Source organism: Peromyscus leucopus, chromosome 23 (assembly GCF_004664715.2).
Source record: "Peromyscus leucopus breed LL Stock chromosome 23, UCI_PerLeu_2.1, whole genome shotgun sequence".
NCBI classification, from domain to species: Eukaryota; Metazoa; Chordata; class Mammalia; order Rodentia; family Cricetidae; genus Peromyscus; species Peromyscus leucopus.
In genome coordinates, this window is record NC_051082.1 from 18,786,388 (window position 1) to 19,763,887 (window position 977,500).

The 977,500-nt window shown below is 46.7% G+C and overlaps 4 protein-coding genes, 1 long non-coding RNA gene and 1 other non-coding gene across 7 annotated transcripts in view; 4 read left to right on the plus strand and 2 right to left on the minus strand.

Moving 5' to 3' along the window:
- The window catches only part of Tmem132c (transmembrane protein 132C), a 320,703-nt gene extending 310,568 nt beyond the window's left edge, over positions 1-10,135 (plus strand). Inside the window, exon 9 of the mRNA XM_037198265.1 lies at positions 8,598-10,135. Coding sequence (XP_037054160.1) covers positions 8,598-9,779 — 1,182 coding nt within the window. The 3' untranslated portion in view covers positions 9,780-10,135. The remainder of the gene's footprint in view (positions 1-8,597) is intronic.
- Positions 10,136-43,080: 32,945 nt separating this feature from the next.
- Positions 43,081-67,347, minus strand: Slc15a4 (solute carrier family 15 member 4). The gene is made up of 8 exons (XM_028870209.2): positions 66,772-67,347; positions 59,005-59,294; positions 54,947-55,115; positions 54,535-54,612; positions 54,098-54,266; positions 49,233-49,388; positions 47,944-48,102; positions 43,081-44,216 (listed from the first exon to the last, which is right to left on the minus strand). The coding sequence occupies exons 1-8, from the start codon at positions 67,327-67,329 to the stop codon at positions 44,068-44,070; spliced, it is 1,728 nt and encodes a 575-aa protein (XP_028726042.1). The 5' UTR covers positions 67,330-67,347; the 3' UTR covers positions 43,081-44,067.
- A 130-nt stretch (positions 67,348-67,477) lies between these two features.
- LOC119086516 lies at positions 67,478-71,342 on the plus strand. The gene is made up of 2 exons (XR_005089810.1): positions 67,478-67,608; positions 68,059-71,342. It is a non-coding gene; the product is annotated as an uncharacterized LOC119086516 (long non-coding RNA).
- Positions 71,343-84,774: 13,432 nt separating this feature from the next.
- Positions 84,775-156,701, plus strand: Glt1d1 (glycosyltransferase 1 domain containing 1). Of its 2 annotated transcripts, none has more exons than XM_028870207.2 (12): positions 84,775-85,030; positions 94,218-94,366; positions 102,411-102,516; positions 107,429-107,480; positions 114,540-114,576; positions 115,437-115,493; positions 126,106-126,201; positions 126,964-127,013; positions 138,178-138,221; positions 139,037-139,157; positions 142,787-142,885; positions 154,857-156,701. In XM_028870207.2, exons 1-12 carry the CDS (start codon positions 84,963-84,965, stop codon positions 155,016-155,018), a joined length of 1,041 nt encoding a protein of 346 aa, XP_028726040.1. In that variant the 5' UTR covers positions 84,775-84,962; the 3' UTR covers positions 155,019-156,701. The 2 variants fall into 2 exon arrangements, with proteins under 2 accessions (XP_028726040.1, XP_037054161.1); XM_037198266.1 differs by lacking the exon at positions 84,775-85,030 and adding an exon at positions 85,168-85,293.
- A 56,166-nt stretch (positions 156,702-212,867) lies between these two features.
- On the minus strand, positions 212,868-845,820 carry Tmem132d (transmembrane protein 132D). The gene is given in 11 exon segments (XM_028870206.2): positions 212,868-214,006; positions 214,009-214,053; positions 214,056-214,443; positions 218,645-218,836; positions 221,365-221,638; positions 224,593-224,798; positions 294,595-294,738; positions 402,314-402,497; positions 552,398-552,544; positions 686,440-687,325; positions 845,413-845,820. Coding segments are annotated over 11 exon segments (3,288 nt in total). The 5' UTR covers positions 845,492-845,820; the 3' UTR covers positions 212,868-213,263.
- Positions 845,821-889,612: 43,792 nt separating this feature from the next.
- On the plus strand, positions 889,613-889,731 carry LOC114693715. The gene has a single exon (XR_003734587.1). It is a non-coding gene; the product is annotated as a 5S ribosomal RNA (ribosomal RNA).
- Positions 889,732-977,500: the final 87,769 nt, after the last annotated feature.

The following is a 977,500-nucleotide window of genomic DNA, read 5'->3' on the forward strand; positions in this document are numbered from 1 at the left end:
GCATCCCACTTCCAACCCTCAACCCACTCCCACTCCCAACTTCCTCCGCCCCATTCCCACCTCACGCATCCCCACTCCCACCCCGCTCACTCCCACCTCCACACCCCTCCACCCACACTCCCACCCCTCACCCCCCCCACCCCTCACCCCACTCCCCACCTCTTCACCTCACCCACTCCCACCCCTCACCCCACCCACCCCCCCACTCCCACCCACCTCACCCCACTCCCACCCCTCCACCCCACTCCCACCCCTCACCCCACCCCACCCTCACCCCCCCCCCCCTCACCCCACTCCCCCCCCACCCCACTCCCACCCCCCCCCCCCCACCCTCACCCCACTCCCACCCCTCCACCCCACTCCCCACCCCTCACCCCACTCCCACCCCTCACCCCACTCCCACCCTCACCCCACTCCACCCCCCCCACTCCCCCCCCCCCCCCCCCCCCCCCCCTCCCACCCCCACCCCACTCCCACCCCTCACCCCACTCCCACCCCTCACCCCACTCCAACCCCTCACCCCACTCCCACCCTCACCCCACTTCCACCTCACCCTCATCCCACCCCTCACCCCATCATCCCACCCCTCACCCCACCTCCACCCCCACCCCACTCCCACCCCTCACCCCACTCCACCCTCACCCCACTCCCACCCCTCACCCCACTCCCACCCTCACCCCACTCCCACCCCCACCCACTCCAACCCCCACCCCCCCCCACCCCCACCTCCCACCCCTCACCCCACTCCACTCCCTCACCCCACTCCACCCCCCCCCCCCCCCCCCCCCCACTCCCACCCCTCACCCCACTCCCCCCCTCACCCCCCTCACCCCAACTCCACCCTCACCCCACTCCACCTCCCCCACCCCCCCCCCCCCCCCCCCCCCCCCCTCACCCCACTCCCCCCTCACCCCAGTCCAACCCCACCCCTCACCCCACTCCCCCACACCCTCCACCCCTCACCCCACTCCCACCCCTCACCCCACTTCCACCCCTCACCCACTCTCCCACCCCACTCACCCCACCTCCCACCCCTCACCCCACTCCCACCCCTCACCCCACTCCCACCCCTCACCCCACTTCCACCCCTCCCCTCTCTCCCACCCCTCACCCCACTCCCACCCTCACCCCACTCCCACCCCTCACCCCACTCCCACTCCCACCCCTCACCACTCTCCCACCCCTCACCCCACTCCCACCCCCACCCCACTCCCACCCCTCACCCCACTCCACCCCTCACCTCACTCCAACCCCCACCCCTCACCCCACTCCACCCTCACCCCACTCCAACCCCCACCCTATCCCACTCCCACTCCTCACTCCACTCCCACCCATCACCCCACCCCCACAGCATCCCTCCACTCCCCCCTCAATGTCCTCTTCTGAGCTGAGGATGCACTGTGCAGACCACATCAACTGCTCCCTCTCCTGTCCCTAAAGATCCCCATTCCTTCCAGGTCCCTCATACCCCAGCAGGGGCAGCCCAGCCTGCTCTCTGTCCCCAACTCCCTGGCTCCATCTCTCTCAAACTCTCATGGTCCTTCACGTGCCCCCTTTCTACAAAGCCCTTCTGGGCTTCTACCCTTGCAGTCCTTCTGGTCTGAGATGTGTTCCCATGGGCGCACTCACCCTTGAACACTGCCCTGGCTCCTTTCCAGCCACAGTTTCAAGCCCCCCCACCCCTCGCTCACTAATGCTGTCCACACAGCCTTGTGGATCTCAGCCTCCTCCGTCAGGTCACTGCCATTATGCAGTCACTACATCGCTGAAGTTGCTGTTAACGTGTGCTCTGCTCCTGTTTGCTCTTGACCTTATGGGAAGGGGGCTGCGGGATAACTTTCCATGCAGGCAGTGCTTTGTAGAACTGATCCTTCGCTGTGCATGGTCGGTTCGCAGCAAATACCATTGCAAGAAAGGGGAGCCTGGGAGCTCGTAGGAAGGGGGAGGGAATGTGGAGTCCCACGTACTTCTGCACTGAAGATGATTCTGGAGGCAGAGCTCCGGGAGGACTCGACCTGGGTAGCCGCAGGACCTCATTCCGTAGAGGGAACCACTTCATTTCAGGTTTGAGAATTAAGTTAGAATCAACTATTGCGTGATAAAAAAAAAAAAAAAATGTCTCTGTCACCGTTCCCTCCATGAGTGACAGTCACTATCCATCACTGTTAAGAGCAGAAGCCGTGAGGACCTCGGGACTCCACCAGGGCAGGCCCCATGTTGGCTCGGGCATTTGGCTTTAAAGCTGGTTCCCATGGGTGCCGCACAGCTGGGAGAAGGTGGCGGGCTGCAGGGAAGCTCCTGTTAACCACCACTGCGGACAGGATATGCCAGGAGCTTGGCCTGCCGTGCCTGGGACAGGCGACAAGCTCTAGACCTGACAGGGGAGCCGTGGAGGCTACAGTTCTTCACATAATAGGAACAAAAACTGTCCGTGGGAGTAGACATGCTACTAAGACAGAACACAGTGACCATCAGTGGGCGGGCAGTGCAAAGCCAGGAAGGTTTGGTGCTCCTAGGGAAGACCAGAAAATCCCAGATGCCATGCAGGGTTGCATCACTGGCAGACACAAGCTGCCTATTCTTCTGTCTCTACGGCTGAGTTAGTGGCACAGACAGGTGACACAGGCTATGTGAAATCCACGTGACCACATCATCCCTGCTGTGGGCTCCAAGGACGACCCTGGGATGGTACGCTGCACGCATGGGTGTGTCAGCTGGCTACTGCCATGTAACCATCATGGCTGCTTAACAGCTTACTGCCACACTCTCCCAGTGCCGTGGAAGCTCAGCTGGGCCCTGCGTTCAAGGTGTCACAACGCTGACTTCTCATCCAAGGATCTGGATCTACATCCAGGGTCACTGCTGCTTGGGAGAAAGATTCTTGCTGTGGATGACTGAGGTCTCCATCTCTTGGGCTGTTATTGTAATTGTCTGGGTGCCTCCCTCAGGCTCTCGTGGCTATCAGCTCCTTCTTCCTCGACTTCTCCACCTCTCTCACCCACAACATAGTCTTCCCCAGGCTCTCACACCCTCTTCGCCCACCAGCAGCATGAGCTGGTGACTTTAAAGGAGACTGTAACTCCACCATCCGCTGGCTAGGTAGCCCAAGAAGCCATCTCTGCCCCACAAACAACTGCACCACGTGACACAGATAAAGACAGTGATACACGCTCGTCACCCCAGCTGTTGCAGAGGTGGGGGACAGCAGGATCCCATGGGGCTTGCTGGCCAGTGGACCTAGCTGAATCAGCAAACTTCGGGCTTAGTGAGACCCTGTATCAAAATCTAAGGTGGAGAGCCGTTAAGACACATCATATCAACTTCTAACCTTCATACATGCAAGACAAGAGAAAAAAAATGAGTCAAAGGAACAGAGGAAAAAGTCAAAATCTGGACGCTCCTTGCTAAGAATGGGCCGTGAATTAGAATGGACAGGCATTGTAGCCTCTAGGATATAGGTTAAAAAGCTACCACTGGGCTGGAGAGATGGCTCAGAGGTTAAGAGCACCAACTGCTCTTCCAGAGGTCCTGAGTTCAATTCCCAGCACCCACACGGTGGCTCACAACCATCTGTAATGAGATCTGGCACCCTCTTCTGTATAGATATAAATAAATAAATAAATAAATAAATAAATAAATAAATAAATAAATAAATAAATAATTCTTGGGCTGGAGAGATAGCTCAGAGGTTAAGAGCACTGACTGCTCTTCCAGAGGTCCTGAGTTCAATTCCCAGCACCCACATGGTGGCTCACAACCATCTGTAATGAGATCTGGCACCCTCTTCTGTATAGATAATAAATAAATAAATCTTTAAAAAAAAAAAAAAAAAAGCTACCACCTACATCCAACATGACCCATCTGTCTTCATCAACCAGCAGTAATTGGATGCCCAGCCCCAATGCAGGAGACTCGTAGATAGAGTGTCTTCAATTTGCAGGCATGACTCTCTAAAGAAGCAGGGTCTAAATCACCGGTGGCTATGTGTCATTTGAAGTCACTTGGCATTTGCCATCTTGGGAGAGATGTGTGTTGGATTCCCCAGTGAAGTTTCCAGCCTTGCGGTAATGAGACGATAGAAGGACCAGATCTCACTCCCAAGGCAGAGCTGATGGAATTTCAATCCAGCTGTTTGTCCTTCAAGCGGGGCTTGGTTTATATTAACTTCCTTCTCCATCCAGGTATGGGGAGAAAAATTAATTCATGATGAGAAGCCAGCCACAATGAATAGCATTTTATCTCCACCCTAAGAAAATATAGGCAGGGGTGTGTGTGTGTGTGTGTGTGTGTGTGTGTGTGTGTGTGTGTGTGTGTGTGTGATTAATAGCTTCCTTTCTAAAAATCCAGAAGAATATGAGCCTTGCTTGTTTTTAAGCTTGGGTAGAAGAATAAAAAATGAGTTACCTGGGATTCTGGTGGGTGGTGTAAGCGTGAGAAGGGGGCTTATTGGGTGACTCAGATGGAGCTCCAAGTGTAGAACTCAAAGGCGTAGAGCCGCATGGAGTCCACGTCAGTTTCCCCACAAGCTGAGGCTGAAGCAATGATTCCTGGCTCACAAGGACAATGAAGGCCCCTCAGCCAGCAAAGCAGACAGTGTGCAAGGCAGGAAGGCTATGTCACCCACTCGGCCACTGATGAAGCCAAGTTCACCCACCGCAGCCACTGGAGAGACCATGCAGAAAAAGGCCAGGGACGTACCCCCCTTCAAAGGCCCAGGAGCCGGGCTCAGGATAACAACACCCATCCATTGTTCATCCAGGACTGTCCCCCCCTGGTGGGTGTTACCTCCTTGGCATTTCTGGCTTCACACAAGAACTCAGGTTCCCAAGCCAGAGGATGCCTTTGAGCACAGATGAATAAGATAAACGCAAAGCTGCTGGTGGGAAGCTGAGCTCTTGGCCGCTGAGTGGCAGGATAATTGTCCTATACCGTCGTGAGATTTCGAGTTAGCACAGACTCAAACTCTACCTCTAAAGCAGACCTCTTCCTCTTGACCCTTTTTTTCCTCATCTTTGGACAAAATCTGAAGTATGCCCAGCCCTCACACTCTGAGCTTTTTCTTCTTTTCCTGAAATCCCACACCCCACAGATAGCTGCTTGCAGACTTCCATGGTTGATGCTAACTCAAAAGATAAGCGGGTTTTCTCTCTTTCCCTTTTTTTTTTTCCTCCCTCTTTCTGGCAGCCGCCAAGTTTTACAACTTGCTTGCCCTGTATTTTTCTGTCAGGCTCTAATAAAATGGTCCTCGTGCTTTAAAATGGGTTGGGGGTGGGTAGCGGAGGCAAGTGCAGTCAGTCCTCTTGCTCTACAGAACTCAGCTCTGGGCTCTCTGCTCCAAACAGCAGAGACTCAGCCTCCATTGACCTCAACAGAATGGAGGAGTAGCCTGTGGGCAGGCACTCATGCCTTCAGGTCCAGCCAGATCCAGGAGCCCAAACAGCATCACCCGAAGTCATCTCTTCACAGTTGCCATTTGCCTTCATGTTGGATTGCAGTCACCTGTGGCGTGGCATAGAATGTTCTAGAACATTCTAGAACGTTGCCTTGCTCACTCCAATTTTCTCCTGAAACTTGTAGCTGGACCATTGGCTATTCTTGCTCCCCTTTCTTCATCCCCATCTGCCTGTCTTGTCTTTTCTTTCTTCCTGATCCTGAGTAAACACATTGGCTGTGTTGATGGTAAGCCAGCTCTCTCCTCAGTCATGTCTTGTCTGTTGTATAAAGCACCCCAAGTGATTTACTCACTTGCCATACCCCCCCATTCTTTTCTTTGAGTTGGGGGCCTCATGTAGCCCAGGCTGACCTCCAGCTCTTGATCCTCCTGCCTCCACCTCCTAAGTCCCAAGACTGCAGGCTTATGCCAACACACGCTGCTCAGTTTTCAATTTCTAGAAATTCTGTGTAGGTCTCCACACATCTGTGCCTTTCCCCCTCTGCTCACCCCTGGTCTCATAGTGTAGTTTCTGCTTTATTCCTCCTTTGCCCTTTTATTTCATTAGTGATTGGTTTTTCCTTGGCTTATTTTTAATCCAGTCTTTTCTGGTTGTTCCCACATCTCTAATATTAGCCTGATCATCTAGGTTTTTAAATTAGTAGTAGTAATAGTCAGTAATAGTAGTTGTGTGTGTGTGTGTGTGTGTGTGCGCGCGCGCGCGCGCACCATAGTAAACGCGTGGAGGTCAGAGGATAAATTTAAGGAGTCTGTTCTCTCTCATTTCACTTTGACATGGGTTTTTGAGATTGAATTCGTCTCATCAGGCTTGCACAGCCAGTACTTTCATCCAATGAGCCATCTCACACACCTCCTGTGTGTATTTTTAACAGCGGCTTTTACGATACCTGCTGCCTGTCCACAGATGGGGTTTTGCTTTTATCAGGGGAGCCTTGTGCAGCTGTTGGCTTACCTTGGGGCACATTCCCTGGGCCACACGGGTAGTGTCACACCAGCCCAGGACCGAATTTGGGTTTCTTCTTTCCACCAGTGGCAGAGAGGAAATAGATTTTTTTTTCAACCCATCATGTGTAAAGAGGCTCCCACTGCCTCCTCTTTCTGCAGCAATAGGGTCTAAGATGAGTGTGGCCGGGTGAGCAAGCAGAGATGCTCCCGCACTCAGGATTGGTCTGGTGATAAGGGAAGCAGTGAGCCTTTAGGGAAAGGCTGAGCATGGCTGTTCTAGGTACGGCTGACCACGAGGCTTTGGCCATGGCTGATCCCTGGGTCTCCAGCACAGCAGGGCTCTGCAGACTTCTTGCTAACCTGACAGCTGAGGGACACACTGCTTAAACTTGCTCTGGTGGCATCTGTTTTTGCAAGAGAGGCATCCCCTGAGCGGCAGCTGATCCCTAATATGCGTGCAGTGATTCCCGTTAGTATCTCAGGAGTTCCAGGTTTGTCCTGGGAACCCAGAAGGTAATTCTGTGTCCATGGTGCTGAAGGTGAGGAAAATGTCCTAGAGCGTCCCATCTAGGTGGATCTGTGCCCGCCACTGCACTGTATTGTCCCTGGGCTGTCCAGTGGGCAATGTCTGTGCTTACTGAGAACATAGCAGGCATATGATGATGAAGCCAGGGCATTTCCTGGCCAGGAACTCTAAAACTCCCTTCCCTGTTCTCCACAGTGGAAGAGTTTTTATGTCTGTTTGGACCTTGACTGAACAATTACAGGTCTTTTTAATGGCTCAGTCCATGACACTGGCCTGAGCTTTCTTGTTCTGCCCAAATGTAGCCGAGCTGAACTCACCAGGTGGCATGATCGTGTCACTGCTGCCCACCTGACAGTCCTTCAAAGAGTGTGCCACGTCTCATCAGGTCATGCGAAGAGAAGATAATCTTGCTTTTCTGTTTTTCCTAAGAAGCACAAGGCACCTTTAAGACCCTGGAAAAGAATCGGTAGGGAGGAGAGATGAATTAGCCAGGGTTCTCTAGGGGAACAGAACCAAAAGAATGAAGATCTGTATTAAAAGGGGATTTATAGCCAGGTGGTGGTGGCACACACCTTTAATCCCAGCACTCGGGAGGCAGAGAGAGGTAGGCAGATGTCTGTGAGTTCGAGGCCAGCCTGGTCTACAAAGCGAGATCCTGGACAGGCTCCAAAGCTACACAGAGAAACCCTGTCTTGAAAACAAAAACAAAAAAAGGAGGGGGTGTTTACTAGAGTGACTTACTGGCTGTGGTCCAGGTAGTCCAATAATGGTTGTCTCATGATGGAAAAGTGGAGAAGCTGGTAGTTGTTCAATGTGTGAGCTTGGATGTCTCTGTAGTCCCAATCCAGTTCAGGAGTTCTGGATGATTCCTGGAGAGCTGCTTGTTTTCAGTCCATGTAGGAAACCTGAAAATGGATTTAATATCAGCTGCAGAAACAAGATAGATGAACTTGCTAGCAAGAGTGAGGGCAAGCAGGCAAAAAGCAAAGCTTCCTTCCTCCGTGTTCTTTTATGTGGCCCAGGGTTAGGGTGGGTCTTCCTGCTTCAAATAAGCTGATGAAGAAAATCCCTCCCAAGAGTGCCCAGCAGGCTTCTGTTGATTCTGGATGTCTCGAGTTGACAAACAAGATTAGCCATCACAGGAGATAAGAGAAACTTCCTCTTTTGTGAGACGATGTCTCATATATCCCAGGATGGCCTTGAGCTCCTGATATTCCCACTTCCAACACCCTCCCAAGCACCAAAAACACCTAGTCTAGGCAGTACTAGGAATCAAACCCAGGACTTCATGGACTCTAGGCAAACATGTTACCAGTTTAACCACATTCCAAGCCCGTCGTTTCCAGTTTCAGGCCTTTGGTTCTGATAGAATTTCCTGCCTCAGTTTCCCACCTCTACAAATCCACATTGTCCTATGAGGCTAATGGAGCTCAGGAATAAGTGACTGGCAGATAACAAAAAGCTGGTCCAGGACCGTGTGTGTTTTCTGCACATGGCTTATGCTGGAGCTGTGTTAGGGTATCTCTCTGACGGAAAGCGTATTTGCTTCCCCAGGACATGGGCACCAGATCAGGACTCCATGTCACCTTTCCTGTTTCTTCGGTGGTGTTCTAGGATGGGTCCTGGGAGATAAGGCACCCCCCCAAGTGGTATTCATGGTCTCTGTCCCTGCAGGAAGCTATAGTCAGCACATGGCTCCAATTCAGTGACGGCTCAGTGACATCCCTGGACATCTATGACAACAAGGACTTCTCCTTGACTGCCACCTCTTTGGATGAGGCTGTCGTGTCCATCTCACAGCCCCTCTCACCTTGGTGGCCCACTGTGGTGGCTGAAGGAGAAGGCCAGGGCCCACTGCTCCGAGTGGACATGTCCATCGCTGAGGCCTGTCAGAAATCCAAACGCAAGAGCGTGCTGGCTGTGGGCATCGGCCACGTGGGTGTCAAGTTTGGATGGGACGATGCTGACTCCAGCCAGACCGGAGATAAGGATGAGGAGGGGATAAAGAACCACGCCAGTGATCGCCGGCAGAAGATTCAGGACCTGGAACGCCCAGGCCAGGATGAACGCTACCATGGCAACTCTCCTGGGGATCGCGAGGAAGGGGCCCTGATGAGTGCCACCACCACTGCCAAGTCCCTGCTGGATAACAAAGTGGGGAAAAGTGGTAGACTGGATGGAGCCAGGATACACAGCATCCCCATAGACTTCACCAACTTCCCAGCCCATGTGGACCTCCCCAAGGCTGGGAGCACATTGGAGGAGAATGGTCTGATGCAGACCACCCATGGCCTGAGTGACCTGGAGATTGGGATGTACGCCCTCCTGGGGGTCTTCTGCCTGGCCATCCTTGTCTTTCTCATTAACTGTGCCACCTTTGCCTTCAAGTATAGGCACAAGCAGGTGCCTCTAGAAGGCCAGGCATCCATGACCCACTCTCATGACTGGGTGTGGCTGGGCAATGAGGCGGAGCTCCTGGAGAACATTGGGGACGTGTCCCCACCCCAGGATGAGCACACGACCATCATAGACCGAGGGCTGGGAGGCTGCGAAGAGAACAACCACCTGCTCCTCAATGGTGGCTCCCAGAAGCACATGCAGAGCCAGGTCCACAGGCCGCCGGGCTCTGGGGGGCGGCAGGGCAGGGAGCTCAGGCAGGAACCTGCAAACTCACCCACCTCCAAGATGAAGAAGGTGAAGTTTGCCACCTTCGCCATCCCGCCCGAGGACAGCTGCCCCACAGTGAACTCCATCCTCGGGGCCGAAGACGACATCAAGTGGGTTTGCCAGGACCTAGAGGTGGGCGCGTCCAAGGAACTCAGAACCTACCTGGAGAAGTTCCAAGACAATGTGTAGTGTTCTGGCCACCTCTTCAACTTGGACAGTGTCCTCCTTTCTTCCTTCCCTCAGCAGAGTAGCTGGATGGAGGGCGCTCCCGGTGGGACTGAGTGAGGACGACCAGAGCCTACAAAATACCAGCTAGCAGTTTAGAAGTGGGGAAGGGGTGTTTTTATATTAAAGGGGTTTTTTAGCCATTGAGGATGGGTTCCAGAAGTATGAATCTGACTCCGCAGGGAGGCAGAGTGGATCCAAGACTTCTCTGCTCAGAGGTGAGAGGGTTATTTTATGAATCAAAGTACACTGCAGACAAGCTACCAAAAATATTTGTTAAAAAAAATACAAAAAAGACAAATAAAAAAGACACAAATGACTGTTGGTTTATATTTCTAATAAAGGAACAAAATGTAAAAAAAAAAAAAAAAATAGGGCTTGCTAAGAAGCAGCCTTCGTTTTAATTCAATCTTCGTGTTTCTGAGGACAGCCTTTGTCTATCAGCCTGGTGCCCAAGACAGGAAGTACATCTCAATACCAGTCACCTCTTAGGAAGAATGAAAATTTTACATTTGACTCCATATCTCTTCTTGCTTTCATACTTCCTTTTCTGTGTCCTAAGGCTTCCATTTGATTTAATTTCATGTTTATTTCTGAGGACCAAGTGGTATATTTTCCTAAATGAAATATAAATTATATTTCTATTCATTAGATAGGGGTTTGTTTTTTTTTCTCTTAGTGAGTTCAATCTTTTTTTTTTTTTTCTTGGAGCTGAGGACCAAACCCAGGGCCTTGCGCTTGCTAGGCAAGTGCTCTACCACTGAGCTAAATCCCCAACCCCGAGTTCAATCTTTATGTTGTAACATGAACCTGTTTTATCTCTCTCCTGCTTTCTTGACATTTTCTGACTTCTTTGTTAGTTAGTTAGTTTGTTTTTTAAACAATTTAGGAAGTGCTCAGTTCCTTCTATGGGGAGAGCAAGCCCCACAATCATCATCAGTTGGGGCAGGCCAGTGGGTGAAACTGTGTTCACAGCTGTCTGAAATAGGATGTGGCCAGGAGAACAAAGCACAGCCTGTGACACTCGGCCACTCCTTATGAAGTCAGAGACTCAGTGTCCCCATCAGTATGGACATAGGGATGCCTCTGTGTAGAGAGATGTGAGCCCAATCCATAAGTGCAGGGTGTTCAGAATCAGGCAGACAGGCCATGTTGACCACAAGGAACAGCCAACACTGTGCTGAACAAACAGAAAAGATATTTGGGGGTAGAGTTGAGTTGTCTGATTTTATTGGGCAGAGTGAATCAGCATCAACTCAAAATGATTTTAAAAAAAAAAATCTATGTTAGATTGTTAATCAAACTGTGGCTTTGAACAGCTGTGCAAGAGCACAGCATAGTATCACATCCACTCAAAGCAGAGTGTGCGCATGAGACAGGAGATCGCAGATGAACTCCTAGGATGTCCAGAGCCTGGCGCTCCCTGTCCATCGGCTGAGGGTGAGGACACCCAGTCCTGTGACCCTCAGCAGAGCAACCCTCATAGACATACCAGGGGAGGGCCATTGTTTTAATTTTTTTCTATTACTAATATCAGTAGCTAAGAAAAGGTCCTGGAAGCTAGTGACTTTGGTTGGACCTTTAACACCTCTGTTTGTAGCCTTTACAACAGATTTTCAAAAGCTATTTATTTATACCTGCGGTGGTAGTTGTCATTAAAACGCTTGCCATGGCTTCACAAGTCCGTGTCTCATGGGATTTTCTTGTTCCATCAACTTCCTGTCCTCCAGTCCTAACAGGTACAGGCCTGCTGAAGAATTCACCTGTTAAAGAAGAAACAACACACTTGCCCGCCCCCACCCCCACCCCGCTTCCTTTCTGGCCAGATCCAGAGTCATTCAGACGATGTACAAATTCTATCACCCACCCACTGTCACCTGCCTGTTCTCAGGGTCACAGCAGGGCAGCTTGAGGCAGCTAGTCACACCCAGTCGGGAAGCAGAGAGACGGGAACGTGGGTCTCGGCTCACTTTCTCCTCTGTATTCAGTCTGGGACCCAGCCCATGGGATGGCGCTGCCCACTTTCAAGGTGGGTCTTCCCTCCTCGGCTACTCCAGCCTAAACTCTCTCTCACAGACACGCCTGGAGATTTACCCCCAAGGTGATTCTAGAACCTGGTGAGGTCATCAATAGTAACCATGACAAACCGTATCCCAGGGAACCAATGAGTGACAACTGTCATTAAAGTCTCTCTAGAGAGATGGCTCAGTGGTTAAAACACTTACTTGTGTCAGCCTGAGGATCGGAGTTCAGATCCCCAGAGTCCGTGTAAATGCTGGGTAGGCATGGTGGCCCACCTGCAGTTCTAGCCTCAGAAGGCAGAGACACAGGATTCACTAAAGCAAGCTGGCTATGGAGACACACCTTATTAGTGAGCTCTGGTTTTGAGTGAGAGGCCTTGCCTCGATGAATAAGGTGAGGGGTGATTGGTGACATCATCCTACAGCTTCCGAGTGCACACGTGCATGCACACCCACAGACATGCAAACAAACAAGCACACACGTGTGCACCACACAACACTCATGAAAATAGAAAGAGACCAACCTTCCTGTTGGTTATTTCGGTTGTTGGGAAACTTTGCCCATATTCATCCATCTCTCTGAATGCAAACTTAAGACTCGAATGTGACCTCACTTAGAGAGTGAGGGTTTCTGGTGTCAGACCCTCAGTCATCATATCTGTCCTCAAGGATTCACTGACTTCTCCACCCAGCACCGGCTCAGCACAGCTTGCCTCTTGGTATATAGTCAGACCATCACCGAGTGCAAACACAGGACACTAACCCAAGGACGCATGTGTCAGCTCGCCTTTCAAAAGAATCTTTTTTTTTTTAATGCAGATGTTTTTCATCTGGTTCTAGTCATAGAATCTAACAGGAGCACCTTGTCTTGAGGCTGCTGGACCAGCAATCCACTTAGCACCAACTGACTGGCTGTTCCTTTGCTTGTAAACGGTGAGGTCATGAATGAGACTAGGAGGCTGTCAGTCAAAGGCAGAGGTGGAACACTGCAGACAGGCGCGGGCCACACATCTACTCTGGTGTTACCTCCTATTTCAAGCAGATTTACCCCCTCATCTCATGGTCTTTTAGATATGTGATGGGCTGGGCTGGGGTAATGACTCAGTTGGTAAATCACTTGCCAGGCAAGCATGAGGACCCAAGTTTGACTTCCCCATCCCAGAACTCACCATTTTATAAAGCTGGGAAGGTGGGCACATGCTCGTAGGCACAATGGAGGCAGGTGGAACTGTAAGCTTGATAGCCAGCAGGCCTAGCCTACTTGGCAAACTAGAGACCAGTGAGAGATTCTGTGTCAAAAGAAAATGGGGGGGGGGACTGGAGAAATGGCTCAGCAGTTAAGAGCATTGGCTGTTCTTCCAGAGGTCCTGAGTTCAATTCCCGGCAACCACATGGTGGCTTACAACCATCCGTAATGACATCTGGTGCCCTCTTCTGGCCTGCAGGCATGCATGTAGGCAGAACACTGCATACATAATAAATAAATCTTTAAAAAAGAAAGAAAATGTGGAAGCTCCTGAAGAACAACACTCAGTGTGCGTGCATGCACACACACACACACACACAGGATCAAAATGAATAGAATACTTCTCAAGTTAACATAGAGACCTTCACATCTTTATTAACACCAGTATTCACTACAGAAGAAGTAATAAGAGACTCTGTCCAGTGGGCTTGTATTCTATATTAAGTGTCAGACCTTGTCCAGTTATGGACCCAGCACAGAAGTGTGAGCCTTATTTCTGACAAGGAGTCCATCTCAAAGTGTCCTCTTTAAGGTCACAGCTGGAATGTAACAGAGCCAGGAATCAGTATCCAAAAAGGATGGTCTTAATTATCATGTGAATGCAAGCTTTACATATATTATCTTGGGTTAAAATGGAATTTGAATAATGGAAAAGAAATTCAGATCCACTACACAGCATTTAGGAGATGAAGAAAAGCCAGAGAAATAAAAGAGTCTGAAAAACCCCCCTCTCCTTGCACAAAGAGAAATGAATAATTTGCTTTATGAGGTGAGGATGTCCTCATCTTCAGCATTGTACATAATTTTGTGTGTGTGTGTTTGAATTCTCAGAGCTTATATTTATAAACAAGAGCCTCAGCTTAATTTCAAATTTTAAGGAGCCTATAAACATTGTTCTAAAAAAAAACAAAAAACAAAAAAAAAAAAAAAGCTTTTTGAGATAGAGTTGCATTCTGTGGTTCAGGCTAGACTCTTTGTTTGTTGTTTTGGGTTTTTTTGTTTGTTTGTTTTCCAGACAGGGATTCTCTGTATGGTTTTGGTGCCTGTCCTGGATCTCACTCTGTAGACCAGGCTGGCCTCGAACTCACAGAGATCCACCTGCCTCTGCCTCCCAAGGGCTGGGATTAAAGGCGTGCGCCACCACCATCCAGCCCAGGCTAGACTCTTAACTCAATGTAGCCCAGGCTGACCTCAAACTAGAAGCAATCCTCCAGCCACAGCACCCCCGAATCCAAGAATTACAAATACCTACCACACACCATGCTTTCATAGTTTCAGAAGGTGCTATGCAGGCTGCTGAGGAAGAAGAGTCATCAAAGGCCTTTGAATGCTACAATACTGACCTGCCCGGCAAGATAAGCCTGCTTGTGAACCAGTGGTAAGACGGTTGATAGGGTAACCAGTTGCTCTCCTGACTGGATTGAGGCCTGCTCCACAGGAGGTAATTCCTGCCTGGCACCATCAACATGGTCAAAAAACCATGACTAGGGAAGTCATAGGTCCTAGGGAGGAGCTACGGATAATGATTTTTTAAGGGTTCATATTGTCAAATTGCCTTCTAAATAGTTGTGTTTGTACCCTTAGATTTGTGCTGCTCCCAACCTCGCAGGGAAGAACTTATTGCAATGGGTAGTAGTTAATGCAGAGAGACAGGACTGAGGAGACTGAGTGCTCAGCCATAGACATTTACAGGCTCGGGGAACACGGAGGCAGAGCAGGCAGAAAGAATGTAGGAACAGAGGGCAGGGAGGAAGCTGTGAGATGCTGTCCTCTGGACATGATGTGAGTGTAGCTGTGATCACCTTCATGAGATCAAGCCAGTTAAAAACTCCAACAGGAGCGGAAAGGAATTCCTGGGGCCAGAGCTGCCGGTGAGGAACTGTTAGTAGTTGATTACTTCCGGGGGGTGGGTGTGTCGCTTTTCTTTCGGAGAATGGTTACTGGTAGGTCCCAGTGGATGACCCTGCGCCCGTGAATATATCAGCAGCACTAATTGATTCCATATATATAAAAGAAAGCCTGAAGTTAGAAAGGATTTGATATGGGTGATCATGGGAAAAGCTGAAGTGGGAAGTGAGTGTGAGCAAGTGTGAAGAGGGGTGAATGTGATCAAGATGGATTTTGTATATATGTATGAAAATCCCAAAAATATTAAGGAAAAAGAGGTCGATGGTGGTCAGAGGAGTTTCGATGAGGCTGAGAGCTGATCAAGGAGGTCCGTGAAAGCCATTTAGAAGAACACAGCTTGGCCTGAGCCTCTGGGGGGGGGGGGGGTCTGCGATAGGAGCCACAGGAGATGAAATGCAGAGGGAAGTCTGGGAGTGAAGACTGATCCAGACAGGTGTGAATGTGACATGGACCAGGACACAGCGGAACAAAAACTGAACACAATGGGGCTGCAGGGATGAGTTTCCTGTGTACACTGCACACAGAGCTGGGTCGCGTGCAAGATCCATTTACCGCTCCCTGCACAACCGTGGAAGACCGTGCCGTGAGAGAACAGAGGCCAGATGCCACCAGCACGTTGGCCTGCAAAGCGGGCACATTTCCTCCAGGTTGCACAGTGCCTGGTCATTTAGCTACAGCCCTGTTAGGTTGAGTTGGAGGATGCTGCATGGAGCTTCCAAAGAGTTTGCTGCCAGAGGTTTATCTGTTAACCTCTAGACAGCAAAAACTTAAGTGAACCTGGGGAACTCGGGGCTCTGAGAGCTGAATTCTACTCACAGGTGGACAGGCTCCCTAGACAAACTTGTGTCAAGAGAGACTCGAAGAAGACAGAGACAGAGGCCAATTTCCCTCAGCACCACTGTGCGTTTGGGTAGAACCTTAGATTACATTTCAGAAAATAAGACACAGGACGGCTTTTTTTTTTTTTCAATTTATTTTCTACCAGCCAAAATGTTTGTTGTTGTTGTTGTTGTTGTTGTTTTTGTTTTGTTTGTTTTTTTTTGTTTTTTGAGACAGGGTTTCTCTGTGTAGCTTTGCGCCTTTCCTAGGACTCACTTGGTAGCCCATGCTGGCCTCGAACTCACAGAGATCCGCCTGGCTCTGCCTCCCGAGTGCTGGGATTAAAGGCATGTGCCACCACCACTCGGCCAGCCAAAATGTTTTATCCAAAAGCCTTTTTCTTCCCCTGTCCAAAAAAAAAAAATCACTGGGTAGAAGGAAATAAGCAGACTGTGAAATTTCATTGATTTATTTTTTTAAGTCCAAGTTAAGCGGAGGGTCAAACTTTCCCTTTTCTCCTATCAGGTCTGCTCTCCTTTAAATGTCCTCGGAGGCGCTGGAAACTTGGTGTGTGGGGACACCAAAGAGGGCTGTGACTAACTGCCACAGAGAGAAGGGGCCACTGCACCAGTGGTGAAAGCGTGGGGGGGGGACACGGGGTGCACACAGACATAGCAAAGCCACGACACAGAAAGGTGATGTCAGTTGACAGCCAGCAAAGATGCCCTGTAAGCAAAGATGCCCTGTAAGCAGGCTGAATAACAAGAGACAGGAGACTCAGTGGGTTTGGGATTAATTGTATTTACAAGGCTCCGGATTCCAAACAGGGTCGCTGGCTGAGGCTCTGCGTGGACCTGAACTAGAGGAAGAGTAATATTCCGCCAGGTAGAGTACACACCAGGACTCTTCAGCAAGAGGGTTTTGCAAACCTAATTCCCTTCTCCCGGAGACTCCAGCAGGGATGGTTGCCCCTGTCTACAGCTACCACGTGTGCACACACATGCCCTGAGCAGACGTCCTACCTATATTAGTTATGTCTCTCATTAATGCAGCAAAATGCCTGACAAAAGCAATTGGAAGGGATTCATTGGGGCTCATGACTTCTGAGGTTCAGTTCATCCTGGTGGAGAAGGCAGAATACCGTGACTCTGCAGCAGCACCCAGCAGAGGCTGCTCCCACAGAGGTCCCATGAGGAAGGGACTGTGAGTAGGACCTTGCCCACCCTCCATGGTTTTTTTTTCTCTCCTGAGTGTTGAGATTAAAAGGTGTGCACCACACCGAGTCCACAGATGAGTTTTCGTGTGAACTCTCCATTCCCCATTCTTGACACATCCCTGTCTCCATTCCTGCCTGGAGACACACAGGCAAGGATCGAAAATCCAGATGCATTGCCTCTTCTAGATCCTTCCAGGCACAGCTGTCACCTGTGGCTCTAATGGCATCGGTGGTCTGAGGTTTAGAGACTCTACCTTTCTGGTCAGTACCCTGGTGCTATGGAAGTGCTTGGACCATAGACTACATCTGGGGTAAGACAGAGACAGGGGGAACTGAGTGAGAAACAGGAAAGTGGGGAGCCAGGGAGACCCCACTCCTGAAGACATCACAAGACGGTGGCAGCGGAAGCCACAACTGGCATACTCTGAGGGATCCCTGCCTCATGCTCCAACCTGGCTAGAGGTGGGTCACATGTCACCAGAGTCTTAGAAGGGATGGAGAAATAGAGGAGAGCTGGTCACCATGGCTACTTCGAAGATGGTAGGAATTTGCCTCGCTGAGTGTTTTTGCTTAATGCCATTGCTGACGGACTCCGCTAACTTGCCCCTCAGCACAGCTTCCACAGCTACATATATAGTCACTCTAAAGAACAGGAGTTCACACAAAAACTCTCATGTAACTGAGCGTGGTGCACACTTTAATCTCAACATTCAAGAGGGAAAAAAATCCATTAGGGTGGAGAAGATAAAGGTAACACTGTCACCTTTATCTTGCCACCAAGCCTGACAATCTGGGATGCACATGGTGGAAGGAGAGAACCCACTCCTGCAGAGCATCCTTAAGCATCCACATACATGTTGTGGCATGACCCCTCCATATACAAAATAAGTATAAAATGTTTTTTAACTTACATGCAACTTTTCTGGGCTCACCATAATAACCCCCAAAGTGGTCACAGCCTGAATGTCTATGGATGAACAAGCAAGGTGTGGTCTTGTCCCAAGATGGAATATTATTCAGCCACAAAAAAAACTATAAGCTAACATGTGCTATAATGTGAATAGATATTAGACATTATGGAGGATGAAAGAAAGCTCAGGAGAACCATGTATTGTAGGGCTGTTTATAGGGACCATCCAGGAGAACAAAAAGAGAAGTGTTCTAGCCTCCTTTCTGTTTGCTGTGTTTGGTCAGATAAAATGCTCTGACCAAAAGCAACTCATGGAAGGAAAGAGTTTATTTCAGCTTACACATTCAGGTCACAGTGCATCATTGAGGGAAGTCAGGGCAGAAACTCAAGGCAGGATCGTGAATGCAGGCCTGCTTACTGACCAAGGAACTCACACACAACCAAGGAAGTAAAGCAGGAACCATGAAGGACACACTGCTTGCTGGCTCATGCTTAGGTGGCTTTCTTAATAGCACAGGACCACCTGCCCAGGGGATGGTGCTGCCCACAGTGGGCTGGGCCCTCCTGAATCAATCAAGGCCATCTCCTACAGACATGCATGCACAGAGACCAATCTGATCTGGGCATTCTTCGATGGAGACTCCATTCTCAGATGACTCTAGGCCATGTCAAGTTGACAGATAAAGCTAGCTAGGACAAGAAGTAATCATTGCCTAATGTGAGTGACAGCAGGGACAACAGAAGTGACAGCTGAGTCTCTTTCTTCTTGGGTGATGAAACTGTTCTAAGATTGTGACAGTTCTTAGCTCTGGGGGTATGCTGCAGCAACTGAACTACACTTGAGAATAAAGCCTGGCTAGCTCAGGCTATGAGTATATCTTAGTTAGGGTTTCTAATGCTGTGAAAAAAACACCATGAGCACGGCAACTCTTATAAAGGAAAAACATTGAATTGGGGCTGGGTTACAGTTTCAGAGATTTGGTCCATGATCATCATGGTGGCATGCAGGCAGACATGGTGCTGGAGAAGGAGCTGAGAGTTCTACATCTTGATCCACGGGCAGCAGAAGCAACTGTGTCCCACACTGGGCATAGCTTGAGCAAAGGAGACCTCCACCCGCCTCCATGATGGCTCACTTCCTCCAACAAGGCCACACCTACTCCAGCAAGGCCACACCTCCTAGTAGTGCTACTCCCTATTGGCCAAGCATTCAAACACATGGGTCTGGGGGGGGCAGGTCATACCCACTCAAACCACCACAGAATGACAGTGGTCAAAGTCATTCATAACCCAGTTCTTCCCACTGGTAATTGGTAATGATGCTTGGCTTCACATATCATTGAGATTTTTTTTTTTAATTTGGTGGAAAGAAAACACTTCAGCAGGTCACACATGGCTCTCTGAATCTGTTCAGGGGAGAGTAAAATTGCTGGTCCCATTGCTAACTCCTCTGGTGAATAACCCCCCCAATCCTTCCTTGTTCTGTTGAGGCTGGATGTGAGACCCCAACAGTGGGCCAGGGAGGCACAGGTTGGCTCCTGTCTGGATACTGTGAGACAGCAAGGTCTCTTCCTGGGCAGAAAGATGAATTGAGACGTGACTCTGAAGGCACATGAGAGACCAGGGCACACTGACAAAGTCAGAGTGGATCTGAGCACCTGCATTTAAACTCACCCAGCGCCTCTAAGGAAATCAACTCCTTCCTAATGTTTTGTATCAGCAAAGGATCACACTCTGAGCTCTCTTGCTCTCTCCGGTCCTCCCTCCCTCCCTCCCCAGGGGGAGGAAAAATAGCAAGCTCCATTCAAGGCATCCTGGAAAGCAAACTGTGAACTCTTGACTCTGATCAATCTTGAAAAGCTTTTCCATTGAATGAGAGAGAGAGAGAGAGAGAGAGAGAGAGAGAGAGAGAGAGAGAGACTGACTTTGTTTTGCTTTCCTACATAGTCACAGGCTGAATTTCTTTTTCTTTAGTTCTGAATATGATTCATTGAGCAACAGGCACAGGGATTTTTTTTTTTATAGCTAACTACAATTGCCCCTATAGCCAAGTAATGTTGGCAAAACGCCTCTGGCTTTGGTATGGGGGCCCATGAAGAGGGCTTTATGCATTTTTTAAAAAAACCAAAGCTCATTGTGGAATTTGTGTGATGGGCAGGTATGACCATGTTCTGTGTCATAAAAGATCTGGGAGCATTCCTTGCATCGATAAGCTGAGAAAAGAGGTCACTAAAAGCAGGAGAGATCAGAGGTTTTTTTTTTTTTTTTTTTTTTTTTTCATGGTGCCCTCTACCTGGGCGAGATATGCACTTGCCTGGACCCTCATGTCAGAGGGTCTCACTCTGTTTTCCTTCAACTGTATAAGCTACCTGTGCTCCTCCCTGTGAAGGAGGCTGCTGTAGCTGGCTCATCCTCTCAAACACCCTGCCATAGAGTGAGGATGGGGATAGAGCTTTCGAGAGAGGAGATTACAGAAGAGCAAGGGTGTCCCTGTGGGCTCCTCTTGTGGTTTTAATGTCGTCAGTGAATGTCCTCCGAATCAAGCATCTACTATCTTCAGGAGTTCAGCTGCGTTCCTCTCCTTGCAGAAGGACCATCCCAGCTGGGCTTGGTGACTGTCCATGACCCCTATGGAGGGTTAGAGAGGAATATGAGACCCTCACTTGAGTACCCAGCAACTCCCAACCATATGTTGTATACAATGTTGTCTTGGGAAGGGGCTAGCCCAGGGAAGACTAGATGTGTGGGGTTGGGGGATAGGGGCGAGCTTTATCTGTGCAGATAGATGGGGAAAAAAACTTCATTCCTGCTAGGTAAGGCTTTCCAGATGTGACTTGTTGTGGGAAGAGCACCCACACCTCTGTAAGTAACTCCTCACCCACACTCTTGTAAGGAATTCAGCAACTCATTGGTTGCCGAGTGAACCTCAGCAGAATCATGCCTCAGTTTGTCATTGGGACCTTAGAAGAAGGGGTAGACATTGCACCGTCCTCCAGATGTCTGGCCCCAGAATCCTCTCTCTGAACAGTAGTGGTAAAAGGTCTATTCCCAGGCTGGCATGGGCCTCTTCTTTGAGGCCAACTCCCGAGAGTGGCGCATGAAGCCTATGCACCTGGCCTAGGAACAGAGAGGAACCTGGGACACGGATGTTTGCAGAGCAACTGAGGACATCTAACCGATCTGACCCAGGAAGTTGATGTAACTCTAAGAAGACAAAGTCTCCATTAGAACTCATCTTTCTGGGTTGTTATGGCAACTCAGGGTCAAGATTGCAATGTTTCCATTAGCCTATGCTGTAGCCATGTGCACACGTGAGCTGGGACCTCCATATGTTCACTTTGAGCCCCACAGACACTCATACAACCAATATGAAGGTTTATGGCTCTGCTATGAGGGCCACATGCTCATTTTGCTAATGTTGATGGTACACAAGGCTGCGAGACAGGAGCTGCAGAAAGTGCCAGCCACTTTTCACAGGGGCCTAAGCAGGAATGTCAACCCAACATGTCTAACCCTGGGAAGCCACGAGTGATGTTTATGAAGGCTGATCTAAAGAGGTGTTTGGAGATGTCCCATGCAGGAGCAAGGCAGCCAAAGGGGATTTCAGACAGGGAGGTGGGATGCCCTAAATGAGCAGATCTCCAATAGACGATGGCAGCCGTTAGGCTATATCGTTAGCCCGGTGCTGTTGCCATGGAAACCCTGTCTGCCTTTGAGGCCTACCCTCAGCCACTTCTCACCCAGTGATGTCCACTTCTGTATTTCATAAAAGTTGTAATGCGTCTTGATTACTGCAAAGTTGCAGCCTCTGTGACTCATGGATCACACAGAGTTCTCTCTCTCTCTCTCTCTCTCTCTCTCTCTCTCTCTCTCTCTCTCTGTGTGTGTGTGTGTGTGTGTGTGTGTGTGTGTGTGTGTGTGTGTGTGTGTGTGTGTGTGTGTGTTTCAAAATACCCTGGCATCCTTCTTGAAGGCAAATTCATGGGTATGCTTGTGACTTGACTCCCAACCAGAAGGCCAAACTTCTTCTTCCTCCTCTTAGGCAGATAGGAGGCACAGACAGGTACCAGCCAGTGGGTGCCAGGAGCAAGGCTGCAGCCTCAGGATCACTTCCTGGGTTTTGAATAGCCACAAGAGAGGAGAGAGAATAAACCAAGATGAAGCCTGAACTCTCCTCGGAGCACAATCCATGCTGTCTTTCAGTGGCATTTATGTCTCTTGTGGCTGGGGAAACAGCTTAGGGGGTAAAGGTGCTTGCCACCAAGTTTGACGACCTGAGTTCAATCCCTGGGACCTACATGATGAGAGAACAGACTTGGACAAATTGTCCTCTGACCTCCAGGCATGCACTGTGGCACACACACACACATATACTTTAACACACATATACACGAGTTCTTTTTTCTTACATTTGTTCTCTGGGGGAGCGGCGGGGGGGGGGGGGGTGCCGCATAGGGCTAGGGATGCATATAGAGATCAGAGGAAAATGTGCAAGAGTGATTTCTCTCAGCTCACCATCTGGGTCCTGGAGATGGAACTCGGGCCATCAGCTAGGCTTTAAGCACTTTTAGCTCCTGGGTCATCTCTCTGGCCCACATATCAGGTCTTGAAGCTTCGGGCATAGGTAGGTCCAGGTGCTCATCCAAGGTCCTGGTTCTGTATCTGTTAGCTCAGGCTTTCTCTGACCATCAAGAGACTTGATCACTCTTCAGTCCCTTTAACAGCAGGCCCAGTTTCTCCTCTGCCCACACAAAGCGTTTAGAATCAAATCTTTGGATCACTGTCTGGGTCCAACGTCAGCCTCGTGGACTCATTCCTCAAACACTAATGCTTTCTTCACCTCCAATCAGAGAGAATGGATTCAGGGCCGGGATAAAGGGAGAGAGAGGGAGGTGTGGCTTTTTCCAGATGTGTGCCCTGTGCAAATCCACACATCTGTTTGAAAATGCCTTTAGCTGCATATGGGGCGGGAGGGGGTTAAACATCTGTGTTCACCCATTCTGGTCCTTCTTTGCAAGAAGAGAGTGCTGTGGGTTTGGAAAGAGAGTTCATTCAGCAGCAGCTGGCCATAGCCGGCCATGTATTTTGACATTCATTAATATCTTTGTGGGCTTGACATCCTGTCTTTAAGAAACTGGCAAATTCCTTTTCCTTCCTCCCTTTCCTTCCCCTGACTTCCATGCTAGCCACAGGTGCTGGGAATAGATAAGATTTTAAGAGGACGTCAAGATGGACAGTTCTAGGATGTTGTCTGGTTGTCAGATCAGCGAGGTGGAAGGTCTGTGTGCTCTGGCCTGGAGTACTGAGGAATCTTAGAAAGCGGTGTTCCGCCACCCTCGTCAAAGCGGATAACAGCACTCCAGACAGAAAGCAGATCAATAGAGGTGATGTGGGGCTCCCCTTGGTTCGGAGGTGGCCGCTGTTAACACAACTCCTCTCAAGCCCTTATACATTTCTGCAGACACCGGGTTAGGAGAGCTCGAATGAGAAATGCTGTGCTCTGGAGATGAGCCAAACTGGCCGGCAGAGGCAGGTGTGGCTAAGAAGATTCTTTGGGGCTGGGCATGACACTCCACAGGACAGTGCTTGGTTACTGTTAGCGAGGCCCCAGGTTCCATCCCCAATACTGAGAGACAATTGAAAGGTAGGTACATAGATAGGTAGACAAGTGGATAGATGGATAGATAGACAGACAGACAGACAGAAAGACACAGATAGATAGATAGATAGATAGATAAATGATAGGCAGATAGATGATAGCCAGATAGATAATATAGATAGATGGATGGATAGATAGTAGATTGACAGGAAGATAGGAAATGGTCCTGGCTCTCGTCCCTCTCCCTCCTATGAGAAAATACTGGTGATAAGAGAGATTTTTTTTATTATTATTTTTAAGATTTATTTATTATGTATAGTGTCCTGCCTGCATGTGTCCTGCCTGCCAGAAGAGGGCACCAGAATTTATCATTACAGGTGGTGTGAGCCACCATGTGGGTGCTGGGAATTGAACTCAGGACCTCTGGAAGAGCAGCCGGTGCTCCTAACCTCTGAACCATCTCTCCAGCCCCCAAAGATATATATATATATATATATATAATATATATATATATAATATATTTATATATATTTATATTTTTTAAAGTAAGGCTGACGGAGAGAGGTGGCTCAGTGGATAAGAACACTTGCTGCTCTTGCAGAGGACCAAAGATCCAGTGTCGCCACCCACAGGTGTCTGACACCCTCTTCAGGCCTCTGAGGACACTGCCAAGACGTGGTGAAGGCAAAGCATTCTCACATATGAAATAAATACAAAAAAAAACATTTTAATGTAAGTAAGCGAGTAACATCGCAAAGATTATAATCCCGTTTTCATCGACCAGTAACAAGCTCTACACAATCGTCAGTCTCCACTGACAGACACAGACCAGGAAGACCCAGTCAGTCGTCCCACCCCCCACCCTAGCCCCCCAGCCCAAATGCACCCCCACACCCCCACCTGGTCATTCTAGATCTGCTATCGTGAGGATGAATTCCGCTTTACGTATCTCTGAATTGTCGAGTTTTACAGCAAGCAGGTGTCATGTGTCAACAAAACACAGGTGTAGGTAATTCTCCCTGGTGTAGTGGTGTACACCTGTCAGCCCAGCCCTGCCATGCAGAGCAAGGAGGGTCAGGAGTTCAAGGTCAACCTTGCTGCATAATGAGTTTGAGGAAAGCCTAAAAAAAAAAAAAAAAAAAAAAAGGAAATTCTTCTTATCCATCCTACAATTAAAGAGGAGCCATTTAGGGGCATTCTATCATAAAGCCAATGTCCTCAGCTGGACCACATATACTCCACCCAGAGGATGATGTGGGGGCAGGTTGAAGGACACTAGCACTGACCCTGAACCGGGAGGCTAGTCCACTCCACCTCCAAACCTTTTCTCTTCTCCTTCAAAAGGTCTTCTGCAGCTGGGGCTGACACCATTAGGGTGAATTATCAGCTCCTGGCCCACACAGCTTGCACGTGTCCTTTTTGCCTTGCCCCTGAGACTTCCTTAGAAGGCACGTGTTAGGCTCAGCGGTTACAAATCCTGCGTGCAAGCCCCCAGCAGGAGGATGTGTCCGGGCTTTAAATGGATCTCCCGGGGTCTGAAAATTATTACTCTCCCCAACGCACGCGCCCTTTGCCGGGCAAAACACTCCTTGGCAAGCCGACTCCGACTTCCAAAAGTTTTCCGGGCCTTCTGGAAGGAGTCTGGAACGAACGCCAGCCCCAAGTCTAGCTCTGATGTGATTACACCCTGTAGCCAAAGACTCGTCCAGGTGATTTGTGTCGGGCCCTCTTCGCCTGCCGAATAAAGCGATGCTGGTAATCACTTTTGCAATCTCACGGGAACAGACCGCCCGCCGAGAGGGAAACCGATTGCAGCCTGCGTCCACCGTTGCCGGCGGCGGCGAGCTTCAGAAATGAAGGGCATTTTGTTCTGTTTTGCTTTGCTTTTTTGCTTTGCTGTTGTTTTACTTTCGACAAAAGACTTTGTTTATGGTGAAAGTGGTTTAAATGACCTCGTAAGGCATTGCCGCTCAGAACCTGAGGATTAAAGGGGGGGGGGGGGCGAAGCGCACAGGGGCGTGGCCTCCGTCCCCCTTTGATTCTGCTCAGGGCTCCTTCAGACGGAAGTTGGAGTCTGGGAGAAGAGTTCACCTGGCGGGCCATGGCTCCAGGTAAGGAAATCTCTCTTGTCTTCCCTAGTCAGAGCTGTCAGTTTTGCTAGAAGCAAAAGGAGACATGCCTATGTCATTATGCAATCATGGGGGCGGGGATTTGAAAAAAAAAAAGAATTGTTCTGCTAAGCCCCGGACCCCTCGTGCACAGGACTGGAGCAAGTCACAGCTCCTTTGGGGGCCATTGTCACAACAGCATGGGGAGGTGGCTGATGTGGACCGGTCTTTGGCCTGCATGGTCGCGTGACTATGGAGTCCTGAGTCTCCCTGGCTCAGGTCAACTTTGTGACTCCATGCCTCTGTTTGTCATTTTTCTGATTGTAGTGACCCAACATCTGACGAAAGCCACTTTAAGGAAGGAGGAGTGTGTTCAGGGTGCAGTCCATCATGGCGGAGAAGGCACGGTGGCAGGAGTCTGAGACAGCTGGACACACGGCCTCCACAGTTAAGGAGAGAGAGAGACTGGTGGTGCACACCTTTAATCCCAGCACTCGGGAGGCAGAGCCAGGCAGATCTCTGTGAGTTCGAGGCCAGCCTGGTCTACAGAGTGACAGGCACCCAAACTACACGGAGAAACCCTGCCTCGAACCACAACCACCACCACCACCACCACCACCCAAAGCAGGGTAATCTGCCCAAGCCTTCTTCCACCAGGCTAGATGCTGAGAAATGTCAGGCATAGAAGGTTCTAGAGGCTTTAGGATTGGCAGAGCCACTTCCGTGCCCTCTTTCAGGCAAAGCAAGCTCTGACTAAAACAGTCTTGACTTTTAACTGCCCTGTCAAGATGTAATTCATACAGCGCCCGTTTGGTTCACTTCCGGTGTATAGATTAGTTATTCCTTGTAATGCATCTACAACGGTAGATTAATTTTTTTTGAGACAGAGACTCGAGTAGTCCAGGCTAGCCCTGAATTTGCTATATAGCTAAAATCTTCAACTTCCAAAGCTGTTTTCGCTTCCCCAGTGCTAAGATTACAGGCATGGCCACCGTGCTCAATGCATGCCCTGCTGAGTACTGAACAGAGGGCTTCATGCAAACGCCCTACCCACTGAGCCACATCCCCAGCCCCCACTACAACTACCTTGAGTGCTTTCTCCCTTGACCCTGACTCCCCAGTACTTCCTCCCCACTCACCTCCTTATTGTGGACTCACCTAGCAGTTCACATAAATGGAATCACATGGAGTGGGCACTTGTGCTGGCTTCTTTGGCTTTGAAACATTTTCATCCTTGTTGTAGCATGGATGGCTTGTCCGTCACTACCCCACGCCCCATTTCATGATCTCCATGCTTGGGAAGGGTATATGCTGAAGACAGAGCCCACCTCCTATGGAGGGACTTCAAGGTCATCTTGTCAGGAGCATGAGTACAGGGTGTGTGTGTGGGGGAACTGAGGCCATTTTTGCAAACAAGATGCCCAGCAAGGGAACGCTAATCAATTCTGCACTGGTGACAATGTGTCTCATACCAGCGGATGAACCAAACCTGGCTGTCCCCTTCCCAAAGCCAATGACTGGTTCACAGTAGGTATGCAGCACTGTTTCAGCCAGTGACACAAAACAGGAGTCCTGCTTGGGGGTGTGCCTGAACGTTTCTTCCCTCTGGGTAAGAATTGTACCATGAGACCTTTCATCTCTTCGATGGCGTGTAGTTTATCTAGATCACCATCTCCATCTGTATTGAGCTAGACAGTGACCCCAATCTCACATCCACTTAAAATCCAAGGATGCACACTTAGAAACAGGGTCCTTCCAGATATGCTGACAAGCAGACAGACTCATACTTGACGATGGATCCCCTCCTAACTTCTTAGCTGACGCCCCTCTAAGAAGGCAGTGAGGCGTGGATGAATGCCTAAGAAAGCAGAAGCTGGAGGTTTGAGTGGCATGTCTACCAGCCAAAGAGCAATAGCTGGATGTTGGTATCCGATCCTCAGCCTCCAGAACTGAGGATATATTCCTGCCGTCGCAGACTGTTTCCGGTCCTTTCTCTCACTGTAATCAGACCCTGAATAAGAAACAGTCTGGCTGGGCGGTGGTGGCACACGACTTTAATCCCAGCACTCGGGAGGCAGAGGCAGGCGGATCTCTGTGAGTTCGAGGCCAGCCTGGGCCACAGTGTGAGTTCCAGGAAAGGTGCAAAGCAATATGGCCCTCAGCCTAGCTGGGAAATGGGAAAATACTAAAGTCAATGGGGGCAAGTGTGAAGGGGGTGCACTTTCCAAGTGAAGTTGGAAAGTTGATTGTAAGACATTAGACTCCAGCCTGGCGGTGGTGGCGCATGTCTTTAATCCCAGCACTCGGGAGGCAGAGCCAGGCGGATCTCTGTGAGTTCAAGGCCAGCCTGGTCTACCAAGTGAGTTCCAGGAAAGGCCCAAAGCTACACAGAGAAACCCTATCTTGAAAAACCAAAAAAAAAAAAAAAAAAAAAAAAAAGACATTAGACTTCACCCACTGCAGGTCAAGGCTCAGGAAGTTCTCAGAGACTTGGATCAATCACTGAAGCCAGGCCTTTCCCGGCTAGAAACTCTTGGATTGCCCAACTAAACATGATAGGTTTGCAACTGAGGATTTCTGCTCGGCCAATGAAAGCCAGTCTTTGTGGCATCCCCTGTGTCTTAGTTAGGGTTTCTCTTGCTGTGATGAAACACCATGGCCAGAGCAACTTGGGGAGGAAAGGGCTTGTCTGGCTTCCACTTCCACATCATAGTCCATCACTGAAGCAGGACTGGAGTTCAAACAGAGCTGGAACCTCGAGGCTCTTGCCTCCTGATGCAGAGGCCATGGAGGGGAGCTGCTTACTGGCTTGCTCCTCATGGCTTGCCCAGCCTGCTTTCTTATGGAACCCAGGACCACCAGCCCAGGGATGGCACCGCCCACCATGGGCTGGGCCCTTCCCATCAATCAGTAGGAACATGCCCTCCAGCTGGATGTTATGGAGGCATTTCTCTCAGTTGAGGCTCCCTCCTTCAGATGACTCTAGCTTGTGTCAAGATGACATAAAACCAGCCAGCACACCCTGGAAAAACCCTTCTCACATCTGCCTCCCAGGACACTATCAGGATGGCCCCTCACTGTGCCAGAATGTGATTCTTAGTTTCCCAAGGCATTTCTCTGGCCAGGCCTTTTTTTTTTTTTTTTAATTAAAACCCGGTTTAAAAAAAAAAAAGACTATAAATAATATTTGGAGAGATTCATGGCCAAACCCCTGAACCTCACAATCATGGTCCCTCCTGTCTCCAGGCTTCACCCCTCCCCAGCCCCCCCTCCTTGAAGGGAAGTGACCTTCCCCAGAATGGCTAGAGGAAAGCAAGCAGCCATCCCTCTCCTCTCTCCTTGCAGAGTCAAGCCCTTTTATCATGAGGAAGAAAATATATGATTTCCCATTGTAAGGGATTATGGGCCATTGATGCCCGCTTTCCATACGTTAAAAGCATATAAAATTTTTTTGAGGGATGGAAGTGAATAACTCGAGGGCTGAATGCAATAAAGTAATTTTCATTTTTATCATGGAGCAGTTTTTTTGGGCTTGAGGTTCCAAAAAAAGGGGTGTTAATACTGGGGGAGAGGGTTTAACGCCTTTAGTCAAGGACGATAGATCTTGTTGGATCACGGGGAGTCATTCAATTACCACAGCTGAGGCTTTGGGTATGCTTCAGATAGGAGCTGAATGAGATTTTAAGTGAATGACTACACCCTGAGATTTGTGCAAGACACACACACACACACACACACACACACACAGAGACACAGAAGAGAGAGAGAGAGAGAGAGAGACAGAGAGAGAGAGACAGACAGACAGACAGACAGAGACAGACAGAGACAGAAATAAAAATAAAACCTTCTTTAAAAAATGAGATCCTTTCATCATCAGAGAATCCTAAGCCTCTGCAAAAATCTCAGGTTTAGCTTATTTTGTGAGTCCACTTTCACTGCTGTGAAAAAATAATTACCCAGGAAGAGAAGTGAGAAAAGGTGTATTTTGGCTCCTGGTTTCCAAGGTTTTATTCCGTTCTGTGGGCTCCACTGCTAGGCCTGTGGTGATGCTGATATTCTCGGCAGCAGGTGCCCAAGACAACCTGCCTGTCTTAGGGTAGACAGGAGGCAAAAGCAGAGAGGCAGGGTCCAAGGATCAGATATGTCTCTCAAGACACCACCCCATGTCATACTTCTTCCTTGTAGCCCATTCATTCAGCTCTGAGCTCATTGGGCTAACCCCTGATGATGCGGGCACCTTCGTGGGGCAATCGCCTCTCAACAGTGCCACCTGCTGGGAGCCAAGCCTTCAACACATGCATCTCTGGGATCCACTCCAGTTCCAAGCCATACATACCATCTAGGAAAGAGGGCCCAGAGCAGGCCTTTTCAGAATGATTTTGACCTAGTTTCCCTCAGTACTTGGGAGATGAGGGTATACAGAAAGTAGGTGATCCCATCCCCAAAGGATAATCCCACCATGGAGCCAGCATCCTTGGAGAATTAGCTCCTGGTGAGCCCTTTTGAGACTTGGTTTGTGAGACAGGGTCTCACTTGTGTAACCCTGCCTGACCTGGAACTCGCTGTGTAGACCGAGGTGGTCTGGAAGTCACTGAGATACACCTGCATCTGCCTCGGGTGTGCACACCGTGCCAGCCCCATGCTGAGACCTTTTTAGAGCCTCCTTAACCTTCTTCCCAACTGGAAAGTTCCAGTTACATTTCCTGGCCAACATCTCTAAATGTTTGGCTGTGGTCAGCACTTCGAGACTTTGATCAGATGTCCAGACTTCTCCATTACTTAGCTTAAGTACCCCGAAGGCAGCACTTTCTTATCTATTTGCGTCCTTAGTCGGGATGGGGAGCGTGTGAAACACACTGGATTTTCCATCAGCCTTGAGTTCCACCTTCGCTGCAACTGGTTCCCAGGGAGAGAAATCGATGGGAAAGTAATTAAGGACTGTGTAGTACTGAGGACGTAATGGGGGGGGGGCTCAGAAAGCAGTTCCCAGAAGTTGTGGCAAAAGGGTGGTGATTCATCAGCCGCAGAGGCCTGGGGGTTCCTTTGCAGGGATGGGGAGGGCGGGCTGCTGATAAGGTGATTGGTGGAATTAGATGCCAGGGTGGAGTACGTGGATCCAGTCCCCCACCCAGGGGATCTCTTTTTCTCAGCTGCCACCATGCAGAGCAGTAAAGGAGGCTTCCCAAGCAGAGTGCCCAGCCTCAGGCTGTGCTGACCGCTAATCTGCAGTCACACATTTGGGATGAGATAAATAGTCTTTGCTAGTGTCCTAGATGTGGGTGAGGGGTAGCTCAGAGCATTGCTTGGGTAGGCACCCCTCTGCCTGGCTCCAGCCCTTTATTTGGAAAGGCTGCTGTCAGGGAGTCAGATGAAGGGCAGTGTAGACTCCGTGTAGTGGACTCAGAGCTCCAGACGTTGCAGACTTTTGGGTCCCTTATTAGGTCCACTTCAAGTGATGAGCTGGCTCCTCAAAGGACAGAGTGGCCTGCCTCAAGCACTTAAAGCCATCTCATCAGCGAACTCCAAAGCTGCTTTTAGGTCTTTGCGAGGAAGTCCAGGCTGACTTCCCCAGCGGATCCCCACAGCAGTATGTAAGGGTCCCTGTTACCTCATCCTCACCAGCATCTGTCGTCTTGATGACAGTCCGTAGCCCTTCCAGCTGCGGTGAGATGGGATCTGACTGTGGATTTGCTTTTCCATACAGTCAGTTGTTTGGAGCTGGGACAGGCCACAGAAAGAACATCTTGGCGACCTGGCAGTCACATGGTCCCCACTGTTCCTGGACACCACACAGAGCGTGTGTCCCCTGCTCTGGCCTCAGCTGCTCCCATCTGCTTTCTAACTACACCCCATTCACGTTGTCCTCCAAACAGATCTAAGATGTTGGATCATCTCTCTGCCTGGTGAACTCTTTTTCCCTCAGTAACCAGTGCTTTGTGGGGGTGGGGGTGGGTATATGGCAGCTACCTGATACATGGCCAGACCAGAAGCAGACTGAAGGGGCTGAGTATAGGACCTGGCTGTTAGTCTTAAGCCCCACCCTGGCACTCCAAAGGTTCCAGTCTCCCTAACAGCACCATGTTTAAAACCATGAGCCTGTGGGGACACTTCACATGCAAACCATAACAATATGCAAATGAGTCTGCACCCAGCATCATCGGCCACTGCCTGGGATAATTCCTATCCACTGTCACCAGGCAAGAGCAGCAGGGGTTGTGATTTCAGCGCTGTAAGTTGGGGACACCATCAAGTGCAAAGCCTGGTGCATATCAGGAGCAAGTGAAGCTGGTGTTCCATCAGCTACCCCTCTGCCTCGGCACTGGCTCTGTCATTTCCTAATTCCTCCGAAAGAAAACTTTTCCCATAATGAATCCATCTTCTCTTATTCATTCAGAGCCACTTGAATGGGAAGGAACAGCAAGCCATACCGCCTCCCTGTGCAGATCCCTTCTGTATATTCAAAAATGGGTTCAGCCGCCCCCTCCCCATCCTTGAGTCCCCTGAGAATTGCCCATCAGACATAGGAACCCATCCCGCAATGTTCATCTCTTTCTTTCGGTCTTCGAGCTCTATACTTTCCAACAAAACATTTGCTCTCAGGGTTGGGGATTTAGCTCAATGGTAGAGTGCTTGCCTAGCAAGCGCAAGGCCCTGGGTTCAGTCCTCAGCTCTGAAAAAAAATTTTTGCTCTCCTTTGGGGCTTTCGTCAGCTGAAGTAATTTTAAAAACAAAGAAACCCGTGAAGGATATCCCAGTGCCTGCTGCTTCCAGAGAGTCAGTATTTTGACAGTGGTAAAAGAAAACACAAAGAGCCCAGGATCATGCATCTCCAGCTGGAGTGGGTGGGAAGCTTAGCAGGACTTTTGAAGCTTGGGGGCTGCAAGGTCCCAGTTTAAGCCAGGCAGCACAGAGCTGGACGAGAACCAGTGACTCGGGGAGATCTACCCCCATCAAGCTCTGTGCCTTTGCAGAAGCCTCAGGAAGAAAGAGATGCTGGCTTTTCTGCTACATGGAGCAGGAGGATGGGAGGAACCCGGCCAGTGGTTAGTCAGTGCGCTGTCACCGTGACCAAGTACTTGAAGTCTGCAGGAGGTGGTTTACTTGAGATCCCTTTGGCAAATTGCTCAGATCATGCCTGTGAAGCAGAGAGAGGACTCAGATTCCAGTGCTCCTTCAAGGGCGTGCCCCAGTGACGTAGGGCTCCCCCACCACCACCTAGGCCTCACCTCCTTAAGAATTTACCACCGCCCAAGAATATGCTGACATAAACACGTGCTTTCAAGGGACTGTCCAGATCCAAACCGAGGCACTGGGGGGTCACTTTGACAACACTAAGACTCCATAGAGGACGCACTGCTGGAGGGGAACAGAAACTAGGCCATCAGAAGTGTCCCGGAAGTCCTGAAAACTTGAGAATAGATTCACCCAGTGTCAGCCAGTGAATGCCATGTCTGTGTGACCTTGGCTTACAGAGCCGTAGAAAATGGACCTGGAGGTAAAAGGAGTTAGATAAGCCACTCAGTCTCAATGTGGGGCTTAGATGGGTCTTGACAGAAACAAGCATGGTGCAAAAGTAAGTTAGGAGCTGGGTGGCTCCGTGGATAGAGAAGTTGCCTGGTATGCACAAGGTTAGGGGTTCTATCCCCAAGGCGGCATAAACAGTGTGTGGTGGTACATGCTTGTGATTCCAGCACTCAAGAGATGAAGTCAAGTTCATGGTCATCCTCAGCTACATAGGATCCTGTCTCAAAGAAAAACCTACACAAAATACCTGAGTCAACTGCAAACTGGGATAGTCAGTGATTTTTTTTTTTAACAGCACTGTGAGACTAGCATGACTTATTCCAAAAGTGATGGTGGATGTCACGTGGTCTTTAGAGCACTCACCGTTTTTCTAAGATTTTATTTTATAGTATGTGTATTTGTGTGTGCATGCAATACTCCCAGAGGCCAGAAGAGGGCATCAGATCACCAGTAGCTGGAGTAACAGGAGTTTGTGCACTGTTACGTGGATGCTGGAAATTGAACTCAGATCTTCCACAGGAGCAGCCAGTGCTTTTAACTGCTGAGCCATCTCTCCAGCTCAGGATCTCACTTGATAGTCTAGACTGGTCTGGAACTCAGGGTAGTCCACACCAACCTGGACTTCCTGCAATCCTCCTGCCTTCCTAGTGTTGGGACCACAGGTGAGGAGATCGCCACACCCAGCTGCTTGCTTATCTCGAGGGAAAAGGTGAGTGCTTTGTTAGCACTCAGATTTCTCAGATTTATGACTTTCACACTCTCGTGCTTTGAATAGAGCATCAGGCATTACAATCAGGGTTAGAATTTGCTCAATTCATGAGACCAAAACATGGCTTTTGAAATGTTCAGTTGAATATGAAATCACTAGCACTGTTGTGAATGTGACTCCAAGTTTAAAAAAAAATCAGCACTGAATATATTTATTTGGTCTTTGGAGTAATATGAACACAAAATTTTTACATTTTTTGTGAATATGTATGGTACCCAGACAACTCATGAAGGAGCCTCAGGTCCCTTGGATCTGGAGTTACAGATGGCTGTGAGCCACCATGTGGGTGCTGGGAATTGAACCTGGAACCTGGATCCTCTACAAAAGCAGCCAGTGCTCCTAACCTCCCAGCCACCTCTCCAGCCCCAATACAAATTTTAATGTAACGTGGGTGATAGCAAAGGCTCTGCCTCTCACTGTCATCCATTTCCCCCTTTTCTTGCTGTGTCCCCCCAACCCCCAGCTCTGAGGCACTGTCAATCCAGGAGAGCCTGGGGGGTAGGGAGTGGAGGTGCTGGAGAACCACCTCTCTGCAGGAAACCAGACACAGTGGCCAATGTGATCTAACAACTCCCCAGGTCTACACAGTGTGTGTCTCCAGCCCACAGAAGGGGTCTAAGTGTGCGTGTGGTTCTCAGGTGCTGAACAACTTGGCAGCCATTACCCGGTGATGGATAAACAGCATCCTAGCCCAGAACCTTCGGGTGTCCCCAGACATGCAGAGCACCTGGAATTCGGAAGGCAGCACAGGTTTTTAGCTCTGTGTCAAAACTTCACCAAAGCAGTGTGCTCCTTTTGTTTTGGTGCCTTTATTTGATTGGGTTTCCGAACTGCTTGAGCCTTTGAAGAACTATTGTATGACTCTAAGTGCCCTACGTGGGACTGAATGAGTTTTTGAAAATGGAAGGTCTTACTGTTTCTGCTCAGTCAGATGGGAGTTTTTAATCAGATTATTTAGACAATGCATCTTCAGGAATCTTGGACTTCAGGAGCTTTTAGCAAATTGCAGTGGTTAACGTGTGTGTGTGTGTGTGTGTGTGTGTAAAAGTAGATTACAGAGTGGGCCGTACAGAAACTTTTCCACAGAGGCACAAGATGGGATGGGGATATTTATGGCAGTCCAGTGAAGCAATGGGTGAGAATTCCTTTTGACATCCTTTTTTGAACACTATAGCAAGAGTCTTTTGGCAGAGTTCCTATTTTTTTAATAATTTATTTAATTTTTATGTGATGTGCATTGGAGTGAGGGTGTCAGATCCCCTAGAACTGGAGTTACAGTTATCAGCTGCCCTGTGGGCGCTGGGAATTGAACCCTCTGTTAGGGCAGCCAATACTCTTAACCACTGAGCCATCTCCCCATTTCCTATTTTTAACTAGATAAATTTATTGTCTGTGTCAGAATGGACTGAGCTCACATGGCTTGCAATTTTGCTGGAGTTCAATTTGCTCACAGAGAGAGGTGATGGGCTTGGCAGGCTTTGCTGCACAAGAGTGACTTTTGAAAAAAAAGTAAAAAGAATTTACATGTAAAGATATTTGGACTGCACGCGTGGGTACACCTGTGCATGCTGCGGCGTCCCTTAGAGGCAGCTGCAAGCCGCCAAATGTGGGTGCTGGAAACAACTTAGGTCCTCTGCAAGAGCAGTATACACTCTTCATCGCTGAGCTCTCTCTCCAGTGCCCCAAACTTTTTCCTTCTGTTTGTTTTGAAGACGGTTTCTCTGTGTAGCACTGACTGTCCCAGAACTCACCCTGTAGAGAAGGCTGGCCTTAACTCAGAGACCCACCTGCCCCTGCCTCCCGGTGTAGGGACTAAAGGTGTGCACCACCACAGGTTAGCCAAACTGTTTTTTATAAAAACAGCAGTGGCACACGGTTATAGACACAACTGTGGAGCTAATGAGAGGACACACACACATATGCCAAAGGTAATAATTAGCCTGCTTTGGACCTGTAAAAACATATATACTACTTACATAAAATATGATACCAATAGAAAGAATTTAACATTTTGATGGCAATGGTAACATCAGCATAATGTGTACAGATGAGATTTGGGATTCAAATGTTTATTTTTGAAAATGTCTTTAAATAGGTCCTATCAGTCCGCCAAAGTCATAAGAGTAGATGTACTAGTCCTTAAAATACCAGGTATGGGGCTGGAGAGATGGCTCAGTGATTAAGTACACTTCCAGAGGACCTGGGTTCAACTCCCAGCACTCACATGACAATTTACAACTGTAACTCCAGTCCCAACACCCTCTTCTGGCCGTGCGGGCACTGTGTTCATGCGGTACACAGATCCACATGCAGGCTAAACACCCATACACATAGAATTTTAAAAAGAAAAAACAGATTGGGGGGGTGTGTGTGGCTGGAGAAACGGTTCAGCAATTAAAAGCACTGGCTGCTCTTGCAGAGGACCTGGGTTCAGTTCTCAGCACCCACATGGGTGACTCCCAACCACCTGTAACTCCAGTTCCAGGGGATCTGCCACCCCTCTTCTAGCCTCCATGGGCACTGCACAGGTGTTGTACAGACATACATGCAGGCGCACACAAATATACATACAAAATAAACAGCTGAGTGTAGCGGTACATTCAGGAGGCAGAAGCAGGTAGGTCTCTGAATTTGAGGTCAGCCTAGTCTACATAGGAGCTTCAGGCCAGCCAAATAGACATCTCAAAAAAAAAAAAAAATCCTAAGTAAAAAAAAAAATAGTTTTTAATGCCAGATATGGGTGGAACATAATGGCTCTTGCCTGTAATCCTTCACCTGGGAAGACTGAAGGAGTAGGCTGTCTGTCATTAGAGGCCAGCCCAGCCTACCTAGCAATCTCCTGGCCAGTCTGGATTACAGAGCAATACCCTCTTATTTTTTTTTTCTCATTAAGATTTATTTTATGTGTTTTATGTATGAGTGCTCTATCTACATGTGCATCCGCATGCCAGAAGAGGGCACTGGATGCCATGATAGATGGTTGTGAACCACTGTGGGGGCTGGGAATTGAACTCAGGACCTCTGGAAGACCAGTCCACACTCTTACCCACTGAAGCATCTTTCCAGCTCATCTCTTTGTCAAATAATGTGATTTGTTTATATAACCTACGCAATCCTGATTTCTTTTTTTTTTTTTTTTTTTTTTTTTGTTTTCCAGACAGGTTTCTCTGTGTAGCTTTGCGCTTTCCTGGAGCTCACTTGGTAGCCCAGGCTGCCTCGAACTCACAGAGATCCCTGGCTCTGCTCCGAGTGCTGGGATTAAAGCGTGCGCACACGCCGGCTACAATCCTGATTTCTTATAAGACTCTCTATATATAGTCATTAATAACTTTGGTACATGGGGAAAGTGTTAGGTCTCAGAAACCTGAATAAACGGCTAACTGAGGAGTCTACTAACATATCATCAGAGCGGACACTGGTCTGCTCTTGCAGCATCATCAGTACCTGTGCCTCCTCCCAGCACTTCTCATCCCACCCCCACCCTAAACCTCTCCCTCCCAGGGGCTGGGCTTCTGATTTCCCTCCCCCTATATAACTCAGCCAGTTTGGTTACACTGATCTCTAGGTCCCTTGACCCTGGCCACCTCTCTTGGTTGAGGGTCCTCTCTTGCTCTTCCTTCCCCTCTCTCTTCTCATGATCCTGTTCAGTTGGCCAGCCATGTTCAACCTGGACTCTTTCCTCTGCCTCTTTTTTTTTTTTTTTTTTTTTTTTTTTATCTATAATAAGCCGGGTGGCAGTGGCGGCACACGCCTTGAATCCCAGCACTCGGGAGGCAGAGCCAGGCAGATCTTTGTGAGTTCGAGGCAGCCTGGTCTACAGAGCGAGATTCAAGAAAGGTGCAAAGCTACACAAAGAAACCCTGTCTCGAAAAATACAAACACACACAAAAAAAAAACTATAAAAGAAATCTTCTCCATACTTTAGGAGAGGCCATGTCCTCTTCCTCTTTTTTTTTTCCCTGAACATAAAAACAGTTTATAATTTAAAACTCCAGGGTTATTTTAAACAGTAAAATATTTTCTCTGTAGAAAATACCCTGACTCTATTTAAATATATATATGCTGGGTATGGTGGTGCCCACCTATGACCCTACTACTTGGAGGCAGAACCAGGAAGATTGCTTCATGTTATAGGCCAGCCTGAGCTACCAATGAGGTCCAGGCCAGCTTGGGCTACAGAGAGAAACAAAAAACACACCACCACCACCCCAAAAAAAGTTTCTGAGATTGCTAGTAACTTTTTTCCCTCCTGGGTAAAACCTTTTTATTAACTGACCCAAGTGCTTTATTTTGTTTCTGATTTGAGGGAAAACCATTAAACACAACTCACAAGAAACTACAATGACTATTTAACTACAATTACAAGAGTTTGACACCTCACTAGTTGTCTATATAATACTTTCACAAATGTATACAACTATAGGGTCTACTTAAGCTAGAAGTCCAGTAACAAAATGAAAATTCGATGTTGGGCTTAGTTGGGACAAACACATTTCCTGTGCTTCTGGACTGATGTAACTGTCCTCGTCCTCAGGGGGACACTCTCAACACACAGTAATTGACAGTGGGGACTAAGACAGTATCTGAACAAGTAGAGCTTTGCAAAACGCAAACACCCTAAACACATGGTGAGCATGGCTCTGGCTTCCCAGTTGCTGCTTACAGCAAGCAGGGTAATGGTTATGTGGCTATTTGACCAAATGTGAAATTTGAGAGGAACCTACAGGGCAGTAACTATCCTATCCTAATTGCCAGTCACATCTAAGGTTCTAATTTATTTCAAAGCTCTTCCTTTCGAAGGTATCTTCCTTTAGACAATCAAACCAGACGTGTTTTACCCTTGGGGCAAAAAAATTTCTAGCACTTCAGACTAGGCTCAGTGCTGTGCTCCTGACCGTGGGGTGGGGGTGGGTAGTCCAAGTTCATTTTCTGAGCTCTGTCCAGTTTGGTGAGCTGGCTGTGTATTGTTGCTTCCATACCATGGAGGGAAGTGTATCCAGAAACGCTCTGGGGGCTGAGGCTCCCCTTCAGAGGCAGCACAACCCCTCCCAACTGCAGGGCTTCATGTTTTCAGTCTATTCTCGCTTTCAGTTTCCCCTTCGGCCAATAGGGGAAATTAACCTCAGCCAGATCACACTAGTCTTGGTCAATGCCACCCTGTGGGTCCCAGCCTACTTGAAATGTTCTAGAACTAGAACCTGGTGAGCCAGCTTCCTTCTGCCTCTCCTGGCTCTTTCTGCTTTGCCACATGGGCAGCGTGGGCTCCTGTCCTGTGAGTAGCTGGCAGCCACAGATGCAGACCATGCCAACATTTGGGATAAGAGGATGTATTTAGACTCTGCACTCCTGATTCTTCCTCCTCCTGCTGTGAGGTCACTGGGCGGGCTCCCTGATCTCAGTCTTTGGTCAGATCATCCACAGGGGACAGGGACAGACAAGATGAGGCCACTCTAAAATAAGGTCTTTTGGATGAACGTTCCACAGGGTTACAAGCCGTTGCTAATGGGTGTGGGATGGCATGGGTTTACTTGACTGGAGTGATATAGATTACTGTAATGTGAGGTGTCAGTCCAGGACAGAGAAACTCACGGTGTTGCTCTGTGGAGTCTTGCCAGCTGCTGGGTTTTTCAGTCTGGAAGTTCTGCTGTGAGGAGGCAGCTCCTCAGTACTCACCTGTCACCTACCAGCCACAACAGGTGATGGAAGTTAACAGCTGGGCAGACGAGGTCAAAGGTGGGGGTCACAGTCCAACCCAGCCACTTCACCAGGCCCCTGGAAGCCACCTTGGTGAATTTCCTGGGGTCTTCAGAAGGTTGCATTTTTTTAAAATGTAGAATGCCCTCACATCCAAAGTTCAAGTACACATAGAACCTTAAATGTGTTCTTGACCACATGATCTTGCTTAGAGACCCTACTGGCTGCTGCCCAGCACCTTCCCAGCATTACCATTTGAGGAGCAAGCTGTGCCCCAGGTCTCGCTTCTGCCTAGATGTCCCTCATGTCAAGATCTCTTTTAGAACGTCTGTGTATGTGTATTCTGCCTGCATTTTGTCTGTGCACCACATGCATGCAGCCCTTGGAGGCCAGAAGAGGGAGTCTGATTTCCTGGAAGTCAGAGAGGGTTGTGAACCACCATGCTGCTGTTGGGAATCCCCAGGACCCTCCTTTCACTTGGGACTGAAGGCAAAAAGTTGAGTTCCCATTTTGTGGTCAGGTGGTGTCAAATGAGTGAGCCATTTCAACAACCCCTGTTCTTAAAAAATAAGTCTGGGGGCCCAAGGCTACGAGCATTTGTTGCTCTTGCAGTAGACCCCATGGGAACCACTGTCATTCAAACTACCAAAGCCCCCTTTTTCTGGCTTTCCTCCAGTTGCCGCAACCTCTTCCCAGGGCCCCACATGACAGCAGCAAAATGTGCTGGGTACTGATGGATCGCTGAAGGATGGGTACCCAGGCCTATCTGCCAGAGCTGAAGATAAACTCTTCTCACACCTGTACATCATCATCAGGTAGGAGGTATCTCTTTTTTAGCCCTATGAAAACGTCTGAGAGAAGTTCAGGTCTGAGTTCTAGAGGGGAAATTAGATGACCTAAGGGTTGCAGGTGGGTTTTAACATATATAGTGTCCATATGATCAGTGAGGGCAGAGCAAGAGACAAGGTCTGGAGAAACCCTCTGCATCACAGTCCTGGGGCATAAAAAGGGCAAATGTGGCTCCCCTGGACATTAGCCATTGGTGCTTGTAGCATGGGCTGTTGGCACAGAGCCTGCTGGTCACCTGTCTGAGAGCTGTCTTTCATCTTAAGTTGGTTTGGAGACTCAAGAAAGCAGACAAGGGATGTAGTCCTGAGCCCAGAGTGCCTCCCTCTTGGATCCTGACAGTGCAGTGACTTGGAGATCAGCACATCTCTGGTAGACTGCAGACCCAGCTTTGTAGCTAGAGTTTTCCTGCCTGGCCCACAGTCAGGACAAATCTGTCACCCGCCAGTCCCACAGCCGCTCAGACCCAACCAAGTAAACACAGAGACTTATATTGCTTCAAACTGTATGGCTGTGGCAGGCTTCTTGCTAACTGTTCTTATAGCTTAAATTAATCCATTTCCATAAATCTATACCTTGCCACGTGGCTTGTGGCTTACCGGCATCTTCACATGCTGCTTGTCATGGTGGTGGCTGGCAGTGACTCTTTCTGCCTTCCTGTTCTTTCTTTTCTCCTCTGTTAGTCCCGCCTATACTTCCTGCCTAGCCACTGGCCAATCAGTGTTTTGTTTATTGACCAATCAGAATAATTTGACATACAGACCATCCCACAGCACAGCTTGGCATCATCTGCCTTCTCCTTCACCTCTCTTGCTCTCCTTCTGTGTGCCTGCCATGTTCTTGTTCAGCAAACCCCCTTTGTCTAGCATTCCTTTAAAAGACCCTAGTTCCAAAGAACAAGGTGTTAGACCTTCACACTTGAAAATACCGATGCAGGTGTTTTGTTCTTCGTGAGACTCCACTTAAGAGGTCTGGAACTTCAACAGCACAGATGTGTCATCACAGGTAACATGAAGGGCGCATTTGGTGCACGAGCTGTAGTGTGAAGATTCAGGCACTTTTATTGCCTCGGATTGAGGAGGGAGTGATGTTCTGGAAGGGTCTTCAAATCCTGCAGGCAGTGTTTGTTTGCCAACCCCATCCTGAGGCTACAGCAAGCAGTGGACATGAAGCCATGAGATACTCCATAGCCCTGCGTGTGTGAAGTCTTCTGCCTAGTGAAAGTGGACACAGGACCATGGCCTGCTCAAGTATCACCAACTGCAGCCTTGAGGGACTGAGCACCTTGAAGGAAGCTGGTTTGATTAAAACCTCTCTGCTTCTGCCTCAGGCTGTGGGGGCTTATGTAGCTCCCCACCTGCATCCTTGAAAAGCTGTTCTGTCTCCAGGGAGATTAGCTGAGGTAATTTAGCCAAGACCTCAGGGCAGACACAGCTTTGAACAGCCCAAACAGCAGAGCCCAGTTTGTTATTCAACTGCTTGTTTATAACTGTAGATCAAAGTGACTGCCCACGGTCTGTTCAGATGCAGATGTCACGGTTTAGGACTGACTACCAACTGCACCTCCAGTCAGGTCCACCGCAAGCAGATCTGCAGGCACACAGGACTGAAGGGGAGTCTGGTACCCGCCTTACTCTTTCCCCACTGTGGCTAACATGCCAGATCACTCCCGAATTTGGAACTTGAGCAGCTTGTTAATTCCAACAGACATGGAGGACAAGATGAGTGAAGGCCCTGGCTCTGCTTAGCACCAAGCATCCTGTGGGTGCTATGGAGACAGTACAGTCTCAGAGACGCCCATCACTGGCTGCTGCTGCCTCTCTCCGGTTGGAGGTGCCACTCACCGAGTGTCTTGGCACCAGCCCCCTTATGGCCTCATTAAAATGATGGATGTTCTTACCACTCAGCAAGTAGCAGAGGTTAAAACAAACCCCAGGAGCTTCGAGACAGCTCACACAGGACCTTTTCATCACACCCAGGTCCTTGCCAAGCTGCCATTCGTCTCCCAGAGGCTGCTTCCTGGGTGGTCACAGGGCTGGGAAGGCCATAGGTACCTGTGTCCGAAGCACTTACAAAGGGGAGGCCGAGTTCCCTCTCTGTGACCTTCTTTCATGTGAATACAAAGATCCTGTGAAGAAAACCTCCTTTAAAAAGTTACGTGCTTTACTTGGGGTCGAGGGCTGCATACAGTGGTATGTGTGTAGAGGCCACTAGTGAACACTGGTTCTTCAGTTGTGTCTGCGGGTCTCAGACTTGATGGCAAGTGCCTTCAGCTGCTGAGCAAGTCACCAGCCCTAGAAAGCCTACGTTGTGACAGGTGAAGACGTCAGCACCCAGCTTCTCCTAAGATGTGTGCTGAGCTGTGCAGAACTACCTCCCCCTTTAAAGCAAGGACGAGGGGGACGGTGGATGTTCTCATCCCCAAAGCCTTCCCACCTGGTGTGTGAGAGACAGAAATGAACTTTGAACACTGACTCTAGGGCTCGGCCAAGGGAATCAAAGGCTGAGCTGGGCTGAGCTGGCAGCAGCTTCTGCCACGAAATGAAACCTGTAGGGGGTGCCAAACTGAAACAGAATACGGAGAAATCACCCAGGAGGCTCGAGGTCATGTTTGAGAAGCTTTTATAAAATTATACAAAACAGCAACACACAGAACAAACCCCAGGTATGTCAGTAACAATATAAAGGTGGTGACCTGTCCACCAGCCCCCGGGCTTTCCCACTCACCCGCCTCCAGCCTTACCCCACCACTCACCCCTGCCTCCAGCCTTACTCGACAGAGTCAGGTTCTAGGAGAAGATCTGCCTGATGTGACTCCAGTCTCCTGTCAGCTGCTGTCTGGTTTCAGCGAGGACACAGTGTCCTCAGGCGGCACTGATGCTTGTACTTAAAAAAGCCGATCAGTAGCTGAAGAACTAAGTCCCGCTGACCACAGCGTCACACATCTGAGATCTCAGCACTCAGGTGGCAGACATGAGGTGGCCCAAGTCTGAAGCCAGGCTAGTCTAATAAAGAAACTTCCCTTACCTCACCAACAAAACCTCCTCTCAGGTGAGTCTGCACTACTGACCCCAAGGCCTTGGCATCAGCAAGACTGTGACAAGAAAGAGACTATGAATGGAGCTGGTGCTGCTCCTAGGGACCATCATGTCACCGACCATACTTTCATCTCCAAAGAGAACCCCTACCCCTTGATGGAAGTGCTTGCTAATCTTCAAGGAGATGCTATGAGGAAGAAGTACCAGTGTCTGTAAGGAGTAAGGATGCCAGTGGCGGAACAGTGGCTGCCCAGGACTCTGAAAGAGGAAGCATGGCTGGCTCAGGACGAGCAGAGAGAGACCTTCAGTGAGAGAAGCCACGTTCTCAGCTCCACGCTTCTCCCCTGGCAGGCCCAGTGCACAGGAGATGGATCACAGTAAGGCACTCACCACACTCATCTGGGCAAAGGAAGGGAAGCCAGTCCAGACAACATGCAAGGTCAGAAGTTGTGACCCCAAGGCTCCCTCAATGGGCCTGCTGGCAGTGCCCTGGCGGTTAGCAGGCGCCGAGGCCTTACAGTCTGCAGAACCTGTGAGCAGGCTGGCTGGCTGCATCAGGGCCTTGTGCTGGCCGGCCCCGCATCTGCCCTGGCCCGCTGGCGGTCATACTTCACCGAGATGATGAGGAAGAGCAGCAGTGTAGCTCCCTGGATGGCAGCCAGCAGGAAGAAGTAGTAATGCAGGTGGCAACTGTTGATGTTCCCTAGGAGTGAGCAGATGCCTCCTGGTGAGTGCACTCCGTGGACAGGGCACCTTCTCATGAGCTCTGGGCCACCTGAGAGAGCACTCTGCACTAGGCACCTCCCTCCTAGGGTTCTTCCATTCCGGAGAAGGGAAGGAGGGGAGGCAGCTGTCCTGGCCCCAGCTCTGACACTGGGAAGATCCCCCACAGGGCTGAGGAAGGCTTGTAAGGCTGGTGTCAGCTCAGGCCTCTTAGAGAAGGTTCATGACAGTAACTTGTATTCTGTCTCCTCCAAACAGCCAATCCAAAGAGAGAAGCTTCCTGTGCTTCTGCTCCTGACTGTGTCTGTCCTGGCACTCACTTCTGCCCCTCTGAGGTGCTCTCCCATCCCTCCACTTAAAGCCACTGTCTGCAATCAGCAGAGAGACACTTTTGAGGATAGACTGAGCCCATACCTCATTTCTCTCACCAAACGCTTCAGGGTGCCGAGCACAGCATGGTTATGGGGCTGCAGGCTCCCACGTGACTGGCAGCATGAGTACATACCCTCCCATTAGAGCAAGACAGATGCCTTTCCAAGTCTTAGCCTCTTCCACCTCGCTCACACTACCCAGCAGCCCTGACTGCTGTAAGGGACACACTGTGGTCTCACTGTAAGCAGTGTCACTCTTTTACAGCACCCAATGTTGCTGTAAGGCAGAGGAGGAGGATGGTGCAGGTCAGGACCACAGAGCACGAGCTCAACAGCCAGGCTGGAAGGTACGAGCCTATGGTCTCCACTGTGACTACCTGTGAGGACTCAGGCTTGGGTGAGGCGGTGTCAGCCGCAATGCTGCCCACCTGGCACGACTGCTTCTGTAAACCACTGTTCTCAAGACCCACCGAGAAGATCAGCACCACCACTACCAAGCATGGAGCCAGGATCAAACCACATGATAGAGTGGCAGGATCACCACCTGGCTCCTGTCCCCATGAGCCACAGGTATCATTCATGTCACCTGGGGGCTGCAAGAAGCACAGTCATACTCTACGTAAGTTGTCCTACAGAAGGGAACTAGCACAGCTAACACTGTGGCTAGAAGTTGCTGCACTTTGACACTTCAAAAGCATGTTCTAGTGTTTATACAGAAGGCGAGACTTCCTCCTCCTGACGTCTTTTTATGTTGGGTTATTCTATACACCGTTTTACTACCTGAGCAGATGCTCATTAGCATCAAATATCTATCAAGCAACATGAGCAAGTACAACACACGTGCTCCCACAGGAAACCCAGATACGTGCAAGATACTGATCCAGAGGGAAGGACAAAGGCCCTAAGTATGCCCAGAGTGGAAGAGATCTGTTACCCTGAACCTCACAAACCAAAGATTGATTCAGTCAGTAAATGACAAACTGTGTGCTCCCTCATGGTAAGTGACACACTCACCCTCCAGAACCTGTCTCCTCTGCAACTACAAGGGATGGGCACTTGATGCAACTTGATGCAAAAATTACATGTACCAATGATGTAATTTTATGTGCAGTGTTGGAGCTGGAAGGACAAGAGGACAGTGTGGTTATGTCCACACTGTCAGCCCAAGAGCAGAAAGCACAGCAGAGCTTACCAGGCCCAGAAACTTTGGGAACGTGCAGAGAAATCAAACATGTACCCACCACCCAAGAAGCGGCTGTCCTGGGCTGTCGCAGACAGCAGAGCACGAGGGGCAAAAACAAAGTGTTTCATCAGACTCCTGGTTCCCAGAGAAAGAAATGAGGGTGAATTTTGTCTCTGGAAGGCCTGAGCAAACAATGCCCACCAAAGCTCCTTCATAAAGCCAACACTGGAGACAGCAACATCTATCAGGGCAGAATGGACAACCCAATCCTTGTGAGGGAATGGCACTCGGGGAACCAGGAGCCTCTCAGAACATGAGGTGCTCGAGGCTGATTCTTTGGGAACAGAATGTGTCCTGTGCAGGGTCAGGTGGTCAGCAGACAAGCCAGGGTTCTGAGCTGGCCAGCACCGGGCTGCAGGAGTCTCCTTCCCACTTTCAGTGGTGAGACAGTATCCTAGGGCTAGAGTAAGAGAGACAGTGCAACCGAAGCCTGGGGAGCCCTGAACCCTCCCAAGGACTCCCTAGCCACCAGGGACATGACATGAGCTTTGGTCACCTCCTCTTCGAGAATCCTAACATAGGACAGGGGAGGGTGAGGGAATGGCCCGGTGGCTGTGCATCTGGTGGGAGAAGGGTGTGCTGACCTGGAGCTATCACCCTCTTTTGCAGGATGCGCTCTTCTGGAGAGACCCACTCCATCGGATCTCTCCCCAGGTTAGACCAGGGCCTTTGCACAGCACTGGCCCCATTCCCTAGTAGAAAGTGAGAGGCTGCTGGGCACTGCTAAGCGCTTCCTTGAACACTACAATCAAAAGAACTCTCCAAGGCTTAGGTGTAGCCTATCAGAAATGAACAGTGGGGGACGGTAAGCCACTAAATTAGTAAGTAAAGTAGGGAGGAATGGACTGGGAGAGGGAATAACCAAAGCAGTCGACTACACACAGAGACTGTGTCTAAAGAACTAGAGCCTCAGCCAAGCGAGGTGGCTCCCCTCTAATCCAGAACTTGGGAGGCAGAGCATCATGACTTCAGGAGAGGAGGTGGTCAGAGTTGGTGCAGTGTCCCTTGAAGGTTGAGGGGGAGTCCGTGTGAGGCTGCACTTTCCTTCTGCCTGGCCCTATGGACACTGTCACCACTGTCTCCTCAGGAGGAAGGGCACTCCTGCACTTGAAGGCCACCCCGGGCTAGCTAGAGCTTGACACCCTGTCTAAAAGGATTGTGGACTGACAGGATGGCTCAGCAAGCCTGAGGGCCTGAGCTTGATCCCCAGATCCTATAGGGAAGGAGACAAACGACTCCTGCAAGTTGTCTTCCCTGTGCGCACCACGGCAGCCACCTGCCTGTAACGTGTGCGCATGTAATAATAAATGTTTTAAACTAAACAGTAACTAGAATCTTGGTCTCTGACAACCATTTGGGAAAGTCTGCACCATGCAAGCGGACTCCACAGCACCCAGAACCAATGAGCCAGGGCTGTTAACCTTGTGGGGGGATGAGAGCAAGGGGAAGCCCCGAACCAACTAGCTGATTTTACAACTGACCTCACATAGCTAGAGTCAGTTATAGGCATCCGGGGGAGGGGGTTTCAGCCTTCTAGGCAATACTCCCGGACTTCTAAGGAATCTAACTTAAGGCTCTGGAATCACACAATTTCTAGAGAAAAATTCCCAACTTTCCCAAAGTTATGCAATTAAAGTGAGTAAGTGCTACCAAGCAGGGCAAGTGCTCACAGTGTGGCCATTTGCACAGGAAAACACGTACTTGTTTAAAAGGCAAAGGATGCTGCATCTCCTGGGTCACCCACAGCACTGCAGAGCTGCCCAGAAAAGCATCCAGCAGCAGCAGACTGAGAACAGTGTTCACTGACAAAGCCCCTAACTGTCCTCCTAGCATCTGAAAACCAAAACAGCCACGAACCGAAACTGAAGATCAGGTTGACACAGGAGCTGCCATGCAGTCTCACTACCTCACCCAGCTCTCCAGATTGATTGTGCTGAGCTGGACACACCAGCTGCTGACAATGCAGTGCTACTCAATGCAGTCTTCAAGAACAGGCTTTGGGCTAATGGTCTCTTGGGACAGACTGGATTCCTCACACTTCCCACAGCAGCAGAAAGCACCTTGCTATCCCATCCCAGACATCAGAATCTTACCAAAGTCTGTATGGCTGCTCATCCACCCAATGGCCTTAAGAGAGACCAGGGCTAACAGTCCTGAGCCCACAAAGGACCCAATGCCAGAGAAGAAGAAGAAGAGTCCCATGATGGCGCTCTGCATGGACTTGGGAGCAGCTGAGTATGCAAACTCCAAACCTAGAGAAAAGGAGGCGACACTGAAAAGATCACCTTGGTCACCATGAGGAGGCACCCTGAGCCAGCTTCCCAGCAGCACACACAGACTCCACTGAGGTCTGAGTACTCCCAGGAGGACTGTCTCCTGGTTGGAGAAGTCAGGGTTAGGTGCCAGTGACTCATCCACATGACAGCTCTTAAAACACAGCAAGGAAGAGTAGTATTCTCACTTAAGATCTTCGGACGCTGTTACAGTATGGACACATGTTGTTTCATACCTGAAATCCTAGCATTCAACAGGCTGCAGCAGGAGGATTGCTGCAAGTTTGAAGCCAGTGGGGCTGCAGCGTTCAAGCCTTTCATTTAAGTCAAGAGTTTAGGGGCTGGAGATGGCTAAGAGCACTGGCTGCTCCTGCAGAAGACAGATGTTCTGTTCCCAGCACCCACATGGAGGCTCACAACCATCTGTGACCCCAGTTCCAGGGGATCTGATGCCTTTTTCTGGCCTCTATGGGCACTAGATGCATGTGGTGTACATACATACATGCAGGCAACACACTCATACACATAAAATGAATAAATCTTAAGTCAAGACTTGAATGTTTTTTGGGGGAGGGGGTCTCTCTCTATACTGACCCTGCTTCACAATCAACACATCAGAATAGGGTCAAGCACCTGTAAACAGATTCCCAGTGACCAGGCGGAGCAAAGTCACAGAATTCTGCCAGGGTTTGAGAGGTGAGGCACCAGCATGCTCCTCTCCTCCCTCCCTCCCGAGACTGAGCATTAGCAGCTCCTCTCTGCCTTGTCCCTGCAGTCTCACTAGTGAGTGACAGAGGTCCACGAGAACAAGCTCTTTAAGTCTGCACCAGCAGCACAGCTGTGCTCTCCATAGAGTTTGGGGGGGCATAGGTCCAGAGGAAGCCTCCCACAGCCACTTCCCCCTCCTTCCTATGGCACGCACAGGGCAGGTCATGGAAATATCTTAGTGAACACCTCTTTTGCACAAGAAAGGGCAGCCTCAGCCTGAGGACTATTTACTGACTCATGCCGTAACCCGACAATCCCACCCCACAAGTACCATAGCCCTGCTCAGGACATTGCAGGGTGATACAGACAGGCCCAGACACCACCAGCATTCACAGTCTCACCTGCTATACTTGCAAATATCTCACTGATGCCAATGAGCACATACTGTGGGATCTGCCACCAGATGGGCAGGTCAGCAGCATGGTACACCACACCACCAATGGTCTGGTTGATGGTCTTCTCCTTCACCAGGTCCAGCCTTTTACTCTCCAGGATTCCTGGAATGGAGAAGCAGGTTAGTGGAGCACTAATGTTGCCATTCAGCTAAGTCTGCAGTATACTACAGGCATTTCTCAACAATTCTGATGAGTGACCACAACAGCTTCCTAGGCAAGTCAGTCATGTCATCCACCTCTTCCTCACAGGGAATTTTACAGTTACTCACTGTTTAGTTTAACCCTCGAGTGTCTGGACTACTTGTTCTGTTCATCTTTTTAAACTGGGAAGATGCATGAGCATCTGCATGTAGTCAATGGTCACTGGGGTGGCAGAGCTACTTCCTACATTTCAGAGCCACTGGGAAGTTACCCATGATCCTGTAAGCAACCCAAGTCCCCAAAGACACCACCACAGGCACAGAAACAAAAAGAAAATGCTGAATTAACCAATGTGCAGTCCTTCAAATAAATAGGCCCAATTGTCTAGACGAACTCAAAAACTTGTCCAGGTCCAAGAACATCAAACAGACTATGGGCAGAACCAAATGAAGTACCGCACGTTAGGGGCCGGAGGTACCAAGAGAAGGACAGCACTGCAGGAAGATGGAAAGGGAGACCTGGAAACAACCACTGGGAACCTCAGTAACAAGTGGGTGCTACTAAGGACTGTGCCATGGTAGTCCCCGTCCCCAACACAGGACTAATGGTCTCCCTCAACTCTACAAAATGAACCATCACTAACAAAAGCACAAATATAAACCTCAGCACCAATGTGGAAAGCTGAAAAGCCCCAAGTGACTTTCAGATCAAATGGAAATCAAATGGGCCAGTGAGACATGTCCGTGGGCGAAGGCGCTGCCGCCAAGCCAGATGATCTGAGTTTGATCCCCACAGCCCACACGGTGGAAAGGGAGAACTCATTTAGGCAAGTTGACCACTGATCTCCACACATGTACTGTGGCCTGCACACCTCTACCCCCACATGCACACAAAATAAAAAATTTAAAGTAATAAAAAGTAAGAACAGGGCCGGGCGTTGGTGGCGCAAGCCTTTAATCCCAGCACTCGGGAGGCAGAGCAGGCGGATCTCTGTGAGTTCGAGGCCAGCCTAGGCTACCAAGTGAGCTCTAGGAAAGGCACAAAGCTACACAGAGAAACCCTGTCTCGAAAAACCAAAAAAAAAAAAAAAAAAAAAAAAAAAAAAAAAAGTAAGAACAAAACAAAAACCTACAGTAAACATAGTTAACAAAGTATAGCTGTAACAACAGTTAAATTCTCCGCATCATTGTTTTTTCACCATTAAACAAGAAGGAGGGGCTGGGAAGATGGCTCCGCAGTTAAGAGCACTTGCTGCTCCTGCAGGGCCTAGAGCTCTGTCTCCAGGACCCATGAGACAGAGCTCATAATCCTGGTCACTCCAGCTCTAGGGATCCGCTGCCCTCCTCTAGCCTCTGCAGGCACTGCATGCACATGGATGAACACACACACACACACACACACACACACACACACACACACACACTTAAAAATAAGGGGCTGGAGAGGTAGCTCAGTGATTAAAAGCATTTACTCATCCTGCAGAGGACCTAACATCGGTTCCCAGAGCCCACATCAGGAAGCTCACAATTACCTGTCACTCCAACTCTAGAGATCAACACTTCTGGCTCCATGGGTGGCTGCACTCATGTTTACGTACACATAAATGAAATCTTTCAAACAAGTCTTAAGACCATCAGTGGTGGCGCACACCTTTAATCCCAGCCCTCGGGGGAGGCAGACAGGTAGATCTCAGAGTTTTGAGGCCAGCCTGGTCTATAAAGAGAGTTCCAGGATGGCTAGGGTTACACAGAGAAACCCTGTCTCCAGAAACCAAACAAGCAAACAAAAAACTTAAGAAAACATCTAAACTAGAGAACTATCAAGAAGTTAGTATGAGTAGGGAGAAAAAACTGTCAAACTTAGCCACCAAAGAAAGGGAACCTGAGGTCACAATTACTTGCTGCCAACACGTGTACAATGAAGCTCAGTTTGGGACATGACCACTGCCACTAACTGTAAATAAATAGCAGCTACCCTGACAGTGGCTCTTTGGGCCACTCTAGCCAGAGCCAGGCACAGACGAACCCAGAAGACATTTCCAGTAATTTCACCCAAACTGTTCAGCAAAAGCAGCATAAGCACACACAGGGGGAGGGGCAGCATCATCAGAAGACAAGGAAGAACTACTGTATTTGAAATAATCCACCAGAACCCACAGGATTTTGAAAAATCCCATACAAGTCACCAAAATATGCAGGGCAGTTAGGGACAAACTTAGCACACACATACAAGACAAAAATGAAGAAAATGTAAGTAACTACAAGACACCATAAGTAAAAGAAAACAGAAAACAAAGACTTGGATCAGTTACACACTAGAAAAACTGAACCCACAGGAAGAGAGACGGTAGGGAGTTGGAGGGGGATCTCAAGCATCAGTAACGAGATACAGAATAGTGATGAACTGTATTTTAACCCTTCGGGGAAAGAGAGGAAGGAGGACAAAATACAGAGCTGGGTGTGACAGTCACACTTGTAGGCCCAGCATTCAAAGGTAAGTCAGGAGGATATCACTCCCAGCTAAGTCTGGACTACACAACAACTTGTCTCAAAAACACAAATATTTTAAAGGAGAAATGTCACCAATTCTAACCGGTCTTAATAAAAACCTGAAGCCAGATATCAGGGTGAAAGCCGAAAGATCAGAGAAGCAGAGCAAGCTACAGCACCACCTCTTACCTCACCACCTCCTCAGCCTGCCAGAGCCTCTGCAGGACAGCAAATTCCTGTCTCCTCTACCTCATATTCCTCTCTCTGCCCAGCCATATCAATCCTGTCTCAACCTTCCTAGTGCTGGGATTAAAGATGTGTGATCCCAAGTACTAGAATAAAGGTGTGCCGCCACTGCCTGGCTGTTTCTCTTTTAGACTGGATTAATCTCATGTAGTCCAGTGTGGCCTTGAACTCACAGAAGTCCAGATGGATCTCTGCCTCCTGAGTGCTAGGATTAAAGGTGTGTGTCACCACTGCCTGATATAGAGATGGCTAACTGTGGCTGGCTCTGTCCTCTGATCTTCAGGCAGGCTTTATTTCTTAGATTACAAGTATCACCACAGGGAAAAGTGAAACCTAATATAGGAGACTCTTTTCCCTTAAGCCGTCTTGGAAACAAGCCTATGGCCTACCCAATCTGCACCTGAGGGCCTTTACAGCCGTTGCCACTGACAGGCACGGTGTAAGTGGAGTTGTGTCCTGTGTGGGAAGTACAAGGTGAAGTCTTAGGTTTCTACTCAGCCTGTGGACACTCCGCAGTCCACCGCCCTAGAACTGGGGCAGCCTGTGTTCAACAGCAATAGCTGTCTCCACTGAGCTTGCTGGGCTGTGCCTCTCAACTCCAGACAGGATAGCTCCCTCCTATGATCTGGCCACATAGCAAGGCAGTTTCTTGAGAAGATAGCTGCACACTATGTGGTCTCAACAGACAGGTCAGCAGGCTGCCTGGATGCAGTGAGTGCTGGACTCTATGAAACACGTACTTTCCTAGCACTTGTAAAAGACCTTAGAAGGGACGGAGCCTGCAGGGGAAATCTCACTTTTGAGACTGGCCTGATACCTGTTTCCTGCACAGATCTACCCAGAGTCCACAGGACAGCCCCCATAGCTCTGAGGGCAACCATCTCAAGAGCCTCAGCCATGAATGAAACTGAAAGAAAAGAGGCTGTATAGAAACCCTTCAGAGCTCTATGAGAATATGCCCCTGCAAACAAGGAAGGAAACAACCCCACCCACCCACCCCTGGCACTTAGCTGGCACAACTGCAGGATGCAGAGCCCCCACCCAGGAAGAGAAGCTGAGAACAAAGCTAAGCCACAGGCAGATGAGGCAGATGGATAGATACTCCTTCCAGCCCAGGACTCTCGAAGACAGCCCTGTGTCCCCCAGTTCATGTGCTATGCATATATCCCTGTAGACTTATAAAGCAATGTGTCACTCCGACAAACCTCACTTTAATTATGTATTTGATCAACAGAAAATGCAGTAGTTCTCTCAAGGGCCCACACGTGGAAGATGGACTGATTTCTTTAAGCCCGTGAAGCACCGTATCAGCAGCCTGTTTCTGTGATGGCAGAGGCACTTTTTTCAACATCTGCTCCCTTCAGCAGAGCTCAGCACCACCTTCCTCAGACCACAACTGTGTGGAAACCTTTTTGTTTTCCTGCCGCTGTATTGTTCCCACAGCTCAACATCTGCAAATATTAATGAAGGCAGAACACTCACACTGAAAAGGCGACCAGACCCAGCTCCGCCGCAAACACAATCAATGATGGGAACGAGTGTCTTAGGTGACCCGTGCTGAAGTGTGGTGCAGGACCTGAGGAACTAGCTCCTCAGCTGCTGAGACCTCTGTTGGGAGCTTCCCAGGAGCCCTGAACAAAACCTTTTTCTCGATGCTGGGACACCTGCAGGCTCCAACACCTGTGAGATTCAGACGCTTCACAGAAGCTCTTCATGCCCACTGTCAGCCTGCAGCCCGGGGCAGCAGTGCAGGGCAAGTCTACTCAGCCCTATAAGATGAAGATTTGTTCTCAAATGACACATGTCCAGAGCACATCAGAAGATGAAGACTCACCAGCTGCTCAGTGTCTTCAGCACAATACACTAGCAGCTGCACAGTGCAGAAGTGAGGCTGGGAAAGGGGAAGAAGAGAGGCCTAGAGAGATGGTGGCTTACCCGCAGCAAAGGCAGAGCACATGACAAAGAACATCCCCACAGCAATCCTCTTCAGGGAGGACGGGAGCAGGCCGTGTCTCCTGAGCACTGGGTCCACTAGCTTGTCCTTCAGCGGGATGAGGAGGAGGATGAGGACCGCATCGAACATGGTGAGCCAGGCTGCAGGCAGCTGCACAGAGCATGGCATTAGCTGTCAGTACAGCAGCTCCCCAACCACCCACACATGACCTCCGGGATGCTTCAACTAGAGACAATGACTCGCAATGCGTCATTGTCCTGAATGGAGAGACGCTCAATCCAACAGTACTAGTGTTTAATGGCTCTGGTCAACCCCATCTCAGCAGGCTCTAACCAATCAGGAACTAGTTCTAGTGCCAGTGTCCCAGCTACCTGCTCCAACTGCAGAAAGGAAGTCATGTCCCCTCCAGGTCTCTTACCGTGTGATGGGTGGTGGTGATACTTGAGATTTCTGGAATCTTCAGATGAAGACTCTGTAAAACGTACGTGGTCTGCATCTGGACAAAGAAAGCAGATGGTGCAGGTAAGCCAGCAGAGCCTCTCCAAGCGCGTGCGTGTGCACACACCCTCCCTCCTCTAGCTGAAGAGGTGTGGCACCACCTCTCAGAATCAGACACGGCAATTACTGGGTCACCGTAGAGTCTCTTTGAGAAGAGCTGCCAGGCAACCAAGTAAGAAGCTGGAGGGTCCAGAAAACCAGACACACCCCACTCTCTGCTGCTTCTTGGGGAAGGTTTTCCAACACCAAGCAGCCAATCTGAGCCCGTGACTGGAAACTGTGGCGCCTGGTGGCTCACCCCAGCCCTGTACTGCAGCCCCTGCAGCACTCACTTGGAAGTACACTGTCCAGTAAGGAATCAGAGCCAAGAACACGGGCACGATCTTGACCAGGGCTTTCACGTCTTCCACTTTGTCCTCTGTGAACGGCCCTCCACGCGACATCTTACATGAATCAAACAGACTGTGTTTAGAAGATTGCTGAAAGACTCCAAGGCCTTCACTTTGGGAAACAAAATGAAGGAATTAGTTCACTTCTACCCCCAGAGACAATGCTTGGTAACTAATCACTTCTGGGGTGGGAGAGCGGCTCTCTGCACTGCCCTGCTTTACAGCGTTCTGTGACCAACTGCAGACTGCACACACAGCTCCTGTGGCTGACTACAGGGCCTGTGGACAGGGCAGCTGTGTCTACTGCACCCACAGGGAGGGCATCTCAACCTCAGGCAGCTCCACAGGGCTGCAATGTGGCCTGGACTTCTAGCCAGCTGACAGCAAGCCATGTTTCTGGTGACTAAACTGGTTTATCACATGAGCAGACACTCGAGGGACCAGAGTGCCCTGATGGCAGAGAAAGCAACATCTCCCTCTGGGATGAAAGGGCAGTATAAAGAAAAGAACCATGATAGGCGCTATACCCGGGTGATGGAGAACAGGGCACTCACTTTATCACAAGCTTGGTAGTCCTACAAGGCTCTTTCTGGCCCATTTCAAAGAGGAAGTTAGGACACAGATGAGACCAGAGTTGTGTCAAGATCCCAATGCCTCAGAGTTGGGGTCAGGACTGGAGTGAGGCCTTCTTGGTTTACAGGTAAATGCCTGGACACCCACACCTCATTCATAGCTGTGAGTTACATTCCAGAATACAATGAACGCCCTTGCCTCCCTGGCTGCAGTTTTTACAAAATGAGTGAGGCCCTCCAGACAGCAACAGGGTCTTTCTCAGCTACATAATACCAATATGGACTGTAGAAAACTGTGCACGGCCAACCAAAACCAACAGGGAACACTCAACCCCACTGAGAGCCCCCCAATCCCAGACACTAGAATAGCAGCTGTCTGCACTGGAGTTTATGATCCTAGGCCCTATTTCACGAAATTGCCACGTTTAGTTTTTTTTCTTCTTTTAGATGTGTGGCTTTGTATGTTTTGTCTTTGGAGACAGGGTCTCATTATGGAACTCTGGCCATCCTGGAACTTGCTATGGAGACCCAGCTGACCTCGAACTTAGAGATTTGCCAGTCCCTACTATAATTAAAAGCATGTGCCAACACACCCAGCTTGCCTGCATATATGTAAAATGTACTGTGCATAGGCCTGGTGCCCTCAGAGTCTTGAAGACGGCAATGGATCCCCAGGAACTGGAGTTGTGGAAGACTATGGGTGGTGGGAACCAAACTGAGGTCCTTGACAAAAGTCAGCAAGTGCTCTTAACTGCTGAGCTCTCTCTACAGTCCCTTATTTTACCCTACAAAGCTAATGTTCTTAAATCTGTGTGTTCCAAGTTGGGGAAGATCAATAAACTAAAAAACATAACTTAGTATTTTAGCCAAATTCTGATGAAATAAATACCTACTCTCTGCCCAGTACCACAGGGACTAAGTGCGAGGGACACTTGCTTCATATCTATAGAAGTGATTCTCCTGCCTCAACTCCTTCAAATTCCTATTTCTCTCCAGTCCCCATGTGCCTGATACAGGCACTACCTGTATTAGTGATGAGCACATCCCACTAATGATGGCTCTGAAACATATCAATGCCAAGAACCAAACACCCTTGGCACCAGGGCTCGCATAGGTCACTCAGAGCCCCTCAGTGTTGTGTATCATTAAAATACTTTAAAGCTGATGAACCAGTGTATGTCTAAAGCAGTGGTTCTCAACCTGTGGGTCACAAACCCCTTGCAGGTTGAAGAACCTTTTCACAGGAGTCTCATATCAGATATCCTGCATATCAGATATTTACATTACAATTCATAACAGTATAAAAATTAGTTTTTGAATGAAGTAGCAGTGAAAATAATTTTATGGCTGGGGGTCACCACAACATGAGGAACTGGTCTAAAGCTCCCAATCACAAAGTGAGGTGGCACATGTGTCACCCCAGCACTAGGGAGGCTGAGGAAGAGAACCACTTCTATAGACATGAAGCAAGTACAAAGCCAGCCTGGGCTACGTGAGACCCTGTTTCAGAAAAAAAGAAGCTCTTAGTCCACCTGCATGGTTAGTGCTCTATGCTGTGACATAAAGGGCCTGCTGCTCCTCCCAGAGGATGTGACTCAGTTTCCCTGCACCTGTGTGTGTGCTCTGAAAGGCTAGGTGCACAGTGTGTTACCCTTGAACTTGTCACGAACCACACAAAGGCACTAAAAAAGCCCCTGAGCCAGCTCTTGTATCATGTGATGACATCATGGTGTGAACTCAGCCTATCAGGTCTAAAATCAGCACCACATCTCCCTCCAAACACATCAACCTAGACCACACACAGGGACAGGGCAAGTCAGACCCATGGGAAACAGGTGTGTGGCACTTCCTGGGCTCTTCACTCCCACTGCAGGCACCCTGGCAGCACAGTGAAGGGCCCCATCAGGACTAGGCTGCTGAGAGCCTTGCACACCTCACTGTATTGAGGCCTTACAACAATCCTAAGAGCTGACCAGCTCCCCTGGGCAAACTTTCAAGTCAGGCACTGGAATGCCTCTGAACCACCAGGGCCCACAGCAAGTTCACACCACTTAGCTGACTTCCAACCCTTTCTGCTTAGTTTGCCCCAAAGACTTCCAAAGCTGAAGCTCAGAGGAAGCCAGGCTGCTCAGTCTCACCCTTCCTGTGCCATGTGTGCACCGAAACCCCAAAGGTCCTGGAGTGATGCTGGACCCTGGCTGAAAGGTTCTCATCAGGACTATCTGCAGAAGGCTGTCTGTCCCGTGTCCATGGCCATCAATCTAGATTAGAAACAGCTAAAGTCTGCAACACGGCTTCTGTCTGGGTAAAGGAAGGCCCTAGCGAACACCAGGGTCTACTGGAGCTGGGTGACCTCCTCTAGCTTTGCAAGTTCCTCAGTGCTAGTCCCCCTCTGGGCAGGGTCTGAAAGCTGCCAGAGCAACAGCAGGTTCACAAGGGAGGTTGGGACAGTCAGATTTCACACAAGGGACTCAAGTGCCATCAGCAGAACCACAGGAGTCACTTGGTGTGGCTTCAGGTCTGCCACACAGAGGCTTCCAGTACAATAACAGACACAGACAAGCACAGGAGGGGTGTGTGTACATTAGCCTGCAGAACACTTTCACAACCATCCCACAGGAAACCCTAAGGGCAAGGAGTCCGTCTCTGCTCAGTAATTCCTGGAAACCCTTAGGCTCGGCCAATCACTGGGAGGGAGCTGACCACCAAGGTCCAGGAGCTTCCCTGAACCTTGGTTCTCTCTCTGCCTTGACTGCTCTGGTGGCTACAGTACTGTAGTCTGTCTTATTTCCCAACCACAGTCAAGGAACCAGTTTATACAGCAGCCTGCAGAAAACAGAACCATCTAAGTCCTCTTTAAACTGAGGACTTCATTCATCTGCACAGAGCAGAACCATGGTTCATCAGAAGCAGCAGCAGAAGGGAGGAGATCTCAGAACATAGCTGTTTCTAAAAGTCCCAGGCTTGGAGCATTCAGTACTGAGGCTGTGCAAGGCCCATTCATGTAAGGGTAAATGGGTCCCCAAGTGCTCCTCAAGCTATGCTTGTGTGCTCCTCCATCATAGCTGCCATGGCCCTGGATGAGGAACACTACGCTGACCAAAGTGAGAGAAGCAGCTTCCCTTAGAGATAAGGACTAATAACATACACCGCCTAAGTTCTCATTAACACTTCTGTGTCGAAAGCACATGATGTGTCGGTCTCCATGGTACCCTCTCAGATCCCTACTTTCAAAATCTGCCACTCAGCTTCAAGGCATCCTTACCCATGTTGGCAGTGAGGAAGTTGGGCATGGAGTACTGAACTCAAGGTTCTGCTAGCTGAATGGCAGGATTTACACAACTGGCTTGGAGACCAAACACACAAGCTGTACACCCCAAACTTTATATGGTATTTTATCTACAGGCAGCAAAAAGTCATGTCACTCACCCACTTCTCCGCTGCCCACCTCTGTGGGAGCAACAGCTGTAGGTCAAAATCCTGAACATGTCAGTGAAGGCGCTGCCATCAGGAGGCTTGGTGATGAAGACACTCTGGCCACAAAGGAAGACCAGGAAAGCGATGGCCACGCAGACAGTGGGAATCAGGTAACCCGTGAGAAAGCTTACATTCTGCTGAATATAGGCAATGCCTCCTAACGACAGGATCGCTCCCAAATTAATGCTCCAGTAAAACCAATTGAAAAATCTCCTAGTGGCTTCTGGACCACGATCTTTGACCTAGGGAAGAGAAATGCAGAAGAACATGTAATCCTCTACACTTTTCATTTACTCTCTAAACACAAGCTTTAGTGTTTTTAATAATAAAACTTAAATGACCACCCAACCACACACAGCACCTATAAGCCCTGCCATCACACCAAGCACCTGATCATCTGCATGTCAAGAGCAGATACGAAGTGCTCAAATCCCTGATCTCGGCAGACAGTAGAACACAATCCAAATGCTGTTTACATAGTCAGCCAGTCTCCTTACAAAAGCCATCTTGTACTCAATCACTTCAGAAGCTCGCAGCCTCTCCAAATGCCACCAAGTCCTAGTGTTCAAAGTAAGCTGACCACCTACCTTGAAGCCAGCAGGAATGATCCTTTAAACAGGTTCCAGAACCTACAGCCCAGCCAGACCTGCAGAATCATCATCTTGGAAGATCAGGAGCCTGCTTGCTACATTTCCATTCAATTTCCAGGTGACCACTAAGCACTATTATATGGAGCTCCAGGCCTCACTGAACTTAACACAAGTACTATGAGGGCCTGCCAAGTAGCTCTGGCCCCATGCACAGCAAGGCTCAGAGGCAAGGCACCACTCCTACTGCATGAGGCCCAAGCATCAGAGTCTTTGGTAAGCCTGCAACTAAACTATAAGCATAGTAAACAGCTACAACCACAAGCTAACTTTAGATTAGAAAGATTATCCAGTGGTGCACACCTGTAATCCCAGTGTTTGCGAGACAGAAGCAGGGGAATCGTGAGCTGGAGGCTGGCCTGAGTTACACAAAAGATCTCAACACATTCAAGATCAGCCCCAACCAACTCTCCCCTTCAAATGCAACACCTCCAGGCAAGCCTTCTGCAGATCCCACCTGGCTGGTAGCTGGGCAAAGGCAGGCCCAGTCTGGCTTCTTCCACCTGTGTTTTTTACATCTACATAAACACTCTAAGGACGGGCCCAGTCCCAGTCAGCATCATTCTGGATAGTTTAATTTCACAAACTGTCTTGAGCAAACCCACAGCCAAAGACTGACTTGAGCACATACAGACATACTTCACCAGTCTCATCCTTAATGGATGGAAAGGGTTAAAAACTGGCTCCACAGCACATCTTCTGGTCCACAGAGCAATCTCCTCTGCCTAGTACCAAGCTTTAAACAGGGGCAAAGCTGCCAAGTATACCATGCAGTAAGGCTTCTGCTTGGCACTCATGTTCCCAACAGAGTATTTAAGATGAAGGTGAGTGAGGGTGCAAACTATAGTCAAAACTGAGCATCCCTTGACAGTTATTAAACTCCAAATGATAGTTACCGCGTTGGCAAGTCCTATGTTTGAATTTAGTCAGATAGTTACAATCATGTCAAACTGAAAAATCCAAGCTATTGGTTTGATCTTTCCTTTTCTCAGGGCTAGGGACTGAACACAGGTCCTTGCACATATTAGATAAATCCTTTACCACTAAGCACCATCTCCAGCCCCCAAGTTAACCAACCAACCATAGGCATTTTGTTGTCCTACACACGTTAGTTCTGAACAAGGGTCCCACTCTAAAGGCAGGTATCACTGCAACAGTTCACATTCAATTTCCTACATCGGAGGCACAATGCCTTTAAATGCTACCCAACAGTGGTCATCAATGTCCATGACACAGTGGAGGTGGGCCAGAAGAAAGAAAAAGCATGAGCAGAGAAATAGAGAAAATACACACATACATACTTTTTATTTTGTTTTTCGAGACAGGGTTTCTCTGTGTAGCCCTGGCTGTCCTCAAACTCTGGCCTCTGTGCTCCCTGCTCCCACCCAATGCTAGGATAAAAGGTGTGCCACCACCGCCTGGCTCTTTATTGTTCATATATATATTACACTTTGTGTGTGTAAACACCACATATACATGTCATTGTCTTGACAACCCTAAAAGGGAAGAGGTCAGTTAAACAAAAAAGAAAAGCAAAAGCACCTCTTTGGAAATGTTGCCCAGCCTGGCCTCAAACTCCTGGGCTTTTGTGATCCCCCTGCTTCAACCTCTACAATAGCTGGAACTACAGACACGCACCACAATGCCCAGCACGAGACAGGAAACATTAGATACTAACTGAAATATCCCAAGCCCTTCCCTTATACATCATAGGACCAACACATCTTCCCACATTCATAGAAACAGCTCATCCTCCAAAACAGTAAGGAAATACTTGTTCAATTGGCCTGGCAGAACCCTAACCTTTGGAGGCCTTATGTCCTTTGTAAACTTGGTGACCAACTGACTTCACTGTTCAAGGTTTCTAGCCACAGCTGCCTCCAAATTGGAGGCCTACTTCCAGGGCCTCAGAAGCCACACGCCATCCATCAGCACACAAACGGAACTGCTGCTGACTGAGCTGTCACATGCCCCTCTCTGTCCTTGGCCAAAGGCCACAGCTTCCCCATATACCAGTCGCATGACATCACCACATGCCCTGCCAAGGCTGAGCCAGCTTCCCATATCCTCCTCACCCCCATGAAAACACTGTAGCCAAATGGAGAGGAGAGGCCAGCAGGCCAGAAGGGAGTACAGGTTTAAACCAGGGAATGTTATTAGACACAGGATCATAACCTCTCCTCACTGGGACAAACACTATCCTGGGTGTCCTAGCTCATGCTTCAGCATAATCCCAGCATTCAGAATCTCCGCTGGAGCAGAGAATGCCTACAGTCAATTTGAGTCTGACTCAAAACTGAAGCAAACCACAAAGGCAGTACTGTCTGCTTTATCTGCGTGGTAGCTTCTTCCTCTTTCAGCTATTTATATTTTTTTTCCGAATATTTTTTAGTTTAGGGTCTGAAGTAACCCAGGCCGGGCTCCAACTCCCTATGTAGCTGAGGCTGGCTTTGAACTCCTGATCCTCCTTCCCTGCCTTCCAAGTACTAGAATCATAGACAACAAGCACCTAGCTCACTGTTTCAAATATCACCAACCAAGAATGTTCTTGACCTTTGGCGATTGGTACACACTGGGAAAGGCAAAGGGCAGGAGAAATCTGCTTTAAAATGAACCACCTTTGAGAGTGACTTACAGATCTGCACTCACTTTGAAGTGACCTGGCACTCCTGCTCACAGCCACAGCCTGGCCCATCTCCCACATGGCAATGCTAGCCAGAGAAGCAGAAGCACCTTAAAGACAGCGGCACACTCCTCTAACCAGGCAAGACCAGCGAAAGAACTGACCCGGGCAGAAAACATTGGCACACACCCTTCTGGCCATCTGGCTTCTCCTGCAAAGCAGCTGACAGGTTAGGAACAAGGGAGGCCTTGAAATTTCCCTCAAAGCACAGTCGTGAGGCAGCAGAGAGCAAGTGCCTCCCTAAGGACCCAGCTACCTGCTAAGATGCGCGCGCGCGCGCACACACACACACACACACACACACACACACACACACACACACACACACATCATTGGCAGAATCTCCTAAAAACAAAACCACTTTTCTATGTAACAAAGGCACAACCACACCTAAGACCATCACCCCCACCATCTAATGTGCAGGCCATAGTCCAAGTGCCCTAAGCACCCAAAACAAGGGCTTTAAGAAAGGCAAGGGGGTGGGGTACATACACCTGAAATCCCAGCAGTCAGGAGGCAGAAGCCGGAGGATCATCATGAGTTTGATGCCAGCCTGGGCTATACATGGAACTCCAAGCCAGCCTGGTTACAGAGCAAGAAGGGAGATTAAAAACCAAACCAAAACAAAAATCAATGGAAGCCCAGCAAGATGGCACACACTCCTCACAGCAGCGTTCTGAGGCTAATACAGGTTGGAAAGCCCATCTGGGCTACTTAGTTTGAAGACAGCATGGGATACACAGAAAAATCCCAGGTCAAAGAAATAAAATGGCCAAGTATGGTGGGAGATGGACACAATTTGGGCAGAGGCAAGAATATCAGGAGTTCAAGGTCATCTTCAACTGGTGAATTACAGGCCAGCCTGAGCTACACTGAGACCCTGTCTCAAAAATTTAACAAAATAAAACAAAAACCCACAAACAGAAAACAAAACCAAACCACCAGAGAGCCAATCACTGACCACACCCAAAGTGGCTGTCCAGTTTCTCTAGGTCCTGGCATCCAGAAGGGTCTCTTCCCCAGATGGTGTTAAGTATGGAGATCAAACTGGAGACAATTCCAAGTACTTGGTGGAAAAGTGCCTATTCTTAGCTACAGTGAAGTGTGCACCCTGGGAGCCACTCACAGTGACCCTCGCAGGGGCCATTCCACAGGTCTGTTAGCAAGTGCTCATCAATGGTCTAGTGTCTACTGGAGAACACTGACTCGAAGAAACCCTGCATCCAATCTGCTCCCTCAGCACTAGCTGGGCCCTGAAAGACAGACAGACAGTCATGCCATGCATACCACAACCAAAGCTTCTCAAACTGTGTGCATGTGCATGTGAGAGAGAGAGAGAGAGAGAACTTGGCAACAGTAACAGGTTTCTGAATGCACAAGAACCAAATATTAATTCAGAATCAAATGGACCCGCGATGTTCCTGGCAGTGCTTGCCCATGTTGCATCCTGTGATGGCCTTCCGCCTTGACTCTGCACACATCACTCCTTGCACAGACACGCCTTATGACTACCACAAACTGCCTGGCACTCCCTGGCTAGATTTGAGGCTACTCCACACTATAGGCTGCACTGTTTCCACTGCACAGAGAACATTTTTCTGCTTTCACAAAAGCACATTGGCTTAATTTCAAATAGGCAAGACTTTGAATATTTCACTACCAGCCACCACACCTCAGCTTTCAAGGATGGAGCTATGGCTTTGGACTGTATCAAGTTGTATAAACACCCAACTCATTACTACTCAAAATGGATTTCATCCTTTTTTTTTTTTTTTTTTTTTTTGGTTTTTCGAGACATGGTTTTTCTCCGTTTAATTTTGGTGCTTGTCCTGGATCTTGCTCTGTAGACCAGGCTGGCCTCTGAACTCAGAGATCCACCTGGCTCTGCCTCCTGAGTGCTGAGATTAAAGGTGTGCACCACTGCCACCCAGCTGGATTTCATCTTTAATACACGGTAAGTTACACATGCAGCAAAGAACTGTTTTAAAACAAGTTTATGACTTGGTTGATATGAGTTAATGTTTGATCTGGATATCTATTTTTTCTCTCAGAGTCACACTAAGTTCTCAGGTGAAAAGGGGCTACGTGTGCAAAGTCTAAGAAGCCCTGTGTACACCATGAAGCTCAAGCCATCCCAGCATGGGGATGCATAGTCAGAGGGACGCCTTGTGTGCTACGGCCCAGTTGGTTGCTTACTTTGCTGTGGCTGTGACAAACACCACAATCAAGGCACCTTACAGAAGGAAGGGTTTATTTGGGGCTTACAGTTCCAGAGGGAGAAGAGTTCATCACGGCAGCAGACATGCTGGTCAGAGCAGCAGCTCCTGATCTCAAACAAAGTCCACCCCCCAGTAACATACTTCCTCCAGCAAGGTCACACCCAATCCTCCCCAGTCATCAACTAGGGACCATGCATCTAACTATATGAGACTTATGAGGGCCATTTCAGGCAAACCACCACACCTAGGCTTAAAGGACAGAGCTAATGTGCTTTTGCACCAGTGGAACAGAGGCCAAGGCCATGAGTCTGGGCTTGGAACTGCCCCTGTGTGATGTGCCTTTCAGAACTCTAAAGGAGCAACCACTTCTTTTGTTTATATTTTACTTTTATGACCCACAGTTTTGCTCTGTTGCCCATAATAGCCTAGGATTATACAGTCTGAGCTGGCCTTAAGCCTGTGGCAATCCTCCTGCCTCAAAATCTTGAGTACTGCGATTACTACTTCCGATACAGTTGAGATGTGTCCTCAATGAATTGGCCAACCTAAAACCCATGTTAAAAAAAAAAAAAAAGGCTTCTGAGCTAGGCCTAGTCCTATATTCATGGTGCTACTCTCTGGGCAAATCATTTCACCTTGGTGACTTAAATTCCAGGCATTCAAGGATCAGTTTAGTGCCAAGACCTGGGGCTCGCCTTCCCTACAGCTCACAAATATCCCTCTGCCCCTCCCTACTGCACTCCACCCACATCTGAGTCCATCCCTTTACTCCAGGCCGTCTCCACTCTAGACCACACCTGTCCCATCAGACCAGCTGCAGCCTGAGCTGTGCTCCCACCCACCTGCCACACAACCCACTCTATGGCAGCCACTTGCAATCTTTCTGCAACGGGACAACCAATGTGTGTTAGGTTTTAGGAGACCTCTAGCCTCTGTGACTACTCAGTTCTCCAAGTCTAGGGGAAGCAGGAGGGAATGAGTAAGCAGGAAGAAGCAGGAACTTAAAAAGCTTTATCCAGAGCCTGCACTCAAACCCCACATAATTTCCACTGCTTACAGAAATACTTGATTTGCATTTGACCGCTAGATCCATTCTTAGCCTGTGAGAGCCCTAAAAAAGGGAAGTTGAGCAGATGTGGTACCCAGGCACTAGCAGATCACTTCTGCTCTCCAAAAGCTCTGGCTCCTCCTCCATCTCTTGGTCTTGGTGGTCTGAGCAGCAGCATATTGGACTTTCCAAAACTTATTTAAAACAGTGAAGAGGGAAACTAAGTGCTTGCCCATACATTTGTAAAAGAGAAACCAGGGCAGTAACAGGACTTTGTACATGCCCATCCTCCAAATCTCTAACAACTTCAACCTTTTTTCTTGAAAACCGCCCTGGCTATCACACCATGAATAACCACCTCACTGGGTGAAGCCCTTCCTACCACCCGGATCACATCTGCTTTTGCAGCTTCCTTCTGTCTACTCAAGGGCTTTCTCACTAAAAGCAAGTTCCCCCAGAGCAAAGAGTTAATGTGATTCCCTCCACTCCCTCAGTCCCCTACCAAATGCAAGGGCAAATGTGAATAGTTTCCCACAGGAGAGTGGGAGGCTCGCTATCAGTCGTGAACCTCGTGTGAGATGTGGACTGGGTACTCATGGGCTTGCTTCTCACCTGGAGAAGAAGCCCTGCTCTCCCTTCTATCCATTCAGGAGGTTCTTGGACAAATGGGTTTCCTCCCCACCCTACAAGGAAGTCCCCCCTCCAGGACAGGTCTCCTTCCTCCCCACCGCAATGAGGGATCAGAGGCAGGTGACCTCCGAACTACGAGAGAGATTCCCCTGCCAGGAAGGCTCCATTCCATAGCCTTCATCTTTCTCTAGATGTGAGGTGATGGGAGGTGCAGGTGAACCAGTTGGGGAGCTGGGTGGGCAGCTCCCTGCTTTCCTATCGGTCGTGCAGTCAAGTAGGGGTGTAGGTTTAGGTATGTGGGGTGGCTCCTTCTTTCCATCCGTGGAGAACCCTGGGGCACGCGCAAGTACGCTGGGGGCTTGAACGGTCCCCGTGTCCTCAGCGTAGCTCACTTAGTGAAAAAAAATCAGGGACAGGTCCAGGTAGGCGTGGTGCACAGCAGGCGCAAAAAAAAAAGCAAAACAGGAAAGACAGGGGGCGGGTCCGGCTCACCTGGTCCGCGCCGAAGGGCGTGATGTTGGCCTTGACCGTGGCCACCCCGAGTCCCACGAGCACCAGCCCCGCGAAGGTGGCGGGAGCGCAGCGGCGCGCGGCGACATCGGGACACACCGCCGTCCCGTTGGGGAAGGGCGCCGAGCAATTGCGGACGAGCTCGGGGCGCGGGTCCCCGCAGAGCGCGGCGCGCGAGCGGGGCGCGGCCAGCAGCGGGAAGGCCAGCATGCCCAGCAAGTAGAGGGCCAGGCTGAGGAGGATGGCGCGCGCCCGGCCGAGCCGCGCGTCGGCGAGCCAGCCCCCGAACGGCGAGCCCAGGTAGGTGAGGCCCATGAAGAGCAGCAGCGCCTGGCTGGCCTGGGCGCCCTCCCAGTTGAACGGCGCGCCGTTCAGGAACAGCACCAAGTTGGCCGTGACGCCGTAAAAGGCGGCGCGCTCCAGCAGCTCGGCCAACAGCACCGCCCCGCACGCCGCGCGCCGCCCCGCAAACGCCCCGGCCGCCGCCGCCGCCGCCGCCACCCGCCGCGAACCGAGCAGCGGCGCCCGCTCGCCCTCCATGGCTCGCTCCCTGAAGGCCCGGTGGCCGAGCTCTCGCGAGAATGCGCGCCCCGCCGCCTCGCTATTGGGCGGGAGGGGGAACTTCCGGTCCCGCCCCGGAAGCGGGACAGAGCGTGGCTGCCGCGATGGTGTTGAGGCGCCTGGAGGTTGTTGCGGACCCGATCGCTGGACGAGTTCCACGGGGAAACACGAGCCCTGGGCTCCGAGGTTCCGGCACCAGGGTGGTGTCCTAATCCAGGTCACCCCGCGTCTAACTCTCCCCTCCTTCCATCTTCTTAGGTACCGAGGATCAAGTCTAAGCCTTGTTCTTCGGACAGCCCCGGCGTTCTCCCCATTATCCTCTATTCCCTCTTCACTGTTTCTGTTCAGCAGGAATCCCCAGCTCACCCCTGCTTGATCCAACCATTCCTCCCTCTCCAAACCTTGCTCTCTCAGAAAAATCACCAAAAGAAGTCCAGTTCCCTAGCAGTAGCAGTGTTGGTGGGGGGCTCCTCTCCTGGAAACTGCTAGCTGCTCAAGACCCTGTCTAAAAGCTACCATACCTAAAAGCTTACCATACTTGGCAGCTTGTGAAGGACACATCCTTACCCCTAGGCTTACAAGGTATTTAATCCCCTCCTTTAGACAGACCATGTGATTTTTCTCCTGACCCCACCCCCCAACTTATCCCTGGGCTGGAGGGTCACCGTGAGTGCATTGCCTAAATAAACCTGGTCCTTTTTAATTCAGCTTGATCTGGCTTACTGCATCGGCGGAGAAACCTATTATTGGGGTACAGAAGCCTTTCATGTTGGTGCCAGAAGCCCGGGAGTTGAGCCATCCTCTCTGGGAGGACCCAGTTCCCAGCCACGTCGGAGGCCACTCTTCAGATGGGATCAACTTCTGCCTTCCTATTTTTGACTCTGTATCGTTTGGAAGCAAAGACCCGTCTTCTATGGTCACATTGTTCTAATCTTCGGTCTCTGGCACAGGCTTGCAAATGGGCAGCTGCTGGTCTAAACCCGATCCTCAGACACCCCTGGGGTGTCTGCTGCAAAATTTATCCAAATTGGAGCTGTTTAACACCATATGCCCAGAAGGCTGACGTCCTTTTTGCTGTATGGCCTGGCCTCAGCACACTCTTGATAGCCAGTCAAGATGGCCACCAGAGGGAACTCTTGACTTTAACATCCTCCATGATCTTGAGACTTTCTGTCTGCGAATGGACAAAAGGTCTGAGCTCCCTTACATCCAGGGTTTGTGCTCTTGCCCTTCCCTCTGTAGTCAGTGCCCGACGGCCTAGGTTTTGGCTAGGGTTGCAGCTCCTCCAGGCCCCCGTTTATCTGGGGACTTGGACCCTGACCACGCTCCACCCTGACCCTGACACATGCACTGGCATCTCCACCCCTAACCCTACCACCCTTCCCCCTTCGACACTGCTACATGCTCCATTCAGTGGCCAAGAGCCAACCTTCTTCCCTTTACCTACCCTTTCCTCCATTCTACCCCCTCTGGGACAAATTCTTTCCTTTATCCACCCCTTCCCCCTTCTTCCTCCTCTAGGACAAAGGTCGAGGGCCAACTTCCTTCCCCTTACCCACCTTCCTCCCCCTCTCTCCTCCTTCCCTATCCCCTCCCCATTCTTCAATGACATAACCTGCATCCTGGTCCCCACCACACACTGGCCCACTCGCCCTGAATCCTCCCCGGTGCCTTCCCATACTCAGTCTCGGCAGACCCCTGCCCTCCTCTGTCCCCTCTAGGAGGTGGCTGGAACTGAGAGAATTGTTCAAGTCCATGTCCTTTTCTCTCTTCAGGACCTCTCACAGATAGGAAAGTGGTTGGGTTCCATCTCTGCTAATCCTTCTGTCTATATCAAGGAGTTCTGTTATCTTTCCCAGCCTATGACCTGACCTGGTATGACCTCTATGTCATCCAGGTCTTCACTTCTCACTCCAGAGGAGCAAGGTCAGATTCAGGTAGCAGCTAGACAATATGCAGACCAAACCCACCTAGTGGACAGTACGGCCCCTGAGGGTGACCTGGAGGTGCCAGCTGCAGAACCCTACTGGAGTTATGAGCCAGGTCAAAATGGCCGCCAGAGGAGGGACCTCTTGGTCCTCCACCTCCTTCAGGATATGGAGATGCTCTCAAACAAAGTTGTTAATTTTGATAAGCTCCAAGAGATTACACAGCAAGCCGACGAAAATCCAGCCATTTTTCTAAATCGGCTTAAAGAGACTGGTTCAATATACCCACCCTGACCCATCCTCCTTAGTGGGAGCCACAGTCCCGGCCATCTATTTCATTTTATCACCAGATATTAGAAAAATTTTTAAAAGGCTGAGGAAGGTCCCCCCCCAATACAGGAGTTGGTGAAAACGGCTTTTAAGATTTATAATGCCCGAGAGGAGGCAGCAGAGTCTTCCCAACAGGCTCGGCAGCAACAGAAGGCTACGCTCCACGCTCACACCTTGGCAGTTGCCCTGAGGCCATCGGCACCCCCACAAGGGGGACAAGGAAAGTCCACAGGGCCACATACCACTGGAGTACAGCCAAAGCCAACTCCACCAGGGGCCTGCTTCAAATGTGGCCAGGAAGACCACTGGTCCCAGTGCTACCCTGACCTTCAGCCTCCAACAAGGCCATGCCCCCATCTGCCAGCAGCCTGGCCACTGGAAATCAAAATGCCCCATGGGGGCTCGTCCTCTATGCCATGCCATGGAGGTCCAGCCTCACCAGCACAGGCATCTGAGACTCTTCCAGCCTCTGAGCTACTCAACTTGATAGAGGACTGATGCCACCCAGACTTGGAGGCTCCCATCACACTTGCCAAGCCTAGGGTAATGCTCCAGGTAGCAGATAAGTCCATCACCCTCCTGGTGGACAGGGGAGCTACCTATTCTGTCATGACCTCTCACTCAGGTACCACAGTTAACTCACCAATTTCTGTCAAAGGGGGTGGATGGGATCCCCTCCTTTCCACTGAAGACCCTGCCATTTCCCTGCATTCTTGCAGGGCAATTCTTCTCACCCTTTTCTAGCCATACCTGTTTGTCTGTGATATCCTCAGCTGCTTTGGGGCGACCCTCACCTTGGCCCACACACTCTTCTCCTGACTCTCATCTTCCCTTAATTTCCTCATAGGTCCTGTCCTGTCCCTGCCCTCCCGTATCCAGTCCACCCCCAAGCATGGGATATCTCCACCTCAGTGGTTACTACCACCACCAGCCAGTCCTAGTTTGCCTTAAGGACCCCTCCTCCTTCCCTTCCAGACCCCAGTTTCCTATTTCTGAAACCCATCACTGAGGCCTCAAACCCATTATTACTTGACTTTTATCTCAGGGACTTTTAATTCCTATCAACTTGCCCTGCAACACTCCCATTCTCGCCAAGCGTGAGCCCTTGCTTACAGTTTAGTTCAGGACCTCCGCCTCATTAATGAAGCAGTTATTTCAACCCACCCAGTGGTCAACAACCCATACACCCTTGTTTCTAACATTCCTCCTACAACTTCCCACTTTACCGGCCTGGACCCAAAAGATGCCTTTTTTACGGTCCCTCTACACCCTGACTCATATTTTCTCTTTGCCTTCACCTGGAGGACCCTCCAGACAGCTTACATGGACAGTTCTTCCTCAGGGTTTCCAGGACAGCCCCCATTACTTTGGCCAAGCCTTGGCCCTTGGGATCTTTCCACCATTGACCCCAGTCCTAGCACACTCCTCCAGTAGGTAGATGACCTTCTTCTCTGTAGTCCTTTCATGTTCCTCACTACCTCGTCTCCCTGGGATACTGTGTTTCCCCACCTAAGGCTCAGCTCTGCTCTCCCACTGTTGTGTATCTGCGAGTTCGGCTCAGCCCAGGTTCTAAACACCACCCCTTCAGTGGCCAGGCTCCTGGGACATGAGTGCTGGTACCACCTCTCCAGGCTCAAGCTGGCGCCTATGAAGGATAAATGGTCTGTCCAGCACCTGGGACCCTCCACCCTCCGGTTTTCCAAAACGTCCCAATGAAAGGCCTATCTGCTCTTGCGTCTGGCTCATTCATCTTTGTCTTTTGTACAACCAGGGCACATCTCCATAACATTCTTACTGGCAATCTCCGCTCCTACCATGACTAGCCCTATTCATAGGGCTGGTGATAATAATCTATTTTTTCTCCTAGCAACTTGCCTTCTCTGCCTCCTCAAGGAACAGATTTCTGAGGTCTCTAGGATGGCAATTAACTGAATGCTTCTTCACCCATACCTCCCGCTGAGCGTGAGTCCACCGACTCCTGACTCCCTCACTCCATGTCGTCCCAAGCCAGCAGGAAGTAGCCAGATTTGAACCACTGCCCATATACCCAAGAAGGTCAGGATGTTTGGCTGGAATCTCCAGCTCACCCCTGCTTGATCTGGCCATTCCACCCTCTCCATATGCTGCCTTCTCAGAAAAACTACCAAAAAAAGTTCAGTTCTGTGGTGGCAATGGCAGCTCCTCCCATGAAGCTGCTAGCTGCTCAATACCCCACCTAAAAGATGCCATACTTGGACACAAACCCAGCTTGTGGAGAACAAGTCACCACCCCTGCACCTACAGGGTATTTAAGTCCCACAGTTTTAGACAAGCCATGTGATTTTTCTCCTGCCTCCCCCCCACCCACCCAGCATCTCTGGGGGCTGGAGGGTCACCCAGAAATGCTGTGCCCAAATAAACCTGGTCCTTTATAATTTGGCTTGATCTGGCTTACTGCATCAGCAGAGAAACTTATTATTGGGGTATAGAAACCTATCAGTCTCTTAAAATTTTTTTTAATTTATTTCCTTTTTTTTTAAGTCTGGAGAAATAACTCTGCACTGGCTGCTCTTCCAGAGGTTCTGGGTTCAATTCTCAGCATGCATATGGTGGCTCCTAACCATTTATAACTCCAGTTCCAGAAGGATCTGACGCTATCTTCTGGCCTCCATGGGTACTGCACACAAATGGTGCACAGACCTACATGAGGATAAAACATCCACACATAAAATAGAACTAAATAAATCTTTGGTGGTGCACACCTTTAATCCCAGCTCTTGGGAGGCAGAGGTGCACAGATTTATATAGTGAGTTCCACTAAGGCTACATAAGTGAGGCCATGTCTAAAACACGAAACAAAAAAATAAAATCCCCTTTTAAAAGCATGTAACTGATTCTTATTCCTGCTGGTAAAGGAGGCTGAATCTTGGAGTGTTTGCTAAAAAGACTGCTAAGTCTGGGCCTGAGAGATGGCTTACCAAGTAAGGTGCTTGCTGCCAAGCCTGTTAGTAACCTGAGTTCTAATCCCCAGGGGAGCCCCACATGATGGAGAGATAGTAGATACTCTGCATGTGTGTCCACACGTGCACACACAGGCAATTTTAAAAAATAATAAGGGGGCTGCAGAGATGGCTCAGCAGTTAAGAGCACTGGCTGTTCTTCCAGAGGTCCTGAGTTCAATTCCCAGCACCTACATGGTGGCTCATAACCATCTGTAATGAGATGTGGTGCATACATGTAGGCAGAACACTGTGTTCATAATAAATAAATTTAATAATAATAATAATAAAACCACTAAGGGTGACATATGTGGGCAAAGACTAGTGGATTGATAGCCCATTTGGACTGATGGAGCTGGTGACTCACTACTTATTGTAAATGTGTAATTTGAATGGTACTAAACTAATCAAACGGGATTAAGGATTAAGGTGACTTCCTAAGGGAAATGCAAAACTAAGGAAGAATGGATTGGAAGGTCTGAGAGTAAACTGTGTGTCTGGAGGGATCTCTGACTTTGAACTTTTGAGGACGGAGACAAAGGCAGCACACAGAATGTTTAGTATGGTCACGTGTTGGGGGTGATGATGGGAGGGAGTGATCCAATGTCTTAGTTAGCTTCAGCTGTCAACTTGACCAATGGGAAGAGGAAATCTGACTTGAGGAATTGCCTTCATCAGATTGGTCTGTGGGGCATTTTCTTGATGGGTGGTTGATGTGGGAGGGCCCAGCCCACTGTGGTCGCCCCTGGGCAGGTGGTTCTGAGGTGTCTAATGAAAGTAGCTGAGCAAGTAAGCAGCGTCCCTCCATGGCTTCTGCTTCAGTTCCTGCCTTCAGCTTCCTGCCTTGAGTTCCTACCCTCACTTCCCTTGATGTAAGCTAAAATAAACCCTTTCCTCCCCAAGTTGTTTTTTGTCAGTCACAAAAAAATAAATAAAGAAATAAAAATAAAACCAGAACAAGTTTCCTACTTCCTTTAAAGAATATTTGGTTATCTTTAAGTTGTGTGTGTGTGTGTGTGTGTGTGTGTGTGTGTGTGTGTAATAGGCAAATATCAGTGCAGGTTAGTCAAGGGCTCCCAGACAATGTTAGGGGGATTGTATGACTAGAGAGTGACTGCTAGAATATAAGGTTGGGGGAGGGGCAGAGGCATGTCTTAAAATGGGTGGAATGGCTGGGTAGATAAAAGAAAGACTACTTTTTGTTCACTCTTGGTAGGTAAAGCGTATGATCTGCTGGTAGAGCTGGAAGTGAACCAATGATAGAAGAGGCTAAAGTTGGAGAGACGGCTCAGCAGTTAAAACTGCATACTGCTCTTGCAGAGGACCTGATTTGGGTTCCCAGCCCCCATAGAGTGTGGCTCACCACCACTTGTAACTCCAATTCCAGGGCATCTAACACTCGGTTCTGAGGGCACTACACTCAGGTGTACAATCCCACACTCAGACATATACACACAATTAAAAATAATTTTTTTTTTAATTTTTCTCTGTGTAACAGTCTTGGATGACCTGGAACTGGTCAGGCCTCCACCAGGCTGGGCCAGGTCTGAGCCTAGGACTTCAGAAGTTCTGGCAGCCTCCACTCCACCTAATAGGGTAGCTTTGGGTCCCTGAGGTACCCAATTAGGAATGCAGCTGCCATGCTGGAAAGGTCAGCCTTTGACACACTACACATGGTTTTTAAAATGATTACAACCAAAACATATAACAAAGATGCTATGAATTTGATGAGACTGGAGAGATGGCTCGGCAGTTAAGAGCACTGGCTGCTCTTCCAGAGAACCCGGGTTCAATTCCCAGCACCCACATGGCAGCTCACACCTGTCTGCAACTCCAGTTCCAGGGCTTCTGACATCTTTACACAGACATATGTGCAGGAAAACACTGATAACATAAAATAAAAATAAATAAAAAGACACCATGCATTTATTTGAAAGAGATCAAGATTAGGGGGAGTACATTGGAGGGATTGGCTATTGACAGTCCCTTGTAGTAGGAATGGGTGGGGAGGGTCAGTGACCTTCCCCCTCAGACTCCAGCCACTTCCCTCTGCACCTCCCAGATATCTGTGTGCAGTTCTGGCCTAGCTATGTGGCTGTGTGGTCTCAGGAGCTGCTAGAGTATACAGACAGTAGAAACCTCAGCAATGGGAAGTCACCCATATTGAGATAAGACTTTCCAGCGTGGCTGATTTGGCCAATAACCCCTCACACATGATCTGAATACTATGGAGTAATCCTTTTGTACAGCGTGAAGATGTGTTTCTCTCATTGTTATTAAAAAGCTGATTGGCCAATGACTAGGCAGGATTTTCAGGGCAGAGAGAATGCTGCAGAGAAGGGCAGAGTCAGAAGAGGTGCCATGAGACACAGACCGAGCAGGATGGGAAGTGAGTACAAGAGGTAAACAAGCCTCGGGCAGCACATAGGTTAATAGAAATGGGTTAATTTAAGTTATAAGAGCTAGCTAGAAACAAGCCTAAGCTATCAGCCAAGCATTTATAATTAATAATAAGTCTTCGTGTGGTCATTTGGTAACTGGCTGGCAGGACAGAAAAGTCCACCTACATCAGTAAGCAAACCCAATATTCTCATTGGTCCACCAGGTTGGACTTTGATGGAACCATTTTTTGGTTTGTCATTGGTGCCCTGTATAAGGGGAAGGCATTTAAGTTCTCCAGGTAAAGTGTTTTAGAAGCAGCATGTCATGGTTGCTCAGCATTGATGCTCAGGCCACTTCTGCCTTTCTGGACTTGTCTTTTTCCTCAGGGAATGATGCTGGCATGGCTTCTCAGCTCCCTACACCAGGCCACATCGTGACCACAGGCAGTGAGTGCTGTCTTCGGAGTCCTCTTAGGTGCGGACAGTTGTAAATTCTACTTATTCCAAATTAGTAGTATCAGCTAACCTGAACAGAAGCTAAAGACATTAAAAAAAAATCAGCCTGTGCTCCATGCTCTGATGTATTAATCCTGCTCTCAGGATGACGTTGGGTTCCTTTTAATAGAGGATGTGAGAGTGTCTACTTAGAGAAGTGAGCTACTTCAAGCTCTCATTTTATGTGATCCTCTGGGGAGAAATCTGTGCTTCTTTGGTGCTTTTTCCTCTTGTTCTTTAAAACCCACAAAACGTCTGTGAACATCAACCATTTCTCATTAGAAGGGGAAAGGTCAATGGGGAGACAAGGGCGTAAGTGAAAGAAAAGCAACTTCCACTTCTGTGTGTCATAAGATGTTCAGGATGGTAACAGTGCTGTCATGCCTACCCACCCTCTACTAACCATTGCTTTTGAGCATCATGTACACCAGGCTGGCCTCAAACTCATAGAGATCCACCTGCCTCTGCCTCCCAGTGCCAAGATCAAAGGAGGTCTTTAATTTCCCAACATCCAGCCTCACTTTCTTTTCTTTTCTTTTCTTTCTTTTTTTTTTTTTTTTTTTGGTGCGGTTTTTTCTTTTTGTTTTTGTTTTTCAAGACAGGGTTTCTCTGTGTAGCTTTGGAGTCTGTCCTGGAACTTGCTTTGTACACCAGGCTGGCCTTGAACTCACAGAGATCCACTTGCATATATATATATATACACACATTTGCGTTTGTTTGTGTAGATGCCCTTGGAGGCCAGAAGAGAATGTTGTCTCTGTTAAGTATTTTGAAAATCCCCCAGTCGTGGGTTACTCTGCCGATGCAATAAGCCAATTTAATGAGCAGAGCATCCCCAGGTGATCTCAGGGGAAAAGAAGAAACCATGTAGAAAGACTATGGACCAGACCTTAAATACCCTGTAGGCAGGTCTTGAGGAGCTCCAAGGGAGGAGCCACTGTTTGCCAGGCTTTCTTTGGGAAGGTCTGGAATGGGAGGAGTGGGACCAAGTTTCCAGCTGAACATCTGGGTGCCAACATCCCAACAGAGCTGGAGTCACAGGCAGCCTTAAGCAGCTGGTCTGAACACATGATCTAAGTAAGCTCTGCTGGGATCTGAACTCAGGTCCTCTGGAATAGCAGCAAGTGCTCCCATTGCTGAGCCATCTCTCCAGCCCCCTAACTGTTACTTTATAATTTGTTAAGCATAATCGTAGTCGTGACTGATGTGGTGGCACACGCCAGTAAATCTAGCTCTTGGAGGTTGGGGGAAGAAAAATCAAAACCATTCTTGATTCAAAGAGGGTTTGAGGCCATGCTAGGCCGTGTGAGATGTCTCAAATTTTTTTTTTATCACATTTCTATATTGGAATAAAAACCCAGATAAATTGCAGCTAAAATGTGTGCCTGTTTGGGGCTAGACTGTTAGGAAATATTAATGGGGACAAAGACAATGAAGAAAACTTGAAGCACTCATAAAAATAACTCAGCACATGCCAGCAAGATGACTCAGTTTGTAAAGGCACTTGCCACCAACCCTGCCCACCTGAGTTGGACCCCTGGGACCCACATAGTGGAGGGAGAGAACTGACTCCCACAAGTTGTTCTCTGAACTGTGGCACATGCATGCCTACACACACAATAAACAAATGAATGAATGATTTAAAAGTGAAATAAAAAAAACCTGAGCCCCAAGCAATAAAGAGATTTGCAACCCAGGGGGAAAAGGAACAATTATTCGATTAATTCTGTTGGGAAAGCTACTGAACATGGGGAAAGCAGCTTCACATTTTGTGCTGACCAAATTCCAGGTATAAGAAATATTAAAATGAAAGGACCAGAAATATATTTAAAAAAATAAAAGAAATTGGGAATGTAGTCTCAGAGAAAGATGCCAGCAGCAGCCACATTGCACAATTTCTTCTGAGGAGACATGAACAGGTCACCCCAGATAGAAAATTCCAGCAGTGTTAGCCGGGCAATGGTGGCACATCCATTTCTTTAAGAGGCAGGTGGATCTCTGTGAGTTTGAAGCCAGCCTGGTCTACAGAGCAAGTTCCAGGACAACCAGGGCTGTTAACAGAGAAACTCTGTCTTGAAAAACCAAAACCAATAAATAAATACATACATACATGCATACATGCATACATACATACATACATACATACATACATGATCCAGCCGTGCTTACTGGTGCATGCCTTTAATCCCAGCACTCAGAAGGCAGAGGCAGGTGGATCTCTGTGAGTTAGAGGCCAGCCTGGTCTACAGAGCTAGTTGCAGGACAGCCAGGGCTATACAGAGAAACCCTGTCTCACCTCTACCCACCCTGCAACAAAATTAAAATTCTAAAGAAGGGTACTTTTTGTAATTTCACCTAGAAAAACCCCTGGTGTTGGTGACACTTTGGCGGCTGGTGTGTTGAGTGGACAGGCTTGAGGTTGGAAACCTCCTGGGGAGAATTTGAGACAGGCCCTCTCTGCCCAATTACAGGTTGTGAACTGCAGACTTTGTTGGGAGATTGGGTTCTAAACCGTTCATTATAATGTTGCCAAAAAGCATCCCAAAAGCCTGGAAACAGCACTGGGGACAAGAAGGCACTGATACAATGAATTCTAGCCATGTGGATGCGGGGATACCCTGTAGTCAACTAATCTTGTAGAACTGAGATTGGTAGGTGGAAGCATTCTCTATATATGTTTTTAAGTTTCTTATCACTATGTAATAGACCGAGAAACCTCGGTTGCTCATAAACAAATGGGGTTTATCAACATACAGCTCTGTGGGTTGGAAGTCTGGGCACTGCCATGACAGGCTCAGGACCTAATATTACAGAAGGGTGGTGGATACCTCGCCTGGAACTCAGGGTACAATGTGGTTCCTTGATGTCCCTTTTCTTCCCAGCCTTCATTTAGAAGTTGCCCCCCCCATCCTAGAACCTGCTGGAGTTGCCCACCAAGTCAGGGAACGCTCATTTCTTTTAAGGGGACAGGCGTGAGTTGAGACTCACTCTTTATAACCCGTACAGACAAAAAGACCTAAAATAGGGCTGAAGAGATGGCTCAGAGGTTAAGAGGTCCTGAGTTCAATTCCCAGCCACCACATGGTGGCTCACAACCATCTGTAATGAGATCTGGTGCCCCCTTCTGGTCTGCAGGTGTACATGCGCACAGAACACTGTATGCATAATAAAATAAATAAATCTTGTTTTAAAAGACCTAAAATAAAATGTCAAATACTGCAATGTTTAGCAAATAGACCCCAAATGCTCGAAGCCTGACTCACGTGACACCTTTATTCAAATAATTAGAATCTAAGTCCTATGGTGGTATTTTATTTGTACTGAAATATGATTTTATTTGTATGTTAATAAATAAAGTTGCTTAGAGGTCAGAGCTAATAGCAAGCCATAGCAGAGCTGGGCATTTGTGGCGCACACCTTTAATCCCAACATTGGTAGAAGAGCTAGGTAGATCTCTGTGTGGTCAAGCATACAGCCAGCATTGGAGACACACGCCTTTAATCTCAATACCATAAAAGACCTGGAGGGCTGTACATACAGGCAGTGACCAGGCAGTCATGTGTTTGGGTTTACAACCAATAAAAAGACAAACAAAAAGATGATATAAAGACAAACACACAGGAAGTAGGCTCCCTTTTGGAGAGGTCTCTTGGTTAGCTGCAGCAGGCGGGTAAGGCTCTTAGCTCTGATCTCTTGGCTTTCTTCTTTGCATTGGTTCTGTGTTTCTTATTTAATAAGACAGTTGGTTACATCTACAAAGTCCTATAGCCCTTTGACCTCAACCCCCAAAAAATGTCCTATCCATGGGGACACGTGCCCTTATGAAATTTACTATCCCCTGATAGTGAACTGCACTCTTAAACTCTGTTCAAACACCACCCCGCACAAATGGCCTATGAGACAAAGTGAGGTTACTTCTCCCCACCACTACAAAAGGGCTCCATTCTCTTTCAGAAGGATCTCTCTCTCTCTCTCTCTCTCTCTCCTCCCCCATCTCCAGCTCAGAATTTGCCCACTGTGTTTCAGTCCACCTTGTCTAATTTTTATTATAACTTCAAAGATGTCTTTTTATTTTTAATTATGTTCGCCGGGCGGTGGTGGCGCATGCCTTTAATCCCAGCACTCGGGAGGCAGAGCCAGGCGGATCTCTGTGAGTTCGAGGCCAGCCTGGGCTACCAAGTGAGCTCCAGGAAAGGCGCAAAGCTACGCAGAGAAACCCTGTCTCGAAAAACAAAAAAACAAAAAAACAAAAAAAAAATTAAAAATTATGTTCATATGTCTGTGTGGGGTTATGTGCACGTGAATGTAGATGCCCGTGGAGGCCACAGGCATTGGATCTCTTGGAGCTGGAGTTGCTAGTGGTTGTGAGCCACCAACATGGATGCTGGGAACAGAACTCAGGTCTTCTGCAAAAGGGGTAAGTGCTCTTACCAGCTGAGCTCTCTCTAGCTTCTTTTTATTACAACACTTATACTAATTCTGGTCTGATAAATACTTTTCTCCCAGCCTTTGGCTTATTGTTCCCACCAGGACATTATCTTCCTCTTTTAAGGTGAAGAAACTGCATGCCTGCAATTCCTCCTCTTGGTAATTCATGGCATGGGACTTGCCTGAACCACCAGGAGAAGGCATGTGTCCATTGGGACCTGGTGTATAATTTTGCCTACCAAAATTATTATTTTAAATTTATTTAAATTTTTAATTTTATTATTGTTTATTATTATTATTATTATTGTGTGTGTATAAGTTTGTATATGTAAGTGCAGATGCTCACAGAGACCAGAGGTGTCAGATCCCCTGTAACTGGAGTTATAGGTAGTTGTGAACCACCTGACATGGGTGCTGGGAATTGAACTCAGATCCTCTGGAAGAACAGTATGTACTCTTAATTCCTGAGCCAGCTCCCTAGACCTAAAATTTTTTTAAAAGATTTTTAAAATTATATTTAATTATGTGCCTGCGTGTGGGTATGTACATGAGTGTGGGCGCCCCTGGAGGGCAAGGTTATCACATCCCCTTAAGCTGGATTTACTGGAAGTTGTGAGCCACCGAATGTGAGTGCTTGGAACTAAAGTTGGATCCTCTTCAAGAGCAGCAAGTACTTTTAACCACTGAGCCATCTCTCCAGCCCCTAGGACATGCACGAGGAGGTCAAAGGACAACTCACAGGAGTCAATCCTCTCCATCATGTGGATCCTGGGGATTGGATTCAGGTCATCAGGCTTGGTGGCCGATGCTTTTACCCACTGACACATTCCTACCTACCATGGTGACTAAATAAAAACAGAACATATTGCACACAAAAACATCTGAAAGGTTCCTGAAAGAATGATAATCGGCCCTGGTGGCGGCACTGATTGCAACGTGGAAAGGTCCTGGTCATGACAGAACACAGTATCAGTATTCAGAGCTTTATTAGGAGGAAAAAGGGTGGGGAAGAGGGGACCAGGCCAGGTGAGAGAGAAAGATGGTGGAGAGGGGGAAGAGGGAGCAGAGAGCAGAGAGCAGAGAGCAGAGAGAGCATGAGGTCTGCATCTCGGCTTTTAAGGCACAGATTGCATGACCATGCTGCCTATACGTAGTAGCCATCACCCCCTGATGACGTCGTAAGACACAAGATCCCGAGCTGCCTATGTGCAGGAGTGAGGGCAGGATCCTAACAGTTCCTCCTTCTATTGTAGTAAGAACTCAAAGCAGAACAAAGATCATCACAACGAAAAATGTTTTATCCTTGGGGCTGGGGATGTGGCTCAGTGTGTGCTAGTGTGCTCAAAGTCCCAGGTCCCATCTACAGCACCACAGAAAATCAGACATGGGGATACATACCCATAATCCTAGTACTTTGAAGGTGGATGGAGGAATAACACAAGTTCAAGGCCATCCTTGGATGCTTACTAAGTGCCCTTATTTGCTGTGCTGGCTAGTTTTATGTCAACTAGACTCAAGCTAGAGTCACTGGAGAGGAGAAAGCCCCAGTTAAGAAAAAAAACGCCTCAGTAAGATCAGGGTATAGGCAGGCCTGTGGGGCATTTTCTTAATTAGTGATTGATATGGGAGGACCTGGCCCATTGTGAGTGGTACCACCCTTGGGCAAGTGGTTCTATAAGAAAGCAGGCTGAGCAACTGATGAGGAGTAATCCAGTAAACAACAACCTCCCACCACCACTCCATGGCCTCTGCATCAGCTCCTACCTCCAGGTTCCTGCCTTGTTTGAGTTCCTATCCTGACTTCCTTCAATGATGGACTACCATGTGGAAGTGGAAGCCAAAAGAACCCTTTCCTACCCACTTATTTTGGTCACGGTATTTCACCACAGCAATAGAAACCCGAACAAAGACATTTGGTTGTTATTGCTGTTTTAAAACACCGGCCAAAAACAATTGGGGAAGGAAAAGGTTTCTTTGGCTTACACTTCCATGTCACAGTCCATCCTGTAGGGTAGTCAGGGCCGGACCCTGGAGGCAGGAACTGAAGCAGAGGCCATGGAGGGACAAGACTTGCTCTTCAGGGCTTGCTCAATCTGCTTTCTTATACAACCCAGGGCCACCAGCCCAAGGGTGACACTGTCCACAGTGGGCTGGACCCTCCACACATTAGTCATCAATCAAGAAAATGCCCTACATAGATTTGCCTACAGTCCAATTTGATGGAGGCATTTTCTCAGGTGAGGTTCTCTTCCTAGATGACCCTATCTTGTGTCAAGGTGACAAAAAACAAACAAACCAACCAAAAAAACTAACAAGTATAGTGAGCTTGAAGCCAACTTGGATTACATGAACACCTGTCTACAAAATACATGAACAAATACATGTTTTTATAATGAAGTCAAAGACAGAGTATAGAAGTTCACTGGATGAAATGGGAGGCTCCAAGACTTCCTGATTCTCAGTTTCTTGTGTAGAGGCTGCAAAGAGTAGAAACTACAGCTGAGGGCTGTGGGAGGATGGACAGAGCATAGCTCAGTACCTGGAACAAGGTTCACACAGTCATCCTCAACAGGAGGATGACTGTGTGAATTTGTTCTAAGATGGGGAAAACTTGCCAGGCGGTGGTGGTGCACACCTTTAATCTCAGGAGGCAGAGGCAGGCGGATCTCTGTGAGTTTGAGGCCAGCCTGGTCTACAGAGCGAGATCCAGGAAAGGTGCAAAGCTCCACAGAGAAACCCTGTCTGGAAAACCAAACCAAAACAAAAAGATCTGGAAAACTTGAAAACACCAACAGAGTTCTGGTCAATACTGTTCTGGTCATTGTGATTAAAAATACGCAGAACAACCAACATGAAGGAAGGAAGAACCCATCCTGACCAGGAAGGTGTGGCGGGGGAGGCACGGCCATGGGAGCCCGCTGATACATGGGCAGGTCAGGGAGCATAGACTGACAGGAAATAGGACCAGGCTATACACCTCAAGGCCCGCCCACCTTCTCACCCCTCAGAAGCCTACTTCCTCCATTGAGGCTCTATTTCAAACCAAATGTTCGGTAATCATACAAAACAGCAACAGCGCCACCAGCTGTGGATCAAGCATCCAACAAAGCCAGCCCGTGCAGGACCTTTCACATCCAAAACAACATGGTGGTTTTCTCAGAACCGTGGGATTTTATGTGGTTTTGACTCTTCTTTTATACAAACGTGTTCAAAATATTCCACCCCCTTTTTCTTCCCCCATTCCCCTCCCTCATCTTTTCTCTGTTTCTCTCTCCTTTTCTTCTTCTGTCATAATGCACACTACAGGCACCCAGCAACCCACACCCTGCAGCGTCATGGAGAAGAACAGTGACACAAAGTCTCGAAACTCTGATAGCAGCAGAGACGTGGCTCTCTGGCCTATTAGGAGCATAAAAGAAAGAAGAAAAAACAATTCAAGTGTTGATTCTGACAACAGAGCCATTTCTAAATGCAGCAGACCCTCGGAGCTCTCCTTAGAACATTCTATCATCTTTACTGAGGAGGCGATAAAAAGTTTTGTTCTCCCTGGTGCTAGGAACTAGGAAACAATCAGAGCAAACATTATTATCAAAGAAAAAAATCAGATTTTTCTTAGCATATGTTTGAAGCCCCTTATGTTAGAAGCAGCTGGAGCAATCTCAACAGTCTCCCTCCTCCCCAATAAGCATTTCTATATTTTCCACAATAACGTGTGTGCCCTTTTCTATTACCTGCTTGAGACAATCCTAAAAGACTCCATGAAAAATGAGCTCGTTGGCCACGATACTGTTTATAGATCTCCTCATTGTACAAGTGAATAAATTGAAACAGTGGGCCTGTCCAAGTTATGGGTCCCAAAAGATAGGCCAGCCTCTCGCACCTGATGGAACACTCATATTCCAGAAATATCCAATGTGAGCTTCAGCCTAGCCAACCATCCTATCAAAAAGGCATCTCCCCAGTGCGTTATGAGACACCATATGGAGGGAGGACCCAGGGACAGCCAGCAGAGACAGACAGTGGCCATACACCAGGTGGAGCCAGGGGAGGTGCAACCACAGAAGGAGGAATGTTGACAGCCACCAGCAGCAAGGAGCCAATAGGGATGTCCAGAGAAGCGGTTCTCAGCCTGGGGGTCTTGACCCCCAGCCTATCCAATATTTACATTACATTTCCTAACAGTAGCAAAATGACACTTATAAGAAAGCAACAAAATAATTGTATGGTTGCGGGGGGGGGGGGGGTCGGGGGGTCACCACAACACGAAGAACTGTATTAAGGGTCTCAGTGACAGGGATAATAGGCTAGCAAGCAAGAAATCCTGGACTGTTGGGGTCCTGCCTTTCTCCTCCCTTCCTCAGAATCTTGTGGCAGCAATCCTCCTGCCTCAGCCTCGGTATTGCTGAAACTACACACCTGCATCCTTGAACCAACCTGGCTCCATTCTCTTCCTCTGGAAGTTCACTGAACTTAGTTCAGGGATGCCAGGGTCTAAAAAAGGATGAACTGCTTGCCCTATGCCCTAAGGCTTCAGAGTCCAGGGTATCCTGGAATTCAGGGTCCCCTCGAAGTTAAGATTGTGCAGAGTGAGGCTCGAACCCCTTCTCTGCATGTGGGCTTGCACCTCACATCTCACCTGGTCCTGGTAAGGGGGGGGGTGGTGTCTCAGTTTCCTAGCCACCCAGGTTGCATTTGGGAGCCCACTCAAGGCCACCATGGGAGGAGACACAGGGCCAACTGTGTTCTGGGCCCCCAGAACAGTGGACACCCCTCCACTTCCTGAGCTCGTGGATGCCTGACACCTGGGCTCGTGACCCCTCCCCACCCGATAGTCTTCTTAGGTCCCCTCCAGTCCCCAGCCCTCCCTTTTCCCTCCCCTCCCCTCCTCCCTCCCTTTCCCTCCCCCTCCTCTCCCCTCCCTATCTTTCCCTCTTTCCTTCCCTCTTATCCTCCCTTTTCCCCTCCCTGCTCCTGAACCTGCGGCTCCGCCTAGGAGCGGCGGGCGGGACAAGAGTCCACTCGGACCCTGCCGCGGCCCGGGGCCTGGTGGCTCAGTCCTTGGCGGTAGCGACATGCGGCTCCTCTTCCTGGCGGTGCTGCGGCCACACACCGGCAACGCGGTCACAGCCGAGCGCCTGCGGTATGTTGTGGGGCCTGAGCATCCCTTGCCTGGGGATGCCGGGCTGGGCCGGGCGCCGGAGCCGCGCGTGCACAAACGGCTGGGCCGTGGGCGCAGGTGCGCGCGCGCGCGCGCGAGGTGGGCTGCAGCTTTGATCCCAGATGCCGCTACCCTATCTGGCGATTGTGAGTGCCCTAGGATGCGGCAGAGGGGCCGCCCGCCTGGGCCAGCGCTGGCGGGGTTGGGGGAAGACTCAGCGGCTCTGCAAAGGCCTCCATGCAGAGGTGAGGTTTGGGGGAGAGTGCCCTGGGATTCGAAGGGGGGGCCCCACGTGGCTGGAGAAAGGCAGAGAGTCCTAGTGAAAGGCAGACCTACATGGTTGGAGAAGGGCAGAATCCTGGTGGATGGTCCAGCACGTGCAGGGATCCAGGGTCTGCGTTCTGTAGCTGCTGTTCCCCGCCCGCACCTCCCATCTGGTTCTCTTCTGAACGCTCAGCTTATCTTGTTAGGTCTTTTTTGCTTTGTGTTTACCTGGGACGGAAGCCTGGTGCCAGGACAAGGCAGGGAAGGCGGGTCCATTCGCCTCTGGCCATCTGGTTGCCTGCCTGGATCAAGCAGGGCTGGGCTGTATCAATGGAAGGTAAATGCTATCAAGCCCACTCGGCCTAAAAGTTAGCTTGCTCTCCCCTCTTTTATCCCTCCCTCCCCCCCACTTCACTTGCTTCATGAAATTTCCCAATGGCTTTCCTCTCTGTGGGTCTGTTTCCTCATCATGGGAAAGAGCCGTTGAGGCTACTCCAGCCCTCACAGGCCACATTCAGCTAAAAAATATGACAGTTCCTCTCAAGATCGCAGTGAACAACCAAAGGGTGGATGCTTTCCTGAAATATACTGGCGAAGAGACAGTTTGGATTTTTAGCTTCCCCTCGATCTAGTTCAGTAACTCATCTGTCTCTCTGGGCTGGTTTAGACAGAGCTCTTTTCAGTGAAAGAGAGACAAGGAGAATAAACAGAGAGGTACATCATTCCAGAGGGTGATTGGTGCTGTCAAGCAACTGAAACCAGGCTGGGAGTGTGGCTAAGTTGGTAGAGTGTTTGCCAAACAAGCATACTTGAATCCCTGGGTTCTAGTCCCAGCACCGCATAAACCAGGTATGGTGGTACAAGACTATAACCCCAGCATTTGGGAGGTGACGGCAGAAAGGATCAGAAATTTGAGGTCATCCTCTGCCACTACCAAGTGGCAGGTCAGATTTGAGATCGTATCTCAAAAACGAAACAATATGACCTTTGTGTTGGAGGGGCTCCTTCAGGCAATAGGGTCCAGGTTGTGCTCTCTGTAGAAGGAGCATGCAAGCTAAGAACAGGGGAGAGGCATCCATCCAGACCTGGGAAGATAGGTCTGGAAGGGCTAACAATAACACAGGTCCAGAGGTTCTGTTCTGAGCTATTCAAGGTATAGAAGGTTGGTGAGAGTCATCCAGCTGTCTTGTACACATGGTGGGAAGAACAGATTTGTTTAAGATAAGCATTTAAACGTTAAGCACATGTTAGCTAACATTTGATTCCATGGGTGGGAACAGGTCCAAGGTTCTCTGGAACGGACTGATCACCGATTAACGAAACAGTAGAAAACATACCCAAATTTATGATAATGCGAGGAGTACAATTGCTCATTAACCCAAAAGTGTGCGTGCCCCTTTCTATGAGGGAAGAGGGCTTGGAGAATGTGTGCCATTCCTATGGGGACTAGTAAATAATTTGGGGGAGGCCTTGGTGGCCTCAGAGAAGCTCACATTACCCTGGGATGAAGTTGCAGACCCACAGAACAGTGAGTGGCTGTAAATGATTCCTAGTGATATTGGACAGTGCCAAACTCAGACACAACGGGATATGACAAAGGGCTCTTATGGGACTTGGGGATCACAGTGTGAACTCCCAGTAAGTGACAACCTGTCCTTAATAAGCCAATTAAAGGCGTCAGAACCACCAAGTTCTAATTACTCAGCCTCATAGAAACTTTAGCATGTGTTACTTTAGTGTGTGTGTGTGTGTGTGTGTGTGTGTGTGTGTGTGTGTGTGTGTGTGTGTGTGTGTGTGTGTGTTTTGTTTTTCAAGGCAGGTTTTTTCTGTGTAGCCCTAGCTATCCTGGAACTTGCTTTGTAGACCAGACTGGCTTTGAACTCAGAGATCCACCTGCTTCTGCCTCCTGAGTGCTAGGATTAAAGGTGCACTGTTCCTGGATAATAAATATATGTAAATATTTTTAATTGTGTGTACTTGTATGTGTCTGTAGGGATATGTGCATGTGAGTGTAGATTTGCAAAGTGGCCAGAAGGGGTCATTGGGTCCCCTGGATCTGATTTACAGGTGGCTGTGAACCTCCAGACATAGGTGCTGCAAAAACAGTTTGTGCTTGAACCTTTGAACCTTTCCTCCACACCTGAATCCCTCTTTTTAATGTGGGTGCGGGGGTCTATATGCTTATGCAACAAGGAGTCTTCATCCAAATCCACTGAACCATCTTTCTAGACGCCAAGGTGTGACTTTTGGCTTGGAACTTCAGTTTATATCCTGTAGCAGAGGATGTCTTTATGGCCAGTGAATGGGGGGGTGGGGGGGGTGGGGAGGATTTTCAGGTTTTATTATTGCTTTGGGGGTCTGGGAGAGCTCAGATTTCTACCATCACCCCGGGAAGGAGACATTCTCTCAGTATTTTGTTGTCCTTTGCTTGCTTTGCATGAGACAGGGAACAGGGGGCAGGAGAATAGGAGGTCAGCCTCAGAGGCCTTACATGGGGGTGTCATTTTCTGTGTCCCAACATCAAGGTGTCAGTAGTGCCAAGGCAACAACAAACTTGTTGTAGTCAGGGCTGGGGATGAGGCTGGAGATGTGGGCAGGACTCTGGTCACTAAAGGCCAAGAACAGCCACAAAAGGAAGGTAGTGATAGCTGCATGTATGATGGCAGGTAAGAGAGACTGAATCTGTGGGTCTCGTGTGTTTAACGATGGGGATGGCTGCAGACGTGGCTCATTTAGCAGAGTGCTTGTAGCTCTGATGGTAGAGTGCTTATGACTCGGTTGGTAGAGTGCTTGTGGCTCAGTTGGTAAGAGTGCTTGTGGCTCAGTTGGTAGAGTGCTTATGACTCAGTTGATAGAGTGCTCATGACTCAGTTGGTAGAGTGCTTGTTGGTTCAGCTTGCAGAATGCTGGCTTAGTATGCATTAGGCCTTGGGTTCTGTCCCCAGCCTTGCACCAGCTGGGTGGGGTGGTACTTATCTGTGATCTCAGCACTTTGAATGTGGAAACCTAAGAAGTTTATGGTAATTCTCTGCTATATAATGAGTTCAAGGCCAGTCGGGGCTACATGAGACCCTGCCTATAAACAACAAATAAGCTATGTGTGGAGGAAGGCAGATCTCTGTAAGTTCAAGGCCAGCTGGTTTACTTAAGTGAATTTCAGGCCAGCCAGGGCTACATAATGAGACTCTGTGGGAAAAAAAAAAAGTTAAAAAAAAGAAGCTGGAGATATGGTTGGGCAGTTAATAGCACTTGCCTCTCATTCAGAGGGCTGAGGTTCAGTACCCAACACCCACAACAGGAAGCTCACAATCAGCTGTAACTCCAGCTCTAGGGGATCTGATGCCAGGTTTTAGTCTCCTTGGGCGCCCACGAGTGCACACAGGTACATACACATAAATAAATATATAATATATTAATTATAATATAATTAAAACACAACTTTAAGCCGGGTGTTGGTGGTGGTGGCGGCGGCGGCGGCGGCGGCGGCGGTGCACGCCTTTATCCCTGCACTCGGGAGGCAGAGCCAGGCGGATCTCTGTGAGTTCAAGGCCAGCCTGGTCTACAGAGCGACATCCAGGACTGGCACCAAAACTACACAGAGAAACCCTGTCTCAGAAAACCAAAAGCAAACAAACAAACAAAAACCCCCACAACTTTTAAAAAAAAAAATCATACAGTCAGAAGCCTAGAACAGAGGCTCCTACTCTGGCCTCAGCATTTAGAAGACTGAGATAGGGGGATTTCAGTGAGTTCAAGGTTAGCCTGGGCTCCATAGACCTCAAAAATAAGTGTAATGCGGAGAACAGACCACTTCGTCGTCATGGTGGAGACAGTGACACAGGAAGTGGATGTGATGTGAGCAGTGTCCTCAGTCACTGTGTCCAGCTAGGACCGGGCCAAGCGCTTCAAAGAGCCCCTCCTCTCATGGGAAGGTGGCTGATTCTCAAAAATCTTTCGATAGTTCAAATTAATCTTAATACAGCCACCTGGATCAGTCCCTGCTTCTGTGGATAGCAGGAGTCTTCTTCCCCTCCCTCCATCTCTCCTCTCCCCTCTTTGGCAGTCTAAGAGACCAGGAATCCAGTGTCTCATGAGTGCTAGGCAAACAGTTTACCACTGAGCTACATCCCCAGCTGACCCCTTCTTTTATAATCAAACCCCAAAGTACGCCACTGTATGGGAAAGGCTTTCTCACGGCAGTACTTAAATTGAGTAGCTGAGGCAAAGACGACGGGCCAGAAACCCAAAGACATTTTGCTTTCCATTCTAGGCTTTTCTAGCATTTTAAAGTTTGTTATTATTTTTTATTTTTTTTATCTTCTGAGTATGGGTGTTTTGTCTGACTATGTCTATATGCATGTATGACCGTGCAGTACATGTGTGCCGGGTGCCCATGGAGGCAGGAAGAAGCCATCAGATCCCCTGGAGTTGGACTTACAGATGGTTGTGAGCCACTGTGTGGGTGATGGGAATCGAACCCAGGTCCTCTGCAAGAGCATCCATTTCTCTTAACCACTGAGCCATTTCTCCAGCCACCGCCACCAGCGTCATCATCAATTTTGAAACAGTTGGCCATGTAGCTGAGTGACTTTGAACACCTCCCCCACCCCACAGCGGGAACAGACCTGGCCCACGCTAGGCAAGACCTGGAACTTCTGATGATTCTCCCTCTACCTCCTGAGTGTGTGGATTGTAGGTGCGGGGCCACCACATCCCACCACAAAAAAGTTTCCTGACCTTTGCTTCGAATCATGCCATGCAGTACTCGCCCCACACCTGAGATCCCCACGGAGCACAGTGTTTGTGGCACTCCTGAGGGTTTCTGGGAAATGCTGCCAAGTGCCGAGTACTCTCACCTCTCAGGAGCACAACACTATTAGCGTCAGGTTGGCATAAGGCAGAGAGTATTACACCAGAATTGTCACGGGAAGAAGTGGACTTTGTGCAGGGGGTGGCAGCTGATCTTACATCACCCAGGGCAAGCTAGTGAGCAAACATTTTTTTTTTTTTTTTTTTTTTGCTAAACCTTGAGATGAGATACCTTAGGGAAAGGAGCAATCTGAAGCCTCCTGGGGAAGACATCATCTGCAGCCAGGAATCGCCCTCCCTTTCCTTACCACAGCTGTCTCTTCCCTCCTGAGTTCTGCTGCAATTGCCAGGCCTGTGGGTAGAAAACTTTTTTTCTTTTTGGTTGTTTTGAGACAGGGTTTCTCTGTGTAGCTTTGGAACCTGTCCTGGATCTCGCTCTGTAGACCAGGCTGGCCTCAAACTTACAGAGATCCACCTGCCTCTGCCTCCCAAGTGCTGGGATTAAAGGCATGAGCCACCACCACCTGGCTGGGTAGGAAAACTTTTTGAAGAATCCACAGGGGGAAGTTTTCAAGTTTTCTGCTCTAGAGGAATGTACTAAAATCTCTGTGACAAAACTCCTGAGAGAGGTAAGAAGAGGAAAGCAGAATTTTGAATGAAGGTTTCAGACCTCTTAGTGTCAAGGGCTTGGCCCTCCTCCAAACCCAATAAGCTATGATCCATAAATTGATCCATCAGCAACATTAGTGCCTTCATGAGTCAGTCACCACCCAAAGACTACACCTGCTGACACACACACACACACACACACACACACACACACACACACACACACCTTCAACTCTTGAACTTCTAGGGGGAAGATCTCATACCCAAACCATAACACAAGGACTCAGGAAATCATGGGTGCTTGGGAAGCACAGGGAAAGAGACTTATTTTTATCTTTCTGCCATAAGCAACAGGTGTTGGAAGGCAGTCAGCATTTAGACATTTGGCAAATGAGTATCAAAGGCAAGGTGGGTCCTCATGAAGCGGAGCTGATCCCTGCAGCTCTTGTACGCCTGAAGCCAGCAGCCAAGCAACCCGAGCTGTGCAGATCTGTCAGAACCAAGCATGGCCATTTGGAAGGAGGTTCTGGCGTGTTAATGCACAAAGCATTACCTAGTTATATGTGACCCTCTGACAGAAGTGCAGGGTGATGACAACCCGGGGAAGGGGGGTGACTTGTGCTACAGCAGCCGATGAGAAGGCTTCCTTGTAGAAATGCCCCATCCTGTCCCACCTGAGACACCTTTGTCACACCGTAAAACCCACCCTTTAAAAGTCTATCATTCATGGTGCTGGAGAGATAGATGATGGCAAAGAGCCCTGGTTGCTCTTGCAGAGGACCCAGGTTCAGTTCCCGGCGTCCACATAGTGGCTCACAACCACCTGTAGCTACAGTTCTAGTGAATCTGATGTCCTCTTCTGGACCTCTGTGGCTACTGCATGCACATGGCACACGTGCACACACATAGACATAATTTAAAAAAATCATATAAATAAGTCTAAAAAAATATAGGGCTGTTGTTGGGTTAGGGTAGATGGAGTGATTTCTAATCTTAAGTCATGAATATGCAAATTGGTTCCCTCTCTTCCTGGAAACGATGAACCATTTATTAAAGTTTCTCTCTCTCTCTCTCTCTCTCTCTCTCTCTCTCTCTCTCTCTCCATATATATATATATACTCGTTTCTTTAAAAACCTTTTGCTAGGAAAGAAAAACACAATCCCTTAGGCATAATAGGTACTTTGTGACTTTATTACTGAATTGAGTCATTATCTGACAGAAGGGATAAGGACAAAGCAGTTTAGAAGTGTGATAAGTCAGCTAGCCACCAGGGTAAAATCTCAGTCCACAGTGCATTAAGATTAAACATTATTATTTTTTTTTTAATTCAGAATGTTTATGAGATCATGCAGTGAGTGTCACGGTGCTGTTTAAAGGACGTTTAGTAGATGAAGAACAACTTGCTATCATGCCTCTCATTATCCATGACAAGGCTCCCTTTCCTTTCTTCCGTCCGGACTCAGCAGAGGTCATCGATCTCTCAGGCACTCATTCTCCAACAGAGGTTATACTCCTTGCCCTCTGTCAACAGCCTCTCATTTCCCACGGCTTTTGGCTCACTTCTGCTCAGGGCACGTAGCCTTCTGACTCTTAGGCTGAGGTGAGCAAGAGCTGCAGAGTCAGCAGGCTTCCTGGAGTGCTGGCCAGCGGCCCCCAGTGTTTCTGCCCTCCCCAGAGAGTAGAGGGTGGGGCGTGGGGTGAGGAGGGCAGTGCTATTGACCTACAGTGACCGGTCAAATTGAACAGTGAAAATGGTACGGCCAACTTGCACAACGTGAGCAGGGCAAAGTGACAGCAGGTTTGTCATCCGAGCCACTTGGGAGGCTGAGGCAGGAAGACTGCAGGTTCAAGGTCTGCCTGGGTTACGGAGTGAGTTCAAGGCCAGCCTAGCAACCTGGTGAGGCTCTGGGAATGAATGTAGTTCAATGATGACTGGATCTTGCCTAGCTTGTGCCAAGCCATAGGTTGAATCTCCCACACTAGAAAATAAATATAATAAATCAATAAAAAAAAAATAGAAATACAATATACTTTAGGAGCACTTAAGTCTTCAGACTCATGTTTTGATTTTATTTATTTTAGAAGAATTCTTTTTTAGAATAAAAAAATTATTGTATGCATACACACACACACACACACACACACAACACACACACACACACACATGTGCGCAATGCACTGTATGCATTGTATGTTTGCAGTTTCCACAGTGTCCGGAAGAGGGAATAAGATCCTCTGGAACTGGAGTTACAGACTGTTGTGAGCCACAGATAGGTGCTAGGATTTTAACCTGGGTTCTCCGCAAGAGGAGCCAGTGTTCTAACCTCTAAACCATCTTTCCAGCTCCAGAGTTGGCTTTATTTGCACAGTGCCATTAGCATGCTATGCATTTACCTTATACAAAGAGATGTTAGCTCAGGGGATGAGTCTCATCCCATTCCCCAGAGTGAGCATGGCACTGAGGCCTCCACCTGCTGCTTCTTCCCAAGGCCTTTTTGTTTTCACAGTGCATTTGGATAGCAGATGACCCATGCTAGGCCAGTCTTGCTTACGGTAACAAAATACCTGAGGCTGAGTAACTTTATAAAAAAAAAAAAAAGAGGCTTCATTGAGCTCCTATTTCTAGAGATTTAAGGTGGGGGCCCACACCGGGGGACAGTCTTTAAAATGTTTTAAATCATCTTTATTGATTTACTTACATATTTAATGTAGAGCAGGAAGTGTCGGGGGAAGCCTCACATGCCGTACATATGGAGGTAAGAGGACAACTTGGGACAGTTGGTTCTCGGCTTCCATCATGTGGATTGCAATGGGATCAAATTCAGGTTGTTAGACTTGGCAGCGAGTGCCTTTACACCATGGAGCCATCATGCCTGCCCCTCAAAATCTTTCTCCAAGAAGTGAGTGACAGAGGCTGGAGAGATGGCTCCATGGTTAAGATCATTGGTGGTTCTTGCAGAGGGCCTGGATTTGGCTCCCAGTACCCACATGGGAGCTCACCATCATCTAGAACTCTAGTTCTGCTGGATCTGACACCTTCTGGCCTCTGCAGGCACCAGGCATTATATGTGGGGCACAGACGCACAGGTAGGCAAAACCCTCAGAAGCCTCAAATGACATCAATGAATCTAAAAGAAATTTGAGTGACAGCAGCTAGAAGATGCCTCTCGGGCACCATCTAGAGTGAAGAGACGGTGGGCGAATGACACAGTGGAATTGGAGAAGTGCAGACAGAGCTTTGAGGTAGTCCAATGCCACTGAAGGTGGTGAGGGACTCGCTGTGTCCCAACGTTGTGATTACATCGGCCTCGATCCCAGCCGCAGTCCGAGGTCTCGCAGGCTGCGGAATGGATGGTGACCGTCACCACCCCTGGCTCCCATCTGTGTTTTCCCTACAGACCGTCTTGAAAGCCTTAACCATAATGGCAACTCCAACTTTTCCCTCTCTCTGTTTTTTTTTTTTTTTTTTTTTTTTTTTTAATGAAGGGACCACCTAGAAGCCGCAGGCCACCTGTGCGTTCTGAGAGATGCCTTTGACTTTGAAAGCCCGTCCGAAATTGCCAAGCTCATCGCGGCGGAGAACCTGGAAGCAGCCCTAGCCCTTCACCTCTACCGAGGAGGCCGACTTCTGCAAGGTACACCCCTTTCAAGCTTCCAAAGTCACACGGGGCGGGGCAGGGGGCGGGGATGCTGAAAAATACCGGATGTAGTGTCCTGTTCTCCAGAGACAAACTGAAGGCTTATATAAGGTCTCCATTTTTTTCTATTAAGCAAATTTTCTAAATTTGGTAACTTGGCCACTTCAGAACAGGTAGGTATTGATGATATCGTTACCGTAGAAATACCTGAGTGTCAGCCTGAGGCTAACCGTGGTGCTACCTGCGCGTATTCACAGCATGGGGTCTCTCTCACAACGCTGTGGTTGCCATGGGTCAGAGCGTCTGTGTCTAGAGTAGTTCACTCACTCAGCTGTGGCTAGGAGACTTCTTTCCTCCCTACCTGGGCTTCTCCATTGGGTGGGGTGTTGCAGTTTACTTCTTTGTTGCGATGATAACACACCCCAACAGATGCACCTTTAAGAGAGAAAAGGTTTGCTTTTGGGGGCTTACCGTTCCAGGTTACAGTCCATCACTGAGGAGGAAGTCAAGGCAGGAACTTGAAGCAGCCAGTCACATCACATACAAAGTCAGGAGAAATGAATGCATGCACATTTCCTGCCAATGCCCCTGTTCTATATTTATATCACTCAGGATTCCCTGCCTAGGGAATGGTAACACCGACAGTGGGCTGGGTCTTCCTACATCAATTAAACCAAGACAATCTCCACACAGACATGCCCACAGGCCAGTCTGACTCAGACAAACCCTTGCTGAGATTCTCTTCCTGGTAATTCTAGGTTGTGTCAAGTTGACAATTAAATGAACCATCGCAGGTAGTTTAAGTAGCTTTAGACATAGTGCCCAGCTTCTCTTGTAAAGAACATTCTCGCCGGGTGGTGGTGGCACATGCCTTTAATCCCAGCACTGGGAGGCAGAGCCAGGCGGATCTTTGTGAGTTCAAGGCCAGCCTGGTCTACAGAGCGAGATCCAGGACAGGCACCAAAACTATGCAGAGAAACCCTGTCTCGAAAACAAACAAACAAACAAACAAACAAAAAGAACAACATTCCAGGGAGACAAAATTAGAAGCCACTTTCCCTTCTATGACACAGCCTCTGAAATCACCTAACATGCCAGGCATAGGGGTAGGTACCTATAGTTTCCGGCACTTGGGAAGTAGAGGCAGGAGGATTCCAATTTTGAGGCCAGCTTAGGCAAGCACAAAGTAAGTTTTTTTTAGGACTCAAAAAAAAAAATGAAAAAAGTATGCTGTCATCATCTAGATCTAGGTGGGAGCTACAAAGCTGAGCCATCAGCATGAGGAGGTGACCACCCTGGAGTTTGACCATGACTAACACTCACTTCACGCACAGCTCCAACTGTACATGGCGTAACTGAGGGCATGCACATACATATTCTGCATCGTGATCGTAACACCCAGTAGATCTGAGGACTCCCTCCCATGACAGCACACGTACACATCACCCATCCTCTACTTTTTTTCCGTGTGTGTGTGTGTGTGTGTGTGTGTGTGTGTGTGTGTGGTGCACACATGAGCAGGTAGGTGTATTTTGGTGTCTCTGTGTAGGCCTGAGGTTGGCGTCTTTTCTCAATGGCTTCTCTACATTATTTTATTATTCTCTTACATTCATTTATATTTCTCTTTCGGGATGCTGGGAGTGGCACAGCACACATGCCACAGTGCATCCAGAGGCCTGAATGGCAACTTGTGGGAGTTGGTTCTCTCTTCCCACCATGTAGGTCTCATGGACTGAACTCAGGCCGTAAGGCAGGTAGGTGCCTTAACCTCTGCCAGCCCTCTTTTTTTTTTTTTTTTTTTTTTTTTTTTTTTTTTTTTTTTTTTTTTAAGACAGGGTTTTTCTGTGTAGCTTTGGTGCCTGTCCTGGATCTCACTCTGTTGATCAGGCTGGCCTCGAACTCACAGAGATCCGCCTGCCTCTGCGTCCCGAGTGCTGGGATTAAAGGCGTGTATCACCATGTGCCTCTCTTAACTGATCATAAAGGTCACCAAATTTGGTGAGGCTGACTAATCGGTGACTTTCAGGAATCTGCATCTTCCCACCCGAGCCTCCCTGCCAAGGCTGGGGTTGCAGGCATACATTGCCCCGCGTGGGTTGCGTGGATTTGGGTATCTGAGTTCAGGTCTACAGTCTTGCAGGGCAGGCACTTTGCCAACTGAGTCAACTCCTTAGCCTTCTTTTTTTGTCTTTTAGTCTTACATATCTCGGGCTGGCCTCATACCCACTAAGTAGTTGAGGATAGCCCTGAACTCTGCTCTCTTGTCTCCACCATGGGAGTGCTGGGGTCACATGTGCACATCACCAGGCCCAGTTCCTCAAAGTCATCTGGACTCTTCAATTAACAGACATTTAAGCTGGGCGGTGGTGGTGCACGCCTTTAATCCCAGCACTCGGGAGGCAGAGCCAGGCGGATCTCTGTGAGTTCGAGGCCAGCCTGGGCTACAAAGCGAGATCCAGGACAGGCACCAAAACTACATGGAGAAACCCTGTCTTGAAAAACAACAACAAACCCAGACATTTAAATTATCTTTCTTTTTTCCTTTATCACGGTGAGGTGTCTGCACAGACACTCGGCATATGCCTGACGATGAGTATAATCGCTGCCCAATCGTTGCGATCCTGCCTGACCAGAAACCACTGTTTCCAGACGTAAGGGCAGTGTTCCCGAAGGACTTATTCTGAGTGTCTCTGGCGATGGCTCGGCATACAAAACATTTCCCATGCAAGCCTGATGATCCAATTTAAGTCCCCAGTACCTCTGTAACACCAGGTGACCACGGTGGCCTGGCTGTAATCCCAGTGCAAGAGAGGCAGAGACCAGATCCTCGGATCAAGCTGGTTAGCTCCACTGGTTGAATGGGTGAGCTATGGATTAAGAGAGAGACCCTGCTTTGGTATATAAGATGGAGAATGATTGAATAAGACACTAGACTTGAGCTTCTGACCTCCACATGCATGTGAACCTGTTGTGAACAGGTGTGCAAGAGCACACACATCACATACACATAATTCAAAGGACATTTTTTTCCTGAGGCCTATAAAACAAGGCTGACTCTCAATTCCATTAGAAGTTCAGCAGCACACAGATATGTATGGTCTGAGGTTTTCCCAGAATGGAGAACATCATGGAGCCAAAATCAAGGGCACCGCCTGTCCCTCCTCTCTGGCTGCCCAGGGGCTTTGAGAGGGGACAGCAAAAGCCACACATGACAGTTATGGTGTTCCGTTCCTAGGTGGCAGATTCTGCCAACCATGAGATGTAGCCTTTGTGAAACAACGCTTGTTACTTCTCTTAGAGTGGCGCGCATGCACACACACACACAATGTATTTTATTCCCATGGTGGGGTTATAATATAGATTTCATTTTGTGTCTTTGCTCTCCTGTGTTTGCCTTCTCCCTTTCATGGTGTTATGGTACAAGCTGGGCATTTCTTTTCTGAAATGTCTGCAGCAGAAGGATTTTTATTTAAAAAACTTAAATTTGTGTGTGCGCGCGCGCATGCATGCATACATGATGTGCTAGCATGCCATAGCACTCACATGGAGAGCAAAGGATAACTTTGAGGAGTAGGTCCTCTCCTCTACCTTTAAGTGAATTTCAGAGATTGAATGTAAGTCATCAGGCTGTGGACAAGTGCTTTTAACCACTTAAACTATCTTTCCATCATCCTCGATTTTTTTTTTTTTTCAATTCTGTATCTTCCCATGGGTAGTGAGCTATTTGGAGAATACTAGGTTAAAATACAAAGTTCATTTATGTGCCTCATTCCCTTGTACACATGTCCTAGAGTCCTTTAGGTTTGTTTGTTATTTGAGGCAGTCTCATGTAGCCCAGGCTGGAACGCACTAAGTATCAGAGGATAGCCTTGACTTTCTCATCCTTCTGGCTTTACTTTCCAAGTGCAGGGATTACAGGCATGTGTTATGTTGAGTTATGTGGTGCTGGGGAATGAACAGGGGACCTCAGACAGGGTGGCAAGCTAAGAGGCATCCTCAGCTCCTGAAATGATTTCATACAGTATTTTCAACGTGCCACTCCATGACGCTGGGAGTGGAATTTTCCACTTGTGGTCTCTTTTCATCCTCAGAGACTTTCCAGTTTGGAATCGCCCCACATTTTGGAGTTTTGGATTAGGCAGGCTCCACCCATATCACACTGCAGGGCTCCTCTGTGCTCACAACCTTAACTTTAGGCTCTATGGCATGCCGCCCCATTTTTGATCATACCTTTCTGTTGTCGTTGTTTAGAGACAGGGTCTCACTAGGTAGCCTTGGCTGCTCTGAAATTCACTATGTAGGCCAGGCTGGTCTCACAGAGATCCTCCTGCTTCTGCCTCTCAAGTGCTGGGATTAAAGGCGTGCCCGCCACACCAGGAGGATTATATGTTCTTGAAGGCAGGGTGAGTGTCTGTGCTACCAGCCCCTCGGTTAGCCTGGAGGCCAAAGGGCTATGCAGGTTTTTGTTTTGATCAGCACTGACAAAATTGCCATCGAAGTTCAGGTGAGACTGGCAGGTCCTGCTGCACCTCACTCTGGTCCACTTGCTGGTTTTTTGTTTATTTGTTTGTTTGTTGGTTTTTGTTGTTGTTTGGATTTTTTTGTTTTTGTTTTATTTTGTTCTGTTTTTTTTCAGGCAGGGTTTCTCTGTGTAGCTCTAGCTGTCCTGGAACTCATTCTGTAGGCCAGGCTGGCCTTGAACTCACAGAGATCTAGCTACCAGCCTCTGCCCCCTAAGTGCTGTGATTAAAGACATGTGCCACCACCGCCTAGCTTGTTTTTGTTCTTTTAATTTATGTGCTTAATTCCACCACTCTTGACCTCTGCTTCAAATAAACATGAAGACGTCACAGTTCTGTTGCTTCTGAGTTGGGAGGAACTCTGAACTCACTCAAGGGATTTGTTCCTCCCTCCTGGGGATGGGTATAAAAGATTTTTTTTCCTGTGTACAAATCAATCAATTTTTCAAGTGTTTAAAGACAGAACTTTATAGTTGTCCTTATCTAAGAGAGACCATAGCTGGGGTACTTCGCAGGGTGCATTCTGGGAACTCTTCATATGCTTTAACTAGCATATAAAACAGACAACTTGCAAGTTAACTTGATGTTGGCTGCAGAGCTTTAATGAAGTCTTACGAATATGCCTTAGGCTGGAACCTAATATGGAAGCAGATAGGGTCAGGTGGCCAAGAACAAGATTAACCGGTCTATGATAACACCCCATGACTCATATGGATCCAATTCAAATGCCTTGCCCTATATAATTGCTCGTCAGTTTGTGTTGCTTTTAAAATCAAAATTATGTATGACTTATAGTTTAGTTGTCTTTAAGTTTTAAATGATATTGATCTATTTTGTAGGGTGTGTGTGCCACAGCCCACATATGGGGGTCAGGGGACAACTGTGTGGTGTCTTGTTCTCTCCTATCATGCTAGTCCCAAGAATCGAACTCAGGTCATCAGCCTTGGTGGCAAGCACCTTTACCCAATGAGCCACCTCACTGGCCACAGTTGTCTGTCATTTTTGTTGTTGTTTTAGGTTTTTGAGACAGGGTGTCATGTAGCCCAGGCTGGCCTTGAACTCACAATGTAGGTAAGGTTGACTTAACCTGCTGGTCCTCTTTCCTCCTCTTCCCAAATGCTTGGGTTACAGGAAGCACCAGTACACTCAGGCTTTTGAGACAAGGTCTTACATTTTACAGCCCAGGCTAGCCTAGAATCTGCTTATGTAGCTCAGGCTGGGGTTGAGCTCTTGCCTTGGCTCACAAGTGTGAGGCAGTCCACCTGCTTCAGTTTTCTCTTCTTACCTGAAATAAGATAAAAACATCCTCCATCTTTGCCAGGTCTCCCACAGCAATCAGTTATGAGTGATGACATCTTTTTTTTTTTTTTTTTTTTTAAAAAAAAATGTTTATTGCTTTTTTTAATTAAAAATTTTCACATGAGCTGGGCGGCGGTGGCACACGGCTTTAATTCCAGCACTTGGGAGGCAGGGGCAGGAGGATCTCTGTGAGTTCGAGGCCAGCCTGGTCTACAGAGCAAGCTCCAGGACATGCATCAAAACTACAGAGAAACCCTGTCTGGAAAAAACAAAAACAAAACAAAACAAAAAAATTCACATGTATGGATGCATTCATGTAGACGTGCACCACACGTATCCCAGGTGCCCACAGAATCCAGCCCCATTATTATTTTTATATGTGGGTGTTTGATCTGCATGTCTATGCATGTGTATGCTGGGCCTGCAGATAGATGCCAGAAGAGGTCATCGGTGCGCCTGGAACTGGAGCTACAGACTGTTGAGTTGCAAATAGGTGCTAGGAATCCTGGATCCTCTGGAAGAATGGCTGATACTCTTAACCACCGACCCATCTTTCCAGCCTGGAATGATGACATCTTATTTCCATATTTTGTCTCAGACACAGTGTGTGATGAACTGTTTTTGTTTTTGAGACAGGGTCTCACCATGTCGCCTTGGCTGACACCTGGAACTCAGTGGCCATGTAGATTAGTCTGGCCTGGGACTCAGAGAGAGTGCTGGGATTACAGACATGTGATGTGCCGCCACAGCCCATATGTGATGAACTGAATTCAAAGATATTTTTAGGCTGAACGTGACGGGGCAATCCAGAAGCAGAAGCAGGGCAGGCAGATCTCTGAGTTCTATACAAGCCAGGTCTACGCGGGAAGTTCAGTTCAGAATGTTGTGTTCACATCCAGGGCCAGGGATGCCTCTCAGGTCCTGTTCAGAGTTCCACAGTTTCAATGGCTGGCTTTAGAAGCTGGTGATCTTGAGGGAGGGGCCATGCCTGGTGACTTCCAGGTACCAGTGTTTATATAGCGATGCCCATTCCTCAAGGCATCTTGAGCTGCTGGCGGGAGGACGATAAACAGGTCCCTTTCCAGTCACCAGTTTTCTCTGAGCTCTTTGATTTCTTCCTAGGATTGGTGAGCTTGGCTTTGATAGATGGTGGTGAACGATACTTTCTGTGAATATAATTGAAAGCAAATTAATCTGAAAACTAGTTCCGAGGACCATGGGTGGGACTTGGCATGGTTTTTTTCTTTGTACATATATTTATTTGTATGTATGGGGTGGTGTTGGTGGGCGTGTTCGCGATGGTGGTGGGCGTGGTCACTGGATGGTGGTAGCGTTGGAGAGAGATACTTGTGAAAGTCAGAGAACAACTTAAAAGGAGTCGATTATCTCCTTCCACCATGTGGGTCCCAGAGATGGCACTCAGAGTGTCAGGCACGGTGGCATTTGCCTTTGTCTGCTCAACCATCTCACTGGCCCTCAGTGCAGGTTTCTAATAGTGATATCTACTATCGCTGTGGAGAGTTGAATGAAATGAAACTGACACCAAAACACACCACACCTAGGGGCCGGGGCGGGGCCGGGGCTGGAGCTCAGCTGGCTGACTGTGGAGCATGCGCAAAGCCTTGCTTTCAGTCTCTAGAGGGACATAAACCGGGTGTGGCCGTGCTTGTGGGAAATCGCAGCCCTCTGGCCCATCCTAGGTAGAAGCCTGAGGATCAAGAGTTCAGGGTCATCTTCAGGGAAATAAGCTCAGGTTCAACCTGCCCCCCAAAATAGCACTGGGCCAGTGACATGATTCCCCAGGTAAAGGCAATTGCTCTCCAAGCCAGGCCACTTCAGTTCAACTCACAGAACACACATAAAGGCAGAGAGAACTGACTCCACAAAGTTGTCCTCTGACCTCCACCCTAGCACTGTGGCAAATGCATTCCCCCACACATATCACACACACACACACACACACACACACACACACACACACACACACACACAAAATCTGGGAGTGGTGGTGCACACCTGTAATTCTAGCCCTGGCAATGCTGAGGCAGGAACACTGAGAGTTCCAGGCCAGCCTGGGCTATAGAGCTCTCTTTCAAAATAGACAAACAAGCCACACACTCCTGTATCATGGGAACTTCTGCTTTTTTGCTTCATGGCTGCGGGCCACTTGTCAAGGGACACCTCCTGATGTCCAGCCTGTCCCACTTGTCATCATTTTGCAGGTCATGGCATTCCTTTCGGGGTCATCTTTGGTGGAACTGATTTAAATGAAGATGCCAATCATAAAGAAAAAAATGAAGTCATGGGGAAAGTTCTGGAGGAGGCCAGGTAAGGTCAGGGGTGCTCTGCTTTGGGAGGACTTTCATCCTATCAGGGAGAGCAAATTCACACCATCAACATAAGACCCTTGCCAGGCGTGGTAGCTCATGCCTTTAATTCCAGAACTTTGGGAGACAGAGGCAGGTGGATATCTGAGAGTTAAGGCTAGCCTGGTCTACATAAGCAAGTTCCCTGTCTCAAAAAAACTGTCCTTCATTATAGTTTTATTTTGCTACAATTTCTCATTGTAAACCAAGTCAGTCATAGCTGGCTGAATGGTAATATCACACGAACATTCTAGAGGGTTATGTGTGGTAGGAAGACAGCTAGCATGTGCTTTTGGTGTGTGTGTGTGTGTGTGTGTGTGTGTGTGTATGTGTGTGTGTGTGTGTGTGTGTGTGTGTTTGTGTATGTGTATGCTGAAAGAGTCTTTTGTAGCCTAGGCTAGCCTTGACCACTATGGGTAGCTGAGGATGACCTTGAACTCTGCTCTTGCCTTCACCTTCCAAGCTCTGGGACTACAGGAATGGACCACAGTGTAGGTCTGAGTAGATGATTTAAAAGAACAAAGCAGGTTTGTTCTAGGTTTCCCAACCCGAGGGTCATCCTTGTAACCATTCTTTAGTATGGGTATTCATTATTCAGTATGGCTTCTGTCTATGTCGTCTTGTGAGTTCTGCAAACCATTTCGGAGTGCAGTTGCCAGCGGGGATTCTGTACCCTGGCTTAGTCCTCCATTTACATGTCACTCCCAGTCATCCAGGACCAGAGAGCCTCCCCAAGAGCATGGCTCTGTTGCCTGCAGGTGGTGCTTCTCCACGATGACACATTCATGAGTTCTGTGGGGAGAGTTCTGTGGGAACTCCTGCCCCAGATACTAGCTGTGGCCAGTACCTTCTGACCTGCATGGGCCATGTGTGAATATGGTGCACACGTACACACACACACACACACACACACACACACACACACACACACACGGGAAAAACACTCATACACAGAAAATCAAAATAAATACATCTTCAAAAACAAAAACACAGAGAGAAACCCTGTCTGGAAAACACACACACACACACACACACACACACACACACACACACACACACACCAAATACAATAATAACAAAAGCAATGGTTGCTTTTGCAGAGGACCTGAGTTTTCTACCCACATCAGGTAGTTCCTGATATAGCTAGAGTATAACTCAAGCTCCAGGCTATAAGCACCCTCTTCTGGTCTCTATGAGCACTGCACTCACACAGTGCAAACACCCCCCCCCCACCCCCCCATCTTTAAAAAAAGGTGACCTATTAGTGAATATTCCTTACTACTTCATGCACATTCTAAAAACGTATTACCTTTCTATTTACATGGTTCATGCTGCACAGTTCTATGGAAGAAAAGTAATTCTGTTTACTAGAAACACTATTGAACAAATCCATCTTTGCAGTATTATCTTTAGGGTTATTTATTGCATTGTTATTAAAACAAATATTGATTTTTTTTTAAATTTGGGCAGTTATTGATTGAGGCCAGTGGGCAAGAGAGAAACACAATTCATGGATTTCTTGCCTGACACCACACAGCTCATGTTTCTATAAACGAGATATTGGCCTTGACTGGCTTTATAATGAGCATTTCATTTTTGATCAAACACTTTTTAAATTGGCGTGTTTTTTTCCTATAGGGGTTGTGTGAACTTTCTCAGTATCTTAAACTTTCATCCCATGCAGTATAGTATTCAATTTTAATTTTGGATTAGATCTTTAGCTTCTAAGAATTATGATATAGTAAGTGCTTGGTAATTATATTATAAATATCAAAATTAAATGAAATGTATCTGAAATTCGGTATCATTTTGTTTCTGGCTATATTTTTGAAAAATAATACTTATCACTTGTTATTGTTTATTTAAAAATGCTTTTCCTTTACTCTTATTGCATGTGTTTGGGTGTTTTCCTGCATGTGTGTCTGTGCACCATGTGTGTGCAGTGTTCTCAAAGGCCAGAAGAGGGTGTCAGATCATCTGGAACTGGAGTTATGTAGATGGTTGTGAGCCACCATGTGGGTGCCGGGAATCGAACTCAGGTCCTCTGAAAGAGCAGCCAGTGCGCTTAGCCTCTGAGCCACCTCTTCAGGCAGCCCCAGTCTGTTATCATTATCACGTCTTTTCAGATATATCCTGCATAGGAAGGTAGGAACCTTTTCGATGCATTTAACCCATTCTCTGCCACCATTGTGTTGTATGAAGTTCTTGGATGTGTTTGGAGCCAGCGCCTGGCCTTGCGTTCACTTTTGATCTCCCATTCTTTTCCTCGTTGCCAATACAGTTTTAACCATTGTACTTTGGATATGGGTCAGTGTGGAATACGAGTCTCAGCTCTGCATTCTTTATCTGGAATGGTTGCTACTCAGTGGCATGCATATTTGATTCTGTCCCTGTCAGGGTTACTATTGCTGTGATGAAACGCCACGGCCAAGAAGCAAGTTGGGGGAAAAAGGGATTATCTGGCTTACACTTACATACTGCTGTTCATCATCAAAGGAAGTCAGGACAGGGTCCTTAAGCAGGGCAGGGTCCTGGAGGCAGGAGCTGATGCAGAGGCCATGGAGGGGTGCTGCTTACTGTCTTGCTTCTCTTGGCTTGTTCAGCCTGCTTTCTTGCAGAACCCAGGACCACCAGCCCAGGCATGACACCACCCACAAAGAGCTGTTCCCTCCCACATCCATCACTAATTAAGAAAATGCCCCATAGGCTTGCTGGATCTCATGGACGCATTGTCTCAACTGAGGCTTTCTCCTCTCTGACGACTCTAGCTTGTGTCAGGTTGACATGAAACTATCCAGGACAGTTTCTCTCAAATATTTTTGTCACTGCTGTGACAAAATCCTTGACAAAGGCAACTTAAGGAAGGACCTAGGTGTGGCGGCAGTACATACCTTTTATTCCATGAGGGTACCACTCAGTCTATACTGGTGCAGAAGGCGTGGTGGCAGGAATGTGAGGCAGCTGGTCATGTAGTGTCCCCAAGTCAGGAAGCAGAGAACAATGGATGCTGATGCCCAGCTCACTCCCTTTCCTTCAGCCCATGGCCCCAGCCCCTTAGCATGGTGCTGCCCACAGTTAGGGTGGGTTTCCCCAACTCCGTGTTCCTAATCTAGATACTCCCTTGCTGTGGGAGGATCCTTCTGTATGCTGTGCATGGGTGTTGCTCTCATTGGTTGATAAGAAAAGCTGATTTGGCCTATACATAGCCAGGAAGAATAAGGCTGGGCGGGAAAGCCAAATGGAGATACAGGGAGAAGAAGGGCGGAGCCATGGGAGTCACGAGCCAGACAGAGAACAAGCCAGATATACAAAATGGGACAGAGGTAAAGGCTATGAGCAGTACATGGGTTAATAGAAATGGGTTAAGTTGTAAGAGCTAGTTAGTAATAAGCCTGAGCTAACGGCTGAGCATTTATAATTAATATAATCCTCTGTGTGGTAATTTGGGAAGTGACTGCCTAGTGTAATCAGGCATATGGGAGAGAAAGCTCCACCTCTGATTACACTCTCTTATAGATATAGGTCCAGAGACCTGTCTCTTAGGATGATTCTATATCCTATCAGGATGGTGATTAAGAGTGACCAGGACACTTAGAGATATCCCAACTCTGAAATCATTCTTAAAATCTTTCTGTGTGACTGTCATAGAATTACACACATGACTAATCCTTAAAGCTACTGTCTGTCTGATGCCATGATAATTCAGTTGTTGGGATTTTCTCATCTGGTTTTGTAAAAAAAAAAAAAAAAAAAAAAAAAAAAAGGAACATCTTTATACAATTCCTGTGCAAGAAATGTTCTATACCATTCTGTTAAAAGGGATCTGTTAATGTTCTTTTCATGGCAAAGGCAATCTCTTTAAATATACTTATTTATTTATTTATTTATTTAGTGTGTGTGTGTGTGTGTGTGTGTGTGTGTGTGTGTGTGTGAGAGAGAGAGAGAGAGAGAGAGAGAGAGAGAGAGAGAGAGAGAGAGAGAGAGCATGAATGTGCTACAGCTCTCATGTGGGGGTCAGGGGAAAACTTGTGGGAACTGTTTTTTTCCTTCCACCATGTGAATTCCAGGGGATCAAACTCCAGTGACGAGGCTTGTCAGCAAGCCTCCTCCTGCTCAGCCATGTTTGCTGGCCTGGCAAACAGTCTTAAATAGAAGTTTCCCATTTTCTTAGCGCTGGAGCGCCTTAGGACTTACTGACTTTTTCTTCTATTGTTTTTTAAAATTTGTTTGTATATATGAACCTGAATATATGTGTGTGCACCCCATGGATTTAAGATGTAGGTATTCCCTTTATCATGCAGGCATCCTGGGCAGATAGAGGCCCTATAGCACACACAGCATTCCCTGGTCGAGTTCCTATGTCACGTGATCCTGGAGTGCTCATAGCATATTAACTATGTCACCTACTGAGTTTTGTTTTCCGACTTCTGACATTTTTTTTAAAAATGTAAATGTATGTTAGTGTGCATGAGGGTGTCAGGTCCCCTGGAGCTAGTTACAGGTGTCTGTGAGCCGCCGTACATGGTTGCTGGGGACTGAATCCAGGTCTTCTGGGAGAGCGGTAAATGTTAACTACTGAGCCATCTCCCCAGCTCCAGCCTTTGATTTTTCTTTTAAATCTCTGCTTTTTTTCCTAGCGTTAGTTGAAAGGAACAAGAGAAATAAGGGGTTTTGAGCTTCGTTGAGTTTATTTCCCTCACACAACTTTTTCTGGTGTGGGTGGAGATGGGGGCCTAATGGGCAGTGACCGGGAGTAATGACGGTGGATGGAACCTTGTCCTGCCCGTCTCTCATGGGCCGTTAGGAAGCGCCGCTTCAGAGTTGTGTTAATTGAATTCCAGCCTAATTGACTGTTATCTCTGTCCATGGACTAGGTTTGCCGTGGCTTTCACAGAGGCGATGAAGGACACAGCACAGGCGCAGTGGGTATGTGTTCTTCCGATGTCTTTTTAGAGGGGCCTAGGGATGGGGAAGAAGTCTATTAGGTCATGGCGGTATGGCACAGTTGTGAGCTGCCTTTCTCCACTGTGGCTACCCTAAAAAGTGTAGTGATGTTTATATTTTTTCTTTACTTCTTTGAGAATTTCATACAATGTATGAAAAAAAACTTTTTAAAATTAAAACTTGTGTATTCCCCCCCACCCCCCACCCCCGCATGTAATGTATATCTGTGTACTCCATGCTTGTCTGGTGCCTGAGCCTCCTGGAGCCAGAATTACAGATAGCTGTAAGCCATCATGTTGGTGCTGGGACTCAAACCCAGGTCCTTTGTAAGAACTTACTGTCTGTTGTGCTGGAGAGATGGCTCAGTGATTAAGAGCAGTAATTGCTCTTCCAGGGGTCCTGAGTTCAATTCCCAGCAACCACATGGTGGCTCACGACCATCTATGGTGGGATCTGATGTCCCCTGCTGGTAAAAAGTCAATAGAACACACATACATAAAATAAATAAATACAAATTCTTAAAAAAGAAAGAAAGAAATGTCTGTGTTCTTAGCCAGCGAGCCATCCCTCCAGCCCCATACAATGTTATTGCGCATGTTCATACCCCCAACTCTTTCTCCTACCCACACAACTTTGTGTTCTCTTTTGTTTTTTAAACCCCCTCAGTCCAGTTGGCCTCTACATATACTCTTTCATGTGGGAACTACCGTGAAGTGTGGTCAGCCTACCAGGGGCCACATGCAAAAAGAAAATGGACCCTTTCTCTCCCAGGAGTCATCAGCTAAGGATAAGACTTTGTGCCTTCCTCCCCCTCCGTTTATTTTTATTTTATGTGCATTGAGTTTTGCCTGCATGTATGTCTGTGGGAGGCTCTCAGATCCCCCTAGAACTGGAGTTACTGACAGTTGTGAGCTGCCATGTGGGTGCTGGGATTTGAACCTGGGTCCTCTGGAACAGCAGCCAGTGATCTTAACCACTGAGCCATCTCTCCAGTCCTCAAGCTGAGATCTTGTCTGGCTTTAGCATGCATGGGTCTTTTTTTTTTTTTTTTTTTTTTTTTTTTGGTTTTTCGAGACAGGGTTTCTCTGTGTAGCTTTGCGCCTTTCCTGGGACTCACTTGGTAGCCCAGGCTGGCCTCGAACTCACAGAGATCTGCCTGGCTCTGCCTCCCGAGTGCTGGGATTAAAGGCATGCGCCACCACTGCTCGGCCATGCATGGGTCTTACGCACATTGTCTCAACTGCTGTGAGTTAATATATGCGACTGCCCTGCTATGTAAGAAAATATTGTTTTCTTATAGTCAACCCCCTCCCCCCGCCTCTGGCTCTTACAGTCTTCCCACCCTCTCTTCTGCAATGATGCCTGAGCCTTAGGAAGAGGGAATGCGACACAGCTGTGCTCTTGAGGGCTGAGGATTCCACAGTCTCTCATTCTCTGCACTGTGACCACTTGTGGGTCTCTGTGTTCATTACCATCTACAGCAAAAAGATGCTTTTGTGGGAATTGAGAGGTGTACTAATGTATGGGTATAACCATGGTCCACTATGTAGACCAGGCTAGCCCAGAACTCGCAGAGAGCACACACCTCTGCTTATCATGTCCTGGGATTAAAAGCGTGTACTACTACAACTGCCTCAGATATGTATATGCTACTGAATAATATTTAAACACGGCCCTGGGTCAGCCAGCGCTGTGCGTGGACAGTCCTCTTCTGAGAATAGTTGGCATCTGAGCAAACCAACAAGCAAACACCTAGCGGCTAGAGAGACAGCTCAGTGGTTAAGAGCACTTATTCCACTTCCAGAAAACCCCAGGTTTGGTTCCCAGCACCCACCCACATGGCAGCTCACAACCATCTTTAACTCCAGTTCCAGGGGCTCTCATGCCCTCTTAGGACACCTGCAGGCCTCAAGCATGCATGTGGCACAAATACATCCCTACAGGCAAAGCAGTCATGCACATAAAATAAAATAAATAAATCTAAAACAAGTCTTTTTAAATTAAAAAACAAAATGAGGACTGCAAAGACGGCTTAGCAATGAAGAGCATATACTGCTCTCACAGAGGACCTGAGTTCAGATCCCAGCACCAACAATTAGCTCACAACTGCCTGTAAGTCCAGCTCTAGGAGATCTGATGCCCTCTTCTGGCCTCCATGGGCACCTGCACTCATGTACACATGTACACACACACACACACACACACACACACACACACACACACACCTCTTTACATGTACGTATAATTAAAAATAAAATCTTTATAAATTAAAAAAAGACCCACTAAGGAAGAAAAACACTGTGAGGTAGCTTCGATGGCCTTGTCTCGGATGAGGATGTCGGAGATACTGGCATAAACCTAATAAAAGATGAGACTAACTTGTTTTCATATCTTAAAGGCTGGGGGATAGTTATTAAATTTGAAAGCAAAGTTGTTTTTAATACACATTTTTGTACAGGATTGGTGGGTGGATTTTCCAATAAAGTTCAGCCCAATACCTTTATTTGATTCGATTTTTTTCAAGTACAAATATGTATAAATAATATAAAGGTTTCTGACTCAGCTGCATTTATAGAATTCTTTTTGATTTTGGAGGGGAGACTTTGATTCATGGACTGTGAACGGTGATAATGTGTTTTGAGCAGCGCAGTCTTAATCTTCCCGGAGGAAAAGCCAGCTTTGGTTTTTAATTTTATGTTCTCTGTTTTGGAGGCAGGCTTGACTCAGGCTGTAGTCTTGTTAATCTTGCCTAATTATTACCAAAGTGTGATCAAATATCAGTAATCCTAGATTAGAAAGATTACAGGACCTGCTTCTAATGCTCTTGTGGTTTCTTCCTTCTCTTCCTCCTCTTCGTTCTCCTCCCCCCCCCACCTTTTTTTTTTTTTTTTTTTTTTTTTCTGAAGGTCTCACCATATAGCCCTGGTTAGCTTGGAATTTACTATGTAGAACAGACTGACCTTGAACTCAAAGAGAAGGGCCTGCCTCTGCCTCCTGAGTGCTGGGATAGGTTTTGAAACCACTACCCTACCACTGTGCCTGACACTTTGTAGCTTTAAAAGAGAGAATATGGAGGCTGCAGAGATGGCTCAGTGGTTAAGAGCACTAGCTGATCTTGCAGAGGTTCCAGGTTCAATACCCATGTGGCAGCTTACAACCTTCTACCTCCAGTCTCAGGAGATCTGATGCCCTCTTCTGGCATCTTTGGGCACTGCATGCAGTCTCTCTCTCTCTCTCTCTCTCTCTCTCTCTCTCTCTCTCTCTCTCTCTCTCTCTCTCTCTCCCTCTCCCTCTCCCTCCCTCCCTCCCTCACACACTTTTAAAAAGGAGATAATAATATGTATGTACACAGAGATAATGTATTTAAATGTGGTTTTAAGCAGAGAATCCAGTTTAAACCTTAAACTTGCATTTTCTCCACCTTTATTTCTAGAGAGATAATTAAGTTGGGTGTAGTGACAGGCTAATCCCAGCACAATCTTGGTACGATTCTCATGAGAAATACACGTTCTAATACAAGTGTAAAAAGTCAAGATGACCCTTTCGGTTCCCCTTTCTACCCAAAATTAATTAAGCTGCCAAGTGAACTCTGTGGCGGGAAGAAATGGCCGTACCTAGAGACTTGTGACTGTGTCTGTTCACTCATCTCTCAGGGCTATTTCTCTGGGATCTAATGAAAAATCTAAAGGCTTTATGTGATATTTTAAGAGGAAGGGAGAGAATATTAAGATTCCATTTTTAATACTTGTGAGAACTTATTACTTCATATGACTAATTATTTGATATGAAAAGCCAGCATCCTTTTAGGCACATACTCTCAAATAGGCGTGTCTCTGTAAGAGGCCCATTTTTATAGAATAAAACGGAAAAAGGGGCAGGGAGGGGATGACAAGGTTCAGGGGTGGGCTCAGCTGTAGCGCACCTGCCTAGAATCCACCAAGGAGAGCCTGGGGCTTAGCTTGATGCTGTCACAGTACTTGATGAGGGGTGGAGGCATGGCTCAGTGGTACAGCACTTGATCTCCGACTGCGAGCATCACAAGATAAGGGAAAAGGCAAAGGAAAAGAAAGACCAGACCTCAGCTACAAAAAAGACCTCTTGTTCTTTGGTTAATATAATAAAAAGGCATCATACCTTCTGCACGTGGAAACCACATTAAATGTTCTTGTAGCGGATGCAGAATCCAGGGCTCCACGTTCGTTTTGAAATTACAAAAATGACTCCTGATTGTAGCTTTTTTAAAAGAACAGTAACGAATTGCTAAGAGGAAATCGCCACCCATGCACACAATGTTCACCCGTTGTATCAGGGCCGATCACACACAGATCGGCACTTCTCAGGGAGGTTATTTACCCTTTTCCTACTCTTTGTCATATAAAATCTCTTACCAATCAAGGAGGGAAAATAACACCGTTAAAACAAGGTGGGGTTTCGCCCTGAAAGCACACACGAGTGAGACACGGAAGGTGTTTATAACTGGGCTTGGATGTAATTCGGTGGGTAGCATGCCCCGTAGCACGTGCTCAACCCCGAGTTCCATCCCCAGCCCCACAAAACCTTGGTGCTCCTCCGCAATGCAAGCAGCCTGGGCTATAGGAGGTCCCATCTTTTTTTGGGGGGTGGGGGCGGTTTCGAGACAGGGTTTCTCTGTGTAGCTTTGGAGCCTTTCCTGGAACTCACTTGGTAGCCCAGGCTAGCCTCGAACTCACAGAGATCCGCCTGCCTCTGCCTCCCGAGTGCTGGGATTAAAGGAGTGTGCCACCACCACCCGGCTCCATTTTTTTTTTGTTTTGTTTTGTTTTTGTTTTTTGAGACAGGGTTTCTCTGTGTAGCTTTGCACCTTTCCTGGAACTCATTCTGTATTCCAAGCTGGCCTCAAACTCACAGAGATCCACCTGGCCTGACCTCCTGAGTGCTGGAATTAAAGGCGTGCGCCACCACTGCATGGCAGGAGGTCCCATCTTTTTTTTTTTTTTTTTTTTTTTCGAGACAGTGTTTCTCTGTGTAGCTTTGAGCTTTCTGGGACTCACTTGGTAGCCAGGCTGGCCTCGAACTCACAGAGATCCGCCTGGCTCTGCCTCCCGAATGCTGGGATTAAAGGTGTGCACCACCACCGCACGGCAGAAGGTCCCATCTTAAACCAACAAATAAACAGCCTGAGATAGAAATATGGTCCTCCATATGGAATCCCATATGGAGAGGCTCTGAGCCTGAAGATGAGAGGCCTGGGATCCTGGCAAGAGCCAGGTTCAGGGCATGGCACAGGTCTGTGGAGACAAGTCAGGTACGGAGGTTGTGGGCAGGAAGGTCAGTCTTGAGAAAGTCCCTGCTCTGAAGCACCAAGTCCCCAAGACCACAGCCTGCAATGTGGGTTCACCTAGCACACCTTTGAGCTTGTTATTATTTTCACATTTATGTGCTAGCGAGGGCTGGGGTGCCACAGGGTAACTTGCCTGTCTCCGCTCCTCATTCTATTTTATTTTTGTTTTGTGAAAGGTCTCTATTACCTTCTCTAAGTAGGAGATTTTCATTGTGTTTTGTTTTGCTTTGAGACAAGGCTATAGCCCAGGCTGGCCTCAAACTCGAGGTGACCCTCATGTTTTTAGTATCCAAAGTGATGAAATTACAGACAGGACACCACTGTGCCAAGCTGAGAGTGATTTTTTTTAACACTTCCTCTTTAAAGGCTTGGGATTTCAAGGGATCCCCTCAGGGATCCCCGTATCCTCTGTACAGTGTCTTGAGTGGGCCAGCGAAAGCTTTGGTGGGCCAGTGGCTCAAAGGGTTAAATTGGAGTGAACCTCAGTGTTCTAGAACAGAAACTGCTTTTCCTCAGACCTGCGGCTGGCTCCTTTCCACGGAATGTCTGCCTGGCCGGTCTGTATCACCACCGCACGCATGTTCCCCAAACTGGTAAATCAGTTTGAGGACCAGTATGTGTACCCCTTATAGTGCCAGGGCCTTGCTTCATTACCAGTAGCGCTGTGCCCCCGACATATATGTATATGTGTGCCTGTATGTGTGTGTGTCGTATGTACGTACACACACGACAGAAATGGTGACCTCCGGCTTCAGGTGTCCCTTCCCGCCTTCATCAGAATATTTCGGTTACAAGATAAAAAGTTACACGGTGTTGGTCCCCACAGCTCACCTCCAGGGAAATATTTTTGACCACGACCATGGGCATCTTCGAGTCCCCTCTTGCTATGGGACAGAGGATTTCCTGCCCCTCTCCAGCGCCCACCTCTGTGTTCAAATGTGTCACTTAACGATTATTAGCCCCCTGTCTCCAGGACCTGGAGACATGGACTCTTTGCCCTCCAGTGGCTTCGTGCCCTTTCATCAGGGAACGCCACAAAGAATGAGAAGTTGGCATCTTGGCACAAAGGGGGAAGAAGAGAAGGAAGAGGAGAAAGAATAGAACTGAAGGAGAGGAGGAGGGGAAGAGGACAGGAGGGGGGAGGGAGAGAAGGAGAGAGGGAGGGAGCAGAAGAGGGACCGGGCCTCTGCCTGGATTCTGGAAACACCGAGGGCATTGCTATGTCTTGAGGTCACCCTGTTCTTCTCACTGGCCACCACTGTGCTCTTTGGGTCTCTCCCTACCTCCTCCTCCTTTCCCCCCACCTGCCTCTCCTGCTTCCCCTTTCCTTTCCTCTCCCAGTCCTCTCTCCTTTTCTTCCTCCTCATCCTCCTCCTCGGTCCTGGGGGATGAGGTATACCTTTTTCCAGTTAGGGACATTTGGCTCAATGGCTCTTCCCCACCCTCCTCGGCCTCAGCCTCCACAGCAGCACTCCTGAACCTCAGAGACTCTCCTGCTGACAGCCCCCTTGAGGATGCATTAAGTGGGAGGATTTCTTTCTTTGCTCTTCTTAGAGACACAAAACCCATTTAGAGTGGAAGTAACTCTGTACCCCTAACAAGCCCTTGTGGGTGACTTCGAGACGGTTCCCAACGGGTATTTAATTATCTTGATCTCTAAAAAGCATAGAATGGTTGGATCATCAAACTAACCTTCCCCCCTTTTCTTTCCCTTTCAAAAGCCACATGCTACTGGGAAGATCTTTGTCCAGAGTCAAGGTAAGAATTTTAAAATATACATACATATATATGTGTATGTATGTGTATGTATAATTTATTAAAATGCATATGCAATACATATACAATTTATTGCATTTATTTCACTCATCTATGTTCATGTATACACCACTGCACACATGTGAAAGCTAGAGGACAACTTTCAGGACTCGGTTCTCCTCTCTTTTCTTTTTTTCTGTCTTTTTTCTTTTTCTCAAGACAGGGTTTCTCATTGTATCCCTGGCTATCCTGGAACTGACTCTGTAGGCCAGGCTGGCCTCGAACTCAGAGATCCACCTGCCTCTGCCTCCCCAGAGCTAGGATTACAGGCGTGCGCCACCACCTAACTTGGTTCTCTCTTTCAACCTTCCTCTCTCTGCCTCCCTTATTTCAGAGCCCTCTTCTGTACACCAGGCTTCCACTGGAACTTGATGCAATCCTCCTGCCTCCAGCCACCTAGGTGTTGGTTACAGGCATGAGCCATCACTCTTGGCTGAAATATTTGTGGTTTTTGTTTTCTTTTTAACAACAACAACAAAAAGTTTAACTTAAATCCATCTGAGGAGATGACAGAGTGCATGGTGAATTGAGAAATTGGAGGTGAAGGTGAGCCTTTACCCAGTATGGTAGAGTTCAAGTGCGGATGTTTCAGAAGACTTTCCTGAGTCTCTTCAAAGAGCTCAAGTCTGTACCGCCCAGTGGGATGGTGGTCCAGCAGCATGGGGCGTCCCTGGCATTCACATATGCACCCAGTCTCTTTGCTGAGGGACCCATGACACTCCATTGTAGTGCTCAGGAAGTTGAATGGATTCCTACGAACCAAAACTTCACTTTTTTTTTTCCTTTCATATTCCTTCCACCAGGAATTGCAACGATACCAAATGCCAACTTTAACTGGAACACCTTCCTCCAGCAATCAGGTAAGGTATGGCTCCCTTCCTGGATGCTTGCCATCTGCCATTTTGCTGGACCCTGCTTTTCTCTGTCTATAATGCTTTGATCCACAGTAATGGGGCTGGTGTGACCTCCTTTCTCCACACATTTGCCCAGATGTTTTCTTAGGAGGCAGTCCCAACAGCTGGTTTCTGGGAGAGACTGTACACTTGATCTGAGCTCCCCAGGCATCTTGCAAGACGGTCACCTGGTAGGGTGGCATCAGGACACAGCCGGATGGTGGTGTGGGGGAGGGGCTTTTCCCAGCCTCTGGTGGAATTCAGAGAAACTTAACCACTTGGGCTCCCACTCATGGTGTGAAACAAGCTCAGCAGTGATGCTTGAACAGAAGGCTACTGTGCAGAGTCTTTTAAATATAGGCTGTCCATAAACAAGGCCTGCAGTATGTGATTTTTTTTTTTTTTTTTTTTTTTTTTTTTTTGAGGATCAAAATTTGCAATTAGATTGCCACACCGGTTATTCTGGGTCATAAGTGCTATAAAAGGTAAAACTGTCTACTGACAATGAGATCTGAGGACAAGAATTTCTGTTTTAACCCAACATGTTTTCCCAGAGACGTCAACGCTGTTGAGTAGTGTTTAGAGTATACACATTTGGGTATGTGCGAAGCTCAGAGCGCAACCTCAGGTCATCCTGAGGACCCATCCACTTTGTTGTTTGAGACAGTATCCTCTCACTGGCCTGGAGCTCACCAAGTAGTGCAGGATGGCTGGCCAGTGAGTCCCAGGATTCATGTCTCCATCTCCCCAGCACTGGGATTAAAATCACACACCCCGCCGAGCGGCAGTGACACACACCTTTAATCCCAGCACTCGGGAGGCAGAGGCATGAGGAGCTCTGTGAGTTCGAGGCCAGCCTGGGCTACGGAGAGAGTTCCAGGACAGGCTCTAAAGCTACATGGAGAAACCTTGTCTCGGAAAAAACAACAAACATAAGTAAAGTCAAACAAACAAAAAAATCACACACCCCTATGCCTGGCATTTTTTTTTTCTACATGGGTTCTGGGGATGGAATGCAGGCCCTCATACTTACAAGTCAGTTCTTTACTGACTGAACATCCCCCCAGCCCCATATTTGATAGTGTTAACAGGGTCTAAACTGTGGGGTTCTGGAGGGGAAAGTTGAAGTTAGAGGCTTTGCTACAAACTTCCAAGACTCAAAATGTGAAACCAGCTCCCCATCCACAGCGGACATTAAGGACACCCCAAGCCCATTTCCACTCCCAAAGTCTCACCTAAAATCTCCACCACAGATTGCACGTCAGCTTCAGTTTCAGTTGAAAAGAAAAATCCCAAGCATTTTATTAGAAAAAAATTTCCGTAGCTCGTTCATCAATCCCTATGACAGCAGCGTGGCTGTTCTCGGCGTTACAAATGAACCCCTGAGACCCCACTGCTTCTTCATGTCAGCATGTGGGTGCAATTCTTCAGGACTTGGGGGGCGGCGGCTTTAAATTGCCTGCCTTAAGGTTATTTCAGTTTCGATATATTATAGGACACGATGGAGGCGTAACTGAGACCCATAATTCCCAAAAGCCGAGTGGCTTTTCATCAAACCCCTTAGTCTCGGGCTGATGGTTGGGCTTGCCATTGAGTGAGCAACAGAACAGCCAATAGATCTAAAATACTCCACTGAAGGCATTTCCCCACAGGCTGACTTGGCTACTGCTCCATCTCAATGTGAACCATTAGAAATTCTGCCCGCCGGTAATCTATGGGTGCAGGGAGACCCTGGCTGTGGCTGGGGTAGCTGATTACAGGAGGAAGACAGTGAACCAGGGGAGCTATTAGAATTCTTCTGTGGGTTTGACAATCAGGTGTGAGTTCCCACTTGTACCTGTGATCGTCTCTGTTGAGTTTTGGTCTTGGGGGCGATGGCCTGGCCTATTAGCCCTGCTCTGTCTCACTGGGCTTCTGGAGTTTGTGTGACCTCAGATTGTGACCTCCTTTGTGCCTCAGATGATGAGAACAGAAGATGTGGAGGATTTGATATGGGCTCTTAGTGATCAGTGCCCTCTAAGTTTTTTTTTTGTTTTGTTTTGTTTGTTTTTGAGACATGGTTTCTCTGTGTAGCTTTCGAGCTTGTCCTGGAACTTGCTCTGTAGACCAGGCTGGCCTGGAAATCACAGAAATCCACCTGCCTCTGCATCCTGAGTGCTGGGATTAAAAGGCGTACACTACTGTGCCTGGTCATCTGATGCTATTTATTTAAAAAAATTATTTTTATTTTACGTGCATGAATGCTTCATCTGCACATATGTCTATGTACCATGTGCATACAGTACATGTAGAATTCAGGGAAGAGAGCATCAGATCTCTGTTATTGGAGTTAGAGATGTTTGTGAGCCACCATATGGGTACTGGGAATTAAATCTGAGTCTGCCATAAGAACAGTCAGTGCTCCTAACCACTGAGCCATCTCTCTGGACCCTGATACCACTTTTGTTTTTGTTTGTTTTTGAGACAGGGTTTCTCTGTAGTTTTGGTGCCTGTCCTGGATCTCACTCTGTAGACCAGGCTGGCCTTGAACTCACAGAGATCCAACTGGCTCTGCCTCCCGAGTGCTGGGATTAAAGGCGTGCGCCACCATCACTGGACCTGATACCACTTTTATGGTGCTGTCCCTTACCCAGCATGCTGCAGTTTCTGACACTGCTCAGTCATGGATCTCCCAGCCCTAGCTCACAAATCAATGCTGCATCTGTTCAGAACATCAAGCCAGTTCTATGCCACCAAGACTCCATATTCAAACAGATCATCTGAGCACTAGCAGTTAGGTGGCTTAAGGGCCGTCCACAGAATTGCAGTGGTTTTCCCTGTGCTCCTTATGGCTGGCTCCTCTGATGAGGCTATGAGTGCCTATACCAAGCTCCTTGCGTGGTCAGTGAGGTTCCCTGTTCCTTTCCAAGTACATGTCCAGTGTGTTATGACACACTGTTCTGCATTTTTTGCTTATAACTGGCAAGAACCTACACATCGGCCGGGCGGTGGTGGCACACGCCTTTAATCCCAGCACTTGGGAGGCAGAGGCAGGTGGATCTCTGTGAGTTCGAGGCCAGCCTGATCTATAGAGTGAGTTCCAGGAAAGGCACAAAGCTACACAGAGAAACCCTGTCTTGAAAAAAACAAAAAACCAACCAACCAAACAAACAAAAGAACCTACACATCTGAAGGACCTCACCGGCCATCAAACCCAGAACCACAGAAAGAGGAAGGCTTATCCATGAGGCTACTCTCTCTAGATTTCAGTTTTCCACTGTCCTACCTTCATTTCCTGTTGTTGTGAGAAAACACCCAGAAAAACAAAACAAAACAAAACAAACAAACAAACAAAAACCCAGCAGCTTAGGAGAGAAAGGGCTTATTTCAGCTTACAATTCCAGGTGACAGCCCATCTTTGAGGTGGACATCATGGAAAAACTTGAAGCAGCTGGTCACACCACAGTCACCATCAAGAGCAGAGTGAAAAATGCCTGGCCACTTACATTCAGTTTACTTTCTCCTCTCTATACAGTCCAAGAGCCAAACCCAGGGAATGGTACTGCCCACAGTGGGCTGGGTCTTCCCGCCTCAACACAATTCCCCATGGATATATCTACAGGCCAGCCTCTACAATCCCCCACTGAGACTCTTCCCAAGATACATTCCGGAGTGTGTCAAGTTGCCAAACTAACCACCATCCATTTTATTTATTTCATTATATTACTTATTTATCTCATTTCTCCCCTCTCCAAACACACCCCCACAAACTCCTACATGTGTTGCTCACTGTCTGTCTTCCTCCTCCCCTCCCTATTCCTCTTCCTTTTCCTCTAGACAAGATCACAGGTAGCCCAAGGTGGCCTTGAATTTGCTATACAGTAGGGCTGGTCTTGAACTCCTGATTCTTCCCAAGTGCTGGGATGACAGATGTGTACCACCATGATTGACTCTTCTTCCACCCTCCCCCACCATGCCTGACTCCCCCCCCCCCACTCTCTCAACCCTATTTGTTTTTCTATGCGATGGAGACCCTAACATCCTAAAACCCATGCCCCATCTATTCCTAAGAAAAGCCACTTTGTTTTCCTATGGGGTGAAGGTGCTACCGGATCTCCATTCTTTATACAGCCATGAATCAAGATACTTTTTTTAAAATCTAGACTCCAGTCAGCATCCTGCCCTCAGCTGAAGTTCTTCAAGCCTTTCCTTCTCACCCATACAGTTGAGGGGTAGGAGATGTGCCAAGGCAGGGTATTCTGGAGTGATCTCGGCACTCCAGAAGCAAGGGCCGAAGGTTCTTCAAAAATTCGAGTCTACTCTGAGCTATATAGCTAGTTCCTGGCCAGCTAGGGCTACGTCAGACCCTGCTCAAGAAACAAAACAGAAAAATGATGCAAGAAGTGTTAACACGGAGGATAGGAAGCCCCAGCAACTGGCATTTCACTCTCCCAGCTGTTCTCAGGTGTGATCAGATAGCATCGTGTTTCGTCTGTCATTGGAAGCGGATGCTAGACCACCAAAAAAAAAAAAAAAAAAAAGATGTATTTTGTTTTAAAGCTAAAAATACCATTCTGCTGGCCACCGAGCTATATTAAATACACGCATGCCTGTGTACCTGCCAGGGCTGGGCTCACACCTGCCCTCAGCCTAACCCAGTGTGTGAGGATACAGGCAGGCTCTAGGCACAGGCTCTGACTTCAACAGTGAACAGAAGTCACTCAAGCCTTAGGTAGCACCTGCTTTACCCATGCCTCTGCAAGCCAATCTCTTTGTGCTCCCCTTGAAAAACTACGAACACACACAACACTTTCCCTTCAAGCCACCAAGGGCTAGGGGGTGCCCGCCAAGTCACTTAACTAGACCAGTGGTTCCCAAGCCTCCTGATGCTGCAACCTTTTAACACAGTTCCTCCTGCTGTGGTGACCCCCCCCACAACCTCAAGATTATTTCCGTTGCTACTTTATAACTGCAATTTTGCTACTGTTATGAATTGTAATGTAAATTCTTTTGGAGGGAGAGGCTTGCTTTTGGAGGGAGAGGTTTGGTTCTCAACTTGTGGGTCACGACCCACAAGTTGAGAACCACAGCACTGGAGTTCAAGTGTGTTGGACTCTAGCCCTTGGTTCCGGTTTTTTTTTTTTTTTTTTTTTTTTTAAGCATTCATCTGTCTGAAAATGAGCCTTCTATCTGTGGGCAGGACACAACCAGGTTCTTCTCTGAATTTCCTTTCTTTGTTCCTTCCCCCACATTTTTATTTCCTGAAGACGACCAGGCATGGAATGCCCTCGTCTGTCATTCTCTAATTTAGTTTCCTGAATTCTCATTACATTTAATCTCCAGCCCAGCAAAAAGATTTGAGAGGCGCAACGGATATAGGATTAACTCCGTCTCCCTCCAGGGTCTTCTGGGGCAGGAGGCTCGAAATCAATTTAGAGAGTTGGGGGGTGAGCACTTTACTGAATAGAAAACACCAAGGTACCTTGCCTGTCGTCAGTCTGAAGCACACAGTTTTATTTTATTTATTTTCATTTGAATAACTTATTTTTGAGACAGGGTCTCATGTAGCCCAGGATGGCCTTACACTTGCTATGTAGCTGAGGATGACCTTGAACTTCTAACCCCTCTGCCTCCACCTGAGTGCTAGCATTGTGGGCATACATCGTCGTACCTGGTTTATACTCCGCTGGCAAGTGGATGCAGGGCTTCCTCCAAGCTAGACAAGCCCTCTAATTGTTCTATAGTCCCACCTATTAGATTTTGGAGGCAGTTTAAAGAGACAGGAGACAGAAGGAGACAGGATTCTGACCTTTCAATAGGTGGGTCTGTGTTTATTGGTGCACACAGTGAGGGAGCAGACTCTTTCTCGCAGGGAAAAAAGAGCAGAAAGAATTGTATGGTGTAGCTCACATTTCCTTCCTAAAATTCCTGCCTCCCAGAGTTGCCTGCTCAAGGCAAGACAGGCTTTCCCAACAGATGACCAAGCAAGGTCCAACAAGATATCTGCGACCTTGTAGGAACCCTGTTTCTAGGCGAGGAATTCTATCATTATCCACCTGAAGTCTGAAGTGTGTGTGTGTGTGTGTGTGTGTGTGTGTGTGTGTGTTTAAATTTTTTTGTTTGCTTTTTGTTGTTTTTTTGAGACAGGGTTTCTCTGTGTAGTTTTGGTGCCTGTTCTGGATCTCACTCTATAGACCATGCTGGCCTCGTACTCACAGAGATCCACCTGCCTCTGCCTCCCAAGTGCTGGGATTAAAGGCGTGTGCCACCACCGCCCAGATATGTTTAAGTTTTTAAAATTTTATTTTTATTTATGTGTGTGTGTTTTTCTTTGTGTGAATAGGATATACCATGTGCATGCCTGGTGCCCATAGAGGCCAGAGGAGAGCATCAGATCCCCTGAACTGGAGTGTCAGGTGGTTGTAAGCAGCTATATGGGTAGTGGGAACTTATCCCCTGTCCTCTGTAGGAGCAATCAGTTCCCTTAACCACTGGGGTCTCTCCAGCCCCTACAGCATGTTTTTATTGGGTGTGAATACTGCATGTGACACACCGACATCATGGGTTCTCAGCTGTAAGATGGTGCATATCTTCCTCTAACTAACAGGCAGCATCCTGTGGAAATCAGAGATGAGGTCCATGGAGCAGCCTCTTTCCAGGGCTGTCTTTCCAAGCCATCTGGGTCATCTCAGAAGGTACAAGGCTAGATTTCCCCAGTACCTCCCAGCTGGGCCAAGAGGTGTTCAAGCAGTTGTTTCGAGCAGGTGACTCATGTGAACAGGAAGGAATTAATGTCCTCATCACCCATGTCACACAGGGACACAGAAGAGTCATTTTTACCAGGTGCCAGGTCTCCCCAACCTCCCAGAATGTCATCTTGGTACAGCATTTGGCGTACATATTTATATTTTTTCCCCATTTCTTTTTTAAAAATATTTATTTATGGGGTTGGAGATTTATCTCAGTGGTAGAGCGCTTGCTTAGCAAGTGCAAGGCCCTGGGTTTGGTCCTCAGCTCCGGAAGAAAAAAAAAAAGAAAAAAAAATTTATTTATGTATTTTTACATATATGAGTGCTCTAATTGCATGTATTTCTGCCTCACAGAAGACGCCATCTGGTCCTATTACAGATTGTTGTGAGCCACTATGCGGGTGTTGAGAATTGAACTCGGGACCTCTAGAAGAGCAACCAGTGCTCTTAACAGCCGAGCCATCTCTCCAGCCCCCTTTTTCCCCCATTTCAATGAGACCACTTTCCCATCTTGGGAGTCCTCATGGCTCTCCCGCTGCCTGCCTGCCTTGCCCTCTTCTTCCTCCCATGGATTTGAACACATTTCCCTACATCGAGAGTGTGAGCACATTGGAGCCATGTTTCACTCTGGATTGGATAGCTCGCTTGTCCTGTCGCTGATTGTTGTTTTTGAATATATTAACTCCTGTGTATGCCCACATGCTGTAGATGCGTCTATTGTAGCAATGGGGTTGTGTGTGCGAAAACACAGCCCCTGTGTGCTGGACTGAGACTTCCTGCTTTAGCGAAAAAGGATCCTCATTTCCACAATGTATAGAATTATATTTCCTCTGAAATTAATAAGCAAGTTTTTTTTTTTAAGGTGCTTTTGATCTCTGTCCCCAAGCAGACCTTCAGTCTGAGGCTCAGGCAGACATTAGCAGCTCTTCCCTGGGCATGAAGGCTTGGGCTGCTTTCTCATCCTGACCTCTCCTCCCCTTAGATTTTATTAAGGAGAATAGCTTATCATTTATTAAAGACAATCACTTGACTCCTGACCTTGGATTCCGGTGCCTGAATTCCAATTCTCCGACCTTGAGACTACATTCTATCCGTAGCTTCTGGCTCAGACTTTAGTCAAATATGCATTTGCTAAGGTTTATCTACTAAGATTAGGTAGGAAATCCAGAGTATTGGTGGAAAAATATAGAACCCTCAAAACAGCTTAGTGATATTATCAAATTTAATTCAACGACTGTAGTAACTTTTTAAACAATATATTAATTATGCATGAAATGTATGTATATGACATATGATGACATTTTCATACATAGATAATGTTTTATTATTTATTTATTTTGGTTTTTTGAGACAGGGTTTCTCTGTGTAACAGCTCTGGTGTCCTGGAACTCACTGTGTAGCCCAGGCTGGCCTTGAACTCAGAGCTCCATCTGCCTCTGCCATCTGAGTGCTGGCATTAAAGGCATGAACCACCACCACCCTGGCCATGTTTTATTATTTTTTCAAGCTTTTTATTTTAGTTTTAAATATGCATGTATATCTGTGTGTGGTTATGTGCACGTGTGTGCAATGCTCAAGGAGGCCAGCAGAGGGCATTGGATCCTCTGGAGCTGGAGTTGCAGACCCTTGCAAGTGGCCTCATGAGTGCTAAATTAAACTTGGGTCCTTTGCAAGAACAGTAAGAACTCTTAACCACCATGCCATCTCTCCTGCCCCAACATATAAAGTTTCTTGATCATATTCACCTAGAATTTTCCTTCTTCCTTTCCTTTCTTGAGGCAGGGTTTTGTTCTGTAGCCCATGCTGGTCCTGAATTCACTGTTTAGGCTAGGCTGACCTCAAACTTGATGTTATCCTTCTGATTTAGGCTACTAATTACCCGGACTGAAGGTATATGTTACCTCACCTGGCTTAGGATTTGTGTGGGTGTGTGTGTTGGGGGGGGGTGAGTGTGGGGGTAGCGCTAGTATCAATCCAAGGTGTTCAGGTGTGCAAGGCAAACACACTACCACTGAGCTGCATCCCCAGCCCCTGTGATTGCTTTTAAAGCTTTGCTGGAACAAGGCTCAGAGTCTTCACGGTCAATGTGATTCTGCCCAGAGTCACTCTTGCTGTCCTCTTTGCTGACCTGGGACCCTCATGCACTTAGTTAGCTACATGTATGACACATAAACCATTTTTATTCTCAAGACTCAGGTAAGCTCAGAAAATGGTTTGCAGAAAATGGTTTGCATAAAAAAAAAATCAGCAAATACTCATCCTCGGATGGATAGCCCTGCACATGCATAGTTTTATGGCCAATTACACAGGCTGTAAAAGCTTATGTTTTAGACCAGCTTTTTTTTTTCTTTCTGAGTCTATTAATAGTTGCTATTAAATCAATTATCCAGCAGTTGCCATAAAACACATCAAGATCTCCTGGTCTCAAACAACTATGGCCATTTCTCATGATTTTTGTAGGTGTGAACTGTTGTACTTTTGTGGCTCAGCTGGGCAGCCTCTGCCTGTCCCGGGCTCATCAATGCTGTTCCCTTCATGTTCTCATGTGTCTGATGCCCAGCCTCACCTCAGGTCTGGGACTTCACGCTGCCAGGATGAGCCTCATTATGAAGTCTTTTTTCCCAAGAAAGCTATGTGGCCAGATGACCGGGGAGTGATGAGGCCTCTCACAAGGAAGCATTTTGTTGGCCAGAAAGGTTCTCACTCCATCTAGAGGCCAGGGGTGAGGAAGTCAGCTTCACTTGTCATAAGAAGAGTCACCAAGACTGGTGCCCACCGCTGGTCCTACATCATAGATTTGGCACTCCTAGGCCTTCTCTGTATTGTTGTTGTTGTTGTTGTTGTTGTTATTCATATGTATGGGTATTTCGCCCATATGCATGTCTATGCACTACATTTATGCAGTACCCATGGAGGCCAGAAGGGGGCATCAGAGCATCACATCCCCTTGAAACTGGAGTTAGATGGTTGTAAGCCACCATGTGTGTGGTGGGAATTGGACTTGGGTCCTCTGCAAGAGCGGCCAGTGCTCTTAACTGCTGGATCACCTCTCCATCCTCTTTCCCTCCATGTCTTTTTCAAAGCTAACACAGACAGCTCCGTTGGTAGATCGCTTACCTAACACACAGGAAGGTCAGGGTTTGATCCCAGCCTAAACTAGGCATGGTGGTGTACGGCTGTAGTCCTAGACTTGAGAGGTGGAGTCAAGAGGGTCATAAGTTCAAGGTCCTCAGCTACCTAACAAGTTTGAGGCCCACCTGGTCTGTTATAGGTGACACTATCTCATATACTATCCATGAGAAACAAAATAGAAACAGATGAAAAAAAAAAAACCAAACCACTCTATAAACATATACATCTACTTTTAGAACTGTTACAATTTTCTGAGGTATAGTTGACAAATCCAACTGGCATATGCAGAAAAAACAACAGGATGGCAGCACGTATGTGTGTGTTTCCTGTTTCCAGGGACATATGCTCATACCTACCGTGCATCTGTGAATTCTTGAGGACACTCATCCAAACGCCACTTTTCTTGCTGCATCAAGAAAAGAACACTTTTCTCCACGGGAACTGTGCCCGAGTCCTTCCTGGGACTGCTGACTCCTATCCCCAGTGACTGGGTCAGCTCTCCCAGGCCCCATCCCTCCCTCTCTATGGCAGAGACCTTGCATTTCACGGGCAGAGTGAGGCTCAGGTCTACCCATGCTTGGAGAAGCTAATGCGTGGCAAGGCAGTCAGAGGACACGCAAGAAGTAGGAAGGCCAACGTGGGGACCTCTGGTCTGCATGTCATGGTGATGTCACTGCTGTTGCATAACTTTAGCTGTATCCTCCATTCTTACCTTGCAGAGATTGACCAAAGTGCAGACAACCTATATGTGTTCCTGGTAATATGCGGACTCAGGCCTGTAAAGGATCCTCTGTACTTGGTAGACGCGTTCTCAGGTATGTAGTCCAGTGTCCCCCTTCCTCCTGTGGATTTGTGAATAGAGATGTGTCTTGTTTGGTCTTGTGTTCTTACTGGCTGGCCCCAGCTGGCCTTGAACACCCAATCCTCCTGCTTCAGATTCTCAAGTTCTGGGATGACACTGTGAGCCACCTTGCCTGGTGGGATCATATTTCTTTTTTCTTTTTTTGCTCTTTGCATATAAGCAGAACCATTTCTAGATGATCACTTTGGAGACAGCTGGAAGGGTAATTTATTGGATTACTTTATTGTAGACTTGTAGCTTCAGGTATGAAGGATGGCAGAAAAATTGGAAATAATTATAAGGCTAAAAGAGTGTTTTAAAAATCCTATCACTTTTTTGTTATAAATATCCCCTTATTTTTATGTGTTTATGTATGAGTATGCAGTGCCTGTGGACACCCTATTCCAGAACTGGCATTCCAGGCAGTTGTGAGCTGCCGTGTGGGTGCTAGGTACCAAATTCTGATCCCACTGCAAGAGAAGCAAGTGCTTTTAACCATTGACCCATTGCTCCGGCCCCAAAAGAAACAAATCTTCAAGTAAGAGCATAAAATACCTCATATAGGCTAAAGAAATGAAATCGATCCTGTTTAGCATGGTTGAATGCTTAATGACCTAAGAGTACAACACATAGCCTGGAGTAATTTGTAGTTAAGCCGAATTGTTTTCTTAGCTGTGACTTGAAGCCATGTTAGGTCCATTCAACGTCTTTTTTCTTCTTTCTTTTTCTTCCCAAGAATGGCATCAAGAAGAGCCCAATGTTTACATGGTGATTGTAGGTCCTGAGGTGAGTCCATGTGCTGTGAATGCCTACCTGATGGCTGCTTTTTCCTACTGATTTTGTTTTCTTATTTGTGTGTGTGTGTGTGTGTGTGTGTGTGTGTGTGTGTGTGTGTGTGTGTGTGTATGCTTGTGTGTGAGTGCAGTTCCTACTGGGACCAGCAGAGGGCATTGAATCCCCTAGATCTGGATTCAAAGGTGGTTGTCAGGTGCCCAGAATGGAACTCAGGTTCTCTGTAAGGGCAGTACACACCCTAACTGTGAAATCATCTTTCCGGCCTCTCTTCTATTGACTTACAATGTATTTTCTAAAACTAGTTTATGCTTCTCTTCTATATATCTAGGTGTTTGTTCTCTTTGAGGGACTGAAGTAAGTTTGCCTTTTTATGACATTTTATTATTATGTTCTGTACAGGGGTGGTCTGTGTCTACAGCACACATGTAGAGGTCTGAGAACAACCTTAGGGAGTCTTTTTACCATGTGGGTCCCAACGATTGAACTCAGGTGTCAGGCTTTGTGGTAAACCCTTCTATTACTGAACTGTCTCCTTGGCCCATAATTTGCCTTTTTAAAAATGAAAAGCATGGGGCTGGAGAGATGGCTCAGCCATGAAAAGCACTGGCTACTATTCCAGAGGACCTGGGTTTGGTTCTTCGCACCCACATGGCAGCTCACAACGATTTGTAACTTCAGTTCCAAGGGGTCCAACATCCTCATCTGGCTCTTTGGGCATTGCACACATGCATACATACATGCAAAACAGGCATAAATGTAAAAATATTTTTTAAAAATGGAAGTAACCTGGGTCATCTCAGGGGTAGAGCACTTGTCAGACTTGCATGTGCAAGGCTCTGGATTCAGTTTCCAGAACCATGTGGATGAGAGAGAGAGAGAGAGAGAGAGAGAGAGAGAGAGAGAGAGAGAGAGAGAGACAGAGAGAGACAGAGAGACAGAGAGACAGAGAGACAGAGAGAGACAGAGAACTAAAGATTGTAGCTGCTGTTCACCTTTATGGCTGACTTACTGTAAAGATTACAACTAATTAAATTAATTGTTGCAAAGGATAATTGGATAATTCTTATGGGAAAACTGGTGGTTCATGTAAAGAGGAACGTATTTAAAAGTATATAAGCCAAACTCTATGAATGGTCTGATGTATTTTGAAACCCTTTAGCTGCTCAAACTGTGAACGCAGAACTGCTCTTGAACCCAGCATCAGATCCAGCCTCTGGCCTCTGTGGACTTTCATTTGCCCCAAGCAGTTTGAAAAACAGTGGACGCCATGCTCCTAGCCCGATGGGATCCGCATGGCCATGAGAACTCTGCCTTCATGTGGCCTTTGTTCCAGGCTTTCTACTATGCACCTTTCCCTCCAAATTCCTCTGCTGAAATCCTTTCTTTTTTTTTTTTTTTTTTTGATATATATATATTTTTATTTTACAATACCATTCAGTTCTACATATCAGCCATGGGTTCCCCTATTCTCCCCCCTCCCACGCCCTCCCCTTACCCCCAGCCCACCCTCCATTCCCACCTCCTCCAGGACAAGTCCTCCCCGAGGACTGTGGTCAACTTGGTAGACTCAGTCCAGGGAGGTCCAGTCCCTTCCTCCCAGACTAAGCCAAGTGTCCCTGCATAAGTTCCTGGTTTCAAACAGCCAACTCATGCAATGAGCACAGGACTTGGTCCCACTGCCTAGATGCCTCCCAAACTGATCAAGCCAATCAACTGTCTCACCTATTCAGAGGGCCTGATCCAGCTGGGAGCCCCTCAGCCTTTGGTTCATAGTTCATGTGTTTCCATTCATTTGGCTATTTTTTTCAATAATTGAGTAAAACTGAAATTTATTATATGCCACAGTCGTCCTAGGGACCTCCATGCTATATATATATAGCCTTTATGGTTCTATGGGTTGTGGTCTGATTGTTCATTTTATATCTAGAATCCACCAATGAGTGAGTACATACCATAATTGTCTTTCTGGGTTTGGGTTACCTCACTCAGGATGATTTTTTCTAGTTCCATCCATTTGCCTGCAAATTTCATGCTTTCATTGTTTTTCTCTGCTGAGTAGTACTCCATTGTGTATATGTACCACATTTTTTTCATCCATTCTTCCGTTGATGGGCATCTAGGTTGTTTCCAGGTTCTGGCTATTACAAATAGTGCTGCTATGAACATAGCTGAGCATGTATCTTTATGGTATATATCAGCATTCTTTGGGTATATGCCCAAGAGTGGGATGGCTGGGTCTTGAGGTAGTTCGATTCCTAATTTTCTGAGAAACCGCCATACTGATTTCCACAGTGGTTGTACAAGTTTACATTCCCACCAACAGTGGAGGAGTGTTCCCTTTGCTCCACATCCTCTCCAACATTGGTTGTCATTGGTGTTTTTGATCTTAGCCATTCTAACAGGTGTAAGGTGGTATCTCAGAGTCGTTTTGATTTGCATTTCTCTGATGATTAAGGATGTTGAGCATTTCTTTAAATGTCTTTCAGCCATTTGTAGTTCTTGTTTTGTGAATTCTCTGTTTAGCTCTTTAGCCCATTTTTTAATTGGACTGTTCAGTGCTTTGATGTCTAGTTTCTTGAGTTCTTTATATATTGTGGAGATCTGAAATCCTTTCTTGCAATGTGATGAGAGGAGGTCTCGGGGAGGTAACTGTATCAAGGGGATGGAGGGAGCCCTCAGCAGTGTGTTTAGTGCCCTTATAGAAGAAGTTCCGAGGGCGATGCCTTGACTTTTTCATTGTGTGTGGACACAGCAAGAGGCCACCACCTATGAACCAGGAAGCATACCTCATCAAATGCTCAGCCTGCTAATGCTTCTAGCCTCTGCGACTCTCTGCTAAGTTTGTTGGTCACCCAAGTTGTAGTACATCACAGCAGTAGCTTATCTGAGCTAAGACAGAGAGAAATCGTCTGTGGCGTTGAGTGAGGTTCTCATCTGTGCAGTGTGAGCCGCCTCTCCCACCACCTTGTTTTGTTTGGCCAGGTGGTGACAGGCAAGCTGGGAGGGCTTGCTAACTGACACCCTGATAGAGAAGGTATTCACAAACCGTGGAAACTAATGTATACACGTCCATCTTGGCCAACCAGTGAGATTATGGGCGTGATTGACAGGAACATGGGTGGCCCAAAGGCAGCTAGTTCCAACGCCAACAATCCCACCCAGTCTGGGTGATGATGCATCCCTGAGGCTTCCTGCCCCACTTGCAGACAACTCCTCCAAAGAGTCTTCTCTTCCCTGGCTACCGCTTCCCTGCTTCTGGGACCTCAGGAGGCCCAGTGAGACCAGTGACTCCCCTGTGTCTTTCCTAAGCCTCCCGCCTCCATCTAGGAGGAAGTGCTTTCATTGGAAGGAAACATTCTCCATTGTATTAAGCAAGTAGCTGGCCTCACTTTCACTCACTGGTTTAGAAACACACCCCCAGTGTCTAGTGACCACTATACACAACTTCTCAGAGCCTCATTTATTGGTCTTATTCTAGTGCCCCGCAGACCTTCCCAGCATGCACAGCTGTTCCTCGTGTTCTCACAGCCTTTGGAAATAATTGTGTTTACCCAGAATGAGGCCAGGGATGCTAATAAAGGCAAACGAGAGGGGGAGGGGCTGGTAAAATGGCTCCATGGGTAAAGGTGCTTGCTGCTAAAGCCAGTTGGCCTGAGTTCAATCCCAGGGAATCCACATAAATGGCAGGAGAGAAACAAATCCCAAATGTTGTCTGATGGTACACGTGCAGCCAAATTTACAGCAGACACACACACACACACACACACACACACACACACAATCAAGGACTAGGATCTGTATAGCCATGCCAGAGGCCACAGCGAGAAGAGATCTCATGTTCATCTCATGATATAATACACCGTGTAGCGTTAGAAGTCCCGCAGTCTTCAGAAAAATCTTAACATTTTTAAAAGTTCAGAGTCTCTTAACTGTGGCTTCCTATAAAATTCAAAATAAGTTACACACTTCTTATTTGAGGAGGGAAGAACCAGGGTACAGTTTGACCACAGCAAAACCGAACTCCAACAGTGTAAATAGTTCTGTGTCCGACCACCTGGGTCTCCATCATGAACCAGGCTCCAAAGGGCTTGGACAGTCCCAGCTCTTTGGTTCTGTCATTACAGGACACACTGCCTGTCCGTCATACTCCAGTCAGCTTCACCCCACACCTGCCACCGTCCCTAGTGGTCACTCCATCGTCTGGCAGCTCCAATATTCTGGGGTCTTCCTCGAAACTAAGGCTTCACCCTCACCGGTGATGTCTCTCATTGCCAAGCCTCGGCTTCTTTCCGTGAACCCCTCCATCCTGGGGTCACCACCCGCAACTGAGGCTGCACCTTCCCCAGCATCTTCTTTCTGGACTCCCTTTAGGGACCCTGCCTCTGCCCCCCCCCCCATGGCATCAAGCCTCAGATTCCCTCCATGACCCCTTCAAGCCTGAAGCCTCCATTACAGCTGACGCTATACCTCCATTAATGGCCTCCTGACCTCTCTGAAGGGACTCCAGCCCTGGCGGCCATAGGTTGCTGTCATGAGTCCGCTGCACCCTCAAACCAGGAACATGTGGGGGGATTTCTACACCTAAGTTTGACCGCCAGCTTGAGATGCAGCATTTGCCTTCTGAAACACTGCTTCTGTGCGCCAACTCCAAGGAAACACCTTCTAGAAGATTCCTCCTGAAAGGTGCTGGTCTCTTATTAATCATAGCTTACTTTTTTTTTTTTTTGTCTTTTTTTTTTTTTTTTTTCAGAGCTGAGGAACAAACCCAGGGCCTTGCGCTTGCTAGGCAAGCACTCTACCACTGAGCTAAATCCCCAACCCCATAGCTTACTTTTCAGTCCCCACAAACCAGAAACCAGACTTGCAATTTAAAACACCACATGAAAGGATGGTCCTGATAGCCGCTGAGAGACTCTCAGACTCCCCTCAGAGACCCATAAGCCAGGTCTCTATCATCTGCACCACCCCTCAGCATTGTCCTCCAATCTACAACCACAGCCCACCAAGCCCTGCAGACACAACAGCACCTTCACCCCAGAGCTCCCAAATCCTTCCATAACCACCCCCCACCCCCCACCCCCAAACAGCAGTCAGCTCCATCACATCAAGATCCCACTGTCTGATACTGACACCCACCTTAGTGTGTTTTCTTTCTGTTCCTGTGATAAACACCATAACAAAAATCAGCTTAGATGGGGGGCGGGTTCCTTTGATTTACAGCTCACAGTCCTGTCATGAAGGGGAGCCGGAGCAGGAACTCAAGTGGTACAGGAACCCGAAGGCAGGAACTGAAGTAGAGGAAGCCATGGAGGAATGCTGCTTACTGGCTTGCTCCTCACCGCTTGCTCAGTTGGCTTTCTTATATGACCCAGAACCACCTGCCCGGGTGTGATAACCACCCACAGTGGGCTGGACCCTGCCTACATCAATCACCAATCAAGAAAATATCCCTCAGACTTGCCCACGGGTCAGTGGCACGCCCTCCCGAAGCCTACATACACAGTTACCTCTCCTGAGATGAGATTCCTCAGTGCCAGGCCTGGCTCGGGTGGGACCCTTCTCAGATGTTCTTCTCTGACCTCTCTATACAAACTCAGCCTTTACCATTTCAAAAGCTCCACACGTCTGACACGGTCCCTCTCAAGCGCTCAATTTACCATCATCGCTCTGAATCTGGAACAGGAGGAGGAGACTTAAGCCATTTTGTACTTGACGCTGAGTATTTGCTGCGCGGTGTTAGGGCCTCCCATGCCGATGAGGTGGGTGGGTTTGCCGAGTGGCCAAGTATCTGCACGCATTAATATTCTTGTTTCGATGGCTGTAGCATACGTTAAGACTGCCCCTCCCCCTCGCCAAGCCTCCTGAATCTTCCTGTCTGGACACTGAAGCCAGTGCATTTTCCTTTGGTCCATTTCTGCCTTTGCTCTCTGCAGAATTCCTTGTCTCAATGAGCACTTGTGGTCCCGTTCCATGGCTCTTTGCAACATTGTGTCAACTTGGCTAGATCTTGGCCCATGAAGCAGAGCCAGGCAGCGACTGGGGAGTCCCTCCAGAGTTCAGCAGCGGACTACCTCTGCCGGTTCGCTCCTTGGAGACCCGTTCACGTAGAAGATTCTGGTGAAGATGCTGAGTAGGCTCATTCGCGTGCCTCAGCTGGCTGCAAGCACTACAAAAGGTTCCCGGCCCAAAGCCTGCCAGAGGACATCTTATGAGCTCAGTGGAGAAATCCCTGGAAAAATGAAGTGCCTAGAAATGAGCATAACAGGGCGGCTCATTGTGCCAACTCAAGGCCGAGTGCCTGGGGGAAAAAAAGAGCCCCTCCCACCTTAGACCTGGCTGCTGTTCCAGGCTCAGGGCTCAGGTGGGTGTCAGGCTGTCCTTTCATAGGGACAGGACCATGGTGTGAGGCCACTCACCCGATCCTGTTCAGTACAGGGTGGGGGAGTGAGGATGAGATGGGCGGGGCTGGACAGCAACTGTCACAACACAACAGAATTCAAAACTGTTTATGTATACACATCTTATTTTCTAGATTTACCTCATTTCCTATGCATGTGAGTGCTTGACCTGCATTATGTATGTGCAGCGAGCGTATGGGTGTCGGGTGCTTGGCGAGGTCGCACTGCTATTATCTGCTGTCTCTGTGTCGTGAGAAAAGCTGGACCATGTGACTGTATGGTGACTTTGGGAACAACTACCTGGCTGCTCCTGAGTTAACCACGTGCCTCAGTTTCCCCATCTGCAAAGCAGGAATGACTGAAGACAGTAGTACCTGCCTCCCAGTTTCCTATGGGTAAAAACTCATAAAAAAAAAAGCAGTTCCTGTCCTCAGGGTAGTGTCCTGTGGATACAGAAGGGACTGTTATAGCCAACATTCTCTTTCTGTTCTCACTGCCAGGATCCTCTGACTGCTGGGATGCTACAGGATGCTCTGAGCTCAGCTTGGGTTTTCTCTAATGCTCCTTTGATCTCTCAGTTCCCACATTTGAGAGGAGCATGTGTTCTGCTCACAAGGCATCTTGGCTGGTACCTTCCCCGGCTCTTTGATAAGGCGCGCTGGAGGCCGGAACGTTTGCTTTGGGCATGGCGGCTTAATGACTTTGCCCAGTAACTTCTTACAGCAGAGATTATTTCCCCTAAGCCCGAGAGTTGAAACAATATATTTTGTTAGGAAATAAACACCCTCGGAAGGAGGAAATGAGAATTTTTCTCTGTCGCTTTCAATGCATTTTTTTTTTCCCTTTAAAAATTTCATTAACAACAATCCCCTCTTCCTTTCCTCTTTACCTTGTGTTTTGTTCCACGCGGCTTCACTAAGAGATTTGAAAATGAACTGACGTGGAAAGTAAACCCAGAGAAAGCCAGAGCCAATTGAAGTTTCATCTTACGACGACTCGCTCCTGGCTCCTTAGCTACGCTCTAGCTTTGCATTTCAGCAAATGACTCAGAACACGACTTGTTTCTTTGACAAATTATCTTTCCCTCAAGTAGTCCATCACGAGAGCCAAGGCATGTTAACAGAGACAAAAAGAAGATGGCCTGGCTGAAGTAACTAACCCCACGTACAATAGTAACATGAAAATTGACGCATAGCGCGAAAGGCTTTTAGTTTTTACTTATTTTTGGTTGTGTGCGTATGTGTGTTTGTGCGTGTGCATGGCATGGCGCACGTGTCTAGAGGTCACAGGACAACTTTCCGGGGTGGGGGTGTCCCAGGGATCAAACTTAAGTTGCTGTGCTTGGGGGCAAGCACCCCGGCCATTGAGCCATCTGGCCAGTCTAGAAGGAGGCTCTCACTGGAGGGTTGTAATAGGGTCTAGTTGCTTAGGATAATTGGAGGATGAGGGTTCGGGGATGGGAAGTGGAAAGGGAATCCTCATGCACAGGACTAGGTTCTAGTCACTGTGTGGGATCCAGGCAAGGAGACAGGTGCAGAGGAAAGAGAGGCAGAGCTCTCCTAGACGGTGACCCTCGGTGGCAGGTAGCCGGATAGCTGGGGAGGAGGTGGTCCAGCCAGGACAGTCAGGGGGATTAAAAGCATTTCAGAGATATGGCACCAGTTGCATCCTGGAAGATGACTCCTGGAGACTGGGGCACAGGTTGGCCAGAGGGGGAACAGTAAGGAAGGTGGGCATGAATTTCAAGAGCCTTTATTGTGTGTGTGTGTGTGTGTGTGTGTGTGTGTGTGTGTGTGTGTTGTGTTTTGCTTCTTTGTCGTTTTGAGACAGAATCTTTCATTGTTCCGGGGGTTCACAGATCTGGCTAGGCAGACTCTCCGGGAAAGGGTCAGGTATCCTTCACTTCCCGCCCCCAAGCTAGGATTATGAGTATGGACACCCAGCTTTTTTTTTTTTTTATGGTTTACTTCTTTTTATTTTATATGCATTGGTGTTATGCCAGACTGCATGTCTGTGGGATCCCCTGGAACTGGAACTACAGACAGGTGTGATCTGCCATGTGGGTGCTGGGAATTGAACCTGGGTCCTCTGGAAGAGCAGCCAGTGCTCTTAACCACTGAGCCATCTCTCCAGCCCTGACACCTCGCTTTTTAAAATGTGGGTTCTGGGGAACCGAACTGAGGTCCTTATGGTTGCAAGGCAAACACTTATCAACTGAGCCATCTCTCCAGCCTCTGTCCCTCAACCTTTCTGGGAGTCATCTGGTGAAATCAAACAGAAAGAACCAAGAGAGCTTGGCTTCCAGTCTGCCCAGATGGGAACGCGGACCCAACGGCTTTCCTGCTCTGGCACTCTGGTGAAGTTACAGGACCCCGTCTCAGTCCTCCTGTATGGAAGTGTTCTGTAATAACATTGTTGCTAGAACTTAGTTAATGACTGTAAAAGGCTTAGCACATGTTCTTCTGGCTTAAGTGGCTACAGAGTATTAATTATTAAGAGCTGAAACAGCAGCAATTTGTTGTTCATAACTATGAGCCTCTCTCTCCACAGATCTTCCTCTGGAATAATTACAAATTCTTATGCATTCATATTTGATATCATGTAGCCCTTCAGACTCCCAACCATGTAGCAGTGCCAGAGATGTTAGTAAGCCTACCACCACCAGCCCTTTGGGATCTTGGGCAGGCATCTGAGCAGCGGGAAGGATTCAAGGTGCACCCTCCAGCCCTTACTCTCCCGAGAAAGTGAAACTGAGTTTCTAGAAGATGGCATTCTGTCGCCTGCCCTTATAAGCTCGCCGTTCCGGCATCTGCCTTCAGCGAGCCAGCGTGCTGTGCTTGTAATTCATGATGGCTATTGGCAATGTGTAAATGAGAACAGGAGTCTGCTTTCCTCACAGCCCCGCTGGAGCCAGTGGCAGGAGGGGCTGCTGGCACCCGGCATTTGTGAACTTGGTTCACACCCTTGCTGTGTCTTTAAAGCAATGTCTAGGATTTTCAAAAAAAAAAAAAAGTTTAAAAAATGTAATTTTATTTATGTGTTGCATGCAGATGCCATTGAGCCATCTTTTGACCTAAAATAAGTCAATAAGTCTCCCCCCCCCTCTCTCTCTCCTCTCTCTCTCTCTCTCTCTCTCTCTCTCTCTCTCTCTCTCTCTCTCTCTCTCTCTTGAGACTGGATCTCATTATGTAGCTCTGGATGACTCACTATGTTAGACCAGGCTTGCCTCTATCTCACAAGAGATCCACCTGCCTTTGCCTCCCCAAGTATTGGAATTAAAGGCCAGTGTCACTATTCCTGGCCCCTCATTTTTTTAAAAATCACATTTATTTACTTATTTGTTTTGGAGGAGGCCCATGTAACCACGGTGCATGAGTGTCCTGGAGATCCCACTCGGCCAGGCTAGCTGGCCAGCGTCTTGACCCTCAGAGCCGTCTTCAGCTTGCTGACTGGAGAATTTTGTGTTGAAGGAAGCTTTTTCAATTGTTTTTAAAATTGCATGCACTGTTGGTAATCGCAGTCAGGCGGGAGACACGGAGGGACCAGTCTGTCTGATGCAGTTTGTCAGATGTCTCGGTGAGGAGTTTGTGGAGAGTTTAAAGAGGCTTGATGAGTGAGTGACTCTGCAGCTCCGAGGCAGCACACTGACCTTCAACTCCGTTTGTAGCCAAGGATGACCTTGAACTTCTGATCCTCCTGCCTCCGCCCCTGTGGGCTGTATCACAGGTGTGCATCACCACGCCTGCCCTAGCATACTGTTCTCTGGCTTCATTTATGTTACTACATAATTTAGTCCTTTCTCTTTGTGTCTGAATAATACGCGTGTGGATAAACACAGTTTGTTATTCATCAGTTGAGGGGAGCGTCCTTGATTTTAAAGCTGTATTTCTGAGAGGGCTCCCCATTAAAAGCAAACTTTAATTCCACAAACTACTTTGTCAGAGGCTTACTAAGGCTGCCCACGCATCCTCTTGATTGCTTTTATGACAGATTCCATCTGCATCATTTAAGAAAGCAAGCCTTTCCCCTGCAGGATTGGACTGGTAAATTGTCCTGTGTGTAGGCATGATCCATCCAGTGTCCTTTGAAGCCCTGAGGCTCTCCTAGAAGGTGGTACACACAGTCCACAAGCTCACTGCTCTCTTCCACCCTTGTCTTCATTGTGTAACTGCTAGACTTGGGCTGTTCCTCTGTTTTTCCCCCCTATATTCTTCCTGTCTGAACTACTGGGTGGGCTTTCATCCTGTTACAATTCATGCTCTGGAGACTAAGATTTAGGTCAGGCTCACCCTGGCCCCAGGCACGGTCTTTCAAATATCCCAGTCTGCCCTGGAATCTGCCAATGCAGCAGAAGGTGAACTCCTGATCCTTTTGCCTCCTTCCAAGTGTTGAGATTACAGGCTTTGTCATCACACTTCGTTACGCAGCGTCGGGGATTGAACCCGGGGCTTTATGCATGCTAGTTAGTTGCTCCACCACCTGCCCCTACCTAAAGGGTCAGGATTAAAAAGTTTATTATGTGTGTGTGTGTGTGTGTGTGTGTGTGTGTGTGTGTGTGTGTACACATGTCATGGTGCATGTGTGGAAAGGAGAGGGCAACTTTGGGGAGTCTGTTATCTCCTCCAACCATGTGAGTTGCTGGGATCAAATCCAGGTCCTCGGGCTTTTGCAGCAAGGGCCTTGACCTGCTGAGCCATGGGCCAGCCCCCAGGGTCAGAGTTTCTAAGTGTTTCTTGTTCCTCTTTTTTTCCCCCCAGGTAGATCCAGCGTTTACAAGGGAAGTGAAAGACCGGGTAAGGAGGTAAGACTGGCAGACGGGTGGCATCTTGCACGCTAGGAATCCTGAGTGGCAGAGTGGTTCACGAGTCCCACCTTGCCCATCGCAGACTCTGCTCTAAGCAGGTTGCACGTATCGCGCCCTTTAGTGTTGCCTATGATCCCTCAAGGTCATGCCCTGGGCTCCAAGGCACGGGCAAATAAATGGATGCACTCAAAGTGTAAGATGCGGAAAGGCCAGAGCCAACCACTTTGTATGTCTCACTGCATACGTAGCCCAGGCCGGACTGGAATCAGAAGCCTCCTATATGGTGGGATTCTAGGTATGTGCCTCCCTGCTTGGCTTAGTGAAGACGGATTGCTTGAAGATGATACTTTTTACTGATGACCCCGGCAAATAAATGAAATGATTTAAAATAACAAAGATGTGGGGACTAGAGAGCACTGGCTGCTCTTGTAGAGGACCCAGGTTCAGTTCCCAACACCCACATGGTGGCTCACAATCACCTGTAATTCCAGTTCCAGGGGAATCTGATGCCCTCTTCTGGCCTCTGTGAGCACTGCAGTCACATGGTGCACATGCATCCATGCAGACAAACACTGATACACATAAAAATAAAAAGATCTGGAAGAACGAATGTGTTCAGCTGACATCGATAGCCTCTTTGGAGATAATTGATCAGTGTATCTGTTTAAATAGCATGTTTTTTTTCTCCTGCCAGGAACAAGAGACCCAACTTCACTGGCTGTACAAGTTGAGTCTCAGTTGTTCACATAAAATTTGATCGGGACTCTGAGAAGGGCTGAAACAGCCATGCCGTCCCTGCTCTGTTCTTTCAGGGCTGCAGGGGTGCGGCTGATCCGAGAGATGTGCCAGGAAGATCTGCACGCAGTGGTGAAGAGCTGCTTCGCGCTGGTCAACAGCTCAGTCTCCGAGGGCATGTCAGCCGCCATCCTGGAGGTAAGTGCCGCATGAATGTTGATAATGGGGGGCCTGGCTTGTTCTTCTCTCTCTTCTCTGGTTTTCTTTAAGATTTATTTAAGGATTTCAAGTTGTGTGTATGCACATGTGTCTGTGTGGGAGTATGTACAAGTGAGAGAGAGCAGTTGCGGGTGAAGACCAAAAGAGAGAGCATCCAGATACCCTGGACCTGGAGTGGCAGGAGTGTGGGAGCCCATTTTCAGGTTCCTCGTGGCTTTACCCCGCAGGTCTGCATAGAGAGAATGATCAGGACCACGGGCCTGAGTGCAGGTGTCTGAGATGGTCTGCACTTGGCTGTGCTGGGGGAGGAGGTCTTTTGCTCCACCCCTTGGCGTTTCATAAATACCCTAGGGTAGAGACAGACAGGGCTTGTTGGAATAGGTTCCAGGCTATCCTGTATTTTCTACCTGTTTATCTCTACATTCTAAATCCTTCTAATATTTTCTGCTGCTCGCACTCAAGAAAACTCTGGGGAACTGTGGGGTTGGAGGGTAAACGTCCCTTCCCACACAGGAGGTTGTAAGCCACCCCAGGTGGGTGTGAATTTGCATCAACTGTTTCGAAAGCACGTGACTTGGCTTTGTGTCAACTCTGTGTTTGGCAAAGCTCCACCTGTGCGCTGTGATAAGTGTCAGTCTTGGTTACCCACCCAGCCCCAGCCACTGGGGCACTCTGTCCCCTCAGCAACTAACTTTGAAAGCAGTGTAGAGCAGGTGCCCAATTGCTCTTCTGTATGTAAACACACTTTTTTTTTTTTTTTTAATTCCCGTTTCTTAAGAAGAGGTCATGAGCCTGGAGTCTGCTGAGTGGTTTTTATAAGCAGCACAGACAGCTTTTTTCTGCGGAGGAATTGCTCTCAGCCTTGGCTTGCTTCACAGAAAAGGCAGCTGTTAGCAATCCTGATGCCCTTGAAATGAATGTGGATGTGGCGGTCTTTTGAGACGTCAAAATAACCTTTGGGTGAAGGGCTCTGAATGAAGTTGATTTTAGGGGAGAGGGATTAGCGTGTCTTTCTCGTCAGAATCACTTCAGATGGCCAGGGCAGTTAATCACAGAGCACATGCCCATCATTGGTCAGGGAGGTGACTTTTTGACCTTTCTGAATCCGTTTTCCGGAGCAGGCAAGTACAGATGCCCATTGGCTAAAAACAGCTTCTCACTGAAAACGCCTCAAAAGCAAATCTTCAGCCAGACGCACAGCAACCGGATGATTATCGCTAAAAGCCTGCATTTCCCACTCAAATGTATTGTAGATTTGAGCCCCACATAGAATAACCTTAAAGGAAGGGGATGGGGAGATGGTTCAGTCAGTAAAATGTTCTCTCTCTCTCCCCTTCCTTCCCTCCCTCCTCTCACACACACTCTTGACACCAAAATGGCGTAAGTGTTTTGAAACACTCTTACAGGGTCCTTCGAGGTTCTCCAATCACTGCTCACTAAGGTCAATCCCCAGGACCCGCAGGAAAAGCCAGGCATGGATGCTTCTGAGTGTTATCCCAGGGCTAGCGACAGTGGAGAGGGGAGACAGGCAGATCTCTGGGGCTCGCTGGACAGTCAGCCTAATGGAATGTGAGCCCCAGGATAGTGAGAGACCCTGTCTTTAACACACACACACACACACACACACACACACACACACACACACTCACATGGTAGACAGTTGCCTCTGTCTTCCACACATCCCCACGGACCCCTCTAGACACAAAGGATATAAAGGACTGTCTTCATATCTGTTTTCCTATTTGGAGCTAGGACATAGGTGCAGTCACACACAGACGGACACCGGACCTTCTGGGTCAGGTTTTGACAACCTAGGTGGAAGGAGAGCTATGCTCTAAAGCTACGAGCAAGGAGAATGCTTGACCTGAGGAAATAGCACTGGCTATAGTGATGGGAGACCCTTGAAGGACCCTGTAAGAGCGTTTCAAAACACTTGTACCATTTTAGTGTCAGGGTATGTGAGAGAAGAAGAGGGAAGGGGGGAGGGAGAGAGAAAATTTTATGTGGGTCCATGGGGCAGGGCCATCACTTATTCTTTTGAAAAGCCAAAGCTATTACAAAATGTCAGACCTAGCCAGGCGGTGGTGGTGCAGGTCTTTAATCCCAGCACTCAGGAGGCAGAGGCAGGCGGATCTCTGTGAATTCGAGGTCAGCCTGGGCTACAGAGCGAGATCCAGGAAAGGCGCAAAGCTACACAGAGAAACCCTGTCTTGAAAAACTTAAAGAAAAGAAAACGTCAGGATGAGAAAGAGCTGCTCAGGGCATTTATTTGGGCCGTGGAAGCTGCAGGAGACGTGGACTTTTGCAAGGGGCTGTGTAGTAACCCGCCACAGGCCAGCCTCACCAGAAACCCCATCTGCTCAGTCTGCGCATCTGTATGGGCATCTTCAGATCAAGTCATTTCCCCCCGTACTAGCAGTGATCACTCAGAATGATCACCCATGCCACCCAAATCTAAGCAAAGCAAACCCCTCTTCAAGAACATCTACGTAGGGCCGTGTATAACCTCAGGGGTGTGACCCAAGACTGACTAGCAAGCTTCCTAAGCCACACACGCAGGGGAGCTGTGTATCTCCAAAGCCTGGGTGATGTTCTGGGGGTACAGTTCCAGCAGCTGAGTTTCTCCTGACTTCTCAGCCATGAAAAATCAAGACTGTTTCTAGAAACCCCAGGCAGCTCTGATAAGGGTATGGGAGGCTGGCTGCAGGGATTTTTAGAGAGCCATACAGGGAGGTTCTGTCCACCCCCACAAGAAGAAGCGGAGCTGGTCTAGGGAGGCCAGGTGGGCCTGTTTATGGAAGGGAGGCTGGCGTGTCTTGAGTTCTGACATCTCGTGTGTCGATCCTGAGCGCCACGCTCACCCCCTCCCTCCTCTGTCTTCCCCTGCTCCCTCGGCGGATTTGCTCTGAATGCGAGCACGCCTATTTCCAAACACGGTCTAGCGCGTGGCTTTGCCAGCCGCAGCGCTGCCGGGACCAGCTTCTCAGTGTGCTCTTGTTCTCGGAGCTTGTCTAACGCTTAGAATTTGCCATTTTTTTTAAAAGATGTATTTTTAATTTTAATTATGTATACTCATGTGTGTCTATGTGGGGATATGTACACCTGTGTGGGAGTGGCCATGGTGGCCTGAAGAGGGCGTTGGGTCCCCGAGACAGAGCTAGAGTCGCAGGTGCTTGGGAGCTGTCCAGCTTGGGTGCTGGGAGCCGAACTAGCAAACACACTTAAGCTCTGAGCCATCTCTTCAGTCCCATCCACCTTAGGTTTTTTTTTTTTTTTTTTTTTTTGAGAGAGAGAGAGTCTTTTACAACCTGGAGCCTGCCAATTAGGCTAGACTGGCTGACCAGTAAGCTCTGGGGATCCCCCTGTCTTTCCAGTAAGCTCCGGGGATCCCCCTGTCTTTCCCAACCCCATACCCAGTATTGGGATTACAGATCTGCACCGCCATGCCTGGCTTATGTTTTTGGTGTTAACACAAATCTCAGGGGACTGAACTCGGGTCCTTGTGCTCGCAGGACAAACACTTTGCCACCTTAGCCATCTGCCAGCCCCCCTTGTCTGACCCTTAAATGACACACCCCCCCCCATCGTCTCTCCTCTCACCTTCACAGGCCATGGATTTAGAAGTCCCCGTGTTGGCTAGGAACATCCCTGGGAACTCGGCTGTGGTGGAGCATGGAGTCACAGGACTGCTGTTTTCAAATCCTCAGGTAAAGAGAGTCCCTTTCCCGTGTGTGCCTCCTTGGTGTGATTTGCATCTGCCTGTATGAAGGAGGGCTGTAAATGTGGGTTCCTTGTAAACCTCCTGGCTCCGGGTGGAGGTAGAGCTGCCCAGCCAAGCTCCGTGGTTTCTGTTCTCCGTGGAGGGACATGCAGCGTTTTTAGAAATCCAGGGTTACTTCTGACCTGAGGATTTTAGCTCCGTTGGTTGAGCGGCTTGCTCGGCGTGCATTAACCAGGGATGGTAGTGCATGCCTGTCAAAGTGCATTCAGGAGGTAGAAGCAGGAGCATCAGAAGTTCTCGGTCAACCTCTGCTATGTAGCTAGTTCGAGTCCAGCCTGAGCTACATGACACTTTCTCTAAAAGAACCCAAACAAAACATAACTAACCTCACATAAACAAACAAAAACACACAAATGCACAGGTGTTCTCTTAAGTGGCTGTCTGGGGGCAGGGTGGAGCAGAAGAACAGGGGCTCTAGCCTCCTGGTAGGTACCTTGTGACATTGTGTGCATTCTGGGGTCTGGAGGCACAGCTCCCTGCCTTTCTCACGAGTCCTCTCAGGTCAGCACAAGCCACTAAGAACCACAGACACAGCCTCCCTCCACTCCCCGACACACACACACACACACCAGAACTTACTTGCACATGTGTTTCAACTCGGCATCTTCACATTGGCTTTACCAAGGATGTTTAGAACAGCAGGTCTTCCTGGTTCTATGCGGGGAGAGTTGTGATTCTTCACACTCTGAAATGGCGTGTGAGACACGGATGTCGCACATACTTCGTTGTCCTCATCATCTCCGTCAGACTTTATACCCAGTGCGTGGTGGGTACATGGCCTGAAAAACAAATGATGCACATTTTAAGGAACTCCAGGCTGGCGTTGTATTCATCTCAACCGCTGCAGAACTCAGATTTAACCACTCACTGGTCGGCTGCAGGGAGGGCAAACGTTTCAAATACGCATTCAAATATGTATGAGAATCAGCTTTTCATTTATTAAGAAGAACTGTCCTGTCAGACCACCAGCTTTGAGAGTTAAAATATGTATATGAAATGCATAGGACATAAATAATGTGTAAGCACAAATGCTCTCTGAATCCAAGCTAAATATAGTTACTCCTTCTGTATTAGCTGTTATTCCTTCATTGAGAACATAAAGAAACGTGATTTCCCCATGTAGGGATGAAGATAAAAGAATGAAGAGTTCAGAGAGATTGGGAAGGTCGGGTCTGTGTAAGGGCTTGTGTATGGCCAGGAAACCTTGGGCAGAGTCTGGGAGCTCAGAGTAGCTCCAATGCACAGGCAGCAGAAGAAAGGGGCCTTGGTGTGTGGAACATAAACACTGAATTTGGCCAGACACCATATAAGCTTGAGAGAGGAAGAGGGCACGAGAAACCCATGGACCATGCAGCACAGGGTGTGGAGATGGAAGAAGAACCTTGGCTGTACTGACCTCTAGAAAGAGGATCATTTTAGATGCTGGGATGTGGCTCGGTTGGTAGATTGCCAGCCTAGCATGCATGAAGCTCTGGATTTAGGTGCCAGCATAGTATGAAACTGGACATGGCGGTGTATATCTATAAACCGAGCATTTAGGAGGCTCAGAAGTTCATCCTTGGGCAACAGCTACTTGTGGAACTGGGTGCTCAGCCACTGGTTTTATTTTTGGCCACCTTTCTGTCTCCAGCCTTCTTCTCTGCCCCCTTTAGAGGGCTCAACCCTTCAGAGTGATTTCTGCCACTGAGAAATGAAGATCCCCATTCTCAGGATTTGATGCCCAGTTTTCAGAATTTGAGTCTCTACATTGTGTGGTTCTCTAGCCCCTGAGACAGCACCTGCCCCTAAGCCCTTGTTCCTTGACAATGAATGGTTAAAGCCAGACTCTGTACCAGCACCCCTCCACCCCACCCCCACCCCAACCCCAACCCTGTGACCGCTACTTGCAGGAACATAGAGAGGAATCTGGAAGGAAAGGACTGTATTTGTTTGTTTTCTATTGCTGTGGTAAACCGCCATGACCAAAAGCAACTTGGGGAGGTAAGGGTTTTATGTGGCTTACACATCCTGGTCACAGTCCACACTGAGGGAATTCAGGGCAGTAACTCAAGCAGGAGTAGAAACAGGAACCATAGAGGAGCATTGCTTACTGGCTTGCTCAGTCAGCTTTCTCCTCCTCCTCCTCCTTGTCCTCCTCCTTGTCTTCGTCCTCGTCCTCCTTTCCTCCTTTTTCTGAGATAGGGTTTCTCTGTGTAGCCCTGGCTGTCCTAGAACTCATTCTGTAGACCAGGCTGGTCTCGAACTCAGAGAACTCTTAGACATCCCACAGGCCAATCTGATGGAGAGAATTCCTCAATTGAGGTTCCCTCTTCCCAGGTGACTCTAGTTTGGGTCAAGGTGTCAAAAACTAAGTGCCACAGGGCTTTTGCTTAGGGAAACTTTATAAGGAGAGCCTATAGGATCATCTATATTTATCTGTCTGTGTCTATGTCTTTATCTATCTATATCTAATATCACTATCTAGCTATATGTCTACCTAATGTATGTGTATATTTCTGTATATGTAAATCTATCTATATGTATAACTATATATCTATCTATAGCTATATGTATCTATAACTAATATCTATCTCTATATTTACCTAATATCTATCTCTATCTCTATCTGTATCTATTTTTTTTAATCTAAAAACTTGATGACTAAACGTATTTCATGGTTGTAAGCACAGAATAATCTCTGTTTTTGTATACTTCACCTCTGGAAAATTTCAATTAAGCGAAGGTTTCCAAACCCGCTCAGCATTGATTTCTCATTACCTCAACAATCTGGTTATTTCTCCATTTAAGAAGAAATGAGGCTGGTGACTTTCCTTAGTGTTTTTTATAGCTTAGTTTTATAGCTTCAAAATTAAGATCCATACGACATTTAATAGAAACTGTGAATTCATATGCTGCCAGGGTTGGGCTCTTCAAGGGAAGTTTATGCTTATCCTCTAGAAGGTTTCTATTTGTTCTTTAGACAACTGTAGAGAAATAAATTTTGGAATATTAATGAGGGCAGTGGCTAATGTTTATAAAGGGCATGTTATACGCCAGCTCTTATCCTTAGTGGTTAACACGGCTTGTTTTCTTTTCTTCCCCCAAGACAGGGTTTCTCTGTGTAGCCCTTGGCTGTCCTGGAACTCACTCTGTAGACCAGGTTGGCCTCGAACTTAGAGAGATCCACCTGTTTCTGTCGCCCAAGTGCTGGGATTAAAGCCATGCACCACCACTGCCTGACCTGACCAGCTTATGTTTCTTTTTGAGGCAATGTCCATGTAGCCCAGGCTGTTCTCAAACTCTCTCTCTATAGCCATCGAGACTTTGAATGCCTGCTCCTCTTGCCCCCCTCCCCCAATCCCGGTCTCCCCGGTACAGAGATTATAGAAGGTCACCACTACACTGAGTGTAAGCAGTCCTGGGGATCAGATTCAGGGCAAGCAGGCACCTCTAGCCACTGAGCTACATCCCCATCTCAAGGCCTACGTCTTTCTTAAGGTCAATGCCTTCCTCTTTAAGCAGGGATTGCTTTGACTGTGTTTGGAGAGAGCAAGGTACTCTGGGAATTTGTCCAGGCTGGGAGGTGGTGGTGCTCAGGGGTCTTGTTCCCATCTGAAGCCCACCGTGGCTTTCTGTTGCATGCTGCTCCTTCATCTAGAAGATGGAGGCAAGACTCTCTGGAAGTACAAAATGCCATGCCAAGTGCTTCAAAAACTGATACTTTCTAGATTTGATTGTTCAAAGATCTTCAAATTTAATTGTAGATCCCTTAATGGTAAAACGGCACTTACCACCGAGCCTGAAGATTTGAGTGTTATCCCTGGGACCCAAAGGGTAGGAGAAGAGAACCGACCCGCAACTTGTCCTCTGACTTCTACATGCCTTAAAAAACAAACACACACACACACAAATAATCGGTGTACAAAAATAAATAGAAGTTAGTTGAATAGCCACTAAGCATCCAGATCCCAGTCCCTGTACATTTGGAGGCTCGGAGGCCCCAGTAAGAGTAGGCCAGGGCTCCAGTGTTGGACAGAGGGGCTCTGGGCAGGGAAGAGCTTTGGCTGGGCTTGTCAGAGGGGTTCGGCTCAGCCTCTCTGTGTGGTGCACAGGCACCATGCCCGGCTAGCCCTGTGAGTCTTAACAGTCACACCTACCATGAGAGGGGTTGGGAGAATGAATCTGTGCCCCAGGGACTGAGGTCCTGCAAAGAACCCAGCCTAGGTGAAAGATGCGGAAATGGACGCATGCAAGCACACTCCGCTCCGAACACTCCACTCCGAACACATGCAGATAGTTGCTCTCACCTCTCTCTATCACTGTGACTCTGTCCTCCATCTCTCCCTTTCTCCATCCCTTCATCCTCTCCTCCCTCCCTCCTTCCCTCCTTCCTTCCCTTTCTCCCTTCCTCCGCTTGTGCTTTCCTTTCGAGAGGCATTCTGGCACTGTCCCACCTAGCAGCCCCCCACAGTGGATTCCCTCTGCCTTTATTTACCCACGTTCATCAGGAGAAGGGACCGTTCCTGTCTGAGGCCCACCCCCACCCTTTTGCTGGAGACAGAGGGCACAGTCTGGCTGAAGGGAAAGCCCCTAGTGACCCATGGAGCCTGCCTGGGCTTGATGAGTGCGGCTGGGTGGCAAGAGCCACCAGATGGGGCTCACGCCTCAGGAAAACAGAAGCTGCACCTGGGGTTAGCTCAGGCCCGGACCTCAGCATCACCTGGGCTCAGTGCGGGCCTAGCTGTCAGGAGAGTGGGGGCACCATCAGGAGAACCCTATTAGCCAAGAATTCTCCCAAAATATGATTGCTCCAGTGAGCTCCGTGGTGACCGCCCCTCCCCCCACTGTCCCAGCTTCTGCACAGTCACCAGCCGACATGCAAAGCTTGCCTCCTCCGTATTCTCGCGCAAACAAAAAAATGAGTTGGACATGGGTCTGCCACCTGGGGAAGGGGCCAGTTGTGGCTCAGAGGGGGTGAAGGGAAGGGTTCTCTTTCCGCCCGTCCCTTACTCTTTCCATCGAAGGTGCTGGCTGCCGAGTACCCTGGGAGTCAGCAGGTGTCTGGGGTATCCGTTGGAGGAAGCCCTTGGGCTGTCACAGGCAGGGTAATGCTAGAGGGGAAAGGGGGAGCTGCAAGCAGGCTCAGGCACCCACCTGCTGCCTCTGCTTGCATTTCATTTCCCACTGTCCCCACTTCCTGTGGGCGTTATCTCCAAGACAGAGCCGAACCCAGTATCCACTGTGTCCCATCTCTGCCAGGCAGCAGCACCTGGTCCTACCTGGTCGATTTCAGCAGCCACCTCCATGACAGCATCTTTCCTGGTCCTGGGCAGCCAAAGGAACCTGTTTGAAATAGTGAAAATTCAGTTCCATCCACAACGTCTGAGAACTCTCTGTGCTTCCCATCACACATAGGGAGTGATGCACATGCTAGGCCAGGCTGGGGGTGCTGCATAGTGCCCACCGTGCCCTCCTCTGCCCAGATTCACTGGGTGTGGCCCACAGGGGCTGGTCTCGGAGCAGGATACCATTCCCATGCTAGCTTCTTGGTTGCTGAGCTCTCCTTGGCCGGGGTAACCGCTGGGTTCCCACCCCAGCACCAGATGCGAGGTTTTAATTTCCTCTTTTAACCATCTGTAAACAAGCCAGCTGCCTCCTCATCAGCCCCAAGCTCCTGGAGGGCAGGGCCAGGAGCTGAGGAGGAGAGCTGTGGAACGCTGTCTGCTGGGCAGGACATGGTTGTTACACCCAGGACTCAAGGGGATACACGTCTCACTTTTCTATTGCTGTGATAAAACACCATGACCAATTCAACTTATAGAAGAAAGAGGTAATTTTATTTTATTTTATTTTATTTTATTTTTTGACTCATAGCTCTAAAGGGTTTGAGTTCATAATGGCATGGACAGCGTGGTGCACAGGGCAGGAGCAGGAAGCCGAGGGCTCCCATCCTTGGCTGGATCGTGAGGCAGAGTGCAAATGAGTAGCGGTTGTGGAGCCCTTTTTATCTCAAAGCTCGCCCCCAGTAATCGACTTTCTCCAGCAAGCCGCATCACCTAAACCTCCCCAAACAGCATCACCCACCAGGGACCAAGTGTTCAAATGTCTAAGACGATGTGGAGGACATTTTTCATTCAAGCCACCGTACATGGTCACCGGCATAAGACCCACCCAAGATCAAGTCAATCAAAACTCCAGCACAGATTGGGTAGGCGTTTCCCAGGGCTGCAGCCTTAGCTGAGAATCCATTGGCAGTTGATGGGGGAGGGAGTATGTGGCTACTGGTAGATTGCTCATAGCCCAGTGGATGACCCTGAATCATGTGCTACTAATTTCAGTGAGTTCTTTTTGTTTTGTTTTTGTTTTTGAGACAGGGTTTCTCCATGTAGTTTTGGCGCCTGTCCTGGGTCCTGCTCTGTAGACCAGGCTGGCCTCGAACTCACAGAGATCCACCTGGCTCTGCCTCCCGAGTGCTGGGATTAAAGGTGTGCTGGGGGGGGGGGTTATTATTATTATTTTTTTAAAGTAGATGAAGCTGGAAAGATGTGTTGAGGGACCATAAGAGAGAGCTGGGGTGAGAGAGTAGATAGGATTGAGATACTTTGTATATGTAGATGAAATTTGCAAAGAATAAATTAAAAATGTTATTTTTTTTTTTTAAAGAAAGAAAGGATACAGTCTCTACCAGCAATAGAGGATGACATGGAAAGAAAGTGAACAGAAAACAGTTACTTAGCTGAAGACAAACAGTGGTTGTTTGTACCACTTAAAAAACAAGCAAACAAGGGCGTGGTGCCTACGCTTTAATCCAGCACTCGAGGCAGACCAGGCGGATCTCTGTGAGTCAGAGCCTGGGCTACCAAGTGAGTCCCAGGAAAGACGCAAAGCTACACAGAGAAACCCTGTCTCGAAAAAACCAAAAAAACCCAAAAAACCAAAAAAAACCCAAAAACAAGCAAACAAACACTTTATGCAGGTGTCTGAGCCAGGCTCCACACACCTGCAACCCTGGGGGCAGCTCTGGCCGGCAACCTTCATTTTATTTTGTTGGCTATGTTCTTTGTGTTTGAGTGACTCACTGCCTGTGCCCCTACTGGCTACTCCCTGGGGATGGGTGGCACATGGTTTTCCCAAGGCCGATTTGTAAGCATCCATGATCGCTCGCTTCTGAGCTCTCAGAGGAACCGGATTTCCGTACGTGGTTTTTTATTTTAATTGTCTCAGTGTGCGCACCTTCTCTGCCTCTTAGTGATCTCCGTTGGTGGCTTTCAAGATTGCATCCTTGGTCCTAGCGAAAGCATCTGCCTCAAAGCCACTTGACCTGGCTAAGTCAGCACTCTGGCGTGCTCTGGGGTGACAGCCGTGTGGAACCTGTGATTGCTGCAGGCTGACTGACTGCAAATCGGCTTCTGCCCCGATTTAATGTGCACACTCCACAGACCTCTTTCGGTGGCCGTTGCCCTGTGGTTCTTTGGGCTCTTTGCTGTGGTGGCCCCTGGTAGGTTTCAGAGAGGCAGTCTGATGTCGCACACATAGCCCGGACTCATGGGAGGCCATGGAGTGTGGACCAGTCAAAGGCATCCCAGCTCCTGACCTTTGCCATAGCTCCTGACCTTTGCCAGATTCTGCTGGTTGGGAGTGACTGCCGGGTTTCTCTGTCCTTGAGTCAAAGGAATGGGTTGGGCTCACCCCATGATGTGCTTGCCACGCACGGCGCCATAGTCACTGTGGACAGATACGGCTGGGCTTGAGTCTTCTCCCTGGACCACATTACATTAGAAACTGTTTTTTTCATCTGAGAGGAAGGAGGAAGTAAGTAAGGACTGGGCTGCAGGCTGGTGTGTTCATGGCTGATTAAGCAGCTGGGTCCCATGGAGGGCCTGCTGCTGGGCCAGCTGGGGCCAGCTGCCAGCCCAGTGAGTCCACTTGTGCTGTAGCCGATCAGGAGGCCGGGTGGTCCAGGATGGCGTCCCTCTTGAAGTGGCATTGCATCTCCGTCCTTGGTGTGCCTCACCCTCAGTGTGGCTGCCCCAAGCATCTTTCTGCATCATTTTCCAAGGAGACTTGAGAGAGAAAAGCAAAAACTAAAGCTAGATTTTACTTCTAAAGTCTACTGAAGTTCCCTCCTTCAAAGCGTTGCCTGCAAGTCAAAACAACATCACTTCTGACGCCCTATGCTGATGAAAGCAAGATCCCGGTCTTGTCCACTGGCAGTTACGGGAAGGGGAAATCGGACTTGACTCCAACAGGAGAAGACGACCCTTGCATGAGGGTTGGGCGCATGTGGCAGCTGACTTAGCAGACAGTCCTTGACCAAGAGCAAATGACTGAGTGGCAGGTAGCTCATCCACTCACAGGGATGATATCCTGGTTCAGGAAATGGTCACTGCAGAACCAGGGGTAAGATTCTCTCTCTCTCTCTCTCTTTTCTTTCTTTCTTCCTTCCTTCCTTCCTTCCTTCCTTCCTTCCTTCCTTCCTTCCTTCCTTCCTTCCTTCCTTCCTTCCTTTCTTTCTTTCTCTCTTTCTTTGGTCTGGCTATTTCTCTTCTTTCTTTCCACCCCTTTCCCTAGTTCTCATCAAGGCAGCCATCAGATACATCTGATTTCTACCTCTGATCTTTCTTGCTTCAAGCCCTCTTCCCAGATGTCATTGCTGAGGAAATAATAAACAAACAAACAAATAAATAAAGGGGTATTTTATCAGAGCCTATCCCCCACCATTCAGGATTTTGCTCTAAGATCACCCTGCATTTTGCAGCAGTAGTAAGCAAGGGCCCCAGCTTCAGCCCTAACCCTCCACATCAGATAAATCACAGATATGGCCGGCATCGTAAAGTAATATTCCCGAGTGCTAAGCCCCTCAAATAATTTTAATAAGAATGCTGTTCTGCTACGCAGTGAGAATAAATATGTTGTGTTTTTATGGTGAAAAGAGCACCAATTTACTAGAAAATGTGTAACATAATACATAAAAATAAAATCCCACCCACATAAATGTTGCTATTTATATTGCCAGCTATAAAAGGCATTCAACATTTAATTAACAATAATTTTGAGAATATGTGGATGTTCTTTCTTGACAGTAAAGTCTCAGGCACTGTCTCCTGGTTGGAATTTATTTGAGCTGAGGGAGTAAGAGAACAATAGTAATTAAGTGTGTATGAGTGCCTACATGAGAGCCTTTGTGTGTGTGTGTGTGTGTGTGTGTGTGTGTGTGTGTGTGTGTGTGTGTGTGTTGTGGGCACAAGTATGCATTCAGGTGGTGGGGTGCATGTGGAGGTCAGAAGATGACCTTCCCTGCTGTTCCCCAGGGGGACACTGCACCTGGTTGCTTGTTTGTTTTTAGTTATGGCCGGGTCTCTCATTGGCTTAGAATTCACAAGTAGGCTAGGCTGGCTGTCCCAGGATCCCCGGAGATCCACCTGTCGCTGCCTCCCTGGCACTGAGACTATAAAGTGTGTGCCGTCACATGGAGGTTCCTTCCCGTGGGATGCTGGGGATGGAACTCAGGCCCTCCTGTTGGCAAGGCAAGCCCTCTCAGCATGAGATTCTGTAGCAGTTGCTGCCACAACTGTGGCAGGCAGTTGAGCCCCATCTGCAAGCCTCCTCGCCTGCCTCGGGAAGGGGAGTTTGTGAAGTTAACCCAGGTCTCCTGGCTCAGCATTCCTGAGAACTCCGTGCAAGCAGAATAAATAACGAGTGCTCCCTTCTCCCTAAGCAAGCTTTGCTATCAGAATACATTTTAATTTTCTAATTCTGAAAGGCTTTGAAATGAAGGGCCGGTCAGCAGGAGCCTCTCAGGGTCTCAATTAATAACACCCACATGGTCTGAAGGGAAGCTTTGCAGGAGCCAAAACAAAAACCCAGGTCCTTCCCCGCGCTCTGCATTCTGCCTGCAGGGACAGTGGCCTTTGCTCCTTCCCAGGTGATCAGTGTGAGCTCAGGGGTGGTAAGTAGTGTGTTGGAAGCCACACATGGGAGTGAAGTTGTGCAGGACTCGAAGACTTGACCCTGAACCTGGGGCCTTCCTTCTTCTGCACCAGGCGTTGCCTGTGGTAGGAAGAGGTTCTCTGGGTCCAGTGTGTGAGGTGACGGTCTCTGGCTGTGGCCATAAAAAGAGGGAAGAAATCATGACTCCTGGGTCACTGCAAAGAATGAAGACAGGATTTTTTTAAATAAGTTCTTTCATTAGCATATATTAATTATATATAGTTAATACATTCGGACCGTACTCCCACTTACTCCCTCCTGTCCCCCTTAACTCCCGTTTGCTTCTCTTCCCAATGAGTCCCTTTTCTCTCCCTCTCTTCCCCTTCCTCCGTGTGACTCAGTGGTTATTCCCATGAGCATGGGTTCCTTACCAGTGGCGACACCATTAAGGACAATAGCTCTCTTTCTTATATTAACTTTCACTGCTGTGATAAAACACCATGAACCAAAAGCAGCTTGGGGGAGAAAGGATTCTTGTGGCTTCTAAATCTTGATCATAGTCCATCGCTGGGGGAAGCCAGGAACTCAAGCAGGGTAGGAACCTGGAGGCAAGAACTGAAACAGAGGCCATGGACGAAAGTTGCTTACAGGCTTGCTCCTTGTGCCTTGGCTGTCCTGGAACTCTCTCTGTAGACCAGGCTGGCCTCGAACTCACAGAAATCCACCTGCCTCTGCCTCCCTAGTGCTGGGATTAAAGGCATGAGCTGCCACCACCACCTGCTCTCAGCCTGCTTTCTTTCTTCTTTTTTTCTTTTTTCTTTTTTTTTTTTTTTTTGTTTGTATGTTTTTTCGAGACAGGGTTTCTCTGTGTAGCTTTGCGCCTTTCCTGGGACTCACTTGGTAGTCCAGGCTGGCCTCGAACTCACAGAGATCCGCCTGGCTCTGCCTCCCGAGTGCTGGGATTAAAGGCGTGCGCCACCACCACCCGGCCAGGTTGCTTTCTTATAGCAACTAGGACCATCTGCCCAGGGGTGGCACCACCCACAGTGAGCTGGACCCTCTCACATTAAGCAGTAATAATTTAGAAAATGCTCCACGACTGCAACATTTCACAGCACTGCACCCCTTCCTTCAGCTCTTACAATCTTAACACCCCACACAGTGTTCCCAGAGCCTGGAAGGTGTGATAAACACGTCCCGTCCGAGGGTGAGTCACTTATCCTTAGCGCTTTTGACCATGAGTGAGTCTCTGTGTTACCACCTCCCACTGCAGAAATAGGCTTAAGAGATAATTCTTGTTGGACTAGGTAGGGAAGACTGGAGAGAGACATGATTGACAGTTCTAGGGTTTTCCCTGGGCGTTCACGGCAGGTGTTTATGGGCACAAATTTGTATAGATGTGTGTGTGTGTGTGTGTGTGTGTGTGTGTTTGCATGCATGTTGCTTCTTGTAGTTACTGGTCACTGCAAAACTGCCAGAGCAGTGTAAGCATATGGTCATGGATATGGCATATGCATGTGTATGTCTGTGTGTATACACATATTTGTGTCTCTGTCCACACACACACACACACACACACACACACGCACACAAACACACAAACATTTTTATTTGTGTGTGTATGGGTGTGGGGGTGATCATGCCACAGCACACGCATGGAGACCAAATGACAACGTATGGCAGTCGGTTCTCTCTTTCCACCATGTGGGTCCTGGGGATTGAACTCGGGTTGTTAAGCTTGGTGGCAAGCGCCTTTACCTACTGAGCCATCCCTCCAGCCCGACCTATACAGTGTTTCTTAATCCCAGTGCTTGTACTGCTCTGGTCCTGCACTGAAGTATTGTTTCTCTAGGCTGTGAGTCTGACAGAGGGGATGGAGTGGCGGCGGATGGCCAGGAACTGGTGCAGACATAGGCTTTCAGACGGGTCCTCGGGTTCCCCTCCTCTCGTCACTCATGTGTGTTTCTCATCCACTTCCTGTCTTTCAGGAGTTCATTCAATTGGCAAAGAGACTGGTTAGCAATCCTGCACTGGAGAAGGAAATCGTGACCAACGGAAGGGAGTACGTGAGGACGCACCATTCCTGGCAGGTGGAAAGAGACACCTACCAGCGCCTCATCCGGAAGCTGGAGGCCAGCTTGGAGGATTAAATGATGGAAGTCTGTGCTCACCACATCTGTCCCAACAACCATCCGGTGCTCAGCTCTGGGTAGATGCCAAAAGATGGGACTTAGCCCTGGACCACTGGAATCCTAGAGTCCCCGGGAACATATCCACCCCCAACTCTCCTGTGTGGCAAACACAGTCCCAAAAGTACTTACAGCTTCATTTTCTGGATGGGCTTATGGCTCACTCCTGAAAGTGCTTAGGACTCAGTCCCAGAAGTGTTTGCAGCTCTGTGCAGGTGATGGGGGTGCATCTCAGGGGCCTCTGGGGAAGTGTTCCAAGAACTGCCTTTACAACTTACGGGAGTGAATTATTAAGCAACCACAGTGCAGACCCTTCTCCTGCCTTCGGGGTGAGCCTGACTATCCTTACCAGTTCACAAAGAAGAAACAGAAAGGCCAGACTGTCAACAGATCTTGACCTGCGGCCCATCACGGGGTGTGGGGCAGGTGGGGGCCCAGGCTGCGGCTGGCATGCTTATTAAAGCCCTGGAGAGGCTGTGAATGGGTTGTGTCAGAACACATCGCTCCTCACTGGTGCACCTGAGGGATGCTTTCCCAAAGAAGCCAGGTTGCCCTGCAGGTCCTGCCCACCTGTATCATGTCACAGGGAGCCTGGAAGATGATTGGATGGCCCCCATGGTGGAGGCTAGGACCTTGAATTCAGTGTGGCCATTCTTCCCTCTTAATTGCTAGGGAACTGAGGGCAAGCGCTGACTAAGTCACAAGACTCCGGACAACGGTGGCACCCGAGACTGTGACAGGAGGTCGCTGGGGTATGGGGAGGTCAACCTGGGGGGTCGGTAGGATCTCCCCACACCAGAACACCGTGCTTCCTGTGCCCTCTTGCTGAATTCCAGCAAGGCTGTGCTGCTTACTGTAAGCAGGACATGGAATGGCCGCCTGTGCTAAAGCAAACAGCTTGGAGGAGGAGAGAAGGAAAACGCAGCCGAGAGCCACACATGCAAAGAAAGTGTCAGGCTCTGGAGGGAATGGAAGAGGACTCAGCACCCATGTCGTCCCTGCTCCAACTTTGAAGGCACATCCTGGGCCTTTTGCTTTTCTACAAAAACATAGAAAGAAAAAAAAGAAAAAGAAAGGAAGAAAGAAAAAGACAGACAGAAAGAAAGAAACACTGTCAGCAACATCTCTTTTTAAGAGAAGCGGGCTAGAAGGAAGTCAACTGTGTAAGTCAGTACTTCAGGGATAAGAACAGAGCACCATTCCATAGGGTATCATTCGGCTTCCCATTTCCGTACCTCAGATCCAGCACAGCCACTTTCATGAAGGCTCCAGCCGAGGCAGCAGCAATCCCACAGTCCTTGAGCTCCTAGCATCTGGAGGCCGGCTGAGCCATGTGCCCATTTCCTTAACCCCTGGCTTGAGCTGGGGTCTTACCTCTCTGGGTACAAGGAGAGGGAGGGAGTAGTGAAGACTGAATCCTGAGGAGGTTCCTCTGAGCCCAGAGTTCAAACCCACCTCGGGAGAGGTATGCAGAGATCAGGTGTCATTGTTTACAAAGTGGGATGCTCTGGAATGCATGCCTCTCCTTGGCCTGGTGATGACATCACTGCCCGAGCCCCACATTGCCAGTGTCACATCTTCTGCAATGTGCACTTTGGGGGAGGGAGGGTTCTTAATTAATAAAGCGTGCCACCATCAGCCATACAGAAACAGCCGCTGTTTTTTTTTTTTTTTTTTTTTCATCCCAGGAGCACCTCTTGTGGTCCCCAAGACAACAAATACGATACTTGAGAGTCTGATCAGAGGGCTTTGACATGGTCTTAGACGAAAGTGTGATACTTTCCCCTTTCTGTAACAGGCACTGTAGTAAGCGGTAAAGAGAGGTTTATGCAGGCTCACATGTTGGAGTTTCTAATCCACTCCTGGTTGGCTCTATTGCTCTGGGCCTGTGGCGAAGAAGCCTCTTGACGGGCATGATTGGCAGAGCAAACCTGCTCCCTTCACAGCTGGGAAATCAAAGGGAAAGGAGAGGCAGTGGTCCTAGAACCCTACTCAAGGCTGATAATGACCTCAAGACCACATAGTAGGTCCTATCTTTTGAGGATCCCACCTCCTCAAACATTGCAGCCGTCCTTTCAAGGGGGCGTGTGGGGTGGCCTGCTGCAGGCCTGTGTGTGGGAGACATGCTCACCACACAGGCCCGGGAGGGAGGTTTGCAAATGTTGGAGCGCTTAGCGGGCACTTTGTACCGCTGGGCTCTTGTGAGCCTTATCCCTACTTCCCAGCACTCATGACAGTTCCATCATGTCAGCCCCTTTCCGTATCCGTTCTCTTTCTAGTCACCACAACAGAATCCCTAACAGAGGCAACAGAAGGTGAGACAGGTTTCCTTTGGCTCATCTGCCGGGCCATTCAGTCTGCCCTGGAGGCTGTGGTGACTCTGTGCGGCAGTGGGGGCTTTGACCTAGCTTGTTCACATTTTGGCTGATCGGAGAGCTGGGGTAGGAAGCTATGCCAGACCACTATCTTCTTTGAAGGCATGCTTCCAATGGCTCCCTCCATTGGCCAAGACTCCAACCCCAAGGTTCTACAGCCTCTCCAGAAAGCGCCATCAGCTGGGTTGCCCAACATAAGAGCCATTGTGGATAGCTTCTCATTTAACTGCAATACTCCCCAACCTCCATTCTGTCAACCCCAGCACTTCCCACCTCTTTCTCAACATTTGCAACTCTGCTTTACAGTCCAAACAACACATTATTTACTTATTTAGATTTACTCTTTTGAGTGAGAATTATCTTCATTATTTATTCATTTACAAGAAATAATCAAGAATAGGAATCATCCCTTATATACAACACACATTAGATCCCATATGGCTCTGCCAAGCCCTCTAGCACAAGGCAATGATGAAATTGATCAGTTATTGATAGGAAATGTGCTGGGGGCCCATAAAAATCTTGGGGAAGGAGAGGGCTTGTGTGACTGCTCAGTTTCAGGGTCTTCTTGAGACTTGTGAATTGCTTGCTTCTTGGTAGACTGTTTCCACTCAGAGGAAATTGCTATTTAATAGCCATATATGTCTATAAACACAGTGCTCTGGTGTCCTAGACAGAAGATCACTAGGGCTTACTGGCCACCACACTGGCTCTGGGCTCTCAGTAAGAGACTGTTTCAAAGAAATAATGCAGGGGCTGGAAAGATGGTTGAGTGGTAAATAGTATCGACTGTTCTTCTATAGGTCCTGGGTTCAATTCCCAGCACACACACACAGGTATGTACACAACACACACACACACACACACACACACACACACACACACACACTCCATAAAATCCACAAATGAGTAGTGGTTTAAACAACAGGGAAATTAATTCTCTCCCTCTCAAATAACAAGACTCCCTTGGGGATTCCAGTTTTCTATGGGTTAAGAGACCCACACTTTTTCCATCTGACTCTTCCTTCCCCCCTCACCAAGGGGGAGGTGGCCATTACTAGCTCATGGTATGAAGAGGCTGCCTATGTTCTTCCATTATGCCCGAATTCTAGGCAAGAACAAAAATACCTATCCTTCTCTTCAAGGTAATTCTTACTTTGGGTTCTATCCCATAGCCACATATAGCTGCAAGGGATGCTGAGATATACTAACTCCTGGGTCCAGTGGAAAAGTTGGAATCTAACTGGGGAAGAATAAGGTGGCCCTGCTGTAGTAGCAGCCATTGAGATACAGTGAATTGAGATCCTGGTTGTGGCTACAGGCAGCCTGCTTTGCATAATCGCTGAATAACTTTTAATGTCAAGAACAGTGTTTTTCTGGGCTTTAATTTAGCCTCTTAAGGTCACCACTCACCTTTTCTCCATCAGATGATCATTTATCGTCCAAGTTCTCTGCCAGCGCATCCTATCGATCAGCACCTCAGACTTTGCCGTTCCTAAATTAAAAACTCAGTGTAAGAGAGAATGAGACTTTTCGTGGCATGAAATGTCCCCTTGCTTCAGGTGAAGCATGGCCACAGGAAACAATAAATGAGATGTATTGATTACAAATACACACAGGCTCCTTCTGAAAGACCTCACAACAGTGTAGAAAGAGTCAGTGCTTTGTTATATGTGTTGGAGGGTTCTAGGACATTGAGATCTTTTCCAAAGAGATCTACCAGCCAATGTTTACTAAAGTCACTCTTATAGATTTTAAAAAAATGAGATGCATGGAGCTGGACAGATAGCTCATCAGTTAAGAGCCTTGGCTGCTCTTGTAGAGGACCCAGGTTTGATTCCCAGCACTTACATGGTGGCTCACAACTGTCTATAACTATAGTTCAGGAGATCTAACATCTGACTTCCTAGGGCACAGTCATACATGCAGGGAAAATACCCATACACATAATATAATTCTTAAAAAGTTATTTTTAATGAGATGCATGGGGCTGGGAAGATGGCTTGGGAGTGAAGGTCATGTAAGGAACTCTTACAGAAGAGTTGAGTTCATTCCCAGCACCCATATCCAGCAGCTTACAACCACTTGTAACTTTAGGGATTGATGCCCTCTTCTGGCCCCTGGGGACCACACACACACACACACACACACACACACACACACACACACACTGAAGTGCAACTTGCATAGTATAAGGACCATAGCCTGTTGAGAATATTATGGCAGGAATTCTGACAAATGAGTGTTAAATATAAGATTGGAATTCTTCTCTGGGCAGACCTCATAGGCTATCCTACTGTGTTACTGTATCCGTGAAAACAAAGGTTTACTTTTGAGGGCAGGATAATACATCAACATTAACCTGGGTACTTTTGCATCTGTGTACCCTCACACCTGAGTGTGGTTCACTGTGAAAAATTCAAATGCACAAGTTTTCGAAAGTTGAGAGCTGAAACGAGCAGCGTCCACTCTGATACCAGAGTCAGTTTCTATTTTTTTTAAAATTAATTTTATTACTTTTATTTATGTGTATGTGTGTGGGTATGTGCGTGAGTGTGCATTGCCTGTTGTGGCCAGAAGAGGGCGTCAGGTTCTTTGGAGCTGGAGTTCCAGGGGGTTGTGTGCACCCAGTGTGGGTGCTGAGAACTCAACCTAGGTCTTTTGCAAAAGCTGCACATGCTCTTCATCACTGAGCTGGGCTGTCTCTCCAGCCCCTGGAGTCGGGTTCCCGACTTTGGACTTCAGAAGAGGCTTTTGAATGTCAGCGGAAAGAGTAGCTATCCTGAACACCAAAGTCTGAGTGGCAAAGTAGGGCTGTGGGGAAGAAAGCTTTCGGCCTTCAAATGCAAGGTCTGGATGTGTCTCAGAAGCTGTCTGGAAGGCCTCAGGCATATCTGTGTTTTAATTGTCAGAATGGAGAGAAGGGAAACTGTGTGTGTGTGTGTGTGTGTGTGTGTGTGTGTGTGTGTGTGTGTGCGCGTGCGTGCGCGAACGCACGTGTATTATAAGACAAAGGGTTTTCTCTTTCTTACACATGAAAAGGTGGCTGGAGAAATTCACTCGCATACACTACCTTCAAATTGTCCTTGCTTGAGGTAATTTGAAAATAACCTAAGAATTTTGTAAATGAAAAAAAAAAAAACCTCCTGATTTTCATTAGAGAAAATGTTACAGCAAAAGCAGATTCTTGCCCCCCTGGGCCCCCATATAGAGGTAAGAGGCAGGATTCCATGTTCCTGCCATGCTTTTCTTTATCGTCTTCACACATCATCATCATGCATGTGCAGGCTGGGCATGATGTATCCTCCGGGCCTGTTGACTCACTGCCAGGCTGGGCCATTTGTCTCACCCACTACCCCCAATCAAAGGGTGAACAGTATGTCACACATAAAATTCCAGATTCTGGAATGGAGGAGATGGCTCAGTGGTTAAGAATGTGTGCTGCTTTTGCAGAGGACACCACTTGGGTGCCCAGCCCTCACATCAGGTGGTTCACAACCTCCTTTAACTCCAGCTCCAGAGTACCTGGCATCCTTCTCTGGCCTCCAGGGTACTAGTACTCATGTACACACAGAGAGACACATAAATTTAAAAAAAAAAATCTTTAAAACATTCCAAGAGGTATCAACATGTCATGCAAATGAAATGACTTGAGGTTTTTGCCTCACACATGAAGGAGGAAGCCAGTGGGAAATTCAGCAAATTCAAATACAGGTTCAAGACATGAAAGTCCCTGTCTTAGTCACCCTTCTATTGCTGTGAGGACACCAACTTATATAGAGAGGTTATTGGGGCTATAGTTTCTGAGGGTTGGTCCATAGCCATTATAGTAAGGAGCATGGCAGCATTCATAGAGGCATGCTGCTGGAGCAGTAGCTGAGAACTTGGATCTGATCTGATCCACAAGTAGTCAGCAGGATCTAATCTGATCCACAAGTAGTCAGCAGAGGAAGGGAAGAGAGAGAGGGAGAGAGGGGGGAGAGAGACAGAGAGAGAGACAGAGAGAGAGAGAGGTATTAAAAGCTTACCCAGGCCTAGGAGTTGGGGATCTATACATTTAATCGCAAGACTTAAGAGGCAGAGACAGGCTAGCCTGGTCTATACACAATGAGTTCTAGGATAGCCAGGGCTACATAGTAAGCATACTGAGACCCTATCTCAAAATAGATAGATAGACAGACAGATACATATATACATACATAGATGATAGATAGATACAGATACATAGATAGATAGATAATAGATACATACATAGATACATAGATGATAGATAGATGATAGATAGATAGATAGATAGATAGATAGATAGATAGATAGATAGACAGACAGACAGACAGACAGATAGATAGATAGATAGACAGATAGACAGACAGGGATTTCCATTTCTTAGATCTGGCAGTTCCTTCCAGTCTTATGCCTTGGCTCCCCATTACACCACCATCTTATCCCTAGAATAATTTACCTTTGTTGTTTCAGCCAGTTTGGGCTGGACTGTGGTGAGAGAGGCTAGCAGGCATGCCCAACCTCTGGGCTGCACAGAGCCAAGGATGGCTACCAGTGCAGCCGAACCCCAGATCACAAAGTTACTCAAAATATCTTGAGATTTCTTTTTCTTTCTGTGACTTGATTGTACGATTCTTGAGTATGAATTTTGTAGATGATGACGTGATGTGGAAATGTCAAAGGTTGGACACACTTGGTAGTAACTCAGTTGGGACAAGCTAGGCCATGAGAGTTGTAAAGTGCACTAGTATGACACAATCAGGTCACAGGTGATAGCTCTCCACTTGAGTTCCATCAAGCATGGAGCTTGACGAACTACATCAGGTCTCTAGGCTATGGCCTGACCATTGGCCCAGACTGTGTCCTGGACAGCAACTCAGCCAACTCATACAGCTTTCTCATCCTTGGTGAGACCTCTGTGCTTTAGACCTCACATGGTCCAAGACCTGTGAGAATGAGTTCTTGGTCATGGGGGAAGAATGCTATTTGCACATGGATGTCAAGTACTACTCTCTCTTTCTTTGTCAACATAAGTGAGGCTTTGCTCAGAGAGGCAGTGTGCCTAAATAACAATGCTGTGTATCTCTAGTCTGAGTTTCAAATAGAATCCCCTAGAATGACACTAGGAGAGACAGGAGGCATTCGTTTTTTGCCAGACAGAATTCAGGTGTGATGGCTGGTACTCCAGCAGCCACCTTGCAGGCATTAGGGCAGAGAGGTGATGGTTGGGATGTTCTCATAGACAGGTGATTTAGTGGTATATTTCCATGGCTGCTATAACCTTTCTGCTTCCAGGGAAAAGAAATTCGTTCTCATGTAATTTTTTTTTAGTTGTCTTAGAGACATTTGAGCATACCTAATAGCAAATGGAATAATACAACACTGTGTCCATGTAACTGTCACTCATCACCCACAAATGCCTGTCAGTCATAGCCCCATGGGAACAAGCGGCCCATCAATACTAAGGAGGGTGTTGTAAAAAGATTTCTTACATAGATGTGACTGCAGATAGGAAAGTCACAGCCAATTTCACGTGTCTAGTGTGGGGGAAACATGTACCTTCCACAGACCTGAAGACATAGCAGGGATGTGGATTGCCTGGAGGGGAGCTATGTGCAGGGGGCCCTTCATAGGAGCTGCAGCTTTTTCATATAGTGTGTGTGTGTGTGTGTGTGTGTGTGTGTGTGTGTGTGTGTGTGTGTATGCATGTGCAAGCATGCACAAGTCCTCTGGCTCCATGCAGAGACTCGCCCTCTCCTTCCCCATCCTGTTCTCTTTCTAGGCCACCACCAGTGAGACCTACTCAGAAGGCACAGCAAAGCAAGGCAGGTCCATCTGTGCTGGGAGCTCGTATGGGCAAATTGTGGGGTAGAAAGAGGGCTGTGTGAGCCTGGAATGAATGGAAGTCTTTCAGTTTAATTTATCCCTAAGACTCCCATGACTGGTGATGACATTTCTGGTGACTCCGAACAACAGACACTATCTGCTCACAGTCCTGGCAGTCAAGGCCTGGGATGAAGGTGCAGGCAGGGCTGTGTTCCATCCCAGGCTCTCGGGGAGGATATTCCAACCTCAGTCAGGTCATAGTGGCACAGGGCAATCCCTGGCGTGTGGCCCCGTTGTTCTGATATCTATCCCTGGCATCTTTCTCTGTGTGTCCCTGACTTGCCTATCCCTCTATCTGACAAGGACCTGTGTTGGGGTCCACCCTGCTCCAGGAGGATGCCACCTATGTGGCTTGTAGATATCTCCTTCCTAAATGTCACTGTGCACTGAAGTTTGGGACATGCATTTTGGGGACCATAGTTCAAGGCAGCTCCCATAATTTGTTAGTTGAGTTAATACTGTCTTTTCATGCGTCCATCAGACCCTGGATGTTTACAGGCCACATCAATGAACACAAGATCCAGGATTTTCTGCCATTTTGTGTACATGGAATACTGAATAAAATCTCAGGGGTTGTGGGGACAGGGACTTGTGGGCAGCAGGTGACATGGTATCCTTAATCCTAACAGACTAAGCTAAAACATTCACTTTCTGCCCTGTGGGACCAGAAGGGACATCACAGATGGATTTGTCCCCATGGCTTCCATGACAGATGGCCAGAACTTTAACAAATCAATATAATACTAAGGGTGTGAACATCACCAGCTCCCATGACCTCATGGGCTGTAATTTCCAATTTGGGGTGAATCACACATCAGAGCACAAGGCAGTGACTCTCCAAAGTAACACTGTGCCACTGACATGTTCCTGCTGTCAGTACGGTTGCAGGAATACACTGTACATATAGTATATATAGAGAAAATAGATGGACATTTAAATATTTATCTAAGTATATGTATAAATCTATATTTAATGCATACACTTATAGAATTTATAATGCAGAATTATAATGCAGAATTTATCTCAGCTTCCAAACTCATAACTATTTAACTGATATTTATAAAGTTGTAAACGATGGTTTTAAAATGCATAGCATAAATAGCAAAAAAAATAATGAAGGTAATAAAGACTTAAGCACATATATGTATAACCCAATCCACCCATCCTCAGAAGCCTTAAAAATATGAATTGTCTTCTGCCTAGCCATTTTGCTTGTAGGGACTTACCCAAAGGATGCAATCAGAGATGATTAGAGAGATTGATGGCCCCATCGCGATGTCAACTACAATGGTAGGAGATTTCCAACAATGCACATGGTCAGAAATAGATTCCTTAATTAAGCAATTGTGTGTTTATAAAATTGGATTGTGTGCAGCCTTTTTTTACTGTGTTATAAATGGCATTACCCAAAAAGGAGAAACATCACCAGGGTGTGTATGTGTGTGTGTGTGTGGTGGGACTGTCTCACGGTACATGACATTTTCTGCCCACGGATTAGAACTCACAGGGCCACCCTGGTTATGTAGGTGATGAGGCGTGGGATGGGGGGGGGTGTCTTAATTTCTTAAATATAGGCTTTTGAAATGAGGATATGTCAAGACCAGCTCTGGGTTTGATGAATAGATTTTTGACTTAAAAAATAAGATGGAAAAACCAAGAAGCGAGATTTCTGGCATCAACCTTAGGCCTCCACATACAGGTACATGTACATTCCAACATGCATCCATGGGAATGCATATACACATTCCAACAGGCATACACATGGGCAGGCATGCCATACACAGAAACACACAAAGAAAACAAGTTATATTAAGAAGAATAAGGAAATAACTGAGTGTGGTGGTACATTCCTGCTCTCCTAGCATATAGGATTATAAGTTCCTGACCTGCCTGGGCTAAGTAGCAAGACTCTGCCTCAAAAACAAACAAAAGCTGGGTGTAATGGTACACACCTTCCATCCTAGCACTAGGAAGGCAGAGATGGGAGAATTTCTGTGAGTTCGAGGCCAGCCTGGCCTATACAAATCAAGTTCTAGGACAGCCAGGGCTACACAGGGAAACACTGTCTTGAAAACCAAAACTAACACAAACCAAAAAACAAACAAAAAAACCCACAAATAATGAGCAGATAACAATAATAATAACAACAACAAATAAAAGAAGATAAATCTAGAAAAATAGTCACTAAGTGCCTATTGTCTTATTCCTCAGTGACTTTGACCCAAGGACACATGCCATTTATGGGATGAAGAAGCTGTAGGCATGGAAATGGAATACGACACCTACTTTGTAGGGGCCTCACTAGAGACAGTCTCTTCCCAGAGGTCTTGAGATCTTCACGGGAATTTAAAATTGAGTTTCCTTCGAGAATTTCATGGGTGGGACTAGGATGTAGCTCACTTTATAGGGTGCTTGCCTGGCACCCACATGGGTTTGATCCAAGCAGAAGCCCAGGCCCTCATTTCATAATAAGAGCCCTGGAGATTCAGAGTCTTGAAAGGAAGGCAATTTATTTTATATCCTTACAAAGTCCGCAGGAACTCTGGGGTAGACTGAGGCAGAGAACAGACTTTGTAACCCTAAGGCAGGCTGCTTCCTCTCTGTCCTCATTAGCTGAGTAACAAGGGTGGTACAACCCAGCATCAACTGAGTCTTTATCTTCCCCTCTCTTGCTCATTTATCCTTTTCCCCCCATCAACAAAAGCCCTGTGTCAGTCTCTCTACCTCTCTCGTACATCCTGTTTATTTTAAAACTTAACAGGTGTTCCAGTGCTGGGAGGGGAAGTGGATGCAAGTCCCCAACCCTAACCAAGAAGCTCTCTCCAATTGACACTCACTTGCAAAGGAAAACATAGTTTTCTCCAATGGAGTCTCACTTGGTATATAAATCACCCGTAAGAGCAGGCCACATGCCAGGCACTAGATGGCTGACACATAATGGACTCAGTGATACTTTCATAGACTTTTGGTCTCATATTGCTTTGTTTTGGCCTTTTTTGTCTTCCTGGTCTTTTGCTTGTAGTTTGTGTGGGGGGAGTGTGTGGGGGTGGGAGGGTGGACTAACTGAGGTTGTGTTGGGTTAGCTGGCTTCCCAGGATCCCAATGTTTTTTTTTTTTTTTTTGTCTGTAGCTAGACTAAGACAACTCAAGGTACATTTAATTTAAAATGAACCTTTTGATTTTATTTTTTACAGATTCCCCAACACCATACATAATCAGACATTGTGGCACCTGACTGTAACCCTAGCACTGAGGAAGCAGAGGCGGAAGGATCATGAGTTTAAGATTATCCTTGGCTACATGAGTTCCAGGCCAGCCTGAGCTATGCGAGACCTGTCTCAAACAGTAACAATAATTACACAAAAAGCAATAAAATTCCAGTAGCTTCTGGCTAAAGCCCGACCTTGGTCTTCTAGGATGTAGTTAATAAAATGGTGACAGTGCAGGAGTTGAGTCTGAAAGCTGAACACACCTCAGATACAGCAGCCTGAGATAATCGACTCACTCATTTCATGCCAGATGAGTACATGGCTTTAATCTTGAGGGAAATATAGAGCCAAGTCCCACTCAAATGTGGTGTGGGCCATTCTTAGACCAGCTGAAATCAGTGTCTCCATGGCTGATCAACACAGGAAGTGTGACATGGAGTCCTGACAGTTGGTAGCAAGCATGTTCAATAGGTTAACTGCAGACATTTAAGGTGCCAGCTTCAATCCGAGGTCAACCAGAGCGATGTAAAGTCTTGGTGGGCAGCTCAGGAGTTACTAACCACATATAGGTGATTTTCAATCTCTGGAGGCTAACGTTGTCTTTTTCTTCCCTTGCAATGTTAGCTATCGGGATGTAAAACTCTCTAAGCGGAGGCTTCATCTCTCTTGCTGGAAGGTGATCGTGGGGAACTCAGCTGGAAAGAGAAAAATAGCTCTCTTTCTGTATGAGTGGTTTATAATCCAAGCTAATGCCAAGCTGTGTAATTAATAGCTCATTATAATTGGAAGTGAGAGTGTAATCCATCTTGCACATTCTTGTCTCTCCACCCATTGCTGCGTCTCTGCTGGTGAGTGGTGAAGCCCGAAGACAAGGCTGTATTTTGGAGAAAATCTTTTGGCTAATCTTTGTCATTCTTCACATTTCCATGAAAAAAGAGAGAAAGAAATAGTTTATAATGGGTTTGTCACAGTTGATGGGGGCTTCCATGTGGAAATCAACTGTTTAATGTCTCAGCAGGAGCTGAGGAGTTTTCATTAAGTTGTCTGGTACAATTTCATCATGGTGGGAGCAGTTCTCTTTCCTAGGTTCTTTTGGGTTGGACAGAAAATCTTCAGAAAATCAACAGCTTTGAGTGGCTGGTGCATGGGTCTTGGAGGATGCTCCCAAGATCCACTCTCTATAAATTTGCATCTAATTGTCTCCTGGGTTTGTCTTTCTCATGGTTGGTGGTATCGTAGTTACTTTTCTATTGCTGTGAAGAGACACCAGGACCATGGCAACTCTTATAAAGGAAAGCATTTAATTGGGGCTTGTTTACAGTTTCAGAGATTAGTTCATTATCACCATGGTGGGGAGTGTGGCAGCACACAGGCAGGCAGGCAGGCATGCAGACATGCAGGCATGCAGGCAGACAGACAGGCAGGCAGGCAGGCAGACAGGCAGCAGGCAGGCAGGCAGGTAGGCATAGCATGAGAGCCTGGCTATTATACTTGTTGTTGCATTCATGTACTCATAGCAGCTGTGGTTATCTGCTCAGAATCAAGTCAGTCAATATTCTGACTGGCATACAAGGAGGTGGGGTAAAGGTGCTTTCCAAGGCCAACCCTTTACTGGTGGACCTATTGGCAGTTGGTAGTTACCAGGGGAGAGAGAATCACTCTTTATTGAGGGTATGGCCACTGGCAGGCTTCCCACTCTCCAGTGGGGGGTGGGGGGGCATACACACATGCACATATGTGTGTGCAACACCAATTGGACTTAGAAGGTTATAAAAATGTATTTTTATTATTTTTTAATTTAAATAACTTTTTTTCATTATAAAACAGTATGTTTTAATTTGAGAAGGAGTGCTCTTGGGGGAGGAACATGGAGAGTAGGGGTGAATGTTATCATATTATATGCATATGTATATGTGCATATATTATACATAAACTCATAAGAGGATAAAATTTTTAAATTTTTTTAAAGGTAGCAGCTCTCTTTGTTGGACTGGGTTCTAGTGGACAGAGTCAGTCTATTCAGCAGTCAACAAGTACATCAGACAATTTCAATGGTGGCTTAGTGTGGAAGAGAAGATGAACAGATCTGAGGAGTGCCTGGAGATGGACATAAAGAGACTGATACTCAGATCTTGGGTGATGGGAGGTGTTAGTGAGGAAAGACATCTGCACTGATACAGGACTCTCCAAAAAAACATGGTTCACAAATATCAGGTGACCATGGTGCCCAAATTGAGAAAAGTGTGAATGCAGAAGCCCTGTGGTGGAAAGGGGCCAGGGTATGGGAGGAATGGCATTCAACTGCTACTGAAGTTCAGGGGTAGGACATGAGCTCAGACTGAAGTCATAGAGTCTCAATTCAGGGGTGCACTGAGCTCAGGCATTCACTCCCAGTGTAAGGGACTGCTGTTGGGTCATATCAATCAGGAGAGTGGCAGAATCACGTTCTTCCACTGTGAAGGAAGTGGTGGAGGGCCAGCTGGGCACAGTGGTGGGCTGTTTAGAGTTGTGGAGGGGAATTCAGTGAAGACAGACAGATTCTGGATGCATTTGGAGGTGGAGCAGGTAGGACATGTTAAGTCAGGTATGGAACACAACATAGAAAATGAGCCTTGAGGTTTTGTAAGATAAGTAGCTGAATGGGGGTGGGGAAGTACTGTTGTCAAAGATTGAGGTGTAAAGAACATTTCCAAAGTCTCTTCTTCATTCTCAGGCACAAGTAGTATCAAATAATTAATATTGCTTGTCAGCTTGACAGGATCTAAAATTACTAAGGAGACAAATATCTGAGCATGTCTATGAGAAAGTTTCTAGTCTGAACTGATGAAGGAATACCCACCCTGAATGTGGGCAGTATCAGTGCATTGGGTGGAGTCCTGAACTGAATAAAAAGGAGAAAGAAAGGGAGCTGAGCACCAGCACCTATTTTTTTTTCTGATGATGGATGTCACGTGGCCAGCTGCCTCATGCTCCTGCAGCCATGCCTTCCCACCATGACAGACTGTAGCCCTTCAAACAAGCTCATTTCACCTTAAGTTGCTTCTTGTCAAGTATTTTGTCATAGTACTTAGATAAGTGACTAATAATACAGATGACAACTGCTCAGGTCTGCTTTGGTGGCTTCCCTTGCAGCTAGGTGTGAGTAGGTGATCAAGTTCTGGGCAGATCAGGGTAAGACCTCTTTGAAGGAGCTTCTAGGAAGCTCTGACTCAATTGACAGAGGCTGAGTTCTTTTCTCTGCCTTCTCCCTGTTGCTTGGAATGACCATGTGATTGCTTCAGAGGTCATCCTACAACCATGAGTGAGAAGTGACTTAGGTGTCTGAAGACTATTATTAAGTCATGATAGCAGAGCAAAGCTCATTTTGTTCATGTGACTGTCATTCTGAGATTTCTGTTCTATGCAGTTGACATTGTTCTGGAGGTGAGAGATGATGGTAGGAAAGAGGCTAATCATCTGTGTGCCTAAGGAAGAGTCAGACAGCCTTCTAAATGTCACTGTAGCATTGTCAAATGGGTCTCCCCACAGACATATAGAGATCATTAATGAATTATTTATCCCTGTGCTGCATATAAGAAATAAGTCTTTCCTATGCCCTGCAAGAAAATCAATTTCCTTATTAGCTTTCTGAAATTGGAGAATAGAAACTGGACACAGTGCTCTAAGCAAACATGTTTTACCATCCTGGCTGTTATAAATCAGCCAACTACCTTTTCTGCATATGCCCAGGGATTGGGCAATCTCTTTTAGGCAGAACTGGGCAGAATTCAAGTCAGAGAACAAGAGCAAAAGACCCAGTGGAAAAATAAGAGGACTCCTAGAGAGCCCTCCTTGCAGGCTTCAGAAAAAATTTCCACTTCTCTAGAGATACAGGTGGGCATCAATTAAGTGTAAAGGTGTGTTCACATGTAACTAGATTTGCAGGGGCTTTAGGGAGAAGAAAAACAATGCAGTATCTAGAGTGTCACATGACAATCTTTTTCTTGTGTGATATCATCTCTCTAGACCAAAGGGTGTTTGCTGCTCAAACTTAATCCATTCTAGCCTTAGTAGACATTCAGTGGGGTTGTCTGAACCATTTCTAAACACTCATACCATACACAGAGAAGTCCCTGCTGTCGCTGGTGTCTGGGGAGACTAAAGTAAGATGCAATAATTACTCTAACATAGAGATCCACTGAAGTGTGTGCATGCAAGCTGGCCCATGCACATACATAGTCACAGGAGTCTCTAAGGCTTATGCAAAGAGACTGCATGCACATAGGCTTATGCAAACCACTACTGTTTTCTTAAATTCACTAGACAATGGAAATATGGGATGTTAATATTTAGCTTGTGACTCCTAAAAATTGTGTGAAGGACCCTGGAGGTTCAGGGCACATTTCCTACATATATATTACTTAGTCATGTGTAGTGTGGGGAACCAGAAGCACAGTCCACATTTGAATTTGCTTGATCCTTCTGTGAACACCATGATGCAGGAATTATGAGCATGCACAGGTAGGTTACTGAAGTGTATGTTAAAAGAGTCCCCGCCCCCTGCCCCATCTGGCCCCTTCCTGTGTCTGTGATTCCTGGCTGTCATGAGTTAAGCAGCTTTGTTCTACTTGTTGCCTACATGATGCTTTCTCTTACCATGTCCCAGGAGCAACCGAGTCAGTGACACACGTTGAAGCTGCTGAAACTATGGGCCATTCTCCTTGGTTCCAGGCACTGGTCTCCAAGTGGTAGCACACTGCAGTACCATGGTTCCACACATTCCTGGAGGATGTGGGGCAAGCTCTCACAGAAGGTCTACGATGTTCATGAAGGCCGAACCATTTTTCGAGGTCTTTTCTCTTCCTGCATCCCATGTAGGGTATGAAGTCTGTAGAGCTAACTTCATGGTGGCATTGGAATCGAAAGCCCAGCGTCCTTGGGTCACTGGGGTGCAGGTGAACACTAGTGGTGACTAAGCGGTTCACTGATGTGTTCTTTTGTGAGTCCTTTTGCTCTCTTTCATACTTGGGGTTTCGGGGCTGCAGTCAGCAAAGTCTGAAGCATGGAGTCCGGGCAGAAAGGTGGTATAGCTGCCGGGTAAGCCACAGAGGTAGGAGTGTAGTCTTGTATCCTTCTCAGCCTGGGCATTGCTCTTGGTACTCGGGCCATGTGGAGTGAGAAAAGCTATACGGCCTCTAGACTTGCCTTGGAAAATGGGATGTAGTGAGAACAGTGTCCTAAGTTTTGTACTAAAACCCCCAGGTGAAAATGCAACCAAGGGAAGGAAAGGGTACATTTCAGCTTATAAATCGGGCAGAAACTCAAGCAGGCACCGAAGCCAAAACCATAGAGGATGCTGCTGGCTGGCTCACTCGCATGCACTTACACAGTTAGCTTTCTTATATACAGCCCAGGACCCTCTGCCTAGGGAATGCTGCCACCCACAGTGGGCTGAGTCCTCTTATATCAATTAGCAACCAAGACAATCCCCACAGACATGCCCATGGGTCAATATGATCTAGGCAATCCCTCAATTGAGACTTCCATCTCAGGTGACTCTTGGCTGTGTCAAATTGACAATCAAAGCTAAGGAGGACAAGCAGTGTCTCCAAGTTCCAGAATGAACCCGTGCTTCATTGTGGAGGAGCCCAGGATGGCTTGATGGAGGACAAGAATCCTTGTGGGGACACAGACTCCTCCACCTAAGGACAACCTAGGCCAGGCAGCTGACAGATCTCTGAGCAGGACCAGGCACCATCAACTAAGCCTGATTCAGCCTGCAAACTCATGAGCTATAATCATCATAAGCTATTACAATAAATTATAATTAGCCAACTCCAATATATAATCACAAATAACTTACAATAACAAATGATAATTTTAAGTCTTTGTTACCTGTTGCTATGACAAAATATGTTGCAAAAGCAACTTAAGGAAGGAAGGAAGGGTGTATTTTAACTCACAGTTTGAGGGCATAGTCCAGCGTAGTGAGGAAGGTATTAAAGGAAGCAGGCAAAAGGACTTTGGCCTGAGTACCGCCATTTTGACTCCAGACTCCATTTTACCTACAAGGGTGAAACAAAGTGCAAATTCCCAAGGCCTCGGGGAGCTGAGGACCTTCCAATAGCTGAGCAACTTTTTTTTAAACCACAGAAATAGTCGTTATGTTATCTTTAGTTCTCTAGAAACATGATGGCTGTTCCTAACCACAGAAGGAACAAATGAATCTGATTGGTTGGACTGGAAGGCTTGCACTGTATGTTGGTTGACAGTGATAAACACACAAGGAAAGTCCTAATCTTTAACTTCTGATTGATGGAAATTGTGACTGTAACTTGGTAACAATTTTTTTTGTGATTTTTTTTTGTAGTTATAAACCCCGCTTCTGCCCCTGCTTGGGGCTGTCAGGAGAAACAAGACTCATGAGTCCTTGTCCTGAAGCCCTGATCAATCCATGACCCACTTATGTGGTGAATTATTAAAATCTTTGGAACCCATAAGTAGTGTCTCTCTCCTTTCTTGTGGTGCATCACGGACATGGGTCTAACAGGTGCAAAGTAGGTCACATGACATCCACAGTCAGGAATCATGGAGAGATGGATGCTGGTGCTCAGCTCACTTTCCCCTTTTCTTTCAATCAGGGATTCCAGTTCTTCAGTTGGTTCCACCCACCTTCAGGATGGGTCTTTCCTTCTGTTTGCGAATGTCCTTACAGACACATCTCATGTGTTTTCTAGATGACTCTAAGTCCTATGAAGTTGACAGTCACGATTACCTGTCAACAGCAAGTGAATTAGTTCAGTCCATGTCTCTAGGACAGTGGTTCTCAACCTGGGGTTGTGACCCCCCAATAGGAGTCATCTAAGACTATCAGAAAATGTAGCATGAATCTTAAAGAGTCTTATTAATAAAAACAAACCTGGAGCCAGGTATTGGGGTGAACGCTGGAAGATCAGAGAAGCAGAACAAGCCACAGCCACCTCATCTGGCCTCGCCAATTCCTCAGCTGATCCTGTTTCCACAGACTAGAAGCCTGTCAGTCTTCATTCAGAATGAATCTCATCTGAACTGTTGCTCAAAAGCCTAAAAGCTTAACCAGCCAAAAGCTTCTAGTTTCTGGTCCTCACACCTTATATATCTTTCTGCTCCTGCCATCACTTCCTGGGATTAAAGGATCTTGTTACCATGCCTGGCTGTTTCCAGTGTGGCTTTGAAATCACAGAGATCCATACCGATCTCTGCCTCTGGAATGCTAGGATTAAAGGCATATATGCCACCATTTCCTGGCCTCTATATCTAGTGGTTGTTCTGTTCTCTGACCCCAGATAAGTTTATTAGGGTGCACAATATTTTGGGGAACACAATATCACAAGAAAACACTAATATCTATATTATGATTCAAAGCATAGCAAAATTACAGTCATGAAGTTCAATGAAAATAATTTTATAGTGTGTATGTAGGTGGGTGGGTGGGGGGTGTCACCAGAACTTGAGGAACTGTATTAAAGAATTGCAGCATTGGGAAGGTTGAGAACCACTGTTCTAGGATGTTGTATGGTTTGTTGTGCAATAACAGGTGAGGGAAAGATGGTTTCTTCCTGCACTTCAGCCAGATTCTGGAAGAAAAAAAAAAAGTCACATGCCATGCTGCTGTGGACATTTTCAAATGCAGTCACTCTGTCGACTTGTAATGCAGAACTTGAGCTAGGATCTATACGCTTATGAGAAACAAGCTGAGTCAATATTTTTAAATTGAGACATTCCATATAAGAAATCCCAGTTTCAACCTCTTTCAAGAAAGGAAAGATCTGTCAATGTATTCCCTGAGGGCAACCATGCGCAGAGCCGAGAACTGGCTGTGGAGTCTATATGGTGCTAGCTCTGGTCCTTGCCTCTGGGGTCAGGTACAGGGCTACAGAAGGACTATTGCAGGCACCCTACAGATGGTTCTTAATTCTCTCCTGAATATGTGAACCCAGCTCTGTGTTGTTAGGTTCCTTTGAGACCGGACGAACCATGGCACAAAGGGTTGGCTGGCCCATGCCTGATGCTTGGAACCCTCTCCGCTATTATTACCATGGCTGCTGTCTTTTTTGGAGCACACTGGGTCCCGCACTGAACAACAATGCAGGTTGCTCATTCCTGGGCTGAGAATACTTCCTTTTCCCACACCACCCCTCCCCCACTGTGAATGTGAATTCATAAAACAGTGAGCCGCTGGTAAGAACCCAGACCGGAGGAACCCATGAAACTGGCAGAGCCCTATATTTCTAGCACTGAGGTGGAGGTAAGAGGATCAGGAATTCAAGGTCATCCTTGGCTACAGAGAAAGTGCAGGGCCAGTATAGACTATAGGAGACCCTGTTTAAAGTATAATATACAAATAAAACTGGGTACAGTGGTTCATACCTGTAATCCCAGCATTTGGGGAGGCCGATGCCAGCCTGTACTAACTCAGTGAGTTTCAGATCCAGGATATCCTAGACAACAATGAGACCCCGTCTCAGCTATAGCTAGAGTTTTCCTGCCGGGCCCACAGTCAGGACAAATCTCTCTCACCTGCCACAGAGACTTATATTGCTTACAAACTGTATGGCCATGGCATGCTTCTTGCTAACTGTTCTTATATCTTAAATTAATCCATTTCTATAAATCTATACCTTGCCATGTGGCTCATGGCTTACCGGCATCTTCACATGTGGCTTGTCATGGTGGCGGCTGGCAGTGTCTCTTTCCACCTTCCTGTTCTTTCTTTTCTCCTCTCTGTTAGTCCTGTCTATACTTCCTGCCTAGCCACTTGCCAATCAGTGTTTTATTTATTGACCAATCAGAGTAATTTGACATACAGACCATTCCACAGCACTTCAGCAAAACAACTTAAGAAGGTATCAGGGCTAGAGAGATGGCTCAGCAGTTAAGATCACTGACTGCTCTTGCAGAGGACCGAGGTTCAATTCCCACTACCTACATGACAGCTCACAGCTGTCTATTAACTCCAGGTCTGGTGACAAAATGCTCTTTGGTCTCTGTGGGTACCTACATGTATTTGGTACACCTAAATTCATGGGGCTGGAGGCATGGTTCAGTAGTTATACTCTTCTAGAGGACCTGTGTTCAGTTCACTGCATCTATGTCTGATGACTCACAATGGCTGTAACTCCAGCTCCAGGGAATCCAACACCTTCTTCTGCCTTCTGTGGGTGTTACATACACATGCATCCCTGCCTCCACCTCAACACACACACACACATACACACACACACACACACACACACACACACACACACACACACACACACAGAGTTCTATGAACATACCACACACATTCTAACTTGTACTGTGATCAGGATTCCAGAAATTTCCATGCACTGTCCTTTGTCCCTGCTTCTTACCTCTGGTATTCCTCACCTGCTCTCCTTTAGTATAGATTTCAAGGGTTTTATTTTTTATTTATTTTATTTTATTTTATTTTTTTGGTTTTTCGAGACAGGGTTTCTCTGTGTAGCTTTGTGCCTTTCCTAGAGCTCACTTGGTAGCCCAGGCTGGCCTCGAACTCACAGAGATCCGCCTGACTCTGCCTCCCGAGTGCTGGGATTAAAGGCATGCGCCACCAACGCCCGGCCCAAGGGTTTTATTTTTAAAGGCCATTACAGATATGGAATCATGTGGTCGTCAAGCTTTGAGATTGGCTATGATTATTACTAATAGCGCAAAATTGGATCTAACTTAAAAGCACAGCAGTAGGAAAATTCTTAATAAATAGTTATTGGCACTCTGTGACCTGCCATGCAGATGCGGAAACACAACATATGCCGGAGCTGTCTTTGCTGGCAAAGACAGACATGTAGACCTTGGAAGATGCAGGCAGATATTCCGAGTCCACTGTCACTCATGTTTCCACCCCCATCTATAGGTTTGGTGTAGAGACAGAGGATGGAAGGGATGCATATGAGACAGATGACAGTGTCTACCCCACAAGGCTCAAGGGCGAACCTGTGTTCATTCCCACTCTGCACCCATCACCCTTCCTCCCTACTCTCATCCCACCCCTAGGCTAAGGCCGTATTTTTTTTTTAAAAGATTTGTTTATTTATTATGCATACAGTGTTCTGCCTGCATGTGTCCCTACAGGCCAGAAGAGGGCGCCAGATCTCATTACAGATGGTTGTGAGCCACCATGTGGTTGCTGGGAATTGAACTCAGGACCTTTGGAAGAACAGACACATGAGGACACACTCATCTCTAGCCCTAAGATACTTTTTTTAAAAAGATTTATTTATTTATTATGTATACAGCATTCTGTCTGCATGTATGTCTGCATGCCAGAAGAGGGCACCAGATCTCATTATCGATGGTTGTGAGCCACCATGTGGTTGCTGGGAATTGAACTCAGTACCTCTGGAGGAGCAGCCAGTGCTCTTAACCTCTGAGCCATCTCTCCAGCCCCTAAGGCCGTATTGAACTTCCGGCCTGTTACAGATGTTGCAAGGAAGTCTCCAATAAGGTACCGAAGGCTCTCAGTATCAGTATCCGCTCCACCAGCTGTGCCCTGATGTGTAGACTATCCCCAACTGTGTCATCAATATGTCATCATGTCAATGACAGCGTGAGAGTCTCAAATCCACACCAAGGTGATCTCTCGGGTCATTTGTTCTGGGAGAAGTCCACTGTCCTATTGAGAGGACCCCAGGTGACCTCAGGGACTGGTTCACTTGGTGGTGGATGGAGGATGGCCCTCGCCTGCAATTTGGATGGATCAAAGGCCTTCCAGCAGCTATGAGCATCTTCCAGCCCCCAGGCCATCAGACAACATGGACATACCTTGACTAAGGCCTTGTGAGAGACAAAGCCAGGCTTGGCTCCTGACCGTGGGAGCTGTCTGTGGTTTCAGGAGGCTGAACTTTGGGAATGCAGTTCTACAGATGTGTAGGTTACCTCTTGCTGTGTAACCAATGTCCTGGGTACAGCAGCTGGAAACCAGTACTAGGGGTCTATTCAGACATTGTGACGCAGGGTCACTTAGGAGGCTGCCACTGTGGTTGCTGATCCTACAGTCACTTCCATGCCTATGTGGAGACAGTGGTTTTCAGGGTCACACAGGCGGCTGCTGATCAACCTTGCTTTCTTGCTAGAGGGGCCTCCACAATGTTGCTTTGTGACAATGGCTCCTGGCTCCCTCTAGAGAACGAGAGTGAGAGAGAGTGAATTCTGTGTCCCTTTCTTCACAACTCTCCTAGATTGTGTAGCTTCAGTAACGTTCCGGAACCCCAAGGTCAGAGTATGTCTGGTTTAGGGTGTCTTACTAAAATTAGGATGGTTGTATTTTTGTCTCTTTACATGATGTAGGGAGAGAGGGAGGGTGTGGGCAGACATGGGGAGAAAGAGTCAGAGAAGAGGGATAGAGAGAGAGAGTAGAGAGAGTTAAGGGAGGAGACGGGGTAAAGGAAGAGAAAGGAGAGAGACGCACACAGAGGAGAAACAGAGGGGGATGGAAAGAGAGAGGAAGAGATGGAGAAGGGAGGGAGAGAACGAGAATGTTGTCTGAATGTCTCTTTCAGATCTCTGTCTTTTAGATTGATTTATTTTATACATGTTAGTGTTTTACCTATGTGTGTATATGCACCTCGTTTGTGCCTGGTGCCTGTGGAGGCCAGGACAGGGAATGAGATCCCCTGGAACTGGAGTTATGGATGGTTTTGAGCTACCAAGTATGCCCTGGCTAGCAAACCTGTATCCTCTAAAGGAGCAACAAGTACTCTTAACGGCTGAGCCATCTCTTCGGTTCCCTGATTTTCATCTAATAATGACAAGAATTATACAGATATAGTTAGGGCTTCTACTTAGGAATTTTGGTGCGTACTAAATCAAATACATAATGCTACCTAAGGGCTCATCTTTTTATACCCTAATATGGAAACAACACCCCATCACTTCTTTTTGTTGCTGATGTTGGTTTTTTTTGAGACAGGGTTTCTTTGTGTAGTTTTGGAGCTTGTCCTGTAACTTGCTCTGTAGACCAGGCTGGCCTCGAACTCACAGAGATCTGCCTGCCTCTGCCTTCCAAGTGCTGGGATTAAAGGCGTGTGCCATCACGCCCGGCCACCCCATCACTTCTGCTGCATTTAATTGCAGCTCCCCATGCAAAGAGGTATGGCCCCCTGTGTAAACAGTAGGTAGCAGGGGCCAGAGGGAGAATCCTAGAGACCAACTCCACAGCATGAACACCGTAGCACAAAACAGCTTTCTATGGCCAATTGCAGCCCACATCCTCAGGAGCATCAGCACATCCTGCCACTTACAGACAAGTCATTCTTAAAATGAATCCCTCAAGTGAATAACACACTCTCACCTGCATATGGCCTACTCCTTTTAATTCTAAGCCAGTCACGGCTTTTGACTCATTTTTTTTTTGTAGGTTGTAGAGTATCTTCACGCAGACAGGATCAAACACAAAATACATTCTTATTCCTCTACTTTTATTTACACACACAGTTGCCTGCTGTCTAAACTGTATTGTGACCTACGTCCCACTCTGAATTGCTTCTCTTTCTCCATCAGTTTGCGATCTTCTCACTCCCCCCCCCAACACCTTTTTTTCTAGATACTCAGCATGCCATTACATATTCCCGGGAATGGTTCAATGCACTTTACCCAAACAGTCTCTTATGGATGAGCATATGGTCTTTCTCCATCACTTGTTATTACAAGAAAACGCAGCAATTAAATATTCTCGTACGCGCGCCGCACATGTGCAGGGCTGCAGGTGAAGGAAACTCACAGGTGCGGGTGGAGGGTCAGAGGTGTGTACATCTGTAAGCGGATGGCTGTGGCCAAGTCTGTCCATATGGAGCTTGCATCGGTTTGTGTTTCCAGCAGCAACGTGCGAGGCCTTGCTTCCCACAGCTTCTCCAACGCAGCGTGTTCCCGTGCGTTGGGATGTGTGCCAATCTGCTGGGGAGGAAACACGCTGCCGCTGCCTACTTTTAATTTACACTTGGGACATTATGGAGCCTGCTTCAACCTCTTTTCATGTGTTTGGGATTTTTTTCTTTCTTTCTTTCTTCATACTGTCCTTGTGAAAACGACACTTCCAATTCTCTGTTTTTCCACAGCAGGTGTTTCCCTAGAAGGCCAGGGGGCCTCATCTTTCCCAGAATGCTCTGTCCTTATCTAACCCAGAATGCCCCAGTGCTCATCTTACCCAGAATGCCCTGGTCTTTATCTTAAAGAGAATGTCCTGATCCTCTCCTTACCCAGAATGCTCTAGTTTTCACCTTACCCCGAATACCTTGGTCCTCACCTTAACCACAATCCTCAAGACTACCCTGAGGAGAAGATTGCCACTAGGAAGACTCTCAGAATTCAGCAAGCTTTTACATTAGTGGTTATAGTTCACTGATGTGGGAGGGTCAGAGCAAAGGCAGCAGATGAGAGAGATGCTTTGGCAGGTCCAAGAGAATCAAGCTCTCCATAGAGTCAAGTGGACAGCCACAGCCAATGCACACAGACTGTTGCCAGCCTTTGTGTCTTCCCCAGAAAAAAACCCAAAAGTATCAAAAAGACCCAGCTTTGCTATCTAGAGGTTTCATTGGATATTATTAGACCTGCAGACACTGACAGTGATCACCATTGACAATGATCACACCAACCATACTCCCAGTTGCCAATGCCCACCACTGACCACACTTATGGCTGACCACATTCGCCAATGACCAAACTCATAGCTGACCAACCTCATGGGCTGACCATGTTCACATCTGTGCTTTCAAACCATGGTCATGGCCCTCTGTCACTAATGCTAGCATTTTCTCTTTAAAATTTATTTGGTGTGTGTGTGTGTGTGTGTGTGTGTGTGTGTATTCATGTGAGTGCAGTTACCAAAGAAGCCAGAAGAGAATGTCAGAGCCACCTGAAGCTGGAGTTAGAGATGACTGTGAGCCACCTGATATGGGTAGGTCCTGGGTAAACTCAGATCTTCTGTAAGAGCAGCAACAGCTCATAGCCGCTGAGCTATCTCTCCACGTCTGACACTGGCCCTTAATGCTGAGACATTCTGAAGGACCCATGATGAGGACTGTGTTGCAGATGTTTTTCTGGACTGCCCATCACTTTCTCCCTCACTGATCCTGCCTCCAATCTCACCGGCTTAGCTCCCTGTTCTTCAGCTCCAGCAAGGCCTTTTCTGTTTGTTTTGTTTTGTTTTATCAAGATAGGGTCTCATGTAGCCATGGCTACCCTTGAACTCTCTATAGATGTAGCTGATTTTCTGTCCTTTCTACCTCTGCCTTCCAAGTGCTAGGATTATAGGTGCCAGCACCCTGATTTATGTAGGGCTGGGATTAAACCCAGGACTTTGTGAGTACCCAGCAAACACACCCCCACCTGTGCTACATTCCTAGCCCTCCAGTTATCCTTCGGTGCTACATTCGATTAAGACCTCTCTGTTAGTCTCCCACCCTGGCGGGGAGGACAGCTGATTTTCAGTCCCTTCTTCCCTTTCCATGCTTCAACGCCATGGTCCCCAGCAGCCCTCCGCGCCGACACAAGTCACCCCAACTATTCATCTGCCTCACACCTGTATCCAGCTGCTGACAGAAACACACAACTTGCCCACGAGTCTTAGCTACCTACCTTTCTGATCGTTCTCTTTGATGGATCCTCAGGGCAGCCCAGAAGCCCCTTCTTGGTTCCCGAAGCCACCTGCTTTCCTGCTCAAGGAGAAAATCAGAAGCAGTGTGAAAAGGACCTTTGAAGCTCCAAGCCCCACATCTACAAACTTGCAGAGGGTCCATTCCATGGTTGGAATGAGTTTCTCCACTCTGACTGACAGTCAGCCTTCCTCTCCATCAGCTATGGGAGGATGTTCATCCCACAGGCTGCCCCGGGTCCTCCTGTTACTTTTTCCTCTTCTGCTGGCTGAGCCATGCAAATGTTGGGCAAAGAGTTGGCTTTTGAGGTACCCAGGCTACCTCTTTTTCTTTGCTCTCCTCTGCTTTGTCCTTCAGAAAGGTGTCCCCCGATGTTTCCCTCCTCCATCCCTTGACTGTACCTCTTTTGATGCCCCAGCCATTGCAACAGCACAGATCTTGTCCAGACTGCCAATGTCATCCACGCTGCTGAGTGTCACATTCAACTCTCCGTCTTCCTTGTAGTCCACCTTAACAGGCAAGGAAACAAACCGCTTATTTCTTTTCCCCTACCCCATTCCTTTTATGAGTATGTGTGCACATTGTGTGTGTGTGTTGGTATGCTTGCATATGAGAATGTTGAGGTCACAGGTTGATGCTGAGTACCTTTTTCAAGGGCTCTCCATATTATTATTATTATTATTATTATTATTATTATTATTATTATTATTATTATTATGAGACAGGATCTCTCACTGAATCCAGAGCTCATGGGTTTAGCTAGACTGGCTGGCCAGTGAGCCCCCTGTGATTTTCCTGTCTTTGCCTCTTCAATACTAGGATTAAAGTGAGGGCCACCAGCTGGCACAGAGTGTGCTCAAGAGTATGCCTGCCTCCCTTTCCTGTAAAAGTAAATCAAGTACAGGTGTGTGGAAGACGTTCCCCCCACATGGAGGCTTGAGGGCCAGTTTGTCTTCATTTTTCCCTCTCTCCCCGTCTCAGCTGTTGGGGGGCAGGGAGAGATTGCGGCTGGCAGATATTCTGGCACTGGAAATTTCTGCAGTCCAGTGGCCTGGTCTCAGCCTCCAGAACCCTGGGAGCTTGAGTTGAACTGTGTTCCCAAGAGAAGCCCATGGGATTGACCTCCCTCAGTCCTCCGTCAGCCATGAAACTCACTAGTTTCCGCTCCTTTCTGTTCTTTCCTGTCGGGCAGGACCAGGACCGGGACCAGGACCGGGACCAGGACCGGGACCGGGACCGGGACCGGGACCGGGACCGGGACCGGGACCGGGACCAGCTGTGAGACTGAGCACCGGTTTCGATGGATGAAAATGGCAGCGGCCAGGCCGCCAAGCGGTTCCCACCCATAACTTGCAGCCGCCAGCTCCGGGAGTTTTTACCAGATCACGCCTAAGCATCTTCCTCGCCTCAAACTGTTGCGCAGTATTTTTAGCAAGGCCGAAAGTTCCCTGAAGCATCGTAATTATCTCCACTGGAGCTGTCAGGAGCGTTTACCGTTAAAGACGAAGGCGGCCGGCCGCCGTTGTGATAATAGGGCGCAGCTGCGGAGCGGAGCTCCCGAGGCTGCTTTACATATGGACTGGGGCCGCGATTGTCCTTCGGGGAGCCGTCCAGGCGTAATTCCTCTTCAGCAGAATGGAGTAAGTTATTCTGACCCATACGGCTTGCACCTCGGGAGGGGAGAAAATAAATCCACTCAGTGGAGAAAGTCTTCCCTTAGTTAGTGAGTTCTTGAAGAGACTCCTCCTCCAGGGGTGCCGGGGCTGGTCTGAAGATGGCAGTAGTGGCCACAGCAGACTTACACAAGCCCTTGAAATGTTGGAGTTCTTTCAGAACCTCGAGGCTGCAGGAAGAAGGAAGGGAGCCAGAATCTCCTCAGGGTGGAAGATGTCGTCTTGGAAGAGGGTGGGGGCCCTGACGCAGGTGAGGGCTAATGTGATCGTCAAAACAGTGAGATCTCCCCAGTTGGAGGACAGAGTACCCCGGCACCCAGTTTTGCGACCCCACGCAAGTTTATGACCGTCTATCTCTGTGTTTTAGGGACCACAGGTATGAAATGGAGTCAGTCCAGGGCGCCTCAGCAGAGGCCCTTGGAATCAAGTGGGTTCTCTGTCCACTTATACCACAGAAGCCAAGGGCACTGATCTCAGCGACTTTGACAATTTGCTGGCTTACCTCACTCTGCTCTTGGGTTTGTTGTATCAAGATGTCGTGTCCCTCTGTCCTTCCCAGGTCTGTGTGAATCAGTAACTCTAGTCTGGATGGGGCCGGTCTTGAAGGAAAAGAAGGGCCATGCAATGTTTTTTTTTTTTTTTTTTTTTTTTTTTTTTTTTTTTTAAAGAAAAGAATTACTTAATCATTTTATGTATCTGTATGTGTTTCTGAGTACATGTATGTACACCATGTGCATGTGGTTTCCACAGAAGCCAGAAAAAGGTGTCAGGACACCTGGAACATGGCTGCTCACAACCACTGATAGGAATTCCAGCCAGGAATTCCAGCCACGCCCCTATGGTCCTGCATGCCCCGACAGGACACTTAGTCATTTCCAGGTCATATGTCCTACATAACCCATGCGCAGCGTGGTCACATAATCACACATGCAGTGTGACCACATGACCTGTGGGCATGCGTGGAGTAGCCATGTGGGCCTGTGTGCGCATGTGCGGGGGTGGCCCTTAAAATGATAGGTCCCATGGGTTATCCCCCGCCTTCTCCCACATGTGTTCTTTCAGCAGGCCTGATCACATCTGTCTTGTTCTCCTTATCTTAATAAAACTCTTGCTAGTGGATTCTGTTGTGTTTCATGACTTTCCTCGCAGGGTGAGAGCGCCACTAAAAACCATCAACCACCTGTAACTCTAGTTTTAAAGGATCTGATGCACTCTTCTGGTCTCCCTCGGCACACACATATGTATAGATACACATGCAGGCAATACACATTAAAATAAAAACAGCCATACACATTTAAAAATTAAAATAAATAAATCTTAAAAAATAGATTAAAAAAAAAAGCCGGTGTAATGGCACATGTTTGGAATCCCAGTGCTGGGTAGACAGAGGAGGGTAGACCCCTTAGGCTTCCAAATCAATGAGACCAGGGCCAATGAGAGACCCTGTCTGGAGTGCAGACCCTGTGAGTTGTGCAGGGGTGAGGAGAGGCATGTGTACGTGAAGACAAGAAAGCTGACGCTGTGTCTAAGAGTGGATTAACCCAACACGTGGAGAAATGTGTTTGGCTATAGATCCCTTTGATTTCTGGTGTTAGCTGTGCGTGCGTTTGCGCGTAAATGCGTTTGCCGTTTGCGCACACAGTGTGCCCTCACTCACTGTCAGGCGTGTGGAGGGACCGCATCAAAGACAAAGCCACAATGACGACTTTGAGGCTGTGTCTCGTGCTCTCCTCCTGCTCAGGTAGGAACCTAGGACACCCTCTCAGCCCTCAAGGCCTTTTCTTATCCACCCATGCAGCTGCAGACTTCTGGTGGTTACCTGGTCGACTGTAACAAGCCCTTTCTAAAAGAGGGAACCCATTTGAGGCTTCTCTTTCCTCCCTACTTCCCAAAGGGACAGGGAGAGGTTCCCAGACCTAGGGACGAGTATGTCGTGTCCCCCCCCCCCCCCCCCGGCACTGCACCCAGGGGGAGGGGCAGGGCAAACCCTTGTGCTCCGTGTTCCAAATGCAGCATCCTAACGCTGCACGCATTTCCCCAGTGCAGAAAGCCTCACAGCTACAGCGGCCAGCTGCCTGCTCCTACTAATGGCACTGCAGGCCGCTCACACAGAAGCGGACATGCTAATGAAGGACTGCAAATTTCAAATCCGGTGTGTAAAGAAAGACCTTCCCACCCTGCCCCTCCCTCCCATTCAGCAATCAGAAGCTGGCTTGGCTCATGTGTGGGCATCTAGAGTCACAGTGGAGGCTGGGAGTTCTTAGATGGGATCTGTGACTTTCATTGATGAGTTGGAGGGGTGACAGGTCCTGGCGGCAGATGCTGGAGAGCCATGGCTTCCGAGAGCTTTGCGGAGATCTCCCACCCAGCACTCATGTACCATTCATCTCCTCCTCCGCCCTTATTGTGGAGCGTGGGATGTCAGGCTTGGCGACCAGCGAAGATGCTCCTTTCAGTGGCTGAGAACTGGAAAGAGGCAGGGCCTTCCAGGAAGGGCAAGAGCCATCTTTGGCATAGCCTGGGCAGATGGCTGGCCAGCTTGCTGGAGGGTAGGTGTCCTGCCAGCATCAACACAAATGTGTTAGCCATGCCGGTTGGCCCAGGCTGGCTTCAATCAAGGAGAAACCTGTGAGGGACCAGAGCCCCACCCTAGTTGGTGAAACTGGGGGGAAGGGAGCTCAAGGTCATTGTGCTTCCGCCCCATAACTGCCGTAAGAATCAAAGTTTCACTACAATCACCCTGTGCCCACCCACCTTGCAAACCCAAGTGTTCACCACTGCTCTGGAGTACAGTGCTTACTCAGCGTGAACGAGGTCCTGGGTCCACCTCTAGCTAGTGCATGTGTGCACACTTGCATGCATGCACGTGCACACACACACACTTGCTCACACCATCAGGTATGAAGGAACCATGATAGGAGTTTGCAGAGATGGCTCAGTGGTTAGGAATGCATACTGCTCTTGCAGGGGATCTGGGTTCGGTCCTCAGCATCCCTGTTAGGCGCCTATAATCCCAGTTCCAGGGGACCTGATGCCATCTTCTGGCCTCTGCAGGCACTCATACACATCATTAAAAGTAAAAAATAAATCTTCAAAAGGAACTTCTTGGGCTGGAGTGGTGGCTCCGTGACTAGGAGCACTTGCTCCTCTTCTGCAAGACTTGGAGTTTGATTCCCAGCTCTCTCACATGGTGGTTTACAACCATCTGTAATCCCACTTCCAGGGGATCCAAATGTCTGCTTCTGATCTCTGAGAGACACCAGGTATGCAAGTGGTGTGCATACATACATGCAGGCAAAACACTCACACATAAAAGAAAATTGAGTAAATCTAATACAAAATTTAGTATGAGCAATGGTGGGACCATGACAGGCTGCATACAGAGACACAAATCTGTCAGGAGGACTAGTCTGTTGCTACCGTGTGCAGATGGGTCTGGTGATAATGGATTTTCTGACTTGAATATCGAAGAGGATGCAGAAGGTAGTCATTGACCCTCAAATCCTCACAGATCCTTGCCCTCATCCAGGAAATCCCAGACATCAGAGTGGGACACTCCCCTGTCCTGTGTTCTCATAGCACCTCCACATCCATCATTTACCTCTTAGCCCACACCCCCAACCTCTCACCAGGAGGAGATCCTGGCTCTACCTCCACCCCCAGTCACATCCACAAACCTCCCATGAGGGCCTAGGAGGAAACACAGGCCTTCCAGGACCCAGAGCAGCTATCCACAGGACAAGGGGACCTGACAGGGGTAAAGGGGGTGGTGCTGGGAGATGAGGACCCTGGGCAGACCATGTGACCAGAGCCTCATAACTGTGACAGGGGCTAGAATTTTATTGCAATGCAGCAATCAGCTCCAGGTTTGGCCAGGGGTTCGTCTATGGCCTTTACAGCTCTCTGAGTACCTTGTGGACCTCACAGGAGTGAATTCAGAGAGTTCAGCCAGGAGACGGGTTTCCTTCCCACAGTGTCTGGAAGGTACTGGTGCCCACAGAAGGAGACATAACAGAATGTTCTAGTAAAAGACTGGCACTAGCCTATCCCATGAAACCCCTTGACCTGACCAAAGGGCTGAGGGACACCTCTGGGCCATGACTCCAGGAAGTGGCCTGGGGCTGAGCATGCCAAATGTCAAACTCCACTCTACAAGGGTCTAAAACCCAAACAACGGTCACATGTGCCCTGTAACTGAACGCCTCAGACCTACACGCATCAGTTCCCCTTAAATGATCAAAAAAAAAGTCTGTTTTCTTAAACAAAGGTCATGTCTGGGTAGATTTTTCTGATTGTTCACAGGACAGTGAACTGTGAACAACCACTTCACTCCCTGGATTCCGAGGATGAAGGACTAGAAGACATTGACCAGAGCAAGGGGGCAAAGGTTCACCTTTGTTTCAAGCAATTTAAAAAAAAATAACATGTCTTAAAGGAATCTTAAAGGCAGAGAATTCTCCCCCTGGCCAATGCCTCCTGAAGGCATAGAGAGGCACTCATCTCATAGATAACCCACCCTTGCCAGGCTGTATTTACAGAGACATTTAGGGAAGCATTTCTGCACACAGCTGATTCCTTCTGCAGAGTGCCTCGGTGTTAATCTCCTGGGCTGACATATCATTTCTGGAAGATTAGCGGGGATTCATATTTTGAGGTTATCCAAAGTCCCCTGGTTGCCAGGGATTTTGACTAACCCAATGGGAATGCATGTTGTTAGGGGCTGTTGGGAATCTTAGAAAATAGAAAAGTTAGCTGAGACCTGGGCTAAAAGTGGCCAGGAAAGATCATGGCCTCGGAGCAGGTTAGATGACAGGGCCTGGCTGAGCCCACAGGGCACGGAGGTAGGATCCCCACCTCTCCCCTGAGTGGAAGGGGTGAAGTTATCACCCCACTAGGTTGCACCCCAGGGAAAGGAGCCTCCTCCTCCCTTCCCTGGACAGGTTTGGGAAGTTGCTGTGAAGAAAATGGGGGAAGAGTTGTAGGTGGCCCACAGTGGACAATGTGACTTGCCCTCTGGTGGAGGCTGTCTTGGCTGGCAGAGATTGAGTTCAAAGCACTTAGTAAGCAGAACGAACTTAGAACCATCAGAATGGACCTTTAAGGTAGAAGATGTGCCGTGGAGGGGGGACACTGAACCGGATTGTTGTGGGGCAAGAAGTTTATTAGACTGGCAATTAATGCAATGGACAAAGAGACCTGACAACCACGTGATGGGGACTTCGAGGAGGGCTGAGCCCACGGTGCCACAGACAAGCATGGTGGGTGCTGGGGGTAGGGTACTGAAGAAGAATCAGATCCATGAGAGGGGAGCACAAATCCATTCTCAAAGGTATCTGAGGAAGGAGGCTGGTTTCATAGCAGGAGTCAAACCCAAGGCCAGGTTCTCTAACAGAGAGCGGAGGGCATAGGGAGAGTGAGTGATCTGTGGCTCCAGTAGCCACTGGCAATCCTTTCTTGGGTCAGAACCTGCAAACCCAATCCTCCAAGTGAGAAATCCAGACACCTGGGAATCTGCTGGCTAGAGATTTATAGACAGCGCTCTCCACAGGGAACGGGACGGGGTCTGAGGGAGGGGAAGGGTTCCAAGTGGTGTGGCCTGAGCATCCCTCTGGTCTGGAGTGCAGCAGAGCTGACTGTGAGTCACTGGGTGGGCTCTGTAGGATCCCTGGCTAGGAACTGGGGAAGTAAAAACAAAATAAAGACCTTCACACTAGTGTCTTATTTATTACCCCACCACACACCCCATTTCTGGAATCTTTGTGACCAATGGGAAAGAGCACTGACTAGGAACTAGGGCACCATCATTTCTGTCAGTCTTCTCAGAAGGACGCCTGTTGTGTTATCTTGGTTGGTTTTTCTCATTGTTTTGAACCTCTGGACCCAACTGCATTTGATGGACCATGGTTGAGTTCTTATGGTCCTTTCTGCCCAGCCTCTTGGTGGTAATGAGTGATAAATTCATCAGCTGCAAACTAGTAAGACCATCCCTGATTACGACAGCCACTCATCCTGTGGTGGTTTGCCTCTGTGTGGGGGTGGGGCAGGATGCATGTTTTGTTTATTCCTATGTGCATGTGGGTGTCATTCCTCAAGGACAAACTCACCAAGTAGGCTTGACCGGCTCACCAGCAAAACCTTAACCATCTGTCTCTATCTCACCAGTGCTGGGATTATAAACATGTACTCACTACACCTGGCTTTTTTTTTTTTTTTTTTTTTTTTTTAAAATGTGTATTCTGGGGATTGAAGTCAGGTGCTGTTGCTTGCAAGGTAAACTACTGACTGAGGTATCTCCCCAATGTCTTAGTTAGGGTTTTATTGTTGTGAAGGGACGCCGTGACCACAGCAACTCTTACAAAGGAAAACAATTCATTGAGGCTGGCTTGCAGGTCCAAGGTTTAGTCCATTGTTGTCATGGCTGGAAGCATGGTGGCACACAGGCAGACATGGTGCTGGAGAAGGAGCTGAGAGTTCTACATCTGGATCCATAGGCAGCAGGAAGAGAGAGAGAGAGAGAGAGAGAGAGAGAGAGAGAGAGAGAGAGAGAGAGAGAGAGACGAGAGAGACAGAGAGAGAGACAGACAGAGAGACAGAGACAGAGACAGACAGACAGACAGAGACAGAGGGAGAAAGAGAGACTGGCCTGGCTTAAGCATTTGAAACCTTAAAACTCACCCCAGTGACACATTTCCTCCAACAAGGCCATACCTCCTAATAGTGCCATTCCCTGGTGACCAAGCATTCAAATCTATGAGCTTCTGAGGGCGATTCCTATTCAAACCACCACATGCACTCCTGGTTGTTTCTTAAGGCAGAAAAACAAAACCCCTGGAACTTGAAGACTTTATTTAAACATAGCCCAAAGCCCATCGCCAGGAGGTGGAACCAACTAGTGTTATTTTGCTTAATAGTCATGCTCTCCATTGGCATTCTAAATATTTACATTCATACTCACAGACCAGGGCTGCTCTCAAGTCTGGTTGGAGAAGCTGTTTTGTGCATTGGGCAGCAGTTAAGGCAAAGACTCCTGACTGGTCCAAGTGTGGAGAACAAGAGAGTGAGTGCTCAGATCTAAATGGGCGATCCATATCAATATCCCTCCATCATGGGTCAGGGGACATCATGGAAAAGGGATGATGGGAAGAATGTAGGACCCAGAGGATGGAGTGCTGTGTGATATTTTGTTTGTGTTCTGACAAATAAAGCTTGCCTGGAGATCAGAGGGCAGAGCTAGCCACTAGTTAACCATAAAGGCCAGACGGTGGTAGCTCACACCTTTAATCCCAGCACTTGCAGGGCTCACACTTTTGATCCCAGCATTTGGGAAGCTCACACCTTTAATCCCAGCACTTGGTGGAGACAAGAAAGAATATAAGGGTGGGTGAGCAGAGACAAGAATATAAGTTGGGTGGAGACAGGATCTCAGCTCCCCTTTTGGTCTGAGAATCTAGAGAGGTAAGAAGTCACCAGTGGCTGCTCCTTTGCTTCTCTAATCTTTCAGGTTATTACCCCAATATTGGACTCCTAGTTTTTATTGATAAGACTAATCAGCTGTAACAGGGATGGAGTGCGAGAGCAATGAAAGAGATACCATGATAGAGGGAGACATCATGGGAATAGGAAGAAACTGGGTGCTAGGGAAGTTCCCAGGAATCCTCAAGGATGACCCCAGCTTAGACTACTAGCAATAGTGGAGAGGTGCCTGAACTGGCTCACCCCAGTGATCAGATCGGTGAATACCCTAACTGTCATCACAGAGCCTTTCTCCAGTAACTGATGGAAGCAGACACAGAGATCCCAGCCAAACAGCAGGCTGAGCTCAAGGAATTCAGTTAAAGAGAGAGAAGAGGGATTCTATGAGCAAGGGGCATCAAGATCATGATGAGGAAACCTACGGAGACAACCAAACCAAACCAGTGGGAACTCATGAAATTTAGATCAACAGCTGTGGAGCCTCCATGGGACTGGACTAGGCCCTCTGCACAGCGAGACAGTGGTGTAGCTTGATCTGCTTAAGGGGCCCCCTGGCAGGAGGATCTGAATCCATTCCTGGTGAATGAGCAGGCCTTTTGGAACTCACTTCTATGATGGGACACCTCATACAGCCTTGAGACAGGAGAGGGGCTTGGACCTGCCTCTACTAAATGTACCTCCTCATGGGAGGCCTTACCTTCTTGTAGGAGGGAATGGGGGGGGTGGGTTGGGAGGGGGAGGCTGGAGGGGAAGGAGAAGGGAAGAGGGGAATCTTTGGTATGTAAAATGAATAAATTTTTTTTCTTAATTAAAAAAAAAAGACTAATCAGATTCACACTTCAGTGGAGAGCGGAGCTGTGAAATGCTGTCCCCAGACATGGCATGGCTCCTGCAGATATTCATATCTGCATATTCACAGCTGCTGTGGTTACCTGCATAAGACCGACTCGAGACCAAACCAGTCAAAAATCCCACCCAGATCGAGGAGGAACTCTTGAGGCCCCACACCTCTCTGAGGAGCTATTAGCAGTTAATGGCTGCTGCATGGCTCACACCCTTGCACAGGCGGGAAGCACTAATTGAACTCAGGGGGCTATTTAGAAAGACATGAAGTTAGGAGGGGTTAGTGTGGAGAGAGAGCCAAAGTGCAGCTAGTGGGAAATGTGTGTGTGTGTGTGTGTGTGTGTGTGTGTGTGTGTGTGTGTATACTATGACAATATTTCATTGTCCACGTGTGTGAATTTCTTAAAGATTAAAATTTTAAGAACTTGAAAACCTTTCTCACACTCATAAGCATTAAAAGTTCACACATCTTTGTCCCTGTTTAATGTTTTGGTTTTTTTGTTTTTGTTTTGTTAGAGCTCCTTATACATACCCCTGCCTGCCTAGCAAAGCTGAGCATCAGGTTTTTTGTTTTGCTTGCTTTTTTTTTTTTAAATAAAAAAATCATTTGTCTTTTGTGTATGGGTGTTTTGCCTGCATATTCTTCTGTGCACTTGTGCGCACGTGTGGTACCTGGGAGACCAGATCCCCTGGAACCGGAGTTACACATGGTTGTATGCATGTAATCAAACCCTGGTTCTCTGCAAGAGCAGCCAGTGTTCTTAACCACTGAGGCATCTTTCCAGTCCAACAATTTAAAAAACAAAAAACAATAGCTTAATGGCCGCCGCTGCTTAGTAATTTATGCATTTAAATATCCACTAATGAAATGGAGGGAAGAAGGGAGGGAGAGAGAAGAGAGGGGAGGAGGGAGGGAGAGAGACCAATCTATAACTCATATTAAATAATTTCTATTCCCTGAAACAGGAAACCCTCCTTTTTTTTTTTAATGCTGTGGTATATTATCTATGTGAAACAGATGCTGGCTGACGTTAAAAAAAAAAAAGACAGCGTGTTCTACACAAATCTAATGAAGCAGTTTCAACTCTTGCATTGAGGTGAATTCTGCAAGCAGTCATTCTGCATCCTGTTACAACAACAGCTCCTCTGTGACGTGCAGAGCGGATGCTCAGACAGTGGCTGGGCTTGAAGCTGCTGGGGTTGCTCATTTCATCCCAGGAAGCCACAGGTGGCCTCGATGCCTGTGTTTAGTGTCAGTGATTCTCTGAGTCTGGAAACTAGGAGGGAATGGAAAAGAGGAGAAAAAGGAAAAGATAACACCTGTCAGGTTCAAGGTTTGCTTAAAATTGCATGAGAGCGGCAGGTAAGGTCTGGGATTTCAACTCTCACGGGTTGGGCTGTGGTTCTCGTGAAAGACAAGTGCTGTTCACTTTCCCACCTTTGTGGATGTTAGCTTTGGCTCTTCAGATGTGTGTGTTTCGTTTGGAATACCCACGGAAGTCAGAGAATCAGTAAGGAGCCCGAGGAATGGGTCTCAAAGGAGGGCAGACAGAACAGAGTGGTATAAAGGGTTAAAAAGGAATAGTGGATCAGGAAGGGTTAAATGGGACAGGAGTGGGGTTGAAGTGGGAATCTACGGAGGAATTAAATAACATGCAAGTCCCCTTGAAAGAGTCCCGTGGGAAATGTCTATAGGAAGAACGTTGTTGGGAAGACATGTGTCACCTTGTGATGGTCAAGGCCAGGGATCCTGTCAGGAAAGTCATTACTATGTGCAGCTGTCTGCTATGGAAGTTGAAGACCGAGGACTCTTCCTTTCACAGCTGGGCATCAGTGCATAGCTTGGTCTTGTCTGACCGGAGGCTTTCTCTGGGAATTCTGATTCTTGAATAAGATGTGCAGGGAGCGGATGGGGAGATGGCTCAGTCAGCCAAGCACTGCCTTGCAAGCATAAGGCCCTGATTTTGATCCCCAGAACCCCCATGAGCAAAAAAGCTGGGTGTGCACACATACAGGATACATAAGAAGAGAGGTTCGGGGTTACATCTGTGGGAAGGAGAAAGATGGTTTCAGCTGTGTCAACCAGTATCTTGTTCTCTTTGGTCCACCTGGTCTCTGTTCACTTCCTTTATACTCAGTCCCAGTTATTTCCTAGAGACCCTGATGCTCTGATGAGGGGGAAATCCCTATTGATCGCAGCCAGGAATACTGACAATCTCCAACAAACTTTGCATCGTCAAATATTGTTTCTTTTGTCTTAGAAAAAAAAAAAAAAAAGAGGCAATGTGTTTTGCAAACATACTGGTCTGAGGATAAGAAAGCACTATTCAGCCAGTCCCCAGGGCTCTTCCTAAGTGCTAGGCACTGAAGAATTTGTATCTTTGAATTCAATCTTCGCCATTGTATTTTATTCCCAGAACAGAAAAGCTAAGACAGAAGTTTGGTAAATAATTCCTTGTTACGTAGACACCTAGAAAGTGGGAGGGTCTGGAATCGAACCCAGGGAGTTGGATTATAGCTTTTAACCCCTTAAACCCCACATTCGATGTCTTGTCCAAAGCCAACCAACTTTGATACTTAAAATTATCACAAGCCACCTGCAGATGGAGCTAACACTTTCTGTGTGGCTGCAGCATCCTAGTGGGTTGGCTAAAGGTGCTTTTTGTTGCTGTTGGAGCTCTTGTGGCATCTTCTCCCACACTGAGTACCTGAGAGCAATTCCATTTTCCTGCTGCCCACCTTGTCTACACCCCATGTTATCTCCTTACTCAGACAGCAATGTAGGCAAGGCATATTGTTTGTCTTGTGCAAAATGGAGAAGGTGTTGCTGGGATGCCTACCTGCTCTCAAGTCTCAAAGAATTTGGATTCTTTCTGCTCAAAGACATCTCATAATAGCTGAAGTGGGACTGCGTGCAGGCTTTGCTTTGTGATTTTCCTGTAATTTGTGAACCACGTGGGGAAAGATGAGTTTACTGAAGATGAAGTGTCACAGTTAGGAGCTGAGCTTACTAAAATTCACCGTCAAGGGATGGAGAGATGGATCAATGGTGAAGAGCACTTGCTAATCTTGCAGAGGACCTAAGTTTAGTTTCCTGAATCCCAAGACAGGCAGCTCACAACAGCCTGTAGCTCCAGAGTCAGGGGATCCAACACCCTCTTCTGGCCTCCCATGCCATAAATACATTGTGGTGGTTTGAATAGGAATGGCCCCCATAGGCTCCTATATTTAAATGGGTGATCATTAGGGAGTGACACTACTTGAGAGGGATTAGGAGGTGTGGCCTTGTTGGAGAAAGTGTATTACTGGGGGAAGGGGGTTGGAGTTTTTAAAAGCTCACTCCAGGCCCAGTGGCTCTCTTGCTGGTGCCTGTAGGATTCAGATGTAGATCTCTTAGCTACCACGTCTGCCTGTGTGTTGCCATGCTTCCCACCATGACCATAATGGACTAAACCTCTGAAGCTGTAAGCCAGCCCTGATTAAATGCTTTCCTTTATAAGAGCTACCATGGTCAGGGTGTCTCCTCACAGCAATAGAACACTGACTAAGACATACATAATAAAAATAATTTTTAAGCTGGGGCGGTGGTGGCACACGCCTTTAATCCCAGCACTTGGGAGGCAGAGGCAGGCGGATCTCTGTGAGTTCGAGGCCAGCCTGGGCTACCAAGTGAGCTCCAGGAAAGGTGCAAAACTACGCAGAGAAACCCTGTCTCGAAAAACCAAAAAAAAAAAAATAATAATAATAATTTTTAAGCAGTCATTATTGAAACCAGAAAAAGGGAATGTGATGGTTATATTGATTGTCACTCTGATGGGAACTAAAATCACCTAGAAGACAAACCTCTGGGCATGTCTGTGAGGCCGTTTCTAGATTGAGTTAATTAATGTGGGAAGACCCACAGTGAATATGGGCAGCACCATCCCATGGGGGAGAGTCTTAAACTCAGTATAAAGGAGAAAGAGAACTGAGTACCAGTGTCCGTTTTTCTTTGCTCTGACTGCAGATGCCATGTGACCAGCTGCCTCACGCTCCTGCCACCATGCCTTCCCCGCCATGATGGACAGTGCCTTTGAACTGTGAGGTGAAATAAACCCTGGCTTCTTCCATTGCTTCGGTCCCGTGTTTTGTTGTAGCAGCTACAAGTTGCTGATACAGAGGGTAAGAGGCAGAAACTTAGCCACCCAATCGCTCTTACAGAATAGCAGAGCTAGGAGCGGGTGTCCTAGTTTTCTTGGTGTTTTTCAGTGTTGCTGTGATAGACACCATGACCCAAAGCAAGTCAGGGAGGAAAGGGTTTCTCTCGTCATAGAGGTCACAGTCCATCATTGAAGGAAGTCAGGGCAGGGACTCAAGCAAGAACTTGAAGCAGAGGCCATGGAGGAATGCTGCTGAATGTCTCACTCACAGGCTCATCTTCAGCTAGCTTTCTTAGATAGCCCAGGACCACCTGCCCATGGATGGTATCCCATCACCCCACCCCCACATTGTTCTGAGTCCTCCTACACCAGTTAGCGATTAAGAAAACCTTGCCTACACATTCCAGTAGGCTAAACTGATGGAGGCCATTCTCCAACTGAAGTTCCTTCTTCCCAAATGTGTCAACCTGGCAACCCAAATTAGCTGTTACAAGTTTACCTCTTGTCAACTTAGAAACACATCACTGCTAAACTGTAACCTTGCCCAAAGGTATTACCAGAAGAACCAAGTCATCAGGCATGGCAGCAGGTATCTTTATCCACTGAGCCACCTCCTCATTGGGTTGCAACCAGAGTTCTGATCATCATTATAAGGTGTTTCTGCCTGTTTCTGATTTTCACATAAACCCAGCACACTTTTTGGGTGCCCGACTTCTATCTCTTCCTCCTCTTTTTTTTTTTTTTAAACACTGTGCTCATCAATGCCCAATTAATTAATTTTTTAAAAGATTTATTTTTATTTTAGGTGTATGAGAGTTTGCCTGCATGTATGTCTGTGTACCATGTGCATGCCTGGTGCACTCAGAGGCCCGAAGAAGACATCAGAGCTCCTGAAACTGGATTTATAGACAGTTGTGTACCATCATGTAGGTGCTGGGAATTGGACCCAGGTCCTCTGCAAGAGCAGCCAGTGTTGTTAACCATTGAGTCATCTCTCTAGGCCCTCCCTGTACTCTTTATTTCCTGAATTTTCAACATCTTTTATCCGTTAGCCTGAGACAAAGCACTGTCTATCTAGAAATTTCACTAAACCATGAAATTTAACTTTCATCTTCATCTGCTTCATGCCAGGGAATGTTCTCCCCTTAAAAAAAAAGTCCTCCTAATCCCTACCCCTCCTAGCACTGAGCCCAGCAATCAGTACTATAATATATTTGGAGGCATGCACACCTGTATTTCTTGCAGAAGAATCTGGAGCAATCCAGTCAGTTTTGTGTTCCAGGAACCATGGAAGTGAGGGCAATTCTCTATAAGTAACTACCCTGAACATCTGCCTAATACGCAACCGAACTACATCAATGCAAAAGGAGAGGCAGCCAAGCATGTTGGCTCACACATTTCATTACGTGCTTGACTTGTTTGAGTTTCTGTGCCATTGATGGTGTGGAGAGAGCAGAGTCAGCCAGAATCCAGTCCTTGCTGCCACATACCACCACCAGTGTAATCTGAAGACAGGGACTTTGACAACTCCAGTGAAAAACATGAGGATACAGTCATTATGCAACCTGCTTTGGGATGGAACCAGTGGCTTATCTCATTTAACTTGGATGCTGCAACCATGTAATTGTGTAAGGGTGCATGGCCGGTTGAAATGAGGGTCTTATGTGTACTGTGTTGTGCACTGTGGCCCTGGTAAGTCTCCCAGGGGCAATATCATGATCCCAACACTCTCACAAGACTCCATGTCTGCCAGGCACTTGTCATTAACTTGTGTATTTTCCTCCAATGACCCATTCAGGTGAATACAACTTTTTTCAAAGAAACCACTGGTGTGAAGGGGTTCATGTTGTATCTAACTGTTGAAGCAGCAGAGTGAGAATTCAAGCTGAGGCAGATGTGTTCCACGGCTCTATCTTCAATTACAACACTATACCTCTCCCATAGTGTGCCAATCAACCATAAGGCAGGCCACATAGATACGTCCAGGCAATTTAGATCCTGCCTTTGGTTCTTTGGTTATTTCTAGAGCATAATTATTAATGATTAGTGTGTTATCCCAGCACATAGATTTTTGACTGGGAAAGTCTGATCTCACATATCTACTTAGATTCATCTGTCAGAGAGTGTCCCATACCATGTGACGGAGTGTCCTGTTCCTTTCTATACACTCTCCCATTGGATGGATCTGCCCCTGGAGTAAGACATGGAGAGGGCACTTCTGCTAGAATGACATCATGTCTATGGATTTTTGCAAGAGGTGGGCAGCTCAGCTGATACTTATATTGATTTTTTTCCCAAAGCTAAGTGGAATGCTGACTGCTAGATGCCTCTGGTGGTGTAGGTGTCTCTGCTTTCTATCCTAGGGTCCATCACACAGCTGCAGTGATGATGACCATGCCTGCATCTTCTGCTCCTTGAGTGTTTCTGGGGCTCCTTGAGATCGATGACTTCCTACACAGAGAGACAACCTCAAGGACATCACAAAACCCCAGAGCCTGGAGGAGCCTGTGGACAATGACAAGAGAACCACATGGACTCTGAGAGATGCAGGCTCTATCTATAATGGCTTTAGCCAGGTATTTTAGCTAGCTGTCATTGCTACAGAACACAAAAGCACAAATCCCAGAGGCTAATCCGACTATTTTTTTTTAATCTCTTGGACATGTGCCTTGCCTGGACTCAACTGGATAGGACTCTTCCAGATCTGTCAGAGCTCATGGATGGATTCGTGATGAGTTGGTGTATTCATGGTCAGGTTTATGCTGCCGACTCTGGCCAGGCCTTTTCATGGGGCATTCAACAAAGGTACCCATTCCACGTGACTAACTTATCAGCAAGCTGGCCTGGGCTTGTGATTTAGAGGCAAGCTGTTCAAAGGATGAGCATGGCCATACAAATGTTCTTGGGTCTTTGAACTCTCACATATGACTTCCACCACGCTCTGAGGACTAGTTCATGTGGCAGAGCCATTGCAGATTCAAAGCCTGAGGGAATACATTCCACCCCATGAGAGGAGAAATGCAAAGTTATATACCAAACATACCATACATATTCATCATCACATCATAAGCATATAAATCAGTTCATCACACTGTCTGCCTTGCACATAGACAAGCTTTATTTGTCAGGGAAATATTTTGAGCTAAACAGAGAAAACAGTGTACACATGAAGAGGAGGATTAAATATCATTTGTGTCCTGTCCATCTTCCCTTGTGGGGTCTAGAGTCTACCCTGACCCAGATACTCCTGGACACACAGAAAGAAGGTCCCTGAACAGCCTGCAGAGCCCAGCCAGCCTTCAAGAGCCTTGTGCACCTGTGCTGAGAAGCTAGCCGTAACCCAGTTGTTTCCGGTACCTTGTTCATGCTGGAGTCTCTGGGCAAATAGTCTTATGCTGAGATCTGTCTTTTGCAGCTGCATTGATGGAGTGAACCACCTACTGGGTTCCGGAGAAGAAATCCCTTCTGTTTCTCTGTGGGTCACTTGGCTCAGCAGCTGTCTAAAGGCTCCACGAAGGAGTTGAGCTTTGCAAAAATTGCCCCGGAAACGGCACCATCACTGGTGGTGGGGTCTTGAACATTGGTGTCCTCTGTCCTGCGACCCTTGGCTCACTGCTCCTGGACATCTGTCACCAGTCTTCCTCAAAGCATTCCACTGAGATTACATTACCCTTCTGCACACAAGGCAAAGGGCGGGATCAACCACCTGTGGTGGGACGGTCCAGTAAGGCAGGACTGTACAGATCAATATTAAGAGAAGAACCCTGTCCACGCTTTAGCCCAGAAGTCCACTCAGTGCCCACAGAGGAAAGCCAAGAACTAAGAGGAGAGTTCTGGATCAGAATGACGGGGCATGGGGTGGGGGAGGTTGACTGAGAGTCATAAATGCTTATTAAAGTCCGGCTGGAGAAAGGGCTGAGGCTGGAATGGCTAACAGAAGACAAAAAGGACAAATCGAAAAGGGAGAAAACTGGAATACAGAATCCCAGACTCCGGAGGCCACTGCTCAACACCGTGACCCATCAGGATCAACCAGGGAAGGCTTCAAACATACAAACGACTGCACTTTGTCCCACATCTAGCTACTCAAAATTTCTTGGAGGTGAGTCTTTTTCCCTCTTCCCTTCTCATCATCTCTCTTTCTCTCCCTCACTTCTTCTCTACCTCCCTTCCTCCCTCTCTCCTCTCTCCTCCCCACACTTTGAGACAGAGTCTCACTATGTAGTTCAGGCTGTCCTTTGACTCAGAGAGATCCACTTCTCTCTGTCTCTCAAGTGCTGGGATTAAAGGCATGCACTACCACACCCAAGTTGCTTTTTAAAAAAATTTTTTTAGGCTATCATCTTCCTATGAAGCCTAGCTGACCTCGAACTTTCAGCAATCCTCCTGCCTCAATCTCTTGGCTGCTTGACTCACAGGTGAGGAATTGCTGATTATCTGTTTTTTGTTTGTTTTTTTGGGAGATGGACCTTTCACTCGGGACTTGGGGAATGCTCTCTGAGTGCACCACAAGAGCCCGTGGTATCCAGGATGTAGGCATTTTGCCATTATTCCCATCTCCAAACTCTGGGGTGGATGACACGTCTAGTCTTAGTTTGCATATAAAGGAACTGAGAATTATTGAGTAAATTAACAAAACCATGAGCTAGGAAGCAGCCAAGCATAGATTAAAGCCATAGACTGACCACTAAACCTCCACCGTGTATCCCGCATTGGCCTGGAACTCCTGATTCCTTAGCCTCAGTTTCCTGAGTGCTGGCCTAACAGGCTCACACTGTTTAGTTTCGACTCCCAGTTATTTCTTCTGTATAATGGGTTCAACAGCATCTGCTAGCTCAAAGGCCAATCCCTGTGACCCAGACTTGCCAGCAGCCCTGAAGAGCAGCCTTCTAAAGACCGTACCCTTGACTTTATCTACACCTTCTGTCTGCTCCGGGTGCTCATCCCTGAGGAACACCATAAATTCTATACATGTCACAATAAAATAGTGTGTATATGGACGTGCATATATGCTGCATTATGTTATTGGTCATGTATACTGCACGTGTGTGTACACACACAATTGTCACCATACATCCTACCACAGTGTCTGGAAAGCCACATTCCTTTCTGCTCTGCTTTTCTCCTAGCAAATCTTCTGTAGTGTTTTGTTAAGGATGGAGGCAGAGACTGCCCTGGTCCCCAGAATCTATTCTTCCCACCTCCTTTCACTAAAGGAGCCTCTGAGCATCAGCCAGGCACATGGACACTCAGGTGGAGACACTGCCCAGCCTCCCTGACAGCAGAGGGTAGGGCAAGGTCAAGTTTGTGCTAATGGTGTGTGAATGGAAGAGAGGTTGCACAGTATCAGGGTCACACCATTCTGAATGGAGACTCCTTAGGAGGGCATTTATCTCGTTCCTTTCACAAAGTGGGCTAAAAAGAGGATTTCGCGCACCAGAGGGGATTTCTATGGTAGCTAGTGACCAGAGGTCCAGGACACTGCTTTAAAGCCATACAAAGCAAAGTAAGGCCCCTCCCAACAAACAATCACCTAGCCCCCAAATGTTAGTAGCGCCAAAGTTGAGCGGGGTTGCAGATGAGGACAGCACTCCAGAAGAAAATTGAGGTCAAAGGAGCCATCCTAGGAGACCTCATGAGTCAGAAACAAAAGCCACCAACTAACCTTGGACCTTTGTCCTCTGAAATATTATTTCAGAATGAAATAAACACTTCTATTTTTTTTTTTCCTCCTTGGATGCTTAGTTTGTGGTGTGCCGTCTGATACGGGGCCATATCAGAAGCTTAGCCACAGAGACCTGCAGGTGATCACAGGCTATGTACGGCAGGAGAATAGGAATGCTATTTTGTTACTGGGAAGCATGTTCTAGAAGGCTGGCTTAATCTTGATAAGGTGTTTGCTTGCAAGCACGAAACCAACCGACTGCTACTCTGAGATATAATTTACTAGGAGGCCACTGGGTGGGAAGATTGGAGATGGACAGAGCAGCTTTGGAGGCTGGAAGTAGAAAGCCTGGAGGGATGGTCCATGGAGAGCTTCTGAGTGATAGTACATGTCATCTGCTCCTTTGACCCCGGTCATATGCTTCACAGTCAGTAACCTAAGCAGGAGCATCTATCTGGATCTGCAGATCTAGGCTGTGTGCCCACATGCCAGCCAGGCATCCAGGGGCACTAGGAAGGTTATGAGCAGAGTCTCCAGGTGCCACCTTCCTTTCTGTGACTACAGCTCCCCTCCTTGCTTCTACTGTCCCACTGGGACATACAGTGGGATGAGGTGACTCTCTGAGAAATTCCAGGCCTTATTTGGGGCTGGCTGCAATTGTGGTCTTAGCCCGTGATCAAGGTTCAGACCATGCTACTTGGCTATGCATGTGACTTTGAGGAAAATCCTTGGAACTTGGAAGACCTGAGGATCAAGACTGGACTCTGTGCGTGTACTGGGAGGCCAAAGGTCAAAGATTGGGTGTCTTCCTCCATTGCTTTCCACCTTTGAATTTACTTTTGTTGAGACAGCAGGATCTCAACACTGAGCCTGGAGCTCACCCGTGCACCAGCTGGCCCCATGAATCCTTCACTCCTCACCTCTCTAGGCATGGGATTACAAGTACGCACTGCTGTGCCTGGCTTTTTAAAGTAGATGCTGGGGAACGCTTGTCCTCACGCTTGCCCGAGATCACTTTACTGTCTGAGTGGTCTCCCCCGCCCTCAAGAATAGACTCTCTAATGACCCATCCCCTCCCTTGGAAAGCGACTGTAATCCAGATCCACTCAAGCAGGTTGATAATTTGATCAACACTCTCAGTAACACTATCCTTTTTTCCCAAGATCTATATAATCGACACGCGGCTCTTTGTCTATCCAATTTCATGTCAACAAATGGGAATTATTAATTGATTTTGGTTTTGTCTCAGTTATCTGAGAGGAAGGGGTTGTTTGCAAACCTCTTCATATACTTTGAAATATCTCAAAAGTTGGGAAGCAGGCCAGTGAGATGGCTCAGCAGATAGAGGAGACTGCCACCAAGCCTGACAATCTGAGTTCAATCCCCAGAACCCACATGGTAGAAGGAGAGAACTGACTCCCCTCTGATGTCCACACTAATACTGAGGCACACAAACACCACACCCCCTCATGTACACCACAACAAACACACACACACACAGAGAGAGAGAGAGAGAGAGAGAGAGAGAGAGAGAGAGAGAGAGAGAGAGATAAACAAATAAACGTAATTTCAAATAGTTGGGAAGGAACAAACAGAACTTACCATATCATGATAACCCATTTTATCCTAGAGAGGTGCTGATAGGAATCTCACAATGTGGTCCAGCCCACCCCCAACCCCCTGAGTTTTCATCGTGAAAACAGCCCGTTGGGTCTGACACTGAGTAACAGTGCCAAGAGGGCACGGGCTGACTTACCTCAGCTCATCTCTGATGGATCTCATGTCTAACTTCCGGGAAGACCTGTAGACAAACAGCCTTAATGCGGGCTCTGTTTGCCCAGCTGAGTTTGTCCTCTCTCTGGAGAGACTCAGGTGCCAAGGGAGTGACCGGAGTCTGTGACTGACCTTGACTGATCCTTCCTGCTCTTCCTCCCCCTTTTCTGTGGAAACAGGGAAGTCTAGACTTCTTATGGAGGAGTACTTTCTTTCCTACCTCAAGCTCTGTGAGGTGAGGATTTTACCCCGGGCTGGAGAGGTGAGCAGCCGAACGCTTGCTGAGAGCAGTCAGTGGAATCCGCTGTGTTTCCCGACTCCATTCGGAACACTGGAATTCGATTTCTTTGATTTTTATTAGAGACACTTAGAGGGTTATTGTTTCTCTAACAGTTTACTGAGCTCTTTGATGTCATCCGGGGAAGATCATTTTGTGGCTACTCAGAGAGTCACGGCACCCACCCTCAGAGTGGTTCCCATGATCCCCTCCTCCTCATTTTCAGGGTCTTCTGTGGTTCCCTCCCACAGTGATTAAGACTAGTCTGTGCAAACAATAGAATACAGTGGCAATTATAATGCATGAGTTCTGTAGTTGGATCCTTAGAGCCATGGCGGCACACTCCTCGTCCCTTCTCGGGTCACTCATGCTGGGAGAAGCTGACAGCCATGTCAGGAGGACATGCCATGCTATGAGACCTCGCTGAGATGCAGGTGGCAAGGCTTCCTTTGGACAACAAATTCTTATTTTTTCCTTTCCAGACTGGTCAGTGAGCTATCTTAGAGGCACAAATTTTAGTTCTAATTAAACTCTCAGATGATCATAGCCCCAGCTGGAATCTTTAAGACCACATCCCCAAGGGGACTCTGTGTGGAAATGGCCCAGCTGAGTCACTCTCGATGTAAAGAAGCCTGGCAGGAAACAGCAGCATCAATGGATAGCGCAAGCAAATTTACAGGACTGGCCCACACAACAGGGGATCACATGAGTTTAAAACATTGACCTAAACTTCAATCCAGCCATTAAGTTCTTCTCCGGACAGCCCTGCCTGGCTGGGTCTCCATCTCTGCCTCTATGAAGGAGAGGGGGCGAGGGGAAGAGAGCAAGAGGGAGAGGGAGAGAGAAGACTGAGGAGGGAGAGAGAGAGAGAGAGAGAGAGAGAACCTTGCTTTTCAAAAACAGGATTAAGATTTTATTTTAAGAAAAAGCCTAACTTGGGAAGTTTCTCACTTGTGGTGTCTGAACTGTACCTTGGGGCCCCTCCAGGTTCCACGGCTGTCTTCCCTGTGGGAAATCAGAGGTGATGGTCTTGGCTAACGAAACCACTCTTGGAAACAGAAAGAAGCAACCACAGGAAAAAGCTGTTGGGTTTGCCTCGTGTGATGTCTGAATAGAGACTCCTGGCAGGGCATGTGGAGAAGGTGGGTGGGAAGCTGCCAGCCTGTCCCAAGATTCTGAGGAAACCCCTTCTCGACAAGTTCTTGGTGGCCAATGGGAATTCTGGATCTCGGAGTCCACTCAGTGGGCTGTCTTTATCCAATGATGATGTTCTTGGGATTCTTCTTAGAAAATGGGAGCGAAGAATAGTAGGTGATGTCCACTCCAGGGCTTCTGCCTACTAGCAGGGCAAGGATAAGAACTGTGGTTACCTTGCTGCTCACCATTCTCCTGAGGTATAGTGGTTACCACCCTTCCTAAGGCTGAGAGACCATCTATGGCAGAAGTGATGAGGTGCATGCTGCTTCCTGGCTAGAGGCCATGAGCTATAGTTTCTCTATAGACTTTTTTTGAGCTAGAGCAGTGGTCTAAGATGGGACAAGGCTTTTAGCCATGCTCAGACATGGAGTCTGACATAAAGTTCCCAAGGGTCCCCCGGGTAAAGACCTGAGGATGACTGATTTTTCTCACCTTAATAACTCTTCTGGTATCTACACCAGGAAGAGGCTGCCCAGTGACTGTGCCCTGTGTGGTCACTAGTCATATCTGTGAGTTGGCCCGCTCTGCTCATGGGACGAGATTCACCTGATCTCTTAATTCTAGGCACATTGGAGCGGAGGCACGGGTTCAAATCTGGGGCTTAGTTGAAGTCAAGGAGGAGGGAGAAGCAAGAGGGAAGAGGGAGTTGAAGGATGAGAAGGAAAAGGATAAGAGGGAGGGGAGGGGAGGGATGAGGAACAGGGAGGAGGGAGAAGGAGAGGAAGGAGAAGAGGATGAAGGAGAAGCGTGAGGGCAGAGAGGGAGGGGAGAGAAGGAGGAGGAGCAGAGAGAAGGGAGAAGGAGAGGGAGAAGGAGGGAGGAGAAGAAGGAGAAAGAAGGAGGGAAGAGGAGGGAGGACACTTTGGACATACGGGTGAGTAAAGTGAGTATTAATGAGCACCAAGAGCTGCCAACCAAAATGTAGAGGTGGGATGGAGGAGAGCCTTTCGGCAGAGCGCTGTTAGCCTGCCAAAAACACGGTACAAGCTGCCATTTCCTATTCGCAGATCTAAGGTTGCCCAGGCCAAGAGAGAGACTTATATTGCAAGCGACAAACTTACAGGTCGGGAGGACTCAATGGCTTGTGCTGTTTTTTCCAGCATGACTGCAGAATCAGGCCTGGGCACTGGAGAGCACTTTCAGAGAAGCAGGGAGCCCGATGGGGCTCCGCTCACCATAGTTCTCCTCTGAGTCTCTGAAGCCCCATCCAGGCTCTAGTCTGGAGGGCTGCCCAGCCCTGCCATTCCGAGATGGACCATGCATTGAGGTGGGCTTCGCCCTGCTGTTTCCAGACCTTAAGCTGTGTGGAACGTCTAAAGGGGCCGGGGTAGGTGCGGAGAGGTTCCTGTTTCTCTAGAGCCAAGGTTCCAAGGGGCAGATGGGGGATGAAGGCCATCAGGGAGCTGGAGGAACTAGGCAGCCAGAGGTCTTTGGGGGAAAAGCCAGGCGCTTGGGCGGCGCTGGCACATACGTCCAAGTTCCAGCTGGCTAATGAGCCCTCTCGAGCCAGGAGAGAGGGACAGTCAAGTCTCATCATTCCTCATAATAAGAATCACAATTAAGCCTCTAGGGATCTCTCCACTCTCAAGACAGCCTGTGCGTTCTGCTCCTCCGGGCCAGGCCTGCATTGGCAAGCTGGGTCAGGCTGATCCTTAAAGGGAAAAAAAATAATAGATTGTGGCATGAATCTGGCCCCTGGCTGCACACCTCGGTTCTCACTCTGACACGAGGATGTGCTCTGGGGAATCCAACTGCATAATGAGCCAAGCAGCATCCTGATCAATAACTACGATAATTGGGCCACAGTGGGTGCTGCCAAGGTAAGCACCCAAAGTGCCAGTGGTGAGCAAGAGTCACCGAGGTCTGCGGTCTGCGTTGTCAAGGAGAGGCCTATGGGAGGTGCAATGGAGACCAGCCTCCTCCATAGGGTGACTCAGAGATCCATGTGTCAATGCCCACGTAGAAGCTCCGAAAAGGCTTCTCATAGGAAGTGACATCTGTCACCACTGTCCACAGCCGTTGCCCAGAACTAGTTAGGAAGCTCTGTCTGTGCAGAAACCAGGGAAAGTAAAAAGGAACCATGTGTGGAGGGGGAGAAGGAGCTTTGGAGAACGGGATAGAAGAACAGGTGCTGTAAAGGAGGGCACAGGAAAGGCCACCACCTTTGTCTGGGGAAAGGGGGAGGGAGGGAGGAGGGATGGATAACACTAAGGATGCAAGGATGATTGAAAAAGCCAAAGGGAAACATTATTTTATGTTCACTTAAAATACATATTTAATATATATGTAAGTGTGTATCATAAATAATTTAAATTAAGTTACGACACTTGGGGGTATACCACTTGCTCTCGCAAAGGGCCAGTGTTCAGTTCCCAGCATCCATGTTGAGCAGCTCACAACTGCCTGGAACTCCATTTTCAAGGGGATCTTAAGCCTCGGCAGGCACCTGCACCCAGGAAGCACATTTAACCTCTGAGCTATCACTTCAGCTCCTTTGTATTGTTCTAAATCACTTGTGTTAGAAGCATTCTGTTTTGTCTTGGTCTGAGACAGGGTCTCCCTTGGTAGCTCTGACTATCACTACGTAGACCAGGCTGTCCTGAACTCACAGAGATCCTCCTGTCTTCGCCGCTCAAGTGCTGAGATTAATGGCTTGTGCCACCATGCCTTGTGGAAAGATTAAAAACAAAAACAAAAACAAAAAAACCCACGAACTGTGGAGGCCCACAAAGGTTTTCTAGAGACTTCTGAGCTTGCTTTACCCAGAGAGCTGCATTAGAGGATTGCTTGACCATGTGCATCGTTTTTAGGTGATTGAAAGGGTCTGCAATCGGCTGAGCTAGGGGGAGGTCTTTTGCTTCACCCCTTGGCTTTCCTATAAATAGTCCTTTGGAAGAGACAGAAGGGGCTGGTGGATAAGAATCCAGGCCCTCCTGAGGCTATCCTGTGTTTCTGTCTGTTTCTCTCCCCTCTATCCTTCTATCTAAATCTCTTATACTTCACTCATTAAGAGCACCCTGGGGTAAAATGTGGGAGCTGGTCTCCCAGATGGCCCCCACAACCAATATAGGAATTCTTTCTTCCCAACAGGCATCTTTCTCTATGGGGTGGATAGAATTGTGTCCTCCTCAAGAACCATCAGAACCCTAATTTACCCTCAGTGCCTGTGAAGACAGGGTTTTTTATAGATGTAATGCAGGTAAGATGATGTCATACTAGAGTGGGACAAGTCTGCATCCTTATGAGAAGATGAAAAAATCCAGACACAGCAGAAGGCCGGGGCATGGCCCAGAGCCATCAGAGACCTCAGGAGGAACCTGGAGATGCCCTCATTTCAGACTCCAACACTGATAGGGAACAAGTCCCTGGTGTTCTAGGTCGGATGGTCAGTAGTGATTTGATACAACAGCCCTGCAGGCATGCACCCCTCCACACGCCCAGAAATGTGCCCCCTCCCCATCACACACTCCAAAGTGCAAGCCTTTCACTTCCCTGCAGGCAGAATCCTGCTAGAGCCTCACGTTTTCCACATAGACATGCGTCAAGTGGGCCCCCACAAAGTCTTCTCAGGGGACTCCCGTGAGTCAAGTCAATCTTGTATCTGGATCTCTGGCCAGCAACTCTGTTGTTTTCCATCACTCAGAATGCTCCTTGGATGTCAAGGGACCACCGGCCGGGAGGATGTGCCTCTCCTGGGACAGCATCCCTGGTCCACGCACTCTTCTTACTGAAGGTCTTGCTGCTTCGAAGGCAGAAGCAAGGTGGGAAGGAGCTAACGAGGGCTCTTTGGGAGGTGTCAAATGGGTGGTGAGCGCACAGTTCTGAGCTTCCCCAGAGGGAAACACACATATGTTTGCTGGTTCGCATTCCCAGCACAGCCTTATTTGTAAAGTGGGTGTGAAATGGAGAAATGAGGGTGAAGAAAGCTTTGGGGGAATGAAACATTCCTGGAAACCCCAAGGGACTGCCTGAGCCTGAGCCCCAAACCCAAGCCAGTCCTACTAATAGCTTCTAGAACTTTGGGACCAAAGGTTGGCGGCATGGGTTGAACTACAAATTTCATGAGAGGAAGGGTCTAATCCCAGTGATGGAATGTGATCCTTTTTTTTTTTTCAAAGCTAACTCTGTGCCCATGTACTCAGGTAGGCTGAGGGCACACTGGACTAGGTAAGACCCAATCCTACAAGCAGGTTTCTTTATAGGGACCTTTTGGCCACACTGAGAGAGAACTAACGGGAAGATAGAAGCAGATAAAGGGTGACGTTTTAGGAGGGAGATTCCGGGGATCAAATCCAGGGCCTTGTACATGCTAGGTAAGTGTTCTACCACTGGGCCACACTCCAGCCCCAAGGCACCGTTTCTGAGAGCAAGGGGCATCAAAGACCTCCAGCAAACTACAGAAGCCAGGGAATAGCCTCCTGCCTTGAAACTCTCAGTCAGGGTGGACTCCAACACCATTTTGACCTCAGAACTCCGCCCTCCAGAGGTGAGAGGCAGTGTCGTGTCCAAAGCTCCTTATGGCTGGACAGCTAGAAGAGACCTGGGAGGCAAAGAGCTGGCACCCCCTTCTGGATGAGATGCTGAGGAGATGGTAATGGCGCCTTCAGGGATGGTATTCCCAACATGTAGGAAGCTCTTTGCTCCCGGGCACACATGGTAGTATAATGTGCATATAGGTCGGGTATGAGAGAGAAGATATGGCTTTCTTTACACTTGAAAGATACCTGTAGGGATTTTTTTTTTCATCCAGACTTTGTGTTGTTGCTCAAATTCTAGGCACATAGATCATGTCAGAATGTGTGTTCTTTGTGGGTGTGTGTTTATACAGGTGCACCTGTGTGTATAGGTGCATATGGGTGTATATGGACACGTACACGTGTGTGCACCTGTGTGAGGAGGTCAGAGTTCAACTCTGGATGTCATTACCCTCATGCTGTTCACCTTGTTATTTTTTTATTGTTTATTTTGTTATCTGTCTTGAGTGTTTTGCCTGCGTATATGTGCAGCATGTCCATGCCTTGTGAGGCCAGAGGCCAGAAGAGGGTATTGGATCCCCTGGAGCTAGAGTTATGGGAGGTTGTGAGTCACCTTGTGGGTGCTGGGAACAAAACTTGGATCCTTTGCAAGAACAGCCTTAACCACAGAGCTATTGCTCCAGCCCCAACTTCATAATTTTAAAAAGTTTTGTTTATTATTATTATTATTATTAGTAGTAGTAGTACTAGAGTGTGGCATGTGTGTGTATGCCATTGGAATGTGTATGGAGGTCAGAGGACAACTTCATGAAGTCTGTTCTCTCCTTCCACCTTTATGCAGGTTCCAAGTTTGAACTCAGGGCATCAGGCTCGTGCAGCAAGCTCCTCTGGCTGCTGGGCCATCTCCCCAGCCCATATCCTGTTTTTGGAAACAGAGTCCCTCACTGCGACTTGGGGCTCACTGAGTAGGCCAGCCTAGCTGGCCACTGAGTCCCAGAGATCCATCGATCTCCACCTCCCAGCACAGGGATCCATGCCCAGCCTTTTGATGTGGGTGTCGAGGATCAAGTTCAGGCCTTTTTTCTTGTGTGGCAAGTACTTCAGCACAGAGCATTCATCTTCTCAGCCCTTACATGGTGCTCTTTAGGCACTCTGTGTTTGCTTGGGAGGTTCAGAAAAGAATAGTCTTCCTCACAGTAACACATCCTTTAGTAACTGTCTTAAAAACACAGTTTCTTCCTCTGTCGTTTTCTCCGTCTGGGGTGGAGATGGCTTCAAGAATCGCTTCTCTTGTAGGAAGACGTGGGCAGGTGGAAATGACGCTCTGTTACAAGTCCACTCTGGGGGCCGGGGGTTTCCACACTATCTGTTCCTCTAGCCATACTGACTATGCCCTTTTTCATGCTTTAATGCATTTGTAAGGAACAGTAGAGCCTGGATACTTTTAGGCAAAAGACTGGGTTTTAAATATTGCTCAATCTTTTCTTCTTCTGCTTCTTGTATTGCTTTTTGTGAAGCTTATGGCTATCCCCAAGTGATTTTCTCTTTGTTAATCTCTGTCCCCAGATAGAAGTGAGGTCTGTGAGAGTGGCATGTGCCTTGCCAGTGCCATTCCACTGGCAGAGTAGTTGCGCCATAAATGGTTGGATGGCTAGCACTCATCAGTGTGCATGCATCTCAGGGCTCTGCCATCTTTTCTCTATAAAGAACCATGCTGGGAACACAGTGAATAAAGTCTGAATCTCCAGGTCAGCGTGTATGTGTGTTCCTGCATTGGGAACATCGGACATCATCCTCAGTTGCTCTCCGTGCTAATTTTTGAGACAGGGTCTCTCGGTGAACCTGGGGCTCACAGATTGAGCTAGGCTAGCTGGCCAGTGAATTCCAAGGACCCCCCCTGTCTCTGCCTCCACAGCACTGGGTTTATAGACACACACCACTGTGTTTAGCTTTTTATGTGGGTTCTGGAGATCTGGACCACCTCTCTCAAGGTCAATTTTTGAACACAGCTGTGTGTAAATACCTAGGAGACCCAAGGAGAGGACAGAATGCCCTCATTGCTCCAGCACACAGGGAGGCTGGGCCCAGTGCCTGCCTCTGAGGCTCCCATCTACCATCTGTCAGCAGGCTTTTAGGAGAGAATTACACGTGTGATTTATTTTCAAATCCTTTCAGGTCCTGAAGGAGAGACACTCAGCACACGGTACACTCTGTCATCGTGTGTCAACATCCCCTCTATGCCGGGAGCAGCATTACAGGATGTCAGGGTGTAATTGGATTGCACTGGATCCTTAATCTACATTTTCATTTACCAAAAGCCATAGCATTGGGAGAGCCATTTGCAACTGATGCTGGGGGCCCTGGGAGCTGGGGGTGGGAGGGGGGTCAGCGTGTAGAAAGACAAAGGCCAGCCATAAAGCCGCAGAGTGCATGTTTTATATTTACAGTCAGTAAGTTTATAAATATATATTACATTCTTACAATCTACAATACATTCTACACGGGGAGGGATTTGAGAACAGGCGTCTGCTGCAGTATTCCAGGAAACGTCACACGGGTAAGGGCGGGAAGAAATCAGAAAGGAGGCAACTGAAAGCAAAGGATTATGGTGGCAAAGGGGTGAGAGTTTCATCGCCCACCCAAACAAGGGGAGTCAAGTTGACTGGGAGACAGGAGCTGGGTGGCTTGCTGGCTGTCAGAACAACAGGATTAGCACCACAATCAGAGGGGAGAGGGGCCGAGGGGAAGGGGAGGTGGGACTCACAGTCCTCCAGGGAGATTCTCTGATAGGGTGGGGATGAGAGTAAGAGGAAGAAGGGGGAGTTGGTAAGGAAAGAGACAGGGCAATCGGAAAGTAATGGGAAAGACAATGGAGAAATAGGTTCAGGGCAGACAGAGAGATCCAGAGAGAGGAGAAAAAAGTCGGAGAGAGCAGAACGATGAAGAAGAAATGATGGCAGTAGAAATACACAGAGAGACCAGCCTCCTTCGCCCTTCAAGGCCAGGGCCACTTTTCAGCCCTCCACCCTCACTTCACAGTGAGACCGGGATTGGGGTAGGGATCCCTTGATCACGCCTCCCCCTCCACCTTCAGAGGCTCAGCATCCGAGGGATCTTAGAGACATTGACCAATCATTGTGATTTTAAGCCATGTTTAATCCTTTCAGGGCTGACTTTGGGTCCAAGTGCTTACAACAGCATGTACCAACACATAAGCACCCACAGACATACGCATACTCTCAACATAGACACACATACCTCCTATATGCACACAGGTACACACAGTTGCAGACACAAGCACGTGTGTGCGCATGCACACACACACACACACACACACACACACACACACACACACACACACACCCCTACACATACCCTTCATCTCTCTCATCCTGTCCAAGCGTGCATAAGTCCACCTTCCCTACACACACTTCCTACAGCTCAGAATGGCCCACCCACTTTGAGCAAATGGATTTGTCTTAATGCCTTGATGGCAAATTCTTGGACAGGAGGGAGACCCACTCGCAAAACAGCCCTCTATGGTTTCTCGGAAAGCAGGGGATGGGGTGGGGTGGGGTGGGGAATTCACCCCAAGTCCTGTTCACACTCTGGAGTCCAGCCTCTTCAGAGGGATGTCTGTCCCTGGGACCTCCTCTATGGAATGCTGCCTGAAGTTGACACAATGCCCAGGGGAAAGAGGGCCAGGGAGAAAATTCTGGAAATTTTACCCTCCCTTCCTCACTTGCAAATAACCAATGGCTGCAGTATGGGAGTCAGTGGCGTGGAGAGATCAAGTTCAAATGTGGTGAACTTGATAAAGGAGCCACGTGGTTTGTGCCCAGTGTCCTACAGGCAGGAGGCTTCTCTGAGTTGCTCTAATGATGTGTGTGTGTGTGTGTGTGTGTGTGTGTGTGTGTGTGTGTGTGTGTGTTTCTTGGCACGTAGTTACAAAGGTGTTTGTGGGCTACTCATCTAACCAGTTCCTTTTTGCCCTGCTAATCTCTGCCTTGGCCTGTCGATAATCCCTGGCCAACTTTGACCCCATCTTTGGGAAATACCAGTTCACTACCCTGCTTCCTGCATCCAGCCTCAGCAGTAGGCTCTGCCTGTATGCACACTCATAGCCGGCCCCACGGGGCCACTCAGATGGCGTGCTTCTTCCCACGGATCCACGCATGCTCATTCTGAGCCTTGCTTTTTTTTTTTTTTTTTTTAATTTTTATTTTCATGGTCTGAAATACTGACTCTCAGAGCAGCATGGATCTCACCCAAAAACCAAATCGCTTAGATGAAAAGGGGGGGGGGAGTCCTTCCCTGCAAACCCTCCAACACGCTTCTTGGTTCCAGGTGTGAAAACATTTTGCCATGCACAGCAAACCTCTCAGGTGGCACCGGAACATTGTGCGCCACGGCACAGGCATGGGTGCCGACTCTGGGCCTCCCCGGCTCAGCGGGGATCATTTCCCAAGGCTCCATAGACAGTGTCACCCTTATGGTGTCCTCTTGTCTCATTTCCCCCTTGGCTGCATGTGTACTCTCCATACCCGGGCGGGTTAAAGGCTGAAAGGTAAGAGTAACATTGGAGTCTGTGTTACACATGCTCATGTAGCCTCTCCACGCAACCGTGAGGTTCAGGGCACTCCCCGGGGCCCAGGGCCTGGCAGACCCACTTAATGTCATCCTCATTACTCAACACCATGGTGTTCCCAGCAGAACACCCGTCATCTGAGGAGATGGCAGAGAATGTGGAAAATGTCACTCTTTTCCTTTTGGAGGTAGGGGATGTGGGGGGTTCGCTTTTCTGTTCCTTCCCATCTGTGAGCATGGCTCCTGCCGACCTGAACAGCTGTCCATTGATGCTGCTCTGGGAGTTTGAGCTGAGGAGGAGTTTGCTCTCCTCGAAGTCCAGACCCCTGTCAATGGCAGTGATCTGCTCCTCTTGGGAGGAGGCGAAGTTCAGGTGGTTCCCCAACAGCTCTGTCCGGTTGCTCAGCCCAACCCAGTCATGAGAGTGACTCAGACCTTCTTGCTCGGCGAAGGGAACCTGTTTGTGCCTGTACTTCAGGGCAAAGGTCACACAATTAATTAAGAACACCAAGATAGCCAGGCAGAAGACCCCCAGCAAAGCATACATCCCAATTTCCAGGTCACTCAAGCCCTTGGCTGCCTGATCGGGGTCATGCTCCTCAGAGGCTGTGTTGCTCCTGGGGAGGTCCACCTGGTCTGGGAAGCTGGTGAGGTCTGTGGCCATGGTCTGTGAGAGGATGATGTCATCTAACAGGCTTTCCTGGCCTTCCTTCTTCTGGAAAGTCGGCCTCTTGGTTGTACTCCCCATCCCTCCATGAGCCCCATGGATGAGCTGCTGTAGTACGGCCCTTCGGGCTGCCCCATTCCTGCAAAGGCCTTTTGGATCTCCTCTCGTTGATATTCTCCACATGAAGCCCGGCCCCAAGGTGTCCGCTCTCACTGCTGTTGGGGTTCCCATCATTCTGTCCAAATTTCACCTTGATGTTGGCTGTTCCCACGGCCAGCACGCTCTTCCGCTTAGATTTCTGGCAAGATTCGCTGATCAACATCTCCACCTTCACCAGAGCCCCCTGCCCTTCGTTTTCTGCAGCGATGATAGGCCACTTGAATTTGGGGTCCTGGAGAATGGAGACAACCTTCTCATCCAAGGAGGTGGCCATCAGGGAGAAATCCTTCTCATCGTAAATGTCCAACGGGGTGACAGAACCATCGCTGAACTGCACCCAACAGCTGATGGCCGCTTCCTGTGAAAGAAGAGAAGTGGGTCAACATGCGTCAAGAGACTCAGCAAGCCGGCACGTAGGATGAACTTTTCCTGGGGCTTCAAGGAAAAGCCAGTTGGACAATGTAGAGAAAGCCCTGAGCAGCTCTACCACAGAACATGGAGGGATGTGAATTCCTATAAAGAACCAAGAGGGGGCAGGCAAATGGGACCAGATTAAGCCTTCCAAAATAAGATTGGCTTTTGAGGTTGGGGACATAGTTCAGTTGGTGGAGTGCTTGCCTCGGAAGTGTGAAGCCTTGGTCTCCATCCCTAGCACCACATTAACCCAGGTACAGTGGCACACAACTCTAATCTCAGCACTCGGGAAATGGAGGCAGGAGCATAGGGATTCTAGGTCATCCTTGACTGTGTAATGCGTTCTGGGGTATCTTGTCTCAAAAAAAATTTAAGATTGACTTATTTTCTGAGCTGTTAACAGTCAAACAGGTTCAGAGCCTCCCCATGATCTACTCCTGCACAATTTTAAACTGCTTATCAGACAGTATGGCTGGTGAGCGGGCTCCTACACAAGGGTCTCAGGTGTAAATTCAATGTGGTACCCTGCCATCTGACACCATCTTAGCATCTGGTCGCATTATCACACATGACACAGATTGAGGACATTGATCTAGACAGAAAGAGAAACCCCTCAGGGTCACTGAAGGGCGTGGTGTCACTGGCTCGACCTTCTCCGGGATACAGCTGGCCTGTGCTCCCCTGGAGACAAAGCCTTGGCTTAAGTTAGCTGTGAACATGGCTAGAGACAGTAGGAGACTTTGCCTCTATTTCCCCCACCCTTCACTTCAACCAATGGGAAGAAACTTGGGGACACAAAGGCCGTCTATAGCCGAGGTCCCTGTGTGTCTCCATCTCTTGCCTTCTGCACTTTGTGTTCAGACATCTTCATCCATTCATGGCGTGAGCCAGTGGCTTCATTGATGTCTTCATTGCTCATTGATGTCTTCATTTTAACTAAGGCCTTTGATCTTGGCTTTGGGCACGCCGCCTGCTTTCTTCCTCATCCAGTTCTCTGGAAAGCCTACTCCACCCCAAGCCCTGTTTCTATTTCCCAGGACCTGCAAGTTCAAGGCCAGCCTGGGCAACAGTTCTTAGAGACCCATGCTTTACCTGCTGTCCTCAGCTAGTTAAAAAGGAGACCACCATGATAGCCCTGAAGCTGAGCATCACTGAGGGGGTCATGCCCCTCCCCTTTCTCTTAAGAAGGAAGACTCTGATAGTAGCACAAAAGATGAATGGAAGGAACTTATGTAAAATGAGGTAGTCAGGCCCCCTTGGGGGCCACCATGGTAGCTCACAAATAAGCAAAGATATGAGTGTGGTAATCATGTAAGACTTAAAAAATGACAAGATCTCAGGGAAGGGAGCATGGGAGCCAGATGACCTGGGTCTCTCAGCCAGGATCTGAGAGTTCCTTTGTCCTCTGCCTTCTTCCCTAGGATTGACTGGTATTCTTCCTTTCCCCCATCCCAACAGCCCTCACCAGTGACTGAAGTAAACATCCTGGGTGATGTTTACCCCGGAAGAGACAAAGCAAGATCCTCAAAGGTGGCTTCCACACCCTCTTTTGTTAGATGTTGGCTTAAGCCAGCCCCTCCATGGGAAATGGGCCAGGATGCAGTGCAAAAGCCACAGGACCCAGCACTGATCCGCCAGCTCAGCCAGCTCGCTCTGTTGTGCCAGGAGATCTCAGCAGGGGATGCATACGGACCGGGCGACTGGCTTTTTGAAGTCGACAGGTCATCGCCAAGCTGCACAAGGGGACTGAGGGCCATGCAACCTACCCCAGAGCTACCCTTAGGGGAGCAGGTGACACTCTGCATGTCAGGGATGGATTAGCTCTATTCTGGCTGTGTCTTATCACATTTTAAATTCTTAACTGGCTGTGGTCTGATTTTATCATCCACTGAGCTAGGAGGAAAGCTCATCTCTTGCTCTTCCTATCTGTACTTTGCAGGCTGCTGTCCATCCTTCTAGACAAAAAGAGGCTTGATTTTTTTGCCAAGAACTCATATCGGTTACTAGGAACATCAGCTCTCCAATGTTTTCTAACCCCAAATCCTCCATATAAGACTGTGCTATCAGGACTCAATGACTGGCTAGCACCTGAGAGGGGAATTTGAGGTGCAAGTCCAGCTGGAAGACAGAAGGGCTGGAGGAAGTGAGTTGGACTCTGTCTTCTTCCTGCTGTGAGCACGGTCAGGCTCTGCAGATGCCTGGTGCTGTGAGGGAGGCTGGGTCTGGCAACTCTCCCTGCTGTGGTGGAAGAAGGGTTTCTGATGGATAGGGAAGCTTCCAGAAAAGTCTCTCTGTGGGTTGGACGAGGATGATCCCATGCAGAGAGAACTCATTGTTGTCCTTTGCTGTATAGTTCATCTCCATCTCTATGTTTCATCTAAGAAATCATGTCTGTCAACATCTGAAGAGGAGTAAGCATATTCTATCTGCAGATCTACAGTGTACAAATCACTGAGTTGCGCACATACACACATACACACCACACCATACAGCTGCATGCATCAGAGTATATTCACACACCACACCATATAACTGCATGCATCAGAGTATATTCACACACACAATGCCCATACAACACAAGCAATACACATTATATTCACATCCATACACAGAGTACACAGTACACATGCAGACACATACACAAACATGCACACAACGCAGGATACACGAACAAGACCCACATGTACATACACCCAACACACAGTACGCTCACTCAGGCATATAGACATACACATAGGTACATGTACAACACAAACATGTACACAGCAGACAATACAATACACAAGATACATATAGACCCACATGCAGACACATACATGATCACATAGAAGACACACAGGTTGGCATATCTGTAAATGTGTCCTATATTGGTTGAACTTTTGTCAACCCGACACAAACCAGAGTCATCTGGGAAGAGGAAACTTCAATTGAGATGATGCCTCCATCAGATACACTTCTAGGCAAGTCTAAAGGGCTTTTCTTTAACATTTTGTTATGTTTTTCGAAACAGGGTTTCCCTGTGTAGTTTTGGTGCCTGTCCTGGATCTCACTCTGCAGGTCAGGCTGGCCTTGAACTCACAAAGATACATCTGGCTCTGCCTCTCGAGTGCTGGGATTAAAGGCATGTGCCACTGCCACCTAGCTTAAAGGGCATTTTCTTGGCTAATGATTGATGTAGGATAGTCTAGCTCACTGTGGGTGGTGCCACCTCTGGGAAGGTGGTCCTCAATGGTGTAAGAAAGCAGGCTGAGAGAGCCATGAGAAGCAAGCCAGTAAGTAGAATTCCTCCATGGCCTCTGCTTTAGTTCCTGCCTTGAATTCCTGCCCTGACTTTCCTCAGTGATGGACTGTCAATCAAATGAACCCTTCCCTATGCAAGCTGCTTTTAGACCTAGTGTGGATCGCAGCAAAAGAGACCTAAGACACGTCCATGTACATAACACGAATGCATAACACAGCCTGTTAGTACATTGGCTTTAAAGAGAAAAGGGAATATGACCTCACATCAGTTCCCTTCTTCTGCCTGAGCAATAAGGAGAGGCAGTATATGTTCTACATCAGCTTCCAAACCTGCTGGGACCTGGCTGCAGGCTGTGGTGATCCTCAGTCTGCCCATGCCTCCACCTCCCTCCCACTGCTGGGTGAGGCCCAGCATGCCAGTTAGGGAGGGCTATTTGGACAGGAGGAGAGTGTAACCTGCCCAGGTCCCCACCCCAGCACGCTTGAGTGTGGAGGACAGAGGAGCACCCTTTTGGTGCCTCTACCCTGAGTGGCTGATGGTCACCATCTATTTCAGGGAGCTAGAAGGCAAGAGGCTTTGCAATTACCTGTTAGCAGCTCCTTTGAAGTCAAGAAACGCAGGCCATGTGATGTCCGTTTGGAGTATGTGAATCTCCTGCTAAGAGTCGCCATTTGCCATGGGGTTCTCATGATGGGATACTCACCTGGTGTGAAGTCTACTTAATGTGTGACCACTCTAGTGTATGCTGACCTCAACTGGGGCATGTTGACCTCAGCTGGTGTATGGTGACCTCACCTAGTTGTGCTGACATCACCCTGGTGCATGTTGACCTCACCTAGCATGTGCTGACATCATCTGTAAGGTGAGACTCAGCTAACGTGTATCCAGAGCTTTCCCTCCTTACCTGTTTGGGCCTCTGCAGAAGTTCCTGAGCCACCGCAGTGGCAAAAATGGCTCTGTTGCTCCCGGGGCTGAGCTGCAGGGACAGGGAAAGCCCCGTGACCAGCTGGACCCCGAGGTCTGTGATGGTGACCTTCTCATCCAGCACAGTGATGGTCTTTTCGGCAAGGATGGCATCCGACAGAGGGGACAGGATCTGAAGGACAGAAGAGCATGTCAAGGGGGAGGCTCTCTCTGGTTACAGCACTTCATCCACTACCTGTCATGTGTGAGGGCATGCAGGGCAATGAGAGGCAAGGAGCCCGCATGAGCCCATTGGAGCAGAAGCAGTCTTCGTCTAAAACTAAACTTTGATCATGGGAATGCAATGGTGTGATGTACTTCTACACAACAGCATGGAGCAGATACGAGGGGTGTGCAGAGGGACACCCACAGACCAACTCTGATTGTCACTGCGGCCCACTCTTTTTTATTTTTATTTTTCCGAGACAGGGTTTTTCTGTGCAGTTTTGGTGCCTGTCCTGGATCTCTCTCTGTAGACCAGGCTGGCCTCAAACTCATAGAGATCTGCCTGGCTCTGCCTCCCGAGTGCTGGGATTAAAGGCATGCGCCACCACTGCCCAGCTCACTGTGACCCACTCTTATCCTTAGCCAGAGGAATTAATGTCATTGTTCTTTTGAGTGTGGTGATTCTTGTACACACCGTGGGCCATTTCTGCCGTTATCAGTGCACCCTTATTTAAAATCATTCAACTTCCCAAAAGCCTTCACATCCCCCAGAGAACCATGACTTGACACTCTAACTGTATTTATTTCTGTCTCACATGGGAAAGCCAGCGCTAACTATAAAGTAGGGCTTCTTGGGATTGGAGAAATGGCTGAGTGGTTAAGAGTGCTAGCTTCTCTTACAGAGGACCTGGGTTTAATTTCCAGCACCCACAGGGTTGATTACAACCATCTATTGCTCCAGCTTCTGGCCCCTGTGGTCACCAGGTATGTATGTGGTACACAGACATGAATACAGGGAAGATATTCATACACATAAAAATAAATAATATCTAAAAAAATGTAAGACTTCCTGATTCAAATACTATCTAATACTATCTAATCAAATACTATCTAATCAAATATTATCTAATCAAATACTGTCTAATACTATCAAATACTATCTAATACTATCTAATACCATCTACTCCTGTCCTGGGATGTTCAGTTCCATAATTTGACTTTTTCCTCAACAAGATCTCACTGTCTAACCCTAGCTGGCCCAGCACTTGCTCTATAGATCTCACTTCCCTGAGTGCTGGGGTTAAAGGCTTTCACCAGCACATCAGGCTTTGACTCCACACTTTGAGAAACTCTGAACCACGAGATCCAGTGGCATCTTGAAATCTTGTCTTGCCTCCCATGGCACCCACCCATACCCACACGGACCCTGCTTCTGAGTCCAGCCTGGTGTTGATGTTCCAATCTCGATTTCCTCTGCACACTTCTAGGGACCAGGGAACATGATTCTCCCATCCCAGCCCACAACGAAGAGCTGGCTTCCTCCCCTTTCTGTACATCCTCAGACCTCTGGGTGAATTAGGTCTGCATCCCAGTTCACCTGCTCTTTTGACCTTCGAGTTGTAGGGCAACATTTCAATAAACCAATTTTCACAGGCTCAAGTACCATCCAACCATCACCTTTGGTTTATCTGTCTGTGGCCATTTAAATGGCAGTGGGCATGAGATGACAGTCCTCAGAAGGAAGTGAATGGACAAGTTTATCACTCGGGAACTCAGTGGACCTGAGTGAAATGGTCTCAGGACTGGATGCCCTGCTGTGACAGTTCCTTTGATTTTTTTTAAAAAAAATTTTCGTTTGAGGACAGCCTGGTCTACAGAGCGAGATCCAGGAAAGGCGCAAAGCTACACAGAGAAACCCCTGTCTCACAAAACCAAAAAAAAAAAAATTTTTTTTTTTTTTCAGGCCGGGTGGTGGTGGTGGTGGTGGTGGCGGCGAGTTCGAGGCCAGCCTGGTCCACAGAGAGAGAGCCAGGACAGGCACCAAAACTACACAGAGAAACCCTGACTCAAAATTTTTTTTTTAAATTTATTATTATATTATTAGTCATCATTATTATTATTGTGTATATATAGGTCAGGGGACAACTCTTAGGAGTAGTGATGACTCTATTATTAATTCTGTTTTAGTTTTTCACTTTAAACATTTTTTTGGGATTATAATATAATTACATCATTTCTCCTGTCCCTTTCCTACCTCCAAACGCTTCTATGCTGCTTTCCCTGATTTACTAGGATGGCAGGTTCAAGAGACAATGGCCAGTATGGAAGAGCTGGCCAGGCCTGTAACCCAGGCAGGGTGAACTCTCTAGGGTTTTGCCTTTCAAGCTGGTAAGACCTGCCATGGTTTAGGGCACATGATCATGAAAAGGTGGAGCCTTGTGTCTCCACATATTGTGTTAGGGTTTTGCTTCTCAAGATAAGACCTGCCATTGCTTTGGAGACATGGCCAAAAAGAGGTAGAACCCTGTGTCTCCCATGTATCGTGAGACGGGTCTCAGGGTCCTTGTTGTATATCACACTCAAACTGTGTACATTGTGATTTCACTGAAGCATGCCTTATTAGGAGGCTCTGTTCTGAGCAATGGTAGACAGCTGAGTGTCCACCTGCCAGAGAAGTGGAATAGAAAGCCCTGCCCAACTCTGCAGATGCCTTACCTGGATGGTGGTCATGCCCAGTTCCTGGCCAATCAGGATCTGCCCTCCTTGCAGCTTGGCAATCCTGGGCTCCTCCACCTGCATGAAGTCAGTTATCAGCTCCGTGATATCCACTTGCCAGTCAGAGCCCAGCAGGTGGGCCAGGTGTCCCCCGGGATCAGGCGCCTCAGCCACAAACTGGGTCAAGACTCGCACCATGGCATGCTGGTACTGGAGGGTACAGCCTCGGCCCCTCTTCTCATCATCATCTTCCTCCTCACTGTCTCGAGCTGGCCTGTCAAAAGATATTTATTTATTAGGGCAACTGTCAGGGACTCCATGAGTCCACTTCCAAAGAGTCCAGCTTGCTTAGGGCTCAGGCACACACAGGAGATCCAGGGTGTTTAACCACTGGTGCGGCAAGAGTTCTAATTGGACAGATGGGGAGGTATGACAGGTGGTTAAGATCTCCCCAAAGATCCCCACTTCTGGCATTTACTCTGTACCACCCTCTCTCATCAAGTGCTGAATGGGTTTTATGACTCTATTCAAAAGGGATTGGACAGTCCCTCCCTTAATAAACATTTTCTCTTAACCTATACTAACAATGTATAATAATGGGTTTCATTATGACGTTTTCATATATGTCCACGATGTATTTTGATCATATTCCTCATCCCCATCGTTTTTCCTCTCTCATCCCCTCCCACTCTCGCTGATGGCCCTTCCTTTTACTAACCGACCCTTCTACTTTTGTGTCTTTTGTTGTTTTGAGGGGTTGGACCAAGGAGTTTCACTAGGGTTGCTTACAGGGACAAGTGTGAGAGACTATTTACAGGAGTATCGCTTTTACATTTACCTATGGCTGAACCACTGAAGACCATGTCTCTCTCTTCCCAGCAACCATTACCTGCCAATAGACATCAAGGGTCAAAGGCTCCTTGAAGATGTACACTCAAGTAATGGTTGCTGGGTAGGAGAATTCACAAGACCTTTTTATTCATTTCTTAATACAAGGTCCCACTATGTAGGCCAGGTGACAACTCTCCTGCCTCAGCTTCCTAGGATGTATTCCATCATGTCTGGCTACATGATTGGGTTTAAAGACAGTGACATCAGCCAGGTGGTGGTGGTGGTGGCGGCGGCGGCGGCGGCGGCGGCGGTGGTGGCGCACGCCTGTAATCCCAGCACTGGGAGGCAGAGGCAGGTGGATCTCTGTGAGTTCAAGACCAGCCTGGTCTACAGAGTCCAGGACAGCTCCGAAGCTACAGAGAAACCCTGTCTTGAAAAACCAAAAAAAAAAAAAAAAAAAAAAAAGACAGTGACATCAATGTAGTTTGTATTCTATGGTTTCTGTCACTAGCTCTCTCTGATGAAGCAAGATGCTGTGTTCTGAGCTGTCCTATGGAGACACCCATCTGGCAGGTCCCTTGTCTACTGATCAGTAGCTAGTGAGGAGCTGAGCCCTATGGACAATGCCTGAGTGAGCCTTCTCTGCAGGAGCCTCCAGATGGGGTACCAGCTTCACTGGTAGACCTCAACTTTCAGGACTTCATTAAGCCTCACCTGGCTGCTCCTGCACAGACTCTGAGAGACTGTGCATATAGTTCTTCAAGCCATACTGAATTTTAGATTAAGGCCCTGCATCATACAGTGTTCTGATTTCCTTTCTGATGCATTGATAAAATGCTCTGACCCAAAGCAACTTGGGATGGGGAGGGTTTATTTGGCTCACACTTCCTGGTCAGAATCCATCATCGAGGGAAGTTGGGGCAGGAACTCAAGCAAGAACTTGAAGATAAGAACCATGAAGGATGCTGTCTTTTGGCTTTATGGCTTATGTTTATCTAGCTTTCTTATACAGCCCACAATCACTTTTCTAGTAGATGGCGCTGCCCAGAGTGAATTGGCGCCCCCTGCATCAATGAATAATTAAGACAATTCTCTACACACATTCACATAGACCAACCTGATCTAGACAATTCCTCAATAGAGATATTCTGCCAGGATGACTCTTGGCTGTGTCAAGTTAACAATTTAGGATAACCAGGGCATACAGTAATATGTAGTTAATATGACAGAGCTGTAACGACTGGCAAAGTCCTCTAAACCAGCATCTAAAAGAGGTGAGTGTTTACCTTGAGCTTAGTGAGATGCCATAATCAAGGCAGACAGGGACAGATGGCTTCAAACAGACAGATGTTAGCCATTCCCTCACTGTCTGATACCTTGTATGCACTGGCCCCTTCCCGCTATCATCTCAGCCTTCATTCACATATCAGCTACCCGCTTCTCAGTGAGCTCATAGCCCTATGTGAGTCCATCAGCTTTGGTGGCATTGAGATGAGCATGCAGCAGACCTGGTTAATTCTCTGCCTGCATCATAATCATCATCATCATCATTAGCAGCAGCAGCAGCAGCAGTAGCAGCAGCAACAACAACAACAACAACAACATCCACTCACCATCTATCCCAGCCCCTGGAAACCCAGTTCTCCAAATAAATATCTCCAAGAACCATCTTCCCACTGTCCATGGCACCAACTTCCTCTTCAAGCTGTATCGTCTTCCAGATGTCACAGGACTAGAGGTGTGGACCTCAAAGGCGAAGACTATCCAAGTCCTCCCAGTGACAACCGATTCCCCACCCTCCACTGCATCACAGCCCGTGGAAGTCTTTCCTTGTCTGCTGGCATATGCTCACTCACTCAGACATTTGAAACGTCTCCAGTGCATGCATGTGTATGCATGGAGGTCCCTGCAGTGATGGCCAGAAAAGAGAGACTAAACTTCTATGACTCTGCCTCTCTGGTCCTCACCTGGATTTCTGATAGATGACCTCTCTACCAAATTCCACCCAAGTGTGCTACAGGTACACTAAGACAGACAAGCTTCAGACTTCTCACCAGGGCCGAGTGCTCAGAGCTCCTGTCCTGGGTTGTGGAGTGGCATCTTAAGCTCATCTTTCTCTAGCTGAAGTCTTGTGGCTGGAGTCCAGCTGCCCACGAGGCAGGTTCTAGGCACTTAGTTCCAGTAAGTCATCAAGTGAACCCTTGCATCTACTCTTTCTCTTGCCTACACAGGTGGTTAGTCACCTATGTGTTTCCCTCTTCAGCCTCAGTACAATGGACATGACTTTCTGCTCTGGATGCCCAATGTGCAACACACACACACACACACACACACACACACACACACACACACACACACACACACACACACGATACATACAAGCTCATACCCACCTACCTTTTGTTGGAGACAACAGGGACCCTCCAGCCCTTGATCTGGTTCAGCTCCATGTCTGAGACCTCAATCTGCAGGGGCAGCCGTGGCACCCACACTGTCATCTCCAGGGGGCTGCTCAGGTGCTGGTAGGTGAAGGTGACTGCCACGTTCACCTTGCCCTTCATTTCCTTCCCATTGACAAAGACGTAGTCACATCTGTCAGAAACCTGGTTGGGAGGAGGGAGAGAAAGAAGCAGGGAGGCAGGAGGTGAGCATCATCACAATCCACAGACCAGGGAACAGGGCAGTGGCCATGTCTGGGACTCATCATTGTGAAGTAGGGCAGGCACAGGCAGTTGCTCTGAATGAAACACCTGGTGACAGATCAGATCCTGCAGACGGGACTAAGGGTCTTTGATAGACTGTTTTGGTAAGTAAAGTTGTACACATTTGTCTGTTTTCCTATTGCTGTGGCATGCATTTGTGTTTGTATGCATGTGTGTGTACATACATGTGCAGGTGGAAACGGAGGTTGATGTTGGGAATCGGCCTTGGTCCACCTTCCACCTTATTCATCAAGGCAGGGTCTCTTAATCAAATCCGGAGCTCACCTATATGGCTATTCTCGCTAGGCAGCTTGCTATGGGTAGCCTGTGTGTCTGCCCTCCAAGGCTGGGATCACAGACAGGCTGCCATGCCCACCTGATATTTATTTGAATTCTGGAGGTCCAAACTGAGGTTCTTAGACTCTCAGGACAAACATTTTTTAACTCCTGAGCCATCTCTGCAGACACAAAGGGAAGGATCTTGATTGATGGAGATTAGCCCTGCTTATTTGGGTTGGTCCTGGGTGTGTTCCAGCTGTCCTTTTTGAGAGGGACACTGGCAATGTATAGGAAGGAGGCAGATACTGTGAACATGGGGACAGCAAGCAGTGCTGCCAGCATACAGGTCAGGGAGGGTTGGGAATGGGGAAAGTCAGTTTGGAAGCTGAAGAATCCCAGACTGATTCCTGATTCCAGATTCCAGACCCTTGACTTTCAGAACTACAAGGGAATAAACATATTCTTCCAAAAGACGGCTGGTTTGTGGCTTGTTGGTTCCAGTAGAGAGTGGACCCAGAGTGGAATAGAAGGATGGACTTTGGGGCAAGAATGAGTCCCCTCATCTGTGCCTTGCTTGTCCACACAAGGAGAGGAAGGCAGGTGTGAGGAACCTCTACTCATTGACCACCAGATATGATACAGGTCAGGGATGCCTGCTGAGCTCACCCAAAGTATCATCTCAGCCTCAGGACCACACAGGAGGCAGGCACCATTATCAGCAGCATCTCACATATGATGAACCCAAGGCCAAGGGACACCGATGACTCTAACCACCCCGGGACCATGTTGAAGAGTAAGAGACAGGGCTCGATGTCCCTCTGTCTGCCCTGTCCCCTTCCAGGTGCCGTTTCAGCCCCAGGGTTCTTACTTTCCACCTTAAAGGATGGAAAGCCTACTTTTAACACTTAAAGGGGTGTGAAAGAAAGCAGACCAAAATGAGTAGGTTGTGCAAAGATCACAAAGGCCTCTCCAGGGAAAGCGCTTTTGTCCACTTTAGAGACAGCGCGGATGCAGGATGCACAGGACAGGCTATTGTGAGGCTCAGCCTGTGTGGGGAGGCCAATCGATAAGCGCAAAGAGAAATGGGCACCCGGCTCCACTGAAGACGACTTTGTCATCTTCAATGTCTGCCAATAGCAAAAGTACTTAAATCTGATTGCATTGTCCAGCGGGACTAGCTACGGCTAGTTTATTATAATTTGTGGTCTGGCCAGAGCTTGCTTTGCTTCAGGGCCCAGGGAGTTTTTAATTTAAGACCTTTTCTCTTTCAGGATCTCCGCTTATATGCAGGTTGAGCATTCTCAGAGGCTCAGACTCCTTGAAAGAGAGAGGGGGGGGGAGGGAGGGAGGGAAAGATGGAGGGAGGGAAGAAAGAAGGAAAGGTTGAAGGAGGGAGAGACAAGAAGGAGGAAGAAGGAGATGGAGGAGGGAGGGAAGGGAAAGGAAGAAAGGAGAGGAGGGAAGGCTGGAGAGAGGAAGAAAAAGAAAAGGATACCATGAGAAACTGCTGTAAGAGTCATCTTTAGAGCAAACGAATCCTTCATGACCTTGACTCTCAGGGCCTTCCTGCCAAGCAGATGACCCATTTAAAGGAGCTTGGAGCTCATCCCAGGTGAGAGAACCACACAGCATGCCTTTGCACAGAACAAGGTGTGGGCCGGGGTACGCTAATCACTGCTTTGAGTGTAAAACTACCTTCATCATGGCTTTTTGACTGAACGTTGACTCCTTGAGGTGGCAAAACGCAGTGGCAAATGTTGGTGCAGACGAGATAGGACCTGGGGCTGTGAGGCAGAGCTGTGCACACAAGGTCAGGGGACATTGGAGCAGGGCTGTGCACAGGACCGATGATGTCCTGGGTCCGTGGGGCAAGGGCTGTGCACGGGACATCTTGTGTCCATAGATCAAGGCTGAACTCACATGTGGGTGTGGGAGGTATTATTTAAGCTAAGCGTATAGACAAGCTACCAAGAGTGAGGCTGGAGGCTTGAGAATCTGCCTCTGTGACTCTCTGAAGACACTCATGTGGTACAGTCCACATCCTGGACTCCGAGGGAGTCCAAAGAGCTGTTCAATTAGCGATCTCTGGTTCTCCAGGATGCCGGGGCTTGCCTTCTGCCTTTCCTGCTGTGGAGTGAGGATGTGACCATCATAGGCTGTGAGCTGTGAATACCAGTGACAGGCATCTCTTTCTTGCTGGGACTAACATTCTCCACATGAGTGACCAAGTTTACCTGTGGCCCTATAGCTGCTACCTGGCTGTTGGCAAGATGGTGGCTGATGCCAGGCCAAGATCTCAGAGTTGGAGCTACATGTTGCTGCTGGCACAAGCAGGGGTCAGTGACACAGTTGAGAAGAGCCCTTGCTTGGTGTGAGTCACCATAGCCATCACCCTGACGGTTTGCAATACAAAGGGGCCGTGTTCCAAGGGCTGTATTCGTAAGTCAGAACCTGCCAAATCAATGGCATCAGTAGGCTAAGCCTGGCTGACTGAGATGGATGAAGACAGACGAGCTCACACAGCTCTAATTATCAAAAACTCAGAATGAGCCAAGAATGTAATTGGGGTCCCCACAGAGCAGGGGTCTCTGTCTTAAGTGACCTCACACACTTCCAACCTCCAGGTTGCAGGAAGGGCTCTCTTAATGCAAAGGGCAGTCCATGAGAGAAAGTGGAGGCAAACAGGAAATACCAGTCACAGGGGAGCAATGTAGCCTAACAGCTTCCCACCAAGGGGATGGAGTGGGGAAGGAAGTGCCCGGGCAGGACACACAGATGGTAGTCTAGCCTCAAAGGGGGACTTCGGTGGTTGGTTCCTGGACACAGTTCTCCTAAGCCTGTGTTTGGGAGGTTTGGGATGCATCCTAGAGACATCAGTGGCTATGAATCATGCTTTTTATCCACTTAGAAAACATTTATATGTGCGTACACACACGTACATGCACATGTGTGTAGAGGCCAGGGGTCAATTTTAGCTGCCCTTCTCGGGAATGCAGTTCACCTCCTTTGAGATGGAGTCTTTCATTGCTCTGGAGTTCACCAACAAGTCTCAGCTTGCTGTCCAGCAAGCCCCTGGGACCCTCCTGTCTCTTCCTCCCACCACTTGTATTACCAGTGTGTGCTGCTGTACCTGACTTGGGGGCTGGAGAGATGGCTCAGCGGTTAAGAGCACTGGCTACTCTTCCAGAGGACCCGGGTTCAATTCCCAGCACCCACAAGGCAGCTCATAGTTGTCTGTAACTCCAATTCCAGGGGATCTGACACCCTCACATGGACATACATGGTGGCAAAATACCAGTGAACATAAAATAAAAACAAATTTTAAAAAAATGTGGGATTGGGGGATTACATTGAGGGCCTTACACTTTTCAGACAAATACTTTACCAACTGAGCCATCAATCCCAGGATTGATTCTTTTAAAATAACTTTTTTACAAATATATTTCATTGTGTCCATTTAAGGTTGATAAAATGATACTTTGGGGTTAACATGGATCCTGGAAACATTAATACAGTGAAGGAAAGTAATGTAGCCTCGTCTTGCATGGCAGCCAACATTTGTTTCTGTGGCTGGAATCTCCTTCACCAGGACTTCAGAGTCAAGCCTTCACAGCTGGCCTCTGCGTAAACCTCCTGAGAAGTGTGACTTCACAGAGAACATGTGTCCTGTGTCCGAAGTCACCAAGCTCATGGTCGTTACGCACGGTGGCTGTGGGGGACTCAAACTTCTTTCTGATTTTACCTCCTGCCTGATCTCTCCTGGTTCTTACCTTGCCTTAGATTCTCTCAAGTCTGCCCTCAGGAGGGCGCATACACATGATTGTCCTTTCCTAGCTCTGCCCCAAATAGCCTCCTCTATGCTCTCCCAGCTCCGGAAGACCTGCTGTACTTGGGCTGGCCTTCAGCTGTCAAAACATGAGTCTCAGTTCCTAAGTAGACAGGGCTCCCCGTACATGGGGGTGGGAGATAGGCACACACTAGGCTTGTTCTTAGGGGATCCACAGGAGCAGGTCCCCTCTCTCCATCTATCCATAGCACCAGGTGCTTAGACCTCAGACTCCCCCTTCTGAAAGACGAACCAGAGAGATTCGACCATCTAGGTGAGCTGTCAGACTTCATCACTTCTCCTTCAAGTATGACTAACGGGTACATGTCGAATAATTTATTAACTAGCCCTTTACCATGTTGGCGGCTTCAAGGAATGATCAAGTAACACTCTCGAGTCCCCTCTGTAATCCATTTCCAGCCAATCTCCCCTGCTCTGTGACGGAGACAAAGCTAATATTTCTGACTCTCGTGTGCATAATCCTGGCACTTATGTGAATTTAATGCTAGCTCTAGCGCTTCTGGTTAAATGCTGGCCGGATTTAAATCTTATCTAAATATCACATCTGTGGCAAAAATTTATGTCCTCTGGATGTTTTTCTCTCCCCTCTCCTTTCTTTCAAACGCTACAAGGAAGGATAATGAACTCTTATCTTTCCTGCCTCAAACTGAGCAAACAGTGACATTCCACAGGAGGCTGGCATCTGAGTCTTAGGCTGGTGGGACCCTCTTGTGGTTGGTCTTTATCTTGGGTGAAAAAAAAAAGTGTTCGTGATGATGGTAGAGGTAAATACCACAGCTGACATTTAAAGTTTGCTAATGCAATGCGCTGTGTGTAGCACTAAAGCCTTACTCCATCTATTCTTTGTGATAAATACACTAAATAATATGCTTTGGATGCTAAAGCCCCCACTCCCCACTCAGAGGCTCATGTGTTTTAACACTTGACTACCACCTGGTGGTGCTGTTTAAGGAGGTTGTGGGTTGCAGTCTGATTGTTCTTTGCTTTATATCTAGAATCCACTTATGAGTGAGTACATACTATGTTTGTCCTTCTGAGTTTGGGTTACCTCACTCAGGATGATATTTTCTAGTTCCACCCATTTGCCTGCAAATTTCATGCTGTCATTGTTTTTCTCTGCTGAGTAGTACTCCATTGTAGATATGTACCACCTTTTCTTAATCCATTCTTCAGTTGATGGGCATCTAGGTTGTTTCCAGGTTCTGGGTATTACAAATAGTGCTGCTATGAACATAGTTGAGCAAGTTTCTTTGTGGTATGATTGAGCATTCCTTGGGTATATGCCCAAGAGTGGTATGGATGGGTCTTGAGGTAGATCAATTCCCAATTTTCTGAGAAACCGCCATACTGTTTTCCACAGTGGTTGTACAAGTTTACATTCCCACCAACAGTGGAGGAGTGTTCCCTTTGCTCCACATCCTCTCCAACAGTGACTAATCCAGACTGCAACCCACAGAATCAGGGAGGCTATATGACAGGGAGGACCCTAGGATGACTGTGGCTTAGAATAAGTTTTGGGTTTACTCATAAATAAAAAAAATAAAATAAATAAAATAAATAAACTAATTAATTAATTAATAAAAAGTTGTAAAACAACAACAACAACAACAAAGGAGGTTGTGGAACCTTTAGGGCTATGGCCTTGCCAGCAGAAATGAATCATTGAGAGTAATGGGTCTTGAGGGTGGAATCCATTTCATGTTGTGGCCTGAGCTTTCTACATCTCTCTCTCTCTCTCTCTCTCTCTTCTCTCTCTCTCTCTCTCTCTTATGTATTAGTATGTATGTATGTCTTATATCTCTATTTCTCTATCTCTGTCTATCTATTTATCTATTTAATCTGTCTATCTATCTATTTCTATCTATCTCACTGTCTATATCTCTATTTATCTATCTATCTCTATCTGTTTGTCTATCATCTATCTATCTATCTATCTATCTATCTATCTAATCTGTCTATCTATTTCTATCTATCTCACTGTCTATATATCTATCTATCATCTATCTATATATCTCTACCTATCTGTCTATCTGTTTGTCTATCATCTATCTATCTATCTATCTATCTATCTATCTATCTATCTATCTATCATTAATTTGGACTAGGGAAATAGCTCAGTGTGTAAAGCACTTGCCTTGAAGGCATAGGAACCTGAGTTCAGACTCTCAGAATCCATGTAAACCTGGACACAGCAGCACAGCCCTACAGTGAGGTGGAAGGTGGAGACAGGAGACTCTCGGAAGCCTGAGGGCCAACTAGATCGGCATGCACAGCAGAGAACGAGAGACCTCATCTCGGGGTGGAAAGTGTGGACTGAACCCGAGGTTGTTCTTCAATCTCTTCGTGTCTGTTGTGGCACACTTGTGGTGTCTCTGTACTCACACACAAGAGCAGACAACACACACACACACACACACACACACACACACACACACACACATACACACACACACCCCATGAGAAGGAATTAAATGAAAATGGTGACTAGGCTATGTTCAGTTTGACAGGAATCTTTATAAGAAGGTCAGTCCAGACATAGGGGTGGAAGATGTGTATACAGTGGGAAGGCCAGATATGGCGAGTGAGGAGGTGGCCAAGGAGACAGAAATCAATTCTGCCTTCACCTTGATCTTGCTCCTATATGTATATATGGAAGTGAGGGAACAGATTTCTTCTACTTAAGCCACTCACCCCACCCCATGGCATTTTATTATAAATAGCCCCGGAAAACCATGCAGCTGACGGTACAGGTGAGCACAGTAATCTAAGAAGTCCCTGGAGGCCATTTTCCTATTTCAGGAGACAGTTACCAGCTTGAATGAAGAAGAGGCCATTAGGGACTCAGGGAAACTGGCCTCTTGAGTAAGCTCCATGCATCAGTGCAAGTGAAACCTGACTTCAGGGACGGCTGTCTTTCTAGAGCCTTCCCAAGGTCTCACCCATTTTGGCTTATTTTATTCTTATGGTATTCCAGTGAGGTGGCAAGCATTAAGAGCACCATTGTACCAAACAGGAGAGAGGCACCCAAGATGGAGCAGTGTCTCTAGTTCACCCGGTGTTCTGGTTCGCTTGAAAAGCTAATTTGCCACAACCTGGGAGGAGGGTCTCAACTGAGGAATTGTCTAGATGAGGTTGGCCTGTGGGTTTGTCCGTGTCCGTGTGTGTGTGTGTGTGTCGTGTGTGTGTGTGTGTGTGTGTGTGTGTGTGTGTGCTGTGAATTGTGGTGCTACCCTGAATATGGGTGGCACCATTTCCTAGGCTGGGCTCTGATCTGTCTAAGAGTGAAGAAAGCTAGCTGAGTATGAGCAGAAGCCAGCAGGCAACGAATCTATCTATCTATCTATCTATCTGTCTGTCTGTCTGTCTGTCTGTCTGTCTGTCTATCTATCTATCTATCTATCATCATCATCATCATATCTATCTATCTATCTATCATCTATCCATCATCTATTTATTTACTTATTCATTTATTGTTAATTTTTTAAAGTTATTTTACATACCAACCACCAGTTTCCCCTCCCTCCTCTTTCTCTGTTCCCTCCCTCCACCTCCTATCTACCTCCCCCATCCACTCCTCAGAAAAGGTAAGGCCTCCCATGGGAGTCAACAAAGCATGGCGCATCAAGTTGAGACATGAGTAAGCTCCACCCCCTGCTTCAAGGCTGAGTAAGGAATCCCACCACAGGGAATAGGTTCCAAAAAGCCAGCTTATATACTAGGGGCAGATCTTGGTCCCACTGCTAGGGGTCCCACAAACAGACCAAGCTACACAACTGTCTCCCACAAGCAGAGGACCTAGGTTGGTCCCAGGCAGGCTCCCTAGCTGTCGGTCCAGAGTCTGTGGGCTCCCATGAGCTTGGAGCAGTTGTCTCTGGGTTTCTCTGTCATGATCTTGACCCCCTGGCTCCTACAGTCCTTCCTCCCTCTCTTTAACAGGACTCTGGGAGCTCGGCCCTGTTTTTGGCTGTGGATTTCTACATCTTCCATCAGCTCCTGGGTGAAGGCTCTCTGATGACAATTAGGGTCTTCACCAATCTGATTACAGGAGAAGGTCAGCTCAGGCACATTCTCCACTATTGCTAGGTGTCTTAGCTGGGGTCGTCCTTGTGGATTCCTGGGAGTTTCCCTGGCACCAGGTTTCTTTAAAAAGAGAAAACAGAAGTCAAACTAGAATATATGACTGGGAATGTTTTAGAATTGAGGTGTTTGTGTTTAGGCTATTTCCTCCAGTGAGTGAGGCCATGGAAATACAAGTCAAGTAAGAGAGTATGTTGGGTAGAAATGCAGGACTAAGAAGGAATGGAGCCTGGAAATAAAGATCTGGCAGAAGGGATGTTATTAGAGGGGGTTCTCTCTGCTGGCTAGAGCCAAGCCCTAGTCCCCATGTCTTAGTTCCCAGCTACAGTCATCCTAAAGACCGCCTAGAACAGAGGGGTCCCCAAGAGTCACTTATTAGAGTCTATCTTTCTCAACACCCCCCAAGACCGAGTGAGACCCTTCATGAGGGAGTGTGGCAGCTTCATCTTTGTGTGCCACATCATGCCTCTGGGATTACAGATTTGCACCAACACGTCCGGCTTTTACATGGGTGCTGGGACTCGAACTCAGGTCCTCATGGTTGTGAGGCAAGCACTGCATTGATCCATCTCCCAAGCTCCATGTTCTTTGATTTACTCTGGTTTCTCATTCTTGAAAAAAAAAAAAAGTTCAGTGTTTGGCATTAATACGCCAATAACTGTGGCTCTCTCCTGATTTGGTGGGACTTGCAAGAGCTGTGAAGGACAGGGACAGTTCCTCATAGGGAGAAGCTGTCCGTGTGTGCACTGCCCACCAAGGCCCAGTTGTGATGAAGGATCTCACTCCTGTGGTAGATATGTTCCCAGCTAGGTCCGGGACTCTGAGCAGAAAGAACTCTCTCCCCAGATTTCCTCATACCACACACACATTATTCTGCCTGGGCTCAAAGAGGGCACAGGATGGTCATGGTCAAGGTCTTTTGCCTTGTCCCTGGCCTCACAGCAACCAAAGGAGGACAGAGGAAGAAGCAACAGCTTCCAGGACTCACTGAGATATGCTCATTGCTCAACCTGTCAGCATACGGTGAGCAGGCCGAGCATTACTGTGTTCTTCCAGCCCGGTGACTGGGAAAGAAGGAACTTGATCCTCTCTGGGAATGGAGAAGATAAACTTACTTTTCCTTCATTTGGGTGGTAATGGGTCAAAGCCTTCCTATCAGTAGCTCACCTCTCTCATCCGTCATCATGCTGACCTCTCTCTGGATGTGTTCAGCACAAAGCAACTTCACAACAGTCTATTCTTTAAAGAGGTCATCAGTGACCTCTCTTTAGCTGGCTGCATCCTATGTAACAGGAAGTGGTCTATGTCGGCCCTGTAGCAGCAGGACCTATGGGTAGTAAGTGCCCAAGGCTTGACCATATGGATGCTTCCGATCTTTCCTTGAAAGAGGAATGGGAGGTTTTCCTCTAGACTGGATAACCTGTGTGAATGGCCTTTGGGATGGTTTGAATAAGAATAGCCCCTGTAGGCTCATATGTCTGAATTCCTGGTTCCCAGTTAGTGAGAATTTGGCGGAAGGATTAGGAGCTATAACCTTGTTGGAGGAGGTGTGGCACTGGAGGGAGGGGGGCTTTGAAGTTCAAAAGACTCACACCATTCCCAGTGTCTCTCTGCCTGCCTCCTGCTTGCAGATCAAGATGTAAAGCTCTTAGATGTTCCCATCTCCATGCATTTGCTCAAGCCATCATGGACTCTGACCCTCCCAAACTGCAAGCCCCAAATTAAATGCTTCATTTTATAAGTAGCCTTGGTCATGTTGTTTTATCACAGCATCAGAAAATAACCAAGACAATCACCCTCCACTAGAGTTCTTCAGTGGTCATCCTGCTCGGTCACACACTGTCTTGGAAGGCAGTCCTTGTTAACAGTGGAAAACATTAAGTCATCCCCTATGGTCCTTCTTTGATGAATGCATCAGGGGCTCCTCTTGCTCACCTTCTCCAGGGATGATCTCCTCTCTGCTGTTGCAGCAGTCTGTACACGGTGCATTTCTATATCATCTTCTCTGCATCTGCTGGCAAACTGCCCATCCAGCTTACCTCCCTACTTGGTTCCTGGTGGTGGTCGGGAGAGATGACTCAAATCCTGCAGACTCTGAGGACACATGCCTGGTTCTGGTGGAGCAGCTGTGACCTCCAGCAGCAAGGTGGGAGGCCAAGGGGCTCGGGTTGACTTCTCTCTGCACACCCCAGACTGTGTAGATTCCCAGGAGCCCTGAGCTATCTTGTTTTCTCTGCCGCGTCTGGGAATTCACATCTTTTACGCGTGGTGCTTCCTGAATACCAGACACGCTCACCCTGCAGAATGAGCCATGTGCAAGCCCTGCCTGTCCCTGTTTCTACCTGACCTGTTTCTACCAACATTCTATTATGAAAAGCACTAATCAGGGGAAAATTGAAATTGTTCAGTAAGTACTCACGCCTACCGCCTAACTTTGATAATTAACGTCTTACAGTATTTGCTTTATCACAGATCTGTCCACCTCACAGCCCTCTGTCCATCTGCTTTTTGTAATCCATCTCAGAGGAAGTCACAAACACCCACTTCCCATGCCGCCAAAGGCTTCAGACCACATGCTATTAAGTGGAGTTTAACAATCACTAAAAAAAAAAAAAAAAAAATGTAACCAAACAAACCACTTTGTACTCTTATCAGGGGAGGACCCTGTTACCATTGGACATAAGTAAAGTTAACTCCCTTCAAGTAGGTGCAAAAGGAAGCACTATCAGGAGAAACAGGACATATATAGAGCGAGACCCTCCAGCTTGGCTGGGTCCCACTGGGTAGGTGTTCTGGTATATCTCTGGCTGTGTGACTGTGAACGGCTCACTTCTCTGCTTCAGTTCCCTATCTGTGAAATGGGGGATGGCCCCAGCTTTATCAGGCTGTTTGAAGACCCAGTAAGCTACTGTATGTAAAGTCCCTGGACCTTCTCCATGCAGTATTTACTCAGGAAAGCACACCGTCTGCATTAGGTTTCAGCCAATGAAGGCAGCCAGTGACAGAAGTGTGCTCGCCTCTCCTTTCAAGAGCCTGGGCTCCATCCTTAGGACCCACATGTTTGAAAAACAGAATGATTTCTACAAGTTACCCTCTGACCTCCAGATGCGAGCTGCAGCATCTATGCCTCCCCTTACATTAATAAAAATGTAATAAAAAATTAAAAAAATTAACTTTATTTTTTTAAATTATAAAAATAACAGAGCTGGAGAAATGGATCAGCATGTAAGAGCGCTTGCTGTTCTTTCACAGGACCCAGATTTGATTCCGAGCACCTACCAGGCAGCTCACAATCATCTGTAACTCTAGTTCCAGGGATCTGATGCCCTCACCTGGCTTCTGTGGGTACTGCATGCCTGTGATGCACAAACATACGTGCAGGCAAAACACTCACACACAGAAAATAAAAATAAGTAAGTCTTAAGCTAGGTAGTGGTGGGCACACATTTTTAATCCCAGCACTTGGGAGGCAGAGGCAGGAGCAGGAAAATCTCTGTGAGTTCGAGGCCAGCCTGGTCTATAGAGTGAGTTCCAGGACATCCAGGGCTACACAGAGAAACCCTGTCTCAAAACACAAAACAAACAAAAACAAGCAAACAAACAAAACACCAGTCTTAAAAAAAAATAACGTATACCAATAAACATTAAACATACATGGTAGTTATCTTTCTTATCAATATGCCCAAATACCTGACAAGGGGCAATGGAAAGGAGGAGTTAACACGGCTAACACATTGACAAGGGATACAGCCCATCATGGTGACAGGGAACAGTGGGGCAGAGCAGGGAAGAACATGGCTCAAGAAGGGGTTCAACACCCTCTTGTGGGCAGGGGCTCTCAGGCCACGGTGCAGTGTGGGCTGGTGGCTGTGTCTCTAGTCGCTGGGAGCTGGCCAGTATGCACAACATTGGGCTCCATGACTATACAGCCATGAATGGGATCAAGCAAGCGTTCTGCTCCCGATGTGGAGCGATCACAAGGATTCATCCTGAAGGGAGGAGGTTGGCGCATGACTCCCAGGCTAGGGCTTTCCAATTCTCTTTTATAGGACTAGTATGAACAGCCACCACCTTCAGGAGTCCATCTGGGCCTGTTGGTGATTGATGTTCCCTCTCGGAAGGAGAGGGTAGGGAGGGTCACAGAACTTTCATGAGTATCCAGCCGCCCTTCCCAACCAGTTGTAGCTAATTTTGCCCCAATTGTATGTGACCTCAGAGTTTCAAGGAGGGCTTAGCCCAGTGGTTCTCAACTTCCTAATGCTGTGACCCTTTAAATAGAGTTCCTCATGTTGTGGTGACCCCCCAACCACTGAATTATTTTCATTGCTACTTCAGAACTGTGATTCTGCTACTGTTATGGGTTGTAATGTAAATATCTGTGTTTTTCAATGGTCTTAGGTGACTCCTGGGAAAGGGTCATTTGACCCTCCCCCAAGGGGTCATGACTCATAGGTTGAGAACTGCTGAGCGAGAGGATAGAGGTGGAGAAGGATGAACAGAGGAGCTCTCCACAGCCATGGACCAACCATCATCCCTGCTGTGTGTGTAGTCTTCTACCGTGGCTGCCATGTTCCTGCCAATAACCCCTCACTCATGCTCTGGAAGGAAGCCTGCTAAAAATGATTAGTTTCCCAAAGTGAACCTCAGTGGATTCACCTCTCAGTTTGTCACTGAGGTCTTAGGAGGAAGGGAAGGTGTTGTTCATGGCTCCTCCAGGTAATGAATTTTAGCATCACATTCCCACCACAAAGGCCAAACTAATGGACAGAACAGCAGTCCTCAACCTGTGGGTCACAATCCCATTTTGGGGTCACATAGCAGATATCCTGAATATGTGATATTTACATTATGATTCCTAACTAGAAAAATTACAGTTATGAAGTAGCAATGAAATAATTTTACAGTGGAGTGTGAGTCACCACAACATGAGGAAGTGTGCTCAAGGGTTGCAGCCTTAGGAAGGTTGAGAACCACTGTGATAGAACATCACCAGTAACAGTGAAACTGACCATCAGAACATGCCTGTGAAAACCAAAGCTGGCAGCTGGGCATACCAGTCACAGCCAGGCAGGCCAGAGGTTTCCTCAGGGCTCCTGTGCAAAGAATTTCTGTGGTGGAGGAAAAAGAAAGACCATTTTCATATGTATATAAAACTTTTAGAAGGGCCCACAGGAGAAGCTACAGCATCCACAGGGAACAGGGAAGAAGGGACCATGGGCCTCAAGTCATGGAACACCTGGAGCCCCAGGAGCCAGAAGAGGCAGGAAGGCTCCACCTAATGAATGCTGTGGATACCTGGATGTCAATTTCCATCCATCATGGTGGTGACAGAGTGAATGTTGGTTTCAGAAGGTGATCCAGTTTAGTGGCAACTAAAGAAAACTAAACACCTGCTACATTAGCCTTCTCCACCAGGCTCGAAAGTCTGCCTGTGACACACCACTTGGCTGAATTGCCACTGAGTGCTGGGAGAGGCTGGGTCCCAAGCCCAGGCAGCTATTCTCTTATTCTTGCTGTCCACAAAGGGTATCTTTAAAAAAAAAAAAGAGCCTCATACAAAGTGAGATCACCCATCACTTCTGAGAGCTCCAGCTCAATCTCATCTTCTAAGGGAAAGAGAGCCACTTCTGGAAGTTTCCTCCCTCTCCATCTCTCCAAAGAAGCCTGACTTCTCCCATTGCGATGAGCTAGAGGGTTCTCTGTCAGTGCTGAGCAACTCGAGAGACAGACAGCCTTCTTGGGATGAAGGCAAGTTAGCACCAACTACACATGCACTTCAAGTGGAACTTGCTTGCCAGGCCACTGTTACCCGTGAACGGTGTGGTTGGTGTAGAGGTCCTCAGAGTAGTGCCCTTGCTGCCTCCACAGAAACCCCTATGGCTTGGCATAGGGGACAGGTTGGAGAGGGCCATAGCCAAGAGACACTTGCTCCATCCCTGACACACTGGCTCCTGCCTCCCCAGTAACCCAGTTATTCATTATCCTTTTTAATAAATTGCATAAACCAGCCAAGGTTGGATTCTATTATCTGCAAATAAGAATTCTGGGAAGTTGGAACAATGGCTCAGCAGATTAAAAACAGCCATACAGCAGCTTACCATTGCCTGTAACTTCAGTTCCAGGAGATCTGACACCTTGGCCTCTGTGGGCATTGCACACACATGATGCACAGACATACATACAGATGAAACATGCATGCACATAAAATAAGAACAAATAAACCTTTAAAAAATATTTCCAGCCTTGTGGAGATGATCACATTTGTAAAATAAAATAAAATAAAGTAAAATAAAATAAAATAAAATAAAATAAAATAAAATAAAATAAAATAAAAGGTGTGGATTGTTGTCAGCATAATTATTATGGCTTCTGTTTCATTTAATTGAGGTAGTAGTGACTTTCATAGACCTGAAGTGATTTTGGCCTGGGACTCATTATGGAGCCAAGGTTGGCTTCGAATTTGGGCAATCCATCTGCCTTGGCATCCTGAGTGCTGGGATTACTGGCATGAACACTCATGGGTTGGGACATTGACCAGCCATGGCAGGAAGTTCCTCTGGAGACACACAGTGCAAAGGGCCACCCTGCAATTTAGCTAGTGAGACAGGAGCTCTGTGGGGGAACGTTCCTGAGTCCCAGCTTACGGTGCCTAAGTCAAGCTCACTCGAGGTGTTTTGGTTTGACTGTCTCATGTGGTCCAAGCTGGCTTTGAACTGGCTATGTAGACAAGGATGACTTGAACCACTGACCCTCCTACCCCCACTTTACCACCAGCATGCACCACTACACCTGGTTTGTACAGTGTGGGGATCAAATCCAGGGCTTCATGTGTGCTAGGCAGCCACTTTGTCAATGGAGGCACATCCTTAAAATTAGCCCAGGTAAAACAGAGGGAAGTTACCCCCCCAATATTAATATCTATACTTCTATACATTTATGACTATATTTCCATATTTATATCTTGTCTGTGGCCTTTACTTGGTGGCATCTTCAGCCAATTAAGATGTCTCAGTGGCTGCACAGCATTGGGGTTACCACTGACCTCCTTTGGTCTCAGTTTCTTTTTCTGGCATAATGATGTTGGCATGTCCTACCTCCTTGGATATCTCCCCTGCCACTCCCTAGCACTGACTGCATAGAAGGCTGAATGAATGTGGCAGCCATGGGGGAGAAGCTACTTTTGTCCTGCTTCTCATTTAATTAGTGCGGATAACATATCTTGCATGTGAAGCCATTCAAGGCTGCAGCACCCCATCCACAGCTGAAGGGTTTGGCTAATTGGAGAACAAAACGATGCCAGCACTGTGGTAGGAGGGGAGCAGTGTGGGATAATGACTTTATAGTGTGCGTGTGTGTGTGTGTGCACTTGGCAGGGATTAGTGCTAAGTAGTGCCTACCCAGAGTTAGCACTGGGGCTTTCTTTTGAACAGATTTCAAGGATCTGATAGAATGAGCCGCATCGGACGGCTCTGTCCATCCTGGTAGCACAAAGGTCTTACATTCACAAGGAGCTCGTCTGCTCATGATTAGTATCAGGCAGTTACAAATGAGTAGCTAGTTTTACATGATGGAAGCGATATGCCATTAACGCTAACAGACCTGTCACTGGGAAAATGAAATGCTTGGGGCTAGAAGCCGGATGCCACATCTCCAGGAACACTGGGCATGTGATGGCCCACAACCAAGGGCCGTGTGAAGAAAAGAGTATGCAGTCCCTGTGACTTGTTCACTTCAGAGTGACTGTTGGAGAAAGACCAGTGGGCAGAGGACTCGTTCATCATCTGAATTTTGAAAGAGACAGGAAATAGTGAAATAAACAAGTGCAAATGCTCTGTGGCTTCCCGTGATATGGATACCAGGGAATACATTTCCTCAATTTGTGGTATCTCCATCATCCACACCAGCAAGCCTTTTTCTAGTCTGCCATGCTGTCTTTTGGAGGAAATGCAGCACATTTCTGCAGGATGATGAGCTCACCAAGCTTTCATTTTTCTGTGCACCAGATATCTCCTTGCCTCCTAATCTGAGGAAGCCCGGAATGGCCAGGGTTGATTTTATTGTAGCATCTAAGACTTAATAACAGAGCTTCCTGCAGGTCCCCAAGGTGTCTCGAGGGCCGCATTTCCATCCACACAACGTACTAACAATAGCAAACCAGCCAGATGCATGGGACACATCTGCCATGGGAAGGTCATGGGACCAAACCATCCTCTAGCGTTTGTTAAATGCTGGGGGATTTTAAAAGACACCTCCAGCTCTTCCCCAGGCTCCTGACAGGTTGAAGGGAGAGGGCCACACAAGCGCACATTAGAGCTAAGAACTGAGGAACGAACTGGGCAGAGTTATGGTGGGTATTTGACCAGATGAGGGCTCCTAAGTACCCTCTGAATATGTCTGGTTGACCAAGATGCTGACACAGACTGACATGTGTCTCTTACCTTCCCCGTCCATCTTCTAACTGCAGTGGTTATCAACAGCGCCAGCCATAGACAGATGAAGCATTTGTACCCCACCTTGTCCCATGGCTTTAGGGCATCAGTCACCTGGGCATTTGAAGGAAGGTGACATGAGGCCATGCCTAAGGTCCTGGGTAGCTTGGGCCTGCAGGGTTTCCTGGGTGGTGGAACTTCCAGTGTTCCATCTCACTCAGTCCTGGATGACTTATGACAGCTGGCTGCTTCCTGCTTAGCCATCTGAACGCATATGCACAGTGGAGGAGGAACGGGTAACAACCCTAAGAGGCCTGTGAACACCAGGCACAGGTGCTATTGGGCTGATCTGCCCTGGCCAAGTGCGTCTTGAGGAAATTCTAAGACATGTTCCGGCTGCATCCCTAGAGGGCTCTTGACAAGACAGAGTGTTAGCATCACATTTCTTCCCCCATGCCTCTCTTACTTGTCCCTATCCCCTAAGCCTGTCCCTTGCTGCCACTTTCCAAAATGAAAAAGGATCAGCTCGCAAGCTGCCAAGTCAAAGCTCTATTTCTTTTGGGTAGAAAAAAATCAAGAAACAAGTTGTCGGAGTCTATGCTCTGAAGGAACCTGCAGTCACATTCTTGAGATCAGCTGTGCCCATTTGCCTGAGCCCATTATGACAAGACCTGTGGACACTTGATATCCCTTATAGATAGAGGGGTGAGGAGGGTCACTGGGCCCTCACCTGATTACCCAGATCCCCTCCCAGCCATCTGTAAGGCAAATCTACTCTAATTACACGTGGTGTCTGTCTAGGGAAGGGGCTAGAACACATAGCTAAGGCAGACCGGGGAAGGAGATCCATCCATGCAGCTACAGGGAAGCCATCATCCCTGCTGGGTGGAGATGTTCCAGTGGGCTGCTCTGGGGTCACCTGTGCTCCCCCATGGTCTGAAAGCAAGCCTAATAAACTCATTGGTTCTCCAGGGTGAACTTGGTGGAATCCTACTTTCGTTTGTAGTTTGGATCTTGTAAGGAGGGGTAAATATTGTTTAGACCCACCCTCTGACTGGGGAGGAATTTCTGTGACCGACAGGCTTGCTGAGATTTTATTGTGTGCTGTATCAGTCATTACATGAGATCTCCAGCATTTTTGTCTCTAAGGGGGAGGTGGCATGCCCTATCTACAAGGAAAGGTGCCGGGAGACATCCATCCCCAGTGACAGCCCTCTTGAGCGACCTCAACCGAAGATCACTGTATCTTGGAATGGTTTTCTTCAGGGATCCTCCACCTAGCAGGGGATCAGAATGGGGGATGTGGAGGGTTGGTGCCGTCGTCCAGCTGAGGAGATCACTGAGGAGATGCCTGTGGGTCTCAAGCGCTGCCCTCGATGGCAGTCCTGCATGCTGTCAGGCTGCTTCCTGAAGAGTCTATCCAGCACAAACACCTTCTTCTAAGACCCTTCCAGGCACACGAGACAATACCAGATTAGAAGAAACTTGCATTCTAGGAAAAGAGATGAACCCCCCCCCTCCTACACACACCAAAGAAATAAACTCTTTAAAGTGTGAGGCCGACAGAAGAGGTGAAATGGGGTACAAGGTGGAGAGAGGGGCTGCTCCCTCATCTGAGGGCCAGGGTGCTTGCTGGGGATGCCACAGCCGTGAGAAGCAGCCCCAGGTAAAGATCATCCGTAAACAGACTGTGTGTTCTAGAAAGGAACAGAGCAGCGTCTGCATGCTACATGGTCTAGCTAAAGATGAGATTGCATAATAGCAGAGTTCGTAACACGTGGCTATCTGCCCAGCAAAATCACCCAGGGAGACGTCAACGGCCAGGGCCCATTCGGAGGCTTTTGGCTTGGTCTTACATTTTATTTCTTGTGTGTGTGAGGGTGCTGAGGCATGCATCTGGAGGCCAGAGGACAAACTACTGGAGTCAGTTCTCTCCCTCCCTGTGTGTGGGTCCCAGGGACGGAACTCAATTTGCCAGGCTTGGCAGCCAGTGACTTTACCATGGAGCCATCTCTTTGGCCCTCATGGGGAGATTTTTGATTCAGTTGGGCAATGGTGGCTGGGGCCGTACAAAAGACACGTTGAGTGAAAAAAAAATCTTAAAAATCAAATTGCAAGCACAAAGAACAGGCCAGCCTCCTACCTCACACCCAGTATGAGCTCTCTGGCCTCAGGATTTCAGTGGAAGCCATTAGGCCCTGGGAACTAATTCTAATAATTAAATTTCTACCAAAATAGACTTCTCAGCTCTTGGAAACATTAAATTAAAATAAAAATTAAAAGCAAATGCTTTCCTAATATCATCTTGAATTTTTCAGAACACATGTTTTTGTGTGCACACATACACATTCACACACACAGACACGCACACAAACACATGTGTACACACACATGCCGAATTTCGAGCTAGGCCTCTCCTGAGTGATTTTTAAAAATCTAGTCATCCTAAATTGTTGACACCGAGTCTATAGAAACACGCCGGGACTAAGCAATTATCTTCTGTTGACAGAGGAGTTGAGTTCAAAGTTTTATCCTACTGCTCATTGTCATGTTTTATTCATAATAAATAATTTAAAAACCATTTTAAAGGAAGGAAAAGACACTGCAGTCAATTGACATAATAAGGAAAAGGAGGTTTTCTGAAACTACTTTAAAGGTCAGTCTTTTTTTATTTAACAACAACCGACCATTATCACCATCAGCATTATCACCGTCTTTATCACTGTTATCATCTCTAACATCATCACCATCACCATCATGACCATCATCAGCAGCACCATCACCATCATGACCATCACCATCATCATCATTACCATCATCATAACCATTCTCATGACCATCACCATCACCATCAACACCATCATGACCATGACCATCACCATCATCATGGCCATCACCATCACCATTACCATCATCATCATGACCATCAGCATAACCATTCTCATGACCATCACCATCATCATCACCTTTATACATAAGGTTCTTCTACTGACCATTCCATTTACCAAGTAAGAAATTGAGATCAAGGAGGGCCAAGGCCCCACTGGTAACTTCGGTTAAGACAGAACCTAGTCTTTCTTACTGACTGTAGATCCTACAGTTGCTCATCCCTCTTTGAATCTAATGCTCAGCACAAGGATGGCTCTATATCTGCATACCCCCTAAGGTGGTTGGATCCATTGAGATGCAGTGGGAAAGAAGCTTGTGATTTCTGGGAATATTTTACTTTCCTATATATTCCCTATCCTTCTTTGATTCATTCATCTTGTTTAAAATGCGGACATGTTGCCGGAGCCATGGCAGCTGTCTTGCAACCATGAAGCAAGTGGCGTCAGCAAGAAAACATGATAAAAATGGTACTTCAGGGTGGGTGGTGGTGGCGCACACCTTTAATCCCAGTACTCGGGAGGCAGAGCCAGGAGGATCTCTGTGAGTTCGAGGCCAGCCTGGTCTACAGAGTGAGATCCAGAACAGGCATCAAAACTACACAGAGAAACCCTACCTAGAAACAAACAAACAAACAAACAAACAAAAAAGGTATTTCAGAGTGCAAGGAGAAGGCCATTTCTGTATAAACATCATTGAGCAGCCACAGCAGCCCTGTGTTCCTTGTCCTGTGTTACCAGTAAGCTCTCACTTGTTCTGTTTATGCTTATGTTGCTACTGTCAGATATTACAACTCTCCAACTATTTCCAGCCATGTGCAATCTTTTCTAAAAATTATTTTCATCTTGTGTGTATGTGAGCATGTACACATGTATGGGTGTACATGTGTCTGCAGAGGCCAGATGAAGATACTACCTGCCATCCTCTCTTGCTCTCTTCCTTATGCACTTCAGATAGAATCTCTTACTGAACCACTGGAGTAGGCTAGCCAGCCAGCAAGAGTTCCTTACTGTCCTGTGTCCAATCTCCATTGACAGGGTTACAGGCATGCATGGCCACACACAGCTTTTACATGGTTGTTGGGGATTCAAACTCAGGTCCTTACGCTTGTCCAGCAGGCATTCTTACCCACGGAGGCATGTATCCACCTCATGGGAGGTCCTAGTTGAGCTCCAAAAACAGAAAAAAAATCCCTTCTGCTTAAGATGAGGCTTTCTTATGTCTGAAGTTTTTCTAACATTTAACTTTAGTTTTGATTAGTCACAGCTATAATGATGACAGCAGGCAAAAGACCAAACAAATGAATTAGTGTGAACCAGATGAACCAGAACGGACCCTCCATGGCTGCTGGAGAGCACTGATAGATGACCCGGCTGTGACCTCATAAGAAAGGGCTCAGTCCTGCCAGACAAGTCAATTTCCAAAGAGAAGCTACATATCCGATTTTAACATGAATTTTAAATATAATGGTCTCCGATTTCTAAATACTGGTTACCACTCAAAGCCTTTAAAACCAGATGTGACCAAAAGACCTGTAATTTGTAACCTCTGACTTAGAAGAAAAAGCTAATCTCATGATATTTATTTATTGGGGGATACAGGAGAAGGAGCAGGTCACAAGAAAGCAGGCCAGGGCTGCTTTTGATCCTTGAACTGGTAATCAAAAGCCAACAACAAAAACAAGCCGAGAAATGGGGTCTCCTCACACCACCATTGATCACCAACACAGAGACAGGGGGCCATGAAATATGAGGGTGGGAGTCTGCCACACAACGTCTCTAATTCTGCCCCATGCCAACATTCCCTCCCGGCACTGCTGAAGGATGGTAAGTCCAGATTGCAACCTTGACCTCAGGACTTCCAGATCTGCCTAAGCATGAAAGTTCTTCCCAGCGTCCCACCTCCGACTTGGAAACAGGATTTGCAGTATCACCCGAGGCTCTTAGGGACCGAGGAATCCCATTACACAGATAGAAAAGGGAGGGGCCTCTAAGTCCCAAGCCTATAGTCTGATAGAAAGTGCCCAAGTTTAGAGACAGGAGAGCTGGCTCAGTGGGTAAAAGTGTTTGCTGTGCAAGTGCTAGGACCCGAGTTCAAGTCCCCGGGAAGCACATAAAGCAGGGTATGGCAGTGTGCTCGCTCCCATAAGTGTGATGAGAGAATTCATGGACATTCGTGGCCCAGCTGGTCAGGAGTATGCAGTAGTGAACTCCGACAAGGTGGAAGGCATGGGCTGACTCCCACGGTTGTCTTTGGACCTCCATGGGCAAGGTAAAGCCTACATGTGCCCACACCCGCACCCATGACAGTACATAGACACAATAACAAGAACCATAATAAATAAGACGAATGGTACTTGAGGTTGATCTTGGACCTCTACACACACACACACACACACACACACACACACACACACAAAGTTGGTGAGTTCAAAAAAAGGAAGTATGTGAGCAAGTATGTGTGTGTGTGTGTTGTTGTGTGTGTGTGTGTGTGTGTGTGTAGGCAAGTGGGGTGTGGTTGTGTGTGTATTCATCTGAGGGCATTTGAGTGTGTGTTCAGGCAGGACTGACTGGGCCTCACTCATCTAGCACAGCGGCAGAAGCAAGCCTCACCTTTTGCCTCTGTGGCAAAGGAAACTTGTATACGACATACAGTTTTGGGGTACCGTGTGATGTCCCTGTGTGTCCTAACACTGTGCTGCAGTTAAATCACACAGGTTTGTGACTCCATTATTCCACATGCTTATCACTTTCTCGGGGAGACATTTGAAATCTGTTCCATTAGCACTTTTGGAGTCTGTGGTAATTGCATATAGTTACAGGGTCTGATGTGATGTTTTGATATGTGTATGCATTATGGAAAGATTAAATCAAGATAATTAACGTATCTATTACTTCACACCCTTGTTTGGCGTGTGTGGCGGGAACATTGAGAATTTAATGTTGTAATTTTGAGACATGTATTGCTGCTAACTACAACTGGCACACTTATTTCATTACTTTTTTTTTTCATGTGTATGGACATGTGGTGTGCACAAAGTGTATGTGGGTCCACAGGCGTGCATATGAGTGGAGGCCAGAGGTTGATGCTGGGGGTCTTTTTTGGTTGCTCTCCACCTTATTTATTGAGACAGGGTCCCTCCCTGAACTCGGACCTCTCTGATCCAGTTAGTCTAGCTTACGAGCTTGCTCTGGTGATGTCAGCTCTGCCTCCCCGTTTTGGCGATAATGTGACAGGGGGCTGGCACACCATCCCCGTTTTTATATGGGTGATGGGGATATGAGCTCGGGTCCTCGCCTGCCACTGAGCCATCTCCCAGCTCCTATTTCAGCATCTTTAAAGTAGTCCAACCAGCCTTGAGTTTTCCTCCGTCTTGTTGATTAGGTTATTACTTGCACGTGGTAAGACTCGACCTTCCATGTACAGTTTGATTAATGTTGGAAACTGCACAGTCCCATAACCATCATCACCACAACAATCAGTTGCATCGGTATGAAAAGTGTTACCTGGATGATTTTAGTTGTGGCACACACGCGCGCGCACACACACACACACACACACACAAACACACATACAGACATAGATGCACACACACATACAGAGACACAGACACACTCATATGCATACACATACCACAGATACACGCACACATAGGGACACACACACAGAGACAGACACATACCACAGACACCCCCCACATACACACAGACACAGTCAGAGTAGCGCGCGCGCACATCACACACACACACACTCACACACTCACACAGATACACATGGAAGCTCTAGATTGTGATAGATATGAGTTTTTCTTGATAGTAGCTATCATTTCATGGTGTGTGTGTGTGTGTGTGTGTGTGTGTGTGTGTGTGAAAATATCCTGTTGGTTCCCCTAATATACAACCAAGAAAGATATGTGATCTTTTTCCCTTTCCAAAATTCCCTCACATCAGAATAGATACATGACACAGGAGGTGGGGGGGGGAGCTTAGAGGAAAGCTGTATGAAAAAGCCATATGGAAATTACTAGAACACGACCTGATTAAAAATATAATTAGAGGACAGTAGAATACACGCAATATGGAAGAAGAAGAGGCAGGGGCACCAGGGGTTCAAAGACTAAGCAGGGAAGAGAGCCAGCGTGAGGGAGAAGGTGGGCCAACCAAAACTAAGGACGGATGAAAAAGCCTTCCGGAAACCTTGAGTCTGAAGGCTAATTTTAAAATAAAATTGAAAAGCGTTCGAACAGTGGTGCCCTGCATGGGTGGACAATGTCGCTCCCAGAAGACACGGGCTATGAAAGGAAAATCTGTAGAAAAGGCCCACAGGGGTAGAACCCCACCGCAGTCTCTTTTAATGACTCCGTCGGCCTCCGGCATTGGGAATCATTCCTAACACCAAGGGTCTCCACCGCTCTTTGTTTTAGGTGGAGAAGGAGCATCCTTTTGCCTGACTGCACCTGGGTTTGTCCCTTTATCCAGCAGTTCTGAGACATTCAGGCCTCTCTCCGGTTTTGCTTTTTAAACAATATATTTTTATTTTATGTGTATAGATAGGGATTTTGCCTGCACTGTTTGAGCAAACATATGCTTGCAGTAATCCCAGCAGCCAGAAGAGGGCATTGTATCCCTTGAAACTGGAGCTACAGGTGGTTGGGAAGAGCCACGTGGGTGGTAGGATTCAAACCCAGAGCCTCTGCAAGAGCAATAAGTACTCTTAACCACTGAGCTATTTCTCCAGCTCTGGAGTTTGCTTTTTCTTGTTAGTTTTAGGACTATGCACCGTCTAGATGACTTTGAAGCAGCTGCCAGCTTGGCTGGCAGGGAACCTGCAGCAGCCACAAACAAGCTGTACCTCCAGCTCCTAGATCCTTCTCGAACTCCAAGTCGGTATGCACATCTGGAAAAACCATTCTGCAGATGTGCACTTCATCATTTTTTCATCCAGCCAATAGAAATCAGGTGGCCATTTTTTTGATTGATTCTTTGGGCATTTCACATCACACACCCTGATCCCATTCATCTCCCAGTCTCTCTGTATTTGCCTCCTTCTCTTGTAGTGCTCCCCAAAAGGAAAACTTAAAAAGAATAAAAGTAAGATAAAAATAAATGATAATTTTTAAAAAAGAAAAGAAAAACGCTTCCCTCTGTCTTTTCCAATTCTCCATCACCTCTTCATTCATCTCAGTGGCGTTGGGAGTTGTGGTGTATCATGAAGTATACCCTTTTGTCTACACAGCTTTACTTGCCAATGTTCATTGTGCAATGAGTTGTTGGTCAGGTTCAGGCTTTGGTACACCATCCCTCCTGGACCCCCACAGACATTCTTCTCAGACATCCTGCTGTTGCTCTGAGTCATGGCGATCCTGTGGCTATGGTTCTGCAGGACCAGTGCCTTCACACACTCCAGCAGGTCATAGATGGGGGAGATGTTGGGGTGTGCTTACTCTACACCTTGGATGTGTGCCTGGGTGGAGGCTGTTGGTCCGTCCAGGCCGCTAGGACCTCTCTCAGGTAAGGTTGGAACCAGCTCTCCCAGGCCCGTACTGAGAGGTGGGGTGAGTGTGTGTGTGTGTGTGTGTGTGTGTGTGTGTGTGTGTGTGTGTGTATGTCCTATTAGGAAGTGGGTCCAGATTACTTGTGCCAGGATTATTAGGGTCCATTATCCCAGGGCTAGAGAGGTTCAGAGTCAGATCTCCTATGAGGTGTGTGTGTAGGGGGGGCGGGGAGGCTGGTCACTCCAGGCCAGTGAGGGGTGGCAGCTCAGCAGGGCCCTTATACTTCAGCAAATGGTTCAACACATGATTTGCATGGGGCCCTGTGGTAACACGGGCAACAGATGTCCACACCGACCCCAGCAGCTGTAGACCACAGACCCAGATGTGGTCATCGGCAGCAACTTGGGGCTGGTTTTCACTATGGCCTTGGGTGGCATTGCAGGCCTCTCAGATCCAAATAAACCCAGCAGCAGCATGATCCCCAGGGTCTAACCTGGCCCCATGTGGTGCTTCAGACTCTGGGAAGTCATGTAGCCCGCCGATGGTAACAGGAGACATGGAGCTCAACACAGACTGGCTGAGGCAGGGTCACAGACCCAGAAATGGCCCCCAGGCACAGCTCAGGCTTGGGTATCAATATGGCTCTGGGTGTCAGCAAAGGCCACCTCAATCTGCAAGGTCCTTGTGACAGCGGTCACCTGCACTGCCTTTAGTGGTAACTGGAGCCTCGGACATTGTCACATTCCCTGGTTGCAGTGGGGTAACAGGAGCCATGGATATCAACACAGCCCCAGGCTGTGATAGGGCCATGGACCCAGACATGGCCCTTGGCAGCAGTCCAGGACCAGATGACACTATGTCCCTGGGCGGCAAGTGGTCCTCTCACATCAGCCTATTCAGATCTGCCTCTCTCTATAGTACATGGACCTATCTCTGCCTCCCTCTCCCTTCCATAGCCCACCATACATTTGCTCACCATAATGGTGCCCAACCACCCAGCACCACAAGGCACCAGGTGGGCCCATGGCTTCTTCTTGCCCACCCCGAGCAAACTGCTCTAGATGGGCATGCGTGTGTCTGTCTCCAGCAGCTGAGCAGACCTGTGGCTTTTTTTTTTTTAATGTCATGATCGGGTCTAGAATTTGGGGGCATGATTGTGAATTAGATGACAAGATCTTTTTCTAGTCTGCTAATGAAAATGCTGGGAACAGCCATGGGAAAGGAAGTGAGAGCATTGTGATCCAAGTAGATAAGGGGTGGGTGTGTATGAATGTGCATGTGTGTGCTCACTCGTGCGCCAGTGCACATGTGTTTGTGGGTGTGCATGCGTGTAAGAGCCAGATGACAACCTCGGATGTCTTCCTTAAATACCATCCTTCTTGTAATTAGTTATTATTAATTTGGTGTGCATGTCACAGTGTGTTTGTGGCAATCAGAGGGCAACTTGCAGGAATCAGTTTTCACCTCACACTATGTGTGGGTCCTGGGGATTGAACTCAGGTCATCAGGCTTTGTGCCAAATGCCTCTACCTACTGAGCCATTTTGGTGACTCCATCTTATCTTTGAGACAGAATTTATCATCAGTCCAGATGTCACCAATTAAGCCAGTCTTGGTAGCCAGTGCACAAAGTGATCCCCCTGCCTCAGCCTCCCCAGTGCTGGGATGACAAGTGTGCACGATCATGCTTGGAATATTCACATGGGTTCTGGGGATCAGACTCTGGTCCTCATGCTTACAAGACAAACACTTTTTTCTCCCCTGGGGAGCTATCTCCCAGACTGGCAAGTTGGCAAGATTTTTAGGCTAAAATTAGAACAAACCTTATCCAGAACAAGTGATTGAAAATTAGACTTATGTTGGCCTGCATGTAACAACATTCAAAACAAGTACCATTTTGATGGAAAATACAAGGTTATTAGACAAGTTGAAAAAGGATTTGCCGTGAGCCATGAATTCTACATTCTCTCATAGTGTTCAACTATAACTGTCTTAGTTTCTTTTCCCGATTCTGTGATGAAACACCCTGATAAAAGAAACCTAAGGAAAGGAGAGGAATTGTTTGTTTGTTTGTTTTTTGCTTGTTCAGCTCAGAGTTTGTCTGTTCAGGGGTACAGTCCATCATGGCAAGGAAATCAAGGCAACAGGGGCTTGAAGCAGTTGCTCACATCACATCCCTAATCAGGGACAGAGAGGGGTGAATGCATGCTGCTGCTCAGCTCCCTCTCTCTACTTACAGAGAGGTCCAAGATCCCAGCCAAGGAATGGTGCTGCCCACAGTGGGCAGGTCTTCCCACCTTCGTAACTACAATCAAGATAAGTCCCCAAAGGCACACCCCGAGGTCCATTTCCTCAATGATTCTAGAATCTGTCAAACTGACAGCACCATCTATCACGATAATTACACCACAAATCCTATCCAACCACTGGTGGATTTGTGTGGGATCCCTGGGAACCACACCCGAATTTTCTGCCATCCTGCTTTCTGTACTCCCCATTGGCTTAGTGGGTGTTTCCCACCTCCTGATGGCAACCCTGTTCCTCTAGTATAGAGGGACAATGTCACACCTCCCAGATGAGACAACAGAGGTGCTAGGGACGACTAGGAGATTCACTCCAGGAGAGTGGGGTTCATGCTGTTCTGTGGAGTTCATGGACTGGTTTAAATCCCTCTGCTTCCTGTGTGTTTTGCCAGCTCCTTAAAGCGTTTAAAGTCTCTATAAAGATAGATGAGGCTTGCGTTTTGAATTTCAGGCTTAGAAAATTATGATGAAGTTTGCAGTCAACATTTAAATCTAACCAATTGAACCTAAATCTGTGAAACGTGTTAAACTGAAAAGTTTTCCAGTTCCTGGTTGTGTGAGCAGTGCGCATTGGTTTGGAGAAGGGAAGCTGCTTGATAGTCCGGACAGCGAACAGTAGTTTAATGGTGACGACAGCGTTGAGACGCTGCCCCTGCTCTCGACTGCTTCAGAGGCTGAGCGGTGCCATTTCCTGACCTCACCTTTGGCAGCTGGGCATGGCTTGCTAGGTTGGCGGTGCGCCACTCAAGACTCAAGGGGTATCCTATGGACCCAGAGAGAGGAGAGGAAAAACAAGATCCATGTGCGGCATTATGATTCTGTGAGACAGACGGTGACATGGCAGGGACTAGAGCAGGACGGTAGCCCCAGGGTGGCTCACACCACTCACACCGAGGAGGGCAGCTCAGCTTCACTTTCAGGGGCTGTGAGGCTCCACACAAGCTTCCCAGAGCTGGAAAATTATAGTAGGGAGCTGGGTGCCACGACACTGATTTATTCATTACATCCACAAATATTGACTCCTGTGCACCCGGCATGATAATAAGATGTACAGGATTGGAGGGAAGATGTGCTCTCCTCTGGGGTCCCGTTGCCTTGACATTCAGCAGCTTAGAATCCTTTAATAGGATTTTGGTGATTGGATAGAAGTTCGTGAGTTTATAAATAAAACATAATAGTTGAGAACTTATTCTAATGATTCTTTTTTCCCCTAAGGATCATATTGTTGTGATATGTTCCATGGTGTCTATATCTGGCTTGAGAACAGATGGTAGGTACGATAAGCCATTTTTCTCATCTACTTGTCCTCTCACTTTCCCTCTCCCTCTCTCCCTCCCTCCCTTCCTCCCTCTCTCCCTCCCTCCCCTCCCCTTCTCTCTCTTCCCTCCCTCTCCCCTAGTTCTTTCTTTCCTTTCTTTCAGTCTGAACTTTCTGACTCACTAGAGACGACATCCGGGATTTGTTGGTATGAGTTCTGGGTGTTGTGAATGTCCACAGGCGAACGGCACTTGGGATGGGTTTCAATGGCTGCTTATATCCTTTTCTCATCACTGTGGGAACAAGTCCCCAGCAAGAAGTAGTTGAAAGGAGGAAGGGCTTATTGTGGCTCACAGTTTCAGGGTGCACAGTCCATCACAGCGGGGACTAGGAGGTAGCTGGCCATACCCTATCCAGTCAGGAAGCAGAGAGAGAGAAAGAGAAAGAGAGAGACAGACAGAGATAGAGAGACAAACAGAGACACAGAGGCAGAGAGAAACAGAGACACAGAGACAGGGAGAAAGACAGAGACAAAGGAATGAGAGACAGAGAGAGACAGAGAAAAAGAGGGAGACAGACAGACAGAGACAGTTAGAGAGCTAGAGAGAGAAATACATGGAGATAGAGAGACAAAGATAGAGACAGAGAGATGGAGAGAGACATAAAGAGACACAGAGAGACAGACATAGAAAAAGAGACAGAGACACAGAGACAGAGAGACAGACAAAGACAGATAGACAGAGATAGAAAGACAGAAAGAAACAGAGAGACCCGGACAGGGAGACAGAGAGACAGAGATGGGAAGACAGTCAGATAGAGAGAGACAGAGGAGACACACATAGATAGATAGATAGATAGATAGATAGATAGATAGATAGATAGATAGATAGATAGAAAAATAGATAGAACAAAAAGTGGGGCCTGGCTATAGAATCTCAAAGCCGGGCCCCAGTGTTCCACTTCCTCCAGGCAAGGCTTCATCTCCTGAAGGTTCCACAACCTCCCCAAACATTGCCACCATCTGGGGTCCAAATATTCCAACACATGGGCCTATGTGGGACATTTCACATTCAAAACAGAAGCACCAACTGGGTTCTGAGAGTTCTATGAGGGCTATCCATTTTTTGGTGTGCACCCCACTGAAACGATTTATTCTCATCTTGGCGTTGATTACATTTTCTCATTTCCAGCTTTTTCAGAATCAAGGAAGCAAATTGCTAGCCACAAATGAACAAGCAGACCGTGAGTTCCCCTAGGGTTTCCTCTTCAGAAACATGAAGCTTATACCCAGTGCCACTTCTTACGAAGCACACACAGTCATGGTTCCTTGCAACTGCTAACATAAAATATTTGCAAGAACACACAGATGCGGGGGTTGGAGAGATGGTTCAGTGGGAAAGCGTTTGCCGTGCAAGCGTGTGAACCTGAATTCACATCCCCAGCGCCCATGTAAAAAGCTGGCCATGGTGGCCTGTGGTTGTAATAGTAGCCCTGGAGGATGGAGGAAGGTAGAGACAGGAGGATCCCTAGGGCTCGTCGGCAAATCAGATTAGCCATTTGGTGAGCTCCAGGTTCAGTGAGAGACCCTGTCTCAAAAACCAAAGTGGAAACCCATCGAGGATGTCAGTTTCTGGCTTTTGCAAGCTTATATAATCATACACACACACACACACACACACACACACACACACACACACACACACACAGAGGCACATCTGGTATAACACACACAGGATACGTGAATGCAAGTAGTTGCTTTTCTACACCAAAGGCTTCACGGAGAACACAGCTTACCAATACCACATCCCATTTCTTTCTTACACGTACCATTCACTTTATACCTGACTGCAAGATGCTTAGGCTCTGGCCATTTGTACTCACTTTGTGATGTGAGGAAGCAATACACTTTCAATGGAGACGATGTGAGTTTTGTTTTCTCTGCCTTTAACCACATGATGCCTCAGGATAAAAAGCACCATTGTGTGCTTGCTGCTTTATCAGTGATACACCCTTGGAATGTTGCAAAGGTTTCCTTGGCTTCATGGAAACCTGATAAAATCCAATTTTCAGAACATGACTGACAGTCTACCTGGAGTCCCACATCCTCTCCTCATTTTTTATAGATTTCACTTTCCAAGGTGCATCTAGCTTCACGCTTGAGTTGTGTCTATTTATATTAATATCACCATTATGGATATAATGCTGATACGGCTGTCATAATCACCAATTTTACACATCAATTAATTTGCACCAGGCCATTGATTTATTTTTATGAATTGGGGCTGTGATGTCAAACACAATGCAAATAACAGCGATTGCAAAACTAATAAATGCAAAGCAAAACATGTAGATTTCATCAAGATGCATTAGCTGTTATCAGTCCTTCCCTGCTAACTGAATGCTAGCTCTAAATAAAACCCCAAACCATCTGGTCTCTGTAATGCCTACATAATTTTAAGATTGTAATGATTATTAAGAACATAATGTGGCTTCTCAGACGATCATAATTAATTGCTGTTTTCCTTGCATGATGTCTAGAATTTCGTTGCTTTCCCCCTAGCAGCTGTCACATTACTTATTAGAATATCTAGTGGGGAAGAGGGGCCCAGTGAGCAGAGTCAGAGCCACAGCAGTGCTTTGGACCTGGAGTCCATGTGGCTGGAAAAAGAGAATTCGAGAGAGCAGAGAAGTAAGATGCAGGCAGAGAGGCAGTAGGGCCCAACTCATAAAGTTCTTTTTAAAATAATTATCTATTTATTTACTTTTGTGTATATGCCTGTGTGTGCCAGTGTACTGTACCCATAGAGGGAGAGGAGAGGAGAGTTAGGTCCCCTAGAGTTGCAGGCAATTGTGAGCTGCCAAGTAGGTGCTGGGAACTGAACTTGGGTCCTTGAAAAGAGCAACCAGTGATCTTCACTACTGAGCCACCCCTCTAGCTCATTATCACAAAATTCTTTAAGACCAGGAGAGGGTAAAGTAAAGAATATATGTTTGGAAAAGGTTACTGAGTGGAGGGTGATCTGAAGATGGTAACATTAAGGACCAAAAGGCTACAGAAGGAGATGTAGAATTCAAGTAGGAGAAGATGATGGTCTAGAATAGTGATAAAAAAGGGAAGGGATTAAGGGATGTCTACTAGGGGTATAATTCAGTTTGTATAGTATATATCTATGATAGACAGGAGACCCTGGGTTCAACTTCCAGTATTATATAAAACTAGGCAAAGTGGCTCATGCTGTAATCCCAGCACTCAGGAGGTAGATGCAGGAGATTCAGAGAAGTTCAAAGTTATCTTTGGCTGTGCTGTGAGTTTGAACCAAGCCTGGGCTATGTTGAGACCCAGAGCTATAAAAAGACATCAGTGTTGAAGTGTAGCTCTGTAGTAAACCATTTGTCTGGTGTTGCAGAATATTTGATCACACTGTGAACCTTGAGTTTGCATTTGTATTAATTAAATAAAATCAACCTTGGGTCAGGAGGCCGAGTTAGTAACTAGTTGACAGAAAGTAATCATAAAGAGTCAGGGGGAGTCTGGAAGACAGATAGAGAGATGCACAGGAAGTAGTAGGGAGGGGCTTTGAGTGATGTGGGTTATTTTTGTTTGTTTGGTGGAGTGGAAGGACATTCTTTCGGAGATGCTGGCAAAGAGAGAAGATCAGCTAGTTGCTACTCAACCTCTCTGAGCTAGCAGGTTTTCACCCCAGCCTTTGATTCCTGAGTCTTATTGATAAATAGAATGATAGAGATTTAATTAAAAGCTATATTTGGTGGCAGCAACAGAGCTAGTGCCTGTGGGAACAGAATTCCCACCAGACCATGGCCCAAGTAAGTGGTCAGGCTGCTGCCAGAGAGACAGGTCAGTAACTGTGGAGCCCCAATTACTGGCTGAAACAGCAGTAGATTGAAAGTGCAGCTTCTGCACCAATGAAAACACAACAGTCTATCCCATGCAAAGCCCTGGGTCTAATTTCCAGTTCTTAAAAGACATGCAAAGGGAGAGAGGGAAAGAGAGGGAGAGAGAGAGAGAGAGAGAGAGAGAGAGAGAGAGAGAGAGAGAGATATGCAGAAAAAGGGAGGGGAGTTATACACAAGGAAATTATCTGTAGGAACTTATTTATTGATTCCATGTTCATACTCACACATGTGTAGGAGTCGAAATTAAAAAGAGGGAGGGACTGAGAATGGCTCCTTGTTTCTGAAGAAAACACAGGTTGGCAAATGGGATTCCTCCTCATTCTCCTCCTCCTCTTCTTTAATGACACATGTACTTTGAACATCTTTTTTTTTTTTTTTTTTTTTTTTTTTTTTGGTTTTTCGAGACAGGGTTTCTCTGTGTAGCTTTGTGCCTTTCCTGGAGCTCACTTGGTAGCCCAGGCTGGCCTCGAACTCACAGAGATCCTCCTGGCTCTGCCTCCCGAGTGCTGGGATTAAAGGCGTGCGCCACCACCGCCCGGCTTACTTTGAACATCTTGAATATACAGTGTGGACAATAAAAGCTCAGAACACACATGGCTTGGGGAGTTGTGAGTTGGCTCGGAGTTGCGTCAGTAGTGCACTGGCTCCATGCAAATGCACAAAATCCGGCAGGCGGAATGAGCATTGTTATGAGAGTGAGGACTTGGAGCTGGAAGTCTTGGGCATCTGTCAGCCATGCTGGGTCAGTGGAGGGAGAGCCGCTCAATGGAGCAGTGAGGGGACAGGATGCGAGAGTGCTGTGAAGCCCCAGGAAAGGGACTCTTCAAGAGGAGAGGGTGATGAGATTTGTGGAAGCTGCTGAGAGTTGGAGTGAGAGGTAGGTGGAAAACACATCTGTCGATTCTCACAGAGACTATGTGGCTTTGCTACCCGGTGTGAGTCACTCCAACTAGTAGTGACATTGACCCCTTTGGTCTGAGGTTATCTGTGAACATAGAGTGGAAGGCACTTCAGGAGCACAGATACAACATTCAAGAGGTTGGATTTTGATGATTTTTAAAAAAATTTTAATTATGTGTATGTGTGTGTATATGTGAGCACAGTGCCCACAGAGGCCAGAAGAAGGTGTCAGATCCCCTAAAGCTGGATTACACTCAGTTGTAAGCTGCCCAGTGTGGGTGCTGAGAACTGAACTCAGATTCTCTCTACATGAGCAATGAATGCTCTTAACCACCAACCCGGCTCTCCAGCCCCAATGGCTGAGCTTTGAAAAACCTGACCTTTGGAAGTAGTTGAAGGAATGTTTTATATAGGCCTTTCCATTCCTTTGAAGGAATCTGAACATACTTTCACCTGGAAGAGAAACTTATAAAGGGAGTGGATGATGCATACAGAATAGATAAGTGATAAGACAATGGAAGTTGAGAACCAAAAAAAAAAAAAAAAAAAAAAAAAAAAAAAAAGGCAGATGTTGCTCTGGTTCTAAGGTAGCAGGAGGGACCTCATCTATTGGGAGAGAGAAGAAAGGTGGGATAGTTGTGTACTGGTGGTGGGTGGCCATGTGTGGATCAGTTTTATTGTTGCTGCGATCAAATCCCTGATAGAAACAAACTACAGGAAAAGTTTATTTGGTTCATGACTTCAGGGGTGTTAGTCCATCATGGTGGGGAGGGTGTGGCAATGCAGCTCACACCATGATAATCAAGAAGTACAGGAGAGAAGGAACAAGAAGGGATCAGGGAAAGATATAACTCTCCAGGAAACATGCCCCATGGTGGTTTGAAAGAAAAATATCCCCCAGGGGCCTTAGGTGCTTGAACATGTGGTGCCCAGTAGGTGGCGCTGTTTGAGAAAGCTTATGAAACCTTCAGGAATGGCGTCTCCTTGAAGGAAGTACATCACTGGGGGCAGGGTTTGAGGGTTTGCAGCTTCATTCTACTTCCTGTCTCCTCTGGTCCCTGCATGCTGATGAAAACTGTGATCTCTCTGTTTCCCGCTTCTGCTTCCATTCCTTTCCCACCATGATGGATTTTGTACCTCTGATACTGTAAGCTAAATAAACACTTCTTTGAAGTCGCCTCTTTGGTCATGCTATATTTTTTCTTATCATAGCAACAAAATGTCACTAATACACCCGCAATAATCTCAGTAAGCCCTACTTTCCACAGTTTCACAGGCGTCCAGTGATCTGTTCACATTTTGCCTCCATCAGAGGAGTAAAGTGATCTTTAAGTTGGAGATCTCATGATCCAGCTCTATCTGGAAGGAGCTCAGAGATACCCAACAGTGAGCTTTCCTCATCTTCTAGGCATTTCTCAGTCCCATCAAGTTTACAGCCAAGGATTCACCATTACAACCCAGAATCTGTTTTTCCCCTACAGTGTCAAACTTTTCTATGACAGAAGAGCTGAGGTGGGATGGTAGACTAAATACACATGGAGAAGAATGAAACACTCATGGGTAGCCACTGGCAAAGAACACACTGAGCTCCAGCTGATAGCATGGGACTTTTATCAATTAAATAACAGACTACAGGGTGTTGTGTTGGAGGGAATCATCCTTTGCTGCTGCACCACCAGTTCCTGGCATTTGTCTGTTGGGGTCATGACTGCTCCATCCACATGGTATCTGTTGGAGAGCCCATATATGCACTGGGGGAGATTATCTCTATCCTGCTGTCAAGCCACATGACTCTAATAACTGGCTGAAGAGGTGGCATGTGGTTCAAGCCTAGCCAATCAGGAAGCCCCACTCATCTGTTTGCATTGCTTAGTTAGTAGACTGATCTAATCAGGACAGGACGTTACCTTAGTATTAGTATCTGTAAAGGCCTCTTTTTTTTTGCTTTAGATCTGTGACTATTTTTAAAAATATGTGTACATGTGTCTCTGTGGTTTTATGCATGTGAGTGCAGGTGCCCAGAGAGGTCAGAAGAGGGCATGGGATCTCGTGAGGCTGGAGTTAAATGTGGTTGTAAGCTGTCCAAAGTGGGTGCTGGGTGCTGAACTTGGGTCCTCTGCAAGACAAGTTAGTGCTTTTAAACTCTTCACCCCCAGTCTCTTTCTTTTGTACTGGGGCAGAGTGGCGTCTGCTGATGCACACTCTGAGCTGCCTTGATGAAGAGACACCAGCAGCAGGGTGGTGCCTTTGTGCAGAAGTCAGATGTAGCTTTGGACTTGGTCACCAAATTCTCTTTGTACTTATGTTCATTGCGTAATGGAGATATGTCTACTGGCCTTTGCACTATATAGCTTCTAGAATTCTCTTTCTCTCTCTTTTTTTTTTTTACCTTCCAGTTATTAATATCTAGCCTCCAAATTACTGTTATTTCCTCAAACATGACTCAGTTAGTGTCTCATTGCTGTGATAATACAGTTAACAAACACAACTAAGGATGGGATGAGTGTGGTGTTCTGAATGAAAATGACCCCCCATAGGCTCACAGGGAGTGGCACTATTGGGAGGTATGGCCTTTTTGTGAGAGTAGGTGTGGCCTTCTTGGAGGAAGTGTGTCACTGTGGGGGTGGGCTTTGAGGTTTCAGAGGCTCAAGCCAGGCCCAGTGGCTCATTGTCTCTTCCTGCTGCCTGCTGCTCCAGATGTCGAACTCAGCTCTTTCTCCAGCACTATGTCTGCCTGTGTGCCACCATGCTTCCCAACATGATGACAATGGACTAAACCTCTGAACTGTAAGCCAACCCCAGTGAAATGTTTTTCCTTTCTAAGAGTTGCCATGGTCATGGTGTCTCTACACAGCAATAGAAACCCTAAATAAGACAGAGGATTATTTGGGATCTTAGTTGGCCGGTGCAGTGCATCCTGGAGAGGAAGGCATGTGAGGCTAGTCACATTGAGTCCATGGTCAGGAAGCAGAGAGAGATGCAGCTGCTGTTCAGCTCGGTGTCTTTTTTCTGTTCAGTCCAGGACCCCAGCATATGCATAAAGTTCACAGTTAAGGTGATTCTTCCCACCTCAATGTACCCATCTTAGAAACTCCCTTACAGACACATCCAGAGTCTCATCTCTTAGGTGACTTTACATCCCAATAGGCTGGCAATCAACATTAGACATCACACTGAGTGTGGTACAGCATGGCTTAATTTTCTTCCTCTCTTTCCAGGCCCCGCTTCTCATTATTGTTGAAGATATCAGCAGTGGCAGAGGGCTGAGGCGTGGAGTGGGGCACGGGTTTGCTTTTTGTACTCATAACAACAATCCAAACATTTTTAAAAATAAATGTATCCATGCATTTCCCCTGAACCTGTCTTCTCTGATAAGGCTTCTGGCTTTCTCTGGGCCCCTCTGTTAGGCAGTGATTAAACTGATGAGCCATTTAAATGGGTCACAGGGGTATGACAGCCTCTCCCACATTCAGAGGTAGCAGCCATTACCCTGAAGTTGACCTACTTTGCCATGTCAGAATCACATAAGCCTAAAAATGTTGCATGACCAAGTGTCTGCTGTCCTGAGGGGAAGAACCAATGGGAACTTTGTGGTCTTCCGACACCAAGTTCTCGAGGGCTGGGACTATGGCTCCTAAGTAGGATACTTGCTAAATGGGCAAGACCCTTGGTCACTCCCTAATTGTAAGAGAAACAACCCTGTTGTCGAATATTATTTCAAGGTATGTTACTTTTGTTTGTGGTCTGGAACATTCCTTTAATGATGAAAAGATGTGTTTGATTAAAATAAAATTCACCTGTGGTCAGGAGGCTGAGTCAGCAACTAGCTGACAGGAAGTGGTAGGGAGGAGCCAGGTGAAAAAGAGTTGATAAGTAGGGGTGAGGAGGAGCACAAAGACTTTTTGGAGGACATGAGCAAGGAGAGGAGGTGAGCTGCTTGCTTTTTAGCCTCTCTGAAGAGCAGAATTCTACCTGAAACTTTGAATTTTGAGTTATTTAGAGAGACTGTGGTTTAGTTAAGTTCTCTTTGTAGCGGGAGGGAACTGAATTCCCTCTGGCTATGGCCCTCATGGCCTAACTGCTGGTGGTAGTGGCAGAGTTAGAGTTGCTGATTCAGACTACTGTGGCTTAAAAGGCAGAAACAATTTTAAAAAGGACAATTGTCGCCCAACTTGGGCCTAGAATATCCATCTAGAGCCTGAGAAAGCTGAACAACAACAAAAAACGGATACAGCTCCTTTAAGAGTTTCAGCTGGGCAGTTCTGCTGGTCAGTGAGCCCTTAAACAGCTAGTATGATAAGTAGGAACAAAAAACTAAGTAAAAATGCCTGCCATAGTGCAAGCATCGGCATTCTAGAGCTCTAGGAAGGTTGAGTGCAGCTTTCAGCATCCTGATTGTGAGCTTTCAGCTTGGCTTTCCAAGACCTGAGAAGTGGGCAAAAGCTGCCGGCAGAGTACCAGGGCACTTAGCAGTCTAACGTTTGCTCATGCAGTCAAAAAAGACTAGAGATATGCAGCAAAAGAGATCCAGACAGAAAAACCTCTAAACAGGTGATAGTGTGTTTAACAATGTGTGTAGGCTTAAAAAGAAAAAAGCTATAGTCATAGGAAAAAATGAATAGTTTATAAAAGAGTCTTTAAAGAAAGAAGTAAAGTAACATATAAAAAAAGAATAAACCACATAAGATGGGAAATACACAGAGGATCTGGATCCTACCTGTTATTGTGTTGATTTTGAATTTTTTAATTGCTGTTAAGCAAATAACAGCTGCTAACAGACATGGAATTGTGAACAGGACTGTTAAATTGAACCAATCTAGATACTTTAGAAAGACCTTAACTTTTAAAAAGTCAAAAAATATATTTGTCAAATGGAAATCAAAAATGCTTTGGAGTTTTGTTCCCACGAGAGATGAGAAGCTGTGGATCATGTTTTGATCAGGAGAGAACACCTGAAACTTGACAGGTAATATCTATCAGCAAAGGTTACTGCTGGTCTTCCCAGGACTTGGTCATTATCTGAAATTTTCTCTCTAGGACCCTAAAGATACTTTGTCCACAGACAGCAGGAAGCATGGAGAAAACTATGCCCACATTCCCAAGAATTGGTAGGTATGGGTGGTTTTTGGTTATTTGGTGGGTTATGGATGTTTGTTATCTTTTAGGGGAATATAGAATATTGAAACAAATTTAAAGTTATTTTTGTTGTACTGTATATATGTCTCTACTCTTATTTAAAGGATTTTTGTATGTTAATAAAAATTTAAGGTAATTTTTGTTACAACATATTATATATTTGTTTTTGCTCTTGTCTGTGGTATTGTACCTATGCAGTTATTATGTTAAATATGTGTAGAAGGCTCGGGGCCTGACTATTTAGATTCGCTCAGTTTTTTTGGAAAGCGTATATATATTGCAGACTATTTATGATAATCAAGAAACATAGGTTAGTGGTTAGTCATTTATAATAATCAAAATATAGATATGTTAGGTGTGCTTTCCAGATCATATAGAGATATATTTTAGATATATGGTCTTTAAACCTTTCAAAGATCTATAGAAGATGACATTTAAAATGCTTCATTACCCTAAAGTTTTTCATGACAATGAGAAACATCTGCTCCTGGCAGCACCAATTTACTTTAGAGAAGATGATGGGCATTGAAGAAACTCATTGGAGTTTGCTTTCATTGTGACAAGGTTAGCCACTGGGCAAGGAAACTGTTCTCTGCCTTTGACTGCTGACAATGTGCTGTGCAGACTGGACATGCAGTACACACAGGAAAAAGACTGTTGAACTTTGCCAAAGCAAGGCAGGGCAGTCTTTCAAAATTCCTGCTTTACAGAAGAGTCTGACAGATGTTCTGCAGGACACAGAGGAAAATGACTGGTGAATTTTGCCAATACAAAGCAGGACAGTCCTTCAAATTTCCTGCTTCACTGAAAAGTCTGCCAGATACTTTGGGCCTATAGACTGAAGATGGATGTCCCAGTGTTGCACAGGAACTCTGGGTGACTGTCCAGGCAGCCAAATGTTTCTGTTGTTAGTTAATATTACATCCTTCTGGGTCTTTGATGGAGTTGAAGATGAGATCATTATATTCTAGTTGCAGTTTTTCTTAGTTATGATAGATAGTGAAACTAAAGTTTTATACCTAATTTACTAAGATAGGATAGATAATGCATCATTTTCCTTGAATGTGCTAACTACAAATGGACTGAATATTGTAAATTAATTCTACTTGACAACTGTTTTTTATTGTATGTAGTTATACTATGTTAAAGTTAAAACCTCTAGTTTTATTTATACATAAGGGGGGAATGTAGTAGAAAATTATTTTAAAGCATGTTACTTTTGTTTATATTGCATTTGTTTAACTCTGTGAAACTATGTTACTGTGCCTGTCTAAAACACCTGATGGTCTAATAAAGAACTGGCCAATAGTGAGGCAGGAGAAAAGATAGGCAGGGCTGGCAGGCAGAGAAAATAAATAGAAGGAGAAATCTGGGAAAAGAGATTGAAGATCTAGGAGCCAGAGAAGGAGGAGGACACCAGAGGTCAGCCACTCAGCCACACAGAAAGCCATGGAATAAGAATAAGGTACAGAAGTAAGAGAACGGGAAAAGCCCAGAGGTAGACATGATAAGTTAAGTCAAGGAAAGGTGGCTAGAAACTAAGCCAAGCTAAGGCCAGGCATTCATAATTAAGACTAAGCTTCTGCCAGTAGTCTATAATGGAGGTATCTTTGTTGCCTTGGAGGAGGTGGGAATGGGAAGTGGATTGGGGGGAGTGGGAGGAGGGAGGACAGGGGAATCCATGGCTGATATGTAAAATTAAATTAATTATAAAATAAAAATATTAAAAAAAGACTAAGCCTCTGTGTGTGAATTTATTTGGGAGCTGGGTGGCGGGTCCCCCAAAAAGAGTAAGAACAAACAACAACAAAACCCAAACAGACTCCTCATAAAACATCATTGTTGATGGGGAAAGGAAGGTTTTGACTGTATGAAAGTATTAAGTGACCCACAGAGGGGGACTCACTGCATGTCTATACAGGGGACTCAGGCTTAGTACAAAGGTCTGAGGCATTTACTGGGCATGGAGCAAAAGGTTTGGCCTCTGCCATATGATAGGCTTTGGAGAAAATGGTTGTGTGTCACAGACTGAACTCTGACCCTACTGTGATGACTCATCCTCACTAGCAACAGGGATACGGTTAGAGTCACCCAGGGAACACACCTCTGGGTGGCTGTGAGGATGTTACCAGAGATAATCACCTGAGGAAGGAAGACAGACCCTGAGTGTGGAGGCACTGTCCCATGAACCGGGGACTCAGACTGAATCCAATGAGAAAAACGAGAAAGCCACCTGAGCACCTTGATCTACTCAGATGTGAGCAAGCAGCCCTACATCCCCGCCATCATGGCCGAGAGTGGCTCCTGCCTCCTCATGTCCCCACCATGATGGGCTGTCCCCTCAAGCTGTGAGCCAAAGTAACTTCCTGCAAGTTGTTTCTTTTCATGTAATTTGTCACAGTGACAGAACAGCCACAGAGAGACAGACCTTCCCCCTTGTGTGTTGATGCTGTAGGCCAGTGCAACCTAGTCAGAGGCTCCATCTTTAAGGAGAAAGAGGTAGCTGTGGATGAATGGAAGTCACAGGGTGGGGTCCTTAGAAAGAGAGAGAGGCCAGAGAGCTGCTGTCCCTAGACATAGAGGAAAGGTCACGTGAGCATGTACCAGCAAGGTGGTTGTCTGTAAGCCAGGAAGAGAGAGTCTCCCTAGACCTAGCCAACATAGGACCTGCAGGCTCCAGAGCTGTTGAACAAATGATGCTGTCACCCAGCCTGTGAGATCTTGTCAAGGAAATCAGAGCTGATAGACAGTAGACATACTATGGAGTGACTGTTCCTGTCAACACTCAGGACAAGCCATCACTGAGCCAATACCAACCAAGAGGTCACTGGGCTGCATAGCGTCACTCAGCAGCACCCCCTTGTGTCTCCAAGCTGCAACAGCAGCAGGGTGCTTTTTGCCATTATGTTCAACGACCTGGCCTCCTAACCTCACTCGCACGGTGCCGCAAAAGCCACTGGGATTTTTGGACAATGTAGAGAGTGGGATGGCAAGGATGGAAGGTTCTAGATGTTCTGATATCACACAAGGTATGTTCTTATAAGTTTCGAAGAATAGAAGACATGGTCGTATTTGACCCCAAGCCAATGAGAGCCTCTATAACAGTGAAGTGTTTTGAGTTGTGTGTTTCATTTCTTCATTCTACATTCAAAAGCAGCTATGGTGAGTTAAATGAGCTTTGGTATGGCTTCTTGCTCCCCTTCTGTCCCTGCACACTAAGGCTAGGTGCTCTTATTCCCGTTCTCTCCTAATGAAACTATCTGTATTAATGACGGCAAGCAATCTCCTTTTTCACTGGGTCCAGTAGGGTTTAGCTAATGGGAGGCCTTAGCAGGACGTGACACCAGGACGAGGGAGAGGCTGGGGCAATTCTGCCTCTACTTCTTCCCTGCTGGCTGTTGTTTCATGAATATTATTTTATTTTAATTTCCATAGCCAACATTCCAAATGGCTGTTATGTTAATAGTAGCTTCATGGGCCACAAAACCAAGTCCCGGGAGCACACAGAACAAATCCTCGAGAGGGAGCAGGTCCGTGGCATCTGGTCTGTGTTTTGAAAAATCAGGCCTCCTAAAGTCAGAAGCCCACAGCACATTGTCAGGGAACTATATGTGATATAATATGAGCTTTGTGCAAAAGGATTTGCCTGATGGCTGTCTTAACTCTCATTGATTTGGGACTTGGGAGAGCAAATGAGGATGGGTCGACTCTGTGGCTGAGTGGAGACCTCTGTTTGTCTAAAGAGCCAGGTGTATGTGGGTTCTAGCTGATACCTGGCATGCATAAATGGGGGTTGGGCCACAAGCTCAGCAGTGTCTCAAGTCGAGGACAAATGAACTATTTAGTTATTGGCAGTTGAGGATTAAAGCACTGTGTTTGGCTGATTTTATAGGATGATTAAAGATAGAAACAAACCCAGAATGATATTTTGAAATATACTGAGGCTTGGGACAAAACTGTGCAAGCTTCTGGGCCAGCCTAAAAACATTGGCTAACCCCACATACAACCCCTGTGTCCCAGGGTCACTCAGTATCCTGTATCCCGTTTCACTGCCTACGTGGGGAGCAAACTGGTTTCAGGGGGGCCCCATGTTGAAATCCTGAATATCAGGCTTGTTGAGACTAACAGGTTACCCAGAGGGCCACAGGAGGGATTGCCCTGGAGCTCGAATATTATGGGGTTATTGCTTTGGTCTCCCTCATAGTAGGGATGGAATTTTCTATTTATCCAACATCCCCAGCCAATGGGGATTAACTTTCTCAAACAAGTCCTACCAATCCTTGTCATTTAAAGCCTGACTGTGGGTACATGCACAGTCGCCTGTCTACCAAACTGGCAACCCAAGAGCCAGTTCTTGTCTGTCGTCATTGGCTGGTCTTAGCACATCTCTGATTCATAACTCTTCCATGAATTTCATAACTCTTCCATGTTCCTTTGCATGGACACAGGACACTGTAGGGTTTGATCTAAGCTACGTAAACACCAAGACATAACAGGTCTACAGGTTGTTGTCTCTTTAATACTCACACAGTCTAATTTTGAGTGCAGATGAGAGCTACCCAAGCCCCTGGATGAGACATTCCCTCCCCCAGACCAGTGAAAGGATGCTGAGGAGCACGGCAGTGTATAGCCAAGGCTCACCAAAGGTCTGGAAACTGATAGAGTGCATCTCTGGAAGAGAGATGCTGGAGGTGCGCCTTTCCCCTCTGGCTTTCACTTAGGGTCTCAAGACAATCTCAAAACACTCAAGATTTTTGTGACGGGTGAAGATTTTAAGATATTTACAAGAACAGTTCTCTCTTGCCTTAGGGTACAAACACAACGTGAGAAATTATTTTTTTTTGCTTATCTCTATTTCCAGCATCTGGAGGTGGCTGATGTAGATGGGGATTTAAGAAACAATGAATGAATAAGTGAACGACTGACTGAGTGAATGGGTGAACAAATGAATGAGTGAACAAATGAATGAGTAAATGAATGAATTTTTTTGTCTCAAGCCTTCTCCAGCTTCGTCATTTTTATGTACCATGCTTTGTTACATTTCTCAGTATCACTTTTACCATCAATATTTTTTTTTTCAAATTTTTCAAACGTTCTTAACCTTCTAAGCAAAATATTTACAACCCTATTTTTGTCCTGTTACTTATCTTTTTAACACCTCCCATAAAACAATTACATATTGCATTTCAAAAAAAGATTTGGGTACCACCTACAGTCCTCATCCTTGCTCTGGGGTGGTCACATGCAGGTGGCCACACTGGACCACAGCCAGTTCTTAATCAGGTCCATGATGTTCTGGCTTTTCATGAATAACCACGAATCCTTTAAACCTCTGTGTCCTTTAAAGCCATTCCCTGAAGGTCAGAGGTGAGGCACAGGGTGGAGACTGGTCCCCAGTGCTGTGACCAATGCAGACTGCAGATTAATAAAAGATGATGGGACTTGAGGCCAGGAGCAGCATCTAATTCTCCCCTACTCTTGTGTGTGTTGCAGTGTGTCCAGCAAACCAAGAAGCCCCCGCAAAGGTTGATGGGTATAAGATCAATAAGGCTTGGTGCCTCTGAGAGTCTCCCAAATGGAGCGTTTTTAAGAAAAACTCCTTTAGAGACGGAGGGCGTGATCCTCCATGCTCCCAGTCGATGTTTCTTTTATTGCCCCTAAAATTTATAAACCAGGATGCTCCCTAATGGTAGGCAATTTCTCATATTAGCTCAGCTAGCCTTCAGCTTAGCTGGATATTTTTTTTTTTTAAAAAAAATACAGAGCCTAGCTTTTTCTTTTTCCACCAATGATTTCCAGCCTAGGGAGCTCTCCTCTGAGGTGTGGAACATCTTTCAATGTCTGTTTCTGACAACTGCACCTTATTAGCCAATCTTCCTTGGTGATCTGTGTTTATGCCCATGTTCAATTCTACTAGCTTCTTTCTCAGCCTCAGCCTCCTCTCCATCCCTTTATCTTGGTAAGATTGTTTTGTAGCCAAGTCCCAGGCTGTTGCCTCCTGTTTATAAAGTACTACACAAAGCATACGGCTGTTTCTGTGAATGTCCACCATGGTTAATGCCTTGATTGGCTCCTTTGGGAGAAACTCTGTCCCTCAAGGACATCCCATCTCCCCCTGCATGCTCACTTGTATATACTGAAGAGGAGATAAAAGTCAGTAATCCACTTCCCACACACACATCCATATTTTCAGGAAGGCAAGACCAGCTTAAAATTGCTTGAATTCTTGGGGCATTTTAAGACATGGTTCAGAAGAAAAGAGGAGTGCATAACATACGTATTTTAGAAAAGTTCTACCAGGCCATCCTTAGCTACCAGTAGATTTTTGTTCAAAGTAATAATTAGACCACTGGAAGAACTGATTCAGCTGTCTTCATGGGAGGAAAAGAGCCAGGGGTTCAGATGCTACCATGCACTTGTATTTGATACTGACAATGGCATTTAATGTTGTGTGCCTCAACTCCCTCCTCTGTCTACAAATACTTTTATTTTAATCAATGTATTTGTTCTTAAGGTACAGGGGATTGAACCTAGACCCTCACACAGGGAGACAGGTAGACCCTACCATTGAACAGTGACTTCAGTCCCCTTTTTACATTTTAAACCTTTTGAGATGGGGGTCTCACTAAGTTGCCCAAGCTAGCCTTGAACTTACTGAAGGTAAGCCTTGAACTTGTCATCTTCTTGCCTATGCCAGTTTGAATGAGAAAGGCCCTCATAAACTCATATATCTGAATGGTTGGTCTCCAGCTAGAGGAACTGTTTGGGAAGGATTAGGAGGTGTGGCTTTGTCGGAAGAGGTGTGTCACTGTGGGCAGTTAGCTCTTTCTACCTCCTGCCTGTGGATCTGGATGGGAGCTCTTAGCCACTGCTCCAGCACCATGGCTGTTTGCTTCCCACAGTGATGATCATGGACTAACTTTGTGAGACTATAAGCATGCCCCCAATTAAATGCTTCCATGTTTAAGAGTTGCTTGGGTCATGGTGTCTCTTCACAGCAATAGAAGAGAAACTAAGACAGTGTCTCAGCCTCATGAATGGCTGGGACTACAGGCCTGTACCACTCTGCTCGTGTGTGTGTGTGTGTGTGTGTGTGTGTGTGTGTGTGTGTGTGTGTGTATGGTTGACACTGGGTGTCTTCCTCAATGACTCTCCAATTTAGTTTTTGAGACAAAGTCTCTCACTATACAAATGCCTCGCCAGTTTGGACAGATGGTCTGGCCAGCAAGCTCTAGGGATCTGCCTGTCTCCACGTTCCTGGCTCAGAGGTTGCAGGAGAATGTTGCCACCCCCAGCGTTTCACCTGGGTGTGGGGCACCTGAACTCAGTACCTCCTGCTTGTGTGGCAAGCACTTCACTGTCTGAGCCACGGCCTCAGCCCCACGCGTCTGGCTGGGGACAAGCATTTTTAAATGGAAAGAATCTATGAGAAGATTCTTCAGAAACCTGCACCATGCTGTGCAAATGAAGCCAGGACAGCAGGGCAAGACTACCCACTGCTGAGCCAATTTGGCATCCCACTGGGCACCAAGCATTCTTGTTTGCAACAGCGATGGTGTCTGTGCCACCAAACTTCTCATAATTAGTATCCATAGCTTCCTTTTTTTTTAAAGCTTCTTTTTTAAAATTAATTATCTTTTTGAACGGAAGCAAGTTGTGTATATTTATCACACACACAACATGATGTCTTGTTATGCATAGAGCCATATATATTATGATTATGTATATATTGCAGAATGGCTAAAGAAAACTGACTCTCTTGTATATTCTCTCACACTCTTATCAGTTGTGTCAGAACAGTTGATATTAACAATTTCCAAAAAGCTCTGCACAGACCCATAGCGTGTGTACTGGCTTCCTTTCTACTGCTGTGATAAAACACCCTGACCACAACCCAAGGGAGGAAAGGGGTCATTTCTGCTCATGAGTCACAGTCCGTCACTGAGCTCAAGCAGGAACTTGAAGCAGAAACTATGGCGGAACACTGTGTACTGTCTCTCTCTCTCTCTCTCTCTCTCTCTCTCCCTCCCTCCTCCCTCCCTCCCTCCTTCCCTCCCTCCCTCCCTCCCCCCTCGCCCTCTCTCTCTCACACACACAGGCTCATGCTCATCTAGCTTCCTTACACAACCCAGGTCCACCTGCCTAGGGGATGGTGGCACCCATAGTGGTCTGGGTTCTCCTTTCTCAACTGGCGACCAAGACTATCTCCCACAGACACCTCCATAGATGAGTCTGATCTAGGCCATCCCGAAACCGAGGTTCCCTTCTCAGATGACTATAGACTGTGCCAAGTTGACAGTTCAAGCTAAGTAGGAAACCCCATACACCTTTCTTCCTGTAGTCTGCCATGCCATCTATTTTGTTGCAGCTGCAGGAAGCTGACTATATAGAGTGACAGATCTCCTGTAGAATTCTTCACGGCTCTCACCAATCCCTCTGAGCAACACTATGTGGTGTCTGGGGATGGAGTCAGAACCCCCCCTACCCCACTGCCATGCTCCCTACTAGAAAGTTAGTTTGTGGTCATGGCTCCCCCAGTTGAACATTGGATTTATTGACAGAACTTAGGGACCACAGTGCATGGGAGGAGACATCTTTTGAAAGGCCATTGCAGTGAGATGGCCCCACTCCCAAAAGCACCTGGGAAGGAAGACTGGCAAGAGAGCTGATTGTGGTGCCTTCCACACCTTTGCCAGAGTGTAAGTCTCAGACTATGAATGGGGCCAAACCCTATCATTTGAGGGCTGTTTCTCTCTCTCCATTCATATTTTCCCTCTAGGCCTAGGCAAAGTGATAGGATTCCCACAAGGAGGTCACATGCTGTGTGATTCCCTAGAAAACTCAGGAGAAGGTGTGACTGTTTTGTAGTCACAAAAAGAATGAAAGAGAGGCAGCTACCACCTGTTCCCATTGCCAGCTCTTGGGAATATTCACATTGGCTCCTGGCAGCTAAGGGAATCTCCCCTTCATGTTGCCAAGGCCATGGAAGAAGCTGGGTGTCCTGGATGGGAAACCGGATTACCCAGATCACACAGTCTTGCCTCTCTGCCTCAGAGGGGGGATTTACTTCATATGATGAATAACAGTCAGCCCAGCCTATCTGCTGACTCCCCAACTTACAACCCCACACACATCGCAGGCCTTTTAATGACAGTGAGTTAAAATCCATCCCCAGGCACTTCTGCTGTGACTGCCAGAGAACAGGAGATACCTCACTGTACACTGTTATCTTCAGTGAAGGGCAGCCAACTTCTGAGGTCTGCCATAGCTTGGGATGAATGTAAGGACCGAGTTTGGTGACTATGTGTAGGAAATAGGACTAGTTCCCTTGACATATGTCCTGGGCATTCGCCTAGCCATGGTTGTTAGGAGGTGATGTGCCAGGGACCAAGGGGTGGTTAGCCCACCAAGTCCTATTAAAAACAACAGAAGGAAAGCTGTGGCAGGAAGGCCAGCCTTCAGTTGTTTTGATTAAACTTTGCAGTTAAAATCTCCCCATTAATGTAGCGTAGCTTGGGGATTTCTTCCCTACAGAGGCACTTGCATTCTTGAAAGTCAGAAGTTTGGTCAAATTAGAACTAGTGAGCTTAAAGTTTCAGGAAATGAGGAATTAATGGGACAGAAGAAAAATGACATTAAATACTTAAAGCTGGGTTATAAGGAAGAGTGTCTTGTTCCGACTCGTAAGTTCCTAAAGTTAGTGTACTCATCCATTAAAATCACCCAAGTATTTATTATGGGCCTGATGAGTTCTTACTAAGATGGATTCCCATTTGGGCCCTATCAGTCAATAAAACAAACAACATCGTTGTTCTCAGGAGACATGTATTCTCTGAGATGTATGAGCGACGGGGAAACCAACAGAATAATAAATAATTTACATCGTAGGGCAGAGGAGAGGAATGGGATGAGGGATTGGCTAGGGGCAAAGGGGTTGGGAGTGTTCCACGTTTAAAAGCAATTAAGATTTTTAAGTAAGATAAATGGTACCGGATGTTTTGAGGTGACGTTTGAGCAAAACTTGAAGAGGGTAAAAAATGGGTACAGTCAAAATTATAAATTATAGAACACGTGATTTGGCCCATGATGGAAACAGTTATGGATTCCTGCCACGCTGTGCACAGATTGATTGTGGATAATGGTTGAAGGGGTGGGTCTCCGTAGATCATCCTAACAGGGGGGAGATGGTGGATGTCTCCACTTTGAACACGGGCTTTAACCAGAGGACCATGAGTAAATGCAATACCTATACGAGGGGCTTTCCCTCTCACTCTGGAATGTTGAGCCCATCTTTGGAAAGTGTGAGCTAAGCCTTCTTGATGATAAAAGAAACATCTGAGCCTGCATGGTCTCAGCTGATGTTGAGCCAAACACTATATGTGTTGGGTGGACAAGGGGAGTCTCCTGGCCACTGGGGAGAGGAGAGGAGACAGGAGACAGGAGACAAGAAAACTCTGCAAACATCCTCTAGTCTGTCAGGAATTGACACAGAGTAGACACAGAAAGATCAGGATAGCCGGACTGTGGTGAGACACATGGTGAGACAGAACATGGAAGAGACCAAGGCTGGAAGGGACAGATGCCAGAAGCCTGGGAGAGAAATCCAGACCTTTAGTGAGTGGATGAAGAGACTCTAAAGAGCTTCAGTGGAGGGACCACATGGTGTGATGGAGGATATAGGGTGAGAGAAGAGACAGGGAGGCTGGACAGGAGGTAGTTGTGGTGATCGGTCACAGAGGTCCAAACGTGGACAGACACAGGCAGCAGGTAGGTGCATTCTACTCAGGTGCAACCTAGTAAGTTCTTCTTTCCCTTCAGAAATAACCTTTTCTTACTAAATTCTGTGTTTTCTTGCTATTTTTCATTATCGTCTCCAAGCCAGAATCCTGGATTGCTTCTGAACAACCCCCCTTTACTTCACTTCCAGCCCCCAAACACACCCTCTTCTCTACACCACCACTTCTCTACCTCCTATTACACTATCAGGTTGGACTACAGCCTCTTGGAGAGGGGGACATCTACTTGGCTGAAGCTATACTGATTTAAATGTGAATTACATTGAAAGAGAGACTACCCTAGAGACTTCTAGAATAATGTCTAACTAGTTGAGGACTGTGACCCAGCCAAGCTGACTCATAAAATTAGTCAGAATTCAAGAGAATTAGATTATCCTATGAGTTATTGAGACAAATCTCATTAAAGCTTAGGGGACTCCTAAGGAATTCTTCTGCTCTTAAAAAATTATAATTAGGTTTATTTACTTTATGTGTGTTTGGCCTGCATGTTTGTATGTAAGTATTTGCATGTGCACCACGGGCATGCATGGTGCCCTCAAAGGTCAGCACTGGATCCCCTGGTCAAAGAGAGCACTGGATCCCCCAGTACAGGAGTTACAGATGGTTGTCAGTCATCATGTGAATGCTGGGTATAGAACATGGATCCTCTGCAAAAACAAATGCTCTTCACCACTGTGCCATCTCTCTAGCTTAATAATCCTAGTCTTTATTTGTTTTTTTCAAGACAGGGTTTGTCTGTGTAGTTTTGGTGCCTATCCTGGATCTCGCTCTGTAGACCAGGCTGGCCTCGAACTCACTGAGATCTGCCTGGCTCTGCCTCCTGAGTGCTGGGATCAAAGGCGTGCGCCACCATCACCTGGCTATAATCCTATTCTTTTTTCATGATCTGTGTGGTGGTCTGAGACTGCCTCCATCCAAGCTGCTTATGGGACATGGCAGAGAAGAAGGAAGCAGGGGATGCTTTTGCTTTCACCTCAGAGCTAAACCAGCCCTCTTGACGTGTTAGGTGGGTTCAAAGAGCAGAAGCTCCAAGAGCAAGCCCAAGGCACTCACTTATCAAACCTCCTGTGAGCATTCTGTAATACAAAATAATGTATACAGAGAAAGCCAATGTCCAGCTGAGCCAGTATCCCTGTATCTAAGTGGCCTGTTATCAATGAACATCCAGGAATGTCTTGTTCCTGCCCAAAGGGGACCTCTTGTCTAACATTGCCTTTTCCCCAAAGCCAGCACTCTGTCCAAAATGCCATTTCCAAATGACCTTTTTCCTCAGGTGTATGTGGTGTATGTATGTGTGCATGTATATGCTCATGCATGCATGTGTTTATGTTTGTATGTATGTTCACGTATGTGTATATTCATGTGGTGTGTGTGTGTGTGTGTGTGTGTGTGTGTGTGTGTGTGTGTGTGTGTGTGTGAGCCTGAGGTTGATGTCAGGTGCTTTTCTCAATAATTATCTACCTTATTCACTGAGACAGGGTCTCTCAGCGGAGCCCAGAGCTCATCAATACTACTAGTCTTTCTAGCTGGGGACTCCGTGTCCTTGCCTTCTGATCGCTGGAATTCCAGGTGACTGACATACCTGCCTGGGATTTATGTGGGCTCTGGGGGTCCGAATCTCAGTCCTAACATTTGTATGGCAAGTGTTTTAACAAGTGAACCATCTCCCCAGCTCCTAAACCTTTTCCCACCCACCTCTCTCATTTTTGCGCTGTCGTGTCTGTCCACTCCTTCTAATTTGAACCCCAAATATAATTTAGTCCCCTGAGCATCTGTGCTCACAGGCTATAGGATTTTTAGCAGAGATTCCATTGTGTTTCATAATCTTGAGGCTGAACGCTGACAGCCTCTGAGTCAAGCATGCTCATGTGGTTTGTTTTATTTTCAATAGGCATCCATGTCCATCATTTAGAAGGTGGGAGAGTTTGTCAGAAAATCTGGGTTTCAGGTCTCTCTTGGGAGAGTCACCAGCTCTGACACGCAGCAGAGGGACAGAGACTGGCCTCGGGGATGATTCCCGGAGTTGAGTGGCTGGGCTGGTTCCCTTGGGTGGGAACCTTCTCTCAATGCAATAGCGACTCAGCTGTTCCTGTGTCTTTCTGAGACCAAGGCAATGTGTCCCTCATCCTTAGCCAATGGGGGTAATGCTATCCCCTTTCTTTCAGGAGAGACAATTTTCCCTGTGATCACATTTTATCAGAAGCGAGAAAACAAAGCCAGGCTTGGAGAACAGCCCGTTCTCTGCACACCCCGCTGAGTTCACTGATGTTCCCCGCTTGCTCCTGTTACCAGGGTCTGCCCCCCACAGAAAGCCAGACTCTAAATGAGGTCAGAAAACTGTGGGTCATGGCCATTAAAAATGAGTGCCAGGGAAGCTGGGATTCCCCCAGGTTCATCCTTATCTCACCCCTCCTCCTCGAATGCAGAATTCTCTGCCGCCCACAAACTACCAATATCGAGCCTGGAAAGTGGTTGAGTTTCCAGAGTGCCTGTCCCTGTGTGTGGATAAACAGAAGACGACAGGCTGTCCTGTGCATGGATTGGTGACAAGCATAGGAAAGGAGTACCTGACTATGGGGACTTTGCTGGTTTGGAGGTCCTACCATGGCTGGGCTATTTCATAGTCTCCCCATAACACCAGGAGTACAGGGCTGTGCACAGAGGTTGGGGATACACCTCACACTTAGGGCGAATGCCTTTTTGCACCCGTTCTGGGCAGAAGCTGAAGATCCCTCTATCTCACGCATGGCGATTCAAGGAGCCACCAGCAGCTGCGACCTTGCTCTCTCCTTTTAGCTGTGTGTTCCTGAATCTCTGGCTCCCTGAAGTCCAGGGGTGGTTTATCTAGCGGAGGCTCTGAGCTCATGTCTGACCCAGCAGACCCTCATCTTCTTCCACACCCTCTGTCTGTTCATCAGCAATGTGATATGGAAGAGACCGGGCTTGGGTAAGAGGAGGAGTGTTTGGGGTGCAAATAGGGTGGGTCTGTGTCTTTTTGCCTCGAGATCCAGGCTTGAGAATCCAAGAGATTTGAGCTAACCCACATAAGAGGAACTGGAACCGATTAGCGAAACCAACCAAATGACGCCCATGGGATTGACTGCATGGGAGGAACGGGGAAGCTAAAGCCAGTTAATGTGAGCCAGATTAAACTTGAGCTGAACCTATTTATTTCTCAAATTATAGAATGCGGTCTGAGTTGAACTCAAAGCTGAACTTTGTGGATCCGACTCCCTAGTTCTCCCTCCAGGGAGAACAGACCTGGGGCCCATCTGCTCCGCGCAAAGGCAGGGATGTGAGGGTGAACAGGTTGTCTGTGCCCAATGGAAAAAAGGTGTTTCTGAGCTTTCAGACAGATGGAGGCTCCTGTCTTCTGTGCAGTGCTGGATGGGGAGGATCCTCACATTCTCAGTTCAGAAGAAAGGAGAAGACAAAACAACAGCAAAATGAAGTAAGCAGAGACCAGTTAAATGTGTGATGCATTGTAAACCCAAATGGAATGTTTTGTTCCAGCTGTCCTCCCAGCTGTTGGTGACAGATAATAGAGTATGGCCAGTGTTCACAATGGTGCAGCTTTTCAATCATCAGTCTTACTTGTGTCTATCATCAATCCATCTATCTATCATCTCTCTATCTGTGAAACATCTATCTATCTATCTATCTATCTATCTATCTATCTATCTATCTATCTATCATCTATCATCTATCCTTTACATCATCATCTCTCTCTATCATCTATCTATCTATCTATCTATCTATCTATCTATCTATCTATCTATCTATCTATCATCTATTCCTCTGTCTCTTATCTACCCATTCATCACCATTATCTGTCTCCCTTTATCTGTTTATGAATCCATCTATCTGTGTTCTATGTATGTGTCTATGGTACACCTATCTTTTCATGCTTCAACCCATCTTCCTTCTCATCCCAGCATTTAGGCAGCTTTGCTTAGCTGGATCTTCTGACAGGACCTGGAGGCCCCGGACAGAGTCTTGTTTCCATGAAGCTCTTCCACCCCGACAACATTCTGGGAACGCTCTAAACTTAGCTGGCACCCCACAGTTCTGCAGACCTGCCAGAGGGCTTCATTGAAGAAGCAGAACACAGCCCTGAGCTGCTTTCTTCCTGCTGACTGCAGACCTCAGCGAGGTCTGAAATGTGCAGGACCCTGCTGCAGGTCCCCCAGGCTGTTCATGGGTGGGAAGAGTCTATCCACGGTCACCTCGGAGCAGACAGAAACCTTGCATAGTAACGGTTCAAGTGGGCAACACAGCCCACCAGGTGACTCTGCAGCGCAGGTCTTACCTCTGCAGCTGACCGCCATCAGACTCTGCCTGCTGCTCCCCTTTGCCTGCCCTCTGCAGGGCAGGGACTACGGCCCTCATAGCTCACAGGGCACTGCCCCCTTGAGCTCCAGTGCAAAGGGGCCCGGACACTTTCCACAGAGCCAGCCAGGCTTCCCTCTCCTGCTAACTTCTAGTCACATAGCATCCTTTCTGTCTCTGCAAATAGCCTGACTTCAAATGGTTCTCCTTTCTACTCTTTGCCTTCCTCTCCTGGTTCACTGAGAGAGACCTGTGTTTTCCTGTGATGGATAGGCTGCCTGGATGCCCACTATGGCTCCTCCTCAACCTCTTCCATGCCCCCATTTCTTCTGCAACCCAGAACCATGGGAGGACCAGCACGGTCTCCATAGGAGCGAGCATTCTTGTCATCACTTGCTAAATCATCATAGTGACCGCAAATCCAATACTAAAAGGAGGCTTTCATGTTCTCAGAACCGATTTTTGTACAATACTAATATTTTATGAATGTTCAGAATGCATTAAAGATTGACACTAAATTCACCACACATGCTAGACACAGCATTTTCAAGTATTCTAGAAATGTGAGCAAAGGACTGAGGATGGTCAACCCTACGTAGGGTGCCTTTATCACACCCCTCCACCCCCACAAGGCTCAGAGACTGTGCCTTTACCACCATGGTAGACTGTACCCTTGAACTCTGAGCTGGAACAAACTCAATTAAGTCAATTAAGTTGTTTCCCATTAGGTATTTTGTCGCAACAAGAAGGAAAATAGTGAACGCAGTGGGGTTTTCATTTTGGGTTCTGTATGGAGTTCCCACAATGTCGCTTGAACTTGGTGTCTACAGTCCTAATGTGGCTCCAGGAGGAAGAGCATCATGGAGCAGAGCATCTTTCAGAAAGTTTGGACATCTCTGCCCTTCTCTTCCCCCAAGAACTGTATCTTACCTCGGACAGGAGCCCCGCTGTTCCCTATTGCCTTGTCTTGCTAGTGACGCCTGCTGAGGTAGCTCTTGGGCCCACCTTCCTGGCTTATTGGTAGTATTCTAGTTTTGTTTCCATGGCTGTGACAAAACACCCTGACCAAAGGCAACTTAGGGGAGAAAAGGGTTTATTTGTCTTAGAATTCTAGTCTGTCATAGAAAGGCATGAAGGCAGAAACTCAAGCAGTTAACCGTCAAGAGCAGGGAGAAATGAATACATCTTTGCTTGCATGCTCTCACCTAGCTTTCTTATACATGCCAGGACTCTCTGCCTAGGGAATAGTGCCGCCCACAGTGGGCCGGGTCAATTAACAATGAAGACATCATTTCACAGATATGCATACAGGCCAACCTGATCTAGACAACACCTCAACTGAGACTCCCTTTTCTCATGACTCTAGGTTGTAACAACTTGCCAGTTAAAACCAACCAGCACAGGCAGTGATCAATGATACCTAGGATCACAGGGCTCCACCAAGGACTCTTGCCTAGGATTTAGAGTATATGGTTTCCTGTTGTCTAAAACCCCTTCCTTCAAAGTGCAGAATCTATCCTCTCTGCATTTCCTTGTGGGGACTTGAGAAGGTGTTTCCTTTCTGTTACTGGGATGAAACATTCTGACCGAAAGCAACTTAGGGAGGAGAGGGTTTGCTTGGTTTATACTTTCACGTCACATTCCATCATTGAGGGAAGTCAGGGCAGGAATTGGGAGCACAAACTATGGAGGACTGATGCTTTCAGGCTTGCTCACTGTCTTATGCTGCCCTGAGCTGGTTTTCTTAAACTGCCTAGGCCTATCTATCCAGGGAATGGTGCTACCACAATGGGCAGGGACCTTATACATCAATCATTAGTCAAGACAGTCTCTTAAAGACAACACTCACAAGCCAGCCTGATCCGGGGAATTCTTAAATTGAGGTTCTCTCTTCCCAGGCGACTGTAGGTTGTATCAAGTTGATGATAAAAAATCAACCTGCACAGCAGGATTCTGATCTCATTCTCAAACACTCATTAAGCCTCCTGGTACCTTTCTCTCTCTCTCTGGATCAAAGACCTTCCCCTGAGGGAAGATGGCAGAGTCTTCTCTGTGTCACCCTAAAATTAAAATCAAGATCCTGCAGCCATTCTATAAGAAAGATAGACCTGAAAGATCAACAGTGCAAAATGCCCCCATCACAATGGCAAAGCCTCTAATTCAGAGCTGCACACAAACACACACTTGTCATCATTTCCCTGATTAATTTTAGCTCCACCGTATCACAGGAAGGGAACATGCTTCTGGCTGCGTACTAATTATCCACCACTGTCTAATTAATGAGATTTTCTGCTGCACTCAGGGGCTTGAGTCACAGCAGGTATGATACACATAGGTATACTCTAAGTATGATGTGCAAGGTGGTAGCTCCAGGCCTCATCTCAGTACCAGTGAGGACTCAGTCCTAGGCCATCATGCCAAAAGCTTCTTTTCTAACATTGGATTTCCAAAGAAGAAACACACGGCAGTCCTGAACTGATCACAAGGTCTTTATCTATAATACGCAGCATCTTCCTTTCATGAACATTAAGTTGATACATCTCAGACAACGTATGGCTTAGAATGCCTGCTCTGGCATAGATCAGGTATATAGATTTTTTTTTCTTCTAGATTAGCAGCACCGCTTGCAGCTAATGGAATATGAAGTCCAATCCAATAGAGACTTTCCAGCCCAGAAATGGGGGAGAATTGGAAAGTTTCAACCTGAAGATGTTGGAAACCCAGAAGACATGACTCTGAGCTGTCAGCAGGGGGTGCTTGCCCATCAACACCTGTTCCATCAGGTATATCTCACTCACTGTGCCTCAGAACATTTGGTAAATGACAAATATGAGATAGAGTCTTAGGAAAGCAACCTGTTAAGCATCACACATGGGTGTGAGCCATGAGACTATGACCAGAACACCATGGAAAGAAGTGAGGGCTCTGATTCAGTATACGCCACGAGATGTTCAAGCTTTACTATTTGATTTTTTGATTTTTGTGTGTGCATATGAGGAGTACAAGTGTGTGTGTGTGTGTGTGTGTGTGTGTGTGTGTGTGTGTGTGTGTGTGTAATACATATGTGCCTTGCTGGACCCTCTTAGCTCTGCCTCCCATTTTGCCACAGGAGCACTGGGATTCTTGCACCCTTATGCGAATGTTGGTTGGGTTATTGACTTTTTAAGTCATCATCCCAGCCCAATACATTTAAAATTTATCCAAACCTGTGCTCATTTAGTCATTCATCACTCTCATTCACTCAACATATGACTATTATGAAGCAGCTGTCATGTCTCCAGTTGTCTAGCAGTGAGAGTATTTGAGTTAGACATGCTCGAGTACAGAATTCCACCAACTCATGCAGGTAGATCCATGTTTGACCCACCAAGGACAGGATATTCTATGCACAGCAAGGGCGTAGCCCATCTGATACCTAAGTCTCAGGAAAGGACCATTCCCTGAAAAATCTCAACTGAAGCTCTTGACGATGTCTATGACTTGATCATTTCAACTCTAACTTTGGGTAGCCGGGACTTTCCAGGGCTTGGAGGCAGATTTACAATCTGCCATAGCTTGGCCTTCTTACCTACCCAAGGCCTGTTCTTGTTCCATCCAAGCTGCCCAAGAACCCTAATTCACTGTCCTATTGGTTTCCATTCCCGGAGAAGAGAGAGAATTCGGGGGAGGCTTGAGGGTCATTTCTGTCTCCCCAAGAGAGCTCAGTTTTTTTGCTTTTAGGGCAGGGAGTCATCTCCATGGCCCTTCCCTTCCTGTTAACTGGGAGAAGCAGGAAGATATAGCACAGTTTTAAACATCACCCATCAATTCAGCTCTTGAACCTCTTATGTAATTTCCTACCAACCACCTCTGGAATAACTCTTCTTTTTATGGAGAGGCTTGGGGAAAATCTACTACGTAGGAGAAGGTGGCATGGTCTATGAAAAGCAGGGTTTCCCTCCATATAATCCTAGTCCTCTGCATGACAGCCTTCAGGGTTGGCTCTCCATATCCTCTTTCTCTGTGATTCCTTAGATATGACTCCTTTCTTAAGAAGTTGATAGCACTGAGCACACATAGCACGTGGCTCAGGGGAATCTGTAAAGAAAGGTGCTGGGAGGACTGGAGGCAGGAGCATTGCCTTGGAGGCTCCAGACTTATCAGGAAGGGCAGGGAGTCTGCAAAGAAGGCACAGGAAGGGATGTTAGAGAGGTACAGGACCAAGAAGAAGGGGTATGCGAAACAGGGTGAGTCCCAGTGGCAATTGCAAGCCATTTGCCTTCACTTATTAATACTATAATTTACTTTGAAGGAATTGGGAAGCCATGGAAGAACCAAATGGAGAACTAATATGAGCTGTGTTTTAATTAACTATTTAAAAATTCTCTATTACATATGTATGTATATGTGTATGTATGCTTATATATGTACATATGAAAGTTGGTCAGAGGACAGCTTGCAGGAGGCAGTCTTCTCACTCCACCACATAGGACCCAGGAATCAAACTAGAATCATCAGCCTTGACAGAAAATATCTCTGTCCACTTAGTCATCTCATCATCTCTTGACCCATGGTTTGAAAAGGATCCCATTGAGTCCTGGGTTGAGAACAGGTTTTGGAGCAGGGCACAAAGTCAAAAGCCACTACACCCGAGAGAAGGCTCATAGAAAATTTATGGGTCCATCTAACCTTGACCACATATATCCTAGTTCTAAATAATTAAACCTAGGAAGAATTTGTGCAGACATTCTTATAATTAAGAACACCGCTAAAGGCATGTTCCCACCTAGGAGTGAATTTACAAGCGATCGAAGTAACTAATGGATTCATTTCCCAACATGAGGCAAAATCTAAATTTGTTATGACAATCATATCCATGCTAAAGTGCAAGAAGTGAAGGCACAATGAGTTTAGAACACTAGTTATTTTCATTTAAAAATGACAGGGCCAACACTTCTTGTGTGTGTGTGTGTGTGTGTGTGTGTGTGTGTGTGTGTGTGTGTGTGTGTGTGTACGTGTTTGTGTTGGGCAGAGGGGCAGAGGTAGACACTGAGTGTCTTTCTTAATCACTCTCCACCTAATTTTTTAAAGACAGGCTCTCTCCCTGAACTTGGAGCTTACCAGTTCAGCTAGTCCAGCTGGCCAATAAGATCCAAGGAGTCTCCTGTCTCCATTCCCCCAGCTCTGGGATCACAGCCTGTTCCTCCAGGTAAGGTTTTCCACATGGGCACTAGGGAGATTGAACTCAGGCCCTTATGTTTGTACAGCAAATGCTTTACCAACTGAGTTATCTCTGTAGCCCCAGAGCCAGGATTTATATCCAAGCAACTCAACCGAAGAGCCCCCAGTCTTCAGTACTCTGTGTTTCTTTCACCTTGCGTGGTCCCATGGGATACAGTAGGGCTGCACTTCATACAAGGACACACTCTACAGTTTGCTGCAGTCTCTGCCACTTCCTTCCGTTTTAACTCATGTCCATGGTCATCTGATTTTGGTGGTCTTTTAACCTGATATCCCTGGCCTTACCATTCTCTGACATTCCTGTGATAAATTCTGTAGGTGATGTGATATGGGGAGGGGATGTGGCTTCTTCCCAGGTCCCAGATGACAGAAAGATTTCATCTCACAGGCTCATGGCTGGTAATGTTGAGGATTGTCAAATCTATGACTAAATACTACATAGAAAGTTGTTTTGTTGTTCATTCAACTGGTGATGTCTGCCATGAGTATGGAATTGGGAGGTATGCCTTGAGTGAAGCTTGTCTCTGTGGATGGCTGCTGGTCTAGGCTAATTTAGAATGTAGGGAAAGTTTAGGCCATTTATAACCCACTTTATCTTGTTTTCTATGCTTTCATATTTTTCAAGAAGGTGAAATCTCTGCTTGTCTTGATTTTGATATTTGAGGAGAAAAATATATTCCTAGGAATTGATATATTCAGTCTTACATTGGAACAAACTCACTTCAACAAAGAAATTTCAGGGGGAAATAAATACTTAACCCATTTTGTTGGTTGGTTCTTTCTTTTTCTTTTCCTTTCTTTCTTTTTTTTTTGTGAAGTTGACACAAGCTAGGTCATCTTGGAACCTCAGTTGAGGAATTGACATCATCAGGATAGCCTATGGGGCATTCTATTGATGTGGGAGGGCCCAGTTTACTGTGGGCAGTGCTACCCCTGGGCAGGTGGTCCTGGGTTATATAGGAAAGCAGGTTAAACAAACCATGGGGAGTAAGCCATTAAGAAAACATTTCTCCCTGGTCTCTGGTTCAGTTCCTGTCCTGGCTTCTCTCAATGGACTATGTAGGCCAAATAATTCCTTTCCTCCCCCAAGGTGCTTTTGGTCAGAGCGTTTTATCTCAGCAGTAGAACCCTAACTGGGACATCCATGGACCTGGGGCCTGATTGGGTGGGCTTCAGCATCTGTGGCAGAGCTCTGTTGGGTGAGGACTGGGGCCTCAGTGTGATGTGGAAATGAGCCCCCCACCTCCCAGGAGACAGCGTCTCCTCAGAGTCCTTGAGTAGGGATTTCCCTTGGAGAACTGGGTCAGAATTTATCTGATGGGATACAGTTTCTATTGTGGCTCCCCAGCTTTCTCTGGCATTGGTGGTGACCCAGGACATGTTTTTTAAGGCCAGTGAAGTTGGACTTCAAGCATGACTCACATCGACTCCACCATCACAGCAAACTGAGGACTGGATTATGTCCTTTCACACTCCAGTGACAATCAAATGTCTGACAAGAATCCGTTTTTTTAGGGAGTGGGGGTTCATTCGGGCTCACGGCTTGAGGAGATACATTCTGTCATGGTAGAGAAGGCATGGCGGCAGGCGTGGGAAGCAACCGGTCACTCTGCGTCCACAGAAGCAGAGAGTAACCAGGGAGTGGGGACGGCCTCTTTTTGCTTTGTTTTTTTGTTTTGTTTTTCCTTAGACATTTATTATTTACTTATGTGTAGGTATGTTTGTCTGACTGTGGATGCATGTGCATAGCACACAGGTGCTGTGGAGGTCAGAAGGGGGTGTCGGAACCCCTGGATCTGGGGTTGCAGGTGGTTACGGGCTGCCTGAGGTGCATGCTGGGAACTTAACGCTGGTCCTCTGCAAGATCAGCAAATGCTCATACCCACCGGGCCACTTTTTCAGGCCCCGGGTCTGGGCTCCAAAGACCTCCAAGTGTGTCCAAGTGACCCACTTCCCCCAGTGAGGCTCCGCCTTTGAAAGGTCCCACAACCTCCTAGGTGAGCATCCCACCATTTGTGAGACCACATGTTCAGTAGCATGACCCCACGTGGGAAAAGTTCATATTAAATGTACAAGAAGAACATGCCAGCTTTGTTCCATGACAGACATGGTTTCCCAATGTCCAGCTTGGGAATGGGGACTGTGAAGGTTGATACATCTCTGTGATGTATCACCACCCTCTGAGCCTCACTTTTCTCATAGGAAACATGAGAATAAGATATTTCATGGTGTGGTTGTGAGGGTAAAATAGGAGATTCTTAGTTTCTATGGAGTAAGTTTCCAGCAATTAAACAGCCGCTAAATCAGTTTTCATTATTTTATTGACATCTTTTCCTCCCTTTATTCTCCGTAAGCTCTGGGTCAAATGGTTAACTACCAGTTCTGAAATTGCACATGAAATTTAGAAACTGATGGACAGGTAGGTGCAGAATAAGGAGATTCTCAAATGGGTCACAACGTGGGGAGAAATGTGGTTTTCCAATGGAGAGATTAAAACAACCCGGTGTCACTAGCTCACTCCTGAAAAGGTATCTCCATTTAGTGTCCTCATGAAATGGCGGGATTCAAATGTGAATAAGAATCCAACTGTGTGCAAACCTGCATAGCCTAGCCTATGCTTTTCTTTGTCCTAACCCTCCACCTTGTGAATCTGCTGAGTCGGTCCTAGAGGGGAGGGAGACAAGTATGGTGGACTCCTGTGTTCAGCAGGTGGGGCGGTCCTCCCCACTCGGTAGCCACAGGTTGCACACTGGTGCTGGAGATGTATTTAAAAATGACCACTCTTTGTGGCTGGGGTCATAGCTCAGTGGGTAAAGCATTTGCCTTACAAACATGAGGCCCTGCATTTGATCCCCAGAACCTGTGTAAACGGCTATGTATGGCAGCTTGCACGTGCCATCTTATCATTGGGGAAATGAAGTCAGATGGGTCCCTGGGACTCACTGGCTAGCCTGCCTACCAAGTTTATAGTCTCTGGGTCCTAGCGAGTGAGGGTCTCTGTCTCAAGAAACAAGGAATGACATGGAAAGTTGACCTCTGTCTCCCACACAGATGTGTACACAGATACACGCGCACTTGCAAACGAAGGAACATACACACACACACACACACACACACACACATACACACACACAAATAATGAACAACTAGACTTAAGTGTATATAGCATCAAAGTGTCTCTAAATTCATATATTCTACCCATAGATTCACGCAAGTTCTCAGATCTCAGAGATGTCTCTTTGCACAGTGGGTGGTGGTTAGTGCAGAAACTCACGACTGGTCCAGGTGCAGAACATGAGTGTCAGCAGAGACATACATGGGACATCTGAGTCAATCAGCCACCCTCCAGGGTGCAGGGTCATCTTGGAAGAGGGAACAGATTGCAAGAGGCGGAAGTCAGGAGGGCCATAGCTAACTAGGGTCTTCTGGACATGACAGGGTCACTACACTCATGAACCACAGCAGCTGTGTTTGCTCACACAAGACCAAGCCAGTAAACATACCAATATGGAGGGAAAAGGGGTCATGATCCCTCACACCATAACAAAGGAGCCTTTCATAGTTGGTAGCTCCTGGGTCAGAGAGAGTCAGTTTTCTTTAAGGATGTGGTCCTGGACAGGTCAGCCAGGCTCCAGCAGATGGCCACATGCCCATGAGTAAGTACATATCACAAACTGGGCTTGAAGAACTGTTGAATTAAAAGAAAAAAAGAAGATGACAGGAAGTTGGGTGTAGGGAGGTGGATGTGGTCTGGGGGGAGCTAAGAAAAGGAACTGGGGAGAGATTTTGATCAAAATATATTATAAAGTTCTCCAGGAATTAATAAACACCCTTTGGCTAGATGGATGGAAGACTGTCTACAAGGATGTCAGACAAATTCATCACTTCTGCCAGGTGGAAGACTTCGAGAGAGACTCATCTTCTGCCATGATGTGGCGAGCATCACGTTGGAATGTAAAGGTGATCAGCCATCCCTCTAACCTGTTTCCCTGTGTTCCTTGCTGCTGATGACAGAGGAGATCTTCAAAAGGAGACAGCCGGCGCTCTTGGGAAGACACCAAACCCTACACAGCCCCATCCCTGCTTGGATAGTTAAGGAAGGGCATCAGTGGGGACAGCGGAGTACAGCGCCTTCCAACTGCGAAGAGACTAATGAGCTCTCTCCCTCCTGGTGGCATCTCTGTGGCTGCTCAGATGATTGGAAGTCTAGTTGGATGTTTGAGAGAGAGAATGAGCTGCTCAGCGGGCTGGTCCCCTCTTTTCTTCTCCCCAGGAACAAGGCTACTGTGCAGACAGGCTGGCTCTTTGAGCCCCAACTCCAAAGCACCCCACGGAGGGCACTGAGCACTCTCCTGAAAGCCCCACCCCCTTCTGATCCTCACAGGTGCATGGTTGGCATGTTAAGTGCCCCACTCCGGTCCCCAGCACCACGCTGCTCTTCTCACAGCAGGTCGTCCTTCTCGTGGGAAAAAAAGATGTCCACATAGGCCTGCTTTGGGAGAATATTACAGCTTTATTCCACAGTCTCCTGCTGGTGAACATCTCTGGGGAGGAGCCAGGGCGAGCCTGAAAACTCTGAGCTGTTCTGACATGACTGAGTGTGGTCTGTGCCCAGCCGGGACTGGCTGGAGCTGGTCCCCTTTGCTGCTACCAGGAGACACTGGTGAGCAAGGAGGTCCATACTGGAAATGGATACTTGAACTTATGAGCAGTGCGGGCTCTTGGAGGAGGTGAGGAGCTCCCATCGGCTGCCTTTCCACACATGGTTACCCTACTCTACTGCTTCCTAGATTCTGTCAAGATTCCCCCAGTCCCCAAATCCATGCCCCACTGAGTGACTACAGGGGACATTCTGATTATACTGCTTTACTTTAGGGGCTTCAGCTCAGAGATCTCCCCAGGAGACCCCACTCCAACTGCATCTTTGAGATGATGTGGGTCGGAACAGCTGGTGTTTGGGTGGGTTCTCTGGGATGTACTGAATTGCTCAGGGATAAGAGGTAACCTGAACGCTCATGATCAGAACCCACACATTTATATAGGAATGTTTTGGAAGGCACACTTCTTCCTGTTAGCTATGAGCTGGCTCAGAGGCACCCACAAGGGTGGGCAGCTTTTGTAAGAAGTCAGAGCCTGCAAGATCGCTCAGCCAGAAAAGACTCTTGTCACTGAACCTGGCACCTAGAGTTTGAAAATGTGAAAGGAGGGAGCCAGCACCTTCAAGCTGTCCCGACCACCCCAACATGTTCCATGATATAGGCATGACACCTCCACACACACACAACAAAATGGATATAGATGTAGTAAAATGTTTAAAAGAATGAAAACCATGTAGATGAAAGAGTAGAGAAGAAAATAATAAAAATAAGGGGGGATGGACGGAGGAGAGGGAGGGAGGAGAGAACTGTGGGAGTCGGAGGGAGGCAGGGAGAATGTATATCTGGTAATATATCTTTACGCTCTCATAGACCCCACTTCAGTAGGCCCAACTCTGACCTTTTCTATTGTCTATGTTGACGTGTGTGTGTGTGTGTGTGTGTGTGTGTGTGTGTGTGTGTGTGTGTGTGACTAAATTAGTGTGGGTGGGATTCTCCATGATTTCTAACCCCTGAGGATCACACTGGATGTTATTACTAATATCAGAGATAATTCTTCTGGGAAATCCATGATTTCTAAAACAATAAACCCCAGGCATCCTTGAAGGCCACAGCTGGGGAGATAACGGGGGGGGGATAATAACGGGGCCTTGTGTGATTTACAAAGCACTCTGAGTGAGTCTGCCTGTGCTTAAGAGGAGACGCTGGAGCTTATTGGGTCTGACTGAGGCTGGGAGGATGCTAATGAAGATAAAGGGTCTGAGGCATTAAAGGGAGAAGGTGTGTCTACCCAGAAGTTTCCAAGAGCCTGAACAGGTGGGTTGATGCTTCTCGAAGGATCCCAAATGACATCGAAGCACTGTGTGTTCCGGGTGACTGTCACCATCTGTGATGTGGAGAGTGGCACAGTGGCAGCTGGGGAGGCCAGGGGACTGGAGCATTGTGTCGTGCGCCGGTCGCAAAGAGCTGTTGATGGATGTGAAATAGAATTCAGAGTTTGCCATTTTTCCTTGTGTCCTCTGCATCTCTGAGAGTGGCTTAGGAGTCTTTCCCAAGAACAAAGGGATAGAAGCCCCATCCTTCTCTAGGCTCATCCCAGAACATCGAGGCTGCATCTCAGCCGCTCTGATTGGTTACTCTGTCTATCTCTGAGCCAGTGGCTGGACCAGGAGGACCCAGTACTGGCTGACCATCTGGACTCGCTCATGATTGTTGCAGGCTGCAGATGTGACCAGTGTGCCCTGAGCATCTTAATTCTGTGTCCTTTCTCTGCAATGCCTTTTGGTACCTAGTCTGTTTGGCAGACTGGTTAATACTGATTTTCAGATTGGTGAGATGTCTCAGCAGGTAAAGATGCTTGTCCCCAAGCCTGACAACCTGAGTTCTGTCTTAGTAACTCAAATGGTGGAAAGAGAGAACTAACTCCTGCAAGTTGTCCTCTGACCTCCACATATATGCACACATTTCATACACATACATACATACATACACAAATGATAAATACATGTAATACAAAATTTAAAATACCGATTGTCAACTTGATGGGATCTCGAGTTACCTAGATGGTAACTCTGGGCTTGTCCATGAAGGAGCTTCTAGACTGGGTTCATTACTGTGAGAAAACCCACTCTGGATGTGTGCATCACCATCCCATGGTACCGAGCACCAGCATTCATTTCTCTACTTCCTGACTGTGCATGCAATGTGACCAGCTGTCACCCTATCATCAAAGTTTTTCCACCATGACAGACTGTCCTTTCATGTTGTGATTCAAAATAAGCGCCCCGCCCCCTTAAGTTGCTTTTTGTCCTTGGCCACAATCACTAACACACCATCCTTTCTGTCTTAGTTTAAGCCCCTCCTCTGAGGACTGCTTTGTAACTTCATTAACTGTTTCTTGTTTGTTATTACAGATAGTCAAACTGAAGGATGCTCTGCCTAAGGATCTTTGACTATATAATAGTGGGCAAGTGATTACACACGCAATAGAAATATTACTTTAAGTGTTAATTTTGATTTTTTTTCCTGGGCTGGCAGTCTGTGACATGGTACTCTATTGATGCCATGTAGTTTCCTGTTCAGCTGTCACAGAGTATATAACTCATTTTTCCACAGGGCTCTGAATTTACTTTATAAGGTAGCCAATATGTTCTGTGAAATATTGAACACGCTTTTATAAGATAGATAGCGTTTGGGTTCCAAGGTTCTGCCCAACTGTGGATTGATGTGAATGCTCAGGTAGACAGGAGCAGGGCATGTTGTTTGGATCAAGTTTATTAAATATGTTTTAACTCACGATGTTCTTGACTTAACGATGGTGAGACAGATAAAATGAAGCCACTTCCCCAAGGATTCTTAGCTAAGAGTAGTGCGTTGTTGAAGATTGTCAAAGCACTGGTTAAATCAATCGCCCTCACGGTAAGAACCCTTTTCATGCTTATATTTCCTTTAAGGAAGCCAAGACATTGGAGGCTGTGTTAATTAGGCTCTTTGATTGACAGCTTCCAGGCCCCTTCTTGGTGTCCTGAATGGCTTGCTTTACCAGAGGACTATCAGTTGAGAGGCCAGCCAGGCTGCTTTGGACACTGCAAGATGTTCTTGAGGAAGCTACATAGCAACCACAGCTGCTTGCTGCCAATGCACAAACCCGGCTCCAGGGGGCGCTGCCCCGGGCACAACTGTGTAGTCAGCTTGAGCAAGAGCTTCCTGCTGTCACAAGCTTCAGTTAACCTCGGTAGCCATTCCCAACCAGGCCAGAGGAGTACCAGAGCGAGCACTCTCTGTGATTATGTAAGAAGGTTGGACTCCTTCATCCAGTCATTCGGAAGCCCCATTCCTGGGCTGTCCCCTGGTGTTGCAACATTAGGCTCAATCAAAGGCTTTTCGTAAGTGGTGTTTTCTTGCCTGTTTTCAGTCTTTAGTAGGGCAAAAGGAGCTGGTCACACAAAGTGAGATGGTGCAGTAGAGAGGCAGTACGAGGGAAAAGGTGGTGATAACAGTGGCTGCAGCAGCAACAACAACAACAACAATAACAACAACAACAACAACAACAACAACAACAAGAGAGTGATTTCAGAGTTCCAGAGAGCATCTGGGGTAGAAACGGTAGGAAGCAGAGGTGGTAGAGGCAACGAGGAATGGCCGAAGTAGAGAGAAGGGGAGAGGGGAGACAGCCAAGGCTGAAGGAAGGTAGGAAGGCTGTGGAGAGTCATAGAGGAGAAACAGTAGGTTCCGGTGGCCATGCAGATCCCAGAGAATTGGCAAGCCTTATGGGCCAGGGGTTTCAGACACACAGGATTCAAGAGCTCTCTCTGCAGGAGCTGAGCCTCCAGCTATTCAGGAATTATAACGTGAGCAGGCAGTGCCTTTTGCTGCTGCTGCTGCTGCTGCTGCTGCTGCTGCTGCAGCAGCAAGCTAAGGGTTCCACCAGCTGCCAACCGCTGGTGGTTAAAGTCTACAATAAGAAGCCTCCAAACCGAGTCCTGATAGTTTGAGTCTCTGACTTCTCCAGTCTAGAGCAACAGGTCTATCACTCTTGGGGCTTGGAGATGCAAGTGTCTGGGTCTGCCCTGGGCACTCAAGAGCCCAGGACAGCCAGCCCCCCAATCCTCCCTGAGCCACTCATGATTTCTGTCTGAGAACTATCCCAGCTGGCTGTTTGGAAGCAAGGGGTGGTCAGGAGGTAACTCCATCACCACTGGAGGGACAGCTGTGTGTCATTCACTCATTCACCTTACAAGTATTTGTGGATTATTCAGGTTGTGTTAGCTATCGCTAGTGCTGGGACTATAACAATGAATGGAATAAAGCAGAACATTCTCCCTCATGGAGCGGATATTCTGATGAGGAAAGTCAATGAACATAGTTGTGTGTGTGTATATGTGTGTGTGTGTGTGTGTGTATAACATTATATATAATGTAATATGTATGAATAACTAAACATGATATGTATCATATAGGTACACATTTCATTATGTACTGATACATGAATACAAATGTAAGCAGAGGGGTGGGGCAGGGGGAGGCAGTGCTGGGTATCCATGACAACTTCACAAATGCTGGAAAGCAAAGGACTCTGTGGGAAGCTAAGTGAGGGCACAGGGCACACAGTTATTGAGGGGAGTGATAGATATAGAGGTGGAAAGGGGGTTCTTGGCCTCACAAAACCCACAGAGACTCTGGGTGGCTGGAATGGTGGATGGCAAGGGTGCACGACAAGTCTGAGGCTGGTGTGAGGTGCACAGTCTGGGTACCGCTGAGCTGGAATGTGCTCAGTTGATGGGTGGTGCTGTTGGGGTGTCACCGACCATCCTGGCTGCTGCACTGAAGGAGAGGTGGGAAAGCACATGAGCATGGTTGAGTGTGGGGGTGAGAGGAGAGGGCCGCCCCTTGATCTAGAATCCACAGTATCCTGGCCCAGGATGAGACCCATCCTGGAGAAGAGCTGTTGAATGTGAATGCCTGGGAAGGGGTCCCCCGAAAGGTTTATAGAAGATTGGATGTGAGAGACAGAAAGAGAGAAATCAAGATGAGCTGAGGCATTGGCTAGAGACACTGAAGGACTGGCTGGCTGTATGTTGTAAAGAAGATTCTGGAAGAAGTAGGTTGGAGTGGCATGTTATGTAAAGTGCCACACTACTGTGCCATTCTCCTGCAGATCTGCCTTCTCTCAGGTCTGGCTAAGTGTGCCTGGCTTGGGTGGTCCTGGCCTCCTGAGAAGGAACTTGAACCAGGCACAGATTCTATTTGCATTTATTGATTGCCTCCTACGTTGCTAGAGATGGTCGTTCATTAGAGGTTCTCTTCAGAGAAGATAGGTTACAGTGACTCCTGTCCAGAAGCCCCGGGGCCCTGTGTGATATTCTTCCTGGATTTGGTAAGAAGGAAGCCCCAGGAATGTCTAGAAACTTCCCTCACCATTCTTGTTCACTCCCAGGATGTGGTGAGACATCTGTCACCATGGCTCTGACTGTGGACTGGGTCATGGCAGCTACAAAAATCCACTCCCTCCTGCTGTCTGGAACCTTGCTGAGAGATTCCTGCACAGCCAGACTGGAGTCCTTGGCCTCAGGCTTCTCCCAGTGTGCCTCTGCCTTGAATCATTTTTGCTTGCAATTTAAAAAGAGAAAGAAGAGCTTGGGAGGAAGGATGGAGTCAGGGAATGGAACAGAGGGATGGGCAGAGTGTGTGGCGTCCCTCCGTCCTGTAGAACTGTGTGGGAGGGCCAGGGCATGGGAGGCAACTCCTCTCTCCAGTGGCTGATTTTGTAAATCAAAGTTGGTGGTAATCATAAACTTTATTCCTTTATCGATTTCACACAAGCCTGTAAATGCATCATAGAGCATGGCTGCATGTCCACCAGTCTGGGTCCTGATTCTCCTTCCCATTCTTTTACAGTCCAAGTGGGTGGAAAGAAACCTCTGTTGTCAGTCTGCGGGGTGGCATGTGGGGTGTGTGTCTATGGGGGTGTGTATGGTCACTGCATCCCACTGCTACCTCCCAGGGTCTTGGAAAAGATCAATGTCAGGCAACGAAGACACATAAGAAAAGCCTCACAGCCCAGGCATGAGCTAGAGCAGTGTTTTGCCCTATTTGGCATTGGGCTGGGAGATACTCCTGATTTAAGTGGCAGGAAAACCAGAATGGGAGGAGCCCTGCAGATCCAGCTGGGGATAAACACCTATACCCGTGTTAACTATGGGTTTCCGCAGCGGAGAGGAACTGTCCACTTGCCTTAACCACGTCTTCGTCGGCTGACCTGCACTCCACCGAGTCCGACAGACCTTGCACTGTGCCGTCTTCCTCCACCGAGATCACCTTCACGGGGACAGCCACTGTCTTCCCAGTGAGGATGGCTGTGTTCAGTATCTCAGCCTCCTGGAAGAACGAACACATTGTCTGTTACCCAATCCTCAAATGACAAGACCCTGGCATGTGCCGATGCCTCTTCCTGCCTCCCTGCAAACAGCTCTCAGCCTTTCACCTGAGCACAGGAAGCCAAGTGCTTGGTACCAGCCAGATGCCATGCGGCCATGTCTGTCAACACCTGTATTTTGTAGGGAGGATGCGATGGGGATGGTGATTGAGTAAATCCAGAACTAAAATACTGTGTCTGGCAAACATATATGAATCTTTTTTGTTTGTTTGTTTTGAGACAGGGTTTCTCTGTGTAGTTTTGGTGCCTGTCCTGGATCTCACTCTGTAGACCAGGCTGGCCTTGAACTCACAGAGATCCACCTGGCTCTGCGCCACCACCAGCTGGCACATATATATGAATCTTACTCTGTATCCAGCACTCTCTTCAGAGCCTTGTAAGTATTGACCCAGCAACCTTGACATCACCAGAGGAGACAGGCAACACACCTGCTCCTTCGATAGCACAGAGAGGGGTTCTGATTTGCCCAAGGCCACAAGGCTAAGGAAGAAATGAAGGGGAGACTTCAGTTGGGAATTCCAGCTTCTCAATCCTTGCATTGGTGACATAAATCGCTCGAACCTTATATACAACAAATCCAACTTAGAGGAGCTTAGACTGGTGATGAGTGAACTTGCTCCTCTCTGTCCTCCTTTCACCTCCTTGCCATTGTCCAGGCTTCTCCTGGGCATTAGCCTCTGAATGCTATTATGGCTGAAACCACACCCCCACAGCCCCTCCCATGAGGCATGTGCACGTATAAAGCTAACACCCTCACTCCTGCAAACTCACGAAAAACACACATTTTTGCCACCAAACTCTTCTTTGAGGGATCAGGCCAGAGATTTGGCTTTAGCTCACCACATGGTCTAGTTGCAGGGTGCGGTGTAATTGGGTTGGAACTGGACTGAAAACCAGACTGGCTGTCCCTCATAGTGTTGGAAGGTGCTGTGCAGGCCACATGGCTTCAGGGGTTGACCTGACAGGGGTAGAGACGGCATGACGGAAAGATACACAGACACAGAGTAAAGCTGGGATCATGTGGACTGGGCTCTCTGATGGACAAGCTGCAGCACCCTGTTTATTATATATGCAATATACATGTTTATATAACGGTGAACAGGGAGGTGGGGTTGTTACATCTGAGCAAGGAGGCAGGTTTAGCTAATCTCGGTAGGATAAATCTCTGTAGGGGAGCAGTCTTAAGGACATAAATATTGGGGGGAAGCTATGGCAGACCTTTCTGCACACACTATCAACATCTGAACACGGACCAGAAGGATTTACAATTCCCTTGAGCCTCATCTTTGGAAAGCTGTGTCATTTTTCCTTGAGTCCAAGGCTCTGAGGTCCTTGACATGGCCCTGCGTATGTCAACAACACACATTGACTCAGGACTTCACTCACTCCTACACAGGACACGCCATTCTCCCATTCTGCACATCCATAGCCTCCACACCCTAGATCCTGGCATGTCTGTGTCGCTGCAGCTGATCCTTCTCTGACAAGGTCCCCATGGGTCCTTTCAGCAACAAGCCCCATTGCTGGCTTTCTTTAAAGTCAGAGCTGGCCTGGCCCTTCTTGATAGAATAACAGAGGATGGTTCACTACGGGCAGGGTCAGCCGGGTGTCACGTGACTCAGCCGCCATTATACTTTGACTTGCAGCCACTGGATCAGGGTGACCCTGCTCTAAACTCAAGCTCTGGAGAGCTGAGGCACCTTCCATGGGGACAAATCTTGTAAATAGTCTTGTGAATTTGATTTTCATGCCGAATCTGAACTGCCTGTGAGTAGCTTACCAGAAGACAGAGTAGCAGTTGTCCCCAAGTGACATCTCACCTCCCTGATGGCAAAACCTGCTTCTAATGTGCTACACGTCTTGCCTCCCTCACAAGGCTCACAGCATGTCGGCTCCTTTGGCTGAGATGTGATCTCTGCCATATGCTATTTTCATCCAAAAAGACAAGGCTCCACTTTGGAACGTTCCTGAACTCAATGCACAGGCCTCCCAAAACCCCGTTGGACACACTTTAATTTTTCAAGTGTACATTTATTTATTTGCATATACATGCATGCGTGCAGGTGTGTGTATGTGAATATGTGTGGAGTGGGCACATGTGCTATGGCGTGCATGTGAAGGTCAAGGGACGACTTCTGAGAAGCTGTTCTCTCCTTCTACTATGTGGAGCACAGGATTCAAACTCAAATTATCAGACTCAGCCATAAGCCCTGTGTGCAGAGCCATCTTGCCAGATCTACCCTACAGATATCTCTCTTGGGGTCAAGTGCCTTATTTTCAATTGTGAGAAATGATAGCTGTCTGCATTTTACTGGAGAATGACCAGGCTGCTCTCCACCTTGGTTAGGGAGGCTTCTCTCTGCAGTGGGCGCAGAGATGTATAAACTCAGAGTGCTGAGAGTGAGAGACTCTGAATGCTTAGCCCTAAATGGGACAGCAATATCAACCCCATAAGGCTCAGGGGATATTGAAAAGAGAGAAAGGAGGAATGTAAGAGCCAGAGGATGGAGAGAAGAGCTGTGAAATCCTGTCCTCTGGACAAGACGTGGCTGATGAACACATCGACTCCCAGAAGCTAGGGTAGCTTGCACAAGACCTGTACAAAAATCAAGCCAGACGACATTCCAGTTTAAATGGGAGAGGGAACCATGAGGTCCCCACTCCTAGCTGAGGAATTATTGGTTCTTGATGACTTCTGGAGGAGAGAGAGTTATTTTTCTTCAGGAGTATGGTCACTGGTAAAGTGCCCCATACTCATGAACATGTAGACAGCCTTCATTGAACACAGAGGGTCATTTTTTTAAAGGCCAGTGGGGACATACCGGGGGAGGAAAGGAACTGGGGTGGGGTGGATATGTTCAAGATAAATTTTATACATGTATGAAATTATCAAAGTGTTTACTGTGTCAAATCCACAAGGTTGAAGAATCAGGTTCCAGAGGACCACCCCCAAGATCACCGGAGTCACTGCGTGGAGAGGACCCTCCTGCTGACCTCGGCAGGCAAGAGGAGGAGTGGCCAGGTTTTTCCTGTCCTGTTGCAGTCTGATTTGGAAATGACTTGTTACTGCCATATAACCTGGTCTATTCTGAGGGATAGAATACCTAAACTAACCTCAGAATTAGCTCTATGCAGTGGTTGATGGCCTGCTGCCCTGGCTTCTTGGGTAGACCCAGCCTAAGTCATTTTGGTGGCCTGGTGTTCTCTGCTCTTCCTAAATGTGGGTGATTTCTTAAAACTTTTCATTTCCCATCAAAGATCAATAACCCAGCCAACCGGCAGCCTCGAACCAGGCCAATGACTCTTTGCAATGAACACTTGCAAGTAAAGATGTATAGATAAGAGGGTCTACTCACTAAGTCACACTACAGCTTCCATAACTAGATTGATATTTTTCCATTTTTTTGTCTTAAATTTTATTTTATTTTTTGAGGCGGGGGAGGTTGCAAGGGCAGAGGGTGGATACGAAGGGGCGGGGAAATGAATGGGTTGGAGATGCATGATATGAAAGACACAAAGAATAAATAAAAGAGGAGGGAAAATAACCTTACAAGCAGAGTGATCACTCACCACCCTGTCCTTGCCTTTTGTTTGTTTTCTGAAGCTCTCACCATCCTGGACTTGTACACCCCCGATAAACACTGTCAGGGCATTGAGTTGGGAGGTTTTCACGGATGCCACATTAAACACGGAGAGTTATTAGATGACCACGGAGATAGTAGATCTAATTAGCAATAAGACTGCGGGGCCATAAATAAGCCCCATGCCTCTTCCCGCCAGCGGGAAACATCACTCAGTCTGATGCCTGTGACACATACAGATTTACAAACCGCTCTCTGTTTCATCAAGTGCATGGGTGCCTGGGTTTAGTGGCAGGAGCATAGCGTAGAGAATTCTGCATTTTAGCAGTCACTCTGGAATAAGGCCATTCCTCTACCGCACAGGGAGCAACAGGAGTTTGACCAACAGAGCAGCCTGCTCATCAGCCTCCGACTCAGGCTGGCTTCTCTGTGTCAACAAGACACACCTGGCTATACTCTTTTTTTTTCCTTCTTCCTAATGTGAATGTAACTGTTTTATCAAAGCCGCACGTGTTCACTGTTAAAAATATCACACTTGCTCGATAGTCCACGAAAAGATATTTCACAAGCATCCCGTTTCCCATGCCCATTTCTGCCTCTTCAATCCCAACTTGCCTGCCCAGACTGTGAACATTCTATGGGTTGAAATAATGTGCTGTATAACCTGGTCTCCATGGAGCCACTTTAGATCTAATCTGCTGTTCTAGTTTCATTGCTGCTGCTGTAATAAATGCTCTGTGGAAAGAAACCTAGGGCTGGAAGGGTTTATTTGAGCTCACAATTTCTGGTTTTAGTCCATCATGGAGGCAGGATCTTAAGACGGAGGGTTAATTACATGACACCCACAGTCAAGGGTGGGGAGAGAATGCACACACTCACGCTTAGTGCTCAGCTCACTATTTCTACTCATACACAACCCAAGACTCAAACCTAGGGGATAGTACTGCCCATAGTGGGCTGAGTCTTGCATTCAACTCAATTAAGAAAAGTCAGTCCTTCACCACAAGACCAACCTCATCAAGGTAGTCCCTTATTCAGCCTTTCGAGGTGAGATTCTAGGTTGTGTCAAATTGATATTTGGAATTCATCATCACATAAATACCAACTGATGGTGTGATAGAGGAGATGCTGTTTCTACTGCACTTGGTTCTCTCTCTTTTAGTCACCTTACAGGTTCTTAGCTGGGTCTCTTTACTGGCTACACCTGTTATTTCAAGGAAACTGTTCCAATCAGGTACTGGGGAGATCTGAGAATGGAAGCTACAAACTGCAGTTTGGAGATGGTTATGCTCTGGAGATCTGATGTGCAGCAGGGGGACTGTGGTTGGTGAGAACATTCTAGATACTTGAAATTTGTCAAGGGAGTCGGGCTTAATGTCCTAACACCAGTAACAACATCAAACAAACTATGTGTGCTGACGGCTCTATCATCTACTCTGATGATGGCAACCATTTCAGAATGTAACCAAAACACCATCCTACACACTTCAGAGCATCTTCTTGTCAATGAAAACTCAATGAAGCTAGGAAGAAATGAGATAATGTATTGACCTCCGAATAGTTCTTTGGTATTGCCATAGAGAGCTTGAGTCTGACTTCCATCCATCCTTCAATGATATCTGGCTTCAGGAACAGATGGATGAAGTCTAGCACACTGTGACATCTGAGGGGAGGCCATACAAGCCAATGCAGGTCCCGCCTGGCTTTTTCTTTTGGGTACTTGCTTTTGGGACTTAGATGCCATGCCAAGGGGAATCCTGAGTCACATACAGAGGGATCTGGTTGGCAGGCTCAGTGGAAGCCCAATAGTAACCTATCAGATATGGGACTAATGAGCTCGCTGTAAGGATCCAAAAGTACCACCTCATTGTACCAGACAAGGGACCCTGGTCAGGAGCCACCTAGCCAGAACTAGGGAAGAAATGAAAATGGATGACTGGTGTTTTATGTGAGCATGTATAATGGTTCTCAAGGCTCTGCCCACCTTGAGAGATGAGAGTGCTTGGCCATCCCTCAGCCTGTCACCTGCTGATGCCCCAGCTTGCAGGGGCCAAATTTCCTGCTCCTGCTTCCTCTGTGACTCTTGGCAAATGAGTGGTAGCTTTGTGCCTCCGTTTCCTCATCTGTAGAACAAAGCTCACAAATGCTCCCAGTCACCGGGTTGAATTGAGGGCTGTGTATGTGAAGGTCCCTAGGATATAACATTGGTGATAGCCCAAAGTGTGCTGGTCTTTATTGCTTTCACCTACTCTACCTGACATCTAGACTTTCAGCCATGCCTGGTCTCTGAGAGCTAGTATGGAGGAAGGAATCCCAGCTTGGGGGGTTTATGAACAAAGTGCTAGCCAAATGACCTTGGCTGAGGTACTGTGAGCTCTTGGGAGCTAAGTTTCCTCGTTCTGAAAGTCAAGGACAGTCCAGTAGAGTCTGTTCATGTGTCAGTGTGCAGCCTCTGGGTTCCATTTCCTGTATTATATAGCCCCTGCTTTGCCCTTTCCTGAATGTCTGATTTTGTAAGTCTCTGAATCTCTCTGCACCTTGCTCTCATCAGCCTGGGCATCAGGTTTCCAGACTGCATCCATTGGAACGGGGTGAGTTAATGAGCTCAGCTCTTAAGAGTGATTGATGTTATTAAGTTTTCAATAAGGTTGGTTATTATTAACTGTATCATAATGTATGCAATGACTTATATGGATCCAGTATGTTCTTGGCAAAAGGAAAAGGCTAGAGAGATGAGGGAAGGAAGGAGAAAGAAGAGGAGGAGGAAGAAGAAAGGAGCCACGAAAGAGATAATCTATTGCAACATTCAGGAGGGTTCATGCTCCATGGGAACTTAGGCCAGGATGGGGATGGGACCTCCCTGTCCCCTTGGTGGCTCTCAGCATCCGTGGACACTGCTCAGGTAGATGTCAACTTTAGGATTAAAAACAAGCATTTCTTACTCACAGCTCCCATCCCCCCAAGCCATGGACTTGGTACTCAACCTGGGACAGATAATATCTCATCAGAGATGAGCAGCTGGAGGCTTCAGGCCCTGCAGGCTGCATTGCATGAGTGGCCTGGGATTTGTGAGTGTCCTCTCAGCTGTGTGCTACTGTGGCATCATGTGCTCAAGTTGGGAGACGGAATCTAGGCTCCCCAGCCATGCATGGTAAGTGCTGCTTCAGCATCTCGAGCATTAGTGGTCCCTAGTGAAGAAGGGTGAATGGCACACAAAGACATAACCTCCTGGCCTCTTTCATGCCCATCAAATCCACATTAGGCTTTTCTCAGGAGCATGCAGATGGGTATCTTCCTCAGCGGCTTCCACTCCTGGCCTCTCCATGGGGTACTCAGAGCCTCAAGGTCCCAGCCTGAGCATCTCAAAGGACTAGAACATTTTTATTTTTTTTTTGTCAGAGCTGAGGACTGAACCCAGGGCCTTGCGGGGGATGGAGGTGATCACGTCACTTGGTAAGGTGACTCTCACACCCGATTCCAAGGGGACAGGTTTTTGTTTTTGCTTTTCCGAGACAGGGTTTTTCTGTGTAGTCCTGGCTGTCCTGGATCTCATGTTGTAGACCAGGCTGGCCTCGAACTCACAGAGATCCACTTGCCTCTGCCTCTCAAGTGCTGGGATTAAAGGCGTGCGCCACTACCACCTGGCTTCAAGGGGACAGTTTCAGCTCCAGCCAATTGTGACGTTTTAGATATGAGGACAGTTTTGCTCATGTCTGGATTTCTGCAGAGGAGCTGAGAGTTAATTTTTTTTTTTTTTTTTTTTAATGCGGAAACCCTGACTTTGCTGTTTGGCCCACCTCCTGTGAAAACTAGAATAAAACAGATGCACAGTGACCTGCAGGTGCCACTGTGAGGCTCTCCCAGGTAGACTGTGCTCATGTCTGACAAGGACAGAGGTGCTAGGAACCCTTACCTAGCTGCCCAGCCTCAGCATAGGGAAGCAGACATTTCCCCCCAGGACCCTCTGGGTCCCTCAGCACCCTCGGCTCTCAGGGACTCAGGATCCTCTTATCCCGGTCTGCCTGACCACTCCTCCAGCATCACTATGGAAAGTCTTGGTTTTGCATAACTACGTTCAAATCTTAGCATCTAGTTTTGGAGTTAAGCAGTGGAGTGACAGCTGTTTAATTAGCTCCTTAAGTTGATTAGATAGTACTACCAAAATCCCTTCAGAAGGAATTTCTGACTTAGGGGAGAACCTGGGGGCACTAGGTTACTGCCATGGGGTGGGCTGAGCTTAGAAAGCTGTTAAACGGCCAGCTGGTGCATTTCTGCGGTCCTCAAGGGTGCGGTCAAGCATGTGTTTTTATTTATTGTATTAGCTGCTACAAGAGATGCAAAAATGAGGCTAATAAAAACAACCTCAGCTCTGCCAAGAAAGCATATTCTGAATAAAGCTATGGCACCAAGATGGGTTTTCCTCCCAACCCCTTGGCTTGTTAGTATGTTGTCTGAACATGTGTGCTTGCTTGTATTGGTCAGGATCAGCCTCCTCCCCGCACAGTGGGCATGCGCTTTCCTTTCCATGAGTAAGACAAAATCAAGTTAATGAGCTTAAGGATTTAAGTCAATTTCATGACCCACGGCACTACATGAGGAATAGATTCCTTCCTTTTTAAGTTTTAGTAGTCACCATGGAGTGCATGGCCCCCAAACTTGGTGGGAGGGATGAACAGGATGTCAAAAAGGAACATGGCAGTCAGGTACATTGGTGCCAGCTTGTCATCCCAGCATTTGGGAGGTAGAGGCAGGAGGATCAGAAGTTCAGGGCTATCTTTGGCTACAGAGGGATTCAAGGTCAGCCTGGGTTATATGAGGTCCTGTCTTACAAACAAAACAGCATTAAAAACAGCACAAAAACTAACCCAGTCAAACAACTGAATGAAAACAACAATGACAATATCTCCCTGGAGGTTCTGGGGGTGGGGGGATAGACATAAATTTGACTTTTGAATTGCGCTTTGCCAAGGTATTTTTCTCATACTTTGAGGATATACCATATCCCTGCACTTGGGGCCGGCTGATTTCAGCTCCATACAGATGATATGGGGATAGTTAGCTGGATGTCAAATGCGTATTGCATACAGTTCACTCATTTAAAGTGAACAGTTTATTGGCTTTTAACCTATGCACAGATCCGGGCAACACTGCCGCAATTTTAAAATAATTTTTATCATATCCAAAAGAAACAATGTATCTTTTGGCTATTGTCACACATCCCACCTCCAGCCTCAACTGGTCACCTAATCCTGCCCATGGATTTCTCCTTTATGACTGTGTCCTATGAACTGAATCACACTGTGGTCTTGTGTGTCTGGCTGGGTCCATGTAGCCTGATGCCTTCACATCCCTGCTGTGACAATGTGGGTATTTCTTGCCCATCTTGACTCTGTTGTGTTTTGGAATGTAGAAGAGAATTCTAGACTTCTGATGAACAAACCAGTTGTTTTTCCCCAATGCTGGCAAGCTCAGTTTATAAATAATGTATATTCTGTTTAGTGGATGTAGCCCATAGGCATGATTCCTTAACCCTTCAGTCTGAATTTCTTTTCAATGGACTGCTGTCCTGATTTGCTTTCTGTTGCTGTGATACAACATCATGACCAAAAGCAATTTGGAGAGGAAAGGTTTTGTTTCAGTTTCTAGTGTGCAGTCCATCATGAAGGAGTCAGGGCAGGAACTCAAGCAGGGTAAGAACTTGGAGGCAGGAGCTGATGCAGAGGACATGGAGGGGTGCTGCTTATTAGCTTGCTCCCCATGGCTTGTTCAGCCTGATTTCATATACAACCCAAGACCACCTGCCCAGGGGTTGCACTGCCCAGTTGGCTGGACCATGCCATATCATCATCAATCAAGAAAATACCCTACAGACTTGCCACAGGTCAACTTGATGAGTGAGAGACAATTCCTCAACTGAGGCTCCCCCTGACCACACGACTGTAGCTTGTATTAAGTTTACAAAACTTAATATACTTAAAAACCATATACTTAAAATCTGAGAAATGACCGCATAATAACTAGAACAATCTGATGAGACTAAATGAGCAAAAAAAAAAAAAAAAAAAAAAAAAAAAAAAAAAAAAAAAAAAAAAAAAAAAAAAAAAAAAAAAATCTGAGAAATGGGCAAAAATAGAAACTTCCATGCAGACATGCTGGGATTCAGGAATCCAGGCTTTGGTTCAGGTGGGGAAGCTCTCCATGAGCCTCATGGTTCTTTGCATGGGGAGATTCAAGGTTATCTAGGACGTTTTGAGTCTGGGATCCTGGTTTAGAAGCTTCTAGAATAGTACCATGTAAGTAGTGCACCAGGAGGCAAACCATACCCCAAACCAACAGCTAAGGCTGAAGCCTGTAAGAAACACAAAGGATAAGAGAATAAGAACTCAGTTTCCTTTATCTCTTCCTTTTAAACAGTTTTGACGTACGTGTGTGTGTCGTGTGTGTGTGTGTGTGTGTGTGTGTGTGTGTGTGTATACTCATGCACATGTGAGTGTGGTGCTCTTGGAGGCCAGAAGGGGGCATCGGACCTCCTGAAGCTGGAGTTACAGGGGGCTGTGAGCTGCCATGTGGGTGCTGGGAACAGAACTCTGGCCCTCTGTAAGAGCAACAAGCACGCTTACCTGCCAAACTGTCTCTCTGTCCCAATCTTGTTTTTAAGTAAGTTCTGCCCTTTGTGTCTGAAACACTAAGTGCAGTGGTTCCTAAGGAAACTGACAATGTGACTAATGGCTGTTAAGCATGCTGATACAGATCGGGGGCCGACAGCTGTGGATGTTGACAATGGTTCTTAAAGGAAGTCTCTACTTCACTCGCAAACAGCAGCACCACAAAACATGGCATGAGTACTTAATCTGTGTTGATAGGTCCTTCCTGATGGCGTGAAGCCTTACTCTTTGAAGCCAGGGGGAAGCTCTGCCTGCAGCCTTTAACCAAGCAGGGCTCTCATCCACTTTTCAATTGCTACAGAAAAAGGCATGTCAAATTGTCAAAGGCGACAGAATTTTCCGTACGCCCGGAGAAGCGTATCAGTTTTACGGTTCATGAGACTAAGGAATTAATTCAATTGGTTTGGGAAGGGCAGACAGAATTAATAAACATCAAAGGGTCGCTCCGAGGCTGTGCTTTTGCAAAAGCGGGGCCGTTTTGAAAGCGGGCCTTGCTGAGAGCTGCAGCCTTTTATGGGACCTGCCGGCCCCAAGGATTTCAGCGTGCCTGCCCCACGTTGGGGCCAGAACCACGGCCTGATCATCTATGCTAATGAGGGTGCCGAGGCGTGGCTAATCCCCGACAGTGCCAAGTGCAAAAGTCGTGTTCAGTTTGGCCCCCGAAGACATTATGTTCTTTATTTCCTCCTCTTCAGCAGACAACTTCTTAATTATGTTTTTCTTAGGCTAATGTAAAAATGAATTTGCATGTCTGCAGCCCACACTAATTGAGGGAGGGTGAATGCCACGAAGCTTACTCCAGCAGACACAGCTAAATCAATTCAGGGCTGAGTCAGCCATGTGGCACCCTGGGACACTGACCAAGGGAATGTGCTGTCAGCCATCTTGCCCTTCCTTGGCCTGGGATGACTGTGGAGGGAGAAGTCAACTTTCTTTGCAACTTCCTGAGCCTGAACTACCACTGTCCTCTCACCGGAGAAAGTAGAAGTCAGATGAAGGTCATAGGCTTTGAAGAAAAGGAAAAGAACCCTTAAACCCCTCTTCCTAATCAAGGTTTTGAGGCAGGCAATCTATAGCAGTTTAAGACTATTCCCCATAGGTTCATGTGTTCCAACACTTGGCCACCAGAAGGTGGTGCTGTTTGGGGAAAGTTATGGAACCTTTAAGAGGTGGAGCCTGACTAGAGGAAATACATCACTAGGGGGTGGGCTTTGAGGATTTATTGCCTCATCCCCTTCTAGTTTGCTCTTTCTGCTTCCTGTTTGTGGTGGAAGATGTGAGCTTTCAGCTTCTGGTTGCAGCTGCCAGCTGCCATGTCTCCCTCACTGTCATGGACTCCCCCTCTGGTACCATACGCTCAAACAAACTCTTTCATGTATAAGCTGCCTTGGCCATGGGGTTTTTTATCACAGCAGCAAAAAAAGGAACAAATACAAAACACAGACAAAGCTCAGCAACACAAGACTGCGCTCCATTTGAGCTATGCTTACAGCCCTTTCCTATGAATGGATGTGTCAACCTGGGACTCCCCCACCAGCATCACATTCCATGCGCATCCCACTCTAAGCCATGCAGCAAGTGACTCTACCCTTCAGGAACTCACAGTTTAGACTCAAACACATCTGGGAATTAGACACAGTGGGCCGATCCAGCCTGACCCAATTTTGGATGCTCGCACAGCAAGGTAAAGTATACACTACACTCTGTGTAAAGTTTTAGAGAAAGCCCTCTATTTACAGTATTATGCCTATGGATGATGGTATATGCCTATAATTACAAACAGATGCATCATGGGAAGGGACATATTCAGTTCATGGAGGTTTATGTAACCCAAGCCTGCCAATCAAAATCAAAATCACATATACCCCATCACAAGCAACTGATGCCTTCTCTTGGTCCCATAAAAAGAAGCTGGAAGCTGTACCAGGGACTCTTGAGTAATCTGGCTCTTTAACAATGGTTTCAATCAGTACTATCACTTTCCTTGTGAATAAAGTTCCTTACCAGTTTGCTCTCTGTATGAGCTGCTTCAGTTCTTTGGATGAGATGCTAAGAAGGTAGAACATCCAGTTCAGACACAGATCCCTGGTAGCGGTGGTGGAAGCTGGTCTTGCTCTAATTACAGATATGCCTGCCATGGCAAGGCAGCCATGCTTCCCAATTGTGTGTGGGCTGGGTAGGTGACCTTGCTGTGGGAGACAAGAGCTGGGAGGACCATCTCAGCCAACCTAGTGACACTGATGTTCTGGCTGGTTCCAGGCTTGGGACTCTCCTTAGATATCTCCTGTGAACTCCAGCGTTACATTCCACATCCTCAAATGCATCACAGCTTGGGTGTGTCATACTTTCTGGGTTCAAAGGCTTCTCCTAAAGCCATCTCTCTGTCAGCATGCCAAATGAAGAAAGTGGTACCCACAGTTCCTTGACTGAGAAAGCCCCAGACCTCAGAGTCGTCATCTATCTTTTCTTCCTTATGCAGGTCTCCCACCTATCAGAGTGCCTGCTGCCCCTATTGCCAACATGGACCACAGATGCAGCCACATCCCTGCAATCCATCCTAAGTACCAGGCCGCCACAAGAGGTGTAGCCACGTCACAGAAAAGCATTTGGAAAGCCCAGGTCTGGTTGACTTGTACCATAATATTTATTCCTCTCAGGATCATGCTAAAACAAAACAAGAACCATTCATTATTGCACCACTGCCTTTTACATCCATAGCCAAGCTTGAAAGTCAGAAAGAAAGATGAGAAACATTAAGGGGACATTGGAAGGGAGCAGAGCTCCTGACATCAGAGTCTGGTTGAAGCCTCCCAGAAGCTGAGTCAAGAATTCCAGTTGGATTTACATGCTACAAAGCCCACTGACATAGAGCTGTTCCTTAGAGAAAGATATTTTTAAATAAGAATATTAAGTGGCATGAATGTTATTGGAGTAACTGACCACTTTCTAATTAGATTTAAGCCATGCTCCGTAAGTTGAAACCAATTCCTGGCACTGTTATTGGAGGCAGGAAACTGTGGACAGGCAGGTCAGAGGCCCTTCCGGGGAGAACCTCTGGTAGCATCCTGCTAAATGGACCCAGTATCAAACCACTTGTAAAGATACATGGTTAGAGTCATCAGTTAACGCATCCCTCCACCTTCATCAGGAAGGCTTCTTTTTGCAATAGATGGTGCTTAACACAGAGACCAGCAAATGGCCAAGCTGCAGAGAATAAGAGACTACAGAATGCTCAGCCCTAAATAGAATATCTACATTGTATCTTTTCAAGGATGAGGCATCATGGCGGAAAGAGGGAGCAGAAAGATTGTAAGAGCCAGAGGCAGTGGATTAACTACAGGGAAACAGTATTCTTCTGGACCCAGCAGGGCAGCTACACATATGAACTCAGCACACACACAATTTTCATAATAAACTCCAACTCTGTCTCATGCTGGCTCATCCTCAAGCTATTTTCTGCAGGGAAGTCAAGAAGCCCAGCTTTACCTGAGTGAAAGATCCCTGCAAAGAGCACCCCACAGGCTGCTGCAAGGGGCATCGTGGATCTATCTCTCCGGCTCCTGCTTCACTGCTACGGTCAAGCCAAGGCAGGAGAGTCAAGCCTTCCTGGCCTGTCAGACTGAAGGACACGCCATGACTTAACTCAAGTTTCTTGAATCTTCTACCCTGAAGTCCCTTCTAATCAATTCCCATTTCTCAACAAATAATCTACACCATAGTCTTATTCTCAAGGAACTTTGTTCCACGTTGCAAACTATACCACTGGTAGATCCTCGTAGACAGCTCCAGATCCCCCATATTTCCTAGCTACATCAAGAAAGTCCCGTCAAATCCACAAGGCACTGTGTGCACAATGAGTCACTGATAGACAGTGATTAAACTCCTTCATGCTTTTGGCTCAGAACAGGAGCATCAGTGGCAGGATCTTCCTTCAGTGCGATGTCCACACCGTCACCACTTTCTGTTGCTGCTTTTATTTTTATTTTTTTCATTTAATTAAGCTGGACTCTATGGGAGGGCTGGAAGCCCGATGCATTCAACAAAGCATCTATGGCTGATTCTCTCAGCTGGATAGCCCAAGGTCATGGGTTCAGTCACACCAGGCTACAGGTTTGCTCTAATTTAGCAGGCTGGGGTGGTGACTCCAGTTCCATCCAAGAGCTTTGTCATTATATGAGAAACCACAGGCACATCAAAACCAAATCATCGTATCTTTCTGAGATCCTGGGACTCCTGAGGTTGGAGACTGTGGAATGATTTGAAACCCAGGCTGATGAAGCATCCGCCAGTCAGATGCGACTCCTGTCTGAGATATCAGAACCCCCCAGGAGGGAGACACAGGCAGCAATCAGTTTTCATGTCCTTGTAGTGGTCCCTCAAATACAGTGATAGGTTGAAATCACCCGAGGAGGTTAGACCTCAGTCCCAGGTTTAGATTGTGGATTGTTCATTATGGATTGCAATTCCGCAGGGTGGGTGTAGCTAGAGTTTTCCGGTCTTGCCCACAGTCAGGACAAATCTTTGTCACCCGCCAGTCCCACAGCCGCTCAGACCCAACCAAGTAAACACAGAGACTTATATTGCTTACAAACTGTATGGCCGTGGCAGGCTTCTTGCTAACTGTTCTTTTATCTTAAATTAATCCATTTCTATAAATCTATACCTTGCCACGCGGCTGGTGGCTTACCGGCATCTTCACATGCAGCTGGTCATGGTGGCGGTTGCAGTGTCTCTCCGCCTCAGCCTTCTGCTTCCCAGAATTCTCCTCTCTCCTTGTCCCACCTACTCCCTGCCTGGCCACTGGCCAATCAGTGTTTTATTTATTGACCAATCAGAGCAATTTGACATACAGACCATCCCACAGCAGGTGGGTATCTTCAAAGAAGATCCCAGTAGGCCTGTTTAGGCTTATAGACATATGCACTCACAAACATGGTCCAAGATAGATCAGTCGACGTACTGGCAAGCCAAGAAACTCAAGTCAGACAGAAAGATTGAATGGTGCTTGGTGCTTAAGGAGTATTAAAAGAGAGTGGTTATGGACTGGCAACACACACACACACACACACACACACACACACACACACACGTACACATAATCACGCACACACACACAGGCACACATGCATGTACACACAAGCACACACATACATGCATGTGCACACACACACAGGCACACACATGCATGTACACACAATCATGCACACACACACAGGCACACATGCATGTACACACAAGCACACACATGCATGCATGTGCACACACACACACACACACACACACACACACACATACACTTCATTTCAGGAAGCAGGAAGTTCCATAGGAACTGTGACTTACAGGGTCAACAACACAGTGGCTCATAGATTCTCAGCTGTGCCCCAAGTGAGACTCAATACCAGAATGACTTTTTAAAGTTCCTTGGTCACTTCTCAGCTTGCCGTCATGGTCTCTTGAGGTTTCTCTGACCACTGAGCATCACCACCAGTCTGCTGTAGCCCCCGGCCAACCACCTCTTCCTTCATTCCGATGCCTCTTCCACTTCCACAGGATGTGGAAACAGGTGTCAATGGTCTTCCTTTTCCATCCCCTTTGTCATTTTTAGATGTACTTATTTTTTATTTTATGTGTATGGGTGCTTTGCCTGCATGTATGTCTGTGCATCATATGCATGCAGTGCCCACGGAGACCAGAAGAGAGAACAGATCCCCTGGAGCCAGAGTTACAGGTGTTTGTGACCTGCTATGCATGTGCTGGGAATCGAACCTGGATCCCCTGGGTGAAAAGTCAGTGCCCTTAACCACTGAGGCATTTCTCCAACCCTTCACTTGTCCGTTTTAAAGGTAGCTGTTCCTCATTCCAGATCACAGATGGACAAGGGTGGACCACCGCAGACTTCCCTTATGGCATAGTGTGGCTGCTCATCACACCCCATAGCTCAGAAGCAGATGACCCCAGTTTTAGAAAAAGTTCTATTCTCTCCTTGACTTGTTCCCCCGGCTGATAAACTGCTCACGTTGGTCATTCAGGCCATGATGACAAAAAGCCACAAGTGCTCAGAATGCAAAGAATAACTGGCAGTGGGGTACCCAGCCTCAGTTGGTACATCTACAACACAGCCACCACACCTTAAGGCTCAGGCAACATTGCAGAAAAAGGCTACAAAGGACGGTAAGAGCCAGAAGTTCAGGACACCTGCTCTGAGATGGTGTTTTCCATATATGATAGCTAAGCTGTACCCATGAAACAATACCTGAGCAACAACACCACCAGCTGATGTGGCAATATGAATGTGGTGACTGTCACAAGGCTCCATGCCTAGCTGAAGAGCTACAAGCAGTTAATGGCTGCTGAGAGAGGGAGGGCCAGTCTTCTGCAGGGATGAGCCCCCTGATAGGTTATCTAAGACCAAGTGATCACCTCCATAGTTTGGGCAACACCAAATGGACTCAGTAGATTCAATACTAAAGAATAAGAGGCCATGGATTTGAGGGAGGGAGGGAAGGAGGGAGGGAGGGAGGGAGGGTAGGAGGAGTTGGAGGGAGGAGAGAGTGGGCAGAATGAAGTGAAAACAGCACAGATAATTTTGAAAATGAAAACAAGCAAACCTGTTCTGCCATGGACTCTTTGCATGCTCCTGTATTCCTATCTCATTACTGGATACATTTGCGTGTGTGTGTGTGTGTGTGTGTGTGTGTGTGTGTGTGTGTGAGAGAGAGAGAGAGAGAGAGAGAGAGAGAGAGAGAGAGAGAGAGAGAGAGAACTGAGTCTCTGTGTAGGACAAGAAACTCTATAATAAAGAAAAACATGAGTGGAAAGAGATGATTTGTTTAGATTTCATTTTTATTCATGCATGCATATCTCTCTATGTATGTTTGGGTATTATGTGCATGTGGGAACAGGTACCCATGGAGGCCAGAAGAAGGTGCTGGATCCCCTGGAACTGGGGTTACAGGCTGTTACGAACTACCAAATGTAGGCACTGGGAGCAGAGCTCAGGTCCTCTGTAAAAGCAACAAGTGCTCTTAATCACCGAGTCATCTCTCCAGTCTGTCAATACTATTTTTTACATAACCAAGTTTCTGTTTTCAGGGGATTCAATTAAAAACAGCAAAGTCTAGATTATAAGAACCACAACTTGTCCAACATGTGGAAAGAAGGTTCTAGATAAAACAGGAAAAAAAAAAAGAAATTGAATGAGAACATTTCAGACCAACCCCTTTTTTTTGTAAATGAGGTCTATAAAGACCACTTCATTTTCTTACCTACTGGATGGGGCATGTGACCAGACAAAGGGTCAGAAATGGAACTCTACATGGGCTTGCAGCAAAACCTAACTTAAGAATTAGGCCATTTCCAAAGACTTCATAAAAGTTATTCCAGAAGAGGAGCATGGAGCCAGGAGTACACGCCACAGCATCTATGATGCCATGTAGGAAGGGTGCTAATAAAATGAAAGCAAAGAAATTAAATAGAGCGAGGGGGGCAAGCCTGCCCATTGGCAGATCTAGGGAGGTTTGGAAAGGAGCAAATGGAGGCACTGGGGTGAAGAGACACGACCTGCCTGTTAGAATTTCCTTAGAAATCAGCGGCAAGTGTAGGACTGGAGTCCTCGCCTGTTAGAGGCTCAGCTGTAACTCTCATTTTCCCAGGCACCTATCAAGAGAATTTACACTAATGCCCAGTCTCCATTACTCCAGAAGATAAATCTCCTTTTGACTAAGGCTTTGCCTCCAAATGGCTACATTTCTGTAAAATCTCTTTTATAATGACCTGCAGGCTTGTTCCTGTCTGCCCCAAACACAAAGCTAGGATTTTTTCTCCTTGTTTCTTTTCTAAAATAAAGTAGGTTTCATAAAATGTCCTGCTTTGCCTAAATCTGTTTAAAATATTATAGTCACTCGGAATCACAAAATCCATATGTAATGTCAATAGTAATGACTTACGTATGTTAATAGGATAGGTTTTTAATAACTGTTAGAAATATAAGCACCATTATTGTAGGAGTATCTAATGATTTTTTTTCTTCTCAAAGACATCTATGTGGGATAAATCCATTATCTTAAGGGTATTTTGATAAGGAAAAATCTATGTAAAAAGCTCTATGCATCCGCATGCAATTGTTAAACCCCATTAAACATGCTTAATAATTAGCTGGCCAAAGAATCTCATTAGACGTACATTAAGTGTGCACTGAAGTCACATTTGAGACACTTCATTAAGGGCAACACGGTGGGTTTTCCTGCATAACTTAAATACACATTCCAGTCAAATTAAAACTTGGATTTATGTCCCTCCCACCTGATCTTGGAGAAGAAACCCTGCCACCACCAGGGACCAGCCTTGGTTGGGCTATGTCTCAGCTAGCTAACGGGTCCATTTAGATACGATTTACACACAATGATTGTGCCTATTTTAAAAGCACAGTTCAATGCCTTTTACTAGACATATGCAATTGCACAGTAATCACCACAATCTAGTTTGGGGAGAATCTTTCATGTCAAAGCTGGCTAATGTTCCTTTGTAGTTAATTCTTCCTTAATGCTTTATTACTTTTTCAGTCTAGGCTTGTATTTTTGATAATGTCGTACACACCTAATCATATAACATATGACAATATGTTTTCTGACTTGTTACTTTCTCTTAGCATGATGTTTGAAAATTTTAATGTTTTTATTCGTGAGTATGTGTGTCCTTCTCTCTGTATGTATGTGTATGTGAGTGAAGTTGCTCATGGAGGCCACAAGAGAGAATTGGATCCCCCTGGAACTGGATTTACAGATGGCAGTGAGCTGCTGTGTGGGTGCTTTGAACTGAATCCATGTCTTCTGAGCCATCTCTCCAGATCCTAACATGAAGGTTTTAAGGTTGACTCTCATGGCTTAATTATGTGGATATATCACAGCCAAATTGCATTTTCAATCACTTAATGGCATTTGGGCTGCCCCACTGTATTTGTTCTAAGAAGCACTGATTGTGTAAACTCGAGTTTAAACCCTTGTGTGGACATATGCCTTTGATTCTTTGGAGGGAGAAAATGTTGGCTCAGGTGAAATGCAATTGAAGAATCTACAAATGTCAGGGGATGCATGGTCTTTAGTTTTATTCTTTATATTCAATGGTTCCCTGGTTACCCGAGGTCCTCTTAGGTCCCACATGGATTTTAGAGTTGTTGTAAACATTTGGAGGAAACACTGTTGAAATTCTGGGTTACTGCAAACTTGTTGATTACTTTGGGTGACATGAATGTTTTAACTATGTTAAATTCTCTAATACATGAGCATGGGATACTTCCTATTTCTTTGCGTTACCTTAATTTTTTTCATTACTGTCTTCAAATTTTCAGTGCACAGAATTTTCATCTCCTTGGTTAAATATACCCCAAAATATTTTGCTTTAGATGTTACTGTAAATTTGGCTTTCTTTCCCCTATTTTCCCCAGATAACTCACTATTGGTGCTTGTTTTGAGCCCTGCCATATTTCTGAACTTATCTAACAGTCCCAGCAGTGAGATGTGCAGGGTTTCTCACACACCAGGCTATTTTGTTTGTTGGCAGAGACAATTTTCTTTCTTTCCTTCTGATTTTTTTCTTGAGTAGCTCTCTAGATATTTTCTGCTTCCCACCCCTCTTGCCACATCTTTATGGACCTGAGATGACATCTTTTTGTGGTTTTGACTTGCATTTTACCAATGATTCATGATGTTGAATTTTTTCACAACATTGTTGGCCATATTTCATATCATCTTTGAAGAAATACTGTGATGGTTTGAATGAGATTGGCCTCTATAGATTCATATATGTGCATGCTTAGTCCTCAGTTGGTAAGGTGTCTGAGAAGGATTAGGAAGTGTGGCCTTGTCAAAGGGGGTGTGGCCTTGTTAGAGGAAGTATGCCACTGGGAGTTGGCTTGAAAGTTTCAAAATTCCATGCCAGGTCCCAGTCTCTCCCCCCCCCTCTCTCTAAGTCTGCTATGTGTGGATCAGGATGTAGCTCTCATCTACTGCTCCAGCACCATGCCTGTCTGCCTGCCACCACCCTCCCCACCATAATGATAATGGACAAACCCTCTGAAACTGTAAGCAAGACCTCAGTTTCTTTGATAAGAGTTGCCTTGGTCATAGTGTCTCATCACAGCAATAGAACAGTTTTAGTACTAAGACAAATATCTTGTCAACTTTTAGTATAAGAGCGGGGCATTTAATTTCTTGATCTTACAGGATCTTTTATTTAGCCTTTCACCATAAGAAGTTAGCCATAGGCTTATTTTACACATACATGTATAAATATATCAAGATATATCATATAAGTTTATATATATTGTGTAATAAACCATTCCTATTTAAAGTATGTGACTTAAGTATTTATGTAAACACTAACAGAAACATGAGCATAACCAATGTAATTAGCACATCAATCAGCTATCACATTTTCCTTGTGGCCCTTGGTAAGTGACATCTCAGACCTCTCTGCTGATCTGTTTTATGTCATTAAATTAGTTTGAATTTTCTAGACTCATACATAACTAAAATAATTTTAGGAAACACCATTTTCATTGACTTTCAGTGATAAGAACTATTTAAAATTTCAGTTTGGGCTGGGCAGTGGTGGCACATGACTTTAATTCCAGCACTTAGGAGGCAGAAGTAGGCGGATCTCTGAGTATGAGGCCAGCCTGGTCTACTGAGCAGGTTCCAGGACAGTCAGGGATACACAGAGAAATCTGGTCTCAAACAATACAAAACAAGAGAAGAAAAAAAGTTCATCTTTGTTCCTGTGCGCATCAACACTTCTTTCTCTTTTATTCCTGAGTACTGTTCACTTTTGTGAACCAGACTTCCTTGCATTCCTTGGATGAATCTCAGTTGATCATGATGAATAATCTTTTTCATTATTATTAGATTTGGCTTGCTAGTATTTTCCCAAGAACTTATGCAACTGTATTCATCAGGGATATTGATTAAAAATTTAATTACCAAGATACACACAACACAAACTTATTTTCAAATGTATAATATGATGTACTATTATATTGTTGTGACTCAATCATTAGAAAACATTTGTCTTTCAAGACTAAAACTCTATATCCATTAATCAATAACTTGAATTTTCCCCTGGTGACCTTGGCTTTATGCTTTCTTCCCAGGAACTTGACTACTCTAGACACCCCATGAAGTTAGAAGGATGTAATATATATGTTTTGTGCAACTAGCTCATTCATTTTATTTAGTATACGATTCTCAAGGTTCATCTGTACTGCAGCAGGGACTCAAATTCACTTCCTTTAAAGTCTGCATAATATCCTATTGTATGGAGGACATATCCCATTTTGTCCATCATCTACTAATGTCCCAACCTGTCATTATAAATAAGATCCAAAGAATAGGGGCACATAAATATTTCTTTGAGACAGTGTTTTCAACTGTGTATCTAGGCTATGTGGTAGTTCTACTTTTATTTTTTTTTTTGAGAAATGGTTGTAAATTTCACAGAGATTGCTCAGTTAGATAGTCTCACATTGTACAAGTGTTCAGTATCTTCCCATCTTATTTCTTGGGTTTTTCCCCTACATTGTGATGGATATGAAGTGAGATCTCATTGTGTGTGTGTGTGTGTGTGTGTGTGTGTGTGTGTGTGTGTGTGTATGTGTGTGTGTGATTTTTAATTTTTTGCTTGTTTGTTTCTTAAGACAGGGTCTTGCTATGTAGCCCTGGCTGTCTGGGAACTCTGTTATATAGATAGGCTGGCCTCAAGCTTACAGGGATCAGCTCACTTCTGCCTCCTGAGTGATAGGATTATAGGTATGCCTCACCTCTTCCAAATTCATTATGGTTTTGTTGCATCTAATGATTAATGATGTTAGATATCACATGGTTGTTGGCCATCATTGGTATCTTCAAAGAAATATCTTTTCTATTCCTTTGCCCATGTTCATTGAGTTGTTTACTTTTATGTTAGAATTCTGGAACCTCTACCATTTTCAGAATTCTGCCTGGTTTCTAACACCTCATGGTGACAGGATGGCTGCTGGAGTCCCAGACACATCTTCATAGAACCACAAACACTCAAAAACCAAGGAGGGTATTTCCTACCTGAATCTGTCCTCTGTTGATAGAAAATTATTCAACTGATATATGCAGCACTTTTGTATATAGAAATTTTCTCCTAAGTAGACAAAGCTTATATAGAGCCACTATTGGTTGGCCAGAAGTGAGCATCAGTGTGTACATGAAAGAAGAACATTACATCCCCTCCTAAACCATGCAGCTCATGGTAAGAGTCTTTGCAGACACATACAACAACACTTGACTACCCTGAACAGCACCATATGCCTAACCCCACACATATCACTTATCAAGTACAGAGAGATAACTTCAAATGACCTAGACCACAGGTTCTCAAACATGTCCAGCCTCAACCAGAGTCACTACCTGTCCATCACTGAGGAAAACCTGAATAAAAAAAACCAGAGCCCAGGGGTGAGTTCCAGGGAAGAGTGGTTCTATAGACTTCCAGTTGACCAAGGTGAACAGTGGGGTCTTGCTCAGGATCACTAGCTCTCTGATCCAAGAAGCTACTGGTATTTAGATCTGGCTGCATGTCAGAGTCACCAGGAAGCTGAATTAGGCTTCATTCCTCATCTGCAGGTCCCCACCCATTTCTCTGGTGCATAGTGTGGTCTTGAGTTTGCCTAAAAGCCTTTGGGATGGTTGCAACACAACCAACTTTGATAACAACTTTGTGGCCCTACTTTGTTCCCCCAAAGATACGTGAAGCTTATCATCCAGTGCCCGTAAATATGACCTACTTCAAAATATAGTCTCCCTAGAATTCATCAAGGCCCTAACCCAGTGACTGCTCTTGTATTAGGAAAGAATCATTTAGACAGAGAGCACAGAGCATTCTGGGTGATCAGAAAGGCAGAGATTTCAGAGTGACCCATCTTCTATTCCAAGGAATCCTGCAGAGGGTGAGAATCCTGAAGCCAGGTGTGGTGGCTTGAATAAAAATGGCCCCATAGGCTCACAGGGAGTGGCGTTATTGAAAGGATTGGGACATGTGGCTTTATTGTAATATTTGTGGTCTTGTTGGAGGAAGTATGTTACGGGGGTGGGGGTGGGCTTTGAGGTTTCAGAAGCTTAAACCAGGCCCAGTAGATCACAGTTTCTTGTGCTGCCTGCCAAACCAGATGTAGAACTCCTGGCTCCTTCTCCAGCACCATGTCTGCCTGCATGCCGCCATGCTTCCCACCATGATGATAATGGACTAAACCTCTGAACCTGTAAGCCAGCCCCAGTTAGACATTTCCTCTTATAAGAAGTTGCCGTGGTCATGGTGTCTCTTCATAGCAATGGAAAACCCTAACTAAGACAAGCAAGGGGACACCAGGCACTGGCCTTCAGAGAGGGAGCATTGTCCTGCTGATGTGCTGACTCAGAACAGCAGAGAAAAGATGTTTCCAGGAGCCACCTCAGGTTATGGACATTTGCTCTAACATGTAGACTTTCCAGGGTGGGATTACGGTTCCGGAGTCTGGCTCCAGGTTTCAGGAACACATTTCCTCCCAATGTTAGGACAAAACTGGGTCTTCATCTATTGAGCCTTAGTCTATCTCTCTTTTTTTCCTTCCATTCCCCTCCCCCACTTTATCTGGTGTGTGTGTAGACAGAGGTGCTTGTAGAGGATGAAGTCCAACCTTGAGTCCTCAAGTGTTGTCCCTCAAGTGCCTCCCACTTTTTTTTTTTTTGAGTGGGAACAGGGTCCTTTACTGATCTGGAACTTGCCACATAGGCTAGTCTGTCTAGCTATAGAGCCCTGGGGCATTCTCTCATCTTTTCTCCCCAATGCTGGGATTGCAAGCATGTACCTACCAACCATGCATGACTTTTTGTATGGGTTCTGGGGATCAAACTCAGGTCCTCCAGCTTGCAGAGCAAGCATTTTGCTATACCCACCTCCCTAGCTCCCCAGCTCCGAAGCAGTTTCCTTTTAGTAAAGAAGAGGGAGACATGGCTGTTAGGTGGCAATTGATGTTTCCTTTCCAGTCCAAATAAACGAGCAGCTATTTTCTTGCATTAGGGATAAAAGATGAATTTGGCTTATTGTGGAACATTTAGAGGATTCATGGAAGCACCCAGAAGTAGGTGGCAACCCTGATACTCAGATAGAAACACTGTTAAAACCATGTTTTCTGCATTCTCTGGCTCTTTCCCAGCAGCATTTCTTTCTTTCTTTTTTTTTTAAGATATGAAATGACTCCTTGCTTTCCTTCCATGTCGCCATGGATACCTTCCATTTCCCATTCTGTTGATAATTTAAGTTTGTTCAATGCTAGTCTTGAGCTACAGTAAATTGGTTTGAATTTCCCCCAGGGTAGCAATTGTCATGATACCCAGGTAGATGATGCACCAAAGACAGACCCGGGTACTTGGAATACAGTCAATTCTCAGAAGAACTTTGTTGAATGAATTAAGAAACTCAAAATAGTCCTCTAAGATAATGCATCAACTTAGACTGTATATTGTTCACAAACTACAGTGCTGGAGAGCAGAAGAATGGGGGAAGTTACTGGAATCAGCACAGCGAATAATCTCTTTTTCTGTAATTTAAAAGCTATGAAAGTACTTTGCAATTTTGAATGTAAAATTCACCTGTCATGATCATTTTATGGATGTTTTCTTTTGCCAAATAGAACTCTCTCAGGTTGGGGAACTGGGATTTGTTGATCTGTATATTTAATATGTGATTTCTGTTTATTTTAATAATTTTTTGCATGTGTGTGTGTGGTATGGTGTGTGTATGCATGTTTGTATGCATGTGCATACATGTATGGACACGTGTGGAAGCAGACATTAGGAGTCTTCCTTGATCACCCTCCATCTTATTCTTTGAGGAAGGATCTCTCTCTTAAACTAATAGCTTTGCCAATATGGCTGGTCTTGCTAGCTAGCATGCTTTGGTGCTTCCCTGCCTAGCTTCTGAGCACTGGCATTACAGGTGGCTCACTATGCTCCCCTGAGCCAGTGGTGGTAGATGGCTTCAAGGAAACAGTGCTTTCCAGGCACAGGAGGGCAGCTGCACAAATGAGCTCACAGCCATTGTGACAACATCCACAAGACCTGCTCATGCTCAAGCCAGACAAATCCCAACACGGGGCTGGGGAGGCAGGAACAAAATCCTACCACTAACTGGGGAGCTACTGGCATTTCATTCCTGCGGAGGGAGGGAGCGTCAGTTTTCTTTAAAGGGGCGCCCTCCTGGTGGGTCAACCACATGTGGGGGCAGACCCCACTCCTATACTAGCTGGGTAACAAATAAGCTGGACTCAATGGGGGAAAGGAAAACCAAGAAATCTCAAAGTGGGGTGGGGAGGGTTAGAGAGGTGGTTATGGGGAAAGGCTTGGGGGAGGGGAGACGATGTTTAAAACTAATAAAAATATTGTTGAAAACTATGATGGATGGTTCCGGAGGACTAACACTCAAGGTTGGCATCTGTATGCACATGTACCTGCGTGGACATGTATCCCTCCATCCTGGGAGAAGGTTCTTCAGACTTCCTTTAGGGAGCCAACCCTTACTTCAGCTTTCTGCAGCTCTCCGCTCTTCATGTGCCTTCATGGCACTTGTCATACATAGTATTCTAGACTCACTTCTGTAATCATTTGATTAAAAGCTGTAAAAACAGGGACTGAGAGTACACATGACTTGTGTAGATTTTATCTTCAGCTCCCATCAAATACTTGGGAAAGGAGCACATGATCCAGATATATTAACCGAGTGGATGGAACACACATATCATGACATGCCTGGGCTTACCCTGGGCCCTTAGTTACCAGATGACTATGTAGAAAGGGAGCCCAAATATATTAAGCAGAAATAAAATGCACAAGCCCTACAGCCTGGCATTTTGAAGACTCTTGCAAGAAAAAAAAATACTGCTTGAAGGCCCACCCACTGCCCCTGGACTTTTGGCTAAGAGGGTCTTGAGTGAGATGCATGCCAAGTGTCTTCCAGGAGTTCAGTCAAGACCCAGAGTCCATCAATCAAGATGTTCTTCTGAATGGATGTTGAACTGTCTTTTAGGCTTCCCAAGAATAAGCTCCTATGGCCTCTCTCACCAGCCAGCTCTGTAGTTTAACTTCCTCCTTTCTGCCTAATGAAGTTATTTTTCAAGGAAGAAGAGGTTTGTGAAGCATATTGCTTCTGGTTAAATATTTATGCATGCCGAGTCCGGAGGATGCTCGTCTGCAGGCGGACAGCTCAGCAGTGGGACGGTGACCTCTTTATCTTCATGCAGACTTCTAGCATTAAAGCCTATTTTGTGTGATTGTTTCGCATCCATGCCAACCTCCTTTCGGCTAGGATTTGTTTCCTATATTTCTCAGTCTTTTCTTTCCAATCTTTTGGAGTCCTTACCTTTTAACGTTTTTATCCCCCCTTGATGATACAGGTCTTTTAACTGAAGAACTTAATTATCTTTCTTGGTTGTCAGATTTGTGCATTTCAGCTCATGCTTGTCTTGTTTTATGTGTTTTTGCTTTCTCTTTGCATTGGAAGTCTTTTTATTTCTTCGCTTTCTCGCCTTCGAAAACTCCGGATGAAAAATTTCCCCTCTTGTTCTCCCTTCTCCTTCTTTTTATGGAGGCTACAGAACCCTCACCCCTTCATTTTCCAGCAGTGTTAACCTCAACAGTTTCATTTTAAATGAGGTTCACCAATTAGTTCTTTAGTCATTCGGTGATCGTTGAGTCATCAGAAATTGTAGGGACGAGGCTCTGAAGGCAAAGCAAGGTGACTCGTGCTTCATCCACGGAGAGGAACATATTTCTAATCCAGGGGTCTGCAAGCTCATCCCCAGGGCGGCCTGCCCCTGTTCTAGTTCATGGAAGGACTGGTAATGGGTGCCATACTTTTGCTGTAACATCTAGACTTACCTTTGTAACCGTTAACAAACAATGGTTGGGAGCCTGGTGTGGCAGCTCACACCTATAATTCCAGCACTTGGAAGGCTGACATAGAGAGCACCCTGAGATTGAGCCGAGCCTGAGCTACATGGTGAGCTCTTGGCTAGCCTGGGCTACAGAGTGAGATTCTATTTCAAGATACGAAAACTTAATCCACCTCCCCCAAACGAAACCAAATATAATAGGCAAGGAAGTAGCTCACTTGTCTGATACTCGTAAGTCTTTGTTTGAACCTTGGCACCCACAAAACAAAACCTAACCGAAAACCAACCAACAAATCAGCTACTCAACAACAAAGGGGTAAGCCCTTTACTCCAACAGAGCAAAGCAATCCATGCACACCTCACACAAATGCGTACATAAATGCTTACACACAAACGAGCGTGCATACACTCACACATACACAGGTCAAGATAGAGTGACTACATAATACTCATCCATCCTTGCAGAGCTGATGTCAGCAAATGGAACCCTCTATGGCTGGGAATTAAAACCCTTCCCCTTTATTGCAACCATCTGTTGCATATCTGACCCCACTTATAGATGAGAGAACTTCTATTTATAATTAGAACAGGGATTTGAACCAGTTCAATATTGTCCGTACTACACTGCCAGTGTAAGCGGAGTGCAATTTGCATGAATTTGCATACACTGCATATGCAGGAGGACATCGTGTCAGAGTTGGAGGGATCAGGTGCTCTCAGGGCGGATGCCAGGGGACTCTAGTGCTACACTCTGGGTAAGCACGCATCCGCTGAATAAATACATCTTTGCCAAGCAGATGAGACGACCCGGAAGAGTCTGACCTTCCACCTTTTGCCTTCCTGACCTAAGGCTGTTCCTCCATCCTTAATTCTACAGTTTCTGTACTATTACCTGACAAGATTTGATTTCAATTCTTGTAAAGGTGAGTGTAATGTGAAGTAAATTAGATTCTTTAATGGAGTTTCCTTTAGTGTGAGCGAGGAATATAAAAGGCCCAATATTAAATAGCAAATTGTTCTTGATTAAAATTTTTTATGGGTTTAGCTAACAGCAGATGGAACACATCTCTTAGGTAATTGCTTCTATTAATGGCATACCTTGGGATGTTAATTAACCATTTGGATGTCCGCATTTTGATTGGCTTTGTTTTCTTGAATAAACAAAGTGGAACGCTGGCTCTGGGTTTCTACCTGGAATAAGAGCGCTCTCCCTTGTGAAGGAAAAGTAACTTTGCCCGGGGTTGGAGAGTAAGAAGGAGGAGCCAGAGACAGGGATAGGAGCCCAGGAAAGTGACCCACATGCACCGCCAGTCAGAGGGGGCTTGTTGCCTCGGTTCCTGAATCTTGAGGTAAGGATGGAGAAGATCAAACTAGAAGAGAAGAAAGACAGAGAAGTTGCTGCAGCTGGGTCTGCAGAACCATGCCGAAAATCAAACTTTAGGAGACCTTCATGGCAGGGGGTTAACGAGTGGGCCATCCATTCATTGGTTCTGCTGCTCCTGGGCACACACGAGGCCTCCACTCTGTCCAGCAGGACAGAAGGGGTTGGGGCCCTAACCATCAGTTCAAATGCCCAGTGAGAGTGGTCTGTGCTCACAAAACATGGTGCTCTTCCTTAGTGAGGTTCTGAGCCTCACAGGTTGGATGTGGCACACAGCTTTCTTTAGTTTGGGAGCCAGGATTAACACCTCATGAATATTAGTTAGAATTATCTTTAGATTGATTCAACACACACACACACACACACACACACACGCACACGCACACGCACACGCACACGCACACACATACATGCACACACACACATACATGCACACACACACGCACACACATACATGCACACACACACACATGTGCACACACACGCACACACATACATGCACACACACATACATGCACACACACATACACACACGCACACACACGCGCACACATACATGCACACACACATACATGCACACACACACACATGCACACGTGCACACATACATGCATACACACATACACACACACCCCAACCCCTCCCAACTTCAAAGTCCATTGTGCCCCATTCTTATTAATGGAAGCCCATAGTTGCTGATAAGGCTCACTGTCTGTCCTGCCAGGGTCTGTGCATCCAACAAATGCACCAAATCACAGACTTTCATCATAGCATCTTGCAGAACAACTCTACCATCCCCAAACCCTATACTCCAGATATCACTTCCTCCCAACCATTGCCGGTCACTGATGTTTTTATTGCCTTTGTTGTTTTATCTTTTACACAATGTCATGTAGTTGGAGTGACACAGCACACGGCCTTTTCAGACTGGCTTCTTTCCCTCAGCACTGTGTCTGTCAGGTTCTTCAATGTACGGTCATGCTAGACGGCTCATCCCTTTTTAGTGCTGTATATTATTTCATTGGCTGGATATACCACAGTCTATGTATTCACCATTGAGGGACATCTTGTTTGCTTCTGCAGTTTATTCACTTTGTGTAAGGCTGCTATAAATGTCTATGTGCAGGGACTATGCTTTTTATTACATCAGAATATTTCTTTACCAGACTTCGGATATCACCCAATGAATGAATAACTTCCTTCCCCCTTGTTTAAACGGGGTTGTGGTGTGATTGTAACATTGCAGAGGCCCTCAGTTCAACAGGAAGAAAGATGGTGGGAGAAAAAGAGAATAGATACTATAACATGAGGACCCATGGCTGGAATGCCAGGTCTGTCCTGCTCATGCTTTGAAAGGAAAAGAGAACTAGTTAAGAGCCTTCAAAAATCAAGACATTTCTCCTGAAATCCACAAATAAGGTTTTTGTTGAAAAGCTGCAGTGACTGTCACTCTGAGGTAAAGTTCTTATGAGATGTAATTTGAATTCAAAGGCAGTGTCCATTTGGATGCCATGGGGACTCCCTAGCTTGTGTTCTTCCAGAAAACCCACCTTATCAGATGCAACAGATCCCACAGGCTCTCCATCTCACATCTCAAGTCTCTCACCTTACACAGAGTCCAGGAGAAGTTGGTCTAATGTGAATTTGCAGAGTGGACCTTGTTAGTGCCTGCACTCACCATCATAGACCCATCTCCTAGTCACCAACATCAGTTATGCGCTAGCCTTTCCATTCTAAGGTAGGAGGGGAATGGAGTTTTCTGTGTTGAAGGGGTAGGCGGGAGGAGATGCTGGCATAATAATCCCTAGGACAATGTGGTGGCTCTTCCTTTGACCTAAGAAGGGCTGGGAGCCAGAAGACAGAAGAGCAGCTTTGAAATGTCATCTGTTAGGTATGTCACAGTCACTGCCATCACGACACCAAAGAAGCTGTCCTTTCTGGCCCCTACTGGTCAGCTATGGAGCGGGGAGGGGCTCATGAGACTCTGCCACTGAACTCTGAGTTATCAGTAGACAATGAACAGATTATGGGAGACAGGGAGGTATATCGCCTAGTTGTGTACTCACTGGTGAGTTCCCCAGGCTTTGATGGAGCCTTCCAAACTTAGAGTCACATGGACGGTTCTACTTAACCCCACGTGACACTATGTCACTTAGAAGCTAACAAGTAAAGGGAAGGGGTTTGTAAGGAAGAAGGATGGCTGGTGGGGTGGGAGGGAAGAAAGGAAGGGAGGAGTAACCGGCATACACAGTACACATGTATGAATTCATCAAAGGGCAAACTTCATGAAGAAAAACAGAAAAGAATAAATGAAATTGAGAGTAACAATGGGGGTGGGCAGGAGCTCAAGGAGGTCTCCAGCAGAAGGGAGCAGGAAGCCCCAGGACAAACAACCCCACCATCCAGTCCCTCACCAGCCCTGTTGATTTGATGGAACTGAAGGTGAAGAAATTCTATCGCCCTCCAGACAATGTCTTTCTGCTCATTAAGCTGCTATCAGAGAGAGAACCCCATACAAGCTAGAAAACGACTTTCTCACTGTATCATCCCTTCCTTGATCAAAAGGTGGATCTGAAGCCTTCTCCACAGGAGCTCATTGTATTTTATTTTTCTAAAAAATGTATGTTAGTAAATCACTATGAAGAAGAATCTAGAAGCCAGCCCACAGATTGCTGTGGATATTGCTCTGTATAAATAAAATGCTGATTGGCCAGTAGTCAGGCAGAAGTATAGTCAGGACAAGCAGAGAAGAGAATTCTAGGAACAGGAAGGCTGAGTCAGAGAGACGCTGCCAGCCGCCGCCATGACAAGGGAGATGTAAGGTACCGGTAAGCCACGAGCCACGTGGCAACTTATAGACTAATAGAAATGGGTTAATTTAAGATAGAAGAACTAGATAACAAGGAGCCTGCCATGGCCATACAATTTGTAAGTAATGTAAGTCTCTGTTTGTTTACTTGGTTGGGTCTAAGCAACTGCGTGACTGGCGGGTGAGAGAGATGTGTCCTGACTGTGGGCCAGGCAGGACTGGAGAAAACTCTAGCTACACACAGATTTTCTCTGTTAACTGTTCAGTGTGCTGTGGGTATGGTTTTAACCTCAAACATGGGGTTGGGGTGGTAGTTGTCTACATTTCAGGCCTCAAAGCAGAAATGAATGGACCTTGTGTCTGCAGTTGGTGTCAGGATCCATTTTTATTTTTAAAATTCATTTCATTTTATGTTTGCTTTGCCGGCATGTATGCCTGTGTACCATGTGTGTGTGATACTGACAGGGGCCAGAAGAAGGCATGAGATTCTGCCTGAAACCAGAGTTACAGACAGTTGTGAGCCACCCTGTGGGAACGGGAATTGAATCTGAGTCCCTTGCAAGAGCAGCAAGTGCTCTTCACCACTGATCCATCTCTCCAACCCCCAGAGTCTATTTTTAAATGATGACATTTATAAAGGATGCCTAGACCAAACTGCAATCCCACACCCCGCCCTGGCTTACGGAATTCTCAATGCATAGTGTTCCACCCGCCTTGAGGATAGCAAAATAATTCAGGCTCTGAACTTGACAGCTAAGTGACATTTTCTAGCATTTGCATGACCACAAAGGCCCGGTCTGCAACTGCCACCTCTCCTGGGATACTGGGCCCAGGTTGCTTATTCTATCTTCACAGAGACAGAGATGGGGAACCCAATTTTAATGCAAGTCACTCTGATAGGATGTGAACAGGTGAGGAATAAAGAGTGGTTACTGCACATACTTGGGAATGGGAAGACCGTTGTCTCATGCCCAGGAAAAGTCCTACACCCAAAGAACACTTCCCCTTGTACAATGGGTGTCTCTCAGTACCATCTGATGTCCAAGTGAGGAGCTAGCTACACAGGAACAGAATATGACACAGCCTACATACCTTAACTCTGCCTGGTGAACAATCATTCCCCAAAGAAGGAAGCTGCCAGCCCCAAAGAGTGACTATATTTTTGTTGATACAGGTTCTCAAGTAGCTTGGCCTAGCTTTAAACTTGCTATGTAGTGGTTGATGATCTTGAACTTCTGATCCTCCTGCCTCTACCTCCAGAGTGCTGGGATTACAGGTATATGCCACCACCATGCCTAGTTGTTCTGAGATGGATGGAATCCAGGTCTTAGTGCACACTAGGCAAGCACTCTCTACCAATTGAGCTACATCTCCAACCCCAAGAGTGGCCACTACATAGTGAGACACTCACAAGGGTGGACACTTGAGGACTTGGAAGCAACAAAAATCCAAGCTGGAGAAGTAGCTGAATGTAATTACACCGATGCTATTTATAAGCCCGCCATAAACATACAGTCGAAGCTAGGTCTAAACCTGTCCCCCATCTTGATGTCATAAAGCTGATTGCTTAAATCTTTTGCTGCCAAAAAATGGGGCAAATGACTTCTTCATGAAATTGAAATGTCACTTAACTCTAAACACTTTTGACCTTGCATTTTGGGGCTGAGAATTATCACGGAGAATCCGTATTTGTTGGAATATGTTTGCTGAAGGAAACCGTATTTGTTCTCATGATGCTGAAGCAGGGTCACAGGGAGCGGATCTGCCCATCAACTCGGTGATAATGAACTCGATGTGACCTGTTGCCCCTTCACTAATTAACTCAGCCACCAGGATGGGGCTGTATGTATTCTCAGAATTACAGCATGGTGTGGCCATTCCTCCTTCCAAAACTCCTCCTGCAAGTAAAACAGAGGCAGCTATAATGAATTCCTTTTCAGAACCAATGCAGACCCTCTGGGTGCCATAGCATAAAACTCACTTGAAATGCTGGAGAAGAACCAATAAATTGCTATTTAGTCTCACACAATGAGCCTGGGAATGAATAATATAGAACAGAGGTGGGTTTTCATTATGAGAATTCTTGTTTTAAGATTGATTTTTTGGAGAGCCATCAAAATAGAACCACCCTCCTTATGGTACCAGGATGCAGGGGCAGAGCTCAGAAAACTAAGATGAAATCAGCTGTGGGCTTTCTGGTGCCTGGTTGCAGGGTGTTCCATGATATTTGAGAATAATGAATGGAAACCAAATTAAAGGGGAAAAAAAATCCATGTTTACAATGAACACTTGCCTACAATTAGCAGTTTCATTATTCCCGGGGTGCGACTTAGCATGATTTAACAGCATAGCTCTCCAGGTTTCCCAAGAGTATGAGGGACATGCATGGGCTGGTGGCATGGCTCTTAGAAGATAAGAATGCACCCTGACTAGAGTACAACCTCCTCATGCTCTGACCCTGGGGTACTCTCCCCACCTTCCTTGACTCTTACACTGAAGAGCCTCTTATTCAGGCACCTTGCAGGCTTTGGACAAGATCCTGTTGGCTTTACTACCATCTACCATGGCCATGTATGATCACCCTGTGTTCTATCTTGCCCTACATGGGAGGCACACATGAGGAGGGGCTGTAGAATCTATATAAGAGTAGAAAGATATTGGTGGCCAAGACTGAAGTGAGTCATGGGGACCTAGAGAGGTTCTTTGTGACCGGGCAGTGGCTGTGGTTCTTGCTGCCCAACCTCCTTAGCTGCCATTTTTGGTTTTCCTTTTTCCAGGAAACATCCCACACTTGGGATCTTGCTGGTTGCTGTGGATTTGCCTGGACTACAGAGGGCACCTTGACCCATTAGTTTCTGGTTGGACTCTGATAATAAAAAGGGGCAATGAAGACAGAATGAAGGAAGAGAACATGGCTGGATGCTTGGCATCTGGTCTGCTCCTTCTAGGGTCTTCCATAGTGGCTCCATGTAGGGTGCTTGGCCTCCCCAGTCTACCCCAGAACAATTTCTTCCGGTTTTGCTCATTCCTTCAACGAACCATCGCTATCTCCACAAAGCATGCTTCTCTGTGCTGAGTCCTTCCCACGAGCTGTCCACTTTGGTGCCGCCATTACTGCCCTTCTCTTAATTCAAAGATGTTATCTGTTTTCTGCTGTCACTGACCTGGTTGACTCGGCATTTTTTTCAGACATGTTTCTCAGATGTTCTCTCCTGAGCACCTCTGATTCTGTGAGCCATTCTGTATCTTTTCAAATGGACTTGCTTAACATTACTTAGCTGCAACTCAAGAGTGTATGGGACATAGATGGGCTAGCAATAATGGCTAGCCTGAGGGAGGATGTCCATGCTCTCAGCAGATAAGAATCCAGCCTGACTGGAGGCCAACTCTCATACTCCCATCTTCTCGAGCTCTACTCATGTTCCCTATACCATGGGCCAGGAGAATACAGAAAGACATGAGGTTATGCTGTTAGTGTCCTATGTTGGTTAGTTTCAACTTGATACCACCCAGGAAGACACTCTATGAGAAATCACCTAGATTAAGTTAACCCTTGGGGATGTCTGGGGGCACTGTCTTGATTTGTTGACTGATGTAGGAAGACTCAGCCCATTATGGGCGGCACCATTACGTAGGCAGGAGTTCCAAATAGCATTCAGAGATGGGGAGGCTGGCTAAGAGCAAACAATGTCAGGTTCATGCTTTTGTTCTCTCTCTGATCTTAACTATGGATGTGACAGTTTAAGTTCCTGCCTTGACTTCCCCACAGTCACGGACCTGAGCCTGCCAGTCCAACAAACCCTTTCTTCCCTACGTTGATTTGTGTCAGAGTATTTGCTGCAGCCACCGAAATGAAACTAGAACATCTCCCCAGGATTTTCTTCTGTGGAGGAGGAGGAAGAATATTTTTTACTTAGGAGGCAGTTCATGTCAGCAGGAACTGAATCATGTAAGAATCAAAATTTGTTTGGGAAGTCTGCTTAATTGCCTATAAATTTCAGTGTACCTGTGAAGAGTCCTGCACAGAAACCAAATGCTAACATTAGAAGTCATGGAGATTTCAAAGGCTAAAGGAAGGAGGAAAAGGGGAAGGATCCCATTGATATACTTGGTCTTCATGATTCTCCAGTTTCTAAGCTAGCCTTCAAACTTCTTGCATGGATGAGGGCTGGATAGAGTACTCTAAGGTATTCTGTTTGCCTGTGGATTTTCTCTGTTCTATCTTATTTTAAGCCTATGAGCTATAAAACATATTCTTATTTCTTCTGAAACACCTTAGAGGACAGAGGCATAGCACATAGCATAGAATGAGGAGTTGGCATTTTGATAAAAACTATCTTTGTCACAGTTTGCCCCCTTTCCCCAAAACACAAAGCTAAATGATATTTCCCAGCTTCCTTTGCTGCTGAGTACAGCCATGTGACTAAAAACAGGCCTCCACTGGATCATGCAATTTCCTGGGACTATGCTTTTAAGAGAGCAAGTCTGACTACACTTGGTCTTTTTCTGTCTCTGATGATTGGATCTTGGACAAAAAGATTGTTGGGCCACCCAGACATTTATGGGGGTGCTGAGCTATAGTAGAAGAAACTGGGGCCCCTGCATCACTTTGGTACTCTAACCTTTCATTCATGTAAATAGTGAGTCTGTGTTCTGTTTGAGTCCCTGAGTCACTGGGCTTGTTGGGACTGTTGAATTGTTATCAATTTAGGAAACATATCAGATCATGAAACCATTCAAAGACTGTGTACAGGGACAGTAGCTGTTCAGAGCTCATGTTTGAAATTATGAAACCAATATGGACAGAGGCCTTGTCCAGAACCGGGAGACTGGATGTGGACTTTGAGACAGAGGAGGAATGTCTCTGGAGAAGGAAACAGAGAAGTGTGCATTTGTCCCTCTGGCTCCCTGGACACACTTAGGAGAATATATTTCAAGAAGGAACTGGCAGTGAAGGCGGATGGACAACAGCCTGCCTCCCTCACAGGAAGAGCCCAGGTCCTTCAGCATTGCCTGGAACCCCAAAGGTGCCCATGATCAAGGCAGTGGCCACCCCTCAGTCATCTAATGGGGTTGAGGCCTGAGAGTCAGACAGAATCACCTCACCCTGCACAGAGAGCTATGAGCTCATTCCCAAGACCTTCTCCCTGACCTTAGAAACAAACGGAGGGAAACTGGGGTTAATTACCCTGTCCACTCATAAAAAATGGGGTCTAGAAAAAGTAATTAGGTTGCAGAGAAACAAAGACATATTTCTAGATCAAGGGTGCCTGATGCTTGAGATTTATGTTCACCCCAACTAGACTAGGGATGCTTCACCGAAGAGAATTTAAATTGGTTGGCCTTCTGGTCTTGTCAAGCCAAGGAGAAGACTTCTAGGAGAGCTGGGTTACCTGCATCATGTCTACAGTGGGATTCAGGCTTCTGATTCAGTGGTTTGGTTTCCTGTGCCTTTGTTTGTAATCTCAAAGACGCCCACTTGAGCCAACACACTGTAGGTATATCTCAGATGATCTTAATCTCCCCGTGATAGCATTTGCACAGCCATGACAAAATGCCCGAGAGAAACAGCCTAAAGGAAGAAGGATTCATATTTGTTCATGGTTTCTAGTGGTGGGGAAAGTCTGGTGGGGCAGCTCAGCTCACGACGGGCCAGGATGTAAAGAGTAAGATAGGACGCGGTCAGACATAGGGCCTCAACCTGAACTGCGGTCGGGGACGAAATTGTTCCAGGCTAGCACTACCTCCCAGTTGTATAGAACATTCCAAAATAGCGTCACTACTGGGGCTAGTCACCCAAGTCGTGAGCTTATGGAGGAGGGAATAGTATACATTCAGACCTAGCACCTACTAAAGCCATTTGGATCAAAAAGCCTCTTTGAAGGAGGGGAGCATTAGCAGTGAAAGGGGACAGCAGAAAGGAAGAAAGGGGGGCTCTTGGAGAGCTAAGCATGATCATGCACAAGTACACTGTACATATGCACGAAGATGCCATGGCAAATTGCAATATTTTGCATAATATTATGTGTTGATAGAAAAAAGAACATAAGTGAAGGGAGTCACTTCATTGACCCATGGGAGTCAATAGATATCAGAAACCATTGGGTAGAGAGGTACAGACTTTTTCCTCTAAAACTTAAAGAGACATTGCCTACATTTCCTGTGGGAAGTGGGCAGCCCAGGGTCTTAGCAGTCTCCAGCCAAGGCATCCATTTCAGGGAAAGACAGAGAGAAGCCATGCATCAGGGGACTGTGCGCGGAAGAAGTGTTTGATGGTTGGAGCCTGTGCATCATGGTGCCCTTCTCCATGCAGAGGTGTTCAGTAGGAGGCTGAAGCTGCATGCCTGGGTTTAACCCCCAGCTTGCCACTTACTAGGTCATTGGCAAGCTGTTTTATCTTCTCTAAGCCCAAGATCCCTCTGTAATCAAATAGGGATAAACAAGAGTATCTAAAGTATAGATTTGGGGCAAGGATTGAATGAGATTAAGCCTTCAAAGAACTCAATGCAGTTTTTGACAGTCAAGGACTCATGGGTGTTTAAAACATGATTTTTCATGACAGGACATGTCAGAGACTCAGGATCCTCTGTCCACTTCTGGACTGGGAACTGACAAGGGACACGTCTCTCTTTTCTTTTTTTTTTCTTTTCTTTTCCATTCTCTCTCTTCTCTCTCTCTCTCTCTCTCTCTCTCTCTCTCTCTCTCTCTCTCTCTCTCCCTCCTCCCTCCTCCCTCCCTCTCTCTCTCTCTCTCTCTCTCTCTCTCTCTCTCTCTCCCTCCCTCCCTCCCTCCCTCCCTGTCCATTCTCCTCCTCTTCTTTTTTATATAGCAGAATAGTGGGCTGTACTGTGATCACAAGGGACATATCTTCAAGAGTCCAGCTTTTTTTCCATGACCACTCTATCTCCTTCTGGTTTCCAAACGTGTGTGTGTGTGTGTGTGTGTGTGTGTGTGTGTGTGTGTGTGTGTGTGTCTACAGCTGGAGTTATAGGTGGTTGTAATCTACCTGACATTGAAGGTGGGAATCAACCTCAGGTATCTGGAGGAGTCGAATGTGCTTTTAAGTACCAAGCCATCTCTCTCCAGCCCAACATCCCTGGTTTTTGGCAACTGTTCATCTTTTTTTTAATGCTAAAGACATCTAGATTTGCCAATGAGGAAATAACCCTCCTTATCTTTGTTGGTTTGGGTGGGAGCATAAGACTCATGTCTGGCCAATCAGAACTCTTACATTTTGGGGTTCTGGCCACTGATTAATTTATGAATGGAGCTGCGACTAACACAGATATAAGGAAAGAAGGGTTTCTAGGAATTCCAACTGCTATGAATCTAGGAGGAGGTGACCTTGACCTCTAGTGGACATCCTAACATCATAAGGGGAGAGCTGGCTAAGCACAGAGGCAGTTTGAGAAATGGAGAGAACACAGATCTTAACAGCATCATTTGGGCTCCTGGATCCAGTGGCACCTGAAGTTGGGCATGACTTGAACTGAAATGCATGGCCACATAATCCTTTTGCTGTTTAAGTTACTTTGGGTGAGGTCACCTTTCTGTTGCCATAAAAACAGTCTTAACTGTCAATAGTAATACTAAGTAAGAAGTGTAACCCCTGTATAGTGGGTAGCTCTTCCAGCTTTGACCTGGAAGTACCACCCCTAGCGAGACTTCCAGTAACTGCCACACCTACCTATGACCTGCCCCTGAGGTGGGGCCAAGACAGGAGCCCTTAAAACCCAAGATCTGAATGTGCCAGCTCTCTTGGTTCCTTGTGATTCTGGATGCTGGATGGTAGACCAAGCAGAGTTCTCCATAGAACACCACTGGACTGCACTGAACCTCTCCTGGATCCTGCAACCAACCCCTTTACTAGCTGTAAGTTACCCCCAAATAAACCTCCTTTTTAACTACGTGGAGTTGCCTTAATAACCCCCCCCCAATACTCCTCCAATCCCTGTCTAAAGACAGCACACTTGTTCAAAAAAAGAGACACACATGCTTGAATTACTGACTCAGTCCTTTCTGTCTGGCTGAACTTGGGCAAGCCATTCCAACTCCCTCTGCCTCTGTGCTCTCATTTGCAAAGCCTGGCTTGATGCCACTCATCTTACAGGGCTGGTTTAAGGATGAAATGAGAGAGCCCATGTGAAACAGAGAGCACAGATGTAAACCACAGCTAAGATGCTCTAGCAGGGGCATTATTATTCTTTCTCATGCACAGGAGAGCAGCAAGCACGCACATTTGTGTAATGGCACTAACCTTGATCATTTCTGCAAAAGAAGAACAGGAGGAGGAGGAGGAGGAGGAGGAGGAGGAGGAGGAGGAAGAGCAGAGGCAGCTGGTGAGATGGCTCAGCCAGTAAAGGTAATTTCCATGGCAGCCTGACCATTTGTGCTTGGTTCTTGGACCCTATGCAGTGGAAGGAAACGAACCAACTCCACTAAATTGCCCTCTGACCTACACACACACGCTGTGGCACACACGCCACGTGCATCATTGTCACACACACACACACACACACACACACAGAGAGAGAGAGAGAGAGATAGATAGATAGATAGAGAGAGAGAGAGAGAGAGAGAGAGAGAGATAATAGATTAAGAAAAAGCCGAAAGGACCCAGAAGTTCCATTTCTAAAACTTTCTCAGCCTCAAATTAATGAATAAATCATTCCCAGTATATATTGGATTATGCAAACCCATTGAGAGAACTCTATTTTTAAAATTTTTATTTCATGTGTATGGGTGTTTTTCCTCCATGTACGTCAGTGCACCATGTGCTTGCCTGGTGCCCATAGAGGCTAAAAGAGGGCATCAGACCCCCTGGAGCTAGAGTTACAGATGGTTGTGAGCTTCCATGTGGGTGTTAGGCATCGAACCCAGGTCCTCTGGAACAGCAATCAGTGCTTTTAATTGCTGAGCCATCTCTCGAGCCCCAGAGACATCTTTATTTTTTAAATGTCAAACTTATATAATTATCTTATACTAGGTCGAAGGTGACATCTGTGATGATGCCAGAGAAGAGTCATTTCACTCCTTAATTATGGAAGACACACTGCCTGCACTCAGTCACTCACTCACTCCTTCATTCGTTTATTCATTTTCTTGGGTAATAATTTTGGATTCCCAGCCTGGACCAAGTGTTATTCTGAGCCTGAAGGGCATCCAACATGAATCACAGATTTTTTTAAAAAGTAACTTACAATGGATGGACAGAAAATAAGCGACAGGTGAATTTACTAGATAGGTTTAGACAGCCCTAAGTGCTAGAAGTCCTAGGGCATAGGCTGTGTGGCATATGTACAGTTCCCCCAGAAGTGTGGTGGGGGGGTCTGAGGGAAGGATTTGGGTGCACTGGACAAACTGACCAAAGGCTGTGGTAAATTTGTTTAACTATGTTTCCAGGAATATGGCTTCAGCTAGAAGAAGAGGGATTCTTGAGTGGAAGGTATTGTTTTCATTTGTTGGATTTGTTATGTTTTTGAGAGAGAGAGAGAGAGAGAGAGAGAGAGAGAGAGAGAGAGAGAGAGAGAGAGAGAGACTGAGACTTGACAGGCTATTGTAGAAGTGCTTGAAGTCATTATATAGCCCAAGCTGGCCTCATGCTTATAATCCTCCTGCCTCTACTGCCTAAGTACTGAGGTTAGAGGTATGTGTGCCAGGCCTAATAAGGTTATTGATGTGTGTGTGTGTGTGTGTGTGTGTGTGTGTGTGTGTGTGTGTGTGTATGAATGCAGCGCTTACAGAGAGGCCAGAAGAGGGTTCCAGGAACTGGAGTTATAGGCAGAGTCATAAGACTTCCAATGTGGGTGCTGGGAACTGAACCCAGGTCCTCTGCAAGAACAGCCAGTGCTCTTAACCACTGAGCCATCTTTCCTTACAGGAGGCCCACGCTCGAGCCCACAAATGGGTGCAGGAAATATTTCCGTGATAACAGAGAGAGAGATGGATGGTGCCTGAGGAGAGAAGTGGTAATTCTAGGCAGGTGAGAGTCTGGGCTTTGGCACATCCGAAGATGAGCTGGTCTCCCATGGAGCCCTTACTGAAACTTTGTATTTGTGGCATCTGGCTCATGTGTCCCAGCCTGTCCCAGCTGCTCCTGTACTATTTGCCGAAAGGCAGAATATTGGCTAATTTCTTATGGTAATACCCTTGATCAAGACAAAAGCCTTTAATTGAATAAGCGATTATCTTTGAAATGATCAGTACACACAGAGGCATAACAAATGACTTTGCTGATGGCTCTTAGCTGGAACCATCCGCTGTCTTGGGCTTGAGTATGAAATCATTACCCTAATAGGTATATCATTAGCTCCCTGGTCACCTACTCAGTTTCTGGTTCCTATAAAAGTCTGGGCAGGGCTTCAAATTCAAGGGTCTGCTGAGCTGGGAAGGTAGGCGAATGAGAGACATGGTCATGGCCAAGGGGAGATGCAAGCTCAGGCCAGTCTGCCTGGTCTCTTTAGAGAGACTTAGATCTTCATTCTTTTTTTTTAAAGATTAACTTAATTTAATTATTTAATTTATTATGAATACAGTATTCTATCTGCATGTATGTCTGCACACCAGAAGAGGGCACCAGATCTCATTAGGTGGTGGTGAGCCACCATGTGGCTGCTGGGAATTGAACTCAGGTTCTCTGGAAGAGCAGTCAGTGCTCTTAACCTCTGAGCCATCTCTCCAGCCCTAGATCTTCATTCTTATGCGTTATATGCGGAGCTGTGCATATCTATCAGGAATTCAACTTTTGGGAAAGGCAAACGAAATACACCTGTCTCACTGTGGCATCCCCAGACTCTCTAATTTGCAGCCTCCGACCATGGGCTTCCCTGTTCCTCTCTCCCGGGTCAGTGTGGAGGAGGGTGGTGCAGAGCACATATGTGGGGAGCTCAGCCCCAGACCAAAGGCCAGCAGCAGCTAATGCTCAAGGGCTGGGCATCTTTTGGAGGCCATCTCATCCCTCCTCCTCCTGCTCTGTGATAGAGGCTGGGGCAGCACAGAGTATTCTTGCCTCCTCTGCCACTTCTATTTGGGTTTGGCCAATGGGGGACTCTAGCAATAGCAATAAGAGAAAAGAAGGTGTAAGGCATGAAGACACTCCCTGTAGTGTTACTCCAGGCTGAGGTATCCTTCATCCACACGACATTGATGCTGACCAGTGCCCCACTGTATGCCTGTCTCTCTGGCCAATGTATCATCCCTTCAGAGCTGACAGTGGAAAGATCTCCTCAGCTGATCCTCATGTCTATGTTGGGCTTGGTGACTTACTCATACCTCTCCATCATAATCTGTTTGAGAGACCCAATTCAGGTGTCTACTTACTTTTTTTTCTGGGACCTGGAAAGCATGCCTGGTTGGCCACGTCCTAAGAGTTCAACTCCCCTTCCCTATAGCATCTCCTCTCTGCCCTCCCATTTATTTCTTTCTCTCCTTTTCCCCTCGCTCCTTCTTCCCTCCTCCCTTTCCTCTTCTTCCTTGTCTTCCCATTAAGGGCTCCATCCATACTAAAGCTGTGATGTGACCATTCACCCAATGAGTCTAAAATCAATCCACTCCTGCCTCAGTTCCTAGAAGTCTCTGATTCCAACCCTCCCCACATCCAGATCACCCACTAGGCACCAAGATGGACCTCCTACTGTACCATGGACCCAACCACCCTGAAGTCAGCTCCTGCTCTACAATCAGCAACCGAGTCTCATCATAGCCCAACTCCATGAACCACCTAAAGCTCAGCTCTGCCTCTCCCTCCAGAAAACATCTTGTTCCTCTCTATGCTTCTCCAGGATCAGAAAGGTCTTCAAACTAGCCCTGTTCCCTGGATGACACCTTCCAGAGCTGTGGCCACACTACAGAACCCAGCTCAAGGCCGTAGAAGTCCTGATTTGGCCCCTGAGTCTTTGATCTTGTGTTGGCTCAGTGTTCTGTCTTCATTACATTCAATTACACATCAGCCTCGATTGCTTCAACTGTCATTTGCACTGAACAGCATTGGCATTTGCAGCCCATTCCTTCTTTCCTCCTCCCTCTTCCCCTTTCTCCTCCTCCTCTTCCTCCACCTCATCGTTGTTTTCCGTGACAAGGTCTCATGTACCCAGGGCTGTTCTCCAATTCAATATAGACCCACAGATGACCTTGAACTTTGTGCTTCTGCTTTACCTTCCCAGCTGGGATTAGACCATATTCCACCACCCCCAACTTCATGTAATGCAAGGGATCAAACCCGGGGATTTGTGCATGCTAGGCAAGCACTCTACCAACAAAGCTATAGCCACAGCCCCTTTTATTATTAAGCTGCTTTCTGACCTCTGCACCACTGGCTTTCTCCTTCACTCAGGCTCAGCTTATAGCTGAAGTTTTCTCCAGTCTTGCTCAGGCCCAAATAAACACACGGACGCTTATATTATTCAAACTGTTTGGCCTAATGGCTCAGGCTTCTTGCTATCTAGTTCTTATATCTTAAATTAACCCATTTCTATTAATCCATATTTTGCCATGTGGCTCATGGCTTACCAGTATCTTTACATGTTGTTTCTCATGGCGGCGGCTGGCAGCATCTCCTGACTCAGCCTTCCACCTCCCAGAATTCTCCTTTCTCCTTATCCCACCTACACTATACTTCCTGCCTGGCTACTGGACAATCAGCATTTTATTTATCAATCAGTTAGAGCAACACATTCACAGCATCCCCAGCACTTCCCCTTTTCTTTTTTTCAAAAAGGAAGGTTTTAACTATATTTTTGAGTCTAAGGTTTCATATCTCACTTATCTTTCATCATAACTAAGGAAATTATAACTCAGCTTGCATGCTATCTCTTGAGAGAACTTTGAGACCACCTAGTCTAAGCTGGTTCCCATCACTGTTACAATCCTTCTGTGACTTCCTGTATTTAGTATGACATTGCGTCCTCTTTTCTCCCTCCCAGTGTTTCTTCCTCCAGTGCTTCTTTCTTCTTTCCAATGGAGAAAGAATCAATCCTCCCTCTCTATCCGCCCCCTCCTTTCTATTGTCCCAGCCAGTATGTCACTCCCATGAGAGTGGGGATCTTGATTACTCTTGGCTCTGTTTTTCTCGGGCTTAGAATAATGCCTGTAGGTGATCACTATTGGATGTTGGGATAGACGGATTATGGAGTGAATGAATGAGTGGATTGTTGAGTGAGTGAATCCATCTGTTGGCCCTCCTGAGGCACAGCTAGAGAATAGAGAAGTGAAAACACGAACTGAGCAGTGGGCTTTCAAAATAGGGTAACAAAGAGCAGAGAAAGGTCAACCTGGAGACCTCTATATTTAATATGAAATATTAAGCTTCTCTAGTCCCTGTTGCCTGCCCTCGGGTCTGTTCTGCTGCAGCCCTCCCCTCCTAGACCCACTGTCTTGAGTACCCTTGTGCCTCATTATTCCATCTGAGTTAGCTGTAGCATTCCTTGGGGCAGAGGCTGGTCTAATTGTGCATGCTGGATGCAGAGCTAGCATCTTATTAGTAAAGATGCTGTGACAACAGGGCGCTGGGTACTGCCACTCAGTGATAGATGGAGATACCACCGGGGGCCCTGAAGGAAAGGTAGTGTTGTGAGCTGGAGGGCAGGGGCTGTGTCTGGTAAAAGCATTGACATTGATGGTCAACTCCAACTGGGAAAAATCCATCACCACTTGGGAAAAGACCCTGGGCTAAAGAGAATGGTCTCCTAGAAATCCAATAAGCCCTGGATTTTCAGAGTTATGGTCTGTTAAACATTGAGTCCATCTTTGGCTCCAATATCTGGTATGCAGATACGACAGCTAAGCATAGTTTCTTCCTCCACTTCATCAGCTATGATTTATCTCTGCTAGGAAAGTAAGTGTTGTCAGGAGCAGGCTCTTCTAACCAAAGCTAAATAGCTATATCCCATACCAGACATCCAGGCCTATAGGCTGGTCTGGTTGTCATGGAAACCTCTCATCACACTGGGTGTCACTTGAGTTTACACCGTCAAAACTCAGGATTCAAAGAGGACTCCTGGAAAATCAAACTACTTAGCTTTATCCTGGAACCACCTGAGTCATTAAGCACGTTGTAGAGGTCTCATCACATGTTCCCTTGGAAATTCACACTTCAATGTGCCATCTCAGATACCATCACCTCCACAAAGCTCCAACAAGTGACAGGTGGAATACAGTCGTGTGTTTGCAGGGTCTCACACTGGCCTTTAGGACAGTTTATCATGACACGCCTCATGGTCAAATCCCACACTTGGTGAGGATGTGTGTGTCTAGTGGTTGTGGGTAGCACACAACTCAAGTTACAACATGAAAACAGATATGTCTGACTCTCTCTGCACCTGGCCTCCTGAAATCTTCCATCAACAAAAGGCTGAGGTGCTTTCAAACGATTGTTCATCTTCAAATGTGATCACGTGTCAAAATATTATCATCCCTCTAGGATTCATCACAGATAATTACAGCCACGACAAAGCTGAATCTGGATTTTTTAAGAAATGACTGTTGTTGCGTATCTTGTGATGGTACCCACAGGCTCTGTTTTTTTTTTTTTTTTTTTTTTTTTTAGGCAGAGACATATTTGCCATTGGGGGTAGCTCTCTGTGACTGTTGCCTCAACACTTCTGAGTGTAGAGGAAAAAAAAACAACAACAGTGTTTTCTAATGTAGTAGACATGCACATAAAGATTTTTATCTTTTGGAGTGCATTCCCCTCGAAGCACTTAGCTTTTAAGTAATGCGTGTGAAACTGATTTGAAAGGAAAGATCAGTCAGTTGTTTTCCTGGGATTGAAAAGAAAAGACTCTCAGACAAGCTCCTGTGGGGAGACACGGAGGCTAGTTCCCTTCAACTACAGGTTTTACAGGAGAGTGTAACTCCTCCAGCTTTGTAACCAAAACCAGGAGGTTTTTGAACCCTTTCCTGGCTCCTGTCATGCTTTGGTAAAATGGGGACCGCGGCTGCACCAAGTCCATGTTGCCATTATCTGTGAGTATGTACATGAGACCCCCTAGAGACCAGGCTCACTAACATTCCTTCACAGAAGGGGCATATGTGAGGCTAATAAGGCTCTGTACCTTCCCTAGGATATATAAGCTGTTAACAATTGGAGGGATGGAGGGGGAATCTTCAGTTATGTATCTACCCCAAAATTGCCCATGCCCCTAGAGTAACCCCCTACTCATGTTCCTGTAAGTCACCCCAATAAGTTCATTGGTTCCCTAAGCCACACATCATTTGATTGGCTGATGGGTATCCTCTACATCTGGGAGGAACAGAAATAGACACTATAGGAAAAGTCACAAAGCAGGGGTGGCTGAATGCCAGGGTGTAACGCATCTCATGAATGATGACAGAAGGAAGGAATAATCACCCAGGCCACATGACACTTTGCTACATCACATATGACTCTAGACCATGCAAGGACCACTTCCCTGGGCCTGGCTGGCAATGCAGCATCCAGGCCGACCCTTGACCTGCTCAGTGGAAACTGTTTCAGCAGATCTCCAACAAGTCCACACGTATTCTGGGTCCAAGAATTCTGCCTGGGGCTGACCAGCATGTCAGGACATCAGTAAGTCCTAACTACAGTTCCAGAGGATCACATGCAAGCCTCATTAGATGAATTCACTGGAAACATGATTAATGAGGGTCATAATCCAAAACTACAGATTTTACAATGTGCTCCTGTGAGATGCTTAACAAATCAGAATTTCTTTATTCTGGAGACACAGCTTGCTTTTTCTTCTGTGGGTTGTTGTTACATAAAAAAGCATCCTGATCTTAGACCTGCCCTGCCTTCCTTCCCCAAGACTGAGAGAACACTTCTTCCCTCCATCGTGAGTCCCATGGCTGTGGAGGATGGACAGTGAACCGAGAATGGTTCAATGCCACCAAAACAAGGGCAGGTTTGTGGGCGCCTGTGTTTTAAAGCAGCTGAGATATCTCCCTCGGCCTCTGCATCCCACATAGACACCCCTCTTCCAAAGCTTCCAGCTCTGCTGGGATGTAGCAAAGTGCTACCACGCTTGCCTATCATGTGCAAGGTTCTGGGCCCCATCCCTAGCACAGCAAGGAAGCAGGATGCTGCTGGCCTTGCAAACTGATGGAAAGCTAGGCAGTGCTTGGACCTCGGAATGGTGTCTCTGCACCCAGATTCCAGTGTCTGGTATGTCTCAGATGGGGTGAGGAATAGGTACAGGTTGGTGCCGTGGTTTTCGACCTGTGGGTCATGACCCCTCTGGGGGTTTGAATGACCCTTTCACAGGGGTCGCCTAAGACCATCGGAAAGCACAGATAATAACATTATAAATGATAACAGGCCGGTTGTGGGGGGCAGGTAGGATTGCTGAGGGGCAGGGCAGGAGGATTGAGTCGAGGCCAGCCTGGATACACATTTTAAGCGGGCGTTGGTGGCGCGCTTATCAGCACTCGGGGCGAGCAGGCGGATCTCTGTGAGTTCGAGGCAGCCTGGCTAAAGTGAGCTCAGAAAGCGCAAAGCAACAGAGAAACTGTTCGAAAAAAAAAAAAAAAAAAAAAAAAATGATAACAGTAGCAAATTTGCAGTTATGGAGTAGCAACGAAAATAATCACTTCATGGTTGGGGGTCATCACCACATGAGGAACTGCATTAAAGGGCTGCAGTGTAAGGAAGGCTGAGAACCATTGGGTTAGTGCGTGGGTAACACTTTGAAATGACACGGGCAGCTTTCTCTTGTAAGAAGGTGCTCTGAGATTACGAGTACTTACAGTCCCTGTATCTATGAAGCTGAGGCAGGGGGACTGTTTTGATGTCAAGATAAGTCTGGACAACATACTGAGAATCTATTTCAAAGGTTAAAAGGAGGGGGGAGGGTGGCTGGAGAGCTGGCTCCATGATTAAGAGCATGTACGGCTCTTGTAGAAAACCTCCATTTGGTTCCCAGCACCCACATGGCAGGAACATGGGTTGCTATACATAAACTGCCCATGCTCCTCCTATAAGTAACCTCCTACCCATGTTCTTGTAACTCTAGTTCTGGGGGATCTGATTCCTCTTTTGACCTCTGTAGATACCTGAATGTACATGGTTCATATAAACTCAGACGGACGGACAGACAGACAGACAGACACACACACACACACACACACACACACACACACACCATTTTTTTTTTTCCGAGACAGGGTTTCTCTGTGTAGCTTTGCGCCCTTCCTGGAACTCACTCTGTAGCCCAGGCTGGCCTTGAACTCACAGAGATTTGCCTGCCTCTGCCTCCTGAGTGCTGGGATTAAAGGTGTGTGCCACCACCGGCCAGCACAAATCATCTTTTTTTTAAAAAAATGAAAAAAAAAGGTACCCTGGATTTTTTTTTTATCTTAAAGATCTTTTTTTTTTTTTTTTTTTTTGTATCTTATATTTCCTGAACAATAGTAGTAGTAAGAGCAGGGTAAAGTCTATTTATAAATGTATTTATTGACCAGGCTAAGTTCACTTCAATGAGACCATTAAGTTTATTACAGGAACAGCAAGAGAACAACGTCGAACATCAAGATGGCTTTACTTAAAAATATAAATTTGGGCCAGGTCACAGTGATAAAGCAGGAATAGATTTTTTACTGTCCAGCACTGGCAGAATTCTGTGTTGCCTTCTAACCCTGAAAAGGGACTTGAAACATAATTTATATGCTCAGAAAACTCCAGTCCTCCCCTGGAGCTGAGATCTACAAAATAAATCACTCTAGGTAGAGAGAGGGCAGCTCAAATGCTCCATGTCAGGGCCAGACGACCATGGAGTCAAGTCCATGTATATAAGTACTGCATGCTGGTCTGGCCATTTTCTGGCCTCTCCCAGGAGAGATGCAAATGCCTGGCTTGAAGGTGAATGTGCTGGATAGTTTTATGTCAACTTGACACAAGCTAGAGACATCTGGGACGAGGGACTCCCGATTGAGAGAATTCACCTATAAAATTTGCCTATGGGCAAGTCTGTAGAGCATTTTTCTCAATTTGTGATTGGTGCCTGGGTCGTATAAGAAAAAGGCTGAATAAGGCAGGAGAGCCAAGGCAGTGGTCAGTGTTCTTCCACGGCCTCTGCTTCAGTTCCTGCCTTCAGGTTCCTACCTTGTGTTTCCTCCTGACTCCCTTAGCGATCAACAATGACGTATAAGGTGTAAAGTGAAATAAACCCTTTCCTACCCAAGTTGCTTTATGTTGTGATATTTCATCCCAGCAACAGAAATCCTAAGAAGACATTTTATGTACTCTGAAGGATCAGCAACTTGAAATGGTGAAAGTAAGTCCAACAGAGACCCAAGAATAGGGCCACTTTATTTGGGGGGCATCCCTCTGCCCCATGAAGGGACACCTTCATGACCATCCTGCTAGAGACCCAAGTGGGCTCTAGTGGGGGGTAAATGTGACTTGAAAGTTGGTGAGGGATGTAGATGGCTTGTCCCCAGCTGCAGGCTGGCCTTCTTTATCAGGCAGCCAGCCTCTTAATGCACACCTTGCCCCCTTTCTTGAGGTACACAATTTTCTTTAGGAAACAGGGCTTGTCTTTTGATAATACCAGCTATCAAACAGCCAGATCCCATCCTCAGCCTAGACGACGCATACCCCTCCCCCGGCTCTAAAAGCAAGTTTCAAAGATGTGTCCACTCAAGAGAATGATATTGATGCAAACCATTGGCCGTTTTTCTATGTGGAATTTCTCCTGGTATTGTTACCCTAAAGATAAACCATTTGCCATCCAAAGCACAATTTTGTTGAAAAGCAGCCTTGGGAGAGGAGGGGAACACTTATCAAAGATTCTAAACACTATACTATCAAACACGCTTGCAGACCTTTTTTTTTTTTTTTTTTTTTTTAAGATAGATTTCAAGGGCGCTTATGATAAATCTATGAAAAGAGAGCTACTTACAAGCCAGGGATTTGTGGAGTTTGCTGGTTATTTGTGTCCCTTCTTTTGTCAACAGCATTAAGATCTGATGTTTGTGTGGGATTATCCACTGACCCGGATCTAGCGAGCTATCAAAATCTGCTTCTCAGATAAATTTGTGCAGGCCCGTGATACATTTATCAGCTCCAGGCACGCCGCCACTCTGTGGAGGAGGCTTTTTTTAATCGTCCCTGAACACCAGAGAGAAGGAGGGAGCAAACACGACCACAGTCCTTTTTTTTTTTTTTTTTTTTTTTTTTTTTTTTTTTTTTGTTGCCGGTTTGCAACAATTCCCAAGCGATGATAGTCTAAAAGAGCGCAGTGGCGAAGTCCCTGATTTCTTACAAACTTCTAAAGCGAAATGGCATACCATTGGCTTACCTAACGCACTGCGCTGTGATTTAACTATGAGGCCCAAATGATGCATTGTTCTCTATCGAACAACACACTCTGGAGAGACCATGCTTCATTATGCAAAATCAAAAGCGTCGTTATTCACCTGAATGCTTCTCCGTGTGTCAGCGCTAGCGCTAGGCGCCCTCCACGACTGACTGCAGGGCCGTCAGTGTCCCACTGTCTGAGACTTCAAAGCCAGAAAATGACTCCAGGAAGTGGTCTTGCAGGAAGAGAAGCTGATTCGGTCTAGGGGGTAGCGATTCTAAAGCCAGCAAGCAGACAAGCTCTTGAGAGAGGTCTGCCATGAAAACCGTAAATTCAGTGTCTTGTTCTAAGATAAGGCACAGCTGGGAGGAGGAGCAGGGGCGGGGGGTAGGGCTTTGGCAACAAGTCTGAAATCCTTTATATAAATTTTACTTTGGCTATAGCAGTATGCTGGTGTAGGCCCATGTGTCTTTTTAAAGATTTGGTTTTTTATTTATTTATTTATTTATTTATTTATTTATTTATTTATTTATTTATTTTATAATACTATTCAGTTCTACATAACAGCCACAGATTCCCTTGTTCTCCCCCTTCCTGCCCCCCTCCCCTTCCCCCCAGCCCACCCCCCATTCCCACCTCCTCCAGAGCAAAGCCTCCCCCAAGGACTGAGATCGACCTGATTAGACTCAGTCCAGACAGGTCCAGTCTCCTCCTCCCAGATTGAGCCAAGCATCCCTGCATAAGTCCCAGGTTTCAAACAGCCAACTCATGCAATGAGCCCAGGACCTGGTACCACTGCCTAGATGCCTCCCAAACAGATCAAGCCAATCGACTGTCTCACCTATTCAGAGGGCCTGATCCAGTTGGGGGCTTCTCAGACTTTGGTTCATAGTTCATGTGTTTCCATTCATTTGGCTATTTGTCCCTGTGCTTTATCCAACCTTGGTTTCAACAATTCTCTCTCATATAAACCCTCCTCTTTCTCGCTAATTAGACTCCTGATGCTCCACCTGGGGCCTAGCCGTGGATGTCTGCATCCAGATTCCTCAGTCCTTGGATGGGGTTTCTGGCACAACTATTAGGATGTTTGGCTATCCCATCACCAGAGTAGGTCAGTCCCGGCTGTCTCTCGGCCATTGCCAGCAGTCTTTTGTGGGGGTATCTTTGTGGATTTATGTGGGCCTCTTTAGCACTTTGTTTCTTCCTTTTCTCATGTGGTCTTCATTTACCATGGTCTCCTATTCCTTGTTCTCCCTCTCTGTTCTTGATCCAGCTGGGATCTCCCGCTCTCTTTCCCTCAACCCTCGCCCTTCATTGCTCCCACTCATGTCCAGGTTGTTCATGTAGATCTCAGCCATTTCTCCGTCATTGGGCGATCCTGCTACTCACATCACCAGTGAGGCTACTTGATTTTTATTTTTAATTATGTGCATGCGAGCATGTGTGTGAGAGTGCAGTTGCCCATGGAGGTCAGAAGAGGGCATCAGACACCCTAGAGCTGGTTGTCAGGCATGCATATGGATGCTGAGGACTAAGCGCGGGCCCTTTGCGGAAGGAATAGGAATAGTGCTCTCAACCACTCAGCCATCTCTCCAGTCACCCATGTGTCTACTTAAGATTTACCTTCCTTCACCACAAGATCCATTCTTAAGACACTTGCATCCATTTAAGCTTTTTACCGTTATTCTGAAATGTGAGATACGGAGTATTTCTATTTTATTACAAATCCTGTCTGTCATCACATGAAATTTCAGCACTACATTTGTCAAGGACAGAAAAGGACACAGCTCCAATGGTTGTCGTTTTGAATGCTTATAAAAATGATTTTAAAAACCCTTCCCCAGCCTATTTATTGATGCTATCAAGAATTTGAAAAGAGCATTTATAGAGATTTGATGCAGACATTTCAGGCACACAACCAGATATCTAAAAGTCGTGTTCAGGCATGTGAGCTCAGTTCTCATTTAGAACTTTTCTTTTTAAAAGAGATTGAATTTGGAAGTTATAAACAAATTTAGTATCTAATATACTTCTTCATTGCTGGCATTGGGTGTTTTCTTATTGTAATCATGTAATATTAAGATATATGGATAGACCTGGTGGTGCAGGCCAGTATTCCCAGATATTCAGAGGGCTGAGATGGCAAGTTCAAGGTCTGCCTAGGCTACAGAGTGAGTCCAAAGCCAGCCTGAGTACTTAGTTAAACCCTATCTAAAAGAGAGAGAGAACAGGGAGGAATGCTACATTTCTCTGCAGATGTATTTAGAATATAGTTCAAAATCACACACACACACACACACACACACACACACACACACACACACACACACACACACACACGAAAATGGCAGTAGTAGTTCATTTCTCATCCAGAGTCTATGACCTCCCCAGCTGTGGGTAGTTGGCTGTGTTTATGGTACTAGGCAAGGACTCCCTATGAATGAGCAGGCCTCAAGTCCAATCAGACAGCAGTTGGTTATCCCCAAGATACAAGTACCACTATTGCATCAATGTGGATAGCTTGCTAGACTGCTCATGTTGTGCCCTATAGGTCTTACAGCTGGGTAGGAGCATTGACTGCTTTTCTCCCAAGGCTTCTTCCAATGGTTGCCTAAACAAGACCAGCACAATGACAACACTGGTTAAAATGCCAATGCCCCTAGACGGAGAGCTTCAGGCCACCCGTAACTCTTTAGAGAGGGAGATCCATTTTTCTCCAAGGCCAAACACCCTGACAGGTTGTCCATTTTCAAGAGGTCATCCCTAAACACACAGTGCAACACTAAATGGACTCAGCATGTTATGCATGTATACACCTGTGTGTGTGTGTGTGTGTGTGTGTGTGTGTGTGTGTTGTATGTATGCAACAATAATAAGTAAAGAATAAATCATGAATTTGAAAAGGAGGGGGGACTCAAGAGGAGTCAAACTCGGGATGGGAGACGGGTAGGAATGATGTAAATGCAATACTCCCATGTGGAAATCTTAAAAAAACAAATTTAAATTAAAAAAAAAAAAGGTAAAGAGGCCTGGGGATGTAGCTCAGTAGTAGAGTACTTGCTTACACACACGAAGTCCTGAGCTGAATCCCTAGACAAAATTTTCATGAATCTCTCAAAGATGCTCTGCAATCCCATCTATTGCAAAACCACTCATGTTCAGACACATGAGAAAGTTTGTGAAGTATTGACCCAGTGTAAGGACTGCTCCTGTTGACATATCATCATCATCATCATCATCATCATCATCATCATCATCATCATGAATAGGCTCCAAGGACCATCAGTGCTCTCCCCATCCATTCCACCTGTGGGAGGAATCAGATGACAGGCCAGGGACAACAGGAGGGAGGCAGGTGTAGGAAAAAGTGTCTCCTCAAGATACACCTGGTCCTGGGCCAGCTTGAGTCAGGTCTCAGCCACTTCCCCTTTCTGCAGTCCCAAAGCTCCCAACCTTGGGGAAAACCACTGCAGGGCATTTTTGTGGGTTCTCTTATGTCTCAGTGATGGGCTTCTGAGGCAGAAGAACCAGGGGATGGTTGTCTCTTGGCCTGAGAATGATGCGTGAATGTGTCCCTGCCAGGTCTTCCCCAGGTCATGCTGATCTATCCCTGCTGGTTTAGCACAAGGTCAATGGAAACACTGGAGAGTGATTACTAACGGGAGGGGTTAGTTCAGAGTCAGGGGTGATGACCTTGCATGCTCTCCAGCATTGCCCTACCAGCCTTTCCTCTGAGTCACCTCAGGAGAGGATACAGCTCTTGACTGCCCAGGGTCAAGTGGTCACTCTGCCGCCTCTGATTTCCTCTGTAGGAAGCAGGAGCTCATGCTCTTTCAAGAGGCCCCTCTGTCATGAAGAGCTACTTAGGGCTTTGCCTCCAGGAGGAATGAAGAGAATTTGGCTGCAGAAAAAAAAAGGCGTGTAGATTTTATAATGAGATTTTAAAGTATGTCACGAGACAGTGACTTTATAAGTGGCAATTAGAAGTTAATTCTGCGAATTAGCCACTGTGATTCGTGTATATCTCATTAATTAAAATGTCTCCATATCCTTTTCTCTCCTTGTCCCCACTGTGTCTCTCATGAATATGAACAATGAAAAAAAGAAGTAAACACTTGCTCTTTGGGAAATCAAGAAAAACTATATTTGTTTTATAAAAACCAAAACCAAAATCAACTTAAGTAGTTCTGACAGCCAGCTCCAAACTGTCAAAAATTGGGACTTTAAAAAAAAAAAAGAGTACTGGGCTAGGGAGGAAGTTCAGTGGGTAAAGTCTGAGGACCTGAGTTTGATCTTCCAGCATCCATGCCAAAAGCCAGGCATGGTGTTGTGTGCATGTAATCTTAGTACTGAGGAGGCAGAGACAGGAGGATCCCCTAGCTCACTGGCCAGCCAGCTTAGCTTACTTAATGAATTCACATCAGTGAGAGATTCTGTCTCAAAAAAAAAAAAGGTAGGAGGTGGGTTACCTGAGGAATGACAGCTGAGGCTGGGTTCTCACCTCCCCATGCATGTGGATACAGGCACACAGATATGTATAAACATGCACGCATGCAGGCGCAAGCGCGCACACACACACACATGCATGCACACATGCATTAAAGGGTTAACAGAAAACAGGGGATGCACCCTGCACACGAGTCTGCAGAATCTGTGGCTGAATATTTGGCTGCATGGACGAGATGTCACTTTCTTGGTGCTGTTGACACCGGAGGCCACACACATATACCAGGGTAGGGAATCGGTGAAGACATACCAGTCTACATAGGAGGAGGGATCTGCCAACATGCCTTGAGGCTTCAACCATCTGTTGCTAAGCAGCACGTAACCTGTGCATCAATTTCCAGTTCGACAAGTGCGCCTGGAAATCCAGAACTTTATTAAATACCCAAATGTTAAACCTAGCAGTGAAATTTAATTGAAAGTCAAACGCAACACCCTGTGTAACCTAACTACAACCTGGGTCTTTTATTTAAAAGGAGGTGTCACCATAGCCTACAAGGGCTTAAGAAGGACCCGTGAGAAGCAGGACACTTGTGGATGATAAGTCTGTCCAGAATCCCATGGAGCACTGGTTCGGCAAGAGAAGCTCCCTGGGCCCAAGGGAAGGAATTAGTGCCCCACTTCCCTAGAAGCTTGAGAAATAAGGGCATTTTACTCGGGAGAAGGTGGAAAGCCGGCCCCCAGGGATGCTTGACAGGCCATGGCTGACACATAAACTTAGAATAGAAAGAAATGGAGCCTTGGCTCGGTTGTTAAGAGCCCTGGCTCCTCTTGCAGAAGACCTGGGTTCAGTTCCCAGAACCCACATGGAGGTTCACAACCATCTAACTCCAGTTCCAGGGAATCTGGTGCCCTCTTCTGGCCTCTGTGGGCACCTCACAAACACCATGCACAGACATACAGGCATGCAGAACACCAACAGGCATAAAACAAACTTTTAAAAGAATAGCAACAAGTGGAAAGCAGACTGCACACTGTCTAGAAAGGAGTTCTGATAAGCCCCTAATAACTATATTCTCTCTCTCTCTGTCTGTCTCTGTCTCTCTGTCTGTCTGTCTGTCTGTCTCTCTCTCTCTCTCTCTCTCTCTCTCTGTGTTTGTGTGTGTAAACAGGAGCACTTCAGCTGTCATTCTTTTTTTTTTTTTTTTTTTTTTTTTTTTTGTTTTTCGAGACAGGGGTTCTCTGTGTAGCTTTGCGCCTTTCCTGGAACTCACTTGGTAGCCCAGGCTGGCCTCGAACTCACAGAGATCCACCTGGCTCTGCCTCCCGAGTGCTGGGATTAAAGGCGTGCGCCACCACCGCTCGGCTTCAGCTGTCATTCTTTAAACATCCTCCTCCTTCCTGTTTGACGGGATCTCTCATTGGCCTGGAACACACTAAGTGGTCTCTGGGAACCCACATGGGCTGTCCCCCAGTGCCGGGATTGGAAGCTCACAGCACCAGACCCAAATATTTCATGGCTTCTGGGATGGAACTCAGGTCCTCATAACTTGTAAGGCATTTTGCCATCTGAACTGTCTCCCCGAACCCTAGCTATATGCAATGATAATTGGTAACAATTGTGTTATGTTTTTTATGGGTATGTGCATGTGTGGCCGTGCTCGTGTGTGTGTGTGTGTGTGTGTGTGTGTGTGTGTGTGTGTGTGTGTGTGTATACACATGGCATGGGTGTAGAGATCAGACAACAGCTTATAGTAATGACTTCTCTCTCTACTCCCTTTGGTCCAGGGGATTAAATTTAGGTGTTAGGCTTACCAGCAAGCACCTTTAACATCTTGCTGGCCCTACTTTCATTTTTTTTTTTGGGTGTATGTGTGGTTATAGAAAATTCAAAGCCTATGGCATTCTTTAATATGAGTTTTTAAAAGTATTAAGTGTATTTATTCATTTATGTGAGGGTATGTGCGCAAGCGGAGGTCAGAGGACAACTTGTGGGAATTGGTTCTCTCCTTCCACCATGTGGGTTCTGGGGATCGAACTCAGGTCATTTAGACTTAGCAGCAAGTGCCCTTACGTGCTGAGCCATCTTGGTGGCTCTAATGAAAATCCTCAAGAACAAGGAATCAGAGTTCTCAAAAGGCATCCACTCACGGGGACCTCACCATTCCTAAACACAGACCATTTCATCTCGACAGAAAACACTGAGAAATCGCGAGACCACATTTGGTTTCCTCTTTCCCCCAGAACTGCCTCAGGACGACTTAGATCGACGATGGCCAAGGGTCCAGTGACGATCTCATTTTCGTGTGGTCATGTGCGACTTGCTTCTGAATGACGTGACTTCATCGAAGACAGTCAGACAAGTCCATCGTATCTGAAGTTCAGCCCGCTAATGTGGCTTGAATTAATTTTCCCGGTGTTAAAGTGCAAACGAGGCTAATAAAAACGACACATTGACTTTTGCTGAGAATGATGTTCGGCTTATGAGGAATGGCGGCATAAATGAAAATTAGCCTAGAGACAATGTTAATTACACTCCATCAATTAGGAGGAGGTAATTGAATCACTCATTTCACAGCAAAGAAAACCCTGCTGGCTTCATAAAGGAAACTATAGTATTTAACGCTCTAATTAAGGCCTCTGACTAAAGCCGAGTTTAGGAGAACGTACAGTAGAGACAGGAACAATGAGTGCCTTCTCATCGATTCTCTGCTCCATGCTCAGCTGTCTGATTCGCACATAGATACAGGATAAGAGGCACTGCAGTTGAGTGGACTGTCTTCACATAAAAGCTCTGATCTATGTGGTACAGACGAAACTATGCTGGAAACACACAAAGCCGGCTTACAACTGCAGATGCTCTTCAAAACAAAGTGACTAATTGCGTTTGCGGTGGATCCAGGATGCAGGATTAATTCAGCGCGTACCCGAGCGTGCGCGCGCGCGCACACACACTCACACACATGAAGGAAAATAAGGTTATTCTTCTTTCTTGGGTCTGTAGAAAGCATGCTCTTTGCCCACTGCAGAAACCAGGGAGCCAGACGAGAGGGTTAATGGCATGGCTGCTATGTACATGGACACCCACTTCCCAGGGTTCTGAATGTTGGCGATGGGGTACCCTTTGCCCTGATCTCCTTGGGATTATGTGAGTGGTCTAGGATTGGCCCTCACTGAGGACAGACAGAGTCTTCTCAACACCCATGTGGTAGACAACAGTACTTATTCACAACTAGGCATCATTCCAAACAGGATGAACAAGGCTGTCACATTCTCTCCACCCAGTCTGCATGCATGGAGAGGTCTCAAAGTATAGATGTTTCTTCCTGTATAGATGTTTCTTCCTGGGTAACGTGATACCTGTGGTGGTTAACATTGACTGTGAACTTGACAGGACCAAGAACCACCTAGAAGACACACCTCTGGGCATGTCTATGAGAGAAGCGCTACATTAGGTTGATTGAGGTGGGAAGGCCCACTCCAAATGTGAATGACATAATCCCATGGACTAGGGTCCTGGACTGTATTTAAAAAAGGAGGCGAATTAGGCACCAACATTCATCTCTCTCTGCTTCCTGACTGTGGATGCCATGTGACCATGCTGCCCTACCTTCCCCATCATGATGGGCTGGACCCTTACCCTGTGAGGTGAAACAAACCTTTCTTTCCTTATTTCTTGTCAGGAATTTTGTCACGGCACTAAGGAGAGTAAACAATAGACCACGCATCACCACCATAGAGCAGAGACAACCATGGCCCCACAACCATGACAAGAAATAAGCAGAACCATTTGGTCATAGCCATGTCTACGGTAACTGTAATGGGGCTCTCGATACTCCCTATCAGGAGAGTAAGGAGGGTTGCAGGCTCTTCACTTGAGATTCCAACCTTTATTCTCTCCTGCTTTTAGCTACACGTGGTCCTGGGAGGGGCCACAGTATACAGGAAGTGAAGGGCAATTGAGGATGAGTCTCCATGATGCACTTCCCATGTGGTCATTATGATGAGGTGGGACTTAGAAATAATGCAGCTTTTTTTGACTCACGTTTATACTCCCAACAAACTCACCGGTTTTCCAACCTGGCCTACCTAAGAACTGTTCATTATTGGTGTCCTGTCTGGGGTGAGGAGAAGTGTGTCAATGTCTCCCCAAGGAAGGAAACACGAAAGAAATGTGGAAGCTCACAGATTGCCCATCTCTCAAGAACTGCCACTGGCCAGTGGAGGGGGCTCTGCTGGGATCATCAGGGGGTTATGTGGTCCTAAACTACCCTCATCAATGCCTGGGGGGTAGGGAGATCAGAAAGTTAATGCCAGTGTTTTGGGAGGGGGATCAACTCAGAAATGACATCCAGAGCATCAAGGGTTCAGCTGAACCTAGATGCCCCCTTTTGCCCTCTCCTCTCCTCTCCTTCCTCTCCTTCCTCTCCTCTCCTCTCCTCTCCTCTCCTCTCCTCTCCTCTCCTCTCCTCTCCTCTCCTCTCCTCTCCTTCCTCTTCTCTTCTTGCAGTATTCGGACATAAACCCATCAAGCAACCACCTACGCAAGAAGCTCAGCTTCTTCTACCAAACCCAGCCTAGGACACTGTTGGGGTTACTGGACCCACAGAACAGGGGTCAGACAACTGAGCCAAAGGCTGGGGACTATGGAAAGGCAGCTAGAGCAGGAGTCCCCCTCAGGCAGAATGCCAGCGGGAGTAAACACACAGCTGCAAGGGAGGCCGGGAGCAGGGACTGATCAGAGGACAGATGACTTTTCCTTGGGAGACTATTTCTACTCCCCCCAGACAGACAGGGCAGCGACAGGCCAAAGAAAGAATTCCATGAAAATCCAGGGAGATGAGCCGACGGAGTCACCTACAGGGACATGGGTGACTCAAAGAGAGCCGCATCATGGAGCCTCCACCCATCGTCCAGCATGGGTGATCAAAAGCTATGTTAGTGGAATTCCCTGGGCATGTTGAAGGCAGCTCCATCAAGGAGTTCTCTGCCTCCTTTAGAAACTGCTTACTGCTTATATAACTCAGGAAAGGGCGGTGTGTGTGTTTCCTAATCCTCAGTCTGTTATGTTTCTAGTGAGTTCCATGAGCCTCCTGGACCTCCCATCTTCTCCTATCATGAAATGTTTGGATTTGGGGGAAATAGCCACACAGCACAGGGAGTGTCCCCTTCCCCAGTTCCATTCCAGGTAAAGGCTCTGAACTGGCCAGGGTTCAAAGGACCCCCTGAGGTTAGCAGCTTAAGCACCTGCATGGAAAGTAGGTCTTAGGCACAGCCAGGATTTCCTGAAGCCAAGAGCGACATTTGTTGTAGGAAGGGCGCATACGCACGTGTCCCATCTAAAGATGCCAGTTACTTGGGTGGACAGAGGCTCAGCTGGGTGACTTATAACCAGTATCCAGGAATAAAGAACTATGTACCAGAGGGTTGGTGACCCGCCTCTGAACCTAGTGCAAGACTTGGCAATCAGGAAAGAATTTATGCAACCCTGGGGGATGTGTGAGTTCAGACTTGAGAGCATCAGGGGGAAAATGTAGGTGGGATGCAGGTGAAAGTGGAAACTGGGGTGAAAAATCAGAAAACGAGGGAAATTGACATTCCTGGCATATAGGAGTTACTGAGGTGGTGGATGTACTTGGGAGACCTCAGAAGCACGATAGAATATGATGTGTTGGGTAGATGGGCCCAAACCCACAGGTGATGGATGGGAAGCTACAGCTGGTGGTGGTCCTTCCTGCTTTGTGAGGCCAGTCTCCTCTCTATTTACAGCTCTTAGTGGCAGATCGTATGACTTCCTGGACGCAAGAGCATCAAGAGCCCATGGTACCCAAGTCTTCATGATGCTTTGTTTACAGAAAGTCCCTACTAGACAGGAACTACAGATCATTCATTCATTTAGTGTGGGAGCCCGTTCTTGGGTTCCTCATGGTTTTACCCAGCAGGTCCGCATAGAGGATGATTAGGACCACAGGCCTGAGTGCAGGGGTCTGAGATGGTCTGCACTTGGCTGTGCTGGGGGAGGAGGTCTTTTGCTCCACCCCTTGGCGTCTCTATAAAAACCCTGGGGCAGAGACAGTCGGGGCCCGTTGGAAAAGGTTCCAGGCCCTCTCGAGGCTATCCTTCATTTTCTATCTGTTTATCTCCGCAAGATTCTCTGCAATAAATCCTTCTATCTAATATTTCCTGCTGCTCACACTCAAGAAAACTCTGGGGAACTGTGGGGGTGGTGGGTAAATGCCCCACAATTTAGGAATCCAAAAACTCAAGTAACAAACACATACTTATCTATTGTATATATGTATATATTCCTGTATATAGGGGTGTGTGTGTGTGTGTGTGTGTGTGTGTGTGTGTGTAGTGCACATGCACGTGTGTGTACATTCATGTGCAGACTAGGAGGGCAGGGACAATCTTGGGTGTTGTTCCTCAGCAGCCATCCACCATTTAAAAGTCTATATATTTTTAATTACATATATGGGTGAGGAGGTATGTGTACATGAGTGCAAGCGCCCACAGAAGCCGGAAGAGGGTATCAGATCTCCTGGAGCTGGAGTTATAGATGGTTGTGGGCCACTTGACATGCGTGTTGGGAACTGAACCTGAGTCATAAGCAGTGAGTGCTCTTAACCATCCAGCCAACTCTCTAGTCCCAACCTCTGCTTTCTTCTGTTTTAGGGTCTCTCTTCCCACTCCACAGGGTCCCCTCCTTCCTCTACTTCTTTTCTCCATACAACCAGGTCAGCAAGGAGACTTCCATTCCAGCTCTTCCTTAGCCACATTTGTAGAAGCGACACCACTTTTGTGGGCAATTCTCTCAACCTCCCGTTTCCGGAGACTCATGTAAGATGCTGTAAAAAAATATGTTATTAAAGCCCATGATTTTCTTCTTGCTACCACGAAAGATTTATTTTAAATGAGCAGCTTATAGAAAGACGGCTGTGTCAGCCAACCTCCTTGGAGCCCGGTTCTGGAAAGGAAGCTTCTCTGGTGTTAGCTTCGTTAAGGAGAAAGTGGAACAACAAAAAAAGACAGAATCTGAGTTTCAGCTACACCAGCTCTCCACTGGGGCTTTTGATCATTATCCAGGAGGAACAGCTGCCAGCAAATCCAGGTAGAGCATGGACTTAAGCTACATGTGGGTATCAGAGTTTCATGTGCAATGTTTAATACAGTGTGGAAAACATCTCAGTGCTCCATTACCTGCGGCTCTTTCAATTTTCTTTTTTAAGAAAAAATCAGGTGTCATGCCTCAGATACTCCCCAACCTTGTTTTTGGAGACAGGGTCTTTTACTGGCCGGGGGCTTATGTATTCAGCTAGAATGATTGGTCACTGAGGCCCAGGGATCCACCCACCTCCACCTCCCCAGTGCCACACCCAGCTTTTTGTGTAGTGCAGAGGCTCCCACTCGGGTCCCAGTGCTGATGAGGGAAACACTTTGCACTGGGGGTACCCTTAGCCCCCATCCCAACCAGGTGATAGTTCATCAGGCATTACTCGGGACAATGAGCGTAAGCAGTCTGCCGCATATACGAACAGTGAGACAGGTTCAAGGTGTGTGCTGAAAAGTGACAGGTGGAAGGCAGAGTTCACGGCTGGATACCTGGAAAGCGATCCCACTACAGAAACCCTGTGTTTGTCACACTGCTTGCCTCTGCCTGAGTCCCTGAGAGGCGGGGTTTCTCAGCCTCCCTCAGTCTCACGTTGGGAACCTGTGTCATATGCAGACAAGCGGGGGTGTGGGGGGGGGGGGGGGGGGGGGTGGGGGGGGATGTCAGGAGTCCGGGAAGGGCTTGCTGCAGTATTTCTGCTTATAAGTGGGTAAGAGGGCCCCGAGAGATGGCTTAGCAGGTTGGAGCACTTGACGTTTTCCCCAAAGATCCAAATTTGGATCCTAATACTGTATCAGGTGGCTCACAACCACCTGTGACTCCAGCTCTGGGGTAGGGGTGGGAAGCATGGCTTCTGTGTCCTTGGACACATGCATTCATGTGCAGAAACCCACATGCAGACACACACCTACACACAATTAAAAATAATAATAAAAAAAATAAGTCTTTTTTTTTTAGAAGTACACAAGAGCCAATGCGTTCCCTGAGCATTCAGTGCTAAGAATCTAAATCATTCTCCACTGCAAGGTGCCCTGGGACCTTGGAGCATCAGCTCACTTCTGCCTTAGACAGACAGGCACTTGATGAGTGATATGTCAGAAAATGAGGGGCTCAGCGTGGATGTGGGTGGGGCTGGTCGAGCACTTTCCAAGCAAGCGTGAAGCCCTGGGTACTATGTGCAACACCCTCAGACAACAAACAAACAAACAAACAAACAACAGATGTATAGGACACACAGCCATCAACTTGAAATCTTGCAGGACGGCAAAGCAATCAGGCTTGGTAGCCTATGCCTATCGTCTCGGAACTCCAGGAACTGAGGCAGGAGGATCACAATGAATGTGGGGACAACCTGGGCTCTACGCTGAGTTCCAAACCAGCCCGAGCGACGGGACGAATCTCTGTCTCAAAACAAAACAATTCTATAAAAAAAAAAAAAAAAAAAAAAGAATCTGTAATACTTGGAATAAAGAAATGATGATGACAATAAGTTCTCATCTGTAAAATAAAAGAAAATAACGGGCAAGTCATAGCTAATGTGCAGACACAATTGAATCCATCAGTCAGTTTGAGTCAGTGGACGCTGGAGGAATGGCGGGAACAGTGGGACTGTAGGCAAACAGTACAGCGATGGATTTTAGGTTAGAGCCATGAGCAGACACTTCACTGTCTGGGTTAAGTGTGCCAAGCCAGAGGTGTGCAGCCTTAAGACACAGGGAAAGCAGAAGCCTCCCGGTGGAGAAATCTGGCCAATTGCTCAAAGCTTTGATGACCGGTGATAGGACATATCAGTGCTATCTAGCTCCTTTCATGACACCTCAAAAACACTGGCAGAGCTGTCAGGGACCCACATTCAAAGGGCATAACCTTCTGTGAGGATGCCTGGGTTTCCTAAGATTTGATGCTTCTCTGGTGTGTGTTTTGGACATCCTTGTAGAAGAGAAGTTGAATGTAAAATTGAGCGTTTATTTCAAGACTGCTAATATGTCTGTTTTTTTGCCAGGCCTACCCTGTGTGAATTTGTGTCGCTTTCAGATGCATTATACAACCAGAAGGATGCTTTGTTCTTCCTCAAGATGGTTCTGACTATTCACAGCCCTTTGTGGTTCCGTGTGACTTTTTAAAACCTAGATAGGCACCCACAGAAGAGTGAAATTGGGCTCTTATCTTACACTCTACAAAAAAAAAATCAACTCAAAATAGATTAAAGACTACTTAACCTAATACTGGAAGCCCTGTAATTCCCAGAAGAACACAAAGGGGAAATCTCCATGACAGTGGTCTAGACAGTGATTTCATGGATATGACCCCAAAACTCCAGCCAACAACAGCAAAATGTAGACGAGGGGATTATATCGAACAAAGAGCTCCTGCCCAGTAAGAGAATCAAATCAACAGTGACTGGGGTAGCCCATGAGGGGCGGTGGCGGTATTTGTTAATTGTGTATCAGATATGAAGTCAGTTCATGAAATATATGCAGGACTGCTCATGCTCAGTAGCCAGAACAGACAAGAAATAAAAGCTGCTCACCAATTCCCAATTTTAAAAATTCATCTGAATATTTAAATAGACATTCACCCACAAAAGACACACCAACAGCCAACAGGTACATGGGAAGGTGTTCATCACTGATGGGCAGGGGAAAGAAAATCAAAGCCATGGTGAGAAGCCGCCTTGCTCCTGCTGTTAGGATAGGTAAAGGAGGAAGTAGAGAAGTAAAAGTGGAGGAGAAGAGGTAGAAAGGAAAAGGAAGGGGGAGGAGAAAAAAGGGAGAGAAGAGAAAGAAAGGGAAGGAGGGGGTAAAAGGGGTGGGAAGGGTGGAAAGAAGGGGAGGGGTAGAAAGGGTGGGAAAGAGTGGAAGAGATGGGAAGGGAGATTACAGTAAGTATGGAAATGAGTTAGAAGGAAAGGAAAGGAAAGGGGGAAACAAATCATTAATGTCGGGATGTACAGAAAACAATTGTTAATCTTTCAAACCTCGTGCAGCCAATAATCAAAACAGAACGGAAACTCAAAAAATCTAAAAATAGAACTCTTGGGAATTGATGCCAGATCATTGACATTAACAACTGGGAAAAAGGTTGACACCCCACATTCCATCCACAATGGTCATAGTAGCCAAGATCTGAAATAGCAAGGGTCTCCACCAATGGGTCTGTGGATAAGCAAAGCGTGGTACAGCTATGCCATGGCATAGTATTTAGCCATGAAAGGAAGGAAAATCCTGCCACATGTGGGATCATGATGAACCTTGAGACACTGAGGCACGTGACATGCTAATCACAGAAGAACAAACAGTGTCTGAGTCCTTAGAGGAAGTGTCTGGAACTCATAGGCATCAGCAAGGAGGATGATAGCAGCCAGGGCTCCATAGGGGGAAATTAGGAGTGCTGGGATATGCACAAATTTCAGTCATGCAAGCTGAGTAAATCTTAGGAGCATGCTGCGATACTGAGCTTGTAGCTATGGCAACACAGGGTGCACAGGCTGAGGGTAAAGGGCACGTGCTTAGTTCTTGTTTCAGTGAGGAAAGGAAATAACAAGGAGCCCAATGTAGATTCAACCAAAGCCAAAGATGAGGGGCAATCTACAAAACACCTGGACGGTATTCATTAAGGAAAGCAATGCGGAAGGGTGTGAGAGAGAGCTCAGTGGTTAAGAGTCCTTGCTGATCTTGCAGAAGATCAAGGTTTGGTTCCCAGTATCCACAGGGTGGCTCACAACTTCCAGCACCAGGGGAATCTGATGCCTTTTTCTGGCCTCCATGTGTGGTGTACTCGTGTACATATACTCCTGACCCCTACAGAAAATTTAAAAATAATACATTCTAAAAATAAGAGGAAAAAATGTCCTTCAAAAACGAAGAATGCAAGGGCAGTTGGGACGATTCGGCACAATGGGGTAACCCTGAACCGTATCCTTCACATCAGAAAGGGTTGTTAGTGAATCATATTGGGGTTCAAATAGATGCCTACACATCTAAAGGTTAATATCAATGTATATGTATTTTCTGGTTTGTGGTTGTACCAAATAACAACATTAAAATAACCTAACATAAAATATTAATATAACATTCCTATTTAGGAAAACAGTAAAAAATGACTATGGAAAGTCCAACTATTATTTTGTGATGTATATACATATTAAGAAGATTTATTTATTTTTATTTTATGCATACAAGTGTTTTGTCTGCATGCATGTCTATGCACCACACGCATGCAGTGCCCACAGAAGCCAGAAGAGGGTGCATGATTCCCCTGAAACTGGAGTTGAGGAAGGTTGTGAGCTGCCATGTGGGTGGGTGCTGGGAATCAAACCCCATCTTCTGCAAGAGCAGCCTGGGCTCTTAACCACCAAGCCACATCTCCAGCCCTTATGATGTCCATGTAAGCCTCAGCTTCTTCAGAATGAAGAGTGAGCAAGCCGCAGAGTCAGGGTATCTTCTCCTCTCCATCTCCCTTCCAGGCTGGTCTTGGAAACCAGGTATTGAGACAGGACACCATGAGACAGGAAACCCTGAGCCTTTGAGTTATGGTAGCAACCAGTATCATAGCCAGCCTAGGACAAACATCACAGGAGTGAGAAGCTAAGATCTGGAAGGTCGGGCTATTCTGATGAGCACACCCCAGGGCAGCTAACAGCAAGAAGCTGGTTCCATGTGTTCAGACCTGAATGGGTTGGCAATTACTGTTGAAAAAAAAAAAAAAAAGCACATTGCAAAACAAAAAGCTGCAGAAAGAATCCATTTATGTTGAAATAAAAATCACATAATACAGGGTTTGTGCGCATATAGAGGTCAGAGGGCAACTGACATGAATTGGTTCTCTCCTTCTGCTATGTGTATTCCAGGGACTGAACTCAGGCCATCAGGCTTGGTGGAAGGCCCATTTAGTTGCTGATCCATCTCTCTGGCCCTCAAGCTGTATTTTGAGAAAGGATCTCACACTGAAGCTGGAACTCCCCGATTCCCTGTTTTTCCAGCAAGCCACTGGGATCCACCTGTCTCCACCTCCCCAGAGCTGGGGTTCCAGGTGCACACTATGAGACAGGTGGTTTGTGGGCATGGGTGTGCATTAAAGGGTGGGAGAAGACGGAAGAGTGTGTTCAACCTGAAATTATGCCATTTCTGGTGAGGTGGGGACTTAAAGAGGTGGCATAGAAGCCTCAACTGGATTACGTTAAACATGGTAATATATTCAGCAGTAATTTGTATAATTAAAATTCATAATAAAAGCAGGCAGCGTATTAAATCATTGACCTCTACTAAACGCTTTGTAAACCCAGGGCAAAAAAAAAAAAAGACATTTTCAATATAAACCTCTCTAATTTGGTAAGTCCCCATTTGCTACTCATTAGCTAATAAAGTTTCATTTCTCGGTAGATCTGAGGCCAGAGTCAGCGCTGAAGGTAGGAATTGAATAAAATTCATAACTCTTAACATTTCCCCTTAAATTGCACCCAAAGTGCAGTGCACATGGTTTAATGTGGTCAATGCAAAAAAAAAAAAATTGCTTTTCACAGACTTGAATGCTAACATGCCATTAGGCCGACGTAGAGAGAAACCAGACAGATGCAGACGTCAAGTTAAAAACCTTTGTGATGTCTGCCGGACTGTAAACTCTGGGCTAGTCAGTGTGCATGGTGGGAGACACATGCCCGCAGGGTTTGCTCTGTTTTCTTTGAAAATCATGCACCTCTGATTTTGGTTTGCACTGATAAGACCATGGGCCTCATGGGAGAAGGGGGAACATAACACCCCCAGCTTGAGGTTTTTTTTTTTTTAATGGATTTTTGTCCCCAGCAATAGGCAGTAAGTCTCCATCTCCTTGTGCTCTTTGTTCCCAGCATTAAGTTTCTCTTTTTCTGCAATGTAGCCCATTCTCACAAGTAGCGGTCTCTACACCCTGTTCCACCACAGAGAGCAGAGGAGGTTGGGGCACCCACTCTTACTCCAGACAGGGAACACGTGATGCATTTTCATTCTTGTGGACAGAGGCAGAGACCCAATCCCAGCGATGGGAAAGGTGCACGGGCACCTTTAGATCAGTGGGAAAGGGGAGTGTGGTGATCTCCTGGTGGGACACCCTAAAGCCCAATGAAATCCTAGACTCCTTAGGGCCCATGGCCTTCCCAGCTCTAGGGGCCTCTTCTCTACCAGGGAGCCTGTATCATTTGCCATTTGACACTGTGACCTCACCCGGTCCTGTTTGCCCATTTTCTAATTCTTTAACTGATGGAGAACAAGAAACCACCAGCTAAATGGTCTCCATAATGGATGTGTCCGTTACCAGAGTGTGAGATCAAAGAACCAAGGACCTTCTTCCGAGGGTTCCATTCTAAAAGCAGCTTGTGGGCTAAACATGACTATGACACACAGTGAGGCGTGTGTCAGACAAGTATGTACTGGCCCCCAGGCTTTCACACTACCCCAAGCACCAGTGACACATTTCCGAGTCTATGTGGGCATCCTGGCCCTTCTTTATTCGAAACTTCTACAGCTCCTGGACTTCCCTTCACCCAGCTTCCCATTTCTCTTTATAGCCCTGCTCTCCTGGGTCCTCTCTTTTGCACTCAGTCTCTTCATCTTCATCTTTTGCTCCCCATCTCCTTTTCTCTCTCTGCTCTGCTCCTGCTTCTCTTGTGATCAGATGTAGTCTGCTGGACATGTTCGGTCTACTACTTTCTCTCTGCTCTAGACTCTTCTAGATGCCTGTGGCTGTTCTCTCTGTCTATAATAAAAAATTTCCCCTTAACCATACCTTGGAGTGGTCATGTCGTCAGTTTATAGCCTGTGTCTGCTTAGAACATTTCTGTTTTGCTCTTCCTTGCAAAGACCTCTAGGACTACACTCCTCTCCACTCTGTCCTGTCCTGTCCTGGGTGGCTATGTGTCTCACTCTGAGTTACTAGGTTGCCACTGAAAACCCTCATACCCCCATCTTGGATGAGCCGATGTTCAATAGAAGCCTGTTGTATAGTAATTTCCTTTGATCTGGAACAGTCCCTCTGGAAAGATGGCTCAGAAGTTAAAGCACTTTCTGGGTAAACATGATGCCCCATCTAGAATTTTAGCCTAGAAAGATGACGGTGGTCGTGGTGGTGGTGATGGGGTCTTGTCCACAGAGCAAGCTGGCTAGAAAGTTTGGTCACTTCAGTGAGCTCTGGGTTTGACTGAGAGACATTTCAGTGAACATGGATGGAACGAACCATTGGGGATGATTCTTGAACACTAACCTTAGGTTTCCACAAGTACAAAACCATATGTGGACACGTGCCCCACCATACACACATGTACCCCATCCATGCAAAGAATATATATGCACACACAACACACACATGCACGCACACACACATACACACACACAAGGGGGGGCTTGGCGCCACTCAGAAGGTTCACAAGCCCAGGTGTATACGCTGTGAACAATCACTGGATGCAGGAGGCTGTCTCTGGTGGAATTGTCTGCAAGTTGCATAGTTGTTACCCATACCTGAGTGGGCTTGGTGGTAGGTCCCTAGGAAACTCACTGGGTCACCATGCTAGACCTGGGTGGAATCGTTTCTCTGGCTGTCACTGGTGCCCTATCTTGAGTGATGGATGTCTTCCCAGGAAAAGTCACACACGATGCCCATTCCTTTCGGAGCGGCATGGGGACTGTGGAAGTAGACGGCTGGACGCTCGAAGACACTGTCTGTGGAGTTAGAATCCAGACTCTCCAGAGTGGGTCACTTGGACCTTTGGTAGCACATGGTTCAGAGTTTCCTCCAGCCTCTGGGGTCCTCCTAGTTCCCTCCGGGTTGGGGTATCCTGATAGTGGGACTGGGAGCGGGGAAGCTTTCCCCGAACTGGTCTAAGCTGGTCTGAGGGTGACAACCAGACCACAGAAAGTCAATGAAATAAATCCTTAACCTTGATCTGAGTGGAAGCTAGGAAGTCAGAGAAGAAGGGCACAGCAGTCATTAAATTTACAGGTAGGAGACAAGAGGGCTTGCTATGAGGAATAAAACGACAAAGAGATTGTGGGTTTGAAGAGAGGCCACGACCCAAGCCAGAAGGTTACGGGAGGTGAAACGGGAGCTGGAACGGGAGCTGTTTAAGGTGAACGCACAGCGCCACCTATGGCAGAGGGGAGTACTGCAGCTGATGCGGCTGGGGAGGCCAACTTGTAAGATGAGGTCCATGAGGTCCTGCTGTAAGAACGTTTAATTAGCTTCCACTTTCATATGGACCTGCCCTTTTCATTGCCTCCTGATGACTTAACAAAATAAACTGACTCTCATCTGTAGGTGTGAATTAAATCTTCCTTCCTGCTGTGATGACAGAGAGCTTAGGATCTGTGGTGACTTCCACAGTACGGCATGTACGTGGCCTGCCGCCTGCCGAGAGGCAGTGGAGGAATCCCACCACTTCCCTCCCCACCAGCCTGCCTGGATCCTGGGTACTGGGGTAACCACAGGCCCTCTGAGGAGAGGGAACCAGGCCAGTCCCTCTTGCTAATCAAGGCATTCCTATGAGGCAAACAGATCAAATCAATCCTTTAAGGAAAATTATTTAACCACAGAGGAAAGAGACCAACATACCGCAACCACAGTCATGCGCATCTCAGCTCAGTCCCACATGAGTGAGTCAGATCTCTGGCTCCTGACCCATCGCCCATGCTGTGAGTGGATGGGCATGGATGTGTGTGTGTGTGTGTGTGTGTGTGTGTGTGGTGTGGTACCTGGAAAGTCTAAGAGATACTGTAAAGATATTTACACACATACACATACACACACACACACACACACACACACACACACACACACACACACACCAGCCATCCTGGAGACAGAACCTTGAGGAAAGAACTAGGGCCTTGAGCATGCTAAGCAAGCACCTTACCATACCCTTTAAAATAAAAGATTTATTTTTCTTTGTGTGTGTATGTCTATGTGTGTGTCTGTGTACATATGTCTGTGTCTGTGTGTGTGTGTGTAGCTGTATGTCTGTGTGCATATGTATGTGTGTCCATATGTATGTGTTTGTGTCTCTGTGTGTATGTAAGTGGGTGTGTCTGTGTGTCTCTGTGTGTGTATGCCACATGTGTGCAGATTTCCAAAGAGGCCAGAGAGGGCAAGGCCATCAAATACCCTGGAGCTGGAGTTAAAGGTCACTGTGAGCTGTCCTATGGGAGTGCTGGGATCTGAGCTCAGGTCCTCTGAGGAGCAGCAGCAAATGGATCCTAACTGCCGAGCCAACTCTCTATCCCTGAACTAGACTCCTCTTAAATTAACCTTTTACCCCCACTTAATTATTGTGTGTGTAAAGGGGTGTGCATACCACAGCAAACATGTGGAGGTCTGAAGACAACTTGCGCGAGTCAGTTCTCACCTGCTGTGTGGGTCACAGGGATCAAACTGAAGCCATCCGGGTAAGTGACATGCTTTTTCCATGGAGCTAACTCTCTGGCCCATCATCCCTTTTCAAATTTTTGTTTTTTTAATTTTTGGTTACTAAGTTTTCTAAGACGGCCTTGAACTTGTGATCATCCTGTCTCCAAGTAGCTGGGGTACAGGCATAGGCCATCACATAGGGCTAAGAAATAATTATTATTAATGAACTACAATAATCAGGAATGCAGACAAATACATAACTTGTCATTCCACTGCATGGGGGTGAGATATGAGGGTAAAAAGCAGAGAAGAAAGCAAAAAGGTTCTGTTGTGGAATGTGACTTTAACTAGGCAAAGACGTGTTACAGTTGTTTATGCTGCATTTGTTTAGTGGTGTAAAGATGTGCTGCATTTGTTTTACCTTGCCTGCCTAAGGCACCCTGATTGGTCTAATAAAAAACTGAACAACCAATAGCTAGGTAGGAGAGGGATAGGTGGGGCTGGCAGGCAGAGAGAATAAATAGGAGGAGAAATCTAGGCTGGAGGAGAGAGGAGAACAAGAGAGAAAGAGAGGGAGATGTCAGATAGACAGACAGACAGAAAGAAAGGTAAAAAGGCCCAAGGCAAAAGGTTGATGAAGAGAAACAGGTTAAATTAAGTTATAAGAGCTAGTGGGACAAACATGATAAGGCCGAGCAATCGTAACTAATAAGTCTCCATGTCATGATTTGGGAGCTGGTTCGTGGCCCAGGAGAAAGCCTACTACAAGGACCATTTCCTGGGTTTTGTTTCCAAAGATGGAGACTATAAGAGAAGAGAAAAGAAAAAGATCTGGGAATCATTGCTAGACCTGGGGATGACTCAGCAACAGTAGCAACTAACCAACTTGCTCCTTTGGTCCTCAAGCTCCAAGGAGACAGGAGGATGGGGCTGTGGGTATGGAGTGGAGTGGTCTGTCTCTCAGCACAAGCCTGGTAGAACCAAGATCTGCCAAGAGGACCCTGTTAACTGCTGCTTGAGAAGGTTCCTGGAGGTGTGGGAGGAGGGTCTCCTGGGAGCAGAGCTGAAGTCATGTGTGAAATGAACCATATGAAACATCTTTATCTCCTGCATCCCAGGCAAGTGAAGAGGCTGTGGGAAAGATGCTTGAGGGCCCCAGAGTCACTGGCAAGTAGCCAAGAAAGCCTGAGCCTAAAAGGAGACTCTACCACAGAGTATGCTCCACGTCTTCAGCCGAGGTGTGGAGAAGAGAGACCCAGTTGGATTCCTGCATTGGGATAAACAGGAGTCAGAGAGCATGATGGGAATCTCAGAAGCTGCTCATATGAGCACACTGTCTGTTGTCACATGTGTCCTCCAGCTCCACAGGTTGTAGGAGTGTGTTCCAGGGCTTCCCAGGACATAAATACACCTCAAAAAGAAAAAAAAAAGGGAGGTAGAATCTTGTAAGTCAGGGGTTTGAGGTGGGGTGGGCTGTGCCTCAGTTAGTAGAGCGCTTGCCAAGTGTATCTGAGGCCCTGGGTTCATATTCAGCACTACATAAACCAGGCATGATGGTAGATGCCACTAATCTTGGCACTGGGGAGGTGGAGGCAGTAGGATCAGAAGTTGAAGGTCATCTTCAGCTACGAAGTGAGTTGGAGGCTAGCCTGGGCTACTTGAGAGCTCAAATAAAAAAAATGCTAAGTTACTCGATACTAATAAAAAAAAATGTCTTCTTTTGTTTTTATGTTCATGGTGGCTCAGGATATGTATGGATCATGAACAGGTGATGTGTGTGGGGGTTTAGGGCGGCTGTGAAGCCTGGAAGAGAGCCAGTCAGCTGCCTGCCCTGGGGGCTGTGTGATGAGGGGTTTTTCCCACAAGGAGGTGCAGCAGAACCCCTCTACCCTGGGGAGGGGGGAACCTGCAGAAGTCCCAGGCTCAGATAAGGGAGCCCTATGCTACCCAGATGGCATCTGCTCACCTCTCCCTCCCACGGCAGCAAAACTTCAGTCTAATGACTGACTGATGATAAGGCCTGAAAGAGGGACTCAGCAACAGAGAAAGTTCTTGACGAGTTAAAACCAGTTTCCAGCTTCCCAGACCTACCTCACACTCCTGATTTCCAAGAGGCCTGGAGACCTGGGCCCCATTCTGTATGTGTGTGTGTGTGTGTGTGTGTGTGTGTGTGTGTGTGTGTGTGTGTGTGTGTGTAATATACCTGTGTGGAGACCCCCAAAGGTCACTCCCTGGTGCCATCCCTCCTGGGGCAATGTCTACCTTGATTTTTGAGACAAATGTCTCTCACTGGGACCTGAAAGTCACTTATTAGGCCAGATAGACCGGCTAGAGAGCCCCCAAGACGACTCCTGTCTCCTCCTCGCCAGTGCTGAGTTACTATACACTGGCTTTCATGTGGGGGCTGTGGGTAGAACTCTGGTCCTCACGGTTGCCCGACAAGCACTCTATGGACTGACCCTCTTTACTCGGTTTTTAAATCGCTGGATGCCACCACTCCTCTGCCTCGTGTATCCAGCCACCCAATAGAAATCTACTCTTAATGCCTGTGGAAATCTATTCTGTGATTGTTTCTTTTTCCCCCACTTCTGTTTGGTGGGATTTTGGGGGGAAAATAATCCACCCCTTACCACGGTGATGGTTCACCAAACTGTGTGCTCAAACATTCCTCGGATGTTTCTGTTGGATACTTTCAGCTGAGAGAAGCACTTAAAATGGTGAACTTTGAATAAAGAACATCCCAGTCATAATATGGATGGGGGATAGCTCTCCTTAGGCCAGTCGAGGTCCTAATTAGAAGGGGGAAAAAGCACCTCCAAAGCAGGATTCCCTGGCAGACCGTTTTCAGACTCATGTACAACATCAGCTCTCTCTGGTCTTTGGGAGGTGACTTTTGAACTCCGAACACCCGCCCCCAAGTCTGCAGCCTCCCAGCCCTCACTGCAAAGCCGGGGGTTGCCATAGCACCTGGGGTCAGGAGGGGTTCTAATTAGAAGCAGAAACACTGAACTGTGCCTCCAAAGCTCTGCAGACCCTGGAGTTGCCCCCTTCTATCGTGGTGAGAGCCAACTGCCCCTGCCCTCACCCCACACATTCTCCAGCTGCTTCTCTGGAGATCTCCGACAGAGCTGTAGTTGTTAATCTCCGTGACCTTCTCTCCTTAAACGCGACTCTATATCCAATAACAAGAATCCTCTCTCTCCATGGCTTTCCATGGTTCAGACATGTCTAGGAACTTACACTGGCCCATGGTGTTGCAGATATGCCAGGCATGGTGGGAAGATTGCAAAGGGCAAAGGTAGGCAGGGCAGGCTAAGGACAGATCTGTTTTTACGAGAGCTGACTCTCTGATCACATCCTGGCACCTTTGTGTTACACTCTCTACAACAGTGATTCTCAACCTGTGGGTCGTGACCTCTTTGGAGAGGAACGACCCTTTCACAGGGGTCACCCGAGACCATTAGAAAACACCGGCATTTACGTTATGATTCATAACAGTGGCAAATTATAGTCATGAAGTAGCAATGAAAATAATTTTTAGCCTGGAGGTGGTCACAACAACATGAGGAACTGTATTAAAGAGTAGCAACCTTAGGAAGGTTAAGAACCACTGTTCTAGAAGGAACGGGAGGTTTGGGGTATAATAAGAGACATCTGTGCTGGCCTTGGCATTTAAAAATGTATCTATTATTTGGGGGGTGGGGGTCAGTACATACATGTGTGCCCTGAGGCTCGTGTGGAGATCAGAGGACAACTTGTGGGAGTCGATTCTCTCCTTCCACTATGTCGGTTTCAGGGATTGAACTCAACATTGAGTTTGGTAGCAAGTGTTCTTACACACTGAACTACCTCACCTGGCCCACCATTTTTAATTTTTAAGACCAGCAGATAACATAGATGCCTCTGACTGTGGTTTCTATGTCTAAGTGGCTAAAGCCAGTTACCCTGCCCCTTCCTCAATATGGCCTAGAGGGTCTCTGCACACAAGGTGTGCAAGGCCCCTGCTTTTTCTAATGTGATCATACAAAGCAGCTCAACCTGTGCCCCCAAAGCAGAGCCTGGGGAAGAAGTCGAGTGCTCATCAAACATGTGGGGGGTGCTAGCCCTGGGGGAGGAAGAAGGAAAAGAAATGGGGCTTGCAGAGAAGCAACACATGTGTGGGATGCTGGACTCATTACCATGGGTGGAGAATGAGAGATGGACCGAGCTGGCTCTGTGTATGCAGTGCTGGGCTCATTGGCTGGTGAATCTTTCAGAGAACCAGGCCACATAGGCCCTGGGTGGGGCTGAGCCTAGCTTTTCCCTGCTTTTGAGAAGCATGTGTGCTTGGCTAGAAAAAGTTTTCTGTTGAGAATTAAAGCCCTTGGGCAGGAAGCATGGACAGAGGGGATACCTGCTTCAGGGTCCCAACGAAGTCGTTAGCATCAACGGGATGTAGTTTCCCTGGCAACAGCTGAAGATGGGAAGCTAGCCAAAGGCCCTGAAACCAAGTGTGGCTGAGAGGATAAGGATGGAGTAAATGGAATGTGAATTCCTCAGCCCCTTTTTCTCATAGGTCATCCTGGGTGACTTTAGCCTGGATGACTCTCACAGCAGGTTCAGGGCAAAGGTTCACAGCAAGCAGTAGAACGACACTTCAGGTAATTTAGCTGATGCAGGGATTTACAGGGAAGGTACGTGGAATACTCACTCCTGGATCAAAAGAATCTCACGGAAAGGAAGTCTCAAAAGGGCACGGGCAGTGCATGAAGAGCAATTGGGCAGCCTAAGCTCACGCCTCTCTGCCTTAGTGAGAATTAGCTTCAAAGGCTTCCTGGTGCAATGGTTTTCCCGTCAAGTTAAAAATTATCGGCAGCCTGAATAGTTCAACTCACATGACGAGTTTCCTAGCTGTGATGGTTCAGCTGAAGCTGGGGTGCAGGACGGTGGGAGGTAGATGATGTTTCCTTTAACATCCGGCATCAGCATGGGTAAGAGATGCTGTGCCGGAAACAAGCATCCCCATAGTCTTAGAGCTCAAGCGGAGGAGCATGTCCCTTGTACATCCCGGATTTCATCTACAGCCTCAGACCAGGACTACAGAAGCAGCCAGTACAGATGAGCATCTTTAGATTCTCAAATTTCCCTGCAGGATTCTGCCCAGGCAACCAAGTGTTCTTTCAGCAAGAACAAGTCAATTGACTCTAGTCAAACCAGAAAGCAAAAAGCAAAGGGAGTCTCCCAAGAACAACACAAATTCTGTCACTCACACCCAGGGCAGCGGGTCATTTCCCAGGGGATGACAAGGGACAAACCAGGCAGACACAGTGATCTATCATAACCAGTGTCTATTATAAGTAGTGCTCAACTCAAGGAGGACCAGAGTATCTCAGGCTTTTGGAGTTCAAGATCACCAATGACTCACTCAGGGACATTCCTAAAGAATTCTTTACATCTTGTTATATTTGAGAGTTAAGCCTTGTTTGTTTTTTTTTTTTTTAAATTTGTGTATTTTTTTTTTATTTACGTGTATTTGTTTGAGCATGCACCATGCTGGGTGCCTTCAGGGAGCAGAAGAGGCCATCAGACTCCTCTGAAGCTTGAGTGACAAGCAGTTGTGAGCTGCCTGACGTGGGTGCCAGGAATTGAACCTGAGTCCTCTGTATGGGCAGTGCCCATTTACCTTTGAGCCAGCTCTCCAGGCCCCACATCTGTACTGTTAGGAGGCCAACAGTGGTCCTCAGGAGGAGACTGGTCATATTTATTTATTTATTTTTGGTTTTTTGAGACAGGGTTTCTCTGTATAGCTTTGGAGCCTGTCCTGAATCTCGCTCTGTAAACCAGGCTGGCCTCGAACTCACAGAGATCCACCTGCCTCTGCCTCCTGAGTGCTGGGATTAAAGGAGGTCATTTTTTTAAAGTCAATTTCAGCTAGACCCTGGGTGACCCCAGTGAGAAAGTTTTTTTTTTACAGGGTGTCATTGTCAAGAGCATCTGTGGTAGGGCAAAGTCCTCCAGCATAACCCCAAAATGCCCATACCCTAAACCCAGGACCCTGGGAACATTGGCTTCCGTAGTAAAGGGCCACTGTGGTGGTGTTGGGGATGTGTGATGCCATACCCTTAATGCTGTATGTGTAAGAGCCTGTGTGCTCTCAGAGAAGAGAGTCACCGTGCTGGCTGCGGGGAGATTAGGGTAGGAGAAAGATTGACAAGATGTAAGGAAGGGACGGGAATGGATGGAAGCAGCCTCTAGATTTGGAAAAGACAAGAGGATTGCCAGAAGCAACAAGGCTCAGGCAACAAGTGTATTTCCTACTTCCCATCTCCAAGGTGTATACTGACTTGGTACAGTAGCCTTGGGACATACGGTGCTCATGTGTGAGCTCTTCATCTAGACAGGTGAGCACACTTCTGTCCCTGGTGGCAGCCACTGAGATGACATCAAATGTCTTTTTACCTTAACGCGTCAGTGGCAGCCCTGTTTTTATGACTCCCGGGATCTTTTCTTTTATGGGGTTAACTGTTCGACAGCTGGCCTGGCTGCCAGGTTAATAGCTTTTCTGCACATGAACTGGCATCTGGAGTTCCAGGCTTAGGCTGCACACTCCTCATGTATATTGTACAACGGGGCTGAAATTCTCAACATCTCCTCCAGAGGACACGACCCACCCCCCAGCACGTTTTGAAATCCTCGCACCCCGCCACGGAACAGCTGTCATTCTCCAAGTCCCTGTGCCCAAACTCCAAATGTGCAGACACTCACAAAAGATGAGGTGTGAAGTTTTATTTCTTTTTTCATTTTGCCACCTTTTCTGTCAACCTTTTAAGTACTAAAGATATCTTTGTCTGTCTGTGTGTGTGTGTGTGTGTGTGTGTGTGTGTGTGTGTGTCTAATTTCGCTTTTTGAAAAGCACAAGGAAAGTGTGTGAGGTTTGAAGTTTGCCTCTGAAAATGATTAAGCAGGCCGGGAAGCAGCTGGGTAAGATGGCTAACTGAAGACGTAGGCTCGGTTTTGTGGCATCAAAAACTCACAGAAAAGATTCACCTCTGCTGTTTCAGAGTGGCAGCAGCGGCGAGAACATTCTGGGAATGGCATTGTTGGCATTGTGTCCACTTCCTGTCCCTCTCAGCAGTGAGATAAACCTAGTGTCAGGAAAGAACTTAACATGATATTTTATTATTAATGTTATCTGCAGATTCCATGAAGCAGGGGTGGGGGGGAGAGGCATCGCTGTGGACTATCACCCACAGAATATTCTCTGAACTTCCCTAGTTCACTGTAAACAAGTCCTTAAATTGTTTGGGGACCAATGTGAACTCTGGAGAAAAATCAATCAATCCAATGTAAAACAGTTAAAACATACACACACACACACACACTCTCTCTCTCTCTCTCTCTGAGTGTGTGTGGTGTATGTGTGTGTGTGTGTGTGTGTGTACAGGTGTGCTTATTGCAGGTACATGTGCACGTGTGCACTTGTGTGTGAAGGCCAGAGAAGGGAGGACCATGGGGAACAGGGGGATATGCTCAAAGTACATTATATGGTTATATAAAAACAGCCTTATTATATAGTATACACACACACACACACACACACACACACACACACATATATATATACTTATCTATTATATATGTATGTATCAGAGAAAAATTAACACAAACTTAAAATTCACTCCAAAAAAAGTTGAAGAAAGAGATCCAAACCTGGAGAATTCTTCTGTAAGAATCAGTGATTCACAAAAGTCCTTCCCCCAACACTTGCCTCTGATTTGGGGGAAACGGAGGCTGGGCTGAGTTTCAAGGGTCCCTGTGCTGCTCTCTCTCTCTCTGAAGGTATCACAAGAGGGTCTTGGGCAACACTGGAGAGAGAGACCTCAGATCCTACGTTGGTTTCCATGGGGACATGGGGAGGGAAATGGGTGCAAGGGATGGACGAGGGCAAGGCCACGTGTGGAGACCTGAGTTCTGAGCCTAGAACCCACATAGAACAGCAGACGCAATAACACACACAATCCCAGCAATGAGGAGACTAGAGGCAGAGACAGGAGGAAAGCTGTGGCATGCTGGTCTACTTGGTGAAGTTCCAGGTCAATGAGAGACCCTGTCTCAAACAAAAAGTTCTGAGGAACAACATCCAGGAATGACCTCTGATACACAGAGGTGGCGAGGGGGAGGGAGGAGAGGAGAGAACGAGAGGGAGGAGAGCCATAGCATGTTAAGAGCTCAAGATCTAGCTCTAGATATCAGAGTTTCAGACTTGCTTCCAAACCTCTCTGAGCCTCAGTTTCCCCATCTTTAATATGGAGCCAATCACAGCAAAAGCCCTGGGGACTCTCCTGGGGACTCAGCAGGTCAGTTCCTGCAGAGCCCTGTGTGGGTGCAGTGTATAGTAAGAGTCCATCTGCCTTTGCTATTATTAGTATAAATAAATATTAATTTGCATCAAATTATAGATAGGCGAGAGATCATAATTAGAGGCATAAAAGAAGACGTGTTATAATTTCTCTGGAAAATATAGAGGCTTCTGGAAATAAAGCCTTCTACACATGCAGCTTCAGGAGCGTGGAGCTCAGCGACTCACCCACCCGCCAGCTGTCAGGCATGGGTTTAACTCGGGGAAGCGTTCTGAACAGCCGTTCTCTTTTCCCTGACAATCTTATCCCAGGGCCACCCAGCAGAGATGATGCCCTGCTTATTATAACTGTATTGTAAACAAGGCCTGGGGTTTACATAACACCCTAGCCACGGACAGAGAGAAAGCACCGCTAAGTGTTGTACTTAGGTCTGTTTGCACAAGGTCGGTGCAAAAAGCGGGAGGCTTTGGCAATAGTCTGTTTACAGACAAGAAGATTAGAAGAAAAGCAAGTGGTTCCTTCACGCGTCCCCGCCAGAGAAGTCCTGTCCACAAACAACAGGGCAGCCTGCACTATGCTGTCTGAATGAACAAGTTTGGGTTCTTTGCTTGGATTCCGTCTCCTTCTTCAACAGAACAGAATTGATATCAGGACTCCAGAGATGGGTCTGTTGGTAAAACACTTGTGGGATAAGCTGGAAGGTCCCAGCATCCAGGTAAAACCTGGGCATGGTAGAGCTTGTACCTATTACCCTTACCCTGGTATGGTGGGGAAGACAAACAAGCCCCAGGGGTTCCCTGGCTAGCCAAATTAGCTGGAGAAGTGACAGAGGAAGACACCTGGTGCTGAACTCTGGCCTCCACATGCACATTTAACATGCACGCACAAATGTGCATGCCCCTCCACCAAGGAACATGCACCAAAGCAACCAGTGGTACAATTCACAGGTTACGTGGCTTGTGTCAAAATGAATACCCTGAAATAACAGCAGACATTGGCTGTCACGCTTGGAAACTAAGAGCCTCACTGGAGACAGGAATCCACATCAAAGAAAGCCCGGGGTACATTCCTTCCCAGTTCCCCTCATGTGGAAAATGAGCATTATTTACAGTTCTGGACATGCCTGGAGCCGACAGCCTCTGAGGCTGGTTAACTTGGCATTTCATGTTCTCAAGCAGAATGGTTTTCAAACATAAACTCGTGCTGGGTTCCATAGCTCACCTGCCTGGGCGATGGCGTAAGGAAGAGAACAAGAAAGTTTCATGACAGTGGGGTCAGCCAGGGCTAAGCTGAGGCAGGCTGTGGACATGGCAATGGACACCCTCCTGACGAGGTGAAGGCCTGGTGGGAGCAGTGATGGAACCACGTGAGCCAGGAGTGCAGTTTTCAATGATTACACTTCCTTAGACATTAATATTTGACATGAAGAGTGGCGATATGGGACAATAATGAAAAGACTTATTTCTGAAAATATTTTTGGGCCCAGTGAATTTAGTAATACCAAACATAACTAGTGACGTTCTGAGAGGTGCTATCCAAGTGTGCTTTAAAATTAGGTTGCTGGGTTCTAGAGTCGTGTTTGCTCGTGCAGAGAGATTTTAGGCTTCGGAGAGGACTGCAAACTAGAACTTTCCATGGAAAGTGTGGTGGGCATGTGGTCTACAGAGGTCCTAAAAACATTGGGCTCACCCACAAACGAGAGTTTGGGTAACTACCACCACTTCTTGTCATGCCTACCACTCTTGTTGGCTTTACAGTGTTGTAGAAGCGTCTGCCACAATGTAAGGATCGTCAATGGTCTCCCATCCCAGTATTAACTAGGTCGGACACTCAGCACTGTTAGGGGCCATCTCATGCTCAGGACTATGCAGGCATTGCCACACTGTTCCCAGTAGTCAATCCAAGCCTGGAGATCTGGGGGAGGGGAGTCTGTGAAACTTCGATTTAAATGAAATTCGAGAGGACAGTTTTGCCCTTTGCACCCACCTTCATAGTCTGCAAGACATGATGTCAAGTGAAATGAGCCAGATATGGAAAGGGAGATTCCTGCGTAGTCTCATGCGCAGGAGTTCCATTTTGTAGCACACAAGAGCAGCGCAAACGAGGCTTGTGAGTTCAGGTATGGAGGCAACGGTCAAGGAGAATGCAATCTTTCAGCCACAGGAAATAGCACTAGGGAGGCTGAGGCAGGAGGATGGTTGTGAGTTTGAAGCCAGTCTGGGCTAGATACAGAGTAAGTTCTAGGCTAGCCTAGGCTAGGTAGCAAGAGCCTGTCTCAAAATATGATTTCACACATCCAAATGCAGATGCCTGGTCTCTTCTAGAACTCTCTGACCTGTCTTGTCATCCCAGGGTTAAGAGAATGAAGTGGGGTCAGCATCCTTGGAGGATCATCCAAAAGCAAGGCTCAGGAGTTCTCCCTTCTTCCCACTGTATATCACTTTCTCTCCTCATTCCCAGTGTCCCCAGTGGGTCATTCTGTGGTTTCTATCTGATCTGTCAATATAATCTCCACTCACAAAGAACTTCAAACTCATATTTCTTATTTTCTAGTCCACGTTTCCTATGTCCTAACTATCATCTCCAGAACAATCCCAGATGCTCCCCAAGCTCGTTCAAGGCATTTATCTGAGTTGCTCACATCCTTCTGGCTCCTTGGGATCTGTTCTCTTAGAACCTGGTAGAAGGTTCAATCCTCATCCCAGCCTATCACTTGACTGGCATTCCTGGAGCCTCAATACCCTCTCTGATCTTTCAAAACAAAAGGCTCCCTTCATCCCCAATCTTTAATGCTTTACCAAAAAATTCCATGGGGTGTCTTCATAATCTGTGGTCAGATCCCTGCCCTCTCTGGTTTATTTCTTCCCTTATGTGTTTAACTCTATCCCTGTTCCTTGTGTGCTTGCCAGTCTCCATGGGAGGCATGTTGCATAACTGTTTTACTTAACCAAACCCTAAACTTGATTCACGGAGTGTCAGCCAGGATGATTATAGAGAGCACACGCATGGTTGGGTGAGGAAAACTCTACAAAGCAGTCTTCATTAAGAAGCAACATAATTTTAATTTAGGATAAATTACATAAGTATCACACAAAACACCCACAGAATGCCAATTCATTCATTAATTTACTTCCATTTCTCTGCTACCAAATCCTCTTGGCTGACATATCAAAATGTAAACAGCGTTTGTTTACAATCCTTCATGTTTAAAATTATCAATGACCCATTGCCTTGTTTAGAAATCATAAATTGAATAGAGTAAGGAAACTAAATGATCCTTCTGACACAGCAGAACACCCCTTAGTTAATCCTGAAATGAATAACGGGGCACAACAAATCGTGCATGCAAGTTACGCAAGTTACGTTCACGTGGATTTATTAACTAGAGCTTGGGGAAGAAAGAGTTGTCTTAATTCGGTCACTCCTGCAAGGCAGTTTGGAAACACAGAAAGGGAGATGATCAGGCAGAAGGAAGACACACACTGGAAGCTCAGAGCTTTATCTGTCCAAGAAGAAAAAATAAGATGCTGTGGGAGGGGGGGGTTATTGACCAGCTCACAATTTTACTTAGATGTCCTGCTGCTAAAAGGGGAGCAGGTCACTTTTAGTTAATGTCTGCAAGAAGGGTTTCCCAAGGTAGGGCTGCTTATGTGGATGGGAAGCGTGAACCTTAATATTCAGGGCACATGGGGTCTAGTCACAGTCTCTGTTTACCCACTTATTTACAGAAAATCCAGTCCCCCACCCCCTCTCTTTGTCGCCTGCATATCCACCAGAACAAACACTCTTAAAAGGCACTTATCTGGCTAGAAACACACTGTTATCGATGTTATCTTCAGAGAAATAGCTCTCTTGACCCCCTGCAGTACACATCCCATTTCCTTTTGAAGTTTTAAGACCATAACACAGATCGCCCATTTTCTAGCTGACTTGTCCAGTGTTCTGACCACTGTGCTGCATATGGGTTTTTACCTAGTGCCTGGTCACCTTTGCTCTGTGCAATTATTGGTGGCTTTTGGATGTTATTAAATACAGAGGGAAGAGGCTTTCTCATCATTGATCTAATTACTAGTTCAGTAATTGCCTTATCACTACTTAGGCACCAAATTATCTAGATAGTTTCCGTTCCAGAATTCTCTTTACATTCCCCAAGGATGTGTCTCTTTAATACCGTCTTTTCTCACATTAACTTATCAGGGCACAGGTACAGGGTGGGTGCAATCCACAGTTAATAGAGGTTCTGTAGGATGGAATGAATTCTGTGCAGAAGCTGATCTAACAGCCCATTTTCACACATAACAGCCACCCCCTCCCCCCGCCACCCATTCATTGCCATTTAGGAGAGAAGTGATCTCTCTGCTTATCTGTGGGATGTATCCTTCTCCTTGCCCATTGCTGATATTGGCTAATCAGCCTGCAAATGTCAGGAGAGGTAGCCTGTCTTACAGACAGAGCAATTAAAACACGCTCAATGCTGGGAAGAGAAGCAGGAAACAGTTCAAACTCACTGAAGGTTAATAGGTGGTCAAGCCAGATAATGTTGGGAGGGGGGGAAGAAAATCGAGATCTTGAGGAAAAAGGAATATAAAATTGCCGACAACTAACCCATAAGAGCTATACCAGAGTCACTCTGTCCACTTGTAAGTCCCCCACCCCCACTCCCGTGGCCCAGCACTCTTGAGGGGAAAGTGGCCAGTAGAGAACAGTCATGTGTTACAAAGTGTGCTCACAGACAGAAGCCAGATTTCCGTCACAGCCGGACCAAGGTTTCTATGGCCAGAATAAATGGATGAGGCCAGACAGGCAGGGACACTAAAACTCAGATACTACATCGACGGAAGAGATGAAGTAGGAAGGGTCATCAGCAGTTTTGGATTCTCAAAACTGCTGGGGATGTCTCAGGGAGAATCCATGGGGGGGGGGTTGGGGCAGGATCAAGGTCCCCACAGAACAAAGGGGCTTCAGTAGCAAAGAAGGCCAGACTGTCTTTGGGGGGGCTGACTTGGCGGCCTCTTCACTCCATCTTTTCAACTAGGAAAAACATAAGTATTTGAGTTGAAAAAAAAAATAAGTCATATTAATATATTAATATTGACATAAAAACTAGTTAAGTTCATAATCTTATTGTAGTCCTCTCAAAAGTAAGGTGTGATTGCATAGACCTGTTATCCAGCACTATGGAAGCAGATGCAGGAGGATTGCTATGAGTTCTAGGCCAGTCTGAGATAAGAACAGATAAGACGAGGAAAGAGGAAAGGTTCAAGAACAGTTGTATTCCACCTACGTCCAGACTGTTGGCTGGAGCGCCAGGGTGGAGAAGGTGCCACTTGCTGGTATAGTGAAACCCAGGGCCAAAAAAAAAAAAAAAAAAATCATTTAGAAGTAAAGAATTGGCTTTTAGTATTTTGATATATCCAGAACATTAGTTGTGCAATGAAATGTGACGTGGCCTTGAACGAGGCCACTTCTGTTTGTCGTCCACTTGTGTGTTTATCTGAAGACACCACTGACATATCCCTGGGATGAAGAATTTGTTTACTTGGCCAGAGGGGCCTCTTTGTGGAGTGGACAGCAATGGGAAGATTCAAAATAAGGGGTCAATGTACTTGAGGATATGTGACTGCTGAGTGCTTAGCCCTCAGTGAAACAGTTGTATCAATATTCCCCACCAAGGCTCAGAGAACATCTTGGAAGAGGGGGTGGAAAGGATGTAAGAGCTGGAGGAGGGGGAAGGGAGCTGGGAAATGCTGTCTTCCGGGCATGGCTTGGATGCTGCACTCACGAGCTCACAGCAGCTGTTGGTACCCGCACAGGATCAAGTCAACAAGATCAGTCAATATCTCAGCAGGCAGCACTAAGTGTACTCAGTGGACTATTAGCAAACAAAGAGTGGACATGAAGGAGGGAGGAAGATACGTTAGGGCGCCTCAGGGTGGGAGGGAGGAGTTATGGGTCAATACGATCAAGATCCGTTGTTGACAGCTACAAAATCACTGAAGTATAATTAGATGTACTTTTTTTTTTAAAAAGAATTGTCTTAGATTTCTTTAGGAAACAAATATGGAAGTAAAATAGACAAACAGTTCACCTACTAATGTGTATTTTAGTTTAGCTGATACATACAGCGTCAGAAGACAGCTCCCATTGGGACATGAACCCGAAGAAGGGAGCCACTGAGAGCAAATGAGAAAGGGGATGTGAGGTCTGAACACACAGACGTTACAGTTTTGGTTTAAGCAATTGGAATGATGGAATATTTTGGCTGGGATGGGGAACGTTACCGGAAGAAATGTGTTTGGAATGTGAAGATCGTGATTTTTGGTTTAAGACGTGCTGGTTTGAATTGCCTACTATGCAGTCACAAGGCATGAGTGAGCCTGGAGTTCTGGGAGGAATTCCAGCGGGGAGACGCACATGTGGGGATTATCAACAAAGAGATGGTATTTAAAGTCACAAAAAAAGCATGAGATTGCCAACGAAATGAAAGTTAGCAAAAAATAAAAAATAAAAGAACCCCACAGCTCTTTCCTCAGAGCAGCACACTGTTCAAGGGACTGGTGGTGAGGGATGAGGAGAGAGAATGAAGTAGGAGCTGGCTGTGAGCAAGAAAGGAAATTCTAGGTGTGTGTTATCCCAGAGCCTTGAGTTCCAACAGGATGTCAGGCCCTGTTCCATTCAGACAGTCAGTCAATGAACCAACACTGATCATAGCTAATCTCAAGAACTATCATCAACATGTCCCATTAGAGCCTTGGGATTCTTAGGAATTCACTGGGTTGACATGGTGATGGAGTCTATACTCAGCTGTGGATGAATCATCCACATCAAAATTCTCCCCATCCAAGGCTGGCTCAGGGACCATCAAGGAAGAGTGGGTGGAAAGAAGGTAAGAGCCAGCAGGTGGAGAGGAGGAGGAGTTCTGTGAAATGTCGACTTCTGGATGTGACAGGGATGCTATACAACCTCAACTCATGGCAGCTGTGGTTGCCTGCTCAGGATGAAGCCAGTCAAAATTCTTTCATGAGTTGAGGAGGGGTCCCCATGGCCCCATCCTTAGCTGAGGAGTTACAGACAGTTGAAGGCTGCTGAGAGAGCATGAATCACTCTCATTTGGGGATGTGACTGCTGGAAGGCAGCTTATGTGTAAGTGGATGACCACACATACATGTGTACATGGGAAATGCGAATGGAATTCAGAGGGCTGTTATTTCAGCTAGACTTTCTATTGCTGTGAAGAGACACCATGACCACAGCAACTCTTATAAAGGAAAACATTTAATCAGGGCTGGCTCACAGCTCAGAGAGAGGTTTAGTCCATTCTTGTTATGAGCGGAAGCACAGTGGCACATAGGCAGCCACAGTGCTAGAGAGATAGCCAAGAGTTCTACATCCAGATCACCAGCTAGCAGGAAGAAAAGAGAGACACTGGGCCTGGCTTGAGCATTTGAAACCTCAAAGTCCACCCCCAGTGACAAACGTCCTCCCACAAGGCCACACCTTCTAATAGTGCCACTCTCTGGCGAGCAAGCCTTCAAATCTTTAAGCCTCGGCGGGGGTGGGGGGCATTCCTATTCAAACCACCAGTCACTAATAACAACCAATAGAGAGGATGTGAAGTTTGGGGGGAGTTGGGCGAGGACACTAAGGAAAGTTGGAGAAAGTAATGTGGATAGATATGATTAAAATAGTAACAACAATTAATAAAAAAAGAGGCCATGAATTTGAAAGACACAGGGGAGGGGTATATTAGAGGGAGATGGGGGAAGGGAGAAATGATATAATTATGTTTTACTCTCAAAAATGAAATAAATGTATTGTAAAATTGTACAAAACTTTCAAAGAATAAATCTGGGCTGGGGGTGCACATGCCTTTAACCCTAGCACCTATGAGGTGGAGGCAAGCGGATATCTAGGATTTCAAGGCCAATTTGGCCTATACAGTGAGTTCCAGGTCAGCCAAGGGTATTTATAGTGAAACCCTGTTTCAAGGAAACAAAACATAAACAATAATTAATTTTTTTTTTAATAAAACACACTGGTACAATGGACCAGTAGTGAAATTCCCATGAAGAGTTCCTATAAGCTGGTTGATCTTCATGAAAATGCAAGTCCAAAAAAACGAGACATTCAGGCTCAAAGCAACTCTTTTTTTTTTTTTTTTTTTTTTTTTTGGTCAGCCCTAACCCAGAACAGTTCTGTGGCTATGAATAAAGTTTGGGAGACTGACTCTGAACTGAGCACTGAGAAGATGGTGAGCCATCACTTCTGAGGGTGCTCAGCACTGGATATTTATACCCAGGAGGCTCGTGGAGAGGCACAGTGCTATGCTGGAGCTTTCTTAGTCCTTCTCAGCTGGTAACCCTGCTACCCAGTGTCTTACAGTGAGGAAGGGTTGAAACATGATCTTGGAAGAGGCCGGCGGGGGTGGGAGTAGGGCACACATAGCAAGACTTACTTAAATGCCTTGTTATGTGTCTCTATGTCTTGTGAAGATCCACAGGTAACAACTGTGAGGTTTCAATAGGAGATAATGACATCCAGAGTAAGTTTCTAAAAGGTCACCATCTTCAGTGGAGGGAAGAGGATGGTGAGGGTGGAGAGCAGTGAGATATGTGTGAGTGAGAATGTGGTGGGGCAGCTTGGATACAAGGGAAAGAAAGATGGTTTCACCATAGATGGCAGGCAAAATCAGCAAGGTGTGTACTTGGGTTAGAGATAAGGCCATGGGAAAGAAGATTCAAAGGGCAACTTGAGAGGGACAGCTGTCAATCATGTACTCAACACTGTTAATCTCTTCTATCACATATCTATCACCCATGTATTATCTACTATCTATATATCAATTAATCTGTTATTCTCTATTTATATATCATCTCTCTACTGTATCTTCTATCATCTTCCTATCAACTATCTATCTACCTGTATCTATCAATCGTGCATCTCCATCTATTTTTGGTCTAGCTACCTATATGTTATTCAGACTATCATCTACCAATCTATCTTTCATCTACCATCTACCATCTTTCTATTGTCTGCTTAGTTATCTATTTACCTTCCTATCATTTATTTCTATTTTTGGTCTATCCACCTATTCATCATTCAGTCTATGATCTAGAATCCATCCATCTATCTATCTATCTATTTGTCTATCTATCTATCTATCTATCTATCTATCTATCTATCTATCTATCATCTATCTATCTACCTATCAACTATTTATCTATAGTTCATATTATCTATCAATCATCTATCTATATATCCTTATCCTATTATCTATATCTATCCATTTGTCATCTATTCACATCTATACAGCATGTGTAGCTGTGTCGTCTTTCTCTTTCTCTGATCCACAGCCACAGCCTTCACAATCCTCTGCTTATCTGCTCTGTGTGTAGGGAGGCCTGGTTTACCCAACAGGCTGTGTATCACTTTCTTTCTTTCTTTTCTTTTTTTTTCTTTTGGACTTGTATCTTCTTTTTTTCCCCTTTTATTTTACAATACTATTCAATTCTACATAACAGCCACAGTTTCCCTTGTTTTCCCCCTTCCTGCCCCCCTCCCCTTCCCCCCAGCCCACCCCCCATTCCCACCTCCTCCAGAGCAAAGCCTCTCCCGAGGACTGAGATCGACCTGATTAGACTCAGTCCAGACAGGTCCAGTCTCCTCCTCCCAGATTGAGCCAAGCATCCCTGCATAAGTCCCAGGTTTCAAACAGCCAACTCATGCAATGAGCCCAGGACCTGGTACCACTGCCTAGATGCCTCCCAAACAGATCAAGCCAATCAACTGTCTCACCTATTCAGAGGGCCTGATCCAGTTGGGGGCCCCATAGCCTTTGGTTCATAGTTCATGTGTTTCCATTCGTTTGGCTATTTGTCCTTGTGCTTTATCCAACCTTGGTTTCAACAATTCTTGCTCATATAAACCCTCCTCTTTCTCGCTAAAGACACAAGGATCGCCCAATGACGGAGAAATGGCTGAGATCTACATGAACAACCTGGACATGAGTGGGAGCAATGAAGGGCGAGGGTCGAGGGAAAGAGAGTGGGAGATCCCAGCTGGATCAAGAACAGAGAGGGAGAACAAGGAATAGGAGACCATGGTAAATGAAGACCACATGAGAAAAGGAAGAAACAAAGTGCTAAAGAGGCCCACAGAAATCCACAAAGATACCCCACAAAAGACTGCTGGCAATGGCCGAGAGACAGCTGGGACTGACCTACTCTGGTGATGGGATGGCCAAACACGCTAACAGTTGTGCCAGAAACCCCATCCAAGGACTGAGGAATCTGGATGCAGACATCCATGGCTAGGCCCTGGGTGGAGCGCCGGGAGTCTAATCAGTGTGTATCATTTTCTGTCGCAAGAGAAGAGTAAAAGACTAGATGACCCCTACTAGAGGTCTTGTGGAGGGAATTGACCCAAAATATGGAAAATACGCCCAGAGTCTCAAAACACATCCTGGCTAATATTTTTAGCAAAATGTCAAGAATTCTATTAAACTGGTAGGGCTGGCATAGTGCTTTTTCATAGACAGGAAGAGGCAGAAACTTGCCATAGTTGCCACGCATGGAGATGTCAGAAGCATGGACTTTCCTTTCTGTGGGTCTCATGTATGTGGTCCCGCTATTCCAGAAGTTTCTGACATCATATATCTTCCACTGAGTTGATCTATGGCTTTGCTTTATCATCTTGCTTTGAGGAACAACATTTCCACAAGGATCAGCATCACCCAAAGGTGGGACCAGACGTCTGTGGCTTGTTTCTCCTGAGGCATACAGGCATGCTGTATCACACATGTATGTCTAGGGCTGTGGTGACTCTACAGCTGTACACAGACCTTAGTCCGGATGCTTTAGAAGTACAGTCTGGGAATCTGATAGGCTCCTTCTGGTCATGTGCTATTCAGTAACTCCTTTCCAGGAACCTCAGTTTTTCCATATGAAACGTGGTCATGGTACAAGTCATCTTGGCCCTTGTTAGGACTCTCCTCAGCTTATTTGATACTCACATCTTTTCTCAGTAGTTTCACTGTTCATTATTATTATGATTTCTCATTACTACAAAAGGAATTCCTTTAAACAAAGGATGGATTTTTTTTTTCTTAAAGATTATATTTTCATTTCTGTGTCTGAGTGTCAGTATGTGTATCATATGTGTGCAGTTCCTGGGGAGGCCAGAAGAGGGCACTGGATCACATAGAGTAGGAGTTGCAGGTGGCTGTGAACTGCCTGATGTGGGTGCTGGGATTCTTCAAGAACAACAGACATGCTTAAATGCTTAACTATCTCTCTAGTTAGATTAAAAAAAATACACTTATTTATTCATGTGATGTGGGCGGCAGGATGCATATGCCATAGTGCACACGTAGGGCATGGAGGACAACTTGAGAGAGTTGGTTTTCTCCATCTACCATGTGGGTTCTGGGGATTGAACTCCAGCTACCTATATTGGCAGCAAGTATCTTTATCTGCTTAGCCACCTCACTACCCTGCAAAAATGGAAATTTCTAGAAAGACAAAGGTCATGATGCCATCCTTATATCTAGAATGTTCCTTTCTTTCCATTTCTTCTTTTTTTCTTTTTTCAACATTGGGGATGGAACCCAGAATCTCCTACACAGGAGCTAATGTTTTCTCCCATGTTTGCTGCTGAAAGGTTGAGGATAAACTGAGATCTGTGAACTGTGACTTGGAAAGGTGCCTGCCATGTCCCTCAAGGGGTGGCTCCTGTGTATCCTCCCATAGGGCAACACTCTTCCTGTTTTAGAGTCCTGTTGTCCACAGGGCCTAAAGAAGTACTCCATCCCACCCCACCTCATGTCTCTCACGGTTTTGCTATTATTAAACCTTGAGTGGCAACTTTTCTATCTTTTGGTCTTTGTATGCACATATGTATAGGTGCATGCACATGTGGAGGTGAATGGTGGTTCCCCTATCACTCTTCACTTCATATTTTGAGACAGGGTCTCCAGGAACCTGGAGCTCACTGATAAAGCCAGGCTACCTGCCTGTGAGTATGAAGGATCTGCTGTCTCTGCCTTCCCAGTGCTGGGATTCCAGACATCCCTGGCTTTTTATGTGGATGCTGGGGGTTCTGAACTCAAGTCTTCATGAATATGTGGCCAGCACTCTGCCCAGCCACCCTTTTCTATCTTTTTTGATGGAGTCATAAACTTCCCTGACAGTCAGGATCATTCCATTAAACACTGGTTACGCAGTTATTCACATGGGCATTGGTCATCAACAACCCAGCGCCTTCCACGCATCCAAACAGAAAAACAGACAGATGAGAAACATCCTACATCAGAAGAATTAACAAGCTGGCGTGAAGCTAAGTGGTGAGCCAAAGAAAAATGAAATTGATTCTGAAATCTGGCGTGATTGTGGAGGAAGGCATGATTAGATGTCATTAGGACTTCGATTTAAGAAGATGTTCAGGTCACCCTGATGATGTTGGTTAAATCCTTTCTGAAGGGAAGGTCGCAGGTTACAAATAAATACATTTCGGAGCGTTAACTCCTGTCTGAAGCATAATCTTCACCATTTAATACCGCCATCCCAACTCTAATTTCGCTGCTGACAGCCGGCTTTGCCAGATGGACATGTCTGCCTCACCTGTGGTCACATCACAGTGGATGTGAAGGCTGAAGAGGGGAGTAATGTGTTCTAGCTACGCATGCGTGTGTGTGTGTGCGCTTTATTAACGAGGAGTGGTGGAAGGGCCCTGGCTTCACTTGTGTTTCCATTATCTTAGTTTTTCAAAGCATCTTTTCGGTAGGGAGTTTTCTCTTTTTTTTTTCTTTCTTTTTTACTATTTTTCTTTTGAAGGTTTTAGGGTTGATAAGTACATAAAATGGAAAGCAGTTGACTCCTTCACCCAAGGCTTCTGTACAGTCACACTCACCCTTGGTTTTTCTGTGAAGGATTTTCCAGGCCACCTTCTACCCTCTGTACCAGTAGCCTGCCTTTCTTCAGGTAGCCAAGTGCCCTGACAGCCTGAGGGTTCATGAGATGCTAGCAGTATCTCATGTTACTTGGCTTGTGGTGATCTCGTACTATTGGCTAGGATGAGCCCAGGAGACCTGCCCCTGAACTAGTCAGGGGTCTGTGTTTGTTAGTAATTATGGGAGCAGCCTGGCTTGTCGGCGGCGTCTGAATGAAGGGAAGGACTCCACCCCACAGCTGGGGAAGGGCTAGTCCTTAAGAGATGACCAAGCCATCAGTGGCTGGAGATGTATCTCAGACAGGGGAGGGAGCTTGAGCAGTGGGACAGCAGGACCCCACACATGGGGCCTGGTGCCCCGTGGAGACATCACCTCATCAGGTGGGAGGTCAGCTCTGCGTGTGAGTGTATTGAAGGGGCTCCTGCCTACAGAATTCTGAAGGTGTGGCAGCTGACCCCTGAGGCCTGGTGAGTATAAGAACCAGGTCTTAGGCTTGGGGGCTAGAGAGAGGCAACTAGCTGGGAGGAATTGGGGACCTAGGAGGGGGAAGAGATGGGAGCAGAGGAGGAACAAGAGGGTACTTTCCACCCTGTAAGGGGGAGGAGGAAGAAATGACTTCGATGTCCATATCCATGGTCTCTTTAAAGCAAAATAGAAATTGCTCTTGAGGAGATGGGAGATATGATGGAGGGGAGAAGCTGGGGAGAGCCAGAGGGAGGGACATGACCAAGATACATTGCATATATACATATGCATATAGATATTAATATATATATGAAAAAATTTTAAAAGGACATACAATCATTTCTGTTTAGGGTAAGTGTCACAGATAACTCTGAAAAACTCTTCAGGGGCTCAGAATTTCAATGTACAGCCCCTAGCTTGCTTCTCTGTATTGAAGGCTGTGGAGCCTTTCAGAGGTACAGCGTGGATGGTGAAAGCAACTCTGTATGGAGCCGATCTTTGAAGGTCATGCCTTCTAATAGCTGCCTCAGACACTTTCCACCTCCTGGTCCCGTCACTAGGTGAAGGGTTTCCACCTCACACTCCAAGCTGCCCACCAGCCATGCCCACCAGGGTGGACTGAAACTCATGAAACCCTGGACCCGAATAAACCCCTCTCTTCTTTAAAGTTGCGTCTGTCAGAAATTTTGCTACAGTAACAGTAATGAATGCAATGTTTTAGCCATTCATTGACTGACTTGTAAAAATACACAATCATTTACACACACCCCCCAACCTGTTTCTCCCAGGCTGGAATGTTAGGAGCACCAACTTCTAATCAAAGGCTAATAAAAAAGTTAGTCCAATTGTTACCCAACTAGACTTTGCTTTTGCTAATATATCCAAATTCAGACTTCGGCATCCATTGAAATTTTCAGTGTTCTTAGCCTTTACCGAGAAAAGCATACTTATTGGAAAAAACGTTGTGTGAGAGAAAAATTATTAAGGTCAACACGAGTAGACCAGTTGATAAACATGTGAGGCTGATGTTCTGCCCTCTGTGCTGATGGAGACATGGTTGGTAATATGCCTGTATTGGTGTCAAAGATATTTTGAAAGTGGTTATTTCTCTCACTAGGAAGCAGTTTCACTCTTGCATCAAGACACTGTTGCCAACACTATCACAGATGGAGGCTCTTACTATTTCAAGTTGAACTTGGGTGCTCTGTATTGTGATGTATTTTATAGCCTTTGACTAGGTGAGCAGTGAGTGACATCCAATATGTATCAAAGAAAAGCAAAGCTAACCATTGTTCTGATTGGGCGCTGGTCTTCATGTATTTCACAATGCCTTCAAAGACCTGATTCTTTCTTTAAAAAAATATTTTTATTTTTAATACTGTGTATAAGTGCTGTGTGTCTGAGTGTGGGTTCTCCATAATTTTGAATTTGAGTTTAGGTGCTATGGTTTGAATGAGGAATGTCCCTCACAGACCCTAGTGTTGGAGCATTAGGTAGCGCTGTTTGTGGAGGTTATGAAACCTTTAGGAAGTAGAGCCTTGCTGGGGGAAGTACATTACTGGGATTTGAGGGTTTATAGCCTTACCCTACTTCCTGTTTTCTCCCTGCTTCCTGAGTGTGGATGCAATGTGACCAGCCAGGCTTCTGCTCCTGCCACCAAGCTTTCCCTTCCTAATGCTATACGTTCCATGCCATGGACTCTCTCCTCCTGGAACCATAAGCTAAAGTAAACCCTTTCTTCATTAGGTTTCTTTTCTCAGGGTGTCTTACCACTGGGAAAGGAAAGTGACTCAGGCAGGTGGTCTCTGTTGCAAAATACAGATTTCATGGAGATGACATGGTCGTGAACTTGGCAGGCAATGTGAATGCCTGAAATGTACACAGGCTCTCCATGCAATGTGTCTGTTCTGAAAACAACCTCACCTTCTGGTGTTGGCTGCCAAGATCCTGGGCACTGGGGGCAGCTTTTACATAGTAATTCATGGATTGGCTCTGAGCAAATGGAATCTGGTATCTGAGCAAATGGAAACTGTATCTCAGTATCTGTAGGGAGGAGCTCCAGGCACTTACTCCAAGGGGCTCAAATCCACAGATACTCAAGTCCATTTTATAAACAGGTGCAATGTTTGCACCTAGCCTATGCATACCCTCTGAGCAGTTCTTCTCCGCTTATTTATGATACCCCATGGAAACCATGGCTCCCAAACAGAGAAACCAAGGGAGGAGGGAGATGAATCGCCATCTTTCTCTTCCCTGCCTGAAGTTCCTCTTTCCCTATTAAGTTTCCCTTTCTTGGTTATCACAACACCAAAAAGGCATAACATGGTGTCCACCCTTGTTAGTGACAAACTGCAACCAATCAACGGCTATTTCTGTGCTTGTTGACAGTAATAGGACATCCAATCCCAGCATTAGAAGGGTTGCTTGGGGACCTTAGAACCAATAGATAAGAGGAAGACAATTACAGGAATGGGTATTCAAACTCAAAAATAAAACCCAGACCCCTTAGAGTCAGTCAGAGGTTTCCCAGTTCTGGGGGTCCCTTGAGAAGTTTGTAACATTTGCCAATAGACATTTATGGATCGTGGGGATCACCTTTTTGTACACTGCGAAGATGTGTCTCTGCCTAAGAGGCCTTCTGATTGGTTAAATAAAGAGCTGAATGTCCAATAGCTGGGCAAGAGAGAATAGGCAGGACTTCTGGAGAGAGAGAGAGAGAAGAACTCAGGAAGAATCGGAGGCACACAGGATTTGCCAGCCAGACATGGAGGGAGTCAGATATACAGAATGGAGAAGAGGTAAAGAGCCACATGGCGGAACATAGATGAATAGAAATGGGTTAATTTAAGTTACAAGAGCTATTTGGGAACAAGCCTAAGCTAAGGCCGAGCTTTTATAATTAATAAGTCTCCATGTCATTATCTGGGGACTGGCAGTCAAAAGAATATTTCACAAGAAAGTTCGACTACATTAATGCCTTGGTTGGGGTGTTTTCTCTTCTTTTAATTCTTTAACTGATGGAGACAATGAATCCACCTGGCAGCCAGTACCATGTTGCAGAGCAGGTGCTAAGAGAGTCATTGTTACACATCAATGCATGGGGCACAACAGCATCAAAAGTTCCTTTGTTTTCATATACATGCAATGCTTTCCCCCTATATTTTGGATCCACAAACAGCTGGCTGTATCTGCAGATGGAGAACCTGCAGCCACTCACATTGGCCCTTAAGTCTGTTCACAGGTCTCTTTTCTCAACTACTATTGACTCTTTTGCAGCAAGGCTCATTCATTCAAGTTGAGTGGCTGTGATGGAGTAGGTAGGACCTGCAAGATGGAAAATATCTACTACCTACTGCTTTGCAGAGAGCAGGTGCCAACTAACTGCCCATATCTATCTCCTGAAAATGGGAAGTATGCGCCCCTAAAGACTCAGAAAATAAAGGAAACATACAAGGCCCAGGAAGTAAATAAAATGAGATTTACAAGGCACTGTTTCCAAGGTTACACACATAGTTACAGCTGCTAGGGAGAAAAGACAGACTGGTTCAGCTGCCTCCAGGTCAGGCAGAGAAAGCTCCAAGGATGGAGTATATACTGGTGACCCTATTGACTGGCTTTTTGGTGATATAGCTATCATTGAGTCACCCATGCTCTACAAGTAAGCCCTGTAAACTATGCTTTACCAGGCTGGACTTGGATGGAATCTTTGCTTTGGTCTGTCATCAGTACCCTCCCTGGGAGTAAGTGGACATTCATTCGTCTCTCCCAGAAAAGGTCACGCAATACCAACCCTACTGTGACAACCCTGTTTGAGCTAAACCTTCTTTTACAAAGCATTTTCTTAATATTTTAGTTTTATTTTTAATTGCGAATATGCATGGGGTTTGTGTCAGAATGTATACATAAGTGCAGGTGCTCTTAGTGGCCAGAAGTGTTGGATCCTCTGGAGCTGGAGTTATAGATGGTTGTGAGCCACCTGATATGGATGCTGAATACTGGACTCCAGCCTCCCCAATAAATATTTATGTAGGAAATAAAACAGGACTTACTTAATTACTCTGAAATAAGAACCATATTAAGGGCTATACCACAATCCACTGATGCATGTACTTAAAAATCAATATATGATTTTAACTGAATTATAAAGCAAATAATTTATAGGAAAATTGTACCTATCTGAATGCATCCATTAGGGGCAGAAATCACTCCTTTCGATCTCTGCACTGTGATGTGATGTGAATAGCAGGAGGTGACCGGGTGCTTGTATGGGAGTCACAAACATCACAGTTTGTATTTTCGGTTGTACTTAATTGATAGAGCGGCTGTCAGTAGCTGGCAGTCTTGACAGAGATCACAGCCATTGTGATAAATGGTGATCAGCAGCATTAAGACGTCTCTCTGCTCGCTGGTTAGTTTTTGTCCATTTGACACACGTTAGGGTCATCTGGGAAGAGGGAACCTCACTGGAGAAAATGCCTCCTTCAGGCTGGTCTGTGGACAAGTCTACTGGGGGCATTTTCTTGATGGATGGTGGGTGTGAAATGGTCCAGCCCATTGGGGGTGGCGCCACCCCTCAGCATATGTTCCTCTCAGAAAGCAAAATGAACAAACCATGGGAGGTAAGCCAACAGTATGTGTTTCTCCGTGGCCTCTGCTTCAGCCCCTGCTTGGCTTCCCTCACTGGTGGACCATGACTGGGATGTATAAGCCAAGTGAATCTTCTCCTTGCCACATTGTTTTGTTTGTTTGTTTGTTATCACAGAAACAGAGAGCAAACTGCAATGCCTACCAAGAGCTTCTGTCTGCTGAGATGCTGGTGGGCAACAAGCCTATCTGTAAACATCATAAAAGAAAGATTCCAGAGGTGTGGAACAGGGCAGGAAGACCAACAGTGGACGCACAGTGAAGAAGGAAATTAGTGACTGTCTCTGCAGAGAGCATGGTCTTGCCTTCTGCAGCCCCAAACTGAAACATCAGAGATGCAATGATTCAGATTGACATGAATCTTTCAAAGATCTGTCACTGTTCAATTCCACTCTTCCAGCATTCAGCACTTGATGTCATAGGCCACTGTTATGGCTGCCATATTGGATGGCTTAGGCTTCAGAACACTGATACCATTATATCAAAAAGCCCATTTCGTTTTCCTGTCAGGTCCAGAATCATGTTTGATCTTTGCTTCACACAAATACACACATCTTGTCCATTCTCCAAGCAAGTCTCAGTGGCTCTATAGGAAACATCTGAGACATTCCATTTGACGATACTAACCCCATCATCATCACTGTCTGAACTCTGTCATCCTTTCATGGATGAAGCAGTCTTTCTGTTTCAACCACTGGCCTCCCCTCCAAAAAAATACACAGTCTCATCCTGGCCTTCAGAGTGATAGGCAGGAGGACCTGAGTTTGTATCCCAAGCGCCGACATAAAGAGCCAGGCATGGCTGTGGGTCTTTGCAACTGCAATATTGACCCTGAGATCCTGAGAGCTCCCTGGCCATTGAGCCTATGAGATTGTGGCTCAGTGAGAGACTGTCTCAAAGCAACCAAGTGGAATGTGATAGAGGATGACACTGGTGCACATCTGCACACTCATATCATGCAACACACACATACGCACACACACACACACACACACACACACACACACACACACACACACACTACATATCCATATACAAATAGACAATGAGCCAGATAAGATTCAAGCATCCACAACCAGAAAACCCACTCCATAAACTGAAGCTGGTAAGGGCATACACCATTCAGCTCTTGCCAGCTCTGACCTCGACTCCTGGCCCTGTCCTTCCCAATTCACAACTCAGACACCTCAGATTTATGCTATTCAAAACACTCCATGTCTTTGCTGGGACACGGTATCTACTTTTCCTTTTTTTGTGGGCACCTAGCACTCCTCATGTCTTCATGCAAATATCCCCTGTACAGGTGCCTACCTCACTTGGCCCTTCATAGTGCACTTTCGGTATTTCCTCTGCAGCACACATATGTTGGCTCTGAAGTCATCTTGCTCGTTCATTCTTGACTTGTTTACCACCTGCTTCTGCTGGGCAGAACATGTGCTCTGCTATCTCTTTAAGGCCAACACCGGTGCCTGGCACTCAGCGGGGGACTCTGTAGATGTTCGCTGAGCAGTGTGCGTACGTGCGCTATTGTGGTGTCTACAAAATGAATCACATCATGAGCAGTTGTTGGTGGAGACCAACTGGTTATACAACAGCTGCGGCTGTAATAACTGCACGGCAGTCAGTAATCGCAATAGCCCTCCCGCGTTCATTTAGTATCACGTACCTACAAAGGCACTGTGGTTCAGCAACCGCCTTACTGTTAGTCACCTCTGGAGAGGACAGTTCATTAAGTAAGGAGCACCAGAGGCAGCTCATGGGGGCTGTGAAGAGAAAGCCGTGGCTCTGTGCATAACCAAGAATTCATTTTCAAAGGGCTTCTCCGAGTTCAGCCTGATTTCTCTGTCTCCTACTGCATTTGTGCGTCTCTGAATTTGCATTTTCCAAGGTCACTTTGAACAGTGCACTTATCACCCCCCTTGAACTAATCAACACCCTCCCCTTGTACAGATCAACATCTTCCCCTTGTACAAATCAATACCCCCTCACACTGATCAATACCCACCCTTCCACCTATCAATACCTTCCTCTTTTGCACCGACCAACACCCTTTTGCACACATCAACACTTGCCCCTTTCACCTATCACCACCTCTTCTTGTATCCATCTCCTTGTACCATTTGTGCACCACCCAACATCCTGTGGCACTGACTGATACTTCCACACCTGTCAACACCCCTTCTCTTGCACTGATTCACATCCCTCCTTGTACTAATCAACACCCCCTCCCTTGCACTGATCTACACGCGCCCCTCTGTTCTCACTATGGGTGAAGCATTGTAGCCGGTCATGAGCCTGGACTCTGGACTCCATCTATCTAGGATCTGACTTGGCTCTGCACTTTTAATTGTACATCTTGAAGGCAGGTTTGCAGGCTCTGTACATCCCCTTCCACCAGGGCAATGTGAGCAAGAAGCAGTGCCCACAGCTCTGAGCATGGCGGAAATCGCGTGAGCTGAAGTCTGTTCTGGAGAACGAAAGGCCACACCTGGTACCCAAGCAGCAGTTAAGTGCTGCCTCTAATTATCCAGGCCTGTTTGGGGAACAGCAGCACTCAACACACATAAAAAGAAATAAGGTGCCTTAGAGCAGCGGCTTTCCTCAAGGGCCACGGCAGCATCTTAATTTGCACTTGGTGGCAGAAGTATGAAAATGAAAGTGGCGGCGTGCTCTGCATTGTGACTGGATTTTCAAAAAGTCTGCGTAAAACAACGGAGGGGTGCTGGCGTGTTAATTAACAGGCCAACGCGGGGAAAGAACACCATGGAAAGTCAAACAGAAAGAGGCTGGAATCCGCTTTTATGCCCAAATAAAAGAAATTCTCATGATTGGAGCCAAGAAAGAAAGATTCCTTCTATCATCTAAGGCTCCTTCCCAAGTTCTGATCTCAGCAGTTGATGGCTACGGTGTGCTATGGAGACCAATTTCAGAACTCCTGAGAGATGATGATTGAGTTCTTCTGTCTGCAGACTGTCCACAGATGTGTGTGTGCAATGGGCGGTGGGACTCGTTTTATACACATGTCTTGGGTACCTATGTGGGTGGATGCTCTGCTGACTTCTGTTTGGTGTATAGATAAGAGAAGACCCTGGGCTGAGGGCCATGCTAATCCTTGGCAGAGAGACACAGCAAAGTGATGTACTAGACAGGATTCTGATGGTAAAGAGAGGACCAGTCGATATAAAGTTTTATTCACTTAAGTATAGAAATGTACTAGATAGAGTGAATTTTTTAAAAATGCATTTCCTGAGAAGTTTATGAGCTAAAATTACAATGTTCTGAAAGCCGGGGAGGTTTTGTCTGCTTGGCTCCATAGAAGGGGATTTCAGAGAGGGTTTAAGGACACACAAGTGTTAGAGAAGATGAGGACTTTCTCATAATCCAAAAATTATCCATAGGAGGAAATCACTTGGCATTCTAGAGGCTGGAGAGATGGCTCAGCAGTTAAGAGCACTGACTCTCTTCCAGAGGACCTGGGTTCCATTCCCAGCACCCACAGGGAGGATCATAACCATCCATAACTCCAGTTCCAGGGGATCTGATGCCCTTGGCTGGTCTCTGTGGTTGCTGTGCCTATGTGTGCTTGCACACATACATGCATATGTATACACACACACACACACACACACACACACACGCATATACACTTATACATGTTATTAAAAAAATACATCTCTAAAAATCCTCAGCATTCAGCAGTCCTCACGAAGTTTGTGTAGGGCTTGGCTGGACAGAGGTACTTGATGCCTACTTATGTAGGTTGTGGAACTCACTGCTTCCATTGTTCACTCCTGATGATGAAAGAAAAAGTATTTAGCTATGAAATCTGGTGTGCCAGATGCCTTGCACTGGAGTCTGGTAGCTTCTACTTTGAGAGAAAGGCTGGAGACTGAATGGGTTTAGGCAAGTTTTTAAAAGACTGAATGAAAGGACAAAGGACTAGAAGGTTCCATCAAAGTGATACTTAGGTCCTCCTAAAGCATCTCAAGTTTGTCTGCTGATACTTATAAGAACCCAACCAGCAGAAGCAAGGGCTTGCTTGCTGCCCTTCAATCTCAAGAAAATAGCAGCATCAACCAAGATCCTCTTGAGTGTAGACATGAAGGAAGATCCTTGTAATGAGGTAGCATGACAGGTGGGTTAGGAATCAATGATTCCTGCAGTTAACATTGGAAAAGTCAGAATGTGCTGTCAAGCTGCATTTCATAAAGGGTCTTAGGGTTTCTATTGCTGTGAAGAGACACCATGACTATGGCAACTCTTATAAAGGAAAACATTGAATTGAGGTGGCTCGCTTACAGTTTCAGAGGTTCAGTCCATTATCATCATGATGGGGAGCATGGCGGTGTGCAGGCAGATGTGGTGCTGGAGTAGTGGCTGAGAGTCCTATATCATGCAGGTAACAGGAAGTCAACTGAGACACTGGGCCGTATCATGAGCTTAGGGAACCTCAAAGCCCACCCCTCCCCACAGTGACACACTTCCTCCAACAAAGCCATGAGCACCCCAACAAAGCCATATCTCCTAACAGAGCCTAAGAGTGCCCTATGAGATTATGGGGGTCAATTAAATTCAAACTACCTCAGGGCACCTTTCACTCTTGATTCCTCGTCTCCATGGCACACCCTTCAGGACCTTCAAGCCTGGCAGTCACATCTATACCTTCATGTCACATGCAAGGCCTTGAGTCCCATTCCAGGACACACACACACACACACACACACACACACACACACACAAACAGGCAAAATCCTTTGCACCACCACTCACCACTACAACTATCATGAGACATCACCATACCAAACGTCATTGGAATTAGAGTCTCCTTCTGATTATTGTCAAGGATGATGTGCTGTCTGTTCTGACCGTTATCTCTGGATTGAGTTTTATCTCAAGCCCCAGATCAATAATAGTCAGTCTTAAAACTTTAGAGGTGAATCTGAGACAGGAAGCAAAACAAGAACCTGGTTAGGAAATGGTCTCGGGAGACTTGTTTTTTCCAGTCCCAAGAGTTGACAAAGCCCCTTACCCATGTGCTGAGCTGACAGCAATTCCCACAATGACGACACTCAGAACAGCCGCTGCCCCAAAGGAGTGGGAATAAGAGTTCATCGAATTTTGAAGAGCACTTATTAGTGAGTTTTTTAAGGACTCACTAGCGTTTCATTCCCAGCACGGAAGTGCAGTGTCTCTGTCTCTGAAGCCTGGGATAAGCTCAGAATTAGTTTTATGGCAAGTTCAAGAGGCAATGAGGAGAAGCCGCTACCATCTTGAAGCTATGTGCCATGAAGGAGCCTCCCAGCTCTTCTGAGAAATGCAAACAGCGTGCCTCATACCAGACCCTGCTGTGTGCTCACCATACACTTAACAGAAAGATGCATGCTTAATGAGCTTTTCTCTAAGAATGTCCCTCCTTAAGGAGTGGGGGGAACACACTTCACCTTCAATACAACAAAGCATGATTTCTTGCATAGCAAAAATTGAACTCATAGAAATGCGTGATTGGATTAAGAGAGTACAAAAGCTTTTGGAGCCTGGACATGGGGGAGACTTTGTCTCAGTTTAAAGATTTCCTGGAGGGGCAATTACAGAATTACTGAGAAGCAGGGGCGTGACCTTTGCCCTAAGCTGATCTTTAATCTTTCCTGGTGTCACAGAGGCACCTGCCTTCGGCACCATCTTGATTTTCTTTCTGCTTATCTGGATGTGCTGTGTTGGGCTTTTGTATTATTCACAGGCTTTGTAAGAACAAATAAAGCAGGTGTGCATTTTCCTCTTAGAATTCATTAGGAGAAGATGAGAGATTTTAATTATGGAAAAGACCGATCGATTTGACCACATTAAAAATTAAGCAAGGGCTAGGGGCATAGCTCAGCAGTAGAGAACCTGCCTAGAATCTCCCAGTGAGGGGCTGGGGTGTGGCTCAGTGGTAGAGCACCTGCCTAGAATCTCCCAGTGAGGGGCTGGGGTGTGGCTCAGTGATAAAGCTCCTGTCTAGAATCCCCTAGTGGGGGGCTGAGGTGTGGTTCAGAGGTAGAGCTCCTGCCTAGAATACCCCAGTCAGGGGCTGGGGTGTGACTCAGACACTGAGCGCTTGCTTAGCATCAGCAAGGCCTTGGGTCCTTCCCAGGATATATATATATATAAAAACAGGCAAAATTCTCTGCACCACCCCCTAATATGTGAAATTAGGAGGCAAAGAGTAAATTGGTAAGATCCATGTGACACCCCAACCAACAGATGGATGTCACTAATACTCAGGAGAAAGTGGATTTGGACTCAGTGACCCTAGGGATTCAATTCTGTTAAACAAGAACGTAAGAATAGCAAACCCTACCCTTAAAATCTGACTTTTCCCCCTCTTTGGACAACTTTTTAGCTTTAGAAAAAAAAATAAGATGCTGAAGTCCCAGTAGGACAATAAAATGGGCAAAGGACAAATATTTAATAATGAAATAAAAAAAAAATGTAACCCAAGTAGGGCAAATTAAGGAGACACCGAGATAAGATGTTTGCTTAATAAATTGTCTGTTTGAAAAAAAATTAATATTCTCTGTTGGAAAAGTTTGCAGGGAAATGGGTATCTTTACACACAGCAGGTAGGATTTGTAAATTAGTTAAAACTTCCCGAAGGCAATTCTATAGACATTACAAAAATGTATTACAAAATTACACATCCTCTGACTCACATCCTTGAATTAAAATTTATTTCTAAAAGTTTACCTCAGGGGATCGATGGGAGATAACGTGCGAAGATTTCTCTATCGGAACACACACCACAGTGTATTTTATAATAGAAAGCATCTTTATAGCGTTATGGAGTTATGGTAGGGATTTTTAGGCACGTGGTTTATTATTACTCGTCTTTCTTTCATTCCTATTTCTAATGCAGAGACATGTCTGAGGACCTGTGAGGAGCATGTGTCTCAGAATGGCTCAGCTGTCTGCTTTGCCACCACCGGAACAGCTCCCTGGGTTAGGGGCAGCCTTGGGCATTCCTTCCTTCTGCCGTTCCGTCCACCTAACCAGACAGACAGCGTCTGAGAAGGAACTCCACTGTCTTTGGCCTCCTTCGCCACAATGCTGAGTGCTTGGCTTAGAAGATGGGTGGAAAGTGTCAGGCTGGGTAAAAGATCACATTCTGTCTCTTGTCCCTAGGCCTGCTGGACACAAGGTGGACATGGTTTTGATAGAGTTAAAGGTTGTTGAGAACCCTGGTGGGTTTGAAGGGAACTTGACTCCAGTTCTCTGCAGGAGCGGTATGCATGCTTAATGGCTGAGCTATCTCTCCAGTCCCAACATGATTGTTACTAATTTGGGGGTCACTGGGATAATAATATGCTTGGGGTCACTCAGCTACCAGATGCAACATCAAAGGCACTGAGTCACCAGACAAGCTCCACTCTGGGCACACAAAGAGAGTAAATTTAGAGCAGAATCCAAGCCCAGCAAACCAGTATGACAAGGTCTTTTGAAGAGCAGACAGAGAACATGTACTAACCTTTTGTCTACCCTTTGCCTTACAATTCTTTCTACACCTATAGCCAGAATGTTTCTGAAAACAACAACAACAAATAATAATAATAATCCTAGGCAACTTCCCACAGCCATCCCTGCAGTGACTTCCCACAGCAACAGACCCCAACTCTTCAAGCCCCCTTCCGGTATGCGTGCCTCTAACTTCAAACCCTCACCCTAGTTTACAGATCTCTGTTTCTCTCTCAGATATCCCTGGGTGGGCATACAAATTAGCAGAAGCAAAGCCATTTCATAATGGTAAAAACCCCCATGGGGAATATTATTTTATCAACCGACAAAATTTCCTAGATACAAGACAGGGGTGTCAGAACTCAGAACTCTCTCTTGGGCTCAGAAGTGGCCTCTCAGACAGACTGCTGGGATCTCATCAAATCCAAAGTGCTTGAATCTGGTTAATTCAGTCCAGCTCAATGATCAGTGATGCCTACCTGCTGCCTGGCTTGCAGACTGTGAAGAAGCCCTTGCCTTAGAGAATGTACAGCCTTGTTGTAGAGCATACTTTGTACTCTGCTCTCAATAACAGAACAACCATAATAGTAGCTAATATTTATTATATGTCTGCAAGAGGCTGGAGTTCTGGTAAGAACCCATTGGTTACTTATTTATTTATTTAGCTTAAGTTTTGTTGGGCTGACGATTAATTTTTTTTTTTCTTTCGATACAGGGTTTCTCTGTGTAGCTTTGGAGCCTGTCCTGGAACTCACTCTGTAGCCCAGGCTGGCCTCGAACTCACAGAGATCCACCTGCCTCTGCCTCGCAAGTGCTGGGATTAAAGGCGTGCGCCACCACCGCCCGGCTATGGGCTAACGATTGAAATCTGCCCTGGCACATGCCAGGTAAGCATTCTACCACTGAGTTCCAGCCGTGGGCCCAGTGAATGTTTCATTCTCCCAACTAACTACTGGCTATGATTTTCATCTGCCCTCTTAAAGAAAACGGAGTTGAGGACCAAGTAATATATGTTTGTATGATGGGCTGGTTAGGTGGGTTTTTTTTTTGTTTTGTTTTGTTTTGTTTTTGTTTTTTTGTCAACTAGATGCAAGCTAGAGTCTTTGAGAAAAGGGAATCTCAACTGAGAAAATGCCTCCATCAGATTGGCCTGGTGGGCATGTCTGAGGGCCATTTTCTTGATTGATGATTGATGTAGGAGAGTCTATCCTACTATCCCAAGGTGGTGCTATCCCTGGGCGGGTGGTCCTGGATGATATAAAAAAGCAGGCTGAGCAAGCCATGAGGAATAAGAGAGTAAGAAATATTCCTCAATGGCCTTTGTTTCAGTTCCTGTCTCTGGGTTCCTGCCTTGAGTTCCTACCCTGAACTCCCTCAGTGATGGACTATAAGCTATAAGTAAAATAAACCCCTTTCCTTCCCAAGTTGCCTTTGGTCCTGGTATTTATCACAGGAATATAAAGCAAAATAGAAAGCCACATGAAATGGAGACCAGAACTGAGTTGTGTATTTCTACCTTACAGGAAGGTGGCTAATGCCAGTGGAAGACACCAGACCCTCAGAACCAAGAGGAGTAATTCCTTGAACCCCATTCTTCTCTCATGGAGATAAGGACTTCTTGCAGGGATACCCCATTACCTTTCCAAACCTGTTCTCTTGGTTCCTTGTGGCGGTGTCTAAGTCACTGTGATGTTGTTGAATAGAGAACCCAGCCTTCTTTGAATCTCAGGATGAGCACATGTACACTTAAACCAAGCACTCTGAACAGTTGCATACATTTGAAATCCTTAAGTAATCTACATTATATTATACACGTTCATCCCATCATCTATAATAGTCATATAAAGATGGGCGCATAACTACTAACTGGACTACATTTTATAAATGCAACTTAAGGAATATCAGTTAGCATATTTAAGGTAGGCTATTGGCAGTGAGCTTCATGCTTCCATTTTGTCCCCATCTTGACCCTTTCTGACTGACATCCTTGACCCCGAAGCTTGGATTGCAGCATGGAGCCTTCCCGTTCCCAGTTCCCCCGAGTGCTCTCTTACCATTGCCAGTGGTATGACGCCAATCAAGTCCTTCTGGCTCACATAGATCTTGGACACCCCCAAGTCAGACGTGATGTCTCCCGGGTATTCAACCTGCCATGTGACAAGCTGTGTGGTGGGTGGGTCACTGGGCCCTTCAATCTCGATGTCGATCTGCATGACTTCGTAGGAGGCACCATCCGCACTGTGGAGGAGGAACGAAGGAAGACAGAGGTGAGTGACGGAGAGGTGGAACTCACCCGGGTCGGTGTGGATTTTCACCGGCACCTGTGCTCGGGTGCTCCAAGCCTTGAGCAGTTTAAGGACAAGCCACCAACTGCATGCTTGCCAGCCCCCTGACATCATCATTTAAGGGTAGTTCCTTCTTTTAAGCTGTTCAGCGTCTCCAGGACAGTGGCTGTCCTAAACACTGTCTAAACACTCCCTGACCCATTTTTCCACCAAGAATGGCTCTTTCTCCAACTTCCAGAAACATCTACACTGTCTATGTTGGTCTTAGCTCAAAGCCACAGCCCATTCAGTCAGATGCACCGAATTTTAAGGGTGCCATGGCCTTGTATTCCACTGATGGTAGGGCAGCATTGCAGGAAAACAGAAGACAGGCAAGAGTGGGGGTTCAGGGATCAGCCCAGCAATGATAAACATGGAGACGTCATCAGCTATCACTTGGCCATGGGAGTGGCTGTGACAGATGCTAGTTCTACACATCTTAGTTCCCATAAGAACATGTCTGGCTGGGTGGTGATGGTGCATGCCTTTAATCCCAGCACTCAGGAGGCAGAGCCAGGCGGATCTCTGTGAGTTTGAGGCCAGCCTGGGCTACAAGTGAGTTCCAGGAAAGGCGCAAAGCTACACAGAGAAACCCTGTCTCGAAAAACCAAAAAAAAAAAAAAAAAGAACATCTCTGGAAATGGATCCAGGCTCAATGACCACAACTATTTTAACAGCCTTTGGCTACTTTCATTAACCGGCTCCTTTCGCCTTTTCAAAGTTTCTTTCAAGGACAATGTCTGCTCTTCGAGGTGGCAGGTGAGAAAGAAAATGGTTTCATGCCAGCCTTTCTTGAGGGGAAGATGAAAGAAGTGTAGGGGAGATCTCAGAGGGGTTATCTGAGAGGGGCTCTTAAAGAAACATTAGCCAACAGGTATGTATCTAGCGGCTCAAGTTTTACATCTTCCCAAAGGTGCCTCTGAACACCAACATTTGCTATTATCATCCAAGGTGCTTTTTCATAGAGGACCAATTTATGGAAACATGTCAATGACAGCACCCAACATGCAATCTCTCACTTGGAAAGAGCCACCGTAAACACACAAGGTTAAGATGGCTGATTGGAGATCACGAGACTGAACGAACAAAAGCCAAGATAAAAGCCACCAATACAGAAACAAGAGAAAGACCCACAGAGAACAGAAACAAGGGAGGCAGAGGAAGGTACCCCCACCCCCCCCACTCCATTCCATGCCAAGATACTCTCACTGTGTTGGGTCCTGCTCAAAGCATGTGTTCCAGAACAGTGGGTCCCAGCTATCACGAAAGCCTGGCAGTTTGGATGCAGGAAACTCAAATCAGAAGCTGAATTCAATGTTTCAGGGAGGGAAATGGGGAGGTGGGCAGAGCACAGTAGACTGTGGACATAGTACCAGAAGACAGATAGAGGAGTCTAAAGTAGGGAGATCCAAAGTGCGCAGCCCATCGCCTGGACAGGAAGGACACCAGGGTTGGTGGAAGTGTAAGCAGAACTTGGGGCAGAGTCCTGATGGACGCCATAGATGCTCAGTAGCACACACAGAGGTAACAGCACCAGGAAAGTGACCAGGGCGGTTTCCCCTTAACACCCTCCACCTCCCCAACACCCACCCTCATGAACTCTTACAGGAGCATGGGAAGTGTGTGGTGGGGTGTGCTACAGTTAATCTAATAGACGGGAAAGGACAAGCACAGTGGCTCTTCCACATTCCCTCAGAGCCTCAGGTACAGAAAGCCCTGCACTGCTCAGATCCTCCCCCACAAAAGCACCAGAGATGGGGTGTAGTTTGCAACCTGAGGAAATCAGACAGGGAATGATGGCCGGAGGTGGTCTCTGACTTAATGCCTGATACCCGCGGCCTCACTCTGTCAGCAGCTGAGAAAGTGCATCTCCCTAGCAGGAAGAGATACAGACTGAGGGTACACTATCTTCTGTTATAATTCCATATAGACAGGATCTTACTGTGCAGCCCTGAACAGCCTGGAACTCGCTATGTAGACCAGGCTGGCATCAAACCCAGAGATCCCGCTGCCTCTGCCTTCTGAATACTAGAAGTAAAGATGTGTACCACCAAGCCTAGCTATTTTATTATCCATTTAATTTTTATGGTTTGATTTTTGTCTGTTTACTTATTATATTTGCATGTATTTATTTGTGTGTGTGTGTGTGTGTATGTTCGTGTGTGCACACACGTACACTACCACATACATGTGGAAGTCAATGGAAGTGCAGGGGTTGGTTTCTCTCCTTCCATTAATCAGGTTGTAAACCTTGGTGGCAGGTGCTTTACCCACCAACCCCTCTCTCCAGCCCTATTATTTTAATTCAAACTAATTTTGGGGGTGTTCATAGAATGTCCACTTCTGTCTTTTGGTTGTTCGTTGTATTTTAATTTGTATCTCACTGGAAAAGCTTGTACTGTTTTCCCTTTCTTCCTCATCATCCAATACACAATATTCTTCCTGCTGCTCATTATGTACTTAACCACACACTGTCCTCTCATTCTGATTATACCTCTTCTTTCTCTCTTGCCCCATCCCTTTTTACTTCACTACTTAAATATTGAGACCATTAATACTTTAAAAAAAAACTCCAAAAAAAAAGAAACCAAGTTGTTATGGGTTTTTTGTTGTTGTTGTTTTGTTTGCAAGAGGAACCCCAGTGATACTGTATCTGAACATTCCAGAGGATGCAGACGGAGGTCGCACGTGTCTTCCCATGCTGCTATTATTCCTGGGACCACAGTCAACCCACTGTATGTGCTACTGCAGTCAGCTCCACCTCCAACCTAAATCCACACAAAGACAAGGTGACCCATCAGGAGACTCACAGAAAAGAAAACAAAAAGAAATGGGGCTTTGGCTCAGTGACAGAGTCCTCGCCTAGAAAGTGTAAGGCTCTGGGTTCAATCCCCACCATTGGAAAAAATAAAATAAAACAAAGAAAGAAGGACACAACTAATAAAAGATCAACTATGTCCTAAAGAACACACGTATCCTAACAACTGAGTAAATCATCCAAAGCAAACAAAAGCCAGGAACCAGCAATGCACATTGGCATCTCACTAGATGACATCTCAACACCAGAAAACAGAGATGATAAGATAGTTGAAATTCTAGGCAAAGATATCAGAGTCTTTCTTTAAAAACCAGAGAGGTCCCCAGAAATCCACAAAGATACCTCCACTATAGACTGGCAATGGTCGAGAGAGTGCCTGAGCTGACCTACTCTGGTGATTGGATGGCCAAACACCCTAACTGTCACGATAGAACTCTCATCCAGTGACTGATGGAAGCAGATGCAGAGATCCACGGCTAAGCCCCAGGTGGAGCCCAATCGGTGAGAGAGAGGAGGGATTATATGAGCAAGAGATATCGAAACCATGATTAGAAAAAGCACAGGGACAAATAGCCAAACTAGCAGAGACACATGAACTGTGAACTAATAGCTGAGGAGCCCCCATGGAACTGGACCAGGCCCTCTGGATAAGTGAAAGAGTTATTTAGCTTGAACTGTTTAGGAGGCCCCTAGGCAGGGGACCAAGACCTATCCTTGTTGCATGAGCTGGCTTTTTGGAACCTAGGGCCTATGGTGAGACACTTCGCTCAGCCTTGGTGTAGGGAGGAGGGGACTGGACCTGCCTCAACTGAATGTACCAGGCTGGTTTGACTCCCCAGGGGAGACCTTGCCCTGCAGGAAGTAGGAATGGGGGATGGATTGGGGGGAAGGCTGAGGGGGTATGAGGAGGGAAGATGGGGAATCTGTGGCTGATATGTAAAATTAAATTAATTATAAATTAAAAATATTAAAAATAATAATAAATGTACTGATCAAAAAAAAAAAACTATTTAAGGACCACCAGAAGACTCCAATGAGCACTGGAATGAAGTAAGAAAATCCACTCAGGACCCAGACGAGAAAGTGATCAGTATGGGTGAAATGATCAGTATCTTGGAGTGAGGATTTGAACACATAGAGGAAAAAGTCAGCCTGAAAATGGAGACACTGAAATAGAACCACACAAATTCTGGAAATGGAAGAATGGATCAATAAAATTAAAAGAAAAGACAATGGAAAGCATTGGACACAGACAAGCGCAGTCACAGGAATGGATTTCAGGACTGGTGGACAAGGCTGAGACAGTGCATAGACATATATAAGAAAGAAAAGTCAACACAAAGGACAAAAGTGTGCAAGAACTCTTAGAAACATTCAAGAAACCAAATTAAGAATCCCTGAGGTAGAGAAAGGATAGAAGAAAGTCTAAATGGCTTAGATAATTAATTTGATGAAATTAGAGCTGAGAGTTTCTGTGGTGATATTGTGTTCCCCAAAATATTGTGCACCCTAATAAACTTATCTGGGGTCAGAGAACAGAACAGCCACTAGATATAGAGGCCAGAAAATGGTGACACACACACCTTTAATCCTAGCATTCCAGAGGCAGAGATCCATCTGGATCTCTGTGAGTTCAAAGCCACACTGGAAACAGTCAGGCATGGTGACACATGCCTTTAATCCCAAGAAGTGATGGCAGAAAGCAGAAAGGTATATAAGGCATGAAAACCAGGAACTAGCCTGGTTAAGCTTTTAAGCTTTTGAGCAACAGTTTAGCTGAGATTCATTTTGGATGAAGACTCAGAGGCTTCCAGTCTGAGGAAATATAATCAGCTGAGGAACTAGCAAGGTGAGGTGGCTGTGGCTTGTTCTGTTTCTCTGATTGTTCAGCATTCACCCCGCTACCTGGCTCTGGGTTTGTTTATATTAATAACACCCTCTAAAAATTCGTGTTACGAGTTTCCCGAACTTTGAGGAAGAGATGGACAGGTAAGCACAGGAGATATTTGGAAGCCAAACAGATATGTTGAGAAGAACTGCTCCATGACACATCACAGTACAAAACAAACAAACAAAAAAAAAACCAACAGAAAACACAAACAGCACTGACAGCTGTGGTGGACAAATCACAACTCACATACAAAGGCAGAAACATTAGAATAATACCAGATGTCTCACCAACAACCTGAAAAGCCAGGAAAGCAAGGAATAAACAATATGTTTCAATCACTAATAAACCACTGTCAACCAAAGTAGCTATACCTTGTAAAATCGGGGGAGAAATATGACCATTTCAGGACAAGCAGAAGTCAGAGAAACTGATGACAAACAAGGAAGCATGGCAGATTATCCATAAAGGAATATTATAGACACAGGAAGGTGACAGTTTCTCTATGAGAACACAGGACATACTAGCATCTCCTGAGAGGAACAGATGGACAGAGGGGAGCTGGGAAGGTATCAATACAGCACTTCAAATTGCAAAGAGGAGGAAGGAAAAAACTATCAATAATCCAGCTGTCCTCATTTGCTTTTCTGTTGCTGAGATTGAACACTGTCTAAAAGCAATGCGAAGAGAAAAAAAGAAAAGAAAAGAAAAAGCAATGTGGAGAGTAAAGGCTTTATTTGGCTTACAGGCCACAGTCTATCACAGAGGGAAGTCAGAGCAAAAATTGAAGCAGAGGATATGGAGGAGTGCTGCTTGCTGGCTTGCTCCCGAAGGCTTGCTCAGCTTGCTTTCTTACCCAGCCAAGGGCAATCAGCCCGAGGGTAGTACACTCTAAGAGGGCTGGGCCCGTCTACAATCCACTTAAATTGATAAAATGCCTCCATAGACTTGCTCATGTGCAACTATGATGGAGGCAATTCCTCAAATGAGGTTTCTGCTTCCCTGGTGTGCCACGTTGACAATTGAAGCTATGTCATAGACCCTTCAAATACACTCCATGAGCCACAACACACACCAAACACACACACACACACACACACACACACACACACACACACACACACACAGAGAGAGAGAGAGAGAGAGAGAGAGAGAGAGAGAGAGAGAGAGAGAGAGAGAGAGAGAGAGAGAGAGTTGTTTCAAGACACTTTGAAATCAACTTTGCCTTCAGGGTCCTCTGCCAACTCTCTGAGTCCTGTGATGTTTCTGTAAATCAAAGTGGAGGCATGAAAACTGGAGCATGAGCCGTGAATGCTTTATCACACATTGCATTTGGAGAGATCAAACACCATATAGACATCGACCCTTGAGTGGGAGCAATGTGAATAGCTGAGAGCTCAAGTTACTAAGTCTCCCAGTCTCCTTTCTACTGTTCTGCTAAAACACTCTGAACAAAAGCAACTTGGGGAGGAAACGGTTTACTTTGCTCACACATCAAGGTCGCAGTCCATCACTGAGGGAAGTCAGGGCAGGAATTCAAACAGGAACTGAAGCAGAGCCCATGAAGGGATGTAGGTTGTAGGTTGCTGGCTTGCTCTTGAGATTATGTTCAGCTAGCAGTCTTTTTTTTTTTTTTAACAAGTCAAGTGTTTTATTGGTGAGTACTAGTCATCTTTGACACTATTCTTCAGTGACTTTATTCTGTTCAGTCTGTTTTTGAAGGTAAAGTTCTAAAGCATATTACAATTCTTCTGATATACAATAATACATATCTTTTTTATTAAGAATTTTTTATTCATTTTACATACCAATCAAAGATTCCCCCTCTTCCCTCCTCCCACCCCTTCAGTCTCCCTCTCCCAGCCTATCCTCCATTCCCTCCTACAAGAAGGTAAGGCCTCCCATGGGGAGGTACATTCAGTAGAGGCAGGTCCAAGCCCCTCCTACTGCCTCAAGGCTGTGCAAGGTGTCCCATCATAGGTCTTGGGTTCCAAAAAGCTTGCTCATGCACCAGGGATGGATTCTGATCCTACTGCCAGGGGGCCCCTTAAGCAGATCAAGCTACGGAATTGTCTCACTATGCAGAGGTCCTAGTCCAGTCCCATGCAGGTTCCACAGCTGTTGATTTAAATTTCATGAGTTCTCACTAGTTTGGTTTGGTTGTCTCTGTAGGTTTCCCCATCACGATCTTGATGCCCCTTGCTCATAGAATCCCTCTTCTCTCTCTTTAACTGGATTCCTTGAGCTCAGCCTGGTGTTTGGCTGTGGATCTCTGCATCTGCTTTCATCAGTTACTAGAGAAAGGCTCTATGATGACAGTTAGGGTATTCACCAATCTGATTACTGGGGTAGGCCAGTTCAAGCACCCTCTCAACTACTGCTAGTAGTCTAAGCTGGGATCATCCTTGTGGATTCCTGGAAAACTTGCCTAGCACCCAGTTTCTCCCTATTCCCATGATGTCTCCCTCTATCATGGTATCTCTTTCAGTGCTCTCCCACTCCATCCCTGTTACAGCTCGATCATCCTGTTCCCTTATGTTCTCACCCCCCATCCCCTACCCTCCATTGCCCACCCCCTCATCCCCAGTTTACTCACGGAGATCTCATCTATTTCCCCTTCCCGGACAATCCATGCGACCCTCTTTGGGCCCTCCTTCTTAGCTTCAGCTAGCATTCTTATACAGCCCAGGACCACTTCCCTAGGGATGGTGCCTCAACAGAGGGCGTGGCCATTCCACATCAATAATCAATCAATACAGTTTCACACAGACATGACCCAAGCCTAACCTGATGAAGACAATTCCTTAGTTTATGTTCCCTGCTCCCAGGTGACTCTAGGTGTGTCAAGCTATCAATTTAGCCAAGACATTAGTCAACACATCTTAATAATATCTGTATTTGCTTTTCTTTATTATGGATTAGAAACCAATATATTATGGTATGGCTTTAAGAAGCGTCCTGGTGAGCCAACGTCACTCTGCAGTCACCCCCACATGGGCGACCAGCTTACGGGGTGTGTGTGAGTGCTGTGGTAACATGGTGAAGTGGGTGGGGGAGACAGAGAGTGAAATTCCACTCTCAACTTAAGCTGCTCCAGATGGCTCTCTGCAGTATAAATTGATGAAATTTTAGGAAACAAAAATAAAGCCAGAGGTGAAGGAGGGGGACTGGTCTAGGACATGAGTGACTCTTTTCTTAGGAAACCCTTTGAGATAGATTCCCAGGACCCCTTTCCATTCACTTCCTAAAAGGTGCAAGAAGTGTGATATTAAGTTAGAAATGGTGGTTCACAGATTCCCCCATTCATTCCACTGTTGCCCTGTGTCTGAACCCTAGGCTCTAGGTGCTTTTATTGCTAATGATGTGTGTCTGGCTTTCCTTGGATAGTTCCTGTTATGGTTTGAATGTGTTTGAACATTTGGTCCTTAGCAAGTGGCACTGCCTAGGGAGGCTGTGGAAACTTCAGAGGTGTGGGCTAGGGACCGAAACTAGCCACGAGGGGTGGGCCTTGATGGTGATCTCTACTTCTGGCCTTTGCTTCTTGATTAGCCAGGATCTGGACCATTTAGAACACAGGCACCTGCCACAAGCCTTCCCCTCCATAACAGACTGTAGTCCCTGAGACAAGGAGCCATGATAAACTTCTCAGGAATGAGAAAAATAACTAGGATAATTCTTTGGGAGTTTTTAGAGCCAGTTTATAAGATGTGAATTGGGGGGGGGTATTTTCTGGGACCTCACCATTTAGCAGAGACTGTGGGTGCTGAGGTTGGATGATCTAGCCCTTATCCCTAGAGGAGTCAAAGAGAGGGCAACACTTACAGTCTAGCACTCCTTGTGGTAGCTACACTTCGTGGGAAGGGCCACTGTCTTGGGCTGGATCCTCCCACCTAAAGCCCTCAATGGATTGTTACAAACACTTCTTCACACATTTATACACTAATAAATCCTTATCTTATTGGCCCTCCTACGAAAAATGAAGGAATTTTCAAAATTAGGAGGATATCATCCTATTTAGGTGGTTTTTTTGTTTGTTTGTTTTGGGTTTTTTGTTTTGTTTTGTCAATTTGACACAGGCTAGGGCCATCTAGGAAGAAAGGACCTCAACTGAGAAAATGTCCCTACCAAATTGGCCTGTGGAAAAGCCTGTGGCATATTTTCTTTCTTTCTTTCTTTCTTTCTTTCTTTCTTTCTTTCTTTCTTTCTTTCTTTCTTTCCTTCCTTCCTTCCTTCCTTCCTTCCTTCCTTCTTTCTTTCTTTCTTTCTTTCTTTCTTTCTTTCTTTCTTTCTTCCTTCCTTCCTTCCTTCCTTCCTTCCTTCCTTTCTTTCTTTTTTTAAAGATTTAGTTATTTATTATGTATACAGTGTTCTGCCTGCATGTACACCTGCAGGTCAGAAGGGGGCACCAGATCTCATTACAGGCGGTTGAGAGCAGCCATGTGGTTGCTGGGAATTGAATTCAGGACCTCTGGAAGATCAGCGAGTGCTCTTAACCACTGAGCCATCTCTCCAGCCCCCCCCCCCATATTTTCTTGATATGAGAGGGCACAACCCACTGTGGGTGGTGACATCTCCAGGCTGGTGGTCCTGGACCTTGTAAGAAAGCAGGCTGAGTAAGCCATGAAGAGCAAGCCAGTAGGAAGCACTCCTCCATGGTCTCTGCTTCAGTTCTCACCTCCAGGTTCCTGCCCTGACTTCTCTCAGTGATGGTCTGTGATCAGAGGTGTAGCCTAGTAAAAATGCTTTCCTCTCCGGATTGCTTTTGGTCAATGTTTCTTGAAAACAAAACTGGACAGAAATCAGAGGCCATTAATCCATGTTCTGTAGAAACAGGCATGGGGAACAAGTGAAGGTACAGGGGGCCTCCCTTCAAGCTCAGCTCCACTTTAGAAGGACTCCCCACATCACTGTGGTTCTCACCTGCAGTGGCATTTGAAAAATTTGCATCTGAGGCAGACACTAGTGACCAGATGTCTCCCACATGGAAGGACCATTGTCCTCCTTTCCTGTATCCTCTTTAGTGTCTCCTTCTCAAGATTAAAATGGGGATATTACTCAAACAAATTGTTTCTCCTTAGACATTATCATGCTATTAAAGTTTTCCATTACTGGCACTTTTTTTTTCTAACTTCTTCATTACCATCTTCAGTACGAGACCTTTTATGAGTAAGTAAAATATGCACAACTCTTTTAATGTATGTACTTTATAATGAGATTTTTTTTGTCACTATAAATTTGTCGTCTCATGAACTCTCTTGTGATCAGAGTCATCCTGGGAGAGAGAGAGAGAGAGAGAGAGAGAGAGAGAGAGAGAGAGAGAGAGATTGAGATTCAGCCACAATGGACTGTTTCCCCAAGTCCTATTATGTCTCTCAGGTCTCTCAGTCTACCACTAGTCACTAGTCAGCAATTGCCATATTAGTTCTGAAATTCTCATTGTTGTTCTATTCTTCTGTTGTTGAGACTTAGATTCCAGAGTTATCAATGGAAGGGTATGATCAATTAGTGGCCTTATAGTAGCTCCTGAGCTGGGCTTGCACTGATTCCCAAACTTTATGCAGATGTAGCCCTTGCTAGTCCAACATTGGCCACAGTAGGAGTATCTATTAGTATTACCTCTACCCAGGGTATCAGCCACTAATCCAAAGGACTCACTGCAGAAGCAGAATCCACAGGCATTTAGCCTTTGTTGGAGGAAGACATCAAGTAAAACATCATCCTAATAAGCAGATCCCTACAGCTGTAAGAGTGGATGAAAAGCCTAAGGGATTGCTGAGACAACAGCCTCCCAGAGTGACAGTGTGTGGTCAGGGAGATCCAGGGCAGTCTCAAAAGGAAAAGCCTGGGCTGAGGTCTCTATGAAGCATAGATATAGAGGAGGAGAGATAGACGGACGGACGGACGGACAGGATGGATGGACAGACAGACAGACAGATAGATAACTTGCTCTTCAAAAAGGGGGAACTCATGGGCCAGGGTTTGTGTGTGCAGAGAACAAGATGGTACAGTGGAAACTGAGGCAACCTCTGAGGTGTGACTGGAATCCTCAAGAATCCTGGGATTAACTGGGGCATAAGGTGTGGGTGAGTGGTTGGTAGAAAGGCCATGCAAGTCTTTAAAATCACCCTCAAGCAGCCAACTATGGCTAGCCCGTCACCTACAAGTCATGGCTTGCTTATGCAACAGTGTTTCTGAGCTAAAAATGAAGCCTTAGATTGTTAATTTTTGAAAAAAACAAAGATTATGTAGCATAAAGCATGCATGGTCTACAAAGCTTGGCATATTGCTAATGCTATCTCACCCCTTACAGGAAAAGATTGCCAATTCCCGGTCTTTATCATGAAAAAAAAAATGACAAATTAATAACCTTTAAACATAATAAAATGGTATTTACTTCATTACACAGATACTTCTCTAGATGAGAACATGAAGTAGTCAAGTACTTCTCCCCACTGCTAATGAGCAAGTTCATATGTAAGAGTTGACCCGGGGCTATTCTGGATTGGAACAACAAGAGAACTGGAATGATAGAAGTTTGCATAGGCGGGCCCTATTATAAAGGCTGCCATTAGGGTGAGAATGCATGTACCAGGCTTTTTTTTTTTTTTTTAAGGTACTAAAAAGTACAAAATGATCTCAACTGAAATGGAGCAATAGACCAAGTTTCAGTAGAAAGGGGAAAAAAATAAAAGAAGAAAAAGGGACATCCTTTCAGATGAGTTACAGGTTTCACAAGAATCTCTGCAGAACCTTAGAATGTTATTCAGAGTGGGGGAATCTTTCTTAAGTGCAAGCATCCTTCATACATCTCTCATCTCAAGCCTTGTACTGGCATGCATAGCAACCCCCGTTAACCAGGATGGACAAAGACACAGCCAGACTTGATCTAGGATAGGACCAAGTCTCCAGATGAGGACTTGCCTCTATTTCATGACTGAGACACAAAATGACTGACAAGTAGGGATATGGCAGTGTTAAAAGGTGAAAATCAACACAAAGTTTGACCAGTTTGATCCTTTGCAACTCATGTCATCATCTCAAAGTAGGAAGCAGAAGTCCCAGAGAGAAATGTGACAGAGATGTATGCTGTGGGATGCTGTCTTCTGGATAGGACATGGTCCAGGCCTTCTTGAACCCTCAGCAGCTGTGGTTTCTTTGAGAAGACCCACACAAGATTTGGACCGTTGACATTTGGTCATGCAAGGGAGGGCTCACATGGACCAACACTTCATAGAGAATACACAAGCAGGGTAGCTATTGTTGGCGAGAGGAAGCTTTGTTTGGTGCAATAGCAGTCCATAAGTTGCCTGTGCTCCTGTGAGCAATCCTTCACCCATGCTCCTGTGAGTAACCCCTCCTCCATGCTTCTGTAAATAACTCCACTAATGTTCCTGTAAGTAACCCCTCACCCTTACTTGTGTGGGTTACCCCAGTTAAACTTCAGCTAGGCTTGAGGGCAGTTGCTTATTTGTTCTGTTTGGGGTTCCTTATCTAGAGTGTATAGATTTGTTCAAGTCTACCCAAGAAAAGTTTACCCAGCAACACTGTTACTCATTCAAAATGGTTCTAAATGGAAGGGGTTTTCTTTGCAAGAGCAAACCTCTCCCACTTAGGCAATAATCACATCAGTCTTTAAGAACAAGTGCAACATTCTAATTATATGATCAGTGTATTTGAGGTAAAATAACCTCACCTCCTAGGTTTTAAGTTTCATTTATTAAAAGGCAAGTTCTCAATCTGATCTTTTTTGTTCTTATTTTAATTGTATTTCCACCTCTGTTCTACCTGGATTGACTTAAGTAGTCTTTCATGGTGTACTTCACCTGTTAATACATAGTTCAAGAAGGCTTTCCCATGTTCTAAAGTGGAGAGAGAGAGAGAGAGAGAGAGAGAGAGAGAGAGAGAGAGAGAGAGAGAGAGAGAGAGCAAGCAAAGGGGGTGGGAAATCAGCTGTTTGCAAAAGGCAAAATTCTATCTAAAAGCAGTGAGTGCCTTTGACATCTTTGGGGAGCCCCCTCCACTCCCAATGGGAAGGCATTTTCCACTTGAACTGGAATCACTACAGCAGAAAAACAGAAAGAGAAAATAACACTAAATTCTTCATCTCCACTTCGTGACATTTTCTTAAATATATTCACTTGGAGATAGAGAGATATTTTATTTTTATACATTTCTTTTTGTTGGGAGGTTTTTTTCCCCCTAAAAAAGCAAGAAAGAAATCTAATCTGTTTGCCACAGACACATTAGCATCATTTCCAGAATGTTCGAGACCACATCTTGTCTGCAGAAACAGGGACTGTGGATACCCAGCATTTGGGATGAAGCTTTGGTCCTTGGTGGAAATTGTGCAGGAACCACAAACTCAGTGGAAGTGGCAAGAAGTGTAAGCAAGCCAATGACAAGCCATTAGTTCCTGAATGTCTGAGCCTCTCTTCTTGGGGATTTGAGGAGGGTCTGTGATGGCCCAACTTTGTGTGAAGACACTGTCAGCATTTTAGCAGGCATTTATGAATGTGTTCATTGAAAGATTTCCCATCACAAAATTTTAATTGGAACCATTTCTACTACTATGTCTGGGGACTCTGCTTCCTAGACCCCACAGCAAGTTATTTGTTGTTTTTAAGTTAAAATAAACGAGGCAGAATTTCTTCACACTCCATCGAAGCAGAATGTCTCCAGGCAGGTCAAAGGATGGCAGATGTGAAGGGAGGTTAAAGCATCTTTACAAGTATCTTGGTGCTTTGGATGTGGGAAAGCCTCACCATGGCTGTGTGACATCCTCAGCAGAAAAATCAAGATGTATCACACACATACATGCACCCATACATACACATATGCATGCACATGCACGCACGCGCGTGCGCGCGCGCGTGCGCACGCACACACACACACACACACACACACACACACACACCTGCACCCAATAGCCAAAGCATACCTGAAATATTGAAATACCTGGTATTTCAGGCCTTCAGGCATGTATACATTCTACAGCATCAGTGCCACACTGAAATAAAAGACCTACAGACATTATTGTTCTCTATCCACTATCTCTTTAAGCATGTCATTGAATTGAATTGCTGGACTGAAAAAGCTCTTATGTTCGCATGAAAATTCAAAAAGGGGTTATTAATTGATAGTGATGACCAGCGCTAAATCTACTAATGGTTTTTCTCAGCTCTCATCTGACATGACAAATGGCAGCGCTCACAGGCTCAGATGTTTTATTATCCTGTAATAAAATTAATTCAAATATGTATATAGGTAATTCCTCCTATAAAAGAAGGTTTCTGTTTCTTTAAACCTCCATGGGAGACTGTCATGCCACCGCCCATGATCAATACATTATTGTGCTTCAGGCTTCTAGTGCCCCTGGTCTGAGGCTGAAGAATTAATTTGCTGGTTGAGGTTAATGGAATGTCAATTAATTTCTTGGTATAAATGTCAATACATTCAGTTAGGCTTTGTGATTTAAATATAATTAAAGATAAACTTCAAGTCAACGTTGCCTTTTCGGTTTGGGATATGATGGGTGATTTACTAAAAATCCCATGAAGCCACCAGGGAGGGGAATTTGCTTTATCTCATCCAGCAAGTTATGTGTGTTCATTTCCAGTAGCATGAGAAGGAAACAGAAGTGTCCTTTCGTTTCTCTCCAGCCTCATGGCCCATCTTTGACATCTAGTTTATGTTGCTCAGTGTTGCAGTTGACAGAATGGACTTCAGAACAAAATGTACCCAGTAGAGAATCCTGATTATGGCACTAATCAGGGTGCATCAGACTTAACTCCTGCAATGGTTAGCTTTAATTATCAACTTAACACCACCTAGAATCACCGGGAAGGGAGTCTCAATGAGGGGCTGTTTATCCTGGGCTGGCTTATGGGCATGTCTGTGGGAGATTGTACTCATTAAGTTAATCAATGTGGGAAGATCCAGTCCATTGTGGGCAGCCCCATTCCCTAGGCATAGGGTCCTTAACTATATAAGAATGGAAAAATAGAGCGGAACACTAGTAAGCAAGCATGTGTGCATTCATTACTTTCTGCTTTTGACTTTGGATGCAATGTGCCTTTTTTAAGCTGCTGTCTTAACGTCCCCATAATGATGGGCTGTAAACCTGCAATTATAAGTTGAAATAATCCCTTTCTCCTCTAAGTTGCTTTCTGTAATATAGCAACTGGGAAGGAAAATAGAACTTTGAAGGCCCCAGATTTGCACACTATACAATGTCTCTTAATTAGGACTATATTTTGAGTGCCTGTCAGACCTCCAGATATGGCGTGCACAGGATACATTGAACTCTAGGTGGCAACAATCCTGTAGTGCAGTACCTGCTTGAACTGCAATGGTGACAGGCACAGCTGTATGAGGCTATCCTATCAGTGATTAATCAAGATCACTATGCCAAGGGTTTAAGGTTATATATACATGAAGCTATAGCCAAGACGTGGCGGGTGATAGCTTGCATTTGAAACTGGGTATCAAGCTTGACATAAACTCCATTTAGTGCCTGTGTGTGTCTGAGGGTGGAGGTTAAAAGTCAATTTCTCAATGTGTGACTTTGAATTCCGACCTCTTTCCCAACTGTGGGTCACAGACAAGAACCGGAGAAGCCGCCTGTGATCCACACTCTGTTGTGGATGCTGTCCATGGTGCCAACTCAGCACACTTGGAAAGGCTTCTGCTCCCAGGGACATCAGATTTCAAGAAAAACTGCCAGAAGGTGAATTCAACCTCCCTGGGCTGGTCATCTCTCCACTACTTCTCTTAATAAAGAATCAAGGGGCAGCAAAGTTGCCTATGTCCTTATCTGTAGAGTCTATCACTTTATCTGGCAAAAGGACTTTGTAGTAAATTGAAGGTCCTGAGATAAGATTATCCTGGACCACAGGTGTGACTCTAAATGCAATCCTGACAGTCATCATTAGATGAAGCCAGTGGAAGGTTCTACAGTGGGAGGAGCCCCACAAAGGGCAAAATGATTAGAACAATGTTCTTGGAAACAGGACAAAGAGCCGACTTCAACACTACTAAAGGGAATCATTCTAAGCACTTTCTTTAGCCATGTCCTTGCCTGGTGGACCAGAGGAATTTCCTCAATGGCCCAGATCCCCATCAACATGTTCTGCTCAGGAGTGTGGTCTGTGCTGTGGCCCATCTGTCCTGTCATTCCCGCTACAACAAGTTCAGCAGCAATTTACCACTTTATGTAAAAGAGAAGATTAATCCACATTATCTATATCATGCTCAGCCTTATAATAATCCAATCAATTATTCAGCACAGCAATCAGTAAATGTGGAACAGTTTACAAACAGCCCCATCATAAAGTATTCTGGCTTAAGATTAATGTATGGAGTTGTGTCTACGCCTCAGACAAACCTGGTGTTTCAGGAGACACTTTAGAAGACAAGCTATACATTGGCAACACCCAATGTTTCCAGACAAATACTGAGAGGGAGGGTCTTGTCTCCACAGATTGTAGGTTAGCTCTTCAGTCTGGGATATATGATGGATGGCCATGAACTCAGTGTTCAAAGCATTCCTCTCAAGATTCCACTGTAAAGCCACCATGGAGAAGAGCTAATTTTGAGCAGCAGAAAAACACTAGTATGGCGTAATGGATACTCCATCAGATGGGGAAAGATGTATGAAGAATGGGCCATTTGAGCCCATTGCCCTGTTCAAGTAAGGGGTAGTCACCTGAATCCTACCCACAAATTCTGGTCCACTAGCCCAAGGTTCTCCCCAGGCACTCAGATTCCAGGTATCCAGGGTATATGGTATGCAGAGAATACAGTGAACTCCAGGGGGGTATCATTCACATATTTACTGTAACACCCACTTAAAGTGCACAGTGGTGACAGGCACATCTGCATGAGGCCACCCTGTCACAAGCAGCACTAATTAAATGAGGTCAGTGTGCCAAGTGTTTAGGGTCATATATTGTGAGGGTGATCTAGACTTTGGGTGTGATAGCTTGCATTTGAAACCACATATCAGATTTCAAATAAGCTTCATTTAGTGCTGATGAAGGACCATGGGAAGGCTAAAGATTGACTTCTTCATGTGTGCCTTTGAATTCCGACCTCCTACCTAACTGTCGGACACAGACAAGAACTGGGCGTCGCCATTACCTCCTCCTCAGAGCTTCTGCCTGCATTCACATGGTGTTTTTGTTTGTTCAAAGCAGAGTCCTCTGCTCACTCACATGCCATAGTTACTCCAGGTCTTCAGAGTCTGAGAGGATCTGATTTTAAACCCACTTGATACGCACCCTTGCTAACAACTATCTTTACAACCTCCCAGGGTGTCCTATCAGCACTCATGGTTGGCACCCTGTGGTCTAAACTCAGGGTAGACACAGACACTTGGAGGGAAACCAGATAAAAGGGAGCCTCTTCACCGAGGTTCCTGGAGGAAAGGGGAACTTGGAACGTGTTAGATGCACTCTATGTCCCCCAACTTCACATACTGGAGAGCTCACGCTGAGCGCCTCGAAGTGGAGATGGACATAATCAAGGGTACACAGAGGAGGTTGGTTAGGTGCTTGGGGAAAATTATAGTCAAATTAAATCATACACCAGGCATGAAAGATTCCCCAAGTAGACAAAACCACTCATGCCTCCTAAGTGACCTTATTAATCTTGCTTGAGTTGTATCCTTGATTGTTTTTTATTGTCAACCTGACACAAACTAGAATCACCAGAGAAGATAGAATCTTGAAGATTTGCCACAGTGAGATTGGCCTGTGGGTAAGTCTATAAAAGACTGTCTTGACTGGTGATTGACATGGGAGGGCTCAGGTCACTATGGGCAGTGCCATTCTCTAGGCAGGTGTTCCTGTGCTATATAAAAAAGCTAGCTGAGCATATGCCTGTGAGTGAGCTAGTAAGCAGCATCCCTCTGTGGTCACGCCTTCAGTTCTGGCTTGAGTCTCTTTATGGATCCCCTCAATAATGACTGGTGACCCAGAAATGTATGCCAAATTAACCCTTTCCTGCCCAGTTTGCTTTTGGTCACGACGCTTATCATATTAACAGGAAAATAAACTAGAATGATTTGTAAACATAAGCAAAATTTGACTATTTCATGCAATGGATGTCTTAAGGAAGAGCTGAACTATCACCCATTGAATCAGAAACTACAAACAGAAAGATCATAATATGAATTAGGGATGTTCCAACAGGACAGACCAACAAGGGCAACTGGACAACTAAGCCACCAAGCACCTTCCTGTCCAATCACATACCTTTTTTTTGCTTCCGTGTGTTGCCTATGAACTCCTCCCCGCTGTGTCCTCTCTGCAGAGTCCCTCATGCAGTGCTGGCTATAGGGTTAAGAATGCATGATTCTGACAGCAGAGCTGTGGACAAACACATTTTTTTTTGACTCAACAGTCCAGCAAGGTGAGGCTGACTAGTATTTCCATGGCCTTAAAACACGAGCTGGATAAAGACAAAATACTTAGTATGACTCTGTTGACCTTTGAACCATGTCCTAGTGTGTTTGACTGGTAGATCTTTAAGAAGGGATGATACATTACTTTGCTTTTTATTGCCGTGATAAACACCATGACCAAAAGCAACTCAGGGAGGAAAGGGTTCATTTCACTTCAACAGCTAACAACCCACCATCCAGAGACCCAGGGCAGGAGCCTGGAGGCAGGAACTGATGCTTAAGCCATGAAGGATAGCTGCTTACTGGCTTGCTCTGCCTGGCTTGCTCATATAACCTAGGTCCACCAGACCAGGTGGAGCACCAACCCATAGTGGGCGGGGCCCTCCCACCTCAATAATAATTCATCACTAAAATGCCCAACAGACTTGCCTACAAGTCGATCTGATGGAGGTATTTTCTCAAACAACTTCATCTCGGTTCAAGTCAACAAACACTAACAAAGACAGATGAGAACACAGACACACACACAGAGTGGAAGCCATCAAAGGCAAGGAATGCCATGTTTCTGTCCACACTCACAGGCAAAGGAATTCCCTCCCTCCCGTTCTGCTGTGTGTCTGTTGGGTAACTGGTTTGTACAGACATGCAGGCATGGACGTACACACACATAAATATGGATAAAACTGGGAGACCCTGAATGGGGCCTGTACTGGGCGGTAATGGGCATGCATATACCACCTGTCATGGTACATGAATACATATATACCCACATACACACAGAGACATGCACACATGTTTGCATACCCATACACATATACACATACAAACATATGGGCACATGCAGACATTCATACACATATATACACCTACATGAGCACAAAAGCATGCCGACACATGTACAAACATACAGGCATAGACGTACACACACACACACACACACACACACACACACACACACACACACACACAAATATGGATAAAACTGGGAGACCCTGAATGGGGCCTGTACTGGGCCCACATCTACATTCCGTCTGGGAGTCACTCTGTGGAGAGGCACCACGTTGCATCAGGTGGTCCAGCCAAGGCTGGAGAGACTGTGCTTTGGTAACCACAAGGGAAATGGTAATCATCTTTGTCAAAGTTCTGATGAAAAGTCTTAATTATTGATCGGATGCCAGTGGAGGCTTCACTGACAGAGCTGCTAAGGCCATTTCCTGTAGGAAATGAGGAGTTTCCTGGAAAATCTGTTTGTTGGGTGAATGACCCCAGAGGTAATTTGTAACAATGATTCTTTAAAAGTCTTATTTTAAAAAAATGGAGCCAGATATTGGGGTGAAAGCTGAAACATCAGAGAAGCAGAACAAGCCACAGCCAACCTCACCTCACCAACTCCGCAGTCGATCCTGTTTCCATGAATCCTCAGACTGAAAGCCTTTGAGTCCTCACCCCTGAGGGTCTCAGTTGAACTGCTGCTTAGTTCCTGTCTCCTCAGGCCTTATATACCGTTCTCCACCCAGCCATGTCACTTCCTGGGATTAAAGGCGAGTGTGCTTTCCAAGCAAAGGCATGAGATCTCAAGTGCTGGGATTAAATTCGTGTGCCACCACTGCCTGGCTCTATTCCCAGTTTGGCTTTGAACTCACAGAGATCCAGATGGATCTCTGCCTCCCAAGTGATAGGATTAAGGGTGTGTGCTGCCACTATCTGGCCTCACTGAATTGTCTCATCACCATGTGGTTTTGTCTGGTAAGCATGAGGAAAGAGCAGTTGTCTACATTCGACAATTGTGCAGAACTACATAAGATGAAATCCCACTATGAAGCTCACCCATGTTCCCCCCTTTTCATCCCTATGATCCTTTTCATGTGACCTCCTTTAATGAGTCACTCTTATTTTCTAGGGGTTAAACATGGTAATTAAATCCATTAAGTCATCTTGGAATAAGCTAACAAACAAGTTATGAAATACTATCTGTAGTTTATTTTTCCTTTGTGTATGTGTAGTGTCCATAGATGTATGCACATTTGCATGTATGGGGGCATGTGTGTGTATGTGTGTGGTATGTTACAAGTATGTGGAAGTCTGAAGCTGGTGTAGAGAATCATCCTTGACCCATCTTCCACCTTATTCATTGACACAGGGTCTTTCAATCAAACTCTGAGCTCGCCAATATGGCTAGTCTTGCTAGCCTGCTTGTTCTGGGGATTCCCTGTCTCTGCCTTCTGAAGCTCGAACTACAGGTGGGCTGCCACATCCACTTGGCACTTACATGGTTTGGGGGACTCCAAACTCAGGTCCCATGTTTACATATCAAGTGCTTTAATCACAGATGCATCTCGAAGCCCCCGTTCTGTAGCAATTTTGATCAATGTCAATGTATCATTATTCTGCAATCTCGTTGTTCCATGCTGGTGTGCTGGACACATTCCTGACGAATAAGGCATCCCCTGAAAGATACTGAATGTCTATAGCCTGCTTTACAGCCTCATGGAAATATTCCTCCTAAGTGAAACTTTAAGATATACTTGGGGATAATTAGCGCTTTGGCTCTCAAAGAGACTATAATTAAAAGATGTTTTAAGGGTGAGAACATACCCAGGCCCAGCCTTTAAGGCTGACTTCTATGTCCAATATGACTATATCTCCTGTCTCTTCTGGCTTCCCAGCTGTCCAGGAGCAGTAGCTTCCGAGCACTCTTAAAAAGAATTGAAAGTTGTGAGGCTGCGCTCTGATGCCCAGATAACATTTAAAGTTCCACATAGCTGTGAGTAATTGTCTCAGGAGCTAATCAAAGGTTTTATAGGAAACCTGAGACACACCATTTCAAAAGGAGCCTTCACTAAAACAGGAAACTAAATAATGGGGTCTCATCCTGCGTCACCAGCCCCCTTTGAAGGCTGCCTACCCTAAGACAACTCTGGCCACAGTTCCTGGCTGCTGGCTTTAGATGGAAGCATGCCACCCCCATTTTCCACCCAGCTACTTGCAGGGCTCGATTTACTATTGAGAGAGGCTGCCAAACTGCAGCTTAGGAGGGGAGCTGTTTTAAAATGTGGCTACCAGCGCCATAATAGTCCTGCTGCTCTTTTTCAGTGGGGACTCCCAAGCCACTGGAATGTACAGTCAACACACATGGCTGGCTTTGATGGAATAAATTTTTAAAACCAATGTCTGATGCAGCTAAGTGTTATTTCCATCACAGCTTGCCTGGGGATGCCGGAGGGAGATAGGGAGATCACTGGGATGGGGGTTCAGTGAATCAGATGGGTCCCCTGAGAACATCCTCTTAATTCCATCCCTGGATTACTTTTAATGATGCTAATTATGGTGATATACCATGGAAATGTGTCTTTCAGGGACGGCTTTCATTCCATGTGAGTTATCACACTTACATTGTTGCTACTAGTCACTACTTCTTACTGGACTGTGAAGTCCAGGGCTCTGTACACACACACACACACACACACACACACACACACACACACACACACACATCACTCATGCACATGGGCATGCATGTACACACAAACACATTCTCAAACAGAAACACACAAAAATGCATATACACACAAATCACACACAAGCACACACATAAGTACACAAACACACATACAATCACAGAATCAGATACATGGCAAGTCCTGTTTGTGTACATTAAAGACAGAAAGAAGAAAAGGATCGGGGAGAGAATATGTCCAGGAATCCAGGGAGAGGTAGAGGAGGGAAGGGGGTACACATAATCCTGTGTCACTGTATAAAGGTATGGAATTCTTCAGAATATAGCTTTTTTTTTTTTTAAAGGATTATCTATTAGCTGATTCTTGTCATCTATTCAATGACATCAGTGAGAACAGCCACTAAGACAAAATGATTTAAAACCAGGGTCAGCAAGATAGCTCAGCAGGTAAAGGTCCTTATGGATACACCCTTAGTTGCCAAGCCTGATCACATGAATTCCATCTCCAGGACTCACATGGCGAAAAGAGAGGACCAACTCCTAAAGTTGTCCTCTGACCTCCATAGGTGCATGTGGCGTGTACACACATGTGTGCGTACACACATTAAATAACTGTAATTTTAAAAACCGATTCTAAAGGAGATCTGTCATTGAGTCTAAGAAAGTTCAGAGCCGGGTGGTAGTGGCGCATGCCTTTAATCCTAGCACTCAGGAGGCAGAGTCAGGTGGATCTCTGTGAGTTTGAGGCCAGCCTGGTCTACAGAGTGAGATCCAGGACAGGCACCAAAACTACACAGAGAGACCCTGTCTCGAAAAACAAACAAACAAAAAGTTCAGAAGGCATTTTCTTACAGGTAGTCAAAATGCACTTTATAATCTTTGCAATCTGGACCTAAGAGAAAATAATAACATATTTATATCAGACTAGGAGGAGTTAAGTGCATTTTAAAAAATCATACAAACAAGGAGCAAACCAATTACTGTGGTGATATATTGTGTACCCCAATAATAATGTACTCTAATAAACTTATCTGTGGATCAGAGGACAAAGCAGCCACTAGATTAGACATAGAGGCCAGACAGTGTGGCACACACACCCTTAATCCTATCACTTGGGAGGCAGAGATCCATCTGGATCTCTGTGAGTTCAAAGCCAAACTGGGAACAGAGCCAGGCAGTGGTGGCACACAAATTTAATCCTAGCACTTGAGATCTCATGCCTTTGCTTGGAAAGCACACTCGCCTTTAATCCCAGGAAGTGACATGGCTGGGTGGAGAACAGTATATAAGGCCTGAGGAGACAGGAACTAAGCAGCAGTTCAACTGAGACCCTCAGGGGTGAGGACTCAGAGGCTTTCAGTCTGAGGATTCATGGAAACAGGATCGACTGTGGAGTTGGTGAGGTGAGGTTGGCTGTGGCTTGTTCTTCCTCTCTGATGTTTCAGGTTTCACCCCAATATCTGGCTCCATTTTTTTAAATAAGACCTTTTAAGAATCATTGTTACAAATTACCTCTGGGGTCATTCACCCAACAAACAGATTTTCCAGGAAACTCCTCATTTCCTACAGGAAATGGCCTTAGCAGTTCTGTCAATGAAGCCTCCACTGGCATCCGATCAATAATTAAGACTTTTCATCAGAACTTTGACAAAGATGATTGCCATTTCCCTTGTGGTTACCAGAGCACAGTCTCTCCAGCCTTGGCTGGACCACCTGATGCAACGTGGTGCCTCTCCACAGAGTGACTCCCAGACGGAATGTAGATGTGGGCCCAGTACAGGCCCCATTCAGGGTCTCCCAGTTTTAGTCATATTTATGTGTGTGTGTGTGTGTACGTCTATGCCTGTATGTCTGTACATGTGTCAGCATGCTTTTGTGCTCATGTAGGTGTATACATGTGTATGAATGTCTGCATGTGCCCATATGTTTGTATGTGTATATGTGTATGGGTATGCAAACATGTGTGCATATCTCTGTGTGTATGTGGGTATATATGTATTCATGTACCATGACAGGTGGTATATGCATGCCCATTACCACTCTCCAGGCTTTTCATTTCTGTTTCTTCCTGTTCCCTTTCACAGCTGAACCCCATTTCCTTCAGCCCCAAACCCCTCATCCCTGGCAACCACTTTCCTCTCCTGCATATCCAAACCCTCATAATTTCAAATGTGACATGAATGGGATTGTACAGGATGTGATCTTCTAGAACTAGGTCTTTTTTTTTTTTTTTATTTTAACAAATGTAATTTTTTGGAGCACCCTCCAAGCTTCTGGATATATTCACAGTCCATTCCCTTTTATTCCCAGGTTGTTTTTTTTATTGTTTCTTTTCTTTTCTTTTGGTTTTTCGAGACAGGGTTTCTCTGTGTAGTTTTGGTGCCTGTCCTGGATCTTGCTCTGTAGACCAGGCTGGACTTGAACTCACAGAGATCTGCCTGGCTCATGCGCCACCGCCGCCACCTGGCTTGTTATTTTTATTTTTGAGATTATAATAAAATTGTATTTCACCCTTCCCTTTGCTCCCTTCAAGTCCTCCATATACCCCTCCCTGCCCCTTTTTCAAATTCATGGCCTCTTTTTTCATTAATTGCTGTTACATACATATATGTATTTGTATGTACATATCTACTCCTAAAAATAATCTGCTCAGTCTATATAACGTTGCTTATATGTATGTTCTTAGGGCTAACTGTTTGGTACTGGATAACCAGATGGCACTCTCTTCCTGAGAAGACCATTTCTCCCACTCCCAGCATTCCTTAGTGGATGGTAGTTCTTTGTGTATGGTTGAGGCTTTAAGAGCTTTCCCCAGTCCATGTCAGCATGTCTACGGCAGTTGTCCTTGATCAACTCATGTTTAGGCAGGTACATTGGTAAGGCTTCATGGGTGTGGTTTCTGGGAATGTCAGCTTTTAAATCGTTAAGAAACAAAATTGACACTGAATCACTTGGGAGTGGTTTGACTGGATCATCTAGTAAGGGTATAAAAGACATAGGTGCATTATGTCCATTTCAAAAGAGCCCCTTCAAGCCAGGAGAAGTCATAATCCACATGGTCTTGTGTTCACTCCGATAAACGAGGAAGAGGAGGGAGACACGGTTGACACACACAGAGGCAATTCCTGAAAGCCTGCTGCACTGGACATCTCAACATATTCCTCCCAGGCATCCTTTATTTTCAAGCCAGTGTAGCTACTAAGAGCAACCATGCCACAGGATGCTTCATTTCCTGCATCTTTCCTCCCACAGACACCTGGAACACTAAGGAACCTGATGATTGGTATTGATTGCTAACTTGATTTGGAATCATCTAGGAGACACATCTCTGGGTATGCCTACAAGGGGGTGGTCAAAGATCCATCCTGAATGTGGACAGCATCATTCTATGAGCTAGGGTCCTGAACTGAATAAAAAGGAGAAAGTGAGCTGAGCACCAGCATCCTTCTCTCTCTGTTTCCTGGCTGTGGATGCCATGGGACCAGCTGCCTCATGCTCCTGCCACTATGATGAACTGTATCCTTCAACTGTGAGTCAATGTAAACGCTTCCTGCCATAAGTTTTTTTTTTTTAATCACAGCAACAATAAAGTAACTAATATAAACAACAAAAACTTTTAACACTTTAACAGCATCCCTGAGGATCCCACCATAGTCTAGCAATGGCATCTTCTGTGTTCTCAGCATGAGTGAGTTTTGTCTGCATTGGCTTCTTATGTAAATTAATCTAGACTGCACCCTCCTGTCTCTGGCCCTTTTCATTGAACACAAGATACTGCCACACGCAGTTGTATACCATCATCAATCATTGCTGTATAGTACTCCATTGTGAGAATGTACCACAACAGAGGTCTGCACTTTCCTGTTGGTAGGCATGGCAGGGTTCCCCAGGTGGGTCTTTACTTGGGCATCCTAGAGGCAACTTTTGCTAACACATATGCACCTGTCTCTTCCCACCCTTACTTAGCAGTATAACTGCTCTACTCTGAAATACAAGGGTATTCTTTGGAAAGCTGTTGATAGCTGTGCATGCACTATGGAATCCTCTTAAATTTCAGGAGTGATTGAAGTTTCCATTCTGCTAAAATTCAAACAATCCATTTCTGCCCTCCCACGCCCATCTCGTAATCACACATCATCTCAGGAGCCAGTTTACAAGGCTCCTTCTCCGAATTTACCACCTTTCAAGTCCTAGCCATTTTAATCAAGACTAGAACACCCGATCACAGTTCTCTGAGCACTAAAATTCCTTCCAGTCCATTAAGTTGACAAGGGGTATTCAATTACCAAGTATTACTGTAATCACCACGGGAAAGTGTCTCCAGGCAATACTTACTGCTTGGAGGTTTGCTCCAGCAAAACACTAACCGCTGGTTGTCCATAGTTTTGAAAGATAAAGCTAGACAGACACTCCTCTATTAGGACGGCCCCCAGGTGACGGTACACTGTAAGAACCCAGCTCAACCATTGTGGCTGGGTGTTTGATGACAGACAACACAAAGGCGTGGATCTCCACTGTTAAATAAATATTGACTGGATGGAAGTGGTTGAAAGGAGAAGGGAGGGGGCGGGGAGGACTGACTCTCAGCCCTAGAATCTCAGGATAAGGAATATCTAGTGTATTCCACGAGCACATGCACCGTGTTTATGGTAAGCAAGTGACAAGCCCAGGGCAATTTTCACACCTCAACTTTGCCTGCCTTGTAAAGAATTGCAAAAGAGCTTTTGTAACCAGGTAGTTGTCATAGTGAACGTTAGCCGTTAACTTGAATGAACCTCCATCAGCTTGGTCTATGTCCATGGCTGTGTGGCATTTGCTTGATTAATGACTGATGTGGGAGGGCCCAGCTTACTGAAGTCAGTACCACTCTGGGCTGATGGTCCTGGGTGCTATAAGAAAGCAGACTGAGCAGCTATGGAGATCAAGCCACTAAGCAGCATTCTTCAATGGCCTCTGCTTCAGTTTCCTACTTTCAGGTTTCTGCCCTGACTTTCCTGGATGGACCTCAAGCTGTAAGTAACCTGTACCCCATTCTGCCCCAAGTTACTTTTTCAGTCATGGTGTTTACCACAGCAACAGAAACCCAATTAAAAGAATTGTTGTTTATCTTTCACAGACTTCATATAAACATGCTTCATCTGTTTCATGGTCCAAGTACCTTTCTGGAATGTTCAGAGACTGGCAATAGTCACTTCTATGTAGGATGTTGTAGCCCAGCACTTTTATAATCCACTCTGATGCTGATATGGTTTCCTTTCCATGTCAACTTGAAGGGATCTGGGATCAACTAAGAGATGTACCCTTGGGTGTGTCTGTGAGGACATTTCCAGAAAGGATTAATCGGGAGAGAAGACCCTCTCCCAGGGTGGAAGGTACCTTCCAGCAGCAGCCTGAACATGAAGAAGGATCTCCTACTTTGGGGACCCCACCTTTACATTTTGCTGCTGCTGTCCTCAGCAGACAATAGAACCCAACTTCTTTGGACTTCTAATGTGGGCTAAATATCAACCCCTCTCTAGGAATCCTCTAGGCCAGTGGTTCTCAACCTTCCTAATGCTGCAACCCTTTAATACAGTTCCTCATGTTGTGTGACCACCCCCACAACCATAAAATTATTTTCATTGCTACTTCATAACTGGAATTTTGCTACTGTTATGAATTGTAATGTAAATACATGATATGCAGAATACCTGATGCGTGACCCCTATGAAAAGGCGTTTCAGCCTCCAAAGGGGTTGCAACCCAAAGGCAGCTCTGGACCTTCAACACTAGATTAGGATGTGGAGGCACCCAGCCTCATGAACTGAGAAACTATTCAGCCTCTCCAACCTGCAGGTGGCCTTTGTAGGACTTCCCAGCCTGTAATATACAAGCCATTTGAGAGAATCCCTTCTGATATATTCATTCTGTTGGTTCTGTCCCTTCAGAGAACCATGGCTTACAGAGATGTTGTCCCCAAGTCTCTTGCTGAAAATTATCCATAGGATTTGAAGCAATAAAAATGAGAATCATGGTGAATGTATGCTCAGACATCACCCTCTGACCTCCCAAGAGCCACCCATGACTAGATGTTTGGATTTCTTCACAGCTGTCAGCACCAGGGCAATCTATTACCCTCTTGGGATTTTTGTATAACTTTTATTCGATCTGGTTTCTATTGGTCAAGGCTGAATTCCCAAGGGCTCCTCCATCTATTGCGGAGAATTAATAATGTTTGAGATTGCTGAAGTGACGAAACAGTAGACTTGAAGCTGAGTCACCAGCCTCTAGGAACAAAGGCTCAAACTACACTACAGACCTGCCCTGGTCTCAACTCAGAGCTGTGGAGTTCAGCAGGATATAAAATGACCAGGGACCATCCATGACATCCATCAGCTCTAGTCCGCACCAGCAATCCCAGGTGCCTATGTCCAGACGGATAACCCAAGTCCAGGTTTGCATGGGTGCATTTGATTAAGGCACCTCGACTCACACCTAGGCGCCTTCTCCATTGGGGGTTCTGGGAAGTGTGAGCTTCAGCTGTTCACAGAAAGGATGTAAGAATACCAACCCCACCATCCCATCCACATCACCTTGATAAACTGGGATAGTCTGGAAGGGTCTGACTCTACAAAGCATGTAAGCTCTCAGTACATGATCAACAAAACAGAATCACTTATTAACACTTGAAAACCCCTATTCTTTTAACATCATCAATTCTATACACACCCTTTGTTGAAGGTGAGATATTTTTCTCATTAGAATAATGATTCCCTGCATATTCATGCCCAGAACCTAAAACCACACACAGAGGGGCCTGAGGAAATGGTTCTATCAGTAGAAAGGAAAGATGGCTTGCTTTGTCTGCATGAGGATCTGAGGTCAAGGCCAGAATCTGTGTTTAAAAAAACTGAGCACAGTGGCTATATATATTTATATATAAAATCTCAGCTCTGTGTAGGAAGTGACAGATAGATGCTTGATGCTCTCTGGACTAGGTGAATCAGCACGTGCTGGATAAAGATGAGAGAGCCTGTCTCAAATGACAAGGTGGAAGACTCCTGAGACTCCAGCTGAAGTAGTCCTCCAACTTCCGCACAACAGGCACACACACCTACAATGCCCATCTGCACGCTGAAGAGACTGAGAACCTAGTTGCCGCTCAGTTCATGAGTTTGGGTGCCTCCAAGTCTGAATCTAGAGTTGAATGTCTAGGTCATTGGTTCTCAACCTGTGGGTGGCGACCCCTTTGGGGGGGCTGAATGACGTTTTCACAGGGGTCACATGTCAGATATCCTGCATATCAGATATTCCCAGTATGGTTCATAACAGTAGCAAAATTACCTATGTACACCGTAGGCTCTTGTATGGGAAATTCCTATTGAACCTAGCACCAAATTCCACATAGAAAGAGGGATCTGAGAACAGGTTCTCAAGTCTTATTCAACTTATTCCACAGGGGCAGAGGGAGGGCTGATAGGATTTATACTGAAAGTGCCCAGGGGATATTTTAATTAGCAAAACCTGATCTTAAATAAAGGAAAGCAGAGAGTTCTATATAAGAAATAAAAGTGCCTGGTCCGTGTTGGAAATTTAGAAGAGTTTGTTGGAAGTTTTAAGAGTTAATCAACCAAGCCAGGCATAGTGGTACACGCTTTTCATAACCAACACTCAGGAGGCAGAAGCTGGGGGAATCTCTGTGAGTTCAAGGCCAGCCTAGTCTATGTGGTGAGTTCCAGGAAAGCCAGGGTTATATAGTGAAACATTGTCTCAAGAAAAATGAATTAAAATGAATCCAACAAGTGGAAATAAAGACAGCTGGTAGCAAACCTCACCCCAATAAGATGGGATGAACTAGGAGAAGCTGACTCTAAGCTTCATCCATTCTCCCCAGACTCCCCCACCCCCTCAAAAAGCCACCCTGATTCTGGACAAATGAAATGACATCACTAATTTTTTTTTTTTTTTTTGGCTGTTTCTGGAGAGTAAGGGCTTCTGAGATTTTTTTTTTTCCCCTAACTTCCTCTTACTTAAGTACAAGATCCACCTGCTTCTTAAGCAAAGATAGAGGTCTTGGATTCGGGCTTGCTGGCCTGCCCTGGGCCTCCTGATGGAAGATGTGCATTTTGAGAGCATCTCCATCCAGCTGTGTTGTGTGTTCACTGAGGTCTCATAAGCCCCAGCCAGAGCCTCCCTGACTTCCTTGACCTGTAAGACCATCTGTGTGCATGCTGGCCTTTTTAAATGAAGTATCCTATTTAAGAATTATGTCACCGCTGTTGCTTGAGACGGGGGTCTCGTGTATCTTACATTGGCCTCAAACTCTCTATGCAGCTGAGGATGAACTGACCCTCTTGCCTTCATTTCTGGAGTATTGAGGGGATAGCCATGAGTCACGGTGCCTCGTTCCTATTTAAGATCCGGGGATATTAAAAAGAAATTAGCTCTCCAGCTTACTAGATTGGAGGTAATCAGGCTTCTTACAGGAGGACGCTCTGGTTATCCACAGTCTGAGGCAGATCTGTGCATATCAAATGCTCTCTAATAGGTAAACACCCTCCAACATACAGACTTGCCCACCCATCTTCCTAATGAGCACTTAAAATGCCGGGGTGCTTTGGAAGCATCCTGCACCATAGACTTATATGGACATGAAAGGAGAGTTTTGTACCTTTATTCCCAGTGACCTAAAAGCAAGCAGACTGCTCCTTTACCTCCCACCCACCTGCCAGCCCTGTAATTGCTATCTGACTGTTTGGTTGATTTTTTAAGAGAACAAGGCTTAAAAAACTCCTTTCTCTTTTAAATATGCAGCCGGAATTAGTTGGGAACACAAATCAAACCTCTGACGTTCTGACAGGACGGGAGGAAGACAAGATTAACTGCCGGGATGGCTCCCCATCTCATCTTTAGGTTCAATAATTTAGAGCTTGGGTTGTTTACACAGAAGGCAAACAATATCTTGTGCTGCATATTTTATGACCACGTTTCAGAGCGCAAGAAGCCACAGCCAACCGCCAGTGCATACTTAACCATTCTCCGGAGAGAGCTATTAGGGAAGAGGCGGGGGATCAACCCTGACACCCAAGACAGAGGCTCAGATGGAATCAGCACCTGAGGGTGAGCCTCAGACCCTCCCAATTAACTTTTCCTGGAGTCGGGGTACTCAGCAAGGAACAATTTCCAGGATGCCCTGGAATCTGCCTCTGGAGTCCTCTTCCAGACTGGCCAACTGGGAGGAGGCACATGACATTTCTCTTATTTTATTGTTTAAAGATTTATTTATTATTTTGTGTGCATGGGTATTTTTGCCTGCATGTATGTCTGTGCATCACATGCATACATTTGCCCTTGAAAATCAGAAGAGGTGGTGGTGGTTGGAGACAGCTCAGTGGTTAAGAGCACTGGCTACTTTTCCAGAGGACCTGAATTTCTATTCCTCTCAGCACAGCTCAAAACTGTCCAGCTCCAGGGGATCCAGCACCCTTTTCTGGCCTTTGAGGGCACCAGGCACACACATGGTGCACAGACGTGCATATGGTTGAAAGTCAGAAGAGGGTGTTGGATATCCCTGGAACTGGAGTTACAGATGATTGTGAGCTGCCATGTGAAGGCTGGGACTTGAACCTGGATCCTCTAGAAGAGTGGCTAGTGCTCTTAAGCACCGAGCTGTCTCTTCCCTCTCAAGGTACACTCTCTAGATAGCTTATTAGTATACAGGCCCGTGTGACCACCTGGCATATGGACGGCACACACATGTCAGTCTATTGACACTGGGATCCTTGATACTGGAATGAAACCAGGATGTTCCAACTCATTGGGGGAAGTGTCTGTTAGTAAAAAAGCACAGAGTGAAACATAGTGGCTGTGCTTCCCGGGCTCAGGGGAGTGTGAATACAGTGGCACTAACATGGTGGGGGTACCAACACAAACACCAGGACTGACGCTGTCTTCCTTCTTTTTCCATTGCTGTGGTAAAACAGCAAGACCGAAGGAACGGCTTATCTGGGCTTATGGTTCCAGAGGGACAAGAGTCCACTGCCATCAGGGTGGGGAAGTGTGGCAGCAGGCTGGTGGGGAGTAGCGGAGCGTTCACATAGTAAACATTAAGCAGGAAGGAGAGGGAGTGACTGGGAATGACACGGAGCTTTGAGACCCCAAACCCTGTCCCCAGTGACATCCATCCCTCAGCAAGGCTACATCTCTAGACCTCCTGAACAGTGCCAATGATTTCGGACTAAGTGTTTAAACGCCAGAGCCAACGGGGGATATCTCGTCCAAAACAACCACAGACACCAACACCACACCTGACCACAAGACTCACAGTAACACCAATGCCAGCACTGGAGTTACAGAGGGGTGTGAGGGGCCATGTGGATGCTTGGAATCGAGCTCGGGTCCTCTGCAAGAGCAGCCGATGATGCTTTTCACGACTGAACCATGGCTCCAGCCCCATAAGTAATCCTCTTGCCTCTGCTTGGAGAGAGGCTGAGGCAGCAGATGTGTGCCACTGTGCCAGCGTTTCTTGCTCTTTTCACGGTGACTTCTTCCCATTTTCTCTACCCATCATCGCCGAGAGGGTATCACCAATACACAATTCTCCTCAGGCATGCCCATTTATCCCCAGGGCCTCACGTCTACTGTCAGAGTGTCAACAATGATGTTATCGTAGTATGTGGTCCCTAGGAGATAACATCTCATCTCTGTGATATACCTATCCTAAACATTTTGGGTGCAGAACTGACTCAAGTCTCACATGCGCGGTGGGAGACCGAGCTGGAGTGTAGAGAGAGACACAGGACGCTGAGTGGGGACATCTCTAATTAGAGGGCTAGGAGGAGAGGAGACATTTGAAGACCAGGTTCCTGAACTTGATGAAATGCTCACACTCAGGTTGAGACTGAGAGTGATGGGAGTGGGTGGGTGGGTAGGAGGCTTCCTTCCTTCCTTAGCCAGCTTGTCTTACAGAGGCAGAAACAGGATTAGCCCCATGAGGGCTCAGCACCCAGTATTCTCCCTTGATCCTGTGGACTAAGGTTTTATCAAATCCGAGAAAGCAGCCACTCTAGGCGCGCACACACACACACACACACACACACACACACACACACACACACACACGAAGATGCTCAGGGTGGATTTTTCAGAGAGATTTAGATGACGTCATCCTGGGGTGGAGCTCTGGCAGTGGCACTTTGTAGAAGTCCCAGGTACCTAAAATTCAAGCTGTCAGGTGACGCATACCCGAGTCTCTTTCCTCCACCTCTGACAGTGTAGGCTTGCTGAGCAAGTGCTGTCTCCTGGCCAGCCTGGGAACTTGTAGAGCCATCCAAGCCCATGGCCTCTGCCTCATATATGAGCCAGAAACTCCAAGGAAACCACCCCTATCTGTGGTGTATGAGGGGAAGTCCTGCTACCCTAACCCTGGTGATTTGGGCGCCTATAGAGTTGAAGGTCCTTGGGAAGGGTACCCACACCCATTTAAGAACATCTCCCCTATACCCAATGTGAGAAAATTCAAACTCTATGAGGACCAGATAGGCAGAAAACCCAAGAAAAAAAGACTAGGTCAGATTAAAACAAACAAAACAAAAAATAATCTACAAGACAGTACCAACAATGAGTGCTACCTGTTACCCTTTGGTGTTGGAGAGATGAATGTAAGAGGAAGGGATGATGGTGGACTTTAGGGTGTGGTCCCCCTGAGGGGATAACTGCTAACCATCAATGATATGTTAGAGCGTTAGAGGTGGGAGCCCGTGGAGTGTAGAAGAAATGCATCATCTATAAACACACATGTATACGAACATTAATGTTTATATGTATACATACACATAAGTTTTTCAGAGATTTAGGGTGCTAGAAGCTCAGAGTTGTAAGCGATAGCCTGTTGTTTCCATAAGGCATGGAGCTTATGTTAACTTAAAGCTGGATCCATTGCATGTGGACCAATCTAACCTCTATCTAGCCAATAGACTCTGTCTCTGCCTACAGATTTATAATTTTATCTTAGAGCCATGGAGGTGAGGGTCATCTACTTTGCCCAACATGCCATGTGTGACTGTGGAGGCTTAGAACACACACACATGAAAGAATGAGTGAATGAATGAATGAATGGTACTTGGAAGCACCCCAGGTTTTCATTAGCAACATTGACACAGGGCAGAGCACGTGGTTCAGCTAGACAATCACTTTCCTAGCACTAATGAGGCTCTGGGTTCCAGAGAGATTTGAAAAGCCAATCTCTGGTAGGGTAACTGTTGAGTGGCCAAAATGCAGATACAGCAGCTTCTTGGAGACTTGTTCCTGCTTCCTTCTGGGACTGGGGAAGGGGGGTGCGGGGGGGGGGGGGAGGAGGGCTATGCTGAAGCAGGCCAGGAGAGTACTAAGTACTCTCATTCTTAGTTTGGACTGAGAGCACCAGATAACCCATAACTGTAGTAGGAGATTGTGAGCTGTCATGTGGGTTGCTGGAACTGAACCCAGATCCCCTGCAGGAGCCGTAAGTGCTCTTAACCACTGAGCTATCTCATCAGCCCCATGTCCTCCCTTTTCAATCCATTCAAAGTTTTGTTACTGCTTCCAGGAGCTTTGCTGAGCATCATTCACTTTCTCCTTCCCTAAAGACTATTCTGTCCCCTCCTAAAAGGCTTCAGCAGCTTCTGAAGAAGACAGAGACCAGGTGGCTAAAACCCAGAGGCAAGCAGCTCATACAGGCGGACACTGGTTCTCTCCTGGAGGTGACGGTCATCACTCCTAAACATCAACACAGCTTGCAACGCCATGGATAGAATGAGAACAGGGGATGCCACCAACACCCCATCACTGGGCCTCTTTCTTGTGGTATAAGTCCAGCACTCAGAGCCAACTTGCGAGGGCCCCCCAAAATGAAGTCTTCCACTTCCTGGGGGAATAGACATATTTTTCCTGGCAAGAGCCTCATTTACAATTTTAAAGAGCAACAGCGTCTTTCATGATCACCGTCTTCTCTGCAACGAGGCAAAAATCACAAATTGAATTAAATGACTCCACACTCGGAGGGGTTTTGCCGGCACTACACATTTTTTTTTTTTTTTCGGTAAGAAGCTGAGAATCCTAAGCCGTTGATCAAGCTGTGTGATTCTCCATGACAGGGGAAGAAAGGGAAAAGAAAGCAGCTTCTCAGCCAACGTTTGCAGCTATTACTGTCAATTACGGCTTCTGCTCAGAAACACTGGGGAGATCTCCCGGTCTGGTACCGCTTCTCCCGGCATGCTTCTGTGAGAACTGGGAAGACAAAGTTGGAGCATGGGAGATCACCTGCTCCTTCCTGTTGAATTATGACCCCACCCCAGACCTCCAGGGCCACACCCAGCTGGGGGATAAAATTACTGAGACCAGTCAGTGAAGAAATATTAAGTGCCCCCCCCCACACACACAAAGTTCTGCTAAGGAAGCAGCCATCTATGGATAGAACTCTTCTGACGAGGTTCCTCGGACCCATAAGATGAAGGATTCCCAAATACTGGCCAACTGGATATGAGAAGGCAGAAGGGGCATCACTAAGGAAGGGCTTTGGGATGCCCACGACAGATGTGTGTACTGACATTGGGCACCATGCCAGCCAAGCAAAGCTGAGAAGATATTCACATTAGATGTTTGCAGAAGGCTAAATCGAGAGAGAGAGAGAGAGAGAGAGAGAGAGAGAGAGAGAGAGAGAGAACTTGCTGTGGGCTAGTGGCAGGGACAGGCTTTGGGGTTAGAAGGGAACTTACTAGAATGTGGTGGTTTAAGTAAGAAATGTTTCCCATAAGCTCGTGTATTTGAGCACATGGTCCCTGGTTTGTGGTGCTGACTGAGGTTATGGAACCTCTAGGGGGTGGAGCCTTGCTCAAGAACCATGTGCTGCTGGGAATGGGCTTGGAGCGTTCACAGCCTCACCCCACTTCCCGTTCTTTCTCGGCATCCTCTGTAAGGTTAAAAATGTAGCCTCTCAGCTTCCTGTTGCCATGCCTCCCCAGCCATGATGGACCCTCTCTGGAACAGTAAGCCCAGATAAATTCTATTTTAGTCGCCTTGCTCATGATGTTTTACCAGAACAACAGAAAATGAGCTAATTCATAGGGGTAGGAATGTTCTGGTGATGGACGGTGGTGATGGTCACATGACTTGGTAAATACACCGGGTATTCTTCAGCTGTGCACAGAGGATGCGTGGGTTTTATGGACTCTCCTGGCATAAGGCTGCAATGGGTGGAAGTCAATGAGGAAACGCCTAACTGGCCAACATGCCGAGACTCGGTGGTGGTGGAATGCCTGGCCCTGAATGGGACAATTGTGTCACTCCCCTCAAGACTCAGGGAACATATGGAAGAGGAAGTAGACAGGATGTAAGAGCCAGAGGATGGCAAGATGTGCAGAAAAAAAGACATTGTCTGAAAGTGGTGGTCATCATACTCATGAACTTATCTGTGCAAGATCAGGTCCATGAACATTGTACCAATGGAAGAGACAGGGGCCCCGAAGCCCCACCACTCCTTGGAAGGACTACTGGCAGCTGATGGTTGTAGGAGGAGCAGGTGTCCTGTTCTTTAGTGGTCTAGGTACTGATGAGTTGCCTTTGATCTAGTAAACAACCTCACACCCATGCTCAGGCAGGGGACGTCTTAACTAAACTCAACAAGGCATGCACAACTATAAGACATGAAAGTAGACAGAAAGGCAGACTTGGTGAAGAGAAGGGTTAGAGCAGAAGAGGGATGGAGATGAGGGAAGAAAATGGGGGCGAAAACAACTGAAATTCGTTCTGTCAATGGATGACACCCCCCTCCATTCCACTGTGCCAGCCCCCAGGTGAGGGCGCCATGGCACACCTTAACCTCAGGAAGTTCTCTTCCAGGAAGAGTGAGTGGGAGATGCAAAATAGAAGTTTGTGTTGACTATGGAGTTTAAAGGAGGCTTGAGGTCAATGTATACCTAAGCACTCAGAAGTATCAAAGGAGGGGGAGGAAATGCTTGCATATAACTCTACATCTAAGGATGGAGCCTTTCGAGGTTACCCCACCCGATTTGTGTGGTCTTTGTTCAGGTCTTGTTCTGGTGACCACATTGTTTTGATCTCATGGTACAGCTTCCCCATCATACATAGAAAACATTGTCATGGAGCCAGCCTGGTCCTCTGGGTCTTACGATCTTTCCACCCCACCCCCGTTTCCCACTATGTTCCCTGAGCCCTAGGTGTCGGGGTTGTATTGTAGATGGATCAACTGGTGCTGGGCACTCCACGGCCGTTTGTTCTCTGCAGTTTAATCCAGCTGTGGCTTTCTTTCAAGGTCTCCATGGCATTCCATATGGTCAAGAGACGCAGTGGAAAATGAGAATAATTCATTTGTACAATTCCAAGATCACGTCCATAAGAGGAAGCTGCTTCTGTTTTGCCCCTTCTTCCATTTTCTGTGGCTTAGAGAGGGCTTGGTGGTATCTCCCAGGTCCTGGGAACAAGGTCCCCAGAAACTGTGAGCAGTAAGACACAAGAATGAGAATCTTCTGAAGAACACACACCTGCCTTGGGGTGCCTAGCAGTATGAACTTGCATGAGATGGGAAAATCCACTTGTCATCTTTATTTGTTGCTAATGGATTTTTGAAAGAACATTTGTCTTTTTTTTTCTTTGTGATATATATAAATGAAAGAACATTTGTCTTTTTTGTTTTGTGTGTATGTATGTATGTATGTGTGTCTGTATGTGCATGTGTGTGAAGTTCCTACAGCAGTCAGCAGAGGGCGACAGATTCCCCTAGCACTAGTGTTAAGAGTGATCCAGCATGTGGGTACTGGGAACTGAACTTAGGTCCAAGGCAGATGTGTGTTCTTCAGAAGATTCTCATTCTTGTGTCTTACTACTCACAACTTCTGGGGTCCTTGTTCCCAGGACCTGGGAGATACCAGCAAGCCCTCTCTAAGTCACAGAAAGTGGAAGAAGGGGCAACACAGAATTATATACCTTTAACTGCTGAGCCTCTCCCCAGCCCCATGGATTTTCCTTATAGTACATACATTGACATTCTGCTCAAAGATAGAAGAGTTTTAAAGATGACTTTAAATATGGACCTTTTAATTCTTAAAACAACATGCAAGGGCTAGTTGATAAATCATCTCTCTGGTTATTGTATGGAGCTGTCTGTATACTTACTTCTACATCATTTTTATATTTTCCTAAAACATAAATATATGCAAAAAATATGAAGATAGTCCCTAATTTGGATTTGCTCCTGCTGGACACACACCACATAAACATATTTATTGGTCTTTTTAATGTCTTCTATCTTCTACAGAGTTGCGAGCAGAAAGAAAAAGCCATCTTATCATTAAAGTGACATTAGCAATGTTGTCCCTGCCTCTGGTTCAAAGCTACAGAGTAGGTTTGCTGCTCTCAGTGCCCCACCCCCTTCACAGTGCATCTCAGAACAGGAATCTCAGCAGGTATTTACCCACCTCTCCAAATAAATGGCTGTCTACAAATCTCCTTTTACCCAGGAGCTCCCAGACTCATGCCCGTGTGGGAGATGGAGTATTCATCATCTGCCACTCACCAGGTGTGTAGCCATCACCTGGGGTCAGAAATCTGCCTTCATGGTGCTCTTGATTCGCAGGGTCTTGAAAACATGCCCATTCTAAATCACGGTGCGCACTTAACCTTTCCGACTCACTCCATAAAACTAAATGATATATAGTCCTGAGAGGTGATCCTAGGGGTGACTGTAGAAAACCAAACTCCCTCTCCTTTGGATGCACATGATTAACAAGAAATTCATCTTTGATTTCTGCAGAGCTGGGGATTAAGTCTAGGGCCTTGTGAACACTAGGTAAGCACTCTACCATTGGCCCCCAGCCCTTCCTTTTTATTTTGAGACACGCTTTCACCAAGTTGCCCAGACCAGCCTTGGATTTATTCTGTAGTCCAGGGTGGCTTTGAAATGGTAGTCCTCTTTCCCCAGGCTTCCAAGGAGCTGAGATGACACACCTGTGTCACCAGGGATGGTGAAACCCTATTTTAAGAATAAGATAAACAGCGAGGGCTGGGAGTTGGGGGTTCAGAAGGCTAAAGGCATTGTTATTCTCTTGACGCTTTCCCAGGGTGTAGGGAAGTGTCTGGTACAACCAGGGATTGCTATTGATTGCTGATTTCCACAGATAACACCACAGCCTGTTATTTTCCCATGATTTCCATCCACTAAACTGTGCAAACAAGGTAGGAAGCGGCACTCAGGGAGCATTTGGTTCCAAAAACTCACAGCAGCTTCACTGTTCTGAGGTCCATATTTGCTCCCCTCAGATTTGTGCAATCAGAGAGCCATCAGGAAGCCAAGAGCTACCAGGTAGATAAAACCAATGGGGGTGGGGGGTGGAAAACTCTGGGCTGCCATATGAGAAAGCCTGAGGTAGCAAGCAGGTGCATGCAGGACCCAGAAGTTTTGTGCATGTGCCTGCTCAATTGCCCCCGACCACTCCTGTGGCTTTTATGCTCCAACACTGAAAAGCACAATGGTGAGAAGAGGAGACACTCTTGTAGGCACACTGACAAGGACCCTGCCCGTATCTGACACTTAGGGTGCAAGCAAGACAAAGTCTGCAAATGAAGTTAAGGCTGAAAGATACCAGCTTTTCAAATGAGCCTGTGGGTAAATGGTCCTCAGCTCAGGGGGATCACTGGGGATGCTATCTATCTATCTATCTATCTATCTATCTATCTATCTATCTATCATCTATCATCCATTTATCTCTATCTATTATAATCATCTGTCATCATCTATCTGTCATCATCCTCAATCACCTATCATCTATTTATCTAATCTTATCATCTATCTTATCTACCACCTATCTCTCATCTTCCTAACATCTATCTACATATCTCCTCAACTTCCACCTGTTTATCCATCTTCTACCATGTTATGACCGATCTCCTTCCTGCCTCCTCTTCTTTCTGTCTGTCTCCCTCCCTCTCACCACCAGTGCATCCGTCTGTCTAGCAACGGATCAAACCTCTTATACAAAATTCTAGTACATTTCAATAAACAATGTATACAGTGTGATGATAAAGTTATATGTAAAAATTAAGGTGTAGTGACAGCTGATTAGGAAATAGAGCAAAGAGGGACTCACAACATCACAGATCAATCATAGGCAAAAATATGGCACAGAGGAACCGTCATGGGGATAAGGGGGAAAGGTATCAGATGTAGACACATGTGCATATCAAGAAGGGACCTAAAATCTATGGTAAAAATAATGAATGAACTTTGGTGATGGCAAATTATTATATGAAAATAAAGTTTTAGTCTTCTCAGGTCATAAACAATAACAACTCCAGATAGGGAATAATTATTTTCTGAGCACTAAGTTAGATGATGAGGGTGGGAGAGGTCTCAGGGCTCAAGCTGGTATTGCAGGAATTATGTCGGGTTCAAGATGAACCACAGCTGGGAGGTGAAGGAGAAAGATGCTGCGGTGGTTTGAGAGAAACATCCCCCACTGGCTTATGGGTTTGAACACTCAGTCCCCAGTAGGTGGCGCTGTTTAGGAGGTTAAGCCTTGCTGGAGGAAGTTAGTCACTAGAGGCAGACTCTGAGTGTCTGTAGCCCTACCCCACTTTCTGCCCCCCCCCCCCCGCCGGCCCAGCCCCAGTTTTCTGCATGGGGAGAAAGCTATGATCTCTTCACTTCCTCTGTCATGTTATTCCCACCACTGTTGATTCTCCCTCTAGAACCCCAAGTCAAAATAAACTCTTCCAGATGTTGGTTTTGGTCACTGTGTTTTTAATCACAGCAACAGAAAGCAATTAGACTAGATGTATATCATCAAACTTCAAAATTATCAGCCAGATGCCGAACCCAATGTCAGGAGGATGCACTGAGTGTAGAGTCAGAGCAGACCCCAGATTTTCCATCTATGTACACCTGTGGCCTGCCATCAGGCCCTTGTATTCAATTGTCCTCTTAAGGAGAGCCACCCTGGACTGTTTTGACAGCAGAAACCATTCCATCTGAACCTTGAAGAGCTGACAAATGGACCACAGGGTCCAATCTACACACTGATGTTTTCAACTCACCACGATGAAAGGGGAACTGTGTAATCTGTACTTTCTTGGGAAGAATGGTTCTTGGGGAAAATATATATAATCATAATGCCAAGTGAAATATATAATATTTTTCAAGATTAACTCTAAGCTGTTCCATGCGGGGTGGGAAAACTACCAATATCTCAGCGGGGAGTAAGTGAGTCACTAGGTTGGCCATTTCAGTGAACAAACTATGTCACATCATACGTCTGTGTCTGCATTCCCAACAGTAAAGACTTAGCCCTCACCCACCAAGATCTGGCAAGCATCTCCCCATCCTCGGACTTGAGCTGCTGTTCTACCTCCGGAACACCCCAAGGATTTCACCCAATGCCATTGTCAGCTATAGTGTTCAAAGCACGCCATCCCTGTTTGCTGCTTGACCACAATTTACCTGTTTTTTAAAGGCTTATTTTAGGGGCTGGAGAGATGGCTCAGTGATTAACAGCACCACGACTGCTTTTGCAGAGAATCTGAGTCTGATTCCTAGCACCCATGTCAGGTGGCTTACAATTGCCTGTAACTCCAGCTCCAAGGGATCCAGTCTATGGGGTACCACAATTTTTCTCTCTTCTCCAGCTCCCTGACAGTGAGTGCCTGAGTTTCAGAGTAATTGGAGAAGAAGAGGGAAGGAAACAGGTTTACAGGGAAGCCAGGTTCCCAGGCTATATTTATATCCACTCCACAGTTCCAGATTTTCAGAAGGCATTAGTCCCTCGCTTAGACTCTGGGGAGTGTGCTAGCTACAGGGTCAGGTTCTCCATCCATATATTGAAGAGGTGCCTTTAGCACACGAGTAGAGAATTACAGGGAGGGGAAGAGATAAATACTCCGGGGAGCATCAGTCGGCTTTGGGAGCTTTCCTAAAGCCCCATTCTCAAGGTTTTCAGGAGAAATCAAACTCTGAGTCTCACATTTGTTCCAGCCAGGCATGCCAGCATGCCCCTTCTATGCTCACCTGGCAGCATTACATAGGAAGTAGTCAACATACCGAGACCCTCTGCTGGCAGAGTGGCACCACAGAGCAGGGTCAATTTGCTAATTGAGAGGGAGGAGGAGTCTCTTTTGCTCAAAGGCACGATGCCAAGAGGTAGGCAGTCAGCAGGACACTGGCGCCTGAAGTGGTAAGCACCCACCTGAGATGAAGAGCTGAGACCTGGGGTATTGTCTGTGCACAGACAGCTGGCTTCACTACAGAACCTGATGTTACACTGAATTCTGCCTTGTTTTTCTCTCGGGGCTGTCCTCTGTCTTGGACACTAGAGGAGGCCCAGCTAGTTGGAATGTCCTGTAGGATTGTGCTTGGCACCTTATAAACTCAGACTCAGTGGTAGGGGCAAATTACCAGAGAGAGTCCCTTGCATGTAAACAGAAGGGTCTGCCCATAACAAACTTTACAAACCGGCTCAGTCCCTATAGGACAAAGGTCACATGACTTGATTCATTTCTGCTGCCTGTTACCAAAGGCTTGTCAAGCACGGATGTTGTCACAGGCCTGGTTGGGACATTTATCTGTAGAGCCAAGAAATGGCAAAGAGCCCAGGCACGATTCTCTAAGGATGATCAAGACCATCACTTCAAAACCCACACAAAACTCCCCAAAACAAGACAGCAGAATATGGACTAAATTCACAAACTAGATGTTGGGTAATGCAGAGCATCTGGGCAGAATGAGATATCTCAGGTAGAAAAGCAGATTTGTAATTTAAAAACGGGGTCTAAGGAGCAATGTCTGCTGTAGGCAGGGTAATGTGCTCCAGGGGATATGTAAATCAGACAAGGTGAGGACCATTCTGAGCCTTTGTCTGAGGCAGGCCAGGGTCCTGTTATGTGTACTGAGGGGAGAAAGGAGAGAGAGAGATATGAGCTCCTGTGATGGGTGCTGAGTTGTGGGGACAGGGTTATAAAGCTGACCAAAGCTAATTCATGCTGGTGGTGCTTGTACATAGTAGAGGGACTAATGAAGGGGCCCGGTGTACATCTGTGGAGGTGAATTTGAGCAAAGTCCTTGATGCAGTGGAAGGGTCACCTGAACAGCCAATGAGAAGCCAGTTTTAGGCAAAAGGAGTGACTGAAACAGTCACTTTGATCTTGGCACGTGTTTGACATGTTGAAGGACAGTGAAGACATCTGTGTAGGTGGAAAGTTGTAAGCAAAGATAACGTTGGTATCCGAGGGGACCAGAGAGTCATGGCCAAGAAACGGGGGAGTTCCTGATTAGTTTATTAAAGAGTGAGGATTTTATCCTGAGTGGGGAGTAACTAGAAGAGCCTTTAAGTTTCATGCTTAAGAGATCGATTAAGGGGCTGAAGTAATGGCTCTATGGTTAAGAGCACTGGCTGCTATTCCAGAGGACCTAGGTTCAATTCCCAGCACCCACATTGGTGGGTCACAACTCTTTGTAACTCCAGTTTAGGGCATTAGATGCCCATTTTGAGCCTTGTGAGTACTATACACATGTGATGCACAGATATACATGCATGCATACACACATACATATAATATAAAACAAATAAATCTAAAAAGATCATCTAGGAACTGGGGCTGTAGCTCAGGCAATGGTGTCTGCCTAGCACGCATAAACCCTGGGCTTCATTCTTCACACTACACAGACTGGCATGGCTGTAACTCCAGTTCTCGGAGGACAGAGACAGGGGATCCCCAGAGCAAGCGAGCTAGGTGGACTAGCCCAATTGGAAAGTTCCAGGTTCAGAAAGAGACAACCCTGCTTTGGTAAATGAAGGGAACAGCAACTGAAGAAGACATCCAGTGTCAACCTCTGATCACCATACACACACACACACACACACACACACACACACACACACACACACACACACTAACCTGCAGACACATACTCAGCCATACCACATATACATACACTTGCCAAAAAAACGGAAATAAGAACAAACTGAGAATGAGGTGGCAGGTGGGTGTGAATAAAATGGGAGCCACACACTTGCTCAGTGTACATCTGTTTAGGTTATCCTCATGGTCTTCAACATAAATGTATTCATATCTTACCCCAGGAAACTAGACCAACAATCCCAGACTCTGAGTACACTAAACAAAAGCAACTTATCCCTTGTGGTTGTGGGAACTTAAAACGTTCAAAAAAAAAAAAAAAGAATGCAAGATATTAATGCTTTTTAAAAAGTCATTTTCATTCCAGCAATAGAACCAAGGCAGTGAGGGATTTTCACCCTGTGGATGCTGAGGCTTGGAGAGTGAGCCCCTTACATGATTGATGAATGACTGCCACCAGTTTTATGAAAATCTCTGTGCTGGTTAGTCTTAACTATTGACTGAAAACAATGCACAATCACTGAGGAAGCAAGTGTTAATTATCTAGATAAGGTGGGCCTGTGGGCATGGCCGTGGATGATTAGCTTGACTGTTCATTGATGTGGGAAGATCCAGCCTGCTGTGGGAGGCACCATTCCCTAGGCAGGGCCCTGAATTACGTACAAATAAAGAAAGTGAGCTGAGCTCAAGCCGAAAGCAGGCAGCACAGCTGCATTTATTTCTCTGTGATCTTGACTATGGATATTAAGTGACTATTTGCCTTAAGTTCCCCCAAAGGGTGGTTTGAAACCTGGAAGAATAAGTCAAATAAAGCATTCCCCTGCCTTGTTATTTTGGTCGGGGTGCTTCCACCATACCATTAATTAAAATAGAACAGTGATAATGTTCTAACTCCTTGTAACCAAACCAAAGTTTATCTTTATATATGACTTGTAGAAAGAAACCTCAGACACCCACAAACAGCTGCTGTGCACATCTGCTTGGGGTCAGAACCTCGGACAGCACCAGCCTAAGCCGCCACCCCCCCCTCTCCCCCAAGCACACTTGGCTGGATGTTTAATTTCTCATCTCCCCACAAACCACTTGTTGCCCTAGGCTCACGGCTCTGTGTCTGCCTCGTGGATTATCTTTCATCACTTCTCTTCTAACTATTTTAGATATTTTAAGCATCTCTTCATGTAGCTGGATTTTAGGATTATTTTGTTACTTTTCTAAACACCTCTCTAGCATTTCTCCTTACATTATGGAGAGAACACTGAACTGTGAAAATTTCTATGAGTGCAATACTGCATTTGGAGTCCTCTGTGGTGGGGAGATGTTTGATTTTTATCTTTTCTGCTAATGCGATAGAAGATCAGTCTAATTGCTCCCATCCTTCCCCACCCCTCTGTAAAGCTTGGAACTTTTCTTCTATTGTTTTGATTGCCTCTTGAGTTTACTTTTGAGTGCGTGAGATGAGGCTGAGAGCAATCAGGCTGGGGCTTTAGACTCTTGGGTACTGGATGTTTACACAGTGCAGTGTGCATATAACACTGAGAGCTGGGAGAGATAACAGCATGTGCTCTGAGTCAGAGGCTCCAGAATTTCAAGGATAATGAGCCTTTGGGGATGTGATTGCTTGTGATAGTCATCAAAACTACATGAAGATAAGTGAATGCAGATATCTCTGCATATACACACGTGGATTCCTATAACCCTGTGTGCAGACCACACTGAGTCAGATCCATTGGTTCCAGCACTGCTCAATGGCCACAGGTTAGAAAAGCCTATTGAATACACTCAATGCCTAGTCTTACTTGTTTACCATTTATTTATTATTGATTTGTTTACCAATTCATTTTGCAGAGACGGAGCTCAAAGCTAATACCCAGTACATGCTAGGTAGCTGCTCCATAGTCAAATTATGAGCCAATTCTATGTACTCCAAAAGATCATCATGGCTGGTGAGATGACTCATCAGGTAGACACCTTTAGACAAGCCTGAAGTCCTGAATTGCATTTCCAGGATCCACATGATGGGAAGAGAGAAACTACAGCTGTAAGTTATCCTCTGATCTCCATACACTGAGCCCCACCGCAAAATCAATTAATAATTTTTAATGTAAAACAAAGATCATAAATGTACGTTTGCCTATGTTCCGATCTACTCTGCTAGACTGAGAGGAGAGCTAAGGTTGTTATGTAGCCCAGGCTGACCTCAAATTTGCTATGTAGCTGAGGAGGGCACTCACACAACATACCACTCATGCAACACTCCACTCACACTTCAGAGGACAATACAGCAAAGTGTGGGAACGTGAGTGTTCACAGATACTCTTGGAGAAGACTCCCGGTGTTGTATAAAACATTTTTATACTTTTGAGTCATTGCTATTTCAGCAATAAAACAAGTTGGGTGAAAAGGCACCCAGCCTGTGGATGCCTGACCTGGGAGTGAATCTCTGCATGAATCATTTCTACTCCTTGTGCCAACTAAGAAAGCTAATTCCTCGACAACCTTTTTACAAGCCTCCTGTGTTGCTCTTAACTCCTGGAAACAAACAGAAGTGTTTCTTTACATATGCAGTGTGAACATCAGGTGCCTTTAAACAGTAAACATGCATTCGTCTGTTATGGAGCAAAGACTGGGGAGCTTAATACCACCAATACAATAGGAAGCATCCTCGCTGATTAGAGATGAATGCAGAAATGCCACCCAAACACTGAGTGGCTCATACCGGAGATGTTGACACACACACAAACAAAACCTAGAAGAAGTAAGGTCTCTCATCCCTCTAATGCTGGGAAGAGATACACACAGACACACATACCGTATTTATGCATTTGTGTGTGTGTGTGTGTGTGTGTGTGTGTGTGTGTGTGTGTGTGTGTTTGCAGGGAGGGTTCTATGGAGTGTGCACCTTGTTCCTGCTCATATAAACCAGGGCCATGAATTCTTCTTTAAGAATTTATTTTACTCCAAACTTGTGCTTTTCTTACTTTACCACAAGGACAGAAGTCAGTTTGCAGCCTCCCATTTCTGCTCCATGCCCTGGTATAAGGCAGTCCCTCCTAGAACTCCAGCATCTTCACACTATAATACATATATAATTATATGTAACACACACACATGTATATGCTAATGAAAATTTCTTAAAAGAACAATAAAAAAAGAAAGAGCTCCCACTGCCCACAGGGCAAATTGCAAATTCTTCTGTTTGTCCTGCAAATCTATAGTAAGGAATAGTAAGATTTGTCTCATGTGCAAACCTAGCAAAGATTCCTGCCTCAAGAGTACCATTTAGTAACATAGGTGTTTAAATTCCAGCCTCTTAGGAAGTCATGTTCAGGTTCTTAGTCTTCCACCGGAGGATGTACCCTCTGGGTGTGGAGAGATGGCTCAGCGCTTAAGGACACTGGTTGCTTTTGCAGAAAGCCTGGGTTCAGTTCCCAGCACCCACAACCATCTGCCATTCCAGTTCCAGGGGATCTGATGCCCTCTTCTGGCTTCTGCAGGCACTGCATGCACATGGTGCCCAGACATGCAGGCACACTCTCATATTCATTAACCACAAGAAAGAACACTTCCAGACTAGAACTGTAGACTCAATTTTGTTTGCAACTGAAGAATGAATTTTGTGGGCAACTGAATGACACTATGTATCATCAGTTGATAGACATCAGGCTGTTTCCTTTTCCTGGCTATTGTGAACTGAGCACCAGTGAGCGTGGATGAGCAGTTATCTCTGTAACAGGCTGTAGAGACTTTGGGGATGGATAACCAGGAGTGGGAGAACTGGGTTGTATAGTAGACTTATTTACCACACAACAGTGTCCTCTGGATGTGGTATGGCTGTTATATTCATGAACTCCCAGCAAGTGTGGTTACCCACAGCAGCTCAAACTACTCAACATCCCAGCACAAATGGGGGAGGGGATCACAATCCCCACCCCCATGAGGAACTTTGGCAGTCGTCGCTTCTTGGTGAGGGAAGGTTTCTTCAGGTTTCTTCAGGAGCATGGCCCATGGTAGACTGCCCATGTTACAAGGGGATGGCCCCACACCCATGCACATAAAGATTGGGCACAATGGGTTTCAAAAAGAGGACATGCAGTCGGGAGGGGGATGTGGCCAGGGGTGTCTGGAAGGCCTTGGAGGGGGAAGGGGTGGTCATGGTCAAAATATATTGCAGACATGTGTGAAATTCTCAAAGAATTCGTGTTTTTAAAAAAGAACCATCTTTGAAAAGGATACTCAGACTGTGAGCCTCAGAGCTCATTACCCTGCAGAACTTTCCCAGGGACTGATGTCTATAGCATCTGTATGGTTCAGTGTGGATGGTGAATAGAGAGCACCGAGTGTGACCAGTGTATTGTCACTGCAATCACAGCCAGCCAGTGGTTTCGGCTTTGGTCACGCTAACAACAGAGTTTGCTTGTGTGCAACGGTGAATGATTAGTGAAGGGAGCCATGTGCATCTTGGACCTCTCAGTTTGTTAATACAGGTTATCAAGCTGATCTGCCTGTGGGGAAGGCTGAGAGTGGGCACCTTCCCCTGGGCATCTCCCAGGACACAGGCGCTCTTGTTCCCATCAGTTCATCTCTCGGAATCTTTCTGACCGGGTCTTACACGTTCTCCCCCAGCATGTCCCAACCTTCTCCTCAGCCCCCTTCCCAGGTGGCACGCTCCCTAATTTATTACACCATTCTCATAGAATTATGCCCCCTGTGAGTTCCTCGGCCCATGCAGGTAAAATAATCAGGGCTCAGCAAAGCTCAATTTGAGCCAGATTCCCATCTTCTGCTTGGTGAAACCCTGTGCATTTACAGCTCCTCTCTGTCTTGTGCCAACACAGATCTCAGTGATGGATACATTACAGTAGCATTAACACAATGAGGTATTGTATTGTGCAGAATGGTATGCTTACATATTCTTAAGTTGCCTAGGAAAACATAGTTTTGTTTGTTTTTATTAGTTCTTTGAAATTTCGGGCAGTACATTTTGATCATTTCAGCTCCTTCCTCCAGCTCTTCTTGCCCCCGCCCCCCGACCCAAATTTGTGTCCTCTTTTTCATTTTTAAACCCACTGAGTCCCATATGTGCTGCCCATCATGTGTGGCCTCCCAATGGAGTGTAGTGAACCTATCAGGGGTCCCATGCTTAAAGAAAACAGAAAATCCCAACAGCTATCAATAGCTCCTCAGCTAGGCGTGGGACTTCATGTCCACCTGCCCTCTCAATGCTGAGAATTCGTGTGGCCTGAGTTCATGCAGGCCTTGTATTTTAAACACTGGCTCTTTTCAATTTAGTAGAAGGGTCTTATACTGTAGCCCAGGCTAGCCCGAACTTCCTACTTACTCCCAGCTGGCCTTGAACTCGTGATAATACTCCTGCCTCAGGCTCCTGAGTTCTGCATTCACAAGCAGGCACTACCCCATCCAGTCCTAGATTTCCTACTCTCGTTATATTTTTCTCCTTTGATTCAGTTGCCTACAGATGAGTATTCTCCTTTAACATGGAGTTTAGGGAAAATATTGGTATTCAATCCTCATAAAAATAAGCTGGAGAGAGACAATATGTTGCACTGTCTGCATCCTACTCTCCTGACTTCAAACGTTCAGGGGCCGTGACAAAACAGATGGTATTAATTTCACAGAACGCAGATCTGATTTATAGGCATCGTAATGGAATAACCCAACTGACCTACAAGAGAGCATCCTCCAGTACCACTTTACGAAGGAAACTTGCAGTCTCTCTTCCCGCCGGTCCACAGAGCAATAACCACAGACAAATGCTTCATTATCTTCCTGTAAAAATATTCTTTTAATAAGCATCTTTAGTTAGATGCTGATGCTAACAATTAAAGAAAAGAAAAAAGAAGAAATTGGGTCTTTTTTTGTAGGCAGAAATAGAAAAGCCAATACTAGATGAAATGAATTTGAAGAATTTTTTTAAACTGCGAGTCCTAATCCTTATTGAAATATTTAACTATTTAAATTTGTTATTTTATCTTATGTGTATGGGTGTTTTGATAGCATGTATTTCTATGTACCACAGACCTGTCCTCCATGAAGGCCAGAATAAGACACTTGATTCCCCAGAACTGTGAGTCACCATGTGGGTACTGAGAATTGAACCTGGGTCTTCTGAAAGAGTAGCCAATGCTCTTAACTGCTGGGCCATTTCTCCAGGCCCACTATTTTACTTAACAAAGGATGAATATTTGTTATATTTCTATATGCATCTCTTTTTAGATTTTTATTAACTTTTAACAATTGCTTTCTTTTTAAATTAATGTATATTATTAACCTTTAATATAATTGGCATAGGCCATTATAAATCTCAACAAAAGGGAATGTGATGTCTTTTTCAGTTGCCAAAGAAAAATTAATATTCTTTGAAAAGATTTTTGGAATTATTTTAATCAATGTATGTGTGTGTGTGTGTGTGTGTGTGTGTGTGTGTGTGTGTGTGTGTGTGTGTTGTGTGTGTAGTGCCTGTGAAAACCAGGGTATCAGATGCCCTGGAGCAGGAATTACAGGAGGTTATAAGGCACCATGTGGGTGCTGGGAATCAAACTCTGGTTCTCTGCAAGAACAGCAAGAGTACATAAGCACTGAGTCATCTCTAGCCCTCAAAAAATTAAAATTGAGATTTTTTTTGGTACACAATTTGGGTTTCCTGCTGGAGGTAGAACTTGGGTTCTTGAGCACATGGACAGGTGCGCTGCCACTGAGTTATACTCCTAGCTACTCAGCTAAATTTTACTTCAAACATTTTACTAAGGAATTTCAGGTAAATGTTTAAGACATTAAATAATGCATAAAGGGATAAAATAATATGAAAACAACCCCTCCCTTCCTACAATTAATTCTGTTTCCTGACATTGGTCACAGTTACTTCCTTTTGCTGCTTTTTCACTTTTTAAAAATAGTTTCCTCGTGTTTGGAATAATATAAATAGTCCTTTCAAAACTCACTTTACCATGTTTTTTTTTTTTTTTTGCAAATTATTTATCTCTGGCCCTTTTCTCATAAGGTTATTGATCCATAACAGCTAATGGAGTGGGATCGGCTGCAGCTGTCTGATGGGCAAGACGTATTTCCCCAGCTTTTATGTGTTTTATGCCCTTGTAACATGGTTTTATTCAAGAACCATATTTGTTTATGTCACACATTGGTGCGATATTTTCTTTCTGAAACTCCGAGTCACAATTGACTGCATTTTCCTTACTTTCAGATAATAAAGGGATTTACTTTTTACCCGCTAGCTCTTGCATTTGTGAACACATTTTCTCTTATAAATACACTTAAGTCTTAGGAGTCACTTGCTTTCCAGAAATACATTCTCATCTTTTAGAAATTATTTAATTTTCATTTATGTGCTTGTGTATGTACATGTGAGTGCTGGGCCTGTGGAAGCCAGAAGTGGGCATCAGAAACACTGGACCATGAATAACAGGTGGTTGTGACCTCCATATATGGGTTTTACAAACTGGTCTTGTCCTCTTCAATAGTAGAAAACACTCTTCACCGCTAAGCAGTATCTCCAGCCTCAATATTAGGAATATTTATGATGGCTATTCTTGGTTATGAACTCGAATACATCTAGAATTAACTAAAATCCCCCAAATGGAGAGACACATCTGCAAGGGGTTTTTGCTTGATTTGGGGTGGGAAGATCCACTTCTAATCTGGATCTTTAAGATGGAAAGACAAACCTTTAATCTTGGCCACACCTTCTGCTGGAAGCCTCTATAAGGGCAAGGAAAAAGAAAGCTTCTGCTCTTTGCCTCTTCGCACTTGCCTCTCCAGCAAGTTCATTACTTCACTGGCATTTGAGTCTACTTCTTTTGGGATTCCAGTGTTGCTGAAGACCAGAATACTAAGCAGTTATTAGATTCTCGGGCCTTCCTTTCATAGGCAGCCATTGTTGGATTAGCTGGACCACAGCCTGTAAGTCATTCTAATAAACTCTGTGTGTGTGTGTGTGTGTGTGTAGAGAGAGAGAGAGAGAGAGAGAGAGAGAGAGAGAGAGATTCATTTTATAAGTTCTGTTACACTAGAGAACCTTGACTAGTACATTATTCAAGGGCATAGTAAGTCTTTCCTATTTAGCAATTTAGTGGAGTTATATTTAAGGGTGTTAAGTAATTTTCTATAATAAAAGTTTATACTTGAATCATTTTTTCTTTCTGATATTCTAAAGGTAATACATTGTTCTACTTTCACCAAAAAGCTATGAATTTTATGGTGGTTCATAAATCCATTATTTTGTTAAGTTTTTCTTTCTTCATTTCCCACATCAGTTCCTGGATTTGCCAGAGTACAGTTATGCCATCTGTAAGACAACACTGTAGATGAATTTCTAAATGGCCTTAATAAATAAAAAAAACATGGAGCCAGAAATTTGAGGTAAAGCCTGAGGGAAAGATCAGAGGACTAGGACAAACCATGAGCTAACCTCACCTCACCAACTCCACAGCTTCCAAAGAGAGCTTCTTCCTATAGACTCACATTTATATGACTTTTCTGTTCTGATCTCTCATTGGCTTTCATAGCCCAGCTACATCACTTCCTCTTCCTATACAGCTCTGTCACTTCCTGTCTGCTTGTACAGACCTCCAGACCTCTATGGTTGGTATTGGGATTAAAGGCGTGTGTCACTACGCTTGGCTCTGTTCCCTAGTGTGGCCTTGAACACACAGAGATCCTGCCTGCTAAGTGAGAGGATTAAGGGCATGTGCTACCACTGCCTGACTTCTTTGTTTACTTAAAATGGCTGGCTATTCTCTTTGATCTCCAGTCAAGCTTTATTTATTAAAGCACAAATAAAATATCAACACACCACCCCTCACTCCTTTCTCCCCAGATCTGTGCTCGTATTGCTCTCAATGGTCTAACTGTTGCCCTATCACTGTGCAGTGTAAGGCGGCTGTGGGCAACTGGACTCCTCTGTTTCCTTTATGACTCTGGCAGCTTCTTCTCCTTTAGTTCAGCAGTTCTTTTCCTTGCTACCTTCCAGCCAGATCAGCATTCTGAGGCTCTGGGAGTGACTGCATCTGCTCCATCCCAGGCTTTACCTGCTTGGCTCCCCTCTCATCAGCCACAGACCCCTCTGCCTTTTCCAGCTTTCCTCCCCCCACCAGTTGATTGTCTTTTTTATTTCTTTCCTGATGTGATGTGTCCACTTTGCAGAGTGGGATGTGAACACATGTGTTCAACCTTTCCGCTTAATCTAGAAACTACCCAATGTGCACTTCAACCAAATACAGTATCATGATCACTCAACATTTTGCTGTTGTTAACTTGTTTTTGAAAGCAGCCTATTTGAGACAGAACAATGCATCAAAATGTCAGAATATTTCTTTTCCTAGGCATTCAAAAGGAGCCAAGACAAAATCTATGTCATTAAAACTTACCCTCAACTCTCATTGCTAGTGTAGAGTCCAATTCCCCATGTTTCTTGGGCTCTAGCCATCACACCCAGATACAATGAATTGACTTGTTTATTCAGGAACTCTCCGGGAAGGACATGGTTACTTGTTTACCCAAAATCCATTATTCTCCGTTTCCCTCTTATGAAAAGAACTTTGGGGTGTTTGTTTGTTTGTTAGGGGTTGTTTTTTGTTTGTTTTTGGGTTTTTTTTTGGGGGGGTAGCAATGAACCAGAGGGTGGGGAGAAGCAGATAACAACTCCACCCATGTGTCTAAGAGTGGTCAGTACATGGCTCTGCTTAAGTTTTCAAATGCAGACATTTAGGGCTGGAGAGATGGCTCAGTAGTTAAGGGCACCTGCTGCTCTTACAGAAGACCTAGATTGGGTTTCAGCACCCACATGGTGACTCACAATCATTTGTAACTCCAGTTCCATGGGATTTGAAACCCTCTTCTGGCCTCCACCGACACAAGACACATATGTGGAACACAGACACACCTGTAGAGAAACTCATCCATATAAAATCAAAACAAATAAATAAAAATGTAGTGGAGTTTTCTGTGACTTCTGGAGATATTTGTGTGTTCCTGGTAATTGGGCATCTCTTCCTGCTCTTTCTAGAGGAGAGGGAACAAGTATCTTCATGCCCTGGGAAGGGAATTTGCATGTTTATGATACAAGACAAGAACAACACAGCCAGCTTCAGACACTGGTTGCAGATGCAGCCTGGTGTAGTCATGAGAACACAGTCTAAATGAGCACAAACTGTTACCATCCAGCTTCTACCACAGAGAACCAAAGGATATCCAGCCAATACACTCCTTGCCTCTCATTGTTGAAGATGGAAATTTTCTATAGAATTGCTCAAGGTCATTATTTTGAGATTGAAAATTCCTATAGAACCTAAGGTATCGAATTCCCCATTCCTTGGGCATGCAATTAGTTTGGAAATCTGGAACTCTTTTCTGGCTCTGGAGTAAAACATGCTGATGCTAGAGACGATTAAAACTGTCCTCCTTTCTAGTAGTCACAGTTCTTGGGGACAACTGTCTTCAGGGTAGTGATTCATTCCTCAAGGTTGTGAGTCTCACAAATATTTATTGCCTGCCAAGTATGTGGCTAAGTGCAAAGTGGGTAAGAAATCTTGACCTTGGAAAGCTTACCCACTCTAAGAAGCCGACATTGAAACAATATGGAAAAAAATCTATCATTGAGGTTTGGGCGGTGCATTGTTGAGACACACAGAAAAGAATAATTACTGCTTGCATAGAAAGCAGCCTGAGTTATCATAACTAACATCTTAGCCAGCCATGAATCCACCATGTCAGCCACTCCACAGTTATTCACACAAGAGCATCTAAATGAAATCAAAACACTTGATAGCACCCTTGAGCTGGAACACAACCCACACACACCTATAGGCACACCCCCACTGCTGTGCTTTATTATGAAGACAGAAGAAGTCTGGGGGAGGACTTTGCTTGCTGGGACGACTCCCACTGAGTCATCCCACTGAGTCATCCCCTCAACCTGAAGACCCTCTGAACATCTAGGCATAAGGCCAGACACCAGGGTACTCTACCTAATACCATATACCTTTCTTTTATTAATGTGTATTACATAGGCTTTGTGGTTATGGCCCTCATCATGTAGATGTCTTTGTGAAGGAAGAAATGGCCCCTGGATCATTATAATTTCAGAGTATCTAGCAGGTTGTAAGTTATCAGTTGCTCTGTTGTACATGAAGAAGGAACCTGTGAAGGCACCACAAGGCTGTGATGATCATTGCTAACTTCACTGCGGTCACTCCCTGGACAGCAACGAGGGTCTGATTCTCTGTAGTAGAAGCTGTGTCTTCCAGGGTTGCTGAAGTTTAGCTGACAAAAATGACATAGATTTAAAATGTGCAGTGTGTGTTCATATGCTCAAGTATAGGTGTTTGTAACAAAGAAGCTGGTTGCATCCGTGTGTGTGTGTGTGTGTGTGTGTGTGTGTGTGTGTGTGTGTGTGTACACTTAATAAGAATACCAGTGATCTACTCTTTCAGTAGTTTTCAAACAGACAGTGGGATTTGCGAAATGCAGTCACAGCAATGGACACACGAGGTCTAGAACTGACTCAGTTTGTGATTGCTATTTTAAACCATCATGGTTCCCCACCCTAGCTGCTTGGCAATAAGCACTCTACTCTCTTCTTCATGACATCAGTATTTTTAGGTCCCGAGTCTGCATGGAATGCTGTGGTATCTGCCTTTCTGCATCTGGCTTATTTCACTTAACATAATGTCCCTTGGGTTCAATTGAGCAGGAGGCAGGTCTTCCCCATTTCTTAAGGATGGAAAGTCTTTCATTTCATACAGTCACTTTTTTTTTGTATCCTTTCGTTCATTAATGTGCTCATAGGTAGCTTCTTTGTTCCGTGCCTGTAAATAATACACAAACCCTGAGTGTCTCCTCTTTGTGTGTTCTCCCCATGGGAACGGTGGAACCGTGAGGTAGTTCTACTGCTTCCAGTCTCACTAACAGAGTAGTTTTCCCGTTCCTACATACTTTCCAACAGTTAACTTCCATCCTCTTGACAACAGCCTTTGTGATGGCTGAGTCTCACTGTCAACTTGACTGGATTTAGAACTTGTCAACTTGACTGGATCACCATGGAGACACTCAACTGGTTATAACTGTGAGGGTTTCAGAAAGGTATCACTGAGGAGGGAATATGCTGTGGGATGTTCTGTATGGCAAATGTGTTGCTCTGATTGGTCAATAAATAAAACACTGATTGGCCAGTGGCTAGACAGGAAGTATAGGCGGGACTAACAGAGAGGAGAAAAGAAAGAACAGGAAGGCGGAAGGAGTCACTGCAGCTGCTGCCAGGACAAGCAGCATGTGAAGATGCCGGTAAGCCACAAGCCATGTGGCATGGTATAGATTTATAGAAATGGATTAATTTAAGCTATAAGAACAGTTAGCAAGAAGCCTGCCACGGCCATACAGTTTGTAAGCAATATAAGTCTCTGTGTTTACTTGGTTGGGTCTGAGCGGCTGTGGGACTGGCGGGTGACAGAGATTTGTCCTGACTATGGGCCAGGCAGGAAAACTCTAGCTACAGGAATTCCTCTCATGCATGGAGGTGGCACCATTCCATGGGCAGGTCCCCAGACTACATAAAAGAGAGAAAACAAGGGTGCCCATGGTCAGCCTCTCTGCAGTGACAGGCTCCAGTCAACGACCGAAGCTCAAGCCAGGAAGTGGTGGCACATGCCTTTAATCCTAGCACTCAGGAGGCACAGCCAGGCACTCCGCGAGTTCAAGGCCAGTCTGGTGTACAGAGTGAGATTCAGGACAGGCACCAGAACTACACAGAGAAACCCTTTCTTGGAAAAACAAACAAAACAAAACCAAGAACCGAAGCTCACTGGGATGGCAGGAGAAAGCTGTGTCCAGATACAGAACTACTCCTGTGAGATCTACTGACCAGACATTAAAGGGGTAGAGACAGTAGTGTCTACCACACCTTCATCTGTCTCAAGGACTTGAGGACCAGAAGGTCAGCCCTCTTGCCTTTGGCTAGCCACTGGCCACTCTCGGCTCAACAGTGGGATCTGCTTTGTTCAAGACCATGGTACCTCCCCCAGGCAATGTCCTCTGACAGTAACATTTGCTCAGACCCCAAGAAATGGCTTTTGTAATGGCAACTAGTATGGTTGTCTTAGGGTAGAGCCTATGGCAATGACTAACGTCTTTACAAAGCCTGCATGATATGAGAGAGATACAGTAAGATGGCCCCTGCTGATGGAGGCATATGGGGAGATCACGAAGGGATAGATGCACCTGTTGCCAGGGTGGGGCAGGGTTGAAGATGCTGGGAACCACTAGATGGCAGGAGCAATGAATACAGACGCCTTCCAGAGCTGTCAGGGGGATCATGGCCCTGCCACGTTAATTTTAGAATTATGAGAGACTAAATTCCCTGCTATGGCATTCAGTTATGGCAAACTAGGCTTAGGCAATGAATCCACCACCTTCCTTGTCTTGCCTTGATAATCCCACATCTCAAGTGGCTCCCCAGGATCAGAGGAGACAAAAAGCCACCCTCAGGCTCCTGGGACATAATGGGCTCTTCCTAGGCAGTCAGCACCTAGCACGAGATTAAGAAATGAGACGGGACCCAGGTTCAGCTGAGAGTGAATCTCGGTCACACCATGGGGCTCCTGCAGGAGCCTTTTCTCTCACACTCAGGTGCAGTGGCAACTGTTTACCACCATGAAGAAAACAAGTGGGAGAAGAGGGTGAGGGGAGATACAGTGTGCAGGGCAGGGCTTGGCGATCAGGCAAGGGGAAGATGCAGAAGGAGAGAGACTGCTTATGTTTCATGACCCAGGCCTCACCTGAGACCTGGAAGCCACTAGCCATTTCTGTCAGCCCACACTAATGCAATCTTTTCTGCGGAATCCGCCCGCCCTCCATGGTCACTTTCTGCTTCTTACGGCAGAGAGGCCCCGAGAGACGCTACCCTTTGCGTTAAGTTCCTTCTGTGTCTACAGTGAAATCCCACCCTGGGGAGGCAGCTGTCTATTTGATTAGGTGTAAAATACCAAGTCCGTGGCCTTCCAGCTTTAGAAGTGGAAGGTTGGGTTTTGAGATCTGATGTGTTCCCATCCCAGGTGATTTTTGTTTGTTTGTTTGTGTGTTTGTTTTCTTTGAGACAGGGTTTCTCTGTGTAGTTTTGGTGCTTTTCCTGGCTTGTAGACCAGGCTGGCCTCGAACTCACAGAGATCCACCTAGCTCTGCCTCCCGAGTGCTAGGATTAAAGGCGTGTGCCACCACGGCCCAGCCCCAGGTGATTTTAAAGTGAGCTAAGTTATGATGTATCGGGGTGGGGGTTGGAAACATTAGGAGGTAATTTATTTGGGGAGGCTATTTTTTTGGAGGTCCTAATTGATTATATCATACCATCTGACCAAAATGACCCACTGCATGAAATTAAAATTGTTATTTATACATACAAATTTAGGAAGTGTTGGGCAAATTAGTTTCAACTTCAAAGCCACACTGGCAACTCAATAGCAATATTCTGAGGTCTGTGCTAAGGAGAGCTGTGAATTAGATCAACTCAGAAAAAGGGGTAGCAGGGTTAGTTCTTTTTCTGAAATAAATAAAGGTGTATTTATTTTTGTTTTATATGTATGGGCATTTTTCCTATATGTCTGCTTGCCTGCCTGCCTGTCTGTCTCCCACATGCATGCAGTACTCGCAGAGACCAGAAGAAGGAGGTATCAGATTCCCCTGGAAATGGAGTTATAGATGTTGTTAACCACCATGAGGAAACAGAATCCAGAGCCTTTGCAAGAGCAGCCAGTATTCTTAACTAGTGAGTCATCCCTTCATTCTCCAGTCAGTTCTTTTTTTTTTTTCTTTTGTAGCTTTGGAGCCTTTCCTGGAACTCGCTCTGTAGATCAGGCTGACCTCGAACTCACAGAGATCTGCCTGGCTCTGCCTCCCAAGTGCTGGGATTAAAGGCGTGCGCCACCAGTACCTGGCTTCCAGTCAGTTCTTTTATTAAAATTAACTTATATTAGCTGGTACACAAAACCATAAAAATTATGCATATTAGTGGGGTCCCATGGGACATTTATATACACGTACATATTTTGTGATGTTTAAGTCAAATCTAATATCTCTATTTCTTTCAATGTCTCTTCTGTCTGTTGAAAACATCTCATAGTCTGCCTTCTGACCATTCTGGATGCACAGCACCTATCTGTGGTCATTCCTAGGCAGTTTACACCAAACCTCTGACCCTGGACCAGGTGCAGATCCTTGTCATAGATTCATCATTTCCATCCCTGCTCCAGTGCCCAGCCTCCGGAAGTGTGTTCTGGTTGCCTGCTCTGGCTTCAGTGGGATGTGTGGCGGTACCTCTGTAGTCTCTAGATAAAAGAGCAACATGGCGAAGGCACTAATGTGATGTGTTATGGTCTTTGGATGCTGCAATTGGGCTGGGGAGATGCCTCAGGCAGTAGAGCACTTGGTGTGTAAGCATGCACCTGAGTGCCATCCCCAGCACTCAATGTAAAAAGGTGGGTGTGCTGGCATGCACTTGTCATAACAGCAATGGGGAGGTAAGGGCAGGGGGGATCCCTAGAGCTTCTTGGCCAGACATCCCAACCTAACTAGCAAGCTCTATGTCCCACTGAAAGATCCTGTGTCAAAATACAAGGTGGACATCTCTTGAGGAACAGCACCTGAAGTCATGTGACCTCTACATGTGAATGCATATGTATGCACTTGCGCACACGCGCGGGTGCACACACACACACACATAGACACAGACATACACAGAGGTTGGTGGAGGAGATAAATAAGAACTGCAAGCAACATTCTCAAGCTCATCTCAGTTGCTCATGCTGTCTTTTATTTGGGGTTATCTTGGCCACTTACATTTTCAGGAATACTGGCCATATTCCATGCATAGCCCACTTCAGACAGCCTGACTACTGTTTAATAAATGTCTGTTTCCCATCCCCACCATCTGAGATCAGAGAAGCAGAGTTGTTGGCACGGAGCAGCATTGAAGACCTGTCGAGAAAATGTCATGTGTTATCCTAGCCACTGGGACAGCTTTGGTGAGTGAAGGAAGAGCCATGCCTGTTTTGCCAGACTGGTATGTCTTGACATCAATCAGAGGACTTGCAAGAAGCTATAAAGGAAAATGACCCCGCTTCCCGAGGATCTGTGAAGCACCATCATCATCCGGGAAAACACTGAGAGAAGTTCCCAGAAGGCACCTCACCTTCTGCCTCCTTAGAACCAACCAAAACTACTCAAGGGTACCATGTCCTCCTATATGCCCTTTGATATCAACAGAATAGCTAACGGGAAAGATCTCCCAGAAACATATATGTGAGTCCAGATCTAATACCCACATTTAACGAATACAGGGGCTTCTTCCATGGGGTTATCCACCAGTTCACACCTCCAATTCCATGTGTCTATCATCCAGAACAATCCAGATACCAATATAAGGATGAAGAAGCAGCATGGAACTGTAAGATGTTGTTTTAGCCAGCACTCACTGAGACTGCCATTTGTTTCTCCTTTTTTTCTGAAAATTAATTATATTATCTCAGTGAACCTGATCTTGGGGACAGCCCTGCTCTGGGAAATATCTGGCAATGTCTACAGACATTTCTAAATGTTGTATTGTATAGCAGGTGTGTGTGTGTGTGTGTGTGTGTGTGTGTGTGTGTGTGTGTGTGATAAAGTGAAACTCTCTGTGGCTCTCAGGATTCCAGAATAACCTGGCTACACTTCCCAGACTCCAGGATGATACTGGAGTTTCCAGAACTCCACCCTCCACAGTCTCCACCAACAATGGATTTCAAACCACAAGAGTGCCCAGGCTTCTTTGGAACCCGGATCTAAATGTTTGTTTGGTTTTGGCATTGACCCATATTTTCTATTGCTGAATACCAATTGGTTCTCTCTCTCTCTCTCTCTCTCTCTCTCTCTCTCTCTCTCTCTCTCTCTCTCTCTCTCTGTGTGTGTGTGTGTGTGTGTGTGTGTGTGAATTTTATATAAAATAGTCATCTAAGGAAGAAGCTCAATGAGAATGTACCTCCATCAGATTGACCCCTAGGGCATTTTCCTGATTGACAACTGATGTGGGAGGGCCCAGTTCATTTGGGCGGTACCACCCCTGGGCAGGTGGTCCTGGGTGCTAAAATAAAGGAGGATGAGTATACCATGAGGAACAAGCCAGTAAGCAGCACTCCTCCACGGCCTCTGCTTCAGTTCCTGCCTCCAGGTTCCTGCCTTGTGTTCCTGTCCTGATGTCCCTTCATGATGGGCTGTGGTCAGGACATGTACACCAAACAAACCCTTTCCTCCCCAAGTTGGGTTTGGTCATGGCATTTATGACAGCAGTAGAAAGCAAACCATGGCCAGGATATTCCAAGATAACTCAGGCCACCGTCTTTTTGATACACTCTCACATCTGACTTGCTAACTTTTTACATGTCATGTTTATATTTGTGTGTAGAATTGACTTAGCAAGTAATGTCATTTAATTTTGAGCTACTGTCAAGTGTGGAAAAGTTTCCTTTTTAAATACATTTTTAAATTACCATTTTTTTTTGCTATGCATATGTGTTTCACAAACACAATTATGTGGTCCAGACAGTGAAGACACAACAGATTTCCACTGCCCTCCCCATCACTTTGCCTACTCCTTCATGACCAATTACCCATCTTCTATGTTAAGCCATACTTTACTTATAAAATTAATTCATGCTAACTTCAGTGAACCAACCCACACAGGCAAGTCAAAAAATTTCTCCCCTACTTTTCTGTGCTTTAAGAGAAAATGTACCTATTTGGTTATGAGGAAATTCCACAAGTGGGAATCTAGAAAGCAATATCCATACAATTGAAATCACTTTTGTTGGTGGAAATTGCCATAAGCAAAACCAAAGATTTTATTTTAGGATGGGTGGTACTTTTGCAAGGATGGGAAGAGAGTCCTGAGGAAGAGACAGGTGACTCCACAAAACAAAGACTCAGGGGAGGTTGGAGACAGGCATGTCTCAGAAGAGGAGATGCTGGAGGGGGAAAAGTGCCTGAGAGATGCACAGTAGTTGTGAGTTGATGCCTGACTTCTGCAGGTAACTGCACACCCATGTGTGCATACACACACAGAGGCACACATGGGTACATGCATGTACATAATGAAATAAATTTATTTTAAAAAAACAGACTTTTTCTTTGTACTGTGAGTCTCACATGGATATCTATCCACATAAATAAAATCAATCACACATACAAAATAGTATGTGAGAATTATTTTAAGCTATAAAAATATTAGGAAGAAATAGCCTTTCCAATAGATGAATGGTTGAATGAATTATGGTAAAGCCTACATTGATGACTTCCATATAGAGTTTCTTTCTTCTTTTCTTTCTTTCTTTTTTTTTTTTTTTTGAAAAAATTCAGCCCATGCACACATCTGGAGGGATACACACACAAGATTTTTAAGCAACAAGATGAGTCAATCTCAATTTACTAAAATAAAGAATGCTCACCCTCATTTAGACAGATGTGAATGACATTTTCAGGCTGAAATACATCATTTGATAATTTCCTTCTTTTGTTTTTCATTTCCTGTACATCGACATAAACAGTGTTCTCAACAACTAGAATTAAAACCAAAGCTGGAGGGAGCGGCCATGAAATAAATAGCTGCCACCAAAACCATCCCTTGACCATGGCCAACATCTGCACCCACTGTGCCTTAGCATTATCTGCATGGGATTTTCATCTGGGTACCTGGTCCACAAGTATGTGGTCAGCAAGTGGGTGTCATTTCAAAAGCCAAACATGGCTGACTGCAACTGGCTGCCTGAAGCCATGTCAAGGCTGGGTGGAAAGAGACACTATCGGTGATTGCCAGTGTCTTCCACAGGTCACTCACTTGGTTCTAGATGCTACTTTGGATGTGTTCTGAGATTGGAAGTAGAGGTCTGTGACCACCAGTGTGGAGTTAGGGTACAATAACATGGTCAGACACTGACAGCATGTGAATGCCAGTCTCTGCCTTCACTCAGCATCATAGCCTTGGACAAGGACTCCAAATGCCTACTGCATCCTCATCTTTATGTATAAAAAATATCTTCTGGGGTTAGCGAGAGATGGCTCAGTCAATATGGTGTCTGTTGCTCAAATATGAGGACCCGAGTTCAGATCCCTAGAACCCACATAAGAAGCTGGGTGTGACAGTGTGTCTATAACCCAAGTCCTGGGATGGAGAGGTGGTGGAGAACTCCGGGGCTCACTAGCCAGCCACTATAGCCTATGTGGTGAACTCAGGCCAGAGAGAGACTATGACTCAAGGCATAAAGGTGGTAAGCAACTAAACTAGATACCTACTATCAACTCCTGGCTTCCACATACAGACACACACATGTGTATGTGTACCCATGCACATACACACATCCCACACTAATTAGTACATATACACATATATGTGAGTATATGCACATTTGGATGAGAGCCATTAAGATTACACTAGAAACAAATACTGTGAGCCCCAAATTCCTTTCCTCCATCAGATGCTGAGGGCAGATCTCCTGGGTGACTTTGGCTGAGAAGATAGTTAACATTTTCAGGGCTTTGCATAAAGTCATTCTGACCATTTGTTATAGTTTCCACAAAGACCCGTCCATCATTTTCATGAATATGTATGTATGCTAATGGGGCTTAGTATTATGAATGAAATAGTATTGTCCAGCATCATAACACTCAATCAAGACCTGCCACTCTAAGGAGATGCAGAAAGCATCTATGTGTGTAGATGGATCGCTCTCCAAAAAGCTCTTTGTAAATGGCATTGCTTGTAACTGAGGGAGATCATGACAAAAATCCCCTCAATAGGACACACTCCTTTACCACCACATTCTCCTTTGACTCATGAAGAAAACTGCTTCCTATTTCTGACTATGGAAAGACACTTCCTGTCTATTAGGCCATGAGTCTTTAACCTCTGAGATCTATTTCTTTTAGAGGTATTGGTCTCACAGCACAAGGAAAACAGGGATTCTTTACCCTTATTTTTTAAAGATTTATTATTTAAATTTTTTATGTGTATATGTGTGTTTGTATATGTACGTATGTATACCTCATGTGTCAAGTACCCACAGAAGCCAGAAGAGGGCACTGGATCTCCTGAAACTAGAGTTATAGATGGTTGTGAGCTTCCATGTGGGTGCTGGGAACCAGAGTCGGGTCCTCAAGAAGAGCAGCAATACTCTTAACCACTGAGCCATCTCTCTAGCAGGTACAACAGGTTTTAAAAACTTTCTACTACAATATATTTTGGCCATGATTTAACCCAATAGTGTCAAGTGTGTGTTAAAATGATTTTAAGTTAATTGATCAAACCATGAAGTCAGCTCATAGATGACTTTGAGGGACAGCCAGGCTCTGCCCACACCTATGACTCCCAGCAACTGCTTTCTGTCAGAAAGCAATGGAAAACCCAGCTTGTGTCTGGGATGCACCGTGTCCCTTTGTTGAGATGAATGTGCCCTGAGAAAGGCAGGCAGTGAGACACACCTCAGAGGATGATTTTGAGGAACAAAATAACCCCATGTCAGGGGCAGATATATGCTAATCCTTGCCCTATGGATGGGCAGGTTTGGTTATGGGGTGAGCATCCTACAAGGGCTTGTGTTTGAGTCCTGCATGGCATTGCTGAGAGGTGGTGAAAGTTCTGGGTAGTTAAGCCTAGTGGGAGGGCCATGCGTCACTGGAGGTGTATCCTTGAGGGAACCCAGGCTCTTAGGTTCCAGGCTCAAGATCATACCAGTTGTTCTAACTTACAAACTTGCTCTTCTTGCCTGCCCTTTGCCCTGAACCCATGTAGGCACCAAGATTTTGAACCTCTAAAATGTGAGTTAAGCTTTTATAACTGAGGCCCCTTTTCTTCCTAACTTCATCCACTTCAGATATCTTGTGGCAGTAATACTGTAACACCGACTAATATATATCAGTATGTAGATAAATTCTTGCTGTCTCATTGATTAGCTGTGTGGATTGAATTTTAGGGAAAGATCAAAGGTAAGTGAATACGCAAAGATAGGAAGACGGATAAAGAGAGGAGCTGAGGCATCATGGCAAAGAGACCAACAATGTTCTACTGTTTCTTGGCTTTCTCATACTATGGAACTCAGTATTGAGGAAGTGTCTGTAAAGGAATCATTGTGTTAGATCCTGACTATTTAGATGCAGTGTGCATTCCCACTTTTGTTGGAAAGCAGTAAAATTAAACTGTGGTTTGTTTGTTTTTTTAAGAAAAATCTAGTGTGCTTAGGAAAAGGTAAATCTTGTGAATTTCTCATGGGAGGGAAAAGAAAATAATGGGTTAAGACTTTGATTTTACTAAAAGGGACAGTTGGCTTTAATTGCTGCAGTAACAGAATTTTTAGGTATTAAGTTCCACCGAGAGGCCCCAAAGCTCGGTCTCTATAGCATGGCTTCTCTAGTTACACTGTTTCAGTCCTCTGCAGGATTAACTGAGATTGCTCAATAGGGCACTTACACCCCAGTAAAAGTACCTGTACATAATACCCATGATTTCACCTTCCCTACAAAACCACAAAAGTCCACCCAGACAAAAGTGAGAACAAAAACAAACGAATGAAATGAGATGATGGGGGGGTCAGGGGTGTGAGTGATGTAATCAGAGGAAAAGAAGCAATTTGTGAATTATTTACAAAGTGATTCTTTTCAGTTGATTGTTTTTAAATCATGGTCTAAATTGGATAATTCCATGTCCAGGTGAGGCTCTTCAGATACCTTGGGATGCAATAGAATCTTAATCACCAGAACATTCAAAAACACAGGAACAAATCAAGTATGTTCCTCTCTGCTCTGCAGTATTGTGGCTGACACAGACTCAGGAATGCTTGAGGGAGGTGGGGGGGGGGCTTAGGTTAGAGGTCACGGAGAGGGCTCAGTGTTTAAGAGGGCTTGTTGTTCTTGTATCAGCACCCGAGTTTGTTCCCAGCACCCATGTCAAGCAACTCACAACCATCTATAACTCCAGCTCCAGGAGATCTGATGCCCTCTTCTGGCCTCTGTGGGTATGACACTCATGTGCACACACACACACACACACACACACACACACATTTTAAATTGAAAATAAATCTTAACTGACTTTTAGGTAAACTTTGCTGAAGAGGACAACCATATTGCTGCTGGGGCTAACAAAAATACATAGGAACATCAGGAAGCCATTTTCCTGTGGCTGACTCAGAATCCACCTTTGTGCATCTTGTGAGTGCCTCTTCACTGTGGCTCTGCATAGCCACACCAACGTGAAGTTGCAAGAACACTTGATTCTTATCAACCCAGATCAAGTTGTCATGGTGTATGACTGCAAAGGGCTAGCAGATCCCCACTCCCATCTGGTCATGGGGTCATGTGACTAACAGATCCCCAATCCTTTAGAAAATCCTTAAGAAGATATGATTGACAGATCCTCAGTCTCAGCCCTGCAAGTGTAGTTGATGAGATGTGCACCAGCTGAGAGGGATGCTCCTGTGCACACAGCCATGGTCCAGGGAGCAGATGGAAAAACTCAGGAGAATTATGGAGATGTGCAGTCTTCAGACAAACTGATCAACATATGAATTCTACTCAGGCCTGGTGCAGGGAACCCCCTAAAACTAAATACCAATAGACCTAAGAAATTATCACCATGTCTCAGAAAAACATACAAAACGACCAACAGATATGTGAAAAGATGCTCAAAATCACCAAACCTCAGAGACCGTATAAAAACTCGCAGTGAGGCGTCATCTCTTTGTAGGGGGGACGGCGGCCATCTAAGAGTAAAGCTGACAGGTGCAGGCAGGGGTGCAGGAAAAGGGAACCCCCACTGTGTTGGGGGAGCGTGGATAACAGTACAGAGGCTCTTCAAAGCCCTGAGGTATAAACTCCCCGCAGACCTGCAAAGGTTGCAGGAGATCCGTGCAAACTCAAGCCAGACCAACTCTCCGCATGGAGAGGGGAGATGAGCAGGAAGTCCCACCCCTAGCTGAGTAGCTAATCACAACTAAGAGCTGCTGGAGGAGGGAGGGTCAGTTTTCTTTAAGGGTGTGGGCCCTGGTAGGCTGGGCACTCTCCAGGGAAGGCCCCACACCCAAGAATACGTGGACAGCACACACTGGACTCCATGAGCGTAGAAGGAAAAAAAAAGGACATGAAGTCGGATGGGTAGGGAGGTAGGAGTGAAACTGGAAGGAGTTGGAGTGGGTAGGATCAAAATTCACTATATGGAACTCTCAAAGAATTAATAATTAATAAAATTAATGAATAATCATATAATAATTAATAGAATTAATTAATAATTATGTGGTGTTACTAATAATTGATGAAATTTGTTAATAATTATGTGGTATTAATAATTGATGCAATTAATAATTAATAATATGATGATAATTTCTTATTAAATAAGAACACATACCAAGAGGGAAAAATAGAGCTGGGGTACAATGAGCAGCGCCCCCTGATGGGTCTATAGCCAAGTGAAGTAAAATCTTTCTGTTGAAATGATACCGACTCTCTGTGTTCACTACAGTACCATTCACAAGCAATGAGCAAGATACAGACTCAACCTACTTTACCACTGACTGACCTGATCAATGGGCAAAGACACTGTGGGATGCATTGTGTACAACCAAATACCACTCCGCCCCAGAAAGAATGGATCTTCCATTTGCAATGACATGGAATGAACTGGGTAACTCTTTAAAAGTAATCATCATCATAATAATAAAGAAGCCAGGCACAGGAAGACTATCCACAGGCTCTTACTTGAATGAGAAGGATGAAAATAGTTGATTTCATAAATGTTGGGAGTGGAGCAGTTACCTGAGGGTACAAGGAGGATGAGTGTTAGGAGAGACGGAGGAAGAAGCTGCATGGATGTGTTCTAAATTACAGACAAGAGCAAGGAGCACTGGGTGGTTATACTTAAGTATTGTGTATCAACTTCTTCTGTAGAGCCGTCACTAAATGCCTGATGGAACAATTCAAGGAGGGGAGATGTATTTGAGATCACAGTTATGGAAGCTTCAGCCACTGGAGGAGCACAGCAGTTCACTCCCTGGTGGCCAAGCTGCAGAAAGGAAGGCACACAGGAAGGGGTGAGGGGGAGATAAAGCCCCAAGGCAACCCCCCAGTAACACACTTTCCCTAACTGGGTCTGGCCTTTTTGCTGACAATTCCATCATATTATAAATCTATCAAGGGATTGGTCCATCCATAAGTCACAGTGCTTGGGATTCATCTCTAGAAACGCCCCCACGGACAAGTCCAGGGTGAGTGACGTTTCTCTACTACCTAACACACCATCAATCCAATCCAGTTCACACTTAAGATTAGCTGTCACATACTATATGTCTAAAGCAGCAGAGAAAGGGGTTTTGAAGGTTTTGTCATGAAGAATGACAGGTGAATAAGGAGGTGTGTGGTGTGTGTGTGCGTGTGTGTGTGTGTGTGTGTGTGTGTGTGTGTGTTTCTCAAATGTTCACTTATTTTTTCTCTCTTTAAATGTATTGTTTTTTGTTTTTTTAATTTTATGTGCATTGGTGTGAGAGTGCCAGATCCCCTGGAACTGGAGTTACAAACAGTTGTGAGCTGCCATGGGGACGCTGGGAATTGAACCCAGGTCCTCTGGAAGAGCAGTCAGTGCTCTTAACCACTGAGCCAGCTCTCCAGCCCCAAGTGCTCACTTAGTAAACATCAAAAGTTTCTATTTGGCACACTTTTGTTTTTTACATATATGTTTTCTTAGAAACACACACACACACACACACACACACACACACACACACACACACACACACACAATCAAATTTAATGAGAAGAAACGCATGCTATCCAAATTCTGAGCTATCCTCAGGCACTACATTAAGTATTTTTTGAGGAAGGTATTTCATCAGAAAATGGCAGAGTCAGTACTTGCCACCTGTAGGAGAAGAGACAAGAAGGTCACCTTCAGAGAGGGAGAAGTCATCAGTGATTGTCAGCCCTGATGAGGACAACCCCATACATAGCCCAGCCCTGCTGCCTCTCGTCTTAGGCCAGGAACTTCCAGGAAGGAGGCAAGAATGGAACTCTATCTATGGTAGAGACTGGGGTGATGTCATCTGGCTTGTCATTTAGTCCTTGGGTAGCTCCTGCCATGTCCCCATCACTGGTCAAGGACAGTCCTGTGGTGATATATTGTGTATCCTTATAAAGCTTGCCTGCGGATCAGAGGACAGAGCCAGCCACTAGTTTAGACATAGAGGTCAGGCAGTGGTGGCACACATCCTTAATCCTCTCACTTGGAGGCAGAGATTGGTCCAGATGTCTGTGAGTTCAAGGCCACACTAGAAACAAAGCCAGGCAGTGGTGACACACACCTTTAATCCCAGTACTGGGAAGCACACATGCCTTTAATTCCAGGAAGTGACGGCAGGGCGGAGAAAGGTATATAAGGAGTGAGGAAACAGGAACTAAGGCATTTCAGCTGGGACCCTTTCAGGTGAGGACTCAGAGGCTTTCAGTCTGAGGAAACAGGATGGGTGAGGTGAGGTTGGCTGTGGCTTGCTCTGCTTCTCTGATCTTTCAGCTTTCACCCCAATATCTGGCTCTGGTGTTTTGTTTTTCTTCTTTTTTTTTTATTGTAAGAACATTTAACATTCAAACAACAACTACCTTTCATTATAGCCAAGGATGTGTTCTACAGGGTCTCCTGAGCCTGGCACAGGCTCCTCCTAGAACATTGCCTGCCTCTCTCTCTCTCTCTTTAACCCCCACACCCAGCTCCTCTTCTGCAGATTCTCCCAAGGCCAGATGTTCTGTACTACCTCTCACAGCTGTCACGCCGGGGCTGAGCACAGAGGTGCCAGCTGCTGGATCAGCTCTTATCCTCGAGTGCCATAAACGCCAGATGCCTTGCGGGTAACTTTCATCGAGGGCTCTACTTGACAAAGTGGACCCAGGTCCGAAGACATGCCACCACCTTCTGTCGCCATCTGCCCCCTGGGTTTGTCAGTACCCAGTGGCCGGCCTGCTTCTGCTTCTGACCTCTATCATTCACCGCACACTCACCAGTCATATAGACTTGGATCATGCCGAGCATGCATCAGAAGCCTGCTGCTTTCCCTCTGGTTAAAAGCTTGGGTCCCTGTCACTTGCTTCAGCGACTGCTGTATGGTCTCGTCCTTGGCTACTTTTCTGGCCCATCTCCAATGCCGCCCTCTTTTTCTTCTGCTGAACCCACACTGGATTTTCCTTCCCATGAGCACACTATGTATAGCAAGAAATCCAAGAGTGTCTGCTTAAGGGGTATAATGAATTTATTAGGACGTAAATTGGAAAAGACAACCCTCAAAACAGAATAGGTGAATCGTCACAGGGTCCTGGAAGGCTGAGGTCCTGTCCCATGCTCTTCTGGTGCCTGAGTCAGTCTGTACCATCCAAGTCCATGAGGGACAGAAGAGAGCTGCCATACTGTCTCTCAGGTCTTAAGGGTAGCCCCAGGGCCACGCCCCAGGGGCTGGTACTTCAAGATCATAGGTTAAAAGGTATCCATTACACACCACGTACATTCCTGCCCCATGAATGTTGCCCTGGACATTCATTCCTTCTGTCTTCAGCTCTCTTCTTCCATATGTAAATCTCTTGGATCTCTGCTTGGGTCTATGTCAGAGTAAACTCCCTCTATCACTGGACAGAAAGTCATACCTTAACCACAACACCATCTCATAGCCGTAATGAGATGGGTAAAGCTAAGTTAACACATTACCTATAGAGGGAGGAAGGGAGATAAAAACTGAGTTAGGGAAGGGGGAGAGAGGGATGCAGGGACATGTGCATGAATGGGTGGGTGGATGGATGGATGGATGGATGGATGGATGGATGGATGGATGGATAGGCAGATGGATGGATGGATTGGTTCCTAGAAGCCTTAGTGCATGAATGGAAAGATGAATGGATGGATGGATGGATGGATGGATGGATGGATGGATGGATGGAAGCACAGATAAGTGGGTTTTATTTCTTCTCACTGTAATATGAACTTCATGTGGGCATCATTTTTCACATTTTTTTTTCATGCTATATTCACAAGTATTCTAGTTTTCTAAATTTTGGTACCAATCTAAATATTTAGAAGCATTTTGAGCAAATTACTAAATCTTACAATTAATAATCTTTTTTTTGTTTTTTATGAGACAGGGTTTCTCTGTGTAGCTTTGTGCCTTTCCTGGGACTCACTTGGTAGCCCAGGCTGGCCTCGAACTCACAGAGATCCACCTGGCTCTGCCTCCCGAGTGCTGGGATTAAAGGTGTGAGCCACCACCGCCCGGCCAAATTAATAATCTTTTTGATCAATTTTTGTTTTCTTCTGTTTCCTTCTTCTTCCTTTCATTCAAGCTATGCTCCCCTTGTGCATAGGGGGGTTGTAACGGGACAGAGAGGAAGGCAAGATTAAAAGTCCCCCTTACTTGTTTCTTCCACCTTGAGTTTTATAGAATGAACCACTATCAGAGACATCTAGATAAATTATAGTGTTTTTCAGAAATCTTAGGGCTGAGTGAGGAGAGAAGAGACTGCATCTCCAAAGACAAGGCAAGTGCATAACTTCCAGAAGTGCCAGGAGAGGCCACCCAGGGAGGGTAGTACTGAGGTGAAACCAGAGAGCAACTCAGGGAGGAATGGGTTTCCTAGTCTTGGGGAGTGAGTGCTCCTAGCAAGAACACATCTGAGTATCAGAGGGCATGGACTGACCGACATCCAAACAGATAGATAAATGGAGTTTGGAGTCACAATAATGAGGATTGTGAGAAGCAGAAACAGAAAAGGGGAAGTGCTGTGGGATGTCCTGTATGGTGTGAATATATGTTGCTATGATTGATTGATAAGTAAAATGCTGATTGGCCAGTAGCCAGGCAGGATGGATAGTGTAGTCAGGACAAGGGGAGAGGAGAATGCTGGGTGGAAGAAGGCTGAGTTAGGAGATGCTGCCAGCTGCCGCAATGAGTAGCAGGATGGAAGTTACCAGTAAGCCACAAGCCATGTGGCAAGGTATAGATTAATAAAAATGTGCTAAGTTTAAATGTAAGAGCTAGACAGTGGTAGGCCTGAGCTAATGGCCAAGCAGTTTAATTAATATGAGCTTCTGAGTAATTGTTTTATAAGTGGTTGTGGGCTCCGTGAGGCTGGGCAGGAAACTCCAGCTACAGAAAGTGATACTTCTTGCACACTTGAGTTTGGGGCATGATCCATCCTCTGTATCTAAAGAACAAGCTATCCTGAGGGAACAGACCATCTGTCCTCACTTCCTTCTGTTGCTGGGATAGACACCATGATCAAAAGTGACTTAACGGGAGGAAGAAAGGTTTTATTTCATCTTATACTTCCAGGTCACATCACTGAGAGAAATCAGGGCAGGAACCCAAGTAGGAACTAAAGCAGAAACCATGGAGGAATGATGCTTGCCGGGTTATGCCGAGCTAGCTTTCTTATACAGGGCCAATTACCTAGAGAATGGTGCTGCTCACAGTGGGCTGGGCCATCCCACATCCATCGTCAGCCAAGACAATTCTTATATGGCCATAGCCAATCTGATGGAGGGAGCTCTTTAGTTGAGGTTACCCCCTGCCAGGTGTGTTAAGTTGACAACCAGAACTGACTATCACATCATCTTTGCAGAACACTCCAAAGAAACCAGCACTCTGAGATTTCCTTTGTAACCCAATTGAGTTACCTAAGGAGGAGCCATATCTAGGAAGGTTGTAGGAGAAGATTCAGCAATAGGAGGTCAAGAGCCACAAATTCTCTCCCTTCTAAGATTCGTCCTCTTAACGTTGAGACAGTTACATAAACCTAGGTGCTCAGAGGAAGTATCAGGTGTTAAGTGAGGGGAGATAGCATTTTGACTCAGTCCCTTAGGTAGATGAACCTGGTCGCTTAAGTCCCTATGCCTCAGTTTACAGATATGTAAAGAAGAGTAAATGCGACCCTTCTCTGGGGTAGCTGTGGATATTTAATATGTTCTAAGGCAAACTTCATGACAGGTATTAGCTGTGAGTTTAGCAAGCAACACAAGCCATGGACTGTCCAGTGAGAGTGTGAGTGTTGCTTCTTTAAACATTGCTCTAGAGTCCTATAGCAAGGACTCCCAGGATGCTCCCACAGAAGAGGCAAGCCTAAATAATCAGGTTCATCACGAGAGTACACCTAACAGTGGCCAGTATGAGAAAGGGCCAAGACTCCATATTCAGTGTTTATCAGAGCACGACATGAAGTTACCCATGATGGTCAGAGAGCAGCCTGAGTGAATAATGTGGACCATACACGACACACTATTGTGCTGGTTAGCTTTGACTGTTAAAACTTGACACAACCTAGAATTACCTGAGAAGAGGGTCTCCATGGGGCAGGGGGATCATCTAAATCAGGCTGGCCTGTGCGTGTGTCTACCGGAGATTGTCTTAATACAGTTAATTGACATGGGAAGACTCAGCCCACTGTGGCATCACCATTCCCTAGACAGGAAACCCTGTCCTGTATAAAAGTGGCCAAATCAAGCTGAGCACAAGAAAGCAAGTGAGCGTGCATGTATTCATTTCTCCTGGCCTCCTGACTGTGGATGTGATGTGACCAGCTGTTTGAAGTTCCCGCCTTGACCTCCCTGCTATGATGGACTGTGACCGGAAACTGTGAGATGAAATAAAACTCCTTTTATCCCATAAGTTGCTTTGGAGCAGGGTTTTTTGTTTGTTTGTTTTGTTTTATCAAAGCCACAGAAATGAAACCAGAATCCCATGCTGTCTTATATGACAGACTTTCCTTGCTTTTGTAAAGGGCAAATAGTATTCCATTTTTCTTCCCTGGCTCACTGAGGAGCATTTGGATAGTTTCTGTACCCTGGCTATTGTGCTGCATAAACAGATTACTTCCAAGTGTTCATTTCATTTCCTTCTAGAAGGAGGATTCTGGGATTGAATAGCAAATTTATTTTTATTGTGAGTATATTCCATAAATATATGGAACCAATATATGTCACCATATTGGTGAAATTATTAAGGCCACTCCACATAGTTAAAAGGGAGATTTATTTAATGGCGTAACTTACAAGTGAAGGGATAGGTAGGTTGCAGGGTCTGGGAAAGGTGTGTCGCAGTCCGGTGGTATTCTCTGGAGAACTCTGTTCTGTCTACCTCTAGCATCCACGGTCCAAAAAGGAAGACAGCATGGCGCATCCCAGTCTCCGGTCTTCAGGGCCCTCCCTTCACCCTGCCTTGTAGGTGTGATTGTTACCAAAGCCTCAGTGGGGCTTGGAACTTCCAGACCAAAGCTGGAATGGCTACCCACTACCTCACCATCACTTTGCACCCAAGCCACTGTGTGCACAACTTTGGGTGTGTAACAGTTCAGCTGGTTTTAAATAAATATCCCTGAAATGCTGTTAGAAGTAAAGTCTAAATGAAAGGAATAGGGCCAGCATTCATGTCTCCTTTTATACTTCTTCATATTTCTTAAATTTTGATAACAAATATCACACAAGACTTTCTGATGACAATGGGCTTCTGTTGAAGAGATGGAAGAGAACAGAAGAATTCTCACACTCTGCCGGTAGAGTACTCCTACATGGGGTGTGTAACCACTTTGAAAAATGCCTGTCAGGAACAGAGTCAACAACAGACCTAGCATGGAGCACAGACACTGCTTTCCTGGGCTCACATGTTCAGAAAACAAGTTTTCAAGACCACCAAACATGGGCGCAGTAGTGATCTAAGGGGAGTTACACCTCAGAGTCCCAAACTGGAAACCACCTACCTAGTCTTTAAAGGGATGCATGCGTGACATTTGATGTGTCTGTATGATGGATGCCAAGGACAATATCCACTACATTTTAAATTTTTCTAGTATTTAGAAAACAAGTTGGTGAACATTCAAAGTAGAATGAACATACACACACAGAAGAGAGAAAGAGAGAGAGAGAGATTTTAAATTAAAATAGACCAGCGTATCTTATGCTTGCACAATAGAAGGTAAATGAGGAATGAAAGAGAAGAGTTGTTTGTATGATGGATGCCAAGAACAATGTCCCATGACTTCAGAGATGAGTCTCACTGGCATTAGTTTGGTAAAAAGAATTGAAAGTGATATGGCTTTATTCACATGGCATCTGGTCCAGGAAGCCCCAGCCTGTAGTTGTGAAGGACAGAGCGATTCTTTTCCTTGGGATGACTAAGCATGAGCAAGCAAGAGTGTGAGAACACATTTTAGGAAAGTTCTCTTGCTTACATCTGGCTAGTGGAGGCCTAGAGCAAGGATATGGGGAATTTGACTGGCATCCACTTTAGGCTTTTATATTTTTTTTCTCGTAACTAACTCAGTGGGGATTAGCTGTTAAGTATCCCTACATCACCAGTGAGGTATGAGAAGGAAAGAAACTGTAGTGCAGAGGAGAACAGGGCGGCAGGGTCGCTGGGTCATCAATCCATGGAGCCTGTCTACAGTACAGTATGTGGATTCTTCCTTGAACATCCTTGCCAGCCGGAACTTCCTCCTTCTAGAGCTAGGGATCTTATGCTCAGCTTGAATCATGAGCCACACGGTCCCTGCAGGGGTTCCTCAAATACATCATCTGCAGGAAGTTAGGGAGAGAGGAAATTGAGGCCTGGGAATGACTGCATCAATGAGGATTAAGGAGAAATATCCCAAACCAGAAATGCACAAGGGAAACAAATTTCCCGTTGGCTGCTGATTTCTTCTGTGGGGTTCTGGAACACAGTTAGAGCGCTGCTGTTTGGGCTGAAAGCCTCATCTGGTGGTGAGCAAATCTACCCAGGGTAATCCAGTTGGGCACTGGGTGGCTGCCCAGCTTTTCAGAGTGAGTCAGCAGTTTTTTTTTTTTTTCAATGCTAACCCAGGCACTGCCGTTCTCAGTGAGTCCATACTTCTAAATAATAGCTTAACTCCCGTTTGCAGTGCATAGCAAATTAATACACAAATATTAAATTAATTTCTTCCCCTTTTTACCTTGCTTACATTCTATCATGAAAGTATAGGCTAAGTTTCTTATTTTATTAAAATAAAATATCTTATTAAAATAAAAAATTAATTTTGAAGATTTATTCTCTTCTCTCTTTCTCATGTGTGTATGTGTGTGTGTGTATTTCTGTTCTGAATGCTCAGCAGGGTGTTTTCCAAATACTAAAATTTAGAATTTTAGAGTGTAGTGGATTGTACTATTTTCTTTTCAAATGCATTCTGGTCCCCTTTGGGGTGCATGGACTGTGTGTCCCTATTTATTAAATTCAGGTTAGGGCATGTGGTCTACTTTAGTGAACCTGTGGTACAAGACAAGTGAGATACGAGCCCATGAGCCAGGCACTTAGAGGATCATTGTGTGGTTCCAAGAAGCAGCCAGGGATGGATAGACTATGTGTGGACTAGGAGAGGACCAGTTCTGCCTCACTGAGCCTCAGGGAGAGGATGCCAGAGACCAAGGAGAGAGATAACAAGCTAGAATGCATTTCTTGAATAGGCAGGCAGTAGACTCCAGAGACTAGATGATTGTGCAGTGTGTCATGGCCAAGGAACACTTAGAGGAGTACAGATGTGGCCTCTTCCAAGCTCTGTGGTTTGTGAGTAAAATAAGATTCTTAATGTGATCTAAGAAAGCAAGGGGATGGCTAAGAGGTTGCTGACCTTCAAGGTGATATATAGAAAGACGTCTTGATACTGCAAAGGATCCTGTGCGGACCCACAGGTGAAGCCTCTGGTAGATTTCACTCAGGCAGGGGTTGTCAGTTGGCTCCATGATGTCCAGGCTTGGGGCCCCAATACCCTCCACTCAAACCTATGGCCCCTGCAAGCTACTTAGATTTGTAAATAATGGTGCAGAGAGGGTGTGATTTGATTGCATGCTGAGCATTCAGCCAGCAGAAAAGAGACGAATTAAAGAAGGAAGTCGTCCCTCCCTGTACTCGGCTCCTGTGGCTGTTAGGTCAGACTTGTATCAACAGTCGCTTCTCATCTTCAAAGTCTTTATCTATCCATCTTTGATTGGCACTTCTCCATTCTCAGTGGTACTGGTCAGAGTCCAGTTTCATCAGCATCAAGCTAGTTGAGAAGACATCAGATGCAGGCCAAGACGTTCAAAATGCCGACCGACTGTCCTTAAAGCAGTCACAGACACACTTCCTAAAGGTGTTGGTAGAACTGGAGACCACAGGGGGATTGCCAAGGTGAGGTATGGAGAGAGCATCCATCAGAGGAGGCCATCTGGAAAGGATACAGATACAGCAGCGAATCTCCCCAAGCCAGAGACTGCAGCCCTGGTAGAAGCTGAAATCTTGGGCACTGGATATATGGGGAGGCAACATCAGGGGTAGGGAGGAGGGTGGGAGAAAGAGATGAAGACAATGATGAGGGGGGAGAAAGAGAAAGGAAAGAGGTGATGTGGGGGAAGACAGGAGAATGGAAATGGGGAGAGAGAAATAACCTGGCATGGCTTTAGTCTCCCTCTCAAAATACCTGCATTTTTTTTTTCCTCCACTGGCTATGTCTTCCCAGATGCAGAGGAACAAGAAACCCCAAGGGGAGTTTGCAGTGATGCAGCCCCTGTGATTTAGAGCTTAGTTGGTGGATGGCAGTATGGAGAAGGGTGGTGTGTCTCTATCCTGCAGGGTAAGGGGTATAGGCATTCCAGGAGAAGGTTCCATGGTCATGTGTGACAGCCCGACATTGAGGGGGAGGTGTGCGGTTCTCGTAGTGTAATAATCATGACTCCCCCCACACATTCCTGCAAGAGCCCTCATTTGCCAAGGCATGAAATACAAGTTAAAGGGGGAAACTTTCTCCTTCTATCTGTAGACCAAGATGGAATGGATCCCAGGAATGCTCACAGTCTTAAAACCCAGGACAGCCAGGCGGCGGTAGCGCACGCCTTTAATCCCAGCACTCGGGAGGCAGAGGCAGGTGGATCTCTGTGAGTTCCAGGCCAACCTGATCTACAGAGTGAGTTCCAGGAAAGGCACAAAGCTACACAGAGAAACCCTGTCTCGAAAAACAAAACAAAACACCCAGGAGAAACACGAATATACACTTTCCTAACAGCAAATGTTTTAGTCATACCAACTTCACAGAAACATGTTTGAATAAGAGGCCAGAAGAGAATCTGCAAAGGGTCAAAACCACCACATGCATGACCCCAGGTCCCTCCAGCATTAAGCCTTGGCTCCTCCTACCAGGCATCTGTTGACATTGACATGGCCATTATCTATCTTCAGGATGGAGGCAAGCAGGGTCTTGGGGAGTCGGGGAGTTGGGGGTGGTAAACTCATGGAAATTTCCCTGGCTGAAGTGAGCCTCCCTCCCGGGGCTGTGTTCCCTCATCCAACACTGGTCAGCACACTGCTGAAGCAAGGTGCCTCCTCATAGCAGAGGAGTTAAGGGACGCCTGGAATCTAATGCTCTCCAGTCAACCCAGCCTCTGTTGGAACCACATAAGCACCATCCTCTCCTCTGCCCACTCCTACTTATTCCCCATGCTGCTCCTCAGAGTAGGATCCCAAAGCTTCCTCTATACACATTACCATCACAAAGCAGCTTCCAGGGTGCCCCTCCTCTAAGGTGAGGCTGCTGATTCCTAATGAGATTCCCAAGGTGAGCTGCCTCTGGCTGGGCTCGCCTCAAGGTCTGAGCCATCTGTGGGATCCACTGAACCATTCAGCCCTATTCTGGTATCATCAAAACCTGCTTTATATGCATTTTAATCTAATGATAAATGTGAGATCAATCCTTACAGTGGGTGCTGATGACTCATGTCAAGGATTCCATACTCAAGGGTGTCCGGGCAACAATCATTGCCAAACCTCCCCAGTGGCCTGCCCATCCTTAGCCCAGATCTGACCCCTCATGGTCTCCCTCTCTTTATCCCTTCTTCCAACGTTCCCTTATCTGGCTTTCTCTCTTCTCTCCCAAGCAGATGAAAGTCACTAGTTCCTGACTCTGTTCCCCTCAGGGTTCCTGCTTATGACCTCCAACCACCCTTTGGAAGGCCAGCTTCTCTCCACTCTATGCCTCCCTCCTTGAACTAGAAAAGAGCCCCCCAATCCAGCCCGGCACAGACAAGCTTCACATTCTTTGTCCACAGGGACAGACTGTAATTTCAACCTGAGTGATCTTAATCAGAATGTCTATAATTTAAAAAATATTTAGATGAACTCTGGCAATTTTATACAATATATTTTGATCACAGTCAGCCCCACCTTCTCCACATAATCCCTTCCACCTCTACCTCCCTACCCCCAATTCCATGTCCCTTAAAAGTTTTAACAACCTATTTATTCTAGTGCCCCCAACCCCAATATTCTCACAGGTGTGGGCCATTCACAGGAGCATGGTGAATCTGCTGGGATCTACATCCTTTAAAAAAACTGATTCTTCTTTCCCCCAGAGGAGTAAGGGACGCCTGGAATCTAATGTTCTCCAGTCAACCCAGCCATCAACTGTCCGTAGCTCCTTGGTTATGGGTTGGGGCTCATGAATCCCTTCCCACTCCATACTGGGATGCTGACTGGCTTGATCTTGGGGCAGACAACCACAGCCACTAAGAGTTCGTGAGTGCAGTGGTCCTGTCGTATCCCTAAGATACACTTTTGCTCTTATCTTCGCTGACTGCTGACTGCTGACTCTTACTGTCTTTCCATTGTTCCCTCTCCCTCAAAGGTCCATGATGTCCAGAATGTGATACAGATGTCCCAACTGCAGCTGAGCACTCCAATGACTCCTACTACCTGCACTTGGACCAGCTGTGTGTTCCTGCATTACCCACTGCCCTCTGCACAAAGAAATTTCTCTGCTGAGGTCCGAGAGCTGCACTGTTCTATGGGTCTAGAGATCTGAGTTTGGAAGCCCGTTTGATACTGTGTCCATTCGGCAGAATAATGGTAGGAGGGTCACCCTGGGGACTGTGAGCTCTCCAATTATGGGTTCTTGGTCAGATGTACAGCACCAGGCAAGTGTGGTGGGTCTTGCATTCGTTCAGTCAGAAAGTGGTTGGTTACACCCACATCACCCTTGTGCCGCAGTAACAATGTGAGCCAGTGCAGGTGCGAGTTTCTTGGGTAGATTTTGTAGGAGAATGTTTTCGGCATCAACCTTTCACTCTTTCCCCCTTCCCAGATGCCTGTTGACATCAGAAAGTCACTACATCTAGCCAGAGAATCTTTCTCTGGATTCCTTCTTCTTACTGTGCATGCCTCTCTATGGAAAGGCTAGTGACCTACCCTTGCTCCCTACACACACCTAGGAATGCGGCTGCCTCTGGTCCATCCCTCACACCCAGGAATGCAGAGCATCTCTACAACACACTGATGTGTAGTTATTACCCTGAAAATATGATGTCCCAGACCTAATGGGAAAGCTGTACATAAAACAGGCAAGATCGATGCCCTGTGGGGCCATGAAGACCTTCACCCAGCATGCCACAATTCCATCTTGACTCACTGACATCCCACATCTATTGTCTCCCTCCCCCCCCCCTCACACCTCTGCTCTGTAGAGCTCAGGGCTCCAGCATCCTGAGTGATGACACTGAATGAAAACAGTCACAGCATGATAGCATCTTGGGTCCCCGAGAAGGCAGGTGCAGCACAAAGCTGATTTAAAATGGAAAATTAAATGCCGCCGTTAATGATACATTTGAGGCGTCCCTGTTTTACAATTTCTTCTGCGACTTGAAGGGGGGGGTTGGCATGGTGGAAATGTCTTACAGGGAGCAGCAGTTGTGATGGCCAAGTTTTAATCAATATGCCTGGCTGTGAGACTCAGCTGGTGCCCACTGTCTTAAGGAAGTTAGCGGCAGTGAGTCCCCGAGTGGACAGCACTCAGCATCTTTTATCTACCACTTCAGGTCCAGGGTGGGCCCTTCTCATCCTGGTGCTGGCTGGTATCCCCCCCAAGCACAAAGCACCTGTTCTTCTTGAGGGGGGGGCCTGCCCCCCGCCCCGTGCCGCCACCCCCTTCCTCCTCTGAGGCCATCAAAGCGTGTGAGGAAGTTAGTGAATAGTCACAGTCTCAAAGGGCACAGGACTAGGGATGCCACTAGGGTTCTTGCCTAGCATGCATGAAGCCCTGGAGGTTCAATCCCCGGAATTGCATGGACCATAATCCCAGCACTTAGGTGGTGAAGGCAGGAGGATGAGGAGCTCAAGGTCATCCTCAGCTAGTTAGAGAGTTTGAGGCCATTATGGGCTACATGGGATACTGTCTCAACAATAACAGAAAAAGCACTAGTATTTTTATTCAGCAGTATTTTATTTAAGAGATTTCTATCTCACATACTAGAGTCCAAAGCTTCTAAGTCGTCCATCACCCTGCTCCAGCACAAGATTCCAGCTCTATTATGCAACGCCACACTGATTAAACATGCTTTCTTTCTTTACTTAAATACACCTTTTTGAAAGGAAGCTTTATTAACACAAACTGGTACCACTTGCTATCAACAGAAGGCAGCCACAAACACGCAGGAGGAGAAGGAAGCCACGCTGCTGAGTCCATCCACACCCTACTGCCTGCCAACGGTGCTGTTCTAGACTGGTGCTCGGGTGTGCAAAAATGATATGAGCAAACAATACTGTTTAAAGACATGATGGTATGAGTAGCCTTTCTCCTTGAGATTAGACTGCATTAGAAGTGTAAAATGAAACTTCCTTTGTAGAGATGCAAACTGGTAAGATAGTTCAGTGGTAGCTGTAAGTTTTCTCAGGTCCTGCCTGGCCCCACAGTCCCTCAGTCGCTTATAAAATAATCATTCAGAGGCTTAATATTAATTAACAATTGCATGGCCTTTGGCATGCTTCTTGCTAACTAGTTCTTATAACTTAATCCATTTCTATTAATCTATAAGTTGCCAAGTGGCCATGGCATTACCGGTCTGCTGGCACCTTGCTTCTCCTTCAGCAGCGGCTGGTGTCTTTCTCCCTCTCCTTTCTGCTCTCCGTATATCTGCTTGGATTTCCATAGGCCAATGCAGTTTTATTTATCAACCAATCAGAGCAAAAGTATTCACAGCATACAGAAAGACATCCCACAGGACTTCCCCTTTAAAGAGCTTGCCATGTGAGCCTAAGAACTGGAATTCAAATCCTCAGAACCCACATCAGTTACAGGGGAGTGTGACTCGCCACCCCTGTAATTCTAGCCTTAGAAGATGGAGACAGAGGATCCCCAGAGCAAGCAGGCTAGCAAGACTAGCCATGTGGGTGAGCTCTGGATTTGATTGGCACACCCTGACTCAATGAAAAAGGTGAAAGAAAAATGGAGGAATATTTCTGACATCAACCTCCAGCCTCCTCATGAATGTGCATACAAGTGCAAAAACACACATACACTCATACATGAACACCACATGTATCTATACACACACATGTACATTTCTACAAAATAAAAAAAGAAAACTAGAGAGAGGGATGGAATTGTATGACTGTGCTCCCTTTTGCACATGCTGGCTTGCTGCCTTTGGGGGACACTGGGTGACCAGACTTTCCTGGATACATAATACAATAAATGCAACTGAAACACTCCTATTTATCTTTGTGTGTATGTGTGTATGAGATGTGTGTACGTGTTTCTGTGTGCAGGTGTGTGGGTGCCAGGACCTGTGTATGGTGAATCTGAAGACAACCTGGATTATTGGTCCTCACCTTCCACCATATTTGGGACAGGATATCTGCTTTGCTACTTATCATTGAGTATGGAAGTCTCCCTGGTCATTGAGCTTCCAGAGAACCTCTGTCTTGTCTCTGTCTCCCATCATGCCATTGGATTTCTAAGGTTAAAGATGCATTCTACTGCTCCTGATTTTGCATGGACTACGGAGATACAAACTCTGGTCCTCACACTTGTATAACAAGTGCCTTGCTCACTGGGCCATCTCCCTGGCCCCTGAAGCAAATCTCTTTTTTTTTTTTTTTTAAACAAAAAGCAATGCTATTTGCAGACAGCATGGTACTCAGAGCACAGACGGCAGCTTTGGTGACATAACTGGGACTTGGTTGTTGGTGTGAGCCACCTGAACTCATCAGAACACTGCAGATGTGAATTGCAGCAACTAGAAGTTACCTGATTTCTTTCTAGGTTTCTCCTGAGCACTAGGAAAAACTTGGGCTCTGATGCCCCAAACCTCACAAGGTGGCTTAAGCATCTGAACCTTCAAAAAGGTTCCCTTCACAAGCTTTCCACAGCAAGGCTGAAGCATGCCCCAGTCAGCCTTGATCCTCTGATGCTGGACAGAAGGTTTTTATACACACCCACCAGAAAAGCCCGCCAAAACACAGATGACCATCAACCACCACTCTGGTAAGCGGTGTTCACCACTGCATTGCTAAAACTCAGACCCAGTGAGCTGAGACCCACTTAAGCATCTCATGTGAACTTTTGGCTGCCTATCTGACATGGACTGAGTGACAGCTACAGCTACTGTGTGCTTGGGTGGCATTGGGCTTAGGTAGCAAGCCTGCTGAAATCAATCATGTAAATGATCGACATGTTATGAAGGAGGCTGACCAGCACACTGTTGACTGTATAAAGTGGGGTTGATTAAAGTGTCATGGTCAGAAGCCTGTCCACAGAGGCATGCACATAGTGGGGCAGGTTTTGTGTAAGGAGGAATCCAGAAAAAGCTCCTACAGGCCAAGTGTAGGATGTAGACTTCCTGATGCTGGCAGGTACCCAGGAAGGGAGGAAGAGGCAAAGAATGAAACATTGATGCTGGTAACGTTCTCCTAGAACAACCATCCCGGAAAGTCCCACCTGCACCGTAAGATCTGGTCATGTTACTACTGCAGCACAAAGGCAGCTGAAGGGTGACTTGGAGTGTTGTTGACTCAAGCTGCTGGAACAGTTAATAAGAACAATGGAGATTAGAGAAGTTCACAGCCTCGTGTCATGGAATGGGGGCAGGGAGGGCATGATCTAGCTTGTGTCTGGCCTCCAAGGTCAGGCTAGGGAGATAGAGTGCAGTCTCTGAGATGCCATGCATTTGGACCGGTTCCTCCTTTCCTTCCAGACTCTGTTCGAGAAGCATGATGGATGATCCCTCCCTCTCATCCCATTCGGTCCACTTTCTAGACCTGTGCAGTTAATTACTAGATTTTGCCCGAGAAAGGGATATTGTGTAATGGCACCTGCCTTAAGGGAAACTATAAATAAACGGCATGCCGAATGTCAGGATAAAGGCGTGCCCCTGTTAGTGGTGACGGGAGCAGTAACCAAGCCTGGCATCAGCAGATTGAGAACCAGACCATCAAACTTGCTATGGAATTGGTCAGTTACACTCCAGGGCTATTTCTGGGGAGGCAGGGGCTGCATTGCCTTTGAAGCGATGCTGTTTGTACCCACTGCTCTTGCTTTTAGCAATGCCGCCTTGAGTTTTCCGCACATCTTAACCTCATCCAACCCTACTGAGAAACCAGGTATTGTTTGGTTGTTTTATTGACTGTTGGCTGCAGCATGCCTTCCTCAGGGACTTTATGGCTGGCAAGCATCCTCCAGTGAAAAACAATTAAATGTGAACCCAAGAAACCCATGGCACTGAGGACCATTCAGTTAGCCAAGTGTTTGATCCCAAGCATGAGAACCCAAGTTTGATCCCAAAAAAACATGTACAAAAGCTAGGCATGGTAGTGTATGCTTATAATTCTGCCACTGGGGAGGCAGAGAGAGATATCCTGGAGCTACAGGCCAGACAATCTATCCTACTTGGAGGGTTCTAGATCAGTGACAGATATCCTGGAGCTCACTGGGCAGCCAACCTATCCTACTTGGAGTGTTCCAGACCAGTGACAGATATCCTGGAGCTCAGTGGCCAGCCAACCTATCCTACTTAGAATGTTCTAGACCAGTGATAGAACCCAGCTTTTAAAAAAAGGTGAACATCTCATGAGTAATGACACCCAGGGTGGTCTACTCGTAACCCATGACCCCGCTCCAGTTCCCATTATGAAGAATTTGATGACAATGTATAAAAAGTTGAAAGAACATGAAAAGAGAAAAATAGTTTTGTTGGGGTTGTTGTCATCTATGAGAATACCATGTCATCAGGTGTTGAACTATTGGGCATTCCCCATGGAGAGGAAAGGGAGCAGGAGCAGGGGATGGAGGCAGAAGCCTTATCTACAAAAGCACATGGGTTAAGAAAATACTGTGCATTCTGGAAGCTTAGTGGACAGGAGAGCTTGTACAGCACGGAGCAGTATTAGTAGACAAGGCTGTAGACCAGCCATAAAGGACATTGTCCAGTCTGAACAATAGACAGAACTACGTTCTCCAGGGAGCTGAGAGTCAGCAATTTTAATGCAGGTGCACGTTGACTTGTTATGTTCTAAAGGATGATTTTCCCCTTCCTGTGTAGGATAAACCCTAGAGGAGGAGCTGTGGCAGTGGGGGGATTCTTTCCCAGGCTACTACAATAATCCAGATAAGAGCTGATGCTAGGAGAGCGGGAGTCAGCAGGTTAAACACCTGATGAGCAGACAGAACAGCTCATGATTGAAATCAAAGAGGATAACAGAGAAATTGAAAGCAAAGGCTTTTGGCCTGAAAGACCTGATAGCAGATCTCAACGCTGCTGCTTCCTAACTCTGCATTACCCTGTCCTCAGGCACGCCAGCACTGCTTTCTCACTGTAAACTGGAGATGATTTAAATGCCTTTCTTGGGACCATCATGAGGGCGAGCTAAAGGAACACTCAAAGACTCATGAGCAGAGTCATATATATATATATATATATATATATATATATATATATACACATACAACATATATATATATATACACATACACACACACACACACACACACACACACACAATATATATATATATATATATATATATATATATATATATATATATTCATCAAACAATATCTGTGGCTTCCCTGAGATGACTGCTGTTGTCCTTAATAAGATAGCGGTGACAGGACCACCGCCCCCCAGTCCTCCACCCCAAGTGCTTAATATATTTTTCTGGCTGAAGGTGGACCAACTTGAACCCCATACCTTGTCCTTTCTTTCCCATGTTGACATCTAGTGCCTTCCAGATTCTTCCACCAGAAAGGGACCTGGCTTTCTACACAGCTCTCTTGTCACGGTTGCAACACAAGCAATTTTCTTTATGAAATTAGCAACCTCTTTGTTCCTGAAGTATGATATGGATGAGCCTGTGGTGGTATTGTGTTCCCCAAAATATTGTCCACCCTAATAAGCTTATCTGGGGTCAGAGAACAGGACAGCCACAATATTAAACGTAGAAGATAGGCAATGGTAGCACACACCTTTAATCCCAGCATTCCAGAGGCAGAAATCCCTCTGAATCTCTGTGAGTTCAAGGCCACATTGGAAACAGCCAAGCATAGTGACTCACGCCTTTAATCCCAGGGAGTGATGGCAAAAACAGAAAGATATATAAGGCTTGGAGACCAGAAACTAGAAGCATTTGGCTGGTTAAGCTTTCAGGCTTTCGAGTTCAGCTGAGATTCATTCTGGATGAAGACTCAGAGACATCCAGAGGAAACAAGATCAGCTGAGGAATTGGCAAGGTGAGGTAGCTGTGACTTGTTCTGCTTCTCTGATCTTCCAGCATTCACCCCAATAACTGGCCTCGGGTTTGATTTTATTAATAAGACCTTCTAAGTTTCATGTTATATGAGCCATCAAATATTCCCTTCTGTTTGAAAAGATTTAGTTACTTATGTTTCATTTATGTGACTGTGTGTGTTCCTGCATGGTGTTCACCAGCAAGGAGCCCTTGGGAGCCAATAGAGGGCATTGAATCCCCTGAAACTAGTTACTGGTGGTTGTGAGCTTCCATACAGCTGCTGGGAACTGAGCCCAGATCCTCTGCAAGAACTGTATGTGCTCTTAACCACTGAGCCATCATTCCAGCTCCATAACATCCTTTTTTAAAGGTCATTATCTTCTTTCTTTAACAAGAAATGACCCAAGGATTTGTTGGTCCTGAATGCCCTTCCTGCTCCCACCCAATGACAATTCTAAATCAACTCTTACTTCCATGAACCCTATCTTTGGAGGCCCCTTATTTCTTTCCTGGGTTGGCTTGAGGCTAAGGGAGGTACCACCTGCATGGAGAAGGGGAGAGAAGGGAAGGAGGCAGGTGTCTTCTCTTTCTCCCTGATTACCTGGTCTGACATGAGTTGTATGGATGTTGTGTTTAGAGATCCTATCCACACCCCTTTCTGCAGGCACATGGTGCTCATGGGATACAGGATGCTGTTCCTTTTTCTCCTTGTCCTTTCAGATCTGGAGAGACAGTAGCAACAGTCTCAGCAGCCTCCTTAGACCTCCTACTCACACCTCTATAAACAGCCCCTCTCTGGCACTGCTTCCTGTCTCTTGGTTTCCAGGTGGTTCCATGGCTATAATAGCAAGGCCTGAGGCAGAATCTCAGCCAGGCTGCTGACCTTTTGACCCATCATATTCCTTCTCACGGCAATGGATAAGAAAAAGGGAGAAAAAAGAATGTTGGTGTTGGCGGATGTGGGGCTAGTGTCTACTTGCATCTGAGTGGGCAGAGAGTTTTGTCTCGTTAGACGAAGTTGGTGCCCACGGATAATGAGCGAGACATGAGACACAAGAGAAATCATGACAATTTGCAGTATTTTCTGTGAAAAGAGTCTCTGAAATGGCTTAATCAGATGCATCTGATAAGGATAATGACATAGGAAGATTCCAGGAATCACGCAGAGGGAGAGAACTAGATGGAAGGGAGCCGCTAACCTTCTAGCCAGGACTCAGCGAGAACAGGGAACCTGGGATGGGATCCACAGCAGGGCTCTGATGGGGTCCCTTACAGGTGCTAATGGCATCCCAGGCAGGCTGACACTACCCTTGGCATTCAGGAGGAGGTGCCATGGAAGGTAGGAATCTGCTTTCTGCTTCTTTAATTTATTTTAATTGTATGTGTACAGGTGTTTAGCCTGCACATAGGTTTGTGCACCACCTGTGTGTAGTGTCTGTGGAGGCCAGAAAAAGGGGGTCAGATCCCCTGAAACTGGAGTTAGAGCCATGTGATTGTGGTGGTTGTGAGTTGCCACGTGGGTGCTGGGAATTGAACCTGGGTCCTCAGCAAGAGCAACAAGTGCTCTTAACCACGGAGCTACCCCCTCCAGCCCCTGATCTCCACTTCTGGCATAGCTTCTCCAGGTAGAGATGAAAGAAAGAGGGTAGCCAGCTCAGAGGGGCATCTGAGACCCACAGAATCTTGGCGGAGCTGGGAGGAGTTTCCAACACCTCAGACTCTACTTTCTCTGATGTGCAGAAAACATTTTTTTTTTTTCCTTCAGTTACTCAGAAAGATCCCAAGGCTACTCCCTGCTGGCCTGGATCTGGTTGTCACATGCTTCCTGAATGAGCACACTGAATTCTGCCGGCTGGGTTATAATGGCAGCCATAACACTGCCCACATGCTCCCTGAAGGTCTTCATGACTTTCCTTGCCTTGGCTCACAGTGAGCCTAATGACAGTTCTGGGGCAGCAGCCCGGCAGGGCACCTAGGATGATGGCAGGCCAAGGCCCAGAAGCTTTCAGGCTTTTTTTTTCAGGCTGCTTCCTGCAGTCAAAAATCAAGAAAGGGTCTGCTTTGCTGAATAGCCACCTCAGCTCCGTCTTAAGACTTCCTGGAATGCTGTCTTTGAATGCTCTTAAGATTTCCTTGTTGATTCTCAGCCATTTAACCTTTAGAAGGCTAGTGAGGTGGGAAAGCCCTTGTTATCCAGGGTGTTGACCCTCCTGGGCAAGTAGAGAACAGCGTGTCTCTTCTGAGAAGGCAGGAGGGACACAAAGAAAAGCCTCTCCATTGCAGATGGAAACCACACTTTCAACAACAAGAGAAGGGACACCAAGTGTGTCCCAGGGAACAGCCACAGGTACAGAGAGTCTTCCTGGATTCTTCACATGCAGGAATATTTTGTGTTTGGGAAGAGAAATCCCCAAGGCTCCTCAAAGATTCTAAAAAGCAAAGGTTTTCTTAAAATAATTCTACATCCCTCATATCTTTTTACTAGCTGTGATGGATGATGTATAAAGCTAATTAGAAAGTAAGAAATACTGGTTTTGGTTGTATCCACAAGTTATGGAGAGCACATGACGCTCAAGAACTGCCAATCCCCTGCAAGCATTACTGGTTAGAGTCGTGGTAAAGTTGTATTAGGCTTTTGTGTCAGAACGGGCGGAAGTGGATGTGAGGGGGAATAAAACAGCCAATGGAAGGATTTAAACTTTGTTCAGGGGTACATTATCGTAAAAACACTCCTAGGACTTCTGTAGACTCTGATCATTGGAAATAACTCATGGCTGGCAGGAGACGGGGCCACCAGCAAACGTCACAACACAGTCAGGCTGCAAGTAAGGTGAGCTCATGGGAGCTCTGGCCCTGGCCTACTGTGCCAGCATCGCCAAATGCCTACTGGACCCTCAATGCCTTCCGTCATCTCTACCTTCATTCCCCCTGACTTCCATGGAGTCTTCACACCCTGGGCAATCTCTGCTTGGATTGAGCTTCATTTTTTCCCCCTTTAAATACCTTATGTTTATTCGTTGAAATATCATACAGGCAAACAATCTATCTTGGCCACACCCATCCCCACCTTCCTCCTCTGACTCCCCCAGATATCCTCCAACACATCCCCTTCCACCTTCATGCCCTCTCCTTTTTCTTTTTTTGTAACCCACGGAGTCCAGTTAGTGCCGTCTGCTGCAATGTTGACTGGTCTGGTTGACCTGATCCTGTGCAGGTGACCGTAACTGCATTGAGCTCATGAGTGCACTGCCCGGGCCTTGTCCAGAAGACAACATTTCACCGCTCTCTTCCCCATTCTCCAGCTCTTGCATTCTTCCCACCACAACGGTCCCTGAGCCTTGGCAGGGGAGGGGTGATAAAGACATCCCATTGAAGGTCTAGCACTCCATGGTTACTTATTCTTGGCACTCTGACTGATTCTGAGTCTCTGCATTGCGGAGAAGCTTTTTCTGTATACAAAACATAATCCCTCTCATGGAAATTGTACTATTTTATTTATTTATTTATCTTTGAGACATGGCCTCATTCTATAACCCTAGTTGTCCTTGAACTCTTGATGTAGACCAGGCTAGCTTGGAACTCACAGAGCTCCACCTGTCTCTGCCTTTCAAGTGCTGGGATTAAAGGCGTGTACCACCATGCCCAAGTGACTCCACTTTGTACTTCTTTTTTTCTGCACTGTTTTTTCACCTCTGCATTGGAGACTTTAAAAACAGGGGAAACTCTTGAGAAATGCCAGGGAGGAATCCTTCCCTGGGAACAGGGACCCACACTGCCCAGGTCTGAGCGGCAACCACAGATCTCACTGGCTATTCTACGATGCTAACACTAGCTGTCTGGTGAGCCCAGGGGAGGTGCCTAACTGCTTCATCATGCCATTTCCTTGCTTGGAAAGCAGCCCCAAGACTGAAATTTGAACCTGTAGCTAAGTAGCAGCTGTAGATCTACAGCTCCCATAAAGCAGTTCTCGGGGCTGGGGGGCTGGCTCAGATGTTTCCAGCATCCAGACTGAACAATTAATAAGTGCCTGTCACTTCAGCTCCACAGGATGTAACACCTGTGGCCTCCAAAGGCACCTGTACTCTTATGCACATGCCCACAGACACACACACACACACACACACACACACACACACACACACACACACATGCTTTAAAAACTAATAGTAAAGCCATTCTAACCTTCTAACAGGATTTGGTTACATTCAGAAGATACAAGCTCTTTTGTGAATTTTTTTGTTTGTTTCTTGGCTTTGTTTTGTGAACTTCAATTCCCCAAAGCCTATGATTATAGGCATGGACCACTCTACCCGGCAAGACTGGATCTTACAAAAAGGTGCCCCGGAGACATCTGAGTACCACACCCAGCGGCTGGGGATGGAGCTCGGCACAGCGCATGTGCTCTCTGAGCTGCCCTTGGTGTTTGCAGGAGTGTGATCAGTCTCTGTGTGATTAAGTGAGCTTGGGAAAAGAAAACAGGAGAGCCACCCAGAACAAGCCACAGAGTCACGATGCAATGATGAACTCTTTATCACCACTTAGAAATGACCAAGTGTAAATAGGCAAGCCTCACTGCCAGAGATACAGAAATAGGAGAAACTGAGGCGGTGTGAATCTCTACAGTGAGGCTGCACTAAGAGTTTCTTATCCTGAGCACCCCGCTGTCAATCACAGGATGGGGAGAGGAGGAGGAAAGAAATGCAGGGCAGACAAGCTCTTGGGACCGAGTGACACAGAGGAGGGACAGACGGAGGCACAGGGAGAAAACCAGCTAGACAGACATAGAACGAACCCAAAGACCAGGAAGGAAGCCTGTTCTCATCTCATGCTGGGCAGACTTTACACACTGCCATTGCACCACCAGCCACGATTTTAAAGTGTCCTACTTCTGCATTCTCATACTTCCAGGCTAGAAATAACACAGAGCCCTGGACAGTTTTATTACTGCCCTTGTAGAAGGAACTGTTGCGACAGCGCTATGGTTAATAAATACTGCACGTGTATCCACTCTCAGCCCTGTTACCATGGTGGGGCTCAGAGCATAACACACCCAATTAATTTTACAATGACACTAAATATTCTTCTTTGTTAAACAGAAATTGCCTGCACAAACAAGGCCTGGCAATTCTGTTTTGGCCACCCTTGGGATATGGTAATAAAGAGTTACTTTGTCCAATTAATGATTTCAAATTGATTGCAAGTGGGACCGTGTAAATGTGGGGTCAAGCCACCGGGGATTAACCCGTGAATTCCCAGCCCTCCATGCAGTGAGTCCAGGCAGATTCCAGACCACAGTCTAAGGGATTGGATGGTGTTGGACAAAACCACAGAGCGCAGGCAGCCAACCTGGAATGGAACTCTGGTTTTCTCTTTCTTAGATTCGGCAAAAAGGAGCTTGGTGAAACCGTGTGGTGCCCTTTAGCCTTAGACAGTCGATACAATGTATACAATAGCTCCTTAGACAGTCGATACAATGTACACAATAGCTTGGTGCAGACCATGGTAGACTGCTCTCGGTGAATACCATCACATTAGCATCCCTGTTGTTTTTCTGCAGTCTAAATCTTTTGAGTTCATAAAGAACTCAAAAATAAGTGGGTGTTGTGAGGAGGAGCTGACTGAAGGTAGCTGTCTGGATAGACCTTTCCTCCCCTCCTAACTTCTTCAATTTTTCATGCCTTTCAGTCAGCAATGACTCACATAGCCCAGGCTGGTCTCAAATTCACCAAGTACCCAAGGATGATTTTGAACTTCCGATCTTCCCATCTTCACCTCCTGGGTGATAGAATTACAATTACAAGGCACCAACTTTGTAACAAGCTTGAAGGAAATGAAGGTATTCTAAAGAGATACTTGTCTCTCAAACTACTGAAACAACAGCCCCCCAAAATGGGAATTCCCCCCAGGAGTCTTGTGCTGAGAGAAGAGAAAAGCACCAGCCGGAGAGGGGTAACTTGTCTTCCAGGAAGAGATTTTACACAGTTCTACCAAATTGTCAGAAACCTTGCAGGAAGGGACCGAAGCCCAGACCAGTGATGGCCCATGGTGGGCGGGACCACACCTTGGTGGGACGGCTTAGATATGCCCATCCATGGCCCCATATCTGAACTTCAACCTCATTTCAGAACCCCAAAGATGAACTTGGGGGCTTGGCTGGGTCTCTTTGTCCTGCTTCCAGTGTGGCCAAAATGAATTAATCTCCTTTTTCTGCTGTTACTATTAATATGATTTTTAATTGGCTCGTTGAAGATGGGTGGCCAGACCTGATTCAGGACACAGTTGTGCAAGGAATCCCAGGAACCCACAGGTGCTGGGCAAGCATCTAGCCACTGGGCGACAACCCAGGCTGCACTCTTCCTTGTTAGCTAGTGGTTCTTCTGTTCTGTCCCTGTCATTCTTTGTCACAACAACTGTCGTGTGGGTCATCTACTGCCTAGAATATTCACACCTTAGCATATTCACTAAATAGCTACAGGGTGTGTTCCCGCACGGTGCCCTGTCCTGTGCAGTAGGCCCTGGACAGTCTTTCAGCTATGACAAAATACTTGCCACCACCCCAGACCCACTGAGCTCACCCGCCACTGTTCTTACACTCTATTTCCTAAGATTTGGATTTTTCCTTGAAGCTGACATAGGAAGAACTCCATTTCCTCATTTACCACCCAACTCAAACGCCATCGTCTCTGAGATGCCTGCTCAGACAGATCCAAGGCTGCAAGAGCAGAGGAGGTTGGTTGTTCAAGGTGTACACTGAACTACTTTACTCCCTTTAGCATGGTAGGTACACACGGTAGGTGCTTAATGAACACACGCTTCAATAAATACATAGGAATAAAATTTTAAGCATGCACCCATAATTATAATTGCAAAAGGAAACATACTGTTTGGAAGAATAGAAAGGAACAGAATTTTTTTTTTCAAGACAAGGTTTCTCTGTGTAGCTTTGGCGCCTTTCTTGGAACTCACTCTATAGCCCAAGATGGCCTTGAACTCAGAATCACTTGCCTCTGCCTCCTGAATGCTGGGATTAAAAGCATGCACCCCCCCGGGGGGGGGGCTAGGAACAGAATTTTTGCACAGACCTAACAAATAATAATTCACTGGACAGCTTGCCAGGGAAATTCAGATGCTAGGTCTAAGCCCACCCACCCATTTGCATCTGGGGAGGGAACTCTATCTTCAGGACACATCCTTGGCCCTCCATCCAAATGTCAATGTCTCAGCTTTTTCTCCCACCACGTCCACAATGCCAACTCCCATGGTTTCCTGTATATTAAGCCACTTCCCAGGAAGCCCCGGTCTCCTCATTCCAGATGGAACCTCATTGGCTCCGCTTGACTCATGTGACCATCCTCAGCCAAGCATCACATCCCATTGGGCTGCATGTTCTGATGGGCCAGGCTGGGTTACATATACGCCTGTTTATATTTGCTCCTAGGGTAGGATGGGAACAATGAAGGCAAACCTCGGTGGGCAGCTTTCAACAGAGGAAGGAAGGCTGCCTGGAATGACAGCACAAGCATCTGACTTCAAAGCCCATGAGCCACGTGAGGCTGCCTCACAGGCAAATGAGTGACAGAGCAGCCTGCAGCATCTAGGGTCTTGGATTTGGTCTGGAAGCCCATGAAGAACTGAGCTATGGGCTGGGGACTGGGAAAGGTGCAGCGGGCTGACAATGGTCATCTGTGCTAGAGCAGTTACAGTGGGCTCCGTGTTTGGAAATATACCGGACATCCGGGCTGCAGGAGCCAAGTTTGGCCAAGAAGGAAGGAGACCTCTGATGCTCTCTCCCTGGGATGAAGCAGGATAACAATTGTGTTGCAGAAAGCCCAACCAGGAAGCCACGCATCACCCGAACGGGTCAGCAGTCTTGTTATAGAAATCCCAACCAGGCCGGGCGGCAGTGGCCCATGCTTTAATCCCAGCACTTGGAGGCAGAGGCAGGTGGATCTCTGTGAGTTTGAGGCCAGCCTGGTCTACAGAGTGAGATCCAGGATAGTCACCAAAACTACAGAGAGAAACCCTGTATCAGAAAAAAAGAAATCCCAATGATGGAGCTGTACATCACCCATGCTAGGTGCTAGAAAGAGGGTGGCGCTGTTGCTGAGCTGAGAGATGAGGAGCAGTGGCCGACCACTTCAGCCACCTGCATCTGCAGCTGCCATTTCTGAGATAAAGCAAAGACATTTAAATTTTTTCTTAAAAAAAGAAACTTTTTATTACACCTTTATTTAGCATGTGTGTGTGTGTGTGCGCGCACGCGCGCGCACACACACACATGTGCATGTACTTGCCCACTTGACTGTGTTTGTGCCATTGTGTATGTGGAGATGAAAGGACAACTTGCACAAGCTGGTTCTCGCCTTCCACCGTCAGGTCCTAGGGATCAAATCTCAGGTCATCAAGCTTGGCAGCAAGCGCCATTACCCATTGAACCATCTTGCTGGCCCCTGAAAAGAGGTTTTCAAGGTCTGTAATCACAAGGGCCTGGTTTCTGTTGCCTGGTTTCCGCCTTGGCTGGTCTTCTTCTCTTTTGTAGAAAGGAGGGCAGGGAGCATAGAGAGCTAGCCTCATGGCTCCCTGAACACTGAGCTCCGGTGAAGCCAACTGGTGGCCAATTCTTTTTGCAAGCCATGGTGACTACAGATAGTGAAGTCAGGAAAGCGCAGCCCTGACTGCCTTGCCAGCGCACACCTCTCCACATGGCGCTTGCGGGTCGGGAGACCTGGATGATATTCAGGCCAATGCCATTCAGCCATCCAACGATGGACAGTGAAACAGAAAGATCTAGTCCCCACATCTGGCCTTAGAGGAGGCTCCGCCAGGCTGCCAGTCATCAGAGAGCCTGGTCAAGGGGATTTTGTTTGTCTTAACCTCATTGAAAAGCATTAGAGATTAATCAAAACCACAAGTTGATACATAAATAATTCTGCACATTTATCTCTGTCTTTATACTTCTGGACAGCCACCCCAAGCAGCTGCTTCTCCACTCACACTTCATAAAACAATATTTTCCATAAAATATTTTATAAACTACTTTTTTCTCCCGACAACCATGTATTTCTAATTACCCCAAGCCAAGGGCGCTGGCTGCATTTTATTTCACTTGCTCTTTATGATAAGATAAATCAATTCTGATGTTTTCCCTTCTAAAATCTGGCTGCTCCCAAATGGAAGCAGCTGGCTTGCCCTCTCTGACGGGGCTTGTTTCATTCCGTGTGGCTTCTCTGACGGAAGCTGAAGTGGCAAGGAAAGGCTGCTTTATAGAATGCTCTCTCTTGGGCTGTGCCCCAAACCCACAATCACCTGAGACAGGAGCAGCTGCCAGAAAACAAAACAAAACAAAACTTGTTCTCTCCAGCTTGATAAAGATAACTGGCCCATAAACAAACAACTAACAGAGAACCGAAGAGAGAGCCCAGTTCTGTATCCTGAAGGTATCTCGAATCTGTCCTGCCCAGACACCAAGACAGCAGGGTCCTTCTTCTATCCATGGTGCTTTAAACCAAGAGACCAAGATGCTTCTCTTTTTCAGTCTCATTGCTCATTAGATTTCACTTTGGATTCCTCAGGCCCCAGACTAAGTAAAGCAAGGCCAGCTATATAATTACTGTTCTCAGGGTGAGGCCCTATCAGCACTAGAAACTTGTCTGGAATACAAATGGTTCACCCCATGCACGCGTCTCCCAGTTCTACCCCTCCTCAGAGTACACCAGGAGGACTCTGAAGTCCGCACACCACAGAGACGGGCACATCCATGTTCCCCGCAGCCCTTTTTGCAATAGCCCAGTTATAGAATCCATCCACCCATGTGCTATATGTACATACAGTGGAGATTTACTCAGATATAAGGAAAAATGAAATCATGACATCTGCAAGAAAATGGAAGGATCTGGGAATTATCGAGTGAAATTAGCCAGACTCAGAAAAGCAAGTGTTCTGGATTTGTCCTGTGGATGTAATAAACTCTGGTCCACTTAAGGGAGGACAGGTGTACTTTGCTAACACATCCAGGTCATAGTCTATTGTTGAGGGGATGTTGGGCTAGGAACTCAAAGTAGGCACCCGATGGCAGCTCTGCTTGCTAGTCTTTATGAGGAATTCATTTCACAGCCAGGGAAGTACAGCAGGAACCGTGGAGGATACTGCTTGCTGGCTCACAGGCTCATGCTCAGCGAGCTTTCTAACACAGCCCAGGACCACCCGCCCAGGGAATGGTGCTGCCCATAGTGGGCTGGGCCCCTCCTCCACCAATTAACCATCAAGATAATCCCCCTAGACCTTCCTCCACTCCAGTCTAATCTATACAATTCCTTGATGGAGGCTCTCCTTTCAGGTGACTCAAGGCTGTGTCAAGCTGACAGTTACAGACCAACCAGGACACCGAGTAGCATATGTTTTCTCCTATATATGGATCTGAGATTTTACATACATACACAGACACGTACACACACACAAACACACACACACATACACACACAGACACATGCACAGCTTGAAAGTTGGAGGGGGACCTTTTGGGAAGAAAACTAGCAAAAGAGGTAGAAAGGAGATAAGAAAGGCTAGTAGGGGGTTATGGTTAAAGAATAGGATATATTTGAGTGACAATGTTATTATGGTACCCATCACTTTGTACAATCAATATGTACTAATAATTATTTTTAATGTCCCAGGGGTGCCAGCAGTCTGTGTTTCAACCTGCTTTCCAAATGTTGGAAGACAATGTCAAACCCTAGGAGCTGCTTATGCAGGTAAATGGGAATGTAAAAATCTGGAAGTCTTTAAAAGAATAGAATGTTTCCTTCCAGCCAGGGCTCAAGCAACCACTGTGCACCTGCTCTGTCTGTCCCAAACACTGCATCCATCTGCCCCAAAGCCCTAAGAGGAAAGGCACTATTCAGCATGCCTGCCCTGGCATAGCTCTCCTTGTCTGGGACTCCAGAGCAGCCCTGGCATGCTTCTGAAGTGTAACACAAAGCTTTCAATTACAAAGAGCCGAAGGCTTGGCTTCCCACCTGGGCAATCAGGTGTAAGGAGGAAATGCGGTTTTCGAAAGCACAGTGGCAAACTTTGGCCAGCACGTCTACATCATTCAATGCTGTCATTTATTGTCCCTGTGGATGATCAAAGCGGCAGGCGCACCGCCAAAGTAGAGTCATGGGAAACATTTCGCATTGTGCTACCTAGAAGCTCAGAACTGTGACCCCAGGGTGTCTGCTGGATACAAAGCCAACCTCTGTGAACGGCTTGCCCCCTGGCGGTATTTTGACCAGGGTCATGTTCCCTTTCCTGAATTTTATAAGACACAGTGAGTGGAAAAGGTATTGACTATGTCATTTTGAAGAAGGATGGAGGATGGCTGCCCAGCCTGAGTCTAGTATGTGACTCAAGTCCAGATCTAAATGTGGACTGATATTAGAAAATCAATTGTTATTCCTAGGCAATCAAGCAAGGTACCTTCTCCAGTCTCTCTAGTGACAGCTCATAAGGAGGAACTATTGATTGAGGGGCCAAATTTTTAGTTTTGAGTATAAAAGCAATTTGTTTGTGGCTTGGGGTTCTTACCCCAATGACTAATGCTCATCATTATCCCCCCCCCCCGTGTGTGTGTGTGTGTGTGTGTATGTGTATGTGTGTGTGTGTGTGTGTATGTGTGTGTGTGTGTGTGTGTGTGTGTGTGTGCATGCACAATGTCCAAGGAACCCAGAAGAGGGCATCAGATCCTCTGGAGGTAGACTTAGAGTGGTTGTGATCTGTCTGATGTGGGTGCTGGGGACGGAACTCAGGTCCCATGGAAGATTAAAAAGAGCTCTTTACTGCTGAACTACCTCTCCAGCCATTATCAGGATCTTTATGACATAAGAAAGGAGAGGTAACTTTCTCCAGCTCATGATCAGATAGATGCCCACTGGAGATGGAGCCCTGATCGGTGACTGCAGAGAAGCTATAGCTCCTGTCCACTCAGCACTGTCCATTCCAAAGCAGCTCCTAAATAGAACTGTGACCCTGAATGGGCCATTTCCTCAGATATATGACAGTGACCCTGAGTAGATAAACCCCTCAGATACATGACAGTGACTCAGAGTGGGTCAGCCCCTCAGATATATGACAGTGACTCTGAGTGAGTAAACCCCTCAGATAGATTACAGTGACTCTGAGTGGGTCAGCCTCTCAGATATATGACAAGTGACCCTCAGTGGGTCAGCTCCTCAGATACATGACTGTGACATTGAGAGGGTCAAATGCCCCATGACCCTGAGTGGGTCAACCTGTTAGAGAAATAGCCCTAATACTGAAAGATTCAACCCCTTAGATAAACAACTATAATCCTGAGTGGTTCAATGCTAAAATGCATGACTACAATGGTGAGTGGGTCAACGTATTGGATACATGTTGAATCACACATCTGCACAAACAACCATTGAGCCAATGTTGGCCCATGAATTCTGCTTCCTCGGGGGGAACTCTGGGAAATCCAACAGTGGCATTTAGCCTTTAAAATTCATTGCTTGACAAGGTAGACCATCCTGTCTTATTTTCTTCTCTTAAAACAATTCTACTGAGTACTAAATGTAATTCACCAGTGTATGGCTTAGGTGTTTCTTAGATGCCAACTAATCTGTTTAAAATTTTATACAATTACCTAATTTGTATACACATACCATGACATATATACAGGTTAGAGGACATCTCTTCTTTTTCCTCTATCTCCCCCAAAATACACACTAAGAAATAAGGTTGACCAGTTGTCTAGGCTAGACTAGCCTCTACTTACCCTGGGCAGATAGTGAAGTCAATCACTTGTTTGTCTTCCTAACTTGGGCTACAATGAGACTCTTCATTCCTGTCCCCTCATCTCTCCTTCCACTATGTGGGTTCTGGAGATAAAACGAAGGTCATCGGACTTGGCCGCAAGAACCTTTACTGGGCTGAGCCATCTTGTTATCCTCTGAATAATGCTTTTTAAAAGCATTTGCATTGTGACAGAGTGCTTTGGGACAAAGAGTCTCCAGATATGTAGTAACAGTGTCACACTTTGATAGATGCCTGAATGCTTGTAGCCTCTCCTAAGACAGTGAATGTATCAACTGTGCAGTACTTGCTCTGGGCCATGAACAATGACACTATGAGCATGCTCAATATTTCAGATATTTTATTTCTCTTAGTCCTTACATCAGCCCATCAGTGGGGTGACCTGACTATAATCATTCTTAACGTAGGGTTGCACACAGTAAAACTCAGAGATAAGTATTATTCACAGACCAGCAGAGAAACTGGTGGTGGCAAACAAGGTCCCTGACACTGATGTCTGTAGAGCCGACTCCTTTAGTAGGGACTCAAGCTGAGATCTCTTGACCACTGTCAGGATCCAGAGCTTAGCCTGGCTCCTCATTATGTCAACTCAGATGTCCATAGCAATAACAATGGCCTGTAGAACATAGGTCAGGAGTGTTGGCTTTCCTCAATGCATAAGAGGGGAGGGCCATTGAGGGTGATTCTTAAGATCAACCTCAGACCTCCAATGCATGTGCACACACACTTCCACAAATGTGTGTGTGTCCACACAAATGCAAAAACACGATACACCACACACACACACACACACACACACACTCAAAAAACTGAAAAAAAGAGAAGAGCTTCTTCCCACAAATTATGCCCTCAATTTAGAGAAGACATGATGGATGTTTCTAAAGGGGAGAAAAGGAAGATAATGTGGTTGGAGCTTGAAGACAGTCATTGATTTTTCATCTTAAGCTAATTGGACCCAGGGCCACCCTTTTATAATAAAGATTCTGTTTTGACCTCTTTCATCTCTAAGACAAAACTCATAGATGACACAATTATCTGCATGCATAATGCAAAGGAAATATAATAATGTCTCATAATAAAGATGAAAAAACTGGAGGAAAGAGTCATAATAAGACAGCACAGATTTTGATATGCAGATGAACGTGTAACTGCTCTGAAAGATATAACAAGGCAATCAAGGATTTCTGCCATGCACAGAGCCAGGGATGTGATTTTGTGTGAACTGGTAGGATTTTCTGGAATGCTGGACAGTTGTTGAAACATCCAGAAAAGACCAAATGCAAACTTTTCTTCTTTTAAAAAAATCTTATTTTTAATTACATGAATGTGTGCATCTCTGTGTGGAAATGTACACATGAGTGTGGGTTCCCACAGAGACCTAAAGGGAGTGTCAGATCTCCCGGAGCTACAGAATTACAGGTAGTTGTGAGCCACTGGACATGAGGGCTGGGAAGCAAACTTAGTTCCTCAGGTCTTAACTGCTGGGCCACTTCTCCAGCCTGTACCTTTCCTTGACCTAACCAATGGTTGGAGTTCTTAAACGTTTTCATCTGTAGTAAAGCTATGTTGACATACTTCTGACTTAGGAGTGAAACAAAGTTGAGTTTGAGAAGCAGCTATCTATAGGTAGCTTTTCATCCTTCACCAGTTTCATGGCAGGATACTTGGAGAATGTGTGGGATGCACGACTGCTTTCTCTGCTGACTGAATCTGCCCTTAATATCACAGGGCATCTAACATCTCTGGTCTCCAACCCATGAATACTAACTGACACCTCTCAGTAAATGTGGGAAGCAAAGAGAATGATGTAGCTAGAGTTTTCCTGCCTGGTCCACAGTCAGGACAAATCTTTGTCACCTGCCAGTCCCACAGCCACTCAGACCCAACCAAGTAAACACAGAGACTTATATTGCTTACAAACTGTATGGCCATAGCAGGCTTCTTGCTAACTGTTCTTATATCTTAAATTAACCCATTTCTATAAATCTATACCTTGCCATGTGGCTCGTGGCTTACCAGCATCTTCACATGCTGCTTGTCATGGTGGTAGCTGGCAGTGACTTCTTCTGCCTTCCTGTTCTTTCTTTTCTCCTCTCTGTTAGTCCCACCTATACTTCCTGCCTAGCCACTGGCCAATCAGTGTTTTATTTATTGACCAATCAGAGCAACACATTTGTCATACAGAACATCCCACAGCAGAATGACTCTGTGTTAATAAAGCATCCCTAGATGATGACTGGATTTGCATATCTGCATGCATGCATGTCTAAACATGTCTATGTCACATGTATGCAGAATACTTTTGGAAATGTGTGTGCCAACTCTTTTTGTCAGGAATCATCATGGTGAGAAGTACTGTTGGTAGCAATCAAGGTGAAGGACACAGGACACTCCCAATCAAGTAATCAAGGCTATACTTAAATATAATCATAGGTCCCTTGCGCAAGTCCCATACAACTCCTCACAGGCTATCTCTCTCCTCTGTGTGTTCCACACCTTGCTTAGGTGACAGTCACTTGGGTGTTGTGCTCATGAGTTTTAAATGGCAACTTGCTACAATTTAGACTCACCTAAGATGACAGTCAGCAATTGTCTTGATCAGTTTGGCCTGTGGGAACATCTGGGGGGGACTGTCTTCATTGTTAATTGGTATAAGAAGAGACAACTGGGCCCACTGTGGGTGGCTCCATTCCCCCAGCAAGGAGGGCCTGATCTACACAAGACAGGAAACTGCTGTAAGAGAGTGAGCAAGCGAGGATCTATTTTTCTCTGCTGTGGATGTGACACGACTGACTGCTTGAGTTCCCACCTTCATCTACCCTCAATTATGGATAGCAGCCTGGAATTCTAAGCCCCAGACAATCTCTTTCCTCGCTAAGTTGCTTTTGGTCAGGGTGTTTTATCCCAGCAACAGAAATGAAAATGGAAGAAGTGAGTAGGACCCCGGGCTAGGCCACTCTGACTTGGTTGCCAGCATGACTTAGGACACTTTCTATTCAGTTCCAGGCTACAGTTAGCACTCTCTTGATTAGGAAGAGCACACGTCTAACTTTGCCACATTAATATCCCATGAGGAAGTTTTCAAGTTGGGCCTTCTAAATGACCATGGATGTCCCAACACAATTAAAGGGAGACCGGGCTTGGGAAACTCAGGCAAATACCATCCTTTAAGACAAGTGAATACAATCTAACCCATCTTATATCTCAGTTGCAAGGGAAACAAAATCAGCATCCCTCTTAAAAGCCTGATAACCATGAACAAAACTTAAACCGCCGTCTAAAGCCAGCATGAGCTGATTCGTCTAAACCAACTACCTTATCTAAAACACCTAATTGTGACAACCAATCACTACTAAGAATGAACAACTTCCAGATGTCAGATCTGCTGGAGACTGTTCCCTTTTTATTAAGAGGAACAAATGGGAAGGTTTAGCTTGTCTTTTTAAATTTTTGCTTTCATTCTAAGGCCATTAGCTACTGTAGAAGTATCTTGATTGCAGAATGCTAGAGATGGAGACTCTTGCTGGCTGAACACCTAGGAGTTAAGATCAGAATCTAGAATTCCAGGGAGGTGGGGTCCTGGTGGGACTTGCTAATGTCCTTAACCCAAATACTGACTGGGTTCCTGTCATATGATGGGTATTGAGGATGCTGGAGTATTTAGGATATATAATGAACAAAATAGAAAATACATACACGCGTACATATGTGACAATAATAATTAGAGGAGAGACCATAATTTGGGAGGAGTGGGAGGCATGGGTGGGGTTGCCTGGAGAGGGGGGGATGATGCAAATATTCAGTGTAGAATTCTCAAAAGGATAAAAAAATTAAATTAAAGAAGAAACACCGGGTCATTAATAAGGCACATTGTGTATGTATCTGTGAGAGCTTTTCCTGGGAGGATTAAGTAAAGAGGGAGATCTGCCTTGAATGTGGGTGGCATAATCCCAAGGGCTACGAGTCCAGATTGAATTAAAAGGGGAAAATGAGAAAGTGAATGTGAAGAGGAACACATCCTGGAACAGGGAGTGTGAGATACGAGGAGTGCCTGGTGTGGCGGATTTGAGACTGATCTGGAAAGTTCTCACTCTGTGCTCAGAGAGGGAGCATGATGCACCAGAGAGCTAAGCCCAAGAGGGAATGAGGGGGTCCACAAGAGGGAGCAGAGTTAGAGGGTGAGTGAGGAGCCACACTGAGGACGCCTCACAGGTTAATGAGTGTGACAGGTACAGAGGCATTGATAATTCTCTGACGTGAGGTAAGGGGCCACTAGAGCTTGGAAACATAGGTGTCACAGCATTTTACAGAGTACCTCCGCTGCTGAACTCCACTGAGAAGGAGCACGGATAGGAGGGAGATTGGCTATGCAGCCACCCAGGTCGGAGATACTCTGTGGACACCTGAATACTCGCCCAGCAAAGAGCCTCGCTGGAGGGAAGGAACTGTTATATGAGACATGGCCATCTGGTTCTGATTCACACCTTCCTGAAAAACACACAGTCAGTCATCTCCAGAGGGACAGTGGAAGAACATAGAACTCCCAGGGGCTGGGTATGCTAATCTGAGAAAAGTGAGCAAGCACAGCGGGGAAAGCCAGAACACGGAAAAGATGATGCTCCCTAGGATGCTGCAGCAGTCAGGAGGTGCTCACATCAAGGCTGCAAATCTCCCGGGGTCCCCAGAGTCACTTCTGAGATGGTACATTCTGGAAGTGTCCTCACGAAGGACCCCAGAGGCACATGGGCAATGATTGACCGTGTGTCATCATTTATATAGCAGGGTGCTGGGGGACACTACAGGAATCACAAGAAACAACTGGCCAGTGACACTCTGAAACATGGGTCAGCCTGCAAGTGGCAAGAGCAGAGGAGGCTGGCTGACAAAGGTGTAGGCCACATCCCACATCTGGAATTCCAGAGCAGGCGATGTTTATGGAAGCAGAAGTTAGGAGCAATTCACCATACAAAGAGACACTGGGAAACTAGGCAATGAGCTTGCCCCAAAACAGAAAAAATAATTAAAACAACACTGAAAAAAAAAAAAAGAAAAAGAAAAAGAATCAGAGCCAGGGCCGATGGCCTAGGTCTGTCTCCCCAGCTAAGCGGGAGGCTGAGGCAGGAGGATTGCAAGGCCAGCCTGGGCTACAACATAAGTTCAAGGAAGCTTGGTGAGACCATGTCTCAAAATAAAAAGCACAAAGCGGGCTGGATGTGCAGGTCAGCAGGAGACATTTGCCTAGCATATGTAAGATGCTGCGTCCGTCCTAATACTGAAAAAAAAATATAAAGACGATGAATTATGATTTGCCAAATGGATATAGGAAAAGATCTTTAGTCTTACTAGTGATGAAGGAAATGGGGATTTAAAAGACAGTTTTCAGCCATAATATTGTCAAGTTTATAAAATTAACATTTACTAGGGCATTGATTTGGGAAATGAGGTTTTGAATTTGTTAGCAGGGATAATGTTAATTGCTGCGGCTTCCAGGGAAATTAAATTGGTGTCGCCTATAAAAATCTGAACTTCACCTAGTCTTCCAACAGGGGAGCATTTCTCTTTGGAGGCTGCTGTGAAATACAACCCACTCTTGCGTAACCCTCCATCACACAGGGGAGCTGAACTTGGCCATGTAGTCATCTCTGGCCAATGGGAGGCTAGAGGTTTGCCGACTACCAGCCTGTTTTCCCCTTGACCCCCATGACCCTGCGACCCTAGCCACACGGGAGAACAGAGAGACCCAGGGGGTATCCAGAACCAAGTCCCAGGCACATGACCGTGGCTCAGTTGTTTTGGCCAGCTCCCAGTCGTGCAAGTCATCTCACCTGAGCGCCTTTCCATCGCGGAGCCATCTCCAGTGATAGTCTGTCACTGTGTGCCGAGTGAACAGCCAGAAGCAGCCAGAATGCCCACCCACCGAGAAATCATGGAATTCATAGCGCAGGTTTCATAGTAGAGCTATGCGTGAGGCGTGCCCTGAGGGGAGGGTTCTGTCCACCCAGATGGAAGAGCGGTCACGTGGCAGGAAGCGGAAGAGCAGGCAGAAGCATCATGTAGGCTTCCGAGTTCACAGAGACACAGTCAAATGCAGAGATGCGTGCAACGCACCTAACTAAGCGCCACTCAGAAACTAAAATACAGACTGCAATGGTTTTCGGGGGTGGGAGGAGTTGAGCTGATAGGAGGGGTCGGTGCAGATCGCTGACTTTTTATATGCACTTTGAAGGGAATCTCCCCAGCGCAGGCAATACTCTTGAAAACCAGATACAGTGAATGTCCAGCAAGACAAGAGAGATCAGTCGGGGAGCTCCCCGCCTGTTTCTGAGAACTCTGTGGTGCTCCCAGGGTTCTCTGACTCACTTTAAAATGCAACCTCAGATTTGCCATGTTAGACATAGTAAATTCTGTGAAAAGTTTCAGGGGCCTTCGCTATCTGCTATCCTTCATGTCTAAGACTGAATCTGGTTATGTGGCTCCTTCTCGGGCACATTTTACTGAGAGAACAGGCATCCGATCTTATCACTGAGAACAAATACACTGTGTATGCGTGTATATGTGTGTACACGTGTGTACGTGTGTCTGAGTGCATGTATGAGTGTAAATGAGAATGTATGCATATATGTGGGAGCACATGTGTGTGTGCGCATATATCTGAGTGTGTGGGAGTGCAAGTGAGGAGGTATGAATGTGTGTGTAAACATATACACATGTGCATTCATGCATATGCCTGGGAACACATTTGTATATGTGTGTGCATGCACGTTATGTATGTGTGTGCACATAAGTATGCATGTGTGTGAGCACATGTGGGTGCGTGAGTGCATTGATACATGTACATGCTTGTATATGACTATATATGTGTGTGCATGCATGTGTGTCTATACATGTATGTATATGTGTACTTGTATGAATGAATATTGTACAGGGTACCTCATATGTTCAAATTTCCAGAAATTCCCTTTACTCTGAGGTTCAAATAACCTGAAAACTTCAAAAAATGAATTCTCTCTTCATCCTCATTAAACAAAGGACAAAAAAAATGTTCTCAGGTACCATCATGACGTTTCCTCTTTGAAGGACAACTTCATCCCAATGTGCTCCACATCCTCTCTGTTACCTTACACTGGTATTGGTTGGAAAAATATCCAGATGCCTGGCTCCCACCCTAAGAATCCTATTTAATCTATATGGATCCTGGACAGAAGGATGGGGAACCTGCATGGATAAGAACCACTGATCCCTGAGGAGCAGAACTAATTGGAATTCTCAATGAACACGTACGATTCTCTGATCTTCTGACATCTGAATCAGTGACAAATTAAATTCTCCATCATTTGAATGTGAACTGCACTCTACTGAAGTTGAAACACTTGAAAATTGGTTTTAAAAATGCCATTTCATCTCAAACGTTCTGGTATGACACTTGAGATGAGTATAAACATGAAAACCGGGGGGCTTTGTATGAAAGCAGACATGTCTGTTTCCTGCCAAAACAGCCCTGTCAACACTCACGTCATGTTGATGAGGAACACTGGTGTAGGGCTGAGGCTGAAAGGAGCTGGTGCTCCAGGGCTAGGCTGGAAAACTTCAGATGATTTACCAAGGTCCATGGAAAAGCGTCCTTCCCTGGAGAAACCTTCCCTGAAGATATCGTCAATTCTCCATGCCTTAGCTCTAACTTGGCTCGCACATGCCGGTCCATATGCACACAAACTATTCACAACTCACACTTGTTCAGGACTGAGCCTCGCTCGGTATATCCTGTTCCCACGCATGCTCTCAGGAACCTGTGCATGAACTTCTCTGAAACCTGCAACAGGGCTCCACACAGGAGGTCCCCGTCTCCTCTTCTGATTCAAATTCTTGCTCTAAATTTGTTAGATCCATCCTCTCATGACCTCCCACTTCACAAAGTCCAAACTCCAATGTGTCTGAGAAGGCTCTGCCTTGTCCTCCAGGGATTTGAGCAGAGTCTATCACCTGGGTCCTGGGCAAAGTTGGTTCCAATTACTGCTTCTCTAAAGCATCCACCATGCTCTCTTCTAGCTCTAAGCTCAGAGAAAGAACATGACCATCCCTCTGCTCTCCCTTCTCCTCTGCTGCATTTCTGTTATTCAGAAGCGAGTATGGTGTTCACACCTCATCTATAATCATGTCTAAACACTGATTACTTTTGTTTGGGGGGAAAAAACCAGTTGCTGTACATAAGAAAGAATACTATGTAAAAATTCAAATTACCACACTTCTTATATGACACTAATCCAGGTATTACTTGTAGGGCTCTCGTTCAGTGGCAGGAGGTGCTGTCCTAGGCTAGACCCCACCGTTCAGAGGTCTGGTCCCATTTCTATTCCCACAGGGCAAAATGTCCATTGGGCCAGAGAGGCACAATCACCTGAAGCGCGTCACCCTTATGGACAGCACTCCAGTCATCTCGCAGGAACCACCCGAGAAGACAGGGAACTGACAGAGGAAGAGAGACGCGGATAAGTGGTACTTGGCTGAGCATGTGAATCACTGTGGACAGCTGGGAATTTCTCTCTTTGGAGACCTCAGAGGACGGTGTAGAAGAGGCTCCAGAAAACACAACGGTGGCTGTCATGGAATTCCCTGCTGACCCCTGTCAGGCATGCAGCTCTTTGGCAGGCTTGAACCCTGAGATCCCAACAACCAAAGCAACCCCAGGAAAAGCCACCCATTCTGGCCTTTGCTCATGGGGGGCCTCCCAGGGTACAATGGGTACTGTGAGGCTACCTCTGGGGGCCTTCAGTGTCTGTTGCAGCTGAGTCCCAAAACATGCGAAGTAGATGGGGCAAACCCAGCTCAGGTCTGTGTCTCTCCATCCCTTTTTCATCTTCCGAGGATGTCCACTGCTGGAACAGGTAAGGTCAGAGGGGGGCTGTGGCACACTCAGGGGACTCCCCTGGAAGAGCCCGTCTCCCACTGGCATATGTGGTCTCGTGGTCAGGGAGGAGTTGAGGGCAGAAAGAGACCAGGAGAGAAATTTCGGCCCAGGCTGGTTCTCACCGGGGTGGCAGCTGTCCAAGCCAAATCTTAGGTGTGTAGTCTGAGAATTCTGCACCCTTGCCTGGCATTCCAGATGCCTCGGAAGGTGTGTTTGTCACCATGGGAGACCAGAGCACTGCTCACTTAACAGCTGTGAGCTTTGTTTATAACTCTGGAACGTTCAGAAAAGGCCATGTGGAGCTGATGCTGCTGGCATCCATCTCATGGTCCTTGGTGTCACCCTTCTAAGCCCCTTCTATCCCCCACTGCGGTTTCCACCCTTCTTGGACTCTGGCCTTCTGGCTTCACCTGGCTATACCTTCACTTTGCCAGCTGGTGTGTACAGAGCCGGAGTCTCTCGGTTTAGGGTGGTATACACACACACACACACACACACACACCACACACACACACACACACACACACACACTGGGGGAGGAGGCAGGTCATTGAGAGAACTCTTGCTCGACAGGTGAAAAGCCCTGTGCTCAATCTCAGGACCATAAATAAATGTCCAAGAATGTTTACAGATGCGAAGCGGCACACGGTTACTGATTCCCCCACCCCTCCATGGCATTGACGGTTGAAGCTGTAAGCTGTGCCCTGGTCCTGGACTTTCAGATGATGCTGAATTTTACGTTCTTTATGCTCAGAAGGCCATTTGTTCTTTTTGAACCTTTCTAGGGACCCTAAACAGCAGCTCTGTTTGTAAATGTAGAGGGTAAGTCAGATTGAAAAATCACCATCCATATAGTCCCACCAAAGATAATCACACTGAAAGATGATAAAAGTCCTTCTGCGGAAAATATAATGGTTGAGTGAAGAGAGAGTGTGTGTGTGTGTGTGTGTGTGTGTGTGTGTGTGTGTGTGTGTGTGTGTCCAGGCACCAGGTCCTCTTAGAGACAGTTACTAAATCCATATGCCTCATGGAATAGTAATAATCATGCTATCTTAAAATGTTTAGGTATGACTATAAATCCTGGGTGCCTTTCCCAAATCATGCCCTAATTTCTGATGGCCACGTGACGGTCTGTTAACTATGACTACTACAGTTCATTGACTTAACTCTCTGTTTGTAGATATTTGAGCATTTCCAGTCCCAAACTATTACATATGATATTCTCAAAATAAATACCTTTCTACACACCTGAGTGCATTCATGTAGTTTGACAAACCAACCAATTTAGACCTGGCATATCTGCTTGGGTTTCTAACGCACACCAAGAATCAGCCACTCAAACACTGAGCTGGAGTTTGCAAATGGACCACTGGCAGGTGTGCCTGGTTTGATGTTTTAAATATTCAAGGTGATGTGGGTATCATAGCTCAGTGGTAAGTGGTAAGCATTGGCCGAGTGTTCATGAAGGTCTGGCTTGCTCCCACAACATTAACAACAACAATAACAAATAGATAACATTAATCGATCGCTGCCTGAACATTTTGCCTGAATTTCTTCATTCTGGTTAGAGAATTATGACAACCCTGGAGGGTCCAACACTTCCAAATGGCAACAATCAGTGGGATCTGAGACTCGGTTCACATTTAGTTGGCACCACTCTTTGCCATGGTCTCTCTTGCAATCCCCCAGGGGCTCAGTTCTGGGCTCCCATTCCACCTCTGCCTGTCTCACCTGAGTATCTCTGTGGGAGCCTTGCTGGTTTCTATGCATGCTTCCATCCACAGTGACGGACGTTTCAATTTTTGTACTGTAGGACTGGAGCCAAGGTGTGGAGTTCCCACTCTGAACTCAGCGGAAGTAAAACGTCAGGAAACTGAGTCTCTTGGAAACTGAATTTTCTTATCTAGTGCTATCATCTGCAGTTTGTAAATATCAAGTGCAATAATTCATGTTGAAAGTTCTACGAAAACTGAAAATCCTCCAATATGTGCCAGGCATTTACCAATACCCATTTCTTTTTTTTCATAGCATAGAGCCAGACCAAACATCCTGGGTGTCCTGCAATAGAGAGAACCTTGTATTCAGTCCAGCCAATTATATAAAATGATCCATGTCCCCTCCAGGTCTGTCAGCAAACAGGAGCCCATCATTGATCTCCTGTCCCCTCATTGGATGCCCATCACTTTGATTTCCTGGTGAGCTATGTGTTTGTTGCAGACAAGTGAACCACCATTGGAAGGAACTGGGGTCCCAAGCCTTCATGGAACGGTCAGTTATCAAGAGCAAAACCTTTGGAGTTGATCTGTAAAAAGGAACTTTCAATGGTGCAGAGCTGCCATCAACCTGGGACCCATCAGTGCACTCAGCATCATTTATAGTAACAGTTTATAACGTCCAAGAGAACACCAGACTGAAAAACTTCCTGGATTTATCTCAAGAATCTCTTTCTTAAAGTTAAAATTAGTGAAGAAAAGTACTGGGATTTCACTTTCAAGCCAATGGAGACGTCTGGTTACCCATGTGGCACTTGGAAACTGGGCAGTTACGAAATGCTTCCTGGGAGATGGCATCCGCTTGCTCACAGGATTTGCAGAAAAGCAATTAATACGAATTTTAAGAAAACAAGAGGGAGCTTTGCCTTACAGAGCGAGGACATCAAGGAAGAATTTTGTCTGTACAGTGTGGGGAACAGAAGTACTGTTAAACTCAGGGCGGAGAACATCTAATTATAGAACCCACCACCAAGTACGCCAGGAGCAAATGGTGGCCTTGAGTCTTGGGGACATAAAGCCAGCACACTACACACAGGTGTGGCCTTATCATATCTCATAATTTTATTTATCTGCTTTGCTGGTTAGCAATTCTGCTTTCTCAGAAGCCCGGAGAAGACGCAGCATGCATATACTCAACATTGACTTACAGTGTTTTGAGAGCCCTCCATCATGATTTCTGTGGCAGCTGGACTAAATTACACCACATCAACAATCTGTGAGTCCACGTCCTTCCCAGGATTTTTGTTACTTTTTTTCCCTTCTGAATGCTGTCATTCTGCAATATGACCTGGCTAATCACAAAAGACTCTGTGTTTGGTCAGTTTTATGTCAACTTGACAAAAGCTGAAGTCATTTGGGAAGAGGGAACCTTAGTTGAGAAAATATCCCCATCAGATTGGCCTGTGAAGAAGACTGTAGGGCGTTTTCTTGATGGAGGGTTAATGTGAGAGGGCCAAGTTCACCACCCCTGGGCAGGTGGACCTGGGTTCTATAAGAAATCAGGCTGAGCAAGCCAGTAAGCAGTGTTCCTCCATGGCTTCTGTTTCAGTTCCTGCCTCCAGGTTCCTGCCATGAGTTCCCTGGATATTGGACTATAAGCTGTATGATGAAATAAACACTTTCCTCCCCAAGTTGCTCTTGGTCATGATGTTTCATTATAGCAAAAAAACTCCAAGATAGATTTCAAGTGAATGCATCAGAGCTACACCTGCATGTCCATGTCCATTCCAATTCTAGGCACAGTAGGTGATCTATGAACCTAACCCAGGGGCAATCAACAGAGGAATGAATGGGGAAAGTGGTCTGTTTGTGTGTGTGTGTGTGTGTGTGTGTGTGTGTGTGTGTGTGTGTGTGTGTGTGTGTATAAAATGGAATTTTTCTCAGCCTTTAAAAAAAGAAATCATTTTATTTTCAGGAACATGGATGTAACTGGAGATAACCTTAGTAGGTGAATTAAACCTGATGCAGAATGACAAATACCAGATGTGCCTCTCATGTATGTACACACCACATGAAACTAGGAGAGAGACTGTCTTGTGGATATATGGGGAGATATGGTCAACACACAGATAAACTAATACGAAAATGTACAAAATAAACAAATTTCAAAAGGGAAAAGTTGAGGGGCCAGTGAGATGGCTTGGGGGTAAAACGTTCTTGCTAAGCAAAATGGCCTGAGGTCTGATTTCCCAGAACCCACATAAAGGTGGAAGAGAACCAGTTCCACAAAGCCATATTAGTTCTCGGAGCTCCACACGAAAGCTATGACACAGATACCCACTCCAACACACATGCACACACTATTAAGTAAAAAAGAAAATACCATGTTGCATTTATGTCAGACTCTGGCTAGTGTTGTCCTTTTTTTTTTTTTTTTAAATCCAACAACAGTACCTTTTCTCATTTTGGCAATACTGCTCTAAATATTTTGGGGAAGTATCTTTCCCACCCTCGTGTCAAGGTTTATGTGAAGGTGCCCCACTCCCAAGCAGATCTCCTACCAGCAAAGCTTAAAGGCTCAGCATGTCCCATGCTCCCAGGCTCAGAGCAGTCATGTGCCAAGCCAGCTTAGAGAACAGAACGGGAACTTCTAGGTCGCTGTGCAGGGCAATCCAATCCCCTTTTCCCCAGCTGTGCCCTTCAGCTGGACTCGGAAGCCAAAGATCCCCATGGACCTCCCGATCCTTAAGCCAATCAATCCAGCTTCTCCATCTCACTCTGTTCCTCTCCATGTCTTGTCTAATCTTGTTTGATTCTGTATCCGGCAACCAGGGTCCAAACTAATCCATCACTTAATGGGGAAAGCTTCACTTACAGCAATCTCTGTCTCATCTCTCACAGGCACCACACATAGTGAAGTCATTAATGCGACCAGCTTTAATATCCAAAGTAGCACTGGGGATAAAAATAGCATTTATTGGGTGATTACTATATATGAGGCTTTGATTAAGTGATTTGTATGGTAATAGTACATATGTACTATAAAAAATATATAAAAAAGCAGTACAAACAGTGTAAAATTAAACGTCTCGTTGCCATTCTGTATCTCATTTCCATCACTGATTACTGTGTTCTTTTGGAAATAGTCTACCAACATAAACACGCATTATTAAATGTGAAGATTCACACATTTGAGTGTGTGGGTTTTTTTTTAAAAGATTTATTTTTAATGATGTGTCTTGTGTGAGTATTTCTGTGTATGGGTATATATGTCTGTATTTCTATGTTTGTTTCTTTTTTTTTGTTATATTGCTGTGTATTGTTGTCTGGTATTATTTATGTATGATTCTTATGTATGGGTATGTCTGTGTATGGTGTGTCTGTATATGGGTGAGTCTGTGTATGGATATGCCTATGTATGGGTATGTCTGTGTATGGGTGTGTCTGTGTATTGGTGTGTCTGTGTATGGGTGTGTGCACTTGAGTGAAGTCCCTGTAGAGACCAGAAGAGGGAGACAGACTCCCAGAGCTGGAGTCACAGGTAGTTGTAAGCCATCTGAAGTAGGCGCTTGGAACTGAACTCAGGTCTTCTGGAAGAGTAATATGTGCTTTTAACTGCTGCACTATCCCTCCAGCCTCACTGAGTGCTTTTTTTTCTTTTTTTAAACACAAAGGCCAGAAGGCATGGTTCAACCGGTTATGATTCCATGTCATGATTCCATACAGTGCCTCTGTTGCCTTATCGGTCTTCACTGTACTCATGAGGTAGCTGGCCCTCTGAGGAAGCAGGGTGGGGAACACGATCACACTGAGACTCAAATCAGACAGCTGCCGTCAGAGCACACATCCTTAACAGCCACTCGGCTCCGTCGATATGCTGGACCGGGAATAGGTAACATCTCAACTCTCCGCTTGGGTTTGTAAGAAAATGAGACGCTGACATAAGAGTCAGAAAGTTGAAACCCCAAGTGTGCTACTGAAGAGCCTGGGGAGATGGCTCAGTGCTGAAAAGCACTGGCTGCTCTTGCAGAGGATCCAGGCTCAGTTCCCAGCACCCACCTGGTGGCTCACAACTGTCTTTAACTCCAGTTCCAGAGGATCTGATGCCCTCTTCTGGCCTCTGTGAGCCACTGCACTCATGTGCTGCGCAAACATGCCAGAAAACACACAGGCCCTATAGAGGTGTCCTCGCTTTCAGTGATAATCACCCCATATGTGCAAAACTTCTGGGAAGCACATGCTTCATGAAATGCAGCCCCAAGTCAAGATGCTGGAGCAGGAAGGATGTCCAGGCAGCAGCGGCAGGCTTGAGGGCAAAGCCCAGGCAACCTGGGGAGGGCAGACCGGCCAGAGGCTCTGCCCACCACCACTGCCTCGGCTGCCTGGTTAGGAGGAAAAGGAGGAGGAGGAGTCAGGAGAGGCAGGCTGGTGTCCTATCTGCAAAATTGCATTTCTTCAGAACTGAGTTCAACTCTCAGGTAAAAGAAAAAGCATTGGGATGCCCCGTCAGGTTCACTCAGGTATGAAGGCTGCAGTCCTAATTTCAAGGTTTGAAGGATCAATAGCCTGTTCATTTCAGCGCTGTTGGGCAGGAATCCAAGACTTCTCTGCTAACCTTGCAGAGTCCTGGACCAGGCTTCCCTGGAGGCCTGTGCCCAGAGTATACAGGGCAGGGAAGGAAGCTGTCACAGCCATCTACATCTCCATTTCCTAGGCAGGTACTAACAGAGCCAAGCTGCTTTTCCTGGGCGCCAGACCTACAAAAGCATGGATGGCGTACAGGCTTGTTTACCAAGGCTATCTCTATCAACCAGGTACAACCTGCTGGATGAGCGACCAAGACAGGGCACTGGGCCAACAGACACCAGACGTGAGCTAGAGAGACCCAGTCCTCTGTCCCCTTTCCTTCCCTGTCATGATGCCCCTCCATCCTCCTTGGATATTGTGCACAGTCTTTCCTTTGTTCATCTAAATGTGATAGAATGAAAGACTTTGAGAGGGAGGGGCGTGGGCTGGCACTGACTTCAGGGATGTATAGTCCTCCTGAGAAAGGGGACATTGTGGCTCTGTGGGCCGATGGCCATGTCTGGGCATCTTTCAATCCCACTCCGCCCGAGGTTGGAATGCAGTCTCCAATGAGCAGCTGTGGGAGCAACCATGAAGCTTGAGATCCATTTCCACTGTTACGGATTCATTAGAGAATAAATTAAGTAGCAAACTCAGGAGGAGGCTTCAGGGGTCAGCAAGCTAAGGTCAACACAAACAGAAGAATATACTTGCACACACATGGATATGGGCATCTGCACACACGCACATGCACACATACACATGCACAGGTACACTAATACACACGCACGCACGCACGCGCACGCACGCACGCACGCACCCATAGGCCTACACATGTCTGTGGTGAAATGGACAGAGACCATTGCCTCATATCTGCTAGGCAATGCTCTACCACTGGGCTGCACCCCAAACCCCAGATATTTCTCATTTTGAATGAGGAGGAAGGTGTCCAATTGGAAGTTGGTTCATGAAGACATCACTTCACTTGGTTAACCACAGTCTCTGACATAGTCTGTGTGAATAATTATATTTTGTTGAATAAATCTACTACTGAGTGAATGCCTGTAAATTTGAAAAGCCAAAGACCCGGGCTCAAAAGAGATGGACACCATTCCTAATGATGATGCCTGAGATTGTCCTCTGTCTTGTGTACACACACACACACACACACACACACACACACACACACACACACACACGGGGGGGGGGATTTATATAAAACACACACAGAAATTTATATAAAAGAAATTTTAAAAATATGAATACAATAAAGGGCCAGAAGAAATGAAGGTCAAATAAAACCTAAAAGATGTTGAAGGCATCCTCAGAGTAGACACTATTGATGAGCAAGCCTGAAGAGAAGACCCTTGAAAGTCAAGATCCAAGTCACTTGTCCCTTTCTTTGCCCAAAGATTCATCTTCTACCCATATCTTTCTAAAGTTATTTATTCTTTAAGGACTTCACACACGTACACAACATGGTCTGATCATATCCACACTCAATACCTGCTCCCCATGGATCCCCCACCCTGGGCCTCTCTTCCAATATCATCTCTTTTCATTCCTTGCATTGATACCTACTCAGCCCAAACTCAGAGCTGCTCAAGTGTGCATGGGTGTGAAGCCATCTACTGCAGCATGGCTAACCCACCCAAGGATCACACCACTGAAAAAAACTGATTCTCCCTCCTCTACCAGTCATCCAACTACATCAATAGCTCCTCAGGTAGGGGTAGAGCTCGGGAGCCCCGCCTTCATCCATGCTGGATGTTGATTGGCTTGAGTTTATGACAGCTATTATAACAGCCCTCCATGACTCTGGCTATTATAATCTTTTCCGCCTCCTCTTCTGTGATGTCCCCTAAGCCTTGGAGAGAGGGGGTGTGATATAGATAACCTGTATTAGGCCTGAAGACTCCATAGATGCTTATTCTCTGCAACTTGACAAATTGTGACCCACCATCTACTCACAAAAGAAGCTTCTCTGGTGAGGATTGAGAAGTGGTCTTACCAGATGGAGTTTCATGTAGCTCAGGCTAGCCTAGGACTTACTATGTAGCCATGGGTGACCTTGAACTTTCATACTCCCTACCTCTCCCAAGTGTTAGCATTAGAGGTGTACATCCCCACACCTGCCTTGGCACCCAGATAACCCATAAGGATAACCTCTTCCAGGTTCTCTTCCCTAGAGACCTGCCAAATGTTTAACCAGGATTAAACAGAAAATGACTGATTTCTAGAAAATGCATTAGAACAATCCTCTTCTTTGAAAAAAAATCTTTTTTTTTAAAATTTAACTACAGAATGACAAATTTCCAGTTTCAGTTGCTCCTCTTACTTTGAGCACTGAAAAATCAAAGATAAAAATAAGCTTCATCAATACCATTTGCCTGCGGCTCACCTTCCCTCATGCCCAGGGAGCAAGCAGGCTAGAGAAACGATAATAAAATGTTTCAATGACTTCTGGGGGATAAGCATCTCCAGGCACGGTCAGAATGAATAATGGCAGGGCTGCTCTACAAGCTTGGAGAAGGGGCGTAGCTGTCCAAAATCGCAATGAATACAAGCAAAGCTAATTGCAGCTCTCCATGTCTTTCTCCAAGGCTCTGCTGGCGGAGATGGGTCAGAATGAAGAGTTTCAGATTCGTGTATCTAACCCAGATGAACATGGAAGGAAATAGAATATTCTACTCAGCTGGGAGGGGTCACTGTATCCAGACCCTCCCGGGTGCTTTCGCCAGCTAAAAATCATGAAAGGCAAGTAAAAGAACTATGCTCAAAGTTGCTCAAGATTAAAAAAAAAAAAAGGCCAAGCTGGGAATTCAGGCCTAGCCTAAGGAATCTAAGAGGCGCCAGGAAGAACTAAAACCATCAGCCCCAAATGCCTGGGGCTCTTACTTTCTTCACCTCTGCTTCCCCAGGGAATTGCCTCCACCCCCTCGTGGTTTCCCTACCAACCCCTGGACCTTGGGATAATCTGTCTGGTGGATACTTTAAAGTGTAAGCTGCCTGCTAATTCCTCATCCATTCAGAAACATGCAGGGATTCTCTGTTGTGGGTATGTGGAGGTCACAGGGCCACTAGTGGGAGTCCGTTCTCTCTTTCCACCAAGGTGGGGGGGGGGGCAGGTAAGTACGTTCACGCACTGTATCATCTCACTAGCCCCAAGCTGCAAATTGTACTTGCCATCATATACACAGATAGCATAATAATAAAATAATTAGAGGGGGGTGTGCGCCGCACACTTTGTAAAAGTAGTTTAGAAAGAGGAGCTGGGGGCCAGACCAGAACAGGGGCAGTAATTAGCACACGGAATGAGAATATATGAAGATGTAATTGTGCTCTCAGATCTACCTGTTGATGTGGGTCAGCCGGGTGACTGGCGAGGGCAAACCCAGTTTCCCGCTTGTTGTAGCTCAGAGGACACCTGGACTGAGCACACACAGGGAGGGCAAGAGTCCCAAATCAGGTCCTCCCCCCACCCCCAAATGCTAGATATTGATTAGGGTGCTGCCCCATGCTGGTGACCTCACAAGGAACCGGAAACGAAATTCAGTAACGACTAGGTGTTACTGGATATGTGGTTTGCAGGGTTCCGCTTTAGGCAAACCGTGAGGGCAAGGATGAGGAAGGGGTTTGAGTTGAAAATAAAGGACAAAGGAAAGAATTCAGTCATAGCGGGTGGCAGCAGTGTGGTCTGCTGCCCCTTCTCTGGGATGCCATGGCAGAGAGCAACTCACAGAGCCTCACTGAGCCTCTATCCTCACTGAGCCCCTGAGTGTGGCTCAGAGGTGCCCCTCGTATCCAATCAACTGCTCTGTCTCTGGTTAGGGTTCAGGGGTGGCCCTGACAGCCTGCATTTGCAAATATCATCTCCACCTTCAGTTGCAAACACGGGGGGCGGGGGGGCGGGGTGACCTGCCCTGAGGGAGCAGGGTAAGGGTCTTCCCTGAACACAGTGGGATATGTCTGTACCTAGTCTTGACCAACAAAACACGCTGCCAGGTATGACTGGGCTCCACATGCATACAATGATCCACCACCTAACTGCCCTTCCTTTTACAAAGCAGAGGGAATGTTGGTTACAGGTCATCAAGAATGTACTGCTCTCGCTGGGCTGCGGTGGCGCACGCCTTTAATCCCAGCACTTGGGAGGCAGAGGCAGGTGAATCTCTGTGAGTTCAAGGCTAGCCTGGTCTACAAAGCGTGATCCAGGACAGGGACCAAAAACAACACAGAGAAACCCTGTTTCAAAAAAAAAAAAAAAAAGAAGAAGAAGAAGGAAGGAAGGAAGGAAGGAAGAAAGAAAGAAAGAAAGAAAGAAAGAAAGAAAGAAAGAAAGAAAGAAAGAAAGAAAGAAAGAAAGAGAGAAAGAGAGAAAGAGGAAGAAAAGTTTAAATCTACAGATTATGAGCAGTGGAAATGGCATGGCATGCTTAATTAATTGCATGTGTGCTGTTTCATATTTTTTTTTTTTTTGTCCCAAAGACCCCATATTTTGTGGGCATTTGCTAAATACCACCTAGAGTTGCAATAAACTTTTTTTTTTTAGACTGGATACCAGAGCTGAGAAAATTGGGCAGATAACAGGTGCGGGTGGGAAACATTACCACGTCAGGCACATCAGTGTCTGCATCTCTCCCGTGCTCTCTCATCTGCTCTCTCCTCCGTAAGCAAGGTTACTTACTGTCTGAGCGCCTCTTGTCTACCTCAAAGCAGAATACCATCCATAAAGAATGGAGCCTAGAAACTGCAGCATCAAGCCCAAATTCAATTCCCAGGCTATCTCAGAAGGCGAAAATGCAATAAAGCTGGCAGGAGTAGAGGAGAATACGTCCTTAAGATGACACACCAAGTGAGAAGCTTTTCACCGAGATGGAGGCACTCAAGATGTATGGACTCTGATTAGAAGGAAGAGGCAGGAGGGAAGAGCTGGGAGCTAACACAGGCAACCCTGAAATATAATCTTACACTGCATGGCTTCCAAGGCTGTTAAGAAAAGTGGCTTAGGGAGACACCCAGCAATTTTTCTTATTCAGAAAAAAAAAATCTGATTGTATCAGAAAGTCAAACTCATTTCTCATCTAAAACCTTTCAGATTTCTCAAAAATTGTCACAGAATACATGGAAAGCATGGTAAAAACTAGGGGCAGGTTCTATGTTGTAAGTCTTTTTTATTTATTAATTGATTTATGGTGATTGTGCTCATTAATGAAGTGGAGTAAGATGGAGACACTGGGTATGACCTCATCATGGTCGCTCATGTGGCCACCACAAATGTCAATCACTCACTCTTCTATGCTGAGTTCGTCCGCATGCCCATTTTAAGCACTGTAAAATTCACTGAGCCAGAGTCAACCAGAGTCTCCCTTTAGTGCTGCAGAGCATCAGAACCAAGGTATGAAGTCATCGTGGACAACTCAATGAATAAAGACAATGTGGTACGTCTACGCTGTGAAATACTATTCAGCCATGAAGAGTACCGAATTCAACATTTTATGGAAACACAGTTGAACTTGAAGGACAATGAATAAAATGTGTCTGTCACAGGAAGGCAATGCATGGTCTCAACAGTCTGGGGCACTGGCTCTCACAAGTCTAGAGTATAATTAGTAGTGTGAGCAGAGACTGGTTATAAACTCAACAAGGATCAGCTGACACCACGTGGGCACATGTGATTATCCCCACCTTGGCTGTCACACAATCTAACTTCTAATGATCTTGCTCAAAGCAAAAACCCCCCATAGGTCACAGATTCATCATTTTTCCCGGCTGTAAGCTGTACTGCATTTTAGACTTTGCAAGCACGTCTCTCTCCTTTCAGTATTTGTGATTTTTCTAAACATATATCACAGACACAGGGCCACCAGGGACATTCCTTAAGGGGACTGAGCTTGGGAAATGGCTCCGTCAGTCAAGTGCTTACTGAACAATTAAGGGGACCTGCAGTTCCTCAGCCCCTGCAATGCAATGGTTCCAGCCTGGAATCTCAGAGCTAAGGAGGCAGAGAGAAAAGCACCCCTGGGTCCTGCTGGTAGCCAGCCTAGCTCAATTAGCAAGCCCTAGATTCACTGAGAGTTTCCTTTTCAAAAAACAAAGTGGAAAGGCTGGAGAGATGGCTCAGTGGTTCAGAGTACTGGCTAATTTTGCAGAATACCTGGGTTCAGTTCCCAGCACCCACATGGCAGCTCACAACTATCTCTAAGTCCAGTTCCAAGGGATCTAACATTTTCTTGTGGCCTTCCAGGCACCAGGCATGCATGTAGCCCACATACATACATACGTGCAGATAAACACTCACATACAAAATAAAAATAAGTAAAGATTTAAAAAATGAAAAAAAAAGTGGTGATTAAGAAAATACTCAATGTGGAACTCTGGCCTCCATAGGTATATACACACACACACACACACACACACACACACACACACACACAGGAACATGCAGGCAAACAAAAACCCCACAGGACAAAATGGAGGGAAGGAAAATCAAAATAAAATGGAGAAATATAACCCCACTTGAAGACGTGGGTCAAGTGAAGAGACATCCAGAGGGAAGCCTTCCAAAGACCTACAGGAACCCATCCCCGAAGTCACAAACAACAGTCGACTCTCAGGGCCTAGGTATCCCAAGTTCTATTCACTTCCTGCTTCAGTGGCTGAAACCAGAGCCTCTATTGGCTGCCCCAAGTCTGCAATATCATAATATGGATTCTGAAATAAAATTGAAATTTTTATGCTATTTGCCTAGTTCAGAGTCAGAACTGTTTCCTGGAGATTACAGCAGGTATGCAAACAGAAGAAGTCCAGACTCAGCTGTTTTAAACAAATAGATACTATTAATTCACATGGAGGGCAAAGTCTTGACTCTAGATTTAGCTGGATCCCAAGTACACATGGTTACAATGATGCACCTGCTGGACTCTTTGTCCTGTGTGCCGTACACTCAGGTGGGGCCATGCCACTTCCCACAGTGTACCCAAGTTCACCTACACAGAAAGAAAAACAGCATCTTGTGGTACAAGTCCAGGCACAGACACTCATCAGACCTCCACACATCACCCTCTGGTCCATACATTAGTCTGTATGGCCAGGAGGATTAGCTAGATGGGGTCCTCCTTCCCCTTCCCATGGACCAGCAGGTAGAATGAATGCCAGTTTAAGCAAGGAATCTGAACATGGGGAAACAGTGGCTCCCAGGCTCTCCTTTATCAGCCAGTCTGTCTTTTTATGAAGGAATACACCATTCCAGAAGGCTTGCTCAATTCCTTGTTATTGACCTTGTAAGGTCAATTGACCTGACCATGTGTAGGGACCTGTAATTGCTTGTTCAATTTCTGATTCCTACAGTACTGAACCCTACATTACAGCTGCCCAGTAAATCCATGGCAAATGAAAGAAAAGGGGTGGGGGGGTGTTAACAGTCTTCCAAAGCAACAAGGCCTGGCTCCCTGGGACATTCATGTCACAACTTCAAAGGGTCTGTTTACATTTCATGGACATACACACCCTTCTCCATTAACCAAAGCTACATTAACAGGATCTCATATGGTTCCTGCTTCATGGCTGGAACCATATTATTTATTATTTATATGTCAAATGTAAAACAAAAAAACCTCTAAAGAGCCCAGGAACCTAGAGAGTGAGGAACAAAACAAAATAAACAAGGAAACCAGAGATAGGTCAGTGTAAGGAAAAAAACAGGGTTTCTTCATTGCTTACTCGTTGAAGGTGGAGATTTCCAGATAGAGGGTCATTTACACTAATTAATAAAATAATGAATGGATTGTGAGGGGGGCAGGAAGAGAAGGGCCCCACAGGAGAAGGGTACTTTATTTGCATATGCAAATGCAGAGGCACTCTTAGAAACCATCATCTTAGTGTTCTCTTGCAATGAAGATGCACCATGACCAAGGCAATATATAGAAGGAAGCATCTAATTGGGGGCTCGCTTACAGTTCTAGAGGGTTAGTTTATGATCACCATGGCAGGAAACCGGCATGCTGCTGAAGCAGTAACGGAGAGCTTTACATTCTGATCTGCAGGCAACAGGCAGAAAAAAGACAGTGGGACTGGTGTGGCTTTTGAAACCTACGTGCATTGCCCATGGAGGCCAGAAGAGGGCATCAGATACCCTGGAGATGGCATTATGGTTGTGGGCAGCCATGTGGATGCTGGGAACAGAACCCAGGTCCTCTGCAAGAACAGCCTGTGCTTTTAACTGCTAAGCCATCTCTTCAGCCCAAGACTTTAATTTTTATCATGTGACTTTTTGGTAATAAAAGGGTACAGACAGGAGTGGTGGGATTGATGGCTCAGTGGATAAACCACCAGTAACAAAGCATCTGGACCTAGGTTCAGCTCCCCAGCATTCATTTGTAAAATGCCAGACCTGGTGGCACAAACATACAACTCAAGGGCTAGGAGGCAGAGGCAGGCAGATCCTGGTGGCTCACTGACCAGCCAGCCTAGACTAATGGGTGAGCCACAGGTACAACGAGAGCTTGTCTCAAAAGCTAAGGTAAAAAGCCCAAGAGGAAGCCATCCAACATCGACTTCTGACCTCCACACAGGAACACACAGAGGCACACGCATGCACACACATACAAAATACAACAGAATAGAATGTGTTGACAATATAATACTTTGGACTCCCCCACCCCAGATATCATGGAGGGAATATTTAACTTTTTTTTTAAAAAAAAAAAAAAAAAAGAAAAAGAAACATAATATTTGAGGACAGAATGTATTTGGTTCAATAACAATAGCAACTAGGCAATAACCCTGCCAGCTGAAGCATTGGGAAATCCAAGGTTCGGGAGAACAAAGGAGCCAGACAATGATAATCAGCATGGCTTCTTCAGAATAATTGCTCTTCTCTCCCTCTATCCCCTCCTCTTCGCCCTCCTCCTCTCTTGTCCCTTCTTCCCTTGGTCCCCATCCCCTCTCTCCTTCCTCCTCCTCTTCATCATTAGGAAGAATTGCATAAGAAACTGCTTGGGTTCTAGCTGAGCATCCCTGGGGAAGTTGTTTCCTTTCTTTAACTTACATCCCCTTCCCTGGGAAAAGGCAATAAAGGCATTTGTGTTGCAGAACTTTTGTAAAAAAAAAAAAAAAAAAAAAAAAAATTAAAGAGATATTGCATAGGGTCATGGAGAGAGGGCTCTGCGGTTAAGAGCACTTGCTGAGCAGGACCTGGGTTTAGTTACCTGCATTCACACGGTGGCTCACAACCACCCATAACACCAGTTTAAGGAAATCTGATACCCTCCCCTGACCTCCATGGGGTTCAGGCATGCACCCAATCAACATACATACATGCAAGTAAAACATGGTCTTAGTTACTTTTCTACTTCATGACAAAAACACTATGACCAAGGCAACTTAGAAAAGAAAGCAGTTAATTTGGGGGCTCACAGTTTCAGTGGTCAATGATCATGATGGTGGGGAGCATGGCAGCATGCAGGCATAGCAGTGGATCAGTATATCCTGATGCTCAAGTTAGAGGCAGAGAAAGAAAACTAACTGAAACTTCAAAGCCCTCCTCCAGTGACACACCTCCTCCAACAAGGTCACACCCACCTAATCCTTCCCAAACAGTTCCACCAACTGGGTATCAAGTATTTAAATATGGCCTATAGGACCATTCTCATTCAAACCATCATACATATAAAGTAAACAAACATTCATACACATAAAGTAAAATAAATCTAAAAGAAATTTTAAAAGAGGTGCTGCATAGATCAAAACAGCTGTAAATAATTTTCCCCAAATACACTCACTCAAAGAACAGGTCTCCTAGACAACGAGCAGGGAGCCAGTGTTGATGATGAATGATACAGGTTGGGGGTGTGGCTTAGTATTTGCCAAGCATGCACAAAGCAATGTATTTGACTTCCAGCATTGTGGCACACACCTGTAATCCCAACATCCAGGAAATAGAAGCAGGAAGACCAGAAATTCAAGGTCATCCTTGGCTATAGAAGAAGTTGAGGTCAGCATGGGCTCCATGAAATCCTGTTGTATGTTATTTTGTTTGTGTTCTGACAAATCAAGCTTGCCTGCAGATCAGAGGGCAGAGCTAGCCACTAGTCAACCACAGAGGCCAGGCAGCACTTGGAGGAGGAAGCAGGAAGATCAGGAGTTCAAGGCCATCCTGGGCTATATGAACTTGAACCAGTCTAAAAGAGAAACAGAGCTGGGCGGTGGTGGTGCATACCTTTGAACCTAGTACATGGGAGGCTCAAGCCTTGTTCCCAGTATTTTGTAGTCTCAGGCCTTTAATTCCAGCACTAGGGAGGTAGAGACAGGAATATAAGGCAGGTGGAGACAGTGCCCATTCAGTCTGAGGATGCCTAGAGAAAGGATGCCTTTTTGGTTTGAGACTTTGTAGAGATAAGAAGTCTCTGGTAGCTAGCTGCTCTGCTTCTCTGATCTTTCAGCTTTCACCCTTGATATCCAGGATCTCACTTCAAAATCCTGTCTTCAAAAGAAAGTGAGTGACAGATGCTAGATGGAAGATGCAGAATGAAGTACAGTTCTCCCATGCAAAGGGTATCCATGACATTCCATGATCACTACCAGCCTGGCAGACCCAGGGTTGCAGACCTCATCATTTTGTGTGACAACCCAGACGTCAACACTGGGATGCAAAATGTCCCAATTTCAAACACCGTGTGGGGAAAATAAACCCTATCCACAGTCCACATCAAGACTGCAGCTTGCCATCTCACAAACCCTGATTACACTCATTATTTATGAACCAGCACTTTGGGCAATCAAGCCAATTGATGATTCAGAATGTCTGAGCTTGCTGTCTAGAAAGGCAGAGTGCCGTGCCAGCAGGAAACTTCTGAGGCCACTTTTAGAAGAACTCAGCCTCTTTCACCTCCTCTAAAGTGTCATTTTAAGTCCTTGGAAGGTCAACGAGGCTGTAGCTAAACATTTATTCTAGGGGCTAGTGAGATGATGGCTCAGTAGTGAAGAGCCTGCTTTGAATGAAGACTGCCTTTAGTTTCCAGCACCCACATGGCAGCTTACAATCTTCGGTAATGCCAGCTTGGTGGGACACAATGCCCTCTTCTGGCCTCTACAGATATTGCAAGCACCTGGTGCACAAACACACAAGCAGGCACACACATGTATAAAAATTAAAATATTAAAATTTATTTATAAATAAAATAGGTTGAATCACAACTCACCGGGTTGCACAGTTGGGTGACTTTTCACAAATGTCTACGCGATTAAAATATGGACTATGTCCACACACCCTGATGCTGTGACCCTCAAGCATCTGCATACTTAGATCCCAGCCCTCAGATGCCTGAGTTAGCTTTGCATAAGCTTTTCCTCACTATAGGTTAGCTTTATCTTCTATGGAATTTCATGTAACTATAACACTGCAGTTCAAACTCCTCTGTGCTAAGCTTCCTTGGTCCAGCATCTTCTTTCCTTGTCTGATTATTTGCATGGGAGCTTTGCTTGTATGCATGTACATGTGTGCACAGGTGCATGTGTGCTGATGTCACTCCTCAGGAGCCGCCCACGTTATTTTTTGATAGGGTCTCTTATGGGGACCTACAGTGTTCTATATTGTCCCCTTCCCCTATCTGAGCCATCTCCCAACAGCACCTTCTCTCTCATGGCTTTGTGATTCACCTCTGCACATTAACACTTCACTCCTTTGTACGTTTAAGTCTATCTCATGTAGTGTGGTCGTGCAGGGAAGTATGATTCAAACTGCTGTAACTGGGGCTCAAGAGATGGCTCAGCGGTTAAGAACACTGGCTGCTCTTCCAGAGGATCCGGGTTTGATCCAGCACCCACATGGTGACTCACAACTATCTGTAACTCTGGTTCCAGGGAATCGGATGCCCCCTGCTGGCTTCTGTTGGGATTCATGCTTGTAATGCGCACATACATGCAAGCAAACACTCATACACATGGAAGGAAGAGAGGGTAGAAGGAAGGGGAAAGGGGGAGGGAGGGGGAGGGTGGAAGGGAGGGAGGACTGCTGTGATCATGTCAATCTTGAGCTCCTGTTTACTCGTCTGCTATTGTTTGTTCATTAGCTTTGAGTCTTACTGAGTAGCGCCGGCTGCCTGGTCCTCACTGTGCAACTCAAGCTGGCCTTGGACTGAAAATGATCGGCCTCAGTCTCTCCAGTCCTGGGGTTACAGGTGCATGCCCACATGCCTGGCTTATGTTTGTTTTGCACTCAGCCCTGCTCCAGGTTGTAGCCTGGCATCTTCTATTGAAATTTATGTTTCTCCGACAGCTCTCGGTGCCAAGTGTCTGTCATGCCATTTACCATCTGCATATCTTCTTTGGGGAAATCTCTGTTCAAACACGCGGCCCATTCTTCTAAACTGGGTCATTTGTCTTCGGTTCTGAGCATCAGCCCTCTGTCAGAATGATGATTTGCACGTATTTCCTCTCGGTTTTAAGACTGAAAACAATAATATTGTGTGGTTTATGCGCCATTCACACATCAATCACCCCATTTTATCGGTAGGGGGGAAAACTTTCTGAAAAGAGGGAAGATATTTCATATCTTAATTTTTCAGATGAGAGAAATAAGACTTAGAAGAAAGTGTCCCAGTTAATGTCGGAGCTGTCGAATGAGCAGGGTAGTATTACCAGCTGCGCTTCTAATGTTTGCACTTTGTTTCTTTTCTTTTCTTTCTTTTTTTTTTAGATTTTTTTTTTTTTTTTTCGAGACAGGGTTTCTCTGTGTAGCTTTGCGCCTTTCCTGACTCATTGGTAGCCAGCTCCTCGAATCACAGAATCGCTGCTCTCTCCGAGTCTGGATTAAAGGCGTGCGCCACCACGCCCGGCTTTAGTTTTTTTTTATTCATTTTACATACCAATCATAGAGCCCCCTCTTCCCTCCTCCCAACCCTTCAGAATTCTCCCACCCATCTACCTCCCATTCCCTTCTTTTTCACCTTTTGGTTTTTGTTTTGCTTTGAGACAGGGTCTCATGTAGCTCACGCTGGCCTCGAACTCTCTCTGTCACCAAGGCTGACCTCAAGCTCCTAGCCCTCTTGATTCTATCACCCGAATGCTGGGATCCTGGCATGCGCCATCACAGTTGGCTTCATGCAACGCTGAGGATCAAGTCCAGGCCTCTGTGCATGCAAAGCAAGCACGCTACAGACTGAGCTCCAGGCCTTGGTCCCGCAGCGTTTGCACCATCCGAGTTCGCTCACTGGGATCTAAACCCTGCAAAGGCTCTCTCGCTGTCTCATTCCTGAAACCTTTAGGGTTTAGGTGTCAAGAGCAAAGTCCAAGTCACTGCACCATTACAAAGGGTTTAGGTCGGTGGTTCTCAACCTTCCTAACGCTATAACACTTTGATGTAGTCCCTCATGTTGTGGTGACCTCCCCAACCATAAAACTGTTCCATTGCTACTCCACGACTGTAATTTTGCTACTGTTAGGAATCGTAATGGAAATATCTAATATGCTGGATATCTGATATGTTACTCTCAAGGGATCACAAACCACAGGTAAAGAACCACTGGTTGAGGGTTTGGGGAAAAGTTTGTTGACTGTCCCCATGTCTCTGAAGACCTAGCACTTGGGAGCAGCTTTGGGGGGTAAGTAGCTTGGGCTCAGTGATTTCTTCTGATTGATCAAGACTATAGGCACCAGTCACACACACACACACACACACACACACACACACACACACACACACACACAGGCCATAGGATAGTCTCCTGTAGGAAAATCTGAGTCACAACATCATCGTGAACTGTTTCAGATTTGGGATTAAAAGGGAAGACAAGACAGATTGCCCTTTGCAATAAGAGATTTATTAGAAGTATTAGCACTATGGACAGACATGTGCGGCTCACGTGACCAAGCAGGGTTTCTTTTTACAGGTGTTGCAGGCAGGTTGGGTTCTCTCGTCATGTGATTGGTGAATTGTCCATAATTGCTCACAGTCAATCTCTGATTCCCGAGTGGTAGGAGGATGGAGGAGGTCTGGCAGCCTGCAGAATCAGCTCTGAGGATGGAGAGGGACATGGTGCAGGATGGGCATGACCTGAGAAGCCAGTGGTCCAGGATTTGACAGTTCTCAGATATAAACCCAGAGCTTACAACCACACCTGGACAGAGATAATAGCTCACTAAATGTCTCTCTCCCTTCCCAAGGAGACCATAGTCCTGTAAAACAAGAATGTGCCTCTTGCAAATCTCTTCCTGTGCCTTAGTGACCCTGACCTTACCCCTCCATCTCCAGCACTTAGACTCCATCTTGGCTGTGGGGTTGGTTCAATGGAAAGCTATGGGAAAGCACAGTGGTCCTGTGGTTCTAGAGGGACTGTAGGAGACAGGCTTTGTTGGGTGTTTTCAATTACACTTGAAAATGGCATGGGCTGACTCTGGGATTGTTGCTGTCCATTCATCACAAGGGAGCGGGGTACTTCCAAGAACCTAGTCAGCAGAGGGAGGAGGCAAGCCAGACAAACGGCAAATGTAGCCTACGTTGGACCTCTAAATCCATCCTTATCTGGCAGAGGAAAATCAGTTTGTTGGCTTGTCCCTGTGCCTCTGTAGTCCTGACACTTAGGAGCAGTTGGAGTTGGTAACTTGAGCTCCGAATCTCCCTTCTAATTGATCAGGACTTCAGGCATCAGTCACTTGGTATAGGCTGTAGGGAGGTCTCCGAGGAGGCGTCCTTACTAGTCTGGTAAGGCTTATATTCTCCAAATGTCCATGTGTCATAACAGCCACTAACTTCAGTGTTAGTCTCTAGAGAGATCGAAGCCAGAGTGGACAGACACCTTAGACGTTATTCCCACTGGCTACGCATTTGGTCTGTCCCATTCACTTCAGGCAAGTAGCCAATCCAGTCACATCTTATAGAAGTTTATTAGACTCTACCTGTCAACGGCAGGTGTTCAAAGACTCCATGAAGACATTTAAACCACTGCCAATCACTCACAAGGGGCTAGTTTTCTTTCATGAACCAATAACTTGAATACCACCACATCTCAATCAAACTTCTGCTCCTCTCTCCTCTTTCCCTTTGAATGAACAAGTTGGAGGCTTTCTGTCATTTTTAATAGATAGAATTGTGAATGATACAGAAATACAAAGCGAGACTTTCCACAGAGAACATCGTGTTCCTAGCGTATGTCTCTCTGCTGTCAAACTGTGGTCTCTCTCTCTCTCCTCTCTCTTTTTCGACACTGAAAGCCGAGCTTGTTATATGTAGAGTGTTGAAATGTCTCAGAAAATCAATAGCAAGCACTCACCTCTCATCACACCCATCTCAGAAGCATGAAACGGTTTCTGTGTGTGTGAGAGAGAGAGAGAGAGCGCTGCATGGGCACGCAGGACCTGCTTTATTTATCTCTGTATCTCAGCAGGAAATAAAGGGCCCCGTGTTGATTAGTCACCTCCTGTCATTAGCTGAATAGGACAGATCTGACGGATCCCTCCACTTGAAAGAATGGCTGGTGTTTGGGATTATGAGACATTTTGCTTTTAGGACACTTTCTTTTGATGGCTATGATTTGTTTGAACCTGCTCCCCACCCCCACAGACAGGAGTGTGACCCCCCCCAATCACAGTGCTGATCCTGACATTTCAGAATGCCTAGTGATGGGGAGTATAGACCTTGGTCATGTGGATTCCAACAGAGCCACCTAATTACTCTGATGTAGTTTTGGAAAGGACTTCACTCCTCAAATGGGTGTTAAATTCAGACTATGCCAGAGCTGGAGCTCTGGACTGTCTTCCTGGGGCATGAAACCCAGGTCTCCTAAGACAGCAGTAGGAGGAGCTGGGAAGGAGAGCTGCCTTCCTCTGGCTGCTAAAACACACTGCCACTAATACAGGGACCTAGAACCTCACATCTGGATTCTCCTGAGTTCTGGAGGTGCAAAAGGATGGAATCCACATGCTACAAAGACTGGAAACGTCGAGGGCAAACCTAGTACTTTGCTTCCTGCACCCCAAACAGCTGCTTCCTGCACCCCAAACAGCTGCTTCATGCTCTGGGACTAAGGTGGCACCCAGGATCATCTCCCATCCTAAGTATGCTCATTCATTCAGTCATTCATTCACCTGCTCTTTCATTCACCACCAAGGTCAGAACTTGCTCCTGTCTGCAAAGCCCTTTTACAATGTAAAGAAGAGACTCTCGGGTTGTAAGGTCAAGGGCAGAGGTCAAGGTCAAAGTAGGATAGGGACTATTACTCATTCTTCCATAGAAGTGATTTCAGCTTCCTGAATTTGAATTTATCCAACGTTAAAATTAGGAGGCTCCAATGAGTTAAATACAGAAGAAGGGGATGGGGGTGGGGAGATGGCTGTTGGAAAAGTGCTTGACACACAAGCATGAGGACCTGAGTTCGAACCTCCAGAACCCACATAGACATGCTGGGCATAGCAGCATGCTTCTGTAATCCCAGCACTGGAGAACTGGGAGCCAGGAAGATCTAACAGAAATGGTGAGTGCGTGGTTCAGTGAGAGATCCTACCTCAAAGAATAAAATGTCAAGCTGAGCAAGACACAGTCAATCTTTAGCTTCCAGACTGCACACAAGTGCTTGCATACCTCTGCACACACAGGAGAAATATAAGCAGCTAATTAATTTAAAATAGAGGAATAAGAAAAAAGACTTCGAAGAAGCTGGTAACAGATGTGAGATGTTTGTGTGAGTTCATAATCCTCCGGGTACCAGGACATCATGGTATCTGACATTAGCAAATGTGGGGGTATTCGTGTACACCCTAAGGAAAAGGTAACATTTGGAGATGGAGGAAAGGAGGACGAGGAAGAAGTCCTGGCCAGCAGGTGTGAAGTCATGCAGCTTTTTCTTCCCCTTGACTAGCAACAGGCCCTCTGAGGGAAGTGGGCAGGGGGACAGCAGTGTCAACAGTGTCCGGCCATCCCATCGCCTGGTGTTAGCATAGCACCGGACAATAAATGCTAAATGACATTTTCCCTTCCTCATGCAAAATCCAATTCGAGTCATCCCATAAATCCTGCCTGAGGCCACCACTGCAATTTCTCAGGCCCATAACCCCATCACAAGGTCACTCTGAAATTAGTTTGCAGGCCATCTGTGACGCGGCACCCACAGTTGACCAAGGGGCCGGAGGACCCATACATCGTTCTTTCTGGTGACATAGGTTCCTTTAAAGAAAACCCAGCTTCTAAGCAAGTTTGCTGCCTTTAGAATGTAGTGATTTTTCATTTTTCTTTCTTTGCATCATTTTAACACATCTGCTCAGATGATGGAATCCTAGGCTACAGTCACGCTAATTTTCGCTCCAGGTTGTTATCCCTAGCCATGCAACACCCCCACCCGGAGCTTGGCGGACACCTCTCACTCTTCACTCGGAGAGAAGTTGGTCCCATGTTCCCAAATGTTTCACATCTGCTGCTACAAGATCCTCAGACTGCAGGGCCTCTCGAAGAAAGTGCTTCGTCTGTATAGAAAGCCAACGATTTCGGCCTCACTATCTGGACGGCTCCCTTCCCATCAAGCCCCAAGCCCAATTTCACACTTGAAAGGAAGGCTTGCATCTTCCAGTGGTAAGTTTGTAGGGACAATCAAAGAATTAAAACCTCCACACGTGTTTTATTTTGTACTCGATAAAGCCGGCCGGGGTTTATGACAGGATGCATCACAGGACCGGAAATGAAAGAACAAGGTTCTACGATCAGGAGCACACTCAGGCCTTCTGTTTTTGCTTTCATTTTTTTTTTTTTCCATGCACAATACAGAGCCTGGCACACTATGGGCTCTCGAGAGGCCTCAAGGCTTGAATTGAGGAGAAAATATATATTACTCTAGTCTCTGTGTCATTCACATTGGGTTATTTCTCACTTTCACTCACATAACTATGTTGCGTGTGTACACATACATGTTTATATAACTTACAGTCATTTGGAAACGAGTTTGATAATCTACATGTTTTATTCTATGCTATTTTATTATGCTAGTAGATGAACATTTTTTGTTTGAGTTTTTAGCCTTTATTTCTTTTTTACTGAAAATATTTTTTTCATGCAATATATTCTGATTACAGCTTCCCCGTCTGCAACCCCTTCTAGATCCTTCCCACTGCTCCACCCACCCAAACGCATGCCTTTTCTCTCTTGCACTCTCTCTCTCTCTCTCTCTCTCTCTCTCTCTCTCTCTCTCTCTCTCTCTCTCTCACTAGAATACAAACACAAATCTAAAACAAAATAAAAACAAACAAGCTATCATAGGACAGAACAAACAGGAAGTAATAGAGCTAAAAGAAAAAGCATGAGACACACACATTCACACATACTGGAAACTGATAAAAACAAAGTCAGAGACCATAACATATATATAAGCAAAAGATCTGTCAGGCAAAAATGAAACAAAAATGCCTAGACAAAGCATTTTGTGACCAAAAAAAAAAAAAAAAACCACTTCAAAAATACTGTTGAGTTTGTTTTGGTTTGGCTGTCTACTGCTGGGTAGAGGGTCTGCCCTTAAGTGTGGTTCGGATACCCAGTGAGACCTCCATTGGCGATAACTACATTCTCCTTTGTGAGTGTTTATCACTCACAAAGCTTCCGGGTTAGTGACGGGGCTTGTATCTCCGTTCCCTCTCAGCACTGGGAATCCATCTGGCTCAGATCTGTGCGGGCCCTGGGCATGCAGCCACAGTCTCTGGGCTTATATGTGTCATTTCTGTTGCGTGTAAAGGCCTTGTTTCCTTGGCGTCCTCCATCCCCACTGGCTCCCACAAACTTTCTGCCTTCTCTTACCCAGAGCTCTCTGAGCCCTGGGGGGAGGAGTTTCATGGAGACATCCCATTCGAGATTAAGTGTTTCAAGGTCTTAGAGAGAATTTTTCATGTGCCAGTGATTATTTTTTATTTCCAAGATTTATATGCCTTATTTAATGTGTTTGAGTGTTTGCCTGTATTGATATATATGGGCCACATGCATTCAGTGCCTCCGGAAAGTCAGAAGAGGGTAACCTACTCTCTGGAATTGGAATTGCAGGTGGTTGTGAGCTGCCACGTGGGTGATGGGAATCGAACCCAGGTCCTCTGCAAGAGCATCCAGTGCTCTTAATCACTGAGCCATCTCTCCAATCCTCATGCCAGTAATTCTTTGCAACAGTTTTATTAGCCCTGTTATACTTTTCCATGCAAATACATTGAAGATATTTAATCATCCTCAACCCCAAGGGCTGAGAGTCCTCAGATGGTGTCAGTCCTGTGAACAGTGTGAAAACTGCGCTCATGTGTAATATCTATGTTTTGAAGATAAATCCCTGGAATAGAGGAGCGTGTTCCGTTCTTTATCGTGGCTGTGATAAAATACTGGACAGAAGTAACTTGTGGAAGGGAAGGTTTGATTTGGCTCCTGGCTTCAGAGATGTTTCAGCCTGTCATGATGAGGAAAGCATGGTGGGATTCATGCAGCTTGAATTTCTTCTATCACAGCCTCGTGCCAGAAGAAGGAGTAGGCTGTTTGATAACCAACGGCCATGACAGCGAGTGTGTGTTGGGTGCCGAATTCACTTTGGATGCTGAGCAGTATGGCACAGGAACTGGCGAGAAGTGCCCATCTCAGTGACTCTTCCATAGGAGACTGCTAAATTTCTGTCCAAAGCTGGGAAACTGAAGGATGCTTTTCCCCCCCTCCAATCCATGTTTATATCCCCTGAACTCTGAGTTCATAAACTTAAGACTGATAGCCCTTGCATTAAAGGTGGCTCAGGGCTCTTGAAATGGTAGGTGACCTGTTATTCAAAGGGAAAGAGTGTCCTAAAGCTAAAACTCTCCAATCACTTTACTTTGCAACTGGGGGCGGTAGCCTGTGCCAAGCTTTGGGTAATCATAAACAACAGAAAACCTGCAGGGAACTTTCTAGATAGAAGAGCAATGTGGTGGCAGGGGGAAGAAGCATCCTTTAACCGGTCAGTAACCCCTTGGTCCTCGTTATGCTCTTTATCTGAAATGCCCTCCCCCCAGGTCATGTCACCAAACATCTGTCCTCCAGTTGGTGGCGGTGTTTGGGCAAGGTTCAAGGGACCTTTGGGGTGCAGGGTCTGGCTCACAGGAGTACATGGGGGATGATGACCTTGAAGGTGACACCTGTGTGTGTTGCGGGCCTCTACTCCCTTCTTCTGGCCCGAGGCTGTGATAGAAGAAATTCAAGCTGCATGAATCCCACCATGCTTTCCTCATCATGACAGGCTGAAACATCTCTGAAGCAAGGAGCCAAATCAAACCTTCCCTTCCACAAGCTGCTTCTGTCTAGTATTTTATCACAGCCACGACAAAGAACGGAACACGCTCCTCTATTCCAGGGATTTATCTTCAAAACATAGATATTACACATGAGCGCAGTTTTCACACTGTTCACAGGACTGACGCCATCTGAGGACTCTCAGCCCTTAGGGGTTGAGGATGATTAAATATCTTCAACGTATTTGCATGGAAAAGTATAACAGGGCTAATAAAACTGTTGCAAAGAGGCTCAGTTTTCATGTTGTTATTAAGGAACACATAAGTGTCACTACAATCATATCCCTCAGTCTATGAATTTCATTTTGAGTAAATTAAAATAAATATCATTCTGAGGAAGCAGTCACAAGTATCACAGAACTGCCAAGTACCCATCACACTCAAAACAGATGCAGTGACAGGTCTTTAGAAGCCGTAACCAGAGGATGCGTGTTTCCCAGGTAGAAAGCACTTTGCACACTATGACAAATTCTAGAAACACAGGACATACGGATTGTGAATAAATGATAAAAAGCTGGGTGCAGTGGTGCATACTTGTAATCCCAGTGTAAAACCAACAGAGACAGATGCACCCCCGGTGCTCACTCAACAGCCAAGGAGCCTAGCAAAATTCAGTGAGTTTCCAACCTGTGAGAGACCCTGTCTAAATAAACAAGGCAGGTGGGTCATGAGAAAGAAATTCTAAGTTGGTCTCTGACCTCCATTCACAGACAACACATGTACACACTCATATATGCTTATATATATATACACACATATATATATGTATATGTATGTGTGTGTTTATGGGTATATCCATTTATATAATATATGTATATGCATATATATATATATATATTCCTTTCCCTTCATTATTATTTTGTTAGCACAAACCATGTGCCATAGTCACTATGCATGACTTCGGTGGTACCTAATGAGTTTTCGAGGGGTCCAACAGAACAGAGACTCACTAATGAAGCCACCAGCTCCCGGCTTTCATCCTTCGTCTTGGCTGAGGGAATGGTGGCTTGCCCGTTCTGTGACTGACTGGGTTGGCTGTGTGTTCTCCCTGCAAGCTTGGACCCAAGCCAGGGCAGGGAAGTCACCAGGGAACTTTCCACACAGTGATGAAGCTGTTTAGGTTGTTGTCCAAAATGCTGACAGATCAAACATGTTAAAACTGCAAAAACTCACCTTGGCCCTGAGCCACATTCTACAAGCCCTCCCTGTGGATACCCAGAGCCGTGGCTCTTGCCTGACTTTCTGCACTGCATCCGGTGCAATGCTCCTTAGAAATGCCTTGGATTGACCACGGGGCCTTCTTGCTTCTGTCTCTGGGACCCAACCTGTCCCATCTCAGGCTAGCACCTCAGGAGAGCTCCCATGATGTCATTTTCAGTGGACTCCAACTGTAATTTCACACGGAACCAATGGCACATAGCAAAACACTTCATCCCCACCACCAGGCTTTCTGTCCTTCAACTCTGGGAAATAATGAGGCTCAGGCCTGTACACACAAACTCCTACAGTCTTGAGTACCAGTTACCTCTGCTTCTGTAACACAAATACATAACACAACCTAATGGAGAGAGGGTGCCATAGGGTTCTGTCCATGACTGCTTGGCCATATATACTTGGAAAGGAACTTGGGCAGCAAGAGTGGACAGGGAGCAGAGAGAGAAAAGCCTGGAGTAATATACCTCCAGGTATTCACCCCAGGGACCTAGTTTCTCCATTTAGGCTTTGCTTTCTAAAGTCACTGGAGCCTTTCAAAATAGTGCCGCAAGCTGAGGACCAAGCACTAATATGTGAACTTGTGGTGGGCGTGAGGATGTCAGATGCAAGCCATTGCAGTCCTAAGAGGTTTGCTGACCATCTGCTCCCTCCCAGACATCACAGCCCTGCACTCAGAACACGCTACAGCAGCAGCCTCTTCCTGGGATTCAATCATACGGATGCTTTTATTGTTTGATTTATTTTTTTTTTAACGATTAACTTCTGAGTTCAGGGGACCCTAGTTCTTCTGTTTTGTGGTAAAATAAACTCTCTGGAGTTACATTGAAATGGAAAAACAATTAGAGGAATGAGTGACCTCACGGGCTAAGATGATGTATTCTGTGAAAGCATGGAGTTGCTATCAGAGCATAGGAATACTTGAACCCATCACGACCATTCTTGATACATAAGCCATTTCCTTAAGAAGTCAGGTAAATAATGACCTGCACATACAACTGCTTAGCTAGCTATGCTAAAAAAAAATTCTCTAAACACCAAGCCGTCCTCCCCACCTGGCCCCTTCAGATAAGTAAAACCATGGATCACTGTCTCTTGAGAGTGCCACATGGATTTTCATTTCTACCACCACCACTACCATGACACCGACCATGACCACGGCCACCACAACCACAACCACGACCACCACCACTACTGCCAAGTCAAGGTCCCTTGTAGCCCAGGCTGGTCTCAATATCTCTAGGTAGCTGAAAATGACCTTTATCTCTTGATCCTCATGCTTCTGCCTGCCAGAGGACAGGATGACAGACATGCCCCACCATGGAAGATTGCTGTGGTACTAGGGACCAGACTCAGGGTTTCATGGATGCTAGGCAAGGCACTCCATCAGTCAAGCTCCATCCTTAGACTTGTTAGACATCCACCTGGCTCCGCTCCATGTTAGAAGAACGACCCACAAATCAAACACAATGTTCCTTTATCCAGTGCTGTGTGTGTGCCTCTGTGAGGGATCAGCTGACCCACATTCACTGGTCCCCGTCCAGGAGCTGTCCAATCTCAATACTAAGTGACCATAGACAAAGCAATCCCAGAGACCATGCCTGAGGCCAACTGACCCCACAAAGTGGCTTCTCACACAGAGGAAGTCCCCCATCGATTTCCTCCGCACATTTTGAAATTGAGCCTGATGGGATTGTATTTCATATTGGTATTCTGCACACAAATGAGAAACCTGGTTTGCTCTGGAGCGTTTTAGAATTCAGACCATTGGAAAGGAAGTCCTTCACCTTGAGATGGAGACTGAGGTCATCGGGCATCTTATTACCATGGGAGGACAGTTGGTCCTACCTTTGAGACAAAGATTAAGCGCCCAGCAGCCACTAGCATTTATTTTGACCAAAGTTTAATTTAAAAGAAACAGACCTCATCAAAATAGTGGGATGAGAAAATTCTAGTGCTGCTGCGGTTAGGGTGGCGGGCTAGAGCAGGCTCTCTTCCAACTTTGCTCTCAAAGCATTTAAGTTGAGGCTAGGCTATAGCTCAGTTGATAGCACGTTTGCCTGGCACGCAGGAGTTGCCGGGTTCAAACCTTAGGACCCATACACTGATGTGATCACAGTCAGGTGATCAGGAGGGTCAGGAGTTCAAGGTCATTCTTACATATATAGGAAGTTTGAAGTCAGCTATGGTTACATGAGACTCTGTCTCAATAACAGCAACCCAGCCGGGTGGTGGTGGCAAAGTGCTTTAATCCCAGCACTTGGGAGGCAGAGCCAGGTGGATCTCTGTGTATTTGAGGCCAGCCTGGTCTACAGAGCAAGATCCAGGACAGGCACCAAAACTACACAGAGAAACCCTGTCTAAAACACCCCCTACCAAATAATAATAATAGCAACTCGTACTTGGTAACTCAGTGGGTCCAAATGAGAAATGAGTATCTATTCATTTAAAATGAGATCTAGAGGTTGAATTTAACTATAGTCGTGAGCTGTGTCTCCTCAAGGACCTGGCTTTTTTCAGCACACTTTGAAGTTAACCACGGCTTTTTAATGAAGTACTAGTTTGTTCCTTTTCTAGATCGTCACAGTCTGTTTATCCACTCACTGTTGCTAGACATTGGCTATGTTCACTTAAGCACTATTAAGGAAAAGGAAAATTTGTAGAGATAGAAAGAAACCCCTGGTTGCCTAGAATTGGGGTAAACACAGAGATTCGGTGCAGATAGACAGAAGGGGATTTCTTCAGTGAAATGTTATATAAAACTGTAGTCACAACAAGGATAGTGATTCATGACTGTAATTCCTAATGTCTGGGAGGCAGAGACAGAAGAATAAGAGTTTAAGGTCAGCTTGTGCTACCTAGTGAGTTCCAGGCTAGCCTGGACTATATAATGAAATCCTATCTTGAAAGAAAGAAAAAATATGGAAGAAAGAATCTCTGTCTCTCTCTGTTTCTTTCTCCCTCCCTCTCGGTTAAACAGAACAGTCAACTACATTTCCCCACACTGACTCATGGCTACAGACTTGAAGAGGGCTAGTGTCGTAGCATGTGATTTATACGTAGAGAATTGAAAGTAAAGATCTCAGCAGGAATGTAAAGTCTCATGCCCTCAGTGCCAACTTCTCCCCATACAAGCACAGATGTTACCCAGAGCATCCTTGGACCAGCTGGCACCCATCAGGAAAAAGAGAGTCCTAAACAAACAATTCCTCAGACTCCATCCTTGCCAGCAGTAAAGGAAGCCAGGCAGGAGAATGCCACCAGAGTGAGTTTTACAGAATGCTGGGACAAAGTGGGGCTTCCCATAGTGGGACTCTGAGTAAGCCTCTCTCAAAGGATCACATCACTTTTCTTTTAACTCTCAATATCCCTTTGAAGCACTGTTACATTCTAACTTGTTCCCCAGGCCCTCCAGAAGCAAAAGATCCAAATGTGTCATCCAGTTGAGCTCGCTGGAATCCTGGATCATGGGCTTTGTGAGGTGATGCTCACAGTGTGTGAGGTGATGCTTATGGTCTGGGGGGTGATGCTCACAGTGAGGGCTGCTGTAGGGTAACAAAATGCACTGAGCACTGAAGGGACCCAAAGGCAGCTGGGTCTGGCTGTGTTGAGGTAGCCTCCCCTCTCTGAGAGAGAGCTGGGCTCCTCAAAAGGAACGCAGAATACATTCTTCTCCACGACAGATGCATTTTAGGACCACCATAAGTCCAGACAGTATACATCAGGACCACAAGCATCAGGACCAACACACATCAGGACAGCACATATCAGAATCAATAGGCATCAGACCCAGTGGATGGCAAAAAGTTGCATTTACCAGCAAACAATGAACGCATCCTCTTCAATTCTGCAGTGAGAAAATATAAACAGACCACACAATAGCTGTAGATAAAAAGCAAATATGAGACTAGAGCCATAGCTATATAGAAATACAGACACAGGAGACAGACAGGGGCTAGGGGAAAGGATCCAGAATCCCAGATCTCGGAAGGCTGTGGCAAGAAGATTCTGAGCTCATACCCAGCCTACGAGACAGGGTGAGAACTTGTTCAAAAATCCAAAGAGGAGATGGGTCAGCCAGTCAAGTGCTTGGTGTTCAAACATAAGAACTTTATCTGAGCCCCAGGATTCACTTAAAACAAGCCAGGCATGGTAGTGTGCGCTTACAATCCCAGAACTGGGGAGGAAGAAGCAGGCAGATCCCAGGATCTTACTTGGTGGTCCCCCTTAGCTTACTTGGTGAGCTCCAGGCCACTGTTTTGTGACAGTGACTGAGGATTGCCCGAGGTTCATTTCTGGCTTCCACACATCTGTTCACACACATGCACCCCCCACCAAGCAACTTTCTAAAAATCCAAAGAGAAAATAGAAGGAAAAAAATGAAATAAGAGAAGAAATCAACATAGGCATAAATCTAGGCATTGATAATTTTTCTCGTAGGACATGCATGTACACACACATTTTGACAAAAGCATCCGGGGCTTTCAAACGTCACAGGAAAACAAACAGCAGCCTACAGTTTCCTAGGTGTCACACTGGTCGTGACAGAGACGGCAGGAGCTTCTAGCAAGTCAGACAGTGAAGAGTGTCATCTTTCCTTGGTACAAAGGCCAGTTGTCAGGCTTTCTGTGGAATCCTAACTTCAGAACACAATGTCAGCCATGATCCACAGCATGGAAATGTCCAGGAAAACATCTGATGAGCCGCATCATATAATTATGGTGGATATGAGGTTATCATTTATGCCACATTTACTATGTTATAGCTCCAGGGAAAAAATGGTATTTTCTGCCTAGGGCTCCCTGGAGAAGCCGTGAACCCTCAACAGTAGCTTCTGCCTGAACACAATAACTCACCACCATTACCCACCGAAAAAATGATATTAAATAATTTAGCTCTAAATATAGTTCCCTGCTTGGAAATGGGAGATATTAAACACCAAATATATGGATGTAATAAAAGGGCAATGCATGGGTAAATTAAGGCAAGGCATGAGTTCCCTCACAGCTGTAGAACAGGATTGAGCGAATGTCAGGGCGTGGTAACTGCGGCAGCCTGAGGCATTACTTCAAAGAGAGCTGGGATTATAATTCCCCTTAACTGTGGAAGCTATGTGTGCATGAATTCCTGATGGCTCCTTGCCTGGCCTGTTTCTCATAGGCCAATGCAGAAATGCTTGTATCTGCACGGCCAAAATAAGGGGCTGTGGTCACCAAATCCGAGGCCGTGTCCTTTACTGAACCCCAAATATTTCCCCACCTGAAGGTGCATCTATTAAACATGGGTATTTCCAGGAGTGGTATGACTCTATCTCATCTCTTCTCATAGACAGGGTATCTCTCGCTCTCAAATGACATCTGCATGTGGAGCTCTGTTCACAAGGCGACGATACACAACGAGGTAAGGGCTTGGGAAACAGCTCACTCAGGACAGCACTTGTCACCAGAGCATAAGGACCTGAGATTGAGCCCTAGAACCTATGTAAAAGATCTAAGGTGCATGCAGGTGGTGGGGGGGGTCAAGTGTCTCCCTGGGACTCACTGGCCAGGCAACCTAGTATACTGGGGGATCCAGGTTCTATGAGAGATTGGGTCTCAAAAATAAGGCAGATGGAGATGGAGCGGTCTCAGAGAGCACTTGCTATTCTTGCAGGGACCCAGGTTCAACTCCTAGCACCTACCTGATAGCTCACAACTGTCTGTAACTCCAGTTCCAGGTGATCCTACTACACCCTATTCTGGCCTTTGAAGACCCTGAATACATACATGGAGGAAACACTCATAGATGTGATTAAAACATAAGACAATGGGCCCCTGAGGAATGATACCTAAGGTTAACCTCTGATCTCTACCCCCACACATGTGTACATGCACCTGACAAACATGAACAGGCACATACATGTTGGTCTACTCACAGATATAAACACACAGAAGCAAAGAGTTAGTGTTTTTATATGACTGGGCTGGCCAGTTTTATATCAAGTTGAGTCAGACTCTCAATTGAGAAAATACCTCCAGAAGATTGGCCTGTCAACCAGTGTTTGGGGCATTTTCTTGGTTGATGATTGATGTGGAGTGGCCCATCTTGGGCTGGTGGTCCTGGGTGCTATAAGAAAACAGGTTGAACAAGCCATGAAGAGCAAGCCAGTGAGCAGCACTCTTCCATGGCCTCTGCATCTGCTCCTGCTTCCAGGTTCCTGCCTTGAGTTCCTGCTTTGGCTTCCCTGGTTAATGGATGATAAACTGTAAACTAAAACTTCTCTTCCCCAGGATGCTTTTTGTCCTGGTGCAAGCAGACTAAGATAATGTCATTATTCAAGATTTCTCTGCCTCAACATGTTCAGGTATTTCCTGGTGTTAATAAACAGGATGGGGCCACCCCTCTTAACTCTTAACTAATTACTCTCTGATGAACATGTCACTAGTCTTTAACTTTCTGCTATTTCCAAAATGCCCCCATGTCTCCTACCTACATCTGCAACAGACATGGCCCAGGGCCACCACTATGGGCTCTGTGACTTCAAGTCACAGGCCTCTACAACAGCATCCCCACACATACATCTTCAGTGGACAGACGCTCTTACAGCTCTCCAGCAATGTATGAGACAGCATCATTCCTGTCCTTATCCTAGGAAATCTCTTTTATTATATCCATGTCTTCTCTGCCAACACACCCAGGGATCATGCCATTCAGGAGCACAGGAAACAACTGATATGCTATGTTCCTAAAGAAGAATCTACTAAAAACACATTTGACTGGGAAGGCTCCTGGTGGACTCTAAGTTTAAACACATAGAGACAGTGCCGTCCATCCTCAACATAGATTTTGTGCATGACTAACATGCTTCAATGCTCATGTTGGAGAATTTAGATTCAGAGTAAAGAGACAAGATCTAGCCTAAAGGATCTGAGTATAAAACCCACACTCCCCTTGCAGGCATGCTCAATGCATGGTCCTCAGGGTTGCTTCTGTGTGTGTGTACACAGGTGATGTTTTTTGGTCTTGATACAATATGAAGAAGAGAACAGAGAATTCCTAAAGAGAGCCATGTAACAACAAGGGAAATAGACTCTCTGTATTTCCTGACTTGAATATTTCATGTGTCCCTTGCCCTTTCTTTCTCTCCCATCAAGTCCAATTTGTGCTTCTCATATACTCCTGGATGTGGGGTCATCTAGTAGAGCATGGTCAACCTACAAGGACCCAAACCCTTAAAAGAAAACTGACTCTCTCTTCCCACATCAGCCATCAAAAGCCAATAGCTCCTCAGTTGGGGGTGAGGGGTTCATGAAGCCCTCCCACTCCATGCTGGAATGTTGATTGGCCCAATTGTGCACAGAACCACAGCTACTGTGAGTTCATGTCTAAAGGCACTGCAAGTTTCTCCATTAACCACCTCCCTCTCCACAAATAAACTTCTCTGAGAGCATCACTGATCTATAGATAGAAGAGATGAATTTAGAGGAAATTTTAATACTACATCCATTTAGCAGAATAATTGTAGTAGGCTCACCTCTGGGGCCATGAGCGCCACAAATGCCACCATTTTAAAGTGCACACTTCAACTCATATAACATAATATTTCCAAGACCTGCCCAACTGTATCACATCCCAATCCTCTCTTTTCTCTACTGAATAATATTCCACTTCTGGATCTACTACATTCTATCCATCTCCTCTTTGGATTTTAGATCACTGAGTGATTTCCAGCTTCTGGTTAGCATAGTGCCTGGCTCTGCAAACATGCAAATGCACACATTTCTTGTGGGTGCTTGTTTTCTGTTCTGGGCATCTGTTTAATACAAGAATTATTGACCCTAATTGTCACTCTGTATCTGCCACATCATATTATTGCTGTCATTTTTCTTTTCTTTTTTACACTAATGTGTGATTTTCGCTTTCTTATTTTTATATATTTCTCATTCCGGTTCTTAGAGTTTCTATCTCCTGGTGCTCTTCATTCCACTACAATGGGTTTGCTTCCTGTAGAAGTGAGTCTAGTGAGTGATGTTTTTTTATCTTTTAACATCCTCCCAACCTCCAGAAGTTTCTTCTTCCTACAGGCTTGACTTGTCTTTGTGACATGGTGCTCAGTTTGAATCTGAGAACACTGACAGGCTCTGAGCTGTTTCATGTGGGGGAATCTGACTTGTTGGGGGTCTGTCTTTATTTCCTTGCAGGCATCGTAATTCCTCTGTATCTGTTTGCATGTGTACATGCTCCTGATATGTTCTGTTTATTGGTCTCTACTCACATTCTGTTACATTTTTTTTTTAAGGCACAACTGAGATTGGCTGACTCTTGTCTTCTCCAGTTTATCTTTTTTTTTTTTTTTTTTTTTTTTTTTTTTTTTTTTTGGACAGGTTTCTCTGTGTAGCTTTACGCTTTCTGAGCTCATTGTAGCCAGGCTGCTCAACTCACAGATCGCTGCTCTGCTCCAGTGCTGGATTAAAGCTGCGCACACGCCTGGCTTCCAGTTTGATCTTTTGAGAACATTCCCTGAGTTCCGAGTTCAGTGCTGATGTAGGTTTCCATGGAAATGTGGCAAGTGATGGTGGGGATGGTGAATGAGAGGCAGACATGCTCTCCTCATCTAAACATCCTCTGGAATTCCCACTAAGTTTCTTCTTTGTAAATTACTGAGATGTTTGTCAGTCACCATGCCACCCATATTGCTCTTGTTTGTGGGACAGAACACTGATTCTGACCTGGCACATGGTCTAAAATAAAATAACTAGTTCCTGACTTTTCTCAGCTGCCTGGCATAGCCATGCCATTCTCTTCTGACAAGGGAGAGAGGGTGGAGGTTGGCAGAAGTTTCCAGGAAGGTCACTTTTTAAAGTGATCCTTTCCTGTCACTTTTACTTGACCTGCCGTGTGGACGCCATGTTTGGCACTCCTGCAGCTATCTTAATCTATGAGGATATAAGCCGTGAGTTGACATGGTGTGCTAACATAGCAGATGCCTGGGAACCCAAAACAGTACCAGGAACGGCAGTGTCTCTCCCAGCTGGCCATCTTCATTGTTTCTGTCACATGACTAAGAAGTGAATGGCTATCACATTTCAAGCCATTTATTGACAACTTGACACAAACCTCTTCACCCAGGGAAGAGGGACTCTCAAGTGAAAATATGTGTTAATCCGATTGGCTGGTGGGCATGCTTGGGAGGGATTATATCAATTGATTGATATAGGTGCCACTGTGGATGGCACCATTCCCTAGGCAGGTGGGTTCTGGGCTACATGAGAAAGCTAGCTGCACATGAGCCAGAGAATGAACCAGCAAGCATCCTCCTCCAAGGTTTGGTTTCCATTTCAGGTTCCTGATTGAGTTCCTGCCCTGGATCCCCTCAATGATGGACTGTAACCTGAGAAGTGTAAGCCAAATAAGTATTTTCCTCCCCAAGTTGCTTTTGGTCATGGTGTTTATCACAGAAAACGAGAACATTAATCTTAACAAATATAGTTTGATATGTGTCTGTCAGGCCTCACTTTAGCATAGCTTCATGAATTCAAACACAGCTATCTATATCTAAAATACAAATTAAACATCAATTACCTCTTTTATGCAGCTCATTCTATCATTTTAAATATATTTGTTTTAAAATGAAACACATTATCTACACTAAGTGGAAAATCAGTTTGGCATGGAATAAATAGAAGATCATTATGAGCAAGATTGATTTCTTGTGATGCATGCCTGCCTATCTACAAGATATTGTCAAGAAACCAAGCTTCAAAGACACACAGTCTCCTAAGACCAGAAAGCTAGCTGAGCATGAGCCAGAGAGTGAGCCAATGGTAAGCTTTTCTCATAGTTTCTCTCTCTAAAGGAGGTGAACACCTCTCCAGGCTTCAGCCATGCTAGGGAACTCAGAAGTATCCAGGCTGGTATCGTTCAAGTGTATTCAGACTTAAGTCTGTGTGCCAAGAACATCATTTGCAGATTCACCATGGGAACCTCTGGGAAACCCCCATCCATGAGAGAATTTTACACATCAGGCTTTGTACATATTTATCTAAGTCAGTGCCATGGACAGCGAGTCTCTGAAAATGCAGAATGGGATCTGGGGGCAGAGAGCAATTAGCTATTCTGCTGTGGTTTCAGGATCCAAGAAGGCAAATCAAAGCAGATCTGATCGCCGAGATAACAGCATTAAGATGAGACTCTCGGCAAACAAACTTCTTCAAACAAGAAATATGAACTTGAAGCCGATAAGAGATCTTCACTAACTCCTGCTGAGTTCATTGCTGATATGAAAGTGGCTCCTTACCCATGAAATTGCACCTGTCACAGCGACTTCACTTCATTAAGGCGGCTTCCTGATCCGAGCAAGATTATCAGCAGCACACAATCTATGACTCTCCAGCTAATGAAGACTGCCTCTCCTGAGTTGCCAACAGCTGAGCTCCGAGTCCTAAGATAACTGAGAAACGGCCAGAGAGAAGGAAGGATTTATAAAGCCAAACAGCCCCTCAAGCCAAACCTACCAACATTATCAAAGCGTCCACTCAATGAAACCTTTTCCAATTATCCTCAAGAAAAAAAAGGACCTCGCCTCGCTTCAGCACCACCTGCAATAATGGACCAAGGTTTCCCCTGATTCCACTCTGTGAAGACAGAAGTATAAAATGAAAGGTTTTGAAGAGGGTTAGTTAGGGAGAACTATGGAAGATGCTAATAAATACGTGGTACGTAATAAAAATATCTATTTTCATTATGTACATTTTGCTAAGTAGAAAACAGACACAGAGTCACGGGGGTGGGGAAACCTCAGCCAAATGGTTCACTGTAGAAATTAATTCATATTCAACCTTTCCCAGATCCCCAGCTCTGCCTGCAGGAGTCTCAGGTGTCAAGCTCCTCTGGAGTTTTTTCTGGGACAGCATCTGCTCAGATAAATATCCTTCTCTGTTTTTCCTGAGTGGACGTCTTTGAACTCATAAACCAGAGACCACTCCATAAGTATGCATTTAGACTTGTATCCTAATGCATATGTGAACAGAGACAGTCTCATTCCAGACTTGATTAAAATTTATCGAGCAATTATAGGCATTCTCCCACATACCAGGCATTGCCACAGAAGCTGGGGACGTAGCTGTAAGCAAGACGTGATTCTGACACCAAAGGAGCCTTTGGTCTAGGCTTCTTTATGAAGCTCCATCTGCAGACCTGTCACATTAGGACCCTACACTGGTGTGTGTGTGTGTGTGTGTGTGTGTGTGTGTGTGTGTGTTGCCATCCTATAGAAGGTATACATTAACATGTTGCACAAGTATATCACCAGCATGTCATAGACATATGTTTAATATACTGTGTCCTCACACTTATATAGGGTACTTCATACACAGGGTCATGCATGCTTTTATTTCCATTATCTGTCCACATAAATATGAACCAAGTGTTGGATAAGAAAAGTTCTCCAAATGGGTGGCATCATGACGCTATATTCTTCAGAGAGAAATATGTGGGTAGTCTACCAGAGTCTTGTTTCTTAAAGGAGACATTGACAGAGGCACAGGACAGGAGCTGCTCCACACATTAGAGTGCTTAGAGATGGCCTGGAGATGCAATGCACTAGAAGGCTTAGTTTGTCAGAGCCAGAGCCAGGCAGCTTGTACAGTGCCTCCCTCAGAGCACTCTACTCTTCGCTTTTGTGCCCAAGATGAAGTTAGCCAATTTTAATGAAAAATACATAGCATAAAGACAATAAAAAAAAACTTATGGCAGTTCAAATCCCATTGTATCCATGGACAACATTACTGCTGCTATCAATGAGTCACGGTAGATTGCAAACAATGGCACAAGGGAAAATGGAAGTGCATTGGCTGGGATCCTTTCCCCTACTTGTCTCTCCTCTTGTGGTAGAGAATAAAAGTAATTATCTAGTAAAGCATCTAGCCATCCATTCTTCCATCATCCATCATCCATTCATGGTTTCACTCATTTACTCATTCATCTATCTATCTATCTATCTATCTATCTATCATTCATTCATCCTTTCACTCAGTCATCCATCCATCCATCATCATCATCACCAGCAGAGATATCTTACCAGCCAAGTCCATTCATCCATTATCCATCCATATATCCAGCTATCCATCCTTCATCCTTCCATCTATCATCCATTTATCTAAATATGTACCATTTACTTTTCTTGCAATTGAGGCCAAATACCTTATAAGAAACACCTTAAGGTGCAGTGAAATAATCTTTTTGTACACTGTGAATATGTATTACTCTCATTGGTTAATAAAGAAGCTGATTGGCCTATAGCAAGGCAGGAGAAAGTTAGGCGAGACAATCAAACTAAGGATGCTGGGATGAAGAAGGGCAGAGTCAGAGGAGTTACCAGCCAGAAGCAGAGGGAGCAGGAGATGAACATTTCAAACTAATAAAGGTACCGCCACATGGCAGAGCATAAATAGGAAATATGGGTTACTTTATGTATAAGAGTTAGCTAGTAACAAGCCTGAACTATGGATCATGCATTTATAATTAATATAAGCCTCTGTGTGGTAATTTGGAAGAAGCTCTTGGGATGGAAAAACTCTACTTACATTAAGGGAGGAAAGATTTTTTTTGACTCCTAACTTAAGTAGGGAAACAGTCCATTGCAGTAGAAAAGGCAAGAGTGTGAGGTGGGCTGGGCATGGTGGCACATGCCCTTAGTCCCAGAACTTGAGAGGCAGAGGGAGGCAGATATCTGAGTCTGAGGCCAGCCTGGTCTACAGAGTGAGTTCCAAGACAGCCAGGGCTACACAGAGAAACCCTGTCTTGAAAACAAACAAAAGTGTGAGGTAGGCAGTTACATTGCATCTGCAATGAGGAAGGAGAGAACAGACAGGAAACAGAGCCTCAAGGCCCACCTCTAGTGATCTACTTCCTCCAGAACTTCCCACAACCTCCCAAACAGGCCACCAGCTGAAGACTCACCTGTTCAAACAAATGAGCGAGCTTATGGCAGACATTTCACATTCAAACCACAATACCATCTATCTATTCATCGATAAGTCAATCCACACTTCCATATCCACCAATCACTCTGTCTACCGTTACCCATTTTGACACACATGTGCCTATCTATCCCCCGGATGACTATTGGCTACTTGACACAAAATCACTATACGTGACGATGGTGCTCATTTTGCAAACTGGATCTCTCGCACGGGCACACTGGGCCAAGATCACATGTAAGACCTACAAGTCCCTCTGTGTCACCCACTCCTACCACGCCAACATTCAGGGCAGAGCTCAAACACCGACTTCCTCTTTTCTTCTCATTTTCTTTTCCACTCAGGAAAAAAAAGAGAGGGACACAGACTGCTGTAGGTGACCTAGATTCCTCCAATTAACACCAGGTAAAGAAGCACAGAGACAGACTGAAGCCAAACGATCCCTGAATTGGCTTCAAGTGCTTTTGATAATGGGGGGAGGGGGCAGGGTAATAAAACAAAACAGTAATAGCCACAAAGTGAGATTCATCACCTCCGTGTCATGGGAAATAGATGTATTTTCCAAACACTGAGTTTTGAAACTGCACTCCAGGAACAATGGGCTACCTTGCTAGATTCATCCTTTGATTTTTTTTTTTTTTTTTTTTGCTCTATTTTTCAGTAATACGGAGATCCAGAAGAAATGTAAAAGTGACAAAGAAAATGTATGTGACCAGACTAGGAATTCTCCGAAGCCCCAAATGAGGTTCCGGGAGAAAGGAATAAATCAAGAACTCCTAAGTCGCCAAGCCGTTCTTTTCCCAGCTGTGAATTGCCTGTTTCTAATTTGGTGGCTATCAGAAGCAGATCCGGGTTTTAATTTCTCCCTAGAGTGATTCACGATTGCCTGTAATTCCACAGCAGGTGGCTCACTGTTCCATCAGAAAGTGCCTGTGCACAAATACAATCACATGCATTACGTTGACATCAGATCCGTAAAGGTGGGCTGCATGTACCCTGCCTGTAAGAGTGAACGCTACCTTGTTTAACACATGTGGAAATACGTTCAAAGAAACACCCCACAATTCTGACACCTCTGATGTGAACTAGAAAGAAGTGACAACTCCAATTAATGTTAGATGCCACTACATGGAGAGGTCCTTGCACATGATAAAGTTTCTATGGCCCTATATAGGTCCCCTATGAACAGGATGCCCCACCACCCCCATCTGGAAGACTTCACCTATTTTACCCAGAGACATTAATGGCAGATTGCACACACCACATACAAATCACAATGAAGTCAGCTAGCAATAGGAAGCCACCAAGGCAGAGAATCTGAGCATAGCACAGGCCAGGTAGGACTTACCTCTTTTCTGAGCCAGCAGCTAGCTTCTGACAAACGATGACAGCTGGTGCATACTTCCCAGTGTACTCCGAGCTCTGCTTGATATCCCAGATGGAAGGGCTACTGGCTCTCACCGCAATGATGCTCACTCCTTTCTTAACCTTGGCCCTGTGGGAGACAGGAAGTGAATGTTTCAGACAGCCCGGGGAAGTCCCCAGGTCCAGGTCAGCAGTGGTACCAGGGATGTGGTGAACATTTGCACACTGTAGCCTTGCAGGTATGAACTCATGGGGAATTAGATTTAAACACAAATTTGCAACCACCTTCTGATCCATCTGTCTAGTCCCCCATCCCATCCCTCAGTTATCGCTGCTTTTACAGAAGGAGCTAGCGAAATGTGCTGGCCTTCAGCAAACATCTGTTACATATGGAAACAGAATGTCTCTATTAATTAAAAGACAACACACAAAACAACAACAACAATAAAACCTACCTGAAATCCCTCATAGTGAAAAAAACTGAATGGGAAATGGAAGTAAGCCAAATTTACAGAGGTAACATTCATAATAAGGAAGCATCTGCAGCAGCAGGGTCCTGAGCAGCAGACCTTATGAACACTAAGCACTAGACCTGATTTTTCCCAGCAGTGTCTGAGTTCCACAGAGGAGAATGAGGCTCAGACAGGTGAGGGGATGTTCATGGGTCCCTGCACAGAGGTGCTAGGCTGAATAGAGCTAGCCAACTTTTACGTTTCTGTTCCTTCCTGACATTCTTCACATCTTGGTCATCATGAACCACAGCCTCCACCATCATCATCATAGATGCAACCCATCTTCATCATCACCACAACCTCCATCATCATCATCAACATCATCACCACAATCTCCATCATCATCATCATCATCATCTCTTCTTCTTCATTGCCACAACTCAATCATCATGATCATCATGACAAGCTTTCCTTCACCATCACATACTTCATCATTATCATCATCAATCACTACAATCCTAATCTTCGTCATCACACCACGACCTCTCTCTTCATCCCCATCCCCACAATGTCCATCTTGATCCTCATCACCACCACAATCCCTGTCTTCTTCATTGTCACAAAGCCCTCTTCAACATCATCAACAACACTACAGTATCTTCATTATCATCATCATCATCATCATCATCACTACATCCATCTTTATTACCATCACAACTACCATCTCTTTCATCATCACCACCATCTTCTTCATCATCATCATAATCCTCTGTCCTATGAATTACTTACCATCAGCTGGATGCTATTGTAAAGCCATTATGGCCCTATAACAGTTCATCCTCAAATACCCTGCTAGGTCCGTTGCCATGGGAAAGCTTATCTCTTTCATGGCTCCAGAGTAGAGGAACAGGTCTTGAGCTGCAGGACAACACTCTGGGCTCTCCCTGTATCACTGGGAACTTCTGCTATTAGAGCTGATAAAACTAAATGTAACCATTGTCTCTACTACTCGCTCAGCGTTGGTTGGCTTGCTACCCAATATCTACTCATGATTTAGCCAAGGTCATATTCACCAAGGCAGTTCACCTTCCATCTGAGACTCCATTTATCATCTCTCCCTCCCCTTTCCCTCCTCCATTATGGAAGGGGAACTCATGGTCCCATGGGCTATTCTGCAAAGTACAAATACCCCTGCCCTTGCCCAGAAGCTGGATGATGGAGGCCCTCTTTGCACGCATGCCCTTGTTTCTTTCTAAGAAATTTCAAAAGAAAAAAAGCCTACATGCGATGAGAAAAGGCAAAAGGACAACACAGTAATTTTCACAGTTTGATTTACAAACTGCCTTGTAGATCTGAAGAAAGCGTGTGTTTCCTTCCACTGTGTCTTCCCTTTCCTGTTCCTTGGGGAGAATATCAAGAGTTTAGAAGTTAAGGTCCCAAGGGATGTTTGGAGGCGTCTGTTCTCCTGGGGAGAAGATGGAGGTACTCGCAGCAGTCTGTGTCACATGCTCTGCCCAGTTCCTGTCTGCACCTCTGAAATCTTCAAGGAATGGGGCATAGAAGAAAATGGAGACATGCCTGTCCGTAACTATTTCTACTTCCACTGGGGACAATTTTACACACACTCTGCAGAAGAGGACATGGAGTCGCCATGCTCCAGGAAGGCCATCAGGAAGACTGGCAGTGGCACTGGGAACAGGATCCTGGGAGAGTTTCCAGCATTCCTTAGCTGAGAAGAGTGGGATGCCTGGGCTTACACTATGCAGACACCATGATTCACAGGCAGCACCGGGTAACCTAGAAGGGCCGGGAGTGTTAGCAACTTGCCAGGCAGAGGGCACCATGTGCCTAGTCTCCAGTAGAATCCTGCACTTCTGGGCTGAGGGACACCGCCCCCCTCGATGTTCAGCCCTGCACACAACATTGCACAGCCATTTGTTTGGGGGAGCTAGGGTCATGCTGTGTGGCTTCACAGGATGAGGATTCTGGAAAGTTGTGCCTGGCTTCCTCTGGACATGGTCCATGTCCTTTCCCCCTCTGTTGACTTTAGTATATGTGCTTTTCGAGACATCAAGCTGAGCAGCACACATAACTACAGGATAAGCCCTCTGAATCTTCCTAGTGACTTGTTGGACCTGGAGGTGGTTTTGAGAGCTGGTAGCTTCCTGCTGAAAGACTACACTTCCCAGATCCCCTTATGGTCTCTGTGAATCATTTCCTCCCTTATAAAGGTTACAACCAGCTTCTTTCTGTGGGAATTCTCTCTCATCGACCCACATGGCATGAGACTTACAGCCCTTCCATACATGTAGGTGAGATTGAGATGACCCGCACACTGTGTTTCAGTCAATAAACATAGTCCTGCCTAGAGGTCAGACTCAACTGTCCCCCGTATGGCCTTTTCCAGCTCCTTTAATCCTAATAATATAATGCCCCCCCCAGTACACACATTAGTCTATAACACAGGGGGGATTGACCACTTATGGATAGCCCTGGGTGCTAACACTAGTAGTTTTAGAAATGGATTGTAGTGTACAGCATTACTTCCATGGGGGAAACGAATGTGCTTTGTGGGAGTTTTGTTCCTTCTGGTATTGGAGGGGACCCAGTGCCTTAGGCATGCCTGACAAGCACTCTATCACCAGGTGACATCCCCAGCCCATGTTTTGTATTTCAAATGACTACACGAGCAGATGTTTTGGATACACCATTCATAAAGGTGAGGTGTTATGTACAAGACTATATGCTCAGGATAATCTTCTAGCTAAATAAGTTTTGGCTTCTGCTTTGTACAAACTCGACTTAAATTATAGGCAGTCAGGCATGCTGGTGAAGGGGCTGAGGAGATGGCTCAATGCAGAACGTACTTGCTGAGCAAGCGTGAGTTCGATCCACAGCCTTACATAAAAGCTGGGCACAGAGGAAACACTTGGAATTCCAGGGCTGGGGAAGAGGAGACAGGAAGATCACTGGGGCTTGCTTGCCAGCCAGTCTAAGCCAAATCAATGAGCTCCAGGTCTCTCTGCAATTTCAAAAGCAAGGTGAAACAGGTGAAGACCCCTGGGATCAGCGTGTGCCCTCCATGTGCTCCTGTACAGTGTTGCACACACGCACAGATCTACTAGTGTAAAATTTCATTCACCGTGGACAGCTATTCTTTCGAGATATGTTAGAATGGATTATAGAGGCTGTCCCAATTACTGTGCACTAGAATTCTATTGAACCAAATTTGCTTGAAATAAATAGGTCATCAGCCCGGCTTTGGCAATCTTTTTATTATCTGGAAGGTGCTGGTACCTAGGCCTTTGCTGACATATAATGGGCTTATATTTTGCTTAGATTTTATTCCTAAGTAGGTCATTTAGAATTTGGATGATTGTTTCTCGGTGAGTGGCTTTTCAAATGTACGGGGTTATTTATTTAACCCATGAATGACCTGAAGTTTCTATAGCTACTGTGGTTTGGAAGAGGAAATTCTTTCTAAGATTTACCGTAGAACACTGGATTTGCCTCTTTCAAGAACAGACTTTCCTGAGAAAACACACACACACACACACACACTACACACACACACACACACACCCCAAGAATCTGACACAGAGTGAGAAAGAGATGTTTGCGTGGTAGAGGACCACGCCATGTGTGAATATCACCTACAAACATCCGCAAGGTTGGCTCCCTGCTCCTTGGAGATGGATCCATAGTCTTTAGCGAACACGGTGAGCCTGCGTTAATCATTCTGACACAAGTGGCGGTATGTGGGAGTCCATGGCAGGCAGTTCTTAGAACCTCTGGAGATCGGCATCATTGGGTCTGAACCAAATGCTAGTTCCGTTTTTGTTTATGACAAGCGGGTTCCTTACAGTCATTAATGGAAGTTTATAACCCACTTGTGGTTCCATAAATACAGGTTACCCTGACAGCCTCATTACCAGAGATAAACACAGCACTTGATTTCCGAAGACACTTTATCGTAGATTTACATTTAATAACACATCCACCATGGTGAGAGCGGAAAAGCCATAATTTTCCCTAGAGTATGCCCATGCGGTGAAGGCTGATAGAGACAAAACCTGCTTGGGGTTAGGGGATGGTGTACTTTTAAAACGTACTAGAACAAGCTGTGAAGTCTAGACACATGCGTTATGAATGATGTTTATATTATGTACATGGCATATGCACAATGTATACCCACAGCCTCAAGCACAGGATTCAGGAACTTAACTGAAATAGCCAGGACTAGCTGGCAGCCTGGACACTGAACCCAGGGGCATAGTGGCTATGTTTGTGCCTCCACCTACCCCTCCACATCCCAGCCTCTGACTCTGGGTAATGCTTAGCAACCTGCCCTCTGGCAATGTTGGGCTCGATCCTAGATCCTTGTGAGGAGGTTGACAGTTAACCCAAGCCAACCTACCCAAAAGCTCTCTCCTGGGAATTTACGAAGCACTGTACCCTAGTAACCCATTTCTCTCCCTGCCTGCCACCTCGCTTCTTTCTCTCTAGTCTCTGACATTAACATATGTAAATGAGGCATTCATTATCATATGCAAATGATCATTTAGCCTCAAAGTATGCCAACGATCCAGGATCCAGTCCACTGAGGTCAACACATGCAAACAGTCTTCTAGTATTAACATATGCAAACTGTCCCCTAATAATAACATATGCAGGTTGTCCCTGGCATTAACATATGCAATTGAGCCTGTAGCATTGACATAGGCAAATGATCTCCTAGCACTACCATATGTGACAGGCCCCAGGCATTAACATATGCAAATGACCCTGCATTAATATGTAAATGATCCCCTAGCAACTATCATGTACAAATGGCCCCTGTCCTTCATATATACAAATTCACCTGATATTAGCTTATGCAAATATTTCTAAATCTAGCTCTCCCAGGCTGTCCTTTAGACACCAGCCTCCCATCCAGTGCCTTTTAAAATTGGACCAGAGGTGATTACTTCATCTGCCATAAGGCTGACTGAGCTGCTGTCTGAGACCCCTAAAATAGGCTTGCTTTGGAATAAGACATTGCATTTCTCTGCTGTAGCAGCTCACAGCTGGCCTTGTTGGTGATGGGTGGCTCTGATCCACTCACATACTCAAGGATCAGAGCAGATCCTGGTCCCGCTGTTTCCAGGCCATGGTTTGCAGCACCTCTGTCTTGAGCGCCCCAGCCATTGGGAGGAAAGGAGTGGCAAAGAATGGGCAGGACAGACGGACAGCACAAACTCGGGTGCACTCCTAGTTTACTGAAAGCAATTGACTGTCTTGGCCACATATGGTTACAGGTGCAAAGGCTTCTGGGAAGCCAGTCCCCACCTGGCTACTGAACCTGCCTGCAATGTTTCCCAAGGAGAGCTAGGATTCCCACCTCAGTTAAACGTGTCCCGCATCCTAGAGACCATGGGCAGAGCTAAATCCCCCTGCACCATCACACACAGGTCCACTACTACAGAGAAGTCCCACGTGAACAGCCACCAGTGAGCATCCAGTGAAGGCACATTTATGAATGGTTTGACACATGGGTTATTAAAAGTGCCTGCATGCTAAAAAAAAAAAAAGGAAGTTAAAAGAGATGAAAGAGAAATAAATTGGACTCAAAAGGAGAAATTTGAATATCTTTGCTCCTTGTGAAGTTTATTTAGAATTTGTGAGGGCACATATGTGTGACAGAGAGGAGAAGAGAAAAAATGGAAGGAGAAAACTGGGACAAAGAAGCATGAAGTGGGGCGAGACTTTGGCGGAAGTTTAGTGCATATAGAGTTCAGAGCATGAGAGGAAAACCTTGGGTGGTCAGTACAGTATATGTGTTCAGAGGAATGTTCTGGAACCATCACTTGCCAAGCAGAGATGAACAGCCTAATGTCTGTAATCCACAACCTGCTCTAGGATTCCCTGGAATCTGACAGTGGGAAGAAGGAATGAGCCTCCGGGATGCCTCCTGGTCAAGAGAGAAGGCTTGCTGGGAGCGTCCTTTCCTGAGTTCCAAAGGAGAAAAACTTTTCCAGAGCCTCATCTCCCAGGGCGCCAAGTCCTGCTAACCACCAACACCCATCACCCACAGCTGCCTGAGGCTCTCCTGTGTGCAAAGCTGCAGGAATGCTCACAGCTGGACACCAAACATGGGCATGGATGCTGCACAGACCTCCTGATCAATATAGGAGAGCACACATCCATTCCTCCGTTCAAAGGCCAGTCGATAGATACCATGCTGAATTTTTGGAAATGTTTCCTGTCCCTTGTTTTCTCTCATTAGCTATGGCCAAGAAGAAAATAATTCCCATTTTCTGGGGCATTGTAGCCAGGTACCCCGTTGATAATAAGTCTACTTCTAATTTCTGAGTGATCTGACTACACCGCTTCCCCTCAAGTCCATATGTCATATAATGTTCAGTCCTAGCTCTGTCTTGACACTGGTCAACAGGCATGAGCCTTCCCAGATACCACTGTTCATCCTGTGAAAGTAATGTCCCCATGTTCCCTTGGAGTGGCATAGACCTTAGGCTGCAGAGACAGTGTTTACTAAGCCTCTTCCATCCTGACTTTGAGACAGTGGTGGTTTGGATGAGAAATCTCCCCAACAGGCCCAGGTTTGAGGAGGCTAGGGAACCTTTAGAAGGCAGAGCCTTGTTGGGGAAAATACTTCACTGGGGTTGGGTTTTGAGAGCATCTAGCCTTCCAAGTCCATCTCTGCTTTCTGTGTGATTGAAGATAATGATCTGTCAGCTTTCTGCTCTGGCTGCCATGCCATCCTTGCCATTATGGAGACTCCCTTCACTGGAACCATAACCCACACAAAGTCTTTCTTCCGTCAGTTGGTTTTAGTCATGGTGTTTTATTACAGCAACAGAAAACCCACTAATATAAGGACTATGCCAGTTCGTGCAGGCAGCTAAGACAGACACAGACGGGAGAGCGAGAACAGAGTGTTCAACATCAGGCAGTTCCAACTTGATAGCATGTTCTCCAGCAGGAAACATATTTGAATGTGCCGTGTTGATGCCGACATATGTGTTGATGAAGCTGGCACTTTCACTATTGAAATACTGTGTGCGACACACAACACATCACAGGAGAAATGAAAAATAAATATGTCGAGAAGGAATGGCGATTCTCTCATTCCTATGAGCCCTTTGGCACCCCGCTCTCCACACCCGAGGATGCACACACATTGAGGGATGTTCCATTACATATGACACATGGGTATGTGCTGACATGGAGCTCAAACCCCACAGCAAGATCTATGTATTCCAATCTAAGCAAGCATGACAGGGGATGCGATAGTGTGAATGTGATGACCCCCATAATGTCATAGGGAGTGGCACTATTAGGAGGTGTGGCCTTGTTGGAGGAAGTGTGTGTCATGGAGGTGAGCTTTGAGGTCTCATATGTGCTCAAGCCACACCCAGTGTGGTACACAGTTCACATCCTCTCACCTATGGTTTAAGATGGAGCTTCTTCTCCACTCTCAGCTCCTTCTCCAGCACCGTGTCTGCCTGCATGCCACCATGTCACATCATGATGATAAGGGACTAAACCTCTGAAAATGTAAGCCACCCCAATTAAATGTTTTTCCTTTATAAGAGTTGCTGTGGTTATGGTGTCTCTTCACAGCAATAGAAACCCTAAGATACGGGGTTGTGGGGGGTAGGTGTCTCCAGAACAGCTGCCACCTGCTAGAGATTAAAAAGGGAAAAGCCAAAGACCTAGAAGGATTTGTTCACAAGGAAGGAGAGAGAGACCCTATGCCTCAGGGGGACGGAGCCAACAAAAGAGGCAGGTATGTCATCAGGGGAGGGTGTGGTCAGAAAAGGATGCTGGCTTCTGAAGGGGGTGTGGTCTTATGGTGGGTGTGGCTTTCACAAAGATATCTCCCTGGCTAAGTCCCATACTGCACAACTTGTGGGTAAAGCGTGGACTAACGAAACACAAAGAGACCATAAAGGCAGAGTCTGTGCTGTGAAATCCAGGGAGACATCACAGGCTGGAGCCCACCTACACCCTTATTCACAAGATGGTTGTACAGACATTCCCACTTCAGGCTACCACTTAAAGCTTTGCTTTGACCACCTTCGAATTATTTAAGGTACTGTGTTGCCATCCCAAAAATTTGCAAGCACAAATACACTCATACTGAGAGAATTAGCCTAATGTTATCGGTCACTTCTGAGACTCCATTAGTTAGTAGGACCTCAGTGTGTCAAATATGTGCCAGATGGGTGATGGAACCAGTTAATGAATGCACTGAGAAGCAAGAAAACAGCCAGATGTCCATGACTACACCCTCACTATCAACATTTTATCAACTATTCTCCTACGTGCTTCTTTATTCATGTACTATCTGTAATGCTATGTAAATAGGATAAAACCCAGGTCAGCCACATGGGCATCAACTGGAAAACTCACCATCCAGGGAGGTTCTGGTCAAAGTTAGTATAATATAAACGGGGCCTCCTTGAGTTAAGTGCTGCATACTTTGGACATCTACATGTGATGGCTATGTATGAGGCATGCTGCTGTGATCTCAGATGATTCGGGTTTCTTTATCAACTCCAAAGAAAACTCACCCAGCCTGATTCAGAAAGCTGGCTGTCGGGCTGCCAACCAACCTAGGCAATCAACACTTAGGAAAGGAGAGGCCCAGGCACAGAGCATGGCAGCCGGGCCTATGTGGTATGAAGTCTCCTCTCAGGCCTGCTGCCTGCTTGGAGGACCCCTGATGTCTTCTGGGTCTCAGAGCCTCTGCAGCCCCAGCACATGCTAAGTGGCTTCCTTTGCCAGTATAGCAACCATTGACTCTTTCAGGCTGCATCAGAGCCTAGAGATTCCTGCAGTCTTACAGCTCCGGGGCCCAGCTTTCTGCTTCACAACTCAGTGCAAATAAGACGGCCAAAGGCCTGTTTCCCTTCTGACCTTAGCTCAGGGGACATGTGACCGAGATGGATAGAGAAGGTTGTCAACTCCGCAATGTAGATGCTGGCAAGGGGTGACCCCATCTCCCAGCAGAACACACTGTCTCCAGAGGACAGTGGCATGTGGGAGCAGGGTCAGGAACCAAGCTGTGACTCTTCCGCCCGGTCACCCAGTGAGCATTCAACAGACACCTCCTGAGTCCCATCTGGCTTCCAAGGGCTTTCCACAGCACTGGGAATGCACAGAGAGGAAGCCATATGCCAACCATCCTAGAACTAGTGAAAGACAGACACACAGACACGTGTGCATGTATGTGCCTGCACAGGTGGGATGCTGATAAGTCCCCTGTAGGTTGTTGCTGGGAGCTGGGAGTGAAAGTACTATAGAGACCATCCTTAGCGTAAGGCTTACATTCCTGCCAAGCAGCAATTGGAAGCCATGGTGGGCAGAGGGAAACATGTAGACAGGTTCTCTTTCTCATTTGATTCGCTCTCTGTCTGGGGACTGGAGCAGGGAAAAACAAACAAACAAATTGCCCTGGTCCCTAAGGGAAACCACCCCCCAGCAGTTCAGGAGGCTATTTGCTATTGCTTGAAAGTAAAGCAGCCCCCACGGGCTCCTGTCTGGGGACCTTGATTGACAGCTTATGGGCTTGGGGAAGTAATCAGATCCTGAAGACCTGATTGATCAATTAACACACTGATATATCAATAATAGAAAGGCTTTACTGTGGTAAACGAGGCAGGAACTTGTTGGAGAGTGTAGGTCACAGGAGATGTGTGAGTAGGAGCTAAGTCTTGTTCCGTTCCCTTGCTGTCCACCATGACATGAGATGCTCCATCATGCCTTGCCTATTGAGGAACAGAACCCTCCAAGACCCTGAACCAAAAGTCAGTAATCCCTCTTTGTGTTTGTCCCAGTTAACTGAGTATAACAAAGATGACTGCCACACTGTTCAAATGGTCCACCACTACAGCTTTACATTTGATGTGTATGATGAACGGTATACATATGTGGGTAGACATGTAAACGCAGGCGTGTGTGATTATGGATGCACGTGGAGGAATCCGGGTTCACTTCTCTATTGCTCCCTGCTTTATTCCCTGAAGACGAGTTCTCTCACTGGGTTTTGGCCAAGCTGGGAGGCTAGCAAGCCCCAGCAAGCTTCCTGTCCCTGCCCCAGTGCTAGGGACACAAGGGCCCCAAGCCATACCTAGCTTTTGATATGAGTGCTGAGGATGTGGACTTAGGGCCCTGTGGTTGCACAGCAGGAGTTCTATCCCCCGAGCCATCTCCCAGCTCCTCACTAGGTCTTAAGTGAATATGCTGCTTATGGATTTACCAACATCATCAGCATCTCCCGGCAAACCACCTTCTCTAGGTGCAGAAAGGATGGAGCGGAGAGGATGGGGACCATCTACAACGGGGACAGTAAGGGATGAGAATGGAAGCAGAGAGAAGGTGAGACAGGACAGTCAAGGCAGAAGATGTGACAAATGCAAGAGACAGTCACTGGAGAGGTACAGGCGCTGCCAGGCCATGAGGTCCAAAGGTCCAATCCCTGTAGGCATGAGGGCTTTGACGCTAGCCACTAGGGAGTGAATGGCACATTGCACCACCAAAGCCCCTATTCAGTAGCTGTGGCTACAGCATCCTAATGCATTACACATCCGAATGCTGTTGCTGCTGGAGGCTGAAGATTCAACAGCTGCCACATGCCAGGTCATGAATGTCCAGTGCAATAATAAGTCACCAAGCTGAGTAGAGAGAGCCATGTGTCTGACTCTAAAGCCCAGAGCAGTAGGCCACTGACTCTCAAGGCCTGGAGCTGTGAATCTCTGGGTCTGCCAGTGTAGTTCCCAGGCCTGGGACACTCAGGGGCCTGGGACTGTCAACCCTAGCAAGATTTCTCATCTACTCATGATCCTCGTGTGACTACAGCAGAGGGACCTGAGGCTGATTGGATCCGAAACAAGGATTGCCTCGAGGAATCAATTCTCACTTTCTTCCTCGCTCATCTTGAAATAATTACAAACCAGTTCTGACCCCCTTTCCAACAAAAACAAAACCAAGTTAAGACCCAGGCTTGCACGCCGTCAGATATCAGACGCAGACTTGAAGTTGCAGTCTGTCGCAGAAGTTCCAAATTTAGCCAAGCCGATAATCTCCACGTAGAAAACGGGACAGATATTTACAGAGAAACAGCTCTGGGTGACAGTGCCAGCACCAGGATTTCATAACATGGCCTACCCTCCCAGATCTCAGAGCATCTCAGTGCACAGGGGGCTGAGATTCGCCTGCTGTTCAGGGTCTGGGGTAAGTCATAATTTCCTTGTCTGTGAAGAGTCGCAAACCTAATTTCACCGCGCACTTACTACAATGGCAGGTTGGTTTCTGCTGCTCTCGAGGTGTCCAATTTTTGAAGGGAATTGCTTAACCATACTTTAATTGAGGGACATTTTCCACATCAAAAGCAGGACTCCAGCCAGCAAAAACACATGTTCTAGGATGTCTTAGGGGGAGGTATAGTTTTTAATTAAGTATCTTCATAGTAAAAATAGTATCAGGATGTTGTAAATAGTAAAATCAGAATGAATGGGACTGTGAGAAACACTTCTTGTCCTGAAAATTTCTGTCCTTGACTTTCCTGTCCTTTGCTATGTGCATTCTGAGAGTCAGATATATGGATGTCTGGATTTGACGAGTAATAATCATGTGTATGTGCTAACTTGGTATCGAGAAATTAGAGCCAAGCCTACTCAATGGCCACCTTGCTGGAGAAATAGGTGATTTCCAATCCTGGATTCTGCCAAGTGCTTCAAGGATTCTTCATATGCACTTCACAAGTATTTTTTTAGGGTAGCCTGCTCTAACTTTAACTGTCAACTTGGTCTAGCCAAGAAGCACAGAGTGGGCTGCGTCCGTGGGCAGATTGCCTGGATTAGACTTGTCTGTGGGAACTGTCTTGGTTGCCAATTAATACAGGAGGGCCCAGCCCACTGTGGGTGGCACCATTCCTTAGGCAGGTTGCCCTGGCCTGTATAAGAAAGCTAGCTGACTATAAGTCTGGGAGCAATCAGTAAGCAGAGTTCTTCTGTGGTTCCTGCCGTGCTGGGAAGTGAGTCCCTTAGTTGGAGGTAATGCTGTATAGAAGAGCAAGCAGACCTGCAGTTCAAGTTCTTGCTCTGACTTCCTGCGCCTGACTTCCCTCAGTGATGGAACTTGATCTACAAGAGTAAGCCAATCCAGACAGTGGTGGCACACGCCTTTAATCCCAGTACTCGGGAGACAGAGGCAGGTAGATCTCTGTGAGTTTGAGCCCAGCCTGGTCTACAGAGTGAGATCCAGGACTGCCAGGGCTGTTACACAGAGAAACCTTGTCTCAGGGGTTTAAAAAAAAAAGAATTAAGCCAAATAAGTGTTTCTTCACTAAGTTGCCTTTGGTCAGGATGTCTTATCATGGAAACAGAAAGGAAACCCTAGTACAGAATGAACAGCAAGCAAAGGAACTACCATGTCAAAGAGATGCACAGGTCAATTGTACACGTGTGTGAAGGTGCCTTTTGCACATGTATGCATGCATGTATGTATGTGTGCACGTATGTGTGTGACTGACCTTGTATGTGCAATGGAGGAAGGTGTTCCTCAAGCATCATCTGCCTTTGCTCTGAAACAGCCTTCTCATTGGCCTGGAATCCATCAATTTGACCAGGTTCACTGGCCAGGGAGACTCAGGGATCTACCTGTTGCTACCTCCCCAGGGCTAGGATTATAATCTCGTGCCACCATACCAGGCTTCTTTTGATCTTTCTCAATTGTGTCCTTTCTTATAAGCATTTTTCCGACTGAAGTATCCCCCAGCCCCACAGGTTCACAGGTTCATTTTCGGTGGAATTTTGCTAGCTAAATGGCCACTGTTAGTAGTTTCATTTTGTTTCTGTGATAAAAACACTATGGTCCAAAGGGATGGATGGATAAAAAGAGTATATTTCGGCTTATGGTTCCAGAAGGAGAATCCATAATGGAGAGTGAGATACGGGAGCAGGCTGTCAGAGCAGAAAGCTGAGAGATCACATCCCAACCACATGCAGAAAGCAAAGGCAAGCAGGAAGTGGGGCAAGGCTATAAACTCTCAAAGCACCCCCCTTCCCCCACAGTGACATACTTCCTCCATCTCCTAAAGGTTCCATTCCCCCAAACAGCGCCACCTATACAGGGAAAACAAGTGTCCAAACAGCTGAACCAGTGGGGGACATTTCTCACTCCAACCATTACACACCTATTCAACAATATTCTGCTCATTTCCACATTTACTGGCATTAACATCATGCCTAAAGAGGGCTTCCTCAACCTTTCTGCATACTCTTATCTTTAATCTCTTTCTGGCCTTAAAAACCTTTCACAGCCTGTGTTTGTTTCTCTGTTATCACATTGGCTCGGGGGTTTATTGTGTATTAAAAATGCCACCATTTAGGGAAATCAGTCAATGGATCCTCCTAGAGTTCATTTCAGTGTAGGTGCAGCTTTATGTTTCTATTTGTCTCTTATCAGTATATTTACTAAATGATCTGTCCATCCAGCACCTATGACACAAAATCCCATCATTAAAAATATATTAAACCTGCCTGTGCTTTGTAGCTGATGGTTGGTCTTGCAACTCCCTGTTACTGGTCTGAGGACCTTCTCATACTCCGGATGCCTTGCGACACACTTTAGTGCCTTGCAGGGCCATTTTCTTCCTATGGCTTTTTCTTGGTGGTGGGGAGGGGGGGAGGTGCAGCTATTTTGATGTCTCACATTTCAATAGGAACCATTTCCGTTTGCATGTTTTCAAAGGCACTTTGAGTTTAGAAAAGAAGAAAGGAGATAGGAAAGAAGAAAGGATATAAATAGGGCACGGAATGTTATAAAAATCACTCCCAGGTTTGGGCCATGCCAACCTCCAGTCAAAAAGTAGCACACACAAGTCAATTATGGGGTGATGGCCCACAGCGGTCATTCTCCCAGGAAGGCAAGTGGTTAAGTGTGCTGTTGGAGGCCCCAGGGGATGCCTGGGGTTGACTGTCTTGGACACTCCACACACAGCAACCTTCAGAAAGAAGGTGATGCAGGGGCTTATGATATACACTGGTGGTTTTCCACACTTTTGGCAACACCCTTGCCCCAATGAGGATGAACACAGACATAAGCCTTTTTTCTCTTTCTAGTTCCAGGGTGGGGTGCAGTGGTTCTCAACCTTCCTCATGCTGCAACCCTTTAATACAGTTCCTCATGTTGTGGTGACCCCCCAACCCATCTATAAAATTATTTTGCTGCTAAATCTCTGTAACTGTAATTTTCCTACTCTTATGAATCATAATGTAAACATCTGTGTCTTAGGTGGCCCCTTGTGAAAGAATCGTTCTGCCACTGAAGGCATTATAACCCATAGATTGAGAAACATTGTCATAGATGAAGCTCAGGGATGTCCCCAGGAGCTAGAAATGAGGAAGAAGTCCTCTCTCCACCGCCTGCCTTTCTCTTCCAACCCCCTAAGCTATGTGAGGGCTTGGGACTTCAACACAAAGTAAAAAAAAAAAAAGCATCAAGTGAGCTTCTGTGAAGGGAGAACATTCTAGTTAGCTTTTCTGTTACCTTGGGAAAGTATTATAACCAAATGCAACTTGGAAAAAGAAAGGGCTTGTTTTAGATGAAGCTTCCAGGTCACGGTCCATCACTAAAGGAGGTCAGGGCAGGAACTCAAGCAAGAACTTGGGAGCAAAAACCATGGAGGCGTAGTACTTAATAGCTTGATGTCTGGCTCATGCTCAGCCTGTTTTCTTACACAGCCCAGGACCACCTGTCTTGGGGATGGCGCTGCCCACAGTGGGCTAGGCCCTCCCACATCCATCACCTATCCAGACAGTTCTTCACAGACATGGTCACAGGCCAATCTGATGTGGACAGATCCTCAGGTGAGATTCCCTCTTCCCCAGGACTCTTATTTCTGTCAAGTTGAAGGAACTAAGTCTTGCTGTCTGTTCTTAAGCTCTGGATCCAACCAAGATCCTGAAACAGGATCAGCAACTGTCTTTTAGGTTAGAGAAAGCATCTAACCTTTGTAAATTTCTTCATCATCTTGTATTCCTCTTGAATTTTTACCTTTTTATGTTATTGTGGTAAAAGCACTGCTCGGGCTTGAATGTGCTCTCAAATATCCCACAATAGGCACTTGATCCTTAATTCACTGGTGTTGAAACTGGGTCTTTTAAGAAATGATAAAGTCAGAGGCGCTCTGTCCTCAGGAGATAGTTTAGCAATCACAGGAGTGTTTCCTGGTAAGAAACCATGCCTTCAACCTTCTCCCATCTGTCCTCTGCCTACCCTTGTGTTTCCTGCAAGTTGCTGCAGGGCCTAGACCTTGGATCTCTCAGCCTCCAGAGCTGTAAGAAATTAACCTCTGTTCCTGATCACTTAACCAGTTCTATGCATTCTGTGATAGTCCCCCAAATTAAGAAAAACACTTAACACATGATTCCCACTTCTAACAAGGTCTAGTGCAGAGTCACTGTAGCCTCTGCAATGCCCAGAGGCTCTGTGAACTGTTCCACCTTGTGTAATTGAAAAATTGTGTCCACCTACCCATGATTCCCCTTTCCTGACCCCTGGCTAAGGTGACCATGCTTGTACTCTATTTCTGTGTGTTTGGTCATTTTATGTCCCATCTACTGTTGACATCTTTGGATGCACAGAGCTAATGCAATTTCTTTACATTTTTACAGCATCCACATCCTCACTTAAGCAGCTGGTGATGTTGAAGAACTGAGTGTTGGTCCAGCTGGGCGGCTCCATTCTGGTACAATGCTCTGCATGACCATTGAATGGTGACAGGCACTCAGCTGCCTCTGTGCCTTCCAATCCATCGAGAACATGAGAGCAGGAACAGGTACACTTAGGTGGCAAGCCAGGCAGACACACACAGAGTCCTGACCCCTTCACATCCACTCTGGGCTGGAGATCATACATCTGATCTGGCCATGAGCTCCTTTAGCACTGTGTGACAATGGATGTTCTAGAACCTTCTGTGAAGCCAGTGGCTGGGGCAATCTGGGGGATTCACAGAGTCCCAAACTGTGCTTAAGTCTCTCATTGGCCTGACTTCTCTCAGGCCCAGCAGTCAGCCCCGCAGTCTGCAACTATGCATTTATTTATTAATTTTACTTCATGAGCACTTAACATAGCTCTTCTCTCATCTACTTACGATTGTCTGATGAGCCAAGGAGCAACCTGAATTAATCCCTGACACTTCACTGCTAAGTGAAATGCTCTTAAATATACACATATATTTAAATACATATATTGATTAAAATATCATTATTTTAATGGAAAATTATGATTTCCATTCCAAGTAGGCAACTCTTTAGATGTCAAAAGGTTCATCAACATTTGTGTCCCGTTAAATGGTGTGTGTGTGTGTGTGTGTGTGTGTGTGTGTGTGTGTGTGTGTACTGAAAGTTGTAAGTCTCATCCATCATCAGGGCCAAGTAGACACCCACTGGTTCTCGCTCTTGCTCTTGGTTCTATGTTTATTTGTTGGCAGGAAAGGCAGGAGAAGGTTTCCCTAAGGCAGTACAGTGCAGGTTGTAGGTATTTGGCCCCGGGAACACATATATAAAGCCAAGCACAGTAGCAAATGCTTGTGATCCCAGCATTTGGGAGACAGAGACACGAGGAGCTTTGGGGCTCGGTGGTTGGGTAGCCAAAACTACTTGGCAAGTTCCAGACAGAGAGATCCTGATTTAACGAAATGTGTATTGCATGCATGCATGTGAATACATGTTTGTGGATATCTGAAGACATCCTCAAGTGGTATTCCTCAGGTAATGTCCACCTTGCCTTTTATTTTATTTTATTTTTAAAAAAGAGCCGATTGCTGTCAAAGTGAATTGTTATTCTCTACATATCAGTTTTCCCGTGCCTGTGTAAAACCTTTGACAGCCACCATCCCAGGGACTGGGGGACTGCATTATCTCTACCGCTTCAGGGACTAGAGAGAGGGCATCTCGGAAAAGGAATGGCTTCTCCATGATGACCCCTCTGGCAAGGCTTTCTCTCCCTGAGCTTCAGGCTCTTGACCGACACCAGAGCACAGCGCTTGCAGCTCCCTTCCAAGGCAACGTTCAATGGCCTCCACATCAGGGCACTTAGCAGACCCCTTGCCGGAAGCTCTGATTTGCCAGCTGCCAGCCGTTCCACGTCCCACACACTTAAGTAAAGATTTCACAGCCATTACCAGTCTCAGTAATGACACCTGCTGAAAGCTAAGTGCCCCGCCAGCTGTAAACCACAAAGAAAACACAGGCAGGTGAAGATGGACACTGTGATAAACAAGAAGGAATGCTGCGCTTTTAATTGATTGATTCGAGTCCCCATCCAGCTGTCGCCATCTCCTCCTCTAAGTCCCCTTACTGTTCGGCAGACAGGGCCAGTCTCATCCTTTGGTGTTGATGGTCAAGGAGGAGAAGGCATGCTGGATATGTGGCATGGTTCTCTCGGATGGAAGAATAAAGCCAGGACAGGTAGACCAGCCTCAGGGCTCCTCCTGTAACTCTTGCTTTGGTGTTTATAGAGCCCTAGGCTAAAGTCCAAGGTTACCATACCATGTGGAGTCTCTACTTCAGAGTGCAGGCACAGGCCAGTGTTCTGTGTAGTGACCATTTCTGTGGCTCCAGGTAAGAACCAGGACCAGCCACATGGAACATTTAGGGTCAGCCTTCAGAGGACTCAAGGTTTTTGGTTTTGGGTTTTTTTTTTGTTTTTTTTGTTTTTGTTTTGTTTTGTTTTGTTTGTTTTTTTTATCTTCCCACCTCCTTCAGCACTTCCTGACCAAGGCATAGTCATTCACAGGAATTAATTCACCTCTGGTATTGTTTTAAAAAACAGTCCAAAGGAACCCATGTATTTTTATCATTATAGTTATTTTCTGTTACTGTGATAAACATCATAAACCAAAAAGCAACTTGGGCAGGAAAGAATTTAATGTACAGCTAGTTCTCATCATGGAGAGAAGTCAAGGGAGGAACTCAAGACAGAAACCTCAGGCTAGGAACAAAGCTGAGACCACAGAGGAACACTGCTTACTAGCTTGCTCTTCGCGACTTGCTTGGTTTGCTTTGCTCCACAGCCCACTACCATCTTCCTAAGGGTGGGACCGCCCACAGTGGGCTGGGCCCTCCCACATCAATCATCAGTCAAGAAAATGCTCCTACAAGGTTGCCTACAGGTCAATCTGATGGACACAATTCCTCAGTTGAGGTTCCGTTTTCTGAGGTGACCCTAGCTTGTGTAAAGTTGACAAAAACAAATGCTTTTGTCACAACTCAGTTATCATCTGCTGGCATACAGAAATTAAGAGATGGACATGTACATACTCCAGCTAACTTCCAATCTTCTGTCTGATTCATGGTATGGACCTGGATACATGGTATGAACAGGACACAGATATCACGCAGATTCAAGTTCTACCTCTACACCTGAGAAATTTTTATAGGACCCTGGGCATGGAGGTCTATAATACAAGTGTACAAATCAAGCACATATTGATCATAAATCATAAAGAAATTCATTTTAAAACAATTCTTTGGACTGCATATAATTTTGCCATTTGTTAAAGCCAAGAGAAAATTTGAATATTCATGAGATGGATTGCTTGCTCATTTTGACACAAGTAAATAAATCTTGGGTGAATATCCAATACTGCAGGATGGAAAGCACCTTCGCTGTTTTCCAGAGCTGATCAATAATTTGATTTTATAATCATCCGTGCTGAGAATTCTGCTTCATACAAACGCCTAGCATAAAATGGAAGAAATGTTTAGAGCCATATCAGAAATTATTGGGAATTTTTTTTCCAATACAAAACCAAAATTATTTCATCATTTCTTATGAAGTTCAAGTCAGCAACTGAAACAGCAGGGTTTGTTTTTTTTTTTTTTTTCTAAATCAACCATCCTAACACTGCACAATCCAAAGATATACAAATTTGACACACCAAGGAACGAAGGTAGGAAAATATTAAAATATGAAAAAGTCTTTGTTTTCTATTATTAAACTCTTCTGTTTCCATAACAACGGAAAACTTTGTTCTAGAAAAACACCTCGAGTCACAGGGTACAGTGGCTCGCGTCTGAGCTGCAGAATTACAGGCAGCCCTCACTGGAGTCGGATGGTCTGACCACCTGCTTGGTGCAAAGCGTGGATGCTTTGTGCTGGGCACTGAGGCCACAGCGAAGTTGCAGAGGACAACACAGGTTAGCAATGCTGCAGAACACCTGGGATGCACTACGTGTTTGATTTTGAAAGAAATTTTGTCATTTGCGCTTTCAGAAATCTGATACTAGTGCCTGCCTTTACACACTGAGTTATACAACTCTCAATCTAGTCGTAACCCACAGCTTCTTCAGCTGGGGTACAGAGCATGGGATTCTTCTTAGCAGAAAAAGTCAACAACGCTATGTTAATGTGAAGTTGGAGGCCCCACCACCCAGCACAGGTTCAGTCAGTTTGGGAAGGTCTGTGTGCCCTCAGAAGCCATGAAGAAGCAGGCCATAAAAGGAAACTAATCCATGTTATTTTCTCTGACATAGTATTACTCCACTGCTGTGCGATGTTCTGTATGGCAAATGTGTTGCTCTGATTGGTCAATAAATAAAACACTGATTGGTCAATGGCTAGGCAGGAAATATAGGCAGGACTAACAGAGAGGAAAAAAGAAAGAACAGGAAGGCAGGAGTCACTGCCAGCTGCCACCAGGACAAGCAGCATGTGAAGATGCCAATAAGCCATGAGCTATGTGGCAAGGTATAGATTTATAGAAATGGATTAATTTAAGCTATAAGAATAGTTAACAAGAAGCCTGCCATGGCCATACAGTTTGTAAGCAATATAAGTCTCTGTGTTTACTTGGTTGGGTCTGAGTAGCTGTGGGACTGCAGGGTGAGAGAGATTTGTCCTGACTGTGGGCAAGGCAGGAGAACTCTAGCTACACTCCACTTTCACAATCTGATTCAATACTCAAAATGATGAGTTCTCTGTTTAAAAAAAAATGTAGATTTTTGGTTTGTCTAAAAGACAATATAATTCTTAGACCTCATGCCTTGATGATACCCCATCATGATGGACTGTATGCTCTAACACCATTGGACAAACTTAAACCTCTTCACTCACTTGTTTCTGTCAGGTCTTTAGTAGTGAGAGAAGAAGTTGACATAATGATCACTTTCTCTCTTATACTGAGAAAAGACTTGAGACTTTGGAGCGAACCCCAGAGCATAGGCAAGTGATGGATGTAGAGTGCTAGATACTACAACAATGGCTCAGACCAAGCTAAGGGCACCTGTAGGACACTCACTGGGGACACTGACAGGCTCTCAGCAGGAAGGACCACCTGAGGAATGCCATCTGGACACTGCAAGATGCAGACCAGGAAGTGTCTATTACCTCAGGTAAAGGAGACAGAAACTCAGTCCCAGAGACAAGGACTTCCACCAGGAGTGCAGGCCTATTGTCCTCCAGCTCATGACTATTCGATGCCTCCTCTCCTGTTTCCTCCTGTGCCTGATGGAGCGCCACTCATTTGAATGATTCTCTCCTCTCATCTCACTGTGGCCTGGAACCTTCACCCACCTCAACAGCTATTTCACTCTATGCTTCCAAGGCACCGAGTACCCTGCCAATCCCCAGGCTGTCAGTAAAGACAATGGCAATAATAGGAACGGCACAAATTGCAGAATCTCTTGCCAACGCTTCTTTTACAATGAGGAGTGAGAAGCTGATTTCACAGAACTTAGTCTCGTCTTTGGTTGGTGCCAACAGCCCGGGGGCATTCAGCACAGAGCTGGCTGCACATGGCTTGCCTGAATGGATGCCTGGGAAGAGAGCGAGCCTACCACAGAATGTATTTGAATTTGAGAATGCCCTAATGAAAAGGTAGGTCTGGTTTGGGCAATACCTTTCAAAGTTCAGGCTGTGACTGGGTATGTAGCCAGAGAATCACATCTTGGCACATCTTCCCGGTACTGTGGTGGCTTGAGCACGGTTTGATGGACAGAAAAGGAGAGGCTGGCTATACCTCATCACAGCAGCAAGAGAAGCAACGGTGTTCCTTCAAAGATGTTGATGGATCAAAAGCCACAAGACAGTCCTTAGAGGTAAAAAAAATTTTTTAGACGTCTTAAAACTTCTTCTGTGGTCCTTTCGTCTCTCTGCGTCTTCACTGGAGAGGCAATGTGACCAGCTGCAAGATGCTCCCACTGCCGTGTCTTCCTTGACATGATGGACTGAACACTTGAGCTAGGAGGTAAAAGAAGCCCTTCCTTCTGTAAGTCTTTTTCATGGGTAGCATGTCACAGCAGTGAGAATTTATGATGTCATCCAAGCCTCTCAATGCTCATGGTGTGAGCCTCATCATTCACTACAGCTCCCCAGAACCTGCACCCAATGGCAAGCAAACAGCAAAACTAATGAAAAAAAAAAATGGGCTGGCCAGGCAGTGGTAGTGCATGCCTTTCATCCCAGCACTCAGGAGGCAGAGAGGCAGGCAGATCTCTGAGTTCAAGGTCAACCTGGTCTACAGAGTGAGATCTGTCTCAAAAAAAAAAAAAAAAAAAAAAAAAAAAAAAGAAAGAAAAGAAAGAAAAGAAAAAATTGTTTCTCAAAGTGAACGGATCTTTGGACACATTTCTTCCATTGTTACTCCTCAATTATAGATGTCAGAAAAACACAATCTATGTAGGTATGAGAATACCGGATCAAAATGTGCTGGTTAATTCTCATGGGCGTGGATGACTTGTCTTCTATTTTCGCATTGCACACCAGTCTGTAGGAAACACACCTTCATTAGATCTATCCAGAGTTCAGAAGATGCCAGTAGAGTCCAATGCCCTCTGAGCCTCCTCCTCTGGCATATTGAAGTTGCCATCACCCGGTGTGTATGAAGGTATGGTCTCTCAGAAGAACATTCTCTCTCCTCTGTGACATCTTCATCCTCTAGTAGACACTCATGGCAGGCGGCCACCATACAGCAATCACTGTCCATTCACCAACCTCAAAGAAAAAGGTGACATTTCTGCCTTGGCCATTTCTCCTAACTACACGGACACCAGGACTGGCATGGGGCTTCCTCAACCCAAGCTCACCACAAACCCTGACAGGTCTTCCACTACACCAAAGTGCTCATCCTTCTTCTCCATCAATTCCATGAAACTCTGTCTTCCACAGGTTTTCTGGTAAAATGGATAGAGGCACTTCAGGATATCCCAAATTGGCAGAAAAATATTTCAAAACTGACAGCTAGGTTGACTTCCTTTTTAAACAGTGAGTGAAAACGATTTTTACAATGTTCCTTGGACCACTTTTATATTTAATGGTCTAATAACCCAGTGACCTTGCTCACATACAGCCTGGAAATGCACAGTCCAATCAGATAGGCCCTGGTCATGTGGCTCTATTTAAATTTAAATTAGTGAGACAAAATTGAATAAATTCAATTCCCTGGGTGCATACCAACAGTTCAAGAATACACAGGCCATATGAATGGGGACAGGAGATGGATAACCCCTGTGGATGAGGGCCACAGACGCCCAACCTATATGGATGAAGAACATGAATGCACACACTGTATGGATGAGGACCACTGGCACACAGCCCATGTGGGTGAGGACTACAGTTATACATCCCACATGGATAAGGGCCACAGTTATACATCCCACATGGATAAGGGCCACAGATGCACAGCCCATGTGGATGAGGGTCCTGACATTGGATAGCACAAATTTATCCTATTTCCAACATCTTAGGAAATTCCACTGGAAAGCAATGCTCTAGAGTAATTTTGACAAAACTCTGCATCCCCGGGCACATTTTGAAGTTGACATTTAAAATTTTCTCTCCTCAGCTACAAAGGTTGGAATTTTCAGTATATTGAAACTATTGACATTTCAAAATTAACTGTTACATCTTTCTTTTAAAAGTATTCACTAGACTCCAAATACCAGGGTGATTTGATACCCACCATTATTCACATATATAGTTTCTTCTTTACCAGAGTTAAATTCTCTATTTGTTTTCTTTCCCCCCTTCCGTTCTTGTTATCTTGTTCACAGACACTTCCCCTCAATTCTATGCTGATCTCTGAATGTCTTTTATCGATCAGTCTCATTGTCTGCAGTTAAAACACATAGAAAGATCTGTTTTTCTTGTGATCCTGAGCCTCCCAATAGTTACTCCCAAGAAATAAAAAGAAGAATGATTGCCAGAGACCTGAGCTGGGGACACAGAGTGTCAGAGTTAGCTTCAGCTGTCAACTGGACACACTTGGAAAGAAGGAGCCTCGACTGAGGAATTGCCTCCATCAGAGTGGCCCATGGGCACGTTTATGAGGATATTTTCTTACCTGCTAATTGACCTGGAAAGACCCTGCACACACACACACACACACACACACACACACACACACACACACACACACACACAAAGAACTCCAATGGATTAAGACCCTCAACAAAACTGAACCTTCTAGATGAAGAAGTAGGGAAGTACATGTCAAGATATAGATATGGGTAAGGACTTTCTGAACAGGACTCTGATCACTCAGGAAATGAGGCCAAAAATCAATAAATGTGTCTCATGAAGCTAAAAAGCTTTCACATAGCAAAGGAAACTTTCAATCAAATGAAGAAATGCATATGTAAGGGGAGATGTTTATCAGCCATAAATCCAACACCAAATATACAACAAATCAAAAGAAAAATTAGAGAAAACAACCCAGTTTTAAAAATAGGCCATGGGATTGAACTGTGTGTTCTCAAATAAAGAAATATAAAATGGCAGCAAGAATTTTTAAACGTGTTGAAAATCCTCGGCCATTGTGGAAATGCAAATGAAAGAGACTTTGAGATTGCATGTCACCCTAGTTGCAATGGTTAGCATCAAGAAAACAAACCACAATAAATGCTGTCGAGGGTGTGGAGAAAGTGAAACCCTTGTCTGCTCTTAGTGAGGATGTAAGTTGTTACAATCGCCATGAAAGTCAATGTGGAGGTTTCTCAAAAAGTTAAAAATAGAACTGTCACATGACCCAGCCATTGAAGGTCAAAGAACACATACACTGCGTAAAACACTGAAGGCAGACCTAAGGGAAGTCAGGACAGCCGGGCGGTGGTGGCGCACGCCTTTAGTCCCAGCACTCGGGAGGCAGAGCCAGGTGGATCTCTGTGAGTTCGAGGCCAGCCTGGGCTACCAAGTGAGCTCCAGGAAAGGCGCAAAGCTACACAGAGAAACCCTGTCTTGGGAAAAAAAAAAAAAAAAGAAGAAGTCAGGACAGTTTGTGCTATAATGCAGCAATGCACAGCCCCAACCCTTCCTGGCTTGAACAGAGGTTCCTTCTGTGCTCACACTCAATGTTCCCAGCGAGCAGGCAGAGTGTCGGCTGCTGGGACTGTGTATGGGAGTGCCATTGCTGTGCTGTAGTGGGTAGCCGTGCCAGCTTTGACCTGGAAGTACCACCCCCTTTGAGGCATCAGTAACTGTCACACATACAAGGCAGAGCCGTGAGAGGACCCCCGAAGACCCGAGATCTGGATGGGGAGCTCTCTTGGTTCCTGGACCCTGGACGCTAGAGGTCGACCAAGCAGAGCTCTCCAGAGAACACCGGCTAGACTACGCTACACCTTTCCCAGACCCTGTAACCTATCCCTTCACTTGTAAGTTACCCCACAAAATAAACCTCCCTTTTAACTACGTGGAGTTGCCTTAATATTTAAACCAATACTGTGCAGCACCTCAGCACTTCCAAACCAAAGAGTGAGATAGCAAGAAGGCTGCCATCTTGGCTCAGACATGTTTCCATAGAACTGACACATGTCATTTTGGCCTAAGGGAGTCACATGATCTGAGTTTACCATATAGGATCAAGGGAGCATAATAGTGCACTAGGGTCTATATTAGTTACTTTTCACATTGATGTGACAAAATACCTAAGAAAGGCAACTTAAGGAAGGAAGGAAAAGAGGGAGGGAGGGAGAGAAGGAGAGAGGGAGGAAGGGCTTATTATTATTATTATTATTATTATTATTATTATTACTATGTCAAGGGTGCAGTTCATCATGATGGGAAGCCATGGAGGCAGGTGTATGAGGCAGCTGTTCATATCAAGTCTACAGTCAGAAAGAGAGATATGAATGCTGGTGCTTAATTTGCCCCCCTCCTTCCCTCTCTCCCTCCCTGCCTCCCTCCCCTTCCCTCCTCTCCCCTATCACTCTTTCCGTGGGTTTTCAAGACAGAGTTTCTCTGTATAGTTAGTCCTAGTCCTGTCTTGATTTCCCCACAATGATGAACTGTAACCTTGAATTTTAATCGAAGAGAAATCCCTTTCTCTCCCAGGTTGCTTTTTTGTCAGAGTATTTTATCACAGCAAGAGAAACAAACTAGACAAGTAGGGACTGGCTTTATGATGCATAGGTGACATGCTCATGCTTAAGTTCAGGGCTGCTCTTCCTGGCTTGGACTTGGGTGGAGAAGAGGAAGAGGCCATTTTTGACATGGGGCAGCATGGATCAAATCCCTGGCTTCAAGTTATGGAAGGCGCTCTGAGAAATGCTCAGGGAGCATATGTTTTCATTGCAATGCCATTTAAGCCTTCAAACCCCATCCATAACAAAAATGACTTGTCACCAAAAGCAAAGATTGGGGATGTGACAGTTTGATTGGGTTCTGTTTCTGCATCAACGAAAGCAGATAATTAGACACTGTGTAGCCTGTGAGTGGGTTTGTATTCAGTCACACCATTCATCTGCTTTCTCAGACACCAGGATTAGCAGATGGCCCACGGGGTCGGCAGCTGCATAGGTCAGCATCAGTAGAAGAACCTCAGTAAGTGAGCAGGATGCTCCCATTTTGCTCTCTCCTCCCCATCTCCCTTTTAAAATAAAGTCAATGGGGTTGGAGAGATGGCTCAGTAGTTAAGAACACTGACTGCTTTTCCAAAGGACCCAGGTTCAACTCCCAGCTCCCACATAACAGCTCAAAACTGTCTGTAACTCCAGTTCCAGGGAACCTGACACCCTCACACAGACATACATGAAGGCAAAACACTAATGTTCAAAAAATAAAAAATTAATAAATTTAAAATAAAGTTGACATATGGACATGATGAAGGTGAAGATTTTGACACTAGGTATTTAATTATCTTTAATAAATAGAATATATATGTATATTCTATTTGTTTATATGTATTATTATTATATATAAAGGGAACTCAGAAAATGCATTCTATGAAATCCACTGATGGCTATGCACCTGCTGACTGGCTTTGCACCATGCAAAAGACCCTGCTCTAAACTAAAGATCTTTTAAAACCCAACCAGGGTCAAGAGGACATTGGTGGTCAGGTAGATATGTAGCCAGACCATAACCTAGTAGCCCGAGTCTAAAGACACCAGCTATCATTTTCAAACACTCATGAACACAGCCTGTCTTTCTTCTGTATGTACAATATCTCATACACCTAAAAGATCCCATATGGTAACTCCCAAGTCCAGAGACAGTAAGCTTCTATTCCAACCCCTCCACCCCGACCCCACTCCATCATTCTCTTTCTAGAACAGATGTCACGGCTTAACCTAGAATTAGTCTTACTCCCTAATTCAGAACTGATTATCAGAAATCTTTCCACTTTGGACTCTGTTCTGGAATGCACCCCTCAAAAAAAAAAAAAAAAAAAGTCAGCTTGATGGGATCGTTCATGTGGAAGTCACCTTCAAAGGCTTTTGATTTCTTCAGGGTATTTTTTGATGTGTGAAGAAGAAGCGCACCTTGGTACCTGCCGTGTGAATTGAATCGAAGCCCACGGACACAAGGAAGGTCCTCGTGCTGACTCTCTCCTGGTACAAATATGACAACAGGCGGGTGGTGCGGAACTGCTGCCTTCAAATGGGAAGGCTGCTAAGTGGAGAGGGGAACGGAGAGGCTGGTGCAGTGAAGGAACGTCCACAGAAGTGACATCTAGACATAGGGCACAGTGTGTAACGGCAGCCCACACGGAAGCTTGAGTTGGTACATGTACGAAGTGTACAGCAATTTTCATATTGCCAGGAATGGGAACATTGATGGACACCAGGCCTAGGAACTAGAGGGGTATCTAAAATAAGAATACATAGCCTGCATCCTCAGCAATGACTGCTCAGGAAAAAACAATGGACTCAGTGGTCCTGCTCACCCCTCTGCAAAATGAATGAGCTGAGCAGGTGAGGATGACTTAAACCCTGACAATCAAGAACAGCTAGAACATTAGCAGTGAGTATGCATTTCTCAGTGTCCTGTATCCTCTGACCTCTTTCCACAGCCAGAGTGCGGAAGAGTCACCCACTTGGAATGTCATCAACACTGCCACTGAAAGAGGAAGGTAGAACCCCACACCTAGTTCTCCTGTGTACACATGCAAGTGACAGACCCCGTGCCCTTATTTCTTTCAGCGGCAAAAGCTGTATGAACATGGCTGACCTCAAGTGAATGGGCAAACCCAACTTCACGGTGATGGGGAAACTCAAGTTTACTTTGATGGACTAGATGACTTCAAGGGCAATGGGGAAACCTGATTTCATGGTGACAAGGAAGTCCAACTTCAGGGTGTTGGGGAAACTCAGCCTCAAGGTGATAAGGAGGCCTTGCTTTTTGGGGATGGGGAACCCAAGCCAGTTCTCTTCTCTGAAGGCATTGGTGAATGGCTATAATGGCCACTGCATGGTGCAGACATCCAACAAGACTTCATAATGACAGACAGAGGCGAGTGTCCTGATATCAAAGTCCATGATACCATGAGAGAGTAAACAAGGCAGGCAGTGTGGGTTGAGGGGCTTGAAGGAGGCCATGCTTTTTTAGGATGTGACAGCTCATCAACAAGAAGCATTAGCCTTTCCATCTGACCCTAGCTCAGGATGAGCACGCCAAACAACCCATCCAACCATTATGTGAGCACCTGCTATGTGAGTTCCCGCTCAAGGCCCAGGTATGGAATCCTCCCTGGCAGTTGCCTTCCCTTGACAGTGGTGACTAAAGCTGGTTTTTCTAGAATGGGCCTTGTTTGTGAGCCGCCAGGCATAGAACTAACTCAGTGCCACAAAGGAAAGGGCTCAGGGTATCTTAGTGTCATGCTATAGATTTTCTGATTGAAAACCTGCTTCAGACAAGTACTGGGAGTCCCTTAGACACTGCTGGAGTTAGAATAATTCATGGAGAGTCGCTGAGCCCCACACACGCGCCATCTGAAGCTGCATAATATACCCACACAAGTTCTTATTAAGGACCACGGTTTTCAGTCCTGTGAGACAGAAACCAGTTATCATTATGCATCTCCAGGAATTCAGATTAAAATTAAATCAATTTGTTTATCTCTGGATTCTCTGACCAATTAACATTTCAGAAAGGAAAGCACTCTACCCCCCCACCCCCAGACATACACACGCGCACACACAAGGACAACCCTCATTCAAATGGAGATATTAAAAATATCAATCTCAGGAGGGGTTCGGGAATAAACTTAATTATCCAAAGGGCAGGAGACCAAGAGGGACTCCGCCAATGCCGGTGCTGTGAGCTAGCATGAGGCCTTCGCAGCACCAGCTACGGCGTTTGAGGAAGGTGACATTTCCTTGTAAATTCATTTGGAGCATCTGTGAATTTGTGTCCCTCTGGACGCTGTCACCTTACTTTTAAAGCTTCTGTATTTCTAAAGTATTCCTTAAGAAGTGTTTTGCAATTAAGTATTTTAAGTTTTTTTTTCTATATTTTTTCCTTTGTCTTTTAATTAGCATGCAGAATAGCAAGCATTCTTATGGTATTTTCATACATACTAAGTTTTGTTTGATCGCCACCCTGTTTCCCCCCCATCCTGGTGTACCTCCCCCCCCAAGTTTGCCCCATCCCTCCCCCTATTTGTCCCCTTCACTTCCAGTTTGCTCCCTTCCACTTTTATACATTTTGGGTTTTATTACCATTCCCATCTGTTAAACTTAAGGCCCCTTTTAACCCATCCCATGGACTCCTTTCCAGTTTCCTGGTCTCTGTCCACCTCACTCCCACATAAATACACATAAATAAAAATTAATTGCTAGAATCTGCAAATGAGACAGAAGACTCAGTATTTGATTTTCTAGATTTAGGCTACCTATGTCTTAGTTTCTTTTCTTTTTCTCCTTTCTCTCTCTTTCTTTCTTCTTCCCTCCCTCCCTCCCTCCCCCTCCTCCCTCCCTCCCTCCCTCCCTCCCTCCCTTCTTTCTCAGTTGCTGTGACAGAAGAAACAAAGATGGTTTATTTTGGTTTCCAGCTCCTGGTTAGAATGTCTCATGATGAGGGAGTCACAGTGGCAGGGATGTGGTGCGGCTGGTCACACTGCACCCACAGCAAGAAGCAGAGACAGGCAAACCCTGGTGCTCGGTTCACGGTCTCCATTTGTTTATCTGGAATCCCAGCCCAGGGAATGGCGCCACCCACAGTGGAGCTTCTGATGTCCGTTAACCTAATCAACACAATCTCAGAGGCAAACCTCTGATAATCCAGATTAATCCCTAGCAGATAAATTGGAGGCTGTCCCCTAGGTGATTTCAGACAGTGCCAAGTTGATAATAGACACAATCACAGCTCAGCTCTTTATAGAACACAATGGTATTTATTAATTCACAGATAATTTGGGCTCTGAAAAGATGAAAGGTTTTGACTAAAATCCCGGACATCTAGCCCAAGTGTACCCATGTCTGATTGGGTATAAAAGGCCTGAGACTGAGTGGCCACTGGGTGCTCCAGGTCCTTGCTAGGCTCAGCTTCTGAACCATGTACTAGAAAGTCGCCTTGCCAATACCAGGAAGGAAGAGATTGCTGCTGAGGCCAGTTTACCCAGGAAGAAGGCTGTGTCCTACCAGCAAGCAGGCTTACTTCCTGTGGAGATCGAACACATTCTGAATGGGTGGATCACCAACCACAGAGAGCAGAAGATGATAGAGGGCTGTGAACTGTCCTGAGTTATAGCATCAATTCTGGAAATTGCCTTCTCAAAGAGGAAGGCAACTCCCGCCTCACAGAAGAAAGGCCTCATTCCAGATCTATGTGCTCACTAGCTCTCTATCCCAGGGCCATGACACACCTGCACTGGTTTTTCTGACATGGAAAATGGTAACAACATGCCTGCCCACCTCCTGTGGGGCGTCACATGGATCAGCTGAGACTGTGAGTGTGAACTTCAGTCCTGTGCTCCCTGCCCCTCCCGTCATACCCACACCTTCACACACATCTACATCCCCTGCTCATGTGATTCCTTGGTCCAAAATGTCCTTAAACTCCTGCACACTTGGATACAACTTGTGGAGTTTCTTTGAGAATCCACTTGCGAGAGAAAGTCTGCTTGAGAAAACTGCTCTTATTTTGCTTTTCTTTTCCTAAATCAGATAAATGTTCCCTGTACCAAATGGGACACCTACCCCCAGCATGATCCTTTATCTCACTCGTGTGTGTGTGTGTGTGTGTGTGTGTGCGCGCGCGTGCGCGCGCGCGCGCGCACCAGCACGCATACACGCCAGGCACACACATACCATAGCACGCAATGTGGAAGTCAAAGGACCACCTCAGTGTCACAGTCCTTACCTTCCACTTTGTGAGACAGAGTCTGTGTGATGCTTGCCACTCTGTATGCTGACTAGGGGTCTGTGAGCTCCCAGGGGACTCTCCTGTCTCTGCCTCCTGTAGGAACACAGGGATTCTAGATGCATGCTACCAGATCTGGCTGAGTGTGGGTGCTGGGGTTTTTAACTCAGGTCCTGATGTCTGGCATGCACTTTACAAATGGAGTCATTTCCCTAGCCTTCGGCTCCCCCTCCTAACTACCTCCCAACTTCTATCAGAACTTGTAAACAGGAGGCGCTCAGCAGTCAAACCCAATGCCGTACAATAACTCATTATTGGAGGGGTGCCTCAGTTTGTCTGGCATTAATCAGCACTGTTGCAGAATATTGGTACACTGAATGAAGACGTGTTGCTGTGAGTGGTGCAATAAAAAGCTGAATGGCCCATAGCTAGGCAGAAGAGGATAGGCAGGGTTTCCAGGGAGAAAAAGGAAGAGGAAAACGAATCTAGGCATGCAAGAGACATCAGCAAGATGCCGAAAATATCAGACCTACCATACAGAGGAGAGATAACTGAGCCACGTGGCAAAACATAGATTAATAGGAGCAGGTTAAGTTGAGTTATAAGAGCTAGTTGGGAAAAGCCTAAGTGAAGGCCAAACTTGCATAATTAATAACAAATCTCCATGTTATTATTTGTGGGAGGGTGGTCCAAGAAAAGTCTGGCTACACAGCATGCTATAACCGCCAGATAGCATTCTCCAGAATAGCATTTCAGCACACAGTACTATCCTGTCCAATTGTTTCTGTGAGACCTCCAAGACCTAGTTTGACGGCCTGTGAGGCACAGCTTTCTGCCTTTCTGGAATGCACGCTTGTTCCTTGGCCTTTCATGTATTTTTGATGCTTTGTGGCTCTTGGTTTGGGGACATGTGCACCTGTGTGCAACCAAGAAGATCTCTGGATATCTTCTTTCATCCTCCTTCCTTTGATCCTCCTCTCGCTTCCTGGCGAGGCCACACAGGGACACACGGAGTGTCCTCGAAAGAACACAGCGTCAGGGTTAACGCACAAAGAAGGCAGCACCGGAGAGATCTATTTTTCTGGTTGACATTTTAGTCTGAAGAATTCCAACTACCAAAAGGCTCTTCCTACACTGAACATCTAAAGGTCAGTAAAGTTGTCCTTTCTGGAAGGATCCAGGTCCCTTGGGAAAGGACAGCCTGAGTGGAAAAGGGTGTAGGAGTGTGCAAAGAACGGGCACACGGCAGATCTGCAGCTTAGATTTTGCACCCAGGGATGACACTTAGATGTCACTCAGCAGGTGACAAGTGTAGGAGCCATCAGACAGCCGGGGACCCTGGCACAGTCACTCTGCTGTGCACTGGATGGATATGAGCCCTGTGTTCATGAGAACACAGGACAGTAGGAAGTGAGGCCAGGAAGGGACTCTATCCCACTGACAGGAAGTGAGTGCTATGTCTCCACTGACAAGCACACACTGGAAAGTCTTCAGAACACTATGCCTTCTCCCCAGATTGTCCCTCGAGTAACTGGCAATGTGACTGTCACCTGGTTTATTTTAGGCACGAGGAGAAGTAGGGGACAGGCCTGACGTCAAAACTCTGGTCCTCAGCAGCACTGGCCACGAAACCTAAGCTTCCTTGTCTGGTTGGGTTTCAGGAGAAAAGCGGATCTCTCCTGATGGGTCATGGGATGAAAGTCCTATAAAAGACACACAGAGTGCCGCAATGGGGTCATAAGGCCCATGGAAGTAATGAGCTAAAAGGAATGTGACGGAACAATGTAGGGCCTTCTAGCAAGCTCATCACTGAAGCCTCTGGGGTCAGGTCTTTGCTTTCTCCTCTTCCATAATGTGGTGGAAGGAAATACGAAGCCTCCTTGGACAGCTAGTGTAAGCACGGTGAATGTCATCTTTTGTTGATGATCTTGTTAGCAGATACCAGCTAAGTTCTCAAATTGGCTTCTGCATTTATCTGTGGCCATAACATTGATTTAGTAACTGATAGGCTATTCCATACACACATATAGCTGGACCACAGGGGGATATGTAATAGGCTTTCATAGTCTATATTCAATACGTAATAGCCACAAGATGCCAATCTCGTGCCATTCTTTAGAGATGCGGCTACTTCGCATCTCCCACTCACTCTCCTGACTTGTGTGCTGTGTGAACAGGACCCCACTCTAAGCCACATAGGTTCATGGTGGCTTATGTTAGGGATATTCCCAGGATCCTCTCTGAACCCCCTAGCTCATCCCCAAGGTCTTGCCTGCAAAGCCAAAACTGTTTTCACAAGTAAGCCAAATGTCATTCACACATATGTCTAAAATGGGTGATTGAAATACGTAGCCATTAGACCCGGCAACCCAGAACAGCTGCACAGCCCTGCTCTGTGTGTGCATTAATGGTGTAAAGTGGGGAATGGAGTGGGATAAACTTGCTCTCACCCCAGCATGAGTCAACATGAAAGTAAGCTGTGTTGGTCAGGAGTCCTTCAGGCACATGTCTGTGATGTGGAAATATCACGGTCCCTTAAGGGTGTCATTTATGAAGCAGCAAAAGGATTGTTTTTATTAAGCATCTGCCCTTGAGTGCACACCTCCTTCATCACTCCAGCAATGAAACACAAACAGCAACCAGGCAGCATGATATCCTCCACTGGAGGACTACAGGGAAAGTGTGCAGGATCCCCGAGTGACTGACTGTGCAGGTTAGTTTTAACTGTCAACTAAACATGACCTAGAATCACCTAGAAGAGAGTGTGAATGGAGAAATGGTGTAGATCAGGCCAACCTGTGGGCATCTAGGGGGGATTGGAGTGGGCATGTTTCTTGGTGGCTAATTGCATTGAGAAATCCTACTCTGAATTTGAGTGGCACAGTTTCAAAAGTTGGGCCCCAAACTATTGGAGAATGAAGAATAGCTGGGCACAGGCAGCAAGCAAGGATCTCTGATTGGCGCCATCTCTACCGTCCTCAAAATAGGGAATTTTGACATTGTATAATCAAATGGGTCAAGAACTGGTAGTCCTACATTGCTAACAAATAAATATACTCCAGATGACCAATTTACAATGTTATGTGATCAATCTGGGGTAAGAATGATTCAAGATATATTGAAATCTGATCAACGGGCTTTAGAGTTTGAATTGCAATACCATTGATACCACCACCACAGCCACATGACAATCTTTGATCATGCTAAAAGATTAAGTACAGCGCTCTGATATGCTATTACATAGCTCCCTGTGGTCCAGCTATGTGTGAGTGTGGAATAGTCTGTCAGTTAATAAATCAATGCTATGGCCACAGAGAAAAGCAGAAGCCAATTTGAGAACTCAGCAGGTATCTGCTACATCAGACTTCAAGAAATGTTTAAAAACGCAGATAGTACCATGATCACTTATTTTCACATTGTTCTAGAAAATACAGGATTTGGGTGAAAATTATATCATTCATGTTTAATACACAATGATAGCAAAGACTATTTTTTAAAAAAACTTCATAAAATCCTTAATGTTTTTCTCAGTTTGGGTTTCAAATGTAAGCATAAATAAGTAAAACTATACACAAAAATTCCAGTTCCTTTTTTTATTATGAGAACTCACAAGAACTTTTGAGACTTAAAGGAGCCATGGGCTAGCCAGGTGGTGGTGGTGGTGCACGCCTTTAATCACAGCACTCGGGAGGCAGAGCCAGGTGGATCTCTGTGAGTTCGAGGCCAGCCTGGTCTACAGAGTGAGTTCCAGGACAGGCTCCAAAGCTACAGAGAAACACTGTCTCAAAAAAAAAAAAAAAAAAGGAGCCGTGGGGCTAAAGAGATGGCGTAGTGGTTAAGAGCCCTGGATGCTCTTGCAAAGGACCTGGGGTTAATTGCACCTACAGGATGGCTCACAACCAACTGTAATTCCAGTTCTAGGGGACTTGATGTCCTCACCTCTTTGGGCACTGCACATCATGCATAGACGTACGTGCAGGCAAAACATATAAAACAAAAATAATAGAACAGAATCGGGTGGACTAGAATGGACTGGAGTGGAGTGGAATGGAATGGAATGGAATGGAATGGAATGGAATGGAGAATAGAATGAGTCACAGATCCCAGCCTGAGGATGACTAGTTAGGACAGTCAGCCTCTCCTAATGTGTGGCTGGAGTGCGTGGCCAAGGGACAAACCTGTGACTGGAACACAAGTGTTAAGGAGGTTTCTTGGAACATTTGAAAGAAAAGTAATTATGGCTTATTTCTTTCCATGTAGGATTTCAACGAGACCTCTGGTATAGAAACTCGGAGGAGAGACACGGGGCACGCTCAGAGTCGGGACAGGCTGCGGGGAAGCAGCTAAGCCCCAAGGCAGAGCGTTGGGAATTCAGCTTGAAGCACTAACCCCAGTCTCCCCACAAGCCCCAGCTCCGGGATGTCAGGTTCCGTGAGGCTCATGACCTCATGCTGTTAGGGCAGGGTCCTACTTCCTTCCCAGCTGCTAAAATGACAACACAGCCTGACAGAAACAGCTTAAGCGAGAAGATTTCTCTTGGCTTACAATTCCGGGCTACATTCCATCACTGTGGAGACGTCAAGGCCGGCACTTGAAGCCGCCAGTCAAAGCACGTGGCCAGTCAAGAGCAGAGAGAAAGGAAGGCATGCAGGCCCAAATGCTCAGTTTTTCTCTCTCTCCTCACACAATTCAGGAGCAAAACCAGAGAAAGAGGGCTATCTGCTTTCGGTGGGTCTTCTTACTCTAATTTACACAGTCAAGACTGTCCTCCACTGACACACCCATAGGCCACCTAATCCTAATCCAGGCAGTCTCTCACTGGGAATAGTCCCAGATGATCCTAGGTTTTATCAAGTTGACAATTAAAACCAACCAACACAGCCAGTGTATGTTTGCCTGAAACTTAGCCTAGACATTAGCCCTGGCTGAAATCCCTCCACTCTGCTGCCCACAACTCACTCGGTGAAGAAATGAATTCGCAGCGGACAGATACGACTTCATCATGTAATTTCTTCTGGTTTCTTCTCAGGCATTATCTGTTGACCATGTTGACAACTGTCACATGTGACTAGATGAGGGGTGGCTCAACTGGTAGGATCTTCCAGAAGCCTGGCACCCAATTCCCAGCACCCATGGTGGGTGGCTCACAATTACCTGTAATGCTGACTCCGGGGATCTGCTGCCCTCTTCTGGCCTCTGTGGGCATAGTACACATGAGGTGCACATAAAACACATAAATAAAATTAATAAAAAGAAATTCCAAATCTATCAGTTTTCTTCCATAAGATGTCCCTACCAAAGATCTGTGGAGAGGCAGCTAATTTCTTAGGGTATTTTTCTAAAACTTTTTTTTTTTTAAGTATCTGAAACATTAGTCAACAATGCAAATTCTTGTGTTTGATTCACAATATTATTATACTTTATTTTCTGCAGCCCACTTACATCTTTAATTTCTTATAGTATATTTGAAAGAATCTGGATTTTTAAAGATTTTTTCATTTTATGGTATGTGTATGAATTTTTGTATGCTTGTGTACCACATGTGTACCGTGCCCACGGAAGCCAGAAGAAGGTATCAAATCCCCTGGAACTGGAGTTACAGACAGTTGTGAGCCACCATGTAGGTGCTAGAAATTGAACCCAGGTCCTCTGGAAGAGCAGCCAGTGCTCTTAGCTACTGAACTGTCATTCCAGCCCAGGTAAATTTTACTTTCATTGTTTGGCTTAACAAAAATGCTGGTGGCCTGCACATGTACCTCACTACATCTTCCCGTGTTGGTGGGCACATGCGACAGGAGCTTTGTGACCTCAGTGCAAACACAAATACCACATCCTCTTTTAAAGCAATGGTGCTCCACCCCCAGCCCGGGTAAGGATCACCTAGAGGTCATGGTGTTACAGAACGTCGGGCCACTTCCAAGTTTCCCAGTTAATAGGTATAAAGGGTATGGAACATCACCCTGTCTACGAGGAACCTCTGAGCCAGGGTCCACAGTTTGACAATCACTGCCGGAGAAGTCTCGTAGAATGAGACACCATGGCCAGCTGTGAGTTGCTAAAACGCTTGCAAGCTAGGAGTGATCGGCATGATAAGAAGCTTTGACATGAGGGGATGGAGAGAAGACACTCCTAACTCCACACCCTGGCCGTCAGTCAAGAGTCCGAATGAATAATCTAGCTCACAAATTAATTGAGCTCTTCTGACCCTTGGGCTCAACTCATCTATCATTGTAGCCATAGGGAAGGTGAAAAGCACCATGGAGGGCTATGGGTAGAATCAAATTAGAGATTCAGTCTGGGCATGGGGGAGAATTCTAGCACAGAGATATGAATCATCCAAGAGGGTTCTCAGACTGCCCTGTCCCTGCACTGAAGTTCGGCTACTCTACAAATGTCATTGACTTTGGGGTTCAACCTGTTATTGGACTGTCCACACAGACCCTAGTAGGTGTTCAACATTATACAGAGTAAAAGATGCCAGAGAGGTTGCAGGGTGGGGAGGGGGGTGTATGAAAACCTCCCTCTGTGTCGTATGCAGAAGCAAGACAATTTTATAACATTTGACTGTAAAATTGTCAGTGCAAGTTAATTGGATTTTTATATTTGCAAACAGAATAAGCATGAAATGAAAAAGCATGGCTCCAGTTCACGGCTGCAGCTCTTACACCAGTGAAAGCAGACTAAGTGGACTTCATAAAGCCAACAGCCAGGAACCTATGCCTCCTTCTGAGAGATTCACTGCAGGAGGAGAGCTAAGAGTTGCCCGCAGTAGCTACCTGAGACTGCAGTGGATACGAGATGGAGGCTGTTCCTGTGGCATGCTGTCAAAGGATCGTTGTTCCTTATGGCCATGATTTTTAGTGGTTGCTCACTGTAGCCCTTGTTTGGTGGACCACCGCCTCCTTACAGGTATTTACTAATCAGGGCTCAAAATGTTTGAAACATAGTTCTTCAAACCCAGGAGCATCTAGCCAGGACCCAAGAGCTATTCTGGAGACTATGATCACCAAAGCCACGGTGGAGGGAGGAATCTAATGTAGGTTACTGCCAGCTACCTGCTAAGGAGCCCAGCCTGCCCCATACCCCACTGACTAACCTCTGGGCTTTCTCCTCTCTCATTCCACACAACTCCCTCCCTTGAAATGCCCAAATCCAAATGAAAGTAAGCTCTTTTCTCTGTGACCAGACAGTTTAAAATGGATCTCCTCATTTCTAACTGCTGGTTAAAATACCATACAGGATGCACTGCCCATGAGTGCCTCTAACTCTGACCTATTAAGTAGGACCTAGAAGTGGACAAAACAGACAGGTCGATAGACACAGAGATCAAACTGAACCTCAGGTTCAGGACTGGAGGGTGGCACAGACCACAGTCAAGAGTGAAAGGCACTGGTTATGAGATTACAAGAGTAAAATTTAAAAAAAAAAATTGAAAGACACACAGTGTGTACAATCAAAACACAAAACATTCTCAGGTCCTTCAGTTCCCCAAAGCCCTAGAAACTGTTTCACAGGCTGATGAGAAGAGCTGCTGTGCCCCTTGCTGGTTGGCTCTTTCTCGTGTCCCCCATTCCACAATGGTAACATCTATGTACATGGGTCTGTAGGAAGCCTTAGCTCAGTATCAATGATATTTATACAGGAAAGGGGGGAAATCCTAGAAAAGGGGACACAGAGAAGCTCAGTGATTTAGAGTACTAGCTGCTCTTTCAGGGGACCTGGGTTTCGCTGCCAGCACCCACATTTGGTTCACAAACATCTGTATCTTCTGTTCCAAGAAATCTGATGCCCCCTCTGGACTCCATGAGCACAGCACACACATAATGCACATACATATATGTCGATAAACACTTCTACACATAAAATACAGGGTTTTTTTTTAATGAAGTTTTTAAAAATTCCAAGAAACTTTTCATGTCACATGACCACAAACAAGCCATCTCTGAACACAGATCTATGGTTGGCTAAGATTGGTCCAGTAACCTGAGACTCTTACCCTTGAAGCTAGGGGAGGAAGTTGCTTTACCCACATATGACGACACTTAGAATTAACTCAGGAATGAAAATGCCTCCACATTGAACCAGGATGGTGTTAATGGGAGTTCATCCTTGCTTTATAATTAGGCCACACTGGGGAATATATGACCCTATGTGAGTGTAGCCAAAGGGGGCTGTGTTCTTTTCTGTCCCCAAAGAGGTATTGCTGGCTCGAATCTAATCTCCTTGCAGCAGAGTGACCACTGCCTGTCTGTAAATACCAGTGTTTATCTGCATGTTACTCTTCAGGATCTGATAAAACGTGGATTTGGAGTGTGCGTGAACAACACAAGGAGGTCAGGACCTAAGCAGATGAAGTGGCTGTGTGTGCTCTTGATGGTTGCTTTGAAAAATGACCATTGCCAAGGCCAGTGATTCTTCCCGGGTCTGTGGAGAAGCCAATCAGAAAGAACATGACACTATTTTTAATCTCCTGCTGTAGTGGGAAAGGGAAGAGAGACACTACCCATTATCTGATAAGAGGATGGTACACAGAGATAGATGTGTATGTGTGTGTGTGTGTGTGTGTGTGTGTGTGTGTGTGTGTGTGTACACACTGAGGTGCACATATGTAAGTGGGTATGCATGCATGTAGAGGCCAGGGGACAAATGTAGATGTTGTTTCTCAGATGCTGTCTACCTTGTCGTTTGAGATGGGGTCTTGTCGCCCTAGAGCTTAGCAAGTAGGCTAGGCTTGCCTGGCCTGCAAGCCCCAAGCACCCACCTGTCTTCACCTCCCCAGTGTTGGTTTTAGAAATGCAGGGCACCATGCTGAGCCTCTACATGCCTTCTGGGGCTCAAATTCGGGTCCTCGTGCTTGTGGGTAATCATTTTACTGACTCAGCTATCTCTGCAGCCTGAGTTTTCTTTTTTCAATTTTTATGTCCATGGGTGTTTGGCCTACATGTATGTCTATACACCACATACATTCCTGGAACTGCAGAGGCCAGAAGAGGGTATCTAGTTCTCTGGAATTGTAGTTACAAACAGTTGTAAGCCTCCATGTGGGTACTGGGAACTGAACCCAGGTCCTCTGTAAGAGCAGTAAGTGCTTTCAACAACTAAGCCATCTCTCTGACCCCAATTAATTTTTCCAAAAGCACCAAGGATAAGGAGAAGCTATGAATAAATGTCATCACTAAGGACAAACTTCAGGCAGTACAATCCCAGAGGTCAATCCTTGTCACTGAGACCTCAGGCAGATGTTCATTGGTCAAGTCCAGCAAGGGGAAGCAGCAAGGAGCTCGGGCCACACATGCTGCGGAGGTCACCAGGAGTAAGACAGGGAACCAGGCTGGGGCAGAGAAGAGCCAGCTCCTGGCTCCTGTCTCCTGGCCCCTGGCCCCTGGCCCCTGGCTCCTGGCTCCTGGCTCCTGGCTCCTGGCTCCTGGCTCCTGGCCCTGGCCCCTGGCCCTGGCTCCTGGCTCCTGGCTCCTGGCTCCTGAGATGCCCTTGAGTGGAATCAATACCGACTCAGATAAGACCCAGATACAAGTCATGCACATTTGAAACAGGACCAGAAATTCATACAGCCTCCACTTTATGCAGCCTCTTGGGAATAATTGACTTGAAATTTCTCATCATTCCTATCAGGAACACTGTCCCAAACAAATGCATGCCGAGTCTGACTCTGGAACCTGGAAGTGGAATCCGAAAGACCGGCTGCAATTGAGGGCAGGTGGGTAGGCTTCCGTAGCTGATGGGAACCAACCACTGGATGACCACTTTGAAGCAGAGTTGTCCATGGGTATCTGGGAGGAGCTGGTTCCTGGAGACTCCCCTTCCTCCTACACAAGTACCGGAATCTGTCAAGTTCAAGGCTTAGATATGTAACAGTAGACGCATGGCTCCCCCACTCCTACCCCATACACATCACGGCATGTCTAGATGACACATGGCTCCGTATAATACTACGGCGGTGTGCTGTGTAAATTACCGTTATTCCATATTGTTTAGGGAGTAATACAAAGAGAAAAGTCTGCATTTAGAGGAGAAAAAAAGTATTTTAAAATGCTTGAAAACACAGACAGGGACCCCACGGATACAGAGAACCAATTTATAATCACCCCCTAGATATTTGTGCTGGGACTCTAGGGAAAGCAATTTAGTGTTGGTGAAATATTTTCTCTTTTAAATTAGCCCAATGGAAAGTAAAATAAGATGGAGTCAAATTGATTTTTAAAAAGCAAATGTTTCTTGGCGCTCTTGCTTTTACACACGCTGCTTGAGAACAGGGTTATCTCAGCCAGCGGACATATCGGATGCTGCAAAGACTTTATAAACACATTGGTGGAAGCGGTTTCTTGGAATATTTATAATAGGCTATAAATACAAAAGTGAGTTAGTCTGATGGAACCCGGGTGTGTGGAGGAGGGACTGAGCGAACACAGCTCAGGGGTAGCTGTGAGCCATGGAGATGCAGCGCCTGGTGATGTCAGCCCTTGTCCTAAGGGATCCTAGTCCAGCCAGCTGGCCAGCTTTAGCACTGGGATGAGATGGTGCATTGGGGGAGAATGAAAGAGAAAAGGACAACAGAAAGAACCAAGCAGGACACAATTCCAGAGGCCCCTGAGACTAAAGCTTCCGGCACCTAACAGCACAGACAAGCAAGCCATAACCCTGACCTCTCTTAGAAGAATAGGAGCTTGGGATTTTGTTGCCCTGGTAACAGTTACTCACATCCACCAGGTTCTCTGACTACTGAGTTTCTAACAGGATGACTAGGAAGACCAAGAGACTCTCTGAGGGTGAACTATAGATTGTCAGAGACTTTTTCAATCTAAGCCTCAAGTTCAAATCCTCCACCGAGACATTCAAATTATAACTAGGGGAGCTGTGAGTGTGGCTTGAGTGCTTGCTTGGTACATACAAAGCCCCGAGGTCCATCCCCATCATCCCCCACACAGAACCTGGTGGTACAGGTCTGTAATCCTAGCACTCAGGAAGTTGAGGCACGAAGAGCAGAAGTTCAAGGTCACCCTTGTCTACAGAGTTAATTTAAGCCAGCCTGGACTACATGAAACCCTGCTTTCCCCCCCTACCCCTCCCCCCCAAATCAAGGTATAACTATGGATTGTGCTTATTTAGAGTTTATACTTGTTATTCATATGCAGATTTTATTCAAATATTCACAATGACTTTAATTGTAAAATCCCAAACCTTGGAAACAGCTCAGAGCTCTACAAAGAAAAACTGGCAAAGGATAGATGGTATGGCTTGAGGGATGATAAATTACCAAGAAGGAGCACAGAGGATTGACACAACACACATAACCACATGAATGAGTCCCCAACACCATTCCACAAAGAAGTGATGCACCAAAGAACATACATCCTGTGACACCCTCTATACAATGCTGCAGAAGCTGGGGTGTTGGCACACACCTGTCACCCCAGCACTTGATGGGGAAGGAGGGTTATCAAGAGTTTGGGACCAGAGTTGGAATGTAGAGAGACCCTGTCTCAAATCAACAGTAACAGCAACCACCAAAAGGACATTACAGACTGGTTTTGTGTCAACTTGACACAAGCTTGAGTCATCAGAGAGGAAGGAGCCTCAGCTGAGGAAATGCCTCCATGAGATCCAGCTGTAAGGCATTTTCTCAAGTAGTGATCAATGGGGAAAGGCCCTGCCCACTGTGGGTGGTGCCATCCCTGGGCTGGTGGTCCTGGGTTCTGTGAGAAAACAGACTGAGCAAGGCATAGGGAGCAAGCCAGTAAGCAGCACCCTCCATGGCCTCTGCATCAGGCCCTGCCTCCAGGTTCCTGTCCTGTTTGAGTTCCTGTCCTGACTTGCTTTGACAATGAATGGCAAAATGGAAGTGTAAGCCAGATAAACCCTTTTCTCCCCAACTTGCTTTTCAGTCATGGTGTTTCATTCCAGCATTAGAAACCCTAACTAAGACAGACATACTAAAAAAAGAAAAAGAAAAGAAAAAATCCATTCTGTGATTTTAAGAAAGAACAATGACATTGTGGAACAGAAGACAGAAAAAATGTAGAACCAGGGTGAAATGGTGTCTCTGGACATGGCAGGGCCACACCACTTAGGAATCCACAGCACCTATGGTGGCCTGCACAAGATCAGACCACTCCATTTCAGCATGGAGTGGTGAGGGGTGCATGAGCCCCACCCAAAAGTAAGGAGTCATGGAGAGTTGATGGCTTCTAATGAAAGGGGACTCAATTTTCTTTAAGTGTGTGACCCCTGACAAGTCAGCCACACTCTAGTGGCTAACCCACACCCAAGAGCACATGGGCAGCACCAATTGGATTTGAAGAGTTGTTTCAAAAAAAAGAAAAGAAAAGAAAAGAAAAGAGGACATCAAGTCAGGAGGGGTGGGCAATGGGGTAGGTGATGGGGGTGAATCTGAAAGATTTAGGAGGATGAGTTGGGGTAAATATGATCAAAACACATTGTATGTATGCATGAAATTCTCAAAGAATTAATAAAAGAATTATATTAACTTAAAAAGAACAATGATTTCCTTGGTGGCTATCAAAGGCATAGAAATTGATTGGGAAGGGACATAATGGGACCTCCTGAGGCTATGCAATGATCTGTCTCCAGATTTAAGGTTTCTGCATTCCATTCCATGGCCGTTTTACACTGGGAGCTACAGAGAAGGACTGAAGTCTAGTTAATGAGATGCACATTGCAGGCTTTGCCTCAAGTGCACTTACATTTGCAGGTTACTTTGAAGCCTATCAAAAGTAAACTGGATTAATAGATGCACAGAAGGGAGACTCGATTACCACATGATAGAGATGTGAGTGGAATGCGAGGTGCGGACACCAGCACTGGGCTGTGTGAGCCAAGAACACAATTTGATCAGCACGACTGCCTGTCCAAAGTTCTTAGAAGAAAACACCGAGGGAGGGCCGGTGAGATGGCTCAGCAGGTAAAGGAGCTTGCTGCTGAGTCTGATCGCTCTAGTTCAAACCCCGACCCCATGGAGTGGAAGGAGAGAACAGAGAGAGAGAGAGAGAGAGACAGACAGACAGACAGACACAGACAGAAAGAGAGAGGGGGGATGTAAAAAAAATTAAAAATAAGTAAGTTTAATATTGAGGGGTTAGGCTGTAGCCCAGTGGTAGACTATCCAGTGGTAAAATATTTGCCGTGTGTGTATAGCTTTGGGTTTCATCGCCAGCACTAAGAAAAATTTTTTTGAATTGAGAAAATATATAAGGGCTCTCTCCATTATGAAGTAGAGTACTCAAACACCCAATTTAAAAAAAAACACTAATGAAATTCAAACATTACCTAGGCCAGGATTTGCATTTCCATTTCCCGTAGAGGTAAGCCAGGGGACATCAGTGAAATCAGCAACTGTGCGCAGAAGGCACTTCATATATACGGGTTCTGAGTCCGTACTCATCACCCTGACCTGCAGTGGCCAGGGACAGGGGGTCAAAGGTCACACCCATCACCCTGTCTTGGAGTGGTCAGGGACAGAAGGTCAGCTGTTAGTCATGGCACTCCATGAGGCAGTAGAACCAAAGGAAAACTCCACCGTGACCAATCTGAGGTTGCCCTACTCCCTAAGGGATCTCACAGCACAAATAATGGGTGACAGAATACAACACAAAGAGGGGAGAACTTCCTAAGGGTGTGTATACAAAAACATTTAAAGCAGTCCCTCAAACAGCTTTTTGCCAGCCCAGCTTTTCTGTGGATTTTAAGGACCAAAGCTCTGATCTACACACTTGAGTGACAAGCGCTTTATCCTGAACCATCGCCCCAGCCCCTAGGGTGGTTTTAACTCACCCTCTCTGATCAATGGTTTGTTCAACAACTATAGAAAGTTGGGAAACAGAGAGCTGGTTCCCAATCCTTCAGGGGACAGAGAGAGGAAGAGAAGATTGAATAGATGAATGACAGCCTGAAGACAGTTCTAGAATGGTACAGCAATCATCTCTTGATGGATGTGGGCATTAGAGACCTGCACATCTGCAGAAACTCAACAACTACATACAAAAATAAAAAAAGCCTGGTGTCTGTTTCCTGTTTGTGAATTCTCTCCACCTATAACAATAGTGGGGGCTGTAATGAGCATACATCCTTGCAGGAACTGTGGACATAAAGCCTGGCCCATGGCTCCTACTGGACAGTTGGGACAGACCAGGCACCAAGTGACAAAGAAAATAAAGAGGATCGCAGGCTGGAGAAGGAACATCAGGGTGTGTGATGGCCTCAGGGAGAAGAGGATGGCAAGGGTCTCACATTGAGAGCACATATTTGTCACTGTATACTGTACTACGGGGCCACGGGACACAGGTCACCAGAGTCTCCAGGGTCTCAAACAAGGCTTATCTCTGTGATCACCCAACCTGCCATTTTGAGGTTGTTGTTTTTTTTTTTTTAATTTAAAATTTTAATTTCAACTGATTTAGGATGGGCAGCGGTTATGTACATGTATGAGGTCAGAGAAAAACTTGTGGCAGATGATTGTCTCCTACTAGTAGGCCCTGGGGATTGAACCCAGGTCCTCAGGTTCGACAGCAAGTGCCTTTACCTACTTATCCATATCGGTGGCCCCAGCCCTGCTCTAACTCTTATTCCCAGAGGCAGTCTGTGTTTCTAGCTGGTTATGAACATGAATTTTAATAAGTTTTCTCTCGTCTCTGTTGATTTTTTCCCCCACTTAGTAACGGAGTTTAATGTAGATCAGCTGACTTACATGGACTTCCGTTTACAACTGTACTCTCTGCGATGGTTTGGATCTTAAATGACCCCCCAGAGGCCCGTGTGCCAAAGCTTCACTCCCCTCCCAGTTTTGCTGCTGTTTGACAAACATCATCTCCCCTCCCCCACCCCCACCTCACCAAATAGCAACATAGGAGATAAAACAGTTTAATTCCAGGCCACAGTCCATGATAGCGGGGAAGGCAAGGCAGGAATTCAAGCATCCAGTCACATCACATCCACAGTCAAGAGCACAGAGAAAGGACTGAGGCCCTGTTGCCTGCCTGTTTTGTTGTGTGGCTTTCTCCTGTTCTAGAGATTTCAGGACGCCCTGTCTAGAGGATGGTGTCGCCTACGGTGAGCGGTGTCTTCCTATATGAATTAACAATCAGGACAGTTCTCAACAGACATGTCTGTTAAAAAAAACAATTCCTCAGTTGAGACTCTCTTCTCCAGTGACTGCTTCTAGGTTGTGGCAAATTGACACTTAATATTATCACAATCTTGGGGGACAGGAGAGGAGCACTGTAGGGAGATGGTAGAGATGAGCCAAGTGGGAAGGAAGTGAAGCCGTTGGGTGTGTCCTTGAACATGATATTTGGATCAAGGTTCTTTCTCCCCACTTTTTCCTACATAGATGCCATGAGCCAGTTTCCTCTGGAAGACATTCATGCCATGATATTCTGCCTCCATACAGACCCAAAGGGATGGGGCCAAGCAGCATAGACTCAGACTTTTAAAGCCATTGGCTAAAGCAAACATTTTCTTCTTTTAAGTTGATTATCTCGGGTGTTTTGTCAACGTGACGGAAATCCGACCCACACCGTTTTCCTGATACTTATTCTATGGGGGGGGGGACACCTCAGTTTTGGGCCGGAAAGACAGCTCAGTCATTCAAGGCTAGGCCTCACAGACAAAACATCAAGAAAATGAAGTTTTTGCCCCCTTGATGGTCTTTGAACATGGATGGCTATGGGGTTTTAATCATGGGATGGATGGGTAGCTATTACTTGACTCCTGATTCTAGGATTAGCCACATAGTTTTCTTTGGCCAATAAGATATGACCAGACATGAGCCAAGTCCTAAGTTATGACTGGTCTTCCTCTCTGCACTTCCACCATCCATGCAGAACACTTCTTGACTGGTCAATGACCCAGGGGAGGGTGGCCTGGCTGGATAAGGCCAGGAATGTTACTTCTTGTTATAAAACACCTGCAAAAGCAATTTAGGTAGGGAAGGTTATTTGGACTGATAGTTTGATGATAAAGCCCATCACGGTGGGGAAGGTATGGCAGATGGAACATGAAGCAGCTGGTCCCATGGCACCCACAGTCAGGAAACAGAGAGAGATGGATGCTGGTGCTCAGCTCACTTTCTCCTTTTTCCTCAGTCCAGGACACCAGCCCGTGGGATGGATATTCAGAGTAAGTCTTCTTACTACAACTAACCCAATCTAGATAATCTCCTGAAGATATTCTCAGAGGCGGGTTTGCTACATGAGTCTAGATGCTGCCAATGTGACAATCAAGACACACAGCTATCACACACAGCTCACTGGCACTTGCCTTCACACTGTGTGCTGGGACCTTGCATGGTTTGCAGGGACAGACATCACCTCAAACACTGAGATGTTACAGAGGAGAGAGAGAGAGAGAGCATTGAATGACTTCTCCAGATATCCAGCAAGGCCTGCAGAGTAGCTCACAGGGACAGAAAGAGCAGCTGGAAGTAGGGGCATAATCCATCCAAGGAGTGTCTCTGGGATCTGGTAACAAGCCCGTGTGATGCAAACAGAGCCACTCATGGGGGCTGCATCTGTTTAAAACCCAGAGCAAGCCTGGGAAGTCCACTGAGCTATCACATGGCTCCTTTCTTCAATGACAGCAAAGAAAGAGACATTGATAGTGACCACAGATTTGAAGGTTTGGTAAACGGCTACCAACACAGCGACTGGATCAATGTTGGCATAGATAGCAGCTCGATAAATAGTCAATTAATATGACTGCTACTAACTGAAGAGGAAACTGAGTGCCGTGAACACGTTAAACAAACAAAATCACCAGAGCAAGAAAAAAAAATTTAAGATACTCAGTTTCATGAAGTGTATATAAGCCACTACCATTACTTTCTGCCTTGTTTTTAATTAATTATTTGAGAACTTTGTACAATGAATTTTAATCATGTTTACTCAACCCCCCCCCCCTCCAACTACTATGATAAAGACCAGTACCAAAAGCAACTTAGGGAGGAAAATGTTTATTTGGTCTATGTGTTCCAACCACAATCCATTAGTGAGGGAAGTCAGAGCAGGAACCCAAAGGCAGGAACTAGAGCAGAGGCCATGGAGGAATGCTGTTTACTGGCTTGTTCCCCCTGTCTTGTTCAACCTGCCTTTTCATAAAACCCAGGACCACCCACTCAGGGATGGCACCACTCACAGTGGACTGGGCCCTCCCACATCAACCAGTTGTCAAGAAAAGGCTTCATAAATCTGCCTACAGGCAATCTCATGCAGGCATTTTTCTCAATGGAGAGTTCCTCTTTCCCAATGACCCTGGCTTGTGCTAAGTTGACAGGTAAGGAGCCAGCACACTACCCAAATTTCTGTCCTCTTCTTTAAAAGCCCATTGAATCTAATTTATCCTTCCCATTTACACTAGAATGTGTGGTCTTCCACTGGAACAGGGTTGACCTACCAGAGGCCATGCCCTTAAAGAAAACTGATTCCCTTTCTTAGCAGCTATCATGTGCCAGGAGCTCTTGGTGGGATTTCACAACCCTCCTCTCAAGGCTCAGGGATTATGTCAGAAGAGGGGTCAGAAAGATTGTAAGCACCAGAGTTGGCAGATGACATCATGGAACAGTGTTTTCTGGACACGGGAGATGGGGGGCGGGGAATACATGTATGTACTCATGGTGGTTGTAGCACTATTCATACGAACTACACAAGCTCAAGTCAAACAAAATATTGCCATCACTTTTAAATAAAAGTCATGGGCACACTAGAAGGGCAGGCCAGATGTACTTGTCCCCCCAACACATGGCCTCTCATGTTTACGAGGATGGAGTTTTACAAAGACAGGTAGGAGTATGTACTACTATTGGTTCCCTATAGGACCACAATTCACAATCTGCAAAAAAAAATAAATGAATGAATGAATGAATGATCCCCTCAAGTCAGCATTTTTCTAGACATTTGGAAATGGACCCATGGCACAGCCAGCAGTAGAGGTTGCTACCATTCTGCACACCTTGGCCCACATCCCTGGGTTTTATTAGCTGTAACTGACCCATTCCTCTGATTATGGATACATCAGCAGCCGGCTCCAGCAAGTCTTTTAAGTGCCCAAGTGGATTTGCTGATGTGAACTTCCAAGCTCGGCTCTTAAAAATAATTTCTTGATTTTAGTTTTTATTATCTATTGAATGTCCCCAGAATTACTAACATCAGCTTCTAATTGCGACCATGACCATGCTCTTGGTTTTCAGTGGGGAGGTGACTGGCAGAACAGAGGAATACATACAGATGTTGTCATTTATCCACAAGGAAGGTATAAATACAATGCATTGCTGGTCAAAATTCCACTGGGATTTGTGTGAGAGAGAAAGCGTATCTTTATAACTAAGGACTTTCAGAAAAAAAAATTTACATTAATTTAGTATATGTGCAGTTATATGTACCTGAGTATATATGTCTGTACCATGTGCATGCAGGTGCCCATGGAGCCTAGGAGAGGGCATCAGATCCTTTGGAACTAGTACAGGTAGTTGTGAGGCCAGAGGGGGGCGCATATCCCTTGAAAGTAGAGCTACAGATAGTTGTGAGCAGCAATGTGGGTGCTGGGATCCGAACTTGGGTCCTTTTAAAAAGCAGGCGGTGCTGTTAAGTACTTAGCCATCTCTCCACCCCAAACCCCACCCCAGCTTTGGGCTTTCTTGGATCTGCCCTTCTACCTGTGTTGTATTTTCATGCCTTTCAAGTCTACTTGCCCGAGAGAAGCCTTTTTACTTTCCTTCATCTCTCTGTGAATCGCTTCCTTCAGTTCTTCCCTAACACAGGGCTGGTTTTATTTTCCATTTCTGTCTTCCACCTCAAGCCCCTTCCACACAGTTTATGTCTCCTTACTAATGAGGCATCTGGGACAAAATGCACTTTTGTGGGTGCCGTGTCGTCTCGGAGTCTGGGAAGAGCAAGCCCTCCTCTTCCCAGCCACACCACAGTGTCCCTTGCACACAGGGTCAGCATGATCTGGCCTGAACCAGCCTCACTGGTGCAGGCTGTCTCTTCACACTTGCTTCCACGAAGCCCCTTTTGATTCAGCTGCCATGCAAGATCTCTCTTCCTACCAATTACCCATCATTTGTGCCCGTACACTGCTAAGCTGCAAATCCCTGCAATTGCTATTTCGCTCTCTGCCCTTCTTTCTCATAAATCTGGCGAGAGTCTGGCAGCCTGTCCAGAGCCCAGGATAACGAAGTCCTCTCCCATCCTTCTTCCCTCGCTGTGCGGGTGACAGGTAAGGAGTAGATCACTCAAGATGAAGTTTCGGCTGTTAGAGCACAGACGAAAAATAATAGTGGCTTAAATAAGACAGTAGTTTACTTTTCCGGAGTTGCCAAGGTACAGACAGCCTGGTGCTCACAGGTAGGTACCTTTAATTTTCTGTGGTTACTGGTTTGTGCTCACACATCCCCATGGTCCAGGAGGGCTCATTTCCATACACATGTGCTGCAGAGCCCAGAGGATGGAGAGTAGAGGGCCCTGGACCACTTTCATAGCCAGCACAGGTCCTATATACCCAGATTCTGCTGATCTGCATTCTAAATGGATCAAAATGTAAAGGAGAAATCCACGGAGACTCCCATATGATAGAAAGCTGTGGGACCTCTCCTGTCCATCCCAAGGAGGAGGAAATTCTTCTCATATTTAAAGTCTCTCATTGCAGGATAATTCAGCAGCCCCAAGCAATCAGATAATATATGTCTCACCCCTTACCCTAGCTATAAGCACCCATTAGGCCAAGATATGTTTCTAGTGCAAGAAAGAACATGGACACAAGGCTATATCTGGGGGGAGGTATAAACTAGCAAAGAATACCCTAGTCAGGGGACTGGTTAAAGAAATCATGGTGTGCTTACCCCTATACAACACTGTACACCTATTAAAAAAACAAAAACAAAAACTCTTCCTATTCTGATAAGGAACTCCATTGAATGTGAAATGTCCCCCACAGGCTCATGTGTTTGAACACTTGGTCCCCAGCTGGTGGCGCTGTTTTGAAGGTTGTAGAACCATTAGCAAGTACAGCCTTGACAGAAATAGGCTCCTCGAGGCAGACCTTAAGATCTGAAAGCTTGAATCCATTTCCTGTCTGCTCTCTCTGCTTCCTGCCTGTGATGCAATGTGATTAGTCACCTTGCATGCCTTCCCCACCATGATGGGCCACTCACGTCCCTTCTTCAAAGAGAGGTTCAATAAACCCTTTCTCCCTTAAGTGGCTTCGGCCCTGTCACAGCATTAACAGACTCAAAGCAAGAGAGCAAACCAATCTCTGGGTGTCACCTTAACGTGTGCGAAGGTGGGAGGACCATCTGGATCCAGCATGAGTCACAAATCTGAATAAACTTCCTGCTTTGCTTTTCTGCTGTTGTGATAAACACCATGACCAAAAGCAACTCGCTGAGGAAAGGGTTTATTTCAGCGTACACTTACAGGTCATACATAGTCCATCTCTGTGGGGAGCCAGGGAAGGAAGGCAAAGCCAAGAACTTGAAGCAGAAATCATGGAGACACACTGCTTACTGAAGATGCTGCCTCACTTCATCTTGCTCATTCTCAGCTAACTTTTTAAAAAATTATTTCACTTTTATGTGGATGAGTATTTTGCTTGCATGCATGTCTGTGTGCCACATGGGTACACAGAGGTCAAAAGAGAGCATTGAATCCCCCAGGAACGGGAGTTACAGATGACTGTGAGCTGATTTGTGGCTTCTGGGAACTGAAGCCAGATCCTTCACAAGAGCGAAAAGTGCTCTTAACCACTGACCCATCACTCTAGTACCATGAACTAGCTTTCACATATAATTTAGGAACCCTTGCCCAGGGGTAGCATTGACCACAATGGATTGGGTCTTCCCACTTGAATCAACCAACAACTAATTTGGGCTCTTCAGCTGAGACTCGAGTGTGGTGATATTTTGTTGTACCCTAATAAAATTTGCCTGAAGATCAGAGAACAGAACAAGCCACTAGATTAAGCATAGTAGCCAGGCAGTGGTGGCACACACCTTTAATCCCAATACTTGAGACACACACCTTTAATCCAGCATTTGAGATCTCACACCTTTAATCCTAGTATTTGGGAAGCACTCACATCATTAATTCCAGCACTAGGAAGGAAGTGATGGCTGGGCAGAGAAAGGTATATAAGGCGTGAGAAGACAGGAACTGAAGAATTTTCAGGCTGAGGAGTCCTAGAGGTAAGAGTTGGCTGTGGCTTGTTCCTTTGTCTCTCTAATCTTTCAGCAAATTTTATTAGGGTACACAATACATCATCACACTCGGGTGACTCTTCGTTGTGTCTAGTTAACAATGAAATTAACCAGGACAATATAGAAATGGAAAAGGGAATAGAGCTGGTTAAACCCCAAGAGGCTTATTGCCATAAAGACATCTTAAGTTCCTTTGGGGTTCAGATCTTCTCAAAGTCAAAGAACACATTGTATACAGCCACTACCAAGAGATAGACACCAAGGAAGTTAAACAATCAGAGAAGATCGGAGAAGGTCTCATTTGGCCTCACAAGTTGTAGCTACTGAAATCTGGGTGGCTTTTTTCTATGCAAAAAAAGTATGCAAAACTTTATCAACTCAATGAAATAAAATTGAAGACCCTAAACATTCTCTCTCTCTCTCTCTTTTTTATTCCATGGGTGAGAGAGAAGTGAAACTAATCCAATCCAGGTTTCTTTTATCAATGGGATAGATGAAGTTGAAATGCTCTGAAGCTGGTAAAGGTTTGGGGCCGATTTTTGATGTACTGGAAAGTAGGTGGGGAACAGACAGACAGGAAGATGTGAAGAACAGGTTTCCTACTTTGGTTTTCGTTGCTGTGAGAAAACCTTGATCCAAACCAACTGGGGAGGAAATGGCTTATTTGGCTTATACCTCCCAGTCACAGCCCATTACTGAGGAAAGCCAGGACAAGAAACCAAGACAGGAACCTGGAGACAAGAACTGAAGCAGAGGCCATGGAGGAACACTGCTTGCTGGCTCACTTTTCCATAGCTTGCTCAGCCTGCTTTCTTACAAAACCGAGGACCACATGCTCAGGGATGGCACTACCCGCCGTTGGCTGGGCCTTCCTACATCACTAATTAAGAAAACGCTCAGTGACATGCCCACAGGCCAATAAGATGGAGGCGATTCCTCACTGAGTCTTCCCAGATGACTCTAGTTTGTGTTGAGCTGACAAAAAGCCAGCCCAATGCGGCAGAGAGAACAGTGCTGGCGACAAATGTCCTTTGTCAAACACTGCTGATGTGTTAATTACTTTGTTCATTGCTAGGACCAAAATACCTGAAGAAGCAGCTTAAGGATGGGGAGGTTTAATTTGGCTCACAGTTTCAATGTACGCACTGTCATGGTGGACAAAGCGGATGACTCTCCGCCTTACCTCTTGATGGAGTTGGGGGGGGGGGCAGTGGCTAGTTGACTTCTCCCTTTTATTCACCCCAGGACTTTAGCCTATAGAATGGTGCCATCCACATTCAAAGTAGGTTTTCCCATCTCAACTAGACCTCTCTAGAGACACCATCACAGTCACGCCAACAGGTATGGCTGCACGGTGATTTGGTTCCGGTTCATAATGAGGATTAACTATTTGGTTTTTTTTTTTAAATTATGTGTATGATTATGTGTCTATATATTTACATGTCTGTAAACACGATTCCTTAAAGCTCCTTGGTTTGGGGAAGTCTGGGTGACTCCAATTGCAATCCACCCATGCTTTCTATTTCCTTCACCTTCCTAGGCATCACCACAGTGATTAGCAATCTTCTGTTAACATATTATTTATTGTAGGGCTCAGGTGAGTCTTCAGAGGTCCCACCTGGGCAGATTTCCAAGGCCTGTAACCAGTTCCCAACACCAATACAGGCTTGACTGTGGACCTCCTTGGTTCACGGTCAGGCCAGAAATATGTGAACATATGGCACACTGACCCCGGCAAGACAATGAGGGACAGAAAAATAAGTTCAGCCAATGAGACGCAGCCCTGCTGGCTCCTTCCCTCAGCATTCAGAATGGAGTTTAACAGCTGATTCAGCTTAGCAACCCCATAAGCCATGTGGCCTCATTTAAGACAATGATCTGCCCCTCTGTGGTTTGCACATTTAAATTAGTCCAGAGATTTTCTTGACAGTTGTCACACTCCCGTTCAGAGAAGGGGACGTCATTAGTGTCACATCAAAGCCTGGAAATTACTGTGCTGTTTCCATAGCCATCGGGAAGAGTGATTATCAAGAGGCCCTCCGCCAAGCGCTGCGAGTCACCTTTAGCGTCTCCTGAACCAATGTGAAAAAGGAAAGGCTGAGATGGCTTCACGGGTGTCTGAGCTCCTTTCCACCAGGCTGGGACAAAACACATGGCCAAAGCAACTGCTCCAGGTGGCTTTGCTGTTGGCTCGATAAAGACCTGGATCAAAAAGCAAATAAGGGGTCTATTTCAACTCAGCCTCCTGGCTCCCGGTCCATCTTTGAGGAAAGTCATGGCATGAACTTAAGGCAGGAACCATGGAGGAACGCTGCTTGCTAGCTTGCTCAAAGGCTTTTGCTCAGCCAGCTTTCTTAATACAGTCCAGGACTATCTGCCTAGGGTGGGACCAACTACCGTGAGCTGAGCCCTCCTACATCGGTAAGCAATCAAGAAAATGACCCACGGACCAACCTGAAAGAGGCAATTTTCGAACTGTGGCCCCCCTTCCCATGTGGCCCTCCATTGTATTAGGTTAGCCATAAAAACTAACCAGGGCAGCAACTTAAAAGACGCAAGATTTATTATGGCTTACTGTTGTAAGGGATACAGTCTATCCTGCAGGGAAGGCATGGCAGTAGGTGTATGAAGCGGGAAGGTCAACAGCATCAGGCAGTCAAGACACCAGAGGAAACAGCAAGTGATAAATCTCAAGTTCTCCCTCAGTGATGTACTTCCTCCAGCAAGGTTCCACCTCCTAAAGATTCCACAACCTTCCTACACAGCACCACCAGCCCGGGACCAATTGCCTTTTGAAGACATTTCCCATCTAAACCACACGGGGGGGGGGGAGAGTCCAAATGCTTGCCATATAATCACAAGGACCCAGGTTCAGCACCCACATAAAAAGCTGGTGCATTCCTGTAGCCCCAGATCTGGGAGCAGAGACCAGAGGATCCCTGAGGCTTGCTAGACAGCCAGTGTCAGGGACACGGTGAACTCCAGGGTTCACTGAGAGACCCTGACATAAGAAGTGAGGGTGAAAGCAATGGAGGTGATAGAAGATGGCCCCAGTGTTGACCTCTGGCCTCTACACACACACACACACACACACACACACACACACACACACACACACACACTATCAAACTTTAAGCACAAAAAAATCTTTCCCAGCGTGTTCCAAGCTTTGCTAAATCCTGAGCAAATCATGTCTCAAAAACTGTCTAGTTCCGCCTGAGGCTCCAGCCGTCACCTCTGCTCTTCTGTCAGCTCCCTGTGGCAGTGTCCCCGACTTCCTGCACAGCCTATCTGCCATGTCCATCTCTGACACAGCCTATGTACATAACAGACGCTTAATTGACACGTCCCTGAAAAGCGGCCCGTGCCTGGGAGTGTTGTAGGGTGTGTAGACAGATCGCTCCCCCTGGCACACAGGAATGAAAGCAATGCAAATTTACCTTGTTCGATGGACTCGGGTTTATCATCACAGACAGGCAGAGCCCAGAGCTAAGCATGAATCTATATAGGTTAATGGCTTTGTTTTACAGAGGCAGAGCCGAGGGGGAGAGCGAGAAGGAAACCACTCGGAGGCACAGATAATGTTACAACCAGATCCTGATCAGAAACCTGACCCGCTAATTAATTCTAAGTGAATCTGATAATATGCAAAAAAAAAAAAGTGAGTATGACAGAAGCTGGCATTTAAACTTAGCATTCATTCCCCTGCTTTATAGCGAGCGTCTACCTTGTACCTGCTTCAGATCCTGGATGGAGATTTATGGATCTTAGATGCTAGCATTGGGGAGGAACACAGAAAGTGTGTATGTAAATAGGTAATCTGAGAAATTGAATGCAGTGAAGTAACACAGATATCCTTGCTATGATGCTACTTTGGGGACTTGGGGAAAAACCCCTGGGGTGTCTCCAATGAGCCAAGGACTGCAGATAAGAATGAGCCAGTTCTGGTATGGATGCTATAAACGTTGGCTGGATGTTTCTGCCTCCCATAGTTACAATCTTCCTTATGTGACTGGGCAGTTCCTCCCACAAAGGAGGCGGGGGGGGGGGGTGTCTCCACCCTTTAACTATGAACAGAGCCTGAACCCTTGGGATATGGTCAGGTTCAAGAGTTGAATAGGTCTGGCATGCTGCTCTTGTGGAATCTATGCATGTGTACAGGAACATACCATAGAGCCGTTCCCAGGAGCGAGACAGAAGACTAGGTATATGGAATGGAGCTGGCCAGAAAGAAGCCAGCAGGCTACAAACGTCAGGTGAGCTTTAGTAAAGAGAGACCAGCCTGTACAACCTCATCCCCAGCCCCCCAGAGGAATGGGAGCCGTACAAATGTGCATGCCAGCTGGGCATGGTGGCTCGTGCCTGTAACCCCCGTCACTCAAGAGGCTGAGGCAGGAAGATTGCTGTGAGTTAAAGAGCATCTTGGATTACCCTGTAAGCTCCAGTCCAGCCTGGGCTCAAAACAACAACCGTAATAAAGCAAACACGCACAGCTTCATGTTCAGCAGTGTCTGTGCATGTTCCGAGCCGTAGTTCGCTGACAACCTTGAGGAGCAATCTGGAAACACGTGTTCCATAAAAGGAGATGGTAGGTGTGAAGGTCCAAAGAGATCTCAAGTGAGAGGTTAAGGAGCAGAAAGCCTGGCGTGAATGATGCCGGTTAGAGGCAGATGCCTAACTGGCTAGGTGATTGCAGACTGGTGCATAAGGAGCGGGGTGGGTGTGGTTCTAACGGTGCTCTTGGAGACTATATCAGGACATCAATGGACACTGGAATGTACGTAATAAACTGCCAGGCTCTGGTTACCTTGTGGACGGGTATTAAGGTAGGGGCAGACGAAAACAGAAGCTGGGATGTAGAAGTGGTGACTGGGAAACTCCTCAGCCCCAGAAGAGCCACAGCATACATGCATGCTACCCTCCCCCTGCAGGTGTGTGTACATCCGTGTACTTATATACACACATGAAAGTAGTTATACCATGTACATAAATGACTGATATACTAACCAAACGTTGTGCGGTTGCATGGGGAAATCCTCATAAGAGAGATTCTGCACTCTTGGTTCATCTCTATGCACACGCCAGTGACCAGAATATCATGAGATATTTTTTCCTGGTCCCAAAGTGCTCAGAATGCACTTACAAATAAAATATACCCTAATCTTCTGTAATGAACACCCGGTATTTGCATGAAGCAGAGCTGTGGTACTTCTCACCATGATAAGTAAAATGATTATATGGGAAAGGAGCCCCCCCTTCCACAGTCCACCACTTCCACAGGAGTCCCCAAAAGCAAACACTGTGTCTGCAGTACAAGCAGGGAGGGAGAGTCCCTGAGGAGGGAACATCATCTTTCCACACATCATGTAAGCACATCGCCTCAGGCAAGCTGAGGAGGAACATGCATTCTCCTAAATGGGACATAGAAGAAATCCTTTGAAAAATAGAAAAACAGAGGCAGGAATCCAAATGTAATATTCATGCTCACATTGGAATTTCAGGTATGGTAAGGAGCTTATGGGAGGGGGGTGGGAGCTTATGGGGGGTGACTACCTTTGCTGAGCCATTTTCTGCAGATTTAAAAACATTCCAAATATGGTCCTGAACATTGTCCATCACAGGTCATTTCCCATATAGGCTTGTTTGGACCACCTGTGGGGCCCGACAATTGTAGGTATTTCTGGACTCCAAATTGGGTTTTGTGTTCAGAAGTGCTTTATTGACGCAGAGGGTGGGTCCATTCGAATACGAGCTTTGAAAAAATGCCATTAGACTCAGACATGGAATTCAATCCAAAATATTGAATGGGGAAATAGGAAGAGAGAATGCAGCAACCTCACCATGGCATATCATACACACACACACACACACACACACACACACACACACACACACACACACACAACTAAAGAAAAGAGAGATGTGGGTGCTAGGGAAAGAATTCAGCCAAGTACTTACCATGCAAACATGCAGACCTGAGTATGGCTCTCCAGCACCCATGAAAAAACCAGGCACGATGGCATTTGTCTGTAATGCCAGCATTGGAGGGGCAGACAGGGAGATCCAGGGGCTGGCTAGCTGGACTAACCCACTCCACGAGCTTCTGACTCAAGATAAAGTGCAAAGGGATTGAAGAAGCCACCCAGTGTCAATCTAAGACCTCCATATACACATGTACCTGCGTGCATGTGTACCTGAACATCGTGTGTGTGTGCATGCATGCATGCATATCACAGCCATACACAGCCACACACACACACACACACACACACACACACACACACACACACACGATAGAAAATAAAAACTGAGGAAAGATAAAAAGAAAGCCTACAGGGGAATTCAACCACAAATACACAGTGCACACAGCTGCAAGGACAAAATATGCTAGCATGTTAAAAGTTAGAATCCTCAGGCAGATTCTTATACAATTTGGGAAAGTTTTCACATAATGCACTTCTGACATGAAAAGGTGCACAACAAAACATCCTCTGTTCTCTTCCAGCCTTTCAGGGTTTGCAGGGCATGACTGATTTTAATTCTGAGTGACCCAGGGTTCCCTTTCAAATAGCCAAGACAGGAGTAAGATTCCGGCCAAATCATATGCACACAGCAAGCCTGCCTCTGACAGAGGTGCCTGGCACCCAGCAGAGAATCCAAGCTCTCAGTTGTTTTTTTTTTTAAAGACAGAATCATTCCTCTTTCTAGCATTTGGCTCCTAGTTTGACTGCAAACTCCAGAGCTGGATTGTGTGTGCTTGTCTCTCCCATGATTGTGACTTCAGCTCCAAGTCCTTCTGCTGAGGGTGACAGAAACTGAGCAGGGCGTACTCTAATCACCGGAGAGAAGAAAAGAAAACACAGGTATGTAGAAGTCACGCCTCTGCCTAGGCATGCACTGCCTAGATTTCTAAAGCTCTAGGTTTGTGGCATTAGAAAACTGTCTTTCTGTGTGCCCACAGTCCATTCCTTCCTCTGCTGGTACTACAAGCTGTATTTATGCCTCTTCCTCACCCAGAGGGCAGCAGCTGTGTGGCTTCACTGATTCTAGCCTAAGCTAAGGTAGGCATGTGGCCAAGATGTGGCCAATCACCCCAGACTTGGAGATGGGCACTTGGCACAACCAATCACAGTTCCCCAGACTCATAGAGGTGACTTGGGACTCTATCCTTTACCTTAACACTGTGAAACGGCCAAGGGATAGAACGCAAGCCTTGAGTCCCTCAGTCACACATTCACCAAAAACAGAACTGAGCTGAGGGTACAAAGGGAAACAGCTGAGAGGTGGGCGAGGTTTACAGCCATGACTCAGTTTGAATCCAGTTGTGCTGGAGGGCAAAACCACCCTTGGAATGTCCATTTCTGTGAACCAAATACATTCTCCATTTTTAACGAGTGCTGCTTGAGTGGTGTTCTGTCACTCAGCATATTCACTTTTAATATATCCTTGGTAAGTAGATTACCAATACCTGTATTTCTTTAAATATTTATTTTGAAGTGTGTGTGTGTGTGTGTGTGTGTGTGTGTGTGTACACATGCATGTGAGTTCAAGTGCCTGTTATGGAGGCAAGAAGAGGGTATCAGATCCCCTGGATCTGTAGTTACAGGTAGCTGTGAGCTTCCCAGCATAGGTACTGGGAGCCAAACTCTAGTCCTCGGGAAGGGCAGCATGTACTCTTAACTCCTGAGCCATCTCTCCAGCCATAGATATGTTTGCTTTACAACGTAAGACCTAAATAATAACAAACATTGGGCCCTAAATCACAGAAGTTCTAAATACCTGTGGCTATGTAGTCAGCATACACAAATTCCCTTCAAGTCAAATAAAAATAGTGCTGTGCATATCGCTCTGTGTAAATAAAATGCTGCTGATTGGCCAGTAGCCAGGCAGGAAGTATAGGTGGGACAAGCAGAGAAGAGATGTGGGAACAGGAAGGCTGGGAGAGAAACACCAGCCTGCCATCCAGGGAGCAACATGTAAAGGCAACAGGTAAAGCCACGGAACACATGGTGACATATAGATAAACAAAAATGGGCCGAGTTTAAGTGTAAGAGCTAGTCGGTGGTAGGCGTGAGCTAATGGTCGAGCAGTTTAATTAATATAAACTTCTGAGTGATTATTTTATAAGCGGTTGCATGGTCCATGGGGCTGGGCAAGACTGGAGAAAACTTCAGCTACAAGATAGATTTAAGGGGCTGAAGAAATGGTTCAGTGGTTAGGAGCACTGACTGCTCTTCCAGAAGACCTGGGTTCAATTTCCAGCACCCACATGGCAGCTCACAACTGTCCAGGATCCAACACCCTCACACAGACATACATGCAGACAAAACACCAATGCACACAAAATAAAAATAAATTAATTTTTAAAAAGGCTAGGTTTAAGTTCAAAATGATCACTGACGCCACATACTTCTTTCATTTGTCATAATTTATAATTCCTCCCTTTGCATTTTAATCATAGTGGCATTGCCACAAAAATGCTCACATCACCAGCCAGTAGAGGTCATGGATTTTATAACTCCAGGATTTCAATGGCCTCCTGTCTTTGTGCTTCTGTTATTACCTGAGTTCGACCACACTTTCTTTGTTGGTGTCTACTCATTCCTTCTCTTGGTACAGAACACAGGATGGAGACCAACAGAGCTGGGACCCCAGTGGCAGAGCAACTGTTCACCCATGGGAAGTTTCTAGAAGCCGTCAGGTGGAAAAGCTAAAAGTGGAACAGGTTGCAGTGTGCCATTACAGCCACCTGTGTGCAGAGGGCGTGCAAAGCCCAAAGTGTGTGGTAATCACAACCGCTTGTGCTTGGAACACATGCAAACCTCACAGGATTGCAACGTGCGGAATTAAAGCCATGCACAGAGCCCGAGCATTTGCAAATCTCACAGGATGCCATGTGCAGCGATCACAGCCACCTGTGTGTGGAGGGCATGCAAGCATCAGCCCGCAGAGCAGCACAGTATAAGACTCACACAGATGCTAAGAGAAGCAATTATCAACACAGCCATGGAAGCTCTCTTCTGTGTTTCCTAAAGAGGGCAGAAGAGTTACCTGGGAAGCCACTGCCTGGACTGAACTGTGGGGAGGACACAATGGCGAAGGAAAGTAGGAGAGATGGGGGAAAGAGATGAAGAATGGAAAAGGGGGAGGGGGAAGGAAATCAAGGTAAAATGCATCCTGTGCCAACCACCATATGCCCCACGGCATAGACCTGTTGGCCAAATCATTATTGCCTCAGGATCTGCTGTTGGGTGAGTCACATGACCACTTGTTTGAAGATAATCTGTCTTTAGTACAGTCTGCAGCTCAATGGGATTATGCAACAGGTGTGGAGTGGAGATGGCTCACACACCTTCTTCCCAAACATGCACTGCCCACCTCATGAACACCCCACATGACGGGGGTACAAGTTGAACCCACAGAGACCTGCTATCATCAGTTAGAGTCCAGCCAGCCCTAGCCTCACTCTTTGTAATGTAAATCCTATGGGTTAAACACCACGGAAATCCCATCACTAGATAGCACAGAATATCTTCAGCATCCCCAAAGCCTCTGTGCTCTGCCCATTGAGCCCTCTCCCATCCTCAATCTCCAAGCACTGGCTTTTCTGGGCAATCTTTTCAGACCTGGTCCTTTCACATCACAGTGCCATATGCCTTGAAGTTTCCTTCTGTCCTTGATAGCTCTTTTCTTTCTAGTTCTGGATAATATTTAATGTTTGGATTCCCGGTGGTTTTATCCCTTCACCTACTGAAGGACAAGCTTCCAAGCTTTGGCCATCATGAATAAAGCTGATGTAAAAGGACACACGCAGGCCTCTCTGTGGACACACATTTAGCTTCTTTGGGTGGTGTGCTGGCCAGTTTATGTCAACTTGACACAAGCTAAATGTTGTATTTAAAAACAAGGCGGCTGAAGGCCTTGGCAGGTTAGAGCCAAGCCCCCACCCCCAGCCCCCACCACCGAGGGTGAGAGGCAGACACACCATGCAGACAGCACCCACACAGAGGATTTTATTAAGGGAAGGGAAGGGACTGCAGAGTGTGCCTCTGGAGATAAGAGAAGAATGGAGGAATAGAGAAGAAAAGACTGGAAAAGGGCAAGAGAGGAGGTGCAGTTGGGACCTCTTGGGAAGAGAGAGGGAGAGAGGGAAAGAGCGGGGGAAGAAAGGGGGGAGGGGGGAGGAAGGGGGTGTGAGAGACAGAGGGGGCGTGGCAGGGGCGGGGCCCACCCCTTAAAGGGGGCTACGCAAAGGGGGCTGCATCAGGACCCTGAGTGGGCAAAGGTATTGCCTGCTTACTAGCAAGGTTCTTAAGGGGCTGGCCAGGTAATGTTTAAATGCTAACACTAAAGTCATTTGAGAAGAGGGAACCTCAATGAAGAAAACACCTCCATACATAAGATCAGGCTGTGGCAAGTCTGTAAAGCATTTTCTTAGTTAGTGATTGAAGGAGGAGGGCCCAGCCTTTCTGGGTAGTGCTACCCCTGGGCTGATGGTCCTGGGTGCTGTAAGAAAGCAGGCTGAGCAAGCCATGGGAGCAAGCCAATCAGCAGCACTCCTCCATGGCCTCTGCATCAGCTCCTGCCTCCAGGAACCTGCCCTGCATGAGTTCCTGTTCTGGCTTCCTTCAATAATGGATTACAATGTGGAAATGTAAGCCAAATTAATCCTCTCCTCTCCAACTTGTGTTTTGGTCATGATGTTTTGTCGAAGCAACAGAAACCCTAACTAAGACCAGTGGGCTCCAAGGGGCCATCGGATGGACTAGAGACAACCTTGGGACATTTAAAAATGTTCAGAATATCACAGGTATCATCATCAGTTGTCTAACCTCCGGTCCTTGTTCTCAGTCGAAGAAGAGAGGAAAGATGCACTGGAATCATCGTAACACACCTAACTAGTCGGAAAATGGCAAAGTTGGGGAGCACCTCTCTCCCCCCCCCCCCCCCCCGCCTGAAGCGTCATCATCTTTAGATAGTGAAGCATGAGACTTAATGACCATTATCATTAGCTCAGCCTGACTAGCTGCAAATGAATTCTGGGTTCTAGGTACCCAGCCAAGACACAGAGATAAGAATGCTGTTTACTGACCTAATATTAGACAATACAAATGCCTGCCCTCCTAAGAAAACAGTCCTAATTAAAATAGCCTTACCCTCGGGGAAGATGAGGTGGTAAACAAGAGATGGGAGATATTAATTTAGAACAAGTATGTTACCTCTTTAGAGAGAACCGATCAGCATGTTAATTTGGATTTTTTTTTCCTCTCTCTCTCTACATCGTATATGTATAAAAATGAACCATTGTCATTAAAAATATCTGAGATGGCTCACTCCAAAATGCTCTGATCATGGCTTGGGTTTCAGGTTTTCTTGGCTTTTCATTTGTATTCTGGAACACTGGAAGCATGCCGACAGGTCACGGTGTATCTTTGAACATGGTGGGTGTGATTAGAAAAATAATGTACACTTGTAGGGAATTACTTTTTTATCACAGCATCATAGTTTTCCTAGTCTGCTGATTTATCTATAAAAGAATATAGGTTAAAAAGCAATTTACTCCCTCAAGAATAACACCCTAGCTTACATATCCAATAATACATGAAGGTTCTTGAATACAGGTGTGGGTTGGGGGAGAGAATACTTAGGGGTGTGGGGGGGATTCTGTAGGCTTTAATATTCTCCTGAAAACTCTTTGATCGACACTTGGATCTCAGCATCAGACAATCCTATTGACCCTGTGTAATTCTTCCTAAGCAGTTTTTAATTATACTGGGGACTTTGTGGTCCAGGCACACATGTAGGTGGGGAGAAAAAAAAAAAATGTGCTGATCGACAAGCATGCATTTGGAAGCCAGGACACTCAGTTCCTATTGTAAATTAAGAAGCCAGCCGTGAGGTTTTTAATATCCTATCTTTTATAAGTCAGAGGTCTTGGTTGTGGTCAGCAACAGCCATACTGAATCTGCAAGACAGTCAATAAATGAACGAGCTTTGATGATATGAAGCCAGCCAGAGAAATCACAGGCAGCAAACCAACTCTACCGTATGCCACCAAGCCATTGCTTAAAGCCATGACCTCTTGTGTAGCTGAACATGTGAGCTGGGGGAAAGGACCAGAGAGACACTTTAGACACATGCTGGATGGAACCCTCTTCTTTGTGAGGTCTTAAGAAGTGTGTCTGCATGACAGAATACCCATCATCCCTACCTGGGCTCTGGTGATGAGAGTCTTTAGGAAACAATGCTTCCCTTTCTTTCCTCTGAACTACAGAATGCTAAGAGGGGGCTAGGGTGGGTACTGATTGAGCCAAAGCACTGATCCCTCTGCAGGCTCCCTTGAGTGTGGCTCCATGAGAATTGGGGGATGGACAAGGAAGATAAAGCTGAACCCACAACTAAAACCTGGTGTACTCAGCTATATAGACTCCCAGGTAGCCTGAGAGCCACGGGGAAGCCATGTTCCCCTGCATTGCTTAGGCAGTGTGGATCAGCTCAGAGGTGACCCAGCCTTTGTATAGTGGATGATGGTGGAAGATCACGATGGACAAGGTGGACCAATGATGATGATACCAAAGGCACCCTCCATCACTTCAGCCCCAGTGCCAGTATGATAGACTTAGATGCTACTGGGGGGAGGGGGGAGATGAGGAAACAGAACTGACAATGTATGTCTAGGTAGTGACTGAGGAGAATTTTCTATCACTTGGGTAGAAAGAAGATGAGAAAAGACACTGAATTAAATAGGGAACAAAATTGCATTAATTGTATAACCTGTGCAGATCATCCACAGCAGCGCCCTCTACAGGAAAGTCTTGCTTTGTACAGAATGGGGGGGGGTACTTCCCGAAGGTACCTTGTCCCCGGGAATGCACCTGTCCACAGAAGGGAAGGGACGCTGTGGCAAGTGCAGCCTTGTGTACTGTGGTCTTTGGAGCATTAAATAGTGTTTATCCTCAAGTGTGAGTTTCCTTGTCTTAGAATTAGAGACATCATGTTCTCATCGCTCTGTGTGTCCATTATTCCCTTTATGAACAGTCTCTCCCTGGTTGCAGAAGGGGTCCCCAAAATGACTATTCCATTGCTTTGCTAGAGGGACACATACAGTACAGCAAAGTGGTGATATCACCACTGCTGGTGACCACAGAGACACAACCCAGACGAAAACCAACCGCAGGAAAAGGAAAATGAGATGATCCCATGGGGACCAGGTAAGAAGGTCGCCAGTAGAGTGACTGGATGATTCCCAGATGGTGAATATTCCTTCCAGCAAAATCCAGTGACCATCTGTGCACTATCAATACAAGAATGTCACCTGAAGCTCCTTATCCCCGTGCCTACTACAGTCCTGGAGTTCTGTGGGTCACCTGAGTGACATGGTGTCTGTGACTCACAGTGACCACCTGGGTGATGACCAGGTGTAACTGTTTTGATGACGACCCCCGGGAGGTGGTTCCATGTCCACAGTCACAGTGGCGATCTGGGTAGTGATTTGGTGACCTAGATAGTGAATGACTTGATGCTCTAGCTATGGTGACCGCTTAGGTGGTGACTTGGTGCCCAGTAGTAATTGTGACCCCTGAGTGACCCCTGAGTCACCTATAATCATGGTGACCTCTGGGTGGTAACTTGGTGTCTTGTAGTCATGGTAACCACTGGGTAGTATCTTGATGCCCTCTAGTCATGGTGACCCCTAGAGAGTGACTTGATGCCTCGTAGTCATGGTGACCCCCTAAATAGTGACTTGGTGTCCTATAGTCATAGTGACTCCCTGGGTGGTGGAATCATGTCCTGTAATTATTGTGACCCCTGAGGGTGACGTTGTGTACTGTTTCCATGGTGAACATGTGCTTGGCTAGCCTCCATCCCCAACCCTTCCAGAGAACCTGCTGACACTGTGTGAGTAGCAGCCCCTCCCACACATTGTAGAGTTAACATGGAATACTGGCACACGGGCCACATCCCCAGGAGAACAGAAACAATTTTACCAGGCAGGGCATTCAGAGGGCTCAGAAGTTTGCCTCCCAGGATCCAGGGACAAAGGGACAAAGCTTTCTTCTGTTTGGGCAAGGCTAATCCTGCACACAGCCAGGGCTCCTTGAGTGACTGCCACTGAATGGACAAGGGGCAAATGATTCCAAAATAAATTAACCACACATTCATATGTGTCCTTTTTCTGTGTTTGTAAGCACCTGTGGACAGCAGAAGTCCCCATCCCCCAAGCCCCAGCCCCCAGACATCAAAGCTGGGGAGGTGGCCTGCTGCTGGGTGTTCATGGCAGGGTTCCAGCTTTTGTTTCGCCAATCCGCATATGCTTTCCAGAGCAAGAATAGCGAATGCCCCGCGTCTCTGCAGCTCGGAATGACAGCCAGCCCCAGCGGACATGCTGATGGAGCTGAAAAGGAGCAGGAGATGTCTGGCCGTCTGTGCTGGAGTCTGTGAAATATTGTTTACTGTGAGGAAAAACGGATGGCACATCACTAGGGAAGAAAAAAAAAATCTACAAGTCCCTGGCTTTTAAACTACGATCACCATGAAGGATAAGTGCCGTGTGTTCTGGAGAGCTTTAACGCAGCCTCCTTCACACTAAAGCATTAAAAACAGGGGCGCCAATTTCATTCTCCTCTGTGCACAGGCTTCTCAATTAGCAGAGCGGGGAGACCTGCAAAGATCTTCAAAATACCAACTTCTCTACAGGGAGTGGGTGGCAAGGTCCAGGCATGGAGAGCCCGGCAGGCTCTTTGGCACAAGTCCATCTTAATGCTGTCCGGGCCTGGGATTTTGCTTTTCACCTGTGGGAGTACACAGGTAAGGGGAGCAGGTTCAGATGTTATCAGCAAGGCTAAGGAAGCCGAGAGGTAAGGTGGAAATTGGATGATGCAAGCTTGCACAGCCCCCTGACAGATGCTATGGATGAGGCCAGTTTTCTGTGGGTAGAAACATAGTCCAGTTTCCCTTTGGAACCTGAAAAGACATGCCTTCTTAGCCATTTTGTTTCTGGGGGGGGAAAAGTAGATGCCATTTACAAGGTAGAAGAAAGCCGTCGTAAGGATGAGTGACGAGGTTCAGTGGGTAAAGGCACTTGCTGAGTTTGTTCCAGATGACTGAGTTTGATCCAGAGAACCCACATGAAGGAAGAAGAGAAGCACCTCCCTCAAGCTGTCCTCTGACTGCCACATACAACACATACAAGCTGCACATGTGCACACACACACACACACACACACACACACACACACTTTAAAAATGTAATAAAAATTAAAAAAGGAATGCGCCTTGTAGAAGAACCTCTACTGACGAACACACTCATCTCTTCTCTGTCCCCTGTCATCTACACCAGCCTTAGTCCCTCTTATTTCACAGTTCTCCAACAAATCACCCACCTTGGCTTCAGATCCACGTGTGGGAGTATGGCTCTCAGTATCTGGGCTTAAATCAATAACCTGGCAGCTGTGCTAAAACAGACTGCCAGCACCAGCCTGATTAAGGTCCAGGCGGCCCCCGGTGTCTGTCACTAAGGATCCAGATGATGCTGAAGACTGGCAGTTTAGGAAGCAGTTTGCAAGTCAGTGGACAGAGCTTCCCAGTCAACCACTGGAAAGAACACTCTAGCCCTCTCAGAGTAGGACAGGCAAACAGGAAGAGGCAGGCGACCACTCTCAGTTCCGGCCCTGGGAAGCTTGGAGAAGGTTCTTCCCACTGCAATCTGCACAGTCAGCCTTTAAATGAAAGAACAACCTCCTAGAAAGTCACAGGATACCTGCCAATGGTGGCATGCTCATACCCATCAATCAAGATCAGGAATAGGCTTGAACTCGGCCTGGGGTACACCAGGGAGGGGGTGGGGCTCTAACCCCAAGCTCTGGCTGTGGAGGGATGGCACAAATCGAAAGACTGCACGTGGTGTTGTTTCTACTCTGTCCTTAGCTCATTCTCCACCGGGAACTGGCACTTCTTCACTCTCTTCCCAGGGTAGGCCTCTCCTCCTGGTTCTGCTCCCTACCGATCTCTCCATGCTCTCCTGGAGGCAATGGGTACCAGGCCCTATACCTGTCACAGCTGGGATCACCAGACACAGATAGGGAACAGCCCAAGGTCATAGGGTTCTTGCTCCACCTTGCTCTGGCCAAGAACTATAGCCATTGTTCATGGACATGACATGCCACCCTCCTCTAGGGACTTATCAAAGTGAGAGAGGGAGCCTCAGTGTATTTTAAAACTGACCTCATGCCCTGATCACACCTGAATGGCTGGCTCCAGAAACTTCATCTCAAAATACATTAGTGAGTTCATTTCCTGTTTCAGTAGGAATGACTTCTGGTCTACCTTCAATTCTTTAAGTCATCAAACAAATCGGGACATCTTGTTTCCTTTTATTGACTTGTGTGTGCTTGTTTGTGTACTAATGTACATGTGGAGGGGCGTGTGTGTGTGTGTGTGTGTGTGTGTGTGTGTGTATGTGTGTCTGTATGTGAAGGCTACCAGCCAACCTCACTCAGGTGTCTTTCCTGAGCTGTCATCCATGCTGTTTGAGGAGGGTCTCTCTCACTGGCTTGGAATTCAGTGAGGATTGGACAGGATGTGTTGGCCACAGAGCCCCAGGGACCTCCCTGTCTCTGTTCCCCAGCACTGGGATTACAAGTGAGGGCTGCCATGTCCAGCATTCCACACTGGTGCTGGGAATTGAACTCAGACCCTTGTGCTGGCACAGCAAACACTTTATAGGCTAAGCCATCTCCCAGCCCCGAGTTTTCTTTTTCTAGAAGCCTGACACTTCTCAGAGAGGTTGAGCCTTCTTTTCATTAGAGGCAATTTGCTATTTACTTCCTAATACATCCTTCGAACTGCTCGGCTACCCGGACACGAGAGAACAGAGCTGACCCTTCAGCCCACGGATATGAGTCTGTCATGTAAGTGTGAATTTTATGAATACGTGGACTGAGTCCCTCACGGTACAAACAGGTAAGTAAACGATGATGCTAACAGAAAATAACCATCAGAAAGCAGCTCTGCTCACCCATAAGTGAATTACACACTTGTTCCAAGGATGTCGTAGGAAGTAAACAGCATATAATCACAGGGATTTACAGGGCAATTAGGTTAAGTACCAACAAAAGTGCATTAGCCTGACATGGCGCAAACATCCTGATAACGAACGGACCAAGGCTCTGGTCCAAATTGTTCTCCTGGGAGTGCTGTGCAAACGCCTCCATCAGGAAGACCTGCCGTCCTCATAAAGTCCCAAACTCATGATCTCAGCTGCACCCTAGAGCTCCTAAGCATCCATGGAAGTCTTCTGTTCTAGTTCCATTTCTGACCAAAACCAACTTATGGATGGGGGGCGTATTTTAGCTGACAATTCCAGGGCACAGCCCATCACTGAAGGAAGTCAAGGCAGGAAATCAAGCAACTAGTCCCATCACATCCACAGTCAAGAGCAGAGAGAAATAAATTCACCCATGTTCCTGCCTGCACACTTCCAGCTCTCAGCCAGTCCCTTCCTTTCTAGGACTAGGACTAGCTGAGGACCCCTGCCCAGGGGAGTGGTGTCACCCATAGTGGGCTGGGTCAATTAACAATCAAGACTATCTATCTGCCACAGCTATGCCCACAGGCCAGCTTGATCTGGACAATTCTTCAACTGAGGTTCTCCATTTTTAGGTGATTCTAGGTTATGTCATGTTGGCAATTAGGAACTAAGCAATGCGATTTCCCGTTTGCCCTGGCCACAGCCAGAGACTACCCAGCAGTCTATTTTGGGAATGTATTTTGTTCCCACAAAATACATCTTCTCGCCCTCCCTGGAGCCTGCAAGGCGGGCTCTTCCCCTGTGGATATTTCAGTGTTGAAAACACAGAAGCTTGGATCGGTGACTGGCTTGTTGCCCAAGTACGCAGCGTGTGTAGGTTTCTGAGGGAAGCTGACACTAGCCGCTTGTAATGGTTTCTGTGTTAAAGGCTTCGTCCTCAGATGTTGCCTCCATCATGGAGAGGTGACTGGGATCCCACATGTTCTAGTGTCAGTCACCTACTGATGGATTCATAATTGGATGACGCTATAGGGAGGTGGCAGAAACATTTCTGAGGTGGGACTGAGTTGGGGGATGTAGGTCACTACTTCCTTGGGATCCATATTTGTAATAGAAATGAGTCAGTCCATCTAGGTGTTTTTCTCCTTCTCTCTCTCTCTCTCTCTCTCTCTCTCTCTCTCTCTCTCTCTCTCTGTGTGTGTGTGTGTGTGTGTGTGTGTATGTGTCTGTCTGTGTCCCCTCAATCCTCTCTTTCTCCTCCTCCCCCATGACATTCTTGTTTAACTCAGTCCAAAAGCAATGGAGCCAGGTGGGTGTGGACTCAAATATGACTATCCTCTTTTAAGTTGTTTTTATGGGGTATTGTTGTGACAATCTTTTTGTAAACTGTGTGAAGATGTGTCTCTGTTTAACCTCACCCACCTAAGGCACCTTCTGATTGGTTTAATAAAGAGCTGAATGGTCAATAGCTAGGCAGGAGAGGATAGGCGGGACTTCTGGGCAGAGATAGGAACTCTGAAAAAGAATCTGAGGCAGGGGATTCATCAGCCAGACACAGAGGAAATCAGACATACAGTACTAAGGAGAGGTAATGAGCCATGTGGCAGACTGCAGATGAATACAAACAGGTTAATTTAAGTTTTAAGAGGTAGTTGGGAACACGCCTACGCTAAGGCCAAGCTTTCATACTTAATAAGAAGTCTCTGTGTCATTATTCAGGAGCTGGTGGTCCAAAGAAAGACCGGCTACAGGGTATTCTGTCACAGTGATGTGAATCAGGCATCATAGTGCCCTTGGAGCAACATGAATCATACACACTGACTTCATAAGTCTTGTGCTGATTCTGCATCTGGGGGAATTCCTCACAGATGCCCCACTACAGTCCTTGGCTGTGACATTGGTATATCCCTCCCCTTCTTTTTCTTTTCTTTTTTTTTGGGGGGGGGGTGGGTGTGTGGGTTGGAGACAGGGTTTCTCTGTGTAGCTTTGGAGCCTTTCCTGGATCTCACTCTGTAGCCCAAGCTGGCCTCGAACTCACAGATCCACCTGCCTCTGCCTCCCAAGTGCTAGGATTAAAGGCGTGAGCCACCACTGCCCAGCATATTTTTCCCTTTCTGCATCCACATCTGAAGCAAGTGCTAAGGACTACAGGAGCATCACTTTCCCAGCCTATTCATCACTCTTGGAGGACCAGGAGGAGGAGGAGGGGGTTCCAAGGCTCATTTTTAAGTCTGGGTAGCTTTAGTACAAGACCTTCCTGCTCATAGGCAATCCAGTGTGCACCGACTTTGGCTCACCTCTGCTGGCAACAAAGGGATCCAAGATCCTTTACCTTACCTTGTGATGTCACCGGCTCAGCCTATACGAAGTTCACCCGTCAGAAAAGAGAATGATGAAGGAACATAGAGACACTGATGTCCCTGTACTGGAGGTGGCACATCCATAAAAACACTCCTAGCTACAAAAGCATGGCCCTGTAGTCCCAACCCAACTGTAAAAGAAGTTTCAAGATGTAGTGGAAGTACATCTACTGAGGAAAGATAAGCAGCATCAAGGCCTTTACTTTGATCCCTTATTCCCAAATGATGAGCAATGGTTTTTAGCAAGTCCATCCACCCCCAAGACTAAAACCCAAAAACGTCATCCATTCACTCCACCCAGAAGTGTGGGTGAGAACCAAGATATACAGGTACCTCTTCGGGTTTAAAGAGCAATGATCTAAAAAGGATAAATTTCAATAACTGTATCTAGTATGAAGTGGGGGGGGGGGGAAGCGGGCAGGACATGGACGATAGCATTATCTTCTCCCACGGTAGACCCAACATATAATTCGGGAGACGGCAAGGACAGAGTAGGGATACCCTCTTAATGTAATAGACCCCGCATGTGTGGCAGGCCAAAAACAGAATAGGGATTATTTCTCCCCATTTTAGACCCCATGTGTCATGGGGAGCCAAAGACAGAGAGGGACACTTTCTCCATGTGGCAGACCCAGCATTCAGTGGGGTCCAAGGACAGATTGAGGACACCGGTCTCCACATGATAGACCCAGCATGCAATGTGGAGCCAGGGACAGAGTGAGCTACATCACTCAGAACAGATGGGGAACACGGGAGAGTGTGTAAGAGCTACATCTGTAGCTCTGGTGGACAGACACAGTGAATCACCTTCTGTTGAGCACAGGAGAGGTGCTGTGTTCATTCACTGATTCTGATGCCTGGGAGGAATCCCTCGCCTCCATCACATCTGTCTATGACTCTGATTCTCCCAGGCCTCTCATCTTTCCTATGTCCCACCATCTCAGTATACACAATGAGGAACAACAGTGTTCACCTCAGCAGGATGCACAGATGCCTGGCCTGAGCAATGAAAGCCAGGACTGATTTCTCTCTCCGATAATCTAAAGTCTTGTCATACTGAGCTAATGACGTCTTCATCCCCTAGCTCTTTCCAATAAGCAGTGGGCTTGACCTCTGAAATGAACTTTGTCCCAGGCATGTCCTTCAAATATGTTTGGCCTGATCTTTGCCCCTGGCTTACTTTGAGCCTTAGTCACCCATCTATCCTAATCCTGAGGTTGAGATACAGTGAGTCTTCCCAATTTCACAAGGACCTGGATTCCATGAGGCTCAGCTCTTCTTCCAAACACAATTCTTTCCCAGACCCAGCTATCCTTTGGCTAACTTGCAGGGCGTAAAACATGGATGTCAAGATATTCGATTACTTCCCCTAGATCTATGGTTTGTTTAAGGGTCGATCACCAGTCACTAGTCACCTTGTGACTATGAAACTAAAGTCTTATGCTTATCTATTAGCTGTAAGGTCCCTGACACCTGACAGTTGGTCACCAAGCCACTGCTCTGGTTCAGGTTTCCGATGGGGCAACCCCTGACTTCTGGGACCAATTTCTGAATTAGGGTGATTCATTCTAAGTACCTAAGAGAAACCTCACAAAAAGTCTGATAGGATCTACTGACCCTGCACCATGACCCACCTCGTACTAAGAGTCCCAGTGGGCACTGCTGCCCTCAAAAGGGCATCTTCAGCTCTGCTGTGGCCAAATCACACAGGATCATCAAGAACACTCCTGTGCCTACATGTCCAGGAGTATGGTAAGATTTCTGTTCACTACACTGTTGGCAGGAACTGAGTCTTGTGCCCTAAACTTGGAGTTCAAAAGAAGCTTACAGGGGTGCCGTGGAAGGATGTGGGGGCACGTGGTATGTGGTATGAACCCTGTAACATCTGGGGAGAGCCAGCAGCAGAAGGCAAGCCACCTGGTTCCAGAACACTCTGCCAACGGGGAATAACTCTCACAACAAACACCAGGGACTAAGTGGTGGCTGAGCCAAAGGAACCAGACTAACTTTTCCCGGATGAGCTGTTTTCGAGATGGTTCCACCACTCGGGTGTCTTCCCAGCCAGAATGAGCCGTTCTCTGCTTGTAGAGAAGCTGGGGCAGCAGGCGGATGGCTACCTTGTCAATAGCCCAGGTTAGCCCGAGGCCCAATGTAAAGGAAGCCAATAATGGGCTGGCTGAGACCAGATGGGGACAGGGACTGACACTGCTCTCTGTTCCTTAATTCAAACAGGTCCGTTCCTGGAGCTTGAGTCCCAATTACATGTCGCTAAAAATCTCTCTGCCGTTGTGAGCTATTGTACAAGATTTGGCTTGGGGGGAGGGAGGGGAGGTGGTACACCTAACCCAGCAGTTATGAACTCAAATGCCTAAAATCCTTCATGTCCTGGAGAGAGAGACCTGGGTGAGGACAGGCTAATAGGGACTGGGCACAACTGAATTCTATACTTGGCAGATAGTTCTCAGGAATTCCACATACCCAGAGATAAAAAGAAGGAACAAGAAAGAAAGAAACCAAAACCCACACTGAATTCCAGGTTATCTCGGGGTGGGAAATAATCCTCCGCTAGTTAATTTTTCATATGTACATTAAACTAAACGCCCACCTGTTGTCCAAGAATCTTAAATATTTAACCTTAGTCCTAACCCATCTGTTCACTCTCAGGCCCTCCTCCTGGAGCTTGACTCTCCTGAGATTAAAATCACATATAAACCAATTTATTATGTGCCCGATGAAGATGTGCTTTGTTGAGTGTTTCCAGGTGATGTCTAAGGCTCGGCACATGATGATACAAGAGCCACAGTGAACACAGGGCTTCTGTCTGTGCTTAAAGCCACAAGGCAGAGAAATGAGGATTTTGTCTGGCTAGAAGACTGATTAACCCTTCTCAGGGAGCCACTTCTGCAGGTATCTGAATGGTGTGGATCACTGGAAAGATCCAGGTCATAAGTGGCAAAAGGGTTATATGTAGCTGACCAGTTGAGCATGGACACAGGTTCAGACCTGCCCATCATGCCTGTGGCACCCCATTGTCCATCTAGAAAGTGATATCTATGGTGGGTTGAATGAGAAATGTCCTCCATAGGTGCACATATTTGAACATGTGGTCCCCACTGGTGGCACTGTTGGGAGATATAGGAAACCTTTAGGAGGTAGAGCCTGTCTGGAGAAAATATATCCCTAGGGAATGAGTTGGAGGGTTCATAGCCTCCTCTTATTTCCAGCTTGTTCTCTCTGCTTTCTGTGTGTAGTTGAAGACAGGCTCTCCTACGCTGTGGGATGTTGTTCTGTATGCTGTGAATATGTGTTGCTCTGATTGGTTGATAAATAAAATGCTGATTGGCCACTAGCCAGGCAGAAAGTATAGGTGGAATAAGCAGATGAGGAGAATTCTGGGAATGGGAAGGGCTGAGTCAGGAGTCACCAGCCAGACACAGAGGAAGCAAGAAGACAAGGCAGAACTGAGAAAAGGTATCAAGCCACATGGCTAAACATAAATAAGAATTATGGGTTAATTTAAGTGTAAGATCTAGTCAGTAATAAGCCTGAGCTAATGGCTAAGCAGTTATAATTAATATATGCTTCTGAGTGATTATTTCATGAGCAGGCCACGGGACTGCAGAGACTTGGGGGGACCAGAGAAACTGTTCAACTATACCCCCGACTTCGTGCTCTGGCCACTTGCTATCATACCACCCCCACCCTTACAGATTCTCCCTCTGAAACCGTAAGTACAAATGAACCCTTCCTCCCTTAAGTCAGCTCAGCGTGGACACAGGCTTAGACCTGTCCATCACCCCCACTGCATCCATTGTCCATGAAAAGACAGCACCTCAGTCTATTTAGACTGCATTAACAAAATGTTATAGTTGGGTGTTATGGTTTGAATATGTAACATCCACCACAGGCTCATGAAGTCAAAATACCACCATTTCCTCCTGTGGTGGTATTAGCTTGGTACGTTCTGGAAGTGTCGGAGGTGGCAGTTAGCTGGAGAAAGTAGGTCATGTGGGTGGGCTCTGGGGTTGCTTATTCCTGGTTGCTTTGGGTCTCCCTCTCTGCTTCCTGGTTGGTCACAAAGAGAACAGCCTCCCCTACATGCTTCTGCTATAATGTTGCTCTGAAGCTCATAGGAACCAATGAGCATGGGCTAAGCCCTCAAAAACTGTGTGCAAAACCTCTAAATTGTCTATCCATGGTTTCCGTCACAGCGGTGAAAAGTTAACTAATACATAGCAGTAGATTATTCTACAACATGGTAGCTGAGATTATTTCTCATGGTTCCCGTCACAGTGATGGAAAGCTAACTAATACATAGCAGTAGATTATTCTACAACATGGTAGCTGAGATTATTTCTCATGGTTCTCAACATTGGAGGTCCAGGCTCAAGGTGGACCATTGAACATCTATCTAGTAAGCAGCCATTCTTGCTCATACATGGGACTTCTGCAGCATGGTCTTACATCATGAAAAAGACAAGCAGGGCCCTTGAATGAGGAGGACACTAACCTCATCCCTGAGGGCCCCACCCTCAGGACTTAATCACCTCCCAAAGCCACCCCTAAGGTAAACCTCCTGGGAGTTAGAATTTTTACATATGAACTGGGGGAGGGACATACGCACAATCTGGCTATAGGGGGTAGAGTGTGGCTTTGGAAGCCTCTAGGCTTCATGGCAGACAACATGCCTGCTTCTTCTGATCCTCCCAGCTGTCACGTCACTTCTCTGAGCCCCATCTTTCCCAAACAGCTGTGGTAACTGCTGTGAAGCCCAGGGACAACGTGGGAGCCTGCCAGTGAAGGCACCTGCGGGCTGCAAACTTTAAATCGCTCGAGGTAATGGGAACCCGCCGAGGTTGTGACGCAGCCTGTGGGTGGGAGGGCGTCTACACAATGCTTGCTCTCAGAAGGGGACACGCTGCTGCGGTCTCCAAGTCCACAGCTGCGAGAGCAGCGTTTTGTTGTTTGTCCCCTGAACACGATTTCTGAAAACATTTTTGATTTACAAAATCAGAGAGACAGAAAACAGTCGGAGAGCAGAATCATAATGTTTAGCGCGATGGCACGGCCAGCTGCCTGCACTCCTGCCCCAACAGAATGCCCCCAGTGCGTTTACTCAAAAGAGACCTGCGGACATGAATTGCGCCCGCACCAGGCAGTGCTCTGTCCTGCTGTCGAACAAACTCATTCTGTAAGGAGCCAGAGAGGAGGTGTAAGTGACTTTACACCCAACACAGCCATTTACATCTATCCAGCCCTACTCCAACTAAACTTCAATAAATTCAACTATTTGGGTGTGGCAGTATCTTTTTTTATCCCAGTAATTATGAGATGGGTGAGGTTTTTTTTGTTTTTTTGTTTTGTTTTGTTTTTTTTTTTTGGTTTGGTTTGGTTTGGTTTGGTTTTTTTTTTTTTTTTTTGGTTTTTCGAGACAGGGTTTCTCTGTGTAGCTTTGAGCCTTTTCTGGATCTCGCTCTGTAGTCCAGGCTGGCCTCGAACTCACAGAGATCCGCCTGCCTCTGCCTCCTGAGTGCTGGGATTAAAGGCATTTGTGCCACCACCGCCCAGCGAGATGGATGGTTTTTTGTGAGTTCAAGGCCAGCCTGGTGCACATAGTAAGTTTCAAGCCAGACATGGCTACACGCTGAGCCCTGTCTCAAAAACAACAAACACACAAAAATACCAATAGGCTCATATTGCCTTAAAATCCCTCTGGTAATTAAAGTCATCATGGATGCAAAATATATACATGCACACTTTCATAGGCACAGACACAGCTACAGGAAGGCATTTACACACACACAAATACCCATATATTCACGGTGCATGCATGGTCCCTCACACACACAAATTTACAGGCATATGCACATTCCCCATACACACATTCATTTGCATACATGCAAAAGCAAAATGGACCCACACCCCTGTGAAGTTTCCTCTGGAACGCCAAGGCCTATACATTCCATGTTTCTCCACCATGCTATCTAAACCTCTCCCAGCACAGCCTACCCCAGGAATCGAGTACTCATGTGTGATTCCACCAGTGGAGGGCTTGTCATCTGATTGTATATGAAAACACTTAGCCCATTTCCCCGCTTCTAACTCATTTTCCGGAGTGTTTCCACTCCAAAGGACTCCCCTCCCCCATCCCTTTGATTTTTCAACATCAGCCAAATTGCCTTCATTTAAACTCAATTAACTTCCGAATGCAGAGGTACCACCCTAGTCCCATTTGCTGAAGGAAGCTCTCCTAATGTGCCCATTATAAACTCTTGTCTTCGGTGTTTTCAATAGGAAGATCATCTGACATTTGCTTTAAAGGTCTGTCTGCAGTATCCTCCAAACTCATTAAACAACTTTCTTTGAACCAGACTGAGTTCCTGTAATCATTTACCTCTTAATTTAAATACCATAACATTTTTTTTTTGAAGGGCATTTCATTTCATAATGGAGTCGATTGCCCTAACGCCGTGAGAACAATTAACACACAGCAACCAGAGTCTTCTAGAAAGACACCAGATGCGGTTGTATTAGGTTACGGTGCCATAAGGAGAGCCCGGCCACCCTGCCACCCAAGCCAGCGGGACTGTGGGTCCAACAGCACATATCCAAACCACTTTGGGCCCAACCCTACTCACCCTACAAAAGTGGCCTGCTCTGGTTTCTGAGCCATGGGACTGGTTTGGGCTCTGTTTATCCTTTCAAACCCTAAGCCACTCAGGTTTAAGAGCAGGAGGCTCAGCCTTCCAAACTCAGCTACAGTATTATTTCCATTCCCACTGCTTCATAGGCAAGGATTTGGCCATGCCTCCTGCCCCCTCCCCCCTTTATCCCCCATCCCTCACCCCCACTCTACTCCTGCACCTTCTGGTGGTCCATGCTTTACAATAACTCAGAGGCATCTTTTAAAACATCAAGCCATGGCATTGACCCAGATTCACTCTGCCAAGTGACTCGAACATTGCAAAAAAGACCACATCCCCTTTGCTGGGCCCAGTGACCCTGATGTCCCTGCCACCCAGGCATCAACTATCTCCCCTTTTCCTAACTCACTCCTGCCCCCACTAGATGTCCGGCTCTAGAGGTGCCACTGCCAGGTTCACCGCCATGAACCTCAGCCATTGGCTGCTTCTGCCCAGTGTTTTCTTCCTACATTCTTGCTTCTACCATCAGAGAAGATGCCCCCAGCCCCTTCCCTGGTATCACCTGTTTATGCTACTACTGTCCAGTCTAAGTGCCCTGCACAGAGATGTGACATATGACCCTGCCCATGGTTTCCCTCTCTGGGAGAATTTACACATTAGCCGGAGATATGTCTGTACTCAGTGTGGAGGCCCATGGGGTCAAAGATGGGGCTGGGCTGAGTACCTCTTTACCTATCCCATGAGTGTTGTGTCAAAGCAGGCTCTGGGTACCACTTCCCTGTCCCATGAGTGTCTAATGCATGCGAACCTCCTCCTGTCCTCTGCTTTTGTATTCTACTGGAGGTGAGGTCCTGTAAGGGCTGCGCTGTGCGAGAGTGTGCCTACCCTGTTCTGTTTGGAGTACTTCCAAAGATGAGCATGGTAAGCCTTTCAAGGATGTGAAGCAGTGCGATCATGTATTCTCATTTTCTGAGGCACAGAGGGGCAAAGGAAAGCACCAGAGGACACACAGCCTCTTAGGAAAAGCATGCATGGAACCCTAGTGATCTGTGGCTAAGGAAGCTCTTGCCCCTGCTCTATTTATATTAAATTTCCTGATTCCTCCCTCCCTTCCTCTCCTTTCCTCCTCCCGTGCTTTTTAGAAGAGTACAAAGGTTTGCTCTCCTCTCTGAGGTACAGCCTCAAATGCTGCCCCCCTCAGGACAGCAGGTTCTCCTCCACCACAAACACACTTATTCCATGCATTCTTTTAAATGCATTCCCTGGATCCTCTACAGGAGTGAGTGGCTAGGTAACCCACAGCCTGCATCTCAAAGGGCTAAAGGGAGGTGTCAGGAGGGGTGCTATCGGATCCTGGGGTTCAGACTGCAATAGGGGGATGGAGGACCCTGGCTCTCAAAAGGCTTCCAGGCCATTGGGGAGACAGAAAACCACACAAGCATCATACAGGGCTGAGGTAGGGGGCCGGTATATGTGGAAGTGGGAGGGTTTCTATTCAGTGTGACTCCCAGGGAGTTTCTGCAGGCAGGTGGGGGGCGGGGCGCAGAAGGGAATCCCCCCACATCTACTGTGGTAAGAAGGTGAGATGTGAGTCTGGTGGTGGTGGAGCACACTTTTAATCCCAGCACTCGGGAGGCAGAGGCAGGCAGATCTGAGTTCGAGGCCAGCCTGTTCTACAGAGTGAGATCCAGGACAGTCAGGGCTACACAGAGAACCCTGTCTGGAAAAAGAAAGAAAAAAAAGAGGGGGGGAAAGAGGGAGGGAGGGAGGAGGGGAGGAAGGGAGGAGAGAAGGAAGGATAGAGAGAGAAAGAGATTAAAAGAAAGATATACTACTTAGGTAAAAGGTTAAATTTAGAAGCACTCTAACATGCCACATCATACCCTTATCCCAACCAAATCTCAAAATATAGAGAAATCTACCAATTATCTTATGGTGGTCAACTTGAACCAACACAGAATCACCTGGTACTGAAGTCTCTATGAAGGATTCTCTACATTGGGTTGTCTCATGCGCATGTCTGTGGGGAATTGTCTTCATAAGGTTAATTTGTGTGGGAAGACCCATCCCACTGTGACCAGTGGGCAGCATCATTCCCTAGGCAGGGGGACTTGAACTATTTAGAGCAGAGAAGCTGAGCTTAACACAAGCAAGCAAGTGGGCACATAGCATTCATTTCCCTCTGCTCTGGAGAGAAGGAAGAGGAAAAGGGGGGTGGAAAGGAAGAGGATAAGGAGGGTTACCTCATGACTTCATACTGAATTTATTTTAATATTGGTGGGTTCTTGTCTCTCTGGCTGAATTCAATGCATGGACAAACATGTGCGCATGTGTGTGTGCGCACACACATGTATGTGCTTATGTGTGCACAGGTGTATATATGTGTGTGAGGGTATGTGTATATGTGTCTGTTTGGGTGTGGATATATGTGTATGGGTGTGTGTGTGTGTGTGTGTGTGTGTGTGAGAGAGAGAGAGAGAGAGAGAGAGAGAGAGAGAGAGAGAGAGAGAGAAGATACATATGTGTGTTTGTGTTTACATGGTCACACATGCTTCTGGTCCTTGACTTCTTAAAAGACTAGACCCTAAGGCATACTTCTTTATCCCTGTCCTCTCCATCCCCACTGCAGAGTACAGTGCCCTCGGTACAGGACATTGCTGAATCAAATCTTTGGTTGACTGAGCCAATATGTGAAATGACCCAGTCATAACTCTGCCTTCATTGCCCGGGAAACTACACAGCAATGACTATGTCATTTTTGATTACACAAATACACCCTGCTCTGCCTTATCTAATCATCTCTCGATGGGCATGTAGCCTATTTACCACTTCTCACCATTCCCGTTGCTCGGGTGAATATCCTTATCCACGTCCTTCGGAGCCCAGTGCAAAGGCTTCTCCTCAAGTACAATAAACTCAAGGGGTGGGGGCTGCACCACTTCCAACTTTCCTGATGCACGAGTTTCCTTGGGCAGAGTGTGTGAGGTGAAGAAGGGTGGGAGAGCAGACAGGGACCCTCCCTAGTGCGGCAGGAGAGCGGGACTGGGGGAACATCAAGATGAACACATGACAGTGGTCAGGGGAAGGCTGGACACCCCTTCCCATCAAGAGTTCAGATGAGAAAACGGAGCAAGTTCAAGAAAAGCCCCATCTCTGGAAGCAAGAGGAGGAGGGTGTTATGCAAATGACTTGTAAAGGGCCACCAATGAGGGCCCAAAGCTTTAGAGCCGATCTGTCCCCATCCCCCTTGCCCACTTCTGTTCTCAATCTTCCATTCTCTTTCTAGACTGTCTCTACTTCTATCCAATTCTTTGCTCAGAGACACAAGCACCTAGAAATTTCAGCAGGTGTGCTCTGGACTCAGACAGATCCTATGACACCAGCTAGGAGTGGTATGGAGCCCAAGGGGATGTGGCCAGCAAGGTAAGACCACAGCAGATACCAGTTCTAGGGAGGAGGCAACCACGGGCACCCCGCTGCCAATCAAGGAGGGGGAAGGGAGCAGCCTGCCTTCTTGTCTACTCATAGTGGTCCACTGACTGAGGATACCAAAGGAAAAAGCAAATTCACGGCTGTGCTACAGTGAGAGCAGCCTCCCTAGGCATGGAGGAGAGGGGGGAAAGGATTAGATTGAGGATTACCATGGAAACGCACCTCTGGGTGAGCCTATGAAGGTGTTTCCAAAGAGGTTTAACTGAAGTAAGAGGAGCCACCCTGAATGTGGGCAGCACCATCCTATGGTCTGGGGTCCTGGGCTGAACAAAAAGAAGGAAATGAGCCAAAGACCAACATTCTTCTCTCTCTGCTTCCTTCCCGTGGATGCCGTCCTGCCTTCTCCAGCAAAATTAAACCTTCCTCCTTTAAGTTGCGTTTGCAGGGTAGTTTGCCACAGCAATGAAGAAACAAAACAACAAAAACAAACAAAAGGACCAACACGCTCCCAACCTCTGTGCTCTTTCCTCCCCCACGTGAGACACACTCACAATTGTGGACTGGCAGCCTCTTCATGGCTCCGGCAGACTGTTTCAGCCCACAGACTGGCAACCCATTGCTGCCTCTCCTACAGTGAATTCAGGGTTCCACAGAAACACTAGCCAGACATGAGATGTTTCAATGAACGCCCCACACAGTAGCTGCAGCATTTAAAAGGGGGGGGGGAGGGATTTATTACCATCAACACAATGAGTTATTTTACACACACCATAACTTTTCATCCCCTCAGATGCTCAGGGTGGGTACTCCAAGCCTCGATCTGTAATGTTCTGAGCTTGGTACTCTTGTGGAAAATCACACAAGTAATTCTAACTTGAAACAATTTAACTTGAAGCATTCTTCTTCCAATTAAGGTGGAGGAGGGAGCATCGGATTTATAGCAGTCGCAAGTGGGAAACGTGCACCTGCTTGCACATCCTGTCTCTTGGAACACTGGCTTCTAACCGGAGTTTAATCAGTGTTCAGCCCCAAACAGGGGAGCCCCAGGGTCTACTAACTTTGAAACACACTGGTTAAATGTATTCCATCCCTCTTCTCTGCAAACACTCTTAATACCATATAGGTGCAGGGCTCTGTGAGTCTGCCCTGGGGCAATGCAGACTGCGGGTTCTCTGGCTTAATTAATGATATAATCTGTTCCTGCTCCTGAAACATTCAGCACCCTGCAATGGTCTGTCTTCATGGCCACCTTGTTTGGATTGCAATACTAAAGCATACTCCTGGTGAGAGGCCACAGGAGTAATCTGATGGGCTTCTCCCCACCCTAGCCTCCACTAGGCCTGAGTTAAGTTTCAGTTTCTGTTTCAGTTTTGGTTTCTGATAAGGCAGATGGGGGAGATATTGCATACCAGGCATGATTTAGCACTTACAGCTCCAGCCAATCAAAAACATATTAATGTGGCTGCTGCCCGCTTGGCCAATCATATTTAGGATGACTTAATCCCCTCCTGGTTGTCCATAAAGGAGCCTTCGAGCTTCCCGGGGGAGGGGGGTTGTCATCATTTTGTTGTGTGGCAGACCCTTGCATGCAAGAATTCTTCTCTCAAGAAATAAACGCTCTTGCTTTTGCATATGTGAGTGGTGGTCTCTTGAGAGGTGAGCTGCACACCCTAACACTGGCTGTGTCTGAGGGAGCCTTTCAAGAGGAACAGATCATGAGCATAATCCAAGGATTAATTCTTTTGGTGGATTCACATTGGAGCAGATTGTTAGAAGGTACTAGCACCTGACTTTGGGTACTAAGTAACCCGCAAGAAGGTTGTGTGGCCCAACCAGAGAAGCTGAACCATGAGAGGAAAAGAAGGAAGACATGAAGCAGTTGTGAGATGTGCTGACTATCTTTGTGGACACATACAGTATGTGTCATAGTTTTTATCAACTTGACACAGACTTAGACATGCCTAGGAAGAGGATACCTTAATTGAAAAACACAGCCCATAAAACTGGCCTGTAGGGCAAGCCTGCAGGGGCATTTTCTTGATTGAAGATTAATGTGGGAGGGCCCAGGCCACTAGGGATGGTGCCACCCCTGAGCAGGTGGTTCTGGGTATATAAGAAAGCAAGTTAGGCAAGCTATGGGGAGCAAGGCAGTAAGCAGTGTTCTACTCTGGTCTCTGCTTCAGTTCCTGCCATCAGGCTTTTGCTTTCTTGCTTTTCTTGCTCTGACTTCCCTTAATAATGGACTCTACCCCATCATGTAATAATAAACCTTTCCCTCCCCAAGTTGCTCTTGGTCATCTGTTTACCACAGCAACATAAACCTAACAACAACAGTATGTGATCGCCAATGAACTTGCCAGCTGTGGCCCTGATTTCACCCAGTGCTGGGCCTTCTTCACCTCCTGGCCCTGGTAGGATGAAGTCACAGATCCTCAGCCCCCCATTATGAACAACAATGCCCCATGGGGTCAGCTCTCCTCCAGCATTTGCTTCCTGAGTCCTTCCCTCCCCGTTTCCCCTTCTCCCTCCATCACTGTGTCTATCTCTGTCTCTCGGTGTCTGCCTCTATCTATCCTTTCCAACCTTGGCCCACCCCATCCATAATGACTACGTAAGGTCTACATCCCTGGCCCTCATCTGTGTTTTTATCACAGGGCTTCTGTGCCTGCTCCTGGCTCACTCTTCCTCATTTTTTCCTTTCCCACTCTTCTGGCTTCTATATCCCTTTCTGAGCGGGTCCATGGCTACAACCACAGAGAAGCTCCTACTGGCTTCCATCTTCATATCCCACTGTATCTTCTTAGCACTTGGCGGCACTAACCAGAGTTGCAATTTTATGCTTATATGATGATCAACATTGACTAACGACTTGACAGGATCTAGAATCAATGAAGAAAAAAGTCTTTGAGCATAGACATGCCTCTACTTAGATACACTTATTCTCAGCCCTCTATTCAAACTTTAATCCCATTTCAGGACTCTGAAGATAAACTTGGGGTGGTCGTGGGGTCACTGGATGTCTTTGTACCTCTTCCCAAAGAGTGCCTAGAGTGAATCGTTCTACTCATTATACTTCCTCCTGTTGCTCTGACTCTTCTAACCAACTCACTGAGGACAGGTGGCTCACCTAGCTTCTGGGGTTGGGGTGGTGAGCACAGGCTGTGACCCCAAGTTTGGTAACAGCCCCTCTCAGCTTACTGACACTCTGTTGCTATGTCTTCCCCCTTTGTACAGACTGACGGTGGAATGTCTTTCGGTACACTGTGAATGTGTGATGCTCTGATTGGTTGATAAATAAAGCTGTTTGGCCTATGGCAAGGCAGCTTAGAAGCAGACAGGAAATTCAAAGAGAGAGGAAGAAGATGGGGAGAGACACCAGTGAGCTGCCCAAGGAACAACATGTAATGGGACGCAGGTAAAGCCATGGAACATGTGGTGACACATAGATTAGTAGTTATGGGCTAATTTAAGATATAAGAGATAGCTAGCAAAAGGCTTGAGCCATAGCCACACAGTTATGATGAATATAAGCCTCTGTGTGTTTACTTGGGATTGCAGGGCCGTGGGAAACAGGCAGGACCAGAAAAACTTTCAGCTACAAGGGACTGTACCCTGGAACCCTGAGTGAGACTATTTCCTCCTCTCCCTGTCTTTGTCAGACATTTTGTCACAGCAAGTAGAAAAGCAATAAGGACTGTGCACGTTTCTACTTACCATATCTGTTGTTCTGCACCTATCACAGCACAGAGCAGCTACACCGGATGGGTATGTGGTGACTGAGTCTTCCAACATCAAATTCAAGCGTTTTCTCTAGAAAATGTCCTCTGACCCCCACCCTAGATGGTCCTCCTTGCACCCCTGCCAGTTCACTCACTGTCTGCCTGCCATATCCTCCCAAGGAACAGTGGTGGCAGGAGGCACCTGCCCCATCAATTCCTTCAGTCCTGTGTTTTATAAGGATCAGGGCTGATAGCCATAGTTTGGACGAGAATACAATTTTGCCATCAAAACTCCTTCTCAGCCATCACCCAACGATCCAGCTGCTTAGCCCCCAAGATCCGATCCCAGACCAACCACTGCCACCAGGAGGGGTATGCTGCTGAGTTTAGGGTATACTCCATGAGGACACTCAGATGGCGCATTCTGTATCAAAGCTGCTGCAGCACAGGCAGTTAGTCTCAGTTATTGAGGTTGTGCGGCTGGTGGTTGCCCAAGCAAGCCTTGAAGGTCAGAGGTCACTCCTGAGATCTCTCTGGATATCCACAGCATCGGCAAAGGGCTTTGCACAAAGCAGGGCTTCAGGATGGATTTTCTGGGCATCTGCTTATCTGGTCTTTAAAGCACAGCATGTTTGGCCACAGATGCACCAAACACACCATCCTCTGCATAGGAATGCTCTGTGTGTCCCTCCCAGTAGCCAGGAATGTGAGACCAAAATGAGCCATCTTAGAAATAAGACCAAAATGCTTTCACCCTAAGATTAAGGCCTAAGATTTCTCCTTTTGGGAATAGGCCATTAGTTACTGAAACCAGTCAGTTCAGATTCCAGAAACCAGGAAGTGTAAAAGTACAGAGTCACAAGATAGTCACGAGGTAATGCCTGCCCGACTATGGAATGTCCTCTCCCTGGTTTCCAGGGTAACTAACCACAGAAATGCCCCCACCTGAGGGCAGCCAATGAGAAATGGTGGTGCGCACCTGAGAAGTAAGATTAAGCCATAATTTCTAGAAAGTCCTTAGAAGCAAGCCAATCAGAATTGTACCCGTACTAGCACCCCTAAATGATGTAACCTTGTGATTGTTCCCTTTAAAAACTGAGTTGGCACTTCTTCCAGCCTCTGCTTCGTTGGATGTATTGGACAAAGTCCCTGCCTAGGCTTGTATATTTAGAATTAAACCTTGCTTTTGCATTCCGGCATGCTCGTCTTTGGTGGTCTCTCTGGGGGTCATGATCTGGGCACAACAGGAGGACCATTTTGCTCTGGCTTCCATGATGCAGACTAGACACTATCCAGTTTTAATTTAAAAGTGCTTTTGTTTGGAATGTAAACTCTATGTGGTGTGGGTATGTCTAAGGAAGGGACAGATGAAACCAGCAGAACTGGATGGTTTCAGTTTTGAGTTTAAAGCAGGTGGGGGGGGGGAGTCCAGAAAGTCAGAGGACGCTTCACATCTGAGAACCACTGGCTATAAATGAATGAAGGGGGCAGGCCTTGTCCCATATCATACAGAGTATTCTAGAACATTTGAGGAAAAAGGATATGGGACACAGAGAGAAAGCAACAAGGATTCAAAATGGCCTGCCTGACCCTGCGGAGGCCATTACAGTACTTGTCTTAGTCACTGTTCTATTGCCGGGAAGAGACACCGTGACCAAGGTAACTCAATTAATAAAGCATTCAATGGGGGGCTGGCTTACAGTTTCAGAGGTTTAGTCTGTATCATCATGGAGGACAGCATGGCAGGCATGGTGCTGGAGAAGTAATTGAAAGCTACATGCTGTTTCATAGGCCAAGAAAAAGAAAGAGAAATGCTGTGTCGGGTGTGGGCTTTTGAAACCTCATAACTCACCCCCAGTGACACACTTCCTACAATAAGTCACACTTCCTAATCCTTGATTTATTTTGTTTTGGTGGTGGTGGTGGTGGTGGTGGTGGTGGTGGTGGTGGTGGTGGTGGTGATGGTGGTGGTATATGTGTTGTTTTTGTTTACTGTTATTGTTTGGTTTTTCTGTGTAGTCCTGGCTGTCCTGGAACTTGCAATGTAGACCAGGCTGTCCTTGAACTGAATGCAGAGATCCACCTGTCTCTGTCTCCTGAGTGCTGGGATTAAAAGGTGCCACCACTGCCCTGGCCAGTTGTGCGTCTTCTAAGGAGTCCACTCAAAAGGTCTGAAAAAAGAAGTTTGAAAGGACATTTAGGGAGGAAGGGGTTTGATTACAGATGAGAGGGTGAACTAGAGAGGGTGGGGATAGGAAAAAGGAATGTGATTAGGGATAGGAAGGGGACTCAAGAGGGCAGAGGATCCCAGTAATTACAATGTCCTCTATGCATGTATGAAATTGAATAAGAACGAACAAATTAAGTAAAGGTTAAAAGAAAAAATCCAGGAGTAAGAAGAGAGCCTTGGATGCTCACCACAGGGGGAGACTTGAATCAGGAAGCTCTGGAAACAAGGTGTTTGATGACCATGGTGCTAAGAATGACTGAGGGGACATCCCAACCCTCTGTAAGCCTTGGTTCATTTCCTCAAACACTTAGAAAGTCAGAGATGTTCTGGAGGGAGCAGAGGGAAGAGGTGGAAGAAAGTTGCATGGTTGATGATCCCTGGGAGGAAGGAACTCACACACTGTGCTGGGGAAAGACCACAGTAGGCAGAAGGAGATGTCAGCTCCCTGCATCCCCCTCCCAGTCAAAAGCAGTCCCCAGCCCACCCTGAAGTCATGCTAATCACTCCTGTCTTTTTGATTGACAATCAGAGGGACACAGATGGAGTGAGCCTTTTATTTACTGACTAGAAAAAAAAAAAAAAAAAAAAACTCTATTGGTGGGGGAGGGGCATGGCTTTCCTGTTCAAAAATTATTCAGTAAAAATTGACTGTTTATAATTTTATAGAACTATGGGATACAAAGATACTGTGATTTATGACAATAATGTGAATTTACACCAAGCCAGCTGCACACCCATCACCTCATATTTCGTAATGCAAATGTTTAAAAATTTGTCTTGGCATTCTGAAATGTGAAATACACCATTTATTGATCATTCACAAAGTACCATTCCCTCATACCTAAGCATCCCCCAACAGATGAGTAGGTCACGAACACGCAGTATATACACACAGTGGCGCATTATACGCCCTTTCAAGGGAAAGACACTCTATGAGCCCTCCACAGCATGGGTGAAGTGGAGAAGGAGGTTACGCTAAGTGAAACAAGCCAGGCCCAGAAGACACATTCCTAATTATATGTAAAATCTATAAAAAGGGAAGGGAGAGAAAAGGAGAAGGAGGGAGCCCAAGAGGAAGGGAAGGCTGAGAGGGGAACAAAAAGAAGAAAGAAAAGGGAAGAGGAAGAGTGATATGGGGAAGGAGAAGGAAGAAGAGGAGGAAGAAGAGAAGGGGTAAGAGGCACAGTCAGCCTTAATGGAATGTAAAGGCAATTATGACTCCTGTATCCAGGCAAGCTCAATAGATCTTCAAATTTATCATATTAGAACCTTATTAAAGAGCATTAATTCACACACACACACACACACACACACACACACACACACACACACACACCACATTCACCATTTCAAGGATCAGACAATGACAAACGAAGCCCCAGGAAGATGCACACAGCATTCTTCTCAATAATAAACCATCCCACACATCTTTTAAATCTGCTGACAGGAAGAGGGGGAACCTCCTGAAATGTTGTCTTAGGGTGTGCAGATCATCCTTAGGAACACCATTTAGCTCCCTGAGCAATGTTCACCCAGAAACGGAAAGGCCTAGGCTGTGCTTGGTCATAGCTGTAACTATATAAAAGTCTTCCCTGGATGCTGGAGCCTGAAAGAAGATCCACCTGCCTGGCTGGCTGGAAAGGCAGGATGGGGTTTCATTCCTTCTGAAGCTCTTGAGACAGTGAAAACCAGGATTATGAAGAGAGCACAGTAATTCATCCATTTCTGACTCAGTTTTCCTTCTTCCTGCAGAAGTTCCCTGCCACCAGCCATGTCTTAGCCACCGGCACACACAGGTCTTTCCAACTGGCATTCTGCTGGCCACCCCCCACCCCCACCCCCAATTATCCCCTCTGCTTTCTCCTTGGCTGTCAGATGTGTCAATCTCACCAAACTGTGCAGGATAATTTCAAGGCTAATCCCACTAACCAGGCCTGATCCCTCTTCTTTCAATCCCTCTCCACCACCTCCCACCTTCTAAGCATCAACCTGGGCTGCATTATGGATAGCGGATGTCATTATCCACATCTCAATCACTTGCGTTCATTCATTCAATCACTCTTCACTCATTCACAATCTAAGACAGTTTTCTCCTGCCCCTGACAGTCTACTGTTAACACAGTAACTAGCTCGGAAGATCACCCCAGGAACATGTCCACGCCCACTTCACTTTGGACCTCACACAGGCATAAGCGTGCACCCAAATGATAAACACTGCTCTGCATTTGACACTGTGAAAGTTTTCATTTCAGCCCAGCCCATCATCTGTCCTCCGACCTAGAAGACAAACTTCACTTGCCACAGCCCTCTTCAGACAACGGTGTACAGAGACAGGGACATCTTCCTGGAAAATCCCTGCTCACCTCCTCCGTACATTTCTGCAGAGATTCATAAGCCTTATGCATTATAGATGAATCACCTATAGGTAAGCAGAAACCCAGAAAGTCTGAAGTTTTCCAAAGTTATCTAGTTCCCAGTTCTTGCAAACAACTTTTATCCATCTAAATCCTGGGAGCAATATAAGCCCCCCTGGCATTACCTTTGTTCAAATCAGGTAAACATTGAAGAGAGGAGGGAAAAGCAGTTTGTGAGGATCCTGGCCAATGCCAGAGCAGGCAGAAAACTTGTTAGGGATTTAACGGCTGTCACCGGGGAGCAAGCAAGCCCCTGAGTGGAACTGGGATCCTTGGCAGCAGGCAGGAGGCACTTGCTAAGAATTTAGTGACGGTGGAGGTTCCTGGTTTGCCTTTCTCTGTCTGTGTTAATACCCTTTGAAGGCAAGGGAGCCTCAATTTGTGCCCCCAATTGCATTCATTTTACCGGTCCTCTGGGATTTGAAGTACATCAGAATGACATCTCCGCACCTGGAAGAAGTGTGATGGATGGCTGGGGAACTCCACCAACAGCCCAGCTCACGCGCTGTCGGGGCCCATCACGCTGCCCATCCATCTCCCGCTTGCAAGCCCAGGCTTGGCAGCCATCTTTCATATTGTTTCATTTTCTCATTACGATAGGAACCAGAGATGGGCTCTTCACAAACTTGGGAGCAACCAGGAAGAAACACTGGAGCTTTCAAAGCCTTTGCCCCAAAACTTAAAAATATTCAGTCGGAAGGGTTCAATCAATAACTCTTGAGGTTTTGTTTTCACGTAAGTTAATAGGACAAGTTATCTAATTTTTTTTTTTCTTCCCAAGTTATCTCTCTATGCCGCTAGACCAGGAAGAAATGGAGCTTGTCCATTAGGAATCATGGTCACCACTGCAGGAACACCAGTGAGTGTCCATCCTCTGTTCTGCCAGTTCAGTCCCTGGTACCAACTAGGGGTTTAAGAATCTGACCTGAGGGGACTGGGAGAATGGCTAAGTCTGAAAAGTACCCACTGTGCAAGCTTGAGGGCCTGGGTCTGATTTCCAGAAGCCAGGCGAGGGGTTGTATGCTTCCACTCGCAATGCTGAGGAGGAGAAGCCAAGAGACTCCCAGTTCAGTGGGCAGCTGCTGTGGGATGTCTTTCTGTGTGCTGTCAATATGGGTTGCTCTGATTGGTTGATAAATAAAGCTGCATTGGCCTATGGCAGGGCAGGATGGAGCCAGGTGGGGAAATCCAAGAAGATAGTGAAAGGAGGAAGGAGAGTCAGGGGAGATGCTGAACTGCTGACCAAGGAACAGCATGTAATGGGACTCAGATAAAGCCACAGAACACGTGATGATACATAGATTAATAGTCATAGGTTGAGTTAAGTTGTAAGACTTAGCTAACAAGAAGCCTGAGCCAATAGCCCATAGAATTTGCAATTAATATTAAGCCTCTGAGTGATTATTTTATAGGTGGCTGCTGGACCTTAGGGCCAAGCAGATCAGAGAAACTTCTGGCTACAACCAGCTTCATTGAAATGGTGAGTGTCCAGTTCAGTGTGAGACTTGGCTCAGAAACAGAATCTGAGGAGGAACCACACATGAGGTTGACCCATGGTCACCCTGGGTATTTGTCTGCTTACATACACACACAGAGAGACATACATGGTCACCCTGGGTACATGCCTGCTTGTATACACACACACACACACACACACACACACACACACACACATACACCCTAATGACTCTGAAGCTACAAATCGTCCACAGAGCTTTAATTTCAAGGAAGTCTTGAAAATAAACCTGAAGATGTCTATATCTTTTTTTGGACTATACTAAACTACGCATATCATGTAAATTAAAATGTCAGCTGCAGAGAAAACAGAATCCTGGCATGTCTGAGTCTGAACATTTTATTTGAACACGCATGCTGAAGCAGTTTGCTTTATACGAAGAGGAATATCATTTTGCCATCTCAGTATTCTCAGGGCTCCCGCTATCAAGTTTCAGAACAGGGCTTTGCCTCTTTTGAAATGTGTTTTACAGTTTCATTAACACCTAAGAGATTATACAAATAAATTATTTTAATCCATGAGTTTGGCTTTGTCACTTCCTTATTTAAAAACATAACACTGGTGGAGCTGGAGATATGGCTCAATGCGTAAGAACATCGAGAGCAACCGCTCCTGCAGAGGACTAGGGTTCGATTCCCAGCACCCACATGGGTGGATGGGGGTAATCTCGCAAGGCCCTACTCTTAAATGAAGAGCTACAGGCAATGAAAGGCTGCTGGGAGAGGAAGAATCAGTCTTCTCCAGAGACAAGCCCCCGCTAGGTTACCCAGTCCCAAATAGTGAGCCCTAAACACATGTACATATGAGCAACACTAAGTGGACCCAGCAGGTTGTATTTATATATCTATATATGTATATGTATACATATAAATATAAATATTGTCTATTACACCATAGTGTGTGTGTGTGTGTGTGTGTGTGTGTGTGTGTGTGTGTGTGTGTGTAAAACAACTAATTAAAGAAGAGGTCATGAATTTGAGAGAGAGTAAAGAGGACACTAGAGAAGTCAGATGGGAGGATGGAGGGAACATCATGTAAATACAGTACTCATGCATGAAATTCTCAAACATAACTTTAAAAAAGAAATAGGTCATAAATAATATTCAGTATAATTTTGTCAAAAGGGAATTTATGGGACCCTAGACTGCTGTCTGACTTCTTCTGTCACTTAAGAAGCCTTACCTTTAGAATATATTAACTTAGCAGACTCTTAGCTGCCACTGTGAAGGCAATATGAAGGCCTAGACTTGACTTTACAGACTCCAGCTTAGGTAAGGGTCACCACCTGGTGACCAGGGGCTGTACTCAGTTCCAAGAAGACTCTCAGGAATGTGCCATGATAATGAAACTTGAACCAATAACCTAGAAGCAGCCAATTGGTTTCAAATGTGGTTTCGCGCCAAAAGACTAAACCAACAGTTTCAAAACAATCATCCCAACCCATATCCCTTCACCCAATCTTAAAACGCCAAGGCATGTAATTCCAGCTGGTTGTTTTTCCCATTAAAAACTCTTCCTACCCCGGAGCCCGCCACCACTGCCATATTTCCCTCCACCCGCTGCGTTGGAGCACAGTGTGGCAGTCCAGATTTGAACCTGAAAATAAAATGATCCTTGTGTGTTTGCATCAGAAATTGGCTGCTTGGTGGTCTCAGGGGGATTCGCAACATGGCCACAACACCACCAACCCAGTAGCGAAGAATGCGAGCAGATAGGACCTGAGACCTCAAGCAGACTTTTCCCTGCTTTCCTGTAAGCCAGATGTTTCCACAGATGTGTTTGAAGTGCTTTGATTTATGACTTTGTTCTATAACTATAAAAATTTTACGAAGTTGTTTCCAGATGAGAACATGTTATTTGGGGCAAGTGAATCTATATTCCTGGGCTATGGTCACATATATTTGGCTCAAAAGTAAACTATCTCTTATTCCCTTTGAGGTTAAAGCTGTGTGTTGTGTAGCCAGAAATCTCACATCCACGTAGAGATTTTTCCAGTGTTTTCTTTTCTGGGCAGACTCCATCCCTAAGACAGCTTATCCTTGCCAAGTGCATTTTACCCGGAGCTGCCTGACAGTGATGGTCTGTGTATATAGTCCTCACTTAGAATCCCCTGAACTGGACCAAACAGTAGCCATGCCCCTGGCTGGAGGCCTGGACCTCCTCCCAATCTCACCTCACAGAACTCAATGCAGGAATCAAACCTCTCCCACCAAGCCTCCCTTCTAAGTGTCTCAACACTAGAAATTCCCCCTAGTAAGCTCTTGTCATGGTGCCTTTGAGATGCAAATCAGGTTAAAAGGCCTCTTTTCAACTCTACAACTCAGCTTTATAACCCAGGACACATTCTTAAGACCCCAGGGCCACCCAGCTGTGAGAGATCCACCAAGGAAGACAGAGCCCACCCAGTCTCCTCCCTGGGGAGAGCAGGAAGATAATTCAGAGGAATTTCCCTTTAAACTGTAAAATTGTCCATTTGCTGGGCAAGTGAGAACTTTTCCTTTGCTTAAGGAAACCATTAGCAAACAATGGTCCCTCTACACCTCCCTTTACCCCTGACTATAAACTGCACATAGTGGGTTCAGTGGTACCAGCTTCTGACCCCAGCACTAGGCAAGGATGGAGATAGCGAGATGGCTCAGTGGTTACCAGATCTCAATGTTCCTCTAAGAGGACTGGAGCTTGGTGCCCAGCACCCACCTGGCAGCTCACAACTGCCTGCAACTCCATTCCCAGGCATCTGATACCCTCTTCTGGCCTCCAGAGGCACCTGTACATATGCACACTAACACACATATTCACATAAGTCAAAATCATAATTTTAAAATCCAAAGCCATCTTCAGCTACATAGCTAATTCAGAATACTCCACCAAGAATAAACACAAAAGCAAGTAAAATCCCCTCCAAGGATCTTAAGGTCGGAGTTCTGGCTTTAGTCCCCGAATGCAGGAGCCTGAAGCAAAGTCTGTCTTCCTGTGTTCCAGGCAACATTCTTCTACTAACTGCCACAGGAACCTACAAGGGGAAGACTGTAATTGACCACTTTAGGGCAAGTAGAGTAATATGTGCCCAGGGTCCTTCTGATATACCAGCCTGCCTCCATCTTGGGCTTGAAAAACATCTCATTGTAAAGACAAACTAGATTCGTTCCTATTTATGTTTAAATCTGTTTCTCAAGAATCAGGCTATGTCTTACCTGTAACCTTAACTACAAATGGTTTCGGACTGCCTGTTTCAAGAAATGGCAACCATGTCTTTGTTTCAAAAAGTTGTTATGACCACCTTGCGAGCATGTCTTTATTTCAGGAGGTTGTTATGACCAACTTGTTATGCTTGTGTTCTGTTCCTGTCACCCCACCTATTTGCCTGCCAAATCCCCCATTTGGAAAACCCCTACTCCTGAACTATTAAATCCCTTATCTCACCCATGGCCAATGCTGATCTCTTGAACCCTAGCTTTAGGGGGAGACAGTCCATGTACATGAATTTAAAAAAAAAAAAAAGTTGCTTTAATTAGACAATGATTTGGGTCCATAGTCTTTCTCCTGGCATCTGTGGGATTAACACTACCCAGAGCAACAACTGAAGCTCACGCTGAGGTGAGGTACAAACTTGGCAATGCCCCCTCCTGGCTCACACAAACTAAAGGAGAGGAACGGGCTACTCTGCCCACACCCATCTTCCGAGCTTCTCGGCTCTCACACTCAGAGAACTCCCCCATTGACAATTGCACAGAAACTTTCCATCATCGAATTTGAGGTTAGAAATGTCAGCGTGTGCTATAGAACTTGCAAGGTCTTCATTTAAAGGCCCCAACATGGCTCCCTGTGCTCAATATGTCCCCGTGGGACTGAATGGTGTAGGAGGAGCCACCAGACTGGAAAGAAGAAGAATCTCAGGGACTAAAGAGAGAGACTATATGAAGCCACTTGTCTTTTCCTTGTCTGATTACCATCTTGATTTAAGCACCAAAGACACTTTGGCCCCAAACAGCTCATCTCTGATCTTAGTTTTCATTTATCCCCATCATGAACCCCACAAAGTTGTCCGCTGCTGCTAAGCAATCTAATCTCTCCTCTGGCTCTGAGGGAACAGCTCTTATGGCAGCAGACACATAAAAGAAAACACTCTCAGGTGGGAGTCCAGATTTAATGCCCAGTGGCTTGTAAAATGGTGCTGCCCTTTGGCCTTAGCCCTGGAACATACAAAAAAATGAAGTCTTAACAACAACACCAACAACAAAAAAGCATTCATGTTGAGAGGACTTTGAAATCAGGAAGCAATTATCTCACCAAGTCCTGGCTCTTTGCATGGCTACCTCCGTGGAATCTTGCCAAGTGCTCCTCTTTTCTTGTTTTCATGCTTTCTGGTGGTGGGGATGGAACCTGGGGCCCTGCGTGTGCTAAGAACACGCTTGACCACAGAGCAGTCCCCCAACCCCATTTTCCATCTGGATGTTCCTCTCAAGGTCTGCAGTGGCCCATCCTTGGATGACATCTCTCCCTTAGAGCTCAGCATCTGCATACACTGCACTGCAGAATTCATCTGTCCAACTCACAGCAAATGGTGCTTTAAAATCATGAGCCAGGCCCCATGTCTCCTCACTTAGGATTCCCTGTGAATTTTAATCCTGCTTTGAGACCTGTCCAAACCTCTGACAGTTTCACGGGCCTAGGGGATGGGAACTAAGGGAACTTAGGTCCACAAAGCTGGTTTAAACAGCCATAAGATGGAAAATTGCTAAGTGTCACTGCTATCAACCTGCTATATGACCATCCTCCACATTTACACAGTGAAAATGCTGTCACTTGTATTTCTCGCCATGAAATAAGAACACACACACACACACACACACACAAACTCTGGCACAGACACACACACACACATACACAGACACCCTCTGACAGACACACACATACACACACATACACATACACACACACACACACAAACTCTGGCGCACACACACACAGTCACACACAGTCATATACACACACACAAACTCTGGCACAGACACACACACACACACACAGTCACACACAGTCATACACACATATACACAGACACACTCTGACACAGACACACGCATATACACACACAGTTACACACACACACACACACACAAACACACACATGCATTGTGGTGGTTTGAAAGAAAATGGCTCACAAAGGGAGTGGCACTATTCTGAGATGTGGCCTTGTTAGAGGAAGTGTGTCCCTGGGGGCGGGACTTGGAGTCCTCTTTTGCTCAAGCTTCCCTCAGTGTGACAATCAGTCAACTCCCTGTTGCCTGCAAGATGTAGGACTCACTCTCAGCTATTCTTTCAACATCACATCTGCCTGCATGCCAAGCTGCCTGCCATGGTGACAATGGACTGAATTTCTGAAACTCTAAGTGAGCCCCCTCAATTAAATATTTTCTTTATAAGAGTTTCCATGGTCATGGTGTCTCTTCACAGTACTAAAAACCCAAACTAAGACATTAATTTACACACCTACACACACACAAACACACACACACACACACACATAGACATACACACACTCATACACATTGAGACAGACACACAAAGATAGACACATACAATACACACAGAGAGACATATACACACACTCATACACATAGAGACAGACACAGACACACATAGAAAGAGACACATACAAATACACACACACAGACATATACACACCCTGACAGACAGACAGACAGACAGACAGACAGACAGACAGACACAGACACACACACTTTTGAAAGCAAGGCACCTGAACTGCAGGGCAGAGCTTTCCGCCCACCCCCTGCTGCAGTCCACAGCCTTGGCCTCACCCCTGTCAGGGTCCTCAACCTTCCTGGGCTTCGAGCGCCCTGCTTCCTCCCCAACTTTCTGTGTGACTCCTATTATTACTCAGAGGAAAACTCAGTCACCTGTTTCATCCATATGGTCCCAACATAACCACCAGCGTGTCACTGTGAGCTTTGGGGGGTGGAGAATCTGAAAGTGCAATGAAGGCATGGATCCCCTTGGCCTTGGGAACCAGAAGAACTGGTCCCATCCTGAACAGCTGCACCCCTCACCCACCACCTATGGAGGCCCACAAAGGTTCCTAGTGACATCTGAGCTTGCCTCACCCAGCAGAGCTACACTAGAGGATTGCTTGACCACCAGATGTTTGGAAGGTCTGCACTTGGCTATGCTAGGGGGAAGGTCTTTTGCTCCATCCCTTGGCATTCCTCTAAAAAGAAAGACAGAAGGGCCTGGTGAATGATCCAGGCCCTCCCGGGGCTATCCTGCGTTTCTATCTAAATCTCTTATCCCTCACTCCTCCTCAAGAATACCCTGGGGGAAAAAGTGTTATTTGGGGACCCTTAAAGGTACAGCAGTAACTTGTGACTATGTCCTCTGTCAGGGACCAAACATGAACCATGGAAAAGTACCAGCTAGGCCAGAGAACAAGCCACAGACCCTAAACCAGATGCCCCCAAAGATAAAGAACAGGTCAAGTAGCCTAGCAACAGAACAATGGGCCCTGATCACCTAGCACAACACCCTGCAGCCTCCCGACCTGCACGTCTCCCTTCACCGTGCCATCCGTGCACCCCTTCCCTTCTTCCTGCCCCCTCCCCCTCTCATGCTATATAAGCCTTGCTGCGGAGAATAAAATTTGCAGCTTGATCAGAACCCTGTCTTGCTGTCTTCTTTCATGTCTCCTCATCCCTTTCATTCTCTCCCGCTGGTGGGTCGCCCCTGTTGACACCCCACTGGCCAGGGCAGTCCTCTTCTTTCCACCTTATCCCTCTTCTTCCCACCATGCCCCTCTTCCTCCCACCATGCCCCTCTTCTTCCCACCATGCCCCTCTTCCTCCCACCATACCCCCTTCCTCCCACCATGCCCCTCTTCCTCCCACCATGCCCCTTTTCTTCCCACCATGCCCCTCTTCGTTCCACCTTGTCCCTCTTCTTCCCACCATGCCCCTCTTCTTTCCACTTTGTCCCTCTTCTCCCACCATGTCCCTCTTCTTCCCACCATGCCCCTCTTCTTTCCACCTTGTCCCTCTTCTTCCCACCATGCCCCTCTTCCTCCCACCATGCCCCTCTTCCTCCCACCATGCCCCTCTTCTTCCCACCATGCCCCTCTTCTTTCCACCTTGTCCCTCTTCTTCCCACCATGCCCCTCTTCCTCCCACCATGCCCCTCTTCCTCCCACCATGCCCCTCTTCTTCCCACCATGCCCCTCTTCCTCCCACCATACCCCCTTCCTCCCACCATGCCCCTCTTCCTCCCACCATGCCCCTCTTCTTCCCACCATGCCCCTCTTCTTTCCACCTTGTCCCTTTTCTCCCACCATGACCCTCTTCCCCCCACCATGACCCTCTTCCTCCCACCATGCCACTCTTCTTTCCACCTTGTCCCTCTTCTTCCCACCATGTTCCTCTTCCTCTCACTAGGGCCTTCTTCTTCCCATTTGCATCATTCCTAGCAATGTGGGAGTCCAGCTCCCCAGAACAGTCTCCCATCCAGCTGACTCATCTTAATGTCTCCAGAAGCTTGAGTGCAAGGCTCCCAATGAACTTGGATGGGTGGATGGATGGATGCATGGATGGATGGATGGATGGGTGGATGGACGGGAGGATGGATGCATGGATGGATAGATGGATGCATAGATGCATGGATGCATGGATGCATGGATAGATAACTCTTAAAAGCAAGACTGGTCAGGAAGAGACCATAGGCATTCACTAAGGCATTCATCTGCATGACTCTCAGAGCCCAACCAGGTTATTTTCTACTTTTTCTGTGATCTCTGATTGGTCTCCCAGTATCCACATAGGAAAATGTCTCCAGTCACATCTGGATCCAGTTAGTTTCATTCAGATGATTCTAAAGTCGTGGTGCTCACCTGTGGGTCGCAATCCCTTTGGGGATTAAACAACCCTTTTGCAGGGGTTGCCTAAGACCATTGGAAAGCACAGATATTTACATTACAATCCATAACAGTTACAAAATGTAGTTATGATGTAGCAATGAAAATACTTTTATGGGTGGGGGTCACCAGAACATGAGGAACTATATTAAAGAGTCGTCAGGTCACAGCATTAGGAAGGTTGAAAACCAATGGTCTAGAGTAACCACTGATGGCCATCCTCTCTGTCAGTGTATCTGCCCTGCCAGGGCCCAGTGATTCAGTGTGGGACACACTCCTGGGGACCTGCCTGTGCTGTAGGGCAGGCTCTGATTGTAGTCTATTCCATCAGGCATCACCTCCAGATGAATTCTGTCAGGCCTGCTCAGAGAATGAGCTCCCTTCTTACAATGCAATGTCCTGCAGTGTGTGTCTTAAGGGGCTATTATGCTATTTTTGGATTTTCATGGTGCCAGCGTCTCATTGTGTCTCATTTTATGGCTTACTGAGCTGAGTTATCTCATGAAAATTCTCAGAGTACGAACTGCACATGCCTCAGAGACACTAACACTGCTCCATCCCACCTTAGGCCAGGCAGGAAAAAAAAAAAACAGGGGAAAGGTTTTTGTTTTTGTCTTTTAGGAGAATGAAGGTTAAGGAATTTGAAGAACACTGGACAAATGAGACAACTGAAGAAAAGGGACAAATCATCTATCCCAGGAAACAGAGTGAAATGGCGTATGGGTATATCATCTAAAAAATTTTATAAGTCTTCCTAAATGTTTGTTTCTGCTCTTCTCTAAAGATTTAACACTATTGGTCTTCTAATAGTTCCAATTCAATTAAAATTTAAAGCTGACTTTGGAGTTGGAGAATGGCTCTCTCCTTCTTTAAACTCAAGCATGTTGTTAAAAGAAAAATGCAAACTCCCTGTATCATGCCAGAAGAAAAGAGCCAGCTTCTGATATGGGACAGGAGAAAAACCAAATTAATTAAGGGACTATTCTATTACTAATCTCAACTCTTTGATTCTATTCTGATTCTTTAAACTTTTCTTAAAGTATGAATTTTATATCAAAATTTACAAGATTTATATGTATATGTGTATATATACACACACACAGACATATATATACACACACACATACATATATATATACATACACACACACACACACACACACACACACACACATTTTAAACTTTGTTAAGATGTGAATGGCCATATAGAGTACTAACTAATTCTAGAAAAAAGGCTTCAATTAGCTGCATATATATGTCTTTGTGTTCGAGTCTCCTATCAGTTTTCTGCAGGAAATCACGGCCAGGCATAACATCAACTGAAGTCTCCAGAAAGAAGATGGGGCCCCACAACAACAACAATTCCACGTGGACAATAATAATATCACTAAGCTGACAAACATCATCTACAGATCAGCGTTGAACTACGAAGTGCTCAGAGCAATTTTGAGAGGTCTAGCTGAGATGATCCAGTCTCAAAGACTACTTAAATAAGGACTTGAGATAAACCCTGAACTTTGGCATTATACACAGACTGGAAAGAAGGATATAGTTACCTTTCCTAGAATTTGACAATTAATCTAAAATTTTTCTTTTCAGGATAAAGATACCTTCACCCATACCCAGCAGGAAGCAATTTTAAGAATACGACGCCCACATTCCCAAAGAGGTAGTGTGGGGCGGGTGGTTTTTTGGTCTTTTTAATGGGTTTTGGGTCTGGGATAATTTTCATTGTTTATGGGGGTTGGTTACAAGTTGTTGTCAAGGGTAAGGAAAAGGGCTAAGCAAAGGAGATTAGATTTAAGGTTCTTGTTTAAAAAAAAGAAAGAAATAAAAAGAAAAAGACAATTACTAGTCTTAAATACTTTACATTGGATTGGATTGTTTTATATTATATACAAGTTATATATATTGAAATTGATATTGTTAGAAAATGCTATATGTATATTTCTAATTGTACTTATACCATTCATTTAATAAATAATGCAATTTTCTGATCCTTGAATGTTATTATTACCAACTATTAGGATAAAAAGAAATAGTAGTTAGACATTACAATAGAACTTGTAGTCATATTAGGTATGTTTTAAAAATTGAGCAGATATATTTTAGATTGACAGGTCATCTTCAAACCCTTCAGAGATCTACAGAATATGGCATTTAAAATGCTTTAATAACTTAGAAAATTTTTTCTTTTTGTTATGACTATGAGACATGTCGGCTCCTGGCAGTACCAATCTACTTCAGAGAGAATATGGGCATTAAAGAAACTGCATATGGAGTTAACTTTCATTGTGGCAAAAGTTAGCCACTGGACAACAAAGTATCCTTGAATCAACTGCTGACAAACAGGACAGACAGGACATGAAACAAAGGACTACCGATTCTTGCCAAAATAAGTGTTGTTATGGCTTTATTAAAAGGCATCATCTGAGGCCAGGACAATATGACACCATCCCTGAAGTGGCCTTCACAATCCAGAAAAGGTACAGTGCCCTTTTCTTCGAAGACAGCCGAACAGGCAATGGGCCGATGGCTTCTGATGTGCAATGGAACAGCAGCTGAAACAGTTATTCTTGAAGAGTAACTAACCTCATACCTCTCAATAGCAGACTGGCATTTAAAAGAGGGATGTGGAGAAGAATGGGATGCTGAGATGAAGCCATATATACACGGCCAAGAAGAATGGACAGCTGAATTCAAAAACCATCAACAATTTCCAGAATTTAAAATCCTGAATCATGACATGACACTAGTGGAATTCAGGTGTTTCTGGTACATGGACTGCTCTCACCCAATGTGAGGTTGAACTGTTGACCTTGTGTACATCCTACTTCACAAATGAGTCTGTCAGATACGCTAAGCCTATAGGCTGAAGATGATGCCCAACACTGCAGAGAAACCTCAGATGACTGTCCAGGCAGTTGGCTGTTTCTGTCAACTCACAAATTTTTTAGAAGTTGCTTACATGCACTTCCTGTTTTTATTTTTGTTAGGTAATATTATTTCCTTCTTGGGTCTCTGAGGGAGTTGAAGATTAGTTAGTTATAGTTGAAGATTAGTTAGTTATAATTGAAGCCTAGTTAGGATAGAAAGTGAATTAGGTACATTGTGGACTTACCAAAATAGGATAGATAATGGAATTATTTTATCTGAATTTGTCAAATACAAATGGACTAGACATTGTTTAGGTATTTGTTACTTGTACATATTGTATATAGTTATTGTACTTTTGTATATAGTTTTTCTTATGTTAGTTATAACCTTTTTCCTTTTTTCTTTTTATTAGAAAAGGGTAAATATTGTGATATTTTATTTGTACTGAAATGTGATTTTATTTGTATGTTAATAAATAAAGTTGCCTGGGGGTCAGAGCTAATAGTAAGCCATAGTGGAGCTGGGTGTTTGTTTGTGGTGCACACCTTTAATCCCAGCACTTGGTAGGCATAGCTAGGTAGATCTCTGTGTGGTCAAGGATACAGCCAGCATTGGAGACACATGCCTTTAATCTCAATACCAACCATAGAAGACCTGGAGGTCTGTACAGACAGGCAGTGACGAGGCGGTCACGTGGTTGGGTTTACAACCAATGAGAAGGCAGAACAGAAAGTCTATATAAAGATAAACACACAGGAAGTAAGTCTCTCTCTTGGCTGAAGAGGATTGCTGAAGCAGGAAGGGTAAGGCTCTTAGCTCTGACCTCTTGGGCTTTTATCTTTACATTGGCTCTGTGTTTCTTATTTAATAAGACGGTTACTTCTACAAGTTCTGTCTGTTCAGGGGCTATGGGGGTAGGGTGTACCTGAATACTGTCTGTCTGGGACAAAAGTACTGTAAGCATACTGTTGGTGCCAGCCAACAGGGGGCTACAGGAAAGCCAAACTGGGATGAACTGATTGACTAATTTCAGCTGCTCCCCTCCCCACACACCACCAGATGTTTCATGTATCCTAGCTTGTCCTTGAATTTGCTAGATAGCCAAGACGAACCTGGAACTCTCGATTCTCCTGCCTCCACCTTCTGAGTGCTGAAGTTCCAGGCACCACGTACCACCACATTCTGTTAATGTGGGGATTGACCCCAGAATCTCATGTGTGCTAGACAAGCATGCTACCAGTTGAGCTAGATCAGGCCAGATGAGACCTGAATTGATAGGGGTGGGGTGGGGGGTTGGTGGGAAGGGGGGATGGGGAAGAGGTTGGCAAGACAGAGAGAGGGAGAGAGAGGGGGAGAAGGAGAGGGAGGGAGAGAGAGAGAAAGCACTAGCTAATGGAGATTTGATTGTAGCCTTTGAACAATTTCAGGAGCAAAGCCATTAGTCCATCTTCACTAACCTCATAAAACACTCCTAAATTCTACTTTCTACAGTGGCCGAAACAAATCCCCAGGGATAAAAGGCAAAACAGCCTCTGGGGCAAGCAGGTGTTATTATCCTTGTTAGCCCTGAGAACGATACCAAGGCTGTTTAGGGTCCAACAGAGCCTGGGACATCAGATGCACAATCTGTCACCCTAAACATGCAGTTCCCCCCTGCAGCATTTCTATTAGTGATGATGCTGCGCCTGGCTTCCTGATGTTTCCTCTGCCTTCAAAATTCCTCAGCCCCACTTCCTTCCCGCAGGCTCACATGACCCACTGTGGACCTATGATGTGGGGCAAGCCCCCTTATCCTGAGCTTTCATTTCTTTGTTGTTGTTGTTGTTGTTGTTTTGTTTTGTTTTTTTGTTTTTTTGAGACAGGGTTTCTCTGTGTAGCTTTGTGCCTTTCCTGGATCTCATTCTGTAGACCAGGTTGACCTCGAACTCACAGAGATCAACCTGGCTCTGCCTCCCGAGTGCTGGGATTAAAGGCGTGCGCCACCACCACCCGGCTTAGCTTTCATTTCTTTATCCACCACAAAACATTGAAATTGGACAAGAACTATGTTTTCTACATCTCAGTTGTTCAAGGAGACCCTCCAGCACGTTCAGATCCATTCATTTTGAAAAGTAACTAAGCATCTTCACTATAAGTCTAAACACAACAGCACCGTATGGCAAGAGCTCTTTGGCAAACATCTGTTTGCCAAAGAATGTTTAAATACACTCTGATGACAAGGATGTCTCTAAAACATAACCCAAAGGGTTTACTGGAATGGAAAAAGGGGCACTTTCCTTACTTGGGGCTCTGGGATTATGCAGAGGCATTGTCTGATACCAAATTCCCTACATCTCACTTCACATGAGTGGGCAAGACAGAGCTCACAGACTGCCTTCTTTTGTGCACACATAGTGTGTGTGTGTGTGCTTGTGTACATAGGCAGCAGGTCTGCGTATAAATATGTGCATATATATATGGAGGTCAAGGTTAACCTTGGGTTTTATTACTTGGATGCTGCTAACCTCTACAGAGACATGGCCTTTCAGTAGCCATGGACTCACCCAGCAGGCTAGGTTAAGCTAGCTGAGCAATGAACCCCAGGGATCCACCCATTTCTATCTCCCCCGTGTTGGGATTACATGAGGAGGTTTACCATACCCAGATTTTTTTTTCCTACATGTACATCTGTGTGCCAACCATGTGGGTACAGTGACTGTGGAAGCCAGAAAAGGGCACCAGATCCCCCAGAACTAGAGTTATAGATGATTGTGAGCTGCCATGTGGGTGCTGGGAACTGAACCTCTGTCCTCTGGAGGAGCAGCCAGTACTCTTAACCACTGAGCCATCTCTCCAGCCCATATTTCCAGCTTTTTATATTAGTTCTGAGCATGGAACTCAGATTCCTTATGAGTCTATAGAAGCCACTTTACCATTTGAACCATTTCTGACCCTGCAACCATTTACTTTTATAAATAAATAAAGTTTTATTGAGACACAGCTATGTTTGTTTGCCTGTGATTTTTTTTTTCTGTCTCTAGAACCTACACATTAACTTCTAATTGCTTGTAACTTCTGGCATCTATGGGCTCCTGAACATAATTTTTTGATATAAACAGGTAAACACACAAACACATAAGTATAATAAATAAATAAGTAAGTAAGTAAATAAATAAATGAATGAATAAATAAATAATCTTTTTACAAAATCCTGAAAATTCATTGGTTGTAGCACAGAAATCAAACAGACAATCTCACAAGTCTCACAGTAAATACATCCCAAGTGGTTTAGTGATGGCTCTGGGACGAGGGGCAAAGGTTTGTGACTGACAGGTACCATTCTGGTCAGCTGTTGTTAGTGATGCCATTTAATCTTCATAAGAATCTTGAAATGTCGACACTATTTCTCAGGTTTTTCATTTAAATTATCCTATATAATAAAGGTCTATACACATTTTATTATCCACATATACTTGTACGTATCAATAAAATGAACACTCATATACCTAAGACCCAAATTAAATAAAGTTCAAAGTATTAAAAATCAAATGGAAGCCCCCATTTTCACTTTCATAAAAATTTTAGCCTAAAATTTTATTCATATGTATGTGTGTCTGTGTGTGGGTTTGTGCATGTGAGTGCATTACCTGAAGATGCCAGAAGAGGGTGTCTAATCCTCTACAGCTGAAGTTACAGGTGATTGTGAACAGCTAGTTGTAGGTGCTAGGAGCTGTACTCAGGTCCTCTGGAAGAGCAGCAAATGTTCTTAACCACTGAGCAATTTCTACATCCCCTCTCCAGGTATCTTCTAACATAAACTGTACATTGCCATTTGTGTAGCTATAATTATATTTTCAACACACATATTTGTATTTAGGTTTTACATATTGTTATTTTGCAAGTGAATATTTTTTCTTATACAAAAGATGGGGAGGTATCTTCCCATACCCTCAATCACATCATTTTGCTCAGTGTCAAGCTCCTGCTGGGGACATCTATTTATGTCTGCTGCGGAATGTATGTTGAGTGAGAGCCAAGAGTTCTGATCTTTACACGTTCCCTGTGGAGCACTGCATTGTTTCCAGTGTTTACTGTGAATGCTCAGGCTGTTTTGAGGGGCTTTACATTTAGCCCAAGCCTCCATTCCATGAATGAGCATAACCTCTGCAGTCAACAGCTGGAAGGAAACAGCTGAGTCACAGGCACCTCAGCTCTGCTGCAGATGCCCATTGCTGCTCAAGCTGAGAGTGACCTCCCTCTGCGGGGGATGACGGGGTGGGGGTGGGGGGGGGAATGGACGGACTGACCACAGGAGTCCTCCTTGCTTCTTTCATCACACATGGCTGCCAGGGCTGGAGTCTTTGTCACCTTGATGTGTGTGAAATGGACTTTCTGGGGCTAAACTCTGAAACTTGTATGACTTTTCCTCCTTTCTCTGTGGGACTTCAGCATCTTTCCTAACACCTCTGGCCGATAAGTCACCTCTTCTTGCATTCCGCCCATCATCTCATGTGAGTCTTTTTCACAACAACCCAGCAATGGTTGGCCTTTCACCCGTCAGTGCTCCCCTGCAGCCACTGACTGACCCATGCCTGATACACAGGGAAACACTCCGAGCTCTCAAAATGACAGCACCTTCACCAACTCGGAAGCCAGCCAGCATGCCCCACGCTGGAAGCACATGGCTGCCATTCCTCTGCACCCATACAGGGCGGGCACTGAGTGGGACTTTGGCTTCCTGTATTCCTCCTCTCTGAATGCGCCTGCATGCTTGTCATTATTCTGACTTTTGACCCCCCCCCTTTTCAGCTACAATGCCCAACACACAGATTCACTGGCTTTACCTGTAATTGCAGCACTTAGGAGCCCGAGGCAGGAGGATTGCCAAGGGTTCAAAGCCAGCATGGCTATAGAGTGAGACCCTGTCAAGAAGAAGAAGAAGAGGAGGAGGAGGAGGAGGAGGAGGAAGAGGGACAAGAAGAGGGAGAAGAGGTGGGGAAGAGCAGGGAAAGGAGGAAGTGGAAAGGGGGAAGAATAGGGAGAGGAGGAAGGGGAGGAGGGAGAAGAGAGAGGGAGGAATAGGAAAAGGAGGAGGAGGAGGAGGGAGAAGAGGCAGGGAGGAATAGGGAGAGGAGGAAGGGGAGGAGGAAGAAGAAGAGGAGGAAGGGAAAGGAAGGAGAAGGAAGAAAAAGGAATAAAGAAATAGCACATCACAGACTTAACCACTTCCCTCTCAAAGACCTATCACCCCTTAGAAACTGGACTTTCTCCGCCTTGCTTGATTTTATTGGGACCGAGGAGCAGAGCTGTGGCTCCTGGCTAATTCTGACCTTCGGATTCTTTTGGCCAAACAAAAGATCCATCTCTGAGCCTGTTTTCCAGCGACTTCCCACTCTCATTTGAGGAATACATTGAACTATTAATGGCACGTAGCAGGGGTTATACACAGATATAAAAAGTTACAAAACGCTGACATTAAAGCCACACATGCCCACAAGTGCAGGGGAAGGAAAGATGCAGGCCACTAAAGAACCTGTTTCTCTCAGCTCACAGTGAGTGCAGCATTAACTAGCACAACCAAAAGAAGACGGATGTAATCCTTCATCACATTGCAGATTTCAAGTCCCCGCAACATGTATTCAGCTTCCACAGGTTTTCAGGGTGGATTTTCATCATCCCTCTTTGCTGTAAAGTACAGATATGCTGGGTGACTGTGATGCAGTGGAAAGACACCTGCCTATCAGATGTAGGTAGGGGATCGGTATCTGTATATGTTCATGTGTATGTTCTGGTGCACCTGAAGGTCAGACGTTCAAGTCAGATGTCTTCCTCAATCACTCTCCACCTTATGTTTTGAGACAGAGTCTCTCACCAAAATAGGTACCCACCAATTCAACAAGATTAACTGGACTGCACACCCCAGGGAGTCTCCCATCTCTGCCACCCCCACCAGTGCTAGGATTATAGAAGGAGGCCACTATGCCTGTTTTTTTTTTTCTTTACTTGGGTACTGGGGATTGAACCTGGGTCCTCATGCTTGCATGGTGAGCACTTTACCTACTGAGCCATCTCCCCAGTCCCCTAAAAGGAGGTCTTTTTGGTATTACCTGCTTGTAGCCTCTGGCTTAGCCACACAAAGGTGCCATTCAGTCTCATGATGATACACAAATAGCCAATTTTGCCAGCCACCCTCATGAAGAATCTTCACTGGGTATCCATCTGCACTTTCACCAGGCTTCCAGCTAGGGACGACACATTGATTGTGCCTGTCCCTGATGCTTCCCTGTGTACACAGCCCTTGTAACCTTTACTGAACAGACAGCTGGCTCCAATATGTTCCACAACACTGGGACTGAATGGGCCTGGCTTCCCATTTCAAGCATCAGCAGGGAAGTAAAAGTGTAAGCGGCCTCATAACCATCATTTACACACTATTCCACTTAAATTAAATGTCAAAGGTCACTGGTTGAGAGGACAGCTTTCCCCCCCCTTGAAGCAAAACACCTTGTATGTTTAAGGCAAATGCAATGGACCATTTGCCTCTCTCATTTCAGGAAATAAGAATGTGTGGGGGAGTAATGATCTGCAGAAAAATAGCTGTGGCCAGAGGAGGGGAAACATGTCCGAGGGTGACCTTAAACCCAGATAGTCTACGCTCAACATGCTCCCCAAGAACGGGCTGTTTATGGAGCTTCTAGACAGCCGTCATCAGTTTCTGGGTGCCTACACTTAATCCTCTACCTTCAGCATCTCTGAACTTGACTTTGACCGTGACCTTGCAGGTCTACAGTGAGCACAGAGATGGGCTAAGGTTTGCACACAGACAGGAGTCAGACAGATCCCATGAGTAGAACCCACCAGCCAGCAGCTTGGGCCCAGCCATCACGGGCAGCAGACACTATAGCAAAGAGCATGCTCTCTCAGGTAGTGATGGATCCGGAAGGGGCAACCAGGGACTCTGAGTAGCCCACATGCGCATGCTCATGAGAAAGCTGAGACAGCAGAAAGCTGATGTTTGGGGAGGGGCAAAGGGGCATCAGGAAGGTAGAAACAGACTTATTGGTTGGGGGGGGGCACACTAGCATTAGGTCATTTGCATAAACATTAAGAACAACTGAAAGTGGCATGAAAATATCTTAGAATTTCTTTTCTCCATTTCTCCAGCATAGATTCCACAAGTTCCCATGATGCTCATGGTGGTTTTAGCCTTTGTCACCAGTACACAGCCCTGGTTCTGTTTAAGCCTCCTAGATGTCTTCCTCAGTCCCCAATGCTAACTGTGTAAACCAGCACTGCAGACGCACAGCAGGTGTGGTGGAGCCTCCCTCCCAGGCCCATAGATGCAATCCACCGGTTCAGACGGACACTCCATGGGCAGAGGTCACCATCCGCACCACCTAGAATAATGCAGAAGTTTCTAGGCTCCTATACTGCTCTCCCCCAGCATCTATTCTAAGCGGTTCATTTCTCCTGCCCTTCTGGCTTCACACCTCCCTGTGGCTGGGACAGGGGCATCTCCTAGAAAATGCGCTCTGCAGTTGCCTGACACAGGCCCCTTAACTGGAATTCTTCAACCTTTCTGAAAGCCACGGGCACACACAGGTTGGGTGGTTCTCTAATAGCCATTGAGTGCAAAGGGAAATTAAGTTATAAGCCGGTAGACATATCCTTCCCTTAGCTACTCAGGGTTTAGCAAACAGAGAGAAGTTTCCAGAAAACCTAATCTCCACAAATTGCAAAAACACATTTCAGAGATAGAGATTGGAAAGGCAGGGAGGTGATTTGGTGGTCTGAAAATGCGACGATTTGGTGGCATGCTAGCCCATTAGTCCCTGTAGCTCCATCAGATGAGAAAGCAGACAATGTCTTTATTATACCTCTGTAAAGGCCAAACTGTGGATGATGGGTGGATGGCCAAAGGGTGATTTGATGCAATGGATACACATAGCTCGAAGGCTAAGCTGGTGCATGGCTGTGCTTGCCCTAAAGTCATGCTCTCCAAGGTGACTCGACTCTTACCTACTTCCAATCTGAATGACACATAACTTCACTTGATGTGTGTCTATGCAGACACATAGCTACCCCCTTATTCCATCGACAGCCACCCCAGATCCCCAGTGAAGGCCAAGAGCAGACAGCACTGAGCCATGCATAGGCCCATAGATTCTCCCACACAGCCCTATGAAAAAGCTTCATTGAAATCAGACACTGTAAGAAATTAGGGACAACCACAAACAATCAATAGAATAATTATGGACAATAAATATGCTTTGACAAAATTTATGTTCATGTTTTTTTTTCTCAAAATATTTTATTGTAGCAAGGTGTGATGAGACATGCCTGTAATTCTAAGGCAGGAGGATCATGATGAGTTCAGAGAGGGACAGAGATACATAGTGAGTTTGAAGCTAGCCAGGGATATAACAACACCTTATCTCTAAAATAAAACAAAACAATAAATAGATAAAAACTTAATTGTATTTTTACTCTTTGCCCTTACTTTACAGCTTCTCTATGTTTATACACCAGGGTCATGATTGACAGTCAGAGCTGCCACACCCAGATAGCTATTCTGATAACTGAGATGGCTACTGTGTAGATAACAGGCAGGTAGCATATACCGTGTAGATTCAGTGGATAAAGAGATAGCCATAGTGAGGCCGAGCAGGATTTCATGAGACTTCATTAGTCTGATCAGAATGGCCTGTGCTTTGAAATTTAGGCACTGTTTATTCTGGAAGTTTCTGATCCATATTTTCAGGCTATGGTCGACCAGAGGTAAACAGAGCAAGTAAAAATGCAGGCGAGGGATTTCTTGTACACCTATGTTTGGTTTTTCTGCAATCCACACATTTCACTTGGCTCTGGTCAGATGGGTGCACATCTCTGAACATGAAGCTGGATGATGAGAAGTGTAAGAGACACTATGTAAAGACAAGGTAAGTATGCTGCTTGCTTGCTCCCTCCCCCCCTCCCTCCCCCTCCCTCTCTCCTTACCTCCCTTCACACTGCACACCTTTTCTGCTCAATCAGACAGATTTGGAGTCTCCAGATCTTCAGCTAAATATCCAGCGTCCTGTGGTCTAGGCTTTCTGCATGAATGTGGCTGTTCCTATCCTCACTCACGGGTTTTACACAACAGTAGGGTGCCTGTGGTTACATCTGACACAGGGGGGACAATCAAGGCTGAGCGTGTCTACAGATCAGAAGTGCATCAGAACTGTAGGCAGGAGGGTGCCTGCTTGGACGAGAGCAGGAGGAACAGTGAGAAACCTATCCTGGGCTTTCAGATGCAGTGTGAGCTGCACAAACTGAATGCAAGCTGAAGCTTTTGCTGTTTGCTGCCCAGAACACTTTCTCTCAAAGGCAGTGGGAAAATGCCTGACTCTGGGCTTGGATTCCAAGGTCTTTTGCAGGGCAGGGACAGCATCACCACCACCCTCTGCATCAGGCTGTGTCTCTGTATCCTCAGAGCTTTCCACCACCTGCTCTCCTTTTCCTGAAGGCTTTATTCACAAGCAGAAGTCAGGCTCAAGAAGGTCATCTTGTTACTTAGCAAGCTAAGGGACAGCAGACATACAGAACCCATAACCTTAGCTCTGAGGCGAGGCTCCCGTTGGCTACCACGAAGTGACAGATGACTACATGAGCTAGTCACAATCAGGCTTGCTCTTGGTTATAATTAATAGATAGAAATAGGGTTATTTAGTGACACGATGGCCCATTTATCTCATGTCAAAGAAATTCTAATATAGGAAAGATACAGAAGCCTAGAAATATAAAAAACAATCCATCAAAGCCCCAGATTCCTTCCATCTTCCTGCTCTGCCTCATTCAGATTTCAACCCTCAGTCTCCTGGCTCAAGGTCCGAGTCTGGGCTCAGGGACCAGGGATGTTGCATCAGGCAGGAAACAAGGAAAGTATTCGATGTGGCTTAGCTATCTGTGTTGGTTTTATGTGGCGGCGCAATGTTATTCATTAAACGACACTGTTACCTTACCATGCAAGAAAAGCCATGAGTCATGACAAAACTCACTATCAGAGTTTTATTAGGAGATGGGAGGGACAGAAGAGAATGTGATCAGGCCTGTAGGAGACATGTGCAAAGAGGGTGGGGGAGAAGAAGAAAGGGGAGGAGTCTGTGATCTGCTTTTTATACATTCCCCTGCACATGCACATATGGGCTTATAGAGCTATGCATATGCATAGATTTCACGATTACACTGTGCACAAATTACACAACCATGCAGCGCATGGATTAGGTAGGACGTAAAGCCCGGGAATGACTAAACATCTGAACAGCACATGTGTAGCCATGTAACTGGGGGAGTGGCCAGGAATTCCAACAATTTGTATTTTAAATGAGGGCCATCCAGAAACTTCTGCTTAAGCTTTCAACAGGACATACTGGGTTAAACAGCCAACCATGACCATAAAGGACTCAAGGGAGAGAAGAACTGAAATGGACCTGTTGACTCTAGGACAAGTCACAACTCTATTAGCAAGAAATGGGCAAGATGGACGTTGGCTAGGCAACTAGCAGTTTCTGGCAGCATGATCATGAATTAATTCTGAATAATTGATAGCAAAGCAACAGCAGTCCATCTGTGAAGACCCAGTAGGAGAAGAGTGATTTTCAATCCAAGGTAGTGACTGTCTCCATGGTTCACAAATGAATTCGCTTTGTGCCAGATACGGGAGAGGGAACCCATCCTCCATGTTACCAAGCTGAGCTACTAGAGATCTTATGGGGCTGGAAGATTCTCACTCAAGGAAACATCACTATTTGAAGGTCCTTACAAGAGGAGGAAGGCAGAGAGGAGAAGCATGATGCCCACACATCTTCTACCAGGGCTTGACTTGGGGAGTTTAAAAGGAGAAGGGCCTCAGAGATGGCTCTGATGAAGTGCTTGTTGTCAAGCATGGGGACTGAGTTCAAGTTTCCAGTATCTATGTTAAGAAGCCACCCACAGCTGTTTAAGTCTGGAGTCCTAGCACTGGGGTATAGACAGGAGGATCCCTGGAGCTCACTAGCAGTTCTAAGTTAGGTGGTAAAGCCTGGTTTAAAAAAATGATGTGGACAACCAGGCAGTGGTGGTGCACGCCTTTAGTCCCAGCCCTTGGGAGGCAGAGCCAGGCAGATCTCTGTAAGTTTGAGGCCAGCCTGGTCTACCGAGTGAGTTCCAGGAAAGGTGCAAAGCTACACAGAGAAACCCTGGCGGGGGGGGGGGGGGGAATGATGTGGACAGTGATTGAGGATGAGACTCACATATGAAGACATACTGTTGTGGAGTATTACTTTAACTAGGCAAAGATCTGTTGTAATTGCTTATGCTGAGGAATATTACTTTATGTGCAGGTGTGCTCCATGTGTTTATGCTGCCTTTGTTAACAATGTAAAGATGTGTTACATTTGTTTCACCTTGCCTACCTAAGGCACCTGATTGGTCTAATAAAAAGCTGGACAGCCAACAGTTAGGCAGGAGAGGGTAGGCGGGGCTGGCGGGCAGAGAGAATAAGGAGGAGGAGAGATCTAGGCTTGGATAAAGAAAGGAGGAAAGAACCAGAGAGAAAGAAAGGGAGATGCTCAGGGCCAGCCAGGCAGCTTTCAGTCAATAGACACAGAGTAGGACATACAGAAAGAAGGTAAAATGTCCGGAGGCAAAATGTAGATGTAGAGAAATAGGTTAAGTTAGAAGAGCTAGCAAGAAACAAGCCTAATCTAAGGCCAAGCCTTCATCACTAATAAGAAGTCTCTGTGATATGATTTGGGAGCTGGTTGGTGGACCAAAAGAAAGCCTGTTACAACATATATACACCAAACGCACACCCACAAATAAATAAAGACTGAAGAAATGGCTGCTCTCTGGCTTAAATGGAAGTGAGATGATATGATGACATCAAGACCCGTGATGGCCATCAGGGAAAATCAAGATGAGATCTTGCAGCACAGCTTTTCTCGGGATGCTGTTCTGACTTGTTCTCACTGCAGCTCCAGCCAAATGAGCCCTGGGCTTTTTGAAGGACAAAAAGCCTCAGCATAAGAGGGAATATTACCTGCCTGGCAGACAGCAGCAGTGTCTTAGAACCAGACTGACGGGACCATTAGGGGACCTGCAAATGGGGGAGAGTGAACTCCTCTGAGATGCACCCCTTCTTAGTGTTCGGTGATTTTCATTGAAAAAAAATCAAGTATATCCTAGAGAGCAGGCTTGCTCAGAAAGTATAAGAATGCTTAATTCTGGTCAATGAGGAAATAAGATTACCAGAGGGCTGAAGAGATGGCTCAGCAGTTGAGAGCACATGAAGACCCAGGTTCAATTCTCAGAGCCTACATGGTGCCTCGGAACCACCTGTAACTCCAGTTCCAGGGGATCCTACGCCCCCATCTGGTCTGGGTAGGCACTGCCTACCCACAGTGCACAGATGTACGGACAAACACTCATACGTACAAAATAAAATAAAATAAATAAATAAATTTTAAAAGTCACTCATTGTCAGTCCTCAGATATTGGTCCAACAATATCAACAGTGACAGCCATAAGTCATACTCCCTGAGCCACCACAACATGGAATTCTGTTCTAGGCAACTTGAACATGCGAACTCTCATAAGCTACAGACTCTGTTGTCATCCTTGTATGATGGAGAGGGCTCTGATGCAAAAGAATCGGGCAGCCTGTCCCCAGGGCCTACATTCTTAACTCTACAGCCTTATCACCTCTACACAGTAATGCAGATAGCACTCAGTACTGTATTAGGTGAGAGACCCTGCTGTTCTCCCACTCCAAGAGGTCAGCCCACACTCCTGCAGCTCTATCCAGAGAGTTAATAAGCAACACTTGCCAATCTTAAAAGAATGGCGTCCCCTCACTCCCTTTTGGCCGTTGCAAACAAGGCCCACCCTGCTAACTTCTACCTGGTGGTACAGCTAGACTTGCATCAGTGGATCCTGATATCTAGCAATAGGCTATGTCGTATGGTGTGTAACTTCCTTCTCTCCAGTCTACCCCTCCCCAAAATAACTTTAAGAACAAGAAATACCCCTTAGTTCTTTGGGCCTAAAGGTTTATGCTCTTTCCCTCCAGGGAACCGCCATGGCTGCTTATGTCCTTCATGCTACTGTTATTCTAATAAACCTTCTCTGTAGAGTAACTTTAATCTCAGCTTCCTTTCCATAGACATGTATGGTAGTTTGAATGTAACTGGCCCCCATAATCGCATAATCCCATCATCTCATAGGGAGTGACACTATTAGGAGGTGTGGCTTTGTTGGAGTGGGTGTGGCCTTGTTGGAGGAAGTGTGTCACGGGGGGGGGGGGCGGGGGGGGGCGCGTGCGGCGGTGGGGGCGGCTGGGCTTTGAGGTTTCATATACTCAGGATATGGCCCAGTGTGTCAGTCGACTTCCTGTTGCCTGCGAGATGTAGGACACTCAGTTATTTCTTCAGCATCATTCCTGCCTACATGCTGCCATGCTCCCTGCCATGATGGACTGAACCTCTGAACCATAAAGAAAGCCAACACAATGAAATGTTTCCTTTATAAGAGTTGCCGTGGTCATGGTGTCTCTTCACAGCAATAGAAACCCTAACTGAGGCAACATGCTTTATCTTTCGATAACAACTGCCCTATTAGCACTGAGTTAACACAGCCTGGAGTCATCTAAGAGGAAAGTCTCTCCACTGAGGGATTGCCAGATCAGACTGGCCCGTGGACATGTCTCTGGGGAATGGCTTAGATAGTTAACTGATGCAGGAGGGCCCAGCCACTGTGGGCAGTACCATTCCTAGGCAGGTAGTTCTGGGCTCTATAAGAAGACTAGCTAAGCATGAACCTGTGAAAGAGTCAGCAGGCAACATTCCTCCATGGTGTCTACTTCAAACTCCTTCCTGGGTTCCTGCCTTGACTTCTCCCAATGACCGGCTGTGGTCTGGGAATGTAAGCCCAATAAAACCTTTATTCCCCTAAGTCGCATTTAGTAAGAGCATTTTGTCACAGCAACAGGGACAAGGGCAGCGATCTGCAGACAGTGCCATCCTCTGCCTACAATGGCAAGTGTACTCTGCTTTATTGAGGTAGATTTCACTCTACCCTACCTCGACCCTAACGGTGTTGCCGTCAGCTAGGCAGAGAGGATAACTGTCCTGTGACAACTTGTTACCGCTCATTAAACGGCAGTGATATTCTATATTCTAGGAGAGCTGGCTCAGGACTGGGAGACAGTTCTGTCAGTCCACTGCTTGCCCTACAAACCTCAGAAGCTAAGTTTGAGCGGCAGCCTGTGGCTGTAACCCCAGTACCCATGAAACAGCCATGCGCAGAACTTGCTGGTCAGCGGGCCTGATTCACAAGAGACCCCGTCTCCAAAGAGGCGGTGAGCAAAGCTTGAATGTAAAGTTAGACTCGGGCTGCTGCTCAGAACACAACACCCCCAGCAGCCCTTCCTCCCTCACAGACACTGACAGGTACCTGCTATGAAACGGTCTGTGAATCCCTGGCAAACACACTTCCAGGTTCTGCACCTGGGAATGGGAGTTTACATCCCAGGGGGCATCAGTGGCTCCAAGCCTGCTCCCCAACCCTTTCCCTGCCTCCTGCCAGGGAATCCGAGAACCTGGTTTTAGGTTTGTGCTCTGAAACCAATATCCTCAGAGAGCTGTAAGAAAAGACCCCGAGTCTGCCATTTGGGCTCTCTTCAGAGCACCCAGCCACGCTCTCTTGTCTGTCTCTGGAACTGGGGCCTTAGCTCTCCTCAGAGCCCTTACCACGCTGTTGTTGGGCCATCTGTTCGTGGCATTAAGTATTCTTCTAATGAACTCCCTTCCCACAACAACCCATTTCAGTGACCTACTTCATCCCACATGCGAGACCTTTCAGAGGGTAACGGAGGAGGACATCTGATATTCAGTCCCCATCCATATATGTGCATATGTGCTCCCACACACTCACATGTACACAACACACACATATACACACACACTTAAAAGGGAAAGAAAGGAAGGAAGGGAGGGAGAGAGGGAGGGAGGGCGGGAGGGCGGGAGGGAGGGAGCTATGGAGTGTAGTTAGATCAGCATGGAGAGCCCCAGCCACCCATGGACTTTGCAGTCCTTAGGCTGTGCAAGCCGGGCTCAGGAGATGCAGGAAAGCAAAGAGCCAGAAGCCAAGGTATGGGTGAGATGAAATGGGGCGGGAGGAAGAGAAGAAAGCAGAAGGGTCTCGGACTCTTGCAGTCAGTGAGGGAAATTAGCATTTTAATTTCCTACTTAAAATGCCAACCTCTTCTATACAAGGGTTGCATAAGTTAGCATATCGTGGCCTGTCGAGATATTTGCAAACAGTTTCGAGAGAGTTTCTAGACTTTGCAAACTGAGTGATAAACATCTGGGTGGCTTAAAACTCATCACACCTTTGTCTACCTCTCACACGCACAGGGCATGGTGCTTTTTCTGCATATATAAAACATGCCTGCTGGGCGGCGATGGTGCTCACCTTTAATCCCAGCACTCAGGAGGAAGAGCCAGGTGGATCTCTGTGAGTTTGAGGCCAGCCTGGGCTACAGAGCAAGATCCAGGACAGGCACCAAAACTACATGTAAAAACCCTGTCTCAAAAAAAAACAGAAAAAATAAATGCCACTTTTGGGGTGCTAAAGACTAAACCCATGGCCTTGAGCATGCTAGGAAAGCACTCCAGCACTGAGCCATGTCCTCAGCCCCCATTTTACTTCTCATTTTGACACGGGGATTTGCTAAGTTGACCAGGCTAAACTTGAATGTGTGATTCCCCTAGCCTCAGCCTCTTTAGCAGGTGGGAGGACACACCTATCCCATTAGACTCAGCTAAAATAAGCATGTTACACACACTCTGATTTTTATCTTTTGCCTACTTTGATTTTATCTATTGCCTAATCATTAAAAACTTCAAAGTGACAGTATGTTTTAGCTCATTTTGAGAAAATGTGCCAATCTGAAATTCTGACTCCTTTCTATAATTAACAGCTGTCACGTTGCAGTGGAGGGTCTTGAGGGAAATTTAATCACTTTCTCGTTTTATATGAAATACATTCTATTTTAATTCTCCTGATGAGGCTCTATAAAGCGCAAAACTTCTTTGTTGTGGGTATGCTTTTGAAACAATAGTTTCAGCTGCCCCGAGCTCCAGCAGACATCACAGTAGGCTGCGAGCCCGAGGGAAGCCAGAGAGAGCTGAAGGATCCCGAGAACACACATATGTACAGTTGGCAGAATCTGTTTCCTACCTCTCCCCCGTTTGCAAAATGGAAGGGAGAAAGCATCTGAATCTGGAAGCATTCATGAAAAACTCTTGGAAATATTTCTGATGATTCCCTCACAGGGTTGTGGAGTCACTGAAAATGCCTGTTGGCAGGAGAACGAGAGAAAACAATGAATAGGTAAATATTGAGAGAATATATAAAAATATTGTTGTGTAACAGCCCTTCCAAATAGGAGAGAAAAGCAGAGATTCCTGGCCTCAAGTGAAACATGTTTCAACTCTGGGAGCCAGCATTAGTACTGAAGGAAGATGGCTGGCGTGTTCTTGCTTAGTGAACAAGACACGCTTCGGCAGTGTCGACTGGTCATTATAACATGCTTCTGATATGAAGGGTGAGTATTCTGCAGCAAGGAAGAAGTATATGTGGGCTCCCCTGGGTCACAGAAGCTGCCTTCAGCACCCCAGAGCACTGTTCATTGGAACCAAGTGAAGGGAAGTTGGATATTAGACAATTAAATTAGCAACGAGACGGTGGGAAATGAGAAGTCAGGTGAACTGAGGTATAAAGGGAAGACACAGTGAGGATGGGAGTTGGCTTCCCAATGGCACCATGCTGGATGCTCTTACTCACCAAGAGGCTGGGCTTAAGGTGAAGCGGAAGGAGAGACACCATTGCGGATATTATGATAAACAATAGCTAGTTTACATCCAGCAGACAAACCCAGCACAGCCCAGCACAGGGAGCTGGTTTGCCTTCTCAAGTTAATAGCAGGTCCCAGAGAGTGTGGAGCAGGGCAAGGACAGATCCCACAGGGTGAAGGGTTCCCCACACAGACATGCGGCAATAGCTTGGATCTTGAATGTCCCCTCAAGCTGTTGTGCTAAAGGCTTCCTCCCAGTTGGGGTGCTGTTGGGGGAAATGGTAGAAGCTTTAGGAGGAGGTAGAGTTTGGTAAAAGAGAAGTAGGTCACCAGGGTCATCCATCTTTTCCTCTCTCGTTTTGCTTCCCCGATCACTGTGATATGAGAAGTGGCCAATCCCATGTGCTCCACCATGATGCTCTGCCTTATCATAAGCTCCAAAGCAGCCAATACAATGAACCACAGATGGAAATCTCTGAAACAATGGGCCAAATATGTCCTTCCTCCATTTAAGTTGATTTTCATCCTATTACAGAGAAGGAAAGCTGAGCAACACACGTTATAAAGACCAGAAAGGTCTAAGTTGTGCCTCTGACTATGGGACCCCAGGCTGCCCCAGTGCATTCCCACCTAATAGTGACAGAATACGCATGAAAACATACATTTGAGGTGGCAATCAGTTAGGAGAAGATAGACCCTTTTGGTAAAGGGATCTGGAGCTGGGTGGAAGGGGCTTTCCTTTAAAGATTAAGTATCAATCAAGGAGGAAAGAAGAGCGATTTCCAGGCACCCTCAGCCAGACCTTGGTCTCCACAGCTGGCCACTTTCTCTAGCCAGGTGACCATGTGCAGGCCAAGGGCATTCAAGCCAAAGTGATTGCCACTCAGGGGATAACGCAGACTTCCGTCATGGTCCTCTGTCACTCACTCGCTATCTGCTGGCTAGATGTGAAGGATTTGAGTCCTATGGGATGGCAGATGCTCAGGAGCAACTGAGGTCCCTCCTCATGACAGTCTTCCCAGGGTCACTGACAGTATGGACGAGGGCATCCTGATTGTGCTAGGCACCTGAACTTAGGGCTGTGTGTTGCAGCAGCTTGTGTTGCCTTCTCCAACTGTTACAGAGGGAACAGCACAGTTTAGGGAACCAGAGTCAACCTAGGCGTGTTTGCTCGAGAAGAGGCAGGAATAGCGAGGTTGGCTTGTTATAGCAGACTGGCTCATGTACAGTGATCCAAGGTGGCGTTAAAACCCATGGCAATTCTTATAGTCACATGTTAAGAGTTTCTTGGGTCCTCTTATGAATCTATATAATCATGCAATCTACAGACAGACAGACAGACACACACACACATGGGTAGGTATGTGGGTATACAAATAAGTTAGTATATATTTTTAGGAGTCTTAAGACATGCAGAGATGCAGAGGTCCATGTAACCATCATTATTTGGGCAACAAATCACCCACTAAGGCTCCACAGAACACCTCTCTCCACATCATCCAGACACAAGTGACTCTCTATCACTATAGTGTGTTTATGAAAATCCCACCACACTGGAATAATGCCACCGGCACCCTTCTGTAGCTGGGACTTTTATTCAGTGTATCTCCTCTCAAGTTACTTTTCTTTCTTTCCTTTATTGTATATGTCTCAGTGTTTGGCCTGCATGAATGTCTGTGCGCTATGGCATGCAATACCGATAGAGGCCACAAGGGGCGGGGTTGGACTCCCTGGAAGCGGAGTTCCAAACAGTTGTGAGCTACTGTGTAAGTTCTGGGAATCGAACCCCGGTCCTCCACAAGCGCTGCCAGCACTCTTTAACTGCACAGCCATCTCTCTACCCCTCTAAAGTTAATTTTCAAAATCGGGGCAGTGGTCTGGAAGAAGTTAATTGATAATTGATAGTTGATAATTTGGGGGTAACCGGCTCATGGGCTATCAGGCCCCATTCTCTCTGCATCTGCAAGCTTGAAAAAAAAAATATCAGTCCCAAATAATAATTTTTAATTTGGGAAACATCTCTGTGGCCAGCAGTTTACAGACTAGGATGAAGCGGAGTTTGATGGCTTGCGAAGAATCTCAGGAAGCAGGGAGAAGGAAAACGGGCAGGCAGGGATGCAGGGCTAAGCAGCCCATCTAGGCTGGAAAGGGACACACTCATCTGTCGGCAAGAGCAGTAGCAGCCGGTCCAGCCTTTGTGTTGGTCTCAAGTGTGAGCCTCCAGGACCCAACAGCTTCCAGAGCTTTTCCATTAGGAGCCATTACTCAGCACCCTTCACCTCTGAGGGCCCCCATGGGCTGGATTCAAGATTTCAAAGGGCAGATGCAGGCTAGTGAGATAGAGAAACTGTGTCTTGCCCAACACAAGGGTACAAAAATGAGTCTTGCTCCTTTTAAGAAACGGACACAAGGGTTGGGGATTTAGCTCAGTGGCAGAGCACTTGCCTAGCAAGCACAAGGCCCTGAGTTAGGTCCTCAGCTCAAAAAAAAAAAAAAAGAAAAAGAAGAAAAAAGAAAAGAAAAGAAAGTGGATACAAGTCTGTGAGGGGAAGGGAGCTAATTCTAGGCCAGAAGACAGCCATGTGTGTCAGTGCTGTGAACACGGTTCTCATGTCCATGATTCACACATGGTGATGAAGACAGGAATGGCCTTTCATCTCCTACAGTGGTTCTGTTTGAACTTTGAAATGAAAACCCTTGAGCTTCCTTTGCTGTTAATGTTTAGAAATTTGGAAGAATGTAATCCTAGGGCTGGGGAGAGAGAGACAGGCAGATCCTCGGAGCTTACCAGCCAGGCAGCATAACCTTGGTGAGCTCCAAGCCACTGAGAGACCACGTCTTGACAGTATTCCAGAAGACGACACCTGAGATTGCTTTCGGACACCCCTACACACATGAACTCACATGCACCAGCACATACATGTGTGTCCATGTACACACACACACACACACACACACACACACACACAGTTTAAAAATCAGAATTATAATAAACATTCTCAGGTTCACGGAAAAAGTAGCAAGTGGAGAGTGGTAAGTTTGGATTCCCCAAGGCCCTGCAATAGGTTCTCTAAAGGACACAATTTTTCAACAGCATTTGGCAGGCTTCAAAAATGTCCCTCCTGACAAAGCTGACACTATGATTTTACTTAAAGAATGTCAGAAGCTTTGCTGTACAGATATGGTTAGGTTCACAAAAGCTATCCATCTCCAGACTCTGACCAAGAAATCATGTCCACTGTAGCAAATCCGGATATCTTGTTTGCATAGTTCTTGGTTTAAAGTATATTTCAGGGAGGAGGAGAGGTGGCCCAGCAGTTAAGAATGTAGACTACTCTTCCAGAGGACCCAAATTCAGTTCTCAGCATGTACATTGAACAGCTCACCACATCCCACCTGTAAATCCAGCTCCGTGGGAGCCAACGCCCTCTTCTGGCCTCTGTGGCTACTGCAGTCATGTGTGCATACCCCATACATAGACACATAGCTAAAAGTAGTAAAATGGATTGTCCTTTTTAAAGAAAGCACATGCCAGGACTAAATTGTTTCTGCATGTGCTGTAGGTCGTAACCCATAGCTACATTAGTCCAGAAGATTCTAAGCATGTATCTTATTAGACCAGAGCTGGCCCTGCTGGGTATACTAGTGGCTTTGAACATGTCAGGTTTAGCATCCTGGGAACCCTACACCCTCTGCTGTTTTCGCTTTCTCTCAATAGCCGCTGGACAGTGGGTAAATACGCCCACCTATTGAATACTCGTGACTCCCTCCAGCATGGAAGAGGAAATGAGAGACCCAGTGAGAGCACAGCACAGTTACTGAGAACTGCCAGCCCCAGTGGTGTCCTCCCAAGGTTAAAAAAGGAATCCAGAAGTTGGCGGGTAAGGTGTGACAGCTCCCCTGTGGTCTCTGCCAAGGATGACTGAGGCTGAGAGCGTATTTGGCAAAGAAAGGAGCCATTTGGGATTCTCACAGCTCAAGAGGGTAGTGGTAAAGAAAATTACAGCCAGCGGTGCCACTCGGTACCCTAGGATGGCGCTCCAAAGGAACACCTCGCGGGCAGGGTGGAGATCTGGAATTAGCCAGTTCACGCTGCCCCGTGTGTTGAGGGAGAGAAACTGTATCCAGGTGAGATTGCTGAAGGATGTGACCAGACAATCTCAGAGGCATCACCCCCCTTCAAAGATGACTCACTCTTCCCACCAGCAAAGTGGGACTCGGCTACACTGGGAGCCAGGCTGTGCCTTTATACATCTCGTGGCCTTTGGTTTTAACTATGCAAACCATTCCGTCAAGAGAGATGTTGGACTTCAGCTCCCAGCAGCCCCTGCTCTGCGGTGGAGGGTATCTGGGAAGAGAGCCCCATTCCACCACAGCTCACAGCAAAAGAGAGAAGCAGTTAGAGCAGAGAACAGCCAGCGAGCCAGCCTCCAGCGAGCCAGCCTCCAGCCATGGGAAGGTCCTTGGGAAAGAAGAAAGAGGAGGGACACACAGGAGTGGCTGGGACAGCAGTGCAGGGGCCTCCAGACCCTTACATGAGCACACAGCAGAGGTGACCCTGAACCCCCAGTTCTTCTAGCTGTTCTGGGTCTCTTCCACATACTAGGTTGTTCCAACGTACTTACGATCTTCTATTTGGCTAGGGTCAGTTCAAGCTGCTTATGGCCCTATCTCTCCTGGCTCCCAGCTAGGACTGAGAGATGACAACCCCCTCCTCCACCTGGTTCTGTTCTGTCTCTGCAATGCAGAGGAGATCAGGTCATGAGAGGACCATTGTTTCCATGGGCAAAAATTGTCTTCCCCATCGGAGATGGTTCAATTAACAGCAACGCTATCTAGAGACTAACCCAAGCCGGACATTTAGTGTGAGGACCATGACAAGGGTACAAAAACACCAGGGAGAGCACACAGTGTGTCTTGAGAAGGTCAGAGGGTCAAACAATGAGACCACTATCATCTGTGGAGAAGCCTGGACCAGTGGCTTGGGAACCCAAGACTAGCTGCTACCAGGGATGGCAGTGGCAGGCCAACTTTTTATGACAAGTCCCTGAGTTCAAAGTCAGCTCATCTGTACCATTCCTCCTAGGGGCCCAGGCAGAGATGAAAGAGGGGATCTGGCCCTATTTCTCATTTTCTCTGCACAAGACTATACAGGAAGGAGACACCATAGCTCTGATGAGAAGAAGAAAGACATGCAAACATCTATTTCCAATCCATTCCCAGTCTTTCTTTTTTCTTTCTTTCTTTCTTTCTTTCTTTCTTTCTTTCTTTCTTTCTTTCTTTCTTTCTTTCTTTCTTTCTTTCTTTCTTTCTTTCCTTCCTTCCTTCCTTTCTTTTTCTTTTTCTTTTTCTAATACTATGGCTTTTGTTGCATTTTAAAAATAAATCTGCAGAGCTGGGGGCTGCTCGGTAGCTAAAGCTTTTGCCTTGCAAGTGAGAGGACTGGAGTTTGGATTCCAGAAACTTGCATAAATGCCGGGGCAAGCATGGTAGCCCTTCTGTAATTCCAGCCTTGGAAGGCAGAGTCAGGGGATCCTTAGAGTAAGTTGGCAAGCTACTCTAGCCTTGCTGGGGAGCTCTGGGATTGAATACGTAGAAGTGCGATAGAGGATGATTCCTGACATCAGCCTTGGATCTCCACATACATGCACATGTATGTGCAACCATATACATGTCAACATGTGCCAAAAATCACGAACACACACGTGCATAACACACCCCCGAAAAGGGAAAAATGAAAATAAAATTGCATTTTGTATCTTCAGATGTAGGGAAGGGGAAGAGAGCCGAGGCTCCGCTCACTGCAGCATCTCGCCCTGAAATATGCTGGGTTGGATACCTCCGGAGTTATTATCAAAGAAAGTGCCTCCTAAGTGGCTTCCAGCATGTTCCTTTCTGTATTTGTTCTTTGAAGTTGAAGTTGGAGGAAACCTGCTACTTATGTACTTACCAGCGGACTCTCAAAAAAGAAATCAATGCTGGGAGTTCAAAGTGACCTTAAGTTGTCTGTTTGCATTTCCCCCGACGCCCTGCATTTCGTGGCCAGCTGCATTGATCTACTGAGCATTGAATCTATTGCCAACCTGTGTTTAAGGTTCCTTTTGCTCTTTGTTTATGCTCTATAGCACGTGAACAAGGAACGTGCCCACAAGGTGGGGCTGAGTGAGTCTCAAGGACCCTTCCAAGATGCACAGGAGGGGCAGCACTTAGGCAGGTGCCTACGATGCCCGACTCCATGAGCTGTGTCCTTTCTCTTAAGTGACCGGGGGGTTCCACTAGTAAACACAATGCTTTTTTATCTGAAAATGCTATTTTTTGGCAATGACTAATGTAACACCAGGCATCCTAGCAAAGGCCACTATATCTCATAAAGCTAACCCCCTTTAGCAACATTTGTTCCCACTACTCATGGTTTTTTTTTCTGCCCCCATTCCTGGTTAAATAAGAATTGAATAAACAAGGCTCATCCCCCCCAGAGGCCGCCCTGACTCACTTTCTAGGGTAACAAAGGGATTGTGGATCATGTGTTTGTTCCTCTTTGCTCTATCTAGCTGGTTCTCATTAGAAGGGTGCAGGGATTCTCCTCGTCAACCTCCTTCAACTTCCCTTAGAGGTAGTACAGACAGACAGGAGGAGTAACTTGCACCTTTCAAATGCATTTATCCCAAGTTCTTAGTAGGAGTCTTCTGAGTACATACTTCCCCCTTCCTGAAGGCCCTGGTGGATACAGACCACACGCAACTGGCTTCAGTACAGCATGAGGCTGAGTTTAGATAGGAAAAAAAGGCTCAGGCAACACTGTACACAGCAGGGAAAAGAATAATGGGGAGTCACATGTGTCCAAGGTCCACATCCATCATCATCGTCATCGATCATGGCAACCACCACCATCATCACCAATATCATCAGCATCACTATTACCACCATCACCATTATTGTTATCACCACCACACTTGTCACCAACATCACTATCATCTTCACCATCACTACCATCATTATCACCACCATCACCATTACCACCATCACCCTAGTTATCATTATCACCATCATCACCATGAACATTACCATCATCATTCACTGCTAATTCCTGTCTCCACATGCCTGCAATGGGAACAGCAACTCAGCCCTTTCTAGCAGACACCTTTCATGGGACCTAGTTCTAACTCCCTCTTCTGGAGAACTCCTGGGACTCCAGATCATAGTGGCCTCTGCCTATACTACCCTGAACGTGCCCAATCTCATCTGATCTCAGAAGCTAAGCAGGGTCGGGCCTGGTTAGTACTTGGATGGGATACCACCCTACAAGGACTCCAATTTGCAGTAAGGCTCGTTTAAGAAGGGAATGACTCAATTGCCTTTAGTCTCCTGGCTATGGGTAGGTTAGGACTTCTGTTGGTCTTTTCTGTGTCTGTCAGATTGCAAGCCCAGTGCCACTTTGAGATCTTTGGCAGCAGTTACTCTACACCTCACGTGGTTGAGTCTGTATGATAATGAGTATTCAGAGACCGGTAATACTTGGGGGGTGCTCACCAACCTAAGACAGAGCACTTGTGTGGCCTGGGCAGGTGTCTCCATGACGGGTAAGGTGACCTGCTGACGTCCCATGCAACCTAAGTCAGAAGCTCATTTTTTTTAATAAAAAGGGGGGGACCTGTGGGCCCTGGCCCCCCACTGTGAGTGGCTGCCGCCTTGCTTGCTGGCCTTGACCAGATGTCCTCCCTATTCAGATTCCCTGCAGTTTCTTTCTCACCTAAGATCACTGGAGAGATCACCGGAGGTTCTTTGTTCCTGTATCCTGCATTTGGTATAAACAGTTTAGATGCAAGAATGTAGAACATTCCCTAGCAAACTTCTGCCCTCCGGGGATCCTCCATTGTGCTGTAAGCCTGTATTTAAGGTTTCCTCCCTCTTTCAATAAACGGCATTTGGCATTTGGCATTTGGCATTCAGCTGTGGCAAATGGCTCGCTGTCTCTTGTCTCTTATTTTCTAATCCGCAGCCCCTTGCTCGGACATGGTGAACGGGTATCGGGGACGCGGGCATTGCCACAACATTTCTTCACCATGGCAAATGCAGAGGGTGCTTCCTACTGGGCCACTAAAGAGGGTAGACTGCTCTCCCTGCTCTGGCATGGCCAGGGGTACAGTGTGCCCTAGGCATGCACACATGCTCCCTCTTGGGATGTCGGAGTTTAACCAATGTCACTAGGCATTTACAGGGTCAGTCGAGGCACATCTCAAACCCCTCCTCTTCACCAGAGTCCTTCCCCCACCCCGCAATTTTACAAGCAGGAAGTGCCTTGTCCTTTATGAAGGTAATTTTAGGAGCTAGTTCTCCTCACAAAAGCCATGCCTGTCCCCACTCTGCAACTCACATCTGGCAAGGAATTATTCAAGGTCAAGGGGCTCAGCGAGGACCTGGGGAACTCATGATGACAGGTGGGAGAAGTGCATATCCGTGCCAGCCTCTGCTCCCCAGCCAGACTCTGCTCCGTCCATACCCCTCCTCAGTGATAAGTCTTTAAGGTCTCTTGAAGGCCTCTCTGCCATTGCAACAAACCGAATCAGACCGAATCAGGAAAAGCCCAGGTTTAATGGGTAAAGACCGGATGATTCCCCCGCCCCTGCAGAGAGGAGAAGGGGACGAAACTGGAAGAACCATGAGTCTGTTTTCTGGGATGCCACTTATATATCCCCTGTGGGAGATGTTCTGAGCCTCTCTGGGGGAGGAGCTGTGTTCGGTGGGCTTTGAAGGGGTGGGCTTGGTGGGGGGAGCTGTGTTTAGCGGGCTCTGAAGGGAGGGTTTAGGGAAAGATATGGGGAGGGGAACCGAGGTAGCTCTTCCACCAGACTTGGGAATAGCGATGCCAGGACACCAGGGGTTGAGGTGGAGCTCCCACCCAAACATTCCAGACTCTTTGGGTATAGGGATGCCAGGGCACCAGGGGTTGAGGTGGAGTTCCCGCCCAAACACTCAGTTTTTAATCCTTGAGTTACTTAGTAACCACCCAGGAAGCCATTTGTTAAGTTAGCCATGGTGGGAGGTGTAACCTACAACTAGAAATATTCTGTGATTCCAATTGGCTTCCTCCACCTCAACTAGAATGAGACATGTCCTGCTAGGTGGAGATCAACTCCCAGGAGCCCCAAGGGACTGAATGAAGCCCAAGGCCAGCTGCAGACCAACTCATCATTTTTGAATGCCCCAAGTCCTCTGCAAAGTTCCTTGCCACCTGTGATGGCTGACCTTGGTTGTCAACTTGACCACATCTGGAATTAACTAAAAAACCCAAGCAGCAGAGTAGACCTCAGAGGGATTTTTTTCTCTTTCCTTTCTTTCTTTTATTTTTCTTAATTAAATCATTTGAAGTGAGAAGACCCACTTTTAATCTGAATCTTCTGAAGTGGGAAGATCCACCTTTAATCTGAGGCACACCTTCTGCCGGCTGCCTGTATAAAGGACAGGGAAAAAGGAAGCTAGCTCTCTTTGCCTGCTTGCCCTTGATCCTGCTGGCACACTTCACTGGCATTAGAGCCTACTTCTTCAGGATTCCGGCACATAATGAAGACCAGCTGAGACAGTCAGCCTCATGGACTGAACAACTACTGGGTTCTTAGACCTTTTATTGGACTATCTGGACCACAGTCTGTAAGCAATTCTAATAAATCCCTTTCATATATATGTTCCTCTAGAGAACTCTGACTAATACACCACCCAAAAGGCATCCCCAGACCCATCTCAATCCTGTTTCTCCAATCACATGTCAAAATGTTTTTATACCCTTGCTTTCTCTTTTATAGGTCTTTTCTTAGAAAAACAAAAAAACCAAAAAACCCTGAAATGGCTTAAACCAAAGCAGCTTTGATATTTTAATTTTAATTAGCAGTTATGCATATGTGTGCATGCCTGCATGTTTGTGAGGGAGGGTAAGCATGCTTGTGAGTATCTGTGCACGCAAATGTGAGATGTTAGCCTCAGGTGTCATTCCTTGGGAGCCAACCGCCTTATTGAGACAGTCTCTCTCACTAAATGTGAAGTGTGCTGATTCAGGTAAATTAGCTAGCCACTGATGCACATCCCCCCATATATGGCATTTTTTGTGTGTGGGGGTGCCAGGGATCAAACTCAGTCCCTTGTCTTCACATGACACGCACTTACCTACCGGAGCCATCCCCCCAGTTCCCAAAGCATCTTACATCTGACAAAGTGGTGAACACAAGGCTGTCAAAGAGTACTTGGGCATCTGGTATTTAAAACACAGAGCCCTCTGCAAGCTCTAAGTGGTCTTTGATAACGCTCATTATTATCAAGAGGGATTTGTTCATTCAAGGAACTTAAGAATGGCCCTGACTTTGGAAAGAGCCCTAATTTGTCTTAGTTCAGTCTTTTATAGCTCCCGTCTCTGTCCTCCCCATGAGCTTCCTTGACATTGAATAAACATCTGACTCAAACCCCAGTCCAAGCTGAGGACTAGGGCTTCTCAGAAATTCAGTCTCTATAGCGGAAACATAAAGGAACAGCTGGTGTGGAGGGAGAGAATTGGTCCCCATGTTCATCTTCTCCAGCTGGGGCATTTGGGCAATTGAGTCACTGGTGGTTTCTGAACATCATGTCTGGTGGGGAGGGAGATGGGAAAGGGGATGGTGGGTGGAATCTCAGAGCAAAGGGCACACATGCTGCGGGTGCTTCAGTTCTTCATGGGAAGGAAAACGTTTTTCTGAGATTCAAAGGGACTTGGATGTCCATAAAATGAAAGCACTTTGCTCTTCTTCTGCAACATGGGCTTCAAGACTAGAGCAGCAGGGTTGGATAGATTGTATAAGTCAACAAGCTCTCTAACAGGGCTTTCTTGTTCTCAATGAGAACCACTCCTACACACACACACACACACACACACACACACACACACAAACACACACACACACACACACACACACACACACACACACACACACAGCTCCTTAAAATGGACTTATAATTTGGTACCCCAAATGGAAGCACCAGCCACCCATGCAATCTCTACAGTATCTCCCCTGAGGTCACAGGCACAAGCTCAATCCTAATCCTATATATGAAGATTCAAATGGCAGGCTCACCACATCACCAGGTCCAAGTTTATATTGTCTATTTATATAAACGGATTAGATCCATGCAACATTGGAACATGTTAAGTGTGTAGCGAGCATACACCGAAGCCCAGGGATCATCATAGAAGAGGAGGTAGGAAGGATGTAAGAACCAGAGGGTGGGGAGGAGAGCTGTGAAATGCTGTGTTCTGAACATGACATGGATGCTGCAACCATAAACTCAAGAAGCTATGGTTACCTATACACAACCCTGCTGTGGGATAGTTTGTATGTCAAATCTGTTGCTCTGATTGGTCAATAAATAAAACACTGATTGGCCAGTGGCCAGGCAGGAAGTACAGGCGGGACTAACAGAGAGGAGAATTAAGGGAACAGGAAGGGAAAGGGAGACACTGCCAGCCGCCACCATGACAAGCTGCATGTGAAGATGCTGGTAAGCCACAAGCACGTGGCAAGGTATAGATTTATAGAAATGGGTTAATTTAAGATATAAGAACAGTTAGCAAGAAGCCTGCCACGGCCATACAGTTTGTAAGCAATATAAGTCTCTGTGTTTACTTGGTTGGGTCTGAGGGCTGTGGGATTGGCGGTTGAGAGAGATTTGTTCTGACTATAGGCCAGGCAGGAAAACTCTAGCTACACAACCCATCTAGTTACAAGTCCCAGCATGGATGAGGGAGGGACTCGCCAGGGCCCACCTCTAACTGAGAAGTTGGTGGCAGTTGATAGCTGCTAGGGGAGGCAGAATCATTCTTTTTTTTTTTTTGAGGATAATCCTATTGGTAGGTTTCTCATCCTCTAGTGAATGACCCCCCCATCCCCCACCCCCATGCACATGCACACAGCATTAACTGGACTCAGTGGGTTATAAAGAAAAAAGACATGGAGTTGGGAGGGCATATATCGTGGGGATATGAGAGGGAGTTGAAGGGGGAAATGTAGAGTAGATATAGTTTATTGAATGTATTTCAGAAATTCTCAAAAATAAAGAAAAAATTATAACTAAATTCATACTGAATTGATTCTGAATAAATGTACATTTTTTGCTACAACCGAAACCACCCTATCTTTGACTTACAACCAGAGTCAGCAAATGTACAAGGGTGCAATGTGTTTCTTTCAGAATGTACAAAGGCCTAAGCCTAACCCCATGGGCTGTGTAGCCCAGCAAAGGGGGTGCCTTTTGGTTCTACTGGAGGGCTAAGACAGCTGATCTCACCCAGGCCTCCAGGGGACACATTTACTATATCACAGATGGTGACAGGATCTCCAGCCTTTGTGAAACACAAACATACATAGAGATGTTTCCAGAAAAGGCTAGATGAGCTCACTTCCTGAAGCCAAAGTCCAGGGGACAGCAAGATTCCACTCCTGCCCAGGAACCCAACCACCAGTCAGTGATCAGCGTGAACATCCAAGGGAGGATGATATGGATTATAGTAGGGGCCCACTTTTCCAATGGTGTCCAAGCAAAGCACTTCTCTCATAATCAGCCATCTTTAAAGATGTTATGGAGGGCTGTTGAATTTGGAAATTGAAGTACACACTAGTAGATCATAGAGAGGGCTTGTGGCCAGCTGCAGCAAAATCTGTTTGCCAGACAGACAAAATGAACACAAGTATGGCCATGGTTCACAGATGTCTTTCCATCACCCCTCCCCACCCCCTGCCTCTTTAGCTAATCCCCCAGATGCACAGAACATGAAGCCAAGGATTTTACCTCCCAGTTCAATCATTAGACAAATGCTGTTCGCTAATGTCTACTGCTTTTGTCCAAATTAAAAAGAAACCCAGATGCCAGATCAGAATCAACTCCACTTAAATTTGTGAGTTAAAACAATTGTGAGTTAGAACGATTTGTTTCCTTGAGCTCTTTACCCCTAAACAAAGCATAAGGAGAATGGAGTAGGGGGAGGAGGGGAGGAGCTACAAATCTGAGTGAGAAACTGAAACCAGATCGGTAGCTGATGAACTTGAAAATCCACAGGCAACATGGACCCCACGTGCAGTTACATTCATATTCTACAAGACTATGATAAAATTAATGTGCTGGGTGATGGAGAGAGGGATGGTTCAGCAGCTAAGAGCACTTGATGCCCTTGTAGAGGAGCAGAGTTCAGTTCCCAGCACCCACGTCAGGCAGCTCCAGGGGATACGATGCCCTCTTCTGGCCTCTGTGGGCGTTGCACTCATGTAGCATGCACACGCACACATACACCACGATACATATACATACATAAGTAAAAATTTAAAAAAACAGGTAATAATAATAATAAATAATAAATAGATAAAAATAACAATAAAGCAAGAAGAAAATAAGTAATGCGTTGTACAGCAGGCCAAGTCATGTCATGCTGTTGGGACACTACTGCGCGACCAACAATGCTTGTCCTAATTAATTATTAGGTTTATCTACATTTAACGCAAAGCTAAAGCCTGTAGTTACATCACAGTTGACACAAGGCAAGTTCCTCTCACATGTTATATTCCAAAGAAAATTCCAGAATGTTTTTTTCTAAAGTTCACAGTACTTCTTTTGAATGTCTCTTCTTTGCTACAACCTTACATAAGATATCCAAGATCCAACCATGTATTCTCCACCCTTTACGCTCTTTTAATTCTTTTTTAAACACCACACTCTATTTCTGGGGAGAAACAAAGTGATAACTTTGAGGCTGGTACCACTTTATACTTAGAGCCTGTCTGTCTGGAATAGCTCCTGAGTTGGCAGAACCATGCTCTCCATCCTCCCTGACAACTGTCGCCACCATTTGCACATTTGCTGAAACTGTGAGGTGTTTAAAGACCCGATTGTGAAGTGGCTGATTTGGGAACCCTCAGTGGCCTGAAGCATGTGGATAAACCCTCCATGAAAGCTAAAGGATCCCGACAACATCCCCGGCTCTTCTATGACAGTCTGGGAGTTTCATTAATATTAAAAAAGAATGTTTTATGGTCCTGGGGAGATGGCTCAGTAGTTATAGTCCTGGAGAGATGGCTTGCTCTTCCAGTGCAGCTTAATTCAGTTCCTAGAACCCACATCTGGTAGCTAAAAACCATCCATAACTCTAGCTCCAGGTTGATCTGATGCCCGCCCCCTCTGGCTTCTGTGGGTACTGCATTCACATGCACACACCTAGACATAGATATACACACACAGACACACAATTAAAATTAAAATAAATCTTAAAAAAATAAAGAACATTTTCTGGGAGATGTCTTAGTCAGTAAAGTGTTCACCATGAAAACACAGGGACCTGAGTTTGATTCCCAGAATCCATGTAAAACAGCTGGACATAGAGCAAGTGTGGTCTCTTGATCCAAATGCTAGAGGGTGGAGAGAGAAGGATTCTGGGATCTCATTGGTCAGCCAACTGGTCTAACCAGCAAGCTCCAGGATAGTAAGAGACCCTGTCCCAAAATAAAACCAAGGTAGGCATCACCTGAAGAAGAACACCTATAGTTGACCTACAGCCTGTATATTCATGGACATACACATGTACACCCACCCCACCACACACAAAATGTTCATAATTAAGTGGACAACCATAACCATCAAACTAGCCCTTATATTTCACAGTAAGAACACAGCATGTGAACATCTAAAAGGAGCTTCATGCTAGAGGCATAACAATAGCCAGGCTGGACCTCCAGGGCTGCTGTGGACAGATTTGGGAACCTGCTCACCTCAGAGTAAAGTGATCCTCTGTACAGTTCCTGGAGATGGAGATGGGGAAGGTGAGTACATCTCCTTGTCGCACAGTCTTGGGGACATAATGAACGGCCACGTTGCTATCTAAATGCAGTTCCCTCAGAGGTGGACTGCTGGGGGTTTCTCGAAGGAAGACACTCCCAATTCTGTGCAAAGGTGGGCTGGATTCATCAACGTCATTGTGGCCCATTGGAGTGCCACCTCCTTTCCTTGAGTCCTCCTTGGTACAGTCCCCTCGCTCATCCCCTGGCTGTACAGCATAATATAGTTCCACAGGGCTCCCCTCTGGCTGCTCTGTGGGCCTCCTGCGCCCAGAAACAACTGTAGGGGGACTGAACCAGCCAGGCAGCATCTCCAGCTGGGCCACACACAGCCCCAGGGCCCCACCCAGCCGGCAGCTGCCCCGAACCTCCCTGGTCTCTCTAAAAGCAAAGACCCGCAGGCAGGGCAGCTTCTCATCCCTGTGATCATCCCAGTCTCGGCCCACGATATGGAAGAGCACCTGCACTTTGGGATGGCCCAGGTAGACCTTCTCCTGCAAGATGTAGGCCTTCAGCCTCCAGTTGAGGGAGAATGTGTTCGTGAATCCAAACGGGTTGGAAGGTAGCATCAAGTCCTGGGGCACCACCTGCTCAAGTGAGAAGGGCCCGTAGCTGGCGTTGAGCACCGGCAGTCGCTTGGACTTGTAGATCAGAAAGGACTCAACCCGCGACTGCAGGCTGGAGTTGCGCATGATGTCCTGGTTGGCCTCCTTCAGGAAGAAGGACACATCGGCGTTGTTGATGTGGTAGGTCACCGGGAGGTAGGTAGGCAGCAATGAGAACCGCTGGATGCTCTCCAGGATCCCTCGGCCTTCTGTCACTGTTGGGAGGAACCGAGGGCAGGTGTTAGTGATCCTGGGACACCAGATTTGTAGATTCGGAGAGCACATTGGTGACCACCCACCACCCACCTTTGGACCCGTGATGCTGTTCCGAGTTATCCAGTGTTTCTTCTTTGAATCAACTCAGTGTATAGAAAATATATGCAAAGGGGCTGGGGGACATGGCTCAGTTGGCAAAGTGCTTGCCACAGAAGCGGGTGGGAAGGAATCCCAATCCCCAGAACTCATATTAAAAAGAAGCTGATCAGGCTGGGGGGGGGGGCGGCTCTTGGCAGTTAAAGGCTAGGCTCATAACCAAAAAGAAGCTGAACACAGTGGCACATGCCTATACGTCCAGGGCTGAAGAGATAGAGACAGGAGGGAGGATTCCTGGAGCTCACTGGACAGCCAGGCTAGCTTCATCAGTGAGAGACCCTGTCTCAAAAAATAACATGGGGAAAGATTGAGGAATACATGTGATATTGACCTCTGACCTCCACTTGCACATGCACACATGTGTGTGTGCACTAAGAAAACATGTCTTAAGTAAGTATGTATATACACATGCTTGTGCACACGATAGATAAAACAGATGTGTTGTGTAGGTATTTCCTCCAGACTGAAACGGTCCTTCCTAGGAGTCAGGATGCTCACGAAACTCACAAAGTATCATAAGAATTCAAGACACATCAGGACATGTCCAAGCTTCTTTAGCAGAAAACATTGCCTAGGAGAGAATATTATCAACCAAGTCTGGTGGTGCACACCTTTAATCCCAGCACTCAGGAGGCAGAGGCAGGTGGATCTATGAGTTAGAGGCCAGCCTGATCTACAGCGGGAGTTCCAGAAAAGCCAGGGATACAGAGAAACCCTGTCTTGGGAGAAAAAAAAAAAAAGAAAAAAAAAAGGAGAAGGAGAGACTATTATCTTTGATGGCGGTATCTGCAATTTGTGTCCAAAGTTCCAGGGACAGAGCTTTAGTGGATTGTTACCCATATGGTGACCACTCTGTAGTGATGAAATTGCCTTTTGGTCACCTGTGCTTCTAGAAGTAACCCTAATCAACTTGTGGGTTCACCAAGCTCAATTGGGTGGAAATTCTTTTTTCCTTTGGTTGCTGGTGTCCTACCTGGGGTGAAGAGACATTTGTTTACATCTCCACAGGGAAAGATACAGCACAATGTCGCTAGTGTTTGGAAAAAAAAAAAAAAAAAAAAAAAAAAAAAAAAAAAAAAAAAAAAAAAAAACCTTGTCACTTGACACCCATAAATGTTGAATGTGTAAGCAAGTAAAACTCAAACAAAATCATTTCCCCCCCTGGGGATAAGAATACCTTTAAGGGGCTTAAGCCTTAGAGTATAAATGAGCAGGAAGCCTGGAAGTCTAATTCCCCAAACTCACATTAAAAAGCAGCTGAGCATGGGGCTGGAGAGATGGCTCAGAGGCTAAGATGGCTGCTCTTCCAAAGGACCCGGGTTCAACTCTCAGTACCCACATGGCAGCTCACAACTGTAACTCCAATTCCAGAGGATCTGGCATCCTCACACTGACAACATGCAGGCAAAATACCAAGGTACATAATAAATAAATAAATCCTTTTTTTTTTTTAATAAAAGGAGCCGAGCACAGTGGTACATGCCTTAAGTCCAGGGTTGGAGAGATGGAGATAGGAAGATGGCTGGAGTTTGCTGGACAGCCAGTTGTAGGAGAATTTCTAAATGGTCTTATTAAATAAGAAACACAGAGCCAAATGCAGAGTTAAAGCCTAAGAGATCACAGCAAGACCATGACTCCCTTTAGCTTACCATTCACTAACATTCTGAGAGAGAGAGAGAGAGAGAGAGAGAGAGAGAGAGAGAGAGAGAGAGAGAGAGAATATACCTGCCTTGCTGTAGACCACAGCAGCAGCAGCCAGTGGAGCTCAATCAGTGAGCACCAGGATCAGTGAGAGATCCTGCCTCAAAAAATAAGGTGGAGAGAGATTGCAGAAAGTGCCTGATATGGATCTCTGGCTTCCATCCTTTTCATTTTTTGTTTGTTTTTGCTAGAGAAGATGCCAGCAAGGGTTGAAGGGGCACTAACATCTCATCAGATAAACAATGAGTTTTCCCTCAGCCAACTAGATAGAACAAAGTGGAACTGAAATGACCTTTTCACAACACAGTCTGACCCCCACATCTACATCATACCTGGTACTGTTTCTGATGCAACCTCACACCCCTCATGGAAGGACAATTGTCCAGAGATGACAAAGAATGAGGGACAAAGACACATACGATAAGTGATCACAGTCACACAAACACCATGCCCTCTCCTGGAGTGAAGCTAAGGGCGGAGAAGAGACTTGGAACCTGAGGTGGTGAGAGTCCTCCAGAAACAGGGAATGGACTGACCACAGAAGGTCTTGGTCCTTTGTGTAGCCTGGACCCTCAAGCCTACAATGAGAGGCAGCATCTACCTTTCACTACACCCACATCCTGTGAAGACCATCCTGTCACCAATAGACAAAAAATATTCTCTTTTTCTCTTTAGGGAACATATCCTTTTTGGGGGTGGGAGTAAAAAATCCAACATGTCATTTTTATTTTTTATTTTTGGTTTTTTTAAGACAAGGTTTCTCTGTGTAGTTTTGGTGCCTGATCTGGATCTCACTCTGTAGATCAGGCTGGCCTTGAACTCACAGAGATCTGCCTGGCTCTGCATCCCGAGTGCTGATATTAAAAGTGTGTGCGCCACTACCACCCAGCTCCAACATGTTATTTTTATAGTTGTCTTAATTTCTGTAATTAAAAACCCAGGCAAAGAAATTACACAACCCATAAAAGCCATTTAGAGAGCTTTGGAACAGGGAGCCACTGGCCTGAGTAACCCCTACTGTTCAGGCACCATTATACCTGCCTCACTGTAGACCACCACCAGCAGTTACATGATGAACCCTGGTTACCCTGGTTATTTGGAAATGTCACTGACATCCCTCCAATAACCTGCTTCAGCTTCAGTGACCCCACCCCCAGGAAAGCACTCCCCAAGCACAACACTCTCTCAAGTGTGGACCCGCATCTATCAGGAGCAGTAGTAGACAGCCAAGAACTCAGACAGTTCCTGGATTTGCCACATGTAGCTTGTGGGACAATCAGCAGGGCGCCAATCCTCCTTGCTTCTGAGAGTCAATCAAAACCGCAGTTCAGGTCAGAGAACACAGAAGTTAGGCTACATACAAGTTTATAGCTAGGTCGGATTGACAGACACCTGGATTCAGGCCTAGTTTGCACACCAGAATGACAAAATCTCCGTGTCTAGTGTCATTCATTACCAAGCTCAGGGCAGGGCAAGTCTCACATTTATGTTTAGACAAACTATCTGGAATTGTTAATACATGTGTATTTAGACTGACCCAGTCGGTAATTTTATAGGATACAGCCCAACGAATGTGACTTTCTTTTTCAAGTATCAAAATATGCGAACTGGGAAGATGGCTTGGGGAATAAGCTATTTAAAAGTGTAAAATCTGGAGTTCAGATGCCCCTGTACCCATCTGAAAATACCAGGTGGACAGAGTGGCCTGCCTGTAATCCCAGCACTTGGAAAATAGGGTCAGGAGATCTCTGGGGCAATCTGGTTAGCTAGAGTAGGCAAGTTGGTAAGGTCCCCCTTCACCAAGAAACCCAACCTCAATAAGGTGGGCAGCAATCAAGGAAGACACCAATATCAAGCCTGTGCACTCCCAAGCACATGTGCCCACATACATATCAACATGCATACATGTACACACACCACACACACATAAATATTTTTCTTAAAAATCAAGATACTATGAATGTTATAACTGTAACTCTCAACTTGATGGAGTTAGAATCATCATGGAAATAGAAATAGACATCTGGTAGACTTCTGGGCATGTCTATAAGGATGTTTCCAGAAAAGTTTAACAGAGGAGGGACCACCTACCCTAAATGTAGACAGCTCCATTCCATGGGCTTAGAAAGGAGAAGGCAAACTGAGCACCAGCATGCATCTGCTTCCTGGCTGCAGGTATGATGTGGCCAGCTCTGTCATGCTCCTGCCGCTGTGCCTTCCCACTGTGATGGACTGCACCTTCAAACTGTGTGCCCAAATAAATCTTTCCCCCCTTAAGTAGCTTTCGTCTGGCACTGTGTCACAGAAATGTGTAATATCACGAACACAGCCTAATAAGATGCCTTACCCGATGAAGCATTGTATGTTTTAATGTTCTAGAACTGGCATCTGATTTGTGTTTTCCCCAAACCCCATCTAAAGATCAGCACAAAGAGCAAGCAGGCATTTTCTGTGTGTTCTCTGAGAGGAGCTTCCTGCTTCCCCCCTCCTCTTGGGTGCCATCCCCACCCCCACCGTCCATCAGCCTGGTTACAATCCAAGCCAGGTCTGCTGTAAAACCTGTCTTTCTGGAGCACTCACTGACAGTGCATCTCTAGGCTATGTCCTCACATGTGTCCTATACAGCACCCACATCCCCCATCACTCGGGGCTTCCCTGTGAACCTCTACAGACCAGTAGGGTGTACACCATCTGATAGGCATCTTGTGTGGTCCCATAGTACGTGGGGTCTTTAGAACAGCATCCAGAGACTGTCAGACATTCGGTGAATATTTGATAAGCAAATGGGTGCACAAACGGATTATGCATTTTCTATCCTAAATAGCAGATTCTATTTTCCACCAGGATTTTGCAAGAACTCTTCTGTACAGCATGACTGTAATCGGGATTACCCAATGCTTTCATCCCACTGAGAGCACCACATAATCCCACTGACAGATTGGAGAGGAGAGAAAGGCCCCTCCCAGGATCTCTCCTTTAGGAGATTCTTAAAGGGACACCATTATGTTACAAGGTGCCCCTTGATTATTCAAGACCCTCCCAGGGCCTCTCCTTTAGGAGATTCCTAAAGGGACACCATTATGTTACAAGGTGCCCCTTGATTATTCAAAACACATCTAACGCTTCACAGAGCCACAGCCTTGAGCAGCCTCAAGCCAGCTTACCGTGCAGTCTAGAAACTGCCAAGGTCAAAAGTGCACAACAGAGCAGGGCAGGCATCAGCACTGGGCACCCAGGCCTCCTGAACCTCCCTTCTGAACATCTGACCCTGCTGCTCAGGGACACCAAACTTAATTGTGCAGCTAATTACACGGTGCCAGGTCAACCACACTGGGTCCTCTGATACTATTCAGGAAAATAGTAAAGCAAGAAAAGGTCAGGGCCGGCCATTGGAGGGGAAATAACTCCAGCTTTAGTCTGCAAACCATCTAGAGGTCTCTCACCCTGGTATCCAACCCAGGTGCTTATTGCCTACAAATGCCTCACCAAGACCTGAAGCTCCCAGGTAACTTTCTTTCCTTTCTGCCTCCATATCCCAGCACCACCTCACAGGTCTATGGGTAGAAAAGCTTAATTACATCCTATACTGCTCATAGTCCATCACTGAGGGAAGTCTAGGGAGAAACCTGGAAGCTGGAACTGAAGCAGAGGCCATGGAGCAATGTTCCTTATTGGCTTATTCTCCATAATTTGCTTAACCTGCTTTCTTGTACCATCCAGGACCATACGCCCAGGGGTGGCACCACCGGCAGTGGGCTGGTGTCATCAATCATTAATCACAAAAATGCTCCCAGACTTGTCTACAAGCGAATATGATGGAGGCATTCTTCAGCTGAGGTTCTGTCTTCCTCCTGTGTCAATTAAACAAAAACTAACCTCCCTTTTTCTTTTTCATTTTGCATGTATCTGTGTGTATATATGTATGGTGTGTGTGTGTGTGTGTGTGTGTGTGTGTGTGTGTGTGTGTGTGTGTGTAGGGGTATGCATTTATACACATGTGCAAAGGCCTGAGGCTGGCCTTGGGAGTCTCTTCAATCACTCTTTACGTTAGTCACTGAGGCAAGGCCTCTGGATTGAACCCAGAACTTGCTGACATGGTTAATCTAGCTATCCAGATTGCTCTGGGGATCCCTTGGCTCAGTCTTCTACACAGAAGACTTGCAGGCAGCCCCCCCCACCAACACTCGCACAGGAGCTGGGATCCCAACTCCCCTCTTCAAGCTTGAGTAGCAAATGATTTACTAACTGAGTCCGCAGGCCCCTCCATCCTTCCCTCCCTCCATCTTTCTCCTTCCTCCCATTCTTCTCCTTCCCTGTCTCTCTCCCTTCTTGCCTCTCTGCCTCCCCATGCCTTATAATTACAAAATGGCACCAATTCCATTCCACAGAGTGGCTGCTGTGACACCCACTGTATTTCTAATCCCCAGAAAGGCACCTTCTGTCGCCTAAGAACGCCATTTTATTTCAAATAAAAATGAGCTGAGTGTCAAATAGGAAGCTGAACCCAATAAAAGCAAAAGAGATGCCCATTGGGAAAAACAACTGGCTTTCATTTGGGCACCACGGCTATGATTTGGATGGAATGTGACCTGCTCACCAATGGACTCACAGACATTTTATATTAATCTTTACTTTTTTTTTTGAGTGCACACTGTTTTCTTAACCAATACATTTAAGAACCAAGATGGCCACCTAAACACAGAGCTCTATTCTTCCCTTTGTGTGGTCCAAAAAAGAACAACTTAGGAGAAATGACTGTAACAAAAAGACCAGCAAGGGTCGGCTAAAAGGTACAATCTGGGTCCTGCACACTGTGAATTCGCAAGAAGCCACCAGGACTCCCACATCCCATGTAGAGAATACACACGCGTGCGCGCGCGTGCACACATACACACACACACACACACACACACACACACGGACCCTGACACGCAGGGACTTGGTTCTGGTTTGGTTTCTAGTAAGTACAAATAACACACAAGACAATGCTGAGAAAAACAAATATATCACAAGATTATTTCTTCTGTCTCCTAAGACAAAGTGTAAATATGAGACACCTTGGAATGTTGGTTCTAAGTCTGGCAGCCCTCCTCTCGTTGTAGAGACGCCAACAGTCAACCTGGTGGAACTGTCTAGTCTTTGTCAGAACAAAGGCCTGAGCCATCTGGAGACCCTATTGGTAACCTAATCACCTCTGGTTTATAGAGGAAACTGGAGTGGTTTCAGATTTGGGACAGTGTAGGGCTCATAGACTCCATCCCTCCTAGATACTAGGGGAGAAAGTAACTCGCACGACGATCCGACAAGCTTGCCATCTATGGGGTCAGAGTCTAGAGGCCATGCTACTCAACCCAAACCCCAGGGATTATCCCTGGGTCATATCATTGTCAAAGATGATGGATGACCTAAGCTAGACATCTGCCACAGGTCATAATCCATCACTGAAGGAAGCCAGGGCAGGAGCTGTTGCAGAAACCACAGAAGAACACTGCTAGCTTGCCACCCTGTTCACCAGCTCATACTCAGATTTATTATCAGATGTCTAGGGATGGTGCCACCCACAGTGGGCTGGGCCCTCCTGAATCAATCATCAAGTAAGCAATACCCCCAATAGGCACAGACATGAGCCAATCTGACCTGGGCAACTCCTTGATGGATGTTAAAACTCCACAGGTGGCTGGCTCTACATTGTGTCAAGTTGACAGCTGAAGCTAACGAAGACACACAACAGGAAAAGTGTGACAGCGTCACCAACCCATAGCCAGCACTTCCCAGCCATAGCTCTCCTCTGCCAGGAACATCAGAACAGGGTGAACATCCTCACCCGTATACCCAGGCTGGGAGTCACTGATTCCGGGGATGGAAACAGCAATTGGTCCCTCCCTGGTGATCCTAACAGTGAACGGACAACACATGCAGCAGCCTAGGAGGTCCCCTAACCTGTGGGGTCCCAGCCCAGGAGCACAGAGGGTAAAACCCCAGCGGAGATCCAAATGGGTGCAGAAACAACTAGCATAGTGTTCCTCAGCTACAATCATTCCAATTCACCCCATCCTCCTTTCCCAACCCAGGGACTGTGCGATTCTACTGCCCAGGACCTTCCCTACTATCCTGCAGGTCATTCTACCCCACCAGGGACTCTTCTCTGATCAGACCTCAGGGATAAAACAGCTTCTAGGTCATTGCCATGTTAGGGGGCCCCTCCAGGGCTCCTCTCCAGTCATCTGCACCCAATAGGTCCTCCTCCATTGCCTCTGCCCAGCCAGACTTCCACCTTGATGCAGTATCTCCCATTGCTTTTCTGCTTGAGTGAGTCACGCTTTGACCTAAAGCTCACCTACAGAATTATCCCTACAGAATTACTCATATAGTGATAACACATTTGCTAACACCCAGTTCGGCAGCTCCTCAGTGATGAATGAAGGAGACAAGTCTCTGAAGCCCCACCCATGGCGCATTTCCCTTGTCCTCATTTCACAATAAGTAGGACCAGAGAGGGCAGGTGACTTGTCCAAAACCACCACACAGGTATGACGTCGTTGAGGTAGAATTCAAACTGCCCATCGCACCTACTGAGCCCTAAGCAATGTGACCCTCAATGACCCACAGAGTGATTTCATGCCCTGTGCATTTTCAATAGTGTTCTACCCATAGAGCACAAAGCCAGAGAATGCCCAACTAGATGAAAACACACACATACACACACACCACACACACACTATACTACACTCAAACTACACACACCACTCACATAAACACACATAATAACACACACACCATACCATACACACAACATAACACAAACTATATAGACCACATACATATACACACATCACACTACAATGTAAACACACATAGACTACATGCCACACACACCACACTACACAAACAAATGCAAACAAACTACACACACCACATTATATATACACACACATAATACTATACAACACACACACACACACACACACACACACACACACACACACACACGGCATCACGTTGCAGTGCCATGCAGAATAAACATATGCTCTCCCAACACAAGGACTGTGGGTTGGATACCCCTGGGTATATTTGACGTAAGTAATAGGTCGGCTGCCTCTGGGCCTTAGGCTAAGACTAAGGATGGCACTTCCTGATACCCTGCATCTACCACAGGCTGCTGTACCAATACAGAAGTGGTAGACACACTTAGGGTATGTTAGCACCCTTTAGCTGAGATAACATCAGCGCAGCAAGCCAGAGGCCGTCTTTAGAATCCCCAGAGCATAAAGGGAGAAAATACTCAGCACCTTCCCCATGGCCACCCTGGCCCTAATCAGAATGAGACTCGCAGATGGGGCATAGCGCGGTTATTGCCAACACTCTCCTAAGCCACTGGGTTCATGGCTCAGGTGTTAGTGAAGGGAGGTTGTCTTCACTTCTCAGACACGTCCATAGCCTGAATGACTGAGGAAGCCCACGCTTTACCTAAGCCTCTCAAAGTACACAGGGAGGAAGGTAACCATGCAGGACACAGGACCTGCCCATGAACATTTCAGTGCACAGAGCATATGAGCGTCACAGGTAATTTGCTAAGAGATGTGCATCTGGAGACTGTGAGGTTATATATAGCAAGACCAGGGACATTTCTGTCTCAATTAACCCACTGGGCCTTTCACAAGTGTCAGTGACATACCGTGCTGAGACTTGAGGACCCCACAGGAGCCATGTCTGTTTAGCCTCAGGAGGCTGAGGCTCTGGGAAAAAAGGGGGAACTAAAGATCAGACTAGGAAATGCATGCTTGCAAGATGCCTCCAAGCATTGGGAAGCACCATGAAGAACTCAGAACAGGTTGGGATGGGAAGGAAGGTGGCCAAACTTTTGGTGAGCCTCCTGTCTCCAGCTCCTACCCCACGACAGATGCTCTGAGATGTCAAACATGCGCTACTGTCTCCAATGTTCACGGGTTCTGAGGATCTGAACTCACGCCCTCATGCTTGCCCAGAAAGTGCTTTACCTGCCCAGGGTACCTTGTAAGTGTCAATGCCAATAACACCAAATCTCTGTCATGTCCATAGCCCCCAACACCATACAAAGCATCCATTCCTTGCATGAAAACCGTGGAAAGAGACACCGTGTGTTCTCATTGCTACCTCTAGCCACCACACCTGGGGAACAAAGACACTTGGGTTTGACAGCAAGTGCTCCGCCACTCTAATGCAGTTGGTGGCCGTATGTATGCAGGGGGACACTCAAGGGACAATAGTTCAAATGGTCATGTGGAGCTGGGGTTTAGTAGCTCAAAAGTAGAACACTTGCCTAGCAAGCAAGAGGCCCTCGGTTCAACCCCATAGGACCAAATCAAATGTGCAGAGTGAATGTGCTGACCATATAGGTCAGGGACCTACCAGAAAAGTGAGGATAGAACCAGGTTCCATTGCTAATCAAAATGAGTACACAACACTGTCTTTTTTTTGCCTATAGAACTCTGTTTCTGAATCACAGGGAAGAAGGATTCCAAGAGCCAGATGCAAAGGTCTCCCAGCAGAGTTCAAGGGACTCACAGAGAGTCGTCTGCTTCTGGGAAAGGATGATTCAACGACACACAAAATAGCTTACATGTCCCCTCCTACTTTCCTATTTATGTGACTCAGACCCTGTCCTGAGAAAATAAAATGCTTGGAGAATGTTCTGTGCAATGCCAGGCATAAAATGAAAAATTAGCAACTAGCCAAAGACCCCACGAGAAGTCTATGCAACCAACCTCACAGAGCCCCCAGACCTCTGCAAGAAAGGAACCTGGAGTTTTGTGTCATGAACGTGAAGACTTTGTGACTGAGGTTCCCAGAAAATCTCTACCTGTGTTAAACATTCCACAAGACTGGTTGACTTATTATAACATCAATGATTATTAGAGATAAGGAGCAAAGTTATCTTGAGCTATGTTAATCCCCAAAAGGCACTTATTGCCAACCTTGGTATGAGATAATATCTTTGTGACTATCAAGTAAATCCTTTGGCAGTCTGCAAACAGACCTCTACCTTGTCCCAACCCCAAAGCTAAGAATGCTGTCAGATATGTCTGAGGTCTATAGCAGAGATTTCCTCACCTACCCTAAGTTTCTCAAATGAACTTGAAAAGTATCTTGATTCGGGACTCCCTTCATTCTATTATTTTATAAACTTCATGAAATGGTTGCTAGAGTGTAGAATTTGGGGGAACCTTGTCCTAGTCTGAATTCAGTTTGTTTGTTTTTGTTTTTGAAGACAGGGTTTCTCTGTGTGTAACCCTGACCACCCTGGAACTTGCTCTGTAGATCAGGCTGGTCTCGAACTCACAGAGATCCACCTTCCTCCCAAGTGCTGGGATTAAAAGCATGCACCACCACCACGTGGCACAGTCTCAGGCCTGATGCTGTGATAAAACTCTATCCAAAACCAAATAGGGCATGAAAGAATTCATTTGGCTTATAGCTTCCTTATATAATCCAGGACCACACATGTAGGGATGGCACCACCCACAGTGGACTGGGTTCTTTCACATCAATTACTAACCAAGAAAATGACCCATAGACTGGCCCACAGGCCAATATAATGGAGGCAATTTTTTCAGTTAAGATTCCCTCTTCCCAGGTGACTCTGGCTTGTAGTGATATAAAAACTAACAAGCACAGATATGGCTCTGAATTTTAGGTCATGGTCACTCATATTTGACTCCAGAATAAACTCTCTCTTATTCCTCTTGAAATGAAAGCTCCACAGGTTCATTTTTGTTTCTTTGTTTTGTTCCTTACAGCTGCACCTTTGTCTAGCTTCTCAACTGGTAAAGAAATTTGTAAAAAAAAAAAAAAAAAAAAAAAAAGAAAGAAAGAAAGAAAGAAAGAAAGAAAGAAAAGAAAAAGAAAAAAAGAAATGGAGAAATAGAGGATTCTAGAGAAAATACTCAGAGGCTTTCCTAGGTCAGCTGTTAGGTACCCAAACTCACACCTAAGCTTCCTGCTGCAGAGCCATCAACAGAGCTGGGGACAGAGACTGGGCAAAGGACCCCATGCAGAAATTAAGTTAACTTGATTGCTGGTCTCTGATCCTCAGGGAACTGACCCTCACACCCAGCACTCCACTGAAACCTCTCAGCAAACCATAAATAAATAAATAAATAAATAAATAAATAAATAAATAAATAAATAAAGTCATTAAATGACTTTATATTAAAACTATCAGACTGTCACATCTCATCAGTGTTTAAATTGTTTATATTAATGTTTAATTTGTTCAGGGATTGAGCGGCTTAAAGAAATAAACACAAATAACTCTCTTCTCTGCTTGCTGAGGGCAAAATCATTTTGACTGATATAACCCATACACCATATTTTCTAAAAAGATAAGGGACAGAGCAGAGAGGAAAGGGGGAGGGGGTGGGGATGAAAAGGGGGGCAGTGGCATGCAGAAGGGAAATTCTTATCAGGAACAGGACAAAGGACCCTTCTCTATAGCAGGCGGAAGACCAGGCAGGTGTGCTTTTCAGCTTTCTCCAATGTGTTACTTTTATTATTTTTTTTCTTTTGAGACGGGGTGCCTGTACACAGCCCGACTGGCCTATACCCTCCATCCTTCCGCCTCAGCCTCCTGAATACCGGGATTGCAGATATGTACCGTATCTCTTGGCCCCAGCTCCTCCAGTTCTGAAGCAAAGGGAGCTGTGTTATACTTTGGAAGGTGACTGACAATAATACAACAGTAGCCTAATTTACCGACACACAAAACCATTCCATCAGAAAGGGGGACAGGTCTCCCCGCCCCCAACCTACACCCATACTATTCAACACCCCTACTCCCCAGAAAGTCTGCCTATCTGGCCTGTCCTTTGAAAAGGTCCTAACACTTATCTGGTAGGACCCATGTCTGCTCTATGTCTCCATACAAACCATGATTCTACCCTCTTATGAAAACTATCTTTAGCATCAAAGACTAAAGATACTAGGGTCTCTGAAGATGCAGGCCCGGGAGGATGCTGGGTTATAGGTATTTCTAGGCTTCTTGTGGTCACATCTGCACCCTGGCTATGTCTCTCATCTCTAGACAAGATTCTAGAGGAATCCAGTTAGGGACATGCCTACGATAGGGGATGAGTCACAAAGGAGAGGTGGAGGCAGAGAGACTGAGGAGAGAGAGAGACAGAGAGACAGAGAGAGACAGAGACAGAGAGACAGAGAGATAGAGAGACAGAGAGACAGAGAGCAAGAGAAGAGGAGGCAGGGCAGGGATGAGCATCATGGCATTCAACAAGGTGTGAGGCCAGACCTCAAATAAACACCAGAGCTTCTCGGAAGGGGGCTGTGTGCCCAGACTGACAGTGGCCACCTGTCACCTCGCTCACATTTTGACCTGGGCTGCAATGGTGTGTTCCTTTAACTTGATACAACCTAAAAATCAACTGGGAAGAGAGTCTCAGTGAGGGACTGTGTAGCTCAGGTTGGCCAGGGGGCTTGTCTGTGTGGAGGCTGTCTCGGAGGAATCCACTGATGTGGGAGGACCCAGCCAAAAGCAGATGGCACCAGGTTCTTGATCAGCGGTTTCTCAACCACTGTGGGGTCACGACCCTGGTGAAGGGGCTGCATATCCAATATCCTTCGTATCAGATATTCACATTATAATTCATAACAGTAGCAAAATTACAGTGATGAAGTAGCAATGAAATAATTGTATGGTTGGGGGAGTCACCACATGAGGAACTGTATTAAAGGGTGGTAGCATCTGGAAGGTTGAGAAGCACGGCTCTAGAGTATTTGGAAAAGGAGAAAGGGTTAAGCCTAAGCTCACATGCATGTATCACTCTGGCTTCTGAGTTCCTGCTACATTGACATCCTCACAATGAAGGGCCGTAACCAAGATCCTGAGCCAAATAAACCCTTTCTCTCAAGGTACCTTTGTTAGGGTGTTTACCATGGTGACAGAAGCCTAATAAACCAAGACACGCACTGTCCTGTGGCTTCCTCATTCCATATCTGGGGAGCTAGTGAGCAGACCCAGGCAGATGCAGCTTGCAGAAATGCTAAGTCCCTTCTGCACCCCTGCTGCTTCAGATGCGCAGTCTGAAGTGTTGAGTGCAATCTGAAAACTATAAAACTCATCCAGACCGAAAGCAGCAGTGGCTCTGGAAACAGCTTGTACCCTGCAGGGAAGGGGCATTCAGGGGCACACGGGATCCTTCCACACTGAGAACCTCAGTCTTGGTGCACAATGGTGGTTTAAATGAGATGTCGCCCATAGGTTTATGTATCTGGACACTTGATCCCCATTTGTGGCACTGTTTGGGGAGATGTAGGAGTTGTGTCCTTGTTGGAGGAAGTACATCACCAGAGGGACGCCTTGAGAGTTTGAAGAGTCAACCCATTTCCAGTTCACTCCCTCTGCTTCCTGCTTACAGAGAAAGATACGAGCTCTCGACTTCCTATTCCGTCTGCCATGCCTGCTCCTTGCAGCAAAGTGTCCCCACCATGACAGTCCCTTTTCCCTCTAGTATCAGAAGCTCAAATAAACTCTGTAAGTCACCTTGGTCATGGCGTTTTATCACAGCAACAAAAAAGTAACTGATACAATGCCCCAGCACCAAAGCCAATGTGGACGTTGTCTCATTCGTCTGGAGAGTAACAATAAGCACGAGAGAACCAGCTCCACTTGAGCAGATGTCCCTAGAGACCAGCCCTGAATAGCAAGGCATACTTAACTCAGGAATGCAAAACACCACCAGAGGGGATCCTAACTACAACTGGCCAATTGCCTAAGAATGGCATGCCACACAGAATGCAGCCACTCCACACACACCCATGACTTAGTTGCTTAATCTATGGATCTGTTATCTCATGGGGCCACAGGATTCCTAGATGTTATTAGGAGTTGAATACAGGAGGCTTCATCTGGATTACCCAGAAGAGAGGTTCAACCATCCAAGGTCCTTGACGCCGACCTTGGAGGCAGAGGTAGATGGAGCCTGAACAATGGAAAGGTGGTAAACCAACTTGTTGGACTATTGGGTGTGCAGTGACTTCTCACAAACCCAACAGAAAGCTAACAGTGACACCAGCTTGCAGAGACTCAGGATTTTTTTTTATATGAGCACGCTAGCATTACGGTTTAAGTGTGAAATATCCATCACAGGTGTACGCATTTGAGTGCTTGGTCTCTAGCTAGTGGTGCCGGTGGGGCTGGTGTTGTGGGATCATTAGAAAGCGGGGCCCAGATGGAGTAATTGTATCACTAGAAGTGGGTCGTGAGGTTCAGAGCCTGACGCTGCTTTCTATCCCACTGATGATTCCTGATCCCTCCAGATGTCAGCAAGCAGGCTCCTGCTCCTGATGCCACAGGCATTGAACACTCCTGTTGCCATGCTTTTCAGCCGTGATGGGCTGCACCCTTAAAATCTGAGACAAACGGAAATCTTCTTCCCTTAAGTTGCTCTTTGGCAGGTATCTGGTCACATGGATCAGATGAGTAACTAATACACCCTGTGCCTTGAGGTGGGAACAGAGCGGGCACACATGGTGGGTGGAGATTATTTTCTCAAAGCTCAACAAATATAACAGACCTTTTTGTGTCTGAAGTACTCTGCTTTCAAAGCTACTGTGGCCCCACTGTAACTAGCATAGATCACTGAGTGGAATAGTGACCTGTACTAACCCTATGAAGAGCGATTATGCAGTTCACAGATATGGCAGCCCCGAGAAGGAAAGATGCCTTTCCCTCTGTAAAGATGGGGAGAACTCTCAGCTTTGAAAGAGCAGCAGGTGCCTAGTTCCTCGTGCATATGAGACCCGGCACTGTATACCTCCTCCTGATAGATGGCAGACAGCTCTTCCCTATTTCACACATGTAGGCTTTACATTTCAATTTAAAAGTCTGCCCGTAAGTGAGAGACATCCCTAGAGAGCATTCCATATATATTGCCTTTGCAGTTCTGCATTTGAGCTCACCCAAAAGGCTGAGAAGCGATTGCTTGCCTGTTTGTGTTAAAAAAAAAAAAAAAAAGCTGTCAGAAAAATCCAAATGTAAGCAACTTAAACAAGGCAAGAAATTTATTGTTTCACAAAAACCTAAGGGCCCAGAGGGATCTGGGGCTTATGTTCTAGGCTTACCTCTCCCACAGTCAAGCAGCTCACTTATCTGGGCAAGGAGTTCATGCTAGAGGCCCCTGGAGGCCTGAGTATACCCCAACTCCTGGGAGGACCCAAGCCTGTCTACAGTGACTTCTATTCTTGACCTGAAGGTCAAGGGTGCTATACTAATCTGGGGCCATCACTAAATACAAGGAACAGAAAAATGGGCTGTGTCCATCACCAGTCCTGGACCCTTTCTCACCATGCTGGGGGCTATACCCAGGCCTTGACTAAGGGGGTGAAAAGGGAAGAGGCCTCTGAGTGTGTGGTGAGATGTAAATGCCGGGTACCCCGTGACTATGAGCGTTTCTTCCCAGTTAAGGCAAGAAGAACATCACAAGGGCCTATGGTCCTGCTTTATCTGTTGCTTCCTCTTCTTCTTCTTCTTCTTCTTCTTCTTCTTCTTCTTCTTCTTCTTCTTCTTCTTCTTCTTCTTCCTCCTCCTCCTCCTCCTCCTCCTCCTCCTCCTCCTCCTCCTCCTCCCTCTGCTTTCTCTTCCTCCTCCTTTTCTTCCTTTTCATAGGGTCTTATGCAGCCCAGGTCCTGAGTATCTGAGGATGCTTTAAATTTCTTATTTTCCTGCCTCCACCTCCCTCATGCTGGGTTGACAAGTATGCATGCCCCACACCTGTTCCATTTGGTGCTGAGGATGGAACCCAGGGATCTGTGCATGTGTGGCAAGCTCTCTGCAGCCTGAGCCACATCCCCAACTCTGTGTCCTACTCTTTCGGATACTGCTTCAGCATTTGCATTTTGGCTTTCCTTGGACATCTGTTTACTTCTAAGTGTGTTCAATAGGGACAATAAAGGAGAAAGGGAGGGAGTTATCTATTGTGTGTTTCCAATCACCTGATTCTATGACATCATCAAGTGTTCCCAGAGTGCTTTGTTCTGCATGTCAGTATCCCCACTGGACAGGTCAAGAAATCATCCCCTGGCACGCCATTGCGCTCGCTGGCATTTCTTCTTACTAACGCTGTGGCTTTGGACAAATGGCTCAAATGGACTTGTCCCCCAGTCTCTTCATCTGTAATATTAGATGATTCTCAAAGCTACTTCACTGTTACTGGGCAGATATGTGCGTTATCCCTGCAAGGACGAGTAGCCAGCACATAATCCACATTGCTACTTTCAGACATGGCAGTGTAAGCATCCTAATGAGAAGTCACCCAAGGCTGCCTGTGCCCTCTAAACAAAGACCTGAAGATAAAGGCAAAAATAAATCTACTAAAATAAATAATAAAAAGGATGGGTCTTTTCCAACAGGAAAATGAGCCCCCCCCCCGTATGTAAATATAACAAAACAAGAGGAGTGTTGTGATTGAAGTACTCAGTAACGGAAGTGATTAGCCTTTCCGTGGGTCCCTTCTAAGAGACTCTGAATACCTTCTACCTCTGCCCCCATCCGTGGGTAGCAGAAGCAAGAGAAGCTTTGTCATTTCATTTCCCAGCAGGTACTTGCACAGGGATCCTGATCTGAGCCTCAAGAACTACACGGAATTCCCAGATGGAGTGGTCTCCTTCACGTGCTGGGGTCTATCAACACCAGAGTCGCTCTGAAAATGTGAAGTAAATTACTTACTGTGCTAGAGAGCACTCACTTCAGAGCCTGCCTTTCTGCAGTAGAGAATTCGCTTAATCCGGCAACCATCATCATGAGAGGCTTCAATGTTAACACCTGTCTGCGATGAGTTTACTCCACTGTAGCAAGGGAAATACCTGGCTCTCGGATGACTGGAGTCCTCTAAACTAAGCTTTCTTGGCTTCCCCACCTGCTGCCTTCCTCCGGCTACTGGATGCCTGCTATTTAGCATTCAAATTTTATAACCAGTCACCTGGTGCCTCATCCAACTGCAAGAGGGGAAAAGATGTCTCAAGTGCACCAATAAAACAAAGCAAAGCAAAGCAAAGCAAAACAAAAACAGGAAAGCCTCCAGGGCATTCTAGGAGACAGCATTATGCCATTGACTTCACTCAGGGGTGGATTTCCATAGATACAGAGTACACCATCCAAGAGAAGACTCAGAGGTGATGTCCCCTGTGCCCAGCTAATAACAACAGAATTCTAAATTGAAATAAGATCTTGAAATGACTGTGTTCTGACTTCACTGGGAAGAGGCAGAGGTGTGCTGTCCTTAGTAAAACTGTCTGAGACTCATCAACCAGGAAGAGCATTGGAGAGGCATTAAGTCTGAATGCTGGTTAATTATAGCATACTGGCCAGGCAAATCTAGGGTTCTAGAACCTGCTTGGCATTGCTTTGCTGGGGTATTGTCTCTTTGGTGAAATGGATATAATTTTATACTCAATGGCTTGGCAATGTCTTTAAAAGCTGAAAAGTCTATCTGGCTGAATTGCTACCATTAAAGACATCCTGTCCATCAAATATACCTGTCCATCAAAGACAACTTTTGTCCAAAGATACCCTGCCCAACAAAGACATCTTGTCCATCAAAGACATCCTGTCCAATAAAGATAGCCTGTCCATCAAAGATATCCTGTCCATTGAAGATAGGCTGTCCATCAAAGACATCCTGTCCACCAAAGATAGCTTATCCATGACTTGGTGGTTGTTAAGGTACCAAAGATATCTTTGCTGATTCTAAAATGGTCAAAATGTAGCTTGAACCCTACCTATCAAATATGCAGTGTGTGTTGTCTGCTGTGGAATAATGCTTTTGTACATTGGTTTAATAAAATGCTGATTGGCCAGTAGCCAGGCAGGAAGTATAGGCGGGATAAGCAGAGAATGAGAATTCTGGGAAAAGGAAGGCTGAGAGAAGAGACGCCAGCCCAATGTCCAGGAAGTAGCATGTAATAGCACACAGGTAAAGCCACAGAATGTGTGGCGACATATAGAGTAACAGAAATGGGCTGAGTTTAAGTGTAAGAGCTAGTCAGTAGTTAGGCTGAGCTAATGGCCAAGCAGTTTTAATTAATATAAGTCTCTGTGTGTTTACTTGGGTCTGAGTGGCTGCGGACCTAGCGGGACACAGGAAAACTTTCAGCTACGGTGGTCCACTGCCTTGATATCACAGTACACATGCTGACAAAGCAGAAAGATACTCTGGGATGTAGATTTTGTCATGCTCTAGTGCAGTGGTTCTCAACCTTCCTAACACTGAGACCCTTTAATACAGTTCCCCATGTTGTGGTGACCCCAAACATAAAATTTTGTTGCTAATTCATTAACTGTAACTTTGCTACTGGTATGAATCATAATGTAAATATTTGATATGCAGAATATCTGATATGTGACCCCTGTGGTTGAGAACCCCTGCTCAGGTTGCTGACAAGTGACCAAATCTTCAGGAATGAGGGATAACCATGGCAGCAGACAGAGAGGTAGCATCACCAATGCCATGCCTCTGTGGTTAAAACCTCTGAAGTGGAAGGCTGCACAGAAGATCTGACATTGGAATTGGATGCTGGCAACTAGGTGAGGAACTGATAGCTGCTGGTGGGATATTTAGATGGGGGTGGGTAAGTGGGAATATGGGTTTGAGAACAAAAGATGAGAAGGGAATGTGGGCCTTATGGATACTCATGGTGACTCAGAAGTCTGAGTAAGGCTCCCACTCCTCCTTTCATGTCCCTCTCTCACGATCCACACCCAGGACAGCTCCGCCCACAGAAGGAGCTGAGGTCATATGGTCAGAGCTTGATTGACCTTTTGAACTGAATCTAAAATGAAAGTGATGGCCTTGATAATGTCAATTTCTCTTGGTGTTCAGGAGGGTCTGTAGCTAGAGTTTTCCTGCCTTGCCCACAGTCAGGACAAATTTTTGTCACCCGCCAGTCCCACAGCCGCTCAGACCCAATCAAGTAAACACAGAGACTTATATTGCTTACAAACTGTATGGCCATGGCAGGCTTCTTGCTAACTGTTCTTATAGCTTAAATTAATCCATTTCCATAAATCTATACCTTGCCACGTAGCTTGTGGCTTACCGGTGTCTTCACATGCTGCTTGTCATGGTGGCAGCTGGCAGACTCCTTCTGCCTTCCTGCTCTTTCTTTTCTCCTCTCTGTTAGTCCCACCTATACTTCCTGCCTAGCCATTGGTCAATCAGTGTTTTATTTATTGACCAATCAGAGCAACAGATTTGACATACAGACCATCCCACAGCAAAGGTCCATGCCATCATCAAAACTAGAGGTTGGTGAAGACCCTGCATAGAAAGCAGAGGGCTTCCCAGTGCCGGGGTGGAGTCTGACGGGGAGGAGTTTGGGGAGCAGAGAGCAGGGAGGGAGCTGATATTCATTGCAATTGGTTGGGTTCTGACTGGCTTCTGTCAAAATCAACTTCATCTGAGTGTGGGAGCCCACAGAGGTTTCCTAGGGAGAGCTGAGCTTGTTTACCCAGCAGGGCTGCATAAGGGGATGGATTGACCACTTGAGTGGTTATCAGGTGTTTGGAAGGGTCTGCATTTGGCTGTGCTGGGGGAAGGTCTTTTGCTCCACCCCTTGGCATTCCTTTAAAATGCCCTTTAGAAGAGCCAGAAGGAGCTCGCAGATAAGGATCCAGGCTCTCCTGAGGCTATCCTGTTTCTATCTGTCTTTCTCCTCTATATTTCTATCTAAATCTCTTATCCCTCACTCCTCAAGAGTACCCAGGGGGGAAAAAGTGGGGGCAGGTCCCTCCATATCTGAGACTAGCAACCCAGGACTGTCCGTGGAAGCCCCGTTAACAAATGAGCAATAGTAGAGGATGTCTTAGATCCTGGCCCAGCCTGAATCTGTGCAGACAGACACTGAGGAGAAGGTCCTTGTTGAAACACTGTTTTACACACACACACACACACACACACACACACACACACACACTCTACAGAAAAACCAGTAGTGTTTTGCATAGTAGCATGGATCCCAGCATTGGCCTCTCCCAGGATCTGCTTGGCTTACAGTCCTATTGGACAATTGAAGTGACAGCCACACGCCTGGGTATTTTGTCACAGGGCTTGGCTTCAGACATATATGTCCAACCTTCGGACCTGAAGGCGCATGCATCACAGGACGTCTGTGAATGCAGCCCAATACATACATGTGTAGATTCATTTGGAGACACTCTCTCTAAAAAAAAAAAAGAAAGAAAGAAAGAAAGAAAGGAAGGAAGGAAGGAAGGAAGGAAGGAAGGAAGGAAGGAAGGAAGAAAGAAAGAAAGAAAGAAAGAAAGAAAGAAAGAAAGAAAGAAAGAAAGAAAGAAAGAAAGAAAGAAAGAAAGAAAGAAAACAAATAGGAGAACAACTGAAGAAGACACCCTTACAATGACCTCTGGTCTCTGCATGTATGTGTACACACACGAGCACATACATACACAAGTATAAACAATATGCTGAAACCCCCCCAAAAAAACCTGTGACCCTGAAGACGTTGGGTGGAGGGAGAAGAGGGATTCTCCCTAGAGCAGTGGTTCTTCAACTTCCTAATGCTGCGAGCCTTTAATACAGTCCCCACCATAAAATTATTTTCATTGCTACTTCATAACTGTAATTTTGCTACTGTTATGAACGATAATGTAAATATCTGTGTTTTCCAACACAAGTCGTAGGCGACCCCCAAGGGTGTCTGTGACCCACAGGTTGAGAACCACTGCCCTGGAGTCTCCCATAGACTCCCTCAGGATAGAAGAACCCTCTGTTGTAGCATAATGGACAAGCTGGAGAATTCATCCGCGAGCCCAGAAAGCTCCTTAAAAACCAGGACAGAAATAAAGTGAGCTGTTTTATTTAAAGCAGCATCCATGTCAGAAACTCACAGATAACTCTCTCTTTTTTCTTTTCAGATGCCAACAAACCTTGTTTCTGAGCAAGAGAGTATTTTTACTCTTTAATAGGAGAAATTATAATTAATGGGCAGTCCACTCAGTGTCACTTGGAGATGTTTTTTCTTCTGGAACAATCAGGCGCTTTCTCCTGCATAGACTCCAAAGCCTGACAGCCTATAGCAGTACAGTTGGAGTAAAACGGAGGAAAGCTAAGAAATGGTCGGGAGCTGAGAGCTGGGATCTTTAGGTATCATCACCCAGAGCTAGTGGGTCTAGGGATGTGGTTCAATTGGTAGAGGGCTTGCCTAGCATGCAGGAGGCCCCGAGTTCAATCCCTAGCACTCTATAAACGAAGCCTGCGATCCCAGCCATTAGAGGTGGAGGCCAGAGGGTCAGAAGTTCGAGGTCATTGTCTTGCTGCATAGGGCGTTTGAGGCCAATGTGGGTTCCGTGGGGTGAGGTTGCAGGGAGTGGGGAAGATGGGTGGATTCCCCTGAGCTGAGCAGATCAACCCTTTCCACTTCCTTCCCATCCCCTCTCCTTCCTGCCTTCTCTTCCCCATCTCCTTTTCCTTCCTCCCCTCCCTCTTTTCTCCTTTCTGTCTTGGGCTTCTTTCTCCACCACTTGAAATACACCGACCAAGAGCATGCACGCTGCAGAGACTGCAATGTTCCAGACGCGTCACATAAGGTCTCTCTGAACATTCTCTCCAGTGGGGACAGGCAGATAACAAGGAAGCTAAATGCCTGGTCTCTCGGGTGGTAAGGGACTGTGGGTGGAAACAGAAAAGCTTTTGGCAGCTGAGCAGGGTGGGGCTGGGGAGGCGGGGAGGGTTAGCGCAGACCCTGTGCTCTTTGTCTCCAGCACCCTAGTGGACATGGTCAGCATTTGAGGAAAGGCAGGAATGTAAGGAGGAATGAGCCTTAGTCAGAAACACTGAGCTGTGGAAGCCCTGCTGGGTGTGTGAGAGGAACAGCAGGACCCCATGTAGCAGGAAGAATGTGGCCTTGGAAGGCACTGTGGGCTTTCTGAGAAACTGGGATGTTTTGAGACTCTATGCCAGTAGGGACTTTTGAGTGGAAGTCTGTGGTAATGTTAAGACAAGGCCACCCAGAGGCAGAGCCTGGCCACTCTCTCCTGCATGGGCCAGGATACAGAAGATGTAACTCTGCCTGGCTCCCAAAGTGAAGTTACAAAGGCGTCCCTCTCTGGTAGAGCAGCCTTACAGTGTCACCAGCCACTGGAAAGGGACCGGGCTGTCCCAGCAAGGCCGGCCATGATCACAAATTCATGAGCCTCAAACCCATGGTTAGCGGCGACAGGCACTGGGCTGGTGCGGGTCTGTTGTCGAACATTAAGTAGCTACACCAGAGAGGCTGGGACAAATTTTCAGGACAATCATGCCACTTACGGGATAGAAGGTGAAAAAGGAAGTGAGGGCAGGAAGCTGTCAGAATAATTCAAGCAAGACAGGACAGTGCCCTGGTCCAAAGTAGCCGAAGGACAAGTGATGAGTAGCTATAATATAAAGAGCCTCCATGTCTCTTTGCCGACAGGAGGGTTTGCGGACTGAGCGAGACCCACTCTTCACTTTGCTCCTCATCTTTCCTCAGCCCAATTTTACAGCCCTATATCTCAGAATGCAATGCAAGAATCAGAAGGTGAGCCAGCCAGATGGCTGGGAGGGGTAATGATGCTTGCTGCCCAGCCCAGGGGCCTGAGTTCAAATCCCTAGGACTCATAATGAAAAGAAAGAACTGACTCCCTTGTCCTCTGATCACCGACCACATGCCTGCTGAGGCATGTGCACACACGCACATGCATGAAAACAACAAACAAACAAACTAAATAAATAAAACACTGGATTTTTGTTTTTTGAGACTCAAGAGGGAAGTAGTGTAGGAGCTTTGCCTCTGTTCTCCATCACAGCTGTCAATCTGGTCGTGACTCCACAGAATAACTTAGAAGCAGTTTGGCACTTGGACTATTTGGCCAGTGTGGGATTGAGAGAGGACAATGCTGTCTAGCAGGGTGAGACCCAGGGCCAGTTCCTCATGAAGAGCTGGACAATTGAGGTACTTAATTGCCCTTAATGAGCTATGTTGTCCTTTCCATTCTAACTGCTTCAGCACCAGGATGTAACAAAAACCAACAATGCCAGCTTGTTTACAGAGGCCACCAGGCCATCCAGAGAGCCCTCCTCTATTGTCTCTTGTGGCCTGTCTCATGGAGCGTCTGGATCTTTCTCCCCTCCCACCAAAACACTATTCATCTCTTAAGGCTCAGGTCAGGCTCTGCCTCCTCATAGACATGCATTTTCTGACCACTTCGTCTTTGATCCCATTTCCCCTGAAAACTTTTTCAATAGTTATCTTGTGCTCCCCTCAGGGTGCAGGCAGCCACAGGGGTCACAGAACTGCCACACAGAGCATTAAATGCTACAAATAACACAATACTTTATCAACCCAGCAACTCCATAAATTCCACCAAAATTAAGTCCACTCAAACTTATCCTTTGCTAATTGAACACATCTGCAATAATCAAAGAAAAAAACTTCTGTGTGGTTAAAGTTTGGATCTGAAATGCCCAGTCCTCCAACTCATGGTTTGAATTATGTCCCCCCAATTGGTGTTGCTGTTTTGCCAAGTTGTAAACCATTAGGAGTCAGGGCTACTTGGGAGCATGCCTTGAGAACCTAACTTCCTTAGGTTCCTACCACACTTTCTACTTCCTGATTTGCTATGATGTGAACAGTTTCTGCCACACACTCTCAGACTGCCCATGCCTTTCCCCACTGAAACTGTGAGCTGAAATAAATCATCCCTCCCTTAAGGTGTGCCTGTCAGGAACTGTAGCCACAGCAGTGTGAAGCTAACTAACACCTCCTATTAACAAAATAATGGAAATTGTTCTGTTTAACTGAGATGCTAACTCCTGGTCCCACCAGTTTGTTTCAGGCAATCTATATCCATGAATGAAGGCTTGGACTCCAACGTGGTAGAGATGCAGGTTTCATTAAATGAAGAGTTAGTCTCATATTGAAAACATCAACTTAAATTTCTCAAACTAAGTATCCCATCTCTCAGGGTAGGCAATAAACAAAGATTAGTAGACAACCACATAACAGGCAAAGTGAATATGGGGCTGGAGAGATGGCTCAGGGGATTAACAGCCCTTATTGTTCTTGCAGATGACTTAAATTCAGTTCCCAGCACCCAATCTGGCAGCCCAAATCCACCTATAACTCCAATTTCAGTGTGATCCATTGCCCTCTTTTGGCCTCTGTGGGTACTGCACACACATATGCACATACACTCACATATATAAAATAAATATTTTTAAAGAAAGTTAATATATAAAACGTGATAATCTAACAATGATTATTTCTAAGGTGTTGAGATCAACATTTTCCATACATAGTCCATAATATATTAGATGCAGAAAGAATTTTGAAAATACCCATTGTTTCAACATAACATAGAAAACTGAAAGCTGAAGTCAAGTAGGTTAGAAAAGTTAAATAATTAAAATATTAAAATCGGGGGGGGGGACCCACAGATTGCATAGCAGTTGTGCACAGACTATTTCATTACAGAGAGATGAGAAATGAGCAAGTGAGATTGTGTCGTACTCCTCCTGGACATCTTTATCTTTATCCTGCCAACATTATCCCATGAAGCATGACCGCTGACTTCATCATCTGAGAACAGAACCTGGAGGGTCATGGCTGCATCACGCTCATGTTTAGTCCAGCCCAGTGTCTGGCATTTAGAAGTCCCCTGTGTGATATTAAATAGTTGAATAAGGCAGAATTGTTATATAAGGTTGGTAGCCCATTAAATATATCTTAGAATTCAACCATGAGATGGTTGGAAATATTTATGTGGCGTGTGCGCGTGCGTGCATGCGTGTGTGTAAAATGTAATGTTATATATTGAGATAATATAAAATTATTGTGTATATGTATCTAGACAATAATATTACATTTTTTTCTGGACTCTGCACACTTAGTCAAACATTCATGGCTGAAAGGATAAAATAATAGCATAATAGGAAAGCCAATAACAAATTAGGCAAATGATTTAAACACACACAGTAGCTAGATGAATGCCTTAGCATAAGGTGGAATGTTAGAAGCTATACAATAATGAGAGCAGAGCTGGAGAGATGGCTCGGCAGTTAGAAGCACGGGCTGCTCTTGCAGGGAGAGGACTCAAGTTTAGTTCCCAGTAACCATACCAGTGACTCACAACTCTCTAACTATAGTTCCAAGGAACTTGATGCCTTCTTCTGACTTCTAGGGATACAGAACAAATGTGGTAGATTTACACACACACACACACACACACACACACACACACACACACACTAAAATAACATTTTTTAAACTATTTACAAATGAGAGACCAGGCTGCAAGACTCTGCGTAAATAAAATTGAATGACTGGCAAGAGTAATGATAGTCAAGACCGTGGTCCTCTGTGGGAACAACTGGAATTGCTGGGACAAGAGGATTCTGGGATACAAGAACATTCCATCCATGAGTCGCATGATAACTCTCCACTCCTGCTATTTTCTTTGCAGGTATTATATTCCAAGAGAGACATACGGAGGCCAGTGAATGGTTCAGCGTGTTAAAGCACTTACCACAGGAGCCTGACCACCCAAGTTTAATGCACACACAAAGGTGGGAGGCGAGAACAGATCCCCAAATTGCCTCTGACCCCTATGTGTTCATTTTCCCATACACACCTCAGGCGCACACACAAAAACAATGAATAATTTTTAAAGGATCCAGTGAAACGCCACCTAAACTACATACACATACATTTTTTTAAAGTAAGCATAAAAAATAACATGTTTTCCTATGACCTTTTCAAACAGCCTTAGTGTTATTTATCCCTCCTCCATCCCTCTGTCTTACCCCCCCTCTCCCCAGGTAACCCATCCTTATCCCCATATCCCCCCCCATAGCACACATGTCCTACTATCCACCTATCTCAAGTTCCCTCTCCCCCCCCCTCCCATGATCCCTTTGTACTTTCTAAAGGATCCATAATGACCTAGGTGACAACTTCTGGGCATGTCTGCAGAAAGACTTTCTAAATGAATTGGAATACAATGCCCAGTCTTAACTGTGGGTGGCATCATCCCATGGCCTGAAGTCCTGGAGTAAGTAAAAAATGAGAGCTGAGCCCGAGCCTTCAATTCTCTCTGCTCCCTGCCTGTGGATACCACGTGACCAGCTGCCTCCCCCTCCCATCACACCTTTCCCACCTCGATGGACTGTGTCCTCTCCAACTGTGAGCCACACTCAACCCTTCTTTCCCTAAGTTGCTTTGGTCAGATATTTTGCCACATAAATGAAGTAATTAATACACGGTCATGTCTTGACTGCAAGCCATAAATCACTTCCATGAGTTCAGAGGCTCGAAGCAGGGAGAGCGTTAGCTATGGAGAGCAATGGGCAGCACCTGCCTGCTCCATTGCCCAACATTCCAAGCTCAAGAAGACTAGCATCGCACACTGGTCTCGCTTGCTCTCTGTCACTATGTATGTTTCTTTTTGTCTCTTCTCTGGATGCCCACTTCTCTCCAATATTTTTCTCTTTTCTTTCTGGTAACTGACATTCCTAACGACACATTGCATTTACTGTTATTTCTCCGAAGAGAAATGTGCCCTCCAGAAGTCACCTTCCTTGTATCTTTTCTTATTTCTAACAGTGTGATGCTTCCTCTTTATGAGACAGGAGAATTATTTCCTCCTGATGTGGGGTTCACATAAACTGAAGTAAATATTATTGCACTAGCTATAGAAAACAGCCCACATGGAGAAAAACATATTTTGTGCCCGAAATACTGATTTCCCGGAGTATTTTCATAAGAACTCTGAACGTAATATAAAATACTGGATAATTCCGAAACAAGTAGACTGCACTACATTCCAAGGAAGCAAAGAGAATAAAATGAAATGGACCAAGAACCGTGCTCCTCAGGAGCCACCGTCGGGTGAGCGAGACGGCAAAGAGACAGGCAGCCTCAGCAATTACATTTCAACTAAAACAAGGGCAACTTTTAGAGCCGAAAACTTTTCAACTTACCCCAGACAAACAACAAAGATAAAATGGTCCAGGGCTGGGGAGATGTCTCAATGGGTAAACTGCTTGCTGTATGAGCAGGAGGCCTGAGTTTGCATCCCCTACACCACGTCAAAGCTGGGTATGGAAGAGTGTATCTGTGTCTTAATTGCCTCTCTGTGTGTTGTGATCAAATAGCCAGACAGAACAACTAAGGGACAGAAGGGTTTACTGGGGCTCACAACTCCAGGTCACAGTCCATCACAGAAGGGAAGTCAAGGGGGCGAGTGTTTGGAGCAGCTGGTCACATCCACAGTCAGGAGCAGAGAGAATGAACGCATGCATGCTGGTCCTCAGCACACTTTCTACACACACACACACACACACACACACACACACACACACACACACACTCCAAACCCAATGAATGGCATCATCCACAGTGGGCCAGGTCCTCCCACATCAGTTAATGCAATCAAGACAATCCCCTTCATTCATGGACATAGCCAACCTAACCTAGACAATCTTTCACTGAGACTCCCTCCCAGGTGATGCTCTATTGTGTCAAGTTGACATCTAAAAGTAACTATCACAATGTTAAACCCCAGCACTGGTGGGGTAGAGACAGGTGGATTCAGGAGACTTGAATACTAGCCAGTCTACCTGTAAGAGTGAGCCCCAGGTTCAATGAGAGACCCTGTCTCAGGAAAAAAAAAAAAAAAAAAAATGATCCAGAAAGACACTCAACACTGACATCTGGCCTACACACACACACACACACACACACAAATAAAATGGTTTAGGAGAAAAAGAAATGCCCCCACTTCGTAAAAAAAAAAAAATGAAGCTTTAGGAGAATATAGTACAGTGTTAATATTTCTGTGGCATTAAATGGACCTAAAATATGATTCTCAGGACAGCATTTCCGACATTCTGGGCTAAGCTACTCCTTCATGGGAGTCACCAATCCATTTACACAACAGGACATTTAACCAGATCCAGCCTTAACTTGCCAGACTTCTTGAGAGGCATTCCGGATAGGATGACCAAAAGCATATCCACAGGGTGTCGGAGATTCCTTGGTGGACAGGTCTCCTCAGGGTGACAACTACTGACCTAAAAGAAGCCTCAGTCAGCCTTCCAGTGCTCAGCCATTGATGGTTTGCCCCTGACCAGTAGGTGACACCATTGAAATCTTGAGAGATTTCCATTGAACCCTGACTTTCTTACAGCTCCCGAGGTAAGCAGCCTCTACACCTCTTGGGACGTGATAGTAGCTGGCAGTGCGCACCTCAGGTTCTAAGCATCTTACCCTCTTCACACTGTCTCCTGGGATGGCAGTATCAGCCAGGTGTCCTAGTCTTAATTCACCTTTTTTGTGTCATGTGTTCCTTTCTGTTGTCATAAACACTATGACCAAAAGCAACCTGGAAAGGAAAAGGTTTACTTCAGCATAGGCTTCCAGGTCACAGTCCATCCGTGAGTGAAGTCAGAGCAGGAACTTGAATAGAAGCAGAGGCAAGAAACATGTAGGAAGACGCTTACTGGATCATTCTCGGACTCACGCCCAACTAGCTTTCTTATACAGCTCAGAACCGTCTGCCTAGGGGATGGTGCCACCAACAATGGGATGGGCCCTCCCAAAGTCAATCATCAATCAAAACAGTCTCTCATAGACATGGCCACAGGTCAGTCTGATGGGGACAATTCTCACCTGAGGTTCCCTCTTGCCAAGTAACTTTAGGTTGTTTCAGGTTGACAATAAAAACTAACCAGAGTTCCCTTCCTCTACCCATTTCATCACAGATATTTTGCCACATTGTTTTACTATAGATTTGTTACTATAACTGTGAAGAGATATCTGAGTTCATATGTATATTTCAACTCACCCTGCAGCACAGACTCCAGACGCGAATAACCTGGAAAGTCCTAGGACCAAGAAAAGCCACTTTGAAAAACAAAGCACAACAAAGAAAATTACCCCCAAACTCCACACTGACAGGATCAACATGGCCGCATGGAGGCCCAGGGCCACCTGATCTGTAGAGTGAAAACTGGCATCACACATTTGTTGGAGGTTCATCTCTCTAGTTTATAGCCATCGGGAGAATGTCACAAAGACTCATTTGGAACCGAGAAAACTAAAGAGAAAAGAGAGCTCCTTCTCCCTCTAAGAATCTCTAAGGGCATCCATCACACAGCAAGTCCTATAGCATTTCTGTAGCCCAAAAAAAAAAAAAATGCATGGTATTGATCGGCTATTACCGAACAAGCTAAGCAGATTAAATGGCTCCTCTACTCATTCCTCAGAATTGGATTTAATTTTCTCAGCTATAATATTCTACTGAATACCGGGGGTGGGGGGGGGGAATCAATGAGATTAGAGATCTCCCCACTAAGCCTAAGTGGCCATGTTGGTCCTTCCTCTGCTACGAAAGAAACCGGACCTCTTCATCTGCCTGGGGGGGTGGGGTGCACCTGTGCATGCCTCGCACCAAGCACAGAATAGACACGAGCACAGGAGAGGAGGGAAAGAGGGAGAAAGTGGCGGGGGGGGGGAGGAAGGAAAGGAGGGAGGGGAGGAAGAAAATGAAGGGGAGGAGGAAAGAGAAAAGAGAGAGAGGAGGGAGGGAGGGAGGGAGGGAAACAGAAGAAAAGATGAGTGAAAGAAATGAGAGTCCGCAGCTGCAGCTGACCACACCTGCACTACAAGCCCCCAATTCTAAGTACGTGGTCTCACACTAAAGACTCCACAGATCCACGAAGAAGAGAGCCCTACGCCTCTGAGGTGAGATGTGGAAGCATGCGCCCAGGCCAGAGTGTCCGTCTTCACCCAGACGCTCTACTTGGAGACAGCACTCTCCCAGTGAATGACTCCATCAACCCTGTTCTCACTCGTTTTCCGTGCCTCACAGGAGAAGCAGGTCCAGGGCGGGCACCAACTCCAGGCACACTGTGGGTACGCTCTAGGAAAGGAACCATGGATACCCTACAAGCGGGGCCATCTTCAGGAGCCATTGGCATAGACCCCATAGGCTTGTTCAGCTCAGCTGATTGGGGGAGGTGGGTAGAAGGGAAGGGTCGTTTCCCAAGTGGAGAGACCTATTTGTAATCTAAGCCCTCATGGCTGCCCCCTAAACTGTAAGCCATAGACAGCACTCATTGTACCTAGTCAGGATAGACACAGCTCTATAGACCTGCTCCCGTCTGAGACCAGGAATTCAAGCATGAGGCAGAACCAGGCCTGGCCTCCTCCCTCCGCACACCGTTGGGTGGTGGGGCAAGAGTCCCTGCCTCTTCCTGCTTCACCTTGCTCTGTGCTGCTTGCTCCTCAAGCTGGATTTTCAAAGCGATGATTGCTGTCACCCACATCCAAGTCCACACTAAGGGAGACAGGGGCAGATGGATCCTGGGGGTGGGGGATGGGGATTCCCAGGTCCGGATGGACTGCTGGGCTAGCCAAGAGCAGGACGGGAGCAGTGAACGGAAAGACGGTAGAGCTGCCAGCCATCCCTGTGAACCACCGGGCCTGAGAGGATCAAATGGACACATAGGGGCCATGGCAGCCTCTCTGACTGTGAAATGCAGGAAACACTAGAGAAGAGGCAGATGCAGCTTTTCCTGCAACACCTAGGTCACATGGAAACTCCGACACAGGAAGCTGGCCCTTGGGAGGAAACACAGCAGTTTCCACTGATGAGCGTGCCTGCCCCATGCATAAAGCGAATGTTCCGTGCACTCAGATTCAAGCCGGGAAGGTAGCCTCCAGGATAGCAGCAGCCTCAAGACCTTCCGGCTTCCGGCTGTAGAAGGTGCTAGAAAGGGATCAGAGAGGGGTGGGGTGTTTGCTGCTCATTCACTCCAGCTGTAGTCCAAGCCAACGTCCTCACCCCATAGCCCTGCAGTAGAGACCCGAACCCTCTCATTAAGTGTCAGAGTTATCCGGGTCCCGTAATCAGGGCTCCCTCCCTTCCACTTCAGGGAAACTTTAGTGACCTTTCCCCCACTGTTGCTACCACAGGGCTCGATTGTTTCATCACTAATTCCCTTCACCAAGATTTCTTCAGACATCCGTAAGAGACAGTGATCATGTCTCCCCAAGATTTGAGTTGCTCAGCACTGGGGAAGAACGCTGCTAACTTTAAGTTAATCAGGTCCTTCTTCAAAACCTACTATGATTCATTCACTGAACAATCACACTTTTGTTGTTGTTGTTGTTTTGTTTTGTTTTTTTTTTTTTTTGAGACAGGGTTTTTCTGTGTAGCTTTGCGCCTTTCCTGGATCTCACTCTGTAGACCAGGCTGGCCTCGAACTCACAAAGATGCGCCTGCCTCTGCCTCCCGAGTGCTGGGATTAAAGGCGTGCACCACCACCGCCTGGACAGGGTACTAATCACACTTTTAACATGTGTCCCGTGCTGACTCAGGACCTCTGCCAAGCCCTGGACATTCAATGAGGAAAGAGCAGGTAGCTGTTCACTACAGCGGTGTGCTCTTCTTCCCAGAGGTGTGTGCATCCTTCCATGGGAGTGCTGGTGTGAGCACCCTGAGCTGCTCTGGTACATACATACAGGTTCTAGTGACCAGCAGAGAATCCAACTAGTTAAGATGGACCACATCCCCCCAGGCTCTTCGGGAGCAGGACATATGAGCATCTTCATGCTGAAGTTGCCTCAGTCAGGCGTTTGGTCACAGCTAGGAGAAAAGTGACTAAGAGGGGACCAGCCAGCAGACAGGTGTGTGTGCAAATGGAACAGGGAGATATTGTGAGTTATTAAGATGACGCCCCAATGCCTGCAGATCGGCGGGATGCTTAGCGCTTAGCCTCCGTTGTCTTGAAAAATCAGTTTGCCATCTCATGTGGGAAGAATTGGGAAGGCACCACCCAGGGAGTTCCATCCCTGTGCTTCTAAACTGGCGGATTGGAGGCGTAATTGACAACAGAGCCGGACACATCTGATGTTGACAAGATGAGTTTGGAGGGCGGCCGGCTGCTCTGTACCATCAGGATGGTTGAAGTCACAGACACCCAGCACCCCCACCCTCGCCCCCCAATCCCTGCCCCCAGGGTCAGGTGTCTCTTTGTTTTTGTATCTGACAGTCTGCAGTAAGGTCTCAACACTAGTTCTACCCTCCTGGTGACTTCCAAGGTGCGCAGAACAGCACTGTCTCAGCTGTGGGTGGGGTGTGTTGAACAACGCTCTAGAGCAGTGGTTCTCAACCTTCCTAATGTCGCTATCCACCCCTTAGTGCGTTTCCTCATGTACTGGTACCTTCGACCAGAAAATTTTTTTCGTTGCTACTTTATAACTGTAGTTTTGTTACTGTTATGAATCGTGATGTAAATATTTTTGGAGATAGAGGGTTGCCAAAGGGGTCGTGACCCACAGGTTGAGAACCACTGATCTTGTTCATACTCCTCTCCGATCTCTGAAGCTTGGTAACCACTGAACACAGCTTCCCAGTCAGGGGACAGAGAGGAAGACATCGAGGCAGGAAAGAGGAACAGTGAACATGAAGCCGCTTCTGCATCCGGGACCTCCAAGGCAGCCAGTCAAAACCAACCCTCTTCCTTTAGAACTCGCCTGGTCCAGGGCCTTGTATGAGTGACAACAGAGAATGAACTGAGGACACTGGGAGATGATTCAGTTGGAAGCATAAGGACCTGATTTTACAGCCCAAATTTATGTTTAAAGCCAAAAAGTGGGGTTGGGGATTAAGCTCAGGGGTAGAGCGCTTGCCTAGCAAGCACAAGGCCCTGGGTTTGGTCCTCAGCTCTGGAAAAAGAAAATATATGTATATACATATTTTATATTATATATATATATTTTTTTTTTTTAAATGCCAGACATGGGTGGCACATGCCTTTAATCCCAGCACTCGGGAGACAGAGCCAGGTTGATCTCTGTGAGTTCGAGACCAGCCTGGTCTCCAAAGTGAGTTCCAGGAAAGGCACAAAGCTACACAGAGAAACCCAGTGCAGGGAGGTAAGCTTGTAATCCCATGACTGGCACTGTGGTCAACCTCATGGATCAGCCTTGCCTACTGCACAAGCCCCAGGTTAGTGAGAGACCCAGTCTCAAAATAAATATGCACAGCTCCTGAGGTTGGTGGTGCCATCCACCCACACAATACACATGCATGCATATACATACAAATATGACATAGATGGACATATATACACATTCACTCCTAAACATGCACACATTTATACACATACAAATGCATACATATATACATATACATACACACCTGCATATATGTGCATACATATATACACAAACATATGAACACACATGCATATACACATATTCATATACCTACATATACATACATGCACACATATACATATGTCTACAAAGATGCATGCACATGCATATATACAAATATAAGCACGTACATATACATATGTAAACAAATGTATAGAAACATGCATGCACATACATATACACATATACAAGCATATATATACACACATACATATGAATGCGCACATATATATATATATATACACTGTGTACACACATGCATATATACTCATGCATACACACACACACACACACACACACACACACACACACGTACACATGGGGGAAAAGAAATAGACCCAGGGAACAGTAAAACAATACAGGTCAGGCACTCACCTCTAGATACAGACAAACCACACTGAAAATTCCCCAGAATTGAGACAAAGCCTTGGGCACACGTTGAAGAAGCATGGGACTGACTGAGACCCTGTCCCTGACAGTCTGGGAGACAGTGACCAGGAGCGCATGCTGTGGACCCTCTGAGGCCACACTGCCCTGCTTCACCACACCACTTTTAAGGGCTCACTCTTCACCTCCCTCTTCACAGCCCACGTCTCACCTGTGGGTGTGAACAGTGACTGTTACTCCGGGTTAATGGTATTTGGTGGAAATTAGTGCCTGGCACTCATTAGTCTCCAACAAGTAGTTACTATTAAAGAAGAACACATTCATTAGCCACTTGCTACTCCTACGGAGAAAAAAAGAAGAGTGGGAAAAACAGCATCATGATGAGCAACTCTGGGACGGCATCAGAGGACATCAGGGTGAGCGAGAGTTGATCTTCTGCAGGGCAGGACAACACAAGGCTGGGAGCCTGCCTGGCTGTTGCTGGGCTGGCAAGTCCTTGCCATGACCCTGCAGGACCATGGGGACCACTGAGACAGCTGCTCCTGGAAGGACCGCAGAGTTGAGATTGAGTAAACACTACTTTAAGTCTCCCTTATGACTGAATGCTGTTGCCGCCTTCTGGGGCTTCTGGAGCCTATTTACAAATGGAAAATTGTCTTTGTGGTGCCATTTTTCTGTTCTCTGTGTCTGAGCTATTGCTTCCCTGAAGTTCTGTCCTTGAGAGGAAGAGCAAGTAGTTACAGCCAGACAGCTGTGGAAACATTGTAAGAGACACCCATACCAAGGGTGTGAAGGGATCCCAATTCATCCCCAAATTAACAGCATCTCCAATGCTAACACATAACAGGAGACAGGAAGTGAGAACTAGGAGAAAGGAATTTCCAGGGGCAACTGGCACTTTTGACCCTTTTCTTATGGGAGCGGGTGACCACCAATGAGAAAGGTTTTTAAGGTTCAATGCTGTGAAGTTTCAATAACGACCTCTAAGGGCAGCGGGCTGTCATCCACAGGCCTTCCAGGCCCATAAACTATTAAGGTTTGATTGTGGGAAATACAACTTAACGCTATAAACAGTGCTCAGTGCATGCCTGTCTCCTGGGGAGCCCTTGGTTGGCCCTCCCTCTGACCCTTTAAAAGAAATGGTTAGCTGCATGTACCTGACACAGACCCTCGCCTTCCAGCTCTGGCTGGCCCATCCCTAGAAGCTCTGCTCTTTGAAGCAACAGCATGCAAGAATGTCACAGATTTCGGTCACCTCCTGGCTTGCAAAATAGGAATCCACAGGGGGGGAGAGACCCTGTAGGCTGACCAGACAAGCCTGAGCAAACAAGCACGTGGCTTTTTGTCTCAGTCCCTGAAGCCCTGGGGAAGCCACACTGCAGAGCAGACACAGCCCAGAGAACCTTTTCAGGAAAGCTTCCCCAGTCCATGGATAAAATCTGTCCCTCTGGCTGATTCCTACCTAACCTGTTCTTAGTGGTTGTGACAGAGAGAACAATACCCTCCTTAAAGATACAGACAGTCCTGAGGATGTAGCTCAGTTGATAGGGTGCTCACAAAGCATGCGTGAAGTCCTAGGTTCCATCCTCAGCACCAGATGAACGGAGCATGGTGGTGTGTGCTTGTAATCCCAGCACTGGGGGGTAGAGACAGGAGGACCAGGAGTAGAAGGCTATTCTTATCTACACAGGAGTTCAAGGATAGCCTGAGCTACATGAGACTCAGTCTCAAACAAGCAAACAACAACAAAAAACACACAAAATCATATGTAAGCCCTAGGCCCAGAAAACCTTGTGTTTCAGCCTCCATGCTTGAAGGGACTTTGGGGTAGCCTTGAGATAGGGAGAGGCCCTGGGCATAGAGTCGGCTCAGTGGAGGCTATGAGGTCTTTCTGGGCAGACACGACAGAAGCTGAGGTGAGGAGGGTGCTCCTAGGGAATGTACCCCAGGGTCAAACAGCCCAGACACTTCTGGAAGCTGAGCAGGGCAAAGAAAAGAGACACCTTCTTCCCCCAGGCTGCTGGGAGGAAGGAGCCAGATTACAGACTTCAGCACAGTGAGTCCAGGTTACCCTCTGACTTGCAGAACCACCAGAGGGAGTGGGGAGAGGGAGGGAGGGAGGAGGAGGAGGAGGAGAAGGAAGAGAGAGAGAGAGAGAGAGAGAGAGAGAGAGAGAGAGAGAGAGAGAGAGAGAGAGACTGAGACTCTTGAAGCAGCTAGCCCCGTGGCAATTTGTAGCAGTGGCCACAGGACAGAGATGGGATCTTAGGGCCAAGTCCATGTTCCAAAGCATACAGGAGCAGATTCCAGCTGGTGAGTATAGTACTTCCTGTATGTGCTAGGGGGTGACTTAATTTTCCTAATCTGCAAAGTGGGTATACTAATTTGATGCCATGAGTGAGTTTATAATAAATAGTGTGTGTGTGTGTGTGTGTATGTGTGTGTGTGTGTGTGTGTGTGTGTGTGTGTGTGTGTCTGTGTCTGTGTGTGTGTCTGTGTGTGTGTGTGTAGGTCAGAGGTTAACCTCAGGTGTCAATCACTCTCCCCCTCATTTCCTGAAACAGGGTATCTCACTTTTTCCCTGGAACTAACTCATTCAGCTAGACTGCCTGGCTAGGGGGCCCGAGGGATCCACACATCTCATGTCCCCGGCCTCGGGGAATACAAGTAAATGCCAGTGTTTATTCTTCACGTGGCTTCTGGTGATCACACTTTGGACTTGGTGCTTACATTACAAATGTTTTACCAACTGAGTCATCTCCCCCGCCCACAAATCCTTCTTGGAAAAATTGAGGCCAGCTCACTATGTGGCCCCTGGCTAAGGGAGTGGGGGTAGCTCAAACTGATCATCTTCTGATGTCAGGCTCCCAAGCATGAGGATCACAGGTCTGCACCCCCACAGCAAGCCCACTAATCACCGTCACTGAAACTGTTTAGCTAGAGAGGCCATGCTGGCTAAGGCCACTGTACCTGTTCCAACTGCTTCATAAGGAAAGGCACCTGCTTAGCTTTACAAGAGGTATTTCTGTTCAAGATGAGGTTTCTGCCCCAGAATCACATGAGCCTGGCGGATTCCTGTGTAACTATTAAAGGTGAGAGAGGAAGGAGACTTTGTATTGCCTCTGGCTAGAGGAAACAGGATGGAATGGAACCTGGAATAGAGGCTTTAGTCTAGGTAATTGAAAGAAGCGGCCTTGAATGCCGAGGGCCTGTTTCATCCACATCTCCAAGCTCTCCACGCGTTCTAGTTTCTTTCTGTTGCTGTGACAAGCACCACAATGCAAAGCAACTTGGGGAGGAAAGGGGGGTGATATGAGGCTTCCAGTCGCAGTCCATCACTGAGGGAAGTTGGGGCAGGAACTCCAGCAGGAACGTTATTTGCTGGCTCACTTACCCATGCTTAGATACCTTTCTGTTTTACCCCAGGACCATCTGCAGAGGGAATGGTGCCTCCCACAGTGGGCTGGACCCTCCTACCTCTATCGCCAGTGAAGAAATCCCTCAAAGGTGTAGCCACAGATGAACCAGACAAAGACAGCTAGTTCTAACTGACACCAGGCTTCTGGGAAAGGGGTGCCCAGGATACTCTCAGGCACAGACGTTGGACTGCAGACCTAGACATGAGTGTCCCTAAGCTTCCATATGCGAGATGCCCTGTGGGTCTCACTGCAGCCAGATCCTGTACAGACAGGATCTCACAGATGAGTAGATAGCCCTCAGGATATAGAGTCAGTGTCTCCTATGGGGTTGGGGACCATAGCACCAAAGCAGAAAATCACAAGGGTTCATATCAGCTTTCTTCCAAACCAGCCCCAAGAGACCAAGTTCTACTTCACAGTATTTACTCATTTCTACACCCTTCCTTGTGACCGTCACTCTATCGGTGGCTTTTCTTATTGCTGTGACAAAGTCCCCAACAATAGCCACCTAGAGAAGGAAAGGTTCACTTGAGCACACTGTCTGAGGGACGGTCCATCATGGTGGGGAAGGCCCGGCGGCAGAAGCGTGAGGCAGCTGGTCACATGACATCCACAGTCAGGAAGCAGAGAGAGATATGAAGGTTGGTGCTCAACTTGATTTCTCATTTTTATTCAGTCCTGGACCCCAGGCCATGGGATGGTGCTGCTCACATTCAGGATGGGACCTCCCTTCCCAGCTCTCTGGAGAAACCCTGAATGACATGACAAGAGGTACGTCTCCTATGTGATTCTAAACCCAGGGGTCTGAGAGATGGCTTAGTGGCTAAGAACACTTGTGCACTTGCAAGAGACCTAAATTGGGTTCCCAGCACCCACATCAGGTGGCTCATAACTACATGTGACCCCTATCTCCAGGGGATCTGATTGTCCCCTTCCAGCCTCCACAGGCATCTGCACTTACGGACACATGTCTATACACAAACACACAGATACAAATAATTAAAAACAAAATAAATATTTTTGAAAGAGGATCATAACAACAGACATCTGGGGTCCTTGTTAGAAGCTCCCAGATGAACTCGGTTGCTTATCTTGGGGGCTTTCGGTAATTTGGCTGGCTATGGCTACCATCTAGTGCACCGACCTTCCAGCTGGCCACGTCCTTCACATTCTCTGGCCTTGCTAGCTTGAAGCTGAGACCGCAGGAACCCAAATGCACTCAAGTCCACACCCAAGTCCAGCTCTTGCCAATCCCTCCATCCCCCAATGTCTTCATTTCAGATGGAAGTCATCACAATAGCTAATCACTCAGGGTTGATAAGATTAAATGAGACAATGTCTGGGTCCTGTACATACACAGGTCAGGCTCATGAATAAGGGCTGTGAAATGTCACCCAGCAGTGTCACCATAAGGAATATTTGTTTTGTCCAGCCGAGAGGTTTCTCAGGATATAGAACCCAGCACGCACTTCGTATACAGGAACTGTGAAATATACAAACAAACAGAAAAAGCAAGCTAATGCACAAAATGAGCTGACTTTCAAAGGGTGAAACACTCAAATAATGAAGTGTTCCGGGTGGATCTGAGCTCTCTTAAACCCAGGCTTTCCACGTACAAACAGACTCATCCTACTCCTGTTGAATGAGGATTATAGTAGAGTTCTAAGCAACTGAGGGGCAGCTCCTAAGTGGGCCAGTTTCAGAGGGGGCACATCCAGCCAGTGACATGTTTTACTAGCTGAAACCAGAAGAGCTGGGGGTGGAACCCCAGGTAGGGATGGGCAAGACAAGCTCATGAGTCACCTGAGCACGTGGAGAGGCTGCATGCACAGAGGCCTGAGAGAAACCAAAGGCTCGAACTGATGAGAGAAAGCCTGGGCAGAGCTGAGAAGGAGAGAGGTGGGGATATAGGTCCCAAGCCAGCAAGATACTGCTGGTCAAGATCTCCATCTTGTCTCCACCTCAGTGAAAAGCCACCCTGGGATGTAGACAGGAGTGTTTCAATCTCATTTGTGTTTCAGATCACGGTGGCCCCTGGGCTGGGAATGACCTGCAAGGAGCCAAGAGCAGACCTGGCAGGACCCCGTTAAGACTAGAGTGAGGACACAGAGAACAATCTCTCAGACTGGGGTGGTGCAACTGGAGACGGGAAGACATCACCAGGTTCACGATACATCCAGGCAGCTGAGGGCTTGAAAAGAATTATTAAGAAGGAGGCGGGCGGGCAGTGGGCTGGTTTGCTTTGAACAAAGGTGGTTCTAGGCAACCCCTTCCCCCCAATAAAGAATTACCATTTCTAACATACAAACCACACTGGCAAGAGGAAAGTGATTTCAGTCTGAACTTAAATCACATGGGGGATGCTTCCCAAGGCTGAGGCACCTGGTGAAGATACGAAAACACCGCACACTTTACAGAAGAGAGTGGGAATGGACATGCAGAAGCAGCTCACACCTAGCTTAGTCTTCCTCTCATGAGGATGCGCCAGGATTCCTGACTTGGCAGTTGTATCTCTCTCTCTCTCTCTCTCTCTCTCTCTCTCTCTCTCTCTCTCTCTCTCTCTCTCTCTCTCTCTCTCAATGTGCTAGGGACCACCCATCACTCCCCTCTCTTTGTCCATCATCATCCAGTCTCTCCTGCTCCACCTTTACAAGACACCTGCATGCTACTTCTTCCTGTCTATGATGCGCAGGCATTGCTGACCTGCTTGTCTCAGGAGCTCCTGTGTAAGCTTATCTTCCGCTACATTTTCCTACCCATCCAGCAGCCAGAGGGCCTCTGCCCAGAAGTCAGTCATGAACACAGTCGCCTCTGCTTCCTCCAGAGCAGATGGGTCCTTACAACGGCCATCCGGGTCACCAGAGCTGGGTGACAGGTCTCCACACTCCACCCATCAGACCATACTGTCCCACTAACAGTGATGGTGACAGTCAAGCTGCCCACCAGCATGGGCTTCTGCCTCCCCTCTGCTGGGAGCTCTCACAGCTCCGTGACCCCCTTCAGGACATGCTCGGTTGACTAGTCGCTCCCCACTGTCATGTGTTGCACAGTTACACTGCACATATACACAGAGCCTGATTGTATTCTTGTGTCAGCATCCTCTGCTTCCCTCGTTAGCACGCTGTTTCCATGACTGCAAGAACGGGAGGGTTCCTGCGGGTCTGCGATGGGACAAGGTACATGGCACTCATGCCACTGTGAAAGGGTAGGGTCTAGAGTACTGGAGGATAAGTGGCTATCTATCCAGAAAGCTGCAGGTAGTGCCCAAGAAGTGTACAGGCACAGAGGCAGCCATGGCCATGCTCACCCTACATACTACTCAACCTCCTACATGATCCCCAGACCCACTAAGATTAAAGCATGGTGCAAATTCATATTAGGTCTAAGGAGTTTCAGGCCAGTGGAACAATAAGAGCCCCTGCCTTGAGAAAAACAAAGTTGATGGCACCTGGGGATTGGCAAATACATAGACTTTGAGCACTGCAGAGACCTGAAGGCCTTGGGAGAGGACTGGTTCAAACTGGAACTCTCAGCCTCTAGCTAGATTCAAAAGATGGGAGGAAACGTATCTTAGAGGAACGACCTATGAGGACAATTGAATGTGAAGTATCTGGGTGACATTACAACTGAAGTGTCCAATATGGACTTTGATAGAAGGTTCTGGAGTTGACTGCATGGCTGGGCCTTGTCATGGTTCACGCCTGAAATGCCCTTGTTCAGAGAAGGCTTGGTCTCCAGGTGGGTACTAGTGGGAGGAGATGGAGCTTGGGGAGGTGGGCCCTGGATAGAGGTCTTCAGGTCTTTTAGATCTGTTAGAGGAAATTGCACTCGAAGTAAAAGGTGGAGCCTGAACCCTCCATCCCTCTTTTTTGGATTCTGTGCCTGTGTGTATGCAGCCATGCTAGCACACACTTCCCACAATGAGGTGCAACCTCACCACTGGCCCAAAGCAAGAGACCAACTGACCATAGACTTCCCCTCTGGAGGGAGGAGAGAGATTCATAAGACTCAAGCAGATCATACAACTTACAAGTCCCAGGAAGTTCAGGAAGCTACTAGATTTACAAGACCCACCCTTCCCTACGCTGTACAAACAGCAAGCGGTCACTGGGAAGAGGTGACTTTCCCTGGTAAAGCTGCATGCAAGCTGGGCAGGAAGCTCCTAGGATACAGCTCTCATGAGTTGTCAATCATGTTAGGGTAGGATTTTTGGTGATGCAGCTGCCTTAGAGTTACCCAGGCACCTGTCAATAAATGCAATAAACTCCCAATAAATCCAATAAACTCACAATAAACTCATTCACCAAGCTAGACTTGGATGGAGTCATTTCTTTTGTCTGCTGTAGTTGGTTTTTGTTTCACATTGTTTTGTTTTTTAACTCTTTGGGGGCCCATCACCTAGCTCCCAAATAAATACACAAAGACTTATTCTTACTTATGAATGACTGGCCTTAGCTTGGCTTGTTTCTAGCCAGCTTTTCTAATTTAAATTATCCCATTTCTCTTTAACTATGTTTTGCCTCTGAGCTTTTTAACCTTCCTTTATTCAATATATCTTTCTTTCCTTCTTACTTCATGGCTGGCTGTGTGGCATCCTGTGTGACCCCTGGCATCTTCCTCTCCTCCTTTTCTTATTCCTCACTCTCTTCCCTAGATTTCTCCTCCTATTTATACTCTCTGCCCATCAGCCCCACCAGTTTCTCTCTCCTGCCTAGCTACTGGCTAGGCAATTTTTTATTAGACCAATCAGGTGTTTTAGTCAGGCAAAATAACACAGCGTTACAGAGTTAAACAAATGCAACATGAAAGAATGCAACACATCTTTGAATCATTAAACAAATATTCCACAGCATAAACAAATGTAACACATCTTAAATTAGTATTCCACAACAGTCTGTCATTGGTGCCCTACCTAGGGTGAACACATGTCTGTCATGAGATTAAGAAACAAGAGCAGGATCTCTGTGAGTTCAAGGCCAGCCTGGTTTACAAAGTGAGTTCCAGGATAGCCAGAGCTGTAACACAGAGGAAACTTGTCTTGAAAAACCAAAAAGGAAAAAAAAAAAAAGAAACAAGATCAGGTCCATGTCCATAAAGAGTCCAGAAACTGTTTATCAAACACTGGCTTCTTGCCGTAGTCACTTCAATGTCACCTGCCTACACTCTCTATTTGTGCTGATGATTCTGAGCTAAGAAAACATGAGCCAGTATAGGCTGATGACAGAGGGGGACAAGGAGTGGCCGTGGGAAGCAGCTGCAGACACATAGGCAAGACAAGGCTGGCCCATGGCCACAGATCTTAGGTTGTTAGTTGTTGCACAGTGGCTTTGCTATTGAATGTCAATTGATTCTATTTCTAAGAATGTTGACAAATTGATTTCATTATCTCTGTATGGATGCAAACAAATAACATAGAGTTTAAATCTAACTCTAAATCTGGTCTCAAATAGAAGGTAGCAGAGGACAAGATTCCACTGGAGTCTCCACTCCCACCCACAGTGCCAAGAAACGGGTGTGGCTCACAGAAGCTTACCCTTAGATGCTCTTCCTAATCTACCTGTTCCAGGCAGGTCCAGCCCATGTGTCCCTCCATTGGCCAAGCCCTTCTGAGAGTGCATTAGAAGCTTGAACTTCAGAACTTCTATTTACAAAGGAGTCTGCAAGAACCCCTCCTTTCGCCGGGTGGCAGTGGCACACTCCTTTAATCCCAGGACTCGGGAGGCAGAGCCAGGTGGATCTCTGGGAGTTCAAGGCCAGCTTGGTCTACAGAGCGAGATACAGGACAGGCACCAAAACTATACAAAGAAACCCTGTCTTGAAAAACCAAAAAAAAAAAAAAAAAAGAACCCCTCCTTTCGCAAACACATCAACCTTCTTCGGGACACACAAACAGCATGAAGACCCAGTGCATTCGGGGTTCGCTCTTCTGTCATCTGCTAATGAAGCCAGTTAATAGATCTTCACAATGGAGATGCAGCTCTCTCCTTCCTCTCTTCACTGTGTGGGCTATGGCTACCAGGCTCAGGCTAACTCAGCCAGAAGAAAGCCTGCTGGCATCTCTCCCCAACCTAGACGGAAAGTTCGCGGTCTGTCACCTTGAAGGCCCCCGGCAGCGGCTGTCAGAGGGTGCCCTTTAGAGAGTGGAGAGAGTCGTCTCCTCTCCCTGGCTGGCGGATCACGAGCAGAGCTACAGTTCAGTCTGGCCAGTGCCTGCTGTGGTTCGAATATGACCTGCCTCCCACCGGCTCATGTGCTTCAAAAAACACTGGGTCCCAAACTGGTGTTGCCATTCTGGAAGGTGGGGGAACCTCCTGGAGGTGGAGCCTTTGCTGGAGAAAGTGGAATGCTGGGAGCCAGCCTTGAGGTCTGAGGGCGTGGCTTCATTTTCCAATTCACCCTCTGCTGCCTGACTGCGGATAACCACGTGATCAGCCCTTCCCCTTGCACCACAGTAGTGGACTGTATTCCCCCTTATAATGTGAACGTTAGTAAACCCTTGGCCCTTCAAGTTGCTTCTTGCTAGGCCTTTGATCAGTGATGGGGGGGGGGGACTAATTCAGTGCCCTTCGTGCATCTCCATGGTTTTACACTCTGTGTTGAGATGGGATACCGGGACTACTCTGGGGGCTACAGTGTGCCCAGGCAGAGGTGAAGACCCACACTCCGAGGATACAGGACTGGACCACATTTAGGAAACAGAATTCATGGTGAGCTGGCAAAAGCTTCTGAAAGTTCCATCCATCTCTCCAGCTAGCCACCCCTTCATGCATCCATCCCCCTACACATCTATCCATCAATCTGAGGAGGGGCAGGGAACCCATTGCTCTCCTCGGATGGGTACCTATTCCCCACACCACTTCCTCCTGATCCACAGCCTCCAGGGTATTTAATTCTAACAGGCATCCACTGCGTGCGTACCTGCTCTTTAAACACTAGCGGGGCACCAAGGTCCCGTTGGAAGATGTTCACCCGGGGACTCCAAAGGTTAAGGTCACAGACCTCATGGCACTGTTCTGCCATGCCTGTCACAGAGAGCTGCTCGGTGTTTGTGCCTTGAACATATCACATCAGACAGGTGTAATTCCAGCTGCTTGGGAGGCCGAGGCAGGGTCACTATGAGTTCAAGGCCTGACTGGGCAACTTAGCAAGACCATATCTCTAGAGTCCTAGCTCAGTGGTAAAGAGCTTGCGTGAACGAGGTCCTGAATTAGATTCCTTGTGCCACTAGAAACAGCAACAAAACCACCCCCACCTCTGTGTCTCTAGGGGGGACCAGCAGCTTCTTGCCAACCCCTGGAGTGACTTTGACTCTGCTCAGGAAAATTCCTGGAGCTTGAGCAGCAATTCCCACGCAACACTGCTGGGAAGCAGGCTGGTTCAGCCAAGCTTCACTCTTTCCCATCACCACCCTCCTGATGGCTTCCCTTCCTGGGACCTTAATTAAAACTAAGCTCACCAGAGACGCCAACTCACACAGAATTAATCTCTTATAATGTCTTAACAAACTTTATTATTGACTCAGCAAAACCCTAATTCTTTCAAGTGATAATGAAAAGACATGTCAGTTTGCACTGCTCTGTCCCTCAAACAACTGGGAAGATTTTTTTTCCCCCAAGGGTTATGTCCCATCGTCTTAGAGGTGGGGGCAACCCAAGGGGATCTATATTTAATAAGTGATAAAACGTCAGAGAGTGGTGAAGTTTTGCTATATTTTTAATGCTTATATTCATAATTTTGCCTCCACCTTGATACATATATACTGTCACTGGATGGTAACACAAACTATCCAAGCACACGAGTCTCCGGGGCTGAGACACAGGTGAAACAGCTTCTGTAAATTCTCTTTCCCTCTCAAACTTGAATGAGAGGCCAAGTTATCGCAGGGTGGGCTGCTCCCAGAAGGTTGTGGGGTGGGTCACTGAAACAAACTATGGATGGATGGATGGATGGATGGATGGATGGATGGATGGATGGATGGATGGATATGTGAGTAGATAGGAGAATAGGTGGGTAGATGGATGGGTGGGGTAGATGGATGGGTAAGTGGGTAAGCGGAGGTACGAATGACTAAATAGATAGATGATTTGATGAATGAGTTGGTGGGTAGTCAGATGAGAAGGTAGATGGATGGGTAGGGTAAGTAGATGGAAAGGTATGTGGGTGAGTGAGTAGATGGATGATAGATGGGTGGACAGATGAATGGACTGGTGGATGGATGAGTTGGTGGGTGGGTGGGTGGATGGACAGATAGCTGTGTAGATGGGTACATGGTTGGATGGGTGGGTGGTCCAGGGAAGCTGTGGAATGCAGGAATATGAAGCAGGAACATATATCTTCAAGATTCCCTAGGTAGAGAAGTAAGGTCAACACTCGTTGGCATCTGTGTGTCACTCTCCTGTGGAATGGCATGGGCTGGTCCTGCCTGACTTACTGACCACCTTTCTAGATTCCTATCAAGGCTACACCCAGAGGAGGAAGGGCAGTGCCTCAAAACAAGATGGTAAGAAGTCACAGGAAAGCAGAGGTTTCAAGGATGAGTGTGCAAAAGTCACAGATGCCCTCTACCCTGTAAGAAAAAAGCTCCATAAACACGCAGGACTAAAGTGCCTGGTGATCAGGGCTTGCTCAGAGCAAGGGACGTTGAATGCAACCTTTTGAAAGACTGGAGATAGCCACTTAAATGTCACTTCTCTGTAAACCAGATGGACTCAGCACTTCTGACAGCTCAGCGAGTCTCAGAACACAAGAGTAATGCCCTCCCACAGTCCCTCTGACTCCTGCCTGGTAGTTCCATCCAAGCATCCCAGACTCACATCTGGAAGGTCTCACTTTCCAAAGTCTTTGTCAGAACAGTGTGCAAGATTAAAAAAAAAAAATCCAGAAAACAGACAACAGGGTTCCAAGTCATGCAAAGAGCTAAAAGGAATCGGAAGAGCCTTTTCCCCTAAATTCAAACCAATTTAGTCAATTAGGAGTTGTTTCAAATTATTGGACTTCCCAGTACCCTGGAGATGGAGGTTCTGGTAATAACACCCCAGACCACAATAGCCTCACTTCCATAGATCAGTAGGCATATTTATTTAACCAATTTACGATAATTGAAAATGATTTCCCTTTTCCTTGAAAAATACTGCCACAGTGACAAGTTAATTGAGAAAAGACACGCACACTCACGCACAATTACGGGACAGTAGGTGAGTGCTGAGACACTGAACATCCATCAACAACAGGAAATGGAAACGTGCACTTCCTGTGTTCCTATGACACCAGGCACACTGGTCCAGCTCTCAGCTACGCACGAACCTCTGTGTGCTGAGAAAACTCAGCTAGTTGCGGAGAGAATGTTTTTCAGGACTACTTGATATTTTCCCATAATTCTTTTCTTCTCTCTACGATAACCTTTTACTCAGTTCCTTCTACGGAAACCACACTATACTCAGGTATCTCCAGACCTCAAACAGCCCCTTTAAGTTGCCCAGCAAAGACAAGACTCTCAGTCTCTGATATTCGAAACCTGAGCTCAGTGGAGAAAGTGCTCGCTGAACACACACGAGGACCTGAGATGGGATTCCCCACCACCCACATAAAGAGCTGAGCGTTGGGGTGTGTTTGCAACCCCCGCAGTGCAGTGGTGCAAAACCATGCAGATAATAGGGGTGCTGTCTGGCCAGCCAGTCTAGCCAAATAGGTGAGCTCCAGGTTCAGTGAGAGATCCTATCTCAAAAAAATAAGGTGAAGCCGGACATTTTGGTGCATGCTTTTAACGCCAGTACTCGGGAAACAGAGGCAGGTAGAGCTCCGTGAGTTTGAAGCCAGCCTATTCCACACAGCAAATTCCAGAATGCAAGGGATACATAATGAGACACAGTCTCAATAACTAGGTAAATGCATAGGTAAGGTGGAGAGTGATGGAGGAAAACCGTAGGCATTGACCTCTGTCCTCCATACACACTTATACATACTTAAACACATATATGCAAACCAGCAAACCTCAAGGTCCATTTAGCCTTAAAGATGTTAGGTTTCCGAAACTCACGTGCTGTCTCTTTTCAGTTTGTGAGGCTACTGTCTGCCCTCCCCATTCTTGGGTTTTGCATCAGGAAATCCAACCAATTTTCTCCATGGACATTTGGAGAACAATGCTAGACATTTTCAGAAAGCCAAACATGAATTTTCCTCTCTCTCAAACATCACGAGTCCCTTTGGATGCAGGGGGAAAGAAAATGCCTAGAGTTGGCACCCCCCATGCAGTAGATCTCAGTTCCTCTCCAGCCTTGTTATTCTCACACGGTACGACGTCAGGCCAGCAATGTTGTAGCTGTGTGGAACACAGGAGGATGTCCCTCTGTGTTATATTTCCTCAGAAACACACTTATTTATGTACATTTGTATTATATTTGAGACTATAGGCAGCTAGAGAGAGTGGAAAGTACCCAGGAGGGAGTGTGTAGAGTGTATGTAAACACCATATGATTTTATATGACAAACTAGAGCACTGTAGATGTTGTTGCCGAAGGTGGCATCTGGAACCAATCTGCATAGACACCTGGGGACAAGGATAAGTGAAGGAAAATGCCAGAAAGAACCACTGAGAGAAGGAGCCTCTCCCACCTGCTCCTCTCAGCTACCTCCTGGGGAAGTCTTGGCAAAATATGGACAGACTCTCTCCCCGACACCCTTTCTGGATATGCTGGGAGTTCTCAAAGCAGAATCCATCCCCTACAAATTCCAGGTTAAACCCTGGGATTCAAAACACGTATGAGTCCCCACTCCATACTGGTAAAGAGACAGCTGGTACACCAGGAACTCTGAGACACTGAGGCAGCAGGCTAGATCTTGTGGCCTCAGGAAGATAGGAGGGCTGCCTCCCAAGAAGCCAGACTCCTCGAATGGAACTGGGGCATCCAGATGAAGAATGGGATCTGAACTGAGAAGGCAGGGCAGGATCAGAGCTGGAGGAGGGGATGGATCGGAGAGGCGGGCGGGTGGGTTAGTAGGTGAATGGCTGAGTGGGTGGGGGTGTGAATGGGTGAGTGGGTGGTTAAGTGGGTGGATATCTCCAGGCAGCCATACCTGCAGAACACAAAGAGAAAGGGAAAGGAGTGGGAGGCTTTGTGGTCCCTGAATCGGGGCTCAGACACCTCCCAAATGATGGGGAGAGGGGGCAGAAAGTTCTCTAAGTGTAAGCTTATGGATAAAAATGCTTCTATGTTTAATTAAGTTGCCTGAAAAACCAGAGCCAGCAGGAAATGAGAATTTTAAGAGAATGAGATGAGACTCTGCTTCCTATGGTCTCCCTGTGGTCCAGACAAAGGCTGAGAGATGCCCACTCCTTCACGACCAGAGCCATCCTGTAGGGTCTTACATGTATGGGTCTGAGGGTATGTACATGTCTGTATTGAGGGTGGACATGTGTAAATATACATGCATACACATACATGTGCTTGCCAGAGGACAACTTCAGGTGTCTTAGCTCAGACCCTCATCTCCTTGCTGTTCGGTTTTAGAAAATATTTTTATTTATTATGAGTATGTGTATATGACTATGACCTTGGAGTCCATGTCAGGGCCTCAGATCCCACCCTGGAGCTATAGTTACAGGCATTTGTGAGTTGCCCAGCGTGGGTGTTGGGAATCAAACTCAGGTCCTTTGCAAAGGCAGTATACGCTGTTAACCACTGAGCTATCATTTCTCCTGTCTCTCCACCTTGTTTTTTGAAGCAGGATGTTTCACTGGACCAGCAAACCCCAGAGATGCCCCTGTCCATTCCTTCTCAGTGCTGGGATTATTAGCCCAGGTCACCAGGTCTAGCTTATGTTGTTGTTGTAACATGGTTGCTGGGGATCGAACTCGGGTCCTCATGCTTGTGTGGTGAGCCTTTTACCAACTGACCCATCTCCTTATCCTCTCCTAGCATGTCTTCAAAACATTGAGCAGAAGTGGGGTTGGGAAATGTGACGACATGCTCACCCTCACATTGCAGTGACCTGAAGCATCTTCTTGTAACGAGGGCATCGGCAGGGAAACAATGTCCCAAACTGGGAACCACGGCCAGGTGTGATGCCCATCCTTCCCAGGTCATCTGAAGGGGACTGTCTGTCTCTGAGAATCACTTGAGGTTCCTGCACAGTCATTCATCCCTGGATGGGAGTCCCTCCCCCCCACAGTGCAGCCATGGACTTGACTGACCGTCATGGTGGTTTGTGGCCCCAACGAGGGACTAAACTCAGACAGGTCCCCAACAGGCTGAAGACAGAGAACAGGGACTCCAGGTAAATTCATGTACTTTTCAATTAAATGTTGAAGGTAGTCAACTTCCTGTTTCTTTTCCTTCATCAAGACAAAGACATAATGGGCATTGTTCCCATAGGGGATACCTACTCAGAGGAACTTCCAAACCTCCCACAGAGGGAAGTAGACTCTTGTGGTAGGAACCAATCAGATTCTCGCTCTTTGTCTGGATTATCCAATAGCCTATGATAGTTCAAACTAGTCAATTGTGAGGGGAAAAGGAAAGGAACTGATCACATCCCAAACACAGAAAAGTTTCATCCCTGCCAGACAAACTTAGACACCATTTCTGAGCTCCCGCCCACACTGGAGAATGTCTTTGTGGCCTTTGCTGTATGTACACTTCTGCTGTGGATAAAACATGGCTGAACACTGAGGACTTCCCTTTTCTACCTTCTTACTCTTTAAACTGGCAGAGGATTTCTTGAAACACCAGATGACATCACCCTGACAGCATCACTAAGGGATGTTGAGGGGTAGGTCACTAACCTCTCAAGTGCCACTGGGATGCTCCATATTTAATTTGCAGCTTACCACAGGCCCTTTAGGTCTATACCACCATATTCTCAGTTCCCTCATTTAAGTGGGGTACTTAAAGTCACCGAAGCACATATTTTTATAAAAAGCATATTATTCCACTTTTTCACTGTTGTATTTTATTTTGGACAATGTCTCGCTATGTACGTAACCCCGGGTGGCTTGGAACTAGTTAGTAACCCTCCTACACTGAGTTGCCATGCTTTTGAAAATGAGACTCTGGCTTAGCAGTGGAGACCTGGATTCAGATCGGCAGATGGTCACCGCAGTGGCTAGGGCAGCTGCTATCAGCCTCACAGGCCCCCACATGATCCAACCACAGTCATCAATTCTGCTGCCTGTCATGTCTTTTCTGTTTCTTCTGACCCCTCTCAGGTGGTAGTTGGGAATAGAAAGTGACTCTAGAATCCAGTCTTTATCTTATTAATTTGAACACGAACAAGAAGAGACTTAGACAGAGGCTGTTGCCCTCTAGACTCTGACCTGGCTACCCTCCCCCCCCCCAAAAAAAAAAAAAAACATGTAAGAGGAAATTCCCTGCCATGCTGGGGGCTCTCCAGTGACCTGAAGGCTTATGATTTTATTTTTGTCTGAGCCAGATGGTAAAGCATGTAGTACCAAGACTGGGGTTGAATGGACCCATCTGCCACAGGCTCCTTCCACTCTACATATGAGAGACCCAAGGGGGCAGACTCATAAGGGCAGAGAGAGGAAGGTGGTAGGTGGATGTGGGTAGCGGTGGGAAGGGAAGGGAGAGATACAGATGCCCTCTCAGGGATGAAGAGTCAGTTATGTGAGAGGACTTAGCTCTGAAGACCACGCTTCACCTGGCCACCCCTCAGCCACACTCTTGTATATGCAGAAATCAGCTGAGCATGAAGATCTCATATTATAAAGGTGAACACCAAATGGGGTACATCTATTCAACTGAACATGGTGTTTGAAAGGATAAAAGTCTGCCCTGTGCTGGAAAAGGGATGGAACTTGAGGATGGTGAGCACAGTGAGCAACTCTAGATCCAATAGACAAGTGTGGGATCGCCCTCCTGCTCAGCCCCATGAGATCACTAAGAAGTCCAGTCCCTACAGACAGGAAACTGTATTATGGGTTGGGACACAGCTCAGGGTAGTTGCCTAGCAAGCACAAGGCCCCGAGTTTGATCCCCTGCTTTGTATAAACTGGGTGTGGTGGCACACATCTGTGATTGCACTACTCAGGGAGTGGAGGCAGGAGGATCTGAAATTCAAAGTCCTCTTCAGCTACATTGTGAATTCCAGGCCAGCCTGGACTATAGACCCTGTTGGGGGGAAAAAGGGGAAAATAGGAAAGGAGATGGAGGAAGGAGAGAGGAGAAGAGACAGGGAGGAAGGGAGTGGGGGGGGAACGTCAGGGTTGGGACTGGGTACAGGGATATCTGTGGTAGAATATTACCTTAAGGTGTGTTACTTTTGTTTTCTGTTGCTTATGTTGCATTGGTTTAACTCTGTGAAGTTATGGTACTGTGCCTGTCTAACACACTTGATAGTCTAATAAAGAGTTGATGGCCAATATCGAGGCGGGAGAAAGAATAGGCAGGGCTGGCAGGCAGAGAGAATATATAGAGGGAGAAATCTGGGAGGAGAAGAAAGAGCAAGAAAACAAGGAGAGGAGGACATCAGGGCCAGCCACCCAGCTACACAGCCAGCCATGGAGTAAGAGTGAAAGTAAGATTTACAGAAGAAAGATCCCAGAGGCAAAGGTAGATGGGATAATTTAAGTTAACGAAAGCTGGCAAGAAACAAGCCAAGATAAGGCCGGGCATTTACAATTAAGAATAAGCCCCTGTGTGTGTGATTTACTCAAGAACTTGGTGGCAGGCACCCCCTTCCCAAAAGACCAAAGAGCCAAAAAGAGTAAAAAAAAAAAAAAAAAAAAAATCAGCAATAAAAACAGAAGTGGGTCATCCATTGGTTACTGGGATTTTCTGTTCTGCAAAAAGAAACCTCCACCCCCACGCCAGGCATGGTTGTGGTTGCCCAGCACCTGAAGCCAGCCTTACACATTGAGAAAAGGTCATGGAAGTGTATTTTACGACAAAGAATAAAACTTAAAGAAGATCACATGTTCCAAGGAGTCACTTTGTTCTGTGCCAGAAGCATTCAGATGGCGCTGGTTTGTCCCTTGCTGGCTTCCGGGGGGGGGGGGGGGAGCGCGAGCTGTCCTGGCACCTCCCCATTGCTCAGCTGCCCGCCTGTACCCTTCCCCTCCCTCTCTTCTTCTGTGTGTTGCAAAGTCAGGATCTAACCTTGCACTCCCGGTGAGGGTCACTGTCTCGCTCCCTCCTTGAGCCCCTACATTTATCTCCCCTTTGAAGGAGGCTACTCCTCCAGGGAGGCCTGGGCCTGCAGCTGCACATGTGTGTCGTGTGCAGTAAAAAAACAGAAGGAACGTGGCAGGAGTTATGAAGACAAATATCTAAGTGAAGGAGTCATGGGAAAAGAAAAGAAAACCTTCTTAGATCCGGCAATCCAATTTGTCTTTTATGAGCGTGAAACGCGTCTAAGAGTTTAGCATCAAAAAGGAGCTAAAGATGCAGCCTCAGAGGGTCGCGTACAGCACCTGTCATTTCAGAAATTAATAGTGTCTGTGGGACGATGGGACGCAGAGACTTACACACTGTAGTTGCCTGTTCCCTTTTTACTGGGTACTTCCTGCAGAGGACTCGCTGCTCAAAGGTTGCCAGTTCAGTTTGTTCTGACTAGGTGTTCGTCATTTCAAATACCAGCTATATGCCGATGACTCAAACACTCAGATTCCCCAGCCAAAATCCTGCCACAGAGCTCCGGACCCTCGGATCCTGCTGCCTACTCAGCAGCTCCCTCTTGATGTCTCCTGGCTCCCCCAAAGCCAGCCACGTGAGCCTGCCCACCCTGACTACCACCTTACATCCGAGGCAGGGATCTGGGGATACGTGCTGGTCATATCCTTTTTCGTTTTATCACAGGGATCATCCAATGTAAAGGCCTCCTCCCCCCATTCCTCTCCACAGTGGCTCAAGTCACTGCTCTGTGGTCCCTTCAAGTAATTGTGACACCACTCAGTGCCTTGAGAGTAACTTATTTTTATTTGTTTTTGTTTTGTTTTTTGTTTGTTTGTTTGTTTGTTTTTCTCATTGCAAACATGATCACGGCCTTGCCAAAAAGCTTTATGGATTTCTGACGTCTATCATTTGGGAAAGATGCAAAGCTGTCAGTCAACCTGAACCTCAACAGCCCGTCACCATGATCATGTCAACCCTCTTTGTAGCCTGCCATTTTTCCTCAACGACATCACCTTCCTTCCTGCCTCAGATCTTTGTCAAATGCTATTCCTTCACCCAACATGACACTTCTCCCTCGTCAACTTGCAGAACTACTTTATCTCCCTTAAAATGTGGTCTAGGGCTGGAGAGACAGCTGAAGCAGGGAAGTAAGTCCCTTGTCATGTAAGCATGAAGACCAAGTCTTCCTGGAAAACTCACATAAAAGCCAGGGGTGATGGTGTGCGCACCTGTAATCCCAGTGCTGGGGAAGCAGAGGCAGGTGGATCCCTGGGGCTCCCTGTAGTCTGTCTAGCCTAATTAGCATGTTCACAGTAAACAGGAAAGACTGTCTCAAAAAATCAAAGCGGACAGCACAGGGGGAATGGCCCGCCTGTCCTCAAAGGTTGACCTCAAATCAAGCCTCCACACAGAGGCCAACACATGTGCCTGAACACCTGCACACACCCATGCACGTGTGAACACAAAAAAAAAAAAAAAAAAACGCACCACAGTTCAATTGATTTAAGCAGAATTCACCCGGAGAGAGGGCTGATTTCCCTCAGGCCTCGAGCAGATTCTTCATAATCTCTCAAAGAAATCGTGTTTTCCTTTTAGTCAACTAAAGTCAATTATTAATGCAGTTCATTTTTTTTTAACTTGGTGCCTGTTTCTAATACTAGAATAAATAGTCTGAGGAATAATGCCTGTTTCCCTTAACTCTGTATTCCTAGGACGTCCAAAGTGCTTGGCAATCAATGTTCATAACGTGGATTTGTTTTGTCGGTGAGCAAAAACATGGATAGAATGTATTACAGGTGGTGCCAATTCCTCTAATAACAAAGATAAAATTTAATTTATCTGGCAGCATTTGCGCTTGTTTTAAAACCATTCCAGCCTAAATATTTTCTAGAAGAGCCCAGAATTAGAAATACTGGAATTTCTGCACTGGGTAATTATTATTATTATTATTATTATTATTATTTTTTGAGGACATTTCGGGAACATCAGAGCAGCGTTGCATAATGACCTAGCTTTGACTCCACTGAGGCGATGCACCAAGTTCATAGGCACAAGGAAAGCCAACAAAGCCATGCCACACCTGACTTCCTCCACTCTGCAGGATCACTGAACTCCTTAGCCGGGGCTAACAGATTTGGTAGAGGGTGGCCACAGTCACCTCCATACACTCAACAAAAGCAGAAATTAGCGCTGGAGTGCCAACGGCTTAAGAGGTTAAGAGCGCATACTGTTCTTGTATGGGACCTGAGTTCAGTTTTCAATACCCACACTGGGTGGTTCACAACTGCCTGTAATGTCAGCTCCAGAGGGACCCAGTGGGCTTCTCTGGGCCTTCACTGGCATCTGTACTCACCTGCATATAACCACACATAAATATAATTTACAGAAATAAAACAAGAATTCTAAAATACTTTAAATCCGAGCAACGATAGAGGAGTTGGCTGTCAGGCCCTATGACCTGCAGTACAGACAGGCTCTGCTCTCTGCACAAAGGCACTCAGATGCTGGTCCAGGCTCTCAGGATCTGTGGGAGGTGGGAGAGTCAGCCCCCTGCTCAGCCTTCCATTAAGGAGGGTTATTATAATTTCTTGTCCATCAAATGAGACAGCAGGGAACATCCCATTCATAATCACACACCATAATCCCAACATGTCCCTATTATTTTCATCTGCCCCATATCTCTAGGTCTATCCTATAAAGAGAATCAGAGACTGTCAATCTTGGATATCTGTCACCATGGTTACTGATACATATCCATGACAGCTACATCTTGGAGCAAAGTCCCTTTCAGAAGTTGACCTACTGTGAGAACCAAGGTGAACCACACCCATCAGGCTCCCAAAAGATGTTGGTGTGGTGCTGACCATAACACATCCACCCTTTGGAGCTTCCAGAAGCACCCCCTTTCTCTGTGGTCCTTGAAAAATAGATGAGATCTTGTGACTGAGTTTTCATCAATAAAATACATAAAAGTGACATGAGTTGCCTCCATATTGGCTTCTAAAACCATCTGTCTTAGGGCTGGAGCCATGGCTCAGTGGTTAAGAGTACTTGTTGCTCTTGCAGAGGACCCAGATTTGAATCCCAGCATTCATATCACAGTTCACAACCATTTAGAACCCCAGATTGAGGAGATCTGATACCCTCTTCTGGCTTCTGTGGGCACCAGGTATGCATGTGGCACACAGACATGCATGCAAGCAAAACACTCGTAAGTATAAACCAAAATAAATAGTAAACAATTTTTTTTTAAAAAAAAATTGTTTTGCATCATCACCCTCTCTTACTATTCATGTTGACCTTCAAAGATACATATTCTAGGAGCCTTAGACCAGGCCAAAGCTGAGGACTTCCTCTGAGGAAAGCCTTCAACTAGATACTCCCATGAAGAAGCCCACATGCCTACAAGATTAACAGCTGGTTAGTAAAAGAGCTAATATTGTAGAGTTTGTTCTCGCAACACGGCCAGTCCCATACTGACAGATACAGGTACACTAAAATACATCTAATAAAACAGCAAGCCTGCTGGGCAGTCTAGATTGTCAACTTGACAAGATCTAGAATCATCATGAAAACAAGTCATTGGGCATGCCTGTGAGGACTTTCTAGATTGGGATAAATTAGGAAAAAAAAAAATCCATGCTGAATATGGGCAGCACCATGCCATGGGCTAGGGTTCTGGACTGAATACAAAGACAGCGAGCTCAGCACCAGCATCCATCTCTCTCTCTGCTTCCTGACCATGGAGGCCCTGGAACCAGCTGCCTCATGCTCCTGCTGCCTTGCCTTCCCCGCCATGATGGAGTGTACCTTCAAAGTGTGAGCTGAAATAAACGCTTCCTTCCTTAGTTGCTTTTGCCAGGTACATTGTCATAGCAACAAGAAAAGCAAATGGTTGGGGCTGGATTGATGGCCCTTTGGTTAATAGCACTAACTGCTCTTGCAGAGAACCCAGATTCGGTTCCCAGCACCCACACAAGGAGGACACACAATCATCTGTAACTCTAGCTAAAATGGGATCTGCTGCCCTCTTCGGGCCTCTGAATACAACTGTACTCACATGCAACACACACAGACACACACAGGCACACACACAGACACACATATACACACACAATTAAAAGTAATACAAATAAATCTTACCGATAAAAGAAAAGTAACTGATAAAGCAAATAAATAAATAAGGATGGTCCCAAACAGTCATATTATACTGAAATATACATATACTTCAAAAAATCTGAAACAATGTGCGCCAAAATTTTAATAATTTTAACAGCTAATGAACTATAACCACATTTTATTTTTTTTCTGCATTTCATAATGATCGCCTCTAATGCAATCAGGAGCTTTTGTAAATATATCACATTTAATGTCTTAATAAAAGTTAAATACCATTAAAAAAAAAAGTGTCAAAGGAAATGGAGTCAAATTCACTCCAGGGTTAACATCCTGCATGGAGCTGGTCAGTTATGATGCTAGCACACATCCAGCGATTCTGCCATGCAAAGGTACCCTTTAAACAGAAGAGTCTGGGTGACAAGGCCAGTGCGCTGTCCCCAGCCCATGTACTGAAGTGGATCTGGTGCGTCTAGCACGGTACCTGTGCAGCGAGGGCTCCAGGAACCGCTACTTACTGGAAGCCCATGAGCCCTCTCCTTTAATCTGTTAGGAAATAAATGCTTCAGAAGCACCAAGAGAATGATTAAGGCAATGATTAATGATTAAGGCTGGAAGGTTTGACTGTACACTCTCTACTCGCTTGCTCTCTCTCTCTCTCTCTCTCTCTCTCTCTCTCTCTCTCTCTCTCTCTCTGTGTGTGTGTGTGTGTGTGTGTGTGTGTGTGTGTTACACATTCTGCTGCAACACTGCAAAAGAAAAATGGATTCCATCAGGAATAGCCATGGGACAGCACGCAGGAGGCAAGACCTTACTCAGGTTCCTCCTCAGCCTCAGACCCTGACAAACACGTCTTGATTTCAGCTCCACGCCTTGGCTACTGCCAACAGCCTCCAGTTCGGATGCTGGGCCGAGGCCCCAGGGCTGTAACCTGCAGGAACACGGGGAAAGATGCATTCTTCCACCAGGTAGAGCACCAGAGTGGAGCTGAGGGCTTCCTGGCTGCCCGCGAAGAGCTAGTGACATCCTGGAGCCGGATGGGAGTTGCTGCCCCTTAGGGTAGTCTGTCTCTTCGGGGCTGGCACCACCACCTCTCCCATCCTCCCTGCTGAACTGTTCCCACATGCCTGTGCTCTTCAAGCTTCTCTAGACATGACTCACAGAAGTGAGCCACTCTGGCCTTCCTCAGAAGTCACTCCCAACTCTGCCTCTCTGGTTTATCTTTCCTAGTCTCTGTCTCCCTTTTCTCCTCTGCTCACTCTTAGCTGCTGAAACTGGACATGTCTCCCCTCCGCAATAGAGATGCCAGGTATACATTTTTCTCTCGTGATCTACTTCTGTAGAACCCCCCCCCCAAGCGAAGATGAGTCCCAACCATCCATTTCCATCCTTTGCTTCCTTTTTTTTTTTTTTTTTTCAAACCCTAGCAAGTATGTCCCCTCTATATCACAACCCAGTGGACCTCCATGACCCAGGCACAGGTCACAGTCCTGCTCTCCTGATGGCATATAACCAAAATGGCACCTTCCACAGTGAATGCAGTGCTACTGTATTCAAACACTGGACTTAAAAAATGCTCACTACATCCCAGACCTGGAATCGCTGTGGCAGATTTTCTACCAAAAAGAAATAGCCCAGGACAGCCTTGATCATCCTGCCACCACCCCCTAAGTGCTGGGATTGCATAACGGCTGTCAGGACTGAAGGTGTGTGTGTGTGTGTGTGTGTGTGTGTGTGTGTGTGTGTGTGTGTGTGTGTAGGTCAGAAGTCAATTTCAGATGTCATCCATATGATTTTTAGAGGCAAGACCTTTCGCTGGCCTGCAGCTTGACAAGTAGGCTAGGCCGACCAGCCTGTGAGCAGCCCCCAGCCTCTCACTGGGGGATTCTAAGCAAGGACTCCGTGGCTGGACCACATACCCAGGCCATCTAAAAAAAAAACTGAGGTAAGATTTTGCTGTGTATTCATTCAGGCTGACCTTGAACTCTCTACATAGCCCAGGCTGGCTCTGAATTGTGATCTCCTCCTGGCTTCTGAAACTGAGATTATAGGTATATGCCACCAAACCTAATCTGACTTTTTTTTAATTTTGTATCTTATGTCAACTTCAAAAACTCGAGAAACTTTAACACTCAATGTCTGGCTTTTCTTCTGAAATACAAACTCAGCCACATGGAGGGTGGGAGCTAGAAGATCAATAGCTGATTGACCTTCAACCATAAGCCCCTTTGCCCTGACTCCATCTTACTAGCTTGCTTTACACATGCCTGGCCTGCTCTACTGGCCTGAGTGGACAATGCTTTCTTCTCATCCAAGCTCTGCAAGCACTTTTTTTGCCATAGGATTTTAGGTTTTGAGATATGTGTCCATCTGAAACATTCTTCCTGGTAAAGCATTAGAGAAAACTTTACAAATGCATAAAACACTTGCACATTTGTGCTGTGCGCTGTGATAACTCCATTGTGTCCTTTCATTTTGCCTTCCTTTGACTCAGAAGAATTAGAAGTTCATGGCGCATCTAACACAACCTGCCTTGAGTCCCCTAAGCCTGGAAAGGCATGAAATGAAATTACCGAGGCGCAGTGTGCCGCCTCTCCCCCTGGAAGTCTACCCAAATCCAAACAACAGCACCACTGGAGGGTCAAGAAAGGTTGAGAAGCAAAATTACTTCAACACAACAGGAAAAGAATTTAAAAAGAGCTGAGAAAATTGCAGGCTTTTCTCTCCCAGCTGTCTCACGTTACACACGGACAGGCTACAGAGAGTTTCCCCAACAACCAGGCTCAAAGAAATCAATGTCGTCTGACTGGTGGGAAAGAAGCCAGTGTGTGTTTGTGTGTGTGCATGAAGTGTGTGTGTCCATGTGTATGCATGCATGAATTGATGTGCCCACGTATGTGTGCGTGCATGTATGCACATGCGAGCACACATCTACATGTATCTATGTGTCTGTGCGTGCATGTATATATGTGTGTGGCTACATGTATGCACATATTTGTGTGTGTGTAAATAAATGTATGTGTGTGATCATGCAGGTGGAGGCCACAGTCCAATTATCATTCCTCAGGCGTAATCCATGTTGGCTTTTGAGACAGAGTCTCTCATTGGCCTGGCACTCATCAAGCAGGCAAGACTGAGTGGTCAAGGAGCCCTAGGGATCAGCCCGCATCCACTTCCTCAGTACTGAGATTACCAGTGCATGCCACCATGCCCAGCTTCTCTTCATGGTCTTGGAGATCAAGCTGGGAGTGCTCATGCTTGCGAGGCATGCACTCTATGATGGGAGCTATCAACCCAGGTCTGTTCTTAGCTTCTTCTTTTTTTTTTTTTTTTCAAGAAAGCCCGAACCATTCTCCATATCAGCTTCGCATGCTTCCAGTTTCTCCACACCCATGTCAGCATCCGTGATGTTCCGTTTCTTTGCGTGTGTGGCCATCCTGGCAAACAATGACTTTAGGTGAGCCACTAAGGCCTGCAAAAGGACAGAACAAAGATCACGGCAGCCCTAGGGGCAGAGCCTGGTGCCAGCTCCTAGTCACAACCTACCTAGACTAAGCCGGGAAACACAGCTGCCTTCAGTCCAGCCACGGACGAACGGGGCCGTGCATTGTTCTTAGCCCAATGCAGCCTTATACCCACAAGGCAATGCGGATCTATTGAGGATTTACCTCACGCCGAGGCTCAAGTGGCTTTCCTTTCTGCTTGGCAGCCTGTTTCTACCATTCCCAGGTAAGGAGAAGAATCACATTTGTTTCCAATTATCTCTGAGAAGCTCTCACACGTGCCTTGAGTATAGCACGGGCAGGGCATGGGGGCTGCTTGTGCAGCAGTGGCTGAGGAGAGAGAAAAAGCCTGCAGATTCACAGCCAGAAAAGAAGAGCTGGTGTTGTAAAAGATCAACGCTATAGGACTGAGTCAGGAACTCTCACAGGCCCCACCCTAGGTCTCCATCAGACAGACATTCCTTGAGACTTCCCAGTGCCCGAGAATGGAAGGCTCCCTTCCAAGATGGTTTTGTCCAAGGCATTGACAACTCTTTTGTCACATAGGATAAGATGATGAGGCCTTGAGTTAATGGTTCTTGGGGATCATTGAAAAGGGGTGCTGACCATACCCACTGGAGGAGGCCACACCAGCCAACCAGCAAGGCCTTTGAATCCCTGCCGGCTTTATCCTGGCAGTGCCCAGTGATCTGGAAAAGACTCACACACTGCAAGCTCATATTACAGAGCCTCCAGGGGTAGGAGGAAGGTTGCATTTCAGCTCCATCTGTGTGTACATATGCGTACATGTATATGTGTGTCTGTGTGTGCATGTTTATATGTGTGTAGTTCCATATGTGCACATGTTTACAGGTGTGTGGATGCGTGTGTGTGACCATGCAAGTAACATGTATGCACCATGCTCAGCACAATCTCTCAGTTGCTGGAATGATACGTGTCTTAGTTAGGGTTTCTATTGCTGTGAAGAGACACCATGACCACTGCAACTCTTACAAAGGAAACATTTAATTGGGTGGTGTACAGTTCAGCGGTTCAGTCCATTGTCGTCATGGTAGGACATGGCAGCGTGCAGGCAGACAATGGTGCTGGGGAAGGAGCTGAGAGTTCTACATCTTGCAGGCAACAGGAAGTCAACTGAGACACTGGGTGGTTTATTGAGCATATATGAGACCTCAAAGCCTGCTTCCATAGTGACACACTTCCTCCAACAAGAACAAATGTACTCCAAGAAGGCCACACCTCCTAATAGAGCCACTCACTTTAGGAGCCATTTTTTTTTTCCAAATCACCACAATACTGGAATGCCTTTCTAAGAACCAGGGAAGCCCTTGTAATGGGTTCAATAAAGTATCGATGGCTTCTTTTTACGTTCAACAGCATTGAGCTCCAAGGGACACATCCATTCCTGCCTCACATCTGTCTCTACTCTTTCCAGGGCTCTGTGGGCAGAAGCTGGTGCAGAGGCAGCCATGTTAAGGTGTGCCTTGCTCTCTCCCAAACACACACACACACACACACACACACACACACACACACACACAAAACCACTGTACTTCAATGCATTGATCTTGTGATGGACTGCTCCTCTCTACTAGGCATTTTGGGGTCCCTACACAGACAGGGTATTGTTTATTCCTGAGGGGCAGTACAGGACATGAGTTCAAATCCTAGCTTTGGCTTTTTACCATCTGGGTGGCTTTGATCATTGTACAGTGTGTGATATGATCAGCAGATAGCATAGACCAGTGCAGAAATTGATCATTCCCTACCCACTGAACTACCTGCAAAATCAGGCCACATGGATGCTCCCAAGCAGCCTTACACTCATGCATGCCACTAAATCACTAAATTCCTTAACACCAGAGGGTCTCAAAAACAATAAAGGAATACAAAATCCCCCTTGCACAACCAAAGTCACAGGATGCTGCCACAAGCAGAGAAATGTCTCCACAAGTTCTGAGCATAGGTTATCTGATGCTTAACAGTGGGGTATGCCAAACAGCCATGCCCACACAGTACACTATTGATATAAAAGTTTACTGCATTATTGAGCTTATTTTATTTATTCATTCATTTGTTCATGCACTTATTTTGGCATGTACAGGCAGGTGTGTGTAGGTAGGTGCATGCCTGTGGTGATCAGAAGTCAGTTCCAGATGTCTTCCTTGATGGCTCCCCTCATCTTTTGAGACAGAGTCTCTTGCTGAACTTGGAGCTCACTGATTCTTCAACACTGGCTATGCAGCAAACCCCAGGGATACATTCCTGTCTCCACCAGCCAGTGCTGGGGTTCCAGCTCACAGACACACTAGGTACAGAGGTGCTAGAGATGGCACTAGGTGTCTCATGCTTGTTCCACAATCCCTTCACCAGATGTCCAGTCCCTAGACAGAATCATATCCTCAGATTATCAGATAAGGAAACTGAGGCATGCGAAACCCAGAAGCACCTGCCTGTGATCCATGACATGATGACACAATGCTATCTCCCCCATAAAAGCCCAGCAGCATCCTGGGATACAGATTTCCCAAACCATGCTCTTTATGGCACAACCAGTACCACAGGATGACACAGACTTCTTTTTTTCCCTCAGTGAAGTTTATCACCATTTCTGTGTGAGATACTATCTATCTGTTACAGCCTCTTTCGAGGGGTGCACAGTGCACAGTACAAACCTAACGGAACCAGCTAAATCATTTCTTACCCAAAGAATTCAAATCTGTTACATATGCATGAGAGATTCAGTTCATATAATTTGAGGCTTTCACGGGGAAAAAAAAGAAAGAAAGAAAAGCATAACTTTTTGAGAAAACAACCTGTATTTGTTCTCAATGTAATGAAGTGGATTCCATATTTAGTAAGGAATTTCATCTTTTAATTTGGGGAATTCTCGGGCTGGGGTGTAGCTCAATTGGTAGAGTGCTTGCCTAGAATGTACAAAGACTCAGCCGGGCGGTGGTGGCACACGCCTTTAATCCCAGCACTTGGGAGGCAGAGGCAGGTGGATCTCTGTGAGTTCGAGGCCAGCCTGGTCTACAGAGCGAGCTCCAGGACAGGCACCAAAACTACACAGAGAAACCCTGCCTCGAAAAAACAAAACAAAAGAAAAGAAAAGACTATACAAAGACTCAGGTTCAATTCTCAGCATCACATAAACTAGGCATGGTGGGTGTGCCTATAATCCCAACGCTGGGGAGGTAGAGGCAGAAGAATCAGAAGTTTAATATCATCCTTGGCTACACAGCAAATCTGTGGCCAGACTAGGTCGCATTGAGACCCCTGCTCAAAAAAATAATAATCTGCAAAAAATCACTGATAGTATAAGAGGAAACCAAGTTATTTTGAAGAAAGTCATTGCACCCTCGGATCTCAGCCATCCAGATCCTGATGCTGATGCTGCCTGGGGAAAGAGTTTCCTACCCAGGGCACAGCCGTGTGAGTTTCCCATGAGCCACCAGTCTCGGGCTCTCTGCGGACACCTCTGGAAACACAACGGTCCAGCCACTCGTACGTGTGAGCCTGTGAGTTCGTGTCTGCCAACTGTCTCCATTTCTCCTCATAACAGACTCTCCACGTCTCTAAAAAGCAGGGCAGGAAGTGGAGGGATGCAGCCTGTCTGAAAGGAGACATTGAAAGCAGCCGAGACCGGGAGGGCCAGCTGCTCCTCTAGCTTTCCCAAGGCTGGCTGAGCCCGGGTCCTGGGACCCCCGTGAGGCGGAAGCTGGAGACATTCAAGCCGGGCCTGCTGTAGACATCTCTGCTCACCATTCCTCTTTCTCAGGGTCTTCGGGGAGTTGAGAAGTTGCAGGCGCTGACAGAGGGCACAAGATTCATTGCCGATGCACTGGGGGAGAGGAAGCCAGGGCAAACAGAACCCTTTTCATCCCAGTGCGGCAGAGCGGCTCAGAGAAGAAGTCAGGGGTTTGTTAGAGCCAGCGTGGGGGAACACAGGCCGCTTCTCTGGGCGGCAGCCACTTCTGATTACCCACGCATCCTGGATACAAATGGCCTTTGGGGAACACAAGCCCGTTCCCGGGGGAAATCTGTCCTCCTCGTGAAATAGCCTAATAAGGAAGGCACAGCCATCGCTTCATCTGATATCCAGAGCCAAGGACACAGTGAGCAGGTGACAGGGTGTGGCACAGAGTCGGACCATGACGGGTGAGCAGGCTTGACAACTCAGGGAGCTGTGTTTTGTGAAGGGGGAGCTGCAAGTCAGGGTGCAGTGCTGGTCTCAGGGGACCTGGGAAGACTTCTCCATGGAAGGACACACTGACTTGCCAGAAGGAGCTGGGTTGGGGAGGAAAGAGAAAAGGTGCCAGGTCCAGGAAGAGCCAGTGCAAAGGCCCTGAGGTAGGAGTTAAGTGTGACCTGTCCCCAGAACAGAGAGAAGGCTCATGTGGCAGGAGATAGGTGGTGAGCATCCTAATGATGGCCAGAGAGGATTATCTGGACCAAGGAAGACCTAGAACAAACTTAGCCTGTGGGCGTCAGGATGGTTCATATAACTTAGTGTAGCACCATGGAAATCAGCATGGAGGGTTCTCCAAACCCTGACAAAACAATTCTACCATATGACCCAGCCTTACCGCTTCTGAGCGTTGATCCAGCAGACACTCCCATGCATATATTTACTGCCGCATTATTCACAAGGGCTAAGTCACAGAAGCATGGGCGTCTACCAACAGAGGGATGCAAGAAGAAAAGGTGGTACATCACCACGATGGAACTTCATGCAGCCACGAAGAACAAGATTGGGTCATTGCTGGAAGATGGAGGCACCTGGAGAGGAGTGTATGATGCACATTAAGGCAGATCCTAGATGTTATGCCAAAGTGGATGTGTACATATGAAATGTGATTGGGGTGAAGCAGTCCAGGAAGGATGAATGGAGCCAACAAGGAAGAATGGGGGTGATATGGTAGGGTGGAAGATGTGAGGGATACAGGCTCTGAGGTCATTCCCTACCTGCATGAAAATACCCAGTACCATACACAAAAAAAAAAAACATACAACAATAAAACATAACTCTGCATGTGGTAGAGACTATTCCCACATTAGGATATACTGGATGGAACACAGAGTGCAATTTGTTCAAACAGCAGCCACACAACTTCCCAGCCTGGGTGGCTTGGTGTAGGTCTTATTGTCTCCATTTTTTTTTCTCAGCCTGTCACGGAGACGGCAAGGAACAAAGCATACGGTACAGTGGGTTACTGTGATTGGAAGATGTCCAGAGGTGGGGGAGGGGCTGGCTGCACCCTTACTGAGGGCTGGCCTCCTATGAGGTCGGTGATGCCAGGGCAAGGCAAAACCAGAAGGACATGAATCCGGTGTCCCGGGGGAATTGAAGTTTATCCCTGGCCATACAGGCCATGTTTCACCACGTCCACCATGGGATCTGTCTTCTGCCTCCTGCAGGGATGGCTCCATCCTTCTTTGCTCTTGGGTTTTAAGATGACTTTTGCACGAGAGACAGAGAGACAGAGAGAGACAGAAACAGAGAGACAGAGACAGACTGAAAGACAGAGACAGAGAGGTAAGAGAGCGGTGCCCTCAGAGGCATAAGATGGCATCAGATTTCCTGGCACTGGAGTTACAGATGGTTGTGAGTCGTTGTGTAGGTGCCAGGGAATGGGACCTCTGCAAGAGCAGCCAGTGTTCATAACTGCTGAGCCATCTCTCTGCTCTCCTCCTTTGTTCTTACACATATTTCTCCCTCTGCCTGATGGGTCTGTCTTGTAGCTCACAAGGTGACCTGCCTGGCGTGCAGCCTCACCAATATCTATTGTTTGGGCTCCAGCTCTATGCTCTCCTCAGAGATGGCCACGATGCCACCAAATCGGGTGTCAGTCTAAAGCGGGTTCCATCGGAGTCAGCAGGAAAGGATCCCACCGCCTCCAGCTGGCTGCAGGAAGAGGGGGAGATAACAGGGACCCAGGGACTAGTGGTCATAAGCAGGAATGAAACCTCACCCTGGGAAGGCACCAAATCTATGACTTCCATCCTTGCATGGTGGACTGTCAGAGGGCAGACGCCAGGGCAAAGTATGTGCTAAGACGTGACATGAACAGAAGCAAAGAACTCATACGTGCCACAGTATTGGCGAAGGCCAGCAGAGAAGGTGTGAAATGGGATGTGGTATTTACTAACACAGCTGTCAGCTGAGCCTCCGGAGTCGGAGTGCTGGGATCCTAACCAGTCAACTGCATTACGACAGCCCCAGTGCCACAGAACCATGAGGACACGGTTAATAAACAAGTGTGAGCGGAAGAAGACGAGAGCGGGTATGATGGTTAATTTCGACTGTCAACTTGGCAGGATTTGGAATCACCATGGAGACACACCTCAGGGCGACTCTCTGAGGATGCTTCAGGAGAGGTTTGACTGGGGAGAGGAGAGCCATCCTGAATGTGGGCAATAGCATCCCACGAGCTGGGGGCCTAGTCTGTATTCAAAGGAGAAAGTAAGAGTGGGCACAAGTGTTGGCAAAACCTTAGTCCCCGCCCTTGGGAGGTCGAGGCAGGTGGATCTCTGTGAGTTCCAGGACAGCCAGGGCTAGTGAGACCCTGTCTCAAAAAAGATGCCAGATAGATAGATAGATAGATAGATAGATAGATAGATAGATAGATAGATAGATAGATAGACAGACAGAAAGATAGCAAGCCAAGCGCCAGCATCCATCTCTCTCTGTTGCTGACTATGGATGCAGTGTGACCAGCTGTCTCACGTACCTGCCACCATCCTTCCTCTCCAGGATGGACTACTGAGAGCCAGAAGAAAGCCTTCCTTCCTTCAGATGCTTTTGTAGGTATTTCATCCCAGCCACAACAACAGTAACTAATCATTACGGATTCAGAAGATGCGGGGTACATGACAGATACTCTGACAGGAGCCACAGACTGGGCATGTAGCATGCTGTCTCCACATCTATTTCTGTCTATTTGATTGGTTGTTTCGAGACGGAATCTCACTGTAGCCCAAGCTGAGCCCTCCCTTACTGTATAGCCAAGGCTGCTTTTGAATTCCATATTCTCCTGCCTCATAAAAGGAGAAACCGTAATTCTGATAAACCTTTTGCTTAAGTTGCGCAACCGCAATCTGAAGCAGACAGATCGGTGTTCTTTGGCTGCTTTGGGAGTAAGGATGGCTGCAGGGATTTCAGAGCTGACATGTTTCTGCATCTCTTAGCATTTCTATGACAGAAGTGGAGGCCAATTAACAAAGGGATGGGAAGAAACCCATGTCTGCAGAGAGTCGACAGCAGATCGGCGCCAGCAGAAAGCAAAGGACTCTGCAGGGAAAGCCACCTCTGAGCCACAGGGAGGGGGAAGCCACACCTCCTACTCTGCCCCAGCCCATACCTGGGACGTGAAACCCAGAGGGGAAAATACACACCTAGCCAAGCTCCACAAGGCAGTGAGTCCATCACTATACGCTTAGGGCCACAAAGAGGGTTCAGCTGGTAAAGTGCCAGGCCTGAGTTGAATCCCCAGAACTCATACAAAAGCTGGGCATGGTGGCACACATCGGTAATCCCAGTACTGGGGAGGCAGAGACAGGCAGGTCCCTGGGGCTTGCAGACAAGTCCATCTAACCTAGTCCACAAGCTCCAGACCAATGAGAAACCCCCATTTCAAAAACAAAGTAGGTCATGTGAGGAACGACATCCAAAAATGACCGCTTGCCTCCACACATGTGCACACACATGTGCATGCATGAATGTACATATATATGCATACCAAGTAGATGCATATATACATAAGCAAACAAATAAATACGTTTTCTATCTATGTCTACAATGCATTTTTTTGTAGTCAACAAATGAGGCAGATCTACCTCTTTCTGGGGTACCAAGCCCAAGTCAAGCAGTATTGAGCACTGTGAAAAGTCATATTGATACTAACAACAAATTTATTATAAGCACCCATTCACATGCATATGTTCCTTTAAATAATCTAAGACATCAGGGGATGGGGAGATTTGGTTCCCTAATGGATAGCGCATGAGGCCATCCATGATGGCCAGGCTGCCTAGAGCAAAAGAACATCAATCAAACAGCCAAATGAACTTCCCTGGTGCCAGGAGCAGCCACCTGAACCCTCCACAGACATCTTGAGGAAGCTACACACAGTTGCAGCTGCTTACTGCCCAAGGGCTGTGACCAAAGAGGGTTCACCTGCTGCAGCCTACAGCTGTCTGCCGCTGCCATGTGCTGAGATGGATGACAGCCCAGGCTTACAAAGGCTGCCAAGAACCAGGTCTCAGAGTGCTTAACCCCGCCCACTTGCAATTCCTATCACGGTAGAGCAGGATGGCAGCCAGCGGTGAGGGATGCATCTGTGTGTCTCCAGTGAACTGCATGCTGGGAAATCAGTCCAGGAAGATGACCGTGACAGTCATACAGTGATGGTTCTGGGATGGACACTAAGGCTGAGTTTCTGGTTTAATGTGATTAGTAAGCAAAGAAAATGCCAGTCTATACACACAGCAGCTCACTCACGCACAGTGTTCTATTGTCGGCTTGCCTACCATCTATCTGAAAAGTACTTCATTATCTGCTATGAGGCGTTTAACCCAACTCCCCACCCCTGCCTGCCTATGTATCCATTTGGCACTTTGTAACCTGGGCTTCTCTGTTTCTCCTCTTCCTTGTCTAGACACCAAGACCCATCACCTAATGAGCTTGAGCTGTGTTGGTGGTTTGAAGAGAATGGGGTCTGCACTTAAACACTTGGGGTAGGGGGGCAAAGCACCATGAGGAACAAGCAGAGGAAGCTATGCCATGCTGTGTGTCTCAGACCCATCTAAAGAATCAGTGGGCCAGGCAGTGGTGGCGCATGCCTTTAATCCTGTCACTCGGGAGGCAGAGCCAAGTGGATCTCTGTGAGTTCAAGGCCAGCCTGGTCTACAGAGTGAGATCCAGGACAGGCACCAAAACTACACAGAGAAACCCTGTCTCGGAAAAAGAATCAGTGGTCCCAGAATCAGGTCTGCTCACCCCAGGGAAGTAGAAAGCTTGTTGGCTTAACAACCTAAGGGAGAGATTCCCAGGGTCACCACTTAAGAAATGGTAGTCAGCTACTTGCAAGGACTTCCAGAAGCCTGCAGGGAAGGGCTCGGCCTTCCAATTGTATTGGTCTAGGTTTGGAGGGGTTTTTTTTATATTTTTTTTTCATTTTTAATTACATGTGTGTTTGTGGGGTTATGACCACAGGAGTATAGTGCCTGATGAGGCCAGAAGAGAGTGTCAGATACCCCAGATCTGGTATGACACATGGTTATGAGATGTCATGTGGGTATTGGGAACCAACCCAGGTTCTCTGAAAGAGCGGCCAGTGTTTGTAACCACTGACCCATCTCTCCGGGCCCTGTTGTAGATTTTGTTAGTCTTTTTTTTGTTTTTTTTGTTTTTTGTTTTTTGTTTTTTGTTTTGTCTGTTTGGAGGTAGAGAGGTATTGTTTTGACACAGGGTGCTGTGGGATGGTCTGTATGTCAAATTACTCTGATTGGTCAATAAATAAAACACTGATTGGCCAGTGGCTAGGCAGGAAGTATAGGCAGGACTAACAGAGAGGAGAAAAGAAAGAACAGGAAGGTGGAAAGAGTCACTGCCAGCCGCCCCCATGACAAGCAGCATGTGAAGATGCAGGTAAGCCACAAGCCACATGGCAAGGTATGGATTTATGGAAATGGATTAATTTAAGATATAAGAACAGTTAGCAAGAAGCCTGCCACAGCTATACAGTTTGTAAGCAATATAAGTCTCTGTGTAATTACTTGGTTGGGTCTGAGCAGCTGTGGGACTGGTGGGTGAGAGAGATTTGTCCTGACTGTGGGCCAGGCAGGAAAACTCTAGCTACAGGGTCCTTGTTCACTTAAACATTTTAGATTGACATACGAAGTAATGGATTGTATCATGGGTATTGCTATTTAGACCAGCACACTAGTCTGGAATTTCCTCTCTAACCCTGGCTGGCCTTGAACTCATGATCTTTCTGCCTCTGCCTCCAGAATGATGCTATGAGCATGGACATGTGCCAACCCACCTAGTTCAATGTTGTCTTCTAGTCATCAAATATCGATAGTCCCTTCTTGTTCCAGTCTCCCATTGTGTCTCTTTACAGGATCCTTAGACCACTGACTAGCTACCAAAGCCCCCTTGAGATCCTTTCCAAACCCCCCATAGAGACTGAACAACGCCATACCCACTATGCCTTGCTGTGTAGCTACATTGACACTGTAGCTAACCTCAGTTCTCAACCTGCTGCCCCATCAGGTCACTGCCTATCACTTTGAAGTCACGGCAATTAATAAAACAAGTGATGACTTCAACCCCCAAACTTTGATAAGAGGATAAAGTGGATCTGCTCAAAGAGACAGCTCTTAAGTGACTGTCAAGGGAACTAACGGGAGGGCCCAATACACAGAGGAGACCCACTGCAGAGATGATACATATCCCACGCAGGATGATCTGGACCAGCACGATGTCATCACGCTACCCCAGAGACAGACAGTTTGAAATGCACACACGTGATTTATTTCTAGAATTCCCATTGTAATATTTTCACATGAATGTTGACTGCAGGGAGTTGAAACTACCTGAAGCAAAAATGGGAAAGAGTATTACTATCCCACAAAGGGATAAGAATGCATCAACCTTATTCCTGATAGACTGTAGGGGGAGGGGAGGGAAAAAAAGACACCCTCCAGCTTGCTGCTTAGATTTTCTTAGCTATTTTATGAAAACTGCTTAATCCATTTTTCTCCCAGCAGCAGCGTACCTAGCAGTAAATATATTTAAATTAGATACTTATGAAGCCAAAGAGCGCGTTCCTTAATTATTTATGCGAGTTCTCACTTCTTAACTAGCAGAGATGACTTAACTGCTCCAAGGCTCATGTACGAGACAATAGGCTTCAAAGAAAAATGCCCTTTGCACGGAGGAAGAAAGGCATCGTTTTTCTTATTAGGAAGCCTGTTCCCTCATTAGCTACTTTTAATCAACATCTTCTCCACTTTTGAACAGAAAAACAGATCTGTGCCTTTGCCCAGAGTTCCCGGCCGTCGCGCGGGGTTCTGTGATCTGGCCTTGTTTAGTAACAAAGGCACCCTTAAATATCTGTGCCATGTGCACTTGGGTTAATGGCTTCTGAAAGCCCTAGACGAGTGGGTCTCCATCTTCCTAGTGCTGCAACCCTTTAATACAGATCCTCGGGTCGTGGTGACCCCCAACCACACAATTATTTTCATTGCTACTTTGTAACTGTAATTTTGCTACTGTTATGAATCATAATGTAAATGTCTGTGTTTTTCGATGACCTTAGGGCCCCCTCCCAGAAGGGTCGCGACCCATAGGTTAAGAACAACTGCTTTAGGGAGAAAGCTTAGAGCCGTAACCAGTCTGGGCCATGAGATGCCCACGTCTCCCGGGGCAGGTGCTATTGGGAGACCCTTCTAATTGTTACTCTATGTGACATCAGTTTGGCAGGATGTAAAGGGCCTGTTCCCCAGACAGGAGACTGGAACTCACCTGACACTATATTTGGAAAAAGAGAGCTAGGCAGCAATCGCCATGATGATGCGACAGTCAGGCCCCACATCGGCCACTGCAAAACTATGGGCACTCTTTATACATCACCCAGAACTTAAAAATTATCCATAAATACCAGGTATGGACGGTGCACACCTTTAATCCCAGCACTTAGGAGACAGAGGCAGGTAGAGCTCTGAGTCTGAGGCTAGCCTCATCTACACAGTTGAGTTCCAGACCAGCCAAAGCTATATAAATGACATCTTGACTAAAAAAATAAAATAAAATAAAATAAAAAATAAAAATTTTTTAAATTAAAACATTGTAAATCAACTCATACCTTAAAAAACAAACAAACGAAAACAAAATCTCATGGGACAGAGAAGAGTGAGACTCTTCTGTGAATCCCACTTCTGAACTTTGACCTACTGTGTCTCAACAGATTTCAAGCTGTCTCCTCCTCCTCCCTTGGGTCACCAGAGAATCTCCTGTCCCACACTGGGACTGTGGCTCCAGGCATCACCCCGAGCTGTGGCATGCCTGTGCTCCCCCACCTTTCACAGAACACATACACCTCCACTAACTGCCAGGGACACCGGAACATCTAACTGAAAAATCTAAGACACCAGCACGCTTTAAATACGATCTCATGAAAAAAAAAAGCCAAAGAAGTAGGAATAACTGCCTAAAATATATCACTTTGTTTCACTCATAGCATTTTTAACAATGTAATAAAAAAATGGAATACGTTTTAAAAAAAGACAAACCTTCTCTTTCCCTCCTACCCTAAAGAAACATGATTAGCAGGAATTGCTCCTTTAAATGGCAAGTTTTCCTACCTGACTGCGTAAGTGGCTCCCACAGCCCTGATGATGCTCTTCGGAGCCCAAGGCTCAAACTGCTGACTGAGGAAAGCACCCCTGGGGCTTGCTTGGTGTTTATCTCCAGCTGTTTGCGGCTCCTGGGAGACTCATCTGAACACTCGGCACGATCTGGTTGGCACTGCTGCGACTCTGTGGCACCTCTGGGTGCAGTTACCCTAGGCACCAGCCTTTTCCAAAATCATCTGCAGGTTGCCATTGCATGGGGCTAGTTTTAGACAGTCAGAGACTGTTGAGCCAAATATACAGTTCAATCTGTTGACTATGAAAAGCAGAAACTTGAACTTTGAGCCTGACATAATTTCCTCTTTACTTAACTGATAGGACATTGCTAGAACCCCAGCATTGTGGAACTTCAATTCTGAATATTGTTTTGGGAAATGGGTGTTCCAGATGATCTGAATTAGCTGGATCTCTGTTATCACTAAAATGTATGATTGGTGTAAAGAGCTAAGTTCTGGATTTAAGAACTGAAGGACAATAATAAATGACCTAACTCTCCCTCCTTGCCCCCTTCCTCCTCTTCCTCCCTAATTCGTCCTCTACCTCTTGGTCCCTCCACTAATCCATCCTTTTCCTCAGGAAACACACTGATTTCCTCACTTTGGGTAGCAACAACCACGGTCTCTAGAATAACACTAAACCAGTGACCACCAGAGCCCAGAGCCCTGACCTCCTTTCCCCGGGCTCCCAGGTGAGCAGACAAGCCTCACAGGAGAAGCCCACACTTTCCTGTCCTTTGGCCTCCCATGGTTCAAAACCTTTCTGAAAAGCCAGGCGCTAGCCTGCAAAAGCAGAGGTATCTCACAGAAGTCTGGATGTCACCTGCCCTTAGGAGAGAGGAAGACACAGTGACTTGCTCCTAGTCCCCAGCACTAACCATCAGGAAGCAGCAGCCTCCTCACCCAGCATGCGTCTCCATGGAGACCCACTCACACCTGGCTTGGCCCTGGAGCTCACATCCCTGCCTGGTTCCAACAGCAGTTTGGGAGTTTGTGACCTGCCAACGGAAACATGGTAACACAGCCCCCTTGCTCTGCTCCTGCAAGAGTGTCCCTCCCACTCGAGATCCACTGAACAATAAATAGACAGATAATAAATAATAGGTGAATAACAGAAAGGACAGGACAGCAGGGCTGTTGATTCACCAACTTTCCATCCCTTCAATGGAGCCTGTGGCTGGGATCTGTCTTTGATCCACAGGGAGGGGACAGAAGTAACCACCTTTCTGGGGGAGGCATGCTGATTGACAGGAAACTCTACAGTGTTCCACTAACAGCCCCCAAGGCAGGCATTCACCTTGAGCAGAGTCCCACAGCCCTGGATTATGAAGGCTAGGAGGGAGTTGGATGTCATTGGCTCCTGGACCAAGGAGGCAGCTGGAGGTCTGGGGGTGCTGTGCATGCTTTAGGTTGCAAATAGAGTAACAGGTACAAAATGCAAACTAGGTTACAAAGTGAATTAACGTCACCGAAAGCTGTGTTATAACTTACATTCTTAACCTGTTAAATCCCGAGTGTGATGTCTGGTTTCCAGTCTCCTCCAGCCCTCCCCCCCCCGCCCCCCCAGACCCAACAACACAGAGATCCCCATGTACAAATGTGGGCGTGGTCAGCCGTCTTGATCTTTGAGTGTGTGACAATATTTCTGATATCCACATCATAGAAATAGTTCTAAACATCCAATGAAACAGTCCCCCATGAAGCAAACTGAGGTAATTTGCAGAAATGTCACCTTGGAGGCAGATTTCTCAGTGTGACAGCTTGCCATTTCCAAGTGTCTCTAACATATTTCAAAACCTACTGTTTTGCCCAATGCATAGCTAGAATGTTTATCAGTTCAAATTACTTTAAAAAGTGACCCCAAAGTACAATGGTTTATACAAGATCTAAGCCTCCCCTCATCCTGTGAGACCTATGCTGGTCTAGAAGGTCTGAAACTCAAACAAGTGGCTTCGATCTCAGGTTCCAAAGTGGATGCACCACTCCCCACCATCATCTCCACATTCCAGCTAGCAAAAAGCAAAGTCTTGGGAACATGCATGCGGTTGTCTTGACAGAAAGGCTAAAAGTTGTACAGATCACCCGGCAGTGGTGGTGCACGCCTTTAATCCCAGCACTCAGGAGGCAGAGGCAGGCGGATCTCTGTGAGTTCGAGGCCAGCCTGGTCTACAGAGTGAGTTCCAGGAAAGACACCAAAGCTACACAAGAGAAATCCTGTCTCAAAAAAAAAAAAAAAAACCCTGCACAGATCAGCTCCCCCATTGAGTTATATGGCAGCTGCGAGACAGAGCAGTGGCTGGTATCCCAGTGGCCAGTTCAGACTTGGGAGTTATCTCCTTTGAGAGCAAAGAGAAGAGTTCCAGGACCACAGCAGCTGCATCTCCTCAGCATGTTCAGGGTTTAACATAACACTGTAGATAATGATGCTCTCAACAAACCAAAGAGTGGGAGGCAAGAACATCACAAGGATACCTCCCCCTGAACCCCAGTGAAGAGTAAGTATGTGGAAACAAGACCAAGAGTTCTAGAATGGGATGCTTTTCTGGGCCTTTGTCCTTCCTTCCTTTCCTTCTTTCTGTTAGCTTTATTATCCATTTTTATTTTACATGTATGAGTATTTTGTCACCATAGTGGAGTGAGTGCTTGCAGAAGCAAAAAAAGAAAAGGGTGTCAGACCCCCTGGAACTGTAGTTATTGACAGTTGTGAGCTGCCATATGGTTGTTTGGAATCAAACCCAGGTCCTCTGAAATAGCAGCAAATGTTCTTAATTGCCAAGCCAGCTCTCCAGCCTCTAGGCCTTTTGATTTTTGCTTGCCTCCCCCGACAAAAAAGGCCACATTGTGGGAATGGTCCCTGGTGCAGGGGCATCGTGGAAATTAATTGGCAAAGATCATAAGGGAGTACCTGGTCCCCATATCCTGCCTGGGTGCCACCCACTGAGAAAGGGCCAGGCCAAGGAAATAGAGAGTCATTAGATGCCCATGTTCTCAACATCTCCATTCATATCACTGCCAAGAAGCTAGTCACTGAGCCTCATCTCTCTGCAGGGAGGCTCACGATGGCATCTGAGCTCCTCCTGATCCTGTGTGTGTGTGTGTGTGTGTGTGTGTGTGTGTGTGTGTGTGTGTGTCAGTGGAGCTCCTTAACTTTTTAGAGCCATAGGTGGGTCTTCCTGTCTAGAAAGTATTGCCCTGAGCTTGGAAGTAGCCCGGGTCTGTGGCTCTGAAGAGTCCCCTCCCCTCTAGGGTTCTGAAGCTGGAATTTAGGACTAAGAACAGTATTTTACTAGGAGAAGATTCATTCTACCTTCTATGAGGCAGCTACCAAGGTCAGCCCCAGGGGCCTGAATGGTCTGATGCATTCAGAATTTTAAAGTATAGGAGACCCTTCCCTACCTTCCCATATCACTGAGCCAGAGGCCAGAGAGTTCCTAATGCAGCAGAAAACGTTCCTATGTTCAGAAGCACAAGTATGACTAGAGTAGCCACTGACATCTTGACTACAAAGTATCCCTGTTAACAAATTGCCTTTCTGGAGTTACAGGTAGGTGAGCACCATGTGGGTCCTGGGAATCGAACCTTGGTCCTCTGAGAGAGCAACCAGTGCTTCATCAGTGAACTGTCCCTCCAGCCCTGGCCTTTGGGTCATAGTTCTTTACTCAGACCTAAAAAAAAAAAAAGCCACATTTCTTGTTGGATTGACTTGACAGGTGACCAAACTTATATTCCCAGTTCCCACTGGAGAGACCGTGTGTACAGAGTGTTGGCAGTAAACTGAGTTAGAAGAATGGGGATCATCCACACGAGGCCTGACAGTACTTCCCCTTACACCAATGTCTGGTGCATTCAGTTTGGAATTCTGTTGCATGAAAACCTCTGTATTTAGGGTCTGTGAAAAAATGAAGGCAGGGAACGGCCCAGGTGCTATCAACTGGAATGTCACACTGTGGAAAGGGGGGTTCTGCAAGGGCTCCCGCTATGATGTCCTCGCTCCATCAGCTGTGCCTGAGAAGCAAAAAAGGGTCTAGAGAGCCACTGAGAGGCCTCAGCAAAGCGGGGGCCGGAAGTGGGACCAGCTACTCCTGAGTCCAGGTTGTTCTGCAACCCACGCTCTTCCTACTTCCGCCCACACCACATCAGCTTCCTGTGCTGAAAGCCAGGGCTGGTTGCTGAGGGACTCCCCAGGTGGAACTACCTGGCCACGGGCACAATATTTCAAGAAGAAAACAAAAATCCCACCTGGAAATGCCAGCGTGGCCCTCCGAGGAAGCAGCTCGCTGCTTGCTTGCACAAGCAGGGTCAGGTGTTGGAAAGGTCTCATTTCTTAACATTATTTGTTTTGCCAATTTTTAAATTAACTTGTGAAAAATCCATTTTACTTTCCATTACATTTTTTGGGGGGAAGTTATGTCTTCTCATAAGGGTGGCCTATGAAATAGCAGCGGAGTCATGTATGGTCCTCGGGGCTGAGACCAGCTCTCCTCTGCAGGTGCTTGGCCACCCCGCCCATTGCAAACACCTCTCTCCTCCTCTGATTCTGTCTTGTCTCCCTCCTTACCTTGAAGCCATCCATGTAAGCCAGCTCAGCACCCAGACACATTCCCAGTGTGAGTGAAGACAATATAGAGAGCCAGCTGCAAAAACCTGGGCAGGGCGGGGGCTCGGTGGCAGAGAACTGGCCTAGCATGCACAAGTCCCTGGGTTCCATCACCAAGACACCATTGATTTTTCCCCCTACTATGTCATCAGCTTCTAATCCTAGCCCGTGCCAAGTAAAAGCAGAAAGACAGTGACTTTGAGGCCAGCCTGGAATACATAGCAAGAATCTGTCTCAAAAATTAATTAATTAAAATTAGAAACTGCCTGTGTGGATGTCATGAGGTCTGTAGCTCATCGTGGTTGAACCATACATGATCGCCCACTCCATGCCAGAATTATTTCTGTCCCCATCAGTACACCGGGGTTCCTACAATCTTGAGCCTTCGCATTTAAATCCAGATTCTTAACATCAAACTTTTGTAGACCAGAAAACCAGAGGGAAGCAGCAAAAGCCAGTGGGAACCAGCAGGAACCAGGGAAACCAGTGGGCTTTACTTGGGACACAATAGATATACACATACATACACACACACACACACACACACACACACACACACACACACACACACATATACACTTTCGTCCCTACCTCTTCTCAGACACCATCTTTGCCCCTCTAGGCTGAGGGTGGATGGGATACTAACTAGCTCAGTGTCCACTACACCTGTAACACAAGCCGCCTCAGCCCCAGGGCCCACACCACCCTACTGGACCCTAGGGGCTCTGCTGCCTCCAACTCAATCAAGACTATTCCAGGAGACCCTGACCATTCAGTCCCAGGACCCAGCAAATGTTCTTAACCAATGCCCCCTGACCCACCCCTCACCAAATTGCATTTTAACAGCTTCTCAAATAACCAGAATACCCACATTTATAAAATTCTAAATTTAGGACTAGCTAGATGGTTCAGTGGGTAAAGACCTCCGATCCCCTGAGTTTGATCCCCAGAAACAAGAGAGTGGGAGAAAAGAACTGATTTTTCCAAGTTGTTCTCTGATTTCCACACTATTCAGGCATAAACACACACACACACACACACACACACAAATAAATATAATTTAGAAATCTGAATTTATTTTCAATGGAAGGAGATTTTTCAGGCTAGTGATTGTCGTTGGAAGCCAGAAACACTGCGGTGTTTAATATTTCATCTCTGACATCTGTAGTCCCAGGACGTCTCCATTTCTTCTCTACTGGAGATGGAAGTGTAATGTAAATCACATGCATTTCTCTAATTTCAATAGCCTGCATAATACTGTTCACCAAGACACAATCAAATTAGAAGTGTCTTGCTCGGAGGAGGCAGAATGGACCAGAGGGCCAGATCAGCCAGGCTCAGCTCATCAGAATCACAAAAGCTTAGAGCTTAATATGAGTTGCTGGTGGAACCAAGATCTGAAAATAGATTGATCAAAAATAAAAATGAGAATATGAGTCCTGGAAAGAGACCTTGACTTTGCAGAGGGACATTTAATGTATGTCTGCACAGGACAGCCTGTACAGTTATGGGATCTGCCTTATCCCTTCAAAGATTAGACACTGATTCCAGAACCAAGTGGTGGGGAGGAAGAAAACCATTTATTCTGAGTCATTGTCAGGGAGGAGGTGGTGACGCATTTTCAATGACTTTCAATGACTGTCATTGCCTTGAACTCTTCCCACTTTAGAATACAAAAGAAACATTTTTTAATTTAGATCCCCCCCCTCCACTCCTCCAATCACATTCCTGGGAAGGAACCACCACAGTCACAGATCTGGGCTCCTGCACACATTTCCAAGAACCAAGGTTATGATGTCTCAAAATCTAATTACCAAGCGAATCTTCCCCATTTCAGCCCAGCTTTGGGGGATTTTAGTCACTGATGCTTGGAAACATGGCTGGGAGAAAAAAATCAATTTGTAAAGCAAATATTCTAACAGCCACCCTCAGAGTTAGACACTCTATAGATCCGTTTTTGGAAGCGTGCTCAACACACCCCTCGCCTTCCCTGAGCAGCAAGGGAGAAATCAGGAGCTGCAGAGTCAAATCCTCCCATGTCCTCCTTCCTTGTACCAGATGTAACCCATCTGTGGCTTTCAGAGCTATGCAAAAGTTAATAGGGATCCCGAGTTGAATTCTTGGGGTGCCACCCAAAGTCCAAAGTGAAGATTTGAGATACGTGAGCAGAAAGCTAAAGGAGGGTGCAGAGAGAAGCCTTGGTGGGTCAAGTGCTTGCCACACCAGCATGAGGACCTGAGTGTGAGCCCCAGAAGCCATGTGAAAGGGTCTGCCTGGTGGGGTACACTTGTAACCCCAATGCTGAGGAAGCAAGGATGGGAGCATCTAGACAGCCAGTCTAGTCTACTTGGTGAGCTCCAGGCCAGTGAGAGATGATGCCAGAAAGAAAGAGAGAGTGAGTGAAAGTGGGGCGGGGGGAGAGGAAGGGATGGAGGGAGGGAGGAGGGAGGGAGGGGAGAAGACAGGGTAACTAAAGAATGACACCCTAAGGTTCACCCCTGGATTCTACATGCATGTATACACACAGACACATACATCCACCCATGCCCAACACACACACACACACACACACACACACAAATACAAATTTTAAAAATGCACCTCAATGATTCTTTGATGGGCAAAACCTATCTCTATGCACCGGACGGTGTCCTAGACAAAGTCTGTCTCCATGTAGGGGGCTCTTGGGAGGGTGCAGCAGAAGCCCTGGATCTGGATGCCGTTCAAACCCTGACTGTACCACACTGCTTCCCTGTGCCAATCAGAACAAGTTGCTTAGTCTCTGAGCCTGGTCCGCTGCTCTGCAAGATGGTATAAATGGATGCAGGGCTGCGGAAGGGATGAGAAAGGACATGGCCGGCCAACAGCCATGGGAATAACTCCATGCATATGAATAATTCCTTTTCTGTTGCTGTAATAAAACACCATAACTAAAAGCAACAAGGAAAAGTGAGTTTATTTTGGTGCCGAGTACCGGAGGGATAGAGATTGCCCATCGTGGTGTGGAAGGCATGGCGGCAGGAACAGGAAGCTGGCTGATCACATCTCCATCCACACGGAGAACAGAAAATGGGACAAGGCTGTAAACCTTCTAAGCCTACCCACAGTGATGTGCTCCCTCTAAGAAGGCTCTACCTCTTAAAGGTTCTATAACCACCAACCCCAAACAGCGCCACCCACTGGGTACCAAGTGTTGAAACACATGAGCCTGTGGGGGATATTTCTCACTCAACATGTAAGCTATCCCTGCACATAATCATTCTTAAGCCCCTCTTCACCTACTATCAGAACCCCGAAAGTGTGCCGAGTATAAAATGAGAGCAGACAGGGTCCCAAATAGTAGTGTACAGTTAGGGAAAGGACAACTGACATTAGAAAATTCACAGCACCAGTAAACCCACAAACACTGCCAGTGAAAATAGTTATGAAGGAAATACACTTCCTAAAGAGACTTACAGAGGAATTTGACTGAATGTAGGTGCTCAAAAATACTTCAGTTAGTAAAGGTAAGACATTTTTTTAATGCTGAGTAGAACTCAAGAAGAAAGAGAAGGAAGAATCTGTTTGGGTATATATTTTCTGACTATAAGTTATTATATTTCAATTTTCATAGCAGGAGAAATACAGAAAAGTACAAAGAAAAAAATCACAATCACCATAATTCACTGCTAAGAGGGAAAATGGTACCCACATCCCTGGATATTTCCTTGTAGAATGATATATATTAAATTGTATTAAATATGTACACACAGGGCTAGAGATATGGCTTGGTGGTCATGTATTTCTGTGCACCACTGCTCTTGCAGAGGACCAGAGTTTGTTTCCCAGCACTCACATGGTGGCTCATAACTACCTGTAAATCCAGTTCCAGGGGATCTGACGCCCTCTTCTGGCTTCTACGGGTACTGCACACACATACCCACACACATACATATACATAAAAAATATACATGCCTTCCTAATTATGCATTTATACTTTAGAATGGACTTCAGAATTCTTCTGTTTATTAGTTCTTTTTTTTTTTTAAGAAGACCACTATTTGGATCAGAAAGGGAAAACTATAATTTCAGAATACTATATTATGAGGTATTGAGCCTCCCAATATTTTATGTGTGTTCTCTCTGGCTGTGTGTCTTATGGATTTTAATTCTGCTGCCCAGTTCTTTCAGCTATGCACATGTTCATTATATTATTTCTAAATCATTTATGGTTCTGTTATTCATGGATGAAATCTATTTCCCCTGCATTATTTGAAAAATAATTGTTGCCATCATTGGGGAAATTATTGTCATGACATTCTAGTAGATGTTGGATATTCCTCTAATTATCCAGAGAGAGAATCATATCCTCTCTAAATAATGATGTTCCTCTTATGTAAATAAAAAGTATGCACGCACTACAAGCATTTCTGGAAGATGCTGAATGCCATTAACCCGTGGGACACATGATAGGCAGGCTGCTGGGAAGTCACTCTGTCTTTTTGATGGCCAGGCAGAACACATCTGTTTGACTATTCTAACCAGTACACCCCTGTCATTTTTTGTTAGAGTTATCTATGGATAGTAAGTTACTATTTGATAATGTTCTTCTACATTAAAAAGCTTTACATTAAAAGCTTTAGTAGGGCTGGGGACATGGCTCAGTAGGTAACAGTGGTTACAGGGCAAGCATGAGGACCCGAGTTAGACTCTAGCACCCATGTAAAAAGTCGGGCACATATGAGCATGACGGTAACCTGGCATGGACGGGGGACAGAGACGGACAGATAACATGAGATCATAGAACAGAAAGCCTATGCAAATGGTGAACTTCTGGACTGGTGAGATACCCTGTCTCAAGGCAAGAAGGTGAAGAATAGAGAGAGAAACCTCATATCCTGCTCTGCCCTCTTCATGCATGCATATAGGACTGTGTACTTGCACACTCATGTGCATGCAACACATACACATACGTACACACACACACACACACAGCATCAGCAACCAAGTCTAAGCAGAATAGGTGAATTAGTCCCTCTTCCTTGCACTTACTAACCCTGAGCCTTCTCCAGATTGATTGCATTGCCTCTAAGGGTTTCTGGACCATCTTGGTTATTTCTTTTATCTATCTATCTATCTATCTATCTATCTATCTACCTATCTATCTATCTATCATCTATCTCTCTATCTACCTACCTACCTAATAACCTAACAACCAATCCATCTATCTACCTACCTACCTATCTACCTACCTACCTATCCATCTATCCATCTATCCATCTACCCATCTATCCATCTATCCATCTATCTAATCTGTATGGGTACTTTGCCTACATGTATGCCTGTGCACCACATTCATGCCTGATGTGCACAGAAGCCAGAAGAAAGTGTCAGGTCCTCTGGACCTGGAGTGGCAGCTAGTTTCCAGCCACCACATGGGTGCTCTGAACTGAACCTGGGTCCTCTGCAAGAGCATCCAGTGCTCTTCTGATGAGCTGTGTCTCCGGCCCTGTGTTCATTTGTTTTTGAGACAGGCTTTTGCTAGGTAGCTTAGACCACCCTGGATTTCTCCATCTTCCTGCCTCAGCCTCTGAACTGGAATTCTAGGACTATGTCCCTTCACCCAGGCCTGTTTGCCTTTCTCCTCAGAATTATACAAGAGGATGCTCATCTCACAGAGTGTGGTAGGCCTGTATCTCTGGATACAAGAGAGCTCCCGGGGCAAAACTACAAGGTCAACTGCTCCTGCCAGATCCCCTAGAGGAAGCTCTTCATGGACTTAGACCAAAAAAGGCATGCTGGTAAGAAAATATGCCCCCATCCTCCCCACAAAAAAGTACTTCACAACATGAGGCTGAGGGCTATATTCATAAAATGCGGCATAACATGGTACCAGCAATGGGCTTCCCCACTCCACAGAGGTGCACCTGTGTGTCCTCTGGATAGAAGAGAAGGTGCCAGAGACAGGGAAGGCTAAGCAGGGTAGCAGGGTTGAGGTTTCTACTTCCCAACATGAATTCCTGGTTTCTGACTCGGATGGACGTTGTAAATGGGTAACCTGAAGGTCAGATTAAGTCCCGTCCATTGCAATGTTGGAAATGGGTCTGTCACAGAAAACACACAGACATCAGTAGGGGAAGCATGGGTAAAGGAGCTACATCCAGGTGAGTGACTGAGCTAGAGACTCTGGGAAGAACAGACAGCCTGCAATGAGGCCTGGGGACCCCCACCCCTTCTGCGACTCCCGGCACAGGCAGCATCCGCTGCCTGCTGCCATCGATCAGCTGGGGAAACACATTGTATCCCCATCCCTCCCATTCCTAAGGCTCACACTCCTCTGTTCCTCAGAGGCTCATGTGTATTCCATCCTCTCCGATGAGGAGTCCTGGGACCTCAGCACCAAAGAGCGGATAACCAGCATGGCGCTGGCGCCATGCTCCTCTGAACTGGAGCACAGGTTGTTGAGGATGGCATTTGCCCTCCCTGGGACCCGCTTTCACACACTGGAGGGACTGGCACTTCCTGTAAGGCTCTTCCCATGAGCCTTTTTGAGCCCATTTCAGCCCAAGCTCAAGCCATTCTGAGATAGTGACCTAAAAATATTCTGGTCACAGGCCATGTTGCCTGGCCACAGTCAACATAGCCTCTACACAAGAATTAGAGCTGAGATCACCCTTGGCATGCCAACCCTCAGAAAGGTGTCAGTCGACCTGTCCAGCCCCAGCACCCAGCACAAGGCTCTACAGTGCCGGAGCCTTTTCCCTCAAAGTAAACCTCGCCAATATAATTTAACACGTGCCTGGATGGAATTTGTTTCACAGCTGAGACCTCAGGGGAACATAAATCTCATAATGCTCTCTCAATATTTTAAGGAGAAAACAATGGGAACAGGGTGTACTCAAGTTAAAAAAAAAAATCAAAGCCCTGCAATCCTGCATTAAGGCAGCTGGACCGGAAGATGTAAGAGGAGGGTGACATTCAAGAGCTGAACTGGGGCTGGGGAAACATCTCAGTCAGCGAGTACTTCCCTTGCGAACATGAGGATCTGAATTTCATCCCCAGAACCCATGTAGAACAGCCTGGGCATGATGATGCCCACTGGTACACGCTTGTAATCTCAGAGCTGGGGAGGTAGAGGTAATTGAGTTTCTACTGAGCCAGCCTGGTCCACGTGGCAAGCTCCAAGGCTGTCAGAGACCCCATGTCAAACAAAGTGGCATGTGAGGAATGGCACCCGGGGTTAACCTCTGTCTCTTCTAGCCTCCATACACACACACACACACACACACACACACACACACACACACACACACACACACAGTGTGGGGACATGAAGCCACAAGAAGGTATACAGTTTGTCCTTCAACACATGACATCATAGGCTCTGCATGGGCCTGGGGTCTTTGGGGGTCCTTGCCTTGTCTGCACTGATATACCAGATGTGAACTTGATAATAAACCTGGAGTTTCTATCTTTGTTCATATGACCAAGCAGAGAGCTTGTCCAGCACATGGTAAGTAGATAATATTATAGAGAAGTCTGAGCACTAAGACAGCCATGCATGTTGCCCTGTGGGCAACTGAAGCTCTGGGTTTATTTGTGCCAGGACTAAAGTGACTAGAAAACTATTTTTCCTTATGAGCAAAATTATGTGTGTACACAGGTTTTATTTTTGTTTGTTTTATTGCTTTTTTAAAATATTTGCTTGGTTTAATCTTTGCTATCACTATTGTTTTGGGCCTTATGTAACCTAGGGTGGCCTCAGACTCACGATGTAGCTGAAGATGACCTTGAACTCTGACCCTGCTGCCTCCACCTCCTCACCTGAATGCTGGGATGGCAGGTGGACAGCACCAGGCCCATTTCATACAGAACTATGGGATGGAATCCAGAGTTTCATGCTTACATGGCAAGCCCTCTTCCCAGCGGAGATACATCCCCGACCCACACACTGGTGTGCTGAGTCTCAGTTACACTGGACACCTGTTCAGATGTTATCATAAATAACTGTAGGGCTGAGACAGCTGCTCACAAAGCTAGAAGCAACCTGTCCCCAAGAACAGGCTAGCCCCCACTTGCCTGACTCCTTCCTCTGACCCCTCTGCCTTCTGCTGCCCTCTGGGCCAGCTTATGAAGCATCATAATGCCCCTCCCCCAGAGTCCTTCTCCAAAAAATGCCAAGGCACACCTCAGTCCTTCCATGGACTCTGTCAGGTGAACACATCTCCACCGACCCCACCATGTTAAAGTCCCTCACAGCTACTCTGCATGACAGCCTGTGGCCTGGGACTCTCCCCTGGTGCGCTCACACACTACTGCGGGAGTTGGCTTTCACGCTGTGTGTTCAGGATGTTCGGAGAGGAAGTGATTCCTGACAGTGCAAATCTGTCTGAAGACTATCCGGGACATCTGGCTACAGACAACTTGCAGGTCAGGAGCAGCAGCAGGCTGGACCCACTCAAGACGGGGCAAGGAGGAGCCAGATGACAATAGCTGCATTTAAGTGTCCCACTTTATTTCTGTGACGGTGATAAAAATAATCTGACTAAAACATCAATTTAGCAGGGAACAGGCCTTATTTCTGCATACAGTTCCAGGTTATGGCCCATCATTGTGGGGAAGTCAAGACAGGACCTTTGCACAGCTGGTCATATCACATCTACAGTCCAGAGCAGAGAGAAATGAGTAAGTCAATAAATGCACACTCACTGGCTTATGCTCAATTCCATTTCCCCACTCTGACACAGTCTAGGACCCCTAGGCTAGGGAATGGTGCCGCCCAGGGTGGGCTGGGTCTTCTCACGTCAACCAACTTAATGAAGATAATCATCCCCAGACCTACAGGCCAACCCGATCGAGAATCTAGACAGTCCCTCATTGAGACTTTCTTCCCAGGTGATCCCAGGCTATATCAAATTGACAAAAAAGAAAAAAAAAAAAAGAAAAAAGAAAACCCACCCCTAATTGAAGTTCAGCTGCAACTGGTCAGCAGCCCAGCCAGCACCATTTCCCTGAAACTCCCTCCCACTGTTCCCTTCTGGCTGTTTCTACAGCAGCCCAATGCTACCTTAGATACCACAAGCTCAGCACTCAGCACCAGGCAAGGGGCTCTCTGGAGGCCACAGAACAATGAACTCTCCAGAGCAGGATGAGGCCTTGAGAGTTAGCCTGAGAAAAAAAATGTACAGAATGTAATTACTTTTGCTAATACGACTCTGACTGATGGCCCCGACCTCTCATTTAATGTAATGTTATTAGTGAATATAGGACTCTATTTAGGAAACAGCAACTTAGATCCTCAGCCAAAGTGTAAGCTGACTATTACTGCTCGGGAGAGGGCTGAGTGTGGTCAAACCCTGCACACCCAGCTCATAGCCCTGTCTTCCTCTGCTCTCCACTCTGTCCGTGGAATCCACAGCCTCCAGAGCACTTAGACCAGGAGAAAAGATGCGGATAAGTTGAGGCAGGACCCCAAGCTGCCATGACAGAAATATGAAGGAACAGAAGGCTGGCTCCAAACAAAAGCCCCTTCTGAAAGCTCAGAAAGGGGGGGTAAGGACAGAGCACAGCTATGTCAGGAGCACACAGGGCACGGCAGTGACCCCAGAAGAGGCCCCTGGAGGTGGAGATAAGGAAAACCACAGAAGACCCAGAGGGGCAGATGAGGGAGACGAGACGGGTCCAGAGAAGGTCCTGGGGCCACACACTCCCACTGCGTCCTTGCTTTGCGTGCCAACAGTGAAGGGAAGGTGGGACAAGAGGAGGTGGGCCAGACACAGGGGAACAGAAAATACTGGACACACTGTAGGTCTGACAGATCGCGAACCAGCAAGGAGGAAGGAGAGCCGAAAGAGAGGAAGGGGAGGGAGGAGGGGGGAGGAGGGATGCAAGAAGGGAGGTGGGACAAGGGAAGGAAGGGGAGGAAGGGGAGGGAGGAGGAAGAAGGAGGGATGCAAGAATGGAGGAAGTGTGCGGAAGTAGGGAAGAAGAAGAGAGGGAGCAGAGAAGGAACTGGGGAGGGAGGATGGAGAAGGGGAGAAAGAAGGGAAGAGGGGGAGGGAGAGAAACAAAGGGAGAGGTGTGAATGAATGCAAAAGGGAAAAGCTGTGGAGAACTGGGATAATAAAGCAAAGCTAACAGCTTTCTCGAGACCACTTCCCAAAACGCGCACGGACAGCAAACTTGCTCAGATCTTCAAAGACAAGTCGAAATGGTCACAGGAAATATCAGTTAATTCCGAAGACTAAGACTGAAGAAATGCCTGGCCCCGACTCCAGCTATACTTTATTTTTAAAATAGAAAGGACGTAACGCCCTCAAGCCAGTTGCTTGGAAATTCACAGAGTCTTCAGGGACATCTTGGGTCACGTTATAAATAAAGCCGCCCTGTGGCTGGCTGGCACATCCTCACTCCGTGAAGGGGACCCGTGGGCATGCTGAAAGACCAACCGAAGAGCAGCCCACGAGGGCCTGGGGGTGGGGGTAGGGGGAGCTGAGATGCAAAAGCAAAAGTTCCAGGAAAAGGCGCAAAACTACACAGAGAAACCCTGTCTCAAAAAACCAAAAAAAAAAAAAAAAAAAAAAAGCAAAGAAGCAGGACCGGGTCCTGCTGACAGACAGGCTGAGGCTGCGCCACCCTCATGGAAAGGGAGGAGGGAGTCCTTTCCAGGGCTTCTTCAGCCCCCAAGGGGCCCACCTAGAACTCAGATTTGAATCCCTAGGGAGAGGTTTTTTAAAATGAATCTTCCAGAAAGGCCGGTGATAAAAAAGAAACAAGTTTCCCGCTAGCCTAATATAGGACGGACAAGCAGAAAATATAAAAGATCAAACTCCAACCGGAGCGAGGAGGGTGAGCAAAGAGCAGCACGGGAGTTTAACGGAACAACACGTGAGCAAGCAGGTCCATGCTAATACATTTGGAAATCTAGAGAAAAGGGGGAATGTTTCTAGGAAACTGTACATTCTAAAGCCACGCACCAGGAGAGAGGCAATTACAAAGAAGAGCAGAACTCACGAGCAAGGGGTCCAGTCTAAGGAAAAGCATTGGTACAAGAAGGGAAGAAAGGAAGTCCCCAGCTGACCCAGGCTGGAGCGGGTTGGAGTGGAGGTCAGCAGATAAGAGCCAGGCCCATCCTTAAGACTCAGAGGAGAGCCTCCACCAGCATCAGCCCCAGATCCCAGGTCTAGGGAGGGACATAGAGAAAACAAATGAGAGATATGGAGTCAGAAATAGCAGGGGCAAAGTATCATTGTCTGGGAACAAGAATGAGTCTTTACTTGTTGGTTGATTGAGACAGGGTGTCCATTAGTCCAGGCTAGACTGCCTTGAATTCCTGATCCTCCTGCATTATCTTACAAGTTCTGGGTTTACAAAGGTGCACCCCATGTTTGATTTTGAAGACAGTCTAAGAAACTTGAAATATTGTTTCCTTAAAAAAAAAAAAAAGAAAAGAAAAGAAAAATGCTAAGTGGCTGAAGAGATTGGCTCAGCAGTTAAAAGCACTCATTGCTCTTGGAGAAGAAGAGAGATTCCATTCCTGGAATGGACAGGGCAGCTCACAATGGGTTGTAACTCCAGTTCCAGGGGAGCCTTGATTCTGCAGATACCACTGAAGCTTGCGCACGCTAACACACACACACACACACACACACACACACACACACATACACACACACACACACACACACACTCACGACATTTTAAAAATCTTAAGATTTAATAAAAATGTGTCAAGACAGTGCATAGGTTATATTTTTTAAAACTTAAATAATATGATTTTGTGGGATTTTGACTAAGTAGTATCCTATGAACAATCAAACAAATTTAGAATATTGACTAGTTTTTCATTCACTATATTAATAAGTGGAAGAAAAATTTTATATATGTATGTATGTATACACACACACACACACACACACACATCTATACAATGATCTATGACCTTGGGTCATATCTAAAAATTCCGTTTAAAGCGAATCAAAATTATTCCTAAATAAAAATTCGGCCCAAGCAACATAGAAGAAACAGGAAGAGCAGAAGAAGGGTGTTAACATCGCTGTTGATGGCATGAAGATGCCACCTGAATTAATGGGAAGACTCGAGGAAAAAAAAGATCATTGCATCTAACAAGAAGGCTGGGGACAGAAACTCAAACCAATAATATCTTTTTATAAAGCCACAGCGGTTAAGACATGAGATGCAGAAAGATTTCATTTATAGTTCTCAGAAAGAAAAAAACAATCTTCAAGAGGAGACTCAACAATACCCTCCCCTCCCTCTCCGTCTAAGGAAGGTGCTTACACTTGGCCCAAGAGAATAAGTTGTTAGTCACTGGAAAAAATGACCTGTATGCAAAATCACACTGTCAAATACAAGCACCATCTCCTCCAGAGCAGTCAGGGGGATCCCTCCTCAATGTCACCTGAATCCTGCCTCATTTTCCTGCTCTGTTCATGCCCACACGTGCTGGCTTTGTATCCCTTGAGTTCTGGTGTTTCCCTGTACTCACATTGACCGGACTCTTGGTGACCAGCTTGCAAGTCCTTACAGTACTCAGTGCCTGACTATGACACCCACAAGGTGACCCTCTAAACACATGCTCCCTACCCTGCACTGTCTCTCTCCCATGACAACTCAAAGACTACCCTGTCATCATCCCAGAGTCCAGAGATGGTCAGTGTGTAGCAATCATCTCTGAAAATGTCACTTTACCAGCAAGGCTGACACTGTAAATGATTAAGGCTGTTTGGGATCTAATTGTGTTAGGGTCATTGACTTGAATTAGCAATGTAGACCCAAGATCACCATGGGAGAAAAAGACAGCCAGCCTAGGGGAGAGGAAGAGTTGTGTCTCCAGTTCCATGGGATCCTGGCACATCCGGCCTCTGTGGACACCATACACATGGTGCACAGGTATACATGCAAGTAAACACACACACACACACACACACACACACACACACACACACGCCATGAGTGTAGGAAATCAGGAAACAGGACCCCACTCCTACATCTCCATGAAACTGAATGCCTCCAACAGTCAGATGCATCCAGGAAGCACATTCTATCTTAGAAGAGCCCCATCTACATTGGCCTTGGGTCATCTGAGCGGAAAACACAGCCAAGGATACCTGAGCAGTCCAGCCCACAGAACGTGGAGTTTGTTAACACATGTCATCAGCAAAGGACATACACACTTATGAAGCAACCTACAGTTCCACCCCATAGGTGAATCCTAAGGGTGCCTCATCTTAAAAGTCCCCAATCACCAAGCTCGCCCCTCTATTCTCTCTACCCTATCCATGATGTTTTCTCCAAAGGAGCCCCTACGTGTTGATCAACAGCCCTTTCTGGAGGTAAAGATCCAACGCCTACTCTTCCAGTCCATACAGAGTTTCTCTAAACTACATGCTGTCTTTTCAGGAAAGCACTTTTGCTTTGTTTCTCTCTTAAACTGAGTGGGACAGATCATCCTATTATTATCTGAGAATCTGACTAACACAAAAATGTTTCTGGTATTTTGTATATTTAAAAATTAATACCCCAGGGCTGGAGAGATAGATCATCTGTTATGAGCACTGGCTGCACTTCCAGAGGACCTGGGTTCAATTCCCAGCACCCAAGCAGTGGCTCTCAGCTATCTGTTAACTCTAGTTCCAGGGGATCTGATGCCCTCTTCTGGCCTCCATTGGGCACTGCGCGCTTGTGGTGGCATAAACATACACATAGGCAAAACACTCATATACAAAAATATTATTTTTTTAACCTTGATTAATTTCCCTTTTCCCTACTGCTACTGTTCTGACCTCTTCTTCTAGCTTCCCCAAGGATTATTCTGTAAGCTATCTCTATATCCATCTTTCAGCCTTCTTAGTCTGCTCTGGGTCCACCACTGGCCTGGGGCTGCAGTCGCCAGGACCAGTCCCAGATGTCTCTGCATGATCATGCTCATCTGCTCCTAGCCTCTGCCTGGCATCCTGGTGAGTCTCCCTGTGCTGGCATACCCTTTGCTCTTGGAACCACGAGGCCACATGCAGTTGTTTTTCTCCTTTGTTGCCCATGCACCCCTTCCCAAGCTCTTCTCCTGGGTCACCCTCTGTTACAAGCAACCAAAATTGTCTCAGGCTGTCCCTTTTTGTCTCATTCCTGGTGGAAAAACTCCTTCAACTTTTGTGTGTGAGTGTATGAATTTGTCTGTCTGTCTGTGTGATTGTGTGTATCTGTGTATGTGTCTATGGGAGTGTGTCTATGGGGTGGGGGTATCTGTGTGTGTATTTGTCTGTGTGCATGGGTACACCTGTAGAAGTCAGAGCTCAACCTCAGATGTCTCTCCTCAAGAACCATCCACCTTGATTTTGAGACAGGGTCTCTCACTGGAACCTGGAGCTCACCAAGTAGTCAAGGCTGGTAGACCATCAAGCCCAAGGATTGCTCCTGTCCCTACAAGATTTTCAAGCAGGTGCCCCTATGCCCAGCTTTTTATATGGGTTCTGGAAATCAAATTTGGGAGCCTCATGCTTGCTTGGGAACCACGTTACCCACCAAGCTATTTTCTCAGCCTCCTGTCCCTCAGATCTCAATGTCATCCAGCTCACACCTCCGAAGCTGTCAGTGTAGATGTGAAAGAACAGAAGCGCGAGACCATCTCACTTCCCAGCATACAGTCCCTTGCCTCCCATCTCTCTGTGATTGATAACATCTAAAGTGCTTGGCACACGCACCCTATTGTGTACAGCAGAAATTCCCCCATCCCCCCAGCAGCTCCTTCGGCTTCACCGTTCTCTACTAACCAAACTCAACCTACTCTGGCTCATTATTTCCCCCTCACACAAGCTCCTGCCAAGCTTAGGACCAGAGTAATGATCCCAGCGGCTCGGATACCACCTTCTCACACCACCCCCAGCATATCGCAAACATCATCTTCGCAGACACAATTCCAAACAAGCCCATCCTGAGCTCCTCTGTCACCAGCTGTCTGCCACCAAATTTTTAGACTCCCTTCAATTTGTAAGGAATCTTTTTTTTTTTAACCTGTTTCCAAATGTGTCTACTGTTACCCCACCCTCCTCCACCAGCAGGCTGAGGCCCTACAAGACTGGAATCTTCTCCTGACACCACGAAGTGCTGGCGGATTTGTTGTGAAGATTTTTCAGATGTGCCGAAGGAAGTTAATTGCGGTGTAGTAATTAACCCCGTGCCATCTGCTAAACAAAGGTTAGTGCATACACTCGGAGGGTTAATACGCAGTCGGTGAAGGGAACAACCTAGCTCTCCGTGTTGCAAATTAGAAAAAGAAACTCCCAGAAAGTGAGGGACTCGGAAGGTTCCAGAGAGCGAAAACAGCAAGTTTCAACAGGGCGGATGCACCACTCCCCCAGGCACAATGGCATCATGAGTAAGTCAGTTGCTTGCAGACTGCCAGTGTATCTCAGAGATCTGTCCCCATGCACAGAAATCACACTCCCAAGCACCGCACACTCTCAAGATGACTGTTCCAGAAGCAAGCCTACCCCAAGGGGACCAAATGCTCTTCCAGAAGGACACAGAGCCCACGTTTTAAGTCAGCCTACTCTGGCTAGTGACATAAAAAAAGCTGCCAGGGATTATTTTTTCCCCCAAAACTGGTATATATTCATTGTACATGACACCGTGTTATATAACAACTTTAAAAAAAAGATTTCTTCTTATTTGTGTGTTTGTGTGTGTGTACCACATGCGTGTAGGTACCCCGGGGAGGCCAGAAGGGAGCATGGGATTGGAATCAGATCACCTAGAGGTAGAGTGATAGTGGCATCTATGAGCCACCCACCTGGGCACTGGGAAAGGAACCGGAGTCCTCTGAATGAGCAGCCAATGCTCTTAACCACTGAGTTCTCTCCAAACCCACATAAGGACAGTTTTCATACAAGTGCATATGGCATATTAAACCTGCCTTCTCCTTCCCCCCCCCCTCCTCTAACCTGTCCGTCCCCTTTATTTCCCTAGACAGTTTTGCTTACTTTCACCTCATCTGGCCACACAGGCTTTTATGTGTCTATATAAAATCTAGGCTCCACGATGAGAGAAAACATAACACTCCCCTTTCTGAGACTGACTGACTATGCTTAATATAATAATCATCTCTCATTGCCTCCATCCCCCTGCAGACACGGCAATTTAGTTCTTCTTCGTGGCTGAATAGAATTTCCCTGTGCATATGCCCCTCATTTTTACTCCTGACTTCTCTGTGGAGGTTGGCTCTACAGCTCGGCTGCTTCATACAATGCTGCAGTGAAGGTGAGCAGGTAGTTGTCTCCGAGATGTGGTGACTTGGGGGGGGGGTAGTGTCCATTAAGAAAATATCTATGAGAGCTGTACCTGAGTCACACAGTAGGTCTATTTTCAGGTTTTTGTTCATATTTTTGTTTTTTAACGTTGACCAGTCATGTCTTACAAATTCTACTTTTAAAAAATTTTTTATTTTATGTGTATGAGTGGTCTCATATGGGACATATGTCTGTGTACCATGTGCGTGCCAGGAGCCTGTGGAAGCCAGGGGAGGACATTGGGTCCCTTGGAAGTGGAGTTACAGATGATCATTGTGAGCCACCATGTGAGTTCTGGGAATTGAACCCAGGTCCTCTGGATGAGCAGCCAGTGCTCTTAACTACAGAGTCTTCTCTCCAAACCCTACTTTATGCTGCTTGCTTCCCATAGTGGCTGCACTGATGTACATTCCCTCCAGCAATAGACAAGGATTCTTTCTGTTCCCATCCTCACTAGCATACATTGTTACTGTTTTCTTAATTGGGGGGGGGGGAGCAGACTCTTATAGTGCTGCTCATCTGCATTCCCCAATAGCTGGTGAGTTGAACACATTTTAACGTGACCTCTTGTTTTCAAAGGTACGTGTGCGCATCTGTCTGTCTATCTGAGGAACTGAAAGAAGGTTTCCCCCAAGTTGGGTTTAACCAATTTACTGAGTCTTTCCTTTCTCTGCCTGATGGCATTCCGAACACCAGTTATTTTCTGCTTCTGGGACGTCTGTTGTTTGAATTGTCTTCAAGGACTTTGTTAACAATTAGAAATTAAAGCTATTTTTCTCTGGAAAAAAATATAGACAAAAGCTGTGATTAAGTAGCCGTGTTGATTCGGGATATGCCAGGCAAGACTTAGTTCTCATCTACAGCCAGACAACCCTAGAGATGTTCGGTCAGCAGCTGGAAGCCTGAGGGCACAGGGTGTGCCTTCTTCCTTTCTCCATTACCATGGTGGATGGTACCCACTGGTTATGATGACTCATGTCATCTTGAGACAATCTAGAATCACCTCAGAGATGAGCCTGGGAGGGGAGGTGCATTATCTTGATTCCATTAATTGATGTTGGAAGCCCTGCCCACTGTGGGCGGTGACATTCCCTAGCTGGGATCTTGGACTGTGTGAGTGGAGAAGGGGAGCTGAACAGCAGTATGCATTCATCCCTCTCTGTTCCTCAGTGTAGACCTGAGGTGGCAGCTAATTCAGGTTCCTGCCTGCTGTGGGATGGTCTGTATGTCAAATTGCTCTGATTGGTCAATAAATAAAACACTGCTTGGCCAGTGGCCAGGCAGGAAGTAGGTGGGACAAGGAGAGAAGAGAATTCTGGGAAGCGGAAGGCTGAGGCAGAGAGACAGTGCGAGCCGCTGCCATGACCAGCAGCATGTAAAGACACCGGTAAGTCACCAGCCACGTGGCAAGGTATAGATTTATGGAAATGGATTAATTTAAGCTATAAGAACAGTTAACAAGAAGCCTGCCACGGTCATACAGTTTGTATGCAATATAAGTCTCTGTGTTTACTTGGTTGGGTCTGAGCGGCTGTGGGACTGGCGGGTGACAAAGATTTGTCCTGACTGTGGGCAAGGCAGGAAAACTCTAGCTACACCTGCCTCCTTGACTCCCCCCAGCATGATGGACCATACCCTCAAACTATGAACCGAGATAAACCCATCCTTAAGTTGCATTTGTCGGAGTCTTTGATCACAGCAACAGGAAAAGGAACTGAGGCACAGGTAAAGGATGCTGCTGCATCGGGGATGTGCTACTAATCTGTTGATTACTTCTAGCAACACCTGCCTGCAGATAACCAGGACCGGGTGTGTTGCAAAAGCTTCCCATTTCAAAATTTCAAAATATATTTTTTAGGGCCATGTCTGTCTTTTGGGGACTGTAGCAAGAGACATTTCAGAATTCAAATGTAGATACCCACATGGCCATGATTAAAAACTCCAGCATCGATATTGTGATGCTGACTGACATCCATCAAAATGTCTAACATGGGTCATCAATTGGGGTGGAGTGGAACAAGAAGACGTATCATCAGTTCCATTCCAGATAGGGAAAGTGAGTCACTTGGCTCTTGAGCAAGCCACTCAAGGTCCCTGCTTCAACTCCACAGGGTATTTTGTGGCAAAAAGCCTGTTTGACTTTACCATCTTCACAGACCACACAAAGGCTCAATATTAGTTACAGGAAAGTAAGCGTCAAATAAAACACACAGATGTAGAAAAGCTGAAATCAAAAAGAAGTCAATTCTACCTCTGAGCCTATAAAAAGAAGATGAAAATGATAGAAGGCACAATTAAAATGGAATAGGAGAAAGGGCTATTTGTAAGCATGTCTTTCCAAGTCTCTGAGAAAAGGCTGATTTCTAAGGCAGGGGTCAAAGGCTGGCTTTGAATGCCCCCTGGCATCTCTGGAGCATCGATACTTTTTTTTGCTGGTATGAGGCTTCTGATCACAGCGTTTGCTCAAACAAAGTCAGATGACGTCCTAACATGTGAGTGAATTATTCTTCTAAAATACCAGCATAGTTCTATCGAAGACAGAAATTCTGTAATATAATCGCAAACAGGAACCTAAATAGATAGCATATTTCAAATAATGAGTCAGCTCTTACTGCAGCCATCCAATTTCATCCAAGAATAGCACTTGGCTAATTAGCCAGGAGTCAGCTTAATCGCAAGCTGACATTCATAAGAATAGAAATGGATTGTATGAAAAAATTGTTTACGGCTTGCAAAAGAATGGTTAAGGCTGGTAATGTAGGAAATTGGTGCAGTGGGCTTGCTTCTCATAAATATGCAAGGGCTGCAGTTAAAACGCCTTGCAGAAAAAAATCTCCACAGCACCTTCACATTTTCATGCAGTGTGTATGTGTGTGTGTGTGTGTGTGTGTGTGTGTATCAGACGACAACCCCAGCTGTCATTCTTCAGGTACCACGTATTATGTTTTTTAACTCGAGAGTATTCTGGGCTGGCTATCCCCTTCAAGCCCCAGAAGTCCACCTGCCTCCACCTTCCCAGAGCCAGGCTTACACAGCATGCTGCCAGCAGCTTTTTAAACATGAGTGCTGAGGATTGAACCCAGAGCCTCATGCTTGCAAGCAAACACTTTAGCGAATGAGCCAGCCTTGTTTAATACAGATGGACTGAAGACCCAGTAAGGGTCAGGTGTTGTGATAAGTTCTTCACAATGTGAGCTTCTGTTTTTAAGAGCACTGGGGAAATAAAGGCTGGTCTCGGGCCTGAAGTGCTGCTTTAACTGTGTGCAGGATGTCCGGCTGTCTATCCCAGTCTCCTTCGTTTACTGGCTGTGAACCCAATGGGGGTGAGAGAGAAAAATAATATAAGGTAAGAGCAAGCTGGTGAGTGTGTGACCCCTGCATACATGTTTTCCAAGACGGCAGGTGGCCTTCCCTCTAAGGTCCACAAGCCTGGCTGCCTCTGAACACTTCCTGGATTTGCGTGGTGACAGGAGAACAGAAGGTCCCCTTGCTGTCACTCCTAAGAAGTCACTGAAATTGGCATGACACCCCATCTCTTTCTTCCCCTCCTGCCAGGTATCACGACCCCTGGCTGGCTGGAGAACATGCTGAAAATGAATGAGAACCTGGGTTCTTGCTGTTAAACAACAGGACACCTTCTTGGGTGGTCAAGTCCTTTAAGACAAGAGACGGGTCTCACCCTTCTCACCCACCTTGCCCCACGTGGCCAACACTGTGCCTCCACCACAGGAAGAGAAAGTCAACAGATGAGAGCTGGCATCTGGCTTCACCTTTCTCTGTCTTAAAATAACCAGACAAAAGTGAGGGAGATTGCTGAGTTGGCAAAATGTTTGCCTTGTAAAAAGCCAAAGGAGCAGAGTTTGATCCCTAGGACCCATGTTTAAAAACAAATAAACAAATAAATAAGCAAATAAGTAAATAAATAAGCTCAATGCAGAGGCATGTGCTTATGATCTCAGCACTAGGGAGTTGGAGACAGGAAGAACCACTGACCAGTCAACCTAGCTGAATTAGTGCACTCCAGGCCAGTGAGAGACCCTGTCTCCAAAAACAAGGGGGATGGCATCTCACAATACACAGGGTTGTCCTCTGACCTCTGAATCCACCTGCACCTGCACATACATGCACATGAACATGCATTCACACACAGAGATATAAAATAACTGGACAAACAAAATATGGTTTTAAAAAATAGTATATTTAATTAACATGGATCTGAGCAAGGGAAATCTTCAGTATGATCAAATCAAGCCCTCTGTCACACGTGGAGGTATAAGTGGTGCCAAGTTTTTTCCATGACATGTAGGGAACTTGTATAAAAAGGAGACTATAGATTGTGATAGCAACAATCTCCTCATCTCTACATCACTCTGTCAACTTTCTCAGGCAAGGTTAAGGGATGTCTTGTGGTTACTGATAACTGTGACATGATACGAAGAGGGCCTGACACATCGCACGTGCTAAGCTAAAGATTGACTCAACCAGTTGCCACTAATCAACCTCATTTTTTTGTTCTGGGACCTGCAAGCAAAGAAGTTTAGTTAGAGGGTGATTATAGGAATTCATTGCCATGACTGGTACTAATGTTACTATCAGCACCATCAACCACCATAATCACCATCACTATCATCACCAATATTACCATTACCACCATTATCACCAATCAATATCACCATTATCACCATCATCATCACCATCATCACCCTCTCCAACAATACTACCAAGGTACACATTCTCTCCTCATTCACAGGTTTCTCACCATCTTCAATGACAGGAGAATACTCCCCACCCAAAGCATTGGATTGTGATGGATGATGCTATGGATTCTAGGCTGAGGTAAGAGGGGTTCAGGCTGCCCAAAGGGCTGATGTATCCACTAACCCCAAACAGCATTTGCTCTGGGGCATCTTTTCACAGCATCTGTACTTTCATCTGTCTATTTACAGAGAACCTAGTTCTGCCCACCACCCCCAGGTCATTGAACTTCCCACTCCATTCTCCATGAAGCAAACACAAACTCCTTCCCACCACGGGGCTGCTCAGCCTCCATCTCTCAGATCCCAACCATAGCTGAGATCAAGTTCTTCAGTTACCTGGATCCTCCCAGGGCATCTTTTCAAAGACTGTGGTCTCTGCACTAAATAAGGTCCAGCAGTTAAAATGCTACTCTTGTTCCCAGGTACAGCTCCTCAAAGTCCTGCCCATTGCTGTTCTTTCTGCACCCCCTGACTACACTATGAGAGCAGAAAGAGTCCCCAAGAGCCCTTGTGGAGCTGAAGGATAGAGACGTGGAACCAATGAGGCCATTCCAACATACAAAACCAACATACAAGCCAGGCGTGTGATGTGCAAGATACACACACCCAGTATGGGACTCCCCACATGCTCTAAACTCAGGATTAGCCCCAGGGTTATTTAAACACTGTCTTCTTCTTTAAATAGAAAGAGAGCAGAACCCCCATTCAATTCGGAATGCACCTACTCGGGTTTTTACACACAATACCTCCAACAGGACTTTGGGACTTCACTATAAAATACAATGACTCTAGCATAAATGAGCTCATGTTCTGAGTACAGAGATGCGATTACTATGCACACAGAACCTAGAGGAAAAGGCAAAGCTGAATTAGATGACCCCCCAATTTTCATTAATACACCCAAAGGAATTGAAGGAGGCCTGAACCAAGTTCCATTAAACCCGAGGACAGTGAATATAACTCCAGTTCTCTGGTCACCCCCATAACCTTCTCCTTCTCTCTCTTCCTCTTCTACCTATTCCTGGTTTTCTGTCCCATGCTTCTACCTAAACTGTTTGAAGAATAAATCTGAAATGAACCATTTATTCCATGATCAAAAAGTATCTGAGAGACACTGGACTCAAGGTATAGACACGGAATTTCCTCCCTTTGGAATCCCTCAGCCTTCATTATAAAGCTGCGTACTGTGAGCCTGCCTTTCCCAAATGTGTCCCAACAGACAGAGTGAATTGCATGGATAATTTCACATGTGAGATGTACACATAAACGGTCACCTTGGTTAGGGAGTGTTTGAAGTAGTTCAAAGAGCTGCTCTTCCATGGGATGTGGATCTAGGCTGGCCTCCAAGCCCTAATTTAGCCAAGGATGGCCTTGAACCAACCCCTGATCTTCCTGCCTCCGCCTCCTGCATGCTAGGATTAAAGGTGTGTCTTACCACATCTGGTTTCTGTGGTGCTGAAGATTAAACCCAGGGATTTGTGCATGTGAGGTGAACGCTCTACTAACTGAGCTACTGTCCCTGCCTCAGGGTTTGGATTTAACAGGGACAAATCTACCTCAACCTCCAGCCTGACTCTCAAGTAGACATCAAAGGCATTAATGGACCTTTTAGTTCACAACTCCAGATGATGGACATCTGCCCTCCTTTCCAAACTGCAAGATGACTGGGAAGGTGATCCCAGAACATTCCACAGCAGACATTGGTCTTTGTGTGTGTATACAGTCTATCTGGGCTAAAGAAATGTAAAGATTGGGGGGTTGGCAGGAGACTCAGTGGGTAAAGTGCTTACTGAGCAAGTATAAGGACTTGAGTTCAGATCCCCAACACCCACTTAAAAAGCCAACACCCCTTTAATCTCAGCACTTGAAAGGCAGAGGCAGGTAGATCTCTGTGAGTTGAAGGGCAGTCTGTTCTATGCAGTGAATTCTATGCCAATTAAAGCTACATTATAACTCTCTCTATCTCTCTCTCTCTCATACACACACACACACACACACACACACACACACACCAAGTAATGATGATGTATGCCTATAATCCTAGGTCTGGGAAGGCAGAACCTTTGGATACTTGGGGCTTGTTGGATAGCCAGACTAGCCAATAAGTCAGTACCAAGTTCAGTGAGAGAGCTTGTCTTGAAAAATAAAGTAGGAGATCGATAGAGCAAGACACCTGATATTGACCTCTGGTCTCCATACCTCCACACGGACATGAAAAGGCATATATACATATAACACACACACACACATACACACACACACGCACGCACGCACGCACGCACGCACGCACGCGTGTGCGTGCGCGCGTGCATACACTCCTATCCCCCAAAAGAATACTGGAAAAAAAAAGAAAAGAAAAAGAAAAAAATTTAAAACATCAAACAAGCTTTAGCTGAGGACAAAAATGGGAACGGGAACATAAAATGGCCTAAAAACACACCTGGGTTATTTGGAGTTGGGCTCCTCAAACCTTGATGCACAGGGTACCACCTTGGGTCAATTGCAGACTTCAGCCTCTAAGAAAGACATGAACTTGCATTTCCAGCCAACTCCCAGCGATGATGGTCACTGGCCACGTTTGAGCAGCAGAGATCTAGGCAACCCTGACACACACTGTTCTTTGGTATCACTATCATGACAGCCGCTTAATGAGCCAGAGTGGAGGCTTCCTTTATCGAAGGGATATTTCATCTCTTACTATGGCTCGGGCACCATGCTAGGTACTGAGGACATCACAGAGCCGAAGACAGATGTGGTCTTTGGACTCGTGGAGCCAGTTCAGTGGGGAGGCAGAAAACAGGTACATCAGACAGACAGTTAAGTGTGAGATAAAGACAAGCTTGAAGTTTGAACAGACAAGCAAGCGGCACATCAGAGGGCAGAAGTAGCGGGGTGAGTCATGCAGGTATGGCCAGGCTAGGGGATACTGGGGATGGACAACACGGATGCTGGAGGAAGGAGGGGCCGATTGGGAAAGGAGCTAAGAGAGTACTCAGGACCAGATCCTGTAGGAGGACCCGTGGGATGAAGCTGTTGATCCCACATAGACTACAAGGAAAAGACAAGCAAGATCAGACAAGCAAAATGAGGCAGAGTCCAGAAGACACCAGGCATGAGCCCCTGGGGTCATCTCCAGAGAGACCCTAGATACATCCAATGTCTCAAAAGGACCAGCAACCTCTTTAGAGAGAGACTCTCCACCTGGAGAGGAGAGGTCACACAGTTACCTCTCCTTGACATGGACTCAAATTCAAGATCTACTGCAAGAAGAGGTAATACAGCTAGCTTCTGGGAGCTGCAAGGGAACTTGGTAAGAAACCCAGAAAACAGAAGAGAAACCAATTTGACTACATATTTCAACCCATGGAGCAAGAAAGATCCCCTCCCCCCCAACCCCACTCCCACCCCCATTGTTAAAGGGCTTGCCTTATAAACATAAAGACCTGAGTTCGATCTGCAGAGCCCACACCAGAATCTCCAGCCCTGGGAGTGCACACTTGTGACTTCTGCTTTAGATAAATGGAGACAAGAGGATTCCCAGAGCTCACTAGCAATGAGAGACCCTGTCGCAAAAAATAAAACCAAGGCAAATGGTGCTTCCAGGGTGATAGCTGAGGTTGTTCACCGGCCTCCACCCACACTCAACTTTCAATTTATGAAATGGAGTCAGGCAGTAATTAGTTGTTTTCTGGGAAGATACTCTGGACCTTGCCCTGCCAAAGCTCTTCCGTCTACAGAACAGCCTCCATCAGCATCTCTGGCTAAGTCCTCACATGACTGTCCTAACACTTACTGGAGTTTTAAAAATGTTTATTACAGCTGTGAAGAGTTAGCCCTGTCTCTGAGGTTTTCTTTGTTGTTGTTTTTTGTTCGTTTGTTTTGTTTTGTTTTGTTTTGTTTTTTTAAATTCAACCATGTCCTAATCCATCACAGGGTAACACTAGCATGTGTTACAACTGGATAATTGAGTCACCAGAATTTGTTTGCTGAGGCCCTAGACCCCATGAGGGTGGTTATCAGGGCTGGTCATGTTCAGATGTGGTCACGAGGGTGGGGCCCCAGGATGGGATTAGTGCCATTCAGAGGAGATCAAGAGATACAACAGTACCCTCTCTCCACCACAAGCGTGCACAACTAGGGAGGGGCCACCTGTAAACTAATGACATCTTGATCTTGGTCATCCAACCCCAGGAACAATGAGACACGGGTCTGTGTCTAAGCTGACCATTGCACCATCTAAAGCAGCCAAGGATCCAGAGACCCAGGAGTCAGGTGTTGGGCCTGGGTCCGGCTGCCTCCAGCCCCTCCCTCCAACTTGATGAGGCATTTCCTCTACAGCTGAATAGAGAGGAGGAAGAAATCAAGCCTGTCTTTGAGGGATGGTCCCTGGGTAGCTCGCTGTTTCCTGTCGGTCATTTGTCGCTTTAACATGGCTTGTCACTCACTTCCTCTAGGCAGATAGCTGGCAGCTATTCTCCGGGCTCTTTAAAATGTCATAGGAGCCATATAACCTGCTCCCCTTTTTTGCTCCCCTCACGACCTCTTCCTCAGTCTCCTTTAACCTGGCAGTGCGACCCTCTCTCTCTCTCTTGCTGCTGGAGTCTCCCATTCATTCACTGATATGGGGATTCACTGACTATCCATGGGAATGCTGGAGAGAAGTTCAAGCCCAGGAACCTTCCACAGTGTCCTCTGGATCAATCCACAAAAAAACACATGCACCCTGCATCCTGGCACACCAGGAGACCCAGAAGTGTCCTTTCTGTCCCTCTTCACATTCCAGGAGCACCACATACTAAACTTGATGTATTCACTTACCACCTTCAGACCAGAGTCAGGTACACCATGGCATGACATAGCCTAGGTCATGTGACTCTGTATTATACTGTCTCCTCCAAAGGCCACGAATCCCATCCAATGGCCCCACTGACCTGCCCCAGGATGATGACTTTATCAAAAAAGCATTGCCCTCCTCCCAGACATGAACATCACACTGAGAGATTCTGGATGACAAGTATATCCAGGATGAATAAGCTAAGGAATTGGGAGCCATTTGGGGGTTAAAAAAAAAATCTCAGGAGTCTGCCTGTGGCTGTCCAGTGGTTAGAGCAGAACTTCTACTGCTTGAGTCTCTAAACAATCCTGGTGTGAGGGACCTGTGTTGCTGACCAGTGTTAGGATCGCAACTTAAGTGAGAACAGATATTCCCTGCAGGAAACTATTGAGAGACAGAGAGAGAGATGGAGGGGGAATGATTGACACAGCAAGACAGGAAGAGGTACAACAGCATCCCATCCCAGGGCCCCACTCAACGCTCCAGGATGGCGACTCCATCAAAAGCATTACCCTGTCTTGCACCAAATCCCAACTGCCATAACTACATCTAGCCGCAAACCACCATTTAGCTCTTGTAAACTGAAAGCCAAGCAAGCCCATCCTTTCTATAGTCTGCGCTCAGACATTGACTGCCCAGATAAGCAAATCCCTCATGGTGAAAGAGTAGGATGCAAAGGAACACATGCCTTCAGCACCAAGTAGCACTGAAGCCTCTGTGGACTTACACTCAAATAAACAGGAGCTTGGGGACCAGCAAGATGGCTCAGTGGGTAAAGGGGCCTGCCACCAAATCTGATGATCTGAGTTCAATCCCCAAGACCCATGCATGTGGTGGAAGAGAGAACTGACTCCTAAAAGCTGTCCTCTGACCTCCACAAGTGCACCGTGCTGTGTTCCCCTGAAACACATGTAAATGCATACATACATACATACATACATACATACATACATACATACATGTAATAAAGAAGGAGCTTGGTAAGAAAGGGGATGGGGCTTCAAGAACATGCAACCATTTGTGGCCATCCTCCATTCTATGGGTAACACCTAACAAGATCATTTTACTCATCAAGATAAACCCCAAAGATCACTTCTATGGGGTACTGGTGCTACCCCAGTTTGGTGGGCGAGGGCTAATTGTACATGTCTCTCTGACCTTGACTCAGCTCTTGTGAGCGGCTGAGGTCCCTGCATCAGGATGGTGATTCCAACAGGGGCACTCTCCGAGCCCCAACAAGAATGTGCAAAGGCTGGGGCAGTTGAAATAATAAATGTCTTCCACAGGCCCAGGTGTCTCACCACTTGGTCCCAGTAGATGGCGCTGGTCGGGGAGGTTGCTGGAGGAAGAATGTCAATGCAGGTAGGCTTTGAGGGTTTACTGCCTCACCCCACTTGCCTGCTTTCCCTTCCTGCTTCCTATGTGTGAACGCAATGTGACCAGCCCACTTCTGGCTCCTGCTGCCATTCCAAGCTGTGACGGACTCTATCTCCTTGGAACCATAAGCCAAAATAAACTGTTCTTTCCTCAAGTTGCTTTTGGTCATGCGTTTGTTTGTTTGTTTTTTCTTTTTTCTTTTTTTTTTTTTTATCACAGTGCCAGAAAAGCTACTGACATGAAGCCCAAATGTAATAATCTAACTTGATTTCCCAGGAGAGACAAATGTAGCCAAATATCATGGACTTAAAAAAAAAAATACATGGCCTGGGATGGAGAGCCCAGCCAGGCACTGCCAGGAATGGAAGTGTTCAGGGACAAGCTAGCAGTGAGCCAATGGCAGTGACAGAGGAAAGTATTACAGAGGAACAGAAGAGCTCTCACACAACCTGGCTGTCAAACAGGAGAGTTAGGAACAGTTTGGCAATGTCTTCCTTGAGGTGCCGAGTGATACTTCCACCATGAGCTGAGAGGCTGTGCTAATAACTCTATTGTAAAAATTAGAGTATGGTGAACTACACAATGCACAGAAGTATGGACCACTGTGAACTGTCCTCACAGGCTCCTGTGTTTGAGCACTTAGTTCCCAGCAGGTGGCGCTGTTTGTCGAGGCTGTAGAAGTCTGATGGACAGAGCCAGGTCACTGGGGCAGGCGTTGAAGGTTTGATCTGCTTCTTCTTCCAGTCTCTGCTGCCTACCAGCTGTGCTATGAGCAAGCAGCAACCCCACACTCTGGCTGCCACACATTCTACCACGGTGGACCGCAATCCCTCTGATGCCATGAGTCAACATAACCCTTCCTCCCTTAAGTTGCTTCTGATGGTGTTCTGTCGCATTGACAAAGAAAATAACTAATACAGAATTGTATTGAATCATCATTGATTGATGTTCAGAAGGCAATGCAACATTTGAAAACTCAAGACACTAAACAGAGTAATTATAACTGAGCCTTTCCTCTGGGGCTTCTCTGCCTGCTTAACCTCCTGAAACTCTACCTACAACCTCTGAAACAAGTGGTGCTCCCATCCCCATTCTAAAGATGAAGAAACTGAGGCATGAGGAAGCAAAGCAAGCAGCTCCAAAGCCCACAGAGACAATTAAGTGTAGGGCTTGGTCTCTATAAGGTGGTTCATGACCTCCAAGGGTCTAGAGCTTTCTCTGAGATAGCACGTGTCCATACAGCTCCTGGCTCACCCCTTCCATGCCTGGCTCTCTTTGTACAACATCTAGCAATGCTGGTTTGGCATTATGGTTTATTAGGCTCAGTCCCCAGTCGTTTCTGTCCTGCCTAATTATCAGTTGTTAGAACCTGTGTTCTGAGCAGGTGCAGCTGAAGAAGCCAGGCTCACTTTGTTTCCTGCTGTGACATTTCACTAAATTAAATCTTCAAACTTTCCCCCACCACGGACAGAGACAGACTTAACAGATTACAGAGAGCCTTGAGTGTAAAGAGGCAGCTGCAAAAGTTCTCGTTTTTCATTGGAAGAGAAAAGTTAATTTTTGATCCCCCCCACACCTCAATTAAGCGCCTTCCACACTAACAGATGCAAAGTGTGAGGACTGATGCCTTTAATGTGAGCACGAACCAGAAAGCAGATCCATTCGGAAATAAAATATGAAGAAGCAGCTTTTTGCATTCGCTAAGTGATTAAAAAAGTAATCTTCCTGAAGTGATGTGCCACGTATTTGTTTATATTAATGTTAATAACTTACAAACTAATGATAAATGTATGATAATTTATTCTAAGTGAAACGAAGTGTGCCCCGAAGACAGACTCCGTAAATGGAAGCTCATGCTCACCCGAGTTTGGGGCAGGAGCATTAATAACTGGATTCTCCTACTGCAGCAAAAATTATCATATGCAAATTACATGCAAATGTGCCCCCCAACAGCCATCTGGGGGCCCCAAGGGAGCCTGGGAAGCAGAAACCCTTGGCTGGGTTCTGCACAGTGACCTCGCCTTCTGTGGCAGGGCTCAGACGGCAGTTGCTCTCATGTCACAAGACTCCATTAACTTGCTCTTTGGGCATATTTAAGATTCAGGATTCTTCATCTCTCTTCTCTGTACATAAATAGAATTAATAAAAGCCACCTAATGTCCTATTACGTACATTTAAAAATCATTAAGCCAAACTATGCTTGTGAATTTAAAAATTATGTAATTATTATCTTCATAAATAATACAAACAATTCCAATTTATCCACACACATAGACCCAAACTCTATCGGCATCCATGTGCCCTCTCCCTCACCCACCGTTGTGACCATCCTCTGATGTGTGGGAGACCTGTGAGATAGCAGTCACCTGGATTAAGGAGGGGACCACTTGACACTCAGAATTCAAATGTCCTCTCTCCTCCCTTCATCTCTCCCCCTGCCTCCCTCTCTTACCCTACCTCTCCTCACTCTTCCTCTCTCTCCCATCAGCTCAGCCCTTGAGGTGTCTCTGCCAATGGGCCCCTTATTTCTTGCATTCCCACCCCACAGTTGAAATAGAGTCTGCTGGCCTGGTTTGTTCCCTGAACCCTCAGCCACACTCCATAGACAGGGATGCCCCCCGGCCAACCCTGGGTGACGCACTGCCTCTGGAATGAGAGTTGGTCCTTGCCCCACCCAACATCACTTGGCAGAGCTGGACAAAGCTGGTGATCCTGTACCGTGCCACAGGGTGAGAAAATGAGGCAGGCTGTGGACCCCGTTTACTGAGGTCACCTAGAATGACACTGTCCTTCCCACAAATCATTCAATCCAATGTGTAAGGCAAGGGTGCCTCATACTGTAAGTTGGAGTCTCATAGTAGGGGCAAGTTGGCTGGGTGTAACACTATCTAGCACTTTCTGGGACCCCATTCTACTATCGACCCTGGCTGGCCATTATCAGCATTATCAGCACCTGCCCCTAACATAGGAGATTCTTCACAGTAACATCCTTTGCTCTGGAAAATTCAGAGCCCTTCTGCCTAAAGCTGCTCCTGCTCAGGACAGAACATCTTGGTTTCAGGTGCATATTGCACAGTCAACTGAATTCAACTCCACCTAGACCTTTCAGACATTGTTCCAGGTGAATGGCCTTCATATTGTTTCGGGTGTTCAAAACTATATTGTATTTTAGTATGTGTGTAGGCATGTGTGCATGCTCATGTGTGTTCTGGTGTATGTGTGTGAACATGTGCATATGTACTTGCATATTCATGTGTATGGAGGCTATAAGACAACCTGACATGCCATTCCTTAGGAACCATCTACCTCTTCTGTGGCAACGACTCTCACTGGCCTGGAACTGACCAAATAGTTTAGACCAGCCTTGGTGCTCCAGGATCCCCTCCTACTTCTTCGGCCTCCCCGGCGCTGATACACAAGTGAGAGCCACCACACTCAATATTTTTACATGGTGCTTAAGACAAAAGCCAGGACCTTATGCTTGCAAGGCAAAGGCTTTACAACTGAGCCATCTCTCCAGCCCATAAGGGAGCTGCTTGTAACACAGACTGAGCACATCACACCCTCACATACGCCAACCTTGTCCCCTTCTCACCCCTTCCCTGCAGACACGTCCCCAACTGCAGCCCTGGTTCTGCTTTCTCTCCCCCACGAACTGCTTCTCAACCAAATTAGATAACTAGGTCTGGGGATGTTGGCTGTTGTCCCCAAATGCCTGCACACCTAAAAATAACGCTGTAGATCTACAGATGGAGCTGAGTCCACACAGAGGGGCTGAGGCCAGCACTGTGCTTAAAAACAGCCCACAGCTGACCACGGCGAATGGAAGCCACATGTTCTGCTCTGCAAAGGCTGCATACTGGGGCCATGTGATCCCTTGGGCATCTGAGCCAGAGGGTGGAGCCTGCAACTCTTGGGCATTCTACAGGCAGCCACTCAGGCTGGCAAGCATGGTACTATGGGAACTGAAATGTGATGGACAGGAGTGGAATGTCCAGGCCTTACATGCTGAAGATGAACACAGCTGAACTTCAACACTGGGCATGGAGAGAGGATTCCTGTGTTAAAGGATGCATTCACGTTTGAGGGTCATTGCTACATGTGTCACATAAAGCACCATGAGTGAAGAAAAACAGTACCAGCTTGAGGAGTTCAGGGGCAAGCAGAAAATAACACAAAACTGAGTTTGGCTGAGTTAACCACAGCTTGTCTTCAAATTGGTAGATTAACTCAATTGTTAGACTTATAATAGCCACCCCCAAATACTGCAATATGGGAGAGACTTGTGTTTTCTGGGAAAATGCAAAAACCCTGACATGTAGGGTTGTCTGATTAAATGTGTATTGCATGCCAGCTTCCTGATGTGAACACTCCCTTCAGAAAAGAGAGGAGAGGCTCATGAGACTAGAGGGATAAATAAACTTCGTGTGTCTAAGGGTTTTTTCACAGGGGCCTGGGTGAGGGGTTACCCACAAGAACATGGGTGAGGGGTTTCTCACAGGGCCTGGGTGAGGAGCTACCCACAGGAACATGGGTGAGGGGTTTCTCACAGGGCCTGGGTGAGGAGCTACCCACGGGAACATGGGTGAGGGGTTTCCTTGGATAACTTTGCAGTCTCCATTTCTCCAGGGTCCTTCTCTATTGTTATAGACACAATCTACAGTTGCTCAAGGAGGGCACTCTCTCTCCTGTGGAGCTGCCTGAAAGCTGCTCTTGGGTTGTAACTTTCTTTGTAGCCTTCACCCCTGTTAGTGTGGGCTTTTTTGGTGATGGAGCAGCTTTTGAGTCATCCATACCACTGAGTTAATCTACCAATTTGAAGACACCCATGCTCCTGTAGGTAATCCCCCACCCAGTCCCCCCCCCCCGAGAAACCCCTCACCCATGATCCTATAGGTAATCCCCCACCCAGTCCCCTGTGAGAAATCCCTCACCCCTGCTACAAAAATTTACTCCAAAGAAAGTAGCCTCTCACTCATGTTCCTCTAAGTTACTTCAATAAATCACTGGTTTACCAAGTTGGACTTTCATACAGTCATTACTTTGGTCTGTTGTCAGTTCTCTTCTGTGGTAAGTGGTTGTGTATGTTGCATCTCCCCCAGGAAGAGTCTCTCACACTATAACCCAGCAGGATGCTGGCCATGTACCAGATGTTCCTGTGATTGCTCATGTTTCCTCAGCGCCTTTGCTGTCAGATAATGGCAATGACAGCCAGCTGTGACCAAGGGCCGAAATGGCCAAGATCCCTGGTTGCCAACTCATTCCACAGTCCAGCAGTCCCCACCCTTACCCCAGGGCTAGCAGAGCCCTCTAGAACCAGAAGGCAAAACTACAATATGCCCGAGTTCCCATCAGTCAGATCCCTGAGCTCAGGACTCTACCATTCTACCCTAAATATGTAGCAGGTACAAAAAGGAAACCTGGAGTGTTTAGTCTGAGACATTACGGTACTCACAACTTAGCCAACTCTCCCAGGACAGCAATTGAATATCAAGTCAACTGTAGGACAATTTCCTATCCATCATATCTAATATAGAATGAGCACACAGCCCACATTTAATACCACTGCAGCAGAGCCTAGCTATAAAGAAGAGAGATTTATCTTTTATGAAGTCCTTAAAACAGTTCTCTCTCCCCTAACTGCCTCTTCACAGTTGGCTGAAGCCTCTGTCCTAAATGCCCCACTCCATCTCTGCAGGTATTTGGGGCCTGGGCCTTCATGAGCTTGGAGTCCTCGAGATACACATTCACGGGATCTCAATATCTTCACACTGTTTCCTACTAGCCATACAACTGTTGATTTTAATTAAGGAATCCTTATAAATGAGTGAATGGCTTGTGTCTCTGTGAATGGAGATGATGATGATGATGATAATGATGATGTGTGATATGTGTGTGTGCATGAGTAATCTTCAGACAATGTGAACTAACATAAGAACATTCCACATTTCATAAATGTAAAAATGTATAAATTGTCTCTTTATCTAGTAAATGTGGTATTTATATAAGAATACACCATCTCTGCTTTCCTTCTATGTGCATATAATAAACATTTCCCATGAACCATTAAAATCAGAAAAAGGCTCCCCAACCCAACAGAAAAAAGATGAATGACTGTGGTAAACTGGTAAACCACTCCCTAGATATGACTGATAGTTGCAAATTAACTAAAGCGATGTAACTATCCTTATATCTCTACAAAGGAAGTTTTTGGCAGCATGTTAAAAGATACTTTGAAGCTATAGCTCTTAACAGACCAATTAAGATAACCATTGTTGGATCTATCCTTCTAATTGATTGCAATTGTTGCAAAGTAAGAAAGACAAATCAGAGGAAAACAGAGTATGTTTCTGAAAGTCTGTTCTTAATTTACAGAAGGAAGAAATATGGTACAAAGACACCCTGACCCCAAAATCACAAATGTGGCCCTGATGTGTTTTTTTTTTAAATATCCCTCAATAGCTCAAATGTGTCTTGTAGCTTGAGTTTTTCTGCCTTGCCCACAGTCAGGACAAATCTCTGTCACCCGCCAGTCCCACAGCCGCTCAGACCCAACCAAGTAAACACAGAGACTTATATTGCTTACAAACTGTATGGCCGTGGCAGGCTACTTGTTAACTATTCCTATATCTTAAAGTAACGCATTTCTACAAATCTATACCTCGCCACGTGGCTGGTGGCTTATCGGCGTCTTCACATGCTGCTGGTCATGGCGGCGGCTGCAGCCAGTCCTTCTGCCTTCCTGTCCTTTTATTTCTCCTCTCTGTTAGTCCCGCCTATCCTTCCTGCCTAGCCACAGCCGATCAGGTTTTATTTATTGACCAATCAGAACAACTTGACATACAGACCATCCCCCAGCACAGCCAAATGCAGACCATCTCAAACACCTGCACTCAGGCCCATGGTCCTAATCATCCTCTATACGGACCTGCTGGGTAACGCCACAAGGAACCCAAGAAGGGCTCCCACAGGACATACAGATCATCCCACAGCAGTGTCTGCCAAATCTTTATGTTTTATTCTTGACAATTTTATATATGTATATTATGTATTTCTATTATTTTCATATACCCTGTAATTCTCTCTTCTCTTTTTTAAGAAGTTAATTTTATCTTGTATGCAAGAGTGTTTGCTTGCTTGTTTATGTGCACTCCATATGACTGTAGTACCCATGGAGGCCAGAAGAGGGCATCAGATCCACTGGAACTGGAGTGCTAGATGGTTATCAGTGGCCACATCAGGCACACTGAAAAGGAAATAGTGCTACCTAGATTCCACATGGACTTTCAAGGTACCACTGGCTGTATTCAGCAGCACATGCTTGCAGTTCTCTCTTCACTCTTGTAGCTGAGAACAGAACCCAGAGCCAGAAGTACGCTAACCACACAATATCCCACCCTAGCCTCTTAGGAAAATGCTTCCCAACAATAGTCACATTTAGTGTCCTCCTAAAAGAATTCATTCCCAAGTGGTGGTGGTGGTGGTGGTGGTGGTGGTGGTGGTGGTGGTGGTGTTTGGTTGTCTGGTTGTTTGGTTGGTTAATATTCAAGTAAAATTCACATCTGGGGTGTCACTGAAGAGGAGGAGGCAGCTCTAGATGGAATATCACAACTTGTACATGCAAATGGGCTTGTTAAGTCATTAACTTTACAAGTATACAAATGCCTTTTAATGGTTTCTGTAGTAAAATCAGGGTTTTTTCCTCTTTACAACAAAAGAGGAAGGAAGGAGGAGGAGAATGGGAAGGGGGGAAAGGAAGAGAATGGGGAAGGGAAGAGAAGAAGGAGGGGAGGAGAACACCACCTTTATTTGATCCTCTTCAACAAGGAAAGTCCTCAAATGGAAGCATTCAGGATTTCACAGGAGAAGGGGGAGTGGATAAATTTCTACTGTTGCCCAGACCTCACTCAGAGCGGAGTTTTCCCCACCAAATGTAAAGCTTCTGGCAGTTTTTGATTTGTTGCTAATATTTTTATCCCCAACTATAACTGCAGACAATTTATTTCACAGGCACATGCCCATGTCTCCTTCCAAATGAATGGACTGCAGCACAGGGTGGCTTCTCGGGCTCCCTGCCTCTTTGTGGTCCATGAAATATACATGAAACAGTTCCATGCCACCTACAAATGAAAAAGTCAAGTAAAATTTACAGTTGGGAGGCAGAGCTCCAAGGGGGCCTGGCAAGGCTAATTTAATACATCTGTCATGTACAATTACATACAAAATGCAATCCAAAACATCTTACCAACCCCCCCCCCATCCCTGCTTCAGATAAAAAAAAAGAGACCAACTGCCCAGACTTAGAAACAAACAGCCGTCTCGCCAAACAAAGATATTAACCTCGGACAGTTTTACTTGCCAGTAAAATCTGATCATTCAACAAGCCTTTCAAGAACATTTACTCTTCCCATTACAGAAATTGCTACACCAGCTTCCTGGTCTTAAATAAGGACCATAAATCAGAATTAAAAGCCAGGGTGAACTCTCCCTAAGTCAGGAGGTCAATACCATCATCCTTAAATCACTCACTGGCCTGGGGTGGGTCACTCCCCACTTCCAGTTGTGTGTGGGGGGGACCCTTATTGTCCAGAAAAGACTGAACACATGCACTATGGTGCACAGACTCATACACAATAAGTTTTTTTAAAGTTAATTAAAAGAATTTAAATGTGATAATGAGGACTAATCTTGACAAGGCTGTGAGCACTGACCCAGACCTTAGTCAGTCACTAGGAAGAGGAGAGAGCAGGGGCTTATGAGGGACAAGATGAGGCACTAGAGGATCGCTTGGCATTGGAGGCCAGCCTGGGCTACATGAGGAGTTCCAACCAGCCCAGACTGCAAAGTGAGACCCTGTCTCTAAAACACCAAACCAAAAGAACATGAATGATGTGTGCTGACTGGTTATCAAGCTGGGGGAAGGGGAGGTGTAAGGCTGCTCAGGTTTCTGCAAAGAACCCTTCACTCCATCCTCCTAAAAGCAACCCTAAAAAACCTCAGTGGGTCATCAAATAAACACAGAGGTCAGCAAAGGGGAAGGTAGATGAGAGAGTAATGGGTGACAATGATTAAAATCCATTACAAACACATATAAAAAGGTTAAAGAAAATGAAAAACCTCCTCAGACAGCACATGATGGCCCATGTGGTATTTCAGAAAAACTAACAAAAAAGCTTTATATGTTTACATACATATTTTAATTTTTTTTTTTCATTTTATGTGTATGGGTGTTTTGTCTGAATGCACGTTTATGTACCACATGTGAGCAGTGCCCTTGGAGGACAGAAGAAGGTGTTGGATGTCCTGGAACCAGAGTTACAGATAGTTGTAAGCTGACATATAGGTGCTGGGAATCAAACCTGGATCTTCTGGAAGAGCGACCAGTGAGTGCTCTTAACTCCTGACCCATCTCTTCTGTACACATTTTAAAGTCTCAATAAGAAAGTCACCCCAGTTTTCAAGGACAAAATCAAACTTGCTCTACTTGGGAAGTAGCAAACTTCCATACAAAGGAAGAAAGACTTCTCTACTTATGGAAGTCTATTTATAAAGATTAAAAACAGAAAGAAAGAAGGAGAAAAAGAAACCCACCACAGGTGGGAGGTTCAAAGCCCCGCTAGAGTTGCCTAATTAGATAGGACGATTTCTTATTTCACACACTCGGGGCTGGGAGATGCCGAAATCCCGGTTTAATCAACCCTTGGCCCCATCACTCCTCAGAGAAAACTTTTTCCTCAAAGCCATGAACTTCAGCTGAGGATTTGTTAATTTTACCTTCTGTGTGCCCTCCCCTCTGATACCGTAATAATGAAGTGCACGGAAATGGTAATGTTAGTTGGGATTTTCATTTCAACTCTTCCTCAAACTTTTGCCCTCGGATCTTTCCTTTTAATAGATGAAGTTGCAGAGAAGTACAGATAGAAAGAAAAGAAAGAGAACAGCAGAAGGAGTCAGAGGCAAACAGGCAAGTTCTTCAGTATTAAAACAGTAATTGTGTCTTGAGGAAAATCCCGGCCCCCAAAATGCACAAACAGCTGTCTTCAGCTCCAGTGGTGAAATTCATGCTTGGAGTCCCAACAGAGCCATGACACCTCCTTACTATTGTCTAAGGTTCATCAAGGAGAAATTGAATCCATCCTTAAATGACCAACAGCAACAGGAATCTGAGTTACAACACTTGCTATAAGTACATGGAAGAGTCACATTCCCACCATCCATCAAGGACAGATGTCATCTAATTGGCAGGAGAGAATGGTTTTAAGCCATGTGGCTACTATGCTGGGTCATCACCCAGTACCTCTACCTGCTACACAGAACAGAGCAAAGAGAGCCAATCTGAGACTCTAGCAATAGCTGGAGACATCATTGAGTTCCTGGCTTCCTGAGCTCTCTCCAAACAGGTTCAAAGTCACCTCTCAGGACAGTAAGAACTGAGGAGACCAGTCACCTCCTGCACTGATTTTATCTCAATATCTAAGAAGGAAAATATATGTAAATGAACCAAGGGAAATCAACACAAAATTGAAATGCATGCATATTGAAAATAATGCCTATAAAGGAAATATGTTCTGGGACTGGTAGTTCAGGGGTGGCTTTTAACATGGCCACCTCTTCCTTCTGAGGAGTTTAGACTTGGTTCTTGGCTGGTGATTAGCTGTGTGAGAGATTGCTCCCAACAACAGAAGATGTGACATCTGTATGGTCACAAGCATCATGTTATATGTTGGCCTGAAATAAATGGTGGATATTCTAGTTTCAGCTCTGTTGCTGTGATAAAATAATCTGTCAAAAAGCAACTTAGGGGAGAAAGAATTTGTTTCAGCTTACAAATCCAGCTGAAGTCACAATTCATCACTGAGGAGTGATCACAACAGAAGTTCCTTGGGACAGCTGGTCACATTATATTCATAGTCCAGAGCAAAGAGAAACAAATGCATGCATGCATTCTTGCTTGTGCTCAGCTCAATTACTCTAATCTTCCACAGTTCAGGACTCTTGCCTAGGAAATGGTGCCGCCCACAGTAGGCTTGCTCTTCCCACATAAATTAACAATCAAGACAATCCCCCACAGACATGCCCACAGCCCAAACCAATATAGACAATCCATCATTGAGACTTTCTTTCCAGGTGATTCAACTAAATTATTGTGTGTGTATGTGTGTGCGCTTTAAGTGTTTATCTGAAATTAGATGTTTCTGGTAGAGATGAAACATCTTCAATAACATATGACTTTTGACAGTCTGTAGACCGATCTCTTCTCCTATGAGGGCAACTGTTGTGGTTTGAATGGGAACAGTCCCCCGTAAGTTCATTCATAAACATGCAGTCTACAGCTGGTAGAGCTGTTTCAGAAGGTTGTGGAATCATTAGGAGGTGGGGCCTCACTAAAGGAAGTGAAACCCTAGGGGCAGAGTTTGAGATCTTGTTTTCTTTTCTGTTTTGTTTTGATTTTTGGTTTTTTGGTTTGTTTTGTTTTTTTTTTTCAAGACAAATTTTCTCTGTGTGGCTTTGGTGCCTGCCCTGGATCTCGCTCTGCAGACCAGGCTGGCCTCAAACTCACTGAAATCCACCTGCCTCTGCCTCCCAAGTGCTGGGATTAAAGGCATGCGCCACCACCACCTGGCCCAGTTAGAGATCTTATAACCCAACTTCCTGCCTACTGGCTCTTTATCATTCATTCTATGTGTTCTCATCTACCCAGATGGGCATCAAGGAGGTACCTCAGCTGCACACTCATGGCACCAAGGAGTCACCTGCTTGCCATGTCTTCTCCATGATAGAGAATTACAAGTCAAAGCAAACCCTTTTTTCCCTTAAATTGCTTCTTGACAATGAGAAATAACTAACACAACGGACAAGAGATCCAGCTGATCACCAACCCTCCGAGTTAGGAGTCTCCCTCTGAGCTCTGGGCCTGTCCTTTATATCTGACATGGGAAATGCCCCAAGATCATTCCCTCATGGTTCTGATGAACAAATTATCACAGAAACGGCATCGAGATTTCACTCAGAAGTGATGACCCCTGGAGGATTGTCCCTGAAAATCTGCAGGAGCTAGGACATAAGAGGGACTGATCTTGATAAACACAGGAACTGTGTCTGGGAACATAAGTACCGTAGCTTAGTCTTGAGAGAAAAAAATGGTGGGCTCTGTGAAAAGCTTGTTCTAGCTTTAAGATGCTCATCTCAGAAGGCTATTTTTATATGTTTTTACAATAGAAAAGAATAGAAAGAGATGTTATGAAGGTAAGGCAAGGTCTGGAGGAATGGCCCTGTGGTGAAGAGTGAGTGCTGCTCTTTTAAAAGAAATGAAATTCATCCCCCAGCGTGGATAGCTTATAACCACCTGTAACTCCAGCTCCAGATGATCTGATGCCCTCTTCTGGTATCTATGGGCACTGCATGCATGTGGTGCACATATGCAGAGGAGACAAATAATTTAAAAATTAAAACTGAAAAAAATTAAAGTTAATGCCATCTCTAACTGCTTAGTCAGAGCTATTGTATACCAGGTAGACATAGAGAATGTTCATTGGAGATTAAGTATCTTATTTTCAGGAAAATCTGAACTTATTTGTCTTTTCATTGAGCTTCACTTCTTTAATTAGTCACTTAAGATTCTCAAATGTCTCAAGATGAATCAAGAAGACTAAGGCTAATTTTGAGGGGCCATTTCAATCCTTACTAAGAAGCAATTGCCTCTCGAGGTTTCTCAAGCCTGAAAAGTGGAGGCCAAATCCTTTCGCGAGATGTGTGTCAGCATGTCCCTGAGGTGAGACGTGCATGGAGAAGTGAATTCTTACTCAGCACTCACCTGCCTCTTCACTCTCAAGTTTCCCGTTAACACCCTCTCTGTTGGCTGCCGGCCAAGTACTTCCCATTCCCGCCTCTCCCATAATTACAAATCATCATTTGGGGCTGACATATGCATTCTCACCCAGAATGGAGTATGGACCTGGTAATTAAAAGGAAATTGCTCCAGAAAAGAACTGCTCTACACAACTTGAAAAAAAAAAAAAAGCCACCACAAGGGCACCAGGCACCCTGAAAAACCAGGCTATACATCACATGTATGCATGTATGCACAAATGCATACATGTGTATACACAAGCATGTAGATGCCAGAGGAAAACATCAGCTTTGCTCCTCAAGTACTATCTGCCATTTCTTTGAACACAGGATCTCTTGCTGACCTTGACCTCACCAAGTAGACTAGGCTGGCTGGTCAGTGGGGTTCATGGATCCACCTGTCTCTCTCCCCAATACTGAGATTATGAGAGTCCACCACCATAGCCAGCATTTTTACCTGGGTTCTGTGGGTCAAACTCAGGTCTTTACACTTGGCAAAGTGAACACAATTTACAGCCTGAGCCATCTCACACTTCCACAGGCCAGGATCCCCAAGCCTTCACAGTGGCATGGTCATATTTGACCAATTACCATGTTCTCAACCCAGACGCATTCCATTCTTTCATTGTTCTATATGCATGTGCAGTTTTCCCAAACACTCTCCTTCAGAACAGGAGCAACCTCTTATCAATAACACTAAGCAAATATGAGCAATCATATCTCTGCTTTTCTAGGGAAAAGGCAAACTTGAGTTTGAGTCACCTACCTGAAAAGGGAACCAGAAGCCTTGGGGAGGCAGGTGGCTTTGACACCACAGAAAAGCAAATCCCCTAATTAAAAGGTGCAGTGACTGTGTTTGAACCTGCTAAGAGACCTGTGTGTAGGCAGCTACCCATGATGAGTACCTTACATACATTCCCTAGTGACTCATAGCACTATGGGTTACCTTCACACAGCTGCAGCTAAATGCCTTCCAGGAAACATCTTTAGGAAGGGAAGGATTTCTCTTGCTAATGATTTAGGAGAGTCTACAGTGGCGGCCATGGTGGCTCTGTCTGACGTGTACAATAGAGGAAGCATATGGTGGAGGAACCTGCTCACCTGGTGGCAGGCAGGAATCAGAGAGTCAGACAGAGACTAGGACCAGACAAGAGCTCCCAGGACACATCTCCAACTGGCCTGCTTCTTCCAGATGTGTCCCGTCTCCTAAAGTGTGCACTGCTTCCCAAAGTAACATCTGCACCTACGAACCATGCCTTCAGTGCATTAGCCCACAGGGGACACTCTAAAGACAGATGATAACCTCCAAACGGCAGGAAGTGTCTGCATCACTTAAAAAGTCCCTGTCATGTATCAGAAGCTGCTGAGGGACAAGAGCTGGAGAGATGGGTGAGAGGTTAAAAGCACTGGCTATTCTTCCAGAGGTCCCGAGTTCAATTCCCGACAACCACATGGTGGCTCACAACCATCTATTATAAGATCTGGTGCCCTCTTATGGCATGCAGGGATGCAGGCAGGTAGAATATTGTATACACAATAAATAAATCAATGAAGAAGAAGAGGAGGAGGAGGGAGTGGTCAAACCCTGTACCAGGTACCTCCTTGTAGGCACAATGCTAGGCATCTCTCATACATGTCATTGCACAAGATCTAATCTGTATTAGTGTACCTTGATATGCAGATAAGGAAACTGAGTCAGGCACCTTGGCTATGTGAGCACCTGCTCAAGCCCATGGCTTCCCACCTCACTGCCTACCTTGCCAAACAGTTCTCAACAGCAGCATGAGAAAAAAAAAGGCTCAGCTTTACAGCAATGGCCTCTGTCTCCTGCTGATAGGTGGCTCTGCTAAAACTCTATACTCCCATATGCAGCCACAGGAATGAAAACGGTGACCCTCCAGAATGAACTTCTAGGGTGCTAGTGTGAGAGCCAAGGGGCTGATGACCACAGTCTGAAGCAATGGTGGGCCCGCCTTTCTCTACTCAGGTTAACAGTGGTAGAGCCCATGCCTCGGGGTAGGGGAGAGAGTGTACATGTGACCCAGACAGCAGACAGAGAGTCTTGTAGTAGAGGATAGTCTAACATGCCCCTAGCAATTCTACCCTCCGCCTTTCCGCCCTATGCAGATAGAGTACTTTAAAGCTCATAGAACCATTCACCAAGCAAAGATGGGCCACTGAAAGGGATATAGGAGGAGCAGAACTAACTGCTGCTTCAGTCCACACACTATGTGGCCAGGGATAACCGTGAGCTTCTGATTCTAAACCTCCTGAGTGCCAGGTTACAGACATGCATTGCTGCATGCTGAGAATCAAACTAAGATGTTGGGAATCAGACCTAGGTCTCTGTGCATGCTGGGTGAGCTCTCTATCAAGTGGGCCACACCCCCCACCCCATCATTTATTTTTATTGTTTCTAGCACATCCCACAGGAAGAAAGGTCACCTTCCCTAGAAGTGATGGACACCCACTCACCTAAGGGAGGAAGTAAGGGGGATACTCGAGCTGACGCTGGCCTTGCGAGAGAAGCAGCCTTTCTGAGAACATGATAGAAAGTTCCTAAGCCAAATACTGAGCCCAGGTGAGCACAAAGAGGAAACGGGGCATAGGAAAGTTCTGGAACATAAGCCAGGGCAGATTTGCATGTGTCCCTAGTCCCAGCCCAGGAAAAGTTGAATAGTTTCTCCACCATTTGAAAATCCGTTGACTTGCTTTTCATGGGTAGAATGTCAAAATCTCCTGACTCATTATGAACTTTTTTTCCCCCAACCAGTAAAAACAGAATCTCTTCTCTCCGGCAGCCATCATAAACACTAAATTGAAAAATTGTTCATTTACCACAAGTCGCCACATTGTTCATTAAATTGCACACACGGCAGCATTAACACTGCTCTCAGTGGGAGATAATTGTGACTTTAGTCACAGCGAAATGACTGTGTGAGGGATTGGCAGTGGTGGCTGAAGCCTTATTTGCAATAGTAAAAAATTAGACGCAACCAAGCCTCAATAATTAGAGGGGTGTGTGTGTGTGTGTGTGTGTGTGTGTGTGTGTGTGTGTGTGTGTACATGCACAGGTACCTCACACGCTCACATTCATCTGTAGTCCTGCTTCTTTTCAGCTGTGTGTGTTGTACAGTGCGAAACTCTAGAGAGGACGCTCACATCCCAGCTAAACATTTCGGGAAAGGGTACGCAGTGAAGTTTTGTAAGCCCCCTGGTCTTTTCACAGCTATTCAGTGATTCCGCTTCAGTGAAAAGCAGCTCAACATGCTGGTGGAGGGAACTGGCTCCGCTTTAATAAGACTTCGTGTTTGGACGCTAAAAGTGAAAGGACATATAATTTTCTTTTCAGGAAAAGAAGTCATAACTGTATTTTAAATTTTTAAGTTTTTTTTTTTTTTTTTTTTTTTAAAAAGTAGTGGGTTTCCATAGTGTTGTGGTTATCCTGTTTGCCTAACACATGAAAGGTCCCAGTTTCAAAAATTCCTCGTTTTCAGGTCTGGGAGGTGACTCAGTGGTTAAGAGCATGTAGCTTGTCTTGTAAAGGACACAAATTCTATTCCAGAACCCACACTGGGCAGCTCACAACCAACTGTAACCCCAGCTCCAGGGAATCTGACCCCCTCTTCTGACCTCCACAGGCAATACATTCATGTGCATATACGCACATACATACACACACACACACACACACACACACACACACACACACACACACAATAAGCACATAATTTTACAAAGCAAACATGATTTCTACTCCTGGTCCAAAACCAAATACAGGGTAAAAGCTTTAAGATCTGCCCTCAGTGACGCACTTTGTCCTCCTAAAGATCCCCTTGCCCTGTCCAAAAAAAAAAAAAAAAAAAAAAAACACCTACCAAATGGGGACCAAGAGTTTAAACATATGAATTCCTGGTGACATTTCACACTCAAACCATAATAGTGTTTTTATAAAAGAAAACCAGAAACCATCTCACCTCCTTCACCATGTGACGCTACTGTACAAATCCACCAATAGTGAGCCAAGGAAAAGGTCCCACTGGGCACCAACTCTGCTTTACACTGATTTGGGCTAGCCAGCATCTAGCATTGTCAGCATTACCATCTGTAAGTCACCCCACTTACAAACGAACTAAGACAGTACTGTCTCCTTGCAATAAATTAGTATTTTCATTGTTGGAGACTTTTACATAAAAATCTGGATATATCCTTTCTCTGGGAAAACCTGAGGTTCTGGAAACAGTATTTCCCACACACCAGGGAACCAATGCTTGGCAATGAATGGCAGCTGCCCTTGGACAGAGCACACATCCCCTAGAACACACACTGACATCCCTGAAAGAATTTAGAAATCAATCTAATGGAGGATATTCTAGCACAAAGCCGTTTATCTGAATTCCATCAAAGGGACTCAAGTGAGGGATGCAGTCTGTGACTCAAAAGCACTCTGCTAGCTGTTTAAAATAAAACTACTCCACTTGAGGATATTGAGGACACATGGGGAGTCAGACCAGCCTTGGCTCCACACACAGAGATCAGTTTCGGTGGAAGAAATGAAAACAATCATGTTGGTGAGCTGCAAAAAACACACAGGGTGAGGGGGCTAAGCTGCGGGCCTGGGGCTTTCTTGCCAGGGGGTAACAGCGTGGAAGTGTTCTCGCGTGGATAGATGTGGGAACGTGCGGCCACTCGCCAGTTCATTTCAGAGAACCACAGAGAAATGTGGACTTGGGAATGGTGACGGACTTGCCTGACAAACGTCAGCAGTCACATGAAGATTGCCATCATGGTAGCTCGGGCGGAAGTGTGACTCGCGGATGACCAACCTTCAGATTGGTCTTACAGGGTTAGTTTCCAAGGTGATAGGAACACTGGAGGGCAATGTTGTGGCTCTGACCGAACAGGAAATGACAGTTGTGAGCTGTGGCTGAAAGAACATTCAGGCAACAGAAAAGTCCATTTTGTGGGTCTCAGATGAGAACCAGACTCTTCTGAAAAGGCCACAGGAACACCTGCCTTCCGGTGGAGCACAGCACTAAGCCTGCCATCATCAGTTGGCTTACGGCTTCCCCATGACAGGCCAGGCTCCCGGCTCTTCCCCTCCATCACCATACAAGTATGACACCATCTGCCAGCAGCTGGCGGGTGGGAGAATGGGAGAGATCCTGATCCAAAAGTTCAACATCTCAGTAATAGGGTAATTTATTTCCAGAAGTCACATGTGCACCCTGGGGACCACGGTTTATGATACCAGATTTTATTGTAGAAGTTTGTCAAGAATCAGGATTTTCATCATGGAAAAAAGTGAAGAAAGGATCACACAGAAGGTGGTGTATTCATCAGCTCGCTTTTTTATGATGGCCGTTCTACGGTGCGCAAATACTTCCAGCCACTGCGCTAACCACATCCAACAGACGGTATAATAACAGTATTTAGATTGCCACAAAGCTGGGGGAAGTTTAAAAATGGGGAAAAAAAAAATACATGCTTTTAAGGGACAGGCAAGTGAGCTGTGACGGTGAGCATTGACTGCCTGAGCCACCATGGGAATGGGATGACTGTAATGGGACAGAGGGCTTTGGGTGGGTGACGAGAAGGGTCTGTGTGTGATAGCGTTCACACAGCTCTGTGCACACTTGAGAGAAAAATAAAACAAACTTGTTTTTGAAGCCAATGACGACTTAAGCAAACAGGTTGGGGTGTTCATAAAATTTCACATCCACTTCCGACGAGAGACGTTATTTCTGTCTGTGTAAGCATAGCCCACACATACAATGAAAGGTCACCCCAGGTCCCAGCAGAACCTCCCAGAAGCCACAAGCAGGAGTCAAATCTTCCTGGGTCAGCACCGAAGAATGCTACATGCATGCCAACATCTATGAGTTACCCCACACCTCCATCTCCAGGTCTGCACTGGCCAGAGTGACTCAAGAGAGACTCAGTGAGGGAGTGGGGTGGGGGGGTTCAAAGGCCCAGGAATGAGCCAATCTCCCAGGGTTCCTCTGTCTAGCTGCTCAGGGGCAAGTGGTTCCCCTAACCCATCCTGCACCTTAGACTCTGGCTGTCATGTAGCAGAAGGCATAAAGGTCAGAGGTCAAGCCACTTTACAGGAAGATGTATACCAGCCACACATATCCACAAATCTGAGCCCCACTCTGGGGTGCAGATTACCGTGTTTCACCCTTGCAATTACTTCCTTGATGATCTTGATAATTAAATGTTTTTAATACTTAATTTTATGTATGTGTATGTGTGCATGCCACATGTGTGTGGGTGACCTCAGAGGTCAGAAGAAGGTGTGATATCCCCTGGAACTGGAGTTACAAGTAAGGTGGTAAGCTATTATGTGGGTGCGGTGCTGGGAACAGAACCTGGGTCCTGTGGAAGAGCAACAAGTTCTGCTGACACTGAGCCATCATCTCCAGCCCCTTGACTTTTGTTTTGTTTTGTTTTGGGGCGGGATGGGTAAGTACATTTCTAATGCAAATGTCCTCTCTCGGGACCCTGCTGAGGAGAGTGTAGCATTCAGCTCTGGATCTTATGTGGAGCTCTGCACATCCCTTTCTACTACAAGACCTCAGCCTACCTGTCTCTCTTCATTTGTGTGTTCCCAAGCTTTGAACTTGACTCTAGTGAGATCTGGGAGCCATTTAGGAAGTTATCAAACCTAATTGGGGTCACGGGAATGAAGTCCCAAATATACTAGCAGCCATGTTGAGGAATAAAGCCTTGGGCCTTGGGGTCTGCTCCAACTCTAGGCTTGGTATCTGGACTGACCAGGTGACAGAGATGTCACGGGACTAGGGACAGAGGGACATGGGCAGCACAAAGGCTTTCTTCTGAGACATACCCAATTCCACTCTGGAATTCATGAGTGTCTGTGGCTCTTCATCCCTCTGTGACTTCTACATGGGCCTCATCAGCTCCGCACAGGAGTAAACCTCACTACAAGGTCAACACTGAAGCCCCATTAATGCTGGTCTCCTATTCTAATTCCTTATGAGAGATGTACACAGGTCCAGAAGAGTGAATCCGGTTTGAACAGGAATGGAAAATGGCAGGTATTTCCAGTGCCAGGAGGTAAACTTTCTGATCAGGCAAACTTCTTGATTACTAATGGAGCTGGCCATCCACCACCTCAGGGATCCGGTGCAGAACGCAGCTGGCTGGATCCCCATCATACCAGCTGTGGAGGACTTTTCTCCTGACTAGGAACAGTTCACTGTAATGTCTTCAGACAAACCAGTCTTGCTTCTCTTTTTCTGGGGAGGAGGAGGATAAGTACTATATATGTCCCTTTTCCAAATGTGTGTTATTGTTGGTGAGTGTCTATCAAAAAGCCAGAAATGTGATATTTTCCCAACACAATCTACAAGCAGCTCTCAGCATCCCATTCCCAAATACCCTTTCCTCCATGAGGTGTGACCCAAGATTAAAGGCTCCAGATTAAATGAGGAGGAGGGTGTGGGCAGTCTCTCCTCAAACAGTCAAGGTAATGGTGATTACAGAGTCATTAATACAAGATGGTCTTTTAAGGCTTGGTTGCTTTGGAGCTGAAACAAGACCTTGGGAGTCCTGCTGTTCACACTTCGTTCTGCACAGGTGAAGGATGAGAGGGGCCCAAGTACCTTTCTCTGGAAATCAGAAATCCCTGTTGGGGCCCAAGTACCTTTCAGAAATCCCTGTTTAACGCTGAGGCATGTTCCTATGGTGAGAAGGAGTGAGCAGCTCTCCCAGGAAATCCCTCAATCTCAACTTCTTGAAAGACCTAAGACAGGGACAGGAAAGGCGACTGACTCAGCAGTTAAGAACAATGACTGCTCTTACAGAGGACTCAGGTTCAGTTCCCAGCACCCACACGGCAGCTCACAACCACCTGTCACTTCAGTTCTGGGTGGAATCCAATGCCCCCTTCTGGTGTCCCCGGGTACTCTACACATGTGGTGCACACACATATATACAGGCAAACAATTATAAACAAACAAACAAAAGGACAAAAATGTATCTAGAGAGAGAGAGAGAGAGAGAGAGAGAGAGACCCAGGTCCTGCCTGTATGAAAGGAGAAGGATGCCAGGAAACACGCTGTGCTCCAATCCCCTCTGTGGGAGAGATACTCCTTGTTCCTTCCATTCATGGCGTCAGACATGTACAGCTAAGACTTAACTTCAGAGCTCTCCCTCCACCTCTCATCTGAGACCTGATGGGCGAGGAAGCCTGGAGCAGAGCAGATGTGTTCCTCTCGTCATAATTAACAAAATGAAGGGAAAGATGGCCCACCAGGAGGGAGAGGGCTGGGAGGACTGTCCTGATCATCCCATTTTGCTGATTTACTGAATCTGGATGGGGGCAGAAACGCGGGCGATTAAAGGGAGCCAGTCTGCTGTCGCCTGTGTTATTACAAACACAAACAGTGGGGACCCTAAGCTGATTTGTCACAACTCAGCCACGGGAGTCTTCGAATCCCTGCTCTCTGCAGAAGTCACTTCAAGGGTCGGACCCTGGACCAGCCTGAAGCTCCCACAGAAGGAGGGGCCAGCCCGCTGAGAATCTTTACCGCCCAGTTTCACAGCCTTTGCAATGAGGCTGAGCGCCCACCCAGGTGGACTGTAGGATCGATTCTCTCAGAAGCAGCTGTCAATCGCCCAACTTCACTGTGCTTTTCACGTCATTTTCAAAAGTCTTGGCTGGCAAAACTCTTAATGAAGTAGAAGATTCTAAAACCAATCTGATTGGAGCACAGGCAGCCTGGTGGTGACCACACCACTGAAGAAAGTCACACCCCTCCCCCAGCCAATTACCAAGGGTCCCTCAGGGAGGGTGGGGCCTCAGAAGCGGTTCTCCTTCCATAGATTGGATCTTGTGGAAATCCCACACCTTCCCGGGCTCTGGTCACCACCTGTCACCTCGTGAGCTCCCACACATACATGGGAACATGGCATCTTCCACCTCTTAGGAGCCATTTCCCAACTCTGGGAACTTGCTAAGAACAGGAGTCAGCCTTCAGGCCCCACACTTCCTTTCTAGGGATAAAATAAGTCCCCATGGCACAGTTAATGCCATTGGAGCCTGGACTAGAGATTTGCTGAGAAGACAGATTTTCATATTGAATTCACCACACAAAGTGATAAATGCATGCAGAGAAACACATCAGCCTGATTCAACCAGTGGGCATAAATGCATGTATCAAAGTATTGGCCTCTAAACCATATGCAGAAATATTTTGGCAGGGCTGGATCGATGTCCCAGTAGGTTAAGAGCACTTGATGCTCTTCCAGAGGACCTGGGTTTGGCTCCCAACACCCACAGCAGGTGGGTCATGTTGGGTGTGTTTATGTGTGTGGTATAAATGGTGCATGTATGTGTGATATGTGTACAAGTATATATGTTTATATGAGTATATGGGTATGAGTGTATGTATGTATATGAGTTTGCATGCAAATATACATGTGTATATACATGCGCGCACGTGTGTGTGTGTGTGTGTGTGTGTGTGTGTGTGTGTGTGTGTGTAACTCCAGTTCCAGGGGATCTAATACCTCTGGCTTCCATGGCAACTATACTTTCATGTGCATAGCCAAAACATACATATAATTAAAAATGACAACAAACCTTTTCAAAAATTGTTGCAGAAAAAAATAATTTTACTTGTCAAGTAAAATCAAATAAAAGTTTTAAAATAATTATAAAGTGATGGGTGCGTGAGTTGCAGGGATCATTGCCCAACATACACAGGCATCTGACCCCATGTACACTCGAAGGACTGTGTTTCTATCAATTATACTTCAAGAAAACAGAGCAACCAAAGAACAAGGATTAGGAAGCCCTGATGCCCAGATCCCACCTACAAGAACCCCTGTGGCTACTGTGGAATGTTATTTTAACTAGTCGAAGATGTGTTACATTTATTTATGCTGCAGAACATTACTTTAACTGTGTAAAGGTGTGTTACTTTTAATTATGTAAAGATGTATTGCATTTGTTTTACCTTGCCTGCCTAAGGCACCTGATTGGTCTAAGAAAGAGCTGAATGGCCAATAGCTAGGCAGAAGAGGGATGGATGTGGATGGGGCTGGCAGGCAGAGAATACATAGGAGGAGAAATCTAAGCTCAAGATGAGAGGAAGGAGAGAGAAGAGAGGAAAGAACAAGGGAGAGTCTCAGGGCAAGAAGCCAGGCAGATGCCAGCAGACAGACAGACAGACATAGAGAAGCAGTACAAATAAGATACACAGCAGTAAGAAAGGGAATAAGCCCCGAGGCAAAAGGTAGATAAAGAGAAACAGGTTAATTGAAGTTAAAAGAGATAGCCAGAAACGTGCCTAAGCTAGGCTGAGCATTCAACACTTAACAGTAAGTCTCTGTGTCATGATTTGGGAGCTGGTTGATGGCCCCACAGAAGAAGCTGGTATATGCGGTACCTGCAACCTCAAAGGAAGAGCTTTGCTCACAGTTTCAAATAGCTGAAAACTCTAGAAATTCGTTCATGACCTTGGAAGCAAGTGAGCTCAGTGTCTGTGAGCACGCTGTTGGACAAGATGTGTCCGCCTGCGGGCCAACTGCTTTCACACAGGGTCAGAGTTGAGCAGCTAAATGGAGATGCTGCATTCCCCAAGCCAGGCCTTGTGCTGGGAACCTCTGGAGAAAGAATGCTAAGAGAGACCTGGATATGATGTGTCATATATATATATATATATATATATATATATATATATATATATATATATATATATATTCCAGAGAGCTCTTGGGCCCTTAGTCACGTAACCTGCTGTTCAGCATAAACTCAACAGGAGTTTGTGGAATCTGGCATCCCAGGTCCAGGTGAAGCACAGTCCATCCAGGGACAGACCCATGTCTGGGTTGTAGATACTTCTTTGGACACTTGTGCTTTTCCTACCTCTTTGGTGTGATTGCCCCCATCTCACACACAGGCAATCAGAGGGTTATAATTAAGGTCAGTGTGAGAGGGAGAAGCTGAGGGTGTGGTTCAGGTGGTAAAGCGCTTGACGCACACATCATGAAGACCTGAATTCTTTCTCCTCAGCACTCACATTTATAAAGCTGGGCACGACAGTGCACATCGCTAAGTCCCAACTCCGGGAAACAGAGACAGGAGGATCACTGAGACTCACTGGCCACTCAGTCTGGCCATATTGGTGAGGTCCGGGGTCTCAGTGAGAGATCCTGCTTCAAAAACTAAGGAAGAGAACAATTGAGGAAGACAGCAGACATCAACCTCTGGCCTCTACAAGCACGCATGTTTACACACACATGGCGGGGGAGTGGAGTTGGGGGGGGGACACACATAGGAACAATCAGTGGGTACAGCTGAGAAGACAGGTGGCCCTCAGTGGCTTTGCAGGCTAGGCTGCTATTCAGAGGACACATGAGCAAGCAAAGCTGTCTTGCTTGGCAGAGGGTGGATGAGACAGGGGGTAGCACAGACTTCCTCTAAAGCAAGCAGAAACCATCCAGGCCCCGATGAGCCTCGGAGATGCCAACTCTGCCACTGATTTTCAAAAGACACCAGAAGTCCAATTGTATGCCAGTTCTCTTGATTTGAAAATATTGACACTCCCGTTCAAAAAGCAATGGAGGCAGTCTACACTTAACCTAGTGCCCTGTGCCCACCGGCAACAGCTGAACTATCGCTGCCATTTTGTTCTCACCAGCCTCGGCAGTTCCAAGTTCCAGAGTAATCAACATCACAGCATCCTTCCATCCAGCATTCATTACTGACCGGAGGGTTCACGTATCCTCAGGCTCCATCCTCAGCATGGTCAAAATGCTCAGGCTCCCTTCAAGAGCGCTGGCACATACACTGCCTGGTCACAAATGATTCACCACCAGCTCCAGAAACAAGAGAGAAATAAGCCAAGCACATGAGCAGAAGGACCCGGAGGGAGGCCCTGAGATTACCCATGTGAACTCTACCAAAAGAAAAGAGACACTAGTAAGGTGGATAGATCCCATATCAGATCGTTACCTGCTGGTACAAATGTCATTCGTGACATCCTCACTGCCAGATCCAACCATTTTAGGGCAGGGACACCCAGGGTTTTAATGCACCAAAGCCCCACCAGGAGGAGAACAGTCCTTCATATCTGGAGCTCAGACACGGTGCCCTGGCTGGGAGCGTAATTGAGCTGGAGTGAAAAGGATGGCAGAAGGGTTAGGCAGTTGGCTCACACCTCGCCGTTCCTCTCATGATGTATCAGTCAGAACTCTTCTAACCACAAGTGAGGCAAACTTATCAGCTTAAATTTACAATGCATTGGTTCCTGTAGGTAAACAGCTTCGTGGTAAAGCTAACGTCAGGCACAGCTGGATCAAGCCTTATACAAGGCCTCTCTCGAAGTTCCCAGCAGCCTCAGCTTGTATCGTTTTTGTTTTGTTTTGTTTTGTTTTGTTTTTAAGATGGAGATTCATATAATTGAGACTGTCCTCTAACTCACTATGTAGCCAAGGATGATCTTGAATTTCTGATCTTTCCCCATCTCTACCTCCCAAATGCTAGAAGCATGCACTACCACATACTATTTAATTGGTGCTGGGAATCACACTCAGGGTTTTGTGCACACTAAGCACTCTACAACAGAGCTATAGCCCCAACTGTGATTTCATCATCTTTACGGCTACTGGTCTTCACAAAATGTGACCTTATCGCCTTTAGAGTCTCCAGCAAAAAGAACAAGCCTGTGTCTCCTCCCTCTGCTAGGACTGGATCCGATGCCAACCTCTGACTCACTGTGGTCAGGCACATGGAGATGGCCCATTGCCTGCCTCCTGCATCCCCTGAGCCTGACCTCACGTTGCAGTCTGCTAATGGGGAATGGCTCCCCAAAAAGAAATAATAATGCTGTGATGGGAAGCTGACGTGGAGGCTGAATGTCCAGATGAGATCAGTGTCCTTAACAGGGAAAACAAATCCCATCCAAAGCCCAGAACAAGCCTAACGGTTATGAAGCAACAAGCTCCCAAGCCACACAAGACAAAGTGCAGGCAAGAAACTATGAACTCTGCCCTAGAGTGGAAACAGAGGGGATAATCATAATAAATCCAGGACCTAAGCATGTTCGGAGGGCCACCCTATGAGCAAGAGACTTGTAAAGTGCCTGACTTGTGACTGTTCCTAAGTCCTACACACAGCAGGAACACACGTCACATCAGACATGCAGAAAAATGAGCAAAGGAAGAAGGGCCATCCTTTGGCTCAGCAGAGAAATATCCCAAGTGTGTAAGACAGGAAAGGGCATGAGACGTCCCTTTCTCTGCCTCCTCAGAGAGGCTGGCATGGCCGTGGGTCAGAATAGCAGGCACGGGGACCTGCTAAGAGCCTGGCGCTACCTGTTAAATGTGCACACAGCTGGGAGCCGGAGCATCATCTGCAGGCTCCCCATAGAGCTGTCCGCGTGGACAACCAACCCATAGGGTCTCACAATGTAGGCCTGGCTGGCCTGGAACTAACTATGTAGACCAGGCTACCTCAAACTCAGTGATCAGCGTGCCTCTGCCCCCTCCCAATCCCAAGTGCTGGGATTAAAGGCATGCACCACCATGCCTGGGATCCAACGATCCTTTTCTAAAAGCTGACTTCCCCGATGTCGGCACTTGGCACCGAGGTAAGCGGTTTGTCCTCCAAGAGCACCACAGTAAGCCACTCCAGCGTCCCCATAGTAACTGCTCTTTGTAACAGACGCTCAACCAGGTATAAAACCGAAACTGTGCAGAGAGACCACTGGAGTGGAGAATCTGTGTTACAGACTGCCTCCCTTTCTAGAAGTTTCTCCATGACAACCAAGACCACGTGTATCCACAAAGTTCAACAGACAAAACTGAAGCCTTAAGACCATCTTTATCAAAACGACTTTCACTGCCTATTCCAGAAAATTCCTGCTAGGAACATGAGGCTGAGAGTAGGAAAAGGTTCTCATTAGTTGCTTCAGGAAACTGCTCCAAATTAGTTGGCTTCAACAGGTAGTTTCTCAGCTGGGCTATACGCACATTTTTTTTTTAAAGACTGTATCAAGAGTCACCTCAGTCTCCCGTCTGGGCCATGTCTAGCTGACCCTCATGTTAAAGAATCAGCCTCAAGGCCACTTGGGCTCATACCCTTAAACTCTAAACAGACCTCCTGACCCCTGTCCCCTGACACCATGCTGAGGCTCAGGCAGCCCTGTCCTTTATTGTAAAATGTAACAGTTAGCTTTGCTTAATTAAGAAACTGTGCTCTGGCCATTGAGAGATGCACAGCTTTGCCTTACAGCATCTCCATCTTGTCTCTTCCCTTCCTCAGTGGGTCAACTGCAGCCACCCGCAGGAACCTGAAGCGGGCTCGGAAGGACACCACCAGACCTCTGCCCCACATCATATTATGGCAGTATCTCATACCCCAGCTCCCGTCTCTCTTGGAAGCTCCTTGTTTGGCCTCTGGGAACATCATCTCCTCCACTGTCCCATCATCCTAGAGACAGCAGCTGTCGACTATGTGGCTAATCCTTGAGCTTCTGCACCTCCTCTGTTCCATCATCAGCTCTTCCATCATTTCAAAACCAATGTATGGGATGGAGATGGTTCAGTGGTCAAGAGTGCTTACTGCTCTTGTGGAGGACTCAAGCCAGGTTCTCAGCATCCTACACGGACATCTCACAACAACCTGTCACTACCATTCCTGGGGATCGGACACCTTCTTCTGGTCTTGAAGGGGTACCTGCCTGCATGTGGTGCACATACACACACAGACAAAACAACCATACACATGAAATAAAATGAATTTTCAATTTAAAAAGCTGCCAGGGGGTGGTGGCACACACCTTTAATGCCAGCACTCAGGAGGCAGAAGCAGGCGTATCTCTGTGAGTTCAAGGCCAGCCTGGTCTACAGAGCAAGTTCCTGGACAGCCAGGGCTACACAGAGAAACCCTGTCTCAACCGCCCCCCACCAAATGGGGCTTGGGATGGCTCTGTGGTTAGGAGTACTTACTGCTCTTGCAGAGGACTTGGGTTTGATTCCAAGCACCCACATGGAAGTTCACAACCACCCATAGCATCAGTTCCATGGGATCCAACACCTTCTTTTGACCTCCAGGAGTACCAGGCATACAACATGGTACACAGCATTGTGTAGGCAAAACACACATAAAACAGATACATCTAATTCTCTTTTTATTTTAAACACACACACACAACCAGGTAGACAGTGTTCTCAGTCCAAGCTGTACCCAAATTACAATAAATGCAAACTGTTAAAACACTGGTTAGAACATAGAGCTTGTCAGGGTGTCAAACCCAGGCACAACCCCGAGATGGCAACTGGCTAAAATAAAACTGTGGGAAAATATCTACCATCCTCACATCAATTTTTAAAACTTCAGTGTTTATACTAACACGAGAATACATTTCTAAGTAAGCGGTAAAACCGGGGCAAAGGGTACAAAACATATTTATGAAAGAATCTGTTTACCCACAATGCATAGTAATGCTAAATATGTATGTAGCTAACATCAAAAGCCCACAGACTTCTGAGGAAAAACATTAAAATCTGTAGTAATAGTTAGAAATGCCAAAAAAAACCCTCTTGGTGATTTTGGTGTAGAAAATCCATACAATACCATGCAGCCTACCTGACACAGAGTATGCCACCCAGAAACAGCAATGGCATCCTTATTAAGAGCACAATGAGAATTTAGCAAGATAGACCATAGATAGGTAGATAGATAGATAGATAGATAGATAGATAGATAGATAGATAGATATAGATATCTCCAGATACTACAGATAGTACAGAGGAAGGATTGGGAGCTCAAGGCCAACCAGGCTACACAGTGAAATCCTATCATAAAAGGAGAACTCCTTAAATGTACACATTCATTAACAAAGTATACTATCTGAGCAACGTGGGATAAACCAGAAGTGTATAGCAGAAAAGAATCTGGTCCTAGCTAGCCAGGAGAATGAGGCAGGGGGATAGCAAGGGGAGGATTGCCTTGGCCACATGACAAGCTCAAGGTCAGCTGGGGCAACTTGGTGAGGTTCTACTTCAAAAAGAAAGAGATGGAAAGAGCTTGGGGATGCAACAAGACTCCACAGGAGGGTGTCTGCACAGAATGAGTAACCCTCCCCCCCAATTTCAATATGCAATACGCAACCAAACAGGGAGGTGGCCAGGAGCCCTCCAACACTTCAGTAGAAACTACAGCCACCTACATATGAGTCAAAAACAAGTCACAGTGGGCATTTGCAAAATAAGCACAAACTGCGAGCAATAAAATTATAACAAAGTCTGACAGACATAAGCTAAAACAGTGCCTACAGGAGATCGTGGAGGTTTGTACAGAAAAAAAACCTCAAATTATGTAAGTGTGCATAGGAAGGAACTAAGAGGAGAAAATTCAACACAAAGACAGAAAAAAGAAAATAATATTTGAACAGGAATCAATTAAAAAGATGACAAAAGAAAAATAGTGATAATCAAGAAAACTCAGTGGCAACAGAAAGCTGGCTCTCTGAAAAGACAGGCAGGATCCATAAACTCCAGACAGGCCAACCAAGAAAAAAGAGAATAGAAACATATTGTAAACGGCAGGCATGAAGTGGGTCCTGTCACCAAGGTCTGGAAGGCAGGAAAAGGCTCGCGAGAGCTCAGACAGCTGATTCCTATCTACTTGACCATTCATATGACACAGAACGAATTGTCACCAGTCGCTAACTACCAAAGTTCATCTTCACTCATTATAAAACAGACCCTTGGAACCATCCTAGAATGATCAAAGAAATTTAATTTACAATTTTTAGAGCTTGTGGGGAAAGGAAAAAAAAAAAGTCAAACCCAGATGGCTTCACCAGACTAGCCAAACATTTAAAGAACGATGAACTCCAAATGCAAACAGGGGTGAGTGGCGGATGCCTCACCTCACTCCAGGAAGCAAGCTTTACCCAGGTACCAAAAGCAAACGCAGACCCACAGAATGCAGAACCGAGTTAGTAAAGTGCTTGTCTTGGCAGCCCAGGGCCTGAGTTCAATCTCAGAACTCATGTTTAAAAAAAAAAAAAAAAAAAAAAAAAAAAAACACAAACAAACAAACAAAGAGCCCAGCCTGGCAGTGCATGCTTGGGACCCAGCATTGAGAAACTGGGGCTAGCTGGCCGGGCAGCCTAGTCTACTGGGTAAGTTCCCAGGCTAGTGAGAGATCCTGTCTCATAAAACAAGGTGGACAGTGTGACACTAGACGTCCATCTCTGGCCTCTGTGTGCACTCATACATATGTACCTGCTCTCTCTCTCTCTCTCTCTCTCTCTCTCTCTCTCTCTCTCTCTCTCTCTCTCTCTCTCTCAATCTCAATCTCAATCTCTCTCTCTAACTCTCAAGCACGCTTGTGCACACATATGAAACAAAGGAAATATCTGTCCTGAATTAAGACACAAATGCCTCTATACATCAAAAGATTAAGTAGAGCAAAATGTAAGTAATGTAACAACACAAGTCATTTGGGTTTCTAGAGGACTACACATTAGGTTAATATCTGAAGACAAATTAATGGAATCCACCATATCCAGAGAAGAACTTAGAAAAACCAATTAATCCAACAATTGGACCTGATGATGTTGAGTGCCTTGTATCATGAAGTCTCTTAGCTAGATGACATTGAGTACCTTGTATCCTGGAGCCTCTTAGCTAGATTATGTTGAGTACCTTATATCATGGAGCCTCATAGCTAGATGATGCTGAGCGCCTTGTATCCCAGAGCCTCTTAGCTAGATGATGCTAAGTACCTTGTATCATGAAGTCCCTTAGCTAGATAATGTTGAGTGCCGTATATCATGGAGCCTCTTAGTTAGATGATGTTGAGAGCCTTGTATCATAGAGCCTCTTAGCTAAGCGGGGAGGCACAGAATATTCTCATCTCCACAAAGAGCATCTACAAGAATCTAGAGCTAGCATCAGATTTAATGGCATGACATGGAGCACCCAACCTTGGGGACAGGGCAGGGAAGGACTGTTCTAACTTAATGTCACTCTAGAGGTCGTAGCCAGGGCAGCAGGTGAGAAAGAAGTTCAAGGATAAGGGAGCAAAGGCTGAAATGTCAACAGCAAAGGAATTCACAGATTAGCCAGGGACCACATTCCCAAATGCCTACCAGAAAAGTCAACTAAAAGTGAGCTCAATGGGTTTAGAGAGATGGCTCAGCAACTAAGAGCACTGGCTGCTCTTGTGAGGACCCAGGTTTGGTTCCCAGCATCCACAACCATCTGTAACTCCAGTTCCCGGGAATCTCATGAACTCTTCCGGCCTCCATGGGTACTGTACCCACATGGTGTACATGCATACAATCACTCATTTACATAAAAAATCTTTTCAAAAGACTAGAAACAACAGTCTTACAATAAATTACACTGGAGTAATTCATCATTCCTATAGAAAAAGTGTAAATCTTGACCCATTTTGCACCAAACACAAAACAATAACCAAACATGAGTCACAAACCTCAAAGTGACCTGTAGCCACAAAATTTCCAAAAGATGGCCTCTAGATACTCCAACAAAAGGAATTTTCTCAAAGAAGAGGAGTAGAAGGTTTTCAAAATAAAAAGGGTAATCCACTCTCCCATGAGTACGTTAAACAAGTTGCAGAAAGAAAAAAAAAACTATTTTTAAATCATATGTATGAAAAAAAGTATTATACACAAACAGTACCTAGGAAGATGGCCCAAATTAGTTGCCTGTTTTAAAAAAGTAAAAGGTTTGAACAGACATTTTTATGGAGATGGTCTGCAGATGGTAAATGACCACACTAAGGCCTGTGCCACCCCATTAGTGATTAGGGAAATGAAAATTAAACCACCACAAGGGGCTATTATACCCATGTTAAACCCGACATGGTAAAATTCCAGGGTGCAAACAACAAGTGTTGGCAGGCACACAGATCAGCAGGAGTTGCCAAATGGTCCCGCCGTTTGCAAAACAGTTTGGCGGTCCCTTTAATGTCAAACACATTTCCCATATGTCCTAGTTAGCGTTAATTGTCAACTTAACGCAGCCTGGAGTCATTTAAAAAGAAAGCCTCCATTGACGAATTGTCTAGATCAGACTGGTCTGTGGGCATGTCTGTGGGGATGTCTTGATTATTAATTCACATGGAAAAGCCCAGCCCACTGTGGGCAGCACCATTCCTAGGCAGGTGGGCCTGAGCTGTTTAAGGATGCTAACTGAGCCTGAGCAAACCAGCGGGTGTTGTTCCTCTACATAACCCACAATCCTATCCCTAAGTATTTACTTAGAGAGAAAAGAAAAAAGTATATTCATGCCAAAACCATACAGTGGCTTCAGGAGAAATAGCTGAGGCACTCATCATCTTGGGGAGGGCTAAGCAAAGTCTTGAGCCAGCCCACCCGGAAGTGTGAAGACCCACACTCACGTTCAGCCACCTGGAGAAATACCAGGAGCATTGTTGTATGAGGGTGGGTGGGGGAGGGGTGGTAAATAAGCGGGGCTCTGTGGGAAGACTATATTTTGCTTATGACGTGGTCATTAGATTATATACATTTATCAAAATTTACCCATTAAAAAGTGCATTTTAAGGCTAGAAAGATGGCTCGATTTATTAAGCACTTGCCCTGAGAGCACAAGAACCCGGGCTTGGCTCACCAGCACTCACATGAAAAGCTGGGCACAGCAGGACATGTCTCTCTAGTCTTGGTGATGAGAAAAGAGGAGGGCCCTAGGGCTGCCCTGACTAGCACACCTAGTCAAATCCTTGGGCTTCAGAGTCAATGAGAAACCTTTTGTCCAAAACCAGGGTGGACAGTGATTGAGGAAAATATTCCATGGCAACCTCTGGCTTTCACAAACATGTGCATCCATGTGAATGAATGCACAGGTCCATATACAAGTGCGCACACGATATGTGAGTTTTACTTCATTCAAACTATGTTCCGGTTCCTTCCAAATACCACACAGTTGTAGCGGGCAGCCGGAGCTCTGCATTGTACATTATAACAGTTCCACTCCATGATGGTTCTCCTCGGTGACTTGGCCTCCTGCTTCTCAGCCTTCAGCCTGTTTTAAACAAACCCCACCATCCCAGGTGGGGTTGGAGAGATGGCTCAGTGGTTTCAGAGCACTGACTGCTCTTCTGGAGGACCTGAGCTCAATTCCCAGCATCCATATGGCAGCTCACAACTGTCTGTAACTCTAGTTCCAGGGAATTCGACACTCTCACACAGACATACGTGAAGGCAAAACATCAACAAAATAAATAATTTTAAAAAGCATAGACTAGGTGATTTAAACACAGAAGTAATTTAAAATAAATAAATAAAACCTCCCAGGTGGATCTCTTCAAGCACATTGGGGCTCATGTCCCGGCATGTTGACTTTAATATGTAAGCCAGGCTGAGACTGTGACTCCAACAACAATGATTCTCCAGTATTTCTGGTTCTGCCAACTTCCCCCAAAAGCAAACTTCACAAACTCCAGCACCCACCTGCATTTTTCCAAAGTGATTTCTAATCGTCCCCACTGGAGTTTCAACAGTTGCTAGGGACGAGGTTTCTGGCGTATTGAAAAATCTTGACATTTGAAAGTTCAGCAGTTACATCATTCCTTTGAATGTATCTATTGGAATATAAATAACAGACACCCACCACCATCCATTATAAAATCAAGGAGAAAGTCTTCACTAACAATCAGAAATATTGCATTGTTCCATTTCCCCAAAAAATGCTTAGGAGCCTTCTCCGTTTTACCTTAACCCAAAAGATGCTTCTAACCTTGACAGTCAAGCATCCGTCATCCCATTGTGTCTTCCTAAAAGAAAAACCTATGCTTGCATATCCAACTCAAGCTTCTTAAAGCTGTTTCTCACTGTAAGCCTCTCATTATTCAAAAATCTCATTAAGGGGCTGGAAGGATGACTCAAGGGTTAAAAGCACTGCAGAGGCCCTGGGTTCTACTTCCAGCACCCACATGGGTGGCTCATAACCACCTGTAACCCTAGTTCCAGAGGTTCACATGCCTTTTTCTAGCCTCCACAGGCATTGTATATATTATGAACATACTAAGTTTGCAGACAAACTCATACACATTAAAATAAAAATTACATCAACTGTTCAATTTTTTCAATAAGTTGACATGGGAAGGGTAATCACAGTGCAATTCAAACCACAAACATAATACAATGTAATAAAGAGTAAATAGGAAAAAAAAAGGAAGTGGCTTCTCCATTGCCTACAGCCATGTAACTAATCTGTGTTAAGTAAAATAGATCATGAAGAAAATGCCAGAAGTTCCTTGAAATTAATAGGAAAGCAATGAGATGTGAGTAAGCTCAGGAGGCTTGCTCCTCCTCAAATCTACAGTCAATGATTGCTGGGTAATGAGATTTTCTTCAGTGGTGTGGACACTGGTAAGCTGCCTATGTTCCAGTGAATAATCCCTCACCCGTATCCTGAAAGCAACCGTCATGAAATTCAATGGGTCACTGTGGTGGTTTGAATAGGAACGGCCCCCACAGACTCATGTATTTGAATGCTTGGCTCATAGAGTAAGGCACTATTAGGAGGTGTGACCTTGTTGAAGTAGGCAAGGCCTTGTTGAAGTAGGCGAGGCCTTGTTGAGGCAAGTGTGTATCACTGTGGGGGTGGGCTTTGAGGTCTCCTATGCTCAAGCTACACTCAGAGTGGTAACTCAGTTGCCTCTGCTGCCTGCAGATCAAGATGTAGAACTCTCAGCTCCTTCTCCAGCACCACGTCTGCCTGCACGCCGCCATGCTCCCCGCCATGATGATAACAGACTAAACCTCTGAAACTGTAAGCCAGCCCCAGTTACATGTTTTCCTTTATAAGGGTTGCCATGGTCATGGTGTCTCTTCACAGCAATAGAAACCATGACTAAGACCGTCACCAAGAAAAGGCATGAAAGTAGAAAGGGGACAGAAGAGGGACAAGATGTAAAGTTAAAAGTGATCCACGGGACAAGACAAGAGTGGGCAACAGAGAATAAACATGATCAAAATACATTGTCTTAGTTAGGGTTACTATTGCTGTGATGAAACATCATGACCAAAAAGGCAACCTGGGAGGAAAGGGTGTATTTGGCTTACACTTCAGTATTGCTGTTCATCATTGAAGGAAGTCAGGACAGGAACTCAAACAAGGCAGGATCATAGAGGCAGGAGTTGACTCAGAGGTCACGGGGGAGTGCTGTGCTGTGGCTATCGCTGTATATAAAAAAGCACTGATTGGCCAGTGACCAGGCAGGAAGTATAGGCAGGACAAGGAGAGAGGAGAATTGAGGAAGGAGGAAGGAAAAAAGGGACCGCCTGGAGCCGCCGCCAGGACAAGGAAGATGTAAAGTACCAGGTAAGCCACGAGCCACGTGGCAAAGTAAAGTTTAATAGAAATGGGCTAAATATAAGAGTAAGAGCTAGACAATGATAGACTTGAGCTAATGGCCAAGCAGTTTAAATAATGTAAGAGTCTGTGTGTTTATTTTATAAGTGGGCTCTGGGATTGGCAGGACTTGGCGGAGGGAACTGGAGAGAAATTCTCCAGCAACAGTGCTGCTTACTGGCTTGCTCACCATGGCTTGCTCAGCCCACCTGCTTATGGAACCCAGGACCAGCAGCCCAGGGATGGCACCACCCACCATAGGCTGGGCCCTCCCCCACTGATCACTAAATAAGAAAATGCCTTACAGCTGGATCTCAAAGAGGCATTCCCTCAATTGAGACTCCTTCCTCTGATGACTCTGGCTTGTGTCAAGTCGACACATAAACCATCCAGTACATATATTATATGTATGAAATTCAAAGGAAACTGTATATATCAAAAGGAACTTCACTTCTGCACAGAGCCTGGGGCAGGAATTGAACCATGCACTCAGGATTCAAGAGCTCAGGGTACGCTTGTCTGTGTTTACTTTCCTTCTTTCTGAAAGAGACTAGATGCGGAAAACCATATCTTAACAGGGCACACAGCATCCCACACCCAGGATCATGCAATGAATGAAGGGAAAGACATGCTGTTCCTAAGAGGTGGTCCTGTATGGACCGCTGCCCTCCCCCACCTGGAGATGAACGCCCTTTATAGAAGAACCAACGTGAGATGGAAGACCAGCCAGTGTGCTCATAAATCTACAACAGCCGGAAAACACACATTTCTTGGACCCACTCCTTACCCACAAACACACTGACAGCAAGCCACCTGTCAATCCAAAAATCACACCTCTGACGTAACAAGAGTTCAAAGAGATCCAACAAGAGTCTGCCTATTGCTGGCCTGTCCCTGCACGGGTCCCCTCACCCCACTGCTTATCCGTTTCGCATCCCTTTCATTCACCGGGGCTTTTAAATTATAAAAGAGTAACTGAGGTTGAGGAGAAGGATCAGTGGGTAAAAGCTTGAGCAAGCCTACCGACCTAAGAACCTATGGGAAAAGTAGGATGCTATGAGAAGTAAGCATCAGTAACCTCAGCCTTCCTGCAGCGAGATGGGAGGCAGAGACCCAAGAATCACTCAGAAGCCTAGGGGTCAGTTATCATATGCCGTGGAGGAAGAAACAAGAGAGACCCTGCCTCAAAATGAGATGGAAGACAAAGACAGACAGGAAATTGTCCTCTGACTGCTACAGGCACCATGGCGTGCTCATGTGCACTACACAGGCACGCAGAAGTAAATAACAGCATCCTCTTCCTATGCAAAGTTGAGGTAACCCCACACACTCTAAATGGCAAAAAGATCTACAGCACTGAAGAAGGACCTGCCAAGCCATTCTGGGAAAACTAAGAGATCATCATCATGACCTTTGGCCCCACTGGGTACCGCAAGCTTTGTTCAAAGTTTGAGGATTCGGCTATCCATAACACCAATGTGTCTTCCAAGCCGGTTTTCCTCCTCATTTTGACATTACATTTATCTAAACTGCAGGCAAAAGCCCAGCTCCCTAATGCGTACTACCTAATTAGAGAAATCAAGCGAGACATGTTCATGGAGCAGATACACAGAATTCGGCACGATGAGGCAGGCTTCTTTGTAAACTGCATTTGAAAGTCTGTATGTCAAAACTGCTCCCCCCTCCCCACTGCACCCCTTGTTGACACAGTCCCACCCAGAATGTTAATCGCATTACTCAAACTGCTCTCTCTCCCCAAGAATCCTCTGCAGCTCCACAGATCCCGCGTCTCAGAACGCTGAATGCCTGTAAAACAAGCGATTGTGTGTTTTGATGCTTGCTTTTAAGGGAGCATAATGCAAATATTTATTCACCACAGTAATTTGCATTGTGCGTGTAGTTTCCACATCTAATTAAGGACTTGGAAAAATTACAGTCGTTGGAAACAAAAGCTTACATTGCATTTAAATACACATTCAAAGGATGGAGTAATTTCTCCGTGAGATTCCAGACTCGGACTCACCACTGAGGCTGAAACATGGAATCTCTTGGAAGTTTAAAAGCCAGTGAAAAGGCTGAATGTTTGGGTTGAAAACTGTTGAGGCGTAAGAACTGAATGCTGCTGTCCTGTTGGTCACTGGCCTCCATTCTCTCTGAGGCTGACAGCATCCCTCTGTGTTCCTGGGAGAGTCTTAGAACTCCGCTCTAGTCTAAGCATCAGCCCCTTCTGCCTTCACCCACCGCATCTCACTGAGTGTGGTCCTTGCTTCACAGAGCCCTCACAGAGCAAAAACTTGGCCTGAGACTCGGACAGAACCTTTAAGTAAAAAAAACTTTTTGTTTTGTCTGATTTGAGGGTAAGGAGATGTAACTCTGAACTAGGGCATCCTTTTGCCCAACGGATGGACAGACAGATGGTAGCGTTCATAGGACTAAAAGAAACTATCAAAGACCCGCTGGGTTCCTCAGGTCCCACTGAAGCTCTCAGATCAAGCCTTGCCTGAGAGCGGGTCTTGTTCCCAACATCTCAGCTATATGAACTGAAGAGGGTCCACCTGGGCTCTTTCGAACATGAAACTAAGTCCTCTCAAGCTGATCCACCCAGCTGTGGACTCACCTGATACACTCTTGGCTACTGTGGCCTTTCAACAAGTTCAGATTTTTCTAGAGCTCTTACCAAAATATTGTCAGGGGGGGAAAAAAAAAGTGTCTGCTTAATCAGTGAAGCCAGACAGAATTCTTCCATCCGATTCATCATTCTAGAGAGTTCCTTCACACGGTGCTTCAGATTCTGGAGGTGTACACAGTTGAAGATCTGCAATGATCCCTTTGAGGTGGCATCCCATAATGCTAAGCCAGGGCAGCAATATCAACTCCTCTAAGTTCATAAAACACCTGGCACTTCTTCCCCAAGGCTTCTAGGTCATGAGGAATGCTTCAAAGGCCTAGGCATGAGCAGCTACCTAGAAACAGCCACATGAAAACCACCAAAGACTAAGTGATCTCTACCAAACCAGGCCCAAGTAAGAGCCCTTGAATCTCCTCCCATAATCCTCTTGGGAAGCAAAATGTAACAGGAGACAGTCGCCATATGTTTCGTGACAGTAGGAATCTTCTGAATCTGAAATGTCTTCATTTTTATTAGCATATATCAACTACACATGATGGATTTCATTAGACATTTTCCTGTGTTATATACTTAGATCATCTCCACCCCCACCCCCCATTCCCATTCTCCTCCCACTCTGCTGCTCTCCTTCCTCTTCATACCTGGTCCTTCTTATACTTTTATACCCTCTCCTCCCCCCCCACCCCCACCCACATATATACCTTTATTCTGGTGAGCCAGTCAGTTTCCTGAGGGTTGCTTACCTGAATGGGTGTGACAGGTTATTAACAGAAGCATGGCCTCTTACCAATGGCTACACCACTAAAGAAAATGTCTCTCCCTCAGCAACCATCAGCTGCTTATGGATCCTCAGGAAAGGGAGGGGCCTCCCATGAACTCCTCACCCCAGCTCTGATTAACACCCTGGATTGGGGATAAACTCAAAAGCCCTTCTCCTCACCATGACAGGATGCTGACAGGCCCACTCTTGCTGAGATCATGCACGTCTGATCATCACAACTGCTGTAAGATCAGGGGTGTAATCACGACGGCCCCCAAGACTAGCATGTTGAAAGCTTCGTCTCCAGTGTGGTAAGAGTAAGAGGTAGAGACTTTGGGGGTGGGGGCAGTCACTGAATCATAAGGGCTTTGAACTCAGGAGGAGATGAAGCCATTGGTGGGATCGTAGCTGAATGGGAAGGGATGGGAACTATAGGAGACTTGGAATATTTGGAGGGAGAGGGATGTGCCCTTGAAATGTGTGTCTTGTCTCCGTTCCCTTCCTTTCTGGCTGCCTCTTGTCCACCACAGACCAAACCCTGAAACCACGAGTCACACGAGAGCTCCTCTTCCCTAAGTGGATTCTCTCGGGCATGTTGTCAGAGCAACAGAGAGAGCTAACTTGTGTCAATAATCCATTTGACCCAGAAGAACTCTCCTGTGGTCTCAACACTGGCACAGGGAGGGGCCAGGGCCCCTCCCTCGAGCTCAGAATGCCAAGATCCTGTGAGTGAGACATGCTCAAGTCTGAACTTTGGTCTGGTGGGTCCTCATGAGCAGCTGCCTCGGCTGAACTGAAGGCCAAGCAGGGAGACTGGCCCTGCATGAGTTCAGCCTCTGCTATGAATGCAAGGATGCAGTGTCTGTTGGTGTGGAGCAATCCTTCTCTATGGTGGAGGGTCCAGGCTCAGGGTTACAAGTCACCAGAGGTCCTGGGACTTGTGGCTAGGCATTTCCAATGACAGACAGTTTCCAATTGCTCCCAGTGTCCAGAAACCTGCACAACCTAATATGGTGCCTTCCGCCATAGTGGCCTTCCGCCATAGTGGCCTTCCGCCATAGTGGTCATCTGATTATAAGCTTGGCCTACAGTAAGCAAGGCCAACTGGTAGCAGAAGGAGTTTAGAAAAGTTTTAAGGGAACACAGGATGACAGCCTCCTTTACACATGAGGAAGCCATTTTTCTCTACTTGTATTACACAGCCTCACCAACATGAGGACCACCCATGGCTCAGTTTCCCCCACTTACTGGTAACCTCCTGAGAGGTGATTTCACCATGATATCTAATCACAGCCTGCTTTGCTGTGTTCGTAGTTGGTCCTCAAAAATAATCTGGGATTTCAATGAGAGTCTCTATTTTAGATAAAACCTTGAGCCAAGCAGATTTTGCAACTGAACATGGGTAGGTTATCCAACTATTTAGGTAGCCAGGGTGTGGGAGTAGGGATAAGGGCTTGCATCTGATACACGCTACAGGGAAAAACACTCATTCCAAGAAAGAATATCCACCTGTGGCGTTGAGTTAGGTGCCTGACATGGATGTCTGAAGGAAGCATGCCTGTGTGCACTTTTCTTTCTTTGTTTTTGTTTTTCGAGACAGGGTTTCTCTGTGTAGTTTGGGTGCCTGTTCTGGATCTCGCTCTGTAAACCAGGCTGGCCTCGAACTCACAGAGATCCACCTGGCTCTGCCTCCCGAGTGCTGGGATTAAAGGCGTGCGCCACCGCCACCCGGCAGGTGTGCACTTTCTATTCCACATGCAAATGCATCTTGTCTTCTCATAACCATGAAGCCAAAGTCTCTCTCTCTCTGCAGCCTGCCCACTGACATCGGCCCAATGCTCTCCCTGCAGACACTGGGGCCACAGTTATAAATAGATCTCCATGACACCCCAGGTTCTTTCCTGTTCCCCAACCCTTCCGCCCTCAAAAGTCAGCAGCCCGAGTGTAGGACCACATTCTGAGGGAAACGGAGCCCCATCGCTTGTGGGCACAGTTCTCTGTGTGTATTCAAGGCTAAACCATGCTCACAGGCCATCAAAGCGGTCAGCAAGGGTCACCGGTTAATGGCAAAAACTGACAATGGCCACAATTGAGGGTCATTCAGCAACTCAGATGCCCCCCCTTCACAGTTTGGGGTAGAGTCCAGTCTTTCAGGAAAGAGCTTTACAACAGTCTACAGTGACCAAGTAAGTATAACTCAAGAAAGTAACCAAACAAAAATCGTGCTGTACATGATAGCAAGAAGCTGCATTATATAACTGTCCAGCGAAGGCAGAAAGCCCTAAATTGTGGTAAGGCATTAAATTATATATATTCAGGATATATTTTTAAAATGTAAGGACATGCTTACATAAACATATGAACTCAAAAAAAAAACTTGAAAATAAATTTCATGTGCGCCCTATATATAAGTGGTTTAAGAACTCAGAAAAACAACCCGCAAGAAAAACCATAAAGATGCAAAGCCATCAGGATTAGCCAGTGAGACGACTTCTTTTTATCGCTCATTTTGAAATGACTTGAAGTAGCTTATCGCAGAAATTAATAAATAAAAATAACTGCAGGGCCATGAAAATATAAGCTAGCAGTTAAGACAGCCTAACGGCTCCTTCCAGAGGACCTGCATTGGAGTCCTCGCCCTTATGCCCACAGAGCTCACAATGGCCTATCACTCCAGCTTCAGTGGATCACATGCCCTCTTCTGGCCTCTGAGGGCACTGCACTCATGTGGCGTAGACACACTTACACATAGGGAAACAAAGTAACTGCAGTGGGGTAAAATAAGCAGACAAACAGAAAAAAAAAAAACAGAGTTTAAAAGGAAAGAAAGCTGAAGATTAATCTTATTCATAAGACCAAAAGCACAACTCGGGTGGCAGAGCCAGGCAGATCTCTGTGTGTTCGAGGCCAGCCTGGTCTACAGAGTGAGATCCAGGCAGGACAGGCACCGAAACTACACAGAGAAACCCTGTTGCTGTGGGACAGTCTGTATGTCAAATCTGTTGCTCTGATTGGTCAATAAATAAAACACTGGTTGGCCAGTGGCCAGGCAGGAAGTAGGTGGGACAAGGAGAGAGGAGAATACTGGGAAGCAGAAGGCTGAGGCAGAGACACTGCCAGCCGCAGCCATGACCAGCAGCATGTGAAGACGCCGGTAAGCCACCAGCCACGTGGCAAGGTATAGATTTATGGAAATGGAGTAATTTAAGCTATAAGAACAGTTAGCAAGAAGCCTGCCACCGCCATACAGTTTGTAAGCAATATAAGTCTCTGTGTTTACTTGGTTGGGTCTGAGCGGCTGTGGGACTGGCGGGTGACAAAGATTTGTCCTGACTGTGGGCAAGGCAGGAAAACTCAAGCTACACCCTGTCTCAGAAAAAAAAAAGGAAGGAAGGAAGGAAGGAAGAAAGGAAGAAAGGAAGAAAGGAAGAAAGGAAGAAAAAGAAAAAGAAAAAAAACCAAGAGTACAAGTAGCAAGTTCAGTCCTGAGAGGCCATAGGCAAAGAGAGACCAACCCTGGATCACACACACACACACACACACACACACACACACACACCAAAAAAAACCCCACCATGTTCACAGGGCAAGAAGTGCAAACCATGGCTTTTCCATGGTTCTGACACACAATGAAATGGACTTCCGTGCTGCAGACCATAGAAGGGATCTGAGTCCAAATGCATAGGGTCCTCAAAAAAACACAATATGGGTGTGTCCTAAATATCCAGAGACACTGACTGAAGAGAGTTACGGGGCTCAGTACGTATAGATGCTAGAAGCTAAGTACCCTCCCCTTTCCTTCTCCTTCTCCCCTCCTCTTCTCTCCTCCTCTTCTCCATCCCCCTCTTTTTCACTTCCTCCTCTCTGATTCCTTGTTCACCACCTTTTTTCTCTTTCCCTCCCCTTCCCTCTCTCCTTTCTCCTCCCTCAACTCCCCTTCCTCCCCATTCTCCATCACCCTCCTCTCCCTCTTCCCTTCCTCCTCTTTGTTATTGACCACCTTTAGATATCCATCCCCACAACCCCGCAGACTTCACTTTTATTCCTGTAAAAATCTGAACTAAGTTTTTCCCATTGACCATTGGAAAGGGCTTCATCAAAACTGCATACCCAACCTTCACATTTGGGCTCCACTTCTTCCCCCAACCTACACTGAATTTCAAGGGGCCCTTGGGGCTGTGAGTTGATCCTGGGATCCCAGAGGAGCCCTGGAAGCAGTCTTTCCCACCCTTAGCCTATCCTGAACTACAGCAACAGAACCTATACAGAAAGCCAGAGCCTTCTCTGGGAGACATTCAAAAGTAACAAGCTCATTAAATGGTCTCATTCATCTTCATAAAACTGTGGTTAGAAACAAAATTCCTCTTCTTGATGTCCTGGGCTAGGTATCTGCTATTGCAATTCCTGTACCCAGGTTCCCCTCTGTGGGATGGACAGGGTGATGAATCTGATGATGGTGAGGTTCTGAGCAGTAAATAAAGGTTGGATATCTGCCTGCCTCAAAGGGGCATTTGGCAAGCAGGAAGACCACTTTATATGTGACTAACACTCAGTAAGTGAGAAGACCACTCTAAATGTAACCTGTGTTTAGTAAACATTGGCCCTGCAACTTCCGGCCACTGGTGGAGCCCTCCTCTGGTGTCTGTCCACCTCCTCCCAACACCAAAGCCCTGGAGGCAGGCACATCCTTCCTGGCAGAGCCCATGCAGATCAAAGTGGGTGAGGTGGTCTGCCAAGTCAGCCCGACATACTTCCCACAACTGGCCGTGTTAAGAGACTGTAGCATCTCCTCCTCCTCAGACTACTGTGCCTCCCCAGCCCTGACCTTGCTCCTTTGCTGACACATGTTCACCTCCTCCGCCACCCAGCAAAGCAGCCTGCGGTGCCGGGCACCGTGCCAGGCACTTTCACAACACCTGCCCTGCTGTTTTAAGAGTCCAGGGCATGCTGGGCGGTGGTTGCACATGTCTTTAATCCCAGCACTTGGGAGGCAGAGGCAGGCGGATCTCTGTGAGTTCGAGGCCAGCCTGGGCTACAGAATGAGTCCCAGGAAAGGCTCAAAGCTACACAGAGAAACCCTGTCTTGACAAACCAAAAAAAAAAAAAAAAAAAAAAAAAAAAAAAAAAAGAGTCCAGGGCATATTCTCTCCACAGGCTAGGAAACACACCCTAGACCTCTCCACTGTGACACTGACCTGAAGGGACACTCTCTTAAAAGCACACCCACATCTGAGCCCTCTCTAAATTTCTACTCATCTTGACTCAATAAAGAAAGGAGACAGGAGCCCCAAAAGCCACATACCTGGGAACATATGTGTTTACCAGACTTTCTCTCTTCTGATGCATTTTGGCTTTTGAGTGTTCTAGCCTGAATTTTTGGTTCTAGTAAGAGGCTGCAGCTGCCAGGCTGTGCACCTGCCACACTGTGCACCTGCCGAAGAGGTGGCTGCAGGGAACACAGGGGTGTTTGTAAGACAAGAGAGGGCTTGCTTTGAAACCAAAATATTCTACTGCCAGGGTGACCTGAGATTGTCACATCATGCTTCCCATCTCTGTTGGAGACTTCCTTCTCCCCTCCCCCGCCCACTCCAGCCTACTTGCTGAAAGCAAGCCAACAAAAAATAGTGACACGTGGCCAACACCGGATGGGTGCAGAGTCCCATAAACATGACAATTTAATGTCACTGCCCACATGAGAAAACTCAACGCCAGTGAAAACCCTTTATAGCCACTGTGTGCTCTCAGGTGTATATCTGAGTCTACCCTCCAGTCCTGTGCTTGAGGTAAGAGAAAGAGACAAGAAATTAGGGGGGAGGGTTTGAACCCCTGCTGGGGGGTGGTCTATATGTCAAATTGCTCTGATTGGTCAATAAATAAAACACTGATTGGCCAGTGGACAGGCAGGAAGTATAGGCAAGACTAACAGAGAGGAGAAAGGAGAGAACAGGAGGAGAAAGGCAGAAGGAGTCACTGCCAGCCTCTGCCAGGACAAGCAGCATGTGAAGACGCTGGTAAGCCATGAGCCACGTGGCAAGGTATAGATTTATGGAAATGGATTAATTTAAGCTATAAGAACAGTTAGCAAGAAGCCTGCCACGGCCATACAGTTTGTAAGCAATATAAGTCTCTGTGTTTACTTGATTGGGTCTGAGTGGCTGTGGGACTGGTGGGTGACAGAGATTTGTCCTGACTGTGGGCCAGGCAGGAAAACTCTAGCTACAAACCTCCTCTTCCAAAAACTGTCTTTTCCATGGTGGCTTCCATCTTCCCTGTTCTGAACACATGCCCTTGATTCCATTCTCAAATGTCTGCCACAAGTGCGTTCACATTCACGTTCACATTTGGGGCTCTCCATCCTTAGGTTCTTAATTTCCAGAACTGAGGTCAGGTATGGGATGTCATGTTTTTATAGATTTTTTTTTAAGTCCCCTTTAAAAACTAACAATTTAAGGAGCTGGAGAAAAGGCTCAGTTGAGAGTGTTTGCTGCTCTTGCAGAGGACTCCAGTTCATTTGGTCTGGCAGCTCACAACCACCTGTAGCTCTAGCTCCAGGGGGGTCTAATGCCCTCTTCTGGTGTCTATGGGCACTGCACTCATGTGCATACACACACACACACACACACACACACACACACACACACACACACACACACAAATACACATATATTTTTTAAATACTTATTTTTTTTTTTTTTTACAAAAACCAGCACTTAAAACATGTGGCTTCTGTTTTACTTCTTGCTACAGCAGGTTTCATAAATAAATGGCACACTTGCAAGTGTGTCCTGAGTCTCAGGTCTCATTTCGTAACAGGTTGGCTCCCTGTTCTTTTTGCCTGAGCCCCCACAATATTATTTCCACAGCTCACCCAAGCTTGATTCTGGCATCCAAAGTCCAACTCTCAAATCCATATGCTCACAGGATCCCACGCCCACCTCTTGTGAACAGGAATACCATGTATCTGTCTTTTCCCCATGTGTTCCTCCCCCTTTCTTGTCAGCATCTCAGCAGTCAACTAAAGATCATCTATTCCCTAATCCTGGAAGAGTAGAGGCCACCTGTTGACCTTGTGTTACTGAGGAAGCCATGTGTACAAGTGCAGTAGACATACAAACATACCCATAAATCTCTGTTTTCATCATCAGATTACTATTATTATTTTGCTATGCATGTATACATCCTATGGGTGTGTACACACATTTCAAAGCCAGAGGAGCGCTTTGGATGTCATTCCTTAGGATGCCATCTACCTTGTTATCTGAGAAAGTCTTTCAAGAGCCCAGAATTCACCAACTCAGCGAGGCTGGCTGATGTCAAGCCTAAGGTGACCCACTCTTCTACATCTCTCCAGCATTGGAGAAAGCAAGCACATATAACCCGCACGCCCTTTACCTATGGGTGCTGGGGATCAAACTGGGAGCCTAATGTTTACACAGTAACAGACTGAGCCATCTCCCCAGCTCCATATTCTTCAAGTAGCTGTCCTAGGCAGGTGATATTTTATTTGTGCTGAAATGTGGTTTTATTTGTATGTTAATAAATAAAGCTGCCTGTGGGTCAGAGTTAAGAGCAAGCCATTTAGCAGAAGTCTGGCAGTGGTGGCACACGCCCTTAATCCGATCACATGACAGGCAGAGTTTGTGTGTTCAAGGACATAGCCAACTTGGAGACATGCTTTTAATCTCAATACCAACCATAAAGACTTGGAGGTCTGTATAGACAGGCAGTGATGAGGAGGTCATGTGGTTTGTTTTACAACCAATGAGAATGCAGAACAGAAAGTCAATAAAAATACAAACACACAGGAAGTAGGTCTCTTTCTCAGGGGAAGGACGACAGCGAGGGGTAAGAAGGAGGTCTTGGTCTTAGCTCGTGACTGCTGCTCGATCTCTGGGCTTTTAACTCTGCATTTGACTCTGTGTTTCTTATTTAATAAGACCGTTCAGAATTACATCTACAAGGCAGCCCACAAACACATCCCCTACCATCACATGACCTCCTCAATGGTCCTGGAATTCAACTCTTGATCTCAGTCAATAGGAGGTGTTATTCCTGATTGCCACTGACAAAAATAAAGCTTGAGAAAAACAAACAGCATGGTCCCTTTCTATTCATTTGCCCAACACATATTGAACATCTAGCAGGTCCTGGGCTCTGAGCTTACACTAAAGGGAGGCAGACTCTGCATTAAAACCTCAAGTCCCCTCCTGCTGGACAGATAGCTTAGCAATACAACTACATCCACACTCAGCATGGCTGAGAAAGTGGAGACATCAGAGTCAGACACTGTGGCTCTCCTTCATCAGATCCTGGGCCGGTTATCCAGCTTCCCGGAGCCTCAAACTCATCATCAACCTCTCTAGTTTGTCTGCAAGCTTTGCAAATATCACCTGGGTAAATCTCTCAGCGTGATTCCTGTCATCAATAATTGCTCACAAAATAAACCATTATGACTATTGACCAGTGCATCCCTTTAGCCGTTTGAATTACTGGAAAATACACTGAGCCTTTTACTGCCAGGCAAGGGTTCTTCTGGCAATATTTTATACTCTTAAGCACACTTACAAAATTTTATTGACCCTCTGCAATGTCCAAAATGCTAATGCTAAATACTGAAGAGAAGTCAAAGTTAGGGGGAAAAATAGGTATTTGTTACCCTAGGGGAACTTAAAGTTTCTAAGAAGGGCTACAAAATGGGTTTTGAATGTCATACCTATGGACACGTGGAAGGTGGGGGAAATGTCCCAACCTCTCAAAATTATTAGCATTCAAATCTCTGGGTCCTAAGAATTTGATAACCTCATTTGGAGATTAAAAACCAGGCTGGGAGTAAATGAAATCGCGGATCATCGGGTGGCCATAAAAGCAACTTCACGGACTCTAGCAAAAGGGGAGGGTGGAGAACAGTACACGAAGCAGGATGGAGGCCTGAGGTGGGAGCAGGGGGCGATGGGAGATGCTGCAAGAAAGGGAGCATAAAGAGAAAAGGAAGAGGGACCCCGGAACACAGAAGGAACCTGGTGTGTGCTACTTGGGTGGGGAAAAGCCCCAGTATGGCTGACTAGCAGCCAAAAAGAACCATGAGGGCCAGAGGTATCCTGTTCAGAGCTCCCTGAAGCTGGGCTTCCAGCCAACAGAGCTTCTGCCATCTGAATCCATAACATTGGGGAGCATTTGTTACCGCAGCCATAGGGAACTTATACTCACTTGTACTAAAATCCATCCTTGTCTCCTCCCTCAGTCTCTTCTTCCTGTTGATTTTGTTGCTGTTTGTTTGGTTTGGTTTTAACTCACTGTACAGTTGAGGATAACCTTGAATGCTTTTTAAAAAATTTTTTATTACATATATGTATATATATATATATGTATACATATACATATATATATGTATGTATGTATATGGGCATGAACATGCCACAGTTTGTGTGTAGAGGTCAAAGGACAACCTTTCACTGTGTGTATCCCAGCAATCACCTGCAGCAAATGTGTTTACTTACAGAGCCATCTCTGTTTGTCTGTCTGTCTGTCTGTCTGTCTGTTTGTTTGTTTGTTTGTTTGTTTGAACCAGTTGAGTCCCTCACACAGCACATGAAAAAGAGACCACAAGGTTTCCCATCCACTTGGACAATTTTGAGAGGTGATGCTGATGCCGTCCACCCAGTTCTCTCTGTCCCACTGCCCTCCCCCCTCCACGCAGCAATGTGACCTCCATCACCCCTTCTGTCCCACCTTATCCTGGTTTTCTTTAGCCCATGGTGCAGACTCTCACCTCTTTTGGCACCGATTCCCTCCCAGGCTGTGCCCACAGCTGAGGGCAACCCTCTGGTCCCTGCTGGTGCACAGACACCACTCCTGTCCCTGCAAGTCCCTGTCACAGTACTAACTCAGTTTCCTTTGGCCATGCTTTCTCTCACTGCTCCACATACCACAGGCTCTGCAAAGCCAGACCCAGCCTGCGCACAGCCTTTTTCTCACTATGACATCCCCTGTATCCAGTGTTCCAGGGGGAACAGTGCTACTGGGGGGAGGGGCATTATTGTCACAAATTAGAAAAGGGAGGGGATGAAGGAAGCCACAAGACAAAAGGAAAGAGGGGTTGCTAAATACAGAGCCGCTAAGGTTTACATCTGCCCCTTAACAAAGCGGCATGTGGCACTTTGAACGTGAGAGAAATGACTGCCATAAGCTTCTTCAGTGTGAGGACTCTTGAGGACCCAGCCCTGTGTCCCCAGAACACAGGGAATGGATGAACGGGTAGAGGATGGATGGATGGATGGATGGATGGATGGATGGATGGATGGATTAGATGGACAATAATCAGTTAAATAAATACATGGTAAATGGATGAATTAGAAATATTTCAGTGCCGGGCAGTGGTGGCACACGCCTTTAATCCCGGCACTCGGGAGGCAGAGCCAGGCAGATCTCTGTGAGTTCAAGGCCAGCCTGGTCTACAGAGTGAGATTCAGGATGGGGCACCAAAACTACACAGAGAAGCCCTGTCTCGAAAATCCAAATAAATAAATAAATAAATAAATAAATAAATAAATAAATAAATAAATATATTGCAGTGATGTATGTTTCCATAATAATATATTTTTAAGGTTTATTTATTATGCATACAGTGTTCTGCTTACATGCATACCTACATGCCAGAAGAGGGCACCAGATCTCATTACAGATGGTTGTGAGCCACCATGTGGTTGCTGGGAATTGAACTCAGGACCTCTGGAAGAGCTGCCAGTGCTCTTAACCTCTGAGCCATCTCTCCAGGCCCTATATTTTTAAATATATAGTTCAGTCCTTTTTCTTGGCTTTTTAAGAGTGGAACTCATGTAAACAGACCTTACAGCTCTTAAAACCTTAGGCATGTGAGTTGTTTTTTGTTTTCAAAACATATTCTTATTGTGTAGCCCAGGCTTGCCTGGCACTTAATGATCCCCCTACCTTGGCCTGAGGAGATTACAGGCATACCCCACACCTAACCAGCCATGTGAAAATGTTATTTTTAATAAAATCATATCCCATTACGTCATAAATTCAAACAAAAGAAAGCTTCCTGCCCCCCCCCCAGCCCCTCACCTTCTCATTTTGAAGAGAAGCCTTTGAACAGGAACAACAAAGCCAGTTTGCCTCTTTCTTTCTTTCTCCCCTCCCCCACATATAGACACACACTCCCTTGCCATCTCTCCTCCTAAGTTTTCCATACCCCAAACGGAGCCCCTTTTACGGGACAATCACTATAAACCCCATACACCAAGGTTCTCTCTCTACCATCCAAGGCTGCGGGAGCTCAACCTTCCCTTAGCAGGAGCTGCCCAGACAGAGGCCTGGTCTGAAACAGAAGGGGAGCTCTTGACACCCACCGAAGCAGACAATCCAGGACAAGCCTCAACCCCCTCCCCACCCCACCCCGCCCTGCTCCACCCCCAGGACCTCCCATGCACCCAGCAGGCAGCGCACACGGCATCATGGCCCAGGCACAAGCGTCAGGACACTGCATCTCTCCCAGCAACATGGGTATGTCTGCTTCCCACAGGCTTGTGGCCGAGACCAAAATGCAGAGTGACTAGCGCAAGAGAAGTTGGGGACAAGTGACCCAAAGGGGCAGCTTTCCAGCCCCTGCATTTTAAGCCCGCCTCAGTCTCTGGCGGTCTCCAGTCTGCCCGCAGATTTTTTTTTTCCCTTCTCAGCTAAGTGTCCTTATACCTGCTTCCCTCGGAAAGCTCAGAGCCATGTCCTCCCACATCTGCAGGCAGTAACATCAAGTTTCTAACCGCACCGACAGTGCGGACACAAGACATGAGCTTTCTGACGGCGGAAGGCCGTTCTCCAGAGAAGTTTGGAGCCACAAACCAAGGTCCACAGCAAATTGTGTGTTTCTTTTCATGGCCCCCTAGGTCCCGAGGAGACAGAAATACAAGGCAGAACATTTTATTTCTGTTTAAATTCCCAGAGCCATGTGAGAGTAAGTTTGCAGTATCTACTCATAAAACTAACACATATATAAAGTCCAAGGTCACTGGGCTGATTAGCCAAGGTCATTGGCACCAGAAAATATGTGTTCTATTGTATTCAAGGGTTCCTATTGAGTAAAAACAGTAACACAATGAAGTGGATATTTATATTTGATACTAACTCCACGTTTCATTTGGTCCCAGGCATTTACTTGATTGAAATTCTCTCCCTTATAGCCTATACTTGACTTCCAGTAAGTTAGAAGCCTCAGACTGAGCAGGGAGATGGCTCTGTGGATCAAGTGTCTGTCTTGCAAAGGCGAGGGCCTGAGTTCTAACCCCCAACACCCATGTAAACGCCTGGTAGGCATGGCAGCCACCACCTATAATCCCAGCAATGGACTCAGAGACAGAGGATCCCCTAAGTATGCTGGGTAGAGATGCTAGCCAGAGTGAGTGTTCTCTGGGGTCAGCGGGAGACCATGTCTCAACAAATAAAATGGAGAACAATTAAAGAAGTCACATCCAGTGTCCACTTCCAGCCTCCATGTGTATGTGCACACACAGTCACATCTGCACACACACACACACACACACACACACACACACACACACTCATATGCAAACTACATGCGCACATACTTGCTATACACATAGCAGTTAAGTGTTTAGGAAGAACTTACAAGCAGCCACACAAGTTGAGAGGGAAGTAGGAAAACACGGACCCACACTGGGCTGTCCTGGGGTTTATGTCATGTCTGCCCCCATGAAATCCCTTGTCACACAACTTGACACCATCCCGCCAACCTCACTCTTCCCAGCTGAGGACCAGGGCCGAGCGATCTCCCACGTGCTCAGCTCCACCCCCAGCTGCCCCCAGAAAGTTCCCCTCCTTCTGCTGAGTGGCTTCAGCAGTCTGACTGGAGCAAGGCTCAGTGTCCGAAGTCCACACACAGAACCTGCCCTGCATGACAGGCCAGGAACATGACTGACAAGCTGGGTTCTAGCCATTCAGAAAGGAAATGTCCCCCCCCACCACCACCACCCCCAACATACAGTATCTTGTTTAAGGACAAGTTCAAAAGCACCCAGGGAAAGGCAGCACCCTTCAACACAGTTGCTGCTCATAATGAAGAAATCAGTAAGGGCGGGAGGGAACGCCATTGTTGTTGTGGAGTCCAAAGCCACACTCTGCCTTGCTTAATAGAATCCCGTTGTTGCAGAATAGAAACAGAGACCTGTATTCTTATCAAACCAAGTGACAAGGATACAGCACAGCACGCCTCCCAGCCATGCTGGAGTGGCATCTCAGTCCTGGAGGCAAGTTTTTAACCCAGTGCCTGCCTATCTCACCAACCTCTTTGATGCCCAGTGTATTCCGCATCCCCAAAGCTGTGGCTCCCGGGGCGCGGGCGGGTGACTCCTCCTCATTAGCAGACCTGAGCCCCTTTCAACAGCACTGGAAAAGACAGTGGAGCAGATAAACACCGAATCCCCTCCCTCGCCAAACCGTTCCCACGCAAAAGCCCAGCAAGAGATCTGCCGAACTCTATGAGATCCAAAGCAATTAGATTCCCAGATACCAGAGAAGCCAGAAACCAAAATCAACATATCATTAAGAGATTGTGCTTGTCAACTGGGCTAGGAAGTTTCAAAGAGAGGCGTCGCCTGAAATATAGTCACAGAAAAATATGTTTACAGGATTTTTCCAGAACACGGGAGACAGCGAAGTGTCTTGACTTTCGCTGTAGAAAAAGGGGTGGGGGGGGGGAGGAAGCTACCTACAAATAGAAAGCACCTGATCAACCAGGACAAGTGCATAGAGTCCATCTACTGATATCCATTGCTCTGTAAGGCATCTCTGTCCCAAGCTTCCAAACTGCTTGTACCAGACAGGGAGTTGGAGATGGTAACAGAGCAGGTAAATGGGGGTGGGAGGGGCTTCCTGCCTCTACTCACAGCCTCAGGTCAGGACCCCACTGGAACAACTTGGGTCACTCAGACAGCAGAGCATCCTGCGGAGACACTGTCGCCACCACAACAGCTGCAGGAGGCGGACCCAGGAGACCCGGGGCTGAAAGGGACTCTGGCCAACTGCCGTTCTCAGCAGCCCCATGGTACACTAGCTGACATTCCCATACAGCAGAGCTGTTCGGGTTTATTTCCAAAAGGGTTTGGGCCAGTTGCGTAGCTCACTCCAAATTCCAGGAAGCTTCCAGGTCCAGGGCAGCATAGGCTTCCCCATTTCCCCTTGTCGCTTAGGCACACTCTCCTAGGGCATCCTACCAAGACTTCCAGGGAAATCACCTGCTGCCAGGGGCCTGTCCCGGACCTTGGCTCCGCAAGCCTCCTGCACACACACGTATGCATACACACACACACACACACACACACACACACACACACACACACACACGCCCACGTCTCTCCCAGACGCTCCACATTCTCTCTCTCTCTCTCTCTCTCTCTCTCTCTCTCTCTCTCTCTCTCTCTCTCTCTCTCTCTCTCTCTCTCTCTCTCTCTCTCTCTCTCTCTCTCCCTGCAAAGTTAAGTCCCAGGGCCCAGGTAGCCTCAGGGTCCTCACCTTTGGAGAAAAGGGCGGCCAGGCTGATGAGCACAGGAGACCAGAGGTGCCACAGCGTCCCCATCTCAGACGGGCACATCCTGGAGCGCGGGTCCTCTGCTCCTCCGTGGTGTCGTCTGGCTGAAGGAGGGATGTCGCCAGGTCCCCGGAGAAGAGAAGCTGAGCTAGATAGCCAACACGCATCTGGCTAGGGACCCGAGCAGCAGGGTTGCCCTGAGCCGGGTCCCCACAGGTCCATAGCCAGGCCTCTTGGGCTCCGGTGTCCCGCAGCGCAGGCCGAGCTCACCTCAGTGCTTCGACCGCGCTGAGAACTGGCTGGTGAATTGAATTTCACTCCACGAGGGGGGTCTCCGTTGCCGTGTCCCCAATCACGGAGAGCGTTCCTGGGGCTCCGGCTAGGCGGCTGGGGTGGGCTAGCGCGCGCGGGCGGCGGCGGGGTTGGGAAGCTGCGGGGCCCGGGGCGCGGGCAGAGGCGGCGCGGGGGTCCCCGGGCGGGTGGCCAGGCGCGCTTGGCGACCCGGGGCGCGCAGCCTCGCCGCCCCCATCCCGCGCCACAGGGCTCCCGCGCGCGCGTTCCGCAGCCCAAAGTTTGCGGGGCGCTGCGGCTCCACCCCAGCCCGGCCCGGCTCCCCACGCGCGCCGGGCGCACGGCCGGCTCCGGAGACGCGCGGCGCCCCGGGCGGAGGGCGAGCGGCGCGCGGACGAGGAGGCGCGGGCCCGGGGCGGCTGCATCCGAGCGCACCAAGCGCAGCGTGCCCAGGCGGGCTGGGGCTGTTGCTTCCTAATTTCTCTCTCCGCTCCCTCTCTCTCGCTCTCTCTCTCTCTCTCTCTCTCTCTCTCTCTTTTTAAGCCCCACCCTTCTGGAGTGACAGCTGTGAGCCCCAATCCACAAAGTAGGTCCCACCTTACTGGTTGCGGGGCGCCCAGCCTCCGTGTCGCCCTCTCTGTGTGCGCGAATGGGAGGGGGATGTTCAGAGGAGGAAATGGACACCCCGCCCACCCCCGGGAGCCCTCGTGAGGACCAGCATGGAAGTCCACGTTCACAACAGGTGTCGAAAGGCCATCTGCCCAGCCTTCTCAAGACTCGGGCTGCAGGAGGTCTTCAAGCAAGGACAGCTCAGGATCCTAACATAAGCCCAAGTGTCCCCAGTGATCTCTTGAAGGTAACCCTGGGTTCCCAAAATGACCCCCACATTTCTGTCCCTGGAAGAGTTCTATATTGGCTCCCCGCTGGCCTTTGGGCATCAGGGAATTGATCAGTTAGGGTAAGACATTGCATTCAGAACGTAACAGGCATGGCTCTCCACTTCTCGAGTCTCTAAGACAAACTCACACCAAGATATCTAATTCCCATGCTAGGGTTCTGAGCTCAAGCTCTCCTCTCTGCTCCGCTGAGCCTCGGAAACAAGTAGATTCTATGGGGATTCAGGGAGGAAGCGCAGCCTCATTCCAACAGGTGAATTCACTTCTTGCGGGTAAAAACGGATTGTATTCATTCTCTTGTTACAAAAGCAGCTCATGGGAAGAAGGGCCTGTTGGGACTCCAGTTTGAGAACACAGATTGTGTTTTCAAATACAGTCAGGGAAGGCGTGTGAGTTGGTTAGTTTTTTTGTCCAGTTGACATAGAAAATGCTTGCATCAGAATGGCCCGTAGGCAAGCCTGTGGGTATTTTCTTGATTAATGATTGATGTGGGAGGATCCGCTATGGGCAGTGCCAGCCCTGGGCAAATGGTCCTGGGTTGTATAAGACAGGCAGACTACAAAAGCCATGGAGAGCAAGTCGGTAAGCAGCACCCCTCCATGGCCTCTCTGCAAGTTCCTGCCTCCAGGTTCCTGCCTTGACTTCCCTCCATGATGGATTTAAACTGTAAAATGAAGCAAACCATTTCCTCCCCAAATTGCCTTTGATGTGTGTTTTATCACAGCAACAGATGCCAAACTAGGACAATGTGGCAGTAGGGGCATGAGGCAGCTGGTCACATGGCATCTACAGTCAGGAAACAGAGATGGATGGATGCTAGTGCCCGGTTTGCATTCTCCTTTGCATTCCGTCCAGACCATCCCTGGAAACACCCACATTCAGGTAAAAGTTGTGGGAACACCCAGAGGTGTGTCTCCATGGTGACTCTAAACTTATGACAAGATTGACAATCCCAGGATTTACAGAATCTGGCCAATCCATGTCTGGGAGCTAAAAAAAAAAAAAAAATCCCCTGCTTTAAGCGTTTTCAGTTTCCTGACTTCCAAGAAGATCAGAGGGGCCTGGCTGTTCTCCCAAAGTCTGTCTGTGCATCCTTGTCTTTGGGATGCCAGCTTCCCCTTGGTTCTGTATGTCTGTCTTAATTTTTGTCTTTCTAGTGTTCTTTAGTTCTTAAGTCTCTCTCTCTCTCTCTCTCTCTCTCTCTCTCTCTCTCTCTCTCTCTCTCTCTCTCTGTGTGTGTGTGTGTGTGTGTGTGTGTGTGTGTTTTCTAAACTTTAAGGATGCAAAGAACCTGGGAGTCTACCCACCCCAAACCTCTGACATGTGACCCATCCCCAGTGTCAGCTGGAAAGCCATGAAGTGACTGCTGTGCCCATCCCTGAGGCTGATGTGGCAGAGGCAGGTGGCACTCCAGGCTGCCTTACTGACAAAGTTCAGGGCACACTGAGGCCACCATGATAGAATGTATGCTAGGAGCCCTCAGTATGCATTACTTCTTTCTTTCCCTGACTGATGGGGGAAACTGAGGCTTCATCCCTGACACACATTCCTCTGAATGAGAGACCCCTCGTGTCTAACCAAGCTTCCCCCTTATTCCTCAGTGGCAGATCCAGTAGGTTATATTCAAGTATATTTTTTAAAGATTTATTTATTTTTATGTTATGTATGTGTCTGGCCAACACGTATGTATTCTGTGTGTATAGTATCCAGAGACCAGGAGAGGCCAAATCTCTCGGAACTGGAGTTACAGGCAATGGTGAGCCACCATGTGAGTGCTGGGGTGATGGAACTCAGGTCCTCTACAAGAGCAGCCAATGCTCTTAACCACTGAGCCATCTCTCCAGACCCCCAAGTCTATTTTTTTTTTTCATTTTAAATTTTTTGAGACAGGTGTTCCTCTGTGTAGCCCTGGCTGTTCTAGAACTTGCCCTGTAGACCAGGATGGCCTCAAACTCAAAGATTTGCACGCCCTCCCCCCCCCCCACCACCACCACTGAGTGCTGGGATTAAAGGCATGTGCCTTCACTGCCTGGCCTCAAGTCTATTTTTAAGACAATCCTCGAGTTCATTTCCTAGAAGTTAATGGCTTCTATTTTTTCTTTATTTTAAAAAAATATGGCTTTACCTTTTTTCCCCTAAATCATTTTTCCCCCGAATTGTAAGCAGCAGGTGACTCTTTTAGGCATATCACCACACATGGTTTCTCTATGTCCTTCAGATAAAAGCGTCTAACTATTGCCTGGAAATTCTTCATCATACCTAGTTATCTGGACAAATCTTTCCTCTCTTCAAACTGTGCAAACACGATGATTGGCTAAAATAAGAAGTAACAATGACTCCCCCTCCAACTCTCTTCTTAGAGCTGTTGGAACGTGTGTGCCCAGTCCCCCTGCCGGCTTATCAGCACAGCTCACGACGGGAGAGCCATTCCTTAGGAAGACCTACAGACATTCACAGCAGCCTGCCAGGTCCTCGGGTGCAGCCTGGTGCCAGGGGGACCCCTTCCTATCATGTCCACCGGCCCTGTCATTCCCAAATCAACTATCACAAGCATGCTTTCCTCCAAGAATATGTGTTTCCTCTGCAAAGCCATGAATCAAATTCTATGATGACTAAATAGCAAAGTTAAGGCTGGGTGTGTGAAGCTTGACACAAGGCAGGCTTGCCGTTCTAGAGAAAGACAACACTCTCCGGTCGGTTTAAAGAAATACTAGCTATGTACGTTCAAGAAACTGGTAAAGACAGCAAAGAGGCTGGATCCCCATGCCCCCTGGTGAATGTCCACGGTTGAGCAGACTTGTGCCATTTTGAGCAGGAAGACACTATAGATACTAGATACCACAACACCTAAGGCTGAATCCCACTCCCTCCATCCTCCCAATGACAAAGAGAAACTCAGGTGAGGACCACTGTGAAGCATCCTTTGAGCAATACCAGTATGGTTTCAAAACACCATAGCTCAGCGATAAATATTGTGCCGGCCTGTATGTGTGAGAGTTCAGTCCACAGCATGGAGGGACGGGGGTGGGGGGTGGGGAGGTGGGGGGTGGGGAGGTGGGGTGGGGGGATAGAGTAAAGTGCAGAGGGCTTGCCTTTCCATGCAAAGGGCAGTGTCTTGCTGGAATTCGCTCCCAGTTTTTACGTTATTAATATTTTTGCTTTCATAGACACCCCTTCCTTCAGCTGTGTCTCCTTTGAAATTACGTTCCCTTGGTTTCAGAAGCGTGGGAAATTCTAAATTGCAATTGGCACAAGGAGCCCTGAGAAGGGCGGCCCCACAGCCCTGAACTTCCCTTTTCTTTACGACTTCCCGAACTTCATGACGAAGTTATGAAAAGCAGTCGGGGACAGATCAGCCCTCTTTCGTGAGCAGACACAGCACCCAGGAGGCACACGGCAGAGAGATTGCCTATGTAGGTGGGGGCAGGTCCCGCCCATCAGTCACTCAGTCCTTCCCAGCACTCAGGCCACTGGGGCTATGATGACGGGGGGGGGGGGGGGGGGGGGGGGGGGGGGGGCGGGGGGGGGGCGGTGAAGATCTCCACTGAGCTGAGGCAGCCAACAGCCACCTGTAGCTTCCCATTCTGCACTTGCTAGGGAAGTCCTTGAAGAAGCCGTGGCTGTTATAGGCTGGTGGCGCCCCCTTGAGCCCGCAGCCCAGCACAGGTACGAGGGAAGCAAAGCTTTCTGCCATCTACAAGGGGATTTGGCAGGAAACCAAGGATCGTGTGGAGTCCCCCACAATCCTCCATTCTTCCCAGTGACCGTGCCCCGGTCTACACTGTTTTGGGCTTCTCCTTCAGTCCTTTCCACTCATATCTTCCCAGAGCTCCAGGGTGTTTGAGGTTTCTCACATGGCCCCGAAGTGAGCATAGCACGGGCCTCCATTCGCCATCAGGATCAGTGCGGGAAGTGAGATTCCAAACAGTCTCCCTGAGCTCCTGGGCCTACATAAATCCTGCTCCCTGCCACTGAAGGTCTGGCTGACAGCGTAAGGATTCTCCTGGGTAGTTGGCATGGCAAGACTGCTGTCCAAAATCCACTGGAGCTTTCCATATTTGTCCCTAAGTCTGTGACAGAAACTGTCTATGCCCCTCCCCCTGCCCCAAAACCAGCCGCTCCTACCTGCTAGAGAGCCAAGCCACACCACGGCCCTCCTAAGGTGACATGTGGCTAGGCCCCAAGCCTGCAGGTGGGAGGTGGTATGTGACTTTCCCATGGAGCTCAGGACACCGCAGGGTGACCCTCCCACCTTGCTGTTCTTCCCAAAGTCCCCAGCCGAAGGCAGGGAGACCACCTCCCCTTTCTGTTTTATCACAATGCATCTGTGTTTGCTTGGCACATATGTCGATCAATACGAGACGAATCCAACACGATCCCATTTGCCAACGGCCAAGTGGTGGCTCCCGGGATGGCGAGAAAGGAGATGGAATGTTCAGTTTGGAAGGCTGGGAGGGTAGTGTGTCACCACGGCGTACGCTATGCGCTACCCACACTAAGACAATCAGAGGGTCCGTGGCATCCTGTCAGAGTTCCATGACGGCAGACTTTACTGGCCCTAGCAGGGGAACTCGAATTCTTTTTATCCTTGAATTCTTACATTCTTGTTTACTCTCTCTGGTTTTTTGGTCTCTGTCCTTTCTGACATAAGCTCTCTTTAGACAGACAACCAATAAGTTGTAGCTAGAGTTTTCCTGCCTTGCCCACAGTCAGGACAAATCTCTGTCACCTGCCAGTCCCACAGCCGCTCAGACCCAACCAAGGAAACACAGAGACTTATATTGGTTACAAACTGTATGGCCGTGGCAGGCTTCTTGCTAACTGTTCTTATAGCTTAAATTAATCCATTTCCATAAATCTATACCTTGCCACGTGGCTCGTGGCTTACCAGCATCTTCACATGCTGCTTGTCATGGCGGTGGCTGGCAGTGACTCCCTCCACCTTCCTGTTTTCTCTGTTCTCCTCTCTGTTAGTCCTGCCTATACTTCCTGTCTGGCCAAAGGCCAATCAGTGTTTTATTTATTGACCAATCAGAGCAATTTGACATACAGACCATCCCACAGCACTAAGTGGCATGCTTTCCCGAGGGTCCCACACTGGCTACTGTTGTTTTCAAGGACCCGGGGAGATAGAAAGTGGGGCTGACAGGCTCAGGAGTCCAGCTGATACTGGGAAGTGTGTTTGATGGAGTGTCATTTCGAAGTCAGGAGCTAACAAGCCAGTTTGGAGTGTTTAACTCCTCCATGAGGCTGGAACAGATACTTTGCAAGCTGAGGGCTGGAGCTGGGCAGCCTTCTTGTGAAGCTCTCCATCAGCCTGGAGGAGCTAGGAGGTCAGCCAAAGCCTAGCCTTCCCAGAAGAAGACAGTAGCTGCCATTCATCCAGCCAGTGGGTCACAAGCACAGGCGAGCACCAGCACTGAGGAGGCCTGAGCCAGGATCCCGTAACAAGTCCAACATTGGACATGAGTTGGACGGATCAATTCGTTTCCCTCACTAAACATCCAAATGGCTTGGTTTCTTTTGTCCACTCAAAAATCGAATCTTCTAATGGGCCTGAGAGGCTACATGCTGTGGGGGAGATCTTGCGACTCGGCACGAATACAAACTTAACCACAATGCAAAATGCCCCCGCTCATTCCCATCCCCACATCAAAAAATCATTTATGAAATGGACATGCAAGGAGTTAATCCCACCTCGGAGCAAGGCTAAACGGCCACAAAGAGGGGAGTTCCAGCCACCAATTTGTGAGTTTCTGATATCAAAGGCAATGTAAACAATGCTATGCTGTGATCGCGGCCGTTCACCAGTGTGCTACTCTGAGGTATTTTCTATGGCCCAACTTGTAGTGACGGAAAGAGCTTCTGGGAAATAGATATATTGAAGTGATAAGGCTTGGGGGAATTCTCACTTAGAGGGACCCCACGTGTTACTAAATACAAGTCGTCCATCACCACCCAGTTAATACAGGGGCTCTCCAGCTTCCGTGCGGGACTGACTTCCTGTACAGGGTCAGTCTCCGTGTGAGATTTGGGGATGGAATGATAAGGATACACCTGGCTGGCCCCGTATTTGGCACCGACCTGTCGCTCAAAGTCAGGATGGCCCCACCCACACAGATATACACATCTTCAGGGAGGCTCTAGCAAGTCCACACCAGCTTTTCAGTTTATCACAGAGGTCTGCGTTTGCTTGGCACTTAAGCCGGTCAACATGGGATGCATCCACCGTGATTCCACACAGCCAGTCGCTCGTAAATTCCAGTTTGACTTGTCTGTCACATAAGCGACGTCAGTCTCAGCAAAAAGTGACTAGTGACTAATGACTCACTCGCGAGTGAGTTCTCTGTGTCTGGAAATAAAATAGACACAGTGACCAAGTGGTACTGCAACTGATGTGTGACTTCTCTTAAGGAGACAAGGACAAGGATCCGTTCACACCAGATCGGGTGCCAACAGTGACAGACCACAGGAATGATTCCATCCAGAACTGGCTTATGTGGGGATCGGCGCCTTTATTGGGATCGTGCTGGACTCAGGGAATTGCATCGCTACAAAGCACAAGCAACAACCCCCAAATCAGACTTTGTGAGAGTTTCCCATACACCTTGTAGACCAGCGAGTCTCCATCCCCTCCCCCACCCGCAGCAACTGTTCATCGCCGTCTGGAAAGACACCTCCTAGGTCTTGTAATGTTCTTGCAACTTGTGTGAGCTTTCTACTTCCTTCCAGGAGAGACTGCTTCAATCCGGAGGCAATAACGGCGCTACAGTTGCTTATGAGAGAGGAAATATAAGAGATAAATTAAACATTTCCCTACATTTAAAAGGGAGGGGGAGGGCAACATAAGGTCTGTGTCATTATCATTATTATTATTTTAATGGCTATAGCAGTGGCGAAGGGCCGAGGAGGAGTCACTATGTCAAGTATTTCGTTTTGCACAGCTGGAGAGCACAGATGTGCTTTCACTGTGGGTCCAGGGCACACAGATGGCTCGGGCAGAGCAGCAGGTGCAGCGCTGGGTACATCAGTGGGCCTGCAGTGACCCCTAGTGGTAGCGTGTGGCAGTTCGGACTGGCAGGAAACAAATGGATCAACATCTGTTCATAACCATCATATGCTCTGTAGCACTTACGTTGGTCAAGTGTTTATATATATATATAAACAGTAAAGGTTTCTTACCACCTCACCTGAGCAAATGCAGGTAACCAAGGCAATAAAGATCATGGAAGCCTCCTGTATCTGGGACTATGGAGGGACAGAAGGGTCTTTACCACTAAAAACCTGCAGTGGCACTCACTGCTCATGGGTATTTACCTCAAGGACCCTAAGTCATGGATGCTCGCACATCAGTCTCCTCTGCTGCGCCATTCGCAGTGGCTAAGATACAGAAGCAGGGTAGGTGTCCGCCAACAGAACGGATACAGAAAACGTTTATACACATGATGGAATTTTATTGGGCCACAAAGATTGAAATCCTACCGTCTGCCGGAAACGGAAGCAACTGGAGATAATCGAACTGAGTGACCTAAGCCAGTCTGGGACAAATGCCACACATTTCCTCTCTATGGTGGTGCCTAGATTTCACAGAGTCACATAAAGCCACGAGTGCATAAGTTAAATAGGGGTAAAAGTGAAATTGTCAGGAAACAAAAAGGATAGAGGGATCGCTGGAGGATAGGGAGGGGTATGTGAGAGAGAAGGTTGGAGATGAGTTCAAAATGCAGAAAATAGCCATAAGGATTGGTTTTTTGCTTTGTTTTGTTTTGTTGTTTGTTTGTTTGTTTGTTTGTTCTGATTTTTCGAGACAGGGTTTCTCTGTGTAGCTTTGCGCCTTTCCTGGGACTCACTTGGTAGCCCAGGCTGGCCTCGAACTCACAGAGATCCTCCTGCCTCTGCCTCCCGAGTGCTGGGATTAAAGGCGTGCGCCACCACCGCCCAGCCATAAGGATTGTTTTAAAGGGAAAAAAGGCACCATAGAAGTGATTTGATTATTTCTGTCAAGTTTATCTGCACCTGATTTGAAATGTAGTAGTTCTTTGAGATCTGCCAAGCAACTAATGACTTTCCAAGGGTGTGGGGCCCGCACCACTCTTCGTAACAGAGATTATTAGAATGAAGAAAGAGCTGGTCCCATGAGCCATCTGTTTACAGGACCCTCACAGATTGGTAGAGACTAGGGGGGTTCTGGGGGCGCGGGGGGGGTGTCTTTCACAAATATGTTAATCCCCCTGGTGAGGGCTTCTCCCCGTGATCTCACCACCTCCCAAAGGCCTCTCTTGATGCCCTCTCAATGGACGTGGTGATACCCACACATGAATTCTGGGGGAACACACATGAGGTCTATGGCACCTGCTCTCCAGCCTCCAATGGGTTCCCCTGTGAAGACGGGAAAGGGGTGGGAGCTGAAATCATGGCAGAAGAAGAACATGGGGAGCGGGGGAGGTGCTGCAGACTGCCCTGGGTTTGCGCGAGTTTGCCTGTGAGTTCCAGACCAGAGATTTGTCGGACGTGGAGGAGGGCTGAGGTTTCTGACAATGGCCAGTTAGAACAGAGAACCTTGGAGCTCCGGAGGTGGCTGAAGAACAGAAGGATGGGAGGCCTAGAGTTCCTTCCTGCCACCTTGGTAAAACACAGCCTTACAAGGTCGCATGGGGACTTCCTGTCAAAATTGGCCCTTCCCATTCATCATCTCCAGCTTGATCTGCAAGTAGCTACTTGTGTCTGGCTGTTATCCGACTGTATATTTTATGTGAACCGGAATCCAAGCTGTTGAGTTTTTCTTTTCTTTTTTTCTTTTGAATCTGGCATTCCTGGAGGGGAAACTACTTTGGAAATAATTTTGGAAAATTCCATTATGAGAAATCTGGGCTTCAAGTATACACATTTAGCAAATATTTTCAAAAATCAGCCTTCAGAAGTTTCCAGTCTGGCTGGAGTTTCTGGGTCAGCAAAACTAGAGTTAATCACACCTGCCCCGACCTGGAATACAGGCTGACTACCAGTGAGGAAAAGAGAAAGGGACTGTGCAGTCAGCATTTACAATGTGTGTGTGTGTGTGTGTGTGTGTGTGTGTGTGTGTGTGTGTGTGTGTGTGTGTGTTTTCTTTTTCGAGCTTCTATGAGTCCCCAGTGCTCTTATGATACAGATGTTTTTCACAAGGGACAGAAAGGTCTAGATGGAAAAAGGCTGGCAGCCACTGTCCTGTGTTACCTCATTCCCAGAGTGCTCCGAGTCCTCTCTGTCTCGACACACACCTCACTCGGAGAAATCTACAGTGAGTTGAGTCCTCAAAGCAGAAGATAAAGTACTCATTGTCTCTCTTCAGCGTTGGGCTTCTGTGTCCACTTTGGATAGAGTAGTTTGGGAAATATAAATCACGGGGGTGGTGGCTGAAGAGGGAGATCAGTTGGTAAAGTGTAGTGCATTCCTGCTGAGCTCCTGGCCTGGCTCGGGAGAGCAGCACCTAGCCCTAATCCTTCCTTTGTTTAACCACACCTTTTGTTTCTCTTACCGCCCTATGTGAATCTTGTCTGAGAGTCAAGGATCAGAGAATCTCCCAGGGATGAAAGGCCTATGCAAAACCTGGTTCAGGAACCCCAGAAAACCATGGTACCTGAGAAGTCAAGTAATTTGCACTTGGCATTTGGTCTCTGGGAGCTCCTTTTGGGTTGCTTTGAAGGTAGGGAAATTTACTGGCTAAACTGTAATTAGAGAGAAATAAAAAATGCCCTAGGGGAAGGGATAGTGCTTCAGTCCTTCCAGACTAGACTTCCCTGCAGCCATGAAAGGCTGTATTCATTCTTAAGATGTCTCTGAGTCTTCTTTCCACAGATCTGCGTGAACCCACACAGTTATAGTAAAGCGATTACCTTAAAAGCACAGGACCAGAGTTAAATCCCCAGAGTTTACACCAAAAACAACCTGGGTGTGATAGCATATGCTTGAAACCCCAATACTGGTAAGGGGGAGACAGGGAGGTCCTTAGGGGGTCCCTGGTCAGCCAGCCTGGCCTGTCTGGTCAGTCCCAGGCCAGCGAGAGACTCTGTCTCAATAAAGATGGAGGATGGTGCCTGACAACAGAGAGGACTCGCTCATCCCCATACACATGCGGACACCTGCACACATGAACACACACACTCGCCAAAGAAAAATATAAATCAGACTTGATAGTCCTCCTCATGAAAGCTTCCCCGTCTGCTCGTCCCTCTGCGTGAAAAGCTGGAGTTCTTGACATTGCTCTACAAGGCTGTGTGACCACCATCCACATCCCCGCTCACAGTCCCACTTCCAACCCAGCCGTATTCGCAACATGTGGCCTTTGCCTAGACAGTTTCTTCTGCAAGGACCACCACGGTTTGTTCATTTCCTTGAGGCCTCATTCCAAACACCTCCTGGCGACGTAATGTGTAAATAACTGCCCTCAATCTTGCACTGTCTAATCCTGGGTTGGATTTCCTAACAGGAACCAGCACTATTAATTCTGAGTGTGCATTTCCCCCGGTGATTTGTCTTTCTCATTGACAGCTCTGTTTTCTCTGCTCAGAGCTCTTCAGAACAATGCAGGCCTTCTAAGCACTTCTAAACTGAATTAAGGAATGGCTGGCCCCTCTTCCCCACTGCCACGGCTCTCTCAATCGGAGAGGGCAGGTTGTCTGTGCCAATGTTGTGTGTCTTCTGTTATTATGTAGCTACTGTCTCTTAGGAGGACAACTGTCCAACTTATTGAAGAGAATGATGCACCCAAGGCTGAGGTTGATTGAGTTCATCAACTCTCTTGTTTCTCTGAGGGGAAACTGAGGCAGGGAGGGTTTTTTTTTTTTTGTATGTGTTAATTACTTTCGATTACCTGTGACCAAAATCTGGAATGGAAAATTTTCAGGTTGAGATGATTTATTTTGGTTCCTGGATTCAGACGGTTCAGTTCACAGCCCTCAGCTCCTCTGAGGAGAAAGAAAGTCATGGTAACATTTCAGAGAATGAGAGATACGGCAGAGGGGACTCACCTAATGTCAGAGATGGAAGGCAGAGAGGAGAGGAATATAGGAAGGAATGATGACAAGGCACATATCCTGTCACTCAGGTTGGTCTGAAACTCATACGTAGCACAACCTGGATAGGCAATCCCCCTGCCTCAGCTACATTGGCACCAGGATGAAGTCCTGAGCTCCCAGGTCCAGCTCAGTAAGTCAGTTGCTAGATGGACTCAGAGGTGTATGGTTCCTAGTCCTCAATCTCAGCGGCCCTGGTCTTGAGTCCCCCTGACTGACATGAAGACAGAACCCACAGAGGCGTACCTGCAGAAGGACAGACAGCGGAGGAGAGGATAACGGGGTACACCTGTAGGGGGAGTCAAGATCTCCTCTGTGATTAGGAGTCACTTGACCCCAGGACTGTCGCCCTGTCTTCAATCACAGCCAGGTGAATCTGCCACACGGCAGTTATGCAGACACCCCAGCAACACTGTTTTAAAAACGGCACGTCTGGCACTCAACTTGAACTTGGGGGTGCAACGAGCAAACTCAAGTACAAACTCTGAGAAATGTGCGACAGAGAGGCTCACAGCCCAGTCAGCATTTTCCTTCTCCTCAAGGAAATGAAGACTCAGCAGCCGACCCACACCTGCCGCCCCTCATCACGGAGAAGATGCAAAAACCAAAGGTGTCTGTTCCTTTTCCAAATCTTAGCATCCTTTAGGCAGAAAGAGAGAGCGGAACTTTAATAGCAGCAAAAACGACAACAAAAATTAAGGTTCTTATTTCCAACTTCAGGATGAGTTCCTGAATGGGTTGGGACCGGTGCTCTGGCTTCCCGGATGAGCACCACGATTTCATGGCTGCTCACTTCCCAGCCCATTCCCCACAGAAACAATTTAAAACCGCTATGAAAACCTATGTTAGCTTTGACCTTGCACAAGCCCGGTAAGCTATGCGCAGAGTCAGACAGGGACCCAGATGCGGGAAAAACACCGCTTTGTAAAATGCATTTCCATCCCAGGAGAAAACCCACACTAACCACTGCTCTCTCTCCCCGACTGCTTGCTCCATGCTGGGAGCCACTCAAGAGCACGTTCACCGGCACCCTCGGCTTGTAGTCTAACAACTCAATGAGCGGAGTGGTAATGGGCTTTATATGCTTCAGAGGTCTAGGAACAGAGGCTCTAGCGGTCTAAGCACGAGGCTTCTAAGTCCCTCGCCTGGACTGTTTCTACACTGAGCTGGGAATGACCAGCTTTGGGGAGTCTCACAGCAAGTCAGAACGTGAATAGTGCCCAGTAGGGCTCTTGTGTTGGAATTTCGACAGGAAGGGGTAGATTCTTGAGGGCTCTGAACTCATCCGTGGGCCCCATCCCTTGATGGAATCAAGATATGATAGCATCATGTGGAACTGATGAGAAACTTGGCCCGGGCCTCAGCTGCAGCAAGCAGGTCACTGGGGGCCTGTCTCAAAACAAACAAAAATAAGAATAAACCCAGAGCCTGTGGAATGGCTCAGAGGATTAAGATACTTGCTGGACCTAAATTCAAACCCCAGGACCCACATCCTGATGGAAAGAGAGAACAGTCTCCATGAGATGTCCTCCAATCATCACATGTGCACTATGGGTTTCATACAACTAAATACATTTTTTTAAAACAATTTAAAAAGATGTTAGCACAAGAATGAATGAATGAGTGAGTGAGTGAATAAATGAATGAATGAATAATGGAATTTTCCCAAGTTCCAGCCCTGAGAAAATTCCTCTCAGAGTCCTGAGGAAGACATTATGTCAGGCGTGAGGTATCTGAGGGAAAGGAATCTACATACACTACGCTCTTTCGTCCATTTACTTTATTCCTTTAAGACAAAACTCTATCTATACAGTTTCAGTTCCTCTCTGTATTTAATCTGTCCCCTCATGGCCCTAGTAATAACTAAGCCCTTATGCTTTTGGTCTCACCTTCGTCCCCTGCTCCTTCGACCTCCATCTTTTCCTCCTCTTCTCCTCTCCTGATCTGATTCACCTACAAGAAACTTTTCCTTGTTCCTCACTCCTCGGCCTGCGCCATTCTACCGTACCATCTCCAGAATCTCTGTCCTCCTCCCTTTTTCTCTGGCCCCATGGTTCTGTGTCTGCCTCCGGAATTCCAGCTCCAGTCCTTCCTGCACCTGGTTATGCAAAAAGCCCCATTGTCCTCAGAGAGTCTCTCTGCCCTGGCCCTGAGGCCTGAAGGAAGGGGATGGTCTGAGCTTCATTTGCACAAGAAACAAAGCTATGCATCTACAGCCTCGCCGGTCTCCCAGTCATCTAGTGGATCAGCAGGTCTGAGAAGCTGAGCTGTTTGCCAAATGGCCGGGTAGTAGTATATGGGCCCGCAAGAATTTCATAGCAAAAGACAGCTGAAATGTTAAAAACTGAATAACACCAAATATTTCGTGATAAATGGCTTCCCACTAGAAAAATGCCTTGAAACTTCTAGGGATAGCTTTAACACACAGCTGAATCTCTATAATATATTCTTGTGGCCCGCAAGAAACGAATAGTAAACAACTGGTTTTGTTCACTGCTGCCCACCCCCCTTATGCTCCAAATAACTGTCTTTATACCAACTAGTGGGGATTGGATGTACTCCAGGGATAGATAGGCAAGGGGACCTCCCAACTACATTCTTCTCAATGTGACCATCACACCCCACCCCAGGGGGCTTCTGCCACTGTTCATGTATCTAAATGGACGTATATTCCTCACTGGTCACCAGCACAGTGGTCATGTGACATGAGGTGACAGCTGAGGCTCTGACGAAGTTGAGTCTACCTTGCTTGCTGGCATCCAGAGGCTCCATGTGCTGACGTCCTCAAGCAGAGACAGTTAGACCCCATGGAAAGGCCACTTTTGAGTGTTCCAAGGAACCTCAGCTGAGACCCATAAGCTTGCAGAGTTCTCCTGTGTCCACCAGCATGCGATTTTGGCTTCTAAAAGCTCCCCTACCATGGTCCCGGATGCCACAGGCAAGACAGCTGATTCAACAGCATGAATCTCTGACCCACAGACCCTGAGACCATAACCAAATAAAGTTGCTTCACCCCATTAAGTTAGCCTGGCCTGCTACCCAGAAGAGGGTCATAGATAATGGCCCTGTGACCAGAGTTTGTGGGTCACCCGGGTGAACCTGATGTGACTTACATGGGGGTATTAAGTATGTGTGCTGAGGATGGTGAAGGAAAGGCCACTTTACCAGGAGATGCTATGCATGGTCACAGAAATGATGTTTTCTGGGTATCTACTAGCCACAGAAGTTCTAGAGGGGAGAATGAGTGTTGGGGGGGTCCTGTGAACAGTCAGAAAAAATTCTAGAATGAAGATATTCAGGAGTTCTAGATGTCTGTTCATCTTGAGATCAAGAAACCAAGACACAAACTCTAGGGAGACTAGAGAAGACTGCTGTTACACAGCACTCCTAGAGCAAACCAAGGTCCATGCAGGTCATTCTAAAGCAGTGGTTCTCAACATGTGGGTCACAACCCCTTTAGGAGTCAAATGACCCTTTCATAGGGGTTGCCTAAGACCATTGGAAACCCAGATGTTTGCGTTAAGATTCATAAGAGTAGCAAAATTACAATTATGAATTAGCCACGAAAATAAAATAATTTTATGGCTGGAGGTCACAACATGAGGAATTGTATTAAAGGGTCACAGAATTAGGAAGGTTTAGAACCAATGCAAGCAAGCCAAGGTCATGCAGGGTCCCCCAGAGTAAGCCCCAGCTAGTGCAGGTGTGTATCTCCCCACCCCACCCCCACCCCCACCCCCGCCGAGGAATCCAGGGCTAATAATGCAGATCTCCTGTCACCGGGCCTCCAGTTTATTCTCCTGCTTACCACAGACTGACCATACCATCCACACATTACACATGCTGCCTTGATGACCCTCTCCAACTGGAAGAGAACTCGGCTCATGATAATAGAATCCAACTTCAGAGAAAGAGGAGGATAAGCCAGGAGCAATTTCTGCTCATCCCTGACGACTTCTACCCCACCAAATTCAAAGCACCCCACCCCCAATTCTTGTAAGGTAAATACACAAACATCTCTGAGCCAGGAAGGTGCCCCAAATCTCTGTCCCTATTAGAGTAACTACGATCACAGTCATGTGTCAGCTATCAGCACAAGACACAGCTCTTTCTCCAAAACAATGAGTTTATTTTTTGTGCCAAATATGAGTGAGCGAGGCTCAGGAACACGGACTCGGATTGTTCCAAGAACCATGTTCCAAAGGGCTAATGCAATCATGATCTTTTTCTAGTAATAGAACAAAGAAAGTCATATATCAATGCATTTTTTTCAGCAACATTGGCAGGGTCATCAGGCAAGCAGGGTACATACAGCAAAGCAGAGAAATCTCTCATGTAGGTAGGTCTCAGATGCTCTCTGATGAATTTCCTAGCTTTTTGGTTGGTGGAAGCTAGGGGATCTAAGTTAATATAGTTCAGAGGTTGTACCTGAGAACCACAGGGTGTTAAGTCAAGCAGGGAGGCAGGCAACAAAAGCTACTAAGGAGGTTTAGAGATAGCCCAAGATAATTGTGACTTTGGATCTGTGACATTCCAACTCTCCGCAGTCAGGCGGTTGATCTCGGCTGAGGAGTCTTCAACACGGGTGGCAGCATTTAGGGAGGGTCAGTTCACACAAGTATCTACCTGGGTAAACCTGTACCCTAACCTCAGACCGAGCTTGAAGCCATAAGGGAGTCTAACCTAAGATGGACACAGATGCACCCAATATGTATAGAATATAAGCATCTGTGTGTATGTGGGGCTGGCCAGGGAGGCTTCTTGCACAAGCTCCTGATGGCAAAAGCAGAACTGTAATAGAGGAGTCCTTCCAGAACCTTCTCTGTGAGTCTTGACCAGCCATGAGGCCTGAATGCACATCCACCTTGTCAGCTCACCATCTTTCCTGGGCTGCAACAGCTGGACCAGGAGATGACTGAAGATGGAGGCAGAGAGCAGTCATGGCCCTCTGAGAACCTTCAGTCTGGCACATAGAGGTGAGAGTCCATTTTCCTTTGAGAGAAAAACAAAGAAGGAGAGCCAGCCGTCACTAGGGCCCCACTGGAGAGGGAGGAAAAAAAAAAACCTGAGAGAGAGAAGCTCATATTTGACAAATAAAAGAAGACAGAATTCTACGGAAGCCCAGCAGCCTGGAAGTCCTTCGGGCTCGTGAGAGACATTCTTTCCTGTGGTGTGTGTCACACGTCCAAGTGGCGTCATTCTGCATCAGCAACTGACCTCCTCTAAGAATGGGTGCCGACATCTAAATGGCACTGGAAGCCACAATCCCGACAACTACTGGGCGTTGTTGGTGGCTTCCGCCATTTCTCTGGGAGTCTGGCTCACATCCCATCTTCCTAAGAGCAGAGGGCTCCTTCATTCATTACTCATGGGGCACAAGTCCTTATGCGTTCTTCGGTGTCACATTTGAGGTTGCTGTTGGAACTGTCTTTCTCTGTCAACGGGCCATAGGTTTTCCCTTCCTTAGCTGGACTGGTACCATCTTTCCTGTGTTTGTAGGGGGAAGCATCACCCAGCATTGCAGCTGCCTGACTGGCTGTGAGTATTTTTTTTATTTCATTTTATGTGCATGAGTGTTTTGCCTACATATGTGCATACACACCAGGTGCATGCAGTTTCTGCAGAGGACAGAAGAGGACGTCGGATCCCCTGGGACTGGAGCGACAGATGTGAGCTGTTGTGAGGCTGCTGGGAAGCAAACCCAGGTCCTCTGAAAGAGCGCTCGGTGCTCTTAACCACTGAGCCATCTCTCCAGCGCTGCTTGTGAGTCATAAGGATGGGTTTCATGTCTCCTCCATCCTGATTCTCTGCAACAGTTGACCCTGCCCACTTCTTCCTGTTGCTGTGACTCCCAGTTGGGTGGTACCTTTTGCTTCTTTTCCCTTCCTGATCCACCTGCCTGTTAATTTAAGAGTTCATTTTCCTGTTTGCCTTTGAAGTACCCTAGGGGCATGCTTCCTTGTTTCCACACACATCCTCACCTGGATCCCAGTCTCACACCACTCTGCCTCACCTCCATCATCCACCACTCTGCCCTCACCTCCATCATCCACCACTCTGCCCTCACCTCCATCATCCACCACTCTGCCTCACTTCTATCATCCACCACTCTGCCCTCACCTCCATCATCCACCACTCTGCCCTCACCTCCATCATCCACCACTTGCCTCATCTCCATCATCCACCACTCTGCCCTCACCTCCATCATCCACCACTTGCCTCATCTCCATCATCCACCACTCTACCCTCACCTCCACCCACTCTGCCCTTGCACAGGTCATGGCTATTTCTCACTTAGGCTAGAGCAGGAAGGTCTTAGTTATCCTCTCCACACTAACACCACATTGCCACTGTGCAAAGTTCTTCTGTGGCACCTTAGTACCTAGTGGGAGCCCCCCAACCCTAACCTCTCCCCATGGTGACTTCGTTTCTGGAAATATCTTTTGCCTTGGAAGAGAGTGGACGTTTTCCAGATCTCACAGCAAGTTTATAACACACCTTGCGATCATTTAGGGCTGTGTACTTAGCCTGCTGCCCTACTACGTACTCAGCCTGCTGTCCTAGTGTGTGCTCGGCCTTACCTTTGGCCTACCTTTAAGAGGCAATGTAGGCAACATTCTTGCCTTGGGTTTCCCTCATGCAACAGCTCTTACAACCTAACCTAAACATGTAGCTTTAATCTTAAATTGTGTGTTCTTCCACACCACTGACCCGGAATAGTGTGTGTGTGTGTGTTTGTGTGTGTGTGTGTGTGTGTGTGTGTGTGTGTGTGTGTGTACACGTGTGTGCTGCAGTAATCATTTGCTGAAAGTAGCCTACACACTGAAAGGAACCTTATACAAGAAATATCCTATAAATATTGGAAGCAACATGTGGTTGCTAGTGTCTGCGTGAGGTTTTAGGTGCTATTCTATGTCAGCTGAGGTCAGTAATGTAACTTCTTCCCTATAAAACTCTGTTAAAGACTTCTGTAATGATTTCTCATTTCTGTCCCATATGCCATGTTGTCAGTGATGTTTAGTAAATACAGAGCAGAGCCCTTTGAGGGACAGGCACGGCAGACCTCAGACATATAACACACACACACACACACAGAGAGGCACAACAGACCTCAGACACATGCAACACACACACACACACACACACACACACACACACACACACACACACACACCAAGGAAAGATAGATCAGACCTGCACAGCATACAGAAAACAGACAGGCCAGTAACTACAAACTACAGACAGACAGACAGACGACAGACTGATGGCAAGCTGACAGACGACACCAGGAGTCGTGCTTTCTCTTGGTCAAACGAATCCAAGAGGAAGTTTGTCTTCACTCCTTAATGTGCCATTGCCACATTTTGGCACCCCACTGAGGTTATCTTTAATGGGTTACCAGAACCATCTCCTCCCCTCTCCCACATATTCAGGCTTCCAAAGTCTCCAAGTAGAGGCCCCTTGGATGGACCAGTCTCTCCCTTACACCCCTGTGCATACACTCTCCCTGTTCCTTAGAGAGAGCAAAGTTTTCTTCGGCCACTACTGTTCCTGGTAGCTTTAAACCAAATGCCATCTGCCCCAGGAGCCTCTCATCTGCTTACCCAGGAGGAGGGACACTCAGCATGGTGGAGCGTTCTAAACATTCATCTCATGCCTTGGTCTCAAGCTCGGAGCATGCTGGCACGCCTCTTTAGAAAAGGTATGATTTGCCAGGCGGTGGTGGCGCATGCCTTTAATCCCAGCACTCAGGAGGCAGAGGCAGGCGAATCTCTGTGAGTTCGAGGCCAGCCTGGTCTACAAAGCGAGTTCCAGGAAAGGTGCAAAGCTACACAGAGAAACCCTGTCTCGAAAAACCAAAGAAGAAGAAGGAGAAGGAGGAGGAGGAGGAGGAGGAGGAGGAGGAGGAGGAGGAGGAGGAGGAGGAGGAGGAGGAGAAGAAGAAGAAGAAGAAGAAGAAGAAGAAGAAGAAGAAGAAGAAGAAGAAGAAGAAGAAGAAGAGAAAAGGTATGATTTGCCAAATGTATGCCCATCCTGGGGTCTTAGTGCCCTCCATGGCTAGTCACATAGCTCTTAGACATGTGCATATTTGACAAGTCAGGATAGAAGTAAGTCACCTGAACTCAGAGTCTTCTGGTTGTAAGTCTACCACCCTTGTCCCTCTGCATTCTGTCTCGGCGTGTATCTTGGGGACACTTCTATATTCTGTGCTCTTTTGCACCTGGTGTCCTTCATTTAGCTTTGTGAGTGATCTCAGCAGGTGACCCTGTGTGCCCTGCAGCCATCTTACAACAGAGAGGCAAAGCCAGAAGACTCATGGGAATATCAACTCTGAAACCTGTGAACTGCAGAGCTGGGGTCAGGGACTTGCAACCTCCAGAGACTGCCACAGAGAGGAGGTGGCCTGCTAAGCACAGGGCCCGGTCAGTGACAGCTGGAAGCTAACATTGGCCATGGCCAACAGCAGTGGCTGAGATCCCATTATCAGCTGAGCTGAATTAAAAGCCGAGAAGGTAATGTTCATTACTGTTCCATCGCTGTGACCAAATGCTTGGCACAAACAACTTTATGGAAACAATAAGGGTTTCATTTAATTATTAATTAATTAAATAATAAGGCTTTCATGGTGTCTTGGTCCACCACAGTGGGGGCAGCAGCATGGTGGAGCAGCTGAGCTCGTGGCAGCAGGAGGGTGAGGCGCAGACTCTTCACATGGTGGCCAACAGAAAGCTGCGGGAACTAAATCCAAATCAGGGACAAGTATTAATGTGACTTTCAGTGTCCTGTTTCTACCAGCTAGGCCTCTGCAGCCTTCAAGACCATTCCCACCACTCGGAAGCTAAGCATTCAAAACACAAACACATAGGTGACATTGCACAATCAATGAATGACAGGGGCTTAGAGATGAATGGTTGGGGGTATGTGGAGCTGGAGGGGAGTTGCCTCCTGGGTAGCAGAGCCTTTTGCCTCAGGCAAGAAGTACATCTGCTTTCTGGTTTGGGACATGTGGTGGTTTGAATAAGAATTGCCCCCAATGGGCTCATATGTTTAAATGTTTGGTCCCCAGTTGGTGGAACTATTTTGGGAAGGATTAGGAGGTGTGGCCTTGTTGGAGAAGGCGTGTCACTGGGGATGGGCTTTGAGGTTTCACACCAAGCCCAGTTTCACCTCTCTCTTCCTCCAGCCTGAAGATTAGATGTAAGCTCTCAAGTACTTCTCCAGCACCATGCCTACCTACATGCCACCATGCTCTCTGCTGTGATGATGACAGACTCACTCTCTGAAACTGTAAGCAAGCCCCTAATGAAATGCTTTCTTTTATAAGTGTCCTTGCTCGTGGCATCTCTTCACAGCAGTAGAACAGCAATTAAGACAGCACATATTGCTGAGAAAGAAAACCTTTAGTAATGATTTAATGATGACTATCAAGCATTACCATATATATGGATTAAAACTCTAAAATATACACTGTTCAAGTCTATCATCACCCTCTATATGAAGCCACTATTTCCTCCAACAGGAATAACAGGACAGCTCCTTGGGAAGGCTCACTGCACAAGAGAATACTAATGGCCTACAATTGCGTGGCTGTAATTTCTCACAGGTAGCTTTTCATCTGCCTGAACTTTGATTGTGGTGTGAGATTTGGGTGTGATCTCTTTCTGTCCTCTGAACTGAAATATCAAAAGCATGCTCGAACTTCTTAAAAATCTGGAAAACCATGATTCTTTATAATCATGGTCTAGGAACTAGAGTTGGATCAGCTACTAAAAGCATTGTCTGCTCTTCCAGAGGACCTGGATCCAATTCCCAGCACCCACATGGCAGCTCACAACTGTCTGTAACTCCAGCACAAGGGATCCAATGCCCCCTTCTGGCCTCTTTGGGTATTGCACATACATACATATATACATACATACATACATACATACATACATACATACATACATACATGCAAATACTCAGACACATAAATTAAAAAATAAATAAAAACTCAAAAAGTAATAATAAAATCATGGTCTGATGCAATGAACTGCCGTTTCCTCCATTCATCTTAATCACCGGAAATTATAATCACGGACTCCGTTGAGGGAATTCCTGAAGTCGGCCTCCAGTGAATAATTACAATTTTAATATCTAGCAGTTAACCCGTATCTAGTAAAATCTCTTAAAGAACTTTAAAAATTACATTTATTTATTCACTTGTTTATGTTAGGGGGAGGCACACATCTGAAAGAGCGCGTGTGGGACGAAGACCGGAGAACAACTTGTGTGAGTCGGTTCTCTCCTTCTACCATGTCAAACTGGGGTCCTCAGGCATGGCAGCAAGTGCCTTTACCACTGAGCTATCTTACCACCCCTTTGTTATTGTTGCTGTTTTACATTTTTTTTACTGGGGAGGGGGCAGCACCACAGCATACCTACAAACGTCAAAGGATAACTTGGGCGTTGGTTCTCTCCTCCCATTATGTGGGTACCAGGGATCAAACTCTATTCATTAGGTTTGGCAGCTAGCTAAGCTGCCTCGGCAGGCCCCCTAAGCAAAATCCCTCTACCCCACCACGATTAAACACGCAAGATTACTTGATACAGGGAGTTTCTTTTCCCTGAGTAAATCGTTCTTTCCTGGGACCCAGCCTGTGCACATAATCACAGAATAGCTGTGTGTTTCACGGAGCTCTAATCAAAGCCATTTCTTGTACCATGGCTAAAATGCTGCTATTTCTCCCGGAAAACTGCCTTGTGGAATTTTAATAGTCATGTTTTAACCCAACGTAGTCACCCTCCCCTAATACACAAGTGTCACCGGCAAACAGTGGAAGCCTGACACTGGAGAAAGACTTCATCCTGATTGCGTGCACAGCGGGCCACAGGTACAGAAAGGAGCTCTCGCTGGAATGAGCAGGTAACGGGCGAGGTCAGCCTGTGGCTGTTATTTTATTCATTATGCAGTTATAGTTCCGAGTCCATTTATTTATTCCTTGTTCCTCAGCAAATAGATGGAGGTTCTGTTCGGTTCACTGAAAGGTGCCCTTTCCTCCCGGAGCTTTGAATGCCTGAAAAGACTGGCCTTGCAGAAGATGCGGGCGCGTGGGAGAAACTTATTTAGAAGTCTGGGGAGCCTCATGAATAATCCGGGCCTTTGTGACTCTCCAGATGTGTCTCAGGATGCTAAAGGCCACAGCAGGTGCCTTCTGACGGCCTCCATTAGGACAGGCTGCCAGCTGAACTTCCCCAGCTCTGGACATGCCCAGCCTCCTTCTCTCTCTCTTTCTCTCCTCCATCTGCCCTTCTCTGTTTCTTGTGGCTCCCCCCCCCCCCCCCCGCCAGGAGTTCGAGTGAGCCTCTCTGGAGGAGTCCACACAGGGGTGTGAGCTTTCTAACTGCTTCTTGAGTGGGATTTCCTCTAGCCATGGAGGATGAGACCAGCAGTGAGCCGCCATTCCCAAAGGGACCACTCACACGATCAGGCAGTCTGATCCTTGGAATCGAATCCTGAGGCAGGCTGTGTGTCTACCGTCTGCTCTGTGAGCTGAGCAACTGAGGAGGACACGTGTCGGGGAAGAGTCTGGAATCGCATGCGGAGGGCAAGGACACAGTGGAGGGGGCTGGGCTCCCTGAGAAAGCTTTTAGCTGCCTGGAGAAGTACGCTTGCTGAGTGCATTCAGCCTGTGTCTGTGCTAGCAGACATGGAGCACAGGACAGGCAGGGCATGTAAACAGGACACACGCATGCGTGCACGCACCCCATTTTTTTGAGGTTTCTATTTCACCTCCTGAAATAGTGGGCAAGTATGTATGAATGAGTGTGTGAGTGTGTGAGTGAGTGGATGAGCATAAGTATGTAGGTGTATAAGTGTGTGTGTGTGTATGAATTGTGTATGTGTGTAAAGGTGTATGAGTATGAGTGTGTCTATGTGTGTATGTGTGTGAGGTGTGAAGGTGTGACTGTGAATGTGTGTGAGAGTGTGAGTGTGTGAAACTGAGGGTATGTGTGAGTTCATGAGTGTGTTTGTGTATCTGTGAGTCTGTATGAGTGTGTATGAGAGTAAGTGTGCATTTGTGAATATGCAGGACTGAATGACTGTGTGTGAGTGAGTGAACATGTGTGAGCATGTTAGTGTAGAAGTATGTGAGTGTGCATATACATGAGTATATATGTATGAATACAAATGTGTGAGTGTAAGTGTGTGTGAGAGCATGTGTGTGAGAATATATGTGTGAATGTGCAAGAGTGTGAATATGTGTGTGTACATATGAGTGTGTGAGAGTGTGTGTGTGTGTGTGTGTGTGTGTGTGGTGTGAGGATGTGAATGGTGTGTACCTCCCATATCTGCATTAGTTTTTCCTGAGATTTCTGTTGCTGCCAACCAAGCAAACAGAAATCTTCCCATGTTAAAATGACTGACTTCACTTGAGTATTTATAGAGATGACATTAAGGCCAGCTGAGAAGGAATTATTACAGATGGTATATCAAATCTGAAACTATACCCGTGTGTGTATATGTACATATAATCTCTTGAAATGGGGTCTTATGTAGTCCAGTCTGGCCTTGAACTTAGTAAGTAGCCTAGGGTAAGTTTCAGCTAGTGATCCTCCTGCCTCTACCTCCCCAGTACTGGGTCTATTAGTCAGGGTTCTCTAAAGGAGCAGAACTGGTAGTATGAAGAGTGGAAAGAAGGGAGAGAGGGAGGGAGGGAGGGAGGGAGAGAGGGAGGGAAGGAGGGAGGGAAGGAGGGGAGAGAAGGGAAGAGAAGGGAAAAAGAAAAGAAGGAAGGAAGAGAGAGAGAAAGAAAGAGAGAGAGAGAAAGAAAGAAAGGAAGGAAGGAAGGAAGGAAGGAAGGAAGGAAGGAAGGAAGGAAGGAAGGAAGGAAGGAAGGAAGGAAAAGAAAGGAGAGATATTAAAGGGGTATTTATTAAACTGGTTCCGATTTATCGTCAGAATAGTCCAACAATGGCTGTCTCCAGATAGAAAGGCCACAGGTAGGTCCCATAGTGGTTCAGCTGTCCCAGGCTGGTGCTGAAGGCCTGCAGGATTCCTAGAGAACCGCTGTCTTCAGTCTATGTTGGAATCGCAAAGAAGTAGGTTCAAACGCTAGTGCAGGAAGGCCTTAGAAGCAGGACAGCTGAACTTGCCAGCAAGAGTGAGCAAAGCCAAAAGCTTCCTTACTTCATGTTCTTTCACATGGGCTGCCGCCAGAAGATATGGCCTAGGTTTCCCACCTCAAAGGATCCAATCAAAAAAAACCCTTCACAGCCGTGGCCAGCTGCTTGGGTTTTAGTGGGTTCCAGGTCCGTGCTGATACTGACAATGAATATTAGCCATCACACTGAGATCGGAGACTGCTCTGGTGTACCCAGTTATGTGGTGCTGGGACTTGAACCCAGGGCTCTGTGAACGCCACCAACTGAGCTACATGCCCAGCCCTCAAACCCCTATGCACTGCTGTGCACAAAGGATATCTCATTGCCAGTAGAAAACAGTATCTACCAATGATGGCTTAAGCTGAAAAAAAAAAATAAAAAACAAAAACATAATACCAAAGACTTAGAGACCCAAAACCTAAATAACATATTAAAAATCAAGCTTAAAGACCAGTCCAATAAAGTTTTAAGGTAGCAATAGATAACCTGAGTTATCACCCCACTGGGTGGGGGATGGAGTGAAGCCTGGGGAACCTGTTAATATTATGGAGAGGATGATGATTCATCCCATTCTTTCTGGACAAATAAAAGCTTAGGGTATGGTAAGAGAGACATTTGGGCATATCTGGGACCGGAGGGGGAACCAACCTGAATGTGAGTGGTGTCATCCTATAGGCTGAAATCCCAATAAAAGGGAAAAAGGAGAAAGGGAGCCGAGCACCAACATTTTCCCCGGGTATTTCCTGATCCTTCAAGATGCAAGCTAGAAGCCCCCAAGCTTCAGCTACCACAGCCCAGAGCCACTCCCCACCATGATGGAGTATATCCTCAAGCTAGTGCTGCCAAATAAACCCATTTTCCCTGTAGCTACTTCTTATCACATATATAGCTATGGTAACAAGACAAGTAGCTTTGATCATAGTGGTAGGGAGGAGGGAAGAGGCGCCCATGGTGCCACAGTCTAGATGGATCTGGGAAACAAGCTGAAGGAAGCAGGGATGCACAGGAGCTATCGGTAGCTGTGCATAGGATGGGCTGGGCTGATGGGATGATGAGCAAGGAGATGCTGATGGGAGGGGATGGGATGCTGAGCAGGGAGATGCTGATGGGAGGGGATGGGATGATGAGGAGGGAGGTGCTGATGAGAGGGGATGGGATGATGAGCAGGGAGATGCTGATGGGAGGGGATGGGATGCTGAGCAGGGAGATGCTGATGGGAGGGGATGGGATGCTGAGCAGGGAGATGCTGATGGGAGGGGATGGGATGATGAGCAGGGAGATGCTGATGGGAGGGGATGGGATGATGAGCAGGGAGATGCTGATGGGAGGGAATGGGATGATGAGCAGGGAGATGCTGATGGGAGGCGATGGACTCCACCCTTTTGTGAAACTACAACTGGATCCCACCTGTAGATCATACTGCAGCAACTCTACACCCCTCAGATGTAAAGAGTGTTCTCAAAGGGGAGATGACGAATGGTCCTTGCCCACAAGCTGCTTCTAGTCCAGGAAATGCTCACAAGGCCCTCTGCATCAACTCCGAGGCCTACATATTTCTCACTAAACATCTGTAAAATTGATTACTTTCAAAAAAGCTATACCCACAACTGTAAAGCTCAAAAAAAGAGGCAGGGAAATCAAGTCCTAAGGGGACTTTAGTGGTCTAGGCTGACACATGGTAGTCTTAATAAAGGAAGAGAAAATGAAGCGCAGCCTTCACCCCAGCAGACTCCCCGAAAACTAAACAACCCCATGAATAATTCACTCTCAAATCAGCTTACAGGATCACAAATGAAGTCTGTTTCCCAAGCAACAAGAGACATGCTCAGAAAGTCCCAAGATATCAAATTAATAAGCACCATTAATAACTAATTTGAATCGCTTCGCCTAACCTATTGAATAAACAGCATTTGCCTCCCAAAAGCTCGGGGCCTCTACTAAGTAAGAAAAGGAAATGTGGGTCCCATGGGCCAGTGCTCACACTTTATAGGGAACGACCATCAATACAGTTTCTTCCTTACTTAATTATTATCTAATAACAAAACACGTGGGCAGTAACGGGGATTGGAAAAGTAATTTTTCTTTAAGCGTACGCATTCTACCATGCCTCTGACTTTGAGGAAGAGAAGCAGATTGAAGCCCGGATGCTGGTCCATGTCAGGTTGGTTGGGGATAGGGGAGCACTGTATCCCAAAGCTCGTCCTGCCCCAGCTCAGTAGGGCAGCGAGAATCAGCACTTGAAGTTCATTTCACCTCCGTGTTCTATTTAGGTGAGCCCACAGAAGACTCGGAGGAAGGATGTTGCAGGAGGCAGGGGGATGCTCAGCTCCACCCCTCTCTGGCAGGAAGGTGGCCCATACTGTTAATTCCATCATCCAGTTTCGCCTCCTAACTGCCACGCCCGCCCCTAGGATGGCTCCACTTCTCTGGGCTTCCGGGACCTCTGTTTGAACTAGCGCCCCCTAGTTGCACGCGCCCCTGTGGTTTCTGGCCTGGGTTTGGATGGCTCACATACTTACCTTTCCCTTCCACACATACCTGCTTGCTCCTGGCAGAAGGCTTCTCACACATCTTGCCCGGCCCCATCATGGAACTACCCTCCATGTTGTGCGCCATCATCTTCCACTGCCTTAGTCAGGGGCTCCTTAGACTCTGCTCAGACTTCTGAAGCCGAAGCCACGTAGCCCAGGCTAGCCTCAAACTTGCAGCAATCTACTTTGCCTCTGGCTCCCGAGTGCTGGTATTAATTATTTTCCTTTTGAGGCTACTGTCTTCTCCCTGTATCTTGAAAAACAAATCAGTGCTCATTGTCACTTACTGATAAAGGTTAAGAACTCAACCGGGCTCCGCACACGTGGCTGAATTGCTTTGAGCTGTAAACAACAAACAAACAATGTCTGAGCCACCTGCTGTGCATGGTTCCCTCTGAGGCTGGGGCATGGCAGCTCCTTCAGAATGATTGACACTAGAGCAGCAGGCAAGTGAGGCTGACCGTTCCCTTTCTTTTTCATCGAGCTGCTCAAGCTAAATGTCCAATGATAACTTAGCCACTGACTAGTTCAATGACAGCCAACAAGCCTAGGGACCTTGCGAGCTGTGGACAGGTTTCCTGGAAGGTCCACTAAAGTGCCCGTAATTTCTCATCTCTGCCTCTTCCAAGTTTCCATTCTCCAGCTCTGGGTCTCAGGTCTCAGGTCTCTGTCCTTTCCCACGGTCCCTGTGCCTCTGCTGTCCCTGTCATCCCTGCCACCTCATGGCTCTGCTTCTGTTTCTCTCTGGGACACTTCAGTCTCTCTCTTGCTACCTCTTCCGCTATTGCCACAGCCACTAAGGTGGTGGTGATGGATGCTGCACTGCTGTGGTCCCTAGTCCTGTGAGCTCTGTTGCAGAATATTAGTTAGAGATGTGTTACATTCTTGTATTTGTTTAATGACGCAAAGATGTGTTGCATTCTTTTAAGTTGCATTTGTTTAACTCTGTGAAGCTGGGTTACGTTGCCTGTCTAAACACCTGATTGGTCTAGTAAAGAGCTGAACGGTCAAGAACGAGGCAGGGGAGAGAAATATGCAGGGCTGGTTTGCATAGAGACTAAATAGGAAGAGGAGAGAGAGAGAGAGAGAGAGAGAGAGAGAGAGAGAGAGAGAGAGAGAGAGGGAGAGGGAGAGGGAGAGGGAGAGGGAGAGGAGAGGGAGAGGGAGAGGGAGAGGGAGAGGGAGAGGGAGAGGGAGAGGAGAGGGAGAGGGAGAGGGAGAGGGAGAGGGAGAGGAAGGATCAAGAAAAGAAGGATAGGAGGATGCCAGGGGTCAGCCACCCAGCTACACAGCAAGCCACAGAGTAAGAAACAAAGAAAGGTAGACAGGAATAGAGAAAGATAAAAGCCCAGAGGGAAAAGGTAGATGGGATAATTTAAGTTAAGAAAACTTGGCTAGAAACAAGCCAAGCTAAGGCCAGACGTTCCAAAGTAAGAATACGTCTCTGTGTATTTATTTGGTATTTGGGAGCTGGATGATGGGCCCCAAAAAGAGCAAAGAGTAAAAAAAAAAAAAAAAAACCAACTACAGAACTCAATCCCTCTCTGCTCACAATAAAATCATACATAGTGTTATGTATGAAGAGATATCTAAGTAGTTAGGAGCACTAGCTGATCCTTCAGAAGACCCAGGTTCAAGTCTCAGCACCCACAATGCGGCCCACAACTATTTATAACTCTAGTCCAAGGCAACCCAATGCCCTCTTCTGGCCTCCAAAAGCACTAGGCATGCACGTGGTGCACAGATAGACACCCATACACATAAGGACATTTTTAAAAAGGAAAAAAAAGTCACATGAACTCTCAAAGCCCATGCACAGTGACATACTTCCTCCAGCAAGGACACCAACAGTGCCACCAGCTGGGATCCAAGTATTCCAATGCCTGAGCCTATAGAAACATACTCATTCAAAAAAAAAAAAAAAAAAAAAAGTCCTTAAACCCTGACAGCCTGGTCCCTGAGAGGAAGTGGGTGTTTTCTCCTGTGTCTTCTTCTTCTTTTTAAATTATGCATATAGTATTCTGCCTGCATGTGTCCTTGCAGACCAGAAGAGGCACTAGATCTCGTTACGGGTAGTTGTAAGACACCATGTGGTTGCTGGGAATTGAACTCAGGGCCTCTGGAAGAGCAGTCAGTGCTCTTAACCACTGAGCCATCTCTACAGGCCTCCTGTGGCTCCTTGATAGGGACTCCCAAGATGTGGTGGCCCACAGCAGGGACTCTGAGATGCTCCCAGGGTCAGCAGGAAGCCTGGAGGACTCTTCCTGCTGAGGACACCTGCATAGGTCCCATAGCAGAAAGCATGATGCTTATCTCTGTGAAATGCATGAAGTCGTGCCTCCTTTGATCATTTGATTGGTCTTCGAGGTTTAAATTCCACGAAGGAGTTGAGCATTTCGGACCCTCATAATCTCAGAAAGAACAGGTCGCCTAGAAAATTGGAAAATTGGGGAAATGGCTCTTTCCCAACAAGAAAATTAGGCTGCTGTCCTCAAAAGAAGATAAAAGGACCCAGAACAACCAAAATTGAAATGTCACACGGTAACAAGGGACTTCTGAGTCTCAGCCTGGGAAAGGCACTCACTCTATACAGCTGGGACACTCACCCCATCACTGTCCCTTCTAGGCCTGGGGTGGATGGATGGGGATGAAGACCCGAGGGAGGGAGGGAGGGAGGGAGGGAGGGAGGGAGGGAGGGAGGGAGGGAGGGAGGGAGGAGCCTGTTCTAGCTTAGTTTCCTGTTGTTGAGATGAACACCACAACCATAAACAACTTGGGGGTTGAAAGGATTTATCTGGCTTGCAGGTGGATGCTGAGGCGGGAACTCAAGGTTATGAGCTCAAAGCATAAAACAATGGAGGAACACGGCTTAGGGATTTGCTCTCTGTGGGCTTGCTCAGCTTGCTTTCTTATACAGCCTAGGACCGCCTGCCTAGGAATGGTACCACTCACGGTGGGCTAGGCCCGCCTACATCAATCAGGAACCAAAAACATGCCTCACGGACCGATTTTATGGAGCCAATTCCTTAACTGAATTTCCCTCTTCCCGGGTGTGTCAAGTTGACAACTGAAGAAGCAAAATTGACAGAGCCTGAGGCTGATGGGAAGAGTGGCTGAGGAAAGGCCAGATGGTGGGACCGGTGGTGAGATTCTCTTCCACTCTCCTCGGTGTCTTCCAGAATCTAGACCAGGAAGTGCCTCCAGCTTCAGTCTTGCTCCATGCTGAGGGCATCGTTCCCATAGGTGGGTCTTCAGCATCCTCCTTATTTCTCCCCTACACACACATCCAGCCATGACACGCCTCAGTGGTCACACTGTGTGGTTACTGAGGGGACTCTGGTGCCCTGAATCTTCTGCACAGGCACCGCATGCTATGGTTTGAATGTGAGCTATCCCCACAGGCTCCCATTTCTGAATACTTGGCACCCAGCGAGTGACACTGTTTTGGAAGTTTGTAGAGCATTTGGGAGGTGGTGTCTAGCTAGCTGGTGCATGGCCGTAGAGTTGAGTTTTATAAGCCAGTCTACCTCTTCGAGCTTTCTGCTTGAGTGTAACCTGCTGCTTTATGCTCCAAGATTTCCCCACCACTGTGCCTTCCCAACCATGACGGATTCTATCCTCAAAGCCAGGAGCTAGAATAAATCCTTCCTGGCTTAAGTTGCCTTTGCCAATCGTCTTAATTACAGTTTCTATTACTGTGAAGAGACAGCATGACCATGGCAACGCTTATGAAGGAAAACATTAAACTAGGGCTAGCTTACAGTTCAGAGGTTTAGTCCATTATCATCATGATGGGTGGCAGGCATGTAGGCAGACATGGTGCTGGAGAAGCTGAGAATTCTACACCTTTTTGTTTGTTTGTTTGATTTTTCGAGACAGGGTTTCTCTGTGTAGTTTTGGTGCCTGTCCTAGATCTCATTTTGTAGACCAGGCTGGCCTCAAACCTACAGAGTTCCACCTGGCTCTGCCTCCCAAGTGCTGGGATTAAAGGCATGCACCAGCCCTGCCCGACTGTTTGTTTGTTTGTTTAGATTTATTTATTTGTTACAGATACAGTGTTCTGCCTACATGTGTCCCTTGCAGGCCAGAAGATGGCACCAGATCTCATTACAGGTGGTTGTGAGTCACCATGTGGTTGTTGGGAATTGAACTCAGGACCTCGGGAAGAGCAGTCAGTGCTCTTAACCTCTGAGCCATCTCTCCAGTCGTAAGTTCTACATCTTGCTCCACAGTCAGCAGAAGCAACTGTGTGTTATACTCTACATAGCTTAGCATAGGAGACCTCAAAACCTGCCCCCAACAGTGGCACACTTACTCAGACAAAGCCACACCTCCTCCAACAAGGCCACACCTCCACCAACAAGGCCACACTTCCTAATAGTGCCACTTCCCGTGGGAGCCATTTTCTTTCAAACCATCACACCAATCATTTCATGACATGAAAACTAACCTCATTATGCTTCACACATCTCCACCTAAGAATCTTTCCAGCCACTGTCCCCTGGGCAGGAAATCTGCTCTGCTTAGTATGCATGGCTCCAACTTACGTTACCCCTAAGAGACTGGGACTGGCAAGATGACTCAGTGGCTAAAAGCACTTGCTGCCAAGCTCAATGACCTGAGTTCAATCCCCAGGACCCATATGGTAGAAGGGGAGCATGGGATCCTCCACAAAGCCCTCTGACTTCTACAAGTGTACTGTGATGCACGAGCATGTACACACACACACACACACACACACACACACACACACACACACACCACCCCCAACAAATAAATAAATATTATAAAACATTTAAAGGGGGTTGGTGATTTAGCTCAGTGGTAGAGCACTTGCCTAGCAAGCGCAAGGCCCTGGGTTTGGTCCTCAGCTGGGATGGGGGGTGAGGGGACATTTAAAGGAAATGTCTGGTGTTTACAGCAGCTTTAGTTTTGTGAATGCAGGACCTGGGTGTGCAACCCATTTCTACCACTCCTGAGCCATGTTACCCTGAGATTATACGCGATGTCTCCAAGCTCAGATTCCTCGGTGACACTGGCTGATGGGTCTCAGCAACTCCCTTAAGGAAAAGCCAAGAGCGGAGCCTTCAACAGGCCTTGTCTGGGAAATGTTTATTGCTAATGACACTCTGGAATGGGCATATTCAATTAGTGAACCACACAGCGGTATAACGAAGTACGAATTCACTCTGAGAGGCCGCCGGGCTCTCTGTCAAGCACAGAGAAGACCATGAAGTCAGCAGGGAACTTTCTGGTAGAGCTACAAGCAGAGTCTTCGCCTTAGCAGTCGGCTCCAACTGCTAGTCGGCGAAACAGATTCACACTACAGAACCCCAGTGAGGCTCCCATAAAAGATGGGGAGTCTAGACCTGAAAAGAGGGCCCCCCATGTTGCCCATGCTGGCAACCGACAGAACCTACAGAAACATCTAGAAAGCAAACATGAACCCTTACATAGATTTCTGAAAGGTGGCTACTGTTAGTTATTTAGCAGCGCTCTTACCCTGTGAGGAAATGCCACGAAACAAGACAGAATCCACTAACAAGAGTTTTATTAAGATAAAAGGGACAGACGAGTGCTCAGGCTTGTGGAAGGGACATGTGTGTGGAGGAGGAGAAGAAGAGAGCCGGGAATATGGCGCCAGCTTATAAAGGCTGGGTGGCGCCTTTGCATACACAGGTTGAGGTAACTACTCCACTCATGCACAGATCACATGGCTGTGTTGCGCACTTTTATGCAACCATGCAAAGTCATGGATCCTGCTCACGCAAGACGCCTTGACCCAGAAATGGCTATTTTGACCTGGAACTGGCTAGGCGAAAGTGTCTAGGTCCGCCGGGCATGTGCAAACACACCCAACCGTGGGGGGCGCGTTGTGAACCCATCAGCTACCAGGCAAGATAATCCATCATCATGAAAACACACATCCATTTTACATTCGCATGCCAAGGAGGGTGTCCTTATTTGCATAATGATGGTGATTTGCATGGGATAAAAATTTGCCTGAGTCTGGAGCTCAAAAGACATTCAAATGGGGTACCACCGTTGCTATATCCCCCTGCCCAAGGATCTCAGTTTAATACTATTTATCGAATGAAAGGAAAAATAAAGAATTATTGGCTGTGATGTCCCATTATGTGAGAGAGCTGGTTTTAAACTGCACTTGAGGGCAGCGAGGGAGTGAGTGAGTAGAGCTTGCCTGTTTACAGTTCGGGTTGGAAAGTGAACTCGTAACAGTTGCTCAGAGGGGACTTCTCTGGACATACCCGCAAAATCCTTCAGTGAGCAGCTGGCCCACAGAAACACTGACCCTACAATCCCAACTCTGGCTCAGGCCAAGAGTGAGCACTGGATGCCCCTTCCCACAAATTAGAAGGAAAAGAAGCGTCTGCAAGATCGGTGACAGCACACTGTGCCCTCAAACTTGCCAGGCAGACGGAACCAAAGCGCAGCCAGAAACAGTAGTGGGAGGACAGTATTGGAGACAGGTGTCCCTTGGGCTGGGCACCCTGAGTCTCTTTGGGCCTGATAGTATAAGCTTTCCAAAAGCGGTCTGCTTTCTCTATGCACAGTCTTCTCCTTAGGAGGGGGTGGATGCAGCCTCAGCTTCATCTGCATTACAAAAGCAGGTCCCCAGAAGCCAGGAGGGAGTGCCAGGTCCTGACACTGACATTGACAGGCTACTCAAGTCAACCCTCCCGTGTTCTCTCTCTCTCTCTCTCTCTCTCTCTCTCTCTCTCTCTCTCTCTCTCTCTCTCCCTCCCTCCCTCTCCCTCTCCCTCTTAGTTTTGGTTTGAGACTACTGTGCTTATTATTGTAGAAACCACCTACAGTTTATCATTGTATAAACCCTACATGCTTATTATTGTAAAAGACACACTCTGTGCTTATTACTGTAGAAGCCACATTACACGCTTATTACTGTAGAGGCAAGACATCAGCTATAGGTCTCAGCGCCGTCTATCAAATGGCAGCGGGGTCAACCATGTTGAGTGTCACTTACCTGTATGGGATGTGCTAACAGCAGCTTCGTGGCCCGTATCGCCTTCCTACAAGGGGAGGTGACAACATGGAGCTGCTGTCACCGCAGTCCCTGAAAAGCTTCCTTGGGAGTTCTGCCCCCAAAGCTCTTCTGGACTCTGAGGGTGGTGGCCAGCCCTTGTTTCCATAAATGAAAAGATGCTTAAGCCGATGGTCACCGCCATCCTGGCCCTCCCTGGAGCCGTAGAGCTCAGAGTCCATTGGCCAATGTTTATCTAAATCCCTAGTACTCGGGATGGACTGATGCCAAGTATTGAAGCTGTTATAGCAGCACAAGCCTGTAATCCCAGCCCTTGGAAGGCTGAGGCAGGAGGATTTGTGGGAGTTTGGGGGCCAGCCTGGGTTACCGAATGAGATCTTATCTCAGAACAAATAACAGAATAGTAAGTGTTGACTCTGAGCAAGGACACTTGATCAGAGCTGGGGATGACTGCTGTTTTGCCCAGTGTCCACCGCCGAGTGCTTTTCTGGCAGATCCCACCAGCATCTCTTTGGCAGGCACTCTTGACTGTCATCAATTTCTGATGAGGGCTCTTTGTCGTATCCTCAGAGGTGTCACCTTGTCAGCCTGGATAATCCAAGGTTCTCATGCTCCCGGCCACCTCCAGTGACGCTGTCCTGGGGTGTTGTAGAGCCAGAGATGTGTACTGGACACTTTAAAAAGAGGCAGGATCTAGCCAAGCCTAGTGATTCAGACCTGTTATCTAAGCACTGAGACAAGAGGATTTCAAATTCAAGGGCAGTCTGGGTAATTTAGGACACACACACACCATTTATCTTTCCTCTCTGGCCTCCAGGCCAAGGAATAAAACATAGGAATCGAGCTTTTCCAACCGTTTTAACTACTAGTAGTCAGGACAAATTTCTAAGAGAAGTCAGACCCCAGGGCAGTTGTCCAAGATCCAGCTGCCCCTTTGGGGAGCCTTCCCTCCGGCCCGGTCGGGCAGATGAAACACACAGATCCTGACTTCTGCTTACGCAGTATGCACAAGAAAGATGTGGACCTCAAGTCAGACACAGAAGAGGCAGCTGGAAAGCACACGAGTGGGATTGGGGTGTGTATGTGAGGACAGAGGATATCTGGGGTGGGGGTGGGAGCAGTGATCCATCCCCAGGAGGTTCTCAATAACCTGGCTTGGCAAGGCTATTTCTTCATCCTACTGACCTCAGATCTCAGACCAGGGACAAGGGAAGACCGGATTGCAGAGAGTCTGTCAGGAAGAGAGACAAGCTACCCCCCAGGACTGGGACACGAGGAGAAACAGACTCCCTGGGACACTCGATTTCATTTGCTCACAGGTGATGCAGATATATCGCCCACATGCACATTTTTGAGACAGAAGGGCTTCAGGGGGCAGAACACTCCATGGAAGAGAGGATGTGTAGCAATGGGTGCTAGGTGCTGGGCACACCTTGCCCAGAACAAAACATGCTCCGTTAAGGCTGGGGCCCCAGCCGGGCCATGAATGCTACTACTCGATAGCATTTGGCAGCTACCCTGGCCTCCCCCTCACTCCATGAGAAAAGATAAACGACAGGCTCTGTTCAAAATTTCCAACAGAATAAAGATCCTCTGAGACAGGAGGGTTTGTTTTCAGGAACTGTGCCTCCAGCAAGAGTTCGCTAGAAAAGTACAGTTAATATGAACAGAAGGGGCTCTTAAGATGATGTGTGAAGGTCAACGCACGGAGTCAGGGCACTGCTCTGGTGATATGTGACTAGCACAAAAAAAAAACAGCCATTAGTAACTAGTGAGCCCCTGGGTCTTTCACATGCTGCTTATGGACCCCAAATGCAATGTACCCAGTAACAAGATCACATTAGCAACCATTCTGTGACCACAAGGAAAAGATTAGGGGGCCCAGACATTTGCTCTTGGACAGGACACTGAAGCAAAGCTTCAGGAATTGAGCCTTTTGAGAATAACTCGCCACTTATTTATAACGAGACTCAGCTATGAGTCTCATCCACATGCTACAGAGAGGGAAACTGAAAGAGAGAGAGAGAGAGAGAGAGAGAGAGAGAGAGAGAGAGAGAGAGAGAGAGAGAGAGAGAGAGAGCTGAGGATCTTCTCAGGTGTGGGCAGAGGCATGCATGCCGGCACCAAATCCAGTATGTCTGAATTAGAGAGTGTGCGATTAAATGAAACCCCACTCTAGAGAAAGAGATGTGTGGACAGCTTTGGTTTGGTCCTGATTAAGGGGATGCATGTTTTCCTAGGTGAACCAGACAGGTCATTGGAGAACATTGTGGTCGAACAGGGTTAGCAGCAGGTATTTCTGCTTTGCTGGGATGATGTGTCTTTGTGGATTAACCCACCCCCTATGCCAGTGTGTTCTGAAAGGCACTGTGGAAGTTATCCTGTGGGTAGCAGGCAGAAGTGTACACATCTTAGAAGACAGCTACCGTTCTGAGGTCTCTCATCCCCTTCCTGGTGCCTTTAGAGTGGCGTCGGGGAATCCCATCCTGCCTTCCGCCAGTATGAGCTGGGAAAGGAGCTGAGCTCTGTGGAATGAAACAGGAAATGGGTCCTGCATCCCCCACTGCTGCTATGATAAGGCTAAGCCCAGTCTCTATACCGCAGCACTTGTGAAACATTCTGTAGACACAGAAATCACTCTTGGACACAGCCATGCAGTGCAATGCATAATTCAACATCTCTTTCATAAATATGAAATCATCTTGGTTCGAAGTAGACATACACGCCCTTGAATGTGTTAAAGTGGTTGGCTGGCTTCTCTTACCCTTTTTCTTGCCAAAAAAAGAGTTGGAATTATCAAAGAAACAAGCAGTTGCTTTGCCTTGCCTCGCCTCAACACCGGAGCCATTCAAAGAAAAAAACAGTTGCCCACCCTTTCTAGTCACTGAGCACATGTTCCAGATGTGGTCTCAATTCTATCCCCTAAGGAAACCTAATGTGAGTGGCGCTTAACGCTTGTGGAAACTGAAGTGGAGGGCGACTAAAGACCAGCAAGAGTCAGGAAAGTGGAAGTGGATCTAAAGGCCAGTTAGATCCTTCCTTTGCATCTCTTATCCCTTTTCCATGTGTCTTCTCTCCTCACTCACCATGGACCAGAATTCTTTGTTGAGTGGAAAATACACCTGCAACAGGTCCCAGGTTGTAAAGCCATGGCGCCCCTGCCACACACAACTCCCAGTTTCATCCAATGTCTTGAACTGGGTTTAAGCCATGGGCCTACCCAATGTCAGAGGGACAGAGAGATGGGGATTAAAAACGTGGCTGCTCATAGGGGATGGTGGGGTTTACCAGGTGCCAGAAGGACCCCAATATGGTCAGAGCAAGGGGAGATGCCAACAGGCAGATAAAAATGCACGCTCTACCCCTGGCCTTCAGATAAGAGCCAGGTGAGAGGCTGACACATGCCAGCTCCTGTGTGAATCCAGGATGCTCTGCTGCTCTGTGATCTACAGAGACCTGCTGGCCACTCACGCATGAAGATGCGTCCCTACACCATTCCTAGTGTATGGAAAATGTTTTCAACATCCCATAGAAAGTTGATATGGGTGTTTGGCCTTAGTGCTATGTGGCTCTTCTCTCCCTTACTTGTGGTTTGTGAACTATAAACTGTGGGATCACTTGATTGCATTTTCATTGCATTGGGAATAAATAAATGCAGGTATTTTCTGGGGAAGACATCAAAATTCAAGGCAAAGGCTGCCGTTCTCATCAACTGCTCCCAAGACGGAGACTTTCCACCTTCCACGGAGACTGTCTAGACCCCCGTTTATCCTGATTCTCTGAGACCTCACCCCCTGAACCTGCTTGAGGTGTTCAAGCAAAAAATCTTAACAGGTTTGGCCCTGTTGGGTGTGTTGGGGAGTGGGGGGGGGGCTTCACAAAGAGCCAAGGCTCTGGTACCATTAAGTCACATTTCTATGCAAAAATATAGCTTGGAAACATTTAGACACCTTTCCACATATTTGAAACTTGCTCTGTTAAACATCTCCCTGCTAATGAACACGCTCAATTGTTTTCCACTCCCTCTACAAACTTGCGCTGAAATAAACACCCTGATTTGAGAAGGGAGAAAAGTCTCCAGTCAAGTCCTGTGCTTTTTAAAACTCTGATTCCCATTCGGGACCAGCGCATACCCACTTTAGAGACACTTGCCAGCGCTTGATATCACCCTTTTGGTGGTGGTTTTGAGAAATGAAATATGACCCTGGCACACTGGGTTTGCACACCACAGGTGGATAATTGGTACTTTTGAGACATGAAGAGGGTTTGGGGAAAGCACAGAACTTCATCAGCAAGTCAAATAACCCCTGACATGCAGTTTGGCCCTTCGGTGGTTCTCTATAGCATGAATGATCTTACCAGTTGTTGCCAAGTGAAGATGTATGGACTCCCAACTCAGTGTCATTTAGGCACGTCCCCCATAGTGGGATGGTATTCTAGTTGGCTTTCTTGTTATTGGAAATAAAATACAATGGCTCAAACCAATGTGAGCAGGAAAGGGTTTTGTTGTTGTTTGTTTGTTTGTTTTTGTTTTTTTTAAGCTCACACTTTCAGGTCACAGTCCATCACTGAGAAAAGTTAGGGCAAAACTCAAGGCAGGAACCAAAACAGAGGCCATGGAGGAACACTGCTTACTGCCTTGTTCCCCAGTTTCAGTTCGGCTTGCTTTCCTGACAGCCCAAACCCCCCTGCTCAGGGATGGTATTGCCCACAAGAGACTGTGCCCTCTTCCATCACTTAGTAATCAAGAAAATCCTCAACACACATGCCCACAGGCCAATCTTATCCCAGCAATCCCCCAACTGAGACTCTGGGCTGTGTCAAGTTAACAGGGAAGTGAACCGAGAAAGACTGGAGCTGCTGCATGATCACAAAAAGAATAGAATTCTGCTTCAGTTCTCCAAGTGGGGAGCTGCAGAGATGGCTCAGTTGGTTAACTACTGGCTGTGCAAACACGAGGACCTGAGGATGATCCCTGGCACTATGTAAAAAGCCAGGTGTGCTGGGATGCTGATGTGTACCTGTAATCCTGGCTTCCGGGAGGCAGAGACCGGAGGACCCTGGGAGCTCACAGGCCGGTCAATCTAGCTCAGTGACACCCAACCTTCCTAATGCTGCCACCCTTTAATACAGTCCCTCATATCGTGGTGACCCCCAACCATAACATTATTTTGTTGCTACTTCATAACTGTAATTTTGCTACTATTATGAATCGTAATGTAAATATCTGATATGCAGGATATCTCATATGCGACCCCCAATGGGGTTGTGGTCCACCGGTTTAGAACTGCTGGTCTAACTGAATGGGGACACTTATGAGAGAGCATCTCAAAGAATAAAGTAGGCAGCTAGAGAGGAAGAAAGGACATTGACCTATGGCCTCTACATAAGACAGTCATGCATATGCACACATACACATGAGTGTGTGCACACACAATAAACAAACAAACAACAAATATGTTAGAGCGCCCAAGCAGCACCCTGAAGCATGGCCCCAGAACGGATAGAAGCAGAGGATGAATCTGAGTGAAGCTAAAATCAGTCTAAGGATGACTCATTCATTCAAGCAAACAAGAACTCATTTCCCAAAGTCTACCCAGTGCTGCTCTGGGTCCAGGGATGGAAGCAGGTGTGGCACTAGCCCTCACCAGGGGACCACTCAGAAGTGGCTGAAAGAAACCTGCCCGTTGTAGAGATGAAGCCTGTCTGCGGAGCTCAGGCAGACAGGTCCGTGATGAGAGACAAGAGCAGACCTTGGGCAGAGATGGGGATGAGGGTCACACTCTGGGATGGGGTTCCAAGGGAGAAATCAGGCAGTCTGTGAAGAGGGTGTCAGCTTTATATATATGGTGCAGAGATGGGGTGAATGTTAGTTGGCATTCCTTCCAGCTTTTTCAGAGATGAATTCAACCTCCACTTTCCTCCCAGTGGACCGGGGAGTCCTTGGTGTGAATGACAATGGCACTGGAGGACAGTTCTCCAGTATCTTCAGCCCTGCCCTGGCTGTGGACTTCACAGACATGCAGAAATTGTGCCCTGCTTCCCTCTAGTAGCCAGACTCATTGAGGACCTCATATTCTGCTTTTCCCCTCCATGGGGCACCTGACAGGAAGGGACCACAGACAGAGGAGTTGAATGGAGGGGAGGGACCACTGATGGAGGACGAGAATGGAGGGGAGGGACCACTGATGGAGGAGGAGAATGGAGGGAAGGGACCACTGATGGAGGAGAATGGAGGGAAGGGACCACTGATGGAGGAGGAGAATGGAGGGAAGGGACCACTGATGGAGGAGGAGAATGGAGGGAAGGGACCACTGATGGAGGAGAATGGAGGGAAGGGACCACTGATGGAGGAGAATGGAGTGGAGAGACCACTGATGGAGGAGGAGAATGGAGGGAAGGGACCACTGATGGAGAAGACGAATAGAAGAGAGGGACCATTGACAGAGTTGGAGACATAATGGCTACAGCTAGCAGGAGTCAGGATAGCCACACTGAAGCCTGGCATCATACCAAAACTACAAGGGTGGCAGAGCCTGCCCTAAGAGAGCTGGAGAGAGCCTAGAGCCTGGGAGAGCCTGTAGAACAGTGGTTCTCAACCTGTGGGCAATGACCCCTTTGAGGGGGGTTGAATGACCTTTTCATGGGGTTTACCTGAGACCATGGGAAAATACAAGTATTTACATTATGATTCATAACAGTAACAAAATTACAGCTATGAAGTAGCAACACAAATTGCTTTATGGTTGAGGGCGTCACCACAACATGAGGAACTGTGTTAAAGGATGGCGCATTAGGAAGGCTGAGAAGCACTGCTCTAGAAGGATGTGGTCCATGCAAGGCATCCCTGCAGAAGCGGAGCCTGTGGCATAGATCCCACAGTATCTCTCTTCCCACCCTCTGTCTCCTGCCAGAGGGTCCTCTGAGCCAAGTGTAGCCAAAACACAGCACAAAGGGTGTCAATACTAAAGCTCAGTCCTTAGGGCATGGAGCCCTTGGGAAGGGGTGTGAGGGGCAAACATAAAAAGATACCAGGCATGGCGGTGCACTCCTTTAATCCCAGCACTCGAGAGGCAGAAGCAGGTGGATCTCTGTGAGTTTGAGGCCAGCCTGGGCTATATGTTGAGTTTCAGAACAGTCAGGGTTATAGCGTGAGAGCCCATCTCAGAACAAACAGAAAACAAAGCCAGGAAAAAAATCCACTTCTGCTCTGCTCCCCAATGACAGGGCTGGGAGGAATTGCTCTGCCCGGAAGAAGCCTGGCCCTGGGTCACGTGAGGCCCTACGCATGAAAGGGCCGTGGAGCCCCTGATAGCCGCCATGAAATGGCTGACCCAGGAGTGCAGAACATTCGGGGGGACTCATATCATTGGAGGGTAGTTCTCGCTGCCCGCCACAGCGAAGCAGGGAGACGAGACTGCACGGAAATGGGCGTAGCGGGAGCCGGCAGGATGGCATGAGGGATGGCCTCCCACTCAGGGCTAGCATCATCTTTAATCATGAGCGTCGGAGGAGATGTTGCCGCCCTCCATAACATCCATAAATTACCCCGGTGTACTTAAGAATCAGACTGGTTGATTTATAACTCAGTTCATTTATAAAAGCCCAAGTCAGCCGCCGATGACAGCGGCTGCCTGCGACGTGGTTTAAAGGGAAGGTGGCCCACAAATTATCCAGGGTTTCGGTTTGAGACAAATTAGGCCCGAGTGCAGCGTCAGCAGGAATTGGGCTGCGCATGAATCCCTGGCAGGAGGAGGCTTCGTGTCCCTCTTGGTTTGTCCCTTCAGGGTGGCGAAAGTCTGACAAAGGGGGAGTGGGACACCAGGGCTTAGACCCGGGGTGATCTGGGTCTGAAGTCATTTCAGAGGCCACCAAGAAAAGTGTGTGTGTGTGTGTGTGTGTGTGTGTGTGTGTGTGTGTGTGTGTGTGTCAGCGACTGCTACATATCAAGTGACCCCCACACTTAGACTCTTCAGACAACTGGAGTTTCTTCTCCCTCCCCATCTCACAGGGCTCCATGTTTCTTAGACGGTATTTCTAATTCACAAAAATAGTTATGTTCTATATAGTTCAACCAGCCAGAAAACTGCTGAAGGCAAAGCCCTGTGGGGGAAAGAGAGAAAGAAAAGACTAGGAGAATGTGACAACCTTTCTGATGAGGCACTGTACACACAAGAGGAAGTCACCGATGCTCAGACCGAATCCGAGTGACCAGGTGCCAACTGAAGAAGTTATCTCATTCCCTTGTGCTTATCTCTTCATTATTTCTGTGGCTCAGGTGTCTGAGGTTGACTCTGCTGCACGCTCGGAGAACTGTGTATAATGAGGGCTGTGGACTGCTCCCCGGGGCAGGAGGCACAAGGTCCTCCAGGCTACCCCCATTTCCTTGCCTTGTGGACTCTAGACAGACTGGGCCTGTCTTAGTTGGGGTTTCTATTGCTGTGAAGAGGCACCATGGCCACAGCAGCTCTTATAAAGGAAAACGTTTCATTTGGGGCTGCCTTACAGTGCAGAGGTTCAGTCCATTATCATCACGGCAGAAAGCATGGTGGTGTACAGGCAGACGTGGTGCTGGAGAGGTAGACGGGAGTTCTACATCTGAATCGGCAGGCAGCAGAAAGAGTGAGTGACATTGGGCCTGGCCTGAGCTTCTGAAACCTCAAAGCCCATCCCCAGTGACGCACTTCCTCCAACAAAGCCACACCCACTCCAGCAAGGCCACACCTCCTAATAGTGCCATTCCCTGAGTCAATGGGGGCCACTTTCATTCAAACCACTACACTGCCTTTATCAAGCCGTGTCCCTGAAGGATTGGGTCAAGGGATGCTGTCATGTGGTAAGACCCTGTAGCTCCCATGGCTCCAGGGTCCTCCTGTGTTGAGAAGTAAGAGAGAGATCCCACTGTCACTCTGTGCAGGGTATCAGGCAGGGGCATGGGTAGGAGGTGCTGCAGTGGTGGGCTGCAGGAAGAAAGGAGGAACGCCATCTTTGGGGAAGGAAAGAAGAGAAAAGAGGAGACAGGGAAACACAAGACGAGAAAACACATCCAAGCGGCAAGACAGGAAGACCTCTGCGACATGTCATTTCTGGGTCTCTGAGACTTCGGTGGGAAGCAGAGGCATGGCATTCCCTCTGGGCCTCCAAGACCATCCAGCCCTGCTTCCATTTAGCTCTCAGACCCACACCCAATCACACACCAAGAAAGTCCTCACTGACCATTTCTCTTCCCCCAAGAAGCCACGTCAATAGTCTACAGCCATACCACCCTGAACGCCCCCGATCTCGTCTGATCTCGGAAGCTAAGCAGGGTCGGGCCTGGTTAGTACTTGGATGGGAGACCGCCTGGGAATACCGGGTGCTGTAGGCTTAAAAATAAAAAAAATTAAAAAAAAAAAAGCCACATCAAAAGAAAACATCTCCCTCCCACCTGCTATTATTGGCAGCCACATCTCAGAAGGAGGCTGAGCCCAAACAGATGAAAGGAAACTTCTACTATAGTCCATCCACTGAGTGCCCCAGCTCCAGGAGTGCCTCGGGGAACATGAGGCAAGGGTGTGGGTGGACAGCATCTGTCCACTCTGGGGCTGTTGAGAAGTAGGTTTTGTCCAGCAAGTTAGCACGACCAGGATCCCGTCAGTGATTATTCTGGCTGGCTGCCAATAGAGAGGGAAAGAGATGGGAACCAGTGCTGGGAATGTCTACAGAGAGCCCTGGGGGGAGGGACACAGGAGTGGCAGAGTGGGGGGGGGCGGGGCTTGTGGGCTAGGTTTGATTTTTGTTGTTGTTGTTGTTGCTATTAATATTGTTTTTTGTTTTTGTTTTGTTTTGTTGTCAACTTGACACAAGCTAGAGTCATTTGGGAAGAGAGATCCTAAACTGAAGAAGCGCCTCCATCAGATCAGTCTCTGGGGTGTTTGATGATTGACGTGGGAGGGCAGTGCGCCCCGTGGTCATGGGTTGCAAAAGAAAGCAGGCTGAGCAGGCCAAGAGGAGGAAGCCAGTAAGCAGCACTCCTCATAGCATCTGTCTGTGACCTCTGCTTCAGCTCCTGCCTCCAGCTTCCCACTCTACTTGAGTCCCCGAGTGGGCCCCTTCAGCGAAAGACGACAACCTGTAAGCCAAATGAACCCTGTCTTCCTCAAGTTGCACTGAGTCATGGTATTTTCTCACAAGAACAGAAACCTAACTTGGACAACAGGGAACAAGACAACCTTCAAGAGTGAGCCGAAACCACTGTGAGACACTGTCAGGGTGGACAGCGGCTGATGGGGAACCAGCCAGGCTCCAGGGTCCCTGTCCCAACTTGAATCATCGTCACTGTGACTCAGCTGACCATGTCATAGACTTTTGCTTCATTTCGGGAAGAAATAGGAGCATCCCAAACATAGCATGTCCCCCCAAACATCCATGTGCTGGAAACTTAATCCCATTCCGATGTGTTCAAGAGCTTGAACTGTGAGGGAAGGGCCTCTGGGGAGCAGTGAGGGTCAGAGTAGGTCACAGAGGTCTGTGTTAATAACATTGCAAGACAGGGGGCGGTGGTGGTGCACACCTTTAATCCCAGCACTCGGGAGGCAGAGGCAGGCAGATCTCTGTGAGTTCGAGGCTAACCTAGTCTACAGAGCTAGTTCTGGGACAGCCAGTGCTACACAGAGAAATCCTATCTTGAAGAAAAAAAAGCCTGCAAGACTGGAGGGATCTGAGCTGGCACTCTTATTTTTTCTTTTTATGCCATGCTCTCTGCAGTGTGAGTACGCACCAGGAAACCCCGTGCGTGGCTCATGCCCAGAAGATTTGAGTATCATTCTCATCAACTTCCCCAGCCTAAGAGCCATGAATAAGAAAAACTTTCACTTAAAAAATGACCTGGATTTGGGTAACTGCTCTAGCAACAGGAAATAGACTAAGACATCCCCCAGCCCCGGTACCCTGTTGTCACTCATTCAACTCCAGGATGCTGGGCCACAAGCCGTGTGCCTTGTCTCTCTTCCTGATCAACATGATGGTTCAGAATTGTTTAGTTTTCATCAGATGGATTCTAAATAGCTTGCACCCTGAACTCTGAAAGGAAAATTAAGACTTGGAGTGACAGATGGGCTGTCAAAACAACAACAACCAATGGTGAAAGCATTCCCCTTTTGTTTGTCCTGATTTCTTTAAGGTCAGATTCATCCTTGGCATTAACATCACTGTGATAGCTCTAAGCTTGGACTCATCATGGAGCTACAAAAAGGGACAGGTCATTGGCTTGCAGCCCTTGGCAGACAACACTAAGAATCTAAGAGGAATTAATTAGGTCTGTGGTTGAATTCTATTTATTAATATAAAATATAATGACTGTCCAGTGTAGAAGTGATTGCATTTTCCCAGTGTAGAAGTAATCACATTTTCTATTCTAGAAATATTCAAGTTTTAAATGATGGCCCTGCTAGACAGAGAAGCCTACGTTCCACTAAACCGGAGATGATATCAACCATAAGATAAAGCAACCCGGAATGGACCATCAAGATGGAGGATCAGAAGTCAGCCCAGCCCAGTGCCCTCCCAAGGCTGGAAACCCTGTGCCCCAGACTCTTCTTAAAGAAAAGACTTGGGCTTGTGTATTGTTTAGTGTTGTCAGCTTGAATCATCTGGAAGACAGAATGCTAGGCATGTCTGTGGGGAACTATCTTGATTATGTTCATTGAAGTGGGAAGACTTGCCCACTGTGAGCGGCACCATTCCCATTTAAGTAGAAGGAAGGAACTGAATAGTAGCAAATGTTCATCACTTTCTGCTTCCTGAGTGTGGATGCCACGTGACCAGCCATCCTGCTACATCTGCCATCACGGTTTCCCTGACTACTGCCATATCTTTCTCACCACGATAGGATGCACCCTTGAACGGTGAGCCACATAAGCTCCTTTTTTTTACTTAACTTGCTTTTATCAGAGTACCTTAGCACAGCACAAGAAAACGAAACTAAGACAGGCAGGTGGGCCAGCGTGCTGAGGAGGGAAACCGCACCACGGAGCGGGAGGCACCGTGAAGGCAGGGGCAGAGTTGTGGGAGCAGCCATCTGGGCAAAGGAGTCACAGTTGTCTCTGGCTATGTTCATGAAAGCTATTCTCTCCATTGCAGTCACCCCATGCATCTGGTGGAGCACTGTGGTGTCTCAAAGACTGCGGGTGCATCCCACTAGCATTTAGGGAGTCACCCAATGAGGTCCTTCCAAGTGGCATCCCAGGTGGACCCCCTCATATCCCACAGGTGTTCACCCATCCACAGGAATAGCATCACTTCCAATCTAGCCCTAATCATGGACAGTTCCCCCCACACATACCCACCTCCCCCATCAACAGGAGTGAAGGAACAGACATGACTCTACACTGTCATCCTCACCAGCCTGAGGAGTTTCCCCAGACTCCTTGGGACCTCAACTCGGGTCAAACCAGCATCTGTGGCTTCCAGGCTGTAACGAACTTCAGGTCCAGCTGGAATAGTGAGGCAGCATTGGAGATTTTGTGAAAGATATTTGAGAGGCACTCAGAAGAAAGGAAGACATACTATAAGGGGGTATGTGCTTCCCAAGGGAGAGCTATGCTCATCTGGCTTAGATTTAGTCATTTTTGTTAGTTTTCCAGTTCCATCTCAAATGATTGCTAAGAACCCTTCCTTATCTTCTCCTCTTCCTTTTTGAAAAGAGAGATACCCTAGGTGGCTCTAGAGATGCCTTGGATGCTGGGTAGTTTGAATGTAATTGGCCCCCATAAGCTCATAGAGAGCGGCACTATTAGAAGGTGTGGCTTCATTGGAGCAGGTGTAGCCTTGTTGGAGGAAGGGTATCACTGTGGAGGTGGGCTATGAGGTCTCAGATATGCTCAAGCCGTACCCCGTGTCTCTCAGATCACTTCCTGTTGCCTGCGGGATCAAGATGTAGTTCCTTCTCCAGCACCATGTCTGCCTACATGCCACCATGTCTTGCCATGAGGATAATGGACTAAACCTCCAGAAATGTAAGCCGCCCCAATTAAAACATTTTCCTTTATAAGAGTTGCTGTGGTCATGGTGTCTCTTCAGAGCAATAGAAACCCTAACTAAGACAGATGAAGTGCTATGATTCGATAAGGTGAAAGCAGGAGACACATGGGTTGCACTTGGGGCCTAGTGCATGTCCTTTTCCTGTGAATGGGGCTCCTGGTGAGATTCCTAGAGAACTATGGATTTGTAGCTGGGAAGGAGAAAGGCCTTAAACGGTCACCTGTGCTGGGATTCTTGCTCTGCTCTGTGAGAGGCTTCAACTAGATGCCTGGGTAAGCCCCCCTCCCCCGACTTCTCATAGCCTCATATTTCTGCTTCCTTTCTATCCTCCCTCATCCCCGGGTCTAGGGTGAATTTTTATGCTTGCACAGATGTTGCTCTCCATGTGTCTGATGGTCCCCTACTTGGGGACACAAAGCCCACTGCCCATCAAACCACACAACTCGGTGTGTTCTGAACCACGAAGCACCCTGTTCCTCACTTTACAGAAAGAATCATGTGGGACTGCGCATAGCTCTTTACCGAGCACTCTTGCTTAACCCCTGCCAAGTGTCCCACCTAGTAGAGGGCTGGGGTGGGCATGAGGGCTGGGCCATCCTCTGGTAACAAGACTTTCATCCTGGCTGTGAACGTCATCAACTATAGAGACGCTAGCCTCGGGTACCCTGTCCTTGTTCAAATGAGACACATGGATTGGACCTTCTCCTGGTCATGAGCCCACAGCACTGCGGCTTGTAGGAAATGGGCTGAGAGCCACTGCTCACCACAGGAAATGGGACATTGAGGTAAGGTCATAGGAAGGGAAGCCTAGAAGGAAATCCATTCAATTACAGCACAGTTCGACTTTAATTTGAAAGAAGCGTCTTAATTGCCTTGGCTCAGCTGCAGGTAATAGAAAGGTTAAATCAGCTTCAAATTTTTATTTCATTCACTGTGAGATGACTGATTTCAAATATTGAACTTCCTTCAGAGGAACAATAAATTACTTTCTGAAATATAGATTGTGCCAATAATGGATGAGTTAGACATAAATGGAATTCCAACATCTTGGGAACATAACCTTGCGTGCATTTTTTTCTAGAAACAGGAAAGAAAGAGACTTTTGTAGTCTGGTGGGTTGCTTGTGTTTTCCAATGACACAGAGGGGTGCTGTGCAAGCTGAGTTTTCCAAAATGTCTGAGCACCCACAGGAGGATGAGCGCTCCAGATTTAAAGTGCTCCCACCCAAACTCCTTAAGTAAATACGGTAGTGGTAACAGACATGGCCCAAGAAGAAGACATGAATGACGAGACTAGAGTACCCACAATGCACATGGCCAGAGAGCGCCATTTTATTCCGTTCTCTGAGATAGTACAGAGGACAGAATACAAACTGTTCTCTGAGGAAGGTCCTGGTTTTCTCCTCCCTGGGACAGATCACCGGATGGAAACAGACCAAGGGAGGACATGTTTGCTTTGACTCCCACTTTTATATAATCTTAGGCAACAGTTCTCCGATGGACTCCAGTGATTCTGGGCTCATGGTGGCATGGGACTCCACACTCCACAGTGGCAGGAGCATGTGGTGTGGCACAGGAGCCTATTGATATCATGATGGGCAGGAAGTAGAGGGAGAGGGAAGGACTTTAGATCCAGGAGAATCTTCAAAAGCACATACTCAGTGACCCATCAGCTCTAGCTAGGTCCCACCTCCTCACGGCTCGAGAGAGCGCTTTCAAGATACTGCCACCTGGGGTCTCAGTTCAACACATGAGACCGTGGGTCTCAGAATCCAGAAACAAAACATGGAGGGAAGGGATGAGCTAATGTCTATAAAAATGCATGTTCTCATGTAAGATCTGTTTCTGGGGTGCCTAGTATGTGTCGTCATCTCCTTCCACACTGTGGAGGGGGCAGTGTGCAAAATGCACAGGAGTCAGGCCATGCTAGAACTTATCTTCCGTTTTGTTGACGGGGCAGTTCCACACCATGGGAGCCAGCCCCACATAGCCTATGTGTAGGGTCACAGAGGCAGGAAGGGAAAGTTATAGTCCCAAGTTGTCATTGGCCTAGGGATATGGGGGACAGGATTAATAAATATGCATTGCAGAGTATTAGAAAGTGTGATGTGTGTCACGGAAAAATGTGTTGGCACCAGGGTACAGGAGTATTGGAGGAGGGGGGGACAGCTTCTATCAGCTATCAAGAAAGTGATGGCTAAGTGGTTAAGAGCACTGGCTGCTCTTGCAGAAGACGTGAGTTTGGTTCCCAGCGCACACATGCTGGCTCACAATTCCCTGTAACTCCATTTCCAAGGCATCTGACACCCTGTTCTGGCATCTGCAGACACCAGACATGCATGTGGTGTACGACATACATGCAAGCAAAACACCCACATGCACAAAATAAAAACAAGCAGATCTTAAAAGGTGGTTTTGAAAAGATGTCACAAGGACTATTGAAAGGGAGACATCCAATATCAGACCGGTGCATAAGATGTGGGCAGACAACATCCTGCTAGACCAGCGGTTCTCAACCTTCCTGATGCCGTGACCCTTTAATACAGTTCCTCATGTTGTGGTGACCCCACCCCACCATAAAATTATTTTGTTGCTACTTCATAACTGTAATTTTGCTACTGTTGTAATTGTTAATGTAAATATCTGATATGTAGGATATCTGATATGGGACCCTGTGGGGGTCGTGACCCACAGGTTTGAGAACTGTTGTGACAGACAAAGGGTTGCCAAGTTCATCACTGCAGTAGGGAAAACACCCTCTAAGATGCTCAGCAATGGCCTTGTCCTCCACCTCCTGTCATCCAATGGCCCCTTCCCACCACGATGACATCAGAAAATGCCCCCCAAGAGCCAAACATCACCCTGGCTGGAGGGCCACTGTTGGTAGACACAAGAAACAAGAGGCAGAGCTGGAAACATGGCCTTGCTTTCCAAGGAGGAACTGGGCCAGTTTGCCCGGGATAGAGTGAACACAGGAGATTCTTGGGTGACAAGGTTGGCAAGGTGCAGGAGGCCATGTCTGCAAGGTCTATTGGCTACTGGAAGGTTGGTTTCTACCCTGCACAGAAGTCACCCAGAGGCTCAAGTCCTTCAGGTAGACTCCACTGTCTTCCAGGTAACTCTATTCTGAACCATCACAAACAGCATCACCTGTCCTGGTGGCCTCTGGCTTCCTGCTACATTTAGCCAGTTGTACAGGGTTATGGGCAATAATCCAGAGTGCCTATGCCTGTAGCTGCATCTCTGCTGGCCCCCATGGCCATCCATACTTCTCCACCAAAGGCTAGAGACAGATGGTTCTTTCAGCCACACTCTCTGGTCCCTGGTCCCCCATGTTCCACCCCCTGTCTCAGGTCTAAGGGCAGAGCAAGCAGCCCCAAAGAACAGCACCATCCCAGACCTTTATAGGTGTCTCTGGTTGCCACCCCAGGGAGTCAAAACTGGAATTATGCTGCATCCTTCTAATGCAGACTTTATGAGTAAGCTGTAGAGGAATGAGCAGGACCAGTAATCCCCCCCCCCAGGGTTCCAGGGTTAGCCCAGCAATGGGGATGCTGTACCTGTCTCCTTCCCTCCTAGATGTCTCTCATTCCATCTCAAAAATGCACACAACAAAGGAACACATTGGCTGTCAAAAATAAACCGTGTTAAATAAAAAGGTTTCAAACATGTTGCCTAGCTGGAGGCGGTCTGCCATGTTCCCAAGCACCAGAAACACCACAGCATCTGTTTGTAGTTTTGAGCCTTCTGAGTTCATCCAGAGGCAGGGGACAAGACTGCAGTGACTTCCGGCTGCAGAGGGAACAGAATGTCTCCATTCTATGCCCCTGGGGTTCTGATCCATGGCCTTCCACAGCCTGAATGAAATCAAGTCCAATAAAGTAGGTTCAGACAGGCAATGGCTAGGGTACCTTGGAGACAGGAGGATCCCTGGCACTTACTGACCTGCCAGTCTAGCCAATCAGTGAGCTCCAGTTTCAGTGAGAGATCCTGTGTTAAATAATAAGACGTAGAGGAAGTCACCTGACACTGGCCCGTGGCCACCGCATGCATGTACACACACATGAGCATGTACAGACACACTAGAAAAAATAAAATAAAATAAATTTCCTGTGATTTATTTGGTCACAGCAGTGAGAAAAGTAGATGACGGGGCAGAGTGAGATCACGGTCCTGGCCTACCTGCACTTTCTGAATCTGCTCATGTAGGTGTCCGTGCCGGGACAGATGGTGCCCATGCTTTTCCCATCCTCCCTGCTAAGCAAAGCCCATACCACCGGCACCGTCCATACAGCAAGCAGGAGAAGGCCCTGGAAGGGAGGATGAGGAAATAGACAGGCTCGACCCACATCTCAGGACCCAGGCAACAACTAGGTAGTGGGGTCATTGGGTCCTGCTGTGCTTTGGAGCTCCCACCCTGGAGAGCTAGCTGACTGCAGAAACCCCAGGGGGCGTGGCCAGGCACATGCGCAAAGGGAGCTGCTTGATTCAGCCAGAGTGTAGGGAAAGAGCCAGTGTAGCCGGACAGCAAACAGTTGTGTGGTCCAGGGAGGTCAAGCCAGGAGCCTGAATTGGCTCTCCCTGTTGGTCAAGGAGATTAAGGCCAGCCTCCCTGAGGCTGGGTGGGGCAATGATAAGGTACAACTACCCCACCCCTGTGAAGATGGTAAAGGATGATTAGCCCAGACCTTAAGCTCCCCATCCCCCCAGCAGGACTGAGACTCCCTCTCCCAGGTGAGATGATAGAGAGAGGAGGGATGGAGGGACCAGGGTAATAAGGGGGACAACACTTCTCTTCCATCCCTGGCTGGCATGGCAACCGAGGAAGCCTGTTGAGACAAGATGTAGGTAACGCCCAGAGCCTTATGGCCCGATGCTAAAGAGACCAGGTTAGAAGCAAAGGAAGTCTTCTTCTTGCAGAAAGAAAAAAAAAATGTCAATGGGAAAAGAGAAGTCAAGACCCCCAAAGTAGATGGATGGCATATTCATAGAATGATCCAGAGAGGATTGAAGCAGCCATGTGGAAATGCTGGTAGGTGATTAAAAGAGCATTTGAGACAGATGATAAGTAGAAACAGCAAATATCGAGTGTGGACAAGTAGGTAGGTAGAAGACTCAGAGATGAGCCAGGTTTTAGAGCCAGAAAGATTAAAAAAAAAAAAAAAATCTGTAACAAAAGGCTCCATGCACCAGAGTGGAGGCCTGGGAGGAAAGAGGCAGCCCTGTAACACAGGCCAGGAGAAATGGCACAGTCTGGACACAGAAGAAACAGATTTAAAGGAAAATAAAGGAAAACGAGCCTTGCAGACACATTGGGTGCATCACAAAGGATTTAACACTTGCTTTTAGAGCCTCAAAGGAAGGAAGAAATATAGTCAGGCTAAAAAAACTCTCAGCAAGAAATAATCACTGAAAATCACACTCCCTCCCCCACCTCCCCAACTTTGGCCAAAAAGATATAGAAATCTGCAGGTTTAAGATTGAGTTAGCCCCCAAATCGTTGAATCTAAACAACCTCATACCAAGAAGAAGCAGCCTCAAATTAAAGTTCAAACAACACAAAGGTGGAAAATTCTAGAAAGTGCTAAAGACAAAGCAACACCTTGCTGTAAGGAAGAAATAACTTTTAAAAGTTGTCTTGCCGGAAACTGTGGAGGGCAGGAGAAAGGAGCCGAGCATTTGCAGAAGGGCAGAAAGGAACGGTGAAGTTGGTATTCTACAGTCATTAAAATATCCTTGGGAAGTGACAAGAAATGACAGCTTTCACAGAGGAAGCAAAACCAAGAGAACGGGTTCCCAAGAGGGCATTGGGAAGCAGAGGCAGAGAGATGTGTTCCAGACAGCAAGATGAGGAGGAATGGAGTGAGGGAGCAAGGGAAAGAGAGAATGAGGGAGGAAGGGAGGGAGGGGGAAAAGAACAAGAGAAAAATCTATAAATAAAATAATTGTTACAAATTAAACCTGCAGACTGGGTTTTAATGGTGCACGCCTTTAATCCCAGCACTCAGGGAGGCAGAGACAGGCAGATCTCTGAGAGTTCAAGGCCAGCCTGGTCTACAGAGTGAGTTCCAGGATATCCAGAGCTACATAATAGAGAGACCCTGTCTCGAAAAAACAAACCAACCAACCTGTAACACCAGCATGGCTTCCCTGCAGGGAGGGAGACACAGAGACAATTATGTCATAATGGGGGAGGGAAGGAGAGCATAAAGGACATGAAGGGAGGTGGGACCGAGTTGAATCTTTAAAGCCAGGAACTGTGATGTAAGTTATGCAAAATGAAATTACTGCAGTAACTACTAAGAAAAATCTGTGCCAAACAATGCACTCAAAACCATTAGGGATAAATTCAATGGACATTTTAGGAAGTATTCATGTCATATGTAGGGAATCAGAAAAGGGAAGCCCAAAGCAGAAAACAAACAAATAAATAAAATGGCAGGCATTAGCCCTTAATATCAGCAGTTACATCCAACACCAAACACACTGATTAAAGGGTAGATTTGGAGGCTGGAGAATTGGTTCAGTGGTTAACACTGTTGCTCTCGCAGAGGCCAGAGCTATAATTTCCAGCACCCCCGTCACAGTTCACAATCCTCCACAACTCCAGTTCCAGGGGTTCCAACACCCTCTTCTGGGCCCTGTAGATACTGCACTCACACGGTGCACATAAAGACAGACAGACAAAACATTCACACGTACAATAATAATAATTAAAAAGATAGATTGGGGGCTGGAGAGACGGCTCAGCGGTTAAGAGCACTGGCTGCTCTTCCAAAGGACCCAGGTTCAGTTCCCAGCACCCACATGGCAGCTCACAACTGTCTGTAACTCCAGTTCCCTGGGATCTGACATCTTCACACCAATGCACATTAAATAAAGTTAAATAAATTATAAAAAAAAAAATAGATTGACAGAGGGATTTGCAAACAATAGTTCAATAATGTGCTGTCTGTGTGAAACTTAGTTCAGATATAAGTATATAAGTAAGTTGAAAGTAAAGAATACAAATATTTTATGTCAAAGACATACTAATCAAGAGCAAGTAGACCCTTTCTCAAAATAAAACACAAAAAGAAGAGTAAGGATAAAGCCCAGCTGAGTGGTAGATCACTTTCTTGGCATGCATGAAGCCTAAAATACAATAAGAAAAATAAACAATAAACACTGGGTTGTCTCATTTCATGGAAAGAGGGTCTTCTGATAGACTAGTATTCATACAGAAACCTGTCCCATTGTTACTCCATCAAACTTAGATGAGAGACGTAGTCTCTTTCATCAGTCAACACATTACCTGCGTCAGAGATGGACACAGGGATGGATGGGCTGACACAGGGAAAAGCGGGCGAAGAAGAGGTCACAGCAAGGCTCTCAGTTGGCTCCCACCTCTCTGGTCTCCCTTCCCTTAAAGGAATGATCCCTGTGCCCTGTTCCCTCACATCCTAAGATGATAACCCTCAGAGAAGGCGGCTCTATGCTTGGTGAATCCTGAGCACCTAGGAGAGTGTCTGGGACTAGATAGCAATTGAATATGTGTGTGTGTGTGTGTGTGTGTGTGTGTGCCCACGCGCGCGCGCACAGACACACTTATGTGTAGGTTGCACGTGTCCATTATAAAAAGGGATGGTATGCTCAGCTGAGTTACAGGTGAAGGGGGAGGTATTTCAGTGCACACCGGAGGCTTTTGTAGTGTTGATGGTTAACTGTGAGAAAAACGGAGCAGAGAAAAAGCCATCACGCACAGGACTGAGCTGGGAGCATGAGGACAACCTCAGCTGTCATTCCTCAGGCATCATCCACCTTCTTTTCTGTTGAGCTGGGCTTCTCTCACTAGTCTGGCACTTGCCAAGTAGGCTGGTCTTGCTACTGAGCTGCAGGGATCCTCCTGTGTCTGCCTCCCTGGGACCAGGATTTGAAGCATGCACCATCACGGTTGACTTTTTTTTTTTTTTTTTTACATGGGTTTTGGGGGATTGAACCCAGGATCTTGTGCTTACTCTCCAAGCCATTAGCCCAGTCTGTGCAGGAATTGCTTATGTAAGCAATCCCGAGTGAAACTCCCCCACAAACAGGCGGTACACAGCACAACTCACCCACTCCTAAATGATCCGCCCTCTGCTGCGCCCACACATCTCCCTCTGTGAGCCTCCACTTCAGAGAGCACACAACCCTAACCCTGTCGGAGGTCATCCAATAAGCCCAGTGACAGCTCTATGAGGGAAATCATTACACACTGGCTTCCACGCCACCCAGATCTGAAGATATGGATCTGGCTGGCCTCGTGGCCTGGGCGGGCTGCAAAACTCCACGGGATTCCTTTCCCCTCTTGGTTGAGAAGAGCATCGCTCTGTGGCCAGTTTCCGTTCGTCTCACCAAGCGTGGAGCCGACAGGCAAGCCCAGCTCAGTTGGCATCTTCCTGTCCAAATACAAGAAATTACAGAGCAGCTTCCCGAACCCAGCCAGCCTCGTCCTGCTCCTCGGCCCCTGCTTCTGGGGTGTTCCATCAGGAGCTCAAAGGTTGGGCTGAGCCATCAGCCGGGGGCAAGGGAGACGATTCATCTTCTCAAGGGAGCAGAAATTGGGGTCAGCCCGGACACCGAGGTGGCTAATTAGAAAGGCCCCCAGCTGGGGGCGGGAGTAAATGCCGAGCTACCTGGGGCTCAGGTGTAAGCAGCTCCGGGCAGGCTCGGCCGGAACTTCGCAGCAATTCTCCACACAGGGTCACTTCCTCTCTCTCTGGTCATTTTCCTCAGGGAAGAGACTCCACTTTCGTTAGGCAAACCAGTCCAATATGGCCGAACCCAGCCCCTCTCGGACTCAGCCTTAAACACAAGCTTGGGTGTCTCATGTGCTCACGATACGCTAGGACCCTTCCTCCTGTTTATAACAGAAGAGAGTTTCAAAAGATAGCAAAGAAAAAAAAATTTAAAAAGACATTAAAACCTGAATCGAAGCATTTCTCAGCAATCCCACTTAAAAGTCTGTGGGTGGCCGTAACAGGTTCTAAATGACTTGGGGGGGGGGGGGCGCGGGTTGGGAGACGACCCAAAAAAAAAAAAAAAAAAAAAAAATCTAATCTCATTCTTTTGTTCTATTTTCTTTTTCTTTGAAAATTTTTTTAATTAATTTTTTTTATTTTTAGAAGAAACCATGCTCTGAAGACGAGCTCGGAAGCCAGTCAGCTGACACATTATGTTACATCTTTGGTCCTTGGCAGGGAAGGAAGCTGGGTTCCACCCAGCTCCCAGCAGGAAGGGGCATGGGAAGGCTGTTTGCCTGGAGCCTGGCAGAGAATAGAAGGAGGAAACTTCCCTCTGCTTGGTAGAAATGCAGATGGTGGCACTCAAGAGACCAGCCAGCATCTTGTCACCAGGTGGCTGGACTTACTGATGGTTTTCAGCGGCGCTCTCACCCTGCGAGGAAAAATCATGAAACACAACAGAATCCACTAACAAGAGTTTTATTAAGACAAGGAGAAAGGGATGGATATGATCCTGTGGAAGGATGCATGTGAGAAGGGGGTAGGGGAACATGGGGCCTGTCTTTTAAGGGCCAGCTCACACCTGCGAACACAGGCCCACGTGGCTACTCCACGCATGTGCATAGATCCCATGGTCACGCTGCATGCCATTATGTGACCACGCAGTCATGGGACATGGGTTAAGTAGGATGTATAACCCAGAAATGACTAAGTGTCCCGCCACCGGGCATGCACAACCATGGGGGCGTGGTTGGAATTCCTATCACTTTCCTTTCCTCCCTGGAACAGGAAGACTGAACTCAATGAGCTAATAATCTGCTGCTAACTGATGGATAACCAAGCACATCTGAATACACTTTGACCAAAGATTGCTGTCTCCTGGAGGAAAAGTGCTTTACTCCAGGTTCATCCCATTGATTGAGTGAGCAAGAGCGACCTCCTCTCTCTCCCCAACAACCCCATCATTTTGTCCCAGACTGTCCTAGAAGATGGTGCTTCTCCTGTACACATTTGCTGTGCTTTTCTTTATCTTGAGAGAAGTCTGAAGAATCCTTCTTTCAAGTCTACCACCAAGTTTTCTGAACACTCCAAGATTACTGATCACACACCAGTTAAAAGTCATAATAACATGTCACTTTGTGGATTTTTGGATAGGTTTCCACAGGATTGCTGGGATGATTGATGCTGTCAGCTTGACAGGATCTAGAATCATGGAAGAGACAAATTCTGGGTCTATTTAGGAGGGTACCTACAGAGAAGTTCGGCTGAGGTGAGAAGACCCATTAGAACTGTGGGTGGCACCGTCTCATGTGTCTGTCTGGTCTGAGTGCAAAGGAGAAAATGAGCCATGAACCAGCATCCATCTCTCTCTGCTTCCTGACTGTGGATGCAATGTGGCTAGCCGCCTCATGCTCCTGCCACCATGCCTTCCCTATCATGGTGGACTGCATCCCCTGGTACTGTAAGCCAGAACAAACCCTCCCTTTAAGTTTCTTTTTGTCCAGTGTGTATTGTATTGTGTGTGTATGTGTTTATGGTGACCAGAAGGGGGCATTAGATAGCCAGAACTGGAGTTACAGGCCATTGTGAGCTGCCATGTGGGTGCTGGGAACCAAACTCAGGACCTCTGGAAGAGCAGCCAGTGAGTGCTCTTAACTGCAAAGCCATCTCTCCAGCCCTGTCAGGTATTGTGTGAAAGCCACAAGACAAAAATAACTGATACAGTCACTTTGAAGTTTCATACATTTGGAGCAAGCAGAACCAAGTTACCCACAACTCCGCAATCCATGATGGGTTTATTTATTTATTTATTGATTTTTACCCCTCCCAAGCCTTGAACATATGCAATGGACAGGTCACCAGGAGGTACTGTGCCACCTGCAAGCAGAGACTGTCCGACCAGCAATACACTGACACTAACTGTATGCCCGGTTTGTGATCACACGCCACAACCAGCTCCTTGTGGGGCTGTTAATGATTATAATGCCACGATCATTAATGAGTCTCTCCTGTCTAACCCAGAACAGCAGCTCTTTAGAAAAGCATGCACAGGACGTCTTAACTAATCATCAGTGGGAAATGCTTTTTCCCAAGCAGTAGTTGTAGCCTGCTAATGTGTTTACTTCCAAAGCCGGAAACCCATTAAGAAATCTGTCCACAGCAAATTCCCCAACTGCCAACCAACAGCACCACACTGACTTTAATAGCACGAAAAACTGTGTTTTCTAATTACATGGGACACGGCAGCCTTCTGAGGATGGAGGGGAGGCAGGGTCTGCTGTGTGTCCATGGATCCCATGGCTGTCCAATGAGGGTCCACATCACACATTCCTTTGGTCCAGGTACAGCGTAATGGATACAGAGTTACTTGGGGTGGGGAGAGCATCAGGGAAGCCGCAGGACTGATGCACTCCTGAGAAACTTCTAGAATGGTTCCGTGGAAGCAGGGCAGAGTAGGGGGATCAGGGGGCCTCTTCAGGATTCTAAAGAACCTTTGAAAGGGACATTGTGCACTAGAGAGGGGGGATTTGATGGGAGGCACAGGGACCTTGTGGGAAGATGGCTGCTTCCATACTAAATGCGGACATTTGACCATCAGAGCCCAAGGCAACACTGGTTCCAATAGAGATGAGGTGGGTCCTACCTTCCACAGAAAACCATGACCTCCCCTGACTCCCACCCCATACACCATGTGCCCTTCTAGAATGGATCTTGCCTCTCCAAGAGATCTGGTTTTTTCTTCCCCTTGCAGTGGTTCTCAACCACTGCATGACCCCTTTGGCAAAGCTCTCTCTCTCCAAAAATGTTTACATGACAATTCATCACAGTAGCAAAATTGCAGTAGTCAGGGGCGGGGGGGGGGGGGGGGGGGGTGTCACCACAACATGAGGACCGGTATTAAAGGGTCACAGCATCAGGAAGGTTGAGAACCACTGAGCGATAGCGTAGAGGTTATGTCCCGTGACTTTGCAGACTCTGTCCCCAAGTGGGCGTTTGTTGAAGCCCTTGAGCAGGATTCTCCTGGTAGGAGACAAGTGGGCCCAGTCCACTCCGGCATGTGTGCAGAATGGCTCTCAGAAGCCTCGGGGATAGCCACGGGCTTCACAGGCTTCTGGGTCGGGACAGACAGGCCAGCGGCCAAGGTGTCGAGTGATTTGTTGGCTTCATTGTTCAGCTGGGAATCTTCTCCTCTGGGGCCCCAGAGGCCACTGAGCTGTGTCAGCTCCCAGCGGTGTCCAACCCCTGAGCCCGCCGCCCACAGGAAAACAACAAGGGAACTTGGAGGTGCCTGGTGCTGCCGTCATTCTGCTGTGCAGAACAGCAGCTGGGGGAAGCATCTGGAATCCTTCACTCTCTTCCTTTGCTCTTTATTCTTATACATATGAGATATAGAAATAGCCCTACAGTGAGCATACAGATGCTCTCTGAGATTGAACAAACCACATAGCGGCACATTTGCCATAGTCTCTCTCTCTCTCTCTCTCTCTCTCTCTCTCTCTCTCTCTCTCTCTCTCTCTGTCTCTCATCTGTCTATCTCTCATCGGTCTCTCTCATCTCTATCTCTGTCTCTCATCTGTCACTCTCATCCCTGTCCCTCTGTGCCTTTGTCTTTGCCCTGAGGGGCAGCAGTTTCTAAATTCCCATCGAGAAAGAAGGGATAGAAAGGGTGCTGAAGAAATCTTTACATTTTTGGAGGTATTTGGGGGAAATTGGAGTGCAGACTGATATTAGACAATGAGAAATTGCGGTTACAGTGGTGAGGGATACAGCCGTGCACGGCAGCCATGCACGGAAATGTCCATCATTGTGTCAGACCGTTAATGGTGAAGGATCTTTTCAAGTGGTCCAAAAGCGCATGCCTGCACGCACGCACGCGCACACACAAATGGAGAGAGAGAGAGAAACACACACGGAGACAGAGACAGAGAGAGATGCACAGAGAGAGACAGAGACAGAGAGAGAAGGAGACAGAGAGAGAGGACAGACACAGAAACAGAGAAGAGCAGGTGACAGGCAGAAATGAGACACAGAACGATGACAAAGACACAGAGAGACAGAGAGACAGGGATGAGAGTGACAGATGATAGACAGAGACAGTGAGAGAGATGGAGATAAAAGACAGAGATGAGGGAGAGAGAGAGAGAGAGAGAGAGAGAGAGAGAGAGAGAGAGAGAGAGACTACAGCAAATATGCGGCCATTTGTTCAGCCTCGGGAGGCATCTGTATGCTCACTGGAGGGCGATTTCTATATCTTAAATGTATAAAAATAAAGAGCAAATGAAGAAGGAAGCGAGGCAAGGGTAAGAGGACTTTTAAAGTGTAATTCCCAGAAGGAAAGAGAAGCCAAACTTAACTGACCCTCCAGGACTTTGAGAAGTGAAAGCCAGCAAAAGGCTACTATGGAAGGGAGGCCTGGAGATGCTCTGGGGCCCCTGCCAGGCCTGGCCTCATAGGCTGATGAGTTTATTTGAAGACAAAATGATAGGCAATTAGCCTTATTGATAACACCAGAAATCTATCCCAATGGGCTATCATTTCAATAACAGCAATCAGATGACAAAAGCCATGGCTTCTGTAGCCAGGTCTCTACATGTCCACTAAGGATCACTTGAAAGCAAACAGCCATGCCTACAAGGGCTGGAAAAACAGAAAACACACACACACACACACACACACACACACACACACACACACACACACACCGCATAGACATACACCACATACTACACACACACATATTCACATATACACATTATCCCCCCTCTCCCCCTACCTCTTTCCCTCCCTCTCCTCCCCGAAGCCCCCCCCCCCCCCCGCCATCCCCACCCACCCACATCCCCACTTCCCTCCCTCAGGCCTGAGATTCTCATGAACGAGTAGAAAGAGCAATCTTTCCTGATTGTACACATGGTTAGGACCCACGGGCCAGAGCACGCACAGCTGTATGGAGACCCAGGCAATATGGGCTAGCATTCAGACATCCCAACCACGTGAGGCACATCGTCCCAAACCTCCTCCACCTCTCTTCCCTCCCCCACTGAGGACAAAGCTGCTGATACAGCAGCCGTACCGAAGCCACGATTTCCTGGCTTTAATCATCTTTCTAAAGAAAGTACATTAGGAAAGGCCTCCCAGGTGCCAGTGTGAAGGTCAGCCAGATAATGATAAAAAGCTCCACACACATCATAAAACTCCTAAGAGAACAGAATTCCAGCATTCTTCTCTGGGCTCCCTAATAAGCTAATAGATGGCCCGCCCGGCCTCACCTCCATAGCCTATTTGTTGAAAGGGTGATGGAGAAGTTCTGATATTCATGACGACAGGTGGCCAACCACAGACTAATGGGGCTGGCTGGCATTCCGGCAACGCCTGTGCAGCTGTCCCGGCCTGTGGCGGCTACGGCTGTGCTCTGCCCTAAATAACAAATACAAGCCAACAAAGTTCTTCTGGGTCGGGAGTTTGCACACTTCTCCTGCAAAGGGTGGACAGTGAATGCCAAGGCTCTTCCGGCACCACATGGCCCCTGTCGCCGGCCACTCAGTCTCACCGTGGGTGGACCAGAGCAGCTGGAGACCCTTCTGATAAAACTTTACTAACAAAACAGGAAGTTGAGTTGTGTGTCTGGTCGGAGTTCCTGCTCTAGCCATACCGGCTTCCAGCCTCTGCAGGGGCTGTTTCCTGTGAAACGTACGTGGTGTGAGTGGCTGTTTGCGTTGCAAGATAATGCTTTTCTTTTTATTGTTCATCCTGCAACCCTCACCTTCCCAGGGTGAGAATCAGACACATATCACCCTAGGTGAGGTGAGTGTTACAACAGGAATGAACATCAGAGATACTGTTAGCTTTTGTTTTCTGTTTTTAAAATGTAACGTTTGGAGAGGGGGGGGAAAAAGATTACATGTTTTTATTTATGTGCATGTGTGTGCCTGTATGTGTTTATGTGCACCACGTGAATACAGAGACCTGTGGAGGCCAGAAGACGGCATTAGATCCACTGGAACTGGAGTTACAGACGGTCGTGGGTGCTGGGAATTGAACCTGGGTCCTCTGCAAGAGTAGCCAGTGCTCTTAACTGCTGAGCCATCTCTCCAGACTCGCTTTAGGAATGTTTCTAAGTGACCAAATCCATGGCAGCTGTGTCCTCACATGCAGAAGCAGTGATGGTAGCTGCTGAGAGAGGGTATGAGGGAGGGCTCCTGATCCTTCCTTGGTCCGGGTAGTTTGGGCGGAGGTGTCAAAGGTGACCTGTGGGGCCTGGAGAAAGGCAAGCCAAGGGACTTCCTCTCTAGACTGCCCGACAGGTTGGAGACATCGTGTCTGGGAGTCTGTGAAAGGATGGAAGCAGGAGTCCGTCTCCATCGTCAGAGCTGAACTAGAGAACAGTTCACAAGACATCTAGTGAAGGACCCAAATAAGTCAGAACGCAGTGAATTCCTGTAGGCAGACAATCCAGGATGGGAGCTGTCGAAAAGTGTGTGTTCCCCCATCTGTCCACTGGGATTCAGTTCGGTCATACAATGCAAAGATAAAAATTGGTCTAGAAAGTATTACAAAAGTAATGTGCACCTGTTTTTGTTGTCGAGGTTGTTTTTTCTGAAGGGTGTGTGTGTGTGTGTGTGTGTGTGTGTGTGTGTGTGTGTGTGTGTGTGTGTTTTATACTCTCAGGATGAGCAAGACTTTTCCATTGCTCATGCAGGCAGCTTTCCCGCTACCCATGACATGCCACCACCTCCTGGCCTTGAACATTTCTCCCTCCTCTCTTCCCTCCTCTTCCCAACGGCTGAACTTGTCCCATGGAGCCCCACCCCTACGCCTTCAGTCTCAAGGAGCCTGACTCAGTTTTTGGTGGGAACAACAGTAGGAACCCACCTCTCCAGTTCCCACCTTCCATCACACCTGCCCAGCACTTGTGCTTCATGCCAAAGCTGCCTACTGACAGTTCTGATGCGGACTGACACTGACTTCTAGATGCTTAGGCTTTGAGCTGCAAACTGAAGTGTGGTTTCTGGAATAAAGGCGAGTTCTTGCCTCCTTCCCTCTTGCCAGACTATACACAGGTCCCGTGGATGGAAAGGGGGGCGGGGGAGGAAGAAAGACAAGAAACACGAGTCACAGCCAGAGACTGGGTCTCCTCTCTTGTCTGACTCCTTATGGTGGGAAGTGGTATCTGTGAGTATCTGTATCTGTCAGCTCTAGTGAGGCAATGCTGCATTAACAAATAGTCCCATGCACTGATACAAATCTGAATCTCTCCATAGAATGTACCTCTCACTCTGGTAAGCTGCAGGGCTCTCTGGGGGTTTTTCTCTCTGGGATTCAGACTAAGGGAGCTGCTGAGAGGTGGAGGAAGCATGGTAGAGTTCCACACACACCAGTTTCAGGATGTGTCCTGACACAGGCAAACCCATTTTTTTTCCCCAGAGTCCATTGGCTAAGGAAAGTCACATGACCATGCTTGCCATGGGGGTGGGCAGGGATGGCAAAGGAAAAGAAAATTTAGGAGGGCAGGGGAAGTAAGTATGTTATGTTCTTTTTAAAATGTTGATTTGTGACTACAAATTCCCATTCTAAGTAGATTTCACATGCTGAAAATCTCTGGGGGAGGGAGGGGGAATCCTATAAATTATTCATTTTCATCTGGCCAAGCCAAAGCCCTCAGAATCACAGAGCAGAGTGGCCTTCAGCACACAGATGTGGATCTATGCCATAGCTGGGGTGCAGCGATCAGACCCTCAAAACATTGGTCACATCCCGGTCACTCACCATGAATGGTCTACAATTTTTTTTTAAGATTTTATTTAAGTGTGTGCAGTGCCCACAGAGGCCAGAAGAGGGCATCATCAAATCCCCTGGAGCTGGAGTTACAGGTGACCTGTTGTGGGTTGCCTGATGTGGGTGCTGGGAGCTGAACTCTGGCCCTCTGCAAGAGAAACAAACACTCTAAGCCACGGAGCAGTCCCTCCAGCCCCCGCCCTGCAAATTAAACTGCCTCTTTCCTTCTGGTCCAGATGCATCCCCTGGCTTCAGTTCCCAGAAAACCCTCAGAGGAGGGCAGTCCAGAAAAGACCAATGCCTCCTTCTCGGCGTGCTTTATTTCATAGAATTAGCCAGCCATAGATGCCGCACCATATATGATAATTCATAAGAGATAAATCATCACTTTTCATAATTCAGAGGCCAGAGTGATTCCACCACTCCTCTGAAAGATGAATCTGCCAGCCGTTAGGAAAGCCTAACAGCATTTGACAGATGCACTGGAAATGCCACGGACCACGGAGCCATTTGTCACTGCTGGCATTTGACTGTCAGAGTCTGGGGGGTTCTGTCGGGCCTTAGCATTTTGCCTCTGATTAAAAACAATTAAATGCAGAGTGCTGTGCTGGAAGTATGGGTTGCTTTGGAAAATATGTCTCCCCCTAAACCCTATGAGGAAGGCACCCCACGGGCATGTCGCGGAGGCTTTTCCTGTGTGGGCTGCCCTCATTAGCCACATTCAGTCTGGAAGTCACCAGAAGCACCGCCGTTCTTACTAAGGACTCAACTCCGGATCAAATCAGGCAGACTTCATAGCCTATGACCAAGGCACCCAGAGAAGGTTCTAATACAGATAAGAGTCAACTTTTGGGACCCAGGGCCAGAGTGTACCCTATGAGATCCTCACACAGACTCAAAACAGTGTTCTGGAGGGTGGATGGGAGAAGGAAGTGAAGGTCACAGGATGTCACACAACGGAAGTTAGGCTGAAGCTCCAGATCATCAATAGCCAGGGCTACTCTGTCCTTTATGTTTCTGTGACCCTAAGGAGTTCAGCCATCACCATCTGCTCAATTCAGACATAGAGGGTCTACGCAGGTGTGGAGGTTTTAGTAAAGGACGTGGAGGCCCTCACTCTAGGGGACTGTTTGATGGTGACAGGACAGGCAGACACAAGCAAAAGGATGGGAGCAGAAGGTGATCATTTTCCTCACTGTCATCATTGCTGTTACCAATATCACCATCACCAACACCATCATCATCACACCATCATTACCATGACCACCATTACCATCATCATCATAATCCCCATTATCAACATCATCATCACATCATCATTACCATGACCACCATTACCATCATCATCATCACCATTATCAACATCATCATCATCACACCATCATTACCATGACCACCATTGCCATCATCATCACCACTTCTCACTGTCATCAACACTCCATCACCACCGTTATCATCACCACCATCACATCTACCACCACCAACAACAACCTCATCATCACCATTATTGCCACCATTATTGAGGCCCAGAAGGGGAAATACAATGAAAGCCAATTTTTCTCATTGTCATTTACACTGTAACTAGTTAATATTTAAGTTTTGTCACCCTCAAGAGTGCAGAGACCAAGCAAAGCTCACAGACATTTAATTTCTCTACACGATTGGGCCATTCTGTTTCCCCATGATGTAATACTTTCAAACTGACCAATTTCACACAAAGCCCTAGCTTCACCTGAAGCTAGAGTGATGTGTACTTCTGGACTCTTCCACTTGTCAACAGTCCTAAGTCTCTCTCTCTCTCTCTCTCTCTCTCTCTCTCTCTCTCTCTCTCTCTGAAGATGGCCTCTCTTTAGTTCACCACAGTCCTCACAGGTCCCCATTGTCTGAGCATTGATGGCTTCAATAAACCATACTGCCAGATCTATTCTTGTTGGTTTATGAGCTTGCTTTTCCAATGCTATTTGATTTCGATATTTTTTTCTAATTTGCCCATTTCTCTCTTAAATGGAGTCAGTGACGTGCATACTAATAACATGAGGACTTTAATAAGATCCCAACTCAATCACCCCCAAATACCTAAAGAATATATTTTAATAGAACAGCATTCAGAATTCAAGATTTCTGTTCTCTCCTCTGCCTCAGAGGAACAGAAATCTTTATCCATATAAGCTGAAGTCACAATGTTTAATGTATAGTATTCCACATTGGTACGGGAGACACTGAGTAGCTGTATGGTATGAAAATTAAGACACATGCAATGGGCATCCTGTGTTCTCAAACTATGAACACTCTTTGTAGGTTAGGTACATCAATCTGAAGATATGAACATTAAAAACAAATGATAATCTGGAGGAAATCTTACATTTCAAGAGCAATAAGATCACACATAAAAAAAGCAATGTCCACATATTAAGTATTTCCTACAGAGCAATAAGGTAAGAAACTAAAAAGCTGGACATGGCTGTCCTGTCAGGGTGATTCTAGTGGGGAGCATGGGACTGCACCAGTACAGTTCTGGCAGGTACTTGTCTTTCTTGTGGACATGGAGAAAGTCAAGTTATTGTTCTTACCAGGACACTTTGCCCTTCCAGCCTCTCCCTGTGACAGTTGATCTCAAAGATGGAGCATTCTCATCTCCAGACCACTGAGAAGTCTGCTGTCAGAACTGGAGTCAAGAACTGCAGGTCTTGGCCAAACTGTTGAATGCTGGTAATACACGGCAGCTGTGTTAACTCAGCTCTTGACTGTAAGTGAAGCTGGCTCATTCTGCGCTATAAATATAGTGTCTCGATCCAGTGGATGGAGACTAACCAGTGTGCTGTAACTGGGGACTATCACAGAGCTGGGGTGGATGTCAAGACTGGCCAGCACTGAATGACAGGGACTGAGAAGCTGATGGAGTGTCTCCAGGAGCCTCCAACATAATACGGCAGACCTAAGCAGAGACATGCAGACCAGTTTTTCCTGGCTTCCTGTCAAGACAAATCAACAAATGCCAATGGCCTGACTTCTGCTCAGGGCACTTTGATTATATATATATGGTTCATTTCTTCCTCATCACTGTGAGGTGAGTGTGCTTATGGACCCATTTCCAGAGAAGAGGTTGAGAGAGAGGGGAGAGCAGCAGGAAGCAGCTAGAAGTAGAACTTGAGGTGGGGTCTGACTGATTACAGAGGCCAGAGATACATGCTCTTTTTCAGAACCTGGCAGGCTCAGCCATCCTGTTTTATGGAAGCCACTGGCGACAGCTCCCACCACACATTGTCGAGAGCCATAGGATGGAGGTCTGATGGCGCACATCACACTCAACACCAATGTGTAAGCAGAGAATGCTCTCTTCTGTGCATGCTGTTGAAGGTGACATTCATAGACAAAGCCAGTGTTCATTCCATGCGCTCTGACATCTTCATGCTAAGCTCAAAGGCAACAGACAAACCAGAAATCCTCATGTCTGCACTCAGTGAACTTTGATCTTATGCTCACATCACAGCCAAATAGAAATCATAGGATTTCCAGGTGGTGGTCCTCCATGATGGAGGGACCCAAGTGTGGTAATATATTGTGTACCCCAATAAATCTTGCCTGGGGATCAGAGGACAAAGCCAGCCACTAAATTAGACATAGAGGTCAGGAAATGGTGGCACACGCCTTTAATCCTATCACTCGGGAGGCAGAGATCCATCGAGGAACGGGGGCCTGGTGGGTCCTTAGAAAACTTATGGCTACCCCCAGGCTCCTTCCTATGAAATACTTGGCATCAGAGTGTATGGGAATCGTGAGATCAGCATGGGGACAACTTGCAAAATGCTCTTAAGAGGGGAACCTGGAGCTGGGCGGCAGCAGTGCACGCCTTTGATCCCAGCACTCGGGAGGAGAGGCAGGAGGATCTCTGTGAGTTCAAGGCCAGCCTGGTCAACAGAGCGAGATCCAGAACAGGCACCAAAACTACACTGAGAAACCCTGTCTTGAAAAACAAAAACAAAAACAAAAACAAAAACAAAAACAAAAACAAAAAAACAAAAAACAAAAAACAAAAAAGAAGAAAAGAAAAGAAAAGAAAAAAAGAGGGGAACCTGGAATGGGTGATGTTACTTCTGCCCAATCACAGTGGTCAAGACTTGGCCTTTGAGATCCCCAATTTGGGAACTGGGGATACAAAGATGCCCATGGACATCTTGCAGCTCAACAGTGAGCCTCATAGAAGACAATGGTCCAGAGGGTTTGATCCCTGAGTGTTGACAGGGAAGTGTCTTATCAAAGATTCTCATTTGACAATACACATCAAGATGACCTAGAGAGCCCTGTCAATATCGAGATCCCAGCACACCACCCCCAAACCGACAAATTCAAGGCACAAAGATGGCAGATGACTCAACCCAATGCTCCAGCCCTTCTCGGGCAGAGCTGGAATTGAAAACCCCAAACTATGATTTTTCAGGTTTCCTTCCACCTTTGTGTGGCTCCCCTTTATAATCTGAAGGCTGAAAAAAATCCACCTGGGGATTCATGTCCTAAGACTTGTAGAGATGCATGTGTGCACATGTGTGTGCATGTTCCTGTGTCTCTCATGTTCCTGTGCACATGTGTACATGCATGTGAAGCCCAGTGGTCAACTTCAGATCCCAACCACCTCATCTTTTGAGACGGAGTCTCTCCCTTGCCCGAAGCTCACCAATCTGGCTAGGATGGCTGGCCTGGGAGCCCTAAGGGTCCACCCATCTCTGCCTGCCCAGTGCCAGCATTACAGGCATGCACCCCCACACCCTAGTTTTTAACTTGAGTTCTGGGGATCAAACTCAAGTCCTTGTGCTTAGGTGGCAAAGTATTTAACTGGCTGAACCATCTCTCTAGGCCCTGAGATTTATAAGCAACCACTCAGCCCCCAGTCTTCAGGTGACCAAGGTGGCTCTTAAGACCTACCCCCCCCCCCGTCCTTATTAGGTAAAACTTCACTGAAGTCTCCACAGCACATCCTTCAAATGACCATTCCCACAACCCCATCCCATTTTCATAGTCTTCTGGACTCATCCAACTCTCTCCAGTGTCTCTGGGTGAGGAGCCTAGCTGAACAACCTATGCCTTATCCTCAGAGCTCTCATAGAACCTTGAATAAATCTGCATCCTCCATCCCTCCCAGCAGCCAGTGTCTATTTCTCTCCCTACTTCTAAAGGGTCACAATACCAATGACATCTGGGCCTATAAAAGCCGAGCAGGGCTTCCCTCTTATGGAGGTTCATAAAACTATACTGAAACTGATGGATAGCTGCCATTAAATGGATCGAGGCGGTTGTGCTGAATCAGAGGGAAATTGTGGCTTTGTATCGACCCGAAACTTTCCTCTTTTTCTTTAAAAGAGTTGGTCTATCCTCTTTTTACCTTTAGTAGACTACAGAGAGTCAGTCGATAGCCTGGAAAGGAAGCCGTGCGTAAGGGATGGTGAGGGTCAGGAAGGAGAAGTACATTCAGAGGTTGGATCTTTCCTGGGTCCTAGGAAACTCCTCTGTGAGAAATTCCACCCTAGGCCAGAGGCCAGGGGAAGACTTTTTTAAATGCTCAATGCTTGTGTGGAATCCAGACGCCATAGAACCCACTCCTAGGCTCATCATGGCTGAAGAAGGTTCTAGCATAGCACGTGGAAGGCCCCAGGTGCAGAGCTTACCTACCACGGAGTCTCTCAGCTACAAGGAACAGCTCCAAAGAAAAGGATGAAAGAAGCAAAAACAAAAGGTAAGGATTAAGTCCTAGACAGACCTTAGTGCAGCCATCTTGGCTGGCTAAGCTACATCCCGCCACATCCCAATGCCTTCTGTATCCTATAGCTTTCAGTTCCACATCAGTTGCTTTCCTTGTCAAGGACAGAAAGGTTCATTCGGGAGTCACAATTTCAGGGTGCAGTCCATCATGGCAGGGGAAAATTATAGCGGCAGGAGCATAGGTCAGCTGATCACAACTGAGTCAACAGTCAAGAAGCAACGGGAGATAGATGAATGTGCCCATCTTGTTTTCATTTATTCAGTCCAAGGCTTTAGCCTAGGGAATGGCGCCACCCACAGTTAAGGTGATTCTTCACCCTTCAATGAACCCAGTCTAGAAACTCCTTCATGCTCACACCCAGAGGTGTGTCTCCCAGGTGGCTCTAGATCCTATCAAGTTGGTAATCAAGATGAACCATCACAGCTCATCATTCTAGGGAGGTAGCCATCTCCTTCATGCTGGAGTCATCCATGGTCACAGATATTGGCTATGATTCAGAAACAACCCCAGCACCTCAACATGACAATATGCCATCCTCAGAAGATGAAGCTGGGCCTCCTTGTCTTCTGCTATGGAGAGAGGCTTTACCTCCTGGATGCTACCTTACTGTCATTGCTCAGCACTCAACACACATCTGTCTTACAAGAGACAGGAGAACAAGACTGGATAGCCAAGTGACTCTTGGAGGCATCACAGCCCCTCCCATCCTAGAGACTTCTGTATTAATAGAAGGCTTTTTTGTCTTCTAGAAGAGTTGAACCAACATATAAATATTTGATTAATATTATTAAATATTAACATTCATATTATGTTGATGAAGCTTCTTAATTTATGCCACAAGTGGAACCCAAGTGTCATATCGATTTTTTCTTATGTTCATAAAAATAAGGTTGAGAGAGACAGACAGCAGAGAACTCACCTGAGGGTGTTGTAGTAAGCTAAACAGATACATTACAGAAAGAAAGTGTAGTCTCTGGGCTCCGGGAAGGATTGCTAGCAGTCACACCCAAGTCCAGATGGTCACAGAGACCAAGTGATGAGCTGCACTGTCCCAGCTGTCTAGATATAGCAACCGTTAGTGACAAGGAGCAGAGGAAGGACAGAAACTAAGCTGTACCATTTCCCTTTGTTCGTCCATTTTTACAGTTTTTACTCTCCTTTGCCTATGTGAGTTTGGATCTGGAGCATGCCCAGAAGCTCCTTCTGTGGTGGAGCCTGGGTTCCCAGCTGGTAGTGCTATTGGGCGCTGATGGAACCATTAGGCTGGAGTCAGAAGTAGTCCAAGAGCATGTGGCCTTGAAAGGGTCTACAATCACCGCAGCCAAATAACTCAGAATCCCTTGTGTTCTGGCTGCTGGCTGAGTCTGGTCAATGAGAGTGACCGGGGTGAGATGGGCAGGTGGGAGCCAAGAGAAGTTGGCTTTTCCTCTTGCTAGGGCCTGCTTGTATGCTGTGATTTCTGTGGGTCACTCACATACTACAGCTCAAAGTCTTCCTGGACTCCAGCGGCATGCTCCCCTATCCCAACCCCTCTGGCCTGCAGGAAAAAGGGTGCAGGAGCTCCACTAGTCTCAAAGGTGCCTGTCTGTCCTGCTGGCTGTCACTAACTCACTTGATCCTCTGGAAATGAGGTCTCCCCAGGTGTGATGGTTTGAATGAGAATGGCCCCCACAGGCTCATGTATTTGAATGCTTAGTCACCAGGGAGTGGCACTATTGGAAAGGATTAGGAGGATTAGGAGGGGTGGCCTTGTTGGAGGAAGTGTGTGTTGATATATCGTATACCCCAATAAAGCTTGTCTTGAGGATCAGAGGACAGAGCCAGCCACTAGATTAGACATAGAGGCCAGACGGCGATGGCACACACCCTTAATCCTATCACTCTGGAGGCAGAGATCCATCTGGATCTCTGTGAGTTCAAGGCCACACTGGAAACAGCCAGGCAGTGGTGGCACACGACTTTAATCCCAGTACTGGGAAGCACACATGCCTTTAATCCCAGGAAGTGATGTCAGGGCAGAGGAAGGTGCATAAGGCATAAGGAAACAGGAACTCACTCTTTTTAGACTGAGGATTTGGTAGAGGTAAAACTTTGTGACTGGCTTGCTCTGCTTCTCTGATCTTTCAGCTTTCACCCCCAAAATCTGGCTCTGTTTTTTTTTTTTTGTTTGTTTGTTTGTTTGTTTGTTTTATAAGACCTTTTAAGATTCGTGTTACAGAAGTGCATCATTGGAGGTGGGCTTTGAAGTTTCAAAAGTCTATGCTAGGCCTAGAGTGCCCCCCCCCCCATCTCTGCTTATAGATCAGGATGTAGCACTCAGCTCCAGCTCCGATGTCCTGTAGGCTCCCATGTTCCCCACCATGATGATAACGGACTAAGCCTCTGAAACTGTAATCAAGCCCCCAGTTAAACGCTTTCTTTCATAAGTGTTGCCTTGGCCGGGGTGTCTCTTCACAGCCATGGAACAGTGACTAAGACACCAGCTCTCTCTGCTCAGACTTTGGCAGCTGAGATCTGCTTTCTTGTCCCCCTGGGCAGCATCCCAGGTACCGGTTGCATGCTCGCACGTGGTGTGAGATTGGGAGATCCTCCTCCTAGGTTCTAGTAGCTCACTTTACTACAGTATGCATGTCTTGTCTGCCCCCTTGAGGCCACATGCAGGAACGTGGGGCATTGTTTGCAAAGTGCCGCGGCAGCTGCACACCTCTCTGTATGTGGATGGTGTCCTCCATCCTTTCACCGAAGGAAGCTCACCATATTCCACAAAGACAGTTGGGCCAAATGCTACCAGGGACTGTGGTGTCTCATTAGGTGGTGACTCTGCCTCCTGGGTTCCATGCACCTGACCTGATGGTGATCCACCCAATTCCTGTGCTGACACTGGCTGTCTCTACATAATTACCAGGGATGCTGGGGGACAGGGGAGGCTCAATGGGGTTTGTGGGGGTTTTTTATTGTCCTCATCACCATCTTCATGAACAACTATAATTCTGGGTTCCCTGTGGGAAGCACACCCCTGAGCTGTTTGTGTAGCCTACATGGAGAAGTCCTTGGCTCCAGACAGGAGCACACAGCTGGGATAGGGTCTATTACTGGCCTTGAACTTGCCAAGCAGGCTAGGTTGGGTGGCCAATGAATCTCTTGTCTTTGTATGGCCAATGTTGCCATTACAAACGCATACCACTGTGCCTTGTTTTGTTTTGTTTTGTTTTGTTTTGTTTTGTTTTGTTTTCTACTAGGGTTCTGGGGATAAGACTCAGATCCCTATGTTCGCAAGGCACGCACTTTAAATACTGAGCCATTTCCCAGCCCCAACACGGTATTATCTTATGAAAAGCCTCCCTGGACTGCAGCCAGCACAGGGAATTGGCTGAGAGGACCAGTGAAGAGCTGAAGAGATGGCTCAGAGACAAAGAACACTGGCTGCTCTTCCAGAAAGTCAACATCCACAAAGCAGCTCACAACCGCGTATAATCGCCAGTTCCTGAGTATCTGGTGCCCTCTCCTGGCCTCTGCCAGTACTTCATTCACCTGGTGAGGAGGCAAAACAACCATACACATAAAACTAATAATAATAATAATAGTAATAACTCGAACAACAAAGAACCAGAAACGTGACCCCTCCTCCATCATTAACCCCTGACCCTTTGTGATGTGGGTGCTGTTTAACCCAGCCCATTTTTTTCTAGAACAGTCAGACTGAGGCCTCTTTATATCCGAAACTCAGCGCATGACAACACACCCAATAACGGATCTAGAATCAGGGACCCCATCCTAGAGGCACACAGGGGTCCTGCCCAAGCCTCATCCTATGCAGACCCCGTGCTTCCTAGGGACCCCTATGCCCACTTTGCCTCAGAGGCCCATTCAGCTCACCCCGTACTCACTAGACCACAACGGCAGGGACCCACCACTAGCCTGGGAGGGAAGCCCACGGCGCCCCCGGGGAGAGAGCTGTGGTCTGAAACACTCGCCACCAGCTCCCTCTCCCCTGCACCCAAGGCTTCCATAACTTGGCAGCGCTTGCCATCCGCAGGCAGCCCAATCAGCGCCCTTTCTTGGGGAAGAATGCTTCGTTTTCTCCCCTTTGTGGAGCGTGTCTCCTGCAGCCAAGCACCTCATCAGAGTCTAACTTCCTGCATCTGCGTGTGATAAATAGGGCTTCGCAGAAAAGGGCCGCGGAACAGTCATCCGCCTCCCCCAAAGCTCGGAGCCAGCCAGCAACTTCCCAGCCGAGCGGAAGAGGGAGAGAAGAAGCTGTGTGGGCCCTGAGGAGCTCGTGCTGGGACGGAGCCCCGCCAGGCTGTGGAAAGAAGAGCCGTGTGCACAATGTAACACGTGATGAGAGAGGGAGAGGCAGATATTTGGCTCTGGACTTCACTGGAACACCTCCTAGGTATCATTCTAGTCCTTAGCGGCCAAAGCCAAGCTCCATTCCTCACCCCTCTTCCTAATCCACCCCGGCCCGCGGGGTGAGGGGCCTTTCCTCATTGTCTTAGTTTCTTTTCCTGTCCCTGTGATCAAATGCCTTGACAAAAGTAAAGGGTGAGTTTTGGCTCGCAGAGGACGGTACCCGTCTATCACAGCAGGAAATCAAGCCAGCTGGGGTTTGAAGCCGCCGGACACGCGGCACCCAGGCACCCACAGACAGAAAGCCGAGGCTGGAGGCTGGTCCTCAGCTTGCTTTCTTCTCGTACAGTCCAGGACTTCCTGCCCGGGGAATGATCCCATCACCGTTAACATTGGTTCTTTCTAGACAATATCATACTGAGCGAGGGAACCCAGGGCCATACAGCATGTTCTCTCTTATCTGTGGATCCTAGCTCCAAATCTTTAGATGGCCTTTTGCCCCTCAACAGAGAAATTTCTTTCTGCGGTAGGTGGAGACCATCCCCTACTGGTAAAAAATGTAGAGAACAACCCCATCTGATACATCTACAACACAATCCCTACACCTGAGACTAAGGAAGTACCAAGAAGGAGCAGCTGGAAATACCGGAAAAGCCAGAGGACCAGGACATCCGCCGCAAGAGAATGTCTTCTAGACATGACAGAGAAGCTGCATGCATGGGATCCCAACAACACTGTGGTGGCCCCAACAAGACCTACACAAGGACACCGCAAGTAGATATGTCAGTGGGGGGGCGGGGTCTCACAAGGCCCCACCCCTAGATGAAGAGCTAAGCAATTAATGGCTGCAGATAGGAGAATCTGTTTTCCCTAAGAAGGAGCCTCCCGCTAGGCTATCCAGTCCCAAGTGGTCAGACCTAAACATATGTACATATGAACAACACTAAATGAACTCAGTAGATCGCATTTATAGACTCAAGTGCGTAAGGGATTAAAGAAGAAAAGAAGTAGTTCATTCCACATCAATCGACCTTATGGGGATAATCCCAACATGTTCCTTCATAGGCCCATTTTCCTTCAGGTAATTCTATATATCATCAAATTGACAGCTGAGATCAGCCTTCACTCTGTTTGTTTGTTTTTCCAGACATGGTTTCTCTGTGTTACCCTAGCTGTCCTGGAACTCACTTTGCAGACCATGCTGGCCTCGAACTCACAGAGATCTACCTGCCTCTGCCTGTTGACTACTGGGATTAAAGGTGTGTGTCACCACCACTGGGCTTCCATGACTCTTATGAAAGAGAAACTGCTGTATTTTCTTGCTTAGCGTGTCTGATCCTTTCTTTAACAGCACTTAAGGCATATCAAACAAAACATGTCATTTGATGGCCTCATTCCAAACCTCCTCCAGGTGGCAAGAGCGGTTTTGTTGAAAGCAAACATGACCCTGGACTCATAGCTCAGTGTCCTCAAACACCAGTGTTACTAAAGGGAACGTACTAACGCCACATCCCTCAGGGTCTCCATGGAGACAGATAGGATTCCTCGGCATACGGGTGTCCAAGGAGGAAGAGATAGGACGTGATGATCAGAGGATCAATGGATGCAGGTATATCATAACTAGACTATAGATAGATGTGTTGATGGGTAGACCAGCACAGATAATTAACAGGCTATAGATAGGCTGGTTGATTGATATAGCTAGGTAGATGGATAATTAGTAGAAGAGAGATGGACAGGTAGATGGATAATTGATACTCATGAGGGACGGCATGAAGTTCTCTTTGTATAAGTCACCTGTGTTAACGATTCTACATGACTGAGTAGAACTTCCTTGATTGTGGTAAGTATAGAATATTGTAGATCCAGGGCTGAATTAGTTTGGGTTATCTTTTGTTCCCTTAATAGCCATTCATTGTCCACCTCTGCATCTGGCTGTCCTAGTCATCTTTAATTGTCAACTTGACACAGCCTAGAGTTATTAAAATCTCATTGAAGAATTGCCTAGACCAGATTGCCCTGTGGGCATGTGTCTGTAGGGAATTCTCTTGATCATTAATTGATGCAGGAGGACTCAGCACGTGGCACCATCCCTAGGCAGGTATCCTGGACTCTGTAAGAGAGCTAGCTGAGCATGGGCTAGTGAGTGACTGAGTCAGCAAGCAGCATTCCTCTGTGGTTTCTGCTTTCAGGTTCCTGCCCTGACGTCTGTCAGTGATGGACCTTGACGCGGAAACATAAGCCAACTAAACCCTTCTCTCCCCTAGCTTGCTTTGGGTCAGAGTGATTTATCACAATATCAGGAAGAAAACTAGAGCACTGACCCAACATCCTTTGATGGTCACGTGAAACCTTTGGGATGTGCTAACAGATGGCTCACTTCCGCCACTCAAAATGTAATGTCCTCAAATGACATCTGACATCTACAGCAGAGAGTTCCCTAGTCGGCTGTACCCCGCCTACCTGGTTACTCAATCACTGTATTTGAAAAATGTCATGATTTATGACTTCCTTTTGTTCTGTAACTATAAAAAAAATCCACCTTGGGATGAGTTATTTGGGGCTGAATCTGTATTCCTGGATCATAGTCAGTTGTATTTGGCCTAAGAATAAACTCTCCAACCACAGAATGGATAGAGAAAATGTAAAGGATAATCATGCCACAGACCCAGAGAGGCTACGAAACAAGGAGGGGTCAAGGGGGGACAGGTGAATCTCCCTGGGAAGGGGAAATAGAATAGATATTGAGGGTGGGTTGGAGGATGGGTGGAAATGAGAACAGGAGGGATCAGGTTGGGGGAGAATGGAGGGAGAGAGTATTGGGAAAGACAACTGGAATGGGGGGTGCATTTCAGGGGTGAGGTAGAAACCTAGTGCAATGGAAACTCCCAGGAATCTATGAGGTGACCCTAGCTAAGACTCCTAGTAATGGGGGATACGGGGCTGAACTGGCCATCTTCTACAACCAGACAAGACTTCCAGTGGAGGGACTGGGACACCAACCCAGCCACAAAAACCTTCGACCCACAATTTGTCCTGCCTGCAAGATGTGCTGGGGTAAAGGGTGGGGTGGAAATTGCAGAAGTGGCCAACCGATGACTGGTCCAGCCTGAGACCCATGCCGTGAGAGGGAGCCCACCCCTGACACTGGCTGGAGGGCCAGGAACCACAGGGTGGATAGCCTAGAGACCTAGGATAGAATCATGACTAGCAATAAAAAAAAAAAAAAATGAAGTCAATGAAATGATTCCTGATCCAGACTCTGCTGCACTCAGAGACAGAGCCTAGTATATTTGTCATTAAAGAGGATTCATCCAGTAACTGATGGAAACAGATGCAGAGACCCACAGCCAAACATTAGGCAGAGCTCAGGGAATCCTGCAGGAGAGAGGGAAGGATTGTAGGAGCCAGAGGGGTCAAGGACATCACAGAAACCCACAGAAACAACAACTAACCTGGCTCACAGAGGCTCACAGAGACTGAACCAACAATCAGGAAGTCTGCTTGGGACTAACCTAGGCCCTCTGCTTATATATGTTATGGTTGTGTAGCTTGGTGTTCTTGTGGGACTTCTAACAGTGGGAGCAGAGGCTGTCTCTGGCTCTTTTGCCTGCTTTTGAGAACTTTTTCCTCCTACTGGGTTGCCCTGTCCAACCTTAATATGAGGAGATGTGCCTAGTCTTATTGCAGCTTGGTATGCCATGTTTGGTTGATATCCCTGGGAGGCTTGCCCTTTCCTGAAGGGAAACAGAGGAGGTGTGGATAGGGGAGGGGGGAGGGGGAAAGAGATGGGAGGACAGAAGGGAGGGGAAACTGAGGTTAGGATGTAATATATGAGAGAAGAATAAATTTAAAAATTAAAGAAAATTCAGGCAGAGGTGGTACACGCCTTTAATCCCAGCATTTGGGAGGCAGAGTCATCTCTGTGAGTTCGAGGCTAGCCTGGTCTCTGTAGAGCAAGCTCCAGGACAGGCACCAAAACTACACAGAGAAACCCTGTCTCAAAAAACAAAACAAAAAAATTAAATTAAAGAAAAAACTATCCCTGTGGAATGAGAACTGTCATGGATAGACAGATGGAGAGGCAGTTAGATGGTAATGACTGATACGTAGAGGGCAAAGGGAAGATGGGATAGATAGATGATGTAGATGATAATAGATAGATAAATGACAGATATGTATGCAAATAATAGATAGATGACAGACAGATAATAGATAGATGATAGACATGATAGATGATAGATGATAGATTAGATAGATAGATAGATAGATAGATAGATAGATAGATAGATGAAAGATAGGTAGATATCAATAGACTAGAAACATACATAGATATAGAGATTGATAGATGATAAATAGACATAGATGATAGATCTATAGATATACAAATAGATATAGATTGAGAGATAGATAATTAATAGACATGATAAACAGATGATAGATACATAGATAGATATAGAGATTGATAGATAGAGATAAATATACATGATAGATACATAGATAGATATAGAGATAGATAGACAGACAGACAGATGAGGAGGGAGACAGGGACAGGGAAGAGAGAAAGAGATGGAAGGAAGACATGAAGGACAGCTCTGATGTCTAGGACCTGCCTTCCTGGCTTCAGGCTCACAGTCTGTGGAGTAACTGCAGGCTGGAAGCTTAGGGAAGAATTCTACATCGCAATCAGGAGGCAGAATTCTTTTCTCTGGACACTCTCAGTTTTAGTGTCCTTAAGACTTCAACTGACTGGATGAGGCCCACCATGGCATGGAGGGTCACTTACTTAGTCAATGGACTGAAATGCAAAACACATCTACAGATGAATAACTTCACGTCTAGACTAGCATTTGTCTCACATCGCCGGTTGATAGATCAAATGCACCAACACCATACAAGCCATTCCTGGCTGCTTTAACCGACTGTGGCACAAGCTACATAGAAATCAGTAAGCTCAGGGTGCTGGCATCTTCAGTCGGGTTAGTGGGCAGCGGGGACCTGAAGACAAAGCATGGGAGGTCTCAAGTCAGGATGGATTCATCTCTTAGAAAACTCACTGATTGCCGGCGAGTCAGTCTTAGTACTCAGAAATAGACTGCCTGGGCTGCAGAGAGGAAATGTAGGAGAGAGGAGGAAGGGGGATATCTTCAAGGACACAAAGTCTGGCCAAAGCAAAGAGCTTTGTTAAGAGGGAGGGAAGAGGCTGGGGGACAGAAAGAGCTCAGCATTGCATCCAGGAACTGTAGTACAATGCTGCCCCCTCGTGTCCCTGGAGAACATTGCAGCTTCGAGGTTTTGTATCAAGGGCAAGCCATCATTCATATGCAGACCTCTGTGAATAACTGTCTGGGCGGGACAACTAAAAATGATGCCACTCGTTAAAATTGTGTTAGTTCTTCTGAACAAATAAGACAACATTTTATATGAGCTCTATGCTGTGACTTGCCCCAAATTTACTAGGTAGGGCTAAAACTGAGTGACATCATAAAGACATCCTGGGAAACCTCAGACCAGACACAAAGTTCCCATCAAACTTCCATGGCCCAAAGCCTTTCCATTGTCACCATTGTATTAGTCAGGGATCTCTAGAGGAGCAGAACCGAGAGAATGAATCTATATTAAAAGAGGGATTGACTAGAGTGGCTTATGGGCTGTGGTCCAGCTAATCCAATGATGAGTGTCTCTCAACAGAAAGGCCAAGATTCCAATAGCTGGATGTCAGAATCCTGAAGAAGTAGGTTCCAATGCCAGTGAAGGAATGCCTCAGCAGCAAGATATATGAACTTGCCAGTCAGAATAAGGACAAACAGACAGAAAAGCAAAAGTTCCCTTCTCCCATGTCATTTATATACTGTTTATGTAGAAGGTGTGGCCCAGACTTAGGATGAGTCTTCTGAATGCAAAAGATCTAATCAAGAAAAATCACTCATAGGTGTGCCCAGTTGCTTAAGTTTTTAGTTAATTCCAGATGTAGTCAGGTTGACAACCAAGAGTAGCTACCATAACCATTATAATCAGCAACATCACTATTACCATTGGTACCATCATCACTATCACTAACATCACCACCATCTCCATCATCACCACTATCATTAACCATCACCACCAACATCAGCATCATTAGCATCACTACTGTCTACCATCACCATCATCACTGTCACCATCAACATCATCACCATCATCACTATCATCGCCAATCACAGCCACTGCCACCATCTCTACCAGCATTTATCATCATCATCATCAACATCACTACCACCATCACCATCATCAACGTCACTATCACCATAATCTAACATTTAACTCAATCATTGATGGCCATGATTACCATCACAATACCACTATCGCCATCATCATCATCCCTTGGGTTGCTCCTCACACAACACATCCCACTACAAATCCTTCAGATTTCAGCTGCCAATATAAGTTCTGTTGAGGGGGACATCTGTTCTTCCTGGCACATGCCTCTGCTGTGTCAGTGTTCTGAGTCCCAGGGGTCCGCCCTGATGCTATGAGACTTGTCAGATTCCGATGAATTATAGGATGCTTCTCCACTTCCTTTTTCTAGAGCAGCCTCTTGCCATGAGTAATTAACCTATACGATTTGCAGCAGGAATGCCACAGGGGCTGGGTGAGTGATGTAAAGAGATGAGATGTGATTCTTCCTACACAGACACCAGGATAGCACCTTAAACACGGGGATAGTCTTCTCGTCCCCAAACAGGGGTCTCTCATAGTTCTTTCAATGCCTGGCTCTCTTGGCTTGTCTCTCTCTTTCCCAGCTCTGGTGGAAACATAAATGTCAGGAAATCTTTCCTTAGGAGACAGAGAGTTGTGGAGCAAGCACAGTGACATTACTGAATCGGGAAGACAGTCGGTCACAGTGGGAAGGTGTCACACTAATGGCCATCTAAGGTCCAGCTCCTGGGAGGAACTGCTCCCTGAGGCTGCCAGAGCTTCACGTATTTGAGTTTTAAATATCCCTACTTTTAAATCTAGATATGAGATTTGTTTGAACATCATATGTACAATGTAAAATGGGTCTGCAATGTGGCTCAGTGCTTGGGCCACTGATGTAGGCTTTCCAGGGCAAGTTTCCCAGGGCCTCCAGACTCCAGCTTTGCCACCTCCTGACCCAGTGACCCTGGGCTGAAGACAAACATCTCCAGATGGAAAGAATGACCCCTTGGTGCAGACTTTGTAATGATACACACAGTCTTTAAACATGTACCTGTCAGCCGGGCATGGCGGCTCACATCTGTAATCCCATCATTCAGGATGCTGAAGCAGGTGTGTGTGTGTGTGTGTGTGTGTGTGTGTGTGTGTGTGTGTGTGTGTGGTGGCTCACATCTGTAATCCTATCATTCAGGATGCTGAAGCAGGGGGTGTGGTGGCTCACATCTGTAATCCCAGCACTCGGGAGGCTGAAACATGAAACATGACTCTCCTGGTAAGTCAAAGGCATCATGGACTGTCGAGTGAGATCCTGACTCAAAACACCTAAATAAATACACTCACCAGTGCACCTAGAGGGAGATTTAGGTCACAAGGAATACCTGGCATGATTCTCCAGTTCAGTAGTATCCAACCCTTTCGTTATTCTGTGCATCAATGGACAAAGAATCATCTCAGCCATATCAAATCCAGGGATGCTACCCCCACCCCATCCCACCCCCACCCCACCTCCATCCCAGCCCTACCCCATCCCCATCCCACCCTCATCCCACCCCCATCCCACCCCCATCCCACCCCCATTCCACCCCCATCCCACCCCCACCCCACCCCCATCCCACCCCCATCCCACCCCCAAGAAGTAACAGCCTAGACAGAACGCCATCAGAGAGAACTCTTTGAAAATGTGGTAAGGGTGCTGAAGTGTAGCTGGACAGTAGATGGCTTCTGGCAGGGGTACAGGTGGGGAAGGACTCAGTTCTCTTTAAGGGGCTGGCCACAGGGAGATTGACCATGCTCCAGTGAGAATAGGGGCAACACAAATTAGATATTTCTTCTTCTTCTTCTTCTTCTTCTTCTTCTTCTTCTTCTTCTTCTTCTTCTTCTTCTTCTTCTTCTTCTTCTTCTTCTTCTTCTTTCTCCTCCTCCTCCTTCTTCTTGTTTTTGGGGGGAGATCACAAGGATAGGTGGACCTGGAAGAACTGAGAAGTGAGTGTGATGTGGGCACATGATGTGAAATTCCCAAATAATCAATAAAAATATTGCTTTGGAATTAAAAAAAAATCCCGGGTTGTTCAATCCATGGCCCACAGGTGATAAGAGCATGTATGCTTATTGTGTGAAATTGGGACATGGCATCTATAAGGGTCACACTAAAAAACCATGGCATTTAAAAACCCAGTGTTTTAAGTACGTTTATAATCTTTTTTTAAAGATTTATTTATTTATTTATTTATTTATTTATTTATTTATTTATTTATTTATTATGTATACAGCATGTATGACTGCAGGCCAGAAGAGGGCACCAGATCTCATTGCAGATAGTTGTGAGCCACCATGTGGTTGCTGGGAATTGAACTCAGGACCTCTGGAAGAGCAGCCAGTGCTCTTAACCTCTGAGCCATCTCTCCAGCCCCATTTATAATCTTATATTGGTTTATAATCTCCTGGGCTTCATGCAGCCTGTGGGCTATAGGCTAGATGCCCCTGTCTAGGTAATTCAGTGAAAAATGAGGAAGCTCTTATTGCTTTCTTTCAATTTTATTTTATGTGTATGAATGTTGACCTGCAATATATGTACCACATATGTCCACATATGTCTCCTTGATCTGAAGTTACAGACAGTTGTGAGCCACCAAGTAGGTTCTGGGAACTAAACTTGGTCTTCTGAAAGAGCAGCAAAGGTCCTTAACCACACAACCATCTCTCCAGCCCCTCTTGTTGTCTTTCAATCAGTACTACAGCCAAGGGCCAAGTCACAATTACACATTTGTGTTTGCCAGTGAATAATTAAGAGTCCTTTGGTTCCTGTGATAAATGAATGTGCTGAGATGGGAAACAATACGTGAGCTGTGACACCAGGGATGGAGAAAATAAATCTTGTCACATTGCATCCTCACTGTGGAGTGACAGTGACAATGTTGCTATGCTGGTGATTGATGACCGCAATTATTAAAACACATTTGAGGGCTACCTGTGTGCCAGACGCCACTGCAGATACTCACCAGCACCACATTAGTGATTTGCTACATGAACCTAACTAATTATTTCTAGATCCACATCTGCCACATAGATTCTATCTAATCACAAATTGAGGAACAGGTAAACGGAGTGGCAGGGCTGGGGTGGGAACCAGGGATGCTTCCCCTGTACCCTCACCCTTGCCTCAAGACTGGGCTTCAATGAAAGATGCCCTTCATGGGCAAGAAGGACAGCCATCAAAGGTGTAATGGAGAGGCTGGGAGGTGGTTCTGTCGGTAAAGTGCTTGCTATACAAGCAGAAGGTCCTGAGTTCAAGTCCCAGATCCACATAAAAAAGCTGGACATGGTGGTATGTGCTCGTAATCTCAGAGCAGGGAAGGTGAGGACAAAGGGTTATTTTGGCTCACAGTTTGAAGGGAGACAATCCATCATGGCGGGAAGGTATGGTCACAGGAGATTACAGCTGCCTGTTCACATCTTCCTAGACCAGGAAGCCAAGAGAGAGAGAGAGAGATGCTAGGATGCTGTGGGATGGTCTGTATGTCAAATGCGTTGCTTGATTGGTCAATAAATAAAGCACTGATTGGCTAGTAGCCAGGCAAGAAGTATAGGCAGGACTAACAGAGAGGAGAATTGAGAGAACAGGAAGGTGGAGGGAGACACTGTCAGCCACTGCCATGACAAGCAGCCTGTGAAGATGCCAGTAAGCCATGAGCCATGTGGCAAGGTATAGATTTATAGAAATGGATTAATTTAAGATGTAAGAACTAGATAGCTAGAAGCCTGAGCTATTAGGCCAAATAGTTTAAATAATATGTGTCTGTGTGTTTATTTTTTATAAGTGGGCTGTCAGACTGCTGGGGCTTGGTGGGACTCAGAGAGAAAACTCTCCAGCTACACTAGAATATAAACCTCAAAGTCTACCCACCACAGTGACCTACTCCCACCAGCTAGACTCTGCCTTCTAGATTGCACAACCTTTGGAAACATCATGGCCAGCCAGAGACCAAGTGAGGCTGTGGGGACACTTCACGTTTGACCAGAATGGGCTGTGCAGGTAAGAGGGCTGAGATTCTGAGCGAGGGTCAGGATGACATTCTGTAACTTGGGGGGGAGGGTACTTTCTGCACGCTTCTGGAACTTGTTTGGTTGTGCAGGCATCCAGAGCAATATGAAGGCCCTGAGCTTGGTCTTAAGGTGATGATGTCTCTGGCTGAGGTGTCTGTTTTGACTTGTATTCTATGGGTATTTGCCTGCATGTATGTCTGTGCACTGCGTGTATGCCTGGTGCCCTTAGAGACCAGACGTTGGCATCGGATACCCTGGAATGGGAGTTTCAGACGGCCGTGAGCTGGTCAGGTATTTGGTCACGGCGATGAAAAAAGTAACTAACTTGCAGCTTCTCCTCGCTGTCTTCACCCTTCATTAGCTACGCAGATCATCTTCCATGGAAGCTCCAGGACAAGCCTCCCCATTTCCTGGAACTGGGATTTCTGGGTTCTGGCTGTGCAAGGTAACAGCCAGGATCTTCTGTGCAAATCACAGCGAGTTACTGAAAGCTGAAATGTTTTCTAGGGCTGGGGCCATGGCTTACGTAGTGAACAACTGGCCTTACACACCTAAGGACCTGAGTTTGAGTAGCAGGACATATGTGGAAAAGCCAGGCATAGTGGCATGTGCTTGTAATCCCGGCCCTGGGGAGGCGGAGACAGGTGGGTCTTTGGGGCTCACTCTCCAGTAATCCTAACCTAATTGGCAAGTTCCAGACTGAGAAGCGAGTCTGTCTCAAAAAACAAAGTGGACATCACCTGAGAAATTATACCCAAGGTTGATCTATGACCTCCACACACATGTGCACACACATGTACCCCTCCCCATACATACACAGAATAGAAGGTTTCTGTCTGGCTTTGCTGCCTCCCGTCCTTAGAAAGCAATGTATTTTGGAGGCTAAATACCGAGTCTGGTGTTCGGTCACTACCGCCTCTGTGGACTTTTTTTTAGCCATCAGTGGTCCAGACAAAAGCCCAGGACAAAAATCCAGGAGCTGTATTTCTGGACCAGCCCAACTCGACCTTTGATGACTTACTTCAAGCAGTTTGGCCTCTGGGTGTCATATACAGCCTGGAGCCTAGAAATACAGCCCTCGTTAAACAAACCATCTGAAAGAAACATGAATAGGGAGCCATTTAGGGAGATTAAATGGGCTGGGCTATGGACACTCATCACTGTGGCTGCCAGGCTTCATCTCGGGAGCTGAAGGGTCCGTCCTCATTCAGAAATGCCAGGACAATCCATCACCCCTGGTGGGAATGTGAGGTGAAATAATGTCGTTAGCTTGTAAAATACGGGCTTTCATTTCCCCTCTCTCTGTCAATCTGCTTTATGGCTGGTTCAGCCTTGCAATAAAGTTGGAAGGCCTCAGAGCAGGCGCTGGGTCCACCACTCTTCGGATACACTTTCTGTAGGCATAAAGCATGCCACATGAACAAGGAAAAGAGTGCTTCTAGGCAGAATGTGCCTGCCACCAGCTTGGCAGTGATGAGTTGAATTGAGCAATGATCCTGCCAGGTGACTTGGCACCTTACACACCTGTGAGGCCAGCATCCAGGATGCTGAGACAGGAGCATTGAGTTTTCTGTTGGCTTGAGCTACCTAGTATGATTCTGTCTTAAAAGGGAAGGAAGGAAGGAAGGGAGGGAGGGAGGGAGGGAGGAAGGAAGGAAGGAAGGAAGGGAGATGTATAGTCATTGACTCATACCTTCATGTAGCCTCATGAATAGAAGACCTATTATAACAAAGCTGCCCATTCACCTCTCTTATCAATAACACACTGAGCCGGCTCGCTTTCATTGTCAGCTTGATACAACCTAGAGTCATTGGAAAGAGAATCTCAATTTAGGGATTGCCTATACTCATTTGGCCTGTGGACATGTCAATACAGATGGTCTTAATTAACTGATGGAGGAAGACCCAGCCCACTGTGGGTGGCATAATTCCCTAGGCTGGGGGTCCTGGGCTCTATAAGGGTGGAGAAATAAAGCTGAGCTCAAGCAAGCAAGCAAGTGAGCAGGTATTCATTCACCTTTCTCTGCTCTAGACTATATATGTGATGTGATGAGCTGTCTGAAGTTCCTGCCTTGACTTCCCCCACAATGATGGACTGTACCCTGGAATTGTGAAGCTGGAATAAACCCTTTCTCCCCCAAGTCTCCTAAGTTTTGTCAGGATATTTTATCATGGCAATAAAAATGAAACCAGGACCCACACCAACTTTGAACTCAACAACAAAATGAATTCAGAACAGAAGCAGACAGGCCGAAGTAAGTGTTCTCTTAAGTGTCAACGTCCATTGATGGAGAATCTAATGTAGAGTGACAGGGGGCAGATGAGGGCACTCCACAGCCCAGGTTGGGTGATTGTGAGGGATGGAAGAAGTTAGTGTTATGATAACAGTGACTCAGGATCAGACACCTAACAAACCTCATGGAGGTTGACCTACGACGGAGGAGGTTTTCCATTCCGTTTGAAGAAATCAGTATGTCTCATTCATCATGAGATCTCCAAACCAAGATGGGAATGAACAATGCCTACTCCCTCCTCATAAGGTCCTGAAGAAACCAAAGTACAATTCCACCAAAGTCCACCAATGAGTTTATTGGGCTCTTTTAGGGAGCATGGACGAGGGGTTACTGATAGGAGTGTGGGTGACCCCAAAGCAGATACCTTGGAAGGTCTTCACTCAGCGTGGATGATGGCTTCCCCCATGGCTGTGCAAATGGAATCCCCTCCCCTAGACTTCCCTAGCCGATATACCCTATCCCCTCCCTGAGACAGGAGGCTGTGTGCTGTTACCTCAGGGTTGTGTACAGGTGGCTGGGAGGAGTGGTTGGAAATTCAAATGAGGACAACATGGGCCTTCTTCCCACCCTCTCCTTCTCTGAAGGGACATCAACTTCATGGACTCTGAGGATGTTCTCTTGCTAGCCGCCTGGTCGATCTGAAGATGGTGGCTGTTTCGCTTGGAGGACCACACTGTACGACAACTCTTAACCCATAGGAGTTATGATTGTCAATTTTAGCTAGATGTTTGACTAGCTTGAGAAACGTCTAGAATGTTAGTATGTTCTGCCATTGGGTTAGTATGTAAAGGAATTTCCAGTGATGTTTAACTGAAGAGGCAAGACCAGAATGTGGGCCAGGGCTATCCCAGGAGATGGGGTCCTGAACTGAACAGGAATCAGGAAAAGGAGAAAGCTGGCAGAGAACCCATGTGGTGATATTTTGTATATGCTCTAACAAATAAAGCTTGTCTGAAGATCAGAGGACAGAGTCAACCACAGAGTTAGCCACAGAGGCCAGACAGTGGTGGCACACACCTTTAATCCTAGCACTCGGGAGGCAGAGGCGGACAATCTCTGTGAGTTCAAGGCCACCCTAGACTACACAAGATTAATCCAGTCTAAAAGAGAAATAGAGCTAGTCTGTGATGACTCACACCTTTAATCCCAGTACTTGGGAGTCACACACCTTTGATCCCAGCACTAGGAAGGTTGAGACAGGGAATGATATGGCTGGGCAGAGAAAGGAATGTAAGACAGGAGGAGACAGAAGTTCTGCCCCCTTTTGGCTCAAGACTCGGGGGCAATCAGTCTGAGGATTCGTGGAGACAGGATCTTCCCCTTTTGGCTGAGGAGTTGGCAGGGTTAAAAGTGGCTGTGGCTCATTTCTCTCTGATCTGTCAGCATTTACCCCATTATCTGGCTCCAGATTTTTATTACAAGACTATTTAGGATTCGTACAACAGACCCACTTTTTGTCTCTCTGTACATCCTGATCCACCAAGGTGTACATGAGTCCCCTCACACCACTGCAGGCAGGAACTGGCCCTACCAACACATCTGTCATGAGGGATTGTGTCCTGAGCTGTGAACCAAAACACACCCTCCCTTTAGTTGATTCTTGTCAGGTTTGGTCACAACTTAAAACATGGGTACACTCTAAAACATCTTCAAAGTCACCCTCATTTTTTGGCAGAGGACATAGGTCAGCACCAACAATACAGCCCACTGGAATCTGAGCACCAGCCATGCATGCCCGTCCAGCCTAGCCAGCTCCAGGGTCTCAGCAAATGCACAGCTTGTTCTCCTCTGAGTTTGGAGGCGGCCACTGTGTACGCAAACCTCCTGGAGCGCTGAGATGACTCCATCCGCCTCAGTAGCAGCTGACTGGCCCCAGGAAGTCAAAAGGAACCTCTGGGCAGGGAGTCAAGGACGCGGGCCATGTATTTATTAGTCGGTTGGCTTGACTCCTCAAGTGCCTACCACAAGCCCCGCACTGTGCTCTCTAATTCTGTCACAGAAAACAAGGTCAGCTCGGCGCCAAGCACATCCGATGGATTAATTTATCTAAGACTGTCTAATTGTTGTGTGTAGACAACAAATTTGCGCTTCAGTAGAAGACTGTCATTTGTCTACGGAAACATCCCTCCGCGCTGTCTGATTAGATTTCCATGGCCTTCGATGGCTCCAGGACCCCCTCATTCCATGGCAACCACAGCAACCCTGGAATAAGTCTTTACAGACACACACTCTCTATCGTGGATTTTCTGTGGGGGAAGATGGGATAAGGAGGGGGTCCAATGACCTCCAGCCACCAGAAGAACAAACTTGGGGAGACATCCGTATCCACCCCCACCCTCATCTGCATTTATAGATGTCTGTTCTGGGTGCTCACTACCAGCCTGATGGTAATGTCTGGCTCCATGATTTAGTGGGAAGAATTAAATGCATGTCTTATGTTTTTGTTTTTGTTTTTTTTTTTTTTTTTTTTTTGAGGTCATGTCTAAGTGACGAGTAATTTCCTTTATGTGAGACTTTTCTTGACACACATATAAAGTATTAGTACTTAGGGAGATACTGACATTCCACATCACCGAGAGATGGGCTCCATTTGGTACCACCCCTGCTACGAGATGAAGATCTTTTTTTCTACCCCATCCTATCTCACTGATCACAACACTCTGCCCCTGGGCTTGCCCATCACTGGAGATAATGCAGCACTTGAAGTAGACGTGGGAGCTCTCCTCACACGGGGAGCCAAGTGTGAGGACAGTGAAGGTGTCATTTTTTTTTATTTTATTTTTTAAGATTTATTTATTATGTATACAGTGTTCTGTCTGCACATATCCCCGCAGGCCAGAAGAGGACACCAGATCTCATTACAGATGGTTGTAAGCCACCATGTGGTTGCTGGGAATTGAACTCAGGACCTTTGGAAGAGCAAGCAGTGATCTTAACCTCTGAGCCATCTCTCCAGCCCGAAGGTGTCATTTTAATTGGTGGTCAGCAGCAAGGGGAGCTGGTGACTACTGTCAACGAGAGCTGCTTGGTAATGAGGGGGCCTGGCTGCCACACTTCTCTGTGCTGTGTTCCTGGGACCCAGTGGAGGGCGGGAAGGTAGTCTGTGTCGAGGGTTCTGTGTCTAGAAGCAGGGGTGTTTGGCTGGTTTAGGAAGAGAAGGAATTCGATCCAGGGAACTGATGTGGACCAGTAGGCTGCTGCCACAGATGGACCTAGAGTATCACAGGTTCAATCCCCAAGGCAGCCTGTCTGGATCAGGATTTCTATTGCTGTGAGGAAACACCATAATCAAAAGCAAATTAGAGAGGAAAGAGTTTCTTTGGTTTACACTTCCATAGCATTGATCATCATCAAAGGAAGTCAGGACAGGAACTCAAGCAGGGCAGGAACCTGGAGACAGGAGCTGATGCAGAGGCCATGGAGGGGTGCTGCTTACTGGCTTGCTCCTCATGGCTTGCTCATCCCGCTTTCTTACAGAATCCAGGACCTCCAGCCTGGGGGTAGCACCACCCACAATGAGCGGGGGCGGGGCCCTCCTCCATCAATCACTAATTAAGAAAGTGCCCTACAGGCCTGCCTACAGCCTGATCTTATGGAGGCATTTTCTCAACTGAGGCTCCCTCCTCTCAAATGACTTCAGCCTGTGACAAGCTGACATAAAGCTACCCAGCACACAGCCCCATCTGCTACTCTCCCAGATCGGAAATCACACATGACCAGGGAAAGAAGGCACTCTCACTCCCCATAATGCCTCTGGGCACTCCCAAATTCAGCAGCTCTGTAAGTGTACCACACAACCCAAATGAAAATTAAGGAACCAGTTTTCTGTTCGCCCAGCCACACAAAGGACCGCACCATGGAGTGACAGTTTTCCAGCCTTTGCATATTTTGCTTCTCAAAATTTGCTTGCTGGGGTCCAAACAGTACACACCCAAGCGGAGTGAGGGTAAGCGCCCAGCATTTGGGATTTCATTTGGGATTTCAAGCTTGCTGGGATAGCCTTTGAAAAAAATAGGGTGTCAGGACCATGTTCCACCTTTGAACTGAAAATAGAGGCCTCTTCCATCAATGTCCAAGTCGTCATTATTATTATTATTATTATTATTATTATTATTATTATTATTTTAATTTATATATTTTTTAAAGGAACTGGTGTTGGGGTTTGGAAAGCGGAGGTGGATGCTGCCCTCTAGTGGCAGCACTAAGAACAGACACTCGAGCCCCTTAAATTTTTTCTGCACCTTAAATAACTAGTTTGGCTTTGATTCAAACTGTGAGCGCCACAGTTTTTCTGATTCTACAAGACGGTAAGAAGCAGCTGCCACTGGTACATTACAAACACACAGACCTGTTTTAGATAGAGAAGGAAGCATAGTAAATACTTATTGATCAATAGAACACTGAAGTTCATAGTTTTCTGACCACGATCCTAGAAAACTACTTTAAAAGAAAAGTTTTTGATTTTTTTGTTTTATTTTGTTTTCAAATTTTGCCTTGTCATTTGGCAAAACAAGGGTGTATAACCAGAACCTGGCCTTCATTTTGCCTGGAGCAAAAGGAAAACTGAGCGTCTCACACATGTGATTGTATCTGGCTTTAATGATTTTTTTTTCTACAACACTGAAGTCACTGAAGATAGCAAGAAAGGAAAAAGCAGGTGTGTGAAGACTCACACTAAGTGTAAATATGTTCATTATCCCATAATAGACGTCATCACGCTACTGCCCTGAGACTCCCTTAAGCCTCATTTCTCAGCCCAGAGAGAGCCAAACATAGGGGCCCCCTCCATGGAAGAATAAGTCAAATACAGGAGCAGAGCTGAGAAGTAGTTCCGGTAACCACTCCAGCTTCTCCCTCCGCCTCAGGCTCTAGCGCCACTCTCCACTCTGGCCTCATTCACAACTTTGATAATTTGTCGTGAGTCTTGACTTTTGCATATTCGTTTCAGATTTCAACCATGGGCCCAGGCCTTGGGAATCTCTATACAAAGCAATGGTTCTCAACCTGTGGGTTGCAACCCCCATGGGGGGGGTGTCACATATTGGATATCCTGCATATCAGACATTTACATCATGATTTATAACAGTAGCAAAATTACAGTTATGAGGTAGCAATGAAATAATTTTATGCTTGGGGGGTCACCACAACATGAGGGACTGTATTAAAGGGTCGCAGCGTTAGGAAGGTTGAAAAGCAGTAGCATAGAAGATGTGCGAAGCAGAGGTCGTAGGGGACTCTTCCCAATCATCAATCGTGACGGCACAGTCTTCATAAGAGATCAACTGTTTTCAGGGCTGAGGTGGCTCAGTTAGCAAAATGCTTGCCTTGAAAACAGGAGGACCCAAGTTTGATCCTTAAAACGCACATCATAAAGTAAGGCAGGTGGGGCTGGAGAGACGGCTCAGTGGTTAAGAGCACAGGCTCCTCTTCCAGAGGAACCCCCTGGAGGCTCACAATTATCTGTAATCTGTAATCCCAGCTCCAGGGGATCCAACGTTCTCTTTTGACTTCCTCTAGGTACCAGGCACTCACCAGGTACACATACCTTCGTGCAGACAAAACCGTCATACACATAAAATCGAAATCAAATCAAAGTTGTAAATCCAATTGTGATATCCCGCCCCCAAATCCCAGGGACATAGAGACTGACCAGCGAGATGTTGTCCAAACACTTTCTGTATACTGAAATAGTGAGGACCATTTCTGTGGCCAGCATCCTTACAGAATGAAGCATCCCAGCAGCTGGACAGCTCTGATGGAGAGCTTGGGTGCTCTGCTGCCTGTCGCCTTAGCAATGCACATCTGGGACAGCTCCCCCTTCAGACCAGTCAGCTGTTTCTGCAGCCTCTCCTCGTCTCAGTCCTGTGCTTCTCTTAGCCATGGCTGCCCTGGTCGCTCCAGCCGATGCCTGGTCCCAGGGAAAGAGCAGCATTTTGTATTTGCTATTATCACAGCCCGGCTTCTCTTCTGCTCCGTGGTTTTACAGTCTTGCTGAATCTACATCGCAAGCGGATTACAGCGTGTGAGATTCCCCCACTCAGCTGAGACCGCAATAGAACCAACTTCCAGAAGTGTGTCGGTGGCTCATGCCTTTAATCCCAGCACTAGGGAGTCAGAGCCAGGAGGATGTCTGTGAGTTCAAGGCCAGCCTGGTCTACAGAGCGAGATCCAGGACAGGCACCAAAACTACATGGAGAATCCCTGTCTCGAAAAACCAGAAGCGTTTGCCCAGCAACCTGCTTTACAGTGCCCTTGAACTGGTGTGTAATGAAGATAACTTTCTCCTCCCAAAATTATTTCTGGAGCATCTTGGATCCATTGGCGATGCCTGGCTTCTGAGTGAACGGAGTGACTCAATTGTTGCTGTCAGTAGCACCTTGGGACCACGACAAAGATGCTCCTGGAAGAGGAAGGGGACCCCATGGCCTCGGACGGGGCCACAGACACTGACTGCTCTCCACATGGTGGATTCTCTGAGGCTGGTCTCAGGGCTTTCTACCATGCGTATGTCTTGGCGCTGATGACTCTGTCTTCCCTCAAAGAAGCCTGAAGTGTCTGGTGCTTAAAAGGCTTGAAGACCCTGTGTTTGGAGGCTGCTTGGGATGAACTTATCTGAAACATCCCCCAAATATCTATGCATTAGAGGACTGCCCCCCACCACCACCCAGGGAGAGGTTGTAGAATCTTGAAGAGGTGGGGCCTCATGGGAGGGGTCTTTGTGTCGTGGGAGAGTAACTTCAACGTTAGGGAACCCCAGCTTCTCCGCTCCACCCCTTGAGATAGGACCTCATGTGCTCGGGTGTGGCTTTGAATTCCTGTTTCCACCACCCCCCCCAAAAAAAGAAAAAATATATATATAAAAGCTGGACAGTGGTGGCGCACGCCTTTAATCCCAGCACTCGGGAGGCAGAGGCAGGTGGATCTCTGTGAGTTTGAGGCCAGTCTGGTTTTCAGAGCGAGATCCAGGACAGCTAGGGCTGTTACACAGAGAAACCTTGTCTCAAAAAAAAAAACAAAGCAAAACAAAAAGAATTCCTAGTCTCCCTGTCTCTACCTCCTCAGTGCTAGGATCACAGGTGTGTACCACCCCACCCTGCTTTTCCTCTTTTCCTCTTTGCTTCCTGGCTGTGCTCTGTACAGCTTTTCTCTGTGTGTCCCTTCCCACAAAATGCTGTCACACACACACACACACACACACACACACACACACACACACCCTGACCCCGACAGACCCAACGCAACAGGGGTACACCCTCCAAGGCCGGGATAACAACTCTTTGTAAGCTAAATTGTCTTGTGTATTCTGCTGTGGGGACAGAATTGACTGGCGAGCCTCCCCTAGTCAAGAGGCAATGGAAAATAAAAGTTCCCCTGCACCCCAGCTCCTCTATACACATGCACACAAGGAAGGCCAGCTCACTCTCTCAAGCTGGTCAGTTCCCAATGTGGTCAGAGCCTCTCTCACGGCCTGAGTGGCATCAGCACCGCCAGGTGGGCAGACAGAGTGGCGGTATCTCTGCCATCTCCGCCAGCCCACATCCTGGCTGTCTCCATGGCCAACCTCTGAGCATGCACACCGCTGGCAATCCCCTCTGTCCCTCTCAGACAAAAGCTTCCAGGGTGTTCTGGGTGTTCTTTTTAACAGCTTAAGCCATAGGCCCAGTGCGCGCTAGGAAGATGCGGGGCGAGTGTGGGTATTAATTCTAAGAGATTCTTTGCGAGTGATTCATGAGAAGCCGCAGATACGCTCCCCCCGGGGGACCTGTATGATGGAAATCGGATGGGCCACGAAGCCTTGAAGTTGTTCCTCTGTTCTGTGCCTGTGTGAAATTCCCCACACTGTGAGCAGGACCCGCCCAGGCTGGCAGAGCTCGGTAGGGCTCGGCTTCCCACGTAAAGTACAGTTGGCTCAGAAAGGAAGCCATCAAAGGGAGGGAGAGAGATTCATCCGTTATCCCGCTCTTTTGCTGCTGCTGAATGGGAAGGAGGTAAACGACACGACGGTTTTAAGTTACCTGCTTATCTACGAGACCACCACATGCCCTCCTGAGTGCTAGTTAATGGCTCATCCCCTGTGGATTCCCATGTTACCAGGAGCTTTGGGGCGGCTCGGCTTCGATGTGGGTGCAAAGGACTCCTTGGGGGGCAGGAGGGATATCTGGGTGCAGGATTCCAACTAACCACTCCCCTTTGGCCTCCTGGATCCGAGTGGCTGTCCAGCAGGACTCCTTAACAGCGGTGGCTGTCCGGAGCACGGGTTTTCCAGCAGAAACCTGCTTTGATACTGTTTGGGGTTTGTTTAAAAGCAGATCCACAGCGGGATGCTCTTCTGTCCTTCCCTCACCGGATCAGTGCCAAGGAGATGTGTCTCCTCCTTCAGATTGCTCCAACACGTGCCCCAGTCAGGAAGTAAAGCAGTTGAGGAATCGCCGGTCTGGATCCGATGCTAGATCTCCTGTCTGCAGGGTCGCAAGTCGCCGCTGATTTCAGCATGCAGTCTCTCAAGCCTCTCTGTCTGTGCCAGGTCATAAAGCTGGCAGCCCTGGCATTGAGTTTGAAGAGAAGAGTGTATCTTCTATACTGGAGTGGGTACACAGGCAGCAGGCGAGGAAAGCAGCAAGGTCTCCTGGATGATATCACTGCTGTTTTGTTAATTTCTCACTATTTGACTATCACATGGAATTTTTTTGTTTTGTTTTTATTTTGTTTTTCGAGACGGGATTTCTCTGTGTAGCTTTGTGCCTTTCCTGGATCTCGCTCTGTAGACCAGGCTGGCCTCAAACTCACAGAGATCCACCTGGCTCAGCCTCCCAAGTGCTGGGATTAAAGGCATGCGCCACCACCGCCCAGCCACATGGAATTTTTTTGTTCCCTTTTTTATCGAAAACAAATTTTCTTTTCATACAATATATTCTGATCACGGTTTCCCCACCCTCATCTCCTCCCTTGTATGGATTTTCTTTATTAATAAAAATGGTTTGGTAGAAATGTGTCAGAATTTTAGTCTAATGTCTTAGCAATGGAAGAAGACAATGGACCCTGTGAACTGGCAAAGGGCTCCAGTGAGCGGCCCAGACACGGCCATCCTCTCAGAAGGGACGGAATGCTGGGCGTGAGGCAAGGAACAGGGGGCATTCTCCATGGGATCAGAGGAGACTCGCCAGCCTTCAAGTGGGGCCCCCACGCCTCTGCCCCACCAGCCCAGAGAAGCGCCAAAGCATTCTCACTGGGAAGCAAGAATCTAGATAATAACAGGCCTGACCAGGGAGCCGCCTTCCATCTCAGCCTCGCTGTGCACTTAGAAATATAAACGGTTGAATGCGTGTCTGCGGGACACTGAGGTACTCAAAGGCACGGGTGTCTCAGGTTCCCCATATGGGAACATGGTTTCATAGCTACCATAATGACAGCCTGCAGGACGGGTGCCATTAGCCATTGCCACAGACGGGGTGGAGGGCACCACCACCTACTCCTTGCCTCAGGGGAGTCCCAGAGCCTGGATGACCTGCAAAGGATGGATACAGGAGACCCAGGTCATGAGGAGGGGCCCTGAACTTAGGGGAGACAGCGGGCACAGTGTCTGCACAGAAGGCAAAGCTCATCCGTGACGTGGGGAGCCATGTTGCCCAAATCAGAAACAAAATGCCTTGGAACCGTGGGAGAGAAGAAACCAGAGCCTTCTGGCTGAGTGATCAGGAACCCTGGGAACAGATGATGGAGGATGTGGAGGATGGGGCGGGGCCACGTCGGCGGCTGCAGCAAGGATCCACTTGGAAGCTTCTCCATAAGTCACCTGACCCTGCCAATCCAATTTCAGCTGTGTGGAGAGAGGTTGAAAGCAAGAACAGAGCATGTGTGCACGCACGCACGCACGCACGCACACACACACACACACATGCGTATACACACATACACACACCACAGGCATACACACATTCACACATACATACATACTCATACATCACACACTCACATACACAGACATATACACAATATACACATACAACACACACACACATACAAGCATATACGTAGGCTCACACACCTACACTTTCACATACACATGTACACATACACAGATACACAGACACACATAAACACGTGAAGATACATACATATGCACATACATACATATATACACAAATATGCACATATATGCTTATACACACACACACACACACCTGCAGACTGATTTGAGGGGATCTGCCCAGATCAGTCCAGTATATACTCACCCAGGGCCCCAGGAGTGGGGCATCTCCCAGATCAGCTCATTGTGGACTCAGCCAGAGTACTGAGACAGCAGGAGGGAATGGAGGACGATCAAATGAATGTCTGGGCCCACATGAAGGCCGGGCTCTCACTGAAGCCGACCCCAGAGGAGACTGTTAAGTGGACACTCTTTCTCCTGCCTAAAGCAGGCTCACCACCAGGACTCTTGAACTCTGGGATTCTGTCTCCAGGAGCAGATGTATGAGGCCTTTTGGTTACTTTTTTTATTATTTTGGTTTGGTTTTTCAAGACAGGGCTTCTTATTGTAGCCCTGGCTGTCCTGGAACTCGCTCTGTAGACCAGGCTGGCCTCAAACTCACAGAGATCCGCCTGGCTCTGCGGATTAAAGGCATGCGCCACCACTGCCCGGCTAGCAGGCTTTTTCTTTTGGGCCACCAACCAGCTCTCAAATCATGGCACAGAAACTTATTATTAGTTTTGAATGCTCGGCCTTAGCTTAGCTCTTTTCTTGCCAGATCTTATAACTTAACCTGTTTCTCTTCATCTATGTTTTGCCTCCAGGCTTTTTAACTTTCTTACTTCTGTATATTTTACTTGAACTGCTTCTCTATGTCTGCCTGGCTTCTTGCCCCGGGATTCTCCCTCATTCTCTCCTCCTTCTTCTTCCTCTCATTCTCCTCCAGCCTAGATTTCTCCTCCTATTGATTCTCTCTGCCCGCCAGCCCCGCCTATCCCTCTTCTGCCTAGCTATTGGCCATTCAGCTCTTTATTAGACCAATCAGATGCCTTAGGCAGGCAAGGTGAAACAAATGCAACACATCTTTACATAATTGAACAAATGCAACATAAACAAATGTAACACATCTTTACATCATTAACAAAGGCAGCAGAAACAAGTGTAACATACCTTCACATAGCAATATTATGCAGCATAAACAAATGTAACACATCTTTGCCCAGTTAAAATAACATTCCACAACAGCAGACCAGAACACATTCCCCCAAGTGATACTGATTTGACTTACATGAGATGGACCCACAGTCATGTTAGAAAGACACTTGCCCATCAGCAAAATGGCACTTGCTGATCAACTGTGACCTGAGGCTGGCTATGGAGTCCAGAGTATGGCAAAAATGGACAAGAAGGTCTTTGAGACTTAAATGCATTCGGTAGCATTTGTAAAGAGCATAATTGTGTGTCTCATTCTGTTTTTCCACTCAGGATCTGATCAGTAGAATGTAGCATTTTAATATGTATGTGTGTGTGTGTTCCTGTGTGTGCAGATCAGTCTGCAGGGGTGTGTGTGTTTATATCTGTATATTTGTATGTGTGAGATATATGATGGATGATAGATTGATAGGTAGGTAGATAGATAGATAGATAGATAGATAGAGAGAGAGAGAGAGAGAGAGAGAGAGAGAGAATAGATGATGGATGGTAGATAGAAGATAAAGAATGGAAGATAGATAATAAATTGATAGATAGATAGATAGATAGATAGATAGATAGATAGATAGATGATAGCCAGACACATGACAGGTGGCAAATTATACAGATTTTCCTGGCAACTTACAGCTAAGCCCCTCCTCTCCTAGAATGTCCCCTCCCCCATACCCAGGAGTATAAAGAAGAAAAGTGTAGCCTGAGCAGACACGGCCAATGGGAGCCTTCTCAGAGAGAAGTGCTGAATGCCAGCCACCCAGCCTTCTCCCTGTCTGCACTGCATGCTGGGAGCTGGGGTGGATGCATTTCAAGGAGACTGTGAATGGTGCTGCCCTGATGTTCTTAGTGGCTGGCTAAGACCTTGTCCTGAGTGAAGCTCCCAAAGGCAGCATCTTCCCAGTCCTCACACTACCCTGAACCGTTATCATCCATTGTGCGTGGAGAAACTGAGGCAGAATGCAGTGAGTCACTATGCCCCAAGGCACAGGGCTGCACTGAGGGCTCTAGGCTCTGTCCAGAGAGTCACAGACATGACTGAAAAGTGTGCCCAGTCCAGAGGCCACACAAAGCCCACTCTGAGAAAAGTTATTGCCCTGTGTGAAGACTTGCTGTGGACTCTGTTGCCTGCCTCTGAAACCTGAGCTCCATAGAACCTGCAAACATAGAACCTGCAAACAGCTGGCCGTTGGGGGCCTCCCACCTGCCTTAGTGTCCAATCCTAAAGACATCAGACACGGGAGAGCATTGTCTGCAGTGTCTGCAAGCGGCCACGAGGGGGCAGCATTCACACTGTTTAAACTGAACTTGAGACCCGCCCCCGACTCCCGGACATCACAGGCGAATCTGAGCTATAAAAGCAGAAACTTCCACGTTTCCGCCCTCTTCCCACAGCCCAAATTTAGCAAATTGACCCAAAGTGCTCTGTGCGCCAGTTCAGGAGCTACTACAAGTATATAGGCATACATATGTGTACACACGCATACGTACATACATACACTGCAGAAACCTGCCCATATGGGTACATGTGTGTATGCACACATACAAGCGAGTCTTTGCATGTGAGTATCTGTGCACATGCACACCATGAGTATGAGCAAGCATGTATAATTGTACATGTGCCTATGCACACAGGCACACAATCACATGCATACTCATGATCGTGACTGCATACACTCCTATATATGTGCAAGCTAACCTTCACTGTCACACACATGCTCACATGAGCATAAGCATGTATGTGTGTCTGATGCACATAGACACATGCATAGATACACACGCATGCTCATATACGTATGAGGTTCATACATACATGTTCACTCACACACACATGAGCAGAGGCCGACATCTCATAGGATAGATAACATTTGCTTGATGCATGCCCAGATGCATGACACCTTGGTAGGGGTTCCTCTCCTCCCGGGCCGGGCCTTTGGCCCTGCCATTTCCTGTTTGAATTCTGCTGAGACCACATGTTGCAACCTAGGTCGAGAGACACACCTGCTTTACAGACGTGTCTCGTATGGTCCACTGACTGTTTATAAACCGAGTTGTCAACATTTAGAGACTGATGGACTCCACCCACGCCTGCACCATCCTTGTGACCGTGGAAAATCTTGTCTCCAGCACGCTGAACTGGGCAGGAGGTTCGGCGGCAGGAACTAGCTGGGGCTGCACAGAGGTGGCCGCTGTGGAGGTGGCCACGCTCCGCTGCATCCGTCCAGCTCCCCAAGCCCTGGTCAGTGCAAGTCTGCACCAGTTCAAAACTATGCTTTACACCCAGTTTCCTCTTTTCCAGCAGCACCCTCCCCATGAGTTCCAGGGAGACCTCTCCTCATGGTCAAATTGCTCCCAGATCCACCTGAAGCCTTGGCCTGGCACCCTTATTCTGGCAGCATTTGGGCATAAGATCTTTGAAGAAGTGGTTGATTTATAATGAGTCCGTTGGAATGGACCCCGATCTAAAGTGATACTGTCCTTAGGAGAGAAAGATACAGCAGGATTCCTGATACCCAAAGCACAGAAGAATGGCCGCTTAAGGCCTGGGAGGCCCAGCGGCGGGGGTAGGGGGGTGGGAGGGTGGGGGGTGGGGGGTAGTGTGGGGGGGTGGGGGGGTGGAATCTAAATTTGCCCAGGCCCCATATTGGATTTTGTAATCACTTTGCATTTTTCCAGAGCCGGTCCCCACACTGATGCTGTAGCTATCAGCCCTGCCCTGTGCTGGCCTAGACCGAAATGCAGGACGCAGCCGCTGATTCAGGTCGCACAGGATGAGCTGGGGGAGTTGCAGTGCAGAGCTGGGGGACCCAGCCTAAGAGGGCCGTGCCTTGAGCTGCCACCCCTGCTACAGAGCTGGCTCAGAAGTGTCCAGGAGCCCAAGATCCTTCTAATGAGTTTACTCAGCCTTTGGAATATCAAGTATTTGTTTTCCTAAGACTAGAAAGAAGGATCAACCGTGGGGGCCCCCTCCTGGGCGGCCCAGCTGGCCTGTCCTCGCTTTATTTGGGCCCCTAAAGAGCTGGTGCTCATCAAAGACCTCCTTGCACCTGAGGCCTGGGTACCCACTGCCTCTGACTAGGACCGGGTAATCCCCTAAATCCCCAGCCACGCCTGCAGAACTGGAGGGCAGTGGCTTTGAACTTCAGTCCCAGAGGCTTTAGCTGGGGCAGCGTGGCCTTTCTTTGAGGGCAGAGCTGCTCTCCTTTCTCTGGCAGAGGTGCTGATGGGCCCCATGCTCTCTCTGGGAACTCAGACCACAGTCCCTCTCCCTAGCTTTCTGCCCGGCTACCCACGGCCTTCCCTAAAAAAGCCTCCTCTCCCGGGGTCCTCTGATCTTGAGGCTGGAGCCCACCTGCACTAAAGACAATTGGCAGCAAGGCGGATTCTGTGAAACTAAAGGCTGCTTTAAGTATTTTATTCTGATACGCATGCACTCGGGCTTCACAAAATGTTCCAAAACGCTGTAGAGAAATCCCAGGGCCCCTTGTTTACACATTGCAGATACTGTGTTCTTCTGTCTTCATATACACATACACACTTGTGCGACACACATACATTGCACACACATACATCACAAAAAAAAAAGTGCACTACACACTACACATAGACATACACACACACACATGCACACACAACCACACAGCAGATACATACCCCCCACACACTGCTGCACAGGCCCGTCCAATGAACCAATCTGCCCCCCTCTTTAAGCGTTCCGCTGGGCCTGCTTGCAGAAGATCGTTACAGCTGGGCCTGTTGACTTTGGCGTTCCTTCATGGAAGGAGGGGCAGGGAAGGTCATGGGGCCCTCACCTGGATAACCAGCCGCCCCTCCCAACCAGCTGTATGCAATTCTGCTCTAATTGCAGGCGGTCTTGGGGAGGGGCTAGAGGCTGAAAGGATGAGCGGAGGAGGGTCTATCTATGCAGCCCTGGGAGAGTCACCCCTGCTGGGCGAGGAGCATTCAAGGCGTGTCTGCTTTGAGGTTACCTGGGCTCCTCTCTGTCACACACTACTCTGTAAGTAAGCCTAACACACACAGTGGCACCCCAGAAGGAATTTTGATGCCTCAGTTTGTTGGGGACCTAGAAGGAGGGGAAGACATTATTTATGTATCCCTCAGGAAAGGAATCCCCCCTCCAGATAGGGTTTCTCTGTGTAGTTTTGGTGCCTGTCCTGGATCTTGCTCTGTAGACCAGGCTGGCCTCAAACTCACAGAGATCCGCCTGGCTCTGCCTCTCGAGTGCTGGGATTAAAGGCGTGCGCCACCACTGCCCAATTTTCAGGGCAGGAATTTTCACAACATATACCACACTACTCACACACATATCCACACAACACACACATGAACACACACACCCATACCACACATAGACACACCTTTGCATAAACACACATGCACACACATAAACATCACATGCAGACACACCGCACATCTACACACATGGACACTTGCACACGAACTACAGAGACACACATACATGCACGTGCATTCAGCTTTCACGTTTGCCTACTAGTGTGATCGTGTTCACTGCAAAAGCTGCCATTTCCAGACAAAGAGAGCACCCAGCCACACACACACACACACACACACACACACACACACACACACACACCGGTTCCACCCCCACCACCCAGGCGCCAGAAGCACCTTCCTCATTCACACCGAGGTATGCATGCCGCCCCTAGGGACATGGTGGGGGTGCAGTGGGGCACACCCCATCCTGTAACTTGTCTCTACCATTTCCAGTGTGGTTTTAAGACATCCTGAAACCTGCTGCTCTCCCTTCAAGGTTTATCTGGGTGATCTTGCCAAACCGGTGGGTAGAGTCTTGCCCACTATGTTTTAACTGGTTCCATTTAAGGGGGAAAAAAAAAAACAAAAACAAAACACCGCTCTATCAGAGATCAGATGGGTAAAACTACTCAGGTTACCCAGGTTGGATGTTATCAGGTGTGAGAGGAGGAGCCACCCTGAGCACAGGAAAAGTAAGTTAGCAGAGGCGCTTTCAGACAATTGAGTACAGCTATTAAAATTTCAAGTGGGGTGGGGGGTGCTGGGAATGTGGCTCAGCTGGTAAAGTAATCCCCTAGTGTGGTGGTTTGAAAGAAAATGGCCCCCCAAAAGAGTGGTACTATTAGGAGGTGTGACCTTGTTGGGGTAGGTGTGCTTTTGTTGGAGGGAATGTGTCACTGTGGAGGCGGGCTTTGAGATATATATGCTCAAGCCACACCCAGTGTCTCAGACCACTTCCTGTTGCCTGTGAGTGGAGATGTAAAAACTCTCAGTTGCTCCTCTAGCCCCATGTCTGCCTGCCTGCTGCCTTGCTTCTGGCCATGACAATAATGGACTAAACTTCTGAACTCTAAGAGAGCCACCGCAATGAAATGTTTTCCTTTATAAAAGTTGCCATGGTCATGGTGTTCTTCACAGCAATAGGAATCCTAAACTAAGACACTTGGTATGCACAAAGCCCTGGGTTCAATCCCCAGCACCACATAAACTGGGCATTAGTGGCACACACCTATAATCCTAGCACTTGGGAGGTTGAGGCAGGGGTATCTGAAGTTTGAGTTTATCCTTTGCTGCATGATGAGTTTGAGGCCAGCCTGGGCTACAAGAGACCCTGTCTCAATAAAGACAAATGAAAGTAAAGGATGCTTTTACTCCCATAGCTCTGGACTGTCACTGAGGGCCTTCCAAGATGCAGTCAGCAACAGGCCCCACACCTGGGCTGCAGTGTGTAGTGGGAAGTCAGCTGTTCTACTGGGGACGCGGGGGGACCACAACCATGACAGATAACGTGCAGCACAGCTCAAACCGGTGACTATGGGCGCCCCTCGGAGGTCACTTTCTAAAAATCCCCGATAGTCAAGACAAAAAAAAGGATTTCTATTTTATCCATCTGTTTGGGGTGAGATCCAGGAATCAATGTTTATAAACGTCTGCCTCTATAGTCACAGAACAGAACCCCTGGGGCCCCTCTGAGGAGAGATGACTCATGGTGTAGATCCCCAAGTGGCCTACAGGGGGTGCAAGTGAGCAGGATTGGAAGGGAAGGGAGGGAGGGAGGGAGGGAGGGAGGGAGGAAGGAAGGAAGGAAGGAAGGAAGGAAGGAAGGAAGGAAGGAAGGAAGGAAGGAAGGAAGGAAGGAAGGAAGGAAGGAAGGAAGGAAGAGGGAGTAGAAACTTCTTTCATGGATTCACTGCCCTCCTCTGCTGCTCTCTCAGGGATCCCTCACTTTCTAGAACTCTGTAGATTCCCTCCCACCCACCCACCTCCAGCTTGACAAGAGTCCCTCTGACCACAGAGTCCTGCAGCCCATGGCCCCTGCGTACAAAGGTCTTGCTAATGAAGACACTTGCTAAGCACATGGCCCGAGGCACTCTGCCAGCCCTATATGGGTGTTCCCTTGATTCCACATTCCACCCGCTGAGAAATAAATACGTGTGTCCACTCCACTGCAGAGACCAGGGGACTAAGTCAGCCATGAGCTTGATCTGCTGTACCCTAGTCTACACAGCTAGGAAGTGCACACCGCAGCTTGAAGCTAGATGGAATCTTAGAACTGTGGGGTCCCATGGAGCCTAAGGAAACAGTATATGTCAGGCACCATCTGGGTGACTTCTGTCAGAAATGATTACTTAGTAAGTGGAACTGTTAGCAGTCCTTTTGACCTGGGAGTTCTGCCACCAAGCACTGTGAGCGGTGGTTGTGGTGGCCACAGGGCCGAAACTGTCTGATCTCTGTCCCCTTACGCCATCTAATTCTGAAGCTCCGTGAGACAGCCTGGCGCAGCAGACAGCCAAGGGCTCCAGGGAAGTGGAGTACGGTACCCTTGGGCCGTCAGAGGAAGAAATGATTAGGCTCAGAGTGAAGCCAGTCCTGAAGGGCTCTGTGAGGAGTAGCTGTGGTGATGGTGATGTGGGGGCTTGCCTGGAGAGAGAGCTCAGGTCCCTTTGCAAGCATATGTACGCATCAAACTCCACTGAGTAAGTTCACCGGCCTTTTGAATATTTTTATTAGCCTATATTAAGTATACATATTCATGGGTTTCATTATGATATTTTATATGTGTCCATAATATATTCTGTTCATATTTAGTCCCTCTTACCCTTTGTCCCCATCCCACCTCCTCTAATCCCCTGTCTTCCCGACTAACCATGCTTCTACTTTAAAGACATTTAGGGGAAAAAAATCTACTTTTTAAAATTTATGTGTACGCATATGTGCCGGCATAAGTTTATGTGCACCATGTACATGTGGGTGCCCACGGGGCCCTGAGGGTGTCAGAATCCCCTGGAACTTGAGTTGCAAGCAGTTGGGAACCATCTAATGTGGGTGCTGGGAACTGAACCCTGGTCCTCTGCAAAAGCAGTGTGCGTTCTTATCTGCTGAGCCATCTCTCCAGCCCCCACTTATTTTTTTTTATGTGCATGACCCAGTGAGTTTAATTAGGGTGGCTAATTGAGGGTTTGTTTTCAAGAGTATGGGCACCTTACCAGTGGTTATACCATCAGAGAAAACGCCTCTCCTCCATCAACCATTAACTGTATATTAACTATCAGTATGAGGTGGGCCCCCAAAGCCTTTCCACTTTCAATGATGGGATGTTGATGACTCCATCTTGCACATCATCACAGCTACTCTGAGTACAACAGTCATGTCGAACCCAGAAGTCAGCATTCTACTCTGTTCCCCCGAGTTCCTCTACCTCTTCATCCACAATGTTCCTTGAACCTCAGAGGCATGCGGTAGATGTCCTATCTATGGCTGGGCACTCAGTGGTCATTTCTTCCTAATCCTTTGACTAGTTACAAGTCTCTGCACTGAACACTACCCACTGGGGGAAAAAATAAGCTTCCTTGACCTAAACTGCCTGCAGTGCTGATCTGTAGATACAAACACAAATATTTAGAAAGCAATTTGATGGCTACATCATGTCCATTTTGTAAGCCAACAGCAGTAGGTGTCTCATTATGGCTTATGACTTCCCCCATGAGCTTGTGACTAGGTTTGGGGTACCAGACATAAATTCCTTCATCCTGTGAAGTGGGCCACAAATCCAACCAGAAAATGGTTGGTTGGCCCCATATCAGACTTGCCACTATTGCGTCAATGGGTCTGTCTTGCCTAACTGGTCAGTATGGTTACACACATGGTCCACAGCTGACTGAGATCCCTGGTGACAATATTCCCCTCCAGACGACACAGCACCTTCTGGCACCATGAAAGCTAGTCATCATTGAGAAAGTTTCTCTATGTCTTGAGACCAAGGACAGTGGCATCATCAGCAATAGAGCCTTGCTGTCTTGTCTGGTGGGCAAACAATAGTAGCAGCAATTGCCTGTGGTAGGGGGTGTCTCAGGAGTCTCCTGACCCACAATTATAGGGAGCTAGCTCACCCCTGGATTGTTTTCATTTGATATAACCTATGTTTTGGTGACTCACATTACACACACACACACACACACACACACACACACACACACACACACACTGGGTACCTCTGCTCAATCTCTTTTTTGTTTTTGTTTTTTTTCATTAGCCTATAAAGTATCTTAGTGGCCTTCTTGCGACCCGTTTACAGATGCCAAAATTAAGACAGTAGATGGTGAGATAATTTGTCCCAAGTGGCCCAACTAGTATACCCAGAACTGATTTGAGACTAGACAGTTTGTCTCCAGACAAGACCCTCTTGAAATCTCCACCACACAAACTTCACACATGGCTACTGAGAGCTGAGGCCAGAATGTTGACCATGGACATTGCCAGGCTGAGGAGACTCATAACCCCCACCCCTCCTCTTTGCACCAGCACATCTTGGACCCATCTTCTGGGATAAAGGCCTTCACCCATCCTGCCTGTCTGACCCCACATAAAACATGCACATGCTTGCTGCCAATTCTGGGCCCCAGAGGAGGATTTAGGGACACTGGACACCCTTAGGAAGTAGAGTATGGAGATAAGACCCCTTTTCTTAAACCTGTGGGACAAGACAAAGAAGTAGTTGGCAATTCCTGCTGAGTCTCTTGCAGTGGCTATGGATCAGGTCAACATATGATCAATGTATCATCCGTGCATCTATTCATCCATCCAGCTACCCATCCACTCATCATCCATCCTTCATCCATTCACTGCCCATTAATCCATTCACCCATTGTCTGTCCATCTATATATCGTCTATTCACATATCCATCCACTCATCTCTCATATTTATCTGCCCATTCATCATCTGCCCACCCACCTTTCTGTCCATTGTCTATCTAACTCATCTGTCCATCATCCATTGGCTATCCATCTTTCCGCCCACCCATCATCCTGTCTATCCCAGTGATGTCCCATTCTGAGGTTCTGGGGAGCGGGCCTGGACCATGCTTTGCAGCAAGCCTTGGCCATCATGACAAAGCCTTGCCCATCATGCTGACTTGGTTTCTGATGTATCCTCTTTATCATAGCCTGCTTTTGTCATACAGCAGAGTGTGTTTAAGAACTAACATTCTTTTTTAAAGATATGATTTTTAGGTTACCGTACAAAATAATGGATGTCCTCATGATCTCATCACACAGGTGTCATTACACATCTTGCTGTTCCCCTTCCGCTGAGAACCAAATTCTAAAGCACAGAAACCAAGGTTTGTTGGTTTTGTTTGTAACCTCCCAGCGATGACAAGGTGACTCCGCCAAGCCCCGTTGTTAGACCCGGCTCCAGGGCCAGAGCCTATAATGTTTATAGAGACCAGAAAATGAATGAGAATGGGAGCACACGGCCAATCCTCTGAGAGCTCCAAAACTAGACATACAACGAGGAGTTAATATGAATGAAACCCTGGGCCGGGCATCGTAAGTTACACTCATGGATTACCTCTGGGAGACCACACCACGTTCCCTTGTAAGGGAGATGCTGTTGTCACATTACATGTGCAGATGTGGAAACTGAGGCCAAGTGTGTAGAGCAACTTGTCCAGGGAGTACCAAGCAGAGACCCAAGCCAGGAGCACACTGCCTCCCCTGAGAATATCCCAGGACTAGGAGACTGATGCAGGAGGATGGCTGTGAGTTTGAGGCCAGCCTGGGCTATGACATGAGAGCCTATCCCCCACCCAAAAAAAAAAAAAGAAAAGAAAAGAAAAAAGAAGGAAGGAGGCTAGGGAGGAAGAAAGGGAGGGAGGCAGACAAGCCCAGTGTTCCAGCTCCTCAGCTGTTTATTTAGAGTCCCAGCATCGAGCGCTGAGCGCTGACCACCACAGCTTACAGCCAGTTGAAAGTCTGCAGAAATCTCTGCTTAACTGTCACAAAGGTGCCAAGTTCAAAACAGAAACTGCGTTCAAACCCAGCTTTGCCATTCAAGCCGCATAGGCGTCCTGTACCATGTGTTTGTTGCCTCTGAATGGAGCCCAGATCTAACGTGTGTCTCGCCAGCCTCCCAACGCAGCCCAGAGGGCTGTGAGCGCGTACTGTGCCGCTCAGACCCACTTCTGGGTAGGTCATGACGATAACAAAGGCTGCCCTACTTTCTGTAGACAGCGATCTCAGCCTTGTCCCCGATGCTTGCCTGTGAATGGAGCCGAGAGAAGACACAAAAACCTACCTCCACATGGAAACGCCGCGGGGGCCCGATGCCCTCGTGGAAGAAGAGAGCCTGAATGTGCTGAGCTTCGCGGTTCTGCGTGAGAGGAGATGATGGAGCCAGAGGAAGAGAAAGCAGGAATTTCCCAAAGCTAACAGGAGGAAGCACCAGAAAATTACCATGTTCCTCCTGCCGATTGTCACACACACACACACACACACACCCCGGCACACATCAGTCTGTATGTTAATCGTCAGCCCTGACACAGGAAGTCTGAAGCAGGAGCTGCACTCTTTGAATTCAGACACGACATGGCATACCTAAGAGACGTTCAGTCTAGAGGCTTCATGTTCTTAAGGAGTTGGGGGGAGGGGGGCTTAACTAATAAAGGTGGGAGCGTTTTGTGGGTACACTATCAGGTGCGAGGAAGCTGGTAAAGTCCTTCCTTCTCAGAACATGGGGAGCGTAAGGCTGCAGGACAGGCATAGAGGTCTGCCCAAGAATGAAATGACTTAGCATTAAGAATGGCTTCGCAGAGGCTTTAAAGTTGGCCCTCATTGTACCCCTGTAGAAGTCACTGCTCCCATTCTAGAGGCAACGGGACCCCAAAAGGCAGAGATCTGTGGTGAGCAAAGCCAGGAACTTCAAAAGGAGTTGGGGGCAGTTGTTAACCTGGGGTCCCCAAAGCAGAGCTCTTACGTTCATTAGCTACCACTGTGCCCCAAAACTTGGCATAAAGCTTTGCTTCTGAGTCGGGAACTTGGTGACACATGGCTGTGCCAGGAAGCGGCTCTGATTCTATGTCTCCCTTGATGTTGGCCAAAGCTGAACCACAGCAGGAGACAGGGGCTCCATTTTCAAGATGGCACCCTCACTTGGCTCCGGCCATGGGGACCTTTCAAAGGAGATGTCTGAATGCTCTAACAACAGGGCATCTGGCTTTCCCTAGACGAAGACTTCAAGAAAGAAGGCAAGGGAGAGGCCCCCATGCCTTGAGGATGTAGTCTCCGATGGTAGAGTCCCTGATGACATAGTCGCACTCCAACACTTCCATCCTCCTTGACTACTTAGAAGCCACTCAAATTCAGCCTGAAGGAAGAGGAGTTCAGCCCCGCCCAGTGAAGGGTGGAACGGCTAAGAATTTCAATGTGTATTTAGAAACCACCATCAATGCTTTAGGGAAGGGGGAAAGGCCACCCTTGGGGCCATCAGCCATCAAGGCTGCTTTTTCCTTGTGGCTCTTTGGCATGTGTATGTCAGACAACACATAGAGCCTGGCCATGGGAAGCACACAGGTTGAGCAGAACATTGGGAAGAGACTTCCAGAGTCCATATACACTGCCCGTAAGTGCTTAGAGACTGCACATCTACCCTGTAAAACCTCACTGCAGGGGGCGGGGGCTGGAGAGATGGCTCAGAGGTTAAGAGCACTGGCTACTCTTCCAAACGTTCTGAGTTCAATTCCCAGCAACCACATGGTGGCTCACAACCATCTGTAATGAGATCTGTTGCCCTCTTCTGGCCTGCAGGCGTACATGCAGACAGAACACTGTATACATAATAAATAAATTTAAAAAAAAAAAAAAAAGAAAGGAAAAAACCTCACTGCGCTCCAACGATGGCCCATGACAAACAAGTAGTAATAGCAAGGAAAACTTTAAATGGTGCTGTGGTACGGCATCTGGGCATGTTGAACAATTAACATCTGCTTTCAAACTAGGAGGTGACCACCAACTCAAAGAATGGCTCATTTTGGTCCATCATCAATTAAAAAAATGAATTTCTTTGTCGTTACATGTGGAGTTGTAGATGGCAGTGGACATCTGTCTTTTCCAAGAGTCTCCAATGTCCCTCCTACTGAGCTTCTACTATTTTATATGGCTCGAAGTCTACAGCAGAATCCATGCAAACCTGGGCTCAGAACCCTAGCTAGGGTCAGGGCAGTGGAGGTGACCCCAGGCTCAGTGTGATGGTTAATTCTAATTGTCAACAGTAATTCAACCCAGAATTACCTAGGAAGAGAGTCTCAGCGAGGTATTACCTTCAGGGCTGTCTCTAGGGGATTGTCTCTGATTGCCTTAATAGATGTGGGAAGTCCCAGTTGGAAAGTAGGCACCACCATGCCCTGGTTTTAGATCTTGAGCTATATAAGAGTAGAGAGAGCTAACTGAGCACTAAGCATGCACCCATTCATTCTCTCTCTGCGCTTGACTATGGATGTGATGTGACTAGCTAAAGTTCCTGCCTTGACTTCTCCTTAATGATGGACTGTAACCTGGAATTGTAAGTCAGATAAACTCCCTTTCCCTAAGTTGCTTTGTGTCCAGGTGTTGTATCCCAGCAACAGACATGAAACTAGAACACTCAGCCAACCTAAGGTTACATTCTGGGAGAGTTGTATATTCATATGTACTCAGTCCTTGTTGGTATAGGATTCTGCTGGCCTCAACAGACAGTGTTCACTGTGAGAATGGCCTGTTTGGTAGCAACCTGGCATGTGCTATGGGCCAAATGGCCCATGGCAGTGATAGCCAGGCACTTGGGGTTAGACAGAGGACTCAGAGGTTAAAAATTTACACTGACCTCCCAGAGGACCCAAGTTCAGTTCCCAGCAACACATTGGGCGGTTCACAGCTGCCTATAACTTCAGCTCCACCCCTGGCCTCTAAGGGCATCCTCCCACCCACACACCCCACCACACACATACATACACAATTTTAAAAACCTTCCAAGACAAAGGATCAAGATACCCTGGCTAGAATTTGGAAGACCAGTCTCCCTACACATGGGAGTGACCAACATGTGCCTCTCCGACGTAGTGTCAGTGAAGAAAATGGGCGCTGTAGGAAGGCACAGAGCAATTTCTGTTCACAGACAGGACACCACTGGAGGTGGCCCTAGAACAGAAGCCTGAAGGTGACTAGGGGCTAAACCGGAAGAATCAGTGTGGAGGCAGAGCAAGGGGTGTGGGCCAGGGCCAACAGGGGCTGTATCACAGGTTAAGTTTCCAAACAGAGAACCAAGCTGAGTGGCTGAATGAAGTACAAGAGCCATGAGCCCTCCCGGCCACAGTGATGTCCTCAGTTTTGTTGTAACAATGGTGGGAGATGGCAGAGACAAGACCTGCCCCGCCTCCCAGGAAGAAAACAAGCCTTTGAGGCAGAGACACGGGCAGAAACCAGCTTGGGCTATTGCCCCATGGTCAGGGTGATAGAGGGAGAGATGGGTCCAGGATTCTCATCATCAGAGGACAGAGGATAGCAACTGGTAAGCAGGTAACAGAGCCCTGGGTGGAAGGAGGAACTTCTATGCGGTTTACATTTTAAATCATGTGATAGGAAACCCCGTCGAGAGCTACAACATACAGCATCGTGTAGATGATCTACCCACGCCCTGGTGAGTTCAGCCCTGTCATGGTGTCTGCTGCTGAGGTGAGGACACAGACTGAAAGAGGTCGAGGGACCTGTTCAAGGTCACGGCAGTGGCAGAGCACTTGGTCCTTGGGAAACAACATCTAAACTTTAGAAATATTTAAGGGTATGCTGACATTCAATTTATTAACACTGTGGGACCAAATTAACAGGCAAAGCAGTATTTCCCATGTACACTCAGTGGAGGACCTGGAGCAGAATGTCATTTTGATGCCATTTATAGTGGGTAGGTTCCAGCTTTGACCTTGAAGCACTGCCCCTAGTGAGACAGCAGGTAACTGTCACACTTGCCTATGACCTGCCCCTGGGGCGTGGCCAAAACGGGACCCCTTAAGACCTGAGATGCATGCCGACTCTCTTGGCTCCTCGTGACCCTGGATGCTGGACTGCAGACCAAGTCAGAGTTCTCCAGAGAACCACTCTGAACTGCACCTCACCTCTCCCAGGTCCTGTAACCGACCCCTTTATTGGTTGTAAGTTACCCTGAAACAAATCTCTTTTAACTACCAGATAAAACTACATGGAATTGCCTCATTAATTGCTGCTGTAGCCATTGATAGTTCATAGTCAGCAAAGGAAAGGTAGCGAAGTTCCTGTTCATTGGCCCCGTGGGCTTGGCTGAAAAGCTCTGGTGTTCTCTCTCATCACACATCACACTTGAGCAAAGCAGATCTCACGTGTGAGTACTCCACTGGTTTTGATCCTAAGTACAAAGGTGGTATCTCCCCATCTTGGCAGACATCCTCGGAAATACCTTGCTTGGTCTATTTGTTCCTGAGTATGTAACTAAAACCCTGCCAAAGCTACACCTAATGTCAAGTTGGCCTACAGGAAATGATGCCCAAGGGCCCCATGGAGCCAAGCATAGAGTTGGCCTTAAGTTCCACATGAAAGTCCTGCTACCCATGGTTTTCCCCTCAGCTGTGGCAGCATCCTTGTGCTCTTCCTCTTTGCCCAGGAAGACCACATCACCTTTCACTTACTATGCTTTCAGTGGTGATAGAATGTTCTGGACACTCTCCAGGCTTCCTAAAGGGGGTTTGTTTTCCTAAAAATCTTCATGTCTGTCTGTCCTGACTCTTAACTGAATAGATCTGGAAGGTGCTTCCTCTCAATGGAGCCCTGTTACGGAGGACTATTGAAAGGGGAGCCGGGTGTGTATGAAGGGAAGTGGAGATTTATAAGAGGAAAGGGACAGGGTGATGATGACATTAGTGATGGGGATGATGTTGAGAATGTTGATGCTGGTGGTAGTCATGGTGATGGAGGTGATGGTGAAGACAGTGAACTGAAGGGGTGATGATGATGGTGCTGATAACAGCAACAATCAAGGTCAATAATGGTAACAACTGTCTCAGTGGTTACAATAATGATCATGATGGTGTTGATGATAGTGACCGGGATGGCAAAGGTTATAGTGAGGACAATTATGATAATGATGTCAGCAGCTCTGATGATGATGCCAGTGATGGTAATGATGATGCTGATGATTGCTACAGAGATGACAATAATGATCATTGTGGTGATGCTGATGCTGCTGATGTTGGTGACCATGGTGATGATGGTTACAGTGATGACGACAACAATGATAATTTAGGTGCTGGTGGTGGTGATGGGGTAACAAGGATGGTAGACATCATATCAAGCACAATTTCATGCCTTATACAGGGTGCAGAGATTTGCACACATTTGGCCATTAATACTCATCACAATGCTGACTTCCCTAATGAGGAAACAGGCTCACTCAAGCTGTTTGCCTATAGTCACACAGCTGGGAAGCCATCCTGAGAAAAGAGCCCAGTGCTGATCTCTGAGCTCTAAGGACCACACTCCTGGTCCTTTTAAAAAAATCCCCATGCACAGGCAAGGCGAAAAAGGCACAAGGAAGGAGAAACAAAGACGAGAGACAGCATCTGTGCCCCAAAGATGACTGGATTCATAGACAAGAAGTCACACCACAGTCTGGGTAGTTCCATGGAGAGTACAAATGTCAAATGAATGCATTACTAAAGGCCAAATGAATGTCTCTGGGGCTACTCAGTGCGAAACCTAAGAAGGCCTGGGTGCAGAGGGGAGACTCTTGAAAGGGGCCCCAGAGGCTGTAAAGTCTAAGAGCAGACTCTTATTTCTCTGATTTTTCTCACTGAGTAAGTCGTTATCTCCTGCCCTTGGATCTGGGCCACTTAAGACTTTTTCCACAGACCACAATGGAAGGATACCAGCACAAAGGGGCTCTGGGATGGGGCACAGAGAGCCCATGTCGACCTCCCTCCTCATTCTGCTAAGCCCTCACTGTTGGAGCCCTAAGACATACAGATGTCACCCAAGGGTGCCTGATGGAAGGAACCCAGCCTTGCAGTGGACATTTCAAAGCAAGAGCATTTGGCGATGAAGCTCACCGGCATGTCCGGAATGTCCTTAGTGAAATAAATGCAAGAAACAAGATGGTTGACCATCTGAAAGTAGATTTGGGGGGGTGGGGGAATGACTTATTCTCACAATCAAAGTTAGGTTCAGATGCAAGGCAGACATCCAACCACCATCAGCAATCTTATGACAGCAAGACTCAGAGGGGTTTGTTTCTCTCATGTCATCAGCGTCCTGCAGGCAGGACTCTTCCTCTGTCCAGGGCACCAGGCCCTTACCTCTCCTGCAAGCATATGTGGCTTTGTCCTTGCAGCTGCAAGATGACTGCAGGTGCATCCATGCTCAGAACAGTGATGACCCAAGGTCAAAGGCACAGCAGGAACAGCTGCTACTCCTTAGAAAAGGGCTACTAACAGGACAGGGTCACAAGACCTTCTCTCTCCTTCAGAGAAGTCTGGGAAACTGAGTACTTTGGGTACTTTCGGGTGTTTTGAACTAAATGGACTGCTCTAAGTGTGGAGAGGCAGACTGAACCTTGTTCAGCTCTCTGGGACTAGCTAGCATGTCCACGGCTTACCAGGGACTCAATCAATGTTGGCTCCCCGTTTTGACATGTGACAGACTGAGCAAGAAGGACCCATGATCAGTAGATTAAGAAAAGTGTGAGGGCAGGAGCCAGAGGTCAGGGGTCAGAGGTCAAGAGCCAGGGCTAGGGGTGGGTAAAGGCAGAGAAGAAGAAGGTAACTTCTTCATAGTCTCAATTGTGCCATACTAAATATAAACAGAATTCTTAGGACTCGGGAGCTGGTGGCAAACTTGGATCAGACTGGTTGACCTTGAGGAGAAAAAGCAAATACATTTGCTTTGAGAAAAGGAAAAAAAAAAAAAGACCCTAGGAGCCCGGGCTTGCACTCTGTTGGGACATGCACGGGTGTCCCTTCCTCAGAGGTCCTTCTGAACCAGGCCCGGAGTGCGCGTGGTGCCTCAGAACAAGACTTCACATGCTAATTGATTTTGCTCTCAGGAAAACCGCCCTGCCAGACAGCCCAAAGTTGCCTTTCCTTTCATATCATTGCTTCTAATAATGGCTCCTTGGATCTGCATGAGAACCCGGTACCCTCCCCGATGCTTATCCCGGCTGATGCTTCTTAAGTGCCCTCCTCCTCATTGGCCGAGCAGTTTAATACTTTCAGGATTACCAACTATCCTCGGGGGCCATTAAACTTTCCTCACTGGTGGGTGGGGGCTGGAACTGGGCTGGGAAACTACCAGAAGTCATTAAAAGTAATTTGGTTCCAGGTAATAATTATGATCCATTTGTATGGCGCTCTTCCCCGCCACTGAGACTACAGGGGCCGCCCTCCACCTGGACTTGTGGACAGGGTCCTAGGGAACACCGGGCAAATGTTGCAGCAGCTAGGCAGGAACTCAGGGCATGTGGTTTGCAATCCTCTCAGTCACACACACACAAAAGCAGAAGAGAGGTGGGGTGTGTTCAGCTGGCGTCTCTCTCCATGGATCATAGCAGCTCCTCATTGCTCAGGTACACAGCCATATTTCCTGGAGTGTGCCTCACAGAATCCCCTCCACCCCACCTCCTGGGATTGCAGATGCAGGATAAGCTGGAAACAGATGAATGGATAGGCTGGTTGTCTAGAGACCTGCAGTTACAGCCAGCCTCCTCTACTGGGAGTCACCATGGGGCAACAAAGCCATCAACTAACAGGATCCCTCATTGTTCAAGGAAAGCAGAAAGTCAACACCACCATGTCAACATGGCTGGGGGATATTCTACAAGGCCCCACCCCCTAGATGAAGAACTATAGACGATCAATGGCTGCTGAGAGGGAGAGTCAGTCTTCTCCTTGGATGGACAAGCCTCTGATAGGTTATCTAATCCCAAATGGTCAGCCCTAAACATATGGACATAAAACTGGGATCTGAGTTGTGTGCGTATATGTCTGTATATGCATATGTGTGTGTGTGTGTGTGTGTGTGTGTGTGTGTGTGTGTGTGTAACAATAATAAAGAAGATGAGGCCATGAAACTGAGGGAGGAGGAGGGGGACATGGGAGTGGCTGGAAATGAGAGGAGGAGGCTAGAAATGATATACAGTATTCATGTATGGAATTCTCAAAAATATTAAAAAATAAATTTAAAACATGGACTTGATCTTTCTTGGCTTTGAAATTTTGACAGTTTTAAAGTTCGAGCCTGGCGTTAAACAGACCCATGAGGACCTGTCTGGCCGTGTGCCAGCACAGTATTCTCCCCTACCCTCTACCCACCACCACTCTTTGGGAGACCCCGAGGATGCTGTTCCCCTTCAGAGCAGACAGAGTTGGCATTTTGGTTGTTTTGTTTCAGTGAGCTACATTCCAGCTGCACCTGCGGTTCTTTCCCATTGGCTCTGTTTCCAAACAAAATTACTTTACATTGGTGTAGCATGTGTGCTTTATAAGACAACAACAACAAAAAACAACAACAACAACAAAAAACGCTTCATGGGCCTGAAGACTGGCTCAGCGGATAAGAGCACTTGCTCTTACGGAGGACCTGGGTTCCCAGCACCCACACAGGGGCTCACAAATACCTGTCATTCAAGCTCCAGGGAATCCAACGGCCTCTTCTGGCCTGCACTGGCGCCTGTGCACACATGGTACACACACACACACACACACACACACACACACACACACACACACACACACACAAGAATAAAATACATGAAACCAACTCTGCCCGCCGGAGTAGAGCTCCATGACTAACAAAGTCCCAGTCATCTGAAGACTCTTATTTTGTTTGGATGCTTTCTGTCCAATCGCTGTCTGTCTGCCTGTCTCTCTCTCTCTGCCTCTTTCTCTGTCTCTGTCTCTCTCTCTCTCACACACATATATATTCTGTCTCATTCTGTCTCTCTCTCATACACCCATATATTCTGTCTTTGTCTGTTCCAGTCTCTCGATCTCTGTCTCTGCCCTCTCTTCTCTCTCTGTGTATCTCTGTCTCTCTGTATATCTCTGTCTCTCTGTCTCTCTCTCTCTGTCTCTCTCTCTCTCATGCATGCTTTTGCCCTTGCTCTCCAGAAGACCCAGAAGAAGGACTCTGAACAGGACACATGGAGAGATGGCCAGAATCCGCCAGCCGGCTCTCCGTTGGCATGACAGATCACCAAGACGAGTCAGCACGAACCCCCGAGCATCCAGCCCTATGGGTCAACATTCTTTGCTCGCAGCTCTAGCAACATCTTTGTCTCATTTAATCAAACAGCTCGTCAGCTGCTATGAGAGCACTCTGGTAAGGAGCAGAAGGCTGGTAGACAAAGATCCTGGCTCCCAGGGTCACTGCAGCCAGAGGAACGGGAAGCTTTCGTCGGCTGCCACAGCAGTAATCCGCTTACGTCTGTTCTTTCCAGGTCTGCCCTGGCGAATGCCACTCAACTTCAGAAGCCATGAGAGAAAACTTCCAGTTGGCCAAGTGTGGGCCAGACGCCCTGGGCCAAGACTGGAGGCAGGGGGACTTGAGGAGTAGGCTCCCAGAGCCTGCCCAATGTGGGGGAATTCCTGAGACGATTATTCACCAAAACTCATTTGCCTCCTCCTCCCTGGCAGATAGCTGGTCTGCGTTTCCCAGGATCCTTTGCCATTCAATGCTAATTAGCTCTGTTCCCAAGCCCTGGCCCATAAAATAATGAGCAAGAGCTATTAGACCCAGTCCTTGGACCTTGCCCTTGCTTCCTGCACCTTGTGGCTGACCGGAACAGTGGCAGCCTGAGATTATCCAGGATGTACATGTCAAAGACGGGAGTCTCAGTGAACACAGTCCCCTTGGGACCACAGGGACAGCAGGGCCCCGACTCTTTACAATGCTGTGGCCAAAATAAGAGAGGGTTACTTGGGACCAGAACACCGATACAGTCCAAGCCCAGGGAAGAAATGAAAGTGAACCTTGGAGGTGGCTCACACATTAAAGCCCACCTTGTTCATTATTCAATACGTGAGTTTGGGGGATTCCAGCTTGGGTTGCCTGGAACAGTAGCCTTGTAAAGATCAGTGTAACAGGTCACATGTGACATGGACAGAGAACCCTAAATGAAGACATTTCTGGGTGTCCCCTCCACATCGTCTCCTCACCCCTAGATGGTCATGAATTCTGGAAAACTCCAACGAGAGGGACCATGGCCACTAGAGAGTATGCTGATCTGCTCTGCCCTTGGGCACGTTATTTTTGCTTACTCTGTGACAGCATGCGTGCGTGCGTGCGTGCGTGTCTAGCTCCTTTCCTTCCGGGTCACCAAAGGCTATTACTCTAGAAACTTGGCTCCACCAGGGACCCGAGAGAGACACATGGTCTTTCTGAGAGCTTGTGGGAACATGCGAGAGAGGGAAGCGGCTGGCGGGCCTGTGCAGGCATTCCAAACCTGAACGTAATCATGAAGTTTGCACACATCAACCAGTGGGCACTAATTCTGCTGCCAATTAAGGTCTCCACGGGGGAATGAAGGAGGACCCACCGACTCCTCCCTCCAGAGACACAGCCCCTAGACAGTTGGTCTCCTCGGCTTCCTCAGAATTTTGCCATTCTTTTTCCGTTCCCTGGTTGCTGGCTTTGTTTATCCATAAAGAATGGCAGGAAATATCTTCACCCATCTCTGGTGTCAGAAGTAGGAATCTTTGTACCAAAAATGCCTGAAAACAAATAGCATGGCTGCCCATAATGTAGATGATTTTTTTTTCTGGGTTTGCTTTGTTTGTTTATTTAATCTTGAAATCAGGCATTATGTACTCTAGATTGGCCTCAAAGTCCTTATGTCCTCCAAGATAACCATGAACTCCTGATTCTCCTGCCTCTGTCTCCCGTGTGCTGGGATGACAGGCATGCACTGCCTTGCCCAGCTGGGTGCTTCTGCGTGATAAGAATTTAAAGGAATGTTCTGCAAGGTTCAGAAAATGATCCAAGGAATCACAAAAGCAAATCACACTTTACCAGTTACTATTGTTCAGAATCAAATGGGAATGGGTTTTCTTTCTCCCTTTAAAAAAAAAATTATATCCAAGGGATCATAAAGTCAAAGTTATATTTTGAAATACAAGTTTCTTGAGGCTGGAGAGATGGCTCAGCAGTAAAAAACAATTGCTGCTCTTGCAGAGGACCCTTGTTCAGTTCCAGCACGCACACTGGGTAGCTCACAACCACATGTAACTCCAGCTCCACAACATGTATGACTCCCTCTTCTGGCCTTCCTCCACATACAAGCACATACACATATAAAATTTTAAAGAGTTTTAAAATGATCTTTAACTGCGTGGTGGTGGCACACGCCTTTAATCCCAGCACTCGGGAGGCAGAGGCAGGCGGATCTCTGTGAGTTCGAGGCCAGTCTGGGCTACAGAGCAAGTTCCAGGAGAAGCACCAAAGCTGCACAGAAAACCCTGTCTCAGAAAAGAAAGAAAGAAGGAAGGAAGGGAGGGAGGGAGGGAGGGAGGGAGGGAGGAAGGAAGGAAGGAAGGAAGGAAGGAAGGAAGGAAGGAAGGAAGGAAGGAAGGAAGGAAATGAGCTTTAAACACTCTGCTTAAGCATCAGGTCTGCCCCAAAGCTGATACCCCAGTCTTCACAATGAGAGGCTTGTGAATCTTAGGGAAAAGCCCAACTTTGGAAGGAGTCCACCCTAGGTCAGTCTCAAAACCATCCTGTCTTTATTCAACTCTTTATCCTGCTCCAAGCTCTGGCTGCCTCAGAGCCTCAGGTGTTGAGTCTGTAGGTTAGAGAAAATAACTCTTGGGTTCTGGGAAGCCTCTGGCATACCTTAGGGCTATTGTCTGTAAACAGGTGGGCAGGGAAAGGTGGGAAAGAGATGATGGACTAAGGAGTCTTGGGCACAGAATGACCACAGGGACTTTCTGTCCAAGAGTCCCTAAGTATTGCCTCTGTCATCATCCAGAGACTCTTAGAGATTGCCCCTGCCCTTCATAGCCTCTGCGATGCAGAGACCACCCAGAGCCTCCTCACACCCACCCAAGCAGAGAAAGAGCAGAAAGTTCAGCACAAGCTTACACTCTGAGCTCAGGACAGGGCTCCCCTGCTTTGGGGTGGGAGGAGAGGTTTTAACCTCACCCCAAGGCTCTGTGACAATCTGAGCATCTTGGGCAGCCCAGGCCACCTGTACCTGCCTGAGAATGTGGGTTTAGCAGAGACAAGAGGATGCCCATGGACCAGAGTGGAATCTACCACAAGCCCACCAGCCTGAAATAAAACAGATGGACAGACAGCGGGTCAGCAGCTGCCGGACAAGAGAAGCTCAGGTGGGAGGTGGGATGCCAGGGCTCAGGGGACCCAGAACACTTCCTGTTCTTCCTCAGGTGGCCAGGGGGAAGATGAGGACTGGTCATCCAGACCCCACCCACGTCAACAGTCCGGATTCACACATCTCCAGCTCAAAGGGGGTGAGAACGGACAGTCTTCCTGGAAAGCAGATAAGGGTCCAGTGCACACAACAACGCCCCGGCCAGGAGCCCTTCAAAGTCCCCGCTCCTGCCCCTTGGCTTCCTGTTTCCTGTCCTGCTCACACTTCCCTCCCTTTGTCTCCCAGGCCCCAATAGCAGAGCTTCACGGGAACCACTGTGTAGTTCCCCCCAGCGAGGAGATCAAAGGCTTCAGGGTGCCCCCCCTCCCAACCTGACACTCGTCTGTATGACCCACTGACTTCCTCTCTGTCTTGTCTGGCTGTGCCACAGGCAGACAGACAGCTATCAGAGCCATGCAGAAGTCGGGCAGCTTCCCTGGGGCCTGGATGTGACCGTGGAACCACAGAAGTCCCCGGCATCCCAGAGACCTGCCCGAGACCTGCTGCTGATAAACCGATAAAGAGGCAGGGCTGTGCCTGTTTTCACAGGTCGGAGACCAAAGTGCCTGGAGTTAATTATGCTTTTGGAGCGGGAGTGGAGGGGAAGAGGGGAAGGGAGAGGGAAGAGGGAGAGAGAGGAGCCCAGCCTCTCTCGCTGGCACCAGTGGCCTGTGTCTGTGTTTTCCTAACTTGTGGAAGCCTCTGTGTCCCTGTTCTCAGCAGACACATGACCGTCCTGTGTGTGCAGCCTGAAAGGGCTCACACCGTGGGAAGATTGTGTAGCCAGAACACAGAATACAGCCATGCTCTCCTGGGAAATGTAGGGAGCAGCCAGGGTCCCCTGTCACCTGTCCAAGCAGAGGAAGGGCAGTGTGTTGGCTAGTACTTTTTGTCAACCTGACACAATCTAAGGTCATCCTGGAAGAGGGAATCTCAACTGGGAAAATGCTTCCATCAGATTGGCCTGTGGGTATGTCTGTGGGGCATTTTCTCAAGTAATGATTGATGGAGGAGGGCCAGCCCACGGTGGGTGGTGCTACCTCTGGGCAGGTGGTCCTGGGTGCTGTAAGAAAGCAGGCTGGGGACTGGAGAGATAGCTCAATGGTTAAGAACACTGACTAGAATACTGAATGGTGCTCCAGAGGACCCAGGTTCAACATCACATGGCAGCTCACAACTGTCTGTAACTCCAAGATCTGACATCTTCACATGCATGCAGGCAAAACATTAATGCACATAAAACAGAATAAAAAATATTTTAAAAAGAAAGGGGGAGGGAGAGAAAGAGAGAGAAAAAGAAAGAAGGAAGGAAGGAAGGAAAGAAAGGAAGGAAGAAAGAAAGAAAGGAAGGAAGGAAGGAAGGAAGGAAGGAAGAAAGAAAGAAAGAAAGAAAGAAAGAAAGAAAGAAAGAAAGAAAGAAAGAAAGAAAGAAAGAAAGAGAGAAAAAGAAAGGCTGATTGAACCAGTAAGCAGCATTCCATGGCCTCTGTATCAGCACCTGCCTCCAGGTTCCTGCCTTGAGTTCCTGCCCTGGTTTCCCTTTATAATGTACCACAAGCTGTAAAGGAAATAAACCCTTTCCTCCCCAAGATTTGTCACCACCACAGAAAGCAAACTAGGAGACACAGACAGCTCAGACCACGATGAACCTGTACCCGGAGCCTGAGACAGGACACCACCTGTTGAGGTGGGTGGGCAGGGCTAACCTGGGCCCAGGGGGCTCTGTGACAGTTTGTCTCAGAAGTCACATACTGGCTCAGTGAGGGTTCTTAGAATACCCTCACCGACGTGCTTCAGGCATTCATAAAAGCCACCCACCTTGTCCTACTCCCAAGCATTGAGCCCATCCCAGGTTGTTCAGAATGCCTGGGTAGTGATATTTGTCAGGAAAAGGGAGCCTGGCAGAAAACAGCTCCCCGGTTCAGGCAAATCTGCTCCCTCTGGGTCCAGAGGAGTGGTTTGAGCTATTGTTTTGACTTCCTCTGCCCAACAGACGTCTGCACAGGATATTGAGCCTCCGCTGGCACCTTCCTCTCCAACAGCCTTTGTCTGCCTATGAGCTCAAAACAACCGCGGCCAGTCTGTGATGGGGCAGTGGCTTATGGTCAGAACCAGGGAAACGAGTGTGTACAGTCAACCAGTTAAAGACCGAGGTCTCCGAGGAGGACTCCTGTCAGGAACTGCATGCTCCTACCACCTCAGGCCTTGAATCACCCACCAGCCTGGAGGGCGCAGATTCTAACTTTCAAAACTGCTCCCCTGAGCGTGGAAGACCTTGCAAATGAAGATTTCCAAGCAAGGCGCTGGGCATCTGTCAGTCTGCCTGGCAGCTGGTCTGATTAGTGGTACCTTGCGCCATCTCCATGTCCACTTCCTGATTTACTCTGATAACTCAGCAAGGTGTATGGCCACCTATTTACAGACTAGTGAACCTTCCAGCTAAAGGTACCTGGCTGGGAAGGCACAGCCCATAATTGGTCTAGGAGACCCCTGAGAAGTTCCTTGGGCTTGTCTGTCACTAGAAAAAGTCAACTTAGAATCACAGAGAGGCAATACTCTCCAGAGTCCCCAAAGGTAGCCATCTCATGTTCATCAACTGAGAATGGACCAGTCAAATGTGGTCTGGCACAGGATGGAATATGGCTCAGCTGTGAAGAGAGATGAGGTACTGGTGCCTGACACTCCGTGGGTGGACCATAGAAGCGTGACATGCACAAAGAAAGCTGAACACAAGGGACCACTCGAAGTATAATTCACACAAACAGAAAGTGCCCGATGGATGTAGGGCTCTGGGACCAGGAATGGGCAGTGGCTTCAGGGTGGATGCATAGGGTTGGGGTGCCTCCCACAGTGATGCCGATATCCTGGGGGCATTCACCAAGGTGATATAGTAGAGCACTCTGGAGGACACACACACACACACACACACACACACACACAAGCCAGGCCTGGTGTTGCAGACTATAATCCTAGGTATTTGGGAGGCTGAGACAGGAGGATTCCAAGTTCAAGAAAAGCCTGAGTGAATGAGTGAGGTCCTGTTTCAAAGTATAAAGCCAAAAGGGGTCTGGGGTGTAGCTGGTAATGTGTTTACCTGGCAGGTGTGAGACCAATGTCAATCCCAGAACTGAAAAATCAGAATTCCCTATCAGCTACCTACCAATCAATCATCTATATGTTATCTACCCATCTTATATCTATCTGTCAATCTATTTTCTAATCTATCTTCTATCATCTATCTATGTATCTATGTGTGTATGTACATATGTGTGTATCTATCATCTATTTATCATGTATATCTATTTATCATCTAACCAACTAAACACACACACACACACACACACACACACACACACACACACACACACAGAGCAAAAGTAAAGAAAAATTTAACCACTCCGAGATGCTCCCTCTCCCAGCAAAACTAAAGAGAACAGAAAAGTGCAAACCTCAGCTGACACAGGGCAGCCGAAGCCCTCACCTCAACAGCAGGAAAGGGATTCACTGCCATGTGGCCAGCAAAGTCCTGCAACAAAGTCCTATACACAAAGGCCCAAATGACAGCCATCTGAGTCTCGGGGCTGGAGGCAGGAGCCTGGCTTTGCATGCTTCCTCCGGAGTGCCTCCTGAGCCTGTAGGTGGTGTCTTTCCTCTGAGTCCTGAGTGCCTGGTCCTCTGTGTGTGTCTGTGCTCTGGTCCCTTGTTGCAAGGACACCCATCAGAGCCTGTCAGGGCCACTGTCATCATGTCACCTTACCTTACTTATCTCTATAAAGCTGTCGTGCCAAGTACTTCTGAGGCAGTTGGCTTTGGGGCTTCCACACAGGAATGGGGGAGGGAGTGACTGAGCCTATAAAGGTCACTGTGAGAATTCACCTGGCAAGCCCTAAGAGAGTATGCACCTGCCCCATAAGTCACCACCTCTGTTCCTAGATGGAGCTCCCAGCAGAGTAAGACAATGTACGTGGGCTGGAATTACTCATGAACTTGGCTCAAAGCGGCATTCATCCCAGAAGCCCCAAACTGTAGACCGCCCGTGTCTAGCAGGTTGCTGGGTGGACATGGTTCTAGGCGCCTAGGAAGCAAGGCACAGCTGGATGAAGGGAGGAATCCCAGCTGTTGCTACACATGGATGAATCTCAGAGGCCCTGCTATAGGGGAGTAGCCAGACAAAGTGATACCTTCAGTTTGGTTCCCTCCTGAAAAACTAAGTCCAAGGTCAGAGTGACAGGTGTCAAGGCCGAGGGGCACTGACTGGTAAAGGGCAAAATGGAACTTTCTGGAATGATACTGTCCCCCCATCTGGTGGGATGGGGATGATGTAGATGTTTACATTTTTTCCCAAACTTTATTGAATTTCCCTTCTAATAAAAAACCACCGCCACCGGCAGTGGTGGCGGACACCTTTAATCCCAGCACTCGGGAGGCAGAGGCAGGTGGATTTCTGTGAGTTCGAGGCCAGCCTGGGCTATAGAGTGAGTCCCAGGACAGCCAGGACTACACAGAGAAACCCTGCCTCAAAAAAAAAAAAAGAAAGAAAGAAAGAAAGAAGAGAAAAGAAAAGAAAAATTATATTCTAATAGAAAACAAGTGAAGCAAAGAGAAAATAAGGACTCAAGTTCAAGTTGTGTGTTCCCAACTCCCTGTGTGAACTCTTGTGCCCATCAGTCATTTTCCTGAAGGGAAATATAAGGCGCAGCAGAATCATTTTCTCAAAATCATTCTTACCGCCTGGCTGAACAAGCCGTTCACTCACTTACCCGCTCCTTCATTCCCGGTGCCTGTGTTGAGTGCATGGTGGGACAAGCGTCCTTGACCCTAAGGTGAGAGGGATGTCTAGGCACTTGCTCCATAGATCTGACATTCCCACAGTGCCACAAAGCAGCAGATGTCGCCTCTGGGTGCTGACCAGCACGCTGACAGCTATGAAGGGTGACTGTGTGGAGCGGGATGGTGGTGGGGGTGGGGCGTCTCAGGCATGGATGACATTTATATGAGGCAAGGTTGCTGGCTCCAAGTGAATACAGATCAGAGATCCAGCTTAACGTCCTCCAGAACATAGGACGACCCCAGGGCAAACCTTCACTGTTACTCTCTCTGGCTGTCAATCATCTTCCTGAAGGTGGAGCCGAGTGAATTCTGAAGCAATAGTTCTTTTGGTGCCCTGAGTACGGAGGTGCAGAGAGTCACTTTAGCTATTAATGGGATGCCTAGGGACAATGCATGCTGAGGTCAGGTGAGAACTCCCTGCCTGAGGTAGAACAGCTCTGCACCCATAATCACGACATAGACTGCAACCTGGTCACCAGGTCAGATCTGGAGACTACACCGAGCTCAGTAGCATGGGCCAGGAGTGACATGCACTCTTCATAATGAGGCAATGAAAGTACAAAGCCATTTAGCTAAGGGACATGAGGTAGCCACATGCTCAGGGTCGTCCCGAGTTTTGTACACCTCCACCCAGACATTTCATAATATGAAGACCCCACATTGCAGTCTCTACCCAGTTTCTAGATAGTGTGAAACTGCTAACCCAGGGTCAACCCACACAAGGCCATTCAAGGACACCCAGGGCTGGCCTCTTTTGTCCCCATGGGCGGACCTTTATGATGCGTTTGGGAGTTGAGGGGTTGGGAGGCTGAGAAAAGACTTTATAGGGCATTCATTAGAATATGGAAGTCTGTAAATAAATAAATAAATAAATAAACGAATGAATGAATGAATGAATGAATGAATAAAGTAGTTCCTCTCTTTTTGAATTGCCTTTCTGGGGTCACGTGGTCCATTGTGCCCAGAATCGTAGTGAGACTGGATAGAGGAGTCAAATTCTTTTTGGTTCCTGGATTGAGGGTGGGGACAGTCCTCCAGAAGGGCATCCGATGTAATGTGGGATCATCCACCATTCACTGTGGTAAGGTGTCTTCTAAAGGCATATATATTCTTGCTATACCTGGTAGTGCAGGGCCATAATAAGCCCTAAGCTGAGGCAGGATGATTACAAGTTCAAGGTTACAAACAGAGCTACAGGCAGAGCTGAAGGCCAGCCTGGACAATTTAGTGAGAGCTTGTAGTGGGTAGCCATTCCAACCTTGATCTGGAAGTTCCAACCCCCACTGAAACTTCGGTAACTGTCACGCCTACAAGGCAGGGCTGAGAGAGGACCCTGAAGACCCGAGATCCAGATGCGCCATCTCTCTTGGTTCCTGGACCCTGGACGCTGGAGGTAGACTGAGCAGAGTTCTCCAGAAAACACTGCCGGACTGCGCCACACCTTTCCCAGAACCTGTTACCTATCCCTTCACTTATAAGTTACCCCACAAAATAAACCTCCCTTTTAACTACATGGAGTGGCCTTAATAATTTCAGCAGTAAGAACTTGTTCCCCTTCTCCCCCTCCCCCTCCCTGTCCACCACCTTGTTGTTTGGTCTTGCTCTTTTGGGTGCCTGTCACCCAGCTCCCAAATAAATCACACATTGAGGCTTATTCTTAATGACAAATGCCCAACCTTAGCTTGGCTTGTTTCTTGTCAGCTTTTCTTAAATTATCCTGTCTACCTTTTGCCTCTGGGCTTTTCCGTTCTCTTACTTCTGTAAATCTTTCTCTCACTTTATGGCTGTCTGTGTAGCTGGGTGGTTGGCCTCTGGAGTCCTCCTCCTTCTCTGGCTACTTCTTCCTTTTCTCCTCCCAGATTTCTCCTTCTATTTATTCTCTCTGCCTGCAAGCCCTACCTATCTTTTCTCTTGCCTTGCTATTGGCCATTCAGTTCTTTATTAGACCGTGGTGGTATTGTGTTCCCCAAAATATTGTGCACCCTAATAAACTTATCTGGGGTCAGAGAATGGAACAGCCACTAGATACAAAGGCTAGAAAATGGTGACACTCACACCTTTAATCCTAGCCTTCTGGAGGCATGGATCTCTGTGAGTTCAAGGCCACACTGGAAACAGCCAGGCATGGTGACACACGCCTTTAATCCCAGAAAGTGAGCCTTTAATCCCAGGGAGTGATGGCAGAAAGCAGAAAGATATATAAGGCGTGAAGACCAGAAACTAGAAGCATTTGGCTGGTTAAGCATTTGGCTGGTTAAGCATTCAGGCTTTTGAGCAGCAGTTCAGCTGAGAGCCATTCTGGATGAGGACACAGAGGCTTCCTGTCTGAGGAAACAGGATCGCTGAGGAACTGGTAAGGCGAGGTGGCTGTGGCTTGTTCTGCTTCTCTGATCTTCCAGCATTCACCCCAATCCCTGGCCTCAGGTTTGATTTTATTAATAAGAACTTTTTGAGATCTCTGCTACATTAGACCATCAGGTGTTTTACACAGGCATAGGAACACAGCTTCACAGAGTTAAACAAATGCAACATAAACCAAAGTAACACACCTTAAGATAATATTCCCCAACACCACCTCCTCCTCCAAGCAGCCCTTGTCCTGGACTCCTGTGCCAGCCAAGGCTGGACTATGTGATGGCATTGGTAGAAGGCTGTACAGGAAATGGGAGAGGGCAGGCCTGGTTCATTCTTCTCTCTAGCCCACATGTTATCTTACCTTCAGTCTCTTCATTTTGCCAACTTTTTTTTTTTTAATTAAGGGATTTCATATAAAGACCCAGAGCTCCAACTTCTTTTACAAATGGGGAAGTTAGCACCATCACATTGTATCTTACCAAATAAAACTTCACCAGGCCTGGAACAGGACTCTGGGATGGAGCCTATAATCACCTTCGATCTGGGTTCTATTCAAGCTCCCTCCTGGGTTGAAGGCTTCTAGAGAGGGTCAATGATGGCATTTTTCTGGAAAGCTTATCCTGGAGCCTTTAGGCTCTGTCAGAAAAGACAGGGAAAAGCCGAAGGCAGAAGGGGTGTGGTTCTGAACTCCACGGCTCTTCACTTCGTCTCCACTGGGTGACAGTTACACACAGGGCACAGGAAAGGTAGACCCTTGAACATCACCTAGCACAAATCACTCAGAAAAGGAAGTGCTTAATCTCATTATCAACTGTGACTACTCAGGCCTGGGGAGGCAGACCCCCCACCCCAGGATACCACATGCTTCCTGATGACCTGCTCCATCCTCCCTCACTACCCAGTATGGCCCCCAGAGCTCAGGAGCTACTCAAGACTGGAACAGGAGGAGCCGAGGAAATGGCCAGGATGTTCAGGCCAGGGTGGTGTTCAGGTTAGTCCTCAAGCCATGGGAAGGAATTGCCTGAGTATATGCTACTAGCATATTAATGACCTAGAGACAAGGCATGTGCGTTACATCCATGGGTCTCTGGGAAGCTGGCATGATATGCCAGGATAACCTGACTAGACCCTGCTGCCCCCGTCACAATCCTGAAGCATTGTGGTTTGTAACTCTACACTGGAGGATGATTTAGAATTCCAGGGAAGCCAGTATCAAAGTCCAAAGACCACTGAGCTGTAGTTATTGCCTTTCCATCCCATGCAAAGGCTAAACATGGCTGCTTCTAGAACACCTCTTAGAGATGGTATCATGGGGGGATTGTTCCATCAGATGCCTCAGGGGCACCAGAGCCCCCAATCAAGGCCAGATGTGCTGGAGTGTTGGATGGTATTTTCCTCTATATTGAGATATTCCCTTGAAGGTGGGAGTCGGGGGAGAATCCTGAGCCTCTTGGGGGAGGGGGTAAAGGAAAGGTCATGTATCCGTAAGAACAGAAACTGGGAAGATTCTGGAGGGTCATGCTCCAGGGGTATAAAAAGGAGTAAACTGCTGGGAAAGGAGACTGACCAACTGAACTGCAGAGAGAAGAGGTATTTGGACTAGGGAGCTGCCTGCAGACTGTCCAGAGTGTAACAGGCTTTCTTTTGGGCCACCAACCAGCTCCCAAATCATGACATGGAGACTTATTCTTAGTTATGAATGCTCAGCCTTATCTTATGCTTGTTTCTTGCTAGCTCTTATAACCCTAACCTGTTTCCCTTCATCTACATTTTGCCTCAGGGCTTTTTACCTTTCTTTCTGTATATCTTACTTTCCTGCTGTCTCATGTCTGTCTGGCGGCTGTCTGTCTTCTGGCCCCAGGCGTGTTTCTTTTCTCTCTCATTCTCTCCTCATTTCTCTCTCTCTCTCTCTCTCTCTCTCTCTCTCTCTCTCTCTCTCTCTCTCTCTCCCCTAGATTCCTCCTCCTACTTATTCTCTCTGCCCGCCAGCCCGACTATCCCTCTCCTGCCTAGCTATTGGCCATTCAGCTCTTTATTAGACCAATCAGGTGCCTTAGGCAGGCAAGGTGAAACTAAGGCCACACATCTTTTACATCACTAAACAAATGCAGCAGAAACAGATGCAACACACCTTTACACAGTTAAAGTAATAGTCCACAGCATCATCAGATGTGACACATCTTTGGCTAGTTAAAACAATACCCCACAACACCAGAGAGCTTCCCGGTTGCAGCTTTTGGGGTGGACTTCTTGATGACGCAGCTGCTTTTGTGTCATCCTGTGAAGTCACCCCTCACCCACACTCCCCTAAGGAACCCCAATAGTAACCCATTGGTCTACCAACTTCCTTACTTTGATTTATTGTGGCTTCCCTTTCTGGGGCGAACAGATCCGTGCATGCTGCATCACCCCGGGAAAAAATCTGTCACACCACAGGGATGCTGGATACCCTGTCTGCATCTATTTGCTGGCCTGAGAAAGGATGAGCTGAGTCTCCATAGGCTGGTCTCCAGGGTAACAGGGATGTGTGGAAACTGTGTCCCTTCAAGTGGGATAACCTTGGAGGTAGCAGGTTGAGAGCTAGAGGGCTCTTGCACAAGGTCAAGTTCAGGGGAATTGCACACACTAGTCACTTCTTCAGTCGTGATTGAAGAAAAGCGAAGACGCAGTGGGCCTGACACACAGAAGCAACAAGCTTTCTGCCATCGGACTATTTGGTGATTTACAGGGTGATTAAAGACTCCTCTGACTGTCCAATTGAGTAAAAGTCTATAATTTTCTCTAATTGGCCCCGAATATTAGCAACACCCACCTTGTGCATCAGCTAGGCTCTGCTTGCCCCCCAACGGCACCCTATAAAAGGTTCTAATGTTTTCTGCACCTGGTGTTGGCCAAGCTCATCTTCAAGCCCTTGATTCAAGAGGCTGGGATTTGCAGGGCCCAAGGAGGAGTCAGCCGTGCTCATTCCAAGTCTAAACTTGCCTCCTCCTGGGGCACCAGGCTGTGGAGGTCAACAGACATTCTGCAACATGTCTCCCTGACTTGCCAAGTCGGGGTAATTATATCCAGGTGGGTACCAGGAGGCATACAGAAGAGCCAAGCAGGGACGTGCTGGCCAGTGACTGATCCATAGTCCAATGCTAGGGAGCCCTGACCAAAGGACAGAATGTCGTGTCTCTGAGCTGGGTGGCCCTGGAATCCAACACAGGCTACTAGAGCAAGGTTCCATAGATGAAGCGGCTTCACCAACAATAGGCATTTCTTCCTCACGGTCGAGGGCCTGAAGTCCAAGGTAGGGACTGGCTGGGTTCCAGAGAGCCTTTCCCTGAACAAGGGTTTTGGCTGGGACCACACATGTAAGAAAGATCTGGGAAGCACAAGATCCTCCACCTTCTTATGAGAAAACGGATTCTGTTTCCACCCATATGACGTCATCACAGATAATGTTGATTGTCAACTCGCTTAGATCTAGAGTCACCCAGAAGACACATCTCTGGGTATGTCTGTGAGGGGCTTTCGTAGGGATGATAATGAGGTAGCTCCGGAGACCTGTACTGATGTGGGCAGCACCATCCTGCGGGCCAGGGTCACAGACTGAATAAAAAGGAGAAAGCGAACTGGGCACCAGCATCCATCTCTCTCTGCTTCCGGACTGTGGATGTGATGTGAGCAGCTGC

What these genes read in the sequence shown, in the direction of transcription:
- Slc15a4 (XM_028870209.2), bottom strand. Translation starts at nt 67,329, where the DNA reads ATGGAGGGCGAGCGGGCGCCGCTGCTCGGTTCGCGGCGGGTGGCGGCG. An exon ending in GGTGGGCAGCGGAGAAGTGG is followed by an intron (nt 55,116 to 59,004) that starts GTGAGTGACATG and finishes TGTTTCCCAAAG; the next exon opens with TGAAGGCCTTGGAGTCTTTC. An exon ending in ACTGGACAGTGTACTTCCAA is followed by an intron (nt 54,613 to 54,946) that starts GTGAGTGCTGCA and finishes TTCTTTGTCCAG; the next exon opens with ATGCAGACCACGTACGTTTT.
- Glt1d1 (XM_028870207.2), top strand. Translation starts at nt 84,963, where the DNA reads ATGCGGCTCCTCTTCCTGGCGGTGCTGCGGCCACACACCGGCAACGCG. An exon ending in AGGAGGCCGACTTCTGCAAG is followed by an intron (nt 94,367 to 102,410) that starts GTACACCCCTTT and finishes ATCATTTTGCAG; the next exon opens with GTCATGGCATTCCTTTCGGG. An exon ending in GATCTTTGTCCAGAGTCAAG is followed by an intron (nt 114,577 to 115,436) that starts GTAAGAATTTTA and finishes TCCTTCCACCAG; the next exon opens with GAATTGCAACGATACCAAAT.